The sequence below is a fragment of the Lutra lutra genome, chromosome 9 (genome assembly GCF_902655055.1).
Source record: "Lutra lutra chromosome 9, mLutLut1.2, whole genome shotgun sequence".
Taxonomy (NCBI): Eukaryota; Metazoa; Chordata; class Mammalia; order Carnivora; family Mustelidae; genus Lutra; species Lutra lutra.
Window position 1 is genome coordinate 99,042,946 of NC_062286.1, and position 1,143,817 is coordinate 100,186,762.

At 43.3% G+C, this 1,143,817-nt stretch overlaps 4 protein-coding genes and 1 long non-coding RNA gene across 15 annotated transcripts; 1 reads left to right on the top strand and 4 right to left on the bottom strand.

The window, feature by feature from the left end:
* Nucleotides 1-2,336: 2,336 nt before the first annotated feature.
* RIN2 (Ras and Rab interactor 2) lies at nucleotides 2,337-245,792 on the bottom strand. Of its 11 annotated transcripts, none has more exons than XM_047744491.1 (15): nucleotides 245,648-245,792; nucleotides 188,796-188,918; nucleotides 188,524-188,637; nucleotides 113,737-113,829; nucleotides 105,579-105,615; nucleotides 67,571-67,671; nucleotides 45,835-46,027; nucleotides 42,227-42,338; nucleotides 37,887-37,959; nucleotides 32,463-32,554; nucleotides 27,917-29,056; nucleotides 13,602-13,907; nucleotides 11,353-11,484; nucleotides 6,921-7,084; nucleotides 2,337-4,182 (listed from the first exon to the last, which is right to left on the bottom strand). In XM_047744491.1, exons 3-15 carry the CDS (start codon nucleotides 188,544-188,546, stop codon nucleotides 3,859-3,861), a joined length of 2,790 nt encoding a protein of 929 aa, XP_047600447.1. In that variant the 5' UTR covers nucleotides 188,547-188,637; nucleotides 188,796-188,918; nucleotides 245,648-245,792; the 3' UTR covers nucleotides 2,337-3,858. The 11 variants fall into 11 exon arrangements, with proteins under 11 accessions (XP_047600447.1, XP_047600446.1, XP_047600455.1 ...); XM_047744490.1 differs by having other exon boundaries at nucleotides 105,564-105,615; XM_047744499.1 differs by lacking the exons at nucleotides 105,579-105,615; nucleotides 188,524-188,637 and adding an exon at nucleotides 67,170-67,292 and having other exon boundaries at nucleotides 245,648-245,791.
* On the top strand, nucleotides 244,913-245,768 carry LOC125108539 (collagen alpha-1(X) chain-like). The gene is made up of 2 exons (XM_047744500.1): nucleotides 244,913-245,250; nucleotides 245,507-245,768. Exons 1-2 carry the CDS (start codon nucleotides 245,020-245,022, stop codon nucleotides 245,693-245,695), a joined length of 420 nt encoding a protein of 139 aa, XP_047600456.1. The 5' UTR covers nucleotides 244,913-245,019; the 3' UTR covers nucleotides 245,696-245,768.
* A 41,432-nt stretch (nucleotides 245,793-287,224) lies between the features above and the next one.
* On the bottom strand, nucleotides 287,225-788,091 carry SLC24A3 (solute carrier family 24 member 3). The gene is made up of 17 exons (XM_047746163.1): nucleotides 787,703-788,091; nucleotides 728,721-728,849; nucleotides 504,334-504,410; nucleotides 436,948-437,022; nucleotides 433,645-433,729; nucleotides 433,155-433,258; nucleotides 358,027-358,101; nucleotides 348,519-348,544; nucleotides 341,437-341,490; nucleotides 336,112-336,245; nucleotides 333,805-333,965; nucleotides 332,799-333,069; nucleotides 325,822-325,988; nucleotides 324,573-324,687; nucleotides 323,318-323,430; nucleotides 293,093-293,158; nucleotides 287,225-289,180 (listed from the first exon to the last, which is right to left on the bottom strand). The coding sequence occupies exons 1-17, from the start codon at nucleotides 787,833-787,835 to the stop codon at nucleotides 289,031-289,033; spliced, it is 1,935 nt and encodes a 644-aa protein (XP_047602119.1). The 5' UTR covers nucleotides 787,836-788,091; the 3' UTR covers nucleotides 287,225-289,030.
* LOC125109864 (transcription initiation factor TFIID subunit 4-like) lies at nucleotides 788,045-789,669 on the bottom strand. The gene is made up of 3 exons (XM_047746964.1): nucleotides 789,642-789,669; nucleotides 789,513-789,559; nucleotides 788,045-789,016 (listed from the first exon to the last, which is right to left on the bottom strand). Exons 1-3 carry the CDS (start codon nucleotides 789,667-789,669, stop codon nucleotides 788,045-788,047), a joined length of 1,047 nt encoding a protein of 348 aa, XP_047602920.1.
* Nucleotides 789,670-998,715: 209,046 nt separating this feature from the next.
* Nucleotides 998,716-1,045,966, bottom strand: LOC125110063 (uncharacterized). The gene is made up of 5 exons (XR_007130439.1): nucleotides 1,045,927-1,045,966; nucleotides 1,027,992-1,027,995; nucleotides 1,020,941-1,021,050; nucleotides 1,000,372-1,000,494; nucleotides 998,716-998,898 (listed from the first exon to the last, which is right to left on the bottom strand). It is a non-coding gene; the product is annotated as an uncharacterized LOC125110063 (long non-coding RNA).
* Nucleotides 1,045,967-1,143,817: the final 97,851 nt, after the last annotated feature.

Sequence of the window (1,143,817 nt, forward strand, 5' to 3'; positions counted from 1 at the left end):
GGTCCTAGTGCCAGATGAGGTAGGCAGCCAATGTTTGCAGTGGGGCCTGGGTTATACTCTGAGGATCTGGGAGAAAGTGGGGAAAGGACATACCCAGCCAGACCCCCTGTTGGCCAAGAGCCTTGTAATGGCCCTCACTGAAGTCCACTGGAGGAGGGAAACGTGCCCTCCGGAGCCATGGGGGAGAGAAATGGGAGGAAAGGAGAGAAGCAGAGCTAAATGGGAGGGAACCGCCTTCACTTATGGGAGGTGTTTCTTCCCCTGGGGTGGGGGGGAGCCTGAGGGCTCCTTACAGAGGGTCAGATCCCCTTCATCTCCACCACACACCCCAGCGGAAAACCTCAGCCCTGAGCAGAGGTCAGCCTCAGCCTGGACCACCCTGGTCTGTGGGCTCTAGACTGGGAATGAGGGACGGGAGGGCTGTGTTTGGTCAAGGGCAATACAGATTCATTTCTGGAATGCAATTATAAATGTTTGTTGTGTGGAATGTCTCAGAATTCAGGCATCTTCCTCGGTGGGAGAGTATCTTACAATCGAGACAAGAATATGCCCACACTCCCCTAGCTGCCTGGGTTCAATCAAAAATGGAGATTTTCCCACTGGGTTGGGGGTTTGAGGGCAGACCGTGGGTACCACTGTTAAACTTCCACCAGATTTTCGGGGTACTTTTAAACCGTCCCGTGCCCATTCTCCTGGCAAAGTCTGTGTTCACGTGAGAAAAGTTGGTGCCATCTGCCATCCTTTGATACTGGAGAAAAACAGATCTTTTTCAAATAAAAACCTGTTCTCTGACACAAATACCAGAGATTCTTTTCCTCCCTCCATCTCTTCCTTTTGTTCTTATCGTCTGCTCATGAATCTGCAACATTATATACATTTTTCACATTTCCAACTTGGTTTGGGCAAACTAAATAACCAACAACACATTTGGTTTCAAATTCACCATCATGAACATGGTCTGAAAAATGGTAATTTTTAGGATTTTACTATCAGATACGGCTAGGTGATTAAAAAACCTGTGTTCCAGGTACTGAGCCATTTCTCTCCAACTTTCCAGGAGTAACCAGGCAGTGCTATCCATAACCAGAAAGCTCTCGTTTTCTGGTCTCTTAGAGATGGAGGTAGGAGCTGCCCAATGGAAGTGAAGTCACATTTATGAATGAATGCATTCATGATTGGTTTTCTTGCCTTTTGTTTTCTTACAGATCTAAACTTGTAACTTCCACATAATACTGACTACTTTATTAAGTTTCTATTTCTATTCTGTGTCCCTGAGGGGGGAAATCTTTGGCAGTGCCCACAACATTAAAAACAAAACAAAACAGAACAAAACAAAAACCCAAAACTTTACTTCTGGCTTGCATTCAACTTTTATAACATAATTTCAGATTTGGAAATACATTCTTATCTCCCTCCACCCATCAAGTGTATTTTTACTCTCCTCTTATTCCTTCCAAACTTCACCAAAATCTGTTTCCTGGCAATTTGAGAAGTGAGAAATGTCTGCGTGGGGGGAAAAAAAGTCAAGACACAAGTTATGTTGTAATTTTAGCAGGGAAGCATTGCCCAATGACAAAACCAGGGGCTGTCTTGTGATGTTTTCTTCTGCTCACACGAACGTGTCCTATTTTGATCTCTCTCTCATCTCATTGAAGGCTGCCTCCCATTCAGACATTGGGGTTTGCTTTAAATCGCTGTGCCCTGATTTCTAAGGACCAGGACAATGACCTGAATTTGGAGGGTGGAGAAGACAGCTATGAGGATTGTCCCCATTTTTAATTCATTGTAAGTACATTCAGCTGTTGTCCTAATTTTTAAGTATCCATCCTACTGATGGGTTAGAAAAGATGGCTGGGTCAACAAGAACTTACCAAGCACTTGCTATCCAGGATAGTTCCAAGAAGAGGAAAATGGCAGCAAAAAAGAGCACCGGACCTGCTGACTTTTGAAAGGGCACTCAACTCTCAGATCGCACCCTTCTGAGGTGACATAGGAATGGTGGGGGGTTGTCTGAGGCGCCTTTCTGATTTAACAGTGATTTTTCTCTAGGTCCAACAAAGCCTCCTGCTGTCCTAGATAACACCGGAAATCCTTTCAGACCAGAACACTATTCTTCTGCTTCCGCTCCTAGATTTTTGCCTCCTATCAGTATATGGACTCCTGCAAAAATGCAAACTTCTCCATTTCCTCTCTACCAGATTATCTAACTGCAAACCCTGGGTGTGCATTTCAGATTTGCATTATTATTAGCAAAACCCTTGGTGGCCATGTAATTAGCCTCTGCTTTTTGAAGGAAAAAAAGGACAACTCGGCATTTCAAAAATCTTCACACATGATTATCATACAGTATTACAATGTATTATGTGCAAAATTCCATTTAAAAAAATCATTTACAAAAGGAAGTACAACATGGTATGTGTTGAGGGTTCTAGATGTACAGGAAAAGCTAAACACGGTACAAGGTACGAAGCCAACCAAATTAGATGACAACGCATCTTTACACAGTACAATAACAAGTTCTCGTGACTACCTGTTTCACGTTGATACAGGACCCTCATACTCTGTGCAACCCCAAACAGGTCTCATCAAACGTGAAGTGAACTTCACCATACATTCTCATTACAAAGATGGGCTTTTTGGTGGCATTGTGACCTCTTTTCCAAATAGCATCTTATTTCAGGTCAATGGAAGTCACATTATACACACATGGTTTCTGCCCCCAAATAATTTGATGCTGTTAGTTTTGATTTATGTGGAAAACGTGGGGTGGGGGGAGTGCTAGCCTTATTTCCCCCCCCCTCCTCCTGGGGTTTTCAAAATTGTTTCCAAAAGCAGATAACGTTGGATAGATTTTGCCAAATCTCACTGCATATTTACAGTATTTTCAGCATAAGTGGATCCTTCCATTTCCTTCTATCACTTCTTTCAAGGAGTCTGAACCAGCAGACTACACCCCTTAGTCCTTTGTTAGAGTCTGTTTTTCTCTCTCGACCTCTCTCTACATTCATTTCTTTCCTGATCCTCAGCATCACTTGGTTAAAACACAAAAGAGCACAATAACCACTGAGCACAAACAAGGTAACAGTACATCAGATTTCCAAAGGCATTCTGTGGCCAGTGTCAGTAATACATTGCTTTAAGAAATCCAGCAGTCTTTCCCCACAAAGTTGCCAAAACATCCAGTTACAGAAGAGAGACATTTAAAAAAATGTGATACTCTCAAATCCAGCAAGAGATTTCTTTTCGAATATTAAATGTTAAAATCACATGCATAATTATAGAATATCTTAAAGTTACAAAAATATTTTAAAAACCAATCCTGACAGTTTACCTGCAACTGCTATAAAAATTTCTATGAAATATATAAAAACACAAAGGCTCTTTGTAAAAAAAAAAAAGAAGAAGAAGAAGAAGAAGACAGAAAGAAAAGAAAGGGAAAGGAAGGAAGGATAGAGCCATCCACAGAACTGAGACATTCCTGATGCACCACATCAGACAGGCTTGGCACACACCTGCTGTTGAACTGAAGGGAAGAGCTTGCCCCCAAATGTTTACGTACATGTGAGCCAACCTAGAACCTCGCTGCTGGGTCAGTAGCAAACAGCCTCGGGACACCTCAACTATCCAATGCAATTCTTCCATCTCTGAAGGAGAAGCCTACCGTTTCATGAACCTCTGCTACCTTGCCTGGGCAACGTGGCTAAGGATGCCCTTGGCCAAGTCAGCCTGTGGATGGCTTAGTCATTGAACCGAGGGGTCCCCTAGGAGGTGACTGACTGCTTTTCAAGCACAAGCACGTGGAAGCCAGAAGGCAAGGTTCCTAACCCCCCTTGACACCATGGGGGAGTCCCGTCTCTTCTATGAGGTGGTGAGATCTTCTTCCCCATTCTGGAAAATGACGCCGTAAGGATCATTCTTGATGCGCTTGTAGACAAAGTGGAAGATGTGCGGTTGTGGCCGGCTGTGCAACTCAGCCTTGATCTTCTGAGGGTAAGTGTCCTCTGCCAGCTGCTGCCACGTTTCGTCAACAAAGAGAAAGAGGCTGTACTCCTCAGGGTCCCCCACCTTGAACTTCTCAGCACAGAGCTGGCACACATCCTCGGTGGTAACGTAAGGTCTCACGAGGAGGGTCTTTCCCGTGCACCCACTGTTGACCTCCTGGAACGCAACTCGGAGGTAATTCTGCAGGCAGAAAGAGAGATGTGGGAGACCAATCAGAAGAGAAAATGAGAGAGACCAATAAGCCAGAGCGATAATGCAAGGACGAGGTCTCACTTGTGAGCCATGCCCGGCTCTGCCCCAGCAGGACGTGAGACCTCGCATGGGAGGAAAGTGGCTGCTCTGAATCTGGACCATGGAGGGAACAACTACACAGACCAAGAGGCTGTACTCTGAGGCTCTGCAAAGGAATATAAGTTGCAGGAAGTCCAGCAGACCTGCTCTGATCTTTTGGCACCCCTTAGAAAGCCTGGCTAGGAAAGCTCCAGTTCAGGGTGGGAACCGGATCCGATGCTGGGTGTGTTCCCAGCTTGAAAAGTAAATCAACCAGCAGAAGAGCCGGGCCCAGAAGTCAAGTTTAAAACACAAGGACACAAGAGCACGTGCTGGGCTCACTTTGGGCTACTTTTCATGACGCCTAAACAAAGGTAAGCACGGTACATGGGACCACAAGAGACTGCTACTGCTTGACCATTCACCTCCCCAAGTGGCAGCTTCATGTGGTTCAACCTCATCCAAGGCTCCAGGGGGAGGGCAATGTGGAAAACGTCAGCTACAAGGCTCTGGGGAGAGTGCTGCCTGAGGCAGGGCGTGGCTACAGGGAGATGGAAGGGAATTCTTGCGGGGCCGGGCTCTGCACAGTGCCAGGCACCTGCCATCGAGACACACGGTCACCCTGTGATTTCACACAGGCAAAGCCCAGCTGAGCTGTAAAGAACCCTATGCTCATCCCAGCCTTTCCGGGAGGGTTCTCATTTTCCGCTTCGTCAGGACTGAGGTGACCAGATAAAACTGAGAATGTCCAGACAGAAAACACATATATTTCCCTTTTCTAAATCTGGCACCCCAGCTCAGGAGTGAAAGGAAATGGTGGTCTCGGCCTGGAGTTCCACGTGGTTATCTTGAGGGTTTCCTGGGTGGATGGAAGGAAAAGCCCTTGGGAAGGACAGCAAGCTCTGCACATGTAAGAGAGCTCTGACGATCTTGAATTTGAACACTAGAGTCCACACGGGTTCCATTTTACCAAACGCCTCCTCTCCCATCCTACTGCCCCCAGCACCTGGCTCACACTCGGTACGCATTAACCCACTGATGCCTGAAGAGAACTTGGTAAGGAAGCCCACACCAACCCTATTTGACCAGGGGAGAAACTGAGGCACAGAAGAGCTAAGTAACTTGCTTCAGGCCACACAGCTCGTGAGTGGGAAAGCCAGGGTTCTAGAATCCTCAACACTGTGGTGTGCTGTTTCTCCAATGTGTGGAGACCATTGTGTGTGTCCACGATCCTGATGTAGGAGTTCCAAGTGGAGCTTTGGTTCTGCGTTTTTGCTTTTACAGCCGAGCTAAGCACTGATGGACAATTCCTCTCTTGGGTTGTATTCTGAGAAGGTGTGTATATCCCAGGTGAAAAAGGCCAGTGGGGAGGAGCGCTGCAGAATCTGGGAATCTCTGGGTTAGAAGCTCCAGATGGAGTGAGGGGCTGGTAGCAGGCAGGGAGATGGAAACGTGAGCTTTTCTCATCTCTTCTGTTCTTCTCCTCAGAGGCTGTGGGACCTCAGGAATCCTCCCGACACCCAGCTAATATCACAGTATCCAAAGAGCCTACAGATGCTAAATTATTTAACCCCTGGATTGTTCTTCAACAATTCCTTCAGTGGGGGTGGGGGAAGGGAGGATGGTAGGTGTTCTTTTTAGGTTTATGTGCTTGGGAATGTATTTCTGCGAACAGTGCTATCCTGGAGAAAGAATTGCTGATCTTGCCTTTCCACAATGGGCTACCTTTGAACCTCTGAGTAGTTTCAGAGCACCGGGAAGACAAAAAGGCAAGGAAGGTGATTCTGGACATAGAAACTAATCTGTCTTGCTTAGAAATTCACCACGTGACACACAGAAACAACACCTAGTCAGGTTTTATGATTTTATAATTCAGTTCGAAACTCTGAAAACACTACTCAAAGACACTTGCAGACTTAATCATAATGTCACCAACTACGAGCAAATCGAGAGTTGTGTTAGGCAAGAAGTCTACCGCCTTAATCTGCCTTTCCTCCCTGAGAAACCCGTGTTTTGGGAACCCTACCCTCCAGCTCATGGCCATGGAAAACTCTGATGGGAATTCAGCAGGATTTGGCTTGGATGCTTACTCATGCTTACTCCGGCCCAGCTGGCTGCCAGAGCTGAGGCTGCCGGTGAGATTCTGGAGGCTTCCATCTTGAGGGGGCAGGGAGAGAAAAAGGAAGAATAGGGAAGACATCACTGCACCAATTCCTCCTCTCAAGGAGACCAGGTCAACTGCAGTGCCTAACACTGCTACGCCCACTCGGTTGATCTGATAAAATGAAATGACCACTGCCTGTACCAAGGGCTTCCTTCTTTTTGACTTCTTGTCTGCTCAGGTGCTCCGCATCCAGGAGGAACATTCTGGGAGAAATCTTGACTTAATCTGACTTTGTTTTCTTTGGGGCAGCAAAACTTGGGCCAAACCCACATGTTTTGTTTTGTTTTGTTGTTGTTTTTTTTTAATTCAAAGAAAACAGAGAAGTGAAACAACAAGGTCAGAGGGTGGTTTAAAATATCCCTTTTCTGCCGTATGATCTGACAAAGGGGAGGACCTCAGGCGCCAGGAGCTGTGTGAGCCCGTGTTGCCTCCCCAGAGGGCAGGGTGACCTTGGGAACCCAAGCTGCCACTGCCAGCCACATACCTGAAAGTCGTCCACCGAGGGGATGGTCCGGTTGGTGGTTCTCCGTTTGTGCCACTGCCTCAGGGTGTCCCTGGTCTCGGAGCTGAGCAGTCGAGCGGCTTGTTCTTCTTGGAAATTCTTTATTAGGGAAAGTGCCCCATAGGCGCTTGTCAAGTAATAACCTCCTGGAAAGGGCAGAAAGAATGAGCTGTCCAGGGATTTATACTCTGGTGGTAACAGGTGGGGACAACGGGATCAGAGGTCATGCTTCTTATTGTCTCCATAGGCATTTCCTTGTGGGACCAGAAGCTCGTGTCCAAGAGCGCATGCCCTTCCGACCTTCCTCCGTTCGTTCATCCATCCATCCATCCATCCATCCATTCATCCATCCTGCCGATATACTACACCCCCATGCCTCCCCAGCCTGTGCCAGCGCTAGGGGGTGCATTTGGGTCAGGCTGATAGTGCCCTGTTTTCACTACAGGAATTTCCATTCTGATGGGTGAGACATACAAAATCTCTAGATTATATCAGTGCAGTTGTGAAAGTGCTTTGTCGGGAAAGGTCAGGGCACTGAGGCCTGACAGAGGCGGGGAGACACATGAGGATAGTGAGGGTCAAGCACTCTGGGCCTAGAATCATTTACTTCTTAAGAAGGAGTCCACACATCTCTTGGCAATATTTGCTTCCAGGTTTTTCTTTTAGGAATTAACATTTTCTAAATTTTAAATAAACTATACACTTTGAGAGAACTGCACAGGATACAACTGTGTTTGCAAAAACAAAATGGGTTCTTCAAACTTCTTCCTTCCTGAGTCCCTTTTTCACCCTTACTTGGGGACTAATGTAACACGACATTTAGGAAAAACTAATTCACAAGTGAAGGCAAGTGGGTGCACTTACGAATGATTTCTTGTTTAGTGAGTGTTAAAAGACTCGCAACAGGGTGAGATGTATATAAGTGGGTTTATAGCTTGGTTCCGAACTATAATTAGACAGCTTTGGTGAACTTGTAAGCTCCATGCTAGCGAACCACTAGGGGGCGCCCTGAATATTTACTAAAAAGTCCCTAATTGGGCTCAGCATATTTAAACTTGAGAGACACCTTGGTCAAAATATCTGTTGAATTTCTATTGTGAGCCCAAGCCAGAAACATCAAGGGGCAGGTTTGTAAGAAACAGAATCTGAGCCCCTGCTTTACAGAAGTTTATTAATTTATTCAAGAAAACAAGTATGGTGGGTTTATTCATGCAGGATTCCCAGTTAGTTGTGGTTAAATGAGCTTTGTTCTTGGCCAAAGTGTTTAGCTGCTAATGCAAGACTCCGGAGAACTCTCTCTCTTGTCAACAAGTGACAATGTTTGAGGTGGCAATGGGTCTACCATCCCAGAAATGAGCACAATTCCCTCCCACCCACTCCCCCCACACCTGCAAACGGCATGGGACATGTAACTTGGAAAGGAACACACCTTTGTGGTTTTTAGGTCGCGGAAGGGGAGATATGGGGGCTAATGTTTTCCCGTAGCATCACCTAGCCCACTCTGGGCAACACAGGTCCCATGCACACACAAGAGGATACTTGTTTCAAGTTCCCTGAACAGCTTAATGATCCCGCCACCAGGGTGCAAGTTCCCCCAAGCTCGTCCAGAGTTCTGAGTAGCTGACTTTTACTAAACATTTGCCCCGTGAGCAAATCAGCACACGGCTGAGTGTGAAACTCGGTGGTACAGAATTTAAATGCTACACGGAGTCTGAGCAATAGGCAGGGACATAAGTGTTCACGTGAGGCTGTACAGAGGTGTCAGTTTCAGAGCTGGGGCCTGGGGGACCGATACGGTCAAGTTTGGGAGGGAGGGTGTTCCCTCTGGATGTCAAATTTTAGACTCCATAGCTCTGATCTGTCCAGCGCGCTAAAGAGAAAACTCAAAATTCTGGAAGCCCAATGATGACCACACTCTGAAACATGTGGATGCAATTAGAGGAAGGGTTACATTTCAGCAAAACTGTAACCCTCCCTCTAGAGCTGTGCACTTAAGAGGGATTCTGTGACGCCTTTTCCGTAAACGAAACTACCTGCTTAAACAGCAGAAAAGAGATGTGGGCTGCAGCCCCAAAAACCAAAGAAGGCCTTGGGCAGGCCGCAGAAGGCTGGGTTGGTAATGCATGTCTTCCTCCCGGTCTGCATAGCTTCATGTCCCTGACGTGCAGGCCTGGTCTGTAACCACTGCCAGCCTGACTGGGCTGGCCTGTTTTCCCAAGGAAAGGAGCCAAGAAGCCCGAGAGACGGTTAAGCAGAGGCAGGCTCTCGTTTAAGTGCAGGCTCACTGGCTGCTCCAAAAGTTCACGAACCTCTGGGCCCTTGTCCTTCTCCCCTACGTGATTCCCGGAGGTAAGGACAGCCACCTGTCCATCTGTCCCCAGCTTGGTGCCCAGGGCAGGGCCTCGCTCTGCGGAAATGCTGGGAAGGGTGGCAGGAAGTGGCTGTCTCAGTCCTCGGGCCACAAGATTTAAGCTTGTGTGTGTCCTAAGTATACGCTGTCAGCAACAGAATGGTGATTTTCTAAGTGAAACTGACATGCCCTTTCCCCAAAGTCCCAAGAGTTTGACAAACTCATTTCTAGAATCAAGCATGATTACAGCTCCAAACAACTAAAACTAAAACAATGCCCAGAAGCCTATGAAATTGTAATAATAATGCAGCAGAAGAAAGGAAAGCAGGGCATGGAGACAAAGGTATGCTTCTGTTGGTTCTTGGACAAAACTACATGCTTTCTCCTCTCCTGTTAAGTCCTGGGGCAGGCGAGGAAAGCCCCAGGCAGGATCTTGGGGGATCATTATGAAATGTGGTTCCAGGATGATGAATATTAGAGAGGGGAGGGGTAAATGGGGGAGAGGCTAACGGGATCAAAGGTTCATTCATGTCTCTCTGGGGTGGGGGAACAGGATGAAAAGATACTCATCACTAATCCTGAGTCAGCACTGTCCCTCAAGGGCTGGGAAGGGTATACCTCATACCCTGGGGGCTCCAGGGAGGACAGACCTTCTGAAAAAAAGGCTAAGCACTGAGGACTTAGGGGGTTAAGGGACACATTCTGGGGTTGACATGCACTTCAGTTTCCCTCTGGGGAAAATCCCAGTATGACACATTCCCTGCAGAATCCAATCAGCACATGGACCTTTTTACTTAAGGCCAGACTAAAACTCAGTGGAGAAAAGAAAGAACAAAACCAAAAACAGTTCTACGCAACAATTTACCACTCAGGGACCATATGGGCTCATGAAAATGGATTAATAGGATTCACAATGCAAAGACCCTGACTCGTTCTCCTTTAAAAAGACAAGCTCCCACAAGAGCCTCAGTTACTTCTGCTTTTCAAGGCTGTGCACCACAAGGACAAACATCCCAATTATTTCCAGGATGAAATACCTAACCGATATGCAAGAAGGAATTTCTGCTAAGACATGCTGGGGTCAGGCAGCTACAAGAAGGAGACCGAACTGACAAGGTGAGTTGAAAGCAAACTGCCCAGATTTTATCCCACTGCATTTGTATTTTAACAGCAGTACAATTATTTAAATAGAAAACAATTATTAATTAATTAACCAAGAAACAATTATTTAAATAGAAAAGAAAATCAATGTTGTCTTTATGCTGAGAACAACATTTTTTAAACAGATGAAAACAAAAGGCCAGCCTTCATCCATTTCACTGATAGAACAGCAGGATATTATACCTTCCTTCTTCCTTAAGGAAACCATTTCTTTTTTTAAAATGGCATTTTTTTCCCTTTTGAATATTTTTTTAATTGCAATTAACCAATCTCAGGGAAGTATATTTATCACCATTTTCTATTTTTGTGGTTTTCTGACTTTTCCATATTTTCTACAGTGAATATGGATTACTTTTATAATTAGAAAAAAGTCAGCACATTCTTTTAAACAGAAATTAAAACCATAGTTAACCCTTACAATGTCAAAAAAGCACCCACATGCCTATTGAATGGGCATGGGGTTTTTTTTGTTTGTTTATTTTGTTTTTAAAGATTTTATTTATTAGACAATGAGAGACACAGCGAGAGAGGGAACACAAGTAGGGGGAGTGGGAGAGGGAGAAGCAGGCTTCCCACCAAGCAGGGAGCCGGATGTGGGGCTTGATCCCAGGACCCTGGGATCATGACCTGAGCCAAAGGCAGACACCTAATGACTGAGCCACCCAGGTGCCCCTAGGCATGAGGTTTTATCTTGGGGTGATGAAAATCTATTATTTATTTGGGGCAAAACAGAGGTGGTGGGGTGCACAGAACTATGAAGGTACCAAATGTCGCTGAACAATTCACTTTAAAGTAGTTAATCTGCTGCTATGTGAATCTCACTTCAAGAAAAAAAAAAAAAAAGAAAACAAAACCAAAAAAAGGGCATCCCAGTTTCCTCCCATGTCATCAAGCAATTGTTACCTTCTCCGTGTAACAGCGACGGGTCCAAGAGCTCCATCATGTACTCGATCTCCGTATCCAGTTCCAACATGTCACATTGAGCTATGACGTAGGTCAGGACTGGTAAAAAATCGTCAGCTCCGTACATCCTCCCTGGGATCGGAAGAAAGGGGAAGATGGGAATATTTTTACCAACACTTCTTTCTTTCATATCCTACGCATACTGCTTTTATTAGATAGCTAGGAGTCATCTGGGGGAAATGTGTTATTCATAAACAGAGGTGGGTGTTTCTGGAATCCTATGCAACCTGTGACCCTCCTGGCTGCTCATGCCAGAGACCAGCTTTAACATTACAATTTCAGAATGAAATGTCTGCGACTCAATGAACACATGAAAGATTTTCTCCAAGCTTTCATGATATGCATCAAGTTATGCAACAGAACAGAGTACTTGCAAATAGTTTAACTTTCAGCAAGGAGTAAAAAAAAACATTTGCTAAGTATCTACTTATTATATTAATCCTTTGCGAATTCTACTGTGTTCCTTACTGCCATCTGTGGAAATTAATCATCAACATAATGACAGGACCAAACTCTGAGGGGGGGAAGAAATCTTTGCTCTCTGTTCAATGTGAGCACACAGTTAATTTATTGAAATGTGCAAATTCAGCATATGTCAAATAGATACATATGATTAATACATGGCAAAATTTTTTTTTAATCCTTATTGCTACTTTTCATTATATAAGTGAGTCTCAACTCTGGTGACTGTGCCTCCCTGCCCCCTCCCACCCTCCCCGCTTCCCAGCACTGCCCCCCGCAATTTGGCATTGTCTGGAGACATTTTTCTTTGTCATGATGCAATTGACATCCGGAATACCGATAAACTCCAAACAGGAAGCAGCCCCCACAATAAGGAATTATCCGTTTTAAATGTCATTAGTGCTAAGGTTGAGAAACTGTGCATCAGAAGAACATAATCCTGGGCACACACCATTTTAGGACTTACATGAGGGCTTTTCTGAACTACAGAAAATATACTTCCTGTACGTGCAATATGATTGCAAATTTCAGAGGCGATGTTCACAAGCTATCAGGACTGGCTCAAGAGCTCACATTTTCATGTCTTTGCTCAACAATGTCCAAAGTGCACACACATTCCCATCTACACAAGCGGTGGTTAATACAGTGTTTTGTATTTAAAACAATGTATTTAATACAGTGTTTTAATACTGTGTTTAATACAGCTTGTATTTTGTCTCTGTTGCTTCTCCATAGAACAATTTTACTTACAGGAAAAGTTGATCACAGGCTCACTGAAGCCCTGGTACTATGCAAGACCCAATTACTAGCCACGAGTCATGGTGACTCCTGGGTCTGGATCTATTAGAAGCAGAACTGAGGACACCCAAGGACTTACTTTCAAACCACGTAATTCTTTTGTGAATTCAATTACATTGCTTCAGCAAATAAGGGAGAACCAATGAAATGGATGTACTGAAGCCGTATTATTATTATTATTATTTTTTAAGATTTTATTTATTTATTTGACAGAGAGAGATCACAAGTAGACGAAGAGGCAGGCAGAGAGAGAGAGAGAGAGGGAAGCAGGCTCCCTGCTGAGCAGAGAGCCCGATGAGGGCCTCGATCCCAGGACCCTGAGATCATGACCTGAGCTGAAGGCAGCGGCTTAACCCACTGAGCCACCCAGGCGCCCGAAGCCGTATTATTATTGAATGCTCCATGTTTGACCCATGCCGGACGTAGATCACTGACACAAACCCTCAATGGCCAAAATGTAGTAATGATAATTGCTAATATTACCATCGTGCTTGGAGTGATGCCTGCATTGCCTCATCTAATCCCCATCTTATAAAGGACAGAGTCAGATTCAGTGTCAGGTACAGAAACTTCACTTTAGAAGTAGACTAAGGTAGCCAAAGACCCATAGTTAATGAACTCCTTCACAGAGCGAGGATTTGACTTCACTCTCCAGATACTGAAACTGCATCCACTTCCCTGAACTAAATCTTTAATAAATTGGTATCATACAAGAGTCTTGTTGCCTCAACCGCTTGCTTTTCTTGGTATTACCCATCTGTTGCAAGTGGCCAATTTGCCAAACACCAGCATGACACTTATATTTTTTGTGAGCTGCTTGGTGAAATGAAGAGACTGAAACAAAGAGAAACTGGGAATCAGAGAGCCTGATGTATCCCTGGTAACGTCCCTGGCCCTGGCGGGAAATGCAAGAAGCCCGGACAACTCACCTGAGTTGTTCTCCATGACAGTGTAAATCAGCTTGCAGACCCTCAGCAGCAGCATGACCTTCTTCTCCGGTGAATACATCTTCTGCATGGTCATGAACTTGACTTTGATTTTCTCCACGTCCACAATATCAGGAGTTGGCGCGAAGACCCCCAGCTCCTGGGGGTTCCTCTGCCGCACGAGCTGCAGGTTCTCCTTGAGTTGTTTCCATGAGCCGTCGGCCATGTGGAAGTCCCTCAGCATGGCCTCCACGTGCCCCTTGAGGGGCTTTAAGATGCATTTGTGCATGGCTTTTTCCAGCACCACATCTGCCAAAGAAAGTGCAGCAACTGTGACCATTGTCTGAAGGAAGAAGAAACGCAAGGTCTGCTTTCCCAGAAAGGACTTCTGCAACTCTGCACTGGCTACAGGGCGGACAGGTTACCACTTCACACCCTCCGGAGCAACAAAACTTAGCAGTGCCACCACTCCTCACGCTCTAGTACGTTTTCTAGAAAGCTGCAGAATGTGAATCTTCCCTAATAAATTCTTACAAGTTTTTAATTTGTTTGTTTGCAGACAGTCAATACAATGAAATAGATTTGTTTTAACTATTTTTATGGTCCCTCCCCCATGTGCCCAGGTGAATATTCTAGAAGACATTCTTTTGATCCAGTCCCTCCACTGATCATCTGGTGGGCAGGTAAGTAAATATGTTATTTTACAAGGAAAGACTGGCTAAGAGAGGAAATTCAAGACTTCTTCAAATATTGCCAGAGAAAATAAGTTCACCTAAATACACATGTTTTCTTAGATTGAATTCTGGACCCCAAATTCTTTACTTCGTTTGCTATTAAAGAGCATTAGTGGGACAGGGATAAGATTTGAATAAAGTCTGTAGGTTAGTTCCTAGTGTAAACACTGGATTTGTGATGAATTTTCCTATATTTGTAACAAGATGTCTCTGTTTTTAGGAAATACAGGATTTAGGGGTAAAGGAACACAACACCTGCAACTAGCTCTGATATGGCCCAGAAAAAAGACGAGTGTATGGGTGCGCATGTGTGTGCGTGTGTACACTTGTGTGTGTAAGCAAAGAGAAAGCGGAAGGATGAAACACGACAAACGGCTAACATTCAGGGAATCATGATAAAGGGCAGACATGATTGCAACTTTTCTGTATGTCTGAAGTGATTTCAAAATAAAAGTTCTAAAAATTTTGAAATGTGTTTCTGGCCAGAGTTTGGAAATACCTTTAGGTGTGGAAGGCATTATTTTTCCCTCTTTCTTTGAATGGTTGCCCAATGAAGTAGCTTTCTTGGCTGACAGTAAAGTGACCATAAATCTAGAGATCCAGACTGAAGATGACTTACATAATCATTATCTCTCTGCTTTCTCAACATCAGCTCAAATGTTTGCCCATTCTCATTAAAGCTACCTGGATAGCCAGACCTTATCTATAAGACTTTAACGTGATTCCATTTTGGAAGCTCATGGATCTACTTCCATTTAAAACTGGAAATTGTTGCGTTCTCTCTCTGGCCTTGGGAATTCCTGACATTGGATCAGATCACAATGCATCCAAATTACCACCTATAATTAGGAAGTCAGAAACAAAGAGAAATCTAAGCCAGATGCCCAAACACCAAAAACAGTTTTTCCATAACTGAGAGATAAAACTCATGCCAAAGTTGATGCTGACCCCACAATGACCTGCTTCTCCTGCCTAATTTTTTTTTTCCCTCTGCCTCTATATCCAGGAGATCTTTGCTTAAATTTAGACCTTATATAGCTATAGAAGTCAAAGTTGAAGCAAAAGATATTATAAAGTAAGAAGAAAAACAGAACAACATTTTCACTTGGCATCTGGCATTGAAACAAACTACTGGTCTATGTTGGTTCTGTTGTGTTAATAAGCCTGTGTGACTTTACAGCATCTTTGACCTTACCCTAAATGACCATTACATTGAAAAGCCAACAATAGCGACTGACACTGAGCATCCAGTTGGGCTCGGCTCCAAGTGCTTTACTTCATTAGCTCTGCTAATTCTTATAACAACTTTCTTACTTTTGCAAAATATTAATATTATTTTACAAACGAGGAGGCAGAGCTTTGGAGGTGTCTAATGACTTGCTTGAAGTTGCACAACTATTTTCAACAATCACCTTGCTTTCCAAAGTAAACGATCTCTTAATTTAGTTCAAGGTGCTTTGTAAACATTCGCCGGTTTATTTCTCTCTATCTAAAGGTCACACAAGCCCCAATCATGGTTATAAGTGACCACCACCCCATTAGAATGAGGTCACCAAGGGGAGCAAAAGTCATGCCGATCGTTAATTAGGACTGTACATGAACATGGAGAGTGGCATGATTCGTAATCACCCCAAACCAGAAGCCATCCAAAGGCCCATCCTAATGGAATGGAGACAAGGATATATTTGTAGAATGGAATTCAGAAAATGGAATTCAGACAATGGAAGATTCATTCCATGAAGAGTGCCCTGCTACTCCAGATGCAATGGGATGAATCTCATAGATACAATGTGTGTGGAAAAAAGCCAGACATATGGGGCGCCTGGGTGGCTCAGTGGGTTAAAGCCTCTGCCTTTGGCTCAGGTCATGATCTCAGGGTCCTGGAATTGAGCCCCACATTGGGCTCTCTGCTCAGCGGGGAGCCTGCTTCCCCATCCCCCCTGCCTGCCTCTCTGCCTACTTGTGATCTCTGTCTGTCAAATAAATAAATAAAATCTTTTTTAAAAAAAAAGCCAGACATAAAAGAGTATCTCCTTTAGCATTTAATTTATATAAAGTTCAAAAGCAGGCACAGTTGGGGCGCCTGGGTGGCTCAGTGGGTTAAGCCGCTGCCTTCGGCTCAGGTCATGATCTCGGGGTCCTGGGATTGAGTCCCACATCGGGCTCTCTGCTCAGCCAGGAGCCTGCTTCCCTCCCCCGCTCCCTCTGCCTGCCTCTTCGTCTACTTGTGATCTCTCTCTGTCAAATAAATAAATAAAATCTTTAAAAAAAAAAAAAGCAGGCACAATTGAATCTACGGTGACAGAAGTCAGAATGCAGTGACCCCCAGGAATACATGAGGCTGTGGGAGGACCCTTCTGGGGAGATGGAGATGTTCTATGTCTGGATCTGGGCAGGGCTACCTGTGCATGCACGTATGTGAAAATCTGTCAAGCTGAGCAGTTAAGATCTGCACATCTTATGAATGTAAGTTACAATAATTCTGCATAAATCAAACCAACAGAAAACAACTGCAGACCAGCTTGAGATTTTCACCTTGAACCCCAAGGGCAACTTTTAACCTCAGGGTAAGCCTGGTCATCTTTGAGCCAGAGTGTTGACACGAATCATCTACACAAGGTTCTGTGCTGTTCCTGGGGGACAATGGCACAAAGCCCATTACCAGTGAGCAAGAGACCCTCATGCAACTCATCCTCACCACCAGGGAAGGGACACCGGTCTCTGTGCCAGAGACTCCCACCCTCAGCAATGGTGCTATGGAAATCTTGTTAGGATGGTTAAAATCTGAGATCCATTGCCAAGTGCCCATTCTCTTAAAATCCAAAATTGGAAACAAACAAACAAACAAAAAAACAATGTTCAATTTTTTTCAAAGTATACTTTTTAAAGATCATAATTTAGAAATAGGACTGGTCTCTTTGCATTCTTTTCCAGGACTTTACTCCTAAACCCTGCCCTCCTAAAGTCCTTAATAAGCATAAAGAATAGGAAAAAATAAAGTCCAAATAACAGAGATTTGGAACCCACCTGGTTCTCTCCAATAGGAAAAACAGATTCTGCTCACAAAGCAAGAGGGAAAAATGATTTGGAGAAACAAAAGGAACAGAAAATCTTTTTTTTTTTTTTTAAAGATTTTATTTATTTATTTATTTGACAGACAGAGATCACAAGTAGGCAGAGAGGCAGGCACAGAGAGAGAGAGGGAAGCAGGCTCCCTGCTGAGCAGAAGCCTGATGTGGGGCTCGATCCTAGGACCCTGGGATCATGACCTGAGCCGAAGGCAGAGGCTTAACCCACTGAGCCACCAAGGCGCCCCAAAAGGAACAGAAAATCTTTCAGAATATGGATTAGCCCAGGAAAAAAAGAAAGGAAAGGAAAGGAAAGGAAAGGAAGAAAGAAAGAAAGAAAGAAAGAAAAGGAAGAAAGAAAGGAAGAAAAGGAAGAAAGGACGAATGGATTGGTCACATTTCTTATAAATTACTACTACCTGTTGTTTTCTACTATCTTTGGTTGCTTAAAGTCCAAGAAAAAAATCTTATAAACTGTAAGAATAATCATACTATTTTAGATACCTTATATACACCAACTCTTCAAATACTCAAACAAACCCCATGGAGGGAGGACTGTTATGTTTTTCATTTTCTAGATGAGGAATTAGACCCAAGGAGATCGGTGCCACACAACTAGCAAGAAGGCAAGCCAGGATTTGAACTCAAGAAACCTGATCATGTTAATTGCATTTATCTGCAAACAAACATGCAAAGGACAAGAAAATATTAGAGAACTGTCTGAACTACAATGTTTTCAATTTTTGAAACCAATTGTTAGCTGAATGACCCAAATTGGAAGTCAACTTGCTGAAAATATTTAGGTAGATCCTATCAATCGTTCCCCAGGCTCATATGCAAGGGGGAAATGGTTAAGAGCATGGCGGAGACTTAGATGCTCCTTGGCTTAATGAGCCTCGGTGTAGTAACGATTAGGAAGCGTTCGATGTGTTGGCCTCTGGTGTCTTCCAGGAATGAAACAGAGAGCTCTGTCTCTGTTGCTTCACTCTGACCGACAGCACAGATACCAGAGAAGGTCAGAGCTCGGACAGGGAAACATCACAAGACTGGCTCATGCATCAGCTTGAGCACTTTCTGCTTATCCGCGGCTGCTTAGGGGGAAGTGAGAGCCTGGGAGGTGAAGGTGAAATCCAGAGAAGGCGCGTACCCTACAAAGAACATGAGGCTCAGGCAGGCAGCCCGGCAGCCAGCCTGACTCTATCTTTCTATGCGGCTTTGGCCAAGTCGCTTCACCTCTCTGTCATTGCCTCCAACTCCTGAACCGCCATCTCATGGCCCAAGGAAGGCGAGACGGAACTGGCACCCTGAATGGTGGCCCAAACAAAACAAAATCACCACTGACATTCTGCAGGAGACTCTCACAATATCCAGAATCTAAGCGACATAACGTCCAGAATGTTCAGGCTACAACCTGGAGTTAGCTGACAAAGAAAAAAGATGAGGTCACATGGCCTCTTGGTTTATTTGAGTTCTGGCATTCTGGTTAATTACTTTTTTGTAATAGGAAAGAGACAGAAATCGAAGCTAAATTTTAATGGTGAAGTTCTACCTGTGTAATTTATAACGTCCTGGGCTTCCTCTGAGCAGTTCTAATTCCAAGGGGGGCTCTACATATGGCCCCCATGTATGTTAACCCTCATTTCAGCGGTGGGAAGTGGTCACTAGGGCATCTCACTGCACAGGTGCCTGCACAGCGTAAAAGTCAAATGTCTCTCTCAGGGTGGTGGAGACGCGCTGCAAGCCTGTCTGGGCTGCTAACAAGTCAGCTGGCACGACGGGCCCGCCCCGGCCCAGAACAACAACACGAGCTGGGCATTTTCTTTACGTGCTAATCTATCTTCCTTTGACTGCTTCATTGGATTAAGGATTAGAACTGACACTGACTGTGTGCCCCTATGTGGCTGGCACTGTTTTGCACTTTACTCAGATTCAGGATTTAAACCACCTTTCGACTGAAACCAGTACATAATTCCTATTTGTTTTAGCTTGGGTTCTCCTAGAGGCCAACCTTGAGACGGGGACTCGAGGGTGAGTAGTTCACTTGGGAGGTGAGCCCAGGAAGCACCCGTGGCAGATGAGGGGAGTGGGATGGGAGAGAAGGCTGCCAACGCTGTGTGCTCTGTTAAGCCTGTTATTATCCGGGGCAGCTGGAGCTCAACCAGCTCAACCTTGTGGGAAGTTTGAGACACAATGCAGGGCATGCCTCAAAGGTGGTCCCACCAGAGGGGAGTCAGCTGGGGTATTTATACACCTGCTCCCTTCAGGCTCCGGGAGGGTGGAGAGGGCATTCACCTCCCAGCCGTTCCATCTGCCCTGGACAAGAGCTCTGGGGGCATGTGAAAATGTCAGGCAAGATGTCTTAGGCACCAGCAGCTGGGAATCAAACAGGTAAGTGAGCATCAGTGGGGCAGGCACAGTGGTGTCTAGTTCATATAACATATGAAGAAATGGGCACAGAGATATTAAGACACATGACTAAGCACACACAGCTCAGCAACAGCAGAGCTGGGACTTCAAACTCAACAGTGCCACCTGAGCATGGACTCTGAACCACCACACTCTTCTGCCTTTCAGCTGAGAAATTCATCCATCCTGTCCTAGCAGAGCTGGATGGCCTGGATGGCCACAACAGAACTCTGCTAATAATCCTCTGTACCAACTACTAAAAAGCGGACCACTTGGTGTTCAAGTGGCTCTCGGGTTACATGTGAAGTCTACATGAGCCGTTTCCTACTTTGCAACCTGGAGGGAAGAAGGTGACCTTTCCAGGCCTCAGCTTCCTCCTCTATAAAATGGGATTACTCACAGCTTCCCAGTGGGACTGTCGGCCCTGGTGAGATGCCACAGGGTGAGCACTTCCTATCCACCTGTCCCCTGGGCAATGGGTAAGGATCGCCAGTCCCCTCTGTTCCTTTGGAATGCGGGGTATGTACCTTGGGATAGGGACTCCAGGTTTAATCATTCAGGCCTGTTTGGTTCTGTCATCCTCTGTGTTAACTGTGGTTTACTTGGTTTGAAATGGGAACTGAAAGTGCTTCAATAAATTAATTGAAAAGCCACTTGGCTTTCTGGCCATCTTGCTCCCTTGTGCCCTCTTACTCTTCCTCAGCCCCTCCCACCCACAGGTACGAAGGCAGCAGAGCTGCAGTCTGGCCCTCTGGGTTTTCTTGCCTGGAACTTGCCAGTGTTTCCTCACAGCCTCATTCTGTCCCCGTCTAACAGCTCAGACTCCTAGATGAGCTGAATGCCTTGGACAGTGATGTGTCTTTCCACCCGAGAGGTGGACAGCTCCCAACCCCATTTGGGACAAGAGATGAAGGGTGGATTCGGTTCATTGCTGACAGTTTTTGGTCTACTCATTGCAAAGGCTAGGGTCACACTGCTGTCCCCGCTCTGCGTTTGTGTCTCCCACGCCCCTGGCCTCCTGGCTTGTCACACTGGCCTGCAGGGATTCGTGGCCAGTATCTAATTCAATTGGTTGGTACCTGGGCTACAGAGACAGCTAAAGAGTTCATCTCTTACCCTGCCAGGAGTGATTTTTCTAAAATGCTTCCCACCACCCTAAAGACAGCTTCTGGGGGTGCACCCCTGCTTTGCCCTCCCTCCTTTGCTCCATAGCCTCGTGAAGAAGCAACCCATGTTCTCACTGAAGGCAACAGCACCGTGGCCCCTCTGTGCCTGTGCACCTCTTCACATGCTGTTCCCTGTGGCTGGTGGGTTCCTTGCTTTTCCCAACATGGATTCCCATGCAGCCTTGTCTGCCCACCTCCTCTCCACTCCCTGGGTCCCTGGTGTTCTGTGTGACCTCTGCGTTGGCACAGAGCAAACTAGACCTCTCTCTTTGATGCCAGACTTCAGGGGGCTCACAAGAGCCTGTGGCAGTCCCTGGCCAGAGGCCCACAGGTAGCATGGGCTCCAAACGTGACTTCTGAGTTGAACCGAAAATGCTTCCTTTGGATGGCTACATGAAAATTATGTTTCTTCTCCCTACCCATGCAGAACACAGGAAGCGTGACTCTGGCAATGACGTGGGGCAGTCACCCCCATTCCTACAGCGTCCTGTCACAGGGATGTCCTGTAACCTGGTTTGCTTTACGTTTTGCGAGCAAAGCCTGCTTCAGCCCATAAATAATAGCGGGCGCTTTATCAAATGATAAAGGAAGATCACACCAAAATAAAGATGGGGAGCACTGGATAGGGTGGTGATTCACTCATAGTTTTGTTCGTTTTGGTGGGCTTTGAGGAAAGGCATTATGGAAAGTATAGGTATATTCACGTCATAGTTTATGTATGGAATCCGTCACACTAATTTCAGGACCTTCTAGTAAAAGGCCAGTAAAAACCAAAGCAGTGGAGGGGGCATCTGGGTGGCTCAGTTGGTTAAGCATCGAACTCTTGGTTTGGGCTCAGGTCATGATGTCAGGGTCCTGGGTTTGAGCCCCATGACAGGCTCTGTGCATAGCAGGGAGTGTGCTAGAGAATCTCTCTCCCTTTCCATCTCCCTCTACCCCTGCTCTCTCTCTCAAATAAATAAATAAATACTAAAAACAAAACAAAGCAGGGGAGAAGAGCCCAATCTTCCTTACAGAAAAATTCTAGGGAGCCTGGAGGGCTCAGTCAGTTAAGCGCTTGCTTTCGGCTCAGGTCATGATCCTGGGGTTCTGGATCGAGTCCCACATCAGGCTCCCTGCTCAGCGGGGAGCCTGTTTCTCCCTCTGCCTGCCGCTCCCCCTGCACGAGCGCGCGTGCTGTCTCTCTCTGACAAATAAATAATCTAAAAAAAAAAAAAAAGTTAAGAAAGAAAAATTCCAAATAATTTATGTAGCTCCTCTGGCCTCGGGGAGGCGGAGCTGAATTCTAGCCGCATCCCTTGGTTCTGGGCGGTGCTTCCTGGCCTACTTCCTGGAGTGTGGAGAGGGTGGAGGGACGAGGCGGCATTTTACCCTTCAGAACTTGATGAGTCAATGCTAAGTCCTGTGGAGAGCAGGCTGCCTCTGGTATGGTGACTTCGCCACTGCCGCCTTCTTCCCTCCTCATAAAAGGGCCCACAAAGGCAGTGTAGCCGCTCTGGGTGATGTGAAAGCCCACTACAGGATTTGGTTCAGTCCCATTTGCACCCAGGCTTGACCTCGCTAAGCTTTTGTTTCCTCATCTCTACAAATGAGGATAAGGGGACCCCCCCCCCAAGGCATTAAGGGGACTTAAGGGACTTCTATGCATAAAATTGTTCTGTAAACCACCAAGAACCACACACCAGAGAGGGATTATGGAGGCTTTCACTTGCTTCTATTAAAAACACAGTATGCATTTAACACATACTCTTGGATTTGATGGAGGGGCGGGCTATGACTCTGGTTTCTAAAAGAAGCCCTTGAGCTTGGCCAGTAAGTGAGGGTCTCCAAAGGGGACATTGTCCCTGAGAGGTAAGGTGGGGGGTGTTCCTGCCCTGGCCTGTAGACAGACTGGGGAGCGAGGCAAGCCTGGAGGTGGGTCCCGGGATGGTGAGGGCTCCGTCTATAGATAAGACAGCCAACTGGGGACCATTCTGTTGGCGGAAGTAAGGTAGCAGTGGCATGTCCGACTCTTAAAGATGCTGATGCCTCCATTTCAATCAACAAACACATCCTTTCAAATGTCCCCTTGCTCATGCTCTCAATCACTGTCAGATTCCTCTTTTGCCTGATGATGTTTCCTGCCCAGCAGGTGCTGATGACTCTCTTGAGATGGAAGATTCTCGGGATGTAGTCAGAAAACACTCTAGCACAAACCTTATTTTGTGATGCCATCCCAGTTCCCACCTTGTTAGCAAGGGCTCTCTTTTTCTGAATTCCTGAGCTACCCATTTCCTTGCACAGCGTATCATGGAGTCGGGGACTTCTAACAGAGATCCTTAACTCCAGAGTTGTGACCCTTCTTTTAGTTGCTATGATTAACCCAATTTTTGATGTCCCAAGGCAAAAACTATACAACAAATTGATGCCCCATGGGAAAAAAAAGAGGTGCTTCTAGCTGGTGTCCTCTCTTTAATTTTCAAAACTAACACAAGCATTCTTTTTATATCTTGCAAGAGGTCAGTTTTTCTCCTTTCTCTCTACTCTTTGCCAGCTGTACAAGGACATTCCCTCCTTGTAGGTGTTATGATCACATGGTCTAGATTAGAAGTCAGACTCAAGGTTCTAATCTCATCTTGGCACCAATATGCTCCTCTGGTCAAATCTCTCAGAATGACCCTTATTCTAAAAAAGAGAAGATAATTACTCAAGGGCTTGAATGAAACCGTGAAATACAAATTAAAAAAAAAATTCACACTGGATACTGAAGCTTGAGGAAGCAAAGCAGTAGTAATTGTTTAACTACTAGGGAGTCACTTCAAACCCCCTTTCTTATTCGTGCTATGCTCTCTGGTGTCTAACCACTTCTCAGTATTGTTTGCTATTAAAAAAACAAAAATCACATATTTACAAATTGAGTTTAAAGATAAGTTTTCTTTAAATAATTAAAATGTTCTTCAGAGAAAATACAAGTTTTAGTACATAGCAATTAAATAAAGCAGAACACTATTGTATTGATTTTTTTGCTACTGAGTTTTAGGACTATGAATACTTGTGGTTTTTTTTCCCCCCCTATGGTTGTTAACAGTCCATGGTGGGCAGTTCAAACAAAATAGAAAATTTGAGATGAGTAAAATTTTTGGTGTTGGAGAAATTTTGTTTTTCTTGAAACAAACCTTGAAAACGGGGATTTCCCAAGATTAACGTCAGATCAGAAATGAAAATTCTTTTGCTTGAATAAAATAAAAAATAAATACTGACCACAAAAATGCAACAAGTTCTGCAAGTGGAAGTTTCACGATCAGAAATTTTGAACTGGTATCTCCCATTGGCTGAAAAAGACCAGAGCAAGACTGGTATGATGGGCAAGCTCACCCAAGAGGAACACACATGATAGGAAAATGAGAAATGTCGCAACCTGTCTCTATTTTACAGGGTAGGACAGGCCAGTCCTAAGTATACCTCGCTGCAGTTGAAGTTACCGATCCCATGACTTTCTCACAGGACCTGAAATTGTGTACGGTTTTTGTAAAAGCATCTGTTTGTCCTTTCTTGTACCACTTTGTAGGGTACGGGGGAATGAGGGTGAGCAGAGAGCTCTCCAGAAGGGAAACAACATGTGGGGGCTTGACTCATGTGGGAACTCACCATGTCTTATCCCCATTGGCTTCATTCCCAGCCAGGAGAGTGAAGCTGATGTCAATCCACTGACATTGATTCAAGACCCTCAAAATGGCAGGGCTTCCTGGTGATGGTGCTTTAAAGGGCAGTCTAAACAGAATGTAAATTCTCCATACTAGGACACAACCATTTAGAGTGGCCATTTTCTTCATTTTTGAGGTTGGTTACTTATCATTTTACACTCACCTAGAAAGTGCTGGCCAGAAGGGCTGTGACAAGCTATATGGAGTGGCACTGAGTGAGAGCTGCTTGGTGTTTCATTGGCTTTTCTCTAGACAACCGAAGAACCACTCTCTGAAGAAGACAGATTAGCATCACCTCTAGATCCTAACTGTAGACACGCATGCGTTCCTACAGTCATTTTTCACATATGAATGACAGCTTTAATTCTACGTGGGTTAAGCCAGTGAAATGCCTCCTCCACCTCCCTTGATTTCAGGACAGACATCCTGTATATGCAGGCTTTATATGTAAATTCCCACCTCTTGGTTCAGAGCGATCACCTTCCAAAGTTGTGGGAATGGAAGACAGGACTAGACTGGCATTCTTGAACAGACTAAGGAGCATTAGCAGATACCTGTTCAGAACCAGCTTGAGGCTTGGTATTCTGGAGATGGCATTCAAAGTGAATCCATTCAGAGTGAATCCATTAAAAGTTAATTACTTCCTTCTGGGAAGTGAGATACCGTAGGAATATGCAAACAATTGAGAAAAGATCTTGGTAGAATCCAAGCTCCCCTACTTATCAGCACTGAAACCCTCTACAAGTCACTTCTTATATCTTGGCCTCTGTTCTTGAATTTGCAAAAGATGAATAATACCTATGTAACTGTACCAACCTTGAGTTGGTTAATGAGGCTCAAAGCAGTGACTGTATCAACCAGTCTAGAGTAAACTAGTGAGCACTTCATTCACGAGGATGTCAAAGACTATCAGGTTAGGTCCCGTTTTTTGTCAGAGTCCTAACCAAGTGACTTACACACTGAAGGGGGTTGGTTTTCTGATAATCTTTCCTCTCCAGTTGGGCAAGTGTTGAGTTTCTCAGGTTGACCTCTGCTCTGGTTCACCTTCCTCTTAATTTCAAAAGCCCAGCCCATTCATTGTACTTTCAACACAGAATGATGCTTTCATGGGGGAAGCAACATGCCACGAGGTACTTGCTTTCATGCAAAGGTTTCAAAAACCAAAACAAACAAGCCAATCAAAAAGTGAGGCAATGCTTAGTTGGCCACACCCACACCTCCTTACAGAACTGTAGTCTGAGCTGCCTCTTCCAAATGCTGCACCTGCTGGTTACTAGCTAGTGTAGCCTGGGGACAAAGGGCTCCACCTGGTGAAGCCCTGCGTCCCCCACCCCACTGGGGATGCCCATGCCTGCTTCACAGGGGTGAGGCCAGGCCCTGCTGACATCACTTGGCCAGAACCCTGGCTCATAGGAGAGGCTCCAAAGATGTCAACATCCCTTCTTGTCATGACCTTAGATTTTAAATTAAAAGCTGCCTCTTCTAGAGCAGCAAAGTGTATGCCTGTTTTTGGAGAAAATGAGCCCTTGCGCTCTGAGAGCAGGTACCATATCTGAACTTCCCTTCAAAAGAAGCTGGCAGAAGGGCCTCCCGGGGAACAGCACTCTGGTGGGTGCTTACCAGAGTCTCTGTAGGGAAGGAAAGGAAGGCCCCTGTTCCCTCGGGAACCTTGTCCTTGTGGGCTGGTTGGTGCTGTGGCCCACATAGCTTGGTGCTGACATCAGTGCCCGCCTGGCTCCCCCCACAGGACTCCCCCAGAGGAAGCTTCTTCCCCCTGTTCAGTGTGCCTGTGACTATGGCATGGGAGCTGGTCTCCCCTGAGGGGCGGGTTCCCGGTGGGACAGGGGACAGGATGGCCTGGGTGGCTATTCTGCCTTCCCCAAGAAACCTTTTCCAGTTTGAAGCACACCACGAGGGCACATTCCTTCCAGCTTCTCTCCTCAGCAACACCCGACTCTAACCCCGCCCCATCAACCAGGCTCAAACCAAGAGAAAACAAACAAGGCTTTGATTCCTTTGTGAGAAAATCAAAGAGCTGCTGAAACTTACTTAAAGGAGAAAGAGACAGAGAGAGACAGAGAGAGAGAGAGAGACAGAGAGAGAGAGAGGAAGGGAGGGAGAGAGGGAGAGAGAGAGAGAGACTACTCTCTACCACATACTGTTTACTACTTTCAACAAAGAGACTCAACCAGAAAGAAGAAATGTGGGTTTAGCTTTATGAACTGCCTGGAAATATCTGGTAGCTCTTTCGGCTGTGGCTGCCCAGTGAATGAGGTTTCTGAAATTAGCCTTTTAGAGTCAATCTTCTGAAATTTAAAAAAAAAAAAAAGAGGGAGAGAGAGTGAGAGAGAGAAAAGTTCTTGCAACTCTCTTGTCCTGGAAAAAAAGACGCCTTGCCAAATTCAAATTTTCCTTGGCCAAAGTAACTATTAACAATCAGCCCTTCGATGAGGTTATAAAGAAAATATTTCCCCTTGACTTTGGAGAAAACACCTTTCATGTGCCCTCCAAATATGTTACTTATTTGAAAAGCACCCAAAATGAACTTGTCTTTTCCTTCTTTTTTTTTTTTTTTTTTTGCTTACTCCAAAACTCTGTTGCTTAAGGAATTCTACAGCATCAAAAGCCAGCAGGGCGGTTCCCCTTTCGGTAAAAGGGTGACAGGGTGGTGATCCCAGGAGGCTTCCGGAATTGGGGCTGTCCTGGTTACTGAGCTGTCACTTGTCACACAGGTGTGGTCACTATGGAAACTCATCCAGTGGCACAGCCGTGACGGCTGCACCCTTGCAAACGCACGCCTTCCCTCAGTGAAAACAGTCCTTTCCAAAGAAAGCAGAGGGAAACACCCTCCCAGAAGACAGCACAAATCCCTTTCTATTCAGGTGCTGCCTGAAGAGACACACTTTCATGTTGTGTGACACACAACATGCCACGGCTGTGTCCGACACACAGCCTGAAATCAGGTGGGTCACTGGACCCTCAGAAGGCACACTCTACCCCTGAACAGAACCATTCAGGGGTTCCCATCCACAGCTCCCCAAAACAGTCGCAAGCCCGCGACTCAGCTCTACGGTGAGGCTGCTTTAAGAGGCTAGGGTGCCATTCCAGTGGGCAGAGGGCATGGAGCATGTTGCTGTTTTGAACCCCAGAGAAAACTTCAGCCAATAGCCCTGCCACGGGGATGCACTGTTCTACGAGGTTACCGGACAATTTCTGTTTAAAAAGAAAAAAAAAAAAAAAAAAGGCCAAGTGGGGACTTACCGATTTGGTCTTCGGGGATCAGCGACTCGATGGGGGGGTCCAGCTCTGAGCTCTGAGCCAAATAGTTCTTCACCTGGGTCATGAACTGCCGGATGGTCTGCAGCATGTCGGTGCTCGACACGTGGCACTCCTTATTCTCCTGCAGAAAACTCACGTAGTCCTGCACCAGGCAGCCAAAATAGGTGCACTTGTCCCGGGAGAGCTCCGCGATCCTCCGGACCATGCGCTTCTCGGGCGTCATGAAGGAGCTGAACACGCCGCTCATCTTGCGCAGCTGGGACTTGACGAGCTTGGGCAGCACAAAGGAGCTGTTCCTCTTCTTTTTGGACTTGATGGGGGGGGCCATGGTCTCCTGGTCACTCTCTTCTTCGCAGTCCTCCAGGCTGCTGTTGGTGTCCGCCTCATAGCCGAACAGGGGCATGCTGCGGTCGAACTCCAGCGAGTCGGAGGAGGAAGTGGAAATGCTCATGTCACTCAGCCTCTGTCTGCCTCCATGCCACGGGGGCCGTGATTCAGGGCCGACGGCCCTTGTGCAATCCCCCGGGGCCTCCGCAGGCGGGGCCCCACCTGGCCTGCCAGCTGTGCGGGGCTCTGGCTCCTCCGGCTCCCGTTCCTGGCCGGGACGAGGCCGGCCACGGGTCAAGGTCTTTGCGCTGCCTTCCGTCTCTAGAAAAGAAGTCTGCTTCTTCAGCCGGGGTGGAGGGATGGGGGTTGGTTTCGTTCCAAGCAGAGCTATGTTCCCATGTTTGTTATGGTTGACTGTTTCTGGCATGCTCGCCTGGGCTTCGGTCCTGGACAGCTGAGGGCTTGTGTGGAGACTATTAATAGCGGGTGGCGGGGGCCTGGGTGGGGGGGACCGAGGCCTCTCGGTGCCATTCGCGTTGGGAGTCCTGGTGCAGGGCCGTTTCAGGCCTCCACTGAGGTCCTGGCTGTGCACTTTCAAGAAAAGAGGATTAATAAAACACAGGGCTCCGTTGGTCTGGCTGCACTCCAGCTCCGAAGGCGTCCTGGTTTTTATAGAATGCACTCCATTTATAAGGCAGAGCTGACGAGAGGCAGGACAAACACCGTCTGAGGAGAGAGGCCTATGGGGAGGTGGAGGGTTTGGGGGTTTGTTGTCAGCTGGAGAGCTCCAAAAATCTGAAAGTCATTATCAGTGAACACAAGAATGTAAATACAGTACTCTCGGGCCATTCCTTCACAAATTAAAAAAAAAAAAACACACTTGCATGACAACACACGTCTTTGAAGGGGAAGGCGCCACACTTGGGTGTTTTGTTTTTCTTTTTTTTTTTCTTTTTTGTTTTAACAGCATTCCCTTACTGGAAAGGGTAGAAGTGGTGCCAGGCCCAGCTGTGGGCTCCCAGGAAGGCTCCAGGGGCTTTTCACCTTCAAAGCCCTTGAGAAACGGCTTGGCCAACATACAAAGCCAGCCCAGCCTTTGCACAGGTGAGGAAAGGACTGAATTGTTACAGGATAAGGCTGGAGAAGGCCATGGAGCTCCCCAACTTGCTTTACAAAAACTGAGCTTACTCGCAGAGCAAGCCACCCTTTCCAAGCCACTTCTCCTGGAGATGCCCTCCGGAGGACCTGGCAGTTCCCCTTTAATGGGCCGGACCAGCAGCTGGGCCTGGGGATGTTACACAATCTGCTTGGGGTTTTACATGTTCAGCATTAAAACCCCAAAAGGAGGAAAAATACGCACATGGAACCCATCAGCAGAAAAAAAGGACAGCAGACCTATGCAAACGCTAAGTGCAAGTTCAACCCTTTATCTTTATCTTCGTGGTTAGCTGCCCACACTCCCGAAATCCAAGCCCTCCTTACCACTATGGCTACACGCACTCAACACTCTTTGGAGCAGTGCACATTGCTTACTGTACTTACTTACAGTATTACTTACTGTAGCTAAACGGCCCTAGGTCACTTACATATGGGGCTCGGGTTTCCACGCAAATCGTGGGAGACGGAGATGGTGATAACTGTCGTCTGTTGTGATTTCCATTCGGATTAGGTTTATTCTCTCTCTACAGCTTTGCCTTGTTGTGGTGCCTAAAATGTGTTTCTTTCCTATGGGCCCAAAATGGCTGACCATGGGGGACAGCGGGGAGGCTCTCACTGGGAGCCCTTTGTCCTGTCCTCTCTGTGTTGTAAACACACCTGAGAGTGTCACCTGCTTCCTCTTGCTCTTCCTTTCCTTCTCTCTGGCTCTGTGCTGTCCAATCAAGAGCCACTGCCACAGAGGCATTCAATTTGAAATTTCACTTCATGTCAATCAATTAAATTTAAAAAACAGGCATGCAGTTCGATTACTGGCAAACGTTGAAGTAGTTCGGAACTAGGGTACATTACGTGAATGTAGTTTTTCAACTGTAAATTTAATGAAATCTGAATACAGTTGACGTGTTTCTGATGAAAATTTAATGCTCATAGAGAGATGTGCTGTAAGAATAAAACACATGCTGGATTCCAACACTTAGTGTGGAAAAAAAAAGAATGTAAAATATCTCATTAATGCCTTTGAAGTATTGCTTTTATTGCATCAATAATTTTAAAAACATTGCTTCCATGTCGAAATATTTCAGATCTAGTACAAAAAATAAAATAAATCATAAAAATTAATTTCACCTGTCTTTTAAATTGTCTTTAATGGGACTACCAGAAAATTTAAAATTACACACTGGCTTGTGTTATATCCATTTCTCTTGCCCAGTGTAGGTCTTAGTGGAATGGCTCTCACCACCTTTGGGTCTTAGTGCTGCCACCACTCCTAGACTTTATAAGGCTTAGTACATATAGCTCCCACGAATGTGTTTCCTCCCATATGGATTATGGGAGGGGAAGGGATGGACGCTATTAACTTTGACCCCTTGGTGTGGGGCCTATCACATAGCAGACCTCTAGAAACGTTTGTTGGAAGGACAAATAAATGAAGAACAGAGTTGTAGAAAGCGCTGTCTCTTCACAAAATGAATAATGTGTACACTGAAAATTACAAGCTGGGTATGTATTAATTGGGCCTCATTTGCTTCTGGTCAGTGGCCACTAGGACAAGGTATTTTTGTGTTTATCTCCTCAGGACACATACACTGACCTTTAGTCCTTCAGCCCCAGCATGAAGCAGGCACTGCCCACTGACCACAGAACCAGGAGTTCTGTGGCTGGAGGTCGGCTGTGAAAACAGACCTGGTCTGGTCTTCAAGAGGCCAGCGATCTAGTTGGTTATATTCACTTAAATTCGGGAAATGTCTTAAACTCTCTCCAAAGGTGTCTGAAACTCCAGTGCAAGAGATGGCATAGGTTTTCAGCAGGGACATTTATCCTACCCTAGTATTTTTACCAGGAATCAGTTTCCCAATCCCACTACCTAATTACCCATCAGACAGGTCTCAGACAGATGGAGCCATTCTTTTGAAGTAATTGTAGCTTGAGAAAGAGTCTGAATCTGTCCCTAGGCTTCTTATAGGTGCTAGGAGCCCTGGTACTTGCATTTCAGCATCTCAAATTTCCATTCCAATACTATGGCCTGGTTGTTAATCTTTTAGAAGACTGAAGCCCTAAAAATCTAAAGAGAATCTCCCCTTCCAATCTGGGGGAAAAGCTTCCCCTCCCCCAAAAGTTAAACCCACACAAATTCCTCAGGGCAATGGGACAAGGAAGTGAAATTGGGTGAACTGTATGTCCCGATCCATTGTCAACCAATGTCCAAAAGCATGGTGTTGCATTTAGGGGTGTTGGCAAAGGGGCGGGAGAGGGAAGCCAGTGCCCAGCTGGTCAGAGCGAGGATGCATGGCAGGATAGGGGACACGGCCCAGGACACCAGGACTGACACTGAACAACCACAGAGGAAGTGAGACAGATGTTACTTGAGATGCCTACATGGTCAAATTCCCCAAAGCATAGAAGTGCCGTCAATGCCCATGTGTTCTTCTAGAACAAAATGCGTGCACGTGAGATGTGCTGTGCTGTTTCCCTTTCTGCCAAGCACTGCCTTTCCCCAGTAAGACACCGCAGAAAGGAAAGATAGGACCCATTATAGAAGTTTGTGTTCCATCAGGACATGGACTTTTAGGGTAGCTTCAATTCATTGACAGGAGACACTCAGAGATGTCGGGGTTTCCCAGGCCAAGAGGGCTTGCCTCTGAGAGTCAGTTCAGTGTCTGACTTAGAAAAAAGACTCTCGCTGGGACGCCTGGGTGGCTCAGTTGGTTAAGCAGCTGCCTTCAGCTCAGGTCATGATCCCAGCGTCCTGGGATCGAGTCCCACATCGGGCTCCTTGCTCATCAGGGAGCCTGCTTCTCCCTCTGCCTCTGCCTGCCATTCTGTCTGCCTGTGCTTGCTCTCTCTCCCTCTCTCTCTCTCTGACAAATAAATAAAAAAGAAAAAAGACTCTCAGTACGTGCGATTCTGGGACCTCACGGCCCTGTGAGCAAGTTTTGCCACGGAGATGGGGATTATTTTTTGATGGAACAGTATATCACCAGCCAACATTAGCTCTGCTCCACAGATCATTTCAGGAGAGAACTGGGCAGAGGCATCCACTTACTTAGTCCCAGCTGGGCTAGTTCTTCAAGCCGAACCTCAGTCATGGCTGTTGAAATGGCATAAGGCAACTTCAAGGTAAACGGCAGAACGTCCCTGATTTTTCAAAAAAGAGAATATTTGTAATTATGTGTCTTGTTTCTGTCTCTTGTTTGCATTTCATCCTAGAGATGTTTTAGCTTCGATTGCAATGTCCTAAGGAGACACTATATCATACCTAACCAGACCTTGTCTTTACTGGGGACGGAACTGCAAGATTACTATTCTTGCCTCTAGTGACACTGGGGACAGACTGAGAGAGGGGCTGACTGGTTTGGTATCTGTAATGAGGACAAAATTTCCTCCATGGGGTAGCTGACGTGTATCTAGTATTAATATGAGAATCCCTATGTTGGTGGATCTTACATATATATACATAAAACATTACGTACTAATTTGCCACATGTTCTGAACATTGGCCCCAACTCATTGAGCAGGACTGTGTAATCTTAAACTGAGGTTTATGATCTCATGTCCTTACACACGGCAGATTCTCCACCACTATCTGTCAGTTTTACTCTGACATCTTGCAGCTAGAGCCCACGCATTGGGGTTGTATGCTGGATACAAAACTTCCTCCTGTTTTAAGGTAAAGCTTCTCTATCTGTAATGTGCACATGAATCCCTGGGAGTCTTATTTTACTACACGCTCTGATTCAGGAGGTCTGGGTGAGGCTGGAGATCCGGCATTTCTGGCATGCTCACCGCCGATGTTGCTGCTGCTGCCACCCCTGCACCACGCTCTGAGGAGGGAGGCAAATGGAAAGGACTTCATGCAACAACCCTGGCCCCAAGAAGCATGGCACCATGTGTGCACCAGCAAACACAAGCACCCAACATCATAGACCAACAGGCTCAATAGGAAGAAGCTGAACTGAGCTGGCACAAGGGTCCTTCCACGGCCAGCAAATAGTGCCACCACGAGTACATGCATGGACCACGAACTCTTTCTTTCTCTGAAAGGGCAAAAGCAAACCTAACAAACATCTGCTCATTTTAATATACAAGTGGGTAGCATTGGTGGCTCCCCACACCCCAGGGCTCACACAATGCCATGCCTGATAATGACAGGGAGAAAGCCTGTTTTGAATAAACGAATGAATGAATATGCAATAACAATGGTGACTTATCCAAAAAGAAATTGTTTCAGTGGTGGTATTGGTCTTACAAAAAAAGAACTTGGGGGCACCTGGGTGGTTCAGTTGGTTCAGCATTGGACTCTTGGCTCAGGTCATGACCTCAGGGTCTTGGGATCAATCCCTGCATCAGGCTCTGCACTCAGTGGCGAGTCTGCTTGTGGGCTCTCTCTCCCTCTCCTTCTGCCCCTCCCTCTGCTCATGCTCTCTCTCAAATAAATAAATAAATAAATAAATCTTTTTTAAAAAAAGGAATTTACTCATTCATGCAACAAATGTTTATGATCATCTATGATGTGCCAGACACTGTTGTAGGTGCTGATAACAGACAAAAGACCCTGCCTGCCTACACGGAGCGTCACTCCAGTGAACACCAAAAGACAATGAACAAATATGCAGTTTATAGAACAGGAGAAAGGGATGTGTGCCACAGATTTTAATATATGTGCAAAAGGGGAATAACAAAGAGTATTCAAGAGTGACACTTGGCCAGAGAAGGCCCCATGAACAGGTAGCATTTGAGTGAAGATTTAAATGGATCAGGGTACGAACCATGAAAGAAAGAACTTCTTAGGCATAGGAAGCAGCAGGTGCAAAGGCCTTGTGGTGGGGGAGGGTCTGGTATATCTGAAGAACAGCAAGGAGGCCATCATGGCTGAGGTGCAGTAAGTGAGGGACAAAATGTAGAGCTTCTGCCTGTATTTTGTCTACACAAGAGACTGTGAAAACCTCCACTGAAGAGAATAACTATCCCAAACAACTTGTTTACAGTAAGATTAGGCAACATTCTAAACAGAATCAGATTAAATGTGGATGACTAGAGAATTCTGGAACCCCTGAAGCTGTTGACAATGAATAACAAATTAGTAAGGTCGATGAAAAGAGCAAAACACGAACACAATGTCATTTATCGCACTGCCTCCAATATAGCGTTCACATAAATATTAGGGGGTGGCAGTCAAGAGGCAGCTCTTTCCTGAGCTGTCAAGCCTGGGTCACCCCCTGTTTCCAGGGATCCTTTTGTCTCCCTCCAAATGGTGTGAGCACCTGCTTCTTCTTGTCCTCTTGCATCCTTTCTGGATGAAGCAGGCGGAGCCTTGGGGGGGATGGCAGCGTCTGTAATAGTTGCTGCCCGACCAGGGGAGAGGCAATGACTCAGATTATAATCTTAAAGGAAGATTAATGGGAAGCAGAACTTTGTAACACCAGAGCATCATATAAATATATGTTTCTACGGCTGCAAAAACTTAATTAAAATCTTCCTTCTTTAGACAATTTGGGGGAAAGCCACACAGGACAAAACCAACCTCTGTTTATTTTAAGCCTTTATCTTGCCCAGTGCAGTACCTGGAGCCTAAACGTCACATGGCTGGTTTTTCTTAAGGGCACGTATGACAGGAAACCACACCTGTATTTCACTAATGGGTGTTTTTCAGCTTTGATCTACTGGAACATTAGATGTTGCCCGTGAGTCCTTTTCCATGGCACCAGCTAAGGGCACAAGATAGCATCTCCTCTCTCTCTCTCTCTCTCTCAATCTCTCTCTCTCTCTCTCTCACACACACACACATACGCACACACAGAGTCACTTCCCTCTCTCTTTATCCTGTTAAGAAAAGGAGCCCTGAATCTAAAACCTACGTAACGGACAAAATAAAGCCAGCTTAGGTATAAATGTTTCACTCAAGAGTTTTAGGACACACAGAATTTACTTTTGAACCTTTGTATGTCTTGTTTCTAAACCTCTGTATGTCATGTTTCTAAAGCAGAGGAGAACTAACTCTTGAGTACTTACTACTGCGCCAAGCACTATAACTCACGTTGTACCCACCCAGGCCCCTAGGAAGCAGCTCTGAGGTCCTGCATTCTGTGGGTCAGGAGCACAGGACGGCATAGATGCAGAGGTCTCTGTACCCACCCACAGAGCTGATGTGGAATTAAGTGGGGCCAGGAACCCAATTACACTGGACCCCAAGGTCCATGGAGGGGTGCTGTACAGTGGCAAGATATGAGCTCTGGCATCATGGTAGGACTGGGTTTAAATCCAATTTCTGCCACATATTAATTGAACAAGTGTGGTAAGTGTCCCACTCTCTGAGCCATGGTGTCTTCACGATCCTAATTTCAGAGTTGCCATGAGGATTAGAAATGATATAAATATGGTGCCTAGCGCCTATATAGAAAGCCCCCGAAAATACCATTAACCTTAATCAATGATAATTAAGAACTATTATTTCCTCTAGCTCTTTGTGACTCGAAGTGTAATTGCAGAACCAGCAGCATTGGCTTCGTGACCCAGGAGACTGTTGGAAATGCAGACTCGCCAACGCTGCTCTGGACCCCCTGAATGGAATCTGCATTCTAACAAGATTCCAGGTGACTCTAGTGTGCATAAATCTTTGTGGGGCAGTGCTCTCCATGACACTAAGGTTGTTGAACTGACAGCGAGCTCCCAGGCATTCGTGGTCAAGGTCTGCATCTCATTTGTGTCCTCAGCCAAACTCTTCAGCTACCTTCCTGATGTGACCAGTCACATGCTGACTGATTCATGAATTCTCTAGCCTAGTGCACCCGTGCATATGCATTCCGGGGGGCTGGAGGACACCAGGGCTGACAGCCCAACCACGTTCTCTATGTGAATACATTTACGTACCAGTAACCAACTAGAGCATTTCGAAAATATTGCAGTCAGACTGGGTCAAATCAGGTACTGTTGCCTAAGAACACTGATTCAGGTAAACGAGTAATGTAAAGCATTGGAGGAGAAACAAAAACATGAAGAACTTTTGCCTTTTGCATTTGGAGGGGGAAAAAATAGGAAAACGAATCTCAGGGCTCTCTGATCACAAAATATTAATGTGGGGATTTTTCTATCAGCATCTTATATTGGGACCATGCTTTGTAGTGTAGGAAAGGCTTTCATGTGCTTTATCTCCTTCAACCATCAAACAGCCCTGGACGTCAGGTTAACCAGCCTCTTATGAATACTGAGGGGAGAGATGGTATCTTTCATACGCTGTTCCAAATACTATGTTATAGGTGTAACAATTTTTCACAACAGGACAGTCAAAAACCAATTCTGCAGAGTAAGCCAACTCCACCTCCAATCAACACGCTAGTGTCGAAATTCACTTTCGGGAGCTGGTTGGCCTCCAACCAGAGCAGGTGTGAAATCCTGGAGCCAGTGGGGGCTCCTGCACTGGCTTCTTCTTCTTTCTGGGCAGGAGATATTCACCCTTACACAGGCCAAGAGCTCTTGCCCACTGGGTCCAACTCCTTGGCTTCCTCCCCTGGGTGATCAGCCCTGCAGGTCCCCACTGTAAGTTCCTCCCCACCCTCAGGCCATTGACGGTGTGGCTTTACCTGTGTGGTGACGTCTAGGGGTCAACGGCTCAGTGCCTTCCCCTGGGAGGGTCTAGACCAACAGGTATGACCAACATCTAACTCTGTCTTTGAGAATGGACTCGACCCTTAAATTAATATCAAGGAAAGGAACCCCAAACAAGCTTTTCCACTTCAGACTGGGATGGCTAGGAGACATGATCTTTGGAAAGACCCCAGGCATGTATGCCTGTCTGTGCTCTATGGCTGCAACAGGCATACAGAGAAGCCAAGGGGGCCTGCGTGGAGGTCATGTCGGTCTCTGCAGATGAAGACTATGGATTCTGAGTCATCAAAAGAACACTCCACTTGAAAAACTATGATGGCTAGAAAGGAAAGAAACAGGGAGCACCTTCAACGACTCACAGATTCTCCACACTAACATGGGGATTTGGGGCCGAACTACTTGTAGTCTAACACAGTTGCATGAGGGCATGAGCACTGAGTGGGCCTGGAGAACAGTGATGCAAGATTATGGGCTGATTTATGGAGCCCATATTTCCAGCATCCCTTGGAGAGTTTGCAGAAACATTATCAGGGACCTTTAAATGTTAGGGGTCTTCATCGTGGGTCCCTTTATGTGTGTGCCTATGTGCACATATGTGTACACGTGTGTCTGTTTTCCTGCTTGACAGGTCTAGGTGAAAGAAGTCAAGGGCATAGCTTGAAGACATGGGCATATTAATTTGAATGGGCCAGCATAGTATTTTGACACTACCTGGCAGAGGGGACTTGGTGACTGTTTTAATTCATAATCAATCCCTCCAGGGACATCTCCCAGACCCCTCTGCCCAGCTTTCATCCAGAAACCCTGAGGCCATTACACATGCACTAAGCAGGTGCTTGAGATCGTAAGAGGTGTAGAGTCTTACCTGCTGATGCAGTAGAAAGCAATGAGCCGGAATAAATCCGCAAAACTGATTCCTGAGCCTTCCAGGGAAAAGGCTGCAAAAGAGAAGATTTCAGAAACCAGCTGAGAGTCCCGGAGAATTATTTTGGGAAAGGAAAGGTCCTCTGCTGTTGTTTGCTGCATGTGTAGGACCCTCTCTGTGCTCTCAAACCAGCTGCTGTGCAGCTTATCAGAACCAGCTGCGGCGAGGATGTGTGTCACCCAGAAACAGACCAGTAGAGTCCATGGCCTAGAAGTCCAGGCCCTGACTCATGCTCTAGTGCTTGGTAAACAGACCAGCACAGGCACAAATTGCACAACTATCCTTTTTTTTTTTTTTTTTTTTTTTTTTTTTTAATTTAAACACATGAGGTACTTGGGTGGCTCAGTCCATTGAGCATCTGCCTTTAGCTCAGGTCATGATTCCAGGGTTCTGAGGTTGAGTCCCACATTGGGCTCCCTGCTCAGCAGGGAGTCTGCTTCTCTCTCTCCCTCTGCCTGCTGCTCCTCCTGCTTGTGTTCTCTCTCTGTGTCAAATAAAGAAATAAAATCTTAAAAAAAAAAAAATTCAAACACGAAGTTGGGGAAGGGGCAAGGGGCTGGTCAGGCCAGCCTGCAAGGCCATGAGCATACCACAGTGCTGGGGAAACACCAAAGCCCCTGCTGCCCTTGACCCTCTTTGGGTAGATCGGTAAACCTACTGGGTCACATTCCTCTTTTCCAAAATAGGCCACCTCTGGTTAAGACACAAAGCCAAAGGAGTACAAAGCGTGGAGAAAAACACAAGGTTCTAGTAAATTAGCTCTGGGGTAAATTCAGCAGGGAAGATTCTAAAACCCATTTACTTTGAGTGCCCCTACCTGCCACCACTAAGTACACAAGCTTCCCAGCAACCATGAGCTGGCAAGACAGTGAACCATCCTGCACATGTTCCCAACGGCAGGACAGTGAGGGTTTGACTTTAGATACTTACATATTTGCCAACCACACTTCATGCCGTGTCTGCCAAAATGCCACTCAGGCAGTCATCCTTCCAAAAACATTCCAAATAGCCTCAGCCTTGTGAAGATCTCCTCGGTTTCTCAATCAGTTTTTCTCCCTCTTATGACACTCCGAATCATCACTTACATTGTTTATTATCTGCATATGTTGTTTTATTGCTTATTTAGTATCTCTATAGCACCCCAAACACACCTATGCCTCTACACATACACCATGACAGACAGACAGAAAAAGAAACATGCACGTGCACCACAGTTTAACTAATTAAGTAAGGGGAAGCCGATGTGGGGGTAGGCTAACCTCTCCGAGCCTTGGTTTTCTCATCTGAACAATGGACAAGAATAGCACTTTCCCTCTCTCTCAGAAAGGTAGGAGTGGAAACTGAAATTTTAAAACATGGAGTAATTGTATGTAAGTGATGAATCACGAAATTCTACTCCAGAAACCAATATTACACTGTGTGTTAACCAAGACAAATTTAATTTAAAAAAAGTAAATAAACACCAAGATCTGGGCATTAGGTGTGCTGGTTGCTACTTTCTCTTAGGTGTCATTCTCTCAGCTGACAGACCAAAGAAATACATGAGTGTACTAACCTATGTAAATACATTTGAATACTGATATTCCCTGCATGTAGCTGTCTGTATCAATATCAAGAGAAAAATGAGTTCTTACTGATGTCTCCAACACTAATCCTTACCACATGGATCATTCTAGTCTATAACCTCCCCCTCCAACAGTGAAAAACATGGCTCCCACCATCCGCCATCATTTACTTCATTGTTCAAGTCCGGTATCCATGTATAGTGGCATCCGAATTGTTAACCAGTTTCCCTGTGGGAGGCCACTTTTAGAACCACAGTATCGTACTCATGTGGTGTTCCTTTTGCCATAATACCATTTAGGCAAGTAAAATCTGTTTAGTACCTAAAAAAGTAAAATACAATTAAATTAACTTAAGAATGGGGTGATGCATAAAAAATTAAAAAAAAAAAATCTTTTCTAAAGAAAAAAAAAAAAAGAAAGAATGGGGTGATTCATGTGAAAGCAGTCTATACAAATATGAGCTGGTCTTTACTATTAAACCATATTGTCCAGATGTTATGACAAGGTATCTGTGTTTCTATCAAGTCCTTCCTTTCTCAATCCACCTCCATTTGCACAGAAGCTAGGCCCTGGCCAGGAAGGGCCATCATGGTGGGACCAAGACCTGTGGTAACTAGTCACAAGGGAATGCTTTGCTCAGACCAACTTTTTCAACCACGGCAAGTCCTCTGGATAGGAAGAGGGAACTGATACAAATCTTGACACAATACGGAGGAAAAATCTTCAGCCAGGAGGCAGCTAAGATGAACACCAAGAAAGCTTTAAAGTGCAAACACTAACTGTACTTACTGTAGGGGGGCTAGAAGGAGGTTTCCAGGCTAACTTACCACGCTTCACTCTGGATATGAGAAGGGATGTAAAGACCAGTTAGATCTATCACTTCTTGGCTAGCCAACTTCCAAAAGCTACTGCAGCGTTGACTTTCCTCACTTAAATTTTTATCCATTGTCTTTAGAATGGAGGGTTTGCAATCTATCTTGTGATTACCTCCTCATGTAAATTCACTGGTATGAGTCACACACCAGGGTCACTGACCGCTCATGGAGGTTTTCCTGGGCATCAGTAACCTTGTGAAACCTGGAGGGAACACATCACAAGGTCCAGGTTGACAGCTGAACCTGAGGCTGACCTCAAAGAGGCTGACAGGTTTCACTTCTGCTGGAAATGTCTCCTCTAAACTCCATGAAGGTTCAGGAGTCTAGAGGAGACCATGAACTCCAGGCTGAGTATAATCCCTTCCCTGCTCTTCAACTGACCTCAGAACCTTCACTTTCTTCAAAAGTGGGGACTGAGCAAGCAGAGAGAGTCAATTATCATATGGTTTCACTTATTTGTGGAGCATAACAAATAGCATGGAGGACAAGGGGAGATGGAGAGGAGAAGGGAGTTGAGGGAAATTGGAAGGGGAGGTGAACCATGAGAGACTATGGACTCTGAAAAACGATCTGAGAATTTTGAAGGGGTGGGGGGTGGGAGGTTGGGGGCACCAGGTGGTGGGTATTGTAGAGGGACACGGATTGCATGGAGCACTGGGTGTGGTGCAAAAATAATGAATACTGTTATGCTGAAAAAAAAAATGAGACGTTTTGTGGGGGAAGATAAAAGTAATAAAATAACATTGGATTTCAGTGATCAAAAAAAAAAAAAGTGGGGACTGAGGCTTGCTTAGGTGGAAACTGGGGAGCAAGAGAACATCGTGGCCTCAGTCTTGCTATAGAGAGAGTCGCTGGGCTTCCAAACTCACCACTCCTGGCCTTCCTGTCTCAGCTTGTTAACCCATGCTTGCTTTCTTTCTTTGTTTTTATTATGTTACATTAGTCACCATACAGTACATCATTAGTTTTTGATGGAGTGTTCCATGATTCATTGTTTGTGTGTAACACCCAGTGCTCCATGTGATACGTGCCCTCCTTAATACCCATCACTGAGCCAACTCATCCCCTCACCCCTCTCCTCTCTAAAACCCTCAGTTTGTTTCTCGGAGTCCATGGTCTTTCATGGTTCATCTCCTGCTCTGATGAAGCCTTCCCCTTTGGGGCACAGAGTCACAGCAGATCCCTTCCCGGAAGCTGCCAATACATCAGCACTATGTGTTCCCTTTTGTATTTAAAACATGGCCTCCTGAGACCACATTTTCAGGGATTGCTGAATAGCAGAAAGAAAACCAAAGCCACCTTTCTCCCTTAAAAACTTCTGCCGGCTAATTTCTTTTCAGAGGGCTGGATTCTGCCTCTGATGAGGGGCATTTAACAGACAACTGAACAGTGATTGTCTGGAGGGAACATGTCCGCTCAAGGGTAATTCACAAAGATGTGCAGACACATGCCTTCGCATGCCATCCCATAAAAAGGCCCAATCGCTACAGCTTGTCCTGTGGGTTAGTCATCAGTAAACCTAAGAACCAAATCCATGCTCTACTTAACTGGGGAGGGGCAAGAAAGCCAACCTGCCATGTGCCAAGCAGTGGGCTGCACACAGGCTGTTTACTTAAACCATTAACAGCTCCCTGATGCTGCCATCACCCCATTATCCTGACAAGAAAACCAAGGCTCCTTGGGTAGGTTACCTGCCCAGTCACCGAGTGAAGTAGTAACTGTGCCAGGACTCAGATTCATGTCTGTCTGTCCTGAAGGGCAAGCTCTGTCCAATTCCACTTGCTTGGGTGACCAGAGGCCCTCCCATCAACCAGGACTTCGCCATCCAGTGACCACTTACTGTACGTGCTTTCCTTTATGGCAAATTCCTTGAGAGGGGCTCCAAATTCACAGGGTAGGCGAAGGGAGAGAACCTTCTTCTGCATTTTGGTGGATTTATGAACCAGGAATATCTAGTGGAGGGAAAAAAAATTCAAGCTTAGGAACTATCTAGAAGGTGAGAAGCTGAGCATGTGATTTCCTGCACACGCGATGTCCACGACTAGAATGCCCTTCATAACTAAACCTCAAGGCTCAACCAGGGACACTCTACTGCCAGCAAAAAGGACTCTCAACAAGCATGCCTCAGCTGCCTTCCTTTGATAACTGGCTTCAAAAGAATCCTACTTTCCCTTTGACAGAATCTTCTCCAGGAGACCAATGCTCCCTCAGTCTGCAGAAGCAATTTCAGTTTGGTGATTGTTTTATAGCTCTTGTTATGTGTTCTCTAGCCCACGTCTTCCATGGGTACCGTGGTTGATGAACCCAGATTCTAAACAGGAGTAACATGGCTAAACCCTAGGAGGTGAATTGGGAGTTCACTGGCTAATTTGGCTCATGGGTATATTTATGAGAGAAAATTAAATTTGTGGGGCATCTGAGTGGTTCAGTTGAGCATCTGACTCTTAATTTCAGCCCTGATCATGATCCCGGGGTTGTGGGATCGAGTCCCACATCGGGCTCCATGCTTAGTGGAGTCTGCTTCTCCTGTTCTCCTTCTGCCCCTCCCCCCCCACACTCTCTCTCTCTCAAATAAACAGATGAATCTTAAAAAAAAAAAAAGGAGAGAGAAAGAAAACTAAACTTATTTCTAAGAGTGAAAAAGCAGGTTTTTAAAATTAAAATCAGAGTTTCTAGCTTGTCTTGGAAAACAGCATGATATGGCAAGATCAGTTATGGTGAAATAATTGCTGGAGCTAAAAATGGCTGCCCCATTAGGGAGGTAGGAAGGTAATGCTTTGAGGTTCCCAGAAGCCAACACCAGAGCTGCAGGTCCATTTACACCTGACTCACCCCAATTTGTGACAATCTCTCTTCTGGTTCTAATACTGTCTTCAGGTGTGTGCTTTAAACCAACCCAACTCCCACTGTCCAACTCAAGCCGCCATTCTGGCCTCCGACACTGCAGAGGCAACTATGCCCTATAATGCTAGGCACTGCACAACTCCAGGGGGCACCAATTCCCTAGGCTATAAATCAAACAGTGTCCCCTAGATTGTGCAGTGAGACAGTGTGGCTGAGTTCTGGTTCCCTTCTGGATGGAGTACATGGCCCTTCTCCAAGGACCCTATCCTGTCTTGCTTCTCTAACTACTTCTCTCTCCCCTGCATTCGGACACTATGCTCTCTGCTCCCTTATTATCATTTCACCTCATCTTCACTCCCCTCCATATGTCCAGTCAGTATCTCCCAAGAAAATTCTTCTGGGTGGAGGTGGGAGGGCGGCTGTGGGGATTGGGTGTCTGCTGAGAGGGAATTAGGAAGACCTTTGAGTTCTCTCTTCTCTCCCAGCAGTCACAGCGAGGCAGCCATGGGACAGAATACATCTAATAGCCAGTTCTGGGAGTCAGTGCTTCTGGGACACCCTAAAACTGAAACAGAGATTTCAAACACTATCCCTATGGGTAGAAAAGCCCAAAGCCCTGCTGGGAGCCAGGGGTTGGTTGGCGGAGTAGAAGTTTCGTTCCTTTGTGCAGGTGGGGGTCTCCCTGAAACCAGGGGGTCAGGGGGAGTAAAGTCTCATTTCCTGAATGTCTGCAGCTTTTTAGAATAGAGATTGTTAAAGTCGGGCCTATAGACCAAATCTATCATGCGGCCTGTTTTTATAAATAAAGCTTTATTGAAACAAAGCCACACTCCTTCACTTAGATGCTGTCTGTGGTTGCAGCTGCACTATGAGGCAGAGCTGAGAGGTTCTGACAGATTCTATGGCCCACAAAGCCAAAAATATTTACACTTTGGCCTTTTATAGAAAGTCTGCCGATTCCTGTCCTAGGATGGAGAGGATTAAGGACCCATGATACCATGGCAGGACTTCCTTCCTCTCACACCTGCTTTTCCTTCTTTTCAGCATTCTTGCTTCTGGGGCACTCTGGCCTATTCTGACCCATGCTGCTCCCTTCCTCCACCTGCCCTCCGCCTGCCCTCAGCTTGCCCTACCTCGTCAGGCAGGTCTGTCCAGGGATCAAGTAGGTAGACAGACAGAACATTCTTCCTGACTTGTTCCCCACAGGTCTCAGCAGGAACGGACGCGCCACACACTGGGAGGGAAGCCAGGAAAGGAAGGGAACTGTTGCTTAGCAACAGGGTGACCTCCCTCTTCAGAACGTTTGTGCAGAAATGCAGGAGCCAACAACTTGACCTCCAAAAAGTGGGGGCCCCATAGACATGGGTCCTGATCATACAGACCCAGACTAGAGCCAACGACCTGGCATGTTGGCCAAGGAATTTTCCACAAAGATGATCAAATAGTGCACCTAGTCACCCTGAGCAGTTTCCAACATTAGTCTCAGTCCCGTCTGTTTCTGTCTGATGAGAAACAAAGACTCACTTATAAGTCAAAAAATGATAACAGAGAGGCTCTGGCTGATAGGAAACTCAAGAAAGTTTATTTTTGTGCCTAATTGCCACAACATTCTCAGCTGGCTATGATGGAGGATCCCCCCCCCCCCCCGCCCCTTTTCTCCCTTGCTTCTCCATTTTTTCTTAGTTTCTATCTCTTGTCATGAGTTGTTCCGAGTCTCACTTTATCTGTGATTTATTGTATTTATCCTTTCTTGGGAAGTAGATATGGTGCATAAGCACTGTCCAATACAACTTCCTGTGTTGGAAACATTTTATACTCCACACCATCATCCTATGGGGTAGCCTCCAGCTGTCTGTGGCTAGTGAGCACTTCAAATGTGGCTAGTGCAACTGAGGAGCTGAATTTCTAATTTAATTTAATTAATGCAAATTTAAATAGCCACACAGGGCAAGTGCCTACCATACTGAACAGCATAGGACACCAACTACTGAATGACATTTTTTGAGGAACCTCTAATAGAGTCGTGGAGTGGTCTTGATTAAGAGACTGGTGTTGGGTAGACAGTAGCTGAAGAAACATAACTGGACAATGAGCCCTGTGGGAAGTCACTGAGGAAACCCAAGAGAAACAGGATTACATCAGCAACCAGAGCAGACAAGCCTATGGACACAGAACTTTGGAACTTTTGAAGTCCCAAGTTGGATGGCTAAGCCCTGGCAGGGCTTCCAGGCTCAGAATGAAAACAATAGGGGCAGCTGAGGACCCCAAAACCAGGTTCATCCTCAGTGTTGAGGCCCAAGAAGTTAGCCCAGGGCCTCCAGCCAGGGGACCTCCTCATTACCCAGATGCTCTGTCACCCTGCCCAGTCCTGGACCTCCCTCTGTAACTGAGTTGATGAAGACAGAAAGACAAATTGTGAAGGGCTCTTTTCCTCAGGGCTGCCTCCATACATCCCATAATCCCCTTGCACTGCGACCCAGGTGCACACTGGAAGGCTTGCTCCTTATAGCCTAGGAAGAACTTTCTGGAACTCCAGGTCTTTCTCTTGAAGAAAGCAGCAGCCCTGCCTGTCTCAACCTGTTTCCCTGAGATTCTGAGTCTTACCCCTGGAGGCTGGGACTGGAGGATTTGTGCTGCTTCCTCCTCACTCAGACTCAGCTGCAGCCATATTGGGTGGGTGTGGAGAAGCCGGTCCAAAATGCTGAGCCTGTTGGAGAGGCTATCATAGCCAGAGTCCCGCGGACAGGTCTTCACATCCTTTTCTTCAGAATAGCCATCATCCTTATGTCTTACCATGCTAAGAGAAAGAGAATTGGCAGGGGTCAAATGGCCGCAGCCCCATTTCTCTGACAAGGAGACCGTCCTACAGTCTCTAGGCTTGACCTGTCCTAGCACATACTCCCTCTTTCATTCCCACCTTGCTTGTCTTCCCCTCTAGCCTGAAAGCTTTCTGGAGGAAGGCGTCATATCAGCTCTCACTCCATATCTATACCATTAAACAGAATATTTGACAGACCCAACAGACTTTCTATTTCTAACCCAGTTTTCAAAAGGTTCTAAACATTCTGAATTCTGTCGAGTCTGTCTTCTGGCATAAACCATTTCACAATTTGAGCAAAGAGCCCTAAATGCTATGTTCCATAGGGTAGCATGAGGTTCTAGGGCTCCAAAGCATATATCATGGGCACCACCGTGGCATGCTCAAAAAGTGAAAACAAAACATTCACACTCATTCATGCACACTCATTTTGTACCCACATAAACTGGATTTCATTTCTTTTCACACATCGAGGCACTTTTGTTACTACCATTATTTGTAATAAAACATCACAGTTGAATAACGCTGTGCTATTTATAAAATCATACTAACATGAGTTCATTATTGCCATAAAGTGGAAACAGCCCAAACTTCCATCACCTAATGAATGGACAAATAAAATGTGGTCTACCCATACAATGGAATTTTATTCAGTCATAATATTCATTCATTCTGTTTATGAATGGAGTACTGATCCACACTCCAAAATGGCATGAACTGTGACGACTTCATGCTAAGTGGAAGCAGCTAGACACAAATGTTGTGTGATTCCACTTATACAAAATATTCAAACTAGACACCAAGAGAGAAACAGAAAGATTAGTGGTTGCTGGGACTGGGGGCAGGGGCAGGATGGGTACTGGTTGCTAATTAGGATAGATTTCCTTTTTGAGGTAAAGAGAATGTTCTGGATGGAGACGTGGTGATGGCTGTACAACTCTGTGAATGTGCTGAAAAACACTGAATTATACAGTTTAAGTAAGGTATGCTGTGTGAATGACATCTCAATTAAAAAATGTCTTATTGGGGCGCCTGGGTGGCTCAGTGGGTTAAAGCCTCTGCCTTTGGCTCAGGTCATGATCTCAGGGTCCTGGGATCGAGCCCCGAATCAGGCTCTCTGCTCAGCAGGGAGCCTGCTTCCTTCCTCTCTCTCTGCCTGCTTCTCTGCCTACTTGTGATCTCCGTCTGTCAAATAAATAAATAAAATCTTTAAAAAAAATGTAAAAAAAAAAAAGTCTTATGGATTTCCATAGCTGCCTTTGGTGCCAAAACTAACCTTGTGACTGAGTATGCAATTCCTTTCTTATGAATGAGAAAACTGGGGCCCAAGAAGGTATCGGGCTGCCCAGAATTATAAACACTCATGAAATGGCAGAGCTAGAAATTCAAGAGGTCTGGTGTTCCTCCAAATCTGCAGGTAACAAGTAAGATCATGAACACAGGCGAGCTTGTATCTATGTGCTGTCTGTTGTGTGCCAGGCCCTTGGCAAACATTCTCTCATTTCCTTGAAAACAGCCCCCAAAGGCAGGTATCAGGAATCCAGTGTTTAAAAAAAAAAAAAAAAAGGCAGGGTGGGTACGGTGGTGGACCGGGAAGCCCAGACTGTTTAAGTAACTTGCTCAAGGCAAAGACATGCCTTTGGTAAGAGTGAGCAGGTAGGAATTCCAACCCAAGAGTGCTTGGTTCTAGTGTCTCTATCCCTCTCCCATGCCCTGGGTCTCAGTGAGCTGGTCATCTATCCCCGTCTTGGAGTGGCCAGTGAAAAACATCAGATCTGATCACTCCCATTTGAAGGGGCAAGTTCAGCTTAGGGTTCTAATGGTTTTCAAACATCTAAACCCCAAGAAACCCAAATGTGTGGCCTGAATGAAGTTTTCATCATTGCGAATGATGATAAAGACAAACGGTAGCAAGAGTGGGAAAAATGTAAAAAAAAAAAAAAAATGTGTGCTCTTCCCCTGTGTACCACTCTACTCCTAAGAGGTGGGACTGAATACAGAAGAAGCCAACCTAAGGCGATCGATTGCTTTGGGGGAAGCAGGCTCAGTATCAACTCCCACAAGGATAAGTGCACCGGCTGGCCAGAGACCCCCATCCCGACGTCTTCCCTGCACATTCTTGACTTTGTACAGATCTGAAGAATCTCATGCTTCCATTCAAGATTTACATTTGTCTCCCCTTAAAGTTTACCTTTTGCTACCACTTTCCAGATGGGAGCGTCTGAGCTAAAAAAGAGCAGTTTCTCCTTCTGCAAATGCTCCCCGTCCCCCGCCCCCTGCCCTGGGCCTCCAGGTATTCTGAAGTGAATCTTTGCAGCTATAAGAACGCACTCTTCAAAACGAAGCTGCTGTTAAAATTCCTTTCCCATGAGGCAAACGAGGCAACTTGAGAGCAGTGATTCTCAACGCTGGCTGCCCATAAAAACTGCCTGGAGCTTAAACATGTTTTGATGGCCAGACTGCACCCTAGATCAAATAAATCAGACACTTTTTGGGGCAGGATGCAGGCATCAGAATTTTACAAATTTCCCCAGGCAATTCCAACTTGCAGGCAAGTTTACAACCATGGCCTTGGATTGGCGCTTGAGCCAAACAGAAATCTCCTGGGGTTTGTTAAGCTGCAGATTCCTGGTTTCAGCCCCAGAGGGTCTGATTCCGCAGTCCTGGGGTGGGGCCCTGCATTTCTAACAAGCTCCAGGAGATGCTGATGCAGCAGTCTGGGGAGCATTTGCTTAAGATCGAAGAGCAAAATGTGCTCTTGAACTCAGAACCAATGAGGTGGGGTGGTTTTTTGCGGGGGGGGGGGGGGGGGGGTGGTACACGGTGCTAACATGCCCCGGAAAGAATTCTCCAGTCCTAAGTAAACCCTCCATTCCTGCCATCTCAGCCTGGTGCTATTTTACCAAGAGCAAATTTTACCATCTCTAACACACCAATCCTAACATTCACGTGGGCGGTGATTAATATGTGGACACTTCTTCCTTCCTGCAACGGGCACATCCTTGAACAACCTCAGCTGTTCAAGAGGTAAAGAGTCTTTGTCCTGACAACCAGCCTCAGCCTGAAAAGCCCGGGCCCAGACAGGAAGACAGTGAATGAGATTCATGGGGCTTCATCAAGGAGCAACCATAAATTAGATCTTGTCTTTGCAAATGACTAAGCTAATGCATTTCTTTCACCATCAGACATTTGAGGTTGGTAGTATATTATTATAAGATAGGTTGAAAGAAAGAGTGAAAAAAGACAGACTGGCTTGTCTTAGAGACAACCTTCAGGAAAGAACGAATGAGGGAAATGAATCTGTATTGGACGCTGTTGGTACCCTGCCCAGTTCCCCTTTACTAGACTGGGGACCTGTGCCCCCGCTGCCATGGGTGCTGGCTGCCCCCTTGTCCTGCGCATACCCGGAAAGTTCTGTGCTCCCCTGGGAGCAGATGCACTAATGACATACTGAGACACGGCATAGAGAAACGACCTTCTTGCCTGGAGGTGAGACAACCCCGGGTGCTAGTCATGTGGCAGAATTCCCTGTGGGATCAGGCTGAGGTTACCCTCCAGCTGCCCCCGGATCCCTGCCTGGTTTCCTACTCATCCCAGATGGCCCTGCTCACCCTTTCCCAGGCTGCTCCTGAGACCCTATCTCAGTAAATCACAGCACAGGGCTCTGCATCGAGGGAATTCAACCTAAAACAGAAGCTGATGAGAATAATAGAAACCAGTGATTCTTTAAACAGATGTCTGCCACATATATGGGGGGAGGGGCAAAGAATGCCTGGTTTATAAAAGATAAGTCGTTGTGATATAATTCAGGAGGTTCTAATGATGACATGGTCACAGGAGGCCGGCCACTGTGTGAGCCCCACCTTCCCCTTTGAGCTTCGCCTTTCTAATCTGCATGGGGTACAGAACCCCTCCAGCATGGTGTAGAACTGATATAAGCAAGAATGCTGAGTGGGTGCTAATCATCAGCAGGGGAAAGGTTGTGAGGGAATAGAACATACACAGTCTTCAAATCTCTGCCCACAGATGACTTATCAGGAAGAGGAAAGGTACCCTGACAACACAGAAATCTGTGAGACGCCATCTTGTTATTTTTTAAAGATTTTATTTATCAACTTGAGAGAGAGCAAACTAGAGACAGAGGAGAGAGAGAGAGAAGCAGACTTCCCGCCAAGCAGGGAGCCTGATGTGGGGCTCGATCCCAGGACCCTGAGATCACGACCTAAGCTGAAGGCAGACATTGAACCCACTGAGCCACCCAGTTGCCCCTGTGAGACACCATCTGAACCATGTCATTAGCATCAACCCCTCCAATAATCAGGTGCCTGGTATCATGTCCCCCTAATATTTGCTCTGAGAAGGTCATAATAACATCTAGGTCATCTTCCTGCCCCCAAACATGTTTAACCTGAACCTACACAAGAAAAAAACCACCAGAGAAATCCAAATTCAGGGACTTTCTGCAAAACCACTGGCCTGAACTCCTCAAAATATCAATGTCATGAAAAATTTTTAAACGGCTGTGGGATTATTATAGATAAAAGGAGAATAAAGAGATGTAAGAGAGGTAACTCGACTGAGTGCACGGAATTGATCACATGTGGCATCAGAATAAAAAACAGCTATAAAGGACAACTGGGGATATTCAATAAGGGCATATAACAGATAATATTGTATTAATGTTTAATTTACTGAGTGTAGTACTGTTATTTATGTAGGAAAATGCTTTTGTCCTTAAGAGATGCAAACTGAAGAATTTAGGGCCAAAGTGTGAAAATGTTGGAAAGTAAATGTCAAATGGTCAGCCTCCCGTTCCCTTCCAAAAAAAGGTGGGGGAGGCTGTTGTGGACATGGCTGCTATGAACATGGGGGTGCATGTGCCCCTTCTTTTCACTACATCTGTATCTTTGGGGTAAATACCCAGTAGTGCAATTGCAGGATCATAGGGTAGCTCCTATTCTTAAGGAATCCTGAGGAACCTCCACACTGTTTTTCAGAGTGGAGGGACGTGGGGGTAACAGGTTGATGGGCATTGAGGAGGTCACATGTGCTGGCATGAGCACTGGGCATTACGCATAACTAAGGAATCACTGAACACTATCTCAAAAACTAATGATGTACTATATGTTGGCTAACTGAACATAATAACAAAATAAAAACAAACAAAAATAAGAAAAGGGGGAGGAATACAGAGGTAAAGAAAATGTGGCAAAATTTCAACAACTGGTGAATTTAGGTGAACAGTACTATTCTTAACTTTCCTATAATGCTTGAAATTGCTCAAAATAATACGTTGGGGAAAATATCTACCATCTCCCTGGGTTTATGAGTACAACATTCATTTATTTATTCAACTACTCTTACTATTTCCAAGCATCTAGGCCTGCTTTCATGGAGAGATAAAGCTCAGGTACGGATTCAGTGAGATCTACACCACATGTGAAAATACTGGGCAAACCACAGAATGGCCCCCATCAAGGTGTCTCTAGGAGCAGAGAACAAACTCTGGGCAACTCAGATACTGTATCTGGTCCCATGCCAATGGACCAGGGCCTCACGGCTCCGAAGCAGCTCAGTGGCTATCACACCCACTCTTGGGAACACAGCTTTCCAGCAATAGCTACACTCTGGTCACACCCAATTTAAGGCGCTTTTGAGTGTGGAATGAGAGCAGGCTTTCCACTTGGCTCTATTCCCTTCATACCCAGGGCCTCATGTTAGTAGCCTACACAGGAGCAAGAAATTGCAGAAAGCATGTTCTAATATAGGACGGGCAGAAAGACACTAGGTCTACTTTTATTCAACGTTACAGAATCAAGTTCACCTCAGAGAAGAATAATTGCAGCAGACTTTCCGAACGATGCTCTTTCTTGTCCTAAGCCACAACTCCAGAGGACATGACCTAATCATCAATGCAGCATCCCGTGACCAGGGTCCCAAACATCACATAGGAGGACTAGACTTTGACTTTATAAACTACTCTTTTTTCAAACAAATGACAGCAATATATAAAGTACCTAAAACTTAGATGTAGGTTGTATCTGTAGGAAAAAACAATGGTGCAGTGAATATAGCTAGCAACCTTCTATACATCAGAATCTTACTTCAGCCACTGGATGGCAAAAAATGAAGCTTTAGGGGTCTAGGTACAAGGCATATGGCCAAATTATTTTTTACCATCAACAAGGTGGTAGCTCCCATTTGGCTAATGGGTCTCAGCACAGGTGCAGTGCTCTGGATGGTTCTATGCTCAGGACACGGGGACAAAACAAGTAGACACAAAAAATAAAAAGCCAAACCTTCTCTGTGTGCGTTAAAAGCAAACCTTCATTAAGCTGAATGATTTTATTTTTTTTAAGATTTTATTTATTGATGTGTGAAAGAAAGAAAGAGCGTACACATGGGGGGAGGGGCAGGGGGAGAGAGAGAAGCAGACTCCCTGCTGAGCACGGAGCCCTGCATGGGGCTGTATCCCAGGAGCCCCAGATTACGACCTGAAGACCTGAGCTGAAGGCAGCCACTTAACAAACTGAGCCACCCAAGCGCCCCTGAACAATTATATTTGGACTATTTACATCAACAACCATGGTAAGATAGCCTTGATTATTTTTTAAAGACAAAAGCATTTTCAGTTAAATACTTCAAATGTCCTGCTAATTTTTCTCTCTAAAGCAGACAGTTAGATAAGTGTTCAACTGAAAAAGAGTTAGTTTAGTTAATTAACTAACTTTGAAAAATCTCTCATGGAATCCACAGCAAGTCCTCTGGAATTAAATAAGGCAAAGTAATGCTCTCCTAAACCACTTCTTATGGTTCTCTGGCTTATGCAGAAGCATGTCTGCACGTGTGAGTGTGCGTGCCTCCCCACAAACATGACCTTGTCTGCCTTGGAATTTGGTGCTACCAAATGCAGTCTACCTTCATGGAAAAGCTACACTTGTATTTTATCTAGATATTCTGTTTTGTTTCCATTTATAGAACCAATGGGCCTTGTGAATTGGGACATTGGGGGGACATTTAGATGACCAAGTCAGCAGGATAGGTTGAAGGAAGCACTATCACCACCTCCTAAAATATAGCTTGGCTTTTGACTTTTGTCTTCTTCTCTACTCTCCAATTCCTGGCTCCAGGCTCTACACTTGGTCTCCTACATCAGGCTTTTTTTTTTTTTTTTTTTTAATATTTTATTTATTTGACAGAGAGAGAGAGACAAACATCCAGAGAACACAAGTAGGGGGAGTGGGAAAGGGAGAAGCAGGCTTCCTGCAGAGCAGGGAGCCTGACATGGGGCTGATCCCAGGATCTTAGGATTGTGGCCTGAGCCAAAGGCAGACGCTTAACAAGGAGTCTCTCCTATATCAGGCTTTAGAAAGGTGTGGAAAGTGATTCTGTCTTGGAAGGAGACCCCCTGTTTGCTTTGCCTGTCTTCCAGACCAATCCTGGCAGTGCACTTGGGGCTGAGTAACCCACAAAGACCACGTCAGATTTGGAACTGCAGTGGTGAGTCACAGGCTCCAGCCAGGTCTTACCTGGATTTCCAGCAAAATGCTCCCTGATAACTCAACCTTGAGGAAGACTCAGAGCTCTTCCTACAGCCTGTGCCCTGGGTCCTTGAAGGTCTCCAGTGGCCCTTCCCAACTTTGAAGAAAACGAATAGTTTTTCCTTGTTTACACAGTTAGTGTTTAATACATTGTCATCGAATGAATCATGGCAAATTGATGGGGTTAATTATCATGAGTAGGATGCTGAGGCCATCAATAGAGCACAACAAAACAAGAAATAACCACAAAAGCAGAGCCTTGGCTTCCAATGTGCTTTTGTCTGGGGCTTAATTACGGCTTAAGATTCATTGTATCGCCTGCCTCCCTAACAAAGAGCTACAGTCCTGGGACACAGTGAAGCGCTCAAAAACAAAACCCAGCCATATTTGGTGGGAAAATTTTGATATTTTCTAAGTTCTCTATGGTTTATTAAAATTGACAGTATTTCCCAAAGAAAGTTAGATATATCAAGGTCTCACATGGGGGCACAGTTTTTATTTTAATATTCAGTAACTTTTAAATAGCTGCTGTAGGGGTGTCTGGGTGGCTCAGTCGTTAAGCATCTGCCTTCGCCTCAGGTCATGATCCTGGGGTCCAGGATCCAGCCCTGCATTGGGCTCCTTGCACTGCAAGAAGCCTGCTTCTCCTTCTCCCACTCCCCCTGCTTGTGTTCCCTCTCTTGCTGTATATTTCCCTGTCAGGTAAATAAATAAAATCTTTAAATATAAAATGAAATGAAATAAAATAAATAAATAGGTGCTGTATTTAGTGTAGTCCCCAGTGACGGCAGAGATATTACATTTACTTCCTTTTCCCCAATTTTTCTTATTGTGGTAAAATACACACAGCATAAAAATTTATCATCTTAACCATTTTTAAATGTACAGTTCAGTGGGGCTGTGTATACCCACACCATTGTACAACCATCACTACCATCTGTCTCCAGAACTCTTTTCCTCTTGCAAAACTGAAATTTATGCCTAGTTAAAAAACAAAAACAAAACAAAACAAAACAAAACAAAAAAACACCCTTCACTTGGAGAAACCACTGCTGTACTTTCTGTCTCTATGATTTGGACTCCTCTCCGTACCTCGTCTAAGTGGGATCCTACATTGTTTGTCTTTTTATGACTGGTTTACCAAACTTACTTTGTAAAATATATGTCAACAGTGAATCAATTTAAAGGAAAAAAAAAAAGTTAGGTATGTTAATAATAGGCAAGATGATACAAGAATAAGAGAAAAACTGTGGCACAGTTTTGGGCTGAGACAATCTGGATTAAAACAAAAGACTACATTCCCCGTATTAGTACTTATAAACCTTGCTCTTGGACTCAAGGTGGGGAAGAGGATTCCCCCCAAAAGCATCTCTTTGCCATTGCTCAGCTCCCCCCTTGACTGGGTTCAAGCTATTCTGGGGCACCCAGTTGGACAATGGTTCCAACCCCCTTGTCAAACCCAAGGTCAGATCCTGCTCCCTCCCCATCTTCTGCAAGTCATCTTTTGGCGCATTCAATTCCTTCAGCCACTGTGTATGCACCTCTGGGGCACTTACCCTATTTTACTCTGTATTGCACTCACGTCTCTCACTAGCCTAGCTTCACCTCCCAGGCAGGCATTGATCTTATACTTCCTTGCTGGGAGACTGGTAGGGTTCATCTGCAAACAATAGGTTTATTCCTTTTGAGTGAGGAAGGGGAGAAGCCCAGTGGCAACAAGAAACATCATGGGCGCTGTGTCTCTCCATCAGCATCTTCTTGGGTCCCCCATGCATAACCTCTGATTTAGGCCTTCCCTCAGCCAGGCCAACAATAGAATCCGGCTGCTCAGCTCCAGTCTCTGGAGACAAAAGGTTCTTGTCTCCATGTTTATCAGGAAATGGGTGGAAAAATCACCACAGCTACCAAGATCCCCCTGGCCTCTGGCCATCTGAAGGCTTGGGGCAAGAAAAGGAAGCATCCTGAATCCTTCCAGAGCAACAAACCCTAAGTGTTTGCAGCTCCTTCCTCATTGTTGATAAATTTCCTTCATGGACAACCCCTCCAACCTCCCACCAGCTGGCAGGGGGTGGCCTTTGGATAGAAAAGTCAACGCTGAGTTTTAGCTGACATCCACTAAACACAGGATATTAATGATACATGTTCCGTTCAAGGCTCCCAAATACAGAATGCCTTATCCCACTACTGGGAATGAGATTTAATTCCAACAAAAGAGGTTGACATGTACCAGCTGGTTGAGCACAGAGAAGACAAGAGTAAAAGAGGAAGGCTGTCTTCTGTTGTGGTATGGAAAAATACAGAGTGGGAACTGGACACACACACCTACGGGGGGCTTTAGCATTTGGTTGTCAACAAAGTTCGCATTTACCTGGAGTCAGAACGCATCAATGTGAGAACTTCCTGCACACGTGAATCAAGATCAAGGTGCTAAATTTTATAAGGCATGCATGGTTTAATCTGGTCAAGCCCGATTCTGGCCTCCCCTTGGCTTCATAATTTCCAGTGGTTTGGTAGAAAGAGCACCTGCAGTGAGTTGGAATCAAAGCCTCAGTTGACTCTTCCTGTGAGGCCTTGGCCTATTATTATAGGCAACTCGGACTCAGTTTCCCCTGTCTCTAAAGATAGTCTTATTGGAAATAGAATCTATTACTAAAACAGACAAAGCCTAAAAAGAACAGACTCTAAGAGTCAGTCTGGACTGTTCTAGGAACTATGAGTAAAGATTTTGTTGAGATTAATTTCCAGAATGTTTCTTTCATTGTCCCCCAATTTCCAGAAATTCAAAAAAAGAACACAAGGTGATGTGTTTCCATTCTAGGATACACGAAGATTATTCTATAAACACAGTTCTGGAGCTTTCTTGGGATGGTCCCTGGCAGGTCCTCACAGCTGGAGCATTCTCCATCCACCAATGGGATCTAATCCCAACCTGGACTCTACTGCTTGCCATCCTCAACTTACAGATGGGATAAAGAAAGGTTGAAAAGCCCTCTCTCTTGGTATTTCTGTAATGGAGGCCTCCCTTCTTTATTCTGCCCATGTGAAGGCTTCAGCCTTCTCACCATGATGTTACTTCAGTGGGCTTCAAAGGCAAGAAAGTTGCAGCCTGGGGCATGGCATGCCCAAGGGCTCCGGCTTCCAGCTACACAGGACCAGTAGAGGGGTCATCTTAAGAATTAAGCACCAGGGGTGCCAGCGGGTTAAAGCCTCTGCCTTCGGCTCAGATCATGATCCCAGGGTCCTGGGATGGAGCCGCGCATCGGGCTCTCTGCTCCACAAAGAGCCTGCTTCTTCTGCTCTCTCTGCCTGCCTCTCTGCCTATTTGTGATCTCTACCAAATAAATAATAAAAAAAAAATCTTAAAAAAACAAACAAACAGAATTAAGCACCAGACAGAAGTCGGAGTCTTGTATCTGTCATGGCCTTGCTCGTGAAGCAATAGATCCTTGTCTACATATCAAAAAGAAAGCAAATACACCCCAAATATCAAGCAGTGGCCAACATGGTAGGCTTGGTGGGAGATGAATCAAGGGCTTCCTTGATCTTTGGAGGAGAGAAGTGAGGGGTCTGCCATCAATGGCTTCTGAAAAAATAGAAGTCGAAGAGGCCCTTATGTGTAAAGATAAGAAAACAACTGCTCGCATGGAAGAGATCTGATAAAAGTTGCTGGTACAAGGACCAGTTCCAATTTCTGTTTCACACACATATATGCACATGGAGCCAATGAAAAATTCCCAGAAAACCTGCCACTTCAATAATACCTACTAGTGGGCACCTGGGTGACTCAGTTGGTTAAACATCTGCCTTCAGCTCAGGTAATGATCTCAGGGTCCTGGGATCGAGTCCTGCATCAGACTCCCTGCTCAGTGGAGAGCCTGGTTCTCCCTCTGTCTCTCCCTCTGCCTCTCTTCCTGCTTGTTTTCTCTCTCTCAAATAAATAAAATCTTTTTAAAAAATACCTACTAGTCAATGTCCAGTGTTATCTTACTTTCCATCATGAAAACACTTCTTTAGAATTTGGAAGCTGAATTCAGCCCCTACTCTGAAATATTTAAGTCTGGAGAGGAAGGGAGGCTCAAATTCATTCTGGTCATACATGGGGCCCTGGTTAATTTCTTGGTTCATAGAAAAATTGCCAGGTGATCTGAGGAACTTTTACCCAAACTCAAGATGGGAATAGTAATGGGGGGGAAAGGCTATTCCTGTAAGGATCACTGTGTATTTATCTGAATCCAAGGGGTATTAGAGACTCTGTAGCTCAGCTCCCTACTCAAGGTCAAAATGCTAGAAACTGGCAGAACAGGGTCCAACTCTCTGACTCGGGAGGTCTCCTACAGCATACAAGTTGATATTTTAATTTCTCGAGGTCTTTTCTCTTCCTTTAAAACTCCAAAAGGAAAAAGACTAATATATTTTGGGTTCTGAGTTTTATTCCCGTCCTCAACTCTCTCTGCTGCTCTCTGAGAGACAAGGGCTCAGGTTCCTCAAAACGAATGCTAAAAGCACATCACAGAGGATTTTTGTGAAAAATGTTCAGGGCCTTTGGTGATTTTTCCGCTCTATCTACAGAGGGCTAGGAGGAGAGAACAATGCAGAAACGGGACCAAAAATACCTGTCCGCCTCCAGGCACGAGGAAGCACTGCCATTTTCAGAGTGGAGAAAGAGCTGGTAAGTTTTATGGCTTATGAACTTCCTGTCATTGAATCTCCAGTTAGAGATGAAAAGGATAGATATGGAGCCAATGTTGGCAGGGGCCTTCATGGGTTCCAGTAAAACTAAGAAATAGAAACAAAGAACATGTTGTCCTGGCTGCCCTTGGAGCTGAAAATAGGAGAAGGAGCCAGGCAGGCTGGAAGTCTTGGCCCACTGACCTTTGACCCTGAGCAGTGGCATGCACGAGGCTTCGCAGAAAGGGCAAGCACTTCATGGATTTGCAGTTCTTAGTGTTTACGTGCTATTGGTTACACGAGTGTTATTTCGCAGCTGGGATAAATCACCACTGCCTTCTAATCAAGCAAATATTTCACGGCAGAATCAACTACCAATGTAATAGCAAGCTAAGGTCTTTAAGGGGTAAAGTGTTTCTAAGCGAGAGTAGGCCATCATTAAAATTGTGTGCCCAAGAGTACTGTGGACACTGAAGCCAGCCACTAAACTGGGAGGTGATAACCTTCGACAAAAATGGGATCAGTTCCTAGGATACACTGCATTTTCAGGATGATCAGAAACACCCTTGTTAAATCTGTGAAAATCATGCATGATCTGCCATCTAAATGCACAGAAACAATGAATCCTGGAATACTACATCAAAAACTAATGAAGTACTCTATGGTGACAAACATAACATAATAAAAAATAAATGCAAAGAAAAACACTGGAGGGATACACACAAAGGAAAAGAAATGTGACAGTCAAAAAACAATCAAAAGTGGTTTCCTCTCAGGGATTCATGGTAATCTTTCTATTTTTTATATTATGCTTTTTCTATAATGTACATGTCCTACTTGGTCATCAAAAAAATAAATCATAGGGGCGCCTGGGTGGCTCAGCGGGTTAAAGCCTCTACCTTTGGCTCAGGTCATGATCCCAGGGTCCTGGGATAGAGCCCCACATCTGGCTCTCTGCTCAGCAAGGAGCCTGCTTCCTCCTCTCTCTCTGCCTGCCTCTCTGTCTACTTGTGCTGTCTGTCAAATAAATACATAAATTAAAAAAAAAAAAAAAGATCATAAATGTTCTTTTTAAAAACCTTCCCCCAATATAATAGATATCACCAATCAAAACAGACTAAAAAGGTGTTTGGGCATTTTTGATCTGGAGGCTTACCTCATTCTTAAGATTAATGTGGGGGCTCATCTTTCCTAAAACCACCTCTTCCCTGGAATTACCTGCTTTGTCCATCAGGTTCCAGAACATCTAGTATACTCCACTATTACATCCATTGCATTCTATTATACTTCTTTACAATACTTCCTCCCTGCAGGATCCACTGTCCAGGTATTTAAACAAACAGCACCTACTTAATACATATTTTCTTTAAGTTGAACTTAATTGTTGCTACATTGGTAACAGTATAAGCAAAGAGTTGGTTCAATCCTCATAGAATTCTTTGAAACCATTTCCCAAACACCCAGCAGTGGCTTCAAATCAAGAAACAGTTTGCGGGGGCGCCTGGGTGGCTCAGTCGTTAAGCATCTGCCTTCGGCTCAGGTCATGATCCCAGGGTCCTGGGATTGAGCATCGGGCTCCTTGCTCAGTGGGAAGCGTGCTTCTCCCTCTCCCAATCCCTCTGCTTATGTTCTCCCTCTCTCTCTCTCTTTCTCTCTCTCTCTCTGTCTGTCACTGTAAATAAATAAATTTTAAAATCCAAATAAATAAATAAATCTTAAAAAGAAAAGAAACAGTTTGGGGGGGTTGGGGGTGAATGAAACTAGTCATAGGAGAATATCCTCAATGGGTATAGGAAAATTCAAGTAATCTCTACACCCAACACAGGGCTCAAGTTCACGAACCCGAGATCAAGAGTCACACACGCTCATCTGACTGAGCTAGCCAGGTGGGCCAAAGAAACTACATTTTGATAATACAAAACACCCATTTCAAGAGGTCTAAGATGCTGCAAGATATACCCAGTACTCTGTGGCCAGTGACTACTGTGAGCTTCCCAGGTTCTGCTGAAACAGACACGAGCTCCTGGGAAAGGAGGAAAACCAGCCTCTGTGACAGATGCCACTTGTTCTAGGACAGTGGCTCACTTTCAGATGCTGTGGGACCTACGGATGGGCTCCTAGCACCTGATCCAGTGGCCTGTGGCACATGCAGCTTTGCAGACATGGCAAAAGAGGAAATATTTGCTTTGCTAGCTGAGTACCCACAACACAGACATTGTGAGAAGACAAAATGCAAACTGATTTCTGCATATGATGATTTAACCTTGCTTCCCGATGACCTCATGAATACAGTCTGGAAAAATCTTTTAAAAAGCAGGTATAGATTAACCAAGAATGATCGCTTTGTATCTGACTTTTCAAGAGGAAAGATGGAATGGAATAATAGGGAGTAACATTAAATTCTGTGTCTGAAGTCACTGCAGTTGAGAACATGTATTTAAAAGAAAAGAACATGTATTTTTTTAAACATAGGAAGCAGCATTGGATGCAGATGTATCCTGAGTTTCAGAGAAGAATTAGAACTCTCACTACAGCTCTACTGGTTTTATGCACATATATTTCTTAGTTATGATGTGGCTAATGGCCTGGTCAAATTAATTCATGAGATGCTGAATACTTCAGCATGTAAGTATTGAACAAAGTAAAGCATAAAACAAAAGAATCCAAGACATGGAGAGTATTTCATAGATGGGTTTTTTTTTTTTTCTGTTACAAATTTATGATCTAAGATTCATAAACAGAAATATAAACAATAAAAGATACATATGTATTTACACTCATAATTTCTAGATTGTCTTCTCTTTTTATCTCCTCCCCCCAAATATTCCTTTCCATAACTTCATGCTTTCCATAAATATCACCCAATGAACTGGCTGTAAACATGGCTCATGTCTTTAGCCTTGAACTTAAACATGCAAGAATTATAAAATGATGTTCTGTTAAAACTAAAGAGTTCCCATTCTTGACTCCCACAGCACTGAGATCAGTACTTGAGTCACAACATACAGGTACCCTTACCTGTCTTCACCCATCATGTTTCCAGAAGCTCTAAATCCACACACCCATCCAGATAACTAAAATGAAAAAGCAGCCAATTCCAAGTGTAGACCAGGAGAACAAAACATTTGGAGCTCCCATATTCTGGTGGTGGTGGAAGTGTGAATGACTCTACTGACTGGAAAATTCTTGAGCACCATTTACTGACATTGAATATTTAACCATCCAACAACCCAACAACCCCACTCCTATATTCCTAAGTGAGGTGTGTCACCAAAAATCATGCACAAGAATGTATGTAGCAGCATTACTCAAAATAGCCCCAAAGTGGAAACAATTCAAATATCCATTAATGGTAGAATGGATAAACTAATTGTGTCAGGTTTGCACAATGGAATAGCACACAAGACGTCAAACAAAAGAAGTCAAGAGTTAAAAGAGTACATTCTGGGGCGCCTGGGTGGCTCAGTGGGTTAAAGCCTCTGCCTTTAGCTCAGGTCATGATCCCAGGGTCCTGGGATCGAGCCCCGAATCGGGCTCTCTGCTCAGCAGGGAGCCTGCTTCCCTTCCTCTCTCTCTGGCTGCCTCTCCACCTACCTGTGATCTCTGTCTGTCAAATAAATAAATAAAATCTTTAAAAAAAAAAAAAAGAGCACATGCTGTATGATTCCAGAGATATGAAGCTCAAAACAGGCGAAACAAATCTATGGCAATAGAAGTGAGGAGCGTATTTCCTCTCGGGGTGCACAGCATGTCGGGGGTTGCTGAGAATGTTCTGTTTCTTGATCTGGGAGCTGCTATGTGGTATGTTTACCATTGGAAATTCACCTAGCTGCATGCTTATTGGTGCGCTTTTCTTAATCATATTTTAATTCAGTGGAAAGTTTTGTTTTTGCTTTTGTTTTTTTGAATAAAGCAGCACAAAGTGAGGATGGGTTGCTCCAGAAAGACATAGAGCAACTACTACAGTCACCATGGTACTTCGGGAGACATACTGGAGTAAAACACTGGGCATCTCTTCCCCAAACTGTAAGCCACTGATCTTCTCTTCTGACCTTGTGTTTTAACATCAGTCAAGTGGGAAAAGTGAAGGGTGGTACCAGGGACCAGCAATCTGAGATTCTTGGGGTATGGGTATCAATGCGTAGCCGCTGGGAAGCTGAGAACTTCCTGGGGCACACAGACCCTTCCAGTGGTGATGACCAACTGCTACACTATAGGAGTGGGCAGAGCTGGCCAAGGTATTTTTGAATTCTGCATGTCTGATTCCAGGGTGGGGGGAGGGCAGGTTGGGGGTAGAGTTTCAAAACCCTGGGCATCCCCCTCAGCGATCTACTCAGGCTGGAGTGCACCAGCAAGGTGACAGGAGGAGTGAGGGAAGTGAGGACGAGGGTAAACAAAGGTAACAATTTGATGACCTGGTCCAGCCAGGTTCCCCGCCAACTACCCCCACCCCCGCAGCCTGCAAAGCCAGCCTGAGCCTCAGCTCATGAAGTTGCCTGTTGCTCAATCCCTCTATTCTACCTGAGGACAAAGGGAACTTCAGAGACTTGTCCTAGCCTAGAGGTGATGGGTCCAGATTGGCCCATGGGGGTGGAGCACTGCCTACAGCAGGCCTGCTGTGCTGGCTCCAACTACAAGCAGACTACAAAATCATGGGGGAGGGAGAGGAAAAGCACAAAGCCTTTATTTCTTCACACTCTAGTCTTGGGGGCAATGAAGTGGAGAGCAGGAGGAAATAAGAAATAGCAGGAACAAGAATTCCTTGATCCCTCTCCTGGATTCCTAGCTTTTTTTTGGTAAAATGTTAGCAGAGGGCATGGAATTGATTTAATCAGATGCTCCTCTATTGGCAGGTGTTTACAACAGGCTAGAACCCAGAAGTGATGGGGGAAACATGGCTGGCACATAACAGGAAGGTGCCCTGGGCCCTCTTCTTTGCTAGGGAGCCAGCTTAAGGCCCATCACACATTTTCAACTTCTGATTTTTTTTTTTATTTTTTATGCACCAGCTAACTGCTTTACAGGGTAATGTCTTGTTTCTGCAAGAGGTTTCTGATACTTTAATAACTTTAGAATCTCCAAAGGGCTGGCATCATGCATTCATCCATCCAAATACGTACTGAGTGTATGCTACACACCAGACACTATTCTAAGGCCAAACCCACACTCTCAATGCGCTTCCCTCCAAGTGCTGAGAGGCAGAAAATGCACAATTTAAGCAAGTGACCATGTATGTCAATCTGTACAAGTTTTATGAAGAAAAATCAAGTCAGCTAAGGTGACAGAAGAAATGAGGGTCCCAAGATGAATGCTTCCTGGAGGAAGGGCCTTCTAGGCAGAGGGAACAGTAAGTGCAAAGGCCAAGAGGCCTTTGCCTTCTGGGGAAAGAGCCAGTGGGGCTGGAGCCCAGGGACAGAAAAGGAAGAGGATGTAAGAAAGGAGGGTCTGGGGATGTGAGGAGTCAGAGCCTGAAGCGTCTCAAAAGCCATGGTGATGATTCTGATTTTAATGAATGAAAAATACTGAAGGGCTCTGAACAAAAGTGACATGACTTGGATTTGGGTTAACGAAAGTCAGATCCTTCTCTACGCTGCTTAAATAACAACCCAGGGAAGGCAGGATGGGTGAAAGCAGAGGCCTGGGCAGGTGTCTCCTGCAGTGGTGCTAATGGGGGAATCTTAGCAGGTAGAACTGCCAGGGTCTGGAGATGGATGGAGCACAGGTATGAGAGATGGAAAGGCAAGAGGGATGGCTGTGAGGCCCAAGCAACTACAGCCATGGTCACTGGGATGGGGAAGACCAAGGAGGAAGCAGGGTTGTGAAAGGAAGCAAGGACTCAGTCTTGGTCTTTGTAAGTTTGAGATACCAGAGGTCAGGCTGAATAAACAGCTAGATGCAAACATCTGGATTGAAAATAGGACCAACCTGGGGATATAATTCGGGAATCACCAATATACACAGGGTATCAAAGCCACAAGACTGGAAGGGATTAACTATGAAATTACCAAGTTCTCTTTTATAAACAACATATGGTATGTACTCTCTGCCAGCATTGTGCGAATTTCTTTACAGCTATTAACTCACTTAATCTTTCTCACTATTAACTCACTTAATCTTTCTTGCCACCCTCAATGAGAGTGCATATCCTCATTTCACTGATAGGCACATGGAGGCACGGAGACTTTTAAGTATCTTGCTCAAGGTTAGTAGGAGAGAAAAGAGGCCCTGGGGAGCTCTGGGTGCTCCGGGGTTAGGAGGTGAGGGAGGTGAGGAGGAACAAGCTGGAGACTACAAGCAGCAACAGGTGAGGAGAGAGGAAACCAGGGAGTTTGGTGTTCCCAAAGCCAAGCCAGTCGAGGGTACCCGGAAGGGAAGGTAGATAAACCGTGTTGGAAGACACTGACATGTCAGGAGGTCAGACCTAACCACTGGATAGAAAAGTACCATCTTTTTTCCCACTAGCCTGGTTTTGAAATTAACTTCCTCCCATTTTTGAATGCAGGCAACAAATCCCAGTCATCTGCACAGTAGCTGAGACTCTGTCACCAGCAGAACCCCCAAACATTTTCATTGTTGGTGAGGAAGTACTATTTCTGGCCATCTTTGCTCCCAGATGACAGTAGTTCCTAGACCTTGTTATTTACTGTGTTAATAAAGAAGTACCCATGCTATGAAACCATGCATTTTAAGAATTCTGATCATTCTACTGCCATAGAATTATTTTCCCTATGTCCTCCTGCATATTTTATTTTATGCATTTAACATATTAATCTGAGAAAGGGGTCCATGAGCCATGAAACGGTTAAAGACTATCTCAATATTAACCACAAAGGAGCAAGCAAAAGCCAGTGCAGGTAGAGGAACAGCCTTCCTAACCTAGGGCACCAGTGTGGCACTCAGCCCAGTGTTCAACAAATGAAGGGACAAAGATACTTTGTGGTGACTGTGGCTGGGGTAGATGAGGCTGTTACCACAGCTCACACTCACCGAGGATGCCACAAAGGAAGGCGATGTCTCTGCATCTGTGCAGCAACCCGAACATGCCCAGCCAAGGTCCTGGGGTGGCGGGGGGGAATCCCCCTTCTCTCTGCAGGGGTTTCACTTGTGGTGGCTCCCCTGCTCTCACCACCCCCTTTCCTTTCCTTCCATCTGTCATTTGGACTGCTCTGTGCCAGGCTGCCCTGCTGTTTCCCTGTGGCCAGAGTTCTGTTCTGCTTTCATTTTGGGAACGACAGAAGGTCCTCTCTATCTTACCTCTCCAATATCTGACCACCTAGACATCGCCAGGGAAAATAGAGGAATTAATAGCGAAGTCACCACTCCCAGCTTCGGCAAAATCAGCGAGAGACCCCAGCACAGAAGCCCATAGCCTCATTAGTCAGAAAAGTCCCACATCGGTAGAATGAGGGCCCTCCCGGAGGTTCAGCTCTGAGGGTAGTTAGGAGAGTCAATGAGCTGGCAGCCGTGACGCACTTAGAACAGTGGCCGGAACATGGTAAACACCATACACATTGTTCAAAAAAGACAATCTTGCCTTTTCTCTTTCTTCCCCACTGAAAAAAGCAGCAAGTAAAATGCATCTGAAATCTCATGAATTCATTGCTAACCAACATAGCATTTAAGAGTAAGTGACATTAATCGGAAAAACATTGCTATTATGGAATGCTCACAGTCATTCTTAAATTTGAAAATAAAAAGATGGCGATGTTAATGACAAGATGGCAGCCCAGCTCTCCCAGCCTGGTACCTACAGCAGTCAGACATCGAGATCGTGATGTGATGGCCGCTGACACAACATCACGTCTTTTAGCAAACCTAGCATCCCTGGCCCTTGCACATGGGATGGTGGGGGGAAGGGGATACTGCCACTGGTGTCCATCACCTGCAGAGTCTGGGGACTATCTGCAGTGCTACGTTCCCTGGATGGAGGAGAAATCAGCCACTGAAGCTCTCTTCTTTGCCCTTTGACACCAACCCGGACTCCCACTTCACGCTCAACAACGCAAAGGGGAAAGGGAAATCCCCTGACTAAAGGTCCACTTCCATTGAGTTTGGCGCTATTCTGAGTGTGAGGTGGAGAGTCTTTAATCAAAAATCACTGCACGTTTGTTCAGCTGATGGAGAAAAGAGTCCGCTGCTGAGGTCCAGGGAAATCAGACAGAATGCCTGGGTGCTGCCGCAAGAAGCGTGGGGACCATCTGGTCTACCCCCTGGCTTTTTTTTTTTTTTTTTGTCCCCTATAGAGAAGGGAAGGAAATGAAGGGCATGTGGCATTTTCACAGCTAAGGGGGAATACGGTTCCTCCAGAAACACAGGAAAGTTAAGCCACTGCCTTCCAGCTGCAAAGTGCCTCCTTCAATTGCCTACTCTCCCTGCGGTCTAGGGCAGGGAACAAGTTGGGCTGGTTTGAAACTTGCCTGGGCAACCAGCACCACCTGGTTCCCCTGCCCTTGCAGGATTCCTGCCTGTCTCGTGACTCGTGAGCAAAAGCCACTCCGTGAAGCTCACCTTCACACTGCATCAGGCTCCCTCGACCCATTTCGAGGGGAAAGCTAAGAATGACCCTGGGCTCGCAGGCACCTGGTGTCTGCATCATTTTTGTAGTGACTATATTCTGTTGCCGTTGCTAGCAATGAATTGCAGTATCCAGGAGCTAAGATGCGGTTGGAGGGACCTCCTCCAACCTACCACCCCCACCCACCCTGACCTCTGCACTCCCATTTCCCCGATAAAGACCTGTCCCTTACAGTTTACTCAGATCAGGTGCGACATGAACACAACACGTCGAGCTTAACAAGCATCACATGTTGCCCCCCATGTTTCTTAGTTATTTACAACCACATCCCAACTCTAACACACTGGGTCATATCTTAGACTAATGGCTATGGTTAAGAACTGGGTATTTTTCTGACCTGAGAACGCAAAATGAGTCCATCCTCCTTAGGACGCCCCTTTAAGCCTTCTGGAGACTGACACGGGCTACACTGAATTCTATTTTGCACGCGGAGGATCCTGCTGCGTTATTGTTTCCAACACTGTGAGTAGGTGGATACGACAGACAGAACTTTAGGTTTCCGGGTTCTGGTGCCAGGAGGCATTGAGAGTGTGTAAAGTTCAAGTGCCTTCAAAGTGATTAAAATAAACAGACAACTGGTTCCTGGGCCACTCCCACCTCCTACAGAGAGCTTCATCGGGACAGGCCACCACACTCCCAGTTCCCAAACTTCTAAGAAGCCACCAAGACGGCAGTCCTCGTAGCTGCTAGGGTCCACTTAGCCCCCATCTGACGCGCGGCACCGATCGTCTCTGTCACCTGTGGGCTTTGCTGGGCTCCAGTCCATTCTCCAGGCTGACATCTGTCTGCACCATCTCCTGTTTCAGTTCTCCGATCTCCGAGACGATTGTGTCAATGAGCTATTCAAAGACAAAATAGTGTGACGTCAGGCAGTGGAAGAGGCGTGCCCAGAGCCCGGGAGCTTCAGCCGCTTCCATAGGAGCGCAGAGAAGACCACCTCTTTTTTTTTTTTTTTAAATCTCTTTTTTTTTTTTTTTTTAATCCCGGCTGTGTGAATTTCCTCTGCCCAGAGGAAAGAAAATAAAGAGGGTGGGAGCAGCTTTTTCTTAAAAAAAAAAAAAAAAAAAAAAAAGAGGAAGAACTTAGGTTTCAGTACTGCCCTAAGAAAAAGGATATGACACCCAGTTTGGTTTCTCAACATGAATACAAAGAGGAATAAACAAATCCTGGTAAAAACCAGGCTTCCACATTCATTTTGTCAAAGTCAAAACTCAAGAGGAATTCCCTGAATTAAAATTTATACAATCAAAAAAAAAAATAAAATTATACAGTCATGGCTCTGGCTATAGAAATAAGCGTACTTGTTTTTGTTTTGTAAAGATTTTAGTTATTTGAGAGAGAGAGAGCATAAGCAGGGGCGGGTAGGGGGAGAAGGGCAGAGGGAGAGGGAGAAGCAGACTCTCTGCTGAGTGGAGGGGCCGATGCAGGGCTCCATCCCAGGGCCCTGAGATCATGACCTGAGCCGAAGGCAGATGCTTAACTGACTAAGCCACCCAGGCACCCCAGAAATAAGAATATCTAAAAGACATATATAGTTTGCAATCAATTTCTAGACATTAAGTTACTCATCCTATTCTTTGCTTTTTATTTATTTTTTTTAATAAAGAAGACTGTTCGGGGAAAGGGAAGAGAGAGGGAGATGTGACCTCCTCTTCAGAAGGTTCATGTGTGCTTGTATCCTCTACCCACACACCTGAGGAGAGCCTACATCAGCCCCTGAAGGCTGGCCTAAACTCTTTTTTTTTTTTTTTAAAGATTTTATTTATTTATTTGACAGAGAGAGATCACAAGTAGGCAGAGAGGCAGTCAGAGAGAGAGGAAGGGAAGCAGGCTCCCTGCTGAGCAGAGAGCCCGATGCGGGACTTGATCCCAGGACCCCGAGATCATGACCTGAGCCGAAGGCAGCGGCTTAACCCACTGAGCCACCCAGGCGCCCATGGCCTAAACTCTTGAGCCCACCGAACCCCTCAGCCAACAGAATCCTTCCCAGTGCTAACTAGGCACTCTCTGTGTCCAGCCCTGTTCTCATAGTACATCACTGCTCATTAATTTTTTAAAATTATAGTTATCTTTTACATATTATTTATGTCATCATGTAATAGATTCAATAGTTTCAAAAGAAATTTTTTTAAAAAATTTCTCCATTTTAGGGGCACCTAGGTGGCTCAGTGGGTTAAGTTTCTGCCTTCAGCTCAAGTCATGGTCTCAGGATCCTGGGGTCAAGCCCCTCATCGGGCTCTCTGCTCAGCGGGGAGCCTGCTCCCCCCCCCTCTCTGCCTGCCTCTCTGCCTACTTGTGACCTCTCTGTCAAATAAATAAATAAAATCTTTTAAAAACTTCTCCATTTTAATTCCCAACACAGCAAGCATCTATAGCTATAATCCAAATGAACACAAGCTCTTTGGGGCCCTCCATAATTATTAATAGGATAAAGGGATCCCAGGGCTCTAAACTCTGACAATCACTATTCTAGCTAAAGATAAGTGTTGTCTTTCCTCAGCAGATTTATCCCACCCGAGCACTGGCCGAAACTTCATCTAAGCTTACAGGCTGTTCTAAACTTTGACCCCATCTATTCATTCAGTAATTCAACAAACCTTTATGGGCACCCACTTCATGGCAGGTGCTAAAAGCATGAAAGTGGACAGTTCTCACAGAGATGATATTCTGGTAGAGCACAGACCACAGCCCTGAATACTGAGAAGTGCCAGGTTGAAAACAGAAAAGGGTGATGCTGGAGGGGGCAGCTAAGTGGCCACCACTCTAGGTAGGATGGGCTGGTGAGGGTGGATCTTGGAGGAAGTGATGGAACCCTGAAGGAGGGAGCCATGAAGAGATCAAGGGGAGATCCCTCCATACAGAGAAAGTCCCAGAGGCTGGGGAAGCACATGTCAGGAGAGGAAGGACCAGAGCTCATTGGCATTCTAGATCACAGTACCCATACATTTGAATTTTCTACACAAAGAACCATGAAAGGGCTTTAGGAGGGGAAGAAACTTCGTTTGTTCTAGGTTCTAAAAAGATCACTTTGGCTGTTGGCTAGAGGAGAAGCGGCAAGACCAATCTGGAGGCAACCAGTTTAGATACAGGCAAGAGAGGTCCAGTGGCTTGGACCAAGGTGGTAGCAGAGGCATTCGAAAGGAGGGGGGATATCCAAGAACAGTTTAACACAGATATTGATAGACATTGGTGGACTTGATGTAGGAGTAGTAGGAAGAGAAGACTCAACAGAACTCCTAAGATTTTGACTTGATTATCAGATAGAGGAGAGTGCCCTTGACTGACATGAGGAAGGGTCAGGTTTGAGGAAGAAATCGAGTTGGATATTAGGTCAGTTATGTCTTGATTTTCTTATTGGCCATTAAATAAATTTGGTATGTAGTTTTTGACATTCAGTATGGAGATATTTATACATTTGGGTCAGTGGCATATGTGCTGGCATCCCAAAGCCCTGTCATAGGGAGAGATGATCTGAGGGGAAAGTGGACATGGAGAAGGAGTCCCTGAAAATAGCTCTGCATGCTCCCAATGCTTGGAGGTCAGAAGAAGGGAAGCCAGCCAGATCCTCCATGCTTAAGCCATCCTTGCTGTGTGTGCCTAGGATGCAAGCTGTAGGTGAAAATTCTAGAAGCATTGAGGACCCGGAAGAGAAAATGACCAGGTTATCCTTTTTATATATATACCCCACTGGCAAAAATTTAAAAGCCTGATAATATTTGAGAATATGGGAAAACAGGAACCCCAAGTCCTGCTAGAGGAGTCTTATTTGCAGAGCCCACTTTGAAGAGCAATATGGCAATATCTTAGAGAGTCAGAGACACACAGACCTCCTAGATATGCCCTCTAGAGAAATCCAGGCACACGGGTGTGAGGAGACTTTTATGAGAATATTTGCTGCACCATTATTTTTAAGAATGCCAAATAATAAGCACTTAAATGCCCATCAATAAGAGAATGGGTAAACTGAGGTATAGAATACTATTCAGCAGTTAAAATTAATGAACCAGAGCTATCAGTATCAACACATATAAACAGAAATGCTCAAAAGCTTCTCAGAAAAGCAAAAAAAAAAAAAAAACTTGAAAAGGGTTACATTCAGTATATAAAGTTTAAAGCCATTCAAAACTGTACAATACTATAGTGTTTATAAATATACACATAGACAACTCCAATGCGTGATATAGGGGTTATAATCTTATTCCACGATAGTGGTTATCTCTTGAGGAGAATGGATGAAGATGTTCACAGGTCAAGGGGCTCAATGACTATGAGATTTTTTTTTTTTAAAGATTTTATTTATTTATTTGACAGACAGAGATCACAAGTAGGCAGAGAGGCAGGCAGAGAGAGAGGAAGGGAAGCAGGCTCCCTGCTGAGCAGAGAGCCCAATGTGGGGCTCGATCCCAGGACCCTGGGATCATGACCTGAGCCGAAGGCAGCGGCTTTAACCCACTGAGCCACCCAGGCACCCCTGACTATGAGATTTTATTTCTTAAAATGAAATGGCAAAATGATAAGATATGACAGAGCTGAATGACATGTGCTTAGCAGTATATGTGAGTTTTTGTATCTTTATTCATAATCAAAATTCTTAGGAAAAGAAAAAGGGGTGCAGTGTATGAAAATGGAAGGAGATGGAAAGATTGAGAAGGTGGGCGCGAGTGGGGTGAGCAAAAGCAGTCTGAGTGTCTGCGCTGAAGGTCCCCCAATCTGGGCTGGGTCATCCTCCCATTCTGGGCCATGGCTATTGTCCTGGCCAGGAAATCACACACAGGAGAGTCACCCACAGCCTCGGGAAAATCTGGGAGAAAGAGTTCCCATCCCCAGCAAGGAGATAGGTCACTAGGCAAATCAGCCTCTCCACCCTCAGTCACCTTCACGGCCACCATATTAATGTGAACGTGAGCATAGTCTTCCCCAGGAAAAGCCCTTGACCTTCTCTGGCCAGACTGTCCCTCCTGAACACCTGGTGTTTGTCCTGGTATCAATGACTGGATTTGAGATGTTTCCCAAATTTTCCCAGACACATTTGTGTTTAATTGTGTTTTTGATACCTGTAGATGTTTGTTCACATCTTTTATGCTCTTAATACTCTTTATCTTTAAGGACAGGCAGAGATAACCTGCCATCCACAAAGGGAGGGAGGCAGTTTTAAGCTTTCTCACGTTAAAGACAACTGCAGTTTCTACAGGAGTGCTTTAATCAAAATTGGTGTTGCAATCAACACTTCTCCAAATCCACTTACATAACCCCAGGCCCACCACATCCCTGCAGCCGTCTAGAATTCCTACCAGACAGGGAAGGGGCTGCTTAAGCATCCGGCAGGTGCATACCATTCTTCACTACCCTATCTATCTGCCCAGGATGTGTGGGGACACTTGGGAAGGTTCACAGGGCCAAGCGGCTCGTGCTCTTACTTCTAAGACGGGACATCAGAGTGCAGGCCACCAAATTCGTGAGATAGTGGTTCTACCAAAAACACAGTATCTGTATCATTTCCAGAAAACCAAGTTGTGACGAAGGCCACAAACCAGGAGATAGACCCGGAAAAGCACTGGCCATCAGAGTCCCTTCTGAGAAAGCCAGGACATCAGTCTGTGCTTGTTACCTCCCACAAAGAGGTGGTGTGCTTGCCTTCCCACGCAGGGACAGACCAGGCTTCTGTGCACAACAGGAGAGAGGGAGGAAAGTCCGGGATTGGGTCTCTGGGTCCCCTCCCTCATTCTACTCAGCAACCTCTGTTCACCCCTCTCCCTCCCAGGTGAGCATTTGTGCATAATAAAGTAGGTGGGTGGAGACTGAACTGTTCACCTATGTGATTTCCATGCCAGTTGGCATCCAGGCCAAGGGCAGTGCTTAGGAAGGCCCAGGTTCTCTCCTCTGAGATCATACCCAGGGCTCAGCCCGGGCAAGGCTGGGTGTGCCTTGTCCCAGGCTAGAGTGGGAATCTACACTAATTTGTACCACTTTGTAATCATTCTGGTAATCTCCCCACAGGCGGGAACCTCCTTTGAGGGGCCACACTGCCAGCGGCAGCTCTGTACACTTTCAAGGATGTCTGGTTGCAGCAACTGCCTGGTAGTTTGGCAGCACGGACAGTGCTGAGGGCACCAGCTTGGGGCTCAGAGAGACCCCCCACCTTCACCCATGCCCCCACCCCGGTGGTTGTGTCCTGAACCTTGTTACTAATTGTGAGCCTTGCCACGAAGCAGAATGATACTAGAAGACACTGCAAATAGACACAGACACCTGCCAGCCTGGAAAGAGGCCATTTCATTACCGGGAGCAGACCGGGATCTACAAAATACCAGCATTTGTGGTATCCAGTCTTCCTCTGACAGCGGCCTAGAAGTCTCTAATCCCAACATCTGCCCACTATATGCCTCTTTTCCGTGACCGAGGTCAGAAGTCTTGATACCATCCATCCCTGCTCCCACGGGATGCTGGAGGGACTCCACATCTTGTGTTCTTTCTTTTAGGGTTAGATAAAGGAGAAAAAAATCTCTTGAAGGCCAAGAGGAGAAAGTGTTTACAGAGCAAGTTCTGATAAGGCACTCTTCAAATGGTGAGGCAAACTCAGGAATGTTATTGTGCTTTGCAAAAGGGATGTGTTGCTGATATGGCGAGGACTTGAAAGCTAGGGTGTGGGAAAAGTCAAGTGTTTTGCTCTCAGCTCTGGAATTTCTATTCCCCTAGTGTAGCTGCTTGGCCTTGGGGTCTGTTGGGCCTCAATAGCCCCATCAACTCTGTGGGAGCAGACCTACCTCCAGGTCACGAGAAACCCTATCACCCAAACAATCCCTCTCCTGTCTATTTTGGTGAGCTGGGGGAGCCTCATGGGCTGGTGGGTACATCCCATGTTTGGGGCTCCTCTAAAGAAGTCTGGAAAATAATGGGTTCCTTATCAACCTTCAGATGATCTTTGCTCCAAGGAATTGTCACCACAGAAACAAACAAAATAATGAAGGCTTCCTTCCACTTGCAGAGGAATGTCTAGAAAATGCTGACAGGGCATCTCAAAACCCTGTCCTTTTTTTTTTTTTCCCTTTCTAAACTTTGTATGCCACACCCACGAGGGTGTTTGCATTTATATTTTTGAAATTTAATTATAATTGCATGAATACATTCTCATTGAAAAACACAAATTGTTGTCATTAAAACTAATCTGCCTTGACCATCACCCATAATCCTTTTCACTACCCAGAGGTAACAACTGTTACCAGTTTTGTGCACACCATTCAAATGGTATCATTCTGTGCTTTCTCTACCCAATGGAATTGTACTGATGCATTGTCCTGTGGTTCCCTTATTTTACTCAATGAAACGTGGGATTTATCTACATTGATATACGAAGCCCTAGCTCATTCACTTTTTTACAATTTTTAAAAAAATTATTTAAATTCAATTAACTAACACACAGTGTATTATTAGTTTCAGACGTAGAGTTTGGTGATTTATCAGTTGCATATAACACCCAGTGTTCATTATATCATGTGCCCTCCTTAATGCCCATCACCCAGTTACCCCATCCCCCTACCCACCTCTGCTCCAGCAACCCTCAGTTTGTTTCCTGAGATTAAGAGTCTCTTATGGTTTGTCTCACTCTCTGGTTTCATCTTGTTTCATTTTTCTCTCCCTGCCCCTATGATCCTGTTTTGTTTCTTAAATTCCACACATGAGTAAAATCATATAATTATCTTTCTCTGATTAACTTATTTCACTTAGCATAATATCCTCTAGTTCCATCCATGTCCTTGCAAATGGCAGGATTTCTTTTTTTCATGGCTGAGTAGTATTCCATTGTGTATCTATAGTGGTATATTTATCCATTTATCTGTCAATGGACATCTGGGCTCTTTCCATAGCTTGGCTATTGTGGACATTGCTGCTATAAACATTGGGGTACACGTGCCCCTTCGGATCACTACATTTGTATCTTTAAGGTAAATATCCAGTAGTTCGATTGCTGGGTTGTAGGGTAGCTCTGTTTTCAACTTTTTTTTTTTTAAAGATTTTTTTATTTATTTGTCAGAGAGAGAGTGAGAGAGAGCGAGCACAGGCAGACAGAATGGCAGGCAGAGGCAGAGGGAGAAGCAGGCTCCCCGCCAAGCAAGGAGCCCGATGTGGGACTCGATCCCAGGACGCTGGGATCATGACCTGAGCCGAAGGCAGCTGCTTAACCAACTGAGCCACCCAGGCGTCCCTGTTTTCAACTTTTTGAGGAAGATCCACACTGTCTTCCAGAGTGGCTTCATCAGCTTGCATTCCCACCATCAGTGTAGGAGGGTTCCCCTTTCTCTGCATCCTTGCCAACATCTGTTTTTTCCTGACTTATTCGTTTTAGCCATTCTGCCTAGTTCATTCATTTTAAGTGGGCTAGGGCTATGCCACATGGGGATATACACAGGGATAAACCATGTATCCATTCTATTTTGACAGACACTTAAGTCATTTCTAGTGTTTTGCTGTCACAAGCAGGACTGCGCTAAACACCTCTGTGTACTGTGTGAAACCTCATAGAAAAATGCTGAGCTCCACTCATGTAAGAGGTTATAAGGTGGCACTATGTGGCTCTCCAGGTGGCCATGCCAAGCTATACTGCCTCCACCATCTTTGAAAGTGACCCCCTCATTTGTCAGTGTTTGATTTATGAAACTTTTAAGCTTTGGCCAATCTGATGAGCATAAGTGACTTCTTAATGTTTTAATGTGCTTTGCTCGGATTACATTTTTTTTGTTGTTCATTTGTATTTCCTCTGTTGAGGAACTGCCTGTTCATTTATGTTGCCCATCTTGGGGTTCCTGGTTTCTCTCAGACTGTGCGAGTTGTCGATCTGCATCTCTTGTCTCAAATATTTAGAAGATTTTCTCTCAGATTGTTTTTTAAAATTTCCTTAAGCTTTTAATGTTGACAGAATCAAAAAATTTTTTATTATGGCTTTTGTTTATTGACCCTTGCCTAGGAAGACTTTTTTTTTTAAGATTTATTTATTTATCTTAGAGAGAAAGACAGAGTGAGTGAGCAGGCGGAGGGACAAAGGGAGAGAAAGAATCCTAAGCAGACTTCACACTAAGCATGGAGCCCAACGTGGGGCTCAATCCCAGGACCCCAAGATCATGACCTGAGCTGAAATCAAGAGTTGGAAGCTTAACCGAGTAAGTCATCCAGGTGCCCGTAGGAAGACATTTCTTATCTTGAAGGTATAAAGTTTCCTCTTTTTTTCTGCTGACACTTACATATAGTTTTGCCTATTTCCATATAATGTACTTACTTATAAGTAGGCCTTTCATTCATCTGGAGTGTAATTTTATGTGTGGTATGAAGTCAGGACAAGGAGGGGAGCGATAACTCAAATACAGCCCACGCTAGGTTCCCTAAGTCCTTAAACCCCACACTCTGAGATGGCTCTATCTGCCTCAAGGTGCCTTCTACAGGCCAGGGAATGCCTTTCAAACATGCCTAGAGGCTGGGGATGGCCTGTGAGGCAGGAGTTCGAACTCTGCCCTTGTTTTTTTGTTTTTGTTTAATTCCATATGGAGAGCAAATGAACTCAATTGAAGAAATGAGCATTTCTTCAATAGTCCATCTTAGCCATGCTGATTCAAAACATCCCCTAAGCACAGCCAGAACCTTCCTATTTACTAAAAAACAACATTCACTATCTTTTAGTTCTATTTTCTGCTTTGGGTTAAGAGGAAAAAAATACCTCCACATACCCAGAGAAAAAGGTAATCTGCAACTCAATCCCATACCCTCCTCTGAGTGAAGTGAAGCGAGTGGTTTGATGTGAATAACTTTCTGTTTTTAGCTCCAAGTAGAATAGAGTAGTGTAAAAAATAGAAATACTAGGCCCCAAATGGAGTCACTTGTGCAAAGACCCATGTCGCAAACCTGGGCTTAATGCCTAACCGAGCTGCACATCCAGCCTCTCCCAGGAGTGGTATTTTGAACCAGTCTGCAATTTCCTAATCAATATAGACAATGTAAACTGAAGGACAGATGCCGGCCCTTCCCCCAGAGGAAGGTGCACAGCCTGAAACAAACCTTCCATTTGTTTATGACTTCCTTGTCCCTACTCCCTTCTGCCTAGGCATGTCTTCCACTTTGTACTGCTCCCTGGAGCTCCTTTCTGTTTGCTAGACAGGGCACTCCCCCATTCAGAAACTGCTGGCCAATTAGATCTTCAAGTTTACTCAATTGAATTGTGTTTCCTAAACAGCAGTATTCAGAGGAAACGAACACAAGTGGGCAAATCTAATATTTAGAAGCCAAATCTGGCTAAGTTGACTGGCCTGGAATTCCTTCAGCTCTGTAGCTTCATGCAGTGTGTCCTCGAATAAATCATTTGACTCCTTAAATTTCCTCATCTGTGACCTGAGAACATGCTGAGGGCGGCTTCTCAGGCCTCTTTAAGAGTGTGTTGAGGTGGGGGTGCCTGGGTAGCTCAGTGGGTTAAAGCCTCTGCCTTCGGCTCAGGTCATGATCCCGGGGTCCTGGGATCGAGCCTCGCATCGGACTCTCTGCGCGGCAGGGAGTCTGCTTCCTCCTCTCTCTCTCTCTCTCTGCCTGCTTCTCTGCCTACTTGTGGTATCTCTCTCTCTGTCAAATAAATAAATAAAATCTTTTAAAAAAAAAAGTGTGTTGAGGTGATGCAGACAAAGTCCATAGCTGACATGGGTTTTTATTATTTGCTGCTGGGGAATGTGCCCACCAATTTACATTGCCACCCATAACAAGAAAGACAGAGGCCTGGCTCAGAAGGTACTAGAAGTACAGAGTGGGATTAAGGTAGCAGGATGTGTTGGCTCATTGTATCTGTTGGGGGACACAGGTCCTTGTACTATGCCCACGAAAAAGACCTCCACATGCTATGTCCCTAGAGAGCACGTCAATTCGATGGGGCTTCTTGGGGCACAACAAGCATGAGTGTTCTTAAAGTGGATAGAAACATCTGAAATTAGGACATTTCCAGAAAATTCAGGACCTGGTGTCCTTTGTGTGCATCGGTACCTTCTGGGTACACCTCAAGATGTTGATGGACCAGGTTTTCCTGGCCGTTAGCCTCTTGGAGCTTCCTCAGCTCTGAAAACCCCCACAAACATCATGCAGCACAGCGGCCTCTCCCAAGACCAGTGTTTCCACCAGAGGGGGACCCTCATGCTTCCCAAGAGGGGTCAGAAGAAGGAACCTGGCCCTACACAGCCAGCCCCAAGGCCCCTGTCAAAGCATGGCTTTCAGGGAGCCAGAACCTGCTTTGTTTGGTGCACAGAGACCAAGAAGGACCCCCAGAGTCAGTTCTTGACCAAGGACAGATGGGTACTGAGGTATATAAGTGTCCCAGCTCCCACTCCTCTGGTGGAGACATCCAAGAAGACCTAAACTGTCCCCAAGCTCCCTTTAAGATGGAGCCAAAGTTATCTTCAAGAGGACTTTGCTTGAAATTGGACTCTTGTGTGACCTCCTTCCCTGCCACACTCCACTATGGTTTCTCTTGAGCACTTCCTGATAAGCCACTTCCATAAAAATCTTTAGCTCTGTACGTATTTCTGGGGAACCTGACTTAAGATAGCCCCCAACCTTCATCTTTGGCTCTCCTTTTTCACCATTTGAGGTGAATAGTCCTGCCTGTGGGTTATTCCTAGATCCAGAGACTCACTCAAATGCTCCCACCAGGAAATAAATCCCAGAGTAGGAACCTTGTCTGTTTGCTCCCTGCTGTATCTTTGGAGCTCAGGCCAGTCCCTGGCATACATGAGTTGTTGAATGAATGAATGCTCTTCCTCCTCTGCCTTCCTCTTGGTAACTTCCCTGTTCATTTTCCTCCTAGACCAGGGCTAAATCAGGACACGGAGTGGGTGGAGCTCCAGCCAGTCCATGAGAAGCTCAGCTGAACAGGGTGGGGAAATCATTGACATGGTGGTGGCCACTAAAGGCCACTACTCAAGAGTTTTCAACTATTTACCACCAACAACCAGCTATGTGGCTGCATATCAGAATGCACTCTCTTCTGATCCAACATTAAACGATCACAGAGCAGAAGCCATTGGCTTTAAACACGGTCCCTCTTATGACTAAGTTGTAAACTGCTTCCACTGACCTGTAAGAGAGGCCCGGATTGGCTCTGTCTGGCCAGACAATCAACACCAAGTACACATAGGCCGTGAGGGCCTGGGAAGACCACGTTGGCATAGATGCTGCTCATTCTATGCAACTTCTAGAGGCAGAGCCCAGAGTTTTTTGAGTTTTGTTTTTTACCATATTTGAAATGATTCTATAAACACTGATAGAATTTTAAATTTAGTGTATCCTGGGGTGGGGGAAGTTTTTTAAGAGATCTTTTTTTAAGAGACCCAGCATCTGTAATTCAATACATGAATCATGGAAGGAACTTATTTATATGGCAGCGTCTTGAGAAGTCATTCTGCCAAGGTCCTAATTTACATGCTCAGTTGTCTGAGGCTGGTATTGTATTCAATTCTTCAGTGACTCAGAAGTCACAGATTGTCACCATATTACTGCTCATGGCTTTGAGTTTTAAGGTCGAGCAACAAGCTAAATGGTAGAAGGGCCACAAAGGATAGGGTTCTAAGAGTTGGCGCTGATGAGTTCTGAAGCCCTGGTTAGTTTCAGCATTTGTGTTTGAAATCTGATGTTGCATTTGTTTCTTTAGGTTTTTACAAAATGTTTATGGAGTGAGTATTAAGCATCACGCTCTGGGTCTGCAGTAGGGAAGAAAAACAAAAATACAGTGTGCCCCAACTAAAGACACTACTAATTATAAGGCACCCTCTTATTTTATATGTCATCAAGAAAAAAAGAGCTGGCAATTATAACTATGACACACCAGGGACTGCAGCATACAAGTGATTTCAGAGACATTACATTTTGGAAATCAGTAAATCTTGGAACTGAAGTGTGCTGATCTATGTCTTTGTGGAACTCAAGTTGGAGAGGCCTGAGGTTGTGTGGGTCAAGAAGCCTGAGGTTGTAAGTGGCTTGTTTTGTTGTCTTGTCAGTGACAAACCTGCTGTGTGGGGACTAGCATCTTGGAGTTTACAAATTGGTGTCTGGCAAGATGGTCAGCAGGCATTCAGGCCCTCTGGGCTCCACATAGCATCCTCTCCAGGTGCGACAGGGCTCTCATGGAAGGCATTCTATCTTGACCATGGCTGGAAGCCTGGCAAGAGCAGATTTCCGCACCCTGAGCAGATACTTCTGCCCCAGGTCCCTGGGAAACATGAAACATGACGCCCACTGCCATGGGAAATAAAACCCGAATGAGGGGACTCTTTGGCCTTCAAGAATTCAGAGGAACTCCAAAGCCAATGGAGTGTTGGGTGGATTTACCACTGAGATCAATCTTGTCCATCCATAAATCAGTTCAGCCACAAATGTCCCTGCTGTTAACAAAACTGTGCAGAGCTTGCTGCAAACGAAGCTCCCTTTCAAAGTTATAGTTGGGCTTTGTATAATAAACCTACCTAAGGATCACCAGGAATGTCATTTTGTTTAGCTCTTTTCTTTCGATTAAAGCCTGGACTCTTTACAGTCAGATGCAGAAAATATGGAAAATCGGTAAGTTGCAAATAGTATTTGTTCAGCAGAAAAGATAAAAAAGGTTTTAATTTTATGGCCCTGGATAACTTTAGCCACTTTTGTACTAGATAAAGGCACAATTGTGAAACCGCAATTGTTTGAAGGTCAAAAGACGGTTGAATATTAGCAGTATCAAGCTTACATCTAAACCTTACAAAGTTAGACACACAAAGCTGGCTAACGGCGGACGTCAAAGCTGGTTCAACGTGGGATTCTTTTGTCCCGTGACTACTGACCAGTCTCTGCCATATGGAATTGGTTTTAACATCCTGTTGACTTTTTCCTTTAATGAGTTAAACTGATGTTCAATACCCAGTCCCTAAGGAGTTGTATGAGAATTATAGTTGTCACTTTTGAAAATGATTTCTGAAGTTTTTGTCCTTTCTATCTGTGAAGGTCATCCATTCTAAAACACCTGGCAACTGTGGATCCCAGGCCTTGTGTATGCATGGGGGGAAGGGTGTTCCTTAACCTCTCTGAGCTTTAGTTTTCTCTAACATTAAATAGATGTAGGTATAGATATACAATGGACTATTACTCAACCATCAAAAAGAAAGATATCTTGCCATTTGCAACAACATGGCTGGAGCTAGTGAGTATAACGCTAGGCAAAATAAGTCAGTCAGAGAAAGACAAACATCATATGATTTCACTCCTGTGGGGGAACTTAAGAAATAAAACAAATAAGCATGGAGGAAAAAAAAAAAAAGAGAGAAGGAGCAGCGAACCAAGAAACAGACTCTTAACTACATAGAACAAATGGATGGTTCCTAGAGGGGAGGTGGGCAGAGGGATGGGCTAGATGGGTGATGGGGATTAAGGAGGACACTTGTGATGAACACAATGTGTTGTATGGAAGTGTTGAATCACTGAACTGTATACCTGAAACTAATATTACACTGTATGTTAACTAACTAGGATTTAAATAAAAACTTAAAAAAAAGATCAATGAATTTCTAACGTCTCTTTGGGCTCACTCTCCTATTGATCATGAGCTGTCCTCCTCTGTCTCTCGGAGTGCAGGGGCATGAGTATGGTCACATTCACTTCCCTTTTACCACCTTCAGCTTTCTATAAGCCTGGGGGGAGAAATAATGACTCACCCTTTCTGGAAGCCAATCTGAATGTATACGTCATCAATTTATGTACGAAAACTGTTGAATTTAGCATTTCTAATTCTAGGAATTGACTCAAAGAAATAATCCGAAATATAGCAAAGAGTGTTCTTGGCAGCATCATTCATGATGGTGAACCAGGACTAAATGGCTAACTGCAGTGGACTGGGTAAAGTATGGCACAGAAATGTACTAAAATACTATGCAGTCATCGAAATAGTGATTCTGCTGCTCTTAAATACAGAAAACAAACTGACGGTGGTCCACGGGGAGGTGGGTGGGCAGGTAGGTGGGACAGGTGAAGAGGGCTAAGAGATACAAACTTCTGGTTGTAAAATTAAAAGGTCCTGAAGATAAAAGCACTGCATAGGAAAGAGAGTCAATAATATTATGATAACATGGTATAAGGACAGATGATAACTACCCTTATCATGATGAGCACTGAGTATTGTACAGAAACGTCCAATCACTATGTTGTACACCTGACATTAACATAACATCATATGCCAACTTTAACTCAAAAATACATTTTAAAATGGTGATTCTGTTATATGTTTATTGATATGTATAATATATGTCAACATATCAATATATTGATAAATATTAAGTGGAAGAAAAGATGCAAAACGGCATGTATTCTCTGAGCCCATTTATATAATATCTTTATCTATGGATTTATGGAATACAGCAGATAGAGCCAAATTCTGGATGCCTTAGCATGTAGATCCAGGGCTCATTTCCAGATAGGGCAATTAGTGGTGGTAAAATAATAGGTAATCTTCTCTTTCTTCTTTATAGTTTTCAATTTTTCTGCAATAAGCATATTGTTTTTTCCCACAGGAAAAATAGCTATCTTCATTTTGGGGAAAACAGAAGTAAAAGAGCAGTTCAGTGAGTGGGATTCATTTACAGAGCCTGGAGTTAAGAGCACAGCAATTAGACAAGTTTTCCTGAGAGCACGGTTCGGGGAAGGGGGGACCCCTGTGATCTACCACTCTACCAGCAGGGACTCACATTTGCCGAACCTAGGACCAAAGATACATCACCTGGTAGGTGCAAGCCTTGACAAAACAAAGCAAATAAGACATCCTGCCATGGGCGAGGGATGGAATTCCTCACTCCCTGAAGCCAGCGCCATGCCAAGCAGAGTGGTGCCTCACCCAGCCAGTGCACTTTTTTTGATAAAACTACTCAGCTGCCTGCCCGGGGTTGGCCTCAGCATGGAACAGAAGGCCCTCCTCATTCCAAAACATTGCTTCGTATTTAGGGAAGTGTTCTCTCTTCTTTTTTTTTTCCAGTTACAAAAAGGGGAGTAAGCTCCGAGCTGTAAGTTACTGTGCCCCACCACTGTTTCTGACTCAACCCATTCCAAGCGCCTACCACGTTCAAAGGCACGAGAGAGTCCAGGGATGTGTTCCAATTAGCATTTCCCCAGATGTTTTTTACTCAACACCAGCCATGTAAGATGTGAGCGGGAGGGATTTCCAGACGGGGACTGTCCCCATAACACTGGCAGCATCCAGTGAAACCAGGCTAAGCCTTCACTCAAACAAGGTCACGGTGGGTTCTTTGGGAGCTTTGAGATGCTGGTGGGCAGCATGGGTCACCAGGAAGGCAACGGGGTGTGCAGAATTCCACAGACCTGCTGCCCTACCACCCTTTGCCGATGACAATTTCAGCGAAGCAGTGTTCTGCAGAACCTCTTAGAGAAATGCTGACTTGCGGGGATGCGGACACGGCCTCTGGGGGCAATAGCTGCTGGATGCAATGCAGCATTTCAGTTTTAACTGAAACAAAAGCAAAGCCATGAAAAACCCACAAGGAATGCATGGAGTAAAGATTCAAAGGCAAAGGAGCTGAAGAGGAAGCAAGAAACTACGACTTGCAACATTAAAGGGAAAATTTTGAAATAGACCATTGAAAACTTGCTTTCTGTAAGTTGAGTATGATAAAGTCCTCTGAGCACATATATTTAGTTTAGGGAAGGAAGAAGGCAGAGGGATTATGAAAAGGGAATTTGGACTTTAAGAAAATGTGAAGGTCGGTCATTCCGGTCTTGTGAAGATGATTAGTAACTCTGAGGGGATGAATCACTGAGGCTTTGAAACTTGTTACAGTCCAAAGGGTTGGTTTGTTCCTCATCAGGAACTGAAGCTTTGATGCTGCGGAGGCACCCTGGCCTCATGATTTCAGATTGGCTATGCTAGCAGGTGTGGTTAGTACCTTGCCCATAACCCTCGGAGGCCATCGCTCCCATAGGCTGTGATGGCTTTGTACTGCAAGCACCCAGAGTCTCTTTCCCCAGGGCTTGCAGATGCTCTGGCCAAGAGAGCTCAGAGCAGGGTGACTGACTTCCTGGTGCATAAAAACCCCAGCTTCCTCACCCTTGGGGGGACAATACTCACTACACAATTTCCCAAGACCAAGACCCAGAGGCTGCTTTCCCTTCTTTGTCCCACTCCCCTACTCCCCTGCCTGAGCCCCCCCATCCCCGTGATCTCCTCCCAAATAGACTACTGGTGTTCACATCCTGTTTCTGAATTTGCTACTGGAAAATCCAACCAACGTTTTTCTTTTTACTATAAATTCAGAGCAAGATGTCTTAGGCTATTTCCTCCATCTTGGGCATCCAGGTGCCTTCAGCACCCCTCGGGGATTTTATTCCTTCCTAGTGTTCTCAGGTAATGAGTATATGGGGGTGCCTTGGAGTATTCCCACCACTCTTCTTTGGTTTAGGTTATGGGACCAGAATTGAAGAGAGTATTCCAGTGTTAACCTGGTCTCATCTGCTCTACCACACACACACATACATACTGATAAAGAGGATAAAGAAGTTGATAACTCTCTTACTATCACTATGAATAAAATTAACAGACTAATATCCACCAGACTAGTGTTTCTCAAACTGGAATGTGCACATGCATCACGTAGGGGGCTCGTTAAAATGCAGGTTCCGACCCCTGGGTCTGAGGTAGGGCCTGAGAATCTGTACTTCTAATAAAAGCCTTGACTGATTGATAGCCCACACATGGAACAAGGTTCTAATGGGAGCCCAGAAGACAAGACCCATGCTTTTAATGTCAGTAGATTCAGCATCTTGTCCAACTGGCCACATAATGGATACCCAATATATATTGGTGAAATCAATTCTTGTAACTGTTTCATTAAGAATTCAGTCCACGAGTGTAATTCAGCTGCCCAACTGCAGACAAGATAGCAGCAATATTTAGTGAAAATTCACAAGGAAAAATCTTTCTGATGGTGAGAAAGTACATACTGGGACACTGGTGATGTCTATGCATAGCATGGGTAGATAGGTAACGTGAGTCACTGTCCAGGAACAGACGTTTCTCCAAAGAAGACATACAGGTGGCTAATAGACACATGAAAGAATGCTCCATATCACTCAGCATCAGGGAAATACAAATCAAAACCACAATGACATACCACCTCACACTGGTCAGAATGGCTAAAATTGATGACTCAGGAAACAAAAGACATTGGCAAGGATGCAGAGAAAGGGGAACCCTCCTATGCTGTTGGTGGGAATGCAAGCCGGTGCAGCCACTCTGGAAAAGAGTATGGAGGTTCCTCAAAAGGTTAAAAATAGAGCTACCCCACGACCCAGCAATAGCACTACTGGGTATTTATCCAAAGGATACAAACATAGTGATCCGAAGGGGCACCTGCACCCCAGTGTTCATAGCAACAACGTCCACAATAGCCAAAATACAGAAAGAGCTCAGATGTCCATCCATGGACCAATGGATAAAGAGGACGTGGTGTGTGTGTGTGTGTGTGTGTGTGTGTGTGTGTGTGTCTATGCTACATAATAATATAAATAATATATAAATACTGGGTAGTATTTCACTATATATATGCATATATATACACATATATACGATATATATGTATGTATGTATATACATCAAAAGAATAAATCTTACCATTTGCAACAATGTAGATGGAACTAGAGGGTATTATGCTAAGCAAAATAAGTTACAGAAAGACAAACACCTTATGATCTAACTCATATACGGAATAAAAGAAAGAAAATAGATGAACACAGGAGAAGGGAAGGAAAAATAAAATAAGATAAAAATAGAGAAGGAGGCAAACCGTAAGAGACTCTTCACTCTAGGAAACAAACTGGGGGTTGCTGGAGGGGAGGTGGGGTGGGGAGATGGGTGACTGGGTGATGGGCATTAAGGAGGGCACTTGATGTAATGAGCACTAGGTGTTATATGCGACTGATGAACCACTAAATTCTACCCCTGAAACTAATAACACAGTATATATTCACTAACTTAGATTTAAAGATTTTATTTATTTATTTATTTGACAGGTCGAGATCACAAGTAGGCAGAGAGGCAGGCAGAGAGAGGGAAGCAGGCTCCCTGCTGAGCAGAGAACCTGATGCGGAACTCGATCCCAGGACCCTGAGATCATGACCCGTGCTGAAAGCAGCAGCTTAACCCACTGAGCCACCCAGGCGCCCCACTAACTTAGATTTAAATAAAATTTTAAAAATGTGAGTCACTGTCAACTCATTTACTGGAGACCTGCTGCCTTTAGGGTAATGGGCTGAATGGATACCAAAAAATATTTTCCTGTCCCAGAAAAGGCTTACAATGTGATTGGGAAGATAGGACAGAAATAAGGAACAGGAACATGTGTCTGGTGAGAGGTCATAGATGCTAGTAACACCGACAATTTGCATTTACTTGACATAACTCACCTGACTCTAAGTATAGCCCTTTGGATCACTAAATAGGTTGCACGGTTACTAAAGCCGTTGGCCCCTTCCAGCCAGCAAACACAGGGAGCTGCATTTTGCAAGACAGACTTGGGTTTCACTTCAGCCCTAACCTATACCCATCACAACACACACACACACGCACACGCACCTTGTGGGCAGTGAGCCCCAGCCAGAGAAGTTTTAATATTCTGATTCAGGGCAAAAGAAGGATGAACATGTTCTTTATTTCTGTGTGTGTGTGCTTATTTAAAAATTTAATTTAATTTTTTGTGTGTGTTCCAAAATTCATTGTTTATGCACCACACCCAATGCTCCATGCAACATGTGCCCTCCTTAATCTTTAAAAACAGAATCTGAGCCATGTTCGTGGCAGCATTACTCACAAGAGCTAAAAAGCGGGAAGCAGCCCGAATGTTCGTCAGTGGATGAGTGGATAAACAAAATGTGGTATATACAGACAATGGAATACCTCTCTGCCTCCAAAAGGAAAGAAACTCTGATGTTTGCTACAACTGGATGGAAATTGCAACAAATGAAATGACCCAGGCACAAAAAGACAAATAGTGTATGCATACATTTATATGAGATATCTGGAAGACTCAAATGCACAGGGACAGAAAGCAGAATGCGGTTACCAGGCGCTGGGAGGAGGGGAATTCGGAATTAGTGTTTAATGGGCTCAGAGTTTCAGTTCGGGAAGATGAAAAGTTCTGGATCTGGATGGAGGTCATGTTTGCACAACACTGTGAAAGCAACACTGTGAGTCGTTCCATGTCACAAATTGTTCACTTAAAAATAGTTAAAATTGGGGTGTCTGAGAGGCTTAGTCGGTCAAGCATCTGCCCTAGGCTCAGGTCATGATCCCAGGGTCCTGAGATGAGCCCTGCCTCGGGCTCCCTGCTCAGCAAGGAGCCTGCTTCTCCCTCTTCCTCAGGCTGTCACTCCCCCTGTTGGTGCTCTCTTTGCCCCCAGCCCAACAAATACAAAAATAAAATGTTTTAAAAATAGTTAAAATCGGGGGCGCCTGGGTGGCTCAGTGGGTTAAGCCTCTGCCTTCGGCTCAAGTCATGATTTCAGGGTCCTAGGGTCGAGTCCCACATCGGGCTCTCTGCTTGGCAGGGAGCCTGCTTCCTCCTCTCTCTCTCTCTGCCTGCCTCTCTGCCTACTTGTGATCTCTGTCAAATAAATAAATAAAATCTTTAAAAAAATAGTTAAAATCATATATTTTATGTTGTGTATGTTTTACCATATTTTAAAAACTCAGAATCCATAAAAGTCAGAAAAGAGGGTATCAAAGTTTTTGTTTTGTGTTTTTACAAATGTAGAGACCATCTTCGGAGGCAACAATCTCCAATAACCCAGCAGCACCCTTTGAACTCTGGGTTGCCCTAAGTAGGTTACAATCACCTAAAGCAACGCCCAAGAGAGGCGTCAAATGGAAAGAAGAGTAACCCTCTCAACAGCACTTCCACTGAGTCCATATAGAGACAGACTGAGGGCCAACCCTGGGCAGGCACACTCAGATGGTGCCTCTCGATGGGGGGGACAAAATGTAGTTCTCTCCGCCGTGCCTCTCTGACATCTGGGGGTCTCCTGTTTCCTGATGACATCAGATAGAGGATGGAGAAGAAAGGCCTGAGCTCACACACAAAGATTAGGAATTATCATCCAAGCAAAGGATGTTGGGAATCTTTCTAATGTTGGATGGCCCCCTGGAATCAGGTGGCTGGGTGAGATGCTCCAAAGGGTTAGACCTGGCCCACCAGTAGAAGCATCAGCCAGAGCAGGAGGTCTGAGGCTGGCCCCAGAGCTGGAGATCTGGGTGGAAGCTTTTGTGGCTATGAGCCATGGCCGCACATCCATGTGCTGGACTTACATCCTGAGAATTATCCATCCTGATAACCAAGGGACTGATGCGGTTTTTTTGGTTGTCTGTTTGTTTTTAAAGATTTTATTTGTTTATTTGAGAGAGAGAGAGAGAGAGAATAAGTAGGGGGTGTAGGGGGGACTGGCAGGCTCCCTGATGAGCAGGGAGCTGGACACGGGGCTCAATCCCAGGACCCCGGGATCATGACCTGAGCAGAAGGCAGACGCTTAACCGACTGAGCCACCCAGGTGCCCCAGGGACCAATGTTTTTGACATCATATACAAAGCACCATTTAGAACCAGTACCGAGTAGGTTGCCTTTGTCATGCCTTTATCATCAAGCTGGATACTGACAGATGCATGGATGCTGGATATTCTTTCTGTATGCAGGTTAAACTTTAACAAGTTCAACATACAATAATAAAATGAATAAAAGGATGTGGTTTGAAGATTCAAGAATCATGACCCCTAAATGCACAAGTGAGCCTGGGGTGGATCCAGAATGAGGGGAGAAGAAATTCCATAAAGACATAACCGGGGAATCACCAAACATTGAAGATGGACTGTAGGCTAGAGCAGTGGTGTAGCCACATTTAATTTCTTGGGTTTGATCATTTATGGTGCATATGTGAAACAGAGTCCTCACTCCTAGGAAATATACACAGAAGGGTTTAAACGGGTGTGGTGTCTCCACTGTATTCTCAAATGGTTCAGAAAATATATCACATATATGATAACATATAGAGGCAAAATTTATATATTTATGGAATAGTTACATAGTAATGCAATTGCTTGTGCAAGTGTGTATGTTGAAAGAGAGAAAGAGAGAGTGCTTAGCTGGCTCAGTTGGTAAAGCATGAAACTCTTGATCTTGGGTTCATGAGTTCAAGCCCCACGCTGGGGGAAGAGCCTACTCAAAAAAAAAAAAAAAAAAAGAATGGGAGAGAGGCAAATGGGGCAAAATATAAACAACTAGGGAATGTGGAACTGGGGTGATGGGTATAGAGGAGTCCCTGGTATTATTCTTGCAACGTCTCTGGAGATTTGAAATTATATGGTACATATGCACATGAAATTACACATACAACCTACATGGAAGTACGTGATACAAGGAATCTCTCGTGCTGTTCTTGTAACTCTTCTGTAAATTATACCAATAACCTCCCTCCTCTACCGCCAGCCCCAAGGGGGAAAAAAAATTAAAACGATGCATAAAAGAATGAAAACCCAGCTGCCAGACTTCCTTAATTTTTGCTAGCACATCTCCAAAGCTCACTATCACATTCTTACTATTGGGAAATCCATCCTTTAGAAAGCTCAGTAAGCTATGTTCCTTGTCCTCAAAATCTGCATCAGTGTGCCCTTGGAACGCAAGCCAGGGGAAGTGTTAGTTGGGCCACACTGAACTTCTTCCTGCCCAAGGCAGTGGAGCTCCGACACCTGGCTGAGCCATGGCCCCTGAGCATGCCAGCCACACCCAGCAGAGCCCCCAGTGCAGTCAATGCTCACTGACCACCAGGCAGTCCTGCTGACCAGGCAGTCCTGATGAGCCCTTGAACCACACATGCCTGGTGGCAAGGCCAGCTGGGGATCCTCCCACTGCAGGACCTAGGGAGCCATCTGGAAACAGGGCAGGGGTAACTTGGTGGGAGGATAGCAGAGAAATAGCCTAAGGAAGGTGCCCAACCCTAATCAGTCCATGCCAGCACACACATCCACAAAAATGTTCATCTTTGGGGCATCCCGGCAGGCTCAGTGGGTCGAGCATGCCACTCTTCATCTTGGGGTCAGGGATTTGACCCCTGCACTGGAGTAGAGATTATAAATAAATAAACTTCAAAAGAAAAAAAAATGCTCATCTTTGATGGACTCACCCAGCACTTGGCTGTCACATTTCCAGAAAGGAAATAATTTAAGTTTCATCAGAGTTAACTTCTGTGTCACTTGGAAAAAATAAAAATGTTTCTTTAATTCTATATTGAGGGTGGTGGATTAAAATTTTTTCAGTATCTGGAAAACTCTATATGCATTTAATATGGTCTTGGCGGTAGAGCAGGAAAGGGCTGCGGTGAGTGGATGGGATGGAGAAGACCGTGAAGGGAGCCCAGAGGAAATTATAGACTAGACTGTTCTGGTAGCAGGTGTATTTGTTTTATGTCCTTTGGTAGATTCTCAGCAAAAACCTGACAGCAAGCATGGTATTTCCCCATAATTTTTTCTGTCGCCCACTCCCTAAGTCCAGCTCCTTCAAACACAGCTGACCCCGAGCACATGGGCTGGCGCACTGACCCCATCACACAGTTGAAAATCCAAGTATAACTTTGGACTCCCCCAAAGCTCGATTAATCACCCGCTGTTGACTGGAGGCCTTAACATAAACAGCCAATTGACACATTTTGTGTCATGGAATGTATCCTTACAATAAAGTAAGCTAGAGAAAAGAAAATGTTATTTTAAAAAATCATAAGGAAGAGCACATACGTTTACAGCACCATACGACACTTATTGAAAAAAAATCCACATGAAGTGGACCCGCACAGTTCTAACCTGAGCTGTTCGATACTCGATAAATGGCCACTATCTCTCCAAATGGAAGGGAAGATGGAACAGTCATGGCTTCTTCGAAAAAATTATTTAAATTTTATTTTTAATTAATTTTTTATTTCAATTCAATTAGTTAACATATAATGTATTATTAGTTTCAGAGAGAGAGCATTCACCTTTTTTGCCTGGGAGTCATTTCTGCCTCTTCAGTTTGATTCTGGGAAGCTTTGTCCTTAATCATCAATGATGTCTTTGGGTTACTTCAATTGTTTCTAGCCCTCATTTCCTTGCATGCTGGGAATGAGAGATTCATTCCACAGTGCCATTCTAGTTTCCGGTGGGTTATGTTTTCCGCCCTCCCTCTGATGTCCAAAGTCTTTCTAAAGCTCCTTCTTACGGAATCTAACGTAACACTTCTTGGAGGATCCTGGTCAGTCTTGAAAAGATCGTGCTATGGATGTGATGGCAGAGAAGCTGAAGCTGTCCTAACTTTGTGGAAGTCTCAGGAAGTCCATGTCACATGTCACAGGAGAGGTAAAGAAATACACTTTGTTAGCTTTAGTCAATGAAAGCTACCATTTAATGGGTGGCCTTCTCTGCGGCAGGGACTACACTATACATCCTATCATTTAATCCTCACATCATTTTGGTGCGACAGGCAGGGATTTTGGTCCCATTTTACAGATGAGGAAGCTGAGGCTCCAAGAGTTCTTCCTGTGGCAAGCAGCTGGTGATTCTCAGACTTATAAACCCATGACCTTTCCACAGAATTTCCCCCACTTTTTTTTTTAAGTTCTTATTATAATCGCTCAGTTCTTATCATGACAGGTGCACTCCTTAATCCCCATCACCTATTAACTCATGCCCCCACCTGTCTCCCCTCTGGTAACCACTGGTTTGTTCTCTAAAGTTAAGAGTCTCTTTCTTTCCATCTTCTTCTTCCTTCCTCCCTCCCTCCTTCCCTCTTTCTTTCTTTCTCTCCTTCCTTCCTTCCTTCCTCTCTCGCTCTTTCAAGATATTATCTATTTATTTGACAGAGAGACATACAGTGAGAGAGGAACACAAGCAGGGGGAGTAGGGGAAGGAGAAGCAGGCTTCCCACCAAGCAAGGAGCCTGACATGGGGCTCCGTCCCAGGACTCTGGGATCATGACCTGAGTCGAAGGCAGACGCTTAACTACTGAGCCACCCAGGCGCCCCTTTCTCTTTCTTTTTTTAAAACGTAAGCTGTGCACCTGACATGGGACTCAAACTGACGACCCCGAGATCAAGAGTGACATGCTCTAATAACTGACCCCACCAGGTACCCCAAGAGTTTGTTTCTTGGTTTGTCTCTTTCTCTTTTTTCCCCCCACTACTTCTTTTGTTTCTTAAATCCACATATGAGTGAAATCATATGGTATTTATCGTATTCTTTTTTTGCAGCTGAGTAATATCCCACTATATATATACCCCATATCTTCTTCATCCATTCATCAGTTGATGGACACGGGCTGCTCCCTTATCTTGACTATTATAAGTAATGCTGCTATAAACATCGAGGTGCATGTGTCCAATACAAGTGTTCTTGTATTCCTTGAGTAAATTCTCAGTAGTGAGACTGCTGGACCATAAGGTAGCTTTTAACTTCTCAAGGAATCTCCATGCTGTTTTCCACAGTGGCTGCACCAGTTTGCATCCCCACCACAGTGTAGGAGGGTTCCTTTCTCTCCACATCCTCACCAACACCTGTTGTTCCCTGTGTTTTTGAGTTTAGTCATTCTGACAGGTGTGAGGTGATATCTCATTGCAATTTTGACTTGCATTCAGGGAGCACCTATCTTTGATTTACTAAAGGTAAAATTGGGCTTTATTACCTCTGAAAAGGATGACATGGCTCCCCTGGGACACCCCTATTGGCCATGCCCAGGATGAACTTAGAAGTTTCCTCTCAGACCCTGGGACCCTCATGGAACCCACCCTCCTCCTCCAGGAGCTCAGTCTTCCTGCATTTCTGTATCCTCCTTGACTCCTGTGCACTTCCTTCCCTCTGCAGATAAGTGGAGTCAGAGGCTGTTTTTAGTGTCCGGCTGAAGGCTTGACAGGAAGCCATGATGGCTGACAGGGAACTTCTCCTGGTAAGGGCCCAGGAAAACTCCCTGCTGTCTTTCTAGAGCAGCAAGGAAACTCTGGTCCTCATTCCAATGACCTCTGGTGACCTCTGGACACACTCAGCTATGTCTTGCCCAGCTTGCCTCCTATGGGCCTGTCCTAACTTTTATAGTTAAAACAGTTTCAACATTGAAACATGAAATGTACTTCATGCAAAAAGTCAGATTTGTACAAAAACCCAAGTTTAAAAGTCCAAAGGCTTTTAGCTTCTTGAAAATTAGAAACACGATGCTATCTTGGTGATGTGGCCCTCTTGATGTGGGACATCTGCTCTTCAGTGTGCTACAGTCCCTTCCATTCCCTATTGTCCCTCAGTACTGCAGTCAAATATCGTTGCCATTTATTAACTTATGCCTGGCTCAGCTATCTTGGTTTACATGAGCCACCTGGGTCCTGTAAGCATCTGCCGTTGAGAGCTCTGGTATATTCATTATAGCTGTTTCTGACAACCCACAGGAAGCAGGCAGTGTGATTCAGGAAAGAGAAGGGTCCCGGCCCTCAGAGACCAAGTTCTCATCGGCAGCGGGATGGGTCTGTTCATTTGCAGAGTGGTGACATGGCTGTGCATCCGCAAGACTGACTTTGAGAATTCTGTGACAAAAATGCGATTATCTCCCAAGTCAGCGGTCAGCAAACCTTTTCTATAGAGAGCCAGAAAGTAAATATTTTAGGATTTGCAGGCAATAGTCTCTAGAGCAACTCAGCTCCCCAGTTGTGGATGGAAGCAGCAGTAGACAATACACGGGGGGGGATGGGCGTGGCTGGGTTGCAATTACAGAAACAGGGCTCTGCAGGATCACAGTTTGTCCCGATTGTCGCCTTCCCCCTGCTGCTCCTCTCCAGCCCTCGACATCTTTCAGGTACAGGGGTGACTTCCAAAAGTGTGGGGGCAGGTCTAACAACAGCTAAATAAGAGTTTGCGATCTTCCTCTCTCTCTCGTCTTCAAGTGAGGGGTCAGCTCTGGCCCCGTATTTGCCCTGTGTTTTTAAACTAAGGGATAGAGAGGAAAAATAAAGCTCAAGACCCTAGACAGGCCAAGATACCGTGTATGATAAAGATGCTCCCTTTCTCCAAACCCTTCATGGTGTCCAACTGCACTAACTGCCAGCTCCTCACCCAGCCAGCATGCCAGCCCTCACCAATTCATACGAGCTGCCTTGCTCCTCTTCCCGACCCTTCAAGCTCACGTTTCTTTGTTATCTGTTTCCCCCGTCACGGCACACTCAGCACCCAGAACTGGCCCCACCACTGTAGGTACTGAATGAATTCAGTGCATACATAATATACATTTTCACGCATTCGGCATATTCATTGAACACTTACTATTAAAAGTCAATCACGGAGCTAGTCCCACATGATGCCAATTCAGGGCAGTGGTCCTAAATACACGTGCACACTTTTCTGGCTTTCATTTCCTTCAGTTCTGGAAGGCACGCCCCAGAGATAGCTAGGGAGACCTCAGAAATTAAGGCTATTTCCTAACTTACACGGCAGACCAGGATTTCTCAGCCTCAGCGTGACAGAAATTTGGGGCCAGATAATTCTTTGTCCGGGGCGGGGGGGCAACCTATGCATTTTAGTCAGCCAGTCACATTTCCCCCCGTGGTGTAACAACAAAAAATATTTGCAGAGAACCAGTGGCCCAGGCTGAACTGGCTATCGCGGACCAGAACCTCAAGCAACCTGCATCTTTTTTTTTTTTTTTTTTTTAAGATTTTATTCATTTTGGGGCGCCTGGGTGGCTCAGTGGGTTAGGCCACTGCCTTCGGCTCAGGTCATGATCCCAGGTCCTGGGTTCGAGCCCCACATAGGGCTTTCTGCTCAGCAGGGAGCCTGCTTCCTCCTCTCTCTCTGCCTGCCTCTCTGCTTACTTGTGATTTCTCTCTGTCAAATAAATAAATAAAATCTTTAAAAAAAAAAAAGATTTTATTCATTTCATTTGACAGACAGAGACATTTCATTTGACAGCCCTGAATCTGGAAGTTAAATGTGAAAGTAAGCCATGCTTCTGGCTTGTTCCCAACTGAGCATTAATAAGGCACACAGAATGTCAACACACAGATTCAGCAAGGCCACTAGCCACCAGGTCTGAAATGAGACAGAACACAGGACGCCCAAACCACAAAAACAACTAAAGAGCCCCCTCTTCCGACACTGAGTGTTGGCTGCTTACCTCAGGCTCCCTTTATTCCTCCTGCCTTCTAGAGGAAAATGATTAAGCTATCCCAATCAACCAACCTGTCTTCACTTCCTGAGAACACTCAAATCCTCCGGGTTGCCAGATAAAATACAGAGTGTCCGGTTAAATTTCAATTTTAGATAAACAATGGATTTTTTTAAGTGTACGTATGTCCCCAATATTGCATAGAATGCATTACCTACATATATGTTATATATATATATATATATATATATATATATATATATTCAAATTCAGCTGGGCATCCTATATTTTTCCTCCCTAAACCTGTAACCCTTCCCTCCTTAGAATTAGCCAGCACATGAGGCACCTGGGTGGCTCAGTCGGTTGAGCATCTGCCTTTGGCTCAGGTCGTGATCTCGGGGTCCTGGGATGGAGCCCTACATCGGGCTCCCTGCTCTGCACAGAGTCTGCTTCTCCCTTTCCCTCTGCTTCTGCCCTCTGGCTCATGCTTACTCTCTCTCAATCTATCTCTAAATAAATAAATAAAAATTAGCCAGCACAAGCCCAAATCCTAGATCAAGCCCTTTCTAAGCCCCTCTTAACTGAGACCACTCCCCATCACACACACACACACACAGCCATGCTTCTTCTGGCGTGTTCCCCCCCCCCCCCCGGCTGCAGCAAGTTAGTAAACCCAGTTCTGATGAAGGATGCATTCGGGGTGGTCTTTGAGAAGAACAATGCCCACTTTCTGAGGCAGGAAACTCTGAGTGGTGACTAACTGAAAGGGACAGCTGTGGGCGCAAAGTAGGGGAAGCAGTCAGGCTCACATCTCAATGAACAAAAGCATCCAACACACGGACCATGACATGAAAAGTGGGGGAAGGAGGGGGACCCATTTTTCATTTCAGACCTGGCCAGGAAGGCACAGAGTCGGCATTTTAAATCCCCAAGCGTGCTGGGTCCCATCTCTAGGAAATTCCTTCCAAGCTGAAGTACCATCACCATGGAACCACTACAGAATCTGCAAAGTGTGTGGCACTGGGCAGGTATCCTAACCCATCTGTGTCTCAGTTTCCTCATCTGTAAAATGGGCATAAGGACAGCATGAGGATTAAGTAAGTGAATGGGTTTAAAGTGCTCAGAATAGCATCTGGAATACCGTTTCTGAAATTAAACAGTAATTTTAAAAAGTCACTGAATGAAGAGGAAGGCTGGGCTGTGCCTATGGAATGGCCCCAAAAGTTCTCCCTGAAATGCCAGGCATTCAACAGAGAACATGGTGCTTCTGCGTGTTCTTCTGCTCCTCTGGCAAATGGCCGTGCACACCAAGACAGTTTGCGCTCATTTCGCCCAGGCTTTCATTGAGGAAGGGAGGGGCCCACATCTGTGAATCTGAGCCCAGAGAAAGCTTGAGGACCTAGGGGTAAATGGTGACATCAGGTGCTAGGGGCTTGGTGGGGTGATGTTGCTTCTGTTGCACGGCTCTGGGTGACAGAGTCATCCTGCCCCTGGGGGTCTTCCTGGTGTGTGTCTGTGCAGCCGCTTTTGAGAGGGCCAATAAAATGGGGTGATCTCATGGGAAGAAGACAGAAAAGAGAACCCACACCCGAACACCCATCCGGCAGTGGCAATCACAGCAACACCTACAAAGGGTAAATGACTGACATCCTGACAGCGGAGTTGGAGCTCATGGATGCTCGCAGCCCAGCTGGGAAAGTGATAAACTCCACTTTCCAGACAGGAACTGAAAGCAGCTCTGGAAGGCAGACATTTCCATGCTTTTTGTATCATCCTGACTACTTACTCAAATGGAGAATATAGCACGTCTCATCCTTGAATCCCCTGGTGGGCTTGTTAAAACACAGACGGCTGGACGCCACTCCCAGTGTCTGATTCACTAGGTCTGGGGTAGAATCCAACCATCTGCGTTTCTAAGAAGTTTCCAGCCCAAGCTGATGCTGGAAGCTGACACCTCACCTTGAGAACCATTCGTCGAGACTGCCTTGCTAACAAACTCTGAGCAGGCATGCCCGCCCAGGGACCACATTTTAAGGATCACCTGCTTCCCAATACGCATGCTATTCAAAAGGAAACCAAGGGTCCAAAATGCAATCATTTATGTTAAGAGCCCCACATCAGCAAACCAAGACTTGAAACCTAACCTCACTTAGTTTCAGCACCGTTCCACTCCCCTCCCCGACCCTGGTGAAACGTAACCTTTAGCCAGACGACAGGGAATTCTCCTTGGTCAGCACTGCGCAATGTACTGACAGGTCCCTTGTGCGCCCCTTAGGAGGGCAACCTGGCCTGAAACAATGGATTCTTTGCTAATAACTTCCTTTTTGCTCCCTCTACCTTTAAAAACCTTTCCTTTGCTGCAGCCCTACAGGGCTCCTTTCTATTTGCTAGATGGGAGGCCGCCTGGTTTATGAATCATTCAAAACCGCCAATCTGATATTTTAGATTACTCAGCTGAGTTCCTGTTGCTTAATAGGTTTGGTTCAGGGATGGGATCCCAAGGGAACCTCCCTGCGGCACTCAGGGAACCATGATAAACACAGGTGTGGTACCCTGTGACCTTTGAGTCCCCCATCTCCCTCCAGGCTTCCGAAGACCTTGAGTAAGCTCCTCCCACTTCTGAGAGCCTCTCGATCTGATTGGCTTTCCCATACAGGGCAGGTCAGTTTGAGCTGAGCAGAAGGTTTGGCCTCAGCCAAACCTTAGCGTTTCAGACCTCCATTACCAGGTTTTGGAGTGGAAAACCTCAGCCCTTGCCACTTTGAGAATCGCTGGTGGTTACCTACAGGACTTGAACTGGGTCCAAACTGAGCTAGAATGGTCCAGCAGCAGACCTCGGGTGAATAAAATTCGTTTAAATGAAATCCTTTAAAAAATAATAATAATAAAAATAAATGAAATCCTTTAAAACCCAAAGATTGAAATGTACCACCTTCCAGTGCACCTGCTTATTTTATCTCTAAGAACTATAGAACCAGAAGCTATAAATATCTATAAAAATGGCAGAATCTTACCAAGCTTGTTTTGTGTCCTAATGAACTTGGCTAGGTAACTGTCAGGTTGGGAACCCCAAAATAAGACTGGACAGAAATGTGAGTTGCACCCCATCTGAGGCTAGATTTGACTGGACAGAAATTGTGGGTAGGGTCCTACCAAAGGGCTGCCAGCCCTCAGGGGAATCACAACCTAGAATTACAGTGGCCATAATGGGAAACACTCCAGTTAGAGGAGATCATGTAAAAAGGTCACTTAAAGCAAATGCTTCAAAATTTCAAAACTAGCTTCATCAAAAGTTTCGTTGCAAAAAGCTGATAAAAAAAACTTAAAAAGACCCAAGAGGTACCTAACACAAAAGTCTGTAAGACCAGGACGCCTCGGTGGCTCAGTCGGTTAAGCATCTGCTTTCAGCCCAGGTCATGTTCCTGGAGTCCTGGAATCGAGTTCTGTATCAGGCTCCCTGCTCAGCAGGAGTCCGCTTCTTGCTCTGCCTGCTGCTTTTTCTCTCTTTCTCTGACAAATAAATAAATAAAATCTTTTAAAAAACGAAAAGTCTATAAGACTGGCATAATTCTTATTTCTTCCTTTTATTCTCCTTTATTTGAATACTCACTCTAGTTGTCCTCCGTTTGAATTGCTTTTCTGGGATCATAAACAAAAGTCCACCAAGGTAATGACGTTATATCCAAAGGTAATGACGTTATATCCACCTCCATATCTACCTTTGAAGGAGGGCCCTCTGTGAGCCCCTCCCAGAGTCAATGAGACTCAGAGTTTTACTGATAAAGTGTTACATTTCCCCTTAACAGCCAAAGTTAAAGCAAAACCAAAACAGTAATGCATTCTAACGTAGATGGATGGGTATGGCAGTCCTTAACATCCAACCAAAACTCACTTCTCTGAGGAATTAAAAGTACCTTACGAATCTTTACAAATCTTTACTAAAAGATCTTATAAAACAAGAAATGCACCCTTGGAGGCCATTCAAAGTTCACCTATTCCTTTTACCAATTCCAAAATCTCCCCTATCTATCTCAAAAGGCTTGTAAATTATTAGCCTTAAAAAACCAAGCCCCTTCTTGGAGGAACCTGCATTTTCCCCCTGACTTTGAGGTAAAAATATTAAGAGCATAAAACTCTGTGAGGTAATTCTTATCAGAAGTGAAACAAAAGGGGAAAAAGGTCATTCAAAATCTAGACAAATGAAAAATCCTGTGTCTTCTCCACAAATACTAGCAAAAAATTTTTTTAGCCTTCTGATCAGGCAGCCTTAGCTTAGTCCACTGATCAAAACACAGTTTGGATACAACTGTTCTTTTATAAACAGTGAGTTTTTATTATCATACCTGTTTCCTGTCTAAAAATTCTAAAAACAATCACTGTAAGGTGTCTGTTTATATGCTTATGTGTGTCTATTATAGATATGTGGCATTTTCTACCTCTGAATAGTATTGTTAAAATTATTTTGCAAATGGCTCTATTTAATTGAGGTAAAAAATAAGCACTTACAAATAAGGCATTTCTAAATCTCAGAAATAGAACAGAAACTAATACAAATGTTTTTCAGGTTCATGAGATCTAGGATAATTTTTGGTAAATTAGACATACAGCTTTTATCCTACCTAGGTTTCCTAATCAAATAAATTCATGTTATCCCTGTTATAAAAGTTGTCAGCAAACAATAACTTGAAATAATGACTTTGTCTAATGTTTTATAAAGGCTTTTGTGCATTATCTAAGCATAATTGTTATGAACAAGTAAACTGAATAGATGTGAATAAGATAAAGTTTTTAGGTAAACTTCTAAGATAGTTTGCCCAAGGGGCACCTGGGTGGTTCAACAGGTTAAGCATCTGTCTTTGGCTCAGGTCCTAATCTTAGGGTCCTGGGATCAAGTCCTGCATCAGGCTTCTTGCTCAGTGGGGAGTCTGGTTCTCCCTCTGCCTGGCACTCCTCCTGCCTGTGCTCTCTCTGACAAATAAGTAAATAAAATAATAAAAGAAAAACTAGTTTCCCCAAATAACTTTGGTAACCTGAAATCTTAGTTTTGCTACATCAAGTGATTAGTTAAGTTAAATTCACTGACTATCTAGATAATTTCCAAATAAGATAAAACAATGAAGCATTAATTACTGAACAGATGTTTATTTACTTTTGACTTCTTAATATAGAGAAACTAAAGATAAATTTGGGTCTGTTAGTAAACATGTTTCACTTTTTTAAAAAAAATTATACTATAAAAAAACATGTGTTTATGAAAATCAAATAAAAAGTATTTATTAGTTTGCCAGTTCATCGAATGCTAACATAAAACACAGTTCACAACCGTTTACTTCTTAGTTAAGGCTGCTAAGGGTTAAGGATTCTAATTAATATATGTGGTTAAAGCTACTAGAAATAAGGGAAACATCTCCATATGCAAGAAAAGTAGGATATATGCTTTCAGTAAAAGAAGGTATGAGGAGAGAATAGACAATCAAATTGAAAATGAGCAGAGGACAGTTCTCTCAAGAAGACCTCCTGATGGCCAACAGATACATGAAAAAATGCTCAGCATCACTCAACATCAGGGAAGTGCCAATCAAAACTATAGTGAGATACCACCTCACACATCTCAGAATAGCTAGGATCAAAAAGACTAGAAATAACAAGTGTTGGTGAGGATGTGGAAAAAAGAGAACCCCTGTGCTCTACTGGGGGGAATGCAAATTGGTACAACCACAATGGAAAATAGTATGGTGGTTCCTCAAAATATGAAAAATAGAAATACCATATGATCCAGTAATTCTACCACTGGGTATTTACCCCCCAAAACTGGAAATATTAATTTAAAAAGATATATGTACCCCTATGCTTACTGCAGCATTATTTCCAATAGCCAAGATATGGAAGTAAGCCAAATGTCCATCCATAGATGAATAAAGAAAATGTGGTACACACACACACACACACACACATTACTTAATCATAAATATTACTTATTCATAAAAAAGAATGAGATCTCACCATTTGCAGCAACATTGATGGACCTAGAGGGTATTATGCTAAGTGAAATAAGTCAGCCAGAAAAGACAAATGCTGTATGATTTCACTTATGTGTGGAATCTAAAAAAGAAAACAAACAAACAGAAAGCAGAAACAGATCCATAAATGCAGAGGAAAAACTGATGGTTGCCAGAGGGAGTAGAGTTCAAGAAAAAAAAGCGGGGGGTGGTTACTAGGTGGCTCAGTCGGTTAAGCATCTGACTCTTGATTTCAGTTCAGATCATGATCTCAGGGTGGTGAGCTTGAGCCCCAGGACAGGCTCTGAGCTCAGTGGGGAGTCTGCCTGAGATAGGGGGAGAGGGAAAAGAGACTCCCTGTTGGGTGGGAGTCTGACTGGGGCTCAATCTCCAGACCCTGAAATCATGACCCAGGCTGAAACCAAGAGTCAAACACTTAACCGACTGAGCTACCCCAGAACCCCTAAGGAAAGCTAATGCTTTTTATGACTATTTAATTTTCTGTATTTGCCTGTGAAGTCTTTAGTTGTCACTTAGGTTAAATGGATAATTAAGTATTGTTTCACAGTGACCTATGATCCTACCTGGGCAAGTGTCCGAAGCTTTTGAAATTTTGACAAACTTCTCCAAAAATCAAATTCAAAATTAAGTATTTTTGACCTTGGACTGACTTTGAAATTTTCCAGAGGGCTACTGGAATACTGAAAAGGATTTTTTCTCTTTCCTTACAAAAAGAGATGTTAAACTAATTACGTTTATTTGATGTGTTAAATTACATGGGAAGGATGTCAAGTAAGTGATGATAAACCTTCTTAGATCACATTGCAGGGTAAATGTTATTAATAGAAGTGTTCCAAAAATCTGATAAGTCTTTGTATGTTATCTTGTTATTTTAGTTATTATTTCAAGATGTGGAATGTCACAGAAATAATCAAATTTCCTTGTCAATTCCATCACAATAAATTCTCATCAGATCTGCGATAATGGGCATATTGAAATCTGTTGTCATTTACAATTATTGCTGTACTCAGAGGCTTTTACAAAACTTCCTGCAACTGTGTTTCATCTTCAGAGAGGTTCATGGAAAGGAATCTGACAAGTACTCTAGAATACAGGTTTCTGATAACTTTCAGATCATATAGTTAAACTGAACTAGTGGAAATACTGCATTCAGTCAGAACAAGAAATAAACTGAGGGAAATGATTATAACTTTTTATGACTCCCTGTTTAAAGCATCGCTGGTTTTCTATTGTTTTGCTTTTCCAGATTTTAGGAAATCCCATTCTCTTTTCTCTTAAGTTATTAACAATTTGTTAAGATATACCTTTGCAATCAAAGATGAAACAGTTACTTTTTCTCCCTACCTGATGCCTCCAATATTCAAAAACTCTTGAGTCCTCTTTTCATGAAAAAATAATTCGTTATTTACATAAGTTCAGTAAGAATCTGTTCTTCCTGGAACAGGACGCAGTTGGAAATGTTGGCTGTATATATTACCAAGGCTTTGACTGGCTTGTCACGTTTGAAACAGATGTAAAATCCACCTGCTAACCTGTTTACAAGATTCCAGCAAAGCAGTCTTTAAAAAAACTTTCTCAATCACCGATCTTGCTACACTTATAGAAATAATCAGGCAACGTTGAATACAACAAGTTGGTTTTACTACAAAAAAATGAGGGTTACTGGAGAGAACAGAAATTATGTTTACATCATCATCTATCATCTATATTCAGTTCTAATTTTGTTAATTTTCTTGGAGGCTCTGGTATGGACCTACGCTGAAGTCTTCTAGTTTCCTTGAAAATTTGGTTACAACTCTTCAAGCAAACGTTTCCAACTTTCTCCCACCCTTCTGATTTGGAAGCAGTAAAAACAGAGACCGCCCTTGAATCTCCTTGCAAGGAGCTAAACCAGGTCCTCTCCACATCTGGGACTTCAATCTCGGATATGCATCTCACAGCTAAAGAAGGCTCCCACGGACATCTGGCCCTGAACAGGTGATGCAAACCAACAAATCAAACTCACAGAGAAGAGAAGCAGATGACAGAGAGGTAGACTGGGTCCTCCCAGGATCAAGACTTCCTATTTTAACTAAACAGGAAACACTTTCTTCTTCACTTTCTTTCCTTTACTCTGATGCTGGCCTGAAAAGATAATGTCACCATTTGTATTTCCCAGGGCATTGTGAAGGGGGTTAAACTCTGCCTTTCAGACCACTGGATGTGTCATGGAAAAATCCTATCTGTCCATTAGCAGTGCCACCTTAAGGGGAATGATTTGTGCTTATAGGGTTTGTCTTTGTCTACCTTGGTTATTGTCCTCCTTCAGCATGCCGACTCAGAGCCTGAAAACTGGGATTTCCTAAGTGATAGCAGTATTAGGAGTGTCTTTTGTTATTCACTTGCAAGCCTTTGAATCCTGCCAGAGTTTATGTTAATGAGATGACTGGTGGCAGGTAGTTCCGGAAAGCTTTAGGGTGGGGGGGCCAAGTCACCCAACCCTATGATTAGAGCATCGGAATTTTCAGCCTGACCCCCTGACCCCACCCCTGGGGAAGAAAGTGGGGCTGGGGATTGAACTAATCACTAATAGCCAAGGATTTAATTAAGAATGCCTACATAATGAGTCTCCATAAAGACTCTAAACGCAGGGGTTTGGAGAGCTTCTGATTGGTGAAGCTGAGAGTGGTGCATCCCAGACTCCACAGGGTTGGAAGCTCTGTGCTCAGGACCCTTCCAGATCTTGCCCGATGTATCTCATCAGGTTGTTCATCTGTTTCCTTTATAATCCATTGGCACCAGTAAATAAAGTGTTTCCCTGAGTTCTGTGAGCCAATCTAGTGAATTACTGAACCTGAAGCGGGGTTGTGGGAACCACTGATTTGTAGCCAAGTTGGACAGAAGTTTGGATAATCTGGAAACCCACAGCTTGTGACTGGTGTCTGAAGTGGGGGCAGTCTTGTGGGACTGAGCCCTTAACCTGTGAGACCTGTGCTAACCCGGGCTGGTTAGTCTCAGACTTGAATACCCAGCTGGTTACTACAGAATTAGAGAATGGGTTGGTGTGGGGAAAATAACCACACATTTGGTGTCAGAACGTTGTGATTAGAGAAAGAATTTTCTTTTGGTGGTAAAAGGTATATCCTAAATAAAGGGCCCATGGGGCCTCCAGGTTCAGGGCAATGATGTTTGGAGACTGTTTAGAAGATGTGATCATCTGTATCTTCACCTACTACTTCCTGACACCCTCTTCACTCTGGGTGCCTAGGGCCCAAGTTGACTGACCCACCCACAGTGGGTTCCTGAGGACCATCCTTCCCCTCAGAAATCCCTATTTGCTTTATTCTATTCCCTTCTCCTCAGTACACATGAATTCAAATTTCTTCTCCAGGCTGATCATGGCTAGTGCTTCATGAAGTCCTAGTTTATACTACGTTGTGAATGACTAAGGAATCATCTGACATTCTGCCAGTTAAGTGTTACTTATTAACACAAAATGAGTCTCCATTTGGAATTACAGGAAGGTGGGAGGGGTATTTTTGGCAAGCCATTCTCCACTTTTCAGAAGATAGACAAAGGAGAAAGAGGACTCTGTATCCCACATTAGTTCCTTTCTTGATGCCTGTAACATCTGGGACAGTGGGTTCTCAGTACCTTATCAGCTAAACCTGAGCAGCTGTTACTAAAAGTGGGAGGAGTCGTCTCTACAACTTAGGGTCCCTACATACTTGGTGACCGTGAGCCCACCCAAGGCACTGTCTTAAGGCCTGGAGAAACTTGCTGCTCCTTTCCCTATGCATTCCTCAGCCCGTACATGGGTGATCCTATCTCTCAGAGCTCAGCTAGAACTCATAGGCTCTATCACTGCTGTATCTAAAGCCCCCAAGAAAAATAGCAGGTATGGCATCCGTCTCCTTTGCACACCCCCAGAGCCTCCAGGGGCTCAGCAGTGGTAGGAGACTGAACTTTCCACCTGGCCAATCCCTCTCCCAGCTAATCAAGTAGGAGTTCAAACTGACAGCCCCCAGGTTAAAGCCTGCCCTCCAGTGCATTTTCTTCCATCCTTACTATACTTTTAAAATTGGGGTTCTTGTATATAAAAATCTGGATTTCTGGCCTCTTGAAAAACATCAGAGGACCCACCTTCACTCTTGTGTGTCAGCATCTGGTTGGAACTGAATCAGCAGCATCCCCCTCCTGGCAGGGCCTAGTGCTCTCAAGCCAGTTGTGTTCCCAAAAAAAAGACCTGCCCAATGCCAGGCCCACGATCATGCCATTCCTGTCATTCTTTCTGGCCCTATTGGTTTTTGACTTTGTGACCAAACTGTTTTTCTAACTTTTCATCTCTAAGATGGCCGGTGAACCCCACATCCTGGTATTTATACTTTTGAGTGACATCTCCTTGAGAGAGGGCAGGTCGACCTGACTGGTTTCCAATGAACAGAACATGGTGGAAGTGATGGCGTATCACTCTCATGATTAGGTACTAAACAGACTCTAGCTTTCATCTCTCTTGTTTTCTCCTGTATCACTCACCTTGGGATCACTCACCTTGGGGGAAGCCAGTGGCCTCATCCTATGGCCAGACCTATGGGGAGAAACGGAAACTTGCCAAGTGGGTTTGAAGTAGGATCCCCACCACTCAAACAGTCTGATGAGAATGCAGCCCAACCAACACCTTGACTGCAATCTCCCAGCGACCTACCACCAGAGACACTCAGTAGTTAAACTTAGATTTCTGACCTGCAGAAACAATGAGGTACAGATACTTGTTGTTTTAAGTTACTAAGGTTTGGGGCAATTAGTTACATAGCAATAGATAATACAGCTTCCAATTTTGTTGTGAAAGTGGTTTCCTGCTTACCATGTAAAGATGTTTGAAAGACTATTATCCTTGGAAATTCGATTTCATACATTTTGCCTCAGTCTGGTGAACTTACTGGTGACAGGCACATGTGCAAGGAGTCTGTCAGCGTCTGGGATCTATCTGACCTGAGGTGTCAAAGCACCATCCAAAATAGCATCGTGAGGCTTTTGCATTATGAAAAAGACCCCAGAAATCAATGCTATTAATACATCCATGATTCCACAGGGAACACAAAGTTTCTCCTCTAAGGTATTTAAATCAATCAACTCAGAACAAGTTTTCCCATAGTTCTACAATCTTACTGAAGAAATTCACTCTTTAAGGCACAATTCCTGGTTGGAGAAAGCTGGGGACTGGGGAAAGGGAGGGTTGCAGAAAACAAAGCGAATGAGCCATTTCAGTGTGAATAAGAAACACTACTTAAAACTTGAAAATAAGGCAAAAAGGTTGGTAAAGCATATCTTTTTTGATCAAGTGTTTAATGCTATGAATTTTCCCCTGACCTGTGCTTTAAGTGTATGCCATTGATTCTGACAGATAGTGTCCTGTTATTTTTTTTAGAAATTCTGTAGTTCCATTTTGCATTTCCCCTTCTGCCCAAGAGTTTTTTGTTATTAGAAAGTTTTAAAAGCTGCAGGAGGAAGAGCCCTCTTTTTTTTGAGCATTATGCTTGGGTGTTATTTGACAAAGTCACCTAAAGATTATTTCCTGATCCAGAGGGATGCATCTGTGTTCGACTTGACTATGTGTTACTAATGTAGGGCTCAAGCACTGGGTGGTTACGTGTCAGCCTGGGAATTTCTGTTCAGGGGGAAAAAAAAAGATTATACCAACGGTTAGAGTTTTATTGCTTGTAGGACTTTAACCATTTTTGATTTTACCTCAGTAAACTTACTACAGAAGGACTTTTTAAGTCAACTATAGATATATCACATGTCAAAGTGTTCTTTGAACCAGCTTGATGCTGGTTTCCTGGTTTCATGCATGGGGTGAATAAAGCCCATTCTACATTGCATGAGAGTCCTGTTTGAACTTTTTGAAAACTATACATCCACATCTACATCTCCCTCTTTGGCATCCCCCTAATAATGAAAACTCAAGAGTTACAAGCCTGGAGAACTATATGGTTGAGGAGAACCAGCAAAATCTATTTTACTCCTGATTGTTTTTTAAAAAACAAAGTTCCTTGAAGCAAGTGAGAATGTATTGCAGTCCCAAAGGCCATATTTAATATCAGAAATGAAAGGCTAAAATGTGCTACAAAAACGACCCATAAAACTATGAAATCCATTGCTTTTTGAAAACACAAATGGGAACTGCTATCCAGTAAGTAAGTTCCTGACATTCCTAGAAAGTCACACCCTGAGGGACAGATGTCTGTCCTGGAGGGATCTGGAGCAGATGGTGAGAGACACGCATGGGAATCCAAAAAAAAGCCAGTCACTCTTCCAGAGAGAGTGGTCACTGTCCCCATGACCTCTCCAGAAGGAGTTTCCTGGGAAATCTCACTGGAACAGTGAGAAACGGATCACAGTGGAACCATCAGGGGGCTCCAGATGGTGGGGTGCCTCAGGAGAAAGTCAGGCCAGGTCCAATTCCCATCCCTCCTATAGACTAACCTACCGTCCTTCAACCTCCCTGGGCCTCAGTTTACCCATCTGTAACAGGAGGCACTTTAGACAAGATAAAATGTAACTCTGACTGAGAACTTGAACTGTGGCTAGTCTGAATTGAGACGTGCTCAGGATAAAATACATCCTGGGTTTCAAAGGCATGGTACAAAAAAAAAAGTAAAATATCTGATTAATACTTTTATATTGATTACATACTCACATGATAATATCTTAGATATATGAAGTTAAATAAAATTATTACTAAAATCAGTTTCACTTTTTTTTTTTTTTTTTTTTTTAACGGAGCTACTAGAACATTTAGAGCAATCCCTGGGGCTGGCTTTGTATTTCTATGGGACAGCCCTGCTGAGTCCCCGTGTAAGTATCCGGGAAGAATTTATTTGTGGAAAATAAAAGATACACCAAAACTGACATCAGCTCTGCTTTGCAGTATTATTGTGAATAATTATCAATACGTCATCTGCTCTGACCAAATCTAATCTCTGTTTTGTTTTCCCCCCGCGCTTAGTCCTTTCCTGATTACAGACTGCCGTACAGTGCCTCCCTGGATGCCTGGTACATGAGGTGATGTCTGTTCACTGCCCAGGGCACACGTGAGGAGTTCAAGGGTGTGGCACTCATACCTTTGGCTTTTGAGTGTCCACAGATCCTTGTGAGGATTTGTCCCATGAAATTACTAAAATGGGATTTGGGTTTCATTCATTATTCTTCAAACCCCTGCTATCTCTGTCCCCTGTCCTGCAACAGAGAACTGCTGTCCTGGGCTGTGAGTGCACAGAAATGACTTTCCACACTGAGAGCCGTCTGGGCACTGGAATGCTGGGAAATCACTGACACCCAAGGTGTAAGGTTGTGCCAGTTCTGGATGATTGAAAATTAGCCCGCAGACAAGAACTTTTGAAAACAGAATAAACTTCCTAAGGAGGGTCTGATAGTGAAGGGAAGGGAGTTGGGGTGAAAGGGATCATTACCCCTGGATTATCTGTTTTGTAGGGTCAGATTTTAGCAATCAGGTCCCTTCAAAGTAGTCCCACTCTATTCTTTATGGTGACAGAGAGCTCTCTTCTGTGGCTTCTCTGGACCATGTGAAAGGCACACATGATGCACCTGTCATCCAAACCATTCCAAATGACCAGAAGAGGGTTTCTCAAACTTTGCCTCTGCCACTGAGCTGGGCCCTCGCACCTCCCCCAGCTGGTTTGGGAGCCCAGGCTCAGGGCGTCTCCCTGCAGAACGAGCAGTTGGGAGGCACAGGAGGGCAGGGTCCCTGTCGTCAAAACACATTTTCTTCCTGGTCAGTGAAGACCAACTGTTGCCCTGTCCCAGAGGCAGAGAGGCTGGGAGGCAGTCACTGAGAAACAGAGAGCTCTACCACTTGCAGGTGGCATAGGACAGGCTCGCCCAGGCATCCCTGGAAGAAATTGGACTGGCAATACACACTGGTCAGCTTTGGAATCGTTTTCTGCCACCGAGGCTCCCCTGCTGGGGTCAGGGACACAGCAACAAAACGACAGAGCAAATCGCTCATGGCAGAGGTCAAGTTATGGATGGAAATTTACTTCTTTTTTTTTTTTTTAAAGATTTTATTTATTTATTTGACAGACAGAGATCACAAGCAGGCAGAGAGGCAGGCAGAGAGAGAGGGGGGGAAGCAGGCTCCATGCTGAGCAGAGAGCCCGATGCGGGGCTCGATCCCAGGACCCTGAGATCACAACCTGAGCCGAAGGCAGCGGCTTAACCCACTGAGCCACCCAGGTGCCCTGGAAATTTACTTCTTGGTCCTATCCTAGAGCCACCACTAAGCCTTCTACCACAACTTTACCTTGAGACAAAAATAAAGGCAGATGCCAGCTCACACCATGTGAGTCTCCTCATCAGTGGATAAAGTGCGTCTGTGTCAGCCTGGAAGGGCAGCTGGGAGCCTAGCAGGGACAGGTGGAAGGCAGGGACAGGAGGGGGGATGGACGAAGCCTGGAGTTTGGGCATCAGCAGGTGTGGACCACAGGAGCAGACCCAGGATGGTACAGTGGCAAGACCGGTGGAGGTAGAGGGGGGAAGCACAGCCAGAAGATCTCGAATGTCAAGGTGAAGAGTGCAGACCATTCATTCATCCCAGCTCAGAGTGGATGAATGGAATAGTTCAGAAACAGACACACACACACACACACACACACATACACACACATTCGGTGGTGCTGCGGATAGATTATGAGTATTCTCTGTAGTGCCCCAAAATGAAAGAAGCTGAAGGGAAGTGGGGAGGTGGAGGTAGGAGAAGAAGGAGGGTGACGATTTTGGTGACTTGAGAGGAACCTGCCAGCACTGGGCACCCAGACCGGGCAGGAGTGGGGGTGGCTCGGGGGAAGCTGTGGAATTCAGGAAGATCCTGGAAGGATCAGATCTGACTGTGAGCTTTTCTGCTAGCGCAGGACCACCTAGAGCTTTGCCAGGCTAGACGATGCGTCCTCTCATGCAACATACCCTGGAAATCTGATAGCAATGGGTGTCAACTTCTACAGTGAGGTGCAGATACCTTTGGCTGCCTTGTCTAGAGCATCACCTGCCTCCTCCTATAGGTTTTCACAGACACCTAGTAGAGCAGGAAGATACATTTCTCACCAGTGGGTGAGGAAAACTCACGATGGCGCTAGACAAACTGTGGAAAATGTGTTTGTCCAGCATAGGACTTTTGGGGCCAGGCTTCTGGGATGTGATTCCTCATGAACAATCACCATTGGACATTGTCAACCACCCTAGAATGCTCAGACCATCTTTGGTGGCCAACTGAATAATCACGACCCTAAACACATAACGAGTTACAAGACAAAATCGTGCTTCATGCAAGAAGTAAACAGAGCTCTGAGAACGTGTAACCCAATGCGGTGTTCCAGAGAAATCTTTCCTGAGAAAGTGGCCTTTGATTTGCAAGCTGAGGTCGACTCCGTATTATGTAGCAAGGTGGGGTAGAGCTAAATTTTGGCATGACTCTCTTAGGCTCCTGCCATGCTATTCTTCACATATACCAGCAATGCCCTACAACCGGATAGGACAATTTCATGAAGTGTGAGACTACTTGGTGACATGGCTCACAGCTGAATTCCACATGCATATTATCCATTTCTTGGTTATTAAGGCTCCTGTGATTGTGTGTGAAGCGTAAGATAATTGAAAGACGATCACCAGACCTCTTTTTCATCATTATCTTTCCCCCTCCAACTTGTGTTTTTAAACTAGAGTCACTAACCACTGGTGGCAAGCTTTGATTTGTGGTTTCCTATCTGTCCTGGCTCACGGAAATGACTCAGATAAGTTGCAAAACACAAGGGTGCCTTACCCCACCTTTCTAGATGATACAGAGTCAACCTCAACTCTCAAATCAAAGGACACTTCCTCAGGGAAGAGTTCTCTGCAATATTCTCAGAGTTGTACATTCTCAGAGCCCTTTTTACTTCTCATACGAAGCACTGTTTTCTCTTTTGATATTACGTGTTTAGCACTGTGATTATTTGATCAATATACTTATTTGCCAACAGACTGAAAGCTCAATGGAGTCAGGGATAGCTTCTGGTTTTTCCTCTCCCTAGTGACTAGTACAGAGCCTGGATGATCACAGGTGCTACAAAAATGTGAATTGAAATAAAGCGTGAAAAGCAAAAGAAGAGCCAATGAGTCCCAGAAGATTCTGAGCAACAAATCATCCCAGCAAATGGAACTCTAGCCTAGCATTTTTAAGACAAACCTCCAAAGAGCATTAAATGCCTGAAGGGAACTTGACTTCATCCTTACAGGTAACTCCATGCCTTAATTGTGAAATCATCAATAATATTTATCTACTATTAAAATAACTAATAATAATAGTATTCCATCATTAGTTGGACTATGGAATAGCCATATAGTAAAGAATAACAATGTCTACAAAGAAGAGAAAAGAAAGAAGTACAAAGTAACTATATCATTTACTTGGAGTATATAACTAAAACAAATTAAATAATTTAAGCTGGGGGTGGGTGTGGAGAAGAATAAAGACAATACCAAGTTAAATAATAAAAGCCACTTTGCCAGCAATTTCCTCAAGGGCATCTGACTCAGGCAAGATTGAAGCAGGCCTTGTCCTCGATGGGGTCAGGCAGGCCTTTCACCGCTTGCCTGAATGATTCTTTCAAAGACACACCCAGAAATGCAAGTTAACTACTTTACCTGCTGTCCAACTGAAAAAAAAAAAAAAAAAAAAAAAAAAAATCTTTCCCAGGACCGTAGGACAGCCACACTGACTACCATGGACTTAACAGGTAGTACTGAGTGAGTCCAATATGGACCCTCTCTCAGGAATTTTCAAAGGCAATTTTGACCATACTTGATTTTCTCCTTTTGCTTTGGCTATAAAATCCAACTGCTACGTTAGATTCAAGCCCACTGCCCTTCCTGAGTATCAAGGTGATAGTTACAGACTAGCCAGTAGTTAGGATGATCTAGGCAGAGCCTTGGGTTAAGGAGTGGGGTGGGCTCATTCCTTCTACCAGGATGAAATAAGCTTCTCTGCATAAGACAGGATCAAGGGACTGGAGACGAGTCAGGAGTCTGGTGGGTTTAGTGCCCGGTCTACAGGGGACGTGGAGAGCTCCTCTTCTGGCTCATGTGGGTGGACGCTGTACAGGTTTGATTCCAACTTGGGGAAATGGATCAAGAATGGAGACAGCTAAGTCCACATCACAGAACTAGGAGGACGGAGAATGGAGACCATCTGTGTCAACACAGCTATTTCTTCCAGGATATTCTTGCCCAGGATGTTCAGGCTTTAAACCAATAAATCACTTTGCTGTTTGTTGCAGGAAATTCCTACAAAACAATTGGTCCTGGCAAACAGTTTATTCACCTGGGAAAAGCCTGCTTATCAAACAATAGTTAACTTGCCAAGATTTTATTCAAGACCATCGTCTTGCTGAATCCCCCAATCCTGAACTATGATGTCACATACTCTGCTGAAACCCGAGCATAGCTCTGCCTTGAAAAATGCAGCTCCAAGGGCATACACCCAGACCTATGAACCCTATTAAAGATGCCTCCTGCTGTCCCACTTGCACACCAGTGGAACTGTGTCCGGGTGATGTCTGTCCTTACTGTCCTCAGCTTAATGAATTTAGCTTTGCTGCATCAACAGGCTCTTCTGGTGGATTTTTTTGGAGTCCAAAAATGATACAATAAATCAGGTTAAGCCTTTTGCAAGTGGGAAGCATATGCATGCAAGTTAATACATACTTACAACCCATCAGGATGGGATAATTAGTAAACATTGTCAGTTTTCCTCATAATTAAGAAACCCCTATATCATTCCTCCTTTGAGGAAAAAGATCTGGTGTTTGAACACCTGCCTGTGACAGATTTCAAATGCACATTTTACCTCCATTTTTCTACCCGTTTACACGAATCTGTGTTTTCCAAGTTTTCTACAGTGAGTGGGCGTTATTCTGAGGGTGAGTGAAAGGATACAAAGTAAAAGCTATAAAGAGGAAATGAATCCCCAAGAGCGAATTTGAAATGACTGCCAAGTCTTAATTGACAACATACACACACAGCCTATTAAAAACCCATTTAGAATGTCTCACTCATTAAGCTAGCAAGGTAATTTTAACCCATTAATATCCATATCCAAATAGGAAAGTGGTACAGTTTTAATCATGCTGCTTTGTTTGGTTCTCTCTTGCCTGATCACAAAGGGCCTCTAGATAATTTGATAAAATACACCAGCAAATAACATTCAACCAGTCTAGGGTGAGACCTTGGAATCTGTTTGTTGTTGCTGCTTTTTAATGAGGACTTAAGGGACTCATACAATCAAGCAAAGTGTGAAACACACTTGCCTACAGCATCGATTTGCTGGAATGCAAATTCCAGCTTCAATCATAAAACCATCTAGCTGCAAAAGGAACAGCTGAGCAGTGGATAAACAAAGATTGCCTCAACTGTTTTACACAGGGTGGCATCTCGCAGCTCCTGGGTCCTGGCCCTGACTTGGAAGCCCTAAGTCACCCAAACTCCAACCTACTGTAAACCGGGTAACAGCTTGCAGCTGGGTTCAGGCAAGCTGCCCCACCACCCTCACCCCTACCAGGGCTGGCTCAGAGCAGCCTTCCCTCCGCAGCTCCCCACACAGCCTGGGCAAAGTGAGAGAGCCTGCCCATTAGCAATCCCAATCAAGGCTTCCTTTTACCTTAAAGAAACTTCCTCGCTTGTCCAGACCGCGGGCACCCATAGTCCAAGCTGACATCTCCCCCAGAGACATTCTACTGCACGCCCGGGACTCCTGAAGGTAGAGACATTTTTAATGGTTAGTCCAGCCTGTAGGAAATTCCTCTCTAAGCCACAGAACACTCACAACAACGGTCCTGCCAAGATCTTTTTCCGTCAACAACACAGTGCCATTTATTTCCCACCAAAGCCCTTCCATCCCCTTTCAGGCTGATTTCCTGCCCCAAACAGCACAGTTCCTAGTCTGTGCCCCACCTCACTGCCCCACCTCCCGCTCCTCCAGCTGACGCAGAAGGTCTCTGGCACCACGGAAAGTATAATGATTGCTTTGTGTGTTTGCTTGACCTCACACTCGAGTCCTAAAGGGACCGATATTAGATGTCACCGTAATCTGCTCTGAAGCTTATGGACTTAATGTGGCTGAACACAGACGGACAGCAGAAGAATGAGGCCCTGCATGTCCCAGGAAATCCTGCTGGAATGGGATGAGGTCATCATCAGCTCTGCGAGCCCTCTCCCCCAGGCAAGGTCAACACAAGGGCACTGGGAATAAATCCCTTTATTTTCTCCTTAGAAATCAAAGATGGGGATGAAATCCCCTGTCCCTGTTTACAGAGATTAGTTTGTATAAGAAACAGCCCGGAAACAGCTCCACGATAACCCAAGGGGAGGGGGTCGGGGCACTTTGGAATGTAGAGAAAAATTTAAAGGCATGATATGATTCTGAATCATAACTGTGGCCATTTCAGCTTGGAATTTCCCTCCCTTGAGCATCAAAACCCAATAAGCCTCCTTGTCAGCTACAAAGCCTACAATGTCTACTTCTAAGTAAAATACATGTACACCCAAGTAGCTGGCCTCATCCCAGTCAGCAGGCATCAAAGACCTTGGGGCATATCCCCAAACCTTCCTTACCCAAGGAGGCGGAACCAATAGCAAATATGAAACTGTTCTCCTGCTCACCATAACCTGGCCCAAGATAAAGTTCGTCCTGACCATGACCAACACGGTCGGTGTAAGGACAATAAAATGAAAACATGTCACACCACATTAAGGCATATTAAAAGGGGTTCAACTGTGGGGGTGGGATGGGGAGACACAGAAGCCAAGGTCACTGCTGCTAGTTTGCTAAAGCTGTTTCATTATTAGCAAGGGAACAGAGAGCCAGCAGCTCCAAAGGGACTTTCCTAACAAGTGGAAAAGCTTAATTACTTAGCAGAGAACTACATGCATATTAGCAAGTAATGCTCTTGGGAAAGGGGCTCATTTTGGCCCCAAGATTAGCCTCAGTGTTCACATTCACAGTGGGCTCCATTGGTCTGCGGAATCCCATCTAGGAAGACAGTAATGCAGTGCACACCCATCACTCTTTCCAGAACCTTCACCTATTTTAGCCCTTTCTCCACGTCTCGGTCACTTTAAAGGTTTGGAGATGCCTTCCCTGTGTTTCTTTCCACTTGCAATCCCGCTGGGATGAAGGCCAAGGCTCCAAAACCTCCTGAGAAGACTGGTGAGCTTTCCTTTGCAATTCTGCTGACTCCAAAGCTTCAGGTTCTCAGACTCAGCAGCTGAATGGAGCCCCAGCTCCAAGGCCTTTGAAGTTCATCACTTATTAGCAAAATCCACAGACTGGAGCAACTCCAGAATGAAAACACAGTGCTGTGTTCAGAACCAAGAGGGGAATGGGAGCCACACCGTAATCCCAGGGAGTAAATGATTAACTGTTTCGATGCAGAAGAAACACACATTAAAAAAAGAACATTTCTTGACACCAAGCCTAAAATTCTTTTCCTTTCAGACGTTTTCTCAGCGAGGGATTTGACATCGTACAGCAGTTAAGGAGCTGGCAGGCGAGAGCCAAGACTTCATTCCTCATCCAGACCTAAGTCTCTTTGTTCCGTTCAGAAGATTTCCACAGACAAACCCCTTCTGATGAGCCATGACAGGCAGCGAATTTTGCCTATAGCAATGGAGCGGTTTGGATTCCAGAAGTTTAGCAGTTTAATTAGATGCCTGAAAATCATATCCACGCACTTCAAATTCCAGCGGTTATCTGTAAAATGGCCAGTTTGGATTCCGTGCATGTGGGGCAGACAGACCTATCACATTTCTCCAAGAAAATGCAGGTCGCCTCCCCTCTTCTTCAAAAGGCTGCTCCAGGAGGGAGATGACAGCAGGTTACAAGAGCAGGTGGCCAAGCGCAATAGTGGGTTCTTCCCATTGAATAAAATCCAAGTGAACTGCACATCATTGATTATCCTCATTGAAAAAAAAAAAAAAATTCAGTTCTTAAGGGCCCCAAAGAAGTTCTGGCTTAAGGTCCTTCCTGTTGTAGCAATAGTTTCCTTCCCAAACCATAACCTCTAATACCTTAACTCAATATGGACAGAAATGTAATCTAACTTAAAAGTATAGCTTCTTTCCATTCATGGTTCCCGACCCTCCCTTACCCTGAGGGGTTACACCAGGGTTCGGTCCTAAAACTATCCCAGTAACAGGCTAGACAAAAAAGGTGCAGTAGTTGGAGAGGTTGTTAAATTTCTCCAGATTTGTATATTGGGAGCTTGCTCCTTTCCTGGATTCCCTGAAGGGTAAACTGGATACTTGAAAAACGAGCCCATCACGTCCATCCAGTGAATCTTTCCAGATGCTAGCTAAAAGCTAGCAAAAAAATAAAAAATAAATAATAGTGGGGGTTGGGGGGAAGCCCTAATGGGACACTGCAAACATTTTGGAGCTGCCAAGTCTTTCCAATAACACCACTGAAGGAATGTAAACGAAGCGGGTTGCTCCAGTCAGCTAAAGGACAAAGGCAGGAAGTGAATATTCCTCTCTCCCAGAAACACCAGCCTTTGCCACTTGAAAGTAAACCTAGCTGTGGCTTTTCATGTGGCCCCAAGAACCACTGCTGAGGTGAAGGTCGGTCCTGAATTTTCAGAGTGGAGGACGCACTGAGTGGTCTGGCAGGGCTCGGGGCTGGCTGTCCAGCACCTTCCACTGGGAGCCGATGAGGACAGGCATGGAGGCACCACTGCCTGGACCCTGGCTGCAGGCTGGGTACAGGGAAAGGGACACCGAGTGCCTAGCTTCCAGTTCACTGATCAGCGGGGCTGGGTATAGTCACTGGCACTCTTGCCGCTTTTGCTCTCCTTGGCCACAGGCCAGATCTTGGCAAGACAGGAGGGTCCGTGGTGTAGCCTTCTTCCCCCACTGCCCTCCACCTCCCCCGCTCCATTAATTTAATCAAACTACCCTTCCTACTTATTTGCCTCAAATCACAAGTGCAGACCCACAGGAGAAGCAGAGGGACACTTAAACTGGCATTTGCTACTCACAAGTCCAACTTATAAGAAACTTTGCCTATTTAGGGCATGGGTTCTCAACGCCAAGCTGCTGGGACAGTTGGGTACAGAAGTCTTCCCTAATCACTACCTCTCTTCTTCTCCTTCCTCGCAGCTGAATGAGACGCAGCAAAGTGGACTTCAGCTCTTAGTAAACAAGCTCTCATTATAATTATTTTATAGCCGAACTGACCTAAGAAGGAGAGAGTGACTCACCCCTGGGAATCTGTCAGATCAAGGCCAATCCCAAGAAATGCACATCACCTTTTTTCCCCGGTTCCTTAAGTGCCTCTGAGGACGGCAGGTCTGTCTTTTTGAATGCTTTTCATCGTAAAAGAGGTAAAAGCCCAGTGGCATGGCTCTGTGTTGGCATCCAGGGAAGGGCTCTGAATATTTCCATAATTATCTCTGTATTACCAGGGATTTTACAGGCTGGGCAGAAAAACTATAGTCTAGGCTCTGGGTTGACAATTCAAATTACATAATTTTTTTCCCCAAATTATGTGACTTTTTAAAAAAAATGTTTTTCTTTAAGCATTTTATATCACTGTCCAGAGCTGATTTTCCCTCAGTTGTAGTCAAATTTTTTTTAAAAAAAGTTTCAGGATTATGAATTGTTTTTATTGCAAAGAGAAACTAATTTGTGGGAAGAAATCAGAAGCAAAAACCATACTCCCAGTTCGCTTACTAATAACTATTATTATTCTTTATTTCATTTTTTAAAAAGATTTATTCATTTATTTGAGAGTGAGAGAGAGAGAGAGAGAGAGAGAGAGCGCGAGCGAGCATGCGCACAAGTGTGGGATGGGGTAGGGCAGAGGGAGAGGGACAGAGAGAATCTCCAGCAGACTCCCCTCTGAGTGCGGAACTCAGTCTCAGGACCCTGAGATCAAGACCTGAGCCAAAACCAAGAGTTGGACGCTTCACCAAATGAGCCACCCAGGTGCCCCTCATAACTGTGTTTTTAAATAGAATTGGGAACAATGTTCAACACCTTAATTTTCCCCAAATTAATGAAAGATCATAAAATATATTTTTTTTTAAAGAAAGGTGCATTTCTAAGACTGGCCCAACAATGGGGCTAATTATTCCACTGGATGTCTACCCCTTCCATCCTTGGAAAACGGGTGCCTCGTAGAGACTGTCACCATATCCATGCTGCATTAGCCTTGCTAGTGCCCACGTGGCGAAGGTGTGGACACTTCCACCAATGGCAATCCATGCCACCTTGGGCAACAGATGGGCAGCTCAACTGGCAAGAAATTCTGCTTTTCTTGGATGGGAAACTGCCTCTCTCACCTCCCACCTGATAAATGCCCTCATTTTATCCCTTGGACCATTCAAGAATCAGCTTCCTGCTTTCCCCTCTTCTGGATCCCTGAAGACATCCCTATTCCTCCTTTGAGTTACTTCTTCTCTTGAGCATGGCTCCATCCTCAAGGCTGGTACGCTCTGCCCAGCTGGAACAAGGCTGAGAAGGGAGAGGGGGTGCCTACTCCCCCGGGCCGCTCTCTTGCAGCATTTCAAAAGTATGTGTCTTTTCAACATCCTCACATAAAAAGCTCCAAGTGGTAAATGTTACACACGTTGCACATTTCTACAGTGACTTCTTGGATACAATAAGGAAGCCTCATAAGCCACATTGGCTCTTAACCCAAAGGAGGCCATGGACAGGGAGCCACACACCCCAGGTCTTCCTCAAGTATTACCTGCCAACATGTGAGCACCTGAGTTTAGAACTTTGTTTTCTAAGGCTCTCAGGCCATGATGGTAAAAAGTGTATGGGGGTTAAATTTGTGTAGGTGATTATTTTAATTTTATTTTTAAAGATTTTATTTATTAATTTGACAGAGAGTATAAGTGGGGGGAGCAGCAGGGAGAGGAAGAAGCAGGGTCTCCACTGAGCAGGAGCCTGATGTGGGACTTGATCCCGGCCGGCACCAAAGGCAGACACTTAACCAACTGAGCCACCTATGCACCCCAGGTGGTTAATTTTAATTGGAGGTTTATAACATAGCAGCTCTTAAATTGGGTCTATATTGCAGATATAACAGATCAAGTAATACACTTACTCTATTTTTTAAAAGATATTATTTATTCATTTGAGACAGAGAGATACAGAAAGAGAGAGAACATGAGCAGGGAGAGAGGCAGAGGGAGAGGGAGAAGCAGACTCCCTGCCGCGCTGGGAGCCAGAGCCTGACGTGGGGCTTAATCCCCAAACCTGGAGATTATGACCTGAACTGAGGGCAGATGCTTAACCATCTGAGCCACCCAGGCTTCCCAAGAAATACATTTTTAAAAAAAGTTTGAATTAATGGTCTCCAGAGACCCTGAGTCAACAATTCATGTCTAAGTAATTCATCGAAGGTACTTTCAAGAAACACTAAGTTGGGGAGGGGAAGTGATATGGGGAAGAGCAGCCAATACAAAGTACAAGACCAAGCACGTAGCCACTGGGCCACTGGACTTCAACCCTTCTGGGGAACTCTGGAAGCCATATAGACCATGCCTCAGAGTAGTCTCAACTGAGGGACAAGAGAGCTGAGGAAACGTCCAACTGTACCCAGTCACTAGTTGAAAGCTGCCCCCAGGAAGCCTTAATTCACCAGCATTTCCACCATGCCCCTAGTGTGAGTCGAATGGGCTCTAGTGGCCAAAGAGAACCCTCAGGCAAAGTTGGCAGTTGGAAATCAGGTCAGTGTGCATGGAAATGTTAAGTACTCAAGGGATACAGGAAGGGCTTGGCAGGGGCTGCTACAACTGGCCACTTTTTAAAAATCAGGACATTCTGCATAAAATGTAGATATGCACCTTCACTGATCACACTATCTTGATCACATCTTGATCACATCTTGGCCACAACTGGATGACTCAGTGTTCTCTTTAGATGGGATATAAGCTCTTCCAATTCTCCGGTGCCCATGGGTCTGCTCCCCTCACTCAGATGCCCTGTCTGATCCACCCACACCCCTTGTAGAGCAGCTGCCCTGCCATGTGGTGCCTGATAAGCAAAGTGAGTGATTCTGCCCACCCCAACCCCTCAGCTGATAGGACCAGTCATGTTACAACTGACCCAGGCTAAAGTATTTCATTGGCTGTTCTCTGATGAAGTAGAATCTTCCTTTCAAGATTCTGAGCTGAGAATCACAGGGTAGATGCTTATACCTGAATGTTGGATTTGGAGCCATATGCCAGTTCAATTTATGGGAAGCATATATCCTGAGAGAGCAGATACAAGGGGCTACCAATCCATAGTGGGCCAGGAAGGGAGAATGTATGTGTGCAACTGAGTCTTCACCTCAGGCCATTGACCTTATAGTTCCCACAAGGCCTGGCAGTGCCAAGGTTCAATGACTCTTGTATCTTGCCAATAAATGTTCCTTTTTTTTTTTTTTTTAACAGTTTGGGTGGATTTATATTCCCTTCCATCAAATATGCATTGACCAGAATAGCTTCAGAAGGATAACCTTGAGTTCTCAGAAGCAGGTATAACTTTAAAATGTTTTTCATCATCTTATCACATATTTAATTCAAACATCTTGGAATAAGGTAAACCATACACTACTAAAGAAAAATTCCCATCAAACCAGAGCAGATCTTGCTGGTGTTGCCTTTGGTGGGGATATTTCACATGAACACAGGATATGGAAGCCTTTGAACCATCGAAGGGAAGATGCTTCAATTTGGGGGTGAAAAGAACAAACAGAAGACACATTTCTATTTCTTATATCAACACCCCAAACACCTTGGTCAGCGTCTTACATAGTGCAGTTAAACTGTTTAAAGCTTTCTTCAGTTCTTTTTAATTTAATTTAATTGTACCTTTCTTTTTTTCTGATATAAGAATTTAAAACTAGTAAGTATTCTGTTTCATTTGCTGTGTATTTACCTCTCTCCTTTATTTTTATTTTTATCTCTCTAACTACCTATTCGTTTATCTTTAGGGGTGGGACAGAGCGAGAGAGAATCTCAAGCCGGCTCCCTGGCCAGGGCAGAACCAGATGCAAGGTCTCATGACCCTGAGATCATAACCTGAGCTGAAATCAAGAGTCGGATGCTTAACTGACTGAGCCATCCAGGCACCCCTACCTCTCTCTTTTTTAAAAATTTAAGTTCCTGAGTTGAATGAAATGGAATAGATTCAGCTTTTCTAATCATGACACAGAGTTGTGGACTGTTGTAAAGATGTTTTTAACCTGTTATTTTAATCTGGTCTTTGTGTCATCAAGGAAATTTTAACCCAGTGCTTAATAAGCACAAATATTCCCATTGGGATTTTACCAATATTGATCATTTTCGTGGAGAAAATATCTTCTGAAGCACACTCCATTAAGGCTCTAAGGCCCTGGTCAGTTTCTTACACAGTGCAGTTAAACTGTTTAAAGCTTTCTTCAGTTCTTTTTAATTTTGTACCTTTCTTCTTTTCTGATATAAGAATTTTTTTTTTTAAGATTTGTTTACTTGACAGAGAGAGATCACAAGTAGACAGAGAGGCAGGCAGAGAGAGAGAGAGAGAGGGAAGCAGGCTCCCTGCTGAGCAGAGAGCCCGATGCGGGACTCGATCCCAGGACCCTGAGATCATGACCTGAGCTGAAGGCAGCGGCTTAACCCATTGAGCCACCCAGGTGCCCCTGATATAAGAATTTAAAACTAGTAAGTATTCTGTTTCATTCCAAAGATTTATAATCTTAGTTTTTATGCACAGATCTATGATCCACCTCAAATTTTTGCATATGGTGTGAGGTCAGGGTTTGGGAATCTTTACTTTTCCAAATGGATATCCATTTAATTTTAATTTTAAGGAAAATAGTTTTTAGGGATGAATGCTGTTCTTTGTAAACTTTACATCGAAGATATGATTGACTGAACAGAATTTTGTCTTCATGAAACTCTACTGCTTAATGTCTCTGCCCCATAAGCTGGTGGTAATTGTTTTCATTATTTCTATCAAGTTCCAATTTTCCTGGGTTAAATTTTGAATATATGTTTTGCAAAATTATTCCATTTATGAGTCTGCATATTTTTAGAAAATAACAAATATGACCTGCATAGTTTGAAGTCTTGTAACGTTTTCTCCTGCCAGTGTATTATCTCTCAGACCAAGGTTTATTTCCTTTTCAAAAACTCCACACAAATGTAACTCATCAGTCAGGTTTGCATCTATCACAGTGATGTTCAGTGCAGGTCACCTATTTCATTAGGAATTGGCCACAGTACTGCATACTTTGTATTTCTCAGATAATCAGAGAGAAAAGTAGAAGCAATTCTCCTCAGAACTCGTGGAATACTCTGTTGCCCATCAATAGACTACTGTAATTCCAAACTCAATCTTCTTTATTTTTTTAATTTGTTTTGTTTACGAACAGCCTCTGCCATTAGCGAACAAAAAATAAATAACAGACACACAGTCTAAAGGATTACATAAAAATGTCTTCTTTAAGAAAGTAGGTCTCATGTTATGTTCTTGCCACAATAAAATAAAATAGTCCTAGATTAAAATGGCATGACAACCACCTCTAAAAGACAAAAAGGACATCATCCCTATAGATTAAACTAGCCCCTGGGTCACATATTGCCTAGAATTTCATGGACTGATTTGCTTCTTTTTTTCCTTCATTTGGATCATGTACATATTGATGTCTTTCCAAACTTTCCACTTCACAATTAGGATACCTACCTGCCCCTCTAATCAGGGGATATGCTGGAAAATCCTTAACAACTGGTTTCTGGGTAATAAAAGCCCCAATTTTAGCATTTGCCTATTTTGTGGGGCTAAATCCTCTCATCATGGCCAATTTCAAGCTACCAACAGGGCATCAACAAACTTGAAAAATTCATGAAAATCTAAATATAAGCTCTACTGAGCAGGGACAAGTGACTCCTTCACTCATTCTAAACCCCAAGGTCTCTGAAGAGGTTGTTTTTATTTGATTCTTTGTATACCAAGGTAATAAAAGAAAGCAAAGTAAGAAACTAGATTTCTAGATTGAAATGAACCACATTATTTTTCCTGGTAAGACATGCAGTATGTCTAGCTATCATCTCAACAAAGCTAAGTAATCCCATCAGGAAAACCTGAAGGAAGCCATACGTTTAGTCTGTTATTTTAAGGTTAGTGGGTTCTGTTTCTTTACAGGTTGAAGAAGAGGGGAAGAAAAGATCTTCCTTTAGCCACTCAGACATTGGGGATTCCATTTGCCTTATTCAGGGTAGTATCTCTAATACCTGACACAGTGCCTGGCAATATATATGGTCAAGAATATTTCTTGGATAAGCAAATGCATGAGATTTTACAAAGACGTCATCGAGGCTGAAAGGAAGGGTTTTTAAGGAATGGTTCCATCAAGAGCATAAGAGGATAAGAAGAACCAAAGCTTCAAGAATGACAAGATAAGCTCAAATACCACATTGTCAAACCACATAACATGCTGGAAAAATCCTTCTTTATACTACTTTGAAACACAAGGATGTTGGTTTAGGCAATCCACATGTTCTTTCTGTTGCTGGATTTTTCCTACAGAGTCTGTGATCTGGAGGCTTTTCCCTTCTATCACATACAGACCCACTTTGTTCTCTGCAATTCCCTACCCAATCATATTCCTCGGCTTTCTGATTTTTTGTACAAATCAGAATTCTAGAGTGTCCAGGTTTGTGTCCACACCACTGCATCTTCATTGGAAACCACAAAGCAAACAAAAAATCCACCAGAACAGATGCAAAACTCCCAAGGAAATATGACTGGCTGAGCAAATAGACTTCTCTGTGTGTTTCTGCATGTACCTTCACCCATGTGTTATGGGGATTAGAGGCTTAAAATTCCCATCTTTGCTCTTAAGTGGGGTGGAGAATACATGAGCCTCCTCTGAAGAATGCCCTCCTTCTGAGTCTGCAGATTCCATGTGGGATGGTCAGCAGAAGCACAACATGCAATACCAAAACAACAAAATACCACGATACCCTCTATCCATAGTAAATGCTCTACTGCCATCTTTTAATACCACATCACAGACAGAATCCAGAAATTATCAAAGATAATGCATAAAGAAACAGCTGCTCTCCAAAACAATTAATATTTTATGTGTCTACAAAACAGTCATGGACACTCACACCAGCTCTCATGGTAAGGCTCACAATGATATCTGCCGCCATCACCAAGGAGGTGGTTTTGTGTCTAGAATTGTGCCCTGGCAGTTTAGGCATGTTTTAGTCTCTCTTGGTTGACCAATGGCATTCATGTCTTTTGCTGAGAGAGACAAGTACATACGACTGGGGCATTTCACAAATCCAATCTCATTTTACTACCAAGCTACCAAGTAGTTTCTGCTGGGCTCTGAATGTTCTCTCTCTCTCTTTTTAAAAAAAAAAAAAAAAAAAAAAAATATATATATATATATATATATATATATATATATATATTTATTTATTTATTTGACAGACAGAGGTCACAAGTAGGCAGAGAGGCAGGCATTGAGAGAGGAAGGGAAGCAGGCTCCCCGCTGAGCAGGGAGCCTGATGCGGGGCTCAATCCCAGGACCCTGAGATCATGACCTGAGCCAAAGGCAGAGGCTTAACCCACTGAGCCACGCAGGCGCCCCTGAATGTTCTCTTTGAAGCACAGCATTTTCCTTGCTAAGGTTTACCCAAACCCTGTCTTTTTGTGCATGTGTCTGACCCATTATAATGGCAGGCATGGTTATTACGGAGGTCAAGGGGTGGGGAAGCTGCTGGATCACCCCTTTTCCATCAGGAGTATTTGAAGGTGAGCACAAACTCACACCTGAGAGAGACTGTTTTGGGCTATCGTGATGATGTTTTTCCAGAAGTCTGACAACTTCTAGAAAAAGAAGAGCTGGGTCAAACAAGCCCATGGATGAATGGCATTAGTGGATAGTGGAGGCACTGAGCCATTGCCCTTGTCTGGGCTCTCATGCCTCCCAAGAGGATGCTAGGTGGGCATGAATAGTTGCAGGGCCTGGGGCAAGAAGACAAATAGAGGCTCACATACTTTATGTCTGAATTTTTTTAAAATTATAACTCAAAACCACAAACTGTTCACTAAAATGCATTCTATTCTCCTACCAAGACATGTACCTTTATCAGGACTTGGAAGGTCGGGCTTCAGTTTAAAATTTTCAGAATCTTCAGAGTTCGATGCTAAATGTGGGTACATGGGGACAATCCTGAACTTATCCCATGGCTTGTCACCCTTTTCTTCGGACAGCTCTGTGGACACCCAGCCTTCCTGTCCATCTTGAAGTCCCTCCCCCAAACTTCCAGCCTGTCCCAGCTGTGCTACCAGGCTTGGGGCATGCAGGCAGGGATTCCGGAGCATCGTGCATCTGGAGCAAGAAGGACAGGGAAATGTAGGCTCTAGGTTGGCAGAAGCCTTGATGCTGTGGACTTCCCCACCCATGGGGCCTGATGAAGCCAGAGTGAAATGAAGTGCCCAGCTCAGGACAGAGGCCTCCCTTGCCCAGGTCTCAGGGCAGGTTGGATCATGAGAGAAAAGACACAGGTTCCACTACAGGTTGGGTGTTCCCCCAATCTCACCAGATCATGGTTTGCAGAAGTGTAAGGTTCAGTCCCAAATGGCTCTAGTTACAACCTGGTGGCACTTGCATTCAATGGCCTTAAGGCTTCCTAACTTCTCTCTACCTCTTAATTCCACTTTAAGAGATCATGCTGTCTCCTTAAAAGCATCCTATCTATTATACTCCTTCCTCCACCTTCTCTCCCTTTTGACTCTTCTAGAACACTACAGCTCCTCACTATGGGTCTACCATCTTGGAATCCTCCTCCAATCCTGCCTCAGTCCCAAACTAGCAGCCTTTCCCCTGCCAGAATCATCATCTTGGAGGTTAAAACACAGTCAGTAAGCACTGAAAAATACTTCAGCCCCAGGTCTGAAATCAAGCACCCAAATGCACACTTGTTTTGGGGATACACTATGACCTTCTACAGTCAGCTTCTACTGACCTTGAGTTACTGCAGATAATAGGAAACTGGATAACATGCCAGAGAATCACCCCAAAGCTGATTATCTTGGCAAAACAAGACCTCCCTCTCTTTGGGTGACTGTAATAGGTCTCCAGCCAAAAGGAAGATTAGAGGTTGGTTAATGCTTCTATCTCCCTAAAGACCTTACCCTCGTGCTCTTCTCTAAAAGGCTGAAAGTGTTTTTGTGAAGGGCAAGAAAGGTAGTTTGCTTCAATGCTGGGCCAAACTATCCCTACTCACAGTCTCCACTGGCCTCAGCCAAATGGTGGGGACCGGATATAACAGAGCTAACGCCCATGGTTGTGGGAACAGTGACCCAGTGGCCCATAGCACTTTGATTTACAAAGGGCTTTTACCCATAGATCTCCATTTCCTGCCTGTTATGACATCTCACATTACATGGCACTTCTGTGTACAAACATGAGGCTCCCCGCTGGCCGGAAGCTTCTATTTTAACCAAACGCTTTCTTTTCTCAGTTAGGGCTTGAGTGTTTCCTTCTTCTTCCCATTCCCTGTTTCTGATTATTTTCTATCCCCATTATTAGTTCATTGAGGTGTACAAAGAGAGCAGACAGAATCGTTCAGTTGGCAGACATGTGCATTATTTCTAGATTGCAACTATGTATTTTGTCTGGTTCCAATTTAGAAAAAAAGCAAAGTTAAACAAAACCCAGTCTTGGCCGAGTCCCCTTCCGCTTTCCTACCTGCTTATTTGAACTCAAAAATACCTGTCTACAAAAAAGCATGAAAAGTTTAAGCACTGGATTTTGATTTCTTTCTCTGAAATACAGCTCTGAATGTTGAATGCTGACTTTCCACGTAACATTCCGTTCCTCTCAAGTCCCCGCTCCCTTCCGTTAACGAGGGCACCAGGCTTGAAACCTCGCTTGACTCCGCACATCAATCACGGCCCAGCTCTGCAGAGTCTTCTCCTTAAAACGGCTGTCATCTTCCTTCCCCTTCTCCACGACCACTCAGACCTCGGGCTGCGGCAAACTTAATGGTTTCAGCAGCTCCCTAATGTCTGTGCACCCCCGCCATCTGTGTCTGCTCCTTTCCGTGCCGCAGGAACATTCCACACCAAAGGGACCGTCCCTTCCCAGCATCCTGCTTCCCAGTAAGGGCTCGCAAGCTAGTTTTCAGAACTAAGTATCCACGTTCCCTGGCTAGGAATTCAGGGTCCCCTTTTGATCTGTGTTCAGCCCAATTTTCTAATCTTAACACTGACGTGTGTGTCGTTTGACACTGTCCCCTCCAGAAGAGAGATCTCGGAGATCCTATATGAGTGGAGACAGGGAACATTCCTGACCAGCATCAGCCTATCCTGGTTGAGTATTTTCCCAGGTGACCTTTGCACACGGCCACTCCCAATCACACCGTCCCCCCCTAGACCAAACGAGTTGGCCTCAGCTGGCATCCCGGTAGGGGACAATGCTGAAGCCACACCACATGTGGTGAAAAAAACCATTTGCACTTGAATCCTTAGCTCAGGGTCTATTTCTGAGGGCACCCACCCCAAGATAACGACAGACAATTGTGGATGCGAATGCACATGCACAAAACACATGTACTTCTGTGCACGCGCGCACGCGCGCACACTCACACACACACACTTGCTTAATAACACAATTTAATGACTGCTTCCCTTCCCCTCACTCTATCCCTACTTTTCTGCTGGCGTTCCCTGAGAGAGCCTCCCAGGAAATGGCCTATACTGAAATTCTTATTTTAGAGTCTGGTTCACTACTTCTCTTAGGTGGTACTGAATTTGCTGTTAATGGAAACATCTTGGCCAATATGAAATCCCGGAAAAAATACATACACGTATTTTGAATAAGGTTTGTGTGTTCCTGTAAATAACCACTATATATAGTGTGAGTATAACTAACACTATCCAGTTAAGAGTAATGAAAGAAATGAAAGACTGATTTTCAAATTGTTGCAAATTTCCCACAATTAAAAGACTTGTTATAGGGGATGTGATTTGATCAATACAAATTCTTTTTTTTTTTTTTCTAAAATAAATTCAAAGACTTTGATTCATCCTCACAAAAAGCTCATGCACTTTGGTCCAGCTCTGTTCCTACCTGACCCACAATTAAAGCTTTTAAGAAACTCCCCGTTCTTCTCATCATAATCCATTGCTTGTTTCCTCATGGCCATCAGCAATTAATCCCACAATATAAATAGGCCCTTGAAAAAGTAAGGAGCTTTCATGTTTTTAGTAACAGAAAATCTTATTCAAATTGGCTTAAAAATGAACAGTAATTTCTCCCTACAGACGACTCGTTAATTACATAAGAAATGATAGCAACTCTGCAGTGGAGAAATTCCATTAGATCTCGACCAGGTGATCAAAGTTAAGATCCCCAGTGAGCCAGGGTCCTGGGATCGAGCCCCACATCAGGCTCTCTGCTCAGCAGGGAGCTTGCTTCCCCCTCTCTCTCTGCCTGCCTCTCTGCCTACTTGTGATCTCGCTCTCTGTCAAATAAATAAATTAATCTTTTAAAAAAAAATCCCCGGTGAGGGGGGACCTTCAGTCAGAGTGCATTCCAACAGGACGTGTGGAACCTTGAATCCAATCACAAGGAAACAGTACAGACAACCCCAATGGTGGGACATTAGATAAACACCCAGATTCTACACAAAGATCAATGTCATGAAAGACAAAGAAAGGCTGAAATATCATTCCAGATTAAAAATACCTGAACCTCTGAAAAACACATGATCCTTGACTGGAGTGTGCAATAGAAGACCATTGACAACAGTTAGAGATTAGTATCTGTAGTTCCCATCAATGACTAAGCCTCCGTCTTGCACAATTTAGGACTGGGGGAATGAAGAGAAAACCCCTCTTATTAAAAAGAGCATATGGAAGTAGGAAGTGGTAACTGAATGTGAAGTCTACAAGCTGCCCTCAACTGGTACAGCCAAAGGGAGGCTCAGGTACAGATCAGTGAATACATGTAAACAGGAGTTCTCTGAACTCTTCTTACAACTGTTTTTGGGAAGTCTGGCATCATTTCAAAATAAAAACTTAAAACTAAGCAGTACAAGTGACTAAGGGACGTACTGAAGTCTACACGTCATGAGGCGTGGACCAGTCCAGTAGCTCCACGATTTCTACGAGGCCGTGGAAATCTCCCAGTTCCGGCTTCCTGGGGTCAGGGCTGGCTGTTTTCAGCGTGGCCCATGGTGACAAAACAGGAGCACCTCCCGTCTTCAGAGCCCCACATCTATACATCCAGAGACAGGTCAGGTCCCTAAGAAGGCTGAGTGATGGTCGTCTTTCCCAGAAAGCCTTCCCTCATGTTTGAGGAAACCCTGCTTGTTCTGAAGCACAAAATCTAGTAATTGAGATGAGACACCTGACCAAGCTCTTTGATGTACCCTACGCTATGGGGTCTTCCCCAATCTGACTCAAACCTTTTTTCCCATTTCTGACCCCTCCCACGAGGCCATGTTCATCTGCCACGCCTTTGAATCACTTCAAGTCTCTCAGTTTAAAATGCTCCCTTCACCACCTGGTAAATGCTGTAAATGCTCTCCATCTCTCAAGACTCAGGCCGAGGACCCCCTGGTCTGGACTACCTTCTCTGGCCCCTACCACAAAGCCTTCCCTTCTCTGGACATCACAGCCCCTCAAACAGCCTCCCATGACACTACAATTCCATGTTTCTATTGACCACCCTCAGGCCCCACGTGGTCCTGAACATTTAGAGGATGCTGGGCTTACCTACAGACCATCTGCCTGCCCGCGCCACCATGATCCCATGGCCCAGTGACAATCTGTGGGATGAATTCCTGAGCCAATCTGTGCTAGAACTTGAAACGGTGCAGGACATGAAATAATTCACTAGAATAAAACGTTACTCAATAAAATACATCTTTTTTTTAAAGACATCTATTTATTTATTTGACAGAGAGAGAGAGAGAGAGAGATCACAAGTAGGCAGAGAGGCAGGCAGAGAGAGAGGAGGAAGCAGGCTCCCCACTGAGCAGAGAGCCCAATGCGGGGCTCGATACCAGGACCCTGAGACCATGACCCAAGCCGAAGGCAGAAGCTTTAACCCACTGAGCCACCCAGGTGCCCCTAAAATACATCTTAATTAGAGCATTTTCCTTTGTGGGGGTGGGGGAATGCTGTTATTCGAGCCACATGGAACCACTGAGAAAGTCATCACTTAGCCAACGTGTGGACAGCGCCCGAGTTCTAATTTCCTGTTTTTCTGGAGAGGCCACTGTCCCAGCCTGGGTCAGGCCACGCACGGTTTGTGGCCTGGCCTTCGGGAGCCCTGGCTCAGAGAAAAGACCGTCTTTATTGTGCACGGGAAAGTAGGAAAACCTCAGAAAAGCCACACTGCACACATATGACATCACCAGACAGGGGAACAACCACACTCAGCAACCATCCCTGAGGCCCCACTTGGTGCAGGCTCCTGTTGTGGAACTGAATTCAGCTCTTTGAGCACGAGGGTGCCACAAGTCAGACATGCAGACATGGATGGCTTTTGCAGCCTCCCTCCTCCCCAGCAGGCTGCTGATGCTGCCTTTTCCTGGGGCCACAAAAATGCCACACAGCTTAGAAAACAGGCTGGCTCACCCTGCTGGCTGACATTTTCAAAGCAAGTGCGGAGCTATGGTCCAGGAGAGTCTAAATAAGCCCCCACCCCTGGATCATTCCTCATCTGTAGTCAAATCATGGCCCTCAAAAATCTCCCACTGAAGAGAAACCTGGAGGACAGCACCTTAGCCAGCCGGCAGAGTACGTACATGCCCCTTGTGCCTCCAGATATCGGGCACTGGGGAGGACGCAACATTACTTGCGTAGCGTTCCCACCAAAGGCACATAACCTGGACCCACCTGTGAAGAACAGTAGATGTGCCAGACTGAGGGTCACTCTACAAAAACAACAGGGCTGAACTAAAAAAATGTCAAGGTCTTGAAAGACAGAGAAAGGCTGGGGCATCTGGGTGACTCAGTCAGTTGAGCATCTGCCTTCGGGTTAGGTCATGATCTCAGTGTCCTGGGATCAAGTCCTACATGCAGCTCCCTGCTCAGTGGGAAGCCTGTTTCTCCCTCTCCCTCTCCCTCTGTAGCTCCCCCTGCTTCTGCTCACTCTTTTGCTCTCTCTCTCTTTCTCCTCACACATACACACACACTCTCTCTCTCAAATAAATAAATACTATCTTTAAAAAACAAAAAAGACAAAGTCTGAAGATCCACTTTCGACAGAAAAGTTCTAAGAAGAAATGACAACTAAATGCAGTGCATGATCCTGGACTGGATCCTGAGTCTAAAAAGTAAAAGACAAGATAGCTATAAATGGCATTATTGAGATAATTGGGGAAACTGGAATACGGACCACAGATTAGAGTATTACATTAATGTTAAATGCCCTAAATTTACAATTGTATTGTGGTGACCTAAGAATATGTCCTTGTTCTTAAGAAGTAAACACTTAAGTATGAAGTAGTACCGAGACATGATGCATGCAACTACCCCTTAAATCATTTAGAAAAATGTGTATGTGTGTGTGTGAGAGTGTGTAGGGGAGAGAGAGAAAGAATGAGAAAATAAATATGGTAATATGTTAACAATTTACTAATCTGGATAAATAAATGGCATATTTGTTTCTTTGTATTACTTGCAATATTTAGTCAGTATGAAATTGTTTCAGGGCACCTGGGTGGCTCCGTTGGTAAAGCATCCCAAACTTGATTTTGGCTCAGGTCATGATCTCAAGGTCATGGGATTGAGCCCTGCATCAGGCGCCCTGCTCAGGGCAGAGTCTGTCTGAAATTCTCTCCCTCTCCCTCTGTTCCTGGCACTTCAACAGCCCTGGCTCAGTGTACTGGCATGCATGTACTCTCTCTCACTCTCTCTAAAATAAATAAATACATCCTTTTTTAAAGAAGTGTGAAATTATTTCAAAATTTAAAAATACATTCCACTGTCTCATTATATGAAATAAAATAAAACAAGATTCTCAGTGACAATTTAATGTTTTGACCTTTAAAATTAAAGCTTCCCATGCAACATTGGAAAATGTGTAATAACAGAGAAGGCAAGAGAAAGTTTTATTCCACACTTGCATCAAATAAGTTAGTCTGGTAGCAAATTTGACACTGTTTTTTAGATGTTTGAAACTTGATACAAAGTGTATTTATAGGTACTGTCTTATGAAACTGTTACACCATATTTAAGATATACAGCAAAGTTTGGGGTGTCTGGGTGATGTAGTTGGTTAAGCATCTGACTCTTGGTGGCTCAGGTTGTAATCTCAGGGTCATGAGGTCAAGCCCCATGTCAGGCTCCACGCTCAGTGCAGAGTATCTCTCTCCCTCTCCCTCTGCTCTTTGCCCCCACCCCTGCACAAGCACACATCTCTCTCTCTCTCTAAAATAAGTAAATCTGTTTTTAAAAAGATATATAACAAAGTATAAAAATAGTATTTCACACCTCTGTATTCAAAACCCCTGTAAATTCTTCACCATCATATTCTCTTTTCTATCTCAGGGAGTTACAAAAATTCTGCACTTGGTGTTCACCAGTCCCACATATTTCTTTATATGTCTGCTACATGTGTATTCTTTCACTGTGTTTTTAAAAATGTAACTTTGAAAAAAAAATTTGAATTAGGTTTGTGTAACCTGTGAGGCATCCCCAAGGAATATGATTAGGGTTCCAGAGATTATAATTTCAGGACCATCAGATGAGCTGATCTTTCAGGCTCTTCAGAAATACTTACTGAGTGACCATAATTCTACACTGTTGGAAAGTAATTTGAAAACCATGACCACAAGCCATGAAACGTATATCAGAACACACACTCAATGATGTGCTGGAACTAGAAAATACTGGCTCACAAAAGTAACTGTATACATTTCTTCTCAACTCTGCCTTTAAGGACATCACATTGGTGGGTGGAAATTCCCCCTGTCTGGAGTATTTACACCACAAAAATAGGTAGACATATAAAGGTGTTGTACACACAGCAAACCATTGAATGCAGTTGGCTTTCAAGTGCCTTTGATGTAAAAGGGACAAGTTAATTCAAGTTTTTCAGGTAGCCTTTTAGATACTAAAAAGGAAAATAGAAAAACTAAGGCTTGTTAAGATTTCATAGGCCATAGAGACTGGTATAGAAAATGTCAAGGTGAATCTGGATGATAATTTAAGAAAAACTTCCCAAAACATCCAGATACACTCATGCAAACATAATTCACAAATTACAGTTATCCAGTAGAGAACAACTCCAAAGATTATGGTACAAAGATTATGGACTTCCCTGTACAATGGTAGTTAGTTTAGTACCTAAGTTAAATGAGCATATTTCAGCTATCTTGCTTTGAACTGAATCATATATACATATTCATCTGCCATATCCTACTTTGAACTAGCCTGACCATCCTGCCGATGCCTTCCTAATGAGTGAAATAAATTTTTAAGCCAGGCTCATTATGCCTGTAGGAGAGCTATGTTTTCAAAACTCTTTAATAATCATACTTTGGCGAAAGAAATGTGGGTTGGAATGAAGGAATTCAGTTCTTTTTTCTTCTTGCCAAATTCAATGCCTTCAGCCAAGAGGAGAAGCTTTGGAGAAGTCAGAAGGAAAGATTCAAACACACCATGTTGGATGAACTGGTCGTCTTGTTCCTCAGAGCCAAGCCTCATGGTTCTCAAAATGTAACCAAGTCTGGCTGTAATAAGAACTATGACAATCTTAACCACAAACAGATGGATATTTTGCCAAAAGACTGGTGCCTCCCTGGGCAAACCTAACTAAACAACTTTATGAAAGTTCAACTGTTAACTCCCCACTCCAGAAAAGAGGACATGAACCTTGCAAACTTAACAGTACCACCCAGGATGGTCCAAAGCCAGGGGAACATCAATAGTAACATTTTTGCCTATAATAAACCAGTGAGGTTCTTGTCCTTATTGTCATCGCTGCCCTCCTGGGAGCCTTTTTTGATGTTTTTCTCCTAATGACCCCCCCACTCAATTTTAATATTACAGATACACTGCATATTTGTTTATATGTCATAGGTATCTGTGATTTATATATAGAAAGACTAAGATTTGTTGTCATTCCCTGCTCCCCCAATAACATTTGGCTCTTTGGGGCTCTTAGAGCCCCCACAAGAACACACACAGGTTATAAACTGACCATTATTAACTGGGTTCTCACAGCCTCATGATGGCCACACAGGGTTTCTCCCTGGAGTATGGAGAAGACTGCTTTCCCACTCAAGGGCATCTTTGCTTCCTACTGAAGAACAACAACTAGATAATCGCAGAAACAATGGTTCTGAGCATTTGCTAAATGCTAGGCACTGAGCCAAGCTTTTACAATACTATATCATAGCTATTATAAACAAAAAAAGATTTATTGCTCATAGTTCTGGAGGCTGGAAGTGCTAAATCAGGCTGCCAGCATGGTTGGGTAAGGGCCCTCTCCTGGTTGCAGACTTCTTGTTGTATCCTCATATAGAAGAAGGGGTGAGGGAGCTCTGTGGGTTCTCTTTTATAAGAGCACGAGTCCCATTTATGAGGGCTCCACTCTCATGAACTCAGCAATTCCCAAAGGTCCCACTTCCTAGGCCAATCACCTTGGGCATCAGGATTTCAATATACGAATTTTGAGGGGACACATTCAGACCATAGCATACTCTCATAGCTTGGGTTCCCCCAGAAGCAAACCCTGAGACAGGGATTCAGAGCAAGTAGTTCCTAGGGCAGATAATCCTAGGAAATACTGGTAGATGAATAGTGAGAGTAAGACACAGAAGGAGAGGATGCTTTTCAAGCCAATTTCACTGCTGTTTAACTTCATAGAGAAACTCTGGCAAACAGCATCAAACACAAACCTTAGAATGTTCCCATCTGAAAGGGTAGGGGAGCTGGGGTATTTATACAGCAGCATTCATCAGTCATTGGTTGAGGGCTGCTCCTGCTGTCTTTTGGTAGAGAGATGCAAATGCTAGGAGCCAGAAGTCAGGCTGGTATGAATAGAACAGATAAGGCCCAAGATACCAGACTGTGCACACAGACTCATATAATTCTCACAACATCCAGGAGAGGTTGGTGTATTAAATCAGCCTGAAATGGGGCATAAAAATGCAAAATAATATTCTCCAAGTAAGCAGGGAGTAAGTGGTAGAGATAAGTGAGGAACCCAGAGGCTACATGATTAAACCATGCTACATTTTATACTGCCCCTCGATTTTTCCTGTGCAGATAGATTCAACTAATTGATAAGACTCATATGAGATAGTGCTCCTCCTATATGAATCCAGAAGTTCACAAGAAAGGGAAGGATTTAGGGAAAAGACAATGCATTGGATTTTGGAATTGTTGGGTTTGAGCTGACAAGAGGACATGTAGGAGGGAAGATCTGGAGGCAGGTACCTAAATGGATCTGGCTTTTAAGGAGAGGGGGGTACATGCTGGACAAATAAGTGTGGGATTTGTCAGCACACATATGTGCTATAGACTGAATTTTGCCCCTCAAAATTTGTATATTGAAGCCCTAAAGCCCATACCTCAGCCTGTGACTGCATTTGGAGATAGGGCCTTTAAAGAGGCAAATCAGGGGGCGCCTGGGTGGCTCAGTGGGTTAAAGCCTCTGCCTTCGGCTCAGGTCATGATCCCAGGGTCCTGGGATTGAGCCCTGCATCGGGCTCTCTGCTCAGCGGGGAGCCTGCTTCCTCCTCTCTCTCTCTGCCTGCCTCTCTGCCTGCTTGTGATCTCTCTCTGTCAAATAAATAAACAAAATCTTAAAAAAAAAAAAAAGAGGCAAATCAGTTAAAATGAGGTTGTTAGGTTGGGCCCTAATCCATCTGACCTTATAAGAAGAGGAGATTAGGGCATACATAGAGAGACACCAGGGATGAATTCAAACAGGGAAAAGACCATGTGAAGAGGCAGCAAGAGGACAGTCATCTGCAAACTCAGGAGAGAGGCTCCAGAAGAATCCTACCCTGACAGCACCTTGAACTTGGACTTCTAGCATCCAGAAATGTGAAAAGATGAATTATGTTGTTTAAACCACCTAAGCTGTGGTATCTTGTTATGGCAGTCCTAGCAGATTTATACAACATGGTGGCTGTCATCATGGAATAGGGGGCATCTACCTGGGAGCCAAGGGAAGGTTTTATTTCAAAATATTATGACTGTTCAATTGAGCCAGTGATGCAAAGTGGGCAAGAAAGATAAGGAGTGACAGCTATCCATTGGTGGAGCATAGGGTAGAAGCAGGAGGAAAATGGGAAAATTAGCATGTTATACATACTACCCTATTTAATCCTCTTGCCAATCTTAGGATGGAAGTATCATCCTGACTAGTGTCCTATAATTATCAGGTAGTAAAGCCAGTATTAGAACCAGGTATGTTCAACTCCCAACAGTCCTCTCTTTCTACTACACCATGCCCATCAAACCTGCTTTGAGGGTGGACAGCCAAGGACATCTCTGCAGCCTCATCCAGTTCACCTTCTTAGATGTTGAGGGGCTATTCCCATCTTGTTCCTGACAATTACTATCACTTAGTAATGATGATTAGGATCCATTTCTATTATCCCAACATTCAAATAAAACTCTTGGAACATGCTGGCAGGGATGTATGTTCTCACTGCACAGCTATTCTCCCTTTCTGAGAAAGCCTCACAGAACCATGGCCTCCAGAGCTCATCTCTTGAGTGATGGGATCTCAACTCAGCTATTGCTACCTGATCTCAACCCTACCTTGAGACACAGGTTTCTGTCCCCCTCACAGACTTTACAGCTGCCCTGCCTACTCCCTACCATCTCCTATGCTTCCTGTCAACTCCCACTTGGCACGCATCTCCTCTGTCTGGGCAGTTCTGTCCAGGACCTGCCAGGGTTTTATTACGACAAGCAAACCCAAACATTTACCCAGGACTGTAGGAAACATGAGATCATGGAATTATTGACATGGATCTTTTTTAGGAAAACTTATAAAAAATGGGGGAAGACTGAGAGGATTTGGGATGGATAAATGTTACTCTAAGTGGAGGTTTTGTTTCCTGAATATGGTCAAGAAAGCATTATTAAGATAATGGGTTTTGAGCACTTAGAAGAAAAACGATGGCCACTAGACATTAACATCACGTCCCTAAAACATGAAATTTGTCCACTTTTTAATGTTTCTAGGCAAGAAATCAGAAGCCGTGAACATTGGAGAATTTAATTTTACTAAGGAGTCTGACCAGACTCTCAAAATACTCAGAGATACAATGTGGGCTGGACAGCAACACGGTTAATTACCCACTTGCCCAACCACAAAGCCCCTAGAATTCATCTTTCCTTGGACCAAAAACTTAAGTGTTGGGCTTCTTTCTGTTTCAATATATTCCTCACATCTGCTGATTTCACCTTCCTAACTTAACCTCAGGCATTTCCTGCTTCACCCAGATTTAGCTCAACCTGGTTTCTATTCTCAAGAAAATACATTGACTTTGGCATGCAACTGAACTGGCATGGGAAATGGGTTATTGGACTAGAGAATAAGGGGTAGGCAAAGATTTCTCAACCAGGACATAAAAAGCAAGACTTATCTCAAAAAGAACAATAACATTTTAAAAGGATATACTATGCAAAAAAAGATAAATTAGATTTCATTAAAATTAGAAACATTGTTCAGCAAAACACATCATTAAAAAGTGAATGGACAAGCCATAGGATGGGAAAAGATATTATAAGTGCATACATCTAATGAAGAACTTGTGGTCAGAATGTATTTTTTTTTTTAAACTTGAAAACCAATAAGGAAAAGAAAAGACATTTTTAAAAGGAGCAAAAGACATGAATGGGCCCTTCATTAAAGAGAATATACAAGTCTAAAGCAAAAAAAAAAAAAAAAAAAAAAAAGAGGTGTTTAATATTGTTATTCATCAGGAAAATCTCAACTAAAACCATAATGAGATACACCCATGTAACCAGCTGAACAGATAAAATTTAAAAGATTGCCACATCAAGTGTTAGCAAGGATGTGGAGCAACTGGAACTCACACACTGTAGGTGGGAGGAAAATTTGGTGCAACTACTTTGGAAAACTGGAATGTCTACTGATATCTATGCCAACCCTGTCACATGGAATGCTACTTCAATAAATGAGTGCATGTGTCTACAAAAAGATGTATGTACAAAAATATTCACAGCAACTTCACTCCATAGTAGCTCAAATTAGGAACAATTTAAAAATCCAGTAATAGGAGAATGGATAGAGGTGCCTGGGTAGCTCAGTCCATTAAGTGTCTGCCTTTGGCTCAGGTCATGATCCCAGGGTCCTGGGATTGGGCCCCGTGTTGGTCCCTCTGCTGGGGAACCGGGGAGCCTGCTTTTCCTTCTCCCTCTGCCTGCCACTTCCCCTGTTTGTGCGCTTGCTCTCTCTCTCTCTCTCTGTCAAATAAATAAATAAAAAATCGTTATAAAAATAGGAAAATGGATAAATAAATTATGGTACATTCATATAATGGATAAACACCCAGGAATTAAAAGGAATAAATTATTGATATTATCATAACATGGGTGCATCTCAAAAACATGGTGAGCAAGAGGGGTCAGCCACGAAAGTATTTTATGCCATAGATTAGCAAAAATGAATCTATGATGACAAATATCTGAATAATGGCCACTCTCATTTGGGAGTGTTATTGATGAACTACCTGGGGTGATACAGATGATACAGGTACACCTTGATCTGAGTGGTAGCTACAGTGCTGGTATGCTACAGGGCAGGGTCTACAAAACATTTACTGAGCTGTACATCTAAGATTTTACTTTTACTGTGTGAAAATTACACCCCAGCCCAATAAAATCATTTTGTATAAAAAATGAGGATAGTGTTAAAATACCCTAGTATACATAAAGGCTTTAAAAAGCCAAGGATTGGTTTCTCTTCCTGTTTCTTTATTAGCCAACTTGCAGGTCTGCAGTTATTCCATTCATGGTTCTAGTTCCATTTTTGATGACCGGTATGCTCCAGTGGAAAAGTACCAAATTTGACAGCATCTAAATCACCAGTGATAGTTAAGACCACCATTATTTTATATACCATCTAGTAGGACAAACATTGTCAATTAAACCATGACATGATGATTTCCAATGCTTCTGAATTTATTTGAATCTTACCGAAAGAGCCTTTAAAAGCTAGAAGCCTTATTTAGACACATAGCGCTATCATATATCATTTTCTGCATGCATTAAAAGGAAAATATAAGCAAAGAGGTTGATTGATATAATCCTAAAACTCTTTCATATCCAGAGCCTAAACTTTCAAGAGTGTTTTTGTGCACAGTCTCTTAAGAGTGCTCTGCTACTGTCTCTTGGATTTTCTCCCCAGTTTCTGACATCAAATGTGTAAGTCAAATGCTTGATCTTGCACAGGGGTCAATGGAAGATTTTCAGATGACAACCTAGTCTCTTATTTCTTCCTCAAGCAGTCCTTAAATGCTTTGTTGACTGAAATGTTGAGACTACCATTATCCAGTGAGGCCCCCAAGAACAACAAGCAAGTTTCTACATGCATAGGAAACAACAACCACCTCATGACCATGTGGCCAACAAAGATTACAAGATGCCCACTGCAATTTCAGACTTATTAATGAATACGTAAAGCACCTTGTCCTAAGCAATGATCAGTACTTGAGTGGCTGGGTAGTCTTGGCAAATGCCTTAATTCTCAGTATAGTTATCAGCTGATCACTGAGGAATAATTTCATTATCATCTGTAAAGCTATGGTGGAGTCAGTTACATTGTACCTAAGAAAGAATGTAGGTTATTAATGATCGGGGAAAAGATTCAAAAAGAGTAGTGCAAAAAATAGTTGGCACATCTCCACCTAAAGGGGGGTAACCTGCCCAAGTACACCTTTGGCAGGACTTTTCCTACAGTGGAGATGGAGGTCTCTGCTGGAGACCAGACCTGGATAACTCAAGCCATTAAGACCCCCAACCAATGCCCCTTGTTCTATCCCCATGTTTATAAGCAAAACTGGAGTGATGATTTGATGCTCTAAGTAGCTTTCCTACAAGAAAAGAATACACTGAGTGGATGGCAGGAGTTACCTAGTCCAAAAAATATTTAGGTTTCTCATCACAAATCAATAAATTGGCATTTTGACTTCATTACAAGCTGTGTGAGTTCAGTTCATGGAATCCATCCTGAGCAGTGATCAAAACCTACACTTGCTGGGGCGCCTGGTTGGCTCAGTTGGTGGAGTGTGCGACTCTTGATCTCAAGAGTCATGAGTTTGAGGCCCATGCTGGGTGGAGAGATTACTTAAAAATAATCTTAAAAAAAAAAAAAAGGGTACACAAGCTGGAAAAAAAAATCAATTTGATCATGTAACCCATCTCCAACTCTTTACCCCTCTCCCTACCCACACCCTTTGTCACATGACTGCAGTTCCCTTCAGCAGAGGCAGATTCTATTTCTCTGCCCCCTTGATGTTGGGCTGGTGGTATAACCTGTCTTGGCCAACAGGATAAGTGATGTGAACTGGCTTTGAAAGCGAGTATGCAACTGGGTTTGCATTCCAGTGCCTCTGGCATGGCTATAAGAAGAACACATCCCAAGTTGAGGGAAATTGGAAGGGGAGGTGAACCATGAGAGACTATGGACTCTGAAAAACGATCTGAGAATTTTGAAGGGGTGGGGGGTGGGAGGTTGGGGGCACCAGGTGGTGGGTATTGTAGAGGGCACGGATTGCATGGAGCACTGGGTGTGGTGCAAAAATAATGAATACTGTTATGCTGAAAAAATAAAAAATTAATAAAAAAAAATAAGGCAGACATTAAAGAGATTTCCAAAAAAAAAAAAAAAAAAAAAAGAAGAACACATCCCAGAAAGCCCAGGTAGGTAAGAGACAAAGGGAGAGGACCTGACCCAATGCATATCTTGAAGACAAGCCCCACTGAGCCCAGCCCAGATCAGCCAAGCTTCAGCCTACCTGCAGACTTGAGAGCAAGGAAGGAATCCTTGTGGTTGTTCATCTCTGAGTTCGAGATGCTTTGTTAGGCAGCATTACTGAGACAATAGCTCACTAACCCACTGTCCCAGACATTCTCATTGCAGCTGTCATAGTGACCACCAACTACATGCAGTCACCCCACCCCAGAACTCTCAGGAGCCCAGGGTTCTTTGTTCCTCTGGATCTCTGGCACCTGTGCAGGCCTCCCCAGTGGCTGGAAACTTGCCCCAATTCTCTCCCTCTCTACCTGGCTCCAACTTCACCTGTGTCTAGAACTACCAAACAGCAAATCCTTTCTACCTCTGGGGCCGGACCCTGTGTGGCCCAGTATCAGCCCCACACCATCTGGCTCCCTTTCTCACTTCCATCTCATCTGCCTCAGGCTTGCACAATGCCCACCCTGCTTCACTGTCTTCTCTCACTGTGCTGGTTCCCAGCAGACCTGGAGTGCAGGATCAGACTGCAGTGCAGGCCAACTTCCTTCTGTCAGGCATTTTTAACCTCAGTGTGCACCCTCTGAGAACTTTCTGGAACTAGATGTACCACACCAGAGGCACATGTTGGGTGATGAAATGTACAAGGCAATCCCACTGAATTCAGGGTCCCCAGACCTCCTTTACACGTAGCGTCAGCTGTTCCTTGCAGCTCCACTTATTCATGGGGCTGCTACAAAGAGAAAGTAACATGACCAAAACGGCCGGCTGGTTTGTGAGAACTCTAGATCACATTTCCCCTGAAGTGATTTGCAGTTTTGGCTTTTGTTCCCTGTCTAGCATCCAGCCAGAGTCCATACCGATGAGGGGAATACACAGTATTTCTCCTTAGAAATAATCACCCTGAGGAGAAAGGACAGCCTCCACTGAGTCATGCCTTATGTACTGACACAGTGAACAGTGAACAAAGCCACCCCCTCGTCTTCCAGGGTCCTCACTAGATTACACTTGGTAGGGGGCAGGGGGAGGGTCTGGGTGGTTCAGTCAGTTAAGCGTCTGCCTTCATCCCAGATCATGATCACAGGGTCCTGGGATCGAGCCCCATGTTGGGCTCCCTGCTCAGTGGGGAGTCTGCTCCTCCCTCTCCCTTTGCCCCCCACTAATGCTTAACACACTCTCTCCCTAGTCCTCTTTCTCCCTCTCAAATAAATGAAATCTTCTTAAAAAAATAGATTACGCTTTGGGAAAAGAGGAGGCTGCGCAGGTGGGAAAGAAACTGACCATACAATATTACCCAAATGTTAATGGCCTTTGTGCTCCAGGCACATTTTTGCAGGACGTCCAGGCTAAAAGCTCCTCAGGCATGAGGCTCTGAACACAGCAGGGACTTTTTCAGAGTGCTCTGAAATTTTCCTTAAGGAGAACAGTCTATTTGCACAAAACCAAAAATAAAAGTAGGAGGAGGTTCAGGAGGAAAGAACGTGTTTCTTTCCAATAAATCACAAGGAACAAAGGGGAAAATTTTTGATCTTTAAAACTGTAATTTCTAGCCTGATACATTAAGCTGCCCATTTTCTAGAGGCTGCTGTTTTGAGGCATTAAGAGACTCGTATTTTAATATAAAACACACAAAACCCTTTGCTTTTTTCTCTGCTTTGCCATTATCTGACTCTTGGCAGACTTAAAATTCTTCCTTTTAAAACTATTTCCTTTTGGAGGTCAGCTGAAGGCCTAGTTCAAGCACCACATTGATAAAACTGAACACAGGACCACTCTTAAAAGCTAGCCATTATGGGTCCCAGTAGAAAAACACTCCGTGGTGCCAGGCTTCCGAGACCGCATGCCTCAAACGTGGCTTTGTGTCAACGCAGCTGTATCCACAGGCGAAAAGTTAAAAGATTTATTTAAAAATGTGTCCACTTCTGGAAGCCCTCTCTCTGCAACTTCGAGGCGGCGCAGGAGCAAAGAGCTGGGGGTAGAAAGACATTCTTTCAGCTACTGAACCCGGGTGTGTGTTGAGCTCCTGTGCCCAGACCCTGGGCCCTGTCCTCCCAGCTCTCTCCTTAGACCTGAGCAGGCGTGCACACGCAAGTGCCTTGATCGTTGGTCAGCATCAAGGTCCGGAAGGAAAAGTCAGACTTTGCTGACTGTCTATATTTAAACGACAAAATATGAAACCCATTTATTCACTCTGCAGACAGGATGAGCTCATAGGGAACCAGAGATTTTTTTTTTTTAATTGGCAAAATATGGTGGCTTATGCATATGCAGCTCTAATCCAGCTAGCTTCAGCTTTTGCAGTCCAGTGAATTCTGTCCTCTTACACCTCCCCAGATGGCCAGGGGCTTGACTTTTGTCCCCGTACAATTCTCCCAAAGATAGTGACTATTATACAGAATGAACGTACAGTAGGACAGGAGTTAGAGGTACCTGGGGAGAAAGCCAGATGATGTGGGGCAACTAAATGGTCGACTACCAACGGAGAATGCGAAAAGTGGTGTCACTCTTAAAGTGGGAAGAGGACTGTCACTGACTGACAAAAGCAGATACGCATTCTGGGCTCTGAAGTCTTTAAGCTTTTTATTAAAGTATGGAAAAATATGGAAATTTGGAAAAATACAGATTTGGCACATAGAAAGCCTGATGAACTTTCAGAAAGCTAGCAGATCCACTTAACCAGCACCCAGAGCAACAAACAGCATGCCATCAGACCATCAGAAGCCACCCCATCTCCTCCTGCCCACCGGTCTTCATCTTCTCATCAAGCAGGGGTCAGCAAATCTGCCTCTGCTTGTTTTATAAATTAAGATTTATTACAACACAGCCACACCTATCCATTTACATATTGTCTCTGGATACTCCTGCACTAGAATGGCAGTCAATGGCTACAACCTTATGACCTGAGAAACCAAAAATATTTACTACCAGGACCTTTGCTGGAAAGGTTTGCAGATCCCTATTGTAGGGCACCACTTCCCAATAGAATAGCATCCATCATTTTCTAGCACCCAGACTCAAACATAAAAATAAACAGGTGAAATTAATTTTAGTATTTTATTTAGATAACACATCTAAAATATTATCATCTTAATATGCAATCAATATTAAGAATGAGATACGTTCTATTTTTTCCATAATCTGGTATTTTACACTTACAACACATCTCAATTCGTGCAAACCACATTCCAAGTGCTCAACAGTCCTGTGTGTGGCCAGAGGCTACTGCGTGGGACAGCAGAGTTCTAGAACACCCTCAGTCTCTCCAAAGCTGGAGCTCCAGCACCTCTAACCCTTAGCTCATCCCACTACCAGCCTGGGCTCATCTCCCTCAAATCCATGGGCATGTTTCCGCATAAGCTTTCCTGATTCCTTAATGTGTGAAATGAAAAATCACATTCAGAAATCATGCAGCTCTTGCTTATAAATTATCTCTTGAACAAAGAGCACAGAACTAACTGCCTAAACTCACAGCTTCATGAGAAAGAGCAGAAGGAGTTGGTGGGGAGCGTCAGGACCTCGGGACCGTTTGGACTTTTGTTTGTGGGGGAAATGATGCTAATGCATGAGCTAAAACAAACTACAAATAATGCTTTAGATGAAGGAGGTAAGAAAAAAGAGGACTTGATGAGCCTCCCTTAAGAAGATCTTCAGCAATTCAGCCATGTCATTATTCTATTTAGCAATAAAAGAAGGTTGGCGGCAGGGCTGAATACTAATTCTGGGCGGAACAGCTATAGAAAAACAAAGAAACAAAAGAAAAACTGAATCACTGCCAATGTTGCAAAATGAAGACATGACACTTAACAAATGAATTTTTGGCCCCTTTGAAAAATTACAAGGGCTGGCAACACTGGTCCTACATTCCCATGTGACAAGCAGTCAGCTGGATGGAACCACAGATGTCCCCTCCCCCACAGAAGGAACGGGGGTCCCCAGTTATCACACACTGGTCGTGTACCTTTTTCCGTGCCTACCTGGTTTTTGACCTTGTGCCCCCTGTGGTAGACATAACTTGGAGACACCAAGATAAATTTGTAATTATGACAGGCTAATATGGAGAGTAACAGATCCAAGCTATTGATAACAGATTTAAAAAAACAAAAAAACAAAAAACCAAAAAACTTAGAAGTAAGAACGATTACATTTCAGATTATATTCTAGGGGTTTCTCTTCAATCTTGAGGGGCTTTGATCCTTTAGCTTATATCTTGGCAGAATTGTTGACCCCAGATTCAGAGGCGAGAGATGTTTTTTATCCTTTAAATATCTGAGATGATGAAGTGTTTAATGGGTAGCTCCCAAGAGCACAGAATTCCAATTACAAATTGTTTCCAGTCCTACCAGCCAAACTGGAAAAATCCTCCATCGACATCATTTCTGGAGTTATTCTCTCTTAAAGTACTGTGGCATTGGAGTTTGACACTCTTGAGGATTTAAGCATGACTGACAATCAGGAAACTAAGTTTAGCCTTTCAGCATCCGCATCTAAGCTATTTGTACCCTGAATCCTGTTAATTTACCTGAATCCTCTAGTATACAAAGTTACAAACCAGCCATGACATCTCATTGCCAGGTTTACAGAACTAGAAAATGTATTTTTTAGAAAGTCAACACCTTTTATTTGAAAACATGTTGAAGACTGGAAGTGCTTTTGTCAGAATAATTTTCTACTTCTGACAAGACTTGTTCTTACCAAAAAGAAACTCAAAGAAAGTGATTCTCTTCTTTAATGTTGCTTGCCATTTTACTTTTGATCATGTTGGCAGGGTGTGGCTGTATGAGATTACTGGATCAGATGTAAGAGGAGCTGTCTTTGACTAGCTGTACAATGTAGAAGTTGTGATCTAGAAGCTGTGTCTGACAAGTTGTATAACCTAGAAAGGAGGTGGGGCTCTGGGTGGCTCAGTGGGTTAAGCATCTGCCTTCGGCTCAGGTCATGATCCCAGGGTCCTGGGATTGAGTCCCTCATCGGGCTCCCTGCTCAGCAGAGAGTCTGCTTCTCCCTCTACCCTTCCCTCCTGCCTGTGATCTTTCTTTCTCTCATGCATACACTCTCTCTCCCTCAAATAAAAAAAAAAATATATATATATAAATATATATATATATATATATATATATATATATACACACACACACACACATAAAAGAGTTGTCTCCCTCCTCTGAGTCTCAGTTTCCCTATATTTAAGGTATGCTGATGCCTTGGTGAATTCCAACATTTTTATTTGCAGCACATCTCTTTTTTCAAGTGAAATTCTGGGTAGAAGTTCACCAAATATAGGCAAAGCTGCCTTGGCTGAAGGGGGTGGGTGTGAGATGCTCAGCTGGGACACTCCTTCAGTCTACTCAGAGGCAGCCCTGACTGGTCTGAACACAACTGGCCGAGTGACACACTTTTATTCCTTTTCCAGGTTGCAGAGTTTCTGAAGCAATCATTAAAATTGCCTTGGGTACCCTGGCAGACATTCCAGAACTATACAGACTGGGCATGCTCTCCTCACAAAAATTCTCCAGGTCCCTCCATAGCCCTGGACTCTGCTGTGTTCCACACTCCCCAACTCCTTTCTGCTTTTCTGAAACTCATTCAGTCAAGAGCCTTCTCCGGTCCCACCTCCCTTCAGAAAACTTCCTCAAACACTGCTATCCGATCCCACTTCTCCCAGTTTCCCTTCTCCATCGCCAGCACTTATACCATGGCGACCTTATTACTGAATCAACGAACACCCCTGACAGGACCCTGCCTCGGAGAAGGGACAGAGGAGGTCCTGACAAACACCAGCTAAGCTCCATGTGCTCCTATCATTCTAAGACCCCTGCTTTCCACATGAGGTACAGAGTCTCCCCCTGATTCTCCACGGCAGGAGGCTCCTGAATGTTCTGATCTTTGAAGAGGTCATCTTCATCACGTGATAAGCTCCTGCACGATAAGGACATCTCAATCATCTAAAATAAATATGAGCACTTCCTAGTAAAGAAAAAGAAACTCCAGCAATACAGTCCATATCATCATTTCATTTTTATTCCATATGTCAACAAAGCCTGTGGGGCTGCATCTGTGACCCCCAACTCCAGGTGAAGATACAGAGTCAATTCACATCAACAAAACTGAAAGAACAAAAGCCCGCTCATGTTCAAGGTGGCAATGCCAAAAAACCTAATGAAGTCCTTTTGGAAAAGTCCTTGCTCGTAGGTATGAAGGCTTGAATATGGCCCATATGACCAAACACCTGTGGAGAACAGACCTCATAGGGAATGGGAGGAGCCAGAAAAGAAGAAAGTGGTATGAAAGTCCCATGTTGGAGATGACAGGAACTCTCTAGAATCTGACTTATGTGTCCACTCTCAACAACAAAAAAAAAACCTTCACCATATTTTAATATTTTAAATTTAAAACTTAAGATTTTAAATCTGTAAAGTTCCTAGGAAAAAAAAAAGATATGTGTTGATGGATTGCTTTGGACAAGCCCAAGCACAGTGAGGGGGCCCCAATGGGACCTTGAGAAACCTACAGAGAAGAGGCTCTGTTGGGCCCCAGGGAAGGCAGCTGTATGGATCTGAGACTTGACCACTCTCTAGCCATCTCAGATGGAGATGCTTTCCCAGAAATTCAGGATGTGACTGGACATGTAAAAACAACTCCTTAATTTTCATAAGTAATTTTGGTTGGCCTAAGGGGCAAGGCAACTTAGCCTCGAAAGGATCCTAGGAAAGGTTGTGTCAACAATTGAAAAACATTCCTGGAGGGATGCCTAGGTGGCTTAGTGGGTTAAGCGTCTGCCTTCAGCTCAGGTCATGATCCCAGAATCCTGGAATCTAGTCTGGCACTGGCCTCATTGCTCAGCGGGGAGCCTCCTTTTCCCTCTGCCTGCTGCTCCCCCTGCTTGTGCTCTTTCTCTCTCTCTCTCTCTCTCTCTGACAAATAAATAAAATCTTCAAATATATGTAAATAAAATTAAAACATTCCTGGAAACTGTGGGGAAGGGCTGTTTATGGAAAGGGAATGATGATGTGTGTTTGTACAATGGGAGTAGCCTTTGGTTTTAATTTGTCTCCCTCCAGGCATTGCCAGCTCCCTGTCACATAGGGGAAGCTCAGGCACCTTATGAGGGACAGAGAAACAGCCAACACCAAACTCCGGCCCAGGTAAGCACTGATAAGCCTAACTACTCTTTTGCCTAGCCATGGCACCAGAGGAATAGCCATAGGGACAAAAGCCATGAAATCTGGACTCAGCCAGTTCCATTGGTGACTTTTCATGTGACCTCAGACCAGGCATGTTGTCTGAGTTTCAGTGCCTTTCCTTATGAAATTTGAGGTTGACATTGACATTGACAGTCTTGAAATATTAGCTTGTGGTGTGTTTTTGCTCCCTTAATTAAGAAATAATACATTTTCATTGTAACAGTACATGATTCAATCAGAGAATGAGTGGCAAAGGGAAGGGCCCTGCTGACCCCCTCATACCCCGGGAAGTGGGAAGGGGCAGGAGGGATGGGGATACTGAGGCACAGGAAGAAAGGCCTAGAAGAAAAGTCAGGGGTGAGGGTTGAATTAGACCTTCCAACAGCTGACTGGAGGGAGAAGACAGAACAGGGCCTCCTCTAACCCAACAATTCCTTATGGCAGAGCAAACTCTTAAGCAGGTTGACCAGAGGTACAGCATTGGGCCAGGAGCCAGGACACATGTCCCACTCCATCACTGAACTGGTTTTGTGACTTTGGGTGGATGACTGAACCTCCCTGAGTTTCCATTTCCTCAAGGTAACACCTAGACAATAGTTTCTATTTCAAAGCGGAGCTGGGACAATAGAAGGGATCTAGCTCATGAAAGCTGTAGGCAAGCCTTATAGTGTGTACAGAGCCAGTTACTGTCATGGTCATGAGAAAGGAGGCCACTCCCCATCTTTTCCCTTATTGTATTCCTTCACAAGCATTTAGGCAGTAATATACCAACCAGTACACAGCAGCTTTATTCACCTGTTACCTTTTTTTTTTAAGATTAAAAAAATTTTTTTTTATTTGATAGAGACACAGCGAGAAAGGGAACACAAGCAGGGGGAGTGGGAGAGGGAGAAGCAGGTTCTCCGCTGAGCAGGGAACCAGATGTGGGGCTCGATCCCAGGACCCTGGGATCATGACCCGAGCCAAAGGCAGACACTTAAGGACTGAGCCACCCAGGTGCCCCCCACCTGTTATCTTATTCCTCCAGTGAAAATGAGATGGTGGTGAGACATAGGTTAAAGCAGACAAGGGCACAAAAGAACAAATGTCAGGTCCATCCGTGAGGTGATGAGTATAGCCACGTGCACACACTCAGAACTGGGCCCATCTCACTGGGAAAACAATTTCATCCAACAGTTCCTGCTGGAATCCTGCTCTTAATAAATGGGATGGTCCACTCATGTCCAGATCAAAAATGATGGGGAGGGCTTCACAGGGCCACAAAGCTGACCAGTTTGAGTTGTCACATCACTGGTTGGAGTTACAGGGACTAAAGGAGAAGGTTTCTATGAGATCCCCAAGGTTCCAGTTTATGGGGTGGGTGGGGTGGCACCCCCAGCATCAGCCCTGTACCCAAAGCCACATCCCACATTGGAAACACAAACACTGGAATATGGGTATGCCAAGATCTGCTGGGTTATCCAATCCCCCGGGCCAGAAAACTGTCAAACCTGCTGCAATGGATTTATACAGGCCATCAGTTTACATTTTTTCCGTGTTTGGGAGTGTGATTTCCCCTAGCCATAGGGGAAAGAGACTTGAATGGAAACAGCCAGCTCCAGGCCCCAGGATGATGCCCAGTGGGGAAGGGAGTGCCCATAACCACAATCCTTCCCAAAGTGCTGTGAAATTTCCCTGCCCTTCTACAACATCCACTGCCCCCAAAACCCATTACTCTATTTTCATCTTCTCCCAGCACTAAATTAATCATCAGATGCATTCCCTCCCCCAGCAATTAGTTATTCATTTAATATTTTTCCAAAGCAGAAATACTTTTTATCTAACACACAATCACTGCAAAAAAAATTTTTTTTCCAAACAGATAGACATTACTCAACATGTTTCCACCCATAATTCTACTTTTCCTACACTCTCACTATTTATAGTTTGAACTATATCTTTCCAGAATTACTTTTTCCCTCAATTTGGGGGTTTGATATGACACATATGCACAGATCTTAAGTGGACAGCTCTATAAATTTGTATACAAGTCTACAACTGCACAACAATATTAAAAAAAACACCTGCCTCCCAAAAGCCTCTATCTTGAACTATCCCAGATAACACCACCAAAGAGACACACTATCCTGACTTCTAGCCTCATTTTAGCTTTGCCTGTTTGAACTTCATACAAATGCAACCATATGGTGTGTATTCTTTGGTGCCCAAATTTTGTTTTCCTTCCCTTCTCTTTCTTTCCTTCCTTCTATCCCTTTTTCCTTTCTTTCTTTTTTCTTTTCCTTTCTCCTTCCTTCTTTCCTTCCTCTTTCCCTCCGTCCCTCCCTTTCTTTCCCTCTTTTTTCTTCCTTAAATTACTTAAAGAAGTAGACATTATTATCCTTGATATTAATTTATCCCTCTTTGTAGGATCCTTAATGTATAATTCTCTCCCTCTCTCTCTTTTTATATTTTCCCCCAGCAGACTTGCAAACTCTTCTAGGACTTGAGGCTCCTCCAGGCCTCTAAAGTTTGAAAGCAACCCCAGACTCTTGTAGCTACTAAGAACATGACCCTTCTCTGTGAAAGATGAAGAAATGGAAACTGAAATAAGAAAGCAGCCAACTCTGCTACCTCCTACCTTATCTATTGACCTGAAAATATGATCTCATCAGGAGCCATGCAGGTCAGAAGGCAGTGGGATAACACATTCAAAGTTCCAAAAGAAAAGCACTGCCATCTAAGAATTCTACATCCAGTAAAACTGTCCTCCAAGAATTAAGGAGAATTTAAAATACTTTCAGACAGACAAAAACTAAGAGAATTCATTATTACCAGAATTGCCCTACAAAAAAAAAAAAAAAATACTAAGGGAAGTCATTCAGACTGAAATGAAAGGACTGTAGACAGTAATCTCAATTCACATGAAGAAATAAAGAGCACCACTAAAGGTAATTACATAGAAAAATATAGAGGAAACCAAATGATGTACTTGACTGACATAACATAATAGAAAGAAAGAAACAAACAAAAAAAACAAAGGACCATACAAATGTATTTTTTGTTTGAAATAGTTTTTTTCTCTTGATTTAAAAGATAATTGCATAAAACAGTAATTGTAAAACCACGTTGCTGGGCTTATAGTATACAAAGATGTAATATGTATGACAATATTAACACAAAGGAGAAGCAGTTTTTATATATCTGAAAACTAAATTGGTGTTAATTCAAACTAGACTATTACAGATTAATATAGTCGTTGTAATCCCCAGGGTCCTGGGATCCAGCCCAAGAGCAGGGAGCCTGCTTCTCCCACTCGCTCTCTGCCCCTCCCCCCACTCATGTGCATGCTATCTCAAATAAGTAAATGAAATCTTTTTTAAAAAAAAAAAGGATAAATGATTTCAAATCCAAAACCTAACCTTTCACCTTAAGAATTTCTTTTAAATGGCAAACTAAACCCAAAACAAGTGGAAGGAAGTAAAGATTAGAATGGAAATAAATGAATTAGAGAATAGAAAAATTGAGAAAAATCAACAAAAACAAAAGTTGTTTCTTTAAGAAGATAAATTAGGGGCACCTGGGTGGCTCAGTGGGTTAAGCCTCTGCCTTCAGCTCAGGTCATGATCTCTGGGTCCTGGGATCGAGCCCCACCTTAGGCTCTCTGCTCCGCTGGGAGCCTGCTTCCCCCTCTCTTTCTGCCTGCTTCTCTGCCTACTTGTGATCTCTCTCTGTGTCAAATAAATAAATAAATTCTTTAAATTAAAAAAAAGAAGATAAAATTGACAAATCTGTAGTTAGGTTGAACTAGAAAAAATAAAGAAGTGTCAAATTATTAACATCATGGATGAAAGAGGAGACATCACCATTTACTTTACGGAAATAAAAAGAATTATAAGAGAATACTATGAACAAAAATATACCAACAAGTTAGATAACCTAGATGGAAGGACAAACTCCTAAAAGATACAAATTACTGGGGCGCCTGGGTGGCTCAGTGGGTTAAGCCGCTGCCTTTGGCTCAGGTCATGATCTCAGAGTCCTGGGATCGAGTCCCGCGTCGGGCTCTCTGCCTGGCAGGTAGCCTGCTTCCCTCTCTCTCTCTCTGCTTGCCTCTCCATCTACTTGTGATCTCTCTCTGTCAAATAAATAAATAAAATTTAAAAAAAAGAATCCTGCTGCCCAAATTACTGAACTGACTCAAGAAGAAATAGAAAATCTGAGTAGATCCATAACAAATAAAGAAATTGAAATAGTAATTTAAAAAAACAAAAACAAAAACTTCCCACAATGAAAGGCCTAGGACTTGATGACCACTGATGAATCCTAGCAAGTGTTTAAGTTAGAATTAAGACCAATCTTTCACAAACTCTTCCAAAAAGAGGAGAAACACTGTCTAATTCACTACATAAGACCACATTATGCAGTATCAATACCAGATGAAGTTATCATAAGAAAAGTACAAACCAATATCCTTTATGAATATAGCTATAAAAATCTTCAGCAAAATAACAGCAAAACAAATCCAGCAACATATATAAAAGTTTAAACACCGTGACCAAGGGGGATTCAACTCCAGAATGCAAGGTTAGTTCAACATACAAAAATCAAAGTACAAGTGTTGACAAGGATGTGGAGAAAAGGAAACTATTGTGCACTGTTTATGGGAATGTAAATTGGTGTAGTCACTATGAAAAACACTATGGATGTTCTTCAAAAATGAAAAAGTATAACTACCACATTATCCAGCAATCCAACTTCTGGGTATATATCCAAAGGAAATGAAAACAGAATATTAAAGAGATCTCTGTACTTCCACATTTATTGCAGAATTACTCACAGTAGCCAAGGTAGGGAAACAACCTAAGTTCCATCAGTGGATGAATGGATAAAGAAGATGTGGTATATTTGTGCAATGGAATATTAGTCATGGACAACAGGAAATCCTACTATTTACAACAACATGGATGGAACTTGAGGGCATTACACTAAGAGAAAAAAATGAGACCGACAAATACCGCATATCACTTATATGTGATATCTTAAAAAAAAAAAAAAGTCAAACTCATAGAAACAGAGTACAACAGTAGTTGCCAAGGACTAGGGGTTAGGGAAATTAGGTAAGAAGTTGGTAAGAGAATTTAAACTTGAAGCTATAAGATGAATACGGTCTGAGGATCTAATGTATAAGATGATGACTACAGTTGATAACACTGTATTGTAGAACTGAAATTTTCTAAGAGAACAGAACTTAAATATTCTCACCACAAAAAAGAAAAAAAGATAAATATGTAAGGTGATGTGATAATTAACTAAATGGGAGGAATCCTTTCAGGATGTATACATATATCAAATCATTGTGATGTATGCTTCAAATATCTTACACTTTTACTTGTCAATTATAGCTCGACAAAGCTGAAAAAAATCAGTGTATTAGTATATAAGTAAATAACAAAAATACATGATCATCTCCATAGATGCAGAAAAGTAACTGATAAAATCCAATCCATGATTAAAAAAAAAAAAAAAAAAAAAACCACTCAACAAAAGAGGAATAGAAGGGGATTTCCTCAACCTCATAAAGAGCATCCATGAAAAATCCACAGATGACATCATACTCAACAGTGAAAGACTAAAAGTTTTCCCCTTAAGAGCAACTTCTACTCAACACTGTAGAAGAGGTTCTAGCCAGAACAACTGGTTAATAAAAAGAAATAAAAAGTGCTTAGACTGGAAAGGAAGAAGCAAAAGTATCTCTATTCAGAGATGATATCATCTTGTATACAAAAAATCCTAAGGAGTTTACAAAACAAATCAAAACCAAAAAGAAGTTTAGCAAAGTTGTGGGACAGAGGATCAATACACAGAAATTAACTGTATTTCTGTGCACCAGCAGCTAAAGTGAAATGAAGAAAATAAATCCATTTATAATAGTATCAGAAAGAATAAAATTCTGAGGAATAAACCACACAAAAGAAGGGTAAGACTTATCTAGTGAAAACTACAAAACATCCTTGAAGGAAATTAAGGATGATAGAAACAAAAAGAAAGACAGTCCATGTTCATGAGTTGGAAGATGAAAGAAAAGATGGCCCACACTCTCTAAATCGATCTACATGTTCAACACAATCCTTCTCAAAATGCTTTGCGTAGAATTGCCAAAATGCAAGGGATGCAGAATAGCCACAACAATCTTGAAAAAAGAAAAACACTGGAGGACTCAACTTTGAATTTGAACTCACTGATTTCAAAAATTACTACAAAGCTATGATACAAATTACATATCCGATAACAGGCTTGTATCCATAATTTATTCAAAAATTTGCACAACTCTACCAACAATAAAAAGACAACCCAGTTTAAAAATGGGGAAAGACTCTGGATAGACATTTCTCCAAAGAAGATATGTAAATAGTTAAGAAGCATGAAAAGATGTTCAGTATCACTAGTCATTAGGGAAGTGCAAATCAATACCAAAATGAGATACCACTTCACACCCACCAGGATGACCACAATCAAAATGAGGGATGATAAGTGTTGCTGAGGACCTTGAGAAATTAGAACCTTCCCACATTGCTGGTGGGATTGTAAAATGATGTAAATGCTAAACAGTTTGGTAATTCCTCAAAAAATTAAACATGAAGTTCCCCTATCATCTATCAATTCAACTCCTGGGTATACACCCAAGAGAAGTGAAAACACATGTCCACACAGAACTTTGTACAAGAATCTTGATACCAACATAATTCATAATAGCCAAAAAAGAGGAAATAATCTGAATGTTCATCAGCTGATGAGCAGATAAACAAAAAATGTGGTACAGTAGCCACCCTCTTCCCTTTATTCTTGGTTAACTTTCTGTGATTTCTATTACCTGAAGTCTACCATGGTCCGGAAGCAGATGATCATCCTTGTGATTTATTGTTGGGTCAATAGCAACCTAATGCTACATCATCATGCCTATGTCATTCACCTCATTCAGCACATCATGTATGCATTTTATCATCTCACATGATCACAAGAAGAAGAGTGAGTATAGTATCATAAGATGTTTTAAGAGAGACCACATTCCCATGACCTTTACTACAGTGTATTTCTATAATTGTTCTATTTTATTATTGGTTATTGTCATTAATCTCTCACTGTGTCTTACTTATAAATTAAATTTTCTCGTGCATATATATAGAGAAAACATGGTATATATAAAGTTCAGTACTATCTACACTTTCAGGAATTCACTGGGGGTCTTGGAACACACCAACCATAGATAATGGTGGACTATCGTATATCCATACAATGAAATATTACTTAGCTATAGAAAAGAATGAAGTACTAATATATGCTACAACATAGATGAAACTTCAGAAAATATTATCCTAAGCAAAAGACAGATCTAAAATCCATATATTATATGGTTCCTTTTATATAAAATATCCAGAAAAGGTAAATCTGCAGGGAAAGATAGTAGATTAATGGTTGTCAGTGGCTAGGAGAAAAGAGAAATGGAGAGTGACTGCTAATGGTTTCATGGGGTTTCTTTCAGGGGTGATGGAAATGTTCTGTAATTAGATAGTGGTCATGGTTGCCAAACTTTGTGTATATGCTGAAAATGACCAAATTGTATGCTTTGGAAGAGCGAATTTTATGCCATGTGGATCATATCTCAATTTTCTGAAAGTTAAAAAAAAAAAGTAATGGTTTTATTAAAGTCACTTTATTGAAGAAATTACTTACTCTGTATTGAGTAAATTAGGTAAGTCCCCATAGCACCTACTCCACCAGGGCATCCCCCTGTTCTTTAAGACAAAGAGCAAAGGCAGCTCTGTGTAGGCTGATAAAACTGATATTAGAATGACAATGCAGAATCTGTTCTTTTAAAAGTAAGTTAGAAGGAGCAAAAGTTATTTCATATTGAAAGAAGAACAAAATAGCCTCTCAATGAGAGATGTGATTCTTTTCCTTTTTTAAATTCGTATTTATTTATTTTTATTATTTAATTTTATTTATTTATTTATTTTATTATGTTATGTTAGTCCCCATACAGTACATCATTAGTTGTTTTTTTTTAAGATTTTTTATTTATTTATTTGACAGAGAGAGATCACAAGTAGACAGAGAGGCAGGCAGAGAGAGAGAGAGGGAAGCAGGCTCCCCACCGAGCAGAGAGCCCGACGCGGGACTCGATCCCAGGACCCCGAGATCATGACCTGAGCCGAAGACAGCGGCTTAACCCACTGAGCCACCCAGGCGCCCCCATCATTAGTTTTTGATGTCGTGTTCCATGCTTCATTGTTTGCGTATATCACTCAGTGCTCCATGCAATCCGTGCCCTCCTTAATACCTATCACTGGGCTAACCCCTCTCCCCTCTGAAACCCTCAGTTTGTTTCCTGGAGTCCATAGTTTCTCATGGTTCCTCTCCCCACTCTGATTTTCCCCCCTTCAGTTCTCCCTTCCTTTTCCTAAAGTCCTCCACGCTACTCCTTATGTTCTACATATCAGTGAAATTAGATGATAATTGTCTTTCTCTAACATCTCTGAAAGTTTTTTGGCAAAGCAAAACAAAACAAAACTTTGATTTTTTTTTTTTTGTAAAGTTTCTGCTTCAGCCTGCTGAATAATATCTTTTTCTCCCCCCTCCCCTCAATATACTAGAATTAAATATATAAATAATAAAACCATATGAAAATACAGGCATTTATCTCTCTCATCTCTAAATAGGGAAGATCATTGTCAGCATACACTCCCTTCTGGGTAAGAATTAAAAAGGAAAAGATCGATAAACCTAATTACATTAGAAGATTAAGTATGTACATCAATACACATCATAAACAAATTAAGAGGCAAAGTAAAAGGATGGTTTGACAGTTGCTAGGAATCTGACAAAAGATAATATAATTAACTTATAATTAATTCAGATAAATCAAAAAAGAATTCTAACATCTCAACAGTGAAATCTGCACAAATTATGAACAGAAAAAAAAAAGCCTAAAAAAAGCCACAGGATAGAAAAAATAATGTGGTTTATTTGAAACTGTTGAAATTTCCCAGTAATAAAAATGCAAATGGAACTGACAATGAAAAGCTGTTTCTCACTTATGAAATCAGCCAAGGTTAGGAAAGAGATAATGCTAAAATTTGTTGATTTCTCAGTGCTTTTATTTTCCCCTGAGGCATTTTAATTTTGTTTGAACAGTTCCTCACGGTTTTTGAGTTAAATTCATTCTAAAGTATTTCCTTTTTTGCTGCTATTACATGTAAAGGCTTTGGACTCAGTCAGAAGCCCCAACTGGCTGATACCCCAGCTCTATAATTTACCATTTGTGCACATGTGTTTGTGTGTGTGCCTGTGTGTGTGTGTGCGCGCGTGTATGTGTGTGTGTGTGTGTGTGCGCGCGCACTTGAGTGGGCATGTGGGCTTTGTGTTCAGTTTTACTTAACCTCTCTGAGGCTCAGTTTCCACATCTATAAAATGGGGACAAATAAAGCTTTAAGGGAAATATCTGCATTTAACAAGCAATAAATGGTAGTAAAAATAGTAGGGCAGCCAGGACAGTGCCCAAGATCTTCCAGCTCCTCTAAAATGAGTATTTATTGTTTGCACCTCAGGTGGAGAGCAAGACCCTGAAGCAGAATCACAGTGGGGAGGACCCAGCTCTGCCTTTTAGCGGATATGTGATGTTGTTGGTGTGTGGATTAAATTGGTTGAGGTATGCAATGCACCATGCCCGCACCTATCAATATTATTACTTTTTATTATTATTAATTATAAACCCTAGATACTGCCTGTCCAACTCAGAACATTCAAGACCTGCCCTAGAATATCATCTTCTTAGGAACAGGTTATCAGAAACACAGGTCAGAATCAGCTCAGCTGTGTGACTCTGTGCAAGTTCCTTCCCTGTGCCTCAGTTTCTGTACCTGCAAAATGGAAATCGTAATAGTAGTGCTCAGAGGTCAGTACTGTGTTAGTCCGGGTCCTCTGAGATGTACATACCAAGACAGGATCAATTGTGTGAAGATTTTATTAGGGGAAATGCCTGTGGAAGAGATGGGAAGGGAGCCTGGGGAGGCTGGGAGAGCCATGAGGAAGGGTGGAAGGGTATCCTTGACCATCATGGAGTCTAAAAAGGCTGCCAGAATCATGGAGGCAGCGACTGCTGTCAGAGGGGTTCTGGGTCTCTTAGGAATGGACCTGCCTTAACATCCCTGTGGGGATTCGGATTACCAAGTTGGTTCTTGGGTCAATCATGTCCCCTTTAGTTGCAAATCTTCGAGGCACATTCTCATGGCCCCACAAGTGTTAAGGATGAAATGTATCAAAACACGTACAGCTCTTGGAACATGGCCAGGCATGAGGCGAGCACAGGGTAAGTGGCCACTATTATTATTGTTATTATTAATTGTCTGACACATTACAGTAGAACCAATAAACACATTTTAAAAACTCTATGCCAAGGGTGATATGATGTGAACTATTATTACTTAACATTTTATACATATTTGTTTTATCTACTGTAACAAAACTGAAGAATAAAGCTCTTATATTCCGTTATCCTTCCCGGAACATCTGCGTAAACATGCTCATAGAACACACTTGGTAAATGTTTGCTGAATAAACGATGGATCCAGTTATCAGAGAAATTACACTGATAGGATCTTCAGTACTAGACAGGCTTAACCTTATCTTGGAAATAAATTCATAAAAAGTTCCTACTCGGAGGAGGAGTCAAGATGGTGGAGAAGTAGCAGCTGAGACTACTTCAGGTAGCGGGAGATCAGCTAAATAGCTTATCTAAAGATTGCAAACATCTACAAATCCAAGGGGAGATTGAAGAGAAGAATAACAGCAATTCTAGAAACAGAAAATCAACCACTATCTGAAAGGTAGGACTGGCGGAGAAGTGAATCCAAAGTGACTGGAAGATAGACCGCGGGGGGAGGGGCCGGCTCCTGGCAAGCGGCAGAGCAACGGAGAACAAAATCAGGACTTTTAAAAGTCTGTTCCGCGGAGGGACATCGCTCCAGAGGCTTAACCAGGGTGAAGCCCAGGCGGGGTCAGCGTGGCCTCAGGTCCCACAGGGTCACAGAAGGATCGGGGATGTCTGAGTGTTGCAGAGCTTACCGGTATTAGAACGGGGAAGCCGGCTACAGAGACAGAGCCGAGGAGTGACTCCCAGCTAGGGGTTACCTTGAACCAGTCCCAGTCTCGGTCAGCTCGGAGAGCGGCCGGAGGCCAGGGTGATGGGAGTCATTGGGCGCTGTTCTCTGAGGGCGCACTGAGGAGTGGGGCCCCGGGCTCTCGGCTCCTCTGGGCCGGAGACCGGGAGGCCGCCATCTTCATTCCCGTCTTCCAGAACTCTACGGAAAGCGCTCAGGGAACAAAAGCTTCCCGAAAGCAAACCCAGCAAACCCGAGCGGATTACTCAGCCCGGCCCCGGGTAAGGGCGGTGCAACTCCGCCTGGGGCAAAGACGCTTGAGAATCACTACAACAGGTCCCTCCCCCAGAAGATCAACGAGAAACCCAGCCAGGACCAAGTTCACCTACCAAGGAGTGCAGTTTCAATACCAAGGAGAGCGGCGGAATTCCAGAGGAGAAGAAAGCAAAGCACGGAACTCATGGCTTTCTCCCCATGATTCTTTAGCCTTGCAGTTAATTTAATTTTTTTTTCTTTTTCAATTTTTTTTCTCTTCTTCTACTAATTTTTTTTAACTTTTACCATTTTCTTTTTTAACGTTTTTTAAATAGTTTATCTATTTTATATATATATATATATTTTTTTCCTTTTTATATTTTTTCTTTATCAGCTTTCTTTTTTTAATACTTTCTTTCTTTTTTTTTTTTTTTCTTTCTGAACCTCTTTTTATCCCCTTTCTCCCCCCTCACGATTTGGGATCTCTTCTCATTTGGCTAAAGCATATTTTCCTGGGGTTGTTGCCACCCTTTTAGTATTTTACTTGCTCCTTCATATACTCTTATCTGGACAAAATGACAAGGTGGAAAAATTCACAACAAAAAAAGGAACAAGAAGCAGTACCAAAGGCTAGGGACCTAATCAATACAGACATTGGTAATATGTCAGATATAGAGTTCAGAATGACGAGGTTCTAGCCGGGCTTGAAAAAGGCATGGAAGATATTAAAGCAACCCTCTCGGGAGATATAAAAGCCCTTTCTGGAGAAATAAAAGAACTAAAATCTAACCAAGTTGAAATCAAAAAAGCTATTAATGAGGTGCAATCAAAAATGGAGGCTCTCACTACTAGGATAAATGAGGCAGAAGAAAGAATTAGCGATATAGAAGACCAAATGACAGAGAATAAAGAAGCTGAGCAAAAGAGGGACAAAGAGCTACTGGAGCACGAGGGGAGAATTCGAGAGATAAGTGACACCATAAGACGAAACAACATTAGAATAATTGGGATTCCAGAAGAAGAGGAAACAGAGAGGGGAGCAGAAGGTATGTTGGAGAGAATTATTGGAGAGAATTTCCCCAATATGGCAAAGGGAACAAGCATCAAAATCCAGGAGGTTCAGAGAACCCCCCTCAAAATCAATAAGAATAGGCCCACACCCCATCACCTAATAGTAAAATTTACAAGTCTTAGTGACAAAGCGAAGATCCTGAAAGCAGCCCGGGAAAAGAAGTCTGTAATGTACAATGGTAAAAATATTAGATTGGCAGCAGACTTATCCACAGACCTGGCAGGCCAGAAAGAGCTGGCATGATATATTCAGAGTACTAAACGAGAAAAACATGCAGCCAAGAATACTATACCCAGCTAGGCTATCATTGAAAATAGAAGGAGAGATTAAAAGCTTCCAGGACAAACAAAAACTGAACGAATTTGCAAATACCAAACCAGCTCTACAAGAAATATTGAAAGGGGTCCTCTAAGCAAAGAGAGACCCTCAAAGTAGTAGATCAGAAAGAAACAGAGACAATATACAATAACAGTCACCTTACAGGCAATACAATGGCACTAAATTCATATCTCTCAATACTTACCCTGAATGTTAATGGGTTAAATGCCCCAATCAAAAGACACAGGGTATCAGAATGGATAAAAAAACAAAACCCATCTATATGTTGCCTACAAGAAACTCATCTTAAACCTGAAGAAACCTCCAGGTTTAAAGTGAGGGGGTGGAAAAGAATTTACCATGCTAATGGACATCAGAAGAAAGCAGGAGTGGCAATCCTTATATCAGATCAATTAGATTTTAAGCCAAAGACTATAATAAGAGATGAGGAAGGACACAATATCATACTCAAAGGAACTGTACAACAAGAAGATCTAACAATTTTAAATATCTATGCCCCTAACGTGGGAGCAGCCAACTATATAAACCAATTACTAACAAAATCAAAGAAACACATCGACAATAATACAATAATAGTAGGGGATTTTAACACTCCCCTCACTGAAATGGACAGATCATCCAAGCAAAAGATCAACAAGGAAATCAAGGCCTTAAATGACACACTGGACAAGATGGACATCACAGATATATTCAGAACATTTCATCCCAAAGCAACAGAATACACATTCTTCTCTAGTGCACATGGAACATTCTCCAGAATAGATCACATTCTTGGTCCTAAATCAAGTCTCAACAGGTATCAAAAAATTGGGATCATTCCCGGCCTATTTTTAGACCACAATGCTCTGAAGCTAGAACTCAATCACAAGAGGAAATTTGGAAAGAACCCAAATACATGGAGACTAAACAGCATCCTTCTAAAGAATGAATGGGTCAACCAGGAAATTAAAGAAGAATTGAAAAAATTTATGGAAACAAATGATAATGAAAAAACAACGGTTCAGAATCTGCGGGACACAACCAAGGCAGTCCTGAGAGGAAAATATATAGCGGTACAAGCCTTTCTCAAGAAACAAGAAAGGTCTCAGGTACACAACCTAACCCTACACCTAAAGGAGCTGGAGAAAGAACAAGAAAGAAACCCTAAACCCAGCAGGAGAAGAGAAATCATAAAGATCAGAGAAGAAATCAATGAAATAGAAACCAAACAAACAATAGAACAAATCAACGAAACTAGGAGCTGGTTCTTTGAAAGAATTAATAAGATTGATAAACCCCTGGCCAGACTTATCAAAAAGAAAAGAGAAAGGACCCAAATAAATAAAATCATGAATGAAAGAGGAGAGATCACAACAAACACCAAAGAAATACAGACAATTATAAGAACATACTATGAGCAGCTCTACGCCAACAAATTTGACAATCTGGAAGAAATGGATGCATTCCTAGAGACATATAAACTACCACAACTGAACCAGGAAGAAATGGAAAGCCTCAACAGACCCATAACCAGTAAGGAGATTGAAACAGTCATCAAAAATCTCCAAACAAACAAAAGCCCAGGGCCAGATGGCTTCCCGGGGGAATTCTACCAAACATTTAAAGAAGAACTAATTCCTATTCTCCTGAAACTGTTCCAAAAAATAGAAATAGAAGGAAAACTTCCAAACTCATTTTATGAGGCCAGCATCACCTTGATCCCAAAACCAGACAAGGATCCCATCAAAAAAGAGAACTACAGACCAATATCCTTGATGAACACAGATGCAAAAATTCTCGCCAAAATACTAGCCAATAGGATTCAACAGTACATTAAAAGGATTATTCACCACGACCAAGTGGGATTTATTCCAGGGCTGCAAGGTTGGTTCAACATCCGCAAATCAATCAATGTGATACAACACATTAATAAAAGAAAGAACAAGAATCATATGATACTATCCATAGATGCTGAAAAAGCATTTGACAAAGTACAGCATCCCTTCCTGATCAAAACTCTTCAAAGTGTAGGGACAGACGGCACATACCTCAATATTATCAAAGCCATCTATGAAAAGCCCACCGCAAATATCATTCTCAATGGAGGAAAAACTGAAAGCTTTTCCGCTAAGGTCAGGAACACGGCAGGGATGTCCGTTATCACCACTGCTATTCAACATAGTACTAGAAGTCCTAGCCTCAGCAATCAGACAACAAAAGGAAATTAAAGGCATCCAAATCGGCAAAGAAGTCAAACTATCACTCTTTGCAGATGATATGATACTATATGTGGAAAACCCAAAAGACTCCACTCCAAAACTGCTAGAACTTGTACAGGAATTCAGTAAAGTGTCAGGATATAAAACCAATGCACAGAAATCAGTTGCATTTCTCTACACCAACAACAAGACAGAAGAAAGAGAAATTAAGGAGGCCATCCCATTTACAATTGCACCCAAAACTATAAGATACCTAGGAATAAACCTAACCAAAGAGACTAAGAATCTATACACAGAAAACTATAAAGTACTCAGGAAAGAAATTGAGGAAGACACAAAGAAATGGAAAAATGTTCCATGCTCCTGGATTGGAAGAATAAATATTGTGAAAATGTCTATGCTACCTAAAGCAATCTACACATTTAATGCAATTCCTATCAAAGTACCATCCATTTTTTTCAAAGAAATGGAACAAATAATCCTAAAATTTATACGGAACCAGAAAAGACCTCGAATAGCCAAAGGCATATTGAAAAAGAAAGCCAAAGTTGGTGGCATCACAATTCCGGACTTCAAGCTCTATTACAAAGCTGTCATCCTCAAGACAGCATGGTACTGGCACAAAAACAGACACATAGATCCATGGAACAGAATAGAGAGCCCAGAAATAGACCCTCAACTCTATGGTCAACTCATCTTCGACAAAGCAGGAAAGAATGTCCAATGGAAAAAAGACAGCCTCTTCAATAAATGGTGTTGGGAAAATTGGACAGCCACATGCAGAAAAATGAAATTGGATCATTTCCTAACACCACACACGAAAATAGACTCAAAATGGATGAAGGATCTCAATGTGAGAAAGGAATCCATCAAAATCCTTGAGGAGAACACAGGCAGCAACCTCTTCAACCTCAGCCGCAGCAACATCTTCCTAGGAACATCACCAAAGGCAAGGGAAGCAAGGGCAAAAATGAACTACTGGGATTTCATCAAGATCAAAAGCTTTTGCACAGCAAAGGAAACAGTGAACAAAACCAAAAGACAACTGACAGAATGGGAGAAGATATTTGCAAACGACATATCAGATAAAGGGCTAGTGTCCAAAACCTATAAAGAACTTAGCAAACTCAACACCCAAAGAACAAATAATCCAATCAAGAAATGGGCAGAAGACATGAACAGACATTTCTGCAAAGAAGACATCCAGATGGCCAACAGACACATGAAAAAGTGCTCCATATCACTTGGCATCAGGGAAATACAAATGAAAACCACAATGAGATATCACCTCACACCAGTCAGAATGGCTAAAATTAACAAGTCAGGAAAGGACAGATGCTGGCGAGGATGCGGAGAAAGGGGAACCCTCCTACACTGTTGGTGGGAATGCAAGCTGGTGCAACCACTCTGGAAAACAGCATGGAGGTTCCTCAAAATGTTGAAAATAGAACTACCCTATGACCCAGCAATCGCACTGCTGGGTATTTACCCTAAAGTTACAAACGTAGTGATCCGAAGGGGCACGTGCACCCGAATGTTTATAGCAGCAATGTCTACAATAGCCAAACTATGGAAAGAACCTAGATGTCCATCAACAGACAAATGGATAAAGAAGATGTGGTATATATACACAATGGAATACTATGCAGCTATCAAAAGAAATGAAATCTTGCCATTTGCGACGACGTGGATGGAACTAGAGGGTATCATGCTTAGCAAAATAAGTCAATCGGAGAAAGACAACTATCATATGATCTCCCTGATATGAGGGAGAGGAGATGCAACATGGGGGGCTAAGGGGGTAGGAGAAGAATAAATGAAACAAGATGGGATTGGGAGGGAGACAAACCATAAGTGACTCTTAATCTCACAAAACAAACTGAGGGTTGATGGGGGGAGGGGGGTTGCGAGAGGCGCGGTGGGGTTATGGATATTGGGGAGGGTATGTGCTATGGTGAGTGCTGTGAAGTGTGTAAACCTGTCGATTCACAGACCTGTACCCCTGGGGATAAAAATATATGTTCATAAAAAATAAAATTAAAAAAAAAAGTTCCTACTCTGCCTTTCCTAGGAACACCATACCTAGTTGTTTTTCTAATACTTTATAATAAAAACTTCAAACAGAGCAAAACAGAAAGGTTTTTTCAGTGAACAGACACACATCACCTAGATTCTACTGTTAACATCTTACAGTGCATGTTTTATCACATATCTACCCATTTGTCCATCTATCAATCCATCTGGCTCTGGTGCATTTCAGAGAAAACTATAGACACCTGTACTTGTTCCTACTATTTCATCATGTGGATCATTAACTAGAGTTCAAAAAGTTTTCTGAAGTTTTTTTCTTTTGATGTAAAATTTACGCTGAGTTTTTAAATGAGTGAAACCACTTCTGAGCAGCAGGATGTTATCTGATTGAGAGAAGTTGGCAGTAGCTGCACATTTCAGGGGAATTTAATGTCCTTGGCAGATGGAGCATTTGATTGGTACATGCCACGCACGGGCATCTGTCTATGTGTTTCTTGCAGATGCTAATTACTGTAGGTTAGGGTCCCCAGGAAGTAGACTCAGAGACAGAAGTTAGTGTGCAGATTTATTAAGGAGCACCCACGGGACCAAGGCCTGTGGAATCCAAGTGGAGGAAGCAGGAGAGGCAGAGGGAGAAGTGAAGTTAGGGGATGGGTTCAGCCAACCCCACAGGGAACTAGGATCCTGGCCACAGTTGTCCGGAGTCGGGCTGCAACGGCTGGCCTTTTGTACCCCTACAGCCAATAGTCATTGCATGTGGGTCCCTCTGGGAATGGCTATGACACTGGACTAGGCAGTTCTCTGCAGCTGAAGCACCCCTTAATGTCAGGGACCAGGCACCCCTGACATTGAAGGCTGCCTGTGGTTGGGATGTCCAGCAGCTGGGAACAAGTGCTTCCCTGAAGGTGGCCTGGTGGCACATCACAGTGTCCACAACACCGATGACACTTCACTCACTTCAGAGACACATCATATGGCAATTGCTCATCTTTATTCTGCAGCGACCGGAAATACCATCCAAACCACACTTAGGGTCCTGGAGAGTGAATTAGTGGCCTCAGGACACTGTGATAAACATGTGCCTGTATGTTACAGCCAGTGGGAAACAAGATTGCAAAGGGCTAGGATTTATGGCTGATGGTTACATTCTGAGAATATTCCTCAAGTAACACAGGAGGGTTCTCTATCTCAAGAAGCAGGTGGTCCTCACCAAACTGAGCAAGAAGGACACGTCAGAGACGGACCAAGAAAGGATTCTAAGATCATGCCATAAAAGGAAAAGTTAATAAAACTTTTAATAAAAAGTTAATAAAAAGTTAATAAAAGTTAATGAACTGCTAACTTGGGTTCAGAAAACCTGTTAAAATAAGATGTGAGGCTACCTAAAGACACCAGTGGTCTCAGGCATCAGGATTGGCATTGGCTAAAAAATTGAGTGATTTCATCAAAATGATAGTTTTAAATGAAAATTTCATCTCTTATAGTTTGACTAGTTGTGTCCCTCCAAATTCATGTATTTAAAACCTAATGCCCAAGGCGATGATGTTAGTTGGGAGGTGATTAGATCATGAGTGGAGCCCTCCTGAGTGGGATTAGCATCCTTATAAAAGAGGCCTTACAGAGCTCCCTCATGCTTCCCACCACGTGAGGCTACAACAGAAGTGTGCCACCCAGAAGGGGTCCTTACCCAACCATCCTGGCACCGGATCTCAGACTTCCCTCAAGAACCATTAGAAGTGAATTTCTCTTATTTATATAACTGTGGCATTTTATCAGAGCAGCCTGAACAGACATCATCTTATATGCCTTCCCTTAAAAAAGTTAGTGCATGGGGCTCTGTCAATTAAGCAGGCAACTCTTGGTTTCAGCTCAGGTCACGATCTAAGGGTTGTGGAATCAAGCCCCACATCGGGCTCATTGCTTAGCAGGGAGTCTCCTTGAGTTTCTCTCCCTCTACTCCTCCCCTGCTTAGGATGTCTGTCTGTCTGTCTGTCTGTCTCTCTCTGTCTCTCAAATAAAGAAATCTTTTTAAAAATTAAAAAATAAGAGATAAAAAAATTAGTGCCTTCCTAAAGTGAACACCTGTCATTTGTGTATGCCTCAAATCTCTTGACCATAGTCTACACTTCGATAACGTCTTATAGGATAAGTCTTTTTTTTTTCTTAAGATTTCATTTATTTATCTGAGAGAGAGAGAGAAAGAGACCACGAGCAGGGTGACGGGCAGAGGGAGAAGCAGACTCCCTGCTGAGTAAGGAGCCCAATCCAGGGCTCAACCCTATGAACCCGGGATCATGACCCAAGCCAAAGGCAGACACTGAACCAACTGAGACACCCAGGCGCCCCAGGATAAGTCTTTTTCTAACATAGAATGTGAGAATAAAGCAAAATTCTCATTTCCTGGCCTCTTTGCTGCTGGGATGCCATCATGTGATTTAGGTTCCGCCAAGCAGAAGAGCTCATCCAAAGCTTTGCTGGAAACAGAGTGATGCAGGGACAGAGACAGGGTCAGTGGCCATGGCAGAACTGGTGTGGCTCTGAGAGCAGCTGGGGAGGGATCTCCTGATTCGCCAGCTCACTGATGGTTGGCAGTTGACTCTACTGCGTCACTCTCAGTCACTGGTGAAGCTCAGCCTGATGCCCACCTCTTGATTCCCTTTTATGATTCTGAGAACTCTGTTCCTCAAAATCCCTTTCTACACCAGCCAGCTACAGGCGATTCAGTTGTATGCATCAGAATACCCTGACCAATAGATTCCTATCACCCACAACAGCGCACTTGGAACTTTGTAAGCCACAACACATTTTCTCAGATACAGTATTCTGTAGAAGCTTGGTACATGAAGTAGATTATTAATGGAGCTGTCCTAATATAGCTTGGTCCTCTTGCTCCTCCCCATCCTAGAACTCTAGGGTTACAGCGAACTTGCCTATTGGAGAAAGTGCAAATTCCTTAGCAAGGTTATTCCCAAAGATCCTTCATACACCAGACCCACAATATTCTCTTCTGTTTCATCTCTCATGACTGATGCCCTCTGTTCTACAGTTCTGACTGATGAATCTCCATTTTCTCCATAACCATTCATCTACTCTTCCTCTTCTGAGCATGTGGTCATGACTGCCAGGAAAATACCCATGTACTCCCTAGACCCAGACCAATTATACCCTCCATGAACCTCTCACCAATGCTTCTTCTCATCCTGTGGTCATTTCAGTAGTCCTTACCATTCATGGGCCTAATTCTCCAGTGATGACTCCAGGTAACCTGTCATTTTGCTGAGGCACAAATCTGAGTCACTAATATACCACGTTTGGTGAACTGCCCTGGCTTTTCTCTTCCTTCCACCCACAGTATCCATCAGGGCTTTGCATTGGCCAAACCCAGCAGGAAGCCAGTTATCAAAGGGGGCCCAGAGAAAACATAGCTAGGCCAGTTCAGGTGCAACACAGGGCAGAGTCATGGAGAAGCAAAACTGGATCCAGGGGGAGAGGAGGAAATGGCCAGCTCAATAGAACCTCACAGGAGTCAGTGAGACCACAAGGAATGGGACTCTTAATCAGAATATGATAAAGGTAGGACATACTTTGTTGTGTTTTGTTCATAAGTAATGGATTTTGTTCATTTGCTTTGGAGAGTAGTAAGCTTTCTCTATAAGTTGAGATAGAATCTATGCATCCACAAGTTTTCATGCTGCAAAATAAGGAAGATAAATGAAAAACAGCGCTATTGTAATGGCAGGACGCCATAGCCCGTCAAATGCAGGAAATGAGTGATTAGTTCCTGCCACAGAAATCAGGAAGAGAGATTGAAGATGGACCTGCTGGGAAATTCAACTGTGCACCCACATTCTCATAGTATCGTTGTGATAACTCCAGATGACACACCCCTGACTTAACGCGCTGGCAGACTCAAGCCTCAGAAGATTGAGCAAATGGTGGGAGGGCGTTCTATTCTTGTCTTCCTTCCAATCACAAGGAGGAACTCATGGGAGAAGTGGCGGTCATGGGCACCAAGAGACAGAATTCTCACATCATCCTTACACTCAACTCAGCTCAGAATGAGAAACCTAGTCTGGCAGAGAATTTTGTAGTTATGAGCAGAGATTTCAAAAAGCTTAAAGGTGATTAGCAGTTTATAAAAAATGTCTTCCTTCTCATCAAGTAGGGTGGGAAGTTCCTGGCAATGGGGTTCTAACACCACGAATGCAAGTAAGTACAGAGAGAAGAATCACAACAATGTGTTTGCATAGACAGCTCCGCAAGAAAGGACAAAATATGGGTATGGGGTTCCAGGGGCATAGCTGAATCCTACCTCCTGAGGCAGATCTATATGAATAATGTCAGGAAGGAGTGTTTTGCAAATAAAACAAAGCTAAGTAAAACCATAAAGGAAGTTTTAAAAGGTTTGGAAGAAGATAAGATTCAATGGCAGCAGAATAAAAGAGAAGCAAGCTCACTCAATTCCTTGTCCACCCGAGTATTTAATGCCTATAACATGAACAAATAAAGAAAGATGTAAGACTGTAAGACTGGAAATAGGAAGCCAGCATGAATGTTCAGGACTGAATCAAGTATCTGGATATTCCATAGGTGTCTCCATTTCCCAATCTGGTGGGATCACATGCCAGGCTACAGTTAAAAATAAAATGCACAGGAGATAATTTGTGGTTATCTTCAAGGTATCATAGGAAACTGAAGAGGTGCTGGGCCAAGGCTGGTGGATAATGTTGACCTCCAGTTTCAGAAACAGAGAAGACAGTGGACTCTTCCAGCTATGCAGCTGTGGGATTGCGGGCCACCTTACTCCTGACTATGGTTGGGATCATTGGCAAAATGGTTTGGCAGAAAGTGCTCATCCTCAGGGATAAGCTTGGGTGTCCAAAGGCAAGCTGTGTCAGCTTAGCCATACTTATTATGTTCTTGGCAGGGCTATTAGACTAGGAAATTACGAAGAATCTGTTACCATGGAGCTGAATTTCATGAAAGGAGCCAAAAAAAATGACACATTTTGAGCAAGATGGAAAATTGTGCCTAAGAGGATGACAGTACAATAATTAAATGACCATACATAGGAAGCCCTACTTGACGGATTCCAACCATCCCAGAGCAGGTCCCTAGTTTCCTCCCATGCCTGTCCTGTTCAGGATGTTCATTAATAAACTGAACTAGGCTAAGGGCTTAGTGAAGGGTAAGCTGACAAATGGGTTACAGGACAGAGAAATGTCGGACCTCCTAAGTCAGTGTTTCCCGAACACCCGACATTCATGTACTGCCCTCACAGTTCCCGTCACTGTGTACCAGAAGGGCTTAAGGACCTTCTTTAAATGGACTCCTTTTTAACTTAAATTTATATAAAAAGAAGCTATGTATTTGATGTACTAATTATATTTTAGAGTATAAATTAACTTCATAGGAATTAAAAGGTACAACAAAAAAAGTATAGAAAATGTCCATCTGAGTACCACCTAAACATCTGGGCTACCCTTAGAGGCATTTGTAACATGCTTCAGAAAAATGGGACCAGGCAACATGATTGTGATACAAAACACACTTCAAGTACCTGAGATAATAGGCTCACAAAATGAAAGTTGGCCGAAATAAATGTGAAATCCTGTGAGTAGGGGTACAAAACACATGGCTACTGCACATACTTTAAAAAGTAAATGAATAATAATGTTCTGTGGATGTGGCAAAAATTAATGCAGGCAGACGTAGAGTTATGATACATCTAGTTACATTCAAGGGTCCTTCAAGGCCCTTACGGTGGCCAGAGCCCTTCCTGGGGCCTGCCGGCATTTTGCATTAGGAATTTTTAATTGTTTCTTATAAAGGGGGCTCCCCAAATAGAATAAACCTCAGGCCCCCTAACACCTGTATCCACCCCTGTGAGTTGGATTTTATAACAGTTATAGGAGCTTCCTAGAACCTCAAGAAGAGAGTTTTTTGTTTGGGGGGGTATTTTTGTGTCTTGGGTTTGTTGTTTTTTCAAGTTCTGGCTGTCAGAGACACAATAGAAGCCAAGAAGAAAAATGGTCTTTAGCAGTTTTTAAAAAATGAACTCAAGACATAAGGTACAAAAGCTCAGGTCCCACCAATCATTTCCCGAAGGAACACTCACTATGCAGCCATCAAAAGAAATGAAATCGTGCCATTTGCAACAACGTGGCTGGAACTAGAGGGTATTATGCTGAGCGACATAGGTCAATCAGAGAAAGACAACTATCATACGATCTCCCTGATATGAGGAATTTGAGAGGCAACGTGGGGGGTTTTAAAAGTCAATTCATTTAAAAACAAATAAATTTAACTCATCCTAAGCAATAAACATGGTGATATCACAATTTGATGTGCTAGGTAATATATTTTAAATAATCTTAAAATGAATCCCTAAGCTCAAAAAAGATTTATTTTTGATGTCTAAAATCATCTCATGTTCAACCAAGAGTAGGCATACAACCCCCTCCTCTTGCAATTTTGATAAGTGGTGGTAAGAAACAGATTTGAAAGCTTCCTTCTCTGCCCCAGGACTCTTCCAAGAAGGAAAGTGTCATCTGGAGGGAGGCCTAGTTCAGTCCCCCAAAGTAGGCCTTACTGAGGTCCAGCTTTCAAAGCACTTTTATGCAATGAGTAGCTCCCCTGATGCTTACACCAGTCTCTGGGTGGCTGTAGAAGGAACAAAGCAGGTGTTACTACCATTCACTCACTTTCACTCAGAGAAGGTCAAACAGAGATTAAAGGATGAAACAACTTAACTCAGCCTTCAGATTTTAAAGCATAAATATTTTCACTACCTTCTGCTTCTTTACCATGTTCGCTATCAGTTAGCTTTGATTTTAAGGTAAGAAATCTCCTGGCGGGACACCTGGGTGGCTCAGCTGGTTAAGCGCTTGCTGTTGTCTCTGGTCATGATCCCGGAGTCCTGGGATCGAGTCCCACATTGGGCTCCTGGCTCAACAGGGATCCTGCTTCTCCCTCTGCCTGCTACTCCCCTGCTTGTGCTTTCTCTCTCTCTCTCTCTGACAAATAAATAAAATCTTTAGAAAAAAAAAAAAGAAAGAAAAAGAAAAAGAAATCTCCTTGTTATGGCTCTGTAACTACTAAAACAAGGAAGGGTCCATCTCAGGGAGACTTTGAGCAGCTGGTCTCCCCATGCCTTAGTTTCCTCATCTGTAAAATGGGTATAAAATGCAATAATCTATGGAAAAGTACTTCTTAGCATAACGCCTGGGATATAGTAGGTCCTTAATATGTGCTAGCTATTCTAATGATTCTTATCAGTCACTAGAAATTATTTAAAAGATTTTTTAAAAGTTTGGTTTACTAAGCTGCTAGACCAACATAAGGATTTATGACAACAGCCACCTCCTTTGACAGAGTACATTATGAAGAAATAATATATTAAATGCAAAGCAGTTTTCAATTATTAAGTTGAATTAATTATTAAATTATTATCAAAATTATGTAACCATAATAATGCATATATTAGCATGAGCAATAAAGAGTGACCACACATAATTAAAAATTCATTATACTCATCCAAATAGATGTATACAGTGATTCAGCATTCGGGACTGATAATTGTGTGTGTGTGTGTGTGTGTGTGTATCTCTATCATTAGTGTAAATCAGTGACCATCTACTGTCCCTGTGAGAATAAGGATCATTAGCTGAGGCTTTACTAGTGCTCTAAGTTAATATAACTCTTTTTTTTTTAAGCTTTTATTTAAATTCCAGTTACTTAACATACAGGGTAATATTAGTCTTGGGTGTACAACACAGTGATTCACCATTTCCATACAACACCCGCTGCTCATCACAGTAAGTTAATATAATTCTAACACCTAACAGAATACAGGTACTTAGTGAGGATCAGGACAGGAGTAAGGACAGGCCCTGAGCAAGAGAGTCTTAAAGATGAAATCAGGATATCAGTTTAGAATCTATTCTAGGCTTTTAGAGTTCCTTACCTCATACAAATATGGGCTCTTCCATTTATTCCACTGATCCAGCCCCTGAAAATTCTTTCCAGTCTTTGGATTCATTACAGGACATTCATCTTTAAGCTCTGAGAAAACACAGGAAGGAAAAAAGAGTGCTGCCACCTCCACTGATCGATCAGATCCAGGCAGCTCTCAGCCTCTTCCTCAGTCTTGGAGAACTGGTCAACCTGTCCAATATCTGTCCTGCAGCATTTCTCATTTACAAAGCTGCCAGGAAGTGCAGACCTCTGGGCCACCTAGAAACAAAATACACTTGGGTCCGCCCTAAAGGATGGGGACACAGACTAGCATGGATTTTGTGGGTCTGAAGGTCCCAGAGGCCATGTTCCTGTGTAGTGTGAAGATATCCTTCAAAAACAAGAGAGAGCAATGAGCCAGCTCTAATGCTGCTTTTCACCTTTCCAGATCTTGCTTTCCCAATGTGGGCCTGAGGATGGGTGCATCTGGGCCCACAAGTCATTCAACGATTCTTCTATTTAAGCAGCATGATTGGGCACCTACGATATAGCAGGCGGTCAAAGGGAGAAAGCATGTGTATTACAATGCTACCCTCTGCACCAAGACACTTACAAGACCATTGCTAAAATTGAGAGTCATGACCTGTGCAACAGGAACAGACGACAAGAAGCGTAAGTCCCTCTGCAGAAGACCAGAGGAGCTTTACAAGGAAGGTAACCTCTGAGTTGAGCCTAGAAGGGTAAGTAGGCATGGAGGGGGTTCCAGCCACAGAGTAAAACACAAGAAATGCCATAAAAGTGAGGGGGGATGTGCTTTGGAGAAACCACAAATCCAGTGTTGCTCGTGACTGCTAAGAACCCCAAGTATTCAGCGGAAGGGGACTTGAGGCTGGCCAGAACAGATCATCTTGTAGGCAATGCAAACACATTTAGGTTTGACCGTATGGGTCATGACAAGGCATCGCTGAATACTTCTGGATAGGAGACTGAAAATGTGGAGGGCCACTGGGGGTGAGAAGAGGAGGTAATATATACGTGAGATGAATATAAAGGGTGTGGTATATACTCATGTGAAATCTAGGGGTATAAGGATTTGATACATGGGGGCGGTAGGAAGAGGGAAAAGTGTCTAAGATTGCATTCAGGTTTCAGCTATAGGAAATGAGTGGAGGTGGTCCAATTCACCAAAACATGGCCTCTAGAAAACTAGCACGTGTAGCGGGAGAAACAAAAGAACTCAATTTTGGACCATCTGAGTTTTTGGAGTGGGTCCCCAAAGCAGAGATGACCAAGAGAGAGACAGGAGTCTGGAGCGCAGACACACAGGCAGGCAGTGGAGACACAGAGCTGTTGGGGGTCTATAGCATGGCCAATGAATGACATGGATGCGATCTGAGGCAGAAACCAGAGTGCTCTTCTGGAGGAGCACTGTCAGTACCGTCCGCAGCAACGCTCTGGGACTAGCTCACACTGTGTCCAATTCACTCCCTAACCTAAGTTCTATGGAATGTCTAAAATATGAAACAAAGAAAAGGCTGGAGAGAACAAACATTATTTGACTCACATGGAAACAAACACTTCCTTATTCTAAAGGCCAGAAGTGACAAAAGTGACAAAATCATTAGAACAGAACACGGCAGCCGGAATGGAAACTGAAACAAGAAGACTTTACAAAAATAGGTTTTTTCGGAGTTGCCCTGGATTGGCTGGTTGTTGGTAGAGGGGACCAGTCAAGGCACCCAGTATCCCGGGCATCACCCATGAGAATCACCACTTGAGACCATTCACTTCCTTTCTAGTTCTAAGCTCATGGAAGGCACCTTTGGAAAAAGGAGTGTATTCTCCTTGGCCTACAAATTCCAGAACAGCGGGGAATAGTCCAGTTTCCCACCAGGCACCAGCTCCCAGGGTGGTACAACACCCTGGCACTGCGGTTTGCACAGGAAGCCAAGCTCTGAGTCCAATTAAGAGAAACAACCTAAGGCCTGGGTCTCCCCTTGTGGTTGCCTGAGTTCCTGCGTCTGTAAAGGTTTCCGAGCAAGGTTCAGGCTAGCTAGTGAGCAACAAATATGGCATCTGGACCTGCCATAAGTCGCAACATCTCAGAGTGTGTTTGGCATGAGGAGGAAACTGAGGGCTCACTGAGCGTGTGGACGGCTGAGAGCAGATTCCTCTCTCCCTGACACCACAGACATCAATCATGGGTTGTGGTGAAAAATCCCAATGGGGTACCTCAGGACCCTTTTCCACACAGCACCCCAAGCCTTCAGGTAGAGTTGGCCCCACTTTAACTCTGTCAGTAAAGAAAGTGAGGCTCAAAGGCTAAACAACCTACCCAAGGTCTCACTGCCGGCCAGTGTCAAAGCTGGGGTGGAACGTGTTTCTCCAGGACTGTCCTGACAGCGGGCCAACTCTTACATCCTAATTCCAGGTTGGAAGGTGACTATGTTCTATATTTCCCCAGAGCTTCCAGACAATCAACAGGACAGGCAAAAAGTGGAATATCCAGACGAGAGCTTCCGTTGTCTCAGTGAGTTAAAACTGGTAATATTTTCTTAACAGCGGAGGTTAAAGTATTCTATTTCTCTGTGTCCATCTAATACATGGTCAGGTTTTTGTTTGTGTGACCCAGTTCTGATTCCACATCGCCCGTGCCTAACCCTTATGCGTGTGCCCTGTTTTCTGTTGCATTCCCACTTCTAATTCCCCATGCTAACGGGCTTAAGAAACCTAGGGCCTAGCAAGGCAAAAGTAGTTTCCCAATGCCTCCCATGGGTCAGCCCAGAAATGGACTTTCTGACACCTTGTTCAGCCTACCTACCTGTTTAACTATTTGTCCCTGCTCTTCGACTGCTCTAGTTCCATAAACTTGAAGAGGCTTTACTCTGACTAATAAAATTAAAGAGTTCTTCTGACTGCACAGATAGTAGTCCTAGTGCTCTTAGGTCAGGTGGTATCAAATGGAGGTAAGATCAAACTGTAACCTACGGGTTGATGCAGTCAAAATCAGTCAGCAATGTGAAATGCACATTGAAACCTCAAGACTATAACTGATATGACTGGGGCACCTGGGTGGCTCAGTCGGTTGAGCATCTGCCTTCAGCTCAGGTCATGATCTCAAGATCCTGGGATCGAGCCCTGCTGCATCGAGCTCCCTGCTTCATGGTGAGCCTGCTTCTCCCTCTCCCTCTGTGATGTCTCTCACTTTCACTCTCTCCAATAAATAAATAAAATCTTAAAAAAATAATTGATATAATTAAGGTATGACTTTAGGCATGTATTCATTAAGTCTGGCCTAAAGAAAAATCCTTTGGCTTGAAACTTTCTGAAGTTAGACCCAAGTGGGTTTGACAAAAATATGTTTGAGATAAATGAATCTATTGCAACTTTTTCAAAACTACATTCAAATATTAAGACTCAGCCCATCCACAAACACTCTACTCATGTGCCACAGGCAAGGCATCGTGACCAACTCTCATACCTGTTTCCTGAGGTCAGAAGTATTGCCTGAAAAGCTTCTTGACCGAATGATACATTTGTCATTTGTGATATCCAACTTGTCTGTATGTTAAATTGTAAAGATGAATCCAGGAGTACAATAAGCCATACAAACCCCCAAACTGATGCCCTATTACTTCCCCAAAGGAAGATGCTACAGCAACTTTCATCTTCCTCCAAAAGACGCAGCTGTTGGAGCGGATGTTGACCATGGGCACACAAGGTGCCTTGCTTGGTGGGTGACTAATAAATTTCCCAGAGGACTCTGTGGGGTAGAGAGCTCCGGAGGAAATAGATGGCAATGAATCACAGTGCTCAGGAGTGGAAAATATAATATGATTCACATTAAGTAAAAGAAAAGGTTGCAGGAGAAAAAAAAAACAACTAAAAATTAAAACCACATACACACACACACTCACACATCAGCAAATACCACACTGAGCATGTCAGCGTAACTTCTGCTTTTTCAAAGTCCAAAGAAGGAAAAAGAGGGCAGATTTTCAAAACAAAGCCTAATAAATCTACATTTTATCAAAGTATTTTATTGAAAAAATGAATTATTTTTAATGAACTTGGTATTTGTTGTAAGAAAAAAGGAGCCAATATATTGTTTTTCATTCAATCTCAAATAGTCATTTAGACACCTTCTTTAATTTTTGTTGAATACCATCAAATCTTAAGATGGTAACTTTTTCTTGAAGTACACTTTATCTTTGTAGATAAAATTTATGCCTCATTACTATAAGCATTCTCTGGAGTAACATTATTTAACTTTTCAGTAATGAGTTGTCTAGGAATGCAAAATAAGGGAGTGGAAGTTGGGCTCCCTAAGAAATTAATCAATAAGCAAGTCAAAAATAAACAAAACAAAAAACAAGCCTCTAAGATACTGGGATCAATCACTTTGAAATAATGGAAATTATTGGAAACAATGAGTAGAGTCATAGAGCTTATACTTCAAGTACAAGCCAATGAATAATCCATGTGGGCACAAATTTTGAGTTTCTTTGCCACTGGTTAAGTAGATAAAGATGAATGTGAATTGGTTAGTTACAAGAAAACATGACGAAGTTTACAAAACATAAAATGAAGTTCATATTTGGATAGGATTTTGTTTATTCCAGCACCAGAGAGAGCCAAATGGATTTTGAAATCAGTATGGACCAGAAATCGAATGACTTGACAGTGTGGGGCAGGAAAATTTTGGGTGGGCATCTGGGTGAGGGGGTTGTGTGACCACACTATTATTGAGTAAGGGACAGGAGAGGCTAGGTAGGGAAAGAGAGGCGGGGTTATGTAATCAGGCTCACAGAAATCCCAGAAATGCAGAGGTGTATGGAAACCAGAGATAAGGGAACACAGCAGACCACCCTGCTCTAGGTGTCCAGGGTGTGTGTGTGTGTGTCTTTTTGTATGACAGTCACCTGTAACCAACAAAAATAACCAGACCCTAAAAGAAGCCAGCCATTAAAGTTGTTATCACTCATCCTTAATCAATTGTGCCACCAGTAGAGAAGTCAAAAAAGATTTAAGTTCCCTGGTTAGCTTTCTATAAATGACCAACCCTAAAAGCCCTCAGGGATAGTCGTGTTGGGACCCCTCTCACTCCTGAGAGCTTTTTCTGTATTCTCGCTTAATAAAACTCTATTGCTTTACTCACTTTCTTTGTCCATGAGATTCATTCTTTGACTGCGTGAGAGAAGAGCCTCGCTCTCCTGCTTCATTATCTCGAGTGGTTGCTATGATCTAAGTGGTGATGTTATGAAATGAAATGTCACCCCCTGAGAAGTGGCACCAATCAGTGAAAAGGTACAGTTGGGCATGTGGGGCCCTGAGGTTTGGGAAGGGTAGAAGGGAAGAAAGGAGGAGCCAGCAATACGATCACCCCACATCCCATACCCACAGGCATCTGTTCCAGGGAGCTGGGCCTCCTGCAAACAGCCTGGGTAAAGCCTTCAAATGCTTTATCGTTGTCTGAATTTTCCAACTTTGGGAGTTTTCTTCGGCCAAGCTAACTGACTGAAATCTCCACTTTATGTTTTATGGTCTAACTCCTAGATACACGTTTACACTCCCAATTGCCAGTAAAAACAAAACAAAACAATGTCAGAAACAGCAGTTTGAGCTCAGATGTTTTGGTTCCCGCATCTTTCATCAATGCTACCATTTTCTATTTTGACCTACTTGGCAAAATTTACAATTTACCAAGACTTGAAGGGATCATTCATCATTTCCAATTACCCGTCAGGAAGGCATTTTATAACCATGTCTGGTTTTCTGTAATTTATTTATCTTGTATTTCCAAATATCAAAATTCCCAACATGCAGAAACCACACTCCCAGATAATAAAGACTATGTGTTATTTTCCAGTTGACTTTTTTCAATATTTCCAGTCATAAAACGAGGATACAAGTGATCTGATTGACCATGCAGACATTCAAATCTAATGTTTTTCTGCAAATTTAGAATAACCATTTTATTACAAAAGCAACCCAAGTTTGTTATAGGAAAATTCTAAAATTCTAAAATAAGTAAATAAATAATTTAAATGATCAACTCTATTAATCCTGTATAGTATACATCCTTCCAGAATTTGTATGAACCCATCTGTCTCTACCTCCTTATTGTATTTCATTTCATTTTGTAATGTTTATTATAATCTAACATAGTGTGTATTTACTTGCTTGCTTATGTATTGTCTAATTCTCTCACTAGGGTGGGAATCTCCTGGGGAAGCACTTTGTCGGGCTGGTTCTGGCCTCACAAAGTGTCGGGTGCATAGTAGGATCTCCTAAAGATTCAATCAATGAATGAAAGAATGAATAGTTCGTACCCACTAAGTATTGGAAAAATCAAAAGCCAGTAAGTACAAGCCAACCCGCTGAAAGTCAAGGATAAGGGAGGTAGGTGAACTAGAACATTTTTCTGTTCCATCTCATTGTTCTTTACTCCATCTGCTATTAGGTAACTGGCCCATTAATTTCTGTTTGAACTTAATAAATTTGCGGGCATATCTTTGTTTCACTTTACTTATGGGAGATATCGTAGAAGTTGAAGATCTGGTGGGAAGTGGAAGAGAGACAACTTCACAGACGCACCGGCTGTAATCAAGGTCAGCATGGAGTGCGTGGGAGGGGAGAGCCGTTGGGGAACATGCAAGCGCCTGTGCCCATGCGCGGACCAGCCCTCCTCACCCCTCCGTGGCCAGGTCCCGCACTACACTGGCAGGCAGACACAGAGCCAAATGTCTCTTACCCATACTCGGGGGCGGGGGGGCGGGGGACGCTGAGGAGCTGGGTAACCTCCTTAGGGACTGAAGAAAGAAAAGTAATAATAAGCCTTTTCATGTTTTTCCTTGCTCTAACATCTGGGCATTTTTAAATAATCAATTTCCCATTTACAGAAAAAAAAAGTTGTCAAGGAAGTATGTCTTGATTTAATAAAGATCCATCATGTCTTTACCAGACAATGATTCGTTCTGGAAGATTGAAAATCTGATCTCTCCCTTCCCTTTAAGTTTTTTACTGAGGATAAAATACCACGAAATAACTGCAGAGGGTACCATTCAGATGGGGCATGGCGGCGGGGGGGGGGGGGGGGCACTGATGGGGTCTAGGGGTTTTTCTTCTTTTAACTTTTTATTTGGAAATAATGTTGATCTTACAGGAAAAGTTACAATAGTCCAAACCCTTTTAAATCAATAACAAAAAAAGAGAGAGAGAGAAAGAGAAAAGATTTGAAGAGGGGTGCCTGGGTGACTCAGTGGGTTAAAGCTTCTGCCTTCGGCTGACGTCCTGATCCCAGGGTCCTGGGATTGAGCCCGGAATCGGGCTCTCTGCTCAGCAGGGAGCCTGCTTCCCCCTCCCTCTCTCTGCCTGCCTCTCTGCCTACTTGTGATCTCTGTCTGTCAAATAAATAAATAAAATCTTTAAATTAAAAAAAAAAGAAAAGAAAAGATTTGAACAGACATATCCCCCAAAGAAGATTTGTGAATGGCAAAAAAGCACATGAAAAGACGCTGGACATCACTAGTCATTAGGAAACCCTAAACCAGAAATAAGATGCCACTAGGCTTGTATCAGAATAACTAACTTCAGAAAGACTCACAATACTAGTTGTTGGTGAGGATATGAAGAAACTGGACCCTTCATACAGTGTTGGGGGAATGCAATAAAATGGTACAGTCTCTTTGAAAATAGTGTGGTGTCCCTTAAAAAACTAAACATATACTTACCATATGTCCCAGAAATTTCACTGGTTAAGTACCTACCCAGGAGAAATTAAAATATATATCCACATAAAGACTATGTCTGGATGTTCCTAAGCAGCATTATTAGGAAAAATAAAACTGAAACAAACCAAATTTCTATCAACTATAGGACAGATAAACGAAAAGTGATATATCTGTATAATGAAATACTATTGCACAGCAAAAAGAGAACTATTGACATAAGCTATGATGTGAATAATTTTAATAACATTATGCTGAGTGAAAGTCAGACATAAAAGTCTACCTATTGTATGATTCCACTTACATGAAATTTCTAAAAAAACTATTTCTAGAAAACTATATATTTACCCAAATACTCATACTTGTATCCTTAAAAATGGGTGAATTTTAGGACATGTAAGTTATAAACCAATAAAAGTGCCTAAAAAAAAAAAAGAAAAGAAAAAAACCCCCAGCATATTCTACATATTGTTCTGCACTATGCTTTTTTCCTACTCAAAACTATAATTTGAATAGAGTTCGATATCAGTTCATTAGCTCTCCCTTTTTTGTTCATGGTCATATAATGTTTCATTGTATGTCTGTGCCAAAATGTACATAAAATTAAATAGCCAAGCAAAGGAATACTCACCTTTCCCCCATTCAGTCCTAGAGGCCTTCAAGGTATTTAGCTTCTGCTGTTTAAGATAAACAGTAGCTCTTTAAAAAAAAGAAAAAAAGGGGGCGCCTGGGTGGCTCAGTGGGTTAAGCCGCTGCCTTCGGCTCAGGTCATGATCTCAGGGTCCTGGGATCGAGTCCCGCATCGGGCTCTCTGCTCAGCGAGAAGCCTGCTTCCCTCTCTCTCTCTCTCTGCCTGCCTCTCCGTCTACTTGTGATCTCTCTCTGTCAAATAAATAAATAAAATCTTTAAAAAAAAAAAAATTTTTTTTTTTGTAGCTCTTTCAAAAGCTACAAATTCCCTCCTTCCATTCTTGAAAATCTCTGGCATGCCCCGTAGCAGATGTCTTGGGGCCTCACTCATGTCCCCTCTGTACTTACCATCCTCTTAACAAGTCTAGAGTTTCCATGGCAAGTACCAGTGGCACTCTTTCTGAAGACTCTGACAGCAGCATACTTGACTCACCCACGGGTAGACCAGAAGATCAGGGAGTTACTGCCCCTTGAAATGGTCCTCACCGATGATGGATGGAAATCAGTGGATAAAATAACCCAGTGACCTCACTCCTTGGTGAAGCAACTCTGAGATGAGGTTGATCATCTCCCAGAGCTCACATGCAGGACAGAGACCCCCTTGCCCATAGTGGCAATCTGCCCAGTAAAATGACTGCTTTCTCCTCCTTGTTTCGTTTACCCACTTCCCCCACTGTCCTTCCCACCAAGAAGTGACACTTAGTTACTGGCTCACACATCTGGTTGTCTCCTCCACCCTGGTGCATTTATAAAGACAGAAGCGAACCACTAAGCTCACAGGCATTTGGATTTAGTATTAAGAGGGCATATAATTTCAACAATGTGTTAATTAGAATGCTCTAACGGGACAAAGTGAGGTGCTACGGTTAAGACGTTAGCATCATCAAGATCTGTGTTCGCTTGCTTGCTCAGCTGGTATATGGACACATAAATAACTTATGAGTGTTTGCAAAGACGTTTAATCGTTCAAGGCTTAGGTTTTTTCCGCAGACCTTCTTTATGGGGCCAAGAACACAACAGTCAAGCCACCCTGAGCATATGCTTTATGACTTATAACTCACAAAAAGCATTCAACGGCAAGTCTTTTCCATGCTAACTTGGAAAAAGTCCTGTAAATTTATGGCTGCAAATTCCACCAACATAAAAGCTCTCCCTCTTCTCCTTCCAGCCAAATTGTCGTCACGCCAGATGAGAGAGCCAAGGTACTGAGAAAAGCAGAGAAATGAGATTTTTACAGGATTCCAGCCTTCTCCTAAAACGTAGGAAAATACACACATCCCTATAACTGACAATTTATTCATTCCACTTGCTGCTCTTATTTCACTCGGAGCTTGAGCAACTGTAGGGACAGATGCCAAGTCTCACCATCTGAGGCAGCTACCTAGCCGGTGACCAGTTGTAACTGGGACAGAAGAGCTCAACACCTCCAGACACTTTGTGAGTCCATGATGAGCCGTCACGGTACGAGATAAGGCAACAATCCCCAGCTGAGGACTGAGACAGCAAAGAGGTTTCTGGAACCTGGGGGTATACAGCTTTCAATAACCATCTCCCATTTAATACTAAATTAGAATATCGTTAAAGATTTGGGATTTTGCCCAAGGTGACAACGAAGACTGGCACTGGTAAAACTTTTAAATTTCACGTTGTATTTGCATAGGTTAGCCCAGGCAAATGAAGCACAGTAGAGTGCCTTATTGATTCTAAGCTAAGGTCAGCAGTAGAAACATTCCCAGTGAAGGCCAAACGTACCTCTCTGCCTGTTAACTTGGGTTTGGCCACGAGACTTCCTTTAGACAATAAGATAATATAGAAGTCTCCGTGAAGAGGCCTCTTGGGTTTCCACTTGTACCCCTGTGCCTCTGTCATGGCCATGAGAAGAACCTGCTTTGGGTAGCAACTGCCCACCAGCCTGACTCAGAATGCGCTCAGGTGAACTGGTCCGAGCCCGTATCTCAGCCAAGAGAAGCCAAGCCTAGCTGGACCTATGCCAGAGGCAGAGCCACCCAGGTGAGCTCAACCCAGATCAGTCAAACCCCAGCCAACCTTTAGTTGCATGAGCTAATAAGTAAATGCTCATTGTAAATTTTCCACTGAGTATGGGCATAGTATGCTGCGTGGTGACAGCCCAGCCAGAGAACGAAGGGGAAGTACAGGAAGCCAAGGGGAACGATGCACAATAGCTTTTCCTTGCTTCCTTTCCCGGGACAAATGGGTGGCAACATACAAGATACAATGATGAAGTCCGCAATTGCCTTGAAAAGATCCCTGTGATTTCTCCAAGAATACCCCAGCTTCCGTGTCCCTTGGTGGGACAATTCCAAGATGTATCCTACAGATCCCCCAGTGGGATTGAGCCCCAGGTACCCACTGTCACCTGCTCACAGTCACATCCTGATGGCCTCACCCTCTCCTTCACTGAGTGTCCAACTGTGTCATTGCACACAAATTCTTGATGCAAGCTAAGATACGGCCCATCTTTACAAATAAAAGCTAACATTCATCAAGCACTCGATTGTGCCAGACGCCATGACACACAGATGACTTCACCACTCTCCGTTTTCTCATCTGTAAAATGGGGATAAAGACAGTGTCTCACTACCTCTCAGGGCCACGTGAGGAAAGAATGGGTAATGGACCTAGAATAGGCCTTGACATCACGAGCCATAAAGCAATGCTGCTATTTCCAACAAGACTTACTTATCCTTATTGCTATTGGGCTTCTAAGCTGCATCTGCAGGTTGGAAAGAACCAGTAAAATTGAGGAAACTACAGAGGGGAAAAGAAGAATGACGAGAAAAGAGAGAAATTCTTCATGAAACCCCTTTAAAATTCTCAGCCAGTGGATGGCAGCACTAGCCTTTAACTAAACAGGCAGCGGCAACAGGAAAAACAAGCATTCTCCACTGTATTTCATAGGTGAGATCCAGCCGCATGGAAAGAGGAGAAGCCCAAGAACCAGAGAACATCCAAGAGGAATCCGGTGAAAGACATCAGTCAGGCTGTGCTCCTCTGTGTGCACGGTTAACTGAGGCATAGGAGGTATTTCTAGCGGAGCTGTTTCAGACGGGCCCAATAGTGGCCTGAGGATCTTGGTCTGGTGAGGCCTACGCTTCCACTACACCCTACCAGAGCACCCTCTGGGTACCGAGAAATACAACATTCAAATCCGGCGGCTGGGGCCTCAGGACTCAGCCAGGAAGAGGAGATGGATCACTCAGTTGGGACTGAAAATGACCCATCCCTGCTTACCCAGGGGAAGCAGGGGGTCTTCCCAAAGGTAGCTGCTTACTTGCTGCTTGCCAGATTCTCCACGGGTCAAGTCATCCCACCAGCCCTACCCTTCCACTGCATGCTCCTCATTCCAAGATCCAAACAGAGGTCAGGGGAAGGGGAGGGAGTAAGTCCCACGTGCTCTGATCACACCTGCAAGAGGGTCGCCATTTCTGTAGAACCCGCAGGTGACATCAGCGTGGCAGGATTCAGCCAAGTGCACCGTGGAAGCCATCACACAGCTGGGCTTTGAACCCTATCTGTGTCAATGGCTAACTGCGACCGAGGGCAAGTTACTGGAGCTCTTAGCACTCAGTTTCCCCATCTGTAAAGTGAGGATAATAATGATCCCACCCTTATAGGGCTGTTGAGAAAATGAAATGTGACCGTGAACTCAGTGGTAGTTTCATGAGGCCCAGTGTTTGTAGCAAAAGCCTTCCTGAGATCCCATGGAAACAAAGCCATTCGGGAGACAGACCATTTGACCCTTCCCCACCCTCTCTGCTGGCTCCCCGAAGGGAGACATGAGAGATCCACACCTTCATCACCTGCCACCCCCCACCCCCGCCACTGACAATGGGAGGAAAGAGAAAAAAAATGTTTCCTACCAACTACACCCCCTTTGCTCTGCCTCACCCCTCCCTCTCAATCCTCCTTTTACAGAGTGAGGCGGGAGGGGAAAGGAGAGAATGGAAGTGGCTCTCCTAGGCTATACCCATCTCAACTTCTTCCTGCTGTCCTCTCTTCTCAGCCCAGTGCCATTTTTCTCGTAAGTTACCAGCTATGCACGTGGTTTCCTTTCATTCTCTATCGTAATGTTGTTAATTCCCTTCGTACAATACTGGCATTTCACGTGGTATTGTGGGTTGCAAAGACAACCACAGTTCTCCACTCTTCCTACATGCCTGCCTTTTGCAAGGCAGCTTTGCAGTTCCCCCCATCAAGGGTTGGAGTTGATTTCTCTTCTCTTGAATCTGGATTGGCCTGTGACCTGCTTTGACCAAAAGAATCTGGCAGATGCAGCCCTGTGTCATTTCAAGCCCTAGCCTCGAGAAGCCTCGCGTGCTCACTCTCTTGGAGCCCTAACCCGTGGGCGGATGAGAGATGCGCAGAACAGAGGTGAGCCATCCCAGGCGAGGCCGCCATCGCCACACCGGCCACTAACTGAAAACACATGTGTCAGCTTAGCTGCACCAGCCAGACCAGCAGAGCCCAGCCCAGACCATCAACCTGCACAATCCTTAACTAAATAAGTGGCTATTATTTTAAGCTACTACGTTCTGGGGTTGGCTTTCTTTTTAAGGTAGCAAAAGCTAACTGATGGATTGGGCCATAAAATAGGACGGAAGACTTAAACTTGCCTCCCATTTTGCATGCATTTATTTATCCTTCATAATTAAAAAAAAAAATCCTCATAGTCTGGTCCTGCTGCCACCTCCTTTATTATAGGAGCCCTATACCTGCTAAGCGTAGGGTAAAATAGTGGACATTCTGGACAAGGTAGCGATGGATTCTCACAGTTCTTGAGAAGCTGCAATGACACTCAGAAAACTAAACACAAGGGGCACCTGGGTTGCTCAGTGGGCTAAAGCCTCTGCCTTCGGTTCAGGTCATGATCCCAGGGTCCTGGGATCAAGCCCCGCATTGGGTTCACTGCTCTGCAGGGAGCCTGCTTCCTCCCCTCTCTCTCTCTCTGCCTGCCTCTCTGCCTGCTTGTGATCTCTCTCCGTCAAATAAATAAAATCTTAAAAAAAAAAAAAAAAAAGAAAACTAAACACAAGATGAAAGACCCACGTGCCATCATCCCCATGAGTAAGGCTGCCTGGAATGAATGCAGAAGCTACGTGTCATATTTTAACATTTGCACTAAGATCAATTCTCCCGTGTCGCACGTCTGAAAGTATTTTTCATTTGGGTAATGACGGGGTGAAATAGAGCATCTCGGAGCCCTGCCTGTTCCCGCTATTGTTAACTGACCACTGATTTTCACTGAAGTTTTTTTTTTTTTACAGAAGCCAAACATGAAGATGTTTTATCTCACAGGAAAGACCGAGGAAGTGAAAAAAGAAACCTCTGACCTCAAAAGACAAATATTTAGCAGCAAGATAAGACGGGGGTATTTATATCTGGAATTTTGCACTTCCTTACCCTACAGTCATCACTGTTAAGAAAATTCTTGGTTGATGCTCTGAGCTATTTATTTCTCATGCCTTTATTCATTGTCTGCTGGGAGCCAGAACCTGCGCTAGAAGACGTGAGGTTGAGGAGACAGGAGACAGGCCCCCCGCTGGCCTCAGGGAGCCTGAAGTCAAACAAGAAATAGCCATGTGGATGATACAGAAGTATCTGGTCACACAAATGACTATTATTTCACATGACAGGGAAAAGTATCTTCTGTGCCATGAGCAGATCCCAAGCTGTCTAAGCTCATGGAGGGAAGGTGGTTGGCTTCCTGAGGGAACTGTATGTCTAGGCCAGGACTGGCAGCATTGATCTGGGGTTCAAATTAAGGAAACAATCACAACAGACTATGTAAAACCAGTTCTCCTATGTTTTTGTCTTGTCGTCTTATGCCAGATGGGTTGGCTTTCTCTGAGAGCAACAGTGTCTAAGAGGCAGCCCACACCCCAACTCTCGATCCAGAAGGAGCGGACGTCTGCGCAGTGGCAGATCTCATAAGCTTGGGTAGACTAGCCCTGGGCTCAAATCCCAGCTCATTGTGTGGCCCTGGGTGAGTCACATCATCTCAATGGGCTCCTATTTCCTTACTCATAAATGAGTGCAATGCCCTCTACCTTATATGGTGTTGCAGTGGGTATAATTGAGAGACCTTGAAACGAAGACAGTGTTGGATGTTGGTGTTGTTCACGAGTCTGCTGTGGGGACAGGGACGAACATGAACAGTTCATCAGAGACAGCTTGTCTCCTCTCTGCCTGGCATCAGTGGGGGCAGATCCAAGGCTGGCAGCTGGAACCACCCAAAGTCTTGCTCACGTGTCTGTGTGGCCTTATATGGGACTGGCAGCTGGAACCCTGAAACATGGCCTTTATAAGGGGACTGGGCCAATGGTAGCTGGTCTCAAAGACAAGTGTGCCTAAAGAATGAGAGAGAGCCAGGGAGAAGCCATGTCATCTTCGATGATCTGGCTCTGAGACCACTCTGTGTCCCTCCTGCCACTTCTCTGTCACTGAGTTCTACCCAGACTCCAGGAGAGGGAAAATGCACTTCCCTGCCTGAGGGAACATGGCAAGGTTCTAAGCAATATTGTTGTGGCCAATTTTGGAAAATCAAATCGGCCAGTAGTGTCTACTGACATCCCTTTGATGCTATTTCCCTGTTTTATGGAGACCTATGATGCTACGGAAAAAAAAAAAAAAAAGAGAGAGAGAGAGAGGTGGGGATGGGAAGAAATTACTAGAGAGGGAGAGAGCAGACAGAGTAAGGCTTTTATGTTGGGATGGAGTCCCACCATCGCAACCTTCCTTGGTGAGGAACCGACTTCTTTGTGCTCCCTGATGGCCGCATTTCTATGATGGGGATAGCAGCTGAGCCTCCTTCATGGTGGTGGTGTGGGAATTCGATGAATCAATCCATTAAAGTGCTTAGAGCCTCACCTGGCACGTAGTCCATGCTCCATAAATGGGAGCTATGGTTTATGTTCTCCTCAACCGCCTTGGCGTTGGTTTGACCCTGTGGCCAATCCATCATACACTGATTCCCTCAGATACCTGGAAACAGGGATGCAGCTGCCCGTCAGAGAAGTCACACCTGCGTCAACATAACCAAGCTAGAGCGCACAGTCTCTCCGACGGCACAGAACAAACTGGAAACGAGAAACATCTCCAGGTTGCCACACACTGGGTTTTATCATTTCGATGTTACATACCCTTCACGCCGGCATGTCCTGTCTCCCTCTTCAGTTCAGCCCCAGCCTCTCCAGTGTCCCGAAGGGCTTGCACATTTTATCTTTTCCAGTGGAAGTTCAGCAGTCCGGATCTCTTGCCTCCATCTACAACACACAGAATTAACCATTTAGGGTTTTGGAAGCATTTTAAAAATATCATGTGCAACCACAAAGAGGACTTGTCTCACTGGGCTCTGGAAGGATCCAGTGATGGCTGGGAGTGCAGTCAATGGCCTTCCCTTCCTTGTCTGGCCATCATTTCCACCTCTGGACCAGGTAACTAAAGACAGGTGTTCTTTACCAGAATGTCCTCTAAATCCCTATGCTAGTGCTCAGATTTCTAAAACTCCCAAAAAAGTCTTTCACTTAAAAAAAAAAAAAAAGGAGCTAATTAGTAACCAGGCTGTCTTTCTATCAATTAAGTGTCAATTTGTTTTCTATTATCCCCTTGCATCATATCAGCATTTACAAATTTAAAGAATTTTGCAATCTTCCAGTCTAGAACTTTGGAGATAGGACCAATCTGAATATGAAATTCTGACTTATCCCCCTATTTCATTTTTTTGTATCAAAGCCCTAACCTTTCCAAAATTACCTAAGCACACAAATGCAGTCAAATCACTCCTAAACAAACAGAAATAAAACACAACTATTAGATCAAAGCTCAAATTCTTTTGACCACAACCACTAACACCTGGAGCCCACATCCTTGGCAGAGGTGAACACTGTTATAGATTCAGTCTCTCACTCCTTCTCTCTCCCCTACCCACACACATACACACACGTGTTTCTTTTCTAAATAAATGTTCATTGTGTGTCATCCTACACCTTGTGTATTCCATGCTCAAGATGTCCTGTCAAACTCCGTACATCAGTGTAAGAAGATTCTCTCATTTTATTTTTGCTACTCTTTGGTAATATTTCATGGTTTCAGCTCCTCCATCAGGCTGTATAACTGGACTGACTCCCTCTCCAGCACATCACGTCACTTGTGTCCCTTCATTCTCTGGATTCCAGTTTGGCCTCTGGCCTGGAACAGCCTACCCGACCCTCTCCTCACTCTCAAGAAGATTCAGTTCTCAGACCTGGGGGCAACGCATTTGATCTTGAATCCCAGCTGCGTCTCGGGCCCCATGTTGGGCTCTCTGCTCAGCAGGGAGCCTGCTTCTCCTTCTCCCTCTGCCTGCTGCTCCCCTTCCTGTGCTCTCTCTGTGTCAAATAAATAAAATCTTAAAAACAAAAAAGAAAAAGATGTATTCATTTATTTTAGAGAGAGTGTGCTAGTGAGAGTGCAAGTAGGGGGAGGGGCAGAGAGGAGAGAATCCTCAAGCAGATTCCCTGCTGAGTGCAGAGCCTGACCAGAGGTTCCATCCCAGGACCCTGAGATCATGACCTAAGCAGAAACAAGAGTCAGACACTCAACCAACTGTGCCACCCAGGCGCCCCGCCCCACTTTCCTTTTTAATACAGGTTTTCCTCTGACTCCTATGTCACACATACATAGATAAGATTACTGATAAATAGTCAAAGTAAGCTTTAGGGCCCATTCACATCACTTCACAATGTCTTCTAATTTCTGCTAACAGATATGCAAGGTGTTGGGAGTTAATTTACTGAACCACTGTATTCAGGGTAAGCCACACGGTCACACCAAGCAAAGGAAGCCATATAACAACAAGAATGGAGACCAATACAATTAGAAGTAATGAGATTAATTTAATGTATTAGATGATGTTGTTTGGCTAAAACTCAGTCATTCCTTGTAACATGAATATAGCAGAGTTTCCTCTTCTGTGAGGGAAGGACTATCATAAGAGAATAAACTAAGAATTTTCCTTAAAATTTAAAACAAAGACTGTAACAAGAGACAAAGAAGGAAAACGTATAATCATAAAAGGAACAATGAGATATAACAACTGTAAATATTTATGCACCCAGCATGGGTGCATAAATACATAAAACTTAATAGCAAACATAAATGAAGTAATTAATAGTAATGCAGTCACAGTAGGGGACTTTAATGCCCCAGTTACATCAATGGACAGATCATCCAAACAGAAAATCAACAAAACAAAGTGGCTTTGAATGACACATTGGACCAGATGGATTTAACAAATGTTTTCAGAACATTCAATCCTAAAACAGCAGAATACACATTCTTTTCAAGTGAACAAGGAACGTTCTCCAGAACAGATCACATATTACGCCACAAAATAAGTCTCAACAAATTCAAAAAGATCAGTCATACCATGCATCTTTTCTGATCTTAATGATCTGAAACTAGAAATCAAAAGAAAAAATCTGGAGGTTAAATAATATGGTACTAAACAATGAATGGGGCAACCAAAAAAATCAAAGAAGAAATTTAAAAATACATGGAGACAAATGAAAATGAAAACAAAATAGTCCAAAATCTTTGAGATACAGCAAAAGCTGTTCTAAGTGGGAAGTTCGTATTAATACAGGCTTACCCTAAGAAGCAAGAAAAATCTCAGATAAACAAGTCAACCTCACACCTAAAAGAGCTTGAAAGAGAAGAACAAACAAAACCCAAAAGCAGCAGGAGGAAGGACATAATAAAAATTAGAGAAGAAGATACATGAAACAAAGTATAAAAATAAAACAGGTCAATGAAACCAGAAGCTGGTTCTTTGAAAAGATCAACAAAATTGATAAACTTTTAGCTACATTCATAAAAAGGGAGAGAGAGAGGGAAGGAGGGAAGGGGGAGAAAGAGAGAGAGGAAATACTTAAATAAATACAATTAGAAATGAAAAAGGAGAAAGAACAACCAACAGCACAGAAACGCAAAGGATTGTAAGAGAATTTTATGAAAAAATTATATGCCCACACATTGGACAACCTGGAAGAAGTCGATAAATTCCTAGAAACACACAGCCTCCCAAAAGTGAATCAGGAAGAGATAGAAAATGTGAACAGAATGATTCCCAGCAATGATAGTGAGTCAGTCATCAAGAAACTCCCAACTAATCAAAGTTCAGGACCAGACGGCTTCACAGGGGAATGCTACCAAACACACAACGAAGAACTGATACTGATTCTTCTCAAACTATTCCAAAAAGGAGAAAAGGAAGGAAAACTCCCAAATTCGTTCTATAAGAGGCCAACATTACCCTGAAACCAAAACCAGATAAAGACTCCACTAAAAAAGAGAACTACAGGCCAATACTCCTGATGAACGTGGATGCAAAAATTCTTACAAAATATTAACAAACCAAATCCAACACTAAGTTAAGAAATCATTCACCACAGGGGCGCCTGGGTGGCTCAGTGGGTTAAGCCTCTGCCTTTGGCTCAGGTCATGATCTCAGGGTCCTGGGATCAAGCCCCACATCAGGCTCTCTGCTCAGTGGGGAGCCTACTTCCCTTCCTCTCTCTCTGCCTGCCTCTGCCTACTTGTGATCTCTGTCAAATATATAAAATCTTAAAAAAGAAGAAGAAGAAATCATTCACCACAAATCAAGTGGGATTTAGTCCCAGATGCAAAGATGGTTCAATATTCAGAAATCAATCAATGTGATACATCAACCAGAGAAAGGATAAAAGTCATTTGATCTTTTCAAAAGATGCAGAAAAAACATTTGACAAAGGACAACATCCATTCATGATAAAAACCCTCAACAAGGTAGGTTAGTAATATACAGAATTGTTGAGTCACTATACTGGACACCTAAAACTACTATAACACTGTACGTTAACTATAGTGGAATCAAAGTTTTAAAAAATTAAATTATAAAAAATTAAATTAGGGCGCCTGGGTGCCTCAGTGGGTTAAGCCTCTGCCTTCAGCTTGGGTCATGATCCCAGGGTCCTGGGATCAAGCCCCGCATCAGGCTTTCTGCTTGGCAGGGAGCCCGCTTCCCTTTCTCGCTCTGCCTGCCTCTCTGCCTACTTGTGATCTCTGTCTGTCAAATAAATAAATAAAATCTTTTAAAAAAATTAAATTAAAAAGAAAAAAGAAAAAGAATCACCCTTAAATGCAATTTGGTGTGTGGAGAGGCTTGCATGAGAGGGAGGCACCCATAAACAGACCACCTAGGGTCAGAGCAGGCTGGGGTCCTCTATCATGCTGACTCTGGGCCATGTGCTCACAGAGTAGAATGGCAGGTGGAATGCTTACACAGTTCTAATGATCCCAGTCTCTTTTCCATTCTCCCTCCACATTTCTCAAGCTGAACTACTGTGAAGCTTTCATTTCTTACCCCACTAGACTGCACCAATCTTTCATTTGGGGCAGGCATTCTCTGTGTCCTAAGCCCACTCTGCTCCTTCCCTGGACCCTGCCACAATATATCTAAGAAGTTTTAAGCATGCCCCATGCTTAGCTCACTCCCCAAATCAACAACAGTAGAATCCCCAGGGGTTGTACCCCTGCAGCCCTATTTTTCAAAGCTCACTGGGTGATTCCACTGTGCAGCACAGGTGAAGAACCAGAGATCTAGCAATTAATGGCTTTCAAACTCTTTTGACTTCGGTCCACAGTAAAAAATACATTTCACATCACGACTGATACCATACACATACATTCAAAACAGAAACATTTTTTTAAAGATTTTATTTATGAGAGAGAGAGAAAGAAAGAGAGAGAGAGAGCATAAGTGGGATGGGCAGAAGGAGAGGGAGAGAAAAATCTCAAGCAGCCTCCAAGCTAAGCATGAAGCCCAATACAGGCTTGATCCCAGGACCCTGAGATCATGACCTGGGCCAAAACTGAGAGTCAGATCCTTAATCGACTGAGTCACCCACAAGCCCCCAAAACAAACATTTTATAAAACAGTACTTAGCTCTTACGTTCTGATGTTTTCTATCCCATTCACTTTTATTGAAAACAAGGCTGGGGGCACCTGGGTGGCCCAGTCAATTATGTTTCTGACTCCTGGTTTTGGCCCTGGTCATGGGTTGTGGGATGGAGCCCCACTATGGGCTCTGTGCTCAGTGGGTAGTCTGCTTGAGATTCTCTCCCTCTGTGCCTCCACCCACTTGCATATGCACACACACACACACACACACACACACACACACTCTCTCTCTCTCTCTCTCAAATAAATAAATAAATCTTAAAAAAAAAAAAAAAAAGACAAGGCTGTATGTGCCCAGCTTCCCATTTCACAATCTCTGAGGGAGGTCATGACCCACAGTTTGAAAAACACTGCCTTAGATGATCCAGAATAGTTAAAGTAATTAGTAAACACTATCCTCAGAATAAACATGTATTTCAACAATTCCCAAAGAGGATGTATGAACCCCTGAGAAGAAATCCATATTTATAGATGCCCATTTTGAAAATCTGCATAATCCAAATCTTTCATTTGTTTCATTTGATGAAACAGGAAAGGTCAATGTCATAGGTACATTCCCTCTTGATGCACATATGCCTGTGTACTCCTCTGTTTGAAAAATCTTTAAACAACTTCCTGGTGGACACCCAGACTAACCACTCCCCAAATTCAATGATGGTTCAATGTGTATAGCTCAGGGGTTCTGGTCTTAATTTTCCCATTGCTCATGCACCATCGTTTATCACACAATACGGAGCCTGATGCAGGTATCTGCATTAATACTGTTGACTGAGTTTTAGCATCCTGGCATACACTTCCAATTCTGATTTAGCAAAATAATGCACTAGGGAGGCTGATAAACACATCTGGCCATCGGGAGAAGGGGGTTTGCTGTGACTCTTAGTTACCATGCTTATAACACCAGACCATAGTTTCAGGTATCTAGTGCTGTCACAACATGGACAAAATAGAGAGCATTCAATGTTGCCACCAATATTCAATTTTCACCCATGTTGCTGCAGTAGCATCCCTAAGTGCTTAAGACAAAGTGTTCTGAGTCCCTGAGGGGAAAAAAACCTGCCAGGCAAAATACAATTAGCCAACTTCCAAAGGGGTTCTGACTTACAAAAAGACAAGAATTCAGAAAACCCAAACAAGTCTTAAGTATAGATATAAAACTGAGCTAACGGTGAATATATATGGCATATGTTATAAAATACTCCATACAGAAACGTCAAACACCAGTCACATAAAGATCTTCTTTATATAAGTAAAATATAACTGATCATTAAAAAGAACAGCTGACAGATGGAGGCTTTCCATCAGTAGGGGTGAAGCAGCTATAAGGGTCTGGGAAGCTGTCCCAGCCTTATTGTGTTGGTCTCATGGAGTGCGCACAGAGGCATTTCCTCAGCGAAGGGTGTCTGTCCTCACTTGGTTATTGAACTTTAACATGGTCATGTTCTTAAGAGAAATGCAAATTCATTTCAAACTTACATCGGTTGCCTAGCAAACCAGATTTTCTCCAGAGAATACTAAAGGGTTTCTCACCTTGACAACTTTAAATTATCTAGAGTTTTAATTTCATTACTCTATGGAAGAAAAAAAGCTAAATTTATGGGGGCGTGTTTTGATCACAACTATTCACTGATGAACAAATACTGATTAAGCATCTGTAAGGTGTGACTGCACACATCTAATACTCATCGGAAGCTCTAAAGTCTTATGAAATATTTAAAAACTGAAACCCTCAAGGCAAAAGCAGATTGAAGAAAACAGGCTGCCAAACAATGTTACCTAAGCTAGTATGTGTTAAAAGGAAACATTGCTCTATAATCCTAAGGAACTGGGAAATGTGGAGTTACACAAAGTGAAACAAGGTTTCTTGTTGTTGTTGTTATTGTTGTTGTTGTTGTTGTTGTGGTTGCAAGATTTCCAGAGCCTCTATGTGAATCTAATCTGGAAGGGTTAATTTATGTCCAAGTATCTCCCCAAATTCTTTAACCAAAGAGCTCTTATTCCCGACTATCTCAGGATTAGGCCAACTGTGAAAGATGGTGACCTGGAGCATGTTTTCTCCCTCTCTTTTCCATTTCCCTAAATTAAATATATCAGAGAAAGGCACTGCCATCTATCTCTCTGGGGGGAGGATAGAGAGAAAGAGCGCAAAGAAAATGGTGCTGCTATTATTGAAGTAACACTCCGTAGGACTGGGTTGTCCAACACAGCAGCCACTAGCCCTGCATAGCTACTGATTGCCCACAATGTGGGGAGTCCGAATGCAGATGTGTTGTTAAGTAGAAAATACACACCAGGTTTTGAAGTCTTAGTGAAAAAATGTAAAACCCATTATTAAAAAATTTTTACATTGCACATGTTGAAACTGATATACTGGATTAAAGAAAATATATTATTAAAATTAATTTTTGGTGGCTGGGTGCCTCAATCAGTTAAGCACCTGTCTTCGGCTCAGGTCATGATCCCTGGGTCCTAGGATAGAGCCCCACAGTGGGCTTCCTGCTTAGCAGGGAGCCTGCTTCTCCCTTTCCTGCTCCCCCTGCTTGTGCTCTATGTCAAATAAATAAACAAACAAGCAAATAAATAAACATTTAACTTTACCTATTAAAAAAAACATTTAAGAATATAGCCACTAGAAAATTTAAAATGATATGTCTGTTCACATTATATTTCTTTTTTAAAGATTTTATTTATTTATTGGAGATAGAGAGAAAGCATGAGCAGGGAAAGAGGCAGAGGGATTGGGAGAAGCAGACTCCTCACTGAGGAGGGAGCCTGAATCAGGGCTCGATCCCAGGACTCCAAGATCACAACCTGAGCTGAAGGTGGGTGCTTAACCCACTGAGCCACACAGGTGCCCCATCACACTGTATTTCTATTGGACAGCATTTCCTTATAGAACAGCCCTCAAAGCCTTACTGGTCACTAACACCATATGGCTATCCCCTATCCCTTATCTGGTGAGCTACACACACACACACACACACACGCACACACACGCACACACACGCACACACACGGTGGCTGCTCAGCCTAAAACACCTTACCGTCTACTGCTATCTCTTGCTACAATCCTGCCCATCCTTTAAGCTCCATCTCAAACTCTAGCAGGCAACCGCTAGCATTTATTAAGAAATGATTACAGCCAAGGCACTGTGTTAAGTACCTTTCATGTGACTCCCTTAAGCCATCAGAGCAGCTTTGTGAAGAGGGTAGCATTCAATTCTCATTTTATAGCTGCAAGAGGTACTCATGGGCAGCACCAGCAGCGAACAGTGGCAAAGCCCAGACCTGTCTTTGCTTCATTGATCACCACTGCCCCATCTGCTGGTCCTTGCCATCAGGCCCCAAGGCTGCTCTGAGTTTCTGAACACATGTATCCCTCACTGCCAGGAACCCTCACTGCATTTAGTTAATGGGTCTTAATTTGTATACCTTTTTCACTGCATGGATTACTGCACTGTATCATCACTACTATGAATCTGTACAATCCACAGGACTCTCTCTGAAGACCAAGATGAATTCTACTATTTAAATCTTCATGGAAAGTAACACTTTGAGACCTCAGTCAATATTTAATTAATGTATGGCATATTATATATTTAAACATATTATATACTCCTCTCATGCCTTTTACAAATGCAAATCTTGTTGTTGAAATAAGAATTGGGTAAATGATGCAGACGGTCCTTACTGACCGGTAGAATCTTAAAACAAAGGGAAAGAGAGCACCTGGAAGTCCAGTTTCCCCTCCGCTGGAGGAAACCTCTGGAGACCTTCCCACCGCCGTTCCTCTACCAACAAAAAGTAGTTTTTCTCTCTCTCTTTCAGCTCTTATGGTCAAGCTGACCCTGTCCTCTGCTCTGACCTTGTCCCTAAAGGGGATCCTTGCCCCTGACCTACCCTAACCATAGTGACAGGGGAGGGAGGGAAGGAATTAAGATAGTAATCATGGGTAATTCCAAAACGTCACATTTCCGGTAAGTTTAGAAGACTTCTTTCCTTACCCATTTGTTGTCTGAAAAGGGCACAATAAAAGCAGACTAAAGACCCCTAACTGTACTGATCAGTCATTCCAAATGCTGATGTTTGCATGAGAATAGTAACATTTTCCAATAAAATACCTCCTGCTGACAGTTCTAGGAATATCAACATTTGGAAAAATATTTTTTGGTAATAGAAATTACAATACCTATGAAAAACCTGGATTCAATTTGTTATATTTTTATGCCCTTCCCAAAGGCTTTTGTGTAATAGAGAAAATTTAGATTACTTCAGATCACTTCAAAATAGATGTCCCGGCTAATTTTCCTTAACCAGTGATCTCAATCTTTCCCCCAGAAGCCAGGTTGCCATGACTATATGAAGTTTTCCTCACTTATGTGTACTATTGTGAATCCAAGTGAGAGGCATACCTCCTCTCTAGGTCAATCATTTTTCTTCTCTGGCATGACTTCTTTCAAAGGACAAGCTAGGAATTTTCTTGACCTTCAACAAACTAAACCTTAGCACTGAACCTCCAAATTAGATTCTTTGACTTTTATTTAAATATATTTGATTACATTAAGTAAGATCCACAAGATTACTTTGAATAATATTCTCACAAATATGTTTGCTGTTTTGGAAAACTCTTAGCTTCAGAAATGATGAGTATTTCTAGGAACGCCTATATATCCATGGTAATTTTCAACTGCTTCTATCTCCATTCTGCCTATTAACGAAAGGGGCAAGTAATTCACATATTTATCCAATTTAACACACATTTGTTGGATTTTGTTCTAGGTCTAAGAGGGACACTACAGGGGCACAAACAGGTTCCTGTTTTCAGATGTAGGCATCTGAAGAGGAGGTGAAGATGGGTGTAGGTTCAACTAGGGGAGCATGAGGAAAAACATTTAGATAGAACCACCTGGCTAAAAGCAGATGTGTCAAGGAAAAGGCATGAGAATCTGGGCTGACTCTGGGGGAACTGAGGGTTTGGGGGGAAACAGAGGTCAGCCAAAGGCCTGGACTCAGGGGAGGGCTTCTGTTTTTGCATAAGGTAAACCTACAGAAGCCCCTGAAATCTCTGTCTGGGGTGGATGCTGGAGGTGGAAGGACAACTTAGGGCAGATAATGAAGAGCTGAGCTAGGGAACTATAAACTTGAACTTGGAAAGAAAGTGCCAGACACAAGAGCTCTTACACCAGATGCAAAGAGGAATCATCCATTACAGATACCCAGAGGATAAGGAAGTCAGGAGAAGGGGCAGTATGGGCAGGTGGATGATGATTATATGTGTAGATTAGGCGAGTCTGAGTGGAGAAGTCCAATACGAGATGAAAAATGAATAGGAATAAATGCATAATCTGCATCAGGATAAATGGTCCCCTCCCCCAACCCACATATGCAAACAGAAAATGTCAGGAAGTTTTATAACAGGTGCCCTTTATTAGTAGCACTAAGGGTCATATTGCCTGTGTGGGAAGCAAGGAACCTAATCTGCAGGTCTTAGTAAGATACAGGAATCACTGCGTGAGTAGGTGTACTATTGTTTCATTTTTGGATTAGGTGAGTCGGAGGTTCTGAGGGAGATCTAGATTGAGAAATCCAACAGGCAGTTGGAGCACTAACACGATCAAATGGTTAACTATCTATCCAGAAAAGAGCATACACAATGAAGGGGATGATGGTCTACAGAAGTCAGATCACCCTAATTCTGAAGCATAGACTGGACAATCACCCCAGGGGATGCCACTGAGGGCACTGAAGCATATGGTGGTAAGCTAGATAATAGTTAGATGTTCCTGTCAGTTCTATTGTTGGATCCCCCAATAATGGGTCCGTGATTAAGGGAGCAAGACTGATACAAAGCGGAGGTCAAGCAAAGCTTTATTTCGCACCAAGCGTTGAGAATCAAACGGATCGTCAAACAGACCGGTCAGGGCCGCCTCTTACAGAGAGGGCGACCCCTCCCTGCCTTACAGACTAACTTTTATAGAGGAAAGGCCATGTGGTTGGGCCTGACCACACACAGGTGGCCAATGAGATTGTAACACACAGAGAAAGCTGCACAGTCATGCTAGGTCACACACAGGTGGCCAATTAAATTACAATTTACCCTATAGTAGCTATTTGAACGAGCCTATCACCTTTGTCAGAATTGGCGCCCAAAGGGCGGGGCCCACACTCCTTGGTAGCTAGGGAGACAGTATGCGTGCCCCACTGATTGGATGTCTCCACCTGACCCGACTCATCCCTGCATCTGGGCTCTGTTATCTCTACCTGATCTGACCCACCCTTGTATTTGGGCTTTGTTACCTGGGACTGGTTTCCCGGACTTGTTTTTAAGTTTTAAGTAAGTTCCCCGGGGGAGGAGGGGCAGGGTCAGTTTAAGTTTTACTGCCTAAACAACAAAATGGCTGTTCAACCTAGGTGGGGCTGCTCTGGCTAAATAGGTCCTTACACTATGACGCCATGGAAGGAGGCAGATTGGAACAAAATACATATGGGGTAAGGGTCCCCTACAGAAAGCAGACAGGTGAGGTCACAGGTAAAATGCCCAAGACAGATTATAGCAAAAGAAAATAATGGAACTGTGGAGAGAGTTTTGTATAAAACGAGAGAAAAGAAGCTACTGGAGACAGGAATGTCATAAAAGAATAGGAAAAAAATTCAAAGACTGTCACAGAACAAAAGATAAGGAAGAGGAAATATATTATTGAAGTACATACAGCTCTCATATATTGAAGGGTACAACTGTTAAGGGTACAGCTTGATGATTTTTCACACCGTTCCAGAAGGTTCTCTCAAGCCTTCCATATTCAGTAGCCCCCAAACTCTGACTTGTGGCATAGAGTAGATTACCCTGTTTTGTAACTTCATATAAATGGAACAATACAATATGTACTCTTATGATTTCTTAAAGTCAATATTATGTCTGGGAGGTTCATCCATGTTGTTATGTATCAGTAGTTCATTCCTTCCCATCGTTATGTAGGTAACGGAAGTTTCCAGGCTTTGGCTATCATAAATAAATACATGTGGACACAAGCACGCTTTTCTCACCTTCACAGTATACCCTCTCTGCCATACGGCAGACACATAGTCAGCTTTAGTCACTACAGCTAAACGCTCTTTCAGAAATCTTGTACCAATCTATATTCTCTCCTGCAATGTAAGAGAGTTAAAATCCTCTACATTGTCATTAACACTTGGTATGTTGTCAGCCATTTTAATTACATTTAATTTAATTTCAGCCATCTTGGTGGGTGTGTCATGATCTACTATTGTGCTATTTTGATTTCTTTGGTGAGAACAGCATTTGGTTGAGATGAGACCCTCTCTGGCTGAACATTATTTTTTCATGTGTTTAGTAGACATTCTGATACCCTCCTTTAGAAAGTGTCTGCTCAAGTCTCTTGTCTATTTTTTTTTAAGATTTTATTTATTTATTTGACAGAGACTGTGAGAGAGAGAGAGAGCGTGCACAAGCAAGGGGAACAGCAGACAGAGGGAGAGGGAGAAGCGGACTCCCCGCTGAGCAGGTAGCCCAATGTAGAGCCCTATCCCAGGACCCTGGGATCATGGCCAGAGCCTAAAGCAGCGGCTTAACGAACTGAGCCACCCAGGCACACTTCTTGTCCATTCTTAAAGTGAGTTGTCTAATACATATACATATACTTCTGGATTGGAGTCCTTGATTGGATGCACGTATTGCAAATATCTTTTTTTTCCCCCCCCCAAAAAATACCTTTTCAAAGTTTGTGGCTTGCATTTTTTACTCTTTTAAGGGAATTTTGAATGAACAAAAGTAATTTTAATGAAGTCAAATTTATCCATCTTTTTCTTTTATTATCAGTTCTGTTTGTAAAAAGTTTTGCCTTCTCAAAGGTCACAAAGATATCCTCTTATGTTTTCTTTTAGGATGTTGATAGTTTTAAGTTTATAATCCATCTTGAAATAATTTTTGTGTATGGCATGGAGATCAAGCTTAATTTTTTTCCTTACAAGTCTACAAGTGACCTCACATCAACTATGGAAAAGACTCTCCTCTCCCTCACTTAATTGTAGGGTAACCTTTCTTGTAAGTCAAGTGACTACATATCTGTAGGTTTATCTCTGGACTCTCATTTCTGTTCCATTGATTTATCTATTCCTGTTTCAATGCTACAATTTCAATTACCCAGGCTTAGAGCAAGTCTTAAAACGGGAATATGAAACCTCCAGATTTGTTGTTATTCTTAAATATTTCCTTGTGTATTATAATTAATTTTCATTTCCATTTAAATTTTGTAATTAATTTTTCAACTTTTATAGGAAAAACCCCTACCGGAACACTAATTAAAATTTCAAAGAATCTATATGTCATTTAAGGGAGAACTGACATCTTTAAAATATTGAGTATTCCAAATCCATGAACATGGTATATGCTTTTATTTTTTTAAGATCTTAATTTTAATTTTTCCCAATGTTTTGTACTTTTTGGTGCAGCATTCATGCACATCTGTTAAATTTTTTTCCTAGATATTTTTCATGGTACTTTTTACACAGCAAACCATATGTTTTGTTAACTTTTCTAACTGTTGCTAGTATATTAATCTCTGAATGACACTTTTAATTATTCTTTTCTAATTTTAATAACTTTCATTTCTTCTTTCTTATCTTAGTGCTCATATAAAATGGATGGTTAAGGTGGTTGACTTTCTTTTTTTAAAGATTTATTTATTTATTTGAAAGAGAGAGAAAGAGAGAGTGTGTGGGGAAGGGCCGAGGGAGAAGGAGAGAGAAACCTTGGCAGGTTCAGCGCTGAGCACGGAGCCCCACACAGGACTCAAACCCATGATCCCAAGATCACCACCTGAGCTGAAATCAAGAATCGGATGCTCAACTGACTGTGCCACCCAGGCCCTCCAAGGCGGTTGCCTTTTAATCCTAGTCTACCATGTGGGCAGTACTGTGGCCGCCACTAACCACACATTTGAGTCAAACATTAATCTCTGGATGGTTCTTAGTTCCTGTATTTTATTCTCCCCTTCACTAGATCTAGGTCTGTGGATCTTAAGTTTAAAATCCTGAGAGCACTGAATACTAACTATATGCCTGACATTGTATTAGCCATTCCCAGGTACTACTTCACTCGATCCTTGTGACAACCTTTGTAGCAAAAGAAGAGGTAACAGGGACACAGCAAAATGGGCTATTTACCCAATGGCCACACCACCATTATGCAAGGGAGCCAGCATCCAAACCAGACAGTCTGACTCTGTAACACAGCCACTATATCATTAGGAATCAAATCTTCCTGCCCCGGCCCTCTGTTTGAGGTCATTTCTCTTTACTATTGCCTAAGCCACTGGACAGGTATGCTCACCATGTGGCCAACAGGAAATCTACTGAACTTGGGCCTCATCAGAAAGCCTTGAAAATGGCCGCCATGTTCTTAATTCCTGCATTCTTAAGGTTTTATCCCCTTCCAGAACAAAGTAAACAGTTCTCTCCAGCATTCTGTCCTATCACTTACTTCTACCAAAAGCAATAGGGAAAGCTCTGCAACTACAAAAGATAATTACCTGAAAAGAGCTCAATTGTTTTCCAATGGATAGGTTAGTTTATACGCAAAATCTAAAGAGGTGTTCTAGTCTATGTTCTAGTCTATCAACTGTCTCTAAAAGTTATCCAAAACAAAGCCATTGCAAAGAGTATTAGGCATAGAAAGAGTCCTTATTCCTTGAGGCTTCATTCATAATCATTAGCTCTTACAACATAATAAATCACCACAAGACTTACTGACTTAAAACAACAATCATTTTATTATCTTTATGGTTTCTGAGTATCTGGAAATCAGGCAGGGTTTGGCTGGGCAGTTCTGGCCCAAAGTTCTGAATGTGGTTGCAACCAGATGTTAGTTGGAACTAGAACAAAGGGAGGTGGGGTGGGGTGGGGTGTGTGAGGCACAGCAGGCACAGCCTGAGACTGGCCTAGAGTCTACTAACTTCCTAAAGTTTCAGACCATGTGGTCTCTTCCCGGGGCTAGTTTGGGCTTCCTTACAGCATGGTAGCTGTGGACAGGTATAACTACTTAAATGGCAGCTCAGGGCTCAGCAAGCATGTTCCAGAAAGCAAAGTGGAACCTGCTTTATCTCTTCCAAATTATCCTCAGAAGTAATGCAGTATTATTCCTGCCACATTCTACTGTTACAAGTGAGACACAAATGTATCCAGATACGCAGGGAAGGGATCAGACTTCCTTCTTGATGGGGAGCTAAGAGAACACGTGGGTTGGGCAATGATGTAGCCATCTCTGGAAAAATACAATCTGTCCCACAGTCTTAAGTTAGCCATGTACTGCAAATATCACGTATGACGGAACCCATGCCACTCTCATTTTTCAGATATGTAAACCAAGAGAAAGCATTTCTAATCTGTTTCTGGTTACAAAGAGGAGGGGAAGAAATCATCACATCTGTTTAAACATGCAACTTTAAAGATAAACATAGTATACAGAAATTACTTTGTGAACTGTAAAATATGGCATATTTACTGTGATCATTCATTGCAATTTAGAAACATCTCTGAAAAGTCTGTTATCTCTGAAAATCTGACATTTTATCAAGACAGATGATGCTGTCCTTCAAAGGTTTCATCTATTTAATAAATACCACTTGAATCCAATCACCCTTAGAAAATATTTGGGTATTTCCTATAATGGAGAACTTGGAAAGTTAAAACTATCAACAAGATTGGCCTCACAAAATGTTTCCCATTGGGAGAGAGTAGTTACAGGCAAGGAATACTTGCTTTGGCCTAGAGCCCAGGGAAGAAAGAACCATGGATGATGGACAGGGGCAACTCACAAAGGTCAGTCTGCTGTCCAGTTAGTATCTGCAAACCGAAATTCATCTCCTCTCTCAAGTTCAGCCAACTCTCATTTCACATCTTCCAAGGTTTTGTCCATTTTAGTTCTGATTTTTTCAAATTTTTGATTCGGAATATATATACATACACACACCCACATAAATATATATATACATATAAATATGTATGTAAACACACACATATATACATATACACACACACATATATATGAATATATATGTGGAAAAATATATATGAATATATATGTGAAATGTGAAAATGCTTGTCTTAGGATAATTAATGCTAAACACTGTACCGTTTTCTTCTACTTTGGGGTGAGGGTGGGTGTGTGTGTGTATGCTCGCGTGTTTTTAGATGGAGTAATAATTCATCCTCTGAAATATTTTGATTCTCAAATTGTTTTCGTCTGACTGCAGCTTTGCTTGCATGTTGTCTTCTGTCTTCTGCTCCTCCGGCAATACTTCCTTTCTGGACCAGCAGTGAGATCATGGAGACAGAAACAGGGCTTTGGGTGATTACCTAAGTTTGTTGGTTCAAACACGCCCTCTGCTGTTGACGTGGTAAAGTGCAGTTTCCTTAGGAATCAGCAAGGTTTTGGGGGGAGAGTCTCTTCTGATTTTGATTCCTTTTTATCTCTGGGGGGCTCTTAATTTTATCCCTTTCGCTCTCTCTCCACATCGCCCAGTCTCCAAGCAGTAAGTGCCCTTCCAAGTTTCCCACTTCGGTCTTGAAGCCTCATCATTCCCAGGACTATCCCTACGGGTCCCACCAGCATTTAAGTATTTACACTCGGTATGGGACTTGACTTTCTAGAGGTGATGTTGGATGGGCTGCATCACCCCAGGCTCCTCAATTCCTGTCCTCTTCTTTACTTGTTCTCCACTGTCCATCCAGTGCTCCTGACGGGTGGGCGCCAGAGGTGTCCGGCTGGACTTGGATGTTTTTCTCCCTTCTTACAGGTAACTTGAAGTTTGTAAAATGATGTCTCCTAGTAATACTAAAGGCATGTGTAAAAGATGCTTTTATTTGCTCTGTTTGTTGATTTGAGGGATTTGGGGGAGAAGGTATACAAAAATTTGGATTTAGGCAATCACCATTATGCTACTATAACTTAGAGTTCTGTATGTTTAAATAATAATGTCATTCACTGCATTAAATATACACCCATTTAAAAAATATATATACACACCCATTTTACCCGGACCTATGTACTCTCCACAACGCAGGAATGTCTCAGCACAGCAGAACATTTTTTAAACAAGGAACTCTGTAATAACTAGCAAGCACACACAAGAAACCGATTGCTTAAAATACTTTCTGATGCCCTAACATACACCAAAGCTAACTCTTACTCTTACATATCAACAGCTATCACCAAAACAGACAAACTTTCTCCAACTCTATCAGCAAAGGGTTGAGCCCTTGACAGCATCTGCCACCCAGAATGAAATTGTAAATAGAAGTCACTGGAGAAGCCGAACTTGTGCTTCAAGTTGCCCTGAGATTTTCAAGTTTGAAACGGAGGTAATTCTCTGGGCTCTAGCAAAGCCCTCCTGGTTCCAGGTGCCAGCCAGCTTTACTCAGGTATGTATGGCTTTTCACTCCAGGTCCCCATGGTAAAGGGTAGATGCTGCCTGAGCCAGGAGAACAGCAAGTCTCAAGAGCTGGGCATTACTCCCTCCACACCCCAACAGCCCTCATCCATGACTTCTGAGAGATAGAAAAACCCAGCCCCCTTGCCCCCCACCTAATGGGCAGGATAACTGAGTCAGAGTTCATGCTCTGGCAATGATAAACTCTTATCCACAGGGCTGATTTGATTGATAATATACCGTGGACTGGCTGCCTCCCCCACAATGCACCTCCTACTCCCCTACCAGTGCTTCCCAGGGCCACCCCCCAAATGAAGTACTTACATTCAAATCGTTGCTCAAGGCCTGCTTCAGGGGGATGCCAGACTGAGAGGGCCTCTTAGCTTGGCTCCTCTTCTTCAGCCTCTCAGAGCCTCCACATAGACAGCTCAGAGCCAGGAAGACAGCCCCAAACTGGGTCACTGATGCAAACAGGGTGAGAAGGAGAGGAGACTTGGAAGTAAGGGTCCAGGGATTCACAGAAGAAGGTCCTAATGGGAGTGTGCAGGGCACAGCCTGGAGTACTCTCTGTCCCCAGGGCCACCGCTGTGGCCATGGGCTGATTTAAAGGGACAGTGGTCAGACAGCCCCTCCACATTCCACAGCCAAGGCCTGTGTACATAGTAGCTTCTCTGTAAATACTTGTGGAATGAATGAGCAAGGAGGAATTTGGGTTAAGAAAACCACATTAATGTAAACCTTGTGAAACACGGAAGGTTTAAGTTATTGTTTTATGGTGGGATGGAGAAGTAAGGCAGGATGCCCTGAATTCTACAGAATTCCACTCCACTGCCACCATGGGGGTTCTAGAAAACCGAACACAGACCACCGGTAGCCTCTTTGCTGTGAGCTCTTGGTGAGGTCACGTACTTAAGAAGGAGTCATACGTGGAGAAGTGGAAATGACCGAAGGCTATCTAATCATTCCCTCACGCGGTCACAAAGCTAGCCGGCACTCAGGTTCCCCTGCTGTTTACAGCTGGGAGCCGCCATCCCAGCTTACGAAATACTTATCAGTGACCACGAAATAAATACACTCATGCGCCAGCCGGGACCCATCTTCATGATTAAGACAAAGACAGCCAACCGGGATCATGTTTTAGAAGAAGCCATGCAAAGCGCATGCCTAATGGAAACCAGGGAAGCATTTAGAATGCAGGAGAAAAAGATGAATATTTATAAGAAGGATCACTGCTTTTTTGAATTCTTGGAGAGAGCCGGGAATCAAATCAACCGCTATTTTTAAACTTCATTATTTTACAATAATCACCATTCTAAAATATACATTTCGTGCCTAGCATTGGATTAGGTAGCTGGGCCCATGGTGAGGGACAGGCAAGTGCCATCTGGACCCTTCCCTCAAGATGTTTAGTGGGAAAGACAAGCCAGTCTAGTGTGATCAATCCATAGGCTATTTTATGAATAATTCTTTTTTTTTTAAAGATTTATTTACTTATTTATTTGACAGAGGAACACAGCAAGAGAGGGAACACAAGCAGGGGGAGTGGGAGAAGGAGAAGCAGACTCCCTGTCATGTAGGGAGCCTGATGCAGGGCTCGATCCCAGGACCCTGGGATCATGACCTAAGCCAAACGCTTAACAACTGGGTCACCCAAGTGCCCCTGAATAATTCTCCTATAGATTTGCATCTACTTTATCTCACATGGGCCTGTGGGCTCTGGTCAGATGCAGGACCCAGATAAAGAATGGCTAACCATTTAAGCATTAAAACCTCAAGAATTAAACAGGTTTTTTCTACAGGGCTTTATTTAAAATGCGTTCTGTCACCCTACCTTAGAAACCAACCTATCGGGAGGAGTCAAGATGGCGGAGAAGTAGCAGCTGAGACTACTTCAGGTAGCGGGAGATCAGCTAAATAGCTTATCTAAAGATTGCAAACACCTACAAATCCAACGGGAAATTGAAGAGAAGAACAGCAATTCTAGAAAGAGAAAATCAACCACTATCTGAAAGGTAGGACTGGCAGAGAAGTGAATCCAAAGCGGCGGAGCAACGGAGCACAAAATCAGGACTTTTAAAAGTCTGTTCCGCTGAAGGACATCGCTCCAGAGGCTTAACTCGGGTGAAGCCCAGGCGGGGTCAGCGTGGCCTCAGGTCCCACAGGGTCACAGAAGGATCGGGGCTGTCTGAGTGTCGCAGAGCTTACCGGTATTAGAACAGGGAAGCCGGCTACAGAGACAGAGCCGAGGAGTAAGCTCTAAACTCGGGGTTACCTTGAACCGGTCATAGGCTCGGTCAGCTCGGAGCGCGGCCGGAGGCCAGGGTGACGGGAGTCATTGGGCGCTGTTCTCTGAGGGCGCACTGAGGAGTGGGGCCCCGGGCTCTCGGCTCCTCCGGGCCAGAGACCGGGAGGCCGCCATCTTCATTCCCGTCTTCCAGAACTCTACGGAAAGCGCTCAGGGAACAAAAGCTCCCGAAAGCAAACCCAGAAAACCCGAGCGGATTACTCAGCCCGGCCCCGGGTAAGGGCGGTGCAACTCCGCCTGGGGCAAAGACGCTTGAGAATCACTACAACAGGCCCCTCCCCCAGAAGATCAACGAGAAACCCAGCCAGGACCAAGTTCACCTACCAAGGAGTGCAGTTTCAATACCAAGGAGAGCGGCGGAATTCCAGAGGAGAAGAAAGCAAAGCATGGATCTCATGGCTTTCTCCCCATGATTCTTTAGCCTTACAGTTAATTTAATTTTTTTTCTTTTTCAATTTTTTTTTCTCTTCTTCTGCTAAATTTTTTTAACTTTTACTGTTTTCTTTTTAAACGTTTTTTAAATAGTTTATCTAATATATATATATATATTTTTCCTTTTTATATTTTTTCTTTATCGGCTTTCTTTTTTTAATAGTTTTTTTTCTTTTCTTTCTGAACCCCTTTTTATCCCCTTTCTCCGCCCTCACGATTTGGGGTCTCTTCTCATTTGGCTAAAGCATATTTTCCTGGGGTTGTTGCCACCCTTTTAGTATTTTACTTGCTCCTTCATATACTCTTATCTGGACAAAATGACAAGGCGGAAAAATTCACAACAAAAAAAAGAACAAGAAGCAGCACCAAAGGCTAGGGACCTAATCAATACAGACATTGGTAATATGTCAGATATAGAGTTCAGAATGACGATTCTCAAGGTTCTAGCCGGGCTTGAAAAAGGCATGGAAGATATTAAAGCAACCCTCTCGGGAGATATAAAAGCCCTTTCTGGAGAAATAAAAGAACTAAAATCTAACCAAGTTGAAATCAAAAAAGCTATTAATGAGGTGCAATCAAAAATGGAGGCTCTCACTGCTAGGATAAATGAGGCAGAAGAAAGAATTAGCGATATAGAAGACCAAATGACAGAGAATAAAGAAGCTGAGCAAAAGAGGGACAAACAGCTACTGGAGCACGAGGGGAGGATTCGAGAGATAAGTGACACCATAAGACGAAACAACATTAGAATAATTGGGATTCCAGAAGAAGAGGAAACAGAGAGGGGAGCAGAAGGTATGTTGGAGAGAATTATTGGAGAGAATTTCCCCAATATGGCAAAGGGAACAAGCATCAAAATCCAGGAGGTTCAGAGAACCCCCCTCAAAATCAATAAGAATAGGTCCACACCCCATCACCTAATAGTAAAATTTACAAGTCTTAGTGACAAAGAAAAGATCCTGAAAGCAGCCTGGGAAAAGAAGTCTGTAACATACAAAGGTAAAAATATTAGATTGGCAGCAGACTTATCCACAGAGACCTGGCAGGCCAGAAAGAGCTGACATGATATATTCAGAGTACTAAATGAGAAAAACATGCAGCCAAGAATACTATATCCAGCTAGGCTATCATTGAAAATAGAAGGAGAGGGGCGCCTGGGTGGCTCAGTGGGTTAAGCTGCTGCCTTCGGCTCAGGTCATGATCTCATGGTCCTGGGATCGAGTCCCGCATTGGGCTCTGTGCTCAGCAGGGAGCCTGCTTCTCTCTCTCTCTCTCTCTGCCTGCCTCTCCTCTACTTGTGATCTCTCTCTGTCAAATAAATAAATAAAATCTTAAAAAAAAAAAAAAGAAAATAGAAGGAGAGATTAAAAGCTTCCAGGACAAACAAAAACTGAAAGAATTTGCAAATACCAAACCAGCTCTACAGGAAATATTGTTAGGGGTCCTCTAAGCAAAGAGAGACTCTAAAAGTAGTAGATCAGAAAGAAACAGAGACAATATACAATAACAGTCACCTTACAGGCAATACAATGGCACTAAATTCATATCTCTCAATACTTACCCTGAATGTTAATGGGCTAAATGCCCCAATCAAAAGACACCCGGTATCAGAATGGATAAAAAAAAACAAAACCCATCTATATGTTGCCTACAAGAAACTCATCTTTAACCCGAAGACACCTCCAGGTTTAAAGTGAGGGGGTGGAAAAGAATTTACCATGCTAATGGACATCAGAAGAAAGCAGGAGTGGCAATCCTTATAGCAGATCAATTAGATTTTAAGCCAAAGACTATAATAAGAGATGAGGAAGGACACTATATCATACTCAAAGGAACTGTCCAACAAGAAGATCTAACAATTTTAAATATCTATGCCCCTAACATGGGGGCAGCCAACTATATAAACCAATTAATAACAAAATCAAAGAAACACATCGACAAGAATACAATAATAGTAGGGGATTTTAACACTCCCCTCACTGAAATGGACAGATCATCCAAGCAAAAGATCAACAAGGAAATCAAGGCCTTAAATGACACACTGGACCAGATGGACATCACAGATCTATTCAGAACATTTCATCCCAAAGCAACAGAATACACATTCTTCTCTAGTGTACATGGAACATTCTCCAGAATAGGTCACATTCTTGGTCCTAAATCAAGTCTCAACTGGTATCAAAAAATTGGGATCAGGAGGAGGAGTCAAGATGGCGGAGAAGTAGCAGGCTGAGACTACTTCGGGTAGCGGGAGATCAGCTAAATAGCTTATCTAAAGATTGTAAACACCTACAAATCCAACGGGAAATTGAAGAGAAGAAGAACAGCAATTCCAGAAACAGAAAATCAACCACTTTCTGCAAGGTAGGACTGGCGGAGAAGTGAATCCAAAGCGACGGGAAGATAGACCGCGGGGGGAGGGGCCGGCTCCCGGCGAGCGGCGGAGCAACGGAGCAAAATCAGGACTTTTAAAAGTCTGTTCCGCTGAGGGACATCGCTCCAGAGGCTTAACTGGGGTGAAGCCCAGGCGGGGTCAGCGCGGCCTCAGGTCCCGCAGGGTCGCAGAAGGATCGGGGGTGTCTGAGTGTCGCAGAGCTTACCGGTATTAGAACGGGGAAGCCGGCTGCAGAGACAGAGCCGAGGAGTGACTCTCAGCTCGGGGTTGCCTTGAACCGGTCTCAGGCTCGGTCAGCTCGGAGCGTGGCCGGAGGCCAGGGTGGCGGGAGTCTTTGGGCGCTGTTCTCTGAGGGCGCACTGAGGAGTGGGGCCCCGGGCTCTCGGCTCCTCCGGGCCGGAGACCGGGAGGCCGCCATCTTTATTCCCGTCCACCGGACTCTACGGAAAGCGCTCAGGGAACAAAAGCTCCCGAAAGCGAACCCCAGCGGATTACTCAGCACGGCCCCGGGTAAGGGCGGTGCAACTCCGCCTGGGGCAAAGACGCTTGAGAATCACTACAACGGGCCCCTCCCCCAGAAGATCAACGGGAAACCCAGCCAGGACCAAGTTCACCTACCAAGGAGAGCGGCGGAATTCCAGAGGAGAAGAAAGCAAAGCACAGAACTCATGGCTTTCTCCCCATGATTTTTTAGCCTTGCAGTTAATTTAATTTTTTTTTCTTTTTCAATTTTTTTTTTCTTTTTCTCTTCTTCTGCTGAATTTTTTTTAACTTTTACCGTTTTCTTTTTTTAATGTTTTTTAAATAGTTTATCTAATATATATATTTTTTTCCTCTTTTTATATTTTTTCTTTATCAGCTTTCTTTTTTTTAATAGTTTCTTTTTTTTTTTTTTTTCTTTTTTTTTCTTTCTTTCTGAACCCCTTTTTTCCCCTTTCTCCCCCCTCACAATTCGGGATCTCTTCTGATTTCGCTAAAGCATATTTTCCTGGGGTTGTTGCCACCCTTCTAGTATTTTACTTGCTCCTTCATAAACTCTTATCTGGACAAAATGACAAGGCGGAAAAATTCACAACAAAAAAAAGAACAAGAGGCAGTACCAAAGGCTAGGGACCTAATCAATACAGACATTGGTAATATGTCAGATATAGAGTTCAGAATGACGATTCTCAAGGTTCTAGCCGGGCTTGAAAAAGGCATGGAAGATATTAAAGCAACCCTCTCAGGAGATATAAAAGCCCTTTCTGGAGAAATAAAAGAACTAAAATCTAACCAAGTTGAAATCAAAAAAGCTATTAATGAGGTGCAATCAAAAATGGAGGCTCTCACTGCTAGGATAAATGAGGCAGAAGAAAGAATTAGCGATATAGAAGACCAAATGACAGAGAATAAAGAAGCTGAGCAAAAGAGGGACAAACAGCTACTGGACCACGAGGGGAGAATTCGAGAGATAAGTGACACCATAAGACGAAACAACATTAGAATAATTGGGATTCCAGAAGAAGAGGAAACAGAGAGGGGAGCAGAAGGTATATTGGAGAGAATTATTAGAGAGAATTTCCCCAATATGGCAAAGGGAACAAGCATCCAAATTCAGGAGGTTCAGAGAACCCCCCTCAAAATCAATACGAATAGGTCCACACCCCGTCACCTAATAGTAAAATTGACAAGTCTTAGTGACAAAGAAAAGATCCTGAAAGCAGCCCGGGAAAAGAAGTCTGTAACGTACAATGGTAAAAATATTAGATTGGCAGCAGACTTATCTACAGAGACCTGGCAGGCCAGAAAGAGCTGGCATGATATATTCAGAGTACTAAATGAGAAAAACATGCAGCCAAGAATACTATATCCAGCTAGGCTATCATTGAAAATAGACGGAGAGATTAAAAGCTTCCAGGACAAACAAAAACTGAAAGAATTTGCAAATACCAAACCAGCTCTACAGGAAATATTGAAAGGGGTCCTCTAAGCAAAGAGAGACCCTCAAAGTAGTAGATCAGAAAGAAACAGAGACAATATACAATAACAGTCACCTTACAGGCAATACAATGGCACTAAATTCATATCTCTCAATACTTACCCTGAATGTTAATGGGCTAAATGCCCCAATCAAAAGACACAGGGTATCAGAATGGATAAAAAAACAAAAACCATCTATATGTTGCCTACAAGAAACTCATCTTAAACCCGAAGACACCTCCAGGTTTAAAGTGAGGGGGTGGAAAAGAATTTACCATGCTAATGGACATCAGAAGAAAGCAGGAGTGGCAATCCTTATAGCAGATCAATTAGATTTTAAGCCAAAGACTATAATAAGAGATGAGGAAGGACACTATATCATACTCAAAGGAACTGTCCAACAAGAAGATCTAACAATTTTAAATATCTATGCCCCTAACGTGGGAGCAGCCAACTATATAAACCAATTAATAACAAAATCAAAGAAACACATCGACAAGAATACAATAATAGTAGGGGATTTTAACACTCCCCTCACTGAAATGGACAGATCATCCAAGCAAAAGATCAACAAGGAAATCAAGGCCTTAAATGACACACTGGACCAGATGGACATCACAGATCTATTCAGAACATTTCATCCCAAAGCAACAGAATACACATTCTTCTCTAGTGCACATGGAACATTCTCCAGAATAGATCACATTCTTGGTCCTAAATCAAGTCTCAACCGGTATCAAAAGATTGGGATCATTCCCTGCATATTTTCAGACCACAATGCTCTAAAGCTAGAACTCAATCACAAGAGGAAATTTGGAAAGAACCCAAATACATGGAGACTAAACAGCATCCTTCTAAAGAATGAATGGGTCAACCAGGAAATTAAAGAAGAATTGAAAAAATTCATGGAAACAAATGATAATGAAAACACAACGGTTCAAAATCTGTGGGACACAACAAAGGCAGTCCTGAGAGGAAAATATATAGCGGTACAAGCCTTTCTCAAGAAACAAGAAAGATCTCAGGTACACAACCTAACCCTACACCTAAAGGAGTTGGAGAAAGAACAAGAAAGAAACCCTAAACCCAGCAGGAGAAGAGAAATCATAAAGATCAGAGCAGAAATCAATGAAATAGAAACCAAAAAAACAATAGAACAAATCAACGAAACGAGGAGCTGGTTCTTTGAAAGAATTAATAAGATTGATAAACCCCTGGCCAGACTTATCAAAAAGAAAAGAGAAAAGACCCAAATAAATAAAATCATGAATGAAAGAGGAGAGATCACAATGAACACCAAAGAAATACAGACAATAATAAGAACATACTATGAGCAACTCTACGCCAACAAATTTGACAATCTGGAAGAAATGGATGCATTCCTAGAGACATATAAACTACCACAACTGAACCAGGAAGAAATAGAAAGCCTGAACAGACCCATAAGCAGTAAGGAGATTGAAACAGTCATCAAAAATCTCCAAACAAACAAAAGCCCAGGGCCAGACGGCTTCCCGGGGGAATTCTACCAAACATTTAAAGAAGAACTAATTCCTATTCTCCTGAAACTGTTCCACAAAATAGAAATAGAAGGAAAACTTCCAAACTCATTTTATGAGGCCAGCATCACCTTGATCCCAAAACCAGACAAGGATCCCAACAAAAAAGAGAACTACAGACCAATATCCTTGATGAACACAGATGCAAAAATTCTCGCCAAAATACTAGCCAATAGGATTCAACAGTACATTAAAAGGATTATTCACCACGACCAAGTGGGATTTATTCCAGGGCTGCAAGGCTGGTTCAACATCCGCAAATCAATCAATGTGATACAACACATTAATAAAAGAAAGAACAAGAACCATATGATACTCTCCATAGATGCTGAAAAAGCATTTGACAAAGTACAGCATCCCTTCCTGATCAAAACTCTTCAAAGTGTAGGGATAGACGGCACATACCTCAATATTATCAAAGCCATCTATGAAAAACCCACCGCAAATATCATTCTCAATGGAGAAAAACTGAAAGCTTTTCCGCTAAGGTCAGGAACACGGCAGGGATGTCCGTTATCACCACTGCTATTCAACATAGTACTAGAAGTCCTAGCCTCAGCAATCAGACAACAAAAGGAAATTAAAGGCATCCAAATCGGCAAAGAAGAAGTCAAACTATCACTCTTCGCAGATGATATGATACTCTATGTGGAAAACCCAAAAGACTCCACTCCAAAACTGCTAGAACTTGTTCAGGAATTCAGTAAAGTGTCAGGATATAAAATCAATGCACAGAAATCAGTTGCATTTCTCTACACCAACAACAAGACAGAAGAAAGAGAAATTAAGGAGTCCATCCCATTTACAATTGCACCCAAAACTATAAGATACTTAGGAATAAACCTAACCAAAGAGACTAAGAATCTATACTCAGAAAACTATAAAGTACTCATGAAAGAAATTGAGGAAGACACAAAGAAATGGAAAAATGTTCCATGCTCCTGGATTGGAAGAATAAATATTGTGAAAATGTCTATGCTACCTAAAGCAATCTACACATTTAATGCAATTCCTATCAAAGTAACATCCATTTTTTTCAAAGAAATGGAACAAATAATCCTAAAATTTATATGGAACCAGAAAAGACCTCGAATAGCCAAAGGAATATTGAAAAAGAAAGCCAAAGTTGGTGGCATCACAATTCCGGACTTCAAGCTCTATTACAAAGCTGTCATCATCAAGACAGCATGGTACTGGCACAAAAACAGACACATAGATCAATGGAACAGAATAGAGAGCCCAGAAATGGACCCTCAACTCTATGGTCAACTCATCTTCGACAAAGCAGGAAAGAATGTCCAATGGAACAAAGACAGCCTCTTCAATAAATGGTGTTGGGAAAATTGGACAGCCACATGCAGAAAAATGAAATTGGATCATTTCCTTACACCACACACGAAAATAGACTCAAAATGGATGAAGGATCTCAATGTGAGAAAGGAATCCATCAAAATCCTCGAGGAGAACACAGGCAGCAACCTCTTCGACGTCAGCCGCAGCAACATCTTCCTAGGAACATCACCAAAGGCAAGGGAAGCAAGGGCAAAAATGAACTTTTGGGATTTTATCAAGATCAAAAGCTTTTGCACAGCAAAGGAAACAGTGAACAAAACCAAAAGACAACTGACAGAATGGGAGAAGATATTTGCAAATGACATATCAGATAAAGGGCTAGTGTCCAAAATCTATAAAGAACTTAGCAAACTCAACACCCAAAGAACAAATAATCCAATCAAGAAATGGGCAGAGGACATGAACAGACATTTCTGCAAAGAAGACATCCAGATGGCCAACAGACACATGAAAAAGTGCTCCATATCACTCGGCATCAGGGAAATACAAATCAAAACCACCATGAGATATCACCTCACACCAGTCAGAATGGCTAAAATTAACAAGTCAGGAAATGACAGATGCTGGCGAGGATGCGGAGAAAGGGGAACCCTCCTACACTGTTGGTGGGAATGCAAGCTGGTGCAACCACTCTGGAAAACAGCATGGAGGTTCCTCAAAATGTTGAAAATAGAACTACCCTATGACCCTGCAATTGCACTGCTGGGTATTTACCCTAAAGATACAAACATAGTGATCCGAAGGGGCACATGCACCCGAATGTTTATAGCAGCAATGTCTACAATAGCCAAACTATGGAAAGAACCTAGATGTCCATCTACAGACGAATGGATAAAGAAGATGTGGTATATATACACAATGGAATACTATGCAGCCATCAAAAGAAATGAAATCTTGCCATTTGCGACGACATGGATGGAACTAGAGGGTATCATGCTTAGCGAAATAAGTCAATCGGAGAAAGACAACTATCATATGATCTCCCTGATATGAGGGAGAGGAGATGAAACATGGGGGGTTGAGGGGGTAGGAGAAGAGTAAATGAAACAAGATGGGATTGGGAGGGAGACAAACCATAAGTGACTCTTAATCTCACAAAACAAACTGAGGGTTGATGGGGGGAGGGGGTTGGGAGAGGGCGTGGGGTTATGGATATTGGGGAGGGTATGTGCTATGGTTGTGAAGTGTGTAAACCTGGCGATTCGCATACCTATACCCCTGGGGATAAAAATATATGTTTATAAAGCTGTAAAAAAAAAAAAAAAAGAAAGAAAGAATGAAAGAAAGGATGAATACCCAAGTTTTGTAGCAACATGGACGGGACTGGAAGAGATTATGCTGAGTGAAATAAGTCAAGCAGAGAGAGTCAATTATCATATGGTTTCACTTATTTGTGGAGCATAACAAATAGCATGGAGGACAAGGGGAGATGGAGAGGGGAGTTGAGGGAAATTGGAAGGGGAGGTGAACCATGAGAGACTATGGACTCTGAAAAACGATCTGGGAATTTTAAAGGGGTGGGGGGTGGGAGGTTGGGGCACCAGGTGGTGGGTATTGTGGAGGGCACAGATTGCATGGAGCACTGGGTGTGGTGCAAAAATAATGAATACTGTTATGCTGAAAAAAATAAAAAAAAAAAAAAAAAATTAAAAAAAAAAAAAAAAAAAAAAAAAAAAAAAAAAAAAATTGGGATCATTCCCTGCGTATTTTCAGACCACAATGCTCTGAAGCTAGAACTCAATAACAAGAGGAAATTTGGAAAGAACCCAAATACATGGAGACTAAACAGCATCCTTCTAAAGAATGAATGGGTCAACCAGGAAATTAAAGAAGAACTGAAAAAATTTACGGAAACAAATGATAATGAAAACACAATGGTTCAGAATCTGTGGGACACAACAAAGGCAGTCCTGAGAGGAAAATATATAGCGGTACAAGCTTTTCTCAAGAAACAAGAAAGGTCTCAGGTACACAACCTAACCCTACACCTAAAGGAGCTGGAGAAAGAACAAGAAAGAAACCCTAAACCCAGCAGGAGAAGAGAAATCATAAAGATCAGAGCAGAAATCAATGAAATAGAAACCAAAAAAACAATAGAACAAATCAACAAAACTAGGAGCTGGTTCATTGAAAGAATTAATAAGATTGATAAACCCCTGGCCAGACTTATCAAAAAGAAAAGAGAAAGGACCCAAATAAATAAAATCATGAATGAAAGAGGAGAGATCACAACAAACACCAAAGAAATACAGACAATTATAAGAACATACTATGAGCAGCTCTACGCCAACAAATTTGACAATCTGGAAGAAATGGATGCATTCCTAGAGACATATAAACTACCACAACTGAACCAGGAAGAAATGGAAAGCCTCAACAGACCCATAACCAGTAAGGAGATTGAAACAGTCATCAAAAATCTCCAAACAAACAAAAGCCCAGGGCCAGATGGCTTCCCGGGGGAATTCTACCAAACATTTAAAGAAGAACTAATTCCTATTCTCCTGAAACTGTTCCAAAAAATAGAAATAGAAGGAAAACTTCCAAACTCATTTTATGAGGCCAGCATCACCTTGATCCCAAAACCAGACAAGGATCCCATCAAAAAAGAGAACTACAGACCAATATCCTTGATGAACACAGATGCAAAAATTCTCGCCAAAATACTAGCCAATAGGATTCAACAGTACATTAAAAGGATTATTCACCACGACCAAGTGGGATTTATTCCAGGGCTGCAAGGTTGGTTCAACATCCGCAAATCAATCAATGTGATACAACACATTAATAAAAGAAAGAACAAGAATCATATGATACTCTCCATAGATGCTGAAAAAGCATTTGACAAAGTACAGCATCCCTTCCTGATCAAAACTCTTCAAAGTGTAGGGACAGACGGCACATACCTCAATATTATCAAAGCCATCTATGAAAAGCCCACCGCAAATATCATTCTCAATGGAGAAAAACTGAAAGCTTTTCCGCTAAGGTCAGGAACACGGCAGGGATGTCCGTTATCACCACTGCTATTCAACATAGTACTAGAAGTCCTAGCCTCAGCAATCAGACAACAAAAGGAAATTAAAGGCATCCAAATCGGCAAAGAAGTCAAACTATCACTCTTTGCAGATGATATGATACTATATGTGGAAAACCCAAAAGACTCCACTCCAAAACTGCTAGAACTTGTACAGGAATTCAGTAAAGTGTCAGGATATAAAACCAATGCACAGAAATCAGTTGCATTTCTCTACACCAACAACAAGACAGAAGAAAGAGAAATTAAGGAGGCCATCCCATTTACAATTGCACCCAAAACTATAAGATACCTAGGAATAAACCTAACCAAAGAGACTAAGAATCTATACACAGAAAACTATAAAGTACTCAGGAAAGAAATTGAGGAAGACACAAAGAAATGGAAAAATGTTCCATGCTCCTGGATTGGAAGAATAAATATTGTGAAAATGCCTATGCTACCTAAAGCAATCTACACATTTAATGCAATTCCTATCAAAGTACCATCCATTTTTTTCAAAGAAATGGAACAAATAATCCTAAAATTCATATGGAACCAGAAAAGACCTCGAATTGCCAAAGGCATATTGAAAAAGAAAGCCAAAGTTGGTGGCATCACAATTCCGGACTTCAAGCTCTGTTACAAAGCTGTCATCATCAAGACAGCATGGTACTGGCACAAAAACAGACACATAGATCCATGGAACAGAATAGAGAGCCCAGAAATAGACCCTCAACTCTATGGTCAACTCATCTTCGACAAAGCAGGAAAGAATGTCCAATGGAAAAAAGACAGCCTCTTCAATAAATGGTGTTGGGAAAATTGGACAGCCACATGCAGAAAAATGAAATTGGATCATTTCCTAACACCACACACGAAAATAGACTCCAAATGGATGAAGGATCTCAATGTGAGAAAGGAATCCATCAAAATCCTTGAGGAGAACACAGGCAGCAACCTCTTCGACCTCAGCCGCAGCAACATCTTCCTAGGAACATCACCAAAGGCAAGGGAAGCAAGGGCAAAAATGAACTACTGGGATTTTATCAAGATCAAAAGCTTTTGCACAGCAAAGGAAACAGTGAACAAAACCAAAAGACAACTGACAGAATGGGAGAAGATATTTGCAAATGACATATCAGATAAAGGGTGTGTCCAAAATCTATAAAGAACTTAGCAAACTCAACACCCAAAGAACAAATAATCCAATCAAGAAATGGGCAGAGGACATGAACAGACATTTCTGCAAAGAAGACATCCAGATGGCCAACAGACACATGAAAAAGTGCTCCATATCACTCGGCATCAGGGAAATACAAATCAAGACCACCATGAGATATCACCTCACACCAGTCAGAATGGCTAAAATTAACAAGTCAGGAAAGGACAGATGCTGGCGAGGATGCGGAGAAAGGGGAACCCTCCTACACTGTTGGTGGGAATGCAAGCTGGTGCAACCATTCTGGAAAACAGCATGGAGGTTCCTCAAAATGTTGAAAATAGAACTACCCTATGACCCAGCAATCGCACTGCTGGGTATTTACCCTAAAGATACAAACGTAGTGATCCGAAGGGGCACGTGCACCCGAATGTTTATAGCAGCCATGTCTACAATAGCCAAACTATGGAAAGAACCTAGATGTCCATCAACAGACGAATGGATAAAGAAGATGTGGTATATATACACAATGGAATACTATGCAGCCATCAAAAGAAATGAAATCTTGCCATTTGCGATGACGTGGATGGAACTAGAGGGTATCATGCTTAGCGAAATAAGTCAATCGGAGAAAGACAACTATCATATGATCTCCCTGATATGAGGGAGAGGAGATGCAACATGGGGGGCTAAGGGGGTAGGAGAAGAATAAATGAAACAAGATGGGATTGGGAGGGAGAGAAACCATAAGTGACTCTTAATCTCACAAAACAAACTGAGGGTTGATGGGGGGCGGGGGGTTGGGAGAGGCGGGGTGGGGTTATGGATATTGGGGAGGGTATGTGCTATGGTGAGTGCTGTGAAGTGTGTAAACCTGGCGATTCGCAGACCTGTACCCCTGGGGATAAAAATATATGTTTATAAAAAGAAAAAAAAACCAACCTATCAGGAGAAATGGAACCTTTGTTTGACGAGCTGGGTCATCAATAACCTGCATTAGTGTGTTTTAGCTCTAAGTAGCATCGTAACCACAAGCATAGAGTTACGGAAGATTTGCTGCAGGTGAGTACCAGGAAATACTTTTCCTGGGAAAAAAGGAGAACAGCACATCCTCTTCCTCTGTAGTCTCCTGCCCCTCCTAAAATCATGGTGAGGGGTATACGGACGGATGTAAGATGTCCAGAGTGCTACAGAATGGCTGTTCTTTAAACAGATCCCCAAAGTCAGGTCACCTCTTTCCCCAGAAACCAACCTCCAGAAAGTCACCTAATCAAAATCCATCAGTGTGGTCTCTCTCGGCAATAATACAACAAGCAAGTTCTAGAACAGGGCAGCTCTTGTGGGAGATGGGCTCCCCCTGTACCTTTTACTCCCGAGGTTCTTGCATTTGGGGAGAACCTATGTGGCTGGGTTCTGTCCGGCAAACTATTTAAAATTCATCCCAACCATCTCCAGACGCCTCTCCCCTTTTGCTATGATCCTCGAAACTGTGTCTTCCAGATGACATTCTACAAGGTGGGAACAGGCTAGAGAAGTGCCACCCCCCTCCCCCCTCACACACTGGCTAGACATTCACTTTTGTTAAGCTCCTGAAAGTGGGAGGTTTACTGGTTCATCTCTCCTAACCAATGCAACCATCTGACCAAGAGGCAGCTATCTTCCATCTCCCTAGCAGGAGGAGACCCAAACTCAACTGAACAAAGGCCCTGCCTCCCTATTCAGGATCTTCTAGTATCATTCTTATGGCATGGGCCAAGCATGAGAGTCCCTCCAAGTGAGGTCCTACAAATGCATAACTCTTTGGGTACTGTCCTTCGTGGCAGAGGCTGTTCTTATATCCACTTCACCTAGGAAGAAACTGAGGATCAGAGGGGTTCACTGATTTGCCTAGACAACCACCACTAGTAAGTGGAGACAACCACCACTAGAATGTAGACTTAAGCTCCCACACCCTACCACCTCTCCCCCCGCCTTTGGGTTCAGCACCATCTCCTGGAGCGCTGCACGCCTCACCACCAGTGCACCGATTCATGGTGGCCTCACGGTGACAGCCCTCACTCACACTGGGTCATCTGTGCAGTAAGAGAGAGTACGTGAAGAGTTCGGAGTAGGAGCAGGGCAGGGCACGTGATGTCCCAGCAGGGATGAAGCACCAGCACCCCTCGACCAGTGACTCCTCAGGAAGGCACTACTTCTTCAAAACCACAAATGTGTGACCTTGATGTCAAGTGCTCTCAGTCCACAGCCCTAGGCTGTCCTGTGTTAATGCTCTCCTTTTAACAGAATTCTAGACAAATGCAGCTTTCCAGCCATCCAGCGCTAGCCTGGTGGGTGACATTTCTCAAGAAAACATCACTCCCATGAACAAGGCATGGTCTCGGTCACATGACCCTTGGGTCCAAGGATTCAACCCGTGAGCTTCGGGGTTTCTTATCTTCTGAGTTGTTCAAACGGTACACAAGTGGGGGTGGCCTTCGTCAGGAATAAAAGGTATTATCCAGTAATGGTAGTATTACTAGCGCAGAAGCCATAACACTGCCTCTTGGGACAAACTCTCCGACTTCTGGAATTGAGCTGGTTTTGCTGTGCTTCCGCACACTTCAGACGGGGGTGTGTTCCTTCCCTAGGGGCACAAAATATGCTGGTCCCAATAAAAACCCATATTAGTTGCATTAACTTGAGTTCAGTCAGTGATGGCTGTGGTAGGGTTTTTTGGGATTTTTTTTTTTTTTAAGATTTATTTATTCATTTGTGGGGTGCCTGGGTGGCTCAGTTGGTTAAGCAACAGTCTTTGGCTCAGGTCATGGGATCAAGCCCAAAGTCCAGCTCCCTGCTCCTCGGGAGGGCCTGCTTCTCCCTCTCCCACTTCCCCTGCCTGTATTCCCTCTCTCACTGTCTCTCTCTGTCAAATAAATAAAATCTTTTTAAAAAAAAGGGGGGGGTTATTTATTTGAGAAAGAGAGAGAGCATCAGTGCAGGGAGGGGCAGAGAAAGAGAGAGAGAGAGAGGACAAGCAGACTCTCCACTGAGCACAGAGCCTGTTGCAGGGCTCAATCTCGGGACCCTGAAACAGGACCTGAGCCGAAACCAGAGTCAGACACTGAACCAACTGAGCCACCCAGGCGCCCCCCAGCTGTGATACTTTTGGGAGGTGGGCCGCTCACCAGCACAGATTTTATTTTAGAAAATCTTTAAATGTTTGGTTATGTAAAAATATGCATATTTCTAATGCTTGGGTCTGAGGACTCTTCTCTGAGCCTCCCTGTTGGGCTACAGTTTGACAAGGGCAGCCACAATAAATGGTTTTCAACCTAGGAGACAACAGGGGTCCTGGAATGCAGAATTACATTTCTTATGCAAATCCCCGTATCCCTGTCTTTTAATCCTGGGATCCTGAGCAAGTTAATTACACCAGTCTGAGTTTCAGCTCTACAGATGCATGAACTGTGGGCCAGGCTGTACTTAGACACAAATCTGAAAAACAACCTGGGACCTTCCTTGAATGTGACTCCCTCATTAACATCTGATCTTGCTGCTCTCTTGTTTCGAATCTATCCCAATCCTTCACAATATAAGAAGAGCCCTTAGCTGCGTGACCCCTAACACTTGGGTGTGCGATGACACTCAGTTACCAAGATTAACTACTGTTAATATTATTATTATTGTCATTGTGCTGTTATTTGTGTCTGGGCTTGGAGTGCCTGATACACGGGACCTGCCATTTGCTGAGGACTGGCTGGATCTCAATGAGAATTAAGCCAGAGATCAGACCCTCTCCCATCCTCACTGCAGGGCCCTCCTGGGCATGACACTGCTTCTCCAGACCCAGAAATGCAAAGAATATCACCAGCTCTCCTTTTTTTTTTTTTTTTAAGATTTTATTTATTTATTTGACAGAGATTACAAGTAGACAGAGAGGCAGACAGAGAGAGGAAGAGAAGCAGGCTCCCTGCTGAGCAGAGAGCCTGATGTGGGGCTCAATCCCAGGACCCTGGGATTATGACCTGAGCCAAAGGCAGAGGCTTTAACCCACTGAGCCATCCAGGCACCCCAACCAGCTCTCCTTTTCTGCTTTGCAGTAATCCAAGTGGGTGGATCCTCCAATATAGTCCCATTAGCTCCCTCACTAGATCAATTGTGGGATCTGATTTTCTCCTTTAAGTCACTTAAAATTTTCTTTCATCTGTTCCTACCTTCTGGCTTTTGTAATTTTCCCTAATCCAAGATCTGGATTTTCCACTGCTGGTCTTCGGCTGTGAAGAAGGAGAAGGGAAACCCCAGGAGTCAGAAAAGTCGGGAGGCCTGGGACACACTCGCAGATGCTAGCAGGCAATGCCTGTGGCTTCTCTGGGCCTCAGTTTCCCTTGCACCCTCAGGGGTCCTCTGAGGTCCCAGCTTTCTGAATAGATGTCTTTCCTCCAAACGTACACAGCACACATATTCCATTGCTTGGTGTGTTCTAAGCACTGGCTACCCGATGTGCGTATTTCCCGGGGCTCAGGTTCTCCCTGCCCAGCATCTACAGGGAGCAAAAGCATCAGGGATGTGGCTTTGGGCCATGCTGGGGACGTGTCATGGAAAGTCCTAGCGACACTTTGCAATCTGCTACTCCTGGTTGCACATCCTGGCTCAGGCACCACTTACTATCTTTGTGACTTGGGACAAGTTCACTTACCTTCTCAGAGCCTTTGTTTACCTATCTATAAAATGGAGGTCATGGCACTTAGTTCACAAACTATGTAGTAGACCCAAGTGGAATAAAGTAGATAAAGTTCCCAACATCATGGGAACTACAGTTTTCATCACAGCACTTTTTATTTTCACCAGAAGATCTCCATTCCATTTAGTTAGACATTTTTTAAAAATCATGTATCACTCTTGGGCATAAAAAGAAATACATCGGGGCGCCTGGGAGGCTCAGTGGGTTAAGCCTCTGCCTCTGGCTCAGGTCAGGATCCCAGGTTCCTGGAATTGAGCCCCACATCGGGCTCTCTGCTTGGCGGGGAGCCTGCTTCCCCCTCTCTCTCTCTGCCTGCCTCTCTGCCTACTTGTGATCTCTGTCAAATAAACAAAATTAAAAAAAAAAAAAAAGAAAAGAAATACATCAACAAAAACACATAGAAAGAAACTGATAAGCCAAATTAATTGCATGAGGTCTTTAAAACTTCCTCACATTCAGAGTCCAGCTCTTCTGGATCATTCTTTTACAGAGTGGTTTATGGCCAGAGTTTATTCATCTAACATGCTCTGTGACATCAAGAGCAAAAGAGCATAAATGATGATCGGTCTTTTTTTTTAAACTTAAATTTTTACTTGTTTAATTAGAAAAAAATTAGAAATTCATTAGTTTGAAAGCAGAGCAGCTAATACATTGGGGGCAACAAACTAAAATAATCCAAATGTCTAACAATAACTCGGTTATAAAAGTATAATTTACATTACATTATCTCAGAAAAATAAATAAAAACACAAAATGTCTTTCCTTCTAGATCGGACTGTTTCCTCCTCTGAAAGAAAATAAAGAGGCACTAATGATTTGAGATTAAAATCAAACATCACTGTCATTCATCTCAGCAACTGTTAAATAAAGGACCCACCCAGCACAGCGCCAGTGCAAAGCTAGCAGCCCCAAATGATAAGCATGCTAGTTACAAGAGCTTGGACACATAATTTAACTATTCTAGGACTCAGTTTCCCCTTCTGTAAAGTTAGGTGGTAGGATTCAATGAGTTTTAGGGTATTTCTGTTATCAGAAGTTCTTTGTCTACATAGATGCTCATGCGAATTTTTTTTAAAGATTTTATTTATTTATTTATTTGACAGAGAGAGAGATCACAAGCAGTCAGAGAGGCAGGCAGAGACAGAGGGGGAAGCAGGCTCCCTGCTGAGCAGAGAGCCTGATGCCTGGTTTGATCCCAGGAACCTGAGACCATGACCTGAGCTGAAGGCAGAGGCTTAACTCACTGAGCCACCCCGGCACCCCAATGCTCATGCAAATTTAATCTGCATGATGTAAATTAACTTGCAAGATGCAAGTGACCATCTTGTTTGGTCACTAAATGCTACCCCTTTTTTTTAACATCTGGCAGTAAAGCACGTTGGTGTAGACTAATTTGTAGACTTATAAATGCCCAGGGGCAACAGCCTTCGCATTTCCAAAGTTAATCACTTCTGTATCAAGAGACTTTATTTTTCTTTCCCAATAAATGAAGATATATTCAGATAGATCCTAAACAGAGACATGACTTTTTTTTTAATCTATTGTAAATACAGCTTCTGTAGCATTATTTGCCTTTCTAAGAATTTCATTAGATTTGGAGGAAAATCAAGCCTTGTAGTACTAGATTGTAACACATGTTGACTGTAATCAAAGGTCCCAAGCCTCCTGATATCCAATTATGGGGTTTTTTTTTTCCTAAAAAAGTGAAATTTTACTTTAAAAAAAAAAAAAGTTGGGGCGCCTGGGTGGCTCAGTGGGTTAAGCCGCTGCCTTCGGCTCGGGTCATGATCTCAGGGTCCTGGGATCGAGTCCCACATCAGGCTCTCTGCTCAGCAGGGAGCCTGCTTCTCTCTCTCTCTCTCTCTCTCTGCCTGCCTCTCTGTCTACTTGTGATCTCTCTGTCAAATAAACAAATAAAATCTTTAAAAAAAAAAAAAAAGGCAAAGTAAAAGCACAAGGAAGCCACCAAGTAAGGCTTTGCTCCACCTGAATTCATGTGGAATGAAAATTGCACCAAAGAAAAGATTTTACATGAACAGGAAATCCTTATGGAAAGGAGGCTCAATTCTCAGCTGGAAACTAACACAAAGTTAGAGAAAAATATTGGTGAATGTTTCTGCTGTGAGTAAAGACCACTCCAGTTTACTTGAGGGTTTGGTTTTAAATAGTCATTTCCTGGAACCTCTAGGCTATGGAGGGTCAGTTCCAATGAACGATTTATAAAACCCTTAAGACATCCTGATTTCAAAACTTACTCCCAAACTACAGTAACCAAAAGAGTGTGGTACGGGCATAGAACAGAGATATAGACCAACAAACAGAATAAAAAGCCCACAAATAAACCCATCCATAAATGGTAAAATGATTTTCAACACGAGGGCCAGGACTATTCAATGTGCAAAGGACAGTCTTTTCAACAAATGGTGTTAGGAAAACTGGATATCCACATGCAAAAGAAAGGGTTGGTCCCTACCTTATCCCACATATAAAAATTAACTCCGAAAGGATTAAAGACCTAAGTATTGGAGCTAAAATCATAAAACTCTTCAAAGAAAATACGAATTGGATCTGGCAATGAGTTCTTGAGTTTAACATCAAAAGCACAGGCTACAAAAGAAAAAAAGTAATTGGACTACTTCAAAGTTAAGTAAACCTGTGCTTCAAAGGACACAAACCATAGAGTGAAAAGGCAACCCAGAGAATGGGGGCAAATATTTACAAATCATATAGCAAATAAGGGATTAATATCCAAAATATAGAGAAAACTCCTACAACTCAATAACAAAAACAAACAACTAGATGAAAAAATGGACAAAGATCTTGAATGAATATTTCTCCAAAGAAGATATACAAATAGCCAGCACAGAAACGAAAAGAGGTTCAACATCACTAATCTTTAAGGAAATGCAAATCAAAACCACAATGAGACAACACGGCACACACATGAGGATGACTCTTATCAAAAGACCAAAATAACAAGTGTTAGCAAGGATGTGTAGAAACTGGAACCCTTGTGAGCTGTTGGTAGAAATGTAAAACGATGCAAGCTACTGTGGAAAACAGCAGAGCAATTCCCCCAAAAGATTAAAAGCAGAATCACCATGTGATCCAGTATTTCCAATTCTGGGTATACTCTCTGAAAAATGCAAACAAGGTCTCAGAGAGATATCTGAACACTCATGTTCATGCACAGCAGCATTTTTTTACAGCAGCCAGGAGGTGAAAGCAACCCACGTGCCCATCGACAAATGAATGGATCAATGAAATGTGGTTATGTATACATATACACAACGGAATATCATTCAGCCTTGAAAAGGAGGGTATTTTAACACACATTACAACATGGCTGAGTCTTGAGGACATTATGCTAAGTGAAATAAGCCAGTTCACAACAAGACAAATAGTCTATGATTCCACATTGGTGAGGGACACAGAGTAGTCTAATACCACTCTAATACACAGAGACAGAAAGTAGGATGGTGGTTGCCAGGAGCTGGGGAGAAGAGGTGAGGAGCTAATGTTTAAGGAGTACAGGGTTTCCGTTTCATAAGGTGAAGAGAGTTCTGTGGCGATGACGGTTGTAAAGCATTACGAATGTTAATGCCACTGAAACATACACTTAGAAATGGTTAAGATGGTGAATGTTGTTATATTTTACCCCTTATAAAAATAATAAAAAAGAGGGGTAGGCTAGGTGGCTCTGTTGGTGAGGCATTGGACTCTTGATCTTGGGTCAGGTCTTGATCTCAGGGTTGTGAGTTCAAGCCGCATGTTGGGCTCCATGCTGGGTGTGGAGCCAACTGAAAAAAAATAATAATAATAAAGAGAAAAACTATAACCCATCTTCTATTCGAAATTATTTGTTAATAAAAGATGAGAATTTGGGGGAGCAGTAAAGATGTGGAGGAGTAGGGGACCCTAAGTTTCTCTGGTTCCCGGATTACAGCTAGATATCAACTCATTCTGAACATGTAATAAATCAATCAGAAATCTGAGAAAATAAATGCTGCAAGTCTACCAGTAGAAAAGTGACCACCATTTGGAAGATAGGTGTGGAGACTTGAATCCAGAGCTATGTATCTGAGGATATGGTGGGGGAGGGGAGAAGCCTGGTTAAGGAGGCTACCACAAAGTATTAAAACCAGCGGGGAGCAAAATCAGAACTTTTAGAAGTCCCCTACAGTGGGGGACATCCCTGGCTTAAAGGTACTCAAGTGGTTAAGTGGGGTGGAATTCCAGGTGGGACAGTGTGGTCTCAGGGGGTCACAAAAAGAATGGATGGGGAGGGAGGCTGAGGGCAGCCGAACTCCCAAGGATAACCAGTAGGGGAGCTGGTTGAGAGCAACGAGTCTAGGTGCCAGCTTTCTGCTCAGTGTTGCCATAAACTGCAAACCCACGCATGGTCAGGTGACATCTCTGGACAGGGGCCCAGCTAGTAGCAGAACCACAGCAAGCACCCCTTCCCCCAGGGTGGAATGGCACAGTCCATGCCACAGGAGTGGGTAAAGTTTGGTGGGTGCCTGAGATAAAGACACTCAATCACAAGCCAGGTGAACCCAGAGTTCTGATGGAAATGGGGGAGACAAGGGTGATTAACTACTCTTCTGTAAGGGCACACTGAAGAGTAGGGGATGTGAACTTTCAGCTCCAGGGCTAGCGAGCAGGGCATCACCATATTCATCCTGCCTGTCGGTGCTGAAAGCAGTCAGGGAGCAAAACAGCAGCACCTGCTGTGATCCGGAGCTGCTTACACAGAGTCCTGCCTCTCTGTTCACTGGAGGTGCATTTCTATTAGCTCAAGCCCACCTGAGAATCAGAACAACAGGCTCTTTGTCCAGAAGACCAGCACAAACAACTCGCTCACAAGTTTACTGATCACAGAGGGCTGCAAAGCTTCAGCTCCTGGGGAAAACAGTATACAGCATTCTTTGTATTTTTATTCCTTAGTCTTTTAGTATTATTTTCCCAGTTATTTTCTTTTTTCAATTCTTTTTTATTCTTATTTAACTTTTATATATATCTTATGTATTTTTTTGTTTCCTTTCATTGTATTTTATTTTATTTTCAAATACACACACACACATACACACACACACCCATACATATACATTTTTCTTTCTTATTTTGGGATCTAGTTTCTTTTTACAAGCAGATGAAAATACACCCAGGATCTAGGGTTTCTTTGTTGTTGGCTTTCTGTTTTTGTTGTTGTTGCTGTTTTCTCTTTCTTCCTTTTCTCGACAAAATAACAAGATGGAGAAATTCACCCCAAAAGAAAGAACAGGAGGTAGGTAGCACTCATGGCCAGGATTTAATCAATGTGGATATAAGTAAGGTGTCTGAAGTAGAATTTAAAACAATGATTATAAAGATACCAGCTGGGCTACAAAAAAGCATAGAAGACACTAGAGAATACCTTACTGTAGAAATAAATAACTGAAATCTAGTCAGGCTGAAACTAAAAATGCTATTACTGAGATACAGTCCCAAGTGAAGGTCATAAAAATGAGGACGGGGGCACCTGGGTGGCTCAGTGGGTTACAAAGCCTCTGCCTTTGGCTCAGGTCATGATCCCAGGGTCCTGGGATTGAGCCCCACATCAGGCTCTCTGCTCAGCAGGGAGCCTGCTTCCCCCCCCCCCCCTGCCTGCCTCTCTGACTACTTGTGATCTCTGTCAAATAAATAAACAAAGTCTTTAAAAAAAAATGAGGACGAACAAATCAGAAGAGTGAATTAGTGATATAAAAGATAAAATGATGGAAAATAAGGAAGCTGAAGAGGGAACGACACCTATTAGATCACAAGAAATAATATCCATATTATAGGAGTCCTAGAAGATGAGGAGTAGGAGAAAGGGAGAAAGGGGCAGGGGTTTGTTTGAACAAAATTTAACTGAGAATTTCCCTAATCTGGGTAAGAAAACAGGCATTCAAGTCCAGGAGGCACAGAGAATCCACCTCAAAATCAACAGAAATAGATCAACACCTCAACATATTATAGCATAGCTTGCAAATTACAAAGATAAAGAGAAAATCCTTAAAGCAGCTTGGGACAAGAGGCCCTTAACCTACCAGCGTAGACACAAAGCTGGCAGCAGACAGGTCCACACCGATCTGGCAGGCCAGAAAGAACTGGCATGGTATATTCAACGAGCTAAATGGGAAAAATATGCAGCATGAATACTTTATCCAGCAACACTGTCATTCAGAATAGAAGGAGAGATCAAGAGATTCCAAGACAAACAAAAACTAAAGTAATTTGTGAACACTAAACCAGCCCTGCAAGAAATATTAAACAGGGTACTTTGAACAGAGAGTGACCCCAAAAGTAACAGAAACTAGAAATGAACAGAGACAATCTACAGAAACAGTGACTTTACAGGTAATATCATGGAACTCAATTCATATATTTCAATAATTACTCCAAATGTAAGGGGACGAAATACTCCAATCAAGAGACACAGGGTATCAGGTTGGATAAACAAAACAAGACCCATCAATATGAGAATCATTTTAGACTGAAAGACACCTCCAGATTGAAAGTGGAGGAGGGGCATGGAGAACCATTTCTCATGCTAATGGACATCAAAAGAAAACTGGAGTAGCCATCCTTATATCAGACAAACTAGATTTTAAACCAAAAACTGTACTAAGAGATGAAGAAGGACACTATATTATCATAATAAAGGAGTCTATCCAACAAGAAGATCTAACAATTGTAAATATTTATGCCCCTAACTTAGGAGTTGCCAAATACATAAACCAATTAATAACAAAACTAAAGAAATTCATTAACAACAATGCTTTTGGGGACCTCAACACCCCACTCAGAGCAACGGACAGGTCATCTAAGCAGAGGATCAACAAGGAAACAAGTGCCTTTCTTTTTTTTCCTTTTTTTTTTTTTTTTTTTTTTTTTTGGACAGAGAGGGATCACAAGTAGGCAGAGGGGCAGACAGAGAGAGAGGGGAAAGCAGGCTTCCCGCCGAGCAGAGAGCCCGATGCGGGACTCGATCCCAGGACCCTGAGATCTTGACCTGAGCCGAAGGCAGAGGCTTAACCCACTGAGCCACCCAAGTGCCCCAGAAACAAGGGCTTTGAATGACACACTGGGTCAGATGGACTTAACAGATACATTCAGAGCATTTCACCCTAAAGCAGCAGAACACACATTCTTTTCTAGTGCACATGGAACATTCTCCAGAATCAGCTCTCAACCAGCACATAAAGATTGAGATCATGCCATGAATGTTTTCAGACCACAGTGTTATGAAACTTGAAGTCAACCACAAAAAGAAATTTGGAAGGACCACAAATGCATGGAGGTTAAAGAGCATCCTATTAAAGAACGAATGGGTCAAACAGGAAATTAAAGAAGAATTTTTAAAAAATACCCTAGAAGCAAATGAAAATGAAAAGCCACCAAGGCAGGGAGCCACCTGCACCCTCGCAGGAGTGGGGGAATGCCAAACATGGTAGCTGATGACTTAAAGAAGTGGGCAAGCAGAGAGGGTGGTTCTTGACCATTGATTTGGAGATGAGCTGTCCATTCCCTCTCCGTGGCTGGTTTTGGTCATCTCCTGATGGCCCTGTTAGGTGCTGGGGCCTCCGGAGAGGCAAATGCTAGATAAGCCACAGCTTGGCCTCCTGCTGGCTTAGGGTGTGCTAGAGGCCAGACGACTGTGCTTGGGAGATCATAAGAGAACTGCAAAGTTCCTAATAATACAGCGACTGTGATCACAGTCACTATTAAAATAACATCACTGAGTGTGTAAAAATAAAATAACAGAATGATTTTCTGTAGGCATTTTCAATTCCTTCATGTGCCACAGAGGGAGAAGACAAGGGAAAATTATTTCTCAATATTCCTCTCCCATCCTCTGTATTCGCTGGCTCTTGATCTTCTCCCCATTTCTTCTCTAGTTGCAAAAATATTGCTTTTATCACTTGCTACTCCAAGAAAAATATGATGTGCCCAGTCCACATTCCTCTCTGACTTCCTTTGGAAACGCAAGTCAGTTCATTGAGAGCCTTGTGCTGTGCTATGACCCTATCCTCTCAAGCTATCCCCAGGCTCCCTTTCTTGCTTCAGTGAACTGTGCTTGGTGGCTGGGGTCAGGAAGGGAGAAGTGACACTTGAGTCAGGTTGGATGCACTATGAGAGCCGAGTTCAGGAACTTGAGCTTTGCCTTGACCAGCTGTCCGGGAGCAAAAAGAGGGGAACCTGCAAAGGGCTCCAAATCCTGCTTGTGTATGAGAGTAGTTATTCCACAGACAGAACCCAGGGTTAGAACAAAAGAACCCCAAAGTTCATGGTGACTGGTGCTAATGAGTGGAAAGCAAGGGCATGACCACGAGTTTTATATAAAACTAAGTTTATCCCTTTTAAACTGTATGTACATAATATATTGTGAGTTCTATAATATTATAGAATATATTTTATTTATTTTTGCACACTCCATGACTTTCTCTTTTTATTTTATTTGAATTCAATTAGCCAACATATACTACAGTAGTGTCCAATGATTCATTAGTTGAATATAACACTCAGTGCTCATCACATCATGTGCCCTCCTTAATACCTATGGCCCAGTTATCCCATCCACCCACCCACTTCCCCTTCCACAACCTTCAGTTTGTTTCCCACAGTCAAGAGTCTCATAGTTTGTCTCCCTCTCTGATTTCTTCCCATTCAGTTTTCCCTCCCTTCCCCTACTGCCCTCTGCACTATTCCTTACGTTCCACATATGAGTGAAACCATATAATTGTCTTTCTCTGAGTTATTTTAATTAGCATAATACCCTCCAGTTCCATCCATGTCGATGTAAATGGTAGATATTCATCCTTTCTGATGGCTGAGTAATATTCCATTGTATATATGTACCACATCTTCTTTATGCATTCATCTGTTGAAGGACATCTCAACTCCTTCCACAGTTTGGCTATTGTAGACATTGCTGCTATGAACATTCGGGTGCACATGCCCCTTATTTTCACTATATCTGTATCTTTGGGGTAAATATGCAGTAGTGCAATTGCTGGGTTAGAGAGTAGTTCTACTTTTAACTTCTGGATGAACCTCCATACTGTTTTCCAGAGTGGCTGTTCCAGCTTCCATTCCCACCAACAGTATAAGAGGGTTCCCCTTTCCTCACATCCTTGCCAAAATTTGTTGTTCCTTGTATTGTTCATTTTAGACATTCTGACAGTGAGGTAGTATCTCATTGTGGTTTTGATTTGTATTTCTCTGATGACAAGTGATTTGGAACATTTTTTCATGTGTCTGTTGGCCACTTGTGTGCCTTCTTTAGAGAAATGTCAGTTCTTGTCTTCTGCACATTTTCTTGATTGGATTTTTTGGGTTTTGGGTGTTGAGTTTGATAAGTTTTTTATAGATTTTGGATACTAGCCCTTTATCTGATATGTCATTTCTAATATCTCTTCCCATTCTATAGGTTGCCTTTTAGTTTTGTTGCCTATTTCCTTTGTTGTGCAGAAGATTTTTTCTTGATGAAGTCCCAACAGTTCATTTTTGCTTTTGTTTCCCTTGCCTTTAGGGATGTGTCTTGCAAGAAGCTGCTGCACCTGAGGTCCATGATGTCATTTTTAATAATGACTTTAATCACAGTCACTGTATTATTAGGAACTCGAGGTTCCTAACAGGAACAGGATGACCTAACAGGGCTATCAGGGGATGACTGAAATCAGCCATGGAAATGGAATGGACAGCTATCTCCAAATCAATGGTCAAGAACCACCCATTCTGCTTGCCCACTTCTTCTTCTTTTTTTTTTTTTTAAGATTTTTATTTATTTATTTGACAGACAGATCACAAGTAGGCAGAGAGGCAGGCAGAGAGAGAGGAGGAAGCAGGCTCCCCACTGAGCAGAGAGCCCAATGTGGGGTTCGATCCCAGGACCCTGGGATCATGACCTGAGCCGAAGGCAGAGGCTTTAACCCACTGAGCCACCCAGGTGCCCTGCTTGCCCACTTCTATAAGCCATTAGCCGCCATGCTTGGCATTCCCCCACTCTTGAGAGGGTGCTGAGGGCTCCCTGCCCTGGCAGAACAGGACAGTAGATAGGCGATTCCATTTTTTAAAAGATGGCTGTGCACATGTTCAGAAAAACATGGCTGGGAGATAAGAACAAAGCAAGTTCAGTGAGGTGGACACTATAAGATTCCGGGTAGGAGATGACGTGGGCTTTGAGGTAGCAGCAGTGGGATGGTGAGAAGCGGACAGAGAGGAATTTATTTTGAAGGCAGAGCTGATAACACTGCCAATGGGCTGAATGTGGCAGGGGGTTTGAGGAAGCCCAAGGTGCTGAGCCTGAAAACCTGGAATAGAGTCATTTGCTAAGATGGGGAAATGAGAAGAAGCAGGACACAGAGCTTGTTTGGGACACATTCAGTCTGTGATTCCTATGAGATCACTAAGCAGACAAACCACGAAGACCACTGGTTATGCTGCAGTGGCTGTGTTCAGGGGAGGGGCCTGACCTGGAGTCCATTCACAGACACAAGTTATTTAAAGCAATGGGGGCTGGCTGAGGTCACCTAGCACAGGTATCAGTGGGAAGAAGAAACCCAGGCACCAAGCCCCAAGGCACTCTGATGTTTAGGGATCAAGGAAATGAGAAGAAGCAAAGGAGGCTGAGAAGCCCCCAGTGAAGTAGGAGAAGCAAGAGCCAAGTATTTATAACAAGGAAGGACAAGTACCGTGTCAGGTGCTGCTGGAAAATGGAAGGAGATGGGGCCCAAAAACTGATCACTGGATGTGTCAGCAGGAAGGTCATGGGGGAACCTGACAGGATCAGTACAGCAGGCAACATCTTCATGGGATTGAATGTAGGAAAGAATGGAAGGCTCAGTTGTAAGGCCAAGTTGAGGAGGCAGGAGCTGGTAGCAGATGTGGGGTCAAGGTAGGTTCTCTGAAGATGGGCAATATTGCAGGATGATTGTGCCTGGATGCAAATGACCCAAGAGGGTGGGGGGAAGACTTGATGATCCAGGACAGACAGGGGACAAATGCTGGAGTAATGTCCTTGAGTATGCGAGAGAAATCAGAATTTGCCATAGCAGCTGAGGGGTGGACCCCCAGAAGAGCACCAATGTTTAATGCTTTGTAGCAAAGATGGGACAGCATATGTGGACACAGGTGGAGGTCTGGTGGTAGCTTTAAGCTGGGACTGATGGAGTTCTTCAGATTCATTCTAGCTTCTCAGTGAAATAAGTAAGGTCATCAACTGAGAGCAAGAAGGGTTTGGGAAGTCTGAGAAGGGAGGAATCTTAAAATAATCATCCAATGCATCTTTTTTTCAAAACCCATTAGTGGGGTGTGATATCATTCTAGAAGGTTGCCATTGGAACATTTTCAGTAAATGAAACAGAACAGGATCAGAGGGAAAGGGAAATATCATAGTAAGTGTTAGTTCCCCAAATTTTATATCTCTCCTATAATATATGGATGTGATTTAAAGAAAAAAAAGTTTATCAAAGACTGATTTAAGCAGGAGAGTGGATGAGTTAAGAAAAATGGATCCAAGCCCCCCTGCCTGGAGCAGGCACTGGCGAGGGAAGGGGTGCTTCAGCCAGGGTTGGGTTTAGGCAGGGGAGTCTCCTGAGAGAGAGGGCAAGACAAATAAGGTATATGCAAAGAAAGGGTTCTAATCCCAGACCATGGGATCCACGCTGGGAAGGAGGCAGATGCAGACATGATGCAGATAAGGGACAGCGACCAAGCTGCAGGGTCAGAGGACAGTAGAGTATGTTTGTAGATGAACCAAAGCAACGCTGCAAGAGAAACAAGAGTTCCTAATTGCTCCTCAAGAATGAGAGCAAGGCAAACTGTGTTCCCCCACCAACATTCATTTCAAGAGATTTTCTGTTGAATGGTTTATCAGAAAATGTTTTATCGGTCAAAAGCCGCTCTCCTGGCTTCTGTGTTAGGCTTTTCATATGGGATATAAAAATGTTTGAAGTCCAGTGGTATCTTATTTTGGTCAGTCTTTCCAGCGTTCACCAAAAGAAAATTTCCCTCAAAGGTAGTTTTGTTACATGAAGTAATACTAAATCATACTGAAGGTACCTTCAGTTCAATCAGCCTTCAACAAATATTTGGCTAGGTTTATGATTTTTATCACTATTTCTAGAATGATGTTTATTTTATAAAGGCATCACAATCCTTGAGAACTATGAAGTCTTGGCTCTTATACCAGGTTCTTTTCCTCTCTAAAACAATTGAGTACAGATTTTCCCAAAGCCTTTCACACCTTCATTATATCGTACTTTGTGGGATGCATAAAGAATTCCTCCATATTAAAGACCAGCTAAGACTCACAAGTTTACATGGATTCACGGGAAAATAGTAGCTAAAATGTTATACTTTTGTACTATTCATTTTCTTTCATCCTTAAAGCTGATCACTTTCTCTCTTGCAATTACAATTTTAATGGTTTTTTAATTCTTTTTTTAAATTTTGTTTGTTTATTCTGAGAGGCAGAAAGTGAGAGAGAGAGAGCAGGAGCAGAGGAGGCAAACTCCCCACTGACCAGGGAGCCCAATGCAGGACTCAATCCCTGGATGCTGGGATCATGACCTGAGCCAAAAGCAGACACTTAACTGGCAGGGCCACCCAGGCATCCTGGTTTCCTGACACTAAATTCTTACACTAAATGAAAAATGCCTTAGAAAAAATCTGAAAGATACTGATTTCTATCTTATATCAATTGTCCACATCACACCCTATCATGATAGATCTCTTGAGATTCTGAACCACGATGCTTAAAATCTCACCAGATTCCACAGGATCCTGCTATGTTATTCTGACTTCTCTGTCTCAACCATTATTCCAAGTGCTGCATGCTCAGAAGAGCAGATGCATGGATTTCCTACTGGTGAGACACTGGTAGGATCTCCATGTTAGACTGCACCTGCCTGGTAACAGGGTGCTTCCTTTCTGAGGCTGCCTGTGACTGGCTAGTTTGAAACAAATCACATTATCTCACTGTCTTATGCCCTGCACCCACTGGAAATGGGAGGAGAGGATGGTGGTGGCAGGTACACATGCTCTCAGATGCTTATATGTATTTATGGAGTAAGAATCTGACAAATGACTGGACAGGAGAGTGAGGGTGTAGGTTGCCCTTTCCTGACACGATTAAGAAATTCTCCTTCAGATCTTAATGTTCTCGGTTTCCTAGACCCATGGTTCTCGATGTCCACCATCCTACATCTCACCAGTCTTCAAGGAACCCGGAGCCAATGATGGCAGACACAATGAGCTTACTATGTCCAAGAAGGATATTTACATAGTAATAGGCATCCTGTGATTACACTGAGTATTTCCAATATGATCTGAGGACATAAATGTCTGCAGTAAAACCACGGTTAGTGAACACAACTAGGAAGCATCCAAGATGGTTTCTGGTGGGCCAGTGTGCCCACTCACGGACCATGGAGGCATAAGCCTCATGGCTGAGGGTCAGTAAGGAACTCTTGCTCCTCATACCATCACAGGAAGTGAAGGGGGCTAATTCTTCCCCACTGTCTGCCCTCCCCTGGCCATAAGGTTGAGAACAAGCATCCCAGACAGGAACTGATGCTGCCATGTCCATGTCCAGGTCTGCCCATGTCCCCTCAGACCCCTCTAACACTTTCCCTCCCTAGGCCAGCACCCATTTCTGTGGGAGGATGGCTTCAGGCTGATAGGACCCGCTCTGCCTGCACGCAGAGAGCGCTGAAGTGCGGGGGTAGCCCTTGGCCAAACACGGACTGACACGGGGTGGACCTACTCCAGGCAGCTGGCCTCTGATCTAGCCACTTGGTGGGCCCTACGTAGTCTCCAGAACTTTTCTGTGAGACAAAGGAAGGTGAGATTCTCCTTAAATCAAGAATAGGGCACAACTCCCCACAGACCTTGAGCAGGGCTTTGTGACAGAGACTATGTGGATGATCATTTTCCTGACCTAGACTCTCCCCACCCCTCTAGTCTGATTCTTTAGGACATACCACTATCCTAAACTGTCCTCCACAAGTCCCACACATACAGTTCTCACAGCCCTCCCCAGGCTGAGGCCAGGAGAGTACTGAGGCCACACATCTTCCCTCCACATTCCCCAGAGCCCAAGCAGGAACCTCGCATTCTAAGTGGATCCATATTGATCAGAAGAGCTCTTTCTCCAAAAGCACCTCCCTCCTCTTGATTCTTATTCTTTGTATGTGACACTCCTCTACCTGAAACCCACTGGTTACTAGCCATCACCAAATAACCCATCTGTCAGAGCTACTCCCTTTCACTGTGAATCCTCTCCCGACACCCAGGACAGGATAAAGTGCCCCTTCTGTATGCCACCACAGCATGCTTGAATAGAAAGAGGTCACTGTGCCCTGTTCTGGCCCCCACTCTTTGATAGGACTCCACCTCTGGTAGGTACCAGAGTCCTGTGAAAATTCAGTTTAAGAGAAAGGGATCGCCCAGGCCAACATTATAATATAGGTTACCTATATTGTTTACAATATTTCATGGACCAAGGTCACCCTGTACACTATCTAGGGAAAGACATGAGCTGAAAACATTAGGCATAAGAGGTATGAGATGCGCCCAGAGAAAGACTGTAATACCAAGTATGTGTAAAGTCTGTGTCAGGACAGAAATCCCAGAATACAGACAGAGTGGGTGGTGGACCCCAAGGACAGATGGCCAGGGGAGGGCTCCCACCCTGGGGGAGGGACAAGAAGTTGTCAGGCCTGACTGCACCTTCATACATCAGACCTCACCCACGTGAGAAGTGAGAAGCTTTGAGGAAAGCGCCCTTCATCAGCCCTGTCAGGCCCTTCCTATCTGTTCATCTCATTGGTTCCTCCCTCCTTCTGGTTCTTTGTTAAGAAGCCACAAAATGGGGGCAGAGTCTCCTTCCTTCAGGGCGCTGATCCAGAGGAGCCCCTGAAATGCACCCCCCACCCCTTTGTTTCCTAAAGACCTGATAAAAAAGAAAGCGCCTTCTTTAAAGACAAAGAACATCTATCTTTGTTCTCATCCAGACCCCTAAACCGCCAGGGGAAAAACAATCACAGAGGAAATAACAAAGCACTTCAATTAGGAGTTTTCAGGGTCAAATCTGGCGCAAGTCTGTCTGCGGAGTCAAGCACTGACTACACTGTCCTGAACTCGCTAGCATCTCTAAGCATCCCTTGCTAGGCTGGAGGGCCCATGAGGCAGGAATCCTAGCACAACACCTGCAGTGGTCAGATCTCTGATCCCAAGGGAACCACGGAGTCCCGGAAGTCAGCCAGGACCCCACACCTGGCAGCAGCGCTGAAACCAGACACCAGTGTGGCCTGAATATGCACAGCCGAGGCCCACAGGTTGCGTTCTGTTTGCGATTTACTAGACGAGGAGCAAAAATGATCCAGTCTTCCCAAATCAGTGTCCAGACTGAGAATAATTCTAGACAAACCCCATGGGGTAAGATTTGCCTGGAAGAATTAATGGTGCCACCCAGATGCCCCACCACCAAAGATTCTTGATCAAAGTAAGACATTTCCACAGGATGGGATATCTACAGCCTCATCCACACAACCTCCTGGCCATATCCAACTTTATTTTCTGAGGCTCTTCTACAACACATGACTCTGTTTAGGCTTTTGCCAAACCATTAACAAGTTCAGGGGCGCCTGGGTGGCTTAGTGGGTTAAGCCTCTGCCTTCGGCTTGGGTCATGATCTCAGGGTCCTGGGGTCGGGCCCCACATCGGGCTCTCTGCTCGGTGGGAAGCCTGCTTCCCCCTTTCTCTCTATGCCTACCTGCCTCTCTGCCTGCTTGTGATCTGTCTGTCAAATAAATAAATAAAATATTAAAAAAAAAAAGTTCAAAAACTGTTTCTACCACAAAAAGCAATGTCATTTAATCATGTATTCATTCAAAATAATAATGCTTTTGAGTGGATTTGCTAGCCGCTGCATTAACTTGTGTTTCTGTTCACACTCTCAGTGGACGCTCCACACTTCTCAGGGATGACAGTAAAAATACGTAATGACATGGGACAGACTAGGCCCAGATCAATCACAACAGATGCAGGCCACAAACTCACAGGCTGAAAACCCTGGACGGTCCCGCTCACTGCTGCAGGTTCTTCCTCTTCATCCCCATCTCTGACTTCATAAACTCCACCCCTGCTCCTGGTTATGGGCTTCCTCGTTCTGCTTTGACCCCTTTCTGCTGGGCCTGTGGTCTCTCTTTGGTTAAATTCATCAGCTCCCATGTTTCAGTCCCCACCATGCCCCAGTGACTCTGTGTCTGCAGCTGCTTATTGAAAATTCCTATCTGTGTAACATACAGGACTTCTGTAGGGGCCAAGGGAGGCCACCCCAAGATGGGCCACAAGGCATGAAGATTATTTTGACTTCAAAGCATCAAAACCCAGGAGATTTGGGAAAAGCTCTTTACCTCCCCTTCAACTGCCTGCAGGTACCAGAGATGCCTCTGTACCTAAGAAACTTACCTGTATCATCGGGCAACCCCAGACCCTCCTATCCCACGCCTTTGCCTCATGCTGCCTAACTGTCCTGGGAATCTCATGTCTGTGTGGATTCCCTGAATATATGCAATTAAATTTGATTTTCTCCTGTTAATCTGGCTCACAGAACCCCATCTATTTGATTCTTAGTCCTGCTAGAGGGGCCTTGAAGGGCAGAGGAAATTCTTCCTCCACAATACTTTTAAACTAAAAAACAAAACAAAAAATCACACTCAGTATTTCCCTCCCATTTTCTTCCTTGGCCTCCAATGCAGGAGGGCATACACAGTCACACGCGCACGCGCGTGAACACACACACACACACACACACACACCCGATAGGTCCATTTTTCTCAAAACACACCTTTCCCTGACTTCTGTGATATCACCCTAATCAATACAGATCAATACAGGTCCCAGAGACTACTCCCTCTCCATGCTTTGGAAACATCTGTGAAACAAATCTTCAGATAAATTCACTCAGCCCTGGAGATCCCTGAATGTCTGCTTGTGGCCGTGCCCTCTCTGATGATGGTGTCACCTTTCCCAAGGCTCCTCTGCTGGCCCTGCTTGTCCTCCACCCTCCCCCGAAACCCTGAAATACAAACTCTGGCTTCCCCTGTTCACCTTCTCCCTTTGGTGCAAACAAGGCTGGACATCCAGGGTAACCCCTCTATGAAAAGTATGGAATGGCTGGTTGCTGGCAAACTCTTTCTTTCAAAGACCAGGTTTCCAACAATGGGTGCTTGTGGGCTGGTGGATCCCATCAGCAGCCCTTGGTTCCAGCTTCAGCAGCTACCTTTTCAAGAGTAAATGCAGACATCCTACAGAATCCACACTGCCAGCTCCCGGGGAGAGAGGAAGCGAGACAACTGAAAATCCTGAGTGCACCTTCCCACTCAGTGGAGGTGATCAAGCAAGATGTGTCTCAGCTCCAGATCCCTATGCTGCCATTTCACATACAAGCCACGTTGGAGGCAAGCTCAGGCAAAGCTGGCTGACATCTGCTGGCTTCAAAGCAGCATGAAGACACGCTCGTTTGCATTGTTTACTCCACTCCTTTGGTTTCCTCAGATCTGACCAGCCCCTGGAAAACTGAGTCCTGTTAATCAGGCACACGGCAGCTGCAAACTAACACCTTACAAGGTGGAGGGGGGATTACTGTGCATTTTTAAAGTCCAGAATATAGATGTTTTGCTATCCGAAGCACCAATGCTCCTTGGAAACTGCCTAGATGTCAGAAGGTGAACTAAAAGAGCATTTGGGGTGAATTAAACATTTCCCAAAGTGGACTCCTTGGAACTCTGGATCCTAAATATGCTTCATGAGAAAGAGTGTTTTGCGGCCAAATGAAACTGGCAAACAGTCCATATTATGGCATCATCCTAAAAAGTCCCAGTGTACACTGTAATAAAGGCACTAAAAAGTCCTGCAGAGGAAACCCTGCTTAATATTAGCATTTTTCCTAATGCGTTCTAGTATTCTATCACTGTAACTCTTTAGAAATTTTTCTTTTTTTTTTTTTTAAGAGAGAGAGTGCACATGAGCAGGGAAGGAGAGAAGGAGAGGGAAAGAGAGGATCTTAACCATGCTCCACGCCCAGTGCAGAGCCCCACTTGGGGTGCAATCTCAAGACCCTGAAATCATGACCTGAGCTGAAATCAAGAGTCATACACTTAACTAACTGAGCCACCCAGGTGCCTATCTATCTGTCTGCCTATGTGCCTATCTATCTGTCTGTCTATGTATCTATTGCAATTCTTCAATAAAGTTGTACCCTAAACACAGCCTGGTTAAATTCTGCTCTAGACAGACACTGCCGGGCTTGTACCTCTGAACACATCCACCTCTAGCAAGTGAGCTGTGGTTCAGCAAGATGCCTACTGGGCTTGGAGCCCTGGTGCCCACTTTGGTGCTTTGACCTCTCCAGACCTCTGTTTTCTCATCTAACAAATGGAATTAATCATACTATATTGAAAAACAACTGAGGTGCTCTCCGTAAAAACATTTTGCTATGCACTATGAAAATATGGCAAATCTGCTAAGGATGGACATCTTGCTGTGTGTTTACCAAGGAATACTTTGGTTCATTCTTTTCAACACCCACTCTGTGTTGGAGGCAGGGAGGAGGAGCTAGGATCTGGCTTTTGACCTTGTTCTCAGTGGGCAAGTGGGGTCCCCTGCGTACTACTCAGAAGTGATACACGAGTAATTGTGGTGGTGCTAAGGGGGTGTCTTATCAGGGAAAGGAGGAGGGACCTCAGGAAACCTTCCCAGCTGAAACCATTAGAAACTTAAGTGGGGACAGAAGGGCTGCTGGGAAGTTCTCTCTGGCAAACAAGCACATACCAGAGCCCTAGAGAGAGTCAAGCTCCTCCCAGCTGCCCCTGCGAGAGGGTCAAGTGTGGGTTATTTTAGGTTTCCTTCTCTACTTACCTAACCTGTCTGCAGAATGCTAGCAGACAAAGGAGGTCTGGTAGCAGGTTCTCTACTCTCATGTCCTCAGCCTCTAACTGTTGGGAGCAGTCCCAAGCCCCCACAATTCCTGTCAACCACCAGCCTTCTTCTCCAGTCCCAAATGCAAGGGCCCCTTACTGTTCCAGGCCCCACCCAATCCCTGAGACCCCGATGCCTTCTGTGGAGCTACCCCAGTACCCCAGCACAGGTGAGTCAAGGGTGTTCTGGAAACATACTGGAACCTGAGGCCAAAAGGATAGTGCATACATGTCTGCACACCTATCAAAATATTCTCCCATATTTGAACTATGTGAAAAGTTAATAAAAAGCTGTACTATCAGAAAACAAACAAACAAACAAACTGTATGTAAAGCCAGCATTTCCTAATCTACTGCAGGTCATTGTCAACCCTCATTAACTTCCAGGCAGGGACCAAACAAACTGAGGGTCACTGGAAACCACTGTCCCCACTGCACAGTAACGCAGGGGCATAACAAAACCTGTCTTTATTTAAAATGTTGGTTATTTTGTTCATTGTGGATTTTTTACACTAAATTTTATTTTTTAAAATACCATGCTAATTACTGAGTGGTGCCAATTGTTTATTTTTGCTCATATTGTCAAAGTACTGTTGCTGGAAGAGGGCTCTGAGGTTTCCTTATCAATGACAATAGGTTCCTAAGAAACCCCAATGTTCCAGAAACCATTAGGCCTGCAAATAAATGGGCTCCACTGCATGCCCGGTTTGTGTGGAGCCTCCTCTACTGAATTAGGAAAACCCAAAGGATTTGAGATCTCTGTGAAGAAAGGCGCCTCTTAGGGCCCAAGGGGCCGGGTCCCGCCCTGTATTTCTTGGCAACAAATCACAGGCTTTCAAGCAGAATTCTGCAAATCCTGCTGTCCCCACGAAGGTGGAGGGGGCCCAGTGACAGGATGGGTGGACGCCTCGCTAGTGGAAGCCGAGGCCAAGGGTGGAGGCCGAGCCCAGAAGGGGGCGGGAGGCCTGAGGATAGGAAAGTGGCCCCGTCCCTTCCCGGCAGGAACCCCAGGCTCCTCCTTCTCCTGCTATGCAGCCATCAGTCCCCCAGACAGCCCAGCGCTCCGAGGTCGGACACACACACCCTCCTGCGGGATCTTGTGGCAGGGGAAGAAGAAGCCTCGGACCCCGGCGTCTGCCCAGTGCACCGACTGCTTGCACGCATCGCGGCGGAGCTGGGCATCCGGGCGGTGCGACCCTGAGTCGGGCCCGCGTTCCCAGGCACGAGGCGCACTTGACACCCCACGGGCGGCCCCCGCAGGTAGAACTCTACAAAGGTCCTTCCCCCTCCTCCCGCGTGCACGCACACACTCTGCACCTGGAGCCACCGGCGCCCGCACCATCCGGCTGCCCCTCACCCCACCCCGCAGGGGTTGCATGAGGATATATACTCCAGGACCCTACCTGGACCTGAGGTCGCCCCGAGGCACCGGAAACAGCCTGCCCCGGTCCAGACACCCCCCTCCCCTACCCCTCCCACAGCCCCCCGAAGACGCTCGCTCGCTCTCTCCCTCCAGGTCCCTTCCGAAGGGGAAGACGGTGCAAGCAGCAGCACCCGGCGCCTCGGGCCCCGTTCAGCCCCCGCCCGTGCCCCGGAGCCTCCCCGGGTGCTGGGTGCCGGCACCGGGGGTGGGGTCTCCGCCGCCGCCGCCCCTTACCTCGCGCAGGCCCTCCCCGCAGGTCTCGGAGGCGGGGGCGAGCGGTAGCCCCGCTGACTCGCGCGGGGCTGGGTTTCCCCGCCGGGGCGGAGCGGGGGAGGAGGAAGAGGAGCCGGGGAGGGGAGGGACGGGCTTTGTGTCTGCCTCCGGCCCTCCCCGCTCCGGCGCTGCCCCTCCCCTTCCCCCAGCCACCCTCCGGCGCCGGGGGAGGGGATGAGGCGGGGGTGAGGCGAGGGGACGAGGAAGGCGCTTGCGCGACCCGGGGTCCGGCCGCCCGCTCCCGGTGTGCGGGCTCCCCTCCGCCCCTCGGGACGTGCAGTCTAGGCGCCTGTGGGTGACCGGGAACCCTGGCTGCTGCAACCGGGCGAAGCCGGGACCGAGAAAGTTGATCTAACCCAAAGCAAACTTGGCTGGAGCAGCTCCCGACGCGCCTCGGCGCCGCCGCCCGGCTCTTCTGCGCTCCCCGGGGAGGACGCGAGTTTTGTTCTCAGAGATTCTTCTCTGTCTCCTTTCTCTGCACTCACTGCTGAGCCGGGCAGTCGCCAGCACCCCCAGGCGCGGACCCCGGGATCAGCCCCGGGGGCTGGGAAGCCTCTGTGGGGGAGGCCCCGGGTGGGCTCCGGCCCTTTGTTCGGGCTCAGAGGCGTTCCAGAGCCGGGCAGCGGCCGCGCTTTCCCTGGGGGATGTTTTGCTGCATCCCCGCTGGGAAGCCGGTGGCCGGGATCGGTTTCGGAGTTTGCAGAGCTGCCCAGCCCCGCCCCGCTCCCCCCACCCCCCTCCGCCAGGACCCCAGGGAGCCAGAGCAGCTGGGAGGCTGAATGTTGTTTAGCTCAGTTCCGAGCCACCCTTAAAACGCCTAAGCGATGAGGGAGCAGAAGGCGAGCTGAGGACAAAGCACAAGCTGACATCCTACAACACCCTCACCACCCACACTCCCCTCCAGGTGGGATACCTGTGACAGTCCCCAGGCACTCTTGGCTGCCCTAGAACTAAGGAAAGGGAAAAACAAATGGTTAACTGATAAAGATCACAATCCCGCAGGACTTGAGTTTCCATCAGTGTACCAATGTGTCGGTGATACACATGGAAAAAGCATTCTTATCCATAGTCTAACTCTGAGAGACCCATAACTCAACTTTCTGGAGCCCTAAGGTCACCCTCCCCTCCGCAGTGGTGGGAAAACAGAGAAAGAAGGGAAAATAAAAACAAATTTCTTAATGACCTGCAGGCCCCTGGCAAGGACCTGAGACAGGCAGAGTATAGTATTCACGACAGGAAGCTCCGACTATCTTACTTTCCGTGCCTTACTAGCTGGAGTAATAACTTCAGCTTGACGATAGCCAGGCCTCCAGCATCCTAGGAATCTTCTTTAGCATATGAAAGTCCTTTTGGACTCCTCTCCCCACCTCAAGTGTGTAATCAGCCACTTCTCACAATCCCAGCGCACAGCTTTCTGTCCACCAGTCCCGTCCCCAGGCTTCAGTAGAATCATCTTTTTGCACCAAAGACATCTCAAGAATTCTTTCTTGGCCCTCAGCTCCAGACCTCACCAACATTCCAAAACTACATCATAAGGACGGCAGGATGGACTGGCAGGGAGGTGGGAGCTACAGGCTGGTGGACTCTGCCAGGAACCAGCCCTGGTCTTTCCTTCCTAGCCAGGCCAGACCCCGGTGAGCTGCAGTGTTTTCCCACTCCCCTGCCAAGGAGAGCACCTTTCAGGAGAAATCCCTAATGGTGTTAGAGTTACCAAAGTAGCCAGAGACTCAGAAGGAGCCTCAGATACCTGTTTGGGACAGAAGCAGACAATGGAAACAAAGTCCTTATTTTTATTCTTGTTCTGCCTCTCCAAAGAGGAGAATTGCATTGGCCTTGGTTCTTGTGATTCCTGTCTTGTAAAACCCCAAGATTTCTCTTTCATAATCAGCTCAGTCCCCAGGAAGTCATAATCCACCGTACTTCTTTTAATGTTCCAAGTCACCCATTCCATAATTGACTGAGCCTCTGATATGCACCAGGCACTACTATTTGGGATGCCCTGGGGAGCAAAACAGATCTCCCTGCCCTATGTTAGAAGAGTTCCACAGGCTGAGGAGTGCCCGTGTCTGTGCAGAGGGTAGAACTGAATGCATGGGGCGGTCAGAGTAGGCCTGGCGGAGAAGATGGGATTTGAGCAGGGACCTGGATGAGGTGAGGTAGGAGTACATACCTGGGATGAGCACTAAGGTCAAAGGCTCGGAGGTGGTAGGTAGAAGCTTCTGAGGGTTTGGGCATGATCTTTGTTGCTAAAAGATTAGTTTGATGCCATATGGAGAGCTGGCTGTGCGTGCAAAGTTAGAACAAGTTAGGAGCTATTGAAATGATCCTGGGCGGAGACGGAGGTTGCACAGGGCAGGGTCACCGCAGGGCACACAGAGAGAAGTAGTTAGATACGTATTTATATTGAAGGTAGAATTCTCAGGAATTCCTCACAGGTTGAATACACTGGAAAAAGCAAGAGGTAGAATGAGGCAGACCTGGCTTCATATCCTTCCCTCTTTGGTCCCTTCTCCCTGGAAGGATTCCATTTTATAGAGGAAGCTCCCCCAGTAAAGTCCAAGGTGTATGGCCTCCGCTCCTTTCCTCCTTTCTCTCTTTTCATTCACCCTCTTGAAAACTTCCTTCATCTTGTGGACATGGCCACATGGTTGGCCCCACAGGCTCAATCTGTTTTAAGACTTGGAGCTCATTTTGCTCTGTCCTCCCTCAAGAAAACCTCTTTTACTCTAGAGATGGATTTGGACGTTATCCACCTGAAACTGTCTACTGGGAGGCACCCGGGTGGCTCAGTCAGTTAAGCATCCAACTCTTGATCTCAGCTCAGGGGCTCAGGTCATGATCTCAGTGTCATGAGATTGAGCCCCCGTCCAGCTCCTTGCTGGGCATGGAGCCTGCTTAAGATTCTCTCTCTCTCTGCTTTTGTCCCATGCTTTCTCACTCTCTCTCTCTAAAACAAAACAAAACCTATCTATTGAGTAAGCTACTGTGTTTCAAGCATGGCAGTGGGGCTAGAGCAGTAAACCAGACAAAATGCTATGCTCTCATGGAACTCACATTCTAATGTGAAGACAGAGGGAGTCAACTAGACGAGGAAAATAATGTAGCAAGGTTAATGACACTGCCACTGAGAAAAATTAGTGCAGGAAGAGAAAGAGGGTGGTGGGGAGGCTACAATTTAAAACAGGTAGTCAGAGAAAACTTAAAAAAAAAAAAAAGCAATAACAACATTAAAATAACAAACTTTAGGGGCACCTGGGTGGCTCAGTCCATTAAGCATCTGCCTTCAGCTCAGGTCATGATCTCAGGGTCCTGGGATCCAGCCCGTGTTGGGCTCCCTGTTCAGCCAGCAGCCTGTATCTCTCTCTCCCTCTGCCCCTCACCCCCACTCATGCTTGAGCACATGTGCTTTCTCTGTCTCTCTCTCTGTCTCAGATAAATAAATAAACTCTTTAAAAAATAAAAAAGTAAACAAAACAAACTTTGGATCCTCTCATGGACTTATCTCACATTTGGCAGTTTTGACTTCCTACCCTAGGGTACCTAGGGACTGAAGGGACCACTCCAGTCAGCTGCAGAGATCACAAGTGCTCTGGGGGCACTTCGGTCAGTTGAGGACCCGCTGGCCAAGAAAATGTCACTTGTAATGAAGCTATTTCTCCTCTAAAGTAAACCCAGCAGCATTGGTTCTGAAAGCATTGCCCAGAGCTGGCAGCTCAGCAATTTCTCTTCTCAGTTGTAGAAGGAGAAGTGTCTTGTGCACAGAAAATGACTTGAAAAGAGTACTTTTGTAGCCCAGGGTCTGAGCTGTAGAATAATCATCAGAATAATAATGGCAATTCTTTATTCATGGGTCTGCCTTGGTATGGGGTGACATTACCTTGGTCCATCCCCAAGTCCACCCTGGGAGACAAGTGAAGAGTATCCTCGTGAAGGGGTGCCTGGCTGGCTCAGTAAGTAGAGGGTTCAACTCTTGATCTTGGATTGTAAGTTCGAGCGCTATGTTGGGTGTAGAGATGACTTGAAAATAAATCTTTAAAAAGCAAAAAAAAAAAAAAAAAAAAAAAGGAGTATCTGTGAATAGTTCACCAATTCCTAGTGTTAGGAATTATCTGGCAGTTAGATGATAGTTAGAAATTCCCTTTCCAAAGATGCAGTTCACGCAGAGGGAGGTAGTTTATCACAGAAGGGGGTACTTGGCAGGGATACGTATTTTATTTATATTTTTAGTCATGTCTTTGTTTATTTAAATCTAAAAGAAAGGGTGCCTGGGTGGCTCAGTCAGTTGAGTGTCTGTGGCTCAGGTCATGATCCAAGGGTCCTGGGATCAAGCCCCACACTGGATACCCTGCTCATCTGAGAGTCTGCTTCTCCCTCTCTTTCTGCCCCTCCCCTTGCCTGTGCCAGTGCATGTGCACATGTGCACTTGCTCTCTCTGTCCCAAATAAACAAAAAATCATAAAAAAAAAATCTGAAAGAAAGCAGTCAGTGATTACCTCTGGAGTGTGGGATTATTAAGACTTTAACTGTTCAAGTTGTATGTTTACGAACTGTCTGAGTATTTAAGATGGTATATTACTTTGCTAATCAAAAAAGCATTAATTTTACATATAAAATTGGATACACAAAGAATTAGAAGTACAAGTGTAAGGGTGAACTTACATATAATCGTCTGATATTTTAATTTTTCCTTTGACCTTATTATTTAGACCATTTAAAACTGTCCAAGTGTTGAGGTTTATTTTTACTCTTTAAATTTTTGTTATTAATTTCCAGATTTATTGCACTGTGGACAAAGAATGTACCTTATATAATTTCTGCTCTTTGAAATTAATAGAGGCTTTCTTTGTGACCTAGTATGTGATCCACTTAGAAAAATATTTCTGTATTTATCAGAAAAGAAGGCATACTAAACACCCCCATAACCCCTTTCTAAAATAGCATATGGCAGGTGTTCAAAAACTCTTTATTTTTGAAATTGAACACCAATTTATTAAATGTTAATTCATCTTTTATATTTATTCTAATTCATGATGTCATTTATTTTTACTATTTTATTTGCCAGTCTCCTAATTTATATCCTGCTTTCTTCCCTTCTCCCCTTTGGGAACATTATGGACTTAGGGCAGATGTGTTAAGATGTTCCCTTTCAGGTGCCTGGGTGGATTAGTCGGTTAAGCATCTGACTCTTGATTTTGGTTCAGGTCATGATTTAGGGTTGTGAGATCAAGCCCTGCACTGGGTTCCAGGCTCAGTGTGGAGTCTGCTTTAGAGTCCCTAGGCCCCCAAAATAAATAAATATAATCTTAAAAAAAAAAGATCTTTCAATTGGAGCTCTGATATTTTTCTTAGAATTTACAATTCTATTTACATTTACAATACAATCTGTATGATCTACTATAATTTACAATTATTTGTATTCTTGCATTTTCATATTGTCACCCAGTACCTAAATACTCCTGTTACTATAGTTTCTCCCTGGATCATGTAATTTGTTATAAACTTCCTTTGCCCTATTCAATGTGTTTGCCTTGATTCAATCAGAAATACCTATCATGACCCCTGATTTCTTTGTGTTTTCCTTCAACTGATGCATTTTTGTCTATCTTGTATTGTAAACCTTTCCACATCATTTTATTATATATGAGTCCTTTTGAAGCAATGTATACCATAACTGAATTTTAGTTTTTAAATCCACCTAGTAAATTTGCTTTAATTTCTGTCACCTTGTTTTATGCATTTGGGGTTTTATAAAACCTTACCATTTCCTAAGTTCTACGCATTTTGGTTAAAAGATCTAAACTTGATTTTTTTTTTTTTATAAACATATATTTTTATCCCCAGGGGTACAGGTCTGCGAATCGCCAGGTTTACACACTTCACAGCACTCACCATAGCACATACCCTCCCCAATATCCATATCCCCACACCCCCTCTCCCAACCCCCCACCCCATCAACCCTCAGTTTGTTTTGTGAGATTAAGAGTCACTTATGGTTTGTCTCCCTCCCAATCCCATCTTGTTTCATTTATTCTTCTCCTACCCCCTTAGCCCCCCATGTTGCATCTCCTCTCCCTCATATCAGGGAGATCATATGATAGTTGTCTTTCTCCGATTGACTTATTTCGCTAAGCATGATACCCTCTAGTTCTACATCCACGTCGTCGCAAATGGCAAGATTTCATTTCTTTTGATGGCTGCGTAGTATTCCATTGTGTATATATACCACATCTTCTTTATCCATTCGTCTGTAGATGGACATCTAGGTTCTTTCCATAGTTTGGCTATTGTAGACATTGCTGCTATAAACATTCGGGTGCACGTGCCCCTTCGGATCACTATGTTTGTATCTTTAGGGTAAATACCCAGCAGTGCAATTGCAGGGTCATAGGGTAGTTCTATTTTCAACATTTTGAGGAACCTCCATGCTGTTTTCCAGAGTGGTTGCACCAGCTTGCATTCCCACCAACAGTGTAGGAGGGTTCCCCTTTCTCCGCATCCTCGCCAGCATCTGTCCTTTCCTGACTTGTTAATTTTAGCCATTCTGACTGGTGTGAGGTGATATCTCATGGTGGTCTTGATTTGTATTTCCCTGATGCCGAGTGATGTGGAGCACTTTTTCATGTGTCTGTTGGCCATCTGGATGTCTTCTTTGCAGAAATGTCTGTTCATGTCCTCTGCCCATTTCTTGATTGGATTATTTGGTCTTTGGGTGTTGAGTTTGCTAAGTTCTTTATAGATTTTGGACACTAGCCCTTTATCTGATATGTCATTTGCAAATATCTTCTCCCATTCTGTCAGTTGTCTTTTGGTTTTGTTCACTGTTTCCTTTGCTGTGCAAAAGCTTTTGATCTTGATAAAATCCCAGTAGTTCATTTTTGCCCTTGCTTCCCTTGCCTTTGGTGATGTTCCTAGGAAGATGTTGCTGCGGCTGAGGTCGAAGAGGTTGCTGCCTGTGTTCTCCTCAAGGATTTTGATGGATTCCTTTCTCACATTGAGATCCTTCATCCATTTGGAGTCTATTTTCGTGTGTGGTGTAAGGAAATGATCCAATTTCATTTTTGTGCATGTGGCTGTCCAATTTTCCCAACACCATTTATTGAAGAGGCTGTCTTTGTTCCATTGGATATTCTTTCCTGCTTTGTCGAAGATGAGTGGACGATAGAGTTGAGGGTCTATTTCTGGGCTCTCTATTCTGTTCCATGGATCTATGTGTCTGTTTTTGTGCCAGTACCATGCTGTCTTGATGATGACAGCTTTGTAACAGAGCTTGAAGTCCGGAATTGTGATGCCACCAACTTTGGCTTTCTTTTTCAATATGCCTTTGGCAATTCGAGGTCTTTTCTGGTTCCATATGAATTTTAGGATTATTTGTTCCATTTCTTTGAAAAAAATGGATGGTACTTTGATAGGAATTGCATTAAATGTGTAGATTGCTTTAGGTAGCATAGGCATTTTCACAATATTTATTCTTCCAATCCAGGAGCATGGAACATTTTTCCATTTCTTTGTGTCTTCCTCAATTTCTTTCCTGAGTACTTTATAGTTTTCTGTGTATAGATTCTTAGTCTCTTTGGTTAGGTTTATTCCTAGGTATCTTATAGTTTTGGGTGCAATTGTAAATGGGATGGACTCCTTAATTGCTCTTTCTTCTGTCTTGTTGTTGGTGTAGAGAAATGCAACTGATTTCTGTGCATTGGTTTTATATCCTGACACTTTACTGAATTCCTGTACAAGTTCTAGCAGTTTTGGAGTGGAGTCTTTTGGGTTTTCCACATATAGTATCATATCATCTGCAAAGAGTGATAGTTTGACTTCTTTGCCGATTTGGATGCCTTTAATTTCCTTTTGTTGTCTGATTGCTGAGGCTAGGACTTCTAGTACTATGTTGAATAGCAGTGGTGATAACGGACATCCCTGCCATGTTCCTGACCTTAGCGGAAAAGCTTTCAGTTTTTCTCCATTGAGAATGATATTTGCGGTGGGCTTTTCATAGATGGCTTTGATAATATTGAGGTATGTGCCGTCTGTCCCTACACTTTGAAGAGTTTTGATCAGGAAGGGATGCTGTACTTTGTCAAATGCTTTTTCAGCATCTATGGAGAGTATCATATGATTCTTGTTCTTTCTTTTATTAATGTGTTGTATCACATTGATTGATTTGCGGATGTTGAACCAACCTTGCAGCCCCGGAATAAATCCCACTTGGTCGTGGTGAATAATCCTTTTAATGTACTGTTGAATCCTATTGGCTAGTATTTTGGCGAGAATTTTTGCATCCGTGTTCATCAAGGATATTGGTCTGTAGTTCTCTTTTTTGATGGGATCCTTGTCTGGTTTTGGGATCAAGGTGATGCTGGCCTCATAAAATGAGTTTGGAAGTTTTCCTTCTATTTCTATTTTTTGGAACAGTTTCAGGAGAATAGGAATTAGTTCTTCTTTAAATGTTTGGTAGAATTCCCCCGGGAAGCCATCTGGCCCTGGGCTTTTGTTTGTTTGGAGATTTTTGATGACTGTTTCAATCTCCTTACTGGTTATGGGTCTGTTCAGGCTTTCCATTTCTTCCTGGTTCAGTTGTGGTAGTTTATATGTCTCTAGGAATGCATCCATTTCTTCCAGATTGTCAAATTTGTTGGCGTAGAGCTGCTCATAGTATGTTCTTATAATTGTCTGTATTTCTTTGGTGTTGGTTGTGATCTCTCCTCTTTCATTCATGATTTTATTTATTTGGGTCCTCTCTCTTTTCTTTTTGATAAGTCTGGCCAGGGGTTTATCAATCTTATTAATTCTTTCAAAGAACCAGCTCCTAGTTTCGTTGATTTGTTCTATTGTTTTTTTTGGTTTCTATTTCATTGATTTCTGCTCTGATCTTTTTGATTTCTCTTCTCCTGCTGGGCTTAGGGTTTCTTTCTTGTTCTTTCTCCAGCTCCTTTAGGTGTAGGGTTAGGTTGTGTACCTGAGACCTTTCTTGTTTCTTGAGAAAGGCTTGTACCACTATATATTTTCCTCTCAGGACTGCCTTTGTTGTGTCCCACAGATTCTGAACCGTTGTGTTTTCATTATCATTTGTTTCCATAAATTTTTTCAATTCTTCTTTAATTTCCTGGTTGACCCATTCATTCTTTAGAAGGATGCTGTTTAGTCTCCATGTATTTTGGTTCTTTCCAAATTTCCTCTTGCTATTGAGTTCTAGTTTTAGAGCATTGTGGTCTGAAAACATGCAGGGAATGATCCCAATCTTTTGATACCGGTTGAGACTTGATTTAGGACCAAGAATGTGATCTATTCTGGAGAATGTTCCATGTGCACTAGAGAAGAATGTGTATTCTCTTGCTTTGGGATGAAATGTTCTGAATATATCTGTGATGTCCATCTGGTCCAGTGTGTCATTTAAGGCCTTGATTTCCTTGTCGATCTTTTGCTTGGATGATCTGCCCATTTCAGTGAGGGGAGTGTTAAAATCCCCTACTATTATTGTATTCTTGTCGATGTGTTTCTTTGATTTTGTTATTAATTGGTTTATATAGTTGGCTGCTCCCACGTTAGGGGCATAGATATTTAAAATTGTTAGATCTTCTTGTTGGACAGTTCCTTTGAGTATGATATAGTGTCCTTCCTCATCTCTTATTATAGTCTTTGGCTTAAAATCTAATTGATCTGATATAAGGATTGCCACTCCTGCTTTCTTCTGATGTCCATTAGCATGGAAAATTCTTTTCCACCCCCTCACTTTAAACCTGGAGGTGTCTTCGGGTTTAAGATGAGTTTCTTGTAGGCAACATATAGATGGGTTTTGTTTTTTTATCCATTCTGATACCCGGTGTCTTTTGATTGGGGCATTTAGCCCATTAACATTCAGGGTAACTATTGAGAGATATGAATTTAGTGCCATTGTATTGCCTGTAAGGTGACTGTTATTTTATATTGTCTCTGTTCCTTTCTGATCTACTACTTTTAGGGTCTCTCTTTGCTTAGAGGACCCCTTTCAATATTTCCTGTAGAACTGGTTTGGTGTTTGCAAATTCTTTCAGTTTTTGTTTGTCCTGGAAGCTTTTAATCTCTCCGTCTATTTTCAATGATAGCCTAGCTGGATATAGTATTCTTGGCTGCATGTTTTTCTCATTTCGTACTCTGAATATATCATGCCAGCTCTTTCTGGCCTGCCAGGTCTCTGTGGATAAGTCTGCTGCCAATCTAATATTTTTACCTTTGTATGTTATAGACTTCTTTTCCCGGGCTGCTTTCAGGATCTTTTCTTTGTCACTAAGACTTGTAAATTATACTATTAGGTGACGGGGTGTGGACCTATTCTTATTGATTTTGAGGGGGGTTATCTGAACCTCCTGGATTTTGATGCTTGTTCCCTTTGCCATATTGGGGAAATTCTCTCCAATAATTCTCTCCAACATACCTTCTGCTCCCCTCTCTGTTTCCTCTTCTTCTGGAATCCCAATTATTCTAATGTTGTTTCGTCTTATGGTGTCACTTATCTCTCGAATCCTCCCCTCGTGCTCCAGTAGCTGTTTGTCCCTCTTTTGCTCAGCTTCTTTATTCTCTGTCATTTGGTCTTCTATATCGCTAATTCTTTCTTCTGCCTCATTTATCCTAGCAGTGAGAGCCTCCATTTTTGATTGCACCTCATTAATAGCTTTTTTGATTTCAACTTGGTTAGATTTTAGTTCTTTTATTTCTCCAGAAAGGGCTTTTATATCTCCCGAGAGGGTTGCTTTAATATCTTCCATGCCTTTTTCAAGCCCGGCTAGAACCTTGAGAATCGTCATTCTGAACTCTATATCTGACATATTACCAATGTCTGTATTGATTAGGTCCCTAGCCTTTGGTGCTGCTTCTTGTTCTTTTTTTTGTTGTGAATTTTTCCGCCTTGTCATTTTGTCCAGATAAGAGTATATGAAGGAGCAAGTAAAATACTAAAAGGGTGGCAACAACCCCAGGAAAATATGCTTTAGCCAAATGAGAAGAGACCCCAAATCGTGAGGGCGTAGAAAGGGGATAAAAAGGGGTTCAGAAAGAAAAGAAAAAAAACTATTAAAAAAAGAAAGCCGATAAAGAAAAAATATAAAAAGGAAAAATATATATATATATATTAGATAAACTATTTAAAAAACGTTTAAAAAGAAAACAGTAAAAGTTAAAAAAATTTAGCAGAAGAAGAGAAAAAAAAATTGAAAAAGAAAAAAAAATTAAATTAACTGTAAGGCTAAAGAATCATGGGGAGAAAGCCATGAGATCCATGCTTTGCTTTCTTCTCCTCTGGAATTCCGCCGCTCTCTTTGGTATTGAAACTGCACTCCTTGGTAGGTGAACTTGGTCCTGGCTGGGTTTCTCGTTGATCTTCTGGGGGAGGGGCCTGTTGTAGTGATTCTCAAGCGTCTTTGCCCCAGGCGGAGTTGCACCGCCCTTACCCGGGGCCGGGCTGAGTAATCCGCTCGGGTTTTCTGGGTTTGCTTTCGGGAGCTTTTGTTCCCTGAGCGCTTTCCGTAGAGTTCTGGAAGACGGGAATGAAGATGGCGGCCTCCCAGTCTCTGGCCCGGAGGAGCCGAGAGCCCGGGGCCCCACTCCTCAGTGCGCCCTCAGAGAACAGCGCCCAGTTACTCCCGTCACCCTGGCCTCCGGCCGCGCTCCGAGCTGACCGAGCCTGTGACCGGTTCAAGGTAACCCCGAGTTTAGAGTTCACTCCTTGGCTCTGTCTCTGTAGCCGGCTTCCCTGTTCTAATACCGGTAAGCTCTGCGACACTCAGACACCCCCGATCCTTCTGCGACCCTTTGGGACCTGAGGCCATGCTGATCCTGCCCGGGCTTCACCCCAGTTAAGCCTCTGGATCGATGTCCCTCAGCGGAACAGACTTTTGAAAGTCTCGATTTTGTGCTGCGTTGCTCTGCTGCTCGCCGGGAGCTGGACCCTCCCCCCGCGGTCTATCTTCCCGTCGCTTTGGATTCACTTCTCCGCCAGTCCTACCTTTCAGATAGTGGTTGATTTTCTGTTTCTAGAATTGCTGTTCTTCTTCTCTTCAATCTCCCGTTGGATTTGTAGGTGTTTGCAATCTTTAGATAAGCTATTTAGCTGATCTCCCACTACCTGAAGTAGTCTCAGCTGCTACTTCTCCACCATCTTCTTTTTTTTTTTATGATCTAAACTTTATTTCTTTATAGAAATCTTCCATCATTTAAAAAAAAAACCCACCATAGTGGTTCATTCACTCTTTATTCAACACATAAATCTTGATTATTTTCTGGGCGACAGGTACTCTTCTAGGCACTGTGAATATATGATAAGACAGATAAAATCTTTCTTTCAAGGTTCTTGCCATCTAGTCGGGGGGACAAAAGTAAACATACAAACACATAGAAATGAAGATATACAGGGTATATTATGCGTGTCATTAAAAACATATAATGTGAGAGTAGCTCAAGGACTTACATTGTTTGGGGATCAGAGAAGACCTCCCTGCCAAGGCTACAATTAAGCTGAGACAAATGACAAAAGAGGGACCCAGTCAGGTGAATTTCTGGGGAAGAATGTTCCAGTCTAAGCAGAGGGAACAGCCAGAACCAAGGCCCTAAGGTGAGCTTCAAGGATTAGGGAGTGAAGGGTTTTCAGGAAGTGAAGAGTTTTCAAGAAGGCTGGAGTGGGGGGTTTAGGGACAGTTTGGGAGGGTTCCAAATGGGAATGGCTTGATCTGGCTTCCATTTTTAAATGACCACCAAGGCATCCCTAGGGAGCAAGGATGGACGGAAGGAGACAGCAATGAATGGAAGGTGATAAGGAAGTTTGGCAGGCACTGGGCAGTGTTGCGGAGGATGTGCAGGCAGTGACTAGGTGGAGGTTGAGATGGAGCTAAGCAGGTGGGTTCCCTGTAAGCTACTGAAAGGGGGCTCAGAACACGTCACTCCAAATACATCCAACTGACTTACCGACTTATTTGAGCTAAAGGCACTTGAAAGACAAAGGGGCAAGAAGGCTACTCTGAGCTCCCCTTCTTCTCCTGAAAACAGGACACAGAACTGTACCAGGAGAAAAGGGACACCGTCATTAGCAGAGATGGAGACTCAAGCCAAGAAGAGTCTGGACAGACTTACCTCGTGAAAACAGCCTTCTCCTCCTTTTCACTCCCCTATTACACAAGCACTGCTTTGTTCAACCTACTATATAAGCACCTAGACCCAACCATTCTGGGGGTCTTCATTTCCCTGGGAAGGTTCCTATGCAAAGATAAAATAAAACATGTATGCTTTGTTCTTGCTGGTCTGTCTTATGTGGACATAATTCTCCCCCCAGCCAGAGCTTCTATGAGGAGAGAGGAACAGTTTGCCTCCCGGACACTATGAAGGCAGGACAGACTGGGCATGCTCCGTCACATATCCCCCCTGTTTTACATTTGGGTACAATAAGGTTACACTATTTCGTTGTTCGTCCGCTGCCACCAACGTAGGCCAAGCCACCATCAATCACTACCGCAGGAAGCCTTCCGCAGAAATCTAGCATCCACTCCTGCCCCCTACTGGTTATTTCACGCATAGCAGACAGAATGGTTTATTTCGAAAGGAAATTGAGTCCTGTCCCTTTCCCTGCTCACCCCTCTGGCTACCCATTCTTCTCAGAAGAAACCCAAAATCTTTCTCATAGTTCTTAGAGTCCTCACACACTGGCTCGGGGTGCTCTTTAACCCCATTTCCTGCTGCTCAACTTCTGGCCTTCCCTTGGTTCCTTGAGCATACGGAGCTCCATCCAGCCCCAGAGCCTCTGCCTAGCTGTTTTCTCTCTGGTCCTTCGCATATCTGCACTTCTGGCACAGAACACCCTTTTGGAGACTTCATACGCTTGAAAATATTTTTATGTCCTCACAGTTCAGCGACGGTCTGGCTAATTATAAAGTTCTAGGTTCTGAGTTATATTTATGAACACTTCAAAAATGTAATTCTGTTGTCTTCTTGAGCTTAAGAGCGCTGTTGAGGAGTCTGAGGTCAATTTAATTACGGCTCCATTGCAAGCAAGAAGCAAGGAAGCAAAGGTGATCTGCTTTGGTCATCTGGAAACTTAAAAAGCTTCAATGCTTCTAATGCTTTGCCTTCAATGCTTCTAATTCCCCCTTAAAGGGGTCCAAGAGCTTTTCCTTTTCAATAGTATCCTTGGTGTTCTTTACATCTGCAGACTATAATCTTTTTTAATTCTAGGGAATTTAAGGACATTATTTCAAGTCTTTCCTCCTATCCTTCTTGATCTCCTGCGATCTGGATCTGCCTGTTTACTTCTGTCTTCTGTTCCTTTTAACTTCCCCATCTTTCTCAGCTGCCTTCTTGGAGAGGTCATGGATCACACGTACCTACACATCAGTTCTTGGGCTCTATTGGTTTGTTCTTTATTCCACGCCTATATTCAACCACTATTATTTGTTATATATTTTTAAAATATTTTATTTATTTATTTGAGAGAGAAAACACGATCAGGGAAAAGGAAAAGCAGACTCTCCACTGAGCAGGGAGTATGAGGAGGGACTTGATCCCAGGACTCTGGGATCATGATCCGAGCTGAAGGCAGACACTTAACTGACTTAGCCACCCAGGCGCCCCTATCATTTTCCATATTAAAATAATCTTTCATATCTAACAATCTCACTTCCTTTATGTGTGATCTCTGATTCTTGTGTCATATGGTTAATTTCTTCCCCAATGTTAATATGTTGGTCAGGCTTTATTTACATTTCTTCGCATCACCATTTCTGTAATTCTGCTTCATGTGGTCTATCTTGGTACATTTTGTCCCTTTTCCTGTGGTTGTACTCTTCAGGCATACAATATTTTGGCTTGAGCGTCCATGATATTCGGAGGGTACTGACTATTCGAACTGGTCTGTGTATTGGAGAAGGACCAAAGCTTAACTCCAAGCTTTATTGCTTTTCATGAGTTTAAGGATATGTAGACTGGTTTTCTCTTAAATGCCCATAAATGCGGTAGCTTAAAACAGCACCCATTTACCAGCTCCAGTTTCTGTGGGTCATGACTCTGGGTATAGCTTGGCTGGGTTCTCTGCCCTGGGGTCTCACAAAGCTTCAATCTCGGGGTTGTCCAGGGCTGTGGTTTCAGCTGAGACCTCTGAACTCTCCTCTGGGTTCACTTCTCAGCTCCTGTGGTTATTGGCAGAATTCATTTCCTTGCAGCTGTGGGACTGAGGCTCTCAGTGCTGTGGAAATAACTGAAGACCAACCAAGTGAGACTAGGCAAAGTCCATCTATTCAGAACTTGCTCGAGCAAGGGAGTTTGGTCATCATTATTTGTGCTTGGCAAAGACTCAAAGGCAGGCAGAAAGCCGGAAAGGCTTGTAGTGGGAACAAGGGAGGGCTTCAGTTCAGGTATGCCCTGATTGCAGGCTGCTGGCCTGGGGAAGCCAGAGCAGGCTCACTAGCGGCCAGCGTCCTAAGGGACTGGTTAGGGACGCATGTTTGCTCTCTCTCACTGGTCCAAAGTTGGAAAGAGGAACAAAATTAGGAAGCTGTCAGTTATGAATCAGGTGCTGGCTATTTGGGACCAATCATGACAGAGGCTATTGTGTGGTTTCCTGAACCCGTTGCTAGGGATCGTAGTCTGACTTCTTACAAGTCTGCTTTCCAAATGCAAGCAGCTGGCTTCCTGGGCTGGTTACTATAGATGACGGGTTGGTTTTCTGGGCTGGTTGCTGCAGGCTGTGGGTCAGAGTTCTATTTCTACACTCAGTCTGGCCATTGTCCATTTGTATGTTCAGTCTTTCAGCTCCTGGATACTGTCTGCATCTCCCTGGTGTGTGGCACTTTCCACAGGGAGCTCACATGGCACTTTGCATCTTCAGGGTCAGCAGTGTCTCTCCTTGTAATGCACTCCGGTAAGACGGCATCGTATATACATGTCATTATGTAATCACAGGAATGACAACCTATCATATTCTGTTGGCTAGAAGCAAATCACAGGTCCTGCCCAAATGGAAGAGATTATAGGACATAACTCTAAGGGTGGAGATCATGGGGCGTTTTCATCCAGCATAGGAGTCTTCCTACTGCGGTAGGAAAGGATGAGCCCCACAAGAGCAGCACCCCAGGCCCTGAAAAATGATTGCTGGTCACGCTCATTTACTGGCTTCTACCAGTCAACATTCCCCCCTCAGGTTTCACTTTTAATCCAGCAGGAGGAGCAACATTGGGAGAAAGCCATTTCCCCTTTGCTCTGCTCCACCGCCCTGGGAACCTGGAGGAAGGAATGTCCTGGGGCCATTGATCCCTGCAACCCTCTTTACCCTGATGCCTCACCTAACCAGGCTTCTGTTCTTCCCTGTTAATCTCTGACACCTGCACCCAGGCTCTTGTGGCTGATTTCTGTGATTAAGGGGCTTCCACTAGTCCCTCTCTGTGCTGCATGCTGCATGCTCCAGCTCTGGCTCCCACTATAGGGTCTCTCACCAAATCTCTCACTGTTAATGCGCTGGGATGGGCCAGGCTGTGGGTCTCCACCTTGGCTGTACATTACAATCACCTGGAGGGTTGTATACACTCCTGATGCCCAGGTCTGACCCCCTATCTGTAAATTAGGGTCTCTAGAGTGGGACCAGGCATGAGCAGCCTTAGACCTACCAGGTGATTCTAGTATGTAGCCAAGCCCCCCAAAGCATCGCTGTTCTAAAAGAGGCAGCCTTTAGATCAGTTCTGTTTTGTTGCACAATGGAATCACTGGGAAGCTTTATTCCTTTTTTTTTTTTTAAAGATTTTATTTATTTGATAAAGAGAGATCACAAGCAGGCAGAGAGGCAGGCAGAGAGAGAGAAGGGGGGAAGCAGGCTCCTTGCTGAGCAGAGAACCCAATGCGGGACTCGATCCCAGGACTCTGAGATCATGACCTGAGCTGAAGGCAGAGGCTTAACCCACTGAGCTACCCAGGTGCCCTTTATTCCTTTTTGTTTTTTTTTTAAGATTATTTATTTATTTGTTTATTTGAGAGAGAATGAGAGAGAGAAAGCAAGTGCGTGAGTGGCAGGGGGAGGGGAAGAAGGAGAAGGAGAGAGAGAATCTCAAGCAGACTCCATGCTGAGCAGAGAGCCTGACACAGGGCTTGATCTCATGACTCTGAGATCATGACCTGAGCTGAAATCATGGGTCGGTCGCTTAACAGACTGAGCCACCCAGATGCCCCATGGAATCACTGGGGAGCTTTTTAAAAAAACACTGACACCCAACAACCCACCCCACCAAAGATTGTGATGTAATTAAAGTGGAGTGTGCCCCAGGCATCAGGAGTTTTAAAAACCCCCCGCCCAGGGATGCCAGCATGCAGCCGATGGCAAAGGCCATAGCAAGGTGCTTATGGAGAATGGGGCTTGGTCCTCTTCTCCTCCTGGTAAGGAAAAGGCCAGGAGCCCTGTTTTAGTGTAATTAATAAAAAGTGGGGGGCAGAGCACAAGGATCTGTATTGCTTTTGCTCCAAAAGTTGAAAATAATCAGTAATATAAATTCGAACATTGATCAGATTCTTGGTTTTTAGGGAGGTTTTCCAAATGACCAGTTGGAAATTCCCTTTGTGACCACGTTTTGCATGTGTTTTGATTTTATAAGCAGTATGAAGAGACCATTCTTTAAATCTTCCATCTGGTAAGTCAGTTGGAGTCTGTGAAGCAGTTCCCAAATGTACAGTGAGATCACTGTAGACTGGGGTTGCCAAAGAAGACAGCCCAGGGAAATTGAAACGTGGGCTGGAGCTTGAACGCAGACTCAGAGAGTCTAGAAGAAGAGAGAGGGACGCAAGGCCAAAGGTGCGGAGCAGGGGAGATGCGTATGCCTGTGGAACAACAAACATAACTCAGTAGATAGGGGACAGCCAGGGTTGCAGAGAGGACAAGACTCTTCTGACTACCTCCGGGATAGAACTGTTCCCTCCATCATCTTTATCAGATACATTTTTACTTTTGCTTGTGCATTCTGCTTTGAAATCATAACTCAGTTTTCTAGACCTTGTTTACAGGTTGATTCTAAAGACGGAACAACAATAAACCACATTAACATCATTATAACCCAGGTTTGCTCTACAGCCTCACAATGGGCTAAGATTTCTTTTCCTTCTCTAATGAATCAGATGTCACCATTCAAGATGTTTCTAGCATCAAAGTCAAATGCATTTTCTACTTGACCCCTTTCAATTCCTCAAAATCATGATCATGCTATATTTCTGTTGACTTCATATTTGAACCTTTATTTCCTTAAATGGTTCTTTCCCTCCCCAAATTTCTAATTTCCCTTCCTTCCTTCCTTCTCCCTTCCCTTATCCCTCCCTCTCCCCTTCCTTCTTCCCTCCCTCCCTTCCTTTCCTTCCTTCTTTTTCCTTCCTTCCTTCCTTTCTTCCTTCCTTCCCTCCTTATTTTTTATTGTTTATGTTGTCAACAAAGCACATTTACTGTCACAGATCTTCAGAAATATCCAGACTTTCAATTATACTAACTGCTTCAGGGAATCCACTTTCTCTCTGAAAACATTCTTCTAGAGATTTCTATATTTCTGCTCTAATCAAATTGATTCTTTTCTAGATCTGCTGAGAAATATAGTCCTAAAGCTCTTTCTCTCTGTACTTCTGGAGTAGAGCCAATATTTTCTAGATCTCAGTTCTTCCCCCCCACCCCCATTTTATCTCACAAAGGTTTCCGGAAGGCTAACTTTCAGAGTCTGTGTATGTCTGAAGACGTATTTATTTTGCACTGGTGCTTAATTGATATTTTGATTAACAGTGACATTTTAGGCTCAAAATACTTTTCCCTCCTCATTTGAAGGCCTTTTTTCCTTGTGTTTTGCCATCTGGTGTTGTTGAAAAGAGATCTAACTAATGGATGCTGTCAGTCTGAATCTCCTTCTCTTTAAAATTGATCTGATTTTCTTTTCCTCTGAAAGTTTTCTTTATCTTCCAAGCTGTTGTATGTCTGGGAATGGGTCTTTCATTCATTGTTTTATCTACCAATATCCTCTTTTTTAAAAAAAAGACTTATTTCTTTATTTGTGTGAGAGAGCACACAGGAGCCATGGTGAGGTGGGTGTGAGGGAGGGAGGGAAGAGGGACAGAGAGAGAGAGGGAGAATCTCAAGCAGACTCCTGGCTAAGCAGGAGTCTGACACGGGGCTTGATCTCATGATGCTGAGATCATGACCCTGAGATCATGACCTGAGCCAAAATCAAGAGTCAGCCACTTAACCAACTGAGTGACCCAGGTACCCCTCCACCAGGATCCTCTCATCTACTTTTGTCTTGGTTAACTTTATCATTGGCTCAAATTTTCTGACGGAGATCACACAGATCTCTTTGTTGGGATGGACTGAATTGTGCTTGTACTCCTTTATTTTCATTATAGGGGGATGTGGGCAGGGAGGGAGGTAAATGTGTACTATCAGTCTGCCATGTGGAACTTTAGCTTCAGATATGTCATTTGGATATTTTTTTTTTTAAGATTTTATCCATTCACTTGACAGACAGAGACCACAAGCAGGCAGAGAGACAGTCAGAGAGAGGAGGAAGCAGGCTCCCCGCTGAGCAAAGAGCCCGATGCAGGGCTCGATCCCAGGACCCTGGGACCATGACCTGAGCTGAAGGCAGAGGCCCCAACCCACCGAGCCACCCAGGCGCCCCTGTCGTTTGGATATTAAAGAAGAGGGGGACCCTAGAAGATGGGACTTGGGGGTCCTTGAGTTACACTGTGGAGAAACTGGCTCTCACAGCTGTCTTTGGTGGCCTAAAGAAGCAACATCAGTTGTCTTCCATGTGTTCTGCTCTTAAAGCAAGCTATAACATCACCTCTCTAGTGAAGAGAAATGCTTGGGAATATCCAGTATCTCCTGGTTTGTTTCCATTAGCCCATGTTTATTCAGACTGTCAAGTGAAGGATGGAAATAATAAGGTGGCTTACACTAGGAACTTTTTTAATACATTAAAGTCTAGTTGACACAATGTTACATTAGTTTCAGGAGTACAACAGTGATTGGACAGCCCTATATGTTGTGCTGTGCTCCACACGAGGGTAGCTACCACCTGTCACCATGCAAGGCTATTACAATACCATTGGCCTTATCCCCTATGCTGTGCCTTTCCTCCCTGTGACTTATTCATTCCATAACTGGTAGCCTGTACCACCACTCTCTTTCATCCATTTTGCCTACTCCCCACTGTTAACCATCAGTTTCTCTGTATTTATGGGTCTGTTTCTGTTTTTATTTGTTTGTTTAATTGTTGTATGAAATCTAAGTGTCCAATACTTCTGGAATACCTGGTTCTGGTCAGTGGACACATCTTATAATTCTTATATTCTAGTGTGCTTTGTCCTTGGCACAGAAGATGCACCCTGAACCTGAAGATGATATTACTCATCTGAATGACAGTTCAACCCAGGATGCTTCTGGCCAGGCATCATGTAAGTGTGAACCTTCTGAAGGAAAGGTGTAAATGCTCCATGGTAAGTCCTGGTTATGGTCAGGAGGAGTCATAGATCCCTGCATCTCTTTTCAAAGTGGGAAGATTCCAGGGTCCTCCCTCATTCAACATGGTATGAAAGCAGAAGAAATATTTATGAGGAGACAGAGGCACATGGACCTAAGACAGATCCATGGAATTATCTCACCTGAAAGTTGTCCACAGGGACCAGCATGGGGACCAATGAAGAAAAGCAGAGAAAAAAGAGCACATCTCAGCAGATGCCAGAGTGAATAAAAATGCCACCCTGGGCCAGCTGCCTCCTGGAATATACCCCTGAGGCTGCTGATTGGGGCAGTGATGACAGAGCCTGGGATTGACTATGACTCAGTTTCCCCCACTGGTCTCCTCTGAGGGCAGGTCTGGCATGCTTGTGTCTCAGAGAATTGTATCTGCTGGACTTTTCTTTTCCTGGCCTCCAAAAACATAGCTAATGAAGGCAAATGATTGCTGAGGACAGTGGTTCCCTCAATCTAGAAGCCCTCTTGGGTGGACATTTGGTGCACAGCAGTGCCATTGTGTACTCCAGGAGGTGCGTGGTCTTCCAGAGGTCTGAAGGCTGGGACTGTGATCCTCCCATTCATCCTGAGCTTGTTGGCTACTGTCCCACTCTGGCCCCAGGCTCAGACTCTGCCCCTTGAAGGTGATGTTTCAAAGGGAGAACACTCTTCCATCTTCTGCCTGCCCTCTGGTGTGGGCCTTCGGCCTACCCATGTAAGAGCAAATGGGAGCAGAAGCTGCAGAAGTCTTGGTCTCCCATACACACCCGTCCCCTTTAGACAGTACCTCCCACCCCTACTCCCAGCACCCGGTGTCTAAGCCTCATCCCATAAATCCGTGGTCAACCACTACCTCTGGCAGAATCACGGATGGATCTGTTCCCATCTTCAGGACTTCAGGGAGGGTTGTGTGTGTAGGTGGTGGGCAGTGGCCCTGTGGCCTTGACATCTCCAGGTGTCACCTGGAATGGATGTCCCATCAGAGGTGACAAAACTGGGGAGTCTGTTCTGTCCTGTTTGTACTACAGCCCCACCTGGAAATGGAAACAGAGAACTGAAACAGTGTTGGGCAATCTTCCAATAGTTATAGCTTTTTCCTAACTAGTTAAGATCCAATCAAAGAGATGTAGTATGCTTATAAACTTGATATTATTTTCGTGTCTCTATCTGAATCATTATGGCATTGGTTTCCTAGGGCCACCATAACAAAAGAACACAAACTGGGTGGCTTACAACAACAGATATTTATTCTCTCCCAGCTCTGGAAACCAGAAGTCTGAGATCAATCTGGGTTGGTTCCTTCTTGGGGGCTCAAGGGAGAGTCTGCTCCATGCCACTCTCAGCTTCCTGGTGATCATCGCCAGTCCTTGGCATTTCTTGGCTTGCAGCAGCATAACTCCATTTCTGCCTTTGTGGTCACATGGCATTCTCCCTGTGTGTCTGTGTCCAAATTTCCTTCTTATAAGGACACCAGTCACTGGATTACAGCCCGTGTGAATCCAGTATGGTCTTAACTTATTTCTATCTGTGAAGACTCTCTCTGAATAAGGTCACATTCACAGGTAGCAGAGGTTAAGACCTGAACATATTTTGGGGGGCAGGAGACACAACTGAATCAATAATTATCAAAGTAAATTAAAAGATAAATGGAATAGTGACATGTGATGAATCTTGTTATTATTCTTTAAACAACAGCATTGAGAGATTTCTCTAGGTTTACCAATACTTTTTCAAATGCTGAAAGACAGTTTTATGAATACTTAGGTTCCTAAGAAATGGAAAAATACATGCTCCCACTTCTTCTAAGCTGCTAATTTATGCATCCAAGTGGAGAAAGACTGAAAAACACGGTAGTCCTCTACAATAGGTGACAAAAATAAATATAGAAAATCATGTTCATGTAAATATGAAAAAAATCAGGTTATCTTTTTAAAAAAGATAACCAAAGTTTTTCTCTTACTTCATCTTACTTTAGGGTGAAAAATTTCTTTGAGGGGAACATAATATCTGAGAATGAACTTTTACTGTCATAATTCACTAATTCCTTTCTTTTTTTTAAACTGCAGAGTCCCCCCGCCCAAGAGAAATTAACATTAAATCACATAAATGTTTCAATTTTACATTGTTTCATGCCTGTATTGCACTCAGAGAGAAAAGAACGTTTAATTCAATCCAGTCAAAGATTCCTGTTTAATTTCTCACTTGCTTATGGGTGAGAACATGCTCAGCTGAATGTTTCCTGCTTTGCTTTCCTGATGCCTTGAATGAAATGTGGGCACCATGGAGCAGGAACAAAGGCAGGTTTGCAAGTGAGAGGAATCTAACTATTGCATGAAGTTCCTTTGAATTAATATCTTGTACCATGTTGGGGGCAGTGGGCTACAAAGGGGACATTTTAGGGAGGGAAAGGCCATGCTTTTAATCAACATGCTAGGAAACTAGAGGAATCTCAGTCCTGTTTAGCTGAATCTCTTGTGAACATTGCATGTATAATGAGTGATTTCAATTGAAACCAGTTGGATATCCATCATATTACCCAGCACTTGGAAAAAAAAGGCCAAGAGAGGGTTGGGATTAGGGGTAAGGCTAGTCTGTCCTTTTGGTGTCATACTGAGCCATTATTTAACCCATCCACTTAGAGATTACAGAGTCATGTCGGGGAATGAATCTGTGCTTGACTCACTACTGTTGATTAAGGCTTGGAACGTTAACTTGTGCGTGTTGAGAGAGGCAAATAGTTTCCTTCAGTAAAACAGATCACCAAGTCTGGTTGCCCTGGTGCTGGTTAACTGGTCTTGTATGTAGCACTTTTCACTGTTCTCTTTAGAGTCCTTGGGTATAGTCCAAGTCCCCACACCCTTCCATACTCTTTGGACCAGCTTTACCCTCTTACTACTTCCCATGTCCATGAGTTAATATATTTTCAACCTCTATTTCTTCCCTTCTTTTTACAGGAGAGTAATTGTGAAAAACTTTTTTGAATAGATACTTTTGACCCATGTTTGGACTTTTTATCTGTATCCTTATTTTGGCGGCAGAACATAAATTATCTGTCAACATGCCAGTGGTGTTTTTTCTTGAGCCTTGTAGGTCCTGGGGGAGGAGGCCATGGATCAAATTCCCTCAAGGGCTTTGCTCTTGCATGTGCATAGAAACACATGAAATGCCAGAATAAAATACCTCATTTGTTTTCATCCCATGTTGATTTGCAAATGCAATTCTGTAATGATAGCTCTCAAAAAAAAAAAAAAAAAAACGCGTTTGGGGGCTCCTGTGTGGCGCAGTTGGTTAAGCATCCCACTCTTGGCTTCAGGTCAGGTCTTGGTCTCTCAGGGTTGGGAGATGGAGCTCTTCCCCCCACCCCTCCAGGGGGCTCTATGCAATGGGGAGTCTATTTGAGATTCTCTCCCTCTCCCTCTACTGTTTCCCCTGCCTGTGCACTCACTCTCTCTCAAATAAATAAATCTTAAAAAATAACTTTTGTATAAGGAGGGGAGAGGGAGGGATGAATGTTGATTTTATTTATTTTTAAAGGGTGAAGGATTTGTCTTTTATAAATTTTTAAAAGATTTTATTTATTTGACAGACAGTGAGAGAGGGGAAAACAAACAGAGGAAGTGGGAGAGGGAGAAGCAGGCTTCCCACCGAGCAGGGAGCCAGATGTGGGGCTTGATCCTAAGACCCTGGGATCATGAACTCAGCCAAAGGCAGATGCTTAAAGACTGAGCCACCCAGGTGCCCCTGAATGTTGATTTTAAATAGTTGAATCTGATTTTTAAGGTACTTAGGATGGTCTGAACAGCTGTGAAAGAGGCATTTAAAACCAATTCCCAACTGTTTAGTTTTATATTTGGATTGGGAGCGCTAAGTGAGGAAATGAGTATGGGGACAGCAGGTCCCAAGGCAAGGAAAATTCAACACTAAGGAAAGTGCAGGGGCGGTTGGTGCTAAATATCTAGACTTTGGCATGCAGAACTGCAATTAAATTACTCTCATGAGCTGCAGGAAGACTGGTTTTTATTCCCGCGTACACCGAGAGGACTACACAACACCACCAACACAAGAGATGACTGTTGGTGCTCCCCTGGGTGAAGCAGTCATCCAACCTCCCAAGCCCTGTGGGCTGAGTCATCCGCTACTCCACTTCCTGGCTCTGATGGTTCCTGGCTTCGAACTTGACCACTATCCAGCTGGGCCCCAATTTTCGTTTCAAAAATTACAGCCTAAATGTCCTCCCAGTGGGACCTGTCCCCACACTCATTACCAAAAGCTGTTGTTACATAAACCACTCTCCTCCTTGTTCTATTTTCTGCCCTTTTTTTGCTAAGTGCAATGACTTTGTTGGTTGAGGTTTTTTGGTTGCTGTTTTTAATAGCTTCACAGGAGTAATTTCTCATCTTGCAAGTGAAGCAAAAATCTGGTGGGACTTTGGAAGGTAAAGAATAGAATCGGTTCCCAATTTCACTGTAGAAAGGAGACAGACCTGCTTAGTCGATCAGTACAATGCAGGAATCTCCGATGTTAACAAGGTATCTGGCAGCATATCCCCTGTGGGTCCACATCTAAAGAGAGGGGTGAATTTCAAGATGAGGTGAGATACACCCTGAGTTAGATCTTGGCCTTTCAATTCTCTATAGTTTCTCCTTTACCCCCAACTTATTGGAACTAAACCATAACCCTATTGCCCTCCAAATTCACCAGTCCATCCCCAATTTCAAATGTGTTGTTCTCCATCATCTGTGTCTATCCCCATTTGGCTTCTTTTTTTTTTTTTTTTTTTAATTTTTTTTTTTTCAGCATAACAGTATTCATTATTTTTGCACCACACCCAGTGCTCCATGCAATCCGTGCCCTCTACAATACCCACCACCTGGTGCCCCCAACCTCCCACCCCCCACCCCTTCAAAATTCTCAGATCGTTTTTCAGAGTCCATAGTCTCTCATGGTTCACCTCCCCTTCCAATTTCCCTCAACTCCCTTCTCCTCTCCATCTCCCCTTGTTCTCCATGCTATTTGTTATGCTCCACAAATAAGTGAAACCATATGATAATTGACTCTCTCTGCTTGACTTATTTCACTCAGCATAATCTCTTCCAGTCCCGTCCATGTTGCTACAAAACTTGGGGATTCATCCTTTCTTTCTTTCTTTTTTTTTTTTTTAAGAGCTTTATAAACATATATTTTTATCCCCAGGGGTACAGGTCTGCGAATCGCCAGGTTTACACACTTCACAACACTCACCATAGCACATACCCTCCCCGATATCCATAACCCCACCCCCTCTCCCAACCCCCTCCCTCCATCAACCCTCAGTTTGTTTTGTGAGATTAAGAGTCACTTATGGTTTGTCTCCCTCCCAATCCCATCTTGTTTCATTTACTCTTCTCCTACCCCCTCGACCCCCCATGTTGCATCTCCTCTCCCTCATATCAGGGAGATCATATGATAGTTGTCTTTCTCCGATTGACTTATTTCGCTAAGCATGATACCCTCTAGTTCCATCCACATCGTCGCAAATGGCAAGATTTCATTTCTTTTGATGGCTGCATAGTATTCCATTGTGTATATATACCACATCTTCTTTATCCATTCGTCTGTAGATGGACATCTAGGTTCTTTCCATAGTTTGGCTATTGTAGACATTGCTGCTATAAACATTCGGGTGCATGTGCCCCTTCGCATCACTACGTTTGTATCTTTAGGTTAAATACCCAGCAGTGCAATTGCAGGGTCATAGGGTAGTTCTATTTTCAACATTTTGAGGAACCTCCATGCTATTTTCCAGAGTGGTTGCACCAGCTTGCATTCAAACCAACAGTGTAGGAGGGTTCCCCTTTCTCCGCATCCTCGCCAGCATCTGTCATTTCCTGACTTGTTAATTTTAGCCATTCTGACTGGTGTGAGGTGATATCTCATGGTGGTTTTGATTTGTATTTCCCTGATGCCGAGTGATATGGAGCACTTTTTCATGTGTCTGTTGGCCATCTGGATGTCTTCTTTGCAGAAATGTCTGTTCATGTCCTCTGCCCATTTCTTGATTGGATTATTTGGTCTTTGGGTGTTGAGTTTGCTAAGTTCTTTATAGATTTTGGACACTAGCCCTTTATCTGATATGTCATTTGCAAATATCTTCTCCCATTCTGTCAGTTGTCTTTTGGTTTTGTTCACTGTTTCCTTTGCTGTGCAAAAGCTTTTGATCTTGATAAAATCCCAGTAGTTCATTTTTGCCCTTGCTTCCCTTGCCTTTGGTGATGTTCCTAGGAAGATGTTGCTGCGGCTGACGTCGAAGATGTTGCTGCCTGTGTTCTCCTCGAGGATTTTGATGGATTCCTTTCTCACATTAAGATCCTTCATCCATTTTGAGTCTATTTTCGTGTGTGGTGTAAGGAAATGATCCAATTTCATTTTTCTGCATGTGGCTGTCCAATTTTCCCAACACCATTTATTGAAGAGGCTGTCTTTGTTCCATTGGACATTCTTTCCTGCTTTGTCGAAGATGAGTTGACCATAGAGTTGAGGGTCTATTTCTGGGCTCTCTATTCTGTTCCATTGATCTATGTGTCTGTTTTTGTGCCAGTACCATGCTGTCTTGATGATGACAGCTTTGTAATAGAGCTTGAAGTCCGGAATTGTGATGCCACCAACTTTGGCTTTCTTTTTCAATATTCCTTTGGCTATTCGAGGTCTTTTCTGGTTCCATATAAATTTTAGGATTATTTGTTCCATTTCTTTGAAAAAAATGGATGGTACTTTGATAGGAATTGCATTAAATGGTAGATTGCTTTAGGTAGCATAGACATTTTCACAATATTTATTCTTCCAATCCAGGAGCATGGAACATTTTTCCATTTCTTTGTGTCTTCCTCAATTTCTTTCATGAGTACTTTATAGTTTTCTGAGTATAGATTCTTAATCTCTTTGGTTAGGTTTATTCCTAGGTATCTTATAGTTTTGGGTGCAATTGTAAATGGGATGGACTCCTTAATTTCTCTTTCTTCTGTCTTGTTGTTGGTGTAGAGAAATGCAACTGATTTCTGTGCATTGATTTTATATCCTGACACTTGACTGAATTCCTGTACAAGTTCTAGCAGTTTTGGAGTGGAGTCTTTTGGGTTTTCCACATAGAGTATCATATCATCTGCGAAGAGTGATAGTTTGACTTCTTCTTTGCCGATTTGGATGCCTTTAATTTCCTTTTGTTGTCTGATTGCTGAGGCTAGGACTTCTAGTACTATGTTGAATAGCAGTGGTGATAACGGACATCCCTGCCGTGTTCCTGACCTTAGCGGAAAAGCTTTCAGTTTTTCTCCATTGAGAATGATATTTGCGGTGGGTTTTTCATAGATGGCTTTGATAATATTGAGGTATGTGCCGTCTATCCCTACACTTTGAAGAGTTTTGATCAGGAAGGGATGCTGTACTTTGTCAAATGCTTTTTCAGCATCTATGGAGAGTATCATATGGTTCTTGTTCTTTCTTTTATTAATGTGTTGTATCACATTGATTGATTTGCGGATGTTGAACCAGCCTTGCAGCCCTGGAATAAATCCCACTTGGTCGTGGTGAATAATCCTTTTAACGTACTGTTGAATCCTATTGGCTAGTATTTTGGCGAGAATTTTTGCATCTGTGTTCATCAAGGATATTGGTCTGTAGTTCTCTTTTTTGTTGGGATCCTTGTCTGGTTTTTGGATCAAGGTGATGCTGGCCTCATAAAATGAGTTTGGAAGTTTTCCTTCTATTGCTATTTTTTGGAACAGTTTCAGGAGAATAGGAATTAGTTCTTCTTTAAATGTTTGGTAGAATTCCCCCGGGAAGCTGTCTGGCCCTGGGCTTTTGTTTGTTTGGAGATTTTTGATGACTGTTTCAATCTCCTTACTGGTTATGGGTCTGTTGAGGCTTTCTATTTCTTCCTGGTTCAGTTGTGGTAGTTTATATGTCTCTAGGAATGCATCCATTTCTTCCAGATTGTCAAATTTGTTGGCGTAGAGTTGCTCATAGTATGTTCTTATAATTGTCTGTATTTCTTTGGTGTTCGTTGTGATCTCTCCTCTTTCATTCATGATTTTATTTATTTGGGTCCTCTCTCTTTTCTTTTTGATAAGTCTGGCCAGGGGTTTATCAATCTTATTAATTCTTTCAAAGAACCAGCTCCTAGTTTCGTTGATTTGTTCTATTGTTTTTTTGGTTTCTATTTCATTGATTTCTGCTCTGATCTTTATGATTTCTCTTCTCCTGCTGGGTTTAGGGTTTCTTTCTTGTTCTTTCTCCAGCTCCTTTAGGTGTAGGGTTAGGTTGTGTACCTGAGACCTTTCTTGTTTCTTGAGAAAGGCTTGTACCGCTATATATTTTCCTCTCAGGACTGCCTTTGTTGTGTCCCACAGATTCTGAACTGTTGTGTTTTCATTATCATTTGTTTCCATAAATTTTTTCAATTCTTCTTTGATTTCCTGGTTGACCCATTCATTCTTTAGAAGGATGCTGTTTAGTCTCCATGTATTTGGGTTCTTTCCAAATTTCCTCTTGTTATTGAGTTCTAGCTTTAGAGCATTGTGGTCTGAAAATATGCAGGGAATGATCCCAATCTTTTGATACCGGTTGAGACTTGATTTAGGACCAAGAATGTGATCTATTCTGGAGAATGTTCCATGTGCACTAGAGAAGAATGTGTATTCTGTTGCTTTGGGATGAAATGTTCTGAATATATCTGTGATGTCCATCTGGTCCAGTGTGTCATTTAAGGCCTTGATTTCCTTGTTGAGCTTTTGCTTGGATGATCTGTCCATTTCAGTGAGGGGAGTGTTAAAATCCCCTACTATTGTTGTATTCTTGTCGATGTGTTTCTTTGATTTTGTTATTAATTGGTTTATATAGTTGGCTGCTCCCACGTTAGGGGCATAGATATTTAAAATTGTTAGATCTTCTTGTTGGACAGTTCCTTTGAGTATGATATAGTGTCCTTCCTCATCTCTTATTATAATCTTTGGCTTAAAATCTAATTGATCTAAGGATTGCCACTCCTGCTTTCTTCTGATGTCCATTAGCATGGTAAATTCTTTTCCACCCCCTCACTTTAAACCTGGAGGTGTCTTCGGGTGTAAGATGAGTTTCTTGTAGGCAACATGTAGATGGTTTTTGTTTTTTTATCCATTCTGATACCCTGTGTCTTTTGATTGGGGCATTTAGCCCATTAACATTCAGGGTAAGTATTGAGAGATATGAATTTAGTGCCATTGTATTGCCTGTAAGGTGACTGTTATTGTATATTGTCTCTGTTTCTTTCTGATCTACTACTTTTAGGGTCTCTCTTTGCTTAGAGGACCCCTTTCAATATTTCCTGTAGAGCTGGTTTGGTATTTGCAAATTCTTTCAGTTTTTGTGTGTCCTGGAAGCTTTTAATCTCTCCGTCTATTTTCAATGATAGCCTAGCTGGATATAGTATTCTTGGCTGCATGTTTTTCTCATTTAGTACTCTGAATATATCATGCCAGCTCTTTCTGGCCTGCCAGGTCTCTGTGGATAAGTCTGCTGCCAATCTAATATTTTTACCATTGTACGTTACAGACTTCTTTTCCAGGGCTGCTTTCAGGATCTTTTCTTTGTCACTAAGACTTGTCAATTTTACTATTAGGTGACGGGGTGTAGACCTATTCTTATTGATTTTGAGGGGGGTTCTCTGAACCTCCTGGATTTTGATGCTTGTTCCCTTTGCCATATTGGGGAAATTCTCTCCAATAATTCTCCCCAATATACCTTCTGCTCCCCTCTCTGTTTCCTCTTCTTCTGGAATCCCAATTATTCTAATGTTGTTTCGTCTTATGGTGTCACTTATCTCTCGAATTCTCCCCTCGTGGTCCAGTAGCTGTTTGTCCCTCTTTTGCTCAGCTTCTTTATTCTCTGTCATTTGGTCTTCTATATCGCTAATTCTTTCTTCTGCCTCATTTATCCTAGCAGTGAGAGCCTCCATTTTTGATTGCACCTCATTAATAGCTTTTTTGATTTCAACTTGGTTAGATTTTAGTTCTTTTATTTCTCCAGAAAGGGCTTTTATATCTCCCGAGAGGGTTGCTTTAATATCTTCCATGCCTTTTTCAAGCCCGGCTAGAACCTTGAGAATCATCATTCTGAACTCTATATCTGACATATTACCAATGTCTGTATTGATTAGGTCCCTAGCCTTGGTACTGCTTTTTGTTCCTTTTTTTGTTGTGAATTTTTCCGCCTTGTCATTTTGTCCAGATAAGAGCTTATGAAGGAGCAAGTAAAATACTAAAAGGGTGGCAACAACCCCAGGAAAATATGCTTTAGCCAAATCAGAAGAGATCCTGAATTGTGAGGGGGGAGAAAGGGGATAAAAAGGGGTTCAGAAAGAAAGAAAAGAAAAAAAAAACTATTAAAAAAAAGAAAGCCGATAAAGAAAAAATATAAAAAGAGGAAAAAATATATATATATTAGATAAACTATTTAAAAAACGTTAAAAAAAGAAAACGGTAAAAGTTAAAAAAAATTTAGCAGAAGAAGAGAAAAAGAAAAAAAAATTGAAAAAGAAAAAAAAAATTAAATTAACTGCAAGGCTAAAAAATCATGGGGAGAAAGCCATGAGTTCCGTGCTTTGCTTTCTTCTCCTCTGGAATTCCGCCGTTCTCCTTGGTAGGTGAACTTGGTCCTGGCTGGGTTTCCCGTAGATCTTCTGGGGGAGGGGCCCGTTGTAGTGATTCTCAAGCGTCTTTGCCCCAGGCGGAGTTGCACCGCCCTTACCCGGGGCCGCGCTGAGTCATCCGCTCGGGTTCGCTTTCGGGAGCTTCTGTTCCCTGAGCGCTTTCCGTAGAGTCCGGAGGACGGGAATAAAGATGGCGGCCTCCCGGTCTCCGGCCGGGAGGAGCCGAGAGCCCGGGGCCCCACTCCTCAGTGCGCCCTCAGAGAACAGCGCCAAATGACTCCCGTCACCCTGGCCTCCGGCCTCGCTCCGAGCTGACCGAGCCTGCGACCGGTTCAAGGCAACCCTGAGCTGAGAGTCACTCCTCGGCTCTGTCTCTGCAGCCGGCTTCCCCGTTCTAATACCGGTAAGCTCTGCGACACTGAGACACCCCCGATCCTTCTGCGACCCTGCGGGACCTGAGGCCGCGCTGACCCTGCCTGGGCTTCCAGTTAAGCCTCTGGAGCGATGTCCCTCAGCAGAACAAACTTTTAAAAGTCCTGATTTTGCTCCGTTGCTCTGCCGCTCGCCGGGAGCCGGCCCCTCCCCCCGCGGTCTATCTTCCCGTCGCTTTGGATTCACTTCTCCGCCAGTCCTACCTTGCAGAAAGTGGTTGATTTTCTGTTTCTGTAATTCCTGTTCTTCTTCTCTTCAATCTCCCGTTGGATTTGTAGGTGTTTGCAATCTTTAGATAAGCTATTTAGCTGATCTCCCGCTACCCGAAGTAGTCTCAGCCTGCTACTTCTCCGCCATCTTGACTCTGAATCTGGCTTCTTTTTTTTAAGTAGGCTCCACATCTAGCATGATGCCCAGGGCTGAGCTTGAACTCAGGATAATGAGATCAAGACCTGAGCCGAGATCAAGAGTAGGACGCTTAACAGATGGAGCCACCCAGGCCCTCCCCACCCCATCCAAATGGCAATTCTTATAACATACACTGACCAGTGACAATATAGAGTGCAAATGGCTATGCGTCTTCTGAAGGGCAGAGCGGCTATCTACATGCAGAGCTTCTCAAACTTACACTTCTCAGTGTTTGTACAAATCACCTGGGGACCTGTTTAAATACAGGTTCTGATTCAGTAGGTCTGGGTGAGGCCAGAGATCCTGCATTGCTAACAAGCCCCCAGGTGATGCTGCTCCTGCTGGTCCAGCAACCACGCCTTGAGAATGGCTGCTCTAAGGCATACTTCTGTTTCAGGGCAAAGCAGAAGGGGCACCTTCTCCGTACTATGGAAGGAACCAAGTCAGCCCCTTAATAATCCTCTCCCTGCTCTGTCTCATAATGCAACTGCTAATTATATGCAATTCTTTACAAGTAAATTTAAATTAATTTTAAAAGACTAAACATTTTATTCCTAGTTGCATGAGGCCCCTCTCAAAGGCTCAACAGCTACACCTTCCGACAGCTACCCTATTGGACAGCAAAGATGTAGGGCATTTCTATCACTTCAGAAAGCGCTACTTGACAATGCTGTTCTCTAAAAGTTCCAAAAATCTCTTTCTAGTTAAAGCCACTAGCTTAAGCCCCACCCACACTTTGAGTAGCAGAAACCTGTGGAACACGCAGCATTTCTTTTCCAATCTGCGCAATATCACAAATGGTCTGATTATACTTCCACGGGCCCTGGTTCTGAATCTTGGACACATGTAGAAATACCTGGGAGCCCGACAAAGGTAACCAGGTAACCCAAATCAGAATTATGGTGGGGGGTAGGGTGGGCGGAGTGGGATGGGCACTGGGAGGCTTAAATGCATCCCAGGTGATTCTAATGTGGGACCAGGGTAGAGTCACTGCTTTAGGCAGGAGTTCGATACCATGACTTGCACTGACACGCAGAGTGAGGAGGGTTAGGAAATATTTTCTGGGCATGTCAAAATGCACGGCTTTCTGCAGCGGGAGGGGAGGAGTCTACACTCCTCGGTCCGAGCAGCCAGCAGACTCCTTCATTATGTCTACGCACAGATATTTTCAGTGACTCCATTTTCCGGTGATGTCTCCGAGAAACAAGATTGAAGCTTTAAAAATTATTATTTTAAAATTCTATTAGGAGCTAAGAAAGCGGGGCCTCTGCCCAGTGAAGTTGAGATAGTCAGGGACCATGGGAGCAAGCCCTAAGTGAAAAGCCTTATGCACTTGCGACGCTTTCTGTTTGCTGTTATTATTAAACTGCTTCGCTCACAGGGCAGAAGCAGGATGCCTCCGCATTGACAAGCTGGACCTAAACCAGAGGACCCGGCTCCAAAAGGCAGGGAGGGGCTGCCTGAGTCTGCCAATATCGACCAATCAGGAAGAGACCCTTCCAACCAATCAGAACCATGTGGCCCTCCCCCTCCTTCCCTCATTAGCATATTGTACCTGGTGTGGGACCTGAGCGGGAATTTTCTCCATATGAGCAGGCTTCCATTTTGTTTGAAAAGGACAGCCTAACTGCTCTTTGCTGGCGTTGTGGAAAGCACACGTGATCTCAGCAGACTACATGTGGTTAGGTCTTCTGAACTGCATCAAGCTGGACCATCGCAAACCCATTTTATGGTTCGTGTCCAACGAATGCCCGGAGATCTCCTTAACAAGCTGCTGATTTAATATTTACTAATACACTGTACAGATCTTACCATTAATGACCATGATTCTTCTCTAGGGGAAAACCCAAAATTTAGTAAGCACTGAACCAAGCACTGTCATTTTTCCCCCAAGGAAAGCATGCGGTGGGTGCAGATATCGACAGCTACTCCCTCAATCTCAACCCCTCCAGGCCCTAATAAACATTTGTGACTCATCGTGCTGCATCAAATCATGAATTTTAAGTGTGAGTAAAGATAAAAAGTAACTCTGACCTTCTGATGGCCATGAGACCTATAAGAAAATGAATAACCTATAATCACAATGATTGCAATGTTCTCTCTATTCTACATATTGTAACTATTTAAAATAGCCTTTGTCCCCAGATTGACTTACATGTGAAAGGGAAGTCAACTACATGAGGAGTTCTCCAACTTTGATGTATGTTAAAATGGCCTCATTCAAGATGCCTGGCCTCTTTTCCCAGCCGCCAGACTAAGATTGGGAGCATTCCACCAGCCCTACTGGAAAGTCCTGACACACGTCATCTGCTTATCACAGCTTGGCTTCTCTGGAGTCCTATGGCCTAGCAGTCCTTGCATCAGACAGTAAATCCTCTGGGGTTTTTTTTTTTAGAGGTCCAGAACTTGCACTACATTTGGGGCTTAGAAAAGATAAATATATTTCCAGCCATTGCCAGCAAAAAGCAGATATGCCACTTTTTCTTTGAAATAACTGTGTTTTTAGTCTCTGAAACCCTAAAAATTCTTTCTGAGCATGACAAGGGATGAGAATTTGTCAAAGAGTTTTGGTTTTTCTAAGAGATACTATCCAAGTTATAAACATTAAAAAAATCCCGGCAAGAGTAAAGATGGAATTCCAATTACAGGGGAACTGTAGCATCCAGAATAACTTGCAAACTCTTTTTTATCTCAAAACTCATGCCAGGCTTGCTGACTTTCTATAAAATATATATTAATTTCAAGAGGAAATCATCTTTTCTCTAGTCTAAATTAATAGAATGTCGACTTTGGCAGGGACCTCAGTGATCATGTGATCCTACACAGTCATTTGGGAGAAATTCAGATACCCATATGACAGGATGGGATAGGACTTCTGCCCTGGGGTCCAGATCTAGCCGGCTCCACTGAATTATGGCTTTCACAGGAAGAAGGATACTATTATGGCCACTATGTCATTATCTAGAGTTCAAAAGTTGGGTTAGAAATGTTCCCTGTTTTTAGACATGGGGACAAATGGTACAGTATATGGAATATAGTTAATAATAGGTAACTTTTTATGGTGACAGATGATAGCTAGATTTATTGTGGTGATCACTTTGTAAGGTATATATAATGTCTATATATAAATGTTAAATCACTATTTTGTACAGCCGAAACTAATATAACTTGTATGTCAACTACAATTCAATTTAAAAAATGTTCCAGTTTTTATTCCATGTATCACAGAACCTGTGATTATGCAGGTAAACATAACCTATAGTTATGCCCTGACCACCCCTCACTGTTCTGAGGACTTTGAATGGTGCACATCACATCGCCGCTCAGTTGGCAAAGAGAAGCTCTGAGAGACCCACCTCTGGCCACCTTCGAGCCAGCAAAAGGGAGAAATCGGGCCAGACAGCCTATGATGTGGGAAAAAATGCCAAGTGGGAACAGTCAGGACCGTGGACAGTAGAGAAGCTCGAGAGAAGAAAGGGGGACCAGGTGGGACTTGAGATGGGTCCTCACTGTTTTCCAGATCACTGAGTCACAACTGGTGACTCTCAGAAGTAACAGTGATACATGACATCGATTTTCCTGACGAGGTACAGGGGAAAGCTTAGCACTCACCCAAAAAGGCTCTCTTGTTCCAGAATTCCTATATAGAAAGTATGAAACTTTCTGTGTAGCCAGTCAACCCATGTTAAAATACTAAGGGGACACAACTTCTTTCTGAAACAAACACTAAAAGGCAGTTTAAAAATGTGGATTTCTATTAGATCCCTTTTGAGAATAATGTTAACAATTTTGTTACCGTGTTCCTCCAAAACACATTGAAACCCAGTGCCTCCAACTCCAACGGATTGATTTGCCTCATTTATAACAGATGAGTGAATTTCTTGGCATGGATTTCCTTTATATATTCAAATTTGTTTGTCCTCCTAAGGCATGTGTTGTTAGTTAATATTCAGGTGGCAGATGAAATCCTGTCTTGAAGTCTAAAGGGCTCCTTCTACGATGGAGGGGTCCTTGCATGCAGGAGACAGGAAATGTCACATTTGGTTGTAACATGACTCGTGTGGTCTCACATTAACACTGCTACCCTGGGAGCATGTTTCATGATCAATGATGTCCCCTCTAGGAAGAGACGCTGGCGATGGCTCCATAGTGCATAGAGAGATTTAGGGTGTGATGTAGAACATCTCCTTGCTTTGGGGCACAAGGCCCCTACTGCTACCATAGGCAAAGCATAAAATGTTTTATTTCTGGAAAGGATGACTTTCCCCTCCTCCTTGCCTCCCCTCCTGATTATGCATACCGATATCTAAACCCACTTCCTGACTCTGAGCAAAACCTTTAGCGGATAGAAAAACATGGCTTTGACCACACCTTTAGAGCACAGGGTGTCCCTGAGGTTCCTGTAGAAAAGCCAAAAGCCCACATCCGAGTTAAGGTCTGGCCATGGGCACAAACCAAGCCCGTTCTGTCCCCTGCCCAGGAGTGGCAATCATTTTCCAGGTGGACAATGACTGGGGGCCACAGCCTGCGTCTGGAGGTTTCTCCATGCCTGGTTGGTGTGTGTGACTGGCCATGTTCTACTTTGATTTTTTTACGCGAGTGTGTAAAGTGAGTTTGTGTGATTGTTTGAAGCATTTGCGGCCTTGAAGGCCAACGCTGGTGTAAACTCTTTCTTTCTTTTCTGAGCCATGACATCTTTGTTGGATAGATTTGCATCGGAATAAACTTTTTAGATTAGAAAGTTGTACATGGTTGTAATGTGTGAATGGGAGTTCACGGGCAGGAAATTTCTCCTGTGTTCGCCATTAGTTTCTCTTATTAGAGGTTTTTTTTTAAAGATTTTATTTATTTGAAAAAGAGAGTGAGCGTGCGAGTGGGGGGAGGGGCAGAGGGAGAAGAAGAAGCAAGGGATCCTATTGGGGACCTTGACCCCAGGACCCAGGGATCATGACCTGAGCTGAAGGCAGACACTTACACGAGGCACTGAGCCACCCAGGTGCCCCTCTCTTGTTGGAGTTTATAACTAAGCCCTTTTCAACTTGAACAAATTGGTGGTTGCCTATGTCCATCTCTACTGAGCTGATAACTCCACCCAGAATCTTGGCTTTCTCTCATCTCATTTTAAATCATTAACTTTGATCTGTTTTTTTTTTTTTTTTTTTAAGATTTTATTCATTTATTTGACAGAGAGAGAAATCACAAGTAGGCAGAGAGGCAGGCAGAGAGAGAGAGGGAAGCAGGCTCCCTGCTGAGCAGAGACCCAGATGCAGGGCTCCATTCCAGGACCCTGAGATCATCACCTGAGCTAAAGGCAGAGGCTGAACCCACTGAGCCACCCAGGTGCCCCTGGTTTGGTTTTAATTTAAAAGACTCTGAAAAACAATCTGAAGGTTTTGAAGGGGTGGGGGGTAGGAGGTTGGGTGAACCAGGTGGTGGGTATTGGAGAGGGCACGGATTGCATGGAGCACTGGGTGTGGTGCAAAAACCATGAATACTGTTACGCTGAAAATACATTTAAAAATTTAAAAAAAAATAAAAAAATAAAAAGACTTTAGAATTAAAAGAAAAAGTTGTTTTTGACAGGAAGCAAACATATTGCAGGATGATAGAGAATTCACATTATCGAGTTGCCCAAATTTCTTTTCTTACTTTAGCCATATGTAAATCTCAGTGTAAAATTTTGAAAGAATGAAATAAATAGTACACCTGTGTGTGTGTTTGTGTGTGTGTGTGTTGCATAAGCTGTAATATTGGCTGGGACAAAGGACATTATTTACACCAGTGGTTCTCAAAGTGGGACCCAGACCCAGCCGTGGTAGCATGTGGGGGTTGGTGAGAAATTCAAATTTTTTGACTTACTGAACTGGAAATCTATATTTGAGTAAGTCTCCTGGTAATTCTAATTGGCACTTAAATTTGGGAAGCTTGGATTTTAGACCACGAATGTAGGTAAATGCATTTTCTCATATATGAAGTTGAATAGAGTATTTGACTCTTAAGCAACTGGAAGGAATATTTCAACCTGACATGACAATAAATTTTTAGATATTCTGAAACTGGTTGTTTGGACCTGTCAAAGTCAACAAAATAAATTCTGAAACCATAACAGTGGGCGTTTTGCTTTAAACCCACTTGTGGTTAGAACATCTGAACATATCCCACACCAAGCATGGGAGGGAAATGATACATATGATTTATGTATCAAAAAGAAGGACACAAACCTAAGTAGAGTACATCTTTATTTCTGCAAGAATTTAAAAGTATTAACTTTCTGCTGAAAGCACCTTAGTGCATAAGTGCCTCCCTTTTTATCAATGGACTGTGGGTCTGGCTCACGATCTCTTGAAACAACTGCCACGGTCCTGAAGTTACTCGTCACACTTCATTCCAACTTTTGTATGCAGTTTTCTGGAATCAGTTACTGGACAAATTGTCTCAACAAAACAAAAGAGGTGATATCACCATATTCAATTTTTGATAAACAGGGTAAGTTTGAAGTCTCATAAAAAAGAATTATCATGTATGTATATATGCATACATTTATGTAAGTTAATTTTAGCAGGAAAACCCTGAAGTGGCATCTATGCCAATGTTGTCTTAAATTTTCCCTTCCCTCCTACCTGTTGTGAAAGAAAAGACCAAAACCAAAATGAGTAGTAACTACAACCATTCACTACATTTAACATCTCTACAGCTTGGTAAGAGTGTTTGCCAAATTGAAGCTCAGTAAAAAATTAATGGGACTACTGGCCACAATTTATTAAGGAAATAAATGTTCTGAGTGCAACAGGAAGCTATCTAAGAGCTTTTGGTGGAATTTTATTGCTCTGCCCTGGTTTTGAAACTAAGCAGAAAGCTTAATGTGAAATCAATTCTGGGACATCACATCATCTATCTTATGCATGTTGCTAATCCCAGGCTTGTCCATGGCTTTAGAGCCTAACTTTTTAGCATCTCTAAGTGCCCCACATCTCTGCAGGATCATGCCATGGACACATGGCATTTTATTTATCAGAGAAACATTGGCTGAACCCACACCATTCCTCCTGAAGTTGTATCATAACAGACAGCTGGATATTTGTACAGTTTTCAAAGATCTATTGGATTGTTTTCATAGAGAGTTTTGATGTCAGATAGATGGTGTGTATGTGTGTGGGTGTGTGTGTGGGCGGGGGGAGTGTGTGTTGAGCAGCCATTGCAGAAAATAGAAAAATAAACGAGACTCAATAATTAGTATGAGCCTACACAAGATTCAACATGGAAATCCCATCTACTTCAAAATTACTGATCAAAATGGGTCAAAGTAATTAGATAATTAGCCTGCGAATGGGACAATCATCCAATTTTGAAAAGGTGAAAATAAATAAATCTTAGAAGGAGCACCACCAACACCAATTTCTCACTTCCAATTTCTCCCAAGAGTCTGAATATTTCCATGACCAATTAGGTAAAGCTCTAAGGCTATACGTTTTGTTACATTGTATTGCAAGAAGGATATTATTCCTATTTTATATACCACAATTCAAAACCGTCTGGACCTTAGAATATTATCACCCCTCTCACCCTATTTTTAAACACTTAGGCTTTTCTTTGAAGCCTGCGTGCGTAAAGTGGGTTCAGTGTCTCGCTGTCTGAGACATATAGAATCTCAAATCTCTAGCACTCACATTCATGACCACAAACTGTAAGCGTCTGCAGCAACAGACTTAGGAAAACATAATCACCTACCTATCCTCCAGCCAGGCCTTTTTGGAAGCGGATAAAAAACAGGTACCTAAAAAAGGGCACTACCCCTAAAAAGTGGTTAGAGCATCTGACCTTCTGTACTTTCCTTCAGAAGGAGGCAGAAGCCTTCTGGAAACTTCCTGGTGTTGCGGCCTCTCAGTGCATCCAATGCCATCTATGTGTGCCGGCAGGGGCCCAACAGGCCAGGCGTGGTTGGGAATGTATTTTCCGGAAGCAGAGAACTTTCTGGCAGTTCCTTCTTGTGGAGTCAACTCAGATGTGATAAGGAAGAAGTGTAAATTCCAGTATCTGCCTTCCCTTGCCCCCTTATGCACAACATCACAGCCTGGGGAATTCTCCAACACACTCCAGAAAATTGCCAAGAGGGTTACTTGGTTTCTGGTGTTACTGTCAGGTACGGCCTACTGAAGCAACATTCTTGCCTCATATCCATTCTAACCCCTCCCAGATAAATCCCAGAGCAGTGGAAGCAGTGAAAATAGCAACATCAGCTCTTTTGCATCATTGGTGAGCCTGCTCATTTAGAACCACATTTTCAGTCGGTAACTCAAGATACAGTCGTGCATGGCAGGGATCTAGGCAGAAATAGGCCAAGTGCTCATTTCATATAGGAAACTGTCCCAGTTCCTAGGTTGGCAATCATTATGCATGGGAACTTTACCTTATCCTATGTTTTTCTCTTTGAGAAATTTAGCATGGAATGACAGTGTCTAAAGATATTATACAAAGCATGCTTGAAAGAAAAACATTCAAGCTTCAGATCAAATGTTTTGTCTGAGACTAAAGCTTATTAAGACCAATATAAAAAGCACCAATCGGAATAATGAAAATACCCTGTCTGTGGCCAGCATGTATTTATAAAATGCACAAAGAGAGTGGTAAAACATTTTTAGATGTCAACACTCAAAGCTAAGTACTTTTTCCCTCCAACCTAGGGGGGGAAATAGATATATATTTTGTGTATATACACATAATAATACACATATATAATACACAATACATAATCTATATATATATAATACACTATATATATAATAAACACACAGCCAAATATATATGTATATATATATATATTTTTTTAATCTTTTTTTTTAAGTAGGCCCTACACCCAGGTGGAGCCCAGCATGGGGCTTGAATTCACTACCCTGAGATCAAGACCAGAGTTGAGATCAAGAGTCAGGGACTTAACCAACTGAACCACCCAGATGCCCCAAGAGGAATATATATATATATTTTTTTACATAATTAAATAAAAGTTGGTGCTATGACTTACCGGCATTTTTTCTTCTGATTCCTATAAATAAATTGTTGCTTCAGGTGGAAACCTGGCTTGTTCACTAACCTTGGTCTACTTTTAGATCTGGGTAATTATTTCTTGGGAGTCACTCAGGATAAGAATGGGGCTTATTACAAAATTGTGTTAGTCTCCCTTTGTAGGAGTTAGCTTCAGGGATGTCTGAATTTTCGCAACTGAGAAGTAGTCAGATCAGACAGGATAAAGAACTTGAATGTTGCTGAACATTATCAGCAGAGCTGGAATTTCTTCCTCTCACTCCAGCTGAAAGAATTCCTAATAAAGCGTTGCACGGACGCTACAGGACGACAGATCCAAAGTCCCTGCAACCTTGAGAGAAGACCCACAATTTGCAACTTCATACTTGCAATCCACCAGACACTTGCCAGCTTTCCAGGTGAGCCCACCCAGAAAGAGTAGAAGCACGAACACCTGGCCGCTTCCTTCCAAGCGTACTGGTCAGTGTAGTTAAAACAGGCAACACCCTAGGAGAGGAAGTAAAGTGCGCTGCTCAAGGAAGGATACAGAACAGAGAAGTTTATTTTACATGATCCGTCCAAGAAAACAATCTCCATAAACCAGTGCAAAATGTGCAACAGAATCAATACGTGTGTCTTAGCTCTGAGAGCCCAGATTGGTGATTTCCTCTCCCGTTCCTCCTTCGGGCAGGTGCCCCATCAGCTAACGCTGGCCTCGGTTTGCACCACTGACAGAAAACATTCAACCAATGTGTAGCAGGTTATTTTTACAATTCATACCAGAATGTGTACAAGGGACGGGGGCAGAAAACCATACTGAATGAATGATAAGTGATCAGTGCTTAAAGTAAATACAGGGGGCAGCACGGGCAAGAATCCACAGTTTCAATAAATACAAGTGTAACAAGCATGGGTGGGTATCAACTCGGTGGAATTAGTCTGCATAATAATTCAGCATCATACAAAATCTAGCAGGGCTGTTGAGCAGTGATTGGCAACAACGTTCACAATAACTTAGGCCCTTGAGCAAGTCTGCATTGAACACATTCTGTGGTTCCGAAGGCGTCAGTCAGTTCTCTGTTTTCTCCTTCCCAGGCCATCCCTCCAGGATGGGAGGGGCGGAGCTGGGGCAGCTTGGTGGAGGCGTCCCATGAGGAAGGACGCTGGCCCAAGAGCCAGCCGTCAGGGTCCAGTGTACTCAATACCGAGTGGCAAATCGGGACTTTATTGACGATGTCTGTGCAAAGTGTGCTTCTCTCCATTTTCCAAGAAACCAGTGTCTGTAACTCCTGCACGAAAAGCAGTGGTGGCCTCTGGGTCACTCCCTGTCACCCCACAAACACCAAGCGACGAGCGCGCATCTCAGGGACTCACGAGCTGGGAAGCTTCTGGCGCTGACTGCCCGGCCCTGTCACAGTCGGGGAATGGAACCGGGGCCCCTCGTCCAAGGCCTCAGGCAGGCTAGAACTATTGCTTGAGAGACTAGAAGGTACCTAGTGAGAAAAAGATGATCCTAATGGCTACGTGGGAAGCGGTTTTCTTCCTCGAAAGCCTCGTGCCCCCTGGGTAACGCCTATGGGACTTCCGGGAGGCGACCTCCGCTATGAAACGTCACGCGTCTGTCCCCGGTGGCCCCGCCCACATGTGCGTCTCCTATGCGCTACATCCCTGCCTAGTCTACCGTGCCTGGGATGCGATCCCAGAACACACGGCAGGGACAGCCTGTGGGGCTCATCTGCTAATCCAGAGCCCAGTGAAAGAAGAGGCAAGAGAAGCTCTCCGTCTCTGGAAGAAAAGGAAGAAAAGGGGAAGCCCCCCTCCCCAGGTGAAACGACCTCCCCAAACCCAATCACCTAGGCATCACCTCGAAACTTAACGAAATCCCAGATACTCTCTAGCATCGATATACCCTCTCCTCTCTATTCCTTTGACAGTCTCAGGTCATAAATTAGGTTTGTCTTTCATCCAATAACTTAAAAAAGGAGGAGGGATTGTAGTAAGTTTTGCCTGGCTTGGGCCAGTTAGCAGCCAGTTTTGTTGTTGTTGTTGTTTTCCCCCTAGAATCTCAGTCACTGTTCAAAAATGGAGCTTGAAAATTCACGCGGATGTCAGAGTCTTCACACGGAGGAGACGGGAAGGGGTGGGCCGGAGGAACCCAGGGAGGAGGACGGGGAGCAGGGAGGGGCGGGGACAGCCTGGCCACCGAGGCAGGAGCGGAGGCCTGTGACCAGCGCGGGAGAGCCAGAGGCCCCGGCCCCGGGGACGGGGGCGGCCCGCGTGACTCGGGGTGCGGCTGGATCTTGTATTGCACAGAAAAGGAGGCCCAGGGCTCGGTGGGTGGCCGGGCGGGTCAGTGGTCGCCACACATGGGCAAGTTCACAAACGTGAACACGTTGAACTCCGTCATGATGGAGAAGCACAGGAATACGCCGTACAGGAAAAGGCACCCGCACCCGAGCTTCTTGTCCAGCTGCCACTTGTTCAAGTGAACGCCAAACACCTGCAACACACACAGCAGGGTCAGAGGGCGCTGGAAGAGGCGGCACCGGGAGGGGAGGGGCGGAAGTGGGGGGTGGAGGTGGGAGAGGGGCCGCCGGTGGCGGACCTCACCGAGCACTGATTGTCTCTGAGCACCCTTCAAGCTCATCGCTCACGTTTTGGAAGATCAGAACACCAAAATCAAGAAGGGAAGTCAGAACTTTAAAACAACTTTAAAAAGTCATAACGATGGGACCAACCGACACAGGCACTGTGGCCACCACCCTAACCCTGGACTTCAACCCAGCACTGCTCTGTGCCCGCAGCCCCTGTTTTCTCTTCAGCCTCTTGTCCCCAAGCAGACCCTGGCTCTTCCTGAGGACGCATCTCCTGGCAGGTGGTGGCCACTATCTCTTCCATTCCTATGTCTGGAGGCAAAGTAATTGTACCCTTTGCTCCTCACTGCTGCTTTCCCCAAAATACCCAGCTTGGAATTTAAAGCCTTCTAACAGTCACACTCCATCCCACCTGGCTACAGTCTGCACTGCACACCCGGCCTCTAGCCCTCCCCTTTCCTCAGATCCCCGAGTCCCACTCACTGCCACTCCTATCTACAGCACCCGAACGTCCTTCCCCACGATTTCACCGTCCATGAAGAGGATTTTCCCAACACCTGTCCTCCACCCCATCTCCAACCTGCACCTGCACTGCACTAGTCTCATGTGGCCACCCAAATCTGGATATAAGTAATATTAAAAACTAAGTTGCTCAGTTGCACTAGCCCCATGTCACGGGCTCCACACCCACACGTGGCCAATGCCTGCTGTCAGTGCAGGTGCAGGCACAGGCCACTGGACAGGTTCTGCTGGACACTCCTGCAGCTGAGATCCGGCGATGAGCAAGAACAGAAATGACTCTATCCTCTTAGTGTCCTTTATCCCACTCTCTGACTGCCATCTCCTCTTTCCAGCTTAGTCCGTCTGGAAGCCTCCCTCCCGAAATTCTACAGACCTGCAAGGACCCAGAACTCATTGCTACCACCACCATTCCACCGCACGCCATCCCCTGGACCCACCCATGTCCCACCTTACCCTGCTGAAATCCCACCAGCAATTTCTAGAACCATCCCTGGGCATCTACTGCCATTCATTGGCCTCTCTGGTGATGTCGGTGAAGCCTCAGCCTTGGGTTTGAGCCCAGCTTCCAGGGACTCCACCTTCCTTCCGTGCTGCTGACCAAACCTGGAGGAAAATGCCTGGCCATGCCGAAGGGTCTCCCGTTAATTTCAAGCCCACAAATCTCAAGCGGGCCATTAATGGCAATCCTCCCACATTTCTCTAAGTGCGCACTCTCTCCTTTTCTTGGATGGTTGTTTCCAGCCTTTCCTCTCTTCTCAGACCCCCCTTAACCCCTTCTTCCCCCTTCACTCTCAGCACATGACCATGTTCCCATCCACAGAGCTCCCACCACCAGATCCACTTGCTTGCCTTCTCTCCTGATAGTGAGGACCTGATGCCCACAGCCCTGTCCATAGTGCACTCCTCCACATGTGTACGCAAGTCCACCTCCCTTACCACTCGAGACATGGCCCCAGCAACTGCCCCTCTTTCGTATCTGCCTCCCCATGCCACCTCTGGATTACTCCAACTGGGATACAAGAATCCTGCTCCTTCTCTCCTCTTAAAAAAACAGCTACATGGCGATTCGCAGACCTGTACCCCTGGGGATAAAAATATATGTTTATAAAGCTGTAAAAAAAAAAAAAAAGAAAAAAGAAAAAAGAAAGGATGAATACCCAAGTTTTGTAGCAACATGGACGGGACTGGAAGAGATTATGCTGAGTGAAATAAGTCAAGCAGAGAGAGTCAATTATCATATGGTTTCACTTATTTGTGGAGCATAACAAATAGCATGGAGGACAAGGGGAGATGGAGAGGAGAAGGGAGTTGAGGGAAATTGGAAGGGGAGGTGAACCATGAGAGACTATGGACTCTGAAAAACGATCTGAGAATTTTGAAGGGGTGGGGGTTGGGAGGTTGGGGGCACCAGGTGGTGGGTATTGTAGAGGGCACGGATTGCATGGAGCACTGGGTGTGGTGCAAAAATAATGAATATTGTTATGCTGAAAAAATAAAAAAATTAAAAAACAAACAAACAAAAAAAAAACAGCTACATTTTTTTCTGGATAGACATTTCTCTCCTTTCTTTACAGCAGGGTGACTTGAAAGAGTGGTAAATACCACTTTGTCCAATTTCTCTCCTTCCATTCTCCATTAACTTGTTCTACTTAACCTTCTGTCTCATTGCCCCACACAACCACCCTCTCACCAAGAACACCAATAATTTCATATCGCTAATCTGAGTGGCCAGTGCTCAGGACTCACCTCCCTGAGAGAGCCGATCACTCCCTCCACCCTGAAATACCTTCTCTACTTGGCTTCCAGATGCTAGACTCCCCTGGTATTCCTGCTACCTCCCTAATTGAGCACTCTGTTTCTTTTGGTGTTTTATTATCATCATCCTGACCTCCGGAGGGCACCAAGACTCGGATGTTGGCCCTCTTCTCTTTTCTGTCCTTGCTCACCCCCTTGCTGCCTGCATCTAATTGCATGTCTTTAAATACCATCCACGTTCTGGGGCCTCCAGCTTGAATGTTTCTCCTGAACTCAGACTCATCTTTCCAGTGGCTTTTTTGACCTCTCCCTTGGGTGTCAAACAGGCACTGAAAGCTCACGATGTTTGAAATTGCTCTTCCCCCACCGCTGACAAACCTACTTCTCTTCCATCTTCTAGCAACCCCATTTCAACATCCCAGGTGGAGGCTAGCCTCATCTCCTACAGGTTGTACAAGTGTAGCTGTAAGCATGCGCTCTGATGTCAGATGGCTTGCCCCTTCATTCATTTGGTGTCAATTCCTCTAGCGGTCTCAGATGTTCATCTGTATAATGGGGCTGGTAGAGCGGCTACTTGATGGGCATGTGGTGAGGTTCAAATGGGAAAATGTATGCAAAGCAATGAGCATAATGTGTGGCTATGACAGGTATCATAAGCCTAGGTCACATGAGACCCAAAGAAACTCCCAAGCTACAGAACAAAGAATTACATAGATTCCCACTTTTGTGTAAGGCAGTGTTTGCCTTAGCAAATACTTGACATTTGACTCACAGCATGATCCTGTCAATGACCTCTAGATTCCTGCCTGCTCTTCTGAATTCCTGTTCTCTAGCATATGGACGTTCACATGCCAGTGTAATTCAATGTTTCCTTGAACAGTGTAATTTGAAAGTTTCCTTGAAAATTTCAGGAAGAAACACACTGCATCTCAATGTTTTCTAATGTGAAAATTCAACTGCCTACTTGTATGTTAACAGATACTTCATGTGGACCAGTCCATGTGTTGGTGCAAATCGATTTCCACCAAAACATGTCAGGTGAGTTGGAATATCAAATTATACAAGTAGATATAATGGCCAAGATAGCAGAATGGCATAAAAGTACACTTCAGTAAAATACTGTATTCTTAGTCTCTGAGTGTTGGTCAAATCCATGGATTTATGGAGATGCTTACTAACCTGGAACAGATAATTAATTGGAATCTACCCTTCTCTTGACTAATCTTACAGAAAAAGTGGGATCTCTCCTTTGCTTTTGATAAAAATGGCTTGGGTTTGACATGAGGCAGGGCCACGCTTCTCAGAGGAGGGCTGGCTCCTCTCATAAAGAGGGAAGTCTTTCTAGTGAGTTGCTAGGATCCACTTCTAAAGGAAACAGCCATGAAGGAGATGGGACATCTGGAGGCCAATTGTCCTCATCCCAGAGGCCAAGCCCATCTGGTGTCCAAACAAACTCTGTAGCCAAAGAACCCAAAGGTGGGGATGGGGGGTGGGGGGAGAGGAGTCACAGGAACTTGAGAGGGGAAAGAGCTGTAGCCTACCGTGACAAAGACAGAGGCCAGGAGTAAGCCCACGGAGTAGATCAGTCCTCTGCTGTTCAGCCGAATCTGTAAGAAAGGATGTGCAGTTAGGCTTCTAAAAAGGCATCTGCTCAGTGCAGGGGCTGAAGCGACTCTGAGTGGCGATCAGTCCAAATCTCTCCTTGAGGACGACAAACAAAAGGGAGATTGGACAGCCATCCTCTGCCACTCTGCTGGGAGCAGGGATGTGCATTTTCCTAGGACAGCCAGGGGTGCCCTTGTCTTGTCCCCTCTCAGTCCAACTCCATCCTACCCTCCAGAGATAGGGCCCACTGGGGTGCTCCATGGCCACCTGAATTCTCTGTGGTGTGCAGCCTGATTCTTGGTGCCCACAACACTTCCTTGTGGACCTGACCTCCAGGGAGCACGCACTTTCTTGACATACAACTTTTAGGGTAAATCTCATGACACTGAGGGATGGGAGCAATATTTTAAAAAGTATTACTAAACTTGTTATCTCTTTTGCATTCAATTGTCTGTGAACTGCCCCAGACTGGACCAGAAGAGATGGGTGAGTCTTGCTCTTGTCAGCAAGCAAAGAAGAGGAAAGAGTTAACATTCCATTCCTGGTATTCGTAAAAGGATTTTGTTTTGTTTGTCTTACAGGGTAAGATAGTGGGGTGAACTGCCAAACACTGAGGAGAGAGAAACAATTTTTGGAATTCTTTTAAGATAGCACTGTCCAGTAGAACTTTCTGCCATGATGAAAATGTCCTGTATCTGCGTTGTCCCATATGGCAGCCATTAGGCACATGTGGCTCGTCCAGCTGAACAAAAATTTTAATCTTATCTTCAATTAACTCAGATTTACATTTAAAGAGCCACATGTGATTAGTGGCTGCGGTATTGGGTAGGGCAGGTAGGGAATATTTAGAGGCCACCTGGCCAAAAAAGATTACAAAGTTTCTTTCATAGTGTAGAGAAGATGTCCCTTCTGCCTTGACCTAGGTCAAAGGTCATGAGGTCGGCTACCCTGAAATAGGAAGTATGCCTGAGAGTAGCCATGCTCGAAGCATCCTCCCTGGACCAGCATCATTTGGGGGTTTATTAGAAATGCAGGATCTGGGGTGCCTGGGTGGCTCAGTGGGTTAAGCCTTTGCCTTTGGCTCAGGTCATGATCTCAGGGTTCTGGGATCGAGCCCTACATCGGGCTCTCTGCTTAGCGGGGAGCCTGTTTCCTCCTCTCTCTCTGCCTGCCTCTCTGCCTGCTTGTGATCTCTGTCTGTCAAATGAATAAATAAAATCTTAAAAAAAAAAAAGAAAAAAAAAAGAAATGCAGGATCTTAGGACGCCTGGGTGGCTCAGTTGGTTAAGCGGCTGCCTTCGGCTCAGGTCATGATCCCAGTGTCCTGGGATTGAGTCCCACATCGGGCTCCTTGCTTGGTGGGGAGCCTGCTTCTCCCTCTGCCTCTGCCTGCCACTCTGTTTGCCTGTGCTCACTTGCTCTCTCTCCCTCTCTCTCTCTCTCTGACAAATAAATAAATAAAATCTTAAAAAAAAAAAAAAAAGAAATGCAGGATCTCAGGCCCCACCCAGACTTCCTGAATCAGAAACTTTGGGGGTGGGGCCCAGCCAAGTGTTTTAATAAACCCTCCAGATGGTCTGATGCATGAGAAAGTTTAAGAACCACTGACTTTGAACCGGTACTGAGGCTAAATCCACTTCTGATCTCCACAGTTTTGGGGGCTAGGACTTTGACATTCATTTTCACCAGTTCTCTTGGAAAATCTTATCTGCATGGAGGCTTGGGGACCACAGAGCCCCCACCAACATACACTGTTCTTCTGGGAATCAAAGGTTCACCTATACCTACAGGAAGGAAAAGCAAGGCAGGTTGATCATTTTATTAAAGAACTGAGTGGTGACTGTTACTAGAAGTGGTTTGGGGCCCTTCTAACAAGGTTCAAGGTGCCTCTTGGCACCCTTTTGCCAGTTCACCCCTGGGGTGTAGGTATGGGAACATGGGGGTGTCTCTGTAGGTGGGTGTGTTCGGTTTACCTTTTGGTGACAGGAAACTCCATGCCCTTAACAGTCAAAACCTTTGTGTGGGGACCCAGGGGCATACCATATCTTCTTATGCAATGTTCTGTCGCAGAGGGAATGCACCAGTCCCTCTCTCCTGCTGGCACAATCCATGTGAGCCAACCATTGACTGAATCCCAACTGGAAATTATTCCTAGCCACCAAATGCCTTCAGAAGAGCAAAGGACTCAAATCATATCTCTTTGATACTAAAGCAATGGGTTAACCTGGGTAAGTTAATGTAAAAAAACGAGGGATCGGATCCATCCCTGTCCAGCTGGTAGCTTATCTTCCTGCAAACCTTCGATCTGCCTATAGATAGATTTCCTCCTTTCACCAGCTGTGTAGGGATAGAGAGGCTAATAGCTAGGAGTGTAGCACGAATACTGAACAAGTATTCTGTCCATGCTGAACTTATGATAATCCCACAAGTACCCTGGCCAGAGTTGGAGGGCAGGGGCAGGGCTCCTCAGAGCAAGATGGCAGCTCCTGTGCAGAGTGAAGAAGAGCCTGCAGGGGCTGTCCCCATCACGCAGGCCTTGGGCTCACCCTGAAGATGTGAGCACACACTCAGAAACCCTTTTGAGCTCTTAACTGTCAACATTGCATGGATTCTGCTAAGCATGGGGCCGATGCATTCCCAGCCCAGCTCACCCTTTGAGCTCTAGGGTTGAATCATTATCAGCAGTAAGAATTGAGTAAAGTGATTTCCTGCCCTTTGGAAACCAAGAGCCATTGAGAGCTAGGCTCTAAGCAGGAACCTTCTCTTTGGCCAACCCTTCTATCTTTTCAAAATCAATCATATTAAGCTAGAGCTTTGGAACTTTATTCTTCCTCCATTGACATAAAATCTCAGAGTGGTGCTTCTAAAATTCTAAATCTGGCTCCAAAGACTAAAGACAACTGACTTAGTGGGCTTTTTTGAGTATTTTTCATATTTTCGCCTTTTTCTCTGCAGTCATCCTTTGGTAACAGATTGCTACATGCATCCAGAGGTAATTTTTGTATTTTCATTCATTACAGACCTGGGGTCTCAAAGCCTGTATTGAGTCCTTGCTATCTGAACCCTCATCTCCACACAGACATGGCAGTCAGGAATTAGGGTTCCTTCAGTTGCTTCTGGGTCCAACTTGAACACATCTCCCAATCACTGGAGACTATGGATGGTTTGGGGCAAGAGTTGGCCAGCTGTGGGCCATGGGCCGAGTCTGGCCCATTGCCTGATTTTGTATATGAAATTTATTGGAGCTCAGCTCATTCATTTGCATATTGTCTACTTCTGCAGTGGCAGAGCCAAGAAGTTCCATAGAGACCATAAGGCCCATGAGGCTTAAAATATTTACCCTCTTGCCCTTTCCAGAATGTCTGCTGATCCCTGGTTTGGGGCATGGGCTCCTGATCCAGTTCACCAAACCCCTTCTGAATCCCTGCTCGGTCACCCACTTGCTGTATCATCATGGAAAAGTGACTTAACTTCCCATGTCTCAGTTTTCTGAGAAGTAAAATGGGGATAATACAATTTCTACCTCATCAGGTGGTTGTGAGGACTCACTGAATTAATCCATGCTAAAAAGCTTGAAAAGGACCCAGTGTACAGTGAATTCTCAGTGTGCCTGGGCCATTATTCTCCACTCAACCCATGAGCTGCCTAATCCCTTCTCTGGTACCCCTGGCTGCTTCTTTTATAAACTCACCACCTAGGAGCCCCCTCTTCAAAGCCTTAGTAGATGACAAACACAGTAAGGGTGGGGACCATGTCTGACTTTATCCTCTGCCTTGCACAAGGCTGAGCACAGACCACATGCTTCCGTATGTAACCAATGAAGAGATGATGAATCCACTTCCTTTGCAGAAGTGAAATGGAGCAGGGTGGACTATTCACAGAGATGCTGGGAGCAGGGAGACCCCAGCTGCCATTTCTGGATAGTATTCCAGAAGCAATGCAATCCTATCCAACATTCCCTGTCCCCTTTCCCCACTTTATTTTTTTATGAATGCATGTAGCCTTTTTTCACCTACCATTTTATTATGAAAGTTTTCAAGCATTCAGAAAAGTTGAAAGAATTACACCATTTTATTAAACCATTATAGTTCACAGGTCTTTTGTTTCCAGATGCAATGTCCATATGGTGGAATTCACAAATCATAACTACACTGCTCAGTAGTTTCTGAGTTTCTGAGTCTCAGAGTTTCTGAGAAATGCATATACCTGTGTAACCTAAACCTAAACTGTAACCATGATAGAAAGCACTTCCATCCTCCCCAGAAAGTTCTCTTGTTCCTTCATCAGTCTCACCCAAGATCAGTCACTGCTTCTAGGCTTAGCCTGTCCAAGAAAGTTCATATAAATGGAGCCCTATAATGTGTGTTCTTTTACATCAGGATTCTTTTACTCGGCAGAATTTTTTAAGTATTTCTTCATTTCCTTTGTATTTTTCATTACATCAATAGCTCATTTCTTTTTGTAACAGCAAAAATATGTCATAGCTCATCTAGATATTCTCCTATTTATGGACATCTGGCTTGCTTCCAGTTTGGGGCTATCAACATGCATTGATTTTATAATTCACAAACACAACGATAAGAGACCTACAGAGGCCCCTGTCACCCACAGGAGAAGCAGGAATGAAGATAATGAAGACAGTCAGGGGGGTCTGCTGGGACTTCAAACATGCTCTTTCCATCCCAGCATCCTGTCTCTCTAGCTGGGCACTAGGAGCCTCTCCAAACAGGAGATTCACCTTCCTCACCTTAGCACACTGCTGTCTCCCTTTTGGAACCTCAGTCTGGTCAGATGGGTTGCGTACCCCTACTCAACCTCAGCTCTATTCTGCCCATCCCTCCCTCAGTCTTTTCGTCTCTTCCAGGTTCACTGAGCCCTCGCTGGCCCAAGCTCCACTTCTGATGCAGATCACTTCCCAACCTTGTCTGCATAGCCTTCCCTCCTCTCCAGCCAGTCCCACAGCTCTGATGGCAGATGTTTGGTCTTCAGTTTTTCCTCCTTCCACCCAGCACCTAACTCCCCGCTTGTCTACATATACTGTACTTAAATTTAAATAAACATCTGTGGGTGATGCTGAGCATGTGTGTGTGCTTGTGCACATGCATGAGTACATGCACGTGTGTGCACACACATGGGGTGTGTGTGTACACATATGGGGTGCGTGTGCATATTGGAGGCAGTGAGGCTGAGTGGCATGGGGCAAGATTTCAGAGCTGGATGAGGAGACCAATGTGGGCGTGGCTTTAAGCTGATCTTTTTAAGCAAGACAGTGAGAGGACACCAAAATAGGTTTTTTTGTAAAACAAAAAAATGAGGTATAATTTGCATATAATAAAGGCTCAAATCTCTCTTATTGGCTAAGTTTTGACAAATGCCTGTACTCATGTAACCTACATCTCAACAAGCTATAAAGCATTTCCATCACCCCAATAAGTTTCCCTAAGGGCAACAAATTTAATTTAACCCCCTCAAAAACTAGTTTCTTGGGGTGTGCTAAGCCAGCAATAGCACGGACCCTTCTCATCTTTAGACTACCTTTGCAAAAGACTTGGAGCTCTAGCCGTGCAGAGTGTTGTTCTAAACAATGGTTTCCCTGCTTCCTGAGACACAGATGCAGGGTCCACAAAGTGCAAATGCAGCAAATCTCCATGGCAATGCCCATCCAAGAGCATGCAAGGCACAACTGCCCTGACACTGAACACTGTTCTTATTTCTTGCCTTCAAAATATGTGAATTCATTCTCTAACTCCCTCATGGTAGTTGCTGCAGAGAAAACAGAAGGCTGGCTGGTTGCCGAGTCAACAGAAATTGAACCCATCATGCACATATATTTTTTCATCTGGATGCACACACAGACACCCATTCAGACCTAGTTTATATGTGCACAGGGTTCATAAAGAGTTCCCTAAATCCTACCCAGTTAGGGGATCCAAAATCCCCAGCCTCAAAGATTCTGACTTTCCCATATTATAGTTTAAAATCTCCCTAGGGTTTGAGGTCAGCTCCACACATCCAGAGGAATTCTTATAGGAAAACTAAGGAGCCCCTGGATTTTTGCTAGTTTATTTATGACCTGGAATGCATGCTGCATGTGGCTTTGCATTTTCAGATTTGGGTAATTTGAACATTCGTGTGGGTATAGGCTCCAAATGGATGTGTCTAGCCTTGGTTTGATGTTGTGAAATATCACCGGGCAGGAATCTCCTTCCCGGAACAATTAAATGAGGTGAGAAAATGAATATGCCTAGAGAGAAGAGGCGTTTCAGTGACAGCTGATGCCTGTGTCCTGTCAAGTCCAGAGGGCTCTCACAAAAACAAGGTGTGGAATTCTAGTGGCGATTCTGGAGATGGGGGGGTAGGTTTTGTTTTCCCCATGTAAAGATGAGACAATTGATGCTCTGCTCACCAATTCCCATTTGTGTGTGGGTGTGGGTTTTCCCCACACATCCAAGCATTTCTATGATCCCAGATGGGTGTCCTTCAATTTAACTCAATTCTTTTTCTTTTTAAAAATAATTTATTTACTTATTTATTTGAGAGAGAGAGAGAGGGGGGAGAGAGAGAGCATGAGCAGGGAGAGAGGCAGAGGGAGAAGCAGACTCTCTGTCGAGCAGGGAGCTCAGTGCAGGACTCAATGTGGGGCTTGATGTAGGACTCGATCCCAGGACTCCCGGATCATGACCTAAGCTGAAGGCAGACGCTTAACCTTTAAGTCTGAGCCACGCAGGCACCCCAACAATTTCACTCAATTCTGACACTATTTATCAGTGAAAGCATCAGATCACACAGGGGAAGGACTCAGTCCTACAAAATTGTCTTCCCCACCCCCAGATGCCAGTCACAAGTCCAGATATCACCTGTGCTTCTGATGGACTAGCTACAGATTGGAGATTCCAAGGACACCCCCACCTCCGCCCCTTGGGTTTGATTAGCTTGTTAGAGAGGCTCATAGAACTCAGGAACACATTTTACTGACTAGATGACTGGTGTGTTATAAGAGGATGTAACTTAAGAGCAGCCAGATGGGGGAGATACACAGGGTGAGGTATGCGGAAAGGGAGCAAAGCCTCCATGTTGTCTCCAAGCAAACCACTCTTCCCAAATCTCCACGTGTTCACTAACCCAGAAGCTCTCTGAACCCCATCCTTCTGGGTGTGTAGACAGGCTTCGCTGCATAGGGGATTGATTAAATCATTGGCTATTGGCAACTGATTCAACTCCTAGCCTCTCTCCTCTCCCTGGTGGTCGGGGTGGGACTGGAAGTTTCAACCTTGTAATCATGTGGTTGGTTCTCCTGGTCACCAGCTCCCATCCTTAGGTGGGATAGGAAAGTCACCTCATTAACATAACAGAAGACATCTTATAGCCCTCAACATTGGGAAAATTCCAGAAGTTTTAGGAGCTCTGTTCTAGAAACAGGGATGAAGATCAAACGTGTATTTCTTACTATAAACCACAACATCATAAAAGGCCAGGTGGTAAGGGAGCTGGTAAGGGATCAGTGTAGACTGAGAATTGGAATTCCAACAGTAAATTCTAGACTCTTCCTTGCACCCTGCAGGGCGCAGGGAAAATGCTAGAGTTCTCTTCACCCACTAAGAATCCTCAAAGTTGGGAGGAGTCAAGATGGCGGAGAAGTAGCAGGCTGAGACTACTTCAGGTAGCGGGAGATCAGCTAAATAGCTTATCTAAAGATTGCAAACACCTACAAATCCATCGGGAGATTGAAGAGAAGAAGAACAGCAATTCTAGAAACAGAAAATCAACCACTATCTGAAAGGTAGGACTGGCGGAGAAGTGAATCCAAAGCGACTGGAAGATAGACCAAGGGGGGAGGGGCCAGCTCCCGGCAAGCGGCGGAGCAACGGAGCACAAAATCAGGACTTTTAAAAGTCTGTTCCGCGGAGGGACATCGCTCCAGAGGCTTAACTGGGGTGAAGCCTGCGCGGGGTCAGCGTGGCCTCAGGTCCCACAGGGTCACAGAAGGATCAGGGGTGTCTGAGTGTCCCAGAGCTTACCGGTATTAGAACAGGGAAGCCGGCTACAGAGACAGAGCCGAGGAGTGAGTTCTCAGCTCGAGGTTACCTTGAACCGGTCACAGGCTCGGTCAGCTCGGAGCGCGGCCGGAGGCAGGGTGACGGGAGTAATTGGGCGCTGTTCTCTGAGGGCGCACTGAGGAGTGGGGCCCCGGGCTCTCGGCTCCTCCGGGCCAGAGACTGGGAGGCCGCCATCTTCATTCCCGTCTTCCAGAACTCTACGGAAAGCGCTCAGGGAACAAAAGCTCCCGAAAGCAAACCCAGCAAACCCGAGCGGATTACTCAGCCCGGCCCCAGGTAAGGGCGGTGCAACTCCGCCTGGGGCAAAGACACTTGAGAATCACTACAACAGGCCCCTCCCCCAGAAGATCAACGAGAAACCCAGCCAGGACCAAGTTCACCTACCGAGGAGTGCAGTTTCAATACCAAGGAGAGCGGCGGAATTCCAGAGGAGAAGAGAGAAAAGCACGGAACTCATGGATTTCTCCCATGATTCTTTAGCCTTGCAGTTAATTTAATTTTTTTTTCTTTTTCACTTTTTTTTCTCTTCTTCTGCTAAATTTTTTAAACTTTTACCATTTTCTTTTTAAACGTTTTTTAAATAGTTTATCTAATATATATATATTTTTTTCCTTTTTATATTTTTTCTTTATCGGCTTTCTTTTTTTAATAGTTTTTTTTTTTCTTTCTGAACCCCTTTATATCCCCTTTCTCCCCGCTCACGATTTGGGATCTCTTCTGATTTGGCTAAAGCATATTTTCCTGGGGTTTTTGCCACCCTTTTAGTATTTTACTTGCTCCTTCATATACTCTTATCTGGACAAAATGACAAGGTGGAAAAATTCACAACAAAAATGAACAAGAAGCAGTACCAAAGGCTAGGGACCTAATCAATACAGAGATTGGTAATATGTCAGATATAGAGTTCAGAATGACGATTCTCAAGGTTCTAGCCGGGCTTGAAAAAGGCATGGAAGATATTAAAGCAACCCTCTCGGGAGATATAAAAGCCCTTTCTGGAGAAATAAAAGAACTAAAATCTAACCAAGTTGAAATCAAAAAAGCTATTAATGAGGTGCAATCAAAAATGGAGGCTCTCACTACTAGGATAAATGAGGCAGAAGAAAGAATTAGCGATATAGAAGACCAAATGACAGAGAATAAAGAAGCTGAGCAAAAGAGGGACAAACAGCTACTGGAGCACGAGGGGAGGATTCGAGAGATAAGTGACACCATAAGACGAAACGACATTAGAATAATTGGGATTCCAGAAGAAGAGGAAACAGAGAGGGGAGCAGAAGGTATGTTGGAGAGAATTATTGGAGAGAATTTCCCCAATATGGCAAAGGGAACAAGCATCAAAATCCAGGAGGTTCAGAGAACCCCCCTCAAAATCAATAAGAATAGGTCCACACCCCATCACCTAATAGTAAAATTTACAAGTCTTAGTGACAAAGAGAAGATCCTGAAAGCAGCCCGGGAAAAGAAGTCTGTAACGTACAATGGTAAAAATATTAGATTGGCAGCAGACTTATCCACAGAGACCTGGCAGGCCAGAAAGAGCTGGCATGATATATTCAGAGTACTAAATGAGAAAAACATGCAGCCAAGAATACTATATCCAACTAGGCTATCATTGAAAATGGAAGGAGAGATTAAAAGTTTCCAGGACAAACAGAAACTGAAAGAATTTGCAAACACCAAACCAGCTCTACAGGAAATATTGAAAGGGGTCCTCTAAGCAAAGAGAGACCCTAAAAGTAGTAGATGAGAAAGAAACAGAGACAATATACAATAACAGTCACCTTACAGGCAATACAATGGCACTAAATTCATATCTCTCAATAGTTACCCTGAATGTTAATGGGCTAAATGCCCCAATCAAAAGACACAGGGTATCAGAATGGATAAAAAAAACAAAACCCATCTATATGTTCCTACAAGAAACTCATCTTAAACCCGAAGACACCTCCAGGTTTAAAGTGAGGGGGTGGAAAAGAATTTACCATGCTAATGGACATCAGAAGAAAGCAGGAGTGGCAATCCTTATAGCAGATCAATTAGATTTTAAGCCAAAGACTATAATAAGAGATGAGGAAGGACACTACATCATACTCAAAGGAACTGTCCAACAAGAAGATCTAACAATTTTAAATATCTATGCCCCTAACGTGGGAGCAGCCAACTATATAAACCAATTAATAACAAAATCAAAGAAACACATCGACAAGAATACAATAATAGTAGGGGATTTTAACACTCCCCTCACTGAAATGGACAGATCATCCAAGCAAAAGATCAACAAGGAAATCAAGGCCTTAAATGACACACTGGACCAGATGGACATCACAGATATATTCAGAACATTTCATCCCAAAGCAACAGAATACACATTCTTCTCTAGTGCACATGGAACATTCTCCAGAATAGATCACATTCTTGGTCCTAAATCAAGTCTCAACCGGTATCAAAAGATTGGGATCATTCCTGCATGTTTTCAGACCACAATGCTCTGAAGCTAGAACTCAATAACAAGAGGAAATTTGGAAAGAACCCAAATACATGGAGACTAAACAGCATCCTTCTAAAGATTGAATGGGTCAACCAGGAAATTAAAGAAGAATTGAAAAAATTTATGGAAACAAATGATAATGAAAACACAACGGTTCAGAATCTGTGGGACACAACAAAGGCAGTCCTGAGAGGAAAATATATAGCGGTACAAGCCTTTCTCAAGAAACAAGAAAGGTCTCAGGTACACAACCTAACCCTACACCTAAAGGAGCTGGAGAAAGAACAAGAAAGAAACCCTAAACCCAGCAGGAGAAGAGAAATCATAAAGATCAGAGCAGAAATCAATGAAATAGAAACCAAACAAACAATAGAACAAATCAACGAAACTAGGAGCTGGTTCTTTGAAAGAATTAATAAGATTGATAAACCCCTGGCCAGACTTATCAAAAAGAAAAGAGAAAGGACCCAAATAAATAAAATCATGAATGAAAGAGGAGAGATCACAACCAACACCAAAGAAATAAAGACAATTATAAGAACATACTATGAGCAACTCTACGCCAACAAATTTGACAATCTGGAAGAAATGGATGCATTTCTAGAGACATATAAACTACCACAACTGAACCAGGAAGAAATGGAAAGCCTGAACAGACCCATAACCAGTAAGGAGATTGAAACAGTCATCAAAAATCTCCAAACAAACAAAAGCCCAGGGCCAGACAGCTTCCCGGGGGAATTCTACCAAACATTTAAAGAAGAACTAATTCCTATTCTCCTGAAACTGTTCCAAAAAATAGAAATAGAAGGAAAACTTCCAAACTCATTTTATGAGGCCAGCATCACCTTGATCCCAAAACCAGACAAGGATCCCATCAAAAAAGAGAACTACAGACCGATATCCTTGATGAACACAGATGCAAAAATTCTCGCCAAAATACTAGCCAATAGGATTCAACAGTACATTAAAAGGATTATTCACCACGACCAAGTGGGATTTATTCCAGGGCTGCAAGGTTGGTTCAACATCCGCAAATCAATCAATGTGATACAACACATTAATAAAAGAAAGAACAAGAACCATATGATACTCTCCATAGATGCTGAAAAAGCATTTGACAAAGTACAGCATCCCTTCCTGATCAAAACTCTTCAAAGTGTAGGGACAGACGGCACATACCTCAATATTATCAAAGCCATCTATGAAAAGCCCACCGCAAATATCATTCTCAATGGAGAAAAACTGAAAGCTTTTCCGCTAAGGTCAGGAACACGGCAGGGATGTCCGTTATCACCACTGCTATTCAACATAGTACTAGAAGTCCTAGCCTCAGCAGACAACAAAAGGAAATTAAAGGCATCCAAATCGGCAAAGAAGAAGTCAAACTATCACTCTTTGCAAATGATATGATACTATATGTGGAAAACCCAAAAGACTCCACTCCCAAACTGCTAGAACTTGTACAGGAATTCAGTAAAGTGTCAGGATATAAAATCAATGCACAGAAATCAGTTGCATTTCTCTACACCAACAACAAGACAGAAGAAAGAGAAATTAAGGAGTCCATCCCATTTACAATTGCACCCAAAACTATAAGATACCTAGGAATAAACCTAACCAAAGAGACTAAGAATCTATACACAGAAAACTATAAAGTACTCATGAAAGAAATTGAGGAAGATGCAAAGAAATGGAAAAATGTTCCATGCTCCTGGATTGGAAGAATAAATATGGTGAAAATGTCTATGCTACCTAAAGCAATCTACACATTTAATGCAATTCCTATCAAAGTACCATCCATTTTTTTCAAAGAAATGGAACAAATAATCCTAAAATTTATACGGAACCAGAAAAGACCTCGAATAGCCAAAGGAATATTGAAAAAGAAAGCCAAAGTTGGTGGCATCACAATTCCGGACTTCAAGCTCTATTACAAAGCTGTCATCCTCAAGACAGCATGGTACTGGCACAAAAACAGACACATAGATCCATGGAACAGAATAGAGAGCCCAGAAATAGACCCTCAACTCTATGGTCAACTCATCTTCGACAAAGCAGGAAAGAATGTCCAATGGAAAAAAGACAGCCTCTTCAATAAATGGTGTTGGGAAAATTGGACAGCCACATGCAGAAAAATGAAATTGGATCATTTCCTTACACCACACACGAAAATAGACTCCAAATGGATGAAGGATCTCAATGTGAGAAAGGAATCCATCAAAATCCTTGAGGAGAACACAGGCAGCAACCTCTTCAACCTCAGCCGCAGCAACATCTTCCTAGGAACATCACCAAAGGCAAGGGAAGCAAGGGCAAAAATGAACTACTGGGATTTTATCAAGATCAAAAGCTTTTGCACAGCAAAGGAAACAGTGAACAAAACCAAAAGACAACTGACAGAATGGGAGAAGATATTTGCAAATGACATATCAGATAAAGGGCTAGTGTCCAAAATCTATAAAGAACTTAGCAAACTCAACACCCAAAGACCAAATAATCCAATCAAGAAATGGGCAGAGGACATGAACAGACATTTCTGCAAAGAAGACATCCAGATGGCCAACAGACACATGAAAAAGTGCTCCATATCACTCGGCATCAGGGAAATACAAATCAAGACCACCATGAGATATCACCTCACACCAGTCAGAATGGCTAAAATTAACAAGTCAGGAAAGGACAGATGCTGGCGAGGATGCGGAGAAAGGGGAACCCTCCTACACTGTTGGTGGGAATGCAAGCTGGTGCAACCACTCTGGAAAACAGCATGGAGGTTCCTCAAAATGTTGAAAATAGAACTACCCTATGACCCAGCAATTGCACTGTTGGGTATTTACCCTAAATACACAAACGTGGTGATCCGAAGGGGCACGTGCACCAGAATGTTTATAGCAGCAATGTCTACAATAGCCAAACTATGGAAAGAACCTAGATGTCCATCAACAGACGAATGGATAAAGAAGATGTGGTATATATACACAATGGAATACTATGCAGCCATCAAAAGAAATGAAATCTTGCCATTTGCGATGACGTGGATGGAACTAGAGGGTATCATGCTTAGCGAAATAAGTCAATCGGAGAAAGACAACTATCATATGATCTCCCTGATATGAGGGAGAGGAGATGCAACATGGGGGGTTAAGGGTGTAGGAGAAGAGTAAATGAAACAAGATGGGATTGGGAGGGAGAGAAACCATAAGTGACTCTTAATCTCACAAAACAAACTGAGGGTTGATGGGGGTGAGGGGGGTTGGGAGGGGGGGGTGGGGTTATGGATATTGGGGAGGGTATGTGCTATGGTGAGTGCTGTGAAGTGTGTAAACCTGGCGATTCGCAGACATGTACCCTTGGGCATAAAAATATATGTTTATAAAAAAATAAATAAGAATCCTCAAAGTTTATATCTTGGCCTTTCCTGCTTATCATTTCTGAAACTGTCCTGAATAAACTCTAAGAACCACAGATCCCTGTGGCAGATGCCTCTGGGACCCCATCCATGTCCTAATGTCCCTTCTCGTGATTTTTCTGGGACAAGCAACCTCTCCACAACCAGTACCAGTGTCTGTGCCTGGAGGGCTTTTTCTCCAAACTCTGGAAGTGCCAAACTGCGCTGTATCAGTGACTCTTGGGGTGAGTGCATAACCGCACAGCTCCCCTGCCCCTCAGATGAGGTCATTCTAGGATGGGCGTGCATACCATTTGCTAGAGCCCCACCCTTAGGGACTCTGCTCTAGTCACTATGACTTTGGTTGGCTGCCTTCCCTGCCCATCCCCATTCCCATCCCCCACTGGAGTTTCCCACTCCTCCCCAGCACCCACATCACTTCAAACCTTTGTCTCAGGACTGAATGGTTTCTGGGGGAATCTAAACTCAGATAGTGAAATGAATAGGCTTCAGGTCTTAGGCAACTCAGGTAAGCCCATCCATGGGGGCTTCTCTGTAAAGACACTGCCTTCCCCCAAATATCACCTCATTTTCCTGAAACAGTGCCTGAAATCTAACCAAAACTTGTGTTAATGGGATTGGGTAGCATCACTGTAGCTCCCAGGAGCTCTGCTAGGACAACATCAAGAAGAACCATTCAGTAAGATGCCTGCAAACTATCCCCAAATTCGCTATCCAGATGCTGTGGGAACAGTTTTGTAGACTGGCCCTATTAGTGGCATTCTGGCATCTTGTTGCTTTGCACAGTGGGAACAGTCCACTCTGGCTGGGTATAAGCCACCAATATGGCCTCGCTGAAGGCGGGGTTACAAAAAGCCATTCAGTCTCTTCTCCAGAGACTGTAAGAGCTGGCTCCAGTACCTCACTGTCCTCTGGGGGTTTGGGAAGGGATTTTCAGAACAAAGGAAAACGGTCCTAGCAGCTGGAACAGTGTCCAGGTGTTGGAATGACTTGGGAATGCTTACTACAAAAGATGAGAAGGAATGATGTGGAAGGCACTTAAGAACTGGCCCATGGACTTATTCCACATGGGCCCGCTCCTGGGTGCCAGGAAGCATTCGTTGAGAGAGATTCAATTTCTGCATGCCAGAGATGACAGTCCCATGTGATTCTGGAGGGAGTAAATTTGGTGGGAGCAGTCTTCTTGGAGGAGGAGGTGGTTGGCTGATGGTTGGTCTTAGAAGAAACCTTCAGGGAAAACCTTGATGTACTTGGCCACTCCACCCTTGAAACATTCTCCTGGATCCATAACCGCCATTTCTGGCTGACTGCTCCTCAGTCTCCTTCCCTGGATGTTTTTATTTTTCCTGACCCAACATCAGGATATAGTTCTGGGCTCTCTTCTCTAGCTGCATTTACTTCCTTTATGAGCTTTATGCTTTGAAAACCATTTAAAGCTACTGACTCCCAAGTTTATGCCTGCAGCTGACACCTCACCCCTAAAGTCAGGCACTTATCATTTATCAGGATTTATCTCTCTGTCTACCTGCTATCTCCACTTGGATGACCCTCACACATATCAAACTTGATCTGTCCTAAAGGGACCCCTTGATATTTCCTCCTAAATATGTTCCCCACCCCACCACCTGTCTTCCCATCTCCATGAAGGACACAGACGTGACCTTCAATTTTTCTTTTTCTCATCCCCTCCAAACAGCCATCAGAAAATCTTGTCATTTCTTTTGAAAATCTTTTTCTCCCTTTTAAAAAAAAAAGATTTTATTTACTTATTTGGCAGAAAGAGAGATCACAAGTAGGCAGAGAGGCAGGCAGAGAGAGAGGAGGAAACAGGCTCCCCGATAAGCAGAGAGCCCGATGCAAGTCTCGATCCCAGGACCCTGGGATCATGACCTGAGCCAAAGGCAGAGGCTTTAACCCACTGAGCCACCCAGGTGCCCCTCTTTTTCTCCCTTTTTATACTCATACTACCTTAGCCCATGTCACCACGATCTTTTCGTTACCTCCCTAACTTCTTTTCCTCTTCCTAGACTTCTCATAATACATTTCCAAACAGTATCAAATATGATCTTAAAACATAAAGTGAAACATGCTTCTACTTTGCTTGAATCCTCAATGGCAGTTAGAATATAACCCAAACTTTTCACGACAGCCAACAAAATCTTTGGAGTCATCCTTGTCTTATCCCAACTCACCTCCCCATTAACAGATATTTACGGCTGATGCTAAAGCAACCACTAGGTCCTGCTGAATTTTATTCTGCAGTTTATTCTGGTGTCTTTCATTGTTCTCTTGCTTTACTGCTACAACTGAGGAAGAACAGGTCACTGGTCTCAATTCCTCTCCCCTATACTAGAGTTCTGTGTCCACCCCCTTTCCACAGCCTCATGGTGGGCAGAGGCATTTCTCTGCCCCTTGGAGTTGGGCTTGGCCATGTGATCTGCTTTAGCCAATGGGATATTAGTGGATTTAACACAAACATGGGTTTGAAAGGTACTTCTATCATTGACACGACCTTTTGTGCATTGATCCTGCAAGGAATGTGTCTCAGGAAGTCATGGGTACAAAGAAGATGAGAGACACAAGGAAGAGCCCCATCTGAAGCTTGAAGCCAAACCTAGATTGGCCAAACACCTGTCACCTCACAGATGCATGAATGAGAAATACATGATAATGTATGCAGCCTGCTGAGTTTGCACATGGTTTGTTACACAGCATTATGGTAGAATAGCTAACTTATACAACTATCCTAGTGTAGGTCACTATATTTTCTCTCTCCTGCAAATGCCTCATAACTGGTCTTGCTGTCATCAGTCTGATCTGGCTCCGACCTCTTCTCTATGAAGTAGTCAGAATCTTCTTTCTAAAAGGCACACGCAATCACACCACTCCCTCCTTTATATCCTTCATTTTCCCACCTCCATGACTCTAGCTCACCCTATCCTTTAGCACATGGCCCCTCTCTGTCTCTGAACTCATCCTGCCCACTCATTCCTCCACTTTGCCACTTCTTACCCCTCACACCCTCCCCCCATCCCAGCCGTCACCGTCAGGTCCTTCAGTGTGTGAAGCTGTGTTGGATATTCCTCTTCTACAAACTATTCCTCTCACATTCTTTACCTGCTTGGCTCCTGATAACCTCAGATTCTTAGAATAAGCATCACTTCCTTACAAGCATTGGAGGTCCCCAACCCCTGCCATATACTGTGCAACTCCCACACAACCAACCTTAGGAAGGCACGAATCACACTTTGTTTTGGAATTGCTTGTGTAACTGTCTCCTTCCAGATGCTGCAGCCCCAGGGCATAGGACAGTGTCTGGCCTGCTCACTGAGTCTTCCCCAATGGGGGTTACCAGCTTAGCACACAGCAAGCATTCAGTTAATGTGTGTCAGAAAAAGAATGAATTGGGCAGAAAGGATGGGATAAGAATATTTCTGATCACCTCTTCCTTTTACCTTTGTGGATTCTGGAGTTAGATGGGCTCTTGGCTTAGAAAAAAAAATGTAGTCTATTTCTCCCTCTATTACTTTGTGGATTCATTTTGCATTTCTAAGTCCTAGCTCAGAGATCTGAGTATTGTCCTGGCTTCCTGGAGCCTGCCTGGTGACTTTCTTAATTCTGTTAGAGCATGTAGAACAGACATTCATCACAAAAACAGGACAAGAAGTGCTCATTTTCCAAACTCTGACTTTTAGAAATGTTCAGGCACTTAAGTAGCTAACTGGCTTCTGAGCAAACCACAAGTACTAAGAAATGTCAAAGTCTGTAAAACTGCATTTATTCCTATCAAATGGCTGAACCTAATAGTATGCACAAAACTGCTGTCTTGATGGTAATTATCCAGTAATTATGACTTGGAAGTTCCATCTAGTAGAGATGGAAAAATTGCTTCAGAATTGTCAGCAAGTCCGTTGGGAGGGCAGGAGAGGCTATTAAACCCACGCAGCCTTCTAGCTTTTGATGTGAGAGATGCAGAGATGTCATGGGATTACTGCCATGCTACATGGAAGGAGGCCCCTGGGTGTCCTTCCAGAAATGAAGCCTCTCTCCCAGGATAAGCTGGAGGTTAAGAGGGAAGGCAAGATGCTCATGGCAAATAAACCCTTAAGTTTGCCTTTTCATGAACCTGAAACTATTTTTCCAGGTGAGTTCTGTATCGTGTCATGAGGTTACATGAAGATGCCCCTCAAATGTGTCTGGGAATTGGGGGCTAGCCAAGGGGTCCTGGTGAAAGCCAGGTGGGGACCCAGGGACTGAATAAACATGTAATCCTCGGGCGCCTGGGTGGCTCAGTGGGTTAAGCCGCTGCCTTCGGCTCAGGTCATGATCTCAGGGTCCTGGGATCGAGTCCCACATCGGGCTCTCTGCTCAGCAAGAAGCCTGCTTCTCTCTCTCTCTCTCTCTCTCTGCCTTCCTCTCCGTCTACTTGTGATCTCTCTCTGTCAAATAAATAAATAAAATCTTTAAAAAAAAAAAAACATGTAATCCTCATGGAAGGATCCAGAATGTTTCCTCCAACCTTCAGTCAGAAACCCACTGTAGAAACATAATGCACCATGGCCTAGGGCAGCAAGGATTTTAGCTGCCATCATATCTGTGGGACTTCTAGGATGGGAACCTGGGGGTCAGGAGTTGTCTCCTTCCTTTTAAAAATATTTTAAATTCAATTAATTAACATATAATGTATTATTGGTTTCAGAGGTAGAGTCCAATGATTCATCATCATCTTAAATCATACCCAGCGTTCATTACATCATGTGCCCTCCTTAATGTCTATCACCCAGTTACTCTATCCCCCGACTTCCCTCCCCTCCAGCAACCCTCCATTTGTTTCCTATGATTAAGAGTCTTCTATGGTTTGTCCGGTTCTTCTTTCTTTATGTAAAGCTGCAGAGCTTCCTTTAGCCTTATAAGCAGACCCTGTCCTCTCTTCTAGCAAACTCAAGGATGGATCCAGTCTAAAATCCCACCCCAGTGACATCCCCTGCACTCATGAGCCCTCAACTGTGCATGGTGGCATTGTGGCATCATTTATGCTTGGTAATAGTCTTCTCCCTCCTGCTTTAGTGTCTGGTGTTCCGGGGAGAAATAAAGTCCCACTGTCTTCTCCCTATTTCTGGCTGTGACAACCTCTCTGAGCTGCGGTTGCCTGATCTGCAGAAGAGGATTTGGGACAGCAGTGCACTTAGAATGAAACCCATGACCCCTGCCAACCTCACCCCTACATTTCTTCTTCTTCTTCTTTTTTTTTTTTTAAAGATTTTATTTATTTATTTGACAGAGAGAGATCACAAGTAGACAGAGAGGCAGGCAGAGAGAGAGAGAGGGAAGCAGGCTCCCCGCTGAGCAGAGAGCCCGATGCGGGCCTCGATCCCAGGACCCTGAGATCATGACCTGAGCCAAAGGCAGCGGCTTAACCCACTGAGCCACCCAGGCGCCCTTCTTCTTTTTTTTTTAATGATAGATTTCTATTGCCTGGTTTCTCTGTTCTCAGACACAGCATGCCTCAGTGCCTTGACACTTGCAGCCCCCTCTTTCTAGAATGCTCCCCTTGCCTTGCAAACACCCAGCTCTATTTTATCATTTGCTCCTCAGCACAGAATCCAATCTCCCTATCCAAAGAATTCACAGTGATGCATGCCACCCACCCTATTACATTATTATCTTCATGAGGGTTTTGCTCTACCAAGTACTCATGTACTTGTCACTCATGGATTGTCTTCCCCACCCTGGTGTGTGTTCTAAGGGGGAGGGTCCACTCTATCTTGTCATTCTGTGTTTCCAGCACCTCGCCAAGTTCTTGGCATATTTAGCAGCTGCACAAACAACAATGCTGGTTGAAGAAATAATCCTTGCCTTATTTAGCTGTTGTCAGAATTAGATGAGGCCATATGGCAGTCCCTGGCACACAGAAGGTATTCAATGAATGTTAAACTCTTCTTTTTTTTTTTTAAAGGACTTAAAAAAAAGATTTATTTATTTATTAGAGAGAGAGAGGGCAAGCACGTGCATGAGTGAGGGGAGGGGCAGAGGGAGAGAATCTCCTGCAGACTCCCCACTCAGCGTGGAGCTTGATTTCATGACCACTGAGATCATGACCTAAGCTGAAACCAAGAGTTGGATGCTGAACTGACTGAGCCATCTAGGCGACCCTAAGTTATTCTTATTGCTATTTTCTTCCCCTTTGCTCTCTTCTCAGGTCATCTTTTCTCTTCATTCTGTACTGTTCACATGTCTTCCACCCAAGGTGGGGAAGATAGGATCTTCTACCTATCCATCCATCTATCCATCTATCCATGCATCCATCTTTCCACCCAACAAATACTTTTGATCATCTTCTAAGTACCAGGCACTAGCAGGTATAGAGGAAAAAAATAAATGCATAAGATGGTATAATTCTTGCCCTCAGGGAGATGACCCATCTAAGGGAGACTCAGTCAAAGGTAAGCTATGATGGGAACTGCTCAGGAACATAGGAAGGGTACATGACCCACCGTTGGGAGATCACAGTAAACATCCAAGCTGACACCTGAAGAATGAGCTGGAAAAGGACAAGAGAAGCCCTTCATAGCAGCCCCTTTACCACTCTTGTGAGGTGATCTGGTTCTAGCTCCAGATGGATATTTTCTGGACCCCTGTCTTCCAGGAAATCCAAAAGACACAGCGTGGTTGGGCCAAATCCTGGGCCACTATTTTGGTCTACAAGTCTACCATTATGAGGCAAAGATGTAAGTCTGTACAAGTAGTCTCCCAGAAAATTAAAGTCCATCTCTCTATAGGCCAGGTTTTTGATGAAAATGTTTCATAACTTTTTCTTGTTGACTCAGAAGCATCACCATGAAAAATATATATATATATATTTTTTAGCCTGAGCGGAAATATGGCAAAGCTCTCAGGAGCTACTCACGTCCAAAGAGTTGCTTGCCCCCACCTTTGAGGAAATAAAATGTATTTTCTTTCTTCCTTCCTTCCTTTCTTTTCTTTCCTCTTTCTTTCCTTTCTTTCGTTCTTTCTTTCTTTCTTACGATTTTATTTATTTATTCGACAGAGAGAGACACAGCAAGAGAGGGAACACAGCAGGGGGAGTGGGAGAGGGAGAAGCAGGCTTCCTGCCCTGCTTGGCAGGAAGCCTGATGTGGGGCTCAGTCCCAGGACCCTGGGATCAGGAGTTGAGCCAAAGCAGTTGCTTAATAACTGAGCCATCCAGGCACCCCTACTCTCTATTTAAACAAGTAAAATATCCTGCTATGTATAAGATGGAAAAGTGTGCAACATGAATGGCAAACATGAAGTGGATGTGGTCCTACATTCAGATCCTAGTAGCAGGTAGATGATGTGGGTGCGTAACTACCAGACAAGGTAGGAAGGGAATGGATCAACAGGGATATGGGGAAGAGATTATGGATGTACAGTGTGTACATGGATGTATTTGGACAGCATGTGGAAGGGCTAGAGAGCTAGGCATGTGGTCAGGATCTGAGGTATTCTTTTGCTTATGGGATTTCCTCTTTGTTGAATGCCCTTTCGACCAAAGAGATCAAGCTATCTGAGTAAAATAAGAAAAAAGTAGCATCTTAAAGAATGCCACTAGGCTCTGAGGGTGTTTGTGTTACTCTGTCCCTCCCTAATTCAGCTCACCTGGCTGTTATTCCCTCCTTCTTGAACATTCAACTTTATGTTCTGTCTAAGGCTCAAAACTTTTCCTGATAGTTAAGATTATACTACTTATAAAATACAGGGTTCTAGACTACATAGCTTTAATGAAATATAATCACTGGCTTCCTAATATTTCCTAAGTCATGAATATTATTGAAAAATAAGTAGACATCTTTCCAAAGAAGATTACAGATAGCCAAAAGATATATGAAAAGATGCTTCTTGTCATATTATCAGGGAAATGCAAATCAAAACCACAATGAGATATCACCTCACCTCTGTCAGAAAGGCTAAAATAAAAAAGACAAGAAATAACAAGTATTTGCAAGGATGTGGAGAAAAAGTAGCCCTTGTGCATTGTTGGTGAGAATGTAAATTGTTGCAGTCACTATGGAAAACAATATGGAGGTTCCTTAAAAAGTTAAAAATAGAAATACCATATGATCCAGTCATTCCACTACTGGATATTTATAAAAAGAGAACAAAAACATTAACTCAAAAAGATAAATGCACCCTTATGATTATTGCACATTATTTACAATAGTCAAGACATGGAACATAAGCATCCATCAATAGATGAATTGATAAGGAAGATGTAATGTGTGTGTGTGTGTTTGTGTGTGTACCTATATACATATGCACATACACATATATATACATACACGCATAAGTATTTATAGTGTTATATTACACTGACATAAAAAAGGATGAGATCATGACATTTGAGACAACATGGAGGGACCTAGAGGCTATTAGGCTAAGTGAAATAAATCAGGCTAGGAAAGACAAATACTATTATGATTCTACTCATAAGTGGAATCTAAAAATATGAATAAACAAACAAAGAACAGAATTAGACTTATAAGTACAAAGCATAAACTGATGGTTGCCAGAGGGGAGGGAGGTGGGGTGTTGGGAAAAATGGGTGAAGGCCTCCAGTTATGGAATGAGTAAGCCATGGGAATAAAAGAGTATAAGGAATACAGTCAATTATATTGTAATAGTGAGGTAGAATAGACAGTAGCTATACTTGTGGTGAACAAAGCATAGTGTATTAACTTGTCAAAACACTAAGTTGTACACCTGAAACTAATGTAATATTATGTGCCAACTATACTCAAATTTTGTGAAAATAAATAAAAGAAAAATAAGTTAACAAATATTTTTGTTTGAATTTTGAAAGTTCAAAATGAAATCTCCTTTCAACACATGGTGCTAAAACAAACATATGTCTACATTCAAAACAATGAAACTGGACCCCTACCTCACACCATGTATAAAAAATCTTGATTTCCCTGGGGTTCATGAACTGTTTATAGAGAATATTATTGATTTTCTGCTCTCAAAAGTGAGGACTACATTGGATGCTTATATCCTGGGAATAAAATGAAGATCTCTCTGACTGAGAACAGAAATAGCATTTGGATGAAAATGCAACATGACGTGTCTTTCTTCAGTCTTCTGACCAAAAGTTCCACCAGGAGCACTCTCCTGTGTGCAATGGCTGTTGATCACAGAAGTGGCCTGTTTCTTCTCCTGTATTCCCCCCTCCACTTCAGTTCAGGGCCATCTTTACCACAGGATTAGATGTGCTTCTTGCACAATCCCAGAAGAATGACCAGAGTGACCCAATTATGTCATCTACAGACGGAAAACATGAATTTGGGCCAAACATCTAACAGGGCCTGAATTTTTGTCTTCATGATGTCACCCTGTCACTAAAGTTTGGAACCTGAAAAGCATATGTTTTCATGGCTGTGGGTGTTACTGAATGAGAATTATGCTTAATTTCCTGCTCTCTGAAGAGTGTTGGGAGAATGTCAGAAGGACGGGAAAGGATGGCAGATCACTGGGGTTCATTTATGGCACAAAATGTGCTTTGCTGAATTGGAATTTCAGGTCTGATGTCCATATTCAGTCAAGGGGAGTTCAAAGCTAGGGGGAGGAACAAGTTTGCTTCTAGAATGAGTTGTTGTTCGTTTGGAAAGGTTTTGATTTCACCTTATATGGTTGTACATTGTAACCACAATATAGAAAAAATAAACACAATGGTTCAATGGATCTTAGGGACACCGGAGTGATGTTCATCCCCCGCTCCTGTTTGTGCATCCTCTGCTGCTGGAGAGAGTCAATGTGGTAAAAGTCTATTATTCATGGATCAATTTTCCAGGATATTTGGAGCATGGTTTCTTTTCATCTTTTTTGCTGCCTGCTCTTTAACCACTACTTTCTAGTCTTCACCAGAGGCAACAAAAAGTAGTTAAAATTCACACAAGTCTGAATTTTACTTTTTCATAACTTTGATAAGAGATAAGTGAGGAAACGAAACAGAGGAACACACCAGGTGGATTTGCTGGGGGGATTCAACAGATCCACACTCAGGGCTCTGTACTGGGTTAAGAGGCACAGAGGCTAGGCAGAGTCTGGGGTGCCAGTGAAGATGGGATCTAAATGTGGACCATGAAATGAGAGATGGAACATTGCATGGAGCAGCCTTGGAGGCAGGGAGACAATCCGGACTGAGTATGATTAAATGACAGAGGGTCACTAGTGATTCTTCCAAAGGAAGTGAGGTTGGGCTATTCCCATTACATTTGACACTTTTTTCATGGCTCAAGTACATACACGCCCCATACTATGTGTCACAAGGAAGCCCACCCTAATGGTCAGAACGTCGGGGTAAAGCCCATGTTAAAAAAAGAAAAAGAGAGAGAATAGGAGGGTGCCATGAAGCTTCTTCCAAATCTTGGAAATGAAATAAAGACAAATTAAAATGTAAGGAATACTGTCATTTGGAAAAATAATTAGGGATGTGCAAAGAGTGTCACAGCATTCATATTCTATGTAACAACTTCAGCTTTGGGAAAATAACCTCAAATACAAATACAGTTTTAATTAGAATTTTTTTTAAAGATTTTATTTATTTATTTGACAGAGAGATCACAAGCAGGCAGAGAGGCAGGCAGAGAGAGAGAGGAGGAAGCAGGCTCCCTGCTGAGCAGAGAGCCCGATGCGGGGCTCAATCCCAGGACTCCGAGATCATGACCTGAGCCGAAGGCAGCGGCTTAACCCACTGAGCCACCCAAGCGCCCCTTAATTAGAATTTTTATAGATCTCTAAAATCTGTAAGATTGATATACAAAGATGTATGTCACATCATTATTTATAATCCCGAAAATCCTGAAGCAATATGTGTCTAACGGCAGCAGCATGGTTGAGTAAATTTTGGTGTAACTAGAATATGAGGTTGCCTTTAAAGATGATGTCTCTATAAGATTTTAAGGACAATGTGTTTGCTACCATAAGGAGTAAAAAAGCGATTGTACAATGAAGTCTCAGCTATGTGAATCAAAGTGGAAAGAAAAATATGCTAAAATATTAGCAACTGATTTTTAGGACTGAACTGTGCATGATTTTTATTGCGTCTTCTGAACCTGCAGAGTTGCATGGGCAGCCATGAGCCACATGTGGCTACATAAATTGAAATTAATTAAAATGAAATTAAAATTAAAAGTCCAGGTCTTCACTTGAACCAACTGTATTTCAAGTTCTTGAAAAGTCTCAAGGAGCTAGTAGCTACTATATTTAACAGTACAATATAGAATATTTCCATCATTATAGAAAGTTCTATTGGGCATGCACTGATCAAGTGTTCTCTAATTAGAGTTTCTCTAATTTTCTGTAAAGGCCATGAGCTATTTTTATAACCAGAAAAAAGGAATAACAAAGTCAAGGTCCTCCTACACTATTGGTGGGAATGCAAGCTGGTGCAGCCACTCTGGAAAACAGCATGGAGATTCCTCAAAAAGTTGAAAATAGAGCTAGACTATGACCCAGCAATCTGGGTATTTACCCTAAAGATACAAAAGTAGTGATCCGAAGGGACATGTGCACTCAAATGTTTATAGCAGCAATGTCCACAATAGCCAAACTATGGAAAGAACCTAGATGTCCATCAACAGGTGAATGGATAAAATATATGTGGTATATATATATACAATGGAATACTATGCAGCCATCAAAAGAAATGAAATCTTGCCATTTGAGATGACTAGGATGGAACTAGAGGGTATTATGCTGAGTGAAATAAGTCAATTAGAGAAAGACAATTATCACATGATCTCTCTGATATGAGGAATTTGATAGGCAATGTGGAGTGTTTGGGGGGTGGGGAAGGAAAAAATGAAACAGGATGGGATTGGGAGGGAGACAAACCATAAGAGACTCTTAATCTCACAAAACAAACTGAGGGTTGCTGGGGGAAGGGGGGTATGGAGAGGGTGGTTGGGTTATGGACATTGGGGAGGGTATGTGCTATGGTGAGTGCAGTGTGTAAGCCTGATGATTCACAGACCTGCACCCCTGGGGCAAATAATACATTATATGTTAATAAAAAATTAATTAAAAAAAGATGACTTGACTGTAGAAAAACCCAAGAGGTTATGTGAGGAATGGCAAAACAGAATCAAGGTGAACTTGTATTTTAAGGAAGCAGTGACTTTAATGAGAGAGATTCAATATAATCGATAGTATTGTTTTCAACTTAAGTACAGAAAAGGTGTATTAACTAGGAGAGGGAGGGTCTACATATGACCCAGAAAAAGGAACTGAAAAAGGCAGGATTGGTCAATGTACCCCCAGAATGGTTGTTGTGGTGGGGAAAAAAGCCCTATGACCATGGACTGATGCCTCAGAAAATATCAATTTAATGTCTCCAGTAAGAGGTTGTCCAGCAAACCCTTTTGGTGGCTCCAACTCTCAACCTGACACCCTAGACTTTAGAAGTTATTAGTGTCCACTGACAACCGCATCTCCTCTCCTTCCTGGATGCAAAGCTAAACAAGTGTTCTGGATCCTTCTTGCATCTTAGTGGAAATGTTTGCTCATTTGGCAATGGGTGGGAACAGGCAGGGCACCCACCACTTTCTGTCCTTGTTAGAAAAAGATCTACATAATCTTCCATGCCCTTATTTTCTCTACTTTCTGTGTCTATTGGGGAAGAACTCCAAGAGGATAAAACCACAGAATGAAATAAGCCCCAATCCTTAAGTTTCTGTTTGGAGAACCATGGAAGCTGCCAGAAAGGAAATATCTGCAATAAACATGGGGCAAGAAATAAACCCTTGTTGGGCTACCCCAGTGAAATTTTGGGGGTTGTTTGTGACATAGCAGCAGTGATACTTATTCTAACATATACATTCTAATTTGATCTTCTACGCAGAATGTGTTAATGCAGCAGGTCTGGTGACTTAATCTTTGTGTGCCTCTAGAGGAGCCTAGAACCATGACTGACCTTCAGCCAATCTCCAAGAATGTGGTCCTTGGAATGTTCTTTATGTAACTGATGGATGATGTTGTTTTGTGCTCCAAAAGCAATGGGGTTTGCTCTACAGCTTGTCAGGATTGGTTAGCAAGCTTTATGATGTTTATCTGGTGTCTGGGTTGGGATTCTGAGTTCTGCTATCATGGCTGTTCATTGAGCAGAAATATACCCGCCTGACCAGCCCTCCATAAAAGCCTCAGACTCCAGTGGACTTCCATGAATATAGTTCACACATGGCCCTATAGTTTGCTGCTAGAGAGAAAGCACATCTTATCTGACCAGGAGGGGCAGTAGTTGGAAGCCCACATCTAACCTCTCTTGATTTCTCCCAATGCATTTCATTTTTCCACTGCTCTGCTTTTATTCCATATCCTTTGCTATAATAAACCTTAGCCATGACTAAGACCTGCTGCTGAGTCCTGTGAATACTCCTGGTGAGTCAATGAACTTGAGGGTGGTCATGGGGCTCCCCAAATACCTCCCACCTGTAGAGGTACAGGCTGTAGTTGTGGAATGAAGAAGCGATGGCGATAGAAGGTACAACATGGGGAGTATAGTCAATGGTATTATAATAGTGTTGTATGGTCATAGATGGCAGCTATACTTGTGGTGAGAACAACACAACATAGAGACTTGTGGAATCTCTATGCTATACCCCTGAAACTAACATTTTGCGTCAACTACACTGCAATTGAAAAAAAGAGCCCTCCACTCCCCCCCCCAAAAAAAAACCCCAAAATTGAGAAACAAAATACCTCCCACATGAGATCTTTCTCTTGGAAAACAGAGCACAAACTGTCCAGAATAAGTATGTTTTCTATCTGGCACTTGAATATCTTACTACCACCTGTTGACATTCTAGCATAAACATCAAACTCCTGTGAATCTGGTTGATATGAACTCCTTCAAAAGGGCCTGACTGACAACACCACCATTCATAACATCTTCAGAAGATTATCTGGAATTCTGTGACCACCTAATGATGTCCTTTCAGTGGCCAACCTGGAGGGCATTTCTTCAGTGTCTCTCTTATATGCGTCACTTAAGAAGATGAAGCGGGGCACCTGGGTGGCTCAGTGGGTTAAGCCTCTGCCTTTGGCTCAGGTCATGGTTTCAGGATCTTGGGATCGAGCCCCGCATTGGGCTCTGCTCAGCACAGGGCCTGTTTCCCCCCATCTCTCTGCCTACTTGTAATCTCTCTCTCTCTGTGTCAAATTAATAAATAAAATCTAAAAAAAAAAAAAAAGAAGATGAAACAAGTTCAAGATTTAGGATAACGGCCATCGTGAGATAGAAACAAAGGCTGTGGAGAGAGGTCCCATTTGGTGGTGACGTTGGGGAGGGTCCAGAGAGGAATTCTGCATGAAACACACCTGGAAGAAGGGACATCATTTCCAATGGGAAGAGTGATGGGGTGTGTGCATTTGAGACAGAGTCATCTGCCTCTGAAACAGGGCACCTTCAGGGACAAGGACTCGGAGGGCATTGGCTTGGCTCTATGAAATGTCTGAGATGGCAAGTAGTCTGGGAGGTATGATATTTAGGGTGAACTGTTGAGGGTTATTGAAGAACTGGCCTTCCTGATGGATATCTGTTTATATTACAATTAGCCAAGGCTGAGAGATCCTTATACCTTAGGGCCCAGGATTAAAACTTGTCCTGCTGAATCGTTCATAAAAGTCATCAAAAACATCATTGTCTAAATCCATATTGTCATGTAAGTTTGAATGTCATCATTTTTTCAATTGTCTGATGAGCACCCATATGACCTGACCCTGCCTAGACTTCCAACTGCCTCTCAAATCATGGGAGCCTCCCCATGGTGACTTTGCTCCACTTACACTGGACTCGCTTCATGCCAAGTGCATCTCTGCCTCAGGGCCTTTGCACTGACTGTTCCTTCTGCCTAGAATGCTGCACACTGCCGCCCACATCCCCCTGGCTGGTTCTGTCTAATTATTCAGATTTCTTGTCACAGTTACCTTCTGAAAGCTACCAGCATCCCCCCAAGGGAATGTAGCCTCTCTCACCATGTCATTACTCAATTTCACTGACGACAGAGCAGAGATCTTCATTCCTTAGAACACGTTCTGTTTCTTTCCAACCCCTTGTGCTTATCTTTACCCTCTGGTGAAATTTCTCAGCCAGCAGGTAACTTCAGATGAACCAAAAACACTGTCTGCATGGATTTCAGTTTCATTGCAACTGGCCGGACACCCCTTCCCTGGTTGAAATAGCTATTCATTTGTCAAGCAACTTGGAAGACAATTGTCATCTGATAAAATGAGCCACAGTATTTCCTACAGGATATACCATTGCTTAACAACAAATTGTGCAGATAGACTAAGGTAGTGCTTGGCAGCACATCCGGAGAAGCACTGGCCCTGGGTTGAGTGTAAAAATTCTGGAGGCACATTACTCTTTTCTTCCCGTGTCTGGGCAAAAACCTCCAATTGCAGTTTCTTCCTCAGTCCTTGGATAGTGAGTATCTGGGACAGAGTTGCCATTAGTGGAGGGGGAACATTTTAACAAATTGGGAAAGAGAGCTGGACCCTCCATGTCACTCACCTGCAAATCCACCTGAAGTCACAATCAACTTAGCCTTGAGAAACAGCAATGGAGGCTATCTCTGTGGGGGCTGACCCTTACCAGACCCCTTGCAGGGGTTGCATCTTGTAGGTTATGTCCCTTCCTCCATGAATGAAATGATTTTGCTCACAAAGCAAACACACTAGACAGGGGCTGACAGAAGATGGCCCATGGGCCAAATCTGGCCGGCCTCCTATTTTTGCGTGTCCCATGAGTTAAGAATGATTTTTGTAATAAATGAAAAAGAATCCCATACCATAGATCAGGACATGTAAAAATCATATGGAATTCAAATTTCAGTTTCTGTACATAAGGTTGCATTGAAACAGCCACACTCACTCATTTGCACATTGTATATGCTGTTTTTAGGCTACAGCTGCGGAGGTGGGTTGTTGTGACAGAGACCATCTGGCCCACAAAGCCTAAAGTGTTACTACTATCTGGTCCTTCCCTTAAGAAGTCTGCCAACCCCGTTTTCAAGTCCTGAATGCCCCCACAAGCCTGATTTTAGGACTTCGATAAGCAAGAGTTCTTTTGCCTCTCAACATTAGTATTTCCTCATCTCCTCTGCCCTGAAAACAGTGTCTGCATAGCCCGAGATTTAAGGGGAATTCACAGGGGAAACCCACTTACGTAGGATCCATAATCCACAGCCAGGGTCTGCAGGGCCCATGGGAGACCAAGGCCAATGAGGATATCAAACACGTTGCTCCCGATAGAGTTGGATACTGCCATGTCTCCCATGCCTGAAAAGACAAGAGGTCACTAGAGTGAGGGAGGTGATCTCAGGATAGTACAGGGGCTCCCCAAGGGACACTGTCAAACTTTTGGTCTGACAGCCAGAGACTTAGCTGGCAGATCTGCTGGCTCATTTGCTAGGTGGTTCCCTCCCAGGCCACCACCTGTATTTTCAATGGAATAGGTATCTTCAGTAGAAAGGAATGGAATGGAACAGAACAGACTAGAATGAAATGCACATACTACTAAACTGTTGACCTTCAAATATGATCACTGGTGAAATGTGAATGATTCCAAAAACCAAATATAGTTCCCCAAATTCTGAAACTTCCTTCTAGAAAGGAATAAACTTAACAGTTCTGTTAAGCCTCTCACGAGCTCACCAACTCATATATTTTACTACCAACTCCCAATTGCTCTACACTCACTTCAACTCTTTTTCTAAATAATTGAGCACTATTAAGAAAAACAGTGTAACCAGTAGAATTTCATGAGGACTTCTCGGGGACACTGCTCTAAGTGTTGTAGCTACACATTGTATTTGTCAAAAACAAATGCAATCAGCACAAATCAGGCATGCACACTAGAGTGGGTTCTAGCAAAGGGCATGGCCTCTGGAAGGAGCGTCCATCTGTGAGCTTGGTTTTGAAGTAAGGGAGGCTGTGCCATACATTGAGGACTGACCTATGACAACCACCATTGTCAGGGTACTGCAGCTGGGTAGACCTTAGGCTATGGGTTCTGTCTTCTCTAAGCCTTGGTTTCCCTATCCATAGAATGATCTTCCCTATCCCACAGAGTTGTTTAAATTAAATAAGATAACGTACCTAGACAGCTTTGCTCGGTGTGTGGCGCTCAGCAAAGGTTAACTCTTATTACATTTATTACTATTTTTAATAAAATAGGGGGTCAGTAACACAACCTCTAGAAAGGCCTCTGTGTACTACCTGGAAAATGTCTCTGCCTTTCTGAAGGGTAGATCTTCTGGCTTGTTTCCCTGTTCTTTTGATGCCAGTGAGCTTTTTGACTGACACAGCACTGAAGTCAACCATCACCTGGGTAATTGTCATGTGGATCCCCCAAAGCTACCCCCAACCCACAGGTCTTCCTCCCTTGCCCACGCCTGTCCCCATCCAAATGGAGGTCCCACCCTGTCTGGCCACGATGAGGCTAGCCATGCAATCGGGCACACTGGTTCCAGCTGCCAGGAAGGTGATCCCCATGATGACATCAGGAATTCCCAGAGTGTATCCAATGATCGTCACCTGGAAGAAGCAGGAAGAGGTGGTGAGTTGGGGGCTGATGTCAACCTGATGCACTAGTGGATCCTCTGCCCAAGAAGCACAAAAGGCTACAATCTGGGCAGTCTCCTTAGGGGGCAATGTCTGCTCTAGGTGTCAATGTAGATGGTAAAGAACATCATGCAGAGCAGACCAGGACTGCAGGTCTGGGAACTAAGATACAATTATGGAGCCCATGTTTCCCAACCAAAGATTAGTATTGTATACATCTTTCTTTCAGGTGAGGCAGGAGGCTTGAGAGAAAGTTTCTGGGAAAGGGTGTCTTGGGTACAGAATATTTGAATTCAGGATGGTCCTAGGATACCCCAGAATGGAAAAGTGGAGTCATAAATAGGCAATGCATTCTGGATGGTTGTGTTTCCTAAAATGGCTTTGGGGCAGAGGCTCTTTTGAGCCAGAACCCCACAACCAATGCCAGTTCTTGAATCTTTGTTTTAGCTTCAGAAGGGACCCTTGAGTGGTCACCTGGTCCATTGACCTTATTTTCTGGTTGACAAAACTATGACTTAGTTAAGGGAAGTGACGATGACAGCTGGGATGATTACTCCCCAATTCTTCACATCTTTCCTTCATGTTTCCTTCATGTTCTCTGCCTTGTGGCTCTGCTGTTCTTCCCATTAGAGCAGGTGGAATAGATTTTCCCCACTCCATTGATACTGGGCAGAAGTCACAGGTCCAAGGTACTAGGATGCACCTCATGTTTCCACTGGCCCTCTAGCATTCCAACAATCTGCCATGAGAAAAGCATTCCCTAGGTAGCCACCGGTCCAAGGAAAAAGAGCAAACATAAGAAGTAGATATGAAACCCCCTGCTGCCTGAATCACATATAACCATGTTATGGCTTGAAGGAGAACCCTCAGTCAGTGCTGGCTAAGGTTAGTCAAACCACGCTCAACCTACAGGTATGTAAGTGGGAAGATAACTTCTTGGGATTCTAAACCACTGAGTTCAGAGGTGGTTTGTCATGAAGCTTATTGAGGCATTAGCTGACTGATAACAGTGACTGGGCTGACACCTCACCTCCGAGTCCCCTCTGATTGAGGGTATTTTTCTCTCTAAAGAGGTCTAGCAATGCTGTGGGTCCTCAGTACACTCACCATCCACACCATCATGTAGGAGAAGGCTGCTATCCACAATGTGGAAGAAGCAAATGTCACCATAAACCATTTTTCCCAGCGTGGCTTGTTGCAGTTGGGTACAGTGAAGTATAAGACAAAGCTCAGTGGCCAGGTGAACGCCCACTTCACTGTTTCCAGTTTTCCAGCTGGGAAAGGAAACAAAGACAAAAAAAAAATTAGTTAGTTTCATCTCTGTGTTTTACCAGCCCTCTGTGCTACTTGCCCCAGACATTTATGTCCTAATTGATGACCTGTGAAATCAGGCTTATTATATTGTCCTTTTCATAAAAGACACAAATGGCTTCCCACCAGCAGCAAAACCTAGCATACAAAAGCAAGCAGAATAAAAACAGTTATCCACCGCTCACCTGCTAGTTAGGCACCCAAATGACAGATGAGGCACTTCTGAGGATACAGGGCTGGAAGGATGGTTTGGCACATGTGGCCGGTGGCAAAGGATGAGGAAGATTCCCAGATGCAAAGGGAGGGGAGTGTGTGGGGATGCAGGTGAAGGTTAGGGAGGGGAGCTGGAAGACCACCAGTTGGCCTGGGGTCTATTCTCCCCATGGTTAGATCAAATCTTGCCAGATTATAAAGTGTCAGTGGTCCCAGCGCCATCTAGTGGAATTGCTCAACATTGTCAACTCCTTGAAATGAACAATGATTTGAAAGTTCTCAAGGTGGGGTTTGTATCTCAAGTTGAAGTGAATTTGCATATTAGTCATTGATTTCTGGTTCTCTAAATACCTGCTGCCATGGCTAGTGATGACCTGATCTTATCATCTCTGTGTTGCCTGAGCCCTGTGTTTCAGAGATACCCATAAATGCTTATTTTGGTGACTATGTTGCTATGAGTTCCTTGTAACCACAGATTTGACAAACCTTTCAATTCTCCTTTAGCCTTACATCCTGAGTAAGTGCTAACACTTCTGGTAAGAAATATGTATTGCATACACTCCCTGCTTCAATAGAGATAAAGAACCTCTCTGCCTTCCAGAAAGTTCCTTGAGCCTCTTTCCAGTCAACTTGACTTCCACCTTCTACCACCATAAATTAGTTTTCCCTGTTATCCACATTTAAATAAAGAAAATCACATGGCATGTGATTTTAGTCAACTACATTCTTTCAGCCAACATGTTTTTTGAGATTCATTCATGGGTCAGGAGTTCATTCTTAATTGCTTTGTAGTTTTCCATCCTACAGATACACACTTTGTTTATCCATTCTCCTCCAGATGGGAATTTGAGTTGTTGCCAGTTTTCAGGTACTACAACTAAAGGAGCTATGGGTATTCTTGTATCCTTTGTTTTGTCGGCATGTTTTTCTTTCTCTTGGGCGAAGACCCAGGAATAGAATTGCTGAGTCACAGGGAAGATGTTTAACTTCGCAAGAAACTGCCGAGCACTTTTCCAAAATGATCATCTCATCTTATATTCCTATCAGAATGAAGGAGGTATTTGTTAAATTACACTTTGAACAGTGATTAATAAAATGTTAAATGAAAATTATTTCAAAATTTTATGCCAGTATCCGGCACTTTTCCAATTAGCTGCTATGCAGATACGGAGCTGGGAACGGATGGTGACAACCTTGAGACTGTTTGGCTGGATTTCTAAGCAAGAAAGCGGTCAGGGTTTTTTTGTGAGGGGCTTCCAAATGTTGTGGAGTCCACCATTATCGTCAGACCCTTGGATCTCAAAGGCATCCTGGAATTCGGCATGCTCCTAAAGCCTGTAACGTGGTGATGTCATTTTTTCATTGGACAATCCCCTCACAGGCCTTGCAGTCCTCCGGATGCCCTTACACAGAGAGACTTGGTCCAGTTTAAAACACACACCCAATCAAAGTTACAAAGAAACACACGAATGGGAAGAGAAAGGACTACAATCTGGCTTTGTCTTTCTTCAGAAAATAATAATAATAAAAAAGACAAGGGAAGAAAAATGAAATTGGAACTTAAAACTGTGGGAGCTTAGAAAATGATATTGATTCAGTAGAACTGTAAGCAATATACGTTGGCACCAATGAATTTTGAGTTTTTTCTCTCAGCTGCTTTAGAAAAGTCGGACTTGACCCTGCAGGGGCCATATATCTAGAAAACAGTTTTCTCCATTTCATGATACAGATATTTTCTCTAAGTTAAAGCTCCACTGTAACCACAAACTTACAGTAGAAACTCAATCAGTAACATCTGGAAGTTACTTTTTTAAGTGTAATGTAACAAATATAACTCCTTGAGCAAACCAAGTGATACAGAAATGTGCTTTTTAAGTGATTTTGAGGAGCAGTCAGATAAGGAACGTACTTATATTTTGGTGTGTTCTTTTCAGTCTTTTTTTTCCCGCTGAAAGTGTGTTTACCTACATCCTTGGTAAGTGTTTCTATTTCTATTAGTCAACAGTGAGTCTTTCTTCATGCAAGGGTTAATATATGTACAACTTATACTATGCATAGGTGCATATAACTTACATATATACTATGTGGATTTAGGTTCTACGTATATTATATGCACATATAAACACAGGAATGTTAATGTATGTGCACATTTTAGCTGGCCTAAATTTCTGTTTCTGAAAAAAGGGGTAAAATGTTTTAAGGAAAAACTGTTTGAGTCAACAGTATTTCTGGACATTTTCCCATCTTTTCTTCCATTGCTATGTGGTCTGCCTCTAGTCCCCCAGGGGACAGGTTTATTTCTTCCCTTAACAAATATTCTTTGAATTGCACCCTCATCCCCACCCCCAAGGCCAGTCTGTGCCAGGTGCTGTTCCGGGTGCTGAGGACAGAGCTAAGAAAACCAAACTCCCTGAGCATGAACCTGATATACCCAAGATTATGTGATTCCTTGGAAAGGAGCCAGCAGCTGGGAGATGAAATCAGGGACGTGAAGTGAGGACTCGGAGCATTATAGTATCCCTTTGAGTGTGACTTGGCTCCAAAAAGCAAAGGACCTGTCCTTAAGTTGTATTCCTTATTGAGTTTTTACAGAAGTTTTTTACTTTTACTTCTATTGAGAAGAAAAAGTCATTGCTCATTCTTATAGACCTGGAGTTAAATATATCAATTTTCTCTAACTACATAGGCAATAAAAATGCAGTGTTTTAGAATGGAAAATCTAGAAAAAATAAAAAAAGAATTCCACCTGGAGAAACACACTCATATTTTGGTATATTTCTTTTCAGTCTTTTTCTGTGGAAGTATGTTTGCCTATGTACACATGGAAATATTTCTTTCTTTTCTTTTCTTTCTTTCTTTTTCTTTCTTTTTTTTTTTTTTTTAGAGAGAGAGAGAGAGCATGCAACCCGGGGGCGGGGGGAGAGGGAGAGAGAGAATCTTATCCACGTCCAGTACAGAGCCAGATGCAGGGCTCAATATCATGACCCTGAGATCATGACCTGAGTCGAAATTAAGAGTTGGATGCTTAACCGACTGAGCCATCCAGGTGCCTCCACATGTAAATATGTAAATATTTCCATTTCTGTCAGTCAACATTAAGGCTTTCTTTATACAAGAGATAAGTATACATGTGCAATTTTTATATACATACACACACATTTTCTATGTATAGGTATATATATGAATATATATTATATGAATTTAACCCATATGTACATTATGAGCACATATAAAAATACAGGTATGTTAATATCTGTGCATAAACCATAAAAGCATAAACTCAATATAAAAATGTATACATTGCATGAATAAACATGTCATATGTACACATGATATCAACCATACACATGCACACCGCATATATGCACACACTTGTATGTACATGTATGTGCACATAGTGTATGTGTATACACACCCATCCATCCTAGGTACGCCTACATTTACATACTTCCACATAATTACTTATTCGTTACTTACACTCACTACAGTCAAGTCCTGGAGAGAAGAAAGCCCTATATCTGAGTGACAGAAACACAGAGAACCATGCCCTGACAAGATTAACACAAGGGGGAAAAAATGTCCTCATCATGTGGACAGAGCTTTTTCAGGCCAAAGGAACTGGATGTGGGGCTCCTGGGACTGGGTCCTTCCCGCTCCTCGAATGCCATCTGCTGGCCCTCTCACTGCTGTGAAGGCTCTGCCTGTCCTGGGAGTGGAGCGGGTGCTGCTGGGCATGCAGGCTGTGAGACTCAGATGGAAGTTCCTGAGTCCTGAAATGGGGTGTGGGTTTGGTGGTGGGAGGATAACTGGACAAACCCACTCTCCAATTCAGCTGCAGCACCTCACCTCGTTCTGAATGAGGCTCGCGTAAGCCTCAGGAGAATGGTGAAGATTGCTGGCGTGAGTCCAGGATGTTACCTTCTCACTGCCTCAGGTGCAGCCCCGGACAAGCAGCCCCAGTGTCCCCTGGGGACTTGTGATAAATGCGGAATCTGGGCCTCCCTGCCAGAGCTCCCGAATCAGAGCCTGCATTTTTATCCAGGATGCCCTGGTGACAGGGCTGGTCTAGAAGAACCTGGGGTTCCACTTCCTTTCTTGGCAGCTCAGGGCCTTGAAATGAAGCAGAGACCCCAAGGAATGGCAGGACCAGGCAGAGCATCCTTTCTCCTCTAGTGCTTGAATTGCCAAAAGATGCAGGGTGCCTCAGGGGCGGGGGTGGAGTGGAGTGGGGTGGTGGAGATTCCTTAGCCCACACCAGCAGCCACGTCTCTTAACACACAAGGAGACAAGGGGATGTGGCTGGGAGGCCCCGGGCCTCCGCAATGAACCCCAGAGATGAGGAGTGGAAGTGAGCAACAGTTAGTTATAAGATACCTTGAAATCTCCCAGTTAGGTCTGGCATTTATCCCATTCAGGTGAGAAAAAGGAAACAAGTGACCTAAAGGGGCCCCTTTGTCCCACTGAGTAATGAGACCCAGTTGTGGGAGCCAGATGAGTTGTCTGGTGCCACACACATGTCTTTGGTCATCTGCCTGGAAGGGTGTACATGGGGCTTCGGGGCCTCTGGGGGCGCCCCCCCCAACACTGGTCCCTTACAGACTCTTCACCTATTCCAAGAGCTTCTTTCATCAGTGAAAGACTGTAGCAAAATAGGCATTTTGGGAACTTCGTTATGGGCTGTTGAGGGTGAGCTCTGAAAGCAAAGATTTTAGATGTAGACCCCCAAAAGTCTGTGCCCTGATTCTCAGAACCTGTGAAGAGGAGGCTGAACCATCAGTTCCATGACTATGCTCTGCTTTGTGGGAGAATCGACCTCCTGAAAGGGGATTAGGCAGGCGGGCCTGCTCTAGGCTCCTCAGAAGCAGAAGGGGAAGCCCAAGAGACCGGAATTGTGAGAAGGATGGAAAGCACCATTGGTGATGTGAAGAATGCAGGCTTCCAGGAGCAGTGAGCAGCCCCTGGCTGACAGCCAGCAAGGGAATGGGACTCAGCCTTCCAACCACAGGGAACTGGGTTTTGCCAATAATCTGCATGTGTTTGAGAGTGATTCTCCCCAGGGCCTCTGGGAAGGTCTATAGCCCTGTCTACACCTCTAATATGGCCTTTGGAGCCTCTGAAGCCCAGCCAGGCTGTGCTGGACTTCTGACCTACAGAACTGGGGGCTAATCAATGGGTGTTGGTTTAAACCACTCAGTTTGTGGTAATTTGTTCTACAGCAATAGAAAATGAACACAAAAGTTCATAAGGGGGATATAGAGGGCCTGGTTGCTTAATCTTTAAAATGTTTTTGTCCTGTTGATAGGGAAGAAGGTTGCCAAGAAATAAGAGTCAAAGATGGCAAAATGGATAAAGAGCCAGCATGCTTTTTTTCCTACCAAGATAAATCTCTAATAAGTAATGACTTAACTCTGGCTGGGCTGTTGGGACTTTGGGGTAAAAGATCTGAGTGGATATTCTCTAGTTAGTTTGGGGAAGCACTTGATGAGGTTGAGATCTGAGGGGCCCTGAGGGGACCCAGGAGCAGTTCTCATCCTAGGTTCACTTGCTATTCCCTGGACCACAGAAAGGCCTTACATCTGAAATTAACACAGAACTCTGCCACTCCACACCCACATCTTATCATTAAATGACCTTTCAAGTGGGTCAAGTAATACTTCACCAGAATTCAGTTCTCCTGCAATTTTAAACATCCCAGAGAAGTCACACACTTATTAAGCTCTCACACTGGACCAGGGCACTTTCCTGAAACAGTCGAAGATTCTGGAAGGTCTAGAAAATAGGTAGAATTTTTTGGGCTTGGTCCACCCATTCCACGAATGGGTAGGATGGGGGGAAAAAGTCTTTACAATAGCCAAGTCATTGTTGGGTAGCAGTCAGAGGAGGACACTGCTTTGGTGGCTGGGGTCCTGAAAATTATACATGCCTGTGCTTCCCCTTCAAGATACCAGGGAGATGCCCTTGGCCAGCCTCACTGTGTGAGACTTAGCTGGGGCTGGGATCTGTATCTCCCATGGTGTCCGTCCTGGAAACAAGCAGGTCATGGGAGAGGAGAAACCTGAATGGGGTGTGTGAGGTAAGGGGCAAGAAGTGACTGGGAGAACAAAGACCAGCTGAGAAGTCTGCATGTTTCCCCAAGGCTGGCCTTGGCAGAACAGGTCCCTCGGCCAAATGTAATGGGATGGGTGAAGGTGGGTGATGTGTCTCTTGTCTTGAGCACCAAGCTGCCTTCCCAACATGGGTGATGGGCATTTCCTCCTTAGCCCCGAGAGGTTCCACAGAACAGCTAAGCTAAGCTAAGAGTCTTCCTTCACGAAGTGCCAACAAATTATACTTGGTCAAAGAACCCACATTTCAACCCACGGTCAAGTGTTCCCATCTTGTTCATCCTTGGACCTTCTAAAACAGAGTCTTTCCCACTGTAGAAGTTAATATAAATATTTCTATGTTCATATAGAGATAGTTCTTTGAATCGAATGTCAAAAAGATCACCAAAGTCAAAGGCATCTATTCAGTGGCCTCAAAATAGCTCCCAAACCCAGCCTAGACATAGGACCTCTTACAGGGGAGGTCGAATGGCGTGTAAGGTCCTTCATCATCATCCTCATCCTCCTCTTCCTCTTCGTCATTCTCGTTGTTCTCATTGTCTTCATTCTCATTCTCTGTCTCATTACCAGCCTCTGCAACAATATCATCCCTCCGAGTCCCATTCACGCCTCTGTCTGGGGCACTGCTGGGCCCTGTCCCATTCTCCACGGTGTGCTTAATTGGGATTTTGATGGCCACCTCCGATTCTCCATTGGCATAGGCCCTACTGTTTATCAGTCTTTGTCTCTGGAAAGAAAAAGGCACATTCTTACCATAGTCAGAAGAACTGTAGATCTGCACACCCAGAACACCAGCTACTGGGATCTTTTTCAGGCAGCTGACAAGGAGATGCTTCCAGGAGATTCTGCAGTGAAGTCTTAAGGGATTCCTCAAAGTAAGAAGCAACTCAGACAACCTCCTTCTGGGAGGAAGGATTAACCTTTTATGACCCACTGGAGTGTTTTCTACCAGCATTCTTGATTCCTGTGCACTGTAGTATTATCTTTCTTCTCTGGACTGTAGGAATCCCTTGGACCATATGAGAGAAAGCCACATAGATGTGTCTGGACTAGTGTATCAATAAGGCTGTGACTCCAGAAACAGGGATACACAGGAAAATTCAGGTCAGAGACTACATTACTTTAAAATAAGGCAACCTTGATTTAGCAAGTACTTCTGTGCCAATTCACATCAGAGAGCTTTATCCAACTGGAAGATGAAAAGAAAAAGGTATGTGGAAGGGAACAGGAGAGTTTTTCTATATAACTGGGAGCCTGGTCATGTCTTTCAACACATGGAGAAAAGAGCAAGAACCAGGATGCACAGCTGGGCCATGGGCAAAGATGTTGGGAAGCAGCAGAGGGGTAATATTTTGTTAAATATAGAGTTTGGTATTTCTATTCTCAGACCAAGAAACTTTCTCCCCTTCCCAAAGTCTCCCATCTCCGTCTAGCGGCAAATGGAGTGTGCTTTCCCAGATACCTCATTGATCAACATGCGACTGGCCATGGAGAGTCGGGTCTTGGGGGGAAAATGGCTGGTGATCATGATTCGAAGTCCAGCCTCAGAGAAAGAAAGCTGGTGAGGGTAAGCTGACAGCAGCTCATCTACCATAATCACTGACGCTTTGCGGTGGAAATTGGCTAGGGAAATTAAAAACATAAAATAAAGATATTATTGAGGCTAGAAGCAGAAAAGAGATATTTATTTAGTCTTCTTTCCCCTCCTTCGTCCCTCAGCCCCTCCTTCCTTCCCACCTACTCATTTATCCATCCATCTACCCATCTACCCATCTATCCTTCTTTCTATCCACCCAATCATCCATCCATCCATCCATCCAACCATCCATCCTTCCATCTACTCATCTATCTTTCTTTCCTTCCTTCCTTCCTTCCTTCCTTCCATCCGTCCACCCACCCATCCTCCCATCTACCCATCTATCCTTCCTTCCATCCACCCAACCAACCATCCATCCATCCAAGGAGCAAAATATGGAGAAGAGTCAAACTCTTCTTTCCATAAGGCTCATTGATAGCTCTTTTGAAATGACTTGAAACAATATAAGCATCATTCACTGGCATGGTAAGAAAGAGTGATAAGAAAGAGAAGTCCTCTGTATCTTCAAAGGATTTTTTTCCCACCACTCAGACTTGGGGCACAGGAAAGATCCCAATAATCTTTAGTAACCCTTTATGCCTTTCTTTTTTTTTTTTTTTTAAAGATTTTATTTATTTATTTCACAGAGAGAGATCACAAGTAGGCAGAGAGGCAGGCAGAGAGAGAGAGAGAGAGAGAGAGGAGGAAGCAGGCTCTCTGCCAAGCAGAGAGCCCGATGCGGGACTCGATCCCAGGACCCTGAGATCATGACCTGAGCCGAAGGCAGCGGCTTAACCCACTGAGCCACCCAGGCGCCCCCCTTTATGCCTTTCAAATGTCAACAATGTTCAATGTTCTGAGCTGTTAAAAGCTGCAGCAATGACTTTAGTGCCAAGTGGAGGGCTTAAGTGGGGAATTAGCACATTGCTGCAGCCCAGCCTATGAGCAAGGCTGACAAAGGGGCAAAAGGGTAGGTGAACCAGCTACATGACAGAGGCCCAAGGTCCAGAGTGGCCCAAACTGTTACACAACATTTGCTGGCAGTCCTGATAAATAAGTTTCATCAAGGCCCAACACCCTCTCTACAAACATGCGATATGAGCACACAGCTCATAGGTGTCTAGCCACACACTCTGCTGGTGGTCACCCCTGTTTTCCAAGCCACTAAAAATCATGAAATGATCTCTGGAAACATGGACTAATATGAGGTAGCTCTTTTTGGTTTCCTAAGAGTATTCCTTTAATGGTTATAAACTATCCAGAAGAGAAGAGATTCAATGAAATCCTTTTGTGGGATGGCACTGAATACTTAAGTCTTTTGCTAAACATAATTAGAAAAGTTTATCAAATAATTGATTTTCAAATTCTAATAATTACCTCAGATTTAAAACTCAGATTTGAATAACCTATAGATTTTCAAATTTCTTTTGTGTTTTTCCTGCAAAGCAACCATATGAGACCAAGAAGAAATAAACCCACACATTTTTAGAGAAGGTCAAAAGAAATTGAAAAACCAAACACATTCTAAGGCAAAAGTAAATGATAAATTTCTGTGTTCCTCTAAGAAAGAATATTCTTTATTAGGGAGCACTATCTTAGTTCTCTCAGTGTATCAATTGCTTAATGAGAATCTATTGAATACAAGAATTACTTTGAAAAAAGGAGGGGCAGCAATTTTCTGTTATTTTGCAGCCTGGATACAGAGGTAATATAGCCTGAAAAAAGAATGTGGATATAATAATATACTAATAGCAACTATCACTAATGGGGTAATTTATATAGTTTATCTATCCCCTTTACTCATTACAATTATCCCCATTTTGCAGAAGAAAAAATTGAGGTTCAGAAAGGATTGTTAATTGGCTTCACAGTCAGATAGCCCAAATGTGACAGAGTCAATACCTCAAGACCCCTGGTCTTGTCTCCTTTATTGTCCTGTCCTAAATCCCCTGTGTCACTGCCAGCAAATGTTTTGCCCAATGAAGTTTCCCAAGCAGCTCATCACCGGGTATGCCTGCCCGAAGATGTATCCAAAGGGAGGCAGGGAGGCCTGGAAGCTTCTCTCCCTTGGTCTCCTCTGGGGCAGGCAGCCTCCCACCAGCCCAGCCACAGTACTCCAGGGGTGGCCATGAAGGTGGGCAGCCAGGCATCCTCCCAGCGCTCCCTCCTGGGACCCAGGTTGTCCGCAGGTACCTTTCTTCAGTAGCACCACAGTTGCGTCACAGTTGCTGCTGTCGTCAATTTCAGCATTGTTGGCCAAGCCATTGACCATGTTTCCAGCACCTTTCGTCCTCCTTTCGAAGCACTGATGGATGCAAGCATTATATCTGAACAAAGCAATGAGCAGAAGAAGCCCATCAGCCTGTGTGTCCTGCAGCTCTCAGTGCAGGCACATTGTAGGGGACCCCATACTTCAAGTTATCATTATTCTGTATTCATGTCCCCATGGAGAAATGCAATCTGTCCTATTTTCTGAGTGAGTGAAAATAAAACCAACATCACATAAGTAAATAGAGACATACTTCTTTCTTTGCAAATTTTCAAGGTCAGTGGTGGCATTCTGGGATTGAACTCCCTTGCTCACAGTCCATGCTTGGAAGGGCCATGATGAGACTCAGCAGGATGGACAAGGTCTACTTTCTCTTGGCCATGTCTCCAGGACACACCCCTTTGAAGGGCGTGCTGGGTGGGGGAAGGAGAAAGTGTCACATCCATACTGCTGCCCAGTCCCAGTGCGTCATGGTCTGCGGGCCACAGGCCAACTGGCACTCTAAGTCTCTGTTTGGTTTTCTAAAACCATAGGTTGTGGTCCTGGGAATCTCTGTACATAGTGGGCCACAATTCCAGGTCAGGTGGTTGGCTTTAGGAAACAATTCTGGACTATGATTTTCCAGAATGATTGGGTGAAAACATTGTGTCATCTTTCTTTTAGTCTTTTGTGTTGGAAGGGAAGACGCTTATATAAATTCCTAGCATGTTTTTGGCAGCTACATATTTTTACAATATTAAATATCCTTTACTATTAGAAGACCCCCAGAGAGGAATCCTCGAAAATTCTTGGGAAAACACAGCCAGGCAGTTTCCAGAGCACTGGAGGCCACTGCTATTTTTTTGCCCCACTCAAACAGCTAAAGGCATCAGTGGCTTACTAGTCATGGGACAAGCCATGGGACAACAACATGTTGCCCCACCTTGATCTCTGGCCTTCCAGAGGAACTGCAGCCAGGCATGGCAATTCTAAATGGCCAGCTGGTAGGCCCCTCAAGCTGTATTTCCCCATATAGGCTTCTCTTCCACATCCTTTACTGCTACAGGTTCTCTGGAGTCTGCTTCACTGGCACATATTTCTGTTCTTCAGTGAGAGCAGCTCTGGGTGGGTGGGCCATCCTGGTATAGATGGAGGGAGCCTCTGCAGCTGGACAGCCCCTTCCTGTACTCCCTGGGAGCTTATGGTTCATCCTCCATGGCATGAAGAAGACTAGAAAACTAGTCAAAAGTGATGATGGTTTCTGTGAGAAGGGAAGTGGGCAGGGCAGTCCTGGGACACTCTCAGGCTTTATATGAGGCAGAGAACAGAACCAGAACATCACTTTTTTGCAACCCTAAAGAAATAATGGGGCCAGATCTTGTGCATGGATGGCTCCCAACATTACTGACAGAGCGATTGGAAACATCAGTGTGCCTGTTGGTGGCAGAACTCACCGCCACTTGGGACACAGTCTACCCTAAACTGGATTGACGGCTGGCATACAGGAAACACAGGGGTCAAAGGAACAGGCCACACCACAGCACAGGATGTAATCAATAATTTCCAAACTGTGGGAAACTGTGTAGCTAACAACCCAACTTGATCAAAGAATAAATTGCAAGGAAAAAGAAAACCAGAGGGGGGATTCATAGATTAAAAGTCTGAGCAACCAATGATAATGAGTGGGATTTATTTGGATTCTGATTTTAAAAAATATTTGGGAGATTAAAAGAAACTGTAAAAAAATGGCATTCGTGAGATCAATGAAAGTTTGAATATTGATTTGATATTTAATTCTATTGAAGAAATAGCATTAATCTTGGGTGTGATAATGATGTGGTGGTTATTATGTGAAATTTGAGTCCTTTTAGAGACGTATCCTGAGGTTTTGATAGATGAGTTGGCATGCTCTCTTGGGCTTCACACCATGTGGCGGGGAGGAAATGGGTAGTGGTGTGGGCTGCTGGCTGTCAGCGCTGATGATGAGCATGGGGGGGCTGTCATACCATTCTGCCTGCTTTTGTAAATATTCAAATTCTTCTTAATGAAAAAGTGTCCCCACTTTCTTACTGACAGAACTATGGAGGAGAGGCAGAATTTCTATCATCTTGACTCAAAATCCATTTCCCCACAGAAATACCAACTTGCATGAGGCTTTGCTTTGAAAGTATAACCGTGTGCTACACATTTATTTGGCTTTGGAAAACAAAGTAAGAACACTATGCCTAGTATTATTACGAGAGCTTTCTTGACACTAGATAGTGGTAGTAACTTAACTATGCTGTCCCATTTCATGCTTAAGAACAACCTTTGCGGTAGGAGGCGTTAGGATCCCCGTTTTGTAAGCGAGGAAACAGAAATTCAAAATGGCATCATAACTTGGCCGCTGGCAAGTGGCAAACTGTGAGGTGTGACCAGGCAGGTCAACCTTGTGCAGTGGTGCAACCCCTGATCTCAACCACCAGACTACATTGCCTCACCTGGGGACCAAATCCCAAGGAAGGGACCCAGAAGTACAGAAATCAATCCTCACCAAGTCCAGGTATGCCTCATGTTCCCTTAAGGTTTCTATCTACTTGGCCAAACCGAAATTGCTTTTTGACCTTCAGACAGAATGTTTAAAGTCATCCACCCAGGAGGCAGCTGACAACTCTAATATATGCGTTTTTTAACTGCTGGTACTCAGTTTTATATTTTTAATTGAATGTTTTAAATTTTGTGCTTGCACCCTGAAGCTATTTTATTGTGGAGCATGCAATTTTATAAATCAGATTTTATAAAACCCCATGATTAAAGCCTCTGATTGCGGACAGGGATGGCTAAAGAGCAGAGATTTCAATTTAGAACTTGAGACCAGAATTTATGCAGAAAATTCTGTGAGCACAGTAGCTGCCATTCCCTGTTTTATTTGTATCCTGCTGGTTTGAACAGCTGGCAGGCTGGGAAAGTTGAGGCATCAGCAGAAACACACCTCATTAGCTTTCACACTGGGCACAGTTTGGGGGAGAGGAGAGAATTTGTTCACGGTGTTATCTTAATGTCCACATGCCCTATCAGCAACATATGGGCTTTATGATGGCTTGGTAGAGAGGTGCAGTGGTCACAAGATACATATTAGCAAAATTCCTCAATATTCTTTCCCTTTAGACTAACTCTGGTGTAAGCCCTCCTTATTTTGTAAAGCCCCCAGTGAGTGCACTATGGGATATGCTGTCTCTAAATTTGGATTCAAAACCCAAGACCAATGTTTGATATACAGCAGACAGTCAATTCTTCTGCAAATATCAACTGATTCACCCTTTCAAAGTCCCCTTTGAAAGTCCCCCTGAAAAGGACTCTTGACTCTTGGGGAACTCAAACTTAGGGCCTCAACAAATTAAAAAAAAAGTGAAATAATCAAATTTAAAACACATTGAAAGAAGATGTGTGTATTGTTGAGACCTCCCCCTATTGCTGAGACCACTGATTTCCTAATGGTTTTGCTATTTGAGAGAAGGAGGAGCAAGATGTCTTCAGAGACTCTCCCTTTGGAGTCTAGAAACTCTGAAAGGCCTTTGGGCCAACTCTGGTTTTCATGGGAGCCCATCAATTGGTATTTTAAGATGGAAAGTGAGTATTGATTTCTTCAATCAAGGTTATAACCAGGGTGACAACCAAGGTTATCAAGGTGATAACTAATTTCTTCGTCAGTTATCCTGTGGTAATCCTACACCAGGCTACTCTAGAAATACCCTCTTCCAGTAACAAGACCCAGATATCAAGTCCACACTGACCACTGGATAGCTCCCGAGGTGAAGGCTGGATGCCATATTGAGTGGACTGGCCACTGACTACTTACAGCCCACAGTGGACATCAGCTGAGCCAGCTCCTACATTTACTGTTCATGAAATGTCTGCCAGTGGCCACGCTGATTTCTCAAAAAAGGTCTGTTGGACACTAGTGGCTGGAACTAATTTTTGTCAGACTTTAGTAGAAAAGACACTTTGTCATGTCAAATTCCAGACCACTACCTGACACGTCCAACTGGCAATTTCTGATCATGTGGTACTTTCTTGCCCCCTGAGAAGGTAGTCACAAATGCTGGGGAAAGTATGGGTTAATTTAGAATGAAACAGTTCCCAGGGGGTCCAGCAGCTGCAGCATGGAATGGCTCTGCATTATTTACGAGCTCTTCATCTCAATGGGACTTGGCAAAAAGATGAACCAGGAGGTTCACAACCATGGTGCTTACATTTTGCTTTAGAGTATGGGAAACACCAGCAATATAATTCTTGAAACACACAGGAAGCCTCCCAGACTCTGGGGGGGAAAAGAACCTATGGAGTGGTGGTTTCTAAATATATCCACAAATTCTTTGAGACCCCTCCCTTCAAATGGTGAAGCAGACCCTCTGAGCGTGGGCTAGACTCACTTCTAATAAACAGAACAAGGCAGAATTGACAGCATGTGACTTGTGAGACCAGATTAGAAAAGGCACTGGGGGTCCTTCTTGTTCTCTCTTGACTCACTTGCTCCCGTGCTGTGGAGACACTCAACCAGCCCTAAAGAGAGGCCCATATGCTGAGGAACTGAGGGCTCCAGCCAACAGCCAATGTTAGCTCACAAGCAGGTCATTTTGCAGACCCAGTTAAGTTGATGACAACTACCCCAGCCAACCTCTTAACATTGTACAATCTCAAGGAAGAAAGGACAACCCTGAGCTAGAACTCTCTGGTTATGTCCTCTTGGATGCCTGACTCAGAAACTGTAACTAGATAATACATGCTTATAGTTTTAAGACACTACATTTTGGGCTCATTTGTTACACAGCAGTAGGTGACGAATATGATATAAATAATGTAAGTCTGCAGGTATTCAGTCCATGGTTTTAGTTATCTCTTAGTTAGCTCTGGTCCCATCTTTGTCACCCTACAGAGAAGCATGACTTAGTGAGTTCTACCCCTTTCCTGTTATGAAAGAGAGTGAAAACAGCCCAAAACTTGGTTGCCAGATATTAAAGGGGGGTAAAGGGTTTGAGAGATTTCTCAAATTAAACACTTAAAGCTTTGATTCCATTACTGCATGGGGGTTTGAAGGGTCTTTGCTATTGCCATGGATCAGAACTTACAGTGCCGCACGCAGGTCTGAGGGAACCGAGGAGACTGTGATCATCAGCACTGAGAGCCAGCCTGCTACCTGCCCTGCCTCCATTTCTCTTTCCACATTATCCCGTCATGCTCGATGTAGGAAAGAGTTTTGGGAAAGAAAACCGAGAAGGCATGTTACTTACTTCATGATGACGATATAGATGAGATACATCAGCACGAGGACTAAAGACTCCCACCTGTGTAAAACCAAGAATGGCTAGTTAAAGAAAGTCATCACAGGCAGATGTGCAACACACCAGCTGATCTTGAAACATCCATGCCACATGGAGGACAGTTACACCTGGCAAGCAGGGCGAGGAGAAGCCACATGTGCAGACGGGTTACAAATATTTCCTGGTCTGTAGACACAGCTTTCAATGGGATTGCTTTCGTTTTCTACCTAAAAGGAAAATGCTCCTTCCCTTCCATTATTCACTCACCTGAAAGTTCTGTGAGAGCACAAGTCTACCATAATATTGCTGATTATAGGCCTGTATTTATAAACCCGCCCATAGCTTAATCATTCACTAAAACTGTTCAGATATATTTATAAAGAGCAAACTAGAGAAATTGACAGGGATGACCCAGGGATTGCTGGATAGGAGAAGACAGGCATATGGAGAGAGGGAGGGGGAGGGGGAAGAGAGAAAGGGAGAGAGAAGGAGGGAAGGAGGAGGTTGGGAGAGGAGGGGAGAGGAAGGGAGAGGAGGGAGGGAAAAAGAGGGAAAGAGAGAGAGGGAGAGAGGCAGAAGGAGGGAGAGAGAGGGAGAGGGAGGAAGATGGAGGGGGAGGGAGAAAGTGAGGCAGGAGGAGGGAGAAAGAGGGGGGGAAGGGGGAGGGAGGGAAGGAGGGAGAAAGGACACCTGGGCAGGGAAAGTGCCAGCAGAAAGGATAAGAATGGACAACTGGAAAATGGTCAAGAGAAAGTAAAAAACCCAATGAAATGTACCTTGAGGTTCTGATAATTTGTTTTTTTTTTTTTTTTTTTTTTAATGATTTATTTATTTATTTATTTATTTGACAGAGAGATCACAAGCAGGCAGAGAGGCAGGCAGAGAGAGAGAGAGGAGGAAGCAGACTCCCTGCTGAGCAGAGAGCCCGATGCGGGGCTCGATGCGGGGCTCGATCCCAGGACTCTGAGATCATGACCTGAGCCGAAGGCAGCGGCTTAACCCACTGAGCCACCCAGGCGCCCCGATTCTGATAATTTGAATACTCCTACTTTATTCATTTTAGTAACTTCCAGTTTCAAAACCAAGGAATTTGATTTCTAAGTTCCCCTTTTAGCTGTAGAATTGAGGGAGTAATTCTGGTTTTGTGAAAAAGTTACTGGTGAATGGTCTATGAAGAAATTCTGGGTTATACCTTCCTTTTCTGTTTTCTTCTCAAGTTCTATGTCTAAAACCTGGTCCTTGGGGAAGTATGTGGTCAAATTCAAAAAGGCCACACACAACGGTTTTTGTTGTAGTGGTGTTTATGACCCCAAAGTGCTGGAAAACAGAGAGACAGTTGTAGGAGGGGAGGCTGGGTCCACCTGTCACAGTAAGTCCATCCCACACATTGGTTCCAAATCACTATGCAAGCTGTGTATGTGTATCTGGTATAGAACGTGCTCTTGGTGCTACCAAGAGAAGAAAGTCAGGGGGTTCAAATCTCTCTACCTTCTTCCACATTTCTCGGCTCCTCTCTCAGCAAACCTTCTCAAAGCCTCACATGCCCTGCACTGTAGCACCTCCCACTCACTGGGCAATTCCTTGAGTCTAATATCCACAGTCGTCCATCCCCTGACACTGGTCCAGGGCACCAGCCACCTCCATCTGCATGTGCCCAGGGATGGTTCTCTGCCACCCTGTTCAATGTCCCTGCAGCAACTGAAGGCTGACCACCTGTCCTCATGCATGCAACAGTCTCTTCTCCTCACTTCTGAGAGGCCACACGGCTGGTTTTCCTCTTGTCATGCCCCTAACTTCTCCTTCCCTTCACCTCCCCCACTTCCCCAGGTGAACCTCTAAATATGGGACCCTCTTCTCCTTTTACCTATACGTTCTCCCTGGATGACATCATCTCGTCCTCCTGCTGTAAACACCAGCTGACATCTCCACCCCACACCTCTCCTTGGCACAGGTGCCTATACCCACAGTCAACACGGCTTCTCCATGTGGCATCTATGACGTCAGAGCAGAATCTGGAATTCCTACTTCCTGGTTTCATGCTCCCTGGGCTTTGCCACCTTAATCAACTGGACCACTCCCTGCCTGGTCAAGCTCCAAATCTGGAAATCAGTCTGGAACCCTCCTTGACCCTTGCCTTAAATGCCTCAGAACCCCACGTCTGAGGTATTTCCTGAATTGTTGGCTTCAGCCCTCCCCACTGCTACCCACCAGGCCACCTGAATAGCAGCCTCTACACTGGTATCTGCGAGGCTACTGGATCATATCATTCTTCTGTTTCGATCTCTCCAGCTGCTTCCCAACACACTTGAAAAGAGAAAACAAAAAGTACCTCCTGTCTGTAAAACCCAGTTCTTCTATTCCTCCAATTGTCTGTGCCTGGTCTGTGCTCCATCCCACTGGCCTCCCTTCATTTGCACACACCAGAAGCTTCTTTCCTTCTCCAAGGGTCTTTGCACTCACTGCTCCTTCTGCTAAGAACAGTCTTCCCTTCACTCCTTGGCTGGTCCCTTTTATCCTGCAAATGCTGGCGGAAATGTCACCTCTTCCAAGAAGTCTTCCCTGCCTACTCCTACTTCTCTATCACAAGACCTTGAGTATGTTCTTTAAACTGCTGACCAGTCTGTGCTTCCCTTGTTTATTTATTCATTGCTTATTAATGCCTGTTTCAGGCAGTCACTTGACAACACTCCTCATTCTTGACCCCTGCCTTAGCTATCTGGTTTCTCATTTCCCAGAGGCTTAGAGCAGATCCCCTGACAGCTGACTCCCCTTCCCTCCCCAGCTGCCCACTATTCTCTTCTCCGCAGCACAGGGAAGCCCTCAGTTCATCTGCATAGGATGAGACTTCCCTTAAAATCCATTTTCAGTTGCAAGAGACCTTTTGAACATTGTCCTTATTGAAACCAGTGTATGTGTGGCATAAAGTTAATTAGGAAAAATGAGGCTTAGTCACAGTGTTCATTTCGAAGGCAGAGATTCTCGAGATCCAAAGGGATGCCATGTAACTTGGATGCATTTTAATAGACTCAGGAAGGGAAACAGACCCACATCAGTGAACTATTTCAGCTAGGCTGAATGAAGTCCAGCTCTTTGTAAATAGGTAGATAGATACTCTCTAATTCATCGAGAACTTTTCAATGTTTTTTTTTTCTCCTCAAAACAAGCCTTTCCATTGCAATGTTCAAGTAAAATTATGTTTTGTTACATTTTGGGGATGTCCGTGAGATGGGGGTTCTCTGATTCTTCTGACCTTTCAGGTTTGCTTGGCTGGTACCCAGACTCAGGGCTCGCCCAGCGCTTCCTCCATAGGAAATACACGAGGCTCTGTGAGGCCCTGACACTAGCTAGCTGCTGTCCTCTCTGCTTTGGGGCCTGAGTGTTTGATCCAGTTGTGGCTTCATGCGCCTCAGAGTCCCAGGGATCACCCCCGCCCCTGCCCTGTGCTGTGAGTGTCTCCAAATGACCCCATGATTACATGTCAACCGTCTGCCTCCTCTCTAGTCCCAAAGAGCCCCAAGGTGAAGGCCGAGTTTGGTTTTGTGTTCTGTGTCTTGTTCTGGAACAGAGCCTGGGATTCAGGAGGTGTTTAGGAAACAGGCGGAATTGGACAGATTCCAAATACAGACCTCTAAAGTCACATGGCTTTTGTCCCCCCTCTCCCCCACTCCTCCTGGAGCCGGTTCTCTGCCTGCCTCTCTTAACCACAACCCATCCACTGTCCTCCGAGGACCTGGTCTTGTGGCATGATCTGGGTTTGTTCCTTCCCTTCCTGCAAACTTCCATTTGGAACCACCTTCAACTGGCCGCTGGTTCTCATGCCCAAGATTGTTCTTTCTTGTATTGGAAGGTTTAGTCCCTGTTCCTCCCCATTCTCACCCAGAGGGCATGGCTCTGCTTTCCTAACTGTGGTCCAGAACACTCCATGCTGGTTCCAAGTGCCATACAGGTAGATATTCTCCAGGTCATGTTCCCAGGCCCTCTTTTCTCTCCCAAAGTTATAGCTTGAGGTTCAAAGAAGAAACAAGAACATCAACCTGGATCCTTTTGTTTTCTTGTCAGGCATTCAGACTCACTGAAGACATATTCCAAATTCCTTCTGGCAATATTTTGGGTCTTGTTGGGCTGTTATTATGGATTCAGGGTGAACATCCATCCTAACTGGTAAATCTCCAATGTTTTCTATTTTAAATGTCTTTAGAGGTAGTTATCTAACTGAAAAGCATCAAACATATATTCGCCTGCCTCTTGCTTGCTAACGAGAGTCTATGAGGTTGAGATAGCAAATGAGGACCCCTGGATCTGCAGGAGAGTGGACCCACTTCTAGGATAAACAATGATCTGTCTAGAGTTGTAATTCTATTCTGCCTGGCCATTTATTGGTCAACGTAGACCCAGCTGGGACCAAAGAGGTACAAGGAGGAAAGGTGTTCTTCCTGCTTCCTCCTTCTTGCCTTCAATCCAAACTCAATGCCTGAGACAACAGCAGTCCTCTTGAGACCATGAGGGAAAGGCCAAGAGAAATGCGGAGGCATCATACCACCAACAGCTAGGGTACTTGTTATGTAAGAAAAATAAACCACTGATTCTTTAACCCACTAGAGCTGGTTTTCCACTGTAAAAACCTTCTGCCTGCCCTTTCTTGGCTGCTTGAGATCTGTTGCAGAATGCTGATTCAGGAGTGGTAGAGGCATCTAAGCTGTGGATGATGGGGAAGGGCTACCCCTACATATTGTACTTCACAAGGCTCCTTTAGTCCTACAGAGTACTCTTGTTTCAGAAGACACACAACTGAAATTAGTTTCCTTTTGAGGATTTGGGATGAACTGGTTACCTCCCTTGAACTCAGTCGGACATGATGGAGTTTTCTACAACAAGGAATAGAATTCACTGTTAAAGGCATTCGTGAAGTATTGCTGTGTTCTAATTGCACAGGTTGAAGAATCTGATATTAAAGGGAGAAATGAGAGAAGTCAGCACCTAGACACATCCTTTCAGCAAAACAAATGCTTGTTGTTGGTTGGGTATGAAAAATACCCAATATTTTTGATGGACAGCAAAAAATACCTTAAAGTTCAATATATTTTGCATTTAAATGAGGAGCTAAGATCCCTGGAAGTCCCAGAGCAGTTATGGTCCAGTGGCGCAGACTTGAATCTCTTGGCCTCACTCACGTGGAGAATGTTCTCCATTAGCCCATCCACATAACAATAATTACGTAACAGGTTAGCAGTCTGCGAATGATGTCCTGGTGCCATGAAGCCTCCCCCTTGTTCTTCCCTGCAGCTACTCCTGTGCATGAGCTAGGATTCTAACCCAGCCCAGGCTGGAACCAAACATACTTGGGAATTTGCAACTCATTCTTTCACAGCCTTCCTGTCTCCTTCTCCATGTGGGAGCCTCGGTGCTCACACTGAGGGCCTGAGGGCCTCAGGATCTGAGCCCTTCAGTGCAGGCCCAGGGTTCTAACCTCATAACATCCACAGGAGATCTGGCTTTTGGAATGTAGAGGAAACAGCCTCTCTCTTTCTTGCTTCACACTATCTGAAAGATCCTAAGACATTTTGAGGGTAAGGACTGAAATAGGCCCGCTTTCATAGCAAAGCCAGGGAGGCTAGAGAAAAGAGAGCTCTCTCTAAGAAAAACCAACAGTAATCCACCCATAGCTATACTTTCTTAAGGTTTTCCGTGCAAAAACAGCAGAAAAATTCCTGAGATCGAATGCAATCATAACTTATCTTTATGGCAGTGTTGTGAGCTAAGAGCAGCAACACTGAGCAACACTTAAGCACCTAGTATTTGGTAAGGTAGAGTGGGGGTCGTGCTAAGTGTGCCATCATTTGGAGTAAGAATAGTTTTGCAAGTTTTCTTGTGCTGCACTCCATCCCCAAGAACATGGGAAGAAGATGTCACCACTATGCTTGGATACCTCGTCCAGACAAATCCCATGAAGAGGCTCTTCCTGACCACTGACCTGAGGTGCTCCCAGACATCTTAATCCCTTTTAGCCTGCTGGTCTTGGCTTCTCAAAGAAGACCTTCTTATTTCTTATGCGTTGACATAAAAATGGTGTGCCTTAAAGCATGTTCTCCTAGCAGTCTCCTTCCTACCCCTCCTGGACAGAGGAAAGAGAGTTGGCAAAACTACACTTAACACCCTGGCACGGTGAATCACATTTACCATCAATGGGGCAAGCTCCTCTGCCATGCCCAAATTCTGAAAATCAGAGATCCTAAGACAAAGAGATGTCACTCCCACAAACGGCTCTGCTCATATGCCAAAAGCTCATTCTAAGCTTTAAATAATACCATAAAAGTTGGTCTGCTTACCTAGTTGGCCTACTAGCTAGGCTGTCACACTATCCCACAGATGCTATTTCATGTTTCTCTACATCTACAGATCAAATATTCGAGAATAACATAACAAGAATGCACAACACACTCAATTTCTATTTCCATTCCAAACATAACTGACTTGCTCAAAACTCACCTGAGAAATGATGCATAGTTGGCCCAAATGTAAATGTTCTCATTGATGTAACCTGGCTAAAGCTTTGTTATCCATTAAGAAAAAAAAAAATCACTGATTTTTCAGAGATCTAAGATAGTCTTGAATGTCAAATAGAACTTTAATGGGTAAAAGACAACAGAAGTGCCTCCATCTCTGGTTCCTGAAACACACATGGTATTTGGAATATGCCAACACAGTCTGCACAAGATTTGTAAGGACCAGGAAATGGCTGACTGCAGAAAGCCCCTTTAAATCACCCCCTCTCACCTGGATGACAAAGACAATGGGATATTATCATCCCAAATGGAAGGCCACCACCCCCGGCCCCGGAGGGGTGGGGTGGGGGGGGGTGAGGAAGGTCTCTGCTCTGTGAAAGCTGATCTAATGTCTTTGTTAAGGTCCACAGGGGGGTCCCAAGGAGGGCTAGTTGTTCCAAGCTGCCAGGACATTCCCCTTTCTTTCTTCAACCCTGACTCTAGTCTTCAATATATATTCGCCTCCGCCATACAGCCAGGGGGAACTGGAAGGGAAAAGGAGGTACTTACCAGGAAACTTGTTCATCATAAATGAACTGTAAAAAAAAAAATAAATAAATACAAAGGACAATTAGACATGCACACACATGTGCGCGCGCACACGCGAGGTCTGCACGCACACGCATGCGCGTCACCCACCCGCGTAGCCAGTTTGGCAGGAATCAGCCTGGGACTGGCCTGCAACACCGAGGATCTGCCGACCAACTTCCCTCTGTGCTGGTTCCGCTTCCTGCTAAAGTTAGTGGAAGGAGGTGTTGTTGGCAGGCTGGGGCGGCATGTTGCCGAGGGGAGAAGCACCGGGTCATCCCTTCCTTTTTGCAACTTCTGTCCAGCGGTGGACAGACAGGGAAGCATGACCACCTTTCTGTGCGGAGCACGAGGCGCTGTCGAATTTTAGATCCGGAAGGGGCTAGGGTAGCCTGGCAGGTGCTTCCAAACATCAGCAACTGGGGGCCGCCTGTAAGACGTTTGCATGTCTCGGGGCTCTCTACAGCGCCTTCCAGCTTTTAGGCAAGCCCTCAGACTTCTTTGTACTCAACGTTTTTCTTTTGGTTGACCTACTTTTTTGCTTGTTTCCTTAAAAGAGTTCATTTTCAAAGGAAACTCTGCATCACAACCAGAAGCAGAGATTCCGCTCGGCTTGCCGCCCTGTGCAAAGGGTGGGAAATCAGCTCAGTGACTACAAGCCCCGGGGGGCACCGCAGGCTGCCCGTGCCCTGGGCCATGGGCCTGCCCGTTCGTTCCAAGGAGATTCGCGAGGGTCAGAGGTGGCTGGAAAGATGGACCAGTGCCAAATGGAGGTGTCCCCCCCGGATCAGCTAGGATCCAAAGGGAAAGCACAGCAACGTTTGAATTCACTTAGGCCAGAGCCCAAATCACTTCTCACTTTGGGGGAAAGAGTGGTGGTGTCACCCTGGCCCTTTGATTTATACGGGGAAATGGATCCAAGAGAACACAAGGAATTTTGGGTGTTCAAAGAGCTGAAGGTGTGCAATTAGCTGCAGAGTTGGTTCTAGAACTCAGACCGGGTTCTTAAGTCTTCTTTCCATGACACATTTCCTTCCCTGGAAGGTGCACTGTTGAAAAGGAAGCTAAGGGTTGCTTCATCGCTCGCTCTTTACACTTTCATGGGATATGACTGCTCAGGGTACCACCAGCTCTGAGCGCTTTTTTCCCGGGGGTCTGTGGCCCTCCAAGACAGACTCCAAGGCAGAAACCTCTGGGTGCAAGGGGTCATTACTGCATGGAGATGGTACACCCAACAGAAGACACGGGCATCACTTCCGTCCCGAGAGAGGATAATAAGCAGCATTTGTGAGACACGCAGAGAAAACTGCACAGCCGAACAGGTGCGGCTCTGAAGGCACCGGAAAGGACTTCTCTCCAATTATCCCAAAGGCGCAAAGAGAAGATGAGAACAAAGGGGCCCCACTTATTTGTAGCTCACACTTCCTGACAAGACACTGAAGAAGATGTTGGCTTCAGCAGCTTTGTGACTCTTGTGATCAGATTCAACAGGTTGACATTTGGATGAAAATGTCAAAGTGGAAAGGGAAGAGAATTAAAGAAATAAAGGAAACCATCCTGCAATCCAGGCTGGGTGGTCTGCAGTCCACCCCAGAAGGCATTCACAGATTCTTCTGTACCAACACTGGCTTAAAAAAAAAAAAAAAATCCATTGTCAAGAAATCAGGGAACAGAACAAATGATTTAAGTTGGGAAATGTTTCTATTAATTGAAGTTAATTTAGTATCAGTGCTGGAGCAATCAATGCTCGTCACTCAGGAGAGCACAAGATACTGGTAGAGTTTATTAAAGCGCCAATTTAATTTTTGTCTGAAAGACAAAAGGGAAGGCATAACAGAAAAGCAGCTTTCAGGAGGCCCTTATTCTGTGCCATCTGAGTGACTTGTGGCGGCACAGATCAATAGGTCTTTAACGATTATTTCAGTGATCATATTAATGGGGAAAAAGAAGCATAGGCGGAATTGTGCAAAGGATCCCAAAATGAGAATGGGATTTACAGAGAACACAATACATCAGGGAGTAGTGAGGTCTGGACTAGATGCACAACTAAGGACATCATGAGCCTGATGTTAAGGTATTGGGGGTGGCCTGGGAGGTCGGGGGTGGGAATGGGTTTGAGGGAGGCAGACAAGGAGAGAGGCCGATGGTCTTGCTAGGAGTCCTAACAGATGGAGGTGATCTGGAAGCCTCCAGATAATTAAGCAGTGATACCCCCTCACTGACCACTTGTGGCCAGGAGACCTCAGATGCCCGGTGCCTAATGAGCAAACATTGCCTGGGATTCATCTGACTTCTTTTAGAGGGCTGGGTGGAAAAATGAAAGGACTCAGGAAAAAGAACAGTAAAACAGAGAAAAGGAATAGAAGCCAGGCCTTTAACCTACATGGAACAGGCATGTTGGTGGTGGGAAAGGAGGTGGACGGTGAGTTACGAATAACTCTGGACCTTGCTGGCGGCACCTGGATGAGGCTGGGCCAGGGACTATCCCCCACTCAGAAGACTGAAAATAAGGAAATCGACACTGCTCACAGCATATTCCCTCTAGTTCCTGGACCACCCTGACAGAGTGCTGGAATTGCTCTGTCTGAAAAGTCCTAAAATGACAAGGACAGGCAACTTTCTCACTTGATGCCGCTGATGGTTTCAGGGAATGGATCTGTTACTTTCCCAACAGGTATCTTATTTCATTTTATTCCGTTTTATTTTATTTTATATTCTTAAGACAAATACTGCATATCCTTCTGTATTTCCATGTTCTATCTGTGGGTAAAATAAGATGAAACAACTACCTTACTAGGGTAGAAAACTCCCTGAAATAATTTATATAGGTACTTGGAAACAAGAAATCGTGCTCCCACTTCCACCCGGTCACCACTAGGTGGTGCTCACGTCCTACCCGCTGCCTGTCCACTCTGCCAAGGCAGGGAGGGGGGGTTGGAAGGAAGTCAGATCAAGTCCGTTTCAAGGCTCCATTAAACCTCCTGGGAGGAGGGTAAACAACTCAAGACAGAGGGCTTCCTAACGGAGTCTTCCGCTGTTCTGGAGGCAGGATGCGTTCTGAGTTGGGGACAGGCAGGTCCCTCAACTCATCCCACCACTCAAACCCTAGGACATGTGGCCTTTGAGGGACCTGCTGTGTGGCCTTCGGAACTGACTCACTCTTACCCCCAGTTGGGTTTCTGAAAACAAGTCTTGCTTGGGAAAGCAGCCCTTCGTGCTTTGCTGCTTGTGTTTGCGGCTACCTCCTGTGACCACATGTGGGTGGTGCAAACCAGTATCTGAGCCCCAGATTTGCTGCACACAGTGGGTCAGGGGACCTGCTCTCTGACTCCAGTGTGGTTCATCCGAAGCTACCTCTGGCTTCGCCCTTAAGCTTTCCACGTGTTCCACAGACCAGCTAAATGTGAACATATATGAACGAATGTGAAAACAAAAAACAAAAAAACAAAAAACAAAAACCCCAAACCACTCTTTTCCTTCAGGCCTCAGAGAAACAGTTGGGTACCATGGAAACCAGCTTTCAGCCCTGGTGTCTGCTCTAGAATTCTTCTGAGAGAGACAGGCTTACATCAGGCAGGTGAATCCCTGGATGACAGAGCATCCCAGGGAAATACGAAGGAAGTGGCATGCTCAAAGCAGAAGAGCGGGGAAAACAAGGGCCAGGAATCGCCCAGGTGTGTGGGCAGCAGACAGCCGGGCTGGCTTCTGAGCAGGGAGACAGGTGGCTGTCCCCACATTGCATGTCAGTCCATGGAGCAGCTTACTCTAAGCCGTAACCACGGAGCAGAAGCAGCCGCACTGAAGAACTTAAAATTTCCATAGCTTGTGCTATCATCACTGGCGCCATTAGAATTTTAACAGCGAAAGTAACAGGAGAAAATCAACACCACTATTCTCTTTCAAGACACTAAAATCCTGAAAAATCTTCCCTCCCTAGCTGGAAATGGAAAATGCACCCCACTCCCTCCACTTCTCACTCAACAGCATGGAGGCTCCCTCAGGAGTTGTGGCCAAACGGGGACAGGGGGTGCAGATGGCGTTCCTTCTGAGGAGAGGAATCCAATGGAATGCATTGGAAAGTGGCTGTTAAGCACCAGTATGGTTTACACTTGAAAGTTTTTTTTTTTTTTAATTTTAAAATATTTTATTTATTTGGCAGAGAGAGACATAGTGAGAAAGGGAACACAAGCAAGAGGAGTGGAGAGGGAGAAGCAGGCTCCCACTGAGCAGGGGGCCTGATGTGGGGCTTGATCCAGGATTCCTGGGATCATGACCTGAACCAAAGGCAGACACTTAATGACTGAGCCACCCAGGCGCCCCCACACTTGAAAGTTAAACGGGATTTTCGACCTCCGGATCTCTAGCAGGCCCACAACAGTGGTGGGGGCTGCAGGAGTGTAGGAAATAAGGACTTCGTCAAGGCAGGGCTTGAACAGAGCTGGTCATCTCATGTAAATATGCAGAAGCAGGCTATGGAAGGAAGGAAAGCAGATAATGGGATGGATTTAGGATACAGGGGAGGATAGTTGCCAAACCAAAAGGGCTCTGTTTGCTGAGCAGTGCAAAACCAAACACAGGCACATAACTGAAACTTCCAATTCGTTTTCCTTGTGAAAGAGAAGAGGGTCCTCTGTGCATCCCATAGTCTGGCTGATCCATGTCCCTGCTCTAGGACCAAGCACAAGGGAGACCCAGCTTCCTGGTATACCCCAGGAACCTTTAGAGCACGCCCTTATTCCTCTCAGTGGCAGCGATAATGTATGACCAGTGGCAGGCAACCCTTTGTATGACCAGAGTTGATTTGTTTAAGGAACTTAAAAAAGTCTCACATTCATTCCCTCTGACAATCTTCTAGCCACCGTGGTCAGTTCTCGCTTTCCCAGAAGGAGAGCTGAGATGTAACAAGGGTACCATGAGTGTAAGAGCCTCAGTGTTGCTGAACTGGAGAGAAGAAGCTACCTCCCTGCAAGGAAGGGGTCCGAGGAGGGAGGACAGGAAGCCAGACGGGCAGGGCCCTGGAGGCCAGCATGGAGGCAGGGGAAAACGACAGTCATCAATCAACTAGTGTGAGATGTCTTTTCCCTCACAGATAGGGTGACAGAAGAAGATTCTGGATCATTTATGATCAGCTGTCTTAAGAAATAAGCAATCAGGAGAGGGAAGGCAGGAGCTGTTCCTTTCAGTCTAAGAATGTGAAGTAAGAGCAGCAGGCATGCATACCTCTCTAGTGGATGACTGCATAGCTGGTGAGGGACAATCAGGATGATTTCAAGGATGAAGAGGTGGATTTTATGGGAGGGGGAAATCTGAATTCTTTGCCAGGACTTAGGGGGTGGGAGAGGGTGGAGAAGTATCATCTTAGACACCTGCAACTCCCCAACCCTAAGCAAATCCCTGAAAGTGGGGCCTCAGTTTTGCCATCTACAAAATGGGACTCATGCAATTAGCTAGCTTGCAGAGTCGTGAGTATTGAACTGGAAATTCTTCATGGACAGACCCAGTGTAGTACCTAGTCCTGTAGGAAGTACTGAGTCTATGCAGGTTAAAACTCAAGGATGCCTGGGGCAACGTGTATATATTTTCTCTGGATGGATCTGCTCTCTACCAACTGTGCTCTCCGGTATGGTAGGCACTAGCCACATGAGGCTACATAAATTTCAATTAACTAAACTTCAGTTCCTTGGTTTCATTTCCTGCATTTCCCAGAGCTTAATAGTCACGTGTGCCCACTGGCTACACCACTGGACAGTGCCACCCAGGCCATCTCCAGTGACTGGATCAGCTGAATTGTCTCTATCCCCACAAAATCCCATCGAGAGGGGGGATCTGCAAGTAGCCCCGGAGGAAGAGAGAGAAGTGTTACCTCGGAGGGGCCTTGCTGCTGTGCCCGTGCTCAGGGGGCCCCGAGGGCCCCCAGCTGGTGCCAGCGGCCCACCTGGCCCCTCTCCAGGCACGTAGCACTCCTGACTCTGGATCTGAGAGCCAGTTCAGACATCCGGACCTGTCTCCAAGGCCTATCCACTCCCCCAGGAGGCTTCCTTCTCCTATTGCTCACAAACCCATCTCAAAGCGGAGATGAAGAGTAAAAATAAAGTATTCCTTTTTAGGGCAGCTGTTAGACTGAGGATGTAATGAATCATTTGCATTATGTAATTACATGATTATGTAAATTACAGTAACATTTCAATAAAAGAGGCTGTGGGGCCTGCTGGAATTTGGAGAAAGGGTAGGGCTAGGCAGAGCTGTCTGTGGTGGTGGACATTGGTGGTGGTGAGTTAATCAAATGGGAGAGAAGAAGCAAGAGGGTCTGCAAGGCTGTGGAGACTATCTGCTGGGTAGACGCACGCAAGGACATGCTCCAAAGAGCCCGGAATGCTTTTGGGACCTCAAAGGTGACACTTGTCTTGCAGTGATAGTCTTGAATCATGGGGCGAGCCTGCTGGGCCACGTTCAGCTTCTCCAAGGAGTGAGGCTTTGCTGTATAGGACGTCGCCAGGGCCAAGTGTGTGTGTGGGGGGACGCCTGATGGGGCAGGAAGGGCAGAGAGACACACACTACATGTTTTTGATATCATAACTGCTTTTGACAGTAACACGTTCCTAATTTCCTCTGCTTTGTCCCTGAAACCACAACATCAAACCCACCAGAAAATAGCACAGAGCTAAGGTAGGTGAAACCCAAATGCCCAAGGGAAAAAGTCCCTTATCTCTAAGTTAATGGTCTTAAGTTCTGTTGGTTTCAGCGTGTGTTTGCCTTCTGGTCTTCTCCAGCTCAAACCTGCTACAGACCCAGGTAATCGCGACTGTCTGTGCGCTCCTAGCCCAGCAACACGAGCATCCCTCCCAAATTGTCTCCCTTGTTCTCTGGGTCCCCAGGCCCCCATGGTTCATTCTTGGGGCTCCTCTGCCCGGGGCTGTAGGGGCTGTAGGGCCTCTCACAGGGATGTACAAAGAAGCAACATCTGGTCCCACTTAGGTGATTCTCATGCACCCGCTTAGTTTGGACTGTCCTGTGGGTGAACAAGATCTTTACCGCATCACCTCCGGAGACCCGCAATTCTGTCTTCTGAACAGTTCAGAACCATAAAAGGGGGAGAGGGTTAAAAAACGACAACAACAAAAAACCCTAATAGTTAAATTGTACGGATAGTTGGCAATTATTTGTGGCTAGGAGGAAGGCTTTTAAATACAGGAATTTTAAGGGTCCTGCCCCACTGCAGGGTCCTATAGAGAAGCCTAATATTCTATAAAGAAGGCCAGAAGAAAAGTGATTTTTTTTTACCATGACATTTGGGGAAAACACAGAAAGAGGAGACTAGAACACCCTGACGAAAACAAACAGCAGCTGTGGTGAGCAGCAGCCTGGGGCTGGTCCATGGGACAGATCTGGGGTTGTTGAGAAATGCACTTTGCTAAATGCTGGACTTCTGTATGGAAGACTGTTCTCCTCACCCCGGTTTCAGGTCTCATTTGAAAATGATCCTGAGAATGAACAGCCATCGGCAATCCAACCAAATAAGCAGTCATCCTGCTTCGTGTTAGAGAAACTCAACATTTCCTCCGGAAGCGGTCATCTCCAGGCAGCAGGTGGACTATCCCAAGGAAGTGGTGTTTCACTGTATTTGCTCTTGAGTTTCCCCGAAGTGAGTGTGGTGCATTAGAATCGTCTGAGGGGCAGGGCGGGTCCTGGCTGCAGTGAAAGTTCCTGCGTCCTGCCCTGGAGCTTACTGGATTAAGATCTCTGGGTTGCGCTCTTTCCATCAGCATGCTGGGTGTTTCCAGGGCATACAGAAGTTGGTGGGAACACCGGTAAAAATAAGAAGAACCAAGACCAAACCCTAAGGACTCAAGCTTTTCTCTGCTATTGCTTCCTAACAGTGGAGAAATGTAATTTTTCTCAAATCAGAAAACTCTAGTCTTCACATCTGGGCTGTAAATACACAGTCCAAATCTGCAGGGAATGGCAGAGAATTACTGGCTTTTGCATCTTGTTGCTATATGAAGGAAACACAGAGCTGCGGCAGCCTGGGTGTCCAGTGGGCTCAGCTCTGCGATTCATGGGCCACATGCTGGGTAGAGGACAGCTTTGCCCAAAGACCCCACTTGGGTGAGTGTCCCCTGCAGCCCAAGGAAGCAAAACTCTTTACTTCCTCACACATCATAATAACAATTACATTAAAAAAAAAATCCTGGGCATATTCAGGTAAATCCGACTGAAGACAAGTTATTTCACCCAGAGTCCAGGAGGTGTCTGTGCTGAGAACAGAAAAAGAAGCCAGTGTAGGCAATTCACTGTTGGGAGTGGACATGCTGAGTCTGTGCTCCGGGGAAATCTCAGCTTTTGTTTTCCATCTCATAACCTCGTCTTTCTGGGAATGGTCATCTCTTTGCGAAATTTGGCAAAACAGAGGGTTGCATCTATTTATCGTGTCCGCAAGCCATGCCTTTTGAAACAGTAACTTTCAAGAACCAGAGCTAGCCAGAGGGAGGGGACCACGATTAGGAGTCAGATGCCCTAACTCCCATTTCAGTGTGTTTCTGATTCACCACCACCCTTCTTCTGGATGACTTGGCTAGCCAAGTGGGGGGTTTGGATTTGTCCCCACAGGTGACAAGGAGGCACAAGGCTGTTCTTTGTAGAGCTACCACTGGGACAGCTCTGAGGACTGACTGGGAAAGGAGGGAAGGGGGGGGCAGTGATGCTTCTCATTGTCATACTGACCCGCGGCAGGCCATCAGTTCCGGCCAAAGACATAAAAACCCTCAACTAAAATGGGCTATGAAGGGACACACTGGGGAGATTTTTACAAGATGAAAATCTAAAATGAAGCGAAATGGGTATGGTGGAATTGGGAGAAAGGTCAACTTAGTATCATCCACAGGTTGGGTGGCTAGGAGAGAAATGGGGGTTGAAATACAGAAAGAGCGTCCAGTCTTGGGGAAGTCACAGTAAGTTTAGAGACATGTTGAGTTTGGGATAGGAAGATGTCCAGTAGAGAGGGGCTTCTCTGTGACTGGACCTCAGAGAGATGCCATTGCCAAAAATACAGTGTAGAGGTGTTAGCACAAAGGTGGTAATGGCCATGGGAGGTGTCCTGGGAGGGCATACAGAGAGGGGGAACTAAGGTCACTGGGGACCTGGGGACAGGGCACACTGACACCGAAGAGAGTTCCAGAAGAGCCCATGAGAAAGTGAGAGGGAATGGTCAGGGGGTCCCAGGAAAACAGCAGAGGACTCGCATGGAATCAGGTAACCAGAGTCAACACTCCTGTTCTGCGCACCAAACTATCACACTGGGGTTCTGGGTGATCAAAGGAGCTGGAAGAAAGAGAAGCCACCTCCATGCATAGACATCTGTTTGCTTCTTTGTCACCAGAGACCTTGAACTTGCTCCATGCAGGGGAGCTGCACATAATCCCAAGTAATGAAAAGGATGAGTTAAGAGTCGAATGGCAAGGGGACTCAGATGAGGGGTGTGTCACACACTTACCACGATGAGCGCCACCACAGACAGCGTGTAGTAAATTGAATCCCTCAGCAGGCACCAGGAGGAAAGAGCCACAACCTGAATGAAAAGAGAAGACAGTAACAGTCAGGATATTCGACGGTGCAAAAGGAGAAAGCATGGCTTCTGGTGGCTCTCGCCAGTGATAAACCGGGAACACAACTTAGTATTTCTGTCTCCTGGGCTGACCCCAGTCAATCTGCCTGCAGGTATGAATTTATGGAAGGCCTTTGGGTGTATTAGTTTGGATCTTCTGAAAGACAAATTCCAAGAAGGGATTAAACCTGCAACAGTTTTATGAGGGGAAGGCACTCATAAGAGAAAACGGGGAGGCAGCTGGGGGGAATGTAGGAGGGCCACCCAACCACGTTTTGGGTCTGACCCCTGTGAAGGAGGGAGGGTGGACATGCCCCAGGCTGCTGGGCAGCACGAGGAAGGCTCAGCAAAGCAGAGTCAAAGACCTGTGTCTCCCAGGAACCCACCAGCCTTAGCATTCCTCATGACAAGGGGATGAAGGAGCCACCCACCTTGTGTCCTTGTCAAGGCTCTCATGTTTGCTGCAGCCTGGGCTCATGGAATGAACCCAGGGCTGGACAGCCGTTGCCCTTCACAAGGGGCCTCTTCAGCCACCTCCTCTCACCTCTACTATATGCCTGTCCTTGTGGGCACCTGACTCCTGATTTGATCAGATTTTTTTAAAACACTGATTTGCATATTTATCTGGAGAAAATGTTATTCTTAGCAGTTGGACAATGTCCCTTTAAGGATAGGATGGCTCTGCCATGATGAGGCCAGGAGACACACTGCTGGAGGCTATGACAGGCCTGGCCTGCTGTGTCCAGACTTCTTACAGGGGGAGGCCCCTGGATGAGACAAAGGGGGGCAATGGAGCCGGGCTGGGCTGTGGGGAGGAGAGGCTGCTGGGAAGGGGGGAGCTGCAGATGCCAGGTTAAGATCCCTGTTCTGGAGGAAGAGTCATTTCTCCTTGGTAAGTCCTTCCAAATCACCTTTTGAGGGATATCTGTTATTTCTTTCTTTACTTTGCGGAGTGGGTCCATTTTGGCAGACTCTCACAAAGAAGGGTGGGAGCGTCTACAGAGAGGGGTTGGAAGTGCTTCTTGCCTGTCCCTCACAACTCCTTCCCACCTCCCTAGACAAGTGTCAAGCACCCCTCGGCCGCAGGACCTGTCTAGCTGCCTTTGCCCTTGGCCTTGTAAGTGAAGAAGGACACAGCAAATATCAGCTGTTGGCTGGGCCAATGACAGCCACATGCTGCACTAAAGACAAAGGGAAAAAAGGTTTCGGGGACAAGGCAACATTTGGAGTCTTTTCTCTCCCTGACAACTGTGTCAGTCTATAAAGAAAAGATCAGGCAAAGTCAAACCAGAAAAGGCCTTCTGGATTCAAATAACATGAAAGATAGGACTTAAATAGAACCATAAATGAGTAATGAGGTCTCCTTCCATGAACACATTCTTCCATTTGTTATAGGGACACTTAAGTATTTTTCTGTTGCTGATTTTGCCTTATTAGGTCTTGTACTAGCAGATCTAAGTTACAGACAATGGGGTTGTCAAGAAGAGGGCTCATGCCACAGAAATCACTTTGGAACAAATGTAAAGTATTCTTTACCCTCTTATCATGCTCTCTCCTTGTAGTGTATGCTATTAGAATCCGTGGTCATCTATAGAATAGCTTACATTGGACTGGACCGTCCATTTTCCAGCAGGTCATAAAAGGTTGTGAATATTTATTCAGCATCAGATGGCTAGGAAAATGGACATAAAACATATGGCAAATATCAATTCTGAACTGCCTTAAAAAAATCTCTTGGGCTTTTAGTTTAAGATAACAGACTAGATACATACCCATGACCTTTGCTCTTGTTACACCAAAATAATATAATAGTAAAGGTTTTTTTTTTCTTTTTAACAAGACATAAACCCCCAAGGAAAAGAGAATGTAAGGGCTTATCAAAAATTTTATTTATTTGTCAGAGAGGTGGGGAGAGAGAGAGTGAACACAAGTTGGGGGGAACAGCAAGCAGAGGGAGAAGCAGACTCCCCACTGAGCCAGGAGCCCGATGTGCGCCCGATCCTAGGACACTGGGATCATAACCTGAGCAGAAGGCAGATGCTTAACCAACTGAGCCACCCAAGCGTTCCAGATGCTGGAAAGCAGAAGAATTATGGAATACTCAGGTGGCAGTGGGCAAAGCTCTAGACGTAGGGGTGAAGGAGGGTCTGAAGCCAGGATAACTGAAAGAATATTTGAAAATATAACCCACAAATTATTTCCCTCACTTCAAGCAAACCAGTGACTATACCTCCCTCACCTTAAGAGAAACAGGAAACCTGGCACTTGAAGACAGAAGTTCCAGAAAATAAGAGAGAGAAAATAATCAAATAATATTTTTTAAAATTCCCAGAAGTTAAGCATGTGCATTTTCTGAGTAGAATGGCCCCCTGAGTGTTCAGCACAATGGACCAAAAAAAAAAAAAAAAAAAAAAAAAAAGATGTACACCGAAGTATATCATTATGAATTTTCAGAATCCTGGCACAAAGAAAAAAAAAGGTCCTAGAAGCCACCTGAAAGAGAAAAATGGGATTACATACAGAGGATCAAAGCCAGAATGACATTTTATTTTTCAACAAAAGCACTGGGAATGAGAAGACAATGGAGTGACGCCTTTAAAATTAGGAAAATTATTTCAGCCTGAAATTCTGTGCCCAACCAAACTATTCATTAAGAGTGAGAGAAGAATAAAAACAAAGGTGTAATTGTCTCAAAACCTTTACTTTCTATGTATCCCTTCTCAAAAAGCTACTGGAAGACCACCAGTCTTGATGCTGGATACCTAAAACCAACGTAACCTTGTGTGTCCAGTATACGTCATCTAAAAAATGTAGTTGTGTCAGAAGAGAGGGAAATGGTGCTGGTAGACTGGAAAAAAGAGCTTTCACAATAAGCTTTTTAAAACTGGTTGGCTCTCTAAGCTCTGTGCATATATAACTTAAATACAAATTAAAAAACAAGAGAGTATAGTACAAATTATCCACTTTGATTCACTGCTGCAAGATACACCTTGCATTCAGCCTACAGGCCAATTCTGGATGAGTCGTGATTATTTTATTCTCCAGAACAGCTCTCAGTTGTTGGACCATCATCAAATTTAGCTTCACATTCACAGGCCACACCGGAGTGAAACCAATTTTTTTCTATAGAAGCAATGAACCAGAAGACAAGTAAGAAGGAGTCAAACCAGAGGATAATTTCTTTCCACACTCTAGAGTGAATTAAAGCACCGTTGATGAACCTGCGGGGTCTCTATTGAGAGCTGTGACATGACCTCCTGGCTGCCTCTACCTTACGCTTCTGTGACTGCCACTCATCACAACAGCAAATATTTACCTGACGCTTTCTGCAAATCTGGGGATCCAGAAGGGTTATCTCATTCAATCCTGTCATGACCTAATAAGGTGGGCACCGTCACCCTTGCTGGCCAGCAATCTGGCAGGAAGGGCTGGGATCTGAACCAGGAAGTCAGAGTCTCAAGCCCCTGCCCCCTCCTACTATGGCACAATGCCTCACTGCAGGCAGGGTTGAAAAGCAAACATTCATTTGTGATTGTCTCTCACGGAGGTCATCCTTTCTCTACAACCTTAAGCCATTAGGCAGGTGTGTTGGAGATGGTAGCCAAAGGAGGGAAAAATTGAAGGTAAGAGACCAAAAAAAAAAAAAGAAAAGAAAGAAAGAAAGAAAAGAAAGCAGTGACCACAGCACAATTTAGAATATGTACTGCTTTACAGAGATTCAGGCCAAGGAATCCAAGTAGGAAAGTCTTACCATAAGGACCGCAGATATGGATATGGTATGGATGTATTCCAGGAGGGAGAGAGTACGTGAAATAAACTGGAAACTACTCTGTTTAGCTAGTTTAGTTAAAACAAACAAACAAACAAACACTAATATAAGTTCATTGTTTGGTGACTGAATGTTTCACTTTTCCACAAATTGGGGTGCGTGGGGTCTAAGGGGTTCCCTTTGCCTCTCGGTGAAGGGTGTTTTATCTCTAGAGGGAGGACAGCAACCATCGGATTCTGATCCTGAACACATTTATTGGAAGAGAGAGACATATTAGCACGTCTTCATCAAAATGGGAGCCTCTTTGTCATCTGCTGTCAGGTGTTACCCAGCTTGGGGGGGGCACTTATGGGAGGACAGTAGCTCCTTAGCACTTTGCAAAGTGGCTGCAAGGAAGACCGAGAAGTCACTCTAGCGAAGAGACCAGAACAGGGCTCCTGGGAGGACACCAACAGTGAGTAATTCTGCCCTTGACCTCATTAATCAGTAATGCAGATTGGTACAGATTACAGAAGGCCATCGCTGGCAAACTCCCCCCGTAAATTAAAGGCAGACACTCTATTTGCTGCCTAGCTCTAGGAATCCCTCCCAACTGAAATTTCAGCTTGATATTTCTTGATCATCTTTTCTATTTCTGGAGTGCATTTCACACTTTTTTCTATTAAATATGCAACTTTAGTTTCCTTTTTCTGATTTCATTTAGTTTCAGAGTGGCATAATGCCAAAAAACCACCCTTCTAAAACAAAAAAACACATTCTCCTTTATTCAAATGTTGACTGATAATCTTCTGGAATTCTGGCTCCTTCTAGGAGGTTAAAAGTAATTGTTTATGATAAAATGGTATGTTTTCTGTATATTTCTGGATATATATTGCAAATCTATATATAGCTATTTATACATGTGATAATATACACACATAGTAATATGCAGATACACAGTGTAAATATACATAATATAATGTAATACATATAATGTTTTTTCTCAATGAACAGTAGAATTTGACAATGCAGACACATTTTAAAAGGCACACATGCCCTTGACTTGCAAGCACTTTGCCTTTTTGAAAAGCTATTGAAGCAGTCAGAACAGCATAATGGTTACATGACATAAAACATACAACTATCATCTCAGAAATGCTGTGATTTCACACAGATTTCACGGAAAAGGGATTTGAAAAATCATAACATGAGCTTTGTTCCAAGCTTTTGAGCTGACACAATTTCTACAGCCAATTCTTATCTCAGGAAAGGCAGCCACACGATGTAGAGCAAGGATGGGGCTCCGGGGCATTCCCCACCCAATGTGAGCATGGTCAGCGGTACCGAGAATGGGTCTTCCTCCCATGGGGAAGGCTTGGCGCTGCTCTCTGTGCATTGTTCAAGGACACTTTTTAAATCCTTTGATCCTGGGAAAAAACCCTTTTATATAAAAGACTCCTGCCTTCTGGTTTATCGTCAGAAACGGACCCTAACAAGCAGGCCATGTATGAAAGACCCTGCTTCCGCAAAATACAGTGAACCTTCACTTATTAATCTTCGCAAACATGAAAACGAATTTATACGTTTAATTTTATTTTTCTAAGAAATCTCATTTTGAGATGTATGTGGGCAAAGCAAATGACAAGTAAACAAGCTGCTATTAGAGATATATTTAAATGAAAAATGAGGCCGCACCAGGAGTGCAGACACGTGGTAAACTCTCGAACACGCGTTTTTCGTTGATTGTACTGAACAGTAACCATGGGTGTTCATCATGACCTGTAGCGCCCAGGACTCTGGAGTGCCTTCTCAATCATCCAAAACATTACGTGCAGTTGTAAAATGCAAGTTATTGCCTGGTAGGTCTTCAAAATATGGTAGCTCCAACTGTGCTCACACCCATCAGAATTCACAAGGGGTCAGCTAGCTCTGCCTTAGGGAAGGAAATCCCAGACTTGTGGCCACAGGATTGTGGCTTGCTGTGTTCCTGGAGCCCTGTGCCCACGCTAGGACAAGGTGTAGAGTCTGCATTTACCACTGCCTCTGGCAGCACTGGGTACCAGCACCAGGTAGGAGTTGGTTGAATACATGTAGAGTACTGAGGTTAATGTCATGTCACTGGATATGTGAGCTTGGCTCCACCCAGAAATAGAGCCTGAGGCAAGGATCTGAGTGCACCAAGGTTATTTGGGAGGTGGTTCTAGGAAGCAGTGCTGGGGTCTGGGGAAGTGAGGCAGGTGATGGAAGGAATACAAGAAGCAAGTTACAGCAGGTACAACTGGGGTACAATCCTGATTCCTGCTAGAGAGTTCTGGGAAACCAGGGAGAATGTGCCTCTCCCCTTGTCTCACCCAAGGGGTATTTATACACCCGCTCCCATCAGTCACTGGTTGAGGACCCAGCACCCAGGGTCCAGCACCCAGGTCTGCTGATCCCTGACACTCCCTACCCCAGGGCAGTGACCAAGGAGAGCCTTTAGAAAGAGAAATGCAGGTATGGTGGTGCAGGTGGAAGTCAGGGTGGTGGGAACTGAGATGAGGAAGGGCAGGGGATCATGGAGCACCAGCGTCTCCTGTACCCAAAACATAGATTTATTCACAGCAATCCAATAATCAGTGTAAGCATTCTCTCCCACACGCATGCACACATGCACACACACACACACACACAGTTGTGTTTTTTAAAAATATGTTATTTACTTATTTGAGAGAGAGAGAGAGAGAAAAAACACTAGTGGGAATAGGGTCAGAGGCAGAGGTAGAAGCAGACTCCTGGCTGAGCACAGAGCCGATGTGCGGTCTAATCCCAGCACCCCAAAATCAAGACCTGAACTGATGTCGGATGCTCAACCAGCAGAGCCACCCAGGCACCCCATACATACAGTTTTGTAAGCTTAAAAATACAACCCAATTCCATTTACATAAGATTTGAAAGCAGAACATACTAACTTATGCTGCTTTTTAAAAAGTTTATCTATCATCTATCTATCTATCCATATATATATATTAAATTTATTTATTTTTAAGTAATTTCTATTCACCACCCTAGAGATCAAGAGTTGCATGCTCTACTGACTGAGCCAGCCAGGCACCCCAAACTTATGCTGTTTTTAAATCTGGAATGGTGTTCCCCGTGGGCCAGGAATCGAGTTTGAAAGGGCACAAGGGGCTCCTGCAGGGCAGGACTGTTCTCTTTCTTGATCAGGGTACTGATTACTGCGTGTGCTTAGTTGTGAAAAGTCACTGAGCCATTCAGATGATATGTGCACTTTCCTGAATGCATGTGGTCCCCCAATAAAAATGCTACCTGAACAAAAGAAAAATGCAATTGCTGTGTTGGTTGTCAATTACATATTAATTTTAGTAGTAACTACTCCTTCACATTGAGAGTTGGCTTAGGAGTGAAGTTGCCAGATAAGATATAGAACACCCAGTTAAATATGATTTCAGGCAACAATAAGTAATTTTTAAAAATATAAGTATAATCTTGAACATCACTTGGGAAACATATTAAAAATATATTTGTTGCTTATCTGAAATTGAAATTTAACTGGGTGCCCTCTATTTTTATTTGCTAAATCTGATAACCTTCCTTACAAAATTTTGGGTCTTGGTTAAGATACTATTTTGCTTTTCTTTAAGTACAAAACTGGAGGTTTGGTGATTTTGAAATATTCATAAGGCCAAGGGAAAGCTGATTTTTTTCTATATTATCTGTTTATCTCATGCAGGATATTGATTGCTGTTTTGTTCTGGTTGTCTGGCCTGCTCAGAGGATCTGTCCCCCTCAGTTTCTTGTTAATTACAGTCATTGCCAAGATGTACATTACAATACTGTGGGTGTGATGGAGAGGATTTCCACAACACCAAGACTTTTGGCTTCTCTAGGAAAAACCAGAAGACCTGGCAACCTGGGGGTGTTCTCACGTCACTGTGGAGCTGTCAGAGATGCCCTCTTTAGACAGGACATACATTCTTCAGCTTGCCACAGTCCCCTCAACTCCACTGTCTTCAACTCCAAAGACAAGAGTCCACTGCCATATATAACTTTCTCTCTGCTATTGGTTTTCTTAGACTGGACAGCCTCACTCATTTTCATATATACGTGGGCTCTGCAGGAACATGCATTTGTGATCCCTGACCTAAAAGAATTATTTTAACTAGTGTTGACCATGCTGAACGCACTGGCTGCCATTTCTTCACAGTCCAACATCATGCTGGGGGTGGGGGTCTTAAACATTTTGTGAAATGCACACCTTCGTACTTTATGGACCCCTTTTCAGAACTGTGTAGTAAAAGATATAAAATAAATAACAAAGACTGACCAAGAAACCGATTTACTGAAATCCGGTTATCAAAACATGGAGAAATGGAGATATTAGTAGTATACATGCTTCTTTATTACCAAGAGCCAGGAAGTTTCCTTATTGTAAGAAGAGTTAGTCATTTCAATGTAGTGATGAGTAAGGAGAGCAATCCCAGATAATCCACCATAATTGTAACATAGCATGAATATTTCTTGTATTTCTGCTGGAGACAAAGCCACGAGTAGCTACTGCTGATTTGGTGCCTCATGAATAATGAAATGAAAGGTTAAACCTACGTGGTTTAGAAAGATGTAATTTCAGAAAGATGTAATATTTTTTCTCACTCAAGTTCATAGACTCCTCTAATCTAGTTTCTGGAAAAGGAAGTCCTGAGGTTCTACTCTTTCTCGGTTCCTGGCTTTTTGTCATTTATGTAATTGTCCCTCTGCCAGAAAGGTTGCGGGAGGTGAGGCGGCTCTCAGTCCCTTCTGGGTGTGGTGATAAGCACTTGGATGGAGGGGCTTGAAACTAATGGCAAAAGCACTCTTTGGGGCTCTCTGACGATTTCAATTATGTGTGCTGTTTCATCCATTATCCTGGAGAGAAACTCAGCTACATTTATATTGGTTTCCAGGAAGAACTGAAGTGGCTCACAAACATTCATTCTCCTACCTCAGCCTGGGAAATGCAGAATGGGTGTCAGTCCTCTGGCTGAAGTGATGCTCTCGCCACAGCCTGGTGCGTGCCTCCTGCTATTTACCCAAAGTGTGGCCCAGAATGGGTGGTTCAAAATGCAACTCTCAGGCCCCGGTCTAGGTCTGCTGAATCAGAAGCTGCATCTTAACAAGATCCCCTGGTGACCATGTGCACATTACAGTGTAAGAAGTGCCGGCCCAGAAGACTGAGAATTTCCAAGTCTGGGTCACACCTGCGGAATGGAAATGTAAAGAGCAGGAGGCTGGTGGGGTGGCTCCTCCCCTTCACTTGGGGCACTGGGGCTGGACACAATGCTGTGGGCATGAGTAGCCACTTAGGATCTTTGCACCAAAGAGCAACTAGGTGTGTTTGAGCTGAAGCTGCAAATTAGAAGCTCCTTAATGCTTCTGTGTATGGTGGTTTGTACACTTTGTCCATTTCTAGCACCAAGCCTGCCGAAGACACTGGGGGATCACCCCTTGTCCAGTCCCTTCGGAGAACCATGGCGGGGAAGTCCTGGCTCCCTTGTACACTCTCCTACTCTGTCTGCTGAAAAGATGGTATAAAGACGCCAAAGTAGAGTAGTGCTGAATTTATTTTTAAATTTATACCTTTTGAGGGTAGTAGCCAAATATACACAGGAGGCAAGTATTTCCTCATTTCATGGATTATGAAACCTAGAAGGACAATCTCAAGCTTGTGGGATCATATCAGTGTCCTGACGTGGGACACCTCATCATAGGTAGTAAGGTCCCCCCAAACGCTGTAGGTCTTCTCTGCATTTGAAGTGTTGATGAGAAAGGAAGTTAATACTGATCATGTGAGTTCAGAAATCAGACAGCTAACACCATGTATTTTAGTTAGGTTTCTGGAAGCTCTGGCTAAAATTACACACATTATCCCTGGCAGGATCCATGTTTCCCTGCCTTCATCAAGTTATAGAGGAGAGGCAATGTGGATTGTGTACCTTAAAAATTGGTTAATTAAAATTAAAATTAAGATTTATCCCTACTGTTTGACAAAGAATAGGACTTCCAAAATATCAGGAGTTATTCTGTGTTCTAATGGAATATGTTTTCAAAGGAAATGTGGGAGGACATCACTTGTGTGGGGGCTGTAGGTAGCAAAGGAAGCACCTGTCCCCTACTCATGAGTAGATGCAGTGCGGTGATATTTTCATACTAAAAAAATACTGGTTGCCACGTATGTGTGGCTCATCCGGCTCCAGTTAATGTCAGGCAATCTATTTTAAGCAATTTCTGTGACTCAGGGTAGGGACAGCAGGTGACGTTCATGAATCGATTCTGAAGCCAGGGCACACTGAACACAAGAACATTTCTTGGAAGATATTTTCTCCCCGCATTAAAGAAATTGCTAATTAAAACATGGTAACATCAATAACACATCCTGGGTTTATCTGCGTTAGGCAATAAAGCAGAAAGCTGAGGGAGTGGAGTGGTGGTGGGGTGGGCGCGGGGGTGGGGGGAACGCATAACACCAGCTGGCCAACCAAAACCTCTTCCCAAAACAACCGAAGAATAGTTCTTAGCCAAAAACATGGCCAGAGGTTATCTCTGTGGTTAGGTTAATTTTCTCACTTTGCAGATGACTGTGTAAGTGGAGAGCAGTTAGTACCTTAGTTGTTCAGGGAATCAGAAATGTCATCAAAGTGGTGTGGAAGCACCCAGTAGGGAGACATGTTCATGCCGTGCGGAGGAAGCCAAGGCAAGGGGTGTCTTCCAGGTGTCTTCCAGGACTGGCGGTGGGGTTGCACCCCTCCATTTGCAACCTCGTCCCCGGTTTTCATTCTCTCCACTTTCCAGAGAGCTTTCCTCCAGCTTCACCCTTACTGTGCTGTGTGATCCGGGACATGGTCGGTTCTCTACTGACTATGGAGTTGTGGAGTGACTGAGCCAGGTGTGAGTACCCACAGAGCCCCCATGGTCAGCCCCTTACAGGTGATTATTTAACTTACCTGGTCATGAGAATGACCTGGGTCTGTTTGACAAATCCAGATTTCTAGGCTCACCCCAGACCTTCTGAATCATCCTCAGGGAGGCCTGATTCTCACCCTTGGCTGTTCAGTGGAACCATCCGGAAGCCTTATGAAACGCACATGCTTGGGTCTGACCCTCAGAGATGGTGAGTTAGCTAAGCTGGGCTGTGGTTTGGCCACTGGAGTTTTCATTCTCAGGTGATTCTACCCTGAGCAGCAACCATTGACACCTCTGTTCCCTCCTGCTACGACCGGTTAGTCTGATAGACATCCAGAAAATGAGAAATGAGAAACTGCCCGGCACTACCCAGTCCCACACAACATGGAAGAAAACCCTATCCTCTGTGTATGAGGTTTTGAGAAATGACAATGAATTTTATATATTCCTTATGAATATTTCATAGTCTACACACTAGGAGTGTTTGCCATCCATCACTCTGCTTATAAAGTAGATTTGTTTTAATATCTCTTTTAGATTTATAATAAAAATTCACTTTGTGAGTCATGTCAGTGTCAAACAAAAAGTGCAGAATTGCTGGATTTAACTTTATAGCTGGAAAGATGCAAAGGCTAGGGGCTGGAGTCATTGGCAGCCTGGCTCACTTGAATGACCAGTGGCTCCGGTTGGCCATGGACTGGGATCTCAGCGGGGGCTACTGACCAAATTTACATATGGCTTCTCCACATGGCCGAGGCTTCCTCAGGGATAGCAGCCTCAGAGCAGTCAGACACTTATGTGGGAGCTTAGGGCTCTGAATGCATGTGTCCGAAGAGAGTAAGCAGAAGCTCTATAGCATTTTAGGACCTGGCCTCAGGGATCACACGGCTTCATTTTACAGTCACAAAACTGATAATGTCTAACCATTGTTTGGAGATTTTAAATTGGATAGGAGCACTGACAGGACATTTTTAATATATTTCCTTTCAAATGAAACAAACACTTAAGGTAATAAAATGTTTAAATCAAATTTCCAAAGGGTGCATTTGGTTGCATAAATCACAAACATTTATATAAATTATCTCCGACCTTGGGAGACGGAAGAAACATAAATCTGAGTTTTCATAAATGCCTTCCTACTCCTATCTGATTTTAAAATAAAAGTCCACTGAAATTTTTAAGGTTTGGGCAACACAAACTTTAAAACACAAAATTGATGATTATGGTTAAAAAAAAAAAATTAACGCAGTAGACGGAGCATGAATGGAAGTAAAAGTTTTCTGCCTCCCCGTGCCTTCCACCTCCCCATGGCCTCCTCACTCACTGGATGTACCCATTTTTAACATTTTTGCTTTCAGTAATTTTAGTATCACAAAGCTTCAATAAAATAGTTTGTTTCTACCTCCATATCTTCATTGCTCTGGACTTCTCATTAGGAAAGGCAAGGGAGGGACACCTGGATAACTCAGTCAATTAAGTATTGGACTCTTGGTTTCAGCGCAGGTCACGATCTCGGGGGCATGAGATGGAGCCCTGCAGTGGGCTTTGCCCTCATTGGAGAGTCCGTTTGGGATTCTCTCTCTCCTCCTTCCCCTGTCCCTCCCTCTCCTCTCTCTAAAATAAATAAATAAATCTTAAAAAAAAAAAAAAAAGGAAAGATGAGGAAACAACAGTCCCACAGGAATGACGACAGCCTAAAGCAGAATGGTGAAGAGCAAGGACCCCTCGCCAGCATCCCTGAGTTTAAACCCCCAGCTCTAGCAGTTATCGGTTATACAGCTCTGGGCAAGCTCTTACTTCAAGTCTCTGCCTCTGTTCCTGATCTTCGAAACAGAGAGGATCACAGCACCCCTGTCAAGGGTTATTACCAGGATTTAATGTGCTGATACACGTACCAGGTTTAGGACTCTGCCTGGCACGATATTAAAGTCTATATAATAAGGGGCAGCTACTGCTGTTGCTACTCTCCTGCCTTCCCTTCCTCCTCCCCTGATACTTGAGTTAATTCTTCTGGGAGTTGTGTTAATGACTTTATACCCCTATTAAGGAAACTGAATAGCATGTATTACAAAAAAACTAAGTAGTACTTACAAGGTCTTATTAATGAGAAACAACCATTCCTGCCTCATCCCTCCCACCTCCCAGCAGTATACAATTTTAATCATTTTCCTTTTTGGTTCTTTTAGTTCTTATTTCTATAATGCCAAATAAAGGGATCATAATAATTCCTTCTAGATTTATCCACTTCGGACATCATCATTTGAAAAATGAAGGTTTAGCTCATTTATATTATTCCCTGTATCTTCTTACACTCATAGTGTTTGAAAGTTATATTATTATTATTAGGGCTAATAAATCTTTGAAGTTTTCCTCCTCTATCTCACATTCCATTAGCTTTTGGTAGTATGTCTTGAAGAGTGCTCACATTCCTCTCTCCAGCCATCTTCTTATCCTACCTTCTACTTTAAACTTCTCTCAAGTATAAATTGATTTTTTAAAAAGATTTTATTTATTTATTTATTTGGCAGACAGAGATCACAAGCAGGCAGAGAGGCAGGCAAAGAGAGAGGGGGAAGCAGGCTCCCCGCCGAGCAGAGAGCCTGATGTAGGGCTCCATCTCAGGACCCTGGGATCATGACCTGAGCCGAAGGCAGAGTCTTCAAACCACTGAGCCACCCAGGCGCCCCAAGTATAAATTGATTTTTACATTTTCAACATGAAATCATTTACATTCTATCACCATCTTTTTAGTTGTCCACATTTTATCTGAAGGTTGAGTGTACATATAGAAAACCAATAAATAATAGTTATATTAAGATGACTAGGAAGTGAATATTGCTCACTGTAGAGCCAAACAGCATGCTAATAATGTCATTTTTTCTTATAGGTTTGATGTCACCACTCACTTGCTACTAAAAAGATAATGTTCTCATCTCAAGATAAAATAGTTTATCATCTTAAACTTCATCCTTAGAAAAAGAGATTCCATATTTTAATTTGCATTATATATTTGCAATACTTTTCTTGCATGGATTTTTGTCTTGGTGTTGGAAACTACCTTTTTAAATCCTTGTTGGGAGACTTGATATGTGCCTTCTTCCCCACGTTACCAACATGTGAAGACACATTTTAAAAAGTTTTTTTTTTTTTTTTGAGAGAGAATCTCAAGTGAACACCACACTCAGTGCAGAGCCCAATTCAGGGTTTGAGCCCTGGACCCTGTGATCATGACCTAAGCCTAAATCAAGAGTCAAATGCTCAAGAGTCAGATGCTCAATTGACTGAGCCACCCAGGTGCCCCAAGACACCATATATATATATATATATATATATACATATATATATATATATATATATATGACTTGCAATTAATTCCATTTTTCCTTTTGGAGATCTTAGAATTCACTCTTTGAAAATCTGAACCATTTTCTTTTTAGATCTGCTTGTTCAGCTTACTTTTTAGGATTTCTTTTTATTGGACTTCTGTGTTAATTTTGCCAACCTCTTTTTTAGTTTTTACCCTCATTTTGCTGGAGCATATTCTTAAGTAGCTTCCTAAAAAAAAAAAAAAAAAAAAGATTAGGTAAGAGGTAAAATCCTGGAGCTTTACTTTGCAGAAATATATTTTTATCTGACCTCCCATCTGATTGCCAGTTTAGCTAAATATAGAATTCTGGGTCTAAATTATTACCTTTCTTAATGAAGTATATTTCTGTTGTCTTCTAGCATCTAATGTTGCCAGTTAGAGTCTGAAGTTAGTCCAATTCTATTCCTTTGTACATGACCTGTTTCTTTTCTGAAAATTTTTAGGCTCTCAAGCCTCAATATTTGAACATTTCATGCAGATGTTTCTAGGTATAGATGTATTTTTATTCTCTTTGTTCGCCACTGTGTCAGCTTTTTCAATAAGTAGACTTGTGTTTTCCTTCTGCTAGAGGACATTTCCTATTATTATATGTTTGTTGACTTCTCCTCTAATTTTTGTACTCTCTTCTTCTGGAACTCCAGCTAAATTTCATATTGGAGACCCCACTTGATCTTCCAGGTTTCTTAATTTTTCCATCAGATTTTCCATCACGTTTTTTTTTTTCTGCTCTGAATGCCACTACTCTTACGTCTCTAAAGTCTTTGTTTTGGTCATCACCATATCAATTCTATTATTTCAGTGCTTTTCATATTTTTTAATTTTGGAATTCACGTTATAAATTTTTTTAAACAATTTTTTATACCTTGTTCCTCCTCAACTCCCAACCGCTTCCTTTTTTTTTTTAATAGCAGCCTATTCTGACTTTATGTGCAACCCTTAAGAATAAGAATTAATATTTTTTAAAAGTTTATTTCTATCACTTGAATTATTGGTTACTTGGTGGAGAGCTCTTCTTTTTATCCATTTTGATCCTTCTCTTGGGAAGTTTTCTCAAATGCCTGATAGTCTTTGGAAGCATGCTCATACATAGGAACTAATGACTGAATAATATAGCAACCAGCACGAATTTTCTTTGCAGGTGTATAGACCTGCTTCCCCAAAGTCCTCTAAATGAGAGAGTTGATTGCTAGCTCTCTGAGGTATGAAGGGTGTGTAGACAGGCACGCTTCAGTTGAGGGTGTGTGGTCATTGTTGTACGGCCTCCAACCAAAAGGCAAAATAAAGAGGAGATATAATATTTGAGTGTGATTTACTTGCCTACTTCCCTTTTGAGCCCCTTTACAATATTAGGCATTGTAAAGGTCCAGAGGTAGCTCAGAATTTTCTTTCTTCTCTAGCAGAAGTTATAAGCCTTCCTAGACAGATAAACACTTGCTTTAAAGACTGTTCTTCTGGTTCTGCCTTGGGAGAGACACTGGCCAACTGATAGATATGAGAAAGAACCAGTTGATTCACTTATTCTAAAGCAGCGTGGTTTTCCAACATGGTCACAAATTCTTTGACACTCCTGTCATCAAGAATTGGAGATCTATATCCTCTCCCCTTGAATCCAGATGGACTTGTTAATACAGTATGACAGAAGTGGCATTACATGACTTTGGAAGCTAGGTCATAAGAGGCCATACAGTGTTTGCCTTATTTTCTGAAACACTAACCCTGAGATCCTGGAGCTATCATGAAAGTCATCTGACACAGTCCAAGGCTGCCATATGTAAGGAGGCCCAAGCCACATGTAGGTACTCTAAATAACAGTCTCAGCTGAGCTCAGGTTCAAGTCACCCCAGTCCAGGGTTAAATGTGAGTGAAGATTCTTTCAGATGATCCCAGCCTTAGTCAACCAAGTCATCTCTCGACAGTCCAGAATTTCCAGTGACACTGTATTTTCTTACTATTTCCTAATATTTCCAGTATTTTACTACACATGGTGGAACAGAGATAAATCATTCCTGCTGTGCTCTGTCCAAATTCTCAGAGCACAGATTTAAAAGGCTGTTGTTTTACATGACCAAGTTGGGGTGGCTAGTTACACAGAAATAGATGCCTGAAGCACAAGGATACTCATTGAATTAATTACCCTAATTACTCCTTCTTCACCAACCTCTGCACATGCCACACTTTCTGATTCTATGGTCAAAGCTCTGAGAGCTCAAGTGGACCCAATTCTACTTTAACTCTTTCCTACATGTGCTCTATATTGAGTCTTTCCCTGCTCTGGGTCAGAACAATCACATCTGATTTCTGTCCTGTAGAAATTCATGGGAGTGTCTAGACACCCCTGGCATGCTTTCCTGGTCTCTGGGAAATAATAATGGATTCATCCCCTCTGGATGTCACAACTGTTATTTCAAAAGGCTTGTAGGTATGTGTGGGGGGTGTAAATGTCCCTCCTGAGAACCAGCTATGAGGTAGTTCAGATGAAGAGACAGATCCGCCATTCAAAATGGGCACATTTCATAGCCAGTAATGAATTAGAAGCCGGCTGTGTCTATGAGACAAGAAAGGCACAAATACTAAAAATGTATTCAAATGTCTTTTTTTCCCTAATCACACAGGGTTTGAAATTGACTATGTTAATTTTCTTTTATCTTGGTTAGATTTTTAAACTTGCCCAATATTAATCAAATATTTATTATCATGTGCTCTTTGGTCTAGTCTTCATGGAATGCGCAGACTTAATAAAGAACACTGGAAATATAATCAGACAATGGTTTCAATGTGACACATGCTCTAATTTGTAGCTTTTTAAATATCATATTTTACATTGTATAAATCAAATTATATTGTATTTATTTATATTGTATAAATAAATAATGTATTCTATAAATTATCCGCCAGATGTTCTTTCAAACATTTACAGAAATTCATTTACACTTTGCTACAAATTTCTGACATAGGCCATACTGTAGCCATCCCCATTTTATAGCTGAGAATGAGAGCATAATGAAGTTCATTAATTGTCAAGGCCACAAAACTAGTAACTGGGAGGACTGGATTTCAAACAAATGTTGCTTGGGGTTCCATGACCTTCACCACTCCTTCATGTCACCTCCTGTCAGAATGGAAGCTGGAAGAAATACGCACCAGAACCCAAACTATGGTTTTACATAGGGAATGGAATGTAAGATTCCAGTTTTCACATACTCCCCCACTGCACCAGATTTAAAGATTCTCCCTAGTAAGTAGGTGCAGGGGATATAACCCCCATCTTGGGCAACTACCTGGTACATTTTCACAAACCAGGTTCTCTGCCATTCTATTCAGAAAATCACAGTTTGGTGATTGTGGAAGGACTTTTCTACATGATATGGCCCTGATTCCTCATTTACCAGATGAGAAATCAGAATGTTAAGTGAATCTGGAAATAGCTCAGAACATACAGCCAACCATAATGAACCCTGAAAAAGAGAACAAGAAAGAGGGAGAGAATGGGAGAGGGACAAAGAGAAGGAGAGGGATAGAGCCATCAAAGAGATAGTCTTATGTGTACTGACTGGATAAATTTAGTAAGAGCTGACTCTCATCCCCCTTACCCAAGTGCTCCAACAAAACTAAGAGTACTCTAAAGATATTTCAGGTGTGGTACTGGCGCACTTGTTAACCCATAATTGTCATGCAACTTGTACCCTATTTTCCTGTCTTTTTCCGGTTTCTACATCTGTTCTTTTGCAAATCATTTTAGAAAAAAGTTTACTGCCACCATGTGCCTAAAAAAAGTCAGTATGCATGCCATAGTTTCTGTCTTTAGATTTACCAAAATTACTGAGTGTCAGCATAGTGTTAGGTTTCATTTGGAGGTAAAGAGAAGGGTCTTCCTGATTGTGCAACATACTTTGTTTCCTGGGGCAGTCAGCTCTGCACGTGCCCAGAATTTTCATATCTTTAAGGACTGCTTCCATTAGATTCTACCTCTCAATTCCCATTCTCCATTGAGAAGCCAAACCAGCTCAAGATGCCTGGAAGGTATCCAGCTCTTTCTTCCAATTAAACTCCTCTTTTCCTACCCTTGTCATTGAACAAACTCTTCCAAGCATATGAAGAGATAAAAAAAAATTTCTTTGGGATCAGAGCAAGAATGGGGTGGGAGTACAGAGAATTTATATTAATGGGAGAGAGAGAGAGAGAGAGAGAAATGAGAGAATGAATGAGAAAATGAGAGAGAGAAGAATACCAGTCCAAAATGGCTTCCTTTAAGAATACAGAAGTCGTACCAAATAGAGAAGGGATAAATAAGGAATTTCATTGATGTTCAGGTAGACATTCCTGGACCTACATGAAAGTAAATGTGACATAATACCATGATTCTCATCTTTTTAAGTTATTCCAACTTATTTTCTTCACCAAAACTCCATGAGGTAGGCATAAGAAGGTGATGAATTTGGATCCATTTGTTTAGTTATATCATTCATGATCCCTTAGTAAATACATAGCAGATCTTGTATTAAACAGTGCCCAGTTTTTCTCAATACTGAACAGGGAATGGCAGAGGTTAATAGTGTTACCAGTGTCTACTGGTAAATTGCAATGCTCACTACCTAAAACACTGAAACTCAGGCAGAATGTTTGCTGATAATTTATAAGAAAAAGGTGGGGGGTGGGAGGTTGGGGGAACCAGGTGGTGGGTATTAGAGAGGGCACGGACTGCATGGAGCACTGGGTGTGGTACAAAAACAATGAATCTGTTATGCTGAAAATAAATTTAAAAAAATGATTTAAAAAAAAAAGAATTTATAAGAATTCTCTCTTAAAAGCCTCTGGACAGAATGTTAGTCAGCAAATACGTACAAGAACCTATTTTAGTCTTCAGGAACGAAATGAGGAATTTAACGGGCTTTTGAGTTTGCAGAATTTTCACAGTGGATCAGCAAAAAGTTATTTGTTCCAGGCATCCTGGTCGCTTATGCATTACTTTGATATGTAATATTCTATGGCTCTCTATTCAAGAGCCTTCTGCCTCACTTTCTCATCTCCAATCTGGCCCTTTGTGGGTAAAGCACACAAGAATATAATGGGAGCCAAAAAGGCCAGTTGGCTTCAGGCCTGTGTCAATATACCTCAAATTCTAATTTGGAGAAGACTGCATGGAACAGGATGTTATTTTATTTATTGATTGGTTTTTAAGTAAAATTTGAAAACTTAATTTATAGGCAATTAAATGCATACATTTTAAATGTATAACTCAGTTAGTTGGAAACAAGTTCATATGTCCATGTAACCTAACCACCACCCTAGTCAAGATATAGCACATTTCTATCACCCATAAGAGTGTCCCCATTTTGTTCCCATCACTCACACCATCTATCCCCACCTGCTCAACTACTCATTTGATTTCTATCACCATAGATTAGTTTTCATTATTCTAGAGTAGAATCATACAGTATATTCACCTTTGCATCTGCTTCTTGAGCTCATCTATGTTGTGTGTGTATTGAATAGTTTGCTCCTTTTTATTGTTGAGCAGTAGCCTTTTTGTTTATCTATTGACCTGTCGAAGGATATTTGGGACGTTACTGGTTCTGAGGTACTGTGGTTAAAGCTGCTCTCGCCCTTTTGACACAAGTCTCTCATTGGACACTGGATAAATTTTTTAGATCCACAGATTGTAAGGCTCTTCGTTTTTTCCTTAGAGGAAGTAGAGTTTCCCTGGCAGAGTTCCTGGTACCAGCTGGGTGACTGGGATTCATAAATGAACAACTCGTTTTTTTAGTTTTTCTATGAATGATAAAACTCTGGATCCCAGGAGTTAGAGGGAATGAGAAAACCAAATCAAAAGTGGTCTGTGAAAATCAAAGCCAGCACTGCCACACTGAAAAAATTGATTCAGGTATGACTTGGTCATAAGCATTTCAAAGAAATTAGCAGCCTCCCTTTATTTTTTCTTAATTATTTTTATTAACATATAATGTATTATTTGCCCCAGGGGTACAGGTCTGTGAATCGTCAGGCTTACACACTTCACAGCACTCACCATATCACAGACCGTCCCCAATGTCCATACCCAACAACCCTCTTCATATCCCCCTCCCTGCAGCAACCCTCAAGTTTGTTTTGTGAGCTTAAAAGTCTCTTATGGTTTGTTTCCCTCCCGGTCCCACCTTGTTTCATTGTTTCCTTCCCTACCCCCAAACCCCCCACTCTGCCTCTCAAATTCCTCATATCAGGGAGATCATATGATGATTGTCTTTCTCTGATTGACTTATTTCACTAAGCATAATACCCTCTAGTTCCATCCACGTCGTTGCAAATGGCAAGATTTCATTTCTTTTGATGGCAAGAAGCCTCCCTTTAAATAGCATATAAATATAACTGCCATGGAGCAAAATCCTCAAAATGCATCCCTTTTCAGTGGCAATACTGTCTTAGTATTTAGGAATGGCCATGCATATAAAAATAAGTAGGGAACCTAAAAGGAAATGGAAGACACAGGAAGCTTTTTAAAAGAATTTATAAACATGTGAACTATTTTATCACAGATATAGAAAGAGGGGGGAGGGAGTGTTGGCCAACTTCCTTTAAAAACAATAGCAGCAACAGTGGCATTTTATGGAATATTTGAGTGCCAGGCACCATCCTAACAGCTTTTCTCCATGCGCCTTAATTAATTTGTCATATAACTCACTGAGATGGATGTTGTTATAGGATTACTTGTGACCACCCCCCCAAAAATTTATAGGTTGCAGTCTTAACTCCCGGAATCTCAGAATGCAACTGTGCTTGGAGAGAGGGGTCTTGAAAGTGGTAATTACATTAAAAATGCATAAACAGGGCGCCTGGGTGGCTCAGTGGGTTAAGCCGCTGCCTTCGGCTCAGGTCATGATCTCAGGGTCCTGGAATCGAGTCCCGCATCGGGCTCTCTGCTCAGCAAGAAGCCTGCTTCCCTCTCTCTCTCTGCCTGCCTCTCCGTCTACTTGTGATCTCTCTCTGTCAAATAAATAAATAAAATCTTTAAAAAAAATGCATAAACAATGAATCTTGGAACACTGAAAAAATAAAATAAAATGAAAAAAAAATCATTTTTGGATCTAAAAAAAAAATAAGTTCACAAACTTGGGCTCCAGTGCACTGTGCTCTCTACCTAAGAGGAAATTCAGACACAAACAGAGGGAAGACATGTGAAGATACAGGGAGAACGTGGCCATCAACAAACCAAAGAGAGGCCTCAGAAGGAGCCAATCCTGCCAATGCCTTGATCTCAGACTTCCAGCCTCCAGAGGTGTGAGGAAATACATTTCTGTTGTTTAAGCTCACAGGTTGTGGTACTTTGTTAGAACAAACTCAGCAGACTAATGCTGTGCTACATAATGTCTCTATTTTACAGATATGAAAACCAAGGATCATCATAACTTGCTCACAAGCCTGTATGCCCAGTAATGAAGCTAGCTGGCTGACTCAAAAGCCCATGCTTGTAATTGTTAGATATATAAAAAACTATTTCTTTCTCAAGTAATGAAAATAAAGTTGAAGGCAGGTCTCTATCTTGCAGGAACTTACAACTCATTGTGAAGACAAAACTTCTGTAATGGGAGGCAGTTACATGGCCCAGCTGTCAAGTCTGAACAGCCCAAGGAGTTGTAGGACCAAGCTGAACATTTTTTTTAAAAGACTAGTCTAGGACTGTGTGCCCAAATCTGATCTAACCCACAGCACAACTGCTCTTCACCCCTTGAGCTAGACTCAGGGGTGACAGAAAGGGGCAGTTTGATAGTCTCCTGAAAAGAACAAATAAACAAACCAGATTGCCTGGTATGGTTCCTGAATAATGGCCCCCCAGAGATGTCCATATCTTGATCTCTGGACCCTTGAGATATGTCAGCTTATGTGATAAGAGGGACTTTGTCAATGTGACTAAGTTATTGATCTTCAGATGGGGAGGTTATCCTGGATCCTGGGCCCAATGTAATCATCATGGTCTTTACAAGAGGGAGGAAGGAGGGTCAGAGAGAGTAGAAGATACGGTAATACGATCAAGGGTTTGGAGTGATGTAAGGAAGGGGAAAGGTGACCTCTAGAAGCTGAAAAAGGCAAGAGGATCAGATTCTCCCCTGAAGGTTTCAGAAGGAACACAGCCCTATGGCCACTCTAACTTTAGACTTCTCACCCCTGGAACTATAAGAAAATAAATTTGTGTTGTTTTAAGCCACTATGTTTGTAAGACTGGCAATAGGAAATGAATACACCTGTGTCTACATGCCAGGTGCTTTTGACCTCCACCAATCCCATGGCTGGCAAGTGTTTGAATCAGGGTTCAGATTATTTTCCTGAGATGAAGTCCAGCTTTCCTTAGGCCAACTGGGTGCCCAGAGCCCTGTACCTGAGGCTATGAATAGGGAGTAGGGTATCTTTAGCCTCCAACTCTTCCTACCATCCTACACAGGCCCGTGTGGTTGGTCCCATGTTACAGAGAGGTAAAAATGGTGGGTAAGAACAGTGGAGAGACTCACCACAGCTAAGAGTGGCAGGATCTGGTCCAGATCCCCATTTGCCAGAGCCTGGAACCCACATAGTTTTTTTTTTTTTAATTTTATTGCAGCAAAATATACACAACCTAAGAATTATCATCTTAACTAATTTTAAGCGTACACTTCAGTGGCACTGAGTAAATTCACTCTGTTGTGCAAGCAGAGAAAACTCTGCCCTGTATCCATTAACTATAAATTCCCATTCCTCCTCCACAGTCCTTGGCAACCACCATCCTACTTCTGTCTCTATGAATTCGACTACTCTGGGTACCTCATATAAGTGGAATCCTACGGTGGTTGTCATTTTTGTTTCTGGCTTCTTTCACTCAGCACAACGTCTGCAAGCTTCATCCATGTTTAAAGGTCACATTTTTTAATCTTGGCATCATTTCCAGCTATCCACAGGGAAGCTTTGGCATGGCTCAGTGTGGAGGCTGTGCAGATCAACTCAACACCCACAACCCAAATTTATGGAACAACCTGGGACTCATTCTTGGTCACAAAGAATATTGTAACACTCAATTCTGAGCCTGAAAGTGTGGTCCAACAATCCCTGCACTGCCCACAGAAAGGCTTACTAATTACAAGAGAATTAAGATAACTGCAAAATCCTTCGAGCTCATAATTTCCACCTACCCTCCTCCTATACAAACACAGATATCACACAGAATGATGCTTCCACTGTTGATTTCCTTTGCTCCTCCTGATGGTCTGAAACATGACACAGGGAGAAGAAAGTGGTGTTTGTATTCTACACAGTTAAAAAAAAATAATAAAAAGAAGAGTTGGTCTTCTTTGACTTTATGTCAATCATTCCATGATAGATGAGTGTTTACATTATTTTGTAAAACAATACAATATTTGGTTCACTGCTCACAATACTTTTTTGTAAAAAAAAAACTTAAAAATCCATATTCCACACACACAGTGACATGGTAATGGTGACTATGTTTCACATAATTGTTGATGTAGTTTTTACTTCTTAGCAGCTAACACATTCCATCTGGACAATTAATTAGCTCTTAGAAGGTCAGCACCTAAAGTACCATGAAGCCATTTTCAAGCACTGTCCATGAAGACTCATCCCTCCTTGCTCTTCTGGTTATGTGGCACGTTTTCATCCCGGGGAATACCTCCCTGGCTAGTTGTATGTAACAAGTCAGTCTTTTTCCATTGTAGTCTGACTAGATACTTAAAAAAATGTTTTTGGCTTAATGGAGTTTGGGTTATGTCATAGATATGAAAAATAAAGTAAATAAGAAAGTGAGGTTAAATATTTCTGAGTTAAAAAAGAAAAGAAAACTGCATCCCACTGTAGAAAGAAACACCTTCGAGCTAGAAAACATTTCAGGACAGTTATATTTGTTATTCTTCTGGGTTTATGTTCCAGAACCAGAATTGGGGTCATTTTGTTTCTCAAATGGTCTCCTTGATCCTAACCTGTTATTTATTTTCATCATCAGAATGTTTTCAAGACAGAGCCAGAGTTACCAAGTCAGCATAAGCAGCAAATGGCCTAAAGATTCTGGAAATTGAGCAAACTCATGTCATATATCACAAGTCAACCCAGATCATTCAGGTCAAACATGGGGGGTCCTCATGAGTATTTGGGTAGCTTCTTCTTATCACAAATGGCCTAAAGATTCTGGAAATTGAGCAAACTCATGTCATATATCACAAGTCAACCCAGATCATTCAGGTCAAACATGGGGGGTCCTCATGAGTATTTGGGTAGCTTCTTCTTATCACAAATATTAATATTATTACTGAACAGATATATCTTCAAAGCTACACGCTATTTGGCTTTTGTTATGTGACTTTATCTAATGTTTTTACCTCTGACTGTTTCTCTCATCTCCAGCTGGACAACTTTACTCAAAATAGAAACTTTTCTGAGCATAAATCAAAGTGGCTTTCCACAAGATTTCATGTACATGGAGCTTCTGAGATTATTTCTCGCTACTCATCAATAATTTATAGTAATTTTTGTGCTTTCATCTTTTAAATTCTATACTGAATTAAAAGTGATTATGTACCAACTTTACAATACTACTGATTCCATATTTGTCTGTGTATATACCATTACCCAAAGCTTTATATTTTCATACACTTTCATATTGCTATCAAGCACCCTTTCGTTACAACTTGAATGACTCCTTTCACCATTTCTTATGGGACTGGTCTAGTGATGATGAACTCTCTCGGCTTTGTTTATCTGGGAGTCTTGTTTTCTCTTTCATTTTTGGAAAATAGTTTTGCTAGGTAGAGTACTCTTGGTTGGCAGATTTATTTATTTGTTTGTTTGTTTATTTTCAGAACTTTGAATATATTATTCCATTCCCTTCTGGTCTTCAAAGTTTTTGTGGGTAATTCTATGAGAGCTTCATGAGTTGTTATTCCCTTACAACTTTTTTTCTTTTTAAGATTTTATTTATTTATTTGACAGAGAGAGATCACAAGTAGATGGAGAGGCAGACAGAGAGAGAGGGGGGGGGAAGCAGGCTCCCTGCTGAGCAGAGAGCCCGACACGGGACTCGATCCCAGGACCCTGAGATCATGACCTGAGCCGAAGGCAGTGGCCTAACCCACTGAGCCACCCAGGCGCCCCTCCCTTACAACTTTTAAGACTCTCTCTTTGCTTTTGCTTTTTGACAGTCTGATTACAGTATGTCTTAGTGTTGGTCTCTTTGGGTTAACTCTGGTTGGAGTTCTTTTAGCTTCTTGAATTTGTATGTCCTTGAATTTGGGAAGTTTTAGCTATGATTTCTTCAAATAGGCTTTTTGCCCACTCTCACACCACCCACTGTCCCCCTCCATAATCTCTTTCTGAGACTCCCAGAGTGCTTCTATTGGTCTACTTGACAGTATATCATAAGTCTCTTAGGCTTTGTTCATTTTCCTTCTTCTTGTTCTTCCTCTTATCCCACTTCTTCTCCTTCTCTGACTGGATCATTTCAAATGATTTGCCTTCAAGTTTGCTGATTCTTGTGCTTGATAGTCAGTCTGTTGTTGAGCTCCTTTAGTGAATTTTTCAATTCAGTTTCTGTATTCTTCAACTGTAGAGTTTGTGTGGTTCTTTTTTATTGTTTCTCTCTCTTTGCTGATATTCTCACTTTGTTCATACATTGTTTACTTGATTTCATCTTGTTGTGTGTTGTGTTTTCCTTTAGCTCACTGAGCGTTTTTATGCTGGTTATTTTGAATTCTCTCTCAGATAACTCATAGGTCTCTATTTCTTTAGGGTTTGTTTCCAGAGATTTATTTTGGTCCTTTGATTTGGCCATGTTTTCCTGTTTCTTTGTATGCATTGTGATCTTTTGTTGAGATCTGGATATTTGAAAAGAACAGCTACTTCTTCTAGTCTTTATGGATTATCTTCATGTAAGGGAAAATCTTCTCCAATAAGCCTAGCTAGAGATGCAGTAGGTCTCTCCAACCTTTTCTGGATTGTGACTTCTCTAGGCTTGTGTGTGTAATTTCCCAGCTGAAGAAATGTGCCTGTTTCTACTCACCAACTTCCCTTGGTGTCTTGTCTGCCATCCTGTAGTCTTTCTGATGCTATAGCAAGTCAAGAAGCCCACCTTTGTTCTCAGTGTCTCCCAGGTATCCAAAGTGTACTATTTATTGCCTTTCTTGTCAGTGCTCTGAGTGAGGTAAGATAGAAACTACTCTTTGGAAGCACCCTAAAAATCCAGATCATTGAACATGTGATCCATCTTTATTTCCCTTCCAAGGGAGAGAGACTGAGTTGGGAATTTTCTTCCAATCATGAGCATATGCTGGGAGTGAGATGGAGTTTGGTGGGTAAGTGCTATGGACTTTCCTACCTACTCCAATGCATCTCTTTTTGGCCTTGCACATCTGGGGGTGCTGTAACCTCTCAACTGGCTTCTGATGTTGTCACAAAGGCAATCATATGGTTTATATATCTAGTCCATATTATTGTTAAATCAATGTCTCCAAGGGGAAGGACTCTCTGGGGCTTCCTATTCCACCCTGTTGCTAATGCCACTCGGTTCCTCTCTATAGTCATTGGTGATATGAGCACTTGCACTTTTGCAGGTTTTTCTTTAAGATACCTGTTTATCTTGGCAGCTGATTAAAATTTTCCTTAAAGTTACTTCAAGTTGCTTCTACCTGTGCTAATACATGTCTTCTTATGAAATCCTTGTCACTCATCACTGTTCAGTGTTTATACTTGTTCAACAAATGTGACAGGTAAATATTTCACAAATCACTCAACTGAACATTCTTCTTAAGGGAAGGCAACAATGGTGTTCCTTTCTCTGCTAACTAATATAGTGAAACAATTAAAATAATGTTGGTCAGGCATGCCTTATTCTTTCCTTTCTTGAATCTTACAGCTTCTTTCTCCTTATCTGTTTTATCATAATCCCCTCTCCCCCAAACTATTTAATAGTTTTCATTCTGTGCCTTTTTATGCATTTTCAACCCATCTTCCTAGTAAACACAACAGTCAGGACTCCTTTATGTCCATAGAAGGTATAAGTGGTTTTAAGGCTGTAAAAGCTGAATGCTCAAGAATCAGGTTAGGCTTACGAGTGCTGAAACTAAGCAAAGGAATTCCCTCTTCCCCCAAAAACCCCAAATCTTGCATGGTGGGGATACTATGGTAATAGTGGGAGAGATAGTCAAGAAAATGGAAAATCCAGACATAATGGAATAACAATAACAATATTTTTACATGTAAAAATGGGGAGACAGTGGCTGCAAATAATGGCTTCTGTGCAACTGTGTCACTCTTAGGAAAGAGCACCGACAGCCAACTGCATCCTTGTAGTATTCAATACAGTGAATCCCCAAATGAGTGCCTTCTTTTCCTTAGACCTTTCTTAAGTGCCTTTTGCACTCATACTCTGACTCTGACACTAAACCAGATCAACTTTGCCTTGCAGTTAACAAGGGAGTTTGAAGGGCTCTAATGGGCTTCACTCCTGGTCAGTCTGTAGATCTCCAGTAAGTCAGGCATTTTCTGGTTATATAACCTTGTAGGAAGAGTCCTCAATTAGAAGTCGGGGATACAGATTCTTGTCCATCATCTTACCTAGGACTTTCTATCTGATATTTACCCAGGAATCAGTTGGCTCTCCATGACAGTCCATATTCATTTTGAAAAGGGAAGGGAAGATGATCAAATACACACACTGCTAGTAACTGAAATGCTCAAGGCAATTTCAGAATTGGGGGACTTGGGCCATGAAGGTGAATATTTTTCCTCTACATCAACATTATTTATCCTTACTCCTAATGCCTGGGTAGAATACTCATGGGGTGGAGCAAGATTCCCAGAATAATTTTATGTAAAGGTTTTAGGTTGTGGTGTATACAGAGTGCTGGAACTGAGAAATAACCACTTACAAGGAAGCTCTAATTACTTAAGTTTAATGTCTGTTATGTTTCCTGGGGAAGACCTATTCAGAACCAGGAGGATAGAACAAAGAAATAATCACTTACTTTTGAAATAAGCTGCAATGTTGTCCTAAAGATGAATTTTATTCTGTTCAATAAAACACCATTTTTTTTTGTCTCTTACTATGAACAAAGTACAAAAATTTCTGACTTATTCTATATGTAACTTATGTCACAGATTTATCATCAGGAAAAGTGACATGAATAATATTCTTTCTTTTCTTCACTTTCATTCTAGGACTTAGGCCAGTGCTTCACTGATCTGAGCCCCAACTTTCTTAGCTGAAACACAAAAGTAATAAGCTACCCCTTACACAAGGGGTAGAGGATGAACACGGAAGGAAGGAGCAGAATTATAAGTCTTACTGTGGAGCTTGGATGTAGGTGGTATTCAATAAATGTTAATTTCCTTTTCATTCTGAATTCTGGAACATTTTTAGTGGAGTAAGTGACTAAGTTGAAATATTTTATAAGTCTAAGTAATATTAAAAAATAGTAAATATTACTAAAACAGATTCACTAACACCATACAAAGCTAAGGGCATGTAGACTAAACTGATGGAAAATGAACAAATTATTCCCACAGATAAATGGGAAGAATAAATTCAGCAGAGATAGAGAAAGGGCAGTCCAAAAGAAATTTCAACCAGATGAATAGATAAAAAATGTCTGAAGAAGGAGAATGTTGCTTTAAAACTCTTGGTAGGATGAAGCAGAAAACTAGGACTCCATGGAAAAGATATATATTTCAAGGATTTACTACTTGCATTCACTTGTGGCCAACTGTTCCTGTAGGGTAGGGATCAGTGACATACTATACGCTTGCAGTCACTTTGGCTCCCAGAAAGAAATTATAGAATCTTGGTTTAATGTTATTGTCACAGCTGTTGTTGACAGTTGTTATTAGCAGCTGCAACTCCATTTCTTAGAAAAGACTTGACAGGTGGTATTGGTTGAGGACAGACATACATGGGGATTGTCTTGGTAAATTCAGACCCATGGAATTGCTGGTGCGACGTTGGGTTAATAACTGGCGGCTATCATAATATATCATGTAATGTCAAAATGATTTTAATGTTGTCTCATCAAGTAAGATAGGACATGCAATGATGCCCCACTGCATGGGGAGAAATTGAGGAAAGAGACATATCCTTCTCTGAATTCCACCTGTACTTTTGCTTTTGCATTCCTCAGTATACCTCTATATAGTAAATTGTGGATGTGGAGTAAACCTCATATTTTTTTAAAATTAACATACAATGTATTACTTGTTAAACTCATATTTTTATTTCCAATCATGGAATATATATTTGCCAGATCCATCCAATAGATTACAAAAAGGAGCCAAGATTACTTATTATCAATAAAAGGTGAAATGATTCACTACTCTCTCCCTTGAATCTGGGCTTCTGTCTTTTAGTCTTAAGATGCAGCAGAAGTGGTGGGGTACCAGCTCCAAACCTCAGTCTCTAGAGGCCTTGAGCCTGACTCTCAGTAGGAATTCTTCCATCATTATTTGAGCAAGCCTGGGCTAGCCTGCTGGAGAATATAAGGTGCAGCCTTCCCAGCCTGAGACATTCAACAAATCCAGCCAAGAGAAGCCCACACCAGAAGGATAATCTCACTGAACTTAGCTCTAATTACTGACCCACAGAATCATCAACTATATAAGATGGTTGTTCTATGGATGGATCTAGAGGGTATCATGCTAAGGGAAATAGGTTAGACTGAAAAAGACCAATACCAGATGATTTTGCTTATACATAAAATCTAAAAAATGAAATGAACAAACAAGAAAGGAAGAACAGATAGATCCATAAATATAGAGAACTGACGATTGGCAGAGGGGAGGGAGATGGAGGGGATGGGCAAAAGGGGTGAAGGGGAGTGGAAATTATTCATCCCATAATTGGGATGAATAAGTCACAGGGGTGAAAGATACAACATAGGGATACAGTCAATGCTCTTGTGATAATGTTGTATGGTGACAGTAGCTACAATTGTGGTGAGCATAGCATAACACATAGAGGTGTCAAATCACTATGTTGTACCTGAAACTAATGTAATATTGTGTGTCAACTACACTACAGTAAAAACAAGTTTAAAAGAAAAAAAATAAAATGGTTGTTTTAAGTCAGTTGTTCTATAGTTCATTATATAGAAATAGATAACTGATACTATCCAGCACTTATCCACAGAGTTAGAACTCAATGAATGTGAGCTGTATGACTGATTAACCAGCTCATTTTCTCTTCTCAAGATCTGGATAAGTGGTCTAGCAGTGTCTCAGACTGAACTGTTGGCTCTGATTCTTCATTCTGGATCTATACTTGATTCCACATAACTTTGTAGTTTTCCTTAAAAAATGTAGAATGTACTTTCTTTGGATGCTGGAATGAGAGCGGAAGTGAGGGTTCATCAGTTCTGAGCCTAGAATGAAGAGGTCTGGTATTTTACTTGCTCTATTGTATTTTTACCACTGCCACAAGAAGATAGCTGCTTCTGTCTCAGTCTGGGACCCAGAATATCTGTATATGAAATAAATGTTTATTGTTTTGTACAACTGAGATTTAGGGGTGGTTGTTACACAGCAATAGCTGACTCAAACAAACAGTGTTATTTTGACACTAAGAACCTGTCTAAACCCCCTTCCCTGGTAAATGAGTGACTGGGATCCAGGATTCTGGGCCCTTTGCCTGCAGAACAGTCATTGAGAAACTTTGGAAAAATGATCTTCAGAAGCCACATCAAGATCCAACCAAGCAGAGAGTCCTATCAAAGCATCAGAGAGATGGGACAAGGCAGAAAGGCAGATACCAGGTAAAGGGGCCTCAAAACCAGAGCTGGAAGCAAAGCAAGTAAGTTCTGGAAGAAAAGTAATAGGAGATGAGACCTGAAGAGATTTCATGAAAGCCTTGGCTTTTTCGAGGGATGTCTATGTCGTTACTCCTGACAAGAGAATGAGTTGTTAAGCCAGTTTAATAAAGTGGGCTTTTGTGGAGAATAAGGTATGCTCTTCAACTCCTTCTCTTCCTCTGGAGCCACAAGGATGTAGCTGGCCACCAGCCATCTACAGCTGTTGGTAGTTAGCTCAGCCCCTTGGGTGATACAGGTGTGGTCTCTCATCTTAGGGACATGAATTTGCTCTTCTCCAGATGTTCTGCTCACATTCTGGCAGGCCCATTTCCTACCCATCACTGGGTATCAAGACAACGTGTGTGCTTAGCTTCTAGAATAGCTATCCAACTGAACTTTTTGTGATGATGAAAATGGTCTATGGTCTGCACTGTCCAGTATGGTAACTGTTATTGACATGGGGTTACTGAGCACTTGAAATGTAGCTGGTGTGACTGAGGAACTAAATTTCAAAATTAAATTAAATTTTAGTTAATTAAAATCACACAACTTAATTTAATCTTAAATGTGGCTAGTGGTTGCTAAACTGGGTGGTACAATTCTCGAGGGAAGCGTGCTGGTCAACTCCACTACATTATGAAGCTTTAATAAATACTACTCATTAAAAAGAGAAACCAAGCCTTTCCAGCAAGAACCACAGGCTTGCTGTCCCTCCTGCAGCTTCTGCTTCAGAACTGAGCAAACCAGGTGTTGGCAGTCAGCACATAGAGTGATAGAGGTTAAATTTCCAGGGCCAAAAGCCACTCTTTCTGAGGAAGGTTTTTATGGCGGAAGAGTTGCCACCATCCAAAGAAAATGGACACTAGTACAACAGGCCTGTGGCGTTTTCAAGCCTCTCGGCAAGTTCTAGAGTATGCAGCAGCCGCTGATAGGAACCTCCTTCTCCTACTTGATTAGAGAGACTCAGAACTCAAGTCAAAACATTTGGTGCCTCCTATTGTTTAAAAACCCACACCAAAACAAAAAGCAGAAAATATTTATAACTGAACTCATGTGAACTCATTTTTATGCTCCAGGGTTGGAAAATAATCCAGGATGGTTGGAATGTGAAGTTTGCTTTCAGATATGCTATTCCCCAGTTTAGACAAAAGCAGAGTGTGTTGCAAAAGGCCTTCTCAGATGTCTACACTTAAAGAATGAGAGTGCAAATGTTCTGGACTGTGTTCCCTGAAACAGATTTGTCATTTTTCAGCTCTCTCTGATCAGAACCTCTTCATAAAAGGGTGTGAATTATGGCTGCTCGTTTGATGACCTTTAAGCGCTGGTACCATATCACTCAGAGAGACTCTCCAGATGTTACCCAAGCGTTTTTGCCTTAGTTTCCCTCTTTTGTATTCCTTTAAACATGCACTGACTTTCAGCTACCAACAAGCTAGCCTCTTTTTGTTTTTAAGATTTTATTTATTTATTTGTCAGAGAGAGAGATAGAGAGTACAAGCAAGCAGAGTGGCAGGTAGAGGCAGAGAGAAAAGCAGGCTCCCCACTGAGCAAGGAGCCTGACATAGGACTCAATCCCAGGACCTTGGGATCCAGACCTGAGCTGAAGGCAGTGGCTTAACCAACTGAGCCACCCAGGTGTCCCCAAGCTAGCTTCTTAATGGCCCAATCTCATCTGTGCAAAGAGTGTGTGCTAACTCTGGTCACCATCTTGGAACATCTCAACATCAAACTCCAGCTCCCCATCCTGCCTCAGTCTCCAAAGGCTCTTTCCAACTTCCTGAAAGCTGTGGTGCTGGCACAGTGCAATCCTGTGCTTCAGTACTCATCTTGAATTCTCATCTGGTACTCTTTCTGTCCTTGACTTTGCAAGTGCACAGCAGGAACTTTGTAGGAGCTGCCTAAAAGAGCCCCTGGAAACCCATCACCTCCTTGCATTTTCCTTGATGTCTGCACAAGAAGGAGCTCAATGGATCCCTGACATTAGATTGAAGGGCTGATAAGAGCCACAGGTCTACATTTGCAACACCAGGAGATTTGGCATTTCTGGGCTTCAGTGCCTCATGACAATGATCTGCCATGAGCAGATCAGCTGGGAAGAGAGTTTCTGAAGGAAAGGTGGTGGAATGGGTGGTTCTGGGCAGCACGGTAAGAGCAGAAGACTGGATATGCTCTATAGCCTTGTTCTTGGTGTGGTTTGAGGTAGGGCAGCAGTGTTACTCAGTATCTGGTTAAAAATGCCGAATCTCAGCCCCTTCCCCAGACCATGTGAATCAGAATCTGCATTTTAACTAGATCCCCAGTGATCTACCTGTGCATTAAAGTTTGAGAAATGCTGATCTATAAGTAAACAGACATTTGGGGTTGTACCTAAGGAGTGTAAGTCCTCATAAAAAGGAACGCTTCACTTCACTGCATGTTTGAGAACTAGATATAATTCCTGAAGGGACCAGAATCAGCACACTCTGAGAAAGAATGCCAAAATCCAGTTCTTTACATGGGTGAACAATATTATGTGTCCTTAATAAAAAAAAACAAAAACAAAAAACAAAACCCTTTACCCATATTCATGTCTGAGAAAATTAGGTCTAAAGGATAAGGGCTGGGGCACCTGGGTAGCTCAGTGGGTTAAGCCTCTGCCTTCAGCTCAGGTCATGATCTCAGGGTCCTGGGATCGAGCCCCACATAGGGCTCTCTGTTCAGCAGGGAGCCTGCTTCCTCCTCTCTTTTTCTCTGCCTGCCTTTCTGCCTACTTGTGATCTCTGTCTGTCAAATAAATTAAAAAAATCTTAAAAAAAAAATAAAGGCTAAGGGCTACTGCTGAGGTGGGGTGGGTGGGATAACTATTCAAGGAGCTAAGAGATCTAGGGGGGAAATGAGCCTATTTTGACTCTGTTGGTTTCGTAATGTCAATCTCTGGGAATCCACTCAAGCATCCATACAGGACCGCTGCCAGAACAGAGGAAGGCACAACTAAACAGATAGGCATCAAGAGGGATCCTTATAAACAGGAAGTTTGGTGGGATTTAGGGGGGGGTCAGAAATTACATTCTTTGCCTCATTTTATTACCTCCAGACAGTGAGAGTGAAGAGTCTGGGAAATGAACTTGGAATTGGCTGCTCAAGAAAGAGAACAGAAAATCCTACAGGCACTTTTCAAAATCAAACCCATACCAGAAAGAGACCAGCAGCCCTTAACACTTGTGCTTTTCAGGTAAGAAACATTTTCAGAGCCAGTGATAACATCATTCAGCAGAACACTAGGAGAGGCCCCTTGAAAAATGTCTCTGGGCTTTGCCAAAATTTACCCTGGTAGATGAAGGAGAGCCAGGAAAATTAACCTTCTCTTTCTCCAGGTAACATAGACTAACAACAAGGCCAGAGTTGCAGCTTTTTCCAGTTCTACAAATGCTCTCCCTTCTGATCTCTCATGCTAGGACAGAACCCCACATCTCATTTCTCAGGTAAGGAACAAGTGAATTATCCATCCATTCGCTCAGCAAACACAAGACAGAAGACCCAATCATGTCCCAGCAGGTGGGGTCTCATCTGACTTCTTTCACTAATGTGTTGGGTGTCCCAGTGACATCAGATGACAGCTGCAGCTGCCTGCCCCCCAGATGAACCCCTGTCTTGCTTTCAAAGCTTCAGTGTCAAGGTCTGGTAATGTCAGTTCTTATTCTTCCCGTCTCTTCCTCTCAAGAATGCCTAATCTCCCAAACCATCTGTATGGTTTCCCATGACAGAGCACTGCAGAATGTACTGGTTTTGAAGAGCTCTGAACTTGAAATGCTCAAGTGCAATCATTATCTCTTCAAGCCTCACCCCAAAGAAGATTGACAGCACATAGGCTCTTAAGACTCCCCAGTTCATCATTTCTTTTATCCCAAAGGGAAAAGAATCACCATTTAAGCTTATTTCTAACATGCTGGAAGCTGCCCTGATGATAAAAAGATCTGCTTAACTAGTCAAGGTGACGTGAGGAAGCTTTGCAGGATTATAGCTTGGATGCACTGCAAGACCCTCAGGCTAGGCAGATTTTGATGGGATTCCCAGTTGCTGAATTAACTTTGGGGATTATGGAGTGAGTCAACCAAAGAAAACTGGTCTAGTTCCTCTGAAAATGCAAAGGAGGGCCTTTGTGGGGGTGGGGTTGGGCTGTGTGGGGCGAAGTAGCAGGAATTTTGTGACTTCTGGTGGGTTCCAAGTATTTGTTTTTCCCCCCTCTGTGGGACAAAGTGCCTAAAACCATAGTTATCCCCCACCTTCCATTTTTCCTTTTTGATCAACTTTCCTCTCAGTTAAGATATTCCTTTGCCATAATTTAATCTGCACCCACACTTTATTACTTGCATGACAAGCCATAACCAGAACTGCTCTTCTCTTAAGATTATCATCTGTCATTGGCAATAAACTACAGTTCCTTCTGTCAGTTTCCAATAACCTTAATCCAAACCCAAATGGGGCCTAGAACTCTTTATCATATAATGCATCAAAGGGAGGGGCTGCAGCCCAGAGGAACACCCCACAAAAGGCTGCCCAAAGTGGTTGGATGTTAGCTAAGTTGGTGCTCCAGATATGTAACGTGTATAACAAGTTATTCCAAAGTGTGATGGCATAAGTCAACCATTTCTATGCTCACAGATCCTATAGATCCATGGAGAGAGCTCATCTGCTCTAGCTGGCAATGTTGGTGTGGCTTGAGGATTGCTTGTTCTGTTTGGCTCTGGGCTGGAAACATTCAAATAGCTGGAGTAAGAAATCTGGGGATCCCTAGGCTTCTCTTTCTACCCTTGTACTGTCTCTCTAGCATGGCAGCTCAGGGTAGTTAGACTTCTTTCATGGTGTCTCAGGGCTCCAAAGTCCATGTCCTAAGAACCTTGACAGTGAGCAGGGGAAGCCCTATTGCCTTTTCTGATCCAGTTTTGAAAGCCAGGCAGTGTCTCTTCCCTCTCACTCTATTTTCTGGAAGTGAAGCACTAGGCAGCCCACAGTCATGTGTCTCAAGCCACCACAGTTGGGCAGGAGTGGCTTGGGGAGATGTATGGATGCCAGGAAGCAATGTTGGGGAGGGGGCTGGGAGTTCTGGTCTGCTCTGATGGTCCACCCTGCCATGGGTTTGCATTTTGGTTTGTTGGAATCTGAACCATTCCAAACTCCCAAAAGTTTCAACGGTTGGCCACAGACCCTTTCAATTCTGAGGACAGAGTCAGGCATGCCTTGAGAATCTCTTCTGCTTCCATCTGAAATAACAATTTCTGTCACTGTTCTACCCAGTTAGTCCTTACAGTGGCTCCGTGGGATAGGTATTATCACTGTGACCATTTTTCAGATGAAGAAACAGAGGTACATGAGGCATAAAAAATACTTACTTAAGATCACCTAGTTGGTACATGGATGTTATGTGCCGAATTGTGTCTCCCAAAATATATGTTTCAGTTTGAATCCCCAATATCTCAGAATGTGACTGAATTTGGAGATAGGCCTTTAAAGAGATGATTAAGGAAAAAGAGTCCTATGGATGGGCCCTAATCCAACATGACTGGTGTCTGTATGAGATTAGGACACAGACATGCATCCAGGCAAAACCACATGAACACACAGTGAGATCAATGACCATCTACAAGTCAAGGAGAGAAGCCTCAGACGAAACAACCCAGCTGGCACCTTGATCTCAGACTCCCAGCCTTCACAAGTGTGAGCAAAGAGATTCCTGTTGGTTAAGGGCCCCAGTCTGTGGTACTTAGTTAGGCCCCTAGGAGACCAATGCATGGTGACACAGGAATCTGAACCCAGGTATCCTGACTCTAGCCCACATTCTCACCCATTCTACTCTGGGTCTGGAAAGTGGGGGTCTCCATCAGTGATCCTCTTCCCCAAATTTCCCCACCATTAGTAAAACAATGTTTTTTTAAGACAGGCTGGCACTCCTCACTGGCAAATTTCAAGGAGGATGCTCAGGGGGAATGGGAGGAGAAAGCAACTCAAAGTGAGTGGGAAAAACCCACTTGAAATGAAATTATTTATAATAGGACGAGAGGAGTTTTAAAGCCCCCTGGGATTTGGCTTGGAAGTTGGAGATCAAAAACAGAAGTCACAGAGCCCCTCAGAGCCTCCCTGACTTCATTACCCTGAAGTTATATAATATACAGCCTTGGCTGAACCAGGCACTAGAAATTCCTGCTGGGACACCCCTGTTCTTTTTATTAAATCTTTCTTTTTACAGTTGCTGCTCTGAGAGACAGAAAGTTATGGGGCTGGTGATGGATGAGAATATGTTGGCAGGTGGGTGGCTCAGGATACAGACCTTGGATGGCAGACTTCTCCCAGGAGACTTTCCCTGCTCTAGACTTCAAAGAGGGGACCCCAGAACTGTCCGCCCAAACTCAAGTCTTCATTACACCACCATTTACCCTCCCAGATCTGCCCTGAAACAAACATCATGGTTTGTTGTCCCATGTGCCCATGTGGAAAGAAAAGGCCTCAATGCCAAGGTCACCTCCACTAGACATCTCAAAGCTCTACTGCTTCAAGACTGGAAGGCTGCTTCTGTTCCTTGCTGGTCAATGATGGAGGATGGTGGGAAGAAGGGCCTGGATGTATGTCCATGACTGCCATGGTTTTGTGGGCTTCTTGCCTAACATCTCCGGGTAATACTTCAAAGTACTGTAGGGGTGTACTACTGGGGGGCGGGGCACAAATGCACTGGCACAGAACCCACTAGGCCCTCTCCATGACCCATTCTCACACCTCATCAGTGTTTGGAGTACAGATGAAGGACTGGGTTGACTCCAGAGGAGCCTGATGAAACCAGTTTCATTTGGAACCTTGTCCCATAGGACTATAAACTCTGAAGGCTGAGGCCATTTCCATCTAACCCGGCATGCAATGCTCAGTGTGGTGCCTACAGGCTGTATGTCCCACCCAAATGTAAAACCCACAAGGACACAGGCTTCACTGGCCTGGTTCACCATTAGTAGGTACCCAATAAATGCTGAATAAAAGAGTGGGTGAGCGGCCGATAGTTATCCTGTCCTGTGGGGGGTGGGGGGCTGGAGGCATCTGCCAAGGTGATTTGCTCCTTTCCTTCTTCCCATGCCTCAAAGGGACGCTGGAGGGAGTTCTCAGATGCATAAGCAGCACCTTGGGCTGAGCCATGCTTGGGCTTTTGGCTGAAGAGGACATCAGGAGAGTGTGATGCTGGAAAGGAGCTGATGTCCTTATAGATGTGGCTCAACATCAATTGATCAAAATTCCTAAATGGCTCCTAGGCCTTCCAGTTCCCTCTGGATAAGCAGACCTTCACTGGGACCCATTTCCTTCAGGGTGATTTCAACACAGAAGCTTCCTTTCTAGTTCAGGTGCCCAACATTGGGGTGGCCTTGGCAGCAGTGCGCCAGTCTAGGCCAGCTGTTTCAAAATAGACAGAGGGCCTGGGAACTGGGAGGTCAGAGCACTTGCCAAAATGTGGCCAAGAACCTACCGTTCTTCCCCAACACATTGTCCCCGACTGGGTGCATGTGAATGTTCAGAGGTCCTGGACTGCTCTGCTGGACCACAGATGGGAAGCACGGAGAGGTCACACAATCTCCTTTCTGGGAAGGACTTGCTGCCCAGCCACAGGAGTGTGGTTGAGTGGTTTCCAGCTGTCATCTCTCCTGGGCTGGCTCTGCAGACAGCAGTCTTGCTTGAGGTCACATCTGTCCTCGGTGGCACTCACTCACTGACTAAGAGAGGCAGTGGCACATAGGCTGGGAAGTTTGGGCCCAGATTTGTTCCAGAATTCTGCCTGCTTAGCCAAGACTTGGAGAGCCTGCATCACAGCCTGACTTCAACTCCTTCCCTCTTCCCTTCACAGGTATCAATCCCTAAAAAAGAGCTTGCACCTAAAACTCTGTCTCAGTGTCTGTCTGCAGAAAACCCAACCACTGGCAGCACCTAATTAACTCATTTAAAATGTCTAGGCTCAGCTTGGTCTCTCCCTGACTTTAAAATAGGACAAAAAAGAAACCTAAGCCAAACTGAACCCAACAATAAGAAAACCAACTGGTAAAGGGATTAAACCATTTGGTAAGAATGATCTATCCCATAAATGATCTTTACCCCATCTGTGTGGATGAAGGTAAAGACCTCATAGTCAGTGAAATTAAAGCTTAAAAGATTATGGCTTTAAAATAGAGATTATGATTTGGGTGATGACCAAACAGCAAAAGGATCACTAATCAAAACACATATACGCACACACATACCACCAGCAAATTTTAATTTGGGTTGTGAGATGTTGACCTAGTAGCTCATCTGATCTTCCTTGAACACTCCTACTAACTCAGCCTCACTATTTAGGACCGGTCTTTATGTTCTTAGCAGAGTGATCCAAGTCAGGGATCTACGTGGGTCAACAGAAGCAAGGTCACAGGCAGTTGCAGAGCTGGTGGCATTTTAATCAGAATCCACGTGGTATCCAGAGGGGCCTCAGAGCGTGACTGCACTTCTCTGGGTCCACAATTTGCAGTGTGCCTTTGGTTAATAAGAGCCTGTTGTGTACTGTGCACTGGATGGGAAACAGAAGTTTGAGTGATAGTGCTCGCTCTCCCAGTGCTCACAGGCTAGCGTGGTGACCCAGAATGACATGTGTACAGTGGGTAAGAAAAGCAGAATGGGATCAAGAGCAAGGTTTTGGGGTAAACACCAATGTCTGCATGAAGGAGTGTTGATGGGCCTGCAGCTGCCCCAGAAAGAAAGGGCTTGGGCCAGGCAGGAAGGGCTTTCTAGGAGAAAGATACTGAGTGAGCACAAGTATACTTGCAGGGTTATTTTTACCAAATATTTACTATATACTTGGTGTTATTCTAGGTGCTTCATGTGTATTAATTCATGCAACTGTTACAATGACCCAACAAGGTAAAACTATTATTATTAACCCACTTAACAGATAAGGAAACTGAGGCACAGAAGATTTAAATAATTTGTTCAGTTTGCCCAAAGTCACACAGGGAGCAGGTGGCAGAAATGGATTCAGTCCCCACAGTAGGATTCCAAATTCCAAGCCCTTAATCTTACCCCAATCTTTTCAAGGTGCCACTCCAGCCAACCCCTATAGTTCTGCAGAAATGGCAAAGAATATAAAAGCCCATTTTGCTTGACTGTAGAGCCCAGTGGGGGTCACCGGACTCAACAGAGGTTGCAGATAGTTTGGGTTATAGAAGTGTCTTAGAGAGCAGTCCGCATTTTGGATTTAAGTCTAGATCATAAGAGAGTTTGGCTCATGGGTCGGAGGAGTCCTGGGTCTCCCAGAACTACTTAGTATCCCTGGTAGTAGACCTGTGGGAAGCACTGCCCTGGCCTAAACGCCATAATGGATCTCAGAACACAGCAGCCAGGGCGGTCAGTCAATTACTTTCCTGTAGTCAGGAATCGGAGAGGCCCATTCTCAAAGCTGTCACCTACTCAAAGATGATCAACACTCATGGTGGGAAGCGCTGGGCCACCTGCTCCAGTCCTGTTTTCATCAGCGCTCATATCTATGAGTTGGAGGAAGACCAATCTTCCCTGGAAACTCACCAGAGGCGAATTGCCTCCACCCTCATCACACTATTGAAATTGCTTATCAGATCTGTGGATACCTGGGAGATGGAAATGCACTATGGGAGAGAATCATGACTTTAGTAGCCTGTGCCAAGATAAACAAGGGTGATGTGGGAGGAATGAATGCAAAGAATCTCATACTTAAATATAGGACAGGGTGGTGCATGGGAAAAATACCTGGAGACCGAGCAGCTCAAAAGTTCTTATGAGCCAAGAGTGAGAGCCAAGATGCCTGGGTGGGACAGTCGGTTGAACTTCTGACTCTTGGTTTTGGCTAGGGTCATGATCTCAGTATCATGAACTCGAGGCCTGGGCTGGGCTCCATGTTAGGTGCAGAATCTGGATGCAACTCTGGGATGGAGACACTGACAATGGCTTAACATCCAAAGGTGGGACAGGTGTCTTGAGACAAAGTTCCAGAGGAGCAGTTGGGTGAACTGAGAATGAGGGAGGAGTTCCCATTTTGAACTAAAACCTGAGGGCCCGTCTGAAGGGTCCATCTGAGATTTGACTTTCATTATTGATTAAGGAGAGAAGAGATCTATTTTGTTTTGGCAGATAAGGCAGAGAAATGGGACCAGTTGCCGCACAGTCGAGGGAGGGATATTTGAGCCGAATACTCTAAGAAAGAAATCTTCCAAAAGTTCATAATAGGAGCACTTTGCAAAACTGTAAGCTCTGTATCACTGAATGACAAGCCATTGAGGGTGGATGGGCCTTTGATTGTGATGTCTGTTCTTCCATCAGTCAGTTGCCAAACAGATACCCAGCATTGTTTAGGCACTGGGGACATACCAGAAAGCAGTATCAGTGAACCTGCCCGCCCCTGGTGATAGTCACATCCCATGGGATGAGGGTGTATAATAAACAAGTACATAGTAAATTATATAGCATGTTTATGATGATATGCACTATGAAGAAAAATGAGGCAGAGAAAGGGGATTGAGAGTTCTGAGTGGGGACATGTGTGAACATTTTAGCACAATGACCAAGGAAGATCTAACAAGAGGAGACATTTGAATAATGTACAAGGGACATGGGAGAGTGAGCATGTGGATGTCTGAGGCAGGAGTGTTCCTGAAGGGAGGAAGAACAGGTGCAAAGGCAGGGGCATGGGGTGTGTTTGTGAAACGGTGGGGAGGCCAGTGAGGCCAGAGAACAAAGTGAAGAGCAAGTTCTAGCAGATGAGGTCAGAGGGCCCTGGAGGCCAGCCATTATTTCGTTTTCACTCTGAGTGTGACAGGAGCCTAATGAAGAGCTTACGCTGAGTGGTGATACATTCCCCCTTAGACCTTCAGATGTCATTCTGGCTGCTCTGTGGGGGCATAGAATGGAAAGCATGAAGAAAAAAAAAAACAAGGAGACCACCCAGGGGCCTATGCAGCAATCCTGAGGAGGGAGGAGGGTGGCTTGTCCAGGATGGCAGCTGTGGAGGTGGAGAGAGGTGGTCAGATTCTGCATGTATTCTGAAGGTATATCCAAGAGGTTTTCATGATAGTCTGGACATGGATTACAGGGTCTTGAATCACAAAGCGTGACTCTAAGGTTTCTTTCAGCCTCTCCAAAAATGGACACACCATTTACTTATAAGAAAGACCATGGGAAGAACAGATTTGCCAGAAGTCAGGGAATAACAGATTTGCCGGAAGTCAGGAGTCCAGGTTTGAACATATTTGAGATGTCCTATAGGTGACTGGGGATGGGGGTCTAGGATCACTAGCATGTGGCATTTAAAGCCACAAGCCTGGAAATGAGTGTGGAGAGAAAAGAGAACTGATCAGAAGACAGAGCACTCTGGTTTTTTGTCCAGTGGGGACATGAGGACAAACCAAGGAGACTGAGGGGGAGTGGCGGGGAGGTGAGCCAGGGCTTCGTGGACCCTGGAAGCCAAGGAGAAGAAGTCTCCCCAGCAGTGAACAACTCACTGATGTTACAGCAAATGAGAAGGCTTCCAATCAGCTTCAGATTTAGCTACTTGGAGGTCACTGTGACTTTGATGAGAGCAGTTATAAGGAAGTGAAGGGGCACACGCCTGATTTGAGTGGGATCAAGAATCTATTCAAGGGATACTATATTGGGAGAAAATTTGCACTGAGAGGTGTGCCTTTGAACCCTCAGATTCTACATTCTTATTCTTTTCACTCAGAAAAAAGTTTTGGTTTGTGGAGAGTGGCTGAAGGGGCATTAACTACCTGAATTCCCAAAGGTCCAAAAGCCTTTGGAGAAGGTATGGTGTTGACAAAGTCTCAGGAGCAGTCAGGTAAATTTCCCAATGTCATTCTGACCTCCAGTAGCTTTATGGGTGAAAACGGCAATAATCATTTGTGTATGGGCCATTCTGTCTGGCCATCCCTGATTGAGAAATCAGGAATCCTAGGTGAGATATCAGACTGATCACTGTTTTCAAAGAATCTCTGAACATGCAGCCATCATTTCCTTTCCTCTCTGTTCCAAGAACCAGGTCAGTGATGGGTTTATCCAACGTTTTAAAGGTGGGAAAACAGGCAGAGAAGCATAGATTCTTGCTGTAGAGATAGTCTGGCTAAGACTAGCCTTTTATCTTAAACTTATCCACAAACCTACTGAATTTGCAGGTGTGTGTGTGTGTGTGTGTGTGTGTGTGTGTGTGTGTTGGTGAGACTTACCACAAAGGATTCCTGCTGAAAGCAAGTCACTTACATTTAGGGCTGTCATGTGTACTAGTCCCCTCTTTCTCTTATCCTTCTTGAAAAGGGAATTTAGTATCCTAAAACCAGTATCTTCCTCCCTGAGAGCAGGAAAGAGGCTCCTATCCTCTCCATGGTGTATTTCTGTGATACTGTGTGGAAGACATAGCTAATCTCTGCCCATATCCCATCAGTATCAACCATTTCCATGCACATAAGCTGGGCTTCCAAACTCCAGCATCTGCAGCTTTGCCACAATATTCTCCACTCTACATTCACATGGGCCAGGCTGGAAGTGCTGGGGAGTTGCACCTCTGAGAAACAGCCTTAATGGTCTAATGGGAGTAGGTATGTACATACCCCGACTCTCTCACTGTTGGGGTAGAATGCTGATGTGAGTGTTTCCCACCATCTCCCAGAGTTTTCCCATAGGATTGAGTCCCAGCTGTCTAGGATAGTAACCTGCTTGACAGCACACTCGTGGGTGCTTCTTTATCTCCTTTGCCTCTCTCACATTCGGGTTTCCTGGGTCCAGTCCCAAAATAAATTACTTGCTCTTGAATCTTTGTCTAAAGGTCTACTTCTAGGGAATACAAAATTGGACACAGGGGAAAGGTTCCAAAATATGGTGTCCCTAGATTCTGTGTCATTCCCTGTCATGGCCATTCCCACTAGGAAGCAGGATGTGGCATAGAGGATATGGATTAGAACCATGAATGGATCAGGTAGGAGACCGATTCAGCTCAACCATTCTCTCTCTAACCAGAGTTCTCTCATCTTTAAAATGAGCGGGGTAGGCTCGCTCATCACTAAGGTCATTTTCGGTATTCACATTCTGCATCTGAAGAAGAGAAAGGAAGTTAGAAGATCCCAATCTGTCTCCGTGTAAGTGAAATAATATTTGATAAAAACAAACAAATCCCAAAAAACCCAACAGAACAAAACCCTAAAAGGGAAAAAAAAAAAAAAAAAGAAGAGGAGAAGGAGGACAATGGAGGCAGAGAAAGAAGAAGAAGAAAAGAAAAAGAAAAGAAAGAATAAGAAAAAAGCATCAACTTTTGGGAAAAGTTTTATATCATCGGAACTGAGCAACTGACTATAGCTGACTTATAAGGAAAACAGACACTTTTCCACTTGAGTTTCCTGGTATGCGATCCAACACCGGCATATTGACTTAGTGAACATAAATCAAGGATCCACAGTTATGATCAAGATGAATATCAAGATGTTCAGTTTGATGGCAAATACCACAAAGTTCACTTACTGTGTTACCTCCTTCACCAAGTCATGAAAAGATAGAGACCCCCAAACCAAATGCTTTTTGATCTCCAAGTTCTTTTTCAAAGATAGAAAATTCTATTATTTACATATAATATACATGGGGATAACCTGAAGAGGGGAAAGATAACTTCATGTAGACTACTTGAAATGAAGGAAAGATGCGTAAAAAGGCTGCACTTAGATTTTATCTTGAAAAATAAAATAGAGACCTAAGGTTTCCTTAAAAATTTATGTTCTAAGAACAACCATGCCCTGTTTGTTATATTGAATGAGGGAGGGATCTAGTGTTGATTGTTCCTTAGTGTGGTTATCCTATAACGCAGTAGAAAGTTCACAATAACAATGCCCCTTCATGTCCATTTTCCACAACAATACAGAGAGTTTGGGGTAAAATATTCAAGGGTTTTTTCCAATTTTCCAAGTCTCTAATCCTAATCCTTTATTATTTGAGTCATTTTCTTCACAATGATATAGAACCTGTGTCATCATCCTTGTTTTATGTTCATCCTCAATTGTGAGGTCCTCATTTAGTGATGCTTTTGTGTATGGGGTATAAGCAGTTCTCCAACACATCAGCTTAATGAGATTTGCATTTCTATGGGATGATCCTCTGTCCAACAAATAGCCATGAACTGGACAAAAAGACTGATATAACGGGTGGAAAGAGATCCTTTTGTTAAGCAGGGAAGGGTGGATGAAGGGGGCTTGCTTTTTTCAAATGCTCAATTCGCTAGCGAATATTGTGTGTTTTAACAACTCTGTTTCTCTATGCAAACCGCTTAACAGCAGGGCCTCAGGTAATGAATCCAGTACATAGATCAATGAGGACCCCTGGTTCCATTATTCATTGTACTCTCTTTGTCTACTTAAAAAATATCCTTCTTCTTCTTTTTTAAAGCCTTATTGTTACATGGTGATTCCATAGAGACTATAAAAGGATTCCTGAAAAATGGAGCAAGTGTTGCTAATCTTCAAAGAAAAGCTATTGACTTAGTTATGCTTCTTTATTGAAGTGTGTGTGTGTGTGTGTGTGTGTGTGTGTATAAGACACCCGCAAATGGCACAGATACCGAAGGACCAACTTTAACTCATGTAGAATAATGCACTGGGATCTAGAAAAGGGTACAATTCACTTGGCTGTTAACCATTTACCAACCTATAACTTCGCATTGCTTGTTGCCTTAAAGGTGTATTTAAGTCTCACACTGCTAACTGATACCCACAAGTGTATGTATTTCCTCTGCACCCACACCCCCATATCACCATCACCAGAGAAAGTGAATAACTGAAGAATCCATTTGGACAGCCAACTTTAGGAGTTTACTAGAGCTTATCATCTGCACACTTCAATAGCAAAACTGAAAGACTGCTACAGGAGTTCAAAGAAGAAATGTGTCCAGCTGATGAAATCAGGGAAGGCTTCTTGCAGGGGGTGACACTGAATAGAGCCCCGAAAAACAAAAACGACTTGCACTTTCAGAATTGGGAGATGGTGTACAGTGAACAAAGAGAAGAAAGGCATTTCAGCTAGAAGGAACAACATATACGTATACACTTGTCCAGAGGTGAGAAAATGGGGACAGACACAACGAGCTGTTCAGTTCTGCTGAAATATGGATAGGTGAGAGACATCCAGAAATGGGAAATGGCCACCAGGATGTGACCATGGAAGATGGGTCTTGCAGGTAAAAGATGACATCAGAGAGAAGATTCAGGAGGTTAGTCAGTGTGAAAATGGATTTGAGGATAAAAAGCTAAAAGGTAGAAAGACAGGGGTCAGGGGACTCTGGCAGACCAGTTGCCCAAGAGTCACCATCTGCATTAGATGGTGTCAGTGAACTTGAAAGGAAGGGACAGATACAAGAAATTCTGTGATGGAAGAATCAAACAGATTTGACAACAGGCTGGATGTGGAGTGTCTGCCATGAGGCTGAGGCTTAAAGTGTGAGACAGAACCCAAGGGATACACACTCAGGACACCTGAAGAACTCAGGTGGGATGGTGGGATGGCTAATTTCACATGTCAACTTGACTGGGCCTAGATACTTTGTTACACATTATTACCCTGTCTGCAGGGTTGTTTCTGGGTAAGACGGCCCTCCCCAATATGGGTGGGCCTCATCCAATCTATTGAAGGCCTGAGGAGAATAATGAGCTGGGAAAGACATAATTCCTTCTCTCTGCCTGTCTTTGGGTGAGGACATTGGTTTCTTGCCTTCAGACTTGGCCTTGGCCTGGAACTTACACCAATGGCTTTCACGGGTCCCAGGCCTTCAGACTTGGACTGATACCACCAACTTTCTTGGGGCCTCCAGCTTGTTAACTCACCCTAGAGATCTTGGGACTTCTCAGCCTCCACAATCATGTGAGTCAATTCCTTACAGTAAATCGCTTTATAGATGTGTGTGTGTGTGTGTGTGTGTGTGTGTGTGTGTGTGTGTGTGTGCTGGGGAGTGGGAGTAGGAGACGGAGATGAGTCATATCTTACAGGTTCTCAAAGAGTATCTTTGAGTTGACTCATCTTACTGGTGATTTCCTTTAAGACAACTGTCTGGATCCATTCAACTTGTCCATCTCTCCTTCATGCCCACACATCTATTCACTAATTCATGAAAAGGGCCTGAGAGGCTGTAGAACGGAAGGACTGACATGTGAACCAGGTACAAAGCACAGCTTAGTAACACACTGTGCCCATACACACTGGAAAGGCCAAGGGAGGCTGGACCCAAAGCACAACAGTGGGATTCAGTTCATAGTCTGACAGTTACAAGTTGTATGTGTGGACAAGCCACTCCCCCCAGCATCAGCCCACCCATTTGTTCTGGTCATTCTTCTGTGGTTCATGACCTTTCCTGGCTTTCTTCCTTCTACACCCTCAGTCCCACATGTCCTATGCCCCCTCTGATCTCCCCCCTACACATAAGGCACATACAAATGCCTTTTATTTTTATTTACGGACAGAGAAGAGGTTAGTTAGCATACTTTCCTAGGCTCTAAAAATTCACTCCTCAATGTCAGATGAATCCCATTTGCTAAGCAATTGTTCAGATTCAAATTTACAGAGAAGTGTTAGAGCTTCATTGGAGCTTGAAATCCCTTATAAGAAATGTGTTTCTGCATTTCAGCACCGAACAATTTTCAAACAGTCTGAGCTATGGGATAAAAAGTAAGATCAATACCTACTACCATTACTTCTGTGGGCGCGGCTTGCACCACTCTCAACCAGAATCATGCCTATTGTAAGAAGCTCTGTTCAGTGACATAAGTACCCCTCCCCAAAGCTGGAAGCCCTAAGTACTCAGCAAGTAGTAATTAGAACAAGACAAGTCTGCACACACCAGTGAGCAGCATGTTCATGTGGAACCCAGGCAGGCAGCCTGCCCTCTATTCTGCCCTGCTCCCAGAATAACTCTCAAGGGGAGGAGTCTGCTGAGCACAGAGCTCCGGGTATGATATCACAGACCCACTTTATTTCAGTGACAGAAAGTGGAGGACTGGCTAGTTTGGCCTGCTCTCCCTTGCTGGGCCAAACAGCAAGCCCAGCTGGGGACATCAGGAGGCTCAACCTACTGCCAGGCTAGAAATTGGAACTGGGTGTCAGAACTGGCTTCAGAGAGTGGGCACAGCTGTTTGCAGCAAGAACAGGTGAGGGGCAGCCTCTTCCTTTCACAGTCCACTAAACCTCGTGCTGCTGCTTCCAGCCACGATTCAGTGGACATCTGGGGAGAAAGCAGCCTGGAGGTAGAGTTTCCTTTTCCTTTTCAAGACTATTAGGGTGTACTCATTTTCTCTTGGCTTGGCAAGTTCACCAGACTGATTCGTGGGGAAAACTGAAGTTTTGGCAATTTGGTGGTTGTGAGTTGCTGAAGAAGAGGATGAAACGTCAGGTCTCTAAACAGAGACTCCACAGGTGGATGTCAGAAAGCCTGTGCTGGGAAGAATATCTTTTCAAAATGAAGACGGCATGGGTTATGGCTCCAGATGTGCAAATCCGGCAATAATGCAAATGGCAGGCTTATGGAATTGGACCTGCATCTCCTAATGGCAGTCAATATAAATTGCTAAAAGTCCTAAGAATCAGTTGAGGTTAGCTTCAAAAACTCGCATGTTGCTGTTATATTCTAACACCAAAGCTATATTTTGCAGAAAGAAAGAAAGGAAAGAAGGAGGAAAGGAAGAAAGGAAAGAAGGAGGAAAGGAAGAAAGGAAAGAAGGAAGGAAGGAAGGGAGGGAGGAAGTGGGGCATGGGGATGGGGGGCAGGAGGAAGGGAAGAAGAGAGGGAGAAAGGAAGAAGAAAAGTAAAAAAAAAAGAAGAACTTTTTTGCGGAGAAAGCTTAGTAAAAGTTCTAACTGGAAACAGACTATTTAGGCAGTGGATTTAAGTGTTGTAAAAAATTATAGAGAAAAAACTAGAAATAAACACAGGGTGAAAGTCCAAACATTAGACAGCTGTTGTTGAACTGGGTGAGTATGGAGCTTTAATTAAATCTGATCAGTCAAGCACTTCATACAGTGTCTTGGGGTTCCCAAATCTAGGACCACTGCAGGATTCAGTCAATGAAGTCAATGCGGTCTGTTGCTTTTACCTGGTATTATCTGCCTGTCAAAAGTCAGATGCCACAGGCAGCCATGCAAGGAGGTGGGAGCATGGACTTTTCTGTGAAACAGGTGTGGGCTGAATGCTTACTCTGCCATTTCCTGACAAATCCCTGATATCTCTGAGCCTGCTTTGTCATTTACCAAATGGGGGTAAATTTTACTGTATTAGTTACCTACCATGTCTAACAAACTACCCCCAAACGTAGCAACTAAACACAAAAAAACCCAGTTATTATCTCATGGAGTTTTCAAGGATTCAGAATTTGGAAGTGGCTTAGCTGGGTCATTCTAACTCAAGGTCTCACTGGGTTGCAGGGAAGATGTTGGTTGGGGCCACAGTCACCTGATGACTTACAAGAATGGAAGGAGCTGCTTCTAAAGTGGCTCAGTCACAAGGCTGGTACACTGGTGCTGTTGGCAGGAAGTCTCAGTTTCTCCTCACTCTGACCTCAACACAAGGCTGCTTGAATGGCCTCACAACATGGCTGCCTCTTCCCCCAGAACAGGTGATCCAAGAGAGAAAGGGAGGCAAAAACTCTCCTGCCTTCTACAGCCTGCCTCCTACAGCCTGCCTCCAAAGTCACACTGCCTTTTCCACAATATACTATTGGTTACATGGGTTGTCCTTGTTCAGGGTGGGAGGGGAACAAAGAGGCCTGAATACCAGGAAGTAGGATGCCATCTTGGAGGCTGGCTACCACATTTGCCAAATGTCATTTCTTAAATTAGAGGTAACTATAACCTGATTGGTTTTTTTTGTTTGTTTGTTTTTAGAATTTATTTTATTTTATTTTTTATAAACATATATTTTTATCCCCAGGGGTACAGGTCTGTGAATCGCCAGGTTTACACACTTCACAGCACTCACCATAGCACACACCCTCGCCAATGTCCATAACCCCACCCCCTCCCCTCATCAACCCTCAGTTTGTTTTGTGAGGTTAAGAGTCACTTATGGTTTGTCTCCCTCCCAATCCCATCTTGTTTCATTAAATCTTCTCCTACCCCCTTAACCCCCCATGCTGCATCTCCTCTCCCTCCTATCAGGCAGATCATATGATAGTTGTCTTTCTCCGATTGACTTATTTCGCTAAGCATGATACCCTCTAGTTCCATCCACGTCGTCGCAAATGGCAAGATTTCATTTCTTTTGATGGCTGCATAGTATTCCATTGTGTATATATACCACCTCTTCTTTATCCATTCGTCTGTTGATGGACATCTAGGTTCTTTCCATAGTTTGGCTATTGTAGACATTGCTGCTATAAACATTCGGGTGCACGTGCCCCTTCGGACAACTATGTTTGTATCTTTAGGGTAAATACCCAGCAGTGCAATTGCTGGGTCATAAGGTAGTTCCATTTTCAGCATTTTGAGGAACCTCCATGCTGTTTCCCAGAGTGGTTGCACCAGCTTGCATTCCCACCAACAGTGTAGGAGGGTTCCCCTTTCTCCGCATCCTCGCCAGCATCTGTCATTTCCTGACTTGTTAATTTTAGCCATTCTGACTGGTGTGAGGTGATATCTCATTGTGGTTTTGATTTGTATTTCCCTGATGCCCAGTGATATGGAGCACTTTTTCATGTGTCTGTTGGCCATCCGGATGTCTGCTTTGCAGAAATGTCTGTTCATGTCTTCTGCCCATTTCTTGATTGGATTATTTGTTCTTTGGGTGTTGAGTTTGCAAAGTTCTTTATAGATTTTGGACACTAGCCCTTTATCTGATATGTCGTTTGCAAATATCTTCTCCCATTCTGTCAGTTGTCTTTTGGTTTTGTTCACTGTTTCCTTTGCTGTGCAAAAGCTTTTGATCTTGTAAAATCCCAAGAGTTCATTTTTGCCCTTGCTTCCCTTGCCTTTGGCGATATTCCTAGGAAGATGTTGCTGTGGCTGAGGTTGAAGAGGTTGCTGCCTGTGTTCTCCTCAAGGATTTTGATGGATTCCTTTCTCACATTGAGGTCCTTCATCCATTTTGAGTCTATTTTCGTGTGTGGTGTAAGGAAATGATCCAATTTCATTTTTTTGCATGTGGCTGTCCAATTTTCCCAACACCATTTATTGAAGAGGCTGTCTTTTTTTCCATTGGACATTCTTTCCTGCTTTGTCGAAGATGAGTTGACCATAGAGTTGAGGGTCTATTTCTGGGCTCTCTATTCTGTTCCATTGATCTATGTGTCTGTTTTTGTGCCAGGACCATGCTGTCTTCATGATGACAGCTTTGTAATAGAGCTTGAAGTCCGGATTTGTGATGCCACTGACTTTGGCTTTCTTTTTCAATATTCCTTTGGCTATTCGAGGTCTTTTCTGGTTCCATATAAATTTTAGGATTATTTGTTCCATTTCTTTGAAAAAAATGGATGTTACTTTGATAGGAATTGCATTAAATGTGTAGATTGCTTTAGGTAGCATAGACATTTTCAGAATATTTGTTCTTCCAATCCAGGAGCATGGAACATTTTTCCATTTCTTTGTGTCTTCCTCAATCTCTTTCATGAGTACTTTGTAGTTTTCTGTGTATAGATTCTTAGCCTCTTTGGTTAGGTTTATTCCTAGGTATCTTATAGTTTTGGGTGCAATTGTAAATGGGATGGACTCCTTAATTTCTCTTTCTTCTGTCTTGTTGTTGGTGTAGAGAAATGCAACTGATTTCTGTGCATTGATTTTATATCCTGACACTTTACTGAATTCCTGTACAAGTTCTAGCAGTTTTGGAGTGGAGTCTTTTGGGTTTTCCACATATAGTATCATATCATCTGCGAAGAGTGATAGTTTGACTTCTTCTTTGCCGATTTGGATGCCTTTAATTTCCTTTTGTTGTCTGATTGCTGAGGCTAGGACTTCTAGTACTATGTTGAATAGCAGTGGTGATAACAGACATCCCTGCCGTGTTCCTGACCTTAGCAGAAAAGCTTTCAGTTTTTCTCCATTGAGAATGATATTTGCGGCGGGTTTTTCATAGATGGCTTTGATAATATTGAGGTATGTGCCCTCTATCCCTACACTTTGAAGAGTTTTGATCAGGAAGGGATGCTGTACTTTGTCAAATGCTTTTTCAGCATCTATGGAGAGTATCATATGGTTCTTGTTCTTTCTTTTATTAATGTGTTGTATCACATTGATTGATTTGTGGATGTTGAACCAAGCTTGCAGCCCTGGAATAAATCCCACTTGATCGTGGTGAATAATCCTTTTAATATACTGTTGAATCATATTGGCTAGTATTTTGGTGAGAATTTTTGCATCTGTATTCATCAAGGATATTGATCTGTAGTTCTCTTTTTTGATGGGATCTTTGTCTGGTTTTGGGATCAAGGTGATGCTGGCCTCATAAAATGAGTTTGGAAGTTTTCCTTCCATTTCTATTTTTTGGAACAGTTTCAGGAGAATAGGAATTAATTCTTCTTTAAATGTTTGGTAGAATTCCCACGGGAAGCCGTCTGGCCCTGGGCTTTTGTTTGTTTGGAGATTTTTTTTTTTTTAAGATTTTATTTATTTATTTGACAGAGAGAGATCACAAGCAGACAGAGAGGCAGGCAGAGAGAGAGAGAGAGAGAGAGAGAGAGAAGCAGGCTCCCTGCTGAGCAGAGAGCCCGACGCGGGCCTCGATCCCAGGACCCCAAGATCATGACCTGAGCCGAAGGCAGCGGCCCAACCCACTGAGCCACCCAGGTGCCCTTGTTTGGAGATTTTTGATGACTGTTTCAATCTCCTTACTGGTCATGGGTCTGTTCAGGCTTTCTATTTCTTCCTAGTTCAGTTGTGGTAGTTTATATGTCTCTAGGAATGCATCCATTTCTTCCAGATTGTCAAATTTGTTGGTGTAGAGTTGCTCGTAGTATGTTCTTATAATTGTCTGTATTTCTTTGGTGTTAGTTGTGATCTCTCCTCTTTCATTCATGATTTTATTTATTTGGGTCCTTTCTCTTTTCTTTTTGATAAGTCTGGCCAGGAGTTTATCAAGCTCATTAATTCTTTCAAAGAACCAGCTCCTAGTTTTGTTGATTTGTTCTATTGTTTTTTTGGTTTCTATTTCATTGATTTCTGCTCTGATCTTTATGATTTCTCTTCTCCTGCTGGGTTTAGGGTTTCTTTCTTGTTCTTTCTCTAGCTCCTTTAGGTGTAGGGTTAGATTGTGTACCTGAGACCTTTCTTGTTTCTTGAGAAAGGCTTGTACCGCTATATATTTTCCTCTCAGGACTGCCTTTGTTGTGTCCCACAGATTTTGAACCGTTGTGTTTTCATTATCATTTGTTTCCATGAATTTTTTCAATTCTTCTTTAATTTCCTGGTTGACCCATTCATTCTTTAGAAGGATGCTGTATAGTCTCCATGTATTTGGGTTCTTTCCAAATTTCCTCTTGTGATTGAGTTCTAGCTTCAGAGCAATGTGGTCTGAAAATATGCAGAGAATGATCCCAATCTTTTGATACTGGTTGAGACCTGATTTAGGACCCAGGATGTGATCTATTCTGGAGAATGTTCCATGTGCACTAGAGAAGAATGTGTATTCTGTTGCTTTGGGATGAAATGTTCTGATATAAGGATTGCCACTCCTGCTTTCTTCTGATGTCCATTAGCATGGTAAATTCTTTTCCACCCCCTCACTTTAAACCTGGAGGTGTCTTCGGGTTTAAGATGAGTTTCTTGTAGGCAACATATAGATGGGTTTTGTTTTTTTATCCATTCTGATACCCTGTGTCTTTTGATTGGGGCATTTAGCCCATTAACATTCAGGGTAACTATTGAGATATATATATTTAGTGCCATTGGATTGCCTGTAAGGTGACTGTTATTGTATATTGTCTCTGTTCCTTTCTGATCTACTACTTTTAGGGTCTCTCTTTGCTTAGAGGACCCCTTTCAATATTTCCTGTAGAGCTGGTTTGGTATTTGCAAATTCTTTCAGTTTTTGTGTGTCCTGGAAGGTTTTAACCTCTCCTTCTATTTTCAATGATAGCCTAGCTGGATATAGTATTCTTGGCTGCATGTTTTTCTCATTTAGTGCTCTGAATATATCATGCCAGCTCTTTCTGGCCTGCCGGTCTCTGTGGATAAGTCTGCTGCCAATCTAATATTTTTACCATTGTACGTTACAGACTTCTTTTCCCGGGCTGCTTTCAGGATCTTCTCTTTGTCACTAAGACTTGTAAATTTTACTATTAGGTGACGGGGTGTGGACCTATTCTTATTGATTTTGAGGGGGGTTCTCTGAACCTCCTGGATTTTGATGCTTGTTCCCTTTGCCATATTGGGGAAATTCTCTCCAATAATTCTCTCCAACATACCTTCTGCTCCCTTTTCTCATTCTTCTTCTTCTGGAATCCCAATTATTCTAATGTTGTTTCATCTTATGGTGTCACTTATCTCTCGAATTCTCCCCTCATGGTCCAGTAGCTGTTTGTCCCTCTTTTGCTCAGCTTCTTTATTCACTGTCATTTGGTCTTCTATATCGCTAATTCTTTCTTCTGCCTCATTTATCCTAGCAGTGAGAGCCTCCATTTTTGATTGCACCTCATTAATAGCTTTTTTGATTTCAACTTGGTTAGATTTTAGTTCTTTTATTTCTCCAGAGAGGGCTTTTATATCTCCCGAAAGGGTCTCTCTAATATCTTCCATGCCTTTTTCGAGCCCGGCTAGAACCTTGAGAATCGTCATTCTGAACTCTAGATCTGACATATTACCAATGTCTGTATTGATTAGGTCCCTAGCCTTTGGTACTGCCTCCTGTTCTTTTTTTTGTGGTGAATTATTCTGCCTTGTCAGTTTTTCCAGATAAGAGTATATGAAAGAGCAAGTAAAATACTAAAAGGATGGCAACAACCCCAGGAAAATATGCTTTAACCAAATCTGAAGAGATCCCAAATCATGAGGGGGGGAGAAAGTGGATAAAAAGAGGTTCAGAAAGAAAAAAAAAGAAACAATTAAAAAAAAAAAAGAAAATGAATAAAGAAAAAATATAAAAAAGAAAAAAAATATATATATATTAGATAAACTAGTTAAAAAACGTTAGAAAAGAAAAGGGTAAAAGTTAAAAAAATTTGGCAGAAGAAGAGAAAAAAAATTGAAAAAGAAAAAAAAATTAAATTAACTGCAAGTCTAAAGAATCATGGGGAGAAAGCCATGAGTTCCGTGCTTTGCTTTCTCCTCCTCTGGAATCCGCTGCTCTCCTTGGTATTGAAACTGCACTCCTGGGGCGCCTGGGTGGCTCAGTGGGTTAACCCGCTGCCTTCGGCTCAGGTCATGATCTCAGGATCCTGGGATCGAGTCCCGCATCGGGCTCTCTGCTCAGCAGGGAACCTGCTTCCCTCTCTCTCTCTCTCTCTCTCTGCCTGCCTCTCTGTCTACTTGTGATCTCTCTCTCTCTGTCAAATAAATAAATAAAATCTTAAAAAAAAAAAAAAAAAGAAACTGCACTCCTTGGTAGGTGAACTTGGTCCTGGCTGGATTTCTTGTTGATCTTCTGGGTGAGGGCCCTGTTGTAGTGATTCTCAAGTGTCTTTGCCCCAAGCGGAATTGCACCGCCCTTACCCGGGGCCGGGCTGAGTAATCCGCTCAGGTTTGCTTTTGGGAGCTTTTGTTCCCTGAGCGCTTTCCGTAGAGTTCTGGAGGGCAGGAATGAAGATGGCGGCCTCCCGGTCTCCGGCCCGGAGGAGCTGAGAGCCCGGGGCCCCACTCCTCAGTGCGCCCTCAGAGAACAGCGCCCAATTACTCCCGTCACCCTGGCCTCTGGCCGCGCTCCGAGCTGACCGAGCCTGCGACCGGTTCAAGGTAACCCCGAGCTTAGAGCTCACTCCTCAGCTCTCTCTCTGTAGCCAGCTTCCCCGTTCTAATACCCGTGAGCTCTGTGACACTCAGACACCCCCGGTCCTTCTGTGACCCTGCGGGACCTGAAGCCACACTGACCCCGCAAGGGCTTCACCCCAGTTAAGCCTCTGGAGCGATGTCCCTCAGCGGAACAAACTTTTTTAAAAGTCCTGATTTTGTGCTCTGTTGTTCCGCTGCTTGCCGGGAGCCGGCCCCTCCCCCTGTGGTCTATCTTCCCATCGCTTTGGATTCACTTTCTGCCAGTCCTACCTTTCAGAAAGTGGTTGATTTTCTGTTTCTAGAATTGCTGCTCTTCTTCTCTTCGATCTCCCATTGGATTTGTAGGTGTTTGCAATCTTTAGATAAGCTATCTAGCTGATCTCCTGCTACCTGAAGTAGTCTCAGCCTGCTACTTCTCCGCCATCTTGATTCCTCCCTAACCTGATTGTTTTTATGAGGAATAAATAAGAAAATGCACATGTTGTGCCCTGTGCTCAGTAAAGCCTGTCCCCTTTCACTACAATTTAGGCCAGCTTTCATCTGAGGGAGACTAAAACTGCAGGGTCTGCTCAGTTTAGGCACCACAGAGAGAGTCTGGAAAGTAGGTGAAGCTTGGTCTGAATAGAAATCTGTCAAATTACAACTCAAAACTGACACCTGAGAGATGACTGTGAGAAGCAGACAAACAAAGGGGCCTAGGTACAAATATTCTGACCTGTTGCTCATAATAAACCACCAGACCACCCAAGCAAATTCCAAATTTTCAGCACCCGAATGACTTCCCAATTTAACTCTTGCACCTGGAAGTGGCTTGGTCAGACCAAGTATTCCAAAATGGGTGGAAGGGAGGGAGGGGAATGGGGGCCCCTGAGTTGGGTAGGCAAATACTTGGGCTTGAGACTAGCTAATCAGAAAGGCCACCGCAAGAGGAGAATGTTGAGAATCTGAAAGACAAAAGGATTTGGAAAAGACAAAGAGAAGAAGGTCACTAAGGCTAATGGACTGTATATCTTTCAGGAATGGAACTGAGGCTGAGCAAAAAGGGGGTACTTTGATGTAAGGATACAGAGTTGGTGAGAAGTGAGGGAGGGTAGGGGAAGACCTTGGGGGAAATTCCTCAGAAGGAACAACCACAGGTTTTGAGCCAATATTCAAAGGCAGATATGGTAGGATCTCACACTTGGGTGGTATTAGAGATGTTGCCCCTGTGGCATTAAGCTGGTTTAGAACCATTTAACACCTTGACAGACCTAGGTTAACACACAGATTTCTGATTCTTTTCACCTTCTGTGACATCTCACCAGTAAAAGTGCCCCCAAGTATTTCCCTAGAACACTGTCCTGACTGCAGCCAAACCCCTCACTAGGACTTTCAGGAGCCGGTCCTGCCTCACCCCTAGCTCTCCACTCTGAAACACTGGCTTCCTTTCTGTTCCCCCAAGTTGCCCCTTTGTTTCCATCTCACAGCTCTTGCATGAAGTTCTCTGCCTGGAAATGTTCTAGCTCGTTACCAATCTGGCCTCATCCCCAAAGAGTCCTTTTTCCCTTGCAGCATGTGAGGTGGTCCCATTCTAGCCTCTCACTCTCTGCTAGTCACCAAGGTTGCTCTATTTTAGTATCTTCGGACTATTTCCATCCAACACTACCTTGTTGGTTTAATGTATGCTTGTTTCTCATCTGTCTTCCCTCGGCTGGAGTATAAGCAACACTAAGGTTTAGGGGCCCATCCAGTCTTATAATCATTTTCTCAAGCACTGGAACTATCGCTCAGGAAATGATCACTGGTTGAGTAAGTGATTGGATCACACTGGTGCTGTCCGGGGCTACCCTTTGTGGGATAAGGCCACTGGAGTCCCAGGGCTTCTTCGGAAATCCTTCCACAGACCTGGAATGATGGGGCTCACTTGCACACCAGGCTCAGTGGGAACAGGGCACCAGGAACAGTCACAGTAGGCACCCCAGGAATTCACAGCATTTTCTTATGCACATACACGGCTCCGAGGGTGGCGATAACACACTTAATTTCAGAAAGAGCAAACAATTCAAGGAATGACCACAAAAGAACTAAAGGGAAAATGTGTCTGGAGACTGAAAGCTCCAGGAACCCTCTTCTTTCTTCTGATGGAGAAAGGACTTCCCTTTCAAACAATGGCTAGATGGTTTGGCACCAGTAAGCCCACTTGGGCAAACAGGTATATAGATGCCCCATAGGGTGTGGTTACAAATACAAAGTCAGTTCTGGACTATTTATAGAGTTCATTGATTTCCATGTATGGTGGGGCTTGCTTGACCCCTGCACACTAAAAGCCCAAAAAACCACCTCAGAAATACCCACTATGGACCCCCCCCCCCCGCTTTATTCTTTGGAAAAGGACAGAAATTAGAGAATGCAAATTTAGAAACATAAAAAGTCAGCATCCAGGGGCACCTGGGTGATTCAGTCAGTTAAGCATCTGCCTTTTTCTCAGGTCATGATCCTGGGGTCCTGGGATTGAGCCCCACATCGGGCTCCTTGCTCAGCAGGGAGCCTGCTTTTCCTTCTCCCACTGTCTGCGGCTCACCTTGCTTGTGCTATCTCCTTCTCTCTCTGTCAAATAAATAAATAAAATCTTAGGGGGAAAAAAGGCAGCATGTACCACCATCCCCCATTGAGTGACCTGGCTGGACAGTTGGGAACTTTCAGTGGGCAGATGCTATGGCATGGCCAAGTGTGCTCAGACCCAAAACTCCACAGAATTCTGGGCCAGGACTAGACAGGACTAGTGAAGTCAGCCCCAATCCCGGCCAGTCAGGGCCAGAGACTTTATAATTCATAAGGATCCTTTTGCTTCTAAATCACACATGAGTTTGTCCAGTTCTCCCTGGCAGTATCTGGCAGTCCAAGCTAGGGCCAAGGGGAGGCTAAGAAGGCCAGAAGTTGAACTTAGCACTTGGGTAAAAGCAATAGGTTTTCTGCCACATTTTGGTTCACAGCTCTGTGCAGAGAACACAGAGGCTTCTCTCAGGAAAATTCCCGTGGGCCTTCAACCTGGTCCCTGGGCCTTCACAGGTTGCACAAGCAAAACCAAGCCACCCAAGGGCTCCAAAAGAAACTTGGTTCTGAAAACGAAACCGACATTTCATAAGGGACACGCTTGGGCTTTGCCTCCCTGGGTCAAGTAGGAACCCACCTGGCTATCCCTCTCAATCTTTTTGCCTTTTCCCTGAAACAGAGTAGACTCCTCTAAAGGAAAGAATATAGGCCAAGGGTAGAATGGGCTGCACAAATCAATCAGGGGCAGCCCCCATCAACGTGGGGCGGTGGGAGGGCCAGCCTTCTGCTGCTCTGTTCTGTGGAAGTGCACTGCTCCGTAACAGCGGTATGAGAGTCCCGACACCCATTTCGTCCCACAACACACTTCAACACCTGCTGTTGTCAGAGCATGTATAAATGCAGCTTAGAACAGTCTCCCTTGCTGAAAGGAGACATCATCTGGTTTTTCACTCACAGACAGCCCCCCAGGCTGCTGATCTCAGCACTTTCTATAAAAAGTCCTAAAACAGAAGGACTTAAAGGAAACCCCATACATGGGACACTTCGAGACCAGAGAGAAGAGCTATCTGACAATCTGGGAGGGCCTCTTCTTTCAATCACAAAACGTGTTTTCCTACAACCTTCCACCATGAGAGACCTCCCCACATTACTTTTCTCTGCTGGTTTTTGTTCCTCAAGGATTAAGGATACAAATTCTAGAACAAGATGTCCTAGTTCTGAATCCCAACTCTGCTATTCCTGGTTCTGTGGTCTGGGGCAAGTTTTCCCACCTCCCTCTCTGGGTTCAGTTTTTGCATCTGTAAAATGAGAAAGACAACAGCCACTCCATGGGGTTGATGGAAGCATGCACTGAGTTATATATATATCTATAAAATTTTATGTTAATTCAGATGAAAAACCAATAAAGATGAGCTGTTAATATTAAAACTGTCTTTAATTGAAAATAAAAATAGATGGTAGCTGGAAGCAGAAGAATGTTATATATTATTAAAAAGCAAAAAAGGGAAAAAGGCAAAGATGCTATGGGGAACCTAGAACCCATGTTTTTAGCAGCTGCATGTTGCAGTGATCAGAGACAGAGAAAGGAAACGGAAAAAAAAAAAAAAGATTTACTGTATCATGACCAAGATCTTGACATGATGAAGGCCAGGGGTCTCATGCTTACAGTTGACCAAGCCCTGAGTTCCCCTGCAAAGGGGGTCTACTGCATCAAGTACCCTAATTCTTATTTTCCGTGCCCCAACTTGATCTTAGGGGGGAAAATCACAAATAAAGCACACTGAAGCCATTTTCTTCCCCAGTCACTTTGAGAGTGGCAGCTCACATATATCCACTATGGAGAAAGAGAGTTCCCCTTCCTGCTGTGTAAACATAAGCCACCTCTTGGTTGAGTGAGGGGGAGGAAAGCCCCAGGCCACCCTCTACTCCAACTGACTTTGCCTGTAAAAGCCAGACATTTGGTACATGAGCTCTCCTCTTGCCCCAAACAGTCTGCACGCTATCTGGAAAGGTTAATGACATTTGTTTATTTCTCACATGGAGATTCAGGCTCAGGTCCAGTCTTAAGGTTTCCATTTAAATGCAGAGCAATATTTCCCCTGCAGGAAAGAACAGCTGGATCAGGAGGGCATAAATGTCTTACTTCACATAAATAAAAGGAGATTGGCCTGGAATAGAAAATAGTGAACTATAAAAAGTGTTTGGTCACATTAAAAAAAACAGGGGGCAAAAAAAAAAAAAATCCACAAAATTTTCCTGGTTGCTTCCTCCTGCTTCCCCAGTTTTCAAGTTGCAAACTGTGTCCTGATGAATTACCAAGTAGAGACAGGGCTCACTGGGAACTGAGAGAACCTGAAATAAAGACAACCCTATGGTACTGCAGTCTAGTATGACCTGATATAATATTCCGGCTCTGTCTGGACCCAGGGTAGGGAGGGGAAAGGAAATGACAGAGAAAACGATGGGTCCAGCCATACCACAGTAAATGTTGGGGGTTTCAATTGTGCATATCTGACTTCACCAAACACAAGATCATGACCACCACAGGTCTACGGAGCTCCCAGGAGTCACTTGTAAATTCACAGAGATGGAGGTTGACATAAGATGGGCAGTGCCATCCAGGACTCAGGTCTCACTGCATCTAAGGCCCTAGAAGGAGCTAATCAGGGCTTTCACTGAAGTGACACCAATAGGAGCAGTGGCTCTCTAAGACAGTTGGGCTGGGCTGCTCAGGCAGGCTGAGTAGGGCTGTTAGTGACAAAAGCTGGCCGGCAAAGTGGCTGGTGAGTAACAGATGGCTGATCAGACTTTGAATTACAAAAAATAAAACCTCACAATGTATTTTGGCCCCCTTACCAAGTTTCTGGTTCTGACATACCAGAGTAGACTTTAGAATACATTAGATAATAGTCTGGCTAGTCTTTGAAAACAAACCCTCCTCAGTTGTCATGACCAATTCGTACTTGTTAGTATCGCCAGGCCCCATTTACATGGATCATGACCAAAATCCTGAATCTTCCATGATTTATCTCATTCTGTCACTCCCATTTTTAATTCATCAGTAAATCCTCTTGACACCATCTCCAAAAATATTCTGTGTCTAACAACCACTTCTTATTGTTGTTACTGCCCCAAATTCAACTCATGCTTCCCCACAGACTTGCCTAACTTGTCTCCCTGCCACTATCTGTCTCCATAGGGTGCCTTTTCCCCCAGGGTAGTTTGAGTAAATTTTCCAAAGTATAAATTAGGTAATGTCACTCTATAGCCTACAACTCTCCAATGGCTCCCCATTTCACCCAAATTCCACCATGATCTGATTCCAACCAGAGCTCTCTCTCAGCCACACTCTGCCTTCAGTAGGCTCTTCCAAATGGACCCTTTTCCTGACCCACACACATGCCACACTTGTTTCTGTCTGAAGACCCACTACTCTTTCCCAGATTTGCATATGGAGTTGCCTTCATGATTTGGGGTTCCTTTGACACCCTTCTCCAGACCATCCTTCCCAAAGCTCCTCCTCTACCTTTCCCACCAGTCACCCCATATCCCAATGCACTGTCTTCAAGAACTTCTTGTTTTGTATTATTACATCATCATTTATTGGTTTACTTGCTCTTTTCCTGGGTTTCCTACTGGTCTATGAGCTCTAGAAAGGGAGGAAACTTTCCTCTGTATATAATAGGCAGTGAATGGATCCAAGAATTGAAGTCCACGTAAAAATCACTAATTAGATTTCATGACTATGTCTCAAGTTCTTCCTGAAGAGTTTTTGCTGTTTCAATCCACCTCGCCTTTGGGGTTCTTGGTGGCAAGTTGGGACATTCATCCCTGCATCTGTCTAAGCCTGAACACTTATCAAACAGTTCCTGAGCATGTTTGTGCCAGGCCAGGGGGCACCGTGAACTGTATCTCTGATTCATATATCCATCCTCCCCCGCCCCACATCAGTGTATCAGTCAGTCATTCATCAAAGGTTGATGGAGTGCTTACTATATGTGGGTAGCACTCTTGGTGCTGCAGATACAGCTGGAATTAGGTGGAGCCAGGCCGGGCCCTCAGAGAACTCCCACCACGCATCATGATTCCCTACTGGCAGGAAAGAGTTTCCCTACAATTCTGCAGCCTCCTCCTGTATCTCATGGTGGATGGGGATGGTGGTGGTCACTGCATACACCCTTCTGGCTCTGCTTGACATTGGTGTATCCTTATTCTACCCTGTAAGCTTGGCAGACCAACCTTTTACACTGTCCTAGGGCAAGAACTGTCTATCTGCTTGTGGGGCATGTTCCCTCTGTTCAGAGAGACTCAGATGTTCAAAACAGTGCCCAGAACCAATCTTCATTGTAGATGGTACCATTTTCTTCACGGAGTAGAAAACAGAAGTTTTTTCTCATTCACATTGAACTATCAACACTTACAAAGGGACTTGTAAGTCCTGGAAGCCCTTTATAAATCAGTATTTCTTCTCCCATCTTCTCTCTGTGACCCTTACTTTGCTTTATTTTCTTCAGAGCGTTGACCACCACCTGGCATAACACATCATGTCCTCATTTAATTCCCTCACTATCTCAAACTCTATCAATCTGGCTGTCTATCTGTCATCTATCTAATGCATCAATCTGTTATCTGTGTTGGGTATTTAAGATCCCACAGCCCGCTACTAGAATGTAATTTTTTCCCCTAGTATCTCTTCAGTGCCTAGAATATACTAGGCACTCAGTAAACATTTGTTGCATCAATGAATGAACTAACCAAAGAAGGAATATAATAAAAACATTTCCTCCCAGAACACAATCAATGGATTATTACCCTGGCTTTAAATTCATAGATGACAATACAAAGAGACAAACCACCTTTAATTAATGTTATTGTGTAGATATGCCCGGGATCATAAGTGCTGGGGATTCACGGTGTCAGGGGCTGACCATGGCTCATGCCATGGACACTCTGATCATAGCTGCTGGGATCCAAAACATGAAATTTGGTCTGTTCTGTCACAGCCCATGCAATGCCCTATGTGTTGGGGTGGTGGTGGAGACAAGTGCTAAGACCAGGAAGGATTCTGGTGGCCACCAGCAGAAGGCCTTCTTTGTCCTGCTTGCAGATACACTTTCATGACTTGCTAACATTTAACATTAAACTTGCTAACATTTTTATCATGGGAAGCTTTCCAGCAAACTTTTGCCTGGGGTGGAATTAGGTCATGATTAGAATTCCTCACCTCCTCTAGTGGCATCTGCAGGGTCTGGCTATGAATAAAGGGCAAGTGTATTGGTGAGGGAATCTCTGTGTCAAGTGTTGGGGTGCCTGGGCCCCCTGGAGCTTTCATGGGATCCAAGTGTGGGTGTATAGGCCCAAGATGCCAGAATCCTCTAGAAGAATGTAAGCTCAGCAGACGCTACACACACATTCCACTGGGGGGTGAAGGGGGAATTTGAGGATCCTTCAAGGGATGGTGAGGATGACTGCCACACAGAAGGGAGCTTTCTGGATAAGGCTTGGTGGAAATCAGCTCTCTGAGCAGGGCTGCACCCCTGAAGCCCTAAAAGCCTCTCAACTTTCCGGTCCTGTGACTGACATACTGCTCAGCCTCTTGGAGTTCAGTTTCTTCTTTTCTAAAAACAGTGTCCTTGTCATAGGGCTGTTGTAAGGACCAAGAGTGTTAATCTATGCAAAGTGGTGAGAACAGTGCCTGGCACATGGTTAGGGACTTTAAGAGTGCTGGTTACTGAAAAAATAAAATTAAAAAAAAAAAAAAGGAGTGCTAGTTAAAGAGAAATACTATATAAAACAAGCATCTGTCTGTCAGATGGGTTTTTGTCCTCCCTGCATTCATCCTCAACCTCAGGTCCAGCTGTTGGTGAGGAAGAGGGCCTGGATGTCCACAGTTTATAGCTCTTTCTGCGATTTCACTAGGGTGGCCTGGCTCTGGTTCAATTTGGCACCAGCCCACAGGGTAGATTCCTGCCAAGAGCCCCACTCATCTATACCAGGAGGCAGTGTCGGGGATGCTGTGTTCACTTGGACATGATCATGAAAATAAATGTCATTTGTGCTGAAATGGGGTGATGCCCAGCCATGATGGGTGTAATGTTCTGGTCTCCTTATGTGTTGAAGTCTAGCCAACACTGAGAACTCCCCTTCCAAGGATGGAGCTGGTGATCTGAAACTCCATCCCCTTTGCTCACTTTCAAGGAGAAACATGAGACTTAATTACATGGGAGGAATGTCTGGCCCTGGCTGCCAGAGGCTGGGTGCCATTTCTGGAAGGGTGCATCTCAGCTCTCAGTGACTGCTATACAGAAAGTCATGCTGGACGAAGAGAGGTGACCTCTGCATTTTCTCCCACATAACTCAGGAGTACCACTCCTGAGTACCTCTTGCAAACCCACTTGCAAGTAACGAAAGAAACAAAACATGGCCAAGATCACTTTGAATCATTTTGAATGGCCTCAGGCTCTACTGATTTGGAAATGAGTGAATTGGACAGAAGGACTTAGAAGGGAGGTCCGAAGGGATGGTTAGAGGATCTCTGAACAGTGGCACTGAGGACAAAATCTCCAGTTAAAACAAAACCGGGCAAAGATTTGTACAGAGTCTTCATCAAAGAAGATACTGGATGGCAAGTAAACACATGAAAGGACGCTCACCATCATGATTCATCAGGGATCATGTGAATTAGAACCACAGTGAGGTGCCCCCCCACACTCATCAGAATGGCTAATATTAGAACAAAAGGAAACCGGTAACACCCAGTACTAATGAAGATGAAGAGCATCTGCAACCTCACATAGTATGGGGAATACAAAATGATTCAGGTACGCTGAATACTTGCTAGTTTGTTCTTACTAATGCACTCACCATACAACCCAGCAATCCCACTCCTTCGCGATCCATCTGAACGAAATGGAAGCATACATTCACACAAGGACCTGTGACGGATCTGTGCACTGTATTACCATCTGCGTTACACCAGCCAAGGGGAAGCAGGCACTGAGGCAGCTCATGACTGCCCAGGAGTCAGTTACCTGTTCTGTAAAAAGCTGTATATTTGGGGCAGAACTAATCACATTTTTAGCTCTGGAGAGAAGAAGAAGAAAACGGGTGGGTGGTTCTTGATTACCCTAAGCCAACTGGATTACTCTAGTTCTTTTGCCATAGTGACTGGTTCGGGGATGCGTAGGTGACCCAAGATGGCCCACTCAGATTTTTGGTTGATCATGCCAGGTAGGGGATGAGAGGTAGGGTCGGTGGGGAGACATTCTCCTTCACTTCTGGTCAATGTGTGTGAAACCACTATGGTCATCTTTTGCCTTGAAGGACAGCCTGAGGAAGAAGTCAGAGAAGGTTAGTGATAAGAGAATCAAAGAAAGTGGGCCGGAGCCCTGAGCAAACCATGCCTGATGTCCATTTTCCTCTGTATTTTTCAGACACTGATAAATTCCCTCCATTTAGAAAGCCAGTTAGAGGTGGGGATTTTTTGTTACTTGAAACTGAAAAGCCTCTGAACTAGTCTACATGTGGGTCCAGGAATGGATTTGATTTCGAGAGATCATTTCAAGAAGGTAGAATAAGCCAGAGACAGGTGCCATAAGCCAAAGTCAAAGCTAAGGAAGAGATCTGGGATGAGGATGCAGAAGCCATCAAGATGGAGCAGCCCAGAGGTGGGTAGGTGACTTTAATGGAACTTGGGGCCAGGAACAAGTGTGTGTCAGGGGAAAGATCAGGTATGGAGCCCTGCCCGTACCCGGCCTTGAAAAGGCAGTAGGAATAGCCAGGGAAAAGAAATGACCAGAAACTGTGAGGGCAGACAGCCCATTACAGGACTGGGGCATCAAGTGGGGACAGTTCACGCTGCCTGGGCCAACTGCCCAACGAGGTCTGTCTCTTGCCCAAGGCCAAGCTTGGTCCATGAATCTGAGCTGAGCTGAGCCTGCAGATGGGGCTCCAGCAGGTACATCTGGTCTTCCAAGTTCAGCTGATCTCAAACTAGGGCTCGGGATCTGCCTTCAAGCAAGGTCTTCCTGAGGCATGTGGCTGGCCGATGTCACTAGAAGAAATTATTATTTCACTGGAATGTGATAGATCCAGGGACTCCAGATAGACCAGGCCCTGGCCTTTGTTTCCTCTCCCACCACAAATTATCCTCTCCTACTCAAAAATTAAAGCAACTTGACCCCTCGAGTATTCCAGGCATCACTCACTCTCCCTCGTGTACTTCCATCTCCTTTTCTAGGGAGAATGACAGACCTCCAGGCCCTGTTTCCAAGGATGTGGGTGGGGTTTTTCAGTCTCATCTGTTCGGTCCCTCAGCCTCTTGGGGAATCTGGATGCTTCCCAGAACTGGGAACTTAACATGGTTAGGTTAAGTCACATGTCGGATTTTGTCTAGAGAACAATAAGCTAGGAGCCAAGGTGAACAGAGTAAACTGCGGTGATCTGTGGGCTCCTACTGTGTTTGTTAGCTTGAATCCTCCAATCTGTTTAGTGGAGTGAAAGTCTGGTGGTAGATGATGCCACCTGATTATAAAAGAAACTTCTGGTTGAGCACTGGTTGGGCTGAGCACTTTCAACACCCATCCCAGGGCACCACCATTTGTGGACAGGTCCCTTCTTTGCCTTGGCCCAGCTCCTACACTACCCACTTCTAGAGAACACAGAAACATTAACCATAATAATGCAATAGCAACATCTGGGGAGTTTTAAGTCATAGGCTCCCCAGGAGGAAGGAGAATGGATTTTACGGTCAGTGATGTGGGCTCCAATCCAGGCTTCACCAGCTCAAGGTAGCCTCTCCTGCACCCAGATACCTTCTTCCTTGCTGTAAATGATGATAATACTGTCTTAAAACTGAGTAGGTAGGGCACCTGGGTGGCTCAGTTGGTTAAGCGACTGCTTTTAGCTCAGGTCGTGATCCTGGAGTCCTGGGATTGAGTCCCACATTGGGCTCCCTGCTCGGCAGAGTCTGCTTCTCCCACTGACCTCTCTCCTCTCATGCTCTCTCTCTCTCTCAAATAAATAAATAAAATCTTTAAAAAAAAAACTCAGTAGGTATATTTCTACAAACATTTATAAAGCACATTGTGGTACCTGCACACTGGGGAAGTTTAATAAATGAGAGTAGGGGTTGTTTACATATATATAAAACCAGACTGAAATTATATCTATAAAATACATAATTTTATATAATATATATTATACAATATATATTATAATATATATACTATATTACATAATATATAATTGTATATATATAATTCAATCTGGTTTTTCTTATTTTTTCCATTTCTCTGCTGAAATTCCCCAACCATTCATTTATTTTTCCCATCTGTCCCTATTTAAGATAGATATTTTAAGTTCTTTTCCGCTAATTCTTATATCTGGATCATCTGTGGTTTGCCTCTGCTGCTGCTTTCCCTTGGTTATGAGTCCTGTTCCCACCTCCTCACAGGTTTTGGATTTTATTATTGCATCCTGGAAATTATATACAGAAGAAAATTGAGAATTGAAGAATAATACTGATTCTTCCGCCACACCCCCAACAAATGTCAAGTTCTGCTCTCATTCGCTGGCTAAAGCGAGGGAGTGATTATTCATGTTTCAGGAAGTGTTCATTTGACTGGGAATGAATGGTGGGTCACCTGTGGTCAGCCCCACCTCACCCACCCAGCTTCTGTAGGAAGGGCTAGTCTCCTAGTACCAAGGGTTGGATTTGGGATTCCTCCATTTTGGGGACTGGGAGGACATGAGAGATGGCACAGATGAAATGATCTCTTTCTGCTTCTTGGTCCTGCCCTCACTTATGTTTTTCCAGACAAGTTTGGGGAGGGGTGGAAAGGACTACTCTCCTCTGTTGAAAAAATTATTAGTATATGTGATAATCTTTCAGACACCAGGACCTCCCAGCTATCTCCAGCACCGCCACTATCTCACCCGGCTTCATCTCTACCCTGCACAGTTCTGGATCTTCATAGCCTTCTGCTCTCCCTGCAACCAGACCTGCCAGGTCTCAGCTCACTGAAAGAGGGCTCCTCTCTCTGGAAGCTAGTTCATCAAGTCTCTCCTACCTCATCTCTTCTCTGATGGTCTCATATACGAGTATGATTTTTATATTCTCTAGATTGGTTTTTGGTGTCCCCATGGGAGCCGAGGTCTTCTGTGTCCTAACTGGAAGCAGTGAGTGCCTGGAATGGTAGCTGTTATTTTTAGCACTAGAGGAAACTTCCTAACGCAAGATGTCTTGGCCCTGAATTCTTAATAGCCAGCTTAGTTATGAAGCTTGTGTTTCATTCAGGAGAGGTGAAAATGAGACCACATAAGTGGCTTATTTTTAGTTTTTTTTTTTTTTTTTTTTTTTTACAGCTTTATAAACATATATTTTTATCCCCAGGGGTACAGGTCTGCGAATCGCCAGGTTTACACACTTCACAACACTCACCATAGCACATACCCTCCCCAATATCCATAACCCCACCCCCTCTCCCAACCCCCTCCCCCCATCAACCCTCAGTTTGTTTTGTGAGATTAAGAGTCACTTATGGTTTGTCTCCCTCCCAATCCCATCTTGTTTCATTTACTCTTCTCCTACCCCCTCAACCCCCCATGTTGCATCTCCTCTCCCTCATATCAGGGAGATCATATGATAGTTGTCTTTCTCCGATTGACTTATTTCGCTAAGCATGATACCCTCTAGTTCCATCCACGTCGTCGCAAATGGCAAGATTTCATTTCTTTTGATGGCTGCATAGTATTCCATTGTGTATATATACCACATCTTCTTTATCCATTCGTCTGTTGATGGACATCTAGGTTCTTTCCATAGTTTGGCTATTGTAGACATTGCTACTATAAACATTTGGGTGCATGTGCCCCTTCGGATCACTATGTTTGTATCTTTAGGGTAAATACCCAGCAGTGCAATTGCAGGGTCATAGGGTAGTTCTATTTTCAACATTTTGAGGAACCTCCATGCTGTTTTCCAGAGTGGTTGCACCAGCTTGCATTCCCACCAACAGTGTAGGAGGGTTCCCCTTTCTCCGCATCCTCGCCAGCATCTGTCATTTCCTGACTTGTTAATTTTAGCCATTCTGACTGGTGTGAGGTGATATCTCATGGTGGTTTTGATTTGTATTTCCCTGATGCCGAGTGATATGGAGCACTTTTTCATGTGTCTGTTGGCCATCTGGATGTCTTCTTTGCAGAAATGTCTGTTCATGTCCTCTGCCCATTTCTTGATTGGATTATTTGTTCTTTGGGTGTTGAGTTTGCTAAGTTCTTTATAGATTTTGGACACTAGCCCTTTATCTGATACTACCACAACTGAACCAGGAAGAAATAGAAAGCCTGAACAGACCCATAACCAGTAAGGAGATTGAAACAGTCATCAAAAATCTCCAAACAAACAAAAGCCCAGGGCCAGACGGCTTCCCGGGGGAATTCTACCAAACATTTAAAGAAGAACTAATTCCTATTCTCCTGAAACTGTTCCAAAAAATAGCAATAGAAGGAAAACTTCCAAACTCATTTTATGAGGCCAGCATCACCTTGATCCCAAAACCAGACAAGGATCCCAACAAAAAAGAGAACTACAGACCAATATCCTTGATGAACACAGATGCAAAAATTCTCACCAAAATACTAGCCAGTAGGATTCAACAGTACATTAAAAGGATTATTCACCACGACCAAGTGGGATTTATTCCAGGGCTGCAAGGTTGGCTCAACATCCGCAAATCAATCAATGTGATACAACACATTAATAAAAGAAAGAACAAGAACCATATGATACTCTCCATAGATGCTGAAAAAGCATTTGACAAAGTACAGCATCCCTTCCTGATCAAAACTCTTCAAAGTGTAGGGATAGAGGGCACATACCTCAATATTATCAAAGCCATCTATGAAAAACCCACCGCAAATATCATTCTCAATGGAGAAAAACTGAAAGCTTTTCCGCTAAGGTCAGGAACACGGCAGGGATGTCCGTTATCACCACTGCTATTCAACATAGTACTAGAAGTCCTAGCCTCAGCAATCAGACAACAAAAGGAAATTAAAGGCATCCAAATCGGCAAAGAAGAAGTCAAACTATCACTCTTCGCAGATGATATGATACTTTATGTGGAAAACCCAAAAGACTCCACTCCAAAACTGCTAGAACTTGTACAGGAATTCAGTAAAGTGTCAGGATATAAAATCAATGCACAGAAATCAGTTGCATTTCTCTACACCAACAACAAGACAGAAGAAAGAGAAATTAAGGAGTCCATCCCATTTACAATTGCACCCAAAACTATAAGATACCTAGGAATAAACCTAACCAAAGAGACTAAGAATCTATACTCAGAAAACTATAAAGTACTCATGAAAGAAATTGAGGAAGACACAAAGAAATGGAAAAATGTTCCATGCTCCTGGATTGGAAGAACAAATATTCTGAAAATGTCTATGCTACCTAAAGCAATCTATACATTTAATGCAATTCCTATCAAAGTACCATCCATTTTTTTTCAAAGAAATGGAACAAATAATCCTAAAATTTATATGGAACCAGAAAGACCTCGAATAGCCAAAGGAATATTGAAAAAGAAAGCCAAAGTTGGTGGCATCACAATTCCGGACTTCAAGCTCTATTACAAAGCTGTCATCATCAAGACAGCATGGTCCTGGCACAAAAACAGACACATAGATCAATGGAACAGAATAGAGAGCCCGGAAATAGACCCTCAACTCTATGGTCAACTCATCTTCGACAAAGCAGGAAAGAATGTCCAATGGAAAAAAGACAGCCTCTTCAATAAATGGTGTTGGGAAAATTGGACAGCCACATGCAGAAAAATGAAAGTGGCTTATTTTTAAAGGCTTAGTTGAGTTTCTAGCAAATGCTTTATGGGCTGCACTCCTGTCTTCCTACCTTTACCATTTCAGGTCCTTCCAAGGCCCAGCCTCTATGTCTTTTAGCTTGGGTGTTTTCTCCAAAAGTCAGTCCTGCCCATGTCCAGCAGGAGCAGTCCTTACCAACAATTGGTGGAGCCTGGTGGATATGCACCCCAACTCCCTTTCCCTTGGGTTAGATACCTTAGAAACCTGTATTCTAGATAGTCTCTCATTCTCCCAGAAGAAGTAAATCTCAGCTGCCCATAGAGGTAACTTACTTACTAATAAGCACACTTTCCTTGGCTAGTTTCTCTTCCTGGCCTCACTGACTCCCTCCCTGGCATGTCCTGGGATCACCTTCCAGATCAACTACCTGTCGTGGAATTGTTGCTTAGACTCTCCTGTGGAAATCCAACTGAAGACAGGCTTCAGTTCAGATGTGCAACCTCTGGGTGCTACTTTGGTTTGTGTAAAGGGGCCAACATAGATAGGGTGTCATTTGGAGAAAGGTGAAGTCAGCCAAGCTTAGATGCACCTTGCCAGGGATCATCAGGCCCATTTCGAGAATGCCAGGAGAGCTGATGCTGGAGTTCTTTATTATAAACTGGAGCCATCTGCCAGCCTGTAATAACTGGAATATGAATATCTTAATCTGGGATGCACTTAAATGGTTTACTTTCTCTTTGTGCTTGTGTCTTTAAAGCCTAACATGTGCTGGATGGTGGACTTAAATTCATAAGTACATTGTTTCACAAAATTGGCATGAAGTTCTTGGCACGCAATATGCAAAATATATTAGTATGTTGTACTGAGAGCTTGGTGTTCTCTCTCCTACTATTTTTTGTTTTTAAATAAAGCGCTTGTAGGACTACAGCCCTGTACATGTCTTGTGGGGATGCCAAGGACTGCTCTAAAAGCCACTTTCTAAGAAGCAATTTTCTTCTTGTCCCATAAAACTCCCCAAAGCACCTTAGGCGAACACCAGAGCGCTGGGTATGTTTGCAAACTGCAAATACGGCAGACATTTAATTACATCGAATTCATCAGAACCCTAATTGAGACAGGAACTCAAAGCTTACTGCTTAATTACTTTGATTTCAGATGAGTAACAGACTTGGTCATGAGCAGCCCTTCAGGCCAGAATACATTAGAAAGAGGCCTGCGGGCACTCTCAGGGAATTCTCCAAGCCAAATGAAAGTGTGGGGCCACATAAATAACCATGCTAAGTGAGGCCCATGATTGGATTTATTAATCAGTTCAATTCCCAGTATCCATCCCTTGCTGCGGTGTTCCACAGCATTGGCCCACCACCTGGGAATGCTTCTCCGGGTGTAAGGCAGGATTCATTTCTCACCCATTTTTCCTTTCCCTCTCAATGATGAGACAGCATGGAGGCAAAGCCTGGTCTTCTGAGACCGCCCTTCTATCTGCATCTTCTCATTTTGATTTTCATTTAGAAGAACTTCTTCCTGACCTTCCCTTCCTTCCCCACCTGGCACTCCGTGGATGTTCCACTAGTTAGTAGAGTCCACCAACTTCTTGGCCAAAGGATCACAGTGACTTGTGGTGGGATTTGGAGGTGAGGACCCCAGGGATTGTTACTCTTCTGTGAGCCGATGGTGGCATCTTCTATTGAGTATTTACCGGGTGGGCTGGCTGCTGCTTAATGCTGAACCTGTTCTGTTTCACCTGTATGGTGATGCTAGGTGGTAGGTAGGCTTAGAGCCACCTGCTCCATAGATTTGTAAACAGGCTCAGAGGAACGATAAAGTCACTTCTCCAGGATTTCATGGCCAGCAAAGGGCAAAGTCGGAATTCAAACCAGTCGGGATTCAAACCCAGGCCAGTCTGAGTCCCGGATCCATGTTCTTTCTGAAACATAATTTTCCTCCCTCTGCAAAGACTTCCGGGATTCTACAAACTGCTGGAAGAAGAGAGGTGGATGGCCTTAGCCATCTCCAAGTGGGCACAAGACAAGGAGAAACAGAAGGAAGTGCTGGCAACCAGAATCATCACACAGGCGACTTCTCACAACATAGTGACGGCTACTTCTCTCTGCTTGCAAAGACCTTCCAGAGGGAGGAAAGTGACTGAGACCAGCACGTGCTAAAGTTCAGGAAGCAATCTGCCTTTTAAGCTGGTGTTCTAACCAAGTCAGTGATTAACCACATTGTTAATAAATTATGAATACAAATGAATGCAAACCACTTCATATGTAATTAGTTGCCTGGCATTTTCTAGGTACCTCCCAGTCATTTGTTTCATTTCTTTACGTGGCTTCTCCCCCTTTGGGCTCACCTTTCCATCACGATGCAGGTACAAATGACTAATGCACTAATGACAATGAGAATAACGGCCAGGTTAATAATCATACTGCTAATGGTGACAATGCTAATTAAGAGAGTGTGAATGGCAACAGCCTCTTCTGAGGATGTGACTATTCATCTCCACAAGGCAACAAGAAGACAGCCGACAAGACAAGATCCACGCAAGCACAAATGGCACCAAAGGCAAAGACAGAGACTTGTTTTTTGGTTTTTGGGTTTAGGAGGGAACTAACTATATTTATAAGTCTAAAAAAACCCCACATTGTGGGTCCATACAACCTAAGACTAGAGATGATGGGTCAAAATGTTGAGGAAAAAAGAAAATGTCAGTCTAGCAAGTTGGGCAGAACTCAATCATCACGTATGGACATGCCAGCGGGCTCTGGAGCCCATTCCTGGTGACATCGAGGTGTCCCTCTGCCTGTTACCCACAAGCAGCCAACCCATCAGGCAATCTGAACAAATTTACGGGCATAAAATGATGGCAGTGAGAAATGGGTAGTGGAGAACTGCAACGGTATCCCAGGTGTCTCCTGCAGACTCTCCAGTCTGTGTTAGAGAGACAGGCAGGATGGGTGCCCCTGGCCGGCTTACTGGACAGCACAGGGGCCCAGAAAAGGGTGTGGAAGAAGGTTCAAAGGCACTTTCTTTCACCTTCAGACCAGCTAACCACCTCTAGGAGGACCCTGTGTCCTCACAGTGAGGGAATTGGTTAGGATCACCAGGCTCCTCAATAAAGCAAGGGGAGTGCCCTAAATGGGCTTCTAGAAGGTGCTTTTCCTAGAAGATCTTCAAGCCCGGGTGTCTGGGGAGAGCTCAGGATCAAAGCTCCCATGAGGGGATTAGGACGTCAGAGCTGGCAAACACACGGGTGCCTCAGCATTGCTTGGGGCCACCAGTGAGCCTTGCACTTAGGTGACTTCTGGGAGTCTTCCTAAGGCTTTCCAAACAGACACCAGACCCCATGACAGTCCCTGGAAGTAGAACAGCCTCCAGAGACAAAACACAGGCATGCAAAGCCCCTTAGGATCCCAGAACGAAGCTAAAGTAACCACAAAAATAAATGGCTTGATGGCTGTCCCAGAAAACCATCCTATGCTGTGACGGCAGCAAATGGTTTTTAGCAGAAAACGAAAATCCGTCGTTTCCTCCGTCTCTCTCTCCCTCACTTCCTTTATTGCCAGTGAGGAAAAGCCATACCTTAAATTGTTTTAGGTCATTCCAGTCCAGATCATGACATTCAAAATGAGCTGGACACCTTCAGATCCGTAGCCTGTACCTTCAGGCTGGTCAGTTATTTATGTGGACCCAGGTGTTCTGTAAGCCATCAGCATGGAGACCAAACAATGGTGCCTGACAGTTTCCAGTCCCAGTTGAGCAGCCTCCTGGGGTGTGAGATCCCATGTCACTGCTGCCCGAGGCCACCGGCCCCCATGCCCCACCTCCACGCTGTCCCCTCTGACCCCATGCCACGTCCCACCTCCGGCCTCACCTGCCCAGCAAAGAGCCCGCAGACACCGATGATGCACAGGATATTAAACACTGCAGAGCCCACGATGGTCCCGACTCCCACGTCGCCCTTGGTGATGAAGACCCCTGAAACAGACCTGACGTCAGCCTGGTTGTTGTGGCCAGTTACCCTCATGCAAGTGTGGGGAAGTTTTCACAAGTATTAGCTAGACCTTTCTCAGGGTCCACAGGAAAATGGCTGAGGATGGGAGAGAGTTTTAAAATCTGCACTGGGGCTATTGTTCCGTGGGGGCATTGGCACAGGAACTGGGACACGCTTGTGCAAAGTGAAAGTGTCATTTAAGTAAAAGAATGACAGCAACCACAGTGGGGCGGGAAGACGGGTGTTCTGCTCCTTGGGGTCTCAAGAGTCTCATTTCCTATTCGCCAACCCACTGCAAGGCTGTCTGTCCCCACAGCCCTTGTCCTCAAGAGAGGGCAGGGCTGAGAGATGTTCCCAGGTCATCACCTACCTATGACGGATGTGAACAGCTCTGGGGCCGAACTGCCTGCTGCCATGAACGTGGCCCCAGCCACATCTTCACTGAGGTGCAGGCGCTACAGAGGAGCAAGGACAAAGCACAGGTGAGTTGGGACTCCCCTGAGAACAAAGGCGATCATGACTCCTGAAGTCCCGAGCTCAGGCCTCCCAGAACCATCCCCCTCCCACAGCTGGACCTTTCTTGCACCATCCCCTGCTGGGACACAGCTCCCCTGGCCATCCTCCTCTGGGGCAGGATGAGGGAGGGGCTCCATAGCTCTGTGAGTTAAAGGTTCTTGACAAGATCTAGGAATCCCCAACCCAGGAGCCCCAGGTGGTGTGCAGATAACGGGGGGTGGGGTGGGCTAGTGTGAGGCATGGTGGGGGTCCACCTCCTTTCTAAAGGTATGCCACTCAATTCCTCCATGTTGTCAAATAGCCTTACTTCTTAAGGGATGTCCAAATCCACATTTTTAGGCAAAACATTTTTTATTTTTTCCCCCAGTAATTCTTTAGATATGCCTAAGGGCATATTTAGGTATGCCTAAATGCTTATCACAGGCTAAATGAGGCTCCCAGTAATCAGTTTGCAAGTCTGGATTCTAGGAGGTTATAGTGGCTTTGGGGGTGGAGGGGTCACCCTCCTGAAACCTACTGCTCATCACTAATGCAGTTTGAACCCCCTTTTGGTGAGAATGGGCGGGGGAGCAGTGAGACTAAGACTGAGTGGAAAGGATGTGGAGCCGTCCAAGATGTTCTATACAATGAATCCTCCCGAGTTACCCTGTCTGTAAATCCAAAACGTGATCTACAAGAAGATGAGACAAATATACAGGTATCTGAGGCAGGTTAGTGTGTTTAGCCTTCCTGCATTCAGTCAGGACTCAGAACATACGCTGTCCCCACTGTCAGTAACTAGCGGGTTTCCTGCTGGGTCCCAGCCAGGAGAGGCTAGTCTTGAATGACACAGTCCCTCTTCCCATTGCACGATCAGCTGTACTTCCTTGCTCGGCCATGGCTCCATGGACCAGCAATGGGCTGCTGTGGGAGCCCTAATGGAGCACTTAGATCTGGAGTCCAGGGGATCCCTCACTCTGGACTGAACAGCTCAACTTCACATGTGGTTCTGAGAAGATTCTAAGAGGTGCTGATACCTCCAGTTGAAAGGTGTGGCTGTGAGGGGTGCAGGTGAGACCCTGGACAGGGAGTCCCTGAAGGTGACCTAACACAGAGCTCACATTCCTTGGTGGTCCATCAAGACTTGCCAGGAGCTGGGAGCCCAGGACTGCTGTGTCTGTTCCAGCTCAGGGTCCCTAATGGGCATGAGACACACAGAGTCCACACCCTGAGCTCATCTCCAGTTCCTCTCTCTCTCCTTCAAACCCTAAAGTCTGCTTCTTCTCCCATGTTTCCTTACCTCCCCTCCTCTCTCATCCCTAATTCACCTGGGCTCTGGTAACATCTTGCTGGATGCTCCGAATTACCAGCTGGGGGAGGGAGAGGGTCTTCCTGCCTCTGGACACCTCTATCTACAAGAACATAGTTGTTAAGAGCCTTCCTAGCTCCCTCCTGAGGGCTGGTAACCCTGATGTCCCTACCCCAGAGGCGGATTCCAGTCCTGGGTTCTCCTCCCTTCGTCCCAGAGCTCAGACTCTTCTCAGCACAAATATCTTTCCTTGAAATGTGTTGTCTTGAAATGTGAAAAATGCCTCCAAGGGCTGCTCCCATCCTGTCCTGCACAAGCCCTTCCCTAACCATCCCCGCCCCCCATCCAGATCTCCCTCCCTTTTCCTCTCTCTACTTTCCAACTTCCCAGAACTTCATCCAGCCCCGTGTGCCTCACCCCAGAGAGTGGCTATGTGTCCTAAGGCCTATAGATGTCAAGGACCATGCTCTGTCTCACCCCATTTCCTCCCCAAGGGGGTGTGCTCACAGGTGCTATGGATTTCCCCTCTGGAGCAGAATACTTCCTGACAAGACTGCATACATGTCTAGAGCAGGGTCATAAATTGGCTATAAAAAAAAGTTGTGTGGGAAAGAGAGTAGTTTGTTTTGCATAATGAATAGAACACCAAGTGGTGGTATTTCCAAAATCACAAATGATCCCAGTTATGGGTGCCTCAGCACCTCCTCTCCTGCCCTATAAGGTGACCCTGGGCTCAGGTGACGTTGCTTGGAACAAAAGGCTCCCTCATGTGCCCACTATCCATCTCAGATGCCACCTCATTGTTCTCCTTCTCCTTCCACCCAATAAAGGAAGATCCTCCTGAGACCCTTCAGGGCTCCTGAGGCCCGATTCTCTCCCATCCATCCATCCATCCATCCATCCATTTTAAAGTGCAAAAACCAAGCAGATTTCCAGGATGTAGAAGAAACTGTTTAAGTGAGTGATCTCTAAGTGAGGTTTGTGGACCAAGAGCCCCAGCATCATCTGGACACTTCACAGCATTGCAGCTTGGGTCCTCTGCTTCCCCCCAGTGACTCAGACAATCAGGGGTTGGGTGAGGGGGAGGGAAAGGAAAGGATGACCAAGTCTGAGAACTACATGAAGAACATGAGTCCCAGATGGGAGGCGTGTCTGGGAGAGAGGCTTTTGGAAAACAGGATTCTGAATTAAAAATAAAATAAAGTGGAAAGCTTCCAGATAAAGGAAACGACATTTCAAAACAGACGGAGATGAAAGAGACGAGAGAATGAAAGTGTTCTAAATACGCTGAATATTTTCTGATGAAAGGGCTGTCATTTGGTCTTCAACCTGGCATTCCCGGGCTGAGTGAGAACAGAGTCCCTTTCCTGTTCTCTGTGGTCAGTTCTTTGATCATCTTCCTTCTTGGGCCTCTGCTTAGAGCATTTCTGCACGTGTACAGAGGGGCAGGGCGGTGGAGGCGTGTGGCTGAAGACCTCCTGCTCGGTGAGGACCCCACGAGGGAGGTCACAGATGCAGAAGGAAACAGAGGAGGGGAAGATGAGGAACACAAAGGGAGAAAGCAGGATTAAAAGAGGAAAAGAGAACAGGGAAATAGGACTCAAAGAGCACCATGAATTGCCGAATGGAGCAGGGAGAGCTGGCCATAGCGGTGAAAGCCCAACTATGGGTCGGTACCCTGACATTCTAAACGGACCAATGAAGCTTTTGTGCTAATTTTGCTGGTCACTCAGAAGGACGCTGATGCCCGGTGCTCCCGCCCAGTGGCATGGAGGGCTCCCCAGGTCCTCCCCAGGTCCTCAGTGAAGGGCGCTGGGGCAGCATAGTTGCATCACCTGCCCAGACATGCTGAGAATATAAGGCACGTACCTCACAAATCTTTTCCAAGGAGGGGACAAAGAAGTCATCACACACAATGGCCAGCGCGTAGAACATGTACATGGCCTGGAAGAGAAGAAAGAAGATGTTGAAGTCAGAGCCAAGGCAGAGCCATAGGGTGAGGGTCTGTCTACCCTCTGCTTCAATAACACCCTCCAACATCATGGATGCAACATGGTAAAGTACAAAGACTGTATTGCCTGGGAGGCCCTCTGCGATCGCACCTGTCATCTCTGACCTCATCATCTACCACTCTCCCCTTGTCCACCAAACAGACTATAGATGCCTGCCTCAGGGTCTTTGCACCTACTGTTCCCTCTGCTCAAATCATGCTTCCCTCAGATGACCTTGGCTTACTCCATCATGTCCTTCGAGTCTCTGGTTCAATGTCAACTTAAGCAAGGGTCCTTGGACTCCCTTCCCTCCCATTTCTCTCTACCCACCTTATCCTGACTTGTTTTCCTTGACATATTAATTTGTATGTTCTCCATCTTCCTCACTAGAAGTCCAAGAGGATGTGAACTTTGTCTATCTTATTTATCCCCAGCACTGGACACAGTGCATATTAGGTGTTCAATAATATGTATGCAATGAAGGAATAAATTAACAAACACTTCAACTGAGGCTGTTCACTGTGCTGTTCCCTGCAGGACAGACTCTGCAATCTTGCTTCTTGTCAGCTCTGACTAGGAAAAAACCCTGAAGTCTACGGTTTGGCCATAACTTACCTCTCTACCCCTTTAACTCAGGTTACTTCTCTAATTAGTAAAATCTTATTTGGATTCCATTGTTGGTTGACCAGCTAGCATCATCTTCCACTCCATCCCAATGGGACCCCAGTTTCATCCCAATATACACCATATCCCCTGGGAAGGTGACCCCACCCTTTCCTCCCGGAATAGATACTGACTGGGCAATAGGGTACAGTGTTTCCCACTGATGGCTGGTGGTTCAAGGGTGGACACATGATCTGGACTGGTCCAATGACATGGCAGGAAATGTCTTAGAGTCCTTGCCAGTGGGTGCCATTTCCCAACCTCCAGCACTGGTTACAGACAAGGAAGCTAGGAGTCCTGACTGCTCCTAGCAGCCATGTTGAGGGAAATGGGATATAAGATGAAGCTGACTCTGAGTAACTTAACGGCATCACCAAGCCATTGAGCATATCAGGCTGGAGCATGCCTGCCTCTGGACTTCGTAACATGGCATTCAGCAGACCAGTCTGATTTGGAGTTTTCCTGTTACTTGACACCTAAAACATCAAATGGGTATATCGGCTCATCCTTAAGTTCAGCATCCTCTGCAATGACATCGCTTTCATGTTTTCATCTCTCAGCATCTTTTCCTTTTGAGAACTGCTCCACCAGACAGACCTTAATCACACACTCTCAGCCTCTCTCTGCACAGGGTGCAGGCACAAGACCCAGGCTAGCTGCCAGGACATCCCATTCTGTGTCACACAGTGGTGGTGGGCAAAAGGTCTGCAAGGGGCTAAGGAGGGATTGACAGAGAAACTGGGAGAGAGGGGCTCTCTCCTTATGAGATATAAATACCACTCAAGTTTGGAGCTGCTGGAGGCAGTTGGTATGTAGAGAGAGCTTGCCCAAGAATGCAGCTCATGTAGTAAGAAGACCATCAAAGAGATGGGACAGACAGACATATCCACACACAGATACACACATACAGACATACACATTCACAAAGACAGACAGACAGACAGACACACACACACACACACACACAGGTGCTCAACGACACCTCATGAACTCTGGACCCAGCTCAGTCTGAAACCAAAGTCAGCCTTCCAATTTCATGAGCCGATAATATGCCTTTTACACTTAAGATGACTCGAATGGGGTTTCTGTCACTCACAGGTGCCCTTCATGAAGCCTTCTGTAGCAACCCAAGCATGAAATGATCTTTCTGGCCTCTGACTCTCGGTTGTTGCACTGATTTAGCCATCCCTCCCCTACTCTATGAACTCGTTTTCCTTTTCACACCTATGTGTTTGGGCTCTCTGACCAGACTGTAAGATTCTAAATGCATCTTACCACCTGATTTCTACAGAAATATCAGACGAGTGCACAAAAACATATGCAGCGGGGATATTCTTTCCAAAATGCTGACTATAATAAATTATCAAAACCTAACAAAAATATACAATAGGGGATTGTTATCTAAACTGTGGTTCATCACTCAATGAAATCCTGCTAAAAGAGATTATTTTAGTCCACAGTTAACAACAAGAAAAAAGGCATTTACAATACATTGCTAAGTGAAAAATATTATACAACAGTGTGTACAATACTCTTTTTGGGTATCATCTATTGTATAAACACATTAGTTACAGGGGGTGGGTGCAAGACGGGGGTAGGAGCGGAGGAGTAGGAAACCTAAATATCAGGTCCCAGGAGTTCAGCTAGATAGTTATCAACCATTCTGAACACCTACAAACTCAACAGGAGATCAAAGAGAAGAAGAGCAGCAATTCTAAGAACAGAAAAGCAACCACTTTCCGGAAAATAGGTCACGTAGAGAAGTGAATCTGAGGCAATATTTGGGAAGAGAGACCGCAGAGGGAAGGGCTGGCTCCTGGCAAGTGGTAAGGCAGGGGAGCATAAAATTGGAACTTTTAGAAGTCTGCTCCACTGAGGGACATCACCCCAGAGACAAAGCAGGGGGTGGAGCTCTTGTGGGGACAGTGTGTCTCAGGACCCGTGGGATCACAGATAGACTGGGGATGTCTGAGTTTGGCAAAGCTCCCAGGTATCAGAGTGGGGAAGCCGGCAGCAGAGACAGAGTGAAGCATTGGGCTCTCAACTCAGGGTTACCTTCAACCATGATCTGGGGCATCGCTGGGCCACTACTCTTTGAGCAGGGACCCCACAAGGGGCAGATCCGGGGAGACTCTCCTTCCTCCTCTGGAAGGAGTGGTATGGAGCATGTGGCAGGAATTTGTTGGGTTTGAAGACTCCAAATGGGACCAGGCACCAGAGGATGAAAACGCTTGGTCACAGGCTGGCTGACCTTGGAGTGTGGGGTGGAGACCAGGGAGATGGGAGGGATTGACTACTTTTCTCTGAGGGTGCACTAAGGAGTGGGCCCCCAAGCCCTCAGCTACTATGGGCAGAGATTGGGAGGCCATCAACTTCATTCCCGTCCTCCAAAGCTCTATGGAAAGCGTTTGGGGAACAAAAGCTCCAAGAGCGAACCTGAACAGATCGCTTAGCCTGGCCCGTGGCAAGGGCAGTGCAATTCTGCCTGGGGCAAAGACATTTGAGAATTACTGCAACAGGTCCCTCCCCCAGAAGATCAGTAAGAGCATCCAGCCAAGTTCACCAATCAGTGAAAACTGCAGAACTCCAGAGGTAGGGGAAAGCAACACATAGAATTCATGGTTTTTCTCCATGATCGTTAGTCTTTCAAAGTTAAATTTAGAAATTCATTTTCTGGGGCGCCTGGGTGGCTCAGTGGGTTAAGGCACTGCCTTCGGCTTGGGTCATGATCTCAGAGTCCTGGGATCGAGCCCCACTCGGGCTCTCTGCTCAGCGGGAGCCTGCTTCCTCCTCTCTCTTCTGTCTGCCTCTCTGCCTGCTGTGATCTCTCTGTCAAATAAATAAATAAAAATCTTTTAAAAAAATTTCTTTTCAGTGTCCAGAATTCATAATCAAGATTAGAGCAGAGATCAATGAGATAGCAACTAGAGATATAATAGAATGCATCATTGAAACTAGAAACTGGTTTTTTGAAAAAATCAGTAGACCATAAACCACTGGCCAAACTAATCCAAAAGAAAAAAGAGAGGACCCAAATTAATAAAATATGAATGAAAAGGGAGAGATCACGACTAACACCAGGAAATAGAAACAATCATCAGAAATTTTTTTCAATCATCAGAAATTATTATCAACAATTATATGCCAATAAGTTAAGCAACCTAGACGAAATGGATGCATTCCTGGAAACCTATTAAACTTCCAAAACGGATCAGGAAGAAATTGACAACCTGAATAGACCAATATCTAGTAATGAGATTGAAGCAGTGATCAAAAACCCCCCCCAAAAAATCCCAGGACCTGATGGATTCCCTGGGGAATTCTACCACACATTCAAATAAGAAATAATACCTACTCTCCTGAAGCTGTTTCAAAAAATTCAAGCAGAAGGAAAACTTCCAGACTCTTTTTATGAAGCAAGCATTACCCTGATCCCCAAACCAGGTAAAGACCCCACCAAAAAGGAGAATTTCAGACCAATATCCTTGATGAATACGGATGCTAAGATTCTTAACAAGATCCTAGCTAATAGGAAACAATGGTACATTAGAAAGATTATCCACCATGGCAAGGTGGGATTTATCCATGGGATGCAGGGGTGGTTCAGCATTCACAAATCAATCAATGTGATAGAACAAATCACTAAGAGAGAAAAACCACATGGTCCTCTCAATTGATGCAGAAAAAGCATTTGACAAGATATAGCATTTGTTCCTGATTAAAACAATTCAAAGTATAGGATAGAGGGAAGGTTCCTCAACTTCATAAAATCTATCTATGAAAAACCCACAGCAAATATCATCCTCAATGGGAAAAAGCTCACAGCCTTCCTGTTGAGATCATGAACACTATAAGGATGCCCACTCTCACCACTCTTATTCAACATAGTATTAGTCCTAGCAACAGCACTCAGACAACAAAGAGAAATAAAAAGTATTCAAATTGGCAATGAAGAAGTCAAACTCTCTCTCTTCACAGATGACATGATACTTTCTATGGAAAACCCAAAAGACTCCACTGCCAAACTACTAGAACTCATACAGCAATTCAGTAATGTGGCAGGATACAAAGTCAATGTACAGAAATCAGTTGTTTTCTTATACACTAACCATGAAAATACAGAAAGGGAAATTAGGGAATTGATTCCATTTACTATAGCACCAAGAACCATAAGATACCTGGGAATAAACCTAACCAAAGAGGTAAAGGATCTGTACTTGAGGAACTACAGAACACTAATGAAATAAACTGAAGAAGACACAAAAAGATGGAAGACCATTCCATGCTCATGGGTCAGAAGAATAAACATTGTTAAAATGTCCATACTGCCTAGAGCAATCTATACTTTCAATGCCATTCTGATCAAATCACTGGTAATTTTCAAAGAGCTGGAACAAACAATCCTAAAATTTGTATGGAACCAGAAGAGACCCTGAATTGCTAAGGAAATGTTGAAAAAGAAAAAGGAAACTGGAGGCATCATGTTGCCCGATTTCAAGCTTTACTACAAAGCTATGATTACCAAGAGAGAATGGTACTGGCACAAAAACAGACACATAGACCAGTGTAACAGAGTAGAGAACCCAGATATGGACCCTCAATTTTATGGTCAACTAATTTTGACAAAGCAGGAAAAAATAGCTACAGTGGAAGAAAGGTGTCTCTTCAATAAATGGTGCTGGGAAAATTGGACAGAAGAATGAACTCAACCATTCTCTTACACCATACACAAAGATAAAACTCAAATGGATAAAAGACCTCAAAGTGAGGCAGGAATCCATCAGAATCCTAGAGGAGAACGTAGGCGGTAACCTCTTCGACATCGGCTGAAGTAACTTCTTTCAAGATATGTCTCCAAAGGCAAAGGAAACAAAAGCGAAAATGAATTTTTCTTATTCTGTTTTTAAAATTTTTCCTCTTTCCTATTTTAACTATTTTACCTTATAAATACCTTTAAAAAAATCTTTAATTTTCATTGCTCTAGTCATATTTTATCTCTTCATGTATTTACCTTATTTTTTGTATATGTACAAGGTTTTATATTTTCATTAAAATTTTGGGATACAATTTCTTCTAATAGATCAAAATATACCCTAAATCTAGCATATGGCTTGTTCTAATCTCCAGCCTGATCACATTCTTTCTCTTGTTTTTTCTTTTTCAAGTCAACTTCTTATCTTACCCACTCCTCTTTCAGAATCTTTTTTTTCTTTTAAAGATTATTTATCGACATTAAATGTATTATTTGCCCCAGGGGTACAGGTCTGTGAATCATCAGGCTTACACACTTCACAGCACTCACCAACCATATCATATACCCTCCCCAATGTTACAGTCTTTTAATTTACATCTTCACAGTCATTATTCTATCCCTTCATCATTTTTACCCTTATTTTTGTATGTATATAAAAGTTTTTTTAAGATTTTATTTATTTATATGTCAGAGAGAGTGAGCACAGGCAGACAGAGGTCAGGCAGGAAGCAGAGGGAGAAGCAGGTTCCCTGTTGAGCAAGAAGCCTGATGTGGGACTCGATCCCAGGATGCTGGGATCATGACCTGAGCCAATTTTTCTTTCTTTAAAATTTTTGGGAGGCAGTTTCTTCTAACAGACCAAAAAACACCCAAAATCAAGTGTGTGGCTCTCTCTATATAACATATATTATATATCACATATATTATATATATATATATAAAATATATTATATATATTACATATATAGAAAAAATATTATTTTATAGATATATAAAATAATTTTTCTATTTTCCCCTTTCTTCTCCCCCTGGTTTCAGGGCCTTTCTAATTTGGTTAGTATATATTTTTCTGGGGTTGTTGCTAACCTTTTAGTATTTTGTTCTCATTCATCTATTCTTATCTGCATAAAATGACAAGGTATGAATGACAAGGTGGAAAAACTCACCAAAAAAAAAAAAAAAAGAAGAACAAGAGGCAGTACCAATGGCTAGGGACCTAAAAATATCTTTGGGACACAGCAAAGGTGGTCCTGAGAGGAAAGTGTATAGCAATACAAGGCTTTCTCAAGAAACAAGAAAGGTCTCAAGTACACAACCTAACCCTACACCTGAAGCAGCTGGAGAAAGAACAGCAAAGAAAGCATAAACCCAGCAAGAGAAGAAAAATAATAAAGATCAGAGCAGAAATCAATGAAGTGGAAACTAAAAAACAGTAGAACAAATCAACGGAACTGGTTCTGTGGAAGAATTAATAAGATTGATAATCCCCTGGCCAGACTTATCAAAAAAAAGAGGGAAAGACCCAAATTAACAAAATCATGAATGAAAGAGGAGAGATCACAACCAACACCAAAGAAGTACAAACAATTATAAGAACATATTACAAGCAACAATATGCCAGCAAATTTGACAATCTGGATGCATTCCTAGAGACGTAAACTACCAAAACTGAACCAGAAAGAAATAGAAAACCTGAACAGACCCATAACCAGTATGGAGGTTGAAGCGGTCATCAAAAATCTCCTAACAAACAAGAGCCCAGGGCCAGGTGGCTTCCCAGGGGAATTCCACCAAACATTTAAAGAAGAATTAATATCTATTCTCCTGAAACTGTTCCAAAAAATAGAAAGGGAAGAAAAACTTCCAAACTCATTTTATGAGGTCAGCACTACCTTGATCCAAAAACCACACAAAGACCCCATCACAAAGGAGAATTATAGACCAATATCCTTGATGAACATGGATGCAAAAATTTTCACCAAAATACTAGCTAATAAGATCCAACACGACATTAAAAGGATTATTCATCTCAACCAAGTGGGATTTATTCCTGAGCTGTGATGTTGGTTCAATATCTGCAAATCAATCAACGTGATATAATACATTAATGAAAGGAAGAACAAGAACCATACAATACTCTTAATAGATGCTGAAAAAGCATTTGACATCCTTTCTTGAGCAAAACCCTTCGAAGTGTAGGGATAGAGGATACATCACTCAATATCATCAGTTTCATCTATGAAAAACCCACAGCAAATACCATTCTCAATGGGGAAAAACTGAAAGCTTTTCCCCTAAGGTCAGGAACATGGCAGGGATGTCCACTATCACCATTGCTATTCAACATAGTACTAGAAGTCCTAGCCTCAGCAATCAGACAACAAAAAGAAATAAACATCATCTGAATTGGCAAAGAAGAAGTCTATCTCTCACTCCTTGTAGATGATATGATACTTTATGTGGTAAACCCAAAAGACTCCACTCCAAAACTGCTAGAACTCACACAGAAATTCAGCAAAGTGTCAGGAAATAAAATCAATGCACAGAAATCAGTTGCATTTCTATACACCAACAGCAAGATGAAAGAGAAATTAAGGAGTTGATCCCAATAACAATTGCACCCAAAAGTGTAAGATACCTAGGAATAAACCTAACCAAAGAGGCAAAGAATCTGTACTCAGAAAACTATAAAGTACTCAGGAAAGAAATTGAGGAAGACAGAAAGAAATGGAAAACGTTTCATGCTCATGGATTGAAAGAACAAATATTGTGAAAATGTCTATGCTACCTAAAGCAATCTACACATTTAATGCAATTCCCATCAAAATACCATACATTTTTTTCAAGGAAATGGAACAAAAAATCCTAAAATTTATGGAACCAGAAAAGATCCCGAACAGCCAGAGAAATGTTGAAAAAAAAAAAAAAAGTTGGTGGCATCACAATTCCAGACTTCAAGATCTATTACAAAGCTATAATCATCAAGACAGTATGGTACTGGCACAAAAACAGACACATAGATCAATGGAACAGAATAGAAAGCCCAGAAATAGACCCTCAACTCTATGATCAACTAATCTTTGACAAAGCAGGAAAGAATGTCCAATGGAAAAAAGACAGTCTCTTCAAATGGTGTTGGGAAAATTGGACAGCCACATGCAGAAGAATGATACTGGACCATTCACCAACACACACAAATGGACTCAAAAGGGATGAAAGAGCTTAATGTGAAACAGGAATCCATCAAAATCCTTGAGGAGAACACAGGCAGCAACCTCTTTGACCTCAGCCACAGCAACTTCTTCCTAGAAACACCGCCAAAGGCAAGGGAAGCAAGGGCAAAAATGAACTATTGGGACTTCATCAAGATCAAAACTTTTGCACAGCAAAGGAAACAGTCAACAAAACCAAAAGACAACTGACAGAATGGGAGAAGATATTCACAAATGATGTATCAGATAAAGGGCTAATATCCAAAATCTATAAAGAACTTATCAAACTCAACACCCAAAGAACAAATAATCCAATCAAGAAATGGGCAGAGGACATGAACAGACATTTCTGCAAAGAAGACATCCAAATGGCCAACAGACACATGAAAAAGAGCTCAATATCACTCGGCATCAGGGAAATACAAATCAAAACCACAGTAAGATACAACCTCACACCAGTCAAAATGGCTAAAATTAATAAGTCAGGAAACGACAGATGTTGGCAAGGATGCGGAGAAAGGGGAACGCTCCTATGCTGTTGGTGGGAATGCAAGCTGGTGCAGCCACTCTGGAAAACAGTATGGAGGTTCCCCAAAAAGTTGAAAATAGAGCTACTATACAACCCAGCAATTGCACTACTGGGTATTTACCCCAATGATACAAATGTAGTGATCCAAAGGGGCACTTGCACCTGAATGTTTATAGCAACAATGTCCAGAATAGCCAAACTATGGAAAAATCCTAGATGTCCTCAACAGATGAATGGATAAAGAAGGTGTGGTGTATATATACACAATGGAATACTATGCAGCCATCAAAACCCCCAAGAAATCTTGTCATTTGTAATGACGTGGATGGAACTAGAGGGTATTATGCTGAGTGAAAAAAGTCAATCAGAGAAAGACAATTATCATATGATCTTTCTGGTATGAGGAATTTGGGAGGCAGGCAGAGGGTTGTGGGGGGTAGGGAGGGAAAAAGATGAAACAAGATGAGATCGGTAGGGAGATAAACCATAAGAGACTTAATCTCATGAAACAAACTGAGGGTTCCTGAGGGGTGGTTGGGGAGGGACAGGGTGGCTGGGTGATGGACATTGGGGAGGGTATGTGCTATGGTGAGTGCTGTGAAATGTGTAAGCCTGATGATTCACAGACCTGTACCTCTGGGGTAAATAATACATTATATGTTAATAAAAATCACATAAATACACACATACTCACATAAGTATATTTGCGTATAAGAGTTTGTAAGGCCATAAATCAAAATAGCTTCTCCCTCTGTTGGTGTGATTCTGTTTTTATGATTCCTATCTATATTTTCTGTTTGTCCACCTTGAGTTTGTATTTATATTGTAGATGGTGGAGACTTTAGGGCAAGGATTCCATCTTATATGTTTTTAATCTCCAAGGAGCCTGTGATGTCTGGCATGCAGAGAAGCCTTAAAAATAACTTTTATTGATTGGTCTATTCATAATCTACACAAAATTATTTGTGGATTTCTGGGGGAAGAAAATGTCAATTTAAAAAAAATTAATGCTATATTTTCAGCTTGTGGCTGAATGAGAAAATATACTCCCAAGTTGTAATGGAATCAACTCCCCCCCCCTTTTACTGTATGACTTGGCTGATCCAAAGATATGTGGACTTTATCATTATCTTGAAAGGACAGCCAGATGCAGTAACTGGAATACAGAATTGCACATTTTTGAATTAAGCAAGATCTAAATAATCTGTCTAAAGCTGCCACACTCAACTCACTGAAATAGCCAAGTCTATAAATCATCTCTTTAAGAATATATTCCAATATGTTGTGAAGCAAGAAGCTCCATCTAACATATTGCAAATCAACACTTGGATTGATTGGGTTGAGACGTGAAGAGGTTTCCCAGGTTCTCTGTGCTTTCAAGGGTGATGACTATCACATTAACTTCCCTGCACAGGGGAGTGTGAGATGGGGATGCCCATCCTGGATCAGATGCCCCTCTGGCCACCAGGTGATGGGGCTCCTTTCCAGCCATAGAGCACTTACTATCCTACCACTCTGCTTACAAGAAACTCTGTTCCAATTCCTGCCATGTTACCCATTGGAAATCAGGTTCCCATTGGAAAAACAAATAAAACAGAACAGAGTATTGATGGGGGAAGGTGCTGTGCAGGTAGAGGAGTAGGAAGGAAAAGGAAATCAGTACCTTCTGCTCAATTTTGCTATGCACCTAAAAATTCTCTAAAAAAGGGTCTACTACTAGTACTAAGAAATTAAAAAAAAAACTAAACAGAACAAAGGAACAAAACAAATATACAAAGTCAGTCTTGAAGATACAACCTTGAAGAACCCACAACCTTGAAGAAAGCCTGATGATATAGATAGTACCATTGATACCACTGGCCTGAATATTTTAGAGCGAGGCACTTTTCTGTCAAGTTGGCCATTCCTCTATTTCCAAAGGATATAATGATTGGTGATAATGACTAATAACAATACTGTTAACATTTGCTACAATTTGTTGGGTCAGGTATGGAGGTACATTCTAGGTACTTTATGAGGACTGTCCACATCATTTCTTTAACCCCTGGGGGAGGCAGGGAGTTACTGGCCCCATTTCCCAGATGCCTCTGAGAGTACGGTACCTTGTCCAAGGACACATGGATGGCAAATGGCAGGCCTTGGATGTGACCCCAAGACTCTCTGAGTCTTCCTACTGAGGCCAGCTGCCTCCCCCAACAGAGGCCATTCTGGAACTGCTACCCAAATGACACCTTCTATTTTCAGTTAGCCTACAAATAAGCTGATCTCTCCAACTACACAAAGGGAGGGATGGTTTTGGAATCCCAGTCATCCACATCTGGGAGCTGCTGGTTCGAGTCACTGATGCCCTTTCTTATTTTTTTTTTCTTTATTTTACAAGCTTAATTTTGATTACCTACTCATATACAAATATGCCACTTACATAAATGTATCAATGTGATCAGCACGAGCAGGAGTAAACCTCAGTGACCGCTTTATTGGTAGCAGCTTCCTGTTTTCCCCTATAAATAAATGGACTATCAACACTGCTGCAATGAACATCTTTAAACATACATCCTTTTGCATTTTGAGGATAAACTTCCAGATGCTGGAACTGCTGGGTGATGTTCTTTTTTAATATTATTATTTTTACAAGGTGCCCTAAAAAATACAAGACAGGCTTAAACCCTCAAAAATGTTTGAGGTGAGCCAATGCCCCAGGGTGGCAGATGTATGGCTGTGCCCCCTGGAATTCAAGCCTGCGGGCTGGCTGTAACAACCAGAACCACCACACGTGGGTTGCTTTCCGGAAATCATGAGCGGGGTATGTGTGAAGAATGAGAGGAGAGGAGGGGTCCGTTTCAGTTTCAACTCCAAGCTCAGGATCACAGGGCTCCTCACTTCCCTGGGAACTCATCAGGGCCCTTGCTGTGGGCATTGCACTTTGGCACTGACTATGTGCTACCAGGACTGTGAGCCCTGTTTTAGGTTCAGGTACCTGGCTTCTCTCCTCTTGAAGAGGCCAGCAGCTGTGCTCTTCCCACGTTCATACCCCATCTCAGGGCAGGCTTGCACAGAGTTGAAGGTCCTGTTTATATGAAATGAATGCGTCCAAGCAGGGCGGTGCCCACAGAATATGGTGCCACCTTTAGAAGCCATCAAGGGAAATGCCTGTATAGCAATGACTAGCACAGCAGCTGCAGAAGGAGAGGCAGCCTGGAGCCTTGGAGGAAGCCCAGGACGGGATCAAGGACCTCGCATCAAATCCCACATTGTGACCTTGAGTGACTCTCCTTGCCTCACTTAGCCTTCAACACGAGACCAATCACACCAGGTTCTCAAGTTAGTGTTCGAGGCTACTGTGGGGAGTATGTGGAAACGGAAGAGCAAAGGGGACTGGGTGTGGCCAGACACCTCCCACAGCAACAATAATGCTGTGAGAATGTGCCCCGGGTAGGCTGCTGGAGGACAAGAGACACACGGAGCACAGCCAAATTGCCTTCGTCCCAGCTGAGGCTGTCAGAGATCGGTTGACAAGCAGCTAACCCCCAGATGTGGGTCACCTGATCCCCAAAGTTCAGCTGAACCCCAAAGACCCAAAAGCTAAATAAATGTTTACTATTGTATGTCACTGAGGTTTTGGGCTCATTTGTTATAAGGCATTATTATGGCATCAGGCAACAGATACAGAGATGATGATACAGCCACAATGAGAACAATAATGAGATGTAACTTCCAAGTTCTGGCTGACCATATACTCAGATTTTCTAGTCTCCCTGGAACTAGCCATGATCATAGGATGCAGTTTGGGCCAATGAGAATAAGGGATAGATGCGACTAAAGTGACCTTTTTTTCTAGCTTTGCACTTGAACGTAATGTCTAGAGTGGCAGCAGCTGTCACATGACCATGAGACAACAAGCAAGAGATACACACCAAAGTGCAAGGGATGGTGGAGCCCTAAGGATGCCATTCACTAGCCTCTCTAATGCCAGAAACCATCTTCCTCTGTACTTCTTACTAGGTGAGAAAATGAAAAATGAACCCCCATTTGCTTCAGTGGCCATTAGTCAGGTTTCCACACCTGCAGTCATGTGCCTCCCTATCTGATTTTTTTAAAAAGATTTTATTTATTTATTTAACAGATCACAAGTAGGCAGAGAGGCAGGCAGAGAGAGAGGAGGAAGCAGGCTCCCCGCTGAGCAGAGAGCCCGATGCGGGGCTCGATCCTAGGACACTGGGATCATGACCCGAGCTGAAGGCAGAGGCTTTAACCCACTGAGCCACCCAGGTGCCCCCTCCCTATCTGATTTTTAAAAATATTTTATTTATTTATTTATTTGAGAGAGAGCATAAGCAGTGGGGGCGGGGAGGTGGTGTGGGGAGCAGAGGGAGAGGGAAAAGCGGACTCCACACTGAGAGCCCAACCTGACCTGGGACTTGATCTCACGACCCTGAGTTCAGGACCTGAGTCAAAATCAAGAGGTGGACGCTTAACCTACTGAGACTTCCGGGCACCCCTCCCTATCTGATTCTGGACATACACGGTTCATTCTGCTAGACAAGGCTAGTGAAGGGAGGCCAGAGAAGGCTTCACAGAGGATGTAGCCACTGAACTGGGATTTTGGAAGATAAATAGCATCTCATCAGGTGGTTTCACAGGTTGATTGGGACTAATAAAACTAGAGAAACTTTGGCCATAGTGGTAAAACTGGAAAGCACCTAAAGTAACAGGAAATTATCGGGGCCTGGGGCTTAATGGAGGTGAACAGGCTCTAGCTGAAATGTCAATATACATAAGAGCTTCTGAATTGTGAGGGCAAATGTCTCTGAACAGCGCAACATTAACCCTGCTGTTTTATGTGGCATCTACAGTCAGCAGTTTTCACAGACAATTTCTTTTTACTACATCATCTGCACTCATGTCACTCTGTCTTTAATTTCAATGAAGGTGGTGCTGGACAAGCAATTCCTAGGGAAGATCTATAGAACTCTGGCCTTGGTGGAAATTGTTCTAAATCGCCCAGGGAATATGATCTGAATACTAAACAAAAAAAGATTACTTCTCCCCTTCTTTTTTTTTTTTTCATAGTTTTAAGTGATAATATAAGATTAAACTTGGGGGGGATGGTATTTCTTTTAAAATCATTTCCCCCCATTACAGGCTTGGTCTCTCATGGCCCCACAATGCCATGGTGGGACTGATATACACAATCACTTTCGGGTTCTGCTACCATGACAGACAACAGTCTCCTGGAAACACTCACCCTGTCTGGGGACTAGAGAGAGAAACTCTCAGCTTCACAGTCAGACTAGGGTTCTGCAGGATTTGGGATTTGGGGGAGTGGAGTTGCAGGGAAGAGGAATGTAGCAGATAACTATGTGGGCCCCTGGTCCTACCATATTCTTCAGGCTTTATTAATTTAGAGTGTCTTTTGAAGGCCATAATCTGGCTTGATTTGCTTGAAGACTTTTCATTTAACCTTACACAAAGCAATCCAGAAGTGCCAGGGCATAACTGCCCCCTGGGAGCCACCCCAACATGAACAATGGGAGTTGGTGTATCAGTATCCCAGGTCCCTTGCCCTCTGGGTGGAGTAACCATCACTGTCTCGCTGAGTTTCCCAGATGCCTAAGCCTCAGGTGCCCATGCTGTTGCAAGATTGACCACCCAATCTTTAATTATCAGTCCCCTTCCCCCTTCTCTATCCCACTTCCTACTGCACTACTGATGTTTCTCTCCACCCCCAGAGAGCCACTTGCATTCCAGCCCTTGTCTCAGTGTCTGCTTCTGGGAAAGCCCAAATTAAAACGAGAAGGAAGGAAGGAAGAAGACCGTGGAGAGAATGAAATGCAGTTTGCAATCCATTCTTAGAAACAAGAGTTTTCCGAAAATCCAGAGGGACTAGTGTAAGGGCATATAATTCAAAGACATCCATATCAGACAAACATATTGTCAGCTACACAACTAGATAAGGAGCTGGGCTGCCCCACCATGAAGTTCCTCTTTTAGAAAGCCCTGGTGACTGAACGAGTGAGTGACCCTGCTTCTCCCTTCCCGTGCCCTAATTCCCACTCTTCTGTTTTAAATTCACCAATAAAGAGTAAGCCTATGAAACCCCAGGCATCCCAACCTTGACCCCAGAGAAGACAGAGCCCCAGATCTGCACTCCCTCACTCTGCCCTCCACTGTGTGGCTCTGCTGTACTGTGTGCCCTCCAGAACCTATAAGTAATAAACCTTAGTTTTGCAGAGTTCCCTGATGGTTGTTGCTGTGGGAGGCCTTGCATTCATAATAAGAACCACAAAGGGCAATTCAGCCATAACACTGGCTTCTGTCAAGGAGATGTGTGTGAGGGCTTGCCACAAGTAGCAGGGGCCCAGAGACATGCCCCAGGAGCCCCTAGAAGATAGCATCAGTATCTGTAGGTTGAGGCCAACACAAAACAGGGTCTCCATCCCTCAGTCCCATCTCCAGAGTTGTTCTGTCAGCAGGCACTGTGAAGGTCTTTGAAACCACTGTCAACTGAAAGCGTTTCTCTTGAAGGAACTCAAATGCTAAAGGAAAAGAGTATGCTAATGTACTTGTTCCATTAGCATAACTCCTATAATTATGTTACTTGAAAGGGTTGTTATGATGCCATATGAGGCCTAGAACTGATCAGTGTTCTTGGAGGTCACCACATTGGAGTGACTACTTGGGGGCCTTGGGAGTGAGATATTTGCCATCTCAGGAGAAATATTTTGGTGGGAGAAGAACAATTATTTCCCCTTGTGTTCTCTTCTCTCTCTGTCTCTCTTTTATCCCAGAAGCCTCTCCCCTGGTGTTGCTCTGAGATATTGGTTCCTAAGTCCCTGAGGAAGTCATTTATTTCTTTTGGTTGTCAGGTTCTCACAAAAGTGGAGGGTGATAACTGCCATTTCCCCTCCATATTCATTAAAGGAAAATTTGGGGGCAGGTTTATGTAGCTGGGTTGATGGCCCTGTGGGTCAGCTCACTGGTGCCAGGCACACACATTCTCTTTTATTCTGAACAATGGTACAGAATGGGGCACTGGATTTACCAGCCTCACAGGCAGGAATCAAACTCAGTAACTTGGCTCAGGTCACACAGCTAGTAGGTAGTGAAGGCAGGATTTAAATGGAGGGCACCTGCCTCCTGAGTCCATGCTCCTAACCACCACTGCACACAGCATATCAGGAAGAAATGCTTCTTTATGTAAGGAACTGTCCTTTATTTAAGGAATATCTACTTCTCTAACCTGTGCCAGGCCTCAAATTCCCTTCTGTGGAGACCTCCTATGAGATGTGGGCTTTTAAGCAGGGGTCCCTGAAACCCCTACCCTACCAGGAAGGACTCAGAACTTAGGAGTTTGTTTATGTGGATGGGAACAAATTGGATCTCTGTTTTCACTAGCTTCTGAGCGGAATTCAGCATTTCCTTCCACTAAGAATATAGGCAATAAGCCACAGTAGTACTGGCCAGACCTGGGAATATGTCTCCAGGGGGAATCACAGACCTTTCATATCACATGACCAGCACTGCTAGGACCACATGCATATTTGTCACTACTTCAAAAATAGATATGAGATATGACGCCAGCTCTTGTATTTGACATATTAACAAAGAATCATGCAGGTTTCTAGATCGCTGTGTGCTTTAAGGTGTACCGGGGTCATCTGGGAAATGCAGACAAAATGAGGGCCCCACAGCCCTACTTCCAGAAGATCTAGTTAGCAGGTCTGGGTGGGGACCCAGGGATCTGCATTTCTAATCAGCACCAGATAGTTCTGATATAGGTGGTCCAGGAGTTCCCTGGTCCATTTCTGCAGGCCCCCAGTGGGATCCCTTGAGAGAGAGTTAAGTTCACAATAGTGGGAGACTTGATGCCTCTGTCAGAGTCAGTATAGGAAAGAGAAGGTCACTCAAAAGGGCTTAACCAGAGAGAATTCTTTTTAACTACAGAGAGTTTGATGAAGGGCTAACTTACAGTAGTATAGGCAGGGCTAGGGGACAGAGAATGGACATGAATGGACAGAGAAAGCAAAGCACCCAGCACCTAGCAACACAGGAAGCTGTTCCCTTGAAGTGGTCTGAAGGTGCAAGAGGAGGGAACAGGGTTCCCACAGTCTGGTGAGTGGGGATGGGCTGCTCCGCAGGCGGGTTCTCACAAAGGGTGGAGGGAAGCAGTTGCTGCCAGAGCCTAGAAACCCAGGAGTGAGCAGGGAAGAAATGCTCTGACCTCTCACTCTCGTCCCTTCCCAGAGGCATGGAAGCCTGGCAGAAAAGGTCCTTACCTTCTGGGGTCCAGAGTGGGGCAGAGAAGAGTGGACAATGAAAGTGGGGGCAGAGACAGAGAAAAATTACCTAGGAAAACTGGGGAGAGATGTGAAAAAGAAAGGGGAACAACAGTGGGGGAGGGGGCACACAGGAGAAGGAGATGGAAAGGGACATAAACAGGTTCTTAACGCCAACCACAATTCATAAAGACATCAGCCCTTCATGACTTCCTTCCCTTCACTGGGGATTTATGAAGACTCACAATAAAAACAGATACAATAAGAGTGGTAAACACAAATAAGTGTAAAATACAAAATAGAGGAAAAATAAAAATACAAGTAGGAAGCTGTGATCGAGAAGAAACACACATATAGCACCATGCACACTGCACCCCACAGGGACCTCAGAAATCCTGGGGGGGGCGCTCTGGGGGACAAGCACATTCTGGCTGGCTAGGTCTGAACCCCCACGGGGGCTCCCTGACACACCCAATTTGGGGTCATGGGCTGAACTGCTTCCTGGGGTTTGTGGACCACTCTCATTTCTAAATAAGCATTTTTTTTTCTTTTCATCATGTAAGACAGAAGAGAGCAAACCCAGTTAGGGGAGGAGAAGGGCCAAGTTCTCAGAGAAGGGCCAAGTTCTCTGAGAATGAATGGAGCATTCTCTTTCTCCATCTCTCTCCATCAATATTTAATACATATTATGTATATTTGATATTTTTAAATTTAACTTTTTTATGGTGGAAAATATACACAATACAATGTTTACCACTTTAACCATTTTCCAGCATGCAGTTCAAAGCCATTACATGTATTCGCATTCAGATTCAGATCATTATACAACTATCACCACCACCCATTTTTAAGAACTTTTTCATCTGCCCAAACTGAAACTCTGTACCTGTTAAACACTAACTCCTCATTTCCCCTCCTTCTCAGGCCCTGGCAACCAGCATTTAACCTTCTGTCTCCATGAATTTGACTCTTATAGGTATCTCATCTAAGTGGAATCAGTTTTTGTCCTTTTATGACTGACCTATTTTTCTTACCATAATAATGTCCCCAAGGCTCCTCCACATTGTAGCATGTGTCAGAATTTCTTTCCTTAAAAGCTGAATTAATATTCCATTGTATGTATATATCACAATTTCTCCATCTGTTCATCTATGTATGGACATTTGAATTACTTCCACTTTCTGGCTATGATGAACACAGGTGTACAATGATCTGTTCAAGTCCCAGCTTTCAATGTTTTGGGGTAAATAACCAGTAGTGGAATTCCTGGATCATGTGGTGATTCTGCGTTTAATTTTCTGAGGAAACTTTATGCTATTTTCCACAGTAGCTGCACCATAGTACGTTCTTACCAATAGTGCATGAAGAGGGTACCCATTTCTCCACATGCTCGCCAACACTTGCTGTTTTCTGGTTTTTGTTTTATTTTGTTTTTTGCCAGTAGCCATCTGAATGCATACGAGGTAATGGGATCATGACACAGTATGGGGTTTTTTGAATAACTTCATTTATGGCAAAAAAGTAAATAAAATCTCCCTGAAGCCCTGCTGCCAGGAGAGGAGACAAGCTTGAGTAGAAGAGGAAAAATATTTCCTTGCTCCTTTGCAGCCTTTTTCCCAAACACACATACAACTCCATAAAGTCCATTAATTCTTTCCAAAGGAAGAGCCTTGTTTGCAGAATCAGGATGGTAATTTTCCTACATCTATATGGGTTTTCTTTTCAAAGTCTTACCCAAAGTCTTACACAAGAATAAGTGCAGAATCAGGGCTGAGAGGAAATAAGGACTATGAAGGAAGGGGCAGACTCAGTGAGTTATAATGATTTCAGGCACCTTGGTGTTGTCACCTGCTGCTGCCTGACACCATGGCCTCAGTTGCCTGCAGGGATCCACAAGGTATAAGAATAAGAAAGTGGATGAGGCGGGGTCTGTGGCTTACTGGCCAGTGGAGGCCCATCTCAGGTGGGCAGCCTGTGCTCTGTCCTAGCCAACATTGCATGAGAATATGTGTTCAGTGTGGCCAGAGCTACTGAGTTTTGAAGAGGGAAGCTGCAAATCTGGACTTCAGGTAAAACCTTCTGATTCTGAGTAATGGAAACCAATGTAGCCACTTTGTTTCACCCCTGACCCTCTCCTTTGCTGATTCTGTTCCAGGCACACTGGCTTCCTGGCTATTGCATGAATAAAACTGGGTGGCGGTTGTACCTCAGGGCCCTTGCACTGGCTGGCCCATTTTCTTCACTTCTTTCACTTTAACTCAAGTATCACCCTCTTCGAACCTACCCTCACCCTGAGACATGCCTCTCCTGCACCTCCCCTCCTCACTGTCCAAACCCTGTTCCACTATTTCTTTTTCCACCATATGGATTAGATTCTAGCATAATAAACAATTTACTTATTATGTTTATTTTACTGTCTGCCTCCTTCCTTAGAATATAAGCTCCATGAGGACAGGGGGCTCTTTCTGTCTCATCCTCTGACGTACTCCAAGTACCTAGAACAGGGCCAGTACGTAGTACATGCTCAGTAAGTACTGAACGAATGAATGATTGAATTCAACAATTGTAAAGCACTGAGCCAAATGAAACCTGTCAATAGTCAGCATGATGATCTCAGGTCAGGTCCAACAGCCCATTTCTTTGATCAGCAATATAAGGCCCTGGGCCGTTAAATAACTTTTCTGTAGTCACCCTACCTGGTTTGTTCTGAAATTCCTACCCCTAGACCATTGGGCCAGGACTCTTCCCAAGATAACAGGCAGCATCTTTCCACCTGCTTTCCAGTTTATTCCTGGAGATAGGTACTAACTACCTGGTGCTGAAAGACTGAACCCATGTGTGAACTTCAAGAGCCCCAGACCCAGGCGTCTCGCACCTCAGGCCTAGAGTCTATGCTGATGAAAACATCAACAACACCTGGATGGCACCCAGGACAGAGGTTTGGGACAGGTTTGTTCACTTCTGTATCCCCTGGCTTACATTAGTGCCTGACATTGTTTCTAGAACATTTCTTGAATGAATGCCTGAATGAATGAATGAATGAATGAGTTCTTTCTATGGGCCAGGGCCTAGGCTCCATGTGTAAAATGCATTAGTTCATTTCACCCTCCCAAAAACCCACATACAGAGGTTGGCCCTGTAGAGTCTCCATTTTACTGCAAGTAAAACTGGGATCTGGAGGGAATAAGAAACGTACTTTATCAGCAGAGTCAGCAATTACTCAAGTCTATTATTGTGTGATTTCAAAGCCCTCATTCTTCATCACATGATCTCCACTCCCAGTGGACTCTAGGAACTGAGGATGGAAAATTCTCTACCTGCCTGGCAGACATTCCATCCATTCATTTAAACATGATATTTATTATGAAAGAGCAATCTGTGCTTAGGTAGTATCAACCAGTCCAAAGGAAAGGGCCTCTGGAACTTGGCTGTGTTTGCGGAAAAGAGACCCTCAGGTGAGAATCCATATACAATGGGAGTCTGATAAGGTAATGGAGAAAGAGGACAAGGAAGTAGAAGAAATAAAGGAAAGGCAGATGCCAGGTGATACCTAGCCTCAGCCTGATTCTGCACAGAACTCTGGAGTATAAGTTGCGCCTCAGACTTTGTCTTGCCTTGAAACAATGGGCTGGGCTTTCATACTACGTATCAACCAATCATCAGTGGCTATTTGCCACCCCAGAGAATACAAATGATGAGGGACTTGCCACTCAGTGAACCCTGGTGAAGTAGCTTCAGCAGCCCAGATCTTAGAAAGTCACAGGTGTGATCCATGAGAAGCACAGCATCCAAAAGCCACAAACTAGTACAGAGGACTCAGGTCGATCTGATGGAGCACCAACAGGTCTGGTTAAATATGTAAGCAGAACATTTGTTATTAAAGCCAAACACAGAGCTATTCACAACATTTTACATGAGCTTAGAGGAAGGACGCTTAACCTACATTTTAGATAGTGAGGGGAAAGGTATGGCAAGACTCTTGGGAGGAGTAGATGCTTATATCATGTCTGAGAAGCCAAGCAAAGAAGTGGCTAGGTAAGGAAAAAAGCAGCATGAGTCAAAGCATGGTATCATAAATTAACATGGTTTGTGCTGAAAATGACAAATTATTCACCACTGCTGGAGTGTAGACTATGGGCAAGAAAGCAGACAGATGAGGCTGCAGAAATAGGCAAAGATCAGTTTGGGGAGGCTCTTATATTCCGGGCTGGTATTTGGGTGCATAAATGCAGACTGTCTGCCTTGAACATGAATTACTTGTTGGCTCCAGTAGGTTTAATGCTATAACGATGAAAATAGTTTTGATGGTGGTGATGATGGTTGTAGTGGTGATGATGATGATGTTTTTTTTTTTGATGATGATGATGATTATGTGATTATGTGATTATGATGCGATGATGATGGGGACAATGATGATGATGGTCATACTAGTGATTGTGATGGTAATATTGGTGGTCAGGGTGGTGGTGATCGTGATAGTAATGACAATTATGATGATGATGAGGGTGATGGTGATAGAGATAGTGATTTCATGATGTGATGATGATGGCAGGTGGTGGTGCTGATGGTGCTGATGGTGATGATGATGGTGATGGTAATGATGATGTAATGATGAAGACAATGATCATGGTGGTGATGGTGATGAAGATGAATAATGGTGATGGTAATGATTATTGTGATGATGACTGAATGGTTATGGTGATGGTAATGATGATGGTGATGATGATAATAATGATGAAGATGAGGATGGTGATGGTAACCATGATTAAGATGGTGATGATGATGTAATGATGATAATGACAGTGATGGTGGTGGTGGTGGTGGTGGTGATGGTGATGATGATGATGATGATGACGATGATGATAATGATATTGATGGTGATAATCATTTGACCATGTGGTGTCAATGATGAAAGTGGTGGTGATATAGTGATTGTGATATGATGATGACAGAGAATGATGATGATGATGATGGTGGTGGTGGTGGCAATCATTATGATTCCTGACATTTATTGAATATTGAGCATGGGCCTAGAATTACTTTAAAGCTTAATCTCTCAACTACACCACAAGATAGAGACTATTGTCATATCTACTTTTCAGATGAGAAAACTGAGTCAGAGAGAATATAAACCCAAGATTATGGAGCCAGTCTATGACTGAAATGGGACTCCAACCCCATTTGTATGAATCTAATCCAATTCCAGAACTCATGGCTCTAACCCCAGTTGCTTTCAGTAGCAAAAGAAGAGGAATGGTCTGGAGGTTTAGAATGCCCACAGTCTTGAAGTGTTCTTGGGGTCTTTTTCTTCCCTTTCTTCCTATCCTACTTCTCAGTGACACTCATACCTCATCCTTCCCCATTAAACTCTAGTGGCACACTCTGAGGGAGTTCTCAAAGTCTCATGCAGAGACTGGTTGACAACTGGCTTGTCTGCCAACAGAGGCCTCTTCCTCTTCAGGCTTGTTTGAGAAAATGAGGACAATGACTTCTCCCCTAGAAATATATTACAAATATTAAAGACTTTAACTTTTCTGGAGGAGTTTGGAATTTCAAATTTTCCCCAACTCTCTGCAAGATGGTAGAACTCTTCATTTCAAGTTTGGTATGAGGAGAAACCTGCTTCTTGTCTCAAAGTTTTTATTAGTGCCCTGAGCCAAGCCTTTCTGAGGAAAACCACAATAGGGTAGGGATTTTCATGCCAGAGTTAGAGCTAAACTTATTGCACAACACTGTGCCTTTGAAAGACACCAGGCTGGTTAAAGTTATCAAGATATTTGCATTCTTGCCTTTCTGTCATTTTCTTGTTATTCTCTCCCCAAACAGTCTTGGGAGCTGGTGGGCACCACAATTGCTGGATAATTTCAAACAGTGGAACTGCAAGCCAATCATAGAAGAGCAACCAGCACTTCCAAACACAGAATCAGCCGGAGACCCAGGCTGGCCATCCAAGCAGGCTCATAAGCTGGCGCCTCTTCAAACCCATGTTCTTTAAATATTTATTCAACATTTATTTAGTGGAGAAGGGAGGAGAAAACTAATCTTCTATTAATAAAAAAATATATATAGAAATTAAGCCCCTTACTAATTCATTTCCAATGGTGAAAGCAGAGCCAATGTTCTGAAAAATATTCTAAAAAATCTTCCCCCATTTTTCTGTGATTGTTGTCTCTTTCAAGTTTCTTTTGTAGCAAGAACTACCCTACAGTAGGCAACTTCTTGTTGGTGAATTCAAAGTTTTAGTATTCAATATTTAGATAATGAAACACATTTTAGTCAATGTTGGCAGATACTATGCTCTGTGCAAATTTAAAATTTTAGCTGTTGCAATGATATGAGCACTTACAGAGTACATGTAATCGAAAGAGGACAGTAGTAGCAAAAAGCAGAAACATCCTTTTTGTTCCATTTTAGGTGGCTGTTTGTTTCAGGTGGAGGGGATTAATCTATTTGTCTTCAGTTATATTGTGTGGAAGCCATAGTGAAGTGGCACCATCTTTCCCATTTATTACAGTGATGTTTTAGTATTCTTGGTAGATTGGCACTCCTGAGAAGGTGCCCAGATAGCCACCCTGCAATCTTTTGGGCACCCAGCGGAAAGCCACGACAGCATTCCCAGGTTGGGACCACTTCCTTAACTGTATGTCTTTACTGTGTCTTATTACCAGAACTGACCCAGGATCACAGGATATGCTCCTGAAACAGAAGGCAATTTCTCATTAGTTGTGAAGGGCTATACTGGGTCACCAAGCGTTCCCAGCCTGATTCTGTTTGTGAATGGTATAAAGGGCTAATGGTTGGATGCCTGTAAGTAAGGGTCCATTCTGGGATTGTGTATATAATGAACAAGGCCAACAGGCTTGTGTGGGGCTTAAACTCTGACCTTCATTTTATTACTCAAGATCTAGTGCAACTAATGATGCCAGACTGAAGCTTCATATTACATTATTTCCAAATTCACACTTCAATGACAATCCATTAAAATAATTACCAAATGATTACAAGGGACTTTTAACTAGGAGGTGCAAAATCTCTCTTGCCAGACAATTAGATTAGCTGGGCACATGGGCTCCTTCCCAAGGCTGACATAGGCTGGCTTGATGTTCACAGGATATTCCAGGGAATCCTGTGTACCTGACCAACAGTACAAATGACTGCCAGTCTTGGGATGTCCTTCTTGCATTCTGTTCACTTGGTGTGCCCTCAGAAGGCAATCTGGGCTCAAGACAAAGACACTCCCAGGCCATTCTGCTAAAAAGCCTCTCTATTGTTGGAGGAACAATGTCACTGATAATGAGAAGGACCAACTCTTGCTGTGGTGTGTAGATGCTGACACCAACTTTATGAGCTGTGGATTCAAGGCAGAGGGCTAAAATTTAGTCATGTTTTCATTTGACTCTCTCAGGGCTCAGAAAAATTAAGAAGCAGAGTTGCAACTAAGAGTCCAATGGCTGGAGGTAGAGCACAGTGACATAGGAGAGATACATTCCCTTGAGGTAATAAAGGGACTGAAGAACACTAATTATCTTTGAGTTTCTGTAGTTCTCTTCTGCAACTTACAAAACAGGATTGGGAGAAATCTGCTAGCCACTAACTCTGCTCTCCCCTAATGTAAATAAGTTGGTGGATGCTGTGATTAACCATGGTTACAAAGCAAAATCAGATAGCCAGGATCCATATCTGAGTTGTGTGACCTGAAGTGAGTATTTTAAACCTCAATTTAGACTTAGTCTCCCTTGTTTGTAAAGTGGGAAAAATAATGGTATCTATCTCACATGGTTGTCTTGAAACTAGATAATTCATGCAAAATTCTTAGCATCAATGGCTGGAAGGTTGCAAGCATTCAATAAACACTGAATAATATTATCTTTGCCAGGGGTCATTATTATTTCAATCAACTTGTTAGAAAAGTGGGACCAACTGAACTGAAACGGAATCAAAGAATCGCAAGAAAAGATAAGCAGGCTTCTTCCTCTTTGACTGCATCTGTCATGGCCACTTCAGCATGGAAACAGGCACACAGAAATGGTTTTCCGCACAGCCTGGCTTTCTTTTCTGCTCCTGTCCCCTAAGAGCTGTTGCCCATCCGAAGAAACCCAACCCAAGTTTCACATTCCAACAAACACATGATTTAGGATTCCCTCGTGGTCAAGAGGGACGGCCAATGCTATGGTAAAATCCAACCCACCCCTGGATCCGATGTTAATTACAACTGAAAAGCAGATGGTGCCTCGATCTAGGCCCATCTGTTCCCTGTCTGTAGGAAGTTTCCCCGGCAGAGAAGACAGAACTATAGCCAACTTCTTTTTGCCCCAAGAAAGACTGGACTTTTGCATTTCAGAAAACATTTTATTATTTGTCATGATAAGACTTTCTCTGATCTAAATAACTACAGAAACATTAGGTCAGATATCCAACAAGGGAAAGTCAGTGGGACGACCTTGGTCATGTAGACAGCTGCTCAAACTCAAGATGTCACCACAAGTGAGACAATCTGGAGAAAAGGAAGTATTTGAATATGACTTGTCTACTGGTTTGTAAGACAAGGCTTGCTCTCGGGCATATAGAAATCCAATTATGAAGTGGCCTGGATGAGGAAATTGATTAGATTCTATTACTCATACTTATATTACCCATGTTTTTAAGAACCAACAAGGAAGTGATTTTCCCTATCTCTTTCTAAACAGAACATACCAGTTGAACAGAAGTGACCTTGTGGCTCCTAGAGGGAATAGCAGTGTCACTGGGTATGGTCTGGTGGTGACTTTAAATGCACTGATAAGGGACGCCTGGGTAGCTCAGTTGGTTGGGAGGCTGCCTTCGGCTCGGGTCATGATCCCAGTGTCCTGGGATCGAGTCCCATATCGGGCTTCTTGCTCGGCAGGGAGCCTGCTTCTCCCTCTGCCTCTGCCTGCCACTCTGTCTGCCTGTACTCACTATCTCTGACAAATAAATAATAAAATCTTTAAAAAAATGCACTGATAAAAGCCAATAAAGAAAGCATTACCTAAGTTGCACTGGGCAGGGGATTGTGCCTTTGACTGTGGACCTAGTGGGAGATGCTGTTGACTACCGGTAATTTAGTATTTAGAAAAAGTATGTAGTACATGGAGTGGACCCTGTTGTTTCTCCCCATCCCACTTCTGACAATGATCAACTTAAGACACACTGGCAGCTTCCTACCCGGAACAGCTTCCCACCTCACTTGTGGCTCTTCTGTTTTTCTGCCTGGGGAAGCCACCAGTGCTAGAGGGCTTTCCTTAACAATGAGCAGAGCAGCCTGAAAGTGCCCAGGTTTTAACAGCTCAGGGACCACCATCAACAAAAGAAAGACAGAAGAAGGAATCTGTGAATCAGTAGCCAGCCTGCTCAGCTCTGACTAGGACAGTTCTGAGTCTGAGTCTATACTATTTCTCTGAGAGTCCTCACTAGGATGGAGCCCCAGATGTTCACCGTGGTAACCCGCTCTTCAATGCCCCTTTGCTGGTTCTCTTCCTTTCCCTGTCTTGCTCTCCCCACTCCTTCACTCTGTGTCCTGAGCCTCACCTCAAATAAACTGCCTGCACCTGGTGATGTTCTGATCAGCTCACAAGGAAAAATAATTAAATTTTCAAGAAATCTGCATATCTGGCAAGGTACTGATAGCTTAAAATTGGTCCTGGCTTAGGTATTTACACCATGGATATTGGCAAATGTTACAAATCAGGGCTTCTCCCCACCCCAGGGGACCAGTTGTTAAATAGTAACCAGTACACCACTGTCTTCATCCTAGATTTGTCTCAGGGTTTGTTTTGGGAAGCACCCAAATTAAGAGTGTAAGTAGAAGGTGCCTCACAGAAGCCAACACAGGAGGATTTAAGGTGATAAAAGAATCAAATTTGCCATTATGATAAAACTGAACAACAACAACAAAAAATATGAGGACCTATTGCTACCTGAAACTCAGTTTGGACTAAAATACAAGAGAACATCTTTGTGAGGTTGGGTTACACACTGGCTTATCAGTTAGAATATAAAAAGAAGAACTGAAACAAAATATACTGATAAAATGGAACACATCACATTGGGGAGGGTATGTGCTATGGTGAGTGCTGTGAAGTGTGTAAACCTGGCAATTCACAGACCTATACCCTTGGGGCTAGTAATACATTATATGTTTATAAGAAAATAAAAAAATATTTAAAAAATGGAATGCATCAAAAACAAAACATTGCTCTTCAAGAGACATTGTTAACAAAATGAAAAGACAGACCACAGACTGGGAGAAAAAAGACTGCAAAATATGCATCTTATAAAATACTTGTATTCCACAAATATAAAGAACACTTACAATCAAAAACAAGGAGTTACATAATTAAAATGGGCAAAATATATATGTATATGTTTCACCAAAGAAGATAAATAAATGGGAAAGAAGGTCATGACAAGATGTTTAAGCTTATTAGTCATTAGAGAAATGGAAATAAAAACCCCAATGAGTTGCCTCTACACACTAGAATGGTTGAAGTGAAAGAGACTGACAATATCCAGTATTGGTGAATAAATGGAGCAACTGGAACTCCCATACTTTGCTAGTAGGAATGTAAAAATTATAGCCATGCTGGAAGAAAGTTTGGCAGTTTCTTATAAAATCCAGCAAATACTTACATACCGCTCTCAGGTATTTACCCAACATCTGTAGACACTAACACTTGCACATGAATATTTATAGTAGCTTTATTCATAATAACCCCCAAATGGGAAATAACTCAGGTGTCTACCAACTGGTAAAAGGATATGCAAGTGGTACACCTGTACAATAGAGTTCTACTAAGCAATAAAAGAAAAAAAGAATAAACTTCTTGTACATACAACAGAACACACAACCACACAGATGGATCTCAAAAGCATTATGCTAAGAGATGAAGGTTAGTATCACCAGTAATAAGACATATCAACATCTCATCCTCCTGATATGAGATGCTGAGAGAATATAGTATCATTGCAGTATTCTGCTGAGCATGTACACCTCAAACAAATCATGAGAAAACAGAGCACAAACCCAAACTGGCCTGGATTCTTCAAAACTGTGAAGGTCATGATAAATAAAGACCAAGGATCTGTCACGGATTGGATCTACTACAGAGACACACAACTAAATGCAACGTGGGATCCCAGGTTGGCATGGAAAAACAGTTCATTGGGGAAACTGGGGAAACTGGAATAAGTTCTGTAGATTAATTAATAGCATTGTGCCAATGTCTTATTTCCTGGTTTTGATCTTACTAGGGTTATGTAAGATGTTATTGTTAGGGGAATCTAGGTTAAAGGCATATGGGAATTCTCTGTACTCTTTTTGCAGTTTTTTTCTATAGGCCTAAAATTATTGCAAATAAAAAGCTTTTTTTATTTAATTTTTTAAAAGATTTTATTTATTAACTTATTTTAAAGAGAGAGAGAGTGAGCATGAGTGGGGAGAGGGGCAGAGAGAGAGGGTGAAAGAGAATTACAACCAAACTCTGTGCTGAGCCTGGAGCCCAAAGCAGGCTCAATCCCAGGACCTTGAGCCAAAATTATTCTGAAGCTCAACTGACTGAGTCACTCAGGAGTCCCATAAAAAGCTTTTTTAAAAGGAGATATCTTTTTTTTGCATGCTAATTATACCTCAATTGAAGTAATGAAAAATAAGCAGGTCCACATTTCTCAAACTATAGCCCAGAGAGTGTGAGGTTTCTTCAAGGGGCCCAAGATAGGGAAATGGTAAGCATATGGAAGTCTGACCTCATTTCTCTTCCACATACCCTACCTTTGGTCACATTTCAGTTCAACTTCATTTTTTTCTATTATATATACATACATGCATATATACATGCACACATACATATATGCACACCCAGATTTATTCTGTTTACGACTTCATTCAAAAAAGGGGATATTATTGCTAAGAATTAAAAGAAATTTCAACAACAGGATTATATTTTTAAACATTCAATCTAGTTGTCTTTTTTATTTTATTTTTTTTTAAGATTTTATTTATTTGACAGACAGAGTTCACAAGTGGGCAGAGAAGCAGGCAGAGAGAGGAGGAAGTAGGATCCCTGCTGAGCAGACAGCCCAATGTGGGGCTCGATCCCAGGACCCTGGGAATCATGACCTGGGCCGAAGGCAGAGGCTTTAACCCACTGAGCCACCCAGGCACCCCTAGTTGTGTCTTTTTTAGAAGAAACCCATCTTTAAGGAAAATGGAAGTGGGCAGGTAGTTTTAGAGATTTTGAGTTTGAGGTGGTAATGCAAATAGATGGACCCAGTGGTGAGCTAGTAAGTGTTTAATACCTGACACTCTAGGGGAAAAGCCATGACAGGTAGCATTTGTCCATGTCCATGGTGTAAACACTAGCACCATGGCCAATCTTAGGTTACCGGGAGAAGCTGGGAAGAGATCTTCGGCTCTTGTGAGCTAGGATGAGCCATCTCTAGTACATTCCTGGACAGACATGACTGGGGAAGGGAGCAGGACTCAGTATTTTGATAAACAGGAGAAAGGATCTCATAAGTGTCTGTAGGTGGAAGAGGCCTCTTTATCTGTCTAATAAAAGCCACAGAAGAATCAAGATGTTGCCATCACAGAAGAGCAAAGAATACTTGGGAGAGATACCCTCAGACTGTGTAAACTACAGACTTCCAGGTCATCCAGGAACCTGAGCTCCAAGCAGAAGAATGCCATGTCAAAGAAGAGCATGCTGTCTACAGACCTCCACAGGGTTATGGTTTGGAAAAGCCCAGAGGGCCTGGGCATCTTGTTGGCAGCATGGGGTGGAGGCTTATGGGACAGTCAGACCATGGAGAGGACCCCACCTCTTGGGGCACCAGGAATGTAGGGGAGACTTTTTTTTTTAATGAGTTTTGAGAAATGCAGGGAATATTCAGCTCCCATAAAACATCTATAGATCTAATGATTGCCTGGTGTTTTCTAATTTGACTTCTTTCTCTCTAACTTTGAGTTTTGAGGTCAGTAAGGTTATAGCACAACCCTGTCTGTGAAGTAAGAGAGAAGACGCTACACAGAGCAAGGATTACATGAACCTAGTCACTTGGGAGTCTGAGGAAAGGTGTCCTAAAAACCTGTCGTAGAAGCAGGCTACATATGCTTTGTTTGAGCTGCCAAGTTGAATTTGTCTTTTCTTTTTTTAACACACTGGCTACTACAGCAACATTTTTACACTCCAGCTAAAAACAATGCCTCCTTCTCAATACAACATAATTATTTAGGGTTTGCCGGAAGAAAGCCCACACTTATTAAATGGTTTAACTCAATGGTAAAATTATTCAGCTGACTCTGAATTCTATACCAATTTGGGTGATAGGGGCGGGGGAGAGGACAATTTAATAAGACAAACTGATTATTAACACCATGACCAATTTTCCCAGTAGAATGCTTTGCCAGTATGAAAGAGTTTTATTCTTGGATTTTCTTTATGCCTAAGGCACAGAGTGAAGGAGAGGAGTAACAGGTAAATTTTGATGCTCATGATGTATCTTTCTGTGTGTCTCTGTGACTGTCAGCATTTACTCAGCTTGAGTTGCTGAAATTCTCTGTGTGGTGTATTTGCTCCCCCACAGAGGAGAGGGGTCCTTTAAAATGCAGAACAGTTCACAATCCCCACCAGTCATTTACAGAATGACTTTGGGGGCCTTCTTTTTCCCCATGATAAAATAAAGGAACTGGCTTGGTGATGTCCTTTCATGTGCTAGTGATCTTCATTTTATAAATGAGAAACTGAGTCCCACTGAAGAGAGACAGGATGTTCCAAGGAGATAGAGCAAATCTCTGGTGCCTCTGTGGTAGAAGCAGGTCTCCTGAAATTTTTCTAGATCACTGTTTTTCAGAATACTGCCTGGAGCAACCTAGCAAATACCTACCATTCTAGGTCATCCATGCATCTATTTTTCTTTTCCATTTATTGGAACAAACCGGAAGACCTATGGCCATTCTTGAACTTTGAACCCAATATATTGGAACTGGAGAACAGAATTTCCCATCTATCAGTGATCCTTGGTCTCAGTTTCCTTTATTTAAGAAGTGTCTTATCACCCCCAGGGGCCTCTGAAATAACTCCCTTTTGCTCCCACCTAGGCTCATCAGGATGGTGGGACATTTGCATTCACTGTTATGTGATGTTCCCTTGACAAATGACTTACTTTTAAGTAGCCGGTACACGAGTTCTTCTCCTTGAGAGTAGAACAATAAGCATGGCTTTTATTGTCCTTTTCAGGGATGCTAAATTCTATTTGGGGGATGTTACTGATGTTGTCAGTGGCTCAGGCTATGGCTAACTCCATGCTGCATCCAAAATTGCAAAGAATGAGAAAATCATGTTCCTTTACTTAAGAAGAACAAAAGTTATCTGCTTAATCCAGGCATATCTGAGAGCAGCTTTTAGCAAAATTGGATACAGCACGTCTACACCCTCCCTGCTTCCCTGCTAACTCTCAGGACTCTCTGTTGCCATTGCAGCTTCCTTCCGAATCAGAAGGATGGCTTTATCATCCCTCTCTGGGTGCAGTTCTTTCTTTACTCTGGTTTCTCCACTGGACTTTCTACTCCTTTCCTCACTTGCCCAGTCTGCTGCACACCAGGGCATTCGGAAAGTCGAAATGCATATTCAGAATTTGTTGAAGTCTAGTTTAGCTCCACCTTGATGCCTCTGGAGCTCCGCGTGTGTTACTCTGGCTGAAGGAAAGTAAGGAAAGAATGCAACTGTTATCTGAGGACCTCCTGCAACGGTATTCCATTAGAGGCTCTACATGGTTTCCTATTTAGGTTAATGACCACTCCATGAAATAGACATTATCAGTAGGCACCATTTGACAGATGAAGACACTGAGGCTCACTGAGCTTAAATAACTTGTCTAAGGACTTACAGCCAGGACGGAGACCTCTATGTGACTTCCGCTCTCACAACATTCTCTCTCCTCCACCCTCCCTCTCCTCCCCAAACTTAGCTAGAAGCATATCTAGAGCAGAGCTATCCAAGAGAAACACATGAGCTACATAGACAATTCATTGACTTATATTTTTCAAGGTTTTTTGAGATTTCCTGGATTTTTGAAATTTGATTGAGTTTTAAATTTTGATTTAAAATGTTCTGCTTTTGAAGTAAGATTTTTAGTTCAAAAAAGTAAGAAGAAACAGGTGAAATTAATTTTAATATGTTGCATTTAACTGAATAGACCCACATATTATTTCAATATGTAATTTAAAGTCGGAACATATGTAATTTCAATATCAATATAAACATACTCACGGGATATGTTACATTCTTCCTCTTCATCCTAAGTGTCTGCGATGTGATGGGCATCTACATTTACAGCACACCTCAGTTTGGACTTGCCATCATCTTTCACACACTCCAGAGACTCCTGTGGCTGGTGCCCACCATGCTGGATGGTGCACCATGAATGCCCCATTTCCCATCTCTGCCATCTTTCTTCTTAAATTACCTTATCTCATTGGCTCCATTCCTCTTTGCATTTGCCATCTTAGATTCGCTCTCTGTGTTTTCTGAATCACTTCCCTCCTTTCCCACACTCTTGTCTACTTGCTGTGCTGCCTGCCTCCTAACATCCTCATGTTGTCCACCAGCCTGCACAGTCCTCTACAAAGTCACTCAGACATGCACAGGCTTGTGTAGCTCCGTAAGTGCTCCCTCTTCTTGGTCCCCCAATATTTTATTCTATTTCCAAGGTGTAGATCACTGGAAGCATTCTAAGGCAGACCTGTGCATTCCACACATCCATTCATGCCCCTGGTCTTGGGGGTTTCCCAGCATCATTTAAAGGGCCTGAGGTGGCCATTCCACAGTCAGCTGATGTGGGCAGCACCAGTACTCGTAAATGGTTTTATCAGCATTCGTTTTATGCACCCCATCAGTCATCCTGTTATTAAATATTTACTTAGTACCCACAATGTCAAAGACACACTCTAAGGGGCTGACGGAGAAGTAAGGATTATTCCCATATGGACTCCAGCCTCTTGTAGTTTACACAGCTGTGTTATAGAGAGGCTCTTCTACCCTTTGGTGCACATGATTTCACATTTTCTGAGCTCTGTACCCCTGTCACCGCAAGAGCCACTGTACTTTCTCATGATACAGTGATTTACCTTACAGTAACATACCCCCACCCCATAGCTTTTAAGGTGTTCTGTCAATACCACCCACCACCTGCATTTATCACACACACAGGTGTACATGGGTCAACACACAAGCACACAGGTGCACTCTCAGTTACACAGGCTGCCTATCTGCTATAAATAGCTTGAGATTTGGCAGAAGAACTCTATAGGTATTAGAAAAAGGAAGGAAGGAAGGAGAGAAGGAAGGAAGGAAGGAAAGGAGGGAGGGAAGAAGGAAGGGAGGAAAAGAAGGTGAATAGGTAAAGGCAGGGCATGGACCCTTTGCAAGCTTTGAGAACTGCTTCCCTTGACATTTGCTTACCACACTGCACACACTGCACATGACAAATTCCTGTTGATTAAGATCTATGGACCTTGGTAAATAGAGCCTCCCTCTTCTTCTGATGAGGAAAGATGACACAGGCATAGGCTGTCCCCTAATCCTGTCCATTCTTGCTCTCCGAGCTGACACTCGAGATAGCTGGGGAGGAAGTCTGACATTAGTGAGAACTACAGGCCAGGCGAAGTGGAGGCAGCTGAGAAAATCAAAACAGGGAGTTTCAAGAGGGAGCAGAAAGAAGAAAACCAGATCTTGTGAAATGTTTAACCTCAAAGTAAAAAGTAAATGGCATCAGGCGAAATCAGATGTTGTTTCATAATGAAATTATTTTCACCCCTCGCTGCAGCCCAGAGATCCATCTGGTGCGCAGGAAAGGAATGGTTCCTGTCAGTGTAGAGAATAATGGAAAGAATGTCATCACTGGTGGAAAGTAGAAATACAGCCTCGATTTGCCTAAACTTTGAAGTAGATGGCCACAGCGAGGAGCAGCTATACCTTAAAGACCGGGATGATTTGGTGTCAGAATAAAGTCTAAGTCAGTAGAATGCCACTGTTGGTCTCTCCCCTGTTGGGAAGAAGGTGTGTAGACAGCAACACAACAGGGATGAGTGTTACTTTACAGACATCAAGAAGAACTGGTCTGTCTGTGGATATTTGTGGACATGGAAGAAGAGCTGCTTATGTCTGTTTTTTCCTCTACTGAAGGGAGAGGCTTAGAAGCACGAGCTTACCTTTCTATTCATGGCTGGAGCTGAGAACAGACTGCCCTAACTGTTTCTTCATGGGGAGAGGAACAGTCCCAGAATGTATGAACAATGAGAAGTTTGAAGACAGAAAAAAAGAAGTTTCCAAACAGGTAGATCTTGAAGGAAACAAAAATTGTTTTTAGGGGCAAGGGAGCTAAATCAAAAATTGCTTCCAGGAAAATAAAAGAGTATTAGCAAGCAACGAAGTGAGCATCTTCTTGCATGGTCAGCAAAATCAACTTTGAGTTTTTTGTTTTTATTTTATTTTTCCATAGCTTGGGTTTTGAGAGAGTTTTTTTATATAATTGGGGCCCCAAGAATGGATCAAGCAGCTGAGGTCAAGCTATCTGGTCCTCTAGGGAGCAAAGGGAAGGAGGAAAGAAGGTAATGAAGTAGCTTCTTGGAATAGATTCGAGGATTCATTAGGAGGAAAGCTGACTGACTGTGTCCCCCAAGGTGGGTGATGAGCAGAACAGTCTTGTGTTGGAGTGCTCTAGTTCCCAGGAGTCAAAGGAGCAGGGCATTCCTCAGCTAACCATCACCTGTGCCTCCAATACAGGGCAGTACGTGGCCTTCAAAGGGGGCTGGGAGGACACAGCACATGAAGAAGAAACAAAATTCCTGGCATGTCATGGCAACTCCACCAAGGAATTTGTTTTTCTATATCCATTGTGAGGTCCATGGAGGGTCATGGGATGGGGAAGAAGCAATGATAATTTTAAAATAATACCATTTCTGCTTCAAGTTTTGGAGACTTCATTATACATGCACACCATCTTTTCAACACCCTCCTGGTTTCTTGAATTCTTCTGCTCCAAGGGTCTTGTCTTTCATCCTCCCTCAGACATTCACCTCTATAATCACACCATAGTAGACCCTGTCATTAATACTTCCTGTCCCTTCCTTGATCTCAAATTCATGCCTTCCACTCTGACCACTGCCCCCTGCCTTCCCAGTATGTTCCATCTAATGTCCCACATCCATCAGTTCTTTTCTCCCAAGTGGAGCCTCCATCTTAAAACTATGGGGACTAAGGAGAAGCAGTGCAGAAATATGGAAGGGTCTTGGTACATTGCACAAGCTCTTGACATGACTCCTCTGAACTCTTTTTTTCCTCTTGAGAAAAACAGTCATCTATGAGTTTAAGCCAGTGTTAGTTGGGTTCTCTATTCCCTGAAGCTGAACAGAACTGGAATAACACAGAGCCTATGCCTATTTGGTTTGTGCCTTATGTAACTGGCACTAACCCCCCACACCCCTACTGGTTTTAATTTACTCTCTGACCTCATTGCCAAGTTGGGTCAAATTTACTTACCACTCTCAACTTTATTCTAATTTTCTCTTAATTAATTTTTAACTTTTTCAATACAGTTCCTAAATTGGCCACAACTTTTGCAGGCACTTCCTCTCTCAACCAGACTTAGTGATCACCTTTCTACACAGGTACAATAAAGGGTTACAAGAGCTACAGATAGAAGGCCAGGGACTAAATCTCTTTGTGCAAAGACAAAAGGAAAATATATTGGCCAAAAACCAAATTTCATTTTGACATCATGCTGCTAGTCTTTAACTGAAATTCAAAATACAGAAATGCATTTTCCACTTTACACACACACACACACACCAAACCCCATTTTTCTCTAGTTGTGATTGTGTTGCTATGTATAAGTCAAGAAGGTAGAATTCTTTTCAGTTGCCTGTTGTTCAATTGTTTCATTGCGTGAACTAAAGAAAGCCTTTGAAAACTACTGCCAGCTACTCCCTCTCAACAGATCTTCCTTTTCCCCTCCTCTTTACGAGAAATGTCAAATCTTACAAGACACAACAGAACTTAGCTCAGCGATGCTGTGTGTGTTTTGAGGGGGTTCGAAAATGGCACATTAGTAGAACAACTGTTTTTTCATCAAAAATTTTTTTAATCTGGGGCACCTGGGTGGCTCAGTGGGTTAAAGCCTCTGCCTTCAGCTCAGGTCATGGTCCCGGGGTCCTGGGATCGAGCCCCACATCAGGCTCTCTGCTCAGTGGGGAGCCTGTTTCTTCCTCTCTCTCTGCCTGCCTCTCTGCCTACTTGTGATCTCTGTCTGTCAAGTAAATGAATAGAATATTTAAAAAAAAAAAGAAAAAATTTTTTTAATCTGTTGCCTTTTAAAAAGCGAATATATATATATATATATATATATATATATATATATATATATATAGTAGAAAAGTTTAGAGTGGGGAATAAAAGGAAATTGCTACAATTCTTAGGTTTCATCTAGAACAGCATGACAAAAGTAACTTGCAGAAATTTGTCAAGGCTAAATTTAGTAAGTGCTGTCTTGGAAACCCAAAGCTTTTATTTGTATTTCTCTCAAACGCACCTTCCCTGATAAGAAGGAATGAAAATGATTATATGAGTCAAATATGAGACATCATCAAAATTTAGAAAAATTAGTAATGTATTCCTAATTAATGACACAAATTTTCCAAGGTCATTATTTATAGTGTTAGGGTATGTAAAGACAAAGAACTTACAATGAAGATGAAGCCTGGTAATTTGTTCAAACGTGGTCCTTGTAAACACAGGGAACATTCTAGATATGCAACACTAGGTAAGGATGAGTACAAACAAATCTGAATAGTTAGTGACCCGATCACAGCTGAGCTGGGCTGCATGTCAGTCTCACTTGTAGCCTAGGTCCATATCTTTCATGCACAGGGCCTGATTTGATCCACTTGGTAACTGAGAAAACCATGTAAATTCAGAAGAGAAAAGAATGTGGTCAGGAGAAGAATTTTAACATAACTAACATTGACTGGGCATTTTTTATAATCTGGGGGCAAAAAGCCTTGCCTGCACTGTAGCTCCTAATACCTGGTTGTTTTGCTAAACTTTGCAGTGATAACTGCAAAGATGTTCTGATTCCTGGGCTGTGTCCAAAGGAGACTTGTCTAATTAGAGAGAGGACAGAGCTACAACCAGGGCTGATGGTTATTAGAAATCATGAATCTTCTCTTGCCCTGGCTCTGGGACACCATCAAAGGAACTGCAATTTCAGCATCTGTATGTGAGCTCAGCTCAGGGCAAGGGGAGGGTGAGGGAGGGAGTTGTTTTTGGCCTGGTCATTCCCCCAGCTGCTGCTGAGCATGCACATCTCTTGGTCGGAAGAAGGAGAGAGGGAGATATGACAGCAGCCATGTCCATGCAGTCACCCGTGAGATCCCCATTCATTTCACTGCATTCATTTTTTTTTTGAACAGCCTTATTGAGTTATAGTTTATATATCACAAAGCTCAACCATTGTAACTACACAGTTTGATGATTTTTAATAGATTAATATAATCGTCCAATCATGACCACAGTCCAGTTTTAGGACACTTCCATCCCCTGCCCCCCTCAGGAGTCCCCCCATCTCCATCTGCAGACATTCCTTACTTCCATCTCCATCTGAAGGCAACCAATGATTTCTTTCGAACTTTCTAGTTTCCCCTTTTTAGAAGCTTCACATAACTGGAATCATACAGCATCTAGTCTTTTGTACTAGTCCTCTTTCACTCAATTTGATGCCTGTGGGGCATCCATCATGTGTCAGGCACTGAGTTAGGACCTGGTGGTGGAGTGATGAGTGAAACGGACATGGTCCCTACCCATATGGAGACCAGTGACTGGCAGGGAGAGAAATGTTAATGAAACAATCCCACAAATAGATATATAATTGCATATTGTGTTAATAGCTATCAGAGGAAAGGCACAGGGTGCTACAAATTTGTACAAACAGGGGATGTAAGCTGATCTGGGTCAGAAGAGGCTACAGAGAGGAGGTGACCATTCCCCTGAGCTCTTAGGAATGCACAGTAGTTAACCTTCTAAAGAAAGAACAGATATCTGAAGAAATGGAATAAGGTCAGGATTGCTGGAGTGCAATGGAGTGCACACCATGGGGTGCAGTGGGTGGGTCGATATGGAAGACCCTGTGGTTGGGGGATGCTAGCCTCAGCCGGATCCCATGGAGGACTCTTCCACGGTGTGAATGGTCCCAGAGAGCTGTTCAACCTGGAGGCAAGGGGACTGCAAAGGTCTAGGCAAGAGCACATGGGCTAATGGGTAGTAGAGATTGAAAGCCAATAGAGCTGAGTGCCACTGCTTCTCACACTATAATTCTAAAGTGCAGATTCTCAGTCAGTAAATCTGGGATGGGGCCAGATATTCTGCACTCTGTCCAGAACTCAAGTGATACCCATACTGGTAGTCCATGGACCCAGCTTTGAGTAGCCAGGATGGAGCACGCCAGGTGGTGATTTCATCAAGGGATATGGGAACAGGTTTCCAGTTTAGCACAGTAGGAAGGGCAGAGCCATTTGCAGGGAAAGAAGAGGGTACAAAGGAGCCATGCTTGGGAGGCAAGGCTGGGATTTACTCCTGCGGGCAGATGGCTGTAGAGAATCTAAGGACCTTCAAATTGGAAAGGACCATAAAAATCACTAGTCTGCCATCCCTGACAATGAAGGCACACTGTGCTCTCTGGATCTCAGTCTCCATGGAGCTGCCTTATGTGGGGCAGGGATGCAAGTGGGATGGAGGTGAGGACCAATTGGATGAGGGAAGCACAGCTTTGGTACTTCTGGACAACCTCTGTGATGCAGCTCTATTGCTATAAATATCTATTGCTAAAAATAATAAGATGGGAAGGGCGGGGAGAGGGATTGGTATTACGTGGTATCAAGAGACTGTGGCCTGGTTCTTGACAATCACAGAACACTCTTTTCTCAGCTCTGATCATCTTGGTTCTAGCTTAGGGGTGTAGGAAGGGTGCCGTGAAGGATTCCTCACCATCCACAAAATGCTCCTCCTAGCCGCATCCTGGGGAAGTGAGCGAGTAAGAAAGCCAGCTACCTGTTTCATAGGTTTTAAAGAATGGTGTTTACTTCCAGGGAAATGAAAGCATCCTACTCATCAATTAATTTGTGTCAGTAAAAATGAAGACAATGCTTCGAAAAGTCCTTAGTCTCCTCCAGGAACCCCAAAAGGTAATGACTCCAAACTGGTACTGCGTTTTGTCCCAGCATTGTAGAAACACTCCAGGCATCCTCCAGTGGGGAACAGGTGGCCTCGGGAACACACTGAGGGATGGCGACATTGCCAAGCAGCAGGGCCCAACCCCCTGCACCTCCAACTCTGTCTCAGGAGACCTGCTCACGGGGTGCCTGGGTGGCTCAGTGGGTTAAAACTTCTGCCTTCAGCTCAGGTCATGATCCCAGGGTCCTGGGATCGAGCCCCACATTGGGCTCTCTGCTTAGGGGGGAGCCTGCTTCCCACTTTCTCTCTGCCTACTTGTGATCTCTCTCTCTCTCTGCGTCAAATAAACAAATAAAATCTTAAAAAAGAGAGAGAGAGACCTGCTCACAACATCACTGCCTTCCCAGGGCCAGGAAGTGTGGCTGACCTAGATGTTTGATTCCTTTTGATCCTGCATGGGAGCAGGAGTCAGAGAAAAGAAGCCCTATTATCAGGTCTTAATTAAACACAATCTGCATAGAAAGGACAGCTCTGTACAAGTGCAGAAGTGAGGCTGGCTGACTCCAAGGGGGAGCATCTCTGATGTAAGAGCTGAGCACTTACACATGCCTGTCATCCACACGGAAACTAGGAATTCCTTTCTTCCAGACTTGGTCTACCCTTATTGTCAGAACTGCTTGCTAATTCGTATCTGCTCTTACAGAGTTTTATGTAATTATGTGTTGTCTTCCACCTACATTACAAGCATTTTGAGTTACTAACAACTTCCTTTCTTTTTTTACTTTATTTTAAATTCAATTTTAATTAACATATACTGTTATTAGTTTCATAGGTAGAATTTAGTGATTCGTCAGTTACATAAAACAACCAGTGCTCATTCACTGTAGCTAACCACTTCTTGTATTTTCCCCCTTCTCCTCCACCACTTTGAGTCCAGTCAGTACATAAGATATAACAAACAAGTGGGGTTGTTTTAAACCCCACAGGCTCTTTCTCCTACTAAGTTTTTTTTTAAGTTTTAATTATGAATTTAATTATGGAAATTATGGTCCTAAGTGCTATACAGCTTTTTTCTTCTTCTTCTTCTTCTTTTTTTTTTTTTTTTTAAAGATTTTATTTATTTATTTGACAGAGAGAGACACAAGGAGAAGAGAACACAAGCAGGGGGAGTGTGAGAGGGAGAAGCAGGCTTCCTACTGAGCAAGGAGTCCAACATGGAGCTTGACCCCGGAACCCCGGATCATGACCTGAGCCAAAGACAGATGCTTAACGACTGAGCCACCCAGGCGTCCCCAGCTTTATTCTTCTTAAACCTTGGACCGGTAGTATAGAAGGAAGCATCCACAATTTCTTTCCGCACTTGTGTTTCTTCCCCATTCCTCTTGTCATTTCTTGCAAGGAAGCTAATTTGAAGTCAGAGTTCGTTCAAGTTTCTGGTTAGCATGAACTACTCACAGGTCGGCTGCTTATAATGACCTGCAGGTGTGCCTGTTCTCTTTCAGTCCCACAGGAGTTGTCAGGTCCATTCTGGAAACTGTGCCATCTTAGATATGACCGGGAGAGAAGGAAGCTGCACTTGGACCTTGGGCATGCATGTGTAAGTCCAGCAAACCTCATCAGAGTTTTGCACTGGTGGGTATCATAGGCATGCTTAATTCCTAACTCTGCTGTTGTCCTTGCCTAAGATATATGCCCTAAATAGGAGGAACAAGTGTTAGATTATGCTTACCAACCTCCTGTCCCACAACCTTGAACCCTGTAAATTTTAGTCTGGTGCAAGAGACATGTCTCATGGGCAGAATTCTCCTGGTACATCTATGCACAAGTGTTAGAATTTCAGGTGTCTTTTTAATGCTTATATTGGTTTTTTTTTCTTCTTCTTTCTTTCAAGCTTCTTCTTGATGCTATTGCTGTGTCAAGCCTGGGTACCTGGGACCTCAGAACAGAGAATGGAAAAATGTCCACCTTCCGTACTGTTCTATTCTTATGTCTCTATGGGAAGTTACAGCATCATGTTACCTTGCTGGGCTCCCACTGGGCCAAGCACAAACTGAGTACCTCTTAGGGCCTTTTAAGGAGGGGGTTCTGCGCTGTCACTCCTTTCCTTTGGAACTGCTTTCAGAGCCTGCAGCTTGTCCTTTCTGACAACTTCAATACAGCAAACAAGGTCCACAGAAGGTGGTTTGATTTTGGCCAAAAATCCTCTAGAGGTAAAATATGTGAATTTCAGGTCATCACATTTGTGGTTCAAATGAAGTAGGAGTGTAATGTCAAGACTTTGACTTCCAATGGGGACTCCTAAACTCCCAAACTCTTCACCTGGCCAAGAGGAGTTCCGAAAATACTTGGGACAATAATAGCATCAGCGGAATAAATGTGTGGCCTCCCAGGTTACCATTCTGAAGAGGGTACAATTCACTTCAGTGAGTACATTCTGGAACGTAGGTGAGGATAAACCTCCTTACCTACAGCCATAAACTGTGCCTGAGGCAGCACTGGGTTCTGACGCTCCGAATTCTGCTATCCTCCTTGCAAAGAATAGCACAACCGACCATCCCTGGAAACCTAGTTTACTTATCAAGTCAACCAATATTTATCAGTTACCAGATATCCACAAAGCAGTCACTGGTTTTCCTAGAACACAAAATACTGTGCTTCCTCTCGCAGCCTGTGAGGACTTGCCATTGTAAGGGAGGGAGTGGGAGTGGTTGGACTCCTTCCTCAGTGCTCCTGCAAGGAGGCCTATCACACAGCCTCCCTTGTACTCACGTTTGTACCCGCAAAACAAGCATTGGTTTTTGGTGAACACATGGAGATTTGGAGAGAGTGGGATGCTTGGAGAGAGCGGGCCATGGAAGTTCTGCTTCCTTTCCCCATGCTTTCCCTATGCATCTCTTCCATCTGGCTGCTCCTGAGTTATATCCTTTTATAATAAACTAGTGATCAAGTAAAATATTTCTCTGGGTTCCATGAGCTTCTGTAGTACATTAATTGAACCCAAGGGGGGGCGGTGTGCTTGGAACCTCTTATTTATGTAACTGGCTGGTCAGAAACACAGGAGAGACACCATGGGCTTAAACACGGTGTCTGAAGTGGGGAAGGGGGCAGTCTTGCAGGACTTCGCCCTTATCCTGGGAATTCAGATGCTGTCTCTAGGTAGACAGTATCAGAACTGAGCTGAATTGAGTTGAATTCTTGTATATCCTGCTGGTTTCCAAGAATTGCGGGGTATTGGGTGGGAACCCCATCTTTGGCTTCCTCCCACATGCTGGCATTAAGTCCAGGAACCTAATTTAGCCCCAAACTCAGACTTTACCTCATCTCTAATGTTCCCCTTGCGGTCATAGGGAACAACAGCAACAGGAAAAGTCAAATGTTTGTAGCTTCGAAAACAAAATAGAGATGCTTTCACCTGGAAACACCAATCCTGGGTTCCAGCCCATTGACCACCCCAATCCAGGAATCATACCCTGACATTTGCATTCTCAGTAAGAGGAAGGCTGAAAACAGGAGGCTTAGTTTGCAAAAAGATGACCAGCGGCTTGTCCTGATCCCAAACAGTGATTACTTACTGACATATTTTCAGGACCTAATAAATACATACACGCATTATCTCCCAACTTCGCAGGCTCGAGGATTTCATCAGAGATTAGCATGCAATTCTCACCTGGGCCTCAACATTCAGCACCTAGCTCAGGTGTATCTCCTGCGGCACTGCCTCAAAACGCTTATCTTCTATCCCGACGCTCCCTTTCAGCCTGGCTGCAGGTCCCCCCAGTTGGTTGATGTGATATGCTTTGCTGCATAGGATCCTTTAGATTCTCATTCGGAATTGCCCTTGGCTGGGATCCCTGTGAGACTGTGATCTCTTGGTGGGTAGGACCAGAAGCTGTTCCCTCATCCTGCCCCTGTTGCCTCCACCCGCCCCCCCAGCGCCTGGTAGCCTGTCCACCGTAGGAGTATCACGATGCATGTTGACTATTTCATGGTAGCCAAGGACCTGCAAGCCAGGAGACCACAGAAGAAGAGGGAACCACATGGACTGACCACACACAGCTCTCACCCACAGGTCTCCCTAGAAATGATAAGAAATGAGACCATGCATCCTAAGACTAATCCTGAGAAGTGAGGATTCCAGGCAGGTGGAGGATGGGGGAGGTCCCACGTCTTTGGATCACATCTCCAAATCCTCTTCCTGCAGGGCCTGCCCAAACCTAGGGATAACCCCTTAATGGTGTTTGTGCAAGAAAGCATTATCTTGACCACAGGAAGGAAGTGAGGATGATAAGGAGAGAGTTGGGTGCAACGGGACCCTCATTTCCTGGAGAACAAAACATATATGGGGGTAGAGGAGGATTAGGGCAGTGCCAACGTCTTCTAGAAATATCTCCTTGGTGCAACGCCATCATCACTATTATTATAATGATTGTCTTGCAGACAAGCTGTTCTTTTTCATCTGAAAAGTTTCCATCATGGATTTAGCCTAAAAGGTACATTGTGTTGAAAGGTTTAAGCAAAATATGTTCACTAAAAAGAAAGAATAGAGTAAAAAGCTGCTATAAAATCAGGATGTGAGCTGCACATGTGGGCGTTTCTTCAAGCAGCTGGGGTTCAAGCCTTCAGTGTCTCAGGTTCTCATCAAGGATGGTTTTGTGGGATTTTCCCACAAGAAGCAGGGGCAGGGCACACGAAGGATATCAGCACAAAATTATCTGTAATTTGTAAATTACTTCAATATTTATACAGTTCAAATACATTTGCAGCAGCAGTGTTACTCAGATTGATTTTCTTTTCATGAACACTTGTCATTGATCTTTGGTGATTGTAACAAATGAGTTAGGACCACACCATAAAGGGAAGGAAGACGGGAGTTTTTTTTTTTTTTTTTTTTTTTTAATCTCCTCAGGTTCCTTTCCCATTTCTAAAAATAATTCTGGAAATAAGGCCAATCAAACACAAATGTGCCCATTCCTGCAGCACTGCTGTAGAAGCAGAATGTCCGGAAATCCACTTCGCCAGTCTTCATGCAACATTAACCACCCACCCGCTAACACATGTGATGTTTACTCCTCACTTTGGTGCTGGCTTCATCCCTCCCATACTGTTTGGAATGTACGATGTGGAGGAGTTGGTGTTATCGGCCTCTGAGAACCTTCTGGTTTCATATTTGTGTAAAGTAACAGCTTTTGCGTTTTCAAGGCAGATCACAGAATTCGTTTGCATTTAAAATGGGCACTCAGGCAGAGACAACTGTGCAGAAGGTTTCCGGTTGCTTCTGGCTTGTTCTGGTTGTGCCAGAGCAGGAACCTTGCTTGGAGCACCAGCTGAGTCCCCCGCTCTCCTCTTCATGGCAGGAGGGTCCTTTCTTTGGAAAGCAAGTTCTGGAGTCTGGGACACCCTAGTTCCAGTTTTAGCTCTATATGAACGTAGTCCCTGAATGACCTTGGACGGGCCATCTGTCCTCTCTGAGTCTTGGTGTCTTCATCTGTACTATGGGTCAGATAACATGGTATATGGTATATATCACACCCCAGGCAGTTGCCCAGAGCTGGGCTGGGCAGGGCAGGGAGCATCTCTGAACTCTGGTGTGGCTGCAGCCACCATGTCATCAGTGACACAGGGATCCTCTTTTTATGTTTCCCTTCCTATTGGAATGGACATGTTATAAATGAACAACTCATTAATTTTTATACAATGAATACACCTATGTAATTGGCAACCAGATCAAGAAACAACAGACATGACAGGCACCCCAAAATCCTCCTTGTAGTCTTTAACCTGTGAGGCCACCCATTATCCTGACTTCTGTTTCTGTATTTTAACCTAAGTGGCATCCTACAGTCCACTCTCCTTTGTGGCTGGCTCAGTACTGTGTTGGTGAGATTCAACCACAGTGTTGCAAGTTGTTAGAGATCAGTGTGGATCATTATCATAGTGGGATGAGAGCAGGATTTATGTTTCTCTTTCATTACTGATGAGCATTTGGGTAGTTTCCAGTGTGTGGCTATTAAGAACAGTGCTTCCGTGGACATTCTCGTACAGCTGGTGCACACATACTACACATTTCTGTGAATAGCACAGGAGTGGGAGGGCTAGGTCACTGTGCAAGCCCATGTTGCTTGCTCAGCTTCAGTAAATGACTCCCAGACAGTTTCACTAAGTGACCGTGTCAATTTATATTCCCACCACTGGCAGAAGAGATTCCGGGGGCCCCACATCCCTGTTGACACCTGGGATCGTCCATCTTTCATTTCAGGCATGCCGGTAGATGTGGTGTGGTACTCTATTCTGGTTTTAATTAACTTTCCCTGATGAATGATGGCCTGAGCAACTTTTCATATATCCACTGACCATTTGAATTTCCTCTTCTATGAAAATGTTTTTTTAAGACTTTTGTGCTTTTCCTTTCCTAGGGTTGCTTTCTTTTTCTTATTCATATGTAACAGTATTTTTTTTTTTTTGCATATTCTGGATACGCATTCTTTGATGGAGCTACACACACACATACACACACACACACACACACACACACACATTATTGTGATTTGAAAATACTACTAGGCTTGGGAATGTTCCACTGGGTAAAGAGGTATAAAAGGGAAATGAGAGAGAAGCCTGGGAATGGTAAGGATAATGGGGGGAAAGGATAAGGTTGGAACTGGGTTCTCTACTTAGAACTGAACTCCTGAGCCTGAAGGAAGACATGGGTATGCTGAGGAGTAAGAGAAGTGACCGTCAGGAAGTCTCTTCGACAGGCACAGTTGGGGAATTGGTATTTTTTTGTCCATGGTTAATGAAATTCTTGCCACTAAAGTAGGCATATAACAAGGGAAAAAAAATCTAATCTTTAAAATGCCAGGCAAGAAGGGAAAGGACATAAAAGGAACTAGAAGAGTGAAGAGATGCAGAGTCAGATGAGAAATTAGAAACACAGAAAATCTGTTATGATCTGTAAAATACAAGTGCCTCTCAACTAGCCAAAAAGAGTAAACAACTGTGCAGAACACACGTCACATTCCCCAAGTAGCCCTTTCTCTCAGGGACTGCCTATAACGGTGCTCTGAAAAGGGGGTCTGGGTAGCTCAGTTGGTTGAGCATCAACTCTTGTTTTCAGGTTAGCTCATGATCTCAGGGACTTGGGATCCAGCCCTGCAGTGCACTCTGTGCTCAGTGGGGAGTCCGCTTTAGGATTCTCTCTCTCCTTCTCCCTCTGTACCTTCCCCGCTTATGCGCTCTTTATAAATAAACAAAATCTTTTTTTAATATATTTTTTTATTTTTTTATAAATATATAATGTATTATTAGCCCCAGAGGTACAAGTTTGTGAACTGCCAGGTTTATACACTTCACAGCACTCACCATAGCACATACCTTCCCCAATGTCTATAACCCCACCACCCTCTCCCTACCCCACTTCCCCCGGCAACCCTCAGTTTGTTTTGTGAGATTAAGAGTCTCTTATGGTTTGTCTCCCTCCCAATCCCATCTTGTTTCGTTTATTCTTTTCCTACCCCCCAAACCCCCTACGTTGCACCTCCACTTCTTCATATCAGGGAGATCATGTGATAGTTCTCTTTCTCCGATTGACTTATTTCGCTAAGCATAATACCCTCTAGTTCCATCCACGTCATCACAAATGGCAAGATTTCATTTCTTTTGATGGCTGCTAAACAAACAAAATCTTAAAAAAAAAAAAAAAAGATGCTCTGTGAATATGATTTAGGGCAAGGAAAAAAGGAGAAATGCCCCCTTATACAAAAGGCCTAATTTTTAAAAAAAGGTTATTTATTGGGGGGGGGGTGTAGAGGGACAGAATCTTCAAGCAGACTCCTTGCATGGAGGCTGATGCTCGACATTACTCCCCATGAAATCATGACCTGAGCCGAAAGCAAGAATCGGATGCTTAACCAACTGCGCCACCCAGGCACGCCCAAAAGGTCCAGTTTTCATGAGAATACCTCATCATTATGGTGATGAAAGAATCTGGAGTATATTAACTAAAGAGAGAGACCCAGTTTCAAAATTTACAAAGCAAATGAAAATACCATTAACTCAACATTAATTGCATTAATGGAGAGGAACATTAACACAGACAATCCAGATCGCTTTAATATTTAGCTCTTGAATGTGCCTTGGTATTAGCACATGAACACAGGTGTCCCTGCCTTGCAGGCAATTCCAAATGCTTGAAATAAAGTGATGCTCTCGCCTGATACACTTCTGATTTGCTCCTTGCTCCTGCTGAGGAAGGCCAGGGTCCTCTGTCCATTAACTGCCACTGAGGACTTGGTGAAACCCAAAGAGGCAGTGGCCACATCCCTGAATCTCCTTATTCACAGTAGTTATGCCCTCTACCATCGCTGGGAACACAGACTTTGGGAATACTGAAGCATTCCTCACAGAGGAAATGCAGGGTTCCTGAGAGCCCGAACTCACACCACTGTCATCAAATGATTAACACAGAACCTTGTTTTATGTGTGCTTCTGTTTAACAACACTTCACTTAATAAATACTGTCAAGTCATTAACATTGAACTCACAGACAACAGCACTATAACTCATGCCCGAATGAAGCTTATCTATCACGCGTTATTTTCTCTGTAAGGCACATCACAGCCTTCGTGTGCTTAGGAATACTAGACAGCTCTTCAGCATTATGCTTGGAGACAGCTTTAAACAGCAAATCACCAACAAAAAGCACAAAAATGCACAAACCCTGGCACTAGGAAGACTGTGAAGAGGATGCTTGTTGACAGTATCGGCTGAGACAAGAACACAGAGCCTTGCCTCGTTCAACCTCAGCCGAGAACGTGCACATCGGGTCACCACTCTGTGCATGTCTGTCAGCATGAACATTGATTTGGGGGTTACAAATAAATTCTAGCAAGTAGATTAATATGCAAATACAGAATCTGTGACTAACGAGAATCAACTGTATATTCACTGACTGATGGATGTAGGGTAAAGAATCTTCTTTATTAAGTGCTATGAGCTAAAACAAACAATGATCTCACATAAAGTCCTGAACTAAGCAGAGTAATGGCCACACTCTTCACCCTGCTACAGATGATGAATAGAAAACCTCCTTCCAAGGAATATGGACTACTGAGAACAGCTGTGTAGCTTGTGCACTGCACAAGGCTTTCCACGGAGAGGTGTGAGCTGCTGGTCTCCATTCTGTGATTAAGTCCCATGCCCTGTTTGCCTTGTTTCACTCAGGAAGGGGTGCCATTTTGTCACTGGCCCTTTGTCATTCATCCAGATACACCATGTGTGCTGATGTGCTCTCAAAGTGCTCCCTGCATGATTTTCTACAAACTTCCCTGAATGTCTAAGAGCTGAGCAGGGACAGGCAGCCACCCGCTGGTTTTACTACTGGCAGTCTAGTGGCTTGCCCAGGGATACTCCAAGAGCCACTCCTCCAATCTTGTGCTACTTTGAAGGCTGACCAAGCAAGGGTTCCTCTGAGCAATGGCCACCTGTGTAGTGTTTCCCTTAGTCAACAGGAAGTCTCAGGGGAGGGCCAAGGTTGCAACCTGCCAGCTTAAATCTTTGCCCCATTTGGGAATTCACTCTTGAGACTGCCATACCTCTGACATGATGAAGCATCTCAGGGCCATGCACGGCTGAGGCTAGCACATGGCACAGTCTCTTACTGACCAACTACCATCCTCGCCTATGAGGAAACAAAAATTTGCCCACCAGCAACCAAATCACAATGATCCCAACAGAATTCAGACATTTCCATATAGACTAGCAAATTCTGAGCCTTGTGTCTAATAGCACATGGATAAAACTGAACCCCAAATAACCCCAAATAACCACTACCCACCATTCCTTCTTCCTCCATCCTTCCTCAAAGGCATGAGGCCCAAGGCTAACTTCCCCTTCCAGAGACATTCCCAACGCTCCTCCGGGAACATTCTCCCTTGCTGCAGCAGGCTTGAAATAATCTAACTTCATACTCTTGGTAACTAAAAGGGGTATTCCTGGTCATCTCTCACTGGTAGGGTTCCATGCCTAAGAATACTATTTTATTGGGAGAGAGAAGTTTGGACTCACCTCTAGTGGGCACATGGAGGAGTGGACTACAGGGTGGACTTAGTCTTGTGTCATCTCCAGCAGCAGCCCCTCCCTCTCTGGCACCCCAAATAAACACGCAATCAAGGTTCCCAAACTCTTTTTGTTTGTTATTTGTTTGTTATAGGATCACAGCTTCAACAATAACTCTGGGCCTGTTCTTCCAAACAAATTGCCTCTCCAAAGACCCTAGACATTTAGAATCTTCCAGTTCTCTTGCTAATTTCTCCCTGGCTTAGGATTCATGGGACCTGACCTTGTGAACAGCTCTGAACAACAGAGTGTGGCAGAGGTGAGCGTAGTGCTGCCTCCGATTGCTTTCTTGGAACCCTGTCCAGCTGCCATGTAGATAAACCCAGGATGGCCTGACAGAGGTTGATACACCGTGTGGCCCAATTGCTTTCACTGCCCCAGCTGTCAGCTGGTCATCTGTCCAAGGCCAAGCTATCTGGCTGCTGAGAGCCAACCACAGACACATGAGGAAGGTCTGCCAAGATCAAAAGAACCGCCCTGTTGAGCTCAGCCCAAACTGCTGACCAACAGAACCAGAACCTGAATAAACGGCTGTTGGATTCAGCTACTAAAACGGAGAGTTATTTGTTATGCAGTGAAAGCTAACGGATATAATACTATTCCTTTGAGAGCTGAGCCAAGATCAATTAATGAGCCCTGAGTATGGTTAGTCATTATTCCCCAAAGTAGGATGCTTTGCAAACTCTTATGAACTACTCTGTGAAAAGATGGAATCTGTGGTCAGTTTTGAAAGCCCTGCTGTTATACGTCCCATATGGAGGGCTATGGCCCAACACAGCATATTTGGAGTTTGTGAGAAATCCTGCATTGAGAAAATAAATACATAATACCTTAACATTTTTTAAATATGCTACTAAGGAATCCTTATTTTCCACATCATATCTATGACCATCTTCCTTCCAGGAGTGCCCTGAGAAAGCAGGGTGGAGATGCTACTCTAGGTCAGTAAAGGAAACTTGGTTTTCAATCTGTGGACCAGGGGTCCACTGACAAGCTTGGCTTATCACCTCAGTAGGCAGGCGTCTGTGCATAGATGGTGGAGGAGGGGTCAACACACTCCTCGTCTGTCAAAAAGGAATCCCCATACTCCAAAATAGATTGGGGATCACTGGTTCCAGACTGCCTATTTGCTTCATGGACTTGTGCCCACTTATTCCACGAGACTGGCCACAGAGATGATGTGACGTGTCCCCTGGGAAGAGCTCCAGAAGGTGGACGAGCTGCTTGGCAGTAATTACCAAAATTCTATATTTACAGAAAACTGGCACTTCGTAAATACCAAGCTATGCTATTTATGTAGCTGTTTCTCATCAATATATGTGGGAATTCTGTAATTATCACGCGTGCTATTCAAAGGCTTCCGGAATTTCAGACAAACGAGGGTAACAGAAGAGCTGGTTGAGCCCAGCAAACACCACTGGCCCCAGGGTCCCTCTTTCTGATGCAGCCCAGCTGCTCAGACGAGAGCAAAGGGCCAGCGCAGGGCCCAGGCCCAAGCTGTGACCAGAGTCTGGTCTGGTGGTCCCTCTCCTGAAGTGTAGATGAGGGAATGGTGAGGACAGAGCCCAGTCACTCTTGGATCTAGACATGGAGGAATGCAAAGCCTATCCAAGAATCCCAGCCCACTTGGTATTGGACTTGAGGTTGGCAGACACTACCCTGAGAGCATGGCCACAGGCCCCATGCCCACTCCTGAGGACCCCCTGGCTTTTCTGGCAGCTTATAGCCTCAGGAGGTTGTTTCTAGAGCTGTATCTAGAATAAAGACTGAAAACCTTGAACAGACGTGTCCACTGATCATGCCTGGAACCCTTTCCAAACTTGCCATTCAAGTCACTGTCCTGGGAGGGAGGTTCTCTCCCTCCTACCACCCCCACTCTGGAGCCTTAAGGCTTGGGGTCAGACTCCCGCTCTGATTCCTGAGCTATGTGCTCTGCAAGTCACTTAATTTCTTTGTGCCTCAGTTTCCTCAACTTGTGAAATGGCAGAAGGTAATACCTATATGATATGGGGCAAGTCACTTAACAGCTCAGTGCCTTATCCCTCCATCAGCACAACGGGAATGAGAACAGCCATGTGGCAGGAAAAGCCGACATGCACTCGGTTACATCTTCCACTGCTGTGTGATACTTCCCAGTTCATGTCTTACCAGATGTCGGACTCCGAGCAGGTGTGGACCGTGCTTATCTATCCCTCCTTGTGTCCATTCTGCACTGCTCATTTACAAAGGTCCCAGGAAATACTTCTTTGTTCGATGGAACCCAAGGTATTTAACACAGGCTTTGGTCTAAACATGACACAAGCAATTTGTTCCCGGGGACTAGTGACTTCTCCAGCCCTTGGCTTACTCAATTATAAAACAGAGAGGGTGACAGACACTAGGTGGTGGTGGTGGGGGGGATCAGAAGAGAGGGTGTGCAGAAGACCCAGCACACTTCTCCCTTCCTCTTTCTCTTCATGGCCTGGGAGCAAAACAACCGGGCAGCTGGATTTGTACATTACTTTTTTCATACATGACCCATTTTTCTCTCCCCCATCCTCCCTTGTAAGCATCTTAGTAGGAGATGAGAAATTCCCAACAACTTGGTTGATTGTTTTTTGAACTTCAGGGCAGTTCTGATGCACCTGGACTGCTGCTGGGCCCATCTACAGCTGAAAAATGAAACAGGGGCATTCCTGCCCCACAAGCTTACAGCAGAGGAGCAAAAAACATCAAGTGGCCTTTCTGCTGAGGTCCCATCCTGGTGCCTGTGGCTGGCAAGAAGTGATGTGGACACAGTGGGCCACGGGCAAACCATGTCTGGCATCATCTGGCATTTGGCCTGCAGCCGTTAATATTATTTTGGGAGAGGCACTGGCTCTCGATTCTGGACAAGAGTCCTATTCCTTATATTGAGCAGCTGTAGGCCTTTCTTCTGCCCATGTTGGCCACGTGACTTGCTCTAACCCCAGGGCCATGGAGGCATGTCTGTTCACCCATGACAAGAAGATACAGAGCCTTTGAGAGTGCCTGGTTATAGCCCAGGACTGAAGCTCGTCATGACTGCCTGGCGAGTGTTAGCTGGGCAATATCATGACTCCCATGTATATCCAGGAACTCCAGGCTCCTCAGGAGGGGGAAGTCACTAGGGGGCTTCTACTGTGCAAACTATAGATCTCAGAGTCTTTTTGGGGGGAGGGGTGGCTCTTGGAGTCAGACTGGACCTTGAGAATATTTTTCTCATTTAAAGTTGAATAAGCCAAGATCCCAAAGGGCAAGTGACTTACTCAAGGCCACAGAGTTGGTCACTGGTGGCTCTGGAAAGAAGATGGCCCACCATTGAGCCATCATGGGACTAAATAAGCTTAAGATATTGACATCCTCCCTTAGTCATACCTTCTTCTCCTTTGGTAACAGATCCAGGGTCATCACCCAGTTACCTCAAAGACAAACAGAGAGAGCCCCTCGGTACTCAATTGATTTGAAGACATCCAAAGCAGCATGGCTAACGTATTGATGCCCAGCGAGTATGCTTTCTTTGCATCTTATCATGAAAAATATCACAATGGGGAAAACTGAAGTCTTTCCGTGTCCTACAGTGCAGAGCACCCTAGCCCCTTCCCTTGGCATGCTGTGTTTCCATGACAACACCATCACTAAATCAAGTTATATGAATACATTCACAGAAGAGCTTTTCCCTTCCTTTCCAACATTTTTTTAAAAAATGAGGGCCAGTTAATTTGATAAGGGATGACATCGTCAATTACTTCTTCAGTCATGCTGAGCCCTTTCTAGTTTGAACAGATTCCTCTCTGAGCTGACTTGTCTATTTACTATAAGAAAAGAGACAAGGCAATTCACTTCTTCTTCTTCTTCTTTTTTTTTTTTTTTTTTTTTTTTTTTTTGCCATTCTTGGTATAGAAGAATATGGTTCCTTGGCCAGCAGAGCAAAAAGTGGAGCAGAACTTTCAAGCAGCTGGCCATCAGTGAATATTCACAGGCAAGCTAGGATTGAGATGTGGTGGCATAAGACATCAGTACAGAGAGAGGGTCCAGGTGCCATCAGAGGAAGGGCATATATCTAGCTCCCTAAGGTCGGATGAGCTTGAAACATTTGAGCAATGGGAGGGCAGGTGTGTGGGGTTGAAGTATGGCAGGTGTTTCAGGTAAAGTGAATTTGGAGAGGTCAGAAGGGCCAGGAAGTGCACTTCTGATCCCCACATGTTTTTCAAGGACACCAGTGTGTAACTGAGAGGGGAGATCTTTGTCCAGGTGAGGGATGACGGTAGCCTGGATGATGGCCACGCCAGTGGAGCTGGAGAGAGAGGATGGGATGGAGACATAGGTTGAAGGTGGAATGGCCAGGACTTGTTGACAGGTGTTGGGGAAGGGAGGAGTCAATGCTGATTCCTGAGTCCAGCCTGAGCAACAGGGGGATTGCATGGTGGTGGTGGTGACAGTTGCTGAGATGGTCAAACTAAGGGCTAAATGGGTTACAGGGGAGAATGAAAGGCAGCTGTCTTTTAAAAATTCATAGCTCCATTTTAAACTATATTCTGACTGCATGTCCACCCATGCTGAGTTCCTAAGGGAGAGATTACAAGCCCACACACACACACACACACACACACACACAACCTTCATTTCTCCAATATCCCACTTTAAGTAGTCATGCCTAATATGATCTCTAATTGTCTTTTTTTATAAAAGGTAATAGACCCATAGATGTGCATCTGTGTGAGGAATGTGTCCATTCTGATGTGTTATGTGTATTTGAGCCTGGAGATAACATAACCCTCCAGGCCCTGTTCCTCTAAAGATGAGAGTAATGGGTCTTGCCTCAAGCCAGCTCTGTAAAACCAAAAAAGTGGTGGAGTCAAATGAACTTGGGCCTGTGTCCAGGAGAGGATAAGAGGGCCCAGCAAATGCCAAAACTGCTGGTCCCATCACAGCTTCAGATGCTGAAAAGCATTATGCTAACTGCCAAAAATACATGTCTGCCTTAATCCCTGCAGTCCATATCACAAAGGAAAAGACTGTTCTCACAACTTTAGGAAGGGAAAAAGTAGATCCTCTGGCTTCCACCTTTGCACCTAAGACTGGAACCATCAGAGCACCAAAGAAATAGCTGACAAATTCCATGATTACCTCTGGAATCTGCTCACTAGCAAGGAGCTAAGGATATGTCAAGAGAATCAATGAAAACATCCCAACCAAAGACTCAAGAATGAGGGCCACATTTGGACCTGATTTGCATACTTGCTTTGAGATTTCTAGGTGAAAAAGCATGTCACCAAGAAATCTACTTACAAACAGCTCCTAGAACTGATGGGAAAAATGTGAAGAGAACCTTAGGAAATAAAAGTCTTGAGAGAGCCATAGGTTGTCATGGACACACGGCTTTACAAGGGTGAAGAGTTGGGTAAGTGGGCACCATCTTGGGCCCAGTTTTCAGTGAGTGGGATAGTTGATGGTTGCAGTCACTACACATGTCCTCTGAACCAGGAGGAAGTGGCTCCAAATTCCCTAGTGAAACAGCTGGTAAGCTCTGAAAGGACAAGTTATCTTTGGGGGTCCTTAGGTTCCTGAAAGTATAAGAATAAGAGAGCACCAGCAGCAACAGGAACAGCTCTGGAAAATCTTCAGGAGCCTTCGAAGAGAGCAAGAAGTTCATTGGCATCTCAGGGAAGGAGAGGGATCCCCCTGGAATCCTGGTGTCTGCTGCAAAAAAGCCTTTCTCATCGTTGGATCCTCCAAGCTAAATGGGCTCAGGAAACCAAAGCCATGTTCCCAAATGTCACCTCTGCTCATCCTTAACTGATAACACAGTTTGAGTCCCTTTCATACGTGGGCACTGCCTTTGGTTCTGAAATAATGCCTCAGTAGATCAAGGCCAATACTTTAGGGGAAGAATTTAGCTTAACAAAGTTAAAGAACAATGTGATTATCATTAATGATGATGTTTGTTTAGTTGCTACGCTTTTGTGCAAATGTTCAGAAAGGAATTTGAGTCTTGGGCAAAACAGACACATCTCTGTAAGGGAGGGTTTCTACTGTCACTGGATTTTTGTAATGTCCAAGCTATCTGGGCAACACCGACACTGTGGTAAGAAAGGCATGCCACAGGAGTAGGAAGCCTCTGGGTTCTTGTCTTAATTCATCCACTCCTGCCTTGGATGCTGGGGTATCCTCAGCATTTAACTCAGTACACTTCTCTCCATGAAGATCTGTCTCCAAAAGACCATATCATTATACTTGGCACTGATGAACCCCCAAGCCTTATGAAAACATCCTATTATTTTCATTGCTTAACTCTTACCAGCTTAGTGAACAGACCCTATACTCAGCAGCTAAGATACTAAGCCCATTTCATCCGTTCATTTACTCACACACCACACTTTCAGTGAGCAATTCCTGCATGCAAGGTGCCATGCTGGGTGTTATGGGAACATAAAGATGACTAAAGCATGGTCCCAGCTCACTAACACTCATGGGAAGAAGGGGAGAGGCAAGATGTGTTATTAACAGAGGGCTGCCTGAATGAAGTTCCTTGGGGGGTGAACAAAGAAAGTGGAGATTTAGAATAGGATGCAGATCTGAGCCAACGTGAAGTCCCACTTCTCCTTATGGGAAGTAAGAGAAAGTTTCAAGGAGATAACATCCAGAGGGAGCTTGGAGGAGAATTGCAAGAAGACTAAAGATAATGGGAAAGCATGGGCAGGAAGCATGAGCAAGGAGGCCCTGGGATTTCTTGGTGGGTGGTGAAGAATCCATTTTTGCTAGGCTATCCTATAGTGGTATACGGAAGGAAAGAAAAGAAAGCAAGACTGAACACTGGTTGATGCACAGATGGTGGGGACACTCTGAAATAACAATAAGGATAATGACTGACAATTAGGAGCATTTCCTAAGTGCCAGGTTGTGCTCCAAGCACTAAGATAGCATCTCAGAAACAGATGCTACTATTATCCTCATGCTACAGGGACACTAAGGCACAGAGAACAAAGTTTATTTGTGCAAAGCTATTAATTGTACCTAAAAAGAGTGGTGAGGCTGGCATTTGAACCCAGGTGGTCTGACTCTGACACCCAATGCCCCCCCTTGCAAGCCAGGTTGGCCCTCCGTTGGTGGGGGATGTGACTGGGGAGAGTTCTGAGCGTGACCAGGACATTGCATTCAGGGTGAATGTGAATAGCGCTGAATTTCAATGGAAAGGGAACAGACTGAAGCCAGAAAGATCATCTGGATGGCCACCATCCAGACACGAAGGGACCCAAGAAGGATCCAGGGTAGAACAATGAAAGTAACGTGATAGCTAATATTTTCTTATTCATATTATAGCCAAGGCACTGGACTAAGCATGTTCCCTGCTTTCTCCTACCTGGCAGCAGAACTTCTATGAAGTAGGGGCTAGCATCATCCGCATACATGGATGAGGAAACTGAGGCTCTGAGTCATAAAGGCCATGCAGGAGGTCTGCGGCAGTCAGCATTTGAACTCTTGAACTCTTGACCATTGCAGGAATCCTGAGAAATGGTAGAACTAATAGAACTTGTCAAGTTCAAAGTCGGACATGGTGCTGGAGGGAACACATGGAAGGGAACACAGGCTTTGGGGCAAGACAGGACCCTTGCGGGGGAAGGGAGTCTGACAAGGCACACATGAGAAGACACCAACTTGCTTTGCTCCCCACCAACCCAAGTGGGTTCAGACAGTCTGGGAAAAGCTGCAGGACCGTCTGCCAAACAGTCTTGGGAATTCCCAAGTGGGTGAACTCACACAGAGGACGTTTGCCGGCATCAGACTTGGAAGGTGTTGCTGGGGAAAAAATGCGGAGAAAGGCACTGGCCAGGATCTTCAGAAGAAACTCATGGTGTGGGTACAGGTGCAAGTCCTCTCCTATCTGGGGCTGTCCGGCTGGGACATGTCATGTCTACCCTCAACCTTGGTACTCACGTTCATGGCACGGCAACTGAACAACTTCCATCTACTGACTGGGGCTTTGGAGCAGCTCAGCTCCTCTGGGAGAGCAGCCTCCAGCAGTGACTGACAGGAGGCTGCCGTTCCCACCCCCCACCTCAGTTAGGGTGATCAGAGGGGCAGGTTCTCCACGATCAGCCAGTCTCCATGGGGCTAAGCTTCAGCCACCGTGACCATGATGAGTAACTGGCCTTACCACAAAGCCTTTATTGGATGCCCCCTCCTCTGCCTAGCCCTGCTGGGTGCTTCCTGGCATCATCCCCCCAAGGAAGCCCCTGTCCTGACTCCTTGTCTTGGGGCCAACTTTTCGGGGGGTGGGGAACCCTGCCTGAGACATGCCTCTTGGCCACAGGAGCTCCTCCGGTACCAATCTGAGGTGGAAACTGGCTCCTCAGACTGTGGAGCAGGCTGCAGATCTGGATCCCTGGGTGCAGAAGCTTCTGGGTTTTAAGGTCAGGGTTTTTTTGTTGTTGTTGTTGTTAAACTTGAAACTCCTGTCCGGAGTCTCTATATCATACCAGAGTCAGGGTTAGGGTGGGAGGCATGACAGATAGAGGGAAAAGAAAACCAAGTTTCCTCCAGGTAGCACTTATTCTGATGCCTTGAGGCATGATAAACCACAGGTCTTCTACTGAGCTTCTCTACACAACAGTGATTCTGGTATCTGTTTCCTGATGATTTCAGGAGACCACTGACAAAGATCCACACCACCAGGCACCAACATTTAAAATACATGGAGCAGGGCGCCTGGGTGGCTCAGTGGGTTAAGCCGCTGCCTTCGGCTCAGGTCATGGTCTCAGAGTCCTGGGATCGAGTCCCGCGTCGGGCTCTCTGCTCAGCGGGGAGCCTGCTTCCCTCTCTCTCTCTGCCTGCCTCTCTGTCTACTTGTGATCTCTCTCTGTCAAATAGGTGGATAAAGTCTTAAAAAAAAAATACATGGAGCATTTTCTGATAAATTAGAGCATGTAATGGACTACTTTATCCAGACTAGTTCTTTAAACCAGGACATACGACAAATCCAAATGGCAGTACCTGGTCATTCACTTAGCTTTGGTATTTACACTTTTCAAAGGAAAAACTACTACAAAACTTCAAATAGTCAACACATAGCTACTGTGTATAAATTGTGGCTGTTGGCAACATCATCTCAGAGGAACACATACATAAAATTTATTTCCCAAATAACGAAATAAATGAAAAAAAATACAGACAGTGCGGATGAGTGAAGCAAATAATACATAAGATGAAGAGAAGCATACAGCAGGCTCCCGGTGTCTGGCCCCCATGGGGAAATGTTTGGTGTCTAAGTCATGTGCTCACTCTCTGCCCTCACTGTTAAGGGCCAGATTTCATGGTGTCTGCTCCAAGGCTCATTCTGAAGCTCTTTGTATATCATACGGGGTTCAGGATATGATTCACAGAGACAGTAGAATTCATGTCACCCCTTGGTCTGTAGATGTCTAAAAGGGACTGGAATCTCCTAATTCTGCAACTGGCATTATGCATCTGATTTGTGTGGAGGCCAAGAAAATTAAGGCCATCCCACCCCAAGTTTAGCTGATGTGGGAAACAGAGGCAGAAGAAAATCATTAAAATTCCTTACCTACTGACAAGCCCTTGAAACAGACAAAGTGGCTCTCCCCTGGGGACTTAACTGCCCTCACCTTGAGGTTTTGCTAAGGACAATCCTACCCTGACCATCCTCCTACCGCAACAGGTCTGACCAGGATCCTGTAAGTCTACTTTAACAATTCCTTTAGAAAACTTTATCTCTGAACCTCCAAGATAGTGTCAAGAATCATTCCCAAGTATATGGGAATGATAGACCTCTAAAGGGTCTTAAGAGAAGATTTTTATTATTGGTAATAAATAACCTTTCTCCCAACAACAGCTAGCCCCTCAAGGTCCTGGAGACCTTGCTTCCAAAATTCCTTAGAGACTTACATCATCCATAATCCCCTTTATCCTCACCCACTGCCAAGTCCACCCCTACTCTGCCTTTAAAAACTCTGTAATCTGGTTCGGGGTCCAAGTCCCTACTCCGCTGTGCCGGGTATACTTGGGCCCAAGCTTAAGCTTGTCAAATAAACCCTCATGTGATTGCATTGGTGCTTGGCTCCTTGGTGGTCTCTCAGACGTGAAAACTCAGGCATAACAATTTGCATAACAATAATGGTAGGTTTTATCTGTTCAACCTGTGCCTTGGAAGCAGAACTGGGTATCAGGATTCCCGTGCAAGTCCTTTAGTTGGAAGCGGAGACTCCCAGAAAGCAGCAACAGACAAGCAGGAAAATGAGCTGGGGGAGAGCTGGGCAGATAATCAAGGTGTTATCAAGCAAGGCACTGTCTGGGCACCTAGAGCTTCTACCTGCTCCAGCAACTCTGGGATACAACCTAGAACAAATGTTTCATTTAGCCCAAGTAAGGCATGAAGGAATGGAGATATTTACCAACCAAGCCTGCTCCATCTGAGGGCTACTTCTGGGCTGTCCTGCATTCCGGTAGAATGGGCTCTGCGGACCAGAAAAAGCCCAGAGTTGTGCAGGCTGGAAGTTGGGAGGTGGGCAGGCACACACAGGTTGCAAGTACTAGGAGCAGAGGTGGGGCACTGTCTATGCAGGGCAGACACTCTGCCAAGAGCCTGGAATGCTTGCCTTCATGTATTCCTCAGAGCAACCTGATGACGTGGCTGCCATATTTATCTCCAGGGACAGATGAGGGAAACTGAGACTTGGCAAGGCAAAGCAACTTGCCCATGGCTATGGAGCTAATAAATGAAGAGCCAGGACTGGAACGCAGATGGATTTCATTCCAAGAGTGTGCTCTAACCCTCTTTATGCTTTGTATCCAGCTCAGGGGTCCTGGGGACATCAATCTCTCAGCAAGCCCATGAGACCTAATGGTTAAACCTGAGCCTTCTGAAGTGGGACCCAGGAGCAAGGAGGGGAGGGAATAACTTAAGATCTATTGAAACATAATAATTTACTCTCTTCGTGCTAATCCTCTCTGGACGCCAGTTTTAGCTTTGTGTTGACACTGACAAATTAAGGACATGCTCAGCACTTTTCCAAGAGTAAACAGCAAATTCCACAAGCTCTTCTAATCATTTTTCTCTTCCACGGTGAAATCCCTTAACTAAACACGTCTGCCTAGCGAGTGAACTGTTGCTGGGACCTTGCTGACCAGATCATACAGGTTCCTTTAAATTTCAAACCCCAGCAACTGCCTCTCTCCCAGAGCCCTGGGCCTGGCAAGGCACCAGCTTCAGAGAGGCCTTCCTGATGCCCCCTGTCTGGCTGCTCAGGAGGACGGGGCTGCCTCTGAGTGGATCTGGCTCTGGTCCCATGACAGGTGTTTGTAACAGGCTAATCACATGGGAGCTTAGAGGGGTGTGGGTGGGATGGAGAGAAGGTGAAGATCAAAAGCCTACCATTTACTGAGCACCTACTATGCACCTGCCACTCTACAGATGTGGAAACTGAGGTCGGAAGTTCTCTGACTTGTTCCAGAGCACTGAGCTTGTGGGTGACAGGTAACTGTCCTCACTCCTAATCTGGGTGTCTTGCCTCTTCATCAAACATCCCATTGGGCCCTGGCAATGACTTCCCTGCATCCCGTATGTTTGAATTGCTAAACCCAGGCTAGCCCTGAAGAGAATGAAATGAGGGAGCAACACCTCTTTGCTTTTTTCCTGTCTCTGTCTGCTTCTTGATTTCAAGCTGACAACATAAAAAAGGAAGGGAAGACGCTGAGTCTGAATCCATCGGAAGGCTTTCCAGGGCAGCCCCCTGCCACAAGAGGCTATTTAAATTTATGTTAATTAACATGAAATAAAAATAATCAGTCCCTCCATCACACTAACCATACTTCCAGGGCTGAGCGGACATACACAGGCCAGCAGGCTGCCCTACTGGACCAGGCCATCAGAGAACATTTCTACCAGCACAGAAAGTTCTATTAGATAGGGCTGGCGTATAAAAGTCGAGTTGTTTCACAGCCAAAAAAGCAGAGGGATAGCCTTGGAGAGACAAAAATCACCCCTGGGGTGGAGGTGGACCAAGAGCTTTGACATGCAAAGCTGCCTCTTCTTGGGCTGGTATGCGGGGGCGGGGGCAGCGGAAGGGGCCCCCTCCACCACCTGCTGGTAGCCTGGCCCTTCTGCCCTCTAATAACGGGCTGTTGCAGCAAATAGTTTATTCCTTGGCTCTTAACAAAAGCAATCTGGGCCCCAGAGGGGCACATCCAGAGAAACTACTCCAGATATTAAAATTAAATAGAGAGAACTGGAAGGAATTCAGGCCACAAGGAAATGACATCTCTTGGTGAGGCCCCTTCCAGACAGCTTCCTCCCCCAGGACTGAAAGGGGAATAGACCACGTGGGACCTGGGCCCTCCCCAGAAAGACCCCCCACCTGGCTGCTCCAAGAACACATCCAAATCAGCCTTCCTTTTAGCTCTGGGTGGAGGGGGGTAGTTTGGGGTTGGGGTTGCAGAGCCCAGACTCCTCCTTCAGAAGCTGCCCCAACGTCTGTATCTGCTGATGGCAGGCCTGTACTTTGATCATGTTGACTGGGTAAGACCAGACCCAGAAGGCAACCAAGTCTGGCTGGTGACCAGCTGGCTGGGAATTGAGAAAAAGTGAAGGGTACAGGGAGAGAGCCAGCAGAGCAGGTGCAAAAAGAGGCCAGCATGGGAACAGTGTGGAAAGGGAGGGCAGAATGGATACATCCAGGACATCTAGGCATTCTATCTGTCTGGGAGCCCTGGAAAATCAGCAACATGGAGGCAATATGGAATGGACCTAGAAAAAACACAATTCCAGAGGGAGCCTGGTATTTAAACAGCCACTCCCCCACCAACCCCGCTGCCTCACATCCCCATCACTTCCTCGGATGCCAACTGGTTTCCTCCCGCAGCTTTGGAGAGCAAGCCAGGTCGTAATGGAACCATGAGACAGAAATTAGCGAATTCCTTGAGTTTAAAAAGCAGGCTGATCTGGGAACAAGATGGAATTTGGTTGCAGGCTCACAGAGCCAGTTTCCCTAAATTCCCAGACCAGATTAAAGAGTCCTTGGGCTAGAGAAGGAGGAAAAGAAATATGGACAGGAACTGGGGTACAGGAAAGCCCCCATGCTTGGGATCCAGCCCTGGACACCATCGGTTTAGAGATCAATGGCCCTCACTTCCACTCCCAGGGAACCCTGGCTTGACCCCCACCACAAAAATTTAGCCTCTAATTCTGAAATGCTCCAGCCCATATAGAGCCCACCTCATGTGAACACACATGAGCTCCTAAAATCAGCACTGGATATAGGAGTGCAGTGAAGACCGAGATGTGGACAAGGGAGTCCCTACCACTGGACAGACTGGGCCTGAGGCAGATGACCAGGGACCTCTCAGTGGCTCATGCATTCTTTTGCTGCCTTGGGAAGCCTAGTGTGGCCCCAGTGGAGGCTACCCTAATGCTCCACAGAGGAAGTCCCTTCTGCATGCACAGGGTTGACACCCGAGTTTCCAGTGGGGCTTCTCCAAGCATACCCACGTTTTAGAACACAAAGATGGACATCAGAAACATTCTCGTTCCTAATTCTTTCTTGGCTGGTCCATGGATGGGTCTGAGCTCCTGGACCAGTAATGGAGCCCATCTCCCAGCCAGATTCACTTAGCAGGAATTTGCCTTCATAAGGGCTATACATTCATTTTTAGGACTGCGATCTGTTAGGTCCCCCAATAATGGGTCCCTGATTAAAGGAGCGAGACTGATATAAAGCGAAGGTCAAGCAAAGCTTTATTTCGCGCCAAGCATCAAGAATCAAACTGACCGGCCAGGGCCACGCCTCTTATAGAGAGTGGCGACCCTTCTCTGTTTCACAGACTAGCTTCTAAGGGCAAAGGCCATGTGGTCGGGCCTGGCCACGCACAGGCAGCCAATGAAATTGTAACACACAGAAAAAGCTGCACAGTGATGCTAGGTGACCAACTGAATTACAATTTACCCTATAGTAGACATTTGACTTAGCCTATCACCTGGTTAGAATTGGCGCCCAACAGTCTCCCAAAGGGCGGGGGCCCATACTCCTTGATAGCTAAGGAGACAGTATGCAATCCCCCACTGATCAGATGTCTCCACCTGGCCTGACCCACCCTTGTATCTGGGCTTTGTTACCTGGAGCTGGTTTCTAGGACTTGTTTTTAAGTAAATCCCCTGGAGGAAGAGAAGCAGGGACAGTTTAAGGGTTAAACAACAAGGTTATTGTTTAACCTTAATGGAAGCCTTTTGCTAAATAGGTCCTTACATGATCCTTTATACCACCTCTCACACACACATAGAAATATGTCTACCGGAAGAGGGGAATTACATTAAAAATGTGAAAAGAAGACTTGAAGCTTAGGAAGAATATTTTTGAATGCTGACAAGGTACACAGACGGTATTAATTTCTGCAATGGAAATTGACTTACTAAGGACAAGCCCATTTTGAGAAAGAATTTCAAATATTGATTATTTAAAGCTTCTTTTACTAGATGAGAAAAGCTTTTACTAGCTTGTCTTATAATCTCAAAGATTCAACTATCTACCGGGGGGATGATTAGCAAATTTCACAAGATATTCCTAAATCACAAAATTATTCACAGGCCTCTCTCTCTATTTAGGGCAGCCTCCATGGGCTTATAAGGTGCAAATTTCCTCACATACAGAGAATACTGCTTTAGTGTCCCAACATTATAACAGATGGGCTATCAAGCAGGTTCTAAGACCAGTGTGCTTTCTTGGGGATAGTTACTGTTGATACAGTTATACCAATGATGACTTTCCACACTAGCAAAGAATCCATCCATGAAGAACAGTCAGAAGGAACAGAAGTATTTTTTAGGGCAATCTCAGGATTTAGGGTTTTTGAAATCCACAAAACCAGACAGATTCAAGGGAAAATGAAAGCTGCAGCCTTCAGAAAGTTAAACCAGAAATGGCTCTTTGATTTCCAAGAAGCTCACAAAAGAGAGGATAGCATTTCTGTGAAAATCAAAGAAAAAGAGAAGCAAGTTGTGAAGTGAAGATTTAAAAGACTGTTTTGGGGTGTCTTCAGAAGCACCCATGTCCACAGACCAGGAATCGACCAGGGCTGAAGACTATGAGCTCTACGGAGACCCATGTGAAAAGCAAACCCATGTGGCCCAACTAGAATGGGGAATTTGGAGTTTGAGTGCAAATGAAAAGTTTAGTCAGGTTTCAGAGTAAGATCTGAAAGGACTGGGTTCTCCGGTCTAGAACCACCATGACCATCAGTGAATCCCAATGAAAGGACAGCCTCAGACCCTCTCCCTGGGGCAGGCTGCGGTGACAGGACACAAGTCTGGAGCCTTCGCCTCACTGGATGGGCAGACCCTGCTCTTCAGGGGCCCAGAGGCAGCTAGATGACATTCAGTCCCTTACACCTCCTCTTGATGCTCACGAACACCCATGCCTGGGGTGTTCTTAGGGTATTTAGACTTTGGGACCCCTGCCCAAATGGCCCTGAGCCTTTCTCTGTGGCCTGCCTGGGTCTTCATCACCTGACTAGAGCATAGACCATGCTGGGTCATCTCTGGCCATGCCTGACCCTAATCCCTAGGCAAGGAAGGATGGCAAGGTCAGGAATCTGCTTCCCCCTACTTCCAACTCAGCAGCTGAATCACCTCATGGTGCCTACAAGGTGATCCCCGCCCCTCACCTTCCCTGTCTTTAGTTTCTGTTCATTCCCGATGCCCTGCGCTTTCAAGTCTCTACATCTTTGATCATAGGTTTCCCTTTCCTTCCTAGAGTTCCTTTTCTCCCTTCTTTGGAAAATGCCAACCTACTCCAGTCCAACTGCAGTGACTGGGTCTCCACAGCCTGGAGACAGGGGAGCCTCATTGGTGCCAAGGGTGGCAGCTGGAATCCATATTAATTGCTCTGTGTGTGTGACTCTCCTGAAGGGCAGGGAGGATGGCAAAGAGTCTACTTTATATGGTGTTTTCAGAGAATGTCTTTGCTAAAAAAAGATTTCTCGTGCTTTTTCTTCAAGAGGAGAGTTCTGGGCAGTTGGGGCAAGTGGGGAAAGCTCTGAAGAGTTGATTGCTTTCACCACAAGGGGAGTCAAGCTGGGAGCAGCTTTGGGTCCAGGGAGGCTAAACATCTTGTCAGAAGCCACAGGCAGAACAAGGACAGCGGACCTGGGCTCCATACCCATGCCCCCGGTGTGGCCTGAAAAGGAAGGTGTTTGTCCCTTGCCCTTGAGTTGTGGTGGGTTTGTGACAATAATACAATCTTGTGGAAATGATGCGTGTGACTTCCGAGGCCAGAGCATTACAGGCCATGGGGCTTCCTCCTTGTTCACTTAATGTCCCTCTCCAAGTACTGGAGTGCCACAGGGAGTCATGACAGAGAGGCCACATGGAGGCACTCTGGCCAACAGTTCCAGACAAGCTGGAGATTTGGTCACTGCAGCCCGGACACCAGGCTCGAGGGTGGAGAAACCCTCTTGGGAGGGGGGTTCTCCAGCACCAAGGGCTCTAGTCCAGCTACTGGGGTCACTGTCAGCCATCTGGATTGTCCCCTCGCAGGCCCAGGTCCGGTGGCACAGCATTCCCTCTGTGCCCCTTCTAAACTCCTGACTCACAGACCCAGTGAGTAACGGAGAGTGGTCATTGGGTATGTTACAAAATTTGGAGAATTTGTTTTACAGCAATAAATAACCAAAATGGAATTAAGAGAATTTCGGGGAAGAGTGAATATCATAGAGACGGGAAAGCACAGTGGCGTACCTAATCCAGGATTTGGCCTGGGTCTTTCTGATTCTGCAGCCACTCCTTAGATATATTTTCACGTACACACCCTCCCCACGATCTCCAAACAGGGGCAAAGAAAAGTGAGGACCTTCCATGCCCTGGGTCTGCTCTAGGGCAATGGTGGACATTAGGAACCAGAACAAACGTTTATTGCTTGCCTACTCTAGGTCAGATGCCGTGTCAGCGACGTGACACGTAATCTGTTAATTTCACAAATACTTTGTCACTACCGCATGCCAGAAATGGGTCTGGGAAAGAAGCCATGTGCAAGACCATGCCCCAGTTCCCCTGGGCTTGCATGTGAGTGAGGCTGATGGACAGGAAACAAATAATGATAGCATAATATGTCAGATAGTGATCAGTAATATGGAGAAAAACAAAGCCCAGGATGGGGAAAGATGATGGCATTCTAGAGAGGCTGGTTAGTAAAGGGTTCCCCAAGAGGGTGGCACTGGAGGAGAGAGAGCAAGGTTAAATAGTAGACAGCAAATCTTGCTGACCTGGGAACCCAAGGTTTAGACTCTGATATCAAGGAAAGAATATGTTGCTATCTTCCAGCTTATGAGCCTGCAACCTCCTACACAAGGTACATATGGAGACTGCCCTCCACGGGGTTCGGAGGACCCATGCCAAGGGTTCATCTCACTATGCCCACCCACCACTGGCCAGGTCTCCCCTCCGGACCCTCTAGCAGAGCCCCAAAAGGGATACTTACGCAGAGCACGTGGAGAACGACCGCCCCCTGTCTTCGATCCTCGTTGGTGAAGATGTCATTAGGGAATTCGTGCAGGGCTGAAGAACGGAAAGAGAAAACCAGCTCAGAACAGAGGATAATATTTTCAGCTCTGGAAGACTGGGACAGTCACGCCTGTCCTTGTTTTAATGCAGAATCCATGAACTTGGATGAGAAAAAATTATATCTTTACATTCACACATCTCTACCTGGAATTTAGTGTTTCCTTCAGGTAAGAAAGTAGGCAATAAACCTCAGGAGTGTGAAAAGCACAAGAGACTCCGGCCCCATCAGATATGTTTTCATGATACGTTATACTATATGCCCACAGCAGCTCTTGCTCACCGCTGCAACATTGGGGGGCAGTTAGATCACCCCTTGTGATTTATAGTGTTCATGAGAGCAGAGGTCTGTAGGCTTCCCTGCATTACCAAGGGGGTCCATGGGACACACAGGGTTAAGATCCCTGCCCTAAACTATCCCTCCTTTCCCACCAGGACTGTCTTGGCTTGGGGCCTCGGGCCTGGTGCAACACCTTCCCTGGTCTTTCTTACCCTTTCTGAATTTGACCCACATTTGCCACCCCTGAAATGGACTATCAAGCACAGAGCTGCTCATGCCTGTCTCCCTGGTCCCAAGCCTTCCCTACTGGGCGATGAAAGCCCCAGTCTGTGCACTGGCAGTGCCAAGATGGTCCTGGCTGTTCCCTACTAGAGCTTTCTTCTCTTCTCCCACTCTTTTATACTTTGCATGTGCTCATTCACTTAGTTACTAACTCCCGGGCAGCTACTGTGTGCCAGGCCATGCTCTCACTGCTAGAAATTTGACAGTCAACATTGTTGCATGGGTGTCATATTCATAACAGACAGGACCATTTGCTATTCCTTGAGCACGCCTTGCATTTATTTGCTTTCTTTTTATGTCTTTATCTGCACAGATTATACCATCAGCCCGAGATATCCCCTTCTCCAAGTGATCTTCTCTCCCTGCCTTTCATAAAATCCCATCAGCTTCAAGGCCAGAGCCTTCATAAGGCCTCCTGTAGGACCCATGGCTCTCGTCTCTGGAAGACGCATCAGAGCAGGCTCTGCGGGAAGCTGTGCATGTTTCCCTGCCCTTGGCCCCATCTTTAGCAAATTTGGCCAGCTGATGAAAGCAGACTTTCTCTTGGAGCTCCACAAGCTCTCCGTCCATCTCCAGCACACAAGTGGGACAACTATCACCAGTGGACAGGGAGGATGTACAAGATGACACCTGCTTGCCACGTGTCTTGTTTTGGGTTCCCCCCAAAGCAGACCTTCAGTCAAGGATTTGGGGATACATAGCTTATTTGGAGGTGACTCCTAGACACGCTATGAGCGAGGAAGGGGAGGAGACCAGGGAAGGAAGGGAGTCAAAGACAATAACATTGATGAGTGAGTGGGTGACCACACAGGACACCTGGGGTCCAGTCCCGCTGCAGATCCGGGGAGACAGCACAGAACATGCTTCTGGTTTGCAGCTTGTTGGCCAGGCTGTTGGCCCAAGATGCAAGTCTCTGGCTAGTCCTTGAAAAAGTTCTGCTCTCTGCTTCCAGGGCATCATCAGATAAAGACAACCGCGTAACTGAAAAAGTTCTGCTCTCTGCTTCCAGGGCATCATCAGATAAAGACAACCGCGTAACTCTTTCCAGAGCCACAGCGGTGGTGATATGGCCTGAGGCTACATCCAGCATATGAAGCACAGATCACCTGCACATGTCACAGGTGTGATCACACATGCTAGTTTTGTCCTATTCTTCATGTGATGAAGTGGAGAAGACAAGGAAAGAGAGGGAGGTCATGATCTGCCCACACCCCTCCAAGTGGCTCTCTAAGCTGAAGCTATTCCAAACAGGCTGCACTGAGTCCTCCTGATCAATGGATGGGAAAAATGAGGGCAAGCCTGGAGGCTTTCACTTTGAAGACCAAATGACACGACAATCTGGAAATTACCAGAAGGGGACAAACATTCACAGAGCAAGGTTGAAGTTTGTCCGTCAGGCCCTGGGCACTGCAAGGATTCCAGCCACTTTACTGAGGAGTCTCTGTTCTAGCGTCTTCCCTCTATGGGCCTAATGTTTCTGGCTGGTGTGCTCTTGTCCAGTAAGCAGAGCTAGCGGAGGCCTTCCAGCCTCCCTGGTGAGAAACCCTTCGACTTCCTCCTCCCTGAAACTTCCCTGCTGCCCACAGTATCCACAGAGGCTGGATCTGGGGAGACTTGGTATTTGCAGCCCCCCAGTCAATTCCTGCCTGTCCTTCTTCCACACCTCCTGGCTTTCCTTGTGCACACAGGATGTCTTACACTCTTAGGAGATGCTTTCTCACACTTCCTCCTTTGAACTTCTCTTTGAATTTGCCTGAATAAATTTTAGTCCAAATAACCATCCCATGGCTCTCACCTTGCCCTCCCCTCCCGAAGTTGTTCAGTGTGGATCAGGAACCAAGAGAAATGTCCTTTTCTGTCCACTTCCCAAACCCAGGACACTGATGTTCTCCATGGGTCACCCCCATGGTGGGGAGTGGAGCAAAGGTAAGGAGAGGAAAGGCCCTGCTGGGTGGGCTGGAAACCTTCCAGCCCTGGCTGGTCCCCATGTTCACCTGGACTTGTCCAGACCACGCTGGAGGCTATGCCCTTGAATGAGGTGGGACCCACAGAGCCAAGTGCTGGCTCAGGAAGGGCTGAGGCGCTGTCCGAAGTCCTGGCCAAGCAGGCCACTGGCAAACTTCCTCATGAAATTGAACCTGGCTGGTCAGTGGCTGAGATAAGGGGTGGGTGTGATGGCAGGGGTGGAAAAGCAGAGGAGAGGCAGTTAAGGATTCTCAGATCAGTCTGCTTCGAGAACAACAACAAAATTCTTATTTGGTGGTTCACAACAATGTGGAAAGAATGACCAGGGTCAATATCCCCCAGCAAGCTACTGACATGGATCCCACTCTACTTATTCCTTATAGGTCCTTTGTGTAAACATGTATTGGGCTGGTGATGAAATTCTAACAATAATTTCAAAGAGCTAATGCACAATTTGCAAAGAGGAATACATATATTTTATTTCGCTCCTATAGAATCATCTTTTGGTGAAAGTTACAAGAAAATATTTTTTAAACATGAGCTGGAGTCCCTCTCCTCTTGCCCTCCAGGCAGTAAGCCCTCCTTCAGAGGTCCCACATGCCTATGTTTGAGGGTGGGTCCCTCAAGAGCAGACCTTGAGACAGAGATATGAATGCCAGCAGTTTATCTGGGAAGTGATATCTGGGAGGAGGGAGACAAATCAGAAAGGGGCTGAGGCAGTAGGCTCAAATTTGCTGGGGCCCCTCTGAGAGATGGTATAGAATATGCCTCAGTATTGTCACAAATGCTCATCCATCACTGTTGAAGGCTGTCCTAAACACTTTAGGGCTAACCCTTAACACTCCTCATCTCTGCACTTGGCTAACTCGGTGTGTATGTGGGACCAGAGAAGGCCCCAGACAGAGTCACAGGTGCTTCAAGAAACCACCTGCATGTCTGTTGGCCATCTGAAAGATGGCCGCAATTCCTCTTCATTGCTCCTTCCTGTCTAATCTCAGAGTACGGTTAGTGCACAGAGCTGGTGTCTAATAATTGTCAGCAGGATGAAGAATGCTAAAGGAATCCCCAGTCCTGGACACTGACTGGGGATGGAATATGCCCATCTTGTCCATCTGGCCCAACTGGTCAAGAAGAGGGCTGCCAGCAGCAGCTGCTTGCCTCCTTGAGCCCGAGCTAGCTCCCTACCTGACAGGTAGGCCCCAAATACACCTGAGAAATTGTGTTTTCAGAACAGCTACAGCTGTCCAAGATAACCTGTAAAGATACATTGTGGCATGCTGGACTAGAAGGTTCTTCCCAGTGCTTCTTGGCCTCAGTTTCCTCATCTACAAAACAAGGTAGGGCTGCTAGAGCCTCCTGCAGAGCTAATGGTAGTAATGCCATCCCATGTGTCTTCCATTTTTGGTGTGCTTCTTCACACCCAAATCCAAAGAACCGGGGGCATTTCTTGGCCAAGGTGGGAGCTGGATGGTTACCCATCTCTGGGAACTTGACACTGCCCTTGGGCTTTTGGTTAGGTTTTGCATAAGGACCCAACATGGAGCATCAGGCCTGGGTTTGGATCCGACCTATACCACTTATATAACTCATGGGTTATCTTATCCTCTCTCAGAGCCCTATTTCCTTCATCTGTAAAATGGGTGGGTGAATGCCAGCTTTGCGGGGTGGCTGGGGAGAATGTAGGCAGAGTATGTAAAATGCCTCCCACCATCTTCCTAGGCCACTTATAGTGAGTCTTCATAATTATAACAATGATGGGATGCTGGTCTGGCCTGGGGACAAGGACACATTGTTTTCTGGTCTTGGAGTTGAAATCCTCCTACTGCCAATTCCCACCTGCTTTGTGCTGGCATCTGTTTCTCTAGGATGGTGTTTAGTCTGAGAGAGCTGTGTGAATGCATGTACCTCTAGATATATGCTTCCCCTGTTCAGGCTGCGTTGGAGCCAAATGGCCCACGTGGTGTGCTGGGAACAGCTACACATCCAATGGAGGGTTCCCCCAAATACCTTCAAAATCCTCAACTCTTTTTCTGCAGCTCTCGTTCTCTCCCCCAATTTTCCTTTTAGTACATCTTGTCAGCTCAGGGGAGCCAGCAAAAGCAAGCAGTGCTGTTCCCATAGAAACCACAGAGCCCTGAACAGAGTGGATTCCCCTTACCAAGGCAACAGCAGTCAGCTGTCCTGCTTCTCCTGGCTGCTTTCCTGAGGCCTGAGTTTGATGAGTCCAAGTGGAGGTTTGCAAGGGATAGAGAGTATTTTCTGTTTCATTTGGGGGAAAAATTGTAGCAGGGACAGTCATGGCATCTATAGGCATACTGATCTCATGTTGATTACATGGAGTCTTCCAAGATGTAGTTCCAAAAATTTAGCTACCTTAACACGTTTGAACGAAGGGAATCTGACTGCTACAACCGTCACAACACTGGCCTTTCATCCCAGGGGCCTTTTTATAACAAAATACCTTGCACATTTTATTGACTTGTCTCTTGGGAGTTGCCCAAGAATTTAGGGTTGACACTGCCCAACTTCTCCCGTGCATGATGCATGACTTCATGCTTCTGCATTAGACAATTTCCTCCACCTGAGTGCTCCATCCCATAAAACCTTCTGTTCCCCCTCCCCTGGCGTTAACACCAGGAGAACACCATTAGCCAGCTGTCGTAGTACTCAGCCTCCCATGGAGTCTTCCAGACTCTTTCTGTGGTGTCCTTGTCCTATAAGTACCCAATAAGCGGTTTTCCAACCAACTGCAGTCACCTTTGATTCCCACACTGTGAACTCCTTGTGGAAAGGAACCGTGCGTTTTTCTCTCTCTGTGGCCAGCACCCACTGGGCCAAGGTCCATGAAAGAGAAAAATAAATACCATGAGAAGACAAGTGTGAACAAACTTAGAGGGACTTTCTCCCAGGGATGGTTTTCGTATAAACACAAGACAGAATTATTAACTAAGAAATCCTGTTGGGAGAAGCAGAGCAGTAAAACTCCCAGCAGTTGGGAGTGGCTATTTTGGCTGTTCTTTGTTCTGGAGACCTGGAAGGACTATACTTCTAGGTTCTCTTTAAGGGTAGGTGGGGCCACATGGCTTGCTTTGGTCAATGAAATGGGAGCAAACGATATATGTCACACTTCTAGGCAGGCTTTAATAGCCAGTGTCTGATTCATCACTTTGCATTTTCTTGTCTAAATATGCATAGAATCATACAGCAGGATGAATTTTGCATCAGCTTGAGTCCCTGAGCAACTGATATCAGAATCCTACTCCTCTGACATGCACATTTTATACCTGTAGGATGAGTAAAAAAATAATGTGCTTCTTCTCTTAGCCACTGAGGCTTGGGGCTGTTTGTTACTCAGTGTAGCCCAGCCCATCCTGAGTAATGCAAAAGCTAATATGGGACTCAGCATTCTGCATGTGAGGCCTTGCCTCATCAATTTTTGGTTTCTTTTGCCTTCTCCAACAGACCAGAGGAGGACAGTTAAGGCTGGAAGGAATTTATCCTTCTCTTCTCTGCATTCCCAGTGCCTAGTGAGGTGCCTGGCACAGAACAGTCACTTAATTAAGAGTGTTTGTTGATTAAGTGAACACATATGTCATAACTGAAGGTCCCTGAACAAAATTATCCACAAAGGAATCTATGTGAAAATGGATATATTCTCAACTTAACTCTCTAAATATTTAGTCTCTGGAAAAGTTTCAGAGACATTTTGGTGCCCTTCTCTTATGCTCAGTGAGGTTCAGTAAGCCACAAAAGTACAGGGGTGGGAGGTGGGGTGGGACGTATATGGCAATGGGAGAGTATAGGGTGTCCCAGAGAATTGCAGGCTGCTGGGAGGTCGTCTTTGGAATCTGAGTCTCAACAACACTGGAAAATGTATTAACAAATCAATCATATGCAAATAAACATGCAGTTACTCAGTTCTTCACACATGCCAGGTACCCTAGTCAAACCCAGTTACAGAAAGGCAAAGGATGCACTGTCCTGGTCACTGATGAGTCATCAGCTGAGTGGACCAAAGCAGAGGTTGGAAGCAAGGGAACATTCAGCTCTCTCTGCAACCATCCCAATACTTAAGGATGGAACTAATCTTTATTGAGTCCTATAACTATTTTTCACTTTATCATGGTTTTTTTTTTATAAAATACTGCCTTTTGTTGATTGAAATCTTTTTTTTTAAGATTTTATTTATTTATTTGACAGAGATCACAAGTAGACGGAGAGGCAGGCAGAAAGAGAGAGAGAGAGAGGGAAGCAGGCTCCCTGCTGAGCAGAGAGCCCGATGCGGGACTCGATCCCAGGACCCTGAGATCGTGACCTGAGTTGAAGGCAGCGGCTTAACCCACTGAGCCACCCAGGCTCCCTTTATCATGGTTTCTATGATAGGAATCTTTATCCTCAGTTTACAGATAAGTAAACCAAGACCCAAAGAAGGCAAGTCATGAGCCAAAGTTCACACAGATGGTAGTGGAGGGCCTGAGATCATGAGTGGGGTCTGACTTTCTAGCATGTTGATTCTTCCATATTAGAAAGGGCAAACTGACCTTTCTCCTCCCTTGACTTTGAAGGTCACAACTTCTTCCCTTCGAAAGCCAGAAACAAAATCTGGATTCAAATGGATCAATGTGTGCATGGAAATGAGACCATAAACAGCATCTCTGTGAAGGAGGATATAACCAAGGGTCATGGTAACCAAGAGCCTCAATGTGGCTGTCAATCAAAAAGATACTACCACTCAAATTTGCTGAGAAAGTTGGTTTCAAATGCTTATGTGGTGACATTTGTTTACCACAGGCAGCCAGGGTTTTGTAAGAGCCTAAAGACCTGGACCTGAAGACTTCCTTCACCACTTACGAGTTCTGTGGCCTTGGGTAAATTCCTTAACCTCTTTCAGTCTTAATTTCTTAACGTGCAAAATGGGAGGATGAAAACAACACCAGTTTACATAGTTATTATGAAGATGAATTGTGATGAAATTTATGAAACATGTAGTACCTAGAATCAGGCAAGTAATTATCAAATGATAGCTCCTTTTACTTTATTAAATAGTAGAGAGATAAAAATATGAATAAGGCTTGTTTCCCAGGACATCAGTGTCTGGGGACACTGCCCACATTCCTGGAATCCTACCACTTTTAGGCTAAGCAATTACCAGCACCTGCGTCTGTCTGCCTGAAGACTTTCCCTAAGGCAGAGATGGGGTTCTCTGCCCAGATACTGCAGGCTGGATATGCTGGAGAATTAATACTGCTCTTTCCCCCAGGTGAAGCCCTCAACCCAAGTCTGATGAAAGGGTGGGTGTATAAACACCTCAGCTCCCTCACCACCTGGGTGAGATAACTCTCAGATGTGTCTGGTGCTATTTGCTAGCACCCTCAGCTGGGTAAAGCTCTGGGTGCTCAGTGTGACAACTGGCTTTGTAACACTCTTTTGATTGGATGCCTTCCTTTTCCTGTCTCACTTCCTGACTCCCCTATCTGGATCACCTCCCAAATAAACCTGTACTTGAATCTGCCTCAGGGTCTACTTCTGATGAACCCATATTTAGACAAGGGAAGCTAAGAATTTTGCATGTTGGCACCTCTCCATTTCAACAAAGATTTATTCTTCCAGCAGAGGACTCATCCATATTCAGGTGAATTGCCCCTCCAATAATGGTAACAGTTTTCAATGGCCTCACTTCTATACATTTATAAGGGATTGATGCATCCTGCTTTGTTGACAGCAGCATGGAACCACCTAACTCCTGAATCCAGGTTCGAAGACTGTCTGCCATGTTTTGATGGTGCTGAAGTTGATCCAACACACCCATGAGAAGTTCCTTGATTTCCACTTCAGAGCTCTTTTTCTCATATCCATATTGGCAGGAGATTTAAAAAAATCATCCCACAAGCTTTTCTCCTGGAAGGGAACAGACATTCTTTGCAACTAAAGAACCCCAATCATTAGTTACCAAAGACTTTTGGCCTGGCAAGGCACTGCAATGTAATTTGAGGAACTGGAAACATATTTCTTTATCAATAATAAAAAACCATGGCCTCAGCATTGCTCATGTCTCCAAGCCAGTAGCTACTGTAGAAAATACAGTGATCCCATGACTAATTTAGTGTTCTCAGGCCACAAACATGGCAGCACATAGAAGGAGGCCTATTTGTAGGGGCAAGAGCCTACAACCTGTATTTGTTGCTCATGTGGGATGACCATGGCTATATCATTAAAAGAAATGGAATATTTATGGTCAATAGCCCTGTGGTGTTCAGAACTTTAGGCCCCTCATGGACTGCTCTGTTCTTCAAAATGTTCCTTGGTGCCAATGTTAGAGAATGTGTGGCTGGATGGACTGGGGTCTGACCCAGGTGTTTCATCTGTTATGATTTCATGTCTGCTTACTGATGCAGAGAAATTCAGACCAACAAACTGATATGCACAGAAACCCACTACATAGTTCCTTAAGGGGATGCACACTGGTAAAAGAAAAGGTCATTCCTCCTCAGCATCCTTGGGGAGAATGAGGGTGCATGTCCTAAGAAAGGACAAGTGCAATTTAAACAGTTCTTTTTGAATGTAGTAATTCCCCATAAGACTTTAAATCGACAGTTTTCCTTCTTCATGTGTTTACTTTAGAGCAGAGATGAAGTGTGCATGCTAAATGAGCGGACACTCCAAAATCAATGATTTCTTTTGAAAAAAAAAAAAAAAAAAGTGTTAATCCATCACATTTCAGAGCCAGAAGTAACCCATAGTGTTCTGTTGGTCTATAGATGGGAAGGTAATAACAGAAGGATTTGGTGAGAAGCACAGTTAAAGTTTTTCCTCTGTTTTCTCCTTTCAAAATCCATTTTTTTCTCTTTCACCCTTGATGATATTCCATGATCACCAGTTTCAGAATCAGAAAATAGATCTCATCGCACATGTTCATCAGTAGAGTGGTAACGACTGGCTGTTAGGCTGAGTCTTAGATGGGGTGCAGTGTGGGAGAGGAACGTGATCTATTAACAATGCTGCCATATTGGTTATGAGAATGGGGATGGGGACATGTGTGCTTCTCATTTCCCTTCACTGAAGCTTTGCTTACAAAGTGCTAAATTGAAAGAATAACTGGCATTCCCTGCTCCTAGTAATAGTAATGACTACCACAGTTTCCTTTAATATGCATCTCTTTTTGAGCATTATTTATTTAAAGATGGGGGGATGAAAATATTTCAATACAATCTCCCAAAGATATAAAATATATTCAAGCAGATTCATTAGGCTGTTACAAACCTAAAATACAGTTGCTTGAAATCTGGTCTACAGCAATGAAATAAATACCTAAAGAAACTCACAGTTAGTTGTAGGAAGAGATGTAAATAAATAAGACAAACGACTGGCTAACTTAGCTGGCAAAACACATTACTCCTCATTTAGTACCTGGCAACCTCTGCTCCTCCTTGGAAGAAAAATTAACATGTTACCTGGAGGAAATAATTTTCCTTTTTATGTTGACATATATTAAATATTAGCTACCTATGGTTTGGGGTCAAAACACTCAAGAATCTAACTATATCTGGAACTCTTTTAAGGGTAGGTCTCAAATCAGAGTTTTTTGTTGGATCACTAAGTTTGTGCATTCAAAGTCTACATTCCAAATATGATGGTTCCATCTGAATGAAAATTATGAGAAGATTATAATTAATCCAAGACTAAAAGTAATTACTGTATCAATTTTTTCTTCTTTTTTTTTTTGGCTGTAGTGATGGTACATTATGGTTTTGAACGAAACAGACTAAATACCTTTTGTTTTCACAATGTGCTTTGTCCTCCAAACTAGGCTTTTAAGGGTATAGACCAAGAGTAGGACCAAGAAAGATCCCTCAAGAAGGTCACTGTGCTGTCTTGTAGTTACCAGAGCAAGGCTGGTTACAGTGTGTAGCAGACAAGATTAAAACAAAAGAATTTAGAATCTACTTGACGTATGTCTAGTAATTTTATATCGTATATCTGACTTTACAGAAGATGCACCGAGAAGACTCTGGATTCTGTTGTCTTCCTCAGAACAGTGTTGAATTTGTTCCAGTAGGCAGTTAACTACTGCAGGGTCATCTCTGGTGGTGGTTTTAGGCTTTTTTCTGACAGAAGTCTGTTCTGATTATGCTCTTTATCTTGGGATGAGGTCCTCACAGGATTTCTTTTCTTTTTTTTTTTTTTTAAAGATTTTATTTATTTATTTGACAGACAGAGATCACAAGTAGGCAGAGAGGCAGGCAGAGAGAGAGGAGGAAGCAGGCTCCCTGCTGAGCAGAGAGCCTGATGCAGGGCTCGATCCCAGGACCCTGGGATCATGACCTGAGCTGAAGGCAGAGGCTTTAACCCACTGAGCCACCCAGGTGCCCCCTCACAGGATTTCAATGGGAAGTCTGACCTGTTTACCAAGCCCCTTACACATTGGGGACTTGAACTCCAGAGTTTGTCTTTCCAGAGCAATGTGAAGTCCCTACTCAGCAATTTCAGGCTTTTAAGCCATTGTTCCCCCCAAACTGAAAGAAGGAAGCCACACCTGTCAGCTTTTCCCCTGTGAAACTCCCTAGTATGTGCAGATAGAGCTGGAACAGAGCTGGGGGATAGAGGTGGAACAGAAAGCAGGGATCTTATTGGGCTGAGGTCTCCAAGACTGAAGTTTGGAGCTTCTGAAGGAGCTAGAAACTAGGCATCCCAGAAAGGAAGGTTTCAGAAAGGGGGAGCCCTAACATACATGTAAATTCCCCTGAAGTCTTTGACACCTGAACTGTCCATGCTTGCGGGCACACCAAGCAGTGTGGGGGGAACAATGACTATACTCTGGATTTTTGACTTCAGTTCATAGTAGAGTAGCTTGCATTGGATTAATTCTCCTATAGGAACAATTACGGACTCTGGAAAATAAAGAAAAACAATGTTTAAAAACTCTGGAAAGTTAATGAAACAAACAGAATATATTCTGCATCATCACCTATGGCAGAAAACTTACAGGAAACTAAATTCACATTATAGGTTCCCAAACTTGATTAGCCCCATTAAGTTCTCCATGGAACTAAGGCAACCTGGAGGAACCATGTGGCCCAGTAGTAAATAAAGACCTCGGGAACGTGAAGGTCATTGGAATGTGCTGGCAAGATCTGATAAAGGGCCACAGGTCATTTAATTGCATACAAACTTATATATGGATAAACCAGGATTTGAGCAAAATGGGACCTTGATATAGCAGAGCTTATAGGAAGTGATGATGCAGCCTCCCACAGCCTTCAACTACAAATATTTCAAGGTCAAGACAACCCAGAAAAGCATCTGTGGCAGTTCTGATGTCTCTGACAGGTGATATTCGAAGGCTCAGAGGCAAGAATGTGTGTTAGGGGACAAAGGGTATTGGAAACCAGTTACTGCCAAGGGAGTGAAATCATGTTCTACTTCTTTAGGAGTCTGGAGGTTCTCATACATTTTCCCATAAGTGTCAAATTGTGACATCCTACAAGATGTTGGCAAATTGAAATTCACAGCAATAGAAGGTAGGTGTTTAATCAGTGCCTTTCAAGTCCAGACAAATTTTTGAAGCTTCAGAAATAGGAAAGAAAGGTAGGCAGCAAATCAAACTTCTGACTAAATCTGGTCACTAAATCAAGCACATAAACATATTAGTGATTAATTTTTTTAAAAGGAAGAAAAAGAAAATTCTGCTAAATTCCTGAATTAGTCAAGAACAAAATAATCAAAACTACATTTCTGTTGAAAGTTAAGTGGAAAGGCATCCACAAAGGAAGAGGGAGGGGGTCCACTTTGTTCTTGCCCCAGAACCCCATCACATTCCCTATCACAAGTCAATGACCTTTTGCCCCCCTCACCCCTGAAATTAGAATTTAGTGTCATAGCTGTTTGGCTTGTGTCTTTCTATGTGCTTGCATATCATTGCAGGATTGTTGGAGTTGAAAACACATTCAAAGAAATCAACATCATTATTTTGAGATCAAAAAAAGAAAATGCAAGGGAAACATAAACTTTGTGATGCATTAACCTCAGTCATCATGTCACAGAAGCCTCATGCAAATGTATGTATTTATTGTCATAAACCAGGACAAATCTCAGGCTCACTTGAGAAAAGGCTGGTCAGAGAAAATGAAGACCCCTTGAAACCACCACCATCTAAAGTCTGGTTTAATGTGTACTGAGGATGCTGGCCTGCAGCTCACCTGAGCTGCTTGGACAGTGAATTCATGCAAAGGGAGGGTAAAAGGAGTTGGCAGGCTTTCACAGGCTAGAAGAGTTTGTATCGTTCCTTCCTTCAATCCTTCCTCACATAAACACTGAATTTCAGGGCATATCATATAGACCTAAGGGGAAAAAAAAATCTATTAAAATGATTCTTTAAAAAAATGACCCTTTGGACAGTTGAGATCCATGGTTTTGGTTTTTTTTTTTTTTTAAGATTTTATTTATTTATTTGACAGGCAGAGATCACAAGTAGGCAGAGAGGCAGGCAGAGAGGAGGGGAAGCAGGCTCCCTGCTGAGCAGAGAGCCCGATTCGGGGCTCGATCCCAGGACCCTGGGATCATGACCTGAGCCGAAGGCAGAGGCTTTAACCCACTGAGCCACCCGGGTGCCATGGTTTTGTTTTTGTTGTTGCTTTTGGGAAGGAATACAAATAACTTTATCCTTCTATGAAAGGCTCCAATGTTTAAGTTTTCTTGCCATAGCTCAAATAAGCAGAACCAGACTGTCACAGATAGCTGCATAAATAATCTCTGATCTCCTAGGTAACATTAAGAGGAGGAGACAGGCTAAGGGGCTGTTTTTCAGGGGCAAATCCCACAGAGGTCCTGGACCGAGGAGACAAGGTCTTGCCTAATCACTTGGAAGAGGCTGGCTGTCAAGTGCCCACAGGTGGAAGGGCCAGTGAGATCAGCGTTGTCTTTCCCTGAGTATGTGACACAGAAGCAAATTGGCTGGCTTTCTCTCAGTGATTTCAGGCAACGTTTCTTTCCAAAGATACGTTTCCTTTGAGAAAGATTCAAGTACCAAAGAGACTCCGATTCCTTCAGGATCAGAGTTGCACTCTGTAAGGACAGCAAGCTTTTCAGGGACACAGATGTGGGCCCAGATGTTTCCCTGTCAGTTTCACTCAAGGACATATGGTGCAGTGGTTATGCATCTGCCGGGTGGCCCTACCTCTGCCAGAGGATAACTAGGAAGTATGCCACATGGTCTTGCCCTCGTGGAGTTTACAGACCCACCGAAGAAGTCAGATTTGAGTGCATGAACATACAAACTGAAGGATGGTAATAGGCAGGCTATATCCTCCCAAACACGTAAGTATATATATGCATGTGCACACACATGTCTATACATATACACACTTATGTATCATAGACATACCAACTGTTGCATAATGACTATCCCAAAATGTAGCAGTTTAAGACAACAACACTGCTTTTATTGTATCTCACATTTCTGGGGCAAGTGGCCCTTTCGTGGCTGCTCATGTGATTGCAATGACTTAGTGTTTGGAACTGGAAACACGACACTTACTCATTGACTGTCTGGCACCTGCACTGGGGAGACTCAAACACCTGGGGGCTGGAACCACTCAGGCTGCTTGGCCTCTCTCTCTAACTCAAAGTGGCTTCTCCACATGGCCTTCCCTTCATTGGCTTGAGGACTTCTCCCATGGTAGCTCAGTGCTACAAGCCACAAGTTTCAAGATGGAGAGCTAGAGGAGGAAGCTGTATGGCCTTTTATGATCTGGCCTGGGAAGTCACGCAGAGGGTCATTACAAAGGTACGGGTGGCCTCAAGGGGGAGGAACAAGATTCTGGATGAGTACATGGTCCTAGAGTTACTGCTGTGGGCATTTTGGAAGAGGCAACCTGCCACTACTCACCTCTATCTGAAAAGGAGAACTACATCTACAGCCATATTTACAACAAATCTTTATCTAGATGAAGGTGAACCAGAGAGTGAGTGGTATTTGGGGTCAGGAAGAAAAATGTCAGCATGAGCCAGCTCAGTGAATAAAGACTGCATGGGTGACTCAGATGTGCAGAGCCTCTAAGAAGAAAAGGCTTACACAGCTGTAGAGGAGGCATTCCAAGTGGACAGGAAGCAGAGACAGAAGTATAGAGGAGGTGGGAAGCAGCAGAGTCATTCTCTGTTCTAACAAGGTGCGTACTCTTCAATGGGTTTCTCCTTAAATGAGCAGCCAAGTTCTCCATGGGAAACACAAATAGCTACTAATGTGTTAACATATCACCATTTCCCTTACATGATCCTTCCTAATCCTCATCGCCATCCCGAGACCCCTGCACTTTATAGAGGAGGAAAATGAGGTCTAGCGAGAACCATCCTGGGGCTAGATCTAAGTCAAGTGCCCTCTTGAGGGTCAACATGAGTCAGGGCTTAGTTCATGTTTTCCCCCAGGCCCAGAGAGATCAAGCATGGACTTATGCAAAGCCCAGGTCTGTCCCCCCCCCCCAAAGGAAAAGACTGCAGCCAGAATCTAAGAAAGAACACGGGATTGCATTGAATTTCATGGTGCATTAGAACCCAGAATGGGACCCAAGACTAAAATTGGCCAGTTTTCCTGATTAGCCTTTTACTAAGCCTCAGGCTAGAGAACATAACTCTGGCATGCATTGGGATTCTGTTCCACTGCGGGCCTTGTGGTGGATAGCTTTCTCCATCTAAGGGCTTCCTTTTCAGACAAAATGGTTTCTGACCCCTTCTACCCAAAAGGAACTGGTTTGGAGCTCTGCCTTGGTTAAGTGTTGGGAATGTCTACCTGCATCTTGACATTTGCTATAGACTGAAAATAAACAAGGAGTTAACTCAGATCCTCCTGTTAGCTGAGATAACATCCTGATGGAAAGCATATTGGCACCTTTTGCAGTGCATCTATCTGTGCCCTGGAGTCCCATTTTATCATTTGCACATTTTATGGCCATGGGATGCTGCTGCCCCAATATCTGCTTAGTGTGTTAGGACCCACAGGGGTAAGGCAGAAAAAAGAGTTATATATGGGTTTCCCAAAGATCCCAACTTACAATGCAGTGAGGTTTAGACACTGGGGTCAGAACTGACCTGGGGAAGTTATGGCTCCTGTAAACTCTTCTGGAAGTTGCTAGAAGGGAACTGAAGCAAATCTCCTTGCCATTTTCCTCCTGTCACTCCTGGGGTGCTTTCATATCTGATGACAAGCACCCAGGGCTACCTTGAGCTAAAGTGGCCACCGTAAGCCTGCTTGACACTGTATTCTTCTCCTCTCTCCTCCCTCCCTGGTCCCACCACTCATTCTCTACCAGTTTTTCCAGGGAGCACTTTCAAAATCACTTTTGCATGAACACTCATGCCAGGCTCAGCTTCTGGGAGCCCAGGCTAACCCAGGAACCACACAAATGCTGCTTCTTCCACAAACATTCCCTTGATCATCCCAAAGGAATCCTGCGCTAAATCACCACAGAGACTGGGATCCAGACCACATGAGTGGAGGCTAGAGGGTTGGTGGTGGGCAGCAGCTTATTCCCCACACCCCTGGGTATGGGGACGGCATTCCATTCTTTCTTTCAAATGACAGGGTCCCAAACAAGCCACACACATCACTCATCAGCCTGTCAATTCCCAGGGGGCCTATGTGAGCTCAGTGGATGAGCATTTTTTGTACTGAGATCGCAGCATGCCTATGGGTCCTTGCTGCATGGAGATGAGCTGGCTGATGTTTAGGACAGACTGATGCTAGATGGGACATGCTCTGGGAAGTCGTCAGCAAGAGGGGAGCAGAGAAGGCACAGAAACAACTACGCGTGGCTAAAGTTTCCATTCCTGGTGCCAACTGATGGGAGCCAGGGGTGTCCCAGGGGCACGTCTGACTTGTCTGAACCAAGAGTCGGCAGCGAGAATGTCTTCTTACGGGTTTTCATTGGTCTTGAACACATTCCAGACGTTCCTAGGTTCTCCTGTCAGGTTTCTTTAAAACTGCTTTTACCGGGAAGCTCAGATCCAAACAGACAACAGAATAGAGTCTGTGGTTGTTCTACTGGAAGTGGAAACGGACTCAGGTGACAAAAGGACAACCAGCCCCAAATCTGGGGTATTGTGGATGAGCTGGATATTAGAACCTCATGGTGTGTGTGGGAAAGAAAGTGGCAGCTTGGGTTTGAGAGTGGAAAAGGCTATAATATTTTGTGACCATTTCCAGGTAACAGAAAGGAAAAAAGCTTGAGAAAAGATGAGAAGCTTAAGTAGTGGTCAGGGGCAAGACTAGGCACATACAAGGGAGTAAAGTCTTAAAAACATCTTCCACACAAAAGGTATGGACCACACACATGTTGGCCAACCTTGCATTTCCTGGGGGAAATATACTGCCATAAAATGGATGAAATCAGCTCTTTTTATGCCTCTATTTTTAACAAGCCTGGCTGAATAACTGAGTGGCTGCGTCCATAGTTGCTGGTGCTGTATGCCGGGGGAGGCAATAATGTCGACCAGCTATGTTAGCTTATGCATCCCCTCCCCTTCCCATCCCTCTATAAAACATGTCTAAAACCTGCTATGGTATAATGGCTTGGAAAGGAAAGTGAATCTCTTAGACTGATGAATGGCACTTTCTTGTAAAGGTAACAAAAACTGGGGGTTTTACTACTCCCAGTCTGTGGGAAGTCAAGCAGGTGAGTGTGCACCGCTGGAGAGGACCATTTGATGAAGGCTCAGGATCTCCTTCATCGGGCTGGGGTGCCCACTGCCCCAGGGCGAGAATGCTGCTGCTAATGGCTCAGGGTACATTCTCCTCAGAATTGCTCTAGGCGAATGAGCACTGCCTCAACCTAAAGGGCCACAAGATGAAGTCCTCATGCCAAGAGCAGGGTGCAGCCAATGTTCTGCCTCAAGTTAGGACAGCTCCATGCCACTATTCATGCACCATGGCCCTGTGGGATCAGGCGGAGGCCAGTCTGCCGCTGAGAACACAGCCCTGCTGATTTGTCCTCCTGCCTGATCCTGCTTCTCTTGTTCACCTTTTCCTGAGAACTCTCCATCAATAAATCCCCTGCCCCAGAACCTCTAGTCTTGGGGGCTCCATCTGAGACAGCCCCTTGGGCTGGCTTTTGCTTCTAAGGCTCCAAGGGAATGGGAAATCTCACTGAAATGGAAAATGCACAGCAGCTGGGAAAGGTGAATCCCTGCGCACTCTGGGATGGCCCAAGCAAGCTTTGCCCCTCCTAATCCCTCCAAATCACAGCGGCCCAGAGCTGGGCTCTGGGTTCTAGCTCTTTCTGTTGCAAGTTAAGCCCCCGGCCTGAGAAAAGCTGCTGCCCAGGTGGTGTGCCCTGGAAACTGACCCACAGTATGGAACCAGCTTCAAGAAACCACTTTCCTTCCCTCTAACCCCCTACAAACATCCATGGAATAGTTAAAATTGAGTAGGATTTCCTTTCCCCAAATCTCCCTTTGAAGTTTGCAGATGGATTCTGGGGAGGTCTTAGATTTTAATAAGAAATTTATTTCCCAGATGATTCCGTCACTTGGAAGGTAATGAGTTTGGACAAAACCAGGCATCCTTTTAAGGCGCCCTAAAGATTCATGTTTGCAAATCTTTCCTCAGCTAATTCTGTAGCTCTTGAAGACAGAGCCCTATCACCACAAGAAGTGCTTCTCTACAGCAGGACTCCCACCTTGATGTCTTGAGGGGAAATACTGCTCTCCTTCATGGCAAGGATGATAAAACTGAAAACGTTTTCCGCAAGTATGATTGGTTTGAGTGGGAGGGACAACAGATCCTGGGCCACGCTAGGATCTAGATATTCAAATAACACAGGTGGCATCTCTGCTGTCACACGCTGGCCTGGTGGCTGAGAGTGAGGGACACAGATAGACTTCCATCAAAAGGAAGAACAGCAGCCACGGATTTTCTCTCGATCCATGCAGATCTACACCCCAAGCCCTGGGGAGGCTCCTTGTTCCCACCCGGAAGGAGTGTGAGCTATTTTAACTTGGAATGCAGCAAACCAGGCCAAAGGGAGCCACAGCCAAGAGATACAGTGTACAGCAAGCACGCCCAAGAGAGCATTTTCCCAACAAACTGCCTCTCTTCTGAGGACCCAAAGAGGCAGGCAGTAGAGTGGACAGCCTTGGCCCGCCCCTCATCAGCTGCACTGCAGTGTTTTGGAGGTGGGCGGGCTGGGGCGTGCATGAGCAGGCAGCTGGCATGACAGGTGTGCTCCCAACACCGAACCCCTCACTCCGACTCCTGACCCTTCCCAATTTCGAATTGGTCCTCTTTCCCCAAGAAACTTCCATAACCTCTTCCTCTTCCCCAGCCCTCCACCTACCCTTTTACATTCCAACAGTGCTTTGCATTTCCAGATTCTTTTACTCTTTTATCCTTGACCTGGTCATAAAGAACACAGAAAATAGGAGATGCTATTTGCAGGGAGTGGATGCCTGATTGTGATGCAGAATGGTTTTAGGACTTGGCTTATTTGTTCAATAAAAATTCTGGAATGCCTACTCTGCACCAGGAGCTGTGCTCACTAAGTAAACAGGCAATGCTTACCTTACGTGCTTATCTTTCTCCCTCTCTCTTTTTTAAATACGTCATTGCATCATGTGTCTCTTCCAAGGTATGTACAGTAGACCACTCCCTTGGTTTTCAGGTCCTCCCAACTCAGATGTCAGAGGTGACATCTGGATGGTGACTGCTGGTGTGACCCACTTGGGGGATGGGAATGCGAGACCTTGAGATGTTGACAAAGGAACAACTTACACGTGTAAATCTTCCCCACCCAGCTGGTTATCTGGTGGGCTAGTGCTGATTCCTGTCACTATGGTGACGAGGCCAGACCCAGCCATTTAATTCTGAGAGCTACCTGCCAGCCCCATCAGCAACCTCAGGGCCCAAAAATATTTCTCTACCTGCGGTCAGACACTAGCATTCAAAAATACCAAACATTTTTATTGGAAAGATTAGGAATAACAGACTCATAACTCCTTCTTAGGCTCTAGGGCTATTGAGGTCCATTGATGTGGTTGGATGGCATTTGATGAACAAAGTGCTTCCAGCAGGAATGCCTGGGGTGTTTTGGGGGGATATATGAGATGATATTGGGCCACATAAGAACAAACTTTATGTCAATAGTTACATAATGCTTATTTTAATACTACTATAAAAATAGATGTTCATTTATGGAAGATACATAAAATCACCTTGAAAAATAAATTCCTTAATTCTGCATTTATAGTGGTATGGAAGCCTTTTTGTTTGTTTGTTTCACGGGAGCACTGAAATTTACCCAAACTTTTATTGTCACAAGGTATTCCCGGTGTCTGTGTGTATGTGTTTAAACAGGAGTGTTTATTGTACACTCTTGTTCTGCTGATACAATTTTGAAGTGGATTAAGGAGAGCAGGGCACAGGGCACACACATGATGTCTGTTTATGTATGTGCAGATGCTTGTCCAAGACTGTTTTTCATCCCCTCTACCACGAATGAATTTTCTTGTTTGTGCACTGGAATGATTCAGGAGTAAGTGACCATAATTGGCTATATCCACAGAAAGGGACAATTAGCCATCTCACAGGGAATTTTGGCATGAAAATAAATCTCTAACTCTGTATACTTGGGTAATCTTGTTCTCTATAAAGCTGGGAAAGTTGACATCGTGATTTACTAAAATTAAAAAAAATCCTTGTTGAGAGTAAAAAACAAAAAAAATTTTTTGAAAGTGAGTTTAAGGGCACCTGGGTGGCTCACTTAGTCTGACTTTGGCTTAGGCCATGATCTCAGGGTCCCGAGACTGAGCCCCACCTTGGGCTTCTTGCTCAGCAGGGAATCTCTTTCTCCCTCTGTCCCCTCTTCCCACTCTCTCTCTCTCTCTCTCTCAAATAAATAAAATCTTTTTAAAAAGTCAGTTTAAGAAAAGCCCTATAAAGGAAATAATTGTCCATGGTAAACATGTAACTATGGGATATGATCAGCTAAAGTATGGACACCTCAGCCTCAAAGTTCAAGGGTCAAAGGTCCACCCACAGTAATCGAGGGTCCTACAGTAGCATTAACATCCCTAATTCCTCTCCTTTCAAACTGGGAAAGATGTGTGACTCTAAGACCTCTTATGTGTTGAGTGGGTGTCGTGGGCCGAGTCCTGGTGGTCGGCCATGCACATATTGTCTCAATGGTCCTCCAAACACCTTGGCAGATAAATGCAACTGTCATCATTGCACAGATGTGAAGATCTGACTTTAGAAAGGCAAATAACTTGCTCATGGCCACAAGACTCCTAAAGTGGCAGAGCCAGATCTAAAGCCCAGTTTCCTTTGATCCTAGAACCCACATTTTTAACCGCAATGTTGTCCTAATTACCAGAAAAAAAAGCATCTGGCCCAGAGGATAAGGAAGAACAGGGACAACTTTGTCGGCAAGAAGGCTCTATTTTGGAAATCCTCCCAGAGTTGCCCTCTCCTGGTTCACCGTGGACAACAGTGATCTGTCAGCCCCCTCGTTTGGATGTGCACCCCTTTCCTATGCTTCCAGTTCCCCTAAACCAGCATCTGGATGGCCCTAGGGCACCTGCAGAAAAGTCCCGCTGCTAACACATCACCCTTCCCTTGCCCAGGTCCCTTACCCAGTCCCTAATAGAGGGAGCAAACTTGCCTGGGGTTGGGACATTCAGAGGGCATAAATGATACTTGAGAGCCACTGTGGGATCAGGGGGAGACAACCTGGGCAGGACTTTCACTGAGGTCACACCCCACTTTTGTTCCTTCTTTTCCTCTTCCTGCCCCACTCCCTGACTAGTATGTCATCCTTAGAGATAGCACACATATCCTCATTTCAGGGCTGTTTCGGGAGAGCTCATCCTCAGACAGTGGGAAGAGAGGAAGGTCAGGTGCGTGGACACATGAACCAGGAGGACTAGAAGCTCAGTCCCCATCAGCCTGCCTTTGTCCATCAGGTACAAAGGTTGGGCGCTTCAGCCCTGAGGTTATGACTGACAGAAGACAGTTAGCTCAGCCAACTGGGGGACATGGCAAACGAGGCTGGGGAAGGCAGCCTCGTTGAAGAGGCTGGTTACACAGAGGGTACAGCTAAAAAATAAAAGTCAGAGGTGTGGGGAATCAACACATAGGAGAGAGCAATAACCAGGAGAAAGCAGAACAAAGAGAGGGCAGGAAAGCGATAACGCCATCTGGTGGAATGGCCCCCCACGGCTCAGGTGAGGTGCTTGGGGGTTGGTTGATGCTGGTACCCCTGGCATCCAAGTTCAAGGCTGGCACTGAGGACCCATCCTCCCTGAGGAACAGCAGGTCCAAGTACTGGGGCTTCAAATGAGTACTAGCATAACTGAGTCATTAATGCATGGGGAGTGGGGAAAAGGCAAAACTGAATTTTATTAAAGTTTCACATTTAAAAATATGAATAAAACACTCCCTGCTCACTGCAAAGAAAAACAGAGACAATCTGAGTTTTAAAAGTGCCACTAGGGAGTGGAGGGGAGAAAGAATTTTTTTGCCCCACAGCGTCATTCACCTGTGTAACATCCACAGACACATATTTTAACACCTCCAAGGGAAGGCAAAGAACAAGTAGGAGTAGATAAGTCCTCAAGTGTCCCCTAGGCAGATCTCACGTCTTGTGCCAAAGAGCCCATACAATCTTGTGTCCCTCAGAAGAGGGGTTCTGGAGAGCAGGGTGTGGGACAACCAAACTGAAAGGCAATGTTCATTTTCAACACTAGTGTCTTCAGTAGAATCTTCCCTACTTCCTGATCTTAATAGCTCTGTGTCAGTCTCTGAATCATTGTCATCTTTTAGCAGGTGTCCAGGTCCTGAAGCTTTCTTTAAGGTAATTAAATCTCAGATGACAACCCCCAGACATCTCTTTCCCCAGAAAACGACTACCTGGTTTTCTGGGGAAAGAGATGTCTGGGGGTTATCATCTGAGTTTGTTCAGCAACAAAGCAAGTTTTTAGGACCTTTGGGCTCTGGCCTGCCTCTCCTTTGGGCTTTGTGAGTGGAGTAGGATGGAGCGAGGGTCAGGAGATATTTTTCAACTGCCGGCTTTCTCACGAGTCTGAGAAGAGCTTCTGTCCTGGGGAAGTAGACCAGGAGCCACTTTCTCCATTCCCAAGGGGCCACAAGCTGTGAGTTCCATCTCATTACTGTCGTAGGGACAGATGGGAGGAGAGGGGGCCTTTGGGGTCAAGAGGACAGGTTTTTTTACATTTTTAAATTTTTTTATAAACACATTAGCTCCAGGGGTACAGGTCTGTGAATCGCCAGGTTTACATACTTCACAGCACTCACCATAGCACATACCCTCCCCAATGTCCATAACTCCACCCCCCTCTCCTGATCCCCCTCCTCCCCGGTCACCCTCAGTTTGTTTTGTGACAGTAAGAGTCTCTTAGGGTTTGAAGAGGACAGTTTGAGTGAACTTCATGGACTGTTCATGTGGCCAGTCTGGGGCCACTGATGATCAGGAAGTGTGGTTTCTGGGATCCCTGGCAGGCCTTGGCAGTTTATAAAGTTAGAAAAAAAAATACATAGTAATTCAGGATCACATGCACACCCATAAATGATAGGAACTTTATTCCCAAAGACATTTTCTTCTACCTTCTACCCAAAGGTTCTGGGATCTGATGTTGTATTCAGAAGGAAAATGGGGCAACATTAAACTGTGTTATTTAGTATGCTAAAGGGAATGGCACATTCCAGAAATAGAGCTACCTACCGTGTGTTAAATAAACACCTAAATAAAAAATCACATGCTATTATAAAGTACATTCAGCACTAACACTTTTCTGGACATAGTTTGATTTTTCTACTACACTCAAAACACAACTCAGGACCCACAGAGCCTCGGGGCCACTATTAAACTCAAGTTAAAGCTCATTGATATGCACCTTGGTGCCTCTGAATAGTGATTTCTGGCTGATAGAATATCTGGAACAACACCCCACTTTTACTTTGCTTCCAAAGACCCTTGATCTCCTTTGACAAAATAAGTTGGGGAAAAAAATTCAAAAGAGAGCAAAATATGTAAATGTTTAGATCATATCTACCACACTTCAGGTATTTGGTAAATGTAAATCACGAACTGAAAGCATAGCTTATGAGCTCCTGTCGAATATATTACTATGGTGTTTAATTTTCTTGGGCCATGTATTATGTAACCAGATAGGCATGATTTCTCTGCAATCATAGTTAAAATAAAATAATATAAATAAAATGGAATACTTGCCATTAAAACCTGTGATCTGAACTTTAGGATTCTGGAACATGAAAACTCACATACATTGAGAAAACAGTAAGCTCCCAGAGTCAGTGGGTCAATCCTCTTGAGAAAGGGACCTGTGTCTTTACTTATTAGTCCCTGTGAATGGGACTGAGAGTCTAGTAATTCTTCACGGCATCATGGGATCATGTAGAACAGAGCTCAACCCATGAAATTCTCTAACAAACCATTGTCCTGGTTTTGTTTTACCTTCCTATGTTAAGACCCTGGTGTGACTTCTCAGTCTCGTCCTTGAAGTGCTCAAGGCAGGAAGGTGAAGGTGCAAGCAATCCTTAGAGGTGAGCAGGGAAGAGAGCTGAGGTTAGGGGTCCAGCTCAGTGCTCCAAAGCACTTGCCCTCTGGCCTCTGCTTGCCCCAGATGAGGGAACTGAGCACTGCCTGAGGTCCCATGACTGCAGCTATATCCGTGGGATGGATACCAGAGTAAATAGGAATAGTTACATTACCCAGGCCATGCTAATTTCTGTTACTTAGTATACGAAGTTTCCCTCACTGATGCCTTCCCATTCCCATCAGTCTCTGCAGAAGGAGGTACAAGGACCTATGAGACTATTTGGGATGTGATGACAAACACACAGAAAGGGTTATGGATACATCCCTCAGTTTAGCCTATATTTGAAGAAGGAAGCATCCTACGTATTTAGCCCCATCAGGAAAAGACAAACAAACAGAACGAAACCCCACAGGGAATCGGACTATATTGGAAGTGGCAGCTAACCACAAAGAGACATCATTCTGAGAGGCTTGGCATAGAGCTTCATGACCCCGGAGTGGTATCAGCATCTTGGGGATCAGCAAATATTTCCAGAATTCAGTAGCTACACCTCACTGTATGAATTCAGTGGGTGTTTGGTGTGCTGTATGGATTTTAATCTTCCTCTTCTGCTCTCAGTGACTGACTAGGTTTAGGGACTGTGACAGACTCAAGATAGAACTTCTTGATGACTTCCAATACAGATGCTTGATTGTGCCACAAGCTGGTATGATTTCTCTAGAAAGCTGTGGTTCTACCATGGCTGAGTGTGTGGTCTCTCCGAGCCTTGGTTTCCCCATCTACCAAATCAGGCAAAAGACAATTTCTGCTTTGGAACTCTAAAGTGCCATTGTTGTCCTCACCATTATTACTCAGAAGTACTGATGCTGGTGCTAGGGAAACCAGTAAGATTCTAAGGGCAGTGAGGAACAAAGGGATGAGGAAAATGAAAACCATGATCTGGAAAAGGAAAAGAGGGAGTGCTCGGGGAGAGCGGACAGAGCCCTCCCTGCGCTTCTGAGAGGACATGAGGGGGATTCCCAATGGCATGGATGCCTCCAGGCTCAAAAACCCTCTTAGCATATTCCAGGGTATTTAATTCAATCCCAGAGGAATCTTTCTGGCATCTCCTGTGTTCTGAGCACTTGGTTCTATGGGAGATGCCACAGAAAGGTTGTAAGAAAATAGCCAATTCTCGACACTTACCTAACGGATCTTCCAAACTCATTTATGAAGAACATATCCATATTATTTTCCCCACTTCATAGATGAATAAAACTGAGGTTTAGGCACTTCTATAACCACTGGGACCTGGAGCCAGAGCCCAATCCCAGGTTTGACTCATCCTGGTGTTGGTACATTTAACCACCATTCAAAGAGGCAGGAGTCCACGGCACAGACAAACTTGCCCATGGCCACCTCTGAGTGCCAACTCTGTCCACCCGGTCACTGCCCCATCGCACTCCCCCCACCACCATTGCTCCAGTTCCTGCACCTGTCTATAGCAGACCCCTTGCCGGCAATAGGGTCCATTATCCAAAGTCCTTGATGGTTCACCCCCAGGGCTAACCCCAAATGTGGAAAGCAGCCTGGTATGGGGACAATGGAATGAGTCAAAGGTGTTTGGTCTGGCCACCTAGATGGCACTCTCTCTCTTTCTTCTGGAGGGACCACACGCTCTCCTGGAGAGGGGTCAGAGAGGCTGGCTTTGGGGAAAAAAGCAGATCTGTGGCAATGGAACCCCTCACCGGTCTGGCCTGTCTTCCACATTCTGTGTCTTCTTCTTTCCCTCCCTGGGGGGCATGGAATCCAAAGTTCCATGAGCAGGAACCCTGTTTCACACCCTCCAGTGACCTTGCCTCCCTCCCCCACTGTTTGACCCTCTCTGTGTTTCTCACAACCGAAACCCATTCTTCCAGTATGAGAACAGTCATGGAAATTTTAAGAGGAAAGAAAACTGATTCATTAAATGCAGAAGAAGTTATGAATAACAGATAGGGACACATGATCTGCAGTCTCCACATGTATCTTGTGTTGTGAAGTTTCCAGATTGATTCTGGCAACGTGGAGATTGCTGGGACAGGGGCATTCTGGAAGTGGGTGAATCTTGGTGGTCTCAGACAAGCCTCTGGAGAAACTGCAAGGCCTTGGGTTTTCATTATCACCTCCAACTCTGAAAGCATGCATATGTCTGGACGGCTAGGTGATGTGTGCATGTAATTGTTTAGAATCAGGAACACAAGTTTATGGAAGGGAATCCCTGAAGATATAAGAAGGAATGATGGTCCCGGTCATCCCAATTTCAGGCTCAGAGACCACCAGGATGCCCAGACCTCTTGGGCCCTGGCATGAATATTCTTATGCACATATGAGCACTAAAGCATAATCCAGGCTCCTTTCTTTTCATACAAATGGTAGCTAATTAAACACAGTGGTCTGCATGCTGCCATTTTCATTTAACGCATCTTGGAAGCTTCTCCATGTGAACACATCAATCTAGCTGCCTCATTTTCTGTGTGTTGCAAAGACCCATCCCTTGGCGGTGCCCTGGTGATGGGCACCTAGATTGCTTCCTGTCATTCACTATGCAAACAGGGCTACAGCATTCCCCTGCACGCTCCTTTGTGTACCTGGACAAGTATATTTATAGGATAACTCCCAGAAGGGGAATCAATGGTTAAAGGCAACGCACATGTTTTAACATTGCTAGAAATAAAATATAATCCAAAGAGTCAGTACCAATTTTTACACCCACCAGCAATGTATGAAGTGCCTGCTTCCCAACACAGTGAATTTTCTAGCTTCTTGACCTCTGCCACTGTGATGCAGGGAACACTGTGTTCATTGGAGCTTTAATTTGCACTTTTGCTTATAACTGATGAGGTTGAGTATCTTTCCATATTTTTTAAGGTTTCATTTTTTTTCAACTGTGGTAAAGTACACATGACATAAAATTGCCATCTTAAGCATTTCTAGGTGCACAACTCAGCTGTGATCCTCAGAACTTTTTCATCTTGCAACATTTAAAGTCTGTCCCTATTAAATAATGACACCCCATTCTGTCCTCCCCCAGCCCCTGGAAACTATCATTCTACCTTCTCTCTCTGAAATGGACCACTCTAGGTACCACATACCATATACGTGGAATCATAAAATATTTGTCTTTTTGTGGCTGGCTTATTTCACTCAGCATAATATCGTGAGGGTTCACCCATGTTGGAGCACGTCTCAGAAACTCCTTCCTTTTTATGGCTGGATAATATTCCATTGTACGTATATACCCTGTTTTGCATACCCATTCAATTCTCAGTTCCTTCCCCCTTCTTTGGCTCCTTCCCCCTTTACTGTGAATAATACTGCTGTGAACAAGGGGTCTGCAAATATCTCTTTGAGACCCTGCTTGCAAGTCTTTTGGATAAACACCCAGAAGTAGAATTGCTGGATCATATGGTAATTCTACTTTTAATTCCTTCATTAAATTTCCAGTTGACCCTTCAACACTGTTGGAACCTCAGTTTCCAGGAATCCTTTCTCTTCAGCCTTTAAGCCTATTGCTGAATCTGTCCTCAGCACACTACCATACTCTGGTATTTTGCCCTTCCAAGATGACCTCATAATAAAGCTGGAACCAGCCCTAACCGTGTGGACCCAACCTCGCCTGCCGGTTCTGAGAGCCTTGGCCATGAGCAGAGAGAGCCTGTCTCAAAGCTCCTGACACAATGACTGCGTGTGCTCAGGCCCCAGGACACCTGGCTCAGCCTCCTGGCCATGTCGACCCATCAGCCTCTCTCTTGCACCCGATACAGCGACTCTGGTGCACACACAAAGGAGGCAGCTCTTTAAGGCATTTGGAACATCATTTAACCTCAGAGACAAGAAAAACAGCTGGTGCAGCTGGTAAAAATGCTACCTAACCTTAAGATCTTGCCAAAATACTCCAAACCCTAAATTTAGGTTTGGTTAAACCATGCACACGCAGTTCCACAAGCCACTGAAATGTGATAGGCTGATCTGTGTCCAGCGTCTGAGGCTGCCTGCCTCTACAATCTCTTTTTCTTTTGTTTCCATTGCAAATAGCTCTTTTTCTTTCTTGGTCCCCATTCCCACTACTTTGGAAAGCCCAGCTCGGTCAAAACTTTGCCAAGGAGCTATCGCTTGTTAAATGTCAACCCCTGCCATGCGGGTAGGAGGGGGATGATTGGTGACTGAACGCAGGTGCTTCCTGGAATCCCTGATCAGTGGAATGATTTGATCAATGAATCAGGACTCATCACTGGCCCTGATGTGCCTGCCCTCAGCAGTCATTAATTGCAAGCAAACAAGCTAATCATTTGCAGGTAATTTCTTGCTGCAGAGCCTCAATCCCTGCAGTGGAGACATAAGGTGTGTTAACACGGGAGTTCAACCAGAAGGCTGGGCTGGCTCTGCCATGCTTCAGAGAGGGGAGGACCCTGGCAATCACACGGTGCATTCCTGGAACTCAGCACACTTCCCATCTGCTAAGTTGGTCTTCACCCTGAATCGATAAACTCTGCAATTCAATTCAGTGGGTCTGCTTACAGAGCCTTATGTTGGCTGAGCCATGTCCTCAAACTCTGCCCAGGGGTCCCTCCTCCTCAGAAGAGTTGGTGCTGTCCAGAACATTTCAGCGAGGTATGCATTCTGTCTTCACAGAAGGCAAGAACAATCTTCAAATGGGAGAGAGGTGAGACTGTCCCAAGTTTGCTTCATTCATTCATTCATTCATTCACTCATTTAGATAATATCTGTTAACCCTGTTATGTACCTGCCATCTGCAGAGCATCAAGTACAGGGAGATTACCATCTAGTAACTGACAATTTAAGTTCACTAAGGAATATAAGGTTTCAACTGTGATGCTCCCTGGGGCTCGAAGTGCTCATGAAGGGAGGGCTGCAATTCCTCTGCCTATGGAGGGAGGGAAGAAGAGTAGGAGGGAAACAGGAAATAGGCAGAGGAAAAACTGGTAAGATAAAAAGCCTAGAAATGCTGGAGTGGGGGTGGGAGGCCCACATGTGTTTGTGCTATTCAAGAAGGAGAGAGAGGCTGGAGGGGAGAAAGGCGGGGCAGGCGGAGAGAGGGGAGGTGGAGAGGGAAGTGCCAGACCACATGGTTCAGGTGGGTCAGGTTACAAGGGTTGCCCTTTCCCTGGGGAGCAATGGGAAATCATTTATGCATTTTCCAAAAGGGGATGCATGATGACCTAGAATGTGTAGAAGGATCACAGTGGCTGTTGTGTAGCTCTATGAGAGCACTGGAAGGAGGCAGAAGCCACACGAGCCAAGGCACCGTCCAGGAGAGAGGAAGAAGTGCTTGGCAGTCTTATGGAGGATGAGTGGCCAGATCTGAGAGCTAGTGAAGAGGTACAGCCCCAGGGTCTGTTAGTGGAGACACTGGGTGTGGCTCTAGAAGGATGTCCCCGTCCCTGTCTTCAGCCATGAGTGGGTGTTCAGAGAACAGGAACCCAAGAGGAGCACCAGGTTGGGGGGATGGTCAAAGGGTCAGTTTGGATGTGTGGAGGGTGGCTTTCCAGGAGGGGGTGCCAGCTAGGTCTAGAGTTCAGAGGAGAGCTGTGACAGCAAGGGTGAATACAGGAGGCCCTAGCACCGCTTCCTCCTCCCAAAGAAGAGTTTCATGTGGGAGAGTTGCATGGTGAACAATCATTGGCTATCTCTGGGTGTACTGAAATGCTTCCTTGACTTTCCTGATTTCTCCAGGAAGCCCCACAGACATTCTTTTCTTTTCTTTTCTTTTTTTAAGATTTATTTATTTACTTTTTGAGAGAGAGAAAGAGATAGAGGGCACACAGTGGGGAGAGGCAGAGGGAGAAAGAATCTCAAGCAGGCTCTGCCCTCAGCACAGAGCCTAACCCAGGCCTCAATCTCACGACCCTGAGATCACAACCTGAGCCAAAACCGAGGCAAATGCTTTACCCAGCCATGCTACCCAGGCACCTGGGACATTCTCCCACCCTTGGGCATTCTCCCCACTATCCCACCAATATCTCACTCAATTTATCCTGACTCAGACCCATTCTATTATCTTCCATCTCAGAGATAACCACTAGTCTTCCATTGTGCACCCATCTTATGGACTGATAGGATCATGAATGTCACCAGGCACCCAAATGGAAAATCAGAGTTGGCCTGCATTTTCCTGACCTTTGATGCCCTCACCCAAGACCCAGCTCTCTCAGACCCTTCTCTCCATCCCTACCAGATTCTTCTCATTTCAGGAGGATGGATTTTCAGTAAGGTCTAAAGCCCGGCCTTCCAGATTCTCATTCTAACGCCACCTCTTACCAGCTGGGCAGTGTTGGGCCTCAGTTTCCTCATCTAAAATTGTGAAGTCAGCCTCCTCTACTTTATATGGAATGTGTGTAAAGCTGAGCACTAATGTACATAAAGTGCTAAAACAAGGGTCCAGGACATTGTAATTGCTCAATAAGTACTGGCTATCATTTCAGTATCTCTTTCCACATACTTCACACTGATAGCCAAGACGCGGCAATGTAGCACCTTCGCTTGAAAGCCCTACCTCAGATATCTGTCTCTTCATCTGGACTGGCCATTCCTCACAGGAAAGAGCTGTTCCTCATTCATATTTGACTCCCAAGCGCCCAATACATGCTCTAAAAATGACTGCTCTTTCCCTGAACGTGTAGCCACAAGAAATTTTACAAGAGGAGTAGACAGTAAGTCATAGGCAAGGCAAGCATTTCTGATGCTCCTGTCAAGAAGCCACAGTATTTTCAGATGCTTTTTATTAAGCAGGGTGGCCAATATACATCTGTTGAATTCTACTGGATTTTTCTTACGTTACTAAACTCAGTTGTGCTGTTTCAGACCCTTCCAGGAGAACGTCTGAGCCTCACTGCCAGGAAGGATCGGTCTCCCATGACCCAGATGTTCCTGAGCAATAAATGTGGCTCTGAGATTGAGGCCACTGACCCAAGGAGCTCAGGTAAGCCAACAGTCCTCTGGGGAAACTTTCCTTCTCCAAGACCTGCACACAGATGAGTGTGAAATCTACGGAATGTTCTGGACTTGCCTGTGAGCAGGGTCTGAGGAGCTAAGTGGGCTAGTTGTTTGACAAAGGCACAGAACCGAGACTAGAGGGAAGGACCCTGCCACCTGTGAGTGAGGCAACCTGCCAGGCTGTCCCTAATGAAGTAATATAATACTGCACCTCGAACTGGGGACCATTTCTTCCTCTTTTTGAAAAAGGAGATGCAGGCAGTTACATGTCCAGTGATATAAATATGGTTCCCAAGGAAAGGTTTGGGAGACAAAAAGACCAGCAGGGAGTAAAGTTCAGCTTTCCATGAGTAGCTGTTCTGCAGATTCATCAATGATTAAACCCTTTTCCAGTCTAAAATTCCCGAATGAGAAAATGGGTCCAAAGGGGAGAAATGACTTTCCTTAGCTTACTCATCTTAAGGCCAGACACCTGCCCCCTGCCCCCCTCACCCTGTGTCCTGCTAACCGCAACCTCTTGCTGCATGTTTCTGCAGACATCTGATCACACTGCAATGAGCAAATTTCAGTCTGAAATAATGAGTGAGAGACAGACAGGTACACTTACAGCACCATTCAGGGCTAAAACATCCTTGAACTTCCTCAGCCAGGCCCCATGCCTATAAGCATTTCCTAGTTTGGGCAACCACGGTATAAATGTGTACCACAACTGTCCCTGTCACAGAGTTTGGGCTGCTTGGCCCAGTCCACGGAGCAGGCAGGTATAGGAGCCCACTTTGAAGCCTCAAAACCTGAGGGTAATAGTGCTGTTCATGTCCCAGCCATGTGTTCTGGGCACACTCATAGCCCTCATGCCAAGAGCCTGAGATTCTCCATGTCCTACCTGCAGGATGGGGCTGTCTGCCATCCTGCAGGTAAGACAGCAGGACAGACTAGAGAGCTGGGGGTTAATGGTCCGAGGGTACCCCCAAACAGTGATGGGTGGGAGCTGGAGGTTACACACTACCCAGTAGGACTGAACCCTACCTTCTCCTTGACACACCTTGTACTGATTTCCTTCCCCTCCCATCTCACTTCCCCATGGCCTCCCAAGTTCCCTGGAGTCACTCCCAGTAAATCTCTCACACTTACATTTTGTCCAGGGGCTGCTCCCTGGGGAACCCAGGCTAAGATTGAGAGAAACAAACAGGAACGTCCTCTCTCCTGATCTGTGAGAACGCGGAGCACAGAAGACATCCGAAACACAGAAGAGCAACGTCAGGAAGGCTGGGCAGAAGGTGGGGGTTCCTCCCACAAACATGGATGATGGGCAGTTACAAAGCCAAGAAGAGCTACAGCCGAATGGACAGAGTGCAAGACCCTGGCAACAAACAGTTAACCTGAGAACCTGCCTGCAGTCAGTAGTTCCCGATGACAGTGCTGAACCCACGGGACCCTGGTGGAAACGGGAGCCACATGTACATGGATGTTAGCCACAGAACACTGAGGCGACCCAGGCTGTGACTCTGCCCTCTACACTCAGGGGTAGCCAGTCAGAGAACTTGGCCTGGGCCCAGGAGAAGCCTGGGAGAAGGCCACACCGCCGTCTGAAACCTATAATGAGCTCCAAGACAGCACAGTGGTCTTCCAAAGGAGGAAACCAAAAGTTCTATGGCCAGGGCATCAAAGATGCTCGTTTCCTAAGGAGTCTTGGTGCTGGCAACCAAGGCCACCTGCTCCCCCATTCAGCCAACAGGAACTGATGGTGCCAGGCATGGAGCTGAGTTTTGGGATGCAGAGAAACTTGATTCAGTTCTCACCTTCAAGTTTCCAAACATTCATGGTTTCCAGTTCCTTGTCACATAATAGGAATGGCCTGGTGAGCCAGAACTTATCCGTGGATGGCTCTTACAGAGGTCAGACTCTCCCAGGGGAAATTTTCGCCCTTACCCCAGCTGGGCTAAGAAACACTGCTGATGGTCAGGGGAGCACTCATTTTGGGGGCACACTGTAACTTGCTGAGCCTCACTTGTCAAACCATAGGAGATCAAGGGCTGTGGTCCCTTCATTCCCCTTCTGAAAAAAATCTCTGAAATCAAAGTGCAGAAATGCCCCCCAGTGAAGAACAGGGTGTACCTGAACCCCAAGGATATTCTCCACATCATCTGTTAGAAAAAGCCATGGCATAAAGGGTAATGCCAAGGAGAAGAGTAGTAATACATTTTGTCAGCTGATTTATGGACCTGAATCGGGTCAGAAGTCCACTTCTGAAATAAAAATAGAGTTCTAAAGATGCATCTGTTGTTATGGAAAATCGATAAGGCCCTGAGCCTGCACTTCATTTCTTCCAGGGGGTGGGAAGAGGGGTGTGTCATTCATCAAATGCAGGAAGACTGGGACAGGACCAGAGGCAGCCATGCAAGGTCATCCCCAGCTCCGACTCTGACGGACAACCTCTGGGTTCAAATCACTAAATGAAATCCCTACAAATAATCAAGATGACAGATGGCAATAAATGTGAATGACCAAGAACTTCTTGCTGACTTAGGACGGGATTCCTAAAGGCCTTTCAAGGGAGAGAATTAATATCCAGACACCTGGGGATTCTGGTTTTTTTTTTTCTTTTAATCCCCTCTATAGGTTGTCCCTTGTGACAATGACAACCAGATCCTTTCATTCACTTCCAATAACTTCAAGGTGTAATATTAGTAATTTAATTTCTTTTGCCATCAAGTCTAAATGGTTTTATACTATACAGACTATATACCATTTACATATAGTATCCAATGTGCACAGAGTTTATACTATATTCATGTATTAAGTCTGGCCAAAGGGAGAAATTGTCAGAGAAGGAAGAAGATCATCAAGCCATTTGCCTTGATTCGATGTCCTAGGCACCTGATTTTCACACACGTGGCAGGTGGTACTCTCCTGACAGGTAAAGCCAGCTTGGCTGACCCCTTGGCTAAAGACCCTCCCCGATGCAAGAAATGTGGTACCTGTAATTCTTAACTCGGAGTGAAGCACTGTTCTTTCTCTGCAGGGTTTTTTAGCACACACCTACACCATGGAAGAGAAACTGTAACTCAGAAATACTTCCAGGTAATTAATTTATCTGCTATTAAAATCCCTCCCTTTTGTGAATTTAGCTTGCCTTCAACTAAATTGGCAATCCGCTCCCTGAAGGTCCCTCCAGCTGCAAACACCTGCTTTGTTATTTCTGCCAATGGCAGCAACACCTGCACAGGTGCCTGACAGAAGGTCTGGAATCAGCTGGCTTCCTCACACTTGCCCAGCCCATGTCCAGCCAGCTTCCCAATCAGGAAGGCTGTTTCCTGCCAAATTTCTTCTACCCATCAGCTGTCCTTCCTCTCAGCATCACAGGGAACAGGTCCACCTGCTTGTGCCATGATAAGCACATTTCTCCAGTGGTAGACTTTCCTTTCTCAATCTCTCCTGCTCACTTCCAACCAGGTAAGAACTCTTGCTCACCTCAAGTGGGGACCAGCGTCCTTTTACCATGGTGTCTACATAGCCCCCCACCAACACCCTGGGGGCTCATCCACAGAAAGGAAGCGAGCCCTCACCTTGTATTGTCGTTTTTGCCTAATTCAGCTCTTAACAATCCCATATGGTGCCCAGAGAGTCAGGACAGTGATACAAACAGAGAAAAGGAGGATTAACAAGCTTGTACTGCTGGCATCCCTCCTCCAAGGGTTGCCTTAGGAATTCTTTGTGCTCTGGATTCCCACAACTGGACGATGACCACCCCCCTGCTCCTTTCTCCCTGCCATGAAGGCTGCACCCTCTCCACTGTGTTCCTCTCCTCCTCTGAAGCTTCCCTCCACATGCACTCACCCAGCCCTCTCCAGCAGCAGGTTGCAGAGTTTTAGATAGTTTGGATAACAGCCCTTTATTGGATCTGTTTTTACAAAGATGTTCTTCCAGTCTGTGGCTTCTTTATTCTCTTAACCGTGTCCTTCAACAAGCTCAAGTTTTTTCATTTTAATAAAGTCCAATTTACCATCTTCTCTCATGGATCGTGCTTTTGGGGTCCTACCTGAAATGTTAGCACCAAATTCAAAGCCAGCTAGATTTTTCTCCTGTGTTATCTTCTAGGAGTTAAAGTTTTGCATTTTACATTTAGACTTGTTTTATATTGCACAGCAGAAACGTGAAGTCATTTGCTGAGTAGTAAGAACAGCAGGACTGCCTTTATCTGCCTTTAATCAAGCCTAGGATTTGCATCCAAGGCAAGCTCAGGCTTATCATTATTAACCACTAGCATCTTGGATTTATAGCAATCACTCCTCAAAATGAGGTTCTGGGTGCGTTCATATAACCAGCTGCAATTCTGGCAAGAAAGAGGCTGGAAGGGCAGATGCTTCATACTTTCCCATCTGTGAGTGGATTGCTTTGGATCTGAGAAAGTGGTGGGAGAACAAGGACAGTTTTATATATATGGTGAGGTGGGACTCTACCTTGAGTCTTCCCAACTAATTTCCCCCTGCACTTTGCTAAACATCCCTTCTGCCTCGATCAAGGCTGTCCCCTTTGTTAGAGACTAGGTTCATGGCCTGATGTCAGTTTCAGGCTATCCACACTGTTCCACTCATCTGCCTGCTATGATGCTGCAGCTCTAACAAAATGTAAAACACATTTCTGTATGGAGGAAGGGAAAAATGTTCCTTTGTGGTTCTTCCTCAAAATATTTTAGGTCTTCAGGTAAATCCAAAAATAGACCCTATAGATTTTTTTTTTAAAGATTTTATTTATTTATATGACACAGAGAGAGTGGTCACAAGTAGGCAGAGAGGCATACAGAGAAAGAGGGGGAAGCAGGCTCCTTGCTAAGCAGAGAGCCCAAGCAGAGAGCGGGGCTCGATCCCAGGACCCTGAGATCATGACCTGAGCTGAAGGCAGAGGCTTAACTCACTAAGCCACCCAGGTGCCCGAACCTATAGATTTTTGTGTTAAATTGGAAAGAGGATTTAAAAATAAGTTTCCTACATAAAAAAAAAAAAAAAAAAAACTAATGATGTTCTGTATGGTGACTAACATAACATAATAAAAAAATAAAAAAATAAAAATAAGTGGGGTGCCTAGGTGGCTCAGTGGGTTAAGGCCTCTGCCTTCGGCTCAGGTCATGATCTCAGGGTCCTGGGATCGAGCCCCACATGGGGCTCTCTGCTCAGTGGGGAGCCTGCTTCCCCCCGTCTCTCTCTGCCTGCCTCTCTGCCTACTTGTGATCTCTGTCTGTCAAATAAATAAAATATTTTAAAAAATAAAATAAACATAAGTTTCCACGTTCTACTCAACAACATCGACTTTAAAAAATATTTTAATATATACTTAGATACATGTTGAAGTTTTCTTTATAAAGGGGTGCACGGTTAAAATCAATCCTAGTAAATATGTTATATCTCTTTTATTGCTATTATCTGAGTAAAAGATTCAGTGTATTGTCTAGTCACTGTCAGTATTTGGGAGAGTTATTGATTTCTGCATCTTATGTCTGACCACTTAAAACTTTCTTGCTAATTTTAAGAGATTATCAGTAAATTCTTATGATTTTCTAGGTATACCATTGTATTATCTGTAAATAACATTCATTCTTCTATTGACCAGAACATTTAAAAAAGCAAGTATGTCAAATAAAAACGGTCATGATGGACACTGTGTCATGGAAGTGATTTTTATATATCATGTGTGTTTCTTGGCCACCTCCATTGCTGACCACTTGTATCAGAGTGAGAGAGTATTTTTGACATTGGGGATGCCCTTCATTCAACATCAATTTTTTTTTCCACATGATTGTTTTTTCTCCACAGAGTCTCATGTCTATAAAATATGGTATTGGTAGATATTCTACTATTAATCAATCTTTGTAGCACTAAGATAACTCCCACCTGCTTATGAGAAATACTTCTTTCATGTACTGCCGAATTTAGTCAGTATTTTCTTCGGCAGGTCTGAATTTTTAATAATTTTCTTTTCACAGTGCTCTCTAATAGAGCCTAAAATCTGGGTTATGATGAAGTTCAAAGCTATTGGGAAATAAAGCTACCCTCCACCGTTCCTGGGCTACCCTGCCCAGGGACGGTAGCAGAATCCCCCCAGGGACTTGGGGGCTTTCTCAATCCCTGAAATCATGTAACAATTATGTGCTTTGCTTCAGGTGGGTGTCACTGAGACCACAATGGGAATTTTAGAAGTAGATGACACCAAATGCACCCCAACTTCAAAAGTAAAGCTCGACTTGAGTTGCCACTGTGGCTAACAGGATTTATGAAGCACGCTCCTGGGCCCATGTTGAGTTAGACAAGTAGAAAATCTCCTCAGACAGTTTAATTAAGTTGAGTGACTTTCTTTGTTCTGGAAAATAAACCAAACCATTTTGTCTATTAGCAAAAATGACAATTCAGCATTCAGTCAGATTGCTGAATTAATAAAAGTTCATTAAAAAAATCCATCTCTTAATTAGAAGTCTCTGCAGACCCAACGACTGAATTACAGACTGATCTGATTCGAAAGGATGGGAGAGGTATTTGGTGCCAAGGCCTGCACCAGCCTGATGGCTTCTGTCCCTCCTTGAGGCACGTCCCCAAACTCTTTACCAGCATCTGCAACGGAGCTATCAGACCCTCTGTGGCAGTGACAACAGCTCCCCTGGGAAGGTCTTGTACCGCCTTGTAAGTCTTCCAAGACCTACATGGAACTTACTAGAAGCAGAGAGTAAGGTCAGGGAGAGTTGGTTCAGATTCTGGCTTCCCAGCTCCCCAGCCGCCTGGCTATGGGTGAGTGGCTCACTCACTGTGTGACCCTGGAAATGGGAATAATAATAGTACTTATTTGTGTCATAGGTTGTTGTGAGATGAAAGAAGAAAAACTACATAAAGGACTGAGCCTAGTTCCAGAAAGTGTTCAAGGAAAGCTAGCTGTCATTGCTAGGACTATGACTGTCCCTACCATTATTATTTCCCACTGGCTGACTGGAGCGGATGGTGAGTTAGCAATCTAGAGCTCTTGCTTCAGCCAATTCCATAAACTCTGCAGCTCAGTTTTCTCACCTTTATAATGTAAAACAAATAATAATTTGTCTAACTTGTTCCATAGAGTTCTAAGGAGCAAGTGTTTTGAAGTCCTGAAGATGAAGAAAGGAAAGAAAAGAAAGAAATCATCCCATTCATTCTGAAACATAATTCACTGAAAAGACTGTATTCCCCAAACAGCAACTATATGGAGACTGAAATGATCATATTCTTCAGAATATAGTTCATTTATATATTAACCCTATGAAGATGTTGTGTTCACTCGGGATTTTTAACCGTATGGTGACTAACAACACATAATTTTTAAAATTTTTATTTATTTATTTGACAGACAGAGATCACAAGTAGGCAGAGAGACAGAGAGAGAGAGAGGAAGGGAAGCAGGTTTCCTGCTGAGCAGAGAGCCCGACGTGAGGCTCAATCCCAGGACCCTGGGATCATGACCTGAGCTGAAAGCAGAGGCTTTAACCCACTGAGCCACCCAGGTGCCCCAACAACACATACTTTAAAAAGAAAGAAAGCATTCCTTCTGCAGAGGATAACATTAATTAATGCACAGAGAACTGCAAAAATCTCACCCACCAACCAGCCTGGGGACGTACTTGGAGCAAGGCAGACAGAGACCGGCTGGCTGACGGACGACACAGGACAACACAGGACGTATCACTACATCGTGATAATCCAGCGGCAGGGGGCACCTGGGAGAATCCCACACCACCTAGGGTGCAGCACACAGAAAGCCAAATGTTTCCATTTTAGTGAGTTTTCCACTTACAATCAGTGACAGACAAACTGAACTTAATCCCTCTCTTTAAAATGAGGACCACGTGGACAAATACAAACCCATGAAGTAAAATCCCGAAGAGTCACGTGGACGTGAGGCTTCATGTGGGGCTGAATGTATAACCATAGCAAGCATATAAGGGACGCCCTGCCCCCACCAAGTCACTTCGGTCCTGAATGGGGCCAAACTCTGCTTCTGGGGGTTAGAGAGGCGTGGCGAAGCCAGACGTGCTAACTCGCTGTCAGATGCAGCAGGAGTCCCACATGCCCCAGCTGAGTGGTCCATGCAATGGCCCCAAGCCTCCTTGTGCCCTCCACAGCCTTCCTGGGGTCCTCAGGAGCGCTCCCACACCTGCAGAAAATCCTTCTGTCCTTGGGAAGGCCAGGTGCAGAGAGGACTTGGTTTCCCCAGTTCACGAGGAGACCCCCACCATGGTGATGAATGTTGTCACAGAAGATGGCCCCTCACAGCCCTGGTGACAGGAGCAAGCGTAACACCCTAAGACTCAAGGGCATAAACATGCAGAGCGGCCCCGTGGATGAGTTCTGGCTTTAGTACGGTTTCTGTTTCTTTTTATTTCCTTCCCCACATATGTGAGTAAAGCTGAGATGCCACCATCATTGTCACTGTCCTCATCAAAAATCTGTTGTAGACCTTCCTTGCGAAGCCCAGGTCCCACCTGCCATCCCAAGACAAGCCCAACACCTCTAGCAGGAAAAGGGGACCATTTACACAGATTGAATCTGCGCCAACTTTAAATGTGTCCTCAACTCAGAAATGCCTTGTTGGATCTGCAGGGCTGACCACCCATGCATTTATGACGTGCATGACCGAGCCCCGTGGCGGGTGACATGCCATCACCTTCTATGTAGTGGACATACTGAAGAATATGCTGGAATCTGCACAAAGTCCCTAAACTGTCACCCCAGTGGCTCCTTCCAGGGATTCCTGAATCCCAAATTTAGAACCACTGCTTTAAAAAACAAAACAAAACAAAACAAAAAAAACCAAGAGGGATTTTTAAAGAAACACTATGCTAATATTTGCAAAAGCGAATAATTAAAAAACCCCAAGATTACCTGGTATTTAAAAAAGTACATGGTAATTTCCTTTGCAAAGCAATAATCTCTTTGTCATGCAGACGCTTGTAGACTGTTATTTTTATATTTTAAAATTTCAGATGTTGCTGTATTTTAAAAAAGCACTTTTGAAATTTGGGTGTCGGTAAACCAGCTGTATCCGCTCAGGATATTAAACAATACAAATGTTGTTTTACAGTTCTGTAGGTAAATAGCAGCTGTGTGGATGGGGCCGGCTGTCAGAGATACTGTGACAGCAAGGGAAGGAAACTTTTCCAACTTGACTGCATATGCTTTCATTTCTTCACGTCACCCTTCCTGCCACTCCGTGATGGGCTGGCTGGACCAGCCCCTAGAACCATATGTTAAGCATTCAAAAATTTTACAAGCCACTTGTTAAATCATTCCTACTGTGACGTTGGCGATTGTAGGGGTATCTACACCAGAGAAGTCAGCAAAGGCTACATAATTCACAAACTGGGTCTTTTTCCCCTCTCAGGGGGGCAATTTACCAAGACACCCCTGCCTCACTCCCTAGTTCCACACATGTAGTCAACACCAGAGCTGTTCACAGAAACAGCACCTCGCTTTCCGGCTTCCAGAGCGAAAGAGGAAATGCATTAGCAGTGACCCTAAGGAAGAAACTGGTGCTAAACTTGATCTTCATGGCATATTAATTAAGGTTGAAATCTGAAGCAGTTTCTGTGGGTGTTTCAGGATCACATTCGTGGAGGGACCGGAACAGCAGTCGAGGGCGAAGACCAGGAAAATCTGGGCACTCTCCCCCTTCCCCGTTAAGAGGGCATCCCTGTGATGCCACAACTGCAGACACCACCAGCCAGAGGGCCACATACAGCATCAACACAGAGGTCCCCCTTGACTCCGCTTCTCCCTCAAATTCCCCGAAGATACCTTGAGCTAGAAACATCACAACAGGCCCAGAATCCCTGACGTGCCCTCCAAGGCCCTGACACCCGCTGTGCTGGGTGCTTACCCCTCCCCAGACCCTGCCTGCTGTAATCACGGGCACCACCTGGTTCCAGAGTCTCTCCCAAACCCGCCTTCTGGGAAAAATCCACCCTGCTTTGAACTCCCATGGGGTTTTGCTGTTGGGTATTGCATGTCACTTAGTATATGTGCATCATGGTCTTGTGTGTACGTGGTGTGTGTGTGTGTGTGTGTGTGGTGTGGTGTGGTGTGTGTGTGTGTCTTTGTGTGGGCTGTGTGCGTGTGTGTGTGGTGTGTGTGGAGTGTGTGTGTGTGTTGAATGGTGAGTGTGTGTGTGTGTCTTTGTGTGGGCTGCGTGCGTGTGTGTGTGGTGTGTGTGTATGTGTGGTGTGTGGGGAGTATTATGTGTATGTTGTATGGTGTGTGTGTGTGTGTGTCTTTGTGTGGGGTGCATATGTCTGTGTGTGTGTGTGTGTGTGTGTGTATGTGTGCGCACGCTCACCTCCACTAGCCTGCACCTCCCTGAGTGGCTGGGGCTATATGGGTTTGACATCACTCACATGTGCATGAAGAAAAAACACAAATCAGTGAAGAAATGTGGGCCTATGTGATCTACCTAATTCAAGGCCCTGGCGCGGCACAGGCGACACAGAGAAGGCCAGTCTTCCTTGGTGTCTAATACCCAGGATTGTGTGTTGTTAAATTTACTGTCAGCCAAGAGTGGTCTTGTGTATGTGTATGCACGTGTGCACACATACACGTAGGCAAACTCAGTATGCGCACTTAGTGCTGTGTATCTGAGCACTCATCTCCCAGCCTGCGATGTGACTTACATTTCAGGGTCGGAACAAGTGCTACTTAGGACAGAGATGAGCCCTCTCTTCACATCTGGGCAGGGCAGCCTGGCCTGCTGGTTCCAATCCACCCCCTTCTCAGAGAAGGAGAGTCATTTCCCCAATCCCATAGCTGCAGTCACTAGATAAGAGCCCTGCTCAGGGACCCCCAGACCCCCTCTCTTAAATCAAACCTGGGAACCGGCAACCTCGGAGCCATATGCCAAGCCATTCTGGGGAATCAGTAGCAGGACTGAGAGGGATGATGTTTGGGTTCACCTCTGTGGGCGGGATGTAGGCCCCTAGTTTGAATCCCTATCAGACAGGACAGGTATGGAGTGGGGCCGGTGGGACAGGGCCTCTCCACACACACCTGCACACAGCCCTGGGCTGTGGGAGTGACCTGGCTGGCCAGGTGCTCCTCAAGCAATCATCCCTGGCAGACCTTAGAGCCCCTCCAGAGTTACAGGGAGGATGTCTGTGTGGGCAGACACCCCTTAGCAGTGTGACGGGTGTCCCTTTTGCACAGGAATATTGTTAGTCTTGAAGAGGTGAAGGTCCCACGGTGACACACTTGGATGGGCTTGGTTGATTAATATTCATAAACGGAGGGTGTCCTTTTCAATGTAAACAACTTGAAGTGTGCTGTTTTTTCTCAAGACTATAGACAGAGGCCTCAGGCCAGGTGCAGACAGGAAAAGTCATGGAAGGCTACAGCAAATAAGGTTCCAGATCGAGGAGTACATTTACTCTCTCGCATCACACATGAGTAAACAGAAATGCCATCAAAGGTCCAAAGCCACACAGGGATATTCGGGCAGAGCTGGGCAGGTGCTCTGGTCCCCCGAGGCCCCCAGGTGAATGCACCATGTGATCGTGGACTTGGCCTTGCAGCACTGGAGGCAGCCACATGTTGCGCTCCCTGTTCAGCACAGTGAGGTGCTGTCATTTCTCCAGCACTGCAGGTCAGTTGGGGCAGCTGGGAGTCCTCAAGCCTGGGGACATGTCGTTCTCCAAGAAGCTTCTGCAGCACACGGTAAAACACTGGCTCCAAGCCCAAACAGTGAGAAAACGCAAGCATTCCAGATAGCCTTCATTTCCATCACAGCTCCCCAGCTGGGGCTTCTAAACCATGTCTCCTCTTCCTTCTTCAACTTCCAGCTTCGTCCCTGCTTCCCCATCCCTGCTCCTGTCATCATCATGGTGACATCAAGAACCAGAGGGACAAACCATCTAGAGCCCTGACCTCTCCCCTTCCTGATCTCATTACCTGCAAGGCTCACATTCTCTGCCCTTACTAATAAGCTTTGACTCTTGTCAACATACAGGACATCCCTAATCCAACATCCTGGTTTCAAACATCCTTTCTGACCACCCCCAAAGCTGTCCAGGCCACTTACTCTAGAACCCCAACTGCCACAACCCCTTCCCACTATCCACCACCTTCCCTTCTTCACGGCCTTGTCTATCCTTCTTATTACTCCTTTTCAAACACCCTCACCTCCTTGCTGTCACATCTTACATGGTACTTAAGGGGCAAAACTTCAGACTGTGGTTCAATCCAACACTCTACCTATTCTGGGCCACACCTGAGCAACTTACCTGGCCAGAGAAAATGACCCACCTGGACTGGCAGAACACTGAAACTCCAAGGGTCACCTAGGGAGCCAGGCAATTAGACTACATTTCTATATGAACTTGCTCCCTGCTCTTTGGGTGGCTCTTCAAACACACCCTTTCCATCAGCTCATCACTTTGCCTTATTTTCAGAAAGAAGACTATCAGACTCTCATCTTCCCTCCACCAAATCCCCATGCCTCCCTGCGTCTATACCTATAGTCTCCCTTGCCTGCTTTGAAAGTGGGAACATCCCTGCTGCTTTAGAAGGAAGACTGGTGAACTTGTGTTTTGGGTGCCACCCCCTCCTTGACTTTTGACAGCTTTACACCTATCCTTCTCCCTCTGCTCTGAACATGAACCCCTCCTTTCTACTCTGTCATTTCCATCAGTAAGTGAAGATGTTATAAAATCTCCACCTAAAAATACCTCCTTAAAACAAATCCTTCCCGGGGCGCCTGCATGGCTCAGCTGGTTAAGCATCTGACCTTGATTTTGGCTCCGGTCATGATCTCAGGACTGCGAGATCAAGTCCCGCATCAGGTCCAAGCTCAGTGGGGAGGCTGCTTAGGATTCTCTCTCTCCTTCTCCCTCTGCCCCTCCCCCTGCTCTCTCTCTTTCAAATAAATAAATAAAATCTTTAAAAACAAAGAAATCCTTCCGCTATTCAGTACCCTATATCCAGTTACTGCCCCATTTCTGTGCTGCTTTCTTTTCCTCTTTTTTCTTTTTTTTTCAGTGTTCCAAGCTTCATTGTTTATGCACCACACTCGGTGCTCTATTCTGTGCTGTTTTCAAAGAAAAATTTGTAAAAGTGAGAGCTCAACTTGCTCCTCTTGGTCCTTTGACTCCATTTCTCATTGCCTCACCCAACCCATTTCATGCCCTCCAGCCTCCTTCTAGATCTGCCCTTGTCAAGGCTGCTACAGGTTCCATCGTACAAGACCCCTCACCGAGTGCTTCTCTGACCCTATTTCCCTGGTGGCCACCCCTCCTTACCTTTCTTGGCTTCTAGGATGCCATACCCTTTTTTTCCTTCTTCCTCACTGGCCACTCCTTGGTTTCCATCACCTGTACCTCTCTACTGGATTCCAAATGGTGACGGATCAGAGGGATCATTCTCTAATTGAGATGTCTTTCCAGGTCAATCTGTAGCTTCAAATGCCATCTATAAGCTTCTGTCTCTGCCCATCTGGGTATCTCCAGGCCTGACCTCTTGCCAGAACTCTAGGCATGTCTGTCTGTGCTTAGGATATCCATATTTAGATCATTTAGATGACAGGACACTCGATATTTCTCCCCAAACCTCCCCCTCCTACTCACACCTCCATCTCCCCTTTGTACAACAATCCGCCAAGTTGCTGAGCTGCAAACTTAGGATTTTCCTTCCTTCTTTTTCTTCTGCTATCCTGTCCAAATCACCAGCAAGTTCTCTCACTTGCACTCTCAAATATGTTGCAAATCCCCCCTTTCTTGCCACCTTCATCCCCATCACCGACTCTTCCCTGGACCCCTGCAACAGCCTCTTAATTGGTGTCCTGGCTTTCATGTCTGTCCCCCTAAGATCCATCTTCCTACCCTGCAGCCAGAGTGATCTTTCAAAATGCAAATCAGGGGATGTCACTACTGTGCTTAGAACATGTCACACCACCCTGCTTATATCTTTCATAGCAATTATCACAGCCGGTCATTACCTTATTTGTCTTCTTCCCTGTCGCCCATCTCCTGTGCTTAGAATAAAAGCTCGGGGGTCAGGCACCTGACCCCCTAGCACAGGTCTGACCCATTGTGGGTAATCTTACCATACTGCTGCCTAAATTAAACAACACGTTTTTTTGGCAGGGGGGTTGGGGGGAGACTATAATCTAATCTCAGGCCCAAGATACATTCTCATGATCAGCAGAATCTCTGTGCATTAGAAAGACGAGATGTGCTTTAATAGGCATCAGCCCTGGCAGAAGACAGGACACTAGGAGAACTCCACCTCTGCAGAACTTTTATCGCCCTTAGAACTGAAAGCCCCTAAATATAGGCCAGCCATTAAAGATTCATGAGCTCCCGCCATGATATATCAGCACCATGGAAATCAGAGACGTCCATCATGGTGGACATTTTGACATTTGTCACTAATCAGAAAATGCATATACTTAATTACTTTTCAAGGGAAGGATGACCAGGACAATATTCCAGAAGCATAGGAGGCTTCCCCCTTCAAGCAGGAGTTATGTTTTGTTCTGTGATGCAAACAGAAAACACCTATGGGCCACCTCCACTGCATAGAGGCCAAAAAGAGAGGTGGTTCTGGCTGAGCCCCCTTCCCCGCGACTCTTCAGGCATCACAGATGCTCACTGTCCTTTTTTCTGGGGCGTATTTTACATAATCCCCATTTAGGAGAGGTTTACAGCATCTTTCCTACAGCCACGAGACTTTTTGATCAAAAGAGCTTTTGTAGGGAATGGCAGTGGAGGGGATCAGCCTGAAATAATACTATCATTTGACATTTTACATAAGTTATGTTGATTTATAATTTGGGCTCCTAAATTCAAGAAAATCCAAACTCCCACCCATGGCAAAAATATGGGGTTATATTTTCTCTAATCAATAGGATGAGGAACAGGGGAACTCATGGTGTGTTTGTGGGACCTTAGTTTATTCATCTGTATAAGGGACACACTCTCTCCTGTTCCCCCCGTTTTCCTGTTTAAAGGCTTGCTGAAAAGGAAGGCTTAAATTCCTGAGACAAATGTACCCTTGCACATAGAATGTGCTGTAATTGTTGTTAATTTTAACAACAGTAAGTACTAACAAAAGCCCCCCAGAAACCAGGCCCAGGAGGAAGAATTACTACGAACGAATGAGTGAGCACAAGAGTCTCCACGTGGTGTCCTAACACAACAGAGCTTCAGAAGGTCATTGCTTTTCCCACTGACTTCCTCTCTCCCTTGCCCCAATCTTTCTGGGCACACATGCGAATGGGCTCACATCTATACACACGTCCACTGGCGGTGAGCATGCATACCTGTCTGCAGGTGTGTGTGTGGGGGGGTGTGCCACATGCTTTGATTGCAGAGGAAGGTGGGGTAAGTCATAGGCAAGTCACAGAAACTGCTCCAAGGATGCAGGAAAGCCACCGTCAGCAGAGCCCACCCCAGCCCATGTGATGGAGAACCTTCCACCGCAGCGGCAGCTTTTACAGGTTCTATTAACCTGTAAAATGTCAATAGAAAACCATTAACTTCCTGATGGCCTTGGTGACAGCGTGTTGCGATTTCCTTCTCAGTGTTTGGCAAGTCAGAAGTGAGTATCCAGGCCTGTGGATGACATGTGAATGGCCTTCTATTTCAGCAGGGCTTGTAAGAGTGGACAGAGAAGGCCCCAGGGCTGCCTCTCACCCCCAGGGGCTGCCTCCCAGCGATTCAGGAAGAGCAGTGTTGACAAAGTCAGTGCAGCCCATGCTGAGCCCCTCCCCTCGAGACCTCCAGCAGGAGAGGATGAGCCCCTTGCACCCCTCCCCTTTCTCAGCTTTTCTCAGTCCTTGCCTTTCTCAGCCCTGATTCCAACTCCAGGCCATCCCTATTAGATGGGTCTTCTCCTGAATTTCTCACGCTGCATTTGCAGGCGGGGAGAGGGTTCCTGTCCGCATGTCTCAGCTTCTCAACATGGCAATCAGCTGTCCCTGTGACCTGGATGGCCAGCCTGGCACCCACTGTGATGGTCCACACCCCTCTTCTCTCTCCCACTCCTGCTCCAACGTTTCATTCACGCTATGCATCACCTGGGCAGCTGTTGTAGAACAATAATGGAAAATGCATTGAAGCCCTCCTGTATCTTGATATTTACTAATAGAAAATCACCACAATGAGGGGTCAGTGTTTTTGGTGGAGGTATTCTGGGGGTTTCTCTAACACGAATATGTGAATACGCACCTTTCAACATGATTCCATCCAGATTAAAATGTTAATAATGGAGGGACTGTGGTGGGCACATTGTCCTGGGAAAGAGGGACCTGTCCCCACGTACACCACGTCCCTCAGGAAATACTGGCGCTACTGGACCCAGCAAGCACTCTAGGAATCTGTTGTAAGGCAAGGTTGGATAGACAAGTAGGCAGTGGTGTTTATGACCTGAGGAAACCTGGCAGTGAACCAGGGTCTTACAGAGACCACCTACATTAATAACATGGAGCTTCCATGCAGGGAAATGCCACACAGTTATTAAAAGCCATGGACTGCTTCTCTCATGTTGACAAGGGAAAGGTGTTCTTAGCATGTTGTGAACTGAACAAAAACATGGATGGCGGCCCTTGGAGACCTGCAAGGTGGTCCATCGGGGAAGATGGATCCATTGTTCTCACCACTGAGAACATCACCAGTGGTGCCGTAGGGGATCCGTCCCTGATTCCCCCCAATTAACAATGGAATTCTTCTAACAGGATCCCACTCTGTGCACAGGTACTTTCTTTTCAAGGCAATGGTAAAAAGCGCTTGCTTGAAAATGAACAAGAGGGACCTTTTTAAGGAGATGATTACTGCTAACAGCTTGACCTGAAGAATTTCTCCAAACACATTTTGGAGAGTGCGTGGAGCACCCAGTAGGAGTCCAAACCCAAGGAAGGAAACAAGTCCACAGTAATCAGGAGACAAGTCACTCTAGGAAATGGCTTGGGCAGCATACTCAGGAACTTGGATTTGTCTGACAGAGAGAGACTGGGCTACCTTGCAAGTAACCGTGCACCTAACAAAGATTGTGTCATCCGGAGTACCTGAGTTACGCTGCAGTGACATACAACTCGGATCTCATGGCTTAACACAGCAAATGTATATTTCTCATTCCACCACATATCCAGGTGTGTCAGCAGGAGGCGGTGCTCCCAGGAACTCACTCTAGGAGGCTTCCTCTCAACCCTCTCAACCCATAACCAGCCAAGTGAGGAAGGAAGATATGACAGACCACCACTGGCTCTTATAGCTCCCACATGGGATGCCGCACTTCTGCTGAAAACGCATCACATGACCACACCTGGCTTCAAGGGCATGGGGAGGTCATCTGAGTACCTGGAGGAAAAGAGGACTGAGAACCCTTTGAGGACACAGCACTAAGACTACTGCAAAGGCAGGAGGTTGTGGCGAGGGGAGTGCCATCATCTGCCAAGACGTGGGCTCAGGTAGTGTGCAATGGCAGGGCTGTAAGAAGGAAAATCTTGGTGTCAAATACATCTTTGATGAGAGGGGTTAAAGTGAGAGACCACAGGCAGGGAAGTATGAGGCATATGGCCCAGATGTCAGGGCGGAGCTGAAGCCCAAAGAACTAAGCTGAAAAAATTTGCCCATCAACCCTGAACACAGCAAGATCATATCACCCATGCTCCAGAAGCCAAAGGACCAAAATGAATTCCCTGGGAGGGCACACATGTCCTCAGAGACTCAGGTTCCCAAGGACCCAGGCATGTAGGGTGCCCATGACCTGCCTGCTGGTTCTCTGCTCCAGAACACAAGAACAAGAAGTGCTTTTTGCACAACTCCCCTGCCGCCCAGTCTGGGTGGGAGAGCTCCTCTCCACCTCTCGAAGTTCATCATAAATGCCCTCAAGTGCTGGAGCTCCCAAGACCACCCCTGGCAACCTCTGATTGTCTGAAAATAGTCAATTTAACCACTCTTCTCTGCTTCCCACCATTTATCCTTTAGGTGATCTGGCTCCATCCATGATATTGTTGGGCTCTGCATGTGCCCCTGGCATATCAGATAAATATGGATCTGGATTTCTGTAGGATCACTCAGTGACTGGTAGCAAGAGAGTATGGAAGAGAAAAGAATCAGGAGTGGGACAGGGCACAAAGCCCCTGGGGGGCAGTGTCCCAAGGGTGGGAAGCTGATAGCTTCCAAGGGCTGTGGGCTCTCTTTGCCGTTTGAGGTTCAGCTGAGAGCTGTGTCTACACATTCAGCTCCTCTTTTCCCTAGGAAATGGGAACAAAAGAAGGTGACAGTTGGGACCCTCCCCCAGGTGTCAGGGGGTAGGGCAAGACAAGTCATGCTCTTCACCACCTAACACCTGTATAGGTTGTGGGATAATCCTAATGCCATCATGCCCATGGGAGCTAGCTTTCCCTGCTAGCAGAGCCCAACAAATAAATAATGTTTAAGGCATGCATATTATATTCATACAATGTATGTGTATATGTTTATATGTGTATGTATATAGATATACACATATATATGTACAGATGTATATGCATTTTTCCCTTTCCCATTTTTCTTCTGGTGGAGAAAATAAGAGCCAAACTTTTTTGCCAAACTTGAGGCAGAAGACAAGGGACTTATCCAAGACCATCTAGAGACAGGAAGTGGACTTAGACTTAGCATCCTAAACTCCTTCTTGGGAAACGGACACGGTGTGGCAGAGAAGTGGAGTCTAGAAAAGCAGGAAATGCTGAAGGCGTAGATGTAGAAGTCACTAGCCTCACCTCATCCTTCTCAGGGGCTTGCAGACCTGGGTGTGGGGTGAGAAGAGGCACATCAGTCCCTCGATGGCCTGAAAAATGAACTTTTAGCTTGAGACAACCAAAGTCTGGTCTTCTCTGTCATGTGACTCCACCAGGAATGTACATCCTGCCACCCCACCCCCCCACCCCAAACGGAACCATCCAGGAGAGCCCCAGTGCTACAACGGTTGTCGGCTAACACTCATCCCTCCTCTTCTTTTGCTTTTCGGGTAATTTGATTTCACTGGAGAGTTAGAGGCTTGCAGAAAGGAGAGTGTAGGGGCTTTGCAGTGACTCGTCACAGCTAACATGTGGCAGAGAGGCCTAATTACCCATGATAAGCCCCTGGAGGGAAAACCATCCACATAAGACGCTTACATGGAGGATGCCCAGCAATCTCGCTTCATGCTGAGCAAGTGGCTTAACACATAGCAAGTGAAGGATCCGCTTGGGTTCAAGTCATGGCCCCATGACAGACTCACACCACGTCCCCTACAGCCTGCTGCCATGGAGGGCATCGTGTGCTTCACTCCATGGAGCACTTGGCAGAGAACATTCTCTTTTGAAAAGATTGCAACAGCTGGGCAGCGAAAGGACAGACTGAGCTATTTCGGGAGCCCTGCTCTGATTGGGTTAGGTGACGGGTCATTCAGGTATGCCCAGCTGGCTGTCCAGGGTCAGATCAGGCAGCAAGGAGGACTGGGAAATCTCTGATCAACACAGGTGTTTCCACTGTACTGGCCCACAGGTAACTCAGGTTAGAGCAGCACATCAGCACCCACCCCCCTTCCCCTGGACCAAAAGCTTCCTTTCAGGCCAGACTAGCATGCATGAGAATGGAATTTGGGGCACAGAAGGTAAGGAGGCCCTGGGTCAAGCAGCCTTGCACTTGCACACCGAAAGAGGAAGTGCCACCCTCAGTGCCCTTGGATAAATAACACTGAGAGCCAGCGCCCCCTTGTGCTTTTTGCCCAAGATGTCACACTCACCTGGTCTGAGCCCCCGCTCCTCTGATACCCTGTGCTGCCAGGCGACTTGCTTATGCAGAGCGGTGGGACCAGCAGCAGCAGCAGCACGTAGGAGCTGGCTAGAAATGCAGAACCTCAGTTCCACTCCAGCCCTTCTGAGTCATAGAGGTGCAGATTAACAAGATGCCAGACGATTTGTATGTGCAAAATTAATGTCTGAGAGCTGGCAGGGCTGAGGAACAGAAATTGCAAACTCGCCCAGCATTTGCCATCTCTCAGCCTTGGTGGCTGGGGTGAGGGGTGGCTGATATCAGAAAGATACTCCCAGGGGTTCCCCAGTCTCTCTCAACTACTGAAGATCACAAATCTACACTCAACTTCCAGAGAGACATCATATTGGTTATATTAAAAGAAATAGTTATTGACAATTTATTAAATATTTAACAAAGCTCACACATTGTATTTGGATAAAGAACAACCACTCTCTAAAGTTCCATCCAGGACTAAGAGTCTATTTAATTGCATTATGTCAATACAGTCTGTGCAATGAAAATCAATAAATATTTACACGGTGTCCTCAAATGTATCCATAACTTAAAAGAACAATGTGTCAGGCACATGCCCAAGTTCCCACTCCTTCCACAACTGAAGATATGAAGAATGGTAATGAGTAGGTTATTAATATGAGGAAGCCTTGCACGAAGTCCATTTATACTTGGCTGTTTTACCTGATGGAGCCTTCAAGGGAGGGGATGCTAGAGAAGCATAAATTGGACGAAGTTGCTGAAACTGTAACAAGACTGGCCTGTATGTTCAGGGTTATGATCAGTATCTCTTTAAATATATTGGAATGTGTATACTTTCCATTATCAGCAACCCAACTCAATAAATGTGTTCATCACCTATCAAGTCAACCAAGACTGATCTATCACCCCACCACACTTGCACTCTGCACACCTGAGTCCCTCCAAACCAAAGGATATTAGAGTGAACCCTGGGCTCACGCTGGAGAGAAGTGAGTTTTGAGCAAGGTCTGACTCTTTGAACCCTCTCATAAGCGAAGGCAAGTGTGTCCACTAGCCCCACATTCTCCAGTGCCTAGAGGTAACAATTCTCAAGTCCATCAAGGTAAGCACCTTGATAAAGCTCACAGAACAAAACTCACCAATTTTATTCCACCTCCCCACAGAATTAACATGTAGTTCCTATTTCGAACATTGATGACTGCAGGGTATATATCAACAACATGAACTAGACTGTTCAATCAGCAGAGAAAAACAGTCTGAGATAAACAAAATGTGGAATACCCGTACAATGGAATATTGATTAACTTTAAAACAGAAGGAAATACTATCACATGCTACATAACATGGTTGAACCTAGGGGACATTATGCTAAGTGAAATAACACCAGTCACAAAAGATAACCATATGATTCTTCTTCTTCTTCTTCATTTTTAAGTTGTGACAGTTTTTATTCTTTTTTTTTTCTTTTTTTAATTAACATATAATGTGTTGTTTGCTTCAGGGTACAGGTCTGTGTAATCATCAGTCTTACATAATTCATAGCACTGATCAGAGCACATACCCTCCCCAATGGCCATCACCCCGCCACCCAATCCCCCCCCACCCACCTCCCCTCCAGCAACCCTCAGTTTGTTTCCTGACATTAAGAGTCTCTTATGGTTTGTCTCCCTCTCTGGTTTCATCTTGTTTCATTTTTCCCTCCTTCCCTTGTAATGCTCTGTCTTGTTCTATAAGGTACTTAGAGTCATTACAGTCACAGAAGGACAAAAAGCAGTATGGTGTCTGTCAGGAGCTGGGAGGAAGAGGGGAATGGGGAATTTGTTGTTTAATCAGGACAGAATATCAGTTTTTGCAGGATGAAAACAGTCTGGAGATTGTTGCCCACAATGTGAATGTGCTTAATGCTATTGAACATTAGAAAAAGGGTTAATGTGGCACATTTTATATGTGAACGAACAGGCCTGTTAAAAATATTTTAAAAAACCCGCCTGGACTAATACAAATATAAGGCTGGAGTTGGTTACAAATAACATTTACATCGTCACACTTAAAGGCTGGTGTAGGAGCCTGCCTCTAGCTTTATTCAAGTGAGCCCAAGAATGGAGAGAGATACAGACACACACACACACACACGGACACAGGTGTGTATGCTATGCCTGAACTTGTGCGTGTGCGTGTGCGCATGTGTGTGTTAGAGGCAGGTCTGAAGCCAACCCTTTGTGCAGGATGTAGAAGGAATGAGTCCAGAACACCTCCTGATTGATGGGGGGTGCCCCGCCCACCAGGTGTGGAGAAGTCACATATGACAGGATAATTATGTAACTGCAGAATGTGTGCAATCTGGCTTTTTCTGGGGAGGAAAATTGGGGAACAGATCCACTGCTGTTCCCGATTCCCTGGGATCTCCTGGGGGCACCTTGTCCTGAGGCTTTGCCGCTTCCCAGCCTCATAGCTAGAGCTGCCACTCTTGTTTACCACGAGCTGGAGGAAATGCGGAGAAGCTGCGTGGGATTCTTTCTCTGGGGACTGCCCCACTCGCTCTCCCAGCTGACTCCCTCGCCCTCCTCCAGATGGGATGACAGCCGGCCAGAGTCACAGGCTTAGAGAATATTTGTCCCTCCAAGGGGACTTTGTCCATGATGAGTGATCTGTGGCCGTCAGGTGCACACATTTGCCTAGCTTCACAAGACAGTGCAGAGAGCCTGTTCTAGGGCAGAATATTGGGAAGCTTCCCCCACTCTACCTCTTCTCAAATATGCCTAGCTATTACCATTTCAGAGGGTAAAAAAGTAGCACAGACTTTCTCATTGGTGTTCTTCTATTCAGTGAAGTAAACATGAAATCGTTAGAATACACTTTTTTTTTCCAAGGAGAATTTAATAGCGCATTTTCATTTGAGTGAAAAAAAAAAAAGGACGGCCACGAATAATTTACTAGTATAGCCAGAATTTGTAACATGCAAGACGGACGGAACGGAAGGCAGCAGGGCTTTGAAAAGACCCCAGTCTCATCTTTCATTTGAAAGTTTAAAGGCCCCTAGGGAGGTTAAAACAATTTTGCCCCAGGTCACACAGCAAATCAGGCCCCAGAACCCTGCCTTTCCTTTTGTACAGTCTGCCTGCTTCCACTAGAGGACTCTGGTCATAAATGGGAGGCTCCGAGAAGATCTGGGATGATGCCATGAGGGCTACCCTTTACATCCCAGGCCACATGTCGGTAAGTGCTACATTATTCATTTTTTTCTGGGGTTGAGACATTTTTCTGGATGCCCTTTGCGGGGTTCCTTTTTATAGCAGCAGAGAGCTCATGGAGGAGCCATATCTGGCACATGCCTCCCCTTATATCAATCCCAAGAGAAAGCTCAGGCTCTAATATTTAAGCTTCTAAAGACATTAACAGGGAGGCTCTGCACAAGGTCTCAGTGTCGTGTTCTGTGTCTGCGAATACAACGGGACTGCCAGAACATGGGGAGCGTTACGTCCCCAGGCTGGTGACCCGGACATGGCAGTGACTGTCAGATCAAGCCCCCCACCCCACCCCCGCCAAGCTGAAGTCACTGCCCACGGCCACTCCTTGCTCCCACCAACCTGCCTTGCCCTGTGATCAGGGTTTGGGATTTGTAGGTGGACAGAGGATTTCTGAACCACTCCTAGCTGTGGAGGGACAATTCAGGCTCTGTGGTCACTGAAACGCTGGTCAACTTAAGACAATGTGGCAGGGTGTGAAGAATGGGATGAGGCTTGCTCTGCCAAGGGAACAAACACATTCCTCAAAAGGTTTGCTAACTGTTGGTCCAAAGAAATAGCATCCTACTGAGTCTCTTTTCCTAAGGATTTCTCCTTCAAAGTTAAGAAACAGTTTTACGAATAAAGATGGGAAGAAGAGCAGAAGGCAGGATTCTCAGGGGACCCTGTGCTCCCTGGCAGTGTAGAGAACTTGCAGGGTGGGACATGCAACTTGACCTTCCTCAGCACTGTAAACTCGAAACTTTGTGTAAGAATGTCCAATCCACAGTGTAGTTACTTGCATTCAACAGGTGCCTACTCAACTTCACTGAAGGAATTGATATGTGATGGTAACACTTGTCAAGTTACTTGTAACAAGTCTAGTTACTTGTCATTTCATCACCCAACTAAATAAATATAGGCTAAATAATTTGGCCTTTATCTTCAATTGGGGGTTCCTCCAGAAGCTGACCATTAGATAAGGAGTTGATTTGGGGAGTGGTGACAGGAAAGCGCAGGAAAACAGCAGGGAAGTGAAGATAGGGTGGGGGGAAAGGGTTTAGTCCCCAGCTTGTGACCTCAGTGGGCAACCCCACCGAGGATACTCTGAGAGGTGATGTTGAGTCACCTCTGAATTGTTCCACAAGGACACAGATAAGGTGGTGTAATTTATCTACAAACCCTGTACAACACTAGGAAGTTTCCTCCTGGGTCACTGAGTCCCAGGCATTTTCAGCTTGTTCTGTGCTCAAGCTGAGCACAGAGCCATGACCAGAGACACCATGAGGGAGAAAGATGAAGAAGTCAATAGTTAATTAGTTGACCCACAATGACCCAACACTGCAGTAGGCACTACAGAAATAAAAAAGAACTAGAGAATCTTAGAGTCACTGACTTATTGGCTGCCTGCTCCCCTCTCCCTCTTTCCTACCAGGATCCCAACTCCACTGGGCTGGAGTTCTCCTCATGGCCAGTCATTCAGTGCCAACAATAGTGGTTCCATTCTGTTACAAATACTGGCTCAAGAACAAGCCTGAGATCCGAGGAAGAAAAATTTAAGGGGGCATAAAAGTCTTCTTGCTGATACAAGGCACACAGAACAAGTGTTGGGGGGGTAAGAAGAGAAGGAGGTTCTGACCGCAAAGCTATCACCTGGGTTCTTCCTAGGAACGCACATTCCTCAGCCACATCGACGGCAGGAACATGAACCAAACCAGAAGGTCCACTCTACAGAGAGTGTTCTTCAGCCAGAGTTCACCATCCCCCACTCACATCATGGGTCTCGGGGCATCTGTGTGGGACTCTGCACTTATACCAATTAAATTTGATCTCCTCCATCTGCGGGCTGTGGAGACAGCCTGACATCCTGTCCTTCGTTACACGTTGTGGTTACCACTGCAACCCTCGGGTCTCTTGCAAATGTGATAATTACACCTTTTATGTCCTTTGCTGAAATTTTTTATGGCTTGACGTTTCTAATTCCACTGTCATTTGGGAAAATGTTGAACTTGCTTGACAGTCAAGTGCAGACATGCCATGATAGAGGACCCTCCTACACCGACGCTATTATCACATTTTTAATTGTTTTAAAGATTTTATTTATTTGAGAGAGAGAGCAGAGCAAGAGGGAGAGAGAGAGCAGTGAGTGGGAGTGGAGAGAGAGGAGAAGCAGGCTCCCCCCACTGAGCAGGGAGCCTGATGTGTGGGCTCGATCCCAGGACCCTGGGATCATAACCTAGCCAAAGGCAGATGCTTAACTGACTGAACTACTCAGACACCCTAATTACTTTTAAAAAATATTTATTATCATTATTTATTTATTTGAGAGAGAAAGAGAGAGAGAGAGCATGAGAACAGGGGGCGGAGAGAGGAAGAATGTCAAACAGACTCCCTGCTGAGTGTGTCATGACCCTGAGATCATGATCTGAGCCAAAATCAGGGGTCAGATGTTTAATCAACAGAGCCCCCCGTTAATCATATTTTGAAGCAGTTTGTCCACCAGCTACTAACATACCAACTGTATTCATGCCCTGTTATCTGTCTGCCTCCAATGAAAACAATGACAGATTCTATAAGTCTCATATTGGAATCAGACCCTGTCCCCCCATATCTACCTCATAGTCCTGAATTACCTGGAAATCCTATTACAAAACAGGAAATAAGTGACCAGTGCAAAAGATGCCCTCCATGAACCTTTAATCCTTCATGAATCAGAGGGTCACAGGCTGGGGACCCCACAACATTGACGCATCTTCTGTTCACTGACCCGGTAACAGTCGACTCCCTAGATGGTTGGAAAGTGCACAAGGTGGCTGCCAAACCTGTCCCCACCCTGTGGGTCCATAAATATTCAATTACATCAGAGTTGTCTCTAAATCACGGGCCTTGAGTACACTTGGTAATCTCCAGCATCTCTGCCTTTTGAACTAGGAGATGGTAACATTACCAAGGTGATCATATTTCTGAAGGAGTAATTCATAAACATTTGGGAGACAGTGGTAATATTATTTGGTTATTTGGAGACAGCAGTAAAAGGGAAAAGGGGTCCTGTCCATGGTGGTGGTGATCCTTCTTCCAAATGCTTTGCGGTAAGTAAAGCCTTCAGGTGTATTTTTTTTTTTTTTATAAACATATAATGTATTTTTATCCCCAGGGGTACAGGTCTGTGAATCGCCAGGTTTACACACTTCCAGCACTCACCATAAACACATACCCTCCCCAATGTCCATAACCCACACCCCCCCTCTCCCAACCCCCCTCCCCCCAGCAACCCTCAGTTTTGTTTTGTGAGATTTTAAGAGTCACTTATGTTTGTCTCCCCTCCCAATCCATCCTCGTTTCATTTATCTTCTACACCTCTAGCCCCCCATGTTGGCATCCCACTTCCTCATATCAGGGAGATCATATGATAGTTGTCTTTCTCTGATTGACTTATTTCGTTAAGCATGATACCCTCTAGTTCTATCCACGTCATCACAAATGGCAAGATTCCATTTCTTTTGATGGCTGCATAGTATTCCATTACAAATCAAAACCACAATGAGATATCACCTCACACCAGTCAGAATGGCTGAAATTAACAAGTCAGGAAATGACAGATGCTGGCGAGGATGCGGAGAAAGGGGAACCCTCCTACACTGTTGGTGGGAATGCAAGCTGGTGCAACCACTCTGGAAAACAGCCTGGAGGTTCCTCAAAATTTTGAAAAGAGAACTACCCTATGACCCAGCAATTGCACTACTGGGTATTTACCCTAAAGATACAAACGTAGTGATCCGAAGGGGCACGTGCACCCGAATGTTTATAGCAGCAGTGTCCACAATAGCCAAACTATGGAAAGAACGTGGATGTCCATCAACAGATGAATGGATAAAGAAGATGTGGTATATATACACAATGGAATACTTCAGGTGTATTTTTAGTCTTGTTTAAGGCAGATGGGGCAGCCTAGGAACACTCTCAGCCCCTCAAATCCCTCTCCTGAGTAGGTTTTTGATGCCCCCATTGGACAGGGACAAAACAGGGCCTGCACGTGAGCTGGGGAGAAGGAGCAGCTCAGAGGGGAGTGAGAGCATGCAGGGGTCCTGCATAAAAGAAACATGGGGCTGAGGCACGTGGAGAGCATCTAAAGCGAATGTTGCAAAATTGCTTCAATCAGAACCTGAAAGCTCACCACCTGTCTCTAGCCTTCTCTCTGTCACCATAACCCACTGCCACCCACCACTCCTTATGCCTCCTGGGACATTAAGCAGTTTTCATTTGAGACCAGAAGCCAAGGACCTCCCAAACTTGGTCAGGCTCCCAAAGGACTCTGGTGGTGGACAGCATGTTCCTTGCATGCATCAGCTCATTCTCTCTCCAAAGAGCTGGATCAGAGTGTGTGACACAAGGGATCTAGCCATAGCCCATCAATGATGTCTGGGATGGGTAGAGCCTAAGGCTCCCGGTGGGTCCTCTCCCTGCGGGTCAGCTGCTGTCCTCTGCTTACTTCCCAGCCCCACCGAGTACCTCAATTTTTCCAGTTAAGCATCCGGAGTACCTCACCTCTCTCAACACTCTCCCTGCCTAATGATATGTCACCCCAACACCTCACCTCCCCCAAGACAGACAGACAGGCAGACAGACACACACACACACACACAGCCCTCAGATCCTACATCAGCCCCATGCTTTCCATTTTTTTTTTAAACTTTGCCATTGACAACAGTAAATACAATTAAGACAGAAATACTGCTGGGAGCCTCATGCCTGATGGCCAGATAGTAGGTTCTGATGTGAATCTTTGATAAACCATAACCCCCCCTTGGAAAATTCTAACCCCGTTCTTTAAAAAGTACACCATCTCTTCCCCTTGGCGTCTCAACTGTTGGTCTGTGGCTGAAATAAACTATTGCACTTGTGGGATAAGCCCCGAGCGTCTTATCTCTCACACGCAATGCTTCCCCAGAGCGGAGCTGGGCTTCTTTGAATTATGTTCTTGTGCTGTGATGAGATGTGGTCTGTGCTCCTGAAAATAGCCACACAGAGAATCCTGTTTTATGCATGTGCACAGACTGAGGATGTCAGGAAAAGCAAATAAGGATGGGGAGGGCTGCTCTTGGTAAATCTTTACTTTACTGGACCTGAAAGCCCATTCGAGCATTGCTAGGAAGCAAAACAAAAAAACAAAAAAACCCCACAAAAACACAAACACAAAAACAAAAACAAAACCCCATGAGCCAAAATCTGATTTTCTTCCAGTTGCATGACAAAGAGCATGTAGACCACTCTTAAAGCAGGTGTGCAGGGAAGAGGAAAACAGCTACAGAAAGGGATGGAGTCACTAACAAACCAGTTAAAAGTTATTTATCAACAGCTGAAAATGCAACCTCCCCAATGACCTTGAGAATCTCCCAGTCCTACACGCATTTGCAGCAATCATTCAAAATGTCTCATGCACAGGGAGCTACTAGCCAACCTTTCATTTGCTCTTGCAGAAACAGGATTAGCGCAAGTGACAAAATTCTCTAGTTTGCACAAGTGACCTCTCCACTGGGCCACACAGCTGAGTTGTCAGTAGCAATGAAGGAGAAAAAGAGCTGTCTCTACTCAGAGGACTACAGAGGCTCAATACAACTGATGAATAGATCAAGAAGACACCCATTAACAAGATGACCTGCTGGAGGCCAGGCTGTTTCAGGAAGCCCGCCTGAGACATAAGACATTGAGTGAGGCTGAGGCAGCCATGCACAGTTGTTTCTGGGTAGGATGTGCGATGCACAAAGGCCCCTGGCCAAAGAAGCCACTGGCTGCCCTTGCCAAGCCAAAATGGAGAAGAGAGTATTTTTAAAAGATATATTTTCTTATTCTTTTAATGTTTTTGTAAATGTCACTGAAATAGCACATACATTTAGGAAAGTATGTAAATCATAAGTTGCAGGTTTGATGAATTTTCACAAAGTGAACACATCCAGGTAATCAGCACCAGGGTCAAGAAACAGAACACTAGCCTGAACCCCAGAAGTCACCTCTAAAAGGAATCTTGAAAAAAATATGAACCAAGGTGCCATTTGCTTGCTAGGCCAGTGACAAGGCTGTGACTAGCACAAGGGGCACCTTTCTCCAGTCTGCACAAAAGTGTTCTATGAGCTAGTGGTGTCCCACGATAGGTGGAACTTACCCTATAGTGAGGAGGAGGGTGGGCACGTGCAGAGATGACAACCTTCTGATACAGGTCGTGACAAATGACAATGCACAGAAGGAGGGCTTCCTTCCTCTGTGCACACTCCTCTTTACCTCCCTTCCACCTTCTCCTCCTCCCCACAGCAAGATTTCTCATTGCTCATTACAGGGCCAGGGAGATGGCACCAGAATGGGGAGCGTATTGGCAGTGAGGGTGGAAAGAAGACTGAACAAGCATTGGGGATGCAAACTTGTCTGTCACTGAGAGCTGCCTTGAATTTGGATGTTGTGTGTTGGCCACACTGTCTGAACGTTAGAGGTGAGGCCAGTTTACTGCTCGGTGGAAGGGATCCCCATCATGTCATCTGAAGCTTCATCATCTAAACTCTCGTGAGTCAGAGGAAAGGCATGTGTTATGATCTCATTAGCCTGCAGAGACATGACTCCTTTGAACCACAACCTTGGTTCTTTTCAAACTGACCCACACCTCTGCCTCCTCTCCCCAGACTATTTAGGCCTTGAGGACTGGACTCCTGAGCTCTGTTCTTTTGGAAAAAGTGAGGATGCTCAAGAAATAATATATGAATGAATGAATGAATGAATGAATGAATGAATGAATGAATGAAAATGAAGGTTATAAAAAGAAAGTATTTTGGGGCACTGGGTGGCTCAGTTGGTTAAGCATCCAACTCTTGATTTTGGGTCAGGTCAGGGTTGTGAGACCAAGCCCTGTGTCGGGCTCGATGCTGGGTGTGGAGCTGCTTGGGATTCACTCCCTCGTCCTCGGCTCCTTCCTCCCCCAGTGACTCCCCCTCCAGGCCCCACATGCTCTCTCTCTCTAAAAATTAAAATAATAACTATAATAAAAAGAAAGGCATTTCATTTCCCCTTATTTTCTAGTTAATGTTTCTTTCCAGTAAAATTTCAACACAGAGAGCACCTGTAACACCGTCTGCCTGCCTGACAATGCTTCCAGGGCCAGAGTTTGGACCTCTTGCCATAGAACAGTGGTAGGAAGGCGGGACTCCCAAGAGAGCCTACGGTAGAAATACATTCCTCCCCTTTCCCTCGATGGGGCAGGCCAGGAAGAGGTTCTCATTCATCTCATCTGCCAGGCACTCTGGAATTGGTAGAACGTGCAAGCTCAAGGACAGGAAGACAATCCATGGTGTGGGAACACTGGCAGAATTGAGGGCACAAGTCCCAGGCCTGGGCATCTGGCTGGGTGGGGCACGCCGGCTGGGAGAACCTGAGACCTTCCATTTTCCTGAGGAAGGCCAAGGCTTTTCCCAGTTGCTGATTCAAGGCCCCAGCCTAGGCCACCCTCTGGGTGAGCTTCCTGAAAAGGCAGCTGCTGAGCCCCTCCTGGCCCTTCCCGGGGCAGGGAGGCCAGCAGACCCTGAGCTCTCTATTTCAGCTGTGACTGGGGGCTCAACCCAGGTCTCCAGGCAGAGTACCACCGCCAGCGCCAGCAACAGCCATCAGTCTTCTGCTCTGGACTCTCCCAAAGCCTAGCAAGGCTGTTCAGGCCCTGGAAGTGCAGAGAAGGGGGTCTCAGCTATGGGGGGTAGGGACTGGAGGAGAACTCTCCCTGCAGCCATCTCTGCAGGGGACAGCTTCACAGGGTGTCTACCCAACCTGGAGAACCATGGAGCCCCTTTCCTCCTGCACAGCACACTCAACACTGCTCCCTTGATAGGGGCCCCCTCCTTCTTGCCCCACTTGTCTCTCCCTTCACTTCAAGTTCTTGCCACCGATCCCCTCCTAAACCACATGAGTCCTTATCTCAGGCTCTGCCTTCAGGGGATCCTGGGTAATATGGACAGAGTCCCTGCCATATTCAACCCAGGACTGTCCACATAGGGGGGCCAAAGGACGTCCACTCTGTTGTGACTCCCTCCCAGGAAGTGAGACTTTTACTCCACTATGGAAGTGTTGAATCACTACACCGTACACCTGACACTAATGTAACACTGTATGTTAATGACATTGGAATTAAAATTAAAAAAATAAATCAAAATGAAATACTTAAACCTTAAAAAAAAAAGAAAAGATCAGAAGAGCAGAAATGCCCTCCAGCCTTTCACTCTTGCTCGAATACTAACAAGTTATGGAGAATTTGTGAGGAGGCAGGACTGTGCTGAGTGGCTCTGCGTGGTTTACCTGACCGAATCCTTGACAACTGCCTATGTGACTGGCATGATTGTCACTTTGGGGTGACATGCTGCTAGATGGTGAGGCCTAGATTGGACCTAAAGGTGGTCTGAGTCCAACCTCATACCCCTTACCATGATGGTGGGGGCGTCACCCAATTACCCATTGGCACAAACGCAACCTTGACCCAGGGAACCATTAAAGGCTGTTTCTGGGGAGAAAGGGCAGATCATGACCTGTCTGATGCTGTGAGTTCACAGAAGCTCGGAGAAGTTGTGTGACATCCTGCAGGGGAAACACGGCCCTAGGGAAGATCCCAGGCTTGCATCCAGGATCTGCCATGTATTTTCTCTGAAACCTAAGATTCTATTTTTATGTTAGAAAATGTAGAGACTATGGACTCTGAGAAACAAACTGAGGGTTTTGGAGGGGAGGGGAAGGAGGGTTGGGTGAGCCTGGTGGTGGGTATTGTGGAGGGCACGTATTGCATGGAGCACTGGGTGTGGTGCATAAACAATGAATCTTGGAACACTGAAAAAAATAAAATAAAATTACCAAAAATAATGCAGATATAAAAACTATTTAAAAGAGATTGTGCAAAGTAACCAAGTGTTATTTGCACATAAGCATCCAATATGTGGCCACTATCAGCACAGACTCTGTTATTAGTAATGAGAAAATAATCTCAAAACACTGAGTCTGACACTGTGTCTAGCCATGAGCTGAGGATCTGGAGACTAGGTCCTGCCATCCTGGCCTGTGCAGGACTAGTGGTGACTTCAGACCCTGCATTTGGGGAAGAGGAGGTGACCTCCCTCTGGACTCAGTGGACCTTCCCAAGGACTCAGAACCAGCAAGGGCAGGAGGAGCTAAATGCACTGGTTAGTGCTGGGAGGAGGGGGCTCATTTTGTGCATGGAAGTATGAAATCCTGGGGTTGGCAGGAACCCAAGAAATCACTTGTCCCTACCATCCAAACCAACATTCATTCATTCATTCATTCATTCAAAAGCCTTTATTAAGTCCCCATTCTGTGCTAACCACAGGAGATGTGAAGGTACATTGAATCTACTGCAGAAATTAAGTAACTAATGTGTCCCAAGGGCAACAACAAGGCTCTTTTAAGGGCATGGTGGGGGTGTAAAGGAAAAGTGGACCATCCACCACTGGGGTGTCCTAGAGCAGCATTATTGAGAAATGGCCATGACCTCCAAGGGGTGTTTGAATTCCTTCAAAACACCACTAGCAAAGCATGCCCAGCTTTGGCCCAAATACTCCCACTGATAGTGAACCTGCCATCTTTCTGTCTCTGTATTAAAAATAAAAAAAGCAAAACGTGTTCTTTCTTATACAGAACAGAACTTAGCCTCCCTGAACTGCACCGGTTCAGGCCCTGGACCTACTGCTCAGGGCTCTTAAAAAACAGTCCCCTGAGACTCTCATTCCTTCAAGCAGATGGTGTGCCACCAAAATGCCCTTCCTCCAGACCAAACAGCATAGGCATCCAGCCTCCCCTGCAGAACAGGACTTTCAAGGATCTCCTTGAGACCTGTATTCTTTTTTTTTTTTTAAGATATTTTTTATTTATTTGACAGAGAGAGAGGTCACAAGTAGGCAGAGAGGCAGGCAAAGATAAAGTGGAAGCAGGCTCTCTGCTGAGCAGAGAGCCCGATGCGGGGCTCGATCCCAGGACCCTGGATCATGACCTGAGCCAAAGAAGGCAGAGGCTTTAACCCACTGAGCCACCCAGGTGCCCTGAGCCCTATATTCTTGATCTGTAAAGTGAGGATGATGGGACTGTCAACTCCGAGGGTGGCTATGAAAATGAGAGAATGCATGCAAATGCCCAGTACATTACCTGCCCCAAAGACTTGACAGAGTACTTGACACACATTAACTACTCAGTATATGCGAACCAAGGAAACTAAGAGCCACCTATAAATGTGATGCTCGTAAGTCACATCTTCTCCAACTCATACTTCTGTAGAAAGCCTTTCCCCAAACAAGAGCTTGACTTCAGATATTAATCTCCACCAAATTTCATCTTTTAAGATATGCCCCCTCATTAAAGGCTCTCAGACCTTCTTGAATCCTGCTTCTGCTCTCACATGATTGAAGCAGACTGGGCTATAATTGCAGCAAAACCCAGGCCCACTCACTTCACCTTCAATGTGTGCCCACATAGCTAAGTTTTGGCCAATAACACATGGGAAAAAGTGATAGACACCACTTCTAAGTCTAGCCCTTTCAAATCTCTCTTGTGGTCCTCCACCATTTCTCCTTCCCCATCTGCCAGCTGGAGGGGAATATCTGAGGTCCTAACAGTTGGTGAGTTGAAGACAGAGATCCCTAGTTCCCTGAGTCATTGTATGGAAGGGTGCCTGTTGGATACTGCATCAGACCTTGCAAGAGTAAGGAAGGACCTTCCATGGTGCTCAGGCCCTGAAATTTGAGGTCTTGCCTATTACAGAAGCTACAACTACCTTAAATAATTCAACAAGGCCATTTTTGCCCACCCTTCTAGCTTTATGGGATCCATAGATGGATATGCATGCTTTCAGTGCCCTTATCCAAGCCACAGGGAAGATGTTGAACAACGGAGCCTTATAGTGAACCACCAGGCTTCGCCTGGGGGGATCCCACTTAATGACACAAGGGGACATGAACTAGTGGCAGACACTGGTGGCAGACACTGAGCACCACGAATGCATACAAAGCATTGGACGTGGGCTCCAGACATGTAGTCATCTGTTTGTCATGCACTATTAGAGCTGAGCAGGATGGACTAAAATCAGTAAATCCAGAGAGTTCCATGGACTTGTTCGAAGTCTGACAGCTGGTTAGGGGCTAAACTGAAGTCTTTTTGTTTTTTAGCCCAGGAGATTACCCCACAGGCAGACATTGTGGTAGAATGAGTCAAGGTCACATAAAGGGTAGCCTCCCTTCCATCACTTGCTGCTCAAAGCCCCACCCAAGTCACCTGAATGCAGAGAATAAGGGTAACTCCACCGCAGAACACTTGTCTCCAACAGAACACCCGAAGACATGTCCCCTGGCAACAGCGTCAGTCAGCAACCAAACCCAAATCCAAGACCCGCCTAAAGGCAAAGTGTGAACTGAGAACTAACATCTTATTCCCTATTGCTAGGAAATGAGAACTTGGTAATTATATCACCCCTAACGAGAGACCTGCACTTCCAGACTTTTACATGTTTTTTTAATCTGTAAATATTAGCTTTCCCATTGAAGCAACTTACTTTCAAGCTCCTGTGCTTTTCAGTTTTAATTAAAAGGCTCCGAGCATTCACTGTATGTTGCCCTCTAAAAGTTGGCTCAAAAGCTTCCTTTGACACCGTAGCTTTTCCCTTTCTGAATGTTCTTAAGGGTTAGTGGCGCTACACTCTCTGAGAGGCAGCTTGGGGTCCTGACAGGTGGGTCAGAGGTCTGACGCCGGCATCGGCCAGTGCTGAGCACTGAAGCCTGGCCAGTCTCATTTCCCAGATCTGGACAACAGGGAAAAGATAACACCCCTGTCCTCGCAGCGTTCTTAAAGGATGGAACAAGATCCTAGGAACTTGCACACAGCACATGCTTTTTCTTTTTCTTTTTTCTTTTTACATAATTATTAAATAAGCTAAGCGTTAGCAAAGAGATGTTTAATGAGAGGTTTTAACAGGTGCTGTCAGTGGGTGAACCACATCCCCTCCCTTAACCAGAGTATACCTGCGTGACTTCTGTCTGCCAGCACCTGCACCTTTGTGCCCAAGGGCCCTTTTTGGCTGTCAGAGCCAACTTTGTCCATGGTCAGAAATTCTAGGAGCTCAGTGGACCCCAGAGGTCCTCTCAGTCACTGTTTGATGGGAGCTATGGTGAACATCTCACTTCTTCATGTATCATGTGTGCTCTGTGCTGCCTCCCATATCCCCAGAGGGCCAGGGCTCCATTTGCCAGTTACAACTGTCCTGATGATGTGTCCTCTCCTGGTGCTCTTTCCTTCCTTGTCTAACTTGCAGCTCCACGAGCTGCATGCCAAGCAAATGACTTGTCCTTAAATCCTTGACCCTGGGCCTGCTTCTAGAAGAACCCAGACTAAGACAGATGCATTGTGTATGAATACACATCTCTGCATTCCAGACTAGAGAACTCTGAATCCTGTTTCTTTTATCTTCTGTACTGACTGCTCTTCTTTCTAGCAACATGGGGTTCACAGTGTTGAAGTAAGACAAATTGAGGTTGTCACTGAACCCACCACCTTCATGATAGTAGTTGTTTCTGGGAATGGTGGGCCGGGAGTGATTAGGACTGGTGACAAGGACAGTACTTCCATATCACATGTAGTATTGTGCTGGCTTTTACTAAAAAGAAATAAGATGGAAGGTTACTGACAAAGTCAGTTCTTGTTGGTGATAACACAGAATACATCAAATTACCTTGGTGCTTTTCTATATTTTACATGGGTTTTAAGTAAAATTAAAATGAATAAAAAATGTCAAAATTTGTGGGATGCAGCAAAAACAGTACTTAGGGGGAATTTTATAACATTGTGTGCATGTATTAGAAAAGAAGAAAGATTCTAAGTCAATCATCTTAGCTTTCACTTTAGGAAACCAGAAAAAGGAAAATGGATTAAATCCAAAGTAAGCAGAAGGAAAGAAATAATAAAATTAGAGCAAAAATAAATGGCAGAAAAAGAAAACTGGAAAACAGTAGAGAAAACAACAAAACCAAAGCTGGTTCTTTGAAATGATCATTAAAATTGATGAATATCTAGCCACGTTATAAGAAAAAAAAGAGAGAAGCCACAAATCACTAATATCAGAAAGAGGGGCCATCACCACTGATCTCAGGGACATAAAAGGATAATGAAAGGATATCATGAATAACCTTTGCCCACAAATTGATAAGTCATAAAATGGATCAATGTCTTGAATCATAAAATCTACCAAAACTCCCATAAGGAGAAACAGATAATATGAATAGGACTGTATCTATTAAAGAAATTGAATTAATAATTAATAACCTTCTAAAAGACAAGGCTCCAGGCCCAGACTGGTTCACCAGTATATTATATTAATATTTTAGGAAGAAATTATACCAATTCTCCATAATCTCTTCCAAAAAATGTAAGTACACAGAATACTCCCTAGCTCATTCTATAAGGCCAGTATTACCGTACTACTAAACCAAAGAATTGTAAGAAATTTGTAAGAAAACTACAAAATATCTCTCATGAACACAGATTTTAAAATTCTGAATAAAATATTAGCAAATCCAATCTAAAAATGTATAAAAAATATACATCATGGCCAGCTAAGATTTATTACAGGTACAGAGGATGGTTCAACATTTAAAAATCAATTACTGTAATCCATCACATCAACAGGCCAAAGAAGAAAAATCATATGATCATATTAATAAATGCAAAAAAAAAAAGCACCTGACAAAAGCTAACATCCATTCATGGTGAAAACAAAACAAAACAAAATAAAACCTCTTATCAAATTAGGAATAGGGGAAAACCCCCTCAACCTGGTAAAGAACAACTACAAAAATTCTACAGCTAACATCATACTTAATGGTGAGAAAATAGGTACTTTATTAACCCCCAGTATTCCTGGCCTTTCCTGAGAATGGACTGAATCTGCTCTGTAGCCAGAGAAAGCCCTTCCACAAAGAAAAGTGGACGGCAAGGGAATAAAGATAGAGCACCCATAACCCCATATCACATGGAGGATTTAAAGGTAAAAGTAATGATGAGAAATTTGGTGCTTTTCCCCCTAAGAGCAGGAACAAGGCAAGGATGTCCCTGCTCAACATTCTTATTTTACATCATACTGGAAGTCCAAGTCAATTCAATATGACAAATAATAATAATAATAATAATAATAATAATAATAATAAAAGGCACACAGATTTGGGAAGGAAGAAATACATTGTCTTTATTCAGAGGTTAAATGCAAGAAATCACAAAGAACCAAAACAAAAACAAAACTCCAGGTATTAATAAGTGATTACAGCAAGACTGCAGGACACAAAGTTCATATACAAAATTATACTGTTCTCCTATATACAAGTAATAAACAATTGGAAGTTGAAATTACAAACAGAGTTTCATTTACGACAGTACCCAAAACAGATAACTACATAGGTATAAATCTAATAAAACATGTGCAGGATCTATATGGAGAAAACTAGAAAATTCTGATGAAGGAAATCAGAGAACTAAATAAATGTAGAGATAGTCCTTGTTCATGGATAGGAAGATTCAATATTATTAAGATGTCAGTTCTCAATTTGATCTATAAACTCAATGCAATCCCAATCAAAATCCCAGCAAATAATTTCACAAATATGAACAAACTGATTACAAAGCTTATATAGAGAGACAAAAGACCCAAAATAGTCAACATAATACTGGAGAAGAACAAAGACAGAATATTGATACGACTTGATGGCAACACTTAATATAAAGCAATACTGATCAAGAAAGTGTGCTATTGGTGCAAAAGCAGAAAGTTAATGGATTAATGACTAATGAAACACAGTCAAGAATTCAGAAATAGTCTCATGCAAATACAGTCAACCAATCTCTGAGGAGGAAACAAAGACAAATTTAATGGCAAAGAGCAGCCTTTTTAACCTAAAGTGCTGGAACTAGACATCTATATGCAAAAAAAAAAAAGAAATATATATATATATATAGACATTGACATTACACCTTTCACAAAAAAAAAAAAAAAAAAAAAAACTCAAAATGAATCACAGACCTAAACATAAAATTCAAAGCTATAAAACTTTTAGAAGATAATGTAAGGAAATATCTAGGTGACCTTAGTTTGAGGGATGACTTTTTATATCCAACACCAAAGGTATGATCCATGAAAAAAATAATCGATATGTTGGATTTCCTTAAAATTAAAAACTTCTGCTTAGTAAAAGATACTGTCAAGTGAATGAGAAGACAAGCCACAGACTGGGAGAAAATATGTGCAAAAGACTATCTGACAAAAGACTATTAGACAAAATATACAAAGAGCTCTTAAAACTCAACAATAAGAAAATGAACAACCCAATTAAAAGATGGGCAAGTTCCATCAGAAAGGATGAATACCCAACTTTTGTAGCAACATGGACGGGACTGGAAGAGATTATGCTGAGTGAAATAAGTCAAGCAGAGAGAGTCAATTATCACATGGTTTCACTTATTTGTGGAGCATAACAAATAGCATGGAGGACAAGGGGAGATGGAGAGGAGAAGGGAGTTGAGGGAAATTGGAAGGGGAGGTGAACAATGAGAGACTATGGACTCTGAAAAACAACCTGAGGGTTTTGAAGGGGCGGGGGGTGGGAGGTTGGGGGAACCAGGTGGTGGGTATTGGAGAGGGCACGGATTGCAAGGAGCACTGGGTGTGGTGCAAAAACAATGAATACTGTTACGCTGAAAAGAAATTTAAAAATTAAAAAAAAAAAAAAAAGATGGGCAAGAGTCCTGGATAGATACCTAACAAAAGAAAGTACACAAATGGCATATAAACATATGAAAAGGTGCTTAATATCATATGTCTTTAAGGAATTGAAACAACATAGTACTAGAAGTCTTAGCAACAGCAATCACACAACAAAAAGAAATAAAAGGTATTCAAATTGGCAAAGAAGAAGTCAAATTCTCTCTCTTTGCAGATGACATGATACTTTATATGGAAAACCCAAAGACTCCACCTCCAAACTACCAGAACTCATACAACAACTCAGTAATGCGGCAGGATACAAAATCCATGTACAGAAATCAGTTGCTTTCTTATACACTAACAATGAAAATAGAGAAAGGGAAATTAGAGAATCAATTCCATTTATTATACCACCAAGAACCATAAGATACAGGAATAAAACGAACCAAAGAGGTAAAGGATCTGTACTTGAGGAACTACAGAACACTCATGAAAGAAACTGAAGACACAAAAAGATGGAAGACCATTCCATGCTCTTGAATCAGACGAATAAACATTGTTAAAATGTCTATAATGCCTAAAACAATCTATACTTTCAATGCCATCCCCATCAAAATTCCACTGGTATTTTTCAAAGAGCTGGAACAAACAATCCTAAAATTTGTATGGAACCAGAAGAGACCCTGAATTGCCAAGGAAATGTTGAAAAAGAAAAACAAAACTGGGGGCATCAGGTTGCCTGATTTCAAGCTTTACTACAAAGCTGTGATCACCAAGGCAGCATGATACTGGCCCAAAAACAAACACATATACCAGTGGAACAGAGTAGAGAGCCCAGATATGGACCCTCAACTCTATGGCCAAATAATTTTTGACAAAGCAGGAAAAAATATACAGTGGAAAAAAGACAGTCTCTTCAATAAATGGTGCTGGGAAAAGTGGACAGCTATGTGTAGAAAATGAAACTCGACCATTCTCTTACACCATACACAAAGATAAACTCGAAATGGATAAAGGACCTCAACATGAGGCAGGAATCCATCAAAATCATAGAGGAGAATATAAGCAGTAACCTCTTCAACATTGGCCACAGCAACTTCTTTCAAGATATGTCTCCAAAGGCAAAGGAAACAAAAGTGAAAATGAACTTTTGGGACTTCATCAAGATCAAAAGTTTCTGCACAGCAAAGGAAACAGTCAACAAAACAAAGAGGCAATGACACTACAGATAAAGGGTTGATATCTAAGATCCATAAAGAATTCCTCAAACTCAACACACACAAAACAGATAATCATGTCAAAAAATGGGCAGAAACTGCTGGGTATTTACCCTAAAGATACAAACGTAGTGATCCGAAGAGGCACGTGCACCCGAATGTTTATAGCAGCAATGTCTACAATAGCCAAACTATGGAAAGAACCTAGATGTCCATCTACAGACGAATGGATAAAGAAGATGTGGTATATATACACAATGGAATACTATGCAGCCATCAAAAGAAATGAAATCTTGCCATTTGCGACGACGTGGATGGAACTAGAGGGTATCATGCTTAGCGAAATAAGTCAATCGGAGAAAGACAACTATCATATGATCTCCCTGATATAAGGGAGAGGAGATGCAACATGGGGGGTTGAGGGGGTAGGAGAAGAGTAAATGAAACAAGATGGGATTGGGAGGGAGACAAACCATAAGTGACTCTTAATCTCACAAAACAAACTGAGGGTTGGTGGGGGGAGGGGGTTGGGAGAGGGGGGTGGGGTTATGGATATTGGGGAGGGTATGTGCTATGGTGAGTGCTGTGAAGTGTGTAAACCTGGCGATTCACAGACCTGTACCCCTGGTGATAAAAATATATGTTTATTAAAGCTGTAAAAAAAAAAAAAAAAAAAAAAGAAAGAAAAAAGAAAGGATGAATACCCAAGTTTTGTAGCAACATGGACGGGACTGGAAGAGATTATGCTGAGTGAAATAAGTCAAGCAGAGAGAGTCAATTATCATATGGTTTCACTTATTTGTGGAGCATAACAAATAGCATGGAGGACAAGGGGAGATGGAGAGGAGAAGGGAGTTGAGGGAAATTGGAAGGGGCGGTGAACCATGAGAGACTATGGACTCTGAAAAACGACCTGAGAATTTTGAAGGGGTGGGGGGTGGGAGGTTGGGGGCACCAGGTGGTGGGTATTGTAGAGGGCACGGATTGCATGGAGCACTGGGTGTGGTGCAAAAATAATGAATACTGTTATGCTGAAAAAAAAATAAAATTAAAAAAAAAAAAAAATTAAAAAAAAATGGGCAGAAGACATGAACAGACACTTCTCCAAAGAAGATATACAAATGGCAAATAGACACATGAAAAAATGTTCATCATCATTAGCCATCAGGGAGACTCAAATCAAAACCACATTGAGATACCACCTGACACCAGTTAGAATGGACAAAATTAACAAGACAGTGAAAAGCAAGTGTTGGAGAGGATGTGGAGAAAGGGGAACCCCCTTACACTGTTGGTGGGATTGCAAGTTGGTGCAGCCACTTTGGAAAACAGTGTGGAGATTCCTTAAGAAATTAAAAATAGAGCTTCCTCTGACCGTACAATTGCACTACTGGGTATTTACCCCAAAGATACAGATGTAGTGAAAAGAAGGGCCATCTGTACTCCGATGTTCATAGTAGCAATGGCCTGACTCACCAAACTGTGGAAAGAGCCAAGATGCTCTTCAACAGACAAATGGATAAAGAAGACATGGTCCAGGACACCTGGGTGGCTCAGTGGGTTAAAGCCTCTGCCTTTGTCTCAGGTCATGATCCCAGGTTCTGGGATCGAGCCCCACATTGGGCTCTCTGCTCAGTGGGGAGCCTGCTTCCTCCTCTCTCTCTCTGCCTGTCTCTCTGCCTGCTTGTGATCTCTGTCTGTCAAATAAATAAATAAAATCTTAAAAAAAAATAAAAAATAAAAATAATAATAAAAAAAGAAGACATGGCCCATATACACTATGGAGTATTATGCTTCCATCAGAAAGGATGAATATTCAACTTTTGTATCAACATGGACTGAACAGGAAGAGATTATGCTGAGTGAAATAAGTCAAGATGAGAAAGTCAATTATCATAAGATTTCACTTACCTGTGGAGCATAAGGAATAACATGGAGGACATTGGGAGGTGGGGAGGAGAAGTGAGATGGGGGAAATAGGAGGGGGAGACATGAGAGACTGTGGACTCTGAGAAACAAACCAAGGATTTTGGAGAGGAAGGGAGTGGGGGGGTTGGGTAAGCCTGGTGGTGGGTATTAAGGAGTGAACATATTGCATGCGGAGCACTGGGTAAGTTGCATAAACAATGAATTTTGGAACACACACACACACACAATTAAATTAAATTAAAAAAAAAAAAGAATAGGTTGAGCCTTAAACCTATGGCCAATTTCCTTAGAGTAGAAAAAATTAATTGAATCTGATGGTCCAGCACCATAACATATAATTTCTTAGCTTTTTACTTGCAAATCTGATCTAATGGAATATGTCTTAGATTAAGTTTCTTTACATGATGATTAAATTTAAGAAAGAAATTTTTTTTAAAAAGGAACCAAAAACTAAAGCAACAAAAGGTACCACTATACATATATTAGAATGGCCAAAATCCAAAACACTGATACCCTAAATTATGGTGAGACTCTAGAGCAATGGGAACTCATTCATTGCTGGTGCAAATGTGAAACTGTACAGTTACCTTGGAAAACAGTTTGGCAATTTCTTATGAAACTAAATATACTTTTACCATACAATCCAGCAGTTGTACTTCTTGGTATTTACGTGAATGAACTGAAAACTTTAACACCTACACATACGTGTTCTTAGCAGCTTTATCCTTAATTGTCAAAACTTGGAAGAAACTGTGATGTCGTTCGGGAGGTGAATGGATAAACAAACTGTGGTACATCCATACAGTGGAATATTATCCAACGTTAAAAAGAAATCAGCTATTGACAGAAAGACACGGAAGAACCTTAAGTGCATATTGCTAAGTGAAAGACACCAAAGACTACTATATGGTTCCAACTATGTGACATTCTAGAAGAGGTAAAACTATGGAAACAATAAGAGGATCAGTGGTTCCCAGAGGTTATGGGGGAGAGAGGGATGAAGAGGCAGAACACAGAGGATCTCTAGGTCAGGGAAACTATTCTGCAGGATACCATAATGGTGGATACATGACACCATGTGCTTAACAAAACTCAGACCTGTATGTCACCTAAAGCAAACTCTACGGTAAACCACAGTTTAGTTAATAATGTTGCATCATTTTATGTTCATCATTTGTAACAAATAAACTACAGGGACGCAAGTCGTTACAAGAAGAGGACACTGGGAGGTGGAAGTGAAAGGGTGTATGGTGTTTCCCACCCACTTTTTATAAACCTAAAACTTTAAAGTCTTTTAAACTATCTTGAATAAGCATTAAATACATGCATACATATTTAAATTTATACAGGTATTACTATTTCCTGAGATTCTAAGAAATATGGTCTGTTTGGTTGAGGAAGGACTGTGAATTAAGTGAGTCCATGCCAACTTTAGCCCAATGTGATCTTCACTCCTTTCCTTCTGGAGGCAGAGGGTCCCTCAGCTGGAAAGGAGAGCCATGTATCCATAGCAGACCATGACATTCCTGTACTTGGCTGTGAGTCACCGACTGTCATTACTTCCAGCCCCCAGGTGGGGATGCCAGGGCCCACGAAGGTGAGAACACCCAGGTCACAGCTTGTCAGCACTAGAGCTGAGATTAGAGGTGGGATCTCACTGTGTGAGGGAGGGACAGCCCAGAAAGAGATCAGCCTGTTCCTGGTTCAGTAGACAGCAGGAAGGCTAAGGATTTCAACCTTGATTTCAAAAATGGCCTGACTCAGACGTTATTGTACAGACTGGTCTGAAAGAGTGCTACCGGCATGCGATGTGACATCCAATGAAGGCAGAGTTTTGGGATCTCATCTATTTCTCACTCAGAGAGCCAGTGGCTTTGCTGTTAATCCACCTGCCAACCACACTTTGATGAAATTCCTGAGTCCAGTGCTGGGCTGCCAATAGTGTCCTCCACTCTGGGAGCTTTGGACTTGACCTTCTATCCATCCTCCTCAGATACCTGGTAGAGTCTTGACACTCATCACCATTGTCTCCTACCTCTTCTGACACTGCTTCTTTTTTTTTTTTTTTTAGATTTTATTTATTTGTTTGACAGAGAGGGAGAGAGCACAGTACAGGGAACAGGAGGCAGAGGGAGAAGCAAGCTCCTTGCTGAGCAGAGAGCCTGATGTGGGGCTCGATCCCAGGACTCTGGAATGATGACCTGACCTGAAAGCAGACGCTTAACCAACTGAGCCACCCAGGTGCCCCAACACTGTTTCTTGGACTTATCTCCAGTTGTTGAAACTCTACTCATTCGTTAAAGAGTAACCAATCCAGGTCTCTCCTCCAGGAACTGTTTCTGGATTTTTTTTTTCAAGTACATAAATCTTTTCTGCTTAGCACAGTATAGGAATGACAACTGTGGCCACCATCTCTCTCTCTCTCTCTCTCTCTCTCTGACCTCATGCCAAGTTAGTGGTGCCATAGACCATTACTATTTTCCTCTCAGCTCTGCAGCATAGGATTTGGGAGGGTTACCACAATCAGAGATATAACAGCTCCTTAGACTCTTATCCCTTTTCTTCCCACCCATCCCACCAGCTCCCTTCTAGATTACAGACGATAGCCTCATCACCTAACTGACAAACAGGTGCCCAGCAGGTGTGGCAGGAGGGCAGGTGATCAGATGGTTCTGGTAAGCTGGAAGTAAAGTACGGTGTATATTGTTGCTCTCAAATTTACACTTGGTATTTCTGAACTTTGAAATAAGTGAAATTTACCAAAACAGGAAGAAAACACAAATTCCAGAGTGATGTCTGATTTCAATGTCCAAGGATTCACATATATTTTAGCAAAGAAAATTGTCAGTTAGGTCTGATTCCTTCCCTTATATGTGAAAGTGGGAAATATAATAAATCCACAGGAATACATACTACTTATGTGGGAATAAAATCCCTACATCCACCAATCAGAACCCAGCCACTAACATCACCCTCTCCAACACACATCCACCCAATGCTGGTTAAATGCAAAACCAGTGTTAACCTTTCTCTCCCTTCCCTTAACCAGTGTTAACCTTCTCTCTGACTTCCACAAAGGGATTCAGCCATGTCCACATGGAAAGGTCTTGTCCTTTGTCAAAGACACTCAGATTGGTTAGGCATTCTGTTTAATAAGCTCTGATTTATTCAAAGATCTCTGAACTACCCACTGCACAGATCAAATCCGCCAGTTGTTCTGATGAAAGGAAGAATGCAAGAGATTTGGAAGTCCTTGGAAGGAAATGCGTTCTGATTTGTTTTGGTGAATTCTGGCTATGATTAATCATTATTCCTGTGGAGTCCTAAGGAGTCACTTATATATGCCAACAAAATGTGTATAGAATCACATTAGTTGTAAGTCATTCGTAAGTGTTTCACAAGTACATCTCTAACAGTGAAATCCAGCCAGATCTACCTGTTTGAGAGGCACTATGCTATTCTCCCCATATATGGGTTTCTTTTTGTTTTTTTCTACAGAAGAAAATATTAAATAAAAACAAGAAACAATATAAAGACAAAAATTTGGTACTATGCTCCTACAGGCCTTCAAAGTGAAAGATGAGTGAGGCTTGACCCTCAGACCTGGGATGGCTCCCAAGTGGGATCACATGGCTCGCTTGACACACAACAGGGTCCCTGACCTAAGGGAAGCAACAGTGTGCTAAAAGGGGCATCAGGCCTGCTGGCGACAGTGGATGCCATGGTGGAGACATGAGCAGCAGCTGAATAGGAGTATCTCTACTTTGGAGAGGAGTGTCCACTTAGAGGCAATAAGCCCAATATTTTTAAGGAAGCTGCTGTGAATTCTAGAAAGCCACAACCAAAAGACATCTTCACTCTGGCTGTGCATTCATTTCTGGGCATGCTTTGGTCAGCCATGGGATGAAGGCTCCAAATAAGGTGGGGTGGGGATGGGTGCGGGCAGAGACCAAGAAGTGGTTTGCTGTCTACACTATCCATCACCCCTGAACAGGCAATAGGTCAGGAGGAACCCAATGTGGAAGGTCTCCAAGATTAGCTTTCTATGTCACTCAGAAATAGTCCCTGTAAACCAGGCCTCCCTGAAATAAAAGCCTCCTTTAAAAAATTCAATTTATCCCTCCTGAAAGTGGTGAAAAGCCACTTCTCCCAACTCATTCAGATGCCTTTTATATATTCTGAAAAACCAACATCTTCCTTTCACAGCAGAATGCATGGTGCCCAGACACTAGGGACTGGCCAAGCTCAACTGACTTTCTCCCAAGTGATCATTTCACATTTTGAAAACAGGGGGTCACTGGGTTCAACCATGAAGCAAGGAGTCTGCTCAGGGCACAATGCCAGAGCCTTTCAGGGGGAACTTCCACTGGGTTGTTTGGGGGTTAGATGTGTGCACAGAACACTGCCCTGAAAATATAGCAGATTCCTTCAATGGCCTCATTGACGTGCCTTCACTGTCATGTGGTGAAGTGGTGGTGAGGAATTTTCTGAAATAGCAATGTGAGAGGTAGACATGGCTAACATTTGCACCCCAAGAACAGTGGGAAGAAGGCAGAGGAGATGGAGACAGGGAACAGAACCCACACCACACAAAGGACCACGGCCCACCTGGCATCTGTCAACCATTTGCAAACCCATTTCTCCATCACACCAACCATGGAACAGGGTCATGCCATGATAACCCAGATGCTCTCTGGCATCACCATCTTGGACACACAGATAAACTTTCTTAGATAAACCCTCACCCCATATGAAAACTCTAGGAAACCCAGAGTTATTTGAGGGCATTACAATGGCCCAGTTCCTTCCAACTTCCTTCTGACTTCTGACTCTCAGACTCTACTGTCTTTCCTCTATGTATCCTCTCCCCATTCTCTCCTCTCCACATTGGCCCAGCCCGTTTGCTTCTGATCATCCCTAAAACCATCATTCATACAAGGGCAGTATTTCCGCAATATGTATTGAGTGTTCTACTGACTGCCAAGCATTGGCAATATACAGAGGAGCCAACAGACACAGTCTAGAGACATGGAACAAATAAAGAAACAATTCAATAAGTGACTAAAATTTATTTTAAGTGTTCTGAAAGAAAGAGGGATCTATGGAAGAGAAGAAAAAATGAGGAACCTAACTTAATCGAGGGCTCAAGATCAGCCTCTAGAGAAGATAATTCTTGCACTGGAGTCTTAAGGGTGAAAAAAGGCAGCTACAGTTAGTGTGAAAATGTGAGCATTACAAAAGAGAAGACATCATGTGCAAAGGCCCTGTGCTGAGAAGGCTCGGCTAGTTTGAGGAGCAGAAGAAAACTGGGAGAGTTGAGGTATATGAACCAACCCCTCCTCTGTGCTCCCCAATCACTCGTCACACACACCTTTGCCTCTCTTCTTCCATTTGAAGCTCCCCGATATCCCAATGCCAAAACTTCCGCTGCACATTGGCAGAGGGTTATGGTCTTAGTTCGTCTCATTCTCAGATACTCTCAGGATACTTTTTCTATATTTGCTGTTCACATTGTTATTCTATCTGCCCACATCTCTGTTCTGTCTTTTGGAACTTGACCTCTTTCCGTTCAGGGGGACATCTCACCCCCCCACACCTCCTCTACTCCTGTCAGCCAGAAAAAAGCTATCTTCTGATGGGACCCCACTCATCTAGCTGTAGTGATTGGTCAAAGGTTGACATGTGGGTGATTTGGGGCCAAAAATAATCCTTCATTTCCCTGGTTTTTGCAACTGCTATAACCAATCAGTACTTTATCTTGGGGTTTTCCTAACTAGAGCTGAGAAGAGGTTCCCTTTCTAGAGGCTGGGGAGAATTAAAGGGGAGAACGAGGCCAATAAAATGGGAGGTACAGCCATACATCTATGTAGAGGCCTTCGCTCCAGCAGCTGGCCACTGGCCACAAGCTCCTTGATAGTTGCCAGCCAGACCCTGTAGGGAAGACATCCCCTGGAGATGCCTCTGGGGGGTCCTAGGGCCTCTGATCCATGTGAACACAGAGACTGTTTCTCCTCATGGAGAGCAGGTGTTCTTTTCTATATTCTCATGGGACGTCTCAGAGATACACATGAGAGAGTCAGGCTCCATGGTGCCAAGAACAGGAGCCGAAATTCTGTTGGGCCCTTTGGCTGGACTTGCTGAAAGGAAATGAGAGGAGACTACTCATAGCCTCTGAAGAATCGCAGGTCAGGCAGGAGACCTATTAGTAGCTCGCACAAATCCATGCCTGCAGCTTCCCTTCCCCGGCGGTGTAACTTGGGACCAGGCACTGAATCTCTCTGGGCCTCAGTTTCCTCATCTGGGCCAATACGTGTGCTATACTATGTTAGCACATGATGTCATAATAATGGTCCTCACTTCATATAGAGTATGAGGACTGAGTGAGCTGATGTGTGTCATGATCTAGGAACCACATCGGCCACAAGGCAGATACTCAGTAAATGTGAGTTACTATCATCTCTCTCTTTTTTAAAGACTGTATTTATTTATTTGTCAGAGGGAGAGAGAGAGCGTGTGCCCAAGCAGGGGGAGTGGCAGGCAGAGGGAGAAGCAGGTTCCCCGCTGAGCAAGGAGCCCAATGTGAGGCTTGATCCTAGGACCCCGATATCATGACCAAGCCGAAGGCAGACACTCACCTGACTAAACCAGCCAGGTGTCCCTACTATCATCTCTTTATTTGTATCTGAACAAAGGAGACCTCAAATCTCTCCTTACCAAGTACAAGTCAGCATTTGTAGGAAGGAGATGTTATATCCAACTGCGTCACTTGGTACAGGGAATTTCAGGTGACCAAACTAAAGATCTAGGTTCTCTTTCTATTCATTCCTGGAACCAGGAAGGGCAATAACCACAATGTGGTAGAATAAAACTTTCCTCTCTGTTCTGTTTCTCCTATATCCATTGACTGTTTCAGATGGAAGACACCCTAAAGATAAAGAAAGCTGTCAGATTCTCATGGGACACCTGAGAAAAGGGCAGTCGCCTTTGGACAGTGCCTGCTGGGAGTGAGTGGGGACCCCAACTGGGTCACTCTATGCCTGGCCAGACAGCTTGGTAAACCACATACTAATTGCTCTGAAATACCTCAATAGGGCCAGTACCCATCTGTGAACACAACATCTAGTCAAGTACATCATTCTGGGTTCCTAACATCTTCAGTGGGCAGATGAATCTCCTCCTAAAATATTCCACTTTGAAGCTGTACTTACTGCTATGGCATAAAATATAAATGGTGACAATAAATACACTTTTATTAAAATACATTTGTAGGTTATTTGGGTAGAAGTGTTAAAAATATACAAACAATAGGTCTACGACACAGCAGGACCTTCACAAACGGTATTGTCTGGCCTTCCTGTGAAGTCACAGGGTAGGTGCTGCTGAGTTCATTTTGCAGAGGAGGAAATTCAGGTTCAAAGAAGTTGAGTAATGGGCCCAAATCTGTCTTGCCACTAAATGGCTCAGCTAGGATTTGAACCTGTGCTTGCCTGACTTAGAAGTCTCTTATCTCTTGATTATAGACTGTCCCCAATTAGAGAGGGCAGCATCTTGTAATCGTTTTTGGCAAAAATACGATGTCAGAGTAAGGGGATCAGTTGATCAAAAAGCAGCTGCTGAAAGATATGTGAGCATCCCGGAACTAGCAGCAACACAAAGGAAAGGGGACTTGTGACCCAGTTGTTGTATAGCTTCTAAAACTAAGGAATGGAATCCCTACATGCTGTCGGCAAGAAGGGAAGGGGTTCCTTTCCTTTGGGTGTGCAGTCAGCATCTTCTCTCACCTGCATCTGTGACTCTACAATGAGGCAGGAGAGAAGTTCTGCTTCTCTTAGGAAAAAAGAAAAAGGGTGAGTTCCTCACTTACTTCACTGTAAGACTGTAAGTCCTTCATTCTGTAATTAGCCAAGAGCACATAACCTCCAAGAGCCAGCTATGCGAGCTGCTGAAGGTTTGCAAAGACAGAAGAAGGGTATGTGCTCTGTCTACCCTGTAGGGATTACCAACAACTCACCTTCCCATCTTTCTAAACAGATGGCAAGTTCTCCAAAACAAGGTCATTCATCACCAATGCTAACAGTACAACCTGGTTCTACAATACTCTCCATCTTATCCACCAACTGAAATGTTATTCCTGCAGTGTAAATTTTTCCTAGGCTGAGGCCATCTGAAAAAAAACTTTCAAATTTGTTTTCATCATGCACTAGAACTCAGAGATGTGCCCCCCTTTTGTCTCTCGGCTCACTTAGCTTCCCGCTTCTCTGTACAGAGCCTTCCAGAGCCTCTTGACTTCATGACCAGTAGGGGCTGATGAATGCCAGGTTTGTGGACTTCCATGGGAGGATAAAGATCTGTCATTTCTTGGTATCAATATCTAAGAAAATTTCCCTCAGATGAGGGTTTCTGTGAGCACAGATGCAGCCCTAAATCTTTACTTGTCTTGTTTGATAAACCATGGGATCTTGAACTTGGAGTTGTGCATTAATCATGTCTTTCATTTTCTAACTTCTAATGGTTTGACATCTGGGGCCCTGCTGACCCCGAAGGGATGGCCTCTCTCAGGGGAAGTCAATTTCTTGAGTAAACATAAAAGTAATGAATAGTAAACATAGAGCATGCTTTTCAAATGCAAACCAATCAATCCAAAGCCCACCCAGTGTCACATTCTGGGTCACTATCCACCTGCCCTAACCTGGTACCCAGGGCCAAGCACTAGACAAGGGACAGCCCCTACTCCCCAGAGTATACTGAAATTATTCCAACTAGCAAATCCTAAGCCTGCTTATACTGCCTCACCCACTCCTTCCCATGGAAACCACAATAAAGGCTTTGCCCACAGATGTGCCTTCACCCTCCTGACCCTGGTGCTTCCCCAGGTGGCTCTGAATGGTATAGAATGGCCCCTTCTCTCCAGAACCGTAAGGAAAGAGCTATTTCCATGGCAGTCTGCTTCTAATCTGTTGGTCCTACCCTACCTCGAATTTATCTATGAACACATTATATTTTAAACCAAGATGGGAATTTCTCTCTACTAAGACACTCTCATCAAACTCCAAGCCCATATCCTACAGGACAGAAGAAAACTCTGGGTGGCCTCATCATGCTTTTCAGAGATGAAAACCCTACAGTTGTGACTGAAAGAAGAATCAAAAGAATCAAATATATGCAGATGCAAGGTTAATACTCTGCATATTGGAGGAAATTTACCCAAAGTGACCTAAGTTAAGTCACTGCCTGATTCAAACAAAAAATCTTGTTGCATTTTCCCCGTGGAACATTCATTAAAACCACTGCAAGCATGATTTCTGAGGATCTGGATTTTGTAACCTCATTAGTTTGTGTAAGAGCTCTCTGGGATTTGACCCAGTTTCAACTCCCAAAGTCTGAAAATAAAATGTAAATATTTTCTGTATAAGGATTTGGTCATGTGTCATTAGTCTACTAAGAAAATGTGGGGCCGGCCATACTGCTCCACACAGAACTTGAAATGCTCCATGTGATATACCAGGAGGAAGGCAAATATCCCATTAAATCCTGAGCGGGGGCACCTCCTACACTGATAACTACTTGCACTGGGTAAAATATCTATATCTCTACTGGAACTACCTGAAGAAGGGAACTATACTCCTTCTAAAATGATTGAAGATGAAGACAGTGACAACCATCACCTTCCATCACCAAAAGCTTGCAACATTCACATGGATTTAAATTCTCATAACTTATAGCACTACATTGATGTTTTAAGATGCTTTGGTGAATGCACGTTAAATAATGCATCTTGCTACTAAAGGCTGGCAAATCTTTCTCCTCAGTAGCTGGGGCAACACAGCTGAGCGGGTCCCTGCAGGGTCATATTACAGACTCCCTACCGGGGTAGACCAGAGATCCCAACTCCCGGACAAAAACTTCTTTTCATAATGGCTGATTTTTTTTCCCCCTTCGCTTATGAATGTCTTGGGGCTTGAGATATGTGCGTGGTAGTGGAATCATACCTTAGCTTGGAATTCTCTGTGCTGTTATTTTCGTCTACATGAATTATGGTGGGCCGTGAGAGAAAGCTTTATAGGTTACCTTAAAGATGGTCACAGAAAAAGACAAGCAAAGACCACAAGTATGCAGGCACTTTTTCCTTGTCTTCTGTGATGGATTGGGGATTTTTTTAAACTCTGAAATTTTCCACTGTTTATTAGGATGATTCCTTAAAATTATATCTAAACCTGTTTGATTTCATAAAAATGATGTCAGGCGACTACCAGTCTTCTCAGGATATCAGCTTTGGGGTCAGCTTTTGCTAAGGTCTGTGTTTACATGGACATACTCAGCACTTCCTCATCCTCCATGTGAGGACCTCTATCTCCCGTCATCCCACAGGGCCTTTCACTGAACCCAGCATGAAAGGAGTGGGCTTATTGGGGAAGTCAGAATGACAAAGTATCTCCCCTCAGCCAGGGTCACTCAACCTACCTCAAACTGATTTTTAAAGGTACTAAAATGAAATGATTCAATAACCATGGGCAATGTTTAGGGTTCCCTTCAATATCCAAAAAGACCTCCCTATTTCCAGAAAGACCTCCCTATTCCCAATCCAAGAGCTCCCTTACCCAGTTGAAAGGGCTGGCATTCCTTGGTGCTGATAACAGAGGTGCCTGCATGTTGACCAGCTGAACAGGCAGAGAAAACCCCCTGGTATTCAGACACCTTGTGAGCAAATGATTACTGGACCAAATATAGCATTATTTGAAAAGTGAACCTATTTCTTGAGTGAATTGTTGATTTTCTGTTTTGAATCATTACAAAAGAGAGCTGGGTCACTGCTTCTGACTTGGGGCAAAGTTTCAATCAACTTCTGTCTCTGTCTTCCCTGACACAGATAGGTGTGTGCGTGGCCATGCACCTGACACAACTTGCCCACTGGCCATGGGATGACAGGATCCACAGCCACATCAGCAGGGACACCAAGGCAGGCCTGTTCCCAGGAGATGTGGGACTCCATTGAGGGCCAGCAATGGCTCAGTGATTCCCTGATGGTCCCGTCCTGTAAAACCTTTCCTGGCCTGCAGGGCCATTCCATAGGGCACATCCATGTGTGCCCTAGCCCCACCCCCCATAGACACCTCCCTAGGAAAGTCCTTGCATGTTTCATCCCATCCTGGCATCTGTTTCGCGGAGGCTCCCATGATGACCTTGGTACGTCTGTTGGAGGCTCAGCCAAGGGCACACCCAAGGCCTCGCCAGACTCAAGTCAACATTTTCTTCCTGCTAATTCACTGGCCAGTTCAAACTCTCACAGGTGTATAAAGGCTGTTCCACCCCTCTCCAAAAGTCTAAGGTATTCCTTGTTCATGCCCAGCAGAAGTAGAAGACTGGCTGGGGTCCTGAGGGCAGGCAGAGAATGAGAGGACATGACCCTGTTGGAGATTCCGCCCCTGGATCAAGGGTGAAGACAACTACAGAGGCCAAGACTCCGAACAGGAAGAATGGGGCAGGGGGTGATACACCCATGTGTGTATGCGTGCGTGCATGTGTGCACATGATTGTGTACGTGCATGAGTGTGTGTGCATGTATCCAAGTTTGTGTGTGCCTGTGTAGGTCCACATGTGCCCATGTGTCAGTGTGCGTGCGTCTCTGTGTGCATGCATCTATACACAAGCATGTCTCTCTGTGTGCATGTGCATGCTGCATGCAAGTGTGTGATAACGTGTGCGAGTGTGGGCCTGTGTGTACCTGTGAGTGCACGTGTGCATGCATGCGGGTACATGTGTGCCTGCCTACATGTGCACATGTTTGAACCGAGTGTCTGAGTGTGTGTGCACATGTGCGGGCATATGTGTGTGTGGTCATAGGCTGGGGCAGAGGCATCTCAAGGGAGCGGGGCTGCTAACGTGGATCAGCTGCGTTTTTCCGCACTATTTTCCCCATTAACTCTCTCCCTGAAGGTTGCAGAAATCCTGCAGTCTGGGTTCTGTTTTTAATTTCCACACAAATCAATTGGGAAAATGGCCTTTCCCTCCCCCTTTCACTCCTCCCCCTCCCCCATTCCCTCCTTTCCCCTTTTCCTCCACCCCTCCCTCTTCCCTTCCCTCTACCCTTTTCCTCCTTCTCACCCAATTTCCCTCCCATCTCCTGTTTCTTTTCTTTGGGTTTCAGGCCCTTGGTCTGACTGGAGACAGCACCTGTCTGAACAGAGCACCAAAGGAGAACACCCTTTAGATTTCCTACCTTCTCTGCTTAATTCTCCTTCCTCTCCTTGGTGAGCCCAGAAAACAAGACTAGGATGTCTGTGTCTCTATAAAACCCCTGCCAGCAGAGATCACAGCTCCAAGACCTAAACCCAAAGAGGGGCTTTACCCCAGCCAGAGCCACAAGGACTCTAGCTCAATGGAAAAGGAAAAGGCTGGGGGGTGGGCGGAGTGGAGATTAAGAGAGGTGAGGACAGAAGGGGTGGGGCTGGGGAGCAGGTTGGAGAAGGGAGTGGGGGGTGAGAGTTCAGGAGGGGTGGGGTTTGGAGAAGGGAAGGGAGGCAGGTAGGGTATGGAGAGGGATAGGGAGGTGCAGAGAGTGGGGCTGGGAGAGGCAGGAAGGAGAGGAGCCTGGGGAGGTGAAAGAGACCAAAAGAGCCCCTCCCTCCACTCAGCCTCTCTCCCTCCTGGGACCTCAGACCCATGGGTACCCCAGAAATTCCTTCTGGCACCCTCTACCTCCCACTTTCCTCCAAACTGTGCAGACAGGCTTTCCCCACTTCAGTTTTGGATTAAAAATGAGATTTATTGTGAGGAACTTCTCCCTGCTTTAGGGTGACATAACTTCAAATCAGATGACGGGCTCATAAGCAGCAACACGGAGGATGCTTTTTATGGGTCAGCCAGAAATGAAGATGGAGTAGCTAAACACCCTGCTGCTCTCCTGTGACAGTGGACTTATGAGCCTCTGGGACGCACTGTAGAGAGGTTCTGAGCTGAGCACATTATTTATTTAGCAGGTCGACAGTGCTCCGAAGACAGCCCTCAGTGAACCTGGCTGTCAAGTAAAGGGAGCAGTATATTAAAATGACACAGTAAATTCAAGTCCAATTTCCCATTGTCTTCCACACAAACATGTGGCTTTGTCCTGGCCCCAAGAAAAGAACAGCATCTAATGAATAGGGGACGGGGAGGGGGTAGAGAATAGAGTAATCAAAATGCTGTGTATTTATTACCTTTGCTTTTTATTTACATGGCACTCCTGGGGTTTATTTCCTTGATTTTTCCACCATAAAAGCGAGAGGTTCAGCATTACACTGCAGTATCGACTGACTAACCCTGAACCGTGCATGTCATTCCCTTTCCTCATAAATCATTAGGTTAAATCATTGGAAGCTGGCCTTTCTGCATGTTAAAAGTGGTCAAATGCCAGCCGCTTCCTACCGGCCAGCAGGTGCACACCAGCCCCTTGATTCTTTTCCTGAGGATAATAGAGAGAAAGGGGAGGACAGTGGGGGATGGCTGAGCTGTTTGCTTTTGCCCACATAGTTCACACCCCTTCCTATGGTGGGTAACCTTCAGAGAAATGAAACTCTGCTGTTGATCACTGCAGGTCATGGCGGGGCAGGGGGAGCGGGGAGCATTATTTCAGATGTTTTTTTTAAAACAGCATTATATTTCTTTTTCAAGTTCTGAGGAGCAGAGAGAGGTTAGAAAACATCTCTAGAGGAGAAGGGGGATCTTGAAGATGGAAAGCAAATGTCCCATGTATGCTGAGGAAAGTCACAAATGGAATACCAGAACTTGTCTATCATCTATTTAAAATATCCCCAAAGTGCAGAGAAAGGTATTTTGTGTATGGAGACCACACTGCTTATATAAAGCTTTTCCACAGTCGCCAGTGGGGCAAGGCAGGTAAGCAAGGCAGGTAAGAGCTCCATTTGTAGGGAGGAGACAGGAAGATAAGGAATTTCTAACCTTATGGTCTAACCTAACCCTATGGTCCAGAAGTGATAGAATCTGGGGCACATAAGAACTCAGAAAGCCTGTCTGTGGCATCTTCTCTTTTGCCTGCCAGACAATGAGGAGGGCTTGCCCATGCCAATCTCCACCCACTCAAAGGACAGAATTCGTCCCAGCAATTCCACCCAAAGTTTATTTCTGGTCAGCTGCATCGTAGGCTTTATCAGTCTGAGGAAAAGGAACATTTCCAGAAGCCACACTTTCCCCACATCCTCACTCTCAATGGGAATCTCTCAGCCCTCGCTAACGGTGCCATGAACCCTCGTCCGGCATTTATGTTCGAGAAGTCTCTCAGAGTCTCGTGACTCCTATTTAACACATAGTCGTAACAGCGTTACGGACTGGGTAGCTGTGTCCAGGCCCACGGGATGTTCAAGACAGCAAACAAAGGAGAATGACTGGATTTTACTCGTGTGAAAAGAGCTATTAGAAGCAAACCAGAAGGGAACAGAAGTGGCCACTGGCAGCCAATCTTGAAGAGAGCGAACAGAAATGACAATAATCACAACCAGGCCGGGCTGATGCTTGTATTAATTCTACTGAGTTATTAAGAAATAACAAAGTAATGGACCCTACACACAGTATAGGGAGGCAGGAAAGCATATTATTAGAAAGATTGCACTGGAATGAGTGAAACCAATGGGGGGTTGTATTTGATTGTTGCTGAGTTGGTTCTTGAAGGAATTTTTCAATGATTTGAGTAACTGAAGCATAAGGAGCCCAGCAATGCCCAGCCCCTGACGTGTTTCTGCAAATATGCTAGTTTGTTACATGTGTGCAGAGAATGGAATTTCTGATAAGCTTCTAAAAATGGGGATTGATCCGCTGCTATGTAAGTCAGTTGCACACGATTACCCAAGGCTGCACCTTTAGCCAAACATAAAGCGGCCTCTAGAAACAAAGAGCCTGTTTCCTGATGGAAGATAAGGACCCCTTTCCAGGGAGTCTTTGTAGATCCCACAGGAGCTTATCAGTGAACGGATTTCCCGCTGCCTTCTAGTGCTCCCAGCCTCTGGCAAATTAACTTTTTTTCCAAGAGCGATCTTTATCGTGCCTGGGTCGGCCCAGGACAAGCCTTTTGGAGGATGAGGACAGAGGATGAGTCTAGGATGAACCAGAAGTCCCGCAGGAATGGCTCATGAGGTCCCAGCCAGCGGCTTGTTTCATGAGAGTCCTCCTGCGTCCAATTGGGGCCTGTGTGCACCCACCCGCCCCTGCGGGGGCCGCCAAGAGAAGTCTCTCAGAGTCTCGTGACTCCTATTTAACACATAGACTTCCTGAGAAGCCAGGAAACATCAAATCCATTTTTTTTTTTTTTTTTTAACAGCAGTCAGGTCCATTTTGACATAGTATACTCGAGTATACTCGCTCTACTTTTCCTCTACTTCCAGTTACCCTTTCAGGTGAGTACCACTAAGGCTAAGGCAGCAGGCCCATGCGCATATCTGAGAAAGGTACAATAAATGCCCCGTTTCCCTTCTGTGTCCAGAGGCTGGGGACACACAGGAGTGGATGTAGTGATCTCAGCCACGATCTCAGCTCGGCCTCTTCATGCCAGGGGCTCACGGCTGCCAAGCCCACCCACTCTTTGCTCCAGGCCTCTGCACCTCTTTTTTCCAAACACATTTACACATGCGTGCATGCACAGACACACAAAAGGATAGAAACGCGCTCATTCATAGGCACCCAATCACACCATCTTACATATGGACACACACATACACGCACATGTGTGCTCATAAACACGTCTGCCTCAGTGTGGACGTTCAACTGCCTCCTTACCTTAGCCCAAACACTCTAGAGTCCTTTTATTTCCCCTATCCCACATCCAATCACACCCTCAGCCAGTGCCCATCTCTCTCTCTGATCTCACTGCCATTGGTTGAGACACTGGCCGTCACTTGTCTGGACAGCTGCAGTCACCTCCTATGTCCGACCTTGTTTGCTTTCAAGTCTCAAGTCCATTCTCCAACAGAACCTACGGAAAACTCAAGGGCAGTCTGTACCAAAGGATATGTGGCAACATCTCATGAAATGACACTCATACTTGTCCTTCGACGCAGGAAGCACATTTGCAAGAGTTTACCTGGAAGATACATGTCCACAGATCAAAAGCATTTGCCACGGTGTTATTTGTAACAGCAAAATATTGAAAACAAGCAAGTGCCCATCCCTAGGACATTAAAAATTTCCAAAAAAATACGTTTCCAGAAAATAAAACTGAAGATAAAAAACAAACCCTAAATTTTATTCCATGAATCTGATCATACACATTGGTAATGCAGCCACACACACAAATAATAAATTCAGATACTCTGATCACACACTCTCATAAAATACATTCTAGAAAAGAAAAGTAACTACAAAGAAATCTTGCATTTTACCTAGTAAGCCCGCTCTTAGTGGTGGTGTGACTAGTACAGTAATCCAGAATGACCGTCTATACTGAGGAATAGAGCAAAGAAGTAGTAAGTTCGTATATTTGGGGATCAATGTGGGGATATGGATATGGGGAAAAAAGAGCCTTGTGAAGAATTGGTGTCATTTACATATACTTGCAAATTAAAAAAAAAAAATACACATTTCCTAGCACTCCCCACTCAAAGGGCCTAGAAACAACATTTCTGTAGTTGGGGACCACAGCTGGTATCCAGGCCACAGTTTCCAATGATCATTCCTCACTGAAAGCAAGCAGGGCTCCTCAGAGAAGTACTCATTTCCACGTGTGGAACATGAAAGTACCAAGCAAAGCAGAAAGCCCACAGTCCTCAAAGTCAAATGGGAGCCCATCAAAGACACACGAGCTGGCTTGAAGGGGTTCCCACTGGCCCTGCTTTGGACAACTTGACCATCAACAAGCACAATGGCATTTTCTAACACCCTGAATAAAATATGAATCCCATAAGCCTCAAATGATGATTTTTTTAGAAGTGGGGTGTGGTGGGGAGATTTTCCTGAAAGAATGCCAATCTACAAAGAGAGAAGGAAAAGAGAGAACTGCACAATCATCCTTAGTTATAGAGAAGGAGATGTTTCTGGACGATGGAGAGACGATGGTGACAATCAAGCGAACCATTTATCCCAGAACACTGGGTCAGCTGGCATCACAAGCTTCTGGGAGTGGTGCAATGGGAAGGAGAGTACTTTTCCCCAAAATGTTTCACCTTTATCTAGTTATGAGTGAACCATCACACAGATCCAGAAGGACATTCCACTAAGCCACTGGCCTGTCCTCTCAACAAAGAACAATGTCAAGAAACACAAAACAACAAAAGGTGGGGGACATTCGACCCTGAAAGAGACTGAAGAGCAATTGTTCCCAAGGGCAGTATGTCTTCTTGATCGGACACCAGATGAAGACTAGAAGAGCTATACAGTTCATTTTGGGGAAAAGAGAGGAAATTTGATTGTGGACCGGATGTAGGAAAACTCACTCAGTGTGTGACCAGTGTTCGGTCCTTGGGTGTGATAATGGTATTGTGGTTAATGGGAAATGTGGTTAATGTGGGAAAATGGATGTCCTTTCTTCCTGGAGACCCATGTTCCATTATTTAGTCATCATGTCTGCAATCTACTTTCAAAGACTGTGCAAAAAAAAAAAAAAAAAAAGGCAGAAAAAAGGTCAGTATGACATATTGACAGGCGTTAACAACCTCAGAATCCCTGTGCAGGGAGCATAGTTATTTGTTGTATTATTCTTTCAACTTTTCTGTAGGTTTGGAAGTTTCAAAACATAAAAAAAAAAGTAGGAGAGAAGGACTTTCCTCTGATCACTCTCAGAGTGAAGTCTAGACTCTGACCCAGCAAATGGTCTTGGCTGTTTTGTCTCGGCTCAGTCTCCCAGCTACATCTTTCCTCAAACCCCCCACCGCAACTCAACCCCCCAGCCCTGGGACCTTTTGCTGTAACCACACTTCCCTGTCTGCTGTTCCTGCATCACACTATGCTTTTCCTCCTGGCTCTACCACGGCTCATGCATTTCCTTCCACCATGAAAGATTCCTTCCTTCCTGTTCATGCTGTAACTGTTTTTCCTTTAAACTTAACCCAGATGAGAAGCCTTGCTGGGCAAACGTCTTTTCTGCATTTCCCCACCTCTCCCTCTAGGCTCCATGCCTACTTCCATTAAATCATGCACCATGTAATATTGAGATGATGTGCTGATGTACTTGGCATCCTGCACTCAAGAGTACGCTCTCCAGATAGAACTGGCTTCAAATCATGATTGCACCATTGGGACGGGGCACCCTCAAACGTCTACAGGGCTGGCCCTACTGTGGGAGCTGGGCAGGGATGTCTGTGAACAGGCTGCGCTCTAAACATCAGGACCCCTGCTTCCCTGGTTGCCTGTCTTTGCTCAAACTCTGGATGATGTGGTGTTATTAATAACAACAAAAGGAGTTCTAGAAGACCAATACTGTTCAGTGCCCACACCAAAACAGAAATTGAACCCCTGGGAGCCAGGAAAACAATTCTGCAAGCCCTCCTGCTGCTCAGGCCCATTAAAAACACCTCGGGGGGGGGGGGGGGGCTCCTGCTTAGCTGTTCTTTGGGAGGGAAAGCGTTCTGCAAAGTTTGTAAATGGCCTGGCTACATTTTCTTCTGTCCTAATTACAGCCGCCTCTTTCAGACTGAGTGGGGATCTTTTATCGCATAGCATTTGCCCTGCTGTTGGCTCTCTGCATTCGTGGTGGGGACTGAGCAGGGGGGCAGCAGGAAAAGCTGGAGGAAGTGTGATCTTCACTCGGGAGTCTGGGTGCTCAACTGCCTCCTTCACATGACATCTGGCCGCCCAGCACTGCAGAGAGGAGCCAACATCTACTCCACGACAGCAGATTCGACGTGGCCACCCTTGGCCTGTCCAGCTGGATGTGGGGCAGGGGCTGCCTTGCATACCCCAAGCATGGCAGGCACATGGTTTATGGGAGTTTTCTCTGGCACACAGATCCCTGTTTCAGAGAAGAAGAAACAGAGGCTTGAGGAGTTGAAGAGGAACAGCTGGTGAGCAGACCTTTATGACCAAGAGGTGACTGAGACCCGGCTCCCAGCAGCGAATCTCTCCCAATCGCTTATCAATCACTCACTCATCAGTTACACTTATGAACTCTCTTAATCCACCAGAGGCCTGCAGACAAAAGAGACTTACTCATGCACCCCCCTGTTGGGTCTCCTTCTCCCCACAACTCAGTGGGCGGAGCTTCATAAAGAAGTGAGAAATTCCTTCTTGATTGCTACTATACTTGCTTGCAATAGGGACTTCCTGCTTAAGCATTTAGAATTTTCTTATAAGCTGTGGCTGCTCATTAGAAACACCTGGAGAGACCTTTAAAGCTCCCTGGGCCGGCACTCACCTCAGATCAATTACTTTTGTCACTTTGGGGATGGGATAGAGGCATCTGTCATTTGAAAGGTCCCCAGATGACTGTAAAGTGCAGCCATGGTTGAGACCCATTGAAAGCATTTCCACCAAAGCTGCCAGGTGAAGAGCAGAAGTAGCCCTAAGGGATGACCACGAGAGATGCTGAACTTGGAAGACTGCCTGGGTCAGAAGCCAGAACGCTGAGCAGAAAAATGTCCCAGTTTCTTTCCAGGGCACATCATGTCAGTCACCTATGCACAGTACCAAGGGTCTGCTCCCCCAACACATGACACCTGGGGGGCTTAGGGAAGTCCAGCTGTCCTCTCTCCCTGAGTTCCAGATCTGGACCTTAGGAAAGACCCCAATACCAATCTAGTGCAGCAGTTACCACCATGGCATTGGGGCCAGGAAGGTCTGGCTCTGCTGAACTGTTCACCCTGGAAGTCACCTGCAGAAAGTTGCCCTACCGGTACCTGGCTCCCCAAGTCTCTCTGTCCGCAGGGACAGAGAGCATGGCCAGATAGCATGCTCAATAAGACTGGCCAGAAGTGTCAGGGAGCGAATACCCCAGGTGCGGACCTCAGCCAATGAGAGACAATGACCGGTGGAGGGATACTCCCTCTTCCTCCTCCCTTGATGGGACAACTCCTGGAGGTCCCCAGGGGCACTGAACCCGAGCTGCCCATGGTGGTAGCTGGCTCCTAATGCATCTTGGGTGGGGGCACATGTCTCGCTTCTTCAATCCCTCACAGTGCCTCCTGGGATCCTTTGTTCATGCTTGGCTTTTGGGGGCACCCAAACTAAGACATTGTGAGACTCTGAGGTAGCACCTCAGAACCTGGCTTACCTCAGCCTCTAAAAACCTATGAAAGCAAAGGGTGAAGCTGCAGGAGGAGATCACTCACTGCCTGTGGTGGGGAGAGGGAGGAACGATCAGCTGCTGGGGCTGCCCAGCCCTGAAGCTGAGCCCTCCTTGCCTGGCTCCTCCATGTCCCTCCCTGGGTGGGTTTCAGAGGGGCCAAAGCTCAAGCCCACCTGATGGATGGACTTTGGGTTAAACCTCCAACATTCCTTCTGGGCAGAGATTCAGGAACTTTTGCTTGGAGGCACTGGGTTGCTCATTAAATAATTAAATGACTTACAAAAGCCTTTATGCCAGATCCCCACTCCCTCCACTCAATATAAACAGAGCCTCAACCTAAATTATTCTCCCCGTCTTAAATATCAGAAATATGAGAAATATCCTTTTACTGTCTGGTGTGTGCTAAGAGAGGTGGGAACTTGGCCTTACCACCTCCCAGGTGCTACTCCTGGGTACTTCTATTTGAAGGCTCGATGCATCTGGATGTCACTCTTTTTGGGATCTCCATGACCAATGATCCTAGCTTGGATCCTTCATTTCATTGGCCAATGCAACATGGTGAAGTTTTCATTTTTGTCATTCCTTCCTTGGTTATTAACTCAAGTGCTTTCATACAGAGAAATGTCTCTTGTCAACTATTTGGTGCCCTGAGGTACAGTTTTACAAGAAAGACAAAACAAATAGATTCTTTCTTGCTATTTACCAGCTTTCAAAATAATGAGTTGGTTACTGGGCATCTTCCAAAGGTGATCAAAGAGTTTCCCTTTCAAGCATCATTACAGACTGTGGTTCCATGTATTGCAGGCTTTATTCTCTAAGTGGGGCTCAGAACATCACATCTTTAGCCAATGGGAAACCTCCCAAATTGACTCCTGGGTCCTACTGACATGGCCCAAAGAGACGAGTAACTATTTTGCTGGGGGGTGTGACACAATGTTCCATCTCTTAACTCCACTGGTTTCTGGGATCTCTACTAGAGCTAGAAGGGACCTCAGTAATCATGGAGCCCACTCTGTCCTAGCATTTTACAGATAAGAATCTAAGATTCAGGGACTGAGAGAACTTGTCCAGGTACCACTAGGGTGTTCATGGCAGAGCTGGGCTCATGGGCTGAGCAGCAAGTTCTTGACTTCTCCATGAGTGGTCTTTTCTCAGAACCACATACTCCCTTCCCTGCATTCTTCACTCATGTATTTGTTTCTCACATTTAAGCAGTCTTCTTGGTTCTGACTTGATCTCTGTGCCAACAGCTCATCTCCTGAACCAATCCCATACTGGCAGAAACTGGGATTTTAACTTCTTTTGAGTTCCTCATGCTTGCCCAGATACAGTGACATGTCAATTAATACTTGAGGATGCAAATGAAATTAGTGGAGTTTCTCTTCCCTGAATCAAATAACTGTTCTTTCCAAAGCTCAAATAATACATTTCATAATTACATAGGACTCTCTTATCTGTACAGAAAGTTCTTTCAATCTTCTGCTGAGGTAAGATGGGGAAACTTAGTTAACCATTCTTCCAGCGTCCTCACAGTAAAATGGGGATAATAGGTTCTTTTAGCCCTATCTATCAGAAGCTTGCCCCCAGGTCTAGGAGATGTTACCAGGGGATCTCCAGAAACTCAGAGCAAAGTTCTCATTTTCCAAATGGACAGGCAAAACATTTTATGGAATTCATACCTTAATATAATTTGAACACCTTAATTTCTATAATATCCTCTACTGACATGTCTGTGGATGGCATTCTTTTTTATAAGAGCCCAGGTAAATCCTCTTACCACCTGGTAAGCACGGGAGGCTGACTGTGGTTGCCTCTACAGAAATAAATGGAAATGCCCTCAGTCTATTAGGGATGGGATATTGTATTAGTCTCCTGGGGCTGCTATAAACAAATCACCAGAAACCAGGAACCTTAAAGCAACAGATACGTAATTCTCTCACAGTTTTGGGGGCCCCAAGTCCGAAATCAAGAGGTCAACAGGGCCACAATCCCTCCAGAGGCTCCAGAGGAGAATACTTCCTTGTCTTTTCCAGTTTCCAATCTCTGTCCCTGTCTTCAAATGGCCTCCTTCTCTGTGTGAGTCCAGTCACTCTCCCCCTCTCTCTTATAGGGACACCTGTGATGATGGTATTTGGGGCCACTGGAATAAGCCAGGATAATCTCTTCCTTTCAGGATCCTTAACTTCATTACATCTTTGGCCATTCAAGGTTAGTATTTGCTCCTTTGCCATATAAAAGTAATATTTATAGGTTCTGAGGCTTAGGAAGCCTGTCTTGGAGGGGGTGTTTTGTTTTTTTTTTTTGTTTTTTTTTTGTTTTTTACAGCCTATCCCAGGTATAATCAAGTTTCTGTGACACTTTTTTTTTATTGTGTTATGTTTGTCACCATAAAATACATCATTAGTTTTTGATGCAGTGTTCCAAGATTCATTGTTTATGTATTATGGAGCACCCAGTGCTCCATGCAATACGTGCCCTCCTTAATACCCACCACCAGGGTCACCCATCCCCTCACACCCCTCCCCTCTAAAACCCTCAGTTTGTTTCTCAGAGTCCACAATCTCTCATGGTTCATCCCCCCTCCGATTTCCCCCAATTCAGTTTTCCTTTCCTTCTCCTAATGTCCTCCTTGCTACTCCCAATGTTCCACAAATAAGTGAAACCATATAATAATTGACTCTCTCTGCTTGACTTATTTCATTCAGCATCATCTCTTCCATTCCCATCCATGCTGATGCAAAAGTTGGGTATTCATCCTTTCTGATGACTGAGTAATATTCCATTGTATATACAGACCACATCTTCTTTATCCATTCGTCTGTTGAAGGGCATCTTGGCTCTTTCCACAGTTTGGCGATTGTGGCCATGACTGCTATGAACATTGGGGCATATATGGCCCTTATTTTCATTACATCTGTATCTTTGGGATAAATACCCAATAGTGTAATTGCCGGGTCATGGGGTAGCTTTATTTTTAATTTTTTGAGGAATCTCCACACTGTTTTCCAAAGTGACACTCTTTAGAGAAATACGTAATGGAAATTTCAGATTTGCTAAAGCAACACCTGACCGGAGACCAGGGCATTATTCATGCTGCATGGTGGTGATGGGGAGTGGGGCTGGGTGTGAGGGGGGCTGTTACAGCATTTCCTTCCCTAAGTATGACTTCCCCTGGATGGCACTGTCTGGAACTGGGGATGAAAGTGCAATTAGTCACTGTCCCTGCCCCATTCTGCCTAATCCTCAGGGTCATCCTTTGAGATAACTGTAACCAGCCAAGGCTGGGCAGTTAAGAATACAGGCTCCACGGCCTGTCTTCCTACTGGCAATGCAGGCCCTGCCACTTACAAGTCTGTGAACTTTAGCAAATGGTTTCACTTCTTTGTGACTTCTTTGCCACGGAGTCCACGTGATGCCCACCCAGTGAAGTGGGGGCTGAGATGAGTCAATACTTTGTTAAGACCCTCAGCCCAGCCCCCTGCACAGAGAAAATCCACAGTGCATGAGCTGTGATTTTTGTTTGTATTTGCAAATGAGGAAACTGAGGCTCAGGGGAGTTAAATATCACTGCCAAGATCACAAAGCTGATAAGCAAGAGAGCTGTCATTCCGAGAGTACAAGGTTCAATTACACAGGATGAATAAATTCTAGAGCTCTGCCGTATAGCTCGGTGACTATAATTAATTAAGTTGTATGGTGTGCTGGACGTTTGCGAAGTGAGTACATCTTGGGTGCTCTCCTCCCCAAAACAAAGGTAATGATGTGAGGAGATGGACATGTTCATAATGTTGATCGTGGGCATCATTTCACTGTGTATATGTATATCAAAATATCATGCTTTCTCCTTTAAATATACATAATTCTTATTTGGAAAAAAAAAATAAAAAACTCACAAAGCCTGGCCCGAGACCCCACAAATCTGTGCTTGGCTATCCCGATGAACCAACTTTCACAGTCAGAAGGAAAGATACAAAAGATCCAAAACACAATAGAGCATTGAACAGTTTTCCTTTAAATTTAATATATTAATTGGAGGCTGAAATGGTCTACCCTGTTTCTCCTCCTGGAAATGGCATATGATGACAGAACTCACTTGACAGAGCAAATTCTCCGAAATGCCTGCAGGTTGACTCACACCAATGGAACTTCAAGAGAAGTTCCCAGACAGGGTTCCAGAGCTAGTTCTGGAAGGCTGTTTCAATCTCAACTTTTTCTCCAAGGTGAATTCTGAATACTTTTAGGTTCTTTTGTTAATTTCAGGAAAAATGAATGGTACGGCTGAAGCAGTTGTCTCTACCTCCACTTTTTTTGTAGAGATGCGTAGGGACTGGCCTGAGGTCTGTTAATACAATTTTGCTGCACTATGTAGACAAAGACAGATTTCTTCCAAGAAGAGAAAAGGCTGACTGTAGCCATGTGAGGTGGCATCTGTCACTCAGACTACACCATGAACTAAAGGCACAGAGTCCACACAGTTCTGAAGTAGTGCATCAAGGATGTGGCCAGGGGTTAGGAATTATGCTGAACAAGGAATGTCTGGCAAAATGTGTGTGTTTGTGTGTGTGTGCTTGCACAGGTATGCACATGATGTGTGTGGTAGCATACCTATGAGTGTGTATACCCCCAACTCAGCTAGGATCTTTGCACAGCTTCTCACCTGTCCCTCCTGCTAGAGGACACATCACAACCAAATGTGTCTACTGAAACTTATATGACACTGTGTGTCAACTATATAAATAAATAAATAAATCACAAATGTATCTGGACTATTGAGCAGAACACACACACACACACACACACACACACACACACACACAAACACACATTCCAAAGGCATTCAATGCTTTTCATTAACTTGAAATCCCATATCGAGCTCCCTGCTTGGCCGGAAGCCTGCTTCTCCCTCTCCCACTTCCCCTTCTCTCGCTGTGTCTCTCTCTATCAAATAAATAAGTAAAATCTTTAAAAAAAGGGAACAAACTGTGTAATTTATGGGTCAGTCGTCCACTGATGGAGGGCATGCTGTACGATACTTCAGAGAGATCGCTATTATTTATTTCTGGAAAACCTGGGGGAGATATTTAAAAAGAATATAATAGCTCTGTAATATTATTACCCTGAGATAACTGGGATGAGGATTTGGTAACTTTCTTCCACTCTCTCCCCATCTTAAAAATACAGATGAAACCATACATAGTAACATTTTCCTATTTTTTTCTAATAGACATCTATATCTTAAGGGTTTTCCATGCCATGAAGAGTGGTCTCACACCTCACGTTTAATGGTTATATAGTTCATGGAACACTCAGCCTTATTTACTGAGCTGTTCTCAACACCTGGTGCACTCTGGCTCTTTTAAATAGGCATTTCAATAACTCAAATATCCACTATGAATACCTTCATACGTAAACGAGGGTCTGATGTGGACACCTCTTCAACATAAATTCCTTATGGGTTGACTTCTTGATTCAAAGTCTATGAACATATTTTAAAACTCTTAATGCAAAAAAAAAAAAAAAACTCTTAATGCATATGGACACATTATTTTCTAGAAAATCTGGGCTTTTCCTGAGTAGCACATACCATTCTATCCCACTGCACCTTTTTTCTGGACCATCATTGTAGAATCTTTGCTAATTTGATAGGGGAAATGATGTCCCCTTGCTATTTCAATTTGCATTTTGTTAAAATAAACCGAGCCAGGCTGGACAGTTTATCATACGTTGATTTGCCATTTGCATTTCCTCTTTGGAGATTTGTTTGTCCTTTACCTGGGTATCTATTTTGGGTCTTAATGTTTTTCTTATTGATTTGCATGAATTCTTTGCATATTAGGAATATTAATCTTTTTATTCTGTCCCATTTGTTTCAAACATTTCCCAAGATGGTGTTTACCCATTAATTCTGCTAATGGGATAGTGATATGGACAGAAATTTTTAAATGTTATGAAGCCAAACCTCTTGGTTGCTTCCTTTCAGTGTACCTACATTCTGCAATTCCAGTGGTGATCTTTACTAAAATATTCCTGTCCTAGGGAACTATGGTAGAATGTCACAGAGACCTTCTTCCTTCTGTTCCCTTACTTCAGAACAGGAAGTTGCAAATCAAAACATAATCATTACATCTGTATCTTTGGGGTAAATACCCAGTAGTGCAATTGCAGGGTCATAGGGAAGTTCTATTTTTAATTTCTTGAGGAATCTCCACACTGTTCTCCAAAGAGGCTGCACCAACTTGCATTCCCACCAACAGTGTAAGAGGGTTCCCCTTTCTCCACATCCCCTCCAACACATGTTGTTTCCTGTCTTGCTAATTTTGGCCATTCTAACTGGTGTAAGGTGATATCTCAATGTGGTTTTAATTTGAATCTCCCTGATGGCTAGTGATGATGAACATTTTTTCATGTGTCTGATAGCCATTTGTATGTCTTCATTGGAGAAGTGTCTGTTCATATCTTCTGCCCATTTTTTGATATGATTATCTGTTTTGTGTGTATTGAGTTTGAGGAGTTCTTTATAGATCCTGGATATCAATCTTTTGTCTGTACTGTCATTTGCAAATACCTTCTCCCATTCCGTGGGTTGCCTCTTTGTTTTCTTGACTGTTTCCTTTGCTCTGCAGAAGCTTTTGATTTTGATGAAGTCCCAAAAGTTTATTTTGGCTTTTGTTTCCTTTGCTTTTGGAGACATATCTTGAAAGAAGTTGCTGTGGCTGATACCAAAGAGATGACTGCCTATGTTCTCCTCTAGGATTCTGATGGATTCCTGTCTCATGTTGAGGTCTTTTACCCATTTTGAGTTTATCTTTGTGTATGGTGTAAGAGTTTCATTCTTCTACATATAGCTGCCCAGTTTTTCCAGCACCATTTATTGAAGAGACTGTCTTTTTTCCACTGTATATTTTTTCCTGTTTTGTCGAAGATTAACTGACCATAGAGTTGAGGGTCCATATCTGAGCTCTCTACTCTGTTCCACTGGTCTATGTGTCTGTTTTTATGCCAGTACCATGCTGTCTTGGTGATCACAGCTTTGTAGTAAAGCTTGAAATCAGGTAACGTGATGCCCCCAGTTTTATTTTTGTTTTTCAACATTTCCTTAGCGATTTGGGGTCCCTTCTGGTTCCATACAAATTTTTGGATTATTTGCTCCAGCTCTTTGAAGAATACCAGTGGAATTTTGATTGGAATGGCATTAAAAGTATAGATTGCTCTAGGCAGTATAGACATTTTAACAATGTTTATTCTTCTGATCCAAGAGCATGGAATGGTCTTCCATCTTTTTGTGTCTTCTTCAATTTCTTTCATGAGTGTTCTGTAGCTCCTCGAGTACAGATCCTTTACCTCTTTGGTTAGGTTTATTCCCAGGTATCTTATGGTTCTTGGTGCTATAGTAAATGGAATCGATTCTCTAATTTCCCTTTCTGTATTTTCATGGTTAGTGTATAAGAAAGCCACTGATTTCTGTACATTGACTTTGTATCCTGCCACATTACTGAATTGCTGTATGAGTTCTAGTAGTTTGGGGGTGGAGTCTTTTGGGTTTTCCATATAAAGAATCGTGTCATCTGCGAAGAGCGAGAGTTTGACTTCTTCATTGCCAATTTGGATACCTTTTATTTCTCTTTGTTGTCTGATTGCTGTTGCTAGGACTTCTAATACTATGTTAAACAAGAGTGGTGAGAGTGGGCATCCTTGTCGTGTTCCTGTTCTCAACGGGAGGGCTGCAAGCTTTTTCCCATTGAGGATGATATTTGCAGATGTAGTGAAAAGAAGGGCCATCTGTACCCCAATGTTTATAGCAGCAATGGCCACAGTCGCCAAACTGTGGAAAGAACCAAGATGCCCTTCAATGGACGAATGGATAAGGAAGATGTGGTCCATATACACTATGGAGTATTATGCCTCCATCAGAAAGGATGAATCCCCAACTTTTGTAGCAACATGGACGGGACTGGAAGAGATTATGCTGAGTGAAATAAGTCAAGCAGAGAGAGTCAATTATCATGTGGTTTCACTTATTTGTGGAACATAACAAATAGCATGGAGGACATGGAGAGTTAGGAGAAGGGATTTGGGGGAAATTGGAAGGGGAGGTGAACAATGAGAGACTGTGGACTCTGAAAAACAATCTGAAGGGTTTGAGGAGGTGGGGGGGTGGGAGGTTGGGGGAACCAGGTGGTGGGTATTGGAGAGGGCACGGATTGCATGGAGCACTGGTTGTGGTACAAAAACAATGAATACTGTTATGTTGAAAATAAATTTTAAAAAATGATTAAAATAAAAAAAATAACGATTAGTCTGTGTGGCAAAGGTGGATTGAGGGTAAAGTAAAAGCTGATTACTGCGTGTCCAAATCCTTGACAGAAACCAAAACCAGGGGCCAGAGGAGGCTGTTAATGTAGCTGGAATTTACAGCTTCAGGCGTCTTCTTGCCTAGAACTCTGAAAAGATTGGCCACACCACTGGGCAGCTCAAAGGGCTCACCTGGAATTTGGTAATCCTCTCCTTGGAGAGGAATTGGAAAATTTTTCTAATCTTTCAGGATTTTCTCCAGTTCTTTGGCACTTTTCCCTTGTCACCAAGACCAGAGAGCTCAAGGCATGGTACTGTTTATTTATGGATACAATCAATACCCATTGCATTTCAGCTTTGTCCTAGACTCTCCATGAGGAATCATCAACCCATGCTCTCATTTTCCCATTTTCTTCTTTTGCTTTTGGAAAAGGGTCTGAGTTACGGAAACATAACTACCTGCAGGTTCAGGCCAACTCCCCTAGCCTTAGATTTCTGGGTTTAAGCTGGTTCAATAACTAAGTAGATGGCCAAAGGCAAAAGAGTTGACCATTACTTCAGGAGCTAAGAGACTATGGGCGTGTCCCAGATAGACATGCGCAGACTTCCCCAAGTAGATCACTCAAAACAAATGATGAACTCCCAAGGCAAGTGTCATGTGAGAAGGCTTGTCCCCAGTGAAGTCACTGTTCCAGTTCTTTTTTTTTTTTTTAATGTGTCTTTTAATCATGTATGATTTTGTAACATCAGCCATTTGGTCATTTGGAAAATAGTGGTTCACTGAGTTATGCATAACTTTCAAATTTTGACATATTTCATTATACAATTTCAAAAAATTAAGTGCTGATTATCTTTTATTTTTATCCTGAAAACACTGCCATGTGTTCAACAGAGAGATACTGAAATGTAGAAAGTCTACCAAATAATATGAATTGGCCAGGTTCTAAGAGTTTCATTTAGAAGGGAATCAGGTAATGCTTTGCAAATTGTTACTCCACATTTAGGAAGTACAGGGGATTCAGGCTGTGAACAAATGACCCATTTCCTCCTATCTTGCAAGATATTAAGCCAAGGGGGCATCTAAAATAAGCTCCCTATACTGTGCCCTGAGAGATCTTGAAATTATTTCATCAGGACAGGCTGGCCATCCTGTTGCATTTGGGTGGTCCCCTTCTCTTCCTCCTCCTTTTCTTCCTCTTTCCCCTCTCCCTCCCCAGTTTGGTATTGCACTCATTCAGGGAAATCAATGGTCATTTTTTTCATGATTTTCCCATCCCTGTTCTATAGGAAAGTTTTCTCCATGAGCTTCCTGTCTCTGTCTTACCAGCTGAAGCCAGAGTGTTTTTCTTTGTTTGGGTCACTCCTTCTCCCTGAATAATTTCATTAGGACTTAATTTCATTAGGCTTGAAACAAAGATGCATTGGATGAATTGGAACAAAATCACAGGCCAAATGCTCCAAATTCCTAGTTACTGGGATTGAAATCTGCCTCGATCAAGAATACTGTAGTTTAATATCTTCAAAAGTTTCCCCCAATTGTTGCAGAAGGAGAGGCTATGACCTTGTGCATATTTAGAGTTCAAAGTATGATGAAAAATAAGTACAGGGAATGGGGGCCGACTACTTTCTTTCACTCACATTCTGAATTTCTTACATCCTGGTAGGTCCTGACATGAACACAAAATAAGTTCATCAAATAGCTAAGAAACAAAATTCCACTCTTTTGGAAGTGTCGAGAGAAATTTCATGTCCCTGTGCCCAAAGCTAGAGTGTGCAGCTGCTGGTGACTGATGGCATCAAAGCTTGCTAAAGGGGAACAACTTGGGTTTCCACTTCTCAAAGCCATAACCCGCAATTATTCACACTGATGGAAAGATTGCCAAAACCTTTGGAGGGGGGAAGCAAATGAGATGTTCCCCAAGTGACTTCCCATCGCTCGTATATTATTTTCCTTATGCCACTTTCACCTCAAGCTTGTTTGACTCACTCATGCATCAAAACAAGACTTTTCTGACAGCCAGAGCCTTCAGTTGCTTGAAAAATCCAACTTACTTCTTGCTGCTGGACACCCCTGAAAGATGCAGACCCTAGAATTGGGCCGAAGCTACCATCAAGCTGCTTGGGGAGAGCCAAGGCAGAATCTAAGAGTATCCTGACATTTTCAAAATACTGACTTACTTTCCCTGCTAACTAAAGTGTCACTAGAGGAGTCTGAAGACTCATGCTAGAGAAGTGAAGAGGTGACAACGTACAGTCAGTGCTGCCCATCTTTGCACTGCTCAGAACATTGTCCTACACAGTAAGAAGGAAGATGTCAACTGGATTGGAAGGGAAGGGATTCAGGAACCAGACCCACAAATGCACAGCCATTCTGAGGTCCAAGGAATGCAGGGAGCAATGAGAATCCATCTCTAAAAGGTGGAGATGTTTCCAGGAAGATCATCTACCTCAGGTCCCTTTCACGACCCAGTGTATGCTCACTGATTTGGTCAATTTTACCATGGACTCGTTTCTACTTCGAAGATGTTGCCTTGCGCTGGAAAAATGTTCAATTTTTAATTTAAGTTAATGTTTGAGTGAAGATGTTTATAGTATGAGCTCTAAGTTACCTTCAACTCGTGCTTCCCTGGATTCTTTTATTCCTTTATTTTCACTGTTTATGGAGCACCTACTATGTGCCAGATGGTGTTTTTCATGCTGGGTCTGTGGTGGAGAGCAAAATGGGACGTGATTCCAGCTTCTTGGAATATACAGACTTGACAGAAGCGAGGATGAAGCAGTATATTCCCATACGTTCCACCATTTTATGATTTCATGATCTGATAGCTGCTTACCTTCTTTCCAGCCCAAATGCTGTTCATCTTTTAAGTCTGTCTTCCAGTGACCTTCTCTCCTCCCACAGCCCCAATCCCCTGCTTCCTGGCTCATGGGGGATGGGGCACTCCACCACACACACTGGGGGATGCGTGCACCTTACCACCTCAACCACCCAGTGAGGAATGGCCTAATGTTCTTGGGCTTGGAAATCAGACCTGGGCAGGTGTCCTGCCTGCTCCACACCTTGGTTCACTTACCTGGAAGAGCAGGTGTATTCCATGGGATCTGATTAAATATTAAAATAAAATCCGCAGCTACCTCCTTCCCCATTCACCTCTCCCACCTCACCTCCCACTCCCATTTCCTCTGCCCTGTCTTTCTTGTGGTAGAATGGCCTAAGTCCCACCTAGGAGCTCAGAAGGGAGCACAGCATTTCCTGTTTCTCTCCAAACGTGTGCTGAGATGCACAGCAAGGCAGTAACTTCCTCTTTTCCCTCCATGCTCTTAATTTTGGGGGGTGGGGGGTGGGGGGAGCATGACCACACAGTGGGTCACTTTCTACAAGGACATTATCTAACGCCTTTTGTCAGTTTGTCAGGTGGCAGTTTATTTTTTCCCCTTTGGGCATAACATCTCTTTGCTTCTCTGTAAGTATTTTTTTCTAGGCCTTTAATGAGGTGTTTAATAAAGTCTCCAGGCTTCTTATAAGGCACTTCCTTTGTTCCATGGCTCTTTTCAACATCTTTCTAACATATACCTCTATTCTTATTATGGTCGTTCTTGTCCTATAATTGAATATCTGTGTAATGTGTTTCATCTGAATTCTCGCATTCAAAAAAGCATCTGTATATTTTATTTTTCAGATCACAGATGTAATGTCTATATCACTCAAGTTTTGGAAGATACAGAAAATTATATAGATAAAAATGAAAGATAACCCTAATCCTACCACCCAGAGACACCCACTGTTAGCACCTGAGACCGCTCTGTTCATACATATTTTGACTATGTATATACTTTTTATATAACTGTGCTACTATATATAGTTCTAGATCTTTTTTAACTTCAGTCTCATTAACTATGTTCTTCTATGTTATTTTTCTATGTTATTAAAATTCTTCAAGGCCATGACTTTAAACAGTGGTATAATATTTTTATACTATGGATCTATCATTATTTATTGCATCATTTTCCTAGCTTGACACTTGGGTTGTTTTTCCTTTTTTGCTATAATTGTATAAGGAAATACATTTATCTCCCTCAACCTCTTCTCTAAACAAACATTTGAATTTAATTGGGCTGCAATCCTTCTGACTCAGTGTCTTACCCACAAATATGCCCTGAACGCTTTCCAGTTTATTGGTCAGAACAGGCACAGAATGTTCTCCTTCCTCTTAGGATATGTGTCCTGGCCAAAAGCTGCATATCCTACTCTTCACCTGATGGGGCACATCCCGCCTCCAGATCCCTCAGCATCAGCATCTGGGCTCATTTTTTGCTTCTTTAACTCTATTGAGTCTGGCCCAGCTGCCCCTCCAGTCTTGGCTCTGACCCCTTCACCTTCACAGAGAGGGCCCATGACAGTCCTTTGCACCTGTTACTCCTCTGCCTGGAAAGCCCAATCCTAGGGTCTCTGCGAGGTTTCTCCTCATAATTCAGGTCCCGGCCTGTGGGTCACCTTTCAAAGGCCTCTTTGGAGCTATAATCTAAAGAAGCTATAGGTTCCCATCCATGTCAGTTACTTTCAACGAGCTCCTCACCCAGCAAGCTCTGAAAATATCTCCTTTTTAGTGTGTTCCTTGACTGTCTTCTCCCTTCAGTGAAACCCAGTTTCTTTTGTTCATTATTATGACACCTTGCCCAGAATAGTGAAGATATAGAGCAGGAGCTAAATAAATGTTTCCTGGTGAATGAATGAATGAAAACATGAAAGTCAATCTCATTTCCTTGGTGAAATACTCTATGTAGTATTTGCCACATTATATGAATGTAGTTTATATCCAGAGAATTTCTTAACTCTTGAAAATATCCATATACTTTCAACTAGGATTTTCTTTCAAGGAAGCTCTTCTGATGACATGAAAGGGAAAAGAGATGCCAGTTCTGGTAAAGAATGGTCGTCAGACAATGATTTATAATCTTAAAAACTGAAAGTGAATCACTGTATTTTACACCTGAAACTGATCTAACACTGTACGTTAATTATACTGGAATTAAAAAAAAAAACAAACTGAAAGCAACTGTAATCTACAGAAAAATGGGGAACTTGTTGTACATGTAATCTCATATGAAAATGATGAAATATGATTCAGCCATTGAAAAAAACACATTTGTAGGGGTGCCTGGGTGGCACAGTCAGTTGAGTGTCTGACTCCTGGTTTCAGCTCAGGTAGTAATCTCAGGGTGGTGAGATGGAGCCCTGCATCAGGCTCTGCACTGGGTGTGAAACTTGCTTAATATTCTCTCCCTCTCCCTTAGCCTTTCCCCCCACCTCTAAAATAAATAATCCTAAAAAAACCCCTATATTAATAAAATAAATAAAATAAAACATTTAAAAATCCCATATTTATAGAGAATTTTTAAGGATGTGAAAATGATAACAAATGTATCAAATGGTGGTGGTATATCTCTGATTGATAAAGTTAGGATGACAATTTCCTTTCTACTTTCAGTGTTTTACAAATTTTCTTCAATGAAAATGTGTTTTTTTTTACAGATTAAAAAAAGACAAAAAACAAAAACCCTCCCATGTCTGAGTTTAAAGGTATTTCTACTCAACAGTTTCCTCCCACTTCTTTTTCTGAGTTCTCGTCCTCCTCTTCTATTCTTAGAGGTGTTTTGCAAACAGTAGGTTTTTTTTTTTTTTTAAGTGTTACAGAATGAATGTTCAAAGAAGGAACCGGTTTTACAGGGTTAGTCCTATAAAACCACTATGTTCCCCTGGAACTGGGAGTAGTCCTCACCTTGTCTTCTCCCAACCCCCACTAACACGGAAAGAAGTGTAAGGATTTACTCTCACTGAAAACTTCTGCTAACTTCTTTTGGGGTGATTAGGTAGTTAGGGTGCAGACATCAAAACAGAAACACACCACTGTCAACATTTCCTTGCTGGACTATAGAAGGTTGAACAGTCAATACAGTGGAGAAAGAGAAAATAGGTTCACATAAAACACAAGGGGTGAAATTGATATATCTCTATGAGATTACTCTCATTATTATTGTTGTGGTGGGTTAGTTTTTCCTGTTTTTTCTTTCCATGCCTGACATTAATCACCAGTAACCAGCCTCCTAAAATAGATCCTTTTGTGATTCACTTATTCTCCTCGAAGATCTTTTCCTGCTCATCTTTCCTGCGGTTCTCTTCTAAAGCCAGGAAAACTTTGTTGTTATTTTCCCTCCCCTGTTTCTGACATGAAAGGCAGCTCCGCTTTGCCAGGTGGCCTCCATCGATGCCTGAAGCAGTGGGAGAGTGCACCATCAGAGCACAACCCACCCCTTTCTTGACTCCCAGGAGGAGAAACTGGGACACAGTATCGGGACACAGAGAAACTAAAGATGACAAACACCATCCATCTAAAGAGCATGTCTAACTCATCCCAAAATCTCTCTCCACCACCATTTCAATTGATCACCACAAACAACCCTATTACCAGTTCTTTGCCTTGGACCTTCTTAGATAGCCTCTCAACATCACTGTCCAAATGCTCTCCCCCAGGATGGCTACCTTCTGCACATGGACCCAGTGATAAGAACTGGCTCTGGTCTTTGTGAGCCTCCACTGTCCCTAGACCAAAAAACCCAGTTTGCTCCCACCTTCCTACTCAGTCTTCAGAAACATCCTCTGGTAAGAGTCAACCTCACCAACTGGTAGAAAGTACCTGGTTCATCATCTTGTCAGAGACCAACAGAAAAGAGTGCCATGATTGATTATTGATACTTGTCTGTGAGGGGGACCCAGAAGTACCATATCTGCTAACCTGTATCTCTTACTGGATCCATCCCCTCACCTCCCCTGAGGCTGATACTTCTATCTTTGTCAACCCATTCATAGGAGGTTTCTCTCACATACAATAGAAAAAGCAAATGAATAACCCTACCCATGCTTTGGGATGCCCAGGCCACAGCACTGCCTCATTCCAGCCAGGTGGACTGAAATGGCCACTAAAGACACAGAGAACACCACAGATCCCTTCTGTGTCCACACTCTCATAGTTAATCCTTTCTTCTTTGGTGCTGCCTTTCCCTCTTCTCGTTATACCCCTATACTTGTCCCTACTATTCTTGCTCCACTGCTGTTTCTTTCTTATAATAATTCTGTCACACGTGTCTTTATCCCCCAGCAAGAGACTGTTAAAGCATGGATCGGTATGTTCAGAGTGGACTGGCCTAGAAAGGGCCCTCAAAACATATTTCTGAATGGCATTGGACTGAATCTCTGGACAAAGTTCTAAAAGTCAATTCTCTTAGTCTCTGTATGGACATTACAGAAAAAGAGAGGCAGAAAAGCTGTAAAGTTGAGCTCTAAGCCCCACCATTTATAAATCAACTGTGCCAATCCTCTATACTTTCACAATTGTTCTCACATGTAAGTACAAGGATACTCATGTGGAATTTCAAAGAAAATGGAACCTTCCAGATGAGGTATGATTTGGCACCAACATTCAAATCTTCCCCCCACAACCCTGTCCACCCCACCCCCCCACTAATCATATCTATTTAAGAACACCAAACATTCTGCTAAAATATGGGTACTTTGGGTTGGGCCACCCAAATATCGTTGAAGGCCATCAAGCCTCTGAGACTGAGTTCTAAGACTTTTCCAAAGCAATCAAATAAAAAAGAAAGGCAGGTACAAGATTTTAGCAAATTCTATGAAGCAATTCAAAATCAGATTTTGAGAGGTTCTTTTTTGAAATTCCATTTGCTGACAGAGTATTTATTAATACAATCCTTCAGCACAGGAAATCATTCACTGAACAAACATGAATCTATGTCCAAATCCATGCATTAAAACTGTCCCATTATTTCATCCAAAGTTCCCTCTACAAAAAGAAAAAAGAAAAAAAAAAGCACCTTAATTTGACACTGTCCAGCCAGAACAGTCCCATCAGCCCAAGCAACTGCATCTTTTGATAATTTTTCTTGGTAGAAATAAAATTTAAATTCTTCAAATACTTCAAATGTTTGGGGCTTTGTTTTAAACCAGTTGGAAAACAGTGCTGATGTCAACTGTACTCCTAGGAATTAGGTTATTTATGTCAGGATGATTTTTGATAAAAATATAGGGAAAACACCAACTGGGAATGAAGGTGGATACAACTCAAATTATGCCTCCACCATGGCCATCAATTCCAAGTTGTCACTCTGCCTTGTGTGCTTCAATTATGCACCCAGGCACCTGGTCAGACTACTGATGACGTGTGGTGATTTGTTCATGCCCTTGTCTCAAAATGAAAACGAATTTGAAGCATCTAGGAGGCCAATGATAGAAAACTCCTCCTAATTTTGTTTTCTCAAATATGAATCTATTTTCCTAGCTGTAAGCTTTACTTCACAGAAGGAATAGGGAAGAGGGAATCAAGATGGATGGTCTAGTGGTCTGGGTGGGTCCTGGTTTTCTAGAAGACCCTGGAGGATAGAAGGGGGAGTTCCAACACTCAGTTATGCATGCAGCTACTTGAGCCCTACCCCCCATGCTGGAGGGGATGCTGGGAGCAGGCCATAATAAGATACATTAGATCTTGGAATTAAGACTCCAGACAAGCTGGAGGACAAAGGAGCAACGAGGATTCTTGGCCTTCAGAGACAGCCATGCCAGCAAGAGTTCACCCTAAGGCCAGAAGACCATCACCAGGGAGCAACCCCACTGGGATGTGTCACTGTGCATGCTATCTCTGCTCTTGGTACTCTGGGAGAGCAAGTGCAAAGAAACTGAGCAGGGTCTTAAAAATAAAGCTGTGTTGGGGTTCCTGGGTGGCTCAGTCAATTAAGTGTTCAACTCTTGATCTCAGCTCAAGTCTTGACTTCAGGGTTCTGAGTTCTAACCTCACGTTGGGCTCCATGTTGGGTGTGGAGCCTACTTAAAAATAAAATATATAATTTTAAAAAGCCCTGTCACCCCTAATAGGTTTGAAAGAAACCAGGGATGCAGGACCATCTTGCTTGGGAGTCAGGGGGAAAGAAGCAGAGTGCAGCCAGGGAAGAAGCCCAGTACACTTCTCCGACTGTGCTATCATTCCCACGAGGGAGCGTGTGCTGCACGATGACTGGCTCATACCTGCAACAGACTGCAACTGACCAACCTGTCTCCCGAGCCCATTGGCACTGTGCTGTAACACACTGACATCTGTGTAGGATGGAATGAAAACGCATGCCCCCATCACCAGCTTGGCAAACTATTTGCTTGCACTGAGGTGAATCAATAAATGTATGAGGGAGGCTGGTAGATGTGCAGAGCGAAAACTGGGGGTGAGGCTGGGATCCCCTTTTGGCTCCTGTTTCTTGGTGGTACCTATTAAAGATCTACTTACTAGGTCCCTTGTACTCGGCGGCTCTCACTGACCACCACATCAAGCTGGTAAAGGCATTTTTAATTGCCCCCTGTGCAATGTCCTAAGAATCTAAGGATTTTGACAAGGAGAAAAGGCCATCAGCTTTTCCAGCCCAATATTTCACTGTCTGAATATAGGCACACAAAATTTAAGCTCCACAAAGGACTGTGGGCTGTTTCATTAACTAATATATTCCTAGCTCCCTGGAGAGCACCTGGCACATATAAGAGATGCTCAGAAATATCTGCTAAATGGAACAGAGTTCTGAAAGAAATACCAAGGAATCTCCAGTGGCAGACTCAGAATTCTTCCCTTGTAGTAAAGCAGAGAGAACATGTGCTGGTAGGGGGTGGAGACGGACGACCAAAGTGCTGATTTCCCTTGGCCCTTATAAAACTCTAGGACTTTAATAAAGTCACACATTTGATCCTCAGTATCTTCCTCTGTGCCAATTAAAGAGTGGACTCCAGCAATGTTTTCCAACTATGTTACGTTGAACCCCAAAGCTTAGGAGGGGTGCTTCCATGCACAAAGTGCATACAAAACTTTTCCTTCAACTTCATCTGCTTTATCATGAGAGCTCCCACAATTTTTTGTTTGACTGATGGATTCCACTGATAATAATAATAAGAGGTTGCTAAAACCACTTGACTCTTTGCCCCCTAAAGGCTCTCCCACCCAAAAATATTTATAATACCTTGAATCTGGCTACCCTGGCCTATGGCTCCCAAAATACCTCAAAATCCATATGCTGTCCCCACTGCCTAGAATGCCCTTCTCTGACCACCCATGGCTCTATCTTTGCCAGAATAACTTCCTCTGCATCCTGCTATCCTTGGATGAGTCAGAGCCCTTGTTATTTGTCTCATGGCACTCTGTCCTATTTATTAATAGCACTATCCAAAGTTAAAATTAAATAAATCAATGTGATCATCAGTTTGATGTCTGTTCCTCTTGCTAGATTATCATTTCTATGAGGATGACGGCAGAGACTGGGTCTGTGATGTTGTCCTCAGACCTGAACTCATATGTCTAACTCAATAACTACATCTTGAATAAATAAATGCATGCATGCATGCATGAATGATAAATTGAATAGGCACTCAGATGCTGCCTAAGAATAAATTGAATAGGCACTCAGATGCTGCCTAAGAACTGCACAAAATATTGCATCACAGTTAATTACTGTGGGGGTAGATCCCACAGTTCTTCAGACATTGGACAAGGCAAAGCCAGGGTCACACTTCTCATAGAAAGGCAGAGAAGCAATACTGGCCCTTCCTCAGTCCTCTGGCTCATTCTCTGTCCTATGTGATACCTCCAAGGGATGGGCTAGCAACAAGTCCAGATGGGCTAGCCATTGCCTAGGGATGCATCTTCCAGACCTGGGCTATCTAATGTGGAAGTCACTAGTCACATGTGGTTATTTAAATTTATAGTGATTAAAGTGAAATAAAATTAGAAATTCAGTTCCGCAGTCACACTAGTCACCTTTCAAGGAAGTGCTCAATAGTCCTATGTGGCCAATGACTACTCTCCTGGACAGTGTAGACTGATAGAGACCATTTCTGCCACCACAGAACGTTCTTTTGGACAGCCCTGTGCCAGCATCTGCTAAGCTCAACACATGTCATATTTCTAGGTCATCTCAGACCACACCGTTCTCTGTCTGGGTTTTGCCTTCCTTCCTAACATCACAAACTGGAACTAGCTGCAGCGGGATGTCCACAGCAGATCTTTTCTGAAAGGACAGAAGTCAGATTTTAAAAGCTTTTGTCTGTCAAAGAAGCTAACTTCCCTGATCTGTTCCTTCTGCCCAGTAGATTTCAAATGTTCTGTTTGTTTTCATTGTTTTCATGCTCTTTGCTGGCAACCCTTCCTTTCAAGGCTGGCCCTCTCCATATTGTGCGGGTGTGCCTGGCTGTCTCATCGCCCTCCTCTTTGAGGATCTGGCCTCATTCCCTCTGTGCCCTAACTCTATGCACTTGGGCTAAGTCCTTGGCTGATTTCTCAACAGTTCTGTACTTCTGAGACCCTGGTTCATTAGCTTCTGGAGAAAACTTTAGGCTGTTGAAGAATCGCTCTGATGTCTGTGTTCATCTCACTCTTTTCATATCATGGTTGGGAAAAACAGCTGGAGAGAAAGCCCAAGCAAATCTGCTTTCCTAAGATGGAGTCTCTTCATCTTCTGGCTTATTTCTACTGAGATCACTGTGGATTTGATTATTTTGTGATCATTTCCTCCCAGCCTTCTGTCTAATCTTTAGATTAGAGCTTTAGAGCTGTAATTCCTTCTTCCCTCTTTCATAACATTACATTAAAAAGGGATTTCTGCCTTAGTTGCTCCTGCCTTTCCTGATGCTTGTAAATCATCCTTATGCAGCCCCATCATTGGCCTTGTTTGCATTCCTCCAGAAGCAGACACTACAACCATATTTAAGGGCTAGTGATGCTTTCTGGAGGTGAGCCTAGGAACCACCAGTAGGGGATGCAGGAATGAGACAGGGCAGTGACGGCATTCATCGAAAGGTATGTGACAAAACTAGCTACCACCATGCTCAACCAGCCAGGACTCAATCTCTCTGGGTAATTCCAGGAGGTGCTGTAACCCATGTGCCTCTGAGGCAAGGGAGCTGGGGTATTTACACACCAACTTGCATAATGGTTTGTTGGTTTGTAGACAAAGGCATTATTTCCCACATTTTCAGCTTCCACTAGGCAAGCAAAACATGGTTCACCAGCCAAAGAAGACCCTTAGACAAATAAGTGCAGGTTGCTAGGAGTAAGAACCAGGCAGCCTTGCCCTGGAGCAGTGAGACTGAGTGCCTCTGGGTAGGATCCCTGGAGCAGCTAAGCCCCAAACTGATTCCTAACCAACCTCTTTTGGGAAATCCTTTAGGATAAGCCACATCATCTTCCATGCCCAGTGTTCTCAGCATTCTCATCAGTCCAAAGGAGGGTCCAAAGTTGATGATCCCTGAGGATCTGTGAGTTTTTGTAAATTCTTTCAGACTCTGAACTGCTTTCTGACAGATATCTGAGTGGATGCCTGTTATTAATCACATGTTTGTGCAGTGTCCCCGACCAAAATCCCTATGCTGAAATCCTGACCCCCAATGTCATGGTATGAGGAGGTGCAGCCTTTGGGAGGTGATCAGGCCGTGGGGTAAAATCTTCCTGAATGAGTTTAGTTCCCAAATACAACAGCCCCCAGAGAGTTCTCTTGCTTTTTTTCTACGATGTAAATTAAACGGCTGTCTAGAAACCAGGAAGAGAGTCCTCACCAGAGCCTGACCATGCTGCATGCTGACCTTGGACTTCCAGCTCCCAGAACAGTGAGAAATCAACGTCAGTTATGCCATCTGGTCAATGGCATTTTGTTATAGCAGTCTGAGCTAAGACAGGGTCCCACTTCACCCCCAAGTCTGAGACAGACATCAGCAGCAACAATGTCCTTGGTCTCCATATCTTTCACAGTTACTTCAGCCACTTCAGGGCTGTTGGATCCTTGAACTGTTCTTACCTTTCCATGAGTATGTCCCCTTGGAGAAGACAGAATTTCATGCCATCAATGTTGGCACCCACCCACCTCTGTGGACTGGTTCTTTAGCTACTTTCTGACCTCAGGGGCTTTTCCTGACATTCTAGGTGCTGTCTTGGGGCCCAAGGTCCCTTCAGACCTCAGCCAGTCCCCCTCCCAAAATAGGAAGAGAGTTTATCAAGTGTCAGGAATAATCTAAGTGCTTCATACTACTCCCATCCCATGACAGCCCTACGGGAGAACATGGGTGGAAACTGAGAAAAGCCAGGCATAGAGATTTAAACATTTGCCGCAGATAAGCTTCTGGCCAAGAACTAGATTTATCCTCCTACCTGAAACCACCAGGAAAATGTGCACTATATATGAAGTAACAGTTTTCAAGACAATGGGCATCAGACATGGAAGGGCAGGCATCTCAAAAGATGGGAAACAAATGTCACAAGGTCTAGGAACACCTTGAGACAGTTCCCAGGCTGCACAATACGGGGAGGGAGAATACGGAGGGAGACTGGCAGACCCCCTTCAACAGAGGATACAGAGCTTTGCCTGCGCTCTCAGGACAGAGCACAGGGGAGAAAAGAGAGCTGCAAAGAAGGAGCCTCCTGGAGGGTTGCAGAGGACCCTCCTCAAGCATTTAGCCAAGTACTGACCAGCACATGCACCCCAAAGCCAGGAAGGAACCACTCAAAAGGATTAGAGGTCACAGTGTCCGGTGCTCACCAAAGGGTTGGGAACAGTGCCTCTGCCCACTAGCCGGCTTGGAGAAACTCAAGATTAATGGGGCAGTGGGTGGAATACACAGTAGTGTCTCCCCTTAGCAGTGGGAAACAACGAGCCTTCCTACGCACCTAAGCACTGACTACAGAGATCTTGCCAAAAAAAAAAAAAAAAAAAAAAAAAAAAGAAAAAAAAAAAAGAAAAGAAAAAGCAAGATCCAAAAGGATCAAACTGTTTCCAAGTAACTTAACTGAATCCCAGAATATTTACAGGAATACAAAAATACCCAGCACCTAACAAGGTAAAATTCACAATGTCTGGACAGCCAGTTAAAGATTACCAGTAAGGGGAAGCCTGGGTGGCTCAGTGGCTCAGTTAAAGCCTCTGCCTTCGGCTCAGGTCATGATCCCAGCATCCTGGGATCGAGTCCCGCATCGGGCTCTCTGCTCAGCAGGGAGCCTGCTTCCTCCTCTCTCTCTGCCTGCCTCTCTGCCTAGTTGTGATCTCTGTCAAATAAATAAAATCTTAAAAAAAAAAAAAGATTACCAGTAAGGCAAAAGAGCAGGAAAACGGGACCCATAATGAGGAGAAAAAGCAATCAGTCAAAACCAACCAAAAACTGACACAGATGTTGGACTTGGCAGACAAGGACATTAAAACAGTTGTTACAACTGCATTCTGTAGTTCAAAAAATTACATAGAGACATGGAAGATGTTAACAAGATTCAAACTGAGCTTCTCTGGATGGAAACTACATCTGAGATGAAAACATACTGGACAGGATTAATGGCAGATTGGGCATTAAAAAAAAAAAGATTAGTGACTTTCAAAATATGGTAATAGAAACAAAGTAAAACAGAGCACAAAGATATTTCAACGTCTCTCTCTCTCAATAATTAATATAACAACTAGATGGAAAATAAGTCAGGAGACAGTAGACTTAAACAATCCTATCAACCAGCAAGACATAACTGACATTTATGGAACATTCCACCCGGCAATAGCAGAAAGCATGTTCTTTGCTAGGACACATGGGACATTTATCAAAATAAACCATATTCTGGGCCATAAAACTAGTCTCAATTAATAGGAAAAGAATTAAGTTATACAAAGTTTGTTCCTGTCCACAATGGAATTAAATTAGAAATGAATCACCAAAAGGTATCTGAAAAATCTTCTATCCATTTCTAAATAATAATGTCTAAATAATACATTTCTAAATAATCCATATGTCAAAGAATGCAAAGAGGAATTAGAAAGCATTTTGAACAGAATGAGAATAAAAACACCATATCAAAATTTGTGGAATGCCACCAAGATAGGGGAAACACGCAGTACTATATATCTATACTGAGAAAGAAGAAAAGTATCAAACCAATGACTTCAGCATCCACCTTAAAAGAACGAGAGAAGGAACCTCCAGATGGGTTTCCACAGTGGCTGCACCATTTTACAGTCCTGTCAACAGTGTACGAGTGTTCCCCTCTTTCCACTTCCTTGCTAAGAATTACCTCTGTGTGTGTGTGTGTGTTTTCTAATTCACAGTCATCCTAACAGGTGTCAGGTGATATCATGATGGTTTCTATTTGCATTTCTGTGATGATGGTTGATGTTGAGCACCTTTCATGTGTCTCCTGGCCATTTCTATGTCTTCTTTAGACAAATGTCTATTCGGTTCATTTGCCTATTTTTAAATTAGTTTATTTGTGCAGTTTTTGTTTTTGTGGGGTTTTTTGTTTGTTTTTTTTTTTGTTTGCTTGTTTGCTATTGAGTTGTAGGAGTTCCCTATATATTTTGAATATTGTTCTGCAGATATACAGTTAGCAAATACTTCCTGCCATTTCATAGGTGGCCTTTTCATTTTGTTAATTGTTTCTTTTTGCTGTGCAGATCCATATTACTTTGTTGCAGTCCCCAAAGAGAATTACTATATGATCTAGCAATCCCACATCTAGGTATATATCCAAAGGGCCTGAAATCATGATCTCAAAGAGATATCTGCACTCTTATGTTCATTGCAACATTATTCACAATAGCCAAGACAAGGAAGCAACATAAATGTCCACTGACAGATGTATGAGTAAAGAAAATACGGCATAAACATACAATGGAATATTATTCAGCCTTAACAAAGAAGGAAATCCTACCATTTGAGACAGCATGAGTGATACTGGAGGACATTATGCTAAGTGAAACACACCAAACACAGAAGTACAAGTACTATGTGATACTACTTACAGTATCTGAAATAGTCAAACTCACAGAAGGAGAGAGTAGATTAATGATTCCTAGGTGCTATGGGCAGGAGGAAACAGGGAGGTATTACTCAAAGGGTGTAAGCAAAGTTTCAGTTATATGAGAAGAGTAAGTCCTAGAGATCTATCATATAGCAAACAATATACAGTTAAGAATACTATATTATAATGATGCATGGGTGGCTCAGCCAATTAAGCGTCCAACCCTTGATCTCAGCTCAGGTCATCATCTCAGGGTCATAAGACTGAGTCCTGTGTTGGTTTCCATGCTGGGTGTAGAGCCTGCCTGGGATTCTTTCTCTCCCTCTCCCTCTGTGACACGCCTCCCCCTCAAACTCAAGCACTTTTTTCCCTGCTATCTCTCTCTCTCAAAAAAAAGAATAGTATATTGTATACTTAAAATTTTCCTAAGAGGGTAGATCTTATGTTAAGTGTTCTTATCACACAAAAATAATGATAAATAATTCAAGAAGACAGAAGACAACTTTTGCAGGTGATGGATATGTTTATGGTATAGTTTGTGGGTGACAGTTTCACAGATGTGCACTTATCTCCAAACTCCACAAGTTGTATCCATTCAAAATGTACAGCTTTCTGTATGTAAATCATACCTTAATAGAGTCGTTAAAAAAAAGAAGAGCAGGGGGGCCTGGGTGGCATAGTTAGTTAATCATCTGACTCTTGATTTTGGCTCAGGTAATAATCTCAAGGTCCTGGGATTGAGTCCTACAACAGGCTCCATGCTGGGCATAGAGTCTACTTGGGAGTCTCTCTCCCTTCTCCTTCTGCCCCTAACCCCCATGCTCATATGCATGCTCTCTTTCTCTCTCTCTCTAAAATAAATAAATAAATATATCTCTCAAAAATAGAAAAGAAAATTCAAAGTAAGTAGAAAATAGAGGGGCGCCTGAGTGGCTCATTGGGTTAAAGCCTCTGCCTTCAGCTCAGGCCATGATCTCAGGGTCCTGTGTTCGAGCCCCGCATCGGGCTCTCTGCTCAGCAGGGAGCCTACTTCCCCTTCTCTCTCTGCCTGCTTCTCTGTCTACTTGTGATCTCTGTCTGTGAAATAAATAAATAAAATCTTTAAAAAAAAAAGAAAATAGAAAATGAATAAAGATCAGAGTGGGAATTAATGAAATAGAAAACAAAAAAGCAATAGATAAAAATCAATGAAATCAAAAGTTGGTTCTAAAGATCATTAATAAAATTGATAATCCTCTATTCAGACAGATAAGGAATGAGAGAGGTGACATGAGTAGAGTGTGTATGGGTATGTACATATGCATATGTATATATTTAAAAGATACTATGTAAATACTATGAACAATTTCATGCCAATAAATTTGACAACTTACATGAAATGAACAAATTCTTTGACAAACACTAACTACTAAAGCTCTTTCAAGAAGAAATAGATAATTTTAACAGCTAACTAACTATTTGAGAAATTGATTTTGAGGTTAAAAACCTTAACATAAAACTTGAGGTCCAGATGGCTTCATGGGCAAGTTGTATGAAATACTTAAGAAAGAAAGAATACCAATCCCATGCAAACTTTTCCAGCTCCCATGCAACTAATATTATGAGGCCAGTACTATCCTGTTACTACCAAAACCAAACACAGACATTACAAAAAAAGAGGAACTATTGGTCAATATCCCTTATGAACATAGATGCAAAATGAAAAATAAAATGTTAGCAAACCCAACAAATATGTGAAAAGGGTATTTCATGACCAAGTGAGATTTATTCTAGGACTCTAAGCTGGTTTGACATTCAAAAATCAATTAATATAACCCATTATATTAACAAATTAAAAATAAGAACCACACGATCATTTCAATAGATGTATAAAAAGCATTTAACAAAATTCAATATCCATCCTTGATAAAAATTCACAGCATACTAAAAATACAAGGAAGTTCCTCACTTGATAAAGACATCTAGAAAAATCCTATAATTTATATCACACTCAATGGTGAAAGACTGAATGCTTTTCCCCTGATAAAGAATAAGGCAAGAATGTCTACTCTCTTCACTTCCATTCAAATCACAGTGGTTCTAGCCAGTGCAATAAGGCAAGAAAAAGAAAAGGCACTTGGATTGAAGAGAAAAAGGTCAAACTGTATTTATTTGCAGACATGATCTTCTAGGCAGAAAACTAATGTTAATATGCAAAAAGCTACTAGAACTAAGTGTGAATTTAGCATGTTGCAGGATATAAGATCAATATGCAGGAACCTATTGCATTTTTTTTTAAAGATTTTATTTATTTGTCAGAGAGAGAGAGGGAGAGAGAGCAAGCACAGGCAGACAGAATGGCAGGCAGAGGCAGAGGGAGAAGCAGGCTCCTGCTGAGCAAGGAGCCCGATGCGGGACTCGATCCCAGGACGCTGGAATCATGACCTGAGCCTAAGGCAGCTGCTTAACCAACTGAGCCACCCAGGCGTCCCCCTATTGCATTTTTAAGTGCTAGCAATGAACAATCAAAACTTGACATTAAAACAGGTTTCTCACTTCCTATTAGCATCTCACTTCCTATTGGAATCTTACGTCCTGTTGCAAGGTTCTAAGAGAGTGATGTAATACTTCTCCTTCTCATCTTTGAGATTCTCATAAGACTGTGTCAAGAATTAACAGCCCTTTTGTCATCATAAAAATAGTTCTTTCTTGGATATTTCTATCTTATACAACAGATGTAAAGAGCCTCACTGTTTTCTCCAGCCTCAACTTTAAAATCTTCACCTTATTCTCTTTATCCATTTAACAACCACATTTTTTTTTTTTAAAAAGCACAGTCTTTCTCTTTACAATCATTCACATTTTAGGAAAGCCTAATATTTTCGGGGTGCCTGGGTGGCTCAGTGGGTTAAAGCCTCTGCCTTCAGCTCGGGTCGTGATTCCAGGGTCCTGGGATTGAGCCCCGCATTGGGCTCTCTGCTCAGCAGGGAGCCTGCTTCCTCCTCTCTTTCTCTCTGCCTGCCTCTCTGCCTAATAAATAAATAAAATCTTAAAAAAGAGGAAAGCCTAATATTTTCAAGATAAAATGAAATAAGAGACAAGGAAAAAACCTAGTCCTACTTTTAAAGACAACAAATGTCTCTTCTCTAATAAGTTGTTTTTAGGATTTTGTTTTCATTCAAAGCTTGAAAACAGTGTTAAACTCCTGGGCCCAGGTCTTATTTTCTTTCCAGCTGCTATGGTTTCCAACTAGTTTGTTATCTTGATTGGAGAACGAAGCTTCACGATATGCATCTCAAATGATTATTGCATATACCTTTGGCAAGACCTAACTGGTTAGGATGAAAAACAAATCATTTGTATTTTGAGGGGAGAAAAACATATGGCTTGCGGAAGAAATTTTGCTAATGAGAAAAAGATAATGCATTATGTTAGAGTTCCAAATCTGTATGTAAAAACTTTGCAAGATGCAGAAGGAGGGGAAATTTGAAAAGTGGAGACCGAAAGCATTAATTCTATTGAGTTGGGTCGAAATGCACATATACACACATCCAGTGTTTACTCTCTCCTCGTGTGTTTGCTACTTCAAATATTCAATGACATTAATGATCACCTTCTCATTTACCCTTCAGGACAAATTCTCTTCTAAGTTCAAGTTCACCCATACTAATACAGGCCACATGTATGTGTCTGGAAGCAGAATTCAATTCTGTTGGCTGCGATGAAAATACAAAAGAACATCCGTATGCAAGGTTGGCAAGTGGAGGTGATAGAGTTTGCAATGCATACCCCTGACAAGTTTTTTTCTGGCACTAATTACCATGATTTGACATGACTGCATATTTTTGAGACACCATATGATCCTGGCAAACGAGAGTGTCAGTGAAAATTATACTTCATCAGCTTAAACTTTCCTAAATGCCAGAGAAGTAATTTGATCTGTACTGTGAGCAAAGTTGTTAAAAAAAAGGGTGATGATCCTGATCATGTTTTAGAGAACACATGGCTAGTGCTCATTTCTTTTCAACCACAGCATGGTTGTTCTGGACTTGCTCTGTCTCATAGAGGAGTCACCAATGACCTATGGCTACTGAGCACTCAAAAGGAGGCTAGTTTGAATGGAGACATTCTGTAAGCACAAAATACACACTGGATTTTGAAGACTTCGTATAAAAAGGAGAATGTAACTCAGCATAATCTCTTCCAGTCCCGTCCATGTTGCTACAAAACTTGGGGATTCATCCTTTCTTTCTTTTTTTTTTTTTTACAGCTTTATAAACATATATTTTTATCCCCAGGGGTACAGGTCTGCGAATCGCCAGGTTTACACACTTCACAACACTCACCATAGCACATACCCTCCCCGATATCCATAACCCCACCCCCTCTCCCAACCCCCTCCCCCCATCAACCCTCAGTTTGTTTTGTGAGATTAAGAGTCACTTATGGTTTGTTTCCCTCCCAATCCCATCTTGTTTCATTTACTCTTCTCCTACCCCCTCGACCCCCCATGTTGCATCTCCTCTCCCTCATATCAGGGAGATCATATGATAGTTGTCTTTCTCCGATTGACTTATTTCGCTAAGCATGATACCCTCTAGTTATGCTGAAAAATTAAAAAAAATAAATAAAAAAATAAAAAAAATAAAAATCCCAACTTTGCTTTGGGCAAGTTATGTAAAAAAAAGGAGAATGTAAAGACCTCATTAATAACTTTATATTGATTATATGTTGAAATGATATTATTTCAACACGCAATAAAACGGATTAAATAAAATACATTATCAAAGTTAATTTCACCATTCTTAATGTAACTATTAGAAAATTCAAAAGTACATATGTGTCTTGCAGTATATCTTTATTAGATAGTGTCATTCTAGATAATAAGGATTAATAAAAAATAAGTCCTTGGACTCTCTGCTTCATCTATTTTTAATTATATAGTATATAAAAAGCCACAAAAAAAGCAGACTATCCTTTGTGTCAATCCCCACACACATTTAAAGTTTAATCCTCTGGAAGCATCAGAACATGGGTAATTTCCTTTTTTGGAGCAGCAAATGGTCATCTTCAAGGGTTACTTTGCATCTCCTGCAGTGACAATGGGTTTGTGGTGATTATTTCAATGTCATGCAGCCCAAATGTCATTCTCATTATTCAAAAAACAAACACACAAACAAACACATCTGGGGCAGGGAAGAATGACATCTCCATTGGCTGACAACTAGAAGATTAAAGCCCCCCAATGTGTCCTTGAACCACTTTCTCTGGGCTCAGGCCCCACTGTTGCCTCCCGCTCCCAATATTCCCAATATTTCCTTATTCATTGCTTTCCAAACTCTTTACTGCCTTGCACAACCACATGCTTTTTCACATACTCTCCTTGATCCTCCTTCTCTGCTCATAAAACTCTTACTCATACATTAAAACCCAACAACTCAGATGCCTTCTCCTTGGCAAAATTATTCCTTTCTCCTTCCAAAGTGTTTCAACATTCTTAGCATTTAATTACCATGGCACAACTAGGTTTCTTCTTCTTCTTCTTTTTTTAAAGATTTATTTATTTGCTTTAGAGAGAGTTAGCAGGGAGGTGCAGAGAGAGGGAAAATAGAAACTCAAGCAGACTCTGCAGTGAGTGTGGGGCCTGACACAGGGCCAATCCCAGGACCATGAGATCTTGACCTGAGCTGAAATCAAGAGTCAGACACTCACCAACTATGCCACTTATTCCATTACCTCTCTGTTCTCCTTTCATCTGTATCTCTTCATGTGACTTCAACACTCTCAGGCCAACAAATGGTTGGTGTGTGTGTGTGTGTGTGTGTGTGTGTGTGTACATGTGCACATCTGCAAACACACATGCAGAGGAAAGAAATGTTAATGTTAAGAGTGGTGGTGGTGGTGGGATTATAGGCAATTTTTAAAAATTGTGATAAAATGCATATAACATAAATTGTATCATTTTAACCATTTTTAAGTATACAGTTCATTAGTGTTAAGTTTATTCACATTGTTGTACAACACATTTCCAGAAGTTTTCTATCTTGCAAAACAGAAATTGTGTTCCCATTCAGTGACTCTTCTCCCCACCCCCAACCCCAGTCTCTGGCAGCCACCATACCAATTTCTATTTCTGTGAGTTTGACTCTTCTAGGTACCCCCATGTAAGTGAAATCATACAGTATTTGTCTTTTTATGATAGGCTTATTTAACTCAGCATTACATCCTCAAGGTTCATCCATTTTGTAGCATGTGTCAGAATTTCCTTCTTTTTAAAGGCTGAATAATATTCCATCATATGTATACATGACATTTCATTTATCCACTAATTTGTCACTGGGCATTCAGGTTGCTTCTTCTGGCTATTGGGAATAACGTTGCTATAAACATGAGTTTACAAATAACTCTCTGAGAGCCTGCTTTCAATTATTTTGAATGTATACCCAGCAGTGGGACTTTTGGGTTATATGGTAATCCTATTTTTAATTTTTGTGAGGAATGACCATACCATTTTCCACAGCAGCAACACCATTTTACATTCCCACCAACAGTGCACAGGGGTTACCAATTTCTCAACATTTTCACATATTTATATTTTATTGTTGTTGTTGCTGTTGTTATTATTGCTTTAATAGTAGCCATCATAATGGATGTAAGGTGGTGTCTCACTGTGGTTCTGATTTGCATTTCTCTAATGATTAGTAATATTGAGCATCTTTCATATGCTTGTTATTTGTGTATCTCCTTTTGAGAAATACCTCTTTAAGCCCTTTGCTCATTTTTTAATTTAGTTGTTTTATTTTGTTTTTGCCTTGTAGAAGTTCTTTATATATTCTGAATAGTAACCCTTCAAAAGATAAATGATTTGCAAATATTTCATTCCATTCTGTAGGCTGCCTTTTCACTCAACTGATTGTGTCCTTAGATGCCCAGAAGTTTTCAGTCTTGTCAAAGACCAATGTACCCATTTTTACTTTGGTTGCCTGTGCTTTTGGTATCACATCCAAGAAATCATTGCCAAATCCAATGTTGTGAAGCTTTCGCCATATGTTTCCTCTAAGATTTTTATAGTTTTAAGTCTTACATTTAACTCTTTGGTCCGTTCTGAGTTAATTTTTGTATATAGTATAAGGTAAGGTATGGATCCAACTTCATTCTTTTGCATGTGGATATCCAGTATTCCCAACACCATTTGTTGAAAAGATTGTCCTTTCGCCAGTGTATGATGTTGGTGATTTGTCAAAATCATTTAACCATGTATGCAAGGGTTGATTTCTGGGCTCCCTCTTCTACCCAGTGGTCAATATGTCTGTCATGGAGCCAACATTCCACTGTCTTAATTATTGTAGCTTTGTAATAAGTTTGGAAATAAGAAAGTATAAGATCTCCAACTTTGTTCTTACTTTTCAAGTTTTTTTTTTGCTTTTTTTGCGGGGGTGCTATTCAGGGTCCCAGGGTCCTTTGAGACTCCATAGGAATTTTAGGATGCTCTTTTCTGTTTCTGCAAAAAAACTACTTATCAGGTTTTTGAAAGAGATTGCATTAAATCTGTAAATTCTTTGGAGATAGTACTGACATCTTAACAATGCTAAGTTTTCTAACTCATAAATATGAGCTGTCTTTCCATTCATTCATGTCTATTAAAAATTCTTTTAGCAATATTTTGTAGTTTTCAATTCTTTTGCCTCCTTGGCTAAGTTTCTTTCTAAATATTTCATTTCTTTTGATGCCATTGCAAATCAGATTATTTCCTTAACTTCCTTAATTTCATTGTTAATGTACAGACACATGACTTATTTTTGTATGTTGATTTTCTATCCTGTAACTTTGCCGAATTGATTTATTAGTTCTAGTAGTTGTTTTGTGAAATCTTCTTAAAGATCCTATCATCTGCAACATAAGAAAAATTTACTTCTTCCTTTCCAATTTGGATGGATTTTATTTCTTTTTCTTGTCTGATTGCTCTGGTTAGTACTTCCAGTACTCTGTTGAGTAGAAGTGGCCAAAGAAGGCATTCTTCTTTTTTTTTTTTTAATTTTATATTCTTTTACTTTTCTTTTTTTTATTAACATATAATGTACTATTAGCCTCAGGGGTACAGGTCTGTGAATCGCCAGGTTTACACACTTCACAGCACTCACCATAGCACATACCCTCCCCAATGTCCATAACCCAACCACCCTTTCCCTCCCCCCTTACCCCCAGCAACCCTCAGTTTGTTTTGTGAGATTAAGAGTCCAAAGAAGGCATTCTTGTCTTGTTCGTGATCTTAGAGGAAAAGGTTTCAATCTTTCACCACTTAGTATGGTGTTAGCTGTGGGTACGGGTGATTTTTTATGTTTTCTTTTCCTTTAATTAAGCTATTATTTTCTCCACAGAATATGTATTGGGCATCCGCTATGCTTCAGACACTACCCTAAGTTGGAAATTCAGCAATAAACAAGACAAATCCCTACTTCTCATAGAACTTGTAGTTGGGGACAGGGAAAAATTAACATATAAATATCTGATATTAGGGGTGATGATACATCCCATGAGGCAATACAAAGCAGAACTAGAAGGTGTCTATAATGATGGGAACTACAATCTTGGATAAGCCCCCGATGAGGTGAACTGAGCCACTGGATATCTGGAGAAGGACAAACGTTTTGATTTAATGACTGTGTATTAGCCACACTATTGGGAGTGGAGGCAGTACAGAGATGGATTAAGATACCATTCCAAACTCTGTGGAACCTTTAGATCTGGTGGCATAGAAGGAAAATGAAGACAAAGAATGGAAAAGTTCAAAGTGCTGAGGTCACGTGTACAAGTGCTGAGGTCATAAGCAACACCTAAAAGACACTTTCAGCTTTGGGGTACAAGCAGGTGGTGGGTAAAATAGGTCATATGCCAACAGTTCTCAAGGGTTCTAACTAGGACTCAACAGGGGTAATGGCGGGGGAGTCATACAAATACCAAGTTTCATCCCAATCAAGCCCCTAACCCAGTGAGTCAAGGAAAACAGGCAAAATGACAAGCCGAGGATCCATCAATTTACAGTATAAACATAGAACATCAGTACATGCATGTGAGTTGATAATTATGTGCACGTTTTGCATGTGCTTATGTCATTTCACAGATCATTCCATTTTTGTCCAGGTGAAAAGAATAAAACTTCCACAGAAAAATGTTAAAGGAGAATGAGCTCCTCTATCTTTTCTGGCAATTCAACTGCATTTTTAAAAACCACCAGATTTCTCTTCTTGAAGTACAGGGTTAAACAAAAATTCAAGACCAGCAATGGAATAGCAGCTGTCTGAAGTGATAATATCTATGGAAAATGGACTGGATTAGCCAAGCAGAATCCAGAGAAATATGTATATCATCATGATTACCTCCCATTTATAGCCCAGCCTCCTGGGAGGGAGCTGATCAGGGCTGCCAAAAAAGATAAATCAATTCATTCCAATTGGACTTGGTGACTTTACCACTTGCACTCAAAGAATCAGGCTGGAATCACTTTGAAAAGAGATCATCTCTCCTCCTCTCTATTTAAACAGAAGCCTCTGTCAGAAATGGACGGAAAATATGTTTTGGCAGCTGAGTCAGTGGTAATTGCAAGAGTTGGATGCTCGCAATTTTGCAGGCTTTGCCATAGAGACATGGGGCAGACACTCGAGGGAATGTGTCAGAGCATTTGAGTAAGCTGCAGCCCCATCACCCCTAGCCTGGCTGTGGCCAACAGCGTCCTGATTGACCCTCTTCGGCTCTGAAAATGCCATTTGCTCACAAATGAATTTCTAGATGTGGAGAGACATAACAAGCAAAGGAGGGAAGCTGGAATTAAACCCTCTTCTTCCCCTTCACATCTGGGCAGTCTCGTTATTTCGTCTGAGTGCACTCTGGAGGTTTCTGTGTTACCTGACAAGGCCAGGGAGAGGGGTGCTGTGCAGAGAGACTGGTCACAGCTATGCCTTGGACAGCTCCTGAATCAGGAGGGACACATGCGCTCACTTCACCTGTCTGCCAGTCACCAGCCCCAGGAGCAAAGACAACAGGCTTTTCCAGGTTCCCTTCGAAAAAGATGAGGAAGCTGCTTAATTTTTTTTTTAAAGATTTTATTTATTTATTTGACAGACAGAGATCACAAGTAGGCAGAGAGGCAGGCAGAGAGAGAGGAGGAAGCAGGCTCCCTGCTGAGCAGAGAGCCCGATGTGGGGCTCGATCCCAGGGTCCTGGGATCATGACCTGAGCCGAAGGCAGAGGCTTTAACCCACTGAGCCACCCAGGTGCCCCTGAAGCTGCTTAATTTTAATCATTCTGACTCTTAGATGTAAAAACAAAACAAAACAAAACAAAAGCCCCCCCAAAACAAAAAAAACCTCACTTTATTTTCCTTTTAAACCTATTTTTTTTCCTTCCTCCCACTACAGTAAATTAGACTAATTCCTGAGTGGCTTTAATTAATCATATTATCACCATCAACAGTAATCGAGTTTCTGGAACTTTTCACAGACTCGCACCGTTCGTTGTGTAATTATCATCCTGGGGAGAATTTCTGCTTTTTCCCATGTCCGCCCACAGATAAGAAGTGGCATTTTCTCCCACGTCTGCAGGACCTCACACACCCATCGATCAGCCAAATTCATAGCATTTATTCACGTGTAGTGAATCACACAAATTGTTGACATGTTTACCAAGACGCTGACACACTGAAGAATACTTCCCAGACCCAGCAGAGAACAGAAACGTGGCAGATGTCCACATCAGTGTTGGAAGAGATGCTCGTGGCAGAGAACATCATCTATTGAATGCAGAGCAGACATTCTGAATGTCACTGGAGTGGCTCCATTTCATCCAGAAATGTATTTCCTTCCATTTTTACTTCATCTTGTCAACGCCCACTGCTTATTTCTGTATTCCACATTTAACAGGACACCTGCCCCTCCAGTGACCATGCTGCTAGACAACTGGGGAATTTTGTCAATCTTGAAAATGGTCAGAAAGGAGACACAGTAATACCTTAACTTGTTAGACCTCCCATGAGGTTTCTTCTGGGAACCTTTGCCCAGGGTATGAATGGCTGTAGGACTAACCTATGCATAAATGGTGAGAGGGAGGTGGGATCAGAGCCCCAAGGGGGGGAAAAATCAAAAGTAGGTGCCCATCACTTCTATGAGAGTTGCTTTGCCTCCTCCACCTGAAAGAGGAGCCCACTCCCATTATTAGGGAATCCTGGTTAGGTAAAAATGGAGGCCTAAGCACACAGTGGAGAGCACTCCCCAAGCCACACTAGCTTCCTCCCTCAAGTCCTGAAAGCACTTCCTGCCACAGGGCTATTGCACCTGCTTTTCAGTTTCCCTAGTCATTGGCAGAGTCTATGCCTTCTGCTCTGTTCTTGGCTCAGAGGGGCTGCCTGAACCACCTTATCCATCACTCTCCAGCCTCTTTTCCTGCCTTGTTTTTCTTCTCAGCTCTCATTCTCATCAGCCAGCTAATGCATTTATTTATTTACTTGGCTTTTATTTATTTATTCACCTCCCTGAACCAGAGTGTAAGCTGCATGGAGAGTGCAATGAAGTTTTGTTCACTGCTACATCCCCAACACCTATAATAATACCTGGTGTAGTTGGTTCTCATTCTCAATAATGTTTGTTAAAAGGGTGAAATGGGGGTGCCTGGGTGGCTCAGTGGGTTAAAGCCTCTGCCTTCGGCTCAGGTCATGATCCCAGGGTTCTGGGATCAAGCCCCGCATCAGGGTGTCTTCTCAATGAGGAGCCTACTTCCCCCCACCCTCTGCCTATCTGCCTACTTGTGATCTCTTGTCTGTCAAATAAATAAACAAAATCTTTTTTTAAAAAGGGTGAAATGAATGAATGAATCAATGAACAAACAAATGAATGAATAGTAAAGGGTGAGAGAGTAATGCAGGACATTCCTATTGGTAACAGTCGTACCGATATTAATAACAGCTAGCAACTGGGTAGGACACGGAGGTCAGCACTTTTATACTTCTCCTTCCCGCAACTTAGTGTCTGGGTCACCCAGGTGTCTCACTATTTTGATCTTCGCCTGGCTCATTATGTCGGAGTCGAAGATCATTCCCCAATGCCCTATGGTTAAAGAGTTGCTGCCAAGGAAATCCTCCTACACTTCATTCTGGATGTGAAAGGAAAAACTGGTTTAAAACAGGAACTTACTCTTTAAGGCCAAGGTTTGGTGGATGGAGTCATTTCAGACATCAGTTGACTTGTTAGCACCATAATTCCCCCATTTAGGCCACTGCTGCTGACATATGGTATTCCTACTCATCCCACAGTCCAAGGAATACCTTTCTAGAATATTCCATCCCACCTTTCTTTCTGCTTATGACCTTTTATCACCAGTCCTTCTGCTCTGAGACCATCAGAGACTAAAACAGCCCAGTGCCCCACAACTCAGAGGAAAAGTGAAAGAAGAAAAACAAACCCACAGAGAGTCATCATTGCAGGCTGAGTTTTCCCCTTCTGGTCCACACCAGCACCACAGCAGAGGGAACGTCCCAAAATGTAAATCCAAATTACATTTTCCCAATGTAAATCCACCTTGATTAAAGCACTACAGCAGGGGCGCCTGGGTGGCTCAGTGGGTTAAGCCACTGCCTTCGGCTCAGGTCATGATCTCAGAGTCCTGGGATCGAGCCCCGCATCGGGCTTTCTGCTCAGCAGGGAGCCTGCTTCCTCCTCTCTCTCTGCCTGCCTCTCTGCCTACTTGTGATCTCTGTCTGTCAAATAAATAAATAAAATCTTTAAAAAAAATAAAAAAAAAATAAAGCACTACAGCAGCTGCTCGCCATCCTTAGACTCAAGTTCACCTCTTTATCATAACCCGCAAGAACCCTGCATTGCCAGGTCACTGCCAATGTCTTCAGCCATACTGAAGCCATCTTGCATTACACTCTGCATTTCTCTCACTCTGCAGTCTTGTCTCAGTTCCTGCTACATGCCCCGTTCCCTTAGACCACAGGGCCCTTGCACAACTTCCCTCAACCCTCATGGGTCAAAATTCTCCCTGTAGATTCCAACCCCATGCCACTTTCTTCTCTGTGAACTATGTACTAACCCCCAGACCTACTATGTGATCTTATGGTACTGAATAATTTATAATACTCTTCTAAACTGGCAAGCATGTAGTTCAATATTATTTGATGGTTATCTGTCTCCTAGGAAGCTATGAGTTCTCTGTGGGCAAGAACTGGGCTTTTTTTTTTTTTTTCCCTCTCAGTCCCAGTACCAAGCATGGCCCCTGGCAGATGGCAATGTGACCTGTAAAGATAAGTTAATGAATGCATGGGTCAATAAAGGAATGCATATACATACTACCCAGTCAGTGTCCGTATCACGGGGTTATTGTTACCATCGCTATTAGAATACTTACAAAATAAATACTTCATAAAAGGTAAGAAAAAAATCACATTCTCCCTCAATCCCAAATCCGTATCTAAAGTTTTAAGGAAACTGTCATGAGATGACAGGGTGTGTGGGTGCATGTGTGTGCATGTGTGTTGGTGTTGCTGCGGTTCTCACTGTCGGGCACAGCAACCCAAAAGAGAGGAGGGGAGGTCTTTATGACATGTAATTATTTTTGACATTCCCGTGCAGCAGAAGGAGCGGCTGGCTTAATTCTGCTGAGCATCCAGTCCTTGACTAGCTCCCGGTTAACAGAGGTAGCTGCGAGGCGTTTAAGTGTGAGCTCGCACCCATGGCCTCTCACCTCTACGGACATAAGACACGGCACACGGAGGAGGCCCTAACATATGCGACTAAGTGAACGAACTGCACGGCACCAGGCACCTGATCAAACCGGTAATTCCCTGCTCTGTGGAATAACACATCTCCACGACTCAGAATCCATCTGCTTGTCTGCGAATTCCTCTTGGTCAGACAGCAATTCATCAGTTCCGGCAATTCTGCCCGACCGGCTCCCAGCCCTGTAACCTGGGGCCATGAAGGAACAGCCTAACGCAACACTCAAGGGCTGCCCGGGTTTTTTAAGGCCCCGATTACACAGCTATATCATTACTGTATTTCTCATTTACATATTCATCACATACACATGGTAATTTACATATTTATATGCTATGCCTCATTAACATATGATATATTCATAGACACACACACACCATATTTTTAAAGAGAACAAAAATCTCTTTAAAATTTTTCTTTTTATCTTCATTAAAAAATAACTCTTCCCCTCTTTCCCAAGACTGAACTCTTTAATTCTGGTAACCACAGAATAAGAAAACCAGATGCATGAAGGAAAGAACAATTGCAAAATGACAAAAGCCTAAGCTTTGGGACCCGTGTGCCACATTACCAGAGCCTCCAGGGACTGCCTGCCTTCATCTTGGGGAGAAAGTGAAGGAGGACGGGGGCGTAAACCTTTTAAACAACAGTTTAAAAAAGTATCTTCAATAGAATGGCTCCTTTAGCTCCAAATACAAACCCAAATTCTGACATTGGTTCATACATCCAGTTATTTCCTTCATTTACTTAACGAATATTGTCAATATTGTCAATCACCCTGATCGGTTCTCACCAGAGCACACCTACTTTTATCAAAATCAATTAGCTGACTTTCATTTTCCAAGCGGGCATCATTTATCGCTGAGGGGTTTAAAACAGGAGTCTTGCTTTGGCCACAGAGAGCTTCCAGGCCTTACTTATGTCTCCCTCCCTAAAAGCAACGACCCAGAAAACTTTTTTTTTTTTTTTTTTTTTTTGCTACTCTATCTAGGCCAAGCTGTTCTCCACTGTAGATCCGTGACACCATGCACATCCAGCAAAACCCAGGGGATGAAGAACGACTTATCCACACTGGGACCACAACTCAACAGCTAGACCTGACCCCTTCCAGGACAGCATCCTCTGCCCCAAACCTCCATCTGCACACAGCTGTCATGAGACGCTCCCAAAGAAATGGTCCTTTAGGACCATTTAGGACCATGTTGCCACAAACCTTTTCTGCAAAGGGACAGACGGTAAGGATTTCAGGCCGGTGGGCCAGCAGCCTGCTCCGCCACAACTCAGCTGTCACTGTGCCATGAGAGCAGCAACAGAGGACACATAAATGAACAGGCGTGGCTGTGTTCCAGTACAATTGTATTTGCAAAAATGAGGGTGAGCGGGTTTGGCCCGAGGGCCACGGTGCGCTGTCTGTGCTTTAGACTCGGCTTCCCTCTAATGAGAGGCTTTTGTGAACAGCTCTGTGCATGGGGAAAGCCTGGGTGGTCAGGAATGACCATGAACACGAGATTTGGGACAGACCCATTAGGGCTTGCAATCCGTGGAAAGGCGCAGCGCTGGAAGGTCTTTTCATGTGTCTTTCATCAGGGAGCAATTTGCGTGCAATGAAATGCACAGATTTTACGTGTCCATCCCATGTATTTTGAAAAATATTCACATCATCTAACCCTTGGACCAAGAAAGAAACAGAACATTCCCCCACTACCTTATAAAGTTCCCTTGTGCAAACCCCAGCCCTGCCATGCATCCCCAGAGCTCGATTTAGCCTGACCTAGAACTTCAGCAAAATGGAATCAGGCAGAAAGGACCTTGAGGTGTGGCTTCTGTCTCTCAAAATACCAGCACCCCAGCTGTGCTGCTCTTCCACACTATCAGCTTCCACCCCCTTGTCCGCTCTGAGAATAAGACATGACTTATCCTTTCATCTTCCCAACAGGGACACATTGCCCCAGACTCCTAAGACCAAAATCATTTCAAATCAGAGGGAGGGTAAGTCCTTCTAGAAGTGCCTATGCCAGAAACGACATACTCCACCACGATTCCCACTACACTCAAATTTCTGTGGGGCTAAAACTTCGCCCCCCACCCCACACACACGCACCAAGTTCCCACCTTGGCTCAGTGTAAAACAGAAAAAATACACACACTCCAACTAATAAATAACCTTGCTTCCCCAGAATCCCAAGTAGGCAGCGCTGGCAAATTCTCTAGAAATCATGAATGTGTCTCTCCCAAGCCTTTCAAGCTGCCATGTGACGAACTGTCCCGTGGTATTTCCTCTGCTAACACTGGACTCCAAAGCCGGGCTGCATAATTAACACCCACGGTTATTTTTCAATGCCTGCACCTGGCACTCTTAATTTAATTATCTCTCCATTTCTACAATCCACTGCACACTGGTGACTGCTCCACCTGGCCATCCTTGCCCTGAATCTCCACTCGCCGGCAGGACTTTTCATCCAGAAATAATTAGGAACACAGGGCCCTCTGTCTCATGGCCAATTCAGTCTTGAATGCTACTGGACCAGGAGGAAAGTTTTATCTCAAATAAATGGAGTCAGCTTGCAGCAGTGGTTAAAGGGACAGGGTTGACATCCAAGCATATCTGCCATGCTGGGAGCTACCAAAAAAAAAAAAAAAAAAAAGTGGCAATGACCTTTCAGAAAACCTGGAACACTCTGGTTCTGGAAATAATCTCTTCTGGTTTGCTCATGGCAGAGAGGGAAAGAATAAATTGGGAACAGCCTCCCAGGAAGGCTAGAATGACAGCCTGCCCACGATTAACCATGCTAAGGACAATCAGAGCAGGGGAACAAGCAATCCAGAGATGAATCCCATGCCTCGTTTCCCATTTATTCTTATCTACCTTCCTTTCTGTACTATTACTCACCAGAACAATCAGCAGGTAGCAACCTTGAACACAGATAATCTTCCACCTTGTTTTACTTCCATTTTTTGTTTTCTTGTTGGAAATGGCACCTAGCACCTAAAACATTATCTTGTTGGAAGTGGCACCTAGGATCTAAAACACTGTTCCCACACTAGCAGTTTGGTCAATGATAAAATTAAAAGTATATGATATTATAGGAAATACAAAACGGGTACACAGTGTATTTCAGGAAATGTCCTTATATGCCACTTTTCTTAACCTTCATATATTTTCTTCCAGCACTTGCCCTTGCACACACAGACACACACAGAGTTCTCATACTGGGTTAGAGCAAGCCAACTTGTAATAATCAGTTTTAAATAAGAAAGCCAGGCTGTCCTCAACATCTTCTATTTCAATCTTTTTAAAGATATACAAGAGAAGCTTCTGGACAGGGATATGAATTTTGGAGCTCTTGCTTTATTTAAAAAGTCCCTCCTTGGGGCGCCTGGGTGGCTCAGTGGGTTAAGCCGCTGCCTTCAGCTCAGGTCATGATCCCAGGTCCTGGGTTCGAGCCCCACATCGGGCTTTCTGCTCGGCAGGGAGCCTGCTTCCTCCTCTCTCTCTGTCTGCCTCTCTGCCTACTTGTGATTTCTCTCTGTCAAATTAATAAATAAAATCTTTAAAAAAAAAAAAAAGTCCCTCCCCACTCATATGGCAAATTCTAATTCACCTTTGCCAAATGCAGTCAAAATTTCTCAGGGAATTTTGACATGCTTTTCTCAACTTCTCTGATGCTCAAGGGTGTTCAAAGGAGTTGCAGAATCCCACCCCCATCAACAACTCAATAGCGCCCCCTCTCTTCACCAAAGCAAAACCTAGGGGAGTGAGGGCCAGGCAGTCTGGCCTCCTGGTCTGATAGATGGCTTCATTTCCAAGCCACCTCACAGAGGTGGCCGCAGCACACTTCCCATGATTTACAACATCTGCCACGGAGTGTGAAATGGCACTTCCTCCCCTTTCATAATGTAGGCAATGTGCAGAACAAATGCAGCAATTTGGTGAACTCTATAACCTCTCTGGGCCCAATCCGTCTTCCCTGCCAGAGGCTCTGACGGTGGGGTTTTCTCCTGGGTCTCTGCCCTCCCCATCTCCATTTCAGACAACTTCCCTTTATGGATAAGAAACAGTGCTCATCTGTGGGGCGGGTGGGAGGATGTACCAGGGAGTACCAGTTGGTTTTCTTTCTCCTCAGAGTAAAAGAAAGAAAATCCACCAACTACACACCATGCACCATAGCACTGACAGGCTGTTCTTAGCCTCAGAACACAGCTTGATTCTCTCTCAGGAGCCTGGTGAGCTGTTACACTAGAAGGAAGCGAGAGGAGCACTGCTGTCCAGGTGGGAAAAGCCAAAATTTGGTGCCCAAGAATCTGGTTCTTAGAAGCAGACTCTTGAGACAAGGATTCAGGTGCAAGGGGCTAATCTGTGAGGTGGAGGAGAGCCAGCAGGGGAGTGTGGAAGTGACATGTGGAAGAGCAGGTGGCCAGTTGGTCCACAAACTAGTTATCACTGTGGGCAATGGGCTTTTTAATCCCATCCCTAGGGCAATTCTGGGGAAAATGCATAAACCAGGTACCTCAGTGTTATCTCCTTCAAGGGGTAAGGGATCTGGGGTAGTTATACACCAGCTCCCATCTGTCACAGGTTCTGGGCTGCCCCAAGAAGAATTCATTCCTCTGACTTCTGGTCTACCACAAAGGCAGGCAAAGCACACTTAGATGGCCAGAGAAAGCCCATCAGGCAACGAATATAAGCCCTGAGGGGTATAGGTGAAGGATACAGGCAGGGTCATGACAGTCACTGAATTCTTGTGTCCTGCCATTGATCAGGCTGGCACTTGAGAAATACCTCCTGACTTCTCTAACCTATACCTCAGATCCCCATCCAGAAAATTATACCATTATACCCACCCCCCATGCTCGTGGTGAGAATTAAGTCAGATGATTCTGTAAATAACTGTGCAATTTAGAAAGACCTGTGAAATCATGAACTCCCCCAAGCCTACAGGGTGGGCTGGGAGCCCACCAGGTGCCCAGAGCTTCAAGAACGATAAGAGAGGAGCCACAGGCTTTGTTTCTCTGTCTTACACAGAGCACCTAAGGGGAGCTTGATGCTGTAGCCAGGATCCTGCTTGTTGAGATGTGTAGGGGGCAAGCACTCTGCCTAAAACTTTCAGGGGTGTGAATCCAACCTGCTGCACCAGCATCCCAACTAAGGGGAAACATCACATTTCGACAAGATTGGGGTTACTCATACAAGATCAGAAAGAGAAGACAACTCGAGCAGAGGGAGGGTCATACACAGGTAACATCTGAGTAACATACTGGGGTCAGGTAAGCAAAGAAATTAGGGGACTTTCCCATTTTCGAAGCATGATCGGGGCTCCCTGCTTTGTCTTCTGACCATGAGATAAATACCCACTCTACACTTCTCCAAACTGAAGCCCCTTCTCAGGCAAAGACACCGTGACATCGAAGTACTCGTGTTGTTTCAAAAAACGGTGTGAGAGCTGATGTCAGTAGCTAGGTGACAAGTACCCAGATTTAAAAAAAAAAAAAAAAATCCTTACAACCTAATCCAAGTATTTAGCCTATCCAAGAAAAACCCAAAAGAGCTGTGATTAACCCTAACAGGCAACTAGGAGATATGCATGGACACACACTCCTTCCCCCTACACACACACCTTACCTCCAACCACCTCTAAAAGTTTCATACTTTCTTGGCCTCAAAACAGGTCATCCCTCAGCAGACACCTTCAAATCCAGAAGCCCGCCCACTTTGGAAAAATGATATAAAGCAGTAGCTAAAGCTCTTCCCCTACCCAGTTTTTTTTCCTTTGCCCACCCATATTCCTCTGGACAAAGTCTTCTTAACCTGGCATCCAGGCAGTAGTGGTCTACTGAGTGGGCATGAAATGGATCCTTGAGTGCCCTCAAATTCCACATAAAATCTAAATCAGAATTTAAAGCTGCTATCACCAGGTCTTCCAAATAGGCAGTCTTCCCTCAAGAACTAGGAACCACCATCCTAGACCAAAGTGACCTCTGGAAGGTCATAGAGCTCAATCATGTTCTCTACTATGAAATACTCAGGTACATAAGAGCTGTTCTGATCTCCAAGGCACAGAGAAAAGCAGTGGCTTCTCTAATGTACCACCAGGTGTCCCTGAACAGAGAAATGAAGGACAGGTATGTTCATGACCATGACCAGGCTCTTGTAGAACGTGGTTTAAGGGAGGCATGGAATCCATTTCTAGTCCTTATTGTTCAAGTATCTGTCTTTAAAATTCAAGCACATTTTATATGAACAGCATAAATGTGCCACTATTTGTTTTGGCTTAAGAAGTGATCCTTCTCTCTCAAATCTTCTAGTAAATCTGATACCTCAGAAGGCAGTCTGAGTTTATTGGCTTCATGTACTCAGTGAAAGATAGGCAGATAACCCCAGCAGACAAGGGGTTTGAGAAGTTCTCATGTCATCCGTGGGTGATCTTCAGAGGGTCCCCCCAAATGTCTCCAACGCTCAGGAAGATGCAAGGGAGACCACTGGGGTTCTGAGCAGTTAAGTGACCCAGTCAAGGCTGGCAGCAGGTTCAGCCTATGTCCTTTGCCCTGGTTCTCCCTGGTTCTCCCATTGGGGTTTAGAGGTTATACAGCCCTATACTCTTATTCTTCCAATGAGGAAACAAGATCCAGAAACTTGTGATTTTCCAAAGTCATGTGGTAAGCTGAAAATGAAGATTATGACTATGAGTCCTTACAGGGCTTTTCTCACAAAGGCCTGTCCCCTTCTTCTGTGAGAAATGAGTCTTTTTTTTCTTTTTCTACCCCCACTCTTTTTTTTTTTTTTTTTTTTTTTTACTTCCATTCCTCTCTGGTGTTCCAAACTTGGTACCATAAACCATTATGGTGCACTGCTTTTTCCAGACTACTAGTCTCCTATCCAACTTCCCAGCCAGGTTCAAGAAGAATTCTGCACAGCCTAGGACCCTGCTTTTGCAGAGGAGGTGACAACGGGGTTGATGTTGGCCGGCATAGAGCAAAGACTCCTCCTAAGAGGTCTCTGATTTCCTCTGGGGTCTGCTGAGGGAGAAATTAGCTTGTATAAGTCAGATCCTCTCTCAGGAACTAAACACCAGCAGCAAACAAAAACCAGACCGAAAAGCATCCATTTGAAAAGACAAAGTGGGGCAAAGGCAGAGAGCCAACGCATAGGCCCCTGACCAGAGCTAATTGCCAGGATCTCCCTTCAATGAAAAGGGACAAAAAAAAAAAAAAAAAAATCACAAAGCTAAAGGATTTCTTTCTTTCCTTTTTGGTAACTAAGTCAGGCATGTGCCCTCTCTGGGTAATTCACTTCCCTTGTGGTCCCAACCAGCCCCAGGCCACCACAGGAAATGGTGGAGCAGAAGAACTTTCCATAGACAAGTCCAAATATTTGCCTCCTGATGCCACCTGATTAAATCTGTGGCCACCACAGAGAAAGGCGGAAATTCACTGGTAGTTCCCCATGTCCTCTGCTCGATGGCGTGGAGCGCATGAAGTGAAAGACCTGGACTCACTAATGTTTTCCTATTTCTTCATGGAGATTCTTACCTCCTAGTCTCAATAATGGGAGACCAGTGGGGCTCAGACAAGGGAACCCCGATTTCACACCACAGTACAATTCCACTACTAGTAAACAGACAGGAAGCTTTCCCCAGGCTAAGTAGTCTGTCTATTGGTCTATCTGTTTCTTTTTGTGTTTCACCATTTCCATAATAGCGTGTGAGGGAGTTAATTGGATCCACTGCCAGATAGTGCTAATGAGGCCAAGTTCACGGCCTTTCTTCCATGAGAGCCTCTGTTGTTGTTTTGTTTTCAATGTGCTCTCTGGCCTCCCAGAGCATCCCTCACCCTTAGGGGACTGCCATGGCTGGGTGAGACTGAGTCATGGCACTGAACAAGGATGTCACGACATCACTAAAAGGCACAGCAGCCTGAGGCTATTCCCATGAGGAGGTGTAGGAGGGATGTTGTCAGGATTCCTGCCCCATATTTTGGGGACAGTGAGGGTTATTTCTGATGGAAAGCACTGGGAGGATTTGGCCCACTTAATAAACTATCTGGAGAATTCTGTCCTCCCCACTCCTTTTACCAGTGGCAAGGCAGAGTCAACCTACTTCAAGATCTGGCTCCAAGTCCAACCCATAATGCCTTTTCCCCCTCAAAGCTCTCAAAGTTGATTCCATGTGGTCTGGTCCTTGAAAGGTAGCCTGGCAGACCCTCTGGGTACCCTTCCCATACCTCCTCAGTGTCCACCACTTCAGTCCCTGCCAGCTCCAGCACCAGTATCTCTCTGTCCAAATGTGTGATGGACAGAGTGATGTACCAAGAATAAACACAGCCCTTTCCCAAGAGCCTTCAACCAACAAGTAATAAGAACTGGGGTATATATACCCCTGCTCCCTCCCCCATGGGTTGGAAAATGCTCACATACGGGTTCTCTGCTCCTTCCCAAAATCCCAAGAAGGGTGAGGTACCACCAGGGCTTCTTTCTCTTCCTTGGGACTCTTCCCAAACAGATGACCTATACTCAAGTCTTCGCTCAGTGTCTGCTTCCAGGGAGACTCCCACCAAGATATGTGATATGCTCGAAAGATCCTCAGAGAGAGGGGAGAAAGCCCAGGTTCTAGTGGACTTGACCTCTCTGAGCTTCAGTTTTGTCACCTGCAATAAAGGTCACAATGTTGCCTGAGTGCCTTCAGCATGTGATAAAGGTAGGGATGACCATGGTGACCTGCCAGGCCCCTGACACCATGTGCTGATCAGACTGAGAGGCGGGTTTCTTTTTCTGAGTAACCAGAGCCAGAACCAGTGAGAAACTGCCAGGGTGAGATCCTGAACCTGCTTCCCAGACCGGAACTCTGCTCTGGGTTCAGAGTCCCGACTTCGCATCCATACCCTTCACCCTCTCCCTAGTTGAGGGTATTATGATATTTTACTCCATTTGACCTGGAGGTGGAAGGATTACAACATCCTAAAGCTTCCTGGCACAGGAGGGGAACTTAAAAAGCAACAGATACATTTTCCAGCCTCTGCAAATAAGGTGGGAAGCTGGCTGGGCACCCTTAAAAGGAAACAAGGAAACTCCAAAAAGCAGACTGTGTGGCTCCAAACCTGGGCTTGCCATTCTGCAGCCTATTGGGTGGCAGGAACATTTCCTAAGGTGGAAAAATGTTTCCACTGTGGTTGTGAGTGTCTGGAAAGTTCTGACCCAGGGTCTCTTTCTGCTGCCACCCTAGTTACACAAATGTCTTACTTGTCCACCAGATCTCAAACACAATGAAGCGTATTTATTATAAAGTCCAAGATACAGGCCATCAAAACAACTGGCTAATACTTATTCTGTGTCATATGGTGCCAAATGCTATGAGAAGAAATAATATATGACCATGAAATAGTGAATTATTTTTTTAAAAGGAATATGCTTAGATCAGAGAATACCCTGGAATTTCAAGAGAGCCATTTGGAAAGATTGATACTCATTTCAATGGCTTTACACACTGAACAATTTTAGAATTGTCTTTTAAAAATTTTAGTTATTTTCTGATTTAACTTTTCAGCAAGGCATAACTTATACATGGGAAAATGCACAGATGTTCAGCGTACACTTAGGAAGTTTCAATAATTGTAGATACTCCTGTAATGCACAACCTGGTCAAGAGTTAGAGTACCTTATCACCCCAGGCAGTTCCTCTGTACCCCTTTCTAGTCAATCTGGGTACCAAGTCCTTTGCACCTGCCTGGTCTTGTGTATTTCCTAAGAATGAGGACATTCTCTTATATAAGCACAGAAAAACTGTCAAACTATGGAAATTAACAATGATCACAATGCTATAATCCACAGACCTTATTCGTTTTGTTCACTATCTCGTTAATATCTTTTATAGGAAAAGAAAAAAATTCTGCACAGGATTCCATCAAGGGTCACAAGCTGTACTTAACTGTCCTGTGTCCTTGGTCTCCAAACTAGGACAGCTCTTCACTCTTGCTCTGCCTTTGTCTTTCATGTCCTTTTAGGCCAATTATTTGTAGAATACCCCTCAGTCTGGGTTTTCCTGCTAATTTCTCTTGAAAGGAGTGCCCCAGAAGTGACGCTGCACCCCTCCCAGGGCAGCCCATCCCAAAGCACACAATTCCAATGTGTTCCGTCAGCCCACAGGTAGGAGTGGAGTCAGTTCACCCACTTTCCTCCACTGTAAAGTTACTACTGGGGATATGCCCTGAAGCAATGTAACACCTGCTTATCACGCATATAGCCACAGTTATGGTATCAGTTTATGGTTATTGACTGAGTCAATTACTATGATGGTTGCCATATGGGGATTTTTCTAATTCTGTCATTTCTTCTTGTCAAAGGAGGTTATTTCCATCTCATTTACTCATTCATTCATTCAAATGTGGACTCACAGATTCTTTAGTTCTATACCTTATTTATTACCTGCTACAGTCGTTACTTATTTTGATGTTCAAACTATCCCAGATTTGGCCAGTAAGAGCTCCTTCAAGCTGGCCGCTTTGTTGTCTCTACATGTTGGGACCGAGAAATTCTCCTGGATGCTAAGGAACCATGGGCCTCGTTTTTGTTTCAGAATAGGTTTAACTTTCTGTTAAATGCTTTTCTTTCAGTAAAGCATCATTTGGCTACACTGCTGGGGACTGGGGCCAACAGCTGTCACGGCTGCTTGCCCCAGGGTGAGAGGTGAAGCAGATGGGCCTGGGACAGCACAGGGAATGGGGTGGTGCCCACAGAGCAGGAAGGAGGGCCACTGCCTGGACCTCGGTTGAATGCAATGGCCCACTACTTGGGGGGGGGGGTGCCAGCCAAGAGCGTGGACAGAGGGCACACACCACCCCAGAAGCCAGAGCCAAGCTGGACAATGCTGTTAGCAGAGACACCCAGCCAAAGGCATGTGCCAAGAAGAACCATGACGCAGAGCCAACATACAGGGGAGGGACAGGCAAATATGGGTGCCAGGTTCCCAGGGCAGTCTGGGGACCTTGCCTTTCTGCTTTTAACTCTGTCTGCTCCATTTTCTCTCAGGCTGTACTCTGTCTTAAAGTGTCAGCATTCATGGTCACCACTTACTGGACTGTCCTCAATAAAGACACCAACAAGAGGGCTTCAATTTAAAAGGAACCCAGCAACTCTCTAATAACAAAGTCTTTATCTCACTTGCTGTCACCAGTGTGTTAACTAAGATTGTACATGCACCCACACACACACACACAATTACACTCACACTCTCATTCTTTACTGAAAAATTAACACTTCCATAACTACCTTTCCTGCCTGTGGTAGTAAATGATGTTTTCCTGTGGTAAAAAATGATGTTTCTCCTGAAGCTCCTGAAGCTCCTAGCATGAAACGTAGAACCTGTTACTCAGCACACATCAGCGATGGATGCTGGGTGATCATTACTAAGGAATGTTCCAAAATAGAGCTGGTTTTCTCAGACAAAAATTGCCAAGACACCAATGTCAAATGGTACCAGATGCAGGCTACTCAGGATCTTCCAGACCCTGGGATGTTTCAAGCACTTTCCACCAGACGCTCTCCTGAACTTGGCCAACGAGGTCAAATCAGCTGGTTCTCATTCCCTCTCTTTTTCTTCTTCCCCAGGAATGGCTCCATGGCTCCACACATGGTAAAACCAAAGGCAGACAGACCACCAGGTTCTGAGAACTTGGGCATCTAAGTGGACAACTGTCTATATTGCCCTTTTCCCAGGTAAAACAAAAAGAAAAACAAAAACAAACAAAAACCCTTGCATACTTACAGAGTTTTCTACAATTCATCCCTGGTTGACGAAATGGGATTTTAAAAAGAAAAAAAAAATTTTTTTCAGGGGTTCCTGTTTAGTCTTTTACTTTTATCCCAAGCCTACTTGTTAATAATGAAGGAAGGCTCTGTTTCACCTCAGTGAAAATTTCAAGCCTCAATTATCTCAATTTCTTTGTAAGACAGTGATCTTCTCCTTTTTCTGCTTCCAGATTTAATAATTTGGGGGAGGAAGTCCTCTTCGGGGAGCTAGTCTGGTCCTTGTTACCACTATCCAGAGGAATTATCTGGAGCAGGCTCTGCCCAGGCAACTTCACTTCCTTCCCTCCAGCTCTGTGCTGCCTAGTCGTTAGCCACGTGTGGCCATTTGAAAGTAAATTAAATAGTAAATTGCCATTTGAAAGTAAATTAAATTAACATGTCAAGTGTTCAAGAGACACATGTGGCAAGTGGCTTCCTAACTGAACAGTGCAGAGAACATTCTGTCACGGGAGTTCTATTAGAGGGTAGGGCTGGCCAAAAGACCCGTCTGTTTCATAGGAGAGAGAGCCTGGGCTCAGAGCAGGTGTAAAGGACGTACACTTGAGGGGTGGAGATGTGGGAATGGGAGGCATGTGACTTTTATCTTTCTCCTTGGGTCTTTTTTTACCTTCCACATACTTTCCACTCTTCATTTCTCCACAAGATGAAACATCCCCTTCAATATGAAGTCCAATTGTTGGTCTCTTTTCCCCCTTAATTATTTATAATTTAAAGATATTTTTAAGTTTGACTGTACCCAAGATCTCTCTGAGACCACTCTCATTCTTTACTGAAAAATTAACACTTCCATAACTACCTTTCCTGCCTGTGGTAGTAAATGATGTTTTCCTGTGGTAAAAAATGATGTTTATTACTCAGGGTTTTGTGAAGAGAAAGGCGTGGTCTGGGGGCCCCTCCCAGGGATGGAGAGTCGGTTTATTACAATGATGTCTGGAGGACAGAAAGGACTCTTAGGACTCTGGTCATCAGGATGGATGGGGAGACAGTGGAGAAAGAGAGACTAGAGCACACAATCGTGGTCAAAATAGTCACTAAAATGAAGAAACTAAAAGAAAAGTCAAGTCTCCAAGGTCAAGTCCCAGTATGAAAGGAATTCACTTTGGAGATCATGATCAGCTTAAATGTCTGCTGTGAACATGCAGTATTTAAGTCACTCTTCAAAACAGTCACAGTAACTTTTACTTCCAGAAGCCTGGGATGACTTTTAGGAACAGTTAGTTGAAGATGAACTCATGGGAAACACGTCAGCTCACGATGAGCCATGATGACTGTTTTGCTTTTGAAGAGGTTAACCTTGACAATGAAAATCAGGACTCTTGGCAAGGGAAGGGGAAAACAGGACCCCTGCACCCCTATAACACACACACAAAATCACCCTGTTGACTTGCAGCTTGAAAAAGTAAGAACAGATCCTGGGGTGAGTTAAGCACGAGGGTTGGGCAGGTAGAAAGAGATGGATTTCCTGTTTGAAGGAAAGCCCTGCCAAACCTGGAAGGGGTTAGCAAAGAGAGAGTTATTTTTAAGACTTGCAAAGTTTGAATTGGCTTTGAATAGTCCTTGCCTGGAGGCAGGGAGCAAAACCAGATAATAAATAATACCTGGACCCACATGTCAGGGAAAAGTCAAGAAGAAGGAAAAAAAACAAAAAAAACACAAGGATCTTCATTTTCACAGGGCAGTGTCCTGAACAACACAGTAGGCAACTTTTGGTATTGGATGTATTCACTATGGAACCTCCAGGAGGAGGTCGGGGGCAGGGGCTCTAACACCATGTCCCATAGACAAGGATCACTAGTCCTAGACTAGAAGACACCAGCCTTCTCGTCCTTACGTAAAGTGTGAACAGAAACAGTATTACAAAATCATTACTGCTTTTATCGACATATCATTTAAATACTGACCTTGTGCTTTCCTAAGTAGCAACTTTAAAATAAATAAATAAATAATCCCGGTGCCCCACTCCAGGCGGATCACTACCTCGAATCTTCCTAAAGGCCATCCCATATAGAAACCCCACCGAAGCCCATGGAGAGCAACTAGAATGGGGGTGACCGTAGGAGACACCCTACAGTGGAATGCCCATTCCTACCCATTTCCTCCAGGAGCTAGCTGGGTTCCTCTCCACCTGCGGATCCCCGACTAGGAGTGCTAATCCCACTCACCAGGAGGACTTTGAAACCTCAGATTCCCAGGCCCACTCCCGGAACTGCTGATTCAGCAGGTCTGGGGAGGAGCTGAAGAATGTGCATGTCCCACAGGCTCCCGGGGGGTAACTGAGGCCAGTGGTCCAGGAACGGCTCTTTGAGAAATGCTCTTGGTTTTCATGATTCCTTTCACTCCTGGAAGGATAGTCAAGCTGAAGGGGCCAGTAGAGGAACATCCCTCTCCTCATTTGTCAGTGGTGTCAAAATGCAAAGCCTCCTAGGAGAGCATTTGTCAGCACCCAGCACAGTCACGTGGCTTCACAGAGGGAGGTGCCAAGCAGTGGGCATCCTTCCTAGCAGGTGATGTACACAAGCCCCAAGAAGCCTTCTCAGTGGTCTACAGGGGGCGCTGCCCCACAGAGCCCCGGGCAGTCTGCAGGTTGGGCTCTTCCTGCTACTTCCTTCTCCTCCTTTCTCCTGCTGTCTCTCTGTGCCTGCTCCCCTGAGGCCCTTGACCTGGCAGATTCTCAGCCCAGTGGACGATCTCCCTGCCCACAGAGAAACTGGTGGCACCCATGTGGTGCTGAGGCAATAAGTGGTTTCAAAGTTAGCTGGACGCCAGGCCAGGCTGCAGGACATTAGCCCAGTGTGGAACTCCCATCACCCTGTTCCCCATTAGGATTTGGACCCAGCTGCTCTGGAGCCCATGTCTCTGAAGGCCAGGGGCAAGGTCACTGCTGCACCCGCAGCTCCCACTGAAGACCCAGCTGGGCCCTCGCTAAAGACCGGAAACCTCCTGACATCAGCCCATCTGCCTGACCGCGTCTGTTTCCTCCCTGGATGCTCACTGCTTGGGAGAAAATGCCATCTCTGCAACTGGGCCCAACTGCCCCTCTCAAGTTGCAAACTGCCCCTCGAGATGTTTTCATTCTCCAGGAACTATTTTTCCTGGCATATGTGTCACATACAAAGAAAAAATCCTTTGCTTTTTTTAAAACATCCAATACAAAATAAGCGATTGTGAAGGCTCCAAACAGTCTGTTGTAATTCCCTAGCATGCTCTAAAAACAATAAGCCCCACGAGGGTGTGTGTTCTTTGGCCGTGGCCGTGCTCCAAGGGTTGGTTGGACTGTACTTTGTTCCTACCATGATTTCTATCATGCCATATAGCACCCTGAGTGGGCATCCCCCACCACATAGGCATGCTGGGCTCTGGGGCTCTCTCTTTCAGCATTGAGGGAGCCCTCAAATAGCTGACACTATTTTCAGATGGGCACGTTTTTCTTCCTTAATGTTGCAAATAAGGCCAGGAAGCCAATTCTGGATGACGGACCTAAGAGATGGGCAAATCTTCATTAAAGGCTGTCCAAGACAACCAGCTGTGGGGCAGATTTAATGTCTCAGAGGGAATGGCCCAGTAACAGAACTCTTCTTTGACCACTATATGTGGAAATACCACAGCTTTGGCCAAAGGAAGGGAAGCAAAGGGAAGTGCATTTGAAAAGGACCCAGGGCTCTGGAAAGCCACTTCTAACCTACTGACCCACCACCACTGGCTAAAGTAAAAAAAAGCAACGGACTCACATATGCTGGCTTGAGTCTTCCCTCTACTCTGGAATATCCACATGGTTAGAGGTCTACATATTACTGCACCTCCACAAACACTAGTTATCTTCTCTGGAAAATGCATAAGGCAATATTTATTCTGCTGCCTAGAAATTTCATAGGGACTTTTTCTTAATAACTTTTTTATTATGTCATGTTTGTCACCATACAGTACATCATTTTTAATGCCGTGTTCCATGATTCATTATTTGCGTATAACATCCAATGCTCCATGCAATCCATGCCCCCTTAATACCCAACACTGGGCCCACCCATTCCCCCACTCTCCTCCCCTCTAAAACCCTCAGTTTGATTCCCGGAGTCCATAGACTGTCATGGTTAGTCTCCCCCTCTGATTCCCTCCCCCCTTCATTTTTCCCTTCCTTCTCCCAATGTCCTCCATGTTATTCCTTATGCTCCACAAATAAGTGAAACCATATGATAATTGTCTTTCTCTGTTTGACTTATTTCACTTAGTATAATCTCCTCCATGTCTGTCCATATTGATGCAAAGTTGGGTATTCATCCTTTCTGATGGAGGCATAATACTCCATTGTATATATGGACCACATCCTCCTTATCCATTTATCTGTTGAAGGGTACCTTGGCTCCTTCCACGGTTTGGTGATTGTGGACCTTGCTGCTGTGAACATTGGGGTACATGTGGCCCTTCTTTGTTCAACATCATTAGCCATCAGGGGAATTCAAATCAAAACCACCCTAAGATACCACCTTCCACCAGTTAGAACTGCAAAAACTGACAAGAAACAACAAATGTTGGAGAGGTTGTGGACAAAGGGGAACCCTCATAGGGATTTCAGGAGGCTGAGAACTCCACCAGATTAAGAACCTATTATATGTCAGTCTCTTTACTGTGCTTTGCCTGCATAACGGGTATCCCTTGGTTTTTGAAAGTTCATGTTAACCACTTTACTTTTACGAAAGAACATTAGTACTTGTTTTCACTAACTGACAGAAATCCAAAGAGGATTTTCACTCCATGAAGAAAGGCCAAAAGTGGGCATAGCTTTGATCATTTGTATGGAGGCAACATAAACCGAGCTGAAGGAGCAGCGCCACACAGCGCCTCCCCCGGGAACTACACTCAGTATCGCAGCATCAAGCCCCCAGAACTTTCAACTGTGTCTGTGAGCATCTGTGCTTTACCTCGATTTGTTTTGTGCATCCCTTAATATGTTGTGTCCCAAGGCACCAGAAAAGCCAAAGCGGTTATTCTTGGGGTCTGGGAATGCTCACACATTTTTTTCCGTATAGATTAATGGTAACTGTTTCTTCACTTTGCCATTTGGGCTTACAAACGGTTTCACAGGAATGCTCTACTTTTGGATGGTGGGGAAAACCTGTATTCGATTTATTTTGTACAAAAAGCCTATATTCTAGGTATCATCATTCCCACCTGTCACATAAAGACATCAAGCTCAAACAGATCAAGAAATGCCCCCATGGTCACACACAACAAATGGATTAACTAGACGGAATCCAAAGTCAGGTGATTCCAGCCCAAAATCCCTTCCCCCAAACCCTAAAGCAATACACGTAAAAATAGCCTAAAAATGCTGAAGCCAAGTCATCCACTAACTAGAAATGCTTATTAAAATGGCATCTCATGTATCCTGCATTGTCAGAGAATGAGTGATTTCATTTAAGTGGGATTTTGCAGGTATCTAAACTTTACCCCTAATTAAGAATTGAACTCCCTTTTTTTAAAGTAGAAAATTTTAATGGAAAATTTTCAAAAGTAATTACATTCTTTTTTGGTGTCTTAAATACACATGGATCAGAATTTTAAGATTTCTAAAAATAATCCAGGACATTAATGAATATCAGGCATGAAAATGAGATACAATTGGGCAATGTTCTCAGAGTCTGTGATGTGGGTAAAGCAGCCCCAAATGGCTGAACTTGTTAGTCTTCCAAACCTACTTTTTTCCAGAATACCTTATTATTAAAAAAAATGTTTAAGTGTGCAGAAAAGTTGAAAAAATGTATCCATCACCTAGATTCTTATATATAACATTACAAAATACTTGTTTTATCACACATATATCCATCTATCCATGATCAATTTGTCCTTTCAAAAATGCATTTAAAAGTATATTGCAGATATCAGCATAATTTCAGTATGTGTATCATATCAATATGTATGGTATTTTTCTATTGAGATACAATTTACAGACAATGAAATGCACACATCTTAAGTGAATATTCACTGTTTTGACAAATGAACACACCTGTATAGCCCCCAAACTTATCAAGATGCAGACCATGACACTGCCCCAGAAAGTGCCCCAGAGCCCCATCCCATTCAATTTCACTCACACTCCTGGGGAGCCTACTTTCTACAGGTCTTCTTTCTCTTCCCCCTGCTGTCAGCTGTCACTTTACAAATGCTAGAGGTTCTGTTTCTAATCTGTGACCTCATTTTATCTGTACTTATCTGGGTAAGATCGTGAGAGAAATTCTAAAGCCATTTCAGGAAGCATGGGGCTTGGGGCTATCTTTCCCAGGAGGCTGAGAGGCATTTCTCCCCCCAACAAGGATCTGGGAGTATGTGATATTGCCAGCAGCCTGATTTCCATATAAATAGAGTGCTAGCAGATTGTTATAAAGCTTGAGCAGCTCTCTTTCCATCTCTAGATATCTATCTATCTGTAGATATCTATAGATACCTAAATATCTATCTACCTGTAGATATCTATAGATATCTAGACATCTATCTTTTTCTATCTACAGATTCTGTGCTGATTTATAAAAGATTAGAATTTCTTCAGGAGTTAAAATTTCTGTGTGCTAGTATTTCACTAGGTTCTGAGGGACTGGTGTTGAGTGGAAAATACATGCACCCCAATGTTTATAGAAGCATTATCTACAATAGCCAAGCTAGGGAAGCAGCCCAAGTGTCCACTGACTAGTGAATAGATTAAGAATATGTGGCATATGCACGTGATGGAATACTATCCAGCCACGAAAAGAATGAAATCTTGCCATCTGCAAAGACTACAGAACATAATGCTAAGTGAAATAAGTCCGTGAACGACAAATACTGTAGGATTTCATTCCTATATGAAATTTAAGAAATAAAATAAACAGGCAAAGGGGGAAAAAGGAGAGAGAGAGAGAGAAACCAAGAAACCAAGAAACAGACTCTTAACGTAGAGAACAAACTGATGGTTACCAGAAGGGAAATGGGTGGAGGGAGGATGGGTTCAATAGAAGCTGGGGATTAAGGAGTACACTTGTCATGATGAGCACTGGGTAATGTCTGGAAGTGTTGAATCACTAAATCATACACCTGAAACTAACCTAACACTGTGTGTTAACTAACTGGAATTAAAATAAAAACTTAAAAAATATAAAAAATAAAACACCGATTTTGTTTTAAAAAGGAAAATAATGGTTCATCCATCTCTTTGAAGTTGTGGTGTTGTGACATTCATGTGTTATGACGCTGAGATACCCACATGTTGTGATGTTGACAATCACATGTTGAGATGTCAAGGCATCGCATGTGGAGATGTGACCGTCGGATTCACAGGCTGAGACATGTGTTAAAATGTGGAGAGATTTGTAAGTTCATATGTCGCAATATCAGGTGTTGATTTGTGGTGACGTTTGCTATGTTGAGATGTTGAGGCATTTGCATGTTGAGATGTTGAGACATTCACATGTGGAGAGGTTAAAACATTCATAGATGCAGATGTTGTGACATTTGTATATTGAAGTGTTGAGAGATCCACATGTTGGGATATTGAGACATTTGCACAATGAGGTGTTAAGGTATTTACAAGTTCTGAAATTAAGACATTCACAGGTTGCCATATTAAAATATTCACAATTCAGATGTTGAGTTTCTCACTTACTGACATGTACAGACATTTACAGGATTAGTGGAGACATTCACATGTTGAGATGCTGAGATAGTTACAGGATGAGATGTTAAGATCTTCTCATTCATATGTCTGACTTCGAACATCAGATGACTTTAGCTGGGCTTAAGATAGAGATACTGACTCCTGAGCAATATCTGTAGACTCTTCTTCCATATCCCTTTGCAAAACCACAGCAAACTGTGTTGGTACCACCTTGGAGGCTTCCATGGATGATTTCCATCCAATGGGCCCATGGCATCCTGCATCTTTCTGCCTGGGGATGCTCTCTGGCCCCAAGTGAGGGCTCAACCTCTATATGGGCAGGCAAGAAATACTGAGGGAGGTGGTTATAGCCCAGAAGTGACCCTCAACTATAGCAGGATGAGATTTAGGAGGTAAATACCTCAGTTTCCTCATCTGACAGTGATTCATCACTATCTCCCAGAGACAGTTCCCTTCACTGGAACTGAGCCTGTTGTTCTCAGTAGTAACATTCCCTGCTGGTATTTATTGAGATCACCTCCCAAACAATGTACTTGCATTCAAATCCATGTTTCTGACTTTGGTGGGAACCCAAACTAAGTGATCTCCAAAGCACTTCAAAGACCAGTGCTATCTCCAAATAGATAGTCAGAAAGCAAAAAGTCAGTACAATTCATCCCTGCCAAAGGAGACACTTCCTCTTCCACAGCTTTCCAGGTTACCAGCTACTCACTGCGTTGCTGAAGCAGGTGGTTGTAAGGACATGCTCCTTGAGGACTAAGGGGCACCAAATGACAGAAATCTATGGAAGTGCCTCATATTCTACTACCATCCCTTCTGGGCTGAGGACATGCTCACCTCCCACCACATGGCAATCTGGAAGGGTCCCTCCTCTCCCTTAATACCTAGATGCCCATGTGAGTCAGGGGCACATGAGCTGACTGCTCTCTTTTAAAGAGGGGGGGTGCTCCCAGAATGGTGCCCTCAGTGAGTAGAGAGAGTACGGGAGCCCCATGTAGGCTGTTTGTAACAAATTTCTCCTTGAATCACTGGGTGATTATATATAAATGAAGGATGTGTGCAGGGGCAGAAGACTCTTACAACATGGGCAATCTGAAAGAATAAGAAATGTTCATGGGAAAATGATGGATCAAGAAAGACACAAATGGTACCACTGCTATGAAAAACTGGTGGTTCCTCAGTAAACTGACCAAAGAAGGGTTCAAACAAAAAAAACTGTACATGAATGTTTAGAAAAGTACTATTTACAACAGGCATAAGGGGGAAACACCCAAAGGTCCATCAACAGATGAACAGATAAACACAATGTGATATATCCACACAATGGAATATTATTTAGTTCAGCCACAAAGAAGCATGAAGTATTGATGCATGTTAATTTATGTAGCTGACCCTTGAACAATGCAGGTATTAGAGTGATGATCCTGAGCAGTTGGAAATTTATGTATAACTTTTGACTTCCCCAAACTTAATTGCTAGTAGCCTCCCATTGACCAATGACAAACAGTTGATGAACACACATTTTGTGGCTTACATTATATACTGTATTCTGACAATAAGGTCAGCTAGGGGAAAAAATATTAGTGAGAAAATATATTAGTAAGAAAATAAGGAAGTGAAAATATATTCATAGTATTCTACTGTAAAAAAAAATCCACATGTAAGTGGATCAACATAGTTCAAACCTTGTTCTTTAGGGGTCAATTATACATACCTTGTACATATATACATATTTAACATATGCTGTAAACATCGTGCTAAATGAAATAAGCTAGATACATATTATATGAGTCCATTTATATGAAATATCCAGAATAGTCAAATCCACAGGTAGAGAACACAGACTAGGGTTTGCCAGAGGCTAGGGGCAGAGGGGAGTCAGGAGTGACTGCTAATGGGTACAGGGTATCCTCAGGGGTGACAAAAATGTTCTGGAACTAGAAAGACGTGGTAGTTGCATAGAATAAGTAGTGAATAGAATAATAGAATAAGTGTCACTAAATTATATACTTTAAACTTGTTAAAATGGTACATTTTATGTGTATTTTACCACAATTTTTCCTAAAAGGAAAACAGAAGTCTGTGAACATGGACACCTTTGGATTTCTGAAGTCTGATTTCTATCAGACACTTTTATAGCTCAAATGCGCCTTAGAGATAAGCTACTCTGTAATCCAATTTTAAAGCTCGAGAAAGATTCAGAGTAGTCAATGACTTGGTTAAAGTTGCAAAGGGAATTAGGAAGAGTCATTTCATCTGATGGAGGTTCTACTTCTCTTTTTCCCAAAATGAGACAAAAGTTTACAGGGGGGAGGGGTGGTTCTGTAACAGGCCATCAAGCACGGCTGAGCTGGAGAGGAAATATACCTTGGTTGGACCTACCATGGTAGTAACTGAGGAGCAGCCCATGACAAGTGGGGATTACAAGGAGCAGAAGCAGGGGTGCCTGGCTGGCTCAGTGGGGAGAGCATGTGACTCTTTTGATCTCAGGGTTGAGTTCAAGCCACACATTAGGCATGGAGCCTACTTAGAAACAAACAAACAAGAAGGGCAGGAGTGGGTACAGCTATGAAAGCTGAACATCAAAATAACTTGCATGGCCATCTGGGAAAAATCAAGATAGCCCACACCTGTTTTCAGGCCAGCAGTCCCCGGCAGACTCACTGGAATATCTGAGAGGCTTTGCCAGTTGTCTGAAGAGTGAGGTGACACCTCCCTAGCTGGGGTCTCTTGCCCAAAAGAAGGTTCCTCAATAGCAGGAGGTATTTACAAGATAATAGCAGGGTATGTATGTATCCCTGATCTCAGGGTGGTAAAGGACTTTTTAAACAAGACACAGCACAAACCATAAAGAAAAAGGTGATGCATTTGACCACCTTAAAGTATAAACCTTTCATCTTTCATCTATCAAAAACCACTACCAGGGATGCTTGGGTGGCTCAGTTGGTAAAGTGTCTGACTCTTGATTTTGGCTCAAGTCATGATCTCAGGGCTGAGTTCAAGCCCTGCTTAGGATCCCATGCTAAGCATGGAGCCTGGTTAGGATTCTCTCCCTCTCCCTCTGCCCCTCCCTCTCTCCTGTGCATGCTCTCTCTCTCTCTCTAAAAACAAAACAAAATAAAACAAAACAAAAACAAAAAACAAAACACCACCATCAAACAGAAGAAGAATAAGCCATAAACAAAATATAGCACTAACAAGGAATTGATATCCAGGATTTGGAAAGGTCTCTTACAGTCACTAAGAAAAAAAAAACAACAGGCAAGGTTTATGACTAAGCAATTCGCAAAAGAAAGCATACAAATGCCCAATAAACTTACAAACGGAAGCTGATCTTGATTGGCTTATTTGTGTCCTGGGGCTGCTGTAACAAATGACCACATGTTGGGGGCCCTAAAATAGCAGACATGTATCATTTCACAGCACTGGGGACCAGAAGGCCAGAGTCAAAGTGTCAGGAAGGCCACACTTGCTCTAGAATCTCTCAGGGAGAATCTGTTTCTTGCTTTTTCTCAACTTCTGGTAGCTGCTGGCATTCTTCAGCTCATGGTCTTAGTGTTCCTGTCTCTGCCCCTACCTTTGCATCACTGCCTGCTCTGTGTATGTCTGACCTCCCCTTGGCCTCTCTTATAAGGATACCTGTGACGGCATTTAGGACCCACTCCAATAATTCAAGGTAATCCTCCCATCTCAAGAGCCTTAACTTAATCAGATCTGCAAGATCTTTGCAGATAATCGTCACAGGTTCCAGGGAGTTAGGACCTGATATCATGGGGGGCATCATTCATCTCACCGAAACCAGGAACCAGAGGAATGCAAATTAAAGCCACATGGAGACACATCATTAGACTGGCATGTATTAAAAGGTTTCACAATACTAAGTATTTACAACAATGCAGAACAATAGGGACTCACATCTCCTGCTGGTGAGAGTGTAAATCTATCGGTATAACCAAGAACGGTCTGGTAGAATCCCTAGAAACTAAGGACGCATGTACCCTACGATCCAGCCATTCCACAGCTAGAGAAATTATCTTTGCAGGAGACACCCTCAAGAGTGTTCAGCATGGTCTGGTCATGTCAAAACCCTGGAAACAATCCTAACGTCCATCGACAGGAGGACAGCTAACAAAATCATGTTGTAGTCAGGCAACAGGATACCACACAGTTTAAAAAAAAAAAAAAAAGCAGACTGAGTCTCATGCATGACAAGGGTAAAGCTCATACACATAACGTCAAGGGCAAAAAGCACATTGCAGGACTCACGCAGTGAGAAATCATTTAGACCCATTTCAAAAACAGGCAACTGATACTGGATGTTGGTTATAGATATGTACATTTGTGGTAGAAGCCTAAAGATATCCACAGGAACCACAAACACCCAATTCTAGACATAGGTTGCCCCTGGGAGGCAGGGAGCGGATAGGAGCAGTGAGAAGTCCAAAGGAGATTTCCAAAAGTATCTGCAATTGTTTATTTCTCAGGTGGGGATGGATATATGGATGCTTGCTATATTATTCCCTATATGCTTTCATGTCTGAAATAGTTTGTCACTTTTTTTTTCAATGTAGGAGGTGATCTATATGGCCACCAGCAGTGGTGACAGAGGATCCATCTCAGTGGGAAGGCCAGGCAGGAGGGAAAGTTTGGCCTTAGTCCCAAGGGTTCTTAACCAAGGGATCTATAGGGGACCTGGGAACTGTGAAGAGGAAATACATGTTTTCTTTTACTGACTTCTAACTGAAATGTAGCATCTCCTTCTAATAAGAATGTAGGCAGCAAGCTACATGATATTATAGCAATTTCTTTGACTTTATCACCCATAGCTGTCAGATACTTTATAGCCCACTGTAGTGTGGCAGATATCTCCAGATAGCATTAATGCTCATCAGCAATTCAAAATGACAGTAGTTGTTAGACCCACCACCAGATCTTGCTATTGGATGTGAGAATAAAGAAGCACATGGATTATTACTCCATCACCAGGTGGTTTATTCACTATGCTGATAACTATATTGCAGTGTAGTTGCAATACTTTCTGCTGTCCTGTGTATTTTATCCAATGTGTTTATTTTTTTTTTAAGATTTTTATTTATTTGTCAGAGAGAGAGACAGAGAGCGCATAAGCAGAGGGAGCAGCAGGCAAAGGGAGAGGCAGGCTCCCTGCTGAGCCTGATGTAGGACTCGATCTCAGGACCCTGGGATCATGACCTGAGCAGAAGGCAGATGCTTAACCAACAGAGCCACCCAGGCATCCCTATCCGATGTGTTTAGAACAAGATCCTTCCCCAGACTGCCAAGGGGATTGTGCACCCTTGGAAGGGGAGAGGTACTGGAGGCTCCCAAGGAGTTGGGTCAGTGGCCATGGATGGTCCCTGGGAGTCCTCAGAGCTCCAGGCTGGAAAAGTCAGAGATAGAAATCAGATCCCAATTTAAGAAGGAGAGGCAAGTGGCACGTGTTTATCTTAGCAGATATACAATGCCGAGGCCAGGAATTAAGCTGAGCTCTCTTCCAGTGTTCCATCCTTGTTACCCCATCTTCTGTGTCTCGTCTTACTAGATTTTCATTGGGGCTATCCTGTGAAGTATTCTGAAACCCACATCAAAATGCTAACAGAAGAACTGAGCTGGTGGAGAAAGGCTCAGAGGGGGCCTCCAAACCGAACAGAAACCCAAGCGAAGGTCGAGTCTTTAATTCGGTAATTGGAACCACGTGCAGCTTCCTCCCTGTGGGCCAGAAGGATGCCTGGGTGGAGCAGAGGCGTGAGGACCAGCTGGTTTCCTGACTCAGCCCAGCCTGAGGTGTGGCCAGGCTTTGGGAAATCTGAATGGAGGCAAAAGATGCCAAGATGGAAAAGAGAACACAATTGCTTCGGGCTGAAAGCAGCTTTGTCTGCTTCACTGAGAAGGGGAGCTGTGTCAGGATTTCCACCCTCAAGGGAAGACCTTAGGGAGCTTCTATCCCCCTCGGCTGCCCACTGGAGGAGAAGTGACTTATCTTAGGAGTGAAGTTGGTGAGAGGCCAACGTGCAGTGGGCCACATACATATATACTTTCCATAAAGCCCGCCATTTACTGAGCACTTGCAATGTGCTAGGCAAGCTGCTGAATGTTCCTAAAAGTCAATTTTGGGGCACCTGAGTGGTTCAGTCGGTTAAGCGCATGATTTCGGCTCAGGTCATGATCTCAGGGTGGTGAGATCGAGTTCCAAGTCAGGTTCCACGCTGGAGTGGACCCTGCTTAAGATTCTCTCCCTTCCTCTCCCTCTGTTCCTCACACCCCACACGTGCATGTGCGTGCTCTTGCTCTCTCTCTAAAAAATAAAAAAATTAAAAAAAAAACTGTATTGAAGTGCAATCTACTTGCAATAAATTGTAGCCATTTAAGGTGTACATTTCCATCACCCACCGAAATTTCCTTGTGCCCCTTTGTGGTGCATCCCTTCCACACCTGACCCCCCCATGTAACCACTGGTCTGCTTTCTGATTCCACAGATTCATGTGCATTTTCTAGAATTTTATACAGATAGAATCATCCAGTGTGTATGCGTTCGTGTCTGGACTCTTCACTTCACATGATGCTTTTGAGATCCATTCATGCATTTTCAGTGTTCATTTCTTTAAATATTAAGTAGTATCCCATTACATGCATTTATCCCTATTTGTTTATCCATTTACCAGTTGATGGCTATCTTGAGTTCTTCCAGTTTGGGGCTACTATAAATGAAACTGTGATGAACATTTGTGTGCATGTCTTTTTATTAACCGTGTTTTCATTTCTTTGGGGGTAAAGAGCTAAGTGCCCAATGGCTGGGCCATATGATGAGTGTATGCTTAATGTATATGAAATTCCAAAGTGGCTGTATAATTTTGTATTTCCATTAACCATATATTAGAGTTCCAGTTACTCCACATCCTTAGTAACACTCAGCATTGTCAGCTTTTACATTTGAGCCATTCTAGTGATTGTGCAGTGGTATCTCACTGTGGTTTTACTTTTCATCTCCCCAGTCACTAATGATGGTCTCTTGCTCTACTTTAAATAGTCTACTTTAAATAGCAGTTTTTAATGATGCGAACCCTGTATGGACAAAGACTGTGTCTTAATAATCCTTGTATCTCTAGTACAGTATTTAACACATGGTAGGTACTCAATAGAGGTCTGTTAAGAAATGAGCAAATAAATTCCAGTTACTTCTGGGATGTAATATAATGGTATTCTTAGGGCCTACTAAACAGTGTTAAACTGCAGGCTTTTTCTTTTTTTAAAGATTTTTTTTTTTTTTATTTGACACACAGAGAGAGATCACAAGTAGGCAGAGAGGCAGGCAGAGAGAGGGAGAGAAGCAGGCTCCCTGCTGAGCAGAAAGCCTGATGCGGGGCTCGATCCCAGGACCCTGAGATCATGATCTGAGCTGAAGGCAGAGGCTTAACCCACTGAGCCACCCAGGTACCCCTAAACTGCAGGCTTTTCTATAGTGAATGGCCCAAGACTTAATTTTTTTCTGATTGCTGTGATTAAACTCTTTCCCCCACTGAAGACTGTCAGCCTCCCACTGCCTGTAGATGACCCATGACCCAAACTGGTGACTTGAATCTATTGTGGGCTTGTATGGGAAACAGACAAAGAAGTGTGACTTTTAAATGTACAACTATATAAATAAAGGCAAAGAGGCCTGAAAAAGAGGCTTCAAGACTTCAGAAGATGGTTTGGGGGAAATTGTTCTAGGAGATTGGTGTGCAGTATTTTTACCCATCAAGGACTGAGAAATGACATATTGAAAAGGGGTCCCTGGTGCAGGCAACAATTTTGCAGTGAGTTTCAAGGCAGACAATTGGGGCCTTGAGGTGAGAAACCAAGAAAGTGGGATCTGGGTTCAAATCCTGATTCTTCTGCTCATTTTCCCAACCCTAGAAACTCCTGAATCCCACTGAGGACAAACGATGCTGTGTTTATAGGTTTTGTTTTTTGTTTGTTTTTTAAAGACTTATTTATTTGAGAGAGAGAAAGAGAGCACGTGAGAGTGGGGGGAGGGGCAAGGGGAGAGGGCAAGAACCTCAAGCAGATACCCTGCTGAGCTCAGAGCCTCACGCAGGGCTTGATTTCACAACCTCGAGATCACGACCAGAGCCAAAATTAAGAGTCAGATGCTCAACCAACTGAGCCACCCAGGCACCCCTGTTTATGGGTTGTTTAAATCATTAAATGAAGAGATGAATGTGGTGGCTCTCCACACACACCCACTTACAGCAGCCTTTCAATACGTGTGAGCTTCCTTCTTCCTGCACAATACTTGGGGTGATCACTGCCCTTGGTGTCAGCCAAGATCTTTAGCAGCTGATGCTGCGTCCCTCCAGCTGCTGGGGCTAAAGCTGGGACTCTGTCCACAGAAATGCCCACTAGAATTCTGAACACTGACTGAAAAACCCCAGGCCTCCAGGCGTGTTCAATGAGTAACTTATGTTAGTACAGAAACTAAGACCCCTTGACTCAAGCAGGGACAATTCTGCTATAGCACTAACCCCTCCTCACAACGGATCAGGTCAAGGCTAAACCTGCCTTAAAGGCCATCCTTTCTGGCTCTTTCCCCTGCCACATCCTGCTTCTCTCTCTCTTTCACAGACTTCTCCTGAGAGCTCTCCCTCAGTAAATCACACGCTCATAGATCCCCATCTCAGGCTCTGCTCCTAGAAACCCACAACACAGAGGGGACTGTTTTCTCCCCTATGCGTTAATGACACAAAGGATAAGATTTTTTGAAGCCATACTCTCTAGTCAGTAGAGTGGGAAGTTTCCCATGAATTCTGTGCTGGTTTAAAGCCATGGAAACTCTGCAGATGATGGCATTCAGCCTGTCCCAAATCAATCACCTGGGGGAAAACAGGTTAACTTAGCCATCAAACAAGAGGCATTTTCAGAAGCCTTAGGTTGTGGACAGAAGATAACTACCCAAAGCTAAACCTCTAGTCAGAGTGTCAATGGCATAAAAGACACTGACATATACCCCAGGAGAGGCATTTTGGGGTGGCAGGGAGTGACAAATATGACTACCCCTGTTGGTATACACATAAGTGCTGATGAGAAGCTGAATCACTTAGGTTACAAAGCAAACATTGGAGAACTTCTCCAAGTTGTTCGTCAAGCTAGAACCTGAGGACAAGTAGACAGGAGAAGCTGGAAAAGGTGGTAATAGCTAGAGAATCAGAGGAATGGGGGTCCTATCTAGCCATACATGCAGACACAGAGAACACACTGCAACTGTGTCCCATGGGTTGGCCCATGATGCAGAGATAAGATAGAGAGGGAAGAGCAAAAATAAGCTTTAACTTCAGGAAGGTGGGCTAGCAAAGTGGGCAAGAAGAGAAGTGATCCCTACACATATGAAGGAGTCAGCCCACCCCTAGGGATAGACCTGGCAGAGCAGCAATTAGAGATGCCCATGTCACCAAGACTAGGTTTCTGGGGAAGACTGATGAGGTACAAATGTGGGGGAAGTCTCCACCTTCCTCGACTGACCTGGATCTGAGCTCCTGAAGACCATCACAGAGCCAGCCAAACATCAAAGCATCTGAGAAGAGATGATGTCAATGACCAAGGGACATGGGAGCTAGTCTACAGGGAATGCCATTGGCACATATATGTGTAAAATCGATGGGAGGAGAGAAAGGGCAAGAAGCCCATGTGCAGATATTGAGAAAGGTCTTTATTAAACTGCCCCTGGGGCTCGGACAGAGGTGAGTGGAAAACTCCATTTGTGGTTCTTACCTTTCTTGGAGTTCTCTCAAGCTAATGAAAAACTTAGCACAGGGCTACACCCAAGACTGACACACAACCCACAGAACCCAAGGAGAAGTTGTCCTAGAACCATCCTTTTCGTCTGACTTCTAACAAAGAGTAACTGAAAAGAGCAGGCATATCAATTATGTGTCTAAACTGGTTTCCCCAAATCTAATCATTCACATTAAATTACAAAATTTCATCTCTTATGCTAATACTGATCAATTGGCAATGGCTTCCTTGAACTCTAGGTTGAGAAGGGTGTTGTGAATGACTATTGATGTAAGGCAAGATCAGTGGAGGGGAGATGGTAGCTTGTGTGCCACAGATTTGTCCTTTTATTGTTGTTGTTTAGGAAAGTCTAATGAGTTCAAATGCTAAACAGTTAAACCAAATTACCTTTGCATGTGGATTTTTTTTTAAAGATTTTATTTATTTATTTGAGAGAGATAGTGAGAGAGAGCATGAGCGAGGAGAAGGTCAGAGAGAGAAGCAGACTCCCCGTGGAGCTGGGAGCCCGATGCGGGACTCGATCCCGAGACTCCAGGATCATGACCTGAGCCGAAGGCAGTCGTCCAACCAACTGAGCCACCCAGGCGTCCCATGCATGTGGATTTTTTAAAAACACCTTAATCCTGTCTAAATCCAATAGCACAAATAATAATGGTAAAAAAAGAGGAAGGGAGGAAAAGAATAAAAACACAGGACAGGAGAGTAGAAACTCAGATAGAAGTTAAGTCTGTGAAAGAAAAGAAATAAGTCTGAAACTTTGCAAAGTAACTTTGATATCTTCCACCAAATTCTATTCTAATTAAATGCTCTTTTTACCAACTACAGAACAAAATTATATTTAACATTATAAAAATATTTCCCATTTTTCATATATAAATTCCCTAGCTATGAATTCATTCCTTATAAATAGCAGAGCTGGTAACTCTCAGTAATCTCTGGCTTTAGGTAGAGCTGCTATAGCCAAGAATGTCTCTGCACCCTTTCCTCCAAAACTTCTGGAGGTGTCCAATTGTGCCCACATGTCGAAGGGACATTCTTCAACTTGCTGAGTCTCCAGTTGAATATATAACTTACAAGGATTAGTTCTGTGACATAATTAAGGCAATCATTCCAGCTAAGAGCTTAGGGATGTCTGCCTCATAAGTGACAAACTGTGTAGATAAAACACAAACCAGAGCAAACTGAAGAATGAAAACAAAACAAAACAAAACAAAACAAAAACAAAAAAAACAAAGAAGCCAGAGTTTCAGCAATAAAGACCACTCTGCAGTCATTCAGTCTTAATTCGGGCCCTCCAGAAGCAGAATCTGAGACAAAGACTCAAGGCAGCTCGTTTATTGGGAGGTAAAGGAAACCGAGAAAGTGCAGAAGTGGGACAGGGAAGGAAGGCAACCAACAAAGGGTTAAGTTATCAAGCTAGTGATGTTATGGTCAACTGAAACTCATTCTCTGGGGAACCTCTGGGAAACCAACTAAAGTATGTACCTCAGGGCCTTCCCACCCAATGGGAAAGGTAGGTGAGGTATTTATACACCAGCCTACATCAGTTCTTGGCTGAGGACTGTTCCCAAGGATATTCATCCCCTGGAACTTCTGGTTGACTTTGTGGAGTAGAGTCATTTTCCCAGGATTTGGAGAACCTCTAAAACCCTCAGGCAAAGAGATTCAGATTCAAGCCATGCGAAATTTGGGCAGTATAAACCTAAGTTTTAAGGCCGGAGGGACATAAGCTGGGCATCAACAGTGCCTGGTACATGATATAATCCCCTTAGTGTGCAAAAGGAGACACATGACCAGTGTGGCTAAAAGGTGGACCAGAGGCAGAAAGATCAGGGATTGAAACAGACTCTGCAGGATTTCCCTACATGGAGACAGTGTGAGTGTGTTGGTTTGCTCCTATGATGCTTTAGGAAAGAAAACAGAGGAGTGACTTTAGAGAATGTTTCTTGGCAGGAGGGTCTTAAAATTCACCAAATACACATTGCTTGACAAAGTACTGGGATAGCCCACAAAGATGAAGGGGTAGAGCACTTGCCCTTAAAGGGGTGTATTTCCAGGAGGAAGTAAGGATGGGTAAGGCACACAAATGATTTCCCATGAAGCAAGATGTGCCAGGCATCACAAGGAAGGGAAACCCAAAGCATTTCCCTGAGGGACAAACTGTCTCTGCTTGGGTGAGCATGTCAGCCTCCTTTGAGGGGTGGGTGATATTTGAGAAGTGTGCCACATAATGGAGAAGCCTTTGGCTAGGACAGATGGAGAGGAAGGAGATCACTCCAAGAGTAGAGAGTGAAATGACACCTAGCACAGAGGCATGTGTGGGTGGGGGGGGTGGGGAGGACTGATGAGCTCCCAAAACACCAAGCACCTGGTGCATACATGTCACACATTCTGAGGAATGTTGGAGAATGGGAGGAAATAAAGTGTCACAGGTGAGCTGGGGTCCTGGTAAGGGCTTGAGTACCCAGCAGAGAACTCACTCTGTCAACTAAGAAGAAAGATGTATAGCATTACACCAGACTTGCTCAAGGACAACTCTATCAGTCTGTCAACATGTTAATAGGCACTGAGGGCCAGAACTGGGGTGGTGGCAGCATTAACATCAAGGCACAAATGCATGCAAGGGATTAAAAAGTGGGGCAGCTAGTGAGAGAGACAGAATATTCCTTACCTGTGCTATGCAACTGAACTTTCTGAGATGATGGAAATAATCTGTATCTGCACTCTCCAATACAGTACAGCTTACCCCCTGCTACATACTGATGGCTCATCCAGAATTGGCCATGTATGCACGTATGGGAGAGTCTATCTGTGGTGCCAGAATGAGACTAAACAGAACCTTCCATCAGCTGGGAATTCTCAATCCTCCTTGTAGAAAGCAAACTGTCCTCAAGAGGCCCATCTGAAGTGTGAAACACCTTTGCCAGCCCATAAAGAATGTTTGGAGTGCTGCAGTTTAAAACTGAAACCCCACATGGGGAGCCCTTGGCTTCTAGCAGAGCCTGAACAGATGTCCTGGTGGGGGGGAGGGGGGCAAGGTCAATTACCACTTTGTTGTGACCTGCCAGAGTAGCTGTCTGTCATCAGTTGGCATGCTCACCACAGAACATAAGCCAAAGATGGCACAACCCTTGATGGAATCAAAATGAAATGTTCTGTACAGCACCCTGAGAGATCTGGAGGCAGGGCGAGGCTGGGAGGCAACTGAGCTCTGTGCATAGAGTTGTCCAACCACTTTACAGCCATTACCTCCCTTTACCTCCACAACCACCCCACGGAGTAGGTCTTATCAGCCCCACCTTGAAGATGACAAATCTGGGGCTGAGGTACCACTTATCTGAAGTGCTGCTGCTGCTAAGAGACGGGCTGGTACAGGACTGAGGCAGGAGTGACTCCCAAGCCTGGGGCCTTCTATTGCTCCATACACATCCCCAACTCAGTGCCTTTGACCTCCATAATGTCACCCTCAGTCTTCACATTAGAATCACTGTTTCATGGGAAAAATCAGGGCTCTGTGTTAATTTATAGTCACAAATATTAATATTTTTAAAACTCCAGGGGTTCATGGGTGGCTCAGTTGGCTAAGCATCTGACTCTTGATTTTGGCTCAGGTCATTATCCAGGGTCCTGGGATAGAGCCCTGCATCCGGCTTCCTGCTCGGCAGGAAGCCTGCTTCTCCCTCCCGCTCTGCCTGTTGCTCCCCCTTCTTGTGTTCTCTCTCTCTCTGTCTGTCAAATAAATAAATAAAATCTTTAAAAAAAATTTTTAAAACACCAATCTACTTAATGGTTTGCTTTATTTTTTCCTTTATTAAGGGACTCTGTTTTGTAGAGAGATTTAGATTTACCAAAAAAATTGAGTGGAAGGCAACAGTTGAGAGTTCTCCTACATCCCCTCCTCACCCCAGTTTCCCCTATTATTAACAGCTTGCATTAATGTGGTACATTTGTAACAAGTGATGAACCAGTACTGATACCTTATAATTATCTAAAGTCCACAGTTTACAAAAGGGGTCACTCTCCATGTTGTATACAGTTCCATGGGTTCTGACAAATAATGTCATGTATCCAGCATTTGAGTATCACGCAGAATACTTTCACCACCCTAGAAATCATTTTTTAAAGATTTTAATTTATATATTTTTTTAGAGACAGAGTGGGGGAGAGGCAGAGGGAGAGAGAGAATCTTAAGCAAGCTCCATGACCAATGCAGAGCCTAACATGGGGCTCAGTCTCAAAACCCTGAGATCATGACCTAAGCCAAAATCAAGAGTCAGATGCTTAACCAACTGAGCCACCCATGAACGCCCACCCTAAGAAATCTCATATAGACGGTTAAAGGTTGCACCCATTTATACGTCCCAGCCTCTAGTCCCTGGAGTCCTAGGGAACCACTGATCTTTTTACTTTCTCATTATTTTGCCTTTTCCAAAATGTCATATAGTGGGAATCACACAGTAAGTAGCCCTTTCAAGCTAGCTTCTTTCACTTAGCAATACGCTTTTAAGGTTCCTCCATGTCTTTTTGTAGCTTGACAGTCCTTTCTTCTTATTGCTGAATAATATTCCACAATTTGCTTATCCACAGACATATTGAAGGACATCTTGGTTGCCTCCAATTTGCGGGCTGTCCATTCTGTTCTATCGATCTATTTATATTCACACTTTCTAAAAAAAATACACAGAAATCTATTTATATAAATATTTATTTATTTATGAGTTACACACACTGTGCTCCTTTTGGCAGAGTATCACACTGTCTTAATGAATTTGGCTTTAAAATAAGGGTGAAGTGCCATAGTGTCAGTCTTCCAAGTTAGTTCTTTCAACTTCTCTTTCAACACTGAGTAGGCTATCCTGGGTCTTTTGGCTCTCCATGTAAACTTTAGAATCACCTTGTTGATATCCACAAACTAACTGGTGGGGATTTTTACTAGGATGGCACTGAAGCTAGTCAGGATCAAGGTGGGAAGAATTGACATCTTAACACTATTGCATCTTCCTATCCATAAACATGGAATATCTCTCCTTGCATGTATCTAGCTCTTTGTTTCCTTTCATCAGAGTTTTCTAGATTTCCTCCTATAGATCTTGCATGTTTTGTTAGATTTATAACAAATCTTTATTTGTTAATAAAATAATAATAAAATAATAAAATAATAATATTTTATATATTAAATATAAATATAAATATTAATATTAATATATTTATATTAAATATATTTTAATATATTTAATATATTTATATATAATATATATAAATAATTATATAATTTATAATATATATTATATATATAATTTATATTAATATATTAAATATAAATATATAAAATAATAAAAACAAATGTTTTTCTGTGAATGTAAATGGTATTTTTAATATCAAATTCCAATTATTCATTGCTGGTATATAGGAAAGCACTGGACTTTTGTATCCTTGTATCTTGCAACTTGGCTATAATCACTTACTAGTTCCATGAGTTCTTATTGACTCTGTAGGATCTTCTATATGGGCAATCATGACATTGGTAAATAAAGACAGTTTTATTTCTTCCTTCCCAATCTGTATGCCTTTTATTTCCTTTTCTTATCTTATTGCATTAGCTAGGACTTCCAGTAGGCTGTTGAATAGAAATGGTGAAAGGAGACGTCCTTGACTTGTTCCTGATCTTAGGGAAAGGATATCTAGTTTATCAGCATGACTTTTATTGTTAAACCTTCTATGTGACATGGAGTAATGGGTCCTCTACCGATATTCCCTTGGCACTCAGTCTTCTGTTTCTGAGGGCTTTCTCTGGCCATAGAGCATGTTTGGCCCATTATGTGGAAAAGACCAGGAGTGCTGGGGAGTTAATTCTCCCAGAAGTAACCTTCAACCAATGGTATACAGGAGTTCATTTAAATGCTCTCTGGTGTCCTCACCCCTTGAGGATATCAATCTTGCATGTAGTCCATGTAGGTTCCCAGTGGTTCCCTGGGGTGAAGCCCCTATTACCCAGAAAGTTACCTACTTATTATTACTTCATTTATTAGCTTCTTTTTTAAAATTCACTTTTATTTTTTCAGTGTTCCCAGATTCATTGTTTATGCACCACACCCAGGGCTCCATCTATTTATTAACTTCTATCCCTTGCCTGTCTCACATCCCACTCCTGTACCAGTGGTGCTTGGTCATTTTCCAAATAAACTAGTTAAATCCTACTCTCAGGGGGCACCTGGGTGGCTCAGTGGGTTAAAGCCTCTGCCTTCGGCTCAGGTCATGATCCCAGGGTCCTGGGATCGAGCCCCGCATCGGACTCTCTGTTCAGCAGGGAGCCTGCTTCCTCCTCTCTCTCTCTGCCTGCCTCTCTGCCTACTTGTGATCTCTGTCTGTCAAATAAAATAAATAAAAATCTTAAAAAAAAATCCTACTCTCAGGGTCTGATTTTTGGGAAACCCAACCCAAAACCAAACCATGTATGAATGTATGTATGTATGTATGTATGTACATACGTTCTATCTATCGGTGTAGAAATTAAGATTCAGAATACTTGTATACACTGTTCAGAAACGGCATGGTGTTTCCACTAAAAACACAACCAGGAATATGTTTCAACCATATTATTAAGCTTCAGAAATAATGAGGTAGTAAAAAATTAAATTAAAAAAATTAAAAGGCAAATAATTTATTTAAGTGATGAAGCCATACACTTTGCAATGGCCTCAACAAGTTCACTGCTCCCGTTTATTCACTGGAGAGGCAGGTGTCCACAGATACTCAGCTGCTATCCCCAACCCAGAAACCAATGCTCAGAAGTAACGTCCACCGTGATTCTTTCCAGGGTCAGAGATGAGGGCTTATTTCCATGCCTGTGGAAAACAGAGATCCAAAACACTTCCATATCAGTTTTGGCTACAGATGAGGTCCAGGACCCAACAACTCTGAAAAACATGGCAGGGGCAAAGCTCCTTATGCTCCAACACTTTTACTAAGCATAGAACACCAGTAAAATCACATCCTAATCCCTCTTTCCTTTATGGGTGAGAAATCTACCACAAGGCCTATGAGGTCCTCCATGATCTGTCTTCAATGAACTTATCCAACATTGTTTCTCAAAGTTCCCTAGTCTTTCTCTTTGTTCTAGCCAGAACTTGGTGTGAACCCTAAATGTCTGACCACATGGTCCAGCCTTAACCGCTGACCATTTCCAGAACAGGCCATAAGATTTCATTCTTCTATGCCTCCACAAATGGTATTCTCATTTCTCAAGATAGTCCTTCTGCCTTTTCAAACTCTACACATCCATTAAGACCCAACTCAACATTTGTTGTTTCCTATCTTGTTAATCTTTGCCATTCTAACTGGTGTAAGGTGGTATCTCAATGTGGTTTGGATTTGAATTTCCCTGATGGTTAATGATGATGAACATTTTTTCATGTGTCTGCTAGCCATTTGTATGTCTTCATTGGAGAAGTGACTGTTCATATCTTCTGACCATTTCTTGATGAATCATGAGAGACTGTGGACTTTGAGAAACAAACTGAGGGTTTTAGATGGGAGAGGATTGTGGGGATGTGTGAGGCTGGTGGTGGGTATTATGGAGGGCATATACTGCATGGAGCACTGGGTGTGGTGCATAAACAATGAATCTTGGAACACTGAAAAAAATTTTAAAAAATTTTTAAAAAGACTCAAGTGTTACTTCTTCTGTGAAGCTACATTCATTAGGCTGAAGTAGCATTTTCTTGAAAAATGCCAATAGATACAAAGATGAAAATAAAAATATCTTCTTTCATCCACAAGAAACCCATTCTTAACAGATTTTTAAAAATTTATTTATTTGACAGAGAGAGAGAGAGCTCATAAGCAGGGGGAGTAACAGAGGGAGAGGGAGGAGCAGACTCCCCACTGAACAGGGAGCCCAACACAGGGCTCGATCCCAGAGACCTGGGATAATGACCCAAGCAGAAGACAGACACTCAACTGACTGAGCCACCCAGGCACCCCAGCAACCTGATTTTTAATCATTACCCAATATTCCAATTGTAATTGGTTTATAATTGAATACAATCATTTATCTAATTGGCTCTAATTGGTCCAAAGATTAACATAACCAGCTCAGCCCAAACTTATCATGATGGGTACCTGGGCAGGGTATAGGTGTCATGGATCTGTGTCAGGTTCCCACAGCACTTTGACAAGATAGGAATGATATGATATGACAAATTAATGAATTTGGTCTGGCTGATGACCCAGTCACTTTTGCCATGACCAATATTTTAAGTCTTGGATTTCAAGCCTTGGGATGACAGGGAGCTAATCAGCCTAATTCACTATATGAGGCTTTATATTACTAAATCATCTGGAGGATGGCAAGAGAAAACCAGGCCCCCAAATAGAAACTGGTACTTAATTGTTCTTGTAGGTACAAACCAACATTGGTGTCCTACCTTGCATTTCTATATAAACCTAATGCAGACTAACATTCCAATAATAGTAATAACTAATTTTTTATAAAGCTTTAAAGATCATTATTAGAGATGAGAAAATGGAAGCCCAGAGAGTGAAATGAGTTTATCCAGTGCAGCTAAGGGGTGGAGCTGGAACTTAACCAAGAACTTATCCCAAGCCCAAGTGTTGTGCTCATTTCCACTACGTGATCCTATCTTCCCACAGGGAACAGTGAACCACCCCAGTAGGTCCCTGAAACGTGCAAGATGACATGCTCAGGTCTATAGGATGCAGACTCAGGAGGTTCTCCAGGTGGTGTGGGCAACCTTCCAGTGAAGGCCGTATTGTTCATGCTACAGAACATCCTGAATGGGAACATGGACTCCCTCTGCCCAAAGCCACAAAGTGTGAAGTATGCTTTTCTCCTGTTGGGCAGATTCCCCCAGGTTCTAGCACAGCTCCTCACCAAAAACAGCTTTCCTGTGACTCCTGCAGGAAGGGCCCAATCCAGAACACAGAGCTCTCACAGATGTGGCCAGTGAATTGTAGCTAGATGGTGAAGAGTCAGGAACACAGAGACACAGAGAAAAATGTCACAGCGGGCATTAAGAGCCTCCAGTTCTACACCCACCTTTCTTCACAGGGATTGGATGAAAGCCACGCCATCTATGGGCTTGAGGTTCTTCATTTGTAGAATAAAGAAACCTGCCACTTGACTTCAAAAAGGCTGCCTTCAAGGGCTTTCTTATGGAATGGAAGCTGCATCCATTTGGCGGGCTTGGACACAAAGCTGCAAAATTCCAAAGCAAGGTTCCTGGGTGAAGCGGAGTTACACCCAGTCACTGAGAGAAGGCATATTTACTCTATCTTTAAGCCCTGGAGCCTTTCTAGCATGACATGGTAATATCTACTTTTAGAGTGTTTGAAGTGAACAGATGGCCATGCTCCCTAGGTCACTAGGTAGGATGGTAGAGCACCAGCTTTCTGGGAAGGTAACAGCCCTTCATGGCCCAGCACCCCTCTAGAACAAATTCTAGAACCCAAACCTGTATTATCTTTGAATAACCTTTGGAGCATTCATAAAATGCAGATGCCCAGATTCCACTCCAAGCAATTCTACATTAGTGTGCTTGGTGGGGTCCAAGAATCTACATTCAAGGAAAAATTTTGCAAGTGATTCTCAGCAATTTCGGTGAGAACATCTCCATAAGCTAACTTAAAATTTTCAACCTAAACTACCTTGTTGGTTTGCCTATCATGCTGCGTCTCTCAAGCTGGGAGATTTGAAAATTACCCATGGACAGACCAACTGCCCAGACCAATTACATTAGGCCCTCTGGGAGTGACCCGAGCATCAGTACCTTCAGAATTCTCCAGGTGACCCTAGCCGGGGAAGAGTGCCCTCATCCTACAGAACAGTGGGGAGGTCCTCAACCCTGCAAGTCCAGGGTCCCAGACTAGATTCTGGTCCTATCATTCACCTTGTGCCAGTCCTCTTACCCTCTGGAGCCTCAGCTCCAAAAAAAGGGCCCATTAGACCCTCATTCAGTGGGAGTGAAGACTAAGTGTGGTCTGCATCCCAAGTATCCAATGCACTGACAACCCCCTCACTGAATCACACCTTACAACCGCACTTTTTACATTATTATTATTATTATAAACAGAAAATCTAGATGACAAGAAGCAGAAATCAGAACCTCATCACATTATTTCTGGGTATTTATTAGAAATACACAAGTCTCAGTTGCCAAGTGGTACCCAGCCTCGTTTGAGAGGAACTGGAAATCCCTGGTCCCCCAGCCCCTCACTGCTCACCCCCCACCACTTGTGCTCCCTGCACAGGCTGCAGGGCAGGGGTGGGGAGGTGGGGGGGGGTGTAGGTGGGGCTAAGCAGAACAATGCAGCAATGGGTGAGAATATCCATGCCCTCTGTCCCAACGCTAGCTGTATTGTTTGCTAGGGTTGCCTCAACAAGGTACCCTAAATGGGGTAGCTTAAATAATCTGGATTTATTATATCACAGCCCTAGAGGCTAGAAGTCAAAGATCATGGTGTTGGCAGAGTGTATTCTTCTGGAGGTTCTGAGGGAGAACCTGTTCCACGCTGCTTGCCTCACTTCAGGTGATCTGCTGCCAATCTGTTCATTGGCTTGGAGAATCTTTACTTCTATCCCTTTCTTAATCCTCACATGGCATTCTTCCTGAGTGTGTCTATGTCCAGATGCCCCCATTTTACAAGGATACCTATCAAACTGCATTAAGGCCCACCACAATGACATTTTAACTTGATCACCTTTGAAAAAAAAACCCATCTCCAAATAAGACTACATACCTAGGTATTAGGGATTAGGAAGCCAGCATATCTATTTGACAGGGAGATACAATCCAACAAATAACATTCTCCCAAACCTAAAGATCTGAGACCAGCACCCCCCCACCCGGGGGTCAGGCACATGCCCCAAGTCCCACTGACAGAGACAGGCTGCGAAACGCATGCAAGGGTGGGAGGCCCTGGCTAGAACATCAGTTTGTTAAAATCCCTTGCTTCACAAACCATCACAAGAAATTCCTGTGGAGATTATACAAAACTCACCTTTTTTCCCACTTGGAACTCCTCTGCTTCCCTCTACCCAATCTACTGTTGCCTAAACATGATTGATCACACACTTCAAGTGTCACTAACTCAGAGTTGCAGCCAAGTGACCCGGCTCATGGCCAGGACTTGCCAAGGGCCATCCCCATATCAGCTCTGTCCTCTTTTCTGCTCTTGGTTGCTGGCCTTCAGCCCTTAGCACTTGGCAAAACTCACGGCCATGAGTTAAGAACACAGTTCTACCCAGCAGGTAGGTCAGGGTGGGGTCTTTCTGGAACACCACGTGGGAGCCAAGTGAAATGTGAACTCCAGTATTTGTTTAAGAATTTCTGCTTCTCTCAACACTGCCATACCTTAGGTTCAGTTTTCCTAACCCGTTCCTATTTCTCTTCCTCATAAAACAGCAAATAGCAGAATTTCTGAACCAGTAAATAAGTGAACTGACATTCTGTTCTCCTATAAATTGTTATATGGACTCAGAGATAGTTTATGAATGAATATTCTCATGGTATCCCTCATCGAGTGTATTTATTTACAAGATCCATTCTGCAGGGCAGACAGCCACACAGATGCTGAACATGTAAAAAAAGACAAATGAAAACCGGTACCTGGAGACAAAAAAAAAAAAAAAAAAATCACTGCCCTCCATTAAAACATAGCCCACATGATAAAATGAGGGCTGTGCACGGTTTTCTGAACCATAGCTACGGCCCAATGAATTCCCCATGGAAATACAACAGGGAGGGTATAACATGAAGCTCTGGAAACATTCAAATTAATTACAAACAGGGTCTGGTTTGTTGGAAGCTCTGTGTCCAAGAATGCCTTTCCACGATTCAGCAAGTTTATAGCTCTTTCGAAGCTTGGCAAGGGTCCCTGTGCTGAGGAGAAGCTATCCCCTTCGAAATGTGGAAATTCCCTGTGCGAATCAAAATGACATCTTCATGGCAACCCACGGATGTTTCCACTCAAACTGGGTCTTCCAGAGCCAGCCGGAGAAAGGTGGTGAAGACCCCTTCCAAGAGGCAAAAATGGCAAGTAACTCAGACTCAAAAATCACCAAGGGGCTCATGCTACAGTGGAGTGAGACCCCTAAAAATAATCTTGATAATAAGAGCTGTCACCAACTGAGTGTTTATTCCACAAACTGAAGTCAAAGGCTTCGTGAGCTTGTGTCATTCTGCAGCCCCACACTGTAAGTACCATGATGTTCCCATCATATTCATGTAAAACCTGCCACTACCCAGCTCAGCATCTTGCTCAAGGTAACACCTACAGTGATGGAGCCAGGTGTCCACATTTGGTTGGGCTCCAGAGCCCAGGTTCTTGAACGTCTCATGTCTTCAACAGTTAATGAGTCCAACCCCAAACTGAAATTGAATAGTGAGTGAGATCAAACCACCAAGGCATCCAGGGTGGCCTGACCCCAGAGGCCAAGGCAGTGCACTGTCCAGTCACGGTTTTCCCTTCCCAAGTGGCCTCTGGCAATGGCACCCAGAGGCTACGTCTGGGAATTCCATAAGTCTGAGAAGCAGGGGGCTTGATGGCTCCTTCATAAAAGAATTCAAGGACTGCAGTGCTTACTAAAATGTCAGAGAAAACTGACACATGACCAGCCAACAGGCCCTGAGGACTGCTGACTAGATTACATGACAAACTGTGGGAGGCAAGCCCCAAATTAACATCCTGTCCCTTCGAAGGCTCCATTGACCAAAGTCTGTAGCAAAAATGATGTGGCGAGGAAAATCCTGGGTTTGTCATGTGGAACTTCCTAATCAAAAGCTTTGTTTCCTAGCTTCACTCAAAGCTAAAAATTGTAAATTCATTGTCTTCTTTTTTTTTTTTTAGATTATTTATTTATTTATTTGACAGAGAGAGATCACAAGTAGGCAGAGAGGCAGGCAGAGAGAGAGGAAGGGAAGCAGGCTCCCTGTTGAGCAGAGAGCCCGACGTGGGGCTCGATCCCAGGACCCCGGGATCATGACCTGAGCCGAAGGCAGAGGCTTAACCCACTGAGCTACCCAGACACCCCAATTCATTGTCTTCTTTATCAAGCTAAATAGTAGTAGGTGCAAATATGTGGATCCTCGACTTTGAAAATTCATGTGAATGAAAGGCACGATGTCTGCAATTTCTCGATTTATTTTTTATCATCTTGAAATAGCCCACATGATAGATCAATCGCAAACCAACAAACAAAAAAGCCCCAGTTCTTCATTCATCCCTTTCCATGCCTCTTGCAATCAGATGTTTCAGCTCATTCCATCTTTTGGTAGGGTTATCCTTTAAATGTGGGATGTCCTTATGACTTGATGGGATGAAAGAATATGGTGGAAATGATGCTGTGCCACTTCTCAGGACAGGTGTCAAGACAACGTGAGACCATCCTCGTCCAGCAGCCCCCACCCAGCCCCCGATGACTACCAATGATCACATGCACATGGACCTACTCAGCTGAGATCAGTTGATCCTAATCCAGCATAACTATGCAGCTGGCCCACAGACTCATGAGCCATAGTAAATGCTTATTATTGGGCAGCTGGGTGGCTCAGTCAGTTAAGCATCTGCCTTCGGCTCCCGTCATTATCCCAGGGTCCTGTGATTGAGGCCCACATCAGACCCCCCTGCTCAGCGGGGAGCCTGCTTATCCCTCTCCCTCTGCCTCTCCCCCTATTTGTACATGTGGGTGCTCTCTCTCTTTCTCTCTTAAATAAATAAATAAATAAATAAATAAATAAATAAATAAAATCTTTAAATGCTCTTTGTATTAAACAATTGAGTTTTAGGATGGCTTGTTACACAGCTATAGCCAACTGATACAGTAGGGGTCCCAAAATATGAATGGAGACTCTTTCTCAAGATTCTCACACGGCAGATATGAGCTTGTTCTAAAGAAGACCATTCTCCTAGTCCATTCTCTTATTTATTAAAACATGCTGCTGCCAGAAGAGCTACAACTTACAGACTGTGAATATGTGCAAGGCACTAGAATAACATGTTTTAGTGCATTTTCTTATTTCATCCTCACTGCAGTGTTATCTCTACAGCCACAACAAGGACTGTGATTTAATGCTATCGTATTAATGATGAGGAAACAGACACTCAGAGAGGCTAACTCAACCAAGGGCACACACGAAGTGGCAGATCCAAACGGTAAGCCCAAGGCCAACTTATCCCAAGTTCACACCCTCACGGAGTGTGTGCTTACAAAGTTCTATTTCTGTAATTAATTATGGTGTGCCAGGGTTAACAAGTTTGAGTTTGCACCCTGGCCACATATCAAGTTCACATACATTTTACGGATTGGAAGCTGCACAAGCAATAAGTTTCACCAGCTTCGCCCAGTGCAGGAGGGGACAAGCATAGGCTCATCAAACTGTTCCCGTGCCAACAGGAAGGAGAGGTTTTCTCCTTGTACAAAAGTCAGAAGAAGAGCCTAATATGGCATCACCTTTTCTATAAAGGGGCAGACAGTACATATTTTAGGCTCTGCAGTCCATACGGTCTCAAACATACTATTGTACCAAAAAAGCAGCCACAGACAACACAAACAGTAAAATCTTCTTTACAAAAACAGAGATAGTTTGCTGAGCCCCGGCCTAAGGGATAGGGCCAGGGGTGCGGGTGGAGGGGGAGGGTGGTGCATAATAGATTATAATGTTAGTACTTTGAATCCCTACGGTCAAAAAGAAAAAACAACAACAACTAGTGAATTAAAGTTCCGTATGTGTAAGTGAACCCTGAATCGCCAACTCTTTTCTATCAGGTAGGAGAGAAATGACTCATTTTCTTACTGAACATGCTTATCTTGGTTGACTTGCAGTATATGCCAGGAACATTGTCTTATGAAAAGACCCAGAGGCTGTATTTCAGGTCCACAAGAAAGACCACTGTGATTGATTAGCCATGTCTGCCTCGGGCAAAGGAAGGGAGAAAAAAACGCAGTTTAAGTCAGGTGTCCCACACGTCTGTCATTTACGTTCTACAATGCACTGACTGTTTTCAATAACAATTAACTGCAGAAGCTTCAGGCTTCTTTTCAGACACAGGTATGAATAATCTTCTGAATGCCTTTATAATCCAGTGATCTGATATCTTCAAACATATCATCCCCAAAGAAAAAAACTGGTCAATACAATGAAGCAAAAGAAGACTAATCAAAATTGCCTAACTCTCTTTGTTTCAATTACAAGCATCACACCAAATGACTCTGTTTCAATTGTAAGTATCAAACCAAAGGGATAATTCCATTAACCTCCTTGCAACAATATTCATCTGAGCAGTCTTGACCTGGGCTGAGTCATAGAGTCCTATCACTGAAGGCTCTATAGCATGTTAGTCCCCCCTCTCTGTGTTCAGAGCTAGGATGCAGAGACACAGAACTTCCCTACAGCGGGCACTGAAAAAACGTGAACTGCATTAATTAGCAATTATCTCTGGCTGAGCACACAGAGTCCTACCTATCAGCTAAGAGCAGATGAAAATCTGTTCAGCCAAAGCGCAAAGACTAAAGACTTAAAGGTCCATCAAAATACATCTTTAGATAAAATGTACCACTCATTTTATTCTAGTCCTCTTGATACCCAATTTTGAGACTTTGAGACTAGGAGACTTTGAGAGATTCATTTTCTAATATTCTATTTAGACTTACACTGCCCGGGCTAGTAGCCACTAGCCACACTGGCCACTGCAGACATCGTGCAGATAAGATGCAGACATCTCATCTCACCTGTATGAATTATTAAAGTCAAGTCCCTGAATATCTTCTGATATCCCTGTTTAGCTTTATAAAGAAGACAATTAATATACAATCTTTACCTTTGGTAGAAAGAAGCTAGGAAATGAAGCTTTGGAAATGAAGCAAGCCCAAGCCACATTAGTCATTTTTCAAAGTGTCTAGAGGCTATCTTACCATACAGTCCAGCTTACAGAACATGTCCATCGCTGAAGAAGAAGCTATGGAACAACACTGATTTAGACTTAAATAGTAGATGCTACTAATAATTCCAACTCTGCCTGAGTGGTGTGTTTCTCTCCAGAAGAGCACACTCAGCCTAACTGCAGGGTACTCCAGCAAACAAATTCTAGACAACAAATACTCCTAGAAGCAGCTCTCAACAAGTGACAGATGAGAATCAGTGGGCAAACACCCCACCTTCCTCACTTCCTAGGTTGAGCGACTCTGAGGAATGTTCCTGGTGACAGGGAGTCCCAGATGCCCACAGTGATCACCTGCCACGAACACTCCCCTCACTGGCTTCACCGGGCTGGCTTCGGGAGGAACCCAACCAAGACAATTAACTACAGTTGTTCACAAATCGTAAGGCAGATACATTTCCCTTAGCCTACAATGTTGGTGTTTGAAAACCTGCTAATTTTACTGGTGAAAAAGATGGTCCTTGGTGGAGTCAATAAATGGGCGTTCCCAAAAGGAAATGTCTGTCATCTTACTTTATAGCATTCTTTATTATTTTTATTTTTACTGTGTTGCTACTTCTCTCAGCTTCATCATTTGCTTAATTGCTAATTTTACCTTTGAGTCATTTTAGCTGTTTCCAAAAACCGAACCATCCTCCAAAGACATTTGACCTCATTGAGAATACAGAAGGTAATATTCCCCTGGTTCTGAAAGCTTTCCCACAGCTAGCTTAAGGACCTTTGGGCCCATATCAAATCATTAAAATAAGTGGTCCAAGTCCCATGGAAATGGTGAGTGCTCATCAGAAATTTGATTTCTTCATAGTTTTCTCTTTGGCTATTTTTTTCTAATAGTTGTATTCAGATATAATTAACATATCATACAATTCACCTATTTAAAGTGTGTACTTCAACATGTTTTAGTATATTCACAGGGTTGTACAACTATCTCTCTTGTCTTCTTTCTCCAAAATGGTTATAGGCAGTCAGCTCTCTCACACACATTATTCCTGCTCGATGACCTGATGGCTACATCCAAAATTCAAAGTCACATTCACTGAAGGACCATTTACTATCACTGAGCATACAGAAAAAGAATAAGAAATAGTTATACTAGTGTTGCTTTCTTCCTTTCTAGTTTCCAAAAAAATTACCATGTTCAATTATCAATGTATCTATTTACACTACAAAAAAAAATCACAAAGACTGGACTAAGGAACATTTTGTTTGCTCAACAAAATGCAAATTCAAATACAAAAATGTATTTTTTTTTTTTAAATTCCATTCCTCCCTAATTCTCTGATTCTTACTGATGCCACAAACCACTTTGGTAAAATACTTCCCTCCTCTTCCCACACTGTTCTTTGCAATAGACCAATAGACCTTCCCCCAGTGACTTTGAATCTGTTTGGGCCATTTATTTATTTTTTTAAAAGATTTTATTTATTTATTTGACAGAGAAAGACACAGCAAGAGAGGGAACACAAGCAGGGGGAGTGGGAGAGGGAGAGGCAGGCTTCCCACCGAGCAGGGACCCCGATGAGGGGCTCAATTCCAGGACCCTGTGATCATGACCTGAGCCAAAGGCAGATACTTAATGAATTAGTCACCCAGGTGCCCCCACCAGATTCTGCTCCCCAGACCCTAATTTGAGCTTCATGGTATACTGCAAGGGTGTCTTAAAGCAGATAAACAGATTCTAAAGAAGATCTACCAGAATTGTTGATATCACAGGTCAGTGTTTTTCTAGGGACATCTACTGTCCCACCGTGCATCCACCCAGACCTAGACACACACACACATATTTGGGGTCTTATGAGAGTCTTACAAAGAGTCTACCTACTCTTTAAAGAATCAATCATTGCATTGAAGAACCATTTCCCTAAGCCTCACATTTCTGCTTTCTGTCAGGATGGTGCCTCAACAAAACACCTAAGAGCTACAAGAACCCCACCTCTGGGCCTCTTCAGTCTGCTAAAGAACAATCACAGTTCACTGGACAATGGGAAGCAAAACAGGGCTACTCAGTGTCCTCCCTAGACTACAGAGTTCCAAACTCCAGAAAGGATGGCTTGTGGCAGACAGCAAAAGCAGTGGTGGGAAACCATGAGCAAGAAAAACTACAGTCTTTATTTCTTCTACAGTATTCTGGATAATGCCAGAGTGGTCACAGGGCTGATGTCCCCTTGACTACCCCCTCCTACTTCTGGAGCTCTGGTGAAACCCCCAAATACTTCTCTGGAACCTCACAGTGGTTTTCTTCCTGTGGAATGGGGCCTCTTTAGTCATGTTCTGGGTTTCTATTTATTATTCCCCAACACTCAGGCCTGAAAGTAGCTCAAGAGAAAAAAAAAAAAATTGGAGAGAGATACATTTTTGTCATTCTTGGCATGTGTCAAAGTAATGCTGGAAAAAGAAATCTGGTCAATTTTTAGAGTTGCCGAGACGCACTGAGTAACTGCACTAAAGATCTGTTTTAGTATTAAAGACAAAAAAGAGACAGTGTGCTCATATAGACACCCTGGTTTGGGCTGGTGTGATGATGCTGTCTCCTGGGTCCCTCATGGAGGTTTTCTCCCCCAGCAGCGTCCACCTACAAGTAATACTCCATGAGGTAACCAGAGTGATCTCTCCAAACATGAATTCGTCAATGTCGCTTCCATTCTTCCAACCAACCATTGGATCCCTCTCCTATTTAGAATCAAATCAAAGCTCCCTACTATGGCCAACAAGGCCCTAGATGGTCCGGCCCTGCTCCAGGGACCAACTCCTTGTCCCTGTCCCTAACTGCCAGTCACAATGTCCTTTTCTGTTCCTTAAGCACGCCATCTCCCTCCTGACAATGGGCCTCTGAAGTGGCTGGTCCTTCAGCCTGGAAAGTTCTTCTCTGGGCAGATATAGGACCAACTCCTTCCCTCAATCAGGTTACCATTCTCCCTATGGCCCCCCAATATAAACAGGACCCCTCCCATTGATCCCCATCACCACTTTATGACAGTTTCCCTTCTCTGAACATTGATTACCATCTGACACCTTCTTGGGGCTCACTGTGTATTCCTCTCTTCTGTCATCTCCCCCTAGAGCAGAAGCTTCCTGAGAACCAGGTATCTGTCTGCATGGGTCACTGCATGGGAAACCAATGCTGAATAAATTCTGCATGAATGTGGATCAATCAAGCCTTCAACAAAGGATCTTTAACTTTTCTTTGGAAGGAATTTCAAACTTACATAAAAATTGAAGTAGTGCATGGAACTCCCATAAACCCTTTTCCCTACTGTCAATATTCTTCTCCATCCGCTTTATCATTCTATTTGCCCATCTACGTAATTTCTACCTTTATTCATCTACCCATCCATCCATCCATCATCACTATTTCTGAACTATTCCAGAGTCGGTTGCAAACATCATGTGTCTATACCCTAAAACAATTCAGAGCTTATTTTTCAACAAAAGGACATTCTTATACATGACCATGGCACACTCATGAACTTTTGTAAGTTTACTATTGATGTAATTCTTCTGTCTAGCCTGTTGTCCATTCAAACATTGTCAACTAACCCAGTCATGTCTGTTAGAACACCTTCTTCCCCCCTCCAAGTACAGGATCTGGTCAAGATCTGTGCTTACCTGTACTGTCTTCCCATTCTCCCCTACTCTGGGGCAGCTCATCAGCCTTCCTGTCGCTCTGATGTCAGCATTTTTGATGCCAATTTTTGATGCAATTCCTCGTTTGGGGTTTTCTGGTACTTTCTGATAATTATACTTGGGTCATGTTCTCCTGGTGAGAACACCATGGAAGCAATCTTGCCTTTTGGGGTATCACTTCTACAGGGTGCTGTGACCACCCGGTCTCCTTGGTAATGTGCACTTTGATCAAGGTGATTTCAGTCAATACGTTGTTGGATTTATCCACTGTAGTCACTTTTGTTTCTCTTGCTACTTAGAAGAAATTTATGGGGAAATAGTTTAAAACCAGGCAGATATCCTCTTCCTCATCAGATCTATCCCTGGATTTTGCACCTACTGGTAACTTTAACCTGATTCAATCCTTATTGTGATGACTGCAAAATTATGACTTTTCCCAATCCAGTACCTCCTCCACTTTTACCAAGCAGTACTCAGCATTCAAATGTAAGCAAGAAACTTCCTTCCTCCCAGATTTGTTTCTTTACTAGTTTATCTATTTATTATAAGCATGGTATAACGGATTCTTACTTTTTATACTTTATTCCTATCCTTATCTGTTTGGGTACTCAAACTGCCCCAGATTTGTCCCAGCAGAGCCCTTTCAAGTGGGGTCCTATGTTAAGGGAGCTAATTTTTAATTATATTCGTAAGACCCTGGCTGGTTGAAAGGTGCTTTCTTTCCCTGAAGTTTGACTTAATGGAGAAAAAAGCATTCCTCCTTGTTGTAGCCATTTCGGGCTGATGTAACAAAATACCATATACTCAATAACTTAAAGAACAAATATTTATTTCTCACAGTTCTGGAGGCTAGAGGTCCAAGTTCAAGGTGCCATCGGATTCAGTGTCTGTCTGGAGAGCCCTCTTCATGGTCATCATCTCACTGTGAGGGAGGGTGCTGAGCTCTTCCTTTTATTACAAGGGCACTAAATCTACCATGGGGTCTTTAACCCCATGATCTCATCTAAACCCAATTAGTGATTCAACATATGAATTTGGTGAGACACAAACATGCAGTCTGTAGCATCCCACATGGAGGCTCTGGACAGTTGGGGGGGTCATCTCACTTGCCATGCCACAGCTCTGTAAAGTTCCTGTCTACCTCCTCAGGAGCAGTGAAAACAGACCCATAGGGTCTGACAATGTTCAGACCCAGAGCCTGACAGACCCTCCTCTGCCAGCCCTGCCCAGGGAAATCTTTGGACGAGAGATTCGGGCACTTCTTCCCCCAAGAGAGCTAAAACAATTCCTTGTTAAAGCCTACTTGTATTTCAAAATAAAAATGTGTGCTGTGGCTATCCCAAGAATCATGCTATAGTGAACATATGTAAGATGGTCTGTGATGTGTATTAAGGAGTCCTGGATGGTCTGTGATGTGTATTAAGGAGTCCCTATCAATAAAAATCATGCCTAGGAATTCAGCCAGCTCAAGGGATGTCCAGTAATGGGACAGGGCTCCAAGCTGGAACAAGCAAGCTCTCACATATGTCAGATCATGGAGAGTCCACGCATGCTGCCAAGGTCAAACTCCTGACCTTGAAATAGCACAGGTAAAAGGACAGCCTCTCTATGTATTAAGTAGACAGGATGAGCCAAAGAGCAAACTCAGGACTCATGAGCATGTTTTTGACCACAAATTAATTGATCTCAGTCATTCAGCTCTGAAGGGGAAGACTTACTTCTGGAGTGGAAAATCTAGAATGAGAGGTCTAACTTGTTCCCCAAGGAACGATTCTACACCTTCCACTGTCCTGTAAATTGAATAACAAATTCAATAACAGTACATTCAAAATAGTCTTCATAGCTACCCAATGGAATATGACAATCAAATATTATAATGAACAAAGTAAGAGAACAAGTTTATCCGTTGAGCACTGCCATATGTTTACATGAGCCCAACGAACAGACGAACAAAACCGGAGCTCAAGGATGTCTTACTATGTGTCTCCCAGAGGAATAAAGGCTCTTTTGATCTACTGAGGGGAGGGGAAGACACGCCCATGGAATGAAGTAGTATAACAAATGTATTAAGTTAAAAAAAAGAGAGAGAGAGACTCTAATAAGTCAATACATTCAGCTGAACACAGACCATTACTATAAAAATATATTCTTATTTTTTCCCCAATCAGCAAAAATTCATCTTGTTCCCACATTTCCTATGAGATACTATACTATTTCTCTTCACCCTTTTGTAGCAAAACTTCTCAAAAAAGTTGCCTATATGATCTGTCTCCAGTTCTTGCCCTCCCTTCTTCCTTGAACCCATTCCAATCAGAATTGTCTTCACACCAACACTGAGACTACTCTTGTACATGTCACCAAAGACACCAGATTGTGTGGGCAGTATTCAACCCCATTATTCACTCCCTCCTGTCTGGGTGCTGGACCTCTAAGACTGACCACACTAGATGGTCACACCATCTGACCACACCACCTCCCCTGTGGCTAGGTTCTCCCCTCAGTCTCCTTTGCTGGCTCCAGATAGGCCCCTCTCTGTCAATGCTCACTCCACAGGGGATCTCCTCCAACTCAAGCTATAAATATAAGCCCCTATACACTGCAGAACTCCCAGTTCAGATCTCCAGCTTTAACCTATCAACTGAACTTCACGTGCACACTTCAGTCTCCTACTCATTAATTCTACTTAGACGTCTAGTGTGCATCTCCAAATCAGCATTTCTAAGACCATTTCTAAGAACACCATATCATCTCCCCAGCAAAGCCTGCTGTACCAGCTGCCTCACCCACTCTTGCTCAGATCAAGAATCCTGGATTCTTCTATTTCTATCTCATCCACATCTATTCCTTCAGGAAACCCTGTTGTTATTGCCTTCAAAATGTAGCCGGGACCTGATGCCTCCTCACACGCTCCTTGTCTCTCACCCTCTTCAGAGACACAACCACTTTAATAGTCTCCTAAGACTTTACTTTCCATCCTTGCCCACTGCATTGTATTATCAACCTGACATTTCTGTTGATTCTTCCACAACATACGCTTGGGCACATAACTTCTCAGAGCAAGAAATGGCTCCCCAACCACAGGCTAAGCCAAAGACCTCAAATGGTCTCCAAGGCTTTAAGTGATCCAGTTCAGTCTCCCCCCACTCTGACCTCCCTCCTGCTCCTCTTCTTCTGCCTTAGCCTGCTCCAGCTACCTTGACTCCGCATCACGCTGTGCACATATCCAGCATGCTTCCCCCTCAGGGTCTTTGTGTTTGCTGTCCCTCTGCCTGTGCTGCTCACCCTCAGTTATCTCCATGGCTCCTTCCTGCACTTTTTTCAGAGATGACTGAAATACCACCTTCTCAAAGACTTCTACTACCTTGGTTTACACTTGCAACCCACCTGGTCCCTCATAATCTTGTTCATTTTTTTCACACCATGTACCACTTTCGAGCCAACTCGACATTTACTTGTGTTTGTCTGCTGTTTGCCTTGACAGCCCCCTCCCCCAGCCTGGATGCATGAGGACAGGAATTTTGGCTTTTTCATTCATTGTCCTCTTGTCCCAGAACACATAGTGAGTGACACAGAGTGGGTGTCCAATAAATATATACTAAATGAACAGGTCTCTATAGAATTTTGTAGAAAAGTGGACAGAATAAGGAATACACATTTAAACCATTAATGTATGGTGAGCCAAGAATGAAGTAGAGGGTCCTGAGGCTAGGGAGCAGACAAGTTCAAATAAGTACCATCCTAATGACATTATAATGACAAAGACCATATATAAGTGGAGTAAATAGTGAGCAAGGACAGAACAACATGTCCTGAAGTGAGATCTGCTTGGGGGCATAGTTTGGAAGGTTCCGCTGAAGTCCGAGGTTGGAGGATGTTGGGTTTCACACTGAGACTCTGAGTGGTGTCTGGGTATGGCACACACTGAGGTTTCTCTTCCTCATTCTGCAGAAGTCTGTGCAGGTAACAAATCTTGTGATTGCACACCTACATCATCTCGTATGTTCCACTCGCTGGCAGCTCTATCCAGGGGGCTCGTGCATGGCGAATGGAAAGAAGGTCTTTCTCTCAGTGACCAGTGCACTGTGCCTTTCAGCAACAAAGCACCTGGAGCTATGGGCTGCTCTGTCCCTCTCCAGCCTAGCCACGAAATGGGAAGACACAGGGAATCAACAATGACCTTCTCAAAAGCTGACAAAACTCAAGGTATTTCTCTTAATCTACCACTCCAGCAATCATGAGAGGAAAATTCTTTAGAACTCCTCTTCTTAGGGTACCTGGGTGGCTCAGTCAGTTAAGAAATCAAGACTCTTGATTTCTGCTCAGGTCATGATCTCAGGATCATGAGATTAAGCCCCATGTCGCGCTCCATGCTGGTGTCTGTGGAACCTGCTTAAGATTCTCTCTCCCCCTCTCCTTCTGGCCCTCCCCCCAACCCACTTCCATCCTCTCTCTAAAAAAGAAAAGAAATTATCTTCCCACTGTGTGAATCCTAACAGAACAAAATGAACCAATACTGAATATAGCTAAATATTAATCGGATATTTTAAAAATAAAATTAAAGAAATAAAGAAATATTAATCAAAATAAATGTAGGGAACAGTAAACCTTCATAAAATGGTCAAGCCACATCCCTCTTCTGGTGCAAAGTCTGGTTCTAATGAATCTCTAAACAGTACCTAATTATTGGCAGGATTTATTTTTCCTGGCTTTCCAAAGTATCCATTTCTGTAAAACAAAGGAAACAAGCTTTGTTCTGTGTTAAAAAAAGGAAAAACTGAATGTGTTGGAAATTCTCCCTCCATCCCTCCTGACCCACAACCCACAGGCCCCCCACTTTTGCTCTGTGCCTTAAAAGGCCAGACCCAGCTTCCTTGGCCTTTGGCTTACAGGTGGATTTGGCCAATGGCAGGAGATTAAAGGTTGAGAGTCCAAGACACTTATTTCCCCCTGGTTTTCTCCTGGTCCAGAGCTCCCATCAAGTCCCCCCTCCATAGTCCACAGCTCAGTATTGGGGTGTCCCTGACCCTCCTTGTTCTCTTAGGCAGAGGGATGGTGATGGACCCTTGCCACGGCTACTCTAGAAAGCTTTAGCATCTCTTCTCGGTTCTGCATCCTACCCACTTATTGGTAAAAATACATCCTTTTTAAAACTACCCCCCGCCCCACGCCAGCCACCTCTTTGGAGAATACCATCTATTGTTTCCCAGACCCTGGCTGAAGGAAGAATGCACATTCCAAGAGGAAGACCACATTCAGAGGGAAAAACAGCCCTACAGTCCTGGCAACCATGCCTTGTCTCGCATGCAGTGGCGAGGAAGGAGCAGGGCTCACAGACTGGCTGTCAACCCTGTAAACAGGCAGGGGCTGTCTGCCCAGGTCAGTGCTCAGGGCTGCAGTCTGGGCCCCTCTCCTTGCAGGGGGCGGGGGGCAGTTTGCCACTTTCACCTAAAGGCTGCCTAAGCTATTTCAGGAATGCAAGAGAATGACGTGTAGAAGTAAGAATGAGAAGGTGTAATCTCAAGGGGGAAAAAAAAAAAGCGCCCCACCTTCCATTCACCTCCAGGAGCTGTCACAACAGAGAAAACTGCGCTTCTGGAATGTCAGCTGCCTGGGTGAAGATTGAAAAGTGAACATACCGGGAGGATTAAGTCACTGAACAAAAGCCTGAGACATTCCCCAGGACAGCATGTGTCACAATATTAATGCAAATATCAGATTGTGTTAAAGTCTTGGGGAAAAATAAGATAATTGACTTTACCCCCCTTTCCAATTGCATAATTGGCATTCTATAGATACAGCCTAAAGGCATCTCTTTAAGAGCCAACAACTTGATTTTCTCTGATTATACGGATGAGTAAAGACGTCAAACCGTCCTGATGTGCACTCAGGAAAAGGTGATGACCAGCACAGCAGCCACCACAGAGACCTGTGACCGGGGGGGGGGGGGGGGGGGGGGGGGGGGGGGACGGGCAAACTCAGGGGTTTGTGGGATTGTAACGTCTCTTGGTGTGAATTAGAGAGAGCCGCATTCTTAAAACCGGAACTTCCTACTCCTCAGTTAGAGCAGTGAAAATGCCCCCTGGTCATCATCAAAGGGTTTATAACTGATAATATGTTTGCAGCCCAATCTCGCTGCAGATACTGATCAGTACGCAAGAGAAACATTAAAACTAAAAATGGTTTCGAATTGATCTGAGTGTGGCTTTCACACCAAGGAAAGCAGCATTCTGGCGAACTCGCCCTCCTCTAATGAGGAAAAAGACCAGTCCCATGTGCCCTCTGACACCCATTTGTAACTTATCCATTATAGCAGACAGCCAGGAGATTTCCAATGACTGAAATAAGTGGAATTATTTAGTGACTTAGGAAGAGCATTTTTCATTCTGAAGTGTTCCAAGGCCAGATCATCAGAGCCACCAAATATGTTCCGTAATCAAAACCGATGTTTTCTGAGCTCTTACCCCGCACCAGGCATTGCTGCACTAGGAACTTTCTAGGCCTGATCTCACCTGCCTCTCCGCTACCTTGTGAGGCAGACATTCATCTTATCTGCTAGAAAGCAAATATTTTTAATTCAGTAGACTGGTTTGAAATGCTTGTGATGATGTTAGTAAGAGTAACATCAGTTAAGTGGTCCGTCTATAGAGCGATAGAAAAGAATGTTTCAAACTGAGCAGGGAAAAGGAACAATTTTCTAGCTAAAGCCAATTCTTTTGCCATCTTGGCAAATGAGGCACTAGCTTTTAGTTTCCCATGCAGGTAAGTGTGGTTTCCAACACCGGCAGAAGGGTGCAGAAAATGTGTAAATGGTAGCAAAAGCCCCCCCCCCCCCCCGGCCTCGATCCCCATGTTAACCTCCCGTGAGCCCATCGGATGTGGGTGGGAGTCACAGTAAAGGAGCAGACAGAGAAGGCATTCCAAAGGGCAAACTGAGGTTGTTGCTGGCCTCGTGGTGCATGGTCACCTCAATGTGCAGGTCGGGTCCACAGGGCCCGATCCCATTCCTTCTGGAAGGTGCACTGACCAAAAAAGTTTTAAATATAATAGCAGTGAAAGACTTCGCCAGAAAAAACTACCCTCGATTAAAATCTTCTGGTCCTAGGAGAAGTCTAGAACATTTTCAGGCTGGGCCATCCAAAAGCTTAAGTCACAGACCTGCTTAGCCCTTCGACCATCAGCACATCCACAGTCACACTTTGCTCTAGATCATTCTGTTTACAACAGCCTTCTCAAACTTTTATCAACCTGAAGAATAAAGATTTTATTTCTCTTCAAAGGAAAATGCCGTTCACCCAGAATAGGTTCCTTTATGTCCCTGTGTTTGGTGTCTCACTGTCAATTCATCAGCTCTAGCTGACAACGTGAATGAATTCGGCCAAGCTCAGAGAAGGGTTCAGCATGGGTCTGCTGACTTCCAGGAGCTCATGGCTGCCAGGCCCAGGTCCAGCAGGGGGATGGTGTCTTCTCTGTGTGCCAAGCGGACACAAAGGAGCACCAGATTTTTAAGACCAATGCTCTGTAGTTGCCGGAAAACTGTGATGGTCTAACTGGATTTTGCAGAACAGGTAGGTGCAGGCTAGAGAGAAACCCCAAGTCTTTGAAAGTCTGAAATACCTTGCAGGGAAGAACAAGTCAAGGTGAGTCTGGCAAGTCATTAATGAGCAGGTCAGCTTGAAGAGGCTGTCATGGCCAAAATTAGGACAATTGGAGCATTTAAAAAAAAAAAATGATGATGAATAGACAAAAAAAAAAAAAAGAATCCATGGTGATACTAAATGGGACAGAAGCACTCTTTTTCTAGAGAGGAATGCCACCTAATGTAAAAGTGATTGAATAGGAAAATCACCATTTTGCAAACTGGTCTAGGGAAGGATGATCTCCCATTGCTAAAGCCACACGGGGCAAAAGACTGCTGGGAAGCAGCATAGTCACACAGATACAAAGCATCAGTTTAACATCTATAGCATAACCAACTCGCCAAAAGGAATTACGGAACACACTGGCATCCCGTGCCTCCTGATACATGATACACTGAAAAGGACACCATAACCCATATGCAGAATTCCTACCAAAAATATGTAACCTGCATCTAACCAGGGAGAGATAGCCGGACAAAGTCAGAGCATGGGGCACCCTACAAGCTGACAGGCCTGAGTCTGTCAAAATGTCAATGTCAGGGAAAGAAAAGAAAAAAGCAAAAGAGATGTTCTAAAATAAGGCAGATTAAAGATACTCAATCAAAGTGAGCCTCATCTAGATGCCAGATTTAAAATATGAAAATATAAAACACTCTTGGGGACAATTGGGAGAAATATCAAGATGGGTACACATTAGCTATTATTGACACGATTTGGGGAGGGGGCTAGAAAATTAACTCTATTTATTTAACACCAGAAGGGAAGTATACAAAACGTTATAGCAGTTGCTATCCTCTGGCATACACTTTTAGTTACGTGAAACACATTTAAATGTAGTACGTCTCAGAGATCCATGGAATAAGACCATCTCACTCCTTAAGATGATCTGTCTTGATGATAAGATAATTTGTCTTGATGATCTGACAGCCTGTAAGTAGAAATAGTTTTTACTTTTCCAAAACTGAAGTCCTTCAGCATGAGTTTCTTTGAATTTCTTTTTTTGCCCTTTTCATATATCTCCAGTATATTCACCAATTCAGTCTTTCTTTTGCCCTTAGCTTCCCTGGTCCCATGTCTAGTGGCCAGAGCACACCAGTGACTTGGTAAATGTGTGTTCAATATGTTACTCATAATTTTGCATGCTTCAGATGTTTAGGTCTTAGTTCGATCAAAACTTCATTTGTACTGTTTTAAAAGTTTCTGACATGACTGCTCCATTTCTTTCTTTCTCTCTCTCTCTCTCTTTTTTTTTTTTGACTGTTCCATTTCTTACACAGTATTCTGTTCATGGATAGGAATACGGTCCCCTTATTCTTAGGAGATCACGCCCAAGTATTTAGAGACACAGGGTTTTGATGTCTGCTTGCAACTTAACTTCCAAGTGACTTTGCCAAAAAAAGAAACAAGTTTCTCTCTCTCTTTCTCTCTCACACACACATACGGTGTGTAAGTACATAGGTACTAGTATGTCCAATGTAATATATTTAGTCTTTGTTCCTGGTTCCTGGCAAAAACCTCCTAAAACTCTTGGAATTTCCTGAGTGACAGCAATGTCCTCTGTCGCTCTGAAGAAGATCCTTTTGGATACACCTGAGTATATGCTGATGAGATGACTCAGAGTGGGGCCCCTAGAGAGCCTCAGGATGGGGATGGCCACTGAGTGATTAGTGTTGACCTATTTAACCCCACCCACCAACCTCTGTGAAAGGGGAGGCAGGGGCTGCACAGTGAACCCTATCCAAAGTCTTGAACAGCAACACTTGATGAACTCCTAGGTTGGCGGACACGGTCATGTGCTGGGAAGGTGGTACACCCCAGTTCCATGGGGACAGAAGCTCCTGCACACAAGACCCTTCTGGACCCTGCCCTGTGTACCTCCTCACCTGTCTATAGTTTTATCCTTTCTAATAGCTTTTCAACATTTTTGTTTCAAGATATAATTGCCATGTAGAATGTCCTTTATAATAAACTGATTGATGTCAGTAAACATTTCTCAGAGCTTTATTAAATTCTAGTTGAAATGTATTGATTTTTAAAATATATTAATTAAATTAATCAAACCCAGGAAGAGGGCCGTGGGAACGTCTGATTTATAGCCAGTCCATCAGAAGCCCAGTGACCACCGGGACCTGCCCCAGGCATCTGAAGAGGGGACAGCCTGGTGAGGCTGAGCCCTCAGCCTGCGGGATCCCATGTTATCCCTGGGCCGTGCCAGAATCAAATGAAACATGTTGGACATGCAAGTGTCCACTCAGACTTGGAGACGGGGCTGGTGACTCAGGAAAATGCACACAGGAAACACACACGCCTGGGGATGTGCATATAAGGACAGAGAGAGCACGCACATGTGATGCACCGTCTGTAGGATGCTGACACAGAGCCAGAAGGGCACAGCGTCAGTAGATCAGCTCACTCCGGGCAAATTACCACAGCATGAACCACACAACGGACCACGTCCCTCCCAGAGAAATGAGCAGATGTCCAAACTCAAGAGCTCTGGAACAACAAGTCAGCAACAATCTCTTAAATGAGGTGGAAATCACCTTTTTAAGTTCCCCTCGGGCATCCCCTCATGTTAATTTCATAACGCGACCTTTATACTGGTAGTACATTTTTTTTTAAAAGATCTTATTTATTTATTTGACAGGCAGAGATCACAAGTAGGCAGAGAGGCAGGCAGAGAGAGAGAGGAGGAAGCAGGCTCCCTGCTGAGCAGGAAGCCCGGCGTGGGGCTCCATCCTAGGACCCTGGGATCATGACCTGAGCCGAAGGCAGTGGCTTTAACCCACTGAGCCACCCAGGCGCCCCTGGTAGTAAATTTTTTTTTTTTAAAGATTTTATTTATTTATTTGTCAGAGAGAGAGAGGGAGAGAGAGCGAACACAGGCAGACAGAGTGGCAGGCAGAGGGAGAGGGAGAAGCAGGCTCCCTGCCGAGCAAGGAGCCCGATGTGGGACTCGATTCCAGGACGCTGGGATCATGACCTGAGCCGAAGGCAGCTGCTTAACCAACTGAGCCACCCAGGCGTCCCCTGGTAGTAAATTTTTGATCGAAACATATTGTGATCGAAACAAAAAAGACCCACACCTGCGCTGCCTCTCCATATGACAAGCCTGACCATTTGGTGCCTGAAAGAAAACAAAGCCATTGGACAGCTGAGCAGAGAATACAGGCATTGGTGCTTCTCCGGCCCACCTTTTATTTAAACACATTTTGCTCCAGGTGCAGCCTGGACACACCAGCAGATTTAAGCAAAGGTAATTTCAGGTGAGCAAAGCTGGGTGGACCTGGTTTTCCAATCCATGCCACCAGCTGTCCAGGCACGAGGCAGGCCCAGGACAGCTGCCCCTGGGAGTCTGCAGGAGGGAGTTCTGGGAATCCCTCCCCACCCCAACCCCCAGGTCAAGAGGCACTGCTGTCTTTTGGCAAGCCCTATGCACCAACTTCCTTGGGTGTGAGTGGCGTGTGATCCCACTGTCAAACAGGCAAGGGCCAGCTGGTGGACATCAGTATAGACAGCTACACTAGTTGATAAAATACCAATATACTCTGTACCACCTGGAAAAGCATACCCTGTGTCTCCCATTCTGGATTTCGTGTCTGGTATTAACAGTTCCTAACTCAGGAAATGGACTTAGGGGAGCTACCTTGGCTTTTCTGGAAAAGTCAAGCACATCGATACCAGGGGTGAGGAAACAACATGGCATCCCCAGTCAGAGGTGCCAGCGGGTGACCCCCTCCACATGCCCCCAGCTCAGGCCCTGCTCTGGGAATCTCTGGCATTCACCACGGCTAACCTCTGCTTCCCTGTGTTCACCATCGCCGACCTGCACAAAAGGATGCAAGCAAATGTCTTGGTTTAAGATTCCACAGAACAGACACTCAGAAGAAAAGACATTTGGACTAAGTAACGAATGGGAAGCGGAGACACAGCGGGGAGGGCAGCTGATAGATGCTGTAATCAAGCAGGTGCCCACTGTGGGTATCCCATCAGAGGGGTGATGCACCAGCTCCCGACAGTCCCTGGGTGAGGGCTGATTCCATGGATCATGGGCTCCTTGCCCTCCCAGCCTGCCACTCAGGAAGGAAAATGAACTCTGAGGCAAGGCGGGGGCCTCTCAGCAAAGGAATGTGGGAGGCAGCAGGGAGAATTTGGCCAGCATGCACCGAGTGGAAGAGCAGAAGAGTCATGAGCAGGGTGCAGGCAACACCTGCTTCTTGAAAGACCCAAAAGCAGATGCTATTGCACCAGCTAGGGTGCCTAAGGTCACCCACGCCTAAAAGGCTTTGCACTCCTCAGAAGAGAGGGGCCGCATCACACAAGGCATGACCATGCACCCAGAAAAGCAATTCTGTTTCCCCAACAACAAGGGGAGAACTCGTGGAGAACAAAGGGACCCCCAAAGGAGCCACGTCCCCGTCAGAGCAACTCAGCGAGGAAAGGCAGTTCCACCGGGACTCCTTCCTGCCTGCTTTCCACAGAGGCGTGCTCAAGGCCAGTCTGAGGAGTGGCTAGGGATCCGAATCGATTTTACCATCTGGGGTCCCAAGAATGAGGGGCGGTGGCCCACTGAGCCTGTGTGGCTGCTCTGCCCCAAAGGGCTTTTTTCCCTTTTGCCTCTTTTCTGTAAATACAGCAGGTCATAGAGGAATCGGCAAGCAGAGTAGACATGAAACACCACTTGGTGACTGAGGAGAAACAGAAACAAGATGATCCCGATATCCATGAAGGGGGGCGGCCATACTGACTCATCATTTGGAAATCAAGGGATCTCCACATTTTAAAATTCTGCTAAGAGAGGTAGGAACCCCTAACATCCCCCTCCTCCACAAAGACCTTGTGGTCGTTCCCTTTGTCTGCTCAAGGAGGCCCACCTCAGGTCAGGTGACCTCCCCACCACATCTCCCCCACCTCCCCCAAGCCAATGTGGCCTCGACCCTCCTCCCCTGCTGCCCAGGGGAATCAGAATGACTTCGCTTCTGGCTGATTTATAGCTCCCATTGACATAACTTAATCTCAGAGTTTTTGAACTGCTAGACATTTTCAAGATTGGATTTTTTTATTTGACTGATTTATGATCCATAACTCAGATGAAACAGGGAAACCCTGTCCTGTCAAATGGACCATCACACTTGCTTGTGTGAGGCACAAACACCAATGTTTTATGGAGTGCTGCCCCCAAGGTGGCTGCTGGCTAACTCCCTTCCTTGGCTATTTTTATAAACCCTGAGGACCAGCTTGACTCCGCTGTTTGTGTCCGAGGCTTCGTCTCATCCCTCTCTCACACTCTCTCTCTCTCTTCTCCTCTCTCCAGCTATACAGCAAGTACATAGAGCCTGGATCTGGGGCCTCATCTTTGCAAACGCCCCTTACACCAGCACTTTCCAAGCATTTATGTGCATGAGTGAACAAAAGAACTGTGAACTCTGATTACAGCGTTATAATCCTCGAAGTTATAACGAAGTAGTGACCCCTCTACCCATAGAGCCCCTGAATCCACACAGGTCATAAAAATCACCAGCATGTGTGTTTTTGGTAAAATCTCGAGAATGGTACACCATCCCTCATAATTGCCATGACAGGAGGAGGGACAGGTCTCAGCCCTGCAAGGGAAAGGATCTGTCCCCAGCCACTCAACCTACTTAAGGTGGGACCATGGCTCCACCTCCTTCCAGAACATTCCATTTCATTCCTATCTGATGCCTGATGGAAAAATCCCTCCATGAACCCTTCCTACCTTGCACCTGAGTGGGAGTCTGACGCCCAGCCCGATGACTGTTCTGAGAGCATCATGCTCTGGAAAACCTGCACTGGGCTGGCTGCCCCCTGGCTGCCAGGGGCCCACCCAGAGCCTCCTTTCCATTCCTCACTTAAAGCATTCCTAGTCTGATAGGAAAGAGGGAAAAACAGGTCTGCTCAGCACACAGGAGGCGTGAAGGTGCTAGAAAGAGATATGGGTGTGAGGGTGAGCGAGTCAGAACAGAGTGACACAAAGAACCCGTTCTTTTCAGGAAGATGAAAACAAGACAGATGTCCTCTTTGAGCTGGGACAGAACGTGGGCGCCTCAGAAAGCACGTGACTTGACGGCCAGCACACTAGCCCCAGGACCCATAAAATCAAAACAAATGACCTTCAACCTGCTGTTTTCAGACAACAGGGAGATGCTGTGATTCCATGCACAGCCAACACCCTGTGTAAATCACACATTTGAAACATCAGGCTTCCTGCCCACATCCAGGCACAATGACAGGCCACGGCCTGGCAGATGCCAAGGTGTGTTATTTTAAGCCTGAGCTGACTCTTTCCCTGGAAAACTGTGAAGAGGGGCAGCACGCAGCGTGGCTGCCTGCACAGTCAAGACCCTTCCACTATAGCTCCCTGTACCCTACAGATAAGGAAACCCTTGTTCTTGAGGGAGAACATACAAGGGTCCAGAACGCCAGCAAAGATGGTTTAGAACAGGACCAGGAAACAGCTTTCCTCCAGCCTTCCTTGGGAAGCTTTGCCCCTGGAAGGATCCTGTGTACAGTCCTCTCACCCTGCAACAAAAGCAGAGAAAAACTTGGGGGCAGGGAATCTTCAAGTCAAAAACTTTCACCATCCATCCAGAGGCCCCAGATCTACAGACGTGAGCTGGATCAATGATCAGAATGGTTGGACCATGAGCTCTATCAGGAAACGCTCGCAGAAGAATCTCCTTTCTGTACCCCCACATAGGCAATTCTACAAGGAATCCCAGGTGTCCAGCATCACCCTGTCCCTCTGCCCACCTTCTGCTATAATGTTTAATCTATAATCTTCTGCTAAGGTGCAGGGGGCAGGAGGGTTGGGCAGGCTGAGCAAGTTTCTAAAGCCGCAAAGAGATTAAACTAGTCTTCAAGACACTTCCCTGTTACCAGCCTCAAAAAGGTAGAAGACAGGGTTCGAGCACAAGAGAACCTTCCCTGATTTCACAAGAACCCTCAGGACCTAATCTGAAATCAGAAGCTGTTATGTGTCCACCTGGAGCAGGAATAAAGAAGGCAAAGAGAAAGGGAGAGCTAAGTGAAAACATTAGCTGCCTGCCCTCACTGTGTTGGTCCTGATGCTTCAGTTCTACAAAGTCCTAGGGAAATCTGGCAGGAGAATGACGGTGTGTGAAGGAGGTGCCCAGAAACCTGCATGGCCAGGCTAGGCCAGCTCATGGGGATGCTGGGGAGTCACCCCCAAGCACCAACACCTCCACTGCTACGGCATAACCACAGCTGGCTGACAGAGCTCTGAGACCCTGGGCGACCGCACGAGCACATGGCATGAGCCCCCTTGTTCGCTCAAGTGCTGAAAAAAAAACTTGTCTTCCCCATCACACGTGTCCACATAACATCTAGACAAAAGGGGGCATCTGGGCGGGCTCAGTTGGTTAAGCATCTGACTCTTGATATCTGCTCAGGTCACGATCTCAGGGTCTGGAATCAAGTCCTGCATCAGGCTCCATGTGGGATGTGGAGTCTGCTGAAGGATTCTCTCTCTCTCTTTCACTGTCTGCCCCTCCTGACCCCCCCCCCAAAAAAAACTAGACAAAACGGTGTGCACAAAACAAAAACATCATGGGCAACAGTTTAGCAAGTAGCAAAATAAGGCATAAATAACATAAGGTGTAAGAAGAAGCTCATTTCTGTTTTTTTTATTCTAAACTGAAGTATAATTAACACGCTATTATATTAGTTTCAGGTGTACAATATAATGTTCAACAATTCTATATATTTCTCAGTGCTCATCAAGATAAGTGTACCCCTGGTCCCCTTTATTAATTTCACCCATCTCCCACCAACTCCCTCTGACAACCAGCCAAAGTACATTTCTTCTCTGTATTTAAGAGTCTATTTTTTGGTTTCTCTTTTTTCTTTCTTTGGTTTCTTAAATTCCACAAATGAGTGAAATCATATGGTATTTGTCTTTTTCTGACTTATTTCACTTAGCATTATGCATCCTTCTAAATTCATCCATGTTGGTATAAATAGCAAGATTTTCTTCTCCTTTATGGATGAATAATATTCCATTATGTCTATACCTGGATCTATCAAACCTCTCTTTCAGCCATTCATCTGTTCATCTTTAGAGGGACATCTGGGTTGCTTCCATATCTTGGTTAGTGTAAATATTATTGCAGTAAACATAAGGGTACATATATCTCTATGAATCAGTGCTTTCATTTTTGTCGGGTAAATAACCCAGGAGTAGATTTACTGGATCACAAGGTCGTTTTGCTTTCAACTTTTTGAGGAGCTTCCGTACTGTTTTCCAGAGTGGCTGTCTAGTCTGCATCCCCACCAACAGTGCACGAGGGCTCCCCTTTCTCCACATCCTCAGCAACACTTGCTATTTCTTATGGTTTTTTCACTCTTATTTCCAGTCTACTGAGCATTTTCACAATCATTACTTTAAATTCTTGACTGGGTATATTGTTTATGTCCATTTCATTTACTCCTTTTTCTGAATGCTCTTCTTATTCTTTCTCTTGGAGCATACTCCTCTGTCTCCCCATTTTGCTTGGCTTCCTGTGTCTGTTTCTATGGATTAGGTGGACCAGCTATTTCTAAACTTCAAGGAATGGTCTTGTATGGTCAACCACTATGTAGACTGTGTGTAACTGCTGACTTCTGCTGGCTGGCTGGCGCTGTGGGATGGCATGGGCTGGAAGGTGCTCTCCAGGTAGCAGGCATCCATGTCTTCTGTCTCTCTTGCTCTTCTCTTCTGTTATTTTCTGTCATTTGTTGTGTAGATCTGTTTACTCAGCCTTCAGTTCTTCTTTAGAAGGAACTGTTCTACAGCTAGGCTTAATTTGGTGTGTTCCATGGAGGGGGTGAGTTCAAGGTCCTCCCATGTCACCAGTCTGGACCAGGACCTATTTCTTGTGTTTTTGATTTTCCCCATTCTGACAGGTGTGAAGTGATACCTCGTTGTGGTTTTGATTTGTATTTCCCTGATGATTAATGATGTTGAGCATCCTTCCATGTGTCTGTTGGCTATCTGGACGTCTTCTTTGGAAAAATGTCTATTGAGGTCCTCTGCTCATTTTTATTGGATTATCTGTGGGTTTTGTTTTGTTTTTTTTTTAATTTTTTAATTTTTTAAAATTATTTTGTGGGTTTTGTTTTTTGATGATGAGTTCTTCATATACTTTGGGTATTAACCACTTATGTTATAATAACCTATACATGCACACTTGTGAGTGAATAAATGGAGGTCATGAGGAATCCTGCCCTCCCAACCACCCTGTTTGCAATGGTAATCTTCCTGGAATACAGATTTGGGAGAGGCAAAGTGTGGGTAAAGAAGGATTTTAACTTTTTCTCTACGTGATTCAGTAGACACCATTTGGATTATCTAAGCTAAGTATGTATTCTTAGATGACTTGTAATTTAAAAAAATCAAAGATACCAATATAAAAGCTACAGATAATTAAGCTGTTCTAAGCTTCCATATTACTGGAGCTTTGGGCAGATTCATAGAATTTCTTCCTCTATTCCTGTCCACATGTTGGGCAGCCTGCTGACATCACAGACACATTTTTTTAGAAGCAAGAATGAAGCCCTTCACTGAGGGGAAAATAGAGCCCCGTGTCTTATACTCCTAAAGAACTCTTTCCTATACCCTGACCTGAGGGACATCCATTGACACTTAAAGATAAACTCGTCACCTTCATAAATTACTCAAATCCCGTTGGTTCACATGGCAATTTTCACATCCAATTTTCCTTCCAGCTACCCCTGAACTTATTGTTCTTGTATTATAGGCTCCCTTCCATTTGCTATTCTAGTGTTTGGAACATGAATTAGAACGAGAGCAGGAAATGGGTGCAAAATTACTCATTGCTCACAGCAGATGAAAGGGAGAGAATGCATAGGGAAAAGTCCCCATGTAACAAACAGGGCACAGGCAGCCATGTTCTCATATGGGCCAAGAATTATATCAGGCAACTGCAGCAGTATTTCTTTTTGTGCAATCCTTTCAAGAGATGTATTCTAATGAGTATGGGAAGCGAGTGCTGCAAAATGGATTCTGTGCTGACCACAGTGCAAAGAAAGGCATTGTGTGTTGCTGGTAACATACAATAGGCTGTCCTGGTCTCATCAGCCCACCTTCTCAAACAAGTACCATCATCTTCCCCACCCCCCAGGGAGGGCACAATCCAATCATTTTCCTTTGGAGGTACTTGTCAACTGAAACACCGCCTCCTCTGGGAAGCCTTTCCCTACCAGTACCCTCCCATCCATCTCACCCTCTTCTGGGACCCCACCCAGCCCAATGTGCCCACCTACAGTGGAGTATTTATCACACTGTATGGAAGTAGTTGCATTTCTCTCCCCCTACCTTCAGCATGGGATTCCTGATGGCTGAAACCACGTCCTTTCTATCTTCAAGCCTCCCAGCCACCAAGAAAGTGCCTGGACTGGCAAGAAAAGCTCAGGGAGGGCGGGTCTATCTTCATTATCACCGCATTCTGATTTCCTGTGTGCAGCCCCAGAATGATTCGTCACGTGGTGACAAACTACCATTGGACCCCGCTGTCCCAAAGCTGCCCGCTGCAAGTCTGGGGTTCTCTCCCGACCCTAGGGCCTTGAACATGGGTTTAGGTTCATGCCCAAATTCCCTGGAGATACGAACTCAGGTCCACATCCACATGGGAGCAATGGAAACCAAGGCTCCAATGGCCCCAAACGGTGCTTCTTCAGGAAGGAAGGGAGGGAGGGAGAGAAGAAGAGAGGGAAAGAGAGAGGAAGGGAAGGAGCAAGGAAGGAAGAGTACAGAGAGAGAAAAAAAAATTTTTTTTCAGAGAGCCTCCAGGAAAGCAAATAAACACAACCTAGAATGAGCTCAAAAAAGGCATTTTCCCGGAAGATTTAAAGTACCGGGCTGTCCTAGGAGCTTGTCTTTGACCTTTCCCCAGAAAAGCTAAACAGGGCTAAAGAAACAGGTAGTGCGAGAAGCAGGGAGCATGTCGATACACAACATCTGGAAAGTATGACTCCCGAGCGAAGTTACGTAACCAAGCTGAACGCAGCATCGTGCTCTGTTTATATTTTTGCCACCCGAACGATTGCAACACAGAGCATGGCTGTCTCCCGCCCAGGCTGCAGACACCCACAAGGAAGAACAGTGCCAGGAGCAGTCAGGTTCCTCCCCAGGTAGTCCCAAGGCAGTCGTGGAGTGGCCCCAGCCTTCCAGAGAACTGGCCCGCACTGGGGAGGGAAGAGAGAGTTTTCATAAAATTTCTGCCCTGACATCTTGCTCCTCACTTCTCAAGCTTTCGTGGGGAGACTTACTGATTTTTATTTTATACACAATGTTTAACAAAGGAAGAGAGAATTAATATTTACTGAGCATACACTGGCCTGGCACTTGTCAGACTCTACTACACACACGAATCCTCTAGGAATGTTTGAAATTCACATTCAGATTCAGTGGGTCTAGATGGACCTGAGCTTCTGGGTGGCCAACAAGCTCCCAGGCATGCCGATGCCTCTCTATGGTTGGACCACACTCTGAGAAGCAAGGGTTGAAAATACAGTGAAAGATGTTAGAAGGGGCAGTATGAAAACAAGGGTCCGTTTAAGAAACTGCATAAGCAGTGGCTGGATGTCAGGTGTCCAAGTGAAGTATAGCTCTGTCAGGAACAAGCAAGGTCAGGCCCATCTCTAGGGGCTGCCTCTGACATTGAACCCGGCTCTGCTACAAGGCCCTCAGGACCTGCTGGACTCTATGCAGGGTCAGAACTACGGGAGGCCATATGTTGTAGTCAAAACAGTGGTGCTTTGCTGCCCTGTGCTAGCCAGATGACCCAGAATCATCCCCACCAGCACGTGGTCCATGGGATACAGAAGGAAGCCCAGCTCTCCCGGGGGAAGGAGACGTCCCTTGCCTGGTCAACCTCCAAAAGATGACTCTACATCTACTTGTGTGTGGCTGAGAAATGAACAGTACAGGGCTATCTCGCATTAACCCACCTCCATGGAGAAGAATCAGAAAGCAGTTTCCATGCTCCTTCCTTAGGCTATTCTCATGATGCTTAGGACCCGGCCCCCTTCCAGAAAGCCAAAGGCCTTGACTACCTAAAGCTGGTTCATTGCTTTTTCTCCCAAACAGGAGAGAAAAGGGGAGCTCTGGGCCAGTGTGCTGGGGAATCACTTGGGGAGCCTGTTAGCAGGCAGCGCCTGAGTCAGTGGTCTGGGTAGGATATGATTCCACATTCCCAGCCAGCTCCCAGGATATACTGAAGCTGCCTCACTGGTCCTTCACGATAAGTACCAGAAAGCTGGAGAATGTGCTAGCCACCTAGTTAGGCTAACTAATTTACAGTAGTTAATTTAATGTACTAACAATGCCAGAAACTCAGGCACTGCCCTCCACCTGACAGAGGGAGAAGCCAACCATCGAGATGAGAAAATTGGAACAAGTTCTACAGCTAGAGAATGGGAGCCTTCAGATTTTCAGTCTGGACAGCCTAACACCAAAGCTCATGTTCTTTCCTTAACAAAATGATGGCCTAAATGTATCACAATGAAGTCCAATCCACACTTGGCGCACTGTGTCCCAGAGGCTAGAATGTAGAGAATTTACTTTAGGAAGACATCAATCAAATGCTTACTACTTCTTTAAATGGTCTGGCGTTTGAAAGGATGTTTCATTTATTTCGCTCCACCATATTCAACAAATATTTGTTGAGTTCCTTGATGTGCAAGACTGGGCTTTCAGGAGCAGTCACGTAGGTAGAAAGATTTCTCAACAATACAGATAAATGAGGTGCTGAGGTCAGAACATGGGCTCCTTAACAATGAACAAAGCCCCCACTGCAGTCCGGTGCAAATGACACAGCTGATTTCAGACATTTTAATTAAAAACATTAGCTCAACAAGGGTTTGCAGGGTGCATCACAGATCAAATCTATCCTGATAGACCCTCAGCCAGTGAGGCAAACGGCCAGGAACTTATATGATTTGATTCTCCAGCATCTGTTTTTGGAAGATACCACAGATGTCACTGTCCCCAACTAGTGTCTGGGGACTACAAAAGTCAGCACCTCCAGTCTTTGTCAATTTCAGAATGAAGACATTCCCCAGTTTAAGTAGGAGCTTTTCTCTTGCAAGGGCCATCTGAGCAAAACATAACAGCCGTGGAGTCGAAGAAACTGAGCATGAAGGGGCTGGTAACATCAAGGTGGGCCAATACACCTTGAAAGAGATCTTCTCCTTTCAAAGCATTTATTTGCCCATTAGAAAACCTCACAGCATGGAAGTCAAATACGCTAGATATGATCCCTCCTCAGTGTAAACAGTGGCCAAGCTCGAAGGGAAAAAGGACTGACCTTGGTGCACAAGCACCTGCAGCCCGATCTGTACCCCAAGGTCCCTTCTTATACTCCTGTGGGGCAACCTCTGTGTGAGGGAGATATTAGATGAAGTGTAACAAAGAAAGATGATGGCATTTCACTCTTAAAACATCTTTGTTCTTCATTAACATCAGGCATGGGAAAAATGCAAAGATTCCTGAGCTGTGTTTGGTTAAGTAAACCAGCAGCTGCTCAGTCACCGCAGAAGAATGACTAGCCCAGAGGTCCCCAGGGCACTAAAGATGTACCTCTACAGTTTTAACTGGTTGCCCAGCATGAGACATGTCAGAGGATCACCACCTGGTTTTTGAAAATAGTTGGAACTGTACATCTTGAATAAAAAGCACAGTTTGCAACATAATTCACATTCACCTGCGTGGGCATTTCCCCAGGTGTGTTCTCCCCAGTCCCAGATTCCTAGGAAGTTAATAAGAATTACCAGAATATGGTTCTGTTGCCCAGTTGGTTTGGAAAACATGAGCTGAAACAAATTCAGACAAGTTTTCCTGCAGCTCTCTGAGGCTTTGATGGGAAAGCATCTGAGGTCTCTCCAAGAATATGATGCCATGTTTCCTAAACTTAGGGGATCATGGAACCCCCCGCCTCTAGTTTTATTTTCCCAACAAGCCAGACTGTTGCAGAATGGGACATATTTTCAGGATGGACCACATAAGAGTTAATTTTTTGTTTCATTTAAGTTAGATCAGCATGTCCTAGAGCAGAAGAAGTGATAACTAGCCAGTGCCTCATCAATAGCCCTACCCTCCACTGTCATCATCAGCTTCTCTTCTTCCAGCTCTGAGGACCACCATGATGCTGGGGTCTTGTGGGCCACAAAGACAGTCATGCTGTCCATTCACTCATTCACCAAATATCCAACGAGGGCCCATGCTGTGCCAAGGCCTGTTGTAGGCCCCAGGGACAGAGAAGAAACTGCTAGATCAAGCACTGCCTCCAGGGATGGGGGTGCGTGGTGTCCTGGGGTGAATAATCTTGTGCAAAGTGCCTCACAAAAAAGATGCCATTTTTTTTTAACTGAGGTTCTTCCTATCTTTTCACATTTCCAGAAGCTCTTCATCTACATGAGGACAGATTTCAATGTCTCCTCACAATAAAATCATTCCATTTCAGTGCTAGGAGGAACCTTAAAGATCATCCAGTCTACTCTATGCATCTCATAGACAAAGAAATGGGAGCTCAAAGGGGAGTGACCACTAACCGAGCACTGGCTCTACACACAATACATCATGAATAGTAGGTGCGATCACAAATCCGATCTCCTTTATTCTTCATAACAGCACATTAATATAATTCATATATCCATCTTGAGATGAGGGGACTCAAGTTCCCACCAATAAGTCATGGAAAGATGATGACCCAAATCCACTGCCATCAAGTCAGGGTTTCACATCTGCTCTCAGCATGCTGCTTCCCTTTGGACAAATCTTTACCCTCCTTATGGTTTAGGTGCCTCAATTACAAGTAACTCTGGCTACTCAAGAATGCTAAGAAGAAGTTCAAAGAGGTTAGAAGCTGGAAGAAGATTCCATAAATGGCTTTCAGAATGATGCCCTAAGAGCAACCATATTTCACATTCTCTCATGAAAGAGGCAGTGCTCAGAACGTCCTAAGAAAAACGGGTGTAACAAGAAGACTGAGTAACAAAATGCCAAGGAAATTAACCTTCGGGGGAAATTACACACACACACACACACACACACACACACACACAATTTATTATCTTTTCCAAGAAAAGAAAGGTGACATCCACAAGCCACTAGCCCCATGGAGTGGTGAGGCCATCCTGCCTAGGATTTTTTCCCCCAGGGACATGACAACCCACAGCGGGCTTGATGGTCCAGGGAGAGCTGCTCTCATCCCACACAGGTCTTCTGTGAACATACTCTGAGCAGCCAAAACAGGAAGAGTTAAATTTAGAAACACAACTGTTATGTTGCCTTCAAGAAGAAAAGAACAAAATAACTCATCAGGTCATAAAATTCAGATGGGGCCCAAATATCCTGAGTCCCAGTTTTCAGAGTGTGGAGAATTTAGAAGCCAAGGCTCTGAAAGTGTCTAAGACTAGATTTCCCTATCCTTCCCCATCCCATCTACTCTGAAGACACTCTTTTTCTCAGCTTCCGTTTGGTGACCAGCATTCTCTTATAATCATTTTTTCCATGGTAAATTCATTTGCCACCAGCTTTTAGTTGAGGGACTTTTATATTCATGGTCTTTTGAGGAAAAAAAGCATGGGAGAAGGTGAGGTCAACCAGTGTCCCTGCCCAGCTGATTGCTCACCTCACCATGGGACGTGAAGGTCAACCAGACCATTCAGGGGAGCCAGATGATGGAGAAGACAGGCAGAAAACTTCTAAGGCCTTAAAGGGATTTTTGTCTGTTGTATTACAGAGAATCTGGGGCCATGGCCCACTGGAAGCAGGAGCCTACCTCTGGTCCCCCTCCCACTATCCTTGAAAATGAAAGACCCTATAAAAATAGAGCTCTGTGCTGAATCTGAGAAGAGAATAACCAAGGCTGTTACTAACTGAGCCCCCACTCCGTTCCAGGCATGAGGTTATACTCAGGCCACATGCTATTAATTAAATAATTATCCTAACAAAGGATAAAACTTACAATTACTGTGCACTAATTATGTGACAGGGCATCCTTACAACCAACGTCTGCTCAAGGAGGTGAACCCAGAGCACGTGGGGCTGAAGCTCATACAACTTGGCAGACCCTCTTCATGAAAAAGCATACCAAATTACGAATAAAAATTAGATAGAAGGTCTTGGAAGGGCTCCTGCAAGCGAAGAGCCCTGAGGCTCCCACTTCCCGGCAAATTTGTTCTGGCAATGAGGCCGTTATCACCATCATCTGCTTTGAAAGATGAGGAAACCGAGAAGTTACGCAAATCGCCCTAGAGACTCTACTCTCCACTGAGAGTCCACAGAGCCAGGTGGCCTAAAGGCCATTATCCCATTTCTGGAGAAGGGAAAAGAAGGTCTTTATTGTCTCAGAAACTTGAACATCTTTTGCTAAATTTGCAAAATTTGATTAACGTTTTCAAAGCCCTAATTTTTAAAGAGAAAGAAGATAGAAATGATTAGTCTTTTTTTTTATATTAACTGGTTTTAATACCTGCTCTACAGTAACCCTATATTCGCTTGGGGGAAAAAAAGGGGGGGATGCTAACCCCCAGGACAGAAGTGGCCTCATACCCCAGACCCTCTGAGCTGGGAGATAAAGTCACCTATGGCCTCTTGCTGCTTTTGTGAATTTTGGGCCAGCCCTGAGGTGACTGTAAGCCTTATCCTGACCTGTCTGACCAGGGGGCCCCAGGTGGCTGACAACAGACACAAAGGTCAACATCAGGGATACCCCACCAATGACACTCCGGTCTTTTCCTTGAAATGCATGGGAGTGACCTCCTTTTGCATCAAACGTTTACACTGGTCTCTCAAAATGGTCATTTCCCTTTCTGGAGCTTTTAGGAGATAGAGCCCTTCCCGTTTCCTCTGACCTGTCATCGGCTTTCCCAAAGGAGACAGTGTGGTGCAGTGAGGAAGACCACAGCCTGAGGTCAGAAGATATGGGCCCATCCTCTGGTCTACAACCTCTTAAAACTGTGGCACCTTAGGGTCATCTCATCGCTGGCTCTAAGTCTCCTTGCCTGACAATGCAGGATGATGAGAATATTAACTACCCACAGCAACAAACTGAGAACAAGACGTGTATGTACTACTAGGGAATAGACAAATGCCAATAGAATCTTACAAATGGAAGAAAGAAAAAAAAAAGACGGCAGTTAAAATGAATGGACCAGAGCATGCATACACATAGATCTCAAAAATATACAAGTGGGGAAAACATCGCAGAATATTACTATAGTCAAATAACACTCATGTGCATTTGAAAGCACACCAAACAAGGTTATTGCTTATGCGTAAATATCTACATGAGATAGAAACACTAAACACAGGCCAACCATGCCCAAAATAAGGATGAATGATTGCTTCTGAATGTAGAAGACCTGACAAAGCACAAGAAAAGATGTTAACTTGATCTGTGTTGTTGCATTTCTTAGACACAGAAGATCAGAAGCAAATAAAAATGTTAACATTCACTAATTCTAATAGGAAATACGCTGAAATTTGTTATAATTTTCCCTTAGAGTTTACTGTGTTAATCTTTTGTTGTTTCAAAATGAAATGTTTGTCGGGGACACAACCGTCACAGAGAAATTACAAGCAGAAAGATTCATTCATTCCTTCAATCGTTCATCCAACAAAGATGAAAAAGCAGCCACCATGTTCTGGGTTATTCTGCAGACCCTGGGGATAGAAGAGTGAGCAAAACAGCCCTGGTGCCTGCCCACACAGGGTTTCGCACCTGCAGGCCAGGACTAGTACTTGTGGAAATCATGTGTCAACTCGACATTCGTGCCTGACGTTCAGCATAGAGGAGAGGAGAGCGCGGTGCTGGGAAGGGGCACCTGGGTGCGGCTGGGCTTTAAGTCCAGCTGGGCAGCTGTCTCTGGGTGCCGAAGGAATGCCTGACTCATGCGCCTGTCGGAGTTAAGGAGACTTGCAGACAGAGCACTTAGCCCAGCCCTGACCCCAAGGAGACACTCGATCCTATCTCTGGAAAGAACCTATGGATTTAAATCCTAGCTTAGCCATTAATGGATTTGCATCTGAACATGGGTTTGCATTAGATGTGTTGGCATCTGACATAATTATGTCTAACAGCTGAGCAGGGACTGAATCGGGTCCAATTCTTGATGTGTTGTTCAAACACACTGACAGGAGATGGATTTTTTTTTCTTTTCTTTTAACATTTTTATTTCTTTGTGAGAGAGAGAGAGAGCGAGCATACATGTGCACAAGTTGCGGGGAGGGGCAAAGGGAGAGAGAAGCAAACTTCCCACTGAGCAGGGAGCCCAAGGCAGGGCTTGATCCCAGGACCTCAGAGAAGGAGACAAACCATGAGAGACTCTGGACTCCAGGGAAACAAACTGAAGGTTACAGAAGGGAGGGGGGTGGGGAGATGGGGTAACTGGGTGATGGGCATTAAGGAGGGCACCTGTGGAGCTGAACCCTGTGTGTGATGTGCAACTAATGAACCACGGAACACTACATCACAAACTAATAATGTATTATATGCTGGCTAATTGAACTTAATTAAAAAAATAGCGATTGCTGCCCTTAAGCTAAAATATAAGACAAGATGTAAATAAATTTAAGTTAGTGATCACTTAGAAATATATTTAATGAACATACTTCTTTCCTAATATATAGAGACTGAGGTTTTCAGAGTCCAGAAGGTAACCAGGATGGTGGGGGGTCTCTCCCAGCCATGCCATATGATGTAGGGGTGGGAAGAGAGCTCAAAAAACTGGAGACACCAAAGCCTGAATATCCTTGGTATCTGACCTCAGAGGGACACCATGAGGAAAAGGAAGAGGATTTATTTTGTAGAATTCTGAATGCCTAAAAGGAAGATCACTTTGGTTCAGCACGAGGAAGGTAATTTTCATGATCCTGGTTGCCCAAAGGAATAAAGGCCTCTAACAGGAGGTGGGGTGAGCTCCCTGTCCCTGAGGCTATGCAATGACATGATGCAGGACCATTTTCAGGCAATGCCGTAAAAAGAACTCGGGCATTATATGGAGTCCTGGGCCACAAGACTTTTTTTAGAGTGTCTGAGTGTTGAGAGTTTATGACCCTTAACGTCCGGTCTCCGGAGAAGATAAAACCACCACACAGGTACACCGGTCCGGCCTGATCCAGTAATATCTGTGAATCCTTTAATAGTACCTCTGATTTCATAAGACCTTTGCAGATTTTTCAAAGTTCTCTCACATGCATTTTTTTTTTTTTTTTTTTTTACATCTCTCCCAAGACAGTGAAGAAATGGTGGATCCACTCCCAGGCTGAAGGAGGAGAAGCACAGAGAAGAAGTGAGAGGGGAGACCCCCAGCTGGCCCCACAGGGACCCACCCTCCCCAGGACTGGAGCGCCGGAAGAGCTGGCAGGGCCACACTCCTGTGCACCCTCTAACAGGCCACTTGCCCCTGGAGGAGGTCAGACCAGGGAGGTCATGACAATAAAGCAAGTTCAGGGTGCAGAGTCAGCCCCAGAAGCCCAGAGCATTGGGAGGACATGCAGGGCTGCTCCCCACCACTGCTGACCCAGTGCTCACAGCCAGACCCAGAACGGGGCTCTTAGTCCCCAGCCTCCTGAGGCTGAAAGAGCTGGAAACCTCATGCATCTTTAGGCCAAGCTGGCAACAGCTGTAGACTCTGAGAAACAGGTCCACTCTTGTCTCTTCTCCCCAGACATTGATTTCCCAGGGAGCAAGAAGTGAGTCACCACACCCGATAAAAGCAGATCCTTTACTGGCCCTGAAACTTCTTTGGCAATGGGGCCATGGGTATATGATTGTCCCAGTCACCATGGCTGCATAATAAAACAGCCCAAACTGGCAGACCCAAGAAGCAATGATCACTAATTGTTTTCATCTCTGCAGTTCCAGGGGTGGCTCATCTCGGTCAGCCAGTTCTCACTCGGGATGGCACATGGTTGCCGTTCGATGGAGGCTAGGACTGGAGTCATCTAGAAGGTGTCTTCGCTTGTGGGTCTGGTTGTTGATGCTGGCTGTCAGCGGTCACACAGGACCGTGGCTGGGGCTGTTGCCAGGAGCACTTGCAGGCGGTCTCTGTGATGCCCAGGCTTCCTCTCATCATGGTGGTCTGGGACCAAGGGCAACTGTCCCAAGGGAGAGAGCTGAGTGGACGCTGTATTGCCTTTCATGACACAGCTTTGGAAGCCACACAACTTCTGCCACAGTCTATCTGTCAGGAGTAGGTCGTGAAGGCCAGCTATACTCTAAAGCAGGAGAATGAGTGTCTAACCTCGTCCCAGGAGAAATATCAAAGCACCTGTGGTCATGGTTTAAAACACTATAAGGTATAATCCTTCCTCCCTGGCTAAAAACTGCATTCCACAGCCTCACAGCCTTGGAGGGATCTAAATGCCTCCAGTTCCAGGTGGGAATTACTTCCCCTTGTGCCAGGTTTTGGGCTGAAGAACCTTACTCAGTTGGATATGCTTTTTTCTAGAAGCCTTTTGGAAGACCTACATTGGGGGCGCTCTGGAATATGAAAACATATAGGCCCTAAAGACCAGGGCTCTCAGGTTTTCTACTTTAAACATACTGAGTCAAGATGATTTGGTGTGAAATATGGACTCCATTTGATACAAGATAGAGCCCGGTGAGGAATTAAATGATTACCTGAGGACCCGGATCGATTTGGTTTCACTCTGAAGCCAGAAAAGCCCATGTATTCCCCTAAATAACACCCATGCTGGAGACTAAAGTATGGGCCACATGTTGGTGGTGGGGCCACATTTCCTAATTTCTAGTCAGGGTTTAAATGGAATCTTCTCCCTGGATTTACATAATTTCCGGGCCCCAGAGCCCAGCAACACTTCTAGAAGTAACTTTTCCTTTCACTGATTGCAAAACAAAAAGATCTGCCTGGTGAGCAGAGGCTCTGCTTGCTTCTGGAAGGAGCTTAGGCAGGATTTTCTTGGTGGGTTCCTCTTTTTTCTATTTTGACATGTTCTGAGCTTCCCCGGGGTCCCTGGAAGTCTGACACGTGCATGGAGGCAATCTTAGGTGAAGGAGGAAGGAAGGCATGTTTCCTGGTTTCATGAAAGCCCTCTGCTCGCAGACCCTGGCTTGAAAAGCTTCCTTGGTTCCTGCAGCCTGAGCCTGCTGCCTGTAGCATGAGCAGTCAGCACTTGTACAAACCCACATTATGACACAGTGAAAACTAACGGGGTGAGTCTGAGTGCCTGCGTCTGTCAAGACAAACCCATGCACACACAGAGGAAGTGCAAAGTGCCGTTATGAGGTCTTCCTGGTTTAGGATGAGCTTTCCAACCCATTTTACAACACAAAACCGCTTCGTGGGAAAGAAGGAAGTCAGTGTTTAGCAATCACAGCTGACGCCCCCTCATCTTCTTCTGAGCAGCTGGGTACCCAGTGCCCCAACTTCCAGCGGCCCACACCCACACTCCTTCCCCTGGGCCTGGTCCCTGGTCAAGGACGCTGCTCTGCCTAGGTGAGGGGCAGGTTAGGTATGTGGGAGCTGGTGTATACATACCCCGGCTCCCTCACCCCTGAGGGGGAGACCTCCAAGGCATCTTCTATACCCTATTGTCTCCAGTGGTAATTGTGACATGTGAACATTGGCTACCTTGCCTCCCTCCCCGGCTCACTTCCCTTACTCCGTGGGAGTTTCCTGGGATCACCTCCCAGATAAACTACAAGCACCCAAACCCTTGTCTCGGCGTTTGCTTCAAAGGGAACCAGAACTGAGTCGAGAGAGTTGATGGCTACAGCATGAAATTAACTATCACCTAGGGTGTTCCTCATTGGGTCCGTGGCTTGTGCCTCTCAATTACTACTCCAAATCAACCTGTGTGTCAGTAACCGCAGACAAGCAGACAAAGAACATAAACAAATGAAGACTTATGCTGACAAAGGGTTCCACTGGGACAGAACTTGTTTGGGAAAATGAGGATCTCACCCTTTCCAAAGATACTAACACACACACACACACACACACACACACACAGTTCCCACTTGAATGTAGGGCTGGTCCTGTTTCCTGACTAGGCATCTACCTCCCAAGGAGGTGCTTAAAGAGAGAAGGTCTTTCTCTGATGCTGTTGGTGAGGAGAAGCATGCCCAGCTCCTGCAGGAAAGAATGCCACAAAGGCCTCCTGGAAGCAGCTTCCCCGGCAGAGTGCACATGGCTGTTTACTCAATGAACCAGACCGTTTTCTCCACCTTCATGGTTCGGCTTCTCCCACTTCTTTTTGTAGCTGAGTAACCGAATATGCAGGGCTGCCTCCAGAGGCCTTAAGGAAGATCTCCTCTCCCGCGTCCTCCCTCTTCCCTTCCTACAGCCAGAAGGCTTCTGGGTCCAGTTCACGGTTCTGCTCTGGAGGCAAGAGAGAGGATGGGACTAGGGATGACTGGCTTTCATCTCTATCTAGACCCTGGTCAACCAAAGCTTGTACTAATTTTCCAGACATTGGAAAGATCTCTTTGGAGGTTGATCTAAAATAAGTTTCTAAGAGAAGTAATCAAAATCTACAAAGCATTTCCTGGAGAGAAATATACTTCATCTATGAACATTTACATGGGAAGTGTGTCACATATGTAAATGTAATCCATGTACAGAGATGTTTATTAATGTGTGTGTGTATGCATGTATAATAAATGTTGTAGCTCTACACACAAAAACACGGATGAATCTCAAAAACAGTGTGCCAACAAAGAAGCCTTACATCAAGGATAAACACAGATATTTTATAATTCTTGTATATAAAATGCTAGAATAGGTGCAAGCTTTTCTATGGTGCAAGAAATCAGAAGAGTGATTATGTGAGGGTGGGCTGGGGGGTTTCCTGGGAAGGGGCATGAAGGGGCTTCCTGGGATGATGTATGTCCTAAATCCTGACAGAGGTTGGGAGCACTGCTGTATGCATCTGTCAGAACTCACTGATGGTGCACAAAAAATTCGTGCACTTCATTGTGTAGAAATGTTACCCAAAAAGGGCAAGCAATAGACTCTAGTTAATGACATGCATGCTAACCTATGGGAGAGGGAGAGTATTTATTTCTGCAAATGACTTTGAAATACACTCAAATGAAATAGGACAGATTGATGGATGGGTACAAGGTGGGCTAGATGAGTAAATGTGTGAGAAAGCCAACAGAATAAAATGTAAATGACAGAACCTAGGGATTGAGTCTGTGGGCTTTCACTGTAAAAGCCCTTCCATTTTTCTGTATGTCTGCAAATTTCTATAATAAAATGCTGGAGTTTAAAACAAAACCAAAAAAAAATGCTGAAGATAATGTTTTTGAGCCTGGATGGGGATAGAGGGAATACAAATTTGTAAAAAAAACAAACAAAACAACAACAACAACAAAACCAGCACATGAAATTGTGGCACTGAAAAAGCAATCATTCTAGATTCATAATGGCTACTATTGACAGACTGTGCACCCTTGGGAGCCACCAAGTACCAAAGTATTCATGCTTGGCCCCATTAAAGGAAACATCTTTTTGTAAGCCACAAACACACAATGATTCCTGCAAGGGGGCCAATGTTCTGTATGAAATTAGGGTCGATGGGTAAAAACATCTGATTACAGGGAGGGGTACAGCAGTATTACGATCTTCCTTCCTTTAAATTCATCAAATTAGAATTTAACAAATTGATCTCATACTTGTGGTTAAAACAGCACAGGCAGTGGGGGAATTTGGTCTCTGGAATATGGAAGGACCATTGCCCATGGAACATAGGTCATCTCTTTTCACATGATTTGACTTAAAGTTATGTCCAAAGGGCAGACTCGCATGGTGACAAGTGGACAGAACCGAGCACAGAACAAGTCCAGCTCCTTTCCCACCTTCTCACTGCCCTTCACTCCCTCTTCCTTCATCCGCTGACGTCCATTCCGTACAGCCAAGCTTGCATCTCAAAATTCCCATTACCAGTGATTTTCCTGTGGATTTTCCCAGTACAGACCACTATGAATGCAGCTAAGTGGCATTCCCTTTCCCCAAAAAAGACCCACTGGGAGACTGAGGCTTATGCCAACAGGCTGTTCATGGGCAGCATGGAGGATCTGACAACTAAGAATATTTTTACTTTCCACCTAGGTACGACAGGCATATTTCAGAGATACTGCAGGTTCAATTCCAGACCACGGTGATACAGTGAGCGTCTCAGGAAAGTGAATCATATGACTATTTTTGGTTTCCCAGTGCATATGGAAGTTATATTTATACTCTACTGTAGTCTATTAAGCATGCAATGGTATTATGCCAAAAGATGTGTGTAACTTAATTAAAAAATACTTCATTGCTTAAAAAGGCTAACCATCATCTGAGCTTTCGGCACGTTGTAATCACTGACCACCATCACAAATATAATAATTAAAAAGTTTGAAATACTGTGAGAATTACCAAAATATGACAGAGACGCGAAGCAAGTAAATGTCACTGGGAAAATGGTGCCGACCGACTTGCTCATCATCCAAGCATTGCCACAAACTTTCAATTTGTTAAAAAAAAAAAATGCAGTATCTCTGAAGTAGAATGAAGTGAAGTACAATAAAATGAGGTGTGTGTACAATATGAGGACATGTCAGATCCATTCACTGTCCTCCTGCAGTAGAAATCTCCAAGCCCTAATCGATGCGTGGGTAATAACCACAACCTCCCACACATCACTAATTGAGGCCCTGCATGCGAAATCCCTTGGCACATACTGGGCGTTCAAAATATGGGCATCCATTCATGGGCTGAGCACCTGCTCTGTGTCACTCTCCATACTGTATTCCATGGGCTCTTCCTGGCAAAACTTGCTGTTTGAATTTTCCCACTTCACAGGGGAGGAAACCAAGGCTTTGAGAGGTTCCATGACTGGTCCAGGATCCCATAGTCCCCAAGCATCAAAACAGGACTCCTTTCCAGGTCTGTGGAACCCTGGTCTGCCTCCCCACCTCTACCCTCCATACAGAAGTACTTTTTAATTATAAACCGCGGGCACCCCTTATCTCCTGATTGTCTCAATGACCCCAACGCAGGGTGGTAACTCCAGGCACCTTTTTACTGACTGAGGTGATGGAAGCTTAACTGAGTCCAGCCTGACTCCTCAGACCCCAGTCCTATGCTGCTCCTAGAGCAACTTGTCCCCAGTCCTCCGCATCCTGATCTCTTCCCTTTCTGAGCCCAGTGCCCCTGATCCCAATGGCATGGACACTGGGTAAGCCCTGCAGGCTCCGGGCTGGGAAGCCAGGCTCAGCTCTGTGCACAAAGGCCTTGGCAGGGATGGACAAGACAAGACACTGGGCGGGGCTCATGTCTATTTCATTCAAAGTCCGCTTCTAAAAAAAGGCTGCTAATCTTTAATTCAGGGATTTTATTGTTCTATTATAGAAATTTCAGCCAAACTAATGGTTTAAACTATATCAGGAACTTCAGAAGTGCCAATATAAAAACCCAGACATGTACTTATTTAACCTTACTCTCCAAGGTGGAATGTGAAATTGTTATGGGCATGAATGGGGTCTGACCCCATGAATACAGACTGGAGGGGTGGCCATTGGCCTACAGGCCATAGGGAGCCCCCAGGTAGGAGGAAGCAATAGGCTGGGTGCCTGTTGCCCGAGTGTGTGATCTGTGGAAGGCACACTCAGTGAACTCAGACATGCCCTCCCCATAGCTCTCAGCCACACTGCTCCACTTACACACACAGCCTGTTTTCAGAAGTCTGAGGCCCAGAGAAGATGCTGTGAGCTTCTGGGGAGAGAGGCTCTGCCTGGGCCTCATCCTACCCTGAAGCTCCCAGAGTCTACCCCATGCCTGAGCATGTCCTAGTCAGGTCAGAATTGGAGTGCCCAGGGAGAGGCAGTCAACACCCCAAGGCCTCAGGCCCCCAGTCAGCCCTGGGTCAGCCCAGAGGTCCCAGACAGCTCAGGGGTCTGAGAAGGAGGGAGAAAGGGAGTGGGAGAGGTGAGCACCCAGCAACCAACCAAGATCTAGAACACAAGATGAGATTCCCTGAAAGGTAAGGCAGGTACGTTCCCACCCAACCCTCACAGAAATACATTTTATTTATTTTTTTAGAGATGGGGAGCGAGAAGGTGGGGAGAGGAAGAGAGAGAAAAAGAGAGAGAGAATCGTATGCAGGCTCCATGCCAGCACAGAGCCTGATGCACGGCCTGATCTCATGTCTCTGAGATCATGACCTGAGCTGAAATTAGGAGTCGGACACTCAACTGACTGAGCCACGCAGATGCCCCCAGCTGGACATTTTAAAATACAGCTAGGTGGGGACGCCTGGGTGGCTCAGTTGGTTAAGCAGCTGCCTTCGGCTCAGGTCATGATCCCAGCATCCTGGGATCGAGTCCCACATCGGGCTCCTTGCTCATCAGGGAGCCTGCTTCTCCCTCTGCCTCTGCCTGCCATTCTGTCTGCCTGTGCTTGCTCTCTCTCTCTGACAAATAAATAAATAAAATCTTAAAAAAAAAATACAGCCAGGTGAAACTCCATCCTGGTGTTTCTTGGGGTTAGAGATCTCAGAAACAAAACCCAGGGACCCCCAAGATGGAGCCTAAAGTGAACAACCATCTGTGTGACTCACAAGGAATGAATGAATGAAAGCAGAAGGAGTGAGGAACCTACAGCAAGATAGGTCTGGTGTCTTATATTTGCCTGACACCGTCACTCTGGCTGGTTGGTTGGTTGGTTGGCTGGCTGGCTGTTGGCTGGGCTCACCCACCCAGTTCTCTTCCTCTCGACCAGATTCCCATGGCCAGCTTTCCAGAGCCAGCCAGTGCATGGATGTTGGTGGCCGCAGGCTGTGGTCTCAGCCCTGATGGCACCCTGGCCTCAGCCGGGAGCTTTCAAACCCCTGAAGCCTGATCTTCAGTCCCAGAGACTCGAGTTGGTCTGGGGTGGGGCCTGGATTGAAAGTCTCTCTAGGGGACTCCAGTGAGCTAAGCCAGGCTTCCTCACACTCCAGTGGACCTCATAGGCCCCTGGAGAGCTTGTGAGAACACAGAGGGCTAGGCCCACTTCCCGGCAGCTCTGGCCAGGAGGTCTCAGGTTGAACCCATGAATGTGCATTTCTGACAAGCTCCCAGAGCTGCTGCTGCTGGTCTGCCACACTTTGAGAAGAGCCGCCCTAAGGCACCTGAGAGCACTTGCACGAGAGCACAGTGGTGTCCTCCTGGTGATCCCATGATTTCAGACTCTATACATACACGAGTGAGGGGACACAGCCCAGCCCTGTGGCCAGAGGCAAGAAAGGCTGGGAGGTGCGGGTCCTCACTCGACTGCCAACCAGAGGTGGACCCTGGAGATGCCCCTTCATGCCCCTCAACCTTAGTCCTGGCTTCATCCGTGAAATGGGTTTATCTGTGGCACAAGATCATTCTGGAATGTGTGATTCAAGAAAAAGTCCCCCAGTCACCTCAGGTATGCTGTAGCACCACCAAGGAGGCAGAGGCAGGCAAGAATAAGCTCCCATGGAGCGGGGGATGGAGCCAGGGCCACAGGGAGGAAGTGGCTGTCACTGCCACTGTCAAAAGGTCATACAGGTACAGCTGAGGGGTGCACAGCGGCCAGGAGGGGACGGACCCTTGAGAAGACCCCACAGCATTCCCGGCCACCCCCTCCAGTGCCCGTGGCCTCCACACACACAGGGAAGCTCCATGTTCACTGCTCTGGGGGGACCTGGCAAACTGTCCATATGTGGGCCATACTCATACCCATATGTGGGCCGACCATACTCATCAGCCCCTCATGGGTGCTTCACTCTCTAACCCCAAAGGGAAGCCATTCCAGGTATAAGAAAGACTGGGCAGGTGATCCAGATACCTAGAGGCTCTGGGACAAGGAGTTAGTCCAGACCAGTGGGTTTCAAGCATCTTTATGGGGATGAATATGACCTCTTCTACTTTACACGTGTCCCTAACACGTGGACAGACAATGCTGAAGGTTTTTGATCATGTGTCTATGCATGAGAGAGAAAACAGAAAGGGGCAATACCTGAGTTACCGGGCCCTAGGCCAGGACTGATGTTAAAAAATATTTAATAGACACTAGTTTTTTTTTTTTTTCCTTTAAAGATTTTATTTATTTGTCAGAGAGAGAGGAGAGCGAGCGAGCACAGGCAGACAGAATGGCAGGCAGAGGCAGAGGGAGAAGCAGGCTCCCCGCCAAGCAAGGAGCCCGATGTGGGACTCGATCCCAGGATGCTGGGATCATGACCTGAGCCGAAGGCAGCTGCTTAACCAACTGAGCCACCCAGGCGTCCCTAGACACTAGTTTTAATAAGGCACAGGCACATCTGGGGGAAAGGTCAGGGGAGCAGAAAAAGAGGTGGGGATATCATTCTCACCTTCACCTCTCCTCCAGGCCACCTGAAGCACCAGTCCCAAGACCTAGAGCAGGAGGCGGCAACAAACGTTCCCATACAGGGCCACTGAGTAAATACTTCAGGCTTTGCAGGACCCGAGATCTAGGCTGCAATAGTCAGCTCTGCCTTCCTACAGCAAAGGCAGCCCACAGACAACATGCAGATGGACATGTACGGCTGTGTTCCAGTAAAACTTTATTTATAAAAATGGTCACCAGGCCAGATTTGGTCAAGGGCCATAGTTAGCTAGACCCTGACTTGAGGAAAAGGGTTTGGAATCAAGAATCCCTAAGTTTCTGTCCACATTTATGACTATGACTCAATTATTTAACCCAACCAGTCTCAGTCTAGATCTAATTTATCTATCAACAATATAGTCATTCTTGGCCTTCAGGTATTTTTGTTCCAGGAGCCAAACATGTTCCAATGAACTAGTGAATGTAAAAATGCTTTGAGAGTCTAAGCTCCTGTGCAAATAGGCCCATGAAAGCATCTAAGAGTAGAGCTTATCACCCTTCCCCTGTGTTTCGGGAAGATTCTATGCACCGTTCATTGGATTAGTCTGCCCAGGCTACTTTTAAAGAATGGGGCTTTTAAGAATGTCTCAGGAAATAAGTCCTAAAGGGATGCTGAAGCTGGAAGAAATAAATAGCATCTGGCCTCTCCTCCCAGAACTGGAAGCTGTGAAACCCTTCATTAGTGTGCAGAAGAAAATCCTGTACTCCTTATTTCATCCTGTGTGTCTCTAGAGTGGCCTCTGAGGCCAGGAAACAGCATTAGTCAGAAGCTTCCTGGATAATCTCTTGACATGTCTCATTCACACAGCCATGAGAATGCCGTACTGGGGCCAAATTGCACTCAATAAGCTATCCATCCTTAAAATAATCTTCATAATTCTAGAACCTTCATGTTCTAGGGCGCCTCAGAGTGTTGCAAAGGCCCTAAAAATGACCTCTGTGGGTCTGCCTTCCATTATATTTCAGTAACGAAGGTAACGCAGCTACCATTTAATAAGCACATACTATGAGGTTGCAGCTGTTTATGAAGCTTTCCTTAGCTCGTGATTACCACATCCCTGTGAAGTGGGCATCCTGACTGGCATTTTACAGACAGTGGAATTGGGGTTCAAAGAATTTAAGACACTGGTTGGCACCACAGAGGTTGAAAGTAATGGAATTGAGATTGAGGATCTCCTCTGAAACCTAAGCTCTTACGTTACTGCCAATGGCTTCATGCATCAAACACGCGTTATTTTTCCTAGGGTTCTTGTATTTACAAAGAAGAGACACAAAATGCGAAGAGTCACAACTGGGACAATTCTTACCTCAACCAAGGTGAGAGGAAGAGTCAAATTGCACCACCTTGACCAAGTGAGAATCAGGAAGGTCAAACCAAGAGCTAAGCCCACCTCAAAATATGTCAGTCTGGCCTATGATTTTTCTGTAGAGGATAAAATATGACTTTACTAATAAGATAGGCATAAAGGAAAACTGAGAAGTCTTTTTTTTTTTTTTTTTTCAAAAAGAAACAAATTTGGGGGAAGAAATAAGGTAACAAAGACTAGCTAGCTGTTCACCAGATCTCTCTCTTATTTGAGGGCACTCTGCTAATATATACAAATCCCAGCCTCCTTGGAAGTGAGGAGTTGTCATGTGACTGAGCCCTGGCCAGTGGTGTGTGAGCAGGAGTGAGGATCTAATCCCTTAAACTCAGCTATGCACAGTCTTCCATGCCTGTGCCTCTGAAAGCAGAGAGGAGCACAACACCCTGGGGAACTAAGTGTAAGCCTGGGAAAGTCTCGAAACGGAAGGCTTCAGAATCCATGGACCATCTCTTGCAATAGGGCCACCCAAAGGCCAGAACCTTCCATGAGAATGAAATCTTTAACTCTGTGTTAAACTCTCACATCTGCAGGACTTATTTGTTACTGCAGCTACCCTTACCCAATCTAATTCAGTAAGGAGTCTGATACAAATTAAAGAGCGGATCACAATAAGTTCCTAACTTATTGAACTTAAGAGTGTCAACAGCTATTATGTGAATCATTAGGAAAATCATAACTGCAGAGAAACACTGCTGAAAGCTCTGTAAGCTAGTTCAATAAGGAATAGATTTTAAGACTTTTAAAAAGAAACCTTAGTTCTTTTTTTTAAAGATTTTTAAAATTTATTTGACAGAGAGGGAGAGAGAGAGCAAGTGCACATGCACAGGCAGGGGGAGCAGGAGAGGGAGAAGCAGGCTTCCCACAGAGCAGGGAGCCTGACATGGGGTTCAATACCAGGATCTCAGGATCATGACCTGAGCCGAAGGCAGATGCTTTACCAACTGAGCCACTCAGGTGTCCCTAAAAAAACCTTAGTTCTTTCCTGGGTTCAAACCCAGGGATAAAACACAGAGGCAATCTGAGATTTGCTATTCTTAATATTTTGTATATATTCTGTTAAATAAAAAAATATATCTTATATATGCATATTACATGTATATATGCATATATATGTATGTATTTTTTTTCCTTAAGTAAGGGCCACAGCCAGTGTGGAGCCCAATGCTGGGCTTGAACTCACAACTCTGAGATCAAGACTTGAGCTGAGATCAAGAATCTAACACTTAAACCACTGAGCCACCCAGGCACCCCTAAAATGTATGATTAAAGTTAATTTTACCTGCTTCTTTTTACCTTTTTAATGTAGCTAGTAGAAAATTTAAAACTACATCTGTAGCTTGTATTCTAATTCTACAGGACAGTGCTACACCAAATCATGTAGATGTCAGGCTAATTATCCACATGTTTTGAGTATCTATGTATGGAAGTTTGGTGGCAGAGGGCTCTAACCTGTTTCTGACAAGTGCTGTGACCTTAAGAAAGTCATCCATCCCCTCTGGATCTTTTTTTTTTTTTTCATGTAAGAGATGAGAGATTCGGACTTTTCATATTTTGTAGATTGGTCATGCCCAGCCCTATGATTATAGACCAACTGGCCTTTTTAAAAAAATTTTTATTTAAATTCCAGGTAACGGGGGCGCCTGGGTGGCTCAGTGGGTTAAGCCGCTGCCTTCGGCTCAGGTCATGATCTCAGGGTCCTGGGATCGAGCCCCGCATCGGGCTCTCTGCTCAGCGGGGAGCCTGCTTCCTCCTCTCTCTCTACCTGCCTCTCTGCCTGCTTGTGATCTCTCTCTGTCAAATAAATAAATAAAATCTTAAAAAAAAAATTCCAGGTAATGAACACACCAAGCAATATTAGTTTCAGGTGTGCCTATATTGATTCAACACTTGCATACATCACCCAGGGCTCATCACGGCATGTATGCTCCTTCATCCCCATCACCTATACCACTCATCCCCCCACCCACCTCCCCAGACCAGCTGGCCTTGATGTTATGGTTTAAAGTAAAAAACCAGTAGGACTCCAGCACTTAACTTTGTTCATGACCTGCAACCTGAACCAGTCTGTGCTGCTTCCCAATCTGTGGACATACTCATCCCTTGAACTTACCCATATTGCTTCACTTATATGGATCTCTGGCTTCCCTCCTCTACTACAATTCATACTTGGTTCTCAGATCATGTACTTCCTGGACATTCTAGTAGACACCTGATCCAGTAAATACTCCCAGCATGCCCCAAAGGTACCTACAGCATAGGCCCAAGGATCTTAGATCCAACTAAGCCACACAGAGAGAGGGAGATGAGCCCTTTTTCAAAAGAACATCCAGTGATCTCAGAGTGAGACCCATGCCAAAGGCTATCATTTTAAATAGCTCTTTCTTCCAAAGTTTATTTGAAGGAGGCGTTTTGAGGAAAAGCTCATTTCCTTAAAACATCAAAGAACTAAAAACCAAAAGATGATAGATTTTTTTGGAGACAGACTTCGAAGTGTATAAATAAAATTCTGCAAAGTGTACGAATAAATACTACAAAGAGTTCATTTCTGCTACAGTTGTCCACCACTCTCAATATTACATTTAGCTAACTTAATTTTCCATGGATAAAATTTATTCAAAGTTAAATTTCACTTAATAGGTCATCTGAGTAAACAGTTTCAAGTGTTATTTGCCAAAAAACAATATGTTTCCAGGCTCTAAATGAAATCGGCAGTGTCAGGCTAAGAAAACAACCTTAAAAATTCACAGAGGACTGGAACAATTGCAGAAAAATTGGAGCCCAAAGCTTCGTCTTTTTCATGCAGTTCTGGAGGCACAAAAAATTACCAATTTCCACCAAAACCATGTCTTGGAGGGGCAAGGAAAAATGCCATTTAAAAAAAATCCAAAATACTGCAAAACAACATGTCTTTAAAGTGGCAGCTGCCATATGAAGAATGTGTCATCTTTGTGTTACCACACCAACCAAAGACAACACTGACATTATATTAAGCACCCTGCATCCTGATTGTCCCCTGGGCGGGTACTCTGGGCACCTAGTTTTCAGAAGAAGGCAAAGAGGGAGATGGGGGATGGGGCAGGGGAGGGGTAGAGGAGAAGAGGAAAGGGGAGAGAGGGTCCAAGGAGGGGGCAAGGTATGACATGGAATTTTGTAAATGCAAAGAAGTTATTCAGGAAAACGGAGCAGGGCAACTTGGGGTGGATGTCTTCATGAATCTCTCTTCTTGCAATGTTGTGGAACTACTGGATTTGTAAAGTGGAAGAAGTAGAAAGGATAAATTAGTTGCAAGCCTATTTCACAGATGAGGAAATTGACACCTGAAAAGCAAAGCAAGCCCCTATCCTGAACAGATAGTACACCTAGGATGGAGATCATTCCATCTCCAGGCTCTGAATATACTTACTCTAATGGCACCTAAAGCCACAGGTTCCTAGAACACAGTCTGAGAAGCCCAGTGACATGATGAGTAGCACTAGGTGTACCTTATGACAAGAACCAAATTAATTCTTGCCTACAACCCTAACACCATTACTCACATGGTCATGGGCCATGCTGGCATCCCAAATGCTCAGGTCCCCTAGTAATAATCACTACTCTGAGCACAGAGGGAAGCCTGATGCATCATCTTTGGAAGTACACTCTTGTTCTGCTGACATCATCACAAAGTGGAAGGGAGGCCAGTCCAGAAACCACATGGCTTCCTTCCTAGCCTCTAAACTGAAGACTTTTGAGAGCAGACACTACTGCATTCAACCAGTACAAGCAATATTCATTGCCTCCAGGGCCCTCTGACCTCTTAGGGAAACCTGGGCGACTAGGCCTTGGCTCAGTCCAGCTCAGTCCTGCCCTCCCACAATAAGTTAGAAGTAGAGAATATGAATACTACTGAATTTAAATTCCAAATCCGATGTTATGAGTGCTGTTGCTCTCAACACTTTTGCATAAAATATCTGTTCTATGAAAACTGAGAAGCAGACTTCCAAGAGCATTCTGGAAAGAGCACCAAGTCTACTAGGGGTCACCTGTGTCTGTGTTCACATTTTGACCACGTTCTTGTAGAAAGAGAGCATTCCTCAGAGGTGATGTGCTTATTACCATAGCAAGATCTTTCAAGCTTTTATGTACTAGAAAATAGTGCTTGAACCTCTCAGCCCAGCTTCCTGATGGGTTAGACCTGGACCACCTGAGGATGTGGCCTGTTGACAGAACAAGATGAACTGAATGTGCCCATTCCTATGAGGAGGGGTTGGAGAAGGTAGTTCCATGACCCACCTGTAATGGAGGGATGGCTGCCCCTAACAGCCAGCAATTCATGAGGGAGCTCCTACTACAGAACTTCCACACACAGGGCACTAAGCTGGTCATACTTCATGACTTCATTACCAATTCTCACAGCAGTCATGAAAAGTCAGAATGATTACCTCGATTTCTCACAGAAGGAGAGAGAGGCTCAGAAAGCCTATTTTGCCCAAAGCCCACAGCTTCTAAGCTGGGATTCAAATCCAGGGAAGGGTGATTCCAAAACCCAGGAAGAGATGGGGCTCTCAAATCTACATGTCTACTTTATATCCTTGAGGTGCTTGCAATTAAGCTGGAAAGATGGCAGATGGAAGCTCTAGACCTGCCCATCCAATAGAACTTTGTGTGATGATAGAAATGGTCTACGATCTCCAATATGGTAGCCATGAGCCATACACAGCTATTAGGTGTTTGACATGTATCTAGTGCAGTTGAGAATCTGAATTTTTAATGTATTTAATTTGACTTAATTTGAATTTAAGTCACCACTGAGTGTCTATATTGGACAGCACAGTTAGAGACATTTTGTACCAAAAACATTTAGCAAAAAGAATGGTCACAGCAGCCTGGGATGGTCAAGGCAGGTCTGGTGAAGAACAGAGACTCCAGGCAGGCCCTTGCTGTGTCAGGACTTAAAAAAGACCCCTCCTGTTTCAGGCATGATCACCTTCCTTGTGGTCTTTGGCTCTGAGGTCCGGGCCCCAGAAATCAAGCCCAGTGCCCATACCCCCCAAATGAAGACACTGAGAATGTTCCCACTGAGTCTTTATTCTTTCTGGACTAGCTCTAAGCATTATGAGCTCTAGTTCTCCTCCTGCTACTCTCTAGAAGCCCTTCCTCCTCTCTCCCCCTGTGCCTTCCCTGTCAACACCAAAAACCTGGACATCTTTCTAGCAGGGGGCTGAGTCATTTCCTCTCTTAAAATGGTTTTAATGTGCTTTATTCTTCTACACCCATCACTCTGAAAAAGATGCTTCTTGATACAATGAGCAATGCCACTCACAGAGACAGCACCACTTCCCCCAACATACATCTCCCAACAGGGATCAGAAGCCCCTTCCATCACCACTGGCCCTGAGCATGGTGGCTGACCTCAACCCGAAACCAGTCACTGTACTGCGAGTGACTCCATTCTTTCCCATACCAAAGGTATACCAAAGGTGCCAACTGGCCTCCTAGTCTAGTCTTTCTAGTATTTCTAGTTTTCTGTATTTCTAGTATTTCTAGTCTTCTGACATCTCGCTTACCACCTGCCTCTTAGTTACCGGAAGACACTGAAAAATATTTGGCTACATGACCAGATCAGCAACCAGGGTTCTTGCTGCAGGGTTCCTTCTACAAAAGGCTCTGTTGGCTCAGTGTGCCACTCAAACCCATCACATCCATTTTTGCTTCTAGCTCATGGAGCAGCCATGTGCTTCACTAACCTTCAAGGGTATTCCTTCAGAGCATTTAGTAATAGCCACAGTAACCCCTGAATTCTCCAGCTTGAGGAATATAGATGATGTAGCATTATGGGTTGTTGTGGGTTTGGGATGGGGGGACTGCTGGTAATTGATTTTTAATTCTTTCCAGTTCTGCCTAGGAATGGACTATTAAAACTCTCAGTATGGTGGTGAAGGACACCTCTATCAAAAAAAAGGCAGATGCACAACTTCACAGAGCACCTTCTGTTTTCAAAGGTCTAAGGTTCTTTGGACTGCAATGAAGACTGTTTATATCTTTGCAGTGTAACACTAAAAATGAGACTGGCCTTTGGATGTGGGATCAACACATGGTTGAGCTCCTGACCCCTCAGAAGGGGCACGCATAGGGCCCAAGTTCCCACCATCCATGGAAGGGAGATCCCAGAGAGCCAAACAACCTAAATCAGGATTGGCAAAGTAGAGCACAGGCCTAATACCTCTCAATGCCTGTTCTGTATGGTCTGTGAGCTAAGAATGGTTTTTAAATGTGTAAAGGGTTATAAAAGGATGTTTTTTTTTTTTTTAAATAGAAACTATAGCCATGGCATATGGGTGGCAATGGCTAAAATATTTCCTGTCTGGCCATTTGTGAGACAAGCTTACTGACCGCTGGTTGAAACTAGCAAGGCCCTCAACCATCCAGAGGGTGCTTGCCTTTTCTGAGATTTGGTGGGCTGGGTTCTGATGATTCCAAGTCCCCTCTATTCCCTTTATGTTTGCTTTCCTTTCAAGATCAATATATTGGAGATAAAATGTTCCATAGCCTTCTGAGGAAAGACACAACAGATATCAAATATGACCACTGGTAAATGAATATTCACTTCTCCCAAAAAGACCAACAACATAGTTAAGGATATGGTTCCACCCCTGTTTCTTTACTGTGACAGAAACAAGGCTCCTGCTTAAAAACCACCCAGAGAGGATTCCAGGGATCAAAGCAAAGATGACCTGAGAACATCCTCACCCATCCTGCTCCCAACTCAGTTTCCCACTTGAGAGCACCAGCCCCCACATTCAATATCAGCACAGAATCATGAGGGTCTCTGACTTTGACTTACCTTTCACCCACGCCCTAGAACAAGAATGCAGAGGTAGAATCACACCCAGAATGTCCCCTTTCAGTTTCTTAGACACTTGCCCTAAATGTCCCTAAGATCTCTCTGGGTTAGAACTCAAAGGGAAAAGATGGCGTCCAGCTCTTCCTTAGTCATAACCAGAGAAAATGGGAGCCACTGCCCACAACAGCAGCTGTAACTGTTACCTGGTTCAGTGCAGTTCTTGCTGCTCCGGAGTCCTGCATCTTCTGAAGTCAGAGTGTCATTCACCTGCATTAACTTCCTCCCCACCGTCCACTGTCGGTCTTCCCCTAGGAGGTCCATGAAGTCGAGGTCTGGGGAAACAAAGAGCATAACCACACATCACTAACAGCTCAGTTTTGGCCTTTCCCAATGCTGAATGTCCAGCACCTCCATCAGCCACCATTTGCTCAGTGGTGAGCCTATTCCTCCCGCCTTGGGTCTTATCATTATGCTCCATTCACGCAGCCCCTGACTGCCTGCTGGCTTCCTTGGGCTGCTGGATCCTGCTGGGCCTGACAGAGGCCGCCCTCAGCACTGACTGGGAAGGACTGGTGTATTACTACCTCACACACTCCAGTGGGATGACTTTGAGACACGTATTCTAAACTGAATTACAGAATCTTCTCCACTGGGATTATGCTCCAGTTGTCTACAGTGTAATGCTCCTGATAAAACATAATATATTAATTGCTGTCCTTCTCTGCCTTAATTCCTCACTCCCAGTAACACACTGATATATGTTTTAACAACGAACTCTCTCTGGAGGGGGGTGGGCAGGGGGAGTCCTGGTTTGGAGCCACTGGCCTATTTCCATAGTGTAAATATTCTCATCATGGCCAAGTTCAACATGACCCACATTGACCTCACCGAACATGGATTTTGGAAGAGATGGGTACAATTAGGTCCATGAAGTCAGTGTGACTGTTTCGAGCCCACCAGCATCTATTCCTCCCAAATAACCTCTCACAACTGAACACTTTCTCAAGAACTGCTTCTGGAGGATTCCCCAAGCTAGGACACCACGTCAACATCCCCAGAGTCTGGGCCAGTAAACGCTGCATATCAAGACTTCCACAAACAAGAGATGAAAACACAAATGTGAAAACACTGAACCACTGAATGCAATACAGGAGGAGCAGGTTAACAGTGGTGACGTCTCCAGCTGAGATGACTGTAGGGACCGACGTGCCAGGAGAAAGAACAAAGATGAAGGGCACATCAGAGGGGAGAAAGGAGCACGTAACCATAAAGGACTTGTTGACTTTGAAGTGTTGCGGAGCACGGAAAGGGTGGTAAGCTGCCTGTGAGCACAGGGGATGGAGATACCTTAGGGGACGGAGCTAAGCTACAGACAGCATCAAGAAGGTCATCAGCAAATAGGGAAAAGTATGAGACATGATGCATGGGGTCTTCTGGGAGGGGACTAAAGAGAAGAGAAGAGGTCATGGGGAACTCAATATTCCATCAGAGAATGGATCATGAAAGGAAAGAAAAGAGGACAGGTAATAGCATAAGGCAAGGTCAGCAGAAAGGGAATTTCAGGAGTAGCCAACAGTCTTGACCTACAGACAAGTCAAGTAAGACAAAGGCTAAGAAATAACAGAGCTGGACCTCAGAGAGCCACTGGGCGGTGGAAACAGCAAGCAAAGATGGTCTTCCTGGTGGCTTAGCACTAAAGAAAGATGTGGCATGAGGCAAGGGACACCCTTGAGTGTCCAGAAGTGTGGTGGGCAGAAAATGGATCTAAGTACAAGATAAAGGCCTAATTCATGGGCCAAGTGACCTTCACAGAAGGCCAGAGGGAGCACTCCATCCAGCCACATCAGTGTGATGTTCTGAAGAGCTAAAGGTCATCATACCCATTCCTCTATTTCCATGGTAATTTTAGTTTCCCAGATGATTCCACCTTCATTGTTGAATTTGAACCTCACAACTCTGGTTGGGAAAGCAAGAGGGAGCAGGGATGTTGTCCACTTTGTCCACTATTGTCTCTCTAACACCAAATCACTCCTGGCTCAGAGGAGGTGCTCAGTAAGTATGGGTTGAAAAAACTATTCCCATTTTGGTGATGGACAAAGTAAGACTTGCAGAAGTTTCTGGGAATCAGAGTGCTTGTAGACATCTCACCTAAGCCACAGGACACATGTAAGTGCAGCAGCTCATGCACCGAGGTCTTTCTCAGTCAAATGGAATCTGCTCTCAGATATAAAATCATCAAGGTATTTCATTACAACTTACACATATTAGCCAGAACAGCTGTTTTAGACATATCTCTCTCTCTCTCTCTCTCTCTCTCTCTCTCTCTCACACACACACACACACACACAAATGTAGAATGTGGAGCCTAACGAGAATTAACAATCAGTTTAGATTCTGAAATGCAAAAGCCCACGTGGTGGCCACAGACATCAGTGTAGTCATAACTAAGAGAACAGTGCCAGAGATAATTCAAGGTGAAAGCAAGGCATTGGCGTCATCTGTTTAACCTCCACAGTTAATTCTTAGGATTAAGAACGGTGACAAGCAGAGAAAATAATCTCAAAAGCTCATGAAGAAACAATAAGGTCAGTGGCCTGAAAATCCAACAAGCAGCCCTGAAATGTGAATTTAGCACCTTATTGTCACAAACGATCTGCAAGTGTGCAGAAAGACAGCACATTTGTCTCAGGCTGGGTTTCCACAGTGGCCCCGGAAATGAGGATCTGAACACGGGTTTTTCCTATGGGGCTGGGGGTGACCCCAGGAAGTACCTGTAAGGGAACAGGACCATGGGGTGGGAAAGGGGAGACAGCCAACAGATAATACACTTCAAGCCAGTCACCAGAATGAGTCAACTAGAGCTTGGCTCCCCTGGAAAGCTCTGGGGGTCGGAGTAGACAGGTAGCTCAGATACTCAAGGGTGAGCAAGCTTAGGTACATATCTACCTATTCCTGGTCTGCCATTGGTTGAATGCTATTTCCAGGGGGCATGAATTCCCTGGCACCTTGAACTTGATACATGGGAGTCCAAGGTGGGCTCTAGTGCCCAGGAAAAGGCCTTAGACAATGAAATGCAGATGCTAAGACTTAAACAGTACCAGTGAGCACTGAAGAGGCAAGAATGAAGGGATATGGGCAGGGCACCGATTGCATTTCCCAGCCTGCATAAGATCCAAAGGCAGAGGTGTCCTCCAGATCAACAGACTGGCCACTCTGCTGTTCTCACAATCGGGGTCAGAGAAAAGTGCTTTGTGGTACTACAATCTGAATGCTTAGGGAGACTCCAAAGATTTGCAGAGAAGCAAGTGTCCCTTCCAATGACTTCCAAAGTTCTTTCTCAGGCCAAGTTTCCATGGTTCTGTAATTCTGAAAGAAAAGCTGATACCAATTAAGAGATGTAAAAATAAAGCCAGCTATTGTAGCAGAAAATTAGAGGATTTTTTTTTTTTTACATAATGATTCAATATCTTCAGGCATTAGAGACTATTAAGGCAGCACCTCTGGATTCCAAAACCTACAAATTTTTATCTCAACAAAAATATAGTTGACCGCTAACCACTGAACTACTAATGCGGAGACCAGAGTCTGAGAAAATCAGAGTGATGACAGCAAGTACTGCATTCACTTCCTTCCCTGCTGAGAACCAAGTGTAACAGTATTATACCCCATTCCATTTGTTCTCACAAAATCCTGGTGAGGTAGGCAGGGGCAGTTGGTGCTGGGTCAACCTACCTCTGAAGTAAAAAAGTCAGGGTAGAAGAGATTTGCCTAAAATCAGAGCCAATCCATAGCCAGCCACCCCAACTACCATTTAATAGCTATTATGGCTTCAATTTACTGAGTGTCTATTATGTGCGAAGAACTTTCCATTCCATCCATGTTTCATTTTACAGCAGTCTTATTTTGAACCATTAGCCCCATTTGCAAATAAGCAAACCAAAGTGTGAAGAAGTTCAAAGACTCACCCAAGGTCACATGGCAAGCAATGAGGGGCAGAATGGGGATCCGAACCCAGGCCTGGTGACCCAAGGGCCACATTCATGGTAGATCCCTGGGGATGATGCAGTCCATCTGGCTGCATTATTCAGGTACAGTGAGGCAGATCAGCAATGCAGCCTGAACCTTTTAATAGGTTAGGGGTGAACACAGGCTCCCTAAACCTACTTCCAGGAAGTTCGTTTCCTCGGAAACCATCAGGAACAGTGGTGAGGCATACGCCACATGAAGCCGTCACAAACAGAAAAGAAAATGGTTCCAAAAACCCCAGTGAATGCATGGCACTCCACTTAGTGTGGCCTCCTCACAGACTAAGATGGTCCCATGGGTCATGACTTGGAGGGCTCTTTGGGGGTGGGTGGTCGAGGGGGGGCCGTGGGGAAGGCAGAGGGGACTGGAAGAGGCACCCACTTGGGTTTCTCCCCGCTCTCCCTTCATGCATCTCCGGCTTTCTTGGACTTCTCTGCCCCAGCAGACGCCGATCCACAGAGCTGCACTTGAGCAATGTCAACAAAAACATTTGGCGCCTGTCCACCGCATTCTTGGCTCCTCATCTGCCAGGCCCTGGAAGTCGCATGTTGGCCTAATTAGTCCGGAGGGAGGGGGTGCATGAGGAGGGAAGCAGGAGGCTCCCAGGTCCTGTGTCACCGGTGGAGGCAGCGTGGATGACTGCAGGCTCTGAGAAGGAGGGACGGGATGGGCCATGGGGAGCGTGCGGGGTGCCTGCTGAAAGGGGAAGACATTCTCAAGCCGAGACTCAAGCCACATGCACTGAGGAAGGGAAGAAGTAGAGGCTGGATGCCAAGTTTCCATTACAGAGCTGTGTGCTCACCCTCTCCTGCTCTTACCACCCCCTTCAGCCTTTCTCTCTCTCTCTCTCTCTCTCACTTGCTCGCTTGGCTCTCTCTCTTCCCCTCACCCCTTTTTACTCCCTGGGACTGAGGGTTAGAGAACCCAAAGTTTTCTGACACCAAGAATGGATTTCTTTGGGTACCTCAGATCTCAGCCTTCTGAAAATGAACACGCTTTCTCCTGCATGTATACTTGTCTCACAGGGTTTCCGTCCTTCCCAAATACTGGCCCCAGGCCCCTCAGGGAGGCAGGGCTGTCCACTCTCTGAGTAGGTGACTCCCACAGACACACAGCCAGGCACAGACAGGCAGGCGTGCTGTTGCACCACGACTGGCAACACCACGACAGGCCTGCGTGCCCCTTGCGGTACGCACCACACCACCCCATGCTCTCCCGCAGCGTTTCCACCGCCTCACTGCTGCTGCTGGGGTTAAGCGGCCAGGCTGGGACTCAAGCCCAGATCTGTCTCCAAAACCCAGGTATGTGTGTCCCACCTCATCCCAGAGCTCCAGGAGCCCAGGGGACATGGCCTCGAGGGCTCACTTTGAGAGGCCATGCTAACTCTCCCCTCCCTGAAGACTAGAATCCTGCATTTCTTCTTGAACACTGGATAGAGAGAGCCACCACTCTGAAATGCTCCGAAGATCAGGACAACAGCCCCCTATTTGCAGATGAGGAAACCGAGTCCAGAATGCCTAACACAACACTGAAGGAATAATGTCCCGAAAACCGAGTTAACAGAGAACAGGAGATGGAGCCAACGGCCACAGTGACTGGCTCTAGCTCTCTAGGCTGGCTCAGCGCTCCTTACTGTGGCTATAAATACCCCACCCCGTGGTTTACACAGCTGTCTCCACTCTCTGCGCCCCGGGTCTTCACCCTGGGGTTGGAGGTCAGGTTTATATAGGCCCACAGCCAGCAGACCGCCTTCTGCAGACTTGGTGAGCAGGGGCGAGGTTTGCCGGCCCCCAGCGGCACCCTCCACATGGCCCCCTTCCTGACCCCACTCCTAGAGTCTCTCCAGGGTGAGCCCAGTGGTTCTCACTCTCCCGGGGTGAAGAAGGAGCAATGGGGGCGCCAGCTTCCTGCACGTGGATTTTCACATGGAATTTCCAGCTGAAAGAAGAGAGTGTGTCTCTCTGCGCTGTTCTTGGTCCTTGGAAAGGAACACAAACTGTGGAGAGGCTGCGAGCTCTCCAAAACCACCAGGAGAGGAAAAAGCCAGAGGCTGAGCGGGCTGCGTGCTGGTTCTTCTCCATTGCCTCAACGCTTCCAGAAAGACAGAGAAGGGTAGATCCAGAGGCCTCGGCGTGGTGGGAAGGCCACACACTCTGTTTAAACTTCTCTCTCTAGCTGCTTCTACACACTGTCGGGTGTGGTGGCAGGGCGGAGGGGAGACCCTGAGAACCCAGCGTACTGGGACAAGTTCTCCTCTTGTATGTACTCCAGCCACATACGGCATTCACAAGCTGCAGCTTTCACACTGAATTCAAACCTCCCAGCACCAGAGCACACCTCTCCTCAAGGAAAACCCTGTGGAAAAGCTGAAGTCTTTCTGTCCCTCCACTGAGCCTCCCTTTCACTCAGAGAAGGAGTAACCGTGCCCCAAAAGCAGGCACTGCTGCTGATGCCCTGTTTTCTGGAGGTCTCCTACAGAATGTTCTGTTAGCTACAGCATGGGCACCTCCTGGGGGCTGGATGGAAATGCAGGTCTCCAGCCATCGGAGACCCCAAAGCCTCATGGAGCACACTGGAGCCTGAGTTGCTGCTCCCACAGCCCAAAGGGCAGTCCTCCAGGCATCACACACACAGGGAGGCTGCAGGGCAAAGGAACCAGTCCCTGCCTGCCACTGCTGGAAAGCCAGGGCATCCTATGCAGAAAGAGAGGGCAGGGAGCACACAGCAAGCTACTAAGGTTTCAGGCCTTGCTGTGGTGTTCAGTCATGTCCTGCATCGGAAAGACAGTCCCACTAGCAGTCTCCAAGCAAACCAACCCATAGGAGGGGCAAAAGAAGGCCCAGCTATCTCTCTACTCCCCCCCTCACCACCCCCCTGCAAAGTCCCCCACCCCTGCTGTGCCTTCCCTTCCCTCCTCACACCAAGCCCAGCTCACTTACTCACCCCAGGCCCACAGAGGCTGGCAGAGCTCCTGCAAGAATGGCCTTGGGGACAAGGGCCTGCCCAAGGCACCCACCCAAAGGCATGAGTCAGGAGTCCAAACCATCCCCAGATACAGACTGTGCCATGGCCAAACAAAGGAGGCCCAGTTGTGAGACTCTGAGTCCCTCACTGCTGCCAAAGGGAAGCCCTTCCTCCAGGCAGCCCTCCTTGACCTTCCAGGACTTCTCTCACCACAAGCTCCCAGAAAAAGATCTACTCCTCCTTCAGATCACATATCACAGACAGAATCATAACCTGTCCTTACTGCTCCTCCCTACCCTCCAACCCATATGTAAGCTCCAGGAATACCCAGCCTGCTTGGTTTTCCTCCTCCCTGTGTCTTTCTGGCCTGGAACTCAGGCAATGCCGGAGAGCCACAGTGTCAGTGTTTCATCAAGCCACCATCTGGGCGGGACTGGGAGGAATCCATGAATCCCCAGGAAAGATACCCAGGGGATTCTGTATCACCCCTCAGGGGTCATGCCCCTTGACTGGGGTGGGGGTGGGGCGGAATGATGTTTCAATGACAAGCCGAGAATTTTAGTGGCAAACCAGAACCAGAAATTCAGGATTACCAGATTCCTGGACAAAACCGTTCCCATTACAGACTTGTTCCTCAAAGTGGTCCTGGGACCAGCTGTGTGAGCATAGCCTGGGACCTTGCTAGAAATGCAGAATTCGGGGCACACCTCACACTTCCATTGCATGGGACGCTGTGTTTCAACCGCTGACTTGTGTGTACTATTTTACTCCTAACTTGTTCACAGACGTCATGGAACACTTGCACAGTTCCCAGTACGGTTCCCAGCTTGGTCTCTCCACCTCTGAAGTTGGAAATGCAGGAACCCCTAAACATCCTCAGAGACCTGAAAGGCACCTCACTGAGCACCACAGGAGCTGTGTGGGCTCCCTGAGACATTTCCCGCCATGTCTGTCTCCTCAGATCCGTCCTCAGTGTCCACTGAAAGGCTTAAAAGATCTGGCCCCAGCAGCCTGGTTTCAGAGCTTTCTCTTTCAAACCTGCCCCGTCTTCTTTCATTGCCCTACTAAATAAAGCAAGTGGGTCTGTTCCAAGGACCCCAGGGCTCGCGGTCATAAGAATTCACCATGTTGGCCATTTGGTGACTTGGGACTCTATGCCAGTTCTGCTACTAGCTCCAGGCTATTGGAGAAGCTAAGTCACTTTATCTCGGTTGCTGCTTCTGAAAAGTGAAAAGGCTTGAGTGATCCGACCTCTAAGTTTCCTTGAGCTTGGATTATTTTATATCTGGGGTAGAGTCATCTGACCAAAGGTTAACAGGGTCCCATGGCACCTCCATCCCCAACCTTGAGAGTCATGCACTCCAAGAGGATGGGCTGTATGACTCACTGAAGGGTGGGAAGAAAATATGGGAACCTCCACATTTTTATCAAAACTTCCCTGGCCTTCATCCTCACCATGTCCATGCAGTGCACTCCCAAACACAGAGCCCTTTTTCCTCTCTGCATAAATATCTTTCATCCTACCATGAACACAGAGCCTCCCAATGGTTTCTATGAACAAAACTAATAAAGCCATGAGAGTACCAGGAAATTGTATGGGGATTGAAATGGCTTTGAGGGATAAGGCGTTCAGGACAGACTACAAGGGATGAAGGCTGGCCACTGACGGTAGAGAGGGACTCTGAACCCTGCCCCCCAAATACCCTGTCAGCCTGGGCCAGACAATGGCTAGAGGTTGACCCAGTGAAACAAACAAAAGCTTCAAATGTTGCTGTGACACTAGAATGATGCTTTAGGTGGCAGTGCAATGCCCACCATGTTGGGAGGTGTCCTGGGTAGTGCTCTTCAAATGTTAAGTCTGCAATAAAGACTTAGGTACAAGTAGTTTCCCTTCAGAGTGGAAAGCAAGATAGGGAAATGGACACTAGATACATAAGGACACAAAATGGAGGTTGCTTCTGCCAGCAACTAGGGCATAAACCCACTAGAAGTTCAGAGATGCATCCAGGATGCCTACCTGAAGGAAGAGGGCTGTGGTTCCCATGGCCCACTAGCTAAGAGTTGCCCTGGGAGCATGAAACCCCACAAATTCTGGGCAGCACTTCTGAGTGGGCCAAGCTAGTTCCCACCTACTGGGAAAGACCTTGGGCCATGCTTGAGGGCCACAGCAACAAGAGTCTGAACTCACCCCAAACTACCCACTGCACCTGCAACTAGAACAGGAGGAAGGCTGAGGGGACACCAAATGATGTCAGCTACCAAAGGTAACCTTGGCCTCACTTTGGAAAGAATGCCTCTTGAAGAAAGTGGGATGATGTGATTGGTCCAGAGCCACAGACATGTAGATTTTCCAATAATGTTTTCCTTTCCTTCTCTCCTCTCACCAGGGAACTTGATGCCAGAACTAAAATATTCTCTTGATGCCTCACAATGAGAAGGACAGGACCAAAGAGAGGTCGGCTGGTGTGGTTTTCATTTAAGCACAAAGCCACTTGGTTCTTCTCACTTTTTCCTATTCATAGGCCCACTGCTTGCCCCTTTCCAAGTTGGAAACTGAAGCCAGCCATCAGAGAGAAACAAGGTTGAGTGGAAAGAAAGATAGGATCCGTTCATCCCCTCTCGGGTTTCAGTCCCAAGTCAGAGATCCAGCATCAGGAAAGGGAAGACGGGGAGAAAATACATGAATGGCCAGACTAGGACAGGCTGACGCATGCAGAACCTTCCAGGCTACCACCTGCTACCTGGTTTGCTTCTCACCTTCCAGCCAGAAAGCAACACCTCCCTTTGCCCTGACCTCCAGTGAAGCCCACCAAGTGTACTTCTATGGATTTGGGGTTGGCCTAAAGAATCAGGCTCTGTTTATTTTCTAGAGTCCTGACAAATGCAGACTGCCAATAACTTCCCGCTGAAAACACTTGCTGAAAACGACAATCAAGGTTCAGTATTTAAGACCTGCCACGTGGTTCCTCATCGCACTTGGTGCGGTTTACTCCATGCATGCCATCCGCTCCCTTCCTTCCAGCCCAGGTCCTCTCCCAATGTGAGGCCCTGCCACTTCAAATGCTGAGAGAGACCCTGTCCATCACAGCCACCACCAGCCAAGGTCAGGAAGCCCTTTGACAGGGTGCCAGAGAGAAAAAAGCAAAGGCCTCTGCCAGTGTTTCTCAAAGTGAAGGAAGTAGGAAACAAGAGACCGGAGGTTGACAAAAGGACACACGTAGGCACACGGGCTGGGGGGCAGTGATGGAGTGAGGGACTCTGGGAGCCGAGGAGCATGCCCATCACTCTGGAATCACGTCTGAGTGGCTCCATGGCAGAAGGATGAGTGGGCAGTGGAAGGGCAGAGGGGTCACAGACACAGTGGGTGGGGTTAGCAAATGCCCGTCATGGTCGATATCATGGACACTGCGGTCCTTCTCTCCAGATCTCTTCCACTCTTCCCCCACTGGGTAGCAGTAGCCAGTTATGGAGAAGGGGTGGCCTGACCCCACCTCATCCCCAGGGATGGGCTCACAACCAAAAAGTTTGGTTCGGGAGCGGCAAGTGGTCCTACTCAGGTTAGTGAGACACAAAGGGGAGGTTTTTGCCGGCAGCATCTGGGAAGGAGGGCCTCTCACTCTCCAGGCAGAGCTGCTCATGTCCTTTTTCCTGTCTCCTTCTAGGTGAAGAGGCAATTCCTAGAACCTCATGAGCCATGTTGCCACCAGGAGAAGAGCGGGTCTTGGAATGAAGCTCATATAAGGAAGGGAAGAAAAGGGAGAGTGGGGAAAAAGTGGCTCCCTAAGGACATCACTGGTCCACTGATAAGCCTACCTGCAGATATGCCCTCCAAAACAATCCCCCAATATGTTAGGCACTCTGAATTTTTTTATTTCTGACAGCACGGAGTGCCATGACCGATGTATCAGACTAAGCCTTTTGTTAAGAAGATAAGGAGTACTCCCATGAGAAGTATCACACTCTGGTCCAAACCACAGCTGGGCAACTCTCTAACCGACGTGACCATACCACCGCATGGACTTCTTACCGGACACTGCCTTACACAAACGAACTGGGCCACCGATGAGCCTACCTAGACACAAAGCTTCCTCCTAAGAGCAGTGAGAGCTTATTGCAAAGTCCCTCCCCTACTCGGGGGTCAAACCATCATGAAGTAAGTGGGGCACCTGGTGCACTCCCACTTCTTCCCTCGTCGCCCATCAAGACAGCCCCACAGTCAGCGATATGGCCTCCCAGCCCCAAACAGAAGCAGACAGGAGGCTAGTAAGGATGAGGAGTCCCTAGAATACACTGCCACCTCTCCGAGAGGATGCCCTGTCTGGGAAGAGTTCCACAAAGCCATGAAAGGCGCATCTAATTTCCGAGCAGCCCGCAGCCTGTGATGAGCCTCGGGAGGGGCTGGAGGCTCACAGAGAGCCTTGCCCCGCCATCTCCGGCTTGCAGGGCCACCCTGACTTGGTGCTTAATTAGGAACATGCTGCCTCTGTGACTAGACTTGATCCCATCCCCTCCGATGACAAGCGTGAGCTGTCGCTGCTGCCAGAGGAGAAGCAGGAAGTCACGGAGTGAGGACAGTACGTCCCTCCGTGACAGAGATGGTCGCCCCACGGGAGGGCAGAGCTCCAATAATCGTGTCCTGTACAGCGATGATGCCCCAGGCCTTCTCCACAGGGCCGCAGGGGACAGTGCTCTCGTCCCTTCAATCTTTTATGAGAAGCAATAAACCAGAAAATTCTCATCCACAGAGGCAAACAGAACAGCACTTTCCACAGAGGCTTACAGAGGATGCTCAGAGTGTGAACTGAGACATTTTTGTCTCTCAGGCTCTTTTTATCTTTGGTTCAGTTTTACTTAACTCCACAGAAACGACTTCCCTTGTTACTACTACTGTTTATTTAAATAGAGTACAGCTGTACCTTCAGCAGCATAATAGGTGGACCCTCTGTGAGCACCACGTAGCTGGACCCATACAAAGGTATACATGTATCTGTGTTCATCCTAGGGGCGACCCTGCACCTGCCTACCTCATGCCAGGCATCATTTGGGGGCATTTTTGTAGTGTCTCAATACCTCAGGTCATTTTACAACAGCTCTGTGAAATGGGTGCTGTTATCCCCGCTTCCCAGATGAGAAACCGACAGCTCAGAATCTAGGCCATTGATCTGCCAAAGGTCCCAAGCTCTATGTCCAGTCCCTGCCTGGGACAGGACTGCAGGGAACACTTTGTCCAAGGTCAGCACGAGAACTGTCCTGGCAGAATGAAGGTGATCCCCTTAGGAACACAGGCTTCTTAGCAGCAGAGCATGGCCTGGCGCGCCCATATGCCAGCTCCCGCTCTGAGAACCCTTTCTTTCCCTTGATCTGCCCTAAACTCAGAACACCTGGATTCTTGCCTCAGTTTCACTAAGGGCCTTTTGCACTACATTCCCATCCATGTTTCCATCTGAGACAGGGCAGAGATAGGACTGTTTTGTTTAAGGAACACATCAATGGGAGAATCATGAAGAGATTTCACCAGGGCTTAAAAAAAAAAAAAATAGTTAACGGAGGAGTCTAGGTGGTGAGTATCTGATGTTCCTTCCATGTTGCTCAATGGTTGAATATTTCCACATAAAATGTTGGAGGGGAAATAATGTTAAAGAAGGTACCAGAGGAGCAAGGATATCAGTACCATCCCCCTTACAGTATCTGGGAGTGGGAAAAAGAAACATAATAGCAATGTGGCCAAGACTAGTATGGATGATGAACCCATCCAGACGGGGCAGGGTGCTGGCCACTGGGTGATCCCAACACCTTGGCTGGTTCCAAAACAGGATGGGATGCTGCTGCCCAGCACTGCTTGGCCTCCAAACAGTGCCCCCCTGCCTAAAAGGCCTCAGAGACCTCATGGTCACCACCAGACTGGCGTGGCAACGACACAACAGCCAAGTGCTCCACAAATGCCCATCACAGAGAAGAGAATGTTCGGCGGTGTCCGGTGGGTGGAAGCCCTCCATTCTAGAACCAACAGTCGTGAACCCCAGAGCCTGTGCTCTTGAGACATCCAGGCATTGGAGGCAGGACATCCCATTGCCTCCCTGCCTGGCCAGTTGCACACCTGTTTCCTTCCCTCTGCGGGAGCCACAGTCTGAGGTATCTTCTCAGAGGGCTGGGGGGGGCCTTCCCTCAGCAGCGAAGCCACATCAGCAGAGTGTCCTCTCTTGGAAGATCCAGAGGAAGATTATCTTTGAGCAGCTCCATTTCCAATCCCTCCTCTGGATATCACTGTTACAAGAAAACGTACCTGACTCTAATCATGACATTGGCAATCTATCGCTGCACTAATATTAAAATGGAAATCTGGTGCCATGGCATACTCCTTTGGTGTACTTATTACCAGGACGAGATAGGGTCTCGACATGATTTGCCTGGTGTCCTGGAAACTCGACATGATTTGCCTGGTGTCCTGGAAACTCTGTGGATTTCCACAGGCAGTGCCCTTGGTCGAGTTTTCTGTCTCGTGTGCTTTATCCCCCTGTACAAGCTCCGTGTCTGCTTATTCTTCTCTGGGGATCTCTGGAAAGCTCATACTGAGTGGAAAAACTATGGGAAAGGGTTTGCTCTTCTATCCTCCTCATCATTACTCTTTCTATGACTATGTCTCTGTGACTGCAGCTATTTCAAAAGAAGCCCAGGAACTAAAGAAGTTTGCTTCTGCCTTACTCCCTGGAGAAATGGCAAAACGGGCTTTTACAGAAAGCCCTTGCTTCTGCATGCCCTTACCCAAATGCTGGAATGGGCAAGAGCTCATGGTGTACAAAGAAGCTCGTCCAGAGATGTGGGATGACAGGGGTGGGGGCAGGAAGCAGGTGGGACAGGGCTACAAAGCCTCCAGCAGCTGGGCTTCCCCAAGACGATGAACACTTTCCTTGACTGTTTAAATGAAAAGAGATCGAAAGAGAGGTAATGGAGTTTAGGGATAACACTCCAGAGACCTACGCAGGAGCAGGTGCTGAAGAATACAGAAGCTGACAAGAGACTGTCAGCCTTCCAGGGGTTGGCTGAAGCAAAAGGGAAAGACCCACTCACAGAGGAAATACAGCCACCCAGGGGCTTTTTTTAATGCACGCTGATACTCCTCTAGTCTTGCCAGAGTCTGGTATCTCCACAAAGCTCTATTACTTGGGAGTCTGCACTTCCTACAGCACCCAGTGAAAGGCAGCAGAGTGGCCTCTGTTGGGCCCAGCAGGATCCAGCAACCAGAGGAAGCCCTCAGGCAGTTAAGGGGCAGTGTGCATGGAGTAAAACAAAAAGGTCCAGGTGAAGCCTATAGGCTCATGATTGAGTAAGTGATGGCCCATTAAGGCAATGGACAACCGGCATCTGGTGAATAACAGCTACTGGGGGGACGACCGCAAAAAGACACTTCTGGAGATCATCTTCAACCCTCCTTGTAGATGAGACTGGGGGCCAAGGTTTGTGTTTTGACACTGAGACTTTGGGGGAAAGAAAGACACTCCCGGGGTCTCTGGCTGGGCCATTAGGATGTTAGGAAGCCAGGCACTGGCTCCCGTGAAGCCACATTGCCAACCAGGGATTTACTGCCTGTTCCTCTGGACAGCGATGGTCCCAGAGTCAACTTTCCAAGAAGAGGATCGACTGAGGAAACCCTTGTTCAGGCTTAGACTGCAAATTTTTTAAAACAGCCCTGTCCACAGTTGCAGATGGCTCTAGTGGCTCATGGGGACAGGAGAAAGTGACAATCTCAGTACTCAGGCTCACCTTATGTGACTCTGTGCCTCCTTCCAGGATTTCTCTCCAAAAACCTATTTTTGCAAATGGTTTTTTAAAAAAGACCCAAATGAACCTTTTTTCAAGTTGGGTTTTAGCCATGGTACCAAGATGAGTCATCAGAAGTCCAAACCTGGGGATCATTTTGTGGAAGAATATAATTTTGGAGCCAGGAAGGTCCTTCGAGAATGTGCAGTGCAGCGCGGTCCAACAGAAATATACTGTGAGCCTCGTAGGCAATTTTGCATTTTCTCCCAGACATGTTAAAAAAGTACAATGCAACTGGTGACATTAATTTTAATGTCTTTCACTTAACCTGATACATCAAAAATATTATCATTTCACCAGATAAGAAATGCAAAAACTATTTTACCACCTTTTTTTGAGACATACCTTACCTGCCATAAAATTCACCCATGTAAAATGTACAATTAAATGGTTTCTGGTACGTTCACAGAGTTGTGCAACCATCATCGTGATGTAATTTTAGAATATTTCCAGCACCCCGAAAAGACATCCTTCACCTATCAGCGGTCACTCTCCATTACCCCCGTGGCCTAACCCGAGGCAATCGTCATGTATGTTCTGTCTCTGTAGATCTGCCTATTCTGGATGTTTCATATAAACGGAATGATACAGTATGTGGTCTTCGGTGACTGGCTTCCTTGAGTTCACATAAATGTGCTCAAGGCTCCTCCATGGCATAGCATGCCTCTTCAGGCCTTCCTTGCTTTTAGTTGCTGAATAATATTCCATTGTGTGGATAAAAATTATTAGTGAACTATTTTACATTCTTTTTTCTGTACTAAGCCTTCAGCGTCCACTGTGTATTTTATGCACACATCAGCATATCTCAGTCAGACGTACTGCTCAGTGAGCCCAGTGTTAGTGCAGATCTGGGCTCTGTTTTCTTTGGGGGTGGTGACTGTGGCTGGGTGCCCAGCCGTTGTCCCACTGGGCCTGCACCCAGGCTGAAAACAGAACGATGGCCAGCCAGGTTTGGAGTGTTGCTGAGAGAGAAGAATGTCTGGCCTGCTGGGTTTTCTTCCCTGTCCTCCCTATGTGGTCCAAAGGGCTGGTGAGGAGGAAGCATGGTGCCTTTGGATGGGCCTGGGAACATATGGATTTGGGATGTCTAGAGCTCAAACCCACCTTCTCCCAGAAGAAAGCACCTCTCCACCCTCCTGACGAGCTGACTCCTGAAAGCAACAGCTGGTGAAAGGCAACCAAGGTTAAACTGACAGGTTGCTATGAAGAAGCCACTCCACTTCCCTAAAACCCCTTGACATCCCCTACTTTATGGGGCGCTCAGGAAAGGAAATGGAGACATGTCTGAGAAGGAGATGTCTTCTGGATTCATGAGAGTCAATGAACGTCCATCCCTTATAAATAAGTTGCCCCAAGGATCCCCACCCAGGGAGTCAAAGGCATCTATTACTTACTGGCAAGGGCAGGTGCATCTTTCTTCTGCATGTGCTACACGTATAGTAACAAAAATAATAACAGCAACCACTTCTTGCACCAGAGGGTCTTCTAAGTGGTTCACATACAGCAGCTCTAATTCTCACAACCACGTAGGGGTAATATCATCATCATCACTTTTATTAGTACTATTATTATTTGCATCCGAAGATGAATAGAGGATGGCACAAAGAGTTTAATTAACTTACTCAAGGTCACAGAGCTAAGAAGCAGGACAGCAGTCATCTGAACCTAGGCAGTCTGGCTCTGGAAGGCCCTGCCCTCGAGGAGCCTGGGACATCTAAGGAGTCCAGGGCGTTCCCAATGGAGCCTCCTCCTCCTGGACGGACCCCCTGGGACTTCCCAGCCCATACAGTACCACCTCTGAGTTTGTGCCTTTTGGCTCCAGAGAACATCTGTAGGCACCCTTGCCTGGATTTCCCATGCTAGGGGGATGAGTCAGGAATGACGAAAAAACAAACAAACAAACAAAATCTTCTTTTTCTTATGAGCTATTATTACTTGTCATCACGCTTGTTGTATGAGCCACAAAGGTCTAGACTTATTAAACTGGGAGGCAAGCTGCTGAGTTTGTTGCTAAGGAATGACAGACCACAACACTTGGATTCACTGCTTTTGTCCTCAAAACCGTGCCCACCCTACCCCACCCCACCACCGGCTTCCTGTAATCCCTGTCCAACAAGAGAGCGAGCGGCCCATTGAGCATGGAAAGGCAGCTTCCCCACCAGGGAGCTCTCTTCCCCCTGCACTGAAGCTGAAGTCAGGATCCCATGATCTGTTTGGGAACTCCTGGGCTACCACGGGTGGCCACACAAAGGCATCCGGACTCTGGTTCCAGTTGGAAATTGGGGGGGATACCAGGCTCCCAGGTACGGCCACCCTATGGAATGAGCACCCTGTGATGGCAGAGCCAGAGTTTCAGTCCAGCTGGAGAGCAGCACAGATGCATTGAGTTTAGCTCAGACACCATTATAAAATTTCCCTCATGTCACAGAGAAAGCCCGATTTCCAGCTTCTCTTGAAAAACTGGAATACCTGGCAGAATGGGCCTGAGTTCCTGCCATGTGGACACCTAGTAAGCACCTATTCCCCTTTTGGACAAGGAAGGCTCCCTGATCTGTACTGCAATCCCCACCCTCCCTACCGTTTTTCAGCAGGCCTTCTGGCAGACACGGAGCAGGCACCCCAGACATGGCCACGAGCAGAGGCCGGTGAAGCCCCTGGCTTGTCAAGCAGCACATTCTTACCCATCATCCACATCCATACCACACCTAGAGCAGCGGTCAGCCTGCACCCCTCCTTGTCTGTGACACCTTCCCTCTCTGCCCCCAAGCCCTGTTTCTTCGCCCTCCCACTTCCAAGCTGCTCTTGCTCACATTTAATTCTGGAATGTCAGATCCCATCTTTTTCTCACATGTGAATGCCTCATTTCTCCCTCCACTCCAGAAGCTCTTTGAGGAAAGGAACATTTCATACACTTCTCTTGGCTCCTTTTGCTGCCAGACTGGGTTAGGTCCATGGTAGGTACCTGAAAAGGTGATGTGGGGTGAGGAGGAGAGCCTGGAAAGACAAAGGGCGGAGAGGCGCAACTCCACACAGCTTCCCAGAAGACTGTGAAGGATGTATAGACCTGGCTCCTACAAGGAAAGATGCCGGTGATTCAAAATGCACAACCATGAAACAATCAGAGAAGTGAATGCCAGACTCCGTTGCTTAAGGATCTGGGAAGTCCGGAGGATTCCAACTTGACTGCTCAGAAGAGCTCAGACCCCGGGGGCAACAGTGGGGCTGGGCCAGGGTGACGCTTGGCAAGGGATTCATTAGTATGTGCCATATATTCATCATCAGACCCTGAGATCTGAAATAATTTCATAACTCTGCCATAGTGGAAACGCCTTAAAAATGACAAACTCCAAACACCAACATTGGCAGGTCATTTACGCTTAACATGTTGGGTCACCAATTGAGATTTTCAGGACATGATCTGGGCCCTGGGACCTTCAGATGGACCCCCAGGGGATGTGAAGATTCAGGTCTGTCCCTTGTCTCCACCCATTCCTATAGGAAAAGGCCACGGACCGCCAGACAAATGTCAGGGTGCCTTCCGTAAATGATACCATTCTGTCCACTGCCTGCGGGCATATTAGGACCAGCACTATTGCCTAATCCCGTGGGAAGACCAAGCATCCAGGAATTGCTCCAGATGTTTCCACATGACCTTGCTTTACTCCAAGAGTCAAAGCACCCATTGCATAATTCTATAAATCTAAATGCACATCAGCTCCTACCATGAGATTATGAAATCAAGTACCATCTCTTCATGGATCTTGTCAGAATTTAACTTGGAGCCACCAACATGTTAGCTCTGAGTGTACGCTGACCCTTCCCCCATATTGGAGGGTCTACTGGAGAATCCAAAGAAGTTCATCCTGGGAGCTCCATTGGGGGAAAAAAAAATTGTCCAACAGGAAATGTGGAATTGTTCTCTGCCTGGTTCACATAATTGAGTGAGACAAAGCCACACGCAAAAAAAAAAAAAAAAAAAAAAAAAAAAAAAAAAAAGGTACCAAGTCAACTCGAGGGAAACTGTAAAGGGGTTCTTGGAAATGTACCCTCCATTCTCCTTTTAGGCTGGTTCTTCTTAAGCTAAAATAAGAGAGTGAGAAGGGGGAAAGAATACTTTTCACATATCCGCCTATTGGAAAAGATGAAACCAAACGACTCTGTCAGCTAGCTGATTTCAGCAGATGACAGCAATGATTAAAATCAGCTGTCCGGGTTAATTAGCGCCTATTACCGCAAATACATCATTACCCTGTCACCACCATGGCTGCTGCTTCTTACTCCAAGCTTTGGGAGCAGAGATTTTTGCTACCTGTGACTTCGAGGGTCTCCCAAAGCTAAGGGTCTCGTTGGCACCAAGGTCACCTGAGGGCCCCCTGCCTTAAATCTGCCCCTTCCACTGCTGAAAGACAGTTTGGCTCCATTTCAAAGCTAGTTATTTTGGCCCCAACTCTCTCTGGTCTTCAATTCATGGTTGTCTGGGATAACATTCGCTCTGGTTGACGTGGCCCACTGTGTCAAGAGGAACAATGCTTGCCGGAGATGGTTGTAAAAGGTAACAAGGAATTTATTAGCAGCCACTCACAGCATTCTGCGTTGTCTTTGATGCAATCAACCACCACCATAAATTTGAAGTCCACATGGCTGGGCTGCAACCACTAAGAATGTAGCCTGGCCACAGAGACAGGCCATTTGGGGTCCATCGACCCCATGACATTAGGTGTTCAGAATATAAAGAATCTAGGAGACTCTCTAAAGGGAGAGGAGTGGGATCAGCTTAACTCTCATCCCAGCATGTGGGAAAATCACCCAACAGATGTCAGCTGGAGGAGACACTGGAGAAGCCCCCACTCCAGGTCCCAATGGTCCCCATGTGATCATCCTTGGTACAGGGTCCGCTCAGAGCTTCTCCATCACACTGCACCTGCCAGCTTCTCGGCCTGAGGATTATTCCCAGCACTAAAGGGGGCTGATTGGCACAGAGGCAACTGAGAGGTGTAGAAGATTTCATCCTGGAGGAGAGAGGAGTGTGTGTGAGCAGCTGTCCACCAGCAGGGGACTGGAATATGCCGGATAAATACCCCAGCTTCCTGCCTCTGAGGCAAGTTCCACATAGCCTCCCAAGGATCTAAGGTGGACCCCAGTTGCCCACAGCAGTATTCTGCTGAAGAAGGCACCTTGTCTTGGCCCCTCCCCCATTTGGCCTCACTTTCCTCATGTACTCACTTGGAAGGAGTCCTGAATCCTTGTGCCCAAGTCCTTGGTGTGAGGGTCTGGAAAACCCAAACCAAGACAGGATTTAAATTCATAATTGTTTTTCTTCCCGTCTGTGCCTATCCCACAGGGAACATCTCAGCTCTCTCTTAGAATCCCAAATATAGAAACAGTGAGCATGGGGAAAATGCTAGAAGGAGGGATGGTGGGGAGACACCTCTAGCCTTCAGTCGTGAGTAGCAGAACTGGCCTGGAAGCCGTCCACCAGCAGCTGTATGAGTACCTCCCTAAGTCCAGACATCCTTAAACACTGAAAGGGTGAGAAGTATTTTCCATTCCGCATCATTCAGCATCTTTATGGGCTGCAGCATAGAATAAGGCAAGGAGAATAAATAGGTTATCCATTGGTGATGTCTGTAATGGGATCAGGATAGGTCAGCAGTTTTCAGTATGCCAGACATTTACAATCATTTCTATATAGAAAACTAAAAGCACTCTGGAATCAGACAAACTCAAAATTCAAAATTCAACCCTAACACTTAACAGATGTTAAATCTTGGGCATCTTAATTTTCCTGCTGAGACCTCAGGTCCCTCAACTGTATAAATGCAGATAAACGGTTCCTATCCTATAAGGCCATTATAAGGATTAAGTATGATGATATGGAAAAGCTCCTGGCACAGTCTGAGCTCAGTAAGTGTTTGGTTCCCATCACCGCTAGGAGCCAGAAAGCTCTTTTATTAAAAAAAAGAAGAAGAAGAAAAAGGGGAAAAAAAAGAGTGCTTTGGATTTCTTAAGCAAATACATCATTTGCCAAAACTATTTAATGTATTTAATGGCAATGAATCTCAAAAGAATTTTTTTAAAAAATTTTAAAGCTCTAAGATTATGAACCTTTCCCTCTGGCCACACCTCTCTTTCGGTTGAAGCAGTTTTTCAGTGGAATTTAATGCTCCAGGCAGAGACATTTGACTCTAAATAAACCCTAAGATGCTCTTTAGAGTATCGTAGCCATAATCCCCAGGTGAATTAAAAACACTGACGAAAGAAGATGCTGAGAAATGAGACTGGCTTTGATGAGACATGCTTTGAATAATTAACCAACAACTATGCAAGTTTAGACTATGTCCATTAGTTGATTGTTGTATTTAGAAAAGGGACTGTCCCATCTGATGTGCCAAGATGCATATCATATTCCAATCTCAGGAACCTGAGGCTCTGATGGCATGTATTTTAAAGTGACTTCAAGACAGTAAAAACTTGTGCAAGGAAGAAGTCACTTTGTGAAAATGGTATAAGTGGTGGTTTGGAAAATATGCTGGAAAGTCAGCTGCCAAAAACCAAAAATGAGAGCAATTTAAGGCACTTTCAGTTGCCAGCAAACATGCCAGAGCCTAGCACGGTGCCCAGCACAGACGGATATGGAGGACATAGCTCTCGAACGACTTAATGAACACTGAACCCTGCAGAGTTCCCCCTGTATAATTGGCATACCCTCAAGGTAACATCTGGGAACTACAAATAGGAAAGGTGGTCTTTCAGATCAGACAAGGGATAAGAGACAAAAGTGGAGGGGCTGGTGTGTGTCTGCCCCGAGAAATAACTTTGGAGCATGCCAAGAATGAGAGTTCTAATTTTGCACAGTTATGAGAAGTGTTAATTTCAGGTGCCACAAGTTGAGTTGAATAAGAGCAGTGCCCCAAAAACACAGTTCAAATTTCTGTAAACTGTGAAGAACTGCTCAAAGTACAAACTTCACCGCTAGCTCCCCTTGCCCATGACCACCATGTAAATATCATACACACCACGATCAGTGACCAACACGTCAGTATTTCCAAAACCTGTCATGGCGGGTCACTGCATTGCTGACTCAGTCTGCCAAGAGACTGCACGTCATGTGGTTGTGTTGCCCCTTGTCTCCCCATAATAAACCCATGTGACATTCTGTAAGATGAACAACTGAAAGAAGGAACTGGCTAACAAGATGAAAATGCGGCAAAGAAATGAGAAGTGGTAGCGCCAGAAGGTAAAGGTGGCCAGGGCTTAGACGACAGTGTAGAAGGAAGGGCCGACTACGAAGTCGCTCAGCACTATTGTCCAGAGACTCGAGATGTGCAGCCAGAGGAGCTCAGTGCAAACTTAGCAGCATGAATGAAGAAAACGGTGGTGACCAAAGGATGGTGATGTCTCTAAGGAAGTGATGCACGTTGAAGAAGCCCCTGGAGATAGCTGGTGATGGCGAAAGTTCAGGAGATAAAATGTTGTCCCTCTTAATCCCCCTCATCTATTTTCTAGTTCTAAAATACGTAAGTGAAGGAGATGAAAAGTACCACGTGGGAAAGTAAGTTAACACTGTAATGATGTTGTACGGGGACAGATGGTGACGACACTCATCATGGCAAGCAGTGAGTGATGGTACTGATGTGTCTGATCATGATGCCATGCATGTGAAATTAATGTGACATTGTGTGTCAACTTTACTTCAATTTAAAAATAAAAGATAAAGTGGTGCCTGGGTGGCTCAGTCAGTTAAGTGTCTGACTCTTGATTTTGGCTCAGGTCCTGATCTTGGGGCTGTGAGATCAAGCCTCTCATCGGACTTCACACTGGGCATGGAGCCTGCTTAAGAGTCTCTCTCTCCCTCTCTCTCTTTCCCCTCTCTATAGGAAGGAAAGAGGGGAGGAAGGAAGGAAGATAGGAAGGAAGTAAGAAGAAAAAATGTCAGAAGCTGACCCAAACTCAGAAAGTAGTAAGACAACTAACCACAGTCTGGAAAAGATTCTCAGTCTATATCTTAAGCACTAATTAAGCTGCTCTTGATAAGTTGTTTTTACAAAAATAAATAAATAAATAAAGCACTTTAATTATTTCTAAATATTTCTAAAAACAAATTAAGTGTACTTAAATATTTTAAATTTAAAAAATTTTAATGATGTTACCAAAAAATTTCAAAGTTTACAAAACCATCATAATTTTTCTGATTAAGATTGCTCTGCACAGTTCCTGTATGCATGGTCATTTTTACCATTCTGTACAGCCACAGCAGGATTAAAAGAATGTGAGGCACACAGAATATTCTCTAAAATCAGAAGCCCATAAAAAAGACAAATAGCGGGGCGCCTGGGTGGCTCAGTGGGTTAAAGCCTCTGCCTTCAGCTCAGGTCTTGATCCCAGGGTCCTGGGATCGAGCCCTGCATCAGGCTCTCTGCTGAGCAGGGAGCCTGCTTCCCCCCCTCTCTGCCTGTCTCTCTGCCTACTTGTGATCTCTGTCAAATAAATAAATAAAATCTTTTAAAAGAAAAAAAAAAGGACAAATAGCAAAGCTTTTCCTAGAGGTTGGTCTTGATCCCTGGGGCTCCAATAAATTGGCAAGGTGCCAGCAATGTGGTCCATTTTCTCCAACTCCTTTTTTGTTCTATTTCTGGAACTGTGCTGTGCTCTGGAACAAAGATGGACTGACAAACAACAAACAAAATCATCCAGTGTAGATACAGAGCTGTGCCATTTATCAAATACTTTGTTGGGGAATCGGTTTCTCCACTGAACATTCTCAACTACTCAAGGTACATGAGGCACTTATCACCCTTATTTACAAAGATGATGACTGAGCCTCAGAGAAAGTGAAGCCCTCATCCCAAACCACACCATTAGGAAGGAGAAACCTAGAACCATGCTCAACTGCAGAAAGAAAATGTCAACAAACGCAAGCCGTATATGTACCAAATTTTCTAGTATTCACATGAAGAAAATTTTTAAAAATGAAGTTAATTTTAATAATTCATTTTAATTAACCTTATATAGCAAAAGTATTACTGTTACAACACATAATCAATATAAAATAATGAATGAGACATTCACATCCCTTTGAACTAACTCTTCACAATCTGGCAGGTGCTTTACACTCAGAACCCATCTCAATTCCACGGTCAAGTGCTTGACTAGTTGCCACCATGTGGGATGGGGCTGGGACCTGCCTTCTGCCCCCAGGAATGAAAATTTCAGTATTCTCATCCATATTCTCATCCATAAAATTATTACCTCGGCAATTATACCCTTCCCTGCAAAGAACGTACTGAGAGATTTGCAGATCTGTGTCAAGAGCTGAAGACAGTTCAGAAATTGGATTTAATTTTTTGGGTTTTTTTTTTAATTTTTTTTAGTCAGAAAACCATTAAGCCAAGCAACTGAGAAACTCTGGGAAGGATGGGTAGGAGGTTGGGCATACTGATGTACAAGGAATGGTTTCTGTACCTGAACTAGAAGATTGCCTGATCACGGTTGGCCCCAGAGAGAGAGATGGTACCTGAGTAAGGTCATCAATGGTGTTCCTTTCTAAGCAGAATATTATTCTATTTATAAATGACCAATGTACAGATATGGAACAAGCTTTTTTCTATTGATCCTATATCCAGCAATCTGGAAGAATTTTCTCATTAATTCTAGCAATCTATAATAATCTCTTTGGTTTCTCTAATTAGAAAATCACAATCTTTGTAAATAAATATACTTTCTTGCATTGGACTACCTCTACTACTTTCAATCTGTTTTTTTACTTATTACAATTAGCTACAAAACCAGATAAGACGTTGATCACAAAAGACAGGCAGAATGCTTCCTTATTCCTGATTTTTTAAAAAAGGCTTCCAATGTTTCCTAACTAAAGAACACAAATTTTATTGTTGGATTTTGATACTCTTTAACTGCCTATTAGTTCTGGTTTGCAAAGTTCAAGAGAGAAACGGAAAGAGAGGTAGATAGTAGTTGTGAGGTTTTTAGTATTTTGCTGCATCTGTTGAGATGATCACTTTATTTTAGCCTTTTTAAATATATTCATAAGGAAAAATTACATTAATGCCTCTAACCAGATGAATAAACATTTTACACTAATAAAACAATATCAAAATTTTTATTTTAATATAACAATTCTCTTCTGGTTTTCAATTTCTTCTTCAGTTATGCTAAATCTTTCTTGAAGAATGTCAATTTCATCTGCATTTCCTACTACACTTAGAGTTACTCTTTTTCATATCTGCCATAGCTGTATCCATGTCCTCCGTCTCATGCCTACTACTATTCATTTGTGCCGGCCAGACTTGTCAATGAGTCTGTGTATTTTATTGCTTTTTATAAAGAACCAAAGTTCGGTTTTGGTTATTCTACTTATTATAACTCGGCTTCCTATTTCATTCATTCTACTCTTATTTTTTATTATTTCTTTCCTTCTGATTTGAGTATATTTCCTTTTCTTTCCTCCTACCTCTTAAACTGAACAGTTAACATATCTAATTTTAATATTCCTATATTCTGACATAATATAATAAAATACAATGTATTATGATATAATGTAACATACTGTATATTTAACAAGGTTATAAGTGTCTGTCTGTGGTCAAAGAATTTAATCTGTGCTATACCAATCCTATGACATTTTTTGAGGTTTGTATTATGGCCTGGTACAAGGTGAATTTTTATGTATGTTCCATTTTATACATGTTGAAAATAGTATGCATTACATATTGTTGAGAGCACTAGTCTATTCATGTCCATCAGATCAAACCTTTTTTCAAATCCTCTATATCCTTCATGATTCTTTTTATAATTGATCTGTGAGTTACTCAGAAAATTGTATTATCTCCCCATATGATTATAAATTTGTTCTTGTCAGTTTCTTCTTAAAAAACCAAGTTTTACTTTATGCTATTTTGAGACTATGTTATTAAGTGCTTAGAAGTTTAGAATTATTCTATCTTCCCAGTTAACTGTATCACTTACCATTAAATACTATCTCTTTATCCCAAGTCATAATTTCTGCCTTTAAGTATACTTTATTGGATAATAATATCCAACCTTATCCAACCCAGTGGTGTCTTTTAGGTTGTAGTTGCCTTCAATATTTTCCCATCTTTTTGATTTCAATGATCTGTGCCTGTATGCTGTGGATGTGTCCTCTAGGGAAAACACTAAAGATGAAATTTTTTGAACCCAATCTAGCAATCTGTCATGAACTTGGTCTTGTTGTTCATATATTTGAATTTATTTCTACCATCTCATTTGGTTATCTTTTTTCTTCTTCTCTCCTTCTGTCTGTTCTTTTCTCTCTTTTTCAGACTGATAGGGTTTTACACACCAATTTTCACCTCTACTGGTTAGGAAATCATATACCCTATTCATAGTATTTTGGTAATTCCCCATAACTTTCAACATACACATTTAACTTAATAAAATTAAGTTGTAATTAACACATCACTCTCTCCTGCAAAAGTACAGAAAGTTAAAAAATGCTTTACTGGTTACCTGCCCAAGCTGATCGTGTACTTACACAGTCATCATTGCTTTATACAATCTAAAATACATTCCAATTTCATATGTATGTGAACAAACATTGAATATATGCATGTGTGTGTATCCATATATGTATACACGTGTAGATAGATTCATATATATGAAAGAATAAAATCATATGAAAATCTTCCAGGTTCAATTCTACTTACAATATCAGAGAAAACTGTGAGGCTTTTTTTTTTTCTTTTCAGCGTACTTCATTGTTTTTGCACCACACCCAGTGCTCCATGCAATCCGTGCCCTCTCTAATACCCACCACCTGGTTCCCCCAACCTCCCACCCCCCGCCCCTTCCAAACCCTCAGATTGTTTTTCAGAGTCCATAGTCTCTCATGGTTCACCTCCCCTTCCAATTTCCCTCAACTCCCTTCTCCTCTCCATCTTCCCTTGTCCTCCATGCTCTTCTAGGAATCTCAGGGTGACTACCAGCGCAGGGCTCATTATTATGTTAATTTCTTGGCATGGGGTTCCAGCACCATGAACACAGTATAAAGAGGACTCCCACACCCACTCAGGGCAGTGTGCATAGAAAGAGATCTTTGCAGAAGACCTGTCCCACTCCCAACCAGAGCCCAGCTCAAAAAAGACAAACTTCCTAGCATTTTCTTTTGTGGGGTGCAGATTTAGTGGATGGTCCCCCCTTTTACTGATTCTCTTTCACGTCGGGGTCTCAGATCACTTCCCCAATCCGTTCACACCCCTTGCTTTGTCTATTGTCCCTGGGTAGTCACAGAAGTCACATCCCTTGCTCACTGAAATGGGCAAATGCCCACCAGGGAGATGAAGCAGGCAGGGCCAGCATGCTCCTTGGGTAAGTAGCGTTCCCTTTATTCAAAGCTCCAGCGATGGCTCTTACTTCCTAGTAAGTGCAGCTCTGCTACGACATTATCCAGTATTTCCTGTTGCTTCGGATCAAGAGGATTTTCAGGTTGTCTTGTCTTCTGGACATCTCTGGATGTCACACAGCAGTCGTAATGACCTTCTGAAAAGGCTTATCTGGGCATGTCATGCCCTTCCTGCTTAAAACCCTTCAAAGACTCGCCTTGGCTCTGAAGATAGACACCGTTTTTTTCCTTCCAGGTTTATTGAGCTATAACTGACTTCTAACATCGTGGAAGTTTAAGGTTTACAATGTAATGATCTGCTACTAGCACATGTTACAAAATGCTTCCCACACAATAACATTAGTTAATACCTCCAACAACTCACATAATTACTTTATACACCTGGGTGATGAGAACATTTCAGATCTACTTTCTTTTTTTTTTTTTTTTTTTCCCTGCGGAGCAGACAGCCCGATGTGGGGCTCGATCCCAGGACCCTGGGATCACGACCTGAGCTGAAGGCAGAGGCTTTAACCCACTGAGCCACCCAGGCGCCCCTCAGATCTACTTTCATAGCAACTTTTAAGTATGTAATACAGGATTGTAGAATATAGTTACCAACCTATACATCAGATCCCCAGAACTTACTCATAACTAGAAGTCTGCACCCTGTGACCAACATCTTCCACTGCCCCTCCCCCAGCCCATCCCCCACCATTCTGCTCTCCAATTCTCTGAGCCTTTTTTAGATTTCACGTATAAGGGAGATCATACAGTGTTTGCCTTCCTCTTATTTCACGTAGCCTAGGCCCTCGAGGTATCATGCAGACACCTGAATTTGTACTGCAACTTATCGTCAGCCTGCCCCTGCCTCCCCCTGCCCTCAGCTCATCCCTCATTGCTCTGCCCCCACTCACATCACCGCAGCACGTGGGTCTTCAGGCATGGTCTTGCTAATGCATCATGCCTCCAACCACCACCTCCAGGACTTGGGAAACACTAGATTCCTCTCCTGATAAACTCAAGCTGTCGCCTTTGCTAATTTAGTACCTGTTCATTCCTCAGTGCTCTCAGGGATCACTTCCTCCAAGGAGGCCTGTCTGGCCCTGAAGGCTAATTTAGGGTTTCCCATTACACGCTCTTACAGCACTTGCCTCCAGCATTTACCTCAGCTTATAATCATACACTTAGTAGTGTGAGCATCTAATTGATGTCTGTCTTTTCTGTAGACTGAGAAGCACTGGACCCCCACCAGCTGTGTCAGTGTCTGGCTCATGGTATCCACTCCCAAGGCACTAAAGGGATACTGACTGAATTCAGGTAACGTCGAAGCTGTGGCAACAACTCAGTGATAAAGAGACGAAGGCCTGGATTATGGTGCAACAATGGAATGAAAGAGAACATCGACGAAAGAGATCCTGAGAAGAACAAACTGACAGTGTTTGGTAAGTGGCTGGGAGAATAAGTTCAAAAGGAAGAACTACATTTCAACGTAAGTTATTGTATTACTTGCAGTTCAAACGTACTGAGTATGATGGGTGAGAATATTGAGGTGGAAACCTCCAGCAGCAGGTGGAAATGCTGGTATGGTGTTCTGGAGCAAGAATGGAGAGCATGACCCTCTGAACCTCAGTGAGAGCTGGTTCTCTGCACGAGGATGCAGCGTCCGGGGGGAGGTGGCTGTAAGAGAGGAATATAGTGCCTGTGGGGCATCCCAGGAACAGAGAAGAAAACCAGTGAAAGAGAATAATCCCAGCGATGGAAAGCAAGGGAATGTAGAGGGTCCAGAAAGAAAAGAAGGGACAGGTTTCCAATAGGAGAGTGGGACAGCAATGTCGACGGCTACCAAAGGGTCATGAAGAAGTACTTTCACAATAAACCAGAAGAGGTATGTAAGTTAAATCCCACCATAAATTCCCTAGTCCTTCCTTTTTTCATAACTACAACACACCTTTTTAGGATAAGCTTCAGAAAGGCAAACAAGAGAGAAACAACTAAGATTTTAGATCCTTGGGAACTGTGGAAAATATTGGCTTCAGTTAAATTACATTAAAAGTTTTCAGATCTTAAAAATTAATGCATGAAGAAATTCCCAAGTATTTTTTTCAGGAATTGTGTTCTGAAATTATCTAGATGCTTGTACAAGTGTCTTCTTCCCCTACCTCCCATCCCACCCAACCCTGCAATAGCTGTGCTCTGGAATATTCTATGTTGTCTAAGACAATTCATTTCTGGTTCACAGATTCACTATTTCCATGTTACTCATATACCCAATATTCTTATAAATCATATACATAATTCCTATAAATCATACTTTCTACGCATTAATATAGGTCCTAGGAAACTACCCAGGCTAAGATGAGTAATTCTCTTCCAAAATAACTCTTGAAGTTGTTTGGTAAGTAGTAAGCTTGTCCTTAGTATCACAAAAACAACCATCATGCATTCAAAACTGAAAAAGAAACACTTTTATCACTGCTATTTGTATATTAATAAAGAGAAAGAAAGGCACTTTTGGAGCAAGCTTAATGCTTAAAACACTGGACTTCCTTAAGAAGAGGACTGGGAAAAATCTGCACTTCAACAGAAAACCAAGCGTTATCTAGAACACACCTTTCCAAGTTGTCTCTCACTTTTCATGGCCCTTGAGCTATTTTACCATTCCGTAAACTAACAGTGATGTATAATAACTATTATCTATATGTGCAGATTGATTTCTATCCCCTGCTGTTGAAGAAACCCATCTTGCCTCTATTTGCATATTCATTTCAACACTCCTGATCTATAAAGGTGTCTGTTCTTCGGATTCCCCTTGAAATGTTCCTCACATCTTACCAGTTTCCTCCTCCATGAGTTAAATAAAATCTTTAACATATGTTCATTTTCTATCTGTATGAGAGTTGAGGTTTACCATTTCTGAAAATCATTCAACAAGGAAGTGAGGGAACTTGCCCCATGAATTTAACCAGAAAACCAAAAACTGACCTTGTCCTTTGAGAACATGGAAATGTGTAGAAAATGTCAGCTGCAATCCCAGCTGCCTGCAGTACAGTCCTGGGAAAAGAGTGAAGAATTGCTCCTTCCCACAGCTCAGACCTCTATTGTCCAAACCCCAATCTATATGGGCCATCTCAAACACAATGCCAGCAAAACCCACCTCATCCCACACCTGTCTGTTGACTCAACAGAGGAGGAATGAATGAAGGGAAGAATGAATGAAGGTGAAACACCTCTAAAAACTGGGGTTTTTCTTTACTTCCATGAGGGCCTGGCATCCCTCCCTCCCTGTGTAAATTAATCTTCCCTTGGATCTGGGTCTCCAGTACACCCATTCACAACCCTACAGCCTAACTCCCCTCCTCCACCTTTTCCAGGAAATCCTTTGAGTTACTCTAAAAACTTACAACTCACTATTGAGATGAAAGTCCGTGGTGGGGAATCTGATAACATCAACAGAAAGAGACGCTTAAGCCAATCACTTTTTCCAAAGCACCAGTCCAGGGACCCCAAAGGTATAACTGGGTCCATCAGAGGGAGCCTTTCAGCCCTTGCCGCCTGATGGGATCAAGTTCACTTATTATTCAGCATTTCCACAGCCCTGAACATTCATTTCTCAGCACCCTTTTGCCAGAGAGACAAAGGGCAGCCATTCTGCAGTAAAATGACCCCCATTATCTTGGGACGTTAATTCACTATTCTTCAGAATTGCCCTGAATGAGAGCTAGGTGTGCCAAAAGCTCTAGAATCAGAGCCACCACTATAAGTCTGGAAAGAGCATCTGTCCCAAGAAGGGACAGAGCTCAAAATGTCACTATGTCTCCACAAACCAACACAGACCAATGAAAGTGCTAGTTTTAAGTCACCTCTATCTACTTATCAATACCAGCCCAGGGACCGTCCCTCCCCCCACCCCCTATCCCTGCCCACACACACAACCAGGCATGCTCGGTAAATCTACCTAGAAGCACATTTTCGTGTTTTTTTCTTTTTTTGCAATTCAGACCTGGCATGCCTGCCCATCACAATTAGACAAGGAGAGATTTTCTGGACCAACAATTCCACCCCAAGAATGGAGAAATGGAGTGGCCTGAAGAGCCAGACCATTCTGAGAAAGGGCCCCTAGCCTGAGTGGGGATAGCATGGAGGTGGAGGTGGCAGGGACCAACGGGACAGAGCTGTGCGTGTGCTGAGAACGGAAGGAGCTTCCAAGCCCCACTTAGCATCTGCATGGATCCTGGAGCCCCAGAGCACATGGATAAGACAAGAATGTACGGCAGCACAAAAAACACCAATAAAAAAAATCCTCTTTTACCGGTCTCAAACAGGAACGCCTCCCCAAACATCTGGAGCCCCCAAACCCTCTCCAATTCTCACAGCTACATCTCTGAACCCCAGTTTTGCCCTCTTATGTGGTTATCCAACTACATAAAACTGTTTGCTTTGCTGAAACCTGCCACGAGGTCCTGCCTGGCAAGGCCACACGGACCTGTCCAAGTGGCATAGTCCAAACAGGCAGGTCCGGGGTGGGGGTCCAGTTCCCATGGACGGGGTTGGGAGAGGTGGTAGCCCTGAGACAGGAAACTTGGGAACAAGGCCGCACGCACCTGGGGCATTCCCTGCTGCCTGTTACCACTTTTCTTGGAAAAGCAGAGCACAGTCCAAGGAGCAAGCCCAGACAGGTTCAGACTGCCGCCAAATGCGACCTTTTACCAACTTCTCCCATCACTTTCGTGCTTTAAAAAAAAAACAAAAACAAAAACAAAAACAAAAAAAACCACACACACCCAGAGGTGGAGGCTTAACGTGCAGATGAAACATACGATGTATGTCCACTGCGCCTGCGCGCCCGACTTCCCGGGACTCCACCCCCCTGCATGCTTAGGCATCACTCCTTTCCCACCTCAGCCCATTTAACACTTACCTGGGCTATCATTTGGAGGGCCAGTCTAACACCGATGTATCCTATGTCTCCCTTCAGCTGCAGCTGTTGTCCTAATAAAGACTTGCCTGTGGACTTACATTTGGGGTCTGGCCTCGTTTCTACCGTCACTGGGTCCCAGGACCCAAGTCCGGTAGCAGCCCATCACAGGCCAGGCCCGCAGGCCGTGTGGTGCTTATTTGCTGGTGCCCACCCAGGTCCCCTGCCCTTCGCAGGCACCACCCCAGCTGCTGTGAGAGCTGGCTGCTTATGGCGTCATCTGCCCCCTTCTCCAAGGCAGCTGCCTTGTCTGACAGGTTCTTCCTCCCATGCCACAGGCAGCCAGTGGCCAGTGAATGGCTCACTCTGCCCCAGACAGGATCAACTCTGAGATGTAACTGTGCTCCAGGTCTCCCTGTGGGATTAGCTGGCCCCCACAGAGACTACATTCCAGATTAGCCTTCACGCCCAGCCTAACCTGCTTTATCCTGCTTCCATCCTTCAATAACTCACTTGCCCAGGAACCAGGCTCTGCCTACCAGAGACAGTGGGCCCCCTGCCGAAGGAGGTCTATGACTCCATATTCATTTACTCCTTCCCAAGGAGGCTGTGTTACCGCAGGCAGCACCTACACTGGCTTCCCTCACCTCCCCAGGCCTGTCTGCCCATCTGCACGCAAGTAATTCAGCCCACCCTGAACAGAGGGTCACTGTCCCTGGAGCTCCCAGCAACCCAGAATGGGAAAAGCAATGGAAACAGTCTGCTCTTACATGCAGATTCACACTGCAGAGCCGGCCCTCGCCTCCCAGCAGGACGAGGTGGTACAGAGGATCTACAAGCTGTGTCAGAAGAACGGAACCCTCGCGTCCACTTCAGTGAAGGCCATGATGGCTAATGGAAATGCCACCAGCCTCTGCTCTCAGCGGCAGTTATGTAAATTCTGGTGGCAGCCCACATACTGCAGGCCGAGAGCCCCCCAAAGTAGTCAGTCACATGGGTCTTTGACAATTTTCAAGGGAAATGAACAGATTGGTGGTTTATTAGTATGGCTTAATGAGTCAACAAACCTAAGACTTTGTATGGGTGGAAGAATATAGTAACAGGAGATACTGGAACCACCATCTTCGCACTTTGTTCAAGTGGCTTTCTCTATTGGTTCTCAGGTGACAGAGAGAAGACAGAGATGAGGATGGTCCCAAGTCATTCCTCTCCCACATCAGAGTCCATGGTATCCTATCATGTCCAAAGAGCAGGCCATGGAACTGAGAGGGGCAGCCACCCCGCCTGGGGCTTTGCTGTGGTCAAGGAGAGAGTGCCGCACAGGGTCAGAGGGCAGAGAGGAGCCAGTGATGGCGACATACAACCGTGCTGGACCCACTCTGTCACCTACCTTCGCTTAGTATGCTTGCTCCCAGCCAGGCTGGCACCTCTCCCCAGGATACTCCTCTATGTCTAGGGTCACTGGACTTGTGCCAAGGCAGCCCACAAACCCCCTGGGTGGTGTCCAGTCAGCTTCTGCATAGATGCCTTCTATGAACTGGCTCCCAGGAGGCACCACCACTGTAACCGAGACCCTTAGGGTCCCCAGGCTGGCAGGAGGAGCCTGACGTCTCACCTCTACAGAGGTCCCTCAGCCGGCCTCCACTCCAACCCCCCAAACAGGTCCCCTAAGGAGGGCTGGGGACAGCAACAGATGGGTGCCCAGATCCTTGACCCTTCACTCCAAGCCACAAGGTCTGGGGCCAGACCCAGGCTGGAGGAAGGAGTGGGTGGTACGATCCCCATGCACAGCAGGCGCTGGCTACCAAGGCAATGTGCCATCTAGAGAATGCACTGCCTTGTTATTTTCATCTGCGGGTCTCTGGGTGGCTTCTGCTGGCCGGCCTGCTGCACATGGGCTGGGCGTGTCATGGTACGAGAACAGCATGAGAGCAAGAGTGGGGCTGTCTCGTACAGGCCTGGCCTCGGGCACAGTAATTTGGGGAATGCTTGTTCTTACCAAGTATTTTTTCTTAAATAAGGTTTTCTCTGAAGAGCTGCAGTTATTGTGATCACACTTTCCTCCAGTATAATTAACACTTTTCTCCATGCTGTGTTTCCCCTGACTGTATTACTACCTTAGGAACTGGTCCTCCCACAGGCAAGGGGTATGTGTGTGTGAATGTGTGTTAACGTGTGCGTGGCAGGGGCGGGAGGGCCAGGGATACAACTGCTTTTTGGAGATGTTCAGAAAGGAGAAAAGAAGAGAAGTCCATGAAGAAGAGGGGCAGGAAGAAGGAGAAGATGCAGAGATGGGTCAAAAATGATAATTGTTCCAGCTCAGAGATGGCAAGACATGAGCCCATCTGACCACCTATTCCCAGGATCCCAACACCAAACAAGGGTGAAGATGCCATGATGCCCGCAATTTCTCCATCCCAAAGGTTTGGACTCTCTCTTGGCAGTGGTTTGCCCATGAAACCTTTCCATCCAACCACATGTGACCATGAAGCTTAAACTCAATTATCTACTTTGCTTTAAAATCCAAGCTATACTTTAAATAGGTAAACTACTGGGCGCCTGGGTGGCTCAGTGGGTTAAGCCGCTGCCTTCGGCTCAGGTCATGATCTCAGGGTCCTGGGATCGAGGCCCACATCGGGCTCTCTGCTCAGCAGGGAGCCTGCTTCCCTCTCTCTCTTTCTCTGCCTGTCTCTCCATCTGCTTGTGATCTCTCTCTGTCAAATAAATAAATAAAAATCTTTAAAAAAAAATAAGTAAACTACTTATTAGGACCTGCAAAAGCCAAAGGTAGGCACATCCCAAGACCCAGTGATTCCACACTAGGGTACAGACCTCATCGAAGTGTGCACACATGATCCTGGAAAGGCAGGCATGAGAATGCAACACATTAGTGAGTAATCTACAACACTTAAAATGACACGGATGGAGCCCACAAGCATGTATTTAGCAACAGAATATATACACAGGTTACACTGAAGTAACATACAAAAACAGGCAAAACTAATCTATGCGGTTAGAAGCTGGGAAAGTGGTCAGTCTGGGGGGGTGGGCAGGAAGGACCCCTAGGGGGCTAAGGGGTAGAGGCCCTGCTCTGCTTCTTGATCTCACAGCTGCTATTTGTTTATGAAAAATCATCGAGCTACGCTTGTGATAGATATGCTTTTCTCCGTGTGTGTCTATGTCTGTGTATACATTAAACTTCCGAATGAGTTTTTAAAAGTAACCACATGAATCCTATTCTCTCTGCACAGAAACCATCCCTGTCATTTCCTATTTGGGTTGAGCACAGAAAAGTCAGCAGGAAAATGTCAGAGGGGCTCAGGCTCTGGAAGTCCATCAACACAGGCAAGACGCAGGCTCCGGCTTACATCAGAAGCCGAGGTGAGGCTAGAAGGAGAGCTGCGGGTGGGATTTGGTGAGAAGGGGACAAAACCAGAGTCCCCCAGGACAGCTGTGTGTGTCATCTCCTCTCACTGGGGGCTAATCGCAATCTGTCTGAATCCAGCAACACAGGGATGCTCCGGCTGTCAATGTCTCGTTCAGATTACGGTGTGTGTGTACCAACGTGACACAGAACCAGAGGTCAGGGTTCTGCACGAGGAAAGCATTGAGCAGGACCACATCTGCAGCCCGAACTCCAGCCTGGCCCTGCCAGTTTTCGGATGCCTCACAGAGCCTGAAGCCAGGCTGAGCTCACAGGGGACACGAGCAGATGCTGAACCCCGGAGAGCACAGATTTCTGTGCCTTTACAGGGACCTCATGCTGGGCCTCCTTGTAAGGCAATTTTTCATGAAATCCTTTTCCAGGATGACTTGCAGGAGGCAAAGCAGGTGAAGGCAGGAGAAGGGCAGGCGGTGCTATTGGCTAACCGAATCCTGAGGGTTCCATCCACCCAACCCCCGCCCCCCTCCACCAGGCCGGCAACACAATGAATGAGCAGCGGCAGCTTCTGAAACCGGGAGGGTTTCTCAACTCGAAAGGTAAAGGCCTCTCCGGAGAGGGAGGCCCAATGCAATCCCTGCCAAATGTGTTTACGAGGACTGAGCTCATCTGATGTGCGTTGGGTGGCCCTAACTCCTCATTATCATCATTTATAGGCCAAGCACTATAAAGTAAACCTAATCTTACTTTTTCAAGTTAATTGCAGGATTTGGAAGTGTCTGAAGTCTGGGCAGTTCCCTGGGGAACAGCAGCCTAGGGAAGAAGTGGGGTTTAAACTCTACTAGCTCTAGCGCACCTGGGTGGCTCAGTGGGTTAAGCTGCTGCCTTCGGCTCAGGTCATGATCTCAGGGTCCTGGGATCGAGTCCCGCATCGGGCTCTCTGCTCAGCAAGGAGCCTGCTTCCCTCTCTCTCTCTGCCTGCCTCTCTGTCTACTTGTGATCTCTCTCCGTCAAATAAATAAATAAAATCTTAAAAAATAAAGATAAAAAAATAAACTCTACTAGCTCAACTGTTAGGAGAAAAAGAAAAAAAGGCAGGTTTATAAATCTGGAGAAAGTGATCTGTAAACGTCCAACCATCCCCAAAGGACGCCCCAACTCCTTTTCCACACACACATCCCCGTCTGCCAGTCACATCTGCTGGCCTTTCAATACAGGCCTTGATGCTTATTTTGAAGGTGGTGGTGGTGGTTGTTTTTTCCTTATCCTCATCTAAAAGCATTATGGAGCTGAGAAGGGTATAAGGAACGATGGGCCAGCCTTTTGCTTCTCTGGGAAGCGAGGGAGACTTCAAGCACCTGCGGGCATGAGCTGCTCGCTTCCCCTTAGTTCATCCTCTTAACCCCCATCACTCATTATCAACACCCCCATCCACCTGCAAAGGCACAACACTCTCCTGAATCACAGCAGATGCCTGGTTCCCTAAACCCTGTCTGTCTTAAGGAGACCGAGGAGCTTTCTTGGTAGCACTCATTTCACACGAGCCCCAGCAATGCTCCTGAATGCTGCTCTGGAGCCTGGGTCAGCTTCTGCCAGGAAAGGGACCCTGAAAGGACTTGTACTCTGTTCAGGCCTCAGAACAGGCCACAGAACAAAGGCCATTTCACGTGAGGCCAGTGAGGCAATGCTTTCTCCATTTGCCTAAGGGAATTCGTCATTCTTTCTTTCATTCGTGCACTCATTCACTCAACAGTTAGTAAGCTCCTCTCAGCAGAGTAATTCACTGAGTACCGCAAGCACCTAAGATCCAGAGTGCACCCAGAGAGAGTCCAGTCCCACTGCTCGGTATCACCTGGGCTCACGCACAGGAGCTGTGTGTTGGAATGTTCAACTCCAGCACTTTCTGTGATGGGGGAAACAAGGAAAACACCTCAAATGTCCAACAGAAGAGGAAGAGCTAAAAAGCAAAATCCTGTGAACAAGACAGTGAAGAAAACCAACACAAGAGTACACAGAGTACCACGGGCTGTACAGGTCACAGAATTAGAAGTCTGGGGCAACCAGAGATGACCTATGGCAGGAGGTTGTTAGCATCCCTAAGGTGGGAAAGACAACAGGGAAATGGCATGAGACAAGGGCTCAGGAGCAGGGCCATGAAAGGAGGGGCTTCCAGACTAAATGCAGTCATGGAGAGAGGCTGCCTGAAGCAAGGTGGGAGAGGAAGGGGAAGAAGGGGAAGGAGATGCTCTTCTTTCTCTCCCCAAGCTGTACTCCCATTGGCCAAAGTGCCTGGAAGACAGAGGGCCACGGAGCTGGGTAAAGTAGCTCCCAATGATCAAAGAAGAGCAGGAGAAGGTAAGAAATGCATCTGGGAGTGTGCACAGGGTATCCTGCAATACTGTTCTGTCATGGAAAAGAAGGAGGCGGATCAGCCTCTAGCATACTGTTGAATGAGATTAAGTGGGATAAGCCAGACCAGTGGCTCCTGGACAGAGCTGTAAATAATGGGGATAGAGACAGGCACGCACAGAGGATGTAAGTGCTATGTGATGTCTTCAATTTTCAGAAGCAGGAAGTAACCCATGAATTTACCTGCGTAATAACAACTAATTTAAAAAGGCGACCACATGAGCCACCTCTGGTGTGTGTTGCATCCCAACCCTGCCAGCCAGAGCTGCTGTCCCCTTCCTAAAACTCCTGTGGCTCTTTTGAGGGCACTCCACATTGTGGAGGTAAGCCTGGGGTACTAAGGACAATGGATGCCACCCCTTAAGGAAAGGGCATCCTCCTTTCTACCCCCACCCTCAAGAAGATCTGCATTTCCCTCTCGACATCCTCAGGCCCTCAACAGAACTACCCGACCTTCCCAAACACAGAAAGGTCTCTATCTTGGCATTTCAGATAAAGCCCGTTAGGTCTGATGGAAGTAGCGCCCCTCGAGGGGCAGACCATAGGCTTGGGGGTATGTTTGCAAGTGCAGGGCAAAATCGTAGGACCTGTCTGCCTCCCTGGCTTGTGGATGCTTCTCAACCTTCTCTGACATGCAATTAAGAGACCTTGTTAGAATAAAGTTTCCTAGCTCCCATCCCCAAAGATTCTGATTTGGAAGATTGGAATGGGGCCCCTGATTCTGCATGTTTAGCAAGTTCAAAGGGGGAAGGGTGCCAGGTGATACAGACGATGGATCCGAGGATCTTACTTTGAACACCATCCTTCTACTACAAGCGAAAATTTATGACATGCCAAAGAAATCCATCGAGCTGGACAATCTCAATGGCTCTGTGAAACCAACAGAAAATCACATTTATAAGAGTAATTCTATGAAATAAAAATGAATAATGTTTCAGGGCATGCTCAGAAGCAAAACTCTATTGCTCTGGCTGTAAATTAGCCTTAGGAGGAAGCAGATCTCCAACATCTTCCAGGAGGCTAGTGATTTCAAATTAGTGGTAAAATTGGGGAGTTGTAGAATTTTCCAGTGGAAAGACAACACAGTGCAAAGGCACACATTTCACTGGTGGGAAATGGAGAATATATGTGCACATGCAGCTGACTTTAACCCCCATTTCCAGACTTACTGTCCAGTACTCCTGTTCTGGTCAGGATGAGCCAAGTTTCCTACCCACAAATGTTTTCCATGGCAGAAACTATAAAGATGTAGGAGGATCAGGAAGTTTTATCATTCTTCACGGCAGAATAATACAGATCAGTCCTGTACAATATCAACATAAAAGAGTTCATTCCTGATGTCTCCTAAAATAAACCCTCATTCTGCACTGACACTCAGAACGTTCATCGAAAGACAGTGCTCCCAGGCAAGGATTCAGTCCTCCTAGCTTCCCCTCTTCCTTCTTGCCTCCCTACTCTCCTTCCCAGTGGACTCAGAAAACACAGAAAAAGCAAACATTGACATGGAAGGGCCATCAAGAGACACAATGGTACCCCAGAAACCTCCAGGACCATCCCTTCCCAGGCAGGACAAGATGTGCCCATGTATGGCATTCTTGCCTCGAGATGGAAAGATGATGATCTTGCCATCTTAGGCAAAACAACTGTCCAGAATGGCCTCAGAGTGGACATCCTTCTCCTCCCGAGCTCAGGGCTATTGTTTGTAATCCAGTTAACTCTGCTGGTTTGTACAAACCAAAGGGCGTCTAGAGAGATCCCCTCCCCCACCCCTGGATTTTTCATTGCTCTTGTGAAACTGAGTCAATGGTGAACATTTGTTTCCTTTTTATTCTGTTATCAAAGGAGCAATCAGCATGTCGGAAAACCAAAGCAACTGTCAAGAAGAGGAAGGAAGAAAAAAACAAAGTGTCTACTTATAAAAGGGAAGGTCATCATGTGATATATTTTAAGGAGATGCCTTCAGTGGATTCTCATAACCCTCTTGACGTGTTTTCCAAACTGATCCCTCTTTGCCATCACTGACCCATCACCACTCTCTTTCCCTCCAGTTGTTGTAGAAGTTCTAGGGCTTTCTGACAAGGGAGAATTTGACACAGAACTGCAATCTGAGGTTGAAGAGACAAGGCGGGGACACTCGATACCAGGCAGAGAATGCCTCAGAAGTAAACAGAAATGAAGAAGCTATTCAAATTGCTGTAAGACAGGGGCGCCTGGGTGGCACAGTGGGTTAAGTGTCCAACTCTTGGTTTTTGACTCAGGTCATGATCTTTGGGTCCTGGGACTGAATGAACCCTGTGCCAGGCTTCTTGCTCAGCATGGAGTCTGCTCAGATTCTCTCTCCCTCTGCCCCTCCTGCTTATGCTCGTTCCCTGTCTCTAGCTAAAATTAATAAATATATCTTTTAAAAAAAACACTCCAAGACAGGGAACCTAGTGAACAGAGGTCTATACAGAAACTTGTGGAAGCCCCATAACTTCACAGACATTGTTAGCAGTTCGAGCATACTACCAACGACTACAAACAGAATAATAACTACAGATTACAGTGACTCGAAACAGACTCATGGGCAAGGGTGTTTAATTAGTAATGATAAAATATTTTAAGTAACTTATAATATTTTAAATAACCAAAAAAATTAAATACATATATTTTACATATCCAATGGAATATCCTGTATATTTAATGGGAAGCCAACCAGCCCATGAAATGGTAATTATCAAAAACTGATGGTTATCATTATTAAAATATGTTAAGTTGCAAAAATGCAACATGGAACATCATATGTATAAGTCAACAATGTAATCTACAACACCGTTTTTATTTTATAATGATCACCTATCTTATTTTATGAGAGGATCCTTTGAGAGTGTGAGACAAGAATCTGCTAACTCTAAAAAGAAGAAAATTATGTATATGACTAGACACTAGAAAAAACACTGAAAAGCAATCATTTTAACTCAGTTTCTTCTTTTTATTTTTGTTACTACTTATACAGTTGGCAGTATTCCATTAAGGAAGCAACTGAGACTCCATTTTGTTAGTACAGTATCATCCAGGCAAAAAGGAATAATCTAACAAATATTTATTGAGCTTTTCCTCCAAACCAGACACTGGGCATAAGACCGTGAACACAACAGAGGAAGTTCCTGCTCCCGGGAGCTGACATTCTCCTTGGGAGAGTAGCACAAGCACAGTGAGAAAATAAATATACAGTATATCAAATGAGGATAAAATGTATCAAATGAAGGCCCAGGTAAATGCCTGGAGTGATGTGCACACATAGTAGATCACTCCAGGACTTCCTATTCCTGCTTCTCAGATACCATAGGGCACCTGGGTGGCACAGTTGGTTAAGTATCTGATTCCTGGCTTCAGCTCAGGTCATGATCTCAGGGTCGTGGGAACAAACTCCACACCGGGCTCCATGCTCAGCACAGAGTCTGCTTAGGACTCTCTCTCCCTCTGCCTCTACCCTTCCCTGCTCCCAAACAAATAAATAAAACTTTAAGAAAAAATAAAAACAAAACAAAGAAAAAAACAGATCATAAAGTCTGATGTGCAGAGTGTGTTAGTTTCCCAATGCTGTGGCAAGAGATTCCCACAATCTCAGTGACTTTAAAACAAACCAAAATCTTATACTTCTAGAATGAGAAATCCAACAGGGGTCTTGGTGAGCTAAATTCAAAGTGTCAGCAGGGCTGTTGTTCCTTCTGGAGGCTTCACAGGAAAATCCCATTCCTTGTCTCCCCAGCTCCCAGCAACTGCCCACATTCCTTGGCTCATGGCACCTTCCATCTTCAAAGCCAGTCAATGGACCGCCCCCCACCTCGGCTTCTGCCCTCACTTTCCCTAACTCGACCCCTCCTGCCACATTCTTTCACTTACAAGGACTCCTGTGATCACAATGGACCCACCTGGATAATCCAGGATACTCTCCCATCTCGAAACAAGCTGATTAGTTAATTTAATTCACCCTTGCCACATGCCATAGATTCACAAGTTCCCAGGATTAGGACATGGGCATCTTTGACAGGGAGGAGGACATTATTCTGCCTACCACACTGGAGTTACTTCTGTTGAACTTCCTGGCAGGAATTGTTCCTCAGAGATGTTCAGCACAGTGGAAACCACCATTGTTACCTGTGTGACTTGGAGCAAGTCACTTTAACCCAAAGAGGATAATATCAAATCCATCATTCAGTAAGATAATTCAGTGAGATAAAATATGTGAAAGAGGTGTGAGCATGGAAAAAACACTGACCAGTCAGTTAATACTAGACAGATTCAGCTGTTCCTGAATCCCGCTATCCATGAATGAAATTTCTTCTTCTTTGTAACAAACTGAAACTTTAAAGCGGAAATCTGCACAGGCATCCTGGGATACTATGGTCATCAGTCAACAATATGTGATTTGCCCTTTCCTACATTCACAGAGTGTGGATGAGCCCCTGAAACAGAAGAATGGGACATGACAGGTGAGCTGTGGGAAGTGAGAGCTGGGCTATGGCACACCGGTCCCCAGACGTGAATCCTTATTTCAGAACCAGGCTGCTGAAAGGAAATGCTTTCAAGGGGCTCTCCGCCCCATGAATATCTCTTTCTATAACTCAACCTGGGGAAAGAGTGGATGGATGGGGTAATATTGCCATTTGCAGAATAACAACAAAGAGAAGAGACAAACAGAACCAAAGGAAGACCCAAACTGGGGTGGAAGATTTTAATGAACTGTCTCTAGAAGAACTATCCCTGATTGCAATTATATGAATAAAGCTCTATCTAAATATTCAAACTACCAGGATATCTCCTCTCAGGCAAGCTGAATTACCCTAGAAAAGTCACATAAACACAGGGAATTTGGTCAAGACTATGAACAAACAGCAACCAGACCTTCAGCTGAAGATATACTAATAGTATCACGATACGGCAGTGTGCTCTGGAGGGACAGAGGAGTCCCTTCCCAGGCACACACAGGGCCTGGATCTTCTCTTTCAAGGGTGGATAACTCAAAAAAAATTCACTGCAACATAAAGAATACTATACTTCCAAAAATAATTTATTAAAAGAAGTAGAAGTAAATTTTAGAAAGAAACTACTTCATAATCTCAATGGCATGCAAAGAAATATGGGCTATATGAAAGAAAATTAAAAATGAGCAGAAAGGCTAAGATTACAATGGCAGCTAGCTAATATGAGGATGGACAAAATATGAAATTAAAAAGATGGAAATGCATGAACAAAACCTAAATGGAATAAAAGGCATCAGAGCAGACCCAAAGTGCTGAAAATAAAACCACTGAGGAGGAAAAAAAAGAAAAAAGTAGAAACTCTTGCATAATGAAGAGAAAATGACAAAAAGAGGGAAATGATGAAATGAGAAGATGATAGATATGAAAGACAGACAAATGGGTATCCAATCACAAACAGTTCGTGTTCCAAAAAGAAACAACCAAAGCAGATGAAAAACCACAATCAAAGCTCATATTCTCTGGACAAACTGGAAGACAATTAGAAATTAGTGTTTTAAAAAAAACACATAAACTTGGAAATTAAAAATCACTCTCCTGGGGTGTTGGGAGAGGGGGGGTGGGATTATGGACCTTGGGGAGGGTATGTGCTATGGTGAGTGCTGTGAAGTGTGTAAACCTGGCGATTCACAGACCTGTACCCCTGGGGATAAAAATATATGTTTATAAAAAATAAAATTAAAAAAAAATCACTCTCCTAAATAATTAATTTACAGAAAAAATAAAACTATAATGACAAGACTATTTGAAAAGTACAATAATGACTACCTGACACTTTGGAATTTATAAGGTGAGTCTAAAGCTTCCCTCAAGGACAAATGCACCATTAACAAGAAAGAATAAAAATATACAAATAAAGCACTTAATTCAAGATATTAGAAAACAAAGGAATTAAGATTTTTAAAGAATGATTAGTGTTATAATTGATTCAGAAAACAGGGGGAAGAGCAAAATTGATAAAGATACATGAGATGGATCTTCCAAAAATAATAAAATAAACCAAATACAGTCAAATTTGATCAAGGAAAAAGGAAACACCTAAGTTAGTAATAAGAAAGTGTTACATAATCACAATTAAAGAAAAAGTTGAAATTTTAAAATGCACTGATAATTTGGTTCATTTTAAAACATCTTAATGAAATGGACATTTCTGAGAAAACAAATTAGCTCCATGGAAAAGTAAGCAGTAAGTGGCAGAAATTGAAAGGTTTCTCCAAAATTACTTTTAAGAAGATTGCTACAGGCCAGGTAAAGGCCAGGCAGTCCCATATAAATGTTCTTGCAGATTTTAAAGTTACAGGCCAACTCCCTGCTTCATTAAATATTCTGGAACACAGGAGAACTTGGAAATCATCAAATAGTTTTGTGAGGTTGCTCCAATGCTAACACCAAAGCCTGGCAGGGAAGCTGTATGTCAATATCTGTCAAGAATATAACAGCAAAATCCTATAAGGAATATGAACAAATCAAACCCAGTATCCTATTAAAGGAAAAAAAATATCATGGCTATCTGGGGTTTACCTCAGGAGTAGCTTCACATGGATAGTTATTTATGTTACATTATACTAAACACTTCAACAAATGTTAATAAGTCATTTGCCCACATAAAACATCCATGGCGGATATAAAGAAAAGAAAATTCTCAGAAAATGAGAAATTAAAGGAAACTTCCATAGCATAATGAAAAGCACCTAACAAGAGCCACCAGTAAAAAACCACCCAACTACTGCATGAATCTAAAAATTCCCTCTGGGGTGCCTGGGTGGCTCAGTCCTTTAAGCATTCAATTCTTTATTTTGGCCCAAGTCATGATTTCAGGGTCATGGGATCGAGCCCCATGTCAGGTTCCATGCTGGGCATGCAGCCTGCTTAGTATTCTCTCTCTCCCTCTCCCTCTGCTCCCCTCCATTCATACGTGCTCAACTCTCTCTCTCTCTCTAATTAATTAATTAAAAATAAAAATACCCTCCAAGTGCACCTGTTGTGATGAGCACCAGGTGTTGCATGGAAGTGTGGAATCACTATATGGTACACCTGAAACTAATAACATACTGTATGCTAACTAACTAGAATTAAAATAAAAACTTAACAAAAAAGAAAAAATAAATAAACCTACTTTGTTGAGCACTTTTATCATAAAAAAATAAATAAAAATTCCCTTTAATAGAAAACTATGGGAAAATACAAGGTATTGGTTTGTATAATAAATTTGTGTTTATTATTACTTGCATAGTTTAAGAATAAAATATAAAGAAGAGAAGAAAAATGGTAAAGATTAAGTATTTTAAGAGAATATATAAAGAATGAAACAACAGTCAGAATAAATAATAATAGTTTTCACAAATATATGTAAGAAGGAGATAGGGAAATAATTATGAATCTTGACAGATTTGTTTTATAGCCTTGATCAAATGAAAAAGCACACCAGGAATAAAAAGAATCAATGCTGTAAAATGCCATTTCTCCACAGATTATTTATAGATTTGTCAAAACCCACAGGCATTTGAGCAAAATTCAACAGAGATTTTAAAGTTCACCTGGAAGGATAAACAAGTGATAACAGCAAATGATTTTTTTTCTCCCAGAACAAGAGGAGAGAAGTCCTGCCCCATTAGGTAATTAATATCCTAATAAGTTACAATAATTAATTAATGAGAAAATAGAACAAAACAGACATCACAGCAACTGCCTCTGATATATAAGCAAACAAACGGGGATTAAAAGGTCATTCCACAAATGTGTGGGCAAAGGAAAGATTATTCAATAAACAATTTAACTGTTAAATCTGCTCATCTGTTCAAGTTCAATCTTCATCTTAGCTCAGGTAAATCCCAAATGAAATAAAGAGGGTTTTTTTTTTTTTTTAAATTAAACCATACAAACAGGAGGAAAAAAGACACAGAGGATTATGTGGAATAAACACACACTTGAGATCCTAGGTCTAACAATAAAACAATGGAAAAATACAAGAGAAAAGAGATACAGTTTTGACCAGATAAAAATGAAAATCTGTACACCAAAAAAGGGGGGGGGCAAAACTTCTGATATAGAATAAAAGACAAATATATAGAATATATAAAGAGCTTTTTACAAGTCATTAAGAAAAACAGTTATCCCCTTAGAAAAAAATGGAGAACAGACATGAATAAGTTTTTCTCACATGAAATATAAATGACCAATAAACATTTTTTTAAACATTCAGCTTCACCAGTATGAAAAAATGCAAAGTAAAGCAATGAGATACCATCTCTCCACAATCAAACAGAATTTAAAATATGTAAAATAATCATAATATTCAATTCTGGAAGAGAACACTGAATTGAGCACTCTCAAACTATTGCTGTTGGAACTTCTAATTTTTTCAAATTCCTGGAAAATTACATAGCAGGATGTTATTAGCCTTTACAATAAGCATGCACTTTGACATAGCACTTCTAGGAATCCAGCCTAAGGAACTGTCATCAATTACCAAAGATTTCAGTACAAGAACATTCATCACAGTGAGGACATAGAAAATACCTCAATATCCCAAACGGAGGCATGAATAAGTAAATTATAATATAACTGGAGAATACAATGTAATAGTTAAGACCATGGGGTCTGGAATCAGACAGCCTGAATTCAAGTAATATCGGTCATGTAGAAACTTTAAGCAAGTTACTTACATGCTTCATCTTATTCTTCTTTGCATGTAAAATGGAGATTATAATGGTACCTACTCCATTGGATATGGTGATTAAAGGAGTCAATACAGGTAAAAACAGTTACGCAGTGCCTGGAGCATGCAAAGTGTCCAATAAATATCACTTGCTATAAATACTAAGAAAAATACTGTGGTTTTTAAAATTATCATTATGTGGACATTAAAAATTCATTGTCAAGTTTGGTGCCATGTTTATGATACGTTAAAAAGCAGAATCTACCAATTCTACACAACCTTTTCTAGAAATACAGGGTAAAGGAGTACTTCCCTAATTCATTTTGTGGGGATAGAAAAACTAAACAAAGATAGTATGAGAAAAGAAAACTATGACCAATACCCTGGGTGGTCACAGATGCAAAAGTCTGCAATAAAATATGACCAATCCAAATTCAGGAAAATTAAAAAAAAAAAAAAAAAAAAACAGTGATCAAGTGGGGCTTCTCCAGGGTACGCAAGGCTGATTCTGTATTTGAAAATCAACCCATGCAATCCATCATTTTAACTGTCTAAAGAATAAAAACCATACGATCATATCAATTGATGGAGGAAAACCACCTGACAAACTTCAGTATCCATCCCTGATAAAAATTCTCAACATTCATTGTTTATGCACCACAATGAACCTTGGAACACTGAAAAAATAAAATAAAAATTTTTTAAAATAAAAATAAATAAAAATGTAGTAGATTTTGTGGCAACTTATAAATTCCTAATAATAAAGTGATATTTTGAACCAAGAAAAAAAAAAATTCTCAACAAACTATAAGTGGAAGAGAACTTTTTCAGCTTGATAAAGGACATCTATGAAAGTCCTACAGCAAGCATCATACTTAAAGATGAAGGACTGAAGGCTTTCTCCCTACGTAATCAGGGTAAGGCAAGCACGTCCACTCAAACTCAACATTGTACTGGAAGTCTCTGCCAGTATAACAAAGTGAGAAAAAGAAATTTAAGGAAAAAAAAAAAAACAAAAAACCCTGGATTTGAATACTGATAAGCAGCTCTACTCATAATTACCAAAACTAAAACAACCCAAAAGTTCTTCAATAGGCAAATGGATAAACAAGCTGTTGTAGATCTTATTTAATGGAATATTATTCAGCCATAAAGAGGAATGAACGGCCCATACATGCAACAATGTAGACAAATCTGAGAGTCTGAGCCAAAGAAGCCAGTGTCAAAAGATTCCATCCTGTGGGATTCCATGTGTATGACATTCTCAAAAAGACAAAAACCATGGTGTCAGCAAACAGATCAGAGGTTAGGGATGAGGAAGGGAATGATTACAAAGGGTTAGTTTGACAAAATTTCTAAGGGGTGATATTTTTGTTCTGCATCCTGTCAATCAATTTTCTTGTATATTACTAGTTCTAGTTTCAAAAGCAGTATTCCAGACATTTTATATAGTATTCTATCAATTTTGCAATATCTAAGGGAGGAAATATACCATAATGTTGGAAGATACTGCAATTGACCTGTCCTCATGCCAATTTATTGTAAGTAGGTACAATGAGATTTCTTTCTGTACTTACCCCAGCAAACACTTGTGATTTCAAATGACCACACTGTGAAATCCCACTCAGAAGGGAATTATCCTGGGGTTTTCAAAAACCTAGGGTCTTAAGGTCCTAGGAAGCTTTGCTTTGGCTGGAAGTGGTGTTTAGATCACAGACTAGAATTGCAACACCAGGTATGAAAAATGGTGAAATCCTATCAACTCCAAGACCCCAATAAGAAAAATTAATGGGCACTCATCTTCAAAACAACCAATCATTCTCATAGCTGCATGAGGTGACTAGCCAAGTGAAAGGTAACCCAATGATGTTAACTTTCTCCTGAAGCAAGCCACGAGTGTCCTAAGAGCAAATATTTCTGGAAAAAAAAAAAAATCTTTTGTTACAAGAAGCAGCTCCCCCTGAAATTCCCTCATTTTCCCCATACAGTGACCACACTGCATGCCAAATAATTCCCAACAAGGTCCTAACACTTCAGAAACATTTCCAAATTTGAAATAATTCCAGAGTCCATCTGCACTAAATATATTCCTACCCTTAATTTTTGGGGGGTTGGGGGTAGTTATTTACTAAGCAGAGAGTCAGAAAACGAGGACCTGGGTCCTGATTACAATTATCTTTCACATCAGGTTCCTTAAACATAAAGCCAGATGTTAAGAGACAATGGTCCCCAAGATTTCCATCTCTAATTCCCCAGGAAACAAATAATGGTGAAACTAGAATTGCAGAAATCTTGGCTAACCTGCGTGAATGAAAAAGAGGCTTGGGTAAACTTTTCATGGAGCCTTCATTCAGAAATGCTGTGCAAATGACAGAAAACGTGACCCATCAGAGAAACTGGTCCCCAGCTCCACGCAGCCTTAACCTGGCACTTAGCACACAGTGGCATCCCTGGAGGGAAGGAATGCCATCACTGACCAAGGTCTCCACGGCCTTCACACTCCTCTCCCCACCCCCAGCTTATAAGTAGCCTTTCACTCCAGAAGTTATAATGTTTTGACTTTATTCTTGGAGGTGACACGAGTTACTTATCTCGCCTGTTCGTTCTGTGTAAACAGGTACAGGGGCTGTGCGGTTATGGAAAGGGGAACGTAAGTTGCCGTCGTGACAGTGGATCCGTCCAGCATTCTGACTGTGGTGGTTACAGCAAACTGATACAGGTGATAAAGCTGTGCAGAACACACACATACACACACACATGCACACACATACACACTACACACATGCATACACACATGTACACACATAAACACACACCACACGTGCTATACACATACAGCCTGCACACACATGCACACATGCATACTACGTGTACATACAAACACACATACACATGCTACACACGCACGCACACACGTGCACATGAATACAAATGAAACTTGGGATATCTGAATGAGGTCGGTGGCTTGTATCTAAGGCACTACACAGGTTATATGATACTAGACTTTTGCAAAACATTACCATTGAAGGAAACTGGGGAAAACATGCGAGGAGTCTCTCCGCATTATTTCTTACAACAGCTGTGTATCTACAACTACCTCCATAAAAAGGTCAGTTAAAATGAAGACGATGGTGAAAACTATGCGTCCCCCTTGCCCCTGAGCATAAGCCCTCCCAGGAGGCCACAGTTCTTACCAGTTTGGCATGTAGAGGAGTTAAGAGAAAGAAAAAGGAGGAAGACAGGAATGGAGGGAGAAGAGCAGGAAGACGGGAGCCTGAAATGCCTCAGGATAGTCCTGCAATGGATCAAAATAAATTGTGTGGCTCTGTCATACTCCTAGCCACCCTTGAGACAACTCACTGAGCCTAGGGAAATGTTTCCGCTGAACGACACCCCCTAAACCCCACTTCCTCTCCCACTGTATTCCCACTGGATCTCCCTCTAGACAGGACACAGGGTGACCCCTCTCTGGGAAATCTGACAACCCACTGATAAAGATCCAGAACGAGAGATGTGGGAGCACTGCCCAGAGACGTGGTCCGGCCAGATCACCTTACAGAGAAACAGTCAACAGACCCTTCTCCTTGCACAGCTTCCAATCATCATTTCAATGGCCTCATGTAAATATGAGTAGACACCAAGGGTCACATGGTTTTCAAAGAAAGCCCGTAACATGAAAAACAAAACAGAAAAATAGACAACAGCAACTTGGAGAAACCGAGTCGGGATGTAAGCGATGATACTCGTATTGATGAAGCAGAACAGGATGCTACTAAAAATAACTTGCACAGGGGAAATAAAAAAGAGCTCTTGGAAACTAAAAATACGACAGAAATTCAAAGCTCAATAGAATTCAAAGATACGGTTAGGAAACCTATGGAAATTAGAGCAAAGGATGAGGAAAAAAAAAACATAGGAGAGAAGAGATAAGAAAATTAGAAGATGAATCTTCAAAATCAGAATCTCAGGAGTCAAATACCCAAATAACAGACAATTTAGAGAGAAGAGAGACCGGAGGATGGAAGAAATCACACAAGTTCCCAGATCCAAAGGACATCTGCTTCCAGATTAAAAGAAACAGGTGAGTGTCCAGGAAAATGCATGAAAATAGAACCACGGCAGACATTTAACTGTGATACGCCTGAGCTTTAGAAGCAGAGCAAAGAGCACACGTGCTTTCAGAGGGGGAAAACCAGGTTTCATACCAAAGACTTAAATAGCCTCAGACTTCTCAGGGACAGCCCTGTAAGTTATAAGAGCAAGGCCTTCAAAACTGTGTGGAAATTGTGTTCCAAACTGAATTCCTGACCCACCCCCCATCTTCAAAGTGTGGGGCTAGAATTAATGTATTTTCAAACCTACAATGTCTCAAATTTTTGTTTTTGTTATTTCCACACCCCTGTCTTAGAAAGCACCTGGGTGTGTGATCCCCAGAAATGTACTCCACAAATGAAGGGATACACCAAAAAAGACGGCAAACATACATGGGATCCTTTCAACATATGGAGAGCTGGAGGAAAGAAACCACAAGCAGGAAGAAGCTGAAGTGAGATCTCAAAATGACAGCTGGACAGCAGATTAACAAGCAACCTGTCCAGACTGGAACAAGCCGGAAGAACCCAAGAAAGATTTCTTGAAAAAGAGAACCGGATAGAATACCCAATGGCAGTGTACATAGGGAGTGAAGATGAAGGTAACCGGAGGAAAGTCTGGGCTTCAATTAGTGGTGAAGGCTTAGAAAAAGAAGCATTCTTGTTCAGGACAGAAAAATTCAGCCCAGCGTAATTCCCAGCTCAGCTACGACATGTCCATGATAAGGTAAATACTGACCCTCAATCTAATCCAGTGGTGCCGTCTTAGCTGCACATTGGGGCTATCTGCTTCTTTTGTGAAAAATCCCAATGCCCAGGCTGCCCCCCCAAAATATTACATCAGAATCTGTGGGGGGCAGGACCCAGACATAAGTAAAGTTTAAAGTTCCCCAGTGATTACAACGTGCATAGAAGACTGAGACCCACGGAGCTAAGCAAAGATACAATTTTCACTCTCGTGCATACTATTCTCAGGTCTTTATCTGCAGTGCCTTATCTTTACCTGCAGCTTATAATCTCGATTTTTTTTTATAACCTTGATTTTAATGATCAGCTATACTTCACCCAGATGTCCTACTAGCCATCAAAATCAAAACATCCAAAAGTGACTATCTCATGTTCTTTCTTAAAATTGGTGCTGTTGGGGCACCTGGGTAGCTCAGTTGGTTAAGCAACTGCCTTCAATTCAGGTCACGATCCTGGAGTCCCAGAATCGAATCCTGCATCAGGCTCCCAGTTCCATGGGGAGTCAGCTTCTCCCTCTGACCTTCTTGCCTCTCATGCTCTCTTTCACTGTCTCTCTCTCAAATAAATAAATAAAATCTTTTTTAAAAAATGGTGCTGTTGACTCCTTGATGTCAACTGGGGGCACCCCCCCTTTCTCCTGGTGGTGCATACCCTACCCCCACACCCTCTGTTCTCACATCAAAGTCCTATTCAAGCAACCTACTTGTTACTTCCTGTCCTCTAGAGGATCAGGGTCCACCGTAAGTCACGCAAGTGAAAACGACATTGGCTGTGGTCAGGCAAGGCAGAAGTACAGGGAGGAAATGAAGAGAGAAACACCAAGTTGCAAATGTGAAATTCCACCAACTAGGTCACAGATGAGCAGACGTTAATTATTCTCACTCTCCTGGAAATAAGGAGTGGTTGACAAACAAGGAACAATGGCTAGATTTCATAATTCAAATAAGCAACTGGTATTGGTTTGAACACCTCCAGCTATGACAAAGGCCTTTCCCCCCATTCACTTGAACTCCCACCTAACATCTTTAGTCTAGAGTGCAAAGGGTCATGACCAACATGCCGCACGGTCATTCCTCTAACAACCAATGGATCCAGGAAAGTTGGGTTTGCATCCAAGGCTCAACTGTCTAGGCACTGCCATTCCAATCCCTCCTCTTCCCTTTCTATACCTTTCATTAAAAATTATCCAAGGTTCCGTTTGGGGTCTGTGCCTAAAACTTTATCACCTTGCAATTCCCCACAGTGTTTGGGGAGCCAATTTACATCCTTGCCTGTAGTAAATGAGAGAAGCTGTCTCCCCTGCATCTCTGCCAACACCTGACATTATCACATGCTTTCATTTTTGCCAATCTGATTTTTTAAAATGGTATCTCATCATTTTTTAAAATCAGATTTCTCTGAGGAGTGCCTGGGTGGCTCAGCAGGGTAACCATACAACTCTTGATTTTGGCTCAGGTCATGATCTCAGGGTCATGAGTTTGAGCCCCGTGTGGGGCTGTACACTCAGCGGGGAATCTGCTTGAAGATTCTCTTTATCTGCCCTGCCCCCTGCTCTCTCTCTCAAATAAATAAATCTTTCAAATTAGATGTCCCTGATTACTATTAAGGCTGAGGGTTTTTACTGGTGTCTACTGGTCATTTGCAATTGCTTTGTGAATTGCCTGCCTGTATCTATTGCCCATTTTTTATAAATTATCTTTTTCAACCCCTATTCATTCCCAACCTAATTCCTTTTATTTTCCAGATTCCAGCTTCTGCTTACCACCAACACCTCCTCCATGCCATGATGTATTTCTCATTCACTCTCTCTCATAATTCTTGAAAATTAGTTGTTCAACACCTCTCCTCCCACTAAAGTCTAAGTCACCATGATGACAATATTCCAGGTATCCATCTCAGACACCACATTCACCCCCATCAAAGAGGAAAAAGCCTACCACATGTTTACTGAGTGAATGAATGGAAGTCCTTGGGTCTTGTGCCTCCAGTAGCATCCAGGCAGGAATTCATCCAAGGGGCGCCACTGAAGACAGTGTCCCAAAGGTGGGGGTGGGAAAACCCAACAATGAAGAGCTCACTTCACCCAGGGATGAGGACGAGGACAGGACAAGTGCATCTTCCAGGAGAGAGTCTAGAAGACATCATCCATGTCTAAGAACTTAGGACTCCAGAATTATAAATGGCACTCCACTCAGAGAAAACCTTCTTCCACTGAATCCTTAATTCTCAAACTCTGCAGGAGAATACCATGTTTCAAACCATTGCAAAGATAAACAAAATTCATTGCCAAATAAGCTCTACAGAAATTGAAGGCAGGAAAAGAGCAGAAAGACTTCCATTACCTTCCTGACAGTACTAGCCATTCACTACATGACTTCAAGGATGCCTTCTCAACTCTCTACCTCAGTCTCCCCAACACAAGTGTCTGTGTACTACCATTTCCCTCAAAAAACTTACTTCACTCAAAGAAAAGGAATCTCCTTAAGGAAAAAGAGAGTTGCCAAAATCCTGCCCCATCAGCCAACTTCTACCAAGCCTTGGAATTCTAAGCAAATGGCTGGTTTTGCAATTCTTTTGGCTTTGCCAACCCTCTGGGGTATTTAAAAAAATAAAAGAAAGAAAGAAAGAAATCTTCCCACAAGGATTCAAGGCTTGCAAGTAAAGGAAATCTTTGAGAAAAAATCTGGGTTGATGAGCAGCTAAGAAAAGCCAGGAGAGACACATCTATATATGTTTAGGCAGAAAATAGAAAAGGTTGAAAAGCAATGTGTTCCTAAAATACTGCTTCTATGAAAGCAACCTTCTGTTACTCCTTTACTCTCCCCAGTCGACTGAAAAAGGCAGCGTGATTCCCATTTTCTATTCATGTCCTCCTAAGCTGAGGCTAGGGAGTGCAGCGGCATCCAGCTCGGATGCAAGTGGGCTTGTGTTCAAATCCTGCCACTTAACGAAGCGACACTGGGCAAAGCGCTCACCTTCTGCAGGTCCATGTGAGCCCATGAAAAACATGTAAGAATATTGAATTTGATGGACAGGCAGCAGAACTATAAATCATGAGATGAAAATATATGCTAGTAACTGAGCTCCCGAGGCATGGTGGCTAGTTTTGAACACAGGTACCATCGTTCAGAAATCAAAACAGCTTCTTTACTTAACAAGCATATTACAAGCATCTACTGTGGGCAGGTGACACAGATGACAAAGGTGAGCAAAGGTCACAAGGTCTCTGACCTCTGGGAGCTTAGAATCTGGTAAGCACGACAGATTGCTCGAACCAACTAAATAAATACATAATTACCAACTGTGATAAATACTGTGAAAGGAAAATTGAGGGTGTTCAGAGAGCAAAACGGGGGACCTAGCTGGATTAGGAAGATCTTGGGCCTGGAAGTGAAGGATGAACTAGTTGGGATGGGGACTACGGAACCAGCGTGTGTGACAGGTCTGGGGCTAAAAGAAGTGTCACCCCTTTCAGGAGCAGAAGGAAGGCCTGAGTAGTGTAGCATGAAAGGGAAGGCAGGGAGGGAAGATAAAGCTGAGGAATCCAGTGAGGCAGCCCTGTCAGCCATAGGAGGGATCGAAAGGTTGTGGTCTTTGCCCTCTGAGGAAGGGGAAGCCACAAAGCTAAAGATGCGTTCTCAGATCAGCAACTGAAATTTGCAGTTCAAACACCCACACAGCCCTCTTTCCAAATACCACCTGTGCACCCCACACCTGACTTCAGATGCGTTGCCACGTGATCATGATTGGAAAGTATTTCAAATATGTGTGTGTTATTCACCATTTACCACCTTGGGAAACGTCTCTGATCTCTAAGTTATTATCCCTTGGCCCCCTGGTTTTCCAAAGATAGCCACAACACACATGCCCATCTTATACACCAACACACATGCCCGCATGCTCACCTTACCATATACCCCACCACTCCTCCACTGAGTAGTAAGTGGTGGCATCTCTGTCCCCCTGTTTTGAACTTGGGCTGACATCTGTCACTGCCTTGGCCAAAAGAAAACAATGGAAGTCATACTGTGTGACTTTCGTGGCTAAGACAGAAAAATGCCATGTACTTCCCCTTTATCCTCTTGGAACCCAGCTGCTGTGCTCTGAGGAAGTTCAAACTAAGGTACATGGAAAAGCCATACGGAGAGGCCACACATAGTTTTTCCGGTTGACAGCCCAGTTGAGGGTCCCAGCCACCAGCTGGCATCAACCCCAGACACTGGAGTGATGTTGCCTCCAGAGGACTGCAGACCCAGCTGGCAAGTCACCCAGCCTTTCACTCCTTCCAGCAGAGGCCCCAGACGTGGAGCAGAGACAAGCCATCCCTACTACACTTTGTCCAAATTCCTGAGCCGAAGTATCCATGAGCAAAAAAATAAAATGGTAGTTTTACACCACTATACTTTGGGGTAATTTATTAGCAATAGTAACTGGGCCAGAATATATATATGTACATACATACGTATATACATACATACATATATGTGTGTGTGTGTATGTGTGTGTATATATATATATGTTTTGAGCAATATATATTACTTTTTTTTTTCCTTACTCATTATTCACCTACCCAGGAACTTTCTAGAGAACATGTCTATAATCACTCCTGAGTTAGAACCTCTGGGCTTTTTTGACATGACTTCTGGGGAAAAAAAGATGACCAGGTCCCTTACTTCAAACAAAAATTAAACACTTTCAAACCACTCGAAACACACAAAAGTAATCCATTCTCACTGCAAAAAAAAACAAGATAAAGAAAAGAAAACCCCCGTTAGCAAATCTGACACCTTATTTCAATTGGCTTTGAAAACAGATAAGAAATGAGATCTTTATCAGCAATATCTAAATAGAACACCCAGACCCACTTGCTTCCTCTACCACCAAAAGCTCGGGGCATCCGCAAAGTGTGTGTACAAGTTTAAAGAACACAACACATGAAAAGTGTCCTTATTTTAGCACGGTGCCTGGCATGTAAGAGCCCACCAAGTTCCAGTTATTATTACTGCTTTTGTTACCATGAGGGTTAACCTTTGTCTTGATTACAGCACTAACCCTCCCTTTAATAATGCCTGTGTCCCATCTCAGAGAAAGGAATTTAGACTGGAGTTCGGTCAGATGTCCAGGAAGGAGCTCAGATTCCATACCATCAGGAATGTTATACAACACTGTGTAACACAACTGCAACACCTCTCTATCTGGGTTTGGTGAAAGGACTGTGCTCTTTATATTAAAAAATAAAAAGAAAGAGAGAAAGAAAAAGAAAAGAAAAGAAAAATTAATATGCGTTAGAAAACAGGCTTCTGCTTAGTTACGTTTAATCACTGCATGGCTTTCAAGGTAAATAAATAAAAAATCCCCCTTTGATCATTAGCAAGGTACCCCCATGTGTTTATATAAATATTACAAAGCAGCACCCAGATGGTGGCATGAATAGCAGGGAACAGAGGTGGGATCAAACAGCCAGGCCACCTTGGGCTGGTTCTTCCCTCTATGCCCCAAATGCTGTGTGACCATAAGCGGATCACTCAGCCTCTCCCAGACACCGTGTCTTTAAAATGAGGCTAAATTCCAAACTTTTTATCCATACTGAAAGGACCCTTACGTAGAATAACACCCAAGTTTCCAGGGTAAAAGTCACTATTCAAATGCTTAAATATGCTGAATGACAATTGCCCCCCAAGCTAAATGATCACTTGCAGATTCACACACATTAATTAATTAGCTCAAAAAAACTAGCTCAAAACACCTGAACCTTGCTGAGAATCGGCTAGGCGTCATGTAGTGAAATAACGAGTATCTACTTAAAGAAAAGGTGACAGGGGACAGAATTAGGGTGGGCATGCCATTTGAGGGCTGGATGACATCCTTCTTTGCACTGCTGGCTTTTCACTGTTACCTTCAGTTGCTGGGGTGGGGGTCTTCTGAAGCCCTACATTTCTGGGAGAGGAGAGAGAGGCAGAAAGAATATGGAAGGAGAGAGACCAAGGGAAGGGACCGGGGAAAGAGCCGTGCTACGGAACTATGCCCAAGTTGGTGGCACCTGAATAGAAATATCACTGTTAGGGAAACCATTTCAAAATGACATTTGAGTCACCAGGTTTTAAGTTTGCACAGTGTCTGCCACCTCCTTTCCCCCTGAACATCCCAGCTTTCCCAGGGCCCAGGCAGCCCCCTGTCACTGATGGACTTAACTGTATGGGTCACATTCTCCATCCAGAAAAATGTCTTTCATATCCTGACAGCGGTGGGAACTCTAGGACTCACAGAGCCCCAGCATGCAGGAAAAAATGGCCGGCACGTAATTGACTTTGCATGGTCCTTTCCAAAGGTGGCACCCAGTACAGACTGGCTTTGCACTCATAAAAATCCGGTAGATCAAAAGGCAGTGAAAGGAAACCCTTCTCGGGAGAAGCAGTCGGTAGCTGCTCTTGGCAGGTCTGGCACTGCCCTCTGAGAGAGGTCCAGCTTCCCTCCCCGGCACAGCCCCCTTCCCGATGCCGGCCCCCATCACCAGATAATCTGGGATTCGGGAAAAAGGGAGAGAGCTGTAGTCCCAAGGGCTCCACTGAAGACCCAGGCGGACTCTCTCATATTACCATATATGAGGAAGTCTGTCAAGAGGTCTGTTAAGACCTGAACCAAGCCCGACCATCTGCTTTCCCCCCCCCCCCGGAAGAACGAGACCAGCCAATTTGGGGGAGATCCCTTCTTTAATTGATGTCACCCTTTCACCATCACTATCGAAAAGATTTTATTCTGCACTTCCTAATGCCTTGTATCAGGGCTACATCTATCTTAACACCAAGGCACGTATTTGTAACGGCTTTTTCTCACAACCATTTTTACGGCTGTTTTCCCACGAACTGTGCCACTTGAACGGCTGGGATATAAAACCGTTTTTACAACAGTTATTCTTCCAAGTCTCTCCCTCCGTTATTTAGACAGCTGCCCCCCAGGGTCCAAACTGTTTTCAGTGGACAACTGTTCTGAGCACATTTCTCCACAAGGTCTATTCCAGCTCAAGAAAAGCCAAGGACAAAGATAAGACAAAAGTTGTGGGTAAAGGGCGGACCCACTGCAGGGCACCGTGAGAGCAGTAGAGAGCCTGATGGGCAGGACAATCTAAATCATTTCTTCCAGACCTGGAAGGGCACAAAAGGGATCAGTCTTCCCAGTCTGTGTTCAGTGAAAGAGAACAAATAGATTCCTTAAACCCTAGCCAGGTGGCCAACACTTTTTCTTTTCCTACCCGAAGTTCCGGGCACCTGTTCTGGAAAAGCGGGTATGGAGCCCTCTACCTGGTCCACACCGCGTGTTCTATATGGAGAACACTGGAGAATTAACGTTTTCACCAGTCAACCAGCCCCCCTTCGTGCTCTCAACAAGCCAAAGGTGTACAGGTGGTTACCTGCACAAGTACCGAGTCTTACCAGGACAACTCTGTTGGGCCGGGGCGGGGGTGTACCTCCTTAGGGTAACAGTCCCCACCGCCTCCACCACCAATCCCTCCAGCCGGTGGGTTAGAAGGATGGAGCCAAGAGGCACAGGTAAGGGTTCCCGGGGCGAGCCCGGCGGCTCCGCGTGCCGTCTGCGTCTCCACTGCGCGGTCCTCGCCTCCAGGGCCCCCTCCTTCCGAGCCCCCCAAGGGGCAGGGGGAGTCCTCGTGCCCGGCACCCCCTCCCACCCGCCAGCCTGCTCGCCCCGCGCCCGGCCCGGGAGCCCCGAGCTGCCGGAGCCGCAGCGCCCACTCGGGGCGAGCCGCGAGCACTCACCATTATGCTCTTGCATGCTCGACAGCGACCAGAGCAGCAGCGCCACCAAGGCCAGGAAGCAGAGCTGGCTCAGCAGAAGGTCCCTCCGGCGGCTCCGGCGACGCTCGCGGTCCTCGTCGTCGGGCGACGGCATCCTCGGGCGGCAGGGCAGCGGCCCCGGCGGGGGCCCCGGCGGGCGCCGGCCGCTCCTCTCGCGGGCGGCCGCGGCGGGGACGGCGGCAGGAGGCAACCTTGCGCGCTGCAGCCGCGCGTCCTCGCTGCGCTCCCGCTCGGCCGCCGCCTTCTCTTCCTCTTCCCCGCCGCTGCCGGGCTCGTCGTCTTCGTCCTCGTCGTCGCTGTCGCTCAGTCCCTCTTCGCCCTCCTCCTCCTCCTCTTCGCCGCTGGCCCGCGCCGCCGCCTCCCGGCGCTCGGGGTCCCTCTCCTCCTCGCGCGCCATGGCTCCCACGCTCGGCGTCCGCGCTCGGCCTCGGGCGGCGGCGCGGCGGGGGCGGCGGGGGCGGCCGGGAGGCGGGGGCGGCGGCGGCCGAGGAGGAGGAGCGGGGAAGGACCGGCGGGAGGAGGGCCCGCCGCTAGCCAACTCCGCCGGCTGGTGAGGCCACCCGGTCTGGCTCCGGCCTCGCCGGCTGCGGGAGCGCGTCGCGGGGCCGCCCGCCCCCTCACTCCATGGTCCGCGCGCGGGGGAGCGGGGAGCCGGGGCCGAGCGGGGCCGGGGCGCGCCGGGAGCACGGGCGAGGCGTGAGCACGGGCGGCGCAGCTCCCGCAGCCTGCGGCGGCGCGGCAGCTCGGGCTCGGGCGCGGGCGGGGGGCAGTGCCGGGGACGCAGCCCGCGCTGGCCGGCGCGGCGGAGAGGGGGCGCGTGGGGAGGAGACTGAGCTGGGGAGGGAGCCCGGCGCGCGATCCTTCGACCGTGTAGTGCCGGGGTGGGGGGGCGGCGCAGAAGGCCCCCTCTTGGGGAGCACGCCACTGGGAGGCGGGTCTCCGGGCTGAAAGAATCACCCGAAACTTCGGAGAACCCGATGGTCTCTTCAGCCCCCTCCCCACCCTCTGCCCCGAGCCGAGGGGCGGCGAGTGCGCTCGGTTGCGCGCGCCCAGCCGCTGGCTGCGCCTCCTCCCGGGGGCCTCCAAGGTTTCCCTCCGCCCCCTTGTGGGGATCCCCTGCGCGCCAGGCTCTGGACCTGGAACCTGACTCTCCGGAGGCTCTTGCCTCACTGGGGTGTCCTGGATCCCCGCGCTACCCGGCTCGCACTTCACTCCCCGATTGCGCTGGACCCAACCCAATGCTGTGGCTGAAGAAGGAGGGCATCGGCACTGTCCCTGAATAAGGCGGCCTGAGGGTCCCTAGCGGACCTCAGGCGGAGGACCCTGGCTTCCCGCAGGAAGCATCAGCCTGCCCCTACCCCCTGAGGTCACAGCCCTAGTTCCTCCAGTCCTCTGCTCCCAGTTCCTGCCCTCACCTACTTAAAGTGGTAACTGTCCTAGAGTCTGGCCCGGCCCACAGCCCTGCAGAAGGTGCCCATTTAGAGAGGACACCTAGTGGTCTCAGAACCACCCACCAGCCCTCCTCGGGCTTCCACGTGCCTCCCTAGGTCTGTGGGCTGGACGACAGATAAACAGCCCTAAGATGATGCCCTTGCGATGGGGCTGGGAAAAAAAGGGCAGGTTCAAAAGAGGATCATCTGGAAACTGGGGATCTGTGTGTGTGACTGTCTCCTATGAGAATACTTTGCCACAGACATCTAGACAAGTGAGCAGGAAGAAGGTTTCTCCAGTTCTAGGTCCGGGAGCGCCCAAAGTCCAAGTGTGTTCGCACCTGTGGGGGATCTAGCCCACAGCTTCTCAGATGACCCTGAACAGCACCTGGGGACAGCAGGGTCACAGAAAAGGACAAAGCAAACCTTCAAAGGTGACTTCCTTTCCAGAGAGGGAGTATTTCACTCACAGAGACAGGAAGACTGCTTCTTGGGCATGTCATTTATTTACTCCTGTTCTCAGCTTGGCATCTTCCCAGACACACAGAACCCCTTCCTATGACGGCGGTGTGGTTGTCCTTTTGCTTTGGTTCCCAGCTACTGAGGGGGAATTAAAACTATGTAAGTTCCTCTAGGCTGGAGTTGGGGTTGGGGTGGGGGGTTTTCTCCAGTGGTGTTACCTCCCTCAAATGTTCAGAAACACAAAAATAGAAGGTTAGGGGAGCAGAACACATTGCTTTTCCTTCAGCTAACTAGGGAAGACACTCCAATAGTGTAAATAGGAAAAATAAAAATGAAAGAGGGAAGCTGGAACTAATTGGGCTGGGGAACAATCACGAGCTTAGGGGGAAATGGCCACAGGCACCAGAAATTGTATAATCGGGGGATGGGGAGAGGTATGGAGAGGAAGCAGGGAGGAGGGACCAGGAACTGTTGATTCCCTAGAAATCCTCCCAGCACCTGTGGTAAGTGAGAGGAAGAAACAGGGCAAAAGGGAGAGAGAGGGAAAGAGCTCACTCCTGTGGCACATAGAAATGACTTTTGAGTTAATATTCACTGTGACATTTCAGAGCAAAGAGGGTATTGAAGTAAAACAAAGACCCCTGAGCCAGTTACCACCCAGGAAGAAAAATGGGGAAATCTGTTCCCAGGCCTGATAGAACCTTGGGCAGGTGGGTACCTCACTGTATGTGCCCCCACCCCACCCCGAGGCAATGGCTTCTCTGCAGGAAGGAGAGGGAAGGTTTCCTCTTGGGTCAGGCAAGACCCTCTTCTTCAAAAGGCACCTTTGGAGGTTGGGGGGCGGGGGATTCCTAAGTTCTCTGTCAGCAATGGGGAAGACAGGCAGATCCCAGTGGGCTCCTCTTCGAAGGAAAACAGCTATTTCTGTCCTACCTGTTCTCTCCCAGTTTTCAGAAGCCCCCCCGCTTCCCACAATTGAATTTTGTTAGAACCAGGAGCTGAAATCATTAATGTGCTACTTATCTTTGACCATCAGGATCGTCATCAATCCTGAGGTAGCTTTTGCCTTTTATTTCTTAATCTGCTTGTATTTGATCTCACATTTTTGTGCTGGGAGCCGTAGGGAGAAAATTCCAGGCCCTGCTATGTCAGTCTGAAGTTTAGCTTGCTTGGAAAGAGAGGCATCAGCCCGAGATACACTGGAGCCTTTACCCTTCCAGGAATGAGCCAGGCACCTCCTCATTCAGGGCTGGGGGTCACTGTGCATGGCCCCTGTTTTCACCTCCCATCCACATTCCAGTTTTCATTCTGTGTAAAGACTTTGGGTCTGATGCAGGGGCACAGAAGTGATTCATCTTTCTCCTAGCTCTGCCTTTATAACAAAAATTAAAGGCCTCCCATGACCACATTCGCTGATGCTCAGCCCAGAAGAGCTCTTACATCAGCCAGTGAGCGGAGCCTTATCTGCACCCAGAAAACCAGCAGCTCCTGGGCCCTCCTGCATTCTTTCCAGGTCTCCAGCCTCCCCTTGCCCACAGCACCCAGACCTGACAGCAGTTTCCACAACAAAGCAAGGTCCTATCTCCATAACACCAAACAATGCCAGCTGTGTCAGACAAACCACTGACTGAGAAGGAAGGAAGGGAAGCAACAAGAAAATCAGAAGACACTTGCTGGCTGAGGTTACTTACCAGGGCTGCACTCTAACACAGGAAGACATGGCCCACGCAAAAGGAGAAGACCACCAGAGGTGAACAGAAAACCTTTTTACATCTCTTTTACCATATTTTTGTTAAGGAAGCTCTATACCCAACAAGGAGTTTGAACCCCAAGATTAAGAGTCGCGTGCTCTACAAACTGACCCAGCCAGGCACCCCTCACAGAAAACTTCTAAGCACAGGAAGGCCAAATGTTGGCAGATGAGGGAATAAAAAGGAGAAACTCTTCCGTGGAATGTTTCTGGAACAGTCCTCAGGTAGAGTACTCCTTCCATGTGCCTAGAGACAACCACCCAGGTCTCCAGTCACCACCTGACTCGGTAATCTATGGCACTGACCAAACTGACCTGTAGCCCTTCACCTGTGGACATGTCACCTTGTGCATGTGCAGTTCCCCAGATTTGGACAAAACCCCAACTTCACCCTGGAAAGCCTGACACTTGCTCTCCCTCTTGTTCTTATCAGCTACCTTTCTTAAAAGCCAGTAAAACTGCTCCGTTAGACTCTTCCTGAGCTGTCAGCATTTTGAAGAACACAAATTATCACTCCTGTATGTGTGTGAGTCCACACTCCACATCCAGAGGCATTTGGGAGCACCCTGTTGGCACGTGGGGCTCACGTTACCTTAAATGTTAAGGAAGAGTTAAGCAAAACTGCTCGTTTTATGATAGTTTCCAATTTTTTATTTTCCTTTTGCCCAACTGTCTGTTTTTGTTTGCCAATTTGGACTCACTATGTGAATATGGCTGTAGGTCTTTTTCTTTCCCTGGTGGAACACTGTCATACTCACAGCTGCCCATCATCTTTTTCTATTAAGATTTTTTTATTTATTTGAGAGCCAGCATGCACTCATGTGAGTGGAAGAGTCAGAGACAAAGGGAGAGAGATTCTTAAGCAGATTCTGAGCTGAGCACAGAGTCTGACATGGGGCTGGATCTCAACGACCCTGAGATCATGACCTGAGCTCAAACCAAGAGTCAGATGCTTAACGGACTATGCCACCCACCATCTTTTTTTTTAAAGTAGGTATTATAATATACATACAGTAAAATGCACGTAGCTGAAGCATGTAGTGCAATGATTGTATGTACGTATGTACGTATGTACACCCTATGTGGGTTCCACATCACGAATTAGAAGATTTCCTGATCACCTCCTCCCCCACCCCTGCCACCCGGAAGACTCCTTGTACCAACCCTCCAGTAGACAGTAACCCTCTGAAAACAACCCTTTGCAGGTCCTTGCTGCTTGTCCTTGAACTTCAGGTAAATGGATGCTTCCTTCTGTGGGATCTGTCCACACGGGTGTGTAGAGCTGTGATTTATTTATTTTTTTCATGCTGCGTAGGTGTGTATTGTTTTTACCTGATGCTTCAGTTCCCTTCCAAGTTTAGTGTAAGCCAAGAATATCAAATCAGTGCCTCTGGATCAGAGACAAATGATCTCCCATATTGGCTAGTTTTATAAGGAACTTCAGCTGAAATTGAAACAGTCACAGGCTGCTTCTCAAACCGGTTACACTACCCCAGGGTAACTGCAGGACAACAGGTCAACCAGCAAACTTCAGGGATCGAGATTTTAAAGACAAGCCTAGAAGAAGCCCTCAGATGTGCATAAGCTTTGGACGCAGCTTGGAATGGAAATAGCACAACCCACTTCTTGTGAATTCTTCCCCCGCTCTTTTTCTTCTAAATGAGAGTTCAGTAGAAAAGGTAACATCAGGAGAGATTCCCACCCAGTCCTTGACAGAGCCATGGAACAGCCTTTCAATCAAATGTCAGTGGACTTAGAAAGTATAAGAGGGATTGTTAGACATGTATGCACAATCTCCCAGGGGTTCTTCTGTGTTAAGGTTTGACGTCTGCTGTTCTAGGGAATACAGCTTGGCATGTATTTTTGGTGGATCCTGGAGGGCAAATCTAAAAATGAAAAATATATTACCTTGCGCCTTTTTATCAATATTTTTAATTGACTTGTTTGGGATGTTTAGAAGAAATAAAGACAGGGTACACAAACACACCCTATAACTATGGCTATATCTATCTTCTGTTTCACACAAGTTGTATCACAAATAAAAGTAACTCTTATAGGGGCACCTGAGTGGCTCAGTTGGTTAAATGTCTGACTCTTAATTTCAGCTCAGGTAATGATCTCAGGGTCCTGAGATTGAGCCCCGTGTTGGACTCCACACTCAGCCCAGAGTCTGCTTGTGATTCTCTCTCCCTCTCCTTCTTCCCCTTTCCACCAGCACTCTGTTTGCTGTCTCTCTCTCTCTCTCAAAAAATATATATAATAATAATAATAATCAGAGGGGCGCCTGGGTGGCTCAGTGGGTTAAGACTCTGCCTTTGGCTCAGGTCATGATCCCAGCGTCCTGGGATGGAGCCCCATATCGGGCTCCCTGCTGGGCGGGAAGCCTGCTTCTCCCTCTCCTACTCCCCCTGCTTGTATTCCCTCTCTCGCTGTGTCTCTCTCCGTCAAATAAATAAATAAAATCTTTAAAAAAAATAATCAGAAAGAAAACACATAAACCCCACTAGTTTTATTTTGTTGATGGAAACTTGGGCACACAAGACACTGAGTATGGCAAGGAGGGCCCTGGGGGCTTATTTTTGTTAACATATCAATACTAAGCTTAGGAATCCCATGTTTTTAACCAAGAAAATAGATCTATAAAATGTTCTATCATTTTTGCATCTCAAGGCCTCATCCTGATAAATATGGTATACATCTTAAATAGCAAAAGCAAGCTGTGTTATGAACTGTGTTATGTCTTTTTTGTCAAGTTAAGCAAGATCATATGTGTCTCTGAATAGGCAAATAGATGTCAAAATATATATAGATATAAATCTGGATGACATAAAATATATAGATCTCTCTACATTTATATAGATAGATATAAATATGTGTAATATATAAACATTTATAAATATACTTATATTATAAAAATTATACTTACATAAAAATATATATATTTTTAGATGGCTGACAATGGTTACTCCTAGAGGTGGGATTACAGGACTTTGGACAGAGATTGGTGAATAAAGAGGGACTTTCACTTTTTATTTTATATTGTTTTATATTCTTGGAATTATTTTTCTGGCATCAGCATGTCCTATTTTTTTTAATTGAAAAAAATAAGGAAAAATTAAAAGAATCTGTTCATGTGTAAGTAGTTAAGACAGTTGACTTAAATTAGAGGAATTGACATGGTTTGACTTTGGCAGGACTGAGCAGAAGGCTGGGTGAGGGGCTCCAGGCCACTTTGCCCAAGAGTTCCTGGCTGCCCTGTGCCCTGAGGCTTGTCTCTGAGGAGCCTTGGATGTTAGAGGACAGGCAGCCCACCCAGGTGCTCGGCCTCAGCTGGTAGAGCAGGAAGCTGGACTTCTGATTCTAATTTGGCTGCAGATCTAACGTGCAGGCATTTCTTCCGTGTTCTTCCGTGTCCTCACTGGTAACTAGAAAGATGTTGTCAGTCCTTCCTCAGAAGGTTGTTTGCGGCAAGGCAGTGTTTTGAAAATACAAACAGCCAAAAGAAAGAGATGCCAAAATCTGTCCCTCTTCACCCTTGAGTAACCCTGTGTTATCGATAATGAGGGTAATCACAGCAAACCCCTCTTCCCCAGCACTGGGAATCGAACTGCAGATCAGAGTCCACTCCAAGCCCAGTTCAACTGCCAAGTGTAACATCCTAAGAGTTGTCTAGACATGACCCATCACCAAGCCCTTGTCCCCCCAGAGACCCAGAGTCAGGATCTAAGTTAGTGGCCTCAAGGGGTACAGTGCTTTATTCATTTCCTTATCTCATTCCATCCCCCCAGACCACCAGCCGGCCTGGCTTGGGGGCAGTCCGCACAGCCGACCTTGAAAAGCGGTGGTAGCGCGCCCCCTGGTGGCAGTGGTAGACATCCTCCTTGGGGGGAATTTCTGACCACCTGAAAGTGGTTCCTTCCCAGGCTATCTGCCCTTGTCTGGTTCAGCTTAATCTCAGACTGAATCCAGTCTCCATCCTTTCTGCTCAGGCATCATCTGACTTTGAGGTGACTGCTGCGTCACCTGTAGCACTCTGTCCCCAGAGTTCAATTCACTGAAGAGATTTCCTCAAATGTTTATGATGGCTGTACTGCCTTCAGCTACCTAAATATGTCACTTGTTTAATATTAAATCTCTTCTTTGAAAATTTACACGTGAGGTAGGCAGGACTCGTATGTACCATTTCCTTTCTAACCATTTTAGGTCCTCGCTACCGAAAATGTCATCCATGGGCCAGGAACATGGCATCCCTTGAGAGCTGCTTGGAAATGCAGATCCCAGGGTCCACCAGACACCTGCTAAATCAAATTTTGCTTTTTAACAAAATCCGTGGAAGATTCCTATGCAGAGGAAAGACGGAGAAACATGGATTGGGTTGGTACTTCCTCTAGGACTTCATAATGACCCATATTTATGGCTAACTACAAATGATAACACTCAAAATTTTATATATCATTTTATTTTTTGAACTTGCAATATCTCATTTGCTTTTAAACACTTCTTAAGTAAGGAAAGCCTACAAAACCAAATTCCAAATGTTAAAGCATTTAAAGTAATCTACAAGCAATAGATTCTGAAGTCCCCAAGGAATAAGAATTTCAGCCACATCGTTAAACATTTAGCTATGAATAGTGAGTCCCTCCATTCCAGAAAATATTCAAAAGAAGAATTTCTAAGTTAAATCCCATACCTATCATAAACTATGTTAGTTCACAACCCCACGAGAATGTATTTGAACAGAAAACAGGGTATAAATTAAATTTTCAAAAAGCAGCATGAGAATTTGAGAATACAACCCTGACTTGGTATAATATTTTTTATTTTCTTTCAAAATGTTTCCATCCATCATTTGCATTAGTCATATTCTCATTAGGATATTATGTCCAAAAATATCAAGTTCTTGAGTAGGATGACAAAAATTATTAAAGGAGTGGAAAAAATAGTCCTTTGAGGTGTTAAAAATTGAGTGCAACAAATTTTTTAACTTTTTATTTTGAGCTATTTTTTAATTTTAATTCCAGTATAGTTAACATGCAGGGCTTTATTAGTTTCAGGTGTATAATATAATAATTAAACAGTTCTATATATTACTCAGTGCTCATCAGGATAAATGCACTCCTTAATCCCCATCACCTATTTAACCCATCCCCCACCCCACCCCCACCCCTGGTAACCATAGCTTTTTCTCTACAGTTAAGAGTCTATTTCTTGGTTTCTCTGTTTCTTCCTTTGTTTGTTTATTCTGAGCTCATTTTAAACTTACAAAACTTTGCAAACATAGTACAAAGAGATCCTGTAGACCCCTCATGAATTCCTTCTATGTTATCATCTTAGTATTTACCTACACTATGAAAATCAAATCTATAAAATTAACACAGGCACAAAGCTATTTTTTTAAAGATTTTATTTATTTGAGAGAAAGAGAGAGACAGTGAGAGAGAGCATGAGCAAGGAGAAGGTCAGAGGGAGAAACAGACTCCCCGTGGGGCTGGGAGCCGGATGCGGGACCTGATCCCAGGTCTCCGGGATCATGACCTGAGCCAAAGGCAGTCGCTTAACCAACTGAGTCACCCAGGCGCCCAGGCACAATGCTATTAAATAAACTACAGACTTTGCTCAAATTTTATCACTTCTTCTTCTGATGCTCCTTTTCTGTTCCAGTAACCTATTCAGGATTCCACATTGTATTTAGTTATTATTTCTCCTTAATTTCACCCAATCTATGACAGTTTCTCAGTGTTCCCTTATCTTTCATGACTTTGACAACTTTTGAAGAATACTGATGGTTAATTTTGTAGAATATTCCTTGATATAGTTTGCTCTAATGTTTTCTCTTGATTTCCATGAGGTTACACATTTTTGATAAGGAAAAGATACTGAATCTATCAAGGATTTGTGATGTCAACGTGCCTTGTCATTGGTGATGTGAACCTTGATCACCTGAAGTTAATATCTGGGGGTGGGGAGAGATACTTCAAAACTATAAAATTTTGTTTCACTTCAAATTTTCACCCATTAATTTTAACATCCATTGGTGGATCTTATCCACAATAATGATTAGTGTGGTATTTAACCACTTTGTCTAAAAGTTACTTACCATATCCTTGAATCCTTTAATAACTATTAGAGAAGACTTAAGTGTTTGTGAGTAAAGTGGGAATTTGAGGAGTGAGGCGAGCTGTGTTCAAACAACAAACAAGGAGGGAAGGGGAGAGGAAAACAGGCTGTATTTCCATCCTATCTTGATATCCCAGGAAATTATTTATGTAGTGCGGTGCCCAACTTCAAGAACTCCTAGATCAGATTTCATAACCTATCCATAGATATGAACCTACCAGTCAAGGAATCCAGGCTTATCATTCAGAGTTGTGTCTTTAAAAAAACAAGTGTGCTTTAGGAATGAAAGAGGAGAAAAATCTAGTAACTGTCTATATGATCCCAAACCTGGTGTTAGTAAAGTACATAAATCAAGCTGAAGAACTTATTACAATCAAATAGAATGTATTTTTCATTTTGTCATCCATATTTTATTAGTATTCACAAAGTATTTGATAGATGCAATTTTGTCTTTGATTAATCACTTTAACTAGTTTTCAAGAAGAAATCTTTGGTCAGACCTTTGGGGTATTATACTACTGGTGATCACCAACTTCAAAATGTCACGGTTCAAAGGTGTTTTGTTTTGTGTTGTTTTTAAAACATGCACTCTTTTCTCTTTCTATTTAAAAGAAACCTCAGAGACCCTGAAGTTAAAACAAAGGCTCCTTTTTCCACATAGCAAATCACTTTTTTTTTTTTCCTTCCTAAGCAACAGTCTCTGGTTCCAGAACTATAAATGAATTGAGCCCAAAACCAGGGCTCAAAGGAACCAGAAGTCATTTCTGGCTCTTCTACTGATATGCACGATTAGGAGAATGTCACAAACCCCATGTGCCTTCATTTCCTCATTTACAAAAAGCCCTGTTTTTTCCTCTCTCCAAGATAAAGAGCTATCACATCATCACTCATAGTGGTATATAGATATCAGGGACTTCCAAATTTCTGGTAGGAAAAATTGTTAACTGTCACCTGTTAAATCAATTAAGAATAAGAAAGATGAAAGTTTTTATTTTACCTTCACTTATTCCTTCTCTGGTGCTATATCTTTATGTAGATCCAATTTCTAACATGTATATATTCATATATAGATATAGATATAGGTACATACATACATGTATATATGAATGACAGCAATGAGCAATGATACAAGGGATCAAGGGATGGAGGGAAAGAATAAGGATTATTTTGTTATTTCAAGATATTTGCCCTAACCATGCACCATTGTTTGAAAATGAATTTGAATTAGTTATAAATGTATATTTCACTGTAGGGCAACCAGGAAAAATGTACAGTGGATATGCTAAGAAAGCAAAGAAAATGGAGATATCTAAAATGCTAAATAAAAATCACAAATGTCAGAAACAGAGTGGAGAGCAAAAATATGAGCAAAAACAAGGGCAGTGAGTAGAAAACCATAACAAATGTGGTTGATATCCATCCAGCTGTATCAATAATCACTTTAAACACCAGTGGTTTAAATATACCAATTAAAAGACAAAGATTGTCAGAGAGGATCAGAAAGTGAGACTCAACTATATGTTGTCTATAAGAAATTGACTTAAAATATGAAGTTACATATAGATTAAAAGGAAAGAAATGGAGAAATATATACCACTGTAACACTAATAAAAAGAAAACAGGAATACTTAGATTAATTTTAGAATGCTCAGACTTCGAGCAATGAAAGTTACCAGGAATAAAGATGGACATTACATAATTATAAAGGAGTCAATGCTCTAGGAAGGCATAACAGGCCTTAATGTGTTTGTGCCTAATAACAGAGTGTCAAAAAACATGAGGCAAAAGCTGATAGAATTGTAAGGAGAAAGAGATGAGCTCATTATTATAGTTGGAGATTTCAACATCTGTCTCTCAGAAATGCAAAGATCTAACAGGCAGAAAATCAGTAAAGACATCGTTGAACTCAAAAGCACCATCAATCAACTGGATGTAATTGACATCCATTGATTACTTCATCCAACAACAGCAGGTTACACTTTCTTCTCAAGCCCACATGGAACATTCACCAAGATAGACCACATTCTGGGCCATAATGCACACCTTAATAAATTTAAAAGAACAAGAAATCATATAAAGAACACTTTCAGAATTAAACTAGAAATCAATAACGGGAAGCTGGAAAATCCCCCAAAATATCTGGAAATTAAACAGCACTCTTCCAGTTAACATACGGATTAAGAAGAAATTTCAAGAAAATTTTTAAAAATATTTTGAATGAAAGTGAAAAAATATAACTTATTAAAATTTCTGGGTTACAGGGAAAGCAGTAGCTTAGAGGAAATTTTATAGCATTGAATGCATATATCTAAAAAATAAGAATGACCTAAAGTCTATAATCTAGGATTCCACCCCCGGAAACTAGAAGAAGAAAATTAAATCAAAAGTAAACAGAAGAAATAATAAAGAGATCAACAGAAATCAATAAAATTAAAAGCATAAAATCAATAGAGAATAATCAACAAAATAAAACACTAATTCTTCAAAAATAATAAAATCAATAATCTTCTAGTAAGGTTGATTTTTTAAAAAGGAGAAGACAGGGGCGCCTGGGTGGCTCAGTGGGTTAAGCCACTACCTTCGGCTCAGGTCATGATCTCGGAGTCCTGGGATCGAGCCCCGCATCGGGCTCTCTGCTCAGCAGGGAGCCTGCTTCCTCCTCTCTCTCTGCCTGCCTCTCTGCCTGCTTGTGATCTCTCTGTCAAATAAATAAATAAAATCTTTAAAAAATTTTTAAAAAAATAAAAAATAAAAAGGAGAAGACAAATTACTAATATAAAAAATGAAAGAGGGGTCACCACTACTAACCCCACGGATATTGAAAGGAGAATAAAGAAATACTATGAACAACTCTATGCCCACAAATTTGATAACCTAGATAAAATGAACCAATTCCTTGAAATGTGCCAAAACTCACACAGGAAGAAATAGACAACTGGAATAGACCTACATCATCAGAGGGATGTAAATCAAAAACCACAATGAGGTATCACTTCACCCCTGCTAGAATGGCTATCATCAAATAGAAAAGAAATAAAAAGTGCTGATGAGGATGTGGAGAAAAAGGAATCCAGGTGGACAATTGGTGGGAATATAAATTGGTGCCATTACTATAGAAAACAGTATGGAAGGCCCTCAAAATATTAAATATACAACTACCATATAACCCAGGGGTAATTCTACTTCTGGTATTTATCTAAAGGGAATGAAATAACTATTTAAAAAGATATCTGCTCTGGGGCTCCTGGGTGGCTCAGTGGGTTGGGCCGCTGCCTTCGGCTCAGGTCATGATCTCAGGGTCCTGGGATTGAGTCCCGCATCAGGCTCTCTGCTCAGTGGGGAGCCTGCTTCCCTCTCTCTCTCTCTCTCTCTCTCTCTGCCTGCCTCTCTACTTGTGATCTCTCTCTGTCAAATAAATAAATGAATAAATCTTAAAAAAAAAAAAGATATCTGCTCAACCATGTTCCCTACAGCATTATCTACAAAAGCCAAGACATGGAAAAAAACCTAGCTATTCATTGATGGATGAATGAATAAAGAAGATGGAATATATATATTCCATATATATATTTGGATCATTCCAAATATATATATTTCAAGCATTAAAAAGAAAGGAAAGGGCACCTGGTGGCTCAGTTGTTAAGTGTCTGCCTTCAGCTCAGGTCATGATCCCAGGGTCCTGGGATCGAGCCCCATATTGGGCTTTCTGCTCTGCTGGAAGGCTACTTCTCTGTCTCCCACTCCCCCTGCTTGTGTTCCCTCTCTCACTGTCTCTCTCTCTGTGTGTCAAGTAAATAAAAAAAATCTAAAAAAAAAATACATAAAAAGGAAGGAAATCTGACATTTGAGAAAAAGTAGATGGACCTGGAGGATATTATGCGGAATGAAATAAGTCAGACAGAAAATGACAAATACTCTGTGATCTCACTTATATGTGAACTCCAAAAATAGTTGAACTTAAAGACCCAGAGAACATATTGGTAGTTGCCAGAGGTTGGGAGGAAGAGTGGGTGAAATGGGTGGAAGTAGAGAAAAAAGAAATATAATTTTAACAAATTTTACCTTCTTTTATTCCTTCTCTGGTGTTCCTCCTCTCCTTATAAAAGATCCAAGTTTCTGACCTATATAACTTTCTTTCTCCATGAAGAACTTTTTAAATATTTCTTTCTGGAAATATTTGAATTCCCTCTGTTTTTGTTTTACTGGGAAATATTTGAATTCCCTGTTTTTGTTTTACTGTGAAATATTTATTTCTCCTTCATCTTTGAAGGATAATTTTGCTGTATATAGAATTCTATACATTTTTCTTTCAACATTTTAAATAGTTCACTCCACTCTCTGCTTGTTTGCAGGGCTTCTAATGAGAAGTCTTCTGTAATTCTTATCCTTGTTTCTCTAGAGACAAGGTCCGTATTATACTCCCATCTTCTTTCCAGATTTTGTCATTGGTTTCATGAAGTTTAAATATTATATACCTAAGTGTAGATTTCTTTGGTATTTCTCTTGGTGTTGTCTGAGCTTCCTGCATCTCTGGTTTTGTCTGTCATTAATTTTGGAAAAACTCTGTTACTTTAAATATTTTTATTATTTTTATTATTACTTCATTTTATTTTTTTTTAATTTTATTTTTTATAAACATATATTTTTATCCCCAGGGGTACAGGTCTGTGAACCGCCAGGTTTAAACACTTCTCAACACTCACCATAGCACATACCCTCCCCAATATCCATAACCCCATCCCCCCTCTCCCAACCCCCCTCCCCCCATCAACCCTCAGTTTGTTTTGTGAGATTAAGAGTCACTTATGGTTTCTCTCCCTCCCAATCCCATCTTGTTACATTTATTCTTCTCCTACACCCTTAACCCCCCATGTTGCATCTCCTCTCCCTCATATCAGGGAGATCATATGATAGTTGTCTTTCTCCGATTGACTTATTTTGCTAAGCATGATACCCTCTAGTTCCATCCACGTCGTCGCAAATGGCAAGATTTCATTTCTTTTGATGGCTGCATAGTATTCCATTGTGTATATATACCACATCTTCTTTATCCATTCGTCTGTTGATGGACATCTAGGTTCTTTCCATAGTTTGGCTATTGTAGACATTGCTGCTATAAACATTCGGGTGCACGTGCCCCTTCGGATCACTACGTTTGTATCTTTAGGGTAAATACCCAGAAGTGCAATTGCTGGGTCATAGGGTAGTTCTATTTTCAACATTTTGAGGAACCTCCATGCTGTTTTCCAGAGTGGTTGCACCAGCTTGCATTCCCACCAACAGTGTAGGAGGGTTCCCCTTTCTCTGCATCCTCGCCAGCATCTGTCCTTTCCTGACTTGTTAATTTTAGCCATTCTGACTGGTGTGAGGTGATATCTCATGGTGGTTTTGATTTGTATTTCCCTAATGCCGAGTGATGTGGAGCACTTTTTCATGTGTCTGTTGGCCATCTGGATGTCTTCTTCGCAGAAATTTCTGTTCATGTCCTCTGCCCATTTCTTGATTGGATTATTTGTTCTTTGGGTGTTGAGTTTGCTAAGTTCTTTATAGATTTTGGACACTAGCCCTTTATCTGATATGTCATTTGCAAATATCTTCTCCCATTCTGTCAGTTGTCTTTTGGTTTTGTTCACTGTTTCCTTTGCTGTGCAAAAGCTTTTGATCTTGATAAAATCCCAATAGTTCATTTTTGCCCTTGCTTCCCTTGCCTTTGGTGATGTTCCTAGGAAGATGTTGCTGCGGCTGAGGTCGAAGAGGTTGCTGCCTGTGTTCTCCTCGAGGATTTTGATGGATTCCTTTCTCACATTGAGATCCTTCATCCATTTTGAGTCTATTTTCGTGTGTGGTGTAAGGAAATAATCCAATTTCTTTTTTCTGCATGTGGCTGTTCAATTTTCCCAACACCATTTATTGAAGAGGCTGTCTTTTTTCCATTGGACATTCTTTCCTGCTTTGTCAAAGATGAGTTGACCATAGAGTTGAGGGTCTATTTCTGGGCTCTCTATTCTGTTCCATTGATCTATGTGTCTGTTTTTGTGCCAGAACCATGCTGTCTTGATGATGACAGCTTTGTAATAGAGCTTGAAGTCTGGAATTGTGATGCCACCAACTTTGGCTTTCTTTTTCAATATTCCTTTGGCTATTCGAGGTCTTTTCTGGTTCCATATAAATTTTAGGATTATTTGTTCCATTTCTTTGAAAAAAATGGATGGTACTTTGATAGGAATTGCATTAAATGTGTAGATTGCTTTAGGTAGCATAGACATTTTCACAATATTTATTCTTCCAATCCAGGAGCACGGAACATTTTTCCATTTCTTTGTGTCTTCCTCAATTTCTTTCATGAGTACTTTATAGTTTTCTGTGTATAGATTCTTAGTCTCTTTGGTTAGGTTTATTCCTAGGTATCTTATAGTTTTGGGTGCAATTGTAAATGGGATGGACTCCTTAATTTCTCTTTCTTCTGTCTTGTTGTTGGTGTAGAGAAATGCAATTGATTTCTGTGCATTGATTTTATATCCTGACACTTTACTGAATTCCTGTACAAGTTCTAGCAGTTTTGGAGTGGAGTCTTTTGGGTTTTCCACATATAGTATCATATCATCTGCGAAGAGTGATAGTATGACTTCTTCTTTGCCGATTTGGATGCCTTTAATTTCCTTTTGTTGTCTGATTGCTGAGGCTAGGACTTCTAGTACTATGTTGAATAGCAGTGGTGATAACGGACATCCCTGCCGTGTTCCTGACCTTAGCGGAAAAGCTTTCAGCTTTTCTCCATTGAGAATGATATTTGCGGTGGGTTTTTCATAGATGGCTTTGATAATATTGAGGTATGTGCCATCTATCCCTACACTTTGAAGAGTTTTGATCAGGAAGGGATGCTGTACTTTGTCAAATGCTTTTTCAGCATCTATGGAGAGTATCATATGATTCTTGTTCTTTCTTTTATTAATGTGTTGTATCACATTGATTGATTTGCGGATGTTGAACCAACCTTGCAGCCCTGGAATAAATCCCACTTGGTCATGGTGAATAATCCTTTTAACGTACTGTTGAATCCTGTTGGCTAGTATTTTGGCAAGAATTTTTGCATCTGTGTTCATCAAGGATATTGGTGTGTAGTTCTCTTTTTTGTTGGGATCCTTGTCTGGTTTTGGGATCAAGGTGATGCTGGCCTCATAAAATGAGTTTGGAAGTTTTCCTTCTATTGCTATTTTTTGGAACAGTTTCAGGAGAATAGGAATTAGTTCTTCTTTAAATGTTTGGTAGAATTCCCCCGGGAAGCCGTCTGGCCCTGGGCTTTTGTTTGTTTGGAGATTTTTGATGACTGTTTCAATCTCCTTACTGGTTATGGGTCTGTTCAGGCTTTCCATTTCTTCCTGGTTTGTTGTGGTAGTTTATATGTCTCTAGGAATGCATCCATTTCTTCCAGATTGTCAAATTTGTTGGCGTAGAGTTGCTCATAGTATGTTCTTATAATTGTCTGTATTTCTTTGGTGTTCGTTGTGATCTCTCCTCTTTCATTCATGGTTTTATTTATTTGGGTCCTTTCTCTTTTCTTTTTGATAAGTCTGGCCAGGGGTTTATCAATCTTATTAATTCTTTCAAAGAACCAGCTCCTAGTTTCGTTGATTTGTTCTATTGTTTTTTTTTTTGGTTTCTATTTCATTGATTTCTGCTCTGATCTTTATGATTTCTCTCCTCCTGCTGGGTTTAGGGTTTCTTTCTTGTTCTTTCTCCAGCTCCTTTAGGTGTAGGGTTAGGTTGTGTACCTGAGACCTTTCTTGTTTCTTGAGAAAGGCTTGTACCACTATATATTTTCCTCTCAGGACTGCCTTTGTTGTGTCCCACAGATTCTGAACCGTTGTGTTTTCATTATCATTTGTTTCCATAATTTTTTTCAATTCTTCTTTAATTTCCTGATTGACCCATTCATTCTTTAGAAGGATGCTGTTTAGTCTCCATGTATTTGGGTTCTTACCAAATTTCCTCTTGTGATTGAGTTCTAGCTTTAGAGCATTGTGGTCTGAAAATATGCAGGGAATGATCCCAATCTTTTGATACCGGTTGAGACTTGATTTAGGACCAAGAATGTGATCTATTCTGGAGAATGTTCCATGTGCACTAGAGAAGAATGTGTATTCTGTTGCTTTGGGATGAAATGTTCTGAATATATCTGTGATGTCCATCTGGTCCAGTGTGTCATTTAAGGCCTTGATTTCCTTGTTGATCTTTTGCTTGGATGATCTGTCCATTTCAGTGAGGGGAGTGTTAAAATCCCCTACTATTATTGTATTCTTGTTGATGTGTTTCTTTGATTTTGTTATTAATTGGTTTATATAGTTGGCTGCTCCCACGTTAGGGGCATAGATATTTAATATTGTTAGATCTTCTTGTTGGACAGTTCCTTTGAGTATGATATAGTGTCCTTCCTCATCTCTTATTATAGTCTTTGGCTTAAAATCTAATTGATCTGCTATAAGTATTACCACTCCTGCTTTCTTCTGATGTCCATTAGCATGGTAAATTCTTTTCCACCCCCTCACTTTAAACCTGGAGGTGTCTTCGGGTTTAAGATGAGTTTCTTGTAGGCAACATTGCCGCACCCGCACCAGCGACTGTGCAGCATGGCAAGCAAATCGCTTCAATGGCTGCTAGTCCAGGGGTACGTGCCTGAAGTGGCTAAGCCCTCTGGTATTGGGTCGCAGAAGCTCCCAAGAAGCTGTGTTCCACTCCTGGGGACCTGCTGGGCCGCATTCAGCACCTGGGTGTTTCTTATCACCATTGCTTTAGGCTTATTGTTTCTTGGCAATCGCTCTCAAACAACAGAACTGTTACAAATAAAGACTCTGATCTAGGTCAAGCTTTAATCATTATGCTTAAGAATTCTTCGGGGTCTTTTGGGGAAATTTTAGACGCCTTACAAAAGTTAGAACTAGGAAGACTTACAAGAAATAGGAATAAAAGATCCACACAAAGTGAGACTAAAAGTAAACACGATAAGGATGAAGATTATTATAAACATTTAGGATTAAAAATACGTCAGGGAAATCACACATTGCAAGTAAAGATTGAGGGAAAATGATGGACGCCTGGCACGTATACAGGTCCTTATAAATTGCAACCCACTGATGCACCACTTCCTTACACAGGAATATATGATTCAAGCCTCACGCGGTGGGTTACTCATAAGGGAAGGAAAGTAAAATATAGTTCCCTAAATAGATGGACAAAGGTACAATTAATCAATATCCGTTAGGTCGGTTCGCCCCGCTGAAGGGACTAAATAGGCAATAGGAAACTAGTCAAAACCGCATGTCCAGCAAGTATAACCTCAGGCTGAATAGCTATTGTTTAGGCTAACTTTAGGCTAATACGTAACCAAATGTTAGGCTATTCTGAGTAAGAAACATCATATTTGATCCTGTGCCAATGTTCCATGTACAATGCATATAAAAATTGATATTCACCGCAATAAATCGCAGCAGCTGATACACGCCTTGAGTGTGCCTCTCTGTCTGTCACGCCGAATCCACCCCATACCTGCTTATCCAAGGATCCCCCCGCAGACTCACCGCTGACAGTCCGCAGCACAACATATAGATGGGTTTTGTTTTTTTATCCATTCTGATACCCTGTGTCTTTTGATTGGGGCATTTAGCCCATTAACATTCAGGGTAAGTATTGAGAAATATGAATTTAGTGCCATTGTATTGCATGTAAGGTGACTGTTATTGTATATTGTCTCTGTTTCTTTCTGATCTACTACTTTGAGGGTCTCTCTTTGCTTAGAGGACCCCTTTTAATATTTCCTGTAGAGCTGGTTTGGTGTTTGCAAATACTTTCAGTTTTTGTTTGTCCTGGAAGCTTTTAATCTCTCCGTCTATTTTCAATGATAACCTAGCTGGATATAGTATTCTTGGCTGCATGTTTTTCTCATTTAGTACTCTGAATATATCATGCCAGCTCTTTCTGGCCTGCCAGGTCTCTGTGGATAAGTCTGCTGCCAATCTAATATTTTTACCATTGTACGTTACAGACTTCTTTTCCCGGGCTGCTTTCAGGATCTTCTCTTTGTCACTAAGACTTGTCAATTTTACTATTAGGTGACGGGGTGTGGACCTATTCTTATTGATTTTGAGGGGGGTTCTCTGAACCTCCTGGATTTTGATGCTTGTTCCCTTTGCCATATTGGGGAAATTCTCTCCAATAATTCTCTCCAACATACCTTCTGCTCCCCTCTCCGTTTCCTCTTCTTCTGGAATCCCAATTATTCTAATGTTGTTTCGTCTTATGGTGTCACTTATCTCTCGAATTCTCCCCTCGTGGTCCAGTAGCTGTTTGTCCCTCTTTTGCTCAGCTTCTTTATTCTCTGTCATTTGGTCTTCTATATCGCTATCTTTCTTCTGCCTCATTTATCCTAGCAGTGAGAGCCTCCATTTTTTTTTTAAGATTTTATTTATTTATTTGACAGAGAGAGATCACAAGTAGATGGAGAGGCAAGCAGAGAGAGAGAGAGAGAGAGAGAGAGGGAAGCAGGCTCCTTGTTGAGCAGAGAGCCCGATGCAGGACTCGATCCCAGGACCCTGAGATCATGACCTGAGCTGAAGGCAGCAGCTTAACCCACTGAGCCACCCAGGCGCCCGAGAGCCTCCATTTTTGATTGCACCTCATTAATAGCTTTTTTTATTTCAACTTGGTTCGATTTTAGTTCTTTTATTTCTCCAGGAAGGGCTTTTATATCTCCCGAGAGGGTTGCTTTAATATCTTCCATGCCTTTTTCAAGCCCGGCTAGAACCTTGAGAATCGTCATTCTGAACTCTATATCTGACATATTACCAATGTCTGTATTGATTAGGTCCCTAGCCTTAGGTAGTGCTTCTTGTTCTTTTTTTTGTTGTGAATTTTTCCGCCTTGTCATTTTGTCCAGATAAGAGTATATGAAGGAGCAAGTAAAATACTAAAAGGGTGGCAACAACCCCAGGAAAATATGCTTTAGCCAAATCAGAAGAGATCCCAAATCGTGAGGGGGGAGAAAGGGGATAAAAAGGGGTTCAGAAGAAAAAAAAAACTATTAAAAAAAAGAAAGCCGATAAAAAATATAAAAAGGAAAAAATATATATATATATTAGATAAACTATTTAAAAAACGTTAAAAAAAGAAAATGGTAAAAGTCAAAAAAATTTAGCAGAAGAAGAGAAAAAAATTGAAAAAGAGAAAAAAAAATTAAATTAACTGCAAGGCTAAAGAATCATGGGGAGAAAGCCATGAGTTCCATGCTTTGCTTTCTTCTCCTCTGGAATTCCGCCGCTCTCCTTGGTATTGAAACTGCACTCCTTGGTAGGTGAACTTGGTCCTGGCTGGGTTTCTCGTTGATCTTCTGGGGGAGGGGCCTGTTGTAGTGATTCTCAAGCATCTTTGCCCCAGGCGGAGTTGCACTGCCCTTACCCGGGGCCGGGCTGAGTAATCCGCTTGGGTTTGCTGGGTTTGCTTTCGGAAGCTTTTGTTTCCTGAGCGCTTTCCGTAGAGTTCCGGAGGACGGGAGTGAAGATGGCGGCCTCCCAGTCTCCGGCCCGGAGGAGCCGAGAGCCCGGGGCCCCACTCCTCAGTGCGCCCTCAGAGAACAGCGCCCAATGACTCCTGTCACCCTGGCCTCCGGCCGCGCTCTTAGCTGACCGAGCCTGCGACCGGCCCAAGGCAACCCTGAGTTTAGAGCTCACTCCTCGGCTCTGTCTCTGTAACCGGCTTCCCTGTTCTAATACCTGTAAGCTCTGCGACACTCAGACACCCCCGATCCTTCTGTGACCCTGTGGGACCTGAGGCCGCGCTCACCCCGCCTGGGCTTCACCCCAGTTAAGCTTCTGGAGCGATATCCCTCAGTGGAACAGACTTTTAAAAGTCCCGATTTTGTGCTCCGTTGCTCCGCCGCTCACCGGGAGCCGGCCCCTCCCCCCGTGGTCTATCTTCCTGTCGCTTTGGATTCACTTCTCCGCCAGTCCTACCTTGCAGAAAGTGGTTGATTTTCTGTTTCTGGAATTGCTGTTCTTCTTCTCTTCAATCTCCCGTTGGATTTATAGGTGTTTGCAATCTTTAGATAAGCTATTTAGCTGATCTCCCGCTACCTGAAGTAGTCTCAGCCTGCTACTTCTCCGCCATCTTGACTCCTCCTCCTATTATTTTTATTATTACTTCAAATATTTTATCTTCATTGTCTTTCTTCTTTTGGTAGTCCAACTATGTTATAGCTTTTGAAATTGACCCACAGGTCTAGAATATCTTGTTCTGCCTTCTTTAAAAAAAAAAATTACTTGGGAACTTTCTATTGGCATGTCTTTAACCTCACCTTCTTTCCTTGGCTGTTGTGGGTATACTGATGAGCCTGTCAAAGGCTTTCTTCATTTCTATTACAGTGCTTTTGATTTGTAGGATTTCTTTTTGATTATTTGTTATAGTTTCCATATTTCTGCTTACATTATCCATCTGTTCTTGTGTGTTGTCTACTTTTTCCATTACAGCTCTTAACATATTAATCATAGTTATTTTTAATTCGTTGTCTAACCATTTTAAAATCTGTGTCATATCTGAGTCTGGTTCTAATGGTTTCTTTTCCTCTTCAGGCTATGTTTTTTTCTTGCCCTTTAGCATGCCTTATAATATTTTATTAAAAGTCAGGCATGATTATTGGGTAATAAGAACTGAGGTAAAACCTTTAGTGTAAGGCTTTATATTAATCTAAGAGTCAGGCTGTGTTTAATGTTTGTTGTAACTGTAGATGTCAGAGACTTCAAGTGTCTAATGTCTTTGTTTTGTCTCTCTTGTTGCCTCTGGGCTCCTTAAATTGAGTCTGTATCTTTAAGCTTTTCAGCTATAATCCAATGTTGTTATCCTGGAGTCCTATTGATGTGGTGGTAAGGTGTTGGGGAGAGGAAGCATGCCATAATTATTTGATTAAATCTCAGACTTTTAATAGGCCCATGATGGGGTACCTGGATGGCTCAGTCAGTTGGGTACCTAACTCTTAATTTTGGCTCAGGTCATGATCTTGGGGTCATGAGATCCAGCCCCACATCTGGCTCCATGCTCAGCAAGGAATCTGCTTGAGACTCTTTCTCTCTCCCTCTGCCCCTGCACTCTAAAATAAACAAATAAATCTGTAAAAAAAAAAAAGTTAATAGGCCCATGTCCCTGTGCCCTGACCTTCATAAGTGCTACTTAGCTTCTCTTCCTCCCTTATAGTCTGACAACATTCTTCCTTTTCAATTTTGAGAGCAAGCATTTGTTATGGAGGACACTCTAGGCATATCTCACAATGTTTACTGCTCCTCTCCTCCTGCCATAGCCATGAGGAGATCTTTCTTGGTGCTTCACTATTAAGAACCTGGTGGAGTTCCTAGAAGTAGATCCATGAGAGTGTGTGGGTCCCCTAAGATTGCAGACTCCAGGATTTTATCACCATCAAGCTAGTCCACACTCAGCCTCCAGCAACTCATCAAAATCACCACTTAAGTCTCTACCTATTTGTGGTTCCAGTGGCTTCTGCTCCAAGTAAGCAGCTTCTCTATTTACTATCTCTCTAGATTTTGGAGTGGTGGATGACCCTCTGGTCTCACATCCTTGACGGTTCCAAGAAAATTTTGTTTATTTTCAGTGGGTTCAGAATTTTTCTTGCTGTAAGAACAGGATCACTTCCAAGCTCCTTACATGTTGGAGCTGAAATCGGAAGTTCTGTGTCTATATTTAGAGTAATGGAAAATCCAAGAACAAAGGGATTTCTTTGCTCATCTAACTGGGAATTTCAAAGGTCGTTCAAGTCTTATGTTTGGTTTGATCCTTGGCTCAACAATACCAATAAGAACACAGATTCCTTTCATTTATCTGTTCTATCTCCTTAGTATAATCTACAATCTGGGTTTACAAGGTCACTGACAAAAATTTCCATGACCACATGTTTTCTGAGAGAAAAAACTTTCTTTCTGACTTTTCCCAACACTGATAAAAAACCCTGGGCTTCAATTTTGATCGAACATCTCAGGTCATATGTTCATTATATCAGTTAGTTATTGGACAAATGTTGTGTAACAACTACAGAATCTCTTGCCATTTAATAGTAAGTATTACTCATGTGTGTGACAGTTGTCTAGAAGATCTGCTAATGTTATCTGGGCTCACTGACATGCTTAAAGGCTGGGCAGGGGTGTGTTGATTTAGGCTGGTGTGGACTTGGTGGCTTTACTTCAAGCTAGGGAGATTTTGCTCTTCATGCTCCCTCATTCTCCTTGGACCCGAGGCTAGCTGAGTCCATTATTGTTACAGAAGTAACAGGTGTGCAAGAAGGGAAATGAAAACAGAAAGCCTCTTAAGACCTCTACTTGTAACTGGCCCCACAATATTTCTAGTCAAAAGAAGTCACAAGATCAAGGCCAACATCAAGGGACAGGAAGGTACATTCTGCCCACAATGAAGACATAATAAGGGTGTAAATATAGGTAAAAATTAAAGTCAAATATTCAATCAATTGATCTCACCAGTAAACCAGCCACTGCTTTCATGGAAATATAAATACCCTGATTCATAAGAACCAGTCAAAACCCACTCCCTAGAACTGCTGGTTGATTTGTACTCTTTGAATTTGTTAGGGCAGCTATAACAACGTACCTCAGATGGTTGACTTAAACAACAGAAATTTATTTCTTTTTATTTTGGCCTGTAGATGGCCATCTTCTCCCTGTGTCTTCACATGGTCTTCCCTCTGTATATCTTTGTTCTAATTTCCTCTCCTTTAAGGACTCCAGTCATATCGGATTAAGGCCCACTCTGAGAAAAGTAACCAAAAATGTCCACTTCATAAAAAGCCCTGGAGGAGCAGTATTGTGGTTAGCCGAGACCACGGAGTATACCACCTGGGAACATGACTGGGTCAGCCCTTATCACAAGATGTGAGAGCAGTATACTTTCTCCACACCAGGGGCATGCTGAGGGCTATGTTCTGCTGTGATAGGAAGTCCAAACCCCTTACTCTCTGAGGGCTGCTGGAAGTCCCTTTCTAGTGCAAAGAATTATTTTGCCATGTGTATTTATGTGAGAAGGTAGAAAAAGTCTGCTCTGACTACTAGATCAAAATCAAAGAGTGGGAAATAACCCACTGAGAAATCTGGTGACCTCTCAACCATTTTCTTGAACAGGCCACACTTCAAGCATGACTGGATTTTTTTTCTAGATGACAGTCTCCCATTGACATTTCTAAAAGAACAAAAGTTTGCAGGTGAGTGATTGATGCTTTTCTTGGCACACCTGAGCCATTCTTTCCTAGTGAGTGAGTAGCAGTAATGCAATATTAAGTACAATCACGACCATACTTAAGCGCAAGTTGAACAGGTCATGAGAAGTTGCCATCATGAGCGCTTGTAACCAGAGAGCAATATGCACATGTCGTCTCTACTAGAGACCACCATTAGCCATCCCTCTGGAAACAATCAGACGGACAAGGCAAAGTAACTGGCTTAAATGACAGAAAGTTCTTGTATCATAGTTCTGGAGGCCGAAAGTCCTAAAATGAAGTATTAGCAGGGTGGCTTCCCTCTTATGACTGTGAGGAAAAATGTCCTTCGCATCTTGCCTAGCTTCACATTCTTTGTGAATAACCATTAGTGTTCCTAAGCTTGAAGATGTATAACCCCAGTTTGTGCCTTCATTTTTATATGTCATTTTCCATTTACGTGTCCAAATTTCACTTCTTTATAGGGACATCAGGCATAATGGATTAGGGCCAACTCTAATGATTTCATATTAGTTTAACTAGTTACATCTGCAACTACCCTAATTCCAAATAAGGTCACATTCTGAGGTACTGAGAATTAGAACATCAACATATGGATTTGGGGATGGGGATACAATTGAATCTATAATTATAAGCAAGGTGCCCATTAACCACATAGATGCTATTTCTTATAAAAAACACAAATATGGATTGGTAGCTTCAAATCAGTGTGCTATGTAGCAAAATAAGTATCAGGAGGAACCAGAATGATGCCATATGGGAACTTGGTTTCTTTAGTTTTGGTTTAATTGAGGAGTAAAAATTTAGAACAACTGAAAGAGTAAACATCCTCTAAGCAATCGTCACTGAATATTGTTTTTCTAAACTGGACTATGAATTTGAGATTATACAGTATGGCCAGGACTTGGAAAGCCCTTATATTTTTTGCTGACTACAGTCCCATGTGTCTTAACAGCAAAGTAGAAAAGCCCCCCACCCAAAGAGAAGACCAGCCAACTTAGTCTCAGAAGTGAGCTGATGGAGTATCCAGAAAACCCTTTTCATGAGAAATAACAGGAACTAAGTTGAGATGTCTAAACAAGTAAATAAGGGTATGTTTTTAAAGACCCAGGATGTATCCCAAATTCCAAAGACAGGAATATCGCAGTCCCAGGAACAAGGGTTGGGCATGCTACAAGGAAATCAAGAAGTCATCATTTCCTAGTTCTTACGTGTTCTTTTGTGCTCTACTTTCTCTGTTTCTATATTTTTCTCTTTGTCCTCTGCTTCCTCCTCCTATTCATTCCCCCTTCTTGTCATCCTTCTCTTTTTTCCTCCACTTTCCTCTATTATTCAAGTTCTCTCCACACTGACTTCCTTCTTCAGGCTTTCCAATTCCTATGTAGAAAGACAATCTTCTTGATATGGCATACCTAAAAATGCTAAGAAAAAATATCAAAACATTTTTCAAGATGCCAAACTGAGTTTGGAAAGCAAGAGAATTCCTTTAAGTGCTATTCTGACCCACCTATTGAATGAACACACACCGATTAGAATGGTCATGGCCAAAAGGACAAGAAATAACAAGTGTTGGCAAGGATGTGGAGAGATGCACCCTGAAGGATCTGAGGGGAGTCCTGCACCTCACAAAAACACTTGGCCACTCAGCCAATATCAGAACAAAACTCTTGTTAACAGGAAGAAGGAAGCATGATTGGTACATAAACACACAGGGGTGTCTTCCATACACACATAGCGTTCAGCACCATCCAGGACACATTCCCATCCACCTCTCTAGTTTACTTTTCAATTGAAAGCTACTTCTCCAGCATTATTAAATTCTGGAGTAATTGTTTGTTTTATCCAACCGGTTTCAGACATCCACTCCCCTTGCCCATATGTGTAGCCTGACTTCTAGATCCACCACACATTCCTCTTGGGGTTTCTCAGACTTCATTTTGCTTAGTCCTTACCCAAAACAGGGCAAAAACAAAGAAAACAAAGAAAAGCAAACCTGGGAAATAATAACTATTATGGATGTGGAAATGAGGTTCAGAGAGGTGATACAACTTGCCAAAATCCAACAGCTAGCAAACGTGGTCCAGAAATCCAAAGCCAAGTCTGCCTGACTTTAGAGCCCATGCATCTAACCACCAGGTCATACATAGTGCCTCCATACAAGAGCTTTTGTTCTAGCTCTTCCTTACATGGTGCCTCTTGAATAACAAGAGCACGTGCGCGCGCGCGCGCACACACACACACACACACACACACACACACACACACGTCTTGACTGAGTGACTCTTCAGAACAAAATACTTCCAGCTGTTCTGAAATTTTAAAATAGCTCTAATTAGTATAAGCATACCCCTGAGATCTGGGAGCAGGAAGTTTGCTGCCAGTTAATGACACCTGCATGTGTGATATGCTACATGGAATGGGCTGCCATTGAGAATAAGAGAAAAGAAGATGTGTCTCCTCCCTTCAAAAAAACTATGGGTGCAATGAGTAGTTAGAACTTCTAAAAAGAGCAATAGATCCTACTTTCTTAGGACAATTCATGAGCACAAACAAATGAAAATAAATAATACATTTCCTGGGTGAGGCAGTGGAAAAAATGTTGACTTCATAAAGCCTAAAAGACTTGGGCTTTGAAATAATTTCTGCCACAACTAATTATAAAATTTTGAGAACATCACTCAACCTCTCTGAGCTTTGGTTTTCTCACTCATGCAATGAACAATGAATTATGTTAAGTTTTGCCTCGTGAGACCCAGATGAAATAGTGCATGAAAAGGACCTGCGACAATGAGAACCAACTGAATATATCTTTTCTTGCTCTATATGTACTGTAATTTGGGGGCTTACACCTTGTAGTAAAAAATGTATGACTTTCATTCAGATAGTTTGGATCCATATCACTCCCTGATCCTGAGAAAGTTATCCTTTCTGATCCTCTTTGAACATTAATCTCCTTTCTTTTTCCATTTGACAAATTCTTATTGAGTATCTACTATGTTTTAGGCAATAGACTAGACCAGCTGAGTCATGAACAATAGAATCTCCAAGGGCTTAACATACTTATCTATTCATAGCCTCCTCATTGGTGCTTAAAGACAAGGAACACTGTGTGTAGTGGCACATAGTAGTCCAGTTTGCATTGCAAATCCAGTGAATGAAAGATGAAAGAATGTCAAATAGAGGGAGAGGAGTCTGGGTTAGTTTTCTACCACTGCTATAACAAATGACCACAAAGGTAGTGGCTAAACACGGGGCTAAAATCAAAATGTGGGTAGGGCTCCTTCCTGGAGACTCTAGGGGGAGTGATAAGAACAGAATTTTGTCCTCCCTCCCTGCCCCCAAATTCATATATTGAAGCCCTAACTCCCAACGTGACTGTCCAGAGATAGAGCTTAAGGAGGCACTTAAATGAGATCATTAGGGTGGGGTCCTAACCCAATAAGAAGAGGAAGGGAAGGATACATACATACCAAGGAAAGGCCAAGTTGGGACACAATGAGAAAACACCACCTACAAGCCAGAAAGAGGGGTGCAAAAACAATGAATACTGTTTCGCTGAAAATAAATTTTAAAAAATAAAGAAAGAAAGAAAGAAAAAGAAAAAAAAGAGGGGTCTTAAGGAACCTAACTGGCAGCCAGTTCTTGGACATCCAGCCTCCAGAACTGTGAGAGATAAATATCTGTGGTTTAAGCCTCTTGGTCTACGATGGGGAAAGTACTTTTTTGTTTCTTTGTCTTGTTTTGTTTTCTCCAGATTCTAGAGGTTGCCTGCATTTGTTGGCTCATGGCTCTCCTCCTCCAGTTTCAAGGCCAGCAATGTTGTATCTCTCTAACCACAGCTGAAAAGGTACTCTACTTTTAAGGATTTGTGTTATTAGCTCGAGCCCATCTGAATAATCCAGGATAATCTTCCCATGTCAAGGTCTGAAACTCTAATCACATCTGCAAGGCCCCTTTGGCCATGTAAAGTAATAGTCACAATTCCTGGGGACTAGGTGATGGACATCTTCGGGGAGCCATTACTCTTCATACCTGAGGGCTCAAGGGGGTCAGTTTGGAGTTGGGTCAAGTACTCTGACAGATCATCTGAGAAGTGCACAGAAAGGGAGATTTATGCCTTCTATTTGCAATTCACTTGTATACCAGTTTCTCTCCCAAAACAAACACACTCAGCAAAAGAGAGGGAATAGAGGTGATCTGGCCAGACCTTTTCCCCCTCTAGACATGGTTGTGTAGTACAAGGTCCCATAATACTTTGACTTAACCACTCTGGCTTGCTAGTTTTTCTATGGCATATACTTGGTTCTGATTATTATCAAAAGACCATGATACCATGATTTTCAGAAATCTAGCCCTTCCTCTTTAAGTTCATGAACTTAAAAGAATTACTTTTGTGTCCTAATGCCAGGAATGTTCCAGGAGAAAGTGAACCCTAAGATTTTTTCCCGGCGTTTATCTTCCTATGGTCACCTGTCCTTCCACATTTTCCTCTGCCTGAACTCTCACCTTCCTCATTGAATCACCTGCAAAAGAAACCTTCAAAATTCCTGCCTTACTATTCATGAGCTCTGCTTTTAAACTTTTAAAACCACTTAAATTTTAAAAATTAAAAAAAAAAATAAACTATTCCTAAGGGGACATCATCTTCAAAATCAAACACGCTGTTAGTTTCCTAGGGCTGCTGTAACAAATGATGATAAACCAGGTCATTTAAAAATTAAAATGTACTCTCTCACAGTTCTGGGGTGACAAGGTATAAGCAGGACCATGCTCCTTCCAGGCTCCAGGGAGAGTCCTTTCTTGCCTCTTCCAGTTTCTGAGGGTTGCTTAGTGATGCGGGACAATAGGTCACAGCTGCAACACTCCAACATCTCCCTCTGTTGTCATATAGCATTCTCCCTATGGGTCTATTTTCTGCTCTTATGCAGACACCAGTCATTGGGTTAGTCTGCATTCTAATTCAGTATTACCTCATCTTAATAAATTTTATCTGCAAAGACCCTATTTCCAACTAAAGTCATATCCTGAGGTTCCGGTGGACATAAACTTAAGGGGACACTATTCAACCCAGAATATACACCCACTACAGTTGTTTAACTAAATTGCAGAATGGCTCTCCCTGAAAGGAATTCTGTCTTTAACATAGGCTAGGTGGCTCAAACTATGGCCAGCCTTTAGTATAACGCTTTTATTCACTCCATTGCCCTAAAAAGAAGAGATTTAAAGGTCTCAGCCATGCTGGAAGAAGTAGAATATGATTTTATCCTTAGGAGAAAATCAACACCGTGGGCCTTTAAATTGGGCATATATAAATCAAATGTTCACCCCGTGTTCTCAGGCATAGGGTTGGGGTCATTGTTAACTTGAGTGCTGTTGGGAATGAAAGGTTGAGTATTTGGCGGGGGGGAATGTAAAATTGACTTGTATTCTAGCAGAGCTGGGCTTATGGTATTTGTTGTTTAGTGGGATAAATGCACATATTCCTTGTATGAATTTAAAATGCCCCATAATATTGCCTGTACTTCTGAAGGTATGTGTTGTTTTCTATGAGCAGGTGAAGAAGAGCTAGTGCGAGCAAGGAAGAAGCCCGTTTTTACTTCATACTTAATGTGAAAATGAATATTAACTGAGCTGGGCTTGGAGAACCCAACATATTCTGGATGGTCCATCCAACTAGAGATCCCAGGCAGATAAAACTCATGCTACTGAGGAGAGGATATCAGGAGGCTGGCATTTTTGTCTCTGATCTTGGAGGAGTGTCCCTGAGGGGTTGGATGGAGACCGCTGAGGAGAGGACACTGAGCAGTAGGTGTCCATTTCTAAGTAATTTCAAACCAGGGCATTGACAGGGTCACAGAGCTCCAAGCAGCCTATGGGGGAGGGGAGGGGAAGCAGAATGCCTGTATTCACCAAGTGTCCTCTTTGATCTTGAGTCTTTTACACAGGATTTCTTTTTCTTCTTCTTCTTCTTTTTTTTTTTTAAACACATGATTTCTAAGTTTGTCTTGGTTCTTGTCTTTCTGCTTTATATTTCTTTCGGGAATCAACAGGGGAGCACTCTAGTTCAATACCCATAAAACAGACCCTCAGCCCATGTCTCCTAGTGAATGAAAATGCCAGACTGAAATTTCAAAGACTATAAACTCACCTCTCTTTTGCCCAGTCTTTTAACAGTAACTGATTCTTTCCTAAGGTAATCTGGGATTCTTATGACCCTAGAACCTCTGAGTGTTTCAAAACAGTTCATGAAAGGACAAATATGAAAAGAAGTTGTTCCTCAGTAGCAAATAGTTTTTTAAATTATGTCTACATTTTATGCCTTAACAATTCTAAAACATTGGCTATTAAAGTGAGGCTGCAAACTGGCAGCCTAAATGTTGCCCATAGTCGCTTCTGGTTTGGTGAGCACAATGTTTTGCCTCATTTAAAAAAAATAAATCTAAATATCACTGGACAAGACATATGTTCTTTAGTTTTCCATAGTCACAACAAGTCCCTAATGCCTCACTCTGGCCGATATACACTACTTGCCAGTTACCTGCATGCAGTTTTCAGTTTGCAGTAGCTAAACTGATGTTGAAGGTCAATTCTTTTTAAAGGCAGCCTGGGTGACCACCACAGACTCATTAAACTAAAGATATCTAGGGGCACCTGGTTGGCTCAGTCATTTAAGCATCTGACTTAAGCTCAGATCATGATCTCAGGGTCCTGGGATCAAGCTCTGTGTCAGGCTCCCTGCTGGATGGAGAGCTTGCTTCTCCCTCTCCCTCTTCCTCTGCCCCTCATACTCTCTCTCCCTCTCTCTCTCTCTCCCCCTCACTCTCTCTCAAATAAATAGATAAAATCTTAAAAAACGAACAAACAAAAACCAAACAACTAAAGACATCTGGTTCACCCTCCTGCCTCCAAGCAGAGTCAATCTGTGATCATGGGCAAAGCTCAGGAACGAAAAGGTCCTGTCCTCAGAAGTCCACATCAGAACCCCAAGAAGAGTTTTAAAGAAGAGCAGCTCAGTGAGTGCATACCTTAAGCTAGTCAAGAGGATGCATGAGATGCATTTCTTGGTGTGGGTTTTGAGTTCGGCTAAAAACAAACAAACAAACAAACAAAAAACCAACAAAACCATTATGCAAGGCCACAATTTAACAAACTCCATATTCAGGTGGGCTAGAAAGTGTGTCTCTCTTATTAACAATGCAAGATTTAATCTCCCTAGGGAAACCTCCTGCTCCTACCCTTCAGGGTAAATTGGAACCAATCTTGATAACCAACAATAATTTTTTCTTTGGGTTTAAGCAGTTTCCATTTAGTTTACAACAGCCTCTTTCAGATAAATGCTTGGATCTTCCATATTCTGCCCCTCCTTCTCTTCCCTAATATGGCACCTAGGAATAAGAAAGTCCTTATTTTATCCTTGGGAAAGCTGCCATAGGAGGTCCTTGCACTGTTGTTCTCTGGAGTCCCCTTCCCTGTGGGGTTGACAGCATCCTCCCTGGGCATATCCCTTCTGAAGACTACACTGGCTGAACCTGTGAAGGCTGGACGAGCTTCTGTACTTAGCATGCCCAGTCTGGGATCTCACTGGCACTACACATCTCCCTGAGGCTTGCCTGTGTAACTAAAGTAATGATAGGTACTCACTGAGCATTTCATTTACCTGCAGGGCACACAGGAAGACTGAATTTTCCAGACCCCCTTGCAGCCAAGTCTGGCCACATGACTGGTTCTAGCCACTGGGATGTGGATAGAATGACTGACGCCTCTTTTGAGATTGACACTCAGTTACTGGGTCATTTTACTGTCGCCACAGTGACTCCCATGTAAGTTCATTGCCAGCACCGCCAATTTCTTTCCTCACCCTTCCATCAGACATGGAGTTAGTGCATCACGCCATTGCCATAGGGAAGACAAGGAGAGTCTGGAAGCTGAACTGAGGCTCTCTGTCTCATCATGCCTCTGGATCTTTGCTGTGTGGGTGCAGGAGCTGCCTGGGAAGTGGCCTCCTTCCACATCTCCAAAGGGAAATGAAGCAAATGCCCTTAGTTTGCAATTGTGCCCTCAACCCATCCAAGAATTTGATCTAGAGAGGAGGGATACTCACATCTCACAACTTGCTTTCCCATGCAGCAAGGCTACAACTTCACATTCAAAGGAAAGGTTCCACATGACCCTACCACTCCATCCTGCTAGGTCTGGGCCACATTATATTTAGGCTAACATGGTGTACTCAGCTTGAACCAATCCAATGAAGTCTCCTCAGTTAACTCAGTGTGTTCCGGATGAATGTGTAGCCCCCTCATTCTCTGCTCTTCCAAGGCTTTTGAGCGGTGTTTCAGGTGGGGGCTTCCTGCTGAGGGTGGACTGGGGATCTGGTGCAGGCACAGCTGTGGTTCCTCTGCTCTCCTTGGAGAACCCCTACTCCATCTGTTCTCTAAGCACCCTTTTTGCACTGGAGGCTGGAATCGTGGCCTGCAAACTCTCAGTCCAACTTCTGAGCCCTGTCAGAGCCTGGAGTCCTCTCCTGTTGATTGGTCTCCCAACCCAGCCCTTTCTGATGCAGAAATCTGTTTGGAAGTCACATTAAGTCCCAAGCCTAGGTGGCTGTCCCTGTGGCTCTTGTCCATGGGTCATTTTGCCGTGCCATGGCAACTTCTCTGTCAGCCTCCCAAGGATTCATTGCTGATTCTCCACACTCAGAAGCTGAGGGATCTGTTTGGATCCTTACCCCACCACACAGGAACCAAGGGGCCTTGGAAGTACAAACTCAAATTCTCTTCTCCTCCTTTGCTGAATCAGAAGACATAACACTTCACATGAGAAACATGGCCATTGTCCCTCTCCTTCTAAGTAACCACCTGACCTAGAGCAGGAGGGTCAGGATATATATCTCATCATCTTCCCTGTCTCCACCTCTTCTTCCCACAGGTCCCTGGGGAGCCTCCATTTCTACTTCCTGTCAGTGAGGATACCCTTAGATCAAAGCTTGCCTCCTAGAGGGGCATCTCTCCCTCCCCTTTCACCTGGCTGTTTTTGCAAAATGGCTACGTGGTAATATACATGGGATAGAAATAAAAATCTTACTTTTTTTTTTTTACTTTCAAAATATTATTCTCCCAGAAACATGTTTTTAAATGGGGAGAGGGGCAGAGGAAGAGAGAGAGAGAATCTTAAGCAGGCTCCACACCCAGGGTGGAACCCAATGGTGGGGGCAGGGATCTCAGTGCTGGGCTCAATATGGGGCTTGATTTCACAACCTGAGATCATGACCTGAGTCAAAATCAAGAGTCAAACACTTAACTGACTAAGCCACCCAGGAGTCCCTCTCCCAGAAGCATATTGATGGCAGTGAAATTTGGACCAAAGACCCTGATTATTTTACCATGGAAAGAATTATTTATTCCCCTCAATATTTTATTTTGATAAATATGGTATTTCTCAGCACATACACAAACACGATTCTTCAACCATGCCGTGCTACAGGAGAACTGTAAGTGTGCAGATAATTCACATGGTCTCCCCAAAACAGCTGTTTGTCTCCACCTGCTCACACCTGCTCAGAGGTAGGGGATCTGCCCACCCTCAGGTGCTTTGCCTACCCTCAGGAGGTGGCCTTAAAGCCTGGTGGCAGTCAGGCAAGTCAGGTCCCCAGCATGATGGCTAGTCCCCATGTTGGGGGACCAGTAACAAAGAGACCCTGTGGCAGATTATGTTTCAATTTTATACATTTTCCAGGTGTTCCTAAAGCCCAGAGTGTCCAGTGGTTCTCAAGATCAGCACCCTGTCAACACAGCTAAACCAGTCTGATGCCCACCAGCACTCTTTTTCATTTTGTCACTTGATGCCACAGAAAAGAATTGCCACCCCTCAGTAATTCTGAATTTCCTGTTTTCAGTTTTTCCAGTTTTCCCAGGCTACAGATTTTTAAAAATATATCTTTCACCAGAGTCCAGCTGAGTACAACCCTCACTCTCCCTCTGCCTTAACTGCTGTGTGTGCCTGCAGAAGCTTCATGGCCGTCACGCTTCCCTGCATCACTGCCCTCTTTGCATTGCTCTCGCACCTGGAGAAGCCCCCTAGGAAGCACCAGGTTCAGTCCTCTGTTTCATTTCACTCAGGCCACTTGTGCCCTCAGACTGCCTTTTAATTAGACATTAAAACAAACAAACAAAGAAACAAAAACAAAACATGGCATCTGGGTGGTTCAGTCAGTTAAGCATCTGCCTTGGGTTCAGGTTGTGATTCCTGGGTCCTGAGATCAAGCCCCAAATCAGGCTCCCTGCTCAGTGGGGAGTCTGCTTTCCCTTTGCCTCTCCCCTGTACCCGCTCGTGCTCTCACTCTCTCACTCTCTCTTTCAAATAAATAAATAAATAGAATTTTTAAAACCCCACTAAGTCAAAGATTTTGACCTGCAAGTCCCTTCTCCTTCTTAATTATGGGTCATTGCATAAAAGGTTGGAGTGAAAAGAGTATGGATTTTGGAAAGAAACAAACCTGAGTTTAAATTCTGTCTTTACCATTAGAAGCTGTGTTACCTTGGGCAAGTCACTTAAACTCTCTCTGTCAGGTTTTTCAACTCTGCAGCAGCAGGATGGTAGAGGTAGGCAGACCTCCATTCTTTCTGCCAGGGGTAAAAAACCTTACTGAGGTTAGAGCTATAGGTCCCACGTAGTTAAGAGGGGACTGATGTGGCTGTTAGGATGCATGTACAATGTAAGCCAGGTTCAGAAAAGGGTCAAATGATCCTTAACCCCAGTGATGCTGGGGATACTGGTAAGGAAGGAGGAGTGCCATTCTCTGTAAGAGACTAGACTTTGCTGTTTCTGGGCGAAAAAGAATGCCCATCTTGGTGAATGAGCTTGCTTCTTAGGTAACTTGAGAGGATATCTGTGGGGGGTATAAAACTAGTGGCAGAGGTACCACCCCTCCAGCCTGGCCCTGCCCATATTCTCCCTTACAGAGTGAGCAGAGCTTGGGCCAAAGAGAAGCCACATGTGCACACCATGAAACTTGAATTTGCAAGTCATAGAAAAGCCTTACTCGGAGATGGGATTTCTCAAGGAAAGGAAATGGGACACAGATCTGTAAGGTCTGAGATGTGTGATTGCAGGGACAGGAGAAAGGTTGGGAGAGAGGGCAGCCATAGCCCTCCTCTGAAGGCTCAGAGTGCATGGCTTTTGTGCAGGGAGAGGAGGTGTGGACCCCTCTTTTCTCCTATCCTTCCCTGTGAGAGTATCTTCATAATCCTTCATTTAATGAGGTTACACACACAGGCTGGCCCACAGGCATTTCTCTGAGGAAGATAGGCAAAGGAATAAGTACTGGGGAAAGAAAGAGCAGAGATGGAGGTCTGTAGGCCATTGCCCTCCTGCCTAAAGGGTAACTACATGGAGTCACCATCTCAGCAGCAGTCGTGGTGCTTATGGACCAGCAAAGATAGAAAGTGTCCCAAAAGAGTGAAGGAATAAAAACAAATTCATCATTGTCCCCAGTAGATTGGTAAGGAGTATGTTGGTGGTCAGAAACATCCTTCCTCACCTGAGTAATAGGAACAAAAACATGAGAGTGGAAGGAGTGGCAAGCTTTATTTGATCACTGACTCAATTCAGTATTCCTTGGAGCTGGTCTGTCTCTCAACCCATGATGAACTAATAGATCTAAACAATGACCATCAGTAACTACCAATATCAGAAAAACAAAGGTGCCAGATAATGAGCACATCGCCATATATGAAGTAATGCTGCCAAAAACAATCAAACTTGAATCTAATTGAACCTCTAGACTGAAATGCCAACTTACAGGGAGTACAGGAGACAGAGAAACATGTCAACCAGCACCATGGGGAGTAGTCAGTGAAATCCAGAATGTGCCAAATCCTATACGGTTAACAACTAGTTTCTTCGCAAATAAATTACAAGGAAATAGTATGGAGGGAAAACCTATAGAAGAGGAGGCTTTAAATATCTATCAACCAGGGGGTGCCTGGGTGGTTCAGTAGCTTAAACAGCTATGTTCAGCTCAGCTCCTGATCTCAAGATCCTGGGACTGAGTCCCAAGTCAGCCTACCCACTCATCAGGGACTCTGCCTCTCCCACTGCCCTCCCCTGCTACTACTCATGTGTGTGCACATGCACTCTCTCTCTCTCTCAAATAAATAAAATCTTTAAAAATATTAAGATTTTTAAAATCTTAAATTTAAATAAAAAATTAAAAATAAAATCTTTAATAAAATTTTTAAAAATCTCAAATAAATAAAATCTTTAATAAAAACCTATCAATCAGCATCTAGACCTTATTTGGATCCTAATTCAAACCAAAAAAAAAATTCTTAAAATTATAACTCATGAGGGGCACCTGGGTGGCTCAGTGGGTTAAGCCTCTGCCTTCAGCTCAGGTCATGATCTCAGGGTCCTAGGATAGAGCCCCACATCGGGCTCTCTGCTCAACAGGGAGCCTGCTTCCCCCTCTCTCTCTGCCTGACTCTCTGCCTACTTAGGATCACTCTTTCTCTGCCAAATAAATAAAATCTTTAAAAAATTATAACTCATGAAATAAAGGAAAATCTGAATACTGACTACATATTTGATGCTATTAAGGAATTATTAGGTATTTTTTGGGTGTGATAATTGTATAGTAGTTATGTGTTTTTCTACAAGTTATATTTATTCATATAATACCATGTAGTCATAATTTAACCTTGCTCTAAGAGAAATCTGGCTTTTGCCCTCAGCTTTTGAAAGGTAATCTCTCAACCCTTGGAATGTCATACTTAATAGAAGAGTCTTTGTCTAGGGTTGGGGTTGACCACACCGACAAGTCTGACAATATGAATGATGTTGGGGTTTTGAGGCATGTGGTATCAACTCAGTCTCTTGAGGGTCTGAAGACTGAGGTCAGCCATATGGGCAGTTAACCAGTGGGCCCCAGTAAAGAGTCTGGACTCCAGGTCTCAAGTAATCTTCCTGGTTGCCAGTACTCTGTGCATATTGTCACACATCAATGCCAGTGGGGAAGACAACTGGAATCTCCATGTTTGGAACTCTCTCAGATCCTGATCTATGTAGTTCTACCCTAGGCTGATTTTAATCCTTTGCCTATAATAAACCAGTACCCTCTCTAATTTTGCAGTGGGTGTCCAAAGTGAGGGTGGTCTTGGGCATACTGTGTACCCTCCAATGTCACAGATATATACTCTATTATTTATAAATGAAATGAAATGATATGATGCCTGGAATATATGGATCAGGGTATAGAAGGATCAGACTTATCCACAGATTGCAGGCCCTTGTATGTTCAATAACCTCTATCATTAAAGTTTAATGAATTTAGCTAGTCCGTTCAGACAAATGTCCCTAGTTCAGGTAAGAGAGATTTTCCTTTCCATCTCCACCATTTATTTAGAACTTCTGAGTCCCACTGTCAAATCTTGGATTTACAGGTGGAGAGTGGAATCCATGTGGGTGGCTGAAGACCAACCAAAGCCTTGGGCACAAGCAGTAGTCACTCATAATCAGCAGGTACTTGGGGACCAGATGGGTATTGAGGGAAAGTCCTGACTAGACATCCAAGGAGAGATAATGAAATCCCTGATAAAAGGGGTGCCTGTTGAATGGAGTTGGGCATGTGTGCCATACTTATAGCTCCCCATGCTTGAAAGAGGCCTCTCAGGGTGATGGTGCTGGGTGGTGGAGTGCCTGGCTCTGACAAGCATCTGCACCCCTCATTCTGAATGGAAATCCATGCTGTATGGCAGCATTTGTCTCATATGAGGTAAATTACAGAATACCAGGTGTGCACTCTCAGTGTAAGTGACATGGGACCTGACCTCGGAAAAAACAGTTCAATGGTCAGTAGATGGGGGTTCAAGGAGAAAAGGATACCTTAGAATTCATCATTTGGTGCAACAGTGGGGCAGGTTTCCATGTTATTCCAGTGCCAGTGGCAATTCCAGATAAGAAACATCCAGCATCTGGATGTGGCATGGGGGGAGAAGCAAGATGGCACAGGAGTAGCTTCTTTCCATTTTCTGATCATGATTCCATAGCCTTTCTCTAAATTTTATCAGCTACTCAATACCCAATCAATAAATTCTGCTGCTGCTTAATTTAACTGAGCTCAGTTTCTGTCTGTAACCAAGACTCTGGACCAATTCCATGGCCCTTTGTTCATAGTTCACTCATTCCTGACCCTGTGGCCCCATTGAGTCCTCTCTGCTTCTTCTGGGGTCCATTCAGCCTTGCACATCTCTGTCTCCTCTATCTCTCTTCACTGCTCCTATCCAAGCAGGTCTTCCATAGTCTGAGCAGAGGAAGTCCTGTATCCTCTAAGCTGCCAATGTTTCAGTATGCTACTTTGTAAGGGCATGGCCTTTTGAAATCAAGTCAAGGAAACTCTGATTTAGAATTGTCAAAAAACACTTCCAAGCACATAGTGGAGTAGATACTTAAATGGGGTAGAGGAAGGAGGAGGAAAATGATCTGGAAGAAAATAATTGGTCTAAGAATAACTTGTATGTGAATGTTCATAACAGCTTTATTTGTGATGGCCCAAACTGGAAACAACACAAATGTCCATTAACAGAAGAATGGGTGAACCAACTCTAGGTTCATGCAATGGAATACTATGCAGCCATGATAATGGTAGGATTATTGCTACACACAATGAGATGGATGCATCTTACAAACATAATGCTGAAAGAAAGGAAACAGACATGAGAGAGAACATAATGTAGAACAGGCTAAGTTAAATGATAGTGATACAAATTGCAAAGTGGTTGTGGTCTTAGAGAGGTAAGAATTGATTGCAAAGGATACATAAAAAGATTTATGTTGAGAATCATGTTCATTATCTTGACAGGGAATGTGAGTTTTGCAGATGTCTCTATTTGTCAAAACCCAAGATCTGTGGGCTGTGGTGAATATAGATTATGTCACATTGTCTTAAAAGGCAAAGGGAAATGTGACAGAGACCTGATCTGAATTTGGCATCTCACTGCATGGGCCTCTTGTCAAATCTGCCTACTTACTGTTAGATTATGAAATAAAACACACTTCCCAGGAACTTTGAAGTCTCCAGGTGCAGGCAGAGTGTGTGCCAGCAGCCAGAGAAAAGTCCTTTTACAGAGACCCAGAAGCTGGCTGATGGAGATGAATGTACACTGGATGTGCATGACAATGACTGACAATGGTGCACAAACCCTCCAGGTGGTGGGTGAAGCACTGACAGGAGCATCTGCTCTGGTCAGTCCCTCAAATATCAACTACACCAATGCCCACTATGAAAGCTATATGAGCATTCCATCCACTGATTAAGTCTCTGGCAGGTGGCAGATACTCTTAAGTGATGATCACAAGCTCTATGAGCATAGTTATTTTCAAGAGTTTTGTTGCCTCTTTGCATGCTTTCACCAAAACATGTCATTTGGAGACAAATGCCACTTGCATATACACATGCATGCACATTAATGTGGTCCTTACACACACACACACACACACACTTCTTCATTTATCTGGAAGCCTGGTTTAAAGCTATCTCAGCCTAGGAAGCAGAGAAAGGAAAAACATCTTACACTGTTGGTGGGAATGCAAACTGGTGCAGCCACTCTGGAAAACAGTGTGAAGGTTCCTTAAAAGTTGAAAATAGAACTACCCTAGGACCCAGAAATTGCAATACTAGATATTTACCCAAAGATACAAAAATACTTATTCAAGGGGGCACATGCACCCTGATGTTTATAGCAATATTATCAACAACACCCAAATTATGGAATGAGCCCAAATGTGAATTGACTAATGAATGGATAAAGAAGATATGGTACAGGAGGAGGAGCAAGATGGCGGAGGAGTAGGAGATCTAATATCATTGGGTCCTAGGAGTTCAGCTAGATAGTTATCAAACCAATCAGAACACCTACAAACTCAACAAGAGATTGAAGAGAAAAGCAGCAATTTGAGGAACAGAAAATCTACTACTTTTTGGAAGGTAGGACATGTGCAGAACTGAATCCGAGGCAACATATGAGAAGATAGACCACAGAGGGAGGGGCCTGGATCCTGAAAAGTGGTAGAGTGGCGGAGCACAAAATTAGAACTTTTAGAAGTCTGCTCCATTGAGGGATGTCACTCCAGAGGTTAAGCAGGGGGTGGAGCACTCATGGGGACAGTGTGGTCGCAGGAACTGCAGGGTCACAAAAAGACCAAGGGTGTCTGAGTGTGGCAGAGCTCCCAGGTGTCAGTGGGGAAGCCAGCTGCAAAGATGGAGCCGAGGAGGGGCTCTCAGCTCAGGGTTACCTTAAACCATGATCCAGGGCACATTTGGACCACTGCTCTTTGAGCGGGGACGCCACAATTGACATCCAGGAGACTCACCTCCCTTCCCTCAGGGAATGGCATGGGAACATGCTGCAGTAATCAGCTGGGTTTGGAGACTCCAAATGGGGCCATGCGCCAGAGATAGAAATGCTGGGACACAGGCTGGGTGAACTTGACATGTGGCTGGAAACCAGGGAGATAGGAGGGATTGACTGCTTTTCTCTGAGGGGTGCACTGAGGAGTGGGGACCAAAGCCCTTGGCTCCTCCGGGCCAGAGATTGGGAGATCGCCATTTTCATTCCCACCCTCCAAAGTGGTATGGAAAGCATTCAGGGAACAAAAGCTTCCAAGAGTGAACCTGAGCAGATTGCTTAGCCTGGCCCCTGGAAGGGTGGTGCAATTCCGCCTTGGGCAAAGACATTTGAGAATCTTGAATCTTCCCCTAGACGATCAGCAAGAACATCCAGCCAAGACCAAGTTCACCAATAAATGAGAACTGTAAAACTTCAGAACTACAGAAATAAAACACATGGAATTCATGGCCTTTCCGCCATGATTCCTTAGTCTTCCAAAGTTAAATTTTTTTAAACTCTATTTTATTCTTATTCATTTTTAAAAATTTTTCTCTTTCCTATTTTAATGTTTTTTAACTATTTTACCTCTTTCTTAATTTTCATTGTTATAGTCATATTCTATTCCTTCATTGTATTTAGCCTTATTTTTTGTATTTATATAGGTCTTTCTTTCTTTAAAATTTTGAGATACAGTTCCTTCTAACAGATCAAAATATATCCTAAAACTAGCACATGGCTTTGTTTTAGTCTCCAGCCTGATCACATTCTTTCCTATTTTTTTCTTTTATCTTTTTCAACCAACTTCTTATCAATTCCTTTTTTTAGATCTTTTTTAATTTTCATCTTTACAGTCACATTACATCCATTCTTCATGTTTACCCACCCTTATTTTCCTTTATAATTTTGGGAGGCAGTTTCTTCAAACAGATCAAAATACACCCAAAATCAAGTGTCTGGTTCTGTTCTATTCACCACTCTAATATATATATACATATATGTATATATATATACATTTTTTCTTTTCTTTTTAAAGATTTTATTTATTTATTTGACACACAGAGAGAAATCACAAGTAGGCAGAGAGGGAGGCAGAGATAGAGGGGGAAGCAAGCTCCCTGCTGAGCAGAGAGCCCAATGTGGGGCTTGATCTCAGGACCCTGGGATCATGTCCTGAGCCAAAGGCAGAGGCTTTTAACTCACCGAGCCACCCAGGCGCCTCTTTTCTTTTCTTTTCTCTTTTCCTCCTTCCCAACCCCCTGGTTTTGGGTATCTTCTGATTTGGTTAGTTTCTGGGGGCATTGCTACCCTTTTAGTATTTTGTTCTCTAATTCATCTATTCTTATCTGGATAAAAAGATAAGGCAGAAAAATTCACCTAAAAAAAAAAAGAAAGAAAAAAAAAAAAAAAGAACAAGAGGCAGAACTGATGGCTAGAGACCTAATCAATACAGACAATAGTAAGATGTCAGATCTAGATTTCAGAGTGACGATTATCAAGATGCTAGCTGGGCTCCAAAAAAACATGGAAGATACTAGAGAATCCCTTTCTGGAAAATAAAATCCCTTTCTGGAGAAATAAAAGAAGTAAAATCTAACCAGTTTGAAATAAAAAAAAACTATCAATGAGGTGCAATAAAAAATGGAGGCTCTTACTGTTAGGATAAATGAAGCAGAAGAGAGAATTAGTGATATAGAAGACCAAATGATGGAGAATAAAGAAGCTGAGCAAAAGAGAGACAAAAAGCTACTGGACCACGAGGGGAGAATTCAAGAGATAAGTGATACCATAAGATAAAACAATATTAGAGTGATAGGGATTATAGAAGAAGGCGGTGCAGAAGATATATTGGAGCAAATTATAGCAGAGAATTTCTCTAATTTGGCAAAGGGTCAAGCATCAAAATCCAGGAGGCACAGAGAACCCCCTCAAAATCAATAAAAATAGGTCCACATCCCATCATAGAATAGTAAAACTTACAAGTCTCAGTGACAAAGAGAAAATTCTGAAAGCAGCTCAGGACAATAGGTCTATAATATACAATGGTAGAAATATTAGATTGGCAGCACACCTATCCACAGAAACCTGGCAGGCCAGAAAGGACTGACATGATATATTCAGAGCACCAAATGAGAAAAATATGCAGCCAAGAATACTATATCCAGCTGCTGTCATTGAAAATGGAGAGATAAAAAGCTTCCAGGACAAACAAAAACTAAAAGAATTTGCAAATACCAAATCAACTCTACAGGAAATATTGAAATGGGTCCTCTAAGCAAAGGGAGAGCTTAAAAGTAACAGACCAGAAAGGAACAGAGACAATATACAGTAACAGTCACCTTACAGGCAATACAATGGCACTAAATTCATATCTTTGAATAGTTACGCTGCATGTAAATGGGCTAAATGCCCCAATCAAAAGGCACAGGGGATCAGAAAGGATAAAAAAAACCAAGACCCATCAATATGCTGTCTACAAGAAATTCATTTTAGACCCAAAAACACCTCGATTTAAAGTGAGGGGACAGAAAACAATTTACCATGCTAATGGACATCAAAAGAAAGCTTGGGTGGCAATCTTTATATCAGATAAATTAGATTTTAAGCCAAAGAGATGAGGAAGGACACTAAATCATACTTAAAAGATCTGTCCAACAAGATATAAAAACTTCAAATATCTACACCCCTAACATGGGAGCAGCCAATTATATAAACCAATTAATAACAAAATCAAAGAAATACATTGACAATAATATGATAATAGTAAGAGACTTTAATACCCCCTTTACTAAAATGGACAGATCATCTAAGCAAAAAATAGAGAAGGAAATAAAGACTTTAAATGATACACTGGACCAGAAGGACATCACAGATAAATTTAGAACATTCCATACCAAAACAACAGAACACACATTCTTCTCTAGTGCACATAAAACATTCTCCAGAATAGATCACATCTTGGGTCACAAATCAGGTCTCAAGCAGTACCAAAAGACTGGGATCATTCCCTGCATATTTTCTGCCCACAATGCTCTGAAACTAGAACTCAATCACAATAGGAAAGTTGGAAAGAACTCAAATATATGAAGGCTAAAGAGGAGCTTACTAAAGAATGAATAGGTCAACCAGAAAATTAAAGAATAATTGAAAAAAATAATGAAAACAAATGAAAATGAAAACACAATGGTTCAAAATCTTTGGGACACAGCAAAGGCAGCCCTGAGAGAAAAGTATATAGCAATACAAGCCTTTCTCAAGAAACAAGAAAGGTCTCAAGTACACAACCTAATCCTACACCTAAAGTAACTGGAGAAAAAACAGCAAAGAAAGCCTAAACCCAGCAGGAGAAGAGAAATCATAAAGATCAGAGCAGAAATCAATGAAATAGAAACCAAAAAGCAGTAGAACAGGTCAATGAAACTAGGAGCTGGTTCATTGAAAGAATTAATAATATTGATAAACACTGGCCAGACTTATCAAAAAGAAAAGAGAAAGGAACCAAATTAATAAAATTATGAATGAAAGAGGAATGATCACAACCAACACCAAACAAATACAAACAATTATAAGAACATATTAGGAGCAAGATTTCACGAGCAAATTTGACAATCTGGAAGAAAAGGATGCATTCCTAGAGACATATAAACTACCACAACTGAACCAGGAAGAAATAGAAAACCTGAACAGACCCATAACCAGTAAGGAGATTGAAGCAGTCATCAAAAAAATCTCCCAAAAAACAAGAGCCCAGGGCCAGACAGCTTCCCAGGGGAATTCTACAAACATTTAAAGAAAAATTAATACCTATTTTCCTGAAACTGTTCCCAAAAATAGAAAAGGAAGGAAAACTTCCAAACTCATTTTATGAGGCCAGTATTACCTTGATCCCCAAACCAGACAAAGACCCCATCAAAACAGAAAATTATAGGCCAATATCCTTGATGAACATGGCTGCAAAAATTCTCACTGAAATACTAGCCAAAAGGTCCAACAGTACATTAAAAGGATTATTCACCACGAACAAGTGGGATTTATTCCTGGGTTGCAAGTCTGGTTCAACATCCACAAATCAATCAATGTGATACATCAATAAAAGAAAGAGCAAGAACCATATGATACTCTCAATAGATACTGAAAAGCATTTGATAAAATACAGCATTCTTTCATGATCAAAACTCTTCACAGTTTTGGGATAGAGGGTATGCACCTCAATATTATTGAAGCCATCTATGAAAAACCCACCATGAATATCATCCTCAATGGGGAAAAACTGAGAGCTTTTCCCCTAAGGTCAGGAATATGGCAGGGATGTCCACTACCACCACTGCTATTCAACATAGTACTAGAGGTCCTAGCCTCAGCAATCAGACAACAAAAAGAAATAAAAGGCATCCAAATTGGCATAGAGGAAATCAAACTCTCACTCTTTGCAGATGATATGATACTTTATGTGGAAAACCCAAAACTGCTAGAACTTATACAGGAATTCAGTAAAGTGTCAGGATATAAAATCAATGCACAGAAATCAGTTACATTTCTATACACCAACAGCAAGACAAAAAAAGAAAAGAAAGAAAGAAATTAAGGAGTCAATCTTATTTACAATTGCACCCAAAACCATATGATATCTAGGAATAAACCTAACCAAAGAGGCAAAGAATCTGTACTCAGAAAACTATAAAGTACTCATGAAAGAAATTGAGGAAGACACAAAGAAATGGGAAAAAGTCCCATGCTCATGGATAGGAAGAAAAAATATTGGGAAAATGTCTATGCTACCTAAAGCAATCTACACATTTAATGCAATCCCTACCAAAATGCCATCATTTTTTTTCAAAGAAATGGAACAAATAATCCTAAAATTTATAGGGGACCAGAAAAGACCCTGAATAACCGAGGAATGTTGAAAAAGAAAACCAAAGTTGGCAGCATCACATTTCCAGACTTCAAGCTCTATTACAAAGCTGTAATCATCAAGACAGTATGGTACTAGCAAAACAAAAACAAAAACAAAAAACAGACACATAGATCAATGGAACAGAATACAGAGCCCAGAAATGAACTCTCCCATCTATGGTGAACTAATCTTTGACAAAGCAGGGAAGAACGTCCAGTGAAAAAAAGACAGTCTCTTCAACAAATGGTGTTGGGAAAATTGGACAGCCACATACAGAAGAATGAAACTGGAACATTTCCTTACACCACACACCAAAATAGACACAAAATGGATGAATGACCTCAATGTAAGACAGGAATCCATCAAAATCCTTGAGGAGGACACCGGCAGCAACTTCTTCAACCTCAACTGCTGCAACTTCTTCCTAGAAACATTGTCAAAGGCAATGGAGCAATGGCAAAAAAGAACTATTGGAACTTCATCAAGATCAAAAGTTTTTGCACAGCAAAGGAAACAGTCAACAAAACCAAAAGACAACTGACAGAATGGGAGAAGATATTTGCAAACGACATATCAGATAAAGGGCTAGTATCCAAAACCTATAAAGAACTTATCAAACTCAGCACCCAAAGAACAAATAATTCAATCAAGAAATGGGCAGAAGGCATGAATGCAGACATTTCTGCAAAGAAGACATCCAATTGGCCAACAGACACAAGAAAAAGTGCTCAACATCATCGGCATCAGGGAAATACAACTCAAAAGCCCAGTGAGATACCACCTCACACCATTCAAAATGGCTAAAATTAACAAGTCAAGAAATGACAGATGTTGGTGAGGATGGGGAGAAAGGTGAACTCTCCTACACTGTTGATGGGAATGCAAGCTGGTGCAGCCACTCTGGAAAACAGCATGGAGTTTCCTCAAAAAGTTGAAAATAGACCCTATGACCCAGCAATCACACTACAGGGTATTTATCCTGATACAAATGTAGTGACCTGAAGGGGCATGTGCACCCAAATGTTTATAGCAGCCTAGTCCACAATAGCCAAACAGTGGAACTATGGAAAGAACCTAGATGTCCATCAACAGATGAATGGATAAAGAAGATGGAAGATATTTTATATATATATAGTATATATATATATACTATAGATATAATATATAGTATATATATACCATGCAGCCATCAAAAAATGAAATCTTGCCATTTGCAACCATGTGGATGGAACTAGAGAGTATTATGTTAAGCAAAATAAGTCAATCAGAGAAAAACAATTTTTATATGATCTCTCTGATATGAGGATTTGAGAGGCAGGGCAGGGGATCGTGGGGGGTAGGGAGGGAAAGAATGAAACAAGATGGGATTGGGAGGGAGACAAACCATAAGAGACTCTTAATCTTAGGAAACAAACTGAGGGTTGCTGGGGGGTGGAGGGGAAGGAGAGTATGGCTGGGTTATGGACATTGGGGAGGGTATGTGCTATGGAGAGTGCTGTGAATTGTGTAAGATTGATGATTCACAGACCTGTACCCCTGAAGCAAATAATACATTATATGTTAATAAATAGAAAAAAAAGAAAAAGAAATAAACATTTTGGCAAGCTCAAAAAATAAAAAAGAAGCTGTGGTATATATGTATATATAAAATGCAATATTAGTCAGCCATCAAAAACAATGAAAATTTGCCATTTGCAATGACACAGTTGGAGCTAGAGTGTATTATGCTAAACAAAATAAATAAGTCAGAGAAAGACAAATGCCATCTGATTCACTCCTATGTGGAGCTTAAAAAACAAAACAGATGAACATAGGGGAAGGGGGAAAAAGAGAGAGACAAAGAGAGAGAGAGAAGCAAACCATAAGAGACTCTTAACTATGAAGAACAAACTGAGTGAGGGTTGATGGAGGGAATTTGGGTGGGAGATGGGCTAATGGGGTGATAGGTATTAAGGAGGGCACTTATGATGAGACTGGGTGTTGTATGTAAATGATGAATCACTAAATTCTATGCCTGAAACTAATTTCACCATATGCATTAACTAGAATTTAAATAAAAACTTAGGAAATAAAAAAAATTAAAGTTCCACTTTGCATCAGTAAGTAAATAAATAAATAAATAAATAAATAAATAAATAAATAAATAAATAAATAAAATTAGCTCAGCCTTATTAAGCCTTCCCTGGTGACCTTCTTGCAAGCTCCAGGTTAGACCTCCCTGGGACTTTGACGCACATACAGTGCTGTGGGAATTCAGGTAGTAGGACTCTCTGGGGTTATTATTGTGAAAATGAATAAGGGAAACTACACTAAAGTGGACCTGGGATGTTAAAGAGGGAGCTTGGTAGGGGAGCATATTATTCTGTGTCAGTTACAGGAAGAATCATCAATGTCAGGCCCCAACAAGAGAAGATGTACATTGCATCTCCCATAAGAAATCAACCACCTCTGCAACTTGGCCAATGAGAAATCACTATCACTCTAAACTCCTGATTCTTTCCTATGGACTTTTGTTCAAAACAACCCCTCTCAATTTCTTTCTTCTTTTCCATAAAATAATGTTCCCCCCTTGTGTTTGTCAGACTTGCCTATGGTTTCGCTGTAGGTTGCTTGTCCTGGATTGCAATTCTTTGCTATTCCCGAATAAACTCATCTTCTGCTGGTAAAATATCTGAAGTTTTATTTTTAAGGTTAACGTTACCCTTACTATTTATATATTGGCAAGCTCTATTTTCAAAAAGAAAGCAGAAAGAGCTGGTGAAAATCAGTTACACATTTCAACACATTTCAAATCATGGTTTCCCTGTGCACCCCATGAGGGTGAGTTCTTGTGTTCGCCCAACGAAAACGTTTAGCCATTCTTAGTTTGGCCAACTGGCAGTGATCTATTACTACCACAAAATGGGATAAGAAGAGAGTGCGGAATCCTCTTGTTGACAGAACTGTTAAGAAGACAGGACTTTTTGTGGTACCTGGGGGACTCAGTCAGTTAACAATCTGACTCTTGATTTCAGCTCAGATCATGAGGGTTGTGAGCCCCACATTGGGCTTTGCATTGGTTGTGGCGTCTGCTTAAGATTCTCTTTCTTCCTCTTCCTCTGCTCCTCCCCCACCCCCACTTGCACTCTCTCTCTCTTTCTCTAAATATTTAGAGATATATATTTACATGTGTAAATATATACATAAAGAGTTTATAAACAAACATATATATGTATATAAAGAGTTTCAGTGTGATCAGGAAGGGGAAATACATTGGATAATCTCCCAACTCTTCTTACTGTTTTTAAATGAATGCCTTATGAAGGTACAATGCACAAAGCCCTACAGATAAGCCTAAGGTTTGCTTTTTCTGAAGATGTTTTTGCACCTCATACCACCCACATTTGTAAGAATCTCATATTTGTGTATGCCCTTCCACATCCCTTTCTGTGGGGATCCCTGTTCACTGGCTCTGGTATGAAGGCAGTAGACTCTATCTCCTTATCTGAAGTGAGTCAGTATATAGACACAAGGGTGTGGGGCACAACCCCTAGGATGAGAAAAACTCTGGATGCCAAGCTAAGGCATGAGGATATGGATGGTGTTTCTGGCTAAAGGGTGAATTCCCTAAACAAGACCCGCTGCCTCTGTTGGCATCCCAAGAGTGATTGTGTGAAATTGTGACCTGCCAAAAAAAAAAAAAAAAGTTGTGCTGTCCGCAGGGAGGTAATTGATACATAGAGGAGAGTGGGGCTAGAAGAAAATGAAACCATGTAACAATACACTGGCCTCTCCCCACTGGAGCTGCAGAAGCTGTACCAGCTACCACCAGGATGAAGCGGCAGGTCTAGTTTCTCACTTTCTTCCAGAGTTTGTTAAACAAGGGGCAGGGTAATTCCATGTGGTCATTGGGAGATTCAAGATCCCTATGCCCTTAGAGAGCTTTGCCATCTTAAACAAACAGTGTAAGAACAAAGTGATGTTACTTTCATGTTCATGAACATGCCTTTGTCTTCAACTGAGAAGCTGGTAGAAACAGTCTAAAGCAAACACAATTGTTCCAGAAAAGCAGCTCCTGTCTGTCGGGATTCTCACTAGAAGACCTTTGCTGGTCCTCCTAACAGTAGAGACTTCTGTGCACCCCCAGGTGCCAGCAGAGCCATAGAAGATGGACATCTGGCTGGCTCAGGCACCTCATCCCTTTTCTGTCCCCAGGCCAGGCTGAGTCTACCTACTGAAAGATTTGAAGATCTCCTTCAAAAAAGGAATAGGGCAGGCCGTAGTAAAATTAAAAAAAAGAAAAAAAAAGAAAAAAGAAAGAAACAGAGAAAGGGATGATTTATTTTCTTCATAGCCCAAAAGGTGAAACCCAGAATTCAAAGGGGGTAAAGAAATGATAAAAAAGAAACAATGGCAATGTGAGATGTTAACAATGAGGGAGAGGCCAGCTACTGAGAAGCTTAGTTTAGCTCTGATAGCTTTTCTGCACACTTAAAAGTATTCCAACATAAAAAGGTTGTCAAAAAATAAAACCAGAAGACAAACAGGTCATCCCACCATGGCGATTAAAAGTCTTTGGAGTCTGGCATGCCTGTGTTTGAGCCCCTTTACCAATGACCTCAACAAGTCAACTCACCCCTCTGGGATCCAGGTTAGCCAGTACAAAGGGTGCTCTCTGCATGGGAGTGCAAGGCAGAATGACAGAGCTCAGAGGCCTGGCGCAGAGGAGGGACTCAGGAAAAGCCAGCTAGTTCCCTTACTAATCACAGTAAACAAGGGCTACAAGGCCCTCAGCCTCAGAATCACAAGAACCCACCTTCTGACACCATCCTGTGGAGGCAGCCAAGCTCCTTTGCCCCCCAAATTCCATTCAGTCCTTGGAGAAGAGGCATCTCATAACTTCAGCTGTGCCCAGAAATTGGGTGATTTTTTTGTCAGGTGTAGAATCAAGAGAAGCAGATATAGCATCTACAGTGAATTTGGTAACCTGCAAATCTTTGTTTTAAAAGAATCCCGTAGACTGGAAGAGATTTTGCTGAGTGAAATAAGTCAAGCAGAGACAGTCAATTATCATATGGTTTCACTTATTTGTGGAGCATAAGGAATAACATGGGAGATGGAGAGAAGAAGTGAGTTGGGGGAAGTTGGAAGGGGAGACAAATCATGAGAGACTGCAGACTCTGAGAAACAAACTGAGGGTTTTGGAGGGAAGGGGATTCAGAGGTTGGGTAAGCCTGGTGGTGGGTATTATGGAGGGCACTTATTGCATGGAGCACTGGGTGTGGTGCATAAACAATGAATTCTGGAACACTGAAAAGAAAATTTTAAAAAATAAATAAAAATTAAAAATAAATAAATAGCCATCAGGGAGATTCAAATTAAAACCACATTGAGATACCACCTTACACCAGTTAGAATGGCCAAAATTAGCAAGACAGGAAACAACATGTGTTGGAGAAGATGTGGAGAAAGGGGAACCCTCTTACACTGTTAGTGGGAATGCAAGTTGGTGCAGCCACTTTGGAGAACAGTGTGGAGATTCCTCAAGAAATTAAAAATAGAGCTTCCCTATGACCCTGCAATTGCACTACTGGGTATTTACCCCAAAGATACAGATGTAGTGAAAAGAAGGGCCATCTGTACCCCAATGTTTATAGCATCAATGGCCACGGTCGCCAAACTGTGGAAAGAACCAAGATACCCTTCAATGGATGAATGGATAAGGAAGATGTGGTCCATATACACTATGGAATATTATGCCTCCATCAGAAAAGATGAATACCCAACTTTTGTTTCAACATGGACGGGACTGGAAGAGATTATGCTGAGTGAAATAAGTCAAGCAGAGAGAGTCAATTATCATATGGTTTCACTTACTTGTGGAGCATAAGAAATTACATGGAGGACATGGGGAGATGGAGAGGAGAAGGGAGTTGAAGGAAATTGGAAGGGGAGGTGAACCATGAAAGACTATGGACTCTGAAAAAAAACTGAGGGTTTTGAAGGGGCGGGGAGTGGGAGGTTGGGGGAACCAGGTGGTGGGTATTAGGGAGGGCATGTATTGCATGGAGCACTGGGTGTGGTGCAAAAACAATGAATACTGTTATGCTGAAAAGAAATTTTTAAATAAATAAATAATAAATAAATAAATAAATCCGATATACTGATAACTATAATTCTTAATTATATATAAATGAAGCTACATACAGCAATGTCTAAAGTACTATAGATCCCTGAATATATGTCTCTGTTTTCAAGCACGGCTATTATCAGGTTTTGCATAATGAAATAGAGGCTTTCCTTTTACTTGTTAAATTTTTTTATTTTTATTTTTTCATTTTCTTGGTTGTTTATCAGAGCCAAGAATTAATATCCTTCCTTAGTTCTTTCCTTTGACATGAATCTTTTTTGCCCCTATATACAATAACTGTCCAACCAGGGAACAAGTTCACTTAAAATTTTAAAATATGAGCTTCATAAATTACCTTACTAATTTATCTAATGTATATAATATAGAATAATACTGGCTTCAATTAACTCTCTCTTCCAAAGTAAGGGTCCCAATACATGTCAGTGTAGCCCTTTTTCCTTGAACGTCTTCTAGAATTTCTTTGCTTAAGGAAGAAAAGGAACTGAGAAATAAGGTGGAAAAAGTATTGAATCTCTCTGGATAACAAAACATGAGAAAATTTGGGAGTTGCTGGACTGAGTGGGGCTGGAAATAGAGGATGAAGAAAGTGTCTGGAAACTGGACCCCACACTGAGAGAAACAACCAGAGACCAGTGTAACAAAAGAAGAAATTTAGCCTTTGATTTAGGAGGATATTTGTCTTCATGTTAGGATAGCTTTTGACTCAAGCTTGAACAGATAGAAATTTTTTTTTCTCTCCCTCTCTCTCATGACAGTAAGTGCAAAGTTGACAATTTGGGGATGGTCTGGCAGCTCAAAACAAAGAGTCCTTCTGTCTTCCTTAGCATGTGCTTTTTTTTTTTTTTTTTAATGGTCACAAAGGGGTTGCTGTATTTCCAAGCACTACATTCACCTTCCAGGCAGGAAGAAGATGGAAGAGCAAAGGAGAAGTCTATATTATGAAAGCCAAGACTTGCCCTGCTAGACAGAATTGTGTCACACTCCTAGCTACAAGGGAGTCTAAGGAAGTAACTAACTTTAGTTGAGCATGTGAGCACCATAAATTAAATTGGGGTTCTGTAATTAACAAAAAGAAGGGGAGTGGCTACTAGGAACTAAGCAGGTCTGCCACCATGTTGCAACTACTTGGGCCCCCTAAGCTCCCCTGAACCTTCAGTAAAGTCTGCATCAAAAGACCTTGTATGAGCGGATGGGTGGCAGCAAGCAGAGTAGGATATTGAGCCCCATGGCTACATGAGTGCCGAGCAAATGAAGGAGCAGCCATGGCAGGTGAGCTAAAACTCAGCTCAAAATTCTCTGAGAAGCAAAAGCACAGAGTAGTATGTGAAAAGGAAAATTTAGAGCCTCGGGGAGGAGATGAAACAGGAAGTTGTGTCTGTTGGTCATTACTTCGTCATTATTGTTGATGGTGATGAATGATGATAGATTATATAGATACATGATAGATAGGTAATACACAGATGGATAGATAATAAATACAGATAGATAGGTTACATCTGTTGAACACATACTACAATCTTGATACTGTCTTTATGTGCTTTTTCTATTTTGTCCTAATTCATCCATCCAGAAATAAAAGATAAGGCAAATTATTTCAGTTTCACCATTGAATGCATCGAGGCTGAGAAAGGTTATTTTCTTGGTTAATAACCTGCAAGTTCTGAGCCCCATTTGCACATATACTGGCAAGGCACAGGCTCTAGAATAACCACCCATCTTGTCCTTATCTGGTGTTAGGCCCCTGCCTCCCTCCCCGAGCTGGCAGATCAGCCCTGACACGTTGTACCTAGACTTCTAACATTCTGCTTGAATCCTCAAAGGGACCAACTCCCCTTTGTTTCTTTGAACATTTCATCTCTGATGAATTCAACTTCACTCTAGCGTGGTTTCCTCACACACATTATTCAACTTATCCTCAAAAGTACTCCCATTGGGATGGAAAGAAGCCTGAGCCTAAACATAAGTGTGCAGTCTTCCAGCCATCTCTTTTCTCTCTCCCTCTCTGGCTCTCTCTCTCCCTCTCTGTCCCCCCAAACTCCAAAACATTATATAAGGAACCCAGAAAAACTTGTTCTGGCTGATTGGCAATATTCTTTTTTTTTTAAGATTTATTTATTTATTTGAGATAGAGAGAGAGAGAGAGAGAGAGAGAGAGAGAGAGAGAGAGTGTAGAAGAGGGGGAAGAGGGAGAGGAAGAGAAACAGACTCCCTGTTGAGCATGGAGCCCAACATGGGGGCTCAATCTCAAGACCATGAGACCATGACCTAAGCCAAAATCAAGAGTTGGACACCCAACCAAGTGGGCTACTCATCCACTCCCTTATTGCCAATATTCTTTAAAAATTGGTCAGTTTTTCCTGAAGGAGACAAAGACTAGAACCTGGAAAAGTAAAACACCCTGAAAAGCCACAGAGGGTGACATCACTGCCAAAGCACCCAGTAACCAGGGAGAGGGAGACTTCATCAGAGTCCACCACTAGGGTCTGATGGGACAATTCACATGAGTCATGGAAAGATACGGTTGGTATCAAGTACCAGCCAAACTAGTATGTGCTACCTGCTACCCCTCATGCCCAGGCTACATCACAGGAAGAGATGGTAGTTTCACTCCAGATCCACCACGCACTAGCTGGGTGCTCTTGAGCCTCAGTTTCCCCAACCATAAAATGAAAAGTTTATGTTCTAGTTCTAATAGTCTATGTTCCTCCTAGAGCTTCTTATGTCCAGAAGTCTATTTCTAATCCCTTGCCTCTAATAAATAATCATTTATTCTTCCTGGTATATACTGATGTTGCTAGCAAACAGTGGTCACAGGTCTCCAAGAAGTTAGCAATTCTACTTTTAAAAGGATGAACCCCAGCCGAGGTGTCAAAAAAAAAAGGACAAATCATCAACTAATAATTCAGACTGTGCTATTCCAAATACATAATAAAATGAATTGTGAGGGCGCCTGGGTGGCTCAGTGGTTTAAGCCTCTGCCTTCAGCTCAGGTCGTGATCTCGGGGTCCTGGGATCGAGCCCCACATCAGGCTCTCTGCTCAGCGGGGAGCCTGCTTCTCCCTCTCTCTCTGCCTACTTGTGATCTGTCTCTCTCTGTGTCAAAGAAATAAATAAAATCTTTAAAAAAATGAATTGTGAAGGATTTTATAGACTGGGGCTGATGGAATCTGCCTTATACACAGAAGAGTTCAAACACATCATAAAAAACAAGAAGGCTTTGCCCAATTCATAAGTAAACATAACTCAGTTCTGATACCATGTTTTTATGGTGCATTCTTCAATTTCACTGGGCATAGTGGCTTCATGTTGAAATCTGGATTTCACAATGTTCGTTTTGAATATTCCCAGCATCACCAGAAGGGTGAACTTTCTACGTGAATACTCAAGTGGTTGGTGGGTGACAGAGTAGCAACAAGCAGAGTCAAGGGATCTCCTTTGCAGATTTTCTACATTGCAACCATTTGTGTCCCTGTCTTGCTGTAGTATCAGGCTGACCAGGACAGAAATGCAAAACCTGGTAGGCTGGTACTTATCAAGAAGGCCAGAATGCCATTGCAGTGGATGATGCTGGGACCCAGCCTACATGCCCTTGACACTTACCATTCTTGTGCACATCTGCCCAATGCCTTCCAACTGCAGTCACTTACGTGTCTGCCAAACCAAAAGGTTTCCCTGGTCCTGGAGCCCATTCTGCTTGGGCATGTGGAGACTTGAGGTGCCAGAGGGAGCTCTCTCTGGGAGGAGTTTTAAGCCAATTGCACATGGGAGTGGTGGGCAAATGTATAAGTTTGCTCATTATTTAGAAAGGGCAACTCTGAGGCATATCTGTCCCACTCCCAGAGGTCCTCTGAGGGATGGGATGCCCAGTGCTCCCTGAATACACGTGCTGTTTTCTCTCTTCTATTCTCTGTTTTCCTCTTCTCCTACCAGTGCTTCCTGAGATTGCCTTTCAAATTGCCTTCCAGAAGCTGAGCCTAAGAGAGCCATTCAATGTAATGTGACCAGTAATCACATTTTTTTACATCCACACACATTCAGGCATATATATATATATATATATATACATATATATATATATATATATATACACAACCTTTCCACATAGGATTTAAGAGGACCCCAAATTAGTTAATATTCACCATTCAAGTTGACATGGGTGGAACTGGAGCGGATTATGCTAAGTGAAATGAGTCAAACAGGGAAAGACAATTATCACATGGTTTCACTCATATGTGGAATACAAGGAATAGTGCGGAGGACCATAGGGGAAGGGAGGGAAAACTTAAGGGGAGGAAATTCAAGAGAGGGAGAAAAGCCTTGAGAAATGATGGACTCCAGGAAACAAACTGAGGGTTACAGAAGAGGGAGGTGGGGAGATGGGGTAATCAGGTGATGGGTATTAAGGAAAGCAGGTGTTGTGATGACCACTGGGTGTTATACACAACTATTTGAATCATTGAACACTACATCAAAAACTAATGATGTACTATATGATGGCTAACTGAACATAATTTAAAAAAATTATTTATTGCAGTGGGATCTAAAAAAACAGTTTATCCTTAAGGAAACAATAGCTTTGCGTTTCATTTAAAATTCCCTTTAGTAACTACTATTTCTTTCTCTTATTGCAAAAGTGATAAATGCTTATTGCAGAAAATTTAGAAATATAACTCAGCAAATAAGATAAAAATTACACCATCAATAATCTCACTATCCAGGTTATATTGTAGATATTTGGTAATCATCTTTCTAATTATGAGGATATGTGTGTGTGTGTATGCTCACAAATAGAATCATGAATGTATACTCCTGGAATTCATTTTTTCCATTTAACAATGTCTTAAACATCTTGCCACATCAATATTTTAATACTACTACGTTTAAATGGTGGAATAAAACAAACTGAAGGTTTTAGAGGGGAAGAGGGTGAGGGGATGGATGAGCCTGGTAGTGGATATGAAGGAGGGCGCGTATTGCGCGGAGCACTGGGGGTTATACATAAACAATGAATCTTGGAACAGTACTTCAAAAACTAATGATGGGGGCACCTGGGTGGCTCAGTGGGTTAAAGCCTCTGCCTTCAGCTCAGGTCATGATCCCCGGGTCCTGGGATCAATCATCTGCCTCTCTGCTAGGCAGGGAGGCTGCTTCCCTTCCCGTCTCTCTGCCTGCCTCTCTGCCTACTTGTGATCTCCGTCTGTCAAATAAATAAATAAAATCTTTTTAAAAAAAAAACCTAATGATGTACCATATAGTGACTAACATAACACAACAAAAAAATTTAAAAATAATAAATAAATAAATAGTGGAATAGTTTTCCATTGTACAGTCCTGACATAATTAATTTAATCAATTGTTCTTCATTGAACACTCAGGCTGACATTTTCTATTTAAAACAGATACGTGTTGTGCTGGTCCTCCCAACAATACTGTGGAAAATGCGGGTCAAATAGGGACTGTTTGTGATATGGGCCAACAGGAACACATCTCATAAAAGAGATAAGATTAAGACATAAGAAGCATTACAAGAACCATTAGGTATTATAGTCTGTAAAACAGAACATAAGTTGTATTAAAGATGCCAATTTACCCACCACTCTTTAGACAATTCTTTACTGAAGCCTCCTCCCACTTGTCCAGATCAATGGGAGGGGAGTGAGCCATTGGCTGTCCAGACTCATGGTCTGTGGGCCCTGTTTCAAAAGAATGATCTGGGCCAACCAAAGTCTTCTTGTCCCAAGAATTAGAATAAGAGATTAAGAGGTAGATTCTTGGTCAGTTGTAGGTGCCAGTGGACATAGAGAGTTGAGAACAGAGGAACCATCTGGGGCCAAATACACACCAAAGATATGAGGAAATAAAGCTCAGAGGAAGAATACTGGCAAGGAAGGACTGGAAAAAGATAACCGAGAGAAGTAGAGAAGGAGGGGGTGAAGAAGGGAGAAAGAATTGGAGAGACAGTGGAGGCCAGCCCCATTCTTAGGACTGACCAGTTCACACCCATCCTGAAGCCTACTTATTCAGCCATTTCTATTCCTTTCTGTATTCTTATATAAATTCCCCATATTCCACCTGTATTTTGTTTATCTTGAATCATCTGAGTGTCAGTCTGTTCTTTACAAATGAAAATTTCCTAACTTGAACATAAAGGCTACAGAAATGCATAGATGGGAAGTCAGTATGTGTGGGGCAATAGTTGGGGGAATATTCACGGAGAAAGCAAAACATATTCAGGCCTTAAAAGATGTGTGCGATTTGGATGATGAATGAGCAGAAAAGCAAGCAGTAATGATGGAATGAACTTGGCAGATCTGAACAAAGATCCTTGTGAGTTCCCCCACGGGGTCCCTTTCTGAAGAAGGAGGGGTATTGGCAGTTAAGGAGGAAGAGCCTCAGTGAAGACCAAGAGAGACTTCTGTTTCATCATGGAATCCCTGAACAGTAGCCATAGAATGTAAAGAAACTAAATGCCCAAGGAAGAGCTCGCAGCACCTTTATTGCTTCGACTGAGAGCTAATCCCTGGAGGTTGTTTGTCCCTCTCAATCTGGGTGAGGAGAAGCTTAGGAAGTGAGGTGGTGGGAGAAAGAAATAGAGGCAATGCATTATGTCTGAGCTATAATGGGACACCCGGAACATTACTATGCAATAGTTTCCCTGTCTTCCTTTGCCTCAGCTTCCCTGCCTATAGGGTAAAGTTATTTTATTTCTCTTCAACCATTTGCCTCTTAACTAGAGTCCCTCCACCAATTACATTATCAACCCTGTTAAAATTTCATCCCAGTGCTGAGAAAAAAAACAAAATAAAACAAAACTTCTCAGAATTGCTATGGAATGCCACTCAAAGGGAGATCAAAGAGAGAGCACCACTTTGTCCTCCAGCCATTAGAAAGTCAAGGACCCAAACCTTTCTGAGTGGAAATAATGTCACAATGGAAAATTTTCAGTATGCAGCCAAAGAAGTTTTTAACACTTATTGAACAGATATTGGTAGCAAGACACAAGAGTTTATTTAGGGTGGGTTTTTTTTTGAGATTTTTTATTTATTCATTTTTGAGAGAGAGAGAGAGCATGAGCAGGCGGGGTGGGGGGTGCAGAGGGAGAATTTGAGTCCTTGCTGAGCAAGGAGCCCCACGTGGAGCTCCATCCCAGGACTAGGAGAGCATGACCTGAGACGAAGGCAGACCCTCTACCGACTGAGCCACCCTATTAGATATTTATTAATGTAAGGCATTGCTAGCCCCCTTCACCCCGTCCCAGGAAATTGAAAATGTGTGCCTTCATCCACACTGCCAATCAGTCCATTGAAAATTAGACTTCATTTCCAGTTCCACCTTCGCCACTGCGAACATGGGCAAACCATTCCCCTCTCAGAGTAGAAGTGGGATCGGGTAATGGTGAAGATGATGTCCATGACGTGTGTCACGTTTCTCCTAGCAAGCCCCTGAGCACCAAGCTAGGCCTTGGTGCAACGCGAAGGGAGAGAATTTTAAGTTGGAGGAAACCAACCCACTTCCCATCCTGGGGCTTCCTTGAGAGGACTTGCACTTGCCCGCCCACAGGGGGAAGCGTTGGGGAGAACACAGCTGGATGGTATCTCCTTCCCCTCTCCAATGCAGCTCAACTCTTTTGCCACTGATGCTCGATGTAATCCCTCCTATTGTGTCACATCCCAATTCCTTCCTATGCACTATAGGGCCCCAGATGATCTCGCCCTCATGGCTGTCTCCCCCTTATTTCTTTTGTTCCCCTCTGCCGTGTCTATGCGGTACCCTGTTCCTTAGATTCATGAAGTTCTCTTCTTCCTCTGGGACCCAGCACTTGAAGCCCCAGAGTCTTCACAGGATTTCGTAGAGTCCTTCTTGTACAGTCGACTCTGCTACAACAAGATCTGTGTGTTCACAAAATCCCCATGTGTGCAAAATCATGCCATCAGAATGACCAAGATTTATGGGGGACACAAGGGTAAGGGCACGGCATTCAAAAATCTCAATGACACATTCAAAAGCTTGGAACTGAATAAAAATTCTAAGAGATTGGAACCTAATAAAAACGGTAGTTTTGCACATATAAATGGTTAAGAAATATATAAATATGACAATAAATGTGTCACTTACCCTTGAAAGGGGTCTGAAGTTTGCTAGGGGAGGTGGACAGTAGGTGGGCTACAACTTGTGGATTATGGTGAACGGGATGGAGGAGGTTATCTAAAATCAGACAGTTGTACCACTAAACATGGACTGTGTGGCTCACGGCACATGCATTGAAATGAGGATGCTGGTGGATGTTTGGGGGCCCAGTGGTTGCCTTTTGTGATTCCTACACTGCTTAGTTAAGCTGGGCACAGTTGTTTGCACACACACCTAGTGTTTTTACAGATGAAAGCCCGTGAGCAAATTCGAAATTTGTTTCCTGATACAGCAATCTCATGGGGACAAATTCAAATTTTCAAAACAGGGATGAGAGAAGTGACAGCTGCTACCCCTTCAGAATGATCTTCCTAATAAAAAAAATTAAAAAAAATACAAAAAAAAAATGATCTTCCTTCACCACCCAAGCAGAAGTGGCATCCCCCCACTGCCTGTGGCTCACCTAACCCTGGAAAAGTTATCATTACCTGAAGGTTCCATTTGCCCTGTAAGGGTTGCCATTATCCACAAAAACAGACACAATGATCAGTGGAACAGAAAAGAGATCCCAGAAATGGACCCTCAGCTCTATGGTGAACTAATCTTCAACAAAGCAGGCAATAATGTCCAATGGAAAAAAGACAGTCTCTTCAACAAATGGTATTGGGGAAATTAGACAGCTGCATGCAGAAGAATGAAATTTCCTTACACCACACACAAAAATAGACTCAAAATGGATGAAAGACCTCAATGTGAGGTAGGAATCCATAAAAAATCCTTGAGGAGGATATAGGCAGCAACCTCTTTGACCCCAGCTGTGGCAACTTCTTCTTAGAAACATCACCAAAGGCAAGGGAAGCAAGGGCAAAAATGAACTATTGGGACTCCATCAAGATCAAAACTTTTGCACAGCAAAGGAAACAGTAAACAAAACCAAAAGACAACTGACAGAATGGGAGAAGATATTTGCAAACGACATATCAGATAAAGGGCTAGTATCCAAAACCTATAAAGAACTTAGCAAACTCAACACCCAAAGAACAAACAATCCAATCAAGAAATGGGCAGAAGACATGAACAGATATTTCTTCAAAGAAGATATCCAAATGGCCAACAGATGTATTAAAAAGTGCTCCACATCACTCAGCATCAGGGAGATACAAATCAAAACCCCAATGAGATACTACCTCACACCAGTCAGAATGGCTAAAATTAACATGTCAGGAAATGACAGATGCTGGTGAGGATGGGGAGAAAGGGGAACCCTCCTACACTGTTGATGGGAATGCAAGCTGGTGCAGCCACTCTGGAAAACAGCATGGAGATTCCTCAAAAAAGTTGAAAATAGAGCTACCCTATGACCCAGCAATTGCACTGCTGGATATCTACCTTAAAGATACAAATGTAGTGATCTGAAGGGGCACGTGCACCTGAATGTTTATAGCAGCAATGTCCACAATAGCCAAACTATGGAAAGAACCTAGATGCCCATCTATAGATGAATGGATAAAGAAGTGATACACACACACACACACACACACACACACACACACACACACACACAAAATAGAATACTACGCAGCCATCAAAAGAAAACCAAAATCTTGCCATTTGCCATGACGTGGATGGAACTAGAGGGTATTATGCTAAGCAAAGTAAGTCAGTCAGAGAAAGACAATCATCATATGATTCCTCTGATATGAGGAATTTGAGAGTCAGGATGAAGGGTCATTGGTAGTAGGGAGGGAAAAAATGAACCAAGATGGGATCGGGGAAGGAGACAAACCATAAAAGGCTCTTAATCTCAGGAAACAAACTGAGGTTTGCTGGGGAGTTGGTGGGGGAGGGGTAGGGTGGCTGGGTGATGGACACTGGGGAGGGTATGTGCTATGGTGAGTGCTGTGAATTGTGTAAGACTGATGATTCACAGACCTGTATCCCTGAAGCAAATGATATATTATGTGTTAATAAATATATTTTTTATTATAAAATAATTTTATAATATTTTATATATAAATTATTTTTATTTTATTTAGTTTTTAAAAGATTTTATTTATTTGTTTATTTGACAGAGAGAGAGATCACAAGTAGGCAGAGAGGCAAGCAGAGAAAGAGGTGGAAGCAGGCTCCCCACTGAGCAGATAGCCTGATGTGGGTCTCAATCCCAGGACCCTAAGACCATGACCTGAGCTGAAGGCAGAGCTTTAACCCAGTGAGCCACCCAGGCACCCCTAAATTATTTTTATTTTAAATATAAATTATTATAATATAATTTTATATTAAAAAATAAAAATTTTTACTATAAAAAAGGGTTGCCATTATCTAAAACTATCTTGAAAGCATGTTTTGGATTGTCACTGTCCAATGCTCCTCATTAACCTTCAAGCCCTGTGAGGGGAGTGATGTTGTCCCCCGCTGTCTAGCACTCCTTTCCGGTACCTCGTCTCATGTCCAGCACAAGATAAATGTAAATAACAAATATTTTAAAAATGAACTTAGCTCCTTGAACTTTTCACCGCATATTAGAACTCCTGAGGAAGGGATTCTGGTCAGCAGTGCCTCCCACCCCCACCCAGCCCTTTAGTAAAAGTCAGTGAGAAGTTTTGAACATTTTTTTCTACCTTCAGTTTTGCCCCAGTTACTATTCCTATGTAACAGATTACTCTCAATGTAGAGAGTAAGACTATCTTTATTATGTTCTCCATTTCATGGGTCATGAGTTTGAACAAAGTGCAGAGGTGGTATCTTGCTTTGGCTCTTCTAAGTCTGGAACCTCAACCAGGGGGGAACTTGAAGACTGGGAGAGACTCAATAACTAGGAACTAGAGTCACCTAAGGCTGGTGTCCTCCCAGGCCTGGGGCCTGGCCTGCACCGCCACAGAATTTAGGACTGCCAGCCAGAGTGCCTAACCAGGACCACTATGTGTGAGTTGGCTTCCTCACAGCATGACAATCCCAGGTTAGTTGGCTTCTTACATGACCCTGCAGAGCTCCAAACAATAGTGTTCCAGCACACAAGGCAGAAGGCTGCCCCATCTCTCCTGACCTAGCCTTAGATGCCATACAGAGCATTTCTGATGTATCAGTCAAATTGTCAAAAGCTGTGGTACAATTTCTAAAATGACATCCCTGAGATGTTCTGCCCTGATCCATGGAACCCTTAAGAATGGTGAGGTATCACTCCCGTAATTGCATAACATTATGTGGCATGGTTGACCATAAGATAGGGTCCCTTATCCAATCACATGACCCCTTCAAAAGCAGAAGACTTCTCTGGCTGATGGAAAAAGAAGTCACAGAGAACAAACTCAGAGTGCAGAAGTCCAAAGTCAATTGAAAAAGTCTAAAAAAGGAGTCAGGGGTGGGGTTCAGGGAAGGAAAACAATCCAGGAAAAAATGCAAGAACAGAGGAAAAAAAGAAAAGTGGACAAATAAAAACCTTAAAATTAGATGGTATATAGTCTAGCCATCCAATGGACAACTACAGAGTAATGCAAACAAGTGACCTACAGCAACTAAAACAAAATCAGAAAATCTCAAAAACATAATGTTAAGGGGCAAAACAAGTCCCAGTAGAATATGTATAGTATGAATCAAGTCATAAAGTAAAAAGCATGTAGAATGAAACATATTGCATAGGGATACTTAAATACGTAATAAAACTATAAATAAAAGCCAAGTAGCCATAAACACAAAATTCAAGATAGTGATTACCTCTGTGTAGGGGGTTGGAGGTAGGTAGGATAAGAGAGGGTCCACAGGAGCTTCAAAGAAATTGTTAATATTTCTTTATTTTTATTTTTATTTTTTATAAACATATATTTTTATCCCCAGGGGTACAGGTCTGGGAATCGCCAGGTTTACACACTTCACAGCACTCACCATAGCACATACCCTCCCCAATGTCCATAACCCCATCCCCCTTCTCCCAACCCCCCTCCCCCCAGCAACCGTCAGTTTGTTTTAGAGATTAAGAGTCACTTATGGTTTGTCTTCCTCCAAATCCCATCTTGTTTCATTTATTCTTCTCCTACCCCCTTAACCCCCCCCCATGTTGCATCTCCACTTCCTCATATCAGGGAGATCATATGATAGTTGTCTTGCTCCGATTGACTTATTTCGATAAGCATGATACCCTCTAGTTCCATCCACGTTGTCGCAAATGGCAAGACTTCATTTCTTTTCATGGCTGCATAGTATTCCATTGTGTATATATACCACTTTATATATCTTTATCCATTCATCTGTTGATGGACATCTAGGTTTTTTCCATAGTTTGGCTATTGTAGACATTGCTGCTATAAACATCCGGGTGCATGTGCCCCTTCGGATCACCACGTTTGTATCTTTAGGGTAAATACCCAGTAGTGCAATTGCTGGGTCATAGGGTAGTTCTATTTTCAACATTTTGAGGAACCTCCATGCTGTTTTCCAGAGTGGTTGCACTAGCTTGCATTCCCACCAACAGTGTAGGAGGGTTCCCCTTTCTCCGCATCCTCGCCAGCATCTGTCATTTCCTGACGTGTTAATTTTAGCCATTCTGACTGGTGGGAGGTAATATCTCATTGGGGTTTTGATTTGTATTTCCCTGATGCCGAGTGATATGGAGCACTTTTTCATGTGTCTGTTGGCCATCTGGATGTCTTCTTTGCAGAAATATCTGTTCATGTCTTCTGCCCATTTCTTGATTGGATTATTTGTTCTTTGGGTGTTGAGTTTGCTAAGTTCTTTATAGATTTTGGATACTAGCCCTTTATCTGATATGTCGTTTGTAAATATCTTCTCCCATTCTGTCAGTTGTCTTTTGGTTTTGTTTACTGTTTCCTTTGCTGTGCAAAAGCTTTTGATCTTGATAAAACCCCAATAGTTCATTTTTGCCCTTGCTTCCCTTGCCTTTGGCGATGTTCCTAGGAAGATGTTGCTGTGGCTGAGGTCGAAGAGGTTGCTGCCCGTGTTCTCCTCAAGGATTTTGATGGATTCCTTTCTCACATTGAGGTCCTTCATCCATTTTGAGTCTATTTTCATGTGTGGTGTAAGGAAATGGTCCAATTTCATTTTTCCGCATGTGGCTGTCCAGTTTTCCCAACACCATTTATTGAAGAGGCTGTCTTTTTTCCATTGGACATTCTTTCCTCCTTTGTCTTAGAGACAAAGAGAAAATCCTGAAAGCAGCCCCAGAAAAGAAGTCTGTAACATACAATGATAAAAATATTAGATTGGCAGCAGACTTATCCACAGAGACCTGGCAGGCCAGAAAGAGCTGGCATGATATATTCAGAGTACTAAACGAGAAAAGCATGCAGCCAAGAATACTATATCCAGCTAGGCTATCATTGAAAATAGAAGGAGAGATCAAAACCTTCCAGGACAAACAAAAACTGAAAGAACTTGCAAACACCAAACCAGCTCTACAGGAAATATTGAAAGGGGTCCTCTAAGCAAAGAGAGACCCTAAAAGTAGTAGATCAGAAAGGAACAGAGACAATATACAGTAACAGTCACCTTACAGGCAATACAATGGCACTAAATTCATATCTCTCAATACTTACCCTGAATGTTAATGGGCTAAATGCCCCAATCAAAAGACACAGGGTATCAGAATGGATAAAAAAACAAAACCCACCTATATGTTGCCTACAAGAAACTCATTTTAGAACCGAAGACACCCCTAGATTTAAAGTGAGGGGGTGGAAAACAATTTACCATGCTAATGGACATCAGAAGAAAGCAGGAGTAGCAATCCTTATATCAGATCAATTAGATTTTAAGCCAAAGACTATAATAAGAGATGAGGAAGGACACTATATCATACTCAAAGGTCTGTCCAACAAGAAGATCCAACAATTTTAAATATCTATGCCCCTAACGTGGGAGCAGCCAACTATACAAACCAATTAATAACAAAATCAAAGAAACACATCAACACTAATACAATAAGAGTAGGGGACTTTAACACTCCCCTCACTGAAATGGACAGATCATCCAAGCAAAAGATCAACAAGGAAATAAAGGCCTTAAATTGTTAATATTTCAATTCTTAAGCTGGGTAGTAAGTATAAGATCTCATGCATTTATTATTCCTCTTATTACAAAAAATATTTCGCAGTTATTTAATATTTTAAAAGTTAAGAGAGATTGAAGAAAACTTGTTCCTGAGTTCCTCCTCATAACTAGGTTCGGGGGTCTAACGCGTTTTTCTCAAGGGCACTATGGAACGAATCATCGCCACAACCAAAACTTGGGTACCCAGATTCCAAGAATATTATGTGATGATACCATGTTCTAAACATCTGTGATGTGGGGATGCCTGAGTGGCTCAGTTGGTTAAGCATCTGCCTTTGGCCTTTGTCATGATCCCAGGGTCCTGGGATCAAGTACTGCACCGGCTCCTTGCTCAGCAGGGAACCTCCATCTACTCTTCCTGCTCTACCTGCCACTCCCCCTGCTTGTGCTTGTGCTTGTGCTCCTGCTCTCTCTCTCTGAAAAATAAGTAAATAAATCTTAAAAGGAAAATAATAAATGTCTATGATGTGTTTGTGCAGGAGTATGAAGCCAATTAAAATGGAAATGTTTAAATTGTAGAGTATTTTTAATACCTAAAGCTTTATTACTTTTGAGTTAAAATAATTGGGATTCCCTATGCAGGTCTTTCAACACCTCCGAGTTACAGTATTCTTCAAACAAATTTCAGCTGAATAATTTCACTCCTTAAAACAACGAAGGGCCACATGTGATGTTGAGCATGCAGAGGGTAGAATGGACACCTAGATGTTTAATGGGGCAGGAAATGTTCGCCAAATTATACTCACTGAGAAAGAGGAGTGCTCTAAGCACAGCACACTGTCACTGAGGTGGAGTTGGGTGTCACATGGTCAACCCTCCAGGAGGATGCTGAGGACCTGTTGGCACTAATACCCCACGTGCCAGAGCCTCCACACCCATGTGTGCCAACTTTGTAAGGTGTCTCTGAGAATGGGTCCCCATCATCCATCACCTGATGGAAATGCAGCCAGAGAAAGCTGACACCCCTTCTGTGTCCCCTCAGCCCTCATCCTTCCCACGGCTGCCACACATGAGATAGAAGGTGACTCTGCTCTCTCTGGCCCCCAGAGCCTGCTCAGCCCAAATGTTCCCAAGAACAGTGACCACACTAGATGCTTAAGCTCATGGATCATCTGGTTCAACTTCCAACAGCCCTGTGAGATATGGTTATTTCTAATTGGTATTTGGAAAAACTGAAGCTCAGAGAGGTTAAGTACACCCGGCCCCAAAGGGGCAATGATAGAACTATAACCCAAACAATCAGAATCTGGAGGACCAGCTCTCTTAAGCAGGAGGCCAAGGAAAATATTCCAGATCTGAGTAAGTAAGTAGGTAAGTCCTTGTGTTCTCTTCTTAAAAAGAAAAAAAAAAAGATTTTATTTATTTGAGAGGGAGAAAGAGAGAGAGCAAGAGTGCTCTTGCTCTTTCCCTCCAGAGGAGGGAAAAACAGACTCTCCACTGAGCAGGGAGTCTGATGCAGAGCCCAATCCCAGGATGCTGGGATCATAACCTGAGCCAAAGGCAGATGTTTGACCAACTGAGCCACTGAGGTGCCCCCCCCTTTTTTTTCTTTACTTTTCCCCCCATTCTGGCTTTGCTTCAAGAGCTCAGGTTGTTTTGTTTGTTTGTTCATTTAAAAAATTTTATTGTGGGGGCACCTGGGTGGCTCAGTGGGTTAAAGCCTCTGCCTTCGGCTCAGGTCATGATCCCAGGGTCCTGGGATTGAGCCCCGCATCAGGCTCTCTGCTCAGTGGGGAGCCTGCTTCCTGCTCTCTCTCTCTGCCTGCCTCTCCACATACTGTGATCTCTGTCTGTCAAATAAATAAATAAAATCTTTTAAAAAAATTTATTGTCTTAGTAACACTTAACATGAGCCCTATCCTCTTACATTTTAAGCATACAATACATTATAGTTGACTGCAGGTACAATGTTATTAGCAGGTCTCTGGACTGTGCTCATGTTGCATAACTAAAATTTTATGCTCATCAGTTAGCAACTTCCCAACACCCTCTCCCCCAGCTCCCAGTAACCACCATTCCAGTCTTTGACCTTATGAATTTGTCATTTTGGATAACTCCTATAATTGGAATCATGCAGTATTTGTGTTTCTGTGACTATCTTCTTTCACTTAGCAAAATGTCCTAAGGGTCCATCCATGTTGTTGCAAATGGTAGATTTCCTTCCTTTTTATGGCTGAATGGTATCCCATTATGTGTCCACGCCACGTTTTCTTGATCTGTCTATCTGTCTATGGACATTAATGTTTCTTTCCATTTCTTGGCTTCTGTGAACAGTGCTTTAATGAACGTGGGAGTGCTAATATCTTGTCCTGAGTTCAGTTCTTTTGGATAAATGCTCAGAAGTGGGATGGCCAACTCATATGGTAGCACCATTTTTAAGTTTTTGAGGCACCTCCATACTGTTTTCCATAGCTGATGCACCATTTTGCATCTCCACCAGTGGTATGCAAGTGTTCCAGTTTCCCACATCTTCACCAACATTTGTCATCTTTTGTTTTTGTTTTTGTTTTATAATAGCCATCGCTACAGGTGGGGGGATGGTATCTCATTGTGGTTTTGATTGGCATTTCCCTGATGATGAGTGATGTTGAGCATCTTTTCATATACCTGGCCCATTGGTCAGCTGGAGCATTGGTGGTTCAGTGGTAGAATTCTCACCTGCCACATCTGTGGCCATTCGTCTTCTTTGAAGAAATACCTATTCAAGTTCTTTGCTCATATTTTAATTTGGTTGTTAGTTTTTAGTTGTATGAGTTCTTTATGTGTTTTGGATATTAACTCCTTATAAGATAGATGGTTTGTAAGTATTAACTATCATTCTACAGGTTCCCTTTTCACTACTGATCACAGAAGCTTTTCAGTTCGACATTTATTTCTGGTTTTGTTGCGTGCTTTTAGTGTCATATCCTTGAAGAGGTTGCCAAAACCAATGTCATTAGGAGTTTTATTTAGTTAGTTATACTTACATTTAAGTATTTAATCCAGTTGATTTTTGTATATCGTATAGAATAAGGGTCCTTTCCAAGTGGTTCACCAAAGTGACAATAGCACTGTGGACATCACAGAGTCTGAAGTAACCTCTCCCCTTACTCCAACTTCTGCTGAGAACAATTCTGTATACTAATATTCTCCTGAAATAACCACACCAAATTCGGTCCAATCTTTTATAGAAGAACACTCTCTCCTCTTTGTGGTAGTGTTTGATTCCACCTCTGCCACATCCCACCTACCCCTAAGTGGACAAGACACACATCCTGCCTAAAGGTCAGTCTCCTCACCTGCACAATGTGATGAGAGGTTCCTGTGCAACAGGATGGTTTTGAGTGGGTGAATGATTAAATCAGATGATGTAAATGATTAACAGTAAAGCCCTATGCAAATAACAATGGTTAATAGTATTGTTCCTTAAGAACCATTATGTAACATGGAAATTAAATATCCAAGCTTTGGAGTAAGACAGACATCACTGGGAGATAGTGGGAGATCTTGCGAAGTAGCTTTCCCTCTGAGCCTGCCTTTTCAGCTTAAGTAACCTTTCAACCCTACTGAGATGATGTATGGAAAAGTATGTGGCACGACTGACAAATAGCCCAGGGGAACAAAGGTAGTTTTAGTAGCTGTAGGATTTACAGTCTCTGTGTGACTCTGTGACTTTATACACAAATCTGATGACTGGAATTTAGAGGCATTCTATAAACATAATTTCTAGCAGCCAAGAACTAAGAGTGACACTCCAGGGAAATGATAAAAGCCCGCTTACTCCCTCCCATGCTCAGAAGCTGCATTGTGGGGACTCTCCCAGCCCCAGTGGCTAGGTCCATCCCTGTGCATTCTGCCCTGCCATCCAGCCTGATGGTCAGCACATTAACATCATCATCACAAGTCTCAGTCAATGCTTTTAACTAAGTGCCATGGAGAAATAAGAATTCTGTCCAGCTTGTCTGTGACTCTGAATCCAGAGGCATAGAAACCTCACATCCAGCCACCTGATCCAGCCTGACCCCACATGTGAATGTATAAAGACACCTGCATCTTGCATATATATATTTCCATTAGCTGTTGATACATTGCAAAGTACTGCATGTCATTCTCCCTCTCCCATTTAATGATGTTGCATCTCAGATTTGTTGTGAATAAGTCTGGCTTTTTCATTGTCGAGGTGAATTACTTTTTTAAAAAGAATTTATTCATTTATTTGACACACAGAGAGAGAGAGAGATCACAAGTAGGCATAGAGGCAGGCAGAGAGAGAGGGGGATGCAGGCTCCCCGCTGAGCAGAGAGCCCAATGTGGGGCTCAATGCAGGGCTCGATGCGGCGCTCGATCCCAGGACCCTGAGATCATGACCTGAGCTGAAGGCGGAGGCTTAACCCACTGAGCCACCCAGGCGCCCCTTGAGGTGAATTACTTTAAAGGGTGTCTAAACCTAACCTACCATATTTTATCATATGCAAGAAGACATCCAATCTCAAACTACTCGTATGTAAATCTGAGTTCATTATCCTGAGGTAGAGAGAATCTGTACAATCATTTATGGATAACCCTCAGACTTTAACCTGAGTCAAGTAAAGAGCAGGTACCACACAGCTATCATGCTGATCAGCAGGCAGCTGAATACTGGAGGGACACTCTCTGAAGATGTCCACGGGGTAACCCGCTGAACAGCTCTCTCTTCCCTGATATTCTGTGAGGACTACCACCTTGACATCTCCAGACTTCTACCTCCATCTCCTCAACTCAGAGAGCCCACCAGGTTCTGGCCCCAACCTCACCTTCGGCCCCCTCCTCCATTTTGCTGCCATGAAATCTCTCTGGGTAATCATGTTTCCTTTCTCTTTCTCACTATTTTTCTGATATACAATGAACCATTTTTCACATATTCTATCCATTTTGGGTTGTTGTTCTAGGCAGGAGGGTGAATCTGGTCCCTGTTCTCCCATCTTGGTTGAAAATGAAAGCTGCTTTCATTGATTTTTGTCTAACTCTGGTACCTGTGGTTGCAACTGACATATGAGTGCAGTTCTGTTGTGAATGCTGGTTGATATTTTTGTTAAGATTAGTCACTAAGACAATATACAAAGCTGTATGTTGGAATGCCATTTTGTTCATCAATGATATGAGCAACTTCTTTCCTGACATGAACAACAGGTTTCAAATATTGGGGGAAAAATGTTTTAAGTTTTGTGCTATTCACAATGTCACAATTACAGACACGACACAATTTTAAATTTTATCTGTGTTACTAATATTGCCTCCATCACTTTTTAAAACCTAGCCAATAAACAAAACAGCAAACCAAAAAAACAAAAACAAAAAAACACAATACCCAGTTTGTTTCATCATTTGCTCATTTCCATTGTATAAATATTCCTGCTATACATGACTTCAAGATACCAATGTGATGTCACTCAACATGGAGTCAGAAGAAATGCACAATAAGCACCATGAGATGGGCTTTTCTACTGTGTGGATACTAGAGACATAAACAACTCCGAAAGCACAGATTATAGTAAAACAATTAGGAAATGAGGAGTGACCAGTATTTGTTCCACCTTTTTTTTTTCATTTTTTATTGTCTTATGTTAATCACCATAAAATACATCAGTTGTTTTTGATGCAGTGTTCCAAGATTCATTGTTTATGTACAACACCCAGTGCTCCATGCAATACGTGCCCTCCTTAATACCCACCACCAGGCTCACCCATCCCTCCACCCATCTCCCCTCTAAACCCTCATTTGTTTCTCAGAGTCCACAATATCTCATGGTTGTTCTCCCCCTCCAATTTCCCCCACTTCACTTTTCCTTTCATTCTCCTAATGTCCCCCATGTTTAACATAGTACATTTTATTGTAAGTTTATATAATTTGAGTTTTTATAATGGCTTGTGGAATTCCTGATGATTTACCAAATGGCTTTAGTGAGCTAGCTAGTATAAGCCCAGCTTGCCCATCACTGGATAGAGCCTGGGATTGGGCTTCAGGTATGAGTCCTAGCACAGGCAGGCAGACACACACTTACCCTTGGAGAGGATGATTCTCATTCCTGCATTTTGCAGGGGAAGTATTCATTTGCTAAATGGAGAAAGACGATAAGGGCACCTGGATGAAGGGAGCGGTACATATGAAGGCAAGCAGGAGCTAACAGTCCCATCCTGAAGCACCCTGGGTCCTGGGAGGGTGTCAGGAGAGATTCAGGACCAAATAAGGACTCTGGGTTCAAATCTCAGTCTCTACTTAATTAGTGTGGCCTGGACATGCCATTGAACTATCCATACCTCAGATTCTCCAATAGAGTTGTGGCATAATCGTGCTGATTGAGAAAAGTGTAGGCACGAGGGAAAAAAGTAGCTGGTGTTACCAATAGTTTTCTATAACCTCGTCCCACCAAAGCCCTTTTGTCAGCACTCTGGATTCATCCTGATCGACTTAGTGCTGACTTTAACTTCTACAAAAGTTAGACACATAGGACACAAATGCTACCTCCTCTCCCTCGAGGAACACCTGAGGAATGAACCCATTTTTCCATCTCCAGAGTACAGCCATGCAGGTAGCAGGTAGCAGAGCAGACGTGCACAGGTGCACCTCTTCTCAAGACTGTGTTCAGGGACATCATCGTACTGAATGCTTAAAGCAGCCATCCTGGGAAGGCGTATGCTATGGAAATTGACAAATACTACAAATCGGGGTTTTTTCATCCAGAGAGCTGGCTTATCAGCACACCACTGCTTCTTCTTATAGCCTTTCTGACCTAAGCAGTTTAATTTGCTTAATGGAAAGGATGCCTTGTACCTCACTTTGAGAAAATCAATCTCTCTCTAGCAAGACATTAAAGGCAATAATGTAGCCTGTCTAATCCTATTACCATTCCTTTGCTCATACCAAAGGAATGAGCAAAACTAGCCTGATGCAAACAGTTTCTCAGGGTGGTTTTGGAAAGAAGTCCACAAATTCAAGATAACCTCATATGTAATGCATTGCCATTAATATTGGCTTCTCTAGAACATAGGGATTTATAGAATGCAGCTTGGAATGATGCGGAGCCCCACCTCCAGGAGTTTGTGATAAGAGCACATTATGAAGGCACCAGTGACAGCTTCCTGGACCCTTTTAAAGACAGATAGCTACTGCCGTGCTCTCCGCTCGAGGACAGTGAGGCCCAGAAAAGATGAAGCACTAGCAAGAACTCTAAGTTCATCTGAGGAACAACCCCAAAGCAGACTAGGAAGCCACTTTAAGTGAGCAATTCTCCCTTGTGTTAAGCTCAAGTGGATTTCTAGACCAAGAAATGAGTGGTAAATGGCATTATTGGCTCCAGTTCTTCACCTCTCTATATTCATGTCCTTTGTTATAGGTCTTTCCAATCTCTCCCACTGAAAGGGCAGATTATTTCCCTGCCCCCCCTTGACTTTATACTTGTCCATGTGACTTGCTTTAGCCAACAGAACGAGGTGAAAGTGAGCCTATGGCTTAGAAGGCCTCAGCACTATTATAGCAATAGCTAAGTGAAACAAGCAATAAGAAGAATATTATCTTCCCTTCATTCACTATAAGAAAATTTTCTTAGGTGTTTAAAAGAGTTTAAACCATGAAGTCTTTGAAGGTTTAGGTTTTTTGTATTCATTTTGTAATCTCCAAAGCATACTCCTGGTACACAGTTGGAGCACAGTAAGTGTTTCTGTATGCCTGTGTGTTGGGAAGGTTGACTGTTAAGACCTATCTTTATAAAATGCCTCGTTAGGTAGAGAGCTTTCTATTGCTGGAGATAAAGCAACATCAGTTCTATCTCATTTCTAGAATATAATAAGAAACATTTAAGTGGGTAAATTAATCTGGACTTGTTCACATGGAAATGACAAAAATGCGGACTCATACTGACTTATTTGCTGGCTCATGAAGTTAAAATGTCAAGGGGTAGATCAGGTTTGGACCACGTAGTCAGGACTCAGACTGTCTGCCTCCGGCTCTGGATTGTTCTGTGTTGTGACTGAAGGACGGCAGGCATCTAACTCTGTATTTCCTCCAGGAGCAGTTGGTTTAGTAGTGGCCAATTCAGTGCTCATGGTGACTTTATAGAACATAACCACTACCACAAATAACAGGAATTGACTGTGTATGTGTGCATGCGTGCATGTGTTTGTGTGCACACACACATACCCCATTTGGTTTTTTATTTCTTGCCTTTGGCAGTTTTGAAGCCACAGATTAGAAGGTACCAACAAGAGAAAAAAGTAACCAAAAAACTTACAGCAACACAATGAGGGAAGCCACAAAAAGCTCTATATGCCAACTCAAAGACCCAGAACCTACAGCATCAGAGGGAACACACATTGTTGACCTCTTACTGTAGGCAAAACACTCAGCTTGACTTCCTAAGTGGTATGGAGGAGTGTACAGCAAACATCTGCCCTTGAGGAGCCTATTGCCTGATAGGAAAAGTAAGGGGCATGCACAGACATTTAGAACGTTAGGAAGAGAGAGATCAGCACTACAAGAATTGTATCAACCTCAAAGTACTTCCAACAGACAGGGAAAGGGATAAGGAAAGACTTCGCTATTTCATCATGTGAACCTATGCAAGTCACTTTATATCTCTGGACTTCATTCATTCACTCAGTGACTCAGCAAGTATTCTTTAAGTACCTGCTGAGTGTCACCCAGCCACATGCTTGGCACTGTGGCTTAAAAATCTGGATTCATGGGGCGCCTGGGTGGCTCAGTGGGTTAAGCCGCTGCCTTCGGCTCGGGTCATGATCTCAGGGTCCTGGGATCGAGTCCCACATCGGGCTCTCTGCTCAGCAAGAAGCCTGCTTCCCTCTCTCTCTCTCTCTCTCTGCCTTCTTCTCCGTCTACTTGTGATCTCTCTCTGTCAAAAAAAGGAAAAAAAAAAAAAAAATCTTTAAAAAAAAAAAAAAAAAATCTGGATTCATGATTGTTTTTAAAAGATTTTCTTTATTTGTTTGAGAGAGAGAATGAGAGATAGCATGAGAGAGGAGAAGGTCAGAGGGAGAAGCAGACTCCCCATGGAGCTGGGAACCCAATGTGGGACTTGAGCCTAGGATTATGGGATCATGACCTGAGCTAAAGGCAGTCACTCAACCAACTGAGCCACCCAGGCGCCCTGGATTCATGATTAAACTTTGAATTAGAATTGCATGACAAGCTCTCCAAGGCTCAGCATTAGGGGTCAAGTTTGCAGGTGGTGACCTGAGGTTTGAGATCTTCAGGATTCAAGATGGCTCCCTGGAGCTGTCCAGTGGAGTGGTCTTGACCAGATGCCCATTCAAGGTCAACGATGACCTCTCTGACAAAAAACACCACACTCAGTGGGATTCTTACTCTGAGAAGTTTGAAATATACCCACGTCTGGTCTCTGGCTCCATTGAAGAGACTAGATGTACACAAAGGCTTAAATGCCTCTTATTGGGAATGGATAGAGACAGTGAGCAGTGGAGATTAAACAATAAATTATTTTTGTGCTCCTGAAGAATCCTGTGTACTGAAGAATACAACTTCCATCTACCCCATGGGATAATTCAGAAATCACAGTTTTGCATCAACCACCATTAATAGGGTGGTCATTGGATTCCACCAGGGCAACTTCCCTTAGATACTGTTTTTTTAGAAGCCTTGTGGGCTCATACGGAAGTCTGATAGACGGCCCCTGGTATTTCTGTGCTCTTGGGTATGTCAAGTCTCAAAAACTTTGATCTTCACACATAGGGCAGCAGGGAAGCAGTGGGTTAAATTTGGGGAGGACATGGTACTGAAAAAGAAGCACAGGATTTCAGAGCCAAAGGAGGTTCTTCCCTTGACTTTTGGGTAAGGTCACCCTTGCTTTCTGCCTAAACTTCATTCCTACTATCACTCTCTGGCTGAAATGTGTGTGTAAGAGAATTTGCTGGGAAAACGACAGTCTCGTGAACAGTAGGAAACAGGAAAGGAAAATGATACAAACATCATCTGCCTTCTCCTGACACCTCAATAATTGCACTCAATCTTGTGAGCTTGCTCTGGTAAGTCATCTCCAAAGATGGCTCCCCAATGAACACCATTTCGTGGTATTTACACCCTCTTGTAGTCCCTACCCCTTAAATTTGGGCTGGCCCTGTGCCTCACTTTTGACCAAAAGGCTGTGGTGGAAGTGACATTCTGCAGATTCCATGGCTAGGTTACAAAAAGCCTCACATTTTCCACTTGGGCTTCTTAGGACACATGCTGTGGAGGAAACCAGCCAAGATGGTAAAATTCTGACTACCCTGAGACCACAGTGCTATGAAGAATCCCAGATTAGCTGCATGGAGACAGAGAGAAAGATGTCCAGCCAGTCACCAGCTACTCCAGGTGTCCACCTGCAGCACCAGGCATGAAAGTGAAGAAGCGGATCTGACTATGGGTTGTGAAGGCATGCTCCAAAATTGCCTCAGCATTAGAGGTGGCTGCAAGGTTTAAAACCATGGGAAAGCTTGGGACCTAGAGAGAGGGTAACCAGAACATCCAGCCCATAAGAAGTCATTCCCTTTCCTTCTGGGCAGCTGCAGGGACTGAGTAGCAGCAAAGGGGACAACAACCAGTGCAAGAGGCAAGACTTACAGTGACCTACAACAACCTGCTGCTGCGTCCTCTAGGGACGTTGGAAGGCAAGATCAGCTTCCACAGAGCTGCCGTTGGCTCTGCCATTGGATAGGCAGGGAGGCAGGGAGAATCGGTGGATGGCACTCAGGCGGGTAGGGTTCAGAGATACTGTGTAGAGCAGAAAGTCAGTATCTGGATACTCCCTGGCATTTGGCACCATCAAACTAACCATCAGCCTTGGCAGATAAGTCTCAGTATAAAACAAAGGAAATGTTCTCAACTTCAGTGACTTTCCTTCCTTACACACAGCAGGACTCCCTTAATATTTTTTTAAATTTAAATTCAATTAGCCAAATTATAGTACATCATTAGTTTCAGATGTAGTGTTCAATAATTTATCAGTTGCATATAACACCCAGTGCTCATCAAATCACGTGCCCTCCTTAATGCCCATTACCCTCTTATCCCACCCCCCCCACCCACCTCCCTTCCAGCAACCCTCATTTTTTTTTTCTATAGTCAAGAGTCTCTCATGGTTTTTTGCCCTCTCTGATGACTTCCCATTTAGTTTTCCTTCCCTTCCCCAATGGTCCTCTGCCCTGTTCCTTATATTCCACTTATGAGTGAAACCATATAATAATTATCTTTCTCTGATTGACTTATTTCATTCAGTATATTACCGTCCAGGTCTATCCACATCACTGTTAATTTTAAGTATTCATCCTTTCTGATGGCTGAGTAATATTCCATTGTATACATGAACACCACATCTTCTTTATCCATCCATCTGTTGATGGATATCTTGGTTCTTTCCATAGTTTGGCTATTGTAGACCTGGCTGCTATGAACATTGGTGCAGGTGCAGGTGCCTCTTTGGATCAATAAATTTGTAACTTTGGTATAAATACCCAGTAGTGCAATTGCTGGGTCATATGGTAGCTCTATTTTTAACTTCTTGAGGAACCACCATACCGTTTTCCAGAGTAACTATACCAGCTTGTGTTCCCACCAACAGTCTAAGAGGTTTCCCCTTTCTCCACATCCTCTCCAACATTTGTTGTTTCCTGTCTTACTGATTTTAGCCATTCTGACTGATGTGAGGTGGTATCTCACTGTGGTTTTGATTTGTATTTCCCTGATGCCAAGTGATACGGAGCATTTTTTCATGTGTCAGTTGGCCATTCAAATGTCTTCTTTGCAGAAATATCTGTTCATGTCTTCTGCCCATTTCTTGACTGGATTATTTGTTTTTTGGGTGTTGAGCTTGAGAAGTCCCTTATAGATCTCAGATACTAGCCCTTTATCTGCAGTGGCATTTGCAAGTATCTTCTCCCATTCCATATGTTGCCTTTTAGTTTTGTTGACTGTTTCCTTTGCTGTGCAGAAGCTTTTTATCTTGATGAAGTCCCAATAGTTCATTTTTGCTTTTGTTTCCCTTGCCTTTGGAGACATGTCTAGCAAAAAGTTGCTTGTAGATGAGGTTACAAGAGGTTGCTGCCTGTGTTCTTCTCTAGGATTTTGATGGATTCTTATCTCACATTGAGGTCTTTCATCCATTTTGAGTTTATTTTTGTGTATGGTGTAAGAAAATGGTTCAATTTCATTCTTCTGCATATCACAGTCCAATTTTCCTAGCACCACTTATTGAAGAGACTGTCCTTTTTCCATTGGATATTCTTTTCTGCTTTGTTGAAGATTAGTTGACCACAGAATTGAGGGTCAATTCTGGGCTCTCTATTTGGTTCCATTGATCTATGTGTCTGTTTTGTGCCAGTACCATACTGTCTTGATGATTACAGCTTTGTAATAGGCCTTGAAGTCTGGGATTGTGATGCCACCAGTTTTGGTTTTCTTTTCCAACATTCCTCTGGTTTTTTGGGGAAAGACCACAACCAATACCAAGGAAGTGCAAACAATTTTAAAAACATATTATGAGCAACTATATGCCAATAAATTAGGCAATCTAGAATAAATGGATGCATTCCTAGAGAGTATAAACTACCAAAACTGAAATAGGAATAAATAGAAAACCTGAACAGGGCCATAACCAGCAAGGAAATTGAAGCAGTAATCAAAAATCTTCCAAAAAAACAAGAGTCCCAAGGGAATTCTACCAAAGATTTAAAGAAGAACTAATACCTATTCTACTGAAGCTGTTTCAAAAAATAGAAATGGAAGGAAAACTTCCAAACTTTTCTATGAGGCCAGCATTACCTTGATCCCAAACCAAGGACCTCACCAAAAAGGAGAATTATTAGACCAATATCCCTGATGAACATGGATGCCAAAATTCTCACCAATATCCTAGCCAATAGGATCCAACAGTCCATTAAAAGTATGGTTCACCACGACCAAATGAGATTTATTCCAGGGCTGCAAGGGCTGTTCAACATTTGCAAATCAATCAATGTGATACATCACATTAATAAAAGAAAGAACAAGAACCATATGATCCTCTCAATTGATGCAGAAAAAGCATTTGCCAAAATGCATACTTTCTTGATTTAAACTTTCCACAGTGTAGAGATAGAGGGAACATACCTCAATACCATAAAAGCCATATACAAAAAGCCCAGGGCAAATATCGTCCTTAATGGGGAAAAACTGAGAGCTTTTCCCCTAAGGTCAGGAACATGACAGGGATGCCCACTCTCACCACTTTGCTACTATTTAATATCTCTCCTCTCTTGAAGCTAAAAGCAGCCCTCAAAATGATGTACCACAGTGAGTCCGACTTCTTAGCATTACCTGATAATCTCCTTAAAAATCTTAAAATTCCTAGCCTTGACCTCCCTCCAGAATACTCAGATCATGAGTTCTGAGGGTGAGGTCCAGGTTCTGCACTTTCTGAAGGCCTCCAGGGACCCCGGTGTGCAGCCCGATATGAGAAGCATGATTAGGCCATACGAAGATTTATAGAAAATTCATAATTCCTGAGCCTGTAAGTCTACCATTCAGAGATAAGCATTAAGGTTAAAGGGTAAATATCTGAAAGCAACATAAATGTCCAATAGAAGATTGGTTTAGTAAGTTATGGTTTATCCTGCTTTTAAATATTATGTAATATGGCAGACATATACTTAAAGAATATTTCAGGGCATCAGAAAATTCTTTTGAGATATAATAACCCTAACTTTGTAAAATATATACACATAATTATATAAGTTGAAAATGCTAATAGGGACTATGGTATTATTTCTAGGTCCTAGAATTATGTGGGAATTTTCTTTCATATCCTTCTTTGTAGTTACTAAGATTTTTCGGGAACATGGTCATGTTGGTCAGTGAGGGGTGGGTAAGGGGTGAAAGGGTATGAAAAAACATACCAGCAAGTAAAGTGGACAGAAAATAGTTTTAATCTCCCCATAGCCAGGTCTCGGAAGATTGGAGAGACAAGCAAGATCAAGGCCATTCAGGGAAAACAAGTTCAAACAAAATAATGCTGTCCCATTACTCCTTGTGTATAATGCTTCACCATTATGGCAAGAACTCCTTGCCATTGCTGCTTGGGCTTTTCCTAGGGCTTCCAACTAATTGCACGTCTCCTATTTGCATTGAACAAGTGCGGATATGATTAGGGTAACCATTTGACATCAAGGACTAGTACCATTAGGCAGACCTCTTCTGTCATTCTATGGACTGGCTGCTTTGGATCAGACTCTCTTCCTTGCTTCAACCATGTACAGCCAAAACAGTTGAGTCTTATATTCTTGCACATGGAAATGCTTCTCATGAAATGGTCAATTGGTTCATGTGAAAGTGATTTGCTAAGAAGAATTCTGGGAAAATTGGTAAGGGAATGGGAAGGTGGGACCAGTGTGCAGCATCTAGCAAAGTTGCATTGGGGGACTTGGGCTCACTCCCATAGGGGAGCTCAGGAGATGCAGCAGGGTTGTCTGATTTGTGGGTGTGTGGAGGGCAAGACAAGAGCTCCAGAGAATCTACAACTGCACACAGATTGGTTGTTGGCCAAGGACCACCACTGTAAGAGTTAAATTTCCAGGCACTTGTGCATTCCCATGTGCCCTTGACATAGGGTAGGATAGTCTACCATGAGAGAGGCACAGGTGCTGGCTGCTGGCAGTGACATTTACCAGGATGAGAGGGGGTGTGGGTGCAGTTCTACATCATGTGTTGCCATGGGCCCTAACTGCCCAACCCAGCTGGAGATGGTCATAAAGGCCACAGTGGAGCCTTCCACAGAATTAGCCTCAATTCTTTGCCAAAAGGTTCTGGATACTCTCTGAGCTTACCTCATCACATCAGAGCTATTTCCTTTGATCTTTGATAGAGGAGAATTCAGGACACCGCAGGTGGTTTGGAGGGGAGAAATAATGACACCAGTCATCTCCGATGGGGTAGACAAGAGAAATCCTTATGCTCCAAGTGATTCTCCTGAAGGCTCATTCATTCTTCAGCTAAGCGTGTTCAAGTACCATGCTTCCTCCCTCCTCTCTAAATCCTCCTCCTCAACTTTTGTTTCTGTTGGAACAACATCATTCACAACACCCAGGTGGGTGTTCACTGAACCTTTTCTTCCATTTTCTGTTCTAAGCACAGATAATTATGCACGTCAAGTTAACATGTGGAGGTAAATATTGTAATTTAGCTTCAGGGATATTACACATAATGTAGTTTTTGTTTCCTCTGCCTCAGCAGCTAAACAAAGAGCATCGTATCTCTTCCTGGAGGGGCTTGGAATATTCTGGAGGACACATAAATAAGGTCAAAAAAAAAAAAAATCACTTCTGAGCCCTGCCGATAGCATTTCTCCTCTTTTGAATAGCGTATTATTTGTGACATCCGGTGGCAGCCAACTCAGCTCGTGAGTCATGCGCCAGCAAGACATAGGCTCCAACGCCATTATGAAATGACGAGCAACCCCATGATCAAAGGTGGAACCTTTACTTGCGATTAAACAGGAAGCTCTCTCCGGAGGCTCCCAAATCAACACAGCAAATGGTTATTGCCAATTCACATTTATGCTTGAAAAATGCTAGGGATCATTTACATGTGAATCCCCACCTTGCTCCAGGAGGGGAGAATGCAGGTCACAACAGACTGACTTCTCCCTAGGCTAGAGGACAACACTCAGACTGAACAAATGAATGGGGTAGTCTCCTATAACCTGGCAACTGACTCAGACAGACAGAATTTGAATTGGGGGCTGGTTCTGTGCCTCATGAACACCTCCTGGATGATGCTCTCTATCATTGAAGTAGGGCCAAGCATGGTTACTAAGAGCTCCTGATTTCAGCTATAGAATGCAGCACATAAGTCCCCCCACTATTACTCTGAAAGTAACCTCAAATAGAACCTTAGAGTTATGAATAATATAAAAAATTGGCTTCCATTCCTTACACACCTGCCAGAGAACTGGGGTGAGGGTAACTGAGCAGCCTGGGGCCATGAATAAATCTTGTGATTAATAAATATTCATTCACAAGAACATGTGCTGAGTGTGTGCATACATGGCTAATCTACCCTCAGGTGGCTGGAAATAGGAAACAAGAAGTGTACCCCTTCCTCTCTACATTGAAGATGAACTTCTAGGATTGGGTGTGGGTAACAGTGAAAGCATCCCCTGTTGGTCTGGGTCCAGCAGATCCTTAGCATGGCCCAGCTGTGTGCCTTGGACCACTGACCTCTCATGCCATTCCCAAAGTCCTGCCCTAAGTCAGGAAGCTAAGTGTGCCTTTCTCTTGCAACTGGCTCTATAAGAGCAGGGAAAGTTTACACTGGGGTTTAAGGGATGCTATGATTTAAAAAGAAAAATTAGGGCATCTGGGAGGAGAAGGAAACACATTATTTTAAAGTTAATTAAATATGTTTTATTTAGTACCTGCCAGGTGCAATGTTGGGAAGAGAATATCAAGTTTAAGAAATCCCCGCCTGCAGGGGGTTTATGATCCCAGAGGGTAAAGAAGTTTGCAAAGGAGCTGATAGGACACACGTGAGAGGGGGACTGAAGGACCCAAGGTACAGGCATGGAGAAGGCTGTCCTCACTCTGGGGCTGACGGACAGTTGAGAGGAGCCCACATTTGAGCAGGAACATCTAACAGGAAGAACAAATGCTTGTACAAATCTTCCAAGGTGCCCAGGGCACTTGACAAGGACCTCACCTCTACTCACTCATGAAATCTTCATATCAATGCCTTAAAGAGGGCACTGCTGACATTCCCACTTCACACACGATTAAAGGGAGGCACAGAGAAATAAAGATAAAAGAAAAAGATAAAGAAAAAAAAATACCCTCGTCCTTCCTGGAGATCATTTTCTGTAGGATCTCTTCTTGGCTTCTTTCTTGTCTCTTTATTTCTCTTCCTGCTACAGACTTAACACCAGACTTGGGCTGCACAGTGCAATTCAACTCAGCATCTATGGCTCAGATTTCAAGTGTACCAGACAGGTCAGCATGGGGTCAGGAAAGATGTCAAGGAGTCTACAGTCCAGCGATGAAGATGAATCTGGGTATAGGTTCAACTCTGACTCATGGTGGAAAGCCCCATGTGCTGTGACTCGGGAAGAACAGCTGAATTGTCGGGATAAATTTGAAATAATGACCAGAGGTTGTGCTTTTTCCCCCCCTTATCTTTAAACAAATAATAATGATCATGAAAGTAGAAACTCATTGGAAAATATAGGGAGGATAAAGAAGAAAATTAAAATTATTCATAGTCTCCTCATCCAGAGAAAGACATTATTATATGTGGATATATTTCATTTCGATTTCTTTTATCTGCAAATTAAGGCTTTTTAGAAAAAAATAACATTAGAATTATACTTTTATATAATTTTGTATCAACATTATATCATGAGCATTTTCCATTATCTCTAAAAATTGTTTGACACATAATTTTTAAAGGTTACCTAACACTCTTATGCACAGACACGCCATAATTCATCCATCCACTTTACATGTGAATTGGATATTCACATTTTGAATGCTGCTGCTGGTTATTCACATTTTACCAAGTTTTACTATTAAAAACAATGCCATGATATATACTATTGTGTATTATTTTCCCCAAATCTTGCACAGAGTCTACCTTCTGTAAAAATGGTCAAACGTTAGTAAGAGATTATAAAATTTCTAATTAAGTCACATTCATTCTTGTTATTTTGATGTCGCTGCTTTAGGAAAGCTTTTAGACCATGAAGACTTATAGCCCAGTCTTACCATGACTACTTGTGCCTGGGAAAAGCTGTCTTCTTGTCCCATGAACCATCTGGTCTGGTCCATTGGCCACATGGTGGCTGCAGCTCCATCTTTACCATTTTCACACCATCTTGCCATGGATTAGCCAAGTGACCATCTGCAGTTCCAACTGTCAACCGCCCAAGTAGAAAATAAGTTCCCCTTTCCCAACAGTCCCCACCAAAGTCCTAGCAATGAGTCTCGTTGGTTCACTTTGGTTCATGTGTCATGTTTGTGACCTTGACCAATTATGAAGGCCAAGGACATGAAACAAGTTGATCAGCCTGAATTGCATCTTGACTTCTTCCTTTATTTCCCAGCTATGTCCTGTCCACTGTTTATTAACAAGTAGCCACAACTCAAGGCTTTCTAGCTATACCACTTTTTTAATATTAAGGAATGATAAAAGGAGTCAAGCTGGAGCAGGTCCAACCTCCAGTTTTTGGGGGGATAACCTTGCCAGTAGCTCAAATCCAGTATGCTCCAAACCAAATCTTCCTTCCTCAATAGAGCACATGCTCCCTCATGTGTCCCTAGAAGCCATCACAGTATGTGACAGACCCTGTGGCTTAGCTCATCCAGACTCTATTTACAACCTCCTCCTTGCCTTTTCTTGCCTCTATGATGGAACCTATGAAAGCTAAAAACTGAATCTCCTAGGCTTTCTCACTGGTAGGAGGGTCAAGCAAACATTTCCAGGCAATGATGGAAAAGCATGTGATCACTGGAACTGCTGCAGCCACTTTGCAATTACGGCTCTAGCAGACCACATTGTAAGGAGGGAATAGCATATAGAGGATGCTCGGTCAATGACGGTGCTTCAATATACTGAACTGGTTGGGGGCTGTCCACCTCTAGACTTCCTGTTACATGAGACAGACAGGCCTCTACTTTTTAATCTACCATCACTGGTAGATGAATTCCCAAGAGATGTACCAGCCTTCTGGTCCACTAGAGAACCTTAACGTTTCTTCATCATTTCCCACAGACTTACTCTCTATCACTGATCACTGATCTATCGCCACACACTATTGATTGTAACTCATCTGGGAAAGAAACTAGAGGCAACAGAAAGCCAGATTTTCAGTGGAATATAAACAATGAAAACTGTCTAAGCGTGTCAGCTATGCATGGACGGGTTCTCTGATAGGTGAAAAATGTACTTGGTGGGAAGTTATAAGGCAACAAACATAGAATTTAGAAGGGTAATTAATTATACTGCAGTTGCTAGAAAATGTTAAGGTCTCTTTCATCTTTGAAATGCTAAAATCATTCAGTTAGAATCAGAAGCATTGCTTCCAGTCACAAAAAAAAACAAAAAAAAAAACAAAAAAAAAAACAAAAAAAAAAAAAACAGAACAAAATACTGTCACTTGTAACCCAAACTGCCTGATAAAGAGAGGAGATCTTATCAAGGGAAGCTCTTTGTCTGCCCTGGACGTGGAAGCACTTGGTTACATTTGTTTAGGAGCCAGAGATGAAGGCAGAGGTGTGTGTGCGGGGCAGGGGGTGATCCTGCCTACAGAGGGGGAAAATTTGGAGAGAAAGTGGGGTGAGAGGTCAGTGAGGCTGAGGGGAGGGCAGGTCACCAAGGTGGCTAAGTGCCTGGAATGAGCTCTCAAGAAAAGAGATTAGGGTGTTAAGGGTTGCATTGTTTGCTATGTCATCCATCAGACAATCTCCCCCAGTTCTTTAGTAACACCTTAAAAATTCATGTGAAGATAACTTTTAAATGGAAGCAAGGACTGAGTTTCTCCCCTGGACATGCTCATGGAAAAACAATACTTCAGGCAACAAAACAATGACCCCAGACCAAGGAGGCCATCAGAATGTGAGAATACCCGGGAACTCAGACACCTTGGGACTCAACAGGCCATGGATTGGGGGCTCAAGGGTATCTTATGGAAGTTTCAAGGGCTAAGAGGCCCCAGCTGACATAAAGTCTTCCTGGGAGGGAGAGATGACTATTTTCTTGAATAACACTCATCCCACAAAAGACATTACATGTGAGCAGATAAGCTACATTGCAGACCGGAAAATGTTTTTATTTATAGTCTTCCTTTCTTTATCAGAGTCTCTGTAGCCAAAACAAAGAGCTAAAAGATGCAACCAGTTGGAAAATACAAGAGAAACACCATAGGATATACGCAGGAGATGTTACATTGGTCTGATATTCCAGAAGGAAGCATCAGAGAAAATGGAAAGGAAGAGCTAATCGAAGAATGTAAATAGAGTGTTTATCTGTACTGAAGAAAGGCATGCATCTTGAGACTGAAAAAGCCTACTAAGCATGATAATTTTAACATCACAGATAGGCCTCTACTGATAAATTTCTAAACTTCAGGGATAAAGAGGAAAATTCTAAAAGCTCTGAAGGGGAAAAAAATCATAAAACATAATATGAGGCTATAAAGATCTTACACAAGACACAAAACCCCCAGTGTCATGAAGGAAATGACTGATGTATTTGACTACACAAAGACTACACATTCCTGCAGTTTGCTATTTTATTTAAGCCTGAAATAAAATAAAACTATATATTTATGTGATATATATATATATATATATATATATATATATATGGTATATAATTAGCCAAAAAGTCTCAAAAATGATACAAAGCAAACTTCACTTGGATGGACCTCTGGGGAAGGATGAAGATGATATGAAAGGATTTCATTATTTTTGTTGTTTATTCTGCTGAGTTGTTTTGAATTTCAATTAGGATGCCCTACTCTATTATACTCAGTTTTTTAAAATATGAAAAACACATCATAAAAATGATTTTTATTTGCCAAGTAACAGATTATGAACTGCCTGCTTTATATATTTTATCATTCATTTATTCCATATACATCAATTGGGCACCTACTATATGCCAGGCATTATTTTAGCCATGAAGAATATAGCTGTGAACAAAAGAGGCAAAACTTCCTGCCCTCATGGTATTTTACACTCTCATGAGTAGAGATAGAAAATACAAATAATTAATAATTATAATAATAAGAAAAGCCAACAGTTATATAACACTACACACATATTAACTCACCTACAAGTATCTCCGTTTCACAGATGAGGAAACTGAGTCACAGGATAGCCAATTTTCCCAAGGTTACCCAGCTACTCTATAATGAACTCAAGCTATGCAGACACCTGATCTATCTCCAGGGTTTATGCTGTTAACCACTTTGCTCTGTGCTGCAGTATGTCAGATGAATATGTCTTATAGAGGAAAAAATAAAGCCTTGAGGGTGGAAGGAGTGTAGGTGATGGGGAGGATGGGGCCAGGGGCTGAATTGGACATCAGATATAAGGCAAGTCCCTACCGAGAAGGTGCCAGTGAGAGAGAGAGTAAGCCATGTGAATACTGAGGAAGCATGCTCTAGAAACAAGGAATAGCAGGAGCAAATGTCCTAAGGTCACCTGTGCCTGACATGCTTCTGGAACAGCAATGAGGTCAGGGCGACCAGGCTGGAGTTGGTGCCGGGAGGAGGAGACAAGAAGCTGAAGCTGGGGAGTAATAGAACCAGATCACACAGGGCCTTGAGACCACAGTGAGAACTTTGGAGGTTGTGTGAGTGAGATGAGAGCAATTAGAGGGTTTTACACAGGAAATGCGTATGATCTGTCATATTTAAAATGGATCATTCTGGCTGCTGGGCAGAGAATAGACAATGGTAGGGGGTGGGGCACAGGTGGACAAAAGCAAGGGTAGAAACTGTGAGATTCGTTACAAAGATCCTGAAACTTCCAGGTGAGCGAGAAAGGTAGATCAGGCATCCTGAGACATGACTGGATTCTGGGTTTCTTCTGTGGTCTGTGAGAACAGTGAAAAAGGAGTCAATTACTGACTCTAAGTTTCAGGCATGAGCTGATGGAGGGATGCAGTTGCTATTTACTGGGACAGGGAAGGCCTCAGGAAGAGAACTTTGGGAGTAAGGAAGACCAACAGGTTGGTTTTGGACATGTTCACTTTGAGATGATTTTTCAACATGCAAGTGGGGATACGAAGCAGGCATTTGGATGTAGAAGCATGATCAGAAAGCAGTCCAGGGGTCTCTGCAGTCCATTTCAGGTGCAGGAGAACACGTGAGCAGATAAATGACCTAAAGCTTCTCACTGTTACCACATAGGCTCCAACTAGGCAGTGTTTCCAGTGATCTCAAATAACAAAGTGTTATTGCAGCCAATTTATACTTAGCCAAGAAGCCTAACGTTTGTTTCCAAAAGCTGTGTTCAAGAGTCCAGATTGTCCCCAGGACTCAAGAGGATATGGGATCATCTGTCTTCTTTGTCCTAAAGATGCAGCAGTGAAGACACTGTTGTGCATGGCAGTGGCCAGAAGGCTAATTGAGATAGCAGACAGAGCCAAACAGGGTAACATGTAGCATTCACAAGAAGAGGGAAGAGCAGTGAAGTTTGACTATAGCCTCACACCAATATGCCACCTGCTGCCCTCACCTGATGGGAGTAAGTGACCAGCCTGATGTCCACCATTCTTTGTACCTGGGGGATGCAGGGTCCAGGTGTGAGGCATCAGGTGCAACTCTTCACAGACTCAAACAAGGGGCCTTGACCCTCTAAGAACATTGCCCCTGGAGTATTTGTGTAATATACACCATTGACACCTGGGTATTTTTTTTTTTTTTTTTTTTTTTTTTTTTGGTCAGGGCTACATATGTGTCCTCAAAGAAATGAACATACTCACCTGGCAGGAAAAGTTAGAGCTGAGAAGAGACAGCCAAGTGTAAGAGGAGAGACAGGTGAACTTTGCAGTTTATCAAGGTAGATGCATCATCACCACATTCAAAACAGAACCATAAAGAGAACAGAACTGTGCTCATCGGATGTGCTTACATAGAGGACACAGAAAAGCTGAGCAGCATACCAGCAACACAAAACCCCAGATGCTGTGCTCAGAGGGAGTGGGCCCCTGACAGTGCATGAAAGCCACTAGAAATAATCATACAAAGAAGGTATCCAAATTCTCTCCTGTTCAAATGGTAGAAAGGCTTTAATCATCCCCCTAACAGCCAACATCTTTCTGACATCCCAAGACTTGTGAATAAGAGAGACATTATTATACTAACAGTCATTATAGTGTTACAAACGATAAAGTCATTAGGCCATACTGGGGATGGCTATGATCAATGAGTGCTCAAGTGGGCTGGGTCCTGTCCCAGGTGCACTACCTCATTCAGTCCTCAGGGACCCTGTGGTCAGTTCTCATCTCCTTCCTCTGCCTCATTAGCACCTGACACAGGACTGCTCCTTCCTCCTCCACGAAGCTTCAGGGATGTCACCCTCTCTTGGCTGTTCCTTCTAAGTTGTCTTGATTGGCTTCTCCTCCTCTCCCTATTTCTCTAAACATTGTGGTCCCTCCTTCCCGTTACTTACAAGATATCCTCTCCTTGTCCCAGGGCTTTACACACACAGTATAAACTGACCACAGCTAGGATCTTACTTCCAGCCCAGAGTGTGCCCTGCTGGGATAGCAAATAGGCCATTCAAACCAAGCATGTCCAGCAGGCCTTGTGTTTTTTTTTCTACATCTGCTCCTCCCCATTATTCTGGTATTCTCCAGATCTGTCAATGGTATCCTCATCCTTCCAGAAGCAAGACCAAAGCTCTCATAGATGACCATACACACACACACACACACACACACACACACACACACACACACACTCCAACAGCAAATCCATTTCTCCCACCCCCATCCTTAGTACCTGGTCCAAGCCATCTTCTTCTCCTTTGGTTATTCTTGGGCTGTTGCTGAGAGACATTTGTTTCTGCCCTTGACCTCACCCCTCATCTAGCTATGCATCTGTCTTCAGTACAGCAGCCAGAGTGATTCTGCTAAAACATTTCAGAGTGTGTCTTACCTCTGCCTCCATCTCAGCCCCCAAGTTCCCACCTCCCTCAGAGTAACATTCAATGTCCCCACTGTGCCAGCAAGGACTTATCCCTGGCCCAGCCCTGCTTCCATGACTTCCATCTCCCACTTCTCTCTCCTCTGACCCAGGTCTGACCACATGGGCCTCTTTGCTGTCCCCAAAATGCTCCCCGCTAGGGCTTGGCACTTCCTGGGCCCTCAGCCTGGCCCTCTGTCTACCTGGAAGTCTGTGTAACCCAAACATCACTTCTTCAGAGAGGCCCTCCCTGATCATCCACCAAAAAGTGACAACCACCCATCTCTCCCTGTCCTCCTTAACCCATTTTAATAGTGTTTACCACATTATCACTACTGAGATATGACATAATTACTATTTTACTTTTAACTTATGTTCTAAGTCTCTGGCCTTGGTGTCAGGAGTGGTACCTTAAACATCGCTGTGCTCAATAAATATGTGTTGAATGATTCACAGTGGCCTTGGGAGAAAGTAGAGTCCCAGGAACACGGCAGTGGAGCACTCTTCCCCAAGTGTACAAAATTAAGCAGATGCATTGTCAGAAGAGAATGTTAGAGAAGAAAGAACACTGACCAAATGTTCATCATTATATTTTTCTTCCTCCTCCCTCTCCTCCTCCTCCTCTTCCCCCTCTACTCCTCCCCATCTTGTCGTTGTCGTTGTCGTCCTCCTCCTTTCTCCTTCTCCTTCTTCTTCTTCTTCCTCCTCCTCCTCTTCCTCCTCCTCCTTCTTCTCCTTTAACTTCTTCTCCTCCATCTCCTCCTTCCCCTCATTCCCCTTCTCCTCCTTCTCCTTCTTCTCCCCCTTCTCCTCCTTCTCCTCCTTCTTCCTCTTCTTCCCTTTCTTCCCCTTCTTCTCCTTCTCCTCCTTCTTTTGAGAGAGAGTGAGAGACTATGGGGTGGGGGTGGGGGGCAGAGAGAGAAGGAGAGGGAGAATCTCCAACAGATTCCCCACTGAGCATAGAGCCCAACTAGGGACTTGATCTCATGACCCTGAGATCACAACCTGAGTTGAAATCAAGAGTCAGCCGCCCCCCCCCCCCCAAAAAGCCAGTTTCTTAACTGACTGAGCCACCCAGGTGCTCCCTTCATCTCCTTTTTAATGATGAACTAGCCATTCTGAAAATCTTCTGCGATTAAATATTGGTCTTTGTCCAAAATAATTGCCACTCAGTTTTAATATTGTAAATGTAAACTTCAAATTAGAACATTTTCATTACTTTTCTTTTAATAAACATTGTTTTCCATAAAGAAAGTAATTTGGAGAATTCCCAGTGTTAGAGCTGGCCTCTGACATGTGCAGACTCAGCCACATGCATTCACTTTGAGAATTAAGTTCATAACTGTTGGGAATTCTTGGGGTTTGGGGCTGGGACTTGGGGCTCAGTTTCTGTCTTTGACTTCTGAGGTCTTGCATGTGTCTGCATGTAGCCAGGAGAGTCCAACAAAAGGATAGCACAGAGATTGTGAAGAGACAGAACATGAGTCACTTTAATTCTATGTGACCAGATGGGGTTTTTATTTGTAACTAAAACTTAAAACAGTGAAACTGGGCACAGTTCTGTTTGGACACACTAGTTCTGTTTGGTGAGTGAAAATGTCAGTTCATCCATGAAATATTTTATCAAATTTGAATAACATCTTTAAAACTGAACTTTAATTTTTAAATTGTTAATTATTTTAAAAACTGAAAAACAAATTAAGGAATGAATGATTATTATTGATTATGACATGGCTGATACTGGGACCTATTTTGTAATCTAAAAGAGGGAATGTTAGAACAATCTTCTCTGGGGGTCAAATAGACACACCGCTAGTGGTAAGCAGCTATTGTTATCATTACTGACTTTTTACAGATGAGGAAACTGAGGTCTTAAGTAGCCTGACTTAAGTGGCAAAGCAAAGGTTCAAGGCCAGGCTGTCTACAGGGATCATGTCTCCTTGATGTTAATGAACTTTCATTTATACTCGCAATTGATTGAAACTGGGACATTTGTGTTTTATTTATAGCTGAAAGTCACTCGTGCCAACTCACACATGCTTAAGTGAACTGAGTTAAAATCAATTCTTAAGTCTATGGCCCAGTGATTCCACTGTACCCAAAAGAAAGTAAGTCTGTGCTCAGTAGAAGACATACATGAGAGCATTCAAATCAGCTTCATCAAGAGGATAATGGATACATTGGGGTATCATCATATAAGAAAATACTAGACAGCAATAAAAATGAACACACACAAAGATATGGATGCATCTTATAGACATAAGGTTGAAAGAAAGAAGCCAGGCACAGAAGTTCATATACCATATGACTCCATTCTGATGGAGATAGAGGTAAGAATACTGGCCAACTTGTGAGGGTGACTGAACAGGAGGGATACTAGGGAAACTTCTGTGTAGCTAGAATGGTTCTGAATCTTGATTTGGGTTTTGTTTACATAGGCATATACACATGTGATATGGACTGAATTGTGTTTCCCCCAAAATTCATAACTTAAAGCCCTACCCATGAAGTGACTGTATCAGAGATAGGGCCTTTGTGATACAGTTAAGGTTAAATGGGCTCAGAAGGTTGGGACACTGATCCAATAAGATCAGCATCCCTATGAGAAGAGATGTCATTGGCTCACTCTTTCTCTCTGTCCATGCAAGCACACAATGCAATGTGGCCATCTGCAATCAAAGGAGAGAGCCGCATTAGACACTGACCTTGCTGGCATCTTGAATTTGGACTTCCAGGCTCCAGAACTGTGGGGAAATAAATTCTTGCTGTTTAAGCCACTGAGTCTGTGGTATTTTATTATGGCAGCCCCAACTGACTCTACAGAATACAACATGTGAAGTTTTATAGAGCTGTACACTCTTAAATTCACTTTAAGCACATTGTGTATGTTATATCCTAATAGAGTAAAATAAAAGACTCCCTCCAGGCATCATCAGGGAGAAATACCTGAACCAAGTACAGGGCCTTCATTGCCTCTAATTTCTAGTGCCTCTCCTGAATCTAGGCTTTGAGATACAAAGATAAGATAAGAAGAGCAACTCCCATGTAACATGGCACCTGCCAGTAGGGACCTCCTTCCAACCACCTAGCAGCTTGCTGGATTCCCCGTGCAGAAGGGAATCCCTTCCATTTCCCTCAGATGATGGAGGCTGGAGGAAGTGGCCAGGTTTGATGCACGGGGCAGAGCAGGGCAAAAGAGAGCCTCTGCATGCCTGCCCAGGCCAGTTGTCATGGCCAAGCAGTTACTGATGCCTCCCCTGGTTCCCAGCCTGCATGAAGATGGGTATTGCCTGGAGGGGCAGTATTTGTCAACAACAGACGGGGAGGGCTACCTCGGGTCAAGCCAGTGTTACAAGGTGCCACACAGTGTTGAAGGCTGTTGATGGACACCAGGACCTGACCAAATGCTTCTGAGCTGGGCAAATACACCAAGGGACAGGACCCACTGTGCAATGTAGAGTTAACACAAAGAATAAAATGATTAAAATAGAACACTTACAGCAGAGAAATGCAGCTTATCTTTCCTGTTCTGCTCTCTACAGAATCCTGGTATAATTCATTTTTGTTGCCCCAACGTGATCACATAACACCATTTCTACTTAAAATTCCTTCCTAGAACTTCTTTAGCGATCATAGTAAAATTTTATATCTACTCTTTCTGGATATATTCTCACTTCTTCTAAAAATAGGAAGTGATTCCAACCAGGATATACATTTTTGACTGCAGACATAAATTTAGGTTTTGCTAAAATATTCCTATATTTAGGTATACGCAGCACTAAATTTAAAGGACAAATTTACTTATTCATTTAGGTAAGATTTATTAAATGTTTATAATATAGAAGGTTCTGTATCCAAACCTACAAAGGCATCTGTAGAGAATAATCATTTATTTAATTATTACCTGCTAGGTTTTTTGCACATTTAGCAGTTTACTGATTATTAGCTAATGGATTAAAACTTTAGGCAGACAAAACACAGAAAAAATTAATTAATGTAGATTGGTATCAACTAAGATGAAAGCAATACTGGTAAAGTAAACCAATAAGAATGTGAGATGCTATTTTTAAAAGTTTGATTCACACGTATTCTCAGAACACATGTTTGTGAAAAGTGAGGTACAACTAGGTGCATAAAAGTAAGCCATCCCCTCCAATCAAGTGAAAAGTGCTTGATACTCTTACATTAATAGCAAAATAACTTCATTTTATTTGTAATTACTGAATTTATTTACATGATTTAATATTAATCGTCATTGCGAGACAATAGTGTAAAACTACAAAAATCACTTAAATTAAAATAGGAAACTTAAAGAATTATGCTTTCTCTACTATCCCAACAATCAATACAGAATTTTTGTAATATAGCTCCAATTGATGCTGTGAAGGTCAGAGGCTGTGAGAATAAGTATTAATCCTCCCTTTTGTCATTTCTATAGATTTGTTCTAGTAATGCTTGTGAGCAAAAGGAGAGAAAATGTGGAACAAGTTTGGTTAAACTGTGTTAAAGAGGTGGTTTTATCACAGGACTCATCAAAACACTAGTGTGCTGGTGTTCATGGGAAGTTTCAAGATGGAAAGGCTTTTGTGATATTCTCCAAGCTAACTCTGCCTCCACATTCTTCACAGAGCTCCTGGGGGGGGACCAGCAGTCTATTAGAACACACTTTGAGGAACACTTCTCTATCTTGAAAGGTCTGGAGAAACGAGTTGCTATAAAATGAATCCTCTTCCACCTTGAGCTAGCTCTGTCATGCAAGGCAGCCATGTTTTAAGAATTGTAGGATAGATCGTATAGAAGCCTGCCTCCTCTAGGAAAGCCTAGTTTCTGATTCAGAGGCTGTGAGACAAAAGGTGGGGTAGATCTTTGTGTTGCCTTGACTCTACCCAACTCTGGCCTCTGGCCTCTATCACCTCTGTGACCTGGGTGTCTGGCTGCCATAGAACCAAGATGTGGTAAGACAAGAGACCCAAGGTGCTCATGGCAGTAAAGTGTAGAGAGAAGAGAGGAGCAGCAGAGGAGGTGGACTGAGGGTAATAGTTGGGCCAGGATCAGGGCAGTGGGGAGGCCTAGAGAAGGAATGCTTAGCAGATAGGCAGAGGTTAGGAGAACCAGAATGGCCATTACAGCTAGTTTCAGCTCGTTATCTGTTGTGATAGCAAACAAAGCTTAACATCTCAATAGTTCAGCATAACAACACTTTCCTTCTTACTCACATCACAGTGTGATAAAAGTCTATGGCTCACTGAGAAGTTTCTCTCTGGGGGTGTCTCAGGATCCAGAAGCCCTTACCCTGTTGTGAGGGTCACTAAGTAGAGGTGATAGAGTTGACTTAAATTGTCCAAAATTACAAGCCAGAAGTAGTGGGGCAAAGATTCATAATCATGTGGTCTAACTCCATGGCTCCATACTCCTTTTTTTTCCTCTTTTAAAACAATTCATTAATTTTTTTAAATTCTAGTAAAGTTAATGAACAGTGTTCTATTCGTTTCAGGTGTACAAATACAGTGATTCAACAATTCTTTACATTACTCAGTGCTCATTATGACAAGTGCCCTCCTTAATCCCTTTCACCTATTTCACATATTTCCCCAACCACTTCCTCTCTTTAACCTGTTCTCTATAGTTAAGAGTCTGTTTTTCAGCTTGTCTCTTTTTCTTTGTTCATTTGTTTTGTTTCTACAATTCCACAGGTGAGTAAAATCATACGGTATTTCTCTTTCTCTGACTGACTTATTCTGCTTAGCATTGTGCTCTCTAGCTCCATTCATGTTGTTGCAAATGGCAAGATTTCATTCCTATTTATGGCTGAGTAATATTCCATTGTATATATATTCCACATCTTCTTTATCCATTCATTTATGAATGGACACTTGGGCTGCTCCCATATTTTGGCTATTGTAAATAATGCTGCTATAAACATAGGGTGCACATATCTTTTCAAATTAGCATTTTCATATTCTTTGGGTAAATAGCCGATAGTGGAATTTCTGAACCACATGGTAATTCTATTTTTAATTTTTTGAGGAATCTCCATTCTGTTTTCCACTGTGGCCACACCAGTTGCATTCCTGCCAACAGTGCATGAGGGTTCCTTTTCCCCACGTCCTCACCAACACATATTTTTTCTTGTGTTTTTGATTTTAACATGGCCCCATACTCTTGGCCAATCTGCCTTCTACTTTTCCCAGGGTACAGACATTGACCAGAACTTAACAAATGCTCAATAAATTCTTGTTGACTGAGCAGTTAATGATTAGAGAGAAGTGGTTTTCCATTAAATGTTTTTGATGTTTTCCTCAAACATTAGGATATAATTGCAAAATAATGTAACCAGTCACTCATAGGAGACAATTCTATGAGAAGCTTCAACAACAAATTGTGTGGTCTTGCAAAAATAAGACTACAGGATTGTTAATTCTCTCTCTGACTCTTTGGAGGTCATACCTGCAAATCTCAGAGCTCACCTTGCTCCTTGTCCAAACACTAAGTCCCTTACATCATGCAAGAGCTCCAGAACGTCTGCCAGTTAGTCCCTGGTGGCAAAGTTGGGCTCATCCCACTGCAGGTGGGAAAACCCACAAGCAACAAAAGAGAGAAAACAAAGACTCCTGATTTTCCTATTTATTATAAAGCAGCCAAGCTCAGAAGTTAATAAATGTAAAAGGTTGAGAAACTTGAGAATGAGATAAAGGAATGTGGCCATTTCTCAACACCCAGAGCTTTTTAATCAGCTCTTCAACCACAATGGCTTAAGGACTGAGAAACTGTGCTTTGGCTTGTATATTCAGTAAATTCCACCCCCCATCTCCATCAGCTAGGGAAAATCCAATCATTTCATAATTACTCTAGCCCAAGTTGGGTGGGGAACATGGAGGAGGCAGAAAACTGCCTGTGGGAAAGAGCCTATTTTCTTGGGAACCTTCTGATGCATTCTTATGCTGGTAAAGTTGTTCATTATTGTAAAAGAAGACATTTTGCAACTTAAAAGGTAGTGTTCCCCAGAGCACAGTCACTGCAGTAATTTGACAAGAGGTCTCACGCTGTCACAATTAGCATGACTGAGTGATTTTCCAATTTGCAGAATGCCTTGGGAAGAAAGAAAAGACAAAACCCAGCCCCAAACACACGACTCGGAAATAATCATGAGGAGTACTGTTCCCATCTCTGCCTCCCTACTAGGTCTTAGGTGGTATCCTGAGCCTGGCCCCTCAGATACCTTGCAGTGCCTCCAGGTACGTCTCTTACAAAAGGGCCTCCTCTTCTGGCCTCTACTGGTCAAGACAGATCAGTGAAGAAGCCCCACTGGTACACCCCCAAGTCTGCATTGACACACAAGGCTCCTTGCAACAAATGTTTATTGCTGAATCCCCAGCGTGTGGCCTAGTGCCTGGGGCAGAGTATGGGCTCAATAAATATTTGCTGAATTAAATTAAAAAATTAAGTATTTGATGCCCACACACAGGGCAATCAGAGAAACATCATTAAAGTTCCTGCCTGCAAGGTGTTTACAAACTAGCAGGGTAGATGTAGATAAACACAAGGGCATCCATCATTTTCCCAAACCATACCAGTCTGGCGGCATAGTCCAGGGCTGCAGATTTGGGTGATAAAATGGTCACTGACTTAGCCTTCACCAGCAAATCACTGAAACTCACCTCCACTTTCCCCTACTCCTTCAGAGATGGCTGTGTCCAACCTCTGGAGACAACAGCTGCCTCCCCTCTACCACCACTCATGATGCAGTCCCAGGTCACTAGGTGCCCAGCCCCATCCCAGTCTTCCTGTCCTCAGCCATTCCAGTGGCCATCTGGGATGCTTCCTACCTTGTGTCACATTCCATGATCAGATCACAGTCCTAGGCAGCCTTGATTTTCAGAGCCCCTAACCAAAGGGACCGTTTTGTCACTTAACTAGGTGTTTTGGTTCCTTCTAGTTCCCTTTTCCTCCCTAAGAACATGGTGTGCATCCCTTTCGTTTGGACTTAAAAACTAATCTGCATCAGTCTTAAAATCTACCCCTCTTTTCTCACTAGCTTTCTAGGGTGCTGGGCTAAGCTTGAGCAATTCAACACCTCTTTACCAAAGAAATGTCCAACCATGCCTACAAATTAAATAATACTAAATGGTTATTATTGAAAACCCTAAAGACACATGGCTGGGGGTCAGTTCAGCAGCTCATTAGTATCTCCTCTACAGTTCTCTCTGATCTTCCTCTGGTCCTAAGAGAATGGCCATAGTCTCAGGGAATGTGACCTCATACAACTGTTTTCAAAGGAGAAGAGGGTGTCAGATCTCTTTGCTCACATATTTCTCTATTAGAAAAGAAGAATAATTCTCAGAACCTTCTGGAAGGCTTCCCTTTACATTCTACTGTTCAGGATAATTTATGTGCCCCTTCCCCCACACTCCAGCAAAGACACTAAGAGAATCTCTTCCCAAATAAATAAAATTGTGATTCTTTTAGCAAGGAATGTGGGTGAATACTTTTACATAAATAGAAATGTCTGCCACAATCAACTGAAAGTGTGTGGATTAGCTCAGATAGCAGAAAATTCGGCTTTCTCAACTCCAAGGCTGGCTCATTTATGTCAAGACTCCGGTGTGCTTCTCTGATTCTCTTGTCTTTACCTTCTAAGACACTAGATAGCTGACTTAGCATCCTCATGTACATAGTCCCAGCGAAGGCAGAGGGGTGTTTCCTCCCCTGTGCTACTCTTCGAATACTGAGGAAAATCCTTTTTGCAAGCCCTTAGCTGACTGTTCCTCTGGTTCCACTGGTCAAGATTGGGTCAATACACAAGTCTGAGTGAAAGGATGTCTGGGAAAGTGAGTATCTGGCTTTCTGCAGAGGAAGAGGCATACCTCTGCCAGCAAGGAAAAAAGGCAGGGGATGGCTGTTGGCTAGGCATAGTAGCAGTTATTAACCTACTATGAAAATTATAAATATTTAGAGTAGAGAACTCTCCATGAGGCTGTGCTAGTCAGAGACAAGTTCATGGCAGAGGGAGTTCGTGGTCATTTAACCCCATAGAAGGGGCACAGAACCAATCCCCTTAGCACATTATTAAACTCTGTGAACGATGCACAATGAAATTGTTCAGTTCTAGCTATTTCAAGCAATTGGCTCATATTCCTTGAGGAACACCAGCTTTTCGCCTTTGCTCCCCACCTTGGTCTGTTTTCCTTGCTGGAGGAGGCAAGCCCGTGTCTTAGCTACAAGCCAGGATGCCCATGAAACAGTCCCCCCTTCAGATGGATTTAGGAGCCACAAGTACAGTTTGGTTATGCATGACTGAGCTCAGGAAGGAGATGAATAAGCCCAAGCAGTGGGTTGTATTGACCCTAGCCCTGGAACCTTTATTAAGAATCATTGCTCAGAGTCCCTGCCATGGCATAAAGACTACTTATATCATCCTGACAATAAGGAACCACAACTGTGATGTGATGGGCTTCACTGGCAAAACATCTAACATCTACTAACATCTCTACTCTTTTACGTCTGGCTTCCTCTTGGGAGGCTCAGACCCCAACACCCCTTAACAAGACATAGAAACATTGACTCTGTAGTTTTGACAAGGGGGAGAGATTATGCAGAGATGACTGGAGGGGTCTTGTGCATCATGGGGCAGTGTATGGGACAGAAGGAGCATAGCTAATGTCCACTAGAACCTTATTGGGATAGACCTGAATGATCAAATTTAAATTCCTAACAACCCAGGCGTGGGGTGGGGGCAGTTAGGAATCACTCTAAATTGTTCCTAATTTCCAGAGGAAGAAAGCTTACTCTCCCTGGGGGTTTGTAACTTGCCCAAAGTCATAACCTCAAGGACTTGGTAGAGCCTGGCTTTGAATCCAGGATTTCCAGATTTCAGTGCTATGCTCTTCTTCCTCAGCTTATCTTATGAAAATTTTCTGAGAATTATTGCAATCCGGCTTTCCCCAAATTCCTCTGTGAACCTCCATGCGGTTTCCACATCCACCTAGGAGGTAAGCCGTATACTCCAGGTGTGATTCTGAAGAGTCAAGAAGTCAAATCAAATAATGATCTCTGTTCCCATGGGTCCAACTTTGTGGTCACAGAGGAATGAGCCATGTTTGACACAGTGGCACTTTAAACACTAATGTTAAAATGCAATTATTTCTGGAAAGGGCAGGGGGTGTCTTACTTTCCCACCAAGATGGAAAAGACCATTAAGAGGGCTCCACTGAGACAGAAGGGGAGAAGCATGGAAGTGGGAAAATACCAGACTACTTAGAAAATCTCAGAGCAGGGGTCCTGGATTTGGGGACAAAACAATGTGTGCCTCTCTACCCTCTCCAAATGCTTTCCCTAGAAAGTGGCGTGTGTGCAGAGCATCAATGACCTCCTTAACTCTCTGGCTTCCATCTGGCTCCAACCAATGCTGAATATGGTAACATTCAGCTACTCTGTGGCAAGCTGACTACATTGGACCTTCCCATCATGGTGGGAGCAGCGCTTTGCTCTCACTGAGATACACACATATCTCAGACAGGGGTCTGCCTTCCCTGGCAAGTACCAGGAAGCAGAATGCAATTGTAAGATCTAGGCTCTGGCATCAGGCTCCCTTGCCAAAATTCTGGCGCGGCCATCTGGGTCGCTACCTTAGAGATGGCCGTAGGGATCGAAGGGATTACCCATGTGTATGCTCATTACTATTCCAGGCATTTTCTATCATTTTGCAGGCACATGTCTGTTAACTTCTTACAGATCTATGTCACGGGTAATATTATTCCCATTTTGGGGATGAGCAAGTTGAGACTTTGGTGAAGAAATTTGGTTAAGGGAGTAGAACCCTAGGTCTGTCTGTGATTAGCCTCTGTGTAAGACAGTCTCTTCAGGCTGCATATCCTAGACACGCCATACCAGGTACTTGGAAATATACTACATCATTTAATGACATGCCCATATTATATACATATGACAATGGGTCTGGACATAACCATATGTGTGAGTGTGTTATGTGTGTTTAAAGAACAACCATTTCAGTAGACATCAAGCAGCAAACAAGGTGTAGTGCTACCAACTGAGTATAAACAATGTTTGCAGAATATAAATAATATTCAGACAAAGACACTGAGTGAAACAAGACAGAAACAAGACCTCTCCATAATCGTATCCAAACCATATTAGAGATAAAGTACACTCTGCAACCACAAAAATAACTCATAATTAAACTTTGTTCCTTTACCAGTGACAACTTTAGCCCCATTTTAATCCTTTTGCCCCCTGAAAAACAATTAGCAAGACACTCAACAATAGGGTTGTTCCTCCATCCTAAAAGCATCCCATCTCGAACTAGCCTCCACTTCCCTAAATCATCTTTAGAATTGCCCAACAAGCCCCCCATCCCTTGGGAAACCTCTCTCAATTTCCTCTTACTGAGACACTCCCAACTCCCCCAGTGTGGGCCTTTCCCTTCTCTTGATATAGAAAGTTAAACAAACCTGACCTTGTTCCTCCAGGAGTGTTCCCAGATCTTTGGCTAGTGGGGCTTTGGACACAAACACAAACACACACACACACACACACACACACACACACACTTTAAAGGGTTAAATAGTGTATTCAAAGATGAAACTCACTGTACAACAATATCACCCACCTCATGCAACTTCCATCAGAAGACAGAAGGCTGGATCACTCTCCCAGATTCCAATCTCTTTGCACAGATTCCCTGATCTGTGCAAAGCCTACTCCAGAATCCCTGAACTTTGAAGCTAATGTTCAAGTTCCTCTAGGAAAGCCCTAATTTCCCAGCACCTGGCTCTAGCAGTAAACTCCTGGGCCTAAGAGATTATAAACATCTGAAGAGGGACTGGGCTTTAAGAACTCAGAACTCAAACACTTAAGGAGATGCCAATTGCAGCCACTGAAGCAAGACAGGAAACCAGAACCTGTCCCATGACGAAGAGGTGTAAGAGCTCTGGTTTGAAAAGGGGATTCTTGACATAGCTCTGCCATTTTGGCCAGAGGGGCCTCAAGTAGGTCATTTCACTCAAGATACCCAATGTTCTAATCTGAGCTGCTAAAGCCCCCATACTGACCTGAACACAGAGACACACACACACCCCACACCCAGGAGGGGCTGGAAGGGGTCAACAACTCCACCCTAATCAGTCTTAAGTGCTCATGCTTCTAATTTAGATAGCATTTGAAGAACTCACCAGATAAAAAAACAGAAAAATCACCACACTAGCTAAATCTGTGGTACCCACAATTTGTGTCAAGAAAGGACAAAATCCAATGATCAAAAAGAAAACAAAATATTCAGTCAATTCTTCAAAACTTTAAGGTCAAGGGGGCGCAGTGGGTTAAAGCCTCTGCCTTTGGCTCAGGTCATGATTCCAGGGTCCTGGGATCTAGCCCTGCATTGGGCTCTCTGCTCAGCAGGGTGCCTGCTTCCTCCTCTCTCTCTTTCTCTCTCTCTTCTTGCCTCTCTGCCTACTTGTGATCTGTATCTGTCAAATAAATTTTAAAAAAATAAAATCTTTAAAACAAACAAACAAACAAACAAACAAACAAAAATTTAAGGTCAAATGTCTGATGACCTTGCCCAAAGAAGTGCGGGCTGAAGATCCTCTAGCCCATAGGGAAACTTAAGAAAAGTCTGATTGATGGGTGGATTATAACATAGCATAAATATGCCACTTCCATTTTAACAGTTAAGTAAGAACGTTCAACACCATCATCCAAAGGAGATAAGTAATATTGGGATTTCTGATACCACGGGGATATGGAGAGATATGAGAAAGCTATGTTTCTGCTTCCAGGCCCTAAATATGCACCCAGGGCTATTGATGCATCAGGCTGGTGGGGTTAAGGCCCCAAACCGCAGGGGGCAGCAGTTAGGGCAATAGATCCAGAGCCTTTGGGATTATGGTAGAGGGGGGAAATGTGGAGAAGAAGCAGATGTATATCTGTGATGCAAATTAGACAGAAAGGGGAAATGTAAGTGTGGGGTGGAGGACTGGAGGAAGGAGCTGGGACCCACTGGCCAGAGGATCCTGCCAAGTCTGGAGAGCAAGTGGGGTGCTTGCCAATCACTCCTCTCTCTGCAGACAGCTAATTTGTCCAGCAGAAAGAAACAACACACACAAACTCTGTTTCTATGGGCTTTTTATTTTTGTTTTTCATATCTTTTAAAATCATGGAAAAAAGGCACATATACACAGGAAAATGCAAAAATGACTAATGTATGGCTCAGTGAACCCACACAGACTGAACACACAACTGGACCAGCTTCCAGATGAGGAGACAGAGCATTGCCAGCCTCCACCCTCAAGCCTACTTCCCCAAACTTCCTTCCAGACTCAGACCGCTCTGCATCCTGCCTCTAACACCATATATTAATGTTTCTTGTTTCCAAACATTATGTAACTGGACTCAGCACAAGTATACACACTCTTTAGTGCCTGGATTCTTAGGCTGAAAAATATATTTGTGTGATTCATTCCTGTTATTGTAAATAGTTGCATTTTGTTTATTCTCATTCTTGTTGTATGGCACCATGTGCATATCACACAAATCAGTCATCAGTTCTACCACTGCTGAACAGTCATCAGTTCTACCACTGATTTCCATTTGGGGGCTCTTATGAATAACACTGCTAGGAGCATTCTAGGATATGTCCCTTGATGCACAAATGTATGCATTCCTATTGGGTTTGTTCCTAGGAGTGGAATTCCTGGATCATATTATACATAAAAGCTAAAAAGGCCACGGGCTCAGGCATTGCTGGTCCTGCTTTATTAGATGTAATTAAAGAGTGTACCAAAGTGTCATACCAAATTCACTTACACAGTGGAGCATGAGACCCTGTGGGCTTTTTAGTTTTGAACCTTGAAGTCATCGAAAAAGAAAAAGGAAGTAGAAGGGAAAGAGAGAAGGAAAAAGGGGAGGGGGGAGAAGAGGGAGGGAGGAAGAAGACAAAGAAGAGAGGGAGGAATAACTAGTAGCAGTGACTCTATAAAAAGGTAAAAATGGCTTCTCTTCTTTCTTCAGGTCACTGGAGGATATGTGCTTTAGCCTATTTCAAAGGCTCTGAGAGGAAAGCACATGCACAGTGTTTCTTGTTGTAGGGGTCTGGCTTCTGGGAGTGGGGAAGATGATGATAGTTATTGAATTATCTAACTGTACTTGGGACATGTCACTCTAGCAAGTGACAGCACCTCTAGAGACCAAGGCAGCATGCACTTCTGCCCTTAGGGATACCAAAGATTTCTTCTGACATGTAGTTTAGGCAGGTCAGATGTACCAATGATACAGTTCACAGACTAAGAAGGGATGACTTTGTCAGTGATTGTTCCATCGACCTCCAAGCCACTTCAAGGACCGACAGGAGACAGGAGCTGGGATGACTTCTATCATGCTTCAAATACCAAAGAGGGAGGATAGGAGGGACCAGCATAAGACAAGAAACCAACAAAGAATAAGGTTGTGTGTACTTTTGATTTCTACCCCCAGTAAACTGGCCATGAAATAGTTACCCCAAGAGGAGTCATCAAACAGAACTAAACCAGCAGCCCAGGCTAATGATGACTTAGTAACTTGGCTGAGCCCAGAGTTTACAAAGCAGGAAAACCTTAGCAATTATTCCCATCAACAGGACTCTGACAATGATGGAGATTCATAGCTGAGTCTTGGTAGCCGCTACCACACGTGGAGGCGGTAGAAGCCAGAGCCAAGGTAAAACATTTCAGTTTGCTGGGTGTGTATACATTCTGTTTCCTTCTCAAGATTAAACACATTCTCCTCCAAGCGCCTCTGCTGACAGCCTTCTGGGTGCAAATGGTATGAGATGTCTGTATTCAATGTCCGTTTCACGTTGAAAGGAGAGTAAAAATAAGATCATATTTTTAGAAGCTGGGAGAGACAGACTGGACGGGTTGAGAGTGAAAGCACATTCCAGAAACCAAGCTAACAGATGCTTCTCTTAAATGCAAATATTCCATCAAATCACAGGGAAGTTATGTGCTGTTTGAGAAAAGACAACAACTAAGAATGTTCAGTCCCATCTTAGTTCTTTTCTCCATATTTCTAAACAAATTCAGGAGAGACCATAAGACTTTTAAAATAAATTAATTAATTAAATAAAAGATGGTCTTACAAGTGGCTGGAATGGACCACTTCCTGGAGTCCAGGAGACAAACCAGATACATGCCTTTCAAGAAAATGGCTTTGGGGAATGAGGCAAGAATTCCTGTTGCAAAATATACCCTAAATGGCAGGAAGGAAGCATGGTGTTTATTGGTAAGTACGAGTATGCACCTTCTCATCCACATTTTTTTTTTGACATTTTGTTTCTAGATCTAAACAATCCAATGTAAGAATACTTACTGAGTTCCTACTATGTACAGCGGCAATACTAAAATAAACAAAAATGCCAATTAATTGAAGAACCAAAGATAAGAGAGATCCTCCTCTCCCAGGAACCCAAAGCCCAGCAAAGGAGACACATATGACCCATGACAACACCACATGGCAAGGAGGGAACTACACAGGTGGTTACGAACTACATTGAGCCATGATGCCAAAAGCATGGACTTTGGAGCTCCCATCCTGTCTTGGTCACTTACCATCTGAGTACCTGGAAGAAATGTTATTCCTCCATGTTCTTACAAGAATTAAATAGATTCAGTCAGGTACAAGGAGCCCTCAGTTGGTAGTTGGCACAGAGAAAACACACAACAAATGTCAGTCTTTCTGCTGAATTATCTGTGGTCAACTGATACCACCAGGAGTCCCACCTAAGATTGGCAGCTACATTTCTTAACACTCCTTTCCCTCAGAGGCTCCAGGTTTGAATTGAGAAAGTCTCATAGCAAGTGAGAAGAGTTGCATGGGGAGGCAGAAGTAAAAGCAGAGGTAATAGTTCTGAGGAAGGCATGTTGTCAAACTCAGCAGTTTTGTAGAATGTGGCTATTTAGCAGACCTCATCTCGAGCTTATACTTTGGCAGGCAGATGTGGTGGTTTCTCAGACATCTCTGAGAATTCCCATCTTTCCAGCTGTATGCTGCAAGTAACTGTCTCTCCTCCTTCCCCTCCAGTCTTCAGACTGCTGTTCCCCCAGCTACTCCACATTCATGTAAACCCCAATTCCTGTTTCTTGTAACACAGTGAGTTTTTTGTACTAACCAAACCCAGAATGACACGTTTTTCATCCCAAAGGCATGAATAATGAGAAATAATAAGGTGTATTTGTCAGGTGGTGGGGTGGGGCACCTGGATGGCTTAGTTGGTTAAGTGTCTGACTCTTGGTTTCAGCTCAGGTCATGACCTTAGGGTCATGGGATAAAGCCCCATATCAGGCTCTGCACTGGGCGCAGAGTCTGCTTGAGATTCTCTCTCTTCCTCCATCCCTCCCCCCACTCAGGTTCTCTTTTTTTTTTTCTCTCTCTCTCTCTCAAATAAATAAAATCTTAAAACAAAATTTAAAAAAATGTGTATCTGGGGACTGGGTCACCGTCCAACATAGTTGCCAAACACTAATATATTTTGGACCCACGTCATAACCAGATAATTCTGAAAACTGTTTAGAGAATGTATATATGCATCTGAGAGCTATGTGTTAATGTCTTCACAGTACTTAGGGTAGAAGAGTGCAAGACTCCTGGAGGCTGAAAACAATGCTGAGCACACTCCTACACTCACATTAGGAAGTTTATTCACCATTCCTTTGCTGTGATACTACTCCTGGATCTACAGTCCTGCTATGGATCTGTTGGGCTCAGCAGGGCTCAGCTCCAGGTACCAAGCTGGGTTTGGTCCTGCTGTGTGCTTTTCATTCTGTTACCTGAAAAAAGGAGCTACAGCTATTTTATAGGGGCATGTCAACTGAATAAGTCAGTTTTTTTTTTTTATTGCTGCATCTGTGCTTTTTTTTTCTTTTTTCTTTTTTTTTAATTTTATTTTTTATAAACATATAATATATTTTTATCTCCAGGGGTACAGGTCTGTGAATCGCCAGGTTTACACATTTCACAGCACTCACCATAGCACATACCCTCCCCAATGTCCATAACCCCACCCCCCTCTCCTAACCCCCCTCCCCTCATCAACCCTCAGTTTGTTTTGTGAGATTGAGTCACTTATGGTTTGTCTCCCTCGCAATCCCATCTTGTTTCATTTACCCTTCTCCTACCCCCTTAACCCCCCATGTTGAATCTCCTCTCCCTCATATCAGGGAGATCATATGATAGTTGTCTTTCTCCGATTGATTTGAATAAGTCAGTTCTGTTGCAACAATGCTGCATAACAAACATAACAATCAATGTCACATTCCTGGGATTCTATGTCTAGCTTTTGCTATTAAGTAAATTAAACCTCATAATCAACCCCCTTCCCAGTTTCTTTTTTTTTTTTTTTAAGATTTTATTTATTTGAGAGAGAGCTAGCACAAACGGGGAAAGGACAGAGGGACCCTTCCCAGTTTCTAATTCTCAGTGCAAGCTGGCATGGTGACTCAAAAAAAGATTAAAAAAAAAAAACAGAACAGTGATATTTGTGCTCCTAAACCATTGATCTCCCAAATGAGACACTTCTTTACTTCAATATGTAAGCTGATACTTACTTTTTTTTTTTCAAAAACATAGAAAAGGTCTTAGCCTTCTAATGGTTAATACATGGAATGACATGAGGTCTTCAATAGATCCATATGCCAGTCATGTCCCCAGGGATCCAGAAGGAAGGATGGGAATTCTATGATACAGAAGGGTTAGTAGTGATTTTTATATAGTTTATGCCTATTTAAAATAAACATTTATATCTATTATTATTAATGATGGATGTAACCCTAAATTATATTTTTGTCTTAAGATTTTTGCAGTACTTCTCAGCTGGAGGTCCAAGAAAATAAGTCTTAATGCCCTAAAACATTCACTGAATGTAATCGATTACTTTCTCCCTACACCTCTTAGAATGGTACCGACTAGCTTTGCACCTTCCTTGGAGGAATTCAGGAAAATAACTCAAATCACCATGCAGTTTCATTAAGTTGAGAATGGCTGAATGAAGCCATCATGTTTAGTGAGACATTTTTTAATAGCACCAAAACTGAGAAGACAAATAATAATATCTTTCATTGATGTTTAAAGCTCTGTCCAGTACTGTACAAAATTTCAAAAATATTTTTATTTATTAGTGAGGAACAAAAAGTCACATAGCTTTGGAAGAACATTTGCCTTCCTACAACAATAAAAAAAATGGCAAAATAAAATGCGTGGAATACAATATGGTAACAAACGAAAATGCATCTTTTTTTAAAATCAGGGTACAGTTTAATGACTTAGACAAATACTTACACCCACCATCCAATCAAAATATGGAATTGAAATGTATCTTTTTGTTAGCAAACACCACTGGAATACTCACAGAAAACACTATGGGAGAAACAAGCATTTAAACAACCATGCAGAGCCGGAGGTTGTAAATAGATCAAATACAGATGTTTCTAACAAGTTTTAGCTTGCCAGATTGGTTTCAATAATGAAATCCACAAAAAGTACTTTTGGTGAGTCATTATAGTAAAGATGAGCAAGGAAAGATATAATCTCAACAATTGAGTTCTTTATTAAATACAAGGATTTATGAGATTAAAAAAGAATTCTGGGGTAAGGCTGCCAAGATAATACTACATGTGAGACACACTCACTTACTGCCTCATTCACAGGCCAACTCTTCAAGCAAGTATGTTGCAGCCAGAAGTGTGCCAAGGACAATAGAATATCAAGGATGTTGGCAAATTTATAAGATTAAGACCTTTAAAATCAACAGAATTTTTATTATATTTTATAATAGAAGAGAACTGTTAATGACTGAATGTGTTCCCCCAAAATTCATATGTTGAAGTGTGAACCCACAGTGTGATATTTTGGAGGTAGGGCCTTCTTTGGGAGATTATTAGATTTAGATGAAGTCACAAGGATGGGGCACTTATAATGGGATTAGTGACCTTGTAAGACAATCAAGAGCCCTGAGTCTGTGTGTGTGTGTGTGTGTGTGTGTGTGTGTGTGTGTGTGTGTGTGTTTCTCTCTCTCTCAGCATACATCAAGGAGAGGCCATGTAAGCACACAGCAAGATGGTGGCCATCCATAAGCCAGCAAGTAGGCTCTCGCCAGACACTAAATCAGGCAGCATCTTGGTTTTGGACTTCCAGTCTCCTGTGACTGTAAGAAATAAATTTCTGCTGTTTAATAAGCTACCCAGTCCATGGTATCTTGTTATAGCAGCCAGAGCAGACTAAGGGATCGACTTTGAAACTTTTTTGTGCCACATACAGATTGTATATTATGTCACAGCAAAGTACTTAAAAGATGTGACAGACTTAAGATGAGTTATATACTTTTCTTTTACAAAAAGACAAGTGTTTCAGATTTGCTGCCCTTTCCTGAGATGACAAGTGACTGTCACTGTTCTGCTATCTAACAAGTATTTCTTTTTAAAAGAAGTGTCATGCCTGTCCATTCAAGGTAAAGATGACATTTAAACAAAGAAGGAAAAGAAACTGCTTTCTTAAAGAAATGTGTGTCATGAAGACAGCATTTTATAAAAGACATTTGGAACATTCTCAACATTATATGATTAAAAAAAATAATATGTGTTATCCGTAAAAAGTATATACATTCTAAAGTCTTGGAAACATTTTATAACCTGTAAAACAGTGTTCCAAATGATGAGTGTCAGTGCCTTAGATTATTTGCTCAAAATATATAAGTGTAACACCCTCCGATTAGTTTGCAAGAACAGCTAAAGTTCATCAAGAAGAAATGCAATTTGCTAGAAACATTTTAACAAAAATCTTTGCAAAGTTGGTAGGCATATTGAAAGTGTAGATTGTGATTTGGTAGGTATTTAATTTAATTCAATTTAGCATGAAATGGCTACCATTAAACCAATTTTTTTTCTTCTATTTTTTTTAATGATTTTAAAATTTAATTTTATTTTTTATAAACATATATTTTTATCCCCAGGGGTACAGGTCAGCGAATCACCAGGTTTACACACTTCACAGCACTCACCATAGCACATACCCTCCCCAATATCCATAACCCCACCACCCCTCCCAACCCTCCTCCCCGCATCAACCATCAGTTTGTTTTGTGAGATTAAGAGTCACTTATGGTTTGTCTCGCTCCCAATCCCATCTTGTTACATTTATTCTTCTCCTACCCCCTTAAACCCCATATTGCATCTCCTCTCCCTCATATCAGGGAGATCATATGATAGTTGTCTTTCTCCGATTGACTTATTTCGCTAAGCGTGATACCCTCTAGTTCCAACCACGTTGTCGCAAATGGCAAGATTTCATTTCTTTTGATGGCTGCATAGTATTCCATTGTGTATATATACCACTTCTTCTTTATCCATTCGTCTGTTGATGGACATCTAGGTTCTTTCCATAGTTTGGCTATTGTAGACATTGCTGCTATAAACATTCGGGTGCACGTGCCCCTTCGGATCACTACGTTTGTATCTTTAGGGTAAATACCCAGTAGTGCAATTGCTGGGTCATAGGGTAGTTCTATTTTCAACATTTTGAGGAACCTCCATGCTGTTTTCCAGAGTGGTTGCACCAGCTTGCATTCCCACCAACAGTGTAGGAGGGTTCCCCTTTCTCCGCATCCTCGCCAGCATCTGTCCTTTCCTGACGTGTTAATTTTAGCCATTCTGACTGGTGTGAGGTGATATCTCATTGTGGTTTTCATTTGTATTTCCCTGATGCCGAGTGATATGGAGCACTTTTTCATGTGTCTGTTGGCCATCTGGATGTCTTCTTCACAGAAATGTCTGTTCATGTCCTCTGCCCATTTCTTGATTGGATTATTTGTTCTTTGGGTGTTGAGTTTGCTAAGTTCTTTATAGATATTGGACACTAGCCCTTTATCTGATATTTCATTTGCAAATATCTTCTCCCATTCTGTCAGTTGTCTTTTGGTTTTGTTAACTGTTTCCTTTGCTGTGCAAAAGCTTTTGATCTTGATAAAATCCCAAAAAAAAAAATTTTTTTCCCTTGCTTCCCTTGCCTTTGGTGATGTTCCTAGGAAGATGTTGCTGCGGCTGAGGTCGAAGAGGTTGCTGCCTGTGTTCTCCTCGAGGATTTTGATGGATTCCTTTCTCACATTGAGATCCTTCATCCATTTTGAGTCTATTTTCGTGTGTGGTATAAGGAAATGATCCATTTTCATTTTTCTGCATGTGGCTGTTCAATTTTCCCAACACCATTTATTGAAGAGGCTGTCTTTTTTCCATTGGACATTCTTTCCTGCTTTGTCAAAGATGAGTTGACCATAGAGTTGAGGGTCTATTTCTGGGCTCTCTATTCTGTTCCATTGATCTATGTGTCTGTTTTTGTGCCAGTACCATGCTGTCTTGATGATGACAGCTTTGTAGTGAGCTTGAAGTCCGGAATTGTGATGCCACCAACTTTGGCTTTCTTTTTCAATGTTGCTTTGGCTATTCGAGGTCTTTTCTGGTTCCATATAAATTTTAGGATTATTTGTTCCATTTCTTTGAAAAAAATGGATGGTACTTTGATAGGAATTGCATTAAATGTGTAGATTGTTTTAGGTAGCATAGACATTTTCACAATATTTATTCTTCCAATCCAGGAGCATGGAACATGTTTCCATTTCTTTGTGTCTTCCTCAATTTCTTTCATGAGTACTTTATAGTTTTCTGTGTATAGATTCTTAGTCTCTTTGGTTAGGTTTATTCCTAGGTATCTTATAGTTTTGGGTGCAATTGTAAATGGGATGGACTCCTTAATTTCTCTTTCTTCTGTCTTGGTGTAGAGAAATGCAACTGATTTCTGTGCATTGATTTTATATCCTGACACTTTACTGAACTCCTGTACAAGTTCTAGCAGTTTTGGAGTGGAGTCTTTTGGGTTTTCCACATATAGTATCATATCATCTGCAAAGAGTGATAGTTTGACTTCTTCTTTGCCGATTTGGATGCCTTTAATTTCCTTTTGTTGTCTGATTGCTGAGGCTAGGACTTCTAGTACTATGTTGAATAGCAGTGGTGATAACGGACATCCCTGCGGTGTCCCTGACCTTAGCAGAAAAGCTTTCAGTTTTTCTCCATTGAGAATGATATTTGTGGTGGGTTTTTCATAGATGGCTTTGATAATATTGAGGTATGTGCCCTCTATCCCTACACCTTGAAGAGTTTTGATCAGGAAGGGATGCTGTACTTTGTCAAATGCTTTTTCAGCATCTATGGAGAGTATCATATGGTTCTTGTTCTTTCTTTTATTAATGTGTTGCATCACATTGATTGATTTGCGGATGTTGAACCAGCCTTGCAGCCCTGGAATAAATCCCACTTGGTCGTGGTGAATAATCCTTTTAATGTACTGTTGAATCCTATTGGCTAGTATTTTGGTGAGAATTTTCGCATCTGTGTTCATCAAGGATATTGGTCTGTAGTTCTCTTTTTTGATGGGATCTTTTTCTGGTTTTGGGATCAAGGTGATGGCCTCATAAAAGGAGTTTGGAAGTTTTCCTTCTATTTCTATTTTTGGGAACAGTTTCAGGAGAATAGGAATTAGTTCTTCTTTAAATGTTTGGTAGAATTCCCCTGGGAAGCCATCTGGCCCTGGGCTTTTGTTTGTTTGGAGATTTTTGATGACTGTTTCAATCTCCTTACTGGTTATGGGTCTGTTCAGGCTTTCCATTTCTTCCTGGTTCAGTTGTGGTAGTTTATATGTCTCTAGGAATGCATCCATTTCTTCCAGATTGTCAAATTTGTTGGCGTAGAGTTGCTCATAGTATGTTCTTATAATTGTCTGTATTTCTTTGGTGTTCGTTGTGATCTCTCCTCTTTCATTCATGATTTTATTTATTTGGGTCCTTTCTCTTTTCTTTTTGATAAGTATGGCCAGGGGTTTATCAATCTTATTAATTCTTTCAAAGAACCAGCTCCTAGTTTTGTTGATTTGCTCAGCTGCTTTTTTTGATTTCTATTTCATTGATTTCTGCTCTGATCTTTATGATTTCTCTTCTCCTGCTGGGTTTAGGGTTTCTTTCTTGTTCTTTCTCCAGCTCCTTTAGGTGTAGGGTTAGGTTGTGTACTTGAGACCTTTCTTGTTTCTTGAGAAAGGCTTGTACCGCTATATATTTTCCTCTCAGGACTGCCTTTGTTGTGTCCCACAGATTTTGAACTGTTGTGTTTTCATTATCATTTGTTTCCATGAATTTTTTCAATTCTTCTTTAATTTCCTGGTTGACCCATTCATTCTTTAGAAGGATGCTGTTTAGTCTCCATGTATTTGGGTTCTTTCCACATTTCCTCTTGTATTGAGTTCTAGCTTCAGAGCATTGTGGTCTGAAAATATGCAGGGAATGATTCCAATCTTTTGATACCGGTTGAGACCTGATTTAGGACCGAGGATGTGATCTATTCTGGAGAATGTTCCATGTGCACTAGAGAAGAATGTGTATTCTGTAGCTTTGGGATGAAATGTTCTGAATATATCTGTGATGTCCATCGTGTCCAGTGTGTCATTTAAGGCCTTGATTTCCTTGTTGATCTTTTGCTTGGATGATCTGTCCATTTCAGTGAGGGGAGTGTTAAAATCCCCTACTATTATTGTATTCTTGTTGATGTGTTTCTTTGATTTTGTTATTAATTGGTTTATATAGTTGGCTGCTCCCACGTTAGGGGCATAGATATTTAAAATTGTTAGATCTTCTTGTTGGACAGTTCCTTTGAGTATGATATAGTGTCCTTCCTCATCTCTTATTATAGTCTTTGGCTTAAAATCTAATTGATCTGATAGAAGGATTGCCACTCCTGCTTTCTTCTGATGTCCATTAGCATGGTAAATTCTTTTCCACCCCCTCACTTTAAACCTGGAGGTGTCTTCAGGTTTAAGATGAGTTTCTTGTAGGCAACATATAGATGGGTTTTGTTTTTTGATCCATTCTGATGCCCTGATCTTTTTACTGGGGCATTTAGCCCATTAACATTCAGGGTAAGTATTGAGAGATATGAATTTAGTGCCATTGTATTGCCTGTACGGTGACTGTTATTGTATATTGTCTCTGTTTCTTTCTGATCTACTACTTTTAGGGTCTTTCTTTGCTTAGAGGACCCCTTTCAATATTTCCTGTAGAGCTGGTTTGGTGTTTGCAAATTCTTTCAGTTTTTGTTTGTCCTGGAAGCTTTTAATCTCTCCGTCTATTTTCAATGATAGCCTAGCTGTATATAGTATTCTTGGCTGCATGTGCTCTGCATAGTGCTCTGAATATATCATGCCAGCTCTTTCTGGCCTGCCAGGTCTCTGTGGATAAGTCTGCTGCCAATCTAATATTTTTACCATTGTACGTTACAGACTTCTTTTCCCGGGCTGCTTTCAGGATCTTCTCTTTGTCACTAAGACTTGTCAATTTTACTATTAGGTGACGGGGTGTAGACCTATTCTTATTGATTTTGAGGGGGGTTCTCTGAACCTCCTGGATTTTGATGCTTGTTCCCTTTGCCATATTGGGGAAATTCTCTCCAATAATTCTCTCCAATATACCTTCTGCTCCCCTCTCCGTTTCCTCTTCTTCTGGAATCCCAATTATTCTAATGTTGTTTCGTCTTATGGTATCACTTATCTCTCGAATTCTCCCCTCGTGGTCCAGTAGCTGTTTGTCCCTCTTTTGCTCAGCTTCTTCATTCTCTGTCATTTGGTCTTCTATATCGCTAATTCTTTCTTCTGCCTCATTTATCCTAGCTTGAGAGCCTCCATTTTTGATTGCACCTCATTAATAGCTTTTTTGATTTCAACTTGGTTAGATTTTACTTCTTTTATTTCTCCAGAAAGGGCTTTTATATCTCTCGAGAGGGTTGCTTTAATGTCTTCCATGCCTTTTTCAAGCCCGGCTAGAACCTTGAGAATCGTCATTCTGAACTCTATATCTGACATATTACCAATGTCTGTATTGATTAGGTCCCTAGCCTTTGGTACTGCTTCTTGTTCTTTTTTTTGTTGTGAATTTTTCCGCCTTGTCATTTTGTCCAGATAAGAGTATATGAAGGAGCAAGTAAAATACTAAAAGGGTGGCAACAACCCCAGGAAAATATGCTTTAGCCAAATCAGAAGAGATCCCAAATCGTGAGGGGGGAGAAAGGGGATAAAAAGGGGTTCAGAAGAAAAAAAAAAAGAAACTATTAAAAAAAGAAAGCCGATAAAAAATATAAAAAGGAAAAAATATATATATATTAGATAAACTATTTTAAAAACGTTAAAAGAAGAAAACGGTAAAAGTTAAAAAAATTTAGCAGAAGAAGAGAAAAAAAATTGAAAAAGAAAAAAAAATTAAATTAACTGCAAGGCTAAAGAATCATGGAGAGAAAGCCATGAGTTCCGTGCTTTGCTTTCTTCTCCTCTGGAATTTCGCCGCTCTCCTTGGTATTGAAACTGCACTCCTTGGTAGGTGAACTTGGTCCTGGCTGGGTTTCTCGTTGATCTTCTGGGGGAGGGGCCTGTTGTAGTGATTCTCAAGCGTCTTTGTCCCAGGCGGAGTTGCACCGCCCTTACCCGGGGCCGGGCTGAGTAATCCGCTTGGGTTTGCTGGGTTTGCTTTCGGGAGCTTTTGTTCCCTGAGCGCTTTCTGTAGAGTTCCGGAAGACGGGAATGAAGATGGCGGCCTCCCGGTCTCTGGCCCGGAGGAGCCGAGAGCCCGGGGCCCCACTCCTCAGTGCGCCCTCAGAGAACAGCGCCCAATGACTCCCGTCACCCTGGCCTCTGGCCGCGCTCCGAGCTGACCGAGCCTGCGACCGGTTCAAGGTAGCCCCGAGTTTAGAGCTCACTCCTCGGCTCTGTCTCTGTAGCCAGCTTCCCTGTTCTAATACCGGTAAGCTCTGTGACACTCAGACACCCCCGATCCTTCTGTGACCCTGTGGGACCTGAGGCCGCGCTCACCCCGCCTGGGCTTCACCCCAGTTAAGCCTCTGGAGCGATGTCCCTCCGCGGAACAGACTTTTAAAAGTCCTGATTTTGTGCTCCATTGCTCTGCCGCTCGCCGGGAGCCGGCCCTCCCCCCGTGGTCTATCTTCCCATCGCTTTGGATTCACTTCTCCGCCAGTCCTACCTTGCAGAAAGTGGTTGATTTTCTGTTTCTGGAATTGCTCTTCTTCTTCTCTTCAATCTCCCGTTGGATTTGTAGGTGTTTGCAATCTTTAGATAAGCTATTTAGCTGATCTCCCGCTACCTGAAGTAGTCTCAGCCTGCTACTTCTCCGCCATCTTTACTCCTCCTAAACTAATTTTTTATTTCATATATATGGTTTGACAATGTATATATTTGTGTGGCATCTAATGACCAAAAGTCTCATGGCTGCCCTGAGACAGGAGCTAGCATCCCATAACCCATCTGTCATCTACCACTGCTTGGTAAATTAGGACCTGGGGGTAGTAACTGGAACCCAGGAAGCCAAGAACCTTGTGCCTCACTTCCTGATGGACCTGGGAACTGAAAAGACTTGTTCCATGCTTATGGGGCCTAAGACAGAGGAGACATTGTGATAGCATTTGGAAGTGGGGTCTTTGGGAGCTTAATAGGTTTAGGTAAGGTAATGAGATTGGGACACTATGATGGGATTGTACTTTTAAGAAGAGGAAGAAATCCAGAGCTCTCTTACAGAGTGTCTAGGTAGATAGGCCAATACAACCTCAGAGACCCCTTGCACAATGATAGGAAGACTATCATTTTTTTTTTGTATGGCAGGGAGAAGGATCCAGTAGTCGGGTTGAAGGAGGACACTGAGATGGAATGGGACAGGGGAAGAACAGGAATGGGAAGGCAATGACCTGCATGAATCAATGATCATGGGCCAGATGGAATGAAGCGTGTGGCAGAGAAACAAAAACAACAGAAAATGAAATATTCCTCTAAAAAAGGGAAAAGTCAGCTTTCCACCGATGTTGGCAAAGACCCAGTTCTTCCCCTGTGTGTTTCTTTCCTGGGTTGCTCTTTTACTACTCACACAAAACACTTCACTTCTGGTCACCAGATGCATGGTTTCTCCCCACACCAAGCAATTTTCTGTGACACCAGCTGGATGTCCTACAACTTAACCCAATTCTAATACAGTCTACCAGGAGAAAGTGTCATATCCCACAGGTTAAGGATTCAGTCCCACAAGTCTGCTCCCACCTTATTTCAGATCAATTGCAAGGAGTAGTTCCCCAGGTTACCCACGTCTTCTGTTTGATTTGGCTACAAATCAGAGGTTCCCATGGCCCCTTCCTCAGATTTAGTTAATTTGCTGGAGTAGCTTACAGGACTCAGGGAAATGCTTATATTTACCAGTTTATTAAAGAATATGATAAAAGATACAGATGAACAACCAGATGGAAAAAAAAATAAGGCATGGTCCAGGAGGGGCCTGAGTGCAAAAGCTTCTGTCCTCCTGGAGAGAAGTATGTCACCCTCCTGGTGTGGACATGTTTGCCAACCTGGAGGCTTTCTGAAACCTTTCTGACCCCTCCTGGGATTTCAGGGAGGCTTCCTCACATAGGTGTGATGGATCATTGAGTCCATTTCCAGCCCTTCTCCATTCTCAAGAGAATGGTGTATGAGGCTGAGAATTCCAAGCTTCTAACCATGGTTTATTCTTTCTAGTAACCAGCCCCCATTCAGGAGCCATCTGAGAGCCCAGCCAGAGTTACCTCAATAGAATAAAAGACACTCCTATCACCCAGGAAATTACAAACATATCGGGAACAGGAACCGAGGACAAAAGGACCAAACATTAGAATAAGAGATATTCTTTGTGCTCTTATCACTTAGGGAATAACAAGAGTTTTAGGAGCTCTGTGTCAGGAACCAGAAGCAAAAACCAATATATGTATTTCTTATTATAAATCACAATATCACAGCCTCCCTTCTCTGCTCACCTCTGGACACTGGTGCTCTGCAGGTTCCCAGAACTTAGATGCAATCCTGAAATAAAAAGGAGGAGAAACCCTGAAATGAACGATACAAATGTCCCACCACTGAGCCAAATGCAAAAGAGAAATTAATTCAGTTAAAGACAAGCAAGCAAAGTTGCATTTCTTGTTCATTTGATTGTGTGGCTTGAGATTGCAAAGGCTTCTCCTAATGGAGGAGTTCCATCTTTCATCTTGAACAAGAATCCCTTGGGAGCACAGATTAAAAGGACAACTACACTAAGAGCTTTTACAAAACACATTTGGCTTGGAATCAAGGAAAAGGAGTGTGATACTAAAGTAGAAGTGAGAGGATGGGTCCTCATTTTTTTTTAGGTACAACGGCTTTATCACAAGTGCCTCAAAGCTATCAATTCTCTTCTCTTACCCCTACATTGGACTTCAAAATTTTCAAAATAAATGCAGCTTTTGATTAGAACAGACAGCTTTTGAGAGCTAAAAAATCAGGGTCATGGAGCTCCCATAGATCTTCCCATCTTGCCTGGCAATATTTCCACTGGTGAGAGAACAGCACAAAAGCAGCCATAATCAGAAGTATTGATTCTAGTGCTGAAAACATTGTTCATCAGTCTCTGAAATTATATTGTCAAGCAAAGAAGGCAAATAGAACAAGCATTCTTGTTGATTGCAGCTATAAAAATGAATGAGGTGTTATGGACCATGGATTTTTCAGGGAACTCACTTCCGTCTTCTCAAAATATCTTCCTCTAGATACCCACTTTTCATGTTTGAAAATTCAGCGGCATGGTTATCTGCTTTGTGAGCTCCACAGCTGAGCACACGTGCTCTAGTGCAAAGATTTTGCAAATAATTTCTAGTACATTTCCTGATTTTTTAGATACTTCTTGGAAGCTTCCTGAAAGCACAAGTTCCTAGTGAACAGGTACATGGGCTAGCAGGCAGCTACCTTCCTTCGCCAAGTTATAGGTGACAATAATTAGAACTGAGTCATATATGGGGAGACAATGATAAATAAGATGAAATCCTTGTGGTTTTTGTTTTGTTTTGTTTTGTTTTCTTAACTTACAGTCTATTAGGAAATAAAAACACATAGACAAGCTCCTGCAACATCACAGAAGGAAGGCTAGGGTAGCAATAATCTCACATGTTAGAGAAGCACAAGGAGGAGTCTCACAGGGATAAGAAACGCTTCCCAGACAAGGTAGCATCTATTCCAAGTCATAAAGGTTAAAAGGGAATTTCTTGGCAGAGCAAATAGAATGGACAAAGGCTGAGAGGCTTTTGAGACTTTTGGGGATCTGAAAAATGTTCAGTACCATGGAGGAGGTACATTAGACTTTATTCCAAGAGGGTTTACTGAGGTACAATTCACGTGCAATAAAACAAACTATACTTAGTGCACAGTTCTGAGTTTTGACAGATGCATATAATGATGTATCCATCGCCACCATCAAGATATATTAGAGTTTCATCACCCCTAATTACCCTCCTTTGTAGACAATCACCTCCTCTGACTCTTAGCCCCTGGAAACCACTGATCAGTTTGGTCCCTATGGTTTGTCTTTGTCTTTCCCAGAATCATGCAAATGGAATTATACTACGTGTATCCTTGTGTGTCTCTCTTCTTTCATGTAGCATAATTCATTTGAGATGCATACATGTTGTCGTCTATATATACATGAACTTTTTTAAACTCAATTTATTTTTTAATTCAATAAACATTTTTTTAAAGATTTTACCTATTTATTTGACACAGAGAGAGATCACAAGTAGGCAGAGAGGCAGGCAGAGAGAGAGAGAGAGAAGCAGGCTCCCCGCCGAGCTGAGAGTCCAGTGCGGGGCCCGATCCCAGGATCATGACCTAAGCCAAAGGCCACCACCAGGTGCCCCTAATTCAACAAACATTTATTGAGGCCTATTGTGAATGTTTTGAGAGATGAAATAAACTAAAAATTTAAAATTTTAGTCCCATTTCTTGATACTCCAGAGTACTGAGCCCAGTACCTAATTGGTACTCAGCAAGTATTAGGGAAGTTACAAAACAGGACATGGGCCTGTGCTAGCAGGAATATATTCTTTCAATTATTCTGCTTAGTGAGCCATTTGCATGTTTTTCTGGAATTGATCTTTCAGATGGGTTGATGGCTCTTTATTTTTTTATTATGTTATATTAGTCACCATAGAGTACATCATTAGTTTTTGATGTAGTGTTCCATGATTCATTGTTTGCGCATTAAAGCTATGGACATTTGACATTTACACTAACCATCTGATCCTAAAAATCTAAATTATAATAAAGTTTTAATCACCAAGAAGAATCTCAGTGGTGATTCTGGCAAGATGGTTGCTTACATGCATGGCTATTCACCTCCCTTCCCTCTCTCCATCTGGAATGGCACAACTAGAAATGTGCAACAAAAATCACCCTTAAACAGAAGGTCTTTGTCTATCCCTCCTCATTTTGATGCCTTGTGGTCCTTAGAAAGCCTGCCTAATCCACAGATTATTGTGAACTTGGAGGGCTGATGTACAATGAAATGTATTGACAGCAGTCCCTGTGGATGGGTGAGTCCTGTCATTTGTCTCCAAAGAGACCTTGGGACAGAGTTTCCTCCCATTTTCCAGCAGAGTGAACACTTTTCCAGGATTTTCACCATCACACCATAGAAGAAAAAACTGCCAGTTGAGATACCAAAGCTATAACCTCTCCAAATTCTAAGGGAATATACACTCATAAATAGATAAAAGGAGAACCATTTAAGGGTGCAGTGCTCACTCTTGGCTAATTCACTCAATCACCTAAAGATCTTTAAAAAGCTACCTACTTATGCCCGAATCCCAACCCTAGAGATTCTTCATTAATTGGTTTCTGTGTCTGGGACATTGGGATTTTAAAAACCTTCTTAGATGATACTCATGTTGCCCATGGTTAAGAACCATTGAATTAAGGAAATTCAGCAACCTGAGGGAGAAGACTAAGTTTAAAAAGGAGAACACAAGAGGAGGAGCAGGACAGTGGAGGAGTATGAGACCTAAATATCATTAGGTTCCAGGAGTCCAGCTAGTTACCAAACCATTCTGAACACCTACAAACTCAACAGGAGAGAGAAGATAAGAAGAGCAGCAATTCTAGGAACAGAAAATGGACGACTTTCTGGAAGGTAGGATGTGTGGAAAAGTGAATCCAAGGCAATATATGGGAAGATAGACCATGAGGGGGTGGGGAGGGACCGGCTTCCTGGCAAGTGGTAGAGTAGCGTAGCATAAAATCGGAACTTTTAAAAGACTGCTCCACTGAGGGATGTCACTCCAGAGGCTAAGCTGGGGGTGGAGCCCTCACAGGGACAGTGTGGTCTCAGGACTGTGGGGTCACAGAAAGAGCGGAGTTGTCTGAGAATGGCAGAGTTGCTAGGTATCAGAGTGGGGAAGTCAGCTTCAGAGATGGAGTCGAGCAGTGAACTCTCAGCTCAGGGTTACTTTAAACCATGATCCAAAGCACAGTTGGCCCAATGCTCTTTGAGCAAGGACCCCACAAGTGGCAGATCTGGGGAGACCCACCTTCCTTATCCAGAAGAAGTGGCACAGGACCATGCATCAGGAATCTGCTGGGCTTGGAAACTCCAAACGGGGCCATACGCCAGAGATAGAAACACTTGGTCACAGGTTGGGTGAGCTCGGAGTGCGGCTGGAGACCAGGGAGACAGGAGGGATTGCCTGCTTTTCTCTGAGGGCGCACTGAGGAGTGGGGCCCTGAGCTCTCGGCTCCTCTGGGCCAGAGATTGGGAGGCTGCCATCTTCATTCCCATCCTCCCTAGCTGTAAGGAAAGCATTCAGGAAACAAAAGCTCCAGAGAGCAAACCCAAGCAGATTTCTTAGGCTGACCCCTGGCAAGGGTGGTGCAATTCCACCTTGGCAAAGACATTTGAGAATCTCTGCAACAGGCCCCTCCCCCAGAAGATCAGCAAGAACATCCACCGAGACCAAGTTCACCAATCAATGAGAACTGTGGAACTCCCTAGTGAGGGGAAAGGAACACATAGAATTCATGGCTTTTTCCCCATGATCTTCTAATCTTTCAAAGTTAAAATTTTTTAATTTCACTTTTTTCTTATTCTATTTTTTTAATCTTTCCTCTTTCCTATTTTAACTTCTTAACTATTTTATCCTATCAATATCTTTTTAAAAATCTATTTTAATTTTCATTGTTATAGTCATATTTTATCCATTGTATTTAACCTTATTTTTTGTATACATATAGGGCTTTTTTTTCTTTAAAATTCTGGGATACAATTTCTTCTAATAGATCAAAATATACCCTAAATCTAGCACGTGGTTTGTTCTAATCTCCAGCCTGATCACATTCTTTCCTATTTTTTTTTCTTTTCTTTTTCAACCAACTTATCTTGTCAATTCCTTTTTAAATTTTCATCTTTACAGTTATGTTCTATCCCTTCATCCCTTGGGAGGTAGTTTCTTCTAACAGACCAAAATATACCCAAAATGAAGTGTTTGGCTCTGTTCTAGTCTAATTTTTTTTTTAAGATTTTATTTATTTATTTGACAGACAGAGATCACAAGTAGGCAGAGAGGCAGGCAGAGAGAGAGGAAGGGAAGCAGGCTCCCTGCTGAGCAGAGAGCCTGATGCGGGACTCGATCCCAGGACCCTGAGATCATGACCTGAGCCGAAGGCAGCGGCTTAACCCACTGAGCCACCCAGGCGCCCCTAAAATAGACAATTTAAAGTATTTTTTGATTAGGGGAGGTGGGAAAAAGCAGAACAGAGAAATGATCAGTCAAAACACAGAATCCTGTCCCGTAACACTGTAATTCACATGTTCAAGGCATCTTCCAAGTGCTGGAAACACAAGACAGTTCTCAGAAACAGTATTACAACCCATTAATAAGAAGAGCATCCTATGCATTATAACAAAAAAGCCCCTTACAAAAAGGGGTCCAATGTCAGTTTTTGGACAATCCCAGTCTCTCCCATACATTCCTAGAAAAACTGCAAATAAATGTATCTTTTGGGTAACATGGCAGTCCACATCTGCCTCAGGTCAGGATCTCCCATCCACCTCAGTACTGTGGAAATGTTCCATCGATTTTGGCAGCCCAGGCCATGAGGCCCCCCACAACATCCCAAATGGTTGAAGATTCTAACTCCTGAACCGCCGTCATGGACTGCAGGACCTTCACGGCTTTCTGGGAGTCATTGCCCAGTTTGCAAATCACATAAACTGGGAAAGCCGCCCCTTCCTGTGTGTCCCTTGTTATATATTTGTTATATGCGTGGCTCTGTTCTATTCACCAGTCTATATTTTTTTTCTTTATTCCCCCTTTATTCTCCCATCCAGTTTCAGGTCTCTTTTGATTTGCTTAGTGTATTTTTTCTGGGTCATTGCTATCTTTTTAGTATTTTGTTCTCCCATTTATCTATTCTTATCTGTATAAAATGACAAGGTGGAAAAACTCACCACAAAAAAAAAGAAAGAAAGAAAGAAAGAACAAGAGGCAGTGCTGACGGCTAAGGACCTAATCAATATGGACATTAGTAAGATGTCAGAACTAGAGTTCAGAATGTCAATTATGAAGGTGCTAGCTGGGCTCAAAAAAATCATGGAAGATATTAGAGAATCCCTTTCTGGAGATATAAAAGAATCAAAAACTAAAAGTTGAAATCAAAAAAGCTATTAATGATGTGCAGTCAAAAATGGAGGCCCTTACTGCTAGGACAAATGAGGCAGAAGAGAGAACTAGTGATAAAGAAGACCAAATGATGGAGAATAAAGAAGCTGAGAAAACAACAAACTACTGGACAACGAGGGGAGAATTCGAGAGATAAGTGATACCATAAGACAAAACAATATTAGAATAATTGGGATCCCAGAAGATGAAGAATGAGAGACAGGGGCAGAAGGCATATTGGAGCAAATTATAGTAGATAATTTCCCTAACTTGGCAAAGGGAACAAGTATCAAAATCCAGGAGGCACAGAGAACCCCCTCAAAATCAATAAAAATAGGTCCACATCCCATCATCTAATAGTAAAACTTATAAGTCACAATGACAAAGAAAAAATCCAAAAATCAGCTTGGGACAATAGGTCTATAACATACAATAGTAGAAATATTAGATTGGCAGTAGACCTACCCACAGAGACCTGGAAGGCCAGAAAGGATTGGATGATATATTCAGAGCACTAAATGAGAAAAATATGCAGCCAAGAATACTATATCCAGCTACTCTGTCATTGAAAAATAGAAGGAGAGATAAAAAGCTTCCAGGACAAACAAAAACTAAAAGAATTTGCAAGTGCCAAACCAGCCCTATAGGAAATATTGAAATGGGTCCTCTAAACAAAGAGAGAGCATAAAAGTAACAGACCAGAAATGAACAGAGACAATACACAATAACAGTCACCTTACAAGCAATACAATGGCACTAAATTCATATCTTTCAATAATTACCCTGCATGTAAATGGGCCAAATGCCCCAATCAAAAGACAGAGTATCAGAATGGATAAAAAAAAAAATAAGACCTATCAATATGCTGTCTACAAGAAACTCATTTTAGACCCAAAGACACCTCGGAATTAAAGTGAGGGAGTGGAAAACAATTTACCATGCTGATGGACATCAAAAGAAAGCTGGGGTGGTAATCCTTATATCAGATAAATTAGATTTTAAGTCAAAGACTATAATAAGAGATGAGGAAGGACACTACAGCATATTTAAAGGGTCTATCCAACAAGAAGATCTAATAATTTTAAATATCTATGCCCCTTAGATGGGAACAGCCAATTATATAAACAAATTAATAACAAAATCAAACAAACACATCAATGATAATACAACAATAGTAGGGGACTTTAACATCCCCCTCACTGAAATGGACCGATCATCTAAGCAAAAGATAACGAGGAAATAAGGGCTTGGGCTTGAAATGACACATTGGACCATATGGACATCACAGATAAATACAGAATATTCCATCCCTGTAGCCCAGGGGCAAATAATACATTATATATTAATATAAAAATAATTTAAAAAATAAATAATAAACAAATAGAACACATGACTACTATTAAAATAGAGCTAATGGAAGAAACAGATGAACTTAAACAAAAAGCAAATGAGAACTCCCAAGAGCATTCAATTTAGCACAGAACAAAAAAAAAATCTAGAACTAAAATACTTATTTCTGAAATCACAAATGCAGTAGACTAACAGAGGGGAGAATACTCTTTGTTGGAACCAAATTATTATTTTGTAAGGTCAAGTGTTAGAAATGTTTTATAAATGATGTGGAATCCAAAGAATTAAAAAAGAGATGTGGAAGACAGACTGGGATATGTGAATGTGAATAATACATGTTTACTAGAAAGGGAAAGGGGAACAGATGAGGAAGTAATAAATAAAGAAATCATAAAATAAAATTTGGGTAGAAAAATGTTTGAGTCTTCAGGTTAAGGGAGAGGCAAAGCCCCAAGTAAAATTAATCATTATTTAAAAAAAAAAAAGAAATGCAGACTTCCAGTAACATTTCCTGATGAAATTTTGAATTCCAGTTAGAGAAAAGAAAATATTACATGCTTATTGAAAGAAATGACAGATTCCTTTCAAAAGAAAAAAGATAGGCTGGCATCAGACACTCTAGTCTGCCACACTGGAGGTAAGACTGTGGGAAAATATTTAAAGATGACTGAATGAGGACAACATTCCAAGAATCTTATACCCAGCCACAAGATCAATCACCTGTCAAGGAAAGATAATTGTAAGTAAGCAGAGCCTCAGAAAGTCTACAAAAATTATAGCTAATTCCTGTATCAAACTATTCCAAACCATAGTAAAAGATGAAAAAATTTTCCAAATCCATTCAATGAACCTACCTTAGCCACACTGGCAAAGGCTTATACAGGAAGTACAAAATAAAACAAAACAAAGAAATTCTAAGCAAACTTTATTTGTGAATGTAGAGGCAAAAAAATTATAAGTGAAATATTGACAAATTGAATTCATCAGTATATTAAAAGGATGATGAACTATGACCACAGAGGATTTATTCCAAGAATTATGATTCAATTCCCAGATGAATATGTTTTTGGTGGATAAATTGACATCATAAGGAATTTAGGCAACATAAATCAAAATCCCAGTGGAATTTCTTGCAGGTATAGTAAGGCTGATTCTAAAATAGAAAAGGCAAAGGAATTAGATAGCCAAGTTATTTTTTAAAAGAAGAATGAATTAGAGGATTCACATTACTTGATTTTAACACTGACATTTTAAAAAGCTATGGTAATTAAGGCAGTAGAACAAAATGAGAGTCCAAATACAGACTCACCAAAATGGCTGCTGACTTATGGGAAACTGGGAGGAACAAAACTGAATTTCAAAAGCAACCCAGTAGAGGAAGGACAGTCTTCAAAAAGTGGCAATCTGACATCTACATGCAAAAAATTGAACACGAATCTAAGCCACACATCTTAGACAAAAATAAACTCAAAATGGGTCATAATTCTAAGTGTAAAATGTGGAGCTATAAAACTTTTAGAAGAAACTATAGATGAACATCTTTCTCTCTGATTTTCTGCTTGATTTATTTCACTCAGAGAGGAGACAAACTGAGAAGCTCTGGACTCTGGAAAACAAACTGAGGGTTACAGAAGGGAGGGGGGAAAAGGGAAAGACTTACCTGGGTGATGGGTATTAATGAGGGCACATGTTGTGATGAGCACTGGGTGTTACATGCAACTAATGAATAATTGAACACCTCATCAAAAACTATATGTTGGCTAACCAAACACAATAAATAAATTAATTAATTAATTAATTAAATTTTAAAAATATTTTTTAAAAAGATGTAAGTCTCCCAAGGAGGAGTCAAGATGGTGGAGAAGTAGCAGGCTGAGACTACTTCGGGTCGCGGGAGATCAGCTAAATAGCTTATCTAAAGATTGCAAACACCTACAAATCCAACGGGAGATTGAAGAGAAGAAGAACAGCAATTCCAGAAACAGAAAATCAACCACTTTCTGCAAGGTAGGACTGGCGGAGAAGTGAATCCAAAGCGACGGGAAGATAGACCGCGGGGGGAGGGGCCGGCTCCCGGCGAGCGGCGGAGCAACGGAGCAAAATCAGGACTTTTAAAAGTCTGTTCCGCGGAGGGACATCGCTCCAGAGGCTTAACTGGGGTGAAGCCCAGGCGGGGTAAGCGCGGCCTCAGGTCCCGCAGGGTCGCAGAAGGATCGGGGGTGTCTCAGTGTCGCAGAGCTTACCGGTATTAGAACGGGGAAGCCGGCTGCAGAGACAGAGCCGAGGAGTGACTCTCAGCTCAGGGTTGCCGTGAACCGGTCGCAGGCTCGGTCAGCTCGGAGCGCGGCCGTAGGCCAGGGTGACGGTAGTCATTTGGCGCTGTTCTCTGAGGGCGCACTGAGGAGTGGGGCCCCGGGCTCTCGGCTCCTCCGGGCCGGACACCGGGAGGCCGCCATCTTCATTCTCGTCCTCCGGACTCTACAGAAAGCCTCAGGGAACAAAAGCTCCCGAAAGCGAACCCGAGCGGATGACTCAGCGCGGCCCCGGGTAAGGGCGGTGCAACTCCGCCTGGGGCTTGAGAATCACTACAACGGGCCCCTCCCCCAGAAGATCTACGGGAAACCCAGCTAGGACCAAGTTCACCTACCAAGGAGAACGGCGGAATTCCAGAGGAGAAGAAAGCAAAGCGCGGAACTCATGGCTTTCTCCCCATGATTTTTTAGCCTTGCAGTTAATTTAATTTTTTTTTCTTTTTCAATTTTTTTTTCTTTTTCTCTTCTTCTGCTAAATTTTTTTAACTTTTACCGTTTTCTTTTTTTAACGTTTTTAAAATAGTTTATCTAATATATATATATTTTTTCCTCTTTTTATATTTTTTCTTTATTGGCTTTCTTTTTTTTAATAGTTTTTTTTTTCTTTCTTTCTGAACCCCTTTTTATCCCCTTTCTCCCCCCTCACAATTCAGGATCTCTTCTGATTTGGCTAAAGCATATTTTCCTGGGGTTGTTGCCACCCTTTTAGTATTTTACTTGCTCCTTCATAAACTCTTATCTGGACAAAATGACAAGGCGGAAAAATTCACAACAAAAAAAAGAACAAGAGGCAATACCAAAGGCTAGGGACCTAATCAATACAGACATTGGTAATATGTCAGATATAGAGTTCAGAATGATGATTCTCAAGGTTCTAGCCGGGCTTGAAAAAGGCATGGAAGATATTAAAGCAACCCTCTCGGGAGATATAAAAGCCCTCTCTGGAGAAATAAAAGAACTAAAATCTAACCAAGTTGAAATCAAAAAAGCTATTAATGAGGTGCAATCAAAAATGGAGGCTCTCACTGCTAGGATAAATGAGGCAGAAGAAAGAATTAGCGATATAGAAGACCAAATGACAGAGAATAAAGAAGCTGAGCAAAAGAGGGACAAACAGCTACTGGACCACGAGGGGTGAATTCGAGAGATAAGTGACACCATAAGACGAAACAACATTAGAATAATTGGGATTCCAGATGAAGAGGAAACAGAGAGGGGAGCAGAAGGTATATTGGAGAGAATTATTGGAGAGAATTTCCCCAATATGGCAAAGGGAACAAGCATCAAAATCCAGGAGGTTCAGAGAACCCCCCTCAAAATCAATAAGAATAGGTCTACACCCCGTCACCTAATAGTAAAATTGACAAGTCTTAGTGACAAAGAAAAGATCCTGAAAGCAGCCCGGGAAAAGAAGTCTGTAACGTACAATGGTAAAAATATTAGATTGGCAGCAGACTTATCCACAGAGACCTGGCAGGCCAGAAAGAGCTGGCATGATATATTCAGAGTACTAAATGAGAAAAACATGCAGCCAAGAATACTATATCCAGCTAGGCTATCATTGAAAATAGACGGAGAGATTAAAAGCTTCCAGGACAAACAAAAACTGAAAGAATTTGCAAATACCAAACCAGCTCTACAGGAAATATTGAAAGGGGTCCTCTAAGCAAAGAGAGACCCTCAAAGTAGTAGATCAGAAAGAAACAGAGACAATATACAATAACAGTCACCTTACAGGTAATACAATGGCACTAAATTCATATCTCTCAATACTTACCCTGAATGTTAATGGGCTAAATGCCCCAATCAAAAGACACAGGGTATCAGAATGGATAAAAAAACAAAAACCATCTATATGTTGCCTACAAGAAACTCATCTTAAACCTGAAGACACCTCCAGGTTTAAAGTGAGGGGGTGGAAAAGAATTTACCATGCTAATGGACATCAGAAGAAGGCAGGAGTGGCAATCCTTATATCAGATCAATTAGATTTTAAGCCAAAGATTATAATAAGAGATGAGGAAGGACACTATATCATACTCAAAGGAACTGTCCAACAAGAAGATCTAACAATTTTAAATATCTATGCCCCTAACGTGGGAGCAGCCAACTATATAAACCAATTAATAACAAAATCAAAGAAACACATCAACAAGAATACAATAATAGTAGGGGATTTTAACACTCCCCTCACTGAAATGGACAGATCATCCAAGCAAAAGATCAACAAGGAAATCAAGGCCTTAAATGACACACTGGACACGATGGACATCACAGATATATTCAGAACATTTCATCCCAAAGCAACAGAATACACATTCTTCTCTAGTGCACATGGAACATTCTCCAGAATAGATCACATTCTTGGTCCTAAATCAAGTCTCAACCGGTATCAAAAGATTGGGATCATTCCCTGCATATTTTCAGACCACAATGCTCTAAAGCTAGAACTCAATAACAAGAGGAAATTTGGAAAGAACCCAAATACATGGAGACTAAACAGCATCCTTCTAAAGAATGAATGGGTCAACCAGGAAATCAAAGAAGAATTGAAAAAATTTATGGAAACAAATGATAATGAAAACACAACGGTTCAGAATCTGTGGGACACAACAAAGGCAGTCCTGAGAGGAAAATATATAGCGGTACAAGCCTTTCTCAAGAAACAAGAAAGGTCTCAGGTACACAACCTAACCCTACACCTAAAGGAGCTGGAGAAAGAACAAGAAAGAAACCCTAAACCCAGCAGGAGAAGAGAAATCATAAAGATCAGAGCAGAAATCAATGAAATAGAAACCAAAAAAACAATAGAACAAATCAACGAAAGTAGGAGCTGGTTCTTTGAAAGAATTAATAAGATTGATAAACCCCTGGCCAGACTTATCAAAAAGAAAAGAGAGAGGACCCAAATAAATAAAATCATGAATGAAAGAGGAGAGATCACAACGAACACCAAAGAAATACAGACAATTATAAGAACATACTATGAGCAACTCTACGCCAACAAATTTGACAATCTGGAAGAAATGGATGCATTCCTAGAGACATATAAACTACCACAACTGAACCAGGAAGAAATAGAAAGCCTGAACAGACCCATAACCAGTAAGGAGATTGAAACAGTCATCAAAAATCTCCAAACAAACAAAAGCCCAGGGCCAGACGGCTTCCCAGGGGAATTCTACCAAACATTTAAAGAAGAACTAATTCCTATTCTCCTGAAACTGTTCCAAAAAATAGCAATAGAAGGAAAACTTCCAAACTCATTTTATGAGGCCAGCATCACCTTGATCCCAAAACCAGACAAGGATCCCAACAAAAAAGAGAACTACAGACCAATATCCTTGATGAACACAGATGCAAAAATTCTCGCCAAAATACTAGCCAATAGGATTCAACAGTACGTTAAAAGGATTATTCACCACGACCAAGTGGGATTTATTCCAGGGCTGCAAGGCTGGTTCAACATCCGCAAATCAATCAATGTGATGCAACACATTAATAAAAGAAAGAACAAGAACTATATGATACTCTCCATAGATGCTGAAAAAGCATTTGACAAAGTACAGCATCCCTTCCTGATCAAAACTCTTCAAAGTGTAGGGATAGACGGCACATACCTCAATATTATCAAAGCCATCTATGAAAAACCCACCGCAAATATCATTCTCAATGGAGAAAAACTGAAAGCTTTTCCGCTAAGGTCAGGAACACGGCAGGGATGTCCGTTATCACCACTGCTATTCAACATAGTACTAGAAGTCCTAGCCTCAGCAATCAGACAACAAAAGGAAATTAAAGGCATCCAAATCGGCAAAGAAGAAGTCAAACTATCACTCTTCGCAGATGATATGATACTCTATGTGGAAAACCCAAAAGACTCCACTCCAAAACTGCTAGAACTTGTACAGGAATTCAGTAAAGTGTCAGGATATAAAATCAATGCACAGAAATCAGTTGCATTTCTCTACACCAACAACAAGACAGAAGAAAGAGAAATTAAGGAGTCCATCCCATTTACAATTGCACCCAAAACTATAAGATACCTAGGAATAAACCTAACCAAAGAGACTAAGAATCTATACTCAGAAAACTATAAAGTACTCATGAAAGAAATTGAGGAAGACACGAAGAAATGGAAAAATGTTCCATGCTCCTGGATTGGAAGAATAAATATTGTGAAAATGTCTATGCTACCTAAAGCAATCTACACATTTAATGCAATTCCTATCAAAGTACCATCCATTTTTTTCAAAGAAATGGAACAAATAATCCTAAAATTTATATGGAACCAGAAAAGACCTCGAATAGCCAAAGGAATATTGAAAAAGAAAGCCAAAGTTGGTGGCATCACAATTCCGGACTTCAAGCTCTATTACAAAGCTGTCATCATCAAGACTGCATGGTACTGGCACAAAAACAGACACATAGATCAATGGAACAGAATAGAGAGCCCAGAAATGGACCCTCAACTCTATGGTCAACTCATCTTCGACAAAGCAGGAAAGAATGTCCAATGGAACAAAGACAGCCTCTTCAATAAATGGTGTTGGGAAAATTGGACAGCCACATGCAGAAAAATGAAATTGGATCATTTCCTTACACCACACACGAAAATAGACTCAAAATGGATGAAGGACCTCAATGTGAGAAAGGAATCCATCAAAATCCTCGAGGAGAACACAGGCAGCAACCTCTTCGACGTCAGCCGCAGCAACATCTTCCTAGGAACATCACCAAAGGCAAGGGAAGCAAGGGCAAAAATGAACTTTTGGGATTTTATCAAGATCAAAAGCTTTTGCACAGCAAAGGAAACAGTTAAAAAAACCAAAAGACAACTGACAGAATGGGAGAAGATATTTGCAAATGACATATCAGATAAAGGGCTAGTGTCCAAAATCTATAAAGAACTTAGCAAACTCAACACCCAAAGAACAAATAATCCAATCAAGAAATGGGCAGAGGACATGAACAGACATTTCTGCAAAGAAGACATCCAGATGGCCAACAGACACATGAAAAAGTGCTCCATATCACTGGGCATCAGGGAAATACAAATCAAAACCACAATGAGATATCACCTCACACCAGTCAGAATGGCTAAAATTAACAAGTCAGGAAATGACAGATGCTGGCGAGGATGCGGAGAAAGGGGAACCCTCCTACACTGTTGGTGGGAATGCAAGCTGGTGCAACCACTCTGGAAAACAGCATGGAGGTTCCTCAAAATGTTGAAAATAGAACTACCCTATGACCCTGCAATTGCACTGCTGGGTATTTACCCTAAAGATACAAACGTAGTGATCCGAAGGGGCACGTGCACCCGAATGTTTATAGCAGCAATGTCTACAATAGCCAAACTATGGAAAGAACCTAGATGTCCATCAACAGACGAATGGATAAAGAAGAAGTGGTATATATACACAATGGAATACTATGCAGCCATCAAAAGAAATGAAATCTTGCCATTTGCAACGACGTGGATGGAACTAGAGGGTATCATGCTTAGCAAAATAAGTCAATCGGAGAAAGACAACTATCATATGATCTCTCTGATATGAGGGAGAGGAGATGCAACATGGGGGGTCGAGGGGGTAGGAGAAGAGTAAATGAAACAAGATGGGATTGGGAGGGAGACAAACCATAAGTGACTCTTAATCTCACAAAACAAACTGAGGGTTGATGGGGGGAGGGGGTTGGGAGAGGGGGTGGGGTTATGGATATCGGGGAGGGTATGTGCTATGGTGAGTGTTGTGAAGTGTGTAAACCTGGCAATTCGCAGACCTGTACCCCTGGGGATAAAAATATATGTTTATAACGCTGTAAAAAAAAATATTAATATTAATCAATGAATTTCAAAGTGTTACTATTATAAAAACAACATAAATAACCTTTTGTCTACAAAAAAAAAAAAAAAAAAAAAACAAAAAGATGTAAGTCTTTATGATCTGAGGTTAAGCAAAGAGTTCATAGACATGGCACCAAAAATGAAATAAGGAAAAAAAGGTATTGAGAACTCTCAAGAATATTCAATTTAACATCATAATCCCTGAACTAAATTCATCAAATTATGATATATAAATATTGTGTTATGGTACAGACATTTTATTTTTTTTAAGATTTTATTTATCATTTGAGAGAGAGATAGAGAAAGCACAACCAGGGGGAGAGGCTGGGTCTAAGACTCAGCCAGGAGCCCAACATGGGGCTGGATCCCAGGACCTAGAGATCATGACCTGAGACAAAGGCAGATGCCTAACCATCTGAGCCACCCAAGTACTCCGGTATAGAGACACGTTAAATGACCATATTGAACATATTTTTGTAGTGGCATACAAAATAGGATGTTTGTTGGTTTGGAAAAAAGATCATTTTTTTGTATGCTCCTATTCTAATTATGTTTAGAGCTTTCATAAGGACTGAATGCGGAATTTTTTACAGTTCCTTTTTAGCATTTGCTAAATGTGATTTGCTATAATCATATTTTTTCTCCTACAATAAATTATGTTAAGGATTCTGCCAATAGAAAATTATTATCTTATAACACTACTGTTATTCAACATTATTTTAGAGGTTTTCCCCCTAATGTTATAAGACAAAATGCTCAGAACTAATATTGAAGAGCCAAAATTAATTTTACTTGAAGATTATAAGCTTGCATACTTAGAAACACCCAACCCCCCCCAAAAAAACTCTACTAAAATTTATAAGGATTGAATAAAATTATAATAGAAAAGTACATGTTACTGGTGGAGGCGTTTGTTTTTTAATATCCTGGATGAAGTACGAACATGAAACGTGTTTTTATTTTTATTTAATTGTAGGCTTCAACAATGTTCTGTTGAAACTTACTTTCCTATCCCTTTCATTTGGGTAGTACCCATAGCTTTTTGTTCCCTTTCAGGAACAAAAAGCTTAAAAAGGGACCAAAAAGCTTAATCTGGTCTAGTTAGTGTTAAAATTACACAACAATAGCTAACTGATCCATTTTTATATCCCCCTACACAACATTCAAAATATTCATTTTAAATGATTATATTCCATGACATACTATTTATGTACGATAATTTAATGAAATGTTCCCTAGTTTGGGTACATTGGGGTTATTTCCAATGCCTATTAGAAATAATTCTTTAGTAAGTACCTTTTTAGTATATAGCTTCATTGTTAGAGTTATTTCCTTGGGATAAATTCCCAAATATGTATAAATGCTTTAACAATTTTTTGGCTTTATTCCACATTCGTTTCTAAGAAGGCTATACCAATTACACTGCTATAAATTTTAAAAATATTGGTTGAATACTTCTCTCCTATCATTGTGATTGGGTGGATTATTTCACTGTATCTTACCATCATCTTTATCTTGTTCATATTATCTACATAAAGAAATGTTAAATGTTCAGTGGTCAACAAGGCCTCCACCTTTAGTATCATGCCAATTATGTAATTCTTGCTCAGCAAATGTTTGAGTTAGGACTTGGCTAACAAACTTTCATGGGGAAGGGGTTTGAATCTTTTATTGCATTGTGGGCAGAGGAGTTTCTAAGGCTGATAATACTTTCAGTTGAACTTAATCAGTTTTTTATACTGGAATCTAACAGTTGTTGGAGGATGACTTAGAAATAAAGGAGCAGTACAAGAGGAAAAGTGCCAAAAAAGTACTTCTCAGTGATGACGGATATATGATAGTGACCCCCAAAAGGAAATAAATAAATAAATAAATAAATAAATAACACAGAGGAGGTTCCATTTTGGGATAAGATGGGTAGGTATATTCTAGTATGTTGCACCCACTGAATGCAGCTATAATCTGTACAGAGGCATGGAGCAGCTATTTAAAGACCATGAGAAGTAAACACCAGAAAATAGATAGGGGAAGAAGACCAGAATTCAAGTGTCATTGAACTAGCAGTGATTTTCCATTTTATTTTCCTCTAGTACTCCAGCACAGACTTAAGTTTCAGGCTAAAACCTGGGTATGGGCATAGGTATGGACAAACAGCTCTAGAAGAAGCCCCTAGTTTTGGCTTGTAAAGTAGAAAAGGAGTCTCCTAACAGTCAGAGAGAGCTGGGAACTCTCCGTTTTTGTTCTTTTTTCCGTTCTCCCACACTCCAGCTTCAAATGATCTGGTGCCAATAGTGGCACCAGCAGAAACATCAATAAGGGCCCACAAGAGCCCACAACTCTGAGAGAGAGGACTTTTCTGACTTACTGGAGGAATTGTGATCCCAAGTGGGAGGCTTGAACCCCTATTGCTTCTTTTCTCTCTGTCCTCCTGCTGCCTGACCCCAGACAAGGGTGCCCTTGGGGAAATGTTGTGGCAGAGCAAGATAAAGTACCAGGTTTCTGTCTGGAGGACTGAAATGGGGGAGCCCTTAGGAGAACAGAAAGTACTAAGGAGGTCACAGATGGATTAGAGCTCTACAAAGGAACCACATAATTTGGTTATGATTCTTGAGCTCAGCCACAAGTTGTACATGCATGAATATGACCATTAAAGTATATTATAGACCTTGAGAATTGAACTAACTATAACATTTTCTCAAGGGGTTTTCCGTGCATGTAGATGTAATGCATAAGACAACTACCACATAAAGAGGAAAATCTATCGAGTAGTAAGGAGTTCTATATTTCACCTAAAGTGGTAAATATTGATTCTAAGTGAAGTGTGAAAAATTAAGTATGTATATTGTAATCCTAGAGCAGCCTTTACAATATCTAAGCAAAGGTATAGTCGAAATAGATAAATTTAAATGGTGTATTAAATAATGTTCAAATAACCCAAAAGAAGGCAAGAAATGAGGAAAAGAGGAATGAAAAACTGAAGGAATGAACAAAAAAAAACGATAGACCTAAATCCAACATTCCAATAATGATATTGAACATACATGATCTAAACATATCAATTAAAAGTGAAAGATATTGTCAGAATAGATAGGAAAAACAAACAATGTACACAGCTATATGCTGTCTGCAAGGAACTCCCTACAAACATAATGATATAGGTAGGTTATAAATAAAAGGATGGAATAAAGTATTTCATGTAAACATTAAAAGAAAGAAGAAGGGTCTCTATTACTATCAAACAAGATAGGCTTTAGAAGAAAGAACTTACTGAGGATAAAGAGGTATATAATATAATGATCAAAGGTAGATTCATCAGGAAGATGTAATAATCTAAATGTGTAACACCAAATAACTGAGCATCAAAATATCCATCAGCAAAAACAGAACAGAAAGGACAAATAGACACAACTATAGTAGTAGACTCCACTACTCCTCTCTTAGTCACTGATAATACTGGTAGATGAAAATCACCAAGGATGGAGAAGAATTGACAAATACTTAAACAACTGGGTCTAATAAATATTTATACAACACTCCCATACGATGTTGTTTCCTAGTGCACAAGGAACATTCATACAGGTACACCAAATCCTGAGTTACCCCATAAACTTAACAAATGTTAGAAAATAATTGAAATCATACAAAACTGGTGTCATTTCAGGGTGACTGTGGGCTTCCCCACAGATATGTTCCCAAGAAACACCATCAGAGGCTTCACACTGTAGAAAGGAGAGGGAAATAGGCTTCACTAAAATAATCCAGCCAGTCATGAAACATGTAAAAAAGCTAATGATGATAGCAGTTCCTGGAGAGGAGAGACCAATACCCAGAATTGCAGCAATATATTATCTAAAATGTCCAGAAAAAATTATAAAACATGCTAAAAACAAGAAAGTACAACCCATATACTAGAAAAAAATCAGGCAATAGAAACTATCTGAGAGAGACCAGAAGTCAGATTTAAGAGAAATAGACATCAAATTAGCCATTTTAAATATGTTCAAGAACTGAAGGAAGCTATGACTAAAGAAATAAAGGAATGTGTGATGACAACATTGCAGTGAATAAAAAATATCAATCAAGAGATAGAAATTATAATAAAAACCATTTGGCTATTCTATAACTAAAGGGTATAATAATTGAAATGAAAAAACACAGCAGAGGGACTTGACAGTATCTTCGAACTGGCAGAAGAAAGGATGAGCGCACTTGAAGATAGACTGGTAGAGATTATGTAATCTGAAGAAGAACAAGATAAAAAGAATGAAGAAAAATAAATGTCTCAAAAAACGTGGTACACCAACATACATGTAATGGAAGGACAGAAATAAAAGAGAGAAAAGAGAAGGGAAAAACACTCAAATAACTAATTTTGAAAAACTTCCCAAATTTATTGAAAAATATTGATCTACACATTGAGGATGTTCAACAAACTCCAAGTAGGATGAATAAAAAGAGATCCACAAATAGACAAATCAGAGTAAATGTGCTGAGAGCTAAAGAAAGGAGGAAACCTTAAAAGCACATGGGGAAAAAAAAAAAGCATTCATTACTTACAAGAGAACCAATAAGAGGGGCGCCTGGGTGGCTCAGTGGGTTAAGCCGCTGCCTTCGGCTCAGGTCATGATCTCAGGGTCCTGGGATCGAGCCCCACATCAGGCTCTCTGCTCAGCGGAAAGCCTGCTTCCCTCTCTCTCTCTCTCTCTCTGCCTTCCTCTCCGTCTGCTTGTGATCTCTCTCTGTCAAATAAATAAATAAAATCTTTAAAAAAAAAAAAAAGAGAACCAATAAGATTAATAGTTGACTTCCCATTAGAAACATGGAAGTCAGAACACAGTAGGATAACATGCTTGAAGTGCTCAAATAAAACAAGTCAACCAAGAATCCTATGATAGAGAAGAATTTTTTCCAAATAGGCAAATGAAAGTATTGTCAGATTAAGAACTGAGCAAATTTGTTGTTATTAGATCACCTTACAAAAAAACATTTATGACAGTTCTTCATGCCAGATGCAAGTGACCACGGACACAGTAACTTTTATTCAAACAAACAAAAAGTGTCAATAAAGGTTAGTATATAATTGTAAAAGATAATATAACTGAAAATTTTAAGGAAGCCTAAGAAAGGAGAAAGAAATCCTATGTTCATGGATTGGAAAATTTAATGGCAATACTTCCAAAAGTGATCCACAGATTCAGTGTCATCCCTAACAAAATTCCAAGGAGTGTTTTTGCAGATATGGAAAATCTGGTCTTAAAATTCATATGGAATTGCAAGAGACCCAGAATAGCCAAAATGATCTTTGGGTGAGGGGGGAAGAATTTTGTGAACTCTCACTTTCTGACTTAAAAACTTACTACAGATCAAAAGTAATGAAAACAATGTGTGGCACTGGCATAAAGGCAGCTATATTGATCAACATAATAGAATTATTAATCTAGAAATAAGTCCATACCTCTATAATCAACTGATTTTCAAGAAGGGTGCCATGACCATTGAATAGGGAAAAACCAGAGTTTTCAGCAAATGGTTCTGGGACAACTGGATAACCACATGCAAAAGAATGAAGGTGGATCCTTCACACCGTATATGAAAGCTAATTCAAAATGGATCAAAGATCTAAATTTAAGAGGTCTATAAAATTCTTAGTAGAAAACATAGGGGCAAACTGTATGACCTTAGACTTGACAGCAGTTTCTTAAATATGATACCAAAATCACAGGCAAAAAAGAAAAATAGATAAATCAGACTTTGTCAGAATTTAAAACTTTTATACATCAGAGATAACTCAAAATGTGAGAAAACATTTTCAAATATATCTGATGAGGAACTTATATCCAGAATGCTTACGATTTAACAACCAAAAGAGAAACAACCTAATTTTAAAAATAAAAATAGGGGTACCTGCCTGGCTCAGTTGGTAGAGCATGTGACTCTTGATCTCAGAGTCCTGAGTTCAAGCCCCACATTGGGTGCAGAGATTACTTAAAAATAAAATCTTAATGTGCTATGGTGAGTGCTGTGAATTGTATAAGACTGATCATTCACAGACCTGTACCACTGAAACAAATAATACATTGTATGTTAATAAAAAATAAAAATAAAATCTTAAAAAAATAAAAATAAGAGTTTGAACAGGCATCTCTCTAAAGAAGATGTACAAGTGTCAGCAAGCACATGAAAACACATTCAACATCAATAATCATCAGGGAAATGCAAATCAAAACCACAGTGAGATACCACTTCACACTTGCTTAGGACATCTATAAAAAGTCAGATAGTAAATATTGATGAGGACATGAAGAATCAGAACTCTCATTCACTGCTGAAGGGAATGTAAAATAGAGTAGCCACTCTGAAAAACAGTCTGGCAGTTTCTCAAAGGATTAAACACAGAATTACCAAATGATCCAACAATCTTACTCCTAGGTATACACCTAAGAGAAACGGAAACACACAGCCACACAGACACGTATACTAACATGCACAGTAACGTGATTCACAATTGCAAAAATCTGGATACAACCCAAATATGAGTCAACCAATGAAAAGAAGGTTGCATTTGGAAACGTGATAGTCTAACACTGTAAACATGGGATTTTGACAGGCTTGTGTTGGATATGGAGCCTATCACCTGCTGGAAGCTTACCAAGGCAGTGTCTCTGGGCTTTAAAATAAAAGGAGGGAAAAAAAAACCTACAATTACAGGAATTAGCCAATATGACTTGTTCAAGAGCTATTTTAACTGCCTACATTATGCCATATGTAACAGCAACAGGAAACAATTTTTAAGACCTTACCTGGCTCAGTAGCAGAGACAATCTGAAGTAGCATTAGGAATTTCCTCTCAAGATAATCCTCTCTCACTGCCTTCTGAATTTAATGCTTTTCTCTTTCTGGACAAATTCTGCACATTATCATTACCCTGTCTCTTACATTTGCACGGTGCCTTACCATTGATAAAATGCTCTTCCATATATGACTTGTCATCTTCAAAGCACATTGCTCTCTGTCCTTTGGATGGGGTCTAAAGAAGCCTTCAGAAGTGGGAATGCCAAGTGGGTGATGGGTTTCAAGAGACTGAAAGAGGACTGAGAATTGGCAGGTATGAACACTTAGGTCCAGGATGCAGGGGGACCAAAGCAACTTTTTTTCTTTTTTTCTCAATATGTATTTGTATTTTTATTCATATCAATATCTATACACACACACTCACACATATGGACATATTTATATATGTATTCAAACACCTATCTACCCATATCTCCCTACATTTCATTTTTTTATGTTAGTTACCATACAGTACTTTAGTTTTTGATGTAGTGTTCCATGATTCATTATTTGCATATAACACCCAGTACTCCTTGCAATACATGCCTTCCTTAATACCGATCACTGGGTTAACCCATCCTGCCATCCCCCTCCCCCCCCGAAACCCTCAGTTTGTTTCTTGGAGTCCATAGTCTTCCGGGTTCCTCTCCCCCTCTGATTCCCCACCCCTTCATTTTTCCCTTCATACTCCTAATGTCCTCCATGCTATTCCTTATGTTCCACATATAAGTGAAACCATATGATAATTGTCTTTCTCTGCTTGACTTATTTCACTTAGCATAATCACCTCCAGTTCCATCCATGTCAATGCAAATGGTGGGTATTCATCTTTTCTGGTGGCTGAGTAATATTTCATTATATATATGGACCACATCTTCTTTATTCATTCATCTGCTGAAGGGCATCTTGGCTCCTTCTACAGTTCGGCTATTGTGGACATTGCTGCTATGAACATTGGAGCGCATGTGCCCCTTCTTTTCACTACATCTGTATCTTTGGAGAAATAGAAACAATTATCAGAAATTATTATCAACAACTGTATGCCAATAAATTAAGCAGCCTGGAAGAAATGGATGCCTTCCTGGAAACCTACAAACTATCAAGACTGAAACAGGAAGAAATTGACAACCTGAATAGACCAATAACCAGGAACAAAATTGAAGCAGTGATCAAACACCTCCCAAAAAAACAAGAGTCCAGGGTCTGATGGATTCCCAAGGGAATTCTACCAAAAAAAGAAATTCTTATTCAATAAAGAAGTAATACTTATTATCCTGAAGCTGTTTTAAAAAATAGAAACAGAAGGAAAACTTTCAAACTCATTCTATGAGGCCAGCATTACCTTGATCCACAAACCAGGCAAAGACCTCATCCAAAAGGAGAATTATAGACCATTATCCTGGATGTATATGAAAATATACAAAATTCTCAACAAAGTCCTAGCCAATAGGTTCCAACAGTGCATTAAAAGGATTATTGGCCACAACCATGTGGGATTTATTCCTGGGATGAAAGGGTGGTTAAACTTTCACAAATCAATCAGTGTGATAGAACACATTAATAAGATAAGAGACAAGAAACATATGATCCTTTCCATTGATGTAGCATTTGACCAAATACAGCAGTCTTTCCTGATTAAAACTCTTCAGAGTGTAGGGACAGAGGGAACATTTCTCAAATTCATAAAAACCATTTATGAAAAGCCCACAGGGAATATCATTCTCAATGGAGAAAAGCTGAGAGCTTTTTCCTTAAGATCCGGACACTACAAGGATGCCCATGTTCACCAGTCTTGTTCAATCTAGTACTAGCATCAGCAGCCAGACAACAATAGCAACAATAAAAAATGTATTCACATGAGCGAAGAAGTCATACCCTCTCTCTTCACAGATGACATGATACTAGATGTGAAAAATCCAAAAGACTCCACCCCAAATTACTAGAAGTCATACAGCAATTCAATAATGTGGCAGGATACAAAATCAATGCACAAAAATCATTTGCTTTTCTATATACTCACAATGTAACTGTAGAAAGAGAAATTAGGGCATCAATTCTATTTACAATAACATCAAAAAACCATAAGATGCTTTGGAATAAACCTAACCAAAGAGGTAACGGATCTATACTCTAGAAACTGTAGAACAATTATGAAATAAATTGAAGAAGACACAAAAAGATGGAAAAACATTCCATGCTCATGAATTGGAAGAATAAACATTGTTAAAATGTCTATGCTACCCAGAGCAATATATACTTTCAACACCATCCTGATCAAAATACCAATGACATTTTTCAAAGAGCTGGAATAAACAGTCCTAAAATTTGTATGAAACCAGAAAATACCACAAATTGCCAAGGAAATGTTGAAAAAGAAAAACTAAAGCTAGGGGCATGGTGTTGCCTGATTTCAAGCTATATTACAAAACTGTGATCATAAGACAGCATGGTACTGGAACAAAAACAGACACATAGATCAACGGAACAGACTAGAGAGCCCAGATATGGACCCTCGACTCTATGGTCACCTAATCTTTGACAAAGAAGGAAAAAAATATGCAATGGAAAAAAGACAGTCTCTTCAATAAATGGTGCTGGGAAAATTGAACAGATATATACAGAAGAATGAAACTCGACCAATCTCTTACACCATACACAAAGATAAACTCAAAATGGATGAAAGACCTCAATGTGATACAGATATCCATCAAAATTCTAGAGGAGAACATAGCCAGTTACCTCTTCGACATAGGCCACAGCAACCTCTTTCATGACACGTCTCCAAAGGCAAGGAAAGCAAGAGTGAAAATGAACTTTTGGGACTTCATCAAGATAAAAAGGTTCTGCACAATGAAGGAAACAGTCAACAAAATGAAGAGGCAAAACACAGAATGGGAGAAGATATTTGCAAATGCCACTGCAGATAAAGGGCTGGTATCCAAGAACTATGAAGAATCTCTCAAACTCAACATCTAAAAAACAACTAATCAAATGAAATAAATAAATAAATAATATATATATATATATATATATATATATATATATATATATATATAAATGGGCGAAGACATGAACAGACACTTCTCCAAGGAAGACGTTGGAATGGAAAAAATTAACAAGGTAGGAAATAACAAATGTTGGAGGGGATGTGGAGAAAGGGGAACCCTCTAACACTGCTGTTGGGATTGCAAGCTGGTGCAGCCACTTTGGAAAATAGTGCAGAGATTCCTGAAAAAGTTAAAAATAGAGCTATCCTATGACCTAGCAATTGCACTACTAGGTATTTACCCCAAAGATACAGCAATGTTTTTTCTACAACAATGTTCCTTAGTTATTACTTTTTACCCCCATTCCTCCTGCTAAGGGTAAGGAAGTTTCATTTATCTCAATGACAGTATAAACTTGGTCATTTCAGATTGAACTTGATCTTTTCCCTGGGGAGCTTCCAAAACCAGCGGCCAAAGGGGTGGGGAAGTGGGCACACCCAGCATTGAGGGGTCAACAGGAGCCCTCTAGACCATGGTCAGCATCTGCCCGTTCTGTGTCTTTGGAGCTACACATCCCTGCCTTGTTCTTGGCCACTGCCATGTTGCCAGCAAGCATGGGTTGATGGTCCACATGCTCCTTGTCCTCCCCACTGAGGACACCATCAAATTGCATGTATCTCAGGAAACCTGGCAGGACACCTCAGAACACTTCCATAAGTCTACCTAACTGCTGAAAAGCCTCACTGGAAATCTACCTGCAGGGAACCTGTTTTGCTCTGCCCTGCCTTGAGATTCCCAGTCTTCATGGGGCGTCACAGGTTTTTGTAGAAACTCAGTCAGAGCATTGGCTGCTATTATTCTCCACGTTCCTGCCACAGCAGTCTTTCCCTGGAGAGGGTCGGGGAGGCCGGGGAGGGGGGGTTGGTGTTCAAGTGTAGGTGTGTGTGTGTGTGCATGTGCACATGTGTGCCAACACCCTCTTGATTTTCTCCTACCCCAAAGTCATACTTGTCCTCAGACTAGCATTCTCTATCCTCAGGGAGGTTCCTCAGCACACCAAACCCTTTTCAGGAACAAAATGCTATTTATTAAGCACTTTGCCAAGCATGGAGTAAATTCTTTCTGCATGATAATTCCTTTCGTCCTCACAATAAAATCAATGCCAATAGTATTTTCATTTTACAGTTGAGGAAACTGAGTCCTAGACAGATCATGTAGCCTTCCCCAGGCCCCACAGCTAATGAGTAGTGAGACTGAGTCAAGCCCAGGTATTTCCAGGCCTTGTTCATGGTCACGCCGGCTCTGCTCCTTCACAAGAAACAGCAACTCCGGGAAATCCCACTCTTAGCCAGCCTGAATTGGGCTTGGTTAAGTGGCATGCAATTGTGATGGGTGCTGTGTGTCTACCCCGACCCTCCATCAGGCCAAGGCGCATGCTTGCCCAGCCATCTGAAAGCTGGCTGGCAGCTCCCACCCACGTTCACACCCTTCCCAAAATTGGCAATGGTGGGAATATCAAGCCCAGCCCCTATGCTTTTACCCAGCCCTTATGCAAAGCCCCCATGGGACTGGCTGAGGACTTTGTCGACAATGTGGAATGCCAATCACCCCTCTGGCCACCCTACTCCCCAAGGAGCTGTACCTAAGAGCACATCTCCTGCTCAGGGTCTGTCCAGGTATCACCCAAAGACAGTGGTCCTGCAAACAGATGATCCCTCTTTGAGGGTATCTGGGAAATAGGCCATCTGCCCCAGGTGTCTGGGGTTCTTTATAGATCTTAGATTCCATCCCTTTATCTGTAGTGTCCTGGATCTGGGAAGAGGGCTCATTAGCTAGTTCTGCTGGGAGCTTAAGGGGCAGTCTGGGCTTCTTCCTGTCCCACCAAGGAGGCTGATGGGTGCCATGCTTCTCAGGATGTGTTCTGCAGATTCTACTCCCCACACCTTAGACAGCAGGCAGCACCTGACCTTAAATCTGGAATGAATCCCCAAGGATTGCAAGCTCACAGCCCATGAGGGAGGAATGTGGAGGAGGTCAAGAGGCCTCCCCTAAAAACGTTTGGGGCCAGGACAATGAGCCTGCTGGGCCCGAGATTTATATTGGAGACCTGGGGTTGGCACAGATGAGTGGTGTGAATTTGGGCAATGGCTCACCCTCCCTCTTTGCCACCCTTCCATGAGAGATGAGGGGTTGTAAAGGAACATGTGCTCTGGGAGTCTTCCTGCAAGGGCAGGGGACATTCCAGGTCATTCTCCTCCCTCCTCCCTTCTCCCCCTCCCCCTCAATTAAGCCTCAATTAGGAGGAGAAAACACAGAAACGAGTGATCTGTCCCAGGGACTTGGGTCCAGACAGTCATAGATAAGCTGAGACACATGACCTCCAGCAGCCCCGAAGGACTCCTAAGTAAAGTCTGGGCCACATGACGGAAAATATTATTCAGCTGAGACTTTAAATAGCTGGTGCATCTGGGGCTGAAAGGTGGCCAGCAGAGGTGGCCAGGGCAGCCAGCCCCCAAATGTGGGGGCCTGAGAAGGTTGCTGAATCACCCCACAGTCTCCTGGCATTCCAGGGTCCTAGGAGCCCCCCTCAGGACAAACTGGCTTTGCTCAGAGCTTCCCAAGAAGACACAGCTGCGCCCGCCTCTCATGCATCCTCAGCAATGGTTGGGTTACAACCTTTATTCATGCCGCTGTGCTATCCTGAAAGTCAGGGTGCATCAGAAAAACGTGTAATGATGTTAGACCACAGATTGCCAGGTTTCACCCCAGATTCCTGACTCAGTGGGTCTGGGTGGGGCCTGGGAATTCCCATTTCTCACAGGCTCCTAGGACATCCTGCTGCTTCTGCCCATGTTCTGCACTTGAGGCCAGAGGTTCTCAGCCTTGGCTTTATGTTTGAACAGACCAGGGAGATTTAACAATCCCGTTGGGGTGGGGGGCACACCCTAGGTGAATCAAACCCGATTTTATGGGGGTTGGACCCATATTTTTTAAAGCTCCTCAGATGATCGTAATGTGCTGCCCAAGTTGACACCCACTGCCCAGGAGTCAAGATGACACGTTGGAGTAAACCAGTAGCAGGCAGTGTAACATAGTGACCAGTGGAAGGGTAGAGACAACGGGCCTCACTAACATCTCCAAGAGCCACTGAATCCCAACTAGAAGTAGCACCCCTGAGATCCAGAAGTTTCCTGGGCAAAGCTTGATGTCAGGGGCCTACTAAAGAAGATCACATTTGTATTCTTGACTCCTTACGATGGGTACCAGCAGCTGCACTGGGAGCCTTGAGAAAGGCAACATCTCAGACCCCACCGCAGAGTTAACCAATCCAAATCTATGCTTGAACAATATCCCCTGGTGATTCCTGTGCACTTCAAAGTTTGAGAAGCACTGATCTGTGGTGGAACCTCAGTTGGGGCTAGGAGGCAAAACCGGCTCAAATGCAAGGTTGTCTCCAGGGGCCATATCAAGAGCTCCCCAAGTCCAGAGAGCCCTGGAAAGCAGGGGTGCTCCCTTTTTATACACAAATCACCTGGCAAGCTGTGTGTTTTATACATAAAATCACCCAAGGAAACCCCCAACTTTCCCTCTCTCTATCCAATGACCTGGCTGAACCCTCAAACCTGAGACCATCATGTCCACCACACCTGGATGAAGTTACAGCCTTGTCCTAGCCAGAGCCTAGCACAGAGGTCTTGAGCATGGCCAATACACTAGGATGACCCAGGCAGCTTTAAAATCTCTTGACTAATCAAAACCACAGTGAGATACCACCTCACACCAGTCAGAATGGCTAAAATTAACAAGTCAGGAAATGACAGATGTTGGCAAGGATACGGAGAAAGGCAAGGATACAGAGAAAGGAGAACCCTCCTACACTGTTGCATTACACTGGGAATGCAAGCTGGTGCAGCCACTCTGGAAAACAGTATGGAGGTTCCTCAAAAAGTTGAAAATAGAGCTACCATACAACCCAGCAATCGCACTACTGGGTATTTACCCTAAAGATACAAATGTAGTGATCCAAACGGGCACATGCACCCCAATGTTTATAGCAGCAATGTTCACAATAGCCAAACCATGGAAAGAAGCTGGATGTCTATCAACAGATGAACGGACAAAGAAGATGTGGTATACACACACACACACACACACACACACACACACAGGAATACTATGCAGCCATCAAAAGAAATGAAATCTTGCCATTTGCAACCACATGGATGGAACTAGAGGGTATTATGCTGAGTGAAATAAGTCAATCAGAGAAAGACAACTGTCATATGATCTCCCTGCTATGAGGAATTTGAGAGGCAGGACAAGGGGGTCATGGGGGAACGGGAGGGGAAAAAATGAGACAAGATATAACTGGAGAGGGAGACAAACCATAAGAGACTCTTCATCTCAGGAAACAAACTGAGGGTTGCTGGGGGTGGGAAGTAGGGATAGAGTGGCTGGATTATGGACCTTGGAGAGGGTATGTGCTATGGTGAGCACTGTGAATTGTATAAGACTGATGATTCACAGACCTGTACCTCTGAACCAAATAATACATTATATTTTAATAAAATAAAAATTAATAAAATAAAATAAAATCTCTTGACTGCCCAGGGTACACCCAGACCAATTACATCAGAAGTTCTGGGATAGGGTCCAGGTGTCAGGACTTTAAAACTCCCCAGGCAATTCCGGTTGGAACCAGGAAGAGCCCTACAGTAATCTTCCATATCCTCTCCCTTGATCTACCTCTCACAGCCTTTGATTCCCTGCATGTCCGTCCTTCACCTCTGCTACGAAGCTGGACCCTGGATTCTCCTGTTGGAAAGATACTGTGAGCTTCTTGTCAGAGAGGGAATAGTATTCTGCACACAAAGCAAATTTGGCTATCTTTGCTGAGCCTGCAAAACTGTGAGCAAGCTACAGCCCTCCAATTGTTTTAGTTTTATCTAATTTTTCTGCAAAATACACATAAGTTCAAGCAGCTGCTGCTATCAGAGCATAGCTGGGACACCAGCAGAGGCCACCAGGCCACTAGCATCAAGAAGACCAAGGCCAGAACAAATTCCCGCATGCACATAAACATCCTGGTTGTCAGTGCAAGAACTCATTTTTATGTTGCACCTTGCATTCTTCTAAAAGTCACTAAGAATAAAGATTTGAAAGGAATTGTTCCATTCCAATGCATATCCTATTCAAATGTCCTTGGGTCTCACCAACAAATTTCTGTGCAGCGAGCTAGGCCATATTATGATTTCCATCTGTTGTGAGCTGAAAGCTGACCTCAGTCCTATTCCCAGCTCCTAACCCTGCAACCTGCAGAGATGACTTTATAAGGCAAATGGTGCAATTAAATTAGGGATATTGAGAGGAATCACCTAATCCGGATTATGCTGGTGGGTCCTACATGCAATCATATGTATCTTTTATAAGAGAGAAGGACAGATATTGGAGTGATGAGGCCACAAGCCCCCACTGGAAGCTGGAAGAAGCAAAGAGCATGTTGGAGGTCCTTGGAGAGAGTGTGGTCTTGCCAGCACCTTAGCCCTGTGAAACTGATTTCAGATTCTGGACCCCAGAACTGTGAGCCAATACATTTATTTTGTTTAAAGACATTAGTGTGTGGTAATTTGTTACAGCAGCCACAGGAAGCGAACGCGGCCCCTTGTCTCCAAATTCATGGTGTATTCCAACATTCCCAGGATGCCAGCCATGGATAAAGTCACTGGGATCCAGGAAGGAGTAAGCCAGACGCAGTCCCTCTTCCATGGAGTGCTTATCCCAGGGAGGTAGGCAGCAGCAAGCATTCTCACAAATGTGGAAGTCAAGGCAGAGGCTGGCAAGTGCCGTGAAGGAAATCAAGGAGGGACAGAAGAGAGAGTGCCCAGGGGCAGGGCTGCAGAAGGGTCAGAGGAAGGAAGGCAGGTGACATTGTATATGGTCACCAGATGTGGTCGCCGCTGGGGAGATGATGTGTGAGCTCAGACCCAAATAGGACAAAGAATCCAGGCATGGGAAGATGAGCCCAGGAGGACCCAGGCAGAAGTGACAGCGTTGTGGAGCCCCAAGGCAAGCAGGAGCCTGGCATGCTGGAGAGAGAGCCACAGACACATCAGCAAGGACCTAGTGGGGAGGTGAGGGCAGGAGGTTGGCTGGAGACCAAGTAGGAGTGGCCTTTGATTCTAGGGGCACGGGGGTCCAGCAAGCAGTGAGTCAGAAGTGCCCTGGAGTACTTAACACCCCGAGTTTGTTCCCCACACGACATAGAGCAGGAGGGACAAGAAAGGAACAGCCACGACATGCCCAGGTCCAAGGGATTCTTCTGTAGGAAAAAGAAGTGAGAACTTGGGGTCAGGGTTCTTGGCACAGAAGCCAGCTGTTTCCATAGATCTGTCCCAGGCCATCTGCTAACTTATATTACCGAAACTCATCTTTCAGGTCCTGACACGGGGGTCTCGCATAAAGAATGTGTGTTTTTCTAAAGCTCTCCCATGTCTTACTGACGCTGCTGGCCCAACGGCCATATGGTGAGAGCCACCAATAAGCAGGATGTCAGATAAGGAAGGGCTGGCACTGGAGTCGGCTGGAACTCTGGGCAACTGAATGCTTTCCCCACCATTTCATGAGTATAAAACCTGGGGCGTGCAGTGGATGGCTGTTTCCCGGGAGCAGTTGTCCTGTCCATGCCCAGCCCACTGTGCCCAGCCCACTGCTGCTTCTTTGTGGTGATGGATTTCTTTGACCTCATTCCTAAGCCATGGTGAACTAATGCTTTTGTAAAATACAAAGTCGTAGGCTTGGACATTGCAGCAATGTTTAAATGCCACAAAAGTTTCTACCTGCTCATCTTGTCACCAACGGGTACCAAAGAGCTCATGGCCTGCCACCAGCCCCTGTGCCACTTTGAGCAGTCCCACCCTAGAGCCCCCATGTCCTCAAGAGGTCTTCCCACGTCTGCTCTGAGCACAGCCCAGCACCTGGCACTAGCTGGGCACCAGGGAGTAGTGGAATGGACATTTTCTCCAGGACTGCTTTCTGAAAGGAAATGTGAACCTGCTGGAAAAGGACAAGGGAGAGTTGCAGCCTTGTGTCTTTTCACATAAAGGCAAGGGTGGAGGGCAGGCAGAGGCAGATGCCACCCCTCCATCCCTAAGCCCAGTCTTCAGGACATCATTCCCCCATGGCTAGGTCAGATGCTTCTGGAGGCAGCAGGAGGCACTGGGGCTCAAGAGAAGAGCCCTGACAAGACCCACCTGAGGAGAGCTAGGTCACATCTCCAACACAACAACCACAACGTGTGCCTACATCCCATAGCAGAGTCAAGCCTGCTGGGCCAGGAGCTGAGACCCTCAAAGGACCCCCAAATCTGTCTGGGAACTCGGGAATGCTTCTCTTCTGGACTTCTCCTACCTGCTCCCTCCCTGGGCCACCTTGGGGTACTCACTGATCCCTCACCTTCAGGGAAGGCTGAATCTCCAGTCCTGACATCTTTGGCAATGCTGAGTGAGCCCCGGGAAAAGCACAGGGGCCAGGACTGTGATAGAGACGTCACAGGAAGTTGAGCTGAGCACCTTGCAGGGAGACCCCTGAGGCCATCTACCCCTCACTGATCACTGCTCCAAGGGGCGGGGCTGTGTCTGGAAGCTGGAGCCACGGGGAGTGCACTGAGCAGGGAGAAATAAAAGCAGAGTCAGCCAAGGCCAGCAGAAGGATGATTGCTCCTCCAGGGAAGGAAGAGAGCCTTGTCTATTTTGCTTTGATTCTCACTGAATATATGTCCAAACAATAAATCAATTCCTGACTTTTTTTGGCCCGGACAACATTGTGATTTTTCACTTGGGCCTTTCCCTGGCCCTCAGCATTTCTCCAGTACTCTCTGAATACCAACTTAAGTGCAAAGCATGGAGGGGTTATAAACCAAAATATGTCCCACTCTCAAGGTACTTAGGGTCCTGTGGGTTGTATCAGTTAGCTATGACTGCATAACAGATAGCCCCAAGCTCAGAGACTTACAAACCACAACGATTTGGCTTAAAAATACTCATGATGCTGGGGCATCTGGGTGGCTCAGTGGGTTAAGCCTCTGCCTTCGGCTCAGGTCATGATCTCAGGGTCCTAGGATCAAGCCCCGCATCAGGCTCTCTGCTTGCCGGGGAGCCTGTTTCCCCCTCTCTCTCTGCTGCTGCTCTGCCTACTTGTGATCTCTCTCTCTCTCTCCCTGTCAAATAAATAAATAAAATCTTAAAAAAAAATACTCATGATGCTATGGGTGAGGAATTCAGGCAGGGCTCTGTGGTGACAGCTCACCCCTTCTCTGTGTGGTGCCAGCCCCAGGCCAGCTGCTCCAGCTTGCCTGTGTCTGAGCCCTTAGCTGGAATGGCTCACATCTGGACCTGGGTTCTCCTCTCTGTGGCCTCTTTTTTGACATTGGTGTCTCATCCTCCAAGGCCTTTCTCTCCAGGCAGATGGTGTAGACTTCTTCCTATGTGGCAGGATTCCAAAAGAGAAGAAGCAAGCATTTTTTAAAAATGACTGAGGCTGGTCCCATTTCCAGCTGAGAGAGCCAGCCTGCTTTACTTGGTGTCGAATGCAGCCCAGGCATCGGGCATTTAAGTCTCTCCAGGTGCTTCTGTGCTGAGCGGCCAAGGCTAAGGACCCTGGCTCTGGCCCCTCATACTTCCAAGTGTGGTTCATGCTCCAGCAGCAAAGGCTGCTGGGAGTTGGTTGGAAATGCAGAATCTCAAGCCCCTCACAGCAGGTGTTTTGATGTGAGTGGAACGAGGACTGTCACTGAATGTGGCAAATTCAGCCAGAAAGAGCCACACGTGCTTCTCTTTCTGGACGAGATGCCTTCAGGTGACCCTGCAGAAAGGTGTTCCCAAGGCCATCGGGAGAAATAAAGATGGGAAGAAATAGGCCTGTTCATTGGAACTTCAGGGAGATGAAAGGACAGAAGAAGGCAGATCATTTGTGCTAGAAGCAGGTAAGGCAGGTGGCAAGGAGATTTAAGGTGCTTCTAGCTTCCTATTGGTGTCAGATCAATGCCTTTATTTCTGTGAAGCAGACACAGTGTGTTCCAAAGTCCTGGCCCTCCACTTCTTTCCCAGGCAGCTGGGGATTTCTGCAGAAAAGTCACATACCCTTGCAGATGGAAGCCTGCTGGATTCTTCCTTCACCTTCACTCCAATTTGATACCCCCAGTGTCCAGTCATGGCTCTCTCTGATGCACACCCATGCTCCCCACCCACCCCTGCCCCCACCCAGCCCCTCAATATTTCTCTCCTGCTCCTTTGAGAGTTCCCTCCCATCTCTCTGTCTCAGGTCCTCCAACCCAGCTTGCAAGCCCTGGGCAGTGTCACCCCATCATGATTCTGAATCAGGGGCAGAATGAAGCTCAGTCTCCTTGGGGTAGCACTCAAGGCCTGCCATAGCCTGTTCTTCTTCCGCCCCAGTCTAACCCCCACCAGCCTCCTCTTCCCCCATGGCAGGTGCTTGCAGTTCCCTCAACAGGTGGCACTGCTGGAGGATCTCTGACCTCCATGCATGATCATTCCCTCTGCAGGCATAGCCTTCCCTCATCTCAGGGTCACCCAGATGCTTCCTGGGAACACAATGGGGAGAAGGGCGCCCCTGGAGTTTAAACTTGGTGGTACAGCATTTGTGTCCTGAGGTCCAGCTTTGGTGGCTATTGGCCCTTGAAGCCAACTCTAACAAGAGGGCTTCTCAGGAATGCTCCACCTAGCTTTCCCCAAACCCATGTGTGCCTCTAGAACTACACTGTCCAGTACAAAATGCTATGGGACACATGTGACTGCCAAGCACCTGAAATGCAGCAAGTCCCCGTTGAGATGTGCTGGTAAGGATGAAATGCACACCAAATTTCAACAACCTTGTGCAAAAACAGAATAAAATAGCTCATAAAAAATCTTTACATAGATTAGATGTTGAGATGATATTTTGGATGTATTGCATTAAATAAAATTGAAATTGATTTTACCTGTTCTTCTCTACTGTTTTTATTTTTTTAATAAATTCCTTAGAATCTTTTTAAAAAAATATTTTATTTATTTATTTGAGAGAGATATCATGAGAGATTGGGGGTGGGGGACAGAAGGGGAGAGAGAAACAGACTCTCCACAGAACAGGGAGACTGATGCCAGGTTCAATCCCAGGACCCTGGGATCATGACCTGAGTCAAAGGCAGACGCTTAACTGATTGAGTCACCCACTCTCTTTAATGTGGCTAGGAGAATACTTAAAATTACTTGTGTGGTTCCCTTTTTTCCTGCTGGACTGCACTGTTCTAATGGGTTATTCTCCTTGAACCCCTCTGTATTAGGTGTAACCTAAAGCAAATTATTTAAATTCTCAGAAACTCAATTTCCTTCTCTATAAAATGCAGACAGTGTGATTCCTGTTTTTAAGGGTGAGAAAGGAAGATCATGCACCCAGCATATTATCAGAGCTCTATCAGTGTCACATTAGTTGTATTATAGAGAGAATTAACAGTTATAGTGACCTTGGTGGTCTCAAGGGTTGCATTCACTCCTGACACTTAGAGTTTCACACCATACATGACACGTGATAGGTGCTCCATGCTCAGTGGGTATGATGAGAGAGGAGGACATGAGTCACAGACTAGAGGCTGACTATCTCATTGGCAAGAGCCCCAGTTCTGGTAGATGCTCCATCAGGGAAGGCTTTCCTCCCCCTTCCTCCCTGGTGGTCTAGTGGTCTAGATCTGAATCTACCCAGCTCTAGCATCCACCTGTCTGACCAGAGCACCTGCATCCTTCAGCATCCCCAAAACCTTTTCTCCCAGCCTCCGGCAAATGCTCCTGGAGAGGTGCCACCCAGCTGGGGTCGTGCAGGGAGCTGTCTTCCCCAGGAGTCATGGATCATTCTGCCTGCTTCCATTATTGTCCAAGCTGAGCAACCAAATAGATGATTTTCTCCAGCTACTTCCAGGCCCTTTACAGAAATCTCCAAATATGAACTTCTCCAAATATGAATTTATCTCCAAATATGAAATTCTAAACCAGTGGCAAATCATTCTGGATAAATGTTAGTTTGATTTCTGGGGAAGAGAATCTCAGGGTTTGTCTGCAGAAAATGGATCAACACCTTTGCTCTGAAACTTGAGTGGGTAGAGCAAGGAAGGGCACAAGCCCTGGAAGCCAGTGCCTTGGGCATAAGCCTGAATTTGCCCTAGGAGTGTGGTTGGGATCTGACTGAGCTGGACTTGAGTTTGCAACATGGCATTGCTGCCCAGTGAGTTCTTCTCCCATCCTGATGAAAGTCAATGGGATTCTAGGTTGGATAGTGTCCAACCATGGCCCAGTCCATTCTGAGGTCTCCATAGCCACACACCTTCTGGGAAAAGTAGACCCTGCAACACTTTTTATGGAAGTCAGTTTCCTGACAAAGAACGAGAGTCAGAGGCTGGAAAAGTTTGTAGACACAGCACTCAGAACTCAGGGCACATCCCCCTTGAGACCAATTGCTGCCCAACCAGGGTCTGAGGATTCAGAACCACATCTCGGGGCCATGGGCAGCCATAGTAACCATTAGCCTGATTACCCACTCTAGCCGTGGAAGAACTGGAGCCCAGAGATGGGAAGAAACATTCCCAAAGGTGAACTGACTGTGCTGGAACCCACCCCAGATTTCCTGACTCCCAGACCAGTGCCCTAACAGTATCCTTGCAAGAGAAACATCCTTGGCCCTAGCTTCTGTTTGTCAACATACCGATGACAATAAATACAGCCCCGGAATACCTCTCACACCACCTATAATACATTGTTAAAGACTCACTGATCTGAATAATTGTGGTCCTGGGTCAGTCTGCAAATATTTCAATGGAAGTATTAATTCTCAGTGATTCATATTTTTAGGCAGTGTCTTCCAGGAAGCTGAGAGCTCGACACGCAAGGGATGGTGGGGTTCACAGGGAGTGTTGTATGGAGGGAGACAGAGGAAGAGTCATCATGGGCATGGGGAACCAAGGGCAAAGAATTGAGGGGAGCCCTTTGGAAGCCAGAAGACCAACTGTTGAGTCACTAAGTTGGAAGAGGGAAAGTGGCTTCCTAAATCATGAATAAAGTAATTGGCTCCAATCCTGTGCTCCTCCCTGTATCCATACCCTTGATCTTACAACTTTGCAGTGCCTCCCACTAAGGCAGAGGGGACTTCCTGCCCCTGATTTGGGCTCAGTCACAGCCTTGCTTTTGGCCAATGGGATATGGGCAGAAGTGACAGTGTGTCTGTCCCCAGCCTCTTGGACTTCTGCCATCACCGTAAGCTCAGCACCCTCCCACCGATGGCTGCTATTCGCCCAGTCTGGCATGCAGAATTAACCCAGGTGGAACAGAACCTGAGCCATGCTGGCAGCAAAAAGTCCAGTGCAGCTGGTCAGGCAGCATGGAGCAGAGCCAGCCTCCAGCGGACCCTGACAGTACAGGGCTGATGCTGGTCAGAGCCCAGTGGTGCCTCACCTTCCAGAGCAATGATGATATTTGAGGGAGAGGAAGCAGCCAATGGATGGGTGATCCAAGCAGGAGGAAGGCCATGAACAAAGGCTTGGGGGTGGGAAAGGACAGTAAAGATTTAAAAAATAAAGAGCTCAGAGCATTGGGAGCAGTGATATCTAAAAATCTTTCTTAGATAACTGAAATGTCCTGTATCTGTGCCAGCCAGTGAGAGAGCCACCAGCCATGTGGGGCAACTGAGGGCTTGAAAGGCAGGTAGTGCTACCGCCCGGACAGTGCAGCTCTGGATGGGTGGATACAGGCAGGGCTCAAGTAGGGTGAGCCTGAAAATCCATTTTGCTCGGTAGAGTGTCTGAGCTCAAGGGGCCCAGCAATTTCATCAGCACTCACTATGGCCAGGCCCTACATGCAGCACTCATCCCAGATTACCTCACTGAAGCTTCTCAGCATCCTCGAATGGTAGTACATGCTATTGACCCATGTTATAGATGAGGAGACTGAGGCACAGGCAGGGGAAGTGCTTAGCAGTGTCCCTTGAGGAACAGAGCTGGGCTAGAAGCAAGAAAGACCCCAGTGCCTTTGCATTCATTGCCTCCCCATATCCACACTGGCTGTGTGACAGACAGCTGTGTCCAAAGGCTGCAAAGTCCCTTTAGGGGGTTTTCCTCTCCAGGGCCTGCCTCCTTACACCCCCAAAAAAGCAGTACCTGAGAAAGGGCTCCCAGTGAGAAGTTGTTTTTATTGTTCAGTTTGTTATTGTTTGCAGAGGTGAGGCAGTCAGCTCTTGGAATAGGCCTGGCAGGGCTGATGGGGAAGAAGGTCAACCCAGCGGTGCTTAAGGATCACTGCCATGAGCAACCAGGTTCCTATGACTTGTCCCCTCAAAACATGGAGGAGGGGTGCCTCCTCCCCCAGGCCCTGTTCCTCAGCACCAGGAGAGCCAAGTGGCTCCTAGCATCCCTCTAGCTGAGGGAAGATATCAGCTGATCACCCCTGACCTGATCTCACTGTCACTACCAACAGGGGGAAAAAGAAAGTGGCCATACTCTATGATTCCGCTCACATGAAATGTCCAGAACAGGCAGACTTGTACAGTCTGAGAGCAGATTAGTGTTTGCCAGGCACTGGGGGAGGGGAATCAGCGCTAATGGATACAGGGTCCTCCATGGACTGAGGACAAGGTTCTGGAACAAGATAGTGGTAATGGTTGGTGGTGAATTTCATGCTATGTGAATCTTAACCTCAATTTTTTAAAAAGTGGGCTGAGAAGAATATGGTGACAGAAGAAAAGCATGACCCATGGCCTGGCTCTGCCCTCAGCTGTGGGTCCTACCCTGGGGCAGGCCCTATTTACTACCCCAGCTACAACACCCGCCCTGTTCAGCCATGCTTTCTGTCTTCCACTTGGTATGGCCCAGCTCTGTTCTGCCCGCCGAGGCCCAGCATCACCAATCAGCAATGTCACTTTCAGCCTGGTCCTCTACATGGGGCTGCATCTAGCAAAGGGGACAGTGGGGGTAGGGGTGGGGGGCACAGAGCCGGGACAAAGGAGAATCATACTACAAACCATAGAGAACTTCTCCAGCTGCCAGAATCTAGCCCCTCCATCCTGAAAGAAATCACATGCACCAAAATACTTATATTTAGACAGGAAAAGATTTCACAGGATTTGACAAGGTCACATGATGTCACTTCACTGAAGCGGTTCCAGAGATGACAAAATAAAAGCATCCAGGGAGGTTGGCTTCTCCCTGGAGATATTGAGGAACTTAACACTCACAATGGGAGGAAAGGGGGCTGGGAAGTGTGATTCCAGACACTAGACTCTGCCTGCATGGGGTGGCTTTAGTGACATTGTCCCCTAGTTTGTATCGTGGTCTTAACAGAGACCGTGTGTCATGTCTAAATATAGCTAAATATTACACAGAATCTTCAACAGGAATGCAGAAAGCTGCTGCTCATCGCAGTTGAGCCTGGCTTGATTTCACAATCAAATGAAGAGACTTTTTCACGTCTATGAGTCCTGGACTGACTATTAGTGCCAGCATCTCTGAGAGAGAGGCAACAGGCTCACCCCACACTCAATTTTCCACAGCAGTCTTCCTGTAGGTCTTCCTGGTAAAAAGAAGGAGAAGCCAGCACAAAGCTAAACCATTTCAAGGGAATACCGTGGACCCTAAACCAGTCAGCAATCTGGCTTAAGAAGTAAGAAAAGTCCATGATTATGAGTCTTTCTTTGCATGCTCTCTTATGTGCTAGATTTCTTTCCTGATGTGGAATTAGTTTTGATCTATGAAAACACATCAGAGAGACTGAGGTTCAAGCCCTGGATTTGCCACATGTTAGCTATGTGTGACTTTGAACGAGTGACTTCCCCTCTCCGTGCCTCAGTTTCTCATCTGAGAAATAACGATAATACTAGCAGCTTTCTCAAAGGGCAATAAGAAGATGAAATGAAATCATTCAGCATCCAAAAATTATTAATTGAGCATTTACTATGTTCTAGAAACTATTCTAGGTGCTCAGGACATGCCAGTGAAGAAAGCAAAGACTCTTGCGCTCATGGAGCTCATGTTCAAGTGTGGATAGATTAACAATAAGCAGTAAACCTAATAAACAAGTAAATTATATAGTATGTTAGAGGTGATAATTGCTGCATAAAAGGGAATATAGAGAAGGTAAGGGAGAAGGGAAATGGCCACATACACTTTGCTGCTTCTTCCAGGGAGAAGTGCAAGCTAATTCCCACCTCCTTGTAGCAGGGCTTCTCTTAGTGACTTGTTGACCAAGAGAAAATGGCAGAGAGTGATCTGAGGATTCCATGAAAAGCAAGATCAGAAGAAGCATTGTAGCTTCCTTCTGGATCTCTTGGAACATTCTCTCTGGGAGTCTCATTCTACACACTGGTGCTATGTAGGTGCTCTGGTCAACTATCCAGCTGAAATCAGCTTTCCAGTCATACCATCAAGCCCCCATACAAGGGGTGAAGCCATCTGGACCCTCCAGACAGCCCATCTGTACCCTGACAACAACCAGATGACCTGAACTGATGGGTATGGTGTGGAAGAATTGGTCTGCCAAGTCTGGCCTGAATTTCTGACCCACAAAATTATGAGATATGATAAAACCACTCTTTAAATTTTATAAAACTTATTTTAGTAGTTTTAAGCCACTAAGTTTTGGGATCTTTTGTTACATAGCAAGAGAACAGGATGGTAAGTGGGGCTGGGGTATAATGCATATGAAAACACTAGGCCAGTGGCCACAAAATGGCATCAGATATTAGTATCCCTATTAGTATTTTTCACTAGCCTTCCCTCCTTTCAATGAGAACTATTTCAAAGCTGGGGCTTTCTGTTAAGCACCATTCAAATGATGTTTGTGTTTTCATGCATGGGACACAGATTCTGTTTCTCCTCTTGGAGATGATGTCCCAATGAATTAAAGTAGGCAGGGAGAGGCTCAGGCTTCAGAACTGGAGAGTGGTGGGATAGGGAATGAGCTCCATTAGGCATGAAGGCATTTATGGGCAGACACTGACTTCCATACTTGAACTTCATCCCCCCTTGCCCCCCACCACATACACAATTTCTCACACTCAGAAATTTTCAGACTGCATTTTGAGGGACAGAGAGGTTTTCCTTGTAATAATACTATTGCACAACTCTTAGGAAAACCATTTCAGTCGTGTGTCTCATTAATCCACACAAAGTTCTCGAGAGGCCACTATGAAGAAACTGTTGATCACACTTAACCAAAAGGACACACTCTCTCTATATATATGTTCTGTTTTGTTCAGTTCCAAATGTTAAAGAAGGAAAACAGTCTCCCAGTACAGAATGGCTACAGCTTTTCCACCTACAAAGTCTGGAATTTTCTTGGAGGAAAATGAAAGATATTACGGTATTGATTAATTAGCCATCTATTCCCAAGGAAGCAGAACCTTAGTAAATGATTCATGCAGTTAAAAGAAGCGAGGAAAAATACCACTCTAAAAGGTAAGTGAACTCAGATAGGTGTTCTAATAAAAACGTAAAGGCCATAGGATGACGAGAGTTATTTGGAGATGCAGATGGAATATAAATGAAGAAAGGTGTGAAAGATGTAATTTAAAATACTAAGTGTCAGCCAGGAAAAAAAAAAAAAAGTAGGCAGAGAAATCACAGGATTGTAGCTACCTGATGATTAGCTAAATGTTTTATGATGTTGTTTTGATAAAGGGCCTTTATCCCCTGTACCAGATCAAGTGCAGAGCCACATCAGTGCCCTAAGCCTGATGAGGGGCCAAGTCATTTCAAATCCCACCGTGACCATACTGCCACCTGTTGGCAGGTATTTGAATTGCAGGCATAGCGTCTGAGAAATTATTCCACCTCTGGGGGTAAATATTTTATAAATATTTATTAATTATTATTTATTAAATATTTATTTATATCCCTTTATGAGACGTTGTAGTCATCATTGGAGGAGTCACTGAAATTTGTATGCGAAAATATACAATGTGCCCAGTAAGGTTTTTTAAAAGATTTATTTATTTATTTTAGAGAGAGCATGAGCAGGGGGAAGGGCTAAGGGAGAGGGACAGTCTCAAGCAGACTACCAGCTGAGCTCAGAGCCCAACATGGGGCCCATCTCAGGACCCTGAAATCATGACCTGAGCCAAAACCAAGATCCTGCTGCCTGAGTGAGCCACCCAGGTACTCCCCAGCAAGATGCTTTTAAACTAGGGTGAGTATGGTTCCTAGCTCAAAGAAGCTTGGGAAAAGAAGAAATAAATACCTAAGGAAAACAATAATGATAAATTAAGTGCCACTGCAGTTTACAAGAAGGAAATATCCATAGCATGCAGCAGAATTCTTGTTTACCATGATAGGAAAGAGAAGTGGGAATGACTAAGTCAAGCAAAAGCCTAAGTAGTTCTTGATCTCAGTCTCTTCTTCTGGACTCTTACAACAATTTGAGGAAGGAATGGAAAAAGAGGGGAGGGACCCACTGCTGTGAATGTCTACTATGTTGCTGGAATTTAAAAAGCTATTATCTCGTTTACTTTCCATGGATCCTCTACAAGAAAATATTACTGTCAGAGTATTGACAATCATTAGAGGATAAATATGCAGCCAAGTTTCCTGAGTGTGGGTTGTAATGTGGGTCTGAAAGAGTTGAAGTTTTCATGTCCTTTGCTCTCTCACAAGCCACACTGCTTTCAAACACTGAACCTCTCCTCCAGTTCCAAAAATACTGTGTTATTTGAGAGAGATGCACATGAGTTGGTGTTTTGCCCACATGGTCACTTGTTCCTCATGGAGTGGTCCCATATGGTAAAAAGATATTCTCCTGCTCAGAGGGTTTATGAGTTAGAGGTAGAAATGAAACTGGACCCTGAAGAAGCACAGCTGGCTCTCTGAGGGGTTCAGATCATTAACAGCTTTCTATAGCAGCATGGCTGAATGTATCAGGATACATATCTACCTCTGGAGAAACCTCCTATATTGACAAATTCTGAACCCATCCAGATAATTTCATTCAGCAGGTTGGAAGCAGCATCCAGGGTGCACTCCCCAAGTGATTTGAATGCAGGTAGGTCATGGACAGAAGTTCTGTTCCAGATGCTTCAGATGCAGGATATGAACATCTTTTTCCCAGTAGCCTTGGTCTCTGCTTCCCTGTACACCAAATGCATCACTCACAAGGGATGAGGGGATCTGCCACTTCATAGATGTTTTCCATTATATTTTACTTTGTGTATATCAGGGTCCCTTCAGGAAACAGAAACAACCCCAGACACTTCAAAGAGAGGGAATTCATTACAGGGAAACAGTTGCATAGGTGATGGAACAACTGAGAAGTCACACAATGATTAGTGACAGCTAGAGGTCACTCCACCCTTAGGGTTAAGAAGATAAACACAGGAAATGCTGTTGCTGAAGCTGCAGAAATTGAACCCATAACTGGTCTGAACACTGAATTTGAGTCAATGGAAGGAGGAGCCATCCAGCAGCAGTAGGAGCAAAGACAGGAAACCAGATGCTTTTCATGTCCCCACTGAGAGACTAAGGTAGAATTCTAGGACCTGATTATTCCTAATGCTTGGACAGCATCTTTTCCACTGGGCCTCAAGGCCAGGTAAGCCTTGGAATTAATTGGTTCCCCACTGGAGATTCTTTTTTTTTTTTTAAGAAGATTTTTATTTATTTATTTGACAGAGAGAGATCACAAGTAGACGGAGAGGCAGGCAGAGAGAGAGAGAGGGAAGCAGGCTCCCTGCTGAGCAGAGAACCCGATGCGGGACTCGATCCCAGGACCCTGAGATCATGACCTGAGCCGAAGGCAGCGGCTTTAACCCACTGAGCCACCCAGGCGCCTTCCCCCCCCCCACTGGAGATTCTGATGCAATGTCAAAGATGGGGTCTGGAGAGGGGTATTTACAGGTGACTGCAGTGTACATACAGGGTTGAGAACCGATGTGCTAGATCATAAGGTCCAAAAGAGTAAGAATATGCAGGGCAACTGGGTGGCTCAGTTGTCTGCCTTTGGCTCAGGTTGTGATCCCAGGGCCCTGGGTTCAAGCCTGGCATTGGACTCCCTGCTCAGCGGGAAGCCTGCCTCTCCCTCTGCCACTCCCCCTGCTTGTTCTCTCTCTCTCTCCCTCCCTCCCTGTTAAATACATACATACAAAAAAAAATACATACATACATACATACATACATAAAATCCTTTTAAAGGAAAAGAGTCAGGATAAATCTTTGTTTTTTAAAATAATTTTATTTATTTATTTGACAGAGATAGAGAGCACAAGTAGGCAGAGAGGCAGGCAAGAGAGAGGGGGAAGCAGGCTCCCTGCTGAACAGAAAGCCCAATGCAGGGCTCTAGCCCGGGACCCTGAGATCATGACCCGAGCTGAAGGTAGAGGCTTAACCCACTGAGCCACCCAGGTGCCCAAGGATACATCTTTAGTAACACCACAGTGTCTAGCCCAACAGAGATTCATATTAATACATATGCATTAAATGAACAGCAACAACCCAGGGATCTTGGTAGTATCCAGGTAGGCCAGATGGATACTATCTCAGAGCAGAAGAACACCTACATAGAGAGTCAGTAGTCAGGAAAAAGAGAGAAACATGGCTACTAAGGTTAACCCCAAGCAAAATATCTTTCAGCCTGAAATTAATCAAATGCCAAGAGAGGACCAGATTCCCAAAAGGAAACAGTTGACAGAAGTCAGCTATCCACGTACAGTTGCCATCCTCTTGGTTCATAAAGGCAGCAGCAATGAGTGCTGAAGACTGTGCTCTGGTTTTATGTCAACATTTTCCCTGAAAAGCAGAGTGCCTAACAACTCTCCTTCCATTTTACCTCCCAGCATCAAGGTATTGTATGTAGCAGGCAAGAATCAAAGTACTTTCCACTGTGGTCTAGCTAATCAGTGGCACTGTTGGAGCTCTACCCACCCCATGCGTTGGAGAAAATGGCAGACACCCCTATCCTACCCGGATATAGAAGAAAAGCACCTGCACTACTAGTCGCTGCCTGTGTAATCTGAAATAAGCCACTGGTGCCATTTGCCTCCTAAATTTCCATTCCTTATGCCCCATTCCTTCTACACCCCTCTTTCCTCTTTCCTCTTGCCACCTCTCCTTCCTCTCCCCCCACCTTTTTTGTTCTTCATGCCCTGGGACCTCACTCCACTTTGAGCAAAGCCTTCCTCAGTCCACGCTTCTATTTTCTCCAGAGTGAAATAGGACTGAGTACAGACACGTCCTTGAACATCTCATCAGGGAGGAGGTATGCACACAGCTTTAAAGAAGAAAGGAAAGCGGGTTCCCTTGATTACTCCCCTGAGAAACTTTAGAACTTAGGACATTTCAAGTGGCATGAAAGAGCTGCAAGCAAGGTCACTGGAAGCTATTTCAGTCCAGCTGGGCTGTAACCAGTCCTTCTGTCCCCATCACAGGAAGCTCTCATGAGAGCACTCTGGCCGCTTCCCTGTGTTGCGAACATGAGGGCTGATGTGTCTCCCAGGCACCAAGGGATGAAGGGTACAAGCATCTGGTTGCCCCACAGCCTTCAAGATGCTAGAATTGGCCAGAGTGACCCCTGATGTGAATGACTTACAAACGAGACCAGCATGCCCTAATGCAGTGCAAATTCCCAAGCCTGCCTACACCTCAAAATAACCTAGGGAACACGCAAGAAACATTTAGATGCCAGGACCCACTTAGATATACTGAATTAGACTATCCAGTGGTGGAGTCTGAGCAGCCAGGCCAATACCCTTCTGCTAATCTCTGAAAACCACTGCCCTGAAAGAACTTTGCATCTAGGAATGGAAGAGTGTTGAAACCTAACTCCCAGAGAGGTCCCTGGCCAATGCTTTCCAATTCCATTCACATCCTCTGCATGTGTGTGTGTGTGTGTGTGTGTAAGATGTATAGTTTTTTGGCCTGGTTTGCACATTTCTAAGTAAGCAAAATGGACCCACCATGACAAAGTGCCAATCCCTCTCTATCTTATGGACTTGGACTTTTCTCTAAGCCCAGCTCAGTGAGGTACATGTTTGTGACTTCTCTCACCCTTCCTTGTTGTCCTTGACAGTTGCGCTAACTTGGTTTTAAGGTAAACAAGCTGTGGAGACAGCATCGTGAGGTTTTTTTCCCTGCTCTCACCCCACAGGCATGGATGGCTCAGTGTATGGCCATCGGGACACAATCCTTCTCACCTGCTCCATCATCAAGAATGGTAGGATATCCTGAAGCTAAGAGCTCAACTTCCCATCTGCCCCTCAGAGATGTGCTGCCCACCCCCTATGGCCGAGGGCAACACGAACATAGAGCATATGCGTAAAGAGGAGAGTGCTGTTTATACCTGCTTTCGGGGAAAGCTTTTGCCCTCACTAAGAAGGGCTTTAGACCTAAACCCAGTGGCTTCGGGGCATTTTTAAGCAGCAGAATCATGTTTATAAGTTTCTTACTTGGGAATCCCATACCCTAAACAGATAATGAAGAGCTGTCCCCAATGCCGGAGGTCTTCCTATGGCCTCTCCTCCCTCCACACACATAGCAGCCCCTGTGTCTCGCATGGAGCTCTCAGCTTCCATGACACCTAATTCTAACCACTGTCCTGATCTTTGCTGTCCTTCTCTCTCATTCAGTGGCTTTTTGGGGGTTCAGGGATATGTCTGAAAGCAGTAGAATGCAGGATCATGGCCATTTATCAGAAGAGATCAAAAGAACTAAACTATGTCCCTTATCTAAGGTTCTTCAGAAGGAAGGACTTTTAAAAAATATTTTATTTTTTTGTAAATATATAATGTATTATTAGCCCCAGGGGTACAGGTCTGTGAATCGCGAGGTTTACACACTTCACAGCACTCGCCATAACACATACCCTCCCCAACGTCCACAAGCCCACCACTCTCTCCCGACCCCCCGACCCCCAGCAACCCTTAGTTTGTTTTGTGAGATTAAGAGTCTCTTATGGTTTGTCTCCCTCCCGATCCCATCTTGTTTCATTTATTCTTTTCCTTCCCCCCAAACCCCCCATATTGCATCTCCACTTCCTCATATCAGGGATATCATATGATAGTTGTCTTTCTCCGATTGACTTATTTCGCTAAGCATAATACCCTCTAGTTCCATCCACGTCGTCGCAAATGGCAAGATTTCATTTCTTTTGATGGGAGGACTTCTGAGACAAGAACTTAGATAAAGATTATTTCCTTAAAGCAGTAACCATAGGAATGAGACAGGAGAGTAGGAAAGGTCAATGAAAGGGCATATACTGAGGTTGCTGCTAGCAAGGCGGGGGGGTTCAATCCCACTGGGAATCATACACAGTACCACCCAGAATCATCCGTCTGAAAGGCAGCAGCTGGGCATTTATCCACTGATGTTGGACCCTCCAGTGTGAGAGTTACCCTAGGGGCATTAACTACCCACACACACACATGTGTGCACTATACTCACACATGTACATATGCACGCACATGCATCTGGGATGTATGCATACCCCTGAAGCTTGGAAGGGTCTCTCTTGAGGATAAGATGTCTCCCTTAAAATCACATACTTCGTTATCAAAAACTCCATGGAAAGAGGAGATAAGACTCTTTCAGCTCTTTCTTCATGCAAAAGCACCCATCCCATGGGCTCACTTTTGAAATCAGAAGAGGCAAGTCCCTGTACCCATTCCAACCTCTCTAAGACTTGGCTCATACATCAACACGGACAACTCCCTCCCTCTAGCTCCTCCAGGCTTCAGGCTCTGGGGCTGGACCATCCAGGACCCCTGATGGGCTATCAGCAGGAGGAGTCGCAGGCCCTGGCTATCCTCTGAGATGTAGCACAGCTCATTGGCAGGGAGATGTCCAGCTTGAGCGCCACCCAGCCAGGAGAAGCTGGGCTGTGCCTCTGGAAGATTTCTGAGCTCAGGTTAGTGTGACCAGGCTAAGGCTAGGATGGCTTTTCCAGCGGGAACTCTTAGACTCACTTCCCATAAATTGTTCTACTTGGTTTGAATAAAGTAAAACTTTTTCCCCCATTACCACTGCCCTCAAGTGAGATTTAACTTTTCAAAGCTGGTCTGAACAGGGGTTTGGGGAACACTCAGGACAGGGTAATGGCAGGGCAAACCAACAGAATATAAAACTATGTATGCCATGTGATACCAATTCTGCTGAAAAAGGAGAGAGAGGGGGGTGCCTGGGTGGCTCACTCGGTTAAGCATCTGACTCTTCGTTTCGGCTGAGGTTGTGATCTCAGGGTAGTAAGATCGAGCCCTGTGTTGGGCTCTACACTGAGCACAGAGTCTGCTTCAGATTCCCTCCTCCCTCTTCCTCTGTCCTTACTGCTCACGCATGCCCTCTCTCAAATTAATTAATTAATTTTTAAAAGGAGAGAAAAAGAGAATCACAAGATCCATTTGGTTAAGAGTCTATGCTTAACTCAGACCAATGGTTCTCAAAATGTGCTCCCTAGACCAGCAGCACCACCACCACCTAGGAAACTTGCTAGAAATGCAAATTTTCCTCCCACCCTGGATTTACTGAATCAAAGTTATGGGGTCAGAGCCCAGCAATCTAGGTGATTATGAGGCATGCTGAAATTCGAGGACCACCGGTGGGCTAGAGTGGGGCAGCCATTGCTCACTGGGCTAGGAGCTGGGAGAAGGCAGAGCTGCTGTCTTCTGGGAGCTGTGGTGTGGCAGCGAGGGTGAGGCAAGTGCTTAAAGGGAGAACAGCCATATGGGCAACCTACACAAAGGTAAGGGATCACAGGAAGGGGGTGATAGAAGCATTCACAGAAAGGCAAAATCAAAGGAAGGTGGAAACAAAAGAGAAAAAAAAGGCAGACTGACAGAATAATCAAAAGAGAACAGAAGAAAAGAAAAAGAAAAAGAAAGGAAAGGAAGAAAGAAGTCCTGGTAGGGTTGGCCAGAAGCCCAGCTCCTTAAAGCCCACGGGGGTTTACCAGCTCCTTCTTTGAATCTGGCCTGCTCTCAAACAAGGCCCAGGCTCGTGGGCAGGTGCTAATTTGCAAGGCTGAGCTACCAGGAAGCACCTGCTCAAGGCAGGAAGCTGGAACCTCTTGTATTCTTTGAAGGCTCCAGACAAATGGAAAGTTTAAAATCCAAACATTTCAGTTCAAGTCCTCTGCCAGTACCAGCTAGCAAACAGCTTCTCTGTTCTCCTTCACCAGCAGTAGAGAGGATTCAATGCCCCAAATGCTACAGAGGTTTTGATTGCTATGAGTAAAGAGCAAAGCTGTAAGTCAGATATGGGGGTTTTCCAAGGCAGACATCAATTAAAAACATTATGGACCTCTCCTGAACCCCATCCAATGGCACATTTTATTTAAGCTCATATATGGTGTTGTTTTTTAATCCTCTATACCAAGCTCCTCTCCGTGTCCCCACTTTGCAGTGCATTAGTTACCATGGAAATGGTGAGGCCCCAGTGGGATGGGGTTAGTTTAACTGACTGACACAGAAAGTCATTTTGTGCAGGGGTTGGATATTACATCTACCTATTTGTATTAATACTTATGTAATTATTCAACATATACTCACATCCTATACATTGTATTACAATAATCATAAGTATATAAATATATGTAATTATGAAATCCAGGACTTTAGGGAATCTCTGATAACTTAAGGAGCTTTCAAAATGAAATGGTACATACACTAAAGTTAAAATTCCAAGAATGTGGTTACCAGCCCAGCACACTGCCTGACCACACATTACAGTTTGGGAGAGGGACCAGCAGGCCAGAATGGCAAGGTCAATGGGAGAGCTGGATTCCTGCCCCAGGCATATACCAAAGTCTGCACATACCTGCCTGGTAACCCAGGGCGAGTTATGTCAATTCTCCAAGACAACATCATCATCACTTGAGAGAACTGAACAAAGTGGTTGCTAGAGCCCCTTTTTGTACACATCCTAAGAATCAATGGTCTCATCCATTCCTATGGAAGACTACCTTTTTTTTTTTTTAAGATTTATTTATTTATTTGAGAGAGAGAGAGCACACACATGCAAGGGGGAAGGAGTGGAGGGAGAGGGAGAGAGAGAATCTCGAGCAGATTCCCCACTCAACATAGAGCCCGAAGTAGAGTTTAATCTCACCCCCCTGAGACCATGACCTGAGCCAAAATCAAGAGCGGGCTGCTTAAGTGACTGAGCCACCCAGGTGCCCCAAGTTCACCATCTTATAGCAGGGGAGAATTATTCATTCATTGATCCATTCATTTATACATCCAGTAGTCATTAATTAAACATATTCAGCCAGAGTCTAAACTTAGGTGAATTCTGCCGAACGTGGAGGTATAGAGACTTCTGTTGAGCAGTATTTATGGAATAAAGAGGTCTCATAGCATGGAAACATAGTGGAACACAGTGGAAACATGGCCTTAATCCTCACTGGTTAGCTCTTATCTCTTAGCCAGAAACGCAAACCTAGAGTGGGCCCCAAAATGGGCCCAATGCCACAACTCCATCAACCAGGCACTGAGCCCCAGGTGCTCCATTCAATGGGTCCACTTCAACTGACCCACTGGGGAAATGGGAATTATCTCCCCAAACCGTGTAAGTTGTCCTCTGCAACTCAAATATCCTTGCTTAAGAGATAGCCAGCAGGTCCTGCATGGTTATCTGGAAGTTCAGGATTAAAGAGACTAATTTAATTAGATATTTCCATGGGTTTCTTTGGCCCTTACCCTATCTTCTCTCAGAAGTAAAAAATTAGGTCAAAATGATACTCCAGATTCAAAGGTTCTTTCCTGGCCAATAATTTCCTTTTGTTTTCCAAGCAGGACATCCCAGGGCTTTCTCTCTGGGTGAGTTTATTCCAAGGATTTTAAAAGAGTCTCTGTAGACTCCTAATCTCAGGAAACAAACTGAGGTTCATGGGGGGGTGGGGGGTGGGAGGGATGCGGTGGCTGGGAGATGAACATCGGGGAGGGTATGTGCTATGATGAGCATTGTGAATTGTGTGAGACTGATGAATCACAGACCTGTACTGCTGAAACAAATAATACATTATATGTTAACTGAAAAAAATAGAGTCTCTGTAAAAACCCTACACTAGCCCAACCAGACATCAACTGCCTTGCTGACTCCCTTTGGTCTTGATAAAGATAAAGGCAGGGTAAAAGTCCCTATTCAATAAAGGGTCTATTTATTAATTGTTCAGTAATAGTTTGTATCAACCTGATCAACCACCAGCAAGACAGGATTTATTTTCTCCATATTTCAGGAGAGGAAAATAATGATGAAGTAACACGTGCTTTGTCACACAGCTAGTCTGAAGCAGCTAGGTCCATTTGTTTGCAGAGCACAGAGCTGTGTGTTCAGCAGTGTATGAGTTCTCAACTGCCACAATAATGCTGTGTAACAAAACATCCCCAAATGCAGTAGCTTAAAATAATTATTCTTCTCATTAATAATTATTTTAATATTTATATATACCATTGTTACTGCTTCTGATTCTGTGGGTCATTTGGGTCTTTCTGACAATCTTGATCAGGGTGCTCATGCATCTGGCTAGCTGTGGCTGTTTCCAGGTAGCCTTCCATATCTGCCATTATGGCATCAGCTGGGATGAGGGAAGATGTGACTATATTTCATGTGTTATTCTCCAGTAAGCTAGCTCAGGTGTGTTCTCATGGTTTTTGCAAAAGAGAAAGCCCCAATGTATAAACATTTTTTAAGTCTCTGCTATGTCACTCATCACACGTGCTAATATCCCACTGGCCAAATCAAGTCACATGGTGGACCCAGGAATTAAGGAGTGGAGCAGAATGCCCACAAAGACAGGAATGAAAAATTGAGACCATTAGTGCAAGCAACCTACCACAGGTAGATCTCATATTTTTAGCGCTCTTTCCACTCCATGAATGAAGGCAACACTGATACTAGGACTTTTGTTCTATTTCTGTTTTTAAGAGAAATATTTAACATTATGACTTTCATTTGTGAACAGCACTGAAATGAAGACTAAATTCTAAGGAAGATGAAAAATAAAAATTTCTCACTTAATGTGTATATGAAGATCTAGCTTTTAAAAGAAAACTATATCATCTTGAAAACAAATAATTTATTTTATTTCTCTAGGGTAAATTCAGAATTTCCTTTGGACCAAGTCTGGTCTAAAAAAGCAGCCAGTATCTAAATTTGAATCCTCATAAAGTCAGATATTTATAATTTCTAAGAACCCCATCCAGCTGCTGCAAATCAACTAATTTCAAAGCAAAGTTCTTTCTAACCTTCTGGAGTGAGGGTCAAATACACATTTTTCTAGGGAAGAGAAGAAATGAGTTAAACCACAAAGCCTGGGTTACTTCTCCTGGGTTACCTGATTAAAACCAAAGATCCCAATGGTTGGGCCAGTCGTGACTATATGACACTCACATGCTTTGATGGCATCCTGCCCTCCCAACACCAAACATCTGAATGTTTTGAGTGTTTTATAGACCAAACATTTGGATGCTTGACCACATTTTTCCATTTTCCATCTGGAAAAGAATGAACACAGTCTGAGGTCTGTCTCTCAGACTTCCTAAGAAGATGACCTTGGATGCCTTGGGAAAGGCAGCAAGTCAGACCAACACAGATTGCAATGACTGTCCTTACAATCAGCTCCCTGAAGGCATCCATGTTAGGTGGTCCAGGGCATTGGAAAGGAAACCAAAGCTGAAGAAATAAAGATGGAATTGAAAATTTATTATGTGCCGCCTAAATGCTGGGTGCTTTTACAGATATTATTGTAACCTAGGATATCACTGGTCCTCCCTTTATACTTCAGGAAAATGAAGTACCATGTCATCAAATCACTCACTCAAAGTCACACAGGCAGTCTTTGGAAGCCTGGAAACATGATGTCTGCCACACAGATGCCATCTTGCAAGGATCTAGACCCTCACCAAGATCAGGTTGGAAGAGTTGTGAAAAGAAACCAGTCTGTTGTGTCTGTGAGGGTGTGTGTATGCCCGGCTTACATCCCAGCTTTGCTCTGCTCTCACCATGTAATAGTCCTCTAGACAAGCCAGTGATGCCAGACACAGTTTCCCCCCGCCCCCCCCGCAGCAACCAAGATCTGAGTGCTGACAGAAGAACATCAAATTCCCCTTTCCCCTCCCAGACACGAAGCTTTATCCTTCACACCAGGGTAGGCACAGCTGCTGTTTAGACTTGGAGATCTGGTTTACAGCAAAGGCCCCAAGAGCAAAAACTTGCACATTCAAAGGAAAAACCAATCAACTTGAACTAATTCCCTTTTCCATTGCCGCTGGCATCGCTGGGAAAATGGAAAGGGGATCAAAGTGGTGGGGTTTGGGAGGACAGAATTAATGTTTGTGCATGGCCAGACAAGCTCCCGGCATTCCTTCGGCCCAGGGGTTCACAAGAATCCAGACCAAATGAAGTACCAGATCCACACCTTAAATCAAATGAAGTGGGCGGGGCGGGGGATCCACCAAAAAACCTGGCCTCTTTAGCTTGGCTTCACTTTCAACATGAGCATTTGTTCATTTTACTTTACTTTTACTTTACTTTACTTGACTACTGTCTTTCCTCACAGGAACCTCCTCCCAGTGTTGGCGAGAGAATTTTTAGGTACTGACTTCCTTTTCATAGACAGCGTCTGGCCTGAGCTATCACAACTTGTCTGGCTGACCTCAGTGGAGTTTCCTAAATCTTGCTGGCCTCTGCCCACTTAGCAGTCAGAGAGGCTCAGACGAAAATGTCTGCCACCTTCTTCAGGAACGTTACAAGCACCCAGACAGCCAGCAGAGTCCCTGACACACAAGCAGCCCTGCAATTCATCTCTGCAGATTGGTCAAAGGGTTGAGTTTGTCCAAAGACTAAGACTGACACGGCACACATTCTCGCCTAGAGTCAGACAGATCACTAACAACTATGAGATAGCAGGAATGTCACTTTCCCTCTCCAAACTCCAGTTTCTGGAACTGTGAAATGGAAAAAATATACCAAACCCATAGCAGCACAGAGTGGGTTAAACTCAAAAACTAACACAATGTTAGTTTTTTACTTTTTTTTTTCCCCTTGAGTAGATGAGACCAGGGGTAACACTGAAGAGTGATGGTTCTGATTTAATCACAGGGACAGCTGCCATTTTTGAGAGCCAGCTCTGTGTCTAGCACCATGTCAGACGCTTCCCATCCATCTTCTCCCTCAGTCTTCACAACTTAGCATTTTATTTTCTTTCCTTCTTTCCTTCCTTCCTTCCTTCCTTCCTTCCTTCCTTCCTTCCTTCCTTTCCTTCCTTCCTTTCTTTTTCTTTCCTCTCTTCTTTCTTTCTTTCCTTTCTTCCTTCCTTCCTCCCTCCTTCCCTTTCACCCACCTTCCTCCCTTCCTTCTTTCTTTCCTTCCTTCCTTCCTCCCTCTCTTTCACCCACCCACCTTCCTTCGTTCCTTCCTTCCTTCCTTCTTTTCTTCCTTCCTTTCTTCCCTTGTTTCTTTTTAGGAGGAGAGGGGCAGAGGGAGAGAGAGAATCTTAAGCAGACTCCTGCATGGAGCCAAAACTGAACTCAATCTCACAACCCCGAGATCATGACCTGAGCTGAAATCAAGAGTTGGATGCCAACTAAGCCACCCAGGCGCCCCATATAACCCAGCATTTTAAAGAAACGTTGAAAAGGTAGCTTGATCTATTATTGGAAGAAGATAAGGATTTACTCAGGTTGGTCCACCCCAAAAGAAACTTGTCAGCAGAGGTCATTAAGATGGACAGCTTGTGAAGACTGGAACCCAGTCCTCCAGGGATTACAGCTCAATCTTGGGGTCACAGACTTCTTTTGGAATCAGGGAGCTTCAAGTGAACAATCTGCTTTCTTAGATTGGAAGGAATTACTGTGTGTCCCAGATGGCAATTTGGTTAGACTGAGACCAACTTCCTTAAGATATTTACCACTAGGCACCTACCTTAATGCTTGGCAGTGTATTGGACATTAGAGGGCTCTAGACAAAGACCTTAAGGAGTCTGAATCCATCCATCTGCCCAACAATCATTTATTCACTCAAACATATTTATTGAGTTCCTATAATATGTTAAGATCTATGCTACGTACAGTCACAAAGGACTGCTGCCTTCCTGGAACTTACATTCTAATTGAATTACCCTCAAGATATAGTTACAGAACAAAAGGAAGATAGTCCAGGATCAATACATCGGGAGTTATTCTCCCAATAAGAGAATAATTAGTTAACCTTTCTGTAAGGCAGTCCAGTAATGGGTATTAAAAGCAATAACATTTTGTATTCCCATTGGCTTAGCAAATCTTCTTTAAGAAATGTATCCTAGCACCATTTATTGAAGAGACTGTCTTTTTTCCACTGTATATTTTTTCCTGTTTTGTCAAAGATTATTTGACCATAGAGTTGAGAGTCCATATCTGGGCTCTCTATTCCACTGGTCTATGTGTTTGTTTTTATGCCAGTACCATGCTGTCTTGGTGATCACAGCTTTGTAGTAAAGCTTGAAATCAGGTAACGTGATGCCGCCAGTTTTATTTTTGTTTTTCAACATTTCCTTAGCAATTTGGGGTCTCTTCTGATTCCATACAAATTTTTGGATTATTTGCTCCAGCTCTTTGAAAAATACCAGTGGAATTTTGATGGGAATGGCATTAAAACAGCTATATGTAGAAGAATGAAACCAACCATTCTCTTACACCGTACACAAAGATAAACTCAAAATGGATAAAAGACCTCAACGTGAGACAGGAATCCATCAGAATCTTAGAGGAGTACATAGGCAGTAATCTCTTCGATATCAGCCACAGCAACTTCTTTCAAGATATGTCTCCAAAGACAAAGGAAACAAAAGCAAATATGAACTTTTGGGACTTCATCAAGATCAAAAGCTTCTGCTCAGCAAAAGAAACAGTCAACAAAACAAAAAGGCAACTCACAGAATGGGAGAAGATATTCGCAAATGACAATACAGACAAAATGTTGATATCCAGGATCTATAAAGAACTCCAAAAACTCAACACACACAAAACAGATAATCATATCAAAAAAAACGGGCAGAAGATATGAACAGAAACTTCTCCAACAAAGACATACAAATGGCTATCAGACACATGAAAAAATGTTCATCATCACTAGCCATCAGGGAGATTCAAACTAAAGCCACATTGAGATACCACCTTACACCAGTTAGAATGGCCAAAATTAGCAAGACAGGAAACAGCATGTGTTAGAGAGGATGTGGAGAAAGGGGAACCCCCTTACACTGTTGGTGGGAATGCAAGTTGGTGCAGCCACTTTGGAGAACAGTGTAGAGATTCCTCAAGAAATTAAAAATAGAGCTTCCCTATGACCCTGCAATTGCACTACTGGGTATTTACCCCAAAGATACAGATGTAGTGAAAAGAAGAGCCATCTGTACCCCAATGTTTATAGCAGCAATGGCCACGGTCGCCAAACTGTGGAAAGAACCAAGATGCCCTTCAACAGACGAATGGATAAGGAAGATGTGGTCCATATACACTATGGAGTATTATGCCTCCATCAGAAAGGATGAATACCCAACTTTTGTAGCAACATGGACAGGACTGGAAGAGATTATGCTGAGTGAAATAAGTCAAGCAGAGAGAGTCAATTATTATATGGTTTCACATATTTGTGGATCATAACAAAAAACATGGAGGACATGGGGAGATGGAGAGGAGAAGGGAGTTAAGGGAAATTGGAAGGGGAGGTGAACCATGAGACACTATGGACTCTGAAAAACAACCTAAGGGTCTTGAATGGGTGGGGGTGGGAGGTTGGGGGAACCAGGTGGTAGGTATTAGGGAGGGCACGGATTGCATGGAGCACTGGGTGCGGTGCAAAAACAATGAATACTGTTACACTGAAAAGAAATTAAAAAAAAAAAAGAAATGTATCCTAAAGAAATCATCATATGTGTAAATTATCATGTAAGTGCATGAAGGTTAACTTATAAGGTTAGTCATTACTATATTGCTAGAATATAAAAAAAGAAATAATTCAAATGGCCAATGAGAGAGGATTTAAATAAATTATGGTACATACTCACAATGAAGTACTTTATGGTGATTAAGGATTATGGTCTATACATAGCATTAAGTGAAAAGAGGTTATAAAATAATATGTAGAATAAGAACTTACTTTGATGTTTTAATAATATGGAATTATATAGATGGATATAAATATCCCAAATAAAACTGGCTCATCTTCAGGCTTTAAAACTGCTCTCAATATCAAGCAAGAATTAAAGGGGAATGCATTTCTTTACTAAAGTTTTCTGATGGTGTGTATGGTAACAAATATTTCTTTAAAAAATTTCTTTTAGGGAGCCTGGGTGGCTCAGTGGGTTAAACCGCTGCCTTCAGTTCAGGTCATGATCTCAGGGTCCTGGGATTGAGTCCCGCATCGGGCTCTCTGCTCAGCAGGGAGCCTGCTTCCCTCTCTCTCTCTCTCTCTGACTGCCTCTCCATCTACTTGTGATCTCTCTCTGTCAAATAAATAAATAAAAATTTTAAAAAAAAATTTATTTTACCATCCTTTCCTCAAAATATTATTCTACATTACAGCTACCTGCTCACCCCATTTTCTCTTTTTGATCTTGTTCATGCCCCCCAAACTCCCAGCCTTTGAGCCTTTCTTCCTCATTCACCACTCTCTTTTCCTTACTAAATTTCTCCTCCTCCCTTCACCTCCTCTCCCTGCCCCTCCCTTCTTGCTCTCACTCCTTCCAAATTCCTCCCCATCTCTTATCTTTTCCCCCTTAGGGTATCTCCATGTCCCTTTATATATAGATCAGCTTGGCCTCTTTCAGCTTGCCCAAATTTCTTCCCCCCCCCAACTTTCCCACTGAGCATAATAAAGGTTTCCCTTCTCAGGAAAGAAGGGGAGAAATGTAAGTACTTGCAAGTTAGTATTTTAATGTCTTATATAACATTATTTCCATATTTATTATTTATGATACTACACTATTATTTATTATATGATACTATAATATATTAATATTGGATATAACCAAGTATTAAGATTTGGGGTGATTTTATTTGTGCATTCAGACTTTTCTTAGATTTTCAAAAATAAACATGTATTTTTCCAAATAGCGGGGGAAAGATTTTCTTAAATGACAAAATACATTGGACAGTGTAGCATTTAGAAGTCTGACAATTTCTTTGAAGAAATTACATAGTCCCCTGTGCAGGTTGTTACAAATTCATGCCCCGAAATAGTGAGTCCTTTCTGGGTAGGTCTAGGATTGCTCTGATGTCCCCAGAATGTCTCCAGGAGTGCTGTCTCTTCCTTCATGAAACACTAAAGCCCTAGGTCTCTGTCCAGCTCAAAACTCACCTTGTTTTTTCTTCCTGAGATTCGCCCACCAGGCCCAGAAATGAGGGGCTTCTTAGTGCAGCAGCCACCGCATGGAAGACAGGTTGTCTATATTCAAGTGTGTGGCCCAATGCCTCACATACTCAGTAAACACGCCGACCTTACCCACTCAGCTTTTGAATTTCACTTGTAACCGTGCACACATGTACACACACACACTTGCTTATGCACACATACGACTGCCACCACAATTCACTGTCCTTGGCTATGATATGACTGTCTCTTTACCATGCTGTTACCCTCCCCAAACAACCTAACTGTGAACATGAGGAGGGCCCACTCGTGTCATGACCACACTCTTCCCAGCTCCACGCCTGTACCTGGTGACACAGGGGCACATGTCCTCTCCCATTTCCTCCCATTCTTTTGGGATGTGCCCAGAATGGTGTGTTACAGACACAAAGAAACAAATACCCCCTGTTCTGCTCCAGCTTCTTGTCACAGTCCCTGGCAGTCACTGTCTGTGCCCTCCGGCGGCACACCCATGTACATCCTACTTCCCAGAGCTCCCAAGCCCCATGCCCCATGCGACAGGGCAGAACAGGATTCCATGCTCCCCAGTGTTGCCCTGCACCTCGTTGCCTGGGCCCTGCAGCATTGCCATTGCACCCACCACCTCTGAAAGGGCCTCATGCTAACAGGGTCTCTGGCAATCCCACTGGGGCCCCAAACTGTTCCGGAGGCTAGGTAGGGAACCAGCTTCCTGCAATTGCCTTCCTGCCCTCATCTTTCTGTCTCTTTTTCTTTTGCCCAAACCCTTCCATTTCCTTTAAGCACACAAATTGTGTATAAGAACTCATGCAAACGCTTGGGCTGGGAGATAGCCTGACCTCCCAGCAGAAGGTGGCCAAGCTCTGGCCCAGCCAAGACCCCTGTTACACCATCATTAACCATGTCACTGGTGGCCTACGGAGGTGTTTTCTGCAGACTAGAAGCTTCTACCCATGAAGAACATCCCACCAATGGATCTGAGAGCAAAGATCTGTGTGGCAAAGGTGACCAAATATGGGAGGACCTTTGTCACCACCTCCAGTGAGATGTAGCAGACGTGATGCTGTGTGACTTCCTAGGTCCAGCCATAAAAAGTGACATAGTTCACCAAGTTCTCTCCCACTTGGCATACACACCTTTGGAGCTCTGAGCCACCTTTTAAGTCTGGCTACCTGAGTCTCGCACTAAAGAGATCCCATAGAAAGACAACAGAGGGCAGAGAGAGATGCCCAAGGATCATCTACTGCCTTTCACTGTCAGCTTCCGGTAGGACGCATGGAGATCCCTGCCCTTGGCCTTTGAAGTGCCCTGGCTATTCTTGTGGGAGCAGAGATGTGCTGTCCCTGTCAAGTACTGCTCAAACTGCAAATTTGTGACCAAAATAAATACTGTCATTGTTCTAAGCCACTAGACTTAAGATGGTTTGTTTCACAGACGTGGTGACAAGCACAGTCTGAATAATCCAGGTTCTGAAACTCCAAGGGCCCTGGGAACTGGGGTGGCTTTCTCTTCTTGCTGGAGGATGAAAGGTCAATTCTCAACTCCACTGAGGCTGGTCCACTGGCACATGAGGGGAGAGTAGAGAGAAAGCGCACATAGCACAACAAAAGGACTTCTTTCCAGGCATCACAGTGTGTCTGTTTTGACATTTTCAAGACTCATAGCCATTTGTTCACATGGAAGCCATGAGCAGTGGTCTCTTTGGGAAAGTAGAACTTGACACACTGTGCTCTGGGTCACAAGGTGTGGACAGGGTCTTCCATTTGTACTGTCTTCCTGGATGACACTCATGCCAGCAGCACCTTGAAGTCATTTCCTTCATATGGGAGTCCCAGAAGCTGTCCCTGAGATGAGGAAGATGAGGACCTAAAAGTCAGTGATTTATTTGGAAGATTATCCCAGAAAACACAGAGAACAGTGAGGGAGTGAGACAGGGCTGGGAAGGCTACAAATAACACTTGTGTTATCAAGTCAAATAGCACTGTGGACAACTGGGGCTTGGTCCTACTGGAGCCCTCTGGGAGATCATGGTCTAACCTACCTCAGAGTTGCCCCATCCCGGGGATGAGGAGAGGGGTACTTTCCAAATCCCAACTGGCCTGTCCCACACAAGTGTTGAGCACACCACCTGGGGTGGGAGTTGCCCCCACCAGGAAGCCATCAATCCACATGAGGAAGGTGAGTATAGGGGGCGGGATATAGACAGGCACCACAGTGTCTGCCCAAGACACTGCAAGGCTCCAGAGCATCGACCATAGCAGAGCTGGTGGGAGCCATCCTCTAACCACTCCAAAGTAATTAGCTCAATGGAAAGTATGCAGCAAGCACAAAGGTCCTAAAGTAGGGACTTGGGAAGCAGGTTGGAGAGGAGGTCAGACAGAGGGTGGTAGGCTACAGCATGCAGGACCATAGTCAGGAATTCAGATTTTACTTTGGTTAGAAAGAAAAGAAATGAATGGTTTGGAGAAGAATGGCATAATTTGACCCATGTTTTTAAGGTAATCACTCTACTTGCTGAGGAAAGATGGTAATTAGCTAAGCAGTTAGGAGACTGTCACAAAACTGGATTCAGATAAGAGGTGACAATGGCCCTGAACAGGATGGTGGCTGTAGGGGCCATAAACCTGGGCAGATTCTGGTATGTTTCCAAGGCCCACCCACCAGTATTTGCTGATGGATTGCATATAGAGTATGAACAAAGGGAAGAGTCACAAGTGACTAGAAGATGTTCTGCCTGAGCTCCTGGAAAGGTGGATTTGCCATTGACTGAGATGGAAAAGACATGGAGAGTCTGGTGTGGATGGGAAGGGTTAGGAACTTGTCTCGGATGTGTCAAATGTGAGATGCCAGGTAGACAGTTGGATAGACAGACCTAGAATTCGGGGCCATGGTCTGGTTGCACATATGAATTTGAGGGTAAAACTGGGAAATAATCCCATTAAGCTGGAGGTGCCTCTGCCTCCCTTTGTAATCATCACTAGGCTCAGAAAGGTTTTTTGGAGCTGATAATGAATCTTACTGGCAGCCCTATAGATTCTTTTCTTGGTCTTGAGACGACGAAGTAGACTTCGTTTAGTAGGGAAGCACTTCCAACTTCTCAGCTCCCAGATTCTTGGGTATAGGGCTGAGCTTTCACTCAGACCACTGTTTCTCTTTGGTTTACCCCTATTGGTCTCTTGTGCCCAGCCTTGCCTCTTAAGAGCAGCCCCCAGATGGCTGACACCTCTGAGAAGCACCTATAAAAGGCTACTTCATCCCCCACCAATTCCTCTGCAGAAACAGCATCTCATTGGCCTCAGGCACTGGTCTTAAAAGCAAAGGATACTTGGGAAGGTGGGTTGAGCAAATGCTCTCCTATTGCAATATGGTCTGATTGTGTTACATGCTGGGATGTTCTGGCAGAGGCAGACCAGCCTCTCCTCCTGCCAGACCCCCAGAAAAGAGATGGGGTTGGGTGGAGCACCCACTGTCCCACAAATAAAGCACAGAGTTTCTCCTCTGAACAAGTGTCATTTGGTTCCAGGCCCAGTTAGCAATGCCACCCACCCCACCTGGCCCAGACTAGGAAAGACCCCTGCAGGACCATCTCCTGGTACCGTAAAGCAACACACTCTTTCCAGTGGGCCATCTGGACATGCTTTGAGGCATATCGGAAAAAGACCTGTATCTGCAACTCCTCTGATACTTGGAACTGCTGGATTTTCATGTTTTATGTGAGATTTCCCATCCAATAAGTCCTGAATTTCCGAGTGGGAACATGGTGCGTCTTCCTCTAACATTTGGCCCTTGAAAAAGTGCCAAATCTCCAGCCGGTAAACTGTGATCTAAAACAGCCTGGGCTGCTCCCTCCTGCTTCCAAAGAGATGCAAACCCAAGCGGTTGGATGATTTTGTCTAAGCAGTAACAGAGAAACAGATATACGCCGCAGGAGATTTGCCCCCACAGGAGCTCCAACACCGCCGCATTTCTGAGAGGACTGGGTTCCGCTGCATTGTTCTCCTGTTCCCCTGTATTCTAAACAGATGCATCAAAAGCCCGTCTGGGGGGCTCTGTTTCCCTCTTGAACAGTTCAAACCCCAGCCTCCTGGGAGTTCCTGTTTATCTTTATATAATACTTAAATCCTTTTCTCTTTTCCTAAAGGCATTTTTGGGCCCATGCATATTGTTTACTTCAGGGGCAGTCAAGCTGGAATTTGGTTTGGTAAGGAAAAATCTGGTTTGCTCACCCCTTTAGGATGAGAGAGGGCAAGAGTGATGTGGTGGGAATCTGGTGGGCTGGGAAGTGGGAAGGTGGAGTCTCAAATTGGCTCTGGGACTGTGGGCAGAATTTCTAACATTCCTGAAGCTCAATTTCCTTGCCTGTAAGATCTGGGGGAGCAAATTCAAATGCTCCCTAAGTAAGTAAGGGGCCCAGTGATACACTGAGCTGCAGGCCCCATGCTGGACACACACACACACACACACACACACACACACACCCATCCTTTTCCAGGTGTATCTATGAGACACGGTCCCCATGTCCTAACAGTCTGCGTTCTAAAGAGCCGGTGGTACCACATTGGTCACAATAGCCAAGACAGGGAAACAATCTCAGTGTCCATCAGGGGATGAATGGGTAAAGATGGGGTACATATATAGCAAAATACTAATCAGCCTGAGAAAGAAGGAATCCTACCATTACAACAACAGGGATAGACTTTGAGGATATTATGCTAAGTTAACAGAGAAACACAAATACTGCATGGTATCACTTAATGTGGAAACTAACAAAAAGAAGTGAAATTCATAAAATAGAGAGTAGAAAAGCAGTTGCCTCTGCTGGAGAGATGAAGGGGTAGGGAGTGGTTAGTTAAAAGGTACAAACTTTCAGCTATGAGAGGAGGCTCTAATGTATAACATGGCAACTACAACAGAAAACCTTGTATCATATCATTGTAATTTGCTGAGAGTTGGACTAAAATGTTCTCACCATTGGGACAACTGGTGGCTCAGTCGGTTAAGCATCTGCCTGCAGCTCAGGTCATGATCCCAGGGTCTTGGAATCGAGTCCCACATCAGGCTCCCTGCTCATCAGGGAGTCTGCTTCTCCCTCTGTCTGCTGTTTCCCCCACTTGTGCTCGCTCTCTCTGCAAACAAATAAAATCTTAAAAAAAATTTTTTTTAATGTTCTCACTATAATAACAATAATGATAACAATCAATAATAATAATAAATGCTGAGTGGAAGAACACCTAAAGCAAAGGTCTCCAAACGCGTGCTCACTCCCAGGTCTCGCAGTCCCTCTCACTGTCCTGGCTCTTCCTCAGATGAGGCCTGACTCAGAGAGGAGGGGAGATTTCATCCATCTCTGAGAATCTTCAAGAGAAAACTCTTAAGGGCGAAAGATTTGGGGGGAAGAAGGGTATACATGGGAGGAATCTATCTCTTCAACATGCTTCAGTCCACAGAGCAAGCACAGAGCACCGAGAGTGATGCTTGAAGCCAGGCTGGCACTGTTCCTGCGGCCAGACCCTGAGCAACAAAGAGGAGTGATCAAAATTAAAAATGAGGGCGAGGGAGTTCCATTCATTGAAGAAATACTCACGAAGGGTCCAGAAGTGGACAAAACAGAGTCCCTGGTGTTTATGTTCTCCTGGAAGAGAGGGACAGAAACCCATGAACAGAGAAAACATGGTGAGAAGTGCTGGAAGGAGGCCAGTCAGGGAGGATCTCAGGGGGAATGGGAAGGAGGAGGGGTTGAGTCTGAGATGGGAGGGAAGAAGGGAGACCTTCTGAGTGCCAGCTGCCCTGCTTTAGCACCCACAGTAAGACAGCTGGGATACAAGTAGTGGTCTATGTGGAGTGATGTGGGGCCTCTCCTTCCGGGGCCACTTGTCTTTCTAACAGTTTGGGAAGTCATCATGATAAAACAGGGCCCTGGGATTATAGCCATGTCCCACTTGGACCTAAGTGGTTTGGCCTGGTCAGTATGTTAAGAAAAATGATTTTTAATTCCTTCCATTTGGGGACTGTCCTGTTCACCCAGACTGAGCATCTCCCGTTGCCCTACTCCTGTGACATCAAGCATTTGTTACTTGCCTCGCTTCTGCAAACATCCCATCAATGCAACCCATCATTGTATTCAGTGGTTTCCAACCGACCTCCTATGTAAGAATTACCCAGGGCGCCAGTTAAAACTAGGGATTCCTGGGGCCACCCTCCAAATTCAGTACATCTGCGATAGATGTTTTCAGTAATGCCCTCCATTTGTTCACACCTCTCTTGTCCATGACTTGAGTGGGCCCATCCCACAAAGACTCTGGACTTGTCCATGTGACCGGCTTTACTAAAAGGACATGAGCAAATGTGACATAATCAGGGACTTGAGAGGAGCCTGTTCTTCAGGGCTTACCCTCTCACCACTCCTGGATTCTGTGGCTCCATGTGAACAAGCCTGATCTGGCCTGCTGGAAGCTGAGACACTTGGGGTCCAGTTGCCTTGGTTGCTCCAGCAGATGTAAGGGAGGTCTTCCCAAATAAGCCAAGTCTCAGTCAATCTGTCAGTGGACCACACTGCCTCAGGGAAACCCACCAAGATCAGATGAGTAAGCACAGACCAAAATAACCCCCTACAGAATCATGAGTTACATAAGTGGCTATTTTTAAGCCATTACACTTTGAAGCAGTTTGTTACACAGCAAAAACTAACTGATGTGAGACCCAAGATTCTATATTTTTGTAAGCCCTGCAGGTGTATCTGGTGGTGCAGTCTGGTCTGGAAATTCTTGACATGTTTACCTTGATCACCACTGCCTCCTGGTGCCTTTTCCTATAGAGGTCATTCTGTGAGCACAACCATAGCCTTGATGATGGAGGTCCCCAGCAGGGACTCTGCACTGATACCTACTTTCTCTAAGTTTCCAGAAAGAATGAGGCCTAGCCTGGAAATGTTGGTCTGCCCCAGGAAATGACAGAGAGGTTTGGCATTTTTTAGGTTAACACCAAAGACAGAGGACACTGGGAGAAAAATCAGGATAAATATCCTCAGAATACTTCCATGTCAGATGTGGACAACTAGAAGGCACAGAATTGGGCCACTCAAATTTTCTGTTTCTTGGAAACCAGAGGCTGAGGGAGGATGAGTCTGACAAGACAGAGATACAAGATCCTGGGGCCATGAAGGTGAATGTTGGGAGCCAAGTGAGGACCTGGGCTCTCCCAGCCCAACAGCAGAGATGAGTATATGGGAAGGAGAGGAAAGGACAGACATCCAGAGAGTGACTGTGATCCTGTTCCTTCCTTTCACAAACCCAGCAAAATATCAGTCTCATTTCTTAAAATTGGAAAATTACATGCATATGAAACTCTGGGAAAGAAAGATGTCTTTCCAGCAGCAGTCCAAATCATTTTCCTGGACAATGCCCTAAACATTGGAATAAGTATGTAGGACTCGTGAACCCAGGAAATAGGGCAGAGAAGGCCTCCTGAGAACAATGTCAGGCTGAACTGACTTCAGGGTATTGGACAGCTACAGACGTGGGAGGGCAGGGCTGCCTCAGTCTCCTTCAGCCTTCTTTCCTAAGTCCCGAGACTTGGTCCTACCAAGGAGCTCTTTCTAATAGCCGCAGAATTCTTGCCAAAAATTAGCCTTTTCTCCTAGACTAAACATTGGATAACAATTCTATAAGGTATCCACTTATCCACACACACAAAATATTCACCTGGGAAAATCCAACCTAGAAAATGGGTCACATAAGCAGAATTGTTTTTAGAAAAATGCTTTTCTGTCAGAAGGAGAGGCAATGTGAATGAATGAATGCAGCTCTGGTCTTAGAATCCTAGGGGAAGCTCTAGACCTAGCTGGGGGAACCTTGGAGCAGGCGTTTCTCCTCACTGTAAAATGAAAGCTGGGCTCCACGAGGTCTTGAGTCTGCGGAACCTTGCTATGAGCTCACCCAGCATGACAGCCCTGGGTTTGGGACAAGCTGCCCATTCACAGGAAGAAGTAAATTGAAGGTCAGTGTCCCATATGGACATCATGTCAAAGAACAGAGATTCCTCAAAAAGTTGAAAATAGAGCTACCCTACAACCCAGCAATCGCACTACTGGGTATTTACCCTAAAGATACAAATGTAGGGATCCAAAGGGGCACATGCACCTGAATGTTTATAGCAGCAATGTCTACAATAGCCAAACTATGGAAAGAACCTAGATGTCCATCAACAGATGAATGGATAAAGAAGATGTAAGATACACACACACACACACACACACACACACACACACACACACACACACACAAAGGAATACTATGCAGCCATCAAAAGAAATAAAATCTTGCCATTTGCAATGATGTGGATGGAACTAGAGGGTATTATATTGAGGGAAATAAGTCAATCAGAGAAAGATAATTATCATATGAACTCCCAGATATGAGGAATTTGAGAGATAGGGCGGGGGGTCATGGGGGGAAGGGAAGGAAAAAATGAAACAAGATGGGATTGGGAGGGAGACAAACCATAAGAGACTCTTAATCTCACAAAACAAACTGAGGTTGGAGAGGGTGGTTGGGTTATGGACATTGGGGAGGGTATGTGATATGGTGAGTGCTGTGAAGTGTGTAAACCTGACAATTCACAGACCTGTACCCTGGGGCAAATAATACATTATATGTCAATAAAAATAATTAATTTGAAAAAGAATAGAGGTTTGAGACAAATTGCATTCTCAGACTTTCAAGTTTCCTTCATCTGTACAGTGTGGATGCTTCTGGTACTTACCTCCAAAGGCACTAGTGACTAAATGAGAGAGAGTATGTAAGGGTTGGAGCACAACGCCTGGCAGATAGAAAGCCCTCTGTGACTGTCTGCTGCTGCTGCCCATAGGAGGCTCAGGTGAGGCTGGCATGCACCTGGGAATACTGGTCACTGATGGTGCCCACTGGGCCCTTGGGCAATCAGTCAGTCTCCTCTCCTCTCCCACCCTCCCAAGCTGCATTTTAGTTCTGTTCAACCAAAAGTTCTTCAGGGTCTTCTTCACAGCAGGCCTGGGAGACAAGGGAATGCAGGAGAATCAAGATGGGGTGTCCCTCCTCCAGAGCCTCAGTGTAGTGGGAACGCCTACAGATTCCACCACACCCAGTTCAACAGGGGCAAGTAGAGTGTCAGCAGCCAGCTCAAGAGTCCGTGCAGGCACACTATTCACAGCTACTCAAAATTGACCCTGGTGTGTGATGGTCCAGGAGCAAGTCTTCACGCTGAAGATTTCTGGCAGGTGTACCAGTATGTCTTAGCACTCAAGCCTTATCAATTCAGGGCACATGGGCCCAGAAGCTCACTGTCAGCACTGCACTTCTTTGTCTGGGTTTTTTTTTTCTTCCTGGTGCTAGTGTCACTTCACCCCATTCATGATGGAGAAGAAATTGAGGTTCTGGAAAAGCAACTGTCAGCCAATGGCAGATGACAATTGTTGGGTAAATGCCCAGGTTCCCATGCTCCAGAAGCAGGATGGTTCTGGGGCACGGTCTACACTGGCTCCCAGAGCTCCCAGCAAGGTGAAACCCTAGGTGCTAACTCATTTCATAACACACCTGATTGGCTGCTTTCCCTTCCCAGCTTCATATCCTACCCTTCCCATCACTGATTCCCTTTACTTCCCAAATAAATGACTTGCCCTGGAATCCTTGTCTCTGGATTGGGCAGTCAGTCAGTCTCCTCTCCTCTCCTCTCCTCTCTGACCCTGCCAAGCTGGATTTTAGTTCTGTTCAACAAAATGTTCTTCAGGGTCTTCTACACAGCAGGCCTGGGAGACAAGGTAATGCAGAAGAATAAGACAAGATGTCTATGTTCCAGAGACACTGAGTCCACTTCAGGGGAAACCTAGCTAATAAAAACCATGCTATTTTTTCTGTCCAGCTTCACCTGGATCCTGAAATCTGCGGATCTATATCTTCTACCCCTGTAGGGATCTTGGTTCCTGCACTGCCCATCACCAACCCTGGATAAACCCTGCCAGGAGTTGAACACGCCTAATGTCCAGCATCTCCTATACTGCCTTACATGACTGAGCTGTTGGAGTTTTCATGTTGAAGCCACTCTTGAGTGTGCACACCCTCTGGACCTGTCCTAGAGTCACAGAACCCCTTAGCATGAGCCTCTGGTACAAGCTTCAGATCCTACATGCCTGGTACTGAGCCTTTGGCCCATCCCAGCACCTTGAACCCCCTGCCTGACCTCCTCATCCTCATCCAGCAAGCAGGGAATGAGTGAAGACATCCTGGCATGGTTCATAGCCGGCATCTAGAACTGCAGCCTCCAGGAACTCATCCCAAGGTCCTCACATTCTCAGTCCTCACATTCTCAGCTCCTGACCTCCTGCCTCTCCTCACATTCTCAGCTCCTGACCTCCTGCCTCTCCTCACTATGGCACATTGTGCCACCTGGTTTGATGATCACTGTTGCTTTTCTGACCATGATGCTCTAGGGGTCTTCTCTTTGGGTCTGTGTGCCTTTGGCCATTCCAGGGGTCATTTCAGCTCCATTCAGCCTTGTCCTAAGCACAGTGCTGGGCTGTGAGGACACTATTTCTGATCTAGTGGGAGACTCAGGTGAATGCGTGAGCAATAGCAACCCACATCACAAGTTCTGTAACAGGAGAGCCCAGTGCCGAGACAGCACAGGAAGGTACAAAGGCGGTGTCCAAGTCATGAGTGAGAATTCACTGGGGGATCAGTAGTGGGGAGATGCACATACCTGGCTCAGGGAGCAGCATGTGCAGATGCCAGAGGGGACAATAAGCCCTCTGTGTTCTACAGCAGGGAATTAACACCAGAGCCTGACAGTACCTCATGGCAAATTCTCCTCTCAGCTGAAACTTGGATTTAAATATTTAAACTTGTGGACGTTTGGTTCACTAGTGAGCTTTGTTTTCTTATAGAATCCTACCTCTGAGTTCCTCTCTTTGCGCCGTTCCATCTCTGCAGGGAATAGACATCTCTATTCACAGAATCACTTAGAAGACATCACTGAGGTACAAACAGTCTGAGGCAGCCCTCTCTGTGGGCTGCAGCAAAACTGAGCTCTGGGAGTTGTAGGGCTTCACTGCTGAGCTCTTTGATCCACATAAAAGGCAGCATGTTTGAATCAATAGATCATAAAACCAGTGGTCGAAAACCTGCACTGATTACCAGCTCTGACAGTGACTTTCCCCAGGCACAGGTAGAGAATTCCGGAAAAGAATGCAAGGACCCTTACCTCATCTACCAGCTCTATCTACTGATTCCACTCATTTCTTCATGGGATTGCCTGCCCTAGTCACAGCATAAGTCCCATCACTCAGCTTCAGGGCCTGGAAGACACTCAAGGGGACACCTCTTTGGGAAATCTTCAACAAATTGTTCTTTATTGTCCTATCTTCTCTGGGTTCTGTCAGACCAGTGTGGCTGAGACAGAAGTGGGAAGTGTGTTTGCTGGAGGGAAACAGAAGGTGGAGAGGTAGACAATAAGAGGCAGGGGATGGTGGGAGTGAAAGACTGCAGCATTGGGAGACTGACAGAATCGGAGAGGGCACTGGGATCTGGAAGCATGCTTTTTATGTGTGTTTGGCATTTTGAAAAGGGACAGTTTCTCTATCTGGCCTCTCCCACTGCTAACACACACACACACATACACACACACACACACACACACACACACGCATTCCTCCTTTGGCCCTCCCTAGTTTCTCTTCTCTCAACACACAAATGGTTGTCCTTGTACCAGTAAGGAACATTACATAGTCCCCTAAGGCAGCCACCTCCCAGAGAGTGCCTTCAAGGTCACTAGAGAAAGAGACTCTAAGGATGATTCGCCCAAAAATGGTAGAGTAGCTTGGATGTCAATTGCCACAGTGAATCTGAATGTAGTCCTACTGGGAAGACAGAAAATGGCTGTGCCAAATTCTACTTAGGATTCAGGTTTTATGAAAAACAGATTTAACCCGAGTCTTTTTTTCATTGTTATCTGTTCCATTAATCTTTCTGTCCTAGTCATCTAGGGGAACAACATGGGGTAGGTATTTCCCCCATATCAGTCTTGCCTATACCCCATTCCCTGTCCTATCTTTAGAAAGATGAAGTCAAACCCTTTGATGCTCCCTAATGTCTGTTTTCCAGAGTTCTGCACATTTGTGTGGTTCTGCCTTCTACTGCTCCTCCAAAAACCTCACAGCATTTTATCCTTGAGATCATGGGGACCCTACCCAATACATATATCACATTCCTTGTAAGAGTGTTATAGGGTGTGTGGGAGATTGTACCTTTGTGTTCCTACAACTACAAACAACCGTGAAAACAGAAGCATCATTGTTATACATCCAGTCACCACAAAAAAAGGGTACACCACCAGCTAAGGTGACACAGAAACACGAGGCACCTTGCAGGTAGAAAATGGAGCCACTCTCAGCACTGTTGCTTCTAAAAAACCAAGGGCAACAGCAAATTTGCAGGATATGGCATTCCATTTCCCCTGGGGATTCCCTCAATCAGAAGTATGGATGGAATGGCCAAAATTAACAAGACAGTAAACAACAAGTGTTGGAGAGGATGTGGAGAAAGAGAAACCCTTTTACACTGTCGGTGGGAACGCAAGTTGGTGCAGCCATTTTGGAAAACAGTGTGGAGATTCCTTAAGAAATTAAAAATAGAGCTACCCTAGGACCCTGTAGTTGCACTGCTGGGTATTTACCCCAAAGATACAGATGTAGTGAAAAGAAGGGCCCTATGTACCCCAATGTTCATAGCAACAATGGCCATAATCACCAAACTGTGGAAAGAACCAAGATGCCCTTCAACAGACGAATGGATAAAGAAGATATGGTCCATATATACAATGGAGTATTATGCCTCCTTCAGAAAGGATGGATACCCAACTTTTGTATCAGTGTGGATGGGACTGGAGGAAATTATGCTGAATGAAATAAGTTAAGTAGAGAGAGTCAATTATCATATAGTTTCACTTACTTCTGGAGCATAAGGAATAACATGGAGGGCATTAGAAGAAAGAAAGGAAAAGTGAATTGGGGGAAAACAGAGGGGGAGACAAACCATGAGGGAGACTGTGGACTTTGAGAAACAAACTAAGGGTTTTGGAAGGGAGGGGGGTGGGTGGTTAGGTGAGCCTGGTGGTAGGTATTAAGGAAGGCCCATATTGCATGGAGCACTGGGTGTGGTACATAAACAATGAATCTTGGGACATTGAAAAAATTTTTTAAAATTAAATTAAATTAAATTAAAAAGAAGTGTGGATGTGACAACAACCTAACTTCTTACAGTTTGTGTGTATGCAAGTATGTGCATGTATGTGCATGATTAACACATGGATTAATTTATCTATTAATTAATAAATTCATACTAGAACCGGAAAATTGTCTGGAACTGTAAGAATCTATAGGGATCAACAAACTATGGTGCACGAATCAAGTCCTACCAAGTCATCGCTTTTTCACAGTTTATGAGCTAACAATGGTTTTTACTTTTACATTTTAAATGGTTTTTACTTTTTCTACTGGCTATATAAATACCCACATCATATTCTTAGTTTTACCCACTGGCTGACAAAACCTAAAATATTTACTCTCTGACCCTTTAAGGAAACATTTGCCAATACCTGTTTTAGAACAGTGACTTGCAATAGGGTCAGAGTAATGGAAGGGGAAATGGAAGTAATGGAAGTGGATCTTTGGGTGGGATTTGAGATGCACTGTGTAGTTAGAAAAGGAAGATCATGCTACATGTTCCTAACAATAACAACAAAAAAATGAAAATTATAAACTAAGTTATGGTATATTAGTATAACAGAAATCTGCACAACAGTAAGAGAAATTACCTAGACCTAGATACATATCATTATGAGTAGGTTTCAAAAAATAATGTTGATTTCAAAAAGCAAATTACAGAATGATCTGTATATTCTGAAACTGGATGCATAAATTTTGAACAAAATTTTGAAACAATACTGTGGGTTGTTGCTAGGCATATACATACATATATGTATGTATATATATGAATATGAGAAAAGATGTCAAACAATAGACTAGCCATCAAAAAGATGATACCCAACTTTGCATCAACATGGATGGGACTGGAGGAGATTATGCTAAGTGAAATAAGTCAAGCAGAGAAATTCAATTATCATATGGTTTCACTTATTTGTGGAACATAAGGAATAGCAATGGAGGACATTAGAAGGAAGGGAAAAATGAAGGGGGTAAAGCAGAGGGGAGATGAACCATGAGAGACTATGGACTCCAGGAAACAAACTTAGAGTTTTAGAGGGGAGGGATGGGGATGGGTTAGCCCAGTGATGGGTAGTAAGGAGGCACATATGCATGGAGCACTGGGTGTTATAAGCAAACAATGAATCATGGAACCCTACATCAAAAACTAATTTCTACTGTATGGTGAATAGCATAACATTAAAAAAAAGAATACAAAAAAATTAAGTATAATTTACATACAACACATTTCACCCATGTTAATAACAACAGTCCAATGAGTCTTGCTAAATACATACAACAGGCCCATGTAACAACTAGTACCATCAAGATGCAGAATACCTCCATCTCCCAAAAAGTTCTCATCTCCTTCCCCTGAACCCTGGTCTCTGGCAACCACTGATCTGCCCAGGAAATAAGCTATGTAAAGTCTGAGATGGCCTTAATGAAATGGTGGAGGACAGGGGTGCTAACCCTCTTGAAATATATAGAAGCTCAGCAGCAGTTTCCTCCTTCCCAAATCTGAGCACTACTTTTAACACAGAGCATTTCCTATAACCCCATCTGATAGCAGTTGCCTTTTTTTTTAAAGATTTTATTTATTTATTTGACAGAGAGAGAGATCACAAGTAGGCAGAGAGGCAGGCAGAGAGAGGAGGGAAGCACACTCTCTGCTGAGCAGAGAGCCTGATATGGGGCTTGATCTCAGGACCCTGAGATCATGACCTGAGCCAAAGGCAGAGGCTTAACCCTCTGAGCTACCCAGGTGCCCCAGCAGTTGCCTTTTTATTATCTCTTAAATGAGAAAATATAAATCTCAAAACTCCAGGAATCACTGGCCCACCATGGTCTGGAGGATCCATTCTAAGGAAACTTGGTCCAATCTCTAATGTTAGGACAAGAGAACTGGAGAATATTTGCTTGAATTCAACTCCGAGTGAAGGGACATCCAGTCAACACTCTCGTGGAGTTAGTTCTGACAACATACCTGATCTTCTCCCACTCTGCCACACTACCCTTAGATAGAAAAATAGACGTGACCACCATCCCCTCCCAAGAAAGTGATGCTGGGCCAGGGTCAGGATGGTATCCCAGAATGTTGGGTACAGGACTAAGGTGGGGCCTTGCCATCCCAAATACTGTGATGTTAAAGTTGCAGGAGAAACCCAGGAAGTGGCTTTTCCACAAATCAGTAAGTTGTCCATCAAGCGGGATATGTCAAAAAAGACAAGTCGTCATGCAAAGTCAACGAACAGAGCCTGGCCCAGTTTCCTGCGCATAATAGACATTCAAATAATAGCTGCCCCACTTCCACAAAGGATCTAGAAACTCATAGAAGAACACTTCTTCCTACTCTAACAATGAGGAAAAGCCAGAAAATCTGCAAAAACGTAACTCTTTTGAGCCCAGCAGAGAGTTTAGGTCACAAAGCAAGCAAGTGAACTAAATTCCAAAGGATGAAAACACCTCCGAGGAGAGAGGGATCACACAAACTGTTTCACCTTCATCAGCTCACCACAGCCTGACAAAGGAGGTCACCACAAAAGTGGGTAAGAAGAAATCAGTTAAAACTTTAGTGAATTCTAAAAAGCCAAGTGTGGGCCAGAATATCAGTTTAGAATTCCTTGAGTCCCAGGCACAAAGAGAGTTCCCAAGTTGCTCACAAATTCTTTGTTATGGGCCTTCACCAGAAGCACATAGAAAGACTGGTGCAAGAGAGGACACTGGAATGAGTGCCCTAAGGTGGTGCAGGTATATAGGTGGTGATCTGCTGCCTCTGCACACTTCTGTGCACTACACACTTCCCAGACCCTCCTTCAGATGAAGCAACAGCCTTAAGCTGTGGAGTATAGAAAAGAAATGCTCTTGAGCCCAGAATACTACACGGAATACAAAGCAGAGGTTTGCTACTACTGAAAAGAGGCAGGAAATTCTCTCCCAACCAAGATCCAATACAGATAAATCCTACAGAGTTTGGTTTCTAAGGGAGTGGAAGGTATGCTGATAAATCCCTATCCCTAAGACTCAGGTACACAGCCCCTGCCTAAGCCTGAGGCTAGACCAGCAAAGTAAGACATTGCTCAGCCCCAGTCCCCATCAAGAGCACCACATAACAAGCAACAAAGTGTCTGAGTGTCAGGATCTTGGAGAAATTGACCACACAGTTACTACTGAAAGCTGAGTGTGAAATAGGAAAACTGAGACAACCCCCCAAACACTCCAATCCCCACACTAAGATAACACAAGATAACAGCATCTCACTTATAGGGGAATCTGAAGTCTGTGGTGTACTGAAGGAAATGATAGCAGAAACAAAGTCAAAACCCAGCTCAATTTCTAAGTAGACTGACTGACTCAACCACCCATTCTGATGGCCTTTAGAAGAGGCACATCCTTTTCTGGATATAAATGATGTTTACTTCAGTCTCTATTCTTCTACCATCAATATCTGGCATGCAATAAAGAATTTTGAGATACACAAAAAAAAGACAAGAAAAATACAAACAAATGTAGAAAGATAGAACAACCAACAGAACAAGACTCACATGACTCAGATGTTAGAACTGTCGGACACAGACTTTAAAATAACTGAGTACTATGTTAAGAAATCTATGGAAATATTGAACATGAATCTGGCGAATTTAATAGAAACATGAACTAATAGGGAATTTCAGCAATGAGTCAGAGTCAAATGGAAATGATGGAAATATAAAATGCAATTTCAGAGATTAATTCTTCCTCTGACCTTATCAGCAGGATGCACACAGCTGAGCAAGAAATAAATGAACTTAAAGATAGGTCAATAAAAATTATACATACTCAAGCCCAAAAAGAAAAAAAGAGTGAAAAATAGAAAAAAAACTTTCAGAAGCTGTTGGACAATATTAAGCAGTCTAACATACATATAATTGAAGTCCCAAGAGGAGAAAAAAAGAGAGAATGGAATAGAAGAAATGCTTTTATTTTTATTCTTTTTTTTTTTTTACAAAGTATTTGCTTTCTGTCTGGATGCCTTCAAGTTTTTATCTTTGGGTTTCAGCAGTTTGACTATGCTGTGTGTGTGTGTGTGTGTGTGTGTGTGTATGCTTTATATTTCTCCTGATTCGGTACACAGAGCCTCTTGCTTATGGCCTGTCATTAATTTAGACAATTTTGGCCATTACTCTCCAAATATTTTCAAATATTTGGATTTCCTTAAAGAAATGCAGTAGAAATGGTAAAACTAAAGGTAAGTGTAAAGCACTTATTTTTCTTAAAGATTCTATTTATTTCACAGAGATCACAAGCAGGCAGAGAGGCAGGCAGAGAGAGAGAGGAAGAAGCAGGCTCCCTGCTGTCCTAAAGAAATCTAATTCCCAAGCCTCCATCAGATACACTTAAATATATATACTCAGTGTGGTGCCTGAAAATTGAATCATGACAAATTTATGGCATGTTTTGGACCTGGATTATTCTCAGCCTATCTTATACTTCTAACAGTTGAGAATCAGGGCCATGTGCAACAGAACCTAATAACCCCAATGACTAAAAGCAGACAAGGAGCATGACAAACCCAACCTTGGAGCGGTTCCCCAAGTAGCATGACAGTCAAGTCTTCCTCCCCTTCCTGTCCACCCTAACCTCTATCATGAGTCACCTCTCTTCACCCTAGCCCAGCCACCAATCCATCAAAGGAGGAAAGATAGCCCTCTCCCTTTTAAGTGCAAAACATTTTCTTCAAAGCACTGAAGCCAGGGCCACTCAGAGATTTATGAAGGGATTCCCAAGGAAATAGTCATTAGGACAGCTTGGAGTTTTTAAATTCATCCAACCTAGGTATAAACATCATTGAGAACATCCTGTGTGCAAATAAGATACCAGGGGGACACAGAGATGAGGAAACCCCACTTCCTATCCCTAAAGAGATTTCAGTCTAATGGGGCAAATGACAACTAACAGCACAGGAAGTTGATGTTCTTAGGCTTTTTCAAAAAGGGCTTCAGTTAGTATCTCCTTTTAAAGTTCATGATACACCAGATGATAGAAGTATGACAAGTGCTATAGATTGTACAACCTGTGGACCCAGACTTCAAGTGGAAAACTGAGTTAACAATGTCAAAAATCCAGAAATAGCAAAATTAAAACCATTAGATCAATAAATAGTATTTAGTAAGAGTTAATTGGGCATATGAGAACAGTTTGTGAACTGGAGCTTTCAAAATTTAAAACTGATATGAAGCTCAGGGGCATGGCATTATAGGGTGGTTTATAAAGTGAAAATGAGGAAGTTGTTTAACCTTACAATGACTGGTTATTTTAATGGGGTTTCCAGATAGCAGAGAATTGGTTAAAAGTAATTATCTGGAAAACAGTATGGAAGTTCCTCAAGAAGTTAAAAAATAGAGCTATCCTATGACCCAGCAATTGCACACTAGGGATTTACCCCAAAGATACAAATGTAGTGATCCAGAGGGGCACTTGTACCTCAATGTTTATAACAGCATTGTCCACAATAGCCAAACTATGGAAAGAGCCCAGTTGTCCCTTGACAGATGAATGGCTAAAGAAGGTGTGGTTCGCATGTGTGCACATACACGCACATGCACATGCACACAGATACATGCGGTGGAATATTACTCAGCCATCAAAAAGAATGAAATAATGAAGTCTTAGCATTTGCAATAACATGGATGGAACTAGAGGGTATTGTGCTAAGTGAAATAAGCCAATGAAAGAAAGACAATTATCATATGATTTCGCTCATGTATGGAATTTAAGAAACAAAATAGAAGATCATGGGGAAGGGAGAGAAAAATTAAATAAGATGAAATCAAAGAGGGAGACAAACCATAAGAGACTCAACTACAGGAAACAAACTGAGGGTTGTTGAAGGGGAGGTGAATGGGGGGATGGGGTAACTGGGTGATGGGCATGAGGGAGAGCACGTGGTATAATGAGCAATGGGTGTTATACGCAACTGATGAATCACAGAACTCTACCTCTGAAACTAATAAAACACTATATATTAATCAATTGAATTTAGATAAAATTTTTAAAAATAAAAAAATTAAAAGTTGTCTCATATTAGTTTTAGGAAGATGACTTCAATTTCCTTTATGATTATCAGAGACATTGACAAGAAGTAACTTAAGTTTTGCTTATGTTGATAAAATATGCTAGATTTAGTTTTTCCCTTATATGGGTGAAATGATTTTGTCTGCTCAAGGAATTCTCACACTTGGTCTATATTTCGTACTTAATTTTAACAAAATTAATATTCCAGGAGAAATCTAGACCAGTGAGAAATTTAACAAAGTTCTGAAGTGTGTTTTTCCATGGGAAGAGAGCCTCCTCAAGTTCTGCCTGGGCTCCTGAGAAGCCCCAATCTAAGAAAGCACTTCTGTCTATAAGGTCAGTCCAAGACTGCATCTCTGTCTTCTGCTGTAGGTACCCAGAATGAACTATAAATGCCTAGGGGACAACTTACTCAACATACATTTGTTTTCTAAGCCTGTGGTACCCATACAAAAACCCTGATCATGGCGTTACCTTTAAAAGTCATGGAACTCCCATCAACAGTGTGCAACCTGGAAAACAGCATGGAGGTTCCTCAAAATGTTGAAAATAGAACTACCCTATGACCCAGCAATTGCACTACTGGGTATTTACCCTAAAGATACAAACGTAGTGATCCGAAGGGGCACGTGCACCCAAATGTTTATAGCAGCAATGTCTACAATAGCCAAACTATGGAAAGAACCTAGATGTCCATCAACAGATGAATGGATAAAGAAGATGTGGTATATATACACAATGGAATACTATTCAGCCATCAAAAGAAATGAAATCTTGCCATTTGCGACGACGTGGATGGAACTAGAGGGTATCATGCTTATTGAAATAAGTCAATTGGAGAAAGACAACTATCATATGATCTCCCTGATATGAGGGAGAGGAGATGCAACATGGGGGGTTGAGGGGGTGAGAGAAGAATAAATGAAACAAGATGGGATTGGGAGGGAGACAAACCATAAGTGACTCTTAATCTCACAAAACAAACTGAGGGTTGGTGGGGGGAGGGGGTTGGGAGAGGGGGGGTGGGGTTATGGACATTGGGGAGGGTATGTGCTATGGTGAGTGCTGTGAAGTGTGTAAACCTGGCGATTCACAGACCTGTACCCCTGGAGATAAAAATAAAATAAAATTAAAAAAAAAAAAAGTCATGGAACTCTTTTAAAAAAAGAACAGCTGAACCCAAATCTCAGAGAGATGCTCTGATCAAAATTAGGATGAAATCTAGACTTACCCCTTCTCAACCTTGAGGATAGCCCCCAAGGCAACCCAAAATGTTTAGCCATATTCACCTGGGCTTTTCCAGTCTTAAAAGATTTTTGAGTTCCAAGATCCTTATCTCAGCACCTTCCTAGGCTAAAATGAATTGAAGAGGGCTGCACATTCCTCAACATTCCTCCCATGGAGAGGCTGGGTCTGTGCCTCATTCCTTAAATATGGGCTGGCCTTACTGTCTTGCCTATCCAAAAATGTGACAAAAATGATGTTCTGAGAATTCTGAGCCTTGGTCATAAGAAATCTTGCAGCTTCTGCCTAAGCCACTAGGAACTCTCACTCTTGGGATGTTCCTACTTAGAAGTCAGCCACCATAATGTGAGAAGCCCACATCACATGGACAGGCCATGTGATGCTCCAGTGACAGCCCCAGCTGACAGCTGCCATCAGCTGCTAACCATGAGGTTGAGGCATCTTGGACATCCAGCCAAGTTAAGCCTCTAGATAACTCCATTCCCAGCCATCATCTGACTATAACTACAAAGGAGATCCCCAGCAAAATCTGCCCAGATAAACCTAGCCAACCCACAAAAACATAAGAAATAATAAATTATTATTTTAAGCTACTGTGTTTTGGTGTCAGTTTTATCCAGTATTTGGATAATAAGAGTATAAGCCCAGGGAAAGCTGGTGAGAACCAAATTCCCTGACCATATTGAGGGACTAGTTTCCCTAAATCCAGCTGCCACCACTCTTCACCGGCTCTTCATATCTCCTGGGGAACTCTTGAGCGAATTCTGTAGGGAACCCCGCTGTACATCAGATCTGGGAGTGCCCTGGGGAGACTATAAAATCCAAAAACCCTCATTGTACAAAGAACCTGAAGCTCAGTGAGACAGGAAGAAAGTTACTGACAAAGCCCAGGGTGACAAACTGGTTCTCTTGTCCCGTAATCCAAGTATGGCACTATGCTGCCTCCCCACCTATTCTGGAACAGAACAGACAGAATCTCTAACAGATTCTGCCAGGCATAACTCCTTTGCTGGCAGAATTACTCTGAGAACCACAGGAATGTTGCTTGCATGAGACCTCTAAATTAATCTGCTCCCACAAGCTCATCACACCGCCTAGAAGGGCAGATGCCAAATGACGTCCCTTAAAATTTACTATTACACCTGTTTTGAGCAGTCTACTTTATGCAAGAAATGGGTTAGGCTTACATATGAAGGACACAAGCATGAATAAATAAAGTCACTTCCCCTAAAGCTATCAGCATAGGTCAGATCACAGATACAATCTGCTACAATGCCATGAAATTAGTTTTCTAACAGTAATACAATGAAGTACCATGAAGTCATAAATGGGACACTTCTAAGTGGTGGCGTTTAAGCTGGCTTTGAAGAATAAGTAGGAATTAACAAAGCAGTTTATAGCATAAAAGTTCAGGCAGAAGGAAAGACAAAACAATGTATGAAGGAGACAAGTCCAAATCATACTTCAAACCTTCAAGTATTCTGGGTGGGTAAATGAGTCAGCATTATGTAGAGTGAGATGGAAATAAGAAGCTGAGGTTGGGCAGGCAGGGCTTCCATGCCAAGATAAACTTTTGGATTTCATCCTGCAGGAAAAATCAGATACTGTATACCAATACAAGATAGATCTACGTTTCACAATGGGAGACTTGGCAGTAAGGAGAAGAGATGAAAACTCTGTATTAGTCAGATTTTGCCGAATAACAAACACTCTAAAATCATAGTAGCATACAGCAATAAACATTTACTTCTCACTCTTGTGCCTGTGTTTTGGCTATAGGTGACCTTAGCTGGAGTTGGCTAAGCTTAACTCCAAACTATCTATGGGGTCCAGGTCTACCTCAAGTATCTCTCATCCTCCTTGGGCCAGAAGTTACCCAGAGCATTTTCTTCTCAGAGTCCTAGCAGAAGCACAAAAGGCAAGCCCAAATGCACAAGCACATTCCAAGCTTCTGCTCAGATCACTCTTGTCAACATCCCAGTGGTCAAAGCAAGTCACATGACCAAGCCCTACCTCAAAGTCCATCCACCATGAAGACATGACAAATGGATGGGTGAATAATTATATTACAGAGGAGTGAAGAATTGAGACCAGGGATGCAACCAGCCAGGGGAAGCATAAAGAAAAGAGACTCGATGGGAAGATCATTGCAAATGTCCAGGCAGGAGGTGATTAACATCAGAACAAAGCCAGTGGCAAGAGGAAGGATAACAGGAAGGAGAGTCTCCATGTGTAGAAGAAAGAGCATCAAGAAACACCAAGGTGACTTCCAGCTAAGCAACCAGGTAGTAGGTGATCAGCTGTGTGGGATCAAGAACCCAAACAAAACTCAGACTTGACATGGGGCTAATCAGGCATTCTAGATGGAACTTATTTGGTCATTGAGATCAGGCAGTGTTCAATAGTCAGATGAAAATTAATTTGGAGGCTCAAGATAGAAACCTGGGTTGGTGGAATCAAAGTGGGAGTTAAGTCTAGATCTGCCTTTTACAATATGGTAATCACTAGCCACATGTAACTACTTAAATAATTAAAATTTAATAAATCAAAATTCAGTTCCCTAGTTGCATTAGCTACATTCCAGGGCTCAATAGCCAGATGTGGGCTACTGCTGCCATGTTGAGCAGTATGGATATAGGACTTTTATATCATCACAGAAATTCTACTGGGACACTGCTGCATAGTGACTAAAGCCATGAGTCGTTAACATAGAGGAATAAGAGACTGGGTGGCTTATAGGAGGAGTGGTGAGTTGAATCAAAAGACAAAATGGTTTGGGTAATGAGAACATCTACAGAAGTTTGCCACAACTCTGGGAAACCAAGCTCCTTTCCTTTGCTAGGAGATTCCTCCTTCCAAGCACCTAATAAAATAGAGTTCTAGACACTACAGACCATGTTAATTCACACCCAATACCAGATTTAGCTAACAACTGAACTAAGTCTGATACTGCCCACTCACTCACTTGACATTTGTTGAGCACCTAGTTTATACTGGGAGCTCATACTACAGAGAAAAATAGAGCAGGGATTCTGCCCCCAGAAAATTTTCAATTTGACTAAAAAGGTGAGATAACCAAGAAAATATGAGATCTTGGCTCATATTTTCTGGATAAACCCCCCAAATTTACTAAGCCACAGTTTTTTTTTTTCTTTTCAGATAACAGTATTGTTTTTGCACCACACCCAGTGCTCCATGCAATCCGTGCCCTCTCCAATACCCACCACCTGGATCCCCCAACCTCCCAACCCCCACCCCTTCAAAACCCTCAGATTGTTTTTCAGAGTCCATAGTCTCTCATGGTTCACCTCCCCTTCCAATTTCCCTCAACTCCCTTCTCCTCTCCATCTCCCCTTGTCCTCCATGCTATTTGTTATGCTCCACAAATAAGTGAAACGATATGATAATTGACTTTCTCTGCTTGACTTCTTTCACTCAGCATAATCTCTTCCAGTCCCGTCCATGTTGCTACAAACTTGGGTATTCATCCTTTCTTTTTTTCTTTCTTTTTTTTAGATCATTGATTTTTAGATCTTTCTGTTCTACCTTCCTTAACTTCCATCTCTATATATGACTTATCCTCATGGTCCAAGATGGTGACTTAATCTCTAAGCCATCTATCTACTTTCCAGAGAGAGGAAAAGGCAGGAGAAAAATGCTAAAAAGGCATTCCCTGGCCATCTTTCCTCTACTTTAAGGAATAATTCTAGAAGTCTTACCTCACAGGTTCTCCTTATTTCTTTTTCTTTTTTTTTTTTTTTTTTTTTTAGATTTTATTTATTTATTTGTCATAGAGAGAGAAGCGAGAGTGAGCACAGGCAGACAGAGTGGCAGGCAGAGGCAGAGGGAGAAGCAGGCTCGCTGCCAAGCAGGAGCCCGATGTGGGACTCGATCCCAGGACGCTGGGATCATGACCTGAGCCGAAGGCAGCTGCTTAACCAACTGAGCCACCCAGGTGTCCCTCTCCTTATTTCTTAATAGCCAGAACTTACATAGTTACAGCTAGCTGGAATGAGGCTTGGAAATGTAGCAGGGCACAACTTCTGCTTTTAGAATCAAACACCCATTCATGCTGAAAAAAAAAATTATCTGTAAACTAGGTATAGATGGAATGTACCTCAACTTGGTAATACCTGCAAAACACCCACAGCTAACATCTTACTTAATGGTGAGAAATTCCAAAGTTTCCACTAAGATCAGGGACAAGGTAGAGATATCCCTTCTCATCATTTCTTTTCAATATCATACTGGAAGTTCTAGTTAATGCAATAGGATAAGAAAAGGAAATAAATGTTATGCATATTGGGAGGGAAGAAACAGTACTGTCTTTGTTCACAGATGACATTATTATTTACATAGAAAATTTTAAGGAATCGACAAAAAAAACCTCCTGACACTAATAAGCAATTAGAGCAAGATTGGAGAATATGATGATACAAGGTTAATATGTAAGAGTCCATTGCTTTCCCATTTATCAATAATGAACAAATGGAATTTAAAATTTAAAACACAATACTATTTCTTTAACACCCTTCCTAATTAAATACCTAGGTATAAATCTAAGTAAATATGTACAAGATCTATATGAAAAAAATACAAAGCCCTGATGAAATAAATCGGAGAAGAATGAAGGCAATGACAAAATATTCCATGTTCATAGACAGGAAGACTCAAAATTGTCAACATGTCAGTTCTTCCCAGCTTGAGCTATAAATTCAATGCAATCAAAATAAAAATCCTAGTAAGTTATTTTGTAGATATTGACACTGATTCTAAAGTTAATGGAGAGGCAAAAGACCCAGTATAGCCAATACAATATTGAAGGAAAAGGACAAGGTTGGAGGACTGACACTACCCAACTTTAAGACTTACTAATAAGCAACAGTAATCAGAGAGTATGGTATTGGTGAAATAATAGCAAACAGATCAATGGAACAGAATATAGAGTCCAAAAATAGATCCACGTAAATATAATCAACTGATCTTTGACAAGGAGAGAAAGCAAAAGAATGGAGCAAAGATAGTCTCTTCAACAAATGGTGCTAGAAAAACTGGACATCAACATGTAAAAAAAAAATTCATTTAGATACAGACCATATGCTCTTCACAAGAATTAACTCAAAATGGATATCAGACTTAAAGGTAAAGTACAAAGCAATAATACTCCTTAAAGATAACACAGGACAAAACTTAGATGACCTAGGGTATGGTAATGACTTTTTAGATATGACACCAAGGGCACATCCATGAAATAAATCATTGATAAGCTGGAATTCACTACAATAAAATTTCTGATTTGTGAAAGACACTGTCAAGACAATAAAAAACAAAACCCACCGACTGGGGAAAAATATTGTAAAAGAACACATCTAATAAGTGATGTGAAAGAAGCCTATCTAAAAAGGTTACATACTATATAATTTCAACTATATGATATTGTGGAAAAGCAAAATAATGAACATTGTAAAAAGAAAATCAGTGGTTTGGTTTGCTTTTTCAACATTCCCCTGGCAATTCAGGGTCTTTTCTGGTTCCATACAAATTTTATGATTGTTTGTTCCAGCTCTGTGAAAAATGCAATGGTATCTTGATAGGGATTGCACTGAAAGTGTAGATTGCTCTGGGTAGCATAGTCATTTTAATAATGTTGATTCTTCCCAATCCATGACCATGGAATGTTTTTTCCACCTCTTTGTGTCTTCCTCCATTTCTTCCGTAAGTGTTTGGTGGTTGTGATGAGCACTGGGTGTTATACACAACTAATGAATCATTGAACACTACATTAAAAACTAATGATGTCTATATGTTGACTAACTAAAGATAATAAAAAAAAATTTAATAATGTAAAAAAAAATCAGTGGTTGCCAGAGATTGGAGGGTTGGGAGGGAAGGATGAATAGGCAGAACACATATGATTTTCAGGGAGTGAAAATACTCTGTGTGATACCATAATGATGGATACATGTCATTATCCACTCATCCAAACCCATAGAATATATGACATTAGAGTGAACCATGATACAAATTAGGGCTTGGGTAATTATGATGTGTCAATGTAGGTTCATCAATTGTAGCAAATGTACCACTCTGATGGGGCATGTTGATAATGGAGGAAGCTATGTGTGCATGGCAGGGAAGCAAGGAGTAAACAGGAAATTTCTCTAACTTCCCCTCAATTTTGCTGTGAACATAAAACTTTTTAACAAACATTAAACATTTTTATCTAAAGAAAAAAGTATTTTAAAACAAAAAATAAAAACAAGGTACTTTGATGAAGACAGGAAATATGGATATTGGGTACGTGTATTAGTTTTCTATTGCTATAAGAACAAATTACCACAATTTCTGCTGGCATAACATTAAAAAAACAGTGGGTCTCCCATGTATGTCATGGAGGTTCACTCCATTAGACAAGACACTCTTCTATATATCTTTCCTGGGTAATTCCATCTCTATTTTTGGTTTCTGTTGAGATGACTGAGGAGATCCATAAGTCACAAATGTAATCTTTTTCAGAGAGCCCTATGTATGACTAAATTCTGTACTCTTGTTTTTCCTCTGAAACACTAGCAAAAGTTTGTCCAGCTATACTTTGACTTCTCTCCAGAGTATACATTTTTAATAGTGGACCTTCCAATTTTGGTGTCTTTTGCAATCTGGATAGGCTAAGAATTTCCCAAATTTCAAGTCTTTGGTTCCTTTTATTTAATAAAATTCTTTTTTTTTTCTATCTCTCATTGTCTTCTCAGCAAGAAGGAACTGAGCTTCACTTTCAATACGTTGCTTGGAAATCTCTTCAGCTACATACTAAATTCATCACTTACAAGTTCTGCTTTTCTGCTTCCCACACAACTGCAGAAGAAAAGTCAGCTAAGTTTTCTGTCACTATGTAACAAGGATCTCCTTTCCTCCAGTTTCCAATACCATTTCCTTCTGATCCTTTATCAGAAGTACCTTTAATGTTCATATTTTTATGTTCTGCTTATGACAATATTCCTTAAGACAATACATGTTTTCTCTATCATGTTCCTCACTTCCTCATGAGCCCTCTCACAGGCAAAGTCTTTAACATCCATATTTGTCTGTTCAAGGCAATTTTGACTTCTTCTATCACAGTCCTCACAAATTTTCCAGCCTTTATCCATCACCCCAATTCCAAAGGCCACTTCCACATTTTTAGGTTCTGTTACAGCAGCACCCCATTTCAAGTACTAAAATGTATATTAATTTCCCATTGTTGCTGCAATTAATTAGCACAAATGTAGTGGCTTAAAACACAAATTTACTCTCTCACAATTCTGATGGTGAGGAAGTCAGAATAGTTGCATTCCTTCTGGAGGCTTCAGGGTGGGATCTATGCCTTGCCTTTTTCAGCTTCCCAAGGCTGCCTGCATTCCTTGGGACTGTAGCCCCCTTCCTCACATCATTCTAACCTCTTGCTTCCATCACATTTCTAACTACTAACTGTCTCCTCTTATAAGAACCTTTGTGATTATAGTGAGCTCATCCAGATAACCCAGAATAATCTCCCCATCCCAAGATTCTTAACTTAATCACATATGCAAAATGCCTTTCACCACATAAAGTTATATACTCATAGTTTCCAGGGATTAGGAGGTAGACATCTTCAATGGATCGTCACTCAGACAACCACAATGCTTTCGTGGTGAATATGTGACACTATGTATTTGCCAAAACCCATAACACTCACAGCACAGAGATAAACTTTAATGTATACACATTTTTAAAAATTATTTAGGATGGTCAAGAGATACCAAGATGGAGTACAGAATGTGATATAACAATTAACTGCCACAAATATATGAAGCAACCTCACTATACGGAGAGTGGAGGGAAAAGATGCTTATGTAAGTAGCTTTGGAATCCAAAAAGGAACCAGGGCTCCTTGAAAAGATGGCTGATTCTAGGACTGGGTTATAAAACAGTATAAGATAACCTGGAGCATCTTTTGTACCATAAGAAAGTAAGAAAATGCTTTTTAAAAAATCCCCACAATGATAAGCATCTGTGAAAGGGACACAGGAGCCAACTGAAACAACTTGTGACGGTCAAAGCTAAAATAATTTGAAAGAAAAAATAAATAGCATTGGATTATAGCCAAAAGTATAAAAAAATAAAGTCCATACTGATATAAATAAATGATTGCATAAATGAAAATAAAAGTAGAATAGACAAATCTCTGTGCAGAAGAATTCTGAATAATCTTGTAGACAGTCTGTCCTCAAGGAAATGGAGCTTAATTGCACCCTCCTTGAGTGAGGGCTACACACAGTGACTTCCTTCTAAAGAGGGAAAAGAGGACCTTCACTGTGGAGAGACCTGACAAACACTACATCAGTCAGGTGATCAAGGTTCACATCAAGAGTGACAGGCAATTTTGATAGCATGCACCCTTAAGATGATGTGAAAAAAAAAAAATGGCACTTTATCTCTGCGGTCTTTCTCCCAAGAACATATCACCCCAGGCTAATTCTGAGGGAGAACAATCAGACATATCCCAATGGAGGGGTATCCAACACCTTATCAGGACTTCTCAAAACTGTCAAGATCATCAAAAACAAGGAAAGCCTGACAAACTACACTGTTAAGAAAAGCCTAAGGAGACATGAGAACTAAATGTAAATGATGTGGGATCCTCGAATAGAAAAAGGACATTAGGTTAAAACTAAGAAAATCTGTCTTGTTAATTTTAGTCATTCTAACTGGTGTAAGGTGGTATCTTGTGTGGTTTTGATTTTGTATTTCCCTGATGACAAGTGATATGGAGCATTTTTTCATGTGTCTGTTGGCCATTCTCCATTTGGAGAAGTGTCTATTCCTGTCCTCTGCCCATTTCTTGACTAGATTATTTGTTTTTTTGGGTGTTGATTTGTTAAGTTCTTTATAGATCTTGGATACCAGACCTTTATCTGTTATGTCATTTGCAAATATCTTCTCCCATTCCATAGGTTGCCTTTTAGTTTTGTTGACTGTATCCCTTGCAGTTAAGAAGCTTTTTATCTTGATGGAGTACCTTAGTTCATATTTGCATTTGTTTCCCTTGCCTTTAGAGATGTGTCTTAAAAGAAGTTGCGGCAGTTCCTCAGGATGTTAAAAATAGAGCTACCCTATCACCCAGCAATTGCACTACTGGTATTTACCCCAAAGATACAGATGTAGTGAAAAGAAGGTGCACTTGCACCTCAATGTTCATAGCAGCAATGTCCACAATAGCCAAACTGTGGAAGGAGACAAGATGCCCTTCAACAGATAAATGGATAAAGAAGATGTGGTTCATATATACAATAAAATATTAATCAGCCAGCAGAAAAGATGAATACCTACCATTTACATCAACATGGATTGACCTGGAGGGTATTATGCTAAGTGAAATAAGTCAATCAGAGAAAGGCAATTATCACATGGTTTCACTCATGTGTGGAACATAAGGAATAGTGCAGAGGTCAATAGAGAAAGGGAGGGAAAACTGAATGGGAAGAAATCAGAGAGGGAGACAAACCATAAGAGACTCTTGACTCTGGGAAATAAACTGTGGGGGGATGGGGTAACTGGGTGATGGACATTAAGGAGGGCATGTGATGTGAAGAGCATTGGTTGTTATAGCCAAACTAATGAATCATGAACACTACACCAAAAACCAGTGATGCACTACTATATTTTGGCTATTTGAATTTAAATTTTTTTTTAAATGAAAAAAAGAAACCTAGGAAAATCTGAGTAAACTAGGACTTCAGTTAGTAACAATGCATATGCTTTTTTAAAAAAGAAAAAAATTTACTAGAAAAATAAAGGGAGCCATTAAAGTGTTTAGATTGGGGAAAACACCATGATAATCCTGGGGCTTTGGGAAAACAGTGTGGTTGGACTAGAAGAGGAAATGGCTAGAGTCCAAGAAATCATCTGAAATCCACTGCAGTCAGCTAGGTCAGCTGAATGGTGATGGCCTTGACCAGGGTCCCTGTGAACAGTCAGGAGGCTATGAATCCCTGGATTTTGCCCCAGCACACCAAGTATCATTATGCAATCCACACCTCACTTTGCTCCTTCCCAGGATACCAGGCTCCTTGCTTAGATGGGTTAAAATCACTCTGGATTCAAGCTCAAGACAAAGTATCAAGGCAAACAGTCAAAACACAAACTCCAATCTCTCAGAGGTCTGTGGTTTTATGAACTTGGAAACCCGGTCTCAAAACATGCTGTAAAAAAAAGACCATGAGGTCTTCTTGAATAGCTAAAACTTCAAGCAGATAACCTGAGATTTCACCCCAACTCTCAAATCCTCTGGCTTGTACCATTGTCTTTAAATACTGTTCTTCATCCCTGTCATAAAATATATCTGAGGCTGTTTCCTTTTTTTTTTTAATTTTTTATTTTTTCAGCATAACAGTATTCATTATTTTTGCACCACACCCCTTCAAAATTCTCAGCTCGTTTTTTCAGAGTCATAGTCTCTCATGGTTCACCTCCCTTCCAATTTCCCTCAACCTCCCTTCTCCTCCTCCATCTCCCCTTGTCCTCCATGCTATTTGTTACTGAGGCTGTTTCTGAAAGAGATTTAAAAACCCAGCAAAGCAAGTTTTGGTCGAACTTTGGCTTTTGCATTCAGCTCCCCAGCAGAAATCCAGGTCAGTCAATCAGAATGCAATTTGTTGAAAGCCTGCCCTTTGGACACAAGCATCAGCCAACATAGGGAGAAAGGAAAGAAATACAAGGCATGATGGTGGCGCCTTGCATTTATAGAATGGAGCAGCCAGACACTTGGCTGAGATAGGATATTTTGAAGTAAACATATGAAATTGAGCAGTTTCCTGGTTTCTGTCAACCGAAGATTAGGAGCCAGAAGTTAATGCAGGCATTTTTTCCCTCCACAAATGAATGCAGTGTTCGGAAAGCTCTTTGTAAAGCTGGATGGTTGTGATTTATGGACAGCACTCCCTACACCTAGAAAAGAGAGAGATCAGATCATTGGGCATAAAGTGCTAATAATCTCCAGGTCAAGAAATACACAAGCCCCTCCCCAACAAAGAAACAATACTCATGTAACAGAAACAGATCAGCAATTGAATGAATATGCTTACATGGCAGGGTGAGAGGGGAAGAAATGGTGAACTGGTGGTTGTTTGGGGGGGTTTTTATTTTGTTTGGTTGTTTTGTTTTTCTGTTTTGATTTGTCTTATTTAATTCTTCTTGTTTGTCTAACCAAATTCTAAGCCCCTTGAGGGATGGCCCCATAGATTTTATGCATCATCACCGCAACCCAAGCATAGATATTGTCCTAGAAGCGTTCCACAAACCTTTCTCATTAATGACCAAGAAGGCTCAATTTGACCATTTACAGGACACAAAGACTTTGCCAACAGCTTCCCTGCAGGACAAGCAGAGTGTCTGTCCCTTGGGTCTAGGTGAAGAAACAAGGAACAAAGGAAAGTCGTTAGACCAAGGATTTCTCTTCAAGTAACCAGCCAACAGCCCCAGGTAGCCCTGTTCCTTCCCTTGTCCAGGAAAGCACACTTTGCCCAAGCCCAGATGGCCTCATCCTGTTCAACCCTCATATGGTTTGTTTGTAGCTCATGGAGCCAATTATCACAGAAATACAGAGGAAGGGGCTGAAGCTGTTTCAGTTTGATGTGACACAGACTGTGACATCTTTGACCATTCTCTTTAAAACAGAAAAAAAATTACCTGCATCTGAGTATTAATAGTTACAAAATAATCATATATTTCCCCAACAAAAGGGAACAAAACAGCAGGCAAAATGTAGACACATTTCTGGTTCATCTCTCTTCTGTTTTGGTTCAAAAAGCAGCCCTGAACCTTCCCACCTACACTTCCAGTATCTGGCCTGTAAGAAGAAACTTGTCTCTGTGCTACAGCAATTTTACTGATAGAGGATTAACTGTTGCTAAAGATAAGGACATCCATCAGTGTAGTGGAAGAACCCTTCTGTTTGCCAAAGTCCAGGGACTGTAAGAAAGACACCACTTATGTCTTCATGTAAATGACTCTGTCTAATGCTTCCCACCACAAATTCCTAGAACAAGGCAGCTCTTGCACATCATAGCAGGATAGTGAGATCTCTAGAAGATTCTATGATGTAACCTCCCCTACAAGCCAGGATCTCTTTAGTGCATAAACCAGTTCTTAAAAAATTTGTATGCATTGCAACTGTGACTATTTGCCCCCAAAACTCCCCATCCACATCCGTTCATGGCTGCCTGACTCATGGCTGAGAGAGAGTGCCATGGCCCCTGCATTGGGACAGAGGTCTCACTGATGTTATTTTATATACTGGAGGTTCCTGGTCTCCTCCAGATAAATTTCTTCCTTTGGCTAGCTTCTGCTTGGAGGACCTGGAGGCATTTTGTTTTATCATCCTGAGGACTCCTCTTTACTCTTCAGTTTACATGAACCAGGACCAATGATAAAAATATTTTTGTATTAATTAACTAATTAATTAATTAATGATACACAAATGTGGTCACATATAGAAAATGTGTGGCATGGCTCTGAAACATAGGCATGGCTTCTGGAGATTTCTGTTTTCAGTAACAGCAGACTAGCTAATTCAGACAAAACTTCCCAAATAAAAACTATCTTCTTAAAAGCACCAATATGCGTGAGTGCTGTGAAATGTGTAAACCTGGCGATTTACAGACCTGTACCCCTCGGGCTATAATTATATGTTAATTTAAAAATTTAAAATTTTTTTTTAAAACACCAATATGCAAGCAAGAAACAGGAAGGGGTGGTCCTTGTTTGCTTCCTCTGGTGTGATTAGCAGGTGTTAATGACATAAAACCCTCAGCAGAGGGTTTAGTTCTCCACAAAGAAAGGAAGGGAGTGAAGGAATTCACACAATAGCAGCTTCATTGGGTTTGGAGTCACTGCATCACTGCAGTAGAGTACAAAGGAGTGACAGATTGGCACAATGGGTGAATATGAGTCATCAAGGAAAGTTAAATCATGTAAAACCCTGCTTAAGAGACTCGCCTGCTTTAGAAAGCCTTCCCTCCAAAATGCTCAAAATGTTCATGACATAAAAGTTGCCTTGACATTTAAAGGTATACATGAAAAATGCATTTATATGAAATGTCATATTCTCAGAGAATTCTGGATAAATGAGGTGTTACAGTGTTCATGGTTTTCTTAAATCAGTGAATACAAATTATATGCTGAACAATTTACAGAATGCTCACCATAGTAATGACCTGAGCATCAGACTGAGAATCCCTGTGAATCTCCCAGTGACAGCTCCTACTCCACATATATCAAAGGACATTTAGCGGTTAACCACAGGTTAAGCAACCTGCAGGACAGAGCCCTTGGGAGTTACCCTCCAAGCCCTCCGCTGGCAAAATGCACACAAACCCAACACTTTGCATGGGAAAGGTGAAGTTCCCTAGACCTACGCAGGGCACTCATCCACCCAATTCAAGTAGGTTGGGGACACTACAAAGGCACACTTATAAAACTGCTCCCACCTGCACATAGGCACAAGGAGTTGTTGTGGTGGTGTCTCTTCTTACTTTCTGCTTGGCCCTTACTGACCTAAGCTTATAGGTATAGACTTGGGATTATACTTTGTCTCCATGGAGCATCTCCTGACTGATGCCTCCTCAGTCACCCACCCAGTTAAGAGGATACCACCTTTTTAAGACACCATGCCCATGATTCTGTAAAGAAGATAGAAACTGATGAATCAACCAAAGTGGGTAAGGGATTAGCAAGCATCAACACAAACAATTTTAGTCCACTTTGCTTAAAGATTATAAGGTTAATGGTTCATTTTGTTCTTATAAAGAGTTTGGTACAACCCCTCAGTCAGTCCAATCTGCTTATCCCCTGTAATGTCCCCCAAAGCTGGCTACTTCCATTCCAGGTCATGTTATTTGGTCCTTGGACTCTTCCAATGGTCTCCCAATGCATTTCCCTGCTTCCACTCTTCTTCTCACAGCCCAACCTCCACTCAGCACCCAGAGATCTTTTAAAGCAGAAATTAGGCCAATCACTCCCCTGCTTTAAGCCTCCCAAAGGCTTCCCATTGCTTAGAATGAAATCCCAACTTTTGCTGTGGCCTAAAATTCCCTACCTGATCTGACCCTGCCTGCTCTTGACACATCTCCTACCATTCCCTCCCTCATTCACACTCTTCCAGCCATGTTGTCCTCCTTTCCAGGAAGGACTTGGACACATCAAACTAAACTAAATTCACCATTTATTTCTTCACTGAACTGTCACCTCCTCAAAGAGACCCTCAATGGCCAGTCTAGCCAAAAATAGTACCTTCTGACCACACCACCCTCTATAACATATCTTTTTCTGTTTACTCTGTAGCATAAGATAGTTCCAGTAATTACCTTGCTTATCTGACTTTTACTTGTTTTGTTGGTTGCTTACTCTCTCTTCCTAGAATATAATTCTTCGGGACCTTGTCTATCTTGTTCAGTCCTCTGTATCACTAACATCCAGAACAGCGCTTGGCATATCCGAGGACAGTTTAATAAATATTTATTGAATAAATCAACCAATATTTAAGACCCCAGGAGAAATGTCATTTGAGCAGTTGCATTAACCGCCATTTTGTTTTGGTTCAAGAGGATAAACCGAGCCATTATTGGCTTAAGGTTTATTAGAGTATCTATTAATAGTTTACTGAACTGGGTCAAATCTGGGGGGAAAGAAATCAAAGACTCAAACTCAAAGCTCTTCTCATTTCTCTCTTCTTCTGTAGACTACTTCCTTCCAAAATCTGAACTTGCTTAAACATTTAAGTACACCATTTGGTGGCCAGACCTAAGTAGGTGGCACCAGGTTAATTACAGCTAAATGCTTTTCTTTTCCTTGGCACCGGCTAGCCAGTGGGTTCTCAAAACTTCAGCATCGTCACTAAGTGAAAACAGCAAGTCAAGAGAAGACAAATACCATATGATTTACTCATTATGTGAAACTAAGGGGAAAAAAAAAACCAGTGAACAAAGAGGAAACAGGAAAAGAGAAAAAACAAAAAAAAGTGACTCTTATGATAGAGAACAAACTGGTGGTTGCCAGAGGGGAGGAGGGTGGATGGGTGAAATGGGTCAAGGGGATTAAGGGTACACTTATCATGGGGTGCCTGGATGGCTCAGTCAGTTAAGCATCTGACTCTTGATTTTGGCTCAAGTCATCATCTCAGGATCTCAAGATCATGGGATTGAGTCCCATGTCAGGCTCCTCACTCAGCAAGGAGTCTGCTGGAGATTCTTTCTCTCCCTCCTCCTCTACCCTTCCCACTGGTTTCCTACTCTCCCTCTCTCAAATAAAAAAAAGATTTTTTAAAGAGTATACTTATCATAATGAGCACCAAGTAGCACATCTGATTGTTGAATCACTATATTGTACACCTGAAACACTGTATGTTAATTATACACGAATTCTTAAAAAGAGGAAAGAAATAATTTGAGATCATTGCAATCACCTGGAGGGCTTGTTGAAACACTGCCGGTCCTGATGGTTTACTGGAATGATTCGTAACAGCTCATGAGAGCCGATGGTTAAATTTTCAGGAATATTGCAAGCCAATTGTGAAACACAGCTCTCACTAAAAAAATAATCATGAAAATGTATAATTAAAATTATGTCTTAAAAAAAACTACATGAAAAGTATTTTCTACATGTTTCTATTATGTCTGCTCTGGAGGACATCTATGTACTATTGTCTCTATAGGAAGGAACACAGGGTATGTGGAAAAGCTGCTGTACCTTATTTCCTAGTTCTTTGTTCATGTGTCATGTTGCTTGGAAATTGTCCATTGTGGAAGTACTTATACCATACAGTAGGCAAATGTTACCTGTCTGGACTTGGATATCTTATTGATTGTCTAGACTTAGAAAGTGATGGAGAAAGCTAAAAATACAGATTAGGGGCACCTCAGTGGCCCAGTCATTTAAGTGTCTGGCCTTTGGCTCAGGTCATGATCCCAAGGTCTTAGGATCAAACCCCCACATCAGACTCGCCTGTTCTGCAGGAACCTGCTTCTCCTTCACCCTTGCCTGCTGCTCCCCCTACTTGTGCTCTATCTTCACTCTGTCAAAAAAATAAATTAAAAAATCTTTAAAACAGGATCCTAGGATCAGGCCTCTCATCGGGCTCCCTGCTTGGTGGGGAGCCTGCTTCTCCCTCTCCCTCTCCACTCCCCCTGCTTGTGCTCTCTCTCTTTCTGACAAATAAATAAATAAAATCTTTTTGAAAATACAGATTAAACTTATATGTATGTCAACCTGTAGCTATTACATTGTGAACAGTAAAAAAAAAATTTTTGAGGAAATAGTCTTCCAGTATTTGAAACTACTATCTGACTTAGCAAAGAAGTTACTTATGTCCTTGACAAAGAGATGACATTCTGACATACATCTTCCTTTGTTTGGCTTTGATCTTACCCTGTAATGTAACAAAATACCAACAAACATTCATGTTAGAAATATACTCATTCATTAATTGCAACCATAGGTTGTCTCTGATATCAAAGTTTGACCAAAGCCAATGAAAGTATTCTGTGAAAATCAATTTCCTACATGAATGTTATAATAAAGAGTATTAAATATTTTATTATTCATAAATTATGTGCTACATAGTCTATGTACCAGTTAAATTTATAACAAACATGTGTACATAACTATTTTTTTTTCCAGCGAGCCAGTTGGTAAACAATTGCCTGCACACACCAGCTGGACCCCACCCCTGGAACTCCAGATTCAGCAGGACTAAGGAGAAGCCCAAGAATTTGCATTTCTAAAAAATTCCCCAGAAATGCTAACCCTGCTATTTTGGAGACCACTCTCAGAGAACGAGAACTTCTGACTTAAAAGAAAAGGAGGCTTAAAACCCTGATGAATTATCACCTCACACCTGTCAGAATGACTCTCATCAAAATGATGAGAGATAACAAGTGTTAGGGAGCATGTGGAGAAAAGGGAACCCTCATGCATTATTGGTGGGAATAGAAATTGGTGCAGCCACTGTGGAAAACAGTTTGGAGGTACCCTCCAAAATTAAAAATAGAACTATCGTATGATCCAGTAATTCCACTTCTGGGTATATAACTGAAGGAAATGAAATTAATATCTGGAAGACATTTCTGTACTCCATGTTCATTGCAGCATTATCCACTACAGCCAGGACATGAAAACAACCTAAGTATCCATCAACAAAGAAATTGATTAAAAATGTGATTTTAAAAATGTGTGTGCCTGTAATATTATTCAGCCATATAAAAGAAGGAAATCCTGCCATTTGCAATGAATGGATACCTCAAAGGCATTATGCTAAGTGAAATAAGTCAGACAGAGAGTGACAAATATTACAGGATCTCATTTACATGTAGAATCTGAAAGAGAGAGAGAAAGCTGATTTCATAGAAACAGAGACTAGAATGGTGATCTCCAGGGGTCATGTGGAGGAGAAAAATGGGTATTGTAGGCCAAAGGGTACAAATTTTTGTTACAACAAGAATGAATTCTGAAGACCTAATACACAGCATGGGGACTACAGTTAACCATACAGTGCTATGTATCTGAAAGTTGCTGAGTGTAGACCTTAAGCATTCTCACCACATACACACAAATGAGAGTTAACTGGTGTGTTACTCATCTTGACCTTGGCAACCATCCCACCATTACAGCAAATCATCATTGTATATGTTAAACGTATACCATTATATTTGTCCATAAGTCTTCGATAAAATTAAAAGAAATTGTGATGCATTATAACACAAACATATATAATACACACTGAATTTGAAAGATTTAGTTCAAAATGTAATGTAAAATATCTCAATAAGTTTTATACTGGTTTCATGTTGAAATGGCATTTTGTATATAATGAATTAAAATATATTATTAACATTAAGAATTTTAAAAAAAAGAAGCTTCCATCACGTGTCCTCCTACTGATGGTAGACTACTCACTGCATTTGGTCACCAGACAAGTTATGAAACAAATACTGAATTCTATTGCCAAAAACACTACAAGTTCATTCAAAAAGTCAGTATTTGCTCAATAGATGATAAATCTTGAAAAGCACTAACTCCATCTAGCCAGTGGTCAGCTCTGCTGAGGGAGGGAGGGAGCTCCAAGACTCAATCAATAGATTCCCCTATTAGTCTGCCATGTCACCAAAACTCCCACTATCAGAATCAATCCAGAAAGGCTTTGTAAAGTGCAAATCCTTTGTCTGGGAAGGTGGAGACAGTAACCAGCGGAATAACTCTCCTATACAAAACCATCTGCTTTGTACCCAGATTAAAGCCAGACATCCCTCCTTCCAATCTCATTTTCACCTGCTTCTTGTAGAAACTGGTTCCTTCAGATACCTTGTTCTCCTTTATTTACACCTCAGGCTCATACAAATACATTAACCATAACACTGGTGTTCAGTGCAGGTCTCTGAAGGTGCATGGCCTGAGTTAGAATTCCAGCTCAGCTTTGTGAGGTTGGGCTAGTTACATGACCTCCCTGTGCCTCAGTTTCTTCATGGAAATGGAAATAATACCAATATCTACTGTTTATGGTTGTTTTGAGAATTGAGTGAATTTAAGTATTATTGACTACTTATAGGGTGCTTAGAACAGGATCTGGCAGGTGTGTGTTTACTAGATCAATCAACATTTTTGTCATCGATCTGATCATTTTATACTATTACAACTTATATTATTTTAATAATAGAATATAATTCATGTGTGAATACATCATGAACACAAGACCCAAAATAGTGACCATAATTTACATCTACCCACATGCTCCTCCCCCCCATTCATTCCTCTACCTCTCCACAATTGTTGTAACCACAGGTTTCACATCTACTTTATTTTACATACGGTTTTAACACATATGTATTTCTAAAAGTATGTTGTTTCATTTTAGTTGTTATTAATTTTATTAAAAGTGTGTCATGATGCAAACAGTTTTGAGGCTTTTTTAAAGCTCAATATTACATTGTTGTGTATAGTTGCAGGTTTTTTAACTTTAATCAAATTTTAAAATCTTTATTTTCAACTGCATTACACTGAAAGCATTCCTCATGTTTTTGTGTAGCTGTATTTTTGATTAACTGTTTAGCACAGTCTGTAGTGGGTTCTATCACTCCGAGCCAATGCTCTATAAATGCCCAAGTTTGGAAAGGTGTCCACAATGGGAGGACTCGACTGGAAATTAGGCAAGCTTCCGGTGCTTGCCCTCTTACAGAAAAGAACAGTTTGAATGGAAGAGATTCACTGGGTTTTTGTCCTTTCTATCTTACTCCTCCACTTAGATCTGGGAAATCTGTGTGAGGGGTTGTCACCCATAGAAGAGCTACTGGACAAAATGACCCTCCACCCTGACACCAGCAGACCTCGAGCTTCTCACCCTCACTACAGGTTCCCACTCAGCCCATGCTCCTGGCACAGACAGTGTCTTGCTGACCCTGTTCCAGAGAGGGCCCGAGGACAGTCGGTGCTGAGGAGAGGCAGGGAGGGCAGGAGACAGCTAGGGAGCTGCACAGGGGAGCCTGCATACAGCACACAAAAGCCTCCTGGTCCCAAGAAGAATGAGGCATGGGAAGAAGGTGGAGATGGTGTAAGGACAAACACTCATCCATCATAGGTTCACGATGAACTCAAAATGAACCAAGGAAGAAAAGGCAGTGGTTAGATTTATTCTGACAACATCCCAAAATGTATCTGGAAAGACATCTTTCATAGCACCTCTAGAATCACAAACTACCTGAAAACACTCTTAATCTTTCAAGCCAAGATGATGGGAGAAATTCAGATAATACATTTTGGACCTCTACGGGTCTTTTGGTAGAGATATCAAACAATCCCTGGGACTCCTTAGGGCCAGGGAAAACAGCTCTGCACCCTAGATACCTCCTCAGAAGCTCATCATCTGCCTGTCCCTGCATTTCTCCAAGGAAATTGACCCTGAGGACACAGTGATTCACCGTGTACAGGCTAGGGGACAAGACTGGCTCCTTCCTGTATTATGTTGGATTTTTGAAGAACTGACCTGTTGTATTTTTAAGTGTTCTCTGAGCCTTCCATCAGGAGTCCCTCCAAAGGCAAATATTAGCACCCCTGGGTGGTATAGGACAGGGTCTCTAAATGTCAAAATGGTAAGAGGAAGTGGAGAGAGGCAAGATGGGCAGGAGAGAAGTTTGGGCTGGACCCTAAGTAAAGGAAGGACAACAAAAATTCCAGTGGAAGGACCTCCTGCAAGATTATACCCTCCTTTCCAGGCTCATCATGTCTGCTGGATTCTACCCAAATTCAGCACCTGCAAGAGAGGAGGCAGGAGACTTCCATCAATGACCCCATGACCTCAGGCAGCTCAGTGAAGCATGGGTTGGACCAGCTAGCTTATCTCTTATCAACTCTTTCTATGATTTTGTGTCTAAAGCCAAATTCATTACCCATGCATGCACACACACACACACACTCACACACACTCTTCAGATTCTTTATTTCTATTCAAAACATCAACATTAATGAACTCCTGGGCTCTCAAATTCTGTTGTTCTCACTATTTCTCTACTTACCTCAGCATCCATCCCATTGACTGGATTATAGCAATAATGATGATAATGATAATAATGATTGCTTTTATAGTAACAATATATGCACTGTGTCTCTATTAGCAATATACACAATTATATAGTATTTGTGTGTAATATCATATTATTAAATATATTATACACAATATATACTATATAATAATATATTTTTTAAATAACACATGTTGTAATGGTAGTATTTATTATAATAATTACATATATAATTATTTATAATACATACTATATAGACACTATAATGTATATACTGCTTAATATATACTTTATATTCCATATTATATATATGTTCCATATTTTATATATCTATATTAGAATATATATATTCTACACAAGCCATGTGTAATATAATAATAGCAGTTTTGACATTGCACTTACTATGTATTATGTTGTAACATACACTTATTGACACATTTTACCCTCACTACTACCCTACTTTTTTTTTAATTTGTTAAATTATTTTTTTTTAATTTTTTATTTTTTCAGCGTAACAGTATTCATTATTTTTGCACCACACCCAATGCTCCATGCAATCCGTGCCCTCTCCAATACCCACCACCTGGATGCCCCAACCTCCCACCTCCTGCCCCTTCAAAACCCTCAGATTGTTTTTCAGAGTCCATAGTCTCTCATGGTTCACCTCCCCTTCCAATTTCCCTCAACTCCCTTCTCCTCTCCATCTCCCCATGTCCTCCATGTTATTTGTTATGCTCCACAAATAAGTGAAACCATATGATAATTGACTTTCTCTGCTTGACTTATTTCACTCAGCATAATCTCTTCCAGTCCTGTCCATGTTGCTACAAAAGTTGGGTATTCATCCTTTCTGCTGGAGGCATAATACTCCATAGTGTATATGGACCACATCTTCCTTATCCATTCGTCTGTTGAAGGGCATCTTGGTTCTTTCCACAGTTTGGTGACCGTGGCCATTGCTGCTATAAACATTGGGGTACAGAAGGCCCTTCTTTTCACTACATCTGTATCTTTGGGGTAAATACCCAGTAGTGCAATTAAAACCACATTGTGATACCACCTTACACCAGTTAGAATGGCCAAAATTAGCAAGACAGGAAACAACATGTGTTGGAGAGGATGTGGAGAAAGGGGAACCCTCTTACACTGTTGGTGGGAATGCAAGTTGGTGCAGCCACTTTGGAGAACAGTGTGGAGATTCCTCAAGAAATTAAAAATAGAGCTTCCCTATGACCCTGCCATTGCACTACTACCCTACTTTTACTGCAGTTTTACAGATGAAGAAGTGAAGGCACAACTAGGATTTGCCCAAGGTCATGTAAACAGCAAGTGGCAGAGCCAGGACTTAAACTCTGGTGGTGCAATTCTAGCATCCTGGGCCCCTACTTCAGGGGATGTCCCACTAGGGTCCTTCTTCTCTAGTCTGTGTTCAGATACTGAAACAGCCCTTCCCCCAGCTTCCTCCCAGCCATCTTCCACCATGGCCAGACCGAGTCCCTGATCTGACCCTGTCCCTCCCCCCAAGGCACTGAAGCTTCTCTGCATGCTGAACCAATAGCTGCTCCAGCATTACAGTGTCCCCTCTCCACTTCTCACCCTACCCTCCAAGCTGCTGTCACCCTTCTTATTTGCCCTGCAGTGGATGACTCTCCTTCCATGCACATCTGGACTGCTGACATCCCGGGGTCCTCCCTTGTACCCCATGCTCCCCATTGTTCCTCCATGCTCCTTGTTGGACTCAGCAACAGTGGCAGTTCCTACATCCCCACAGTCAGCCAGACCCTGACTGGGATTCATTCACTCATTCATTCATTCATTCATTCCTCCTTCCCTCTTTCCCTCCTTCCTTCCTCTTTCTCCCTTTCTCCCTCTCCTTCCTTCCTTCCTTCCTCCTTCCTTTTAAGTTTTTATTTAGATTCCAGTTAGTTGACATGCAATGTAATATTAGTTACAGGTTTACAATTTAGTGATTCAGCACTTATATACAATACCTGATGTTCATCACAAGGGCTCTCCTTAATACTCATCATCCATTTAACCTGTCCCCTGACCCCTCTCCCCACTGGTAACCATCAGTTTGTTCCCTGTAGTTAAGAGTCTGTTTCTTGATTTGTCTCTCTCTTCTCTCCCTATGTTCCTACTCTGTCCCCGGCTAGACTCTGCACCTACACTGCCCCGCAGCCATGCCAACATGGCCAAAGCCAAACCCACACTTCCCTGCAAAGTTGTACCTCCCCTGATTTCTCTGCCTTCCACTGGAAACCCCACTGTCCACTTGTGCCCCAAATGGAAACCTCAGAATCATACCTGACCATTCCCACTCTCTCACTTTCTACATCTAAGAGAGGAGATTCTCTCCCATCTCGCTTTGCCTGGTGCATTCCCCACGTGTCCCTGGATAGCTTTGTGTACAGTACAAGTCTAGCTACACCCTATTTTGTGGAAACCCTCCAAAAGCCCCCTGCGGACCATAGTCTGAACTGTTAAGCAGACTGACAAGACTTTCACTGTAAGCTTGTTCTCTGGATCTCTCCCATCACTCCCTTCTTTAAACTTTATACTCAAATAATACTTTTCCTGAACATCCCTATCTTCCTATCTTTATTCAGACTATTCCCTTCACCAGGAAAAGCCCCCAGTTGCCTAATTAATGTCATATATCCATGTTGCCTCCATGTTACCCTCCTCCAGGCAACCTTCCTTGACCTCCACTAGTCCTTCTTCTGTCTTCTTAAATGACTCTGTGCACACCTCCTAAATCACATTGTCCTTGCCACACTGCAGTTTATATCCAGTTCACATGAGATTCTAGAGTGTATCTCCCATGACATGAACTTTGGTGAGCTTTGTTCAAGCTGTACCATGGCCCCACACCTTCCTGATTGCCCTTCCTGATCAAAAGCCCATAGTTCTGGGATTCTAAAGCAACTTGTGAGTTCCCCCATCTCTTGTCCTTGCTCAAGCCCTCTCTCTTTCTCTTTATTGCATTCTTCAAGGAACATACCCAATGCCACTCTTTTAGGGACTATCTTGTTGTTCATAACCAGGTATAACCTCTCACTTCTTTTAACAAAGAAGGACAGAGAGACACAGTCCTGGAGGAGCAGAGGAGAGAAATAGAAGAAGAAAGGAGAAAAGAAGAGAGTTTGCATGAAAGGGGGATCAAGAGAGTGATCTCAGAGTATGAGCCAATGACAGAGGAGCAAGGAGGGAATTTCCAAAAATTCCTATAGGTTAAGCATTAGATCCCCATTGACATTCTTTGGCAGATACCTGCAAAGATTGGGATTACATTTTTTTAATTATGTTTGTTTGCTAGACTGTGCTTCTTTGAATGTGACAAAGTATTGGGACTGGATCATGGAAAGTCCTGGATCTTATATGGGTTACATAATAAAATAAAAATTACCCCCATGTTGTCACGTATACTGTGACATTGTCCCTGTCTACACATATGTGTATGTGTGTGTGTGTGTGTGTGTGTGTGTGTGCAGCTGGTGTGTATGTGGGGGTATGTGCAGGCATTGAGCTTTGGGGACCCCATTCTATCCCTCAATGCTTTTGATGGGGAGTGTGGAGGGGTGACATGACAGGTAATCAGCTCTGCTTCTGGACTACAGGTTGTCCACTGCTGGTTAATCAGCACCTAGGCCCCACTGAGGATGATTATTGCTTATCAGATTTCTAGGCATCAGGCTGTGTTTGCTCATTTGCATGACCTCCTCTGTCTGCCCCAAACCAAACAAACAGTAGCTTTTGATGGAAGTCTACATTTTATTTTTCAAAATTCAGGAGAATGTCCCAAAGTGATGCTGGTAGGAAGATGAGGAAACAGTGCAAAATTCATTCCCATATGCCTTCCACAGGAAACCCAATGACAAATGTGTTTTAATGAATATGTGTGGAGCCACAAGGGAGGAGAATGACACACAGAAGCAAGTGGTAACTTTCTTCTTGTTGGCTCTCTCTCCATGTCCTCCCACTTGGAATTGCCACCTTCTAGAGACCCATGTGCAGCCTCCCTGACACATGATATCCCCTAGGACTTCTAGTCCATTCTCTCTAACCCCACTCCTACTGTCATGCCACCTCTGCTTTAAAGTGAGATTACACTGTACACAGCCCTGCAACAAATATGAAAGGAGACTCTTCTTGAGTAGGAAAGAAAAACCAAAAACACAGGACTAGAAATGAACAGTGAAAATCTCCAGAAACAGGACTAGAAATGAACAGGGAAAATCTCCAGAAATAATGACAAAACAAGGAATAAAATACATACCTACCAATAATTACTCTGAATGTAAATGGACTAAATGTCCCAAACAAAAGACATATGGTGTCAAGATGGGTTAAAAAAAAAAAACAAAAAACAAGACCCATCTATATGGGTCTGCCTGCAAGAAACTCATTTTAGACCTAAAGACACTGTAGATAGAAAGTGAGGGGATGGATAAACATCAATCATGCAAATGGGTGTCTAAAGAAAGCCAGAATAGTAATACTTCTGTCAGACAAACTAGATTTTATTTATTTTTTTGACTTGTATTCCTTCTTTTTTTGTTAATTTCAATTAGCCAACATATGGTACAACATGGGGGGGTGGGGAGATATGGTAACTGGGTGATGGGCACTAAGGAGGGCACATGTTGTGGTGAACACTGGGTGTTATACACAACTAATGAATCACTGAACATTACATCAAACTAGATTTTAAACCAAAAACAAGAGAGGAGGAAGGGCACTATATCATAATAAAGGGACCAATCCAACAAGAAGATCTAACAATTATAAATGTCTATGCCCCCAACTTGGGAGCAATCATCCAACTATATAAAATAAGACAGGGGCACCTAAGTAGCTCAGTCATTAAGTGTCTGCCTTCAGCTCAGGTCACAATCCCAGGGTCCTGGGATTGAGCCCTGCATCAGGCTCCCTGCTCAGCAGGAAGCCTGCTTCTCCACTGTCTCTCTCACTGTTCCCTCTCTCACTGTCTCTCTCTCTCTCTCCCTCTCTCTATCAAATAAATAAATAAAATCTTTAAATAATAATAATAACAAACATAAAGGAACTCATTAACAATAGTACAATAAAAGTAGGGGACTTTAACACCCCATTTACATCAATGCGCAGATCATCTAAGCAGAAAACCAAGAAAAAAAATGGTTTTGAATGATATACTGGGCCAGATGGACTTTACAGATATATTCAAAACATTTCATTGTAAAGCAGCAGAATACACATTCTTTTTGAGTATACATGGGACGTTCTCTAGAATAGATCACATATTAGGTCACAAATCAGGCCCCAACAAGTACAAAAAGACAGATCATACAGTGCATATTTTCCAACCACAACATTATGAAACTTGAAGTCAATCACAAGAAAAAATTTGGAAAGACCACAAAAGCATGGGGGTTAAAAACATCCTATTAAAGAATTAAAACATCTTATTAAAGAATAAAAGGGTCAACCAGGAAATTAAAGAAGAAATTTAAAAATACATGGAAACAAATGAAGATGAAAACATGATATGCTCCAAAACTTTGGGGATGCTGCAAAGGCAGCCATAAAGGGGAATTATAGAGCAATACAGGCCTATCTTAAGAAGCAAGAAAAATCTCACATATGCAACCTAACCTTACACCTAAAGGAGCTAGAAAAATAATAACTTATGAAGCCTAAAACCAGAAGCAGCAGAAGGGAAATAATAAAGATTAGAGCATAAATAAATGATACAGAAACAAACAAACAAAAAACCCCAGCAGAACATATCAATGAAATCAGGAGATGGTTCTTTGAAAAAATTAATAAAATTGATAAACCCCTAGCCAGACTTATCAAGAAGAAAAAATAAAGGACCCAAATAAGTAAAGTCAGAATAAGAGAGGTGAGATAACCAACACCACAAAAATACAAAATTATAAGAGAATATTATGAAAAATTATATGCCAGCAAACTGGGCAATCTGGAAGAAATGAATGAATTCCTAGAAACAAATGAACTAGCAAAACTGAAGCAGGAAGAAATAGAAAACCTGAACAAACCAACAACCCCCAAAGAAAGTGAATCAGTGATCAAAAATCTCCCAAAATACAAAAGTCCAAGCCGATAGCTTCCCAGGGGAGTTCTACAAAACATTTAAAGGAGAGTTAACACGTATTCTCAAACTGTTCTAAAAAAAAAACTGGAATGGAAGGAAGACTCCCAACCTCTCAAGGCCAGCATTACCTTAATTCCAAAACCAGACAACGACCCCCTCTAAAAAAGGGAATTACAAGGCAGTATGCCTGATGAACATGGATGCAAAAATTCTCAACAGCAACAAAAAAATTCTCAACAAGATACTAGCAAGTCAAATGCAAATAGGATGTTAAAAGAATCATTCACCGCAATCAAGTGGGATTTATTCCTGGGTTGGAGCATGGCACAATATTCACAAATCAATCAATGTGATACACCATATTAATAAAAAAAAGATAAAAACCATATGATCCTCTCAATAGATGCAGAAAAAGCACTTGACAAAGTACAGCATCCATTCATGATAAAAACCCTTAACAAGGTAGGGGCAGAGGGAATATACCTCAACATCATAAAGGCCATAGAGGAAAGACCCACAATTAATATCTTCAATGGGAGAAAACTGAGAGCTTTTCCTCTACGGTCAGGATCAACACAGGGATGTCCACTCTCACCATTGCTTTTTAATATTACTAGAAGCCCTAGCCTCAGTGATTAGACAACAAAAAGAAACAAAAGCATTCAGATCAGAAAGAAAGAAGTCAAATTTTCCCTATTTGCAGACAACATGATATTCTATGTAGAAAACCCAAAAGACTCCACCAAAAAATTGCTAGAACTGATGCATGAATTCAGTAAAGTTGCAGGATACAAAATTAATGTACAGAAATCTGTTGTATTTTTATACATCAATAATGAAGCAATAGAAAGAGAAATCAAAGAAGTGATCCAATTTATAATTACACCAAAAACCATAAGATACCTAGGAATAAACATAAGCAAAGAGGTAAAAAGATCTGTATTTTGAAAACTATAAAACGTTTATGAAAGAAACTAAAGATGACACACACAAAAATGGAAAACATTCCATGTTCTTGGATTGGAAGAGCAAATATTGTTAAAATGTCTATGCTACCCAAAGCCACCTACTCATTCAATGCAATCCCTATCAAAATACCATCAACTTTTTTTCACAGAACTGGAACAAATAATCCTAAAATTTGTATAGAACCAGAAAAGACCCTGAATAGACAAATGAATGTTGAAAAGGAAAACCAGAACTGGTGGCATCAAAGTACTGACTTCAAGCTCTATTACAAAGCTGTAATCATCAAGACAGTATGGTACTGGCAGAAAAACAGACACACAGACCAATAGAACAGAGTAGAGAACTCAGAAATGGACCCTCAAGTCTTTGGTGAACTAATCTTCAACAAAGCAGGAAAGAATGTCCAATGGAAAAAAGTCTCTTCAATAAAGGGTGTTGGCAAGATTAGACAGCAACATACAAAAGAAAGAAACTGGACCATTTCCTCACACCATACACAAAAATAGATTCAAAATGGATGGAAGAGCTAAATGTGAAACAGGAATCCATCAAAATCCTTGAGAAGAACACAGGCAGCAACCTTTATGATCTCAGCTATAGCAACTTCTTATTAGATATGTCTCCTGAGGCAAGGGAAACGAAAGCAAAAATCAACTAAGACTTCATCAAGATAAAAAGCTTCTGAACAGCAAATGAAGCAATCAATAAAGCTAAAAGGCAATCTTCAAAATGGGAGAAGACATTGCAACCATTTATCATTGCAAATGACATATCAGATAAAGGGTTAGTATCCAAAATCTATAAAGAACTTATTAAACTCAACACCCAAAGAAAAAATAATCCAATCAAGAAATGGGCAGAAGACATGAATAAACATTTTTCCAGAGAAGACATCCAGATGGCCAACAGACACATGAAGAGATGCTCAACATCACTAATCATCAGGGAAATGCAAGTCAAAACAATGATGAGATTCCACCTTACACCTGTCAGAACGGCTAAAAAACACAGAAAACAACAGATGTTGGCAAGGATGCGGAGAAAGGGGAACACTCTTGCGCTGTTTGTGGGAATGCAAACTGGTGCAGCTGCTCTGGAAAACAGTATGGATGTTCCTCAGAAAGTTAAAAATAGAGCTACCCTATGACCCAGCAACTGCGCTACTAGCTATTTACCCAATGGATACAAAGATAGAGATTCAAAGGGATACAGGTACCCTGATGTTTATAGCAGCATTATCAACAAGCCAAATTATGGAAAGAGCCCAAATGTCCAACAGCTGATGAGTGGATAAAGAAGATGCATAATATATACACAATGGAATTACTCAGCCACAAAAAAGAATGAAGTCTTGCCTTTTGCAGTGACATGATTGGAACTAGAAAGAATTATACTAAGTGAAAAAAGTCAGAGAGAGACATACACCATATGATTTCACTCATATGTGGAATTTAAGAAATAAAACAGAGGAACATGGCAGGGGAGAGAGAAAGACAAATCATAAACAACAGACTCTTAACTATAGAGAACAAACTGAGGGTTGCTGGAGGGAAGTAGGACAGGGAGATGGGTTAAATGGGTGACAGTATTAAGGAGGGCACTTGTGATGAGAACCAGGGGTCATATGTAAGTGAATGAATCACTATATTCTACTCCTGAAACTAATATTACACTATATGTTAACTAAATGGAATGTAAATAAAAACTCAAAACTACAAAAAAAATTTAAAAATCATAAAATGAGATTACACTGTACATACTGCTCAGTAAACTGCTTTTTCATATACTATATCATATATATCTTTCTAAACCAACAAACACACTTTTATAACATATTCTCAATAATTGCAGACTATCACATTGTGTATGAATATGCCAGAATTAATTTGCCTAATCCATTTTGTGCTACTTTTTAATTATTTCCTGTATTTATAAAACATTTCCTTGGAACTAAATCTTTGAAAAGATCTTATAATTTTCTTAGGATAAGTTTGTGGACAAATAAAGGCGAGGAAACAAACTGCTTTGTTTTATTTCTTAAGCTGTTAAAGCTTTTGGTATTCATTGCCTCACTGAGTTCCAAAAATGAATATACCATTTTTATTACAAATGATAGCAATGTCTGATGGGCCTGCATTCCCACTAACACTGTGTATTATTCAAATATATGTCTGAAATGTCTGCCTCTGTTAAATGTTGTTAATTCTTAAGTATATTTTCTACATATTATTTATTGCAATTGTGAGTGAGCTCATTTTTCATTAGATTTTTATAACATTATTACTGGTACAGAGGAGAATTATAGATTGTTCCCCCTATATTTGATATCCAGCCATATATGTGAACTCTCTTACAATGGTTTTCTGGTTGCTTATTTTAAGTTTTTCAAATGGAATATAGTATGATTTGTAACTGATGATAATATCATTTATAAGTCTTCCTTTCTAAAATTCATTGTTGTAATCTGTTGTACTACCCTGGCTAATGCAGTGTAAAACAACATTGAGTTACAGAAGGGACCATGGCAATCTTTTCTTGTTTCTGACTTTAATGAGAATGTCTCTAAAGTTTCTCCATGAAATGTGATTTTTCTTCTTAATTGAAGATCAATGTTTAGTAAATTAGCAATCTTTCGGTAGTTTTCAGTAACAGGAAAGTAAACTCCAACTGGCCTATGAAACAAATGAGAAGTCCCACAGCCAGTTCAGGAGAGGCTTGTTCCAATTGATCATCTCTCTTCTCCATCTTAGTTCTAAGACACACTTCCCCTCCCTGTCCCAGGATGGCTACCAGAGGCCTCTCAGAGCTGCATGTGTTCCTGTTCACATTGAACAGAAAGGGAACATCCCTCCAGGTAGCTGCTTTCCCAGGAGCTAGAGGAATTATCTTTATGTCATATCAGCCCAGTGTACAGTCACGTACTCATTCCTAAACAAGTCCCTAGAGTCCAAGAAGACAGGGTATGTTAATTGGTTTAAGCTGATTAAAAAATAGTCATGGAGTGACCCCAAACAGCAAGTGTCCCCTGTAATCATCTTTATCAAATTAAGCATCCATTCTTCTCATCCTAGTTCAAAGAGTTTTATCAGAAAGAGATACTGACTTCATCAAGTGCCTGTTGAGCATCTATTTTCTTTCTCATGTCTTTCTTAAGATACTTAAAATTGTCTCTACACTCCAAGATTCTTAGAAGTGATTCTTCCTAGAATTTCTTGTAATGCTTTGTAGAGTTTTTTTACAGAGGAGGTTCAGTGAATATCTCAAAAGTTTCAAAAAGACAGTCTAGGCAAGCTATAGTCTCCTGGGAGCCTCCTGACCACTGGGGGCCTCTTGACCATTGGGGGCCTCCAACAGCCCCAAAGCTCTCATTGAGACAATAGGCCATCATGTTAGCTTTAAAAAGGTTAAAGTTTTCCCAGCCTGTGACAACAAAAACGTCATGAAAAGGTCCTGAGTCCGATCTACTCTTTCAACCTGATTTCCAACCTGGTTTCCAACCAAGCTGAGCTTACAGTTTCCTGTACAATATCCTGTGGAAATTCTGGCAACTTCCACAACTGTATCGTGGCTACGGCTCTTCACACCTCCTCAAATACCCCTACCTATATCACTACATGTCCTGATTATTAATGAACTTGTCTTCCTTTTAAACTCACTTAGGATAGGCTTTCTGTATCTGATTTGCATTTGTGTCAAACTTAGCATAAAACTTGTATTTGACAGTAGTATATACTGAAAATTCTTTTTACTCAGAAACATTTTGAAATATCACCTTTCTGGCCATGAATTTCTAGGTCACTGGCTGGGCCTCAGCAAAACATTCCATACATGAGGGTTAAAATGATTGAGCTTTATTTTAATCTGGATGTCTCCAGATGGCTCTCTACTCAGCTCTCCTTCACCCCATTGGGAAATTCTCATAAATGGTGCCTTCTGTTGATTTGCAGTCTTAATAGGGTCACTGTAAATTTCATCTACCAACAAAAAAAAAATCTGAAATTAAAAGCTGAGTTTGCTAGTAGGCATTGCAAGTGGGGACACTCAGCTTTTGCCAAATCACTGAAGGTTTTGCAAACAAATTATCCAGTGAGAACTGAGAGAAGCATGCGTATCACTGGCAGGACTATGTGAAAGCTGCTTAGACTGCTAACTAATGTCTTCAAGTGAAGACGCTCTGTATGTCCATTACTCAGGTCCCAGTGTTGAGCTGTTTAGCAATATTTTCCTAGCTTGGGAACTTGGGCCTTTTCTCAGAGGCAAATACTGAGTGAATCTGAGTCCTCCTGGGAGATAGAAGCCTATGTTCATTCCACAGTTGTCCAACATGTAAGTGTTATTTCAGATAACTACCATGAGTAAAGGAGAGAGTGCACTGGGGCAAATAGATGACAGAGGAAGTGAATATCTGGCCCTAATAAACAACTGTGCTTATGCTTCTTTCTTATTTCTAGAAATCAGCTCAAATTTGCTTGCCTTCATGAAGCCAAAGATAGGTGGGAAATTATACAATTATTGGATAAATTATGGACTGTCCACCTGAACATCCCAGAGAGTGAAATAAGATCATCATGGTCCCGATATTTTTCAATTTAACCACTTAAAGTTGTTTTAGCACCACCCTAACCCACAGTACTGGTGCCCTGTCTCTGGCTCCTTTGGTCCATACTTAACACAATGTGTTGCCTCCAAAGCCTTTTCAGAGCCACTCAAACATGTACAGTCAATAGACTTATGGAAGTCAGAGCTGCACTAGATCTCAGAGAGCCTCATTCTACAGATGAGAACCCAGGTGAGTCTTCAGACAGACCACGTAATTCAAAGTTTACATACTTTGTTGGTACCTAGCGCAGCATCATAACTCTGGCCTCTCCATATCAAGGGTAGCATCCTTCCCATGGGAACTCAGAACTGTTAAGTTTGCAAGGATCCTATCAGTCACTATCAATATTTGATCAATCACATCAGAACCACTGACTTTTCTACTGATCTCCAACGAGCCCAATGTGGATTCCTTGGAAAAGTATCTGTGTGATTTTGCCAATTATCCATGAAGCCACATTTGCTGACAGAGACATTAAGCCATTCATTGGAGGAACTAATGTATCGTTTTATATTCATAGCTATCCCTGGGACTATATGTGGTACTATTTCCACAATATTAATTCTTCTAAACTTCTGAGAACATAAAACAGATTAAAGTTAAAGTTCTCCCCACTGGGTCTCTATAAAAACAAAATTTGATAAACCTTCTAAAAACCCAATTCAATTGAAATTGGAAGAAAAAGATGTGAGGGTTTTAAACAACTATTTCCTATTTTTACAGGCATAAAATGAGAAACTTTGGTTTGTATGGGACCTTGTTGAGATCTAGACAGAGGCTGGCTCTATAATAAACATGATCCCAAATGTTAGGGTACTGTTTCTATTGGATTTGTGTTTTGAATTCATTAGCAGTGTGGTTTTGTCCCCCTTGAAAGAGAAGGTATTTCCTGGGGCCAATCACCCAAGGAAGAAAACTGGGGAGAGAGAGGATCTACCCATTGTCTCCTGCTTTTAATCTCTTAACTTTAAGGAGGCATCCAGATGTGTGGGACTCAGTTATAGGGGTGAAGATGGTACCTACCATTTAGAGATACAAAGACATCTTTAAGAATCTCATGAAATTTGTGGATTCTATTCCCAGAAAAATGCACAGGCACACTAACATTTGATTGCAATTTCAAAGTATTGATGGACCTTGCTGAAATTCTTCTGTGGACTTCTTAACATCCACCCAGGGTTTGATACCTCAGGAAGCTGAGGCCTAAGAGGAATACATCCCCTGAAGAGCATCCCAAGAATCAAATAAAACAAAACAAGAAAACTCTGTACTTTATAGCCAGATTATCTTATTTGTGGTTAATTTCAGCATATATTTCCATTCTGCAATCCAGAAAACTTTAGGGAAGTTCTATTGAGAGTCGTACTTTTCCAATTATATTATTAAGGAGAAGAGCTGTGTGTCTACTCAGGCCAGAACATGAGTAATAAATCTTCGAGAAGAAGGTCACATTTGAAAGGACAAGATCTGAACTATGTGATCTAACTACCCCACAAATGAAGGATATTCTCCTTGGATAATCTGTGTTAAATTTTACTATTTAGGAAGGGGCACGTGTTTTACAGTTGACTATGAAACTTCATGATAGTGGTGAGGATATTTCCACAGTACAATCATCAGAGGTTGCAAAGCCATCCTTGTAATTTGGTCTTACTTTCCTAAATGACCTGCCTGTCATGCAGGGAGATTTGTCTTTGTTTCTGAATCAGAAGCTAATGTTATGCTAGACAAAGACAAATACTGAATAGTATCACTTATATGTGGGATACAAAAGAAAAAAAAAGTTGAACTGATTAAAATACAGAGTAAAATGATGGTTTCCAGAAGCTGGGAAGTGGGAGGAAATGGGAAGATGTTGGTCAAAGAGTACAAAACTTCAGTAAGGAGATGCATATACTCTGAAAATTTAACTGACAGCATTGTGACCACAGTAATAATAATGTGTACTAGAAATTGGCTAAGAGAGTAGATTTTAAGTGTTCTCACCACAAAAAAAAAGATAACTACATGAAGTGACAAGTGTGTTAATTTGATTGTGGTAATCATTTCACAATGTATATATGTATCAAGTCATCACATTATATACTTTCAATATATATAGTTTTATTTGTCAATTATCTTCAAGAAAGCTGGGATAAGAAGTTGATATCATCAAGAAAGCCTCCCCACCTCAGAAAATTCACTCTTCAACTTGATCTAGCTTCTGGGTAACAGCATACTGAGTTAGTTATCCTCATCTCTTGGATCTGAGGGGTGGAACAGAGTCACCTGAAAAGCTTCTACTCAGGTAGGAAGTATCTCCCTGCAGCTTGTTGTCAGGGTAAATCAACAGTATGCTGAATTTTAGAAAAAAAAACAACTGAAAGTTAGAGACACAGAGTGAAATAGCACAGATGACAAGCATTCTGTGGACACTCCCACTAGGAGGGATGGGGAAGTGGTAAGATTTGGAACTTGTTGGCGCCAGAAAGGTCTAGACTTGGGTTTAAAGTCACAGCTCTAATATTTGACAAGGATCCTGAAAAAGCAGAACTGGTTTCCAGGACATGGACGGTGCAAGGGTACAAGTCAGGTCACCATGCAGGGACTCCATGACAGGAGACATGGCAGGACCTACCATAAGAATTTATGTACACAGAGGCTCTGAGCTCCAAACAAGGACAGTGCCTTTACCCAGAATTGGTCAGACAGACACAAGGGAAATTTGAGAACAAGCCCAGAAAGGTAAGGGGAACTGGTGAACTCCTCATGGGGACAGAGGAGGAGAAATGCAAAGCGAAGAACCAGGAGCCACATGATGAGAGAGACAAGGAAATCTTGTCTTATCAGTGAAAGTAAATCAGCACAAGTTTTGGTGGAACCCCAAAACCAATTCCATGTATAACATCCTCCTTAACAAATACCCCTGGTCCCAGAAAAGTTCAAGACCACAATACTTAATACCAGCTTTACTTGATATATCAACCAATATCAGACATTAGTTACAAAAGATCAGAGGGCAACAAAGTGTGTTCAACTGAAGACCTCTTTCAAGTGTGGATATTGCTGAGATTCCTAGGATCAGCAAACACCATTTAGGTCACTAAGTCTGCCCTCCAAGTAAAGCCCAGATTTTGAGTTTTAAAGGAATTTCTAATAAGAGAAATCTGTGATTGACTCATCTTCCCCACTAGGAAAGATGCAAGGTGAGTATCTGTACGGTCTCCGTTGTCAAGGATTCTGAAAGGCCTCATGAAATACTGACACTCAGAACAAATAATATCCCTATTTTTATATGTGACACAAATGGATAGTACACATCAGACTTTATTGGCTTCTGCTCAGAAGTCACCCCATATGTGACTTGGATTTCTAGAGGCCTTTGGGGGAAACCAGCAAGAACAGGTGAGGTAGACAAGATGATCCTGGAAATGCTTTGTCCCATATGCACACTCCACTTCTAATGATGGAAATCCCACCTAAGGTTGTTTCATTCACTATTCTCTGAGCAAACTCCTCTAAAGGACATTCAGTCTCCATTCACATGAAACTTACTCCTTGAGCCTTCACAGAGATTATCAAGTCCTAAAGGAAACCTAGTCTGTTTGCATCCTCAGCAAAACTGTCTTCTCTAAATTGACCTGATTCTTCATGGAGGTTAATCTCCAACAGGCAGCAGCTATAATTGGATCCATGTTAATACTTCCTTTTCCCCTTAATCTTGTTTGTGAAAGATATGCTTGCCATTATGGAAAACATTTGATTGTGCTTTCTGACCTGTGCCTGAAGGTGGAAATTCAATATGAGAACCACTTACTTCTCAGTTCCTTTGAAGATCTGCTCAGCAGATGAAGCCTTGGTGAGTGGTGGGCTCCAGTCTTTACATATTTGGAATTGAATTTCACCTAGTGCTGGTGGCACCAATGGCTACATAAGCATTTATAAGAAAAAGCAAATGAAATTGTAAATAAGTGAGACAAATGGAGTTGAGATAGGGAACGTCTGTTTGAGAAGAATTTGCAATTTGGAGAGTTTTAAACTTAAGTTGGTGTTTTACTTTATTTTTTCTAATCTTGCTCCATGTAGAAATTTTTTTTTCCATGTAAAAACTTTTAAAAGGACTATAGAAAAGCGGGTGCTGGCGGTGAAAAGCACATCAAAAGCACATTTTGAACCCAGTGGAGATAAAACTATATAGCAGTCACCATCTTGTGAATATTTATGTAGTAAGCAATTTCCTATACCATTAAAAGTATAACTTAAACATTATTCTTGGGGAATCCCATAATTTTCTACTGCAGGAATGTTCCATGATTTACTTAATCATTACTTTAATGACAGTTGTTTACATTTTCAACCTCTCACTTTTGTAAATAACCCTGCAGCAGCCATCTTTGAATCTTTAAATCTGGGCTGTGCTTATATCTTGAGGAAAGATAAATTCTTCTTAGGAGGAAACATATAGGGCCAGAGGAAATGGATTTTGTTCAGGCCGTGACGCATGTCATGAAACAGCTAAGCTACTTGCTTTGGAAATAAATGGATAAAGCAAGCAGCATAAATACCTTGAATCTAATAGGCTTACTTAGCTGTTTGTTATGCAAGCAGAAAGACAGAATCCTACTACCCATCCCATGAGGGTGAGTCAACTGGACATAAAATTACTCAGCAGAAACTATAATTATACTTTCCTCTATTTTCCAAGTTTTATACAGAAAATTTATAATCAGTAAAATGGTTGTGGTTTTTTAGAGTTACACAATAAGGCTGGTGCCCACTGCTTCTCAAGCAATAGTAGGAGAAGCACCATTGCACACCACTTTACAGTGTACATTTTATGCAGTTTATAAAGCTCTGTCCAGAGCATTTCCTTAAATGATCCTCTGCACAGTGCTTAAGCTAGGCAACTCAGGTATTATTATCCCACTGTACAGATGAAAAGACTGTGCTTTCCCCAATTTAAGTACCTTATTGAAAAGAAGAAAAGAAAGCCTTGTGGGCTTTATTTTCAGCTCCTTTTACTTAATCTTTCTCTTGCTCTTGTATATATGAAGTTTATATGCTGCTATGGAAACAGAGTCTGGGTAGCCACCAGTATAGCACAAAGCTGAAGACAGAAAGAACAAGTGCATCTCTGTTTAATGTCCCACTTGAATGATGCCTGGTGAGGGACTCACCATGCTCCTGATATTTCTTTCTTTGAGCTTAATTAACATGTGGGTGAATTGCTTTGTATAACATGTTGTTTCTCCATCAGAGAGAAGCAATTGTTGGTGTAGGGCAATGGTTGCCAGTGCTTAGATATAAGACAACCCGGGGCAGGGGCAATGACTTATGATTGCCCATTATCCATAAGGACCACAGAATGATGATGTAAAATGTCTATCATCTCAGATAATTTCTCCAAAGGAAACACCATAATACTTAAAATGTGTATAGCTCTTTCAACTTCTTCAGTGATAAAGCAACTTCTTACATTTTGGTCCACGCAGCTATCTGGTGATGTTGCCATTATTATTATCCTCATCCACAGAGAGGAAGTTGAGGCACTATGTGTCAGAAACCAGCTAGATACTCCCTGAGTAGTCAAGAAGACCATCTTTCCCACACTTCTTTGCAGTTAGGACAAGACCATATGTTTGGGTCTTGGCCAGTGATTGTGGACAGAAGTGATAGAACTCACTGAAGGCCAAGCCATACAATTTCCTATATGATCCTCTGTATTCTCTTTCTTTACTGATAGACCATTTAAATGAATAAGATACAGTAAAGGATTCCAAGGAGGGTCTGCAAGGTGGAAGAGCCACCATATGGAAGAAAACTGGATCCCCCAAGTCATGATGTAGAGGAGAGCCTCCTGCTCCTCCTTGAACTGTCATATGAGTGAAAACTATACACTGATGATATGAAGTTGTAAGATGTGAAATTTGTTTGCTTTTGCTACACTGCCTAACCTAGCATAACTCATACAAAATGACTGACTCAAGGTCATCCACAAATGTCAAATCAGGTTACAGCAACCTCCTAAAACTCCTGCTGTGTCACCCTTAAATAGGATCAGGAAATGCTATGTCCAGTGTTTTTGCAGATCCTCTCTGCTTTGTGCTGGAGTGGCCTGAGGCTGGAGGCTGGAATCATCTGATACTCACTCCCACACATTTCTGGAAGGTGATGCTAGATGTTGGCTCAGAGTAGGCCTAGGACTGTTGGCCGGAAAACCTAAACATGGCTTTTCCATGTGGTCTCTCTTGGTGATTGGGCTCCATGTGTGAGCATCCCAAAGGACCAGGTGGAAGTTGTACCACTTTTAATGATCTAGCCTTAAGAATGACATAGTGTCACTCCCAGCATAGTCACAAGCCCAACCAAATTCCAAATCCACATCTCAGTGGGCAGTGCATCAGGGAAAACCTAGTGTTACCGCCATCTTAGAAAACACAATGGCATATGTGGCCAAACAAAATACATGGTGATAAGGAAAAACCTGACACAAAGTGCTTTCCCCTTTTTTAACAAGGAAAAAAAAGTGTGTGTGTGTGTGTAGAAACTATCTGTAAATATTCACAAGAAACAGTCGACAATAATTTCCCCCAAGGAATAAGACTAGAAATCCAGGATGGAAGAGCTTGCTTTTCTTTTTTTTTCTTTTTTTTTTAATTTCTTTTCAGCGTAACAGTATTCATTGTTTTTGCACCACACCCAGTGCTCCATGCAATCCGTGCCCTCTCCAATACCCACCACCTGATTCCCCCAACCTCCCACCCCCTGCCCCCTCAAAACCCTCAGATTATTTTCCAGGGTCCATAGTCTCTCATGGTTCACCTCCCCTTGCTTTTCATTGCATACCTTTTCACTGTTTGAACTATTTACCATGTGCTTGTGTTATTTTCATAATACTAAATAGAACTTTAAAGGGATGAATGGGTATATTTGGAGTTGATTATACACATTTTCCTTTTTTCTGTTGAAATCATTAGACTCTTTTGGAGGCTAACCAAATGATGCAAATGAGGAAAAAGAATTTTTTTTTAAATTTTCAATCAAGATGTCAATTTTCATTCTGTATTCACTAGATGACAATTTGGCAAAATCAGAATCACATCTGTACATGTAAGAAGTTCTCTTTTCTCTATCAGTGGGAACCATGCTGGCTGTACATTCCAGTCACCTAGAAAGCTTTATAAAAAAGATTCCAGGGCTCTACTTCTGACCCACTCAGTCACAGCCTCGGAGGTGGGCACCCAGAAATCTAGCTGAAAGATCTTCCAGGTGATTCTGATTCCATCAACCCAGCCCTGGGAGCTTGAACTTGGCTTTGGAAAGAAAACAACTGGTGGCCCTGCCGATAGGTAGGGATCCACCTGGATGCCAGCCTGGTTATTCTAAATGTGGGCCACCCAAGCTTGTTAGGAATACAGATTCTCAGATCCCATCCCAAAGCTACCAAATTAGAATCAACATTTTAGAACAATCCCCAGGTGATTCCTGGGCATGTTAAAATTTGTGAAGCACTGTTCAAAAGGATATAATCCCAAGTATATGGAACAAAACAGAAAAAAGCCCCAACTTCATGAAGCTTATTTCACTCGAGGGAGATAAACAGTAAATAAAAATAGTAGTTAAGTATACAGTTGGCCCTTGAACAACACAGGTTTGATCTACATGGGCCCAGTTATATGTGGATTTTTTCCCAATAAATAGCATACAGTACTGTAAATGTATTTTCCCCTCCTGATTTTTTAAGACATCCATTTATTTTATTGAGATATAATTGTCATATATCAGTTCATTATTTTTAGATAATAAACATAATGACTTAATATTTGTCCTTACGGTTTTCTTAATAACATTTTCTTTTCTCTAGTTGACTTTAAGAGTACAGTATACAGTACATATACAAAATATGTGTTAATCAATTATTTACATGATTGGTAAATCTTCTGGTCAATAGGTTATTAGTAAAGTTTTGAGGGAGTCAAAACTTATGGGCAGATTTTCAACTGCATAGCAGGTTGGCACCACTAACCTCCATGTTGTTCAACAGGGATTGTGAGATAGACAGGGGTGCCTGTGTGGCTCAGTGGGTTAAAGCCTCTGCCTTTGGCTCAGGTCATGGTCCCGGGGTCCTGGGATCCAGCCCCACATCAGGCCTTCTGCTCAGCAGGAAGCCTGCTTCCCTTCCCCTCTCTCTGCCTGCCTCTCTGCCTGACTGTGATCTCTCTCTGTCAAATAAATAAATAAAATCTTTTTTAAAATTGTGAGATAGATAATTTATTTTAGTATGTAAAATAGGTAGTTTTGAAAATAACCAGTGAACTGTTTGCCTTAAATTTAAAATGGCATATTTGATGTTGGTAGGTGTCAGGGAAGAGGAAGGGGAGTGTAGGGGATCCATTTGCATCATTAAGAGCAGAAAAGACCTCACTGAAATGACTGAAGGAGGTGGGGGAAGGAGAATTCCCAGCAGAGGGAACAGCCAGTGTAAAGACTCTTCCAGGCAAAGGAAGCCAGTGAAGGGGGCAGAGAAGTAAGTAGGGCATCATAAGGACTGTCTTTTACTCAGAATGGGATGGGGAGCCTGGGTAGGCTTTGAGGAGCAGTGACATGATCAAGCTTATAGTGTCAAAGGATCCCTCTAGCTGCTGATTTGAAAGTATACTGTGGGGAAAGCTGTAGAAACAGGGAGCCCAGTCACAAAGCTATTGCAATAATCCAGGGGAGAGATGGTGGCCCAGAGCAGAGGGCAGCAGAAGGGGCTGTGAGTACAGGTCAAATGCCCACATCCAGCTCTAAACTGGCCATTCTGACAGTCCCCACCTCCAGGAGTTAGAGACAAAGCTGGCATTGTCCATGATGCTTCAAAAGTGTTGTGTGGGCCGCAGGGGGGGAAACTATGCAAAGCCATAGTGTTGCAGGTAAGCTAAAGTTGTGTCTCTTTGCCCATGTTCGCATCAGAGCCTACTGCTTATGAAGGCACTGTCTGACTGTGTCATTTGCAAAGATTAATGTGACATGTTGTTTCTCTGTTCTATATAAAGCTCTGTAAATGGTCACCAACCAGGGAAAATTAGAGGCCCTGCAAAGCATGAAAGTCATAAAAAAACACAGCCTAGTTTCCAGCAAGGTTTGGAAGAAGACCCTGGGTGATTCACAGGCAATCTTTCTTTTCACTCATTCACAAGCTACATGATTACAGTCAATCTTTATCACCAACAATAATTAAGTAGTTCAGTTCTGGTGGGCAACAGGGCTGGAGGAGAGGGTACATGGAAGAAGAGAAAGGAGGAAACGTCTCCATTAAGCTCTTCCTACCATCACATGGATCATCTCACTGTCCACACTAACATTAAAAAGCCATTTCCCTCAGGTTCACCCTGGTTCAGACTCAATATTCTGACCACCATGGCACATCCTGGTAATCATTAGTCTGCTCTTTCTGAGAACCCTGAGATTGGTGCAATGAGGCCACAGGAAGAACTCTTCCAGAGAGACCACAGGAACAAACAGATGCCAAAGAGCCAGCCACCATTTTCAAGGGATGGGGAGGCACATACATTTGCCACAGTGAATGGGGGAGGGGGGGACTGCCCAAGACAAGGGGAAAGCACAGATCTCATTTCACAACAACCTTAATTTTATAGATTCATAGGTGCTTACAAATGGGCCGATCCCACTCATTCAGTTTACCCACTGATAAAGAAAGTAAAGCCTTGGGCAAGTTGAGTGACTTATTCAGGGTTATACAACAGATTGGTACCTGAAGAGCGAATTAAACACAGAGCCGCTTGCCTCACAGCACAAAGTTGATCTTGTGCCTTAACAATCAGGGCTAGCTTCATTAGGTGCTAATTAGGAGCTCCCTACTCGATTATCTGTCAAAATCAGTGCTTCCCTGGGGAACCGTAACTGCTAATCCCAATACCTAATGTTATGGCCTCACTTTTTATCAAGAGGTATTTTGAGAAAATTGTATGTAATATCCAGGTTCCCATCCTTTTTCTCTGACACAGCCTTCCCCTCTTCCCTTAGGCAAGCAGAGTTTGTCTTCTGTTCAGCTTACTTTACCTTCAAGGCCAGTGACTTTCTCAGATTCTACTCTCATTGTTCTTTCATTTCTCTGTTTTCCCATTCTGCTGGGGAGGGCTCATGTGGCAACAGATGGAAGGAAGGGGTAGGGTCTTTCCTAAATAAATATTTCATTTGTGCCCCTAGCACTGACAAAGGCTCTCCTTGACCAAACTCCAGTCAGGTTCCTCTGAGCCCTCTTCTCAATTAGGCTTTGACACTGGCCGCGCTCCCTACCTGCATGGCCCGATTCTTAGCAAGAATCATGATATGGGATCACTCTGGCCTGTCCTCAGTAAGAATCCCCCCACCCTTGAGTTCTCCTCTAGGATATTTTCTGCCCACTGACCCCTTGAATTCTGCTCATTGGCGATAAACCACCACCTGTTCTTGCTATATTCGGAGTTGAGCCCAGTCCCTGTCTGCCATGGCAACAGCCTCGTCACCCATCACAACAGTCCTGAGTAGTCTTCTTTACCCATTTAAAAAAACTGTCAGAATAACTTTTTTCTTTAACAGCATATGTATGAGGGGGTGGTAGGAAGTAAATACACTAAAATGTGAATAATGATTATCTCTGAGTGGTACTTGACTTTATACTTTTTGGAACCTTTAAAATTTTGTTGTACATCAGTACAACAAATTGCTTCTTATGTTAAAAAAAATGAGATGGAAGCATTATCATGTAGAGCTTGAGAAAATCAATGACTGTAGCTATCAAATATTTTTAAGTTTATTTTTAGCTTTTTAAAACAAATGCTATTTTTTTTAAATGGAGTAAGAAATGCCCAGCCTGCATTCACCTTGCTCCAAGTATACAGGCTTCCTTGCTATTTCTCAGACATGCTAAACCCACTCCCAGCTCGAGGTCTTTGCCCTTGCTGTTCCCCAGGACACCTGCATGACTCCTTCCCTCACTTCCTAGGCTCTCTCAGATCTCATCTCAGTGAGGCCCACCCCAACCACCGTATTTAATTTTGAAACCTGTTCCCCACTCTCACCCCCCCACCAAGTACTTCTGATTCTCCTGATAGAGTTCAGGACACACTACCCCAGAATAAGTCACCTTTGATCTTGAATATGTTAAGCTAAAGGAGTTTGAGAAAACAGTAGAAGCAAGAAGGTCATTCTGACCTTCTCCCCATCCTTCTCACCTGGAACATGAGAGGTACTCTCCCTATACCTGGAGAAAAGAACATTCTTACCTCCAAAGAAAAAGTGATGGCAATAAGCATCTGAATTTAGCAATAAGATTCCCCTGGTTTACTATGCTTAGCTCCTTTTCCTTAACCTCCTTTTCCATATTCCTCCATGACTGTCCACTCTTCCTCAAACCTTGCATAAAAATAAACAGATCTATTTCTTCAGGTTTTCATTTCCTAATGAAGGTTCCCATGTCACATAAAACTTATTTTAAGTAAATGTGTATGCTTTTCTTCTGCTAGTCCTCCTGTCAGATTAATCTTCAGACCCAGCCAGGGACCCTAAGAGGGTCGCAGAAAATGTTTCCTTCTTGTACTCCCTTATATTTATTATCTTCTGAAATACTAGGGAATTCACATATTCCTGATATTAATTGTTTACTGTCTGTCTACACCCATGAGAATATAAGTTCCACCAGGGCAGGGAATTTTGCCTGGTTTGCTCACTGATTTATCATAAGCATCTCTGAGCTTCACATACAGTAAGCACTTTATGAACATTTGGTAGATGAATGAATAGTGCTATCATGATTGTGCATCTGTGTGTTTGCAAATGTCTCTCTAGAAAATATACCTACATGTGAAATTGTTGGGTTAAATGCCCATGCATTGAAAATTTCTGTAGACAGTTAACCAAACTGTACTCAAAATATGCAACCAATTTATGCTTCCAACATCAATGCATTGGAGTCTTTTCTTCCCCACCCTGGATATTAACTGATGAAAATTCTTATGTTGTTTTATTATGGATTTCCCATACATATGCGGGTGAGATTGAGTGTAAGAGTCTTATATTAATTGGCCATTCATATCTCCTCTTCTTTCAACTTCTAGTATTTTTTTATTTTTTTATTTTTTTTAATTTCTTTTCAGTGTTCCAGAATTCATTGTTTATGCACTACACCCAGTGCTCCATGCAATACATGCCCTCCACAATACCCATGACCAGGCTCACCTAACCTCCCATCCCCTTCCCCTCCAAAACCCTCAGTTAGTTCCTCAGAGTCCACAGTCTCTAATGGTTCATCTCCCCCTCCAATTTCCCCCAGCTCCCTTCTCCTCTCCATCTCACCATGTTCTCCATGTTATTCCTTATGCTCCACAAATATGTGAAACCATATAATAATTGACTCTCTCTGCTTGACTTATTTCACTCAGCATAATCTCTTCCAGTCCTATCCATGTTGAAACAAAAGTTGGGTATTCATCCTTTCTGATGGAGGCATAATACTCCATAGTATATATGGACCACATCTTCTTTATCCATTCATCCATTGAAGGGCATCTTGGTTCTTTCCACAGTTTGGCCACTGTGGCCATTGCTACTATGAACATTGGGGTACAGATGACTCTTCTTTTCACTACATCTGTATCTTTGGGATAAATACCCAGTAGTGCAATTGCAGGGTCAAAGGGAAGCTCTATTTTTAATTTCTTAAGGAATCTCCACACTGTTTTTCAAAGTGACCACACCAACTTGCATTCCCACAAACAATGTAAGAGGGTTCCTTTTCTCCACATCTCCTCCAACACTTGTTGTTTACTGTCTTGTTAATTTTGGCCATTCTAACTGGTGTCAGGTGGTGTCTCAGTGTGGTTTTGAATCTCCCTGAAGGTTAATGATGATGAACATTTTTTCATGTGTCTGTTAGCCATTTGTATGTCTTCTTTGGAGAAGTGTCTGTTCATGTCTTCTGCCCATTTTTTGACATGACTATCTATCTGTTTTATGTGTGTTGAGTTTAAGGAGTTCTTTATAGATCTTGGATATCAGCCTTTTGTCTGTACTGTCATTTGCGAATATCTTCTCCCATTCTGTGGGTTGCCTCTTTGTTTAGTTGACTGTTTCCTTTGCTGTGCAGAAGTTTTGATCTTGATGAAGTCCCAAAAGTTCATATTTGTTTTTGTTTTTTTTGCCTTTGGAGACATATCTTGAAAGAAGTTGCTGTGGCCGATGTCAAAGAGGTTACTGCCTACGTTCTCCTCTAGGATTCTGATGGATTCCTGCCTCACATTGAGGTCTTTTATCCATTTCAAGTTTATCTTCGTGTACAGTGTAAGAGAATGGTCGGGTTTCATTCTACACATAGCTGTCCACTTTTCCCAGCACCATTTATTGAAGAGACTGTCTTTTTTCCACTGTATATTTTTTCCTGCTTTGTTGAAGATTAATTGACCATAAAGTTGAGGGTCCATATCTGGGCTCTGTACTCTGTTCCACTGGTCTATGTGTCTGTTTTTATGCCAGTACCATGCTGTCTTGGTGATCACAGCTTTGTGGTAAAGCTTGAAATCAGGCATCATGATGCCCCCAGTTTTGTTTTTCTTTTTCAACATTTCCTTAGCAATTTGGGGTCTCTTCTGGTTCCATACAAATTTTAAGATTGTTTGCTCCAGCTCTTTGAAAAATGCTAATAGAATTTTGATTGGAATGGCTTTAAAAGTATACATTGCTCTAGGCAGTATAGACATTTTAACAATGTTTATTCTTCCGATCCATGAGCATGGAATGGTCTTCCATCTTTTTGTGTCTTCTTCAATTTCTTTCATGAATGTTCTGTAGTTCCTTGAGTACAGATCCCTTACCTCTTTGGTTAGGTTTATTCCCAGGTATCTTAAGATTCTTCATGCTATAGTAAATGGAATCGATTCTCTAATTTCTCTTTCTGTATTTTCATTATGAGTGTATAAGAAAGCAACTGATTTCTGTACATTGACTTTGTATCCTGCCACATTACTGAATTGCTATATGAGTTCTAGTAGTTTGGGGTTTGGGGATTTCCATATAAATTATGGACTAGATTACTAGTCTTTTTGGGTTTTCCATATAAAGTATCATGTCATCTGTGAAGAGAGAGTTTGACTTCTTCATTGCCAGTTTGAATATCTTTTATTTCTTTGTTGTCTGGTTGCTGTTGCTAGCCCCACCAAAAAGGAAAATTTCAGACCAATATCACTGATGAATATGGATGCTAAGATTCTCAACAAGATCCTAGCAAATAGGATCCAACATACATTAAAAAGATTGTCCACCATGACCAGGTGGGATTTATCCCTGGGTTGCAAGCATGGTTCAACATTCACAAATCAATCAGTATGATAGAACAAATCAATAAGAAAAGAGAGAAGAACCACGTGGTCCTCTCAATTGATGCAGAAAAGGCATTTGACAAGAAGCAGCATCTGTTCCTGATTAAAACGCTTCAAAGTATAGGGAAAGAGGGAACATTCCTCAACTTCATAAAGTCTATGAAAAACCCTCAGCAAATATCCTCCTCAATGGGGAAAAGCTGACAGCCTTCCCTTTGAGATCAGGAACATGACAAGGATGCCCACTCTCACCACTCTGGTTCAACATAGTGTTAGAAGTCTTCTAGTATTTTTAACAGGTTAAAAAAATTGTATTATGTTCAGTTAGCCAACATATAGTACATCATTAGTTTTTGATGTAGTGTTCCATGATTCACTAGTTGCATATAACACCCAGTGCTGAAGAGAATATTATACTTTTTTTAAAAATATTATACTTTTTTAAGGAAAAACTGCCCAAGATTTGAGAAGGAGCAAGAGATCTCTGGGTATCCTCTTAGGGCAACCTGGACATGGCCAATGGAACCCTCCAAGGGTTATCTAATTCCATAGAGGTGTGTGCCTCTGGCTAACTTTCCATTGGCTAGGCTATTTTACATACCTGTAAGAGTAGCAGTAAAATTGAAGACAAGTAGTATCAATGTGAATGGTTCCTATTCATAACAATAGAAATGGATTTTGTCCCAGAGAGAATATAACTTTCTGTAACTCAAATTCTGATTTGAACCTGTTTTAACAACTGACTGATTCTTTTAAGAATTAATTAGTTAAAAAAAAAAGAATTAACAAGTTAAATAAAACTTTTGGCATGTGTTCATTTCATATTTGTATAAGAGTCATGTTTCTAACTTCTTGAAAATTATACCTTAGTGGACTTTCCCTAGTGAGCATAAGGAATTCAGTTGCACTTGGGGCTGGGAACTCCAGGAAGGGATTTCAGAATTATCTGCATCAGGGGTACCAAGAATTAATATTCACATTCCAATATTCAAAATATGGTTGGAGTTCACAGCAAGATAATGGGTTCTAAACCCAGGCTGTGGGCAGAGAGAAAGAGATTTTCTCAATTCCTTTATCTCTCTCCTTAAACTTATCAAGAGCCTGGAGGACTTAAGGAAAGAGGGTGCAGACCTGGAAGAGATCAAAGGAGAGGCCAGTAACTTACCAAGAGGCACTTGTTCTAGTTAGCTGCTCTGTGTTGAAGGAGTGGAGATGTGTGTATAAATTTGGGGGAAAGCAAAAGGTGGGAGAACTTCAACCCCCCTTCCTTTCCAGGTTGTGGAAGGAGATGGTCTCACACTTAACCCCAGTCCTAGCAGGGGTGGACACAACAAACTCAACCCACTGTGCAAGGTGGCAGAAGAAGTGCTAGGCAAAAGGAAGGGCTTGAGTTAAACCTTCCCAAGCAGTCTTTGGCTCCCATATGGCTGGGGTTGACAGATCTAGCAAATAAAAATAAATAAAATTAAATTAAAATGAAGTTAAATTTGAATTTCAGATAAACAATGAATACTTTTATAGTGTAACTATGCACCATACAATATTTGACACATGCGATATTTGGGACATACTTATACTATAAAACTATTTCTTATTCATCTGAAATTAAAATTTAACTGAATAGCCTATATTTTATCTGGCAAACCTCCATGTGGCACTGATGGAACCCAGAGTTTCTTGCACCCTCTTCAGGTGCCAAGGAATCTGGGTGGCCAGCTGGGGAGCATACCAAACTAGGAGAAGGACACTGGTGAGAGAAAGTAGTTCATTCATAGGTAAGAACTATAGGATGGGCCATGTGGCTTGGGGACATAGGTAGACCTCAAGGGGCCATAGTGAGGGCAGCTGTGGGGTCTGGTCAGCCAGAATGGGCCACAGGTATTGACCCAGCTGGGAGAAAGACCAGAACCCAAGACATTGAAGCAAACTTCAACTGTAGATGCCAAAGGAGATCAAAGACTTGGGCATGGGACAGGTGGCACCTGTACTGCCACAATCCACCAACTGAGGCAACATGAGGGAGGATCCAGAAGTCAACATATGAATCCTCTACTTGTTCTTTAAAAAAAAAAATTATTTACTTATTTGAGAGTGTGTGTGTAGGAGGAGGGGCAGAGGAAGAGGGAGAGAGAGAACCTCAATCAGACTCCCTGCTGAGCATGGGGCCTGACAACTCTGAGATTATGACCTTAGCTGAAATCAAGAGTCAGACTCTTAACTAACTGAGTCACCCAGGAACCCCATGAATCCTCTACTTGTTCTTATCATCACAATGCCACACAAGCCACAGATTTGCCCACACACTTAGATGTATCTTAGTGTGCAAGGAGGCAGGGATGGAAGTCAGAAAACCTAGGCATCTTATCCAAATGAGATGGGCATCTACCTAAAGAAACAGCTTAAGGTATTAGTTCACATTAAGTTTACTAGAGTGCACAAAATTATGGGATCCCAACAGAATAGATAAGATCAAGCATAGAGAAATAAAGTAAAATACGTTTTGTCTGCACTTCTAAGTGTATGCTAATTCTGTGATTCAGACACGTACATTTTTATATAGCACTGCTTCATCTTTTTACTGATTGCTTTTTGGAGTGCTTTATGTAGTCGGATATTAATCATTTAACTGCCATATGTTACAAATATTTGCTGATTATTACCTTATTGTAATTGAATGGGGTTTTTTTGTTCCCCCTGCATTGTATCTTGCTTAAGAAAATTTCTCTATTCCAAGATTATTAACAACTGCTCTTATATTATCTTCTAATACTTTTGTAGTTATAACTTGTGCATTTAACTTATTGTATATATGTAATATATATAATGATTTTTTTTCATTTTATTTTATTTTATTTCTTTTCAGTGTTCCAGAATTTATTGTTTATGAGCCACACCCAGTGCTCCATGCAATACGTGCCCTCCATAATACCCACCATATTTTATAGCAGATAAGGCAAGAATCTACAATACACTCCCTCTTATGCTTTTTTAAAAATTCTTTTGTGTCTTATGGATTAATTTAGTGAGAATTGACAAGTAGTATGGAACACAATATGGCTCTTCACTTAGATCTCTACTAGTGACATTTCATAAGAAGATTGGTAATTTTTTCAGGTAGATCTTACACATTTGTTGTCACATTTATTACTAAGTATTTTATAATTTTGTGCTTATGGAACCACAGTTGTATCACATATTCTAATTTATTATTGCTAGTGTTTTAAGAAATCTTTTGACTTTTTATGTGGAGCTTACCTCAGATCACTTTATAGAAATCTAACTAGTTCTAATAACTTGTCACTCAATTTTCTTGATTCTTCTCAATAATCATATAATCTCCAAATATCTCACTTTAACCCTTACTTCATTGACCTCTAGTATAACGTTTAAAAATTGTAGTGCCATGCTATCTTTGTCTTGTTTACAAATTTGATTGAAACACTACAGGTGTTTGGGAGATACTTCATATCGAGATGTTGTGTGTGTAGCTTGTCAATTCCTGACAGCAGCATCTACCAGGTACACTGTCCTCTTTCCCAATTACAGATACTCCCACCTGCCTGCTGCTGCTGACTGCTCTAACAATACCCTATCAATTACCTAGGTAGGAGACCCCAAGGGCCCCTCTTTCTCTGTCTGACAACCTCAAGCTCCAAGCTCTGCTGGAGCCCTCATGCAATATCCCTGGACTGCTCTCATCTTCTAAAGAATCTTCACTTGCATGTTTTTGAATTTGTGAACTTCACTTTCAATCTCATCTCATCTCCTTACTGGCTTTTATGCATTCCTCATAATTTCAGGTCCATCAAAAGCAATATGTGACATTTTACAGAGGCATAATGGATGTGTTTTATGTCTTTTCAGTAATTTCTAATCTAGTGCAGAAGGGGGTATGAGTTTGTTGTTGTGCTCATCCTGGTAACTTTTTTTTTTTTTAATTTAAATTCAATTAGCCAAGGTATAGTACATCTTTAATTTTTGATATAATGTTCCATGATTCATTAGTTGAATATAACACCTGGTACTCATCATATCACATACCCTCTTTAATGCCCATCACCCAGTTACCCCGAACCCCAACCACTTCCCTTTCTGAAACACTCAGTTTGTTTCCCAGAGTCAAGTCTCATATGGTTTGTCTCCCTCTCTGATTTCTTCCCATTCAGTTTTTCCTCCCTTCCCCTATTGTCCTCTGCACTATTCCTTATGTTCTACCCATGAGTGAAACCATGTGATAATCGTCTTTCTCTGATTGATTTATTTCACTTAACATTTTACCCTCCAGTTCCATCCATGTCGGTGTAAATGGTACATATAAATACTTTCTGATGGCTGAGTAATATTCCATTGTATATATGAGCCACATCTTCTTTATCCATTCATCTGTTGAAGGACATCTCAGCTCCTTCCACAGTTTGGCTATTGTGGACATTGCTGCTATGAATAATATGAACACTACTTCATTATCTTTGGGGTATTTTGATCCAATCTTCCTCCTCTATCATACAAGTCATTTCAACCCTTCATCAAGGTCTCCCACAACTCCAAGGGGAAACTCCTTTGTCTTCTTAGCAGGTTATCAAGAACTTCTGGTACTGGACACATCTCTGATTCTACTGGGGTCTCTGGGATTAAAAAGGCTGCCTAAGCCCCATTAACCCATCATGAAAGCTAACTGCCGGTGGACTGGTTACTTATGTCACTGCTAACTTTGTCCTCAAAGTCACCCTCTTTTTTTTTTTTTTTTTTTTTATTATTTTTTTTTTAATTTTTTTATTTTTTTTCAGCATAACAGTATTCATTATTTTTGCACCACACCCAGTGCTCCATGCAATCCGTGCCCTCTACAATACCCACCACCTGGTTCCCCCAACCTCCCACCCCCCACCCCTTCAAAACCCTCAGATTGTTTTTCAGAGTCCATAGTCTCTCATGGTTCACCTCCCCTTCCAATTTCCCTCAACTCCCTTCTCCTCTCCATCTCCCCTTGTCCTCCATGCTATTTGTTATGCTCCACAAATAAGTGAAACCATATGATAATTGACTCTCTCTGCTTGACTTATTTCACTCAGCATAATCTCTTCCAGTCCCGTCCATGTTGCTACAAAACTTGGGGATTCATCCTTTCTTTCTTTTTTTTTTTTTTTTTTACAGCTTTATAAACATATATTTTTATCCCCAGGGGTACAGGTCTGCGAATCGCCAGGTTTACACACTTCACAACACTCACCATAGCACATACCCTCCCCGATATCCATAACCCCACCCCCTCTCCCAACCCCCTCCCCCCATCAACCCTCAGTTTGTTTTGTGAGATTAAGAGTCACTTATGGTTTGTCTCCCTCCCAATCCCATCTTGTTTCATTTACTCTTCTCCTACCCCCTCGACCCCCCATGTTGCATCTCCTCTCCCTCATATCAGGGAGATCATATGATAGTTGTCTTTCTCCGATTGACTTATTTCGCTAAGCATGATACCCTCTAGGTCCATCCACGTTGTTGCAAATGGCAAGATTTCATTTCTTTTGATGGCTGCATAGTATTCCATTGTGTATATATACCACATCTTCTTTATCCATTCGTCTGTAGATGGACATCTAGGTTCCTTCCATAGTTTGGCTATTGTAGACATTGCTGCTATAAACATTCGGGTGCACGTGCCCCTTCGGATCACTATGTTTGTATCTTTAGGGTAAATACCCAGCAGTGCAATTGCTGGGTCATAGGGTAGTTCTATCTTCAACATTTTGAGGAACCTCCATGCTGTTTTCCAGAGTGGTTGCACCAGCTTGCATTCCCACCAACAGTGTAGGAGGGTTCCCCTTTCTCCGCATCCTCGCCAGCATCTGTCATTTCCTGACTTGTTAATTTTAGCCATTCTGACTGGTGTGAGGTGATATCTCATGGTGGTTTTGATTTGTATTTCCCTGATGCCGAGTGATATGGAGCACTTTTTCATGTGTCTGTTGGCCATCTGGATGTCTTCTTTGCAGAAATGTCTGTTCATGTCCTCTGCCCATTTCTTGATTGGATTATTTGTTCTTTGGGTGTTGAGTTTGCTAAGTTCTTTATAGATTTTGGACACTAGCCCTTTATCTGATATGTCATTTGCAAATATCTTCTCCCATTCTGTCAGTTGTCTTTTGGTTTTGTTCACTGTTTCCTTTGCTGTGCAAAAGCTTTTGATCTTGATAAAATCCCAAAAGTTCATTTTTGCCCTTGCTTCCCTTGCCTTTGGTGATGTTCCTAGGAAGATGTTGCTGCGGCTGACGTCGAAGAGGTTGCTGCCTGTGTTTTCCTCGAGAATTTTGATGGATTCCTTTCTCACATTGAGATCCTTCATCCATTTTGAGTCTATTTTCGTGTGTGGTGTAAGGAAATGATCCAATTTCATTTTTCTGCATGTGGCTGTCCAATTTTCCCAACACCATTTATTGAAGAGGCTGTCTTTGTTCCATTGGACATTCTTTCCTGCTTTGTCGAAGATGAGTTGACCATAGAGTTGAGGGTCCATTTCTGGGCTCTCTATTCTGTTCCATTGATCTATGTGTCTGTTTTTGTGCCAGTACCATGCTGTCTTGATGATGACAGCTTTGTAATAGAGCTTGAAGTCCGGAATTGTGATGCCACCAACTTTGGCTTTCTTTTTCAATATTCCTTTGGCTATTCGGGGTCTTTTCTGGTTCCATATAAATTTTAGGATTATTTGTTCCATTTCTTTGAAAAAAATGGATGGTATTTTGATAGGAATTGCATTAAATGTGTAGATTGCTTTAGGTAGCATAGACATTTTCACAATATTTATTCTTCCAATCCAGGAGCATGGAACATTTTTCCATTTCTTTCTGTCTTCTTCAATTTCTTTCATGAGTACTTTATAGTTTTCTGAGTATAGATTCTTAGTCTCTTTGGTTAGGTTTATTCCTAGGTATCTTATAGTTTTGGGTGCAATTGTAAATGGGATGGACTCCTTAATTTCTCTTTCTTCTGTCTTGTTGTTGGTGTAGAGAAATGCAACTGATTTCTGTGCATTGATTTTATATCCTGACACTTTACTGAATTCCTGTACAAGTTCTAGCAGTTTTGGAGTGGAGTCTTTTGGGTTTTCCACATAGAGTATCATATCATCTGCGAAGAGTGATAGTTTGACTTCTTCTTTGCCGATTTGGATGCCTTTAATTTCCTTTTGTTGTCTGATTGCTGAGGCTAGGACTTCTAGTACTATGTTGAATAGCAGTGGTGATAACGGACATCCCTGCCGTGTTCCTGACCTTAGCGGAAAAGCTTTCAGTTTTTCTCCATTGAGAATGATATTTGCGGTGGGCTTTTCATAGATGGCTTTGATAATATTGAGGTATGTGCCGTCTATCCCTACACTTTGAAGAGTTTTGATCAGGAAGGGATGCTGTACTTTGTCAAATGCTTTTTCAGCATCTATGGAGAGTATCATATGGTTCTTGTTCTTTCTTTTATTAATGTGTTGTATCACATTGATTGATTTGCGGATGTTGAACCAGCCTTGCAGCCCTGGAATAAATCCCACTTGGTCGTGGTGAATAATCCTTTTAACGTACTGTTGAATCCTATTGGCTAGTATTTTGGCGAGAATTTTTGCATCTGTGTTCATCAAGGATATTGGTCTGTAGTTCTCTTTTTTGTTGGGATCCTTGTCTGGTTTTGGGATCAAGGTGATGCTGGCCTCATAAAATGAGTTTGGAAGTTTTCCTTCTATTGCTATTTTTTGGAACAGTTTCAGGAGAATAGGAATTAGTTCTTCTTTAAATGTTTGGTAGAATTCCCCCGGGAAGCCGTCTGGCCCTGGGCTTTTGTTTGTTTGGAGATTTTTGATGACTGTTTCAATCTCCTTACTGGTTATGGGTCTGTTCAGGCTTTCTATTTCTTCCTGGTTCAGTTGTGGTAGTTTATATGTCTCTAGGAATGCATCCATTTCTTCCAGATTGTCAAATTTGTTGGCGTAGAGTTGCTCATAGTATGTTCTTATAATTGTCTGTATTTCTTTGGTGTTTGTTGTGATCTCTCCTCTTTCATTCATGATTTTATTGATTTGGGTCCTCTCTCTTTTCTTTTTGATAAGTCTGGCCAGGGGTTTATCAATCTTATTAATTCTTTCAAAGAACCAGCTCCTAGTTTCGTTGATTTGTTCTATTGTTTTTTTGGTTTCTATTTCATTGATTTCTGCTCTGATCTTTATGATTTCTCTTCTCCTGCTGGGTTTAGGGTTTCTTTCTTGTTCTTTCTCCAGCTCCTTTAGGTGTAGGGTTAGGTTGTGTACCTGAGACCTTTCTTGTTTCTTGAGAAAGGCTTGTACCGCTATATATTTTCCTCTCAGGACTGCCTTTGTTGTGTCCCACAGATTCTGAACTGTTGTGTTTTCATTATCATTTGTTTCCATAATTTTTTTCAATTCTTCTTTGATTTCCTGGTTGACCCATTCATTCTTTAGAAGGATGCTGTTTAGTCTCCATGTATTTGGGTTCTTTCCAAATTTCCTCTTGTTATTGAGTTCTAGCTTTAGAGCATTGTGGTCTGAAAATATGCAGGGAATGATCCCAATCTTTTGATACCGGTTGAGACTTGATTTAGGACCAAGAATGTGATCTATTCTGGAGAACGTTCCATGTGCACTAGAGAAGAATGTGTATTCTGTTGCTTTGGGATGAAATGTTCTGAATATATCTGTGATGTCCATCTGGTCCAGTGTGTCATTTAAGGCCTTGATTTCCTTGTTGATCTTTTGCTTGGATGATCTGTCCATTTCAGTTAGGGGAGTGTTAAAATCCCCTACTATGATTGTATTCTTGTCGATGTGTTTCTTTGATTTTGTTATTAATTGGTTTATATAGTTGGCTGCTCCCACGTTAGGGGCATAGATATTTAAAATTGTTAGATCTTCTTGTTGGACAGTTCCTTTGAGTATGATATAGTGTCCTTCCTCATCTCTTATTATAATCTTTGGCTTAAAATCTAATTGATCTGATATAAGGATTGCCACTCCTGCTTTCTTCTGATGTCCATTAGCATGGTAAATTCTTTTCCACCCCCTCACTTTAAACCTGGAGGTGTCTTCGGGTGTAAGATGAGTTTCTTGTAGGCAACATATAGATGGTTTTTGTTTTTTTATCCATTCTGATACCCTGTGTCTTTTGATTGGGGCATTTAGCCCATTAACATTCAGGGTAAGTATTGAGAGATATGAATTTAGTGCCATTGTATTGCCTGTAAGGTGACTGTTATTGTATATTGTCTCTGTTTCTTTCTGATCTACTACTTTGAGGGTCTCTCTTTGCTTAGAGGACCCCTTTCAATATTTCCTGTAGAGCTGGTTTGGTATTTGCAAATTCTTTCAGTTTTTGTTTGTCCTGGAAGCTTTTAATCTCTCCGTCTATTTTCAATGATAGCCTAGCTGGATATAGTATTCTTGGCTGCATGTTTTTCTCATTTAGTACTCTGAATATATCATGCCAGCTCTTTCTGGCCTGCCAGGTCTCTGTGGATAAGTCTGCTGCCAATCTAATATTTTTACCATTGTACGTTACAGACTTCTTTTCCCGGGCTGCTTTCAGGATCTTTTCTTTGTCACTAAGACTTGTCAATTTTACTATTAGGTGACGGGGTGTAGACCTATTCTTATTGATTTTGAGGGGGGTTCTCTGAACCTCCTGGATTTTGATGCTTGTTCCCTTTGCCATATTGGGGAAATTCTCTCCAATAATTCTCTCCAATATACCTTCTGCTCCCCTCTCTGTTTCCTCTTCTTCTGGAATCCCAATGATTCTAATGTTGTTTCGTCTTATGGTGTCACTTATCTCTCGAATTCTCCCCTCGTGGTCCAGTAGCTGTTTGTCCCTCTTTTGCTCAGCTTCTTTATTCTCTGTCATTTGGTCTTCTATATCGCTAATTCTTTCTTCTGCCTCATTTATCCTAGCAGTGAGAGCCTCCATTTTTGATTGCACCTCATTAATAGCTTTTTTGATTTCAACTTGGTTAGATTTTAGTTCTTTTATTTCTCCAGAAAGGGCTTTTATATCTCCCGAGAGGGTTGCTTTAATATCTTCCATGCCTTTTTCAAGCCCGGCTAGAACCTTGAGAATCATCATTCTGAACTCTATATCTGACATATTACCAATGTCTGTATTGATTAGGTCCCTAGCCTTTGGTACTGCCTCTTGTTCTCAAAGTCACCCTCTTGATAAGCATAGGACCAAAAAGAACATAAAAAAAAAGATTTCACAGTGATGGTTCTGGTTACAAAAGCCCATTTCAGACACTCAAACAAGCTGAGATTGGAGCTCATCTGTGATCTCACAGAGAAATTTTAAAACATTAGTGGGAATAAAATTGCCCCCAAAAAATGTTCTCACAGCTCTTTTGACAATTGTGTTACCTAAAGGACAATAGTACTAATATTCTCAGCAATTTGATCTCACTTTTTGATCTTCAAAATCAATAATTACATATTTTCTGATTTTTTGGTGCACATTTGATGTTTTATAGGCTCTCTGGTTGGATCTAAACTGGCTACTTGGGGATCAGCTACTAGAAACCATTTCAGTCCTATTGACTTCCCTATTTTAGGAGCCCAAGAAGAGCCAGGCTCAGAAAGGGGCTCTAAAGAAAGTCAATGGGAGTTAACCAATTACTTTTACTTACATGCACTAAAAGTTATTAGCCTCAGATGTGCAGACAAGTGGATTTGTAAGATTTAAGAGTTCTCCCTAATTGGCTTTTATTGGAATCATCTCTTTCCTGGCTTTAAATTTTTAAAGTTGACTGTGTAAACAGTTTCAGAAACAATATGGCCATAGAGGGTGCTAAGTTCAAGAATGCAAATATCAGCTTATTCAAAAACAGTCACAACGAGAAAGAAACTTCAAACCTCTGGAGTGGTGAACTTGAAATACAACTCCCAACACAAGCAAAAGAGGATGTCACGTTCCAACAGATATGACCAAGACTTTGCTGTCACCTACCCTCCATCCCTAGATCTGGCCTTGCCTCCAAATGTCACAGAGCAGCCACATACCCTCTTCCATCTACAGAGGTATCAAACAATGCAAAACTGATTCTCACAAATTGTCCCTGCATGTCCACTTGATTGATAGAAACGTGATGATATTACAACATTCAAAGTGAACATGGTGGTCCAGAGCAAGCACAGGACTTGGGGAACATCCCACAGCAAGCCACCAGTAACTTACCTATATCTGGACAAGCAGACCCAGAGAGTCCCTTCCCCAGAAAGACTAAGAATTAAGGCTCATGATCTAATAAGCAATGAGTCCGATTTCCCTTCTGCTAAAGGAGAATGTCTAGATGCAGAATATCAGTTATCTGGTTTTGATTTATTTGTCTTAGGTTTGAATTCCTAAAATAGACCTGAAATGATAATTTGAGTGCACATAGTTTATTTGGGAGGTGGTCCCAGGAAGTACCACTACATAAATGGGGAAATGAGGTAGGGAAGAGAAGCCAGGCAATAAAGGATGTGAGATAGATCAGGACACCACTGTAGGCAACTGAGGATCAATCAAGATGGTGTAGAACATGGTATAGAGCTCTCCTACCCTGGGGACAATGGTGAGGAAGTGGGAGTATGAATGTATCAAATACCACCATGGTTTGCTGAGGGCTTTTTCCAGGGGTATGAACTTCTGCCTACCCATCTTTGGCCAAGCATACCAGAGAATGTCCTCAGGTGGAAAGCTGGAGGTATATGCAGTAAAAAGCCCTCAACATGCATTAACAGTGAACATGGAGGCAGATAGTGTACTAGTACTACGGATTTGCAAACTTTGACAGTTGGGTTTTCTGAGTCCTCTGAGCAATATAACTACACTTGTCTCCTTATAGCTCAACACCAATTCTTGGACACTCTTGTGGCCTTACTCAGGCCACATTCATTCACTATTCCACAGTCTCTCCATTCATATACCCTCAGTCACTGGAATGTCTATAAATAGTATCGGCATCTGTAGGGGAGGAAAACATTTTCCTCAACACTTTTTGGTCCCTGGATATGTCCAAAAATTTAAACAGACAAAGACAGATTAAGAGGAGAAATGCATACAAATTTTATTGAATTTTTACATGTACATGGGGGCCTTCACTAGAGAATGAAGACCTGAAAAATTGACTGGAACAAGATGCTTTTATACCTTTTAGACAAAGAAATGATAAATTTGTGAAAAACTGATGAGACAAAGGTGTTTGGGCTAGGGGTAGTAAATGGTGAAGAGGTAATTATGAAGATAAGGGTGAGTTTAACAAGGTTTGTTTGTAAGATTTCTTGACTGCCAAAATGCCAGTCTCTGGTATTAAGAATGTCTTGCTTCCTCCTGATAAAGGGAGGGTATCTTTCACATGGAAGATTTATGACCTAAGGGTGAGGGGTAGCTAGGGTTGGGGGTCACAGTGACCTTCATGATTTTACTATTTTCTCAAACATAACATAATAAAAATGTTTTTATTTTAATTCCAGTTAATATACAGTGTTATACCAGTTTTAAGTATACAATATAATAATTCAACTCTTCCATACATCACCCTGTGCTCATAACAACAAATGAACTTCTTGATCTCCATCATCTATTTAACCCATTCCCCCACTCCCCTCCCCTCTGGTAAATTGTTACTTGGTCTTCATGCACCAGTCTCAGCTTCAGTTACATTTTTGTGTTTTTATTTGGGCCTCTCCATCTACTCAAAAGGTCTCTGTGTCTCTAAGTCTACCTTACAAAAATGAAATCAATAATAAAAAAAAAACAATAACCTTTGAAAGGATACAACAAATTTGGATGACTTTTTCATTTTTTTTTTCCTTTGGAACTAAAAACATCAAAGTTTGGTACACTTGGGACGAGGCATCTATGGTTGCTATGGTACCTTGTCCTGTGAGGGATAGAGGATCTTCTCACAGTTCTCTGCAGACTCACAGGGGCAGATGGAACATGCAGCAGATGCTGTGCTCATCTCTATCTCCCCTGAATCTTGCCAAGGGCTCAGCAAACATCAGCAAGTGTAGTCCCAGATCATGTCTCATAGACCATTTTGTGTCTATAAATAAAAAAGAATGGCCCTAGGGAAGGAGTTCTATACACAAAAATGTGGTGAAAAATAACACAAATGGATTCAAGTAACACAGGAGGCTCAGCATCAGGAAACAGGGCCTCCTGAGCAAGAATGACAGTCAGGCCAGGAAGGGCTGAAATGGAGTCCTGGAGATCCCTGGCCAAATTCTCTCTTCATCCCCAGTCTCTGCCTCTCTCTATATATGACTGCATTCTTCTCTTTGAATCCCCCCTTCCCTGCCACCCCCAGAGATACAAACACAGTTTGGGCTCAATATCTCCCTGCAGCCCCCAATCTAATCAACCATGCCCCAAGAGGCGGGATCATATTAGGTGAATATAGTTCACCATGAGTGAGAGAACATAGTTTCAGGAACTCACTGTGAACTGTAAATACACCCCTGAAATGCATGTGCAACAGACCTCCTACATATGAATACCCAAAGATCAGTTTTAGAGCAAGAAGCACTAGGATATGATAGAGTATGTTCCAAATCCCTGAACACTAGAAGGAAAAAAACCATTACAGAAGTCCATTTATAAGGGGGAGATAATCTATGTGAAATTATTTGCCCCTAGTGGGGAGACTGACAGATGGAATCTCCTCTAATGGTTTCTATGTAGTGTTGCACATTGTTAGGTAGTTATTTGCCTTGTTTTTGTGACAAATACATTTTCCACTTGTCTTTGAGTAAGGCAGCCCAAATGCAGCTGGGAAATTACAAAACATGCATGGTAATCAAAGTGTTTCCTTCAGGAGGGAGGAGTCAAGATGGCGAAGAAGTAGCAGGCTGAGATGACATCAGGTAGCAGGAGATCAGCTAGATAGTTTATCAAACCATTCCAAACACCTACAAATCCAACAGGAGGTCAAAGAGAAGAGCAGCAATTCTAGAAACAGAAAATCAACCACTTTCTGAAAGGTAGGACCAGCGGAGAAGTGAATCCAAAGCGACGGGAAGATAGACCGCGGGGGGAGGGGCAAGCAGCAGAGCAACATAGCACAAAATCAGAACTTTTAAAAGTCTGTTCCACTGAGGGACATCACTTCAGAGGATAAGCTGGGTGAAGCCCACAGAGGAACAGTGTGGTCTCAGGTCCCATGGAGTCACAGAAGGATCAGGGGTGTCTGAGTGTCACAGAGCTTCCAGGTATTAGAACAGGGAAGCCAGCTACAGTGGTGGAGCCAAGAAGTGAGCTCTCAACTCAGGGTTACCTTAAATTGTGATCCATGGCACAGTCAGACCACTGCTCTGTGAGCAGGGACCCCACAAGAACCAGGAGACCCCCCCCGGAAGAGCACAGGGATCTACAGGGTTTGGAAACTCTAGGTAGGGCTGTGTGCCAGAGACAGAGACACTTGGTCACAGGCTGGGTGAGCTCAGAGAGCAGCCAGAGACTAGGGCACTTTTCTCCAAAGACATTCTGACGAGTGGGGCCCTGAGCTCTCGGCTCCTCCAGACTGGAGATTGGGAGGCCGCCATTTTCATTGCCATCCTCCAGAACTCTACAGAAAGTGTTCAAGGAACAAAAGCTCCCGAAAGTGAATCGGAGCGGATTCTTAACCCAGCCCCTGGTAAGGGCAGTACAGTTCCGCCGTGGGCAAATAGACTTGAGAATCACTACAACAGGTCCCTCGCCCAGAAGATCAACAAGAAATCCAGCCAAGACCAAGTTCACTTGCCAAGGAGAACAGCAGAATTCCAGAGGAGGAGAAAGCAAAGCATGGAATTCATGGCTTTCTCCCCATGATTATTTAGTCTTGCAAAGCTAATAAATTTTTTTAATTTTATTTTTTTCTTATGCTAAATTTTTTTTAACTTTTACTCTTTCCTCTTTTAACATTTCTTAACTAGCTTATCTTAACAATACCTTTCATAAAAAATAATCATTTTTGAACCTTCATTATAATAGCCATATTTTATCCTTCATTGTATCTAACTTTATTTTTTGTATACACATAGGTTTTTTCTTCTAAAAAATTTGGGAAATAATTTCTTCTGATAGATCAAAATATATCCTAAATCTAGAACAGGGCTTTGTTCTAGTCTCCAGCCTGAGCAAATTCTCTCTACATTCTTTTTCTTTATTCTTCCAACCAATTTATCTTATCAACTCATTTTTTAGAAATTCTTTTAAAAAATTTTTTCATCTTTATACTCATATTCCATCCCTTCCTTGTGTTTACCCTTATATATGTTTTCATTCTTTAAAGTTCTGGGAGGTATTTTCTTCTAGAGACCAAAATACTCCCAAAATTAAGTGGGTAACCCTGTTCTATTCACCAGTCTAATATATATATTTTTTCTTTTTTATATTTTTTCCCTTTTTTTATTGTTTTTTTCTTTTCCTGAACTTCTTTTTACCCTCTTCTTCCCGCCCACCCCCACGATTTGAGGTCTCTTCTGATTTGGTTAAAGCACATTTTCCTGGGGTCTTTGTCACCCTTTTAGTATTTTATTTGCCCCTTCATATATTCTTATCTGGATAAAATAGTGAGGCAGAAAAACTAACCACAAAAAAACAAACAAACAAACAAACAAACAAACAAAAAAAAAAAAAACAGGAGGCAGTACCGAAGGCTAGGGACCTAATAGATAAGGACATTGGCAATATGTCAGATCTAGAGTTCAGAATGACGATTCTCAAGGTACTCGCTGGGCTTGAGAAAGGCATGGAAGACATTAAAGAAACCCTGTCTGAAGAAATAAAAGAACTAAAATCTAACCAAGTTGAAATTTAAAAAGCTATTAATGAGGTGCAATAAAAAATGGAGGCTCTTACTGCTAGGATAAATGAGGCAGAAGAGAGAATTAGTGATATAGAAGACCAAATGACTGAGAATTAAAAAACTGAGCAAAAGAGAGACTACTACTCTGTTTTGAAGTAGTAGTACTACTACTACAAACAACTACTAGAACACAAGGGGAGAATTTGAGAGATAAGTGATACCATAAGATGAAACAACATTAGAATAATTGGGATTTCAGAAGAAGAAGAAAGAGAGAGGGGAGCAAAAGGTATATTGGGGAGAATTATTGTAGAGAATTTCCCTAATATGGCAAAGGGAACAAGCATCAAAATCCAGGAGGCACAGAGAACCTCCCTCAAAATCAATAAGAATAGGTCCACACCCTGTCATCTAGTAGTAAAATTTACAAGTCTTAGCGACAAAGAGAAAATCCTGAGTGCAGCCTGGGACAAGAAGTCTGTAACATACAATGGTAAAAATATTAGATTGGCAGCAGACTTATCCACAGAGACCTGGCAGACCAGAAAGAACTGTCATGATATATTCAGAGCACTAAACAAGAAAAACATGCAGCCAAGAATACTATATTCAGCTAGGCAATCACTGAAAATAGAAGGAGAGATAAAAAGCTTCCAGGACAAACAAAAACTAAAAGAATTTGTAAACATCAAACCAGCTCTACAGGAAATATTGAAAGGGGATCCTCTAAGCAAAGAGAGAGCCTAAAAGTAGTAGATCAGAAAGGAGCAGAGACAATATATACTAAGAGTCACCTTACAGGCAACACGATGGCACATATCTCTCAATAGTTACCCTGAATGTAATTGGGCTAAATGTCCCAATCAAAAGACAGAGGATATCACAATGGATTAAAAAAACAAAACCCATCAATATGCTGTCTACAAGAACTTACTTTAGACCCAGACACACCTACAGATTTAAAGCAAAAGGGTGGAAAACAATTTACCATGCTAATGGACATCAGAAGAAAGCTGGGGTGGCAATCCTTAGATCAATTAGATTTTAGGCCAAAGACTATATAAGAGATGAGGAAGGACACTATATCATACTTAAAGCATCAGTCCAACAGAAGAGCTAACAATTTTAAATATCTACGCCCCTAACATGGGAGCAGCCAACTATATAAACCAATTAATAACAAAATCAAAGAAACACATTGACCATAATACAATAATAGTAGGGGACTTTAACACTCCCCTCACTGAAGTGGACAGATCTCCAAGCAAAAGATCAACAAGGAAATAAAGGCCTTAAATGACACACTGGACCAGATAGACATCACAGATATTCAGAACAATCCATCCCAAAGTAACAGAATACACATTCTTCTCTAGTGCACATGGAACATTCTCCAGAACAGATTACATCCTGGGTCATAAATCAGGTCTCAACCAGTATCACAAGATTGGGATCATTCCCCGCATATTTTCAGACCACAATGCTCTGAAGCTAGAACTCAGTCACAAAAGGAAATTTGGAAAGAACCCAAATACATGGAGACTAAACAGCATCCTTCTAAAGAATGAGTGGGTCAACCTGGAAATTAAAGAAAAATTGAAGAAATTCATGGAAACAAATGATAATGAAAACACAACACTTCAAAATCTTTGGGACACAGCAAAGACAGTCCTGAGAGGAAAATATATAGCGATACAAGCCTTTCTCAAGTAACAAGAAAGGTTTCAAATACACAACATAACCCTACACCTAAAGGAGCTGGAGAAAGAACAACAAAGAAAGCCTAAACCCAGCAGGAGAAGAGAAATCATAAAGATCAGAGCAGAAATCAATGAAATAGAAACCAAAAGAACAGTAGAACAAATCAACAAAACTAGAAGCTGGTTCTTTGAAAGAATTAATAAGATTGATAAACCCCTGGCCAGACTTATCAAAAAGAAAAGAGAAAGGACCCAAATTAATAAAATCATGAATGAAAGAGGAGAGATCACAATCAACACCAAAGAAATACAGACAATTATAAGAACATACTATGAGCAACTCTACGCCAACAAATTTGACAATCTGGAAGAAATGGATGCATTCCTAGAGACATATAAACTACCACAACGAACCAGGAAGAAATGGAAAGCCTGAACAGACCCATAACCAGTAAGGAGATTGAAACAGTCATCAAAAATCTCCCAACAAACAAGAGCCAGATGGATTCCCAGGGGAAATTCTACCAAACATTTAAAGAAGAATTCCTATTCTCATGAAACTGTTGCAAAAAATAGAAATGGAAGGAAAACTTCCAAACTCATTTTATGAGGCCAGCATTACCTTGATCCCAAAACCAGACAAGGATCCCATCAAAAAAGAGAATTACAGACCACTATCCTTGATAATATGGATGCAAAAATTCTCACCAAAATACTACCAATAGGATCCAACAGTACATTAAAAGGATTACTCAGGGCACCTGGGTGGCTCAGTTGGTTAAGTGACCGCCTTTGTCTCAGGTCATGATCCCGGAGTCCTGGGATTGAGTCCCACCTCAGGCTTCCTGCTCAGCAGGAAGTCTGCTTCTCCTGCTGACCTCTCTCCTCTCATGCTCTTTCTCTTTCATTGTCTCTCTCTACCTCTCAAATAAATAAATAAATAAAATATTAAGAAAAAAGAAGGATTATTCACCACAACCAAGTGGGATTTGTTCCTGGACTACAAGGTTGGTTCAACATCCGCAAATCAATCAATGTGATACAACACATTAGTAAAGGAAAGAACAAGAATCATATGATACTCTCCATAGATGCTGAAAAAGCATTTGACAAAGTACAGCATCCTTTCATGATCAAAACTCTGCAAAGTGTAGGAATAAAGGGTACATAGTTCAATATCATCAAAGCCATCTATGAAAAACCCACCACAAATATCATTCTCAATGGGGAAAAAGTGAGAGCTTTTCCCCCAAGGTCAGGAACATGGCAGGGATGTCCATTATCACCACTGCTATTCAACATAATATTAGAAGTCCTAGCCTTAGCAATCAGACAACAAAAAGAAATTAAAGGCATCCAAATCAGCAAAGAAGAAGTCAAACTATCACTCTTTGCAGATGATATAATACTATATGTGGAAAACCCAAAAGACTCCACTCCAAAACTGCTAGAACTTGTACAGGAATTCAGTAAAGTGTCAGGATATAAAATCAATGCAAAGAAATCAGTTGCATTTCTTTACACCAACAACAAGACAGAAGAAAGAGAAATTAAGGAGTCAGTCCCATTTACAATTGCACCCAAAACCATAAGATACCTAGGAATAACCGTAACCAAAGAGGCAAAGAATTTATACTCAGGGGTGCCTGGGTGGCTCAGTGGCTTAAAGCCTCTGCCTTCTGCTCAGGTCATGATCCCAGGGCCCTGGGATCAAGCCCCACATGGGGCTCTCTGCTCAGCAGGGAGCCTGCTTCCTCCTCTCTCTCTGCCGGCCTCTCTTCCTACTTGTGATCTCTCTGCCAAATAAATAAATAAAATCTTTAAAAAAAAAAATAAAGAATCTCGGGGCGCCTGGGTGGCTCAGTGGGTTAAAGCCTCTGCCTTTGGCTCAGGTCATGATCTCAGGGTCCTGGGATTGAGCCCTGCACCAGGCTCTCTGCTCAGCAGGGAGTCTGCTTCCCTTCCTCTCTCTCTGCCTGCCTCTCTGCCTACTTGTGATCTCTGTCAAATAAATGACTAAAATCTTTTAAAAAAAAAAGAATCTATACTCAGAAAACTATAAAGTACTCATGAAAGAAATTGAGGAAGACACAAAGAAATGGAAAAATGTTCCATGCTCCTGGATTGGAAGAACAAATATTGTGAAAATGTCTATGCTACCTAACACAATCTACACACTTAATGCAATCCCAATCAAAATCCCATCCATTTTTTTTCCAAAGAAATGTAACAAATAATCCTGAAATTTATATGGAACCAGAAAATACCTCAAATAGCCAGAGGATTATTGAAAAAGAAAGCCAAAGTTGGTGGCATCTCAATTCCAGGCTTCAAGCTCTATTACAAAGCTGTCATCATCAAGACAGTATGGTACTGGCACAAAAACAGACACATAGATCAATGGAACAGAATAGAGAGCCCAGAAATAGACCCTCAACTCTATGGTCAACTAATTTTTGAAGAAGCAGGAAAGAATGTCCAGTGGAGAAAAGACAGTCTCTTCAACAAATGGTGTTGGGAAAATTGGACAGCCACATGCAGAAAAATGAAACTGGACTATTTCCTTACACCACACAAGAAAATAGACTCAAAATGGATGAAGGACCTCAATGTGAGAAAGAAATCCATCAAAATCCTTAAGGAGAACACAGGTAGCAACCTCTTCGACCTCAGCTACAGCAACTTCTTCCTAGGAACATCGCCAAAGGCAAGGGAAGCAAGGGCAAAAGTGAACTATTGGGACTTCATCAAGATCAAAAGCTTTGGCACCACAAAGGAAACAGTCAATAAAACCAAAAGACAACCAACAGAATGGGAGAAGATATTTGCAAATGACATATCAGATAAAAGGCTAGTATCCAAAATCTATAAAGAACTTATCAAACTCAACACCCAAAGAACAAATAATCCAATCAAGAAATGGGCAGAGGACATGAACAGACATTTCTGCAAAGAAGACATCCAGATAGCCAACAGACACATGAAAAAGTGCTTCACATCACTCTGCATCAGGGAAATACAAATCAAAACCACAGTGAGATACCTCACATCAGTCAGAATGGCAAAAATTAACAAACCAGGGAAATGACAGATGCTGGCAAGTATGCAGAGAGAGGGGAACCCTCCTACACTGTTGGTGGGAATGCAAGCTGGTGCAACCACTCTGGAAAACAGCATGGATGTTCCTCAAAAAGTTGAAAATAGAGCTACCCTACGACCCAGCAATCACACTACTGGGTATTTACCCTAAAGATACAAATGTAGTGATCCTAAGGGGCACGTGCACTTGAATATTTATAGCAGCAATGTCCACAATAGCCAAACTATGGAAAGAACCTAGATGTCCATCAACAGATGAATGGATAAAGAAGATTGGGAGATATAGATAGATGATAGATAGATAGATAGATAGATAGATAGAAGCCATCAAAAGAAATGAAATCTTTTGCAATGACGTGGATGGAACCAGAGGGTATTATGCTTAGCGAAATAAGTCAATCTGAGAAAGATAATTATCATATGATCTCCCTGACATGAGGAAGTTGAGATGCAATGTGGGGGGGTTGGCAGGTAGGAAAAGAATAAATGAAATAAGAGGAGGGAGACAAACCATAAAAGACTCTTAATCCCACAAAACAAACTGAAGGTTGCTGGGGGGAAGGGAGAATGGAGAGGATTGTTGGGTTATGGATGTTGGGGAAGGTATGTGCTATGGTGAGTGCTATGAAGTGTGTAAACCTGGCGATTCACAGACCCCGTATTCCTGGGGCTAATAATACATTATGTGTTAATAAAAAAATTTAAAAATGAAAAAAAAAAAGTGTTTCCTTCAGGAAGAGACAATTGAGTCTATGAAGACTGTGGAGAGGTAGAGGTGGTCACCCTTAGAAGACCAACGCATTGACCTCCAGCTGAATTGTAAACTAGAGAATTCTGCAGGTGTAATAGTTACTGTGGGGTGTAATATAATTTCAGTGAGAAGGTCTGCCTCTTCTTGGCCTAAATACAATGACCCATCAGGGCTGAGGGAGTTTCTGGGATATGGGATTTTACAGTTTAAAACCAAGAAAATTCCCAATTCCTTAGGTAGGTGACCAACTCATCCTGTAAAGAGTTCCCACTGAGGGGGCACCTGGGTGGCACAGATGATTAAGCATCCAACTCTTGGTTTTGGTTCAAGTCATGATCTCAGTGTGGTGGGATAGAGCCCAGTATCCAGCTCCATGTTCAGCACAGAATCTGCTTAAGACTCTCTCCCCCTCTTTCTTGCTAGACACGTCTCCAGAGGCAAGAGAAACAAAAGCAAAATTTAACTATCGGGACTTCATTTATTGATAAAAAACAAAACAAAAAAAACAAAAACAAAAACAAAAAAGAGCAGAGCAAAGGAAACAATCCACAAAACTAAAAGGCAACCTTAGGGAATGGGAAAAGAAATTTGGAAATGTCTTATCAGATAAAGGATTAGTATCCAAAATCTATGAAGAACTTATCAAAGTCAACACCCAAAAAACCCCCAAAAATCCAGTCAAGAAATGGTCAGAATACATGAACAGACATTTCTCCAAAGACACACAGATGGCTAACAGACACATGCAAAAGTGCTCCACTGGCATCAGGGAACTACAAATCAAAACCACAATGAGATATCACCTCACACCAGTAAGAATGGCTAACATTAACAACTCAGAAAACAATGGATGTTGGTGAGGATGTGAAGAAAGGGGAGCCCTCTTATACTGTTGGTGGGAAAGCAAGTTGGCACAGCTACTCTGGAAAGCAGTATGGAGGTTCCCCAAAGAGTTAAAAATAGAGCTGCCCTATGACCCAGAAAATGCACTACTGGGTATTTACCCCAAAGATACAGATGTAGTGAAAAGAAGGACCACATGCAGCCCAATGTTTATAGCAGCAATGTCCACAATAGCCAAAATACAGAAAGTGCTCAGATGTCCATTGACAGATGAATTAAAAAAGAAGATGTAGTATAGATCATACAATGGAATACTACCCAGCCACTAGAAAGAATGAAATCTTGCCATTTGCAGTAATGTGGATGGAACTAGAGGGCATTATGCTAAATGAAATAAGTCAGTCAGAGAAAGAAAAAGACCGTATGATTTCACTCATATGTAGAATTTAAGAAACAAAACAAAAGAAGATAGGGGAAGGGAAGGAAAGGGGAAATAAAATAAGACAAAAGCAGAGAGGGAGGCAAACCATAACTGACTTTTAACTACAGGGAACAAACTGGAAGTTGCTGGAGGGGAAGAGGGTAAAGAGATGGGGTAACTGGGGGATGGGCAATCAGGAGGGCATCTCTGGGTGTTGTATGCAACTAATGAGTCACTGAGTTCTACCTCTGGAATTAATAATATAGTATATCTCAATTAAATTGAATTTAAACTTAAAAAAAATTAAAGACTCTCTCTCCCTCTCCCTCTGCCCCTCCCTTCCTGCATTCTCTCTTTTTCTCTCTCAAATGAATAAATCTTAAAAAAAAAAAAAAAAGAATTCTCACTGAGTATTTGCCATGGAAAACAGGACTGAGGAGAGATGTCTCTGCTGAGATGACATCCCTCCACCCACAGCAGACAGAATTCCCCAAAAGCCACAGCCCAGTATGAGCATGTTTCTTATCAAATAAGTTGGTTCTTTCAAGAGGAGAGCTAGTGCCAAACCCCAGGCTGAGGGTAACCAAGCTGGTTAGGGGTAAGGGATTTCTCAAGAGATGTCCTTCTTGTTGCCTATGAATGAAATGCTGAGCCCCCCGCAACCCTGTGCAGCCAGCTCACCCAATCACCAAGTCTCTTCCAATCTGCAGCCCCAGAAATCTGACCTCCAGTTACCTTCCAGCTCAAAGACACTGTGTAAGAGAAGAAAACATATTTTCAGAGTGGCGACTCAGCAATCTGAATTAAGATAAACCTGCTTATAAATATTCAACCTGTCAGAAAAATTCCGTAAGCTCCTGTTTGCTTATGGAGCAGCTCACTTGCAGAGACTGTCTAGAGTGCCAGTTGGTGTTGCATACTGGTGTAAATACCATCAATCCTGAGAAAAAAGGTTGTGTCCCTGGTGGCCAGAAGTAAATCCCTAAATCTGACAGAGGGAGAAAAGCCACACATTCTTCTACACAGAAAAAGAAGCAGCATCCAATGAAAGCTATAGCTTCATCCTCTGCTTAGTCTGGAGGCCTGGATGGTGAGCCCCCTCTACCACAAAGATGGTAGACTTCCAGGGAAGAATTTGGCATGCCCAAGGCCTCCATTCCCTACACCTGCATGAGACCAGCATGAGACCATGCCCTCATCCCTTTCAGACTCATTCCACTCCAATGAATTGATCCAGCCCTGCAGATGGCTGAAGACTGAGAACATGGTAATGGCCAACTGTCCTGGCATGGGGTGAGACAGCTCTTGTGCAAGATTGGGAGATTCCAGTGACAGAGTGCTCAATACACACCCATAATGCAAAGTGATCACTAAAGAAGGTACAGTGAGGTGTTTACTGGTGGACATTCTTGGGACTCTACCCAGATGGCCTCAAATCCTTCTCACTATTTGTGATAGACAGAATTGTGCCACCCCAAATCCATAGGTTAAAGGCTTAACTTAACTAATGTGACTATAATTAAGAGATGGGATTGTTAAAGAGTGATCATAGTTAAATGAGGCCATTAGGGTGAATCCTTAATTCAGTAAGAATGGTGTCCTTTTAAGAGGCAGAGATCCCAGGGGCATGCAGGCAAGGAGGTTAAGGCCAACTGAGAATATCACAGGGAGACAGATGTCTGCAAGCCAAGGAGAGATCTCACCAGAAAACAGTCTGCTGGCACCTAGAGTTTGGGCTTCCAGCCTCCAAGACTGTGAAGAAATAGGTTAGTGTTGGTTAAGACCCCCCAGTCTGTGGCATTTTGCCATGGTATCCTGAGCTAATAGCACATTTCTATGTGCCCGGCTTCCACTTCGGTTCCCTTCACCTTTGTTGCTCACACCTGCAACCTACTTCAGGGCCCTTGTATGACTGGAACCACTGCCCACATACACAAAAACCTTCCATGCCTCTTCTTTACTTTACAGACAAAGTCCAGAAACATAAGACCCTCTGACTTGTGGTGGCCCCTCCCTCTGCTTCCTGCCCCCTCCCCAGCCCATGATTCCATAGCATCAAATAACAGGATGATGGGGTGACCAGACTATCCACCATCTCCCAGACTCACCACTCTTTTCCCCACTTCCTCTCCTCTAGACATCCATTTGTTCTGTCTGGAAGAGCCTTCCTCTTACCCATAAAACTTTCACTGAGACTGTTCACCATCACCATTTTTGTTTCCCTGATCTACCACCCCATACCCCAAACAAAACTCATTACCTGGTTCATGACCATTATGCCTCTTCTACTTCCACAAATGCATGGAGAAGATTAAAGTCTCAACCTCCAACTCAGACAAGAGTTAGAGGATAATTTTCTTTTAATATCCCAGCTCCTTTTTCATGAGTACAGTAAGTATTTTAACTTTTTACAGTTTGCCCTACACACCCCAGCCCCAGTTGCCCACATGGGTGGCTGAGTTGATGACACAATCTCTGTTGTTTGCTTTCCCTTCCTTGCATGATTTCTCCACTCCCTTTTTGGGGTTACCTTCATTGTCCAAATAAAGGACTTGGATTTGACCCTCTGTCTCAGAGTCAGCTTCTGGAGAAAACAAAACTACAGCAGATGCTATGTCTTCATGATGTTAGTTCCCAGCCTTGTCTCCTCTGTCCACGTAAACTAATAAACTACACGATCCAACAAGTTTCTTTCTAATGCCTTAATCAAAAAGCATTCATACCAGGTGATTCCTCATTTCAGTTTTCTATTCAAGCTTCCTTTGAAACAAATGAAGAGTGAAAGAAAGTACATGTTACTGTCCTCATATTTGTGGGTGTAAAGTCTTTTAGATTTTGTACTTCAAACTTGAAAATATCAATAAGGGTCCAACCACCCTTCTATACTCCAAGGCCTAAATAAAACACTTTTAACACGGTGTATAAGTTCATGTGGGATGACTTTTAAAACACAAACTTCATTTTTAGAGCAGTTTTAGATTCACAGCAAAATTGAGTAGAAGGTACAGAGATTTCCCATGTACTTCCTCCCTACCACCCCTAACAGCATCCCCTACTATCAACATCCCCCACCAGAGTGGTACATTCATTTCCATTGATGAACCTACACTGACACATTATAATTACCCAAAGCCTACAGTTCACATTAAGATTCACTCTTGGTGGTGTACTTTCAATGGGTTTGGACAAATGTATAATGATGTACCCACCAGCATATTATTGTACAGAATAGTTTCACTGCCCTAAAAATCCTCTGTGCTCTAACTCTTCATCCCTTGCTTCCCAGCCTGCCCCAGCCTTTAGGAACCACTGATCATTTTACTGTGTCTAGAATTTTGCCTTTTCTAAAAATGTCATATAGTTGAAATCATACAGTATCTAGCCTTTTCGGATTGGCATCTTTCACTTAGTAATATGAATTAAGAGTTCCTCCATGTCTTTTCATGGTTTGATAGCTCACTTCTTTTTTTTTTTTTTTAAGATTTTTTATTTATTTGTCAGAGAGAGAGGGAGAGAGGGCGAGCACAGGCAGACAGAATGGCAGGCAGAGGCAGAGGGAGAAGCAGGCTCCCCGCCAAGAAAGGAGCCCGACTCAGGTCATGATCTCAGGGTCCTGGGATCGAGCCCCACATCGGGCTCTCTGCTCAGCCGGGAGCCTGCTTTCCCCTCTCTCTCTGCCTGCCTCTCTGCCTACTTGTGATCTCTCTCTCTCTCTCTGTCACATAAAAAAAAAAAAAATTAAATTTAAAAAAAAAAAAAGAAAAGAAAGGAGCCCGATGTGGGACTCGATCCCAGGACGCTGGGATCATGACCTGAGCCGAAGGCAGCTGCTTAACCAACTGACCAGGCGTCCCAGCTCACTTCTTTTTATTACTGAATAAAATTCCATCAATTGGATGCACCCTGGTTTATCCTCTCACTTGCTGAAGGACATCTTGGTTGCTTCCAAGTTTTGGCAATTGTAAATAAAGCTACTACAAAAAACTGAGTGTGGGTTTTTGTGTGGACACACGTTTTCAACACCTTTAGGCAAATACTAAGGAGTGTGAATGCTGGATCATATGGCAAGAGTACATATTGTTTTTTAAGAAATCACCAAATTATCTTCCTAGATGGTTGTACATTTTGCATTCCCACCAGCAATGAATAAGAGTTCCTGTTAATCAACATCCCCACCAGCTTTTGGTCTTGTTAGTGTTCTGGATTTTGGTGATTCTAATAGTTGTATATTAGTATCTTATTATTTCAATTTGCATTCCCCTGCTGACATATGATGTGAGACACCTTTCTGTATGCTTATTTTCCATCTGTTTATCTTCTTTGGTAAGGTGTCTACTAAGGTCTCTGGCCCATTTTTTAATTGGGTTGTTCATTTTCTTGTTGAGTTTTAAGGTCTCTTTGTATATTTTGGACAACTGTCCTTTATCAGATACATCTTTTACAAATATTTTCTCCTATTCTGTGCTTTGTCTTTTCATTCTCTTGACAATGTCTTTCAAAAAGCAGGAGTTTTCAGTTTTAATGAATTCCAGCTTATTAATGATTCTTTTCATGTATCATGCTTTTGTGTTGTATCCAAAAAGCCATCCCATACCCAAGGTCATAGAGATTTTTTCCTATGTTATATTTATAGTTTTTCATTTTACACTTAGAGCTATGACTCATTTTGAGTTAATCTTTGTGAAGAATTTTAAGTCTGTGTCTAGATTTACTTTTTGCATGTGGATGTTCAGTTGTTACAGCACCATTTGTTGAAGAGACTATCTTTGTTCCATTGTATTCCTTCTGATCTTTTGTCAAAGATCAGCTGATTGGGGTGCCTGGGTGGCTCTGTGGATTAAGTGTCCAACTCTTGATTTTGGCTTGATCTTAGGGTCCTGCAACTAAGCCCTGCATCAGACTCCCTACTTAATGGGTGTCTGCTTGTGTCCCTCTCCCTCTGCTCCTCCCCCTGCTCTCTCTTTCTCTTTCTCTCTCTAATAAGTAAATAAATATTTTTAAAAGGTCAGTTGACTATATTTATGTGTGTCTATTTCTGGACTCTCTAGTCTGTTCCACTGACCTATTTGCCTATTATCTCACCAATACCACACTGTCTTGATAACTGTTGTTTTTTAGTAAGTCTTGAAGTCAGGCAGTGTCAGTCCTCCAACTTTGTTTTAATATTATTTAATATTATTTAATATTGTCAATTCTGGGTCTTCTGCCTCTCCACATAAACTGAAAAATCAGTTAATATTTACAAAACAACTTGCTGGAATTGGGATTGGGATTGTCTTGAATCTAAAGTTCAAGATGGAAAGAATTATCTGACAATATTGAGTCCTCTTATTCATGGATATGTAATATTTCTTCATTACCTTAGTTCTTTGATTTCTTTCATCAGAGCTTTATAGTTTTCCTAATATAGATCTTGCACATATTTTATTAAATGTATATAAACTTAATATTTGGTCCACTTGTTCATTGCTGGTATAGAAGAAAGTAATCGAGTTTGTATATTAACCTTGTATCCTAAAACCTTGCTATAACTGTTTATTTGTTCAAGAGATTTTTTTTTCTTATGCTTTTGGCAAGTCTTTTGAATTTTCTACATAGATAATATTGTCATCTGTGAACAAAGACAATTTTATTTCTTCCTTCTCAAATTGTGTAATTTCTTTTTTTCATTTTCTTGTTCTTATTGTACTAGTAAGGCCCTCTGAGTTGTTGTTGAAAAGAAGCACCCAGAGGGATATTTTTGCTTTGTTCAGTTTGAGTGGAAAATCTTCTAGTTTCTGACCAGTAAATACTACATTAGCTGTATAATTTTTGTAGGTGTTCTTTTGAGGAACATGTTTTGAGGAACATAGAGTTATTCTCTATTCTTAGTTTGCTGAATTTTTTTTAAAATCATGAATGTGGGGGGCCCCTGGGTGCCTCAGTTGGTTAAGCATCTGCCTTCAACTTGGGTCATAATCCCAGGGTTCTTGGATCAAGCCCCACATCCAGCTCCCTGCTCAGCGGGGAGTCTGCTTCTCCCTCTGCCCCTCCCCCTACTCATGCTCTCTCTCTCTCTCTCTCTCTCTCGCTCTCTTTCATGCTCTCTCTCAAATAAATAAATACATAAAATCTTTTTTTTTAAGATTTTATTTATTTATTTGACAGAGAGAGATCACAAGTAGACAGAGAGGCAGGCAGAGAGAGAGAGAGAGAGAGGGAAGCAGGCTCCCTGCTGAGCAGAGAGCCCGATGCGGGACTCGATCCCAGGCCCCCGAGATCATGACCTGAGCTGAAGGCAGCGGCTTAACCCACTGAGCCACACAGGCGCCCAATACATAAAATCTTTTTAAAAATAAAATGAGAGGCATCTTGGTTCTTTCCAGTTTGGCAACCATGCCCACTGCTGCTATGAACATTGGGGTACAGATAGCTCTTCTTTTCACTACATCTGTATCTTTGAGGTAAATACCCAGTAGTACAATTGCAGGGTCAAAGGGAAGCTCTATTATTAAATTCTTAAGGAATCTCCACACTGTTTTCCAAACTGGCTGCACCAACTTAAATTCCCACCAACAGTGTAAGAGGGTTCCCCTTTCTCTACATCCTTTCCAACACACGTTGTTTCCTGTCTTCCTAATTTTGGCCATTCTAACTGGTGTAAGGTGGTATCTCAATGTGGTTTTAATTTGAATCTCCCTGATAGCTAGTGATGATGAACATTTTTTCATGTGTCTGATAGCCATTTGTATGTCTTCATTGGAGAAGTGTCTGTTCATGTCTTCTGCCCATTTTTTGACATGACTATCTGTTTTGTGTGTGTTGAGTTTGAGGAGTTTTTTATAGATCTTGGATATCAGCCTTTTGTCTGTACTGTCATTTGCGAATATCTTCTCCCATTCCGTGGGTTGCCTTTTTGTTTAGTTTACTGTTTCCTTTGCTGTGCAGAAGTTTTGATCTTGATGAAGTCCCAAAAGTTCATTTTCGCTTTTGTTTCCTTTGCCTTTGGAGACATATCTTGAAAAAAGTTGCTGTGGCTGATATCAAAGAGGTTACTGCCTATGTTCTCCTCTATGATTCTGATGGTTTCCTGCCTCACATTGAGGTCTTTTATCCATTTAAAGTTTATCTTTGTTTACGGTGTAAGAGAATGTTTGAGTTTCATTCTTCTACACATAGCTGTCCAATTTTCACAGCATCATTTATTGAAGAGACTGTCTTCCACTGTATATTTTTTCCTGCTTAGTCAAAGATTAATTGACCATAAAGTTGAGGGTCCATATCTGGGCTCTGTACTCTGTTCCACTGGTCTATGTGTCTGTTTTTATGCCAGTACCATGCTGTCTTGGTGATCACAGCTTTGTAGTAAAGCTTGAAATCAGGCAACATGATGCCCCCAGTTTTGTTTTTCTTTTTCAACATTTCCTTAGCAATTTGGGATCTCTTCTGATTCCATACAAATTTTAGGATTATTTGTTCCAGCTCTTTGAAAAATATTGGTGGAATTTTGATCGGAATGGCATTAAAAGTATACATTGCTCTAGGCAGTATAGACATTTTAACAATGTTTATTCTTCCAATCCAAGAGCATGGAATGGTCCTCCATCTTTTTGTGTCTTCTTTGATTTCTTTCATGAGTGTTCTGTAGTTCCTCGAGTACAGATCTCTTACCTTTTTGGTTAAGTTTATTCCCAGGTATCTTATGGTTCTTGGTGCTATAGTAAATGGAATCCATTCTCTAATTTCCCTTTCTGTGTTTTCATTGTTAGTATATAAGAAAGCAACTGATTTCTGTACATTGACTTTGTATCCTGCCACGTTACTGAATTGCTGTATGAGTTCTAGTAGTTTGGGGGTGGAGTCTTTTGGGTTTTCCATATAAAGTATCATGTCATCTGCGAAGAGAGAGAATTTCACTTCTTCATTGCCAATTTGGATACCTTTTATTTCTCTTTGTTTTCTGATTGCTGTTACTAGGACTTCTAATACTATGTTGAACAAGAGTTGTGAGAGTGTATATCCTTGTGGTGCTCCTGATCTCAACGGGAAGGCTGTGAGCTTTTTCCCATTGAGGATGATATTTGCTGTGGGTTTTTCATAGATAGATTTTATGAAGTTCAGGAATGTTCCCTCTATCCCTACGCTTTGAAGTGTTTTAATCAGGAACAGATGCTGGATTTTGTCAAATGCTTTTTCTGCACCAATTGAGAGGACCATGTGGTTCTTCTCTCTTCTCTTATTGATTTGTTCTATCACATTGATAGATTTGCAAATGTTGAACCATCCTTGTAACCCAGGGATGAATCCCACCTGGTCATGGTGGATAATCTTTTTAATGTGCTGTTGGATCCTATTTGCTAGGATCTTGTTGAGAATCTTAGCATCCATATTCATCAGTGATATTGGTCTGAAATTCTCCTTTTTGGTAAGGTCTTTGCCTGGTTTGGGGATAAGGGTAATGCTGGATTCATAAAAAGAGTCTGGAAGTTTTCCTTCTGCTTCAATTTTTTGAAACAGCTTCAGGAGAATAGGTGTTATTTCTTCTTTGAAAGTTTGGTAAAATTCCCCAGGGAATCCATCAGGTCCTGGGCTCTTGTTTTTTGGGAGGTTTTTGATCACTGCTTCAATGTCATTACTAGATATCAGTCTATTCAGGTTGTCAATTTCTTCCTGGTTCAATTTTGGAAGTTAATAGTTTTCCAGGAATCCATTCATTTCATCTAGGTTGCTTAGCTTATTGGCATATAACTGTTGATAATAACTTCTGATGATTGTTTCTATTTCCTTGGTGTTAGTTGTGATCTCTCCCTTTTCATTCATAATTTTATTAATTTGGGCCTATACACTATGGAGTATTATGCCTCCATCAAAAAGAATGAATACCATGCTTAGCGAAATAAGTCAATCAGAGAAAGACAACTATCATATGATCTCCCTGATATGAGGGAGAGGGAGAGGAGATGCAACATGGGGGGTTGAGGGGGTAGGAGAAGAGTAAATGAAACAAGATGGGATTGGGAGGGAGACAAACCATAAGTGACTCTTAATTCACAAAACAAACTGAGGGTTGATGGGGGGAGGGGGTTGGGAGAGGGGGGTGGGGTTATGGATATTGGGGAGGGTATGTGCTATGGTGAGTGCTGTGAAGTGTGTAAACCTGGCGATTCGCAGACCTGTACCCCTGGGGATAAAAATATATGTTTATAAAGCTGTAAAAAAAAAAAAAAAGAAAAAGAAAAAGCAAAAAAAGAATGAATACCCAACTTTTGTATCAACGTGGACGGGACTGGAAGAGATTATGCTGAGTGAAATAAGTCAAGCAGAGAGAGTCAATTATAATATGGTTTCACTTATTTGTGGAGCATGAGAAATAACACGGAGGACATGGGGAGATGGAGAGTAGAAGGGAGTTGAAGGAAATTGGAGGGGGAGATGAACTATGAGAGACTATGGACTCTGAAAAACAATCTGAGGGTTTTGAAGGGGCAGGGGGTGGGAGGTTGGGTGAGCCTGGTGGTTGGTATTATGGAGGGCATGTATTGCATGGAGCACTGGGTGTGGTGTGTAAACAGTGAATTCTGTTACACTGAAAAGAAATTAAACTTAAAAAAATAAAATGAAAAATAAATCATGAATGGGTATTAGATTTTTCAAATGTTTTTTCTGCACCTATTGATATGGTCATGTGACTTTTTTAGCTTATTGATATGATGAATTACATTAATTATTTCCAAATGTTGAATCAGCACTATATATCTGTGATATATCCCAATTGGACATTGTAAATAATTCTTTTTTTTTCTTTTCTCTTTTGTTTAATTTAAACTCAATTAGCCAACATATTTTATCATTAATTTTTGGTGTAGTTTTCAATTATTCATTAGTTGTGTATAATACCCAATGTTCATCATATCACGTGCCTGCCTTAATGATTCTTTTTATACATTGTTAGATTTGACTCACTAATTTTTTTTAAAGATTTTATTTATTTATTTGACAGAGAGGTCACAAGTAGGCAGAGAGGCAGGCAGAGAGAAAAAGAGAGGTGAAGCAGGTTCTCCACTGAGCAGAGTGCCTGATGCGGGGCTTGATCCCAGGGCCCTGAGATTATGGCCTGAGCTGAAGGCAGAGGCTTAACCCACTGAGCCACCAAGCACTCCAGATTCACAAATATTTTTGAGGATTTTTTTGCAGGTATGTTCATATTGGTATGTAGTTTTCTTTTCTTCTAATGTCTTTGTCTGGCATTAGTACAGCATAATGCTGACCTCATAGAATGAGTTAGGAAGCATCTATCTTCTGGAAGAAATTATGGAGAATTGGAATAACTTCTTCCTTAAATGTTTGATAGAATTCACCAGTGAATCCATCTGGGCCTGACATTCTCTGTTTTGGAAAGTTATTAATTATTGATTCATTTTGATAAATTGATTGATTCAATATATGAAGACCTATTCAGATTGTCTATTTCTTTTTCTGTGAGTATGGACAAATTGTGCCTTTCAAAGAATTGGCACAGAGTTGTTCATAGTGTTCTTTTATTATTCTTTTAATGTCCATATCATCTGTAGTGATGTCTTCTCTTTTACTTCTGATGTTAATAAATTGTGTATTTTTTTTCCTTAGTTAGCCTTGGAGAGGCTTATTGACTTTATTCTCTTTTCAAAGAATCAGCATTTGGTTTAATTGATTTTCTGTATTGAGTTCCTGTTTTCATTCCCATTGATTTTTTTTTTAATTACAGATTAGCTTTTTATAACAGAAGAGAATTGAGGTACCATTACACTTTATACCAGTTTCTCAGATTTCTATAAAATTGCACATTAAATCCACACCCAAAGAAGTCACTTCTGAATATAGGAGCGAACAACCAATTTCTTCTGATTCACAAGGGAATGTAACATTTAGATTCTCCTTTGGTTATGATGCCACAGTCACAAGGATGGCAGAAAAACTCAGGGCCGTCATCTCCCAAAAATGATTCATCAGGGTTCATATACAAATTGCAAAATATCATGGGTTCAATCTTGGCATAGAACCAAAAGTTGGTGCAGTGTACTTGGATGGAAAAAAGGAGAAAGGGCCCTCCCAACCCCAGGAAAGTCTTCATTAGCCCAAATTGAAAACCGAACCCCACTCAGGAAAGCCAAAATGTGGCATTTAAATATTACCTTCCCAACTAAGCAACCTGTGGTAAAGAAAACTGTCCTATGTGACCTCTTACTCTGTTGGCATACAATAAACATTAGGCACATGTAGGTACTCATTAAATATTTGATAGTTGATTGGGTTTTTTTTTTTTATGTTGTTGAAGGACGTTTGTTTGTTTTTGTGATTTTTTTTTCTTTTTTGTTTAAATTTTATTTTTTATAAACATATATTTTTATCGCCAGGGGTACAGGTCTGCGAATCGCCAGGTTTACACACTTCACAGCATTCACCATAGCACATACTTTCCCCAATATCCATAACCCCACCTCCCCTCTCCCAACACCCCTGCCCCCATCAACCCTCAGTTTGTTTTGTGAGATTAAGAGTCATTTATGGTTTGTCTCCCTCCCAATCCCATCTTGTTTCATTTACTCTTCTTCTACCCCCTTAACCCCCCATGTTGCATCTCCTCTCCCTCATATCAGAGAGATCATATGATAGTTGTCTTTCTCCGATTGACTTATTTCGCTAAGCATGATACCCTCTAGTTCCATCCACGTCGTCGCAAATGGCAAGATTTCATTTCTTTTGATGGCTGCATAGTATTCCATTGTGTATATATACCACTTCTTCTTTATCCATTCGTCTGTTGATGGACATCTAGGTTCTTTCCATAGTTTGGCTATTGTAGACATTGCTGCTATAAACATTCGGGTGCACGTGCCCCTTCGGATCACTACGTTTGTATCTTTAGGGTAAATACCCAGCAGTGCAATTGCTGGGTCATAGGGTAGTTCTATTTTCAACTTTTTGAGGAACCCCTATGCTGTTTTCCAGAGGGGTTGCACCAGCTTGCATTCCCACCAACAGTGTAGGAGGGTTCCCCTTTCTCCGCATCCTCGCCAGCATCTGTCATTTCCTGACTTGTTAATTTTAGCCATTCTGACTGGTGTGAGGTGATATCTCATGGTGGTTTTGATTTGTATTTCCCTGATGCCGAGTGATATGGAGCACTTTTTCATGTGTCTGTTGGCCATCTGGATGTCTTCTTTGCAGAAATGTCTGTTCATGTCCTCTGCCCATTTCTTGATTGGATTATTTGTTCTTTGGGTGTTGAGTTTGCTAAGTTCTTTATAGGTTTTGGACACTAGCCCTTTATCTGATATGTCATTTGCAAATATCTTCTCCCATTCTGTCAGTTGTCTTTTGGTTTTGTTAACTGTTTCCTTTGCTGTGCAAAAGCTTTTGATCTTGATAAAATCCCAATAGTTCATTTTTGCCCTTGCTTCCCTTGCCTTTGGCGATGTTCCTAGGAAGATGTTGCTGCGGCTGAGGTCGAAGAGGTTGCTGCCTGTGTTCTCCTCAAGGATTTTGATAGATTCCTTACTCACATTGAGATCCTTCATCCATTTTGAGCCTATTTTCGTGTGTGGTGTAAGGAAATGATCCAATTTCATTTTTCTGCATGTGGCTGTCCAATTTTCTCAACACCATTTATTGAAGAGGCTGTCTTTTTTCCATTGGACATTCTTTCCTGCTTTGTCGAAGATGAGTTGACCATAGAGTTGAGGGTCTATTTCTGGGCTCTCTATTCTGTTCCATTGATCTATGTGTCTGTTTTTGTGCCAGTACCATGCTGTCTTGATGAAGACAGCTTTGTATTAGAGCTTGAAGTCCGGAATTGTGATGCCACCGACTTTGGCTTTCTTTTTCAATATTCCTTTGGCTATTCGAGGTCTTTTCTGGTTCCATATAAATTTTAGGATTATTTGTTCCATTTCTTTGAAAAAAATGGATGGTACTTTGATAGGAATTGCATTAAATGTGTAGATTGCTTTAGGTAGCATAGACATTTTCACAATATTTATTCTTCCAATCCAGGAGCATGGAACATTTTTCCATTTCTTTCTGTCTTCCTCAATTTCTTTCCTGAGTACTTTATAGTTTTCTGTGTATAGATTCTTAGCCACTTTGGTTAGGTTTATTCCTAGGTATCTTATAGTTTTGGGTGCAATTGTAAATGGGATGGACTCCTTAATTTCACTTTCTTCTGTCTTGTTGTTGGTGTATAGAAATGCAACTGATTTCTGTGCATTGATTTTATATCCTGACACTTTACTGAATTCCTGTACAAGTCCTAGCAGTTTTGGAGTGGAGTCTTTTGGGTTTTCCACATATAGTATCATATCATCTGCAAAGAGTGATAGTTTGACTTCTTCTTTGCCGATTTGGATGCCTTTAATTTCCTTTTGTTGTCTGATTGCTGAGGCTAGGACTTCTAGTACTATGTTGAATAGCAGTGGTGATAACGGACATCCCTGCCGTGTTCCTGACCTTAGCGGAATAGCTTTCAGTTTTTCTCCATTGAGGATGATATTTGCGGTGGGTTTTTCATAGATGGCTTTGATAATATTGAGGTATGTGCCGTCTATCCCTACACTTTGAAGAGTTTTGATCAGGAAGGGATGCTGTACTTTGTCAAATGCTTTTTCAGCATCTATGGAGAGTATCATATGGTTCTTGTTCTTTCTTTTATTAATGTGTTGTATCACATTGATTGATTTGTGGATGTTGAACCAACCTTGCAGCCCAGGAATAAATCCCACTTGGTCGTGGTGAATAATCCTTTTAATGTACTGTTGAATCCTATTGGCTAGTATTTTGGCGAGAATTTTTGCATCTGTGTTCATCAAGGATATTGGTCTGTAGTTCTCTTTTTTGATGGGATCCTTGTCTGGTTTTGGGATCAAGGTGATGCTGGCCTCATAAAATGAGTTTGGAAGTTTTCCTTCCATTTCTATTTTTTGGAACAGTTTCAGGAGAATAGGAATTAGTTCTTCTTTAAATGTTTGGTAGAATTCCCCCGGGAAGCCGTCTGGCCCTGGGCTTTTGTTTGTTTGGAGATTTTTGATGACTGTTTCAATCTCCTTACTGGTTATGGGTCTGTTGAGGCTTTCTATTTCTTCCTGGTTCAGTTGTGGTAGTTTATATGTCTCTAGGAATGCATCCATTTCTTCCAGATTGTCAAATTTGTTGGTGTAGAGTTGCTCATAGTATGTTCTTATAATTGTCTGTATTTCTTTGGTGTTTGTTGTGATCTCTCCTCTTTCATTCATGATTTTATTTATTTGGGTCCTTTCTCTTTTCTTTTTGATAAGTCTGGCCAGGGGTTTATCAATCTTATTAATTCTTTCAAAGAACCAGCTCCTAGTTTCGTTGATTTGTTCTATTGTTTTTTTGGTTTCTATTTCATTGATTTCTGCTCTGATCTTTATGATTTCTCTTCTCCTTCTGGGTTTAGTCTTTCTTTGTTGTTCTTTCTCCAGCTCCTTTAGGTGTAGGGTTAGGTTGTGTACCTGAGACCTTTCTTGTTTCTTGAGAAAGGCTTGTACCACTATGTATTTTCCTCTCAGGACTGCCTTTGTTGTGTCCCACAGATTCTGAACCGTTGTGTTTTCATTATCATTTGTTTCCATAAATTTTTCAATTATTCTTTAATTTCCTGCTTGACCCATTCATTCTTTAGAAGGATGCTGTTTAGTCTCCATGTATTTGGGTTCTTTCCAAATTTCCTCTGTGATTGAGTTCTAGCTTTAGAGCATTGTGGTCTGAAAATATGCAGGGAATGATCCCAATCTTTTGATACCTGTTGAGACTTGATTTAGGACCCAGGTTGTGATCTATTCTAGAGAATGTTCCATGTGCACTAGAGAAGAATGTGTATTCTGTTGCTTTGGGATGAAATGTTCTGAATATATCTGTGATGTCCATCTGGTCCAGTGTGTCATTTAAGGCTTTGATTTCCTTGTTGATCTTTTGCTTGGATGATCTGTCCATTTCAGTGAGGGGAGTGTTAAAATCCCCTACTATTATTGTATTATTGTCGATGTGTTTCTTTGATTTTGTTATTAATTGGTTTATATAGTTGGCTGCTCCCACGTTAGGGGCATAGATATTTAAAATTGTTAGATCTTCGTGTTGGACAGTTCCTTTGAGTATGATATAGTGTCCTTCCTCATCTCTTATTATAGTCTTTTGCTTAAAATCTAATTGATCTGATATAAGGATTGCCAATCCTGCTTTCTTCTGATGTCCATTAGCATGGTAAATTCTTTCCCCCCCCTCACTTTAAACCTGGAGGTGTCTTCAGGTTTAAGATGAGTTTCTTGTAGGCAACATATAGATGGGTTTTGTTTTTTTATCCATTCTGATGCCCTGATCTTTTGACTGGGGCATTTAGCCCATTAACATTCAGGGTAAGTATTGAGAGATATGAATTTAGTGCCATTGTATTGCCTGTAAGGTGACTGTTATTGTATATTGTCTCTGTTTCTTTCTGATCTACTACTTTTAGGGTCTCTCTTTGCTTAGAGGACCCCTTTCAATATTTCCTGTAGAGTTGTTTAGGTATTTGCAAATTCTTTCAGTTTTTGTTTGTCCTGGAAGCTTTTAATCTCTCCTATTTTCAATGATAGCCTAGCTGGATATAGTATTCTTGGCTGCATGCTTTTCTCGTTTAGTACTCTGAATATATCATGCCAGCTCTTTCTGGCCTGCCAGGTCTCTGTGGATAAGTCTGCTGCCAATCTAATATTTTTACCATTGTACATTACAGACTTCTTTTCCTGGGCTGCTTTCAGGATCTTCTCTTTGTCACTAAGACTTGTAAATTTTACTATTAGGTGATGGGGTGTGGACCTATTCTTGTTGATTTTTGAGGGGTGTTCTCTGAACCTCCTGAATTTTGATGCTTGTTCCCTTTGCCATATTGGGGAAATTCTCTCCAATAATTCTCTCCAACATACCTTCTGCTCCCCTCTCTGTTTCCTCTTCTTCTGGAATCCCAATTATTCTAATGTTGTTTCATCTTATGGTGTCACTTATCTCTCGAATTCTCCCCTCGTGGTCCAGTAGCTGTTTGTCCCTCTTTTGCTCAGCTTCTTTATTCTCTGTCATTTGGTCTTCTATATCGCTAATTCTTTCTTCTGCCTCATTTATCCTAGCAGTGAGAGCCTCCATTTTTGATTGCACCTCATTAATAGCTTTTTTGATTTCAACTTGGTTAGATTTTAGTTCTTTTATTTCTCCAGAGAGGGCTTTTATCTCTCCCGAGAGAGTTTCTCTAGTATCTTCCATGCCTTTTTTGAGCCCGGCTAGAACCTTGAGAATCATCATTCTGAACTCTATATCTGACATATTACCAATGTCTGTATTGATTAGGTCCCTAGCCTTTGGTACTGCCTCTTGTTCTTTTTTTGTGTGTGTGTGGTGAATTTTTCTGCCTTGTCATTTTGTCCAGATAAGAATATATGAAGGAGCAAGTAAAATACTAAAAGGGTGTCAACAACCCCAGGAAAATATGCTTTAGCCAAATCAGAAGAGATCCCATATCGTGAGGGGGGAGAAAGGGGATAAAAAGGGGTTCAGAAAGAAAAAAAAAAGAAAGAAACTATTAAGAAAAGAAAGCGGATAAAAAATATAAAGAGGAATATATATATATATATATATATATATATATATATATTAGATAAACTATTTAAAAAACGTTTAAAAAGAAAACGGTAAAAGTTAAAAAAAATTAGCAGTAGAGGAGAAAAAAAACTGAAAAAGAAAAAAAAATTAAATTAACTGCAAGGCTAAAGAATCATGGGGAGAAAGCCATGAGTTCCATGCTTTGCTTTCTCCTCCTCTGGAATTCTGCCGCTCTCCTTGGTATTGAAACTGCACTCCTTGGTAGGTGAACTTGGTCCTGGCTGGGTTTCTTTTTGATCTTCTGGGGGAGGGGCCTGTTGTAGTGATTCTCAAGCGTCTTTGCCCCAGGCAGATTGCACCGCCCTTACCCGGGGCCGGGCTGAGTAATCCGCTCGGGTTTGCTGGGTTTGCTTTCGGGAGCTTTTGTTCCCTGAGCACTTTCCGTAGAGTTCTGGAAGGTGGGAATGAAGATGGCGGCCTCCCGGTCTCCGGCCTGGAGGAGCCGAGAGCCCGGGGCCCCACTCCTCAGTGTGCCCTCAGAGAACAGCGCCCAATTACTCCCGTCACCCTGGCCTCCGGCCGCACTCCGAGCTGACCAAGCCTGCGACCGGTTCAAGGTAACCCCGAGTTTAGAGCTTACTCCTCAGCTCTGTCTCTGTAGTCGGCTTCCCTGTTCTAATACCTGTAAGCTCTGCGACACTCAGACACCCCCAATCCTTCTGTGACCCTGCAGGACCTGAGGCCGCGCTGACCCCGCCTGGGCTTCACCCCGGTTAAGCCTCTGGAGCGATGTCCCTCAGCGGAACAGACTTTTAAAAGTCCTGATTTTGTGCTCCATTGCTCCGCTGGGAGCTGGGAGCCAGCCCCTCCCCCCGCGGTCTATCTTCAAGTCGCTTTGGATTCACTTCTCCACCAGTCCTACCTTTCAGATAGTGGTTGATTTTCTGTTTCTAGAATTGCTGTTCTTCTTCTCTTCGATCTCCCGTTGGATTTGTAGGTGTTTGCAATCTTTAGATAAGCTATTTAGCTGATCTCCCGCTACCTGGAGTAGTCTCAGCCTGCTACTTCTCCGCCACCTTGACTCCTCCATTTCCATTAATTTTTGCTCTTATTTTTATTATTTCTTTTCTTCTGCCTTTGGATTTAATTTGCTTTTCTTTTTCTAATTTCCTAGGGAGGAAACATAGATTATTCATTTTAGATCTTTCTTCTTTTCTAATATAAATATTTAATGTTACAAATTTCACTCTAAGTACTACTTTCACTGACTCCCACAAAATCTGCATAGTTATATTTTCATTTTCATTTAGTTCAAAGTATTTTTTAACTCCTCTTGAGATTTCTTCTTTGACTCATGCACTCTATGGAAGTATGTTAATTAATCTCTAAGTATTTTTATATTTTCCAGCTATACTTCTGTTCTTGATTTCTAGTTTAATTCCTTTCTGGTCTGAGAATATACACTGCATAATTTCTAGCCTTTTAAATTTGTTAAGGTGTGTTTTCTGACCAAAAATGTGGTCTATCTTGGTGAAATTTCCACATGAACTTGGAAGAATACATATTCTGCTGGTGTTGGATGAAGAGCTCTATAAGTGTCAATTATATCTAGGTAATTGGTGGTGCTATTGAGGTCAGTAACACCCTTACTGCTTCTCTGCCGGATAGATCTGTCCATTTCTGATAGAGAGGTTTGAAGTCTCCAACTGTAAGAACGCATTCACCTAGTTCTTGTAATTCTGTCAGTTTTTGCCTTATGTAGTTTGACACACTGTTGTTATATACATATGCATTAAGGATCATTATGTCTCATTTGTTACTATGCAATGCCCCTCTTCATCCCTGAAAAATTTCCTTACTTTGAAGTTTACTCTCTCTGAAATTAATATAGCCACTCCAACTTTCTTTTGATTAGTGTTAGCATGGTATATCTTTACCCATCCCTTTGCTTTTGATCTATATGTGTCTCTATATTTAAAATGTGTTTCTCAAGTGTAAACTCTAAATGGATGAAAGACCTCAATGTGAGACAGGAATCCATCAAAGTCCTAGAGAAGAACATAGGCAGTGACCTCTTTGACATAGGCCACAGCAACTTCTTTCATCACACATCTCCAAAGGCAAGGAAAACAAAAACAAAATGAACTTTTGGGACCTCATCAAGACAAAAAGCTTCTGCACAGCAAAGGAAACAGTCAACAAAAACAAACAAACAAAAAAAGGCAACCACAGAATGGAAGAAAATATTTGCAAATGACACTACAGATAAAGGGCTTGGATCCAAGAACTATAAAGAACTTCTCAAACTCAACATCCAAAAAACAAATAATCATGTCAAAAAAATGGGCAGAAGACATGAACAGACACTTCTCAAAAAAGATATACAAATGGCTAACAGACACATGAAAAAATGTTCATCATCATTAGCTATCAGGGAAATTCAAATCAAAACCACACTGACATACCCCCTTACACCAGTTAGAATGCCAAAAACTGACAAGGCAAGAAACAACAAATGTTGGAAAGGTTGTGGAAAAAGGGGAACCCTCTTACACTGTCAGTGGGAATGCAAGTTGGTACCGCCACTTTGGAAAACAGTGTGGAGATTCCTCAAAAAGTTAAAAATAGAGCTACCCTATGACCCAGCAATTGCACTACTGGGTATTTACCCCAAAGGTACAGATGTAGTGAAAAGAAGGGCCACATGCACCCCAAAGTTCATAGCAGGAATGTCAACAATAGCCAAACTGTGGAAGAGCCAAGATGCTCTTCAACAGATGAATGGAGTGAAAAAGATGTGGTCCATATATACAATTGACTATTACTCAGACATCAGAAAAGATGAATACTCAACTTTTACATCAACATAGATGGAACTGGAGGAGATTATACTAAGTGAAATAAGTCAAGCAGAGAAAGTCAATTATCATATGGTTTCACTTATATATGGAACATAAGGAATAGCATGGAGGACATTAGGAGAAGGAAGGGGAAAATGAAGGGGGGGAATCAGAGGGTGAGGCAAACAATGACAGACTATGGACTCCAGGAAACAAACTGAGGGTTTTAGAAGTGGGGGGTGAGGGGATGGGTTAGCCTGGTGATGAATACTAAGGAGGGCATGGATTGCATGGAGCACTGGGTGTTACATGCAAACAATGAATCATGGAACACTACATCAAAAACCAATGATGTACTGTATGGTGACTAACATTATATACATACATATATACATAATACATGCATTAATTAATTAAAATAAAATAAAGTAATGTTTCTTGGGGTTCCTGGGTGACTCAGTTAAGCTGCTGTCTTCGGTTCAGATTGTGGTCTCAGGGTCCTGGGATTGAGCCCCACATTGGGTTCCCAGCTCAGTGAGGAGTCTGTTCCTCCCTGTGCTCCTCAATACCCACCAACCCCCGCTCATGCTTTGTCTCTCTCTCTCTCTCTCTCTTAAATAAATTAATTCTTTTTAAATTTTTTTTAAAAAGTGTGTTTCTTATACACAACATATATTTGAAAATAGAAAACTTTGTTCTGTGTTCCTTTTTTGTCTTCCACTCTTTCTGCCTTTGTGGTTTTAATTGAGCATTTTATATGTGTCATTTTCTCTCCTTTCAGAGCATATTCACTACACTTCCTTTTTACTTTTTTTTTCTTTTTAGTGGTTACCCTGGAGTTTGCCCTATACATTTAAAACTTATCCAACTTTACTTCCAAATGATATGCTGCGCTGTTTCATAGGTAGTGCAAGAGACTTATAATAACATATCATTGTTATTCATTTCACTTACAAGATCACTGGCTGTGAACTTTATAAGTGCTTCTCTGTGTTTTGCCCCACCCCTTTACATGGTATAGGATGGCTAATGGAGCCTGAAGTTGGGTATTTTGCTTCCTCTAGGTTCCTTAGGTTCTGATAAAACCCCAATAGATTAGGCTCTGGTAAAAGAGCATCTGTGGAGTGCAAATATTGTTGAAAAGAACAGAATGGTCTTGGGGTTTCAAAAATGGCTTCTCCAGTGGGAAGCTTGAGGGAATTTTTCTCCATCTTCACTGTGAGAACCTTGTAGAGTTCCTGGAGATAAAACTTGCAAAAGTGTGGGGGTCCCAAAATACCTTGGTCTCCCTGAAGTTTTTACCTCTCAGACTTGCCCACACTGAGTCTCCAGCAAATCACCAATTATAACTCAGGTTTCCCTACCATGGAACTGGTATCCATGGAGGTTTTTGCTTGGAGTTTCTGAACCAGTAGGTTGTGATACTCTGTATCCACCTGTCCATCTCTCCAATATTGTGGTATCAGTATGCCTTGTGACCTCACTTCTCTGATAAACTAAGAAGAGTTTTTTGATTTTCATTTTGCTCAGATTTTTACTGGTTGTTTAGAGAAAGTGAAGACTTCTAAGTTCCTTACATACAGACCAGAAATCAGAAGTCAAAGATAATTTTTTCAAAGGTAAAAACTATGATTCTCATACAGTTATAAAATGAATACACATCAAAAATTAACTTAACTCGGGAGGATTCAAGATGGCAGAGAAGTAGCAGGCTGAGACTACTTCAGGTAGCGGGAGATCAGATAGATAGCTTATCTAAAGATTGCAAACACCTACAAATCCAACGGGAGATCGAAGAGAAGAAGAACAGCAATTCTAGAAACAGAAAATCAACCACTTGCTGAAAGGTAGGACTGGCGGAGAAGTGAATCCAAAGCGATGGGAAGATAGACCCCAGGGGGAGGGGCCGGCTCCCGACAAGCAGCGGAGCAATGGAGCACAAAATCAGGACTTTTAAAAGTCTGTTCCGCCGAGGGACATCGCTCGAGAGGCTTAATCGGGGTGAAGCCGATGCGGGGTCAGCGTGGCCTCAGGTCCTGCAGGGTCACAGAAGGATCAGGGGTGTCTGAGTGTCGCAGAGTTTACAGGTATTAGAACGGGGAAGCCAGCTACAGAGACAGAGCCGAGGAGTGAGCTCTAAGCTCAGGGTAACCTTGAATGGGTCGCAGGCTCAGTCAGCTCGGAGTGCGGCCGGAGGCCAGGGTGACGGGAGTAATTGGCTGCTGTTCTCTGAGGGCGCACTGAGGAGTGGGGCCCCGGGGGTCTCGGCTCCTCCAGGCGGGAGACTGGGAGGCTGCCATCTTCATTCCTGTCCTCCGGAGCTCTACGGAAAGCTCTCAGGGAACAAAAGCTCCTGAAAGCAAACCCGAGCAGATTACTCAGCCCAGCCCCTGGTAATGGCTGTGCAACTCCGCCTGGGGCAAAGACGCTTGAGAATCACTACAACAGGCCCCTCCCCCAGAAGATCAAAAAGAAACCCAGCCAGGACCAAGTTTACCTACCAAGGAGTGCAGGTTCAATACCAAGGAGAGCAGCGGAATTCTAGAGGAGGAGAAAGCAAAGCACGGAACTCATGGCTTTCTCCCCATGATTCTTTAGCCTTGCAGTTAATTTAATTTTTTTTTCTTTTTCAATTTTTTTTTCTCTTCTTCTGCTAAATTTTTTTAACTTTACCCTTTTCTTTTTTAACTAGTTTATCTAATATATATATATATATTTTCCTTTCTATATTTTTTCTTTATTGGTTTTCTTTTTTTAATTGTTTCTTTTTTTTTTCTTTCTGAACCTCTTTTTATCCCCTCTTTCCCCCCTCACGATTTGGGATCTCTTCTGATTTGGCTAAAGCATATTTTCCTGGGGTTGTTGCCACCCTTTTAGTATTTTACTTACTCCTTCATATACTCTTATCTGGACAAAATGACAAGGCGGAAAAATTCACCACAAAAAAAAAAAAAAAAAAAAAAAAAAAAAAAAAAAAAACAAGAGGCAGTACCAAAGGCTAGGGACCTAATCAATACAGACATTGGTAATATGTCAGATATAGAGTTCAGAATGATGATTCTCAAGGTTCTAGCCGGGCTCAAAAAAGGCATGGAAGATATTAGAGAAACCCTCTCGGGAGATATAAAAGCCCTTTCTGGAGAAATAAAAGAACTAAAATCTAACCAAGTTGAAATCAAAAAAGCTATTAATAAGGTTCAATCAAAAATGGAGGCTCTCACTGCTAGGATAATGAGGCAGAAGAAAGAATTAGCGATATAGAAGACCAAATGACAGAGAATAAAGAAGCTGAGCAAAAGGGGACAAACAGCTACTGGACCACGAGGGGAGAATTCAAGAGATACGTGACACCATAAGACAAAACAACATTAGAATAATTGGGATTCCAAAACAAGAAAAAGAGAGAGGGGAGCAGAAGGTATATTGGAGAGAATTATTGGAGAGAATTTCCCCAATATGGCAAAGGGAACAAGCATCAAAATCCAGGAGGTTCAGAGAACCTCCCTCAAAATCAACAAGAATAGGTCCACACCCCATCACCTAATAGTAAAATTTACAAGTCTTAGTGGCAAAGAGAAAATCCTGAAAGCAGCTGAGGAGAAGACGTCTGTAACAGACAATGGTAGAAATATTAGATTGGCAGCAGTCCTATCCACAGAGATATATTCAGATCACCAAATGAGAAAAATATGCAGCCAAGAATACTATATCCAGCTAGGCTATCATTGAAAATAGAAGGAGAGATTTAAAAAAAAAAAAAAAAAAAAAAAAAAACAAAAACCCTTCCAGGACAAACAAAAATTAAAAGAATTTACAAACACCAAACCAGCCCTACAGGAAATATTGGAAGGGGGTCCTCTAAGCAAAGAGAAAGACTAAAAGTAGTAGACCAGATAAAAACAGAGACAATATACATAACAGTCACCTTACAAGCAATACAATGGCACCAAATCCATATCTTTCCATAGTTACCCTGCATGTAAATGGGCTAAATGCCCCAATCAAAAGACACAGGGTATCAGAAAGGATAAAAAAACAAAACCCATCAATATGCTGTCTACAAGAAACCCATTTTAGATCCAAAGACACCTCCAGATTTAAAGTGAAGGGGTGTAAAACAATTTACCATGCTAATGGACATCGAAAGAAGGCTGGGGTGGCAATCCTTACATCGGATAAATTAGACTTTGAGCCAAAGACTATACCAAGAGATGAGGAAGGACACTATATCATACATAAAGCATCTGTCCAACAAGAAGATCTAACAATTTTAAATGTCTATGCCCTTAACATGGGAGCAGCCAATTATATGAACAAATTAATAACAAAATCAAAGAAACACATTGACAATAATAAATAATACTAGGGGACATTAATACCCCTTTTACTGAAATGGACAGATCGTCCAAGCAAAAGATCAAGGAAAAAAGGCTTTATTTTTTTAAAAGATTTTATTTATTCATTTGACAGATAGAGATCACAAGTAGGCAGAGAGGCAGGCAGAGGGAGAGGAGGAAGCAGGCTCCCTGCTGAGCAGATAGCCCAATGTGGGGCTCGATCCCAGGGCCCTGTGATCATGACCCAAGCTGAAGGCAGAGGCTTTAACCCACTGAGCCACCCACGTGCTCGAAACAAAGGCTTTAAATTACACCCTGGGGGCGCCTGGGTGGCTCAGTGGGTTAAAGCCTCTGCCTTCGGCTCAGGTCATGATCCCAGAGTCCTGGGATCGATCCCTGCATCGGGCTCTCTGCTCCGCAGGGAGCCTGCTTCCTCCCCTCTCTTTCTCTGCCTGCCTCTCTGCCTACTTGTGATTTCTCTCTCTCTCTCTGTCAATAAATAAAAAAAAAAATCTTAAAAAAAAAATTACACCCTGGACCACACGGACATCACAGATATATTCAGAACATTCTATTCTAAAGCAACAGAATACTCATTCTTCTCTAGTGCACATGGAACATTCTCCAGAGTAGATCACATCCTGGGTCACAAATCAGGTCTCAACTGGTACCAAAAGATTGGGATCATTCCTTGTATATTTTCTGACCATAATGCTCTGAAGCTAGAACTCAATCACAGGAGGAAAGTTGGACAGAACTCAAATACATGGAGGCTAAAGAGCATCTTACTAAAGAATGAATGGGTCAACCAGGAAATTAAAGAAGAATTGAAAAAATTCATGGAAACAAATGAATATGAAAACACAATGGTTCAAAATCTGTGGGACACTGCAAAGGCAGTCCTGAGAGGAAAGTATATAGCGATACAAGCCCTTTCTCAAGAAACAAGAAAGGTCTCAAGTACACGACCTAACCCTACACCTAAAGGAGCTGGAGAAAGAACAACAAAGAAAGACTAAACTCAGCAAAAGAAGAGAAATCATAAAGATCAGAGCAGAAATCAATGAAATAGAAACCAAAAAAACAATAGAACAAATCAACGAAACTAGGAGCTGTTCTTTGAAAGAATTAATAAGATTGATAAACCCCTGGCCAGACTTATCAAAAAGAAAGAGAAAGGACCCAAATAAATAAATCATGAATGAAAGAGGAGAGATCACAACTAACACTAAAGAAATACAGACAATTATAAGAACATACTATGAGCAACTCTACGCCAACAAATTTGACAATCTGGAAGAAATGGATGCATTCCTAGAGACATATAAACTACCACAACTGAACCAGGAAGAAATAGAAAGCCTGAACAGACCCATAACCAGTAAGGAGATTGAAACAGTCATCAAAAATCTCCAAACAAACAAAAGCCCAGGGCCAGACGGCTTCCCGGGGGAATTCTACCAAACATTTAAAGAAGAACTAATTCCTATTCTCCTGAAACTGTTCCAAAAAATAGAAATGGAAGGAAAACTTCCAAACTCATTTTATGAGGCCAGCATCACCTTGATCCCAAAACCAGACAAGGATCCCATCAAAAAAGAGAACTACAGACCAATATCCTTGATGAACACAGATGCGAAAATTCTCACCAAAATACTAGCCAATAGGATCCAACAGTACATTAAAAGGATTATTCACCACGACCAAGTGGGATTTATTCCTGGGCTGCAAGGTTGGTTCAACATCCGCAAATCAATCAATGTGATACAATACATTAATAAAAGAAAGAACAAGAACCATATGATACGCTCCATAGATCCTGAAAAAGCATTTGACAAAGTACAGCATCCTTTCATGATCAAAACTCTGCAAAGTGTAGGGATAGAGGGTACATACTTGAATATCATCAAAGCCATCTAAGAAAAACCCACAGTGAATATCATTCTCAATGGGGAAAAACTGAGAGCTTTCCCCCTAAGGTTAGGAACATGGCAGGGATGTCCACTATCACCACTGCTATTCAACATAATATTAGAAGTCCTAGCCTCAGCAATCAGACAACAAAAAGAAATTAAAGGCATCCAAAACAGCAAGGAAGTCAAACTCTCACTCTTTGCAGATGATATGACACTTTATGTGGAAAACCCAAAAGACTCCACTCCAGAACTTCTAGAACTCATACAGGAATTCAGTAAAGTGTCAGGATATAAAATCAATGCACAGAAATCAGTTGCATTTCTATACACCAACAGCAAGACAGAAGAAAGAGAAATTAAGGAGTCCATCCCATTTACAATTGCAACCCAAAACTATAAGATACCTAGGAATAAACCTAACCAAAGAGGCTAAGAATCTATACACAGAAAACTGTAAAGTACTCAGGAAAGAAATTGAGGAAGACACAAAGAAATGGAAAAATGTTCCATGCTCCTGGATTGGAAGAATAAATATTATGAAAATGTCTATGCTACCTAAAGCAATCTACACATTTAATGCAATTCCTATCAAAATACCATCCATTTTTTTCAAAGAAATGGAACAAATAATCCTAAAATTTATTTGGAACCAGAAAAGACCTCGAATAGCCAAAGGAATATTGAAAAAGAAAGCCAAAGTTGGTGGCATCACAATTCCGGACTTCAAGCTCACTACAAAGCTGTCATCATCAAGACAGCATGGTACTGGCACAAAAACAGACACATAGATCAATGGAACAGAATAGAGAGCCCAGAAATAGACCCTCAACTCTATGGTCAACTCATCTTCGACAAAGCAGGAAAGAATGTCCAATAGGAAAAAGACAGTCTCTTCAACAAATGGTGTTGGGAAAATTGAACAGCCACATGCAGAAGAATGAAACTGGATCATTTCCTTACACCACACATGAAATTAGACTCAAAATGGATGAAAGACCTCAATGTGAGACAGGAATCCATTAAAATTCTTGAGGAGAACACAGTCAGCAATCTCTTCGACCTCAGCCACAGCGACTTCTTCCTAGAAACATCACCAAAGGCAAGGGAAGCAAGGGCAAAAATGAACTATTGGGACTTCATCAAGATCAAAAGCTTTGGCACCACAAAGGAAACAGTCAACAAAACCAAAAGACAACCAACATAATGGGAGAAGATATTTGCAAATGACATATCAGATAAAGGGCTAGTGTCCAAAACCTATAAAGAACTTAGCAAACTCACACCCAAAGAACAAATAATCCAATCAAGAAATGGGCAGAGGACATGAACAGACATTTCTGCAAAGAAGACATCCAGATGGCCAACAGACACATGAAAAAGTGCTCCATATCACTCGGCATCAGGGAAATACAAATCAAAACCACAATGAGATATCACCTCACATCAGTCAGAATGGCTAAAATTAACAAGTCAGGAATTGACAGATGCTGGCGAGGATGCGAAGAAAGGGGAACCCTCCTACACTACACTGTTGGTGGGAATTCAAGCTGGTACAACCACTCTGGAAAACAGCATGGAGGTTCCTCAAAAAGTTGAAAATAGAACTACCCTATGACCCAGCAATTGCACTGCTGGGTGTTTACCCTAAAGATACAAACGTAGTGATCCGAAGGGGCACGTGCACCCGAATGTTTATAGCAGCAATGTCTACAATAGCCAAACTATGGAAAGAACCTAGATGTTCATCAACAGACGAATGGATAAAGAAGAAGTGGTATATATACACAATGGAATACTATGCAACCATCAAAAGAAATGAAATCTTGCCATTTGCGACGACGTGGATGGAACAAGAGGGTATCATGCTTAGCGAAATAAGTCAATCGGAGAAAGACAACTATCATATGATCTCCCTGATATGAGGGAGAGGAGATGCAACATGGGGGGTTAAGGGGGTAGAAGAAGAGTAAATGAAACAAGATGGGATTGGGAGGGAGACAAACCATAAGTGACTCTTAATCTCACAAAACAAACTGAGGGTTGATGGGGGGAGGGGGGTTGGGGGTGGGGTTATGGACATTGGGGAGGGTATGTGCTATGGTGAATGCTGTGAAGTGTGTAAACCTGGCGATTCACAGACCTGTACCCCTGGGGATAAAAAAATATTATATGTTTATAAAAAATAAATTAAAAAAAATTAACTTAACTCATCAGTTAATGAGGGAACCATAAGATGCTGTAATCAGCTCAAAAGAGAATTTTAAAAACACCCACATATTTTAAAAAATTAAAAAATAAAAATTTTTAAAATAAAACACCCACATATATAGACAATCAAAAATGCTGAAATGAATCTATAAACAGATGAAAACTGGCCAATACCCACTGGGCAATAATTAATTGCATTGACAATTGCATGAATTGCAATTAATTGACACTATTTATATCTCTATGGACAAGAATCATTTAAATTACTATAGTTTTGCTATAATGTATAGAGCTCAAGATAGCTCTAAGGCAATGTAAGGCTAAGATAGCCTGGAAGGTTGCCCTAGACAGGATACCCAGTGATCTTTTTCACTAATTCCAAAGTCTTCCAGAAATTTTCCTGGCACAAATGAGCCAGACAATGGTTGCTCTTTTCCTATCATTAGTCTTAATTTCTATTTCAAGTCCCCATTCAGCCTAAATTGCAGAAACTTTATCTCAGTTAACTTGCAGTTACTTTCCAGGGATGGCATCTAAGTTTTGGGGGAGCTAAAACTGGTGCCATTAGTGGGAAAGAACCATCTGTTTTTCAGTGTCATCCCTCCACACTGAAGAGTCCTAAGGTAGGCATCGTCCATATATGTTGTCATGGAGACATCCCTTCTTCCCATCTGTGGTTCTTTCATGTCTAGAAGTTCTTGACACTATTTCAGTGCCCATTTGGGGTACATAAAAGTTCATTGTCTGGGACTGTGCCATGCTGAAGTGTATGAAACTCCGTAAGAGCATCCAAAGCCTTGCCTGCCCAGATAGTAGCATTGCCATTTCTACTCTGGTACTTGCCATCTTTCTTAGCCCCACTGTGGCCATAGGGTCAAAGGCCACCCTGTTCATGTAGTCCACACAACCATCAGTGGGGGAGAGGGATTGTCTAATGCCTTCCTAGGACATGATACAGGAAACACAACCCAAAACTCTCACTTTCTGTGAGCTATCTCTCCCTTTCTACCCTGAAAATCTTTTTCTAGCCTAAGATGGGAAAAAGTTGCTCCCCTCATGAAGTGTTCTCCTAAATATTTTACATATTTGGGGAGTCCTTCCCATCCTCCAAAGTACTGAGCTTCCAAATTTAAGAGCCAAGAAGAGAGATTCCTTTCTTTTGTGTTTTGTACTGCCCAGTCCTTGCATGAGTGTAAAGAGCTGGCTCCAGAAGGGAGGATAAATACACAGGAGGAGAGAGAGTGGTTGTTATTTCAAACATATTGCCCTATCACCCGTGTATGACTCTCAGAGTACAGGGACTGTATCTGAGGTACTTCTGATTCCCATAGCACCTAGCACAGTGCCTGCCCACAGTAGGAGCCTGATATGGGTCAGTGAATGTGGTATTTAGCACAGAGGCTTTTAATTTAATTAATTAATTGGGAAATGTTAATTTCCCAAGGAAAAAAATGGACATTATGGTTTAGAGCACTGCTGTGGAGTTGGACAAATGGGCATTCAAAAATTTCATTTCCCAGTTGTGTGAATGTAAGCAAGTTATAGGCCCTTGCTAAAATTCAACTTCCTTACCTTAAAATGAGGAAAATAGTCCTGAATTCACAGGGATATTATGATGACTAATAATCCCTCTTTGTTATATGTTATGCACATAGCATAATGCCTAGCATATAGTAGGTGCTCAATAAATGCTGGTTATTGTTAATTATCACCATTACTCAAGATTCTAGTTATTTTACCCCTGACCTATCCTGCTCAGACACTCTGTAATAGTGAGTTCCTATAGTGAAGCAGTATGTGCTGTTATGAAAAGAAGCACAGGAATGGCATCATTATATTAACTGTCATCTTATTCAGATGAGACAAGATTTTCATGGGCTCCCAGAGGTAAAAAGGTATAACAGCTACTGTGGTATGGCATCAGTGAAGACAAAGAAGTCTGTACATCTATCTTGCCATGGGTCCCAGATACAGACAACCTTGCCACCTGTCTGGTCAGAGATCCCATGCAATAGCAAACTGCAATGGGGACAGCCACCAAAACCTCGGAAATGTGCTCCCTGAAGCATCCACCTGTACCTAGAGAGAAAGTCAATCCGTGAGACTGCAAATGAGGCCCTGCCCAATATGAGTTACAAAGGGACTTAGATAATGAGCTATTTAGTTTCAATCTGAAAAGGAAAAAAAAAATAGGCTTAGCTCTTGGATACTTCTTGCTAGTAAAATTTTGGCTAACTGAACATAATAATGAAAAATTATTTAAAAATCCAAGCACTGAGATATGACTGCTGTAAAATTAATCCTTTCTTTGATCAACTAGGTAGGATAGAAAGCTGACCATAGCAATGGTCCCTAAGCTTTAGCATACATACAAATCACTGGGGAGGTTCCTAGAAATACATTTTGCTGAGCCCCACCCCCAGAGTTTTGGATTTCATAGGTCTGGGATGTAGGGTCATCAGATTTGCTAATAAAAATACATGACTCCCTAGAGCAGATGCAAGTGTAACTTTATATTAAACATCCAACCAGCTCTTCTAATTGGTTATAACATTTTACACTACTATCAGAAATATATGGATGTTCCATTTGTTCTAATTTCTCAGCAACATATATCTTTTTGATATTTGCCTTTGTGGTGTGTATAAAATGGTATTTTATTGTGGTTTTAATTAACACTTTCTTGATGGCTAAAGTTGTTGAGCACCTATTCATATGTCTATAATTAATCTGTGTATCTTCTTTTGTGAATTGCCCATTCAAATTTTTGCCATTTAATAAAAAATTGTGGGTTTTTTTTTGTCTTTAAAAAAAATACATGACTCCCAGTTATATTTGAATTTCAGTCCCAAATATTATAAATACTCAGTCCCAAATATTATAAATACTCAGTCCCAAATATTGTTGGAACATACTTATACTAAAAAAGAAAAATAATCCTTGTTTTTTTTTATCTTAACAAACCATTGTTATTTATATGAAGTTCTCATTTAACTGGGAATACTGTGTTATCTGGCAACTGTACTGGGATGGTGCCTGAACATTTGCATGTCTAACAAGTTCCAGGTGATACTGTTGTTGTGGTCTGGGTACCACACTTTGAGAATTGCTAGGCAACTCAGACAGGCTGTCAGCAGTTTCCAATTCACCCTAATGGTTGGGACTTCCCACCTGGAGGCAAATATCTAGATACCTTTAGGTGGTGCCTGAAGGCTAGGTAAAGAAAGTGCCTTAAGCAGCTCTTGGTTGTCTTGGTAAATGAGAAGTGGATCTTACAATCTCACCATCTAACCAAAGCAGTTATAATTATTTCAACAACAGAGCTAATCCTCTTGGATAGTGGAAGTTTGATTTTTTTTTTCAGCTAAGTTTGTGAAGACTTTAGTGGAAATTGGCACTGCTGGCTTTGACAGGAGCTACTGATTTCTTAATAACACAGAGCTGTTCTTTTGCACTTGGAAATCAATCCTCACCTTGGCTTCCTATTGCATCAACTTTCTGATTGCTACATGACTTCCCTGTTCTCCCTTTGCTCAAGATTAAAGGTGCTGAAAGATGCACATGTGCCTGGTAGGTAATTACTTCTGTTGGCCAAGTGGTTGTTTGCTTTTACAATCAAGCCGAGGCCTGTGAGTTAGAGTTGCACCTTGCTATGGGGACAGTTCATGTCATTTATCTTCCAGGCAAGAGATTGTTTTTTCCCCATTGATTGTATGTTTTTAAATGCACAAACCATACAGAAAGAGTGAAACACTTAATAAAAAGAACCCAAAAGAATACATGCAAGTTGGGATGCCTGGGTGGCTCAGTTGATTAAGTGACTGCCTTCAGCTCAGATCATGATCCTGGAATCCCGGGATCAAGTCCCGCATCTGGCTCCCTGCTTAACGGGGAGTCTGCTTCTCCCTCTGGCCCTTCCCCTTTGTGCACTCTCTCATTCTCTCTCAAATAAATAAATAAAATCTTTTTTTTTTAAATAATACATGCATGTGAAAGCAGCAACTATTCATCTAGTAACAGATATATATACACATATATATAACAAAACTATATATACACACACACTCATATATATATGCATATATATATATGTATATATGTATATATATACACAGTGTTCCCTTTGTGACTGTCCAGTCTTCTCTTGTATTTCTATCAGTGACAATCACTGACTTTAAGACCACTGTCTCTGGGTCCCCCAACCAGAGATACTAATTTAATTGGTCTGGGTGTGGCTTGACCAAGGGGAGTTTTAAAATTTCCTCAGGTGATACAACTTAAGCAAATTATTGAACGTTATTTATTAAAATTGAACATACAGTCAGTTCTCATTGTTTGCAGTAGTTGTGTCCTATAAAGTCATGATGATTACGAGTTAGTAAATACTGAACTGCTGCTCTTGGGGAAAATATAGGCTTAGGCTTCCATGAGCCTCTGGTCATAACATTTTCATCAGTCAATCAATACATAACCTTGTTTTATGTGTGTTTCTGTTTAAAGACGTCTTATCTTATATATATAGTTGATTCATTTGCATTGAACTCATGGCCAATGGCACTATTACTCATGCCTGAACAAAACTTATCTAACACATGTATTTTCTCAGTAAGACACATCACAGCCTCTTGATCTTAGGAACATAGACAGTACTTCAACATCTGGCTTAGGGCCATTTTAAACATTGAAATCACCAACAAAAAGCACAGAAATGTAAAAAAAAAATGGCACTATATATATAGTGAAAACGACAATTGCTTTCAGAATGAGAGCTGAAACAAAAAGGCAGTTTCCTTGTTTGACCTCAGCTGGAAAGAGCAACTCAAATTTTCTGCCACTCTGCACATAGCCACAAATGACTGCGAAAGTGTATGGGTATCTACTTTTGGGTCCACAAATGTATTTTAGCAAATTTGCAATACAGAATCTACAAATATAATGAAGATTAGCTGTACCTGTGCCCTCAGACCCAGCAAGGCACTTCACTCCTATGAGAGTGACATATGAGGTAGACATATGAGAGCATATGTCTACCAGAAGGTAAGTATGGAATGCTTAGAGCAGCTCTACTCACAACAGTGCAAACCTGGATATAGTCCAAACACCCATCAACAGGAAAATGGATAGTGCATTATATATTCACACAATGAAATACTAAGTGGCAATATAACTAAGCTAGCTACCAATGCACTCAACAACATGGGTGAATTTCAAAAGCTAGACACAAAAGACTACACACTTTATACAAAATTCAAGATCAGAAATTAATCAGTAGAAGAGAAAACAGAATAGTGGTTACCTCTAGGGTATTAATGAAAAGGGAAAGAAGACTTTCTTTGGGGTTGCAAGAAATGTTCTGTCTTGATTAGGATAGTGGTTACACCAATACAAATGCATGTAAAATCCATCAAGCTCCACACCTAAAATGTATGCACTTTACCATATGTATGATATACCTTTACCTGGACATTTTTTTAAAGCTGCCAAGATGCTTCTAATGTTCAGCCAAACCTGGGAAACACTGCTTTAAAGAAACTGCTGAGCATCATCAATGCCCTGGCCATCCCGAGTTACATTGCCAGTTCCACCCTTAGGATCATAACAGCCTGTAGGATGCTCTCCTCACAGTCCTGACCTTTTAAAACCAGAGAACAAAGGATAGCTGGGAGGGAACTCAGAAACCATCCACTGCCAGAATGGCTAATTGGTTTCATCCTCAATGCTAACTCAGTTCATTTGTAATGGTTGCCTGGCAGGAAGGATTCAGAGGATTCTGAGCCTGCATCCAAACTCAGTAGGCAAGAAGTTGTACAATCAATTAGCACTGTCTGGTTTGTGCATGGGTGAGGAGAGATGTGAATAGTTGCCTTGCGTTTGCCACCAATCTAGTCCAGCTCTCCCCTTTTTCACATGCAGATACTGAAACCCAGAGAAATTATTTGTCCAACCTCATGCTGGTAGTCAGAGGCAGAGGCATGATTAAACTTAAGATGTAAGTTTACCACTCCATGAGATCCTACAGGATGAATGCTGGGAGAAATGAGCATTAAGAATGAAGAATCAAGAGGAGGAAGCAAGATGGAGGAGAAGTAGCAGACTGAAATATCATTAGGTCCCAGGAGTTCAGCTAAATATTTATCAAACTATTCCAAACACCTCCAAACTAAACAGGAGATAGAAGAGAAGAAGAGCAGCAATTCTAGAAACAGAAAATCAACCACTTTCTGGAAGGTAGGATGTGTGGAGAAGTGAATCTGAAACAATGGAAGATAGATTGGGGGGGGGGGGCATGGGGGCTCCCAGCAAGCAATGGGGCAGCAGAGCACAAAACCAGAACATTTAGAAGTCTGCTCCACTGAGCAATGTCACTCCAGAGGCTAAGTGGGGGTGGAACTCTCATGGGAACAGTGTGGTCTCAGGTCCTGCAGGGTCACAGAAAGACCAGGGGTGTCTGAGTGCAATAGAGCTCCCAGGTATTGCACTGGGGAAGCTGCCTGCAGAGACAAAGCTGAACAGTGGGCTCTCAGCTCAGGGTTACCTTAAACCATGATCCGAAATGCAGTTGGCCCACTGCTATTTGGGCAGAGACCCCACAAGTGACAGATCTGGGGAGACTCACCTTCCTTATCCAGAAGGAGTGGCACAGGAGCATGCAGCAGGAATCTGCTGGGCTTGGAAACTCTAAACGGAGCCATGCACCAGAGAAAGAAACACTCGGTCACAGGTTGGGTGAGCTCGGAGAACAGCCGGAGAGGGAGGGATTGACTGCTTTTCTCTGAGAGCACACTGAGGAGTGGGGACCCAAGCTCTTGGTTCCTCTGGGCCAGAGATTGGGAGGCCACCATTTTCATTCCCATCCTCCAAAGCTCTACAGAAAGTGTTCAGGGAACAAAAGCTCCTGAGAGCGAACCTGAGCTGATTGCTTAGCCTGGACCTTGGCAAGGGTGGTGCAATTCCACCTCAGGCAAAGACATTTGAGAATCAGTGCAACAGGCCCCTCCCCCAGAAGATCAACAAGAACATCCAGCCAAGATCAAGTTCACCAATCAACATGAACTGTGGAACTCCCAAACTAGGGGAAAGCAACACATAGAATTCATGGCTTTTTCCCCATGATCCTTTAGTCTTCCAAAGTTAAAATTTTTAAATTTTTTTCCTTATTCTACTTCTTTTAACTTTTCCTCTTTCCTCTTTTAACGTTTTCTAACTACTTTATCTTGATAATGCTTTAAAAAAAAAAGGCTCAACAAATAAGCAAAACCATATGATAATTGTGTCTCTCTGCTTGATTTATTTCACTCAGAATAATCTCTTCCAGAGAGGAGAATGGAGTTGGGGTAAATTGGAGGGGAAACAAACCATGAGAGACTGTGGACTCTGAAAAGCCATCTGAGGGTTTTGGAGGGGAGGGAAGTGGGAGGTTGGGTGAACCTGGTGGTGGGTATTATGGAGGGCACATATTGGATGGAGCATTGGGTGTGGTGCATAAACAATGAATTCTGGAACACTGAAAACAGATCAAAAAAATTAATAAAAATTTTTAAAAATCTTAAATTTTCATCTTGTAGTCATGTTTTGTCCCTGCATTGTATTTAACCTTATTTTTGTACACATGTAGGGTTTTTTCCTTGAAAATTTTAGGATACAATTTCTTCTAATAAAACAAAATATACCCTAAATCTAGCACATGGCTTTGTTTTAGTCTTCAGCCTGATCACATTCTCTCCTCTCCTTTTTTCCTTTTCCAACCAACTTATCAATTCCTTTTTTAGGGTCTTTTTTAAATTTTCATCTTTACAGTCATATTCCATCCCTTCATCATGTTTACCCTTATTTTTATATATATGTAAGTATTTCTTTCCTTAAAATTTTGAGAGGTAGTTTCTTCTAAGAGACCAGAATATACCCAAAATCAAGTGGGTGGCTCTGTTCTATTCACCAGTCTAATATACATATTTTTTTTTTTAATTTTTACCCCTTCTTTCCCCCAGTTTCATATCTCTTCTGATTTGGTTAGCATATATTTTTCTGGGGTCTTTGCCATCCTTTTAGTATTTTATTCTCTCATTCATATATTCTTATCAGGATAAAATGACAAGGCAGGAAAACTCACCACAAAAAAAAGAACAAGAGGCACTACTTATGGCTAGGAACCTAATCAAATGGACATTGGTAATATGTCAGAACTAGAGTTCAAAATGATTATCAGGGTGCTAGCTGGGCTTGAAAAAGGCATGGAAGATAATAGAGAATCCCTTTCTGGAGAAATAAAATCCCTTTCTGGAGAAATAAAAGAACTAAAATCTAACCAGTTTGAGATACCACCTTACACCAGTTAGAATGGCCAAAATTAGCAAGACAGGAAATAACATGTGTTGGAGAGGATGTAGAGAATGGGGAACCCTCTTACACTGTTGGTGGAAATGCAAGTTGGTGCAGCCACTTTGGAGAACAGTGTGGAGATTCCTCAAGAAATTAAAAATAGAGCTTCCCTATGACCCTGCAATTGCACTACTGGGTATTTACCCCAAAGATACAGATGTAGTGAAAAGAAGGGCCATCTGTACCCCAATGTTTATAGCAGCAATGGCCACAGTCGCCAAACTGTGGAAAGAACCAAGATGCCCTTCAATGGACGAATGGATAAGGAAGATATGGTCCATATACACTATGGAGTATTATGCCTCCATCAGAAAGGATGAATACCCAACTTTTGTAGCAAGATGGACAGGACTGGAAGAGATTATGCTGAGTGAAATAAGTCAAGCAGAGAAAGTCAATTATCATATGGTTTCACATATTTGTGGAGTATAACAAATAGCATGGAGGACAAGGGGAGATGGAGAGGAGAAGGGAGTTGAGGGAAATTGGAAGGGGAGGTGAACCATGAGAGACTATGGACTCTGAAAAACAATCTGAGGGTTTTGAAGGGGTGGGGGTTGGGAGGTTGGGGGATCCAGGTGGTGGGTATTGGAGAGGGCACGGATTGCATGGAGCACTGGGTGTGGTGCAAAAATAATGAATACTGTTATGCTGAAAAATAAAAAAAATTTAAAAAAAAGAAAAAAAGAAATTCCTGCACCAAAAAAAAAAAAAAAAAAAAAAAAAGGAGGCTCTTACTGCTAGGATAAATGAAGCAGAAGAGATCATTAGTGATAAAGAAGACCAAATGATAGAGAATAAAGAAGCTGAGCAAAAGAGAGATAAGCAACTACTAGACCACAAGGGGAGAGTTCTAGAGGTAAGTGATACCATAAGATGAAACAATATTAGAATAATTGGGATCCCAGAAGAAGAAGGATGAGAGACAGGGGCAGAAGGTATATTGGAGCAAATTATAGTAGAGAATTTCCTTAATATGGAAAAGGGAACAAGCATCAAAATCCAGGAGGCACAGAGAATCCCCCTCAAAATCAATAAAAATAGGTCCATACCCCATCATCTAATAGTTAAACTTACGAGTCTCAATGACAAAGAGAAAATCCTGAAAGCAGCTCAGGAGAAGACGTCTGTAACAGACAATGGTAGAAATATTAGATTGGCAGCAGTCCTATCCACAGAGACCTGGCAGGCCAGCAAGGACTGGCATGATATATTCAGATCACCAAATGTGAAAAATATGCAGCCAAGAATACTATATCCAGCTAGGCTATAATTGAAAATAGAAGGAGAGATTAAAAAAAAAAAAAAAAAAAAAACCTTCCAGGACAAACTGAGCCACCCACGTGCTCGAAACAAAGGCTTTAAATTACACCCTGGGGGCGCCTGGGTGGCTCAGTGGGTTAAAGCCTCTGCCTTCGGCTCAGGTCATGATCCCAGAGTCCTGGGATCGATCCCTGCATCGGGCTCTCTGCTCCGCAGGGAGCCTGCTTCCTCCCCTCTCTTTCTCTGCCTGCCTCTCTGCCTACTTGTGATTTCTCTCTCTCTCTCTGTCAAATAAATAAAAAAAAAATCTTAAAAAAAAAATTACACCCTGGACCACACGGACATCACAGATATATTCAGAACATTCTATTCTAAAGCAACAGAATACTCATTCTTCTCTAGTGCACATGGAACATTCTCCAGAGTAGATCACATCCTGGGTCACAAATCAGGTCTCAACTGGTACCAAAAGATTGGGATCATTCCTTGTATATTTTCTGACCATAATGCTCTGAAGCTAGAACTCAATCACAGGAGGAAAGTTGGACAGAACTCAAATACATGGAGGCTAAAGAGCATCTTACTAAAGAATGAATGGGTCAACCAGGAAATTAAAGAAGAATTGAAAAAATTCATGGAAACAAATGAATATGAAAACACAATGGTTCAAAATCTGTGGGACACTGCAAAGGCAGTCCTGAGAGGAAAGTATATAGCGATACAAGCCCTTTCTCAAGAAACAAGAAAGGTCTCAAGTACACGACCTAACCCTACACCTAAAGGAGCTGGAGAAAGAACAACAAAGAAAGACTAAACTCAGCAAAAGAAGAGAAATCATAAAGATCAGAGCAGAAATCAATGAAATAGAAACCAAAAAAACAATAGAACAAATCAACGAAACTAGGAGCTGGTTCTTTGAAAGAATTAATAAGATTGATAAACCCCTGGCCAGACTTATCAAAAAGAAAAGAGAAAGGACCCAAATAAATAAAATCATGAATGAAAGAGGAGAGATCACAACTAACACTAAAGAAATACAGACAATTATAAGAACATACTATGAGCAACTCTACGCCAACAAATTTGACAATCTGGAAGAAATGGATGCATTCCTAGAGACATATAAACTACCACAACTGAACCAGGAAGAAATAGAAAGCCTGAACAGACCCATAACCAGTAAGGAGATTGAAACAGTCATCAAAAATCTCCAAACAAACAAAAGCCCAGGGCCAGACGGCTTCCCGGGGGAATTCTACCAAACATTTAAAGAAGAACTAATTCCTATTCTCCTGAAACTGTTCCAAAAAATAGAAATGGAAGGAAAACTTCCAAACTCATTTTATGAGGCCAGCATCACCTTGATCCCAAAACCAGACAAGGATCCCATCAAAAAAGAGAACTACAGACCAATATCCTTGATGAACACAGATGCGAAAATTCTCACCAAAATACTAGCCAATAGGATCCAACAGTACATTAAAAGGATTATTCACCACGACCAAGTGGGATTTATTCCTGGGCTGCAAGGTTGGTTCAACATCCGCAAATCAATCAATGTGATACAATACATTAATAAAAGAAAGAACAAGAACCATATGATACGCTCCATAGATCCTGAAAAAGCATTTGACAAAGTACAGCATCCTTTCATGATCAAAACTCTGCAAAGTGTAGGGATAGAGGGTACATACTTGAATATCATCAAAGCCATCTAAGAAAAACCCACAGTGAATATCATTCTCAATGGGGAAAAACTGAGAGCTTTCCCCCTAAGGTTAGGAACATGGCAGGGATGTCCACTATCACCACTGCTATTCAACATAATATTAGAAGTCCTAGCCTCAGCAATCAGACAACAAAAAGAAATTAAGGCATCCAAAACAGCAAGGAAGTCAAACTCTCACTCTTTGCAGATGATATGACACTTTATGTGGAAAACCCAAAAGACTCCACTCCAGAACTTCTAGAACTCATACAGGAATTCAGTAAAGTGTCAGGATATAAAATCAATGCACAGAAATCAGTTGCATTTCTATACACCAACAGCAAGACAGAAGAAAGAGAAATTAAGGAGTCCATCCCATTTACAATTGCACCCAAAACTATAAGATACCTAGGAATAAACCTAACCAAAGAGGCTAAGAATCTATACACAGAAAACTGTAAAGTACTCAGGAAAGAAATTGAGGAAGACACAAAGAAATGGAAAAATGTTCCATGCTCCTGGATTGGAAGAATAAATATTATGAAAATGTCTATGCTACCTAAAGCAATCTACACATTTAATGCAATTCCTATCAAAATACCATCCATTTTTTTCAAAGAAATGGAACAAATAATCCTAAAATTTATTTGGAACCAGAAAAGACCTCGAATAGCCAAAGGAATATTGAAAAGAAAGCCAAAGTTGGTGGCATCACAATTCCGGACTTCAAGCTCACTACAAAGCTGTCATCATCAAGACAGCATGGTACTGGCACAAAAACAGACACATAGATCAATGGAACAGAATAGAGAGCCCAGAAATAGACCCTCAACTCTATGGTCAACTCATCTTCGACAAAGCAGGAAAGAATGTCCAATAGGAAAAAGACAGTCTCTTCAACAAATGGTGTTGGGAAAATTGAACAGCCACATGCAGAAGAATGAAACTGGATCATTTCCTTACACCACACATGAAATTAGACTCAAAATGGATGAAAGACCTCAATGTGAGACAGGAATCCATTAAAATTCTTGAGGAGAACACAGTCAGCAATCTCTTCGACCTCAGCCACAGCGACTTCTTCCTAGAAACATCACCAAAGGCAAGGGAAGCAAGGGCAAAAATGAACTATTGGGACTTCATCAAGATCAAAAGCTTTGGCACCACAAAGGAAACAGTCAACAAAACCAAAAGACAACCAACATAATGGGAGAAGATATTTGCAAATGACATATCAGATAAAGGGCTAGTGTCCAAAACCTATAAAGAACTTAGCAAACTCAACACCCAAAGAACAAATAATCCAATCAAGAAATGGGCAGAGGACATGAACAGACATTTCTGCAAAGAAGACATCCAGATGGCCAACAGACACATGAAAAAGTGCTCCATATCACTCGGCATCAGGGAAATACAAATCAAAACCACAATGAGATATCACCTCACATCAGTCAGAATGGCTAAAATTAACAAGTCAGGAATTGACAGATGCTGGCGAGGATGCGAAGAAAGGGGAACCCTCCTACACTACACTGTTGGTGGGAATTCAAGCTGGTACAACCACTCTGGAAAACAGCATGGAGGTTCCTCAAAAAGTTGAAAATAGAACTACCCTATGACCCAGCAATTGCACTGCTGGGTGTTTACCCTAAAGATACAAACGTAGTGATCCGAAGGGGCACGTGCACCCGAATGTTTATAGCAGCAATGTCTACAATAGCCAAACTTTGGAAAGAACCTAGATGTCCATCAACAGATAAATGGATAAAGAAAAATGGGGTATATATATATATACAATGGAATACTATGCAGCCATCAACAGAAATGAAATCTTGCCATTTGCAATGACATGGATGGAACTAGAGGTTATTATGTTGAGTGAAATAAGTCAATCAGAGAAAGACAATTATCACATGATCTCTCTGATATGAGGATTATGAGAGGCAAAGTTGGGAGTTTAGGGGGTAGGGAAGGGAAAAATGAAACAGGATGGGATCAGGAGAGAGATAAACCATAAGAGATTCTTACTCTCACAAAACAAACTGAAGGTTGCTGGGGGCTGGGGGTGGGGAGAGGGTGGTTGGGTTATGGACATTGGGGAGGGTATGGGCTATGGTGAGTGCTGTGAAATGTGTAAGCCCGATGATTCACAGACCTGTACCCCTGGGGTAAATAATACATTATATGTTAATAAAAATAATTAAATTTTTTTAAAAAGAATGAAGAATCAAGGCATGAACTTAACTGGACCAGAGATGCAGGTCATCCATGGGCAAGTATCATGAAATTGCCTTCCTGAATATTCAGGGAGTTTGAAAAGGTGCTGGTACTAACATCTAACTTCTGTTTCCAACCTTATGCCCATTTGCATATTCGTAACTGCTCAGCAACCATCTTAATAGAAAGAAGATGGATATGAATGTCCTTTGCAATTCACAAGATGGATGTGAATGTTCTTTGCAATCTATTAGATGCTTTACAAATATTGTCCATTTTTTATAAAGATGCTTTTCAACAGTCGTAATAAATACCCACCATATGCCCAGTCTTGTGCTAGAGGTTATGGAAAATGTGACAAAATTTGGAGACACAAGTAGTTGAGTAACAAACTGTAATAGCAGGATCCAGATTAGGACATGACACTACTCAGATGTTGAGTGGTTCACCATCACCCAAGGCTGTTTTTCCAATTGCTAAGTGGGTTTTACACGAGTACCCCACCTCACAGGATAATGGGAGGGATTGAACGAATTGTGAAATCACTTTGCACAGTGGAGTCATACTTTTATAGATGGAAGATTCCCAATTCAATCCAGCAGCCAAAATCAGGTCAGGTCAAACCGGCTAAAGGCTGATAAATGTTAGCGTTTTGCAATGCCCTTAAGGGGGTATCTCACTCATCTACCATGTATTTTCATTGGCTAACCAGATAGCCCAACTGCAGCTAGAACAGAGGGAGGTCCAGGTCCATGAGGAGCAGATTTCCTGAGTCCCCAAAGCCTTAAAATTCTGGCTTGGAGAAAATTCTAGTCTAGAGCAGTAATCCTCCATCTTTAATCTCTGAGATGGCTCTAAAAAGACTCATGTCTGACTTCTACCCAGTGTGTTTTAGTTCCCCAGGTGATGGCCAATGTGCAGTTGAGGCTGAGAACAACTGATAAAATGATTTGTAAGAAACTGTAAGGAAGCCTAACAGTATCAATTACACAGATGCAAGGAGGGGTCTGTTCCACCCCAGGGACATCAGAATGCCCAGAGCAGTTTCAGAGGTAGGGATCTGCAGGGTCCAGTGCTCCTCTGTGATCTAGCAGCCACGCACATAGGGAATGAGCCTACAGAGGCACAACACCACAGTAAGCAGCTAGCCAGCGACCAAGGGGCCATGAACCACCAAAGGTGTCCCAAGGGCCATTTGGGGGCCAAACTTAGGGAGGATCAGGGCTCAGGGGAGGGACAAGGCAGCATTTTCAGTGTTCACTAAGAGGCCTTAGAACGAATAATCATTTCCAGCCCCATTGCTATCACACAACCCAGCCCCTCCTCATGGGTGTAGAGCGTAAGCTGGTGTAGAAGAGGGAATGCCAGGGTCTACCTGCATTCACCTAATTTTTCACTGGGTAAATGGTTTTCACCCACAGTGGCCCACTTCACCCTACCCAGTGAGTTAGCCAGGAAAAATATAATTATCCTCTTTACAGACAAGGAATTCGAGGCTCAGATGTGAGGAGACATGCAAGGTCACAAAGTTGGGAAGAGGTTGAGCTGGGATTCAAATCCAGTTTCCCTAACTCCCAGTGTGGGCTTCTTTTAGTTATCATCATTAACAATAATAGACAGTATTTATTGGGCATTTATGTGTTCCAGATGCATGCTGCATTTTACATTAATTATATTATCTTTTTTTATTTATTTATTTGACAGAGATCACAAGTAGGCAGAGAGGCAGGCAGAGAGAGGAGGAAGCAGGCTCCCCGCTGAGCAGAGAGCCCGATGCGGGACTCGATCCCAGGATGCTGGGGTCATGACCTGAGCCGAAGGCAGAGGCTTTAACCCACTGAGCCACCCAGGTGCCCCTAATTATATTACCTTTAACTTCATTACTCTAGAAAGTATATATTAGGATCACCATACAGATGAAGAAACTGAAGTTTAAGGGTTTAAGTGACTTGTCCAAATCCACATGATATTCTACACTGTATGATAGGATACCACAGACACAGAGACATAGTAGCAGGAATGCCTGGTCTGTAGTCAATGAAGATAAACCTAGATGGAAAGGCATATTTCCAATCAGATTTATAAACCTGATATGTCTAGACCAGAGCTGGATGGAACAGAAAGTGTCTGAGGGACATAGCATTACTCTCTCTACTCCATCACCTCATTCCCCAGCTGCCTCTGAATCCAAGGGGAGGAGAGCAGAATTCTTATCCTACACGATTCCTGAGGCCAGAGCTCAGGCCTAATATGTGAGCATATCCATCACCTTTCGTGTGCATAGACCTGCCCTCAAGGTACAAATAATCTGCATGGTATGTGTGAAAGAATGTCTAAAGGAAATCTGATTCCACCAGGCTATGGCACATGAATCCTCACTCAAAAGAAAACACAGAGGTCCTATTGGTGATTTCCTCTTAAATTCCTACTCCACAAAACAATCAGTTTAACATCACCAATTATGGAACTAATGATACCATCTCCCTCTTGATAGGATGCACTGGGAGGGACAAACATCATTTCTGGGGAGTCCCTCCCAAAAGCACATCAAGTGAATCTAATCATGAGGAACATCAGACAAACCCAAATTGAAGGACATTCTATAAAATAACTGGCCCATACTCTTAAAAGTGTTGAAGTCAAAAAAAAAAAGAAAGAAAGAAAGAAGGAAATATCAAGAGCATCTGTGAAAGCCAAAGAAAGATTGAAGAATTGTTTCAGATTAAAGGAAACTAAAGAGACATGACATTACATTTTATTATTATAATGCATTATCCTGAATGAAACCTAAATCAGAAAATGTTTCTTTTTATATAAAGCATACTATTGAAAATTGAGGAATTTGAATAAGATCTGCAGATTAGCCAGCAGTATTATATCCATATCAGTTTCCTGATTTGGAGAATTTTACTGTGGTTATGTAAGGGGATTTTCTTGTTTTTTAGGAAATGTTTACCAATGTATTGGGGAAGAAGGAAAGAGAGAGAGGAAATCAGAGAATGATAAAGCAAATAAGACAAACGTTAACATTTGGGGTAAGGGGATTTTTTTATACTATTTTGGGGCATTGGGCCTTTATGAGTAAACATGGCAGGATCCTCAGTCCTGCTGGGGAACCTCTGAGAGTCTGTGAAGAACATGCCTCAAACTTCTATCACTGACAGGGGAGGAAGCAGGGGTATTAATCCACCAACATTTGCTCTTTGGTTGAAAGTTGCTTCTGGGCATTAACTCCCCAACACTTTCAGTCTGTCCTGTTCATGGACAGACTACACACCTGCAGCCAGAAGCTCTGAGGCAGAGAGATACAAGAAGCCATGATATGTACAAGAACTGCCTAAAAGTGACCTCTGGAATGGACTGAGAAGCTATGGACAACATACCTACAGTGTCCAATTAGAGTAACCCAACTTAACTCCCACCCTCCCTGCAGAGCAACTCCCACACTGCCTTCTATCACCCAAAGGGCTAGTAGGCACAGAACACAAAAAACACACATAAGCATGAGTTCGAGTTGAGAACATGATATCCATGTTCTGCTGGAAAACAAAGATGCAGGTGCTATGGCATAAAGAATCAAAGAGCCCTGGATGAACCTAGAGAAAGTGTTTCCAGTGTGGGTTTTCCCAGGAACAGTTTGGGACTCTCCAACTAGGATAATTAGAACAGAGGTATTCAGAGACAAGATACCAGGTTCATGGCTTGAAGGCAGGAGCTGGAATGGGGCTTCCAAGCTGGCTGCTGTAAAGAAAGTAGTCTACTGCTGCCTGGGATTATGGCTTTTAGGGCTGAAGGTGGTAGAAAACTTTGAATGCACCTTGATTCCAGAAGCCAAATCAAGTCACTTGCTTCCTTAAAAGTGGACAGTTTACCAAAAAGCACACATAGGTGAAAGAAAGCACATTGGAAAACACATAATGAAAAGACATTCAACATCATTAGCCATCACAGGAATTAAATCAAAACCACAATGAGATATCACTGCAAACCTAAGAGAAGGCCAAAAAAAAAAAGAGAATGTGACAACATCAAATGTTGGCAATGATGTGGAGAAACTGAATCACGTTGCTGTGGGAATATGAAATGGCACATCCATTTGGAAATCAGTTTGATAGCTTCTTATAAAACTAAATATGCAATTACTGATATGATCCAGAAACTGTGCCCTTGGGCATTTATCCCAGAGAAATGAAAATTTATGTTCATACAAAAATCTGAACATGAATGTTCACAGCAGCTTTATTCATAGGAGCCAAAAGCTGGAAATAGCCCAGATGTTCTTCAACATGAACAGTTAAACTGTGGTACATCCATACCATGGAATGTACTCATGATAAAGAAGAATGAACTACTGATATACACCTCAACTTGTTTAAGTCTCCAGGAAATTACACTGAGTGAAAACAGTCTATCCTAAATGTTACATATTGTATAATCCCATTATAGAAACAGAACAGACTAGTGTTGGCCAGGAGGTAAGCATGGAGGGGTGGGTCCAGGGAATGGAAGGAAAATGGGTATTGCTATAAAAGGCAACAGGAGGAGTCTTCATGGGGATGGAAATGTTCTGTATCTTTATAGCAATGGTGAATACACAAACCTACACATGTGATAAAATTTTATAGAACTAAATAGACACACACAAGTGAGTACAAGTAAAACTGGGAAAATCTAAACAAGATGGGTGAGTGGGTAGGTTGTATCAATATCAAAATCCTGATTGTAATATTGTGCCATAATTTTGTAGGGCACTACCTTTGTGAGAAACTGGGTAAAGGGCATGCAAACTTTCACCATATTATTTCTTACAGTGACATGTGAAATCTATAATTACCTCTAAATTTTAATTTTAATTTTAAAAAGATAAGAAAAAAGAACAGATGCACATAAAAAGACTGATTCAAATCTTGGAAATAAAAAAAGATAACCCCATGGGAGAAAGCACAAAGATGAGATAATCTCGACTGGACAGAGTCAAGGGAATAAGTGACTTTAAACCAGCAGACCATGAAGATGATCACGTCAAGAATGTGTAGACTCAAAAAAAAAAAAAAAAAAGAATGTGTAGACTCAGATGTATGTGAGAGTAGGAAGTCTCATAAATGAGTGAAGTGGAATGACTAAAGGACTATAGAATGAGAGGGGACACAACCTTTCCAAAGAGGCATTCACTACTCTCCTCCAAGACATTTTTGCCAAGTAAGGAGGCAGGCCCAGGGTCACCAGATTTTTCCATTTTTCTAGAAAAGGTAAAATCTGAATTTTAATAAGAAATCTTTCCATTTATAAATGTTGGCAACAAATTTAAAAATTCCAAAATTCTGTGCAGGTCAAATAAAATATAATTCAACTATATTCACACTTCAAGCAACAAGTTTTTGATCTTTGGTCCAGCTCCCCTTCTCTCCACTTCACCTATGTTCTTCTCATTATCCAGGTCTGAGTAAAGGCTGTATCTTTTCCTCGGAACTTCTGAGTCCCACTTAGGGCTCACTGCCCCTCTGAATCTATATAGCCCACCTCCATATCCCCACCATTCCATTTCTATTAGAGAACCATCCCACTGTATGGGCATGTCTGATGGCCCAAGAGCTCTGTGCAGCTAATTATGGTCACCAACAGGTAACCAATAGGTCAGCTAGGAATGTGCTGATCTGGGCTGAGGGGCTTTGCTGATCCTGACTTGGCTTGCTTCTGTGTCTTTGAGTTAACTGAGGGTCAGCTGATCAGGTTGGCCACAGATGGCATGGCTCTACTCCATGTGTCTCTCATCCTCCTCCTGAAACCAGTGGGCTAGACTGTGCATGTCCATGCTATTTCTTAAGGCCTAGGTTCAGAATTGGCACACTGTTATTTATACCACATTCTATGATCCCAAGCAAGTCCCACAATCTAGCCAAAGTCAGTGGTTGAGAAAATAGACTCCACCTCTTTATTGGGAGGGGCTAAAAATCAAATGTGAAGGGGTAGATTAGATACAGGGTGGGATGAAGAATTAGGGCATTAATGCAGTTTACCCAAGTTCCTGTGGTTTGGAATCCTATCTTACTCATTTTCTATCCACAGAGCCAGGTACACAGCATGTGCTTAGTCATTGTCTTCCTCAGAAGAGGAAGAATGAATGAGTAAATAAATAACCCTTTCTTCTATGGACTCTGAAAAACGATCTGAGAATTTTGAAGGGGTGGGGGGTGGGAGGTTGGGGGCACCAGGTGGTGGGTATTGTAGAGGGCACGGATTGCATGGAGCACTGGGTGTGGTGCAAAAATAATGAATACTGTTATGCTGAAAAAATAAAAAAAAAAAAACTAAAAAAAAATAAATAAAATAACCCTTTCTTTTACAGATGAGGAGACCCTTCCAATGAGATGGAATGACTTGCCCAATGTCACACAGCCCATGGCAGATTAACTACTAGAATTCACATCTTCTCTTTCCACCATCACAAGATGCCTGGTGATGAAACCATCATGGCATGGCACTCACCCCTCTGTACCCTGGGTCTGCAGAGTGCTGGTATTTGGGGTGGACACCTACAGACCGGCTCAGAACTCTTAAGCAGCAGGGTCCTGTCAGTGCAGCTGACATGATATGAGTCGGTCCAAAGTGTGAGTCTGGCTAGCTCCTGCTAACGTCTTGCATACAATGGGAAGAAGAGACACTTGCTCTGACAATAGATAGAACACAGAGCCAGATGTCTCCCACATCACTGTCATCGCCTCCTTATATGTTAATCTCCCCATCAGGGGGCTGCAGGAAGCTGCTATTTCTGGGCAGTTTCCTGCAGTTCGATGCTTGTGTTTCTAATCACTATTGCCATTTGCTGGCATCCCCTTTAGTATATTAACAGTTTATTCCATGTAAATTTCATGTGTGCTTGCATCCTGAAGCTGCTTAAAGGGAAAGGTGGTTTTTATTTGCTTGGAAAACTAAAGCCCTTTCTCCCTTCAGAGGAACTAGAAGCAATGGTTTCATCAGTTGGGGGAGCAGATCTAAAACATTACAAAACTCTCCTTAGCAAAGAAAAGAGCATTCAGTCAAATCTCTCACTGCTTCTACTTGAGGAATGAGGAGGAGTAACCAGGGTATAGGGAGTGACTCAGCTCTGTAGAAGTCTATTTTTCTCAGTTGCTGGTTAAGAAAATTAGGTTCTAGCAATTGGCCCTTTCATTAGATAGCCATGTGACCTTAGAGAAGCTAGCTGACCTCCCCGCAGGTGAGGTATAATCTGTAAAAGAAAGGAGGTGGCTAGTTGTTGCTTGTCAAGAACAGGTTTAAATCCCCAGAGTACACCTCAGAACATCTGGCTGGAGATGGGGAATGTAGCTACAATACTTTGGCTTAAAAAAAAATACAGATATGTGCTGGAGTAGAACTCAAGTTTCCAGGAACCTTTAGGATAAACCATGAAACTCACTGGAACTTGGTGAGCTGATTCAGGCCATTCTCCATCTCCTATGACTTTCTCCTCTTCTAACATTAGTGGGGCTTGACAGAAAAGTTCAAGAAACAGCAAGATCACCATTTGTTCCAACATTGAATCAAGAGACAATCAAATAGCCAAACTCTCACTCTGGGAAGGGTAAATAAATACAACCACTGTCAAATACTGTTCAGCAGTTTCTTATAAAGTCAACCATGCATTTGCCTATAACCCACCAATCCCTCTCCCTGTTACCCAAAGGAAGTGAAAACATATGCCCACGCAAACACTTCTACACGAATGTTCAAATAGCTAAAGACAAGAAACAACCAAAATGTTCATCAGCAGGAAAATGAGTAAGTTGTAGTGCTTCCCAACAATGAATACTCTTTAGCAATAAAAACATGGCACTTATAATATATTCAATAATTTGAACACTATGGACTGAATGTTGGTGTCCTCAAAAGTTCCTATGTTGAAATCCTAGTGCTCAATCTGATAAGTACTTGGAAATGGAACATGTGAGAGGTAATTATGTCCTGAGGGTGAAGGTCCTCATAATGGGATTAGTGCCCTTGGTGGGAGAGACATGAGAAAGAGCATTGCTTCCTTTCTCTCTGCCATATGAGGACACACAGCAAGAAGATGTCCAGCTACAAGCCAGGAAGAGGGCTCTCACCAGAACTCACCACACTGGCACCTTGATCTCAGGCTTCCAGCCTCCAGAACTGTGAGAAAATAAGTGTCTGTTGTTTAGACACCCAGTCGATTTAGGCACCTAGTCAATATTTTAGCATAGCAGCCCAAACTGACTTAGACAATGAGTAATCTCAGAATCATTATGTTCAGTGAAAGAAAGCAGATACAAAGGAGTACGCACCGTATGATTCCATTCGTGTGAAATTGCATAAGGGGCCATACAAAGCTGTGGTGATAGAAATCAGAATAGGGGTTGCCTCTGGAAGGGACAATGAAGTTATTGACTAGAAAAGGGGCACAAGTAAACTTTGGGAGGTAAAGGAGATGTTTTCTATCAGAATGGGGGTATTGGTTACACAGGCATAAACATTTGTCAAAACTCATTAAACTATGCATTTAAAATCTTCATTTCACTGTATATAATTTATATCTCAATTTGAAAGCAAACAAACTCTCTAGCTGCAGAACAGATGTGTTACTGGGAAGTCTGTGTTGGCCCTCTCCCTGAAAACTTAAGAACAGTGTTCTAAACACCAAGGCTTCTTGGAATTTCCAATGAAAGAAAGGTTGTTGAACAGAAGTTTGACCCTAGGACAAACCCAACTTGCAAGATGCAAAAGAGGGTTTCCCTTGCTGGGAGCTGACACTAACACAGATGTCATGGATGTCACCATTAAGGGTTGAGTTTCCTGGAAGGCAGACTCTGGAATGAATATTAGCTTGTAAGAGGCTTTCTAGGGTGGGCTTTTGGGGTCAATGTTTGTAGAAAGGAAGGGATGCAAGCAGGATGGAACAGAGGGATAGCTGAGCTGTGATACAGTCTCAACACTCAGCCAATCTCATGGGAGCTCTGGTACTCAGGTGGCCTCCAGTGCTGACTCCTCAGGGACCAGAGGGCCAGGATTTATACTTTATACTCTACCTTGACCAATCACTAGATGAAGGCTGGCCCTTCCAGGAGGACTGACATTGAACCAGCCAGTCCTCACAAGGGCTGACAACTAAGGGCTTTCTGCCAGAAGCTGGAAGAATTAAGCTTTGACAAGGTAGATCCAGATAGCTTGGATCAGAGAACCCACCACAGTCTCCAAAATTCATTTATAACAATAATTCCCTCATTTCTTTAGCATGAACTCATCCATACTCTCCTTGACCTATATTCTTATAATTAATAGTAGTATTCACCCTGACACGAATGATCAATGTATACACACACTTTGAAAATAAAAAACCCAAGGCAATCATCATGGAAATGCAAACTAGAATCATAGTGAGATATTACCTCACACCTGTTAGAATGGCTGCCATTAAAAAGACAAGAGGTCCTGGGGCTAATAATGCATTATATGTTTAAAAAAAAAAAAAGACAAGAGGTAACAAATGTTGGCAAGGATATTAAAAAAGGGGGGGGGACTCTCGTGCACCATTGTTAGGAATGAAAATTGGTGCAGCACTGTGGAAAACATTATGTAGGTTTCTCAAAAAATTAAAAAAAGAACTACCATATGACCCAGCAATTCCACTTCTGGGACGATATCCAAAGGAAACAAAATCACGATCTTGAAGAGATATCTGTGTCCTCACCTTCACTTGCAGTGTTTCTACAATAACCAAGACAACCAAAATAACCTGAGTATCCGTTGATGGATAAATGGATAAAGAAAATGTGGTATACACACACATACACCCACACACAATGGCATATTACTTGGTCATAAAAAAGAAGGAACTCCAGGGGAGGAGCAAGACAGTGAAGGAGTAGGAGACCTAAGTATCATCAGGTCCCAGGAATTCAGCTTAGATAGTTATCAAACCATTCTGAATACCTACAAACTCCACAGAAGATAGGAGAGAAGAGCAGCAATTATAGGAACAGAAAAACGACCACTTTCTGCAAGGTAGGATGTGCAGAGAAATGAATCTGAGGTGATATATGGGAAGGTAGACCAAGGGGGGTGGGGGGTGGACCCTCGTGGGGACAGTGTGGTTTCAGGACCCACAGGGCCACAAAAAGACCAGGGGTATCTGAGTGTGGCAGAGCTCACATGTATTGGAATGGGGAAGCCAGCTGCAGAGACAGAGCCAAGGAGTGAGTTCTCATCTCGGGGTTACCTTAAACCATGATCTGAGGCACAGTGGGACCACTGTTCTTCAAGCAGGGACCCCACAGATGGCAGATCCATGGAGACTCACCTCCTCCTCCAGGAGGAGCAGCATGAGAGCAGGCAGCAGGAATCTGCTGGGTTTGAAGACTCCAAATGGGTCCATGCACCAGAGATAGTAATGCTTGGTCACAGGCCAGGTGAGCTCAGAATGCGGCTGGAGACCAGGGAGTCGGGAGGGATTGATTGCTTTTCTCTGAGGGTGCACTGAGGAGTGGGGCTTGGAGCTCTCGGCTACTACAGGTCAGAGACTGGGAGGCTGCCATCCTCATTCCCATCCTCCAAAACTGTACAGAAAGCATTCAAGGAACAAAAGCTCCTGAGAGCAAACCCAAGCAGATTACTTAGCCTGGCCCCTGGCAAGGGTGGTGCAATTCCACCTCAGGCGAAGATACTTGAGAATCACTGCTAAAGTCTCTTCCCCCAGAAGATCAGCAAGGACATCCAGCCAAGACCAAGTTCACTGACCAATGAGAAGTGTGGAACTCCAGAACTAGGGAAAAGCAACACATAGAATTCATGATTCTTTTTTCCCATGATTCTTTAGTCTTTCAAAGTTAAATTTTTTTTAATTTTATTTTTTTCTTATTCTATTTTTTAAAATTTTTCCTCTTTCCTATTTTAATGTTTTTAACTATTTTATCTTATCAATACCTTTTTAAAAATCTTTTTAAATTTTCATTGTTGTACTCATATTCTATGCCTTCATTGTATTTAACCTTACTTTTTGTATACATATTTTTTTCTTTAAAATTTTTGGATATAGTACAACAGAATGGGAGAAGATATTTGCAAATGACATATCAGATAAAGGGCTAGTATCCAAAATCTATAAAGAACTTATCAAACTCAACACCCAAAGAACAACTAATCCAATCAAGAAATGGGCAGAAGATATAACAGACATTTCTGCAAAGAAGACATCCAGATGGCCAACAGACACATGAAAAAGTGCTCCATATCACTCGGCATCAGGGAAATACAAATCAAAACCACAATGAGATACTACCTTACACCAATCAGAATGGCTAAAATTAACAAGTCAGGAAATGACAGATGTTAGTGAGGATGTGAAGAAAGGGGAACCCTCCTACACTGTTGGTGGGAATGCAAGCTGGTGCAGCCACTCTGGAAAACAGTATGGAGGTTCCTCAAAAAGTTGAAAGTAGAGCTACCCTATGACCTAGCAATTGCACTACTGGGTATTTACCCGAAAGATACAAATGTAGTGATCCCAAGGGGCACGTGCACACAAATGTTTATAGCAGCAATGTCCACAGTAGCCAAACCATGGAAAGAACCTAGTTGTCCATCAACAGATGAATGGATAAAGAAGATGTGGTCCATATATACAATGGAATACTATGCAGCCATCAAAAAAGGAACTCTTGCCATTTGCAATGATGTAGATGGAACTAGAGGGTATTATGCTAAGTGAAAGAAGTCAATCAGAGAAAGACAATTATCATATAATCTCTCTGATATGAGGAATTTGAGAGACAGAGCAGGGGGTTGTGAGAGGAAGGGAGGGAAAAAAGGAAACAAGATGGGACCAGGGAGGAAGAAAAACCATAACAGACTCTTGCTCTTAGGAAACAACCTGAGGATTGCTGGGGGGGGGAGAAATAGGGTGGTTGGGTTATGGACATTGGGGAGGGTATGTGCTATGGTGAGTGCTGTGAAATTTGTGAGACTGATGATTCATAGACCTGTACCACTGAAGCAAATAATACATTACATGTTAATAAAAAAAGAAAAGAAAGAACTCCTGCTGTTTGTGACAATATGGATGGACCTTGAGGATATATCATGCTAAGTGAAATCAGTCAAAGACAAATACTGTATGATTTCACTTATATGTGGAATCTTTTTTTTTAAGATTTTATTTATTTATTTGACAGACAGAAATCACAAGCAGGCAGAGAGGCAGGCAGAGAGAGAGGAGGAAGCAGGCTGCCTGCTGAGCAGAGAGCCCCATGTGGGGCTCAATCCCAGGACCCCAGGACCTGGGGCCAAAGGCATGAGCTGAAGGCAGAGGCTTTAACCCACGGAGCCACCTAGGCGCCCCAACATTTGGAATCTTTAAAAAAAATGAATGAATGCATAGAAGCAAACAACAGATTAGTGACAGCCAGGAGATGGGGGGAGCGGTGGACAAAATAGGTGAAGGTGGTCAAAAGGTACCAATTTCTACTTATAAGGTGAATAAGTACTGGAGAGGTCATGTACAGCATATGACTACAGGTGACAATATGTATTGTATATTGTAAAGTTACTAAGAAAGTAGATCTTAAAAGTTCTCATCATGGGGCACCTGGGTGGCTCACTTGGCTAAGCATCTGTCTTCTCCTCAGGTCATGATCTTAGGATCCTGAGATCAAGTCCTGCACCATGTTCCTTGCTCAGCAGAGAGCCTGCTTCTCCCTCTGCCTGCTGTTCCTCCTACTTGTTCTTTCTCTCTCTCTCTCTCTCTCTCTGGCACATAAATAAATAAAATCTTACAAAAAAAAAAAAAGTCTGACTCTTGATTTTGGCTCAATCATGATCTCAGGGTTGTGGAATTGAGTCTGCACTGGGCATGGAGGCTGCTTGGAACTCTCTTTCTCTCCCTCTCTCTCTGCCCCTCCCCCCTTAAAAAAAAGTTCTCATCACAAGTAATAAATTTATAACCATGTGAGCTGATAGATGTTAACTAGACATACTGTTTCATTCTGCAATATATACATATATCAAATCATTAGTACATCGTGCTGGGAAAGTTGGACAGCTATGTGTAGAAGAATGAAACTCAACCATTCTTTTACACCACACACAAAGATAAACTTGAAATGGATAAAAGACCTCAACGTGAGGCAGGAATCTATCAAAATCCTAAAGGAGAACATAGGCAGTAACCTCTTCGACATCGGCCACAGCAACTTCTTTCAAGATATGTCTCCAAAGGCAAGGGAAACAAAAGTGAAAATAAACTTTTGGGACTTCATCAAGATCAAAAGCTTCTGTACAGCAAAGGAAACATTCAACAAAACAAAGAGGCAACCCACAGAATGGGAGAAGATATTCACAAATGACACTACAGATAAAGGGCTGATATCCAAGATCTATAAAGAACTCCTCAAACTCAACACACGCAAAACAGATAATCATGTCAAAAAATGGGCAGAAGACATAAACAGACACTTCTCAAAAGAAGACATACAAATGACTAACAGACACATGAAAAATGTTCATCATCATTAGCCATCAGGGAGATTCAAATCAAAACCAGGGGCGCCTGGGTGGCTCAGTGGGTTAAGCCGCTGCCTTCGGCTCAGGTCATGATCTCAGGGTCCTGGGATCGAGTCCCGCATCAGGCTCTCTACTCAGCAGGGAGCCTGCTTCCCTCTCTCTCTCTCTCTCTCTCTCTCTGCCTGCCTCTCTGTCTACTTGTGATCTCTCTCTGTCAAATAAATAAATAAAATCTTTAAAAAAAAAAAACACATTGAGATATCACATTACACCAGCTAGAATGGCCAAAATTAACAAGACAGTAAACAAGTGTTGGAGGAGATGTGGAGAAAGGGGAACTCTCTTACACTGTTGGTGGGAATGCAAGTTGGTGCAGCCACTTTGGAAAACAGTGTGGAGATTCCTTAAGAATTTAAAAATAGAACTCCCCTATGACCCTGCAATTGCACTACTGGGTATTTACCCCAAAGATACAGATGTAGTGAAAAGAAGGGCCATCTGTATCCCAATGTTCATAGCAGCAATGGCCACAGTTACCAAACTGTGGAAAGAACCAAGATGCCCTTCCGTGGAAGAATGGATAAAGAAGACCTGGTCCACATATACTATGGAGTATTATGCCTCCATCAGAAAAGATGAATACCCAACTTTTGTATCAATATGGATGGGACTGGAAGAGATTATGCTGAGAAATGTTTATTTGAATGATTTAAATGAAAAAATCAAGTAGAGAGAGTCAATTATATGGTTTCACTTACTTGTGGAGCATAAGGAATAACACAGAGGACATGGAGAGATGGAGAGAAGAAGTTGAGTTGGGGCAAGTTGGAAGGGGTGACAAATCATGAGAGACTGTGGACTCTGAGAAACAAACTGAGGGTTTTGGAGGGGAAGGGGGGTGGGAAGTTGGGTGAGCCTGGTGGTGTATATTATAGAGGGCACGTATTGCATGGAGCACTGGGTGTGGTGCATAAACGGTGAATTTTGGAACACTGAAAACAAATAAAATTAAATTTTAAAAAATCATAATGTGATACACCTAAAACTAATATAATGTTACATGTCAAGTATATTTCAATAAGATTAGGGGAAAAATTAATCCAGAGTAGCCCTAACTTTAACAGCTCTTTGGAAATACCCTCCTTCATTCTGCAAACTACTCAAGATATTTACTAGAAAGGAATGATTTCAATTTCCATTCTCTAGCAAAAATGTTATTCTCCCATTACATAGAAGGGGTAGTCAATACTTGGCAATAAATTCTCAATCCAAGGTTGTCACATGGTCTCAAGGATGACTGGCCATGAGACTGTGGGTCGCTGACTGAGAAGGCAGGTGAGACCTTCATGGTAGCCAAAGCAAATGATGGCCTCATTGCTCCCAGCAATGAGTATAGCCTGTTTATTAATCAAAAGTTACTTCTCTCAGTTTCTTCCTCCACATATTTGAGAAAATATGACTTATTTTGTGAATAAATAAGCTCTTCCTTCTCTAGCTGTGCTCAGCCAGAGGCACCAATTCCTGAGATAGTCCTGAATGAGGGCATGTTTTTATCAGAGCCAGAAACAAGGACTTGGGTACAAGCCTTGTCTATCTAGGAGGTGATCTTAGGACACCAAGGAGTGAAGGAGTAGACAAAGTAGGACATGGAAGAAGGAAAAGCCCATAAAATGCATTTTATTGACTTGATTATTGCTATAGACAACTACAGCCCAGTCTTGCTGGGATCCATCTGAAGAACCACCCAGAACACATCACAGATCTGTCCCTTCAAAGAATGAGGGCTGTCTTTGTAGTGTAATGGGATGCACCCAGGGACAGGCTGAACTACCTCTCCTGACTTTACAGAAAGTCCTGATCTGCAGCAAAGTGAGGGTGCACTGCTCAGATCCCCCACTTCAAGGTAAGACATGTTATGCAGGTACAAGCAGCATGGTCAGCTACAGCCAGAGCTGGCTTCATGGGTGTGTGAGCCTTGTAGTTGCACAGGACCCCATAGTTCCAAGGGTCCCACCCTTGGCTTAATGTCATGCTCCCACCATCTTGATATTCTTAGTAGTTTTTGAACAAGGGGCCCCATTTTCATTTTACTCTAGATCCTACAAATTATATCCCTGATCCTACTAGCAGCCTCCACTTTAACTCCTCAGAGTCCACCTTGACTCTCAAGCCAAACTCACATTCTTCTTGGGGCAGTGTCCAGTCAATGACTGACCAAGGCAGTGAAACAAGGAAGGGTCTAGACATTTCCATCCAATACAGGACTCCTCTGATGGGTAGTCTTGGCTGGTATAGACTTTGCCAGGTCTGCACTAGGATCTAACAGCTCCCCTATTCAATCCTGCTTCCTTTCTTTTCCTTTCTCAGCTGTTACTCTGTAGAAACCTTCTACACTCTTAACTCAGACCCAGTATCTGCTTCCCAGAAAAGGAAAACTGCTGCCACAGTGAAAGACAAAGGTTGGCCTGGGGATGTGATATGAGGTAACAAGAACACTGCATGGATCACTTCTGCTACTGTCCAGACCCTGGGAAACTTCCGCCCCACCACTCAGTGAGAGGGTGGGCAATTTGTTGTGAAAATCTAAGCCTGGAATGTGTCCTACTGGTGGAGGCATGCACCACATGGCTCAGACCAGACAACTGGGTTTTGCCTCAGCTTCTCTTTTAGTGACTCAATTCTACTGAGATAATTACTGTGTCTTTCACTGGGTCACAGTTCTCTGACCCAGCATCCTGCCTAATTCTTGTCCACCTCCCTCCCTATGGTGGATGGAGAGAATCAATGAGAACCATTAAGAACACAGCATGGCAGATTTTGATGCTTGGAAAAGCCCCAGTCCAACACCTTTCTGCACCAACACCTCCCAAAAAATACACAGATGACACCATTATCATTTCTTTTTTTTTTAAGATTTTATTTATTTATTTGACAGACAGAGATCACAAGTATGCAGAGAGGCAGACAGAGAGAGGCAGGCAGAGAGGTGGGAGGGAAGCAGGTTCCCTGCTAAGCAGAGAGCCCGATGTAGGGCTTGATCCCAGGACCCTGAGATCATGACCTGAGCCGAAGACAGAGGCTTACTTAACCCACTGAGCCACCTAGGTGCCCCATATCTATCATTTCTTGAGAGTTATTTCTCTTGTCTAGCTAAGAATGTCACCTTCTCTCCACCTGCATGACCAACATTAGCTGATGACTTCTTGAGTCATTTTTCACAGAAGAATAAAATGTATGTCTCTCCACACGAATGACAGCATGGGTAATGAGGCAAAATCACATTATTACACAGCATGAGACTGGTAAATCCATGGAATGGGTACAATCTATAATGGTTTCAATTAGCAAGGAGAATAAGTATCCTCTCCACATTTAACTAGGCCCTTACCATGAATCTAATGAATATATGTATATACACACTATCTGTACCTCTATTTCCAAATATGTATAATGTCATTGAATTCTCAGTATGTGGGGCATAATCTATTGATTGCTATCCTACCCCAGGGCCCCTTAGATAACCTCTTGAGTTTACCTCCAGCTGTGGTGGAGTTCCTGTGTACATTGCCAGCGTCCACCTGAAGCACCTATATCTTGCAAATTCCATGCCTGAGAGCTGGAGAAAGCACCAGGTGACCTTGCTCAGGCCATGCACAGGGCAATACAGAATACTAAGGGTTCCAGACCACCAAACAACCACAACCAGTAAAAGCAGAGAGTTGGTGGGTGGTCACTTCAGCTTCCCCACCCCCCAACCTCTCCATGGGACAAGTCTGTGGCATGTCCTCTACTGGTGGTTCTCAAGCTTCAGGATACATTAGAATCACCTGGAAAGCTTCACAGCATGTATTGCTGAGCCCCTCAGCTGGGACTGATCAGTAGGTCTTGGTACTTGAGAATTTGCATTTCTAACAAGCTCCAGGGGATGGTGGTGTTGCTGGTCCAGAGATCACACTGTGAGAAGCAACTCTTCAGGGGTCTCCAGTAGCATGGAGTCCCCATCTGCCACAGGGTCCTGGGATCTAGTCCTGCATCAGGCTCCCTGCTCAGTGGGGAACCTGCTTCTCCCTCTGCCTGCCACTCCCCCTGCTTTATCTTAAAAAAAAAAAAGACCCCAAATGTTTATGGACCATCTGTGAAATGAAAGTTTTATTCTAAATCAGTGAGTTTTTATATTTTTGAGTGTCAGGACCTCCACAGAAATCCCATGCTTGCAGCTACACTTTTCAATGGAAGGACTATATAGAACCACGTGTCCTGCTTGTGTCCCACCAAAAGCAGAAATTCCAAGACAAGGACTTGAGTGCTGGGGGTTTATTTGGGAGGTGAATCCAAGGAAGTCCAAATAAGATACAAAACCTCCTACATATTCGCAGACAGTAGAGCAAGTCATGATATACAAGAAGAAAAACTAGTGCTCTAAAGCTGGAAAAGAAAACCAATCAACTCTGAAAACCCCACCACTTGTCTTCAGGGAGAAGCGGCAAGTCTCCTCCGTTAGCTGTGACAGCCCCCATGCAACTGCTCACCTTGGGCTACCCATGATGACACTGCACCTTGTTTTCCCCTGTTCTCTTCATGACCTTTGACTTCTCTGACATTTGGGAATTTGTTTCTCCTTCTGCACATGCTACTCCATGGTACCATCTGCCAGCATGCATGACCTGTACCTCCACCAATATGTTCACTGGCTTTTAAAATGCTCAGCCTCTAAGGAGCCGCTAAGAGGCATTGTTCTGGGGCCTTGCTGCCTCCAATTTTTCCCTCATAAATCAGGAAATGCATTGTCACATTCAAAGACATTACCACCGTCCTGAGAGAAATGGTCTATTTGGGACCGTTGGCCTTAACTGAATGTAGAATTCATTTTCCAAAAGGCAGAGCAAGTGAGCCTACAGTCGGCTGAATAATTACTCCCTAATGTGTCCACATTCCAATCCCTGGAATCCATGAGTATCACCTTCCATGACAAAGGACATTTAGCAAATGTGTGCAATGGAGAGATTATCCTAGACTGTCTGCATGGATCCAGATGCAATCACAATGGTCCTTATAAGAGGGAGGCACGAGGGTCAGAGTCCAAGAAGGTGATATGTTGATGAAAGCAGAGACTGGAGTGATTTATATTTGAAGACAGAAGAAGGGGCTGTAAGGCAAGGAAGACGGGCAACCCCTAGAAGCTGAAAAGGCAAGGAGATAGATTCTCCTCTTGGAGCCTCCAGAAGGAACCTGCTGACATCTTCACATCAGCCTAGAGAGACTGACTTCAGACTTTTGACCTCCAGAAATATGAGAATCACTTTGTGTTGTTTTCAGCCACTCTGGTTGTAATGATTTGTCATAGCAGCTGGAGAAAACCAGCAAGATTCTGTTCGTGGACCCATTACCTCTTTATATGGTGCTTACTTTCCAATTATGCTCTTTGAAGCGACAAGTAAACCCTGAGTAGTGTATCGTAGGGCAGCAAAGCTAACTTCTATATCCACTTCCAATGCCTGGTCAATTGACTAAAAAACATTGTCCTGCTTATTCTGCTTCAATCAGAAGGGTTTTTTTTTTTTTTTTAGCTGCCTGCAATGAAGTGATTGACTCTCAAAGCAGGGAGTCCTGAACTCGATGACTTTTTGGGGTTGTAATGAGATTCCTTACGAGGCAGTTTCTCATGTGCTGATAGTAGTTTTGAGGTGAGGCCTGGCTTCTTGAGGATCTTGCTGACCAGAGGTGATCTTTGAGCTCAGGACTCCCCAAATACAGAAACTTGCCAAAAAGAGAACTCCTCACTGCCTGCCCCAACCCCACTTCTCTTTGTGCAACCATAGCTGAAGACTGCCTCATTCTCCCCCTCCCTCCCTCTTGGGGTTGAGTCGGCTAGTTTGCTAGTTCATAAATTTCACAGACAACACAAGCACACCAACCTCGCATCCATACTAAGGACACCTGTAGGCACAGATGTTGGATTTCAAGAGCAGTCAAATCCTCTGGCAGAGGAATTGGGGGTCAGTGGGCAGTCAGACCAGGCTTGCACCATCCTTTCACTGAGAATCATAGGCCTAGGCCACCCAGCATCCAGGGGCACTGATGCCCCTACAAGCTTACCCAGCCTTGTGGCTGAGAGTCCGGTGCAAGGAAGCCAGCAGCAAGTGTTTGATAAACAAAATCATCTTGGAAGCCTGGAGAAGAGGAATCTGTGGGGGAAGGATCAGTGAGACTGGGCTCTGGGCACCAGCAGGGGGTTCTCATTTCCCTCCATTCATTGCCTGCCATTGTTTCTGATTACGGTTTTTGCTCCCGTCCATCTCATATCCTTAGTGTTAATCCTCCCAATTTAAGCCAATTTTATCATATTGTGTTTTCTAATTTCCCATTTAAAGCACTATGGAGGCAGGTTCCCACTACTTCCTGGATGGCTCAGAAGCCAGCTGAACAGTCAAGACATGAAAGTCTTTGCTTCTGGAGTCTGCCTTTTGTGCACTAGCTCAGCACTAGCTTTGAAAGGCAGACATACCACAAGCATGGGAGCAGCTGCTTCTGTAGAAAAAGCAACAGAGCAGTCAGGAGAGAGGAAGCAGGGGGAACAGTCTGCAGACCCAGAGAAAAAGTGGTGCTAATGCTGGATGGCCAAGTCCCTCGGACAGCTAGCTGCACGTCGCTGTGTGCAGTAGGCCAGTCCCACCTGCTCCCTCCACCTCAACCTTGAGATCTCACAGGGACAGTGGAGCCTGGTCAAGCCCATCTGCAGACACCCACGTCCATACCATCTGTAAGTCACTCAGGTGCACCGGTGGAAATGGGGCTGAAGACACACCAGGAGGGAGCAGCTGCCCTTCAAAGGAAACACAAATGGTCTCTTGATAGGAAAGCTAAGGAAATGAAAGTAATTAGGCAACACTCCGCTAGGGTGACACAGCCCTTGGGAAACCAGAACATGTTCATCTTTTGCCTGATGTGGATATTCAGGAAGCTGTTGCTTCTGTCGACCAAATCCTGGCATGATGACTTGACCCCTGCTGCCTCCCAGCTGTGTTCAGTGCTCATTACAACTTCCCCAATATGTGCCCCCTGTCTCATCCTGACACACAGCATCAGCAGTGAGGACTGACTTTGAGGAATGGGGAGGACTAATATAGAATCTGCATTTCATCCCCTTTAGTCTGACCTGGAATAAGTGGTTTTCAGCATTCACCTAGCCAGGATGCCCTATGAATCTGACCCTGACCAATCCCTCCACTGAAATATAATAGCTGATAAGTACTGAGTGCTAACTATGTGCCCAAGACCTCCTTGAGTTTTAAACTGTCTAACCACATTTAGCTTTCACACAAACACTGTGTAATGGATACTACCATTATTTGCCTTTTATAGGTAAGAAATGGAGGCTCAGTAAGACTGATGAATGACAGACCTGTACCCATGAAACAAATACTACATTATATATTGATTTTAAAAATAATTAATTTTTTAAAAAGAAAGAAAGACATGGAGGCTCAGAGGGGATAAGGACTTATCAAAGGTCATAGAGCTGGGATTCAAACCCAGGCAGAGCATAAGCTGCTGTCCATCCAAATGGGAGTCCCAACAGTGTCCTAGGGTGTTGCAGGATTCCAAAGTGGTTTATATGTTACTGTATTTGCTTCAGTTATATTTACCTGGTGCTAGTCTATTTTGAAAAGCAATCATTTATATGTGGTGGTATAGAAAAATTAGCCAGAATTTTTTCCAGGAGGAAAATACTTACTGTTTATCAGAGGAATATTGTTATTTATTACCTAGATCACCATCTGTATAGAATCTTAACATTCACTACATTAATTAAGTATTATCTCCATAGCCCTCCACCCCACACCTGGGGTGCTGAGATAAGAATTTTATAGCTGTCATCTCAAAGAATTCTTATGAAAACACAAGAATGAGGATGGGATGTTGATGACAATGATGATGATGATGATGTTGACGATGATGTTGATGGTGATGATGATGATGTTGATGGTGATGATTATAATGATGATAATGGTGATGATGATGATATAATTATGATAATGATAGGATGATCATCATCATCCCATTTTATAGGCTCACAAGAATCTTTCAAGTTCATTATTTTGTGCTGTGTGGCCACTGAGGGCTCGACCAATCTTTATCACATGTACCTTTCTCTCCTCTTTCCTTCCATCTGGACTACTGCTTTCTCATGGCTTCTCTCTTCTCAGTCTTTCTCTCCCTCTCATTTCCTGGTCCTGCTCTCTCTGTCCATACCTCAGACCTCTCAGTAGATTCTCTGGGCATTACTAGACCTGGGGGTGATGTCCAGGCCCAAATAGCCTAAATCTAAATCCCAAGGGTATGGTCCCGGCTAGGAGCACCCACAAAGTCTCTTTGGTGGGGACAAGGAAAAAGGAACCTTTTTTCCTGTTATCTTTCAGGAAAATGCCCATCAAACAATTTGATGATTTAGACATAGAGACACTCTGAAGGTTTAATACTTTTTCTAAGCTATTAATAGAATCAGAAATCATCTTTAATCACCTAAGCTGATCAAGGTAAAAATCAATATGTACAATGGATTAAGTTGCCCTCCTAGCAAGAAGCTGTGGCTGGGAGTGATATTCAAAGGGCTATGTTGGACCACTTCTAACATGCACATTCATTTCACATTTTATCACTCCTGAAATCAAGGCTACCATCTGGGGCATCTTCACAATTGCTACTGGCCAGATGGCAACAGTGATGTAGTTGTCATTGCCTGGGCCTGTGTGATCTTGGTCATGGCTCCCACTGCCATCACTTCAATTGAGCATTGTGAGTTTGATGCCAACTGGGTATAATTTTCATTTTTTTTATTATTTGATCTTATTTTTAGGTAATGTTTACACCCAACAGGGGGCTTGAACTTACAACCCCAAGATCAAGAGTCCCATGCTCTATTGATCAAGCCAGCCAGGCACCCCTGATATAATTTTCATTTAAAATGTATATGAAGGGGTACATAGAAGAGTAACTTAGCCTTTTCCTACTTCCACTGGGATCTTTCTTAACTAATCTGCTTTAGAGAGCAGAGCCTGTGGTGTGTGATCCAAGAATCTTCTTTATCATGAAACACCTACAAGTAACTTCCTTGGACTATGGCAATGACAGTTTCCAAAGATGAGGCCATATTTTGGCTTTGTGTGTCTTCACAGATGTGTCAAAAGGAAGGCAAAGAAGGAATATCAGAAAGAGTTACACCAAGGTTGTGCTACACTGGAAAGCTCCCATTCTGCAAATTGATGCTATTAAAATTTATGTTCCTTGCAAGTCTACTGGGCCCTGAAGTTTCAGAGTGAATAAATCAGTCTTGACCTGGAGACTTCCCTAATGATGACAAGGACACCTCTAATATGACCTCCCTCCCTATACTGGATCAAACTTCATTCAGGTCAGTCTTTAAACAAGCCTGGAAATTTGCTTTTAATATTTTGTTCAGAAAAAAATACTAGTAAACTTTTTGGCAGTAACCAGTAGAGTGGAAGATATAAATATTCTAGGACAACAATTCCAACTCTGCGTACGTATCCAACAGAAATACATACTTCTGTTTACCAAAAGACATGTACTAGAATGTTTGGCTTTTATTAATAGCCCCAAACTAGAAACAACTCATTTCTGGCAACAACAAAATGAATACACACATTACATTGTATTCATATAATATTATATACTCTAAAGCAATAGGAATGAAAAATCTACAACTACATACAACAATGTCTTGTGAAAGAATCTTGCAGGCATTATGTTGAATAAAGTAAAGAATTCATACTATATGATACCATGTGTGTAAATCATGTTGTAGTTATGTCTTGCTGTGTAACAAATGATACCATAGTTAGTGACTATGGTCACTAACTAATGAGCAAACATTTGTTTGCTCATGAATCTGAAATTGAGCTGGACTCCATAAAGCAGCTCATCTCGGCTCCACTCCAAGGTAGAAGGGGATACTGGAAAGTTGAAACCTGTATCATCTGAAGGCTCCTTGCTCACCTGTATGGTGGTTGATGCTGTCTTTCAGCAGGAACCTCAGCTGGGTCTGGGGCTGTAACATATACACAAAGCTTTGTAAGTGGCTGGGCTCCAAGGGTGAGTATATCAAAAGAATCGGGGAGTAGTCATATTGCCTTTTATAATTTAGCCCCAGAAGTCACATGGTGTCACTTCCACCATCGTTACCTATAACTATGGTTATACATACTCAAAGGGAGGGAATGGAGACTCCACCTCTCAGTGAAGGAAAGTCTGCATCACATTTTCAGAAGAGGTAAGATGGGATACATTAGTACAAACATCTTTGAAAAATACACCTGTCATTAAGTGCCAAACAAGAAAAACTAATCTGTGGTTATAGAGGGAAAGGTAGTTGTTACCCTTAGGGAGAGCGCAGTGACTAGAAAGAAACATGAGAGGGGGTGCTGGGGCTCTCATAATGTTCTATTTTTTTGATCCCATGCTGGTTCACTTTGCGAAAATTCACTAAGCTATACTGATTCGTACATTTCATGGATGTATACTATACTTCAGTAAGAGATTTTTTTTAAAGATTTTTTTAAATTTATTTATTTGACAGACAGAGATCACAAGTAGGCAGAGAGGCAGGCAGAGAGAGAGGAAGGGAAGGAGGCTCCCCACTGAGCAGAAAGCCCGATGCGGGCCTCGATCCCAGGACCCTGGGATCATGGCCTGAACTGAAGGCAGAGGCTTTAACCCACTGAGCCACCCAGGCACCCTCAGTAAGAGATATTTTTAAGAATGTTAGGAAAGATATTTTGACAAAGCTCAGTGAATTCAGTGGGTTCAATCCAGAATTTCCTCAACAAGAGCCCCAATCACTTCCACTGGGATATATGATCACCAGGTGAATAAAAGCACTGTGGTTGGATGCTGGCCCTCTTGTTGCTAACTTATAACTTGCCAGCATGGAACCAATAGGTTTCTTTTCTTCAGGGTCAGAAAAAGATGAAAGCCTACTGATGATAAATTTTCTGTATCACCTTGGCTGGGCCACAGTGCCCAGACATGTGGTCAAACATTATTCTGGGTGCTTCTGTGAGAGTGTTGTTGGATAAGATTAGCATTTAATCCAATTAACATTTAAGTTGGTGCTCTCTGAGTGCACAAAAGCAGAGTGGTCTATGTGTGGGTGAGCCTCATCCAATCAGTTGAAGGCCTGAAGAACAAAAGGCCTAAAGAACAAAAGGCTGACTTCCACCCAAGCAAGAGTGAACGTCACCAGCCGAAGGCCTTTGGACATGAACTACAACATAACATCTTCCCTGAGTCTCTAGCCCATCCACCCATCCTGCAGATTTGGGACTCAGCAGCCTCATAATCATGAGAGCCAATTCCTTAACAATCTTTCTCTGTCACCATATACAAGTCTGGTTCATTTTGTTTTTCAGGAGAAACCTAACTAATACATCCATATTCTTGTTTGCTAGATTGTGCCCTTTCTTATTTAAACTGGATGTCATCTGGGTGGTCTATGCCTCTTAGGGAGCTAGTAAACCTTTGCTCAGCCCCAATTTCCATGCTCATGTGAGGTTCTAAAACTCTCCCTGGGACCTCTCTTCATCTAGAACTTTCTTCCAAATGCTTCTTTCTCATTCAAAACTGTCTTGCAATTCATACCTAAGCCCAACCCCTCACTGGTTTCCATTTTAAAAAATAATTTGTCTCGAGGAGTCAAGATGGCAGATTAGTAGCAGGCTGAGACTACTTCAGGTAGCGGGAGATCAGCTAGATAGCTTATCTAAAGATTGCAAACACCTACAAATCCAATGGGAGATCGAAGAGAAGAACAACAACAGCAACTCTAGAAACAGAAAATCAACCACTTTCTAAAAGGTAGGACTGGCGGAGAAGTGAATCCAAAGCGATGGGAAGATAGACCCCAGGGGGAGGGGCCAGCTCCCGGCAAGCGGTGGAGCAATGGAGCACAAAATCAGGACTTTTAAAAGTCTGTTCCGCTGAGGGACATCGCTCCAGAGGCTTAACCGGGGTGAAGCCCATGCAGGGTCAGCGTGGCCTCAGGTCCCGCAGGGTCACAGAAGGATCGGGGGTGTCTGAGTGTCACAGAGCTTACAGGTATTAGAACGGGGAAGCTGGCTACAGAGACAGAGCCGAGGAGTGAGCTCTAAGCTCGGGGTTACCTTGAACCAGTCACAGGCTCGGTCAGCTCGGAGCGTGGCCAGAGGCAGGGTGACGGGAGTAATTGGGCGCTGTTCTCTGAGGGCACACTGAGGAGTGGGGCCCCGGGGCTCTCGGCTCCTCGGGGCTGGAGACTGGGAGGCTGCCATCTTCATTCCAGCCCTCCAGAACTCTACAGAAAGCGCTCAGGGAACAAAAGCTCCCGAAAGCAAACCCCAGCGGATTACTCAGACCAGCCCGGGTAAGGGCGGTGCAATTCCACCTGGGGCAAAGACGCTTGAGAATCACTACAACAGGCCCCTCTCCCAGAAGATCAACAAAAGACAGCCAGCCAGGACCAAGTTCACCTACCAAGAAGTGCAGTTTCAATACCAAGGAGAGCAACGGAATTCCAGAGGAGTAGAAAGCAAATCACGGAACTCATGGCTTTCTCTCCATGATCCTTTAGCATTGCAGTTATTTTAATTTTTTTTCTTTCTCAATTTTTTTTCTTCTGCTGCTAAATTTTTTTTAACTTTTACCCTTTTCTTTTTTAACGTTTTTTAACTAGTTTATCTAATATATATATATTTTTCCCCTTTTTATATTTTTTCTTAATTGGTTTTCTTTTTTTAATTGTTTCTTTCTTTTTTTTTTTTCTTTCTGAACCTCTTTTTATCCCCTTTCTCCCCCCTCACGATTTGGGATCTCTTCTGATTTGGCTAAAGCATATTTTCCTGGGGTTGTTGCCACCCTTTTGGTATTTTACTCGCTCATTCATATACTCTTATCTGGACAAAATGACAAGGCAGAAAAATTCACCACCAAAAAAAAAAAAAAAAAGAACAAGAGGCAGTACCAAAGGCTAGGGACCTAATCAATACAGACATTGGTAATATGTCAGATATAGAGTTCAGAATGATGATTCTCAAGGTTCTAGCCGGGCTCAAAAAAGGCATGGAAGATATTAGAGAAACCCTCTCGGGAGATATAAAAGCCCTTTCTGGAGAAATAAAAGAACTAAAATCTAACCAAGTTGAAATCAAAAAAGCTATTAATGAGGTGCAATCAAAAATGGAGGCTCTGACTGCTAGGATAAATGAGGCAGAAGAAAGAATTAGCGATATAGAAGACCAAATGACAGAGAATAAAGAAGCTGAGCAAAAGAGGGACAAACAGCTACTGGACCACGAGGGGAGAATTCGAGAGATAAGTGACACCATAAGACGAAACAACATTAGAATAATTGGGATTCCAGAAGAAGAGGAAACAGAGAGGGGAGAAGAAGGTATGTTGGAGAGAATTATTGGAGAGAATTTCCCCAATATGGCAAAGGGAACAAGCATCAAAATCCAGGAGGTTCAGAGAACCACCCTCAAAATCAACAAGAATAGGTCCACACCCCGTCACCTAATAGTAAAATTTACAAGTCTTAGTGGCAAAGAGAAGATCCTGAAAGCAGCCCGGGAAAAGAAGTCTGTAACATACAATGGTAAAAATATTAGATTGGCAGCAGACTTATCCACAGAGACCTGGCAGGCCAGAAAGAACTGGCATGATATATTCAGAGTACTAAACGAGAAAAGCATGCAGCCAAGAATACTATATCCAGCTAGGCTATCATTGAAAATAGAAGGAGAGATTAAAAGCTTCCAGGACAAACAAAAACTGAAAGAATTTGCAAATACCTAAACAACTCTACAGGAAATATTGAAAGGGGTCCTCTAAGCAAAGAGAGACCCTAAAAGTAGTAGATCAGAAAGAAACAGAGACAATATACAATAACAGTCACCTTACAGGCAATACAATGGCACTAAATTCATATCTCTCAATACTTACCCTGAATGTTAATGGGCTAAATGCCCCAGTCAAAAGACACAGGGCATCAGAATGGATAAAAAAACAAAACCCATCTATATGTTGCCTACAAGAAACTCATCTTAAACCCGAAGACACCTCCAGGTTTAAAGTGAGGGGGTGGAAAAGAATTTACCATGCTAATGGACATCAGAAGAAAGCAGGAGTGGCAATCCTTATAGCAGATCAATTAGATTTTAAGCCAAAGACTATAATAAGAGATGAGGAAGGACACTATATCATACTCAAAGGAACTGTCCAACAAGAAGATCTAACAATTTTAAATATCTATGCCCCTAACATGGGAGCAGCCAACTATATAAACCAATTAATAACAAAATCAAAGAAATACATCGACAATAATACAGTAATAGTAGGGGACTTAACCACTCCCCTCACTGAAATGGACAGATCATCCAAGCAAAAGATCAACAAGTAAATAAAGGCCTTAAATGACACACTAGACCAGATGGACATCACAGATATATTCAGAACATTTCATCCCAAAGCAACAGAATACACATTCTTCTCTAGTGCACATGGAACATTCTCCAGAATAGATCACATCCTCGGTCCTAAATCAGGTCTCAACTGGTATCAAAAGATTGGAATCATTCCCTGCATATTTTCAGACCACAATGCTCTGAAGCTAGAACTCAATCACAAGAGGAAATTTGGAAAGAACCCAAATACATGGAGACTAAACAGCATCCTTCTAAAGAATGAATGGGTCAACCAGGAAATTAAAGAAGAATTGAAAAAATTTATGAAAACAAATGATAATGAAAACACAACGGTTCAGAATCTGTGGGACACAACAAAGGCAGTCCTGAGAGGAAAATATATAGCGGTACAAGCCTTTCTCAAGAAACAAGAAAGGTCTCAGGTACACAACCTAACCCTACACCTAAAGGAGCTGGAGAAAGAACAACAAAGAAAGCCTAAACCCAGCAGGAGAAGAGAAATCATAAAGATCAGAGCAGAAATCAATGAAATAGAAACCAAAAGAACAGTAGAACAAATCAACGAAACTAGGAGCTGGTTCTTTGAAAGAATTAATAAGATTGATAAACCCCTGGCCAGACTTATCAAAGAGAAAAGAGAAAGGACCCAAATAAATAAAATCATGAATGAAAGTGGAGAGATCACAACGAACACCAAAGAAATACAGACAATTATAAGAACATACTATGAACACCTCTACGTCAACAAATTTGACAATCTGGAAGAAATGGATGCATTCCTAGAGACATATAAACTACCACAACTGAACCAGGAAGAAATGGAAAGCCTGAACAGACCCATAACCAGTAAGGAGATTGAAACAGTCATCAAAAATCTCCAAACAAACAAAAGCCCAGGGCCAGATGGCTTCCCGGGGGAATTCTACCAAACTTTTAAAGAAGAACTAATTCCTATTCTCCTGAAACTGTTCCAAAAAATAGAAATGGAAGGAAAACTTCCAAACTCATTTTATGAGGCCAGCATCACCTTGATCCCAAAACCAGACAAGGATCCCAACAAAAAAGAGAACTACAGACCAATATCCTTGATGAACACAGATGCGAAAATTCTCACCAAAATACTAGCCAATAGGATTCAACAGTACATTAAAAGGATTATTCACCACGACCAAGTGGGATTTATTCCTGGGCTGCAAGATTGGTTCAACATCCGCAAATCAATCAAGGTGATACAACACATTAATAAAAGAAAGAACAAGAACCATATGATACTCTCCATAGATGCTGAAAAAGCATTTGACAAAGTACAGCATCCCTTCCCGATCAAAACTCTTCAAAGTGTATGGATAGAGGGCACATACCTCAATATTATCAAAGCCATCTATGAAAAACCCACCACAAGTATCATTCTCAATGGAGAAAAACTGAAAGCTTTTCCGCTAAAGTCAGGAACACGACAAGGATGTCCGTTATCACCACTGCTCTTCAACATAGTACTAGAAGTCCTAGCCTCAGCAATCAGACAACAAAAGGAAATTAAAGGCATCCAAATCGGCAAAGAAGAAGTCAAACTATCACTCTTCGCAGATGATATGATACTATATGTGGAAAACCCAAAAGACTCCACTCCAAAACTGCTAGAACTTGTACAGGAATTCAGTAAAGTGTCAGGATATAAAATCAATGCACAGAAATCAGTTGCATTTCTCTACACCAACAACAAGACAGAAGAAAGAGAAATTAAGGAGTCAATCCCATTTACAATTGCACCCAAAACTATAAGATACCTAGGAATAAACCTAGCCAAAGAGATTAAGAATCTATACACAGAAAACTATAAAGTACTCAGGAAAGAAATTGAGGAAGACACAAAGAAATGGAAAAATGTTCCATGCTCCTGGATTGGAAGAATAAATATTGTGAAAATGCCTATGCTACCTAAAGCAATCTACACATTTAATGCAATTCCTATCAAAGTAACATCCATTTTTTTCAAAGAAATGGAACAAATAATCCTAATATTTATATGGAACCAGAAAAGACCTCGAATAGCCAAAGGAATATTGAAAAAGAAAGCCAAAGTTGGTGGCATCACAATTCCAGACTTCAAGCTCTATTACAAAGCTGTCATCATCAAGACAGCATGGTACTGGCACAAAAACAGACACATAGATCAATGGAACAGAATAGAGAGCCCAGAAATAGACCCTCAACTCTATGGTCAACTCATCTTTGACAAAGCAGGAAAGAATGTCCAATGGAAAAAAGACAGCCTCTTCAATAAATGGTGTTGAGAAAATTGGACAGCCACATGCAGAAAAATGAAATTGGATCATTTCCTTACACCACACACGAAAATAGACTCAAAATGGATGAAGGACCTCAATGTGAGTAAGGAATCCATCAAAATCCTTGAGGAGAACACAGGCAGCAACCTCTTCGACCTCAGCCGCAGCAACATCTTCCTAGGAACATCGCCAAAGGCAAGGGAAGCAAGGGCAAAAATGGACTATTGGGATTTCATCAAGATCAAAAGCTTTTGCACAGCAAAGGAAACAGTGAACAAAACCAAAAGACAACTGATAGAATGGGAGAAGATATTTGCAAACGACATATCAGATAAAGGGCTAGTGTCTAAAATCTATAAAGAACTTAGCAAACTCAACACCCAAAGAACAAATAATCTAATCAAGAAATGGGCAGAGGACATGAACAGACATTTCTGCAAAGAAGACATCCAGATGGCCAACAGACACATGAAAAAGTGCTCCATGTCACTCGGCATCAGGGAAATACAAATCAAAACCACAATGAGATTCACCTCACACCAGTCAGAATGGCTAAAATTAACAAGTCAGGAAATGACAGATGCTGGCGAGGATGCGGAGAAAGGGGAACCCTCCTACACTACACTGTTGGTGGGAATGCAAGCTGGTGCAACCACTCTGGAAAACAGCATGGAGGTTCCTCAAAATGTTGAAAATAGAACTACCCTATGACCCAGCAATTGCACTGCTGGGTGTTTACCCTAAAGATACAAACATAGTGATCCGAAGGGGCACGTGCACCCGAATGTTTATAGCAGCAATGTCTACAATAGCCAAACTATGGAAAGAACCTAGATGTCCATCAACAGACGAATGGATAAAGAAGATGTGGTATATATACACAATGGAATACTATGCAGCCATCAAAAGAAATGAAATCTTGCCATTTGGGACGACGTGGATGGAACAAGAGGGTATCATGCTTAGCGAAATAAGTCAATCGGAGAAAGACAACTATCATATGATCTCCCTGATATGAGGGAGAGGAGATGCAACATGGGGGTTAAGGGGGTAGGAGAAGAGTAAATGAAACAAGATGGGATTGGGAGGGAGACAAACCATAAGTGACTCTTAATCTCACAAAACAAACTGAGGGTTGATGGGGGGAGGGGGGTTGGGAGAGGGGGGTGGGGTTATGGACATTGGGGAGGGTATGTGCTATGGTGAGTGCTGTGAAGTGTGTAAACCTGGTGATTCACAGACCTGTACCCCTGGGGATAAAAATATATTATATGTTATAAAAAATAAAATTAAAAAAAAATAATTTGTCTCAAGCATTTCATGAGTTACTGACTTTCCTAAAGTTTTGAGAGGATAAAAAAGCAGATTTCTGTATTAGTCAGCTCTTGCCACAACATGCTGTGGAACAGACAATCCCAAAACACATGCCACAGTAAGAATTGATTCCCTGATCACATATCAGTGGATTGGCTGGGATTTGGCTGATTTAGTGTAGACTTTGGGTGGGCATGGCATACATTATGGATTGGGTCCAGGTCTGGTCCATGTGTTCCTCATTGCCCTCAGTCTTCAAATATCTGAGACATGCTCTTAGCGTGATGAACAGGAGGAATGCAACAGAGCAAAATCCTTGCCCAAGAGCATTTTAAGCCTCCATTCATGTCATAGCTGCTAACATCTCATCAACTAAATCAAGTTAAATGGGCAAATCTAAAGTCAGGGAGTAGGACAAATACTCAGTCCCCCCAGCCCATGAGGCCACAGCAAGGGATTTGGGTAATTAATACTAGAGGGGAGAGGAGAACTGGGATCAGTTATTCACACTCCCTTGGAGGGGTCTCCTGCCATCCCCCAGTCCCACACCACCTCCCTCTCCTTTCCTCTCCCTTCACATCTCTGCAGGGATCCAGGAAAAGTCTTCTCTTATCTCTGCAGGATGGTTTCCCCTTCATTCAGACCAGAAGCATTGTTTTCATCTCCAAAGCTCAGCACATCTCCTCGATGAGAATGGACCTCTCCTACACTTTTCCAGGAAGCTTGCTAAGAAACTAAATTTGCCTAAAATGTACACTTAGCATAGGCAGATCCCCTCAATCTGTGGCTATGATCCTGCTGTGCCGTCACCTATGAAACTCTACAAAGAAAAATAAGCCATCACCTTTCCACCCTCCAAACCCTTTCTGTGGCAAGCTCTGAAGTCAGGGAGATGAATATGAAATTTCCAGGCTCCCAAGCCATTCAAAATAAAGAGTCAAGTTCCCCCGGGGAATTGCCTCAGTCTGTTCCTGAATGAACCCCTGTCCAGAAAAACAACACAAACTGTTTTCATAGGCGTCTCAGGGGCAACGCTTTAATGGAGCAGCGCTGAACAACAGAACATCCATCTGCCAGTCCTAAAGCATATCCCCGGGCAAACTGGGAACATCAAGCAGAAAAGCAGAAAATTCACCCTGTGCTCCAGCGCCTGTCCCAGGCTCAGTCCCCTGTCAGTGCACACTGCGGCACACACCACAAGGAGGGTCGTTGTGTGGAAGTTCAGAAGTGGAAGCAGGAGGCAGTGCCACCCCAACCCTCCAGGGGCTGCTCTGATGCTGACTCAATTCTCAACTAGTTAATGAACACACCCACGCACCCACTCTCCTCCCCAACCCCCACCTTCGGGGTCTAAAGCCTGGCAGTGCCTTTCCATTTTGCTCCAGAAAAATCACTGAGTTGTGTTACTAGGCTTACTTTTGGAAGAGTGTGGGGAGTGAAGTGACATAATCTTTCTATGGACAATATTTTCAGAAGATGTAGAAAAGTCAAGTGTGCAGACACAGGCTGTGATGGTAAAGAGGGAGCAGACCTGTAGGAGGTCTCGGATTTGGGGGTTGGGAGCCAGTCTGCAGGCAGCATGGGGTTATGGTGAAGAACTTATTCTAGGACGGACTTGTTTTCCCATCCTAACAGCTCTCAGGTTGGGATTCGTATTATCATCAAAGGTTCCTGGAAACCACTTCCTCTAGGAAGTTCATATAGTAACTGTGCCTGCACATGCTTGAATATCGAAAGCACCAGCATCAAAACTGGCAGAGTAGTGGCAGCTGAGAGCCGAGCACCTGATCGGGGTGGGAAGAAGGTGAGATATGATTTAGCAGCCCCTACAAAGCAGGAATTGGAAGCAGGCTAGCCTTGCATAATGGCAAAACTAACCTCAGTTCTTGTTTGGATTTGACACCTGGTACTGCTACACCAACCCAGCTCTTGAGGGTGCTGACAACAATACTGCTGGGAGGGAGAGAGAACCACAGGACTCAAGTTGTCAAAATAATCTCAGAATAATCAGAGTGTGAGTGTTGAGAAATCTAGAATATGTTAACCAATTTGTTTTGCTTGTCTTTCTTCATGTTCATCCAAGAGGAATAGATGATAAAATCTTCATGTAATTACGTCTGAAAGAGCTCTTTCAATGAGTTAAAGATAAGTTCCAAATGATAAGAAAGCACGACTTCACAGTTTTCATTGCAATGTTTTTTCCTCCTCGGTGAGACAGCAGTAAAAGTCCACTTTCAGACCAGGTGGGGCTGAAGACAGTATTTAGTACTGGGCTTTACCAGATCCCACATCTAATGCCTCACTTCAATCACAGTGCCCAAAAGTGGGCCAGACACAGGAAGAATCATGAGCCACGCTGAGTTCATAGTCCACATCTTCTCCCTCACTTTATGGTACTTTCCCTTCCCCTTCCTTCTTAAATGAAAAACCTCTTCACTCAGATATCAAGTACCACTGGATTCCTCATCTGGGTCAACTCTCAGGAAAAGCTTTGTTCCTTTCTTCTCCCTGGGGGACAGATGACACAGAAGGCTCAAAAGTACATGCCTTCCCCATAGCGTACTTGCATTTCTACAGTGGGAAAGAAAGAGCCTCTAAGAATGGGATTCAGGCACTGGCAGTGGGAAGGGAAGGTTGGGGGGAGTGAGGGAATGAATTCTTACACACCACTCCTTGAAATCTAGCCAAGTGAGTGAGCCAAGGAAAACACATGGGCAGCGTGGGCAACGGGATGGGAATGGATTTGAATTTACAAAAAGAACCTTCCTTCTTACCTTGAGGTTCCAAGTAAATGTTGTAGGTGTTTGGGAAAACGTTAAATAATCTGCATGCTGGGGCGATAGGTAGATCGGAAGTAAATCTGGAAACTACCCACCGACAGTAGACTGGATAAACAGATTGTGATATATTCATAAAATGAAATATGGTGCCGCAAACAGGACAGGCGAGCCAAAGAACGTACGAGAGACTCATGAACTGCGCAGAGAGCATATTGAGCCAAAGGATCCGCATGCAAAAGCATGAAGAGTGCATGATTCTGTTTATATAAAAAGCAAAAACTAGAGAGACTTAACAATGTTATTTTAAGTTGAAATTTCGGTTTCCCTTGATGGGGAAATCAGGCAGGGCCTGGGAAGGGGCATAAGAAGGACATGCAGGGTGCTGCGAATAGTCTGTTTCTTGACCTGGATGGATGGTTTAATTTTACAAAATTTCATGGAGCTGTACACTTAGGATGTATGTGCCTTCTGCATGTATGCATGTTTACAGGTTTAAGTTTTAGAATTTATAAAAAGATTTTTAAAGGGGAAGATTCCTTTGGTTGCTGAGACCAGAGAGAAATCCAAACAGGCTGGCTGTAGGATCTGGAGAAAGGAGACGACCTTGACTCATTGGCTTCCACTTTCATCAGCCTGCCTGAAACTAAAGCATCACCTCAAACACATTATACATTGTATGTCACCGTAACTTAAAGAAAACAAGCCTCAGGAAAAAAAAAAAAAAAAAAAAAAAAAGCCTCCCCTTCACAGACCTGTACTCCTAAAAAAAAATAACACATTATAAGTTAAAGATAAAAAAAAAACTCCCTTGACAGCCCTGGGAAAACACATTTCATACGTGTCAGTCAAGACTTTGAAAGGCGTTGGCTTCCTCCCCCCACCCAATTATATTGAGCTGTAATTGACATAAAACATTGAATTGGTTTCAGGTGTTCAACATGACAATCTGATGTCTGTATATATTGCAAAACGAATACCACACTAAGTTCAGTTAATATCCATCACCAAAAAACACGGTTACAAAGTTTTTTCTTAAGATGAGAACTTTTAAGAGCTACTCTTTTTATTAGCTTCCTTTTTAAAAGAAGACTTGGAATCATATGCCTGCCCACATATGCACACACATAATACACTTAAAACCTCTGATAGCCATAATTTGCAGCCTAGCCTAAATCATAGCTCTGTTACAATCATTCCATTTGTCCATTTTGTGGCCCCCAATACCCTTCCAGCCAGTTTTTACCCCTGCTGCCTCTACACTCCATGAGCCAAATTTAACAGCAGGTGATGATTTATTCAATCAACATGAACTGACCCCAGCTATGATGCAGGCCTCTACTAAGTGTTTGATGTAATTTGACAGCACGCATATGAGGCTGGAAACGTGACCATTTTACAGATGGGAGAAACTGAGGGCTCATTGGGCTCATCCAAATATAGACGATGTGGCAAGCAGTGGAGCTGTGATACCCCCAGAGTTTCAGTCCTTGTTGGAAATGATAACCATGATTTCTGGTTATCTAATACTACATAATGAGCCACCAGAAAGCAGCAGCTAGAACAGGAACAATCACTTGTTTTGCTCAGAGTCTAGAGTTAACCAGCTCAACCAGACAGTCCTCTCTCTGGGTCTCCCATGAGTTTGCAGACAGATGCAGTGTGACTGTGATCATCTTCAGTGACCCCTCGTTGGGGCTCTGGGGTCCTCAGGCAGGTCTCCACGGTCTCCCCACATGGTATTTCCATGCAGCAACCTGCATGGAGTGGCAGGACCTCTCACATGGGCTGAGTGTGTGTGTATTAGACACTGGCAAAAGCCTGGGAAGCCACACAGCATCTCCTCTGCTACTTTCTATCCATCAAGGCTGTCACAAGGGCCTGGCCCCCACCCAGGTTCAAAGGCAGGGGACCTAGAGTTCACCTCTTAAGATGGGAGGAATGTAGAAGAATTTGTAGGCATTTTTTTAGACCACAACCTGTACATTATAACAGTGGATATTGACAACAATTATTGTCCACTATTTCACTCTCTTCCCCCACTTCTAATAGGGGAATGCACTTCCCTACCTTCTGATTCTGGGTATGGGCCATATGACCTGCTCTGGCCAGTGGGATGTTAGCACAGTGATGTGCACATGAGATTGGAGCAGGCTTGGATAAGCAGGTTTGCTCTCCTTGTCATCACCATGGGAGAGACATACCTGGCAGGAGCAGTCCCCCGGTCAGAGGAGGGAGAGGGAATAGGGACCAGAGGAGCAGAGTCAAGTCACCCCAGCCACACCCAGCCTAGATTAGAGGACCCACAGCCAACCTGGAGATCCAGCAGAAGAGCTCAGCATCTGTCAAGCCACAGAATGTTGAGATAGCTTGTAACAGTGTTTTTGTGGCTATAAGTAAATGGTGCACTGCCATGCTAAAACAACGCTGGACCCACTTCAGAAAGAATATTTAGGAGATGTGAGAAAGTGTTATGACTAATTGCATATGATGGCACTGCTCAAGATGAAGAAAACATGAATAGAAGATAAATTAATATGTCGGCCAAGCTGGTCAGTGATATTATAGAATGTTTTCCAAGGTCTTGCATGCATGAACCCATAGGATGGATTTGTCCAGAGATTCCCATCAAAGCCACTGCCTGAGTCCTGCTCAAAACTGGCTGCCTTAACCCAGCTCACTGAGCCTCACAGGGTGCGGGATGGATAGGTACATGCAAGTGCATTTTGGGTTCTGTGTGCTGAGCATGAAAAATGGGACAGCATCTTTGGATGATTCTTGTAATGAAGAACTAGTAAAATTCATCAGTTTTAGTCCATTGTCTTGAGCTCTGACACTGGCTATTTCTTTAAATAAAAGAAAAAAAGAAATATTATTTTATCATTATTAAATGAACTTCCCTTAGAAAAATGATCATCTCTGCATTACTGATTCACCTACACCACCCACCCTGATTTCCTTCCCCAGAGATACGACACGGGAAGAAACTCAATGAGAAGCTGTTGGAATTGGAGTTAAAGAGCTCTGGAAATAAAAGTGGGAGACCACCTAATCCAGCTCATCTGATTGCCTGAGAAAGGCAAGACTGGAGCCCAGAGAGGGCAAGTTTCCTCCTGGTGGTCACACAGGAGAGGCTGGGAACCAGCCTGAAATAGAGCTTAGGTTCCCCCTTCAGAAGATTCCCTGGAAGACTGGTAACGCCCCTGGAATTACAACAACCATGACCTTGCATCCTTCAGCTCTCTGGATTTCAGTTTATTCCATTCTAAAAGGTAAGCCCTGGATTCGGTGAACTTCAAAGTGCTATTAAGCTCTTTGATTTTTGTCTTTTAAATAATTCTCCTTTTTTAAAGATTTTATTTGAGAGAGAGAGAGAGCAAGCATGTGTGAGCATGGGGGAGAGCAGAGGGGAACAAAGGGGGAGGAAGAGGGAGAAGGGGGAAAGAATCTCAAGCAGACTCCCTAAGGATGCAGGGCTCGGTCTCAGGATCCTGAGGTCACGACCTGAGTGGAAACCAAGAGTCAGAGGCTTAACCAACTGAGCCACCCAGGTGCCCCTGTTTTTTAAACAATTCTCTGGAAGGAGGTCAAGAACACTAAACCTCTCTTGACAAGGCATTTGGAATCAAACACCCCTGTTCTCACATCCTGGTCTCATCCTTGTACATGCCTCTCAGTTTCTCTTCCTCTGGTTGACCCAGTAGGCGCCGTGAGTTCATAGCATTGCCACATGCAATTCAAAGGCACTTGGGGGTTCTTTTTACCCAAAAATGATTTGCTATATGACAGTTGTATTTACTAGAAAGATGCTTTCCTGAAGATGTCATGGAAATCCCAGCTTACAAAAGGCAAGACCCACACAGATGATGGTGGGTTTTCCCTGACCCAGCTCAAGCAGCTCCCTGTCATGGGCAGTATCTTCAACACAGCTCACAAACCATTCTATCTTGACAGCTTTCAAATTTTGCAATTCCCATCCAACTTTAATTTTTTATGTATTTATTTAGTTTTTTATTTAAAATCAATTAGCTGGGGCATCTGGGTGGCTCAGTGGGTTAAGCCTCTGCCTTCACCTCAGATCATGATCTCAGGGTCCTGGGATGGAGCCCCACATCGGGCTCTCTGCTCAGCGGGGAGCCTGCTTCCCCCTCTCTCTCTGCCTGCCTCTCTGCCTATTTGTGATCTCTCTCTCTGTCAAATACATAAATTCTTTATAAAAAAATTAAATCAATTAGCCAAGTCATACTATATCATTAGTTTCTGATATAACATTCAATGATTGATTAGTTGCATATAATATCCAATGCTCATTATATCACGTGCCCTCTTTAATGCCCAGCACCTAGTTACTCCATCCCCCCAAGCACCTTGCTTTCTGCAACCCTCAATTGTTTCCCAGAGTCAAGGGTCTCATATGGTTTGTCTCCCTCCCCGATTTCTTCCCATTCAGTTTTCCCTCCCTTCCCCTATGATCCTCTGCACTATTCTTTATGATCTACATATGAGCAAAACTGTATCATTGTCCTCCTCTGATTAGTTATTTCACTTAGCATAATTCCCTCTAGTTCCATCCATGTTGGTGTAAATGGTAGATATTCATCCTTTTTGATGGCTAAATAATGTTCCATTGCATACATGAGCCACATCTTCTTTATAAATTCAACTGTTGAAGGACATCTCAGCTCCTTCCACAGTTTTATTTCTTGATACTTGATACTCTGTTTTATATTTGTATCATAAAGTGAGACTTTGTTATTATTTTATATTAGACAATTTCAGAATCACATCACTCAAGCTCACATAAAAAAATAAGTTAGGGGTGCCTGGGTGGCTCAGTCAGTTAAGTAGCCAACTCTTGATTTTGCTCAGGTCATGATCTCAAGGTTATGGGATTGAGCCCCACATCAGGCTCCCCACTCAGTAGGGAGCCTGCTTGAGAATGCTTTCCCTACCCTTCACCCTGCTCATGTGTACAGTGTTTCTCTTACCCTTTAAAATAAATAAATAAATCTTAAAAAAAAAAACTAAAATTATATGTAATAACATTTCAGAAGACATTAAATGAGTCATCATGGAGAAAAAGCCAGAATTTGGTTGGCCTATCTTGCACTTGATTTATGGTTTAGCACATTTTTTATTTTTAGTCACATGTGTTGGAAGTGGAAAGAAAGCACCACCATGACTCTGAGGCCTGGACCCTGTCAGGTCTTCACTATCTGAGTAGAAATGGGAATAATTTCAGGACCTCTCCAAGTGGAGGTGATAAGGAATTAAGGTGATAACACATTGATCACTTAATGCAGTGCCTGGCACCGATACAAATGTGCCCAAGATGTCACCTCACCCTTATCACTGAGCTGACCTCCCCTTTCCCAGTTAACTTTCAAATGTCGACTTTTTTTTTTTTTTTGAGAATGATAAATATCCAGGCAAATGGGGATCCACTGGGGTTGTCTCTCCAATGGTGGGCTTGAAGAGAAACAGACCCACTGGAGAAGAGAGGATGGCATCACACATCTGGTTGGCCATAGAACCAGGAATCCTCAGCATTCTCTGAGCCTCCAATGGCCTCCCACTACCCCCATGTCCCCAGCCTGCCCACTGCACACCATTGTCTGGCCACATACTCATATTCCTTTAGACTTAGGAGAAAAGATGATGCCATTGGGAATACAAGTGGGTAGCCTTCCTTCTTCCCTCAACTGTTTCTCCTCTTGAATCTATTTACTGACCCATTAGGCTATAGCCTGGAAAGACACTGATAGAAAACCCTTTGTTTCATGAGCAGTCCTATATTTATGTCTTTGGTCACTGTCCCTACAGTGATGTCACAGAACCACCTCCAGCATGAGGATCATCAATGAGCCTGGAGGAGTCTGCAGTCACAGATCTTAAGACAGGGGAAGAAACTAAATCCTCTGGAAATCCCAGCTTTATGAGTCTTTGGACCCAATTTGGAGAGTGTCATCCCTCACCTAAACCCACTCTTCCATTAGACAGATCCAGCCAGCATGGGTAGGCAGTTCTCAGACTCAGATTATGTGAGGAGGACAAGCAAAGTCCTGTCTCCAGGCTAGAAGTCCATGCTCTGGCTAGCTCCTGTGCCTGACCAGCTTTTTCACAATATCTATCACTGACCACCATGCTCTGGCCCCATAGGCCTGATCTTCTGTTCCTGGAACTCATCCTGCTCTGCCAGCCACAGGGCATTTACACAGGTTATTTCCTCTGCCTGGAATGGCCTCATCTCTGCCCCATCTCAATTACCGCCTAATCACTCCTCTGATCTCATTCCTCAGGAAACCTGCCCTGACCCCCATTCCATCCATGAGAATGCCCTCAGCTTTTCCTTATGAGCCCTCACCACCACAATGTGTAGCCAGAGGCTACACTGGAAATTCCCTGAGGACAGGAGGTGTTCATGCAGTGCTCACTACAGCATCCTTTACACTCAGTACAAGGGTGAGTAGACTCATTACACAGTAGATGCTCAGTAATGATCACTGAATGAATGGATGCATGCTTAGGGGTTGGGAACATCAACAGGCTGTCCCTTTTCCTCCTGCAAAGAACAGAATTCCAAAGAAAGGACTTGGTCAAAAGGTGAGGTGCAATCCCTGGACTGTCTTCCTAACTCCAGACTTCTCGTCAAACTCCCCTACAGGCCCTTCTGAATCCCACGTCCCAAACCAGCTTGTGCTTTGAAGGCACTCCTAAAGACACCCATATTTGAATGGTATCCTCAAGGCTTTTGAGATTGCTTGCCCATAACAGATTCCAATCCTGCTTCATAACCCTCCAAGGAATCAAACAGACTAGAAAAGCTGGGAGATTCCTTTTTTAAAAACTTTCTTCAGCCACGTTCTTTTCTTTATCAGTGAGGGGGGAGAGAGAGCACAAAAAGCTCTACCCTCTTATTGGCTAAAATCCTGATTAATATATGTGGCTTCCTGGAAAAAAGCATGAACATTTCCAGAAAAATCTACCAGTATCCCCACTTAATCTACTCAAGCTACAAAACAACAACAAGAAAAAAAGGTACTTTGGGATGAAGCATTGCTGATTTGTTCTTCAAGGGAAAAATCTTCCTCAGCAGGAAATGTTCCAGAGGCTGCCAGACAGAGACATGGAAATAACCATTATTCAACTGCCTCAGGGGGCTGAGCAGCCCTCCACCCTGGTATTTTCTGCAACTCCTCTCCTTGCCCCCGTCTCCAGGGCCACCCCAGGTTCCTCCCCCACCAAAGCCATGGGAACATCCCCAAGGACCTCCCTCCCAGCCAGTTTCACTGGTCGCCTGCAAATCTTGTCCTGGGCTTCAGGAGCCCCCAGGCTGTTTTCAAGAGTTGACTAAACATCAACTTAATTATACTGCTGGGCTATATAAATATTGCACTCCACAAAATGGTACAAAGCAGATATTTTTAGGAGGTCACAGATGTTTCTTGTGATTAGCCAAGACACAGGTCTGGAAGAATTTTTTTTCCCCTAAAGAAAAGTAAAAAAGAGGATCTTTGACAGCTGTTTGTGGGTACTTCATGGGCCAGCATGGACACTGGGCAGAATTCCTTCCAGCTGTAAGTTTCCCTCTGAAATGTAGCAAGTGGGGTCCAAAGTCCATGGAGCAGGTCGGACACCACGTGAATCATACTGGAACAGTCTCAACTCTGCCCGATCTCAAGTTACCTCACACACGCAACCCCAGCATGCGCTGTTTCTGTACCTCTGGACTTGTCTTGTCCCCGGATTCATGCCGCAGACCTTCAGAAAGCACCTACTGCGTGCAAGATGCTCTGCTATGGCTGTCACCAAAGTGACAGAAAGAGACTTCCAGTCACACAAATCTACAAGAAGGCTCACAGCAGCACTGTTGGAAATAGCCCCCAAATGGAAACAATCCAAATACAATGAAACACCGTTCAATGGTAAAATGAAACCATAACTGCACAGGAAAATGCGCAGGAGTCTCAGACACAGAATGCAGAGTGGAAGAAGCCATTTATATAAGCACAAAAATAGGCAACACGAAAATTTATGATGTTAAAGTCATAAATAATATAAAATATTATTATATTTTATATATATAATGTATATATAAAAAAAGTAAAAAGTCAGAACAGTGGCTGTCCTCAAGGAGGGAGGGCATGGCATGAGAGGGGGTTCCTGGGTGTTGGGCGTATCCTATTTCCCAAGCCAGGTGCTGGTTACAGGGGTTTGCTCCACTTGGGAACATTTGTTGAGCTGCACACCTAGGGTTTATAGGCTTTCCTCCATCAAAAAGTGTATTTTAAAAAATAAATGAACATGCCTGAGTTCCCATAGTTAGGAAGTGGCCGGGACGAGACCCAGCCCCAGGCAGTCTGGTCCCAGAGTCCAGCCTCTTATTCCCAACAGATCAGAGCCCACTGGGGTGGCCAGATTCATCACCTGCTATGGTCTGTGTTTGGGTCTCTCTATTACTCCAGCTGACTTCCAACTGCCTGAGAGCTTTCGTGGGTGCCTGGAGCTCACTCTGCCCCTGGTCCAGGAGCAGCTCTCCACCAAAGGCTGATGGGATTTGGTTTAAAAATTCCATAGCCTCTCTTTGGTGGGGTGACTACTGCATCTCCTTGAACATCCCCATGGGTCCCCTTACAAACAGGAGTCTCCTGCCTTCCTGTCCAGTCCCTGATAGGTGTTTTCCGGGGCTACTTCCCAGGTAAGCTGCTGCCACTTGAACCTTTGCACTGTGGTCTGTTTCCAAACCATCAAATTCAGGCAGTCCCTTCTCAGAACTTCTCTGGCCACCCAGCTCCCCTTGGCCACATTACCCACTTTCTCCCTTTTGGTTGTATAGTTGACCCTTCAACAACATGGGGGTTGGGGGCACTGACTCCCCCCTCATGTAGTCAAAAGTCTACATATAACTTTTCACTCCCCCCAAAACTTAACTACTACTAGTTCTGCTGACCAGAAGCCTTCCAAATAACATAAACAGTTAGTGAACACATATTTTGTAGATTATATGTATTATATCCTTATTCTTACAATAAAATAAGCTAGAGAAAAGAAAATGTTATTAAGAAAATCTTGAGAAAAGAAAATACAACCAGGTGGTGGGTATCGGAGAGGGCACGGATTGCGTGGAGCACTGGGTGTGGTGCAAAAACAATGAATACTGTTATCCTGAAAAGAAATTTAAAAAAATTTAAAAAAAGAAAATACATTCACAAGTACTGTACTGCATTTATTTAAAAAAAAAATCCACATGTAAGTGGACCCATGCAATTCAAAACTGTGTTGATCAAAAGTCAACTGTACTCACTTTCTGAAATCATTTTGCTTGGTTATTCATTTATGTTTATTGTTTGTCTCCCTACCACCCTCATATGTCCCCCATCTGAAAAATGAAAGCCTGGGAGAAGAGGAACCTCAGCTTGCCACTGTCCCCCTCTAGCACCTAGAACCAGCAGTGATTTCCAGAATGTTCAGTAACAAGTACAGTAAAGAAGAAACCCATCAGGACGCCTACGTGGCCCAGTTAGTTAGGCATCTGACTCTTGGCATCGGCTCAGGGCCATGAGATAGAGCCCTGAGTCAAGCCCCACATGGAGCCCCTCTTTGTGGAATATGCTTGAGATTCTCTCTCTCTCCCTCTGCTCCTCTCATTCATGCTCTCTGTCTGTCTGTCTGTCTGTCTGTCTCTGTCTCTCTAAATAAATAAATCAAGAAGAAGAGAAAGAGGAGGAGGAGGATGAACCCAGAGAACAGGGTCTGACCAATAGGAACGAATCCTGGTCTCATAAACAATGGGTGTTACCAGCTTAACATCATTAGTGTCTAACACATGATAAATGCTCAACAAATATTTATGAGATTAATGAATTAGTCAGTCTATGAACAAATGAAATCTGGCAGCTCATTGCTAAAAATCCAAAACCTGCCCTTATTTAAACTCCCCAGAACAGAAACCTTGCCCTTGTTGCTGATGCTTTCCTGGATCTCATGCCTAAACACAGGTGAACAGACCTAACTTGGGAGCTGAGACTGCCATTTGCCCTCTGGGGAGTGAGGAAATCAGCTGCAAAACAATGGGGGCCCTAAATGTTGCTCCAGGTCCCAGAATTAGTCTTGTCTGCACCCCAGCATGAGTAATCAGAGAAACGAAACCTCTATGGGGGTCATGAGCCATTTGCCCCATCCCATCTAGGCCTGGTATACAACCAAGCTTTTTCGGAGCTGAAGAGGTAGCAACCCCCCGGGAAGCTCTTTTAGCCCAAGCCCTGACATAACTCCTTCCACCAGCCCAGCCGCAGCGTTCTTTCAGCCTCTCTGAGCTCCAGGTTCCAGCCCTGAGGATTGTTTTCCAGTGTGGTGTTGTCTGCTTGGGTGGAGAGGAAGCACTTCATCCTCCCACTGCATCTCAGTGCTGAGCATGGAGCCCCCTCATCGCAGACGCACCATAAAATTATGCTGAATGAATGAGCTGTTCAGTCAATGAAATGACAGCATTTCAATACAAGACTATCTTAAGTCACAGCTCACGGGCCTTGCACTCAACACTTCCCCCATACTACCTGCCAAATCAGAGAGATGCAAATCCCCTGAGGAGTATAAAGCAGGCTGCGCACAGAAGATGAAGAGCCACTTTCTGAGGATGCCCAGTATATGAGCTCACACCTCTGAGCTGTCCCCTGGAAGGAGTTCCTCATTTCAGCACTAGGTGTCCCATGGTGGTCACTGGGGGCTGGTTTCCCTCCTCCCACCCCTAGGCAGGAAAACAGAAAAACTGGCCAAGTGTGGGGTTTCATGAACAACCACATAAAGAGGGGAGAGACAGTCTCCCAGGAGAGACATTCCTGTGTCTCTAATAGAAAAGTAGTAAAAGTCCCACATCAGAATAGATTTTGTCTCTTTTTGGGCTTTAGGCAAATGAATGAAATAGTCCCAGCTATGGGGATATTCAGGATTCCCCTTCATGGACCTAGGACCGCCCTAGGTCCTACTCTCTTCCACCCCAATCTCTACCTATTGCAGAAGTACCTGATTCTGTAGCTCTGCTGATCTCTACTTTAAAGCTAGGGCTCCCTGCCTCAGATTAGACAACCCTTTTGGTCCTAAGGGAAAAGGTCCAGCAAGGTCTTCAGCATCCCCTCTCAGGAGCCCATCACACCTGGTACTCTCTGGGTGCCCTTGAGCAGACAGGAGGCCAGATGGATGGGAGGGTAGGGAAAAGCCACGAGCAAGGACAGCCTCCAGCCCTTGGGACACTGAGGATTGGCAGGAATTCTTCAACGATGAGGGTAAGTAAATCCCACTTCCAATGGAGAGGGGTCCATTTTGCAACCTTCACCAGTAAAGCTGCCCATTGTGAGCTTTTTCCTAAAGAACATGGGGAAACGTGAAAAGAGTTTCAGTGGGTAAGTGAAGTCAAACCTTTAACCCCACAGGAGGGCACTCTCTGAAGAAGAGATCTTTCTGTAACCTTTCAAAATGCAAGGTGGGGAGCAGCATCTATAGTCAGCTACCATTCTTACAAAAACAAAAAAGTGGAAGGTAGGACATGTACATTAGGGGGATATGTACATATCTGGGAGATGATCCTGGATTATCTGGGTGGGCCCAACACAACCCCTCAAATCCTCTAAAAGGAGGCAGAAAATGAAGGCAGTAGAATTCCGAGAGGCTTGAAGCCTAAGAAGGACCCCACACATCACCACTGGCTTTGCAGACAGAGGAGCCATGTGACCAGGAATGTGAGTGACCTTTGGGAGCTGAAAGTGCATCCTTGACTGAAAACCATCAAGGAAACGTGGGCCTCAGTCCTACAACCACATGGAACTGAATAAGGCCAACACCAAATGAGCTTGGAGGCAATTCTTCCCCCAAGTCCCCAGATGAGAGCCCAGCCTGGCCTACACCTTGATTTTGGCCCTTGTGAGATAAGACTGGAGCAGAGGACCCAGCTGAGCCCACCCAGACTTCTGACCTGCAGAAGCTGTGAGATCATGAATGGGTGTTGTTTTAAGCTGCTCAGCTGTGGTACTCTGTCACACAGCAAAAGAAAATGAACACAGGGTATTTCCATTAAGGGGAAGAGTAAGACCATGTATGGGTGGTGGGGGGAGCTGCAGTCATGAAGGCATACACCAGCAGGGGCTCCAGTCAAACGGGCGCAGCTGAAGGAAACAACAGTGCAGGCTCCAGGAGAGAGGGCCACCAAATTTAGCTGGAGAGTCAAAGAGGCAGCATAGAGGGTGAGGCCCACACCCGTCCAGCCAGCCACCCACCCCCATTCCCTGTTTCCTGAGCTGTTGCCTGGCAGGAGTACAGGCTTAGTGTGACCAAAGCATCCAATTTTGCAAGAGACTCCAAAAATCCAATTTTTACATAAAATAACTTCATTCAAACTCTATAAACACTGTACTGGCCTAACTTGTACAGACCAAGCAACATGCACATGTGTACTTTGAGCCAGATGTGACCTTCTAGGGCATCAACTGAGTGTAAATGAAAAGGCAGAAAGGTGGTCCCCGGAGCACAGCACAAAATCCCCACATGTGGACTTTCTTGGAAGGCAGTAGAGAGCCAGGGAAAGTTGCCCCCTTCCCTCTCATCCAGAAGAGAAAAGGAACTCATTCATATGCGTGGAAAACTCACATGGGCCAGTGACTACACTACACTGGGCATGACCTATTAGGAGCTCCCCAACAACCTGATATCATAAGGGCCACTGGCCTCATTTCTGGGTAAGGCAGCTGAGGTGCAGAGTGGTTCAGTAATTCTCTGTGCTTATAACCTGGGGCTCAAAACCACATTTCTGATTCCAAAATCTGAGTCCTCCCAGCTGTTCCACATGGCATCCCAGCACTGAGTGATTTTGTTGCTATTGAAAGCGGGGGTTGGTGTTGTTTCCTAAGGTCGAGAGTCTTCTCTCAGATGTGAACCAGATCCCTCTCCTTATTCAAGGCTCTTCCAACTTCTACCAAGGTGGCTGCCCACCCTCCACAGCACCTCCCTCACCCATCCCACACACCCCACATCCCAGCCTTTCAGGCAGATTCCATTCCCACTGCTCACTTGTAGCTCAGTCCCTCTGCTTCCCAGTTCCAAATTCCTGAGAAAGTGTTCTCATTGGCATGGGTCATGTTTTGTTTCAAATCAAAGCTGGTCATAAGCCATTGGCCATCTATGGGATGGGCCTCCCTTTGGTCAGATGGCAGCCTAGACGTGACCCTCTGCAACCCTTTCCTGCCTCATACCCTTCTCCATCTCCAACCATATCTGAGCAACTCCCATCTCCAGGCCAATCCCCAAAAGCTAGGGCCAACTCAGGGAACAAGCTTGGGCAAGCCATTTCCCTAACACAGCATCCCAAACACCTGCCCAGCTATGCCTGACATTTATAAATATGGCTCTAATGGAGGTGCCTAAACCAGGCAAGGAAAGTGCTCACAACAGTACTCAGAATCAGTCTGAAGCCTCTGAGATGCCTACCGCTTGGCTGGGCAGGGCCATTGGCAGGAGCACCACACACATCACCTACCTAAGAACCAGGAGAGGAAAGAAACCAAGGAGCGCTCCGCGTCCCTACTCACAAACCCTCAGTAAGGGACCCTCGGTCTCTTCCCTCAGAGGTGAACATGAACTACACAAAAGGCCTCTTTGTTTCTCACTGAGATTTTATTAGCAACAAGCCCTCATTCTGCCTTTTTCTGACAGGGGGACTTTAGGAAGGCCTCCGCAGTAAATCAGTAATGGCTGGGACAGGTAGGCACGTGATGAGGTCAGAGGACTGGTGCTGAGAGACAAGTAGAGCTTTAAATCCTCTTTATAAAGCCTCCACTTTGGTTGAGGGCAGCAGGATTTCCAGTGTTACTGAGTTTG

Excerpts from the sequence above, each read along its gene's own strand:
- RIN2 (XM_047744490.1), bottom strand. The coding sequence starts at position 188,546 with ATGGAGCATGGACTACGTGCCAG. Across the intron at positions 42,339-45,834 it reads TCCAGTCCCAGCCTCCAGGG|ATATTCCTGGTTCATAAATC; the intron begins GTAAGACTCAGA and ends TCCCTCCACTAG. Across the intron at positions 29,057-32,462 it reads ACTAGCCCAGCTGGGACTAA|ATTTTTGGAGCTCTCCAGCT; the intron begins GTAAGTGGATGC and ends AATGACTTTCAG.
- LOC125108539 (XM_047744500.1), top strand. The coding sequence starts at position 245,020 with ATGCAGCCATCAGTCCCCCAGACAGCCCAGCGCTCCGAGGTCGGACAC. Across the intron at positions 245,251-245,506 it reads CCCACGGGCGGCCCCCGCAG|GTCCCTTCCGAAGGGGAAGA; the intron begins GTAGAACTCTAC and ends CTCTCCCTCCAG.
- SLC24A3 (XM_047746163.1), bottom strand. The coding sequence starts at position 787,835 with ATGCCGTCGCCCGACGACGAGGACCGCGAGCGTCGCCGGAGCCGCCGG. Across the intron at positions 325,989-332,798 it reads CACGCCATTCGACCTCCCCT|CTGGAAAACTGGAAACAGTG; the intron begins GTAAGAGGTCCT and ends TTCCTTTCCCAG. Across the intron at positions 289,181-293,092 it reads TGGCCTCTGTCTTTGTCACG|GTGTTTGGCGTTCACTTGAA; the intron begins GTAGGCTACAGC and ends TGTGTGTTGCAG.
- LOC125109864 (XM_047746964.1), bottom strand. The coding sequence starts at position 789,669 with ATGCCCAAGAAGCAGTCTTCCTGTCTCT. Across the intron at positions 789,560-789,641 it reads GAAGCAGTCTTCCTGTCTCT|GTGCTGTTCAGGGTCATCTG; the intron begins GTGAGTGAAATA and ends TGCTGTCCCCAG. Across the intron at positions 789,017-789,512 it reads GTGGGCTAGATCCCCCACAG|GGACAGTGCCGATGCCCTCC; the intron begins GTGCGAACACAC and ends CGCCTTATTCAG.